The following is a 979533-nucleotide window of genomic DNA, read 5'->3' on the forward strand; positions in this document are numbered from 1 at the left end:
GTGCACCCTCCGACTTAATATCATGGCGATATTAAGTTGGAGGCCCCAAAAGTTAAAAAAAAGTAAAAAATAAAAAATGTAAAATGGGCCCGCGGCTCACGGGTTGAAAACCAGACGCTCAATTTTGCCGGCATCTAGTTTCCAAGCCTGTGGCTGTCAGTGGGCTTGAGAACCGACACTGGCAAAATTGAGCGTCGGCTGTCAAAACCACTGATAGCCGCCGCTCCTGTCCAAAAAGAGGTGCTAGGGACGCGCTAGTATCCCTAGCGCCTCTTTTTGCCGCGGACCCTCATTTAAATAAATTAATTTACTGTATCGCGTGCACAGGAGAGTGTCCTGTGCGCGCGCTGGGAGAGCGCGATTTTTACTGTATCGGCTCGATGGTGATTTATACTTCTGGTCTGTATTAGGCTTGTATTTGGATTGCTGAGCCATGATGATTCTCCTTCCATGAATACATATTTATTTATTTATTTATTTATTTATTTTTAGTTTTTATATACCGATCTTCTTGCATTAGATACAAATCAAACCGGTTTACAAAGAACGTAAACTTGCCTGTTGGCTATACATAGAACCATGAACGTTTAAGAAAAACTCTGGGAAACATAGTTAGAAAGTTAATTAACCTGGAAAACAATTTGAATTATATAGAAATAAAAGTCGCAATAAGCGATTGATTCAATTAAATTGGGCTTGGATTCAATTAGGTTGAAGAAAATGAGATGAAGTGTAGAGTGCTAGGAAAAAGGGAAGAATAGGCAGAATAAGACCAAAGGGAAACTGGAGGTCTCTTCAAGGGAAATGAGTTAGAGAAAATGAAAAGTGAAATATGAAGAGCAAAAATAAACAAACCAAGCCAAACTTGTGATGAGGAATGAGCAGGGATATGCTGTGAAAAAAGGAGAGAATGTATTAACTAAAATGCTGTTTCTGGAAAGGCACATATGGGTGACCTCTGAACAGAATTATATAATCTGTAAGGAGGGGTTTTTTTTAAGTACTAGAGTGGCACATAAAAAGAGAAGTGCCATGCTGGGTCATATCAATGGGTCATCAATCCCACTATCCTGTCTCAAAAGTGGCCAATCTATGTCACTTGGAAGTGCCCAGCAGATTTTAATGGAGATCCCTTCCCTATTGCTCATTCCAAGATTCCTTGATGGCTGGTTGTTGATGATCTCTTGAGAACAAGGGAACAAGCTTTGGTTGTTGTTAAATTAATTGCATCAGTAGCATGGGATCTTCTTAGTGATTGGATAATTGCCAGGTTCTTGTGGCCTGGTTTGGCCTCTGTTGGAAACAGGATGCTGGGCTTGATGGACCCTTGGTCTGACCCAGCATGGCAATTTCTTATGTTCTTAAGTATGAGGTGCCCAACCTATAATTGTTAATGGACCTGTCTTCCAGAAACTTCACTCAACCTTTTTAAAGTTCAGCAATATACTATTAACCTTGATCATATCCTTCAGCAACAAAATTGGCTGAAAAATACTTGCTTAATTTTGTGTTACATCTACTACAAGTTAATTTCCTGGAGTGTCCACTTGTTCTAGTACTGTCTGAAAGGGTAAACAGCTGTTCAGTTTTTACCCATTCCACACCATTCATGATTTTATAAACCCCTTAGGCGTCTCTTCTCCAAGCTGAACAGCCCTACCCTGTTTACCCTCTCTTCATAAAGGAGCCGTTCCATCTCCTTTATCATTGACTTTGCCTTTCTCTGTACTTTCATAAAGCAAGAATAAAAGTATTACAAAAGAATAAAGATGATCTCATTCCAGAGGGATTCCAGTCAGTGTATGTGAGTCATTCTGTGGTGTGAGTTGGCAGAAATGTTTTAATCACAACTCTCTTCTATGTTATATAATCAGGAGATTATATTAAATGATTCCTATGACTTGCAGAACCTGAAGCTAGTATGGTGGAGAGGCAGTGACATGGTATTAGTGCATGGTACAATGAAATTCAAAACAGTTACTATCTAATTAAGCTCCTGTAATTCTTTATGAAAAGTCAAAGGTCCAGGGAAGGGAAAAGATTTACCCTTTCAGCTGCCCATCTGGGGGCAGATGTATTAAAACCCACACTAAAATTTGAGTTAAATTTTAGCAGGAGTTTTATTTAATATGTTTGGTTAAAACAAGGGACCTACAAGATGCAAGAAGCTGATTTGCAATTAGAACAGAAGTAAAAAAGCACAATAAATATTTTTCACTCATCAGCCATTTTGCACACCATTAAGAGAAATCCACATTAAATTTTTTTTTTTTTTTAAACTCAAGTTCAAAAATTAACTGGCCATCAGAATGGGCTAAAAGGCCTCCCTTTTTCTCTCCCACTTCACAAAAATTATCTGGACAGAAAGGGACCAATCAGCAGACAATGAAGGAGTAAATAAATTAATATTAAGTGCCAGTTCAGACTAATCCCCCTACAGAGTTCTGGAAGGGGATTGGTCCTTTCACTGATAGCTGACAACAGAGAGACCAATCAAAAAGACAGTGAACGAGCATTCTCACCTGAGGAGGTAAGGTCTTCTCAGGCTGGGGTTCTCCGGGGGGTGTGGGAGGATTTGGAGGGCTCCTGGCTACTTTATTTTTGTGAAGGTAGGCAGGCAAGTCTGTGGGTAGGTGGGAAGGGGTTTCTCTGCTGGGCTCGGCTAATTTTGAAGGTGGGAGAGAGAAGGTTTACCCACATGGCCTGAGTAATCTTTATGAAGTTGGGAGGATCAAAGAGAGGGGGTTTGGCCTGCTTAGGTTGGCTAATTTTTGTGAAGATGGGAAGGAGAGAGCAGATTCGGCTGGGCCTAGACCTGCTTTTCTTGTGTCGGTTCTCTACCATGTGATGTTTAACTCTTACTACTGACCAGGAGTTAAATTTCCTAGGTAAAAATAAGGCAGTCTCCCTACTAGCACGCCTTCTTGCATTGAAGGGTAATAGCTAATATGCTGATTACCCTGCAATTTGCATGTGCCCATGTTAATCCTATTACAGGATTAAACTCCTGCTTTTATTATATTTTACAAGTAGTCATCCAAATTAGGGATGTGAATTTGTTTGAAACGACAGATAATATCAATGACATTGATTAGGCTATTTCAACTCATTTTTTAAACAAAATGATAGGAAAAAACCCCACAATGTTGTGTTTTTTTTCTATCATTTTTTGTGTGCATTATTTGCAAATAGTGCGCACAGGTCCCCTTAACAAACCTCGTAACCTGGTGGTGTTAGGACCATGCCTCCGCGCTCCTATCTCAAGGGAGGTTGTGAGCCCTTGGATCATGGCGCGGCTCAGGGAGGAGCCCCAAGATACACTGCGAGAGGTGAGCAGGTACGAGCACGGGCAGAGCAGGAGCAAGGCTGGACTGAAGACAAGGCGAGGAATATCTGGAGCAGGAACAAGGCAGGCTCAGCCCTACACTGAACTTACATGCACCAATGAGACCCAGCAACAGAATGCTGGTCTCGAGAGTAGCCCTCCGGCCACTCAATAGCACTTCCGGACCCGCCGTTTGGGAACGAGTGCGTGAGGCCAGACAGAGGCTGAGAGCAGGAACAAGAAGATTCAGACGAAGACTCAGGATACTCGGAGGACTCAGACAAGGACTCAGGATACTCAGAAGACTCGGACAAGGATTCAGGTTACTTGGAGGTCTCAGGCAAGGATTCAGGACTCAGGCGAAAGTACTGGGTGAGAACTGCATCGCAGCGTGCCCTACACAGCCGCCCATGGCTGGTCGAGGACCACGCTGAATGGGAAGCAGACTCCAGGCGAAGAAGTGGAACTTGAGACTGGAACATGATGAAGATTCAGTAGAGGCCTGCACCGGGGCGCACCCTACACAGCTGCCTTGGCTGGTCGCGGACCAAGCTGGAGCGGAGCAGGTTCTGGCAGAGTGTTGGGCATGGACGGAAGCAGGCACAAGGAACTCCGAAGACTGGGACAGGATTCAAGACTCAGGATTCTCAGAAGCAAGGCATTAAAAACAGGAGTCTTCTGGAGGCTTGCGCTGCAGACGAGAAGAAGGCATTGTATCATGAGGCGCCCTACACAGCCCCCCATGGGCTGGTCATGGACCAAGACGGTGGCACACCAGGAAGGGTGAACAGACGAGGGACCTGGGAACTGGACAAAGAGCTGAAGATGAGACGGACGGAGTCAGAACAGGAACATCAGATATCTGGAATGTGGAACATGGTACCTCAGGACATGGAACATCTAGACATCTGGACATCAGGACATCAGGAGAACTGGACATCTGGAATATCAGGAACATGGAACAGGCAAAGAGGGAGCCCCGACGAGGGACGAGGCCAAGAACATCAAGGTGATGAAGTTCAGGAACACGAAGAACATGGAACGAAGTTTCATCAAGGCACAGGAAGACCATGGAGGACCTGGATCAGGAAGAAGACCACAGACGCTGTGAAGACCGGATTTGAAGGCCCAGAGGAACTGAGGCTGGGCCCTTTTATAGGACTGATCCGGCGAAGACTGATGACATCACCGCTGAGGTCAGTGGGGCTTTTCCCGCCGTTGGCCCTCTAAATGTTGAGGAGAGGTGCATGCCCGCATCTATGGGACATCCGGGGAGCAGGAGAGTGCAGCGGCGTCTCTGCCGCATGGGAGGCCCGACGAAAGGCTGCTCCATGCCGCAAAGAAGATGGAGGCAGGCTGTGGCAGCGGCAGCTTCATGTTGCGATGAAGAAGGACCCCCGGTGGTGGCTCCAGCTACAAAGAAGAACTCCCACCAGCGGCACTAGGACCACAGGGAACCCAGGAATGCCATGGCACGGCTTGCCACGAGGGATGGCGTCAGTGTCCGCCTTGCCACAGGAAGGTAGGGGACTGCCTGCGGGGCAGCCGCGGGCAGGATCCTAACAGGGGATCTCTGGAGACTCCCTGTCCCTTCCCTTTCCTCCTACTACCCCTTCAGGTGGCTGAAGTTCCCCCAGAAAGGATGCATTTCTAAATACCGCACCCTATTTGCAAATAGCACACACTATTTTCCGAAACAAAAACAAAAGGAAAAAAAAAAGAAATAGCACACACAACAAAAGGCAAAACAACAAACGAAACTAAACACAATATTTTGCTCTGCAAATCTCTAATTCCACATCACATTAAAAAGAATTTACCTGTCGGTCAATGTTTTCATCTGTGGCGCTTATTTTCCACCACAGTCGAATTTAAGAAACAAGCTCTATTGATGGCACAATGTTTTTTTGAACATGGTTATTATCTGATTACATTAAATGGGCATAAATTTTCATTATATAACAACCGAGTCTTATTGTTATCACCAACATGATAGTCTAATGAGGAATGTTTGATTGGTGTTTTACTTTTCTCCGCACAAGCACATTTGATATGGCGGGCTCTTATTCAATGCTTGCCAATTTTGCAGGTTCATCCTGTTTTTCAATCTTTTCCCTGTTTTTCTTATAAATGGGGTCAAAACCTGTGGGATTTACTGGTATATTCATACCTTCTGCATGATGAAACCTCTTTGTTTAAGACAATTCACAAAGGCTTTCAGCCTTGCACCCACCACAGTCCATAGAAGGGTCTGTTTCATTTGAAAAAAATTATGAGCCAATCAGCATTGAAGTGAATGGCTTCTGTGATAGCACGTATGTGATGAATGTAGTGGTTTGTCCCGTGATTTTCTGTATATTGGGAAGACACAAAGGACATTTCAGAAGAGAAAAATTGAACATCCAAGTTGTGTTTCTACTATGCATCGAGAAGACCCTATAGTGAATCATTTCATCGAGAAAAATCACTCCAGTAGTACAATGTGTCGGAGCATTTTAAACTGTGCTGAATAACCTATTAAGGGTGGTGATTTGGATAGCAAATTAATCAGACTGGAACAATGATGGCTCTACAAATTAAACACTTTAGTTCCACATGACTTGAATACTCAAATTGGATGGTCTGCTTTTTTAATTATATTCTTTTGACATTTTCCAGAGTTCCATCAGATTTTCTTAATGTTGGTCAAACCAGGATTTCTATGAACATTTATTTGGATATTAAAAATCTATTTTATTATTAAGGCAACTTTGTTTAAATCATTATATATTTTTATGTTTTGGGGTTGATCAGGTTTTCTCACTGAAATGTGTGATTGGTCAAAAATCTAGAGAGTGATTTTTGATATAAAAGTCTGCTCCATTCTTTGTTTCTTTGGCCAGGCTATTTTAGTTCCCCTGAGGCCAAGGTTGCTCACAAAACATCGATAGCATGACATGAAACATGGAGAATCCAGGACTGTGGTTTTTATTCATGAGCCTTTCAAAGTTAAGTAGTTTTCTCTTTAAATGTCGATGTGGACTCATGTTTGTTTAAAGTAGGCTGATGATTATAAGCCTTTTGCTGTTCAAAGTGTCATTCAAGAATATAAAAAGTTTAACTGAGCAATGAATATGCATGAATAAGTTTTTACAAAGTGACAGATTTGGAGCTTTATATGGCATGTGATGCTTTACTGAGATAGATCGTGGATTAAACTGTATACACGTCACCCATTTGATACCAACTAAAATTTAAAATTTAAATGGAGGAATTTTTACTTATTAAAGATTTTTTTCTTTCTTATGAGTTGGTGTGAACTGTAGTTTTTGTTGGTGGAATTTTAAATAGATTAATCGAACCATCTGGAAGCAAGAAAATGAGGAATTTCCCTGCGTGGTGAAAAGCCAGAAGAAATCTCTGGACGAGGCCTGATGTGGTTTCCCTACAACGTCATTTGGGGAAGGGGCTGGAGGATTCAGGCTTGGAGTTGGCCTTCCCCTTTGCTGTGGTGTAATCCATTGAAGGCTGAATACTGAATAAGAGCACTCACTAAGAACCGTAAGGGAAAGGAGTTTGAAGAAAAGGACCAAGACGTCATGGAATCAGTAAAGGTAACTGGGTAAGGTCTATGGCACAGCAAGACTAATAGTCGCATGTACTATAAGGGAATTTCAAAAGTAACCTTCCCGTCTGCTGGAGCAGAGGCAGAATCACCAGTAGCAGCGCTGGTGTTTACAATTACAAAGTGTAGGTGCAGAGCAATGCAGAAAGAAGAGTGGCATCAATATCCTAAGGTACAGAGAGAGGCTGAGGCAAAAAAAGAACAATGGCATCAAAAGAGGGCCCCAGCAGTACCAAGGCTGGCATTTACAGCTCAAGGGTCCATGAGTGCTGCTGCTAACATGCACTTCCTTCTCACGCGATGCAGCATGCCACTGTTTGCGAGACGCCCCAGAATTTTCCACTGCAGATGGACTTGAAACAGTGAATGCACTCTGCATAATATGGGTCCTCTCTTTTGTTCGGACGTTCCCCTGCACCTTGGTTTTCTTTCCAGACTTTCTCTGCCTATCTGCAGGCTTGGGGTTGGTTCTGCTGCTGTGCCTGGGATTGGTATAACAATACTAAGGGCAATTTAAAGTACAACTCCCTATATCACTGTATCAACATATCACAAAAATAGAGAGACATTTAACGTCAATATAATATTTTATTAACATAGAAAAACCCCCTTTCTATAACCCTACATAGACAAATTAAAAACTAAGCTAGCACATTCATCCACACCCAACACAATAAAAACATTGCATGAAGTTTGAAAAATTAATGCATAAATGTTTCTTTCATATTAGTATAATTATACATCCAATTTTATAAGTGCAAATATGCAAAAATCATACATCTGCCTGGACAGGGTGTGTCCAGGCAGATGGTAGGAGCTCCATATGGCCAGTTCAGTGTATGAGTTGATTGCTTACATTTATCAAAATTTTCCATTATAAAATGTTAATTAAAAAAGGATTTTTTAACATATTGGTGGGAAATATTATGTTGATACGCGATTGGAACATTTAGGTGTGAGTTAATACATTATGATATATTATCTATTAAGATTTACAATGACTTTGTTATTTTTTGCAGTGCATGACTGCAAGTATAACGCTATTAAAATAGTCCCTGAGGAAGCCTCAAGATTATAGAGGCGAAACGAAGATATCTTTTGTCGGACCTATTACAGATGGATTCTAAAATCGTTGAATTATCATATGTATGATTTTTGCATATTTGCACTTATAAAATTGGATGTATAATTATACTAATATGAAAGAAACATTTATGCATTAATTTTTCAAACTTCATGCAATGTTTTTATTGTGTTGGATGTGGATGAATGTGCTAGCTTAGTTTTTAATTTGTCTATGTAGGGTTATAGAAAGGGGGTTTTTCTATATTAATAAAATATTATATTGACGTTAAGTGCCTGGGATTGGGGCAGGCTGAGAGGCAAAAGGCTAGGGGGAATGCTCGAAGCCTCCAATACCTCCTCTTCCTGAGGGTGCTCTTTGCCCCAGCAGTAATTGCTTTCCAGCTCTTCTATGTGCCAGTGTTGCTAGGTAGAGGTCAGCAAGTAGAGACCCCCCCCCCCCCAAGTTCTCTTCAGTTACTAACTCTTCTATCTCCTCACATTCAGAGAATCCGTTATATGATTCCTTTGAATCAGATGATTCTTGCAGAATTTACTGCAGACATGTCTCAAGAGACACTGGGAGGGGGCGCTGTGCTAGTTTTTCCTGCTCCACACCTTGAGCTGCCCTTGCCCCTGCATTGCCAGTGCCCATGCCACCCTCCACTGATTCTGCCTTCTCCTGCCATTGCACCTTTAGGAAGAGAGCTAACAGTGGCAGGAGACAGCACACATTCTTCCAGTCTCAACTTCTTCTTGCTTGATGCTCCTTGTAGTTCCCCCTCAGAAAAATACTCTCTCTCTAGTTTTGGAGGGGGAATACTATTTGTGCTGCCTAATGTATGGGATTTTCACTTTGATTTGCCTTTCCTTTCCCTCTGTCATTGCCACATTCTTTTTTTATATATATATATATATATATATATATATATATATATATATATATACCGACATTCGATTTGACATATCACATCGGTTTATAAGCGAAGGCGTCTTCTCTCATAGACGGCCACCAGTAGAATTTTTGCAGCTTTGCCAGGGTTCTCCGTTGACCGGGATGTCCAGCCAGTTTAGAGTTATGAGCCCATGCTAGTACTTTCCTCCGGAGGTTGATAGGCACCACTGTCCCCTTCTTCCCACTGCCTGTGGCATGATAGAAATTTGAAGCAGTCACTAGGAGTGCCCAGTGCCTATGGAAAAGGGTTTGTCTTTTTACAAGTAGTGTGTTAGTGTGTGTACTTCTCAGAACTCTCTCACAGAATCAAACTAGTGTGGAAAGTAACTGTCATTCGTTTTTCATGCTCACATACAGGGGTGTAGCGCTCATAGGGGTAGATTTTATAACATGTGTGCACGGCGTACATGTGCGCGCGCTACCTGGCACGCGCACATGTACACCTGATTTTATAACTTGCGGATGCAGGCACGTGCAAGTTATAAAATCAGGGGTCAGCGCGCGCAAGGGGATGCACAATTGTGTACCTTGCGCGTGCCGAGCCGCACTGCCTTCCCCATTCCCTTCCCCTATCCTGACCTTCCCACCCCTTCCTCTAACCTTTCTCCCCCTAGTCCTACTCTAACCCCCCTCAAAAAATTTGTTTTACCTTTTGCACCTGCCTGCCGACTGCTGGCACGCGATCCCCGGCACAGCAGCCAATATGGCTGCTGTGCCGGGAGCCTGACCCCACCCCTCCCCGCCCCTTTTTGCAAGCCCTGGGACTTACACTCGTCGCCGGGCCTTTTTAAAATAGGCCCGGCGTGCGTAACCCTTTGAAAATCTGACCCATTGTACACGATGCACAGGCACCACAAACTTTAAAAAAGAGTGTGCAATGCACCACTAACTTTCCACACTGTCACTAGCCAGATGGAGGGCTAAATGTCTGGAAATTGTCCAGATTTTAACCCTCCAATCCAGCGCAACAGCTACTCACATCTCGTATGTAGTCTGAAGAAGCTGTGTTTTTTCTCCACAACCTATGGTGGTGCAACATTACCACCAAGAAATTGCCTGCGTGCTATACCTTACCCTGCTGCACAGCTCATGCCCTGAGTCTCCTCCTTCTAGCCACTGTCACCACTCCTCCCATCCAATGCACAGTACATCAGAAAAGGCCTATCAGGGCAACCGGCACCTCTCCTCCTGTCCCACCCATGGTGCACAAGAAAAGACCCATAAACATTTTCTTGTGCATCGTGAAAAGGCCTATTGGTCCATTGATATCTCTCCTGTCCACTGCACAACATATAAAGGCGCAGCAGGGCCATCGACATCTCTCCTGCTTGTAGTGAACAAGGAACAACCCAGTATGGTCATTAAGACCTCCCCTCCTGCTGCCTGCAATGCATAAGGAAACACCCAGCAGGAAGTCAGCACACTGAAGCTGAGGGCCAAGTGTGAGAGTGCCTGTGAGAGAGAGCTTGTGTATATGTGTGTATGAGAGAGTGAGAGAGCACCAGTGAGTGGTAGACAACTTGTGTGTGAGAGGGAGAATATGAGAAAGGTTGTGTGTGTGTATGAGAGAGGGAGAAAATGCCATGCGTAAGAGTGAGGGAGAGAGTGCCAGTGAGTGAGAGAGAGCTTGTGTGTTTGAGACAGAGAACACATGTGTGTGAGGGAGAGAGCAATAGAGAATGAGATTGCACTTGTGTGTGTAAGACTGAGGAGAGTGAGCACCAGTGAGTGAGAGAGAGCCTGTGTGTGAAAAACTGAGGGAGATAGTGCCAGTGAGTAATAGAGAGATAGAGCTTGTGTGTTTGTGAGACAATGAGTGTCAATGAGTGAGAGAGAGCTTGTGTGTGTATGGGTATGAGAGAGGCAGGGAGAGAGAACCTGTCTGTGTGAAAGTGAGGGTGACAGAACCAGTGATTGTGAAAGAACCATTGTGTGTGACAGGGAGTGTGCATGAGAGTGAACTGTGTGAGTGAGAACAAATTAATGTATATGTTAGGGAGTGTATGTGTATGAGAGAGAGAGGGAGAGGATAAATTATTTATCCTTCTTCTTCCCGACTAATCCAGGACAATCTCAGGGTAACTGGAAATCAAAAGTTCCCAAGTATGGAGAGCAGGAGATACTTTTTAGCCCTATTTTAATTATTTGCTGTGTGTGTTCTGTTTTGAAATATTTTATTGGTTTGGTAAATTTAAAAATGTTAATATGAGATTAATTATTGGATGTTATTCTACTCGTCAACTGTTTTGAAATATTTATTCTTTTTATTAGTATGGTTTTATTATGATGATGTTTTATGTTTCAAGGTTTTATTGTTTTTGTGAGGAATGGTGATGTTTCTGTTTTTCAATTCTTGAATGATATACAGAGTCTGGCTTGTTCTGGTTTCCAATATCATGTTTCTATTTAAACTTTATGATCACTGTTTTCTGTATTTGGTGAGAGTCTGCCTGTTCTCTGCATTTGTGACCGAAGTGAGGTATTCTACTAGCGATGTTATGGTTTTGAGGTGTTTGAGTGGATTCTCGGGTACTGTGGGGATGACCACGCCCACGGGGAGGAGCCCCGTGAGGAGCCACAGTACTGGGCTAGACTCAGGATGCACAAACACAGAGTTCTGTCTTTTATTATACAGCTGATGTATTCCACCAGAGGTGGCAGTAGTGAGGTGATCCAGAGGTAGCAGTCCAGGGACCCTCGGCAGAGGGAACCGGTCTCACCGAGATGGTATAGGGAAATCCAGGTGTAGGTTCCCAGCGCAGCAGAGCTGTAGATGAGGCAGACTGAGAAGATAGATTACTCACTAAGTTGGGGGCTGTATGGGTGAAGATCCCAGCAGGCAGAAGTAGTTGAATACAGGCACCGAGCCAGGGAGAGCAGGCCCTCAAGGAGCAAGTACCTGATCCCAGATAGGCACCTGAAAGAGAACAAAGGGCCCCCGAGGAGCGGGTACCCAAGGTTAGTGAAATACCCCGAAGGGCAGAGAGAGCTTCCCGCGGCAGCAAGGAAGCGGCAGTGTAGCTCAGACTGGAGGCTTTCCATCCATACACGATCCGACGCTAACTCGATGAGCTAGCAAACAAGAGCAGACATCACGGATGGCGTGATGTCACTCGAGGGGGACGCCCCCGAGGCTCCCGCCTTGATGTGGATAAAGACGTGAGTGGCGCCCGCGCGCGCACCCTAGGAGGCCCTTAAGAGAAACACGGCGTGAGGCTTTGCCATAGCCGGAGAGAGCGGCATGCAGATGCGGCAGTAGCCATCTTCCCAAGGCTGATGGGGAGGGCAGAGAAAAAGGTGAGGCACAAAGGTCGAAGCCATCTGAGACCGACGGACGCAACAAGCGAATAGTTTCTTTGTAGGGATCCATAGCAGCCTGGCTTGTTCTGTTTTCCTAATAGGTGATATATTGGCGTTTAGGGCCTGGAGTAATATTTGCAATGTTGCCTCTTCTCAGGTAGGGTTTTTATTGTTTGAATGCTGGCAATTAGTGCTGTTTTGGTTTGGGAAGGTTTACTATATTATAGTTAAGTTCACTCATGGCTTTCTGGTGGGCAAGCTTACACCCAACACATGCCACAATAGACCTAATATTATATGGGTTCCCATGTCTTTTTTTGCAGTTTTCTAGTTTTCACCACAGCAATTTGTGTAAATGGAGAGGCCGATATTCAAAATGGCACTCAGTTGGGTAAGTACTAATAATCCAGCTGAGTGGTGCCGCTGAATATCTGGCTATGGCTAAGTTTTTAGCCAGCTAATTCAAGAGCAGGGAATGGGTGGATCAGGGAGGAGTCAAGCCAGCCGAATAAGTTAACCAGTTAACTTGATATTCAGAGTTAGCCAATTTATCCCGCTAAATCTGGTCGGGCCATAGGACTGTCCTAAAGTTAACTGGATATACTTATCCAGTTAACTTTAAGATAATGAGTATATTCAGCGGTGCGGCTATGCCATTGAATATACAGTACTAGTTCGCCAAATAAGTGATTCTGCCTAATTAGCAGTGCCATGCAGCAGCTGAATATGGGCCTCAGAATATATGTGTTGTGATACTTTTACCTCAGAAGACTGTATTTTGAATCTATTATAACCAGATAATTTTTAATTGTGTGAGGGGAGGGGTCACACAAGGCTGTAAGCTTTGCCTAGTGAACCTAATATCCTTGCACTGGCCCTGGGATGGCAGTGGTGGGTAAAGAGGTGTGACATCAGGTAAAAGAGACAAGATAGTGGGTGGTGGGGACAGAGTTGGTATTGGGTTGCATGTTTAAAGTAAAGAGTTAAGTGGAAAGACATATGTAAAAATTTGACTCCTCGGATCCGAGTGTTCAGAATTTTCACAGCTGAAAGTTGGCAACCCTAGTCAATCCCCTCCACCAAGCCCTGTCTCCCATTTTCTTCTGCTCTTCCCCTTAGTCCCATTTTTTCCCTGCTCCTCCCCTGCCCTAGCCGGCACATCTAAGCTGGTTGGGTTGCAGCTTAAACACCAGCAGCACCTTCCTCCTGCAGCCCCGTGTTTGAACTGTGAGTCTCTGGAGTTGTTAGAACTCTGTGGCCTCATGCAGTCCTAACAGCAGATGCTTGAGCCATGTGGGGCTCCATAGATACAGAGCCCCACGGTTCCAAAGGGGATGATTCACCGCAGGCTGCAGAAGGCTGGTGCTGCCAGGGTTTAAGTTGCAGCCCAACTGGCTTAGAGGTGCCAGTTTGGGTTGTGGGAGAGAAGGGACAGTGCAGGGGAAGAGGAGGAGAAGAGAGGAAAGGTTGAAGAGCAAGGGAAGAACTGTTACTGAGGTGACTCCAGAATCTGAATTTTTTTTTGTTATAGTAAGTTAATGAGGGCCTGTATCTTGGAGAGGGCATCCCTTTTTGAGTACCTCGGAGGTGGGAAAAGGTCATCTCATCCCTTACCTCAGGCAGCAGATAGCCTTGAGCTGGCCCTCACTGCCAACACTAGTAACTGATAAAGTAAAGCTCTGCTCCCACTCCAGGCTGCCAACATGCTGAACTGCCTTCTCCAGAGTAACATCATCATCAATGACTGGCTCAATATAATGTGGATTAGTGTGTCAAAGAGGACATTTTGGGCCCGGCCTTTGTTGAGAATGTCAGGCTGGGGAGGCAGCTCAAAGGGTAGGTCACATGGAAGCAGTAAATTTTGTGGTGCACCACCAATGTCAGCAGTCACCCTATGCCCCTGCTCACACAGTCACACTCTTTTTCAAAAGAGTGCCACTCTGCGGAAGATCCAGTGCTTGTGAGTGACTGCCTATACTTAAATGACTCTGTTGCTTTCTTTCCTAGTCAGATACACAACAGCAGTTGCAATGCCCCACTACTCTTTTCTTTAAAAATATCTCATAACAGAGAACTTGCACTGAGTCTAGTTTTGCAATGAATGTTGCAACATAGTCTGTAACACTGTGTCTGTTCTCAGTGCCATTGTATGTATCATAGCACATTTACCAACCACACTATCATTTTGGACACAGTAACTTACTGTGTGTCTGTGTCACCTTTTTCTAATCCTAGTCAATCAATCTTTTTGGAATTTTCTTCATCTACAGGGTTGCATTTAGGATTTGGGCACCCATAGGCAGGATTGAAGAGAGGGGCACGGGAGACTAAGGAGATCAGATAGTGGGTGAAGTCCTTCTATCTCCACTCCCCTCCAGAGGCCAGAGTTTGTGTGTTTGTTTAAAAATCACAGAGTGCCATAGTAGTGCCTGAAGTGTATTGCTAGAGCACAGTTGCACTCCTCTTTGGCCTGAGTATTTGGTGCCATTAAAATTTGGCACCCTAGGCAATTACCTAAGTTGCCTATACCTAAATCCAGGCCTATAGAAATGACAATCTACCATCTACCCTGTCCTAAAGCCCAAGACAAAACAGTGCCTGATCAAAATTGCTTTCATTTTGAGCTTGAAAAAAGGAAGTCGTTGTTAATCCATGCAATGCCAGCTAGGATAGGCCAGTTTAAAAAATGCTTCAGCTTGATTTGTTCCTGCTTCCTGGTTGAACCTTCCTTCTTCACCAACCTGCTCCAGAGAGCTTGGGCTAAGCACAGCAAGCACTGTGCAGTGTGCTAGGGATCATGGCAAGTGCCTTCAGAAGAAAAGCTCCTGCAATTTTTCTTTTTCCATAGACTTTCATGAGAAACAAATACAAATGCAAACAAAAGTTTCCATTGATTTTTGGGCACTTTCCATTTGTATTCATTTCCCAACAAACAAAATGAAAGTGCCTGATTGGGTTTGGATTACTTATTCATTTTAATTAAACACATCCTTAGGATTATTTTTCACTAAATGCATCAGTTTCCGTTTGTCCACATTAAATTTAATCTGCCATTTAGATGCCCAGATATCCATTATGGTAAGGTCATTCTGGAGTTCCTCACAGTCTGCTTGCATTTTAACTACTTTGAATATATGTGTGTCATCTGTAAATCTGATCAATTCAGTCTTTGCTCTCTTTTTCAGATGACTAATGAATAAGTTAAACAACACTGATCTCAGTTCAGAACTCATATACAGCTGGAGTACTGTGAGGTGAAGGGAAGGATGCAGAAAGGAGATGAGATGGAGGGGATTATAGTAGTGGTAAATTATGGGAAACAGCTACTGTTTTCCATTTCAAGAACTGATCAGGACTCCAAATAAACTGTTATTTAATGAGCCTAGCCTATAACAGTTAGTCTTTCTTCGCAAGTGGCAGCCAAGGCATGCTAGTTATGGGCACATTGTTAACTGACTTCCCCCTAGATTCACTAAGCCGTGATGTTCTATGGCGGGAGGTGTCCTACTATTGCTGTGATAGTGGGACCCCCTCCCCCAAAAAAGCATCATGGCTGTATGGTGCGTTCTTTTGTGTCACAGCCAAACACCATGGCACAAGAGAACGTGGTGAGTGAACCTTTAATACAATGGCAGCCTCAACTTCATGGGACCGCTATCACCTTAAAGGGCCACTGATCCAAAAAATAAAAGATGCAGCAAATGGGAAGTTGAGCAGGGGTCAGTGCTCATCCTGTCTCAACCAGGGGCTGCCAGCTGAGGCAGCCCGGACTCCCACAAAATCTAAAAAAATAAAACAACTTTTAGGCATGTGGTGACATCTTCCCAAGTCCATTGTGAAGTCCCCCTCCCCTCATATCCATCACAAAGACCCCCCCCCAATCCATTAAATAAATTTGAGTCTCCGGCCTCACCTTCCCACCCTTCTCCCCCCAAGGCCAACATCAAGCCCCCAAGACTAGCATCAAGCCCCCACACCCCCCACAATATAGAAGATCCCCCACCCCAGACCCCTCAAACCTGTCAAGGGATTCCACATAGAGGCCGGATGCATGCTTGCACCCAGACATGTCAGTGCCATTTTCCAAAATGGCACTGATCTGATCTCGCTCCAGTCATGTGACTGGAGCAAGATCTGAAGATCAATTCTCTACCACGTGGCTTGGGTCAAAACCCCGGACCTTACCCCAATCACATGGATTTAGCAAGGTCAGGTTGGTGCCATTTTGGAAAATGGTGCCAACCAGATGGGTTCAAGGGTGCACCCGGACCCTATACAGGATCCCTTGACAGGTTTGGAGAGGGTCAGGGGTGTGAGGAGGGTGTGGGGAGGTGTGGGGTCTTAATGTTGGTCTTGGGGGCTTGATATTTGTCTTTGGGAGAGGGGTGAGAAGGTGGGGCTGGAGCCTCAAGTTTATTTAATGGACTGGGGGGGGTCTTCATGATGGATGTGAGGGGAGGGGGACTTGATGATGGACTTGGGAGGAGATGGGTGGGGCCCATCACCGTGCACCTAAAGGTTTTTATGTTTTTGATTTTGGTGGAGTTGGGGCCGCCTCAACTGACGGCTCCAGGTTGAGACAGGGGACAGCACTGACCCCCACTTACAATCTCCCCATTTGCCTCATCTTTTATTTTTGTTTTTTGTGCCACTTTAAATGTGTGGTGGAAGCCTTGGGACTCACGTTAGGGTCCTAGCTTCCCGCCACATATCTAACAAATTTCAGTTAGGTGGTGTTAATTTATAATGGCTGACCACCTTCTTGGTTCACTGTGATAAAATATTAACATCAAATTGACTATGCATGATCCTCTTTGCATGCAAAGAAAGCCATTGTTTTAGGGGTAGGTATCTGGGCGGAGAGATGCAAAATATCACGAGATATACCCGATATAAGGTGCATTCAAGCCCTAACGCAGCTTGATGAATCATGCATTTTATTTGCTGAATCAGTTCTCTGACTTTGCAACTGATGTAATAAGGTGCGCTTGGGAGAGCACACAGGTTTACCCATAGTTGTGTGTATATTTTGGGGTAAATTTTAAAAGGAGCGTGTGTGGCCTATATGTGCGCGTGCTACCCGGCGCGCACACATATATGCCCGATTTTATAACATGCACACGAAGGTGCATGCATGTTATAAAATCCGGGGTCGGCGTGCGCAAGGGTGTGCACAATTGTCCCTTCCCCCTAGCCTGACCTTCCCACCCCTTCCCCTAACCTTTCCCCCCCCCAGCCCTATTCTAACCCCCCGATCTTTATTTTACCTTTTGTGCCTGCCTTCAGGCAGGTGCAAGTTGTGTGCGCCGGTCAATTGCCGGCACATGCCAGCGCGCATAACCCTCCTATACGCGTAAATCCTCCTAGATTTATGTGCATAGGTCTTTGAAAATCTGCCCCTTTGTGCACAGACTATACTATGGATGAAGGAAGGTGATTTGCATCCACACAAAAAAAAAAAAAAGTTCATACATGTTAGATTCCCGCCCCCCCCCCCCCCAATGTTAATATAATGGCAATAAAGACATCAGCTATTACTCCCCAAAGCAGAGAAGTGTGCAGATTTCATTTCTGTTTTCATTGCTCTGGAAACCTAATCTTAGTCTATGGGCAGAAGCTGGATTTCTGTTGCTGGGACTTGTACTTGGGATTTATACATACAGGGCATGTTTTCAGTGGAGACAGCTTGCTTGTGCACATAAATCTCAAGTACAGTTCTTGGCATATTTAGGGGCATAATTTGAGTTATTCAGGATTTACATGCAGAAAACAGAATTTTGTGCGCATAAAGCATAACACAGAAATTATTATTTGTGCATATAAACCATGTTTTCTGCACAGAAAATGCATTAGCATACCATTAGCTTACTGCATTAGGTGCTGAAAAAGTTTTCAATGCTGATTTTCAGCACATGGTTTTATTGCACAGCTTACATCAGCCCTATTGTCAGTCTATGTAAGCAACACTTAGTTCCTGAATATTCCTGTGTCTGGGCAGACTGGATGGATCATTTGGTCTTTTTCCGCTCTCATTGCTATGTTACTATATCTCTTTAGTCACTTTATGATAACACAGCCCCTGGTTTAGCATGACACAGCACAGAGGCATGGCTATGTGAGCCTTGCAAACAGATTTTCCTACAAGTAAAAAGAGCATGGAATGAAACAAAATCTACAAGGACACCTAAAGCTGTAGTTCTCAAACTCAGGGATGCCCCTTGCCCCTCCCCCCTCCTAAATGGGGCTTAAGACCTTTGGTTTGATGTAACTTTAATTGCAGGAAAGTGCTGCAGAGAAGAAAAAGGAGGCACAACCTCAAAAGTTTGATGAACGCTGACTTAAAGGTTAACTGTGATTGCTGTGTTAGTTCAGTTGAATGTATAGGCATGTATTAAGTTAGTCCAATAAAATATATCCCCTTATATAATTTTTGTTGTTTTTATTTAACCTTTAGTTCTGTGCATTAAAGGTTAACTAATCATGTATACACTAATCTGTGAGGTCAGAGGGCATTTCTAGGAGAATGACAATGAAGCTGGACAAATCAGAATCCAAGAAGCCTTTGTGTTGCCTCAGAGGGGTTCCCAGACTCTGTTTCCTTTCAAGAAGCCAGCGCCTGCAGAAGAGACAGGATGCCATCTCCTTTTGCTAAGCCACTGGTGGCAGAGCGCCAGAGGACTGTTCCTGATTCCAGCAAAGAGTTGACTCTGAGCTTTTAGAATATTGTGTTACTGAAATTCTCAGATAGCTGCTGGTTTGATATTTATACAGTGTTGTTTCAGGGAGACCAAGCTTTTTGCATGAGTTGTCATCAGTGCGAATGCTCCATTATCACAAGTTCAATCCTAATTCCAGGGCCCCTACCTTCTGAGGTCAGCCCCTGAGGTTACATCATCCATTAGTGGCTCAGACAGCTAATATCATGGGAGGGGGGAGGGTTGCCAACTCTCCGGATTTTTTCCAGACAGTACAGAATTTTAAGGTACCTTCCGGAAGACAAACTGCGGGCTAAAATGTCCTGGAATTGGCTGGATTTTAACCCTCCAGTCGAGAGCAGCTATTTTCACATTCACATCGCCTTACCCAGCCTGAAGACATTGTGATTTAACTCCAGAGCCAACAGTGGCGCTACAGCTCCTGAAAGTTGCCTATATGCACAAACACTTGCTGCAATCTCAGCCACCGGCACATACCCTCCCGTCCATGGCCCGCCCAAGTTCAGTAACAAATTCAGCAGGGCCACTGGCATCTACTCTCCCACCCACCAACCAACAATAAAAGGCCCCATGGAGCTGCCGGCATTGTTCCCTCCTGCCCCAGTGCAACAAAGGGGATAAGCATGGAAGCCAGCACTTCTCTTTCTGCCTGCGCCAAACTAGAAAAGGCCCTGCGGAGCTGCCAACATCTCACCTCCTGCCCACTGTACAAAGAACAGGGCATCAGAACTTCTCCTCCCTCCTGCAGTGGAACAAATAAAGGCCACCAGCACCTCCCCCTCCCACTGTTCGGCACAAAAAGAAGCCCAGTGGGGCCGCAGGTGTGCTGAAGTAGAGGCTCAGTGAGTTGTGTGAGAGTGCTTGGGGGGATGGAGCCTGTGAGTGTGAGAGTGCTTGGGGGGGGGGGGGGGGGGGAGAGAAGACCCTGTGAGTTGAGAATGCTTGAAGGGAGAGCCCGTAAATCTGAGAGAGCTTGGGAGGGGATGGGAGAGCCTGTGAAGGTGAGAGAGCTTGGTGGGGGGAAGAGACTGTGAGTGTGAGAGAACTTGGTGGGGGAAGAGATTTAATGTGAGAGCTTGGGGGCGGGGGAAGAGACTGTGAATATGAGAGTGCTTGGGGAGCGGGGAGGAGAGCCAGTGTGATATGTGTGATTGAATTTTAGATCTGGCCTGACGAAGCTTTCCAGAAAAAAACTGGTTGCATTGACAATTTGAGGAAGCATACATGATTAATATTTTCCTCCTTAAACCTTAGCTTCAGCATTTTGGATTAGAATAAATATGAAGATCTTGTTTGGAGAATTTTCACGTCACACCAGCCCTTAAGTTTAATATTTGTTTTTATAATTTTGAATATTGGGTGAAAAAGTAATTATAGAGGCTTTTATAATGTATGATTAGTACAACTTACCTTTCTAGTGGTGTATGCTGTTGTGCGTTCCATCCGCGCTAGGTCCGCCCCCGGGCCTACTCACCTTGCTCCTGCACTAACGGGCCCCAGGTCGTCCTCTCCCGCTGCCGCTGCCAGTACCACACACACCTGCGGTGCTCCGCGGTGGTGTCTCCCAGGCCATCCACATTGGGCCTTGCTCCACGCCTGGGCGTGGCATCCTCCCTGGTGCTGGCCCCGCCCCTAGGCATGCACGCGCAGACCGCCCAGCCCTTTAAAGGGACAAGGGCGGGAACCAGCTCCGCAGCGCAGCCCGATGAAGTCAACTAGCCTCCGTATAAAAGCAAGGCCCTGTTCCCCAGGACCTCGCCTTGGCAATCGGGTCAACATCACGGTGTTCTGAGTTTTCCTATCTCCGTGTTCCAGTGTCTCCTTGTTCCAGCATCTCCTTGTTCCTGAGTCTCCGTGTGTTCCTGCATCATTCCCCAGGTAGTACCCTTCAGACTGATCTCTGGTACTGACCTCTGCCTGCCTGACCATTCTCTTCATCTGCGCCTGGAACTGGCCCTCGCTTGCCTTGACTACGCTCGGACTGACCTTGGTATTGACTCCTGCTTTGGCTGACCTCTTCTGGACTGATACTCTGGCTCTGACCCTTGTGCTTCACTCGGACACTCTCTTCTGGCCTACGGTGACTACCAGACCAACCTATTTGGAATCCACCTGCGGCTCCCACGTGACCAGACCCGCAGGCGCTGCCTGCCTCACCCGGAGTACCTTCCTGAACTGTTACCTCCCTGAGGTCTCCGGAGCTTCCAGTTCGGGTCTAGTCCATCCTACCTGCATCAGCCGCGCAACTTTGTTCGTAGTGGGCACACCCCTCCGGTACCTCTCCGGGAGACCCTCTGAGGCCCTCCTAAGTCTAGGCGGTCCGGGTACCCAAGGGCTCAACCTGAGGAAACCCCGGACTGTTATTGGCGAAGCTCCAGCTAGCCTCTGTCTCCTCATGTGCTCCGCCTCCTGGTGGCAGGCGTTCTCTGGGTCCGACCAGAGGGCCGTATCAGTCCAAGACAGACATTTACAAATTGTTTCTAGAAGTCAATTAAACACTAACATTTTTTTTTCGCTAAGATGTTTTCTGTATTTAAAATTCACATTTTTTTGGGTGGAGTATTTTCTTGATTTTCACATATAGTCTTAACCATAGAATAAACCAAAGGAATACTTGGTCAGTATGCATACAAAGGCACACATTCAGTACCACCACATATAACTATTCCTTTCACACTCAGAGCGCCATCAGAATCACACATGCAGTATTAGATAAGCAAGATTACATAATCATTTCTACACTCAAGCACCACTGCTACTTATAAACATGTCAAACTCTGACACATCCATCTCAAAACACACATTACATTATCTGTGTATGTCCACGCTCACTTCTACAGCACACACATTATCACATCACACACAACTTACACCTACAGGAAAAGACATCACACTGCATATTCATAGCTTCGATGAAAACTTTACTGAAAATAAATGCAATTTTCTTTCAATCTTTTTTTTTTTTTTTTTTAAATAGGCCTGCACACCACATTAAGCAAGCCCCTTGGTATGTTATTTCACTATGGTCTGAAAGGGCTCAGTTCTCCAGGTAAGACAACACAAAGGTGCAGTTTTCAATTTTCCATGCCATTCTTATTTTAAGCTGGACCAGGTTTGGGTGTCAACATTTTTTTTTAATTGTCATTATTCACTGAGCAGCAGTAGCTCCATGGCTTGTCCCAGCTTCACAAAGGTAAAAGTTCTCACAAAGCCTCAAGAAATGAGAGAGTAGGAAGGCAAAGTGAATGGGGAAGGTGAGAGGCCTGAAAAGAGAGGACATCCCCTGCAACCTAACCTGAGCTGTCTCTTTTCTTCCCTGATCCAGATCAGGTAGCCTAAATTTTGTATAATGATCCGTTAGTATGAATTATGTAATTTGTCTTAATTTACACCGGGTAATAGCTATCCTGAGCAGCATTAATCCTCTAATGTTCATTTATAATTTTTTTAATGAGTTCCGTTTTACTCTGTCAGAAGCTGTTAATTTTAAATGTGTGTTGTTACCCCCTCCTTCCTGACAGCCTCTATAGCCCAGCTGTGTTAATGATGCATGACTCAGGATTGCCGGGGAGCTAGCTGACTTTGATTGTTTGTTCTAAACCAAAAACATCCAATTAATATGAAAAGAAGCTCTAGTGAAGACTGCTAGGTGATGCAGCCAGTTAATTGCTCAGGTCTTCCCCTGGTAAGGACCTTGTTTCAAACCTGAGCTTATGTTACTGGTTAAATACATGTTATGTTCTCTATAACTCTGATCTTTTTGGGCCTTATCATAAGAACTGCTTTCTTTTACTTTCTCTCTGCAGCATTTCTCTTTCTCTCCCATGATTTCTTTTCTTCTTATCTGCCTAGGCTTCTTGGTCTAACACTTTTTAGCTCCCATTCAGCCTCTCTTTCCTACATTTTTTCCATCCAGTTTCTCCCCCTCCTCTTTCCATTTGCTTCTCCTTTTCTTTTCAATCTCTCTCTCTTCTTCCCCCATTTCTCATCTCTTCTTTCCCTCCCTTCCCTCATACCTGCCTCCTTGTCTTCCTCTGATTTCCTCCAGGTCATTATGATGTCTACTCATAGAAAAATGGTGAAGGTAGTGAAGAGACAGCGAAAAGGCAGCCAGCAGAGAAGAGAGAAAGAGAAGCAGCAAGGCAGACAGAGAGGAGAGCCAGAGATGGGGGCAAGAAAGGGGAAAGCAAGTGTTGGGAGGACAGCTAAGTGTTGCGTCTGTCGGCGCTAGACAACTTCGCCCCATTTGTCTCAAGTTGTTCACGGCTCCTCCCACATTCCTAGGGAAAATGGCTACCGCCTCGTCTACAAGCCGACCTCTCTGGCGTCCCCGGAACGGCTATGGGGCTGCCTCCTGCCATGCTCCTCCCAAGGGCCTACTAGGGTGCGCGAGCGCACACCACCCACATCTTTATTCCAGCATTGGCGTGAACCTCGGGGGCGTTCCCCTCTACTGACATCACGCCATCTGGGTATATAACCTGTACTAAGTTGCTTGCTCATTGACAGGTCTATCCAGTACCGAGCGGTAGGAAGAGCTGCGTTAGTGCCCGGCGCACCCGCGGTTGCCGCACGCACAGTGCAGCTCACCTACCGCTCGATCCTGAACTATAATTTCATGCAAATGTAAACCGTGTCTAAGAAGGGTCCGTGAAGCGTTAGGCCCGCGCAACCCATTTTACTGGATAGAGCGCCTATACAGTATCCTGGGTGCGCGGGCCTAACGCTTCACGCCACGCTGGTATCTGTCATTTCAAATGTCATTTGAAATGACAGATACCAGGAAGCCGGGACTGCCAGTCCCCCCTCCCCTCCTCCCGAAGCAGGGCGCGAAAAGCAGCCTTGCTCCGGGAGGAGGGGAGAAGGGACTGGCAGTACGAAGTGGCGAAGCGACTTACTTTTTGCAGCCTCCTCCGGACATCGGACGACCTCTCCTGCCTCCAGCTGCTCGCGAAGATGGACGCCTGCAAAAAGTAAGTCGCTTCGCCGCTTCATACTGCCAGCCCCTTCTTCCCTCCTCCCGGAGCAAGGTTGCTTTTCGCGCCCTGCTTCGGGAGGAGGGAAGAAGAGACACTGACAGTGTGAAGCGGCGAAGCGACTTACTTTTTGCAGCCCCCTCCGGACATCAGACCTCTCCTGCCACCCGCTGCGCGACTTACCTTTTTTTGCAGCCCACCGGCCATCAGCGGGAATGGATCGTGGCTCCCCTGCCTCCCGGCGAAGACGGACGCCTGCACGGGGGAAAGCGGCCCCTGTGCGTGCAATTGGCCGCTCAAGACGTGACGTCACGACGTTTGGCGTCACGGCATGTGACGTCACGTCTTGAGCGGCCAATTGCACGCACAGGGGCTGTTTTCCCCCGTGCAGGCGTCCATCTTCGCCGGGAGGCAGGGGAGCCGCGATCTGTTCCTGCTGATGGCCGGAGGCTGCAAAAAAAAGTAAGTCGCGCAGCGGGAGGCAGGAGAGGTCCGATGTCCGGAGGGGCTGCAAAAAGTAAGTCGCTTCACCGCTTCACACTGTCAGTGTCTCTTCTTCCCTCCTCCCGAAGCAGGGCGTGAAAAACAGCCTTGCTCCGGGAGGAGGGAAGAAGGGGCTGGCAGTACAAAGCGGTGAAGCGACTTACTTTTTGCAGCCCCCTCCGGACATCGGAGGGGGCTGCAACGTTTTTTTAGCTTTTTTTTTTTGCTTCGGGAGGAAGGGAGAGGACTGGGGCTGCCCCGGAGACCGGCACCCATGATCGCAGCCGGGGCAGGTGAGCGGGGGCTGGGGGAAAGCTTGCCGCCTACCCTTACCCCTGCCTCTACCGCAGGGGTAAGGGTAGGCGGTAAGTTAGCAGGTTAAACGCGCGACAAAATGGCAGGGAAAAATAGCGATAGTCGGGGCGCGGGTTACGGGATGCTAGGGAATAGCTAATTCGCTCGTTTGCATGCAATATACATGCCATGTGCGGAAGGGGTTGCCCGGGGATTTTAGGACACGGTAGGAGTAGGTTAAAGGGGATTCGGGATCGCAGGAAGGGCTAACGCGGCCGGAAAGTGAGTAGAATGCAGGTTAGGAGCGGGGTAAACGCGGCTGCACTTTACTGGATAGACCTGTGAGTTAGCAAAGGATTGGTTTCGGCCGGTTCTAAGCTACTCTGCCACTTCCGTGCTGCTGCTGGAAGCTCTCTTTCTGCCCTTCGGGGTATTGCTAACCTGGGTACCCGCTCCTCGGGGGCCTTCTGCTTTATTTCAGGTGCCTTACAGGGATCAGGTACTCGCTCTTTGAGGGCCTGCTCTTCCTGCCTCGGTGCCGCTACCCAACTTCTTCAACCTGATGGAATTGCATACCAACAGCAACCATCTAGTGAGTAATCTAACTATCAGTCTATCTCATCCACAATACTACCTTGCTGGGAGACCTGCACCGGAATTCCCCTATACTAATTGGGTGAGAAGGGTCCCCTCTGCCAAGGGTCCTGAGATTGCTACTTCCAGACTACCTCACTACTGCCACCTCTGGTGGTACACTACAAATTGTTTAATAAAAGAACTAAACTCTGTGTTTGTGCATCTGTGTTTAGCCCAGTACTGTGGCTCATCCCCGTGGGTGTGGTCATCTGCCACAGTACTCAAGAATCCACCCAAACATCGCTTAACCATAACACTAAGGAGTTGGAGAGAAACAGGAGAAGCAGAGAGGAAGAGAAAAAGAGGAGAATGAGAATCAGAGGGCAAGTTGGGAGGCTTGATAGGGAAAACAAATGGGAAAGCCGGTAGCAAACAGAGAGAAAGCGAGAGTGGGTGGGCCCACATGGAGGAGCCAGAACATCTAGAGAGTTCGTGGGGATAAAGGAAATAATTGGAAGAGTCCATAGCGAGGTGATAGTCCGAAAAGCCAATGGGGATGAAAGAGACAATTGGGAGGGCAACCAGGGAGAAAACTGAGTTGAGAATGCCAGCAGGGATAACAGAGGACTGTAATGTGAGCCAGGAGAAGAGGAAAGGTTGGGAAAGTACAAAAGGCGGAAAGAACCCTCACCATCCCTACTTGCCATCTACAAATCCACCCTTTACAAATATAGAAATGCCATTCTGAAAATCAAACTTGATTTTTATGCCCATAAAATATACAACTTCCAATATGATCCCAAAGTTCTTTTCTCATATGTGTCTAAACTCAGCAAATCCTCCCTTCTCCCCATACCCGATGCTGAATCCAAAACTAAATGCAACACTCTTGCCAAATACTTCAATGACAAAATCTCCATCATGTTGAGTCTACCCCCACACAACCCTAACATTCACTTCCCCCTTTAACTCCTCACACCACCATCAACTCTTTCGACACCATCTCTGCCTCTGAAACTGAAACCCTCATTAAGAAAATAAAACCTGCTGCCCACCCTGCCATTCACATTCCGCCCAACTCCTTTAAATCGATCTTCTCCACCCTAGCCAAACCCTTAACTGACATCATAAACTCCTCCCTCAACCACGGAACTGTCCCAGACATCCTGAAACAAGCCATAATCAAACCCATTTTTAAAAAACCCAACCTAAATCCATCAGAACCTGCCAACTTCTGACCCATTTCCAATTTCCCGTTCCTTGCAAAACTGTTAGAAAAGGTCGTCAACACCCAGCTTTCCGAAGATCTCGAGAAACATAGCATCCTCTCCCCCTTGCAATTTGGGTTCCGGAAATACTTTAACACTGAAACCCTGCTCCTCTTCCTCCATGGCACCATCATCAAGGGTCTTGACAATGGCCAATCATACATCCTTGCCTTACTCAACATTTCCTCAGCGTTTGATACCATTAGCCACAAAATCCTCCTAAGCAGACTATCTGAAATTGTTTTTTCTGGCTCTGCTCTCAACTGGTTTAAATCTTACCTCGACAATAGATCCTACAAAGTTAAAATTGGAAACAATGAATCCCTCCCCATCAAACTGACCCATGGTGTCCCCCAAGGCTCCTCCTTGTCATTTACCCTTTTCAATATATACATGTTGCCCCTCTGTCATCTCCTATCTGACCATGGGCTCACCCACTTCATTTATGTGGACGACGTCCGAACACTCATTCCCATCAACAACTCCATCACTGAATCCCTCCAATCCTGGCAAAACTGCCTCTCCTCTATTAATCAGCTCTTATCAAATTTAAACCTTGCACTGAATACCTCAAAAACTGAACTCCTCCTCATCTCTCACAACCAACCCTCCAATCCTCCCACTGTTCCCATCCCCTTCCCCCATCTCCCCATCTACTACATCAGGTAAGAAACCTCGGTGTCACCCTTGACTGCAGTCTTAACTTCAAAAAATGTATCAGCAAGAGCATGAAAGATTATTATTACAAACTACGTGTACTCAAAAAACTCCAATCTCTCCTTCACCTTAACGATTTCCGCACTGTCCTCCAAGCAGTAATCTTCTCCAAACTCGATTACTGCAACTCCCTCCTACTTGGCCTCCCTGCTGCTTCACTCAGACCCCTCCAAATGCTTCAAAATGCCACAGCCTGTATTCTCACTAACTCCCGAAAATGCAATCACATCACTCCCATCCTAAAAGACCTCCATTGACTCCCCATTTCCTTCAGAATTCTATATAAGACCCTCACAATAATTCATAAAACCCTCCGCAACCCAAACATGCATTAGCTAAACAACTCTCTATATTTCCATACCCCCACCAGACACACCAGATCATCTTACACTGGCACCCTATTCATCCCCCCCCCCCCCCCCCCCCCCCCCGCTAAACTCATATACCTCATCTCCACCAAACACAGAGCATTATCCATTGCTGGTCCCTCTCACTGGAACTCAATGCCCCCTGACATACGACTTGAGCCCTGCACTCTGACATTTAAAAGAAATTAAAGACCTGGCTCTTTAAACAGGCCTTCACTCAACACCTAGCCTCTCCCGCTTGCCAACAAGTGACCCAACTCCCCTGTACATAATCCCTCTCTGAGTTCATTCTATTATTTTACTCCAGTTACTTTGTACATAATACCTCTCTGAGTTTAATCTATAATTTTACTCCAGTTACATTGTTGCTACTGTTTCACCACTTCCTTGCCTATCCTTCCTCCTCTATCCTTTAACCTCTACTCATTGCCATTTTATTTCAACCAATTATTTGTTATAATGTAATTCTTCTACTCTGATCTTTTTCCATTTCCTTCTCTCTATCCATTCTATGTAAACCGATGTGATGTCCATTCGAACTTTGGTATATAAAATTGTTAAATCAATAAATAAATAAATAAATAATAAATGATCAGGAGGGCTAGGGAAGAAGAAGAAGAAAATTGGGAAGCTAGCCAGAGAGAAGGGAAGTCCAGCAATCAAGAGCGTTGGAATTGTTCTCATTATTGTCCTTTCTGTACCCTGTAATTTTAATTTCACTGTTATCATTAATTTTTTTCTTGTATTTTAACTACTTTATGTATTACTTTGGCAAAGCATGCACAAATTGTCATGCCAATAAAGTTTTGTAAATTTGAATCAGAAAGCAGGGACAGCAATTGCTTCTCAGCCTTTTGGCTAAGATCAAGTGTAGAAGTGTAGTATCATTATCAGTGAAAGCCATGGAGCAAGGTCTCTGCAGCAAGAAGCACATTCTCATAGAGGCCCTGATTATTAGATGGCATAAGTCACAAAGATTTTTTTTCCATAGTATAAGCTTCCTGTTACGACCGGACCCTTACCTCCGTGTTCCTGGACCTGTTCCCACTTCTGCTGGCCTAGTTCGTGGCCTGTTCGGTGGCGTCCCTGTGGGGGCCACGCCGCCGGGAAGCCTCCCATGGACTCCTTGTCTCTAGGTGCGCACGCATGCCACTTGGGTGCTTTTCTAGGCCGTTTCCCACCAGTGGTGACTCCGCCCAAATCCTGACATCAGACGCCGCGGCCTTGATAAGCCGGCCGTGGACATTCACTCTTTGCCTTGCAATGGGGTTACCATCCAGTTCCCAGTTGCTCCATGCCCCGGAGTGGCTTGCTACAGTACCTGCCCGGTTCCTGCCTGCTTACTACAGTACCTGCCTGGTTCCTGCCTGCTTGCTACAGTTCCTGCCTGGTTCCTGTACCCAAGTCTTGCTACAGTTTCTGCCTGGTTCCAGTACCCGAGTCTTGCTACAGTTTCTGCCTGGTTCTAGTACCCGAGTCTTGCTACAGTTCCTGCCTGTTTCCAGTTCCCGTCTCTTGCTACAGCGTTGCTCGCTGTTCTTGTCTGGTTCCAGTTCCTGTCCAGCTTACCAACCTGCCAGTCTCAGTCTCAAGCTTCGCTACCCGCCTACGTTCCAGTGGCTGGGCCCCTACGGGCTCTTCCCGGGGGGGCTTCAGCTTCCAGGGGTGAAACCTCACCTAAGTCCCAGTGGCTGGGCTCCTACGGGCTCCTGCCAGGGGAGCACCAGCTTCCAGGGTGAAGAGCACCATCCACATCCTGCCTGACAGCTGCCTCCCGGCCTGCTGTTTGCTAGAGACAGTGAATACCTTCTTCCAGTCTCTGACAGGTCGGCCCAAGGGTCCATTAAAACTGAGACTCCATAACAGATTGCAAGGCCATGGACTCGGCAGATGCGTCTGTTCCCTTGGATCTGCCTGGGTTGGCCCAGCAGCTGCAGTATCAACAACAGTACCTTGATGTCCTTACTGGTTCTGTAGGGGAGTTAACAGCCCGCTTGGATGCTAGGGCTCCGTCCGCCTCTGAACCAGCACCTGATTCTTCGGTGACTCAGCTGCCGGCACCCTCTCGCTACGCTGGAGATAATAGGACCTGCCGCAGCTTTCGGAACCAGTGTTTCATACGGTTCTCTCTGCTGCACCGGCAGTTCCCTACGGATGCGGTGAAGGTAGCCTATATCCTTTCCCTGCTTGATGGGAAGGCCTTAATATGGGCCTCTCCCCTTTGGGAACATAATGATTCCTCGCTGGTGGACTTACAACAGTTCATCTCAAACTTTAGACAGGCTTTTGATGAGCCAGCCCAAGTACCTACAGCTACATCTGAACTGTTACAGCTCCGTCAGGGGCCTCGCTGCTTGGCAGATTATGCTATGGAGTTCCGGACTTTAGCCCAAGAAGTAGGTTGGCAGGATGGAAGTCTTAAGGCCATCTTCTTGGAGGGTCTATCCGGGTGTATTAAAGACGAAATTGCTGCCCGAGATCTGCCGGAGGACCTCAATGCCTTGATAGAGATGGCTTCCTGCATTGATCGCCGCCTACTACAGAGGGCCAAGGAGCAGCACTCCTCCCGCCACAGTCCCGCTTCAGTGTCCGCGAGACCTGCGTCTTCTCCTAAGACTTCTCGCCCAGATGTTCTCTCCTGCAAACCAATGCAGCTGGGACGTGCTCTGCTCTCTCCCGAAGAGAGACAACGTTGTCGTTCATTGAATTTGTGCTTGTATTGTGGCCAGAAGGGCCACTTCTTGACACACTGCCAGGAGCGTGCAGAAAACGCCAAAGCCTAGGAGGTCGGGAGGAGCTCCTCCTAGGCTGTGCGACAGCTCCTCAATGTACTGTGCCTGTTACCTTGGAGTACCCTGGAGGATCCATTGAGACGATCACGTTCCTGGATTCAGGAGCGGGAGGTAAATTCATCCTGCAAGACTTAGTCTCCCAGTTGCGAATTCCTACGCATAGACGGGAGGTCCCATTGTGAATTACCTCCATCCAGGGGACGCTCCTTCCTGGACCCTTAGTGTTGTCCACGGCACCCATTACTGTCCGCACCAGGGCGATCCATTCGGAGGAGATAACCTTCTTAGTGTTGGAGAAGGCTGTCCACCCTGTGGTGCTAGGGTTGCCGTGGCTACAGAAGCACTCGCCCACAATCCAGTGGGATACTCTACAAATCGTTAAGTGGAGCCCCTTCTGTCTTGCCAACTGCATGAAGGTGCCGAAGGTTCCCGGACTCGCGTTGATGCATTCTGCCCTCAGTCCTCCGGCACCTTATGAGGACTTCACAGATGTTTTTTCTAAGACCAAGGCGGAGATCCTTCTGCAGCACCATCTGTATGACTGTGCTATAGACCTGCTACCTGAAACTATGCCCCCTCGAGGAAGGGTATATCCCTTGTCACTGCCTGAAACCCAGGCCATGTCTGAGTATATTTCAGAGAACCTTGCCAAGGGGTTTATTCGCCCGTCCAAGTCACCTGCAGGGGCAGGCTTCTTCTTTGTCAGCAAGAAGGATGGCTCACTGAGGCCGTGTATAGACTATCGAGGCCTTAACTCCATTACCAAGCGGGACCGTTACCCACTCCTGCTAATTCCGGAGCTCCTCGATAGGCTCCAGGGAGCGAAGATTTTTACAAAGTTGGATTTACGAGGTGCTTACAACTTAGTCAGAATTCGTCCCGGAGACGAGTGGAAAACCGCTTTTAATACCCGAGATGGGCATTACAAATATCTTGTGATGCCTTTTGGCCTATGTAATGCCCCGGCGGTGTTCCAGCACCTTATGAATGAGGTGTTACAGGATCTTCTGATCCCCTGCGTAATTGTCTACCTCGACGATGTTCTATTCTTTTCCCAGGACCTGCCTACACATCATCAGCATGTCCGTCAAGTGCTCCAGATACTTAGGGAACATGATCTGTACGCAAAACTGGAAAAGTGCAGTTTTGAGAAGATGTCCCTGCCGTTCCTAGGCTACATTGTCTTCGCAGCTGGCTTCCAAATGGATCCCGAGAAAGTGGCTGCACTCAAGAATTGGCCTCGGCCGAAGGGTCTTAAAGCGTTGCAACGCTTCCTTGGTTTTTCCAATTTCTACCGTCACTTTATTCTCAATTACTCGTGCATTGTGGCTCCATTGACTGCCCTCACCCGAAAGGGAGCCAATGCAGTAGATTGGCCTGTTTCCACTTGCCGAACCTTCGAGGATCTAAAAGAAGCCTTCCTGCTAGACGCCTGCCTTCGTCATCCTGACCCTAGCCGGCCCTTTGTGGTGGAAGTTGATGCTTCTAATGTGGCCGTGGGGGCCGTACTTAGCCAGTACTCAGACTCTACCATGTTCTTATTTCTCGAAGAAATTCTCGTCGGCCGAAAGCAACTACTGTATTGGCGATAGAGTTGCTAGCCGTGAAACTAGCCTTGGAGAAATGGAGACAGTGGTTGGAGGGGGCCAACCACCCAGTTACAATCTACACCGACCACAAGAACTTAGCATTTTTGAAGCAGACTCAGTGCCTGAACCCAAGGCAAGCCCGGTGGTCACTGTTTTTTGATCGGTTTAACTTTACCTTACGTTACCGACCCAGTTCCAAGAACGTTCGAGTCAACGTGCTCTCACGCTCCTCCGAACTTGAGGAGACCTCGGACACACTTTTTCCCCCTGCCAAAGTTGCCTTCAGCATCAGACCTAGCCAATCTTTCGCGCAACATATCTTCAGACTTCACGGCCTTCCGCAGGATATAGTCTCAGATCGAGGCCCACAGTTTACCGCTCGATATTGGAAGGCACTTTGCAAGCACTTCAGTATGCAACTTAGTCTCTCGTCTGCGTTCCATCCCCAGAGTACTGGGCAAACGGAATGGACTAACAGGACTTTAAAGACCTTTCTCCGCTCTTTTGTAAATGAACGACAAGATAATTGGGCCAAGTTACTCCCGTGGGCGGAGTTCTCATACAACAATCATACGCATGCCGCTACTGGAAGTTCGCTTTTCCTCGTTGTCTATGGAAAGCAACTTCGACCGCCCTTGCCTTCACTTGAACCCAGTGCACTCCCGGCTGTGCAACTTTCAGCCCGCTAGCTCTTGTCCTTATGGACTTTTATCCAGAGGAAGTTACATAAAGCTGCCCAGTCTGCCAAGAAATGGGCAGACAGACATCGTCAGCCAGCGCCTATCTTCCTGCGTCTAGCTTAGTACTAAGAATCTACAGCTATGGATCCCATCTCAAAGACTAGCCCCGAGATTTTGTGGGCCATTCCGAGTTGTCGAACGAGTGGGAGCAGTCTTCTACCAGCTACGCCTACCCTCCTCCATGCACATACATAACGTTTTCCATGTGTCATTGCTGAAGCCTCTTGTTCTGTCCAGATATCACTCTTGAGCTCCGGAGCCATCGGATCCTTCACTACCGGACGATACTACTTATCAAGCACGTGAGATTCTGGATGTCCGGTTCCATCAACAATGCTGGGAATACCTGCTCGCCTGGGAGGGCTGCGGACCTGAGGATAACTCATGGGAACCTGCCAGTAATATCCTCGACAAGGACTTACTACGGCAATTTCATCTTGGTCACCCAAGTAAGCCTGGACCTGCTAAGAGGGGGCGTAAGGGGGGGTACTGTTACGGTTATGGCTGCGAGCACCGCGACCAGACCCTTACTTCCGTGTTCCTGGACTTGTTCCCGCTTCTGCTGGCCAAGTTTGCGGCCTTTTCGGCAGCGTCCCTGTGGGGGCCGCGCCACCGGGAAGCCTCCCATGGATGCCCTGTCTCTAGGCGCGCGCGCCACTTGGGCGCTTTACTAGGCTGTTTCCCACCAGTGGTGACTCCGCCCAAATCCTGACGTCAGACGCCACGGCCTTGATAAGCCGGCCGCGGACATTCACTCTTTCCCTTGCAATGGGGTTACCATCCAGTTCCCAGTTGCTCCGTACCCTGGAGTGGGTGGCCTTGGAACTCACTCCATTCCTGCCTGCTTGCTACAGTACCTGCCCGGTTCCTGCCTGCTTGCTACAGTACCTGCCTGGTTCCTGCCTGCTTGCTACAGTTTCTGCCTGGTTCCAGTACCCGAGTTTTGCTACAGTTCCTGCCTGGTTCCAGTTCCCATCTCTTGCTACAGCGTTGTTGCTGTTCTTGTCTGGTTCCAGTTCCTGTCCAGCTTACCAACCTGCCAGTCTCAGTCTCAAGCTTCGCTACTCGCCTACTTCCCAGCGGCTGGACCCCTACGGGCTCTTCCCGGGGGGCTTCAGCTTCCAGGGGTGAAACCTTACCTAAGTCCCAGCGGCTGGGCTCCTACGGGCTCCTCCCGGGGGAGCACCAGCTTCCAGGGTGAAGAGCACCATCCACGTCCTGCCTGACATCTGCCTCCCGACCTGCGTTTTGCTAGAGACAGTGAACACCTTCTTCCAGTCTCTGACAGGTCGGCCCAAGGGTCCACTAAAACTGAGACTCCATAACACTTCCTCTTTGACAAGAAGGTCACCTTCAGAGCTGTTGGCCACTTGATGTAGAGCAGTGGTTTCCAACCCTGTCTTGGGGACCCCCCGGCCAGTCGGGTTTTCGGTATATCCAAAATGAATATGCATGAGAGTAAATTTGTATGTTATGGAGGTAGTGCATGAAAATTTTCTCTCATGCATATTCATTGTGGATATCCTGAAAACCTGACTGGCTGGGGGGACTCCAGGACAGGGTTGGGAACCACTCTTGTAAAGCCAGGGAGATATACGGATTCATGCTCTGGGGAACAGGGTTTATCTTCAAGGCTCAGGGGATCTTGTTCTGATAAAATTGTTAAGTTTTTAAAAAATCCACAAATCAGTTAGCATGATAACTAATATAATGTAGGGAAAAAGTGCACATCAACAAAAAAAAAGTTCAAGTTAGCTCACAATTATCTTTTCATATTACTTGAGTGCTAGGTGACAAAAAAGTCATCTTATTTCTGAAAAAGTCCTTTCTTTCTAAATGCCCAGATGCAAAAAAAATTCAAGGACTTCTTCCTCTTGCACCCAGAGTTACTGGCTGCAGATAGACCAAGAATAATCCTTTCCCCAGTGTCTAGGAGTTTGAATTTCTGGAAGACCTTTCACTCATGCAAGACACAGCAGTCCTTTTCTGTGAATCTCAGAATCCAAGGCAAAGCACAGCTCCTGGGACTGCCACTTCCAAACTCGTTACAAAATATCTCCCACTCAACTTCAAGCTACTACTCAAAACTTTTCTTCAGTGTCTCATGTGTCTCCTTTTATATTTTTATGTCTCACCCACCCATTTGGGGATGGATTCTCCTATTACTCATCCCAATCAATACCAACTCCTAAACCTCCCCTTTCTAGAAGATTCCTTAGTTACAACTAATGGAGCCTAGCTGGCTTTATAATAGCTACAGAATAAGTCCCATAGTATTGTCAATTTAGCTCTTGTCATTAAGAGATTATGATCCTGTAACCCCTGGTTTACCTCTTCACTTGATTTAAAGGTATATCAAACATCTCATGGGTCACCCAAATCTTTTCTAATAGGGTGGGGCATAGGGGAAGCAAGTTTCCAGGGCCTTTAGATTAGGCACATCTTTTGTACCTCTCAGCACAAATGACACAACCACACAAGGTTGGGGGTTGCTCCAAAATAAAAGTTTATTGGGGTACTTCTGCAATGATATTACATTTTCTTCTAGTGCAATCCATACACAAAATAAAATCCAGCAAGGTCAACAGTGAGAATCCCCTGTTAGCCTCTATTGCCACTCCTTGGTGCAGAAACTCCTGATGCAGATTCACAAGCCTGGCTGCATTTCTCTGCTCCAAACTGGGAATTCACTTCTTCAACACAGAATAGATAAACCACTCTTGAACAAGGAGTAGAGTGATTACACTCTCTCACTCTGTCACTAATGATCACTTCCTTATTCTTTCACTCAGAATTTTCCTGGACTCCAAGTTCTCTCCTTCTCCTGAATGCCTGGGTGCTCCTCCCTTGAGCTCCAAACACCTTCCCTGGAGAAGAGCTAGAAAAGAAAGAACAGAGAAACTTCTGGGCTCCTCTGCTTCTCTCTCACTTTAAGACTACTTCTAGTAAGATGTGTCTGAAAACACTAAAACTTCTTCTTTCTGACATCATCCATAAGTGTCTGGGGAGACACTTAAGTAATTAATAAGGGACAGGGGAGTTTTAGATCCCTTACAAGCCAATTCTTGTTTTCTCATTAACCTGGATTTTATTATCACAAATGTATTCATACAGGTGTGGCGACACTCTTGGGATTTTCATTAATCAAGGACCTGTGTAGAAATTGTGGGGGTGCATACTACTTCACTACAGCACCTCCTGTGTGGTAGTTGCCTTGGTAGGCTCCTGTCTGTTAAGTGCAGGCAGGTTCAGAGATCAGTGTGGCAATTTGATTAAGAGTTTGGAAGAGTAGGAGCTATTTTATTTTTGTTTTTCACTATTCTTGTAGGCTAGGCCTCAATGCGCTGGTTACCCAACCTATCTGATGAGATTGTCAAGTTTTGAGTTAAGAGACTTTTGGGATTTATTTTTTAAGTTTTTCATCTGAATCCCTAGTCCTCTCTCATGGAAAGAAATTTCCTGCCTTGGGAAAGCTAGGAATAGAAAAAACCTGCTGATCCCATCTCACACCCAGTGGATAGACTGTGGTAACTTGCTGCATGCAAGGTCCACTTTTATATTTTTATGAAGTTTTACCAGGGTCGATTCTATCATGAGGTAAGGTGAAGTGGCTGCTTCAAGTGACAAAATTTGAGAAGCAGCAAAAAGTGCCTTCCCAAAGCACTCCTGCAGTGGTCACCTAACCTCACCACAGATATGATGCCTTGTGGCTGAGGTTACCAACAAGGGCCTAAACTTGGTGGTCGGTGAAACAGATAAGTTTGGGAAAACAAGTGTGGGAGCTTGCTAGGCAGACTGGATAGCCGTTTGGACTTTTTCTGCTGTCATCTCTATGTTCTATGTTTCTATGTAAGCCCATACCGCTGTGGCCAGAAGAGAGGCCCAGAGGGCCTAAAGAACGGTATGGCCACTGCTGGAAAGGGGGCTTGGGTCATCCTGAAGAGCAGTGTGGCTGTGGCTATGGCTGGAAGAGAAGCCTGATGTGGTCTGAAGAGCTGCTTGGCCATGGCAGAGCCCATTCCATCATGGCCAGAAGAGAAGCTCAGCAGGGCCTGAGGAGCAGCATGGTTGCAGTCTGAGAAGGAGAGGAGGAGGCCCTAAGTGTATGCATGTGTTTGTGTGTGTGTGTGTGTGTGTGAGAGAGAGCAAGAGGAAACCTGTGTGTGCATGTGTGTGAGAGTGAGAGCCCGTATGTATGTGTGTGTGCATGTTTGTGTATGTATGAGAGAGAGAGAGAGTCTGAGTGCATGTGTGAGAGAGGATGTGGATAAGAGCCTGTGTGCGTGTATATGTGAGCCTGTGTGTGTGTGTGTGTGTGTGTGTGTGAGAGAGAGAGAGAGAGTGAGGGTATAAATGAATAAACTATGTGTGTATGAGAGAGAAGATGTATGATAGAGCCTTTATGCATGTAAAAGTGTCTGTGTGTGAGATTGAGGGTATGAATGAAAGCCTGTGTGCATGTGTGTGTGTGTGAGAGAGAGTGAGGGTTTGTATGAGAGCCTGGGCGAGTGAGAGAGAGGGTGTGAGTGAGTGTCTATAGGTGTGAGAGAGAGCCTGTATGCATATGTGTGTATGAGAGGGTTTATGTAAAAGCATGTGTTCGTGTGTGTGTGTGTATATGTGTGTAAGAGAGGGTATGTGAAAACCTGTGTGCATGTGTGTGAGGGAGAGAGAGCCTATATATGTGAGAAAACATGGGTGCGTGTATGAGAGGAGTGTGTATGCGAAAGAGAGAGGATAAAGTTTGTATGGCCCCCCTCCCCAAATCATGACATCTCAGGGTGACTAGAAACCAAAAGATTGGGGAATTTTTTTAATTCTTATTAAATTTAATTTTGGGGTGTTATTTGGTATGTCTATTGTTTTGAACTATTTTATTGGTTTATGGGAACTTTTAAAACATTTTTTTGTTAATTATTGAATGATATCCTGTTCGTCACTATTTTGAAGTATTTATTATTTCTATTATTTATTTATTTATTTATATGCCACTTAAACCATGGGCCTAGCAAACATACATAAAATAAGAACATATAAAAACAAATAAAAGAAAAAACATGTCAGTTCACATAACCTGAAGTTCAGTTACATCTTCTAAGCTCAGAGATAATTAGTATAATTTTACTATTATAATTGATGTGCTATAGTTCTTGATTTTATTATTGCTTTATGAGGAATGATGGTGTTTCTGTTTTTCTATTGTTGTACTACATACAAAGCCTGGCTTCTTGCAGTTTCCAGTTCGGTTTTTGTCTGCATGTTTGCATTTATAATTGATGGTGTCTTTATTCTATATTTGATGAGAGTCCGTGTTCTGCATGTGTGACTAAGCTGAGGTATTCTACTGGCATGCAGCTTCTGTGATAAGATCTATAGCAGCCTGGCTTGTTCTGTTTTCCTAATAGGAGGAATATTGGTGTTTTAGAGCCTTGTGTAATATTTGCAGTGTTGCCTTTTCATAGGTAGGATTGTTACTGTTTGAGTATTGGCAATTAGTGTTATTTTGGTATGAGAGGTTTACTGTACTGTAATTGTAATTCAGTTTATGCATGGCTTTCTGAGGGCCAAGCCCACATTGAATGTCCTTTACAATAGGTTTAATACCATGTGCAGGCCCAGCCCAGCACAACCAGGTGTGCAGACCTTGCAATTGCATTGGGTGGCTCACTTGGGGGTTGTGTGGCATCAGTGGTGCAAGAAGGGGAGAAGGCTGTTCAGTCACCAAAATGAGGATAGGCTTTCCTGGCTCTTAAATTAATAGTAGTGTTTCTTTTAAGGTGCACGTGTGCAATGCTGTGCATGCCACAACTAAGACTCCACACTAACCTACCTGGGAAGAGAACAAGAAGAGGAAGCTCATTCTGCTGCTCTTCCTTCCTATGTGCAGGCCCTACAATCTTCAGAACTGACAGGGCATTTACTTCCTCCATGCTGATTTTGCGATCACGAATATGATACAGGGTCAGCACATGGGGAGGAGTGGAAGAACGGGTTTTTGACACTGACGACTGACTCCTGCCCTTCAGCGATATGATCTTCACCATTGCTAGGTAGAGTTGGCAGGAGCATGTGTGTGTGTGAGAGAAAGCATGTGTGTGCATATGTGTGTATGTGTGTGTGTGTGTGAGAGAGAGAGAGAGGGTGCTTGCTTCTGTATGTGTGAGAGAGAGAGAGAGAGAAAGGGAGAGAGAGCCTGAGCCTGCCTCTTTGAGTGTGTGAGGTGAGAGGGCAGATGCCTGTGTTTATATGTGGGTGTGGGTGTGTGAGAGAGAGAGAGAAAGGGAGGGAGCCTGACCCTGCCTGCCTGCTTGCATGTGTGTGTGTGTGTGTGTGTGTGTGTGTGTGTAAGGAAGACTGGGGAACATTTATGCAATACCACCCCCACCCCCCAACTAATCCACGACAAGATCAGGTTGTCTGGAAATTAAAAGTTCATAGGGACAGAGAATGGGAATTTTTTCATCCTTATTAGTTTTACTTATTAGATATGTGATGGGTCTAATATTTCAAAATTTTTTATTGTTTGGAAAACATTTTGATTTTTATATGAGTTCTTAATTATTGAATGTTGTTATATTCAACTGTTTGGAAATTGTTCTTTTTTTAGGGTGCTTTTACTATTACAATGTTTTATATTTCTTAATTTTATTCTTTGATATTTTATGAGAAATGGTGGCATTTCTGTTTTTTCATATTGTACTGCATATAATGTTGCGATCCCGGTCACTGGGTTAGTGACCGGGCCCTTACCTGCGCTCCAAACCCCGCGAAACGCCGGTTCCTGGGCCGTCCGGGCCGCGTGGCAGCGGCGTCTCCACGAGGGAGACGTCGCCGAAGACTCCTCCCCTCGGCAGGGGAATGGGTGCGCGGGCCGGGTTTTTGTAGTTTCAGCACCCGGATGTGCTGGACCACCCCCGACTGACGTCAGACGCCGGCAGGAGATTTAAACAGAGGTTCTGCGCTAGCTTCTTTGCCTTGCAACGTGGTCACTCGGTTTAGTTTCTAGTTGCCGTTCCTGTTTGCCTGGTTCCTGACTTCTGCCTGCTTGTTCTTGGATTTGCCTGCCTGCCTGTCTGACTTCTGTTCCTGCCTGCCTGCCTGCCTTGTTCCTCGGACTTCTGCCTGCCTGCTGCCTGCCTTGACTCCAGTCCGTGATTCCACTCCTGCCTGCCTGCTGCCTGCCCTGACTTCGGTACGTGACTCCACTTCTGCCTGCCTGCCGCCTGCCTTGACTCCGGTCCATGTATCCACTTCTGCCTGCCTGCCGCCTGCCTTGACTCCGGTCCGTGTATCCACTTCTGCCTGCCTGCCGCCTGCCTTGACTCCGGTCCGTGTATCCACTTCTGCCTGCCTGCCGCCTGCCTTGACTCCTGTCCGTGTATCCACTTCTGCTTGCCTGCCGCCTGCCTTGACTCCAGTTCGTGTCTTCTCTCCTTGGATTCTTCAGACCTTCTCCTAAGTCCCAGCGGTCCGGGTCCCTACGGGCTCCTCCTGGGGGGACCTCGGGCTTCCAGGGCGAAGGCTCCTAAGTCCTAGCGACCCGGGCTCCCACAGCTCCTCTGGAGGGGTCATGGGTTTCCAGGTGAAGTTCCTGTCCTTCCAGTGTGTGTCTGCCTCCCGACCGTCCTCCTGCGTCGGTCGGCCCAAGGATCCACATCCGGATATTGTCAATCACAACATATAAAGTCTAGTTTCTTGTGGTTTCCAGTTCAGTTTTTGTCTGCGAATTTCTATTTATACTATGGTCACTTTATTTTGTATTTGGTGAGAGTGTGTCTGTGTTCTGCAGGTGTGACTGAGGTGAGGTATTCTATGTAGGGATCTATAGCAGCCTGGCTTGTTCTGTTCTCCTAATAGGAGGTGTACTGATGTTTTAGGGCCTGGTGAAGTATTTGCAATGTTGCCTTTTCATAGGTAGTGTTGTTAGTGCTTGAGTGCTTGTAGTTAGCACTGTTTTGTTATGAGAGGTTTACTATATCATTGTATTTCAGTTTACCCAAGGCTTTCTCAAGGCCAAATCCACACCCAAATACCTTACAATAAGCTTAATATCATATGGGTTCCACGAGTCTCTTTTTGCAGAGTTTTGTAGTTGCACCATAGCAGCGCATGTGCTTCTGTACAACAAAATGGTGCTGGCTGCAGAGCCAGCTGGTACCATATTTATATTCCAACAGGTAGGGCAGGAGCATCTGGGGTTCGCTCCTACCCCATTTAAGTGTTTTGGACCTATGAATAGGATAAGATATGTTTGGGGAGGGGGGGGTAAGTTTTGAAAGTTTGGATTACTGAAGGGCATTTTTTGGTAGGGGAAGGGGGTCCTGGGACCTAATGTGCCTGACAGTTTCTACTGTGTGTTGGTTATTGGGAAAAATAATGCAATTTATAGAATGGGGGAGTAGGGGGGCAGTACAATAACTGTTTGCACAGGACAGCAAAAATGCTAGCACTGGGCCTGACCACATGGTTTCCAAGTGTCCTTTTTGCAGGAATTTCTGGTTGACACCACAACTGCATATATAAAAATTTATTTATTTGAAACATTTATATACCGGCATTAGTAAGCATACATCATACCGGTTCACATTGTAACTGAAAGGCTGAAATTACAATCAACGGGGAGGGGAAACAGGGAGGAATATACATAAATTATACATGTATATAAAAATATACATAAAATATACATGTATATAAAAATAATATACATGTTGTGATATGTTTACTTCAGAAGACTAGGAATGTCTTTTTTACATATAATCTGGTATGTTTTTATCTTAAAATATCATTTATTGACTTTCCAATAAACATATATTCAATACACAAATAATCCAACAAGGAGATTTAGGTTCATTGGTTTACTCTGCCCAATGCCTTTACACTTAAGAAAACATACACATCCCCCCCTCCCCCCCCCCCCCCATTCTCATAGCATTATTAGGGAGCTTCCCACAATATCACACGATCCTTCATTTCGATTATTCGTATATTCAACTGAAAAAGAATCATTGAGTACTTGACTCCTAATTCTATGAGCTAAAGCCTGCAAGTATGGGCCCCATACCAGCCAAAAGACTCTCCTTTTCTTGATTAAATCCATCTTGTCAATATATTTTTCATAAACACATATTTGATGAAGCAAATTACGAAACTGTGTCACAGTCAGTGAATCATCCCCCATCCAACACTGTAAAATGATCTTTTTGGCCAATACTAAGGCCTTAGACATCCATAATCAAACATATTTTCACCTCAGGGCTAACCCCTGCAGATTATCAAACAGAAACACATTTGCTTGTAGAGGCAAAAGCACATTTGTCACATGATAAATATATAACCGGTTTCCAAAACACCACTATCCTGGAACACCCCCAAAATTGGTGTCCCAAAGCCGGTTGCCATCTTGCATTTGTCAGACAATGCTACACGCATAGCATAAGCTACTTTTTGAGGAAAATAGTATCTCATCAAAAATTAGTATTGCACTTCCCTCAGCCCCACACTACAAGTTATAGCGCGGATATGCTTAAAGTTAGACATGTACTGACCATCTGTCAATGTGAGATCATTTTTAGACTTCCAACTACTCAAAATTCATCCATAATCTATTTGTGGTTTGCACCCTAACAATTTCCCATAAAAATAAGAAATTGTACAATGAGTCAGGTCTTCTACATCAAAGATTTTGGATAGCAATTCTCTATTTTCACTGTCTCAATCTGAGATTTTCAGAGATAGAATATAATGCTGGACTTGTAAATACACAAAAAGATACTTCGCATTTAATTCAAAATCTGCTGACATCTCAGAAAAAGACTTTATGCCCCCTCGACATCCAAAAATTGCTCAATCACTCTCAGCCCCTGGGTGTCCCACTTTGCAAAAATCTGACCCGAAATTCCTTGCAAAAAATCCTGGTTCCCCCTTAAAGGTAAAAATTGGGAAATATTGCTTTTCAATCATAAAGACAAGCAAAACTGTTTCCATGACCACATCAGTAGAGCTACCAGAGGGCTGTTCCTAAACTGGTCAGAAATGCCTGCCCTCCGAAAGTGCAGCACATAACCCAGATTAATTTGCATAAATAGTTCCTTTTCCATCTGTATGGGAGTATAGAAATTGATGCCTAATAGCCAATCTGCGACATGAGGTAAGGCCTCCATCCTCCCATTTACACATTAACTTCACCCTTGCATTCTTTCATAAATACCCTCAATATTGATGCAGTTAACTCAAATTGTGTTTTGAAAGAGAACATGGCACCATCTGTAACATGTACAACCATTTGGGCAACATGATCATTTGGAAAAGATTAACTCTGCCTGCCAAGGATAGAGGAAAATCCTTCCAGCTATGCATCAACGATTTGGTGGAGCTGAATATTCTTTGAAAATTAATTTTATAAAGTTGCACTGGATTTCTTTGCAGCATAATTCCTAAACACATAAATCTATCTGCCACCCAGTGCATTGGGAAATCTCCCCTCCAATTACAGCGAACTCTATCATCTACGGGTAAGGCTTCACACTTATTATCTGTATTTAGCTTCAAACCCATCAATTTGTCATAAAGCTCAAATTCGCTCAATAGAGCTTGCAGAGAAATTTGAGTGTCAGCTTGCAATATGAAGAAGAATATCATCTGCAAAGACAGCCAGATTAAAGAATTGCATGCTCCACACCCCTATGCCGACACCTTTAATAGCTGCATTGTCTTTAATATGAAGTAGAAGTGGTTCCAAGGACAAAATAAACAGTAGAGGAGACAATGAGTATTCCTGTCTCATATTGTTTTAGTCGTATCTCGGCTGACCTATAGCCATTAACTGAGATATTTGCCCTGGGATTATTATACATCATCCTCACCACTTGAATAAAATATCCCGCTATCCCAAAGGCTCTTAATTCTTGAAACATGAAATCCCATTCCAATCTTTTGATCGCCTTATCAGTGCTAAACTGAGCAGCATAGATGATATCTGCCACAACTTACTACTTTCTCATGACGCCAAGATTTTACAAACCCCACCTGTTCTTCACTTATTATAGATAACAAAATTTTTGCCAATCAAGTAGCCATAATTTTCACCAAAAGTTTAACGTAAAAAAAATATAGCAGGGATATGGGGCGATATGAAGTAGAAGACATGGGGTCCCTCCCCTTCTTAGGTGGGACCATAATGATTGCAATGCTAGGCGCTAATGTAAAACATTCCTGTTCAACTAATTTGTCAAACATCCTCTCCAAAGGGACCACTATTTTAAGGGCTAACAATTTGTAAAATTCTGTGGAAAACCTGTCAGGTCCAGGGGCTTTCAGCAGTTTAGCCTCCTTTGTTGTATCTTCTGTAACTGAATCGGTTTATTGAGATACTCCAATTGATCTTCCATCACTTGAGGTAGGTGAGATGACCCCAAATACCTGCTGATGTCCTGTGGGTCTCCTGGGACAGATGGATGTTGTGCTTTGTAATAATCCTGAAAAACTGCATTAATGTCCCTCCCTGAGTTAACTAACTGGTTATCAGTATTCTTGAGTGTTGTAAAGTATTTAGCACCTGTCCAGTTTTTTGTCAGTTTAGCTAAAGATCTTCCTATCTTATTGCCGTGCTGAAAGAACTGATAGCTATAGTACATGAGATCTTTCTTAGCTCGTTGGTGTAGAAGTGTATTAAGTGTCACTTGTGTCACAAGAAAACGGTCTCTCTTTTCTCTTTTCAGATCCTATTCATATTGTTGCTTATCTACCTGCAGCTGTCCTTCTAATGTTACCATCACTGAAGCCACACTTTTACACTTAGCAGATACTTAAGAAATTACATCTCACTGCATTACCGCCTTAGCCATCTCCTGGAATAGAATAGGTGAAGTTTGGTGCTTCTTATTATGTGACCAATATTCCTTCCATCTTTATATCAGATGTTCACGAAAGGACATATCATTCTATAAATATCTTTGAAAACGTCATTGTGGACTAGTGTCCATTGGGCAGACCCCTCCAAGGTCCACCCATACCGGTACATGGTCTGAAATGATAACTGGACCTATTTTTACATCTAGCACCTTCAAGAAAGTTTCTCAATCTGTTAAAAGACAATCTATTCTGGATTGTATATTATGGGTGTGAGAAATATGAGTATACTTTCTAAGGCAGGGCTTCCCAAACCTGTCCTGGGGACCCCACGGCCAGTTGGGTTTGGGGTCCCCAGGACCCCAAACCCAACTGGCTGTGGGGTCCTTTAGAGCAGAGCTTCCCAAACCAGGACAGGTTTGGGAAGCTCTGCTCTAAAGGATGCAAAGATCTCCATGTATCCACCAAATCTATGTTTTTACACAGATAATTCACTCCTTTCTTGAGAACTCCTAAGGAGGTCACTGATGCAGAAAAGCAGTTCAGCTGGTTATTTAGGACACAATTAAACTCACCTCCCACCACCAATAGTACATTTGTATATCCAAGCAGTAGCTGAGCTAGACTCACAAAGAAATGGTGATTGTAACAGTACAGAATACCATTGCCTTCCTATTCAGAGTACCCTCCACAATCAAATGCTTCCCCTCCATATCACTAATTATTTTTGTATCATGAAACAGTATCACTTTCCCAACCAGTAGCACCACCCCTGCCTTCCTTGCTGTTACTATCCTGCTCGCAGAGCCCATCCCGCGAGCAGGCCCTCACCTACCGCCATCACCACAAGCCGCTGCCGGGACACTCTGCTTCCACCCTGGCCTTGACGTTGCCACCGTTGCCTTCCGCAGCAAGAAGTGCCGCCAGGATCTCCAGCATTGCAGCAGGAGGCCGCTGTTGCACTTTCCCACCTGCAGCGGCAAGTGCCACCACCGACATGTGTTTTTGTGACCCAGTGCCGCCTCTGGGAAGCCTTAATCTTTGCGGTTCCGAGCCACCGCCACTGACTCCACCTTCGATGGGGGAATTCGTCGCTGGGATACCTTCAGGCAGCAGGAAGCTGCCGCTGCTTCCACCTATGGTGGCCTGTGCGTTGCCGCCAGGACCTATCTCCGCCATGTGGTAGGGACACCACTGTCCTCCGTCCTGCTTCCACTTCTGGGCTTCCCTAGGCGCCGTTGCATGCCTCTTCAGTTTATTTATAGGGCCAGCGGCAGGAAAAGCCCGCGGCCCCACCGGATATCAACGCCAGTCCACTTCTTGTTTCAGCCTTATAAAAGGGCTCAGTTCCTGTTCCTCGGGGCCTTTGTATCAGAATCCATGGTTGTCCATGTTCTTCCTCACCGGACAAGGTCCTCTATGGTCTTCATTTGTCTAAGATGGCTCTTCATTCCATGTCTTCGATGATCCTGGTCTCATTCTTTGTCTGAGTTCCTTCATTGCCTTGTCCTAGTTCCAGATGTCCTGATGTTCCAGATGTTCTGAAGTCCTGGTGTTCCAGAGGTCCCGTTGTTCTGTTGTTCTGTTGTTCCATTTCCAGAAGTTCTGATGTTCCTGAAGTCCCTCAAGTTCTGAGTCCTCCAAGTTCCGAGTCTACCAGCTCTTCGAGTCCTCCAGTTAACCACCTCAAGGGTAAATCCATATCTATCTGGTTCCTGTCTCTGGTCATTGGAGCCTCGTTTAATTGTATCCCCTTCTGGCACTTGTCTCACTCCTGTGTGGTCCGCGACCAGCCTTCTCAGATTGTGTAGGGCGCGCAGGCGGACAGGGTGGTCCATGACCAGCCCATGGCGGGCTGTGTAGGGCGCCCTGAGGGACAGTGTCCACCTGTACCTTCCAATTCCAAGTCCTCATCTGAGTCCTTCGAAGTTCCAAGTCCTCATCTGAGTCTTCCAAGTTCCAAGTCCTCATCTGAGTCTTCCAAGTTTTCATCTGAGTCTTCCAAGTTCCAAATCTTCAGCCTCCGTCTGGCCTCATGCACTCGTCGTTCCCAAGTGGTGGGTCCGGAAGGGCTTCAGAGTGGTCAGAGGCCTACTCCAGAGACCAGCATTGCATTGCTAGGTCTCATTGGTGCGTGTAGGTCCAGCACAGGGCTGACTCTGCCTTTATCCTGTTCCGAAGTTGCTTCCCTTAGTTCCAGTCCTGCTTTGTTCCTGCTCCACCCGTGCTTGCATGCTCTCACCTCCCACAGTGTGCCTTAGAGCTCCTCCCTGAGTTGTGCCGTGGTTCAGGGGCTCACGCTCTCCCATGAGCTAGTGACCATGCCTCCACGCTCTCAACACCAACCGTAGGCCGCATTCGCATTACTTGCACCCGACTGTGAAGAGTATATCTTTTCTACCCATTGCTGCTTTTATTTTTGATATTCAGTCTCATCCAAGTGCATCTCTTTAATTAATGCTATCTGTGCTCCCCACCTCTGCAGTGCCTGTAACATTTTGTAATTTTGGTGATTGATCCAATGCCCCCCACATTCAATGTTATACAATTCATTTTAGTTGTCATCATACATATATTAAGCAGTATGCCTGTACTCCTATCCAGCTTTTGTAGTGAAACCAGTTGGGACCGCCCAGCCTAAGCTTCAATCCTGCAATGATAGCTGTCATGTACTCATTTCGCAACCTCCCTCTGCTTGAATCACCTTGAGTGTAGTTCCCCCCCCCTCCCCCACCACTGTTCTCTCAAATCCATCACCCCCGCTACTCTTCCCCTTTCCCAATCCATCCTCCCCCAGTTCTCTCCCCCTTCCCCCTCCCCCTCCCTGTCCAATTAAATCTACCTTTTATAGCATGAGCTTAAACATGATCTCCAGGTAATGTGTAGTAATTGCATAGGGGCCCCATGCCCCTTGATTCCCTCAACAACCTTTTAGAACATACCATCACACGAACTCCCTAAAAATATTGCATGTATTATGTAACTTTATCTACTCTCAAGTAAACACATATTGCATGTATTATATAATTTTCTATTTTCAAGTAAACACATATTAAGAGATGAGCTTCGTTTTTTTCTACCGGGTCATTTTTTGAGTCAGACGCTTCGGAGTAAAGTTCGGTTTTCCTCGGTTAGTTTTTTGGAAAAATGAACAAAAACTAAACGGGGAAAAATGAAACGGGCCCAAAAAACGACACTGGAAAACGAAGCTAAAAAAAACCCACCCCAAGCATTAAAATTTACTTTAATACATTAAATACAACCCCCCCCCCCACCATCCTGATCCCTCCCCAAGACTTACTAACACCCCTGGTGGTCCAGCGGGGTCCCGCGAGGGATTTCTCCCTCCATGCCATTGGGCTTTCCGGCCTGCCTCACATCAAAATGGCGCCGATAGCCTATGACCTACTATGTCACAGGGGCTACCGGTGCCATTGGTCAGCCCCTGTCACATGCTAGGAGCAATGGATGGCTGGCGCCATCTTGTGCTCCTATCATGTGACAGGGATTGACCAATGGCACCGGTAGCCCCTGTGACATAGTAAGGGCAAAGGCTATCGGCACCATTTTGATTACTGGCAACCGACGGTGAGATCGCTCCCGGACCCCCGCTGGACCACCAGAGACTTTTGGCAAGTATTATGGGAGACAGGATGTCACAGGGGCTACCGGTGCCATTGGTCAGCCCCTGTCACATGGTACGAGCACAAGATGGCACCGATGGCCATGTGACGGGGCTGACCAATGGCACCGGTAGCTCCTGTGACATAGTAGGTCAAAGGCTATCGGCGCCATTTTGATGAGAGGCAGGCCGGAAAGCCCGACGGCACAGAGGGAGAAATCCCTCGCTGGACCCCGCTGGACCACCAGGGATGTTAGTAAGTCTTGGGGAGGGATCAGGATGGTGGGGGGGGGGGTGTATTACAGTAAATTGTAATGCTTGGGGTGGTTTTTTATTTTAAAAAAATAAAATGTGCCCCTCCCCCCGTACAAACCCGAAAAACTAATTTCCCTCGTAGCTCGGGGAAAATAAGTTTCGGGGTTCGGGTCCCCCGACCCACGACGAATTAGGCAATTTCGTTGAAATTGCCTAACTCGTGATAAACAACCACATCTCATTACATGTATTATGCAGCTTTATCTACTTTCAGAGAGACACTTCTTCAGTAAATCATATCATTGATTGCTCTATTGCAATGACCAGATGTGTATTCAACACTTCATTTTCTCATTGTGCTCTCTTTGCTGCTTCTGTGACCTCTGGTTTGCTCCACTGTATCCTTAGGATCTGACAACTTGCCCCGAAAAAAAGGCCTGAGCTTCCGTTGCCAATTCAAAATGATGAACTACATTGCTGTAGGTCACTTTCAGCTTAGCTGGAAATTGGAGGACAAATTGGATTTGATGTTGGACCAACTACGAGCAAAAGCTTTCCTTTGCATGGAAATGGCTGCTAAATAGCACGTGCTGTCCTTCATACTTCACAGAGCGAGCTTGACGATATTGCCGCAAAATCTCTTCCTTATGATGAAAATTCAAAAACTTGGCGATCACAGGCTGCAGTCTGCCCTGATTATTTACTCTCGCTCCCAGGCTGTGGGCCAACTCTATTTGAATGGATTCTAATCCAGCCCTTGATTTAAATGCTATCGGCAGCTAAGATTTCAAAGTGCTCCTCAAATCTCGCTCATTCACACTCTCAGGGAAGCCGATAAATCTGAAACTGCTCTGCTGAAAGCGGTTTTCAAGATCCTCCAGGTTTGCTTCTGCCTTTGCCACCTCAGTTTGAGCTGCTTTCATCGCCTGCTCAAGGTCCTCGCCCACCCCCATAAAATGGGCCTCAACATTGGTAATTAGTTTGGTAGAATTCATAAGTAAGATATGTAGCTCGTTGAAACGCATATGTATTTTATCCAGCTTCATATCCATCGCTGCTATAATCAGTTAAAAAACCTCCTCAGTTTTTGTTTTTTTACTTCTTATGAATCTTATTCAAAACATTTTTTAATACATTTTATATGCAACATAAATTCTATATTCAATCCTGTCAGATTCTTTAATGTGTAGCTGTGGGGCACAGAAGAAAGTTTGTGTATAGGTTTGCACATTTTTTATTGCTAGGAATCGCTACAGCAAGCCCTGACGCAGCTCTTGTTGGTCAAAACATTGACAACGTCAGACATAGAAGGACAGAGCACCTGGACATGATAACATGATGGAGCAGAATCTTTAAAGATAAGTTTTTAAGAAAGTGTACCTCATTCTATGAAACTAACAGTAGCAAATGTTTAAAGTGTTTTTGAACAACACCAGCAATGACCTACTAAGTAACCAAAGCATGAATTTATGTTGCATATAAAATGTATTAAAAATATTTTTTAATAAGGTTCATAAGAAGTAAAAAACAAAAACTGAGGACGTTTTTTAACTGATGATGGTGTTTTATCCTATGTTATCTAAAGCATGTGTTGCCTAGATATTGGCATCTGAAGTTTTTCCTCTACAATAAACCACTTGTGCATTAATAATTATTTTGGGAGTAATGGATGTAACAAAGATAATGTGTGGTGTCAAATGATTACTACTGAATATCTGCATCAGTAAAGCTTAAGTTGTAACACCCACTCAAAGTGCCTCATCTGATTATTTGGCAATCACCTCCATTTACACTACATTAACTGAGAGTGACGTTCACAGGTTTACCCTCTGCATCTGGGGCCCTTGAGGTTTAGCCTTGCACCTGATTGGAAAATCCACCCCGGGACTGTGAGAGGCTGGTTTGGGACTTAGCTCCGGGACTGAGTGTGACACATACAGTGGCAATTTTCAAACCTCATGGGAAGCTTGTAGGTCTGTGAGCTGATTTTCAAACTCCCTCTGATGTTTCCCTTTGAAAATTTGGGCCTGGAGAGTGTACCCCCAGGCTTTTCACCTGCTTTATAGGAGCTGCAAACTACAGTATGTGTGGGGATTTCAGAATGAAATGCCTGGGTGTATTTTGATTTCCCTATCCCTTTGTTTGCTGCAGTGAAAAGTACCTGCACTATGTCCTCCTGGGGGGGGGGAGGACAATTAGCCTAGGAAATTTACCCAGGCAACTGCTTAATTACCCAGGGAAATTCCTTTGAAAACTATCCTCGCTTTTGAGCAAATTCAGCAGTAGTCAAACATGCCCACAGACTGTTAGATAACTTAGAACTGGGAGCTTATCTGGCAGAAAAAAAAGAGAGGATAAATAATTTGAATGGGAAAATAATGAAGAAAGAAAGGATGGCTTTGTAGTCAGTTGCTGAGTACTGGCTTCACCAATGAATGACTACTAAACAGGTGCAAAATGCTTAAAAGAGCTATCTAGCAAACTCGTCCATTTTTATACAACCAGGCTAACTCGTGTTGTTCTGAATCACAATGTTAAAGGGGGAGGGGGGAATCCCAGTTCTGGGTTTCTTGCAAACTCCACTACTACTGAAGAAATAAGGGCTGAGAAATAACCTACCCAGCAAAATGTACTAAGATTTGCAGGTGAGAAAACCAAACAGAGGTATGTGAGAGCCTACACATAGAGCAAGTACAGAGAGAATCTTCTTATAGAGAACAATGCACTGGATATAAACATCATAACCAACACTGCTACCACAACAGGAGCATTACTCGATAACTGTTAGATCTATAGGGCAGGCAAGGGTGGATGACTCTTACAGGCATTAGGCTTGTTAAATAGTCAATTAGAAGAGTCAATAGGGAGTGAAGAGGAGGCCAAGGGTGGTGTCAGCATTTCTGTTATCACTGTAATTACTGCTGCCAGTACTATTACTTGATGCAGAGAGAAGCAAGAATGCTGGATATTGTAGCATGTAATTTATAAATTTGCATAGTCAATAAATTGGGACCAATTGTCAAAATATTTGGAATGTCTCTAGAGCCAGGGTGTTCCATACCTCACTGAGCCACAACCTGTTCTGGTTTTCTCTTATTTCATGCCTTCTGCTATAAACCAAGACAAAGCTCCACTGGGATGGACGTTAGAAAGGGGAGGACTGCCATAACATTTCATAAGGACAAGGCTGATTTGTCAAAGCAGATGCCATGATTCTGGTGCAGTTTGTTAACTATGGAAGCTCATGATTTGAATAGCAAGGAGCATTGTGGATTAGGATTGAGGTACATTGGTACAGGTCTATGGATTCAAGTACTGGGCTAGCTGGGTATCCTGTAGGCCATGTTGTTCAAGATGGTTTGGCAGAGTTGTGTGGGTTTAATAATGAGAGAAAGAGCTAAGGACCAGATTTTAGGTGCACTTCCAGAGCTCTGAAAGTTCTAGTATTAAAAACAGCAGGGGTAACAGTGTAATGATGGCAGAAAAAGACCATCTGGCATATCCAGTCGGCTCAGTTATTCTGTCCATACTTCTAAGGATAAATTCCAACTGTCAGCCACAGAGCATGACCACTTGCAAGATTTCTCCTTTTCCAGCCCAATTTTTTTTGAATTCTTCCTTTTCACTCTACCATCTTGGATAGAATAGAATGAAAGGTCCCCACTTAGTTCCCTCTAGCACCCATCTTTCTCATATCTAATCACAAGGCCCTGTAATAATCCAAACAATCAGCAATAATAGTGTGGCCAATGCCATTGCTCAAACATCTAGCCTCCTATATCCCCTGACAGACAGACCTGGGTTGTGAGTATTGCAGATGACGTTTGAAGCCGATTACCAGAGTTGTGTAGATTCAATGGTGGTTTGAAGGGTAGTGGGCAGGAGAAGTTGATGTGTTACTGGAGTGATAAAAAAAAGTGAGAGAGACAGCAAAATGATATCTGGTAGTGAGTTAGAAAGCTCATGTTTCTGTTATGTCATTTTAGGTTTATTTCTGAAGTGTGTCTGAAGAAGAGATGGCTGAGGAGAGGGGGGGGGGGGGGGGGATATGATAGAGGGCCACAGAATCATGAAAGGATTTGAATGGGTAAATGAGAATCGGTTCTTTACTCTTTTGAATAATACAAGGACTAAGGGGTACTCCATGAAGTTAGCAAATAACAAATTTAAAACAAATCAGAGAAAATTCTTTTTTACTTAATGCACAATTAAGCTCTGGAATTCATTGCCAGAGGATGTACTTAAGGCAGTTAGTGTAACTGGGTTTAAAAAAGATTTAGATAAGTTCCTGGAGGAGAAGTTCATAAACTGTTATTAATCAATAGGGAATAGCCACTGTTTGTTGCCAGCATTGGTAGCATGGGATCTATTTAATATCTGGGTACTTGCCAGGTATCTGTGACTTGGATTAGCCACTATTAGAAGCAGGGTACTGGGCTTGATGGACCCATGGTCTGACCCAGTTTGGCATATGTTATGTTCTTATGTTATGTTGTTATATTTTAATTTCTAAATTTAAGTTTTCTCAATTTCCTTTTAGTATCCTGATTATAAGATAATTCATTCTGTGGTCTAGTCCTCTGCCCCCATTACCCTTCACACCACCATTATATTTATTTATTTATTTATTTATTTATTTATTTATTTATTTAAACTTTTATAACACATCTTATCACTATATGTGCTCAGAGAATGGTTCATCATAAAAGTTGGAAAACCGCACACCAATCACCAGTTTATAAGACCATTAGGTCAGAAATTATTATCTAACACCTGCAGACATATTCCATACCATATACAAAGCAAGTATCCAAAAAGTGCAAAGTTCCCTGCAACCCCCTTCTGAGGTATTTTAAATTACCTGGGCAAGGGAGGAACAGTGAACTATATAAGAAGAAATATGATATATTTTGTGGGTTTGCTTGCCTTGAAGGGGTTAGGTAGTGTCCCAAAAGCTCCAATACCACACCTGGGTCTCCCCCCAATTCAGCAGATCTAAACACATTGACAACAGAAGTAAATAGTTTAATAGAATTTTTAGTTCTTGGGTGTCCAAAGGTATCACACAACTTAGGCAAGTGCTGAATGAGAGCAGAAAGATGCTATCCTTTCAGGCCCTTCAGCAGACTTACGATTTGACAGCAAAAGATTACCGTACTTTGCCTATCTGCAGCTAAGACACTGAGAAGTCGATATTCAAAAGCCATATAGAAGAATAACTGAAAAGTTACCCGTCTAAATGACAAAACGGCGATATTCATCACCGTATGCAGCTACATTCTAACCGCATAATTGTGATCAATTGGAGGAGTTTTTTTTTCAAATTGGGGAATATGAAAGGGTGTGTGTATTACTAGATTATATAAAGCCATATTAGCCCTACGTTTCTCCCTTGTTCTATGGCCCTTTGCTTGCTAAATGGAAAAGAGATTTACCACTGACACAGATATCCAATTACAGGCTAGCTTCAAACATATTAAAGCTATTGTATCAAATGCAGGATTATGGGAAATGCAGTATAAGTTTTTAAATTGAGTTTATCTTTCTCTGGTTAGGGATTTTCATGCTGGATATTTGGCTACTGATATTTGTCCTAAATGTAAAATATCTAGAGGTATTCTGGGTCATGTATTTTGGACCTGTATTGAAATAGGAAAATTTGAGGGGTGGGGGGGAGATTAAATATTTTTTGAACTCACACTCACAAAGCACTCACAAAGCGGGGAGTAGCTGGCTTGTTACGGCGGTTACTACCCCAAACCAAATGTGCCTGATACTTCACTTTCGATGCATATCCAGCATGGCTCTCTGCTTCAACGGCATGGGAGAAAGACTGATACATCACGCATTTCCAGCATAGCTCTCTGCTTCAACGGCAGGGGAAAAGAAAAACAACCAATAAGGGCTGTATAACATAGTCTGGGTAAAACAAATAAGCATGGGTGTAGCTTGCTTATTGCGGCGGTTACTACCCCTACTACCCCTAACTAATCAAGCTAGACATTTCACTTGGATGCAGCTCCATCACTGCTCTCTACATTAATGGTGGGGGTGGAAGGGAAATAGAACCAAGAGCTAAGAGAAACAGATAACTATGAGAGAAAAAATGTGTGAGGCTTGCTGGGCAGACTGGATGGGCCGTTTGGTCTTCTTCTGCCGTCATTTCTATGTTTCTATGTTATTACTGGTCAAAATATTTCTTTTGCCCCAGAAGGAGTTCTTTTTGATGATCCTACAGTTTTTCAAATCCAGGAAGGCATGTCTGGTTTGGAAAAAGAGTATTCTTGGAGTGTGAAAGTGTTATCCGAAGGTAAGGTGAACTGCAATGTTTGATTTTGATTTTCTCACTGTAAATAAACTGTATTTAAGGAACAGCCAGAATCTGCCTCCTTATTTCCCTTGGCTGTTTTCCTAAGCCACTGTTGGCCATGTTACCAGAAGGAGGAATATTATTTTAATAGGGGATTTTAATATACAAGTGTATAATGGGAACTTTCCAGTAGCAGCCCAATTTTTAGATTTGATGAAGGCATTAGAAATGAAATAAATGATAAAAGGTACAACCCATCATGGAGGTCATACGGTTGATCTATTGCTTGGTTTAGAAAAATTGTGTAAAAACCAAGTAGTAGTAAATCTACAGATAATTGTAGTTTTATTGTCAGATCATTGTAAGGTAATAGGAAAGTTTCAAGTGGCAGATGTACTGAATTTAAAAGTGAGTGGGAAAGAGTAAGGTTTAATACAGATTTCTTTAATTTGATTGTGAAGGAATTAACAACTGGGTGGTTTTAATCTTTGAAGAGGATACATGTTAAAGTAGTACCTGAAAAGTTTATGATGATGGATATGATGAAATTGTTAGCCATTGTTGTCCTGAGCACATGCTAAGGGATTTCTCTGGTGGAACTGTTTAACTGCATTGCAAAATCTTCATTCTGGCTAAGTATTTTCTGCTTATTTTTACTTCTTTTTGCTTATTGATCTGAAGTTGTGTAGAAGCTTGTGTAGAAAGCTTCTGTGATTATTTACTGCCTGTGTTTTAACTTCTTTCTAGTCTGTTTCATTTTGTGTAGAAGCTTGTGTAGAAAGCTTCTGTTGATTATTTCCTGTCTGCAAAGCTATAAGCTTTTAAACTGGGAAAATCTCTCTAGTTTGGGGTTAGCTGGCACAACTAAAAAACTGGGGCATAAAGACTGTTTTTTTAAAAAGAATTGACCAAAAGGCGAAGACAACAGTCCAGAAGTGACGTAATCTAACTAAATTGGGTGTGGCTCAGACCTGTGCAAGGTAATCAGAGCAAGGAAGGGAGCCATTGTTAGCCATTGTTGTCCTGAGCACATGCTAAGGGATTTCTCTGGTGGAACTGTTTAACTGCATTGCAAAATCTTCATTCTGGCTAAGTATTTTCTGCTTATTTTTACTTCTTTTTGCTTATTGATCTGAAGTTGTGTAGAAGCTTGTGTAGAAAGCTTCTGTGATTATTTACTGCCTGTGTTTTAACTTCTTTCTAGTCTGTTTCATTTTGTGTAGAAGCTTGTGTAGAAAGCTTCTGTTGATTATTTCCTGTCTGCAAAGCTATAAGCTTTTAAACTGGGAAAATCTCTCTAGTTTGGGGTTAGCTGGCACAACTAAAAACTGGGGCATAAAGACTGTTTTTTTAAAAAAGAATTGACCAAAAGGCGAAGACAACAGTCCAGAAGTGACGTAATCTAACTAAATTGGGTGTGGCTCAGACCTGTGCAAGGTAATCAGAGCAAGGAAGGGAGCCATTGTTAGCCATTGTTGTCCTGAGCACATGCTAAGGGATTTCTCTGGTGGAACTGTTTAACTGCATTGCAAAATCTTCATTCTGGCTAAGTATTTTCTGCTTATTTTTACTTCTTTTTGCTTATTGATCTGAAGTTGTGTAGAAGCTTGTGTAGAAAGCTTCTGTGATTATTTACTGCCTGTGTTTTAACTTCTTTCTAGTCTGTTTCATTTTGTGTAGAAGCTTGTGTAGAAAGCTTCTGTTGATTATTTCCTGTCTGCAAAGCTATAAGCTTTTAAACTGGGAAAATCTCTCTAGTTTGGGGTTAGCTGGCACAACTAAAAAACTGGGGCATAAAGACTGTTTTTTTAAAAAAGAATTGACCAAAAGGCGAAGACAACAGTCCAGAAGTGACGTAATCTAACTAAATTGGGTGTGGCTCAGACCTGTGCAAGGTAATCAGAGCAAGGAAGGGAGCCATTGTTAGCCATTGTTGTCCTGAGCACATGCTAAGGGATTTCTCTGGTGGAACTGATTAACTGCATTGCAAAATCTTCATTCTGGCTAAGTATTTTCTGCTTATTTTTACTTCTTTTTGCTTATTGATCTGAAGTTGTGTAGAAGCTTGTGTAGAAAGCTTCTGTGATTATTTACTGCCTGTGTTTTAACTTCTTTCTAGTCTGTTTCATTTTGTGTAGAAGCTTGTGTAGAAAGCTTCTGTTGATTATTTCCTGTCTGCAAAGCTATAAGCTTTTAAACTGGGAAAATCTCTCTAGTTTGGGGTTAGCTGGCACAACTAAAAAACTGGGGCATAAAGACTGTTTTTTTAAAAAAGAATTGACCAAAAGGCGAAGACAACAGTCCAGAAGTGACGTAATCTAACTAAATTGGGTGTGGCTCAGACCTGTGCAAGGTAATCAGAGCAAGGAAGGGAGCCATTGTTAGCCATTGTTGTCCTGAGCACATGCTAAGGGATTTCTCTGGTGGAACTGATTAACTGCATTGCAAAATCTTCATTCTGGCTAAGTATTTTCTGCTTATTTTTACTTCTTTTTGCTTATTGATCTGAAGTTGTGTAGAAGCTTGTGTAGAAAGCTTCTGTGATTATTTACTGCCTGTGTTTTAACTTCTTTCTAGTCTGTTTCATTTTGTGTAGAAGCTTGTGTAGAAAGCTTCTGTTGATTATTTCCTGTCTGCAAAGCTATAAGCTTTTAAACTGGGAAAATCTCTCTAGTTTGGGGTTAGCTGGCACAACTAAAAAACTGGGGCATAAAGACTGTTTTTTTAAAAAAGAATTGACCAAAAGGCAAAGACAACAGTCCAGAAGTGCCCTGCTTTACCCAGCTTGTCCCAGGCTAAACTGTTTGACTCCCTCTCACCCTACCCCTCTACCCACCCACCCCTGGGGCTTGTTTCTAATAAAGACTGCCTAGATTACCATTGGCCGCAAGATAAATTAGTACATTGGTTACAGTCAAGGACATAAAGTCACAAATTACCAAGATGAGGACTATCCAATGTAACTGCTGTGGAGCCTTTATTCTGAGGGAAAGCATCTGGAAACTTAGAGCTTGCCCAATTTGTGCACAACTCTCGTCCTTGAAAATGGAGCTGACTGTGATTAAAGATCAATTAGCTTCAATTAAAAGAATTACACCCACATTGCATTACTCAGAAAATAATTCCCCAATACCACAAACAAACCAGGAGTCAAGAAAAGGAGATCCATTAGGCTCAGGTAGGACCCACAGTCACCCATTCTTGACAGAAGAGCAGCCAACAGGTATACCGCCCCACTCAAACAGTTCATTAGGAAATTCTTTAAAAACCAGGAATACAGTTGGCTCTGGTAGAATTAGACCTGTGATGAGGAGACACACAATGTACCAAATGCAAAAAGAACAACAAGCCTTCTCTAAAATAAAAACTGAAGAAGTTCTTGAGAAAAGCATTGCAGTATTACCAGAAAAGAGAGAGAAAACACAATGCATGCAGTATTTAAAGATCCATAAGCAAAAAAAAAATCTAATTGAGATGGAAAACTCTGTCAACAGTGGCACTACCGCAAAAAGAAATAGTGAAGTGAATAACAAATCTCAACAAATATCTCACAAGGAGTCCAGGAAATGCAATAACCGTAAAGAGAGTACCTGGAAGGCTATGACCACAAATGCTCATAGTTTGGGAAATAAAATCCCAGATCTGCAGGCCCTAATGGCTGAGGCAGAATTGGACATTGTTGCTATCACAGAAACATGGTTCACAGAATCTCATGAATGGGATACAACAATACCAGGCTACAACTTGTTAAGGAAGGACAGAGAGGATAGAAAAGGGGGAGGTGTGGCTCTTTATGTCAGAAACAACATCCAAGCAACTGAGCTACAAGGAAGTTGGGGTATTGAAGAAGCTCTATGGGTCGACCTAAAAAACGATGACGGAGCATCCATTTATATTGGAGTGGTTTACAGGCCTCCAAACCAAAAGGAAGAGCTGGACAGAGATCTGGTTAAAGACATCCATAAGATAGGTAAGAAGGGAAAAGTGGTGATCGTGGGTGACTTTAATATGCCAGATGTAGACTGGAAAATCCCATCTGCAGAAACTAAAAATAGTAGAGCGATAGTGGATGCCATGCAAGTATCTTTGTTCAAACAAATGGTGTTGGAACCCACGAGAGAAGGAGCTATACTCGACTTAGTGCTCACTAATGCAGATAATGTCTCAGATGTCCAGGTGGGCACCCACCTCAGCAGCAGTGATCATCAAACGGTATGGTTTAATATCACTAAAATAATAGGGAAAAGAACCACAAAGACCCGAGTTTTACAGTTCAAAAACACAGACTTTGAGGAAATGGGGAACTACCTGGAGGAAGAACTTAAAGGATGGGAGAACGAGAGAGATGTGGATCAGCAGTGGACCAATCTAAAAGGAGCAATCACCAAGGCAACTGCTCTATATGTTAGAAATGTAAAGAAAAGCAAAAGAAAACTGAAACCTATCTGGTTCTCAATGGAGGTGGCTGACAAAATTAAAGCTAAAAGAACAGCATTCAAGAAATATAAAGGATCCCAAAGGGAGGAGCACAAAGAAGAATATTTGTATCAACTGAGGGAGACAAAGAAATTAATCAAGTTGGCAAAGAGTCAAGCGGAAGAGAGGATTGCCAAGGAGATAAAAAATGGTGACAAAACATTTTTCAGATACATCAGCGAAAAGAGAAAGGTCCAAAGTGGTATAGTGAAATTGAAAGGTGGTAATGATCAATGTGTAGAGAGAGACGAAGAAATGGCAGAAATATTAAACGAATACTTCAGCTCTGTGTTCACTAAAGAAGACCCTGGAGAAGGACCATCTCTAAACAACAAGAAACTGGAGGGAAGGGGAATAGATGAAAATCCTTTTACAGTAGAAAATGTGTGGGAAGAACTAAAGAACCTGAAAGTGGACAAAGCCATGGGGCCTGATGGGATTCATCCAAGGATATTGAGGGAGCTCAGAGATGTTCTGGCGGGTCCGCTGTGTGACCTGTTCAATAGATCCCTAGAAACTGGAGTGGTGCCGAGTGATTGGAGAAGAGCGGTGGTGGTCCCGCTTCACAAGAGTGGGAACAGGGAAGAGGCAGGCAACTACAGACCGGTTAGCCTCACTTCGGTGGTGGGAAAAGTAATGGAGTCACTGCTGAAAGAGAGAATAGTGAACTATCTACAGTCTGGAGAATTGATGGACCAGAGGCAGCATGGATTCACCAGGGGAAGATCCTGTCAGACAAATTTGATTGACTTTTTTGACTGGGTAACCAAGGAATTGGATCAAGGAAGAGCACTAGATGTCATCTACTTGGATTTCAGCAAAGCTTTTGATACGGTTCCGCACAGGAGACTGGTGAATAAAACGAGAAGCTTGGGAGTGAGTGCCGAGGTGGTGACCTGGATTGCAAATTGGTTGAAGGACAGAAAACAATGTGTGATGGTAAATGGAGCCTTCTCTGAAGAGAGAGCGGTTTTAAGTGGTGTGCCGCAAGGATCGGTGTTGGGACCGGTCCTGTTCAATATCTTTGTGAGCGACATTGCGGACGGGATAGAAGGTAAGGTTTGTCTTTTTGCGGATGACACTAAGATCTGCAACAGAGTGGACACGCCGGAAGGAGTGGAGAGAATGAGACGGGATCTAAGGAAACTGGAAGAGTGGTCGAAGATATGGCAGCTGAGATTCAATGCCAAGAAGTGCAAAGTCATGCATATGGGGAGTGGAAATCCGAATGAACTGTACTCGATGGGGGGGGAAAGGCTGATGTGCACGGAGCAAGAGAGGGACCTTGGGGTGATAGTGTCTAATGATGTGAAGACAGCAAAACAATGCGACAAGGCGATAGCAAAAGCCAGAAGAATGCTGGGCTGCATAGAGAGAGGAATATCAAGTAAGAAAAGGGAAGTGATTATTCCCTTGTACAGGTCCTTGGTGAGGCCTCACCTGGAGTACTGTGTTCAGTTCTGGAGACCGTATCTACAAAAAGACAAAGACAAGATGGAAGCGGTACAGAGAAGGGCGACCAGGAAGGTGGAGGATCTTCATAGGATGACGTACGAGGAGAGATTGAAGAATCTAAATATGTACACCCTGGAGGAGAGGAGGAGCAGAGGTGATATGATACAGACTTTCAGATACTTGAAAGGTTTTAATGATCCAAAAACAACGACAAACCTCTTCCGTAGGAAAATAATCAGCAGAACCAGGGGTCATGATTTGAGGCTCCAGGGAGGAAGATTCAGAACCAATGTCAGGAAGTATTTCTTCACGGAGAGGGTGGTGGATGCCTGGAATGCCCTTCCGGAGGAAGTGGTGAAGACCAGAACTGTGAAAGACTTCAAAGGGGCGTGGGATAAACACTGCGGATCCATAAAGTCAAGAGGCCGCCAATGAAGAGTGGGTGACTCGCCAGAATGATGGCTATTGACACAATACCCTTATTAAATAAACATACACATGCTTACTGTGACTCCTACATCGCTCTAAGCTTCAACAGCAAGAGGTAATGGAAAAAAGGATTTGCACTCACAAAGAGGGGAGTAGCTGGCTTGTTACGGCGGTTACTACCCCAAACCAAATATGCCTGATACTTCACTTTCAATGCATATACAGCATAGCTCTCTGCTTCAATGACAGGGGAGAAGAATAACTGATACTTCACACATCCAGCAGAGCTCTCTGCTACAACAGCAAGGGAGAAGAAAAAGGGTTCGCACTCAAAACGCGGGGAGTAGCTGGCTTGTTACGGCGGTTACTACCCCAAACCAAATGTGCCTGATACTTCACTTTCCATGCATATCCAGCATGGTTCTCTGCTGCATCGGCATGGGAGAAAGACTGATACATCACGCATTTCCAGCATAGCTCTCTGCTTCAACGGCAGGGGAAAAAAAATTAACAAACAAACAAACAACAAACAACGGCAGGGGGAAAAATAAAACAAAAACAAAAAAACTGATGCTTCACGCATATCCTGCATAGCTTCAACAACAGGGGTGAAGAAAAAAAGGATTCGCAATCACAAAGCGAGGAGTAGCTGGCTTGTTACGGCGGTTACTACCCCAAACCAAATGTGCCTGATACTTCACTTTCAATGCATATCCAGCATGGCTCTCTGCTTCTACAGCAGGGGAGAAGTAAAAAAAAAAAAAAAACCAACAAGAGCTGTACAACATAGTCTAGGTAAAACAAATAAGCATGGGTGTAGCTTGCTTATCGCGGCAGTTACTGCCCCCACTACCCCTAACTAATCAAGCTAGATATTTCACTTGCATGCAGCTCCATCACTGCTCTCTACATTAATGGTGGGGGTGGAAGGGGAATAGAACAAGGAGCTAAGAGTAACAGATAAGAATGAGAGAAAAAATGTGTGAGGCTTGCTGGGCAGACTGGATGGGCCATTCGGTCTTCTTCTGCCGTCATTTCTATGTTTCTATATGTTTCTATGTTTCTAAATGAAAATTCCCATGGTATTGTGAAGAGTTGAATATGATAAAAAGGGATGTGTGTAGGCTAGAGAAAAAAATGGAAAAAAAATAACATTGATGAGGTTAAGAGGCTACATACGATGAAATTGTGTGAATAAAAGAAGGAGATTATTATTGTAAGGAATAGGTTTTATTCTGAAAAGATTACTAAATCAATTAATCAACCACAGTAATCGTTCATGATGGTTAAGTCATTGGTCGGGAAACCAAAGAGTACCCAAATGGAGGAGATTTAGCCGATTATTTTGAATAGAAAATGTTTATTAATTTAACAAAGTTTGCCAAGTGCTGAAGTCCAGGGTGTTAAGGAAAGTATAGTGGAGGTAGGTGGGAGTGGGTAGACTGAGTATGAGTTGATGAAAGATGTGTTGAGAATAATAAATAAATTAAAAGTTATAAATGTTTCAATGGATCCAGTGCCATTTTGGATCATTTGTGGATTATCCACTGAAATGATTGGTACTATATTATTTTCCAGATTTTTAACAATCTTTAGTTGAGGATATAGTACTGGAAATTCTGGTTTGTCCCATTATGAAATATACTTCTGCTTCTCAGTTAGAGCTGTCTAACGTCCATCTAATTTCAAACTTATTTACTATTGGGAAGATTTTGGAAAAATGGATAGGTTTATAATTAAGTGAATAGAGGACAATACAGGGGTTTTGAAAATGTGATGAACTGAACCTTTGTTGGTGTCAGTACTTGATTTTTTATATGGAGAAATGGCTAGGGGTAACTCAGTATTTCTGATACAGCAGGATATATCAGCAGCATATGAGTCAGTGAATCATGAGCTATTATTAGAACAATTGCAGGGGATAGGGATCTCTGCAACAGTATTAAGATGGTTTACATCAATCTTGACTAATAGAACTCAGAGTATGAAGACTGGAGATAAAGTTTCCTCTCGGCAAGTAATAAAATCAGGGTGCCATCCTTGTCCTCCTTTCTCTTCAGTATTTATCTGAGCACAACTGGTAAACTTTTTCAGAATTTCGGTGTTCAGTATTTCATATATGCAGATGATATGCAATTTTGTTTATCATACAGTTCAGATGAAGTATTTCCTGAGAAGAAATTTAATGAATGTTTGGGAGAGATATGAATGTGGTTATAAAATCAGAAATTAGTATTGAATGTTTAAAAAAAACTGGTTTTAAAAGTAAGTATAAATTGGAGTGAGGATTCAAGACAAGAAATATGTATTGGGGGAGTAACTTTTCCAATTGTTGAAGAGGCCTGTAACATAGGGGTGGTTTTAGATTCAAGATTAACTATGAAGCAGCATTTTCTAGACTATGGGCCCATTTTCCAATTGTTGAAGAGGCCTGTAACATAGGGGTGGTTTTAGATTCAAGATTAACTATGAAGCAGCATTTTCTAGACTATGGGCCCATTTTCCAAAAGTATCACATGCGGTAAGGGACGTTTCGCACGTGAAATGTCCCTTTTCGCATGCGATACCAAAATGGGGGCAGAGTCGGCCCTGGAAGAGGAGGAGTCGGGGCGTCACCGGGGCCGACTCCGCAAAGCCGCCGCAGACAACGGACAGCTAAGGACCTTTTCGCGTCAGCTTTCGCTCCCAATAGCTACACCTCCTATGGTGGCGCTATTGGGTGCAAAACCGGCAGCGATCGTACCGTGACGGTGCGATCGCTGCCAGCTAGCGCAGGCCCCCCCCCCCGTTTCATCCGCCCGCCCCTCATTTCCTAAAGTATCGCAGGCCTGCGATACTTTAGAAAATGAGGCCCTATGTTTGGTTCAACAGGTGAAGCCTCTATTATCTACATCAAATATTAGGACAGTGGTCCAGTCTTTAGTAATTAGTAAAATTGATTATTACAGTGCTTTGCATGTGGGATTACCACAAAAACTATTAAGGGGCGGATTTTCAGAGTCCTGCTCGCCTAAATCCGCCCAAAACCGGGTGGATTTAGGCGAGCAGGGCCCTGCGCGCCGGTAGGCCTATTTTACATAGGCCTACCGGCGCGCGCAGAGCCCCGGGACTCGCGTAAGTCCCGGGGTTTTCGGAGGGGGCGTGTCGGGGCGGGCCCGAACCGCGTGGCGTTTTCGGGGCGTGTCGGGAGCGTTCCGGGGGCGGGTCCGGGGGCGTGGCTACGGCCCGGGGTGGCCCAGGGGCGTGGCCGCACCCTCCGGACCCGCCCCCAGGTCACGTCCCGGTGCGCAGGAGGCCCGCTGACGCGCGGGGATTTACGCCTCCCTCTGGGAGGCGTAAATCCCCCGACAAAGGTAAGGGGGGGGGCTTAGACAGGGCCGGGTGGGTGGGTTAGGTAGGGGAAGGGAGGGGAAGGTGAGGGGAGGGCAAAAGGAAGTTCCCTCCGAGGCCGCTCCGATTTCGGAGCGGCCTTGGAGGGAACGGGGGTAGGCTGCGCGGCTCGGCGCGCACCGGCTATACAAAATCGATAGCCTTGCGCGCGCCGATCCAGGTTTTTAGCAGATATGCGCGGCTCCGCGCGTATCTACTAAAATCCAGCGTACTTTTGTTTGCGCCTGGAGCGCAAACAAAAGTAGGCCTATTCGCGGAGTATGAAAATCCGCCCCTAAGGGTTCTGCAATTAGTTAAGCAAGAGTGAACCCAGACCCATGAGCATATAACCCCAGTCTTATACAAATTATATTGGTTACCAGTGAATAATAGAATACATTTTAAAGTGTTTGTATTGTTGTTTAAAGTATTGCATGTTGAAGACTACTCTTTATCAAAGTTAATTTAACCTTATAGTAATGTAAGTATTTTACACTTGATAAAACAAAATGTCTTAAGGGAACCAAATTTTAGGATTATAACTATCAGGACACGTAAAACATAGCCTTTTCTATAAAAAAGACCAAAGATGTGGAATAAAATTAATAATGATTTCAGAAAAATAGAGGATTTGAAAATATTTTTAAGAAATCTTTCAAAACTTATCTTTTTAAATAAGTGTATGCTCTATAATCTTTTATGGTTGGTTGTCTTTTAAAAGTTATTTAATTGTTTTTTATATGTGTGAACGATTATGAATGTTTAATTTTCTAAGCCATACAGATCAACAAGTTTGGATATTGTGGATTATGAGTGCAGCATAAATAAATAAATAATGGACTATGCAGTATGTATCAGTCATCTAGATCAACTGGCTGATTATTGGTTGAACAATCTTAACAGTAAATATATAGAATAAGAATAGCAATATTGAGTACCCTAACAATGGCCTGGATTTATCAAAATGCACTAAATATCGCATGCAGTAGGAAAAGGGGTGTGTTTTATGGTAATAGGCAGTTTATTGCAATTTGCACTAATACCTATGGGAAGTGCTATCTTAGCGCAAATTGTGATAACTTTTTTGCACTTTGTGATAAACATAGAAACATAGAAATGACAGCATAAAAAGACCAATCGGCCCATCCAGTCTGCCCAGCAAGCTCCCACACTTATTTTCCCATACTTATCTGTTTCATTATTTTCCCATACTTATCTGTTTCATCTACCAGCAAGTTCAGGGCCCTTGTTGGTAACTGTTTGATTCAAATTTCCTGCCATCCCGTCATTGATGCAGAGAGCAAAGTTGGAGTTGCATCACAGGTGAACATAAGGCTTAATGATTAAGGGTAGTAACCGCCGCATCAAGCAAGTTACCCCGATGCTTGGTTACCCAGACTGCACAGATCAATGCCTTGTTGGATGTTGTCTGAATGTAAAACCTGCTTTCCACATTTCCCCCTACCGTTGAAGCAAAGAGCAATGCTATATATGCATTCAAAGTGATGTATCAGGCTTAATTGGTTTAGGGTAGTAACTGCTGTAATAAGCAAGCTACCCCCATGTTCATTTGTTTTCCCAGATTGTGAAGTTCAGTTCTTGTTGGTTGTTGTCTGAATGTAAATCCTCTTTTCCACATTACCCCCTGCCGTAGAAGCAGAGAGCAACACTGTGTATGCATTCGAGTGATGTATCAGGCTTAATTGGTTTAGGGTAGTAACCGCCATAATAAGCAAGCTACCCCACGTTTACCCAGATTGTGAAGTTCAGTCCTTGTTGGTGGTTATCTGAATGCAAATCCTGTTTTCCACATTTCCCCCTACCGTAGAAGCAGAGAGCAATGCTGTATATGCATTCAAAGTGATATCAGGCTTAAAATAAATCTTTCTCTCCCAACATGGGGTTTGTACCCATGAGCCAGAGATTAAAGGTTTGATGCTTTACCATTTGAGCTACTCTGATTTAAAAGTCTACTAGTGCCTAATCTTTGATTTCCTTCTGTATGAAAGCAGGAGTCAAACCTGCAGCTTTATAACTCAGAGATCTGTGCTTTTTTCCCTGAGCCACCACAGTGGTGCCAGTGCATTTCCTACATACAACCACTGGGGGACCATGTTTAAGCTCCTGGAGAGCCAGCCTAGCTGGGGGGAGAGGGGGGATAGAGAGAGAGAGAGATTAACCATAATGCCCTCACACTAGATTGGTATTTATATCTCTATGGGAGGCCCACCTAGTCACGCGAGGTGAGGTTTAGGTATTAGTATAGGGGTTGGGGCCACTTTTACATTCAAAGTGAGACATACAAACAGAACAGTGCTCTCTTGTGAAGATTTGATGACCTTCTGAGTGAGGAAATTCACCCAAAGATGAGATTTGTGCAATTTTCTCTCAACCTAGCTTGATGTTACCCAGGTAGAGAGTCCATGAAGCTAGGTTGAGAGAAATCTCATTTTTGGGTGAGTTTCCTCACTCCAAAGGTAATGAAATCTTCACAAGAGAGCACTGTTCTGTTCGTACGTCTCACTTTGAATGTCAAAGTGGCCCTGCCCCCAGAATGCCCCCACCCCACCCCTTTTACAAAGCCCTGGGACATACGCGCATCCCAGGGCTTTTCGCACATCACCGGGCCTATGCAAAATAGGCTCGGCACGGGCAGGAGCGGTTACACGCGTAAATCCTGAGGCTTTACGCGCGTCACCCTTTTAAAATCCGCCCCACACTGCACTAACCACATCCTCTGGCAACAAATTCCAGAGTTTAATTGTGCATTGAGTGAAAAAGCAGTTTCTCCGATTAGTTTTAAATGTGCCTCTTGCTAACTTCATGGAGTGCCCCCTAGTCTTTCTATTATCTGAAAGAGTAAATAACCGATTCACATCTACCTGTTCTAGACCTCTCCTGATTTTAAACACCTCTATCATATCCCCTCTCAGCTATCTCTTCTCCAAGCTGAAAAGTCCTAATCTCTTTAGTCTTTCCTCATAGAGGAGTTTTCCATTCCCCTTATCATTTTGGTCGCCCTTCTCTGTACCTTCTCCATCGCAACTATATCTTTTTTAAGATGCGGCGACCAGAATTGTACACAGTATTCAAGCTGCGGTCTCACCATGGAGCGATACAGAGGCATTATGACATTTTCCATTTTATTCACCATTGCCTTTCTAATAATTCCCAACATTCTGTTTGCTTTTTTGACTGCCGCTGCACACTGAACTGACGATTTCAATGTGTTATCCACTATGACACCTAGATCTCTTTCTTGGGTTGTAGCACCTAATATGGAACCCAACATTGTGTAATTATAGCATGGGTTATTTTTCCCTATATGCATCAACTTGCACTTATCCACATTAAATTTCATCTGCCATTTCGATGCCCAATTTTCCAGTCTCACAAGGTCTTCCTGCAATTTATCATAAGAACATAAGAACATGCCATACTGGGTCAGACCAAGGGTCCATCAAGCCCAGCATCCTGTTTCCAACAGTGGCCAATCCAGGCCATAAGAACCTGGCAAGTACCCAGAAACCAAGTCTATTCCATGTTACCATTTCTAGTAATAGCAGTGGCTATTTTCTACGTCAAATTAATTAATAGCAGATAATGGACTTCTCCTCCAAGAACTTATCCAATCCTTTTTTAAGCACAGCTATACTAACTGCACTAAACTACATCCTCTGGCAACAAATTCCAGAGTTTAATTGTGCGTTGAGTAAAAAAGAACTTTCTCCGATTAGTTTTAAATGTGCCACATGCTAACTTCATGGAGTGCCCCCTAGTCTTTCTATTATCCGAAAGAGTAAATAACCGATTCACATCTACCCGTTCTAGACCTCTCATGATTTTAAAGACCTCTATCATATCCCCCCTCAGCCGTCTCTTCTCCAAGCTGAAAAGTCCTAACCTCTTTAGTCTTTCCTCATAGCGGAGCTGTTCCATTCCCCTTATCATTTTGGTAGCCCTTCTCTGTACCTTCTCCATCACAATTATTTCTTTTTTGAGATGCGGCGACCAGAATTGTACACAGTATTCAAGGTGCGGTCTCATCATGGAGCGATGCAGAGGCATTATGACATTTTCCGTTTTATTCACCATTCCCTTTCTAATAATTCCCAACATTCTGTTTGCTTTTTTGACTGCTGCAGCACACTGAACTGACGATTTCAATGTGTTATCCACTATGACGCCTAGATCTCTTTCTTGGGTTGTAGCACCTAATATGGAACCCAACATTGTGTAATTATAGCATGGGTTATTTTTCCCTATATGCATCACCTTGCACTTATTCACATTAAATTTCATCTGCCATTTCGATGCTCAATTTTCCAGTCTCACAAGGTCTTCCTGCAATTTATCACAATCTGCTTGCGATTTAACTACTCTGAACAATTTTGTATCATCTGCAAATTTGATTATCTCACTTGTATTTCTTTCCAGATCATTTATAAATATATTGAAAAGTAAGGGTCCACTGCCCACTCCCTTCCACTGAGAAAATTGTCCATTTAATCCTACTCTCTGTTTCCTGTCTTTTAGCCAGTTTGTAATCCACGAAAGGACATCATCACCTATCCCATAACTTTTTACTTTTCCTAGTGTTGTGTAGGGCCTCGAAAGGCCTTGCATTCTGTTGAGAACGGTGTTTTAGTGTGCCCATGGGCCTCAGCCTGACCCAGACCTTCTAGGCCGAGCCAAGAGTTGATGGTGGCTCCGCGTGGCTGAACAATCTTGCCCTCGGCCAGGCTGGCAAGCTCTCATGGCCAACATCCAAGGATGTTGGAAGGCGAATGGTCCTCCACCCATTCCGGGCTCTTTCGGACCTGCTGCGAGCAGCATGGAGCAGCAGGCCTGGCCTGAGGTTGAGGACAGACGGGCCTTGACATGAAGACATGACTATGGAATGATGCGACAGCATCCAGACGAAGACACATGGCCAATGCAACGGCATCCAGGGACGAGACTCTTGACATCCACAAAGGCAACACGAGGCATGGACATTGGCACTGTCTCTCAGGGCGCCCTACTCAGGCCACCCGTGGGACTGAGTCGCGGACCACCCTGTCCCAGTACGCGCCCTACACAGCCCTTGCAAATTGGTCACGGACCACAACGGGAGCGGGACAGCACAGGAACACACATCCTGGACTTGACGGCTCAGGAGCACAGGACAACCGTCCACCGGCAGGCTAGTCCTCTCAGGAGTACTGCATCTGAGGGACCCCCGGCCTACCGGACCAGAAGGCTCGAGAGCGAAGACGAGGCATGGCGTAGGAAGGAACATCATGGAAGGCAGGAACACCAGGACGTAGAGGATGAAGACACCTGGACGAGGACCTCAGGCACAAAGACATGACATGGTAGGACAAGAGGACATCATGATGAGGAGCTCCACAAGACTAGAAGACTTTACATGGACTCTGGCAGGCCGGCGCCTCCAGAGCTAAGACTCCATGATGATGCAAGGCCAGGAATAACAAACGGAGTAGCCCTTTATAGGGCTGAGCAGGAAACAGTCATCAAGGTGGGGCCCAGACACTTCCTGTGTCTGGCCCTTTAAACTGTAAACTGTAAACTGTAAGACGCGGCCGCACGCCTAAGAGAGTGTAGGAGCTGTGCAGGACCGCGGACAGCGGCCTGCACTGTCGTCATCGTGGGGCTTTTGCGGCCTCCAGCCGCGAACATGGCAAACAGCGTCGGGGGCGGTCCCAGCCCCGAGGGAAGCCGCGGAGCCGAAGAGAATCGCAGATGGCCTCCGGCCGTGTGGGCAGGCTGATGGTGGCGTCCTGCCGCGTCGGCAAAGATACAGCAGCATGGTAAGTCAGAGCCTGCTCGCGGGGAAACCCGCGGGCAGTGCGGTTCATAACACCTAGAAGCCTCTCATGAGGAACTTTGTCAAATGCCTTTTGAAAATCCAAGTATACTACATTTACTGGTTCACCTTTATCCACATGTTTATTAACTCCTTCAAAAAAGTGAAGCAGATTTGTGAGGCAAGACTTGCCTTGGGTAAAGCCATGCTGACTTTGTTCCATTAAACCATGTCTTTCTATATGTTCTATGATTTTGATATTTAGAACACTTTCCACTATTTTTCCTGGCACTGAAGTCAGGCTAACCGATCTGTAGTTTCCCAGATCGCCCCTGGAGCCCTTTTTAAATATTGGGGTTACATTAGCTATCTTCCAGTCTTCAGGTACAATGGATGATTTTAATGATAGGTTACAAATTTTTACTAATAGGTCTGAAATTTCATTTTTTAGTTCCTTCAGAACTCTGGGGTGTATTCCATCCGGTCCAGGTGATTTACTACTCTTCAGTTTGTTAATCAGGCCTACCACATCTTCTAGGTTCACCATGATTTGGTTCAGTCCATCTGAATCATCACCCATGAAAACCTTTTCTGATATGGGTACCTCCCCAAAATCCTCTTCAGTAAACACCAAATTAATTGAATTAATATTCACGTCTGTCCCCAAACTCTAGATGTGGTCAGGTCACAAGCACCCCTAATTCATACCAACTCTTGCAAAATGTTAATTTTTATTAATAGGCAAACGTTTATTACATTTACTGATGCCGGATATGCCAGAGTACTTCCCAAAGGTTGACACTAAGTCGGGAGCCTCTCCACAAGCTCCCCTTTTGAAATGACACATTTTTACATTTTTAAGATCATTAATATAAATTTTATTAACTTTTAAACTTTAATTTTCCTAGAGGTACTGTATAGGTAGCCTCTCACTGACGTCACTGTCCCAAGTCTGTAAGGACTTCTTGGCTTATTTATTTATTTATTTGAGTTTTTTCTATACCGGCATTCGTGATAAGAATCACATCATGCCGGTTTACAATAAACATTGGGGGTGTGATAATAGGTTACAATAAAAAGAACAAGTAACAAGTGCTGAGCGAAAACAATTGCAGTTACAATAAAACAGGGAAATGTACAACTAGGAGCAGAGAAAGGCGATAGGAATTTAACAGAATACATTTACCAAACTTTAACAGAAAGCATTTACAGAATTTATGGAATTTGCTAGGTTATGTCATTTGCAATGTTATAGTTTTCTGAGTAAGGGTAATGACTGGAAGTTGGTTAGTGGTGAGTTAAGATTCATTCGGTGTCCGGAAAGGCTTTTTTAAATAGCCATGTTTTGAGTCTTTTCCTGAATGTTGGGAGGCAAGGTTCCTGCCGCAGATCTGGTGGGATGGAGTTCCATAAAGGAGGTCCTGCTGTGGAGAATATGATTGGAGGTTTTGGAGTGAGGTACCTGTAGAGATTCTTTATAGTACTCTCTAATGGGTCTGGAGGAGGTATGTTTTCTGAAAGGGATTTGTAGATTGAGCGGCGCGTATTGATGGATAGCTTTGTAGATTGTGGTAATGGACTTATATAGGATTCTATAATGAATTGGCAACCAATGTAGGTCTTTGAGGATTGGAGAGATGTGATCTCTTCTCCGTGTAGGCTTGTAATCACAGTGCAATACACCTTGCACAGTAATCACAGTGCAAGCACACTGTGATTACAGTGCAAGGTGTATTGATATTTCAATTTCTTCGGCCCCCGCCGGAGTCCAAGCCGGGGGGGGCCAAAGAAATTAAAATCGAGGCCGGCGGGGACCGAGGAAATTAAAATCGAGGCCCCCGCTGAACAGCTGGTCTCCGCTGGCCTCGATTTTAATTTCTTCGGCCCCCGCCGGCCTCGATTTTAATTTCTTTGGCCCCCGCCGGAGACCAAGCCGGAGGGCCAAAGAAATTAAAACCGAGGCCGAAGAAATTAAAATCGAGGCTGGCGGCGGCCGTAGAAGTGAACACCGGTGCTGCTAACCGCCGCCGGAGACCAGCTGTTCAGCTGGGGGCCTTAGATTGGAAGGGTGCTTCTGTGTGTGTGTGTATGTGAGAAAGGAACGGTGCTTGTGTGTATGTATATGTGTGTGTATGTGTGTATGTGAGAAAGGAATGGTGCTTCTGCGTGTGTGTGTGTATGTGTGTGTATGTGTATGTGAGAAAGGAATAGTGCTACTGTGTGTGTGTGTGTGTGTGTGTTATGTATGTGAGAAAGGAATCTGCTAGTTTAAAAAAAAATGAAATGTGATAATACATATACCTCAACTTTTGTGCTGGTAGCGCAACTTTTGAAAAGTTGGATGAAAGATGAAATTACTGAATTTTAAGCATCCCTCTTCTGGAACGTAAAATTTAGCAAAGTGGGTAGAGACAAATACTAAAGCAAAAAAAAAAATTAAACTATTTAAAATGTTCTTCTCAGCAAAATCACAAATTTAAGATACTGATGCCAGGTGGGGTTTGGGGTTTTTTTTTAAAGCATAATTTAAGCATGAAGACTAGAATAGTTCAAATCTGAAACAGTTTTGCTATTTTTTTTAAGCCTTTAGAAAATGTATATTTTTAAATGACTAAGACTGGAATCTTCCCATTTAAAAGGGAAGTTGACTAAGGATGTCTTTCGGTTCCATATCTCCCACATGAATAATCATATGACTGATAGTTTGAAGAAAGACACTTGCTTTATTGCCTGAAAGCGTAAAACAAGAGAAGCTGTATAGTGTGGGGGGCTGTCCCTTGGGAGGACAGAACATGAAGGAAGGGTGTCATTTCGCCTTCTGATAGGAATGTGGTTTTCTTATTTAATGGTTGGGATCATCACTTTTACTTTTAGTAAAAGTGAAAAATGCTGCAAGTCTGAAAGCAAGGTGCTTCTGTGAGAGTGTAATGTGTATGTGAGACAGGGAGGGTGCTTCTGTGTGTCAATGTGCATGTGCAAGAGAGATGGAGCATGTTTTTGGCTGGTTTGTGGCTGTGAGAGAGGGCATGTGTGTGATTGAGCATGTTTGTAAGTGAGATAGAACATGTGTGTGATTGAGAGCTTGTGTGTAAGTGAAATAGAGAGAGCATGTGTGTGATTGAAATCCTGTATAAGGGAAAGAGAGAATTGTGTGATTGAGAGAGACTGGCCAGACAGGTGACATGTGTATGTGTGAGACTGATCAGGGAGATGACTGGTATGTGTGTGCTTGTATATGTGTATGTGTGTGTGTGGGTGTGTGTGTGAGAGAGAGAGACTGGTTGGGGAGATGATTGGTGTGTGAGAGACAGAAACTGGTCTTGAGGGTATGACTGGTATGTGTGTGTGAGAGAGAGAGAGAAGAGATTGGTTGTGGTCCCTAAGGAAGAGGTCCGTGAGGACAGCTTCAGCAGCTACTGCTGCTTCTAGTGTGGCCTGCAAGAGAAAGGAGTAGGAGAACTGCTGGAGAGGGTAAGTAAAGGTGGCTTTTTAAGTTCATTTTTCTTGATCGACTACCATTTTAATTATTGGGTAGTATGTAATGTGTCTGCTGTTTGAAATATTTTATTGGTGTTTGGTAAAGGTTTCAAAATTTGCTTGAGTCTTTAATTATTGGATATTCTATTTATCAGCTGTTTTGAAATTATTTTATTAGTATGATTTTATAATTATGATTCATGATTTATATATCTTGATTTTATTGATTGTTTCATGAGGAATGGTGACATTTTTGTTTTTCCATTGTTGCACTGTATAGAGTCTGGCATGATACGTTTTACAGTTTAGTTTTTGTCTGCACATTTCTATTTATACTTTATGTGGCTTTATTCTGTATTTGGTGAGAGTTTGTGTTCTGCATGCAAAGACTGAGATGAAGCATTCTTTTAGCATGTGGTTTCTCTGTAGGGATCTGTAGTAGCTTGGCCTGTTCTGTTTTCCTGATAGGAGGTGTATTGATATTTTAGATTCTGGTGTAATATTTGTGGTATTCTTTTTCATAGGTGGGGTTGTTATTCTTTGAGTTTTGGCAAATAGTACTGTGTTGATATGGGAGGACCATGCCGAAATATAGGGGTGTGTACATATATATGTAAATTATATATGTAAATTATATTGTATATGTAATTGGGTACCCATGGGCCAGTATGGAGAAAAATCCCCCGGGCCACTATTTTCCCTCAATCCGCCCCTGGCCCAGTGCTTCAAGAAGGCTAGAGATTCCCCCCAGGATCTCAAAGCAACAGGATAGGAGATAGAGGAATAGTGAGGAGCTGAAACCTTCCCCAGGGTTTCCAGAGAGGGGATTGAAGAGCAAGAGGGCTCCCCAAGACCTTAAAGCAAAGTGGAGACCTGGAGATTCCTCCTTAATCTCATGGAAGGGAATACAAACATTGGCAAAGAGGTATTAAGGAAGAAGTTTTGAGAAGATTTTATGGATTTTGACTGACCAGTGCCTGAGGGAAGGGCATACCCACAGTATCCTGAAGGGCTGAGACAGAGATCTAGAACATAAGAACATAAGATATGCCATACTAGGTCAGACCAAGGGTCCATCAAGCCCAGTATCCTGTTTCCAATAGTGGCCAATTCAAGTCACTTGCCCATTCGCCCAGTGGGTGAAGAGAAGGATGTAGACTTATGGGCTACTAATTCAAAAGACATGTATTTTTGATAGTTGAATATTTTGGATATTTTTGCTTGGGACTATTTTTCTTCTTTCAACTGAGTTCATGCCAGAGCTGGAGCTACACTCTAGTTATCCCATTCTCACTAGTGAGGATATTTTCAATAAGGATGAAGGTGCAAGAATAGGAAGGGAAGTGAACAGAAGTAGAATGGACAGAGAAACCATTTGCATTTTATCGATCATTGGATGTATGCTGATTCTTATTTTTGTTATCTTGACTTGGATCCTCTTCTTTAAGTTACAATAAAGACTATATTTTATTTGAACACCAACTATGGACTCCAGTCTTTTCTTTGAGTGTTCTCCATTTGGCCTTAATAGGGGATGGATGGCCCCTTTGTGATTCCTACTTCTCCATGTTTTGCTACTTTTTGCTTACCTGCTGTTATTATTCATAATCTGCCGCCTCCTGGAGATATCCGATATAGGGGCGATACAATAATTGTGTGCAGAAAACAAGCACTCAGTGTTGAGCACCCGTTTTCTTAATGCACGCCCAGCCACCTCTCCTGGGTGCGCAGTTCAATAGTTAAATGAGGGGTCATGCTAAAAAAGGAAGCACTAGGAAAAAATGTGCATACCTAGCACCTTCTCAGCATTGGCCCCCAGGAGAGGTAGCTGTCAAGCGGGTTGGGAAAATGGAGGCTCAATCTATGAGTGTCCATTTTCTCCTGCTAATGGCATAGACGCACAAGATACACAGCCTGGACCTTCTATCTTGTGTGTGTATTGGGCATCCAGAATTTAGTTTTTCAAAAACTTTTATTTTTTTTTTTTTAATAAATACTGCTTTATTTGGTTCCTCCTTCTTAGTGTCATGGTGATACTATTAGGAGGAATCACAGAAAGCAGGATTTTTCTTTTTTTTTTTTAATGATCCCTTGAGTGTGGCATAAAATGTTCAGCTTTGCAAGGGCACATTAGCCATGTGGAAAATTTATTGGATCATGGGGATTAGTTAATTGACTCATCTACATGAATTTATATGTGATAAGTGCTATTAGCTATGCAGTGATTAAAACGTGCATTTTGGATGTGCTAATCTCCATATCGGATCGGGGGTTATAGATGCGCGTCCAAAATGCATGTCCAATCGCATGTTAAGCCATGTGCAGTGGCTAGCGCATGGTACTGCATCGACCCCATAGAGTGTAAAGTGGTCACTGAGATAGCGATCAACAGTGCCAGAAACCCCGAGAAGAGAAGTCTTCTTCCCCATCCAGACCTAAACCTGGACCCATAACACCCCTAGTCTAGGATAAAGCACTGAAATGGGGGACCTACTATTTTATAACCATTTTGAGTGAACTCTGATCCCAACCAACCAAATAGGGTCATTCATCAAAATGCATTATGGCGTTAATGTACGTGATAATCGTATTATCGCATGGTGCGGATGCAAATTTTTAGAAAGGGTGTGATTGGGGAGGGGTTTGGACAGAATTAATAAAATGAGGGGCAATACCACACGGTTTGAGCATCAGAAATAACTACACCTTTTTTCCTGGCATTAAGCTGTGCAATATGCCTGAAACAGCTGTAATGCAATTTGTGATTTTTTTTGGGGGGGGGGGGGAGAGAGAGAGCCTCTAGGGAGGCCTTCACAGTTTTCAGCTATTTATATGGCTATGGGAAGGCCAGCTAATGGATTGAGGTGAGGTGTTGGTGGTGGTTTAGGGTTTAGAGGCCAGTTTTACATGCAGAGTGAGACGTACAAATTGCACAGTACACCTCAGTGAAGATTTGATGTCATTTGGAGTGAGGAAAGTCTCACAAAGATGATATTTCTACTAGATTATTTTGCCTTAGCTTGATGGCACCCTATTATTTATTTATTTTATTTATTTATTTAAATTCTTTTAATATACCGATGCTCAAGACCAAGTCTTATCGTACCGGTTTACAATGGAACTAGGGGGAAATCAATTAACAACTCTATAGAAGGTAAAGTTACATTAAACAGGGAGCAAGAACCATGGGAGTTGGAAGACAGGAAAGATTTAAACTAATACAACTGGAGAGTGTTAAAATAGTCAACGAAAACAATAGAGTAGCGAGACATATAAAGATTGCTTACTCCTTCATATAAAGATAGCTTACTCCTTCAACGGTAAGCTTGTGCGAACAGCCAGGTTTTCAGTTTCTTTCTGAAGGTGAGATGGCATTGTTCCTGGTGTATATCTGAGGGGAGGAATTCCAATGGAGCAGACCCGCTGTCGAAAGTGCTCGCTTATGAATGGAGTTGTGGACCAAGGATTTGTTAGGGGGGGCCTGAAGAGAACCTTTGTAGGTGGATCTGATCGGCCTTGCAGAAGCATGTAGTTCAAGAGGGATGGCGAGTTGGAGTGTGGATTGCTGGTAGACAGATTTGTGGATGATGGTGAGAGTCTTGAAGAGAATTCTGTATTGGATGGGTAGCCAGTGTAGGATTTTTAGGATTGGTGTGATGTGGTCCTTACGACATGTGTTTGTAAGGATCCTGGCCACTGCGTTTATAGAGTCCATCAAACTAGGGCAAGAGAACATTGTAGAAATATCATCTTTGTGAGACTTTCCTCCCTCCAAATAACATCAAATCTTCTGCGCCACCTAGTGTGGCACAGAAGATTTGATGTCTCTTTTCGCGTGCGAAAGCTATAGAAAATGACCCCCTTGGCCTCTCTTGGTAATGAATTCCACAGTCATGTTGAGTCACATGAGAGTGTGTTAATGTATTCCCACAAACCTTATTGCTGATGGTGATGGAATCCACAAAAAGGCCCTCTGCACTGAATGCAAGACTCTTGTGGGTAGATAAGGACAAGTTACAATTTTTAGACAAGTCCCCCCCCCCCCCCAACCCGCTCTCTTAAGTGCTTTAAGCACAAGAAATAAAACTTTGAATTGTACACCATAATTGTATCAGCTGCCAGGTAGCTCTTAACAGACTGAACTGATATGTTCTTGATAACTAGCACCTGCTAATAAAGGGGTCTGCAGTGATATCAGTGATTCCTAGGTCTTTCTGAGGGGAAGAGAATAGAGTAAGTTTCTCTTGCCAAGTACCTTTACGCAATGACATGGTTGTAAAATATTTATATCAAATCTCAGCAAGGCAACCACTACTACTGAAGTATGAAAGGAAAGAAAAAGAAAATTTCATACTATACACAGAGGTAATAATAGTGGTAGCAAAACTGCAGACTATTCAGGTGAAAACAGTAACCCTGGTATAGCTATGAGCACGGTGATTCCGATCATGAACTCACTGTAGCAAGAGAGACCACAGAAGCTAATGGAAAAACTAAGGGGAACAGATATAGTTATGTGGACTATTTAAAGGAGATAATATACTGCTATTTTTATGCCATAAACCCTATATTTAAATCAAGAGGGTTTACAAAGTGAGCATGTCAAACAATGGAAGAGAAAACTATCAGAGGAAAATCTGCAAAAGCAACTGATACAAATGTAAGTTCTCTAACTGTAAAAATCAAAGCAAAGAAGTATGTAAGTGATAACACTTTAAAAGAATTGTGATGAGCAATGTGAGAGTGAACCCTTGTTGCTGTGGTATAGTTGACACAGCCTCACGGGTGAACCTACGAGGCCTTTGCCGACAGCTGGCAAACACACTCTGGTGCAAGACAGACTGGAGCTTTGCTTATACCAGCCACCTCCCCTGCAAGTTGAGCCCTTGGGTTCTGACGACCGGCAGGACTTAAGTAGGTCCATTGAGCCGTAGCATGAGCGAGAGTTCAGAGGCGTGCTGAGGTCAACCAAGCAGCAAACTGGAGAGACCGGGAACAGGCCAACGATCGGGGCAGACAGCAGACAAGAAAAGACAGGGTATGATGCAAGAGGTCAGGTCCAAGTGGCAGGCAAGCGTAGTCAGGTCCAATACAAGTGGTCAGGTCCAGGATGCAGGCAAGCATAGTCAGGTCCAAATCAAGAGGTCAGGTCGAAGAAATCAGGCCAAGGACGGACAAAAACACACAGAAGACACTAGATGATACAGCAGGGCAAGTCAAGGCTGGACGAGGTAGGCTGGGGAAGGCAAGGCAAGGCTGGACAAGACAGGCTGAGCAAGGCAAGGCTAGACGAGGCAAGCTGGGCAATAGGGATGTGCAATATGCAATAAATATGCCTAATTTGTTTCATTTGGGAGGCCCCAAACTGAATTGGGGCCTCCCAAATGAAATGAAACTTATTTGCTTGTTTCATTTAAAACTAATGCTTGACATATTTATTATTTTTATTAGTATGATTGTAATATTGGGGTAGATTTTAAAAGAAGCGCGTGCGGCCTATATGTGCGCGCGCTACCTGGCTAGCGTACATATACGCCCGATTTTATAACATGTGTGTGCACCGGGGGCGCGCCGAGCCATGCTGGCTTCCTCCATTCCCTCCCACGTGTAAATCCTCCTGGATTTACACACGTAGGTCTTTGAAAATCTGCCCCATTAGGCATGATGTTTTATATTTCTTGACTTTATTGCTTAATGTTTTATGAGGAATGATGATGTTTTTGTTTTTCCATTGTTGTACTGCATAATATAGTCAGGTTTGCTGTGGTTTCCAGAGCATGTGTGTGAGCGTGGATGAGTAAGCCAGTGAGCATGTGTGTGAGTGAGAGAGAACGAGTGAGTCAATGAGCATATGTGTGTGCAAGAAGACTATTTAAACCAGTGCGCATGTGTGTGAGCAAGAGTGAGTCAGTGAACATATGTGTTAGCCAGAGTTTGTGAGCCAGTCAGCATGTGTGTGAGAGAATATAAGGGCCATTGTATTAGAATAAACATGTTAGAGAGTGTGTACGTATGAGAGAGAGGAGAAAGTCTGTGTACACCTCCTATCCCTGACTAATCCATGACAATCTCAGGGTGACTGGAGTCTAAAGTTCCCAGGTATGGAGAGCAAAGGATTTTTTTGGCCTTAGTTTTAATTATTGGGTGTTATCTGATGTGTCTGCTGTTTTGAAATATTTTATTGATGTTTGGAAAATTTTAAAAACAATGTTATATATTTTTATTCATTGGATGTTTTATTCATCAGCTGCTTTGAAATATTTATTCTTTTTATGTATTTATTTATTTATTTAAGGTGTTTTGTATACCGTCATTCGGTTTCGCCATCAGAATGGTTTACAATAGAGTGAGGTTTTACTATTGTGATGGATGGTTTACATATCTTGATTTTATTGTTGATGTTTAATGAGGATTGGTGATGTTTCTGTTTTTCCATGTTGCACTACATATGGAGTCTGTCTTGTTGTGGTTTACAATTTAGTTTTTGTCTGCATTTTTCTAGTTATTCTTTATTGTCTCTTTATTCTAAATTTGGAAAGGGGTCTGTCTGTTTTCTGCATGTGTGACTGAGGTGAGGTATTCTGTTAGCATGTAGTTTCTATGTCAGGCTCTTAAACTTGGCTGGTTCTGTTTTCCAAAATATTAGGTGTATTGTTGTTTTAGGGCCTGGGTTAATATTTGCAGTGTTGCCTTTTCATAGATAGGGTTGTTACCATTTGAGTGCTGACAGTTAGTGCTGTTTTTGTATGGGACGTTTACTCTATTGTAATTCAGTTTATTTAAAGCTTTCGGATGGCTGACATACTTTATAATAGTCCCAATAACATATGGCCATAGGTGTCTTTTTTTATTTTGCTGAGTTTTCTGGTTGGTACCATAGCGGTGCATGTAAACAATACATAGATTATAAATGATATTTTTACATTAGAACACCGAATATTCTTTTTCATGCAAAATCTGTTACTATAAATGCATATTTTTAAATTATTTGTGGGAAGGATGGGGTTAGAGTGGGTGCAAGGCTCTAAGGTTCACCTATGATACCTAATGCCCTTGCACCAGCCCTGGTTGCACTGGCTCCACAAGAGAAAGCAGCATTCCATCTGGAGCTGTGCTATTTTGGGTTAGTGGCTCTCCCCAGTCTCAGCCAGGGCTTTATTTTCTCTTTTTATAAGCCCACAAACAGTATGGATCCCTTCTGGTCCCACCTCCCCTTCCTCTGCAGTCGGTAGGCAGAGCACAGCCTAGGAACCATAAAAGCAGCAGACTCTGTAGCCTGCAGTCAATGGGAATGCACTAGAATGGTGAGAGGGTTTAGTCCTGGGGAGATTCTGCGCTACTGCGGAGCGCGGAATTTGTGCAGAATTCCCCATCTGCACAGAAATTCCAGTTTCTATGCAGAATTTGGAGCAGACCCCACTGTGCCACAAGCGGACCCCATCCTGCTTGCAGCAAAGAGCAAGGAGGTCCTGGCATGCTGCATCACAGTGAAGTAGAAGGAGGCCCCGGCGCACCTTGCCACGGTGAAGAGGAAGGAGGCCCTGGCGTGTCTCATGGTAGCAAAGAGGAAGTAGGCCCCAGTGTGCCGCAGCACGGTGAAGAGGAAGGAGGCCCTGGCATGCCACACCCAGGTGAAGATGGAGGTGCAAGTCCCAGCATGCCGTGAGCGAAGCAAGCCCCGATGAGTCTGTGTGTTGTGGTTGTGTGAGAGACTGAGAGGCTGTGTGTAGAGGTATGTGTTTAAAACTGCAAGAAGGTGTGTGTGTGTACATGAATAAGGGTGTGTGTATGTGTGCCAGTGTTATTGTTTGTAAGGTTTTGGATGGGCCCTTGGACACTGTGGCAGCTGACCACGCCCACGGGGGGAAGTCCCGTGAGGGGCCACAGGTCAGGCTCAGCTTTGGGACACACAACACAGCGTTATATCTTTTATTAGACAGAGTTGAGAAGCCACCAGAGGTGGCAGTAGTGAGTAGAGATGAAGCCCGGCTGGGCTTAGGGTTCCTCAGGATACTGGAACAGCGATTCCCTCTATGGCTGTGCTGTAGCGGAAAAAACTGAGATAGTGAGTACAGAGGAGCATACACAGAGTTCTGGTATAGAGCCTCATTGGTAAAGTTACTCACACAGCGGTTTCTCCCGGAAGGTGACACAGAAGCTGGAATAGAGGCAGGCTCTCGAGGAGCGAGTACCTGGTTCCAGGGAACAGCTCTGAGGAAATAAATTTGGTAACTCACTGATGATGTAGGCAGAGGTGTCTTCCAAGCAGAAGCGATACGTTCAGGCAGCGAGTCAGGGAACATGGGCCCTCGAGGAGTGAGTACCGGTTCCTAACAGTGACCTGAAAAAAATGAGAGAGGCCCCCGAGGAGCGGGTACCCCATTAGGATAAAGTCCAAAGTTGGAGAGGCAGAGTAGCTAGGTATGGAGAGTGAATCCCATCTGTAAGGATTCTCTTGCTAACTCGATTAGCTAGCAAAGAGTGTAGGCTTTTGTATTCGGGATGCATGATGTCATCACAGGGGGATGCCCCTAAGGTTCGCGCCAAAGAGAGAATAAGAAGCAGGGCTGCACGGCGCGTGTGCCCTATGGTACCTGGACAACATGGCGGGATGCAGTGCCCAAGCCAGACCGGGGACACCGGAGAGGACGGCAGGCAGATGCCGCGGCAGCCAGACATCCATCAACCGCGAGAGGAGTCGCCAAAAAGGTAAGGTGGGTGGAGTGGAGACGTTGGGCAGCGACTGGGTGACTAAAGAATTGAATCAAGGAAGAGCGCTCGATGTCATCTACTTGGATTTTAGCAAAGCTTTTGATACAGTCCTGCACAGGAGGCTTGTGAATAAAATGAGAAGCTTGGGAGTGAGTGCCAAGGTGGTGGCCTGGATAGCAAAATGGTTGAAGGACAGAAGACAATGTGTGATGGTAAATGGAACTTACTCGGAAGAGAGAGCAGTGATGAGTGAAGTGCCGCAAGGCTCGGTGTTGGGACCGGTCCTGTTCAATATCTTTGTGAGCAACATCGCGGACAGGATAGAAGGTAAGGTTTGTCTGTTTGTGGATGATACTAAAATCTGCAACAGAGTGGACACGCCAGAAGGAGTGAAGAGAATGAGACGGGATTTAAGGAAGCTGGAAGACTAGTTGAAGATATGGCAGCTGAGATTCAATGCCAAGAAGTGCAGAGTCATGCCTATGGGGTGTGGAAATCCGAAAGAAATGTATTCGATGGGGGGGGGGGGGGGGGGGGGTGAAGGGCTGATGTGCATGGAGCAGGAGAGAGACCTTGGGGTGATAGTGTCTAATGATATGAAGTCGGCGAAACAATGTGACAAGGTGATAGCTAAAGCCAGAAGAATGCTGGGCTGCATAGAGAGAGGAATATCGAGTAAGAAAAGAGAAGTGACTATCCCCTTGTACAGGTCCTTGGTGAGGCCTCACCTGGAGTACTGTGCTCAGTTCTGGAGACTGTATCTCCAAAGGGTCATAGAAAGGATGGAGGCGGTCCAGAGAAGGGCGACCAAAAAGGTGGATGGTCTTCATCGAATGACTTATGAGGAGAGATTGAAGAACCTCCTACTCCTCCTTTCCACTTGGTGGAAAGGAGGAGTAGGAGTGACATGATACAGACTTTCAGATTCTTGAAAGGTTTTAATGATCCAAAGTCAACGACAAACCTTTTCCGTCGGAAAAAAATCAGCAGAACCAGGGTTCACGATTTAAAACTCCAGGGAGGAAGACTCAGAACCAATGTCAGGAAGTATTTCTTCACGGAGAGGCTGGTGGTCACTTGGAACGCCCTTCTGGAGGAAGTGGTGAACACCAAAACTGTGAAGGATTTCAAAGGGGCGTGGGATAAACATTGTGGATCCATGAAATCTAGAGGATGTGAATGAGGAGAAGAGGCATGGGGGTGGCTTACGGGAATGACGGCTACGACCTGGTGATTAATACCTTTATTCAATAAACATACACATGGTTAATGCGACTCCAACATTTCTCTATGCTTCAACGGCAAGAGGAAATGTGGAAAAAATGATTTGCATTCACAAATAAGCGGAGGAGTAGCTTGCTTTTTGCGGTGGTTACTACCCCAAACCAAATAAGTCTGATATTTGTCTTGGAATACATATCCAGCGCAGCTCTCTGCTTCAACGGCGGGGGGGGGGGGGGGGGGGGGGGGGGTACTGAAGAAAGAGAATTTATATTCAGACAACAATCAACAAGGACTGAATTGCACAGGCTGGATAAAACAAATAGGAGTGGGAGTAGCTTGCTTAATGCGCACTTACACCCCTAACCAATTAAGCTGGATACTTTACTTTGATGAAGCTCCAGCAATGGTCTCTACATCAATGGCAGGAGGGAAGGAAATTAGAACCAAAAGGTTACCAATAAGAGCCAAGAGTAACAGATAAGTATGAGAAAAATAAGTGTGAAAGCTTGCTGGGCAGACTGCATGGGCCATTTGGTCTTCTTCTGCCATCATTTCTATGTTTCTATGTATTGCATCCATCGGACTCAGATGGCTTCGTCCCACATGCCTCACCTCAATATTCGCTTTCTCCAACAGCCTTGGGAAAATGGCGACCACCACGTCTTCATGCCGCACTCCTCGGCATCCCTGGAACGGCTATAGCAAGGCATTCTGCCATGATTCACCTGAGGGCCTCCTAGGCTGCGCACACGCTACCCACGTCTTTATTCCGACATTGGCGCGAACCTCGGGGGCGTCCCCTCGAGTGACATCACAACATCCGGGTATTTAGGCTGCCCCATTTCCTGACTGACTTTGCGTTAGCAAGGATTGGATTCATCCGGTCTAAGCTGCTCTGCCGCTTCTTGCTGCTGCTGGAAGCTCTCCTTACCCTCCGGGGTTCTACTAACTTGGGTACCCGCTCCTCGGGGGCCCTATGCTTCTTTCCAGGTGCCTATCCAGTATCCAGATACTCGCTCCTCGAGGGCTTGAGCTGTCTATCTTGGTGCCTGCTACCATTACTTCTACCTGCTGGAACTCTACATTTACAGCTACAAGGTTGTGCGTAATCTAACATCTACCAGTCTGTCTCACCTACAGGTCCTCATTGAAAATCTGCATCGGACCTCCCTATACCACCATTGTGGGACGGGTCTCCTCAGCTGAGGACCCAAGACTGCTGCTGCAGGAATCTACTCACTACTGCCACCTCTGGTGAACTCTACAAGCTGTACAATAAAAATTATCTCTGTGTTTGTGCATGTGAGTCTAGCCTGGTACTGAAGTTCCCCACGGGGCTGCTCCCTCTGGGAGTAGCCATCACTGCAGCATCTATGAATCCACCAAACACCTCAAAACCACATCACTATGTTTCTATATTGGAATTGTAGTTCAGTTTATTCCTGGCTTTCTGTGGGTCAAGTCCACACCCAGTGCACTTTACCATAGGCCTAATACTATGTGGGATCCTGCAAACTGCCTTGATTCCTATGAGAACGGTAGTTTATTAAGTCTATTAAACTATTATTATTGAAAGTGTGATTTTTGCAGCGTATGCCTGTATAATATATATGTTTGTTGTAAGTGATATTTTTACTTCAGAAGATTGTACTTTGAATGACTTTTTTCATATGCAATCTGTCTTTTTAGGTTGGTGAAGTTAATACATTTTAAAATGGAAAAGAATGCATAAGTTTTAATTATGTGGGGTGGGGATGGGAGGGAAGGGGGAATGAAAGGCTGTAAAGTTTGTCTAGGGCATTTAATACCCTTGTATCAGCCCTAAGAGAGAGTGTGTCACACACACAGACTCCCACCATTCACCAACCTCTCACACCTCCAGGGGACAGATCCTGGAGCAGAGTGGGAGGCAGGCAAATGGAGGAGTTAAATTCTAGAGCCAGGATGTCCAAAGGCCCGCCCTGCCCTATTAAACATTTCTCCAGTGCCTTCTAGTGCGGATGCCGAAGACTGAGAACAAAAAAATAGCAGGTCCAAAAACTGAGTGGTTAGAGCAGTGGGCTGCAAACAAGGGAAGCCCAGGGTTCAATCCTTTTCCATTCCTTATGACCTTGGGCAAGTCACTTCACCTTCTTTTTCGTTCCCCTGCCCTGGCCCTCGGTGATTTCACCTGCACCAGACTAAGATGGGGGTGGGGAGTGCCATTTCATCTTTCGCCTCAGGCAGCAGATTGCCATTAGCCGCCCCTGATAAAGGCTCTAGTCATATCACAGAAATAAACTGAATACAATAATGTGCAGCAAAAATTGTTACTGAGAAAATCCTATCAACAAAATCCCAAAGCCAGAGGAAAAGGAGAAAGATAACAAATTCTCCCTGTAAAAAAACATAGAATGGAAAAAATAAAATCATTGCATTCAGAGGTGTCACTGATAGACAAGTGCCTTCAAAAATAATGAGAAAAATTCAAACCTCAATCTGAAACATATTGGCACTACAGAAGAATATCTTAAATTCATGTACTCCAACAAAAAAATGAAAATAACAGCAGAAACTCAAAACTGCAGAGATATAAGAAAACAGGAATTAGAGCCATTAAAATAAATACAATTGAAGGTTAAAACACAAACCCTATTACATATATAAGTGGCAACATAGGGAACTACACATGTACATTAAAAAGATATGATCAATATACATCAATTAATACATATCAAGTGGTTATCAGAGTGAATATTCTTGTATAAAATGAATTTTACAAAATTCTCAAATACACATACAACATAAATACAATAAAGAAATTATGCACACATAATACAATATGCAACACAAACCACAACACCCACAAAGACCTGTTAAATAGATCCTTGGAAACAGAGAAGTGGTGTCACAAGACTGGAGATTGGTGGTGGTGGTCCTGCTTCACAAGGATGGTAGCAAGGAGGACCCTGAAAACTAGAGGCTGGTTAGCCTTACCTCAGTAATGGGAAAACTAATGGAGATGCTTATGAAGGAAAGGATAATGAACTGCAAAGTAGGGAGTTGTAAGAAGAAGATCATATCAGACAAATCTATTGACTCTTTTGACTGAGTGACTAGAGAATTAGATCAAGGAAGAGCACTTGATGTGATTTATCTGGATTTCAGCAAAGCATTTGATATGAAACATAGAAACATAGAAACATAGAAATGACGGCAGAAGAAGACCAAACGGCCCATCCAGTCTGCCCAGCAAGCTTCACACATTTTTTCTCTCATACTTATCTGTTTCTTTTAGCTCTTGGTTCTATTTCCCTTCCTCCCCTACCATTAATGTAGAGAGCAGTGATGGAGCTGCATCCAAGTGAAATATCTAGCTTGATTAGTTAGGGGGTAGTAGGGGTAATAACCGCCGCAATAAGCAAGCTACACCATGCTTATTTGTTTTAACCCCAGACTATGTTATACAGCCCTTATTGGTGTTTTCTTCTCCCCTGCCGTTGAAGCAGAGAGCTATGCTGGATATGCATCTAAAGTGAAGTATAAGGCACATTTGGTTTGGGGTAGTAACCGCCCTTAACAAGCCAGCTACTCCCCGCTTTGTGAGTGTGATTATCCTTTTTTCTTCTCCCCTGCCGTTGAAGCTATGCTGGGTATGCGTGAAGTATCAGTTTTTCTCTCCCCTGCCGTTGGAGCAGAGAGCTATGCTGGATGTGCATCGAAAGTGAAGTATCAGGCACATTTGGTTTGGGGTAGTACCGCCGTAACAAGCCAGCTACTCCCGGCTTTGTGAGTGGCAAATCCTTTTTTCCACATTTCCTCTTGCTGTTGAAGCTTAGAGTGATGTTGGAGTCACAGTAACCATGTGTATGTTTATTGAATAAGGGTATTGTGTCCAGGCAGTAGCCATCATTCTGGCGAGTCACCCACTCTTCATTGGCGGCCCTCTTGACTTTATGGATCCACAGTGTTTATCCCACGCCCCTTTGAAGTCCTTCACAGTTCTGGTCTTCACCACTTCCCTCCGGAAGGGCATTCCAGGCATCCCACACCCTCTCCGTGAAGAAATACTTCCTGACATTGGTTCTGAATCTTCCTCCCTGGAGCTTCAATCGTGACCCCTGGTTCTGCTGATTTTTTTCTTATGGTAAAGGTTTGTCGTTGCCTTTGGATCAATAAAACCTTTCAAGTATCTGAAAGTCTGTATCATATCTCCTCTGCTCCTCCTTTCCTCCAGGGTGTACATATTTAGATTCTTCAATCTCTCCTCGTACGTCATCCGATGAAGATCCTCCACCTTCCTGGTCGCCTTCTCTTGTACCCGCTTCCATCTTGTCTTTGTCTTTTTGTAGATACGGTCCTCCAGAACTGAACACAGTACTCCAGGTGAGGCCTCACCAAGGACCTGTACAAGGGAATAATCACTTCCCTTTTCTTACTCGATATTCCTCTCTCTATGCAGCCCAGCATTCTTCTGGCTTTTGCTATCGCCTTGTCGCATTGTTTCGCAGACTTCATATCATTAGACACTATCATCCCAAGGTCCCTCTCCTGCTCCGTGCACATCAGCCTTTCCCCCCCCCCATCGAATACAGTTCATTCGGATTTCCACTCCCCATATGCATGACTTTGCACTTCTTGGCATTGAATCTCAGCTGCCATATCTTCGACCACTCTCCAGTTTCCTTAGATGCGTCTCATTCTCTCCACTCCTTCCGGCGTGTCCACTCTGTTGCAGATCTTAGTGTCATCCGCAAAAAGACAAACCTTACCTTCTATCCCGTCCGCAATGTCGCTCACAAAGATATTGAACAGGACCGGTCCCAACACCGATCCTTGCGGTACACCACTTAAAACCGCTCTCTCTTCAGAGAAGGTTCCATTTACCATCAGAGAAGGTTCCATTTGGTTAGACATGGAAAGCTCATGAACAAATGGGAATGGATCCCAAGATGGTGGAATTGATAAGAAATTATTTGACTGACAGACGACAGTAAGTAGTCATAAATGAAACCTTCTCTGAAGAGAAAAGCGTGATAAGTGGAGTACCTCATGGATTAGTTCTATGACCTGTTCTGTTCAATATCTTGTTGCGGAAGCATTAGAAAGAAAGGTTTGTCTTTTTGTGGATGACATGAAGATCTGTAACAGAGTAACTCACCTAAAGGAGTAGAGAGAATGAAAAGCAAATCTAAGAAAACTTGAGGAGTGGTCAAAGATTTGGCAGTTGGGATACAATGCCAAGAAATGCAGAGTCATGCATTTAGGGCACAGAAATCCAAAGGGGGGTGTACGTGATTGGGGGCGAATGTCTGATGTGCACAGACTAGGAGAGAGACCTCGGAGTGTTAGCTTCTGAAAATCTGAAGGTGGCAAAATAGTGGGACATGGTGGTAGCTAAGGCCAGAGGGATGCTGAGCTGCATAGAGAGAAACATGACCAGCAGAAAAAGGATGTGGTAATGTCCCTGAACAGGTTGTTGGTGAGGCCTCATCTGGAGAACTATGTTTAATTCTGGAGACCACATCTCATAAAGGATACAGACAGGATGGAAGCGGTCAAGAAAAAGATGATCAAAATGGTGTTGGGTCTGTACCAAAAGAGTTATGAGATGAGATTGAAGGACCTAATATATATATCTCCACTAGAGGAGAGGAGAGTCAGGGGTGATATGAAACCGAGTTTTAAAATACCTGAAAGGTATTAATAATTCACATGAATCAAGCGTTTTTTGATTGAAAGAAAACTGCAGAACAAGGGATCATAATATGAAGCTTCAAGGGGATGAGTCAGGACCAATATCAGAACATATTTCTTCACGGAAAGGATGGTAGATGCAAGGAATGCCCTCCCAGGACAAAGTCAGTAATGGAATTCAAAAGGTCTTGGGATAAATACAGAAGATTTCTAGAGGCAATATGACGAAGAAAAGGTAGACCCATATTGACTAGGATAACTGCACAGAGCAACAGTTATCCTAAGAATAAAATAAAATAAATGACAATAATAAAAAAAGAGTGCTATGCAGATTGGATGGACCGCTTGGGTCTTTATCTGCTAACATTTACAATGTTACTATGTAAAATGACTAAAAGCAGTTTATATGAGAAGGATCAGTAATAAGACAGGATTTATATAAATTAAGACTATTTATTAAAAACCTGTATAAAAAGCCATGTCTTAAGGCACTTCCTAAACTTGGAGAAATCCTTTTCTAAACATAGGGAGAGTGGGAGGGAGTTCCATAGGCTAAGGGCCAAGTAAGAAAAGCTAATCTCTCGTGTTCTTTCCAAGTATCACAGGAACATAAGAAATGCTATACTGGGTCAAACCAGCATCCTGTGTGCGTGGCCAATCCAGATCACAAGTACCTGATAGGATCCCAAACAATAGATCCAATCCTTCTTGTTTATAACCAGGAAAAGCAGTAGATTTCCTAAATCTACATGGCTAAAGAGGGCATTGAGTCATACAGGATAAAGGTTCTGCAGGAAACAAAACGCACTGTAGAATCCTTATGGATAGAAATTCCATGTGAAAAGGGGAATAAAATAGGAATGGAGGTGTATTACCGTCTGCCTGGCCAGTATGAATAAGAAGCCAATGAAATACTAACAGAAATAAGGGAAGCTAATAAAATTAGGAACACAGTAATAATGGGTGATTTCAATTATACCAGTATTGACTGGGTATTTGTCACATCGGTTAATATAGTGCATCTGGATTTTCAGAAAGTATTTGACAAAGACCCTCATGAGAGACTTCTGAGGAAGTTAAAATGTCATGGGATATGAGGCAATGTCCTAATGTGGATTGAGAACTGATTAAAAGATAGAAAACAGGAAGTAGGGTTAAATAGTTAATTTTCTCAATGGAGAAAGATATAGAGTAGAGTACCCCAGGGATCTGTTATGGGACCACTGCTTTTTAACATACAGTATTTATAAATGACCTAGAAATAGGAACAATGAGTGGGACATGATCAAATTTGCAGATGACACAAAATTATTCAAGTTGTTAATTAACAAGTGGATTGTGAGAAATTGCAAGAGGACCTTGCAAGACTGGGAGACTGGGGCACACACATGGCAGATGACATTTAATGTGGACAAGTGCAAAATGATGCACATAGGGAAGAACAATCTAAAATACAGTTACACAATGCAAGGTTCTACATTAGAAAATCAAGGCATCATCCTGGATAATATATTGAAATCTTTTGCAGTGGCATACTAAGAAGGGGTTGTGGGGTTCGGTCTGCTCAGGGTGACAGCCAGCAGGGGGTGCCAGCTGGGAAGGGGGTGCCATCAAAAGGAAGGTCGGCAGCTGCGAGTAGAGCCAATGCCGCTTGAGGCAGAAGAAAAGGAAGGTTGCTGGGCCATGAGGAGTGAAGAGAGTGGCCGGATAGCCACAGGCAGCTGAAGAGGGAGAGGGCCAGAATGACTGCATGTGAGCCTATGTGATTGAGAGAGGAAGGGGTGCATGAGTGCATGTATGTATGTGAATAAGAGATTGGGAGCCTGTGTGTGTGTATATAAGAGAGTGTGTGTGTGTGTGTGTGTGTGTGTCTGTGTGTGTGTGTATGTATGTGTGTGTGAATAAGAGATTGGGAGCTTGCATGTATGTATGGGAGTGTTTGCATGTAAGTAAGAAACTGGGAGCGTGTGTGTGTGCGTGCAGTGTGTGTATGTGTGTGTGTATGGGAGTGAGGGTGCATGTTTGTATGTGAGAGGGAGCCTGTGTGAAGGGGTGTATATGTTTGAGGGAGAGACAAATGAAGGGAGCCTATGTGCAGGGGCGTGTGATAGTATGAACGAGAGAGAGAGGGAGACTGTGTGAGAGAGAGAGGGGAACCGAGATCACTGGGTGGGAGGGATGGAAAAGTGAACCTTGGAGGGGGAGCCAAAGAAAGTATCCACCCTGAGTGCCATATTCCTTTAGATACACCACTGATCTTTTGCTCAGTTTGCAGTGGCAGCACTGGCAGCCAAGAGCAAATAGAATGCTAGGAATGATTAGAGAAGAAACGGAAAATAAAACAGATAATGTCATACAGATACAGACTTTCAGATACTTGAAAGGTTTTAATGATCCATGGTCAGCAACAAACCTTTTCTGTTGGAAAAAAATCAATAGAACAAGGGGACACGATTTGAAGCTTCAGGGAGGAAGACTCAGAACCAATGTCAGGAAGTATTTCTTCACGGAGAGGGTGATGGATGCCTGGAATGCCCTTCCGGAGGAAGTGGTGAAGACTAAAACTGTGAAGGATTTCAAAGGGGCATAGGATAAACACTGTGGATCCATAAAGGCTAGAGGATGGGACCCCTTTTAAAAATGGATGCTACATTGGCCACCTTCTCATAGTTGATTTTAATAAGAAGTTAATTAGTAATAAGTCTGCAATTTCATTTTTTTTTAGTTCTTTCAGAACTCTGCGGTGTATACCCATTGGTTCCAGGTGATTTGTTACTCATTGGTTGGTCAGTTTGTTCCAATACTTCTTTCTGATTTACAGTGGTTTGCTTCAGTTCCTTTGAATCATCTCTCTCAAAGAATGTTTCCAGCATAGGTATCTGCCTGACACCCTCCTCAGTAAAGACCAAAGAATTTATTTAGATATTCTGCTATGGCCTTGCCTTCCCCAATCACTCCTTTTACCCCTAGGTTATCTAGTGATCCAAATGGCACCTTCACAGCCTTCTTGCTTTCAATATACTTTTAAAAGTATTTATTTTGAGTTTATGTCTCTCTGGCAAGCTTCTTTTCAAATTCTCTTTTGGCTTGCCTTATTAATGCTTTACATCTAACAGTGCTCATGCTGTTTCCTATTTTCTTCATTTGGATCCACTTTCCAGATTTGAAAGATGTCCTTTTTGCTTTAATAGCCTCTTTTATCTTTCTTACTATTTAAGTATACTGACTTCTTTCTATATTTTCTAATGCATGGAATACATCTTGTTTGGATTTCCAAGATGGTGTTTTTAAAAAGCATCCATGTTTCAGTGCAATGTTTCAGCCTTTGTCAACTGATCCTTTTAGTTTTTTTCTAATTTCCTCATTTTATCATAGTTACCAGTTGAAAGTTAAATGCTACTGTAGTCGTTTTCCTTTGTTTCTTCCCTGCTATTATTATGTTAAATGTAATTAGGTTATGATTCTTAAAATGGTCATGCAGATGGTGAAGTGGAGCTGTTTAGCTACAGATGGACAGGAGTAGGTGTACATTCCCATTTTTACTGAGTGGATAGGGAGGCCATCCCTTCACTCCCCTTCATGAACCCATCCATATGTGTGCTGGCCAAATAAGTGGAGTAGACACCAAACTCATACTTCCAAAATGATTACCTTTGTTCTCTGGAATTTCCAGCCAGCAGAATATTTACATGGATGAGGATTTTGTTGTACATCTTAGATACTAAGCATGTCAGAAATTCATGGGCATACAATGGTCAGCCCCATTTAAGATTTACAGTCTTATCAGATCACAGATATCACACCCCTCAACCTTCTATATATACTGTTACCATATCCAGTACTGACTTTATGGGCCACTACAATATTCCCACCTTACTGTGACTTGAACTTTTCCTTTCCATCCCTGTTTAGAGGCAGAGATCAACATGTAACATATCTATACGGAGTAGAGGAGCAGCCTAGTGGTTAGAACAGCAGGCTATGACCCAGGGAAACCAGGCTTCAAATCCCACTGTTTATTTATTTATTTATTTCAAATCTCTTCTATACCGTCGTTAAGTCACCATCACAACGGTTTACATAGAGGCACGATAAAGTAAAATATGAGTGGTTTAGATTTACAAGTTAAGCATGTGCCATCAAAGTACGGTAACATTTTAGAATAATAAACTATGTGTATGAGTTAAGCCTATCTGTAAGTTATGAAATATTATGCGGATCGAATTTAACATTAAGATACATTTTTAGGTAAAAAACATCAACTGTTTGCTTGGTGCGACCTTTTCAATCAACTGTATTTTTCCTTCTCTTTTTCTTTATAAAAAGCTTGTTTAAAGAGGCAGGTTTTCAAGTTGGTTCTGAATATTTTAAAATCTCTCTGTAGCCTTATCTCGAGTGGCATGGTGTTCCACTGTTGCTCCTTGTGACCTTGAATATTTTCTCCTTGACTCTTGGTTAGTTCTTCGAGAGGAGAAAGAAACCCCGTTCAAACCACTCCATGGTCACTGGTCTCTCTGTGTCATCTTGCCAGTAAATTCCTCTGGATGAGGAGAAAACATCTCTATTTTCATGGCCTCAGGCCTCTCTCCTTGAGGGGAAAAGACCCTATAATGTCCCATTCCTCTTGGGTGGTCCTTTGATCTCTCAGCCCACAGGCTGAGTACTCCAGTGGGTCACATATTCTGCAGGTCCTTATTCTATACCCTATTCTGGAAAGGGCTCAGAAGAAAAGGCAAAAACTAACAAAAAAAATTCTTCTTTCATATATCCTTCTAAACATGGGCCACCCAAGCACTGCAACCCAAGTATTTAAGGGAACAGACACATATTATTTCCATCTGAACATTAAATACAATGTTCGCTAATATAACCTGCCATCTAATGCCCTTTCAGTAGTAATGCTAAGGAGTAGTAGCACTACATAAAAAATCTAGTAAATCTCAATTCATACCACCAACACTGATTATCTCCCAGGTCTTCCCCATCCAGATCATCAGGTATCCCAAGAGACTCTAGAATAGTGCATGCTATTTTAGGAAGTCTCCTCACAGTAGTAAACACCCACAGTAACACTTTTTCCCATCACACAGGGAATTTTTATCCATAGAGATTCCATACTACATTTTGTTTCCTGCAGGACTTTTATCTTGTTTTACTCTGTCATCCTTAACATATAGCACCACTCCTCCACCAATTTTTCATGGCTATCATTGCAATATAATTTGTTCCCTGGTATTATAGTAACGTATTGGTTATCCGCCAAGACTCTGACATGCCTATTATGCCTACATCTTCATTCAGTGCCATACATTCTAACTCTCCAATCTTATATTTTAGACTTCTACATTTGCATACATACAATTCACAGTATTATTTTTATTTCTTTTAACATCTTGCCTAGTAGTTGAAATGGGTAGTTTGAAATCATTTATCTGTCTGCTTTTTTTTTTTTTTTTTTTTTTAAATACACCTGAGCTATGTCTGTTTTTAACACAGCCTCTCTATTGGGATCCTAACTCTTCCATTATGCCAGTATCTTTTGAAGACAATTCACTTTGAACAATGTGCTTCTGAGTGACCGTCAGCTTTCCCCCATGATCTAATTTAAAAACTGCTCTATCTCCTTTTTAAATGTTAGTGCTAGCAACCTGGTTCCACTCTACTTAAGGTGGATCCCATCCTTTCAGAACAGACTCCCAATTCCTAACAAATCTTAAAGCCCTCTTTTCTGCGCCATCATCTCATCCATGCATTAAAACTCCAAAGTTCTGCATGTAGATAGGGGAACATTTCTGAGAATGCTATCCTGGAAGTTCTGGATTTCAGCTTTCTTCCTAAAATCCTATATTTTGATTCCAGAACCTCCCTCCTGAACTATCCTATGTCATTGGTACCCACATGTACCACAACAGCCAGCTCTTCTCCAGCATTGTCTAAAATCCTATCTAGGAGTTGATGAGGTCTGACATCTTCGCATTAGGCAGACAAGGTACCAACAATCTTGACACCTACCAGCCGTTCCGCTATCTACATTCCTAATGATTGAATCACCAACTACAGCGTTCATCCTAACTCTTCATTCTAGGGTATATTCCCCTGGAAATACATCCTCAGTGCAAGAGGATACTGCATCACCTGGTAGGTAGTTCCTAGCTACAGGATTACTTCCTTCTATACCAATGTGATGCTCTCCTTCCAGATGATCTTGCTCCTCCAAGGCAGTACAGGATGCTGCCAGGCTGGAGGTGGAACTGTTCTACAATGTCCCTGAAAGTCTCTTCTATATTCTGTATCTGTATGTTTGTTTCAGCTCCTGTAAGTCTGCCACTTTAGCATCCAGAGCTCAGGCATATTCTCTGAGAGCCTTGGTTGTCTCTGATTCCAAAAGTCTGATATCTCCTGCAGGTGTGGTAGGATGACATACTGTAAATGTTCAATCAATCAACAGAAGCTAAATATCCTCACCTACCAATTCACTCAATACAAAAAAGGAGGATGTATTATGTTCTTTTTTATAATTTTTAAAGTGCTAAATAAATTATCCTTATAAACTAATTACATAGGAATGGATACCATCAGTATTAGTGCAAATGGAATTTAATCCATTGCCTCTCGCCACGCAATGGGCCTCAGGCAAATTCAGCGTTTATTCAAGCACTAGGTGTATAATCATTTGGTATCGTTCCTCTATTTATTCAAAAGCATTTTTTAATTTTAATCCACTAAAAATTTTTTATATTATTTTCAAAATTTGTTTTATCCCAAAACCCAAAAACTCATTTATTTGTGTATTTCTAAAATCTCTTATACTTATTTTATCCTTACACAATTTAAATGTCCACCGTCATTTAATTTGTTTAATCATTGAAATCCTAGCATGAAATCCTAGAATAAATTATACTTAGCCCCAAGTGGCTCTTGAAAATGATTGACAGCATCAAGTTCCGGGGAGGATAGGTGAAAAGATGCGGGCAGGAAGTGGAGGTGATAAGAAACGCTGAGATGCCATTAATGCATGAAGAACAATAAGCATTAATGATATTATGAGTAAGAACATCGTAGTGAATAAGCTGTTTTGAAAATGATTGACAGCATCAAGTTCCGGGTAGGATAGGTATAAAGAAGTGGACAGGAAGTGGAGGAGATAAGAAACGCCGAGGCGCCATTAATGCATGAAAAGGAATGAGCATTAATAACACTGTGAGTAAGAACATCATATAGTTGGAAGGAAATTGTTACAAAAAATTGTTATGAGGGAGCTTGTAACTTTTTGGGAAGGGTGAATGAATATGAACCTGTGATGAAATTTATTTTAACCTTTTAATAAAACATTTTTTGTATGTCCTAGGTCAAATTGAATGACTAGCGCTGGAAAGGCAGTAAAACAAAATTGTTTTTGGAATTGTGATTAAAATATACAAAGTATCCCCTGAGGAAGACTGGAAACAGTCGAAACATGGCCCATGTCGGGACAAATTGAGAAATAATACATCTACAGTGGGGCTAAGTATAATTTATTCTAGGATTTCATTCTAGGATTTCAATGATTAAACAAATTAAATGACGGTGGACATTTAAATTGTGTAAGGATAAAATAAGTATAAGAGATTTTAGAAATACACAAATAAATGAGTTTTTGGGTTTTGGGATAAAACGAATTTTGAAAATAATATAAAAAATTTTTTAGTGGATTAAAATTAAAAAATGCTTTTGAATAAATAGAGGAACAATACCAAATGATTATACACCTAGTGCTTGAATAAACGCTGAATTTGCCTGAGGCCCATTGCGTGGCGAGAGGCGATGGATTAAATTCCATTTGCACTAATACTGATGGTATCCATTCCTATGTAATTAGTTTATAAGGATAATTTATTTAGCACTTTAAAAATTATAAAAAAGAACATAATACATCCTCCTTTTTTGTATTGAGTAATACTGTAAATGTTGTCATGGGTTTATGCCACCAGCCACTCTCCCAATCTCAATTCAGCTGGAATTCTCTGGTTATATAAGAAACTGAACCACTGGCTAAGCCTCTGGGGTGTGTTTTTCCATGGTCCTGCTGCCCGACTCCTCAGTGCAACTCACTCAGTTCCACCCTTGGAGGGCCCCCAGGCCAGGTACTCCAGTCTCTATTGCCTATACTTTACCCCGTTCCTTCCAGGGTGTCTCAGCTATGTGTTCAAATACTCTCACCCCAGCTGGTAAACTGAGCTTAAGCACACATGGGCCCAGTTTATCCCAGTAGTTTAAAGGCCCTATAGCTTTAGTTTATCAAACCACATCAGTCTCAAAATCTTAGAATAAGAAAGCAGCTCTTGCCTTAATCCTCCTGTACTTGCTTCCTGCATGGCCTAAGTTTGGCTGTGCTCTATGGGTTCGGTTTTTAGGCCCTACTGCCACCTCCCACTATAGTTCACAGCTGGGGTTTGTGTTTCCTCTTTCACTATGGCTGCAACTACTTTCACCCCACATAGTGTTCATTTAAAACTCCTGACCTGCAGATTCCAGGAGTAGTGGACCCCCTCTTCTGGAGGAGATCTCCACCACTTGTCTCCCAGGTTTGTCAGTTCTGGCTCATCCTCAGGGCAGCTCAACACCTCCACCTCCATTTCCCATCCCTTCATCTGGTTCTAGTAGGCCTCCGTCCTGTTCCTGCCCCACCTCTCCTTCAGACAAGCTCTCACCCTTCTCCCATCACACCCAGGCTCTCTCGTCCTCTCGATAGTGCAAAGACTGGGAAGTTCCTCCCCTTCCAGAACCCCCTGTGCTTTCTGGGAGTTGGAGTCCACCAACTATTCTGATTTCTTTTAAATACTGGATATCCTTCCCCGGTTTTACTTAGTCTGCCTTCTTGTATTCACCAGGGGAATATAATGCCCAGCAAAATGTACAGCAAAAACCCAATGGGGAATAGTTCATGCTGGTTAGTTAAATATGCCAGTAATCTGAGACCCCTCCCCCCCCCCCCTGCTTTCTGCTGCAGACAACGGCCTGCGGGTAGCTGGAGGAGAGGGGCTGATGCTGGAGCAGACAGAGCAGAGCAAAGTTACTGTGCTCCCTGCTGTTGATTAGCATTCTATTTAAACCTACTGGGCAGCAGTAAAAGAAAAGGCCCTTTGCTAGATGCCAGTTATTTTAGCCTTCTGGTTGGTTGAGTGCTGGATAATGAGGCTCTTACTGTAATTCTTGTTTGAATGCAATTCCTCTTTGAAGGATAGTAAAAGTACTGAATCCTATTTACATCCTGATTAATGGACTTTGCTGATAATGCAGCCAAAGCTGGGAAAACAACATCTGTGTGGTCTACATTTTCAGAAGAGAATAACAGGAGAGTACAGATTTGCCCTGAGGATTGTGTACTTTGTTTTTCTTTGCTGCTTTTGTCCACCATGCCAGTTGCTTGAACAAATATACTAAGAACCCACATAATCGTTTCAGGAAAACACAAATGTAACTACTGCTGGAGGAACTCTCCTTTTATGGCTATCAGGTTCTTTCACACTTTGGTCTATCATTTGTAGACACGGACCTCAGATGGTGACTCGCTGTGGGCAATCTCCGCTCTGTGATTCTGAGTGCAAAACCTGTAAAGGACTCCAACAAACACTGGGCTGCAGTGCAAGAGCAGTTCCAGTCTGTCTTTACTGTCCTAAAGAAAAGAGGTTCTTTCCCCAGGCCTTCAATGCATTTTCAAATTCTCAGCTTTCAATTAGAGCAACAGAACCTTACACAAGATTTAATAGGGAACTTCCCAGGCACTAAGCCAGCATCTACTTACTTCCTTAACGCCTGGATTTTCAAGTCACACTAACCTCTTGTCCAGTGGGAAGGATCCCATGGTGCTCACACTTTGAAGCACTGGTTTGCAGCGATCCTTCTGAATGTAGAGTCCACCTGGTGTCTTGCATTCATCTTCTTAGCAGCATTGAGAGCTGCTAAGAAGCATTGCTTAGCAAGGGAGTTAGGTCTCGTTCCCCACTCCATGCTGGCTCCTGCTTCAACTGTCTCTCCGCAGAGTCTGAAACTTTGCTAACAGGTTGCTGCATACTTCAAGCAGGCTGCTCCAAATCTCTACTAACTCACTGGAGTAAGCCCAGACCACATCTGGCTAGACAACCTGCTGTCCCTGCACTGGGTTTTCTGGATCATACCAAAGTAAGCAGTGAATAAGGGTTACATAAAAGTTACAAATGCATTGCAAAGGCAACAACACATTTGTATTCAACTGCAGAGCCCTACTGTGTCTTTACTAAGAAGTATACCAAGTGTCTTCCAGCTCCCCCATGGTGACTGATGTGTTGGTTGATGGTTGCTTCCTCTTTCTATAAAAGGAAAAAACATTTAGAGAGAGTGTGTGTTTTTAGTTCTGTTTTCTAAGGAGAAGAGGTATATTTGTGTTCTTCCTTTTTCTCTATTTTAGTAATTCCTTTTTGGAAGCAGGAAAGAGTTTTGTCTTCAGTTAGTATTTTTTTTAGAAAAAGGACATTTCTATTCAACCTTCCTTCAAATGTTTGCTAGAGGAGAAAGTTGGAGTTTCCAATGGAATCTCTTACCCAGAAAGATCCATCAGCCTATCAGAGCTTAAGCAAGAGGACTGCATATCCATCCAGTCCCGGAAGGAGAAGAAGAGTAAGGAGTAAGGAAAAGAGTGGCACCACATTGGTGTTATCCACTATATATATCATTCTGATATTCAGGGAGAAGAAGGAGAGAAGTAACCCATTGGAATCACATGGACTAACAGACATCAAAGCGGAATGCAGTGGGGTTTCAAGACATCAGATTCAAGGTATGAACAAATGGAAAAGTAATTTTGGACTAAACACCAACCAGCAGGGCTGGCACGTCCCAATAGGCAAACAAGGCAGTCGCCTAGGGTGCCAGCCATTAGGGTGTGGCAAAGAGCAGCCATGAGCGGCCACAAGCAAAACCCATCCCACTCATGGCCAAGAGGAGTAGAGACTCAGTGGGCTGCGAGCAGTAACTCTGTGTGTGTGTGTGTGTGTGTGTTTGTGTGAGTGAGAGGGACTGTGTTTGTACGAGAGAGCACTGGTGTTAGTGAGAGAGAGGGAGGGAGTCTGTGTAGGTGTGTGTGTGTGAATGAGACAATGAACATAAGTGTGTGTAAGAGAGGGGGCCTATCTGAGTGAATGAGGTCAGGGCCGGAGCCGGGGCCTGGACCGGAGGGGGGGGGGGGGGGAGGGGGCACAAGGCAGAAGGTTCGCCTAGGGCGCCTAATACACTTGCACTAATACACTTGCCTAATACACTTGCACTGGCCCTGCCAGTTAGAGGAAACTTCACAACTGCTCCACATTGAGAGGGACAAATCTGGTTGGGGCTATTAAGTAAAAGAACAAGCTGCAGAATCACAAGTTTATCTAATTTAAAGTTATGTAAACAATAGATCTACTAAAGGAACTCATATTGAATTATTTGACTTCTTTACCTACCATCAACTCGGTGAAAGTTATGTTGGAACTTATCTCTGGGCTCCAGCATGATTATTATTTTACTAAAATAGGCTTTGAGTAAACCCTAAGGCCTTGGAGAATATTCTCCCCGCCCCCCCCCCTTCCCTTACAGGGAATCCTGGAATAGAATGTGGACTGTAGACGATAAGAGGCTGAGAGGACATTCTACATTCCTGCACTGAATGGTGGGTCCTTGGAGTCCTAGAGAGGGTTATCAGCTCGGGGGTTACAGAAAGATCCACTCCCTCCTCTTGGCTGCTATCTAGAGCTCCTGCCCTGTCTCCTTCCGCATCATCATCCTTGCAGGGGCATTCAGATGGCAGTGCAAAGTGCCTGAATGATAGACCTTTCAGAGTGTGGGGTAGAGCACTGTCAATGGTAGGCTGGACAAAACAATATGGGAGAAGGCAAATTAATTTTTTCCCTCTCTTTTGATGTCCCCCCCCTCCCTCCCTGAAGACTGCGCCTCGCCTTGCAAAGTTATTAACTGGTTGACTGAAAAGAGGAAGCTTCCCTGAGGCTGACCCCTTTAATAATGCTCCTCAGTCAACTGGAGATATCCAAACTGCATGTTATAGCCCAGGTTTCAAACACATCGCTGTGCTGGCCCCTGCAGCACGGTGATGGAGCAAACAGGTCTGCTGCAAAGCAGTGGAGCCAGCTTAAGAAATATTTCCAAAAGAATTCACAGTTGTTGGAGGATTGCAAGAACTAGGGTTCTTGCTAATAAGTAGTCGAGCAGATGTTGTACTGGACTGGATCCAAGGAGCTTTGATGTCTCAAATAAGCCAGACTTGGATATACAGTTCAGGGAAAACCCACTGACAAGAACAACAACACTCAGGTCCCTTCCCAGGAAATCATGTAAACTAGAAACAGAGCTGGTGGTTCCAATATGCCTATTAATAGAAGACATCAGGAAAAAAAATTCAGGATCAACATACACAGGTATTTGACAGTGAAGTCTGACAGAAGCAGATTCTACTTTTCCGAAATATACCCTCATATGGAGAATACACTACTAAAGAGTTGTACTCCCAGTATTGGTACATATGCTTCCATCACCTACAGGCTGAGACCTTTTACTCAGGAACAGGGCCTGGGCAAGGATATTTGGCACACTAGGCAAAATTTATAGCCAGGCCACCCCACCCCCATTGTACAAATCAACTCCTCTTGTTGTACCTTTCATCGATTCAAATGATAGAAACTCTTCAGTGATTTCAAATTTGCAGTTAATTCCTCTGACTGTGTATGTAACACCACCCCCAAACCCACCCTGAGTTAAATGGGCCCATCTACAGTGCTATATATATAGAGTCCTATTCTCCCTATTACAGCGCTCTCTCGCTCTCTTTTAAGAGGCAGCTTTTATATATATATATAAACTAAATAGCGTGTGCCATGCATAAATCAATACATGCTGCTGTATCAATTTTGCAGAAATTGCCTATGTGATGCGGAAGATAGGAAATTAACCTAACCACACCCATTTTTTTTAATCACAGGTGCTATTTCTGCTATATTTATAGCATTTTGATGAATCTAGAAGTAAATGGCTTACCCAGCTATATTCAGCCTATCTGGCTACATTTAGCCGGATAAGACAGGGACATTCTGGGGGCAGGCAGGAGGTGTTCTGGGTAGGAGCGGAGTTAAGAGCATGTTAACTGACTAGCTAACTCCGATATTCGGAGTCAGCCAGTTACCTTGTGCGGCTATCTCTGGTCAGGCTGCGTGGCTGTCCTAAAGTTAGCCGGTAATACATAGCCAGCTAATTTTAGGACAGCCCAAGGACCCGATTTTTACAAGTTAGCCGCAGAGGCACAGCAGCTGAATATGGACCTCCTAAAAGTTTGTGCTTTGTTCCACAAGATGTATATATTAAGCATTCCCTGTGCACAGCACATGCTAAATGTGCTTGTTTTTTAAATTTTAAAGCATAACACTATTATTCATAAGCAGACACAAGTGTGGCCTTGGTCCCAAAAGTGTGACCTTGGATGTGATCATTTCCAGAACTGAGCCTTAACCTCTACCCAACAAATTAGTAATCTCTTCCTTGTTAAGCAATAGGGGTTGAAAAAAGAGTGTGCGCCTATAAGGCATGATAATGTAATCTACAGATAAACCCTCTGCCAATACAGAATAACTGACCACAAATTAAAAATAGAAACATGCAAAAAAATCTGAAAGGAAACTGCAAAAAGCCAGATTCTGGGACTGCTTTCCCAAACTTTTCTCCCATAGGCACAAAGAGGCTAATATTCGGTCACTATCCGCACTGTTGAATAGATTCAGCTATCTTATAATTAGTTGGATAAGTTTATTTGGAATGGCCCCATCCTGCCCCTCACTCATGCAGCTGTTTAGCTGGATACATGTTTATTTATTATTATTTATTTATTTAATGTCTCTTATATACCGATGTCCGTTCGCACATCGCATCGGTTCACAGTAAAACATGAACTTTATGGGCGAAGCCCTTACAAGGAACAGAAAAATACAGTTAGTTGGTTAAAATACAGTTAGTTGGTTAAGTGGCAGCGGGTCAGCATGGCCACATTTTCAGGTATCGCCACTATCCCGCCTAAGCTGGAACCTTACCAGCTAAGTGGCGCTGAATATTGATCTCAGCATGGGGAATAAAAGCCTTGGCAAATCAGGCTCCATGCAGTATGACACCAGAGAAAAAATCAAAAATACATTTCTCTTCTACTGCGCAAAGAACAAGAATAAGAAGAAAATAAAATGTATTTTTTTAAAATCTACTTCTGTTGTCTGGCCTTTCATTTTTCTAATCACTTTGCTACTAATCTTATTTTCTGCTTTCCTGTTCTGTTCATTTTCCATTTCTTCTCTCTCCTCCTGCCTTTTTCATGTCTTCCCCATTCTCCGACATTAATCCTTCCCTTCATCTCATTTTTCTCCATTTCTCTCTCTTTCTGATTCAGTTTAAACTCATAGCAAGATTTCATGTCCTTCCTTCCCCCCTTCCAAATCCTCCGTCTCCAACCCTACACACCCCCAACTCTCCCTTCTATTGCCCGCTCACAGTCCTCCTTCTCCACCTTTATTATCTTCAGCTTTCTTTCCTCACTCCCTTATCCTGTTCCAACCCTTTGCAAACCACCCCTCCCTCTTTCCACATTCACTCTTCCAATCTCCTCCACCTATTCCCACCTCCTCTTCTCCCGCACCTTCCACTTCCCATCTTTCCATCCTTCTCTTCGCCTTCACACTTCCAGTCTCCTCTCACCCTCCATCTTTCCTCTCAACTGTACCTTCTACCCTCACCCTTACCTTACAATCCTCTTCACACCCCCATCCTTCCTCCCACCTTCACCTTCAACCCCTCCCCTTAACTTTCAAATCCCCTTCCTTCATTTACCAAACCAGCTTACCCTCCATCCTTTCTCCTCACCTCCTTCCAATCCCTCCCCTCACACTCCATCCCACCCACCCCTCACCTTCTTCTTTCCAACCCCCCTAACCTTTACTTTCCAACCCTCCCCTCGCCTTTATCCTTCCCCTTACCTTCACCTTCCAGCCCTTCAACTTCTAACCCTATATTCATCCTCCATTCTTCCCTTCATCTTCACCTTCCAACCCTCCCTTAACTCTCACTCCTTCTCATCACTCTCACCTTCTTCCATCCCCTCACCCTCTTTCCTTCCCTCACCTTTATCTTCCAATCCTCCCTTCACTCTCCAACACCTCTCACCTTCATCTTCCAGCACCCGCCCTAATGCTCCATTCTTCTCCTTGCCTTCACCTTTCAACTCTCCTTATCTTCATTTTTCAACCCCCTTCACTCTGAATAACAAATGTAAAAAAATGTGGTAAATCAAGTAATAAGCAAACTAAACATTCACCCTCCATTCTCTCTCTTACCTTTACTTTCCAACCCCCCTCACCCTCCCATCCTTCCCCTCACTTTCATCTTCACCTTCCATCCCCTCACCTTCACCTTGTAACCCCTCCTCTTACCCTCCATCTTTCCCCCTCATCTTCACCTTCCAACCTCCTTTTCCCCTCAGTGAACAGACAGGAGGGCAGAGCCACTGGCTGATGCTTCTAATCTCCTGCTGCTGTGCAGATCAGATTTTGAAATGCATAGTTTGAAGTGGAGCCAGCACAGAAGGAGAGAATTAGAAGTAGATGCCTTTTTGTTGAAAATCATCCCTTTTTGTGAAAGCTTAACAGTGCATGCTTACCTTGGTAAAAGGGCGCCTTATTGGAAATGTATCTGCTAAAGTACAAATGCCGTCTAAGATTTCCAGGAATATCCTCATGGGATGAGATTCTTTAAAAAGGGGTTTGAGGCCTTAAAAGCAAAAAGGGTTATTTTAAAAAGCATTTCTGTAGGTAAAACAGTGTTTTACCTGCAGAAATGACTTGTTATAAAATTGCCTACCTGATATATGGGTATATTCTGTATGCATGTAAGTTTACCTAGAGTAGCAGAGATGTTCGCAGGACAAAATTGAAAAAAGTTTGGACTTACACATATACTTTTGGATTTTCAAAAGTATGCACTTAAATTTTCACAAAAAATGTCTATTTACAAATTAGTAGGTATGTGGATAGTTTTGTGGGGTAATTTTCAAAGTGAACATACTTATGTAAATTCACTTTGAAAACTGAAGTTATGAACGTATTGGCCGACTTTCTCATGTGAACCGTTATAAAACTACCTCCAAAGTGCACAAATTGGGGTAGATTTTATAACATGCGCGCATGGCCTACATGTGTGCGCACTATCTGGTGTGTGCATATGTATACCCGATTTTATAACATGCGCGCTCATGTTATAAAATTCAGGGTAGGCGCGAGCAAGGGGGGTGCACAATTGTGCACGCCGAGCCGCGCCGCCTTCCTCTATTCCCTTCCCCCTAGCCTGACCTTCCCACCCCTTCCCCTAACCTTTCCCCCCCAGCCCTACTCTAACCCCCCAAAAAGTTTTATCCTACCTTTTGCGCCTGCCTGCCAGCTGTGTTGCAGGCCTCTGGCCCTGCCCATACCCTGCCCCCCGCCCGTGCCCTGCCCCTTTTGTAAAGCCCCGGGACTTACACGCATCCCAGGGCTTTATGCGTGCCGCTGGGCCTTTTAAAAATAGGCCCAGCGTGTGTAACCTTTTGAAAATCCAACCCATTATGTTTTCTAATACTTGTACCAACAGAAAAAGGAAACATTGTACAACAGAAAAGACACATTGCAGGCTATATTCAGTAGGCTGATGAGCAGCAAAGTTTTCCGGGTAAAGTTAGCCTGATAACGTTTGCCAAATATTCAGCAGAACAAGTCTCCTGCTGAATATGTTTAGGTAACTTTATCCAGATAACTTTAGCCATGTATTAGGTGATGAACCAGGGGGTTCACACATGTTAAACCAAACCAAAAAGACAGGGCAATTAGACAGAGGGAACTCTGATGGCAAGCCTATAGGGAATCCTATTCCGACGAGAGAGGGAGCAATTTTAGATCTAATTCTCAGTGGAGCACAGGACTTGGTGAGAGAGGTAACGGTGGTGGGGCCACTTGGCAATAGTGATCATAATATGATCAAATTTGATTTAATGACTGGAAAATGAACTGTGTGCAAATCCAAGGCTCTCGTGCTAAACTTTCAAAAGGGAAACTTTGATAAAATGAGAAAAATTGTTAGAAAAAAACTGAAAGGAGCAGCTACAAAAGTAAAAAATGTCAAAGAGGCGTGGTCATTATTAAAAAATACCATTCTAGAAGCACAGTCCAGATGTATTCCACACATTAAGAAAGGTGGAAAGAAGGCAAAACAATTACCGGCATGGTTAAAAGGGGAGGTGAAAGAAGCTATTTTAGCCAAAAGATCTTCATTCAAAAATTGGAAGAAGGATCCAACAGAAGAAAATAGGATAAAGCATAAACATTGGCAAGTTAAATGTAAGACATTGATAAGACAGGCTAAGAGAGAATTTGAAAAGAAGTTGGCTGTAGAGGCAAAAACTCACAGTAAAAACTTTTTTAAATATATCCGAAGCAGAAAGCCTGTGAGGGAGTCAGTTGGACCGTTAGATGATCGAGGGGTTAAAGGGGCACTTAGAGAAGATAAGGCCATCGCGGAAGATTAAATGATTTCTTTGCTTCAGTGTTTACTGAAGAGGATGTTTGGGGAGGTACCCGTAATGGAGAAGGTTTTCATGGGTAATGATTCAGATGGACTGAATCAAATCACAGTGAACCTAGAAGATGTGGTAGGCCTGATTGACAAACTGAAGAGTAGTAAATCACCTGGACCGGATGGTATACACCCCAGAGTTCTGAAGGAACTAAAAAATGAAATTTCAGACCTATTAGTAAAAATTTGTAACTTATCATTAAAATCATCCATTGTACCTGAAGACTGGAGGATAGCAAATGTAACCCCAATATTTAAAAAGGGCTCCAGGGGCGATCCGGGAAACTACAGACCGGTTAGCCTGACTTCAGTGCCAGGAAAAATAGTGGAAAGTGTTCTAAACATCAAAATCACAGAACATATAGAAAGACATGGTTTAATGGAACAAAGACAGCATGGCTTTACCCAGGGCAAGTCTTGCCTCACAAATCTGCTTCACTTTTTTGAAGGAGTTAATAAACATGTGGATAAAGGTGAACCGTTAGATATAGTAGACTTGGATTTTCAGAAGGCGTTTGACAAAGTTCCTCATGAGAGGCTTCTAGGAAAAGTAAAAAGTCATGGGATAGGTGGCGATGTCCTTTCATGGATTGCAAACTGGCTAAAAGACAGGAAACAGAGAGTAGGATTAAATGGGCAATTTTCTCAGTGGAAGGGAGTGGACAGTGGAGTGCCTCAGGGATCTGTATTGGGACCCTTACTGTTCAATATATTTATAAATGATCTGGAAAGAAATACGACAAGTGAGATAATCAAATTGCAGATGACACAAAATTGTACAGAGTAGTTAAATCACAAGCAGATTGTGATAAATTGCAGGAAGACCTTGTGAGACTGGAAAATTGGGCATCCAAATGGCAGATGAAATTTAATGTGGATAAGTGCAAGGTGATGCATATAGGGAAAAATAACCCATGCTATAATTACACAATGTTGGGTTCCATATTAGGTGCTACAACCCAAGAAAGAGATCTAGGTGTCTTAGTGGATAACACATTGAAATCGTCGGTGCAGTGTGCTGCTGCAGTCAAAAAAGCAACAGAATGTTGGGAATTATTAGAAAAGGAATGGTGAATAAAACGGAAAATGTCATAATGCCTCTGTATCGCTCCATGGTGAGACCGCACCTTGAATACTGTGTACAATTCTGGTCGCCGCATCTCAAAAAAGATATAATTGCGATGGAGAAGGTACAGAGAAGGGCTACCAAAATGATAAGGGGAATGGAACAACTCCCCTATGAGGAAAGACTAAAGAGGTTAGGACTTTTCAGCTTGGAGAAGAGACGACTGAGGGGGGATATGATAGAGGTGTTTAAAATCATGAGAGGTCTAGAACGGGTAGATGTGAATCGGTTATTTACTCTTTCGGATAGTAGAAAGACTAGGGGGCACTCCATGAAGTTAGCATGGGGCACATTTAAAACTAATCGGAGAAAGTTCTTTTTTACTCAACGCACAATTAAACTCTGGAATTTGTTGCCAGAGGATGTGTTTAGTGCAGTTAGTATAGCTGTGTTTAAAAAAGGATTGGATAAGTTCTTGTCTGATGTCCCTGTTGTACTTTTTCAACAGAATGTTGCAACAGTTTTGAGCACAATGTTCTCCTTTCTTGTTAATGGCTCCTGATGAAGCAACTTTTGTTGCGAAACACTGGCCGCTGTCAATCAAGTACGTTGTCAGGCTTGCTGATGCGGTCATAAATACTTTCTCCTAGTAAATAAGAAAATATGAAAACTAAGAAAAATAGTACTCACTAAGTGGTGTTGGGTTAATAAATATTTTTGGCTGATTCCTTTTGTGATTTTAGCATTTCAGGTGCAACAGACCCCCAAGTCAACACTGCTCACCAGCCCAGTTGCCTCTTTGCACATGGGTGAGACTTAGGATAAAAGGGGTAAGATAATAATAATACTTGATTCAGCTGGAACACAAGCGGTCCCTTCTACATAGTGTATACTGTGGGGGCCATCAGCCCCAAATTTCCAAATATTAAATGTTCTTGCTACATTGTAAAAATGTATATAGTTGTAAGGCCTGAGACTACTAACCATGAGTAGATAAGTGTGCTGTTTGACATCCTATTAGCGATGTACATAGTCATGTACAAATGTATATACTTATATAGAATAATAAACCTGTATATATTTGTTCACAGTCCCATTTGTTTTCCTCGGGTGAAGGGAGGAAAATCTCACCCACTAACACCTTCTTCCCCAGGTGGAAGCACCAGGCACCAAGAATGTTAGGTCCAATGGAGTCTGCCCTGGGGGGGGCTCCAGCCAGGTCAGTTCCGGACCCAGGTAAGCAGTCAAGGGGGCGTTATGTAACTTTTTATTGAAATGAATATTACCATGGCCTAGCATACATTTGTTTCTTATGCATACCAAGCAATACATAAACAATGTTCATGTCTGTATAGTTTTCAGTTTTCTCCCGCCAACTCAACAGCACCACATCCCCTCCCCCAAAATGCCATGAATTTTAACCAGAAGCCTCTATTGCTATAGGTATAATCCTCACAGCCCCAATTTCTCTAGTAACTAAGATTTGCTCCATACCCTCAGTAAGAGTAAGAGGGGAGGGAAGCTGGAGGAGGGAGCGTTGGGTGCAAGGGGAGTGGAAAGGGAGAGAAGGTGGAGGGGGAAGAGTACACATCCTGACACCTCCACTCCCTACTATCCCCCATGTACACACATCCTATTCTCCCAATGCCCCCATCCCACACACGCACTCCCCGACACACACACCCACACAAGCACCCCCACATAAACTTGCATGCACTCCCACAAACACCCGCCACACCCCCACATACACAAGCCCCACCCCCCACACACTCACCTACACAAACACACTCACCCCCAAACATACACTCAGCCCCACACACCGACGTGCCGCGCATTCAGCAGTACTGCCAGATTTCCTGCAGCTTCACTTGAAAGGATCTGCAGTCAGACAACTGATGGGGAGCTATGACAGAGGCAGATAAAGCCTGGAAAGACCTGGTGAAAGTAGTTGTTCACTGTGCCTCATAATACACACATTCTGCTAAACCTGCTGAAATGATCAGGTGGCAGGTTTAAGATGAACAGAAAAGTAATGACTTCTTCACACAACGCTTAGCTGGCATTTGGAACAAAAATCTCGCCCGTTTGAATGGGCTTAACGGCTTGTTGAATATATTGCTCCCACATAGCTAAGAACAATCTTCATTAAGGATCATATTTTATAAAAATGTGCACATCTATTTTACACATTAAAAAAATATAAGATGTGTGGGTGTACTAGCCCTCAGTTTATGTGTGGAAGCTGTGTGGGTGAATTGGTGAAAGTCTGGGTCAACCGTTGTAGGTGTCAGTGAAATGGTCCTTGGAAGCATGCACACAAGAAAGTATTTTCAGAAACGAGATACACTGAGTTGCCATGGAATGCAAATTTATCTCATGCATATTCATTGTGGATATCCTGAAAAAACAACTGGCTGCAGGGTCCCCAGGAGGTATAGGGAGGCCTGGGTTAATACCTTACCCTACATCTCTTTACAGAGAGTAGGGGTGTGCAGAGGAATCATTATCATTTTGGTTCATTCATTCGTTTATTAGGGCACCTCCATTTGTTTCAGTATTTTAAAACAAAAAAAAAAAGTTTTTTTGTTTTATTCGTTCATTCATTTACTATTAAAATCTATGGGGAAACATTGCAACATATTTGGGTTCCAAAATTGGGATTTTCTAATCAGTTCTAATAAAACTGGTGGGTAGACATCATCAGAAGGGTGAAGGCATGCTAAAACATCAAGACTATGGCAATGTGGCACCAAAAGTGACATGAATAGCCTAAGGGGCGGATTTTAAGAGCCCTGCTCGCGTAAATCCGCCCCGGATTTACGCGAGCAGGGCCTTGTGCGCCGGTGCGCCTATGTTCCATAGGCCTACCGGCGTGCGCAGAGCCCCGGGACTCGCGTAAGTCCCGGGGTTTTTCGAGGGGGGCGTGTCGGGGGCATGTCGGATCGGCGCGGCGTTTTGGGGGCGGGACGCGGCATTTCGGGGGCGGGCCCGGGGGCGTGGTTTCGGCCCGGGGCGGTCCGGGGGCATGGCCGTGCCCTCCGGAACTGCCCCAGGTCCCGTCTCGGCGCGCTAGAGGCCCGCTGGCACGCGGGGATTTACTTCTCCCTCCGGGAGGCGTAAATCCCCCGACAAAGGTGGGGGGGTCTAGATAGGGCCGGGGGGGGTGGGTTAGATAGAGGAAGGGAGGGGAAGGTGAGGGGAGGGCGAAAGCGAGTTCCCTCCGAGGCCGCTCCGATTTCGGAGCGGCCTTGGAGGGAACGGCGGCAGGCTGCGCAGCTCGGCGCGCACCGGCTACACGAAATCGGCAGCCTTGCGTGCGCCGATCCAGGATTTTAGTGGCTACGCGCGTATCTACTAAAATCCAGCGTACTTTTGTTTGCGCCTGATGCGCCAACAAAAGTACACGAAGGCGTGCTTTTTGAAAATCTACCCCTAAGGCACCATAAAGAGTGGTGGGAGTTCTCCAAGGCACTGTTAGAGGAGCAAAGCAGCAGCAAAAGGAAAAAGAATATCCCCAGAGCTTCAAAATAGGGCACCAACAACAGTAGCATGAACCCTTAAAGGCAGCGTGAGAGGCAAAGTGACATCAAGAGTGGCATTAATCTTCTAAGTTGCCATGAAGGGGAACAAAGCAGAAAAGGTGGCAGGAAAAACCCCAAGGCGCAGATAAAGAGACAAAGCAGAATAAAGAGTGGAATCAGAACATTAAGACAAACATAGTGGAAGAACATCCCAAGGTGTAAAGTCTGGGGGATGGCAGCAAAGTTGAGTGGCAGGATACCCCCCTCCCCAGAAAGGTGTAGCACGAGGGGTGTAGAATGGCAAGGCAGAGTGGCATGGGAGATGTCCGTCATCCTGTTGAAGCACTTGCCACTTGTCAAATTCAGTACCAGGGAATGATCTGTCATCAGTGTCACTTTTGTGCCCTCCATAAACACACTACATATGCTCACAATTCCACCCCCAAATTTATCCTGATTGGGAATTTTTCTTTTTTATTTTCTTAGCTCACCTTCCTTTGCATCTAAGCTTCCAATCCAATCAGAACCTAACCCACCCACAATCACTGCCATTTATAATAGGAGAGGGGAAATGGGGCAAAGCTGAGGTATTATGAACCTTCATTGTCGCTGCCAGGTTTTTCCATAGTTTAGCCCAACACTCGCCCTTCTATAACCAACCAGTCATTGCAGCAACAGTCCTTGGAAGGAAGTCACAGACCATAACTCTCTTTAGAACCTGGTACACATGCACCCTGAATCCCTGGGACGAACCACCCCATCTTGCCTAAACAGATCTACATGGGAAAACAAATTGAAAATAATCCTGAGGAAGTACTTCTGCCAATCTCTTATTCTTCTCTGTGCTTCTGTGGTTTTACTTCTCTTAAGACTCTTCCTCACTCCATCTTTATTGGAATATTCCGAGCACTATGCTGTAACGTCTGTGTTACACTAGTAGCCATTATGTTTACTTTCGTGTAGTGTATCTCCTATAATACAAATAGAAAACAGTGTAATTAACAAAATCCTTACTAGAAAGAAATAATGAGTGACTACAAATTGACATCTCATGCTTCATGGAGCACCAGGTTTAGACTAGAAAGGTTTGAGTTTCTACGGTACCATTTGAATAATTAAATTTACAGTTAATACCTAAGCCTGTTGATTAAGCTTTCTTTCTTTCTGAACACTTTCAGGCACAGAAGACTAGCAATATGTCTGTGCATGGTGTGTACAGCTTGTAGTGTTTCTCACAGGTTGTACAGGCTCTGCTGCACTGGAAGTCAGTGCGGTAGATTTCTGCAGTAGAAGGCAGGGTTTTGTTACTCAAAGGCAAGTGAGCGATCTTTTGATCCAGTTAATCATACATATACCGTTTTCACTCCTGGATAAGTCAATACAGTAGTCAAATGTGGATTAGTTATACTGGCTTTGCCTCCTGTTCATTGTGTACTGTGGAATTACTGCAGGATGGAAAGTGGAATAGTTTCTGTGTTCTGTTCAAAGTTTATTCTAAAATGAGGGCACTGGAAAAACTGTCAATCCATGATCCCTTGCAATTATTCAGTAAGGTGGTGGCTAACTTGAATTGGATTACTGCCAAATTACACACAGGATGAGCTGTAACTTATGAATTCAATGATGAAAAATGAACAGCACCAAAACCTTATATCAAAACTATTGAACATAATTCCTCAAATAATTACACCTCAACAGCCGAACCCTTGCAGGGAAAAACTATCATCATAGGAATTGTGTTCGTAATAGTCCAATATTTTTATATATTTTTGTTGCAAATAAAAATGGTTGAATTTAAATCTTTCAACAGTATTCAAAAATGTTCAAAGCTACTTAGCTCTTATCAAGGCGAGAAAGTCGACCAACAACCCAACGCTGACAGCATTTCAAAAGCATCTTCAAATGCTCTCTGAAGATGCATCAATTGCACAACAGCAAGAGGGGATCATGCTCATGTTGCCTACAACAGAGTTGCTGAGGCCATGAACTTGGTGAAGCATATCTGTGATGGGCTATCGCTGCCTTGGCCACCTAGATGCAGGAGCAAAACAATGAATTGAATGGTCTCCTGAATAGGTTTATGTACCAGGTCCAGCAGTAACTTGACCAAGTAAATGGCTTACTCAGACATTGTCTCTGCTCTCAGATATGATACAAACCCAATGTCTAGGCCCTATTCCTGTATCAGCTTTGGTGATCCCTGCACTGCTACCTATCCGGGCCATGGAATCCATGATTCAGCTTCCCCCATCTCCAATACATAGTAGCAATCCTAAGGGGTGTAAAGGGTTCCTTAATGTCTGCAAGATGCATTTTGAGTTACGGCTGGCTCATTTTTTTTTTCTGATCTTGTCAAGATTATGTATATCCTTTCCTTCTTGGAGAGTCCTGTTTTCATCTGGGCCTCTCCCTTATGGGATCAAGATGACCTACTTCTCAGGAATTTGGATAACTTCACACAACAGTTTTGCCTGATCTTTGACTAACCCAGGTACATCTCATCCACTGCCACAGAACATCTTCATATTCATCAAGACACCCACTCGGTGGGCGAGTATGCAGTAGAATTTCGTATCAAGGCTTCTGAACTCGGTTGGTGCGAAGATAGCCAAACTGCCATTTTTTGACAAGGTTTATCTGGGGGAATAAAAAACAAACAGACAGCTCAGGATCTTCCTCTGTCCCTACAAGCATGTATCACCTTGGCTATTCAAATAGATCTGAGATTTCATGAACAAGCTCAAAAGAAAGCCTCCCATTGGACTATTCTTGAGGTCCCTAAGCTTCTGAAACCCCTTGGCGTCTGCTTCAGGGCCAGCAAATGTTGTTGCCATTGAAGAACCCATGCAATTGGGCAGCACACGATTCTCCATAGATGAAAAACAGAGATGGAGAATGCACAATCTAAGCCTCTACTGTGAAGCACAGGAACACTTTATTAGTCATTGTCCCAAAAGATCAAACAACTCTGTAAAGAAAAGTCTAGTTGGGAAGACCGTTTTTCACCCTCCTAGATCCTCCCACAATTAATGATAACAGTGTGCTTCACCTTAGGAAAACACTCAGTTCGAACTGAAGCCTTAGTAGATTCCGGTGCCGGGGTGGGGGGGCAATTTTATTAATGAATCATTGTTAAGTCAGTATGGATGGCCTACTGCCAATTTGACCACTCCTTGTATTATTTCTTCTGTCTACGGAGAACCCTTACCCGGTTGTGTGACTATGACCACTTTGCCTATCACTATGAAGATTGGGTCTCATCAAGAAAGCCTCCAGTTCTATGTGCTAACTAAGACATCCAGCCATCTTGTATTTGGATTATCTTGACTCAGACTCCATCAACCATCTCACAGCAGGGAACCATGCTCTTGGCACCCTCTGATGATGTCACATGGCTGCGTATTTAAACCCTAGCCGTGCAACACAGGATTACCTCAGCAAAGGTCACCTGTTGGTTTCAAGCCTTGCTCTAAGCTTCAAGCCTTTCTCCAGCCTTCAGCTTCAGCCTTGCTACATGTGCACCTTAAGCTTCAGCCTCCACCTTGCTCCATGTCCTCCTTCAGCTTTAGCCTCAGCCTTTCTCCATGTCTGCCTTCAGCTTCACCCTCAGCCCTCAGCCTTGTCTGATCTCTAGCCTTGACTGGCTCTTCAGATGTACCATAGTCACAACTTCCTGGACTTATCATAGCATGGCTCGTGCAAAGACTTGGTCTCCCACTGACAGCACAGACCTTAAGGTGCTGTTCATAAGATTGCATCAATTGCGCCACGGCAAGCGGGGCTTATGCTTACGTCACTCGCAACAATACAGTGCTACTGGGTAGAAAGCATGGAGTCAGGAATTTGTGGTAGAGGAGAAAGGCATAGATAGAAGTGACTTTGCTGATGAGTGAAGTGCACAAGGAGAGGTGTAGAGGGAGATAAGAGAGGAGAGGTAGTGAAGAGTTGTAGAGTGAAGGTTCTTATAGGTGAGTAAAAAGAGCTTGAACTATATGTATGAAAAGATAGAGAGACAATGTAGTGACAATGTCGTGACAGGCGAAGAGAGAATTTGAAATGAAATTGGCCATAGAGGTAAAAACTCATAGTAAAAACGTTTTAAAATATATCCGAAGCAAGAAAACTGTGAGGGAGTCGGTTGGACCATTAGATGATCGGGGGGTTAAAGGGGCTCTTAGGGAAGATAAGGCCATTGAAGAAAGACTAAATGAATTCTTTGCTTCCGTGTTTACTACTGAGGATGTTGGGGAGATTCCAGTTCTGGAGAAGGTTTTCAGGGGTGATAAGTCAGGCGAACTGAATGAAATCACTGTGAACCTGGAAGATGTAGTAGGCCAGATTGACAAACTAAAGAGTAGCAAATCACCTGGACCGGATGGTGTGCATCCTAGAGTACTGAAGGAACACAAAAATGAAATTTCTGATCTATTAGTTAAAATTTGTAACCTATCATTAAAATCATCCATTGTACCTGAAATCTGGAGGGTGGCCAATGTAACCCCAATATTTAAAAAAGGCTCCAGGGGTGATCCAGGTAACTATAGACCAGTGAGCCTGACTTCAGTGCCGGGAAAAATAGTGGAAACTATTCTCAAGATTAAAATCGTAGAGCATATAGAAAGACATGGTTTAATGGAACACAGTCAACATGGATTTACCCAAGGGAAGTCTTGCCTAACAAATCTGCTTCATTTTTTTGAAGGAGTTATTAAACATGTGGATAAAGGTGAACCAGTAGATGTAGTGTATTTGGATTTTCAGAAGGCATTTGACAAAGTCCCTCATGAGAGGCTTCTAAGAAAACTAAAAAGTCATGGGATAGGAGGCGATGTCCTTTCGTGGATTACAAACTGGTTAAAAGACTGGAAACAGAGAGAAGGATTAAATGGTCAATTTTCTCAGTGGAAAAGGGTAAACAGTGGAGTGCCTCAGGGATCTGTACTTGGATTGGTGCTTTTCAATATATATATATATATATATATATATATATATATATATATATATATATAAATGATCTGGAAAGGAATACGACAAGTATCAAATTTGCGGATGATACAAAATTATTCAGAGTAGTTAAATCACAAGCAGATTGTGATACATTACAGAAGGACCTTGCGAGACTGGAAGATTGGGCATCCAAATGGCAGATGAAATTTAATGTGGACAAGTGCAATGTGTTGCATATAAGGAAAAATAACCCTTGCTGTAGTTACACGGTTAGGTTCCATATTAGGAGTTCTAGGCGTCTTAGTTGATAATACATTGAAATCGTTGGCTCAGTGTGCTGCAGCAGTCAAAAAAGCAAACAGAATGTTATGAATTATTAGGAAGGGAATGGTGAATAAAACAGAAAAAGTCATAATGCCTCTGATTCGCTCCATGGTGAGATCGCCCCTTGAATACTGTGTACAATTCTGGTCGCCGCATCTCAAAATAGATATAGTTGGCCATTTTCCAAGTCAACTTAATTAATAGCAGGTAATGGACTTCTCCTCCAAGAACTTATCCAATCCTTTTTTAAACGCAGCTATACTAACTGCACTAACCACATCGTCCAGCAACAAATTCCAGAGTTCAATTGTGCGTTGAGTAAAAAAGAACTTTCTCTGTTTAGTTTTAAATGTGCCACATGCTAACTTCATGGAGTGCCCCCTAGTCTTTCTATTGTCCGAAAGAGTAAATAACCGATTCACATCTACCCGTTCTAGACCTCTCATGATTTTAAACACCTCTATCATATCCCCCCTCAGCCATCTCTTCTCCAAGCTGAAAAGTCCTAACGTCTTTAGTTTTTCCTCATAGTGAAGCTGTTCCATTCCGCTTATCATTTTGGTAGCCCTTCTCTGTACCTTCTCCATCGCAATTATATCTTTTTTGAGATGCGGCGACCAGAATTGTACACAGTATTCAAGGTTCTGTCTCACCATAGAACGATACAGAGGCATTATGACATTTTCTGTTTTATTCACACTGAACCGACGATTTCAATGTGTTATCCACTATGACGCCTAGATCTCTTTCTTGGGTTGTAGCACCTAATATGGAACCTAACATTGTGTAACTATAGCATGGGTTATTTTTCCCTAAATGCATCACCTTGCACTTGTCCACATTAAATTTCATCTGCCATTTGGATGCCCAATTTTCCAGTCTCAGAAGGTCTTTCTGCAATTTATCACAATCTGCTTGTGATTTAACTACTCTGAACAATTTTGTATCATCTGCAAATGTGATTATCTCACTCGTCGTATTTCTTTCCAGATCATTTATAAATATATTGAAAAGTAAGGGTCCCAATACAGATCCCAGAGGCACTGCATTGCCCACTCCCTTCCACTGAGAAAATTGTCCATTTAATCCTACTCTGTTTCCTGTCTTTTAGCCAGTTTGCAATCCACGAAAGCACATTGCCACCTATCCCATGACTTTTTACTTTTCCTAGAAGCCTCTCATGAGGAACTTTGTCAAACACTTTCTGAAATCCAAGTACACTACATCTACCAGTTCACCTTTATCCACATGTTTATTAACTCCTTCAAAAAAGTGAAGCAGATTTGTGAGGCAAGACTTGCCTTGGGTAAAGCCATGTCTTTCTATATGTTCTGTGATTTTGATATTTAGAACACTTTCCACTATTTTTCCTGGCACTAAAGTCAGGCTAACCGGTCTGTAGTTTCCCGGATCGCCCCTGGATCCCTTTTTAAATATTGGGGTTACATTTGCTATCCTCCAGTCTTCAGGTAGAATGGATGATTTTTTTATTTTTTTTTTATTTATTCAACTTTTCATTTTTCAAAAAGATAATACACAGTTTGTATCCACAATACAACATTATAAAAAAGAAAAAAAAATCCATAACAGAATTCTATACATACATTCCGTGAAACCTTGAAAATCATCAATAGTAATTAAAGAACTTGGCTAATAATGAAGGAGCAGATTATATTAGAAATATAACATTTTAATTATATGAGCCAATATATATATATTACCCACTTATTCTTAAGAAGACCAATGGGATTAGGTATCAAGGTATGCACGCAATTGTTCTGGATGATTAAAAACATATCGCGTATTTTGATACATAATAATACATCGACAGGGAACCGTAGAATGAATTTAACTCCACGTTGTACAGGCTTTATCCCTCATTGTTAGAAACTCTTTTCTCCTTATGTTGTGTGTTATAAGCAATAATCAGGGAACATTCTAATTGGTTGACCATGAAAATTAGAATTCTGATGTTTAAAATATAATCTAAGGATAGTATCCCTCTGGGAGATATCTACAAATGAGACAATCAAGGTGGCTCGTGTATTTATTTCCATATCGGATGATCTTTCCAGAAGTTCTGAAAGATTTGTATCTTCATTTTGTTCTCCCTGATTTTGTTCTTGTAAATCTACTTTCTCAATTTTTGGAGTAATATAATATACTCTAGATAATGCTGGAATTAATACATCCGTATATTTCAAGATATTTTTAAGATAACTCTTAAATAATTCTTTAGGTGAAAGTAAATGAGTCCTTGGGAAATTTAAGATTCTCAGATTTACTCTCCGAATCTGGTTCTCAAGTTGCTCTAATTTATCTGATTGAATTTTTTCAGATTTAATTAAATTCAATTGCACTTTTTCTATCTCACCAATTTTAATTCCCCAGATTATCTACTACTCCATCTAATTTTTCTATTTTTGCCTGAAGTATTTATTATTGCTCAAAACCCTCTTGAAACTAAGGTAGTCAAATCATTAATTGACTTCTGCATTGTGAAGATCATACTACCTATTCCCTCCAATGTAAATTTAGTAGGGGTTATTACAGGTAATTTAATCAACGTTCCCCCTTGATTCCCTTCCATCCCTTTCTCCTTAGCAGTCATTTCAGTACTAAGTTCCTTCCCTTGGTCTTTTAATACTAGAAATCCTGATTTTAACGGGGAGGATTGTATACCTCTTTCCCCCCCTTGATCACATGAAAAAGAGTCCAAGTTCAGGTTGGATTCCTCAAATACAATTTCTCCTCCTATTTTTCCCGTTGGCGGTTCCGGTGTTAGTGGAGCACCAGGGCTTAAAGATGTTTCATATGCCAGGGAGTTCAGTCCCTGCTCCAGGGCTAAAACTCCAACGGCATCACCTCCTGGTGTTGAATCTATGGCTCTCCCAAAAAGATCCGAAATACGTGGTTGATTTTCATTCACATTAGGCGTAGAGGTCGCTGTTTTCCCCTTCCTCTTGGGGTATGTGGCATTACCAAGAGGAGGTATAAACAGCATAAAAAAGAAGAAAAAAGAAACTGAGTACCTGTATGAAGATATAAAGATATGATCCTTTTGAGACCGTCCCACTTAGCCAAGCTCCATTGGTCGCTGAAACAAAGGTGGCAATCCCCGACAACCCAGACGAATCCCGGTGAAGCCCAGCAAAGCCGCGCGCCTCTTAGGCGGCACGCCGACGACATGCGCGCCGTTCAGACGCCGCTGTTGTAGGCGTCTGAAGAGGCTCCGCCCTCCTACGTCAGAGCCCGAAAGAGAGATAGAATTATGGCTGGGCAGCGTCCTTCCTCCAAAAGAAACAGCAAAAGGTAATCCAGAGGGTAAACCTCCTCCAAAACAGCGGACTGCTGCTACCCTCGCCGTCGGTAGAAATTGTCAATGGCAGACTCCTCCGCTCAGACGCCGCTGTTGTAGGCGTCTGAAGAGGCCCCGCCCTCCTACGTCAGAGCCCGAAAGAGAGATAGAATTATGGCTGGGCAGCATCCTTCCTCCAAAAGAAACAGCAAAAGGTAATCCAGAGGGTAAACCTCCTCCAAAACAGCGGACTGCTGCTACCCTCGCCGTCGGTAGAAATTGTCAGCGGCCAGAATGAATGATTTTAATGATAGGTTGCAAATTTTTACTAATAGGTCTGGAATTTCATTTTTTGTTCCTTCATAACTATGGGGTGTATACTATTGTGCACCCTACATGTTTCTATGTTATATAAAATGTAAAAACGGCTGGTTATAAGAGCATGAACAACCAATCCCAGCTCTCCTAAATGGGAGAAGGGCAAAGGGGATAGATAGCTCCAGAGTTGTTTAAGTAATGGAATGGAATTAGGGATGTTTAGTGGCAGAGTGGAAGGTCTGGCCACATATCCAGAAAATGTTAATGTTTAAAATATAAATGCAACAATGCTCAGGGCCTTGGAGTTAATCTCTTCCCCCTCCCCTGACTTGACAGGAAATCTTGGACTTAAGAGAGGCTTAACATCAGGAGAGGTCAGTAAAACAACTTAAGCCCATAACATGGAATGTGGTCTTTGGGTCACTAGCCCAGGGGTTATATAATTATGTTGTACACCACTCTAAGTCTTGTTTAAGATGAGTGGGGTACACCTGTGTATATGACAGATGGAATATATGTAGCAAAGATTCCACTTCAACCCTACCCCCAAGATGGCATTGTCATGGGTGAGGAAACAGTGAAAAAAAGACTCAAACAAAACAAAGTAATAGATCCACAAATGCAGGTACTAAGAGATCCCAAGCCCTGGCCCCTCACAGCAGTCCCTTACACCAATTCTTTAGGACAGTGCTCCTCAGCCCATTTCTCAGGACACACCCCAGGTTTTTAGGATATCTACAATGACTATGAAAGTGATATATTAGCACACACTGTGTCCATTGTATATGTAACCCTTACTGGTGGGGGCAGGGGGGCGGTTAGGTCTCAAGGACACACAAACTTTTGTTTTCTTCGGGGCTGCTCTGGCTAGCAATTAACTCCTGTGCTTGACTCTCTATCCCATGGTGGATTTTATGGGGAAAGCTGTTGCTTAGGGCTCAGACAATGATGTTTTGCTTCCAGTGTGAGTAGATAGAAGTTGCATCTCAAGGGGTGAGATGTTGGCACAAACCAGGCAGGACCAGGCTTTGGGTGTTAAATTAAAATTAACTGATTGTGCAAAATTTAAATGAAAGTCAATTTGTCGATAAGACTGAAGTTACATCTGACTGATTTTACAAATGTGAGTTTCTTGTTAGGTAGGTTTCCTTAATTTCATGCATCTGGGGGAAGCTTCCCATTGAGGTGTTATGCACACGGTTGCGTTTGCTGCTTGCGAGCCTGACTTTGAGCAGCTCACTCACCCCCAATGCTGCTCTGCCCTGCTCCCTGCAGCCTGGAGTGCCACCGCTTCCCTGTGGCTGGGGAGATACCGTTGGTCTGCCTTGCACTGTTGCCGCCACTGTCATCTATCTTCACAGCTCTGGAATGCTGCCAATGCTGCCACCAAATTCCTCTCTCCTGCCAGTGTCCTCTAGGCGCATGTGCATGCCTCTGTATTGAATTTAAAGGGTCTGCGCTGGGAAAAACTCAGCGGCCCTTTCTGATAATACCATGCGTGCAGCCCTATAAAAGGGCTCTTCAGTCTGCTGTTCCTCACCTTCTAAATGGATCGCTAGCACCATCAAGGTCTTTTTGTTCTTTGTTACATGTTCCTGGTCTCTTGTTGGTTCCCGGTTCCTGTCTTCAGCATCTTCAGTCCTGAGTCCAAGCCTTTGCCTTTGTTCCTGATTTCAAATCTTCGTACCTGCGTTCCACATCTTGTTCCTGGTTCCTGAGTCCACGGTGGGCTGTGTAGGTCACATCACTGCCCAAGTCCTTGGGCCAAGTCTTCGGAGTTCTGTTCTTTGTCTCCAGAGTCCTAGTCTTCATCTTCAGAGTTCAGTCCAAGTCTTCGTTTTCAAGTCCTATGTTCCAGGTTTCCTTCCTCATCTCTAAAGTAGTTCCAAATTCCAAGTTCCTTTAGGCGTGCCTGCATCGCGGTCTTTGATCAGCCCATAGTGGGTTGTGTAGGCACAAGGCCTATTTTCATGTCTCCAAGTCCTTCTTTGCTGAATCAAGTCCTCGAAGTCCATCCTTGTTCCAAGTTCCAAGTTTCTAGTTCCAACTTCCTAGTCTTGTTCCTAGTTTCGATCTCATGGACCTTGTCCAGCCAGCGGATTACTTGTTCCTAGTTTCTGCCTGAACCTTGTCTTCAGTCCTCACCTGGATCCTTGTTCCTCATTCCAAGTGATGTTCCTTGTTCCAAATCATGTCCAAGTCTTCAGTGCCTTTGTCTAAGTTCCAAGTCATCAGTGCCTTCTTTTAAGTTCCAAGTCTCCAGTGCCTTCATCTTGTTCCAAATCTCCAGAGTCCTCTTCATGTCCTCAGCCTCTGTCTGTCCTATTGCTCAAGCCGTTCCCAAGCGACAAGTCCGAAAGGGCTTTTGGAGTGGCTGGAGGGCTACTCCAGAGACCAGCATTACATTGCTGGGTCTTATTCCTGGGCGTGCAGGTTCAATGGAGGCTTGAGAGTTCAGAGTCTCCAAGTATTCAAAGTCTCCAAGTGTTCCAAGTGTCCAAGTGCTTCTAAGCTTCAGGCTAGCCTGTGCCCAGATGCGTTCACCTACCCACGGTGCATATCTTAGAGCTTTGCCCTAGGATGTGCCATGGCAACAGATTGCAAGAGATTGCAAAGGCCTCATGACTCTCAACAGATAGTGAGGCCCCAAGTTGCAAACGTGCACAGAACTCTTACAGAGGCTAAATGGGAATCATAAGAACATAAGAAATTGCCATGCTGGGTCAGACCAAGAGTCCATCAAGCCCAGCATCCTGTTTCCAACAGAGGCCAAAAGCAGGCCACAAGAACCTGGCAATTACCCAAACACTAAGAAGATTCCATGCTACTGATGCAATTAATAGCAGTGGCTATTCCCTAAGTAAACTTGATTAATAGCTGTTAATGGACTTCTCCTCCAAGAACTTATCTAAATCTTTTTTGAACCCAGCTGCACTAACCGCACTAACCACATCCTCTGGCAACAAATTCCAGAGCTTTATTGTACGTTGAGTGAAAAAGAATGTTCTCCAATTAGTCTTAAATGTGCTACTTGCTAACTTCATGGAATGCCCCTTAGTCCTTCTATTATTCGAAAGTGTAAATAACCGATTCACATCTACTCATGCAAGACCTCTCATGATCTTAAAGACCTCTATCATATCCCCCCTCAGCCATCTCTTCTCCAAGCTGAACAGCCTTTCCTCATAGGGGAGCTGTTCCATCCCCTTTATTCTCTGTACCTTCTCCATTGCAACTATATCTTTTTTGAGATGTGGCGACCAGAATTGTACACAGTATTCAAGGTGCGGTCTCACCATGGAGCGATACGGAGGCATTATGACATTTTCCGTTTTATTAACATTCCCTTCCTAATAATTTCTAACATTCTGTTTGCTTTTTTGACTGTTGCAGCACACTGAGCCGACGATTTTAAAGTATTATCCACTATGATGCCTAGATCTTTTTCCTATTGGAAGGGTCTCCTCAAACACAGAAAAACAGTCATACCTGAATCCATCTCATTCTTGGACAGCCAGTCCATCCTGGTCTCATAAGTGGAGATCCTATCGGGATGTCCTGATCTTGCACATTTTCCTTAGTTCTGTTGTTGGGGACTTCTCTGACAGGAAACGTAAAAAGAGGATCAGGCTACCTCAGCTCTACATCCCAGGAGGGAGAAGGAGTCAGACTCCCCCACCCCCACCCCCACAACACAATTGTCCAAAAATATGTTTTAAAGATAAAACTGGAAACATCTTCAGCCATCACAACCTCTCTCAGAAGGATCTGTCATCAGTCTTGCCCACCTAGGGAGTACAGTGATGCTCACAGGTCTTCAGTCCTCTGGACTGAGAGCCCAAAAGGGAATCCAGCTCAAAATCTCTTTCTCTCTGTAATTAATAGAAGCAAGGTGTGCATGATGAGGAGTCCCTTCACACTTAAGGCACAGGGTGAGGCTGGGAGGCCACCAGAGAGGAAGAAAAAGGCATCCTCACTGTTTTCTTTCTTTATTTATTTATTTAACAGAATTTGTAAATCACTTTACAGATTGAAACAATTGCCCAAAGCAATGAACAAAGCTAACAAACAAAACCAAATACAAGATTTACATATTTAAAACATAATCATAACTGTTACAAGTCTTTCTAACACTGACCACACTGAGCACTAAAATGACTGGGCTAAACAGGATGAGGTGTTCAACCACAGCCCTCCAGGTTGGGAGGGGCTGAGAGGGATGAAAAACTCATAGATGGAGGGTTCTACACAGGGACCTAGTGACCTCTAGTGGCCAACCCATAGGGGTGCCACATATACAATTGTATCTCATGAATATTCACTTGGACATCCTGCAAATCGACTGTGTCCGGAGGGCTGGGCTGGGAGCCCCTGCTTTAAAACACAAAGGATTTGGATGGTAAGTATGAATATATATTCTCTACATTGCAAAGGAAAAGAATGAAGCAAAACTATACAAGAAAAAAGGGATAAAATTCAGTCCACCAGAATTTTCTAAAGGGTTTAAATGCTGAAAAAAGAATCAGGCAGAAAAGGAAATGTGAAAACCAGTCCCAATAATGCAAAGGATGAATCATACTCAGAGAACAGAAGCATTATACTGTTAGCTTCTAACGACTGCATCCACCCTTAAAAATAATTTTGACTATGCCATACACCATACAGATCAATAATTTTGCAAGTGACTCTGTATTGCTCCCCACTGTTTCCATAGGCAAACATGTAGCACTACAGATTAAAAAAGTAAAAAAGGTTATCTGGAAAGGAAATGCTGATATTTTTTTCCTGTTATTGGGAGATCAGTCAGACAGTGATTATGAGGAGAAAAATAGCATTAAAATGGAAGAGGCAAAGAGCAATAGATTCCAAAATAACAGAATCTTAGCCTTCAGGGGTTAATTTTCAAGTAGTCTCCACAGTTGCACACTAAGTGGGTGACAATAATGTTCAAATTTCGGGTAAACTTTCAAGGAGGAAAACTACCCACATTGTTTCTTTTTGAAAATTAGCACGTGTATAGTGGAGTGCCTTGAGAGCTGGTGTACTTTGCACCTGCGACCTGTCAGAGCCATCAGCAAAAAAGGGCACTTGGGCATTTGAGAATGGAGTTCACATATGCAGTTTTCCTCCCCTAAATTAAATATTAGAGGTGTACAGCCAAAAAAAATGTTGTATTGTGTTTTTGTTTCATTTGTTGGTTTTTTTTCCATTTTTGTTTTGTTTTGTTTTGTTTTATTTTGGTGTGCACTCATTTTTTTTTCAGACTCTTTATTTATAAACTTTTCAAGGCATATATGAGACAAGACGTGAAGTCATACAATTCACGATCTTGCAAGAAGTACATCATACTTAAACAAATATACAAAAGAACATCACTGCAAAAAAAGAGATACAGGTAGTAGACATAGGCAATATGAACTCCTGGCGTAGAGACACAGAGAATATTTATTTATTTATTTATTTATTTAACTTCTTTTACTATACCGACACTCAAGACCAGGTCTTATTGTACCGGTTTACATTAGAACAAGGGGAAAAAAAACAATTAACGTATAAGTGGAAATGAGAAGTTACATTAAAACAGGGAGAGTAAAAACATGGATGTCGGAAGATAGGACAGAATTAAGTAATCAAACAATAAGTTAACAAAAATTCCAAACTATAAATTAACATAAAACAATAAATTAGTAGTACAGAAACATGGATTATAATTAGCAGAATAGTCTCAAACACTCCCCTGAGACCGACAATAATCAAGAAACACTCCCTAAATCTGAGTATACTTGAACTGTTCATGCTTTAATGCATATCGCAGCTGCTCCATGATAGCCAGCTCCCTTACCTGGGCTCTCCAAAGATCCAGATAGGAATGCCTTTTCCAGAAGGTGGCTATTGTGAGCCAAGCAGCAAGTAAGAGTTGACTCAACAAACTACAATACTTCCCAGGTATTCCAGACCCTACCCATCTGCCCAGCAACCCAACCTGAGAAGTAGTATGAATATAGGAGATCCAAAGATATTTGCTGTCTCCTGTGTAACTTCCCCACCCCAAAACCATCGCACTCTTGGGCACTGCCACCACAAATGTAGGTAAGTGCTTCTTTCACCACATCCCCTCCAACAGGTATCATCAGCTCCAGGAAACATTCTTCAATAATAAATTGGGGTATGATAAATCCTATGCAGCAGCTTGACCATCAGTTTTACTCATCTAAGGCAAACAGAGCTACGGTGCGCCACCTTCCAGATCTTCTGCCAATCCTGTACAGTGAGGAACAGCCCAAGATCTTCATTCCATTTATTTAAAATAATTTGGTGAGGTCTCGGATTCAAAACTTCCCTAAAAGGATTCTCCAGTACAAAGCTGTGATACCTTTGCACGAGCATCATGGGTCACCTAAATAGGCTTCAACCCCATTTGGAGGCTGTCTTACACTGGAGAGATCATATCTATCAGCCAGCACATTGCGCAGCAGCAAGTACTGCACATGAGTATCAAAGGTTAATTCAAAATCTTCAAGGGAGGCAAAGGTGCGAAAAGATCCATCCTCCCACAGCTGCAATAAACTCACTAACCCCTTTTCCTTCCTGTCCTTAAATACCAGCAAAAAAGAAAAACCTGAAAGAAGCAGGTTACCGTGAAGTGGGAATAAAAAGTCATTATAATCTTTTCCCAAGTAATTCTGAACTTGTTTCCACACAAAGTGAGAGCTAGTGCAGGACTACACCTTGTGACCCATCTTCTCGGGCTGGATGTCACCGGAAGAAAAGGTAGAATAGCCAAATCTGTAACATCTGCTTGCAACCATTCCAATACAAGCCAAGAATCTTCATAATGCCCCAGCCACATTTTTAAACACAGTAAGCATGCCGCCCAGTAATAAAGCTTCAGGCTTAGAAGAGCTAAGCCACCTTGATATTTGGGTAATCACAAATGACTCAGCTTGATCTGAACCCTTTTATTACGCCAGATAGAGATCATCAAACACCCGCATAGGAAGGTTACAGAGAATATGCTGAAACAAATATAGCAACTTCGGTAGAATACTCATTTTTAATAAATTGGCCATCCCCATCCATAAAAAAATGATATCCTCCCAGGCTAGCAAATGTCAGCTAATTTTAGAGATACAAGGATCATAATTTTTGGAATAAAAATCTTTAAAGACCTTAGGAACAAAGATTCCCAATTACTGGTCATTCCCAAACCCTCCGAAACTGTGATTGGCACTCTGGAATTAGAAACCTTAGATCCAAAGGGAAAGGTCTCTGATTTCTCCCACTTAATTTTGTATCCGGCCATGCTACCAGAATATCTCAACAACCTCAACAGTGCAGGCCTCAAAGCAGAAAGGTCTGACATGTATATAAGGACATTGTCAGCATACAATGAAATCTTATGCTCTCGCCTACCAAATTGAAGACTTTTAACACCAGGATCTCTCCAAATCACTAACGCTAATGGCTCTATGACAGGATCAAACAATAGTGGAGAAAAAGAGCAACCCTATTGCTTACCATGACTTATGTTACAAAGGGGGACTGAGTACCATTATCCAATAGCCGCGTCATGGTTTCGCATACATGGCTTGAACCCAAGAGATACATTTTTCAGGAATTTTTGCATTCCGCAGTACTGCAAAAGAAAAGACAAAGATAGCCTATCAAAGGCCTTTTCTGCATCCAGGGAAGCTAGCTGCACCTGTCTTACCAGTCATCTCTGCCGGGGGCTGGATCCGAATAATTCTCTGAATAATATTGACAGAAGAGGTCAACAATGTCTTCAAGATTAGATGAAAAAGAACGCGTAGATGTTCTCATTGAGGCGATATGAGATTTATACTGCTTCTGCTTCACTGCCCTGGCTAAGAAGGCCCCAGGCTTATTACCATCTTCATAAAACTTCAAAAGTTGATATCACAAGGCCCTCTCTATATCAGTCACCTCTAGCACTTGGAGATTTTTTTCGCAGCTCCTCTAGCTTTCTATATGATTTTGGAGAACAATCTTGATATGTTACTTTTCCAATTTACCAATCTCTTCCAGTAGCATGACTTTACATTTTCCCCTCTCTCTCTGGAGGTGGCTTGAATAGCTGATAAGCTTACCTCTAAGATAAGCTTTAAAATTTCCCAGAGACGTATCAGGGAATAGTCCTCTACCGGGTGCAAAAGTCAAACTCAGTTATTATATTTCATAGCGAGTCAGGGAAATATTTACGTCCTAACAAAGAAAGATTGAGACACCAAGAGTATCCCAGTGAGCGAAAGGTTCGTAGAGAAGTTCAATTTCCACAGGGTTATGGTCAGAGATGACACTAGAAAGATTGTACAATCTGTACTTTGCACCAAAAAATTGGCAGAGCATAGGAAATAATCAATTCTATTATATGAATAAAAAGTTAAATTTCGCTTACCAGGATGATAATGATGCCACATATCCATCAACTTCAGGGAATCCAAAAGTACTCTATGGCTGGACTGTAATCGAGAACCAGACCCACCACTAGATGACTTATCCAGCTCTGCAGACATACACTCGTTCTAGTCCCCACCCATTAATAACCTGTCAAATCCAAAAGATATCAGCGTTTCAACCAGGCTTCTATAAAATTCAACTTTACCTTGGTTGGGTATATATATATTCACCAACACAAATCTCACTGTTAGGTGCCCAGGCCGCGGGCCTGCGCAGCCAGGTCTCCTCACTGTAGGGGCTGAGGACGCGCGCCTGCCCCATCGTCGGTTCCTGCCGCCACGGCCTGCCTTCAATCGCACTGTGCCTCCCGATGCTGACACCACCGAGTTCCCCTAAGCGTACACGTGGGACTCTACTTACAAATTTAAAGCTGCCAGCCCCGACCTCTGGTACATCCGACCTCGCTTCTGCCTTTTGCCTTCAGGATCATCTTCTTCCGGAGTCCCACTCCTAAATCCTGCTGGTCACGGCACCCAAGGGCTCAACCTGCGAGGAATGAAGGCTGGTATAGCTGAAGGTCTGGTTCGGTCTCCACCACCTGTATCTGCCTCCCAATGATGAGGACTTATTGGAGCTCCTCTTCTAAAGGTGGCACCAACCTCGTCTTGGTCCAGGGGTCTACCACTCCATGCAACACTCACAGCATATAAGGAACAATCCAAGAGAGGGCGGATTGGCCTATTGGGGCTTTGGGCATGCCCCAGTGGGCTGCTCAAATTGGCCATGTGACCTATGTTTGCTGGGTTCCCCGTGCTCTACAAGAGGAGCTGTCATAGCCCAAGCCAGCAGTGGCTGAAAAAACAAAAGAGGGGGTCCAAATGAAAGTACATCGAACATATGCTGAAATCCAAATGCTGACAGGGAGTGGTGAAAATGCACATCTTCCAAGCCTTTGCCCCATCCCCTGTGCCAAGCCAATGGTCATCGCAATCACACTCAATAATTGACTGCCCAGGGGTGAAAAAGGACTGCTGGTTCCGCTGGACATGGTTAAAGACAACATTAGAGCTGGACATGGTTAAAGACAACATTAGAGCTTTTCCACAACAAAAGGAAGCATGTACAGTATAAAAACAGATGAAAAAATATCCATAAGTGCCAAAGTATCCACATGCAGTTGGTCCCATCTGACACACAAATTGAGCAAACTGGCTGTCCAAGCTCCGAGGCTGCAAAGGAAACAGTGGATGAGAAGAACCCCCCAAAAAAACAAAATAATAAAATTTTCCCCAGGAATTGCCCCTGGTTTAAAGAACCACAAATCTATACACACACACACCATGGGAACTTCCTCGATACTTGCCCACATCAGCTTCCCCTTTCCCTGCCGGGACAAAATGGACAAAAGAGTGATCACGTCAGTGTTGAATCTTGTCTGTCAGCTCACACTGAAAGGGCCTCTTTTTTGAATTCTTCCAAATAACTCTCAGCCCCATGCACGGCAGCACAGATTTTAGTTTGATTAGCAGTCATGATGCGCAGCTTTGGCCAGGAACATCATTGCTTATTAAATCTCCAAGCGCTGCAACTCCTTTTTGACACCTCCAAACACTTGATGCTGTCACTGCACTTCCATAGAGTAGTCCTGGAATATCATTATGGCAGCATCCCATGTATTGCAACAAACCAGCCCTACGTACCGCATCAAGAACAAGTTGTTTGTCCTGGAAGTTGTGCAGACGGATGATAAGAGCACGCAATTTGCAGCCACGCACTGGGGCTGGAGCCAAAGCTCTATGAGCACGATCAACTTACATACAATCGTTTTTTGTTGTCTAGGCTCAAGATTGTCGTCATCCATTTCGCAGAAAACGCCACGGTATCACTTCTTTCTGCTTTTTCCGGTAGACCAATGATGCAAAGATTATTTCTCCAGGAGCGGTCCTTGAGGTCATCTAGTTTAGCCAGAGCCACAGTATGCCCCTGATCTAACTTGTTGATCTTAGCGCACATCGAAGTTAGGGACTCCTCCACATCTGAAACATGAGTTTCAACTTCCTCCAGCCGTGCGGTGTTCTCCCGGACCGATTCCATTAATTGCACTATTTTTCCCACTACGATGCCCATGTAATTGTCTAAGTGAGCCAATGCTTTAGCCTCAAAAGTCTCAAGAAGTTGGGATACTGGATCAGTACCTCCAAAGGAGTCATCCAAATTATCTTTCTGATCTTCCTCTGAAGATCTGCTGTCATCCATATTGCCCTTTGCAGCCCTGGTTCCAGCCTCTTTTTTCTTCAAAGCTTTTCTCAGCTTAATGCTGCACTCGGTCCACAAATTAGGTATGGAGCTTGGGCTGGAATCTTTAAGCTTCAACATTGTGTTGTTCGAGGGTCCGCGACACCGTGAATGGAAAGGAATATTAATTGTCCTGACAGGAGCTCAGGAAAACAAAGAGGTAAACGATCTATGATAGCCGTCAGGTAAACACAAAAGAATAGATGCCTGGATCTTTTCCAATACTTTATTGATGCAGAGACGTATCCATAAAAATGCCCGACTCAGGCCGAGTTTCGCAGCTCTACAGCCGCTGCTTCAGTCAGTCACTGATAAGAGCAGAGACTGCAGTTTGACATGCTGATTTGTATTAGGAACCTTTCAGCTCAAGTTGTTCTTGTATTGCTGACACACAATTACTGTTTATTGGAAGAAACAACATCACTGACTGGAATAGAGGAGCCCCTGAGGCAGCGGCTGTAGAGCTGCGAAACTCGGCCTGAGTCGGGCATTTTTATGGATACGTCTCTGCATCAATAAAGTATTGGAAAAGATCCAGGCATCTATTCTTTTGTGTTTACCTGACAGGAGCTCAGGCACGTGCAGCTAGCCTGTTCAGAGTATAACTGGAAGTCTCCTGGTGTGCACTAATTTTGAGTAAGGGCCACATTTTAGTACCTACGCACGGGCGTAGATTTGTGCCCACAACCTGGCATGCACAAATCTACGTCTGATTTTATAACGTGTGGTGCAGCCACGCGCATGGTATAAAATCCAGGATCAGGGTGCACACTTGTCCACCTTGCGCGTGCTGAGCCCTAGGGGAGCCCCGATGGCTTTCCTTGTTCCCTCCGAGGCCACTCTGAAATCGGAGTGGCCTCGGAGGGAACTTTCCTTCTGCCCCCCCCCCTTCCCCTCCCGTCCCCTACCTAACCCGCCCCCCCAGCCCTACCTAAACTCCCCTAACCTTTGTTTGGCAAGTTGTGCCCTGCCTCTGGGCCGCCCGCGATCCCCCAGCCTAGAGGCCCTACAGAGGCCTTTGGCCCCGCCCCCACCCCGCCCCCTTTTTCAAGCCCCAGGACATACGCGCGTCCCGGAGCTTGCGCGTGTCGCCGGGCCTATGCAAAATAGGCTCGGCGCGCGAAACCCCTAAGCACTTAAATCCAGCTGGATTTACATGCGTAGGGCTTTTAAATCTGCCCCTTAGTGCACACATTAGTATGTACTAGCTCGTATTAGTGCGCACTAAAAACAAAATGAAAAAATTACTGCACATCCCTAGTAAACATGCCCACAGGAACACTTCTTTTCAATGCAGCTAAAAGTATGCACACTATGCAACCTGTATACTTTTCAGTTCTAAATGACTTTGAAAATTGCCCTCTTGGTGGAACCATATGGGGAAAGAGGAATACGGGTGGGAGGCAAGGCCATGGTAGGAAGCTGGTTATGATTAATATTTGATGTTTGCATCCTTAGGACAATTTGTTTAACAGTTTGATGATGTTATCTTTCATTAAAAATAGGAATATGCAGTATAACAATGAGTGATGCTAAGAGTGCAATTTATTTTGGCAAGCTTAAGAAATGGTAATTAAATATCAATAATTTGCCCTCTCCATGTACTAAGAAGCATCATAACATAAAGCAGGCCAAAGTGTTATCCCAATCTTCGAAGGTATCTGGACATCAGAATAAGAGCACATAAGAGTGATTTTGCATGGCACAATTATAACACAATATACAAAAAGAGGTTGGAAGATGATAGATCAGTTGCTTAGGGCTTTAAAGATACAGCGCTGTAGTTAGACAAAATGACTCCTCTCACGCCCATGTCCTTTCAAGCAGACAGCAGTAGTACCTATGCCACCCAGTTTGCCAACAGAGTTAGCGGATTTAAAATGAATCAGAGAAGCCAAGCTTTTCAAATATTATACAGTCTGGCACCACTGTAAGATGAATCAATGTTCATAGCAGCAATCAGGCAGACTCAGGCATGCCTGCTGACTTTGCAGAGGCAATCATGCGGCAACGTGGGATCAGTCTCCTCAGCAGCTTGCAGCCCAAGGAGCAGCCCGTGAGGCCAAAGCGCCTTTAAGAAGGTAGACTTCCCAGTGTCTCTCAAGACGATGGAGAGTTGACTCAGAAAGAACACACAATTAGCTGATATAGAAATTCTGAGAGGTTTACAGTATGGTTTTAAAATTCCATAAGAGAGGCCCTTGCAGATGCATGAAGTTATGAACGCAAAATCCACAGTGCTGTTCAAGGGCATAGTAGGACAAAAAAAAAAATTCAGTGTTATTTATGGCAGAAGTTTTCCTCCACAGGAGATTACCTTGAAGACTATATAATAACCTGCTGTTTCTTGGGTGTAAGACCTTTTATTAAAAAATGTGAAAACCTCTCGCTCCTGAATTCCTGAGTTTTCAATCACAGCTGGAAATGATTTGGTGGCTAGGATTTCTGAAAATGAAAAAGCTTGGGAGAGGACTGAGAACCTCTGTGTGTCTCTGAGAAAAGCAACACATATTTAAATCATCATTTTTGAAAATAAACTTAAGAGCAAACATTTCAGATTGATAACTTTTCCCACACTGGCATCATTCTCTGCAAGAGATTTGTTTCATTGATTTTTAGTGGAAGTCTTAAAATCTTCCGAGAATTTTCTATCTACCTTGTACATAGTGTTCTGTTTTTGGCAGTGGCATGTGGTCAGGATCTTCTAGGAATTCAGTAAATCCCCAGCCTTAATTGGCATCTTGTTTTTGGCGCTTTTTTTTTTTTTTTACTGCAGTGTCATCGGCCCATACAGGCCAACAGGACATGACAACTCAGTCTGTAAGGACCCAGTAGAGGTCAGGACTTCAACAGTGCCATCAATTCGTTCAGGCCAACAGGCAGGGGCAGCTCAAGGCAATCTGCTGTGTGAGGTAAGGGAATAGAATGGGCTCCCTCCCCCTCCCCAAGGCGCAGCCCAGCACAGGTCATATCACTGAGATGGCAAGGAGATGGTGTCCCCCTTGGAGTCTGGCCCTTTTGATGATCTGAAACACTGGAGAAGTGAGCAGCCAGGGGTCAGAGTTCCCAGAGGTGTGGCAAATAAGAGTGTCAGTGATATTTCTAGGAAACTGGCAATCCTGCCCCACTCCTTGGAGCCCTTCCATCTGCTTCCCATCCTCCTTCAGGATTTGCACTCTGGGAAAGTGGGGGATGGGTGAATGGTGAGGGTCTGTGCACAGCACACTGTCTCAGGTCCAGTGTAAGGGTATTAGGCACGTGGTGAACTTTACAGCCTTGGGCCCACTCATCCCCCCCCCCCCCCAAACTCTCACCACACACAATTTAAAATTTTGCATTAATAACAACAGGTTTTACATGAAAAAGGACATTCAAAGTACAGACTTCTGAATTTAAAATATCACTACAACAACATGGATATTATATTTACATGCACTACTGTGATGCTAATGAGGAAACCCTGCAAAATAGACACTTGGAGCCCATATGGTATTAGGTCTATTGTAATAGTGTGTGGTTTGGGCTTGGCCCTCAGAAAAACTTGAATAAACTGAACTACAACTATTAAACCTCCATACAAACTGCACTAACTGTCAGCATTCAAACAGTAAGAACTATACCTATGAAAATATAAAAATGCAAATATTAAACCAGACCCTAAAATACCAATGCACCCCCTATTAAGAACAGAACAGGATAGGTTGATATATATCCCTGCACAGAAACTATACTGTAGCAGAAAACTTCACTTCCATCACATACCAGAACACAGACAGAATAAAGTGACTATAGTATAAATAGAAACATACAGATATAACTGAATTGGAAATTGCAAAAAAACAGACTCTGAATGCAGTACAACAATTGAAAATCAGAAACATCACCGTTCCTCATAAAACAATAAAATCAGGAAATATAAAACTTCAGTCATAATAGTAAAACTATACTAATAAAAAAGAATATTTCAAGACAGCTGACAAATAGAATAATACTCTTAAATTAGATCCATACAAAAGTTATAAAAGTTCTCAAAAACCAATAAAATATGTGAAAACAGCAGACATATCAAAGAACATCCAATAATTAAAACTAATAAGGATAAAAATATTTAGTTTTCCATACTGGGATCTTTTGAATTCCAGTCACCCTGAAATTGTTCTGGATTAGTTGGGGACGGCGGAAAGGAGGCTATACACAAACGTTGCCCACTCACTCTCATATACACACACTTTCTAACACACATGCTCATTCTCACACACACAAGCTTACTCATACTTCACATGGTCTCACACACACACTCTTACATACACACTCACACGCTCACTCTCACACATGCTCATTCTCTCATATGCTCTCACATACACACATGCTCACTCTCACATGCTCTTACACACGTGTTTACGCACATACCCTTACACTCTCATATTCTCTCTTACATGAACAATCACTCATTCACTCCCTCTCGCTCCTCTTTCCCTTCATTCTCATTCACCTCTTCTCTTCCCTTCCTTCTTACTCCCTTCTCTTCATTTTCATCCCCTTTCACTCACTCAGTCCCCTTTGTTTTCCTTCCCTCCCATTTCCTACCTTCTCACTCACCCCCTTTCCCTTCTGTCCCCTCTCAGTCACTTACACCCTCCCTTCCATGCCATACTCTCTCCCCTTCTCTTCTCTTCGCTTCTCTCCCCTTCTCTTCTCTTCCTTCCCAGGTCTCTTGTTTCTTCCTGCTCGTGAGGTGTAGGAACCCAGTGAGCATATGTCAGTGCTGGCCCAGGATTTGTCTTTCATGCCCCTGGGGCCTGGGATCCCTGCAGTCACGTCAAAATTCCAGCTGCCACTGCCACTGTCTTCTCTTTCTCGTGGGAGCTGGGATCCCCTCAGGCATGACATAAATCTACACCACCATTGTCTTCCTCCACCTTGTGGGAGGCTGGGATCCCCTTGGGCATGTCATTAATCTGGCTGCTGCCACTTTGGGATCCCTTTTGGGTATGGGATGGAAGAGGGAAGAAAAGATGATTATTCCAGGGGAGTATGGGCAAGGAGGGGGAGGAAAGTGAAATCAGGAAAAGGTATGATCAAGGGTGGGGGGAGAAGTTAGGGAAGATGATTATGCTATGGGGTGTCAGGGGAGAGAAGGATGGGAAAAGTGATTATACCAGGGAGTGGGAGAGGAAAGAGAAAGGAAGAGAACATGATTATGCCAAGGGATGGGAGGGAAGAGAAGAGGAAGAGGTCAGGGAAATGGAAGAGGAAAAGGAAGTTGATTATGCAGGGGGCTGGGGGAGAGGTAAAAGAAGATGATTTTGTTAGAGAATATAGTAGGAAGGGAGGAAAAGGTAATTATGCCAGGAAGATGATAGGTGAGAGAGAGGCAGGGGAAAGTGATTATGCCAGTAGGGGGTGGTGGAGAAGGGAAGATAGAAAAAATGAATATACCAGAGGGTGGGCAGGGGAGAGAAAGGGAAAGTGATCACGCCAGTGAATTGGGGGAAGAGGAAAGGGAAGGTGATTATACTTCAGGGGTTTGGAGTAGATGATGTCCTTTTACTGAATTCCCTACTTTGAATGTCACTGCACGCCACTGGTTTCTGGGGATAAAAAAATTATTTTCTAAGCACTATGGGGGATAATAAAACTCCAGAAAAGGATAGATTAATGGAAAATATATCTGACATTTATGCTTGCAATTCTGTAACATTGAAAATTATCCCAGCAAAACTATACACACAATAATATGGGCAACTAGGACTCATGGTACTTCTCCCTCGGCTCCCTTTATAAATACACAATCCCAAGAAAATTAATACATGAAACAGCTGATTGGAATGTCAAAAAGGCTGCAGCTTTATTAACATACAATTCACCAGAGCTACCAAAAGCCAAACACAATAACCCCTGCAAGGGTACATCCTCCTCGCCCCAGCAAATGTTACTTCATAGGCCACCAAGCTGTAACTACCAGCAGCATCCCGCTGCTCACCAGCAAGGAGTCCCCACCATGTGACTGAACCCAATCACATGCAAATTCAAATAACACAGTGTCAAGATAACCTGCCTCAAGGATTCCTTGATATCACCCCCAAATTAGCCATAGATCTGGTAACTCTACCACAGGGAGGGAGGCAGGGTAGATGAAACCCACCAGCTCCTCCCCAAAATAAAGATATGGCCTAAAAAATCAGCTAAGGGACACACTCCAAGGCCTCCTGAATGGTGTTATTAAATAAATTGGCACCCACACCAGAAAGGTTCACTCCATCCTTAACATAGAGGCCAGGACAAACATCCCAGGACCAAGCTTGAATAATATGCAAGCCACTGTGGGCACCCAACCAAGCACCAATTTCCCCAAATGACACCCAAATGACTAAAACTACCACAATAGGGAATAACTCTAAAGAGGTAATATTCCGGGTTGAACCAGCTGCGACCCAAGCCTCCAGCCATGCAGCCACACAACAAGCCCCCTGGCAGTAGACACTGAAACCGATGCCACCAGCAGCATAAAAAAATAATTCCAGATCACAGTTAGAAAATGGCTCCACCTGCCAGACTGACACACCATTAAAACCACTCAGAAAGGTGTCCCAAACCTTCATATCTCATGGATCCAACGGGTAATCATAATACAGTGATGTCAATTTAGGCCTACTGTTACCCCAAATCTTAGAACCCTTGGCATAATATTCGACCAACATAAAACTGTGCCAGGCAACCAAGACGTCAAAATAGAAAAGTCCTTTCGATCCGCATCTAAAAGGTGGCAACAAGACCAATCGCCCAAATAGTTGCCCCCAAGATGGATCAGCAACACCACTGGAGGAGGCCACTTGGATAGTAAGGACCAAATGAACAAGAGCAACTGATCCCAATGCATCCCTTGTCACCCAAGCCATCTCACTCGCACACCATGCAAAGCCAGACCAAGATGGGGGCCATAAGATAGCTTCTCAGCTTAACGATGAGCCCAAACTACATGCAAGTGGCCAAGCCAAACACTTTATTTGCATTGATTTGGACTTGGAAAACAAAGAAAATTAATGCAACAAACAAACCAAAGAAAAGAACACACAGCCACAATTTACAACTAATCCTTGTGCACATAAGTTGCAAATGCCCCAGACTTCCAGTGGCTGAAACGATGAATCACCCCACCAAACAGACTGGAATCAGCCAATGAGATGGCTGGCCCTTATCCAAAAAAAATAAGTCCCGTATTTTTCACCCCCCTAAACCGAGCACCCCCAATACCTTCTGCAACACGCAGCAAACTAGTATCTGGTAAGAGGGGCACAATCCACTTGCTCCAAAAAGGGGGTACCCCCAGATGGATGAACAAACAAATATGCCTAACATTAGAGACCAGGCAAGTCAGCAACCCTGGAACCACAGACAAACAAGCCAAGATCTCTTCTCCGCCTGATCCGTCTTAAAATGGAGTATTTTCAGGCGCACCTTGTCACCCTTCAAATGAACATTCGCAGCCCACAAAGTGGAGTGATCACTACAGGTCCCAGCTTGATCTACCAACTCCTCAACCAGAAAGGCCCCAAAAAGGCCAGTAAAAAGCAGTTCAAAATAAACAAGCTGAGAAAGGAGAAAAACAAATGTCAGAAAGATACGGCTACATCCTCAACAATATATTATACATGATGGGCAGCCTACCATCAACAGATGGAGGCAAATTCCTCAACCATCTGGCCAACAAGTGCTTGACCAAGTAACTGTTGGCCGGAATACCCCAACCATTCACCTTGATAAAGAAAGATAATCCTGAAATATGAGCAGCCACCGAAGGCCTAGGCAAACTCTGCACCTTAGAGGAAGTAATATAGTCAGACAGCAACTCCTCAGAAACAAAACCCCCAAACCAACCACGGGCAAACAAAAATGTAGGCACTTTAGAACACCTACTGATGTAAGAAGTCCACATCGAGGCTGCCACCGATGCCCTCAACAAGTTCCATGATTCAGGATTCCGTGACACCAAAGGAAATTGGGAGCCACCGCCCCTTCTGGATCCACATTCAGCACCAGCTTCTGAAACAGCTCCCACTTGGAACAAGAGAGAGAGTCAGCAATTTTATTATCACCCCCTGGACTTGACTTGCCAACAGCCTGCCCATGAAAGGGCCGTATCTGCTGTGGAGCGCCCACCTGCACAACATGCCCAGGCTGCCCCGAAACTGAAGGACCTGCCATGTGCGCCTTATTAGTCATCTGCTTTAACCAGAGACTCACATCCTGAGTTCCCCAATTCATCGACTTATTCCCTGCCATTTTATCCCTAAAGCGCACATCATAATTGAGCCAAGCCCAACCTTCATAATCCTTGTGAGCCCCTATGATATTATCAGCATAAGTCGGTAAAGAACCATATTGAGACAGATCAAAATGCCCACCACACTGGCCAATCAGAGAAAGCACCAAACCCAATTCAAATGGTTCTAGGGACCTTCTCTTCCATACCAGGAAAGCAATCTGTCTTGGCCTTCTTTTTCCCTGTCGCTTACCTCACCTACACTCCAATAAACACAAAATATCAGTATACTTTTGCTTCCTAATCTGTTTTCTACGCGAGTGGGAAACTTCCTCCTATAACTCAGTAAGAGCGACCAAAGTTGGAGCCACTTTGTCGCCCCCTTGGACCAGTTGACTAACCACTCCAGTATTATCCCCTGACAAGGAAGAAGAAGAAGAAGAGCTAGAGGAAGAGCTGGAGTCAGAGCTACTAGACCTCCTCTGGCCCCCATGATGCTTATGCTTTGACTTCCCACCTTTAACCTTATTCTTGCCATTGGCCCGCGCCTGCCCCCAACCTCCCCTGCACTCAAGACAACTGATGTACCTGGGACAACATCATCTGCAATGACCCCAGCCAATATCAAAAATCTATACTGGAATCCTCCCACTGTGAAATGGGAAGATCAATAGTCCCAATTACTTAACTGAATGAAAAGTCCCAATGATCTCATACCTCTCCAGTAGTTCTCAATATTCTTTTTCCTTCTCATCAGTTCCTTCTCTTCAGCTCGTGCTCCTCTCTTTCACAATATGTCTCACCTGGGATCATATTGGAAAGTCTCAGAAAAATGAATCTTCACTTCTCTGTAGCAATGGATGGGAATCCATTTCTCCTCAGTGATGCAACTAATCCTCAGGTTCTTTCTGGGTAAAAGACTGTACCCCTCCAAATCCAACTAAATTCTGAGTCCCTGGGCCATAGGATCATCAATCAAATAAAGACACAGACAATGCTCTTAATAAAAAAAAGGGAACTGAATAAGAGAAAGAAAAGGTGGAAAATGCCCTTCTCAAGTAACAAAAGCTCTCCTAAATTCTGGACTGAAAAAAATAGGTTAAGACTCTGTTTCCACTTTTCTTTATTTGGGCCCCTTTAAAGAAGACTCTCAGAGTTCCTTCCCATAAATCAAACAAAAAAGAGGGACTGCACAAACAGGGCTGTACATCAGTAGGGCAACTCAGAAAAATGAAACTATGAATCCATGCCCTAAGACAGTGGCTGGGGTTTATAAAGGGTCAAGTACACACCATCTCCCTCCTACATGGAGGAGCTCAGACCCCCAACATCTATTCACTAATATTTCTGTTCCTCCCTTAGAACTTGGTTCACTGTAATTGTTAAGGAAACCAAGGCTTCCTTACATGAATATATGTGGATTTGTGTTTGGAATAAGTTTTGTGTCCACACTTCCTGTGTGAGAGAAATGAGTGTGAAAGAATTCTGATTTTTCTCTGTTAGTAGTATATTTGGATCCTTCAGACTAGAAATACCTGTGCCATCAAAGAACTGTAAAGAAAAAGACTGGATACCAACTGGGATCCAGAGCTGAGAGGATAGAGTTGGAACCCCACACTGGTGTTTCAACCAGGTGTACAGGAAAGGAGAAGTTTGGAGAAGGAAAGGTCAAGCAGTGGACCCCAGGTATTATGCAAGGAAGATCCTTAAGGGATGGAAGAACCCTTTCACTGGAAACCTGAGCAACCTACTGTTCCATCCATGGGAAGATAAGAGACCCCTGAAAAAGGGCAAAAGGACCACAAACACAGATCATTTTGAACTTGGTTTATTGTTGTGATTATGGAGGTGACAACAAGAAAATATACTTAATGCTAATTTATTTCCATTGGACAAGCTGAGCAATAAACTTTTTTTTTTTGAATACCACATATGTGCCCAACCTATTTCTTGGCGCTGGAAATATACAGAGACACCGAGTTAGAGCTTACACCAATGGAAAAAAGGACATACACTATGCCTTGAACTATGCCTTGAACTAGGAACTGATCAAAATTGAGATGAAGGCAGCAGTCCAGCAGCAAGAGGGGGGCTTCCCAGTCTTTTGCATTGAGTGTCACATGTATGATTTTTTACCCACCGGTGAGAAGTTGTACATGTGCATGCGATGCAAAGAGCTCCTGGCTCTCAGAGAACGAGTCCGATCTCTGGAGGCTAGAGTGGCAGACCTGGAGGAGCTGAGGGAGACAGAGAGGTATATAGATGAGACCTTCAGGGACATAGTAGTCCAGTCCCAACTTCAGACTGGCAGCCCTGGTGCTGCCTTGGAGGAAGAAGGTCTCATAATGGGAGAGCACCAACCAGATGTAGCAGGAAAGGATCCTGTAGCAAGGACCTGCTCTCTAGGTGATGCATTGTCCTTTCGCACTGAGGATATCTCCCCAAGGCCTACTGCCCAGGAGGGAAGGGTTAGGTCGGCCGTCATAGTTGGTGATTCGATTATTAGGAATGTAGATAGCTGGGTGGCGGGTGGGCGTGAGGATCGCCTGGTAACATGCCTACCTGGTGCGAAGGTGGCGGACCTCACGCGTCACCTAGATAGGATTTTGGACAGTGCTGGGGAGGAGCCGGCTGTCGTGGTACACGTGGGCACCAACGACATAGGAAAATGTGGGAGGGAGGTTCTGGAAGCCAAATTTAGGCTCTTAGGTAGAAAGCTTAAATCCAGAACCTCCAGGGTAGCATTCTCTGAAATGCTCCCTGTTCCACGCGCAGGTCACCAGAGGCAGGCAGAGCTCCGGAGTTTCAATGCGTGGATGAGACGATGGTGCAAGGAAGAGGGATTCAGTTTTGTTAGGAACTGGGGAACCTTTTGGGGAAGGGGGAGTCTCTTCCGAAGGGATGGGCTCCACCTTAACCAGAGTGGAACCAGACTGCTGGCGCTAACCTTTAAAAAGGAGATAGAGCAGCTTTTAAACTAGAACAAAGGGGAAAGCCGACAGTCGCTCAGCAGAGCATGGTTCGGAGAGATGTATCTTTAAAGGATACTAATGATGCATTAGAATTAGGGCATCCCGACAGTGAGGTTCCAATAATTAGAAAAGTAGTCCAAGTGCCTGTAACTAAAAACTCACCTGAGCTAAAAAATTCTAACTTATCCCTATCAATTAAAAAGCAGAATAAAAATACAATCAAAAAACAAACTTTGAAATGTTTGTATGCTAATGCCAGAAGTCTAAGAAGTAAGATGGGAGAATTAGAATGTATAGCAGTAAATGATGACATAGACTTAATTGGCATCTCAGAGACATGGTGGAAAGAGGATAACCAATGGGACAGTGCTATACCGGGGTACAAATTATATCGCAATGACAGAGAGGAGCAGTCGGGAGGAGGTGTGGCGCTTTATGTCCGGGATGGCATAGAGTCCAACAGGATAAACATCCTGCATGAGACTAAATACAAAATTGAATCTTTATGGGTAGAAATCCCTTGTGTATCAGGGAAGACTACAGTGATAGGGGTATACTACCGTCCACCTGGTCAAGATGGTGAGATGGACAGTGAAATGCTAAGAGAAATTAGGGAAGCTAACCAAATTGGTAGTGCAGTAATAATGGGAGACTTCAATTACCCCAATATAGACTGGGTAAATGTATCATCGGGTCACGCTAGAGAGATAACGTTCCTGGATGGAATAAATGATAGCTTTATGGAGCAATTGGTTCAGGAACTGACGAGAGAGGGAGCAATTTTAGATCTAATTCTCAGTGGAGCACAGGACTTGGTGAGAGAGGTAACGGTGGTGGGGGGCCGCTTGGCAATAGTGATCATAATATGATCAAATTTGATTTAATGACTGGAAAAGGAACAGTGTGCAAATCCAAGGCTCTTGTGCTAAACTTTCAAAAGGGAAACTTTGATAAAATGAGAAAAATTGTTAGAAAAAAACTGAAAGGAGCAGCTACAAAAGTAAAAAATGTCCAAGAGGCGTGGTCATTGTTAAAAAATACCATTCTAGAAGCACAGTCCAGATGTATTCCACACATTAAGAAAGGTGGAAAGAAGGCAAAACGATTACCAGCATGGTTAAAAGGGGAGGTGAAAGAAGCTATTTTAGCCAAAAGATCTTCATTCAAAAATTGGAAGAAGGATCCAACAGAAGAAAATAGGATAAAGCATAAACATTGGCAAGTTAAATGTAAGACATTGATAAGACAGGCTAAGAGAGAATTTGAAAAGAAGTTGGCTGTAGAGGCAAAAAACTCACAGTAAAAACATTTTTAAATATATCCGAAGCAGAAAGCCTGTGAGGGAGTCAGTTGGACCGTTAGATGATTGAGGGGTTAAAGGGGCACTTAGAGAAGATAAGGCCATCGCGGAAAGATTAAATGATTTCTTTGCTTCGGTGTTTACTGAAGAGGATGTTGGGGAGGTACCCGTAATGGAGAAGGTTTTCATGGGTAATGATTCAGATGGACTGAATCAAATCACGGTGAACCTAGAAGATGTGGTAGGCCTGATTGACAAACTGAAGAGTAGTAAATCACCTGGACCGGATGGTATACACCCCAGAGTTCTGAAGGAACTAAAAAATGAAATTTCAGACCTATTAGTAAAAATTTGTGACTTATCATTAAAATCATCCATTGTACCTGAAGACTGGAGGATAGCAAATGTAACCCCAATATTTAAAAAGGGCTCCAGGGGCGATCCGGGAAACTACAGACCGGTTAGCCTGACTTCAGTGCCAGGAAAAATAGTGGAAAGTGTTCTAAACATCAAAATCACAGAACATATAGAAAGACATGGTTTAATGGAACAAAGTCAGCATGGCTTTACCCAGGGCAAGTCTTGCCTCACAAATCTGCTTCACTTTTTTGAAGGAGTTAATAAACATGTGGATAAAGGTGAACCGGTAGATATAGTATACTTGGATTTTCAGAAGGCGTTTGACAAGTTCCTCATGAGAGGCTTCTAGGAAAAGTAAAAAGTCATGGGATAGGTGGCGATGTCCTTTCATGGATTGCAAACTGGCTAAAAGACAGGAAACAGAGAGTAGGATTAAATGGGCAATTTTCTCAGTGGAAGGGAGTGGACAGTGGAGTGCCTCAGGGATCTGTATTGGGACCCTTACTGTTCAATATATTTATAAATGATCTGGAAAGAAATACGACAAGTGAGATAATCAAATTTGCAGATGACACAAAATTGTGCAGAGTAGTTAAATCACAAGCAGATTGTGATAAATTGCAGAAAGACCTTGTGAGACTGGAAAATTGGGCATCCAAATGGCAGATGAAATTTAATGTGGATAAGTGCAAGGTGATGCATATAGGGAAAAATAACCCATGCTATAATTACACGATGTTGAGTTCCATATTAGGGGCTACAACCCAAGAAAGAGATCTAGGTGTCATAGTGGATAACACATTGAAATCGTCGGTTCAGTGTGCTGCGGCAGTCAAAAAAGCAAACAGAATGTTGGGAATTATTAGAAAAGGAATGATGAATAAAACGGAAAATGTCATAATGCCTCTGTATCGCTCCATGGTGAGACCGCACCTTGAATACTGTGTACAATTCTGGTCGCCGCATCTCAAAAAGATATAATTGCGATGGAGAAGGTACAGAGAAGGGCTACCAAAATGATAAGGGGAATGGAACAACTCCCCTATGAGGAAAGACTAAAGAGGTTAGGACTTTTCAGCTTGGAGAAGAGACGACTGAGGGGGGATATGATAGAGGTGTTTAAAATCATGAGAGGTCTAGAACGGGTAGATGTGAATCGGTTATTTACTCTTTCGGATAGTAGAAGGACTAGGGGACACTCCATGAAGTTAGCATGGGGCACATTTAAAAACTAATCGGAGAAAGTTCTTTTTTACTCAACGCACAATTAAACTCTGGAATTTGTTGCCAGAGAATGTGGTTCGTGCAGTTAGTATAGCTGTGTTTAAAAAAGGATTGGATAAGTTCTTGGAGGAGAAGTCCATTACCTGCTATTAAGTTCACTTAGAGAATAGCCACTGCCATTAGCAATGGTTACATGGAATAGACTTAGTTTTTGGGTACTTGCCAGGTTCTTATGGCCTGGATTGGCCACTGTTGGAAACAGGATGCTGGGCTTGATGGACCCTTGGTCTGACCCAGTATGGCATTTTCTTATGTTCTTATGTCTACCCTCTTCCCTTTCAGAGAATCCATGCCAGCATTTGGTGAGACTGTGCTTGAACTGAATCCTGATACTGAGTGACCTCCTGCCTTCATAGCTATCTCTAGAAGAAGGGCTATATTAAAATAGTAACTTTTGTTGGTGTGAGGCCAACTTCACAGGTGTTATCATCATGGAAAGGGGCAGGATTTCCTACTAGGAAAGGCATCAAGTACAAGATCAATGCATTCCAAGCTGAGGTGTCCAAGCTGTGATCTACAAACATTCCAAGGGCTGGGTTCAGAACAGCAGGCTCTTATTACATTCATTAAAAGACAATGCTGGTACCAGTTGAGAATTGCAAAGAAAATTTTAATTGGTGCTACGTCAAGACAAAAATGAATCCCTTCATACCACAGTAGACACAGATAATAGTTGACTAAATTGCTGTTTTTTTTAATTTGAGTTTGATGTTTGATCATTGTATCCAAATTATCAGGACAGTAATTAGAGATGGATGGGAGGAGAAGCCATCCAGGACACAAAGCCCTTTGAGGGCGGAAAAATAACAGAAATGCAAGTGTAGGCTGGCAGCAGATGAAAAGGCAGGAGAAATGTCTTTGTCCTTCCACCATTCAGGTTGGGGGAGGAGAAGAAGAGAGAGTGAAAAAGGACTTGGGATCAGAGTAGAAGAGGTGGATGGAGAGAAGGGGTCACAAATACACTTGCCTGCCCTGGTTACTAAAATGCCTTGTTACAGCTCTGCAAGTTAGAATAAAGTTGCAGCTGTGGCCTTTTGACTTCATGCTTGTCCAAGAATGTAAGAGTTTGATCATTTCATCTTGGATATTGGGAGTGGAGGTTGGGGTGAGATGTAAGAGAAATGAGTAGAGGAGTAGATTTCTATGGATTGAAAGAGGGGGAGGGTGGGAAAAAAGGTTATTAGATGAAATTAGACTGGGCTAAAGTAATGTGGGGGTTTGTTTTTTTTACAATCATGTCTTGAGGTCTTACAGTCTCCCAATTTAATAAACAGAATTTTTATAAATAATTTTAATGTCCTCCTTCCTTTCATAACATTGGGGTTGTCAATGATGATAATTGGTGCAGTGCTAGATTATGAAACTGGGAAGTGCAGGTGTGTAAACAACATAGCATGGAGCAGATAACAGAAAAGCAGTCTGTTAAATTAAACTGGAACTGGTTTCCTCATCTAGCTTTGCAATTTTTCACATTGTGCCAACATTGGGGCCCCCTGACCTTTGAATAATTTTCTAGTTAACTAGCTAACTAGGTAAACACTGCAGGGATTCCATGTTGCTGACTACATTCTCATAATCTCCAAAGGGTCCTCAGATCAGCCTGACCAATATGGCTGCTTCACAGAAACATATAGAAACATAGAAGTGACGGCAGAAGAAGACCAAACGGCCCATCCAGTCTGCCCAACAAGCTTTCACACTTATTTTTTTTCATACTTAGCTGTTACACTTGGCCCTTATAAGTAACTTTTTGGTTCTATTTCCCTTCTATCCCCGCCATCAATATAGATAGCAGTGCTAGTGCTGCATCTAAGTGAAGTATCTTGCTAATTGTTTAGGGGTAGTAACTGCCGTAATAAGCAAGCTACTCCCATGCTTGTTAGCCCGGGTTTGGCCGCACGTTTTCGACGTGCTAGCTTTACCCCTTATTCAGTAAGGGGTAATAGCGCGTCAAAAACGCGCGACCACCCCTCCCCCCCCCCCCCCCCCCCGAAACTAATAGCGCCCGCAACATGCAAATGCATGTTGATGGCCCTATTAGTTATTCCTGCGCGATCCAGAAAGCAAAATGTGCAGTGAAGCCGCACATTTTACTTTCAGAAATTAACCGCCTGCCCCAAAGGCTGGCGTTATTTCTGCCAGGGAAGTGTACAGAAAAGCAGAAAAAAAACTGCTTTTCTGTACACCCTCCGACTTAATATCATAGCGATATTAAGTCGGAGGGCCCCAAAAATAAAAAAAATTAAAAATTAAAAAAAAAATTTTTTTTTAAATCAGCCCGCGGGTTGGAAGACGGATGCTCAATTATGCCCGGCATCCATTTTCCGAACCCATGCTGTCAGCGGGTTTTGAGAACCGACGCCAGCAAAATTGAGCATTGGCTGTCAAACCCACTGACAGCCGCCGCTCCTATCAAAAAGTAGGCGCTAGGGACGCGCTAGTGTCCCTAGCGCCTCTTTTTACCACGGGCCCTAATTTGCATAGGCCACCCTCCTGAATCGCGCACCCAAGAGAGTGGCCTGTGCGCGCGCCGGGAGAGAGGGCGCTTGCCGGCTCTCTCGCACTTTTTCTGTATCGGCCTGATAGAATAAAGAGGCCATAAAGTATAAATAGAAAAGTGCAAACAAAAATTGAACTGAAAACCACAACCATCCAGATTCTGTAAGCAGTGCCACAATAGAAAAACTGAATCACCAGACCTCTTTAAAAAATCAAGAAATATAAAATCAATAGTAGTAGACTATACTAATAAAAATGTAATGGAGACCACCCGCTTACTATAATTTTTCCCTTTTTCCATCTGCTGGGAGATTTGCATTTTTGGATCCTCCTCAGATGTTGGCCATACCCTTTGTTTTAAGATTGATCAAGCTCTCCCTTATAAACTGGGTTGAGAGTCTCTTTTAAAGAAGCAATTTGACACTCTATATTTCCCACTGTAAGAGGAATATGTTTAACTCCATCTTGAGCTGAACGTGCTCCTCCTACAGTGGGAGATATATAGAGTATCATATTGTCTCTCTAACAGTGGCTCTCTGTCTCTGTCTCTCTCTCTTGCTTGAGAGTATGCATGGAAGGGATATTTTAAATGGTACGTGTATACTTCCACGCATGAGATAATATTATGTGTATTTTTGCTTGCTTGTATTTATGGGCACACGCGCGTACCTTTTAAAATTTACTTGTAAGAGTTTTGGCTATTTTTTCTAACCAGCTCCCAGCTAGAAGAGGCAAATCCCCTGTCTGAGAGAACTGGAATTTAGATTTCTGTTGTCTGTGCCCAGTTAAAGCAGAGTCATCAGGTTCCAGAGTAGTGTATCAACCTATGTTCAGTTAAAAGTGGAGTGTATGGTGTCCAAGGAGTATGAACTGTTTTGAGAAGTTTTGTTTTATTTTAAGAAGGAAGGAGATAATTTTTCCTTCATGTCTCCCTGCCTATTTTGTAATGAAGTGTTTTTTTTCTTTCCTATCACTGACAAAGGATTTGGATTTTGGACACTGATTCAGAGACTGAACATGGATAGAAAGACTGTAGCACTTGGAGTTATCATTCTGTTTTCCTTTATGATGATTTTTGCCATTCTTGTCTGGATTCTTGGACAGTAACTTTGGATGCGAGCAGGCAAATGCACGCACAATTGCACCTGAGCGCCTGTTTAAAAGACATATCCATTTTATAAGTTAGGCGCATATATGTGCACATGTTATAAAATAGCCTAGACGTGTGTACAGGTGCTCGCAATTTTAAATGGATGCGTGCTTATGTGTGCAAATGCTGCTTTTACCGCATAAGTGGGGGAATTTTATAAGGGATGCGTGCAACGCCATTCACCATTTTTACAGTTTGTTCTCAGTTTGCCCAGTTTAGGAACAGGATTTCCAAACCCTAATAATTTAATAGCTTCCCTCCCTCCCGTTGGCCCAACCCTTAAAACCCCACTGACTAGACTAGATGTTTTTTGCTTCAATAATTGCACACCATCCATAGCAGAAGGAAATTTCAGTAGCAGGGGACCCTGGCGCACGCAAGGAAATGTAAGTATTTACTGCACATTTCTTGGGCAGGCCCGACATGCCGTTGCCCTGCCCAGACCATGGCCATGCTCCGCCCCCTTTTTAGAATCTTTTCATTTGTGCGTACAGTGGGAGATCTGCGCATCCATGGCGGATTTGAAAATCCGCTCAGTGCATGCCGACCGAACTTGTGTGCATATCTCCTGGTTTTGGCACGTGCAGGGCTTTTAAAATTCACCTTTATGTTTTCCAAGTTGCAGTAAAATATTTTTTGTTTGAATACCACTTCCAGACTCTACCAGCTTCTTCCAACCTGAGAACCAGCCTACTGAAACCCGCTGAGATCTACAAATGTGAGTACTGTGTGAGAGTGGATGAGTGGAGAAAAAGCCTATGACCTTGGAGGCTTGTCCTGTTTCCCAGTGACTGACTACTGCAGAGTAAATGGGGTGAAGAGTGAGAGGTCTGGGTCAGTGAGCTTGGCCCTGGGACTGTGTGATCCCTGCATCAGAGATCTCAAACCAAGAGGGGGCTAAAGAACAAACATATATTTCAAAACCGCTGATGAATAGAACAATCAATAATTTAAAATTAATATAAAAAATTTCCAGACACCAATAAAATATTTCAAAACAGCAGACACAACGACCCAATAATTAAAACTAATAAGGATAAAAAGAAATCCTCTGCTCTCCATACATAGGATCTTTTGATTTTCTGATGCCCTGAAATTTTTGTGAATTAGCAGGAGAGGAACAGGGTTTTTGCTTGCAAACTTTCTCTTCTCTCTCTCTCAATCACACACACATGCTGTCAATCACACACACTGTCAATCACTCACACACACACACACACACACACACATGCTTTCAATTATATACTCTCTCAATCACAGACACATACTCTCAGTCTCACATACCTATACATATGCTCTCACACTCACTCCTAGACACATACTCCTAGTCACACATACCTATACACATGCTCTCACACTCACTCCTAGACACATACTCCTGGTCACACATACCTATACACATGCTCTCACACTCACTCCTAGACACATACTCCTAGTCACACATACCTATACACATGCTCTCACACTTACTCACCCACTACTTCCTCTTCCCCCCCCCCCCCCAAAGCATAAGTGGCGGCAGCAGCAGCCTCCTCCTCTATCCTCCTCAGTCCCAAGAAAGAAGAAGAGTCCCATAAGGCATGGGGGCTGACACTGCTCTGCCTCCTACTTCTGACCACAGGCTGCTCCTGTTCTTACTCCCCCCTGTGCTGCTCTTCCTGCTACTCAGGGCCAATGTTGCTGGTACTTCTGACTATGGCATGGTTTGTTCTTCTTCCCATATATGCACAGGCCCACCTCACACCACTTCCTTCTCCGGGGTGTTGGGCCAGGAACAAGAAGATGCCATGTTGCTACTACCACCTCTTCCACTAACTCTGCTGACATTTCATCCGGGCTATCAGTATTTTCAAGCCTGAGGAAGAGTTCTCTGCGTCTCACTGGGGTAGATGAGAGGGATGAAAGAGCAGCAGGGCAGGCAGGAGCCCAGGAAGCATGGTATCCTGCCAGCAGAGGACAGTGACAGACCTGCCTGTGCTTAGAGACACTGGTGTGTCACGATACACAAGTTGAGAACCACTGGTCTTTAGGAAACAGAAACACATGGAATTATAGTAAAAGGAAAATTTATTAGCATTGGAAAATTAATAAAATTAACATTTGATAAGTTATAACAGAAAACAAATATCCTATTCCTATATCACATTCCAGGTCAAGGAAATTTTCAAAATTCCCACCTAAATTTTAGACAGAATGTTAGCATAAATTCTCAGTTTAATCTCATGTGATTATAGATAGTGCCGATTCAAGAGTATTTGGCATCTTAGGCAAAACTTTGATCATTCACCCCGTCCCCCAACTTGCTAGCACAGTACTTCTTCCTACCAGTGGCAATGGCTCCAGAGCTCCTTTCTTTGATGGTATTTGGTACTTATATTCTGCTTATCCACAATTCTAAGTAGATTACTTAAGTTTACTTAATTAATTAATTAATTAGCTCTGGCAAAGCACCCTTCTGAGCTATGTGCTGATGGGATTTTTCCACCCCCAAAATTCTAGTGCTCCAGGCAACTGCCTAGTTTGCCTAATGGAAGAACCAGCCCTGATTGTAGAATACTTTAGATGAACATCTCTGCACATCCAGTGTTGCGCTGGAGGTGGACCCTTGGCCTGGTGCAGGATTGGTACGGCCCTCTGGTCAGACCCAGACAGCGCCTGCCACCAGGAGGCGGAGCACATGATGAGACAGAGGCTAGCTGGAGCTTCACCAATAATAGTCCGAGGTTTCCGCAGGTTGAGCCCTTGGGTACCCGGACCACCTGGACTTAGGTGGGCCTCAGAAGGTGTCTCAGAGAGGTAGCGGAAGAGTGTGCCCACCATGAGCAAGGGTGCATGACTGATGCAGAGAGGATGAACCAGACCCGAACTGGAAGCTCTGGAGACCTCAAGGAGGTAACAGTTCAAGAAGGTTCTCCGGGCAAGGCAAGCAGCGCCTGCAGGTCTAGTCAGGTGAAGGCCGCGGGTTGAATCCAAGCAGGTTGGTCTGGTAGTCACGGTAGGCCAGAAGAGAGTGTCCAAGTGAAGCACAAGGGTCAGAGCCAGATTATCAGTCCAGAATAATCAGCCAAAGCAGGGGTCAATACCAAGGTCAATCCGAGCGTAGTCAAGGCAAGCAAGGGTCGGTTCCAGGTAGCAGATGAAGAGAATGGATAGGCAGTGGCAGTGGCAGTTCCAGGCAGCAGACAAAAAGGATAGGCAGGCAGTGGTCAGTTCCAGGCAGCAGACAAGAGAATGATCAGGCAGGTAGAGGTCAGTACCAGAGATCAGTCCGAGGAGGTACATAGAAACATAGAAATGACGGCAGAATAAGACCAAATGGCCCATCCAGTCTACCCAGCAAGCTATGCACTTTATTTTTCCTCTTACTTGTTACGCTTGGCTCTTAGTACCTTTCAGTTCTATTTCCCTTCCACCCCACCAATAATGTAGAGAGCAGTGTTGGAACTGCATCTAATTGAATATGTAGCTTAGTTAGGGGTAGTAACCGCCTCAATAAGCAAGCTACACCCATGCTTTTGTTTACTCGACTATGTAATTCAGTCCTTGTTGGTTGTTGTCTATATTTAGATCCTCTTTTCTACATTGCCCCTGCCATTGAAGCAGAGAGCTATGCTGGCTATGCGTTGAAAGTGAAGTAACAGACTTTCTCCCCTGCCGTTGAAGCAGAGAGCTATGCGTTGAAAGTGAAGTAACAGACTTTCTCCCCTGCTGTTGAAGCAGAGAGCTATGCGTTGAAAGTGAAATATCAGACTTTCTCCCCTGCCGTTGAAGCAGAGAGCTATGCTAGATATGCATTGAAAGTAAAGTATCAGGCTTATTTGGTTTGGGGGTAGTAACCGCCGTAACAAGCAAACTACACCCCGCTTTTTTCTGAATGCAAATCCTTTTTTTTTTTCCACATTTCCTCTTACCATTGAAGCTTAGAGCAATGTTGGAGTCGCATTAACCGTGTGTATGTATATTGAATAAGGGTATTATCTCCAGGTAGTAGCCTAAGGATACAGGAACACACGGAGACTCAGGAACAAGGAGATGCTGGAACAAGGAGACACTTGGAACAGGATTAGGCAAGCTTACTACACCACGATGTCGACCCGATTACCAAGGCGAGGTCCTGGGGACAGGGCCTCACTATATATGGGGCTTACAGGTGATGTCATCAATCTGCGCCCCATAGGAATTCCTGTGCTTGGCCCTTTAAATTGAAGCACGTCGGCCGTGCGCACACCTAGGGGTGGGGCCGAGGCGGCCGAAGACGCGGAGCCCTGACGGGAGCTCCGCTGCAAGGCCTACGGCATGGAGGAAGCCGGAAAGAGCCATGGTGAGAGACGGGGATGGCGGGACCTGGCAGCAGCGGTGAGACCGGAGCTAGTCGAGGGCAGTGCGAGGTGAGCAGGCCTGGTTGCAACATCCAGATAGTTGATGGAGCAGTTGCAAGTGTTTTGGGAACATTTCCAGCACTCTGCATGAATCCTTGGATCTTCTCCCAAATAAAGAATAAAAGTTCCCTCTCTATTCTAAATAAACTCACAGCAAATCTTCTGAGAACTCCCTCCAATTTATCCTAATACTAATAGTTTGCAAGCAATTATTATAACTGGTAATACTTTCATCTAGTTTGAAATAAAACAAATCAAAGAATATATGTAAATCACTTTCCTTTCCCTCGCTACAAATACTTTCTTTCAGATAATGACTACAAGAAAACTTCCACCTAACTGAAACTGCTTTCCTTTGTTATGAGCAGCCAGCTGGAGGCTGCAATTATATTTCATCTCATAACTACAGCCCTGTATCTCTCTCCACTTTAAACAAAAGTATTGTTACCTTTTATACTTAATTAAAAAGACTTAGTATTCAATCCCTTGTCCTTCATTGACTCCAGACAGGTATCACCCTCCCAAGCTGTGATGCAAAAATCTACAATTCATCAGTTTAAATATAAATAACATTTTCATGGAAAGTTAATTATAATAAATTCTAGTGTCCCTCCTTTTCAGTAATGTCCATTGGTGTCAAGGTAGTCTAGAAAATACTTCAGCACTAACTTCCAGCCAAAGTACCTCCCTGCTGTCATTACAAGAAGGTATTAATATACCCTTCTGATGACTTTCAAAAGGAACATTTGGCATTTGCATTCCTCTGTAACTGATAAAAGAGATTACAAGGAATTGCTTCAAGTTGCCATTGGGTATTCCCTGAGTTCAAAAGAAAGTGCTCAGGGACTATCTCCTTTGTAATTTAATTTGCCCTAGCCAGTCATGGAAAATAACAATTTAGTAAACCACTAGCTTACAGTAGATGAGGATGGTAGAAAAGGATAAAACTGATCCATCCAGCCTGCCTGGCTATTCTTCTCATACTTAAGAACATAAGAACATAAGAAATTTCCATGCTGGATCGGACCAAGGGTCCATCAAGCCCAGCATCCTGTTTCCAACAAAGGCCAAACCAGGCCATAAGAACCTGGCAATTACCCAAACACTAAGAAGATCCCAAGCTACTGATGCAATTAATAGCAGTGGCTATTCCCTAAGTAAACTTGATTAATAGCCGTTAATGGACTTCTCCTCCAAGAACTTATCCAAACCTTTTTTGAACCCAGCTACACTAACTACACTAACCACATCCTCTGGCAACAAATTCCAGAGCTTTATTGTGTGTTGAGTGAAAAATATTTTTCTCCGATTAGTCTTAAATATGCTACTTGCTAACTTTATGGAATGCCCCCTAGTCCTTCTATTATTTGAAAGTGTAAATAACCGATTCACATCTACTCATTCAAGACCTCTCATGATCTTAAAGACCTCTAGCATATCCCCCCTCAGCCGTCTCTTCTCCAAGCTGAACAGCCCTAACCTCTTCAGCCTTTCCTCATAGGGGAGCTGTTCCATCCCCTTTATCATTTTGGTTGCCCTTCTCTGTACCTTCTCCATCGCAACTATATCTTTTTTTGAGATACGGCAACCAGAATTGTACACAGTATTCAAGGTGCGGTCTCATCATGGAGCGATATAGAGGCATTTCTGTTTTATTAATCATTCCCTTCCTAATAATTCCTAACATTCTGTTTGCTTTTTTGACTGCTGCAGCACACTGAGCCGATGATTTTAAAGTATTATCCACTATGATGCCTAGATCTTTTTCTTGGGTGGTAGCTCCTAATATGGAACCTAACATCATGTAACTACAGCAAGGGTTATTTTTCCCTGTATGCAACACCTTGCACTTGTCCACATTAAATTTCATCTGCCATTTGGATGCCCAATCTTCCAGTCTTGCAAGGTCCTCCTGTAATTAATCACAATCTGCTTGTGTTTTAACTACTCTGAATAATTTTGTATCATCTGCATATTTGATAACCTCACTCGTCGTATTCCTTTCCAGATCATTTATATATATATATATTGAAAAGCACCAGTCCAAGTACCCTTTTCCATTAAGAAACTTGACCATTTCATCCTACTCTCTGTTTCCTGTCTTTTAACCAGTTTGTAATCCATGAAAGGACATCGCCTCCTATCCCATGACTTTTTAGTTTTCTTAGAAGCCTCTCATGAGGGACTTTGTCAAACGCCTTCTGAAAATCCAAATAAACTACATCTACCAGTTCACCTTTATCCACATGTTTATTAACCCCTTCAAAAAAATGAAGCAGATTTGTTAGGCAAGATTTGTTAGGCAAGACTTTCCTTGGGTAAATCCATGTTGACTGTGTTCCATTAAATCATTTCTTTCTATATGCTCTACGATTTTGATCTTGAGAATAGTTTCCACTATTTTTCCCGGCACTGAAGTCAGGCTCACTGGTCTATAGTTACCCGGATCACCCCTGGAGCCTTTTTTAAATATTAAGGTTACATTGGCCACCCTGCTAAGGATATATTCCAGCTGTCAGCCATAGAAAAGCATGTACCCAACTGGATTCCCCACTAAGACTGATGTCCATATTGCAGGGACTGTAATAGTTTCTGCCAGTTCTAAAGCTATCCCTCTATTTGAACCTTTAAACAGAGTGTTCCAAGAGGGAATATAGTGACCACTAGTGAGTTTCATAGAGGTTTCAGTTGAAAGAGCTCCAGAGAAGACAACCTACAGAGAAGTGAGAGCAGTAGCTCACTTCTCTGAGAGATAAAGTTCTCAGTTCCAAAGGAATAACAAGAAGATATTCATCTTATTGTAGCATAGGGATTCACCACAAGATCTCCAGAGGTTTTCTGGGATCCTAAGGCAGCAACTTACTATGTACCAGGGAGTGAAGGAAGAAAGAGAGTGTGATTAACCTTCATTGTATCTTCAGCATACTCATCTAGTCCAAGCTAAGTGAAAAAGAAAGGAATCTTGCCTGCAGCATGTGGACAAATTTAAGAGCCAGGATCTCCAGGCATGGGATTTAGTAGAAGAAGCAATGGGAGACCAACCTGCAAAGACATTTTGCAGGCAGAAAGTACAGTTGGGGAAAATAGCAAGAGGCACTGTAGAGTTTTTGCAGTATTCTGATGATACTGGAAGTTAACCTAATTGGGCCAAGCTGCATTATAAGAAGCATAATATCCTATAACTACTTCTTAGAAACAGTTAATATTGTGAAGCTGGGTTGATGTTACTAAGCATACTGAATTGAGTGTATGGATTTATCTTCCCTTAAATATATTTGTAAACCCTTCTAGGATTTACTAGTAATGGAGCTATTGTTAAAATGTAGAACTTTTCGCAATGGGATGAATAGAGAACAAAACTAAAAATATCATCATGTCTTTGTATAGATCCATGGTGTGCAGTTCTGTTACCCTATCTCAAAAAGACATAGTGGACATAGAAAAGGTACAGAGAAAGGTAGCAAAATGATAAAGGGGATAGAAAAGCTCTCTTATGGAAAAAGGCTAAACAGATTAGGGCTCTGTTACGCCCGTCGGGCGCAGACAGCTGCGACCTCTGTTGCTCACTTCCTTTTTTGCAGCTTTGACTCTGAGGGGAAGACTTGCGGCCTCCGCCAGCTACCGCCGGCCTGTCCACCGTTCCCGGGCCTCCCTGGACACCGCAGACGCTGCCGACCGCCATCTTGCCTTCGGAATTCCCTAGGTGCGTACGCGCGCACAGGCAGTAATAAGCATGTCATAGTGGAAACCTCGGGGGAGTCCCCTCCGGATGACGTCAGTCTTCCAGGATATTTAAACCAGCTGGCCCTGCCTACCGAAGACTTGGCTTCACTTGCTATGGACCTCCTGTTCCAGTTCCTGCTCCTTTGGTGTGAGACGCTCTGGGTACCCGCTCCTCGGGGGCCCTTCCTCGTCTCTAGCTATCTGCTCCTCAGAGGGCCTATTGCCTTGGACTATCTTTTACTTCGTTTCCCAGGACTTCCCCTGGAACCTCTTCTATTGTGAGCACCTCTGCTCTACGGAGCACTATCATACCATCCTTCGGTGGAACCCTCATCAGTGTACCCCATGCTGCAGACCACTACTGTGACATCTCTAGTGAGGAACCCGCACCGGTGTACCGCATGCTGCTGACCACTACTGTGACATCTCTACAGAGGAGCCTCATCAGTATCCCGCACTGCGGACCACTACTATGACATCTCTAGTGATGAGCCTCACTGGTGTACCCCTCTCTGCGGACCATTGCCGTACCTTCTACAGAGGTATTCCCCTTGGGTATACCCCACTGCACAGACACTGTGCCTTTCTCCTACACTCCCTGCTTCACAGGCAGTGCCTCTTTATTCTCTAATAAAGACTCTATTCCACAGTGCGTCTGACGTCTGCCAAGACCTCGCTTCCTGACGGTGAGGCTCACAGGGCTCCTCCCTGTGGGCGGTACCATCCCTCGCCTCAGCCCAGAGCCCACATACTTACTAATCCTAACAGGCTCATTATCTTAAAGAAGAAAAAACTGAAAAGGAATATGACTGAGAGTTGTAAAATCATGAGTGTGGTAGAATGATAAATAGGGAACAGTTATTTACCATTTCAAAAAACACTAGGACTAGGGAAAACTCCATAAAACTAAAAACAGGCAGAGTTATAACAATGTGTAGAATTGCACTCAGTGCACGATTAAGCTATGAAATGTGTTGCCAGAGGACATAGACAAGGTAACCAGCATAATGGGATTCAAAAGAGGGTTAGACAAGTTCATTAAGGAATAATCCATAAACAGTTATTGGACAAGTAGACCTGGGAAAGCCACCAATTTTTGCTGGGAGTGAAATAGATCATCCATTTGAAATCTTTAGGTACCATTGCCGTGAGTCACAAGGATGATGGATTTGATGGACACAGAATGCTCGGTTCGATGGACCTGGGTCTGACCCAACGTGGCACTTCTTGTGTCCTTAATGGACATAACTGATGGTAGGTGGCGGGATTCCTTCCCTCAAAGGGGATGGTTTTTAGGAGAATTATAAAAGTGCTTCCCTCAAGGCACAAGGCAAAAGCTAAGGAGGAGTCTAAGAAGTTCAGTAGCTGATGTGTTTGTGAGAGGAGTTTCTGCAGTCTGCCTGTGAAGGTAGCAGGCTTTTGAGAATAGAAGATTCTGGTTTGATGGAGGAGGAAACAGAGCTCCCTTCAGTACAGACCGCAGATCCAGCTAGGTGGATAAGGAACCTCAGAATAAAGGGTCCTGATTGTGATAAAAGAGAAATTTTTCCTGCTGTTCATGGGTCTAAAAGGAAGGAAAAGTCTCAGTGAGGACCTGAGTGTGAAGAATCTTCTAAGGGTCAGTACTCAAGTGACCTGAGAAGTAAGTAACAACATGAAACTTTGTGAAAATAAGAAGTTGAGTTTTTTTCCTCTGTGGTTTGATGTTTTTCTGGATTGTATTTTCTGTTTTTTTTCTGGACTGTGATTACTTTGGATTCATTCAAAAACTTTTGTTTCTGTTTTGGAGCACAGCTTGGGTATGGACATTTTTTGTATGTGGGTGAGACTCCTCTTGGGCTCCATAGCATAGCTATTCCCCAATGGAGGAAACCCTGGTTCTGGGGTTGCAGATAGGATTTTTCCTCCCCTACAGAGCCCCAAAGTGACTCCCCCTAACCGGCAAAGTGGGGATTACATATTGTTTGTGAGATTATTGCTATTGAAAAAGTTTATTTTCAGTAAAGTCTTTTTTTTTTTTTTTTTTGGAACAGCCATACTGTGTGGACTGTGCTATTGGTGTCTGAGTGTCCGGTTTCTCATAACAGACACCAGTAGGGCGCTGAAGTGTTTTATCCTCCTGATGAGAAAGAACCACCCAAACTCTCTTTTCCTTATGAGGACTAGAGAAGACTGACAGTTTGAAGACTATCACTCCTTAGCAAAGTCAAATTTTGTCATCTTCCTGATTGGTGTTGAATTAAATATAAGACTTGTGAGAACCAATGTCCCTTCCCATGTCCTACCACCAAGCATTTTCATAAATATAAACTGCTAGCAAAACTTGTGAGGCTGTTGTCTGGTTGATACTAGGTGTGTAATCATGGCTACTCCATGTAGTTTACCCCAGCCTTCTTGAAAGCCCAGTGCGGTCCTACCAGTACTCTCTGCACATTGGGTTGTATTCTCCATTTTCTTTTTGCCCTTTGATGCTCTATATAATTGAATACTCAAGCCCCTTGCCTCATTTCCCTTATCTTTCACCCTTCATCTGTTCTTATCAGTGAACTCTGTGTCTGTCCTAAGCAGGTTTAAATTCTGTCACTGTTTTGGTTTCTATTACCTCTGTTGGTAGATTATTTCAGGCAGCTACTACCCTCTCAGTTAAAAAAAGCATCTGATGTTTCCCTAAACCTTCAAATCATGACCTCTTTGTCCTGAAATTTTGTTTAGAATAGAAAATTTGACTTTCCCCTACTTGATTGAAGCCTATCAAATATGTGTCTACTATATTGTCCTTTTTGTAGACTTTTACAGTTGGGGAATTTAGATCAAGTTGTGTGATAGAATCGAACTAGCAGCTGGATCTGTCTTGCAGGCTGCAAGTACTGTAATAACTAGGAAACCTAGCAGAAACACAGCTATTCACGTAGCCAGGTATATCTGGCAAGCTACAGATGTTACGATCCCTCCTGTGGCTGCCCCTCAGGAGGCATCTTACCTTTTCTTTGGAGGCCGCTCTGAAGCCAGGGCCTTGCTTGAGCAAGTGTCCAGGATTGCCTCCAGGGCCTGGGAGGCCTCGGTGTTCCAGGGGCCTGCCTGAGGCTGGGAGGGAGGCGGGGGGAGGCTGCTTGTGGTGTTTGGACTTCCTGGTTCTGGCCACGCCCTTCTCCTAAGGGGCGAGCCCGCTGCTCCTCTCCACAGTTATAGGGCCAGCGAGGGGCGGACCATCTAGACTCCTCCCAGGGAGTTGCCTGTTTCTGGACTATATAAGCCTTGCGTCTGCATTCATACTTTGCCTTGCATGGAGTTACAAGACTCTGGTTGTCTTTGCTTCCAGTGCTCTGTTTGGCCTCTGGATCACCTTCAGCTTGTGTCCTTGTCTTGCATGCCCTGATGTTCCTTGATGTTCCATAGTGTTTGTACCTGCCTCTACTTTGTTGCTTGAACTTGCGGTAGGCTGCCAGGAGTGCAGCACCTGCCTTGTCTTTTGATGCCTTGATCCTGCTTTCGGCTGCCTGGAGTGCAGCACTTGCTTTTGGCTGCCAGGAGTGCAGCATATTGCCTTCCCTGCGCTGCTTCCGCTCCCGCGGTTGTGGGACAGGGTGGTCCACAACCAGTCCAGCCGTGCTGGCTGTGTAGGGCGCCCTGAGGGACAGTGCCATCGTAATCCCCCCTGTTTGTGTCAGCGTCCATGTCCATGGTATCCTGTTTCAGCGTCTGTCTACGTCCATGGTATCCTGCTTCAGCGTCTGTCTACGTCTATGCTTCCCCAGTCTTTGTCTTCTGCTTTGGACCTTCGTCTGCCCACGCCCCGTGTCCGGCCTGCTGCCTCGTGCCATCCCAGCGGCAGGTCCGAAAGGGCCGGGAACGGTCGGAGGACCGTTCATCTCCAACATTCCACATGTTGGTTCCCGAGGCATGCAGGTCTGGCTGGGGGCCGGATCCACGCTCACCTACCCTTGGTGTGGGGTCATGCCAGGGGCCCAAGGGCACACTAAAACCCCGACGGGGATCGCTCCGCAGCGCCCCCGTCCCGGTTACAACAGAGGAGATTTAGGAGGCTGGATGTTCAAGCAATGGCCACACTAGAATTGCTGACCATTTAGATTATTGTTTCCATGGACAACAGCAACAACATTAACAGTCTAGGCTAGGTGGACAACAAGACAAAGGCCACTTTAAGGACAGTCCCAGAATGAAGTGAGGACAGCCCTGCTCAGCTAGCCAAGTGTCACAGGAGCCTTACCTTCCATATCAGTGATGAGTTAGATACTAGGACAGACTTCTGCGGAGTTGTACAGGTTCCAATTCCAGTATAATAAGTGACCATTTGCCACCCAACCTGGCTACCATTGAGCTATAGGATGTCCAAGATGATGATTGCCCATTTTCTACCAGTTGTATGGAACTCCAGAAAGCTTTTCTCCATCTGTAAATAAACTATAAAGTACTGTTGAACTGCCTAGGTTGACTGATATGGCAGGTACCATGAACTTGCAGAATGAACTAACTGGAATGGAGGAGTAGCCTAGTGGTTAGAGCAGTGGGCTGCAAATCATTTAAGCCATGTTTCAAATCCTATTTTCTATGTTTTTCAGGTCTCTGGCAAATCACTTTAAGCTTCAAGAGAAGGTTTCTACAGGTAAGTATACTATATGTTCTATGTGCTTGTTTATTTACTGTACTCTGTTAGTGTGTCTGACTTTCTTCTATATGTTTTATGTTTATCTTATCTATTGTGTTCATAGTGATTAATCTCTCAAATTTTAAAAAGTCTCTGACATTAGGGTGCACACTTAACTGCAGTCTTCCTTGATGTAGTGGCTAGAGTACGTGAATAGCCAGTGACAATAGCAAGCATTGAGTCAGGATACCCCTGGGAATTTGGAAAGCTTTGAGGGCTTGTCACTCTCACTGCTAGCTATCAACAGCAGGATTATTTGATCACAATGTACTTCTCAGATTTCAGCAGACTTTTACCTACACTAATTTTAAATAACTCAATAATAAATACTAATTCCCTGTACCGATAAAGCCTTCCACAGCCTAAGGCTTGCTGTGTGTTTGTCTGGTCAACTTGTTGTACTTTATCACCAATTAATAAAATAAAGAATAATTAAACAACCCTAAGTAATAGCAAGCAAGGAACTAACACATACTGTGGGCTAAGTCTATATGACTGACTGTGACTATGAGCTTAGTGAGTGATGGGAGACTGTGGTAAAGAAAGAAGTATGAAATTATCTATGTCTTTATTCTAACAATAGCATAATTAAAATATTCTCATTCAAATTGTAACTCTCAAACACTTTTCCTCAATCATTTTCCTTGCTGTAGTGTTTTAAATTTAGTGACAGCTTACTTATGGTAACAATATAATATTTTGTTTCACATAGAATTGGATTATAAAAGAAACAAAATTGTTGCCAAATAACTCTTCTTCTTATACAGGAGAAATCTCTCTAATTCTTTAGAATTATTGATTACATACAAATTATTACACTTTGGTCACTTTAAACATTAATTATTTTAATGAATCTTTGACTTTTTTTTTTTTTTTTTAATCAAACCATTCTTCACTCTATGATTTCCCAGACCCTTCTGTGGTACATTATAGGTCTGAGATTTCTTAAGCCTTTTTAAGTACTATATTGTTTAAGCTTTATAAGCTTCTTTATATAGTATAAGGCACTTATGATATCCAATGCAAGTTTTAATAATGTTGGGACGCTAACTTCAATGTTATTAGTTAATGAACTTTTTATAATTTCCCCCTCACTCTTATATCTCACGCCATCATCTGATTAAGTGAATTTAAACATTGTGCATCAGCTATTTCCTTTTTTTAATTTTTACTCTGCCTATCTTGTCACCTTATCTTTTTCAGCTTCTATTAATATTTAATAACAATCCATTTACACACTCACACTTCATTTAGCAGTAGATGTTTAAACATACGCGTTCATGTCCATGTGCACGCGCTACCCGGCGCGTGCACATGGCCTTGCGATTTTATAACATGCGCACACCAGTGTGCGCATGTTATAAAATCCAGGGCGGCACATGCAAGGGGGATGGAATATTGCCATTTTCATGTGGCGACACATCGCAGCCTTCCCCAGTTCCCTCCCAGTCCGCTCCAATTAAGGAGCGGACTGGGAGGGAACTATCCTACCCCCGTGCCCATACTTCTTCCCTCTTCCCTCTTCCCTGTCCTCCCCAACCCCTTAAAGCATCCTACTTTTTTTTTTTTTCTTTATTTCAGAACTTACGCCAGCTCCTGTGCTGGCGTAAGTTGCTGCCAGCACGCAATCCCCCGGCATAGCAGCAAATAGCCGCTGTAACAGCCGCCTCCAGCTCCACCCCTCCCTGCCCCCCCCCCCCGGACCACCCATTTTGCGAGGCCTGGCTCTTGTGCACGTAACAGGGGTTACGCGCACGGCTGAGCCCTTCTAAAATGCGTGCAGCGCGCACAAGGCCCAGCCATGCACATAACCACCAGATTTTACACATAGGGGGGTTGAAAATTTGGCCAATACTGTTTCCCATCTATTCTGGAGGTGATTTTACAATAATTAGGGCCTCTGTGACACAAACTACTGACAGAGATCCAAGCTTATCATCCTGCAGTTCAGCTCTCCCAGTATTCTCAACTGTCACTGGTCCAGTTTGTATGACAAAGATCCCTGCTTTATTGATATCATCAAAGCTAATATTTCTCACCTCATCCAGAAATCCTATTTATTCCTATGAGAACCAGTCAAAACCTCCATGGCACAAATAAAGATGTTGGAAAAAGACATTTTATTATTCTAAATTTTTCTTTTACTGTAGTTAATTATGAAATCAATATTGTGCTTTAACTTCTGGAAGTGCTATTACACTGGCAAAATTACCTGCTGCTTCCAGGTAAATATTGTGTTGTCATGCCATTGCCATGACAACTCCATGGAGATGGCATTGGAACTCTCTGGTTTTTTTTTTTCTCTCTCTCAGCTGGACGGACAATATTGTCCATTGAAATTAATGGGAAAAATTCAACAAAATAAAATTAATAAAAACCCCACTTAAACTGCACCAAACCAACTCCATCAGCATCCACTGGTTCCCTAAAGGGGTTCTGCGTTCTCAGTTTCCAATAAACCCATATCAAATACCCTTGAACACAATTAGGCTTCTAATTTAAAAATTAAAATAATTTATTTCAAACCAATGGTTAAACTGGTGTTTTAATAGCCATCACCAGATTAAACATTTTGAGGTCTTTTTCCATTTTTCTAATTCACAGGGACCCCTCAGAAAAATGGGTTGAAAATATCTTTTAAAAACTATTTTTGGCCTTAATAGTAGAACCCCCTAACCTGACCATCATCAGTAAGCCCCATAAATTTTGGCATTTTAATGTGCTTTTTTAGCATGTAGATGCCAAGTTCACCAGGGTGCTTCCCAGTGGCTCAGAATCGGGTAGGAGCCTCTTTTAGACTTGCCCACCTGAACTGTACAAACTTTAAATTTCTATTCAGTTTACTTTTATTTTTATTTAAATTTTAAATTTGTGCTGAGGCAGTTTGCGGGCAGCTTCATTGTCAGCGAGTCTCGGGGCCTACACCAGGATTGCGCTGGGGGTTTACCTAAGGCCCTCAGCAAATCTCATTAAAAATATATGAATAAGTTAAAAGATAGCAATGATTCTGGACAAAAGTAACATGAATTTCATTACCTACATTTTTAATACCATCTCTTTATTTCATCACTCATAAGGTTACTTGGACTCTGATAAAATTACAAAAGATTGGTGCAGTAAAATCTAATGAATGTTGGTTTTAAAATACTATAGTCAGGACTTTATCCCATATAACACATTATTGTTTTGGTACTTCCGAATAGTGCTTGGAGGGTATTCAGCAAGATCCTGGGTCTTAAGCAGGAACTTTCACTTTTGATAATTTATTTTAAAATCTAATAGGGATATGCACAGAAACATTTTTGGCTCAGTTCATTATTTTCATTCGTTTGATTTTGAGCCTTGTTTCATTCAGTTCGAGCCTAAACATTTTTATTTGCTTATTTGTGTCATTTGTTCATTTATTCACTATTAAAATCAATGAGGGAACCATGCAGTGCATCTTATTTTGGGCTCTAACCTGTTTTAATGAAACCTGCAGGTATGCATAAGCAGCAAAGGAATCCAGGGCAATAATTTCCCTGATACATTGTGTCACCACCTTTGATGCTGCTTGCTCTGTGACAGTGATGTGTTAAAACACCCAATCTGCTGTATGGTAGCTTTCTGCCGATGTGAGAGTGTAGTCTGCTTGCTTGTCAGTTTCATAGGGTGAAGGGGATGGGAAGTCAGTTTGGGAGACACTTACCCTTTTCTCTGTTTTTCCTGCTGCTGCTTTGAATGGAAACCAAGGTCCCCAGACTAGTACAGAGTAGGGATGTGAATCGTTTTAGGACGATTAAAATTATCGTCCGATAATTTTAATATTGTCTTAAACCGTTATGGAACACAATACAATACAGATTCTAACGATTTATCGTTATAAATCGTTAGAATCGTGAGCCGGCACACTAAAACCCCCTAAAACCCACCCCCGACCCTTTAAATTAAATCCCCCACCCCCCCGAACCCCCCCCCCAAATAACTTAAATAACCTGCGGGTCCAGCGGCGGTCCGGAACGGCAGCGGTCCGGAACGGGCTCCTGCTCTGAATCTTGTCGTCTTCAGCCGGCGCCATTTTCCAAAATGGCGCCGAAAAATGGCGGTGGCCATAGACGAAAAAGATTGGACGGCAGGAGGTCCTTCCGGACCCCCGCTGGACTTTTGGCAAGTCTCGTGGGGGTCAGGAGGCCCCCCACAAGCTGGCCAAAAGTTCCTGGAGGTCCAGCGGGGGTCAGGGAGCGATTTCCCGCCGCGAATCGTTTTCGTACGGAAAATGGCGCCGGCAGGAGATCGACTGCAGGAGGTCGTTCAGCGAGGGTTCCGGCGCCTCGCTGAACGACCTCCTGCAGTCGATCTCCTGCCGGCGCCATTTTCCGTACGAAAACGATTCGCGGCGGGAAATCGCTCCCTGACCCCCGCTGGACCTCCAGGAACTTTTGGCCAGCTTGTGGGGGGCCTCCTGACCCCCACGAGACTTGCCAAAAGTCCAGCGGGGGTCCGGAAGGACCTCCTGCCGTCCAATCTTTTTCGTCTATGGCCGCCGCCATTTTTCGGCGCCATTTTGGAAAATGGCGCCGGCTGAAGACGACAAGATTCAGAGCAGGAGCCCGTTCCGGACCGCTGCCGTTCCGGACCGCCGCTGGACCCGCAGGTTATTTAAGTTATTTGGGGGGGGGGTTCGGGAGGGTGGGGGATTTAATTTAAAGGGTCGGGGGTGGGTTTTAGGGGGTTTTAATGTGCCGGTTTTTCGATTTTTCGATTTTTCACGATTTTTAACGATTTTTCACGATATTTTACCCCCCCAAACGGCAACAATACGATTCCCTCCCCCTCCCAGCCGAAATCGATCGTTAAGACGATCGAGGACACGATTCACATCCCTAGTACAGAGATCTTGCGGGTTTCCCTCACTGATTCCATCAGAAGAAGCCTTGGCGACAGCAAAACATTTGTTCTAGTCATGCTCAACATTTCATCAGATTTTTATTTATTATCTGAGACAATATGGGATTGATGGATCTGTATTGAAATGGTTCATGTCTTATTTAACTAAGCAAACCCAGCAAGCCTGAGTTTATGAAAGTTGTTCCTCCTGGAGCCCAGTTGGCACAATTATTTAATCCCTATATGCTTCCTATTTGTAAAGTGGTGGCCAGGTTGTGCCTCCTATGGAGATATAAATCCTTAATTACTATGCAGCCCTTGTAGGTAGTCTGTCTGTCTGTCTCTCTCTCCCCCCAGAAATGGACAAAATATAATTCCAAATTGCATTATGGCCATTTCAGGTATATTGCACAGCTTAATGTCAGGGAAAAAGATGTAGTTACTTCCAGTGTTAAAAACCATGCACTTCCCATGCTGGCTGGCTGAATCGGGGCTCCTCGCCTCCCAGGGCTATTTTTGGCTGAAACAGGGGAAAAAGTGAGCATTTTTCAGTGCCACACATCGCAATCTGCAGCAGACCATCCGGTGAGCATGGCCACCAAAAACAAATCCGTGGATTTTAAAAAATTCTCCTATTCAAAAGGGGGAGAAGAAATGGACCCAGAGGAAAACAAAATGGCGGAGCCGGACGGCATGGCAGAGCCCGGGACAGAAATGAGTGATTTGCGGAGCACGGATGCTGATCCTCCCTCCCGGTCTGAAATGCGCTCTTGGTTTCTGGAGATCCGGCAGGGCATTAAGAACTTCAAGTCTGAGATCGCAGCCACGCTGCAGGAAATGCATGATGACCATGCAGAGCTGGGCAGATGGATAGACGAAGCAGACATTCGGCTGGAGGATCATGAAGAAAAATGGAAACGGCAACAAAAAACTAATACAAACTTACATTCTGAACAAATAGTGATTGCAGATAAGCTTGAGGACCTAGAAAATAGGGATGTGAATCGTTTTTGAACGATTAAAATTATCGTCAGATAATTTTAAAATCGTCCAAAATCGTTAGAGTGCACGATACAATACAAATGCCCACGATTTATCGTCAGGGGCATTTGTATTGTATCGTTAAATAGGGAGTGGGAAAACCGGCACACCAAAAAAACCCTAACACCCACCCTGAACCTTTAAAACAAACCCCCACCCTCCCGAACCCCCCCAAAATGTTTTAAATGACCTGGGGTCCCGGCGCGATGTCCCGCTCTCTGCCCACGGCTGCTGTGAAGAGAAATGGCGCCGGTGGCCCTTTGCCCTTATCATGTGACAGGGCAAAGGTAGCGCCGGCGCCATTTTGATTCCTAGCTCCCGACGTCACGCGTCCAGGAGATCGCTCCCGGACCCCCGCTGGACCCCCAGGGACTTTTGGCCAGCTTGGGGGGGTCAGGACTGTACGGCATGATCGGCGCCATTTTGCTGTACGGCAAAACGATTCGAGTTTAGGAGGTCGTTCCCGGACCCCACTGGACTTTTGGCAAGTCTTGTGGGGGTCAGGAGGCCCCCCCAAGCTGGCCAAAAGTCCCTGGGGGTCCAGCGGGGGTCCGGGAGCGATCTCCTACGCTCCTGACGTCAGGGGACAAAAAACAAAATGGCGCCGGCGCTACCTTTGCCCTGCTGTCATATGACAGGGCAAAGGTAGCGCCGGCGCCATTTCTACAACGCACCGGAGGTCCGAGAGTAAAAGATCACACCGGGACCCTCCCTCTGGACCCCAGGTTATTTAAGGCATTTTGGGGGGGGTTCGGGAGGGTGGGGGATTTATTTTAAAGGGTCGGGGTGGGTTTTAGGGATGTTTTAGTGTGCCGGTTTTCCCGCCCTCCCCCGATTTACGATTTACACGATATTTTAAAAAACAAAACTGTGACGATAAGATTCCCTCCCCCCCCCCGCCGAAATCGATCATTAAGACGATTGATCACACGATTCACATCTCTACTAGAAAACAGATCTAGACGCTGTAACCTAAGATTTAAAGGAATCCCAGAAAAGGATGAATATACTAATTGCATCCTGGCGGTTCAAAAGATCTGTGCCATGATACTGGCTGGGATATCTTCGGATGGGGAAGAACCCCAATTCACTCCTCATATCGAAAGAGCACAGATCCCTGGGTCCTAGGGTAGGTAATAAACCTCGAGACATCATCGCCTGCTTCCTTTCTTGTGCCTACAAAGAACGGATTGCTTCAGCAGCACGTCAAAAGAGGCTATGGAACTGGGAAGAGAACAATATTGCCATTTACACAGACCTTGCTGCCACCACTTTGCGCAAACGTCTGACTTTCAAACCCATTACTGCGATTTTAGCGGAGGCAAAGATCCGCTACCGATGGTTATTTCCTTTTGGATTATGGTTTCAGATTGAAGGGAAATCGCACACTGTTCGTACACGAAGAAGCAGCACACGCCATGAAAGAGAGAGGCCTTCCCATGGAGATTCCTGCCCCCAACGCTTCTATCTCGGCGGGAACTCGATCTGAGATGCCACGTTGGCAGAAAGTACACAGAGGCGACCGCAGACTATGATGGAATACAGGTGACAGTTCACAAAACACTGATCATACCTGAACTGCCTCTCTGAAAAGGCTCTCATTTGGTGCTTTTGACTATTTTCTTATGTTGGGGAGTAAGTAACAGTTCGAAGGTTCATGTTCTCCATGCTCACTGTTTCCCTGTTGTTTGGTTTGGACTTTTGAGTATTTCTAAATGAATGTTCATGCTATTACCATTTGATAACTCACTTCAGATTACCCCGGGGGAGGGGGGCCGACTCTCTATATCGGTATGGGTTTTTCCTCCAGTAGAAACTCGGAACGATGGAATCTTTCCCAGGGGGTTACAGAGGGGGTGGGGTACTTTGCCTCATTATATATTTGCAAATTCGCATGCAAGGGAGCTGTAGGTGTTTTGTTCCTAGTCAGTGCGGCCCTATTTTATGGGGATCTGGGGACGATTACGCTCTTCGATTAAGGGCTGGGAGTTCTTCTAAGCTACAAAAGGCTCGGAGCCTTATAATTATCTGGTACTCTGAGCTATGGTGGGGGTATGGTTTTGGACATAATAGCTACGGTTAAATTTGTTACCCTCAATGTGAAGGGTTTAAATTCAGGTCATAAAAGCTGTTTACTATTTCAGGAAATGGGGTGCTTAAAGGCAGATGTGATTTATCTACAGGAGACTCACCTCCGGAAAAGGTATGAGGGCCTTATGAAATCTGATAAGTATCCGTACCAATTCTGGGCTGCAGCAACGAAGGACTCTAAATATTCTGGGCTGGGCATTCTAATTCACAAAGATTTGCATTTTGAATTATTGAACTCCCATAGTGACTCTCAGGGTCGCTATCTTTTACTAAATGTGAAACTAGGGGGGGGAATCTCTGACACTCTGTGCCATATATGGTCTGACATCCCATAAAGAGGACTTTATACCATGCTCTATACTCTACTAGCTGATAAGGCGGAAGGGAGTGTAATTCTCGGAGGGGATTTTAATGTTACTCTCAATCCATATATTGATAATTCCACTGGGACTAGCTCAGATACGTCAGTGACCAGAAAGGCTCTTCAAAAAATAACACTTGTAGCTGGGATTGATGTATGGAGATCATCTTTCCCACCTCTAAGTGTTACTACTTTTACTCTCGCCCGCATAACTCTTATTCCCGCCTAGACATGTTTTTTCTAGACAAAACTAGGATCAATATGGTGCAAAAAGTGGATACTGAACCCATTTTTTGGTCCAATCATGCCCCAGTTTGGTTTCAATTACAGTTAAAAAATTATGATACCAGCCAACAATACTGGAGACTTAATGACTCACTCCTTGAGGATAGTATGTTTCAAAAACAGATACACTAGGATATTCAGGAATACCTTCAGCATAATGACACGGGGGAGGTAAATCCGGGGACAATTTGGGAATGCTTGAAGAGTGTCCGGTGTGGTTCCTTTATTGCTCGGGCCACCCATGTTAATAAGCAGAGAGAAAAAGATAGACTACAATTAATGAGTACTCTCCATCAGCTTGAACTAACCTATATGCGGAACCCGTCCAATTCCATATTGCAGCGGGAGATACAGGAGACTCGGTATAAAATAGTGGCACTTAACTCAGCGTGTATAGCTCACCAACTGACTTTGGCGCAACAGCAATTCTTTGAAGGGGGGAATAAAGCCGGGAAGCACTTAGCCCATATGCTCAAGAGAAGACAAGCACTGGCTACCATCCCCAAAATCAAAACTCCAGAGGGTCAGATATTAACTGACAATACTTCCATTAGGCAACAATTTCTTCAGTCTTACACTAAGTTATACAGCGGGGATCCGAACATTTCAGACAGGGTTTTCATAGATTACCTTTCAGATACGCCATTACCGGAGCTGACCACCTCTCAAAGGCAATTCCTGAATAAAGATATTACCCTGGGGGAAATCCAAGATGCAAGTAAATCATTAAAACCTGGTAAATCTCCAGGTATCGATGGGTACACTCCAAAATTTTATAAACGTTTTGCCACAGTTTTAGCGCCTGTACTCCAAAAGTTTTTTAATTCTTTATGAACAGGGACTACCCTTACATCCCAGGCCAATTCGGTGGGGATTACTATTTTGGTAAAACCTGGTAGGGATCTGACACTGTGGATCATATCGCCCCATTTCTCTTTTGAACATAGATGTTAAGCTGTTGGCAAAGATTCTAGCTAACCGCTTAAACAGTTTCATAGTCCAACTGGTTCATTTCGATCAAGCGGGGTTTATTCCTGGGAGAACCACAGCAGAAAATGTCCATAAGATCCTTGATATTCTCTGGTATGTGAAGCAACATAAGGTACCTGTTATCGCCCTTTCTATAGATGCTGTAAAAGCATTTGATATGGTGCACTGGCCACATCTATTCCACACTCTAGAGAAAATGGGATTCGGAGCTCCATACCTCGAGTGGCTTCAGCAGCTCTATAGCACACCTAAGGCGTGTCTCAAAATTAACGGTGGCTACTCACCTATGTTCCCTGTCAGTAGAGGGACTAGGCAGAGGTGCCCTTTATCCCCGTTGCTCTTTGCCCTTTTTCTTTAGTCCTTTGCTGTTAACATTCATCGGAACGCTGAGGTCTCTGGGTTTTATTTGGGGGGGGGGGGGGCGCCCTCTAAACTATGTATGCTGACGACATTTTCCTTACGCTCGCGCGCCCTGAGCTTTCCCTTCGGCATATGACTAGCGAAATGGAGTCTTTTAGCCGCATATCGGGCTTCCGGGTCAACTGGGACAAATCAGAGATCCTGAATATAAATATCCCATCTAATGAGATCTCACATCTACAGGGGCAATTTAGATTTAAATGGGCAAATACACAGATCAAATATCTGGGTGTCTATTTGAGTGCCACCCAGGATCTGCTCTCCATAAATTACACACCTTTATAGCACAAATTCACTAAAGCTATGGAAGAATGGAGCAGATACCATCTTTCCTGGTTCGGCCTCATGGCAGTCTTTAAAATGACCATACTCCCCAAACTTTTACACTTATTTCAAACTCTCCCAATTCCAGTCCCTCCTAATCTACTTAAGCAATGGCAGAAGAAATGTATGGCCTTTATATGGGCCAGGCGGCGACCCCGAGTTTCTCGGCGCATATTATTTCTTCCTAAGTCCAAAAGAGGGCTCCACGTCCCAGATATTGCCAGATATTATTGGACTGCCCAAATTAAGAATCTGGTGGATTGGCACATTACGAGGCAACCTAAGCAATGGGTACTGCATATGCAAGCTTGGCTGGCACAGGTTCCCCTACACAGTTTTTTGTGGCAACCTAAACGCACATGGTTGGTCAATCCTAATGAGACTCTTCCGCCATCTTCCCTCCTTTCTTTGAATTTGTGGCATCAATTGCAGACACGGCTAGTGGGAGGGCGGGAGTATCATGCCAGTACTAGTTTATACATCAATAAGGCATTCCCTTCAGGATATGAGAGTGCAGCATTTCAGGTATGGAGACAGAGGGGAATCAAAACATGGGAGCACGTTTGGGGACTACAGAATTTGCGGACTTTCCAAGATTTGCAACACGCATATGACTTGCCTCTATCCACTGCCTATTCCTATGTACAGTTAGCCCATTTTGCTAGGGCCCATCAGCTCATGGCAGCGGTGCCACTTAATATGGGAATGTCAGACTTTGAAAAGATTTGCCATAAGGCCAATTACTCTAAACAAGTTCTCTCCCTGACTTATCGACTTTTAGCACCACAAGTAAAGGCTCCCCCAGCTTTTCAAAAGGCCTGGGAAAGAGATATACCATTTGACTGGACACCCACATTGTGGAAGGCTATCTTTCAGTATTTGGGTAAGGGGTATATTGCATCCTCACTCATTGAAAATGCCTATAAAGTGGTATATCGATGGTATGTATGTCCTCAACAATTACATAAATTTGCACAACATGTCAGACACATGCTGGCAGGCATGTGGGAAGGCTAGCTCCTTTTTGCACATGTGGTAGTGGTGCTCTACAGTGCAAAAATTATGGCAGGAGGTATCTCATTGGTTGAATGAAATATTCTCGGGACTGGGTGCCCTAATACCAATGCACACTTTACTGGGCGTCAAGGTATCTAAGATCTCATCAGACCAGATCCGTCTGGCACAAATCATTCTGACAGCTAGTAGATGCGAAATAGCTAGGGTGTGGAAATCATCACAAGTACCAACAAAAGCAGTCATACATCAAAGAGTGGATAAAGTATTTTTATTGTCCCACATCACAGCTTACAAACACAATAATATATCTATATTTGAAAAAATTTGGCAACCATACCAGCTTTGGAAATCTACACGTACAACATCTACATCAATAGTGTAGCTTATCTATAGGGGACCCTTCATGACTTGACTTACCAACACCAGGTTCTATTTGCTTCCAGAAGACAATCGATGACTCCCAAGCGTTCTCTTACGACTGCTTGGTAGGCTTACTATGTATGTACGAGGCATCTGGGGGGAGGTCTAAAGTTGTAAAATCAATGCTCATCTTCATGTTTTGAACGTGAATCTGCTCATCTATCCCTCCTATTGTCCGGGGATTCGTTATTTATTGACACAGATACAGTTGTTATAACTTTTGATATTGTTTCTGTATCTTTTATTCGGGTATGTCTGTACCCAGTCAGATTCACTGTTTGTTTAATTAAAAATTGTTAATTACAAAAAAAAAAACAAACCAAAAACCATGCAATAGCATAATGCATGGCACAATATTGCCCCTAAACACACACCATAATGCATTTTGATGAATGATGCAGAAAGACAGAACTTGTTGTCATTCAGCATGGGGGTTTGATTTCATCACCTCCTTCATTAAAGCTTGAATGCATTGAGGTACAGGTAGCTTCCTGCCTGAAGCATCTTGGGGTGCTTCTTGACTCTGGATTAACTATCAAGAAACAAATCAAATCTGTTGTTGAGGCAGGATTTTTCAAACTGTGCATTCTGCGAGTTTTGAAACCATTGCTGTTTTATGAGGATTTTCGGTCGGTGGTACAAGCTGTGATAATGCTATACTTGACTATTGTAATGCATTGTATATTGGCCTCCCTGTCACTTTGTTGAGAGCCCTGCCATTATTGCAGAATGCTGCCGTGAGCTTGATATCTGGTCGTGCTATGAGAGACCATATTTCCTCTGTATAATACCAGCTTCATTGGGTGCCAGTTTTACATTGCATAACCTGTAAAGTAGCATGGCTCATACATAAGCTTCTCACTTTACACTGCTTTCATTTCAATTTCATTTAATTAAATGTATTAATAGCTTCACACAAAAAGGCTGAAGTGATGGACTAATGCTCTTTTGAATATTAATAATCTGATAAGGCTTGCTGGATATTCGTTCCATACCCCATGCTCAGTTTGAAGAAACACATGAGAGAACATTCTCTGTGGTAGCACCAATCCTTAGTGATTTGCTCCCGCAAAAGTTAAATCTGTTATCTTGCACTAAAAGCTGCCAGATGGGGTTAAAGACACATTTGTTTAGACAGGTGTTTTGTGAATAGCTACTCTTGTTTATTTGTCATGATCATGTATGCTGATCTCTAATGCTCTAGTGTTTTTACGATTATGTACATATGTTTTAGATTATGGATGTTGAATTGTTAGCTGCCTACAGCCTAAGCCCAGGTGGCATATAAATACAATAAAAAATACTGGCAGTCTCCCCTGAAACCTTGCTTACAGGTGTTCTTTTTTCAAATGATGCACATATCACTGTTTTTAAAATGGCCCAGTATCTTTCTTCTCTTCAAGATGTTATGACAGTGAATGCATTCTGCAAAATGCAGGTTCTCTCAAAATCTAAAATGTTTTCACACTTTTGATGTCTTGTGGGATCCCTTCTCCTTCTCTGGATCCTTAGCTGGTTGAGGGCAAACTAGGAGGGAAAAGTGAAAAGGCCAGAGGCATCTATCATGCCTTTCCTTTCCTGCTCATTCTTGGGGGATGCTCTTCTTCCCCAACAGTATCACTTGCTACCTCCTGTGGCTGCTCACTTGATAGCACACTAGTAACTAAAATCCCCAATGTTACTTTTGTTACTCGCAGGATGGTCCCACAAGCAGCTTTACTCAACCTGACACTGCCAGCTGAAGACTGCCGCTCCCCACAGCAGGGAAAAGGCGCCACTCCTGTCTTCCTCCTAGGCATGCGCGCATGGCGTGCGCCAAGCTTTAAGGGCCCCATGGCGTGCGCCAAGCTTTAAGGGCCCCATGGCAGGAATTCAGGCTCTCGGCACCTCCTGATGACATTACATGGCCTGGTATTTAAACCCTGGCCATGCAACCAGGTTTTGCCTCAGCAAGCAGGTCATTCTCCCTGGAATCATTTCAGCTTGCCTTATCTTAGATTCTATCTTTGCCTTGCTCTGGTCTTCAGTCTTCACCTGTTCCAGTCTTCAGTCTTCACCTTGCTCAACATCTGTCTTCAGCTTCAGCCTCAGCTTTGCTTCACATCTGTCTTCAGCCTCAGTCTTGCACCACATTTGCCTTCAGCTTCAGCCTCAGCTTTGCTCCATGTCCGTCTTCAACTTCAGCCTTAGCCTTGCGCCACATCTGTCTTCAGCTTCAGCCTCAGACTTGCTCCATGTCCATTTTCAACTTCAGCCTGGTCCTTCAGCTTTGTTTGGTAGAGATGTGAATCGTGTCCTCGATCGTCTTAACGATCGATTTCGGCTGGGAGGGGGAGGGAATCGTATTGTTGCCGTTTGGGTGTTTAAAGTATCGTGAAAATCATTAAAATCGTGAGCCGGCACACTAAAACACCCTAAAACCCACCCCCGGCCCTTTAAATTAAATCCCCTACCCTCCCGAACCCCCCCAAAATGCCTTAAATTACCTGGGGGTCCAGCGGGGGTCCGGAACGGCCTCCTGAAATCGAATCATGTTGTCTTCAGCCGGCGCCATTTTGCACCGCCATTTTGCAAAATGGCGGCACAAAATGGCGGTTTTTGGTGGTTTGATGGAATATTGTTTGTATTATGTACAAGGATGAAGCTGTAGTAGCCGGATAACCTTGAAGATATCCGGTTAAGTGGCATTGTCAAATTTATTTTTAAAAAGAGCCTTTTGGACCTGTGGCCCAATCCCTGCCCTTCTCCCCAAGATCTCATATATGGCCCTGCTGGGCCGCACATCCCCCATCACCCCAAATCCCTCCATTGTAAAATAAATTGCTCAATTCAGTGTTTTAGCTGTGGACCCTTGAACTGGGGAGAGATTAGATCTACCTGCAGGGTTGAGCCATGCATCTCCTCACTACCAGTAAGCGGACTCAGGCAAAGAAGTCAGGAGTTTCACCTTTACCAGCTTACATTCCCCTCAGGTTAAGCCTTTGGGTGCCAGGGCCGGCAGAACTTATGTAAAGGTCTCTGCTATAGACTAAGGATGTGGTCCAAGGGCAAGCTATGGTCAGAAACAAGTAATGGACAGGTGTATCGAGGGTCCAGGCAGAGATCGAGGCAGGCAGCATTCAGGCGAGTCAGGAGTCCAGGCAAGCGTCCAGGCAGGCAGCATTCAGGTGAGTCGAGATTCTAGGCAAGGATCAAAATCAGATATTTGTCTGAGAGAGAGAAAGAGGGGATAGATAGGGCAGAGGCAGGCTGGGCAGGCAAGGCAGGAGCAGGCTGGTTAGATGAAAGCAGGGACAGGCTGGTCAAACGAAGGCAAAAAGCAACTGCACTACAACCGTAGCTGGACCTGTTGCTGAGGTGTCTGAAGGGTGTCTGGACTGCGGGCCCTTTAAATATGGGTGCATCAGCACAAGCGCAGGCTAGAGGGGATCAGCAGTGTCCTGCCACACCAGCGGGGAGGGCAGGATGTTGCCGCATCAGCAAGAAAGGCCCAGCCTCATTGAGGTGAGTAGCACGGCTCATGGGAGACCCCTGAGAGACACAAAACATAACAGTACCCCCTTAAACCCCCTCCCTGAAGCTTTGGATTTGGGTTTCGAGGGGTACTACTGGTGGAACTCTTTCAGCAGGTTGGGATACAATATATTAGATGATAGCTCCTATGAGTTTTCTTTTGGGCCGTAGTTCTTACAGGAGATCAGGTACTCAATTTTCTTGACTCTCCAGTGTGAATCCAGGACTTCTTGGACCTCATATACCAAGTCTTCTTCTGAAATAATATCCTGGGGTTTGAGCAATGCTCTGAAGGGCTAGGAAAGCACCAATGGTTTGAGCAGCGAAATATGGAACACATTGTGAATCTTTAAGGTAGGCGGTAGCTTCAGCTGATATGTGACAGGGCCCACTTGACGTAATACTGGAAATGGTCCAATGAAGCAGAATGCCAATCAAAATGAAGGAAATTGCAGTTAAAAGTGTCTGGTGCTTAGCCAAACTTTCTCACTCATCTTGAATTGGGGGCTGGCCTCCTTCAGGCATCAGCCATCTTCTTGGCTCATGTGGTGGCTTTTTCAATCAATTGGTTGGTTTACACCCATAAGTCATGTAATCCTTGTGCTGAAAGTTGATCCGTGGGAGAAGACATTGTCACAAGTAGTGGCATCAGAGATAGGAGTTCTTTCCCATAAACAACCTGGAAGGGAGAAGAGCCAGTGGTTGCATTAAAATGTTTGATGTGGGATAACTCAGCCCAAGGCAGGATGGCGGCCCAGTTGTGCTGATGTTTGTTAAAGTAGGAGTGGAGAAATGTTTTAAGAGTTCAGTTAGTATGTTCCCCTTGCCCGTTGCCCTGTGGGTAGTAGGCCATTGTGTAGTCAATTGTGATGCCGAATTTCTTGCAGAGAGAGTGTTTGTGGACGCACCTTGTAGCTACGTATTCCGTGGTGAATGCATGCAGGAAGCCCTGGGAAGGGGCGTAGAGGCATGATCACTTGCTCCTGTGTGAGTGTGATCCCCTGGTCCACAAGATAACTCAGGGAGGAGCCCCAAGATACCCCGAGGATAGGAAAGCAAATGCGAGCTTGGACACAGTTTGAACTCATGAAGAATGGAACCGGGACAGGGGACTTCTGAACTGGAGAGCTTAAGAGTCAGAGTTCATAGAAGGAGGATTCCTGGAACTTGGACTAGATGAGGTCTCCTGGACATGGATGATGGAGAGGTGTACTCTTGAAGATGAGACAAGACTCTTGGAGACGATGAAGAGGAACACTCTTGGATATGAAGACTGACAAGATGAGACTCTTGCAGATGATGAAGAGGAACATGATGCTCTTGAAGTTAGGGAGTGCTATCCTTCAAGGCGCCCTACACAGCCTGAGGACTGGTCGCGGACCACCTTGTCTGCTGTGCGCCCTACACAACCCGGAGGCTGGTCACGGACCACGCTAAGAACAGAAGGAGCACCAGACAGAGAGGAGTCGGGCAGTACTCGACGAAGTCCAATGGAGAGATTCCAATCTATCAAGCAAAGACTGACTGGAGATTCTGGGGAACGCCATTATCTGCTGACATGTTCTCCAGGATAAAGAAGTATAGTGAAGAAAGAGGTACGCAGAGGGCAGTACCTCAGAGAAGCCATCTTAACATCAGGATACCTGGACATCTGAAGAGATGGACGACAGCAGGAATAGGCCTCTGCTTAAGGTAGGATCTGGAAGTCTATGTAGAAGAAGATGGACGAACATCTGGATGAAGGACGTCAGGATGCCAAGACATCTGGGACTCAGAACAGGTGGAACAAGGGACATCAGGACATCGAGACATCGGAGCGTCAGGGACATCTACGAATAGACAAGGGATCCTGAGGCTTGAGGAAGGTAAGCCTGAGACTGGAACATACCAAGAAGCAGGTTAAAGATAGGGGAGACCTGAAGAGGGAAGGCTTGAAGACTAAGACTTCTGGACAGGAACTTGAAGATAACCACAGTGGAACTACGAAGATGGAACTCTGGAGGGTGTTACTCCGAAGATGGCGTGAATCCATCCGAAGGATGTTGATCCATCCAAAGGCCCTGAAGGAATGAAGCAGCACCTTTTTATAGGGCAGGAGCAGGAAGAGCCCTGAAAACATCTGGGAGGGCTGAAGAGGAACTTCCTGTGCTGTCCCTTTAAAAGAATGAAGAAGCCACGTGGCCAGCCCCTAGAGGGAGCCCTGGAGCACAGGGGGTGGAGCCAAGGCCTGCAGCGACACTGGAAGCAAGGAGGAAGGCCGGAGGCGGTGTTGGTGGCTCTCTGCCGCGAAGAAGATTCGGCGGCAGCACTTGGGCCACGGGGGAGGGGAATCCCCACAAGGGGATTCCCCCGACAGAGGAGTACTCCGGCGGCGTTGTCCTAGGCCGCGAAGAAAGGAGATTCCCGGGCGAGGGGCATTCCCTCGAGCAGCATTGGCGGCACGGCCCAGCTGCGCAGGAGGGAGGAGAGACAGCTGGTAGCTCACACAGCCGCGAAGAGGAGGGCAGCACGGTTTGGTGGCAGTCGGGCTGTGACAAAAGGTGAGGCCCTGTCCTCGGAGCATCCCGGTCAGGGGCGCAACAAGGAGCATCAGTATTGGGCTATAAATTGAACTCCTCTATCTGATAGAAAGTACTTTGGTAAGCCATGAAGTGTTAGATGTGGATGGTAAAGAGACGTGCCAACTTGGATACAAAAGGAAGGCAGGCAATGGGACAAAGTATGCCATCTTGAAGAAACAATCAATTACCACCCTTATCACCGTGGTGCCATTGAGAGAGGGAGGTCCACAATAAAATCCATGGACAAGTGAGTCCAAGGTTCCCTGGGAACTGGCAATGGCTGTAACAGCCCCCAGGGTCAGTCATGCAAGACTTTTTTTTGCTTTACTTGGGGCCACTAGTAGTGCCAATGAAGCAATTCGAGAGTTCGTGCCCATCCAGGGTGTCCTTTTACATGGGAGTCATGGGCCCATTTCAACACTTTATCACTCAATTTGGAAGGAACTACTATCTTCCCTGGTGGGATGGGTACTGCTGTGGCCAGGAGTACCTTAGTGGGATCGATGATGTGTCTCGAAACTTCTGGAGAGTCCTCGGTCTGAAAAGAGAAGAAGAAAGAACCTAGCAAGGTTCTTTCAAATGTGAACAATGGTACCAGCACTTGGTGTACATGAGAAGTAAAGGCTGTGCAGGGTATGATTTATACACTTACAGTTAGGACTGTAAATATAAATAGATACTTTAATTAATCAAATCTTATAGTACTATACATATATTAATACTATTTTTTTTCAGTTTTTATGTGGTGCCCTGACTAGAGCATTTTACAGTCATATAGTAACATTAGTAAAGCACTGGAAAAGATATTACACTATGATGGCAATTTGATTTCAGTTTTATTACAGATGATGTCTTCTAGCATCCTGCAATAAATTAGTTTAGATGTTTATCATGCAACAGTCTACAAATGTATTTTTACTAAGCTAATACATGTCATTTGAAAGAGCTGATATAAATACCTAATGAGTTAGTTTGACTTAATGAATTGCATTTCTTTTAGTAAATAAATGCAATGTACAATAAAATAATATAGAGAAAATAATAAAACACATAATAAAAAACAAAATACAACTAATTAAAAAGAGAAAATCACATCAAATAAAACAGCTAAAAGTATAATAATAAAAAAATATTAACATAAAAATAATTATAAAAATAGACAAAATACTTGTAACAAACTGGAGTGGGCATATAAAATATAACCTTATAAATAAACTTTGGAACGCCAAGTTTTAAGATGTTTCCTCAACTTCTGATAATCTCTCTCTTGTTGCAAGGACAGAGGCAGAGAGTTCCACAGAGAAGTAGCTAAAAAAGTAAATGTTATCATGTGAATGTACCAAAATGATTTCCTTTGGTGAAGGAAGTTTTAGAAGCTCAAGTTGAGAGGACCCGAGGAATCTGGAAGGTTGGTATGGAATTATTAAAATGAAAAGATAGAGTCTCACGATGTAAAGTTCTAAAAGTTAAAAAGAGGATCTTAAACTGAACATGAAAAGAAATGGGAAGCCAATGAAGCTCTTGAAGAAGGAAGATCATGTGGTCATACTTATGTTTGTCAAAGATGAGCTGGGCTCTGGTGTTTTGTATTAATTGAAGATGATGAATCAAATGACAGTAATTGACAGTAATCGATGCAACTGAGAACAAGCACACGAGTCAGGGTCTGCAGATCAGATAGATCTAAAAAGTAACGGAGTGGATGTATGAAATGTAAATAAAAAGAATGCTTTATTAAATGTGAAATATTTGTGAAAAAGCTTAAAAGGGAATCAAATTGTATGCCTAACGAGGTAACTACCTCTTTTAGTTGAATGGTTGTACCAGCTATGACTAGGGAAGAATATCGATTAGGGTCTTTACATCTGTAGAATCACATGGCCTCTGATTTAGTAGGACTACTTTAAGTCTATGAGAAGTAAGCCAACTAGAGACCTCAGACAAACAAGCATTAAAATTAGATGTGGCAGCATCCCTGTTTGGGTGGTCGGCTGCATCTGGAGAGCTACTTTTGCAGGGTTCGTCCAGCAGGGGAGAAACCTCCTGGGCCTTTGGCATGATCAGGTAAATCCAGTATCAAATACCACTGTAAAATTGACTGGGCAAGGGAGTTGCAAGAGGAGTCATCAAAACAATAAAAAAAAATTAGAAGAAAACAATTACCAGCAGCCAAACCACTCACTATCCATACACCAAAGGAAAGAGAGTTTAAAAAAATGATCCGAGGCCAATTGGTGTTGAAAGGCATTTATTTCAGTTTAAAAATATGAATCCACGTCAGAATTGAAAAGATAAGGAATAACATAAAAAAAAAAAATCAGTGTTAGGAAAACCTTAGTCTCCTTGACCATTTTTCTAGGATAGGGTAGTTTATGTGTAATTCTAGCATACACTGGGAAAAGATGAAAAAAACTCTTAGTTCAAAAATAGTCTTCAGAATATAAACAGGTCCAGCAAATCCTACTAGAATGTTCAAAGATCTCAAACTCTCTTAACATATAGAAACATAGAAATGACGGCAGAAGAAGACCAAACGGCCCATCCAGTCTGCCCAGCAAGCCACACAGTTTATCCACTTCCCCCCCCCCCCCCCCTTTTTCTCCCTCCCACCCGTCACTATTGGCTTCCAGCACCCTCCGGCCCCAACTCCCTTCCATCCCTCCACCAATGCAGAGAGCAGCGCCGTATCCGCATCCCAGTGAACATCCAGCTCAATCAGGGGTAGCAACCGCCGCAACAAGCAGGCCACACCCCTGCCCCATACTCTTACCCACCCCTGCTTTGTTTGTCTGTTTGTTTGGTTTTTTTTGGAGATGGCAGACCTCCGTGAAGGCGGAACACCAACCACTGGCCACTGGCATCCCGCTCCGAGAATGCCTCTGTGGCTACTGCCGCTCCGTGCAGTGTTTTGCTGCCTCCTCTTTATTTACTCCCACTAGACTTGATGGATCCACAGTGTTTATCCCACGCCCCTTTGAAGTCCTTCACAGTTTTAGACTTCACCACTTCCTCTGGAAGGGCATTCCAGGCATCCACCACCCTTTCCGTGAAGAAATACTTCCTGACATTGGTTCTTAGTCTTCCTCCCTGGAGCCTCAGCTCGTGACCTCTGGTTCTGCTGATTTTTTTCTGACAGAAAAGGTTTGTCGTTGTCTTTGGATCATTAAAGTTTTTCAAGTATCTGAAAGTCTGAATCATATCACCCCTGCTCCTCCTTTCCTCCAGGGGGTACATATTTAGATTCTTCAATCTCTCCTCGTATGTCATCCGATGAAGATCCTCCACCTTCCTGGTCGCCCTTCTCTGTACTGCTTCCATCTTGTCTTTGTCTCTTTATAGATACGGTCTCCAGAACTGAACACAGTACTCCAGGTGAGGCCTCACCAAGAACCTGTGCAAGGGGATAATCACTTCCCTTTTCTTACTCGATATTCCTCTCTCTATGCAGCCCAGCATTCTTCTGGCTTTTGCTATCGCCTTGTCGCATTGTTTCGCAGACTTCATATCATTAGACACTATCACCCCAAGGTCCCTCTCCTGCTCCGTGCACATCAGCCTTCCCCCCCCCCCCCCCATCGAATACAGTTCATTCAGATTTCCACTCCCCATATGCATGACTTTGCACTTCTTGGCATTGAATCTCAGCTGCCATATCTTCGACCACTCTTCCAGTTTCCTTAAATCCCGTCTCATTCTCTCCACTCCTTCCGGCGTGTCCACTCTGTTGCAGATCTTAGTGTCATCCGCAAAAAGACAAACCTTACCTTCTATCCCGTCCGCAATGTCGCTCACAAAGATATTGAACAGGACCGGTCCCAACACCGATCCTTGCGGTACACCACTTAAAACCGCTCTCTCTTCAGAGAAAGTTCCATTTACCATCACACATTGTCTTCTGTCCGTCAACCAATTTGCAATCCAGGTCACCACCTCGGCACTCACTCCTAAGCTTCTCCTTTTATTCACCAGTCTCCTGTGCGGAACCGTATCAAAAGCTTTGCTGAAATCCAAGTAGATGACATTGAGCGCTCTTCCTTGATCCAATTCCTTGGTTACCCAGTCAAAAAAGTCAATCAGATTTGTCTGACAGGATCTTCCCCTGGTGAATCCATGTTGCCTCTGGTCCATCAATTCTCCGGACTGTAGATAGTTCACTATTCTCTCTTTCAGCAGTGACTCCATTACTTTTCCCACCACCGAAGTGAGGCTAACCGGTCTGTAGTTACCAGCCTCCTCTCTTCACCCTTGCCTTTGACTAGAAGCTAGGGGGAAAAAAACCAATGACCCAGCCGTTCTGGATACCGGTGATCTCCCTTCCTTCAGGAGCTGGTCAAGCTCCCAAAACACAATAGCAAATCTCCTTCCTCTTGTTCAAAACATCTAGAGGATATCAAAGACCAACAACAAATTCCTCACCCTCTTGATCAGTCCTCTTGAGAAGAAACAATGACCATCAACACTAACAACTCCTTCTCTCTTCCCTACTTGCCTTCCCTCTAATTTCTGAGCAGGCTTCATTGACATTTATAGTCCAGAGAAGTCTTCCATAAGAAGATGGGGACACAGCCAGGGGAGGACTCTAAAAATACAAAAACTCCCTCCCACTGCCCATGATGGAAAAATATATGGAGAAAATCTTAATGGCAGACAAAGCCCGCTCAAATAGATAATTACTTCGGATTCTTTGAATCAGAGCAGCTAAATTCTGATCATCATCAGGGTGGCCAGAGGAGCAATGTATATATTAAAGAGAGTGCATGATAAAATCGCTCCTTGTGGAAACCACAGGTCAATTGCCAGGACGAAGAGGATTTAGAACCCCATTCAATGTGATAGGTTCTGTCTGTAAGAACAGAGTTAAACCAATTAAATGCTATGCCTTGGATACTAATATCTGATACTCGTTGAAGCAAGAGATGATGACTGAGAGTTCAGATGGAAATCTGTTCAGAAATCAGGTCAAAGGAATATCAATAGCACACACATGGAAGAGTCAATTTTCAAAGGGTATTTACCTGGTTGAAAATCACCCTCCTCAAATGGGGATAACAATATGAATGAGTTTCATAGCCACAATGAAAGGAAGAGCCTGATATTAAAAACATAACTTAGCCAGATAAGTCAGACTTATTCGGCTAAGTGGCGCCACTGAATATCCAGTACAGTTTTCAGGTGCCACTTAGCCAGGTAAGTGACTATCCTAAGTATTTAGCTGAGTAACTCGGGATTGGAGAATGGGTGGATCGGGGAGGTGTCAAGTTAGCTGGATAAGTTATCCAGCTAACTCTAGTTGGGCTACAGGGCTGTCTTAAAGTTAGCCAGATAAGTGTATCCAGCTAAATTGCCAAGCTACACAGTGGCTCAGTTTGGACCCTGAGGTGTCCCTGTGGGTGTGTTAAGGCCAGGGCAAGAAAATAGCATGGGATTTTGCCTTCTGCTTGGCTACCCACTCAAATAACAGGTGGCAAAACATTCAGAAGTTTTTAAGATGTGGACTTCACACCTGCTCATTTTTGAAAAGGAAATGACATGGGTTCAGGGCCAGATTTAGGCAAAGGAAACATAGGCATGTGCCTAGAGTGCCAAATATCTGAAGGTGTCCACAAACTGGGACTCTTCCCACTGCAGCTCTTTGATTTCTGGGAGAGCAAAACCCCATCCCCCCAGTCCTCTGCCTATGGGCACTATACTCTTAAATCTGGCCCTATGTGACTGGCTTCCCTATGAGAAATGGTGCAATATACAGGGGATAAAATTGACACTCAGCTTTATATAAGACAAGGGGTTTTGAAAATTGTTCCCATAATACTCAAACAAAAAAATACAATCGAGGGGGGGGGGGGGGGGGGCAAGTATTTTGACCAGAATGAAAAGAGAATTCAGAAATGTTGGATACCTAGGAAACACATAGTTGTCCTGAAGCAGCAGAGGCATTGCTAATGAGGAGCAGCCGTCTGTGTCTGGCAGTGGCCTCCAGCTTCTTCTGATCTGCTCCCACCACCTTCTTCAGCACTTGTCTGTGATTGAAACCAGTAAATTGACATTCATGTTTCCTCTGGCTGGGCTGCAGAAGATCAGATCTCAGTATTTTTCTAATAAAACAGCAAATATATCTTATGTGCTTTGGAACAGAAAAGTGACTAGATGAATTTACTTTTCTAAATTAAAAAAGGAAATTTAAAAATGGCCATTTTTAAACCATTTCCAGTCTGTTCCTGGATATTATATCTTCCAAAATTGCAGTTTGGCACAGTAACTTCCAAATGCTGTGTGCTTGAAGCAGTATTCTGCCTCTTTCTTAATAGTTGTATAATTATATAAATCATATGGTGGTGAATTTTCATTAAGGAGTTTGACAGTAAAATAGCCAGTTAGAACTTTTAGGAAACATTTCAGCTGCATTATAGTTGACTAGACTGCGACTCAGATTTCTCCTAAATCTAGCTGACTATAGCATAGCTGGCTAGATTTAAGCCTGCTATTCCTGTTCCCAGAGATAGCAACCAGCCAGCACTGAAAATTAATGCTAAACAGCTAGGCCACACAAACCATAAATATGAACCGTGCGAAATACAGGAATATGCTGAAGGGCAACCATGGTTCTGAGGACACCCACATTTTGAGTGGGTAAATAAAGCCACCTAGTAATATAGGCAATTATATTTACACACTTGGCAAAAGTATGTTTTCAAAAGCTCAGGGCTAGCCAGCTAACTTTAGAAGTTATACATCTTGATATTGATTGAAAATCTATCCTATATACAGTGCCTTGCAGAAGTCTTCACACTCTTGCATGTTTTTCACATTTTGCTGTCTAAAAAATACAAATAAAATGCATTAAAGTAGGGCTTTGTTTCAATGATCTATACAACATACTCTACATTTTCATACAGAAAGATCAATTATAGAAATATTCCAAAAAATAATTACTATTAAAAAAAAATATTCTTGATTGAATAAATCTGTACATCCTTTCTCATAGCATATCCAAATTAGTTCCAGTTCAAAAAAATTGCCTTCCCACCCATAATAAATTAAATAGAGCTCACCTGTGTCTAATCAAAGTAGTTGAGCTGATATGAATAATATTGGATGAAGAATCAAGCTGTTTATGTTGTTCTGAAGTGAATTTGAAGCAAAGGTCAAAACATGCTGAACAAGGAGCAGCTGAAAGAAGTCCAGGATAAATTTATTCAAAGGTACATATTGGGGGAAGGCTACAAGAACATTTCAGTGTTTGAATATCCCTTGGGGCACTGTTAGATCCATCAATATAAAGTGGAAACAGATTGGCACCACCAAGATACTGCTGCAATTAGGCCCTCCCTCCAAAATCAGTACGAGTTGGCTAAGGAAATTTCTGTGAAAGGTCACTATGAGGCCTAAGACGACTTTAAAAGAACTACAGAGATTTCTGGCTGAGACTGCAGAAAAATGTTGGCTATTCAACAATTTTAAGAATTCAAACATGGCCTGTATCGAAGTGTGGCAAGAAGGAAGCCTCTGCTGAATAAAAAGCCATATGATATGCGGCATAACTTTTGCAAAGAAACACTTAGGAGGCAATATACACATGTGGGAAAAGATTTTGTGGTCTGATGAGACCAAAGTGGTACTTTTTGGTCTCAATGCTAAGTGATTAGTGTGGCATAAAATAAACACAGCACATCACCCTGCTAACATCATCCATACAAAAAAGTATGGTGGTGGCACAATTATGTTATGGGAATAGTCTGTAGCAGCAGGGACAAGGAAACTTGTGAAGATGAAAGGAAATATGGACCATGCGAAATACAGGAATATGCTGAAGGGCAACCTGCTCCAAATGGCCATAAACTTGGACCTGGGGAGAAGATTCACCTTTTAGCAGGACAATGATCCTAAGCATAGCACAACAGCAACAATGAAGTGACTCAACAAGAAGAAAGTGAATGTCTTTGAATGGCCCACTCAATAGAAAATCTGTGGCAAGACTTGAAGGAGGTTATAAATAGAAGTATGGAGAAGGCTGAAAACTACAGGCCAGTTTGATCTCAGTGGTGAGTAAATTAATAGAATTGCTGCTAAAACAAATGATAGTGCAGTTTCTAGAAACCAGTGGAATACAGGATCTGAGGCAGTAACATTTTACTAGTTGTAGGTCTTGTCAGACAAAGCTAATCAATTTCTTTGACAGGGTGACCAAAGAGTTAGATCAGGGGATTTTAGCAAGGCCTTTGATACAATTCTACATAGAAAACTTATAAACAAACTGAGCACCCTAAGTATGGACCCTAAAGTGACTAACTGGTTAGAAGCTATTTGAGGTGAAGGCAGAAAAAGGCAGTGGTGAAAAGAATTCACGCCAAGAAAAGAGATGGGGGAGGGGGTGGTTTTAAAAGTGGTGTGCTTCAGGGATCCATCCGTCCTTGGTTCAGATCTTTTCACAATTTTTCTAAGCGATATTACTCAAGGGCTAGCGGGAAAGGTTTGCCTTTTTGCAGCTGATACCACAACAGGGTAGATATGAAGATGTGAAAAACATGAGGAGGGTTCTAGTGAAGCTTAAAGAATGTTCTAGAGACTAGCAGCTAATTATTGCTAAAAAAATGCTGGGTCATGCATTTGGGTTGCAAAAACCCAATGAGCTTATGTGCACAGCCGGGCCTTGCGCGCCCGTGCACATTTTAGAAGGGGCCCAGCTGTGCGCGTAACCCCCATTACGCGCACAAGAGCCCAGGGCACTTCCAAGGGGCAGGCTGGGGACATGTTCAGGGTAGGGAGGGGTGGGGCAGGGGGCAGGCCAGGAAAGCGCCATTGTTCGCTGTCCCAGAGCCTCGCGCACCAGCCGGCTGCCAGCGCGCACAACTTACTTCTGCTCAGGAGCGGAAGTAAATTGCTCAACAAAGATAAATTTAAAAAAAAATTGGATTTAGGGGTTGGGGAGGGAAGGGGAAGGGAAAGAAAGTTTAGGGTAGGAGGTAGAAAAGTTCCCTCCCAGTCCTCTCTTTAATTGGAGCAGACTGGGAGGGAACTAGGGAAGGCCGGGATGCATCGCCGCACAAATTTTGCAAAACTGTCCCCCCCCCCCCCCCCCCTTGCATGCGCCGTGCTCATATGCACACATAGATTAGAAAGTCTGGTGCGCATGAGCACGCAGCCTGCCAATTTTATAACATGCACTGCCTAGAGTGCCTAATAGAAGCACCAGCCCTGGACTCAGGGTAGTAACATCCTAAAAGGATGGGAGTCTTTCACAGAGAGAAATCCAGTGGACTATTGGAATTCCTGCAAGGGAATGAATCTCCATTTATTCCTGGGAGAGAATGTAGAACGAAGGAGTACAGAGGAGATCTGTGGCACCCATCCTGTGATATCATCAAGATATTGCAAAAAGGAGTACCAACAAGGAAGTAAGAAGACGGCATAAGAGCTCTGAACAACTGGACTAAGATATATGACAAATAGAACTTGACTTTATATTAGCTAACTTGGGACTTAATATCCTATCTGCCAAATTCTGGGAGGAAGCTCCAAAACTTTGCCATTATTTGGAATGGATCAGGAATAAGAAATATCCATTGGTATCAGTAACAGAATAAATTGAATTGGAAGATTAAAATAACAGATTTATTGGAAGAGTGAAAGCTGTAAAATGGGTTGTAAATAACAAGAACTTCTATTTGGATATTTTAATCAACTTTACGTCTTTTTTCAGTAAAAGTTGAGTTGGAAACCAAATCAGTTTCCTTCATGATTACTGACACTGTTTACAAGAGACTGTAATGATGGATTGACTATTGATCAATGCTCAGGGCCTAGGAAGTGATTTTCCCCCCAACAGGGAAACTTGGACTTCAAAGTGGCTTAATATCAGGAAAGGAAAGTTACACCTTTAAGCCCATAATTGAGGTGTGGTCTTTGGAGTCCTGTGATGGGATGCTAGCCCAGAGGGTATATATGTAACCTCACCCAGTGTGCCTGTCTTGCATGGGTGGAGCCATAAAATAATTTATTGTTGGTGGGGTGGAGTTACTCCTGGCTAGCTTTAACAGGCTTCCCTTTCTCCCAGGGCCAAGATTCTTTGTTAATGGAGGGAAAGGTCTACACTGGGCCCTGAAAGTAGAACTGCAGTGTCCCTTATAAATATTTCCTTTGTCTTCCCTTGGGAGAGGGGACTTGTCCACATGGTGGATACAGTGACTGCAAAAGAAATACTCTGGAGTCACTGAGTTAGTGCCCAAAATGAAAGTCTTTACTGTTCAAACACTGATGATGAAAGGCACAAACCTTAAACCGCAGCACCACAGAAATATCTTGTTTTCTAATCTTACAGTCTCTTTCCCTCTATCTGTGCAGGAATCACATACCAGGGCCAGAGCAACATCCACCCTCCAGGGTTTGGTTAAGTGGAATTCCCAGGTGGACAGGGTCTCCTTAAATTGGTCAAAAGGCCTCTTTCAATCTGGTAAAAATGGTAGAGTCTATGGCACAGAGAGTAACTCTTCTCTCTCTCTCTCCCCAGGGTGGTGAAAACATCGGATGGATGTCCCCAGTGAATTATGGTTTCCTTTAGTCACCGTTAACAGATGTTCTGGATCTCTTTTTGCACAATCTATTTCTTCTTTCTGGATCCCTAATCGTAGGGATGTCCTTCAAGCTAGCGGCTCTCTTTGCTTCAAACAGGAAGGAAGAGCAGCCGAAACTTCCTCCTGGATCTTGAAATCAAAGTCTTTCCCCCTCAACTGAATTTAATGCCACAGTTCCTCCTTGCAGCAGGTCACCGACACCTCCTTCCTCATGGAGGGTGTGGAGGGCAGATCTTCCCTAACCTGCATAGCCCCAGACACAGGTTTCCCCATGCCCTGGGCTCAGGAGGGTATGCAGGCTCTCAGAAGGCTCTTACCACTTAAAATCTTAAACCTGAAAAATATACCCAGAGGGAAAATCCTAATCAGCCAGGGAGTGGACTGGTAAAGAAAACCACGCCCCCAACCCTGGTCAGTATCCCCTGACAGGCTCCTCTGACTGGGCCTGAAAAACAATTTAAGCAAAACTCCTCACTACCTCCTAACTCTCAGCAAACCATAAGGGACTGCCCCCCCCCCCCCCCCCCAAGCTCTCTGGAGAGAGTGGCTATAAAGCCTCTCATGGGGACAGCCATTCCCAGGCCCCTTGAAGGGAGGGACTGGATTTCAATGGCTCCTCCTCCATCCACTAACCTGCACTCTTACTAACTGAACTAAAGGTTCACCCAGGCCTTAATGGTAACAGACAAGGCTCTGTTACATATGTGTAACACCATAACAAGAGCAAATATTCTGATTGTACCTGTGATCTTCATATCCAGAAGGGAGGGAGAAAATGAGAGAGATGGAAAGATAGAGAAGGAGAGAGAGAAGGGAAAGAAGGGAAAAAAACATGGAAATGAGAGAAGGAAAGAGATAGTAGTATAGAGAAGGAAAAATGAAGGGAAAAAACAGAATGAGAGAAGGAAGAGAGAGGAGGGACTCGAGAAAAGTAGAAACAAGGGAAAATCCATAGAAAGGCAAGTAGAGGAAGAGAGAAACTCTCTGAGCAACAAGTGATGGAAAGACAAGAGATCAGATATGAGATGGTAAAATAGCATTCTTAAATATAGACTTTATTTATGTGGATTTATTACCCACCTTTTTGAATTAGGAATTCATCCTTTTATTGGCCATTAGTTTTCAAAACTTCAAATAAAGGACAAGTTTCCTGGGGCTGGGGACAAAGTCGCTGGTTTAGAGACATCTCCCTAGGTTGGCAGTTTGCACGGTGCTCAGGTATGTGCAGAGGCAGGCCTGACTCAAGACTGCTCAAGCTGCTTTGGAGATAGTTGGCAGCTGCATGACAGAAATGAAGCAGTAAATTAACTCTTGCTCTTTAGCTGAGTCCAGATGACTCCGGGTCATCATTCAGGACAGAATGAGTCAGTCCCAATTTCACTCTGCTGCCTGTAGGGACTTGTTCAAGTTTCCCTGCATTAAGGAACGCAGAGGCTTTTGTAAGCAGTGAAGCAGGAGGCTGCCTTCGGGACCCCGATGAGCTGGAGCTGTCTGCTGACATTAGCTTTTTAATTAGGCCTGCAGTCATTTTGTTAACAGTTCTCGGTCAGCCATGTTGCTATGGGGGTAGCAAGTGTCCCCTCCCTCAAACAAATGGCTGGCCCTCCCTTTGCCACACCAGTTAATGGACAGCAGGAGAGCAGCAACAGTGGCCCGGCATTTCTAATCTGCTAATCCTGCTTTTTTGCCGGCGCCTCGTTCTCCCCTCATGGTTTAAATTACAATCAGCTGTTGAAACCGCACCGTGCTCAGTAGAAAAGAAAGAAGTCAGATGCACTGGGCTGCTTGAGTGAGACCAGAGAGGAGGGAGGAGAGAGAGAGAGAGATGACAGGGGAAGCATCACCGGAGAAACAAGTTAAACCTTCCAGGGGGTGGAGAGGGAGCAGTGACTGAAGGGTTAGATAGGGTCTCAGGGGGGTGAGGGCTTAGGGATTGGGTGGGAGAATGAAAGGGCACTGACTCAGAAAGTGGGTGGTTATTGAGGGGGAAAGTGGGGATTTGTGATGGGGGGGAGGGAGGGGGCTCAGGGATTGTAACATAAGTAACACAGTAAATCGTAGAAGAAAAAGACCAAAACGGCCCATTCAATCTGCTCAATAAGATGGTAACTTTTTAAACAGGCCTGCGGGTGCGGGCACGTTCGCAAGCCCATGCCCAGGGACGTGGCCATTTTATAGCACATGCACGTACATGTGCGCCTGTTATAAAATAGCCTCACCGTGCACACACGTGCCTGCAATTTTTAGTGGATGCACCCCTATGCACACAAATGCCACTTTCCCACCGCGTAAGTGGGGAGATTTTAAAACACACGTGTGCCTATGCCCTTTCCAGTTTTACCAATTCGTTCCCAGTTCACCCAGGTAAGAAATAGGACTGCCAAACCCCCTAGTTTAATAGGCTCCCTTCTCCCCTGTTAGCCCTGACCCATAAAACCCCCCGATGTGTTTAGTTTTTTTAGTTTTACGACTTACACGCCATCCATAGGCGAAGTAAGGTTATGTGGTGCATGCCTGTGCAGGTAAGTATTTAAGCACAATTTTCAAGTTAAAATCCAGGAACCGCCCAGACCATGCCCACACCCCTCTTTTGTTTTGGGAACTTTTCATTTGTGCGCGTAGCAGCAGGCACGCGCGCATTTGGGCGACTTTTCAAATCTGCTCGGTGCGCACTGGTGGCCTGACTTGTGCATGTATCTCCCGGTTTTGGTGCGCACCGGGCTTTTAAAATTCACTTTTAAGGTGCTTAGGGTTGTTAACTGGCGCTTTATATGCAGGTTACCTCTATGCTTTCTGTTTAGGGTTGTAACCATCCCCGTGTCTTCTGTTTGAGGTTGTAACTACCCCCAGTACACTCTGTTTAGGGTTATACTGCAGCTCCACACAGGTTCCCTGTCTTTCCTGGAAATACAAAACAATCATTTCAGTATGATTTCGGGTTAAACTCCTGCTCCAAAGGGATGTGCAGAGGGAGAAACTCATATTGGTTCGTTCATTCGTTTTTGGGTCTCTCTATTTATTTCATTGGTTTCAAAATGAAAAACATCTTGTGTATTTGTTTATTCGCTCATTCATTTGCCATTAAAGTTAACGGGGGGAAAGCACTACAGCCTATTTTGGGCTCCAGAACAGCAGTTTTCTCATCAATTCTCATGAAATCTGTGGTAAGACATCATTAGTAAGGGGCAAGAACTCCAAGGTACCTAGACTACGGCAAAGTGGCACAAAAAAGTGTCATGAATTTCCTAAAGCACAGTGAAGGAGCAAAGGGGTGGCAGGAGCTCTCCAAGGCACCATCAGGGGAGCAAGGAAGCAGCAAGAATGGCCACATCACCCCAAGGCTTCAGAGGAGGGCACCTCCAGGGGTGGCAGGGGGCAGGCTCTGTGAAAAACCCAAGACAACGTTTGGGAGTGGGGCTTACTCAGGGCCATTGGACCCCTTAAGCGATAGTGGCCCTACCATCCCGGGTGACGTTTACTGCTGTGGTATTTTTTCCCCATGGTATTTAACCCTGAGGGAAAATACCTTGAGAATCAGAAAGCAGCACAGCCAGTTACCATGGCATTGTGATGTCCATGGGGTAAAAGACTGTAGCTAAGTGAATGAGCCCCCTGAGTTTCTACCTTAGGCAACAGAAGAAGGTGAAGTGACTTGCCCAAAGTCATAAAACAACAATTTGAACCATGGTTTCGGTGACTTGCAACCATCTGTTCTAACCACTAGGCGACTTCTCTACTCCTCGTGAGGTGGAGATATTATATCACTTCTTAAATTTTTAGAACAATTTTGGATCTTTTCTTTTGGGACTGTACAGCCTATGGGGTTAAACATAGAGCTAGAATGGTATTCTGTGCTTTAATTTCATCATCAATTACATCACTGCCTCTTATTGGCAAGTTTTAATTTAAAAGACATGAAGGCCCTAGCCACGCTGAGCTTGAAGGACATGCATTCCCCTGATCCCCTGATGTTGAGTTTTCAAAAACATGGTCTACATCAGAGAGTGACACCACTGGTTCCCAAGTGAAGTTGTCATTGATTTTTATGGGCATCAAAAAGAACATAGCGCACTTTAAAGACTAATCTAGGACCTTTGGTTATAAATTTGAATCATCACAATTTTTATTAGGTTCTTGTTATTTAAGATTCATTTTTGATTAATGTTTAGTGTGAAGTGGCTCGTGTTTGTTTTATTGGGTTTCATGCTAATGGGATTTTGCTACTCCCAAATGGGCTGTTACAGTAAGGTGCGGTAGAAAGCGGTGCATTAGGGCCGGGCACATCCGCTTTTACCGCACGCACAGTCCGGATCACATACTGCTCGATACTCTATTTAAATGGCATGCAAATGCAAGTCACGTCCAACGCGCGTCCATGAAGTGCAATCCATTTTACTGTATAGGCACTTGTACAGCACCTATACAGTATCCTGGGTGCGCTGGCACCTGTCATTTCAAATGACATTTGAAATGACAGGTACCAGGAAGTGGATCCCAACTTTAACCAAAAGAAAACCTAAAAACCTAAAATCCCCTCCTCCCGAAGCAATGCGCAGGGCGAAAAGCGACTCGACATGTAAAGTATTGTGAATAAGTGTAACCAAAGTTAACTTACCTTTTCTTTCTTTCAGCCCTCTCTGCCCTCCTCCTCCGGAGGCGCACACCGCGGCTCCCCTGCCTCCCGAGGGCAGCCGGTGGTGAAAGCGGCTTACAGCGGCCCCTGCCGGCGAAGATGGACGAACGCACGCCCGTAGTGCACGGGCGCTCAAGCCAGCGAAAGGACATGAATGGGCGTGCGTGACGTCACGGCGTACGTTCATACGCTTCACTGGCTTGAGCGCCCAAATTGACGGGCCCCCCAAGCCAGCGAAGCGCATGACATCATGGCATACGTTCATACGCTTTCGCTGACTTGGGGGCCCGTCAATTTGGGCGCTCAAGCCAGGAATGCGTATGAACGTACGCCGTGACGTCACGCACACCCATTCATGTGCTTTCGCTGGCTTGAGCGCCCGTGCACTACGGGCGTGCGTTTGTCCATCTTCGCCGGCGGGGGCCACTGTAAGCCGCTTTCACCGCCGGCTGCCCCCGGGAGGCAGGGGAGCCGCGGTGTGCGCCTCCGGAGGAGGAGGGCAGAGAGGGCTGAAAGAAAGAAAAAGTAAGTTAACTTTGGTTACACTTATTCACAATACTTTACATGTCGAGTCACTTTTCGCCCTGCGCCTTGCTTCGGGAGGAGGGGATTTTAGGTTTTTAGGTTTTTTTTGGTTAAAGTTGCTTCGGGAGGAGGGGAGAGAGGACTGGGGCTGCCCCGGAGACTGGCACCCATGGACGCAGCCAGGGCAGGTGAGCGAGGGCTGGGGGAAAGTTTGCCGCCTACCCTTACCCCTGCCTCTAACGCAGGGGTAAGGATAGGCGGTAATTTAGCAGGTTAAAGACGCGGCTACACTGCAGGTTAAAAAGGCGATAGTCGGGGCGCACATTACTGAATGGGAGGGAATAGCTAATCCGATCGTTTACATCTCATATACATGCCGCGGGCGGAAAGGGTTACCCGTTGATTTAAAGAAGCGGTAAGGATGGGTTAAAAGGGATAGTGAATCGCAGGTTGGACTAACGCAGCCAAATTGTGAGTAGAAAGCGGGTTAGAAGCAGGGTAACTGCGGCCGCACTTTACTGTATTGGCCTGAAAGTTTGGTGATCTAGGTGACTGCCTAGTTTTTCTAATGGAGCACCGGCTCTGCCCTCCACCCTTTCCTCAATCCCAGAAACTCCCTCTCTCACCCTCCTCTTCTCCCATCCCAAATTCCTGATCTTCCACCCTTCCTCTGTCTTCCCATTTCCAATCCTCCCCAACCCCAGTCCTTTCTACCTCTCCTCCCCATCCCCAGTCCTTTTTTTCCTTCTCCCTCCTATCTCCAGTCCTTTCACCTTCTCCTCACCACCTTACTAGTCCTCCTCCCATCCTCTTCTCCTTTCCTCTTCTTCTCCCTGCCCATGAGATCTCCTCCCTTGAACTAATCTTAAAATTTCTTTTCCTCACCCAGTTAAATATAAGAAATTATACAGACACGAGAAAGGTTGAAAAATTACTTAATTTTTGCAATATAATATAAAAGATGGAAATGTTTATCAATGTGCTTCAGAATTTTCAAATTACTGGCACATAATTTTCCCTTGAGCTGCTGCAGCAAACTGTGAGGCTATGCCTCAGACCTCCTGCTTCCTGTTATTTGACTTTATCAGGGAAAAGGAGCAACAACAGCAACAGTGCCTAGGGGTGGCAAAACCTTCAATTCGTCTCTGCTGCCAGGTACCTGTGACCTGGATTGGGCACTGCTGGAAACCTTGGGTCTGACCCAGTTTGGCAAATCTTATGTTCTTATGTAAAAGGGCTGGAGGCAAGGGAGGGGATGAGTGACAGGAAAGGATCTAGAGCTACTGAAGGAAAAAAACATAGATGAGAGCTGGAAATAGGGTGAATATAAAGGGTGAAAATGGGAGACTAGGGAGTGAGCAAAAGATGGGAGAATAGGAGGCTGGAGAAGGCATGAGAGGGCTGGGCAGGAATGAGAGTGGAAGATGAAATGCTAGTAAACAGAAGAGAGGTGAAGAAGAGGACCACAGGGTAAGAACGGGAAGAAGGAGGGGTGAAATGTGGCTAGAGAGGCAGAGAAGAGGGAAATGGAGAAAAGATATGAAAGGGAAAAATCAATGTCAGAGGCAGATGGAGGAGAGAAAGTGAAGAAGACAGGAGGAGAGAAAAGAAATGAAAAATAAAAGTGAGTCCCTGGAAAAGTACTTAGGAAAAGAGAGACCAGAACATACCTGAACAGAAAAATAAAATGTCCAGACAACAAACGTAGAAAAAAAATGTTTTTTTCAATTTTTAGTGATTGGAATATTTCTACTTTGGAAATGTATATCTCTGATATCTTTGTATTTTGTGCTCTATATGAGGAAATGCATTTCTTTTTCTGTTTCTCCAGTGTTGCACTGCATGCAGAATCTGGCTTTTTGAGGCTTCCAGTTCAATTTTTGACTGCATATATATTTCTAATTTGTGGTCCCATATTTTGTATCTGGTGCATGCTTCTCCATGTCCACGTGTGACAGAGATGAAGTATTTTGCTAGTGTTTAGTTTCTTTGTAGGAATTTGTAGCAGTCCAACTTGTTCTGTTTTCCCAATTGGAAATGTAGCAGTATTCTAGCACCTGGTGTAATTTTGCAGTGTTACCTTTTCATATTTATTTATTTAATGTTTTTGTTATATCGAGTTTCATGACAGGCATCACATCAACCCGGTTTACAATTAACAAAGTGTGAAAGCATAACGTAGCGTAATAAACAATATTCTCAATAAGAACCTTGAACTTTTAAATACAGGGAATCAGAAAAAGGATGTGATAAAGTTACAATAAAACGGGGAAAAATTAACTTGGAACTGGAAGAGGGGAGAGAAAGAACAGAGCAATATTTACATTTCAGACAATTAATGTAATTACATTTCAGACAATTAATGTAATAGAGTAGCAAGATGAGTAAATAAGACTATGCGAATAAATGTGGCGGTACATCACTATGAAACGGAACATAAGTAACCGGATGGCTAAATATGCCACAGAATATGAATAAATTTATTTATTTATTTATTTATTTTTAATTTTTATATACCGGAATTCCTGTATGCAATACAAATCAATCCGGTTTACATGTAACGAGAAGGTTGCCCTGGTCTGGGAGGTTAGACCGGGGTTTTTTTTACATAGAACATTGAAACAATAACAATCAACCATTGAACATTATTACAAGGAGCATAGAAAGTAATAATAATATTTAACCAAATAACAAATAACAAATAACCTTATTCGTGTATTGAAAAGTATGTGTGTGTTCACCTTTTTTCAAGCAACTTTAGTAGCGTATATGGTCTACAGTAAGCGGTTATATAAAGGTGAATAAAGACTGTTAAATAGACATCCGAATAAGCAAGTACGGGAATGAAATTAAGTGTCAAGGTGTTAGTGACATCCTGCAATGGTTGGGTCTGAAGGTCAGGAGTAGGTGCCTAGTTACACTCTGGGAATTGGAACGCTTGCCTGAAGAGCCAAGTTTTTAACCTTTTTTTGAACTCTGGTAGATTGACACAGTATGACACAGTATGACACAGTATATAGATCCAATTGTGCTGTTGCGTGAAGGTTTTATTCAGGGCTTGGAAATGCTTTTTTGAAAAGCCAAGTTTTTAGTCTTTTCCTAAATGTTAGCGAGCATGGCTCCTGTCTCAAATCTGGTGGGATAGAGTTCCAGAGGGCTGGACCTGCTGAAGAGAAGGCTCTGAGACTCAAGGATTTATGTTGGAAGGTTTTGGCCTTTGGAATTTGGAGTGACTCTGTGGAATCTGTCTTATGCCCTTCGATTTGGTACTTTTGAATCGGCTATTTATGTCATTATCTATTGTATATAGTTTTGTTCTTATATGTATATAGTGATTATGCTGTATCTATTTATTGACTACATGGACTCTGCCCAGTATAGTCAGCTCTATACCCTTCCAAGTTTTAGCCTCCTTTTTATCAGTTACATGTAAGGGCCCTGCCCAAAAGTTACGCTGTTTTACAATGTTATATGTAAGGGTTTCCGCCCATCTGTTACTGTTTAATTGTAAACCGATGCGATGTGTGAACGGTCATTGGTATAAAAGAGACTTTAAATAAATAAATAAATAAATAGTATTCCCTGATGGGTCTGACGGAAGTGTATTTTTTAAGTGGTATTTGTAGGTCGATTTGCGTGTGTTGGTTGATAGTTTTGTAAATGATGTTGATGGTTTTGTACATGATTCTATAGTGGATTGGTAGCCAATGGAGGTTTTTGAGGATAGGGGAAATATGGTCAATTTTCCTGGAGTTTGTAAGGACTCTGGCTGCAGAGTTCTGAACCATTTGTAGAGGTTTGGTATAAGAAGCTGGGAGGCCTAGTAGTAACGAGTTGCAATAATCTAGTTTGGAAAAGATTATTGCTTGCAAGATTGTTCTAAAGTCCTGAGCGTGGAAAAGTGGTTTAATTCTTATGTAGGGTTGTAGATGTTGGAGTCCTGGGAGTTAATGCTGCAGTGGTATGGAAGATTTGCCACATAGATTCCGAGTAACCTATTAGCAGTACTTCACAATGGGGCAGATTTTAAAAGCCCTATGCATGTCACTCCAGCTGGATTTACGCGCGCCGATCCTATTTTGCATAGGCCCGACGACGTGCACAAAGCACCTGGACACGTGTATGGCCAGATGCCTCTGTAGGCCCGCTAGGCCGGGGAATCGCGTGCTGGCACTCAGCTGGCATGCGCAATCTACGCCTGCCCGGAGGCAGGCACAACTTGTAAAATAAAGGTTGGGGGGGGGTTTAGGTAGGGCTGGGGGGCGGGTTAGATAGGGGAAGGTGGGGGGGTGGAAGGAAAGTTCCCTCTGAGGCTGCTCCGATTTTGGAGAGGCCTTGGAGGGAACAGGGAAAGCCATCGGGGATCCCCTAGGGCTCGGCGTGCATAAAGTGCACTTGTGGAATTTTATAACTAACTTTTTAAACATAGACCCTGGAACCTGCTCATCAGTTACTTCCTTATTCCACTGCAAGGGCCATTTCACCCTGCAAAAAAGCTCAGACAACTAGAAGGTGGAATGCAGAAAGCAGGTCACTAACCATTAGAAATGCCAGCATGAAATGTATATTTATTTATTTGGTGCTTTTTTATACCGGCATTCATGATAGTATCATATCATGTCGGTTTACAGGGAACTGGGGTACAATAACCTTAAACATTAACATAGTGAAGAGAAGCAAAAGTTACAATAAAACAGGGGTGATATAACTGGGGGAAGAAGAAGACAAAGCATAAGGTAACTCAAAGACAAGAAGAACAATTATTTGCAGTGTGCTGAATGTTCTATAATATATATAATATACCTTTGGGTAGGCGCTAATTTCTGAAAGTAAAATGTGCAGCTTGGCTGCACATTTTACTTACTGAATCGCACGGGAATAACTAATAGGGCCATCAACATGCATTTGTATGTTGCGGGCGCTATTAGTTTTGGGGGGGTTGGACGCGCGTTTTCAACTCGCTATTACCCCTTACTGAATAAGGGATAAAGCTAGCGCATCAAAAAATGCGCGTCCAAACGCGGGTTAACAGTGCACTCTGCTTACTGAGTAATGGAAATAAATTTTGCACTTGTATTTTGTCTGTATTTTGAGAGGGGTCTTGGTTCATTGATGGGGGTGTCAGGGTGAAGAGATGGAGGGTCTAGGACAACATGACTTAATATGGAACATGTGGGTTAACTGGTGCAGGTGTCACTGTTAACGGATTATTAAAAGTATACAAACAAGAAAGTATTTTCATAAGCAGAGTGTATGCCTACAGATGTAAATATACACACGTGGTACAATTATTTTGCACGTAAAATATGTACACATACTTTGTCTAAAATAGGTTAAGAAAGTATTTGGCTCCCTGCATTAAAAAAAAACAAGCACAAATTAAAACGACATGCACACTTTTGCAGCAGAGATATGCAGTATTTTATAAACTGCTCTGTTCCCATCACATAGTTTATAAAATACAGGCATACCTTTGTGTGCACACACTTGCACGTATATGCACTTGCCGATGCACACTGTTGAACATTACCCTCGATGTGCGCAAGTCACATTGTAGATTACCCCTGGTATGTGGTAGTCCTCAGCAGAGGTTGTTACACAGAGCACCTGAGTGTAACTGTGGCTTTTGTGCCTCTGTTTTTATATTTCTTCCAAAGTGCCTGTTGTGCAGTGTTTTAGTTCACTACTAGTATAAAATTGTGTTCCATACTCAAGTGTCCTGTGCCTCGTTTCTAATGACAGAAAAATACAAGGTGTGCGTGCAGCTTGTTTGAGAATTTGTGAACTGTTTATCCTGTGTCCTTTGCACACAGCACAGGTTATTGAAAATGACCCCATTAAGCACCAAGACTTAGACTGAAAAAATTAACATTTTTACTTAGCACATCCTATAATTTTAGTACAATTAGTAAAGGTATGCAGCCCTCACATCTGCCTCTCCTTCTCTAGAAACTAGAGCAGTTTGGAAGCTGCAGCATGACGCCATGCAGACATTGCAAGATGCAGAAGCTAAAAAAATAAAATACAAACAAACCAAAGCTGGAAAAGAACGGAAATGCAGGAAGGAACCAAAGAGAAAACAAGAGAGGACAATGAGGGCAGGAAGAACAGGCAGGCCTGCGGCGAAATAGGGAATTTTCTACATACTTTTGGCGCTTGCCTGTAGGTACTGAATTTCTGGAATTCAATAAAGAGGCCAAAATTATTTTGGATAGAGTGATTGGCAGAGATGTTATTTTGTATCATTATGGATTCTCACACAATCCAGATGTTTGTGGAGCAGGTTAATATATGATTAAAGTTATGACTAAGGCCCTACTTAAATTGCAGAATGAAAATCTAATATTGCAGGATCTTCACCGTGTGCCAGGAGGGACAGAGAATCACTCCTCAATCTCAGGGGGGACCTCTCCTCCCCCACTCTTCAATAATCTCAGGGGAGACCAGACCCTCCCCCCTTTACCTCCCTGCTCTTCAATTTTGGGGCGGGTGGGGCCCACTCCAGATGATTCACCCCAGACCCTGCCCCTACAGTTGGAGCATACGAACTCTAATGTATTTGAGTCCCTGATCATGTTCCAGCAGAAGGTGGATTATGAATAAAACTTTGCACAAAACGTTGTGCCATACATTCCTGTAACATCACTTTCTCAAGATTCAGAAAATACAATTTGTTCCTGGGTGCCGTACTGTACATTATTAATATTCATAGCGAAAAGAGTGGGGGATATAGACTGAGTCTTGATTGTCTAAGATCCACTAACTGCCTCTTTCTCCCATAAAAATGTGGTCACAGCACAATGAGGAATCTTGCCAGAAGTTATAATTAATTAACAGGCTGATTCAGTACGGTGCGCTCGTTGATGAGCCTATTAGTTAGTTGCCCGGGATACTGAAAGTAAAATGTGCGGCCAAGATCTAAGCAACCCGGGAAACTTTGGAGACCCGAGGCTGCACTAGCAGGGAGGGAGAGGCGGTGGCTCTGCTACTCACGAATGCCGAGCAGGTCGGCATACTTAAGATCGGCCATGGCAGAGGAGAGAGGAAGGAGCCCATGGGCCGCGCACCGAGACCGGCTCTGAGTGAGGAAGGGAGCGGCAGCTGCAAAACCCGCGAGAAAACGGTGCCGTCAGCCTGGCTCACCCGGTAGCATGGTCAGAGTTGTGGCTGTCAGCGGGTTTGACAACCGATGCCGCTGACAGTCGCCTCTTCCGCTGATAAGGAAGCGCTAGGGACACGCTATTGTCCCTAGCGCCTCCTTATTAGCGCACGGCCTCGTTTAAATAAAGAATCGCGTGCCCAGGGGAGGTGCCTGGGCGTGGGTCGGGAGAGCAGGCGCTGAACACGGAGCACCTGCTCTCCCACGATTTTTACAGTATCAGCCTGTATGTTAGATGAAATCATCATTTCAAGGGAGGGTAATAGTTCTTTACACTGTAAAGCATTTTACCCATAACCCCAATGAGCTAAAGCATTACTTCTCAAAAGCGATGCCATTTCAGCTATTTGCTCCAGGTCTAGAAGGGGTAAGGGTAAGAACACTTTGGAAGAGAAACATATTTCACCAGTTTCTGAGCTGTTCTCAGACTTTGTAACTACTGCAAGATGGCTTCTTGTTCCATTACAATATCTACATGGAAAAGAGGGGGTGGGTCCCAAACAGCCAGCAGTGGCTTGCAGATTACAAGAAAATAAAAATAAAAGAGCATTACCTCGGCCCTCATCTTCTAAATGAAAATAGTATTTATACAATATGACAACAACCAACAGTTATATTTCCTAAAACTAAATAAAAAATCCAGACCTTTCTTTGCAGTTTTATATTGCCTATAATCTCCATTGAATTAGAGCATTATTTAAAAAAAACAAAAACATTTTGCTGCCACAGATGTTTTCCATATAGAGAAAAGGCTTGTGGGTAAATGTAACCTGGTAACCAACTGACCTTTGCGCCAATGGATAGCCCTTATTGTACTGAAAGAAAGTTCTTTGGCTTGCCTGGGTAAACCTAAATAACAGATAAGTTATCATTGTTTGAACATTTTATTGCAAGGTAACACAAAATTCCTTTTTGCATGGGGGTGGCAAACACCTGGCAGTAAAGGGGTTAAACATCATTTTGTCCTGCATTCTACAGAGATTAAGCAAAAATGTTTTGAGAGATGGCAGATTTGAAACCAGATATCCCTCTCACTTGTGGAAACTCCTCTTAAACATCTGCAATCCAGGAGTACATTGGCAGCTTGTCACAAAGACTTGTGAATAAGAAGGGGAAGTCCCTCTCCCGGGATCACTTTTTTTTATTTCTAGTTGGTTTAAATAGGGAATGAGTCCTGCAGCAGAAAAACTCTGAGGGGGTAGACATGCCCTAGAGTAACTCCTTGGGTAAAGAAATGAATGTTTGGCTTTAAGATACCTTTAATATTATATGAGCTCCTCTAATACCCAGGTATCACATCATCTAAATAGCTCTATGGGAAATGGTAAAGGTTGTTTCAATTCTGTTTTCACGCCTTCTGTTGCTTTTTTTTTTTTATCCTATTGTATACATGGACTTGCCCTGGTTCTCTCAGGGGAATGAAGAGGCCTACGTGGTGCCTAGTAGGTGAGTGAGGCAGTTATCCCGGTATGTGAGCCGGGCCAGTATTTTGGCTTTACACAAGTAGCAAGACCAGTTCAGTATCGAGTGGGACTGCTTATGTTTTTCACTAGGATGGGAGTGATATTGGCAGTCGAATGTGTCGATTGTAGAGTGGTACAATGTCCGGAGTATGTATTTATTCACTGCTACTGCTGTTAAGGGACCCCTGTTCAGGATACCGGCGTAGGCCCCGGTATCACGATAGGATGGCAAGCCAATCCAGCCACTTCCAGAGCTTTCCGATACCTGACACTTCAGCAACAGAAAGGCCAAGTTTCCCCCTGAGGGGTCAGAATCTAGCAGTAGTAGTACTGTATGAGCCAAAACAATGTCAACTGAGAATCCCCCTTCGTCGAAGGTGTCAGTGGTACCTGAAGTGGCCCATGTGGCAAAGTCCAAGAGAGACCGGGTGGAGTCAGACCCCCTTCAAACAGCGACAGACTAGATGTGGTGGTGGAAGCCATTGTAGAAGATCCCCTTGCTGGTAGGGCCAGTGGTGATCTGGGCATGCTTTTCTGGGCTCAGCAAATGGAAGTTCAGAAACAATGAGAACTGGAAGCAGCAATGATACTTTCTGTGATTGGACAAGGCCGGCGGTCAGTGAAAGCAGCGAACCCGAAGATTGTGCCACTGTCGATCCCAATGAGGGTCCCTCTCGGCATCTAAAAGCAACACCTGCTCCTCACTTAGGCCGGGGCAAGTCAATATCTTTGGACACTGTATCTACCAGCTCAATGTTATTGGCCCATCTGAGGCCTGCATCGTATCATCGACAAGCAGAGTGCAAGGAATGGAATATGGCGATTACTCTGGAGCAAGCCGAGGAGATGAACAGAGTGGTTACATCAAAAGTCAATCTCATGGTCAGAGGAACCAAGACTTTTAGAGAACTGTGTTGGATGGCAATGGAGCTGTATATCCTGATCACCAATTCGGGAATCTCCTCTAGAGCAGAGTAGCGCTATATAGTGAGTCACTTTATGTGTCAGGAAGAAAGACGGTGACAGCGGAGGGTCCTTTCCAATCGGGAGCCTCTGAAATTTCAAGTAGCGGGGATCTCTTGACCAACCTCTGCCACTGGTGGAGAGGGACCAGTCCTAGGAGGTAGCTAGTGTCCTTATTGAGAGACCCAATATCTACAAGTTCTCCCAAGGACAGCAGATAATAGACTGAATGGTTCAAGGCATTTTCAGCCTCCAGTATCCTTACATTCCATATAATGAATTTTATAGAAGAGAACAGGGACGCATGGCTAGCAGGACATGCTGACAAAGCCATTGTGAAGGGCCCTACTAATCCTCAGGGAATATGAGAACATCCCCAGTATCGATGAGCTCTGGACCTCAAAATAGCAGACTTGCACCTAGGGCATAATATTTACAAACATGCTGTCATCTATCATCTGCAAAATGAAGAGTAGAGGCTTACTCAATACATTTCCTTCTGCCCAATGGTGTGATCATAAAGAAACCAAGTCCTGAGCACTACAAGCACCACAGGATTCCAAAGAAAGAGGATGCCCCCGGTGAGGACTTAATTTCCCTATGAGTTGGGGTGAAGACAGCTTTGAAATAAAAAGACTGTTCCTGTTATTGCAGAAGGGATGCTGTTTTGTCTCTTTCTCTCTTTTTGTTGTGTGTCTTCTTTGTTTTACGTTATATCCTGCTAGCTCTTGTAAATTCTAGTTAAAGAGACATTTGCTTGCCTTCCATGGGAAGGTGAAGATTAGATAACCCCTCTGGGAGAGGGTGGACTGTGCTCTACACAAAGATATATCTTCATTCAAGTAGATGACATGACCTTGACCAGAGGCCAAGAAGAAGAGTCAGTCTCTGAATTGTGTCAACCCTTTGGGGAAGGGACTCATATTTAAAATCACCCTCATCAGAGGGTTAATTCTGCCAATTCTGATTGAATTATTTATGTCACTTCTTGATATCACATGTTTTAATGTTAAATTTCTTCTCGTAATCTATAAAGTTTAAAAACTTAATAAAATGGATGTTTGATTTATTTATTGCCATTTTCATGATTAACTATTGCTTTCATTTACAGGTGGAGTCTCCTAACTAGATTCAACAACCTTCTCATTAATTATTTAATTACAGGAAATTACATTGCTGATGAAATAAAAATCCTTTGTCCCAGTCATTAATGAGAAACCTGTCATTGATGTGTGATGGGAAGGAGAGAGAAAGTGTAAAGAGAAGAGATTTCTGTTTGATAATAAAATATTCTAATGTTTTCAAGTTTGATTACTGTCCCCTCCTGACCAGTTTTAATGGGCTAAGATCTAATGGTGTTTTCATTACAGGTATGGCAATTTGACATTTTTCTAATATGTTTAGTGTTGTGTAAAGTGTTTACAGTTCATTGGATGGTGAGAGCATCTACCTCATTCCTGGGTGGTGGCAGCACCATCTATATTCCAGCAATGACAGTGCTTGCCTTGATTCATACTAATTACTTTTCATTCTGCAGAAAACTATGGACCCAATCGTTGTGTATTTATTATAGTGTGTTTCTTTGTACGTCTCTTGGGTTTTAATGTAAGACATAGTGTCTCCAAGCTATGCCTGTCATAGCTCCCTAGAGAAGATATATCGCTAGTGGTGAGATGTTATATTCCACATTCTTTCTAATCTATGTTTTCTCTGTCCCCTTGTGAAAATTGTTCAAGAGTAAGTGTCCTTCCTCAGACAATGTTTTCATGGCGGGAGAGTATGGCAAACCTCCCAATTTGGCCTGCAGATGTTACTGTCTTGTATAGAATACACTATTAAGGAGCCATCCATACCCCTCAGTCCCTCCCACCTGGAGGGTCCTGATTGTATGCCTAAACACTGTTTAGCTGTGCTAAGTTTGAAGAATCCTTACAACAGTGAGGATGTTTAAGTTTTGCACTCTGGTGAGGCCTCCCAGCTTCACCCAGATGGAGTTTCAGTTAGAAGTGACACCTCATCGTGCACTCCCTGTCAGAGGGTTCTTCTCCTACTAATTTACAGAAGAGATAGATTTTTACACCTGATACACTTTTGGCACAAAAGGGCTCTAACCAGGGGACCAAAATCCTGTGAGCCCACTCTAAACCCTAGACGATGTCTCTTTAAAGGAGGACGCCGAGAAGGGGAACTTAGGTTCGCCATGTTTTTTAATACAACAGGCAGCGCGCTGCAAGCATTTTTTAAGATGAACTTGTATATTTAAATATGAAGATCAAGTACTAGTGATGGTGGAAAGCTAAGATGCACAGTGGTGAAGTGGCTTCTTCAGACGAAGAAGTGATTCAAAACTGTATTGCTGAATGGAAGTCTCAGTGTTTAAGCTAAGTAACGTTTAGAAAAAATGCCATTGTTGAAGTGATGTCTCTACGGTTATTGATTTTTAAGCGATATATTGGTGAACTGTCCCTATTCTTGTTGTGAACTTTTCCCAATTTTTTCATAAAATAGAAAATTCATTATAAAAACATTTTTGGGTATAAACAACAATAAAAGTTACATAGGGTGGATGGTGGTGTTCATGATTAAAAACAATAAGGAACACCAGGATGGTGCCCTGAAATTTTATGAAACATCACCTTCCTCTCTTAAAAATTTTTTTGGTGTGAAAAGTGGGTTAGACGTTGATGGGTGTATCAATGACCATTTTTTTGGCAGTTTTTTGAAAGAGGTTAAGGATAAACAAACAACAAAAAAAGAACATATAAGAAATTATTTGGTGCAGGTTGTGTATTGTGATGGAATATACTAAAGCAACTACAGCAGTTTAAAAAGAGTATGCATTTTTAGCAAATTTATTCAGCCTGCCCAAGAAACAGGGAGACTGCCCAAGCCTGCAGATCTTGTTTGATTTTGATAATGAGACCCTCAACATTTTTTGAATATAGGTCTTTAAGAATTTGAGGTATATAAAGTCCCAAATATTTAAACCAGTCCCAGACTATCTTAAACCAGACAGACAGGCAGGAATCAATGCCTTGTTGCCCAGTAGGAATATCTCCAATTTATCCCAATTGACCTTCTAGCAAGCCAAGTCTCCATACTGCTGCAGGGACCAGACGCTAGCTGGGTAGCCAGGTAAAGTAGGACATTGTCCACATATAGTGAAATCTTGGGCTTACATCTCCCAAACTGCAGACCAGTGATATCCTGGTACTTCTAGATAGTCAATGCAATGGCTCTATTTTTTTAAATTGTTTTATTTAAGTAAACATTATGATATACATGAACATAAGAACATGCCATAGTGGGTCAGACAAAGGGTCCATCAAGCCCAGCATCCTGTTTCCAACAGTGGCCAATCCAGGCCATAAGAACCTGGCAAGTACCCAAAATCTAAGTCTATTCCATGTTACTGTTGCTAGTAATAGCAGTGGCTGTTTTCTAAGTCAACTTAATTAATAGCAGGTAATGGAATTCTCCTCCAAGAACGTATCCAATCCTTTTTTAAACATAGCTACACTAACTGCACTAACCACATCCTCTGGCAACAAATTCTAGAGTTTAATTGTGCGTTGAGTGAAAAAGAACTTTCTCCGATTAGTTTTAAATGTGCCACATGCTAACTTCATGAGGTGCCCCCTAGTCTTTCTATTATCCGAAAGAGTAAATAACCGATTCACATCGACCTGTTCTAGACCTCTCATGATTTTAAACACCTCTATCATATCCCCCCTCAGCCGTCTCTTCTCCAAGCTGAAAAGTCCTAACCTCTTTAGTCTTTCCTCATAGGAGAGCTGTTCCATTCCCCTTATCATTTTGGTCGCCCTTCTCTGTACCTTCTCCATCACAACTATATCTTTTTTGAGATGCGGCGACCAGAATTGTACACAGTATTCAAGGTGCGATCTCACCATGGAGCGATACAGAGGCATTATGGCATTTTCCGTTTTATTCACAATTCCCTTTCTAATAATTCCCAAAATTCTGTTTGCTTTTTTGACTCCCGCAGCACACTGAACCGACGATTTCAATGTGTTATCCACTATGTCGCCTAGATCTCTTTCTTAGGTGGTAGTACCTAATATGGAACCTAACATTGTGTAACTATAGCATGGGTTATTTTTCCCTATATGCATCACCTTGCACTTATCCACATTAAATTTCATCTGCCATTTCGCTGCCCAATTTTCCAGTTTCACAAGGTCTTCCTGCAATTTATCACAATCTGCTTGTGATTTAACTACTCTGAACAATTTTGTATCATCTGCAAATTTGATTACCTCACTTGTCGTATTTCTTTCCAGATCATTTATAAATATATTGAAAAGTAAGGGTCCCAATACAGATCCCTGAGGCACTCCACTGCCTACTCCCTTCCACTGAGAAAATTGTCCATTTAATCCTACTCTCTGTTTCCTGTCTTTTAGCCAATTTGTAATCCACGAAAGGACATCGCCACCTATTCCATAACTTTTTACTTTTCCTAAAAGTCTCTCATGAGGAACTTTGTCAAATGCCTTCTGAGAATCCAAATACACTACATCTACAGGTTCACCTTTATCCACATGTTTATTAACTCCTTCAAAGAAGAGAAGCAGATTTGTGAGGCAAGACTTGCCTTGGGTAAAGCCATGCTGACTTTGTTCCATTAAACCATGTCTTTCTATATGTTCTGTGACTTTGATATTTAGAACACTTTCCACTATTTTTCCTGGCACTGAAGTCAGGCTAACCGGTCTGTAGTTTCCCGGATCGCCCTGGAGCCCTTTTTAAATATTGGGGTTACATTAGCTATCTTCCAAATTTTTACTAATAGGTCTGAAGTTTCATTTTTTAGTTCCTTCAGAACTCTGGGGTGTATACCATCCGGTCCAGGTGATTTACTACTCTTCAGTTTGTCAATCAGGCCTACCACATCTTCTAGGTTCACCGTGATTTGGTTCAGTCCATCTAAATCATTACCCATGAAAACCTTCTCCGTTATGGGTACCTCCCCAACATCCTCTTCAGTAAACACCGAAACAAAGAAATCATTTAATCTTTCTGTGATGGCCTTATCTTCTCTAATTGCCCATTTAACCCGTCGATCATCTAACGGTCCAACTGACTCCCTCACAGGTTTTCTTCTTCGGATATATTTAAAAATGTTTTTACTGTGAGTTTTTGCCGCTACAGCGAACTTCTTTTCAAATTCTCTCTTAGTCTGTCTTATCAATGTCTTACATTTAACTTGCCAACACTTATGCATTATCCTATTTTCTTTTGTTGGATCCTTCTTCCAATTTTTTAATGAAGATCTTTTGGCTAAAATAGCTTCTTTCACCTCCCCTTTTAGCCATGCCGGTAATCGTTTTGCCTTCTTTCCACCTTTCTTAATGTGTGGAATACATCTGGACTGTGCTTCTAGGATGGTATTTTTTAACAATGACCATGCCTCTTGCACACATTTTACCTTTGTAGCTGCTCCTTTTAGTTCTTTTCTATTATTCTCATTTTATCAAAGTTTCCCTTTTGAAAGTTGAGCATGATAGCCGTAGATTTGCTTACTGTCACCCTTCCAGTCGTTAATTCAAATTTGATCATATTATGATCACTATTGCCAAGTGGCCCCACCACTGTTACCTCTCTCACCAAATCCTGTGCTCCACTGAGAATTAGATCTAAAATTGCTCCCTCTCTTGTCGGTTCCTGAACCAATTGCTCCATAAAAATGTCATTTATTCCATCCAGGAACTTTATATCTCTAGTATGTACCGATGATACATTTACCCAGTCAATATTGGGGTAATTCAAATCTCCCATTATTACCGCACTACGAATTTGGTTAGCTTCCCTAATTTCTCTTAGCATTTCACTGTCCATCTCACCATCTTGACCAGGTGGATGATAGTATACTTCTATCACTATAGTTAGTCAGCCAGAGTAACTTACTGCTCTCTTGATTAACAAATGTTCGTACCTAATCAAACCAAATCACACTACCTTAACACCTTTCCAAGGTGAGTAACTGAACTGAACTTTTCAACTTTTTTACTTAGGTATACACTGCTCCTAACTTATTTCTAGCTTCTAGCTACTTTTTTTTTCTTTTTTTCTTTATAATATACAAACACTCTAACTTCTGCTTACTAGCTGCCTTACAGACTATTAAAAATAAACACACAAACTACTGCTTACTAGCTGCCTTACTGACCGACTATTTAAAAATGCAAACAGTATAACTTCTGTTTATTGGTATGAACGCTGCCCGCGGGTGTTTCCCGCGAGCAGGCTCACTGACTCACCCATGCTGCTTTCTTCACCGATGCAGCAGGATGCCGCCGTCGGCCTGCCCACGCGGCCCGGAGGCTGCCCGTGCTTCATCTTATCTTCCACGGCCGGAGCCGCAGCCTTCCTCGGGGCTGGGACCGTCCCCGACGCTGATTTCCTCTTTGCGGCGTTCAGGCCGCAGCCCCGGGCTGGAGTAGTGGCTGGAGCCGCCCCTGGGGCCTCCTGCAGTGGCTGGAGCCGCTGCCGATGTTGGAGCCTGCGCTCAGGCTCAGCCCTGCCTCTGCTGACGTCTTCCGCACAGACGCTGTGCAGGCCACTTGCCATGGTCCTGCACAGCCTCTGTTTCCTGCTCCTAGGCGCGCAGCCGTGTCTCTTTGCAATATTTAAAGGGCCAGACACAGGAAGTGTCTGGGCCCCACCTTGATGACTGTTTCCTGTACCAGCCCTATAAAGGGCTGCTCCGTCTGTTGTTCCAGGCCTTGCAGCATCGAGGAGTCTTCGCTCTGGAGGCTCCGGCCTGCCAGAGTCCATGTAAGGCAGTGGTTCTCAACCCTGTCCTGGGGACCCCCCCAGCCAGTCAGGTTTTCAGGATATCCGCAATGAATATGCATGAGAGAACATTTGCATGTTATGGAGGCAGTGTATGCAAATTTTCTCTCATGCATATTCATTGTGGATATCCTGAAAACCCGACTGGCTGGGGGGGTCCCCAGGACAGGGTTGAGAACCACTGATGTAAGGTCTTCCAGTTTTCTAGGAGCTCCTTGTTTCGTTCAGCTGTTCCATGTCAAGTCTTCGTGCCTGAGGTCCATGTCCAGGTGTCTTCGTGATCCTCTATGTCCTGGTGTTCCTGCCTTCCGTGATGTTCCTTCCTTCACCTCACCTTCAACGCTCTCAAGCCTTCTGGTCCAGTAGGCCGGGGGTCCCTCAGATGCAGTACTCCTGGGTGGACTAGCCTGCTGGTGGATGGTTGTCCTGTGCTCATGAGCTGTCATGTCCCGGATGTGTGTTCCTGTGCTGTCCCGCTCCCGTCGTGGTCCTTGACCAGCCTTGGGGCTGCGTAGGGCACATAACGGACAGGGTGGTCCGCGACTCAGTCCCGCGGGTGGCCTGAGTAGGGCGCCCTGAGAGACAGTGCCAATGTCCATGTCTTGTGTTGCCTTTTGGATGTCAAGAGTCTCGTCCCTGGATGCCGTTGCATCAGCCATGTGTCTTCGTCCTTGGATGCCGTTGCATCAGCCATGTGTCTTCGTGCCATGGATGCCGTTGCATCAGTAATGTATCTTCGTCCCTGGATGCCCTCGCATCACTTCACAGTCATGTCTTCATGTCAAGGCCTGTCTGCCCTCAACCTCAGGCCAGGCCTGCTGCTCCATGCTGCTCGCAGCAGGTCCGAAATGGCCCGGAATGGTCGGAGGACCATTCAACTCCCAACATCCTCGGATGTTGGCCATGGGAGCTTGCCGGCCTGGCCGAGGTCAGATTTTTCAGCCACGCGGAGCCACCGTCAACCCTTGGCTCGGCCCTGAAGGTCTGGGTCGGGCTGAGGCCCATGGGCACACGAAAACACCGTTCTCAACATTTATTCGCTGCCTTACTATTAAAAGCACAAACACACAAATACACTAAATAATATTCGCAAATAGTTAACTTTGCCCCAATACTTTTAAAAAAGAAAATGTCCCAAGCAAAAACTTACTGATTCCTTTCAGCCACCAGCAAGGCGATCCTCTTCTCTCAGTGCTCCCAATAGATAATATATGAAATCAACTCAGTAGTTACATATCATAATGTAAATTTTTCATTTTTTTGCTAGATCAAACAGTAAAGCGGAAGGAGACAGCCCTGACTGAGCTATAGACACAAATGGTGAGAGGACCCCATTTATCAAGAGACACGTATGAGGTATAGCAAACATGGCCTGTATCCCTGAAATAAAGTGATCTGGATGCTTAATATTATGAAGGAAAGCAAATAGAAAAGGCCAACACAAACAATAAAAAGCTTTCTCTGAATCAAGAGAAACAAGCCCATCAAACCATGATCTTTGGCCACATGCATGACATTAAACAGTCGCCTAGTATTGGATATCCCTTCACAAAGCCCTTTTGATCTCTATGCACCAGCAAAGGCAAACAAATTTCCAGCTGAAGCTGCAGCATCTTCGCTAGAATTTTCAAATCAGAATTCAACAGTGATATTGATCTATAGGAATTACACTCTACTATGTGTCTCCCTTTCTTATGAATCAGAGAAATCTTTGTATTACCTAAATCACCTATAGATGCCTCATGCAGCCCAACAAAATTAAAAAGTGAAAGCAAATATGGGGCCACATCGGGTAGGTATTTCTTTAGAAAGTCAATGTGATAACCATCGGTGCTTGGGCACTTCCCACTTGGTAGTGCCTGTATAGCGGCTTGTATTTCACACAACGATATTGGAGCTACAAGCACATCTTTCTGCATATCTGTTAAAGTGCCAATATATAAAAATCTTGCTACAGTAATAGATGAGGGCTAATTTTATAGAATGCCCATCATATAGTGCTTAAGGCTTTCCAAACCGGATCTGCCCTAATTGGCACTTGGTCTTTGTAATCATCAGTCACTCTATGCGTGGTTTATGAATGCTTATGATTTTAGCTATATATATTCATACAGATGCTTATTGTTGTAAGCTATCTCCACATTTATCTGCAGAAAGTCCACTGTGTTGGCAAGCCTCTTAATGGATCATGGTCCTACATTGCAATGTTTCGGAGTCGTTAATCTCCTTCTTCAGGGAATAGATTCGCTTGTGTGGACTGTTGTCAACTTTATCTGCAAAGGATGAAAATAAGTAAAAAATGCCCTACAGGTAATATCTTCAGTGGCAGACATTGACGGAAGGCACTTACTTGGTCAGTCAGATCCTGCATGCTGAATGCTGAAATGAGAGTTCATTCAGCGCTGAAAACAGAACGTGAAAGGTCAATCTTATATGTTTGGCCACGTATATATATATATGTACAAGAACGGATATACTGAGCCTCATCTACTTACATGAAACGTTTAGGTGCTGAGAGCTACCTGTTGCTTTAAGGTGCCGCAATACTGACAGCGGACACCTAGCGCAGACACCATTTTAAAGGGAAATGTGCCACCAAAACCGGGAGTGATTGACAATTGGAAGTGACAATTGCTGAGGTCAGACGAGTGTATACCATTCAATTTTCTCATTCAAACCCTTGGGTTCTACTGTTTGTAGACAGTGGATCCACTGGTTTTCTTTGTAATTGAATGCATACGATCAGTCTCCTCCATGCTGGTGGAGCGGAACATATTCAAGAATGATCCATTTAAAGTCTTCAAATCAATGTCCTTCTGCGATACTATGTTGTACCATGGGAGCTTTAGGATCAGTGTTATTGATTCAGCTTCTATGTTCAATGAGCTACAAGTGGATTTTACGTTTGGTATGGCCCACATATATTTTAGGGCACGGACATTGGAGTGCATAAATTACATGATCTGTTTCACAGTTAACATCTCGTTTGTTGATGATTTTAGTACCACTACATGGATTGTGCCATACAATGCCTACATGTGCTTGCAGGCATAGGGAACATTTGCCACACTGGGTCTGTCCAATCATGGCACCGGCAGATGGTTCTGTCAGTGCTGCCCTTACAACGTGTTGTTTAATGTTGGTGCCTCTGGAGTAGGCGAACATCGGGGAATTCTGAAAAATTTGGTGAGGACTTAATATGTGCCAATTATTAAGAATTGCTCTTCTGATTTTTTGAGTTAAATCTGTGTGTTGAAGTACACAAATCAAGTGGGCTTCTGAAGACTTTGTTTTGTATTGTAATAACTGCTCCCGATCTGAAAAGATTGCTCTTTTAAATGCATGGTTGATGGGGTAGTCTGGATAGCCCCTTTCTGAGAATCTTGTTTTCAACTGGGATGCTTGATCAAAAAAATCTTTCTTATCTGAACACAGTCGTCGGATTCGAAAAAATTGACCGACCAGTAAACCCTTTTTAAATCGGCAAGGGTGATGGCTTTCAAATCGTAAAAAATTGTTTCTGTCAATCGCCTTTCTGTACAGTGTGGTTTGTAAGCTATGTTCATTCTTGCTGATCATTATGTCCAAAAATGGTAACCACTCTCGATTATAGGTTAATGTGAATTTCAAAAATGGGTTAGAGTGATTGAGCCAGGTGTGAAATTATTTCAACTGTTCCTCTGTATCTGTCCAGGTGAAGAAAATATTGTCTATATATCGTGACCACTGTATTACTTGCTTAAAAAAGTTTGATCTATAAACTGTGGTTTCTTCAATTTGAGTCAGGGGCTAATGGAGACCCCATAGCCACACCATGGATTTGTAAAAAACATTCCTGCTCAAACATAAAGAAGTTGTTAAATAATACCAATTCTGTTAGTGCTATTATGAAGTCTGAGGGAATCCATTGTGGTCTATCTCATTTAGATATTATCTCAGTGACTATTGATAGTTCATCTGTCTGCAGTACATTGGTGTACAACGCTTCCACGTCCAGACTGACTAATAAAGCATCCTGAGTCACCTGATGGATCGATGACAACTTTTTAAGCATGTCTGAAGTGTCTTGTATGTAGGAAGTTGCACAACGTACGGCCGGTTGAAGAAATAAGTCCACAAATTTAGCCAATGGTTCCAGTATGGAACCATTCGCTGAGACAATAAGTCTGCATGGAGGATGGTGCAGCGTTTTGTGAATTTTCAGGACTCCATAAATGACCGAGGTCCGAGGGTGTAGTACTTGTAAATAGTTGTGTTCCTTTGTGGTTAAAAAACCCCTCATTTGTGCATTTTGTAATAATTTTTGTATTTTGTCCTGTAGTTCCTGTGTGGGATCAACTGCTAATCTCCTGTAATAAACCTGATTATTCACTTGGCGATGAATTTCTGTTTGATAATCTATGTGGTTCATGATAACCACTGCACCTCCCTTGTCTGCCTCAGCACCTCAACGTTTCATGAAAGTAGATGAGGCTCAGAATACCCGTTCTTGTGTGTGTATATATATATATATATATATATATATATATATATATATATATATATACGTAGCCAAGCATATAAGATTGACCTTTCACGTTCTGTTTTCTGCGCTGCATGAACTCTCATTTCAGCATTCAGCACGCAGGATCTGACTGACCAAATAAGTGCCTTCCATTAATGTCTGCCACTGAAGAAATTACCTGTAGGGCATTTTTAACTTATTTTCATCCTTTGCAGATAAAGTTGACAACAGTCCACACAAACTAATGAAGGAGATTAACGACTCCAAAACATTGCAATGTAGGACCATGATCCATTAAGAGGCTCGCCAACACAGTGGACTTTCTGCAGATAAGTGTGGAGATAGCTTGTGCATCTGTATGAATATCCTTCCAACTACAGCAACACGTCTCCAATAGACCGATCAGAAGTACATACCAGAACATGCTTCACACCCAGCCAACAAAAACCTCATTGAGGAAACGAGCTCTGTCCACTGCAGGTCCCCATCTTTGGAACCTGCTCCCACCGGACCTCCGCCAAGAACCATGCCTTCCGACATTCAAAAAGAAGCTAAAGACTTGGCTATTCACTCAAGCTTTCCCTGAGAGCTAAAATCTGGTGAAGCGACAGACGATATACCTACCTCTGTACATATGTTCCTGATTTATGGTTCCTGATTTATGGTTCACAGTTACATTTAATTGAGTTTATGAAAGTTCTCTTTTAATAGTTTTCCTGTATACTTGTGTTAATGTAGTCTGCCTGGAGGCGACTGTTCAGTTCCTTGTAAACCGGTGCGATATGTATTCTTTACAGGAACATCGGTATATAAAAATTAAAAATAAATAAATAAATAAATAAATAAATAAAGCTAAAATCATAAGCATTCATAAACCACGCATAGAGTGACTGATGATTACAAAGTCCCAGTGCCAATTAGGGCAGATCCGGTTTGGAAAGCCTTAAGCACTATATGATGGTCACTCTACAAAATTAGCCCTCATCTATTACTGAAGCAAGATTTTTATATATTGGCATTTGCATAAGATTCATGCTACTGGGGGTTTTCGTGATTTATCTTTTAAAGTGGGCAGGTCCAAATGGGCAAGAAAGCCAAGGATAACCTCCATGCTAGCCGGATTGGGATCCGAGTACAACTTGGAGTAATATTGCATAAAGAAACATTCAGTCTTCTCAGGGTCCATTGTACTAGCCACCGATGACTGTATAAGAGAGATAATATGCGACTTGCATTGCTTTTTTGACTGCACAAGCTAAGAATGCCCCCAGCTTAACCCTATGCCCATAGAAATTTAGTCTGGTATATTTAAGGGCCCTCTCAATTTTACATACCTCCAAGGCCTGCAGTTCTCTACTAGGGATGTGCAGAGCAAAATTTTATGTTCATATTTTTTATGTCCGAAAGGGGGTCCCACTTGCGGCCAATATGGACATAAAAAAAATCCAATGAGTTGGGTATATGTACATATGTGCAAAAAAAAAATTTAAACCCCCTCACCCTCCTTAATCCCCCCCCCCCCAGACTTACCACAACTCCCTGGTGATCGAGCGAGGAGAGAGGACGTCATTTCTGCAATCCTTGGCGAGAAGCATGTGACGTCGGTGGCACGTCGAGTGACGCGGCGTCACGTGATTCCCGGCTCGTTCGCGCCGGACGGCTCGTTCGGCCCAAAAGAACTTTTGGCCAGCTTGGGGGGGCCTCCTGACCCCCCCAAGCTGGCCAAAAGTTCTTTTTGGGCCGAACGAGCCGTCCGGCGCGAACGAGCCGGGAATCACGTGACGCCGACGTCACGTGATTCCCGGCAAGTTCGCGCCGGACGGCTCGTTCGGCCCAAAAAGAACTTTTGGCCAGCTTGGGGGGGCCTCCTGACCCCCTCAAGCTGGTCAAAAGTTCTTTTTGGGCCGAACGAACCGTCCGGCGTGAACTTGACCCCCTCAAGCTGGCCAAAAGTTCTTTTTGGGCCGAACGAGCCGTCCGGCGCGAACTTGCCGGGAATCACGTGACGTCGCGTCTGAGTGACGCGGCGCCACGTGATTCCCGGCTCGTTCGCGCCGGACGGCTCGTTCGGCCCAAAAAGAACTTTTGGCCAGCTTGGGGGGGCCTCCTGACCCCCTCAAGCTGACCAAAAGTTCTTTTTGGGCCGAACGAGCCGTCCGGTGCGAACGAGCCGGGAATCACGTGACGCCGGCGTCACTCGACGTGCCGCCGATGTCACATGCTTCTCGCCAAGGATTGCAGAAAATGGCGTCCTCACTCCTCGCTCCATCACCAGGGAGTTGTGGTAAGTCGGGGGGGGGGGGGATTAAGGAGGGTGAGGGGGTTTATATTTTTATTTTGGCTCAACAATCGCGATTTCCAACATATCGAACATATCTATGTTCGATATGTGGGAAATCCGATCGTTTATGTCGAATCAATTTTTTAAGTAAAAAAAAAAATATGAGTTGCGTTTTACTAATGCGGTCAATCCGAATGCACACCCCTATTCTCTACGCTTATTTTCTAACAGCTTATAAGTCTTTGGGAAACAGTTTGTTTTGTGCTGGCTTTCCAGATGTTTGATATCAGCTAATTCAGATTCCATCTACCTTTTACGCTCTCTATTAAGAAAGCTTGTATAGCTTATGATTTTAACTCTGAGAAAAGCCTTGAAGGTTTCTCGTTGCAGCACTGGCAAGTAATCTGCCTCAGGGCTGCAGGCATCAAATTCAGAAATAGTTGCGTGCAACAATCTTGGGAATTGTCTGTCACCAAGCAAAGAGGTATTTAACTGCCTTGTGTAGGTGTGAGGTTTATATATTGCAGTTCGCTCGAAGAAATAAAGTTCATATTTTATTGGTATAGGAGACCCATTTGACCAACCCAGAACATTATAAACTGAAGGGAGATTGGGTTGGTAGAGTGTTTTATTCCTCATACAATTCAAGGAGCAGGGATTTCTATGTGTTGATTGACAAAAATTTTCCTCTAAGTGTGCACCGTTCCTTAGCAGATTTGAATAGGAGATATGTTATCTTGGAATGTTCTGTACACTCCGTTAAATTTACTCTGGTAAATATGTATGGCCCTAATCAAGAACAAGAACAGGCAGAGTTTTATAAGCACCACACTAATGTTATCACCACCTTCGGTTTTAAACAGTTGATTATAGGGGGGGATTGGAATGTCTGCATGAACCCAGACCTCGATAGGTCTTCTACACCTAGATTGATGCCCCAGCTAAAGCCCAGCCATTCAGAGCTGATAGACACTTTCCATCTGGTAGATACTTGGCATTTATATTACATCACGGAGAGAGATTATACATATTACTCTCCTGGGCATAATTCCCACAGCATGTCTAATCTGGTTGTTAATATTAAGGATAGTCAGATTCTTTCCTGTGCCATTTCTGATCACATTCCAGTTGCAATTGTCATTCATCTTTAACTGGGGATGATAATCCTCGGATATTGAGGAAGAGACTCACTTAATCAGGCCAGCCATCACACCAATGACCCAATATCCCTTTCATTATTAAGTCCACCAGACCTGATGCATGTCCTCTTTTTATTGCCTCCATCAAAAATCTCTGAAGTTGTTCAGCAAAGTTAATTTAATTACAAGTATACTTTCCAAACTGCATGTACAATGGTGTATACATAAACATAGCATGCCCTTTATCCCGCCCCAGTCATATTTTACCCTCAAAGTAAAACTACTGTAACATCTAGCTCCCTCACCCTATATATGAACCTTAACCTCCCCAAAACTAAATAGCCCAAAACCAGAACGGCTAATGGGCATCAACGATAAACCCAGTAAAACCCCTCCAGCCCTCCAGCCCCCTCCCACAGTTAGTTTCTGTATAAAAGACCATCTATTCCTCAGGTGGGACCTAAATTGGGACCAAGCAGCTGGTCACAACTTAGAGAAAATAACGCTATTAAACCCTGCCCTCGCCCTCTCTCAAACCCCCAAAATAAATACTCCAAATCTGCTCGGACAGCATGACAGAGAAACCCCAAAGACATGTGCGGATATGATGAACACAACAGTAGAAATGAAAAAATAATCAATATGTAGTGCAAGCCATGAACAAGATAAAATAAAAAGAAGAAGGAGGTCACGTGATACCTTGCTTGGAGCAGGATGTGATCTGTGCTGCTCCATGCGCCCCTATTAAAAAGCTGCTATTTTTTGCATGAGCCAGCACTATTTTAGCTTTTAAAAACACAGAGCCAGCTTCACAAATACTCAGACTACATTTTCGTGGCATGCCCACATGTCTCACAGGCAGGAACAAGGAGAAAACGGATAAAGGGAAACTTCGACCTATAGTAGGCAAAATAGCGGACGCTGTTTCCATTCCGGCTTCCTCTCCTATAACAGGTTCACCCATAGCTGAGCTGCAATCTGCGGTGGTCACCGCTTTAGAACATGAGTTTAAAAAGATTTTTGATAAGTTGGACTATGTTGCGGAATGGATGGCCAAATGTGAAACCTGCTTTGGTGAGATGGAACAGTGTGTTTCTGATAATCACGAAGCAATTGCCACGGCCACTGAAGGGATCACTGAGTTACAGGCAGCTATTAAAAAACAAGAAGATCATATCAAGGATCTCAAGAATTGCTCAAGAAGGAATAATCTTAGATTTGTGGGATTTCCTGGGTCCTTGCCTGAAGCAAAGCTGGTTTCCCTTCTAGAAACTTGGCTGATGACGGAGTTGGGCCTGAATCTGGAGAGGGACCCTTTCCAGATAGAAAGGGCTCATAGATTGGGCAGGCGGCAGGAAAATCACAAGAGTCCACAAATTATCCATCGTCCATGTGCTTGATTTCGCCTATAAAATGGAAATACTCCGTGAAATGCATGCAGAGAAGAAGTTGTCATATGAAAATAAATCTATTTTAATTTTCCAAAACTATTCAGCTAAACTGGCACTCAGCAGGAAGGAGTTTTCATCAGTGTGTTCTTCTTATAGAACTTGGGCCTAAGACCGGCATTGCTATACTTCACTCGCTTCCGAGTACATCTGATAGAGGGCATGAGGTGGGCGAATTCAGCAATGGAAGCATCTAAATTAGCAGACTGACTGGAGCAGGAAAAGAGCAATGCAGCAGGCTAAATTATTCTCTATATAGTCCGGGATTTGCTCAGCGATGTTTGGCTTCACAAATCAAGTAGGCTCATCATCAATGGCAATTTTACCACTGGTAAATGTTGCGCCGGAGGTGGACCCTTGGGTTGAGGTGGGGTTCACACCAGTGGCGTAGCCAGAATTGATTTTTTGGGTGGGCACAAGGTTAACATGGGTGGGCTGTAGGCATGCAGGTCTAACTAGTTGTTTTTTTACTGATAAATAATGCCAAATTATGCAGCATAGCATTCACATCTACGCCTAAGTATGAGGTTTACTTAATGATACAAACATAATTCACGGTGATTTGTGGTACTTTAGCCTTCTTATTACGATTTTATACACGGCTCCTACCTGTCCATAAATTTTGAGAGAGCGGTTGTGTTGCTTATATTTAAATTGCTAACATCTCAAAATATAGATATATATTTTTACCTTTGTTGTCTGATCTTTGTATTTTTCTAATCAGTTGGTCCTGGTCTCTTTTTCCCATTTTTTCCCTTATAGCTCATTTCCTAATTCCTTTTCAGTGTCTTTCTTCTATTACTGTCTTCTTCCCTTCCACACACACACACACACACATACACGCTTTCTCTCACAGACTCCCTCTCACACACTCAAGCTGTCACTCTCACTTGCTCTCCCCCCGCCCCAAGCTCACATTCTCTGCAGACACACATACAAGTTCTCACTTTCTCACCCCTCCCCAGGCTTATATTCTTATGCACACACAGACGCACATCCAGGCACCCATTCTCACCCACACACATAAACCCAGACTCCCATTCTCACCCACAAACCCATGCTCCCAGTCTCACCCACACATATTCAAGCTCCCATTCTTATCCACATATTCAAGCTTCCATTCTCACCCACCCACACAAACCCAGGCTCTCATTTTCACCCATATATACACACATTCAAGCTCCCATTCTCACCCACCCACAAACCCAGGCTCCCATTCTCAACCACACATACACACATTCGAGCTCCCATTCACCCACATATTCAAGCTTCCATTCTCACCCACATACACACCCAGGCTCCAGTTTCACCCACACACACTCCCATTCTCATCCACACATACACATTCAAGCACGAGCACAGCTTCCGCTTTCTCCCCAGAGCAGGAAGATCAGCTGCCTCTCCTGCTGCCACCGGCCTCCTGCTATCTTCGGGCGTCGGGCCGTACTGCCCGCCGAACTTCCTGTCGGGGGGGGGGGGGGGGAGCGGAAGCGCAGCGCACAACGTCCGCTTCCCCCCGCCCCCCCCCCCCCCAAGCAGGAAGTTCGGCGGGCCGTTTGGCCCGAAGATAGCAGGAGAACGGGTGGCAGCAGGAGAGGCAGCTGATCTTCCTGCATTGGGGGGAGGAAGCGGAAGCTGCGCGCGGCGCTTCCGCTCCCCCCCCTCAACAGGAAGACTGGTTGGCCATACGGCCGCAGCAGCGCTTCCCCATGTGTGCCGTGATGGCGCGCGAGGCGTGGGTTCTCTTGTTCGCTGTCGCGGGGATGGGATCCCGTGACAGCCTTGCAGTTCCGGTGCCAGTTCGGTGGGCCTGGGTCTAAGTTGGGTGGGCACCTGCCCACCCAGGCCCACCCGTGGCTACGCCACTGGTTCATACTACCCATAGGACAGATCCTACAGATCTCCACCGTCGGCAGGCGGAGTGGGCTGATGGACGGAGGCCGGCTGGTGCTTCACCAATATCAGTCCTCGTTCCCCGCGGGTTGAGCCTTTGGGTATCGGAGCTGGCTGGGCTTCGGTGGGCTCCAGGGGCGATCCGGGTAACTATAGACCAATGAGCCTGACTTCAGTGCCAGGAAAAATAGTGGAAACTATTCTCAAGATATAAATCGTAGAGCATATAGAAAGACATGGTTTAATGGAACACAGTCAACATGGATTTACCTAAGTGAAGTCTTGCCTAACAAATCTGCTTCATTTTTTTGAAGGGGTTAATAAACATGTGGATAAGGGTGAACCGGTAGATGTAGTGTATTTGGATTTTCAGAAGGCATTTGACAAAGTCCCTCACGAGAGGTTTCTAAGAAAACTAAAAAGTCATGGGATAGGAGGCAATGTCCTTTCGTGGATTACAAACTGGTTAAAAGACAGGAAACAGAGAGTAGGATTAAATGGTCAATTTTCTCAGTGGAAAAGGGTAAACAGTGGAGTGCCTCAGGGATCTGTACTTGGACCGGTGCTTTTCAATATATATATATATATATATATATATATATATATATAAATGATCTGGAAAGGAATACGACGAGTGAGGTTCTCAAATTTGCGGATGATACAAAATTATTCAGAGTAGTTAAATCACAAGCAGATTGTGATACATTACAGGAGGACATTGCAAGACTGGAAGATTTGGCATCCAAATGGCAGATGAAATTTAATGTGGACAAATGCAAGGTGTTGCATATAGAGGAAAAATAACCCTTGCTATAGTTACATGATGTTAGGTTCCATATTAGGAGCTACCACCCAGGAAAAAGATCTAGGCATCATAGTGGATATTGGATAATACTTTAAAATCATCGGCTCAATGTGCTGCAGCAGTCAAAAAAGCAAACAGAAAGTTAAGAATTATTAGGAAGGGAATGATTAATAAAACGGAAAATGTCATAATGCCTCTGTATCGCTCCATAGTGAGACCGCACCTTGAATACTGTGTACAGTTCTGGTCGCTGCATCTCAAAAAAGATATAGTTGCAATGGAGAAGGTACAGAGAAGGGCAACCAAAATGATAAAGGGGATGGAACAGCTCCCCTATGAGGAAAGACTGAAGAGGTTAGGACTTTTCAGCTTGGAGAAGAGACGGCTGAGGGGGGATATGATAGAGATGTTTAAAATTATGAGAGGTCTAGAATGGGTAGATGTGAATCAGTTATTACTCTTTCGGATAGTAGAAAGACTAGGGGGCACTCCATGAAGTTAGCATGGGGTACATTTAAAACTAATCGGAGAAAAATTCTTTTTCACTCAACGCACAATAAAGCTCTGGAATTTGTTGCCAGAGGATGTGGTTAGTGTAGCAGGGTTCAAAAAAGGTTTGGATAAGTTCTTGGAGGAGAAGTCCATTAACTGCTATTAATCAAGTTTACTTAGGGAATAGCCACTGCTATTAATTGCATCAGTAGCATGTGATCTTCTTAGTGTTTGGGAAATTGCCAGGTTCTTGTGGCCTGGTTTGGCCTCTGTTGGAAACAGGATGCTGGGCTTGATGGACCCTTGGTCTCACCCAGCATGGCAATTTCTTATGTTCTTATGACTTGTACCAGCCTTGGTCACTGCCAATTTTTCTTCATATGTTTATGGACATAATATCATTCTTTTACATAATTCTCTTTTTTTCATTGTCAACATGGTAAGCAGCTCACCATAGGGCTGAAGGCATAAATGTGCGGTGTTGACCTCCTTAGTTTGGGATTGGCAGAGGTTATGGGTGGGTTATAGGAAGGGAAAAGGGGGAGGGAGGGGGGAGGGGGGAGTAGCAGTAGAATTAGCTTCTTGGGTCTCTTTGCATGCAGATATTATAGATATGTGTTGGTCTTTCATAAGTTATACTCAAGGTTCCTTTGCTGGGGAGGAACCTTCTACTACTGGATGAGTCTTCTTGGGCCAAAGACTTCAGGCTTACCTGCAACATTATGACTTCAAGAAATTTAAAACTGGTGTCATGGAATGTATGTGGGATAGGGACACCTATTAAATGCCATAAGATTCTTACAGAATTAAAGAAGCTTTCATCAGATATTGGATTCCTGTAAGAAACACATCTTACTGACCATGAACATCAGAAACTTAAGAGGGACTGGGTAGGACAAGTTTTTTATTCTTCAGCTAACACTAGATCTGCAGGGGTAGCAATATTATTCCATAAAGCTGTGGTATTTAAGGTTATAAGTGAAATGACAGATCATCAAGGAAGATTTATTATTCTAGTGGTTGAAATGGTGGGGAGAAGACTCACTTTATGCAATAATTATGCGCCAAATGCATATAGTCATGCATTTTTCATACAATTGGTGAAAAAATTGGTGACTGTTCGGGAAGGGCTTCTAATTATTGGTGGCGATTTTAACCTTATAGCTATTATGAGAGTGGATCCTTGGGCCGGTGGACTAGGGATCCAATGGGGAGGAGCCCCAGGGGACCCTTCCGATGGCAGGTGAGGCTGTAGGAGACCTGAGACCCCGCAGGACCTTCACCACTACCAGCCCTCGTTCCCTGCAGGTTGAGCCCTTGGGAACCGGGGCCGGCTGGACTTACATGGGGTCTCAGGCAGGTGGTGATACTAGAGTCCAGCAGGCAAGGATCTAGGCAGATGGTGTATCTGGTAGTCAGGCTGGCAAGGATCTTGGCAGGCAGCGTATCTCGTAGTCAGGCAGGCAAGGGTCTTGGCACAGAGAAACAGAAGACAGGAATCAGGAATCAGATGAACGGAGAATCCAAACAGGAACTGGAGCCAGGAGTAGCTAAGGCGAGGCCTCAGAAGCAGGCCCTGCCTTAAATAGTTGCAGGCTTGCGAAGAGGAGTATGGGCCCCTCCCTTGGTGACCCTGAAAAGAGGAGGAAGGCCAAAGCAGGAGCCACCGGCATGCCGTCCTGCATGCAGCGTCGGCATGGTGGCTCGGGAGGAAGGCCGTGGTGCGGCTCACCACCGGCTGAAGCGAGCTTCCCAGGTCCGAGGAGGCAGAGTCGGCCGGTAGGTGGGGGAGTCTGGCTGCAGTCCCATTCTGCTGACTTTCGCAACAGTACCCCTCCTCTAAGCCCTTCCTCGGGGGTTTGGTTTTCTTAGGATTTATTTATTTATTTTATTTATTTATTTAAAACTTTTCTATACCGTCGTATAGTAGAGCACCATCACAACGGTTTACAGTCAGGCACAAATATGGGGTTTCTCAATTATCCATAGGGTGCCATTATTATACGGTTACATAGTTCAATCATATACTTTAAATGGGGAATGGGTGTGGTTACCATTTATGATTAGCTGTCTTTCTAATTTAATACTTAATTGTGAGAAAATAATATAAATAAGCAATTCTGCTTTTTTTCTCTTGTTGACTTCCTGCTTTGTGTATGTGTTGTTATTCCGCTACCTCACTGTGAAATGCTTTTTTGAAGAGCCATGTTTTTAAGCCTTTTTTAAAGAGTTTTAAGTCCTTCATTAGTCTTAATTCCAGGGGTAATGTGTTCCATAATAATGGTCCTGCCAAAGATAGTGCTCTCTCTCTAACTTGGGTCAACTTTGCTGTTTTGACTGAGGGTATGGTTAGCAGAGCTTTATTGGCCGATCTGAGATTTCTTTGAGGGACATGTAATCGTAATGCGGTGTTTAGCCAGTCAGAATTTTCGTCATTAATTAGCTTATGAACTGTGCATAGTGTTTTAAATTGAACTCTCTGTTCTATTGGGAGCCAGTGTAGATCTGCAAGTGTTTGGGTGATATGATATCTTCTGCCTTTACCAGTAAGTATTCTGGCAGCCGAGTTCTGTAGTATCTGCAGTGGTCTGATAGTGGTGTATGGTAATCCTAGGAAAAGTGTGCTACAGTAGTCCGTGCTGGCAAATATTAATGCTTGTAGTACTGTACGAAAGTGTTCCTGATTTAATAAGGGTTTTAGTCTTCTAAGGACCATTAGTTTGGCGTAGCCTTCTCTTGCTTTTATTGATATGTGTTGCTTAAGGCTCAGTTCAGTGTCTATAATTACTCCTAGGTTTCTAGCTTTATCAGTTAATTCTACTGATTTGTCATTTTTAAGTTGAATGGGATTTTGAATTATTTCGATGTTTTTTCGTTCAAGATGTATAAATTCTGTTTTTTCAATGTTGATTACTAGCTCCATTTGGTTTAATAGTTGTTTAATTATGTCTAGGTATAACATTGCAAAGTTTAGTGTTTTTTCAATTGATTCTTCAACTGGTAGAATTAATTGAATGTCATCAGCATATATGTAGTATATGATCCCTAGCCCAGCCAGTAGGTGGCAGAGGGGGAGCATGTAAATGTTAAATAGGGTTGCCGAGAGTGCCGAACCCTGGGGGACTCCTGTCTCTAGTGTGATTTTGTCTGATATTGAGTTTTTTTTATCTGTACCTGATAAGATCTATTGTTAAGGTAGGATGTGAACCATTTAATTGTTTTGTTTTGTAATCCAATTTCTTCCAGTCTTTTCAATAGTATGTCATGGTTTACTGTGTCAAATGCTGCGGACAGATCTAGCAGTATCATGATGTAGTGTTTTCCGCTGTCAAATCCGCAAAGTACTGTATCTGTTAGAGAGATAAGTAACGTTTCGGTGCTATAGTGTTTTCTGAAGCCATGTTGTGATGGGAAGAGTATGTTATTGTTGTCTAGATGTTCTGCTAGTTGTTTTTGTACTGCTTTTTCTATTAATTTTGTGATCATGGGAAAGTTTGAAACAGGTCTATAGTTACTTAATACGGTTAGGTCACTGTTTTTCTTTTTCAGAATCGGTTTTATTATTGCATTTTTGAGTGAGTCTGGCATAACTCCTTCACTGAGTGATAGGTTAATTATTTTGGTTAGTGTGTATGTGGTTATATCAACTAGTTTTTTTATATCTGTGGTGGGAATGGTGTCAATTTTGTGTGGGGCAGGATTCAGTTTTTTTATCATGCATTCAACTTCGTTCTGGGATACTTCCTCAAATGTGGAGAATTGTGTCACATCTCTTTTTTGCATCTTGATTTCCTGTTTTGTTAGGAATGGAATTTTTGCTTTAAGGTTTTTGATTTTGTCTGAGAAATAGTGTGCTAGGTCGTTGCATTTGTTCTCTTGTGGTGCTTGGGGCATATCTGCTTTATCAGTAGTCAGATTTTTAACTATGTTGAATAGTGTTCGTGGGTTGTTTGAAAATTTTTCTATTTTTGAATTAAAGAATTCTTTTTTTGCTTCAAGAATTATTTTTTTATAATAGGCTAGATGTTTCCTGAATTTGGTTAAATTTTCCGCTGATTTGTCTTTTTTCCATCTTTGATCAAGTGGAACTGCTTGATCAAGTCTTTTTCAAGGATGTTGGCAGAGGGTTCCCATGAATTTTCTTCGGGACCAAAGCCTTCCCAAGCAAGCAAGTACTCCGACTTGTGCCCCCGCCTCCGGACATATAGGACTTCTTGTACCTGGTAAGTGGTATCTTCTTCAGCAGACACAGATGGAGTTTCAGGTATCTTCCTGGAGGGCCATGACAAGACTAGAGGCTTCAGCAAAGAGGTATGGAAAGCATTATGGATCTTCAAGGAGGCTGGTAAACGGAGTTGATAGGTCATTGAGCCCAGTTGCCGAAGGATGGGAAAGGGTCCAATGTAGCAAGGTGCGAGTCACATAGACTGGGTGCTGAGCCAAATCTTTTGGTCAGGACGATATTGAGGTCTGGCATGGCGATGGCGTTCCGCTAATTTCTTGGCTGAACTACTGGCTTTGAGGAGCATCTTGCGTACCTATGACCACAGGTTCTTCAGGTTCTCTGCTGTCATCTGGGCAGCCGGAGATGGTACAGGAAGCTGTAGTGGAATAGGGGAAAGCGGCTGCTTGACATAGACTATCTGGAATGGAGAAGCCCCCGTGGCAGTGCAGGGATGGGAATTGTGCGAGAATTCAGCACATGGGAGTAGTTCTGCCCAATCGTCTTGGCGGGCATTGATGTACGTTCACAAAAATTGTTTAAGGGAGCAATTTGTCCTTTCTGCCAGGCCATTCACCTGTGGTGATAGGCTGAAGTAAGATCCAGAGTGACGCAGAATTTCTTATAGAGACTTTGCCAGTACTTGGCGGTGAATTGTGGGCCACGGTCTGAGGAAATGTGCTGAGGTAGGCCATGGAGTCGAAAGACGTGCTGGGTAAAATGTTGTGCTAGGCTCGGAGCTTAAGGAAGAGTAGGCAGATCCACAAAGTGAGCCATCTTGGAAAATCGATCCACAGTGACCCAAATAACAGTGTCCCCCCAGGAGGGAGGCAGATCCACAAGAAAGTCTGTCGAAAGGTGGGTCCAGGGTTCACTAGGTGGAGGCAGAGGCTGGAGCAGGCCCTAGGGTTTGCCCATGGGTGCTTTTTGTTGGGCGCAGGTTGGGCAAGAGGCCACGTAGGCGTGAACATCCGAATGCATACCGGGCCACCAGTAGTAGTGTAGTAGACGTGCTAGAGTTCTCGCCCATCCAGGATGTCCAGCAGAAGGAGATTCGTGATCCTAAGCCAAAACTCAGTTCCAAAGCCTGCGTGGCACCACAGTCTTCCCTGCGGGGACCGTCTGAGTAGCTACAAGGATCACACGAGCAGGGTCGATGATGTGGCTCACACTATCGGGTGCTTCGTTTGGGGAGAAGGACCGTGAAAGACCATCTGCTTGCTGGTTCTTAGAGGCAGGGTGATAATGCAGCTCATAATCGAAGCACGTGAAGAAGAGAGTCCAACGGGCCTGGCAAGGGTGAGGCGCTGCGCCTGGTGCAGGTGCTCTAAATTCTTATGGTCGGTATAGACTGTTATACGATGCTGGGTTCCCTAGAGCCACTGGCGCCACTCTTCGAAGGCCATTTTGACTGCCAAGAGTTCTTGATCAGCTATTGTATAATTCCGTTGAGCTGGAGTGAACTTCTTGGAGAAGAATGCATTGGGACATAATGTCCTGGCTGGATCGAATTGACTTAAGAAGGCCATGACTCCTTCAGAGGAGGCATCCACTTCCAGGATGAAGGGCAGTCATGGATCTGGATGATGGAGGCAGGATGCAAAAAGGCCCGTTTTAAGGCCTGGAAGGCTTCCTTGGCCTCGACAGGCCAGTCTTTTACCAGAGCTCCTTTATGGGTTAAACTGATCAGAGGTGCCGCCAGGCGGGAGTAATTTTTGATGAACCTCCGGTAGTAGTTGGCAAAGCCTAAGAAGCATTGAAGGCTGTGTAGGCCTGTTGGCCAGGGCCAATTCAGAATACTTTTCCTCTTGGCTGGGTCTATTTTGAACCCCTAGTTGGACATTATATAGCTCAAGAAGGGCAGCGAGGTCTTCTCAAAAACACATTTCTCCAATGAAGTGTAGAGACTATTCTCTCTCAAGAGCTTCAGGACTTGGCATACGTGCTGTCGATGGGTGTAATAAATCTGGTGTTAGTTAGACTGCGAGCTCCTGAAGAGGGAGGAGTTAACAGTCTGTAATAAATCTGGTGAGAAAGCTGGGCGTAGATGGGAGGAGCAATCTGAATGAATAGCTCCTAAGAAGGAGGAGTCATCTATCTTGTAGTGTCTCAGATTCAGTTATATTCCATTTCTATTAGGGTACTCCTTGAGGAGATAGCAATCTGTTGGGAAAGCTCTTTGTTAGAGCTGGTAGTTAACAATCTGTTATGAATCTGAGATAGTAGTGGTGAATCCCTGGGCCGGTGGCAGATGACCACGCCCCGGGAGGATATCCCGAGAGGGACCACTGGCTAGGCTTGAGTATGGAGCCAGACACACATTAGTTCTTTTATTAAACAGTGAACGAGTATAACAGCACGTTTGCTCTGGTGTTTTGATCTCCAGATCGTGGTGGAGATACACAAAGGTCTTGTGATCCGTGAAAACAGTTAAAGTTGAACGCCTTTGAGCCAAAGTGAATGTAGAAGGCACTATGACTATCAGCAGCAATGAATTGAACTGCCGTGGACATCACGAAGATCTTCAGGAGAAGTGGCGATGTAAAGGAACGTCCAAAGCCCACTTCAGGTTGTGATGCAATAATGGATCTTCTAATTTGACGAAGGGACTCCTCAGGTCTTCTACTAGACGACTGAGATTGAAGTTGCTTCCTGCCCCTGAGTCCATCAGGGCAGGAGTCTGAACCGAGGCTGGTTCACAGATCACGTCCTTTAAGCGGGTATCCAGGCCTCTGCAGAAGAGAGTCTTGAGACATTTGGGGTCCCAGTGAAGTTCCGCTGCAATAGTCTTGAATTCTATGGCGAATTCAGTCAATGATCTGTTGCCTTGCTTCAAGTCCCCCAAAGCAAACCCGGCAACAGAATTACGAGCAGGGTCATCAAAGACGGATTTAAACAACTCCATAAATCCTTCTATGTCCTGCAAAATAGGGTCCTAAGAGGTGTCCCGAATCCCCGCAATAAAGGCAGACACACGAACGGCGCCGCCTTTGGCATTCCTCTGGTGACAAGGGGCCTCAGCCCAGTTGCATGGGCTGGTCCGGAGAGGCCTCAGAGGAAGGCTGCGAAGAGGCGCTTGGTGAGACGGGGCAAGGTCAAGAAGGTCCGGTAGTTTAAACTCTGCTAGCTCGAAGAATCTCTCCCGGAGGCAGCAATCAATTCTCCCGGCCAGGTCAATTAATGCGTCTAGCATTCCTGGAAGGTCGCAGGCTGCGAGCTCATCTTTGATCTTAGGGGAAAGACCATCCAAGTATATAGCTCGTAGACATGACTCCTCCCAATGGAGCTCAGTAGATAAAGTGCAAAACTCCAAGGTGTAGTCCATCAGGGAGCGACTACCCTGTTTGAGATGAAGGAGTTCCGTGCTGACTTGCATCTGCCGCCTGAGGGTTTCGAAAACGGCTCGAAAACGTGCCAAGAAACTCGAAAGGTCCAGCAGCAGTGGATCTGATCATTCCCATAGGGGAGAGGCCTAGGCCAGAGCCTTCCATTCAAGCAGGGACAGGATATACGTTGTCATGGTCAGACCGTTTGGGAACAGTGCAGACTGTAGGCAATAGTGCATATTGCACTGGCTGAGGAACCCACGACAGTGCTGAGGGTCCCCTGCATAGCGAGTTGGAGCCGGTAAGGTAATTACTGGTTGGAGAGGTGCCGCTGAGGCCAATGAGCTGGAAGGAGGAGCGGCCAGAACAGAGGTGGCGTCCACAGAATCCAAGTGGGTGTTGAGACACTCCATGGAAGCCGCCAGTGATTCCAGGGCCTTCTGTTGTTCCAGGATTCTTTGGGCCAGCCCGGGAATTGCCTGCAAGGCAGGAGCCTCAGACGGATCCATCGCCTTGGCTAGCTATTACGAGAGTGAATCCTTGAACTGGCGGAATAGGGATCCAATGGGGAGGAGCCCCAGTGCACCCTTCTGATGGCAGGCGAGGCTGTAGGAGACCTGAGACCCTGCAGGGCCTTCACTACTACCAGCCCTCCTTCCCCACAGGTTGAGCCCTTGGGGACTGGGGCCAGCTTGACTTACGTAGGGTCTCAGGCAGGTGGTGACACTTGAGTCCGGCAGGCAAGGATCTAGGCAGATGATGTACATAAGAACATAAGAAAATGCCATCAAGGGTCCATCAAGCCCAGCATCCTGTTTCCAACAGTGGCCAATCTAGGCCATAAGAACCTGGCAAGTACCCAAAAACTAAGTCTATTCCATGTTACCACTGCTAATGGCAGTGGCTATTCTCTAAGTGAACTTAATAGCAGGTAATGGACTTCTCCTTCAAGAACTTATCCAATCCTTTTTTTTTTTAATTTATATTTTATAAGTTTAACAAATTTTTCAAGAAAACAATTCTTGTTTGAAAACAGAGAAATACATTAATTTATCAAAAGGAAATATAACTATATTTAAGAAAAATAAACATCTCATTCTCAATTCAAAGTCCACAATTAACAAATCACAAGACTATTACCTAAGGAAAAATGCAAATTGTTACTTACAATTTATATCAAGGAAAAGGAAGCTTAAAGATGGTTCTAGATACTTATTTTACTCTTTGGCGGACTTGATATTCATTCTATTGGAGAGGAAGTTTCAGGTAGAGTAGTTTTCCCCACTAAGAAAGCAGTAAGTTGGTTAGGTTGAAAAAAAACGTAAGACAACCCTTGATATTTTATGAGGCACTTACAGGGATATTTTATCAAGAACATAGCCCCAATTGCCAACACTCTAGGTCTTAAAAGAAGGAACTGTTTCCTTCTTTTTTGAGTGGCCTTTGATAAATCAGGAAAAATATTTATTTTAAGACCTAGAAATTTTTCTATTCTATGTCTGAAGAACATCTTTAATGTCCACTCCTTATCTGCCTCAAGCAGATAGGTTACCACCAAAGTGGCAGGGGTAACCTGATCTTTTAGTGATGTCTCCAGTAATTCAGTTAGATTTAATTGTAATGGATCTGGATTAGATGTTCTTTTTTTCTCTTTATCATTTGCATAATTCTTACTTGTAGTAATTGGTATAGACTAGAGTAAATCCTAGTTGTCACAGGAATAGCCTGTTCAGAGATCTTCAATACTTCTATCATATATTTCTTCCACATCTCTTTAGGAGATATGAACTGACTCTTCGGGAAATTAATAAATCGAAGATTCCTACCCCTTAAAGCATTTTCCATATTTTCTAATCTAGAATTTAAGATATTTTCGTTCATCAAAACATTTTGAATCTCTACAGAACTTCCCAATTCTACATTTATTTTTGAAATAAATTCTTTCTCTGTAACAATTTCTTTTTCAACATTCTCAATCCTAGTTTCCATTTTCCCTATATATGAATAAACTGGAGCTATCTGATTATAAATATTCATATTCAATGCCTGTAAAGCATCCCAAATTGATTCAAGAGAAATGTTAGTTGGTTTCAATAATTCTGATTTCACTAGCTGAGGAAGTACATATTTCTCCCCGATGTCTCTCTCTGATGAAATATCGTTTCTACCTCCAGCAATAGATGGTAAAGTAGGGAGACTACCATGAGCCTGTGATGTTTCGCCCCCCTGAACACCTGGAGTTCGGAATTCTCCTATTTCCAAGTGATCCATCGTTGGGGTCTCAGGCCTAGTCTCGGCAGGATTGCTTGGTGGGCTCCGCACTACGAGGAGAGGGTAGTATACAACTCAGGGGAGGGGTCAGGTAAATCTTTCTCCTTTCCCACTCCCAGCGAGACTTCCCCTGATTTCTCAGTATCCCGGTGTATGTGAGTATCCATTGGGCCAATAATATTTTGAGATCCCGGCAGGGAATGAGGCATATAAATTTTAAGCCACCAGGCTCTACTCACTCTATACCGAAGCTTCTGAAAAGTCTTGGTTCTGTTGCACGGGTTAAACCCGGGCTGGTAGAAATTAACGAAAGAGATTCAAAGTCCCCAATTTCTTCAAGATGATTCAAAATTCCATGCAATTTGTTTCAAAGCCGCGCGCCCCTTTGGCGCACGCGGCTTAGGCAGCGCGCCAGCTTTGCTGCATGCCGCTAGTGGGCGGGGTTATATAGTCCTCAATCGGTCCTTTTGAGATGATGTCAGAAAGGGTTCAGCTGTGCCGTCGGGGCCTGAAAGACCCCCGGAGACACCGCTGGAGTTAGCCACAGCACAGGTAAATTCTCTCTCTGTTCCTACCGTGAAGAACAGAGCAGTAGCAAGATTTTATAGTCCTCAATCGGTCCTTTTGAGATGACGTCAGAAAGGGTTCAGCTGTGCTCGGTATTAGCCGTCGGGGCCTGAAAGACCCCCGGAGACACCGCTGGAGTTAGCCACAGCACAGGTAAATTCTCTCTCTGTTCCTACCGTGAAGAACAGAGCAGTAGCAAGATTTTATAGTCCTCAATCGGTCCTTTTGAGATGTCAGAAAGGGTTCAGCTGTGCTCGGTATTAGCCGTCGGGGCCTGAAAGACCCCCGGAGACACCGCTGGAGTTAGCCACAGCACAGGTAAATTCTCTCTCTGTTCCTGCCGTTATCCAATCCTTTTTTAAACACCGCTATACTAACTGCAGTAACCACATCCTCTGGCAACAAATTCCAGAGTTTAATTGTGCGTTGAGTAAAAAAGAACTTTCTCCGATTAGTTTTAAATGTGCCCCATGCTAACTTCATGGAGTGCCCCCTAGTCTTTCTACTATCCGAAAGAGTAAATAACCGATTCACATCTACCCATTCTAAACCTCTCATAATTTTAAACATCTCTACCATATCCCACCTCAGCTGTCTCTTCTCCAAGCTGAAAAGTCCTAACCTCTTTAGTCTTTCCTCATAGGGGAGCTGTTCCATTCCCCTTATCATTTTGGTAGCCCTTCTCTGTACCTTCTCCATCGCAATTATATCTTTTTTGAGATGCGGAGACCAGAATTGTACACAGTATTCAAGGTGCGGTCTCACCATTGAGCGATACAGAGGCATTATGACATTTTCCGTTTTATTAACCATTCCCTTCCTAATAATTCCTAACATTCTGTTTGCTTTTTTGACTGCTGCAGCACACTGAGCTGACGATTTTAAAGTATTATCCACTATGATGCCTAGATCTTTTTCCTGGTTGGTAGCTCCTAATATGGAACCTAACATCATGTAATTACAGCAAGGGTTATTTTTCCCTATATGCTACACCTTGCACTTGTCCACATTAAATTTCATCTGCCATTTGGATGCCCAATCTTCCAGACTTGCAAGGTCCTCCTGTAATGTATCACAATCCGCTTGTGATTTAACTACTCTGAATAATTTTGTATCATCCGAAAATTTGATAACCTCCCTCGTTGTATTCCTTTCCAGATCATTTATATATATACAAGCCGTTAAGCCCGTTAAAACGGGCTACATCCCTCTGTCTCTCACCTCCCCCTCATTCTCTCTCCCCTCACTCTTCACCACCCCCTACCTCCCTCCCTCACACTCACCCACTCCTCCCCACCCTCCCTCTCCTCCCACTCAGTCCCTCCCTCCCACTCAGTCTCACTCACTCCCACCCCCCTCTCTCCCTCCCTCCTCTATCCCTCTCACTCAGTTCCACTCCCTCCCTCTCAGTCCCACTCCCTCCCTCAGTCCCACTCACTCCCTCCCCCCACCACTCAGTCCCCCCTCTCCCTCTCACTCAGTCCCACTCCCTCCCTCCCCCCTCTCACACTCCCCACTCCCTCCCCCCTCTCACACTCCCACTCCCTCCCTCTCACTCAGTCCCACTCCCTCTCCCTCTCTCTCCTCCCACTCAGTCCCTCCCTCTCTCTCTCCTCCCTCACTGCTGCCGCCCGTCTTCGCCGCTGCGGCCCTGACTCTCACTTCTCCCTCATTCTCACTCTCCCCTCACTCAGTCCCTCCCTCACAGCCCCTCCCCCTCACTCAATCCCTCCCTCCCAGCCCCTCACTCAATCCCTCCCTCCCAGCCCCTCCCCCTCACTCAATCCCTCCCTCTCACTCAGTCCCTCCCTCCCCACTCTCTCACTCAGTCCGTCCCTCCCTCTCTCCTGGCCGCTGCCGCTACCGCTACCTGCCGCTACCGCTACTGCCGCCCGCTACCGCTACCGCCGCCGCCCGCTACCGCTACCGCCGCCGCCCGCCGCCGATAACGCCGCCCGCTGCTGCTACCGCTGCCGCCCGCCGCCGCTACCGCCCGCTGATGCTACCGCTGCCGCTATCGCTGCTGCCGCCGCCCGCTATCGCTACCGCCGCCGCCGCTACCGCCCGCTGCCGCTACCGCAGGTGCCGCCGCCGCCCGCTACCACCGCCGCCCGCTGCCGCTACCGCCGCCATGTTTTGTTTTTTTTTTACGCTGCCTAAGAACGACGTGCTCGCCCGCACATGCGCAGTAGAGCTGCTCTCTACTGCGCATTTGCGGCACGTCGGTCAAGCTTCGTTTATTAGGTAGGATATATTGAAAAGCACCGGTCCAGGTACAGATCCCTGAGGCACTCCACTGTTTACCCTTTTCCACTGAGAAAATTGAACATTTAATCCTACTCTCTGTTTCCTGTCTTTTAACCAGTTTGTAATCCACGAAAGGACATCACCTCCTATCCCAAGACGTTTTAGTTTTCTTAGAAGCCTTTCATGAGGGACTTTGTCAAACGCCTTCTGAAAATCCAAATACACTACATCTACCGGTTCACCTTTATCCACATGTTTATTAACCCCTTCAAAAAAATGAAGCAGATTTGTTAGGCAAGACTTCCCTTGGGTAAATCCATGTTGACTGTGTTCCATTAAACCATGTCTTTCTATATACTCTACGATTTTGATCTTGAGAATAGTTTCCACTATTTTTCCTGCACTGAAATCAGGCTCACTGGTCTATAGTTACCCGGATCGCCCCTGGAGCCTTTTTTAAATATTGGGGTTACATTGGCCCCCCTCCAGTCTTCAGGTACAATGGATGATTTTAATGATAGGTTACAAATTTTAACTAATAGATCAGAAATTTCATTTTTTAGTTCCTTCAGTACCCTAGGATGTATACCATCCGGTCCAGGAGATTTTCTACTCTTTAGTTTGTCAATCTGGCCTACTACATCTTCCCAGTTCACAGTGATTTGGTTTAGTTCGTCTAATTCATCACCCTTGAAAACCATCTCCGGAACTGGTATCTCCCCAACATCCTAATTAGTAAACACGGAAGCAAAGAATTCATTTAGTCTTTCTGCAATGGCGTTATATTCCCTAAGAGCCCATTTAACCCCTCTATCATCTATTGGTCCAACCGACTGCCTCACAGGTTTCTTGCTTCGGATATATTTTTAAAAGTTTTTATTATAGGTTTTTGTCTCTATGGCCAACTTCAATTCAAAATCTCTCTTCGCCTGTCTTATCAATGTTTTACACTTAACTTGACAATGCTTATGTTTTATCCTATTTTCTTCAGATGGATCCTTCTTCTAATCTTTGAAGGATGTTTTTTGGCTAAAATAGCCTCTTTCACCTCACCTTTTAACCATGACAGTAATCATTTTGTCTTCCTTCCACCTTTCTTAATTTGTGGAATACATATGGACTGCCCCTCTAGGATTGTATTTTTAAACAATGTCCATGCCTCTTAAACACTTTTAACCTTTGCAGCTGCACCTTTCAGTTTTTTTCTATTTTCCTCATTTTATCAAAATTTGCCTTTTGAAAGTTTAGTGTTAGAGCTGCAGATTTACTTATTGTCCCCCTTCCAGTTATTAGTTTAAATTTGATCATGTTATCATCACTGTTGCCAAGTGGCCCCACCACCGTTACCTCTCTCTCACCAAATCCTGTGTTCCACTAAGAATTAAGCTCCAGTCAGTCCTGCGCTGCCATAGGGCACAAATATTATTATTCATTGGCAACCTACATTACCAATTAATTCAGTGTTACATTGCTGTATACCATTCAAAGAAACCCACTACATGATTTGTACCAGATAGGTTACACAAACCATGAAATAAATTACATTCTCAATAAAATGCAATACTCAGTCTGTTGCAATACTGAGACTGTTAGGATTCACGGCACCCACCCTGTCTCAACAAGGCAGGAGCACCTCTTGATTCAATCTCCAGTGCTGCCATGATTGGCCTCCCTATAGGCACGCACACGTGCAATGGCAGGAAGTCCCCGAGTGGCACCTCCTGATGGAGTATAAATACTCAGGCCTCAGCAACAGGTCTCCAGATGTGCCTTGCACATCAGTGAGTGTTGCCTTATTACTGTGTTCCTACTTGTTCTGTGTTCTGGTATTCCTGCATTCCAGTCCTGTCTTGGTCTCCTGCCTTTGTCTACTGCCTTTTCCTAAATCCCTGCTTTGTCTCATCTTTGTCTTGCCAAGTTCTGTTCTTGTCTTTACCATTACTCAGTTTTTTTGTCTTGTCTTTCCCTCCCTTGGCCTGACTTCCTGGATTCTGCCTTCGGCTGTGGACTTTGACCATTCTTGTCTGCTGCCTGCACTAACCTCTGTCCTGCCTACGGATTCTCGTTATCTGCTGCCTGCTCTGACCTCTGGCCTGCGTACTAGTTCTCGTTGCCTGCTGCCTGCCCTGATCACTGCCCGGCTTTTGGAATCTTGTTCTTCCCATTGCCACCTAGAGACCCACCTAGGATCTGCCGGCCACCAGACCCCAAGGGCTCAACCTGCAGGGAAGGCAACTGGTATAGACAAAGCTCAGTCAGTCCTGCCAACTGACAGGGTGGGCCTTGTGGGATCCACCATTATCTGATCCTTTGCCGGCATCTCAGAGACATCAGGAGGTTTTTTATAGACATTGAATGATGAGGTCAGAGTATGTAATGTTCCCTGACACTTCCTATTGGGAGGTGTCTTGCAGGAAGTGTGCTTTCATAAAACTCATAAGCCCACTTTGGCTAGTGTTCTTTTAGTTCGTGTTCCCTCTTAAGATGGTGGCTAAGGCTCAGGGTCTGAGTCCTTAGGTTTTCAAGAATGAGGAAGAATTTGTCTTGTCCATTTCCTGTCCTGGGACCGTGCTGAGGTTTAAGGTAGAACACTCAGGTACTCAGGATTTAGGGAGGTTCTTGAGGCCACAGAAGATCCTGAGAGTGGAAGAACCAAAGAAGTAAAGAGTGGTAAAAGGGAAGTTAGTCCCATACGCCTTGATTTTGACTGAAGATTTGTCTTATATGTTAAGAGTTGATGTCTGGAAGGAGTCAGAATAAGAACAGCCAGACTGGGAGATCTACTTCTAAAAAAGCATCTGCAGGATCTCAAAAGTATCTATTTGGTACCCATTTCAGCTACTGGACTACAGAGATCTTCACACCACAAAGCAGGTACCAATAAGAGGAAAGCTCAGGGAGTGTCCCTCTTCTTTGCTTGGGAGTGGTTGGTAATGAAACAGCTTGTGCGTGAAAATTCCCTGTAACTGGGATTTCTGGATTTTGTTCTACATTTTCATTTCTGCATGGATTGTATCAGACACAAGTGGGGTGTCTGCCACATAATTCATTTGCACTAAGTAACCCAGTAAAGGATTGATATTTTTAAGAATCTGAACTGGTTTGCTGTGTGATTTTTCCTGGGTCATTGCCAGAATATCTCCTAAGGGCCCTAAAAGACTTTTGCTTTCCTTGCTGATGTCCCTTCTCCCACACCCCCTCCCCATCAGGAAAGAACGATGGGAGCAATGGATCATAACTCATCCCCTGAGCTTCCAAGTGAACTCCTTGCATCAAAGTAGCTGGTGGAACAGGGGTGACATGCACATGGTCTTCCCTGTGCAGTTCTTGTATAAACCTAGGATTGCCTTACTAATTTTATTACCTTCCTAAATATAATTGCTATTATTACCAATTCCATAATCAAGTCATTCTTAGTCTAACATCTAAATTTAGTGTTGTTGGTGTGGATTCTTGGACCGAGGTGAAGTTGGCACAGCCTGCAGGGTGGAGCCCTCAGGTCCCCACCATCAGCTGGTGGAGTCAGACAAAGCAGAGACCCGATTGGGGCTTCGCCTGTACCAGACCATGATTCCCTTAGGTTGAGCCTTTGGGTGCCAAGACTGGCAGGTCTTAGGTGGAAGCCTCTGCTGATGAAGAGAAGATCAGTGAGTAATGGCAGGCATACAGGAGAAGTTGTAGGCAGACATGGGTCAGGCAAGCAATGTTCAAGCGAGATCCAGTAGTCAGGCAGTGGTTGGTGACAGGCAGCATTCAAGCAAGATCCAATAGTCAGACAGTCGTCAGCGGCAGGCAGCATGAAAGAGAAGTCCAATAAGCAAGCCAAGGTTAATTCTGGGTATCCGTCCAAGGAAAGGCAGGATGGATAGGCAGGGCAGGAAGATGAGAAATGACATAGGAAGCAAGGCACACAGAAGAACTGAAGACTGACCATAGGAGCTGATGGACGAGACAAAGACTACAGGAACCAAGGACCAGGACAAAGACCAGAAACTGAAGACACAAAGAAAACCAGGACCTGAAGACATGCTGAGGCAACTCACTGTACACAGGTTGTAGTGACCTGTTGCCAAGGCACTGAAGCAGAGTCAGGAGAGACCTTTTATAGGCCTCAGGATCAGATGTCATCTACAGGAGATGCAGGGCTTTTCCCACCCTGGTCCATCTGTCTGAGAGGCACACAGTGCATGTGTGCCTAGGGTGGATGCACTGTGCAGGAACCATCAGTAGGGTCTCACCATGACAGGAGAAGGTGGTCAGTTGGGAGGAACTTGGTGGCGGTGTCTCACCGCATGTGCTGGCACTTTTCTGCGCAAATCGGGCCAGGCTGGAGGTAAACGCGGTGGTACGTGGGGCAACCCGCAGTCTGCCAATCGCAACATTTAGCCCTATATAAGCTCATCAGAAAGGTTGCTTTCACACCCCAAAACTTGATAATAAGGACAAACTACATCTGCTTGAAGAGTTAGGTCTTCAGTCCTGTAAGGAAAGTCTGATAGTTTGCTTTCATCCTAAGTTCTAATGATAATGTATTCCCGAGGGGAAGATAGCCCATGAAAAAGAGCACTCTCTGGTTCTCACCAGATGCATTTCCTTCAGAGGACAATCCATGACTGGACTTTAATGATCTTAGTGGAAAACACCATGCTGGAGAGACTGGTGAGATACTCTGGTCCTATACCACAAATGGTTCTGATTGCCAAAATGAAGGCTTTAAAAATAATTTGAAGTCTTAGCAAGAACCAATGGAGAAACACAAGAAGGGGGGGAAGACCTACTCCATTTCAATGACCTGTTACTAGACTGGCTGTGGCATTCTGAACCACCAGGAGTCTAGATAACATCTTCCTGGGAAGTCCCAAATATGCAGCATTGGGTCAGAACAACTTACAGAAAAGGAAGTGGTGGAGAGCTGCTTCACCAGCCACAAGTTAAGAGATGCTTTCCTAGAAAAAGCTGAGACCTGACCCCCCATAGATAGAGTCCAGCATAACTCCCAAACATCCAGTTTGGATTACTGGTGTTAAAGCCATACCATCCGCAGCTGGAGGTGTGTTAAAGAGTGGCTTTTCAGCACGACCTACCCATAGGATCTCTGTCTTTGTTAAGTTTAGTTTCCCACTCTTTTAATGCATTCAGTTGCTGACTTCTGTGAAACATAAATCTAATAGCCGGAATGCCTTTGCACAAGATAAAATGAACCACTGAGTCATCCGTGTTTTAAAATGAACTATTGTCCATTCAGTAATTTGTGTAGCAATTTTTCCTAATTATTTTAAAATGATGCCATAAATTAAAATCAGACTGCCACATTTGCTTAATAATGCTAAACAACAAAAAATATTAGCGCTTCGGAGAGAATAATGACCTCCTGAGGCAGTGACACCATAGCCTTGGGGCAGTCCCTCCAAGAAGTAAAGGTTTTTCAGAACTGACCTCACTGAGCATTGCTGGTGGGAACACTGGATTGCATCCACTGCCGTGTGGCTACAAAAACAGTGTCTACATGAGTCACCACGCAGCATTGGATGGATTCTTGAAGGAGGCTGCACACTTCCTGGTGAGCACAGGAGGTTGCTTTGGTTCTCGGGATTGAAGGGGAGCTGGCAGGGATGAAAATGAAGATTACTCCGTAGCTGAACATGTTGACACCTAAAGAATCCCATATGACTTACTCTTACTCTTCTGCTCATGGTCTGAGAAAAGTCTGCAGATGCTATCCCACCGAGTGCAACCAGAAGAGGGAATTTAATGCTGGGATTGACCTTTCTGACTCAGTTGTTCTAGATGCAAGGGTGAGAGGACACCCCTTCCAGGTCAAACAATGACAAATGAAAAGAAAACAATTCTATGAAAATCATGGTTTCATTCAGCAACAGATAACTCTCTTTGTTTTTAGAAGATAATTAAAAACAGTTTTGCTTTGATTTAAACTAAATGCACAGTTTGCTTTGAACCCACAATTCATCAAGTGCCTCTCCACAAGAAAGAGGAAAACAATACCCCGAGGGAGGGGAAGGAAATTAAAAAAAAAAAAAAAAGAAGACTGAAAACAAAAAAAAAGATCAAAAATGCACACACACAGAGTCAGACACTTTTCTTCTGAGGGAAAGTGGGAGATTGTGGTCACACCTGGTGCTTCTGAAATTCAGGAGCTGCATCTCTCTCCTACCAACGGTTTGCAATCATTACCCGTGTACTATCAGTGGGGACGAGTACAGTGCCCCTGGACCCAGCCTGGAGCAGGAAAATTCAGGTCGGTTCTGACTGTTTTGGTATCCTGCACCCAATGCATTTTGGTGTCTGACTAAATAAAAGAAGCCGGACTACAAGTGTAGCTCATTAGAAATTACTGATCCATGTCCTGAAGTGTAATTATTTGTCACTAACAGCAGGAGAGAAATCCAATGGTGAAGCCACAAGTGCCTTCCAAAGAATTGTGGTTGTATTGTTGCAATGAAACCTTATTGTGACCCCCTTAATGCCAGGGAGTCAGTCAATTTTTCTCATCAAAACTAATAATAGGTTGATACATTGCTAAGTCTGTTCTAATGTGGGTCAGTCAGTGGTGGCACTCTAGTGAAGTTTTAGTGTATATGTACCAGTGATTTTCAGAATGCATAAAGTCATTTATGATGGCATTTAGAACATGTTCTCTGTAGCAATATCACAACAACCAGTCTATGATGAACCAACTCTCTGAGCTGCAGAGGGACCCAGTTTCCAGAGGGAGATTTTTAATCAATCCTGTTTTTTTAATTTGTGTGTAGTGTTCAGATAAAATCCTGCTCAGAATCCTGGCCAGGTCTTCAGTGAGATCTTTGTTGCCAGGGCAGCCAGAGGGATCCATCTCATATTTCAGGAAAAGATCAGAAGGCTGATAGAGAACAGGCATGAGGTAGCTGTTAATAGTAGCTGAGTACACATTACACAAAAAGAATAAGGAGTTTGATGGCTGTGTATGAAATCCAAGTAGTGCACTGTTGAAACAGGGACACAACATTGAATTACAAGGTACTGTGGTATTTGCAGGCCTCCTGCTTCCATCTAAAAGAAATCACCATTACAATCACCAAAATGCAGTGAGAGGAATTATTAGGAGGGGAATGGTTAATAAAACAGAAAATGTCATAATGTCTCTGTATCGCTCCATGGTGAGACCACACCTTGAATACTGTGTCAATTCTGGTTGCCGCATCTCAAAAAAGATATAGTTGCGATAAAGAAGGTACAGAGAAGGGCAACAAAAATGATAAAGGGGATGGAACAGCTCCGCTCTGAGGAAAGGCTGAAGAGGTTAGGGCTTTTCATCTTGGAGAAGAGATGGCTGAGAGGGGATATGATAGAGGTCTTTAAAATCATGAGAGGTCTTGAATGATTAGATGTGAATCAGTTATTTACACTTTCGGATAATAGAAGGACTAGGAGGCACTCTATGAAGTTAGCAAGTAGCACATTTAAGACTAATCGTAGAAAATTCTTTTCCACTCAACGCACAATTAAGCTCTGGAATTTGTTGCCAGAGGATGTGGTTAGTGCAGTTAGTGTAGCTATGTCTAAAAAAGGTTTGGATAAGTTCTTGGAGGAGAAGTCCATTAACTGCTATTAGTCAAGTTGAGTTAGGGAATAGCCTCTGCTATTGCTGGTATCAAAAGCATGGGATCTTCTTGGTGTTTGGGTAATTGCCAGGTTCTTGTGGCTTGGTTTGGCCTCTGTTGGAAACAGGATGCTGGGCTTGATGGACCCTTAGTCTGACCCAGCATGGCAATTTCTTATGTTCTTATGTAAAAGCCAGGATCGGTCTATAGTTTTCCTTTCAATATTGGCTCACTTAACAACTTTGGTAATTTATGATTGTTTTAACATCAGTAAAGGCACACATCTCTGGCAAAATCTCATGAAATTCATTTCTAAGATGAGTCACATTAGGTCCAAGTTTCAAGAGTTCTATCAATCATATTGCTCCCAGAGAGGACAGGAATTTTGACAGGTAGTGATGCCTTCCCCCAGATTAATAAAAAGATGTAATACATGTGCTTTCAAGTTTTCAAGATTACACAGGTCCTTTCTTCAGATGTAAGATATTTAGATATTTCAAAAATATTTATTCTTCGCAGAGAGTGGGAAGACATTTTGTGGAAATTTAGGCCTACTAGAATTTCAATAATTGTAAAAGAAGACAAAATGTTAAGTGTAATGACCCTTTGGGTTAATAACCATTAAGTACCTAGTGAACTCCTTTAAGCTAGTGCAGTATAGGTTGGGAAGTAGGGGGAGGCACCATTCATAGGCAGGCCCCTCCCTTTGAGGGAGCTGGGATGGCCATTCCCCTGGTGAGGCAATAAGAGCAGCTCTCTACTGAGAGACTTCAGGCAGTGCTTTTGGGTTTCAGAGTTAGGTGGAAGTGCAGAAGTGTTACTCTAATTTGGATTTTAAAGCCTGAGCAAGATTGGGAGGCTGTTCTACCAGTCCTCTAACTGGCTGGTGGGGTTTGTTGTTTTAGGGTTTTGGACATTTTCGTGGTAGGAAGCCTTGTGAGTCCCCTGGGTGTCGCCTGGTGAGAGGGAACGGGCACCCCTTTCACTGGGGGGGGAGGGGACCCAGGATAGGGAAGACCTGTCCCTCTGTAACCTTTTTAGAGGCCCAGGGGAATGGTGGTGACCTGAAGCGAGGACATTCTGGTATTTTCTTTGGACTCAGTTTTGGGAAAAGGATTTTTGGTTAGAAGAACTAAGAGGCAGAGTTTTACTGCGCCTTCCTACCTGAGGAGGAACTACAAGAGCCACGTGTTCCTGTGAGGATCCCTACCATCATAGGATTTGTGAAGAATAAGAGAGATTGAGAGCGTGAGAGCTGAACTGTGAGTAAGACCAATTCAAAACCTATTGAGGACACTCAGTTGGAGTCTTCAACCTCTGGTGATAGAGGGTTTTTGACTCTGTGCTGAGACCGTGTCTTACCCTTTTTACCAGTGTTGGGGTGAGAGGGTGGGATTCCTGCCCACCTGGGTTCTTCACCTGTCCAAGCCCTGGAGGGTGAATGCTTCTCATGCCCTGGTAGTAGAGACCTGTGCGCAGATAGAGGAAACGACTGTAACAAGAGATCATCTGTGATCCTAAGGACAGTTTTTAACTGTGCCATAAACTCATACTGATTCACCACCAGAAAAGTATTTATTTTGGACACTCAAATCTAGGTTGGCACTTGCAGCAATCACTGGGGAGAAGAAAGTGTATATCTCTCCCAGGGAAAAGATTTCTAAAGGTGCCCCTGTTATTCTGGGCCCAAAAAGGAGGTTTTCTTTTCCCTGCAGGAAAGAGACTGTGAAAGAGCTAGCTTGTGTGATCCAGCCCCAGCAGAGCAGGTCTAGCTTAGCCAGATATAAAATATCCAGCTAAGTAGGGACTTGTACATGGATATTCAGCAGCACAGCCAGTTAACTTAAATAAACGTTTAACTTTGAATATTGGACCCAAAGTCCAATTGTGGAAAGATTATTCAGATTGGAAAAATGTTCAGTATGGTGTCCCTCAAAGCTCAGCCTTATCTTCTGTATTATTCAATATTTATGTGTAACCATTATGTACTGTTTTATTGGGTCTGACATTTTATTTTTGCTGACATACAGTTTTATTTACTTTGCAATTCAGATGGCATTTTTCCCAGTATCTTTTATCTTTTTTTTTTTTTTTTTAATGTATGCAGAGATTGGTTGAAAGAGAATGACTTGGCATTAAACGTTGCTAAGACTTCCATATTTTGGATTGGGAAGGATTTGCCACACAGCACCTTTCCAACCCTAGGCATCGCAGGAACCCAAATGCAATTAACTAGTGAAGCAAGAAATTTGGGAACAATAATAGATTATAAATAAACTTTTAAACCCCAGATTAAACAGGTTGCTTAGGCCTCTGAAGGGAGTTTTAAATAAGGAGTTATTTAGATCCATTATTATAGTCATTATTATTTGGCCAATTGGATGTTTGTATATAGGTTTGCCGAAATATCCGACCAGAGTGCTACAGTTAATGCAGCATGCCGTGGCTAGATTATTGTCCAACATTCACCAATACAAGGGAATACTTGTGCTGTGGTGTTTCTTCTGTACGGTGGCTCTGTTCAAGGACAACCAATTTGTGGCTGTCCTTTCATTCGCCCCGTGTATTACTCTTTATTGTCAATATTTTTTAATTTTTCCAAATTTTTAATCGTGTATTTTGTGCTTCATAAAATCCCACCTCCCTGTTTGCTAATCCGACCCGTTTGTATGTTCTTGTAAATAAATACTTATCAAGGCTGCCGTCTCTATTCCTTCTCTCTATTCCTTCTCACGGGGTCGGATCTGCAGGCAGATCCGACCCCGTGAGAAGGAATAGAGACGGCAGCCTTGATAAGTATTTATTTACAAGAACATACAAACACAAAGGAAGACCATTCCCTTAACGACCTCACAAACAGGGTACTTAAAGGAAACTTTAGAAATAGCCAAGAACAGTAATTGCATGAAATCAGGATAATCAAAAACTTTGAAACAAATGCAAAAGGGCCTAATAAAGGCATGCACTTTCTCACCCATTGTTGCAATCTCACGGGCAGGCTCTTACCTTCGCGGCCAGTTGGGCTGCTGCTTCCCCTGAATCAGCTGGGGCCGTCCCCACAGCTGTTTCCATGCTGCCAGGAGCTCCTCCGTGCAGCCGGGACGGCTGCTGCTGCTCCAGCTCTCCCCCGATTGGGCTGCTGCTTCCCCTGAATCAGCTGGGGCCGTCCCCACAGCTGTTTCCATGCTGCCAGGAGCTCCTCCATGCAGCCGGGACGGCTGCTGCTGCTCCAGCTCTCCCCCGACGTCCTGCCTCACTACCAGGGTCTTCAGCTGGCAGGGAGACCGTCCCTGCCGGTGCCTGCTTCAGCCCGGGTCCTCGCCCGGCAGAGAAGCCATCCTTGCCGGTGCCTGCAACCTGCTACAGCTCCCTGCTTCCCCTGCAGCCAGCCTTACCTCTCTCTGCTTCTTCCTGCTTCAGTCGTTGCAGCTAGGAGCTGCTCCAGCGACCTGCCTTCACCCAGCTCCAGTCCAGGGCTGCTCCGCTGGCTTCCTTGGGCCCTCCACGAGGCTGAGGACGCCACCAGCTTCCAGCTCTCTTCTCTCCAGCTTCCTTAGGCATGGGCGCGCGCCTCTCGTCTGTTCTTCAAGGGCCAGCCAGGTGTGGCCCTCTGCTGACCCCTCCCTGGGCATTGTCCACCTCTGTTCTACAAAAGGGTTCAACGTGCATTCTGACTTTGCCTTTGCAAAGAGTTGGTCACTCCTGAGATCCTTCGTTCCAGGAAGTCATCCGTGTTCCAGCACTTCTGCAAGGTCCTGTGTTTCTTGTTCCCTGTTGGAGCTCCTCGTCCAGTCCTGATGTCTGCCTGCTGTTCCAGTCCCAAGGTCTGTCTCTTAATCCAGTACCTGTGTTCCAGTCCTGATGTTACCTGCTGTTCCAGATGTCCATGTTCCAGCCCTGAGGTGTGTCTCCTGATCCAGTATCCGTGTTCCAGTCCTGATCTTACCTGCTGCTCCAGATGTCCATGTTCCTGACCCTGATGCTTTAACCTTGCCTCTGGCTGCCAGGACTGCAGCAAAGCAAACCTTGGCTGGCTGCCAGGACTGCAGCAAAGCAAACCTTGGCTGGCTGCCAGGACTGCAGCAAAGCAAACCTTGGCTGGCTGCCAGGACTGCAGCAAAGCAAACCTTGGCTGGCTGCCAGGAGTGCAGCAAAGCAAACCTTTTGCTTTTGGCTGCCAGGAGTGCAGCAAACCTGCTTCTTCCCTGTGCTCTCCCGCTCTCAGCGTGGTCCGCGACCAGCCTTCCAGGGCTGTGTAGGGCACGCATGGGACAGGGTGGTTTGCGACTCAGTCCCGCGGGTGGCCTGAGTAGGGCGCCCTGAGGGTCAGTGCCCATGTCTTCCTTCCGCCCTCGTTCCTGAGTCCACGCCTGTGCCTGAGTCCACGTCTATGCATCCTGCACCTCATTCCTGAGTCCACCTCTGTGCATCCAGTACCTCGTCCTGAGCCCACGTCCGTTCCTGAGTCTACGTCGTTCCTGAAGTCTCGCCAGTACCTCTATGTTCAATTCTTCGCTGCCCTGGCCTCCATCCGGCCTGCCGCTTCATTGCGTTGTTGGGTCTTCCGAAGCGTGCAGGTCCGGAGGAGGGCCTGTCTTCCAGTCATCACTCCAGCCTTGCTCCCGTCCAGCCCATGCTCGGCCATGCCACGCCTCCCGCAGCACCTCTTCAGAGTTCCTCTGGGGTCGAGCTGTGGCCCAAGGACACACATCTCTCAGGAAGTGGGATCGCTCTCCTAGCGCTCCACAACACCCATTATCAAATATAGGCCCTTTCAACTGCAAAATGTAACTTTCTCATCTCCTCTGACCTTGTCCTCCCCACCCGACTACCCCACTACTACCCCCATCCTCATCCTCACCTTCTTGCCTTTATTGAGCTGTAAAGGCACATGCAGGCACCCTAAGACCTAGATGAGTCTGTACTATTTAAACCCAGTATATCTGCGCTGTTTCTTCACTGACCTGATTAAAAAAAAAAGAGAACTCTCGGAACCTTGTCATAGATGTTTTAAGTTAGTCCAGCCTGCAGCTTGTTTGTTGACCCAGTTTAGTCCACGTTTGATAAATGCAGAAACCTGTCTCAGCTCATTTTGAAATGTTACATACTAGGCACTTTTGTGAGCTAAAGCATACAACTGTTACCTGCTTCCTTCCTTATTATTCATAAATACTATACTTTTGCCAAAGGATCTATTTGTACAATAGATCCTTTGACAGACCTTCCTATTTTAGCTCACAGTTCTCCACATACAATTTGAATTGGCATGGCTCTTTCAGTATGGGAAATGTAGACAATCAAAGGGCTTTTTTTTTTTTTTTTTACCCTAGTCCTTATTGTTCTACAACCTGTTACAATTCATTTCTTTTTGTTTCTTTTCATATTTACAATCAATAAACTTGCAAAGATCATTGTGAAAAAGCCACTCTGGAAACAAATCATGCATGGAAAGAAAATATTTGCTTTGATGTTCCATTTGATATGACAGAAGACTGTTACAGTTCATCCCCCATACAACATGCAAAAAAAAGAGAGTTTTATCCAAAATTGCAGTCTGATTAACTGAAAAAGCTTTTTCTGTGAGATCATATCTTTGCTGTGGTGATCTGCCCTGGCATAACACCACAAACCTTTACATTAAAAATCCAGCAAGTCAACAGAAATTATCCAAATAAAAAATAAACAGAGATGGTTTAACTGATCATTTTTGTGTATTACTCTGTCTTCCTGCCACAATATGATTCTGTATTCATTAAGGGGCAGATTTTATAAAACTATGCGCGCGCGTACTTTTGTTTGCGCACCAGGCGCAAACAAAAAGTACGCTGGATTTCAATAGATACGCGCGTATCTGTTAAAATCCAGGGTCGGCGCGCGCAAGGCTGCCCAAAATCGGCAGCCTGCACGCACCGAGCCATGCAGCCTGCCTCCGTTCCCTCCGAGGCCGCTCCGAAATCGGAGCGGCCTCGGAGAGAATTTTCCTACCACCACCCCCCCCCCCCAGCCCTATCTAAACCCCCGCTAGCTTTGTTGCACAAGTTACGCCTGCCTGAGGCAGGTATAACTTGCGCGTGCCGGGCCAGCCGCCAGCGCACCACGGTCCGATCCGGGGGCTGGTCTGGAGGCCGTGGCCACACCCCCGGAACGCCCCCGATGATGCACCGGACACGACACACGCCCCTCCAGGAAAGCCCCGGGACTTTGCGCATGCCGGCAGCCTATGCAAGATAGGCTCGGTGCGCACGGGGGGGGGGGGGGTTGGGGTAGGTTTTTAGGGGTTACGTGCGTAACCCTTTGAAAATCTACCCCTAAATGTGTGCTTACAGGAAGGAGGGAGATGGGGGAAGGAGATACATGAGAGGGGAGGGGGAGAGGAGAATGAAGGCAAGAGATGAGGAAAGGGGGGAACAAGGAAGGTGAAAGGAAGAGGGAAGGTGGAAGAGAGGAACGAGAAGGAGAGAGATGGGGAAGACAAGACATGAGAGGGGAGGGTGTGAAGGGAAAGGAGAAGGATGGGAAACAGAGGGAGGGAGAAAATGGAGGAGAGATGAGAGAGGAATGGAGTAGGAATGAGGATGAGTGGAAAAAGTGGAAGAGAAGAAAAAGGGAGTAGAAAAGAGCTATAGGGGGAAGGAGGTTGGTATGGAGAACAGAGAGGAAAGGAAGAGGGATAGAGGTAAGATGCATGATAGGAGCAGAATGTGAGAGGCGAGTGTTTGTGATGAGGAGGGATATGTGTGAGGAAGAGAGCAGCAAGGAGTATAGGGGAGAGGAGAATGCAAGCATATAGATAGGATAAAGAGAAAAAAGGATAAAGGAAAACAAAAGAAATAGGACATAGTAATAACATAAGCAAAAAAAGAGAGATGGCAGCAGGCTGGAAAAATGTAGAAAGGCTGAGAGAATAGAATGAGTAACTGAAGAAGGAAACTTAGAAATCAAAGGGGGAAGAGGAAATATGAAAAAAGGAAAAAATAAGTATAACCCAAGGGATGCTTGGACCTGGATAACAGTTCCAGAGGCCATATCTCACACTTCTGTTTAGTTGGACATTAGATATATTTTCAAGGTTTCTTGAGTGGGGAGAAAGTTTCATTTCAAGGCCCTTACATTGCTCTTTACTTTTACCATAGTTAAGTCTCTTGCACACATCATTGTTATCTTCAATGCTGAGATTATCAAAGCAATTACTCAAAAGGACACATGAGAATTGTTTGGTGGTTTCCAACATTTCTCTTTACTGATAAGGTGCAATGATGAATTTAAAGTCCTTACAACTGTGTACTTCAGTTTCAAGATGATACAAGTGCTTTCAGTAAATTTGTGACTTCTTAAAGTCTTTCTTAAGCTCAGACATTTCTCAGATTTAATTAGTTCTTTTAGTTTCTTAATTTCTTCCCTCCCATTGGATTTGGCACAAGCCGGGGTACCTCTCCCAATATAGATGAAGTATCAAAATGTACTTTTAAAGTGTTTAGTCTTTTATCTCCTACCTACTCTTGTAGTATCAAGGGTGATATCTTTCTCTCCTCTTCTTTTTCTCCCAATCTTCAGAAGATATTCATGGGCCATGGATATGGCCCATGTCCTCTCCTTCTCTCCTCTCTCTCCTTCCTATTTCTCTCAGGATGTCTGGAAGTCATCCTTTGGATTATAATGATTTCAGGTTCCTTTTGCAAGAAGGGAACTTCCTCCATAATGTGGGCAGTGTAAAGGATGCGTTTACCCTCCCACTTTCCCAAATACTGCACATTTACATAACTTCTTCTGAAAAGCAGATTGTATTGATTGGACAAAGATGGCCACAGCCCATAGACATTGAATAATCAGCAATTAGGAAACATATCAATAACGTCATAACTGTACAAAACTGCATAACAACTCATAACTAAATTAGTGACCAGTGAGCCCCCCCGCTTCTATGTGGTAAGTATGTAAGTCAGCTGAGGCGGGCGCACACCCTTTGGCCGTATAAGCCGTGGAGCTGTCCTTTGACACCTGGCCGTTAAAGCCATAGCGTCCGGCGACCCGACCGTGGAAGTCGGGAACGTTTGTTCTAATCACCTCAGCATTTCCTTCTTCTTCCCTCTTGGCCGTTGAAGCGTCAAGGGACTGCGCTGGATCTGTTAGGCCGCTTGCCCAGTCCAATCCGCCTGTTCGATCCTCATAAATGCAGGGGGGGGGTTGTCACTTCTGCCAGTCACCATGCCATGCCATGCAACGCCAAGGGCTGCGACAGGACCAGAGGATCTGGCCCTCTAATCTGGATCTAGCTACCCTAATAGACGGGAGGATGGGAGGGGATGAAGCTGCTCTGTGCCTGGCCGAAAAGGGAGGGCCGCCCACACTGGCTCCTCTTCAGGTAGATTTTCTCTTGTATTATATGTTTTACTGTATAGAGCGGTATGCAGCACCTATACAGTATCCAGGGTGCGCTGGTACCTGTCATTTGAAATGTCATTTGAAATGTCATTCCACCAGGTAAATGGATGGTTCTTTTCTACAGACCCCGTTGCCTTGAGCGCCCGGCCGGACGTCCAAACTGCAACCTTGGACGTCCAGCCGGGCGCTCAAGGCAGCGGGACCTCCGATCATGGACGCCTGGATACAGGCGGGAAGGTCCAGGTCGCGGCTTCCGTTCATGGTTTAATGGTTTTTTAATGGTTTTTCAGTTTTATATACCGGTATATCGGACAGGCCTTCACATCGGTTTACATAAGATAAAAACAAGATCAAAAATACAATATTCCTAAAAATAGTAACAGCTAAAAGTCCGGACGTCCATGACTGAAATGCCCCACTACCTGTACAGGGGTCTGTGCTTCTGCCTGTCTGGTCCATTTTACCATAGTATTCCATGTGCTCCTCTTCTGTTCTGTAGATTTTCTCTTGTATTCTATGTTCTCCTGTTCTGTTGGTTTGATTTTCCCTTTGTATTCCATGTCCTCCTCTTCTGTTTTGGTTGAGTTTCCCTTTGTATTCCATGTGCTCCTTTTCAGATAGATTTTCCCTTTCTTTTCCGCCTGTATGCTCTGCATGTTCTCCTCATCCTTGGCAGTCGTTCTGTTCTTGATTATGGCCACAGTATCACCACATAAGTGACATGCATAAATTGTGGAAAGGAAACACCAACCAACTTTTTGAAGTAACAAAAAATATATTTTTAAAATGAAACTATTTACAAAAAAATAACTTTTTCATTATATGTATATATTTTGAAACGGGGGGGGGGGCGTGGTGAAAAAGGGGAGGGACCATGCCATGGGGGAGGGGGAGGAGCATAGTCAATGACGGTCCTAGGGCGGTGACGGTCCTAGGGCGGTGCCCGTCCTGCAGGAGCCCGCACCAAGACCAGCAGGGACTGAGCTCCTGCCATTCCCTCCCGGGTCACCAGGCCGTGGGTAATCTGCACCAGGAGGAACAGCATAGCGTCCAGGCGCCCCTCAAGGTTTAAGGGCCCTTCCCCGGATGCTAATCCACCCTCCGGCTGATGACCCGCACCGGGCAGCCCAGGAGAGCCAGGGCCGACAACATCAACGTCCTCCTCTTCTCCCATGGCAGGTGGTGCAGGAGAGAGTTGGGGGCGGATGGAACACGTGGGGTGGCTCAATTGCAGGCTGAATCGGTGATGCTTCATCTTCAGTCTCTGCTGATGTGTCTGAAAAGAGAAAAAATTAAAGCGTTACCGCTGTCGCACATGAAAACATCCACAACAGTGTAGGAGGGAGAACTTAGCAACATTTTAAACAGGAACATAACCTCTAACATTACAGAGAGTATGACATTTACAAATGCACATTTCATAGGCGTGTCAAATGGCATTAAACAGCCACATATTTTAAGTATGCCGATGGTATAAAAGGCTCACCGTGGCGTTGTTCCGGAGGAGGACATTCCTCCCCACTGGAGCTGTCATCCATGCTGCTCTCTGAAAATAAAAATTAGTAAAATTTTCACAGCTGCGCATGCAAAGATCAAGAATAGTACAAATGTTTAATTTCTTCAGGGCATTTCTTAACAAGACCATATTGCTTGCAGGTCAACCATGATCTTTGCTAACTGCACGTACCTTCCGCTCTTTGGTGGGCCCGCAAGGCCCTCAGGTATTCCGGTTCCTCCCTCTGGATCCTTCATGCCCGCTTCTTCAATGCCTCAACCTGGTGGTAATACAATAGAAATAGGAAACAGAAGTTGAACTAAAACATTTTGCTTTTGAGGCAAAAATAAATTCAAAACAAACAAGTCTAACAAGTGAAGTGTCTGTTTTCCTTTTGTCATCCCCATCGCAATACAAAACTACTACCCAAATACTTCAAACAATTCAAGTACCAGTTGTCCTATTGTCGCACACAGCAATACAAAGCAATCACCCAAATAAATGTAATTTCCTTGGTTCAAACAAGTCAAGTGTCAGTTTTCCTATTGTCACACACAGCTATACCAAACAAACCCCCAAATATATGTTATTATACTTGTTTTTTTTCATGCATGTTTGAAGATAACAAGAAACAGAGGCCTATGAACTTACCTTCCTCGGGTAGGAAGCCTGGGCATTGAATTGTGCCCTGAGCGCCCGCCAGGCCTCGTCTGCCCTGTCCTGGTCCTGCGGGCGCCCAGGGCTGAAGTACAGGTGACGCTCATTGTTGACTATTAGGGATGCCAGCAGCCTGACATCCCCGACAGTAAATTAGGCACCAGCCCTCTCGGCATCTTGAATATCATTAACAAAATGGCCGTCCAGGCATGGCATTGCATGTGCTAGCGTCCTGGTACCTGCTCCGGCGTCCGTTGAGGCGTCCCTTTGGTTCCGCCATGTTCCGACCGCTATAAACGTTTCAGGTGCTCAAGGCTGAAGCCTAGAATTAGGCGTCCCTTTGGTTCCGCCATGTCCCTACAGCTGAACTTTTCTGGCATTCAAGGCTGAACATGGACATTCCCGCCATTTTTCCCACCTTTTTGGAACTGGAGTTTCCAACTGGTGACGTCAGCCCAGCATCATAATCCTACCATGAACGTGTATAAAGTCGCTTCACGGAATGTAAAAGTCCCTTTCGAATTTGTTTTGGACTAGGACACACCGTGTACAAGTGTTCTGTCAGGTATCTATCGGGAGATCGGCAAGGCTTTCAGCAGGTAGGCATAGCAATGCACGCTTCTTTCTTTCCGGTGTACGCTGAAGCCTAGAATTAGGCGTCCCTTGTGTTGTTCCATGTGCCTATGCTACTGTTTTCTATGCTCTTAGGCTTGGGCGCTCATGGATGAAGCCTAGAATTAGGCGTCCCTTGTGTTGTTCCATGTGCCTATGCTACTGTTTTCTATGCTCTTAGGCTTGGGCGCTCATGGATGAAGCCTAGAAATAGGCGTCCCTTGTGTTGTTCCATGTGCCTATGCTACTGTTTTCTATGCTCTTAGGCTTGGGCGCTCATGGATGAAGCCTAGAATTAGGCGTCCCTTGTGTTGTTCCATGTGCCTATGCTACTGTTTTCTATGCTCTTAGGCTTGGGCGCTCATGGATGAAGCCTAGAATTAGGCGTCCCTTGTGTTGTTCCATGTGCCTATGCTACTGTTTTCTATGCTCTTAGGCTTGGGCGCTCATGGATGAAGCCTAGACTTAGGCGTCCCTTGTGTTGTTCCATGTGCCTATGCTACTGTTTTCTATGCTCTTAGGCTTGGGCGCTCATGGATGAAGCCTAGAATTAGGCGTCCCTTGTGTTGTTCCATGTGCCTATGCTACTGTTTTCTATGCTCTTAGGCTTGGGCGCTCATGGATGAAGCCTAGAATTAGGCGTCCCTTGTGTTGTTCCATGTGCCTATGCTACTGTTTTCTATGCTCTTAGGCTTGGGCGCTCATGGATGAAGCCTAGAATTAGGCGTCCCTTGTGTTGTTCCATGTGCCTATGCTACTGTTTTCTATGCTCTTAGGCTTGGGCGCTCATGGATGAAGCCTAGAATTAGGCGTCCCTTGTGTTGTTCCATGTGCCTATGCTACTGTTTTCTATGCTCTTAGGCTTGGGCGCTCATGGATGAAGCCTAGACTTAGGCGTCCCTTGTGTTGTTCCATGTGCCTATGCTACTGTTTTCTATGCTCTTAGGCTTGGGCGCTCATGGATGAAGCCTAGACTTAGGCGTCCCTTTGGTTCCGCGCTGGCCATGGACATTGGAAGGTAACATGGCCGGCGAACATGGACTTTCCCGCCTTTTTCTCGCTACCCTCCATGGCCTCGCTATTCATGGTGGCTGGTCTGTTTTTCATTTTCCTGTTTCCGGTAATTATTTGTTTATGATTTTCACGGTGAGTGTTTGCTGTATACGTGCCCCTCTTCTTAGCGGATATTCTGTTTTTGATGTTTCTTAGTTTCACTGTTACCTGTATATGTTACCCTCTTCTTTGCATTTATTCTGTTTTTGATGTTTAGGTTTACACTCTTGGCTGTATGCTCTCCATTCTGCCCTGTACCTTTGCTGTCATTTGGTAAATTTTCATCACAGTCACTAACCCCTTTTCCCCTTGTTATTTTCTCCGATTCAGACAATGATGCCTGGAAAACATTGCATTGCATGGGTAGAGGTGGAGTCCGGAGACCAGCAACCAGTACTGGAAGGCACATCTGGCTGTTGCTTGATGCCATACATGGGTCTCAATATTTTCTAGTATATTTTATTAGTACTGATAAGTTCCATCATGCTGTCTTCCCGTTCATTAATCACGGGCTCTTTTTTTACCATTCAGGTATAAATATGTCGGGAAAGCGCACAATCGCACAGGTTGAGGAGCATGCCGTAGATCTGGAACAGGAAAGCACAAGTGCGAGCCAGCCATCCAGAAAGCGAACCCGTAATGCTCGCTTTACGAATGAAGAGAGAATTATTGTGCCATGCTATCTGCGAGAAATATAAAGTTCTTTTCCAGTCGAAGGTTTCGTGGTCCAGCAAGAAAAGGATTTGGGAAAAGATCGCTCAGGATGTGAGCTCCCTTTCTGTCACGCCCAGGGATGTTAAACAGGTGCAGCACCGGTGGTGCGACACCAGAAAAGAGGTCAAAGAGAAGGCCGCTAAAATTGACGCCTCTGCAAAGAGGACCGGTGGAGGGCCACCATGTAACATCGTGCTCACACCTGTGGAGGAGCTGGTTCTCCGAACAGTCAGGCCAGAGGTCGTGGTGGGCATGAATACGCAGAACGGCGCTGACTCGGCAGCATGTGGAGGTATGCATGTACATAAATCTTGTTAGCATTGCATGTTAACTTTATGGGTCATGAGGGACCGACTGATGTGTGATTGCTCGCTCTCTTTCCTTGGTTTTCACTTTTTTCCAACAGTAATTTTGAGATGTGCGTGATTGATTGCCCTACCTTCACCATACTTACGGTAATACTATCAGATAAAATTTTGCTAATATGTCACGTCTCTCTGTGCTTTTCCTGTTATACGAATTCTTGGTCGATAACATATATATATATGCACATATATACACACACACATATATATTTATATATTGATATTTTGTATTTTGTTTTGTTCCACACATTGAAAATTGGGGTACAGTTAAGACATGATTCAATGAGCCAAATGTTGGGACAACGGTACTGCTATAAATTCCAATGCACTCTTCCCAGCTTATAGAATGACTGCAACCTCTTTCTATATCTTTATCCACAGATACAGTTGATGATGGCGATGTTACCAGCGAGAAATCCATCCCCACCCCTGATGATTTCATCTTCCCGATGTCGAGCGCAGACTCCCCCAGCCAACACAAGTCAGCAGAGGACGTGGTAACACTGAACCTGTTTGATGTGTCTTCTCTCAGCCAAGCACCAGAAGCATCAGTTCCCCTGGACTCCCAGGATTCTGCACCCCTGCAAACATTTCTTGATTCGCAATCATCCCAGCTACTAGCTGATGCTCCACAGATACTGGAAACCGCATCATTGGCACAGGACCTCAAACTGTCACTTTTTGGCAATGATGGCCTGAGCGAGCAATTTTTGAGTGGAATAACCTCGCATCAGGATCGACATAATGAACACCTCCTCCAGGAAGTGCGGTTGCTGAGATCCGACGTCAACGCTGGGATGGCTGCTCAAGTTAATGCAATTAGTGGAACTATGGGGGAATTGATAGGCGCAATTCGAGAACTAGCCTCAGCTTATCGTTCCATCAACCAATCTTAAAATGTTCAGTAAAAGTTATTTTTTGCAATTTACCTGTTGTGGTCCTGCCTGCGAGGAGCGCGGGCAGGCTCCTTACATTCACGCAGTTGGTCGGGCCGCGGGCGCTGTAGTTTTCGCGGCGGCACGCCACCGTTGCCGGACTCCTTTCCAGCCTCTGCCGGTCCTGCGCGGAAGGGTCGGGCCGCCGGGAACTCTCCCGTGTGGCTGGGACCTCCGCTGCCATGCTGGCTCTTCCCCGATGCTCTGCAAGCCTTCTCAAGGTCTTCGGCCTGCAGGGAGGCTGTCTCTGTCGATGCCTGCTTCAGCCCAGGTCCTTGGCAGGCAGGGAGGCCGTCCATGCCGGTGGCTGCAGCCTCCTACAGCCCTCTCTGTTTCCTGCAGTCTTCCTGCTTCTGTCTTCGCGGCATGGAGCTGCTCCTGCAACCAGCCTGGAGTTCTCTCGTCCTCTGGCTGGAGGTCACCTCTGCTCCACTGCCTGCCTGGCTTCCTTGGGCCTTCCACATGGCTGATGATGTCACCAGTTTCCAGCTCTCTCTCATCCAGCTTCCTAAGGCGTGGGTGCGCGCCTCTCTCCTCCTCTTCAAGGGTCAGCCAGGTGTGGCCCCCTGCTGACCCCTCCCTGGGCGCTGTCCTCTTCAGCCCTACAAAAGGGCTCAGCGTCCATTCCAACTTTGCCTTCGCAAGGAGTTGGTCACTCCTGGGATCCTGCTGTCCTTTGCTCCAGGAGTCGTCCTTGTTACATAAGAAAATGCCATACTGGATCAGACCAAGGGTCCATCAAGCCCAGCATCCTGTTTCCAACAGTGGCTAATCCAGGCCATAAGAACCTGGCAAGTACCCAAAAACTAAGTCTATTCCATGTTACCATTGCTAATGTCAGTGGCTATTCTCTAAGTGAACTTTAATAGCAGGTAATGGACTTCTTCTCCAAGAACTTATCCAATCCTTTTTTAAACACAGCTATACTAACTGCACTAACCACATCCTGTGGCAACAAATTCCAGAGTTTAATTGTGCGTTGAGTAAAAAAGAACTTTCTTCGATTAGTTTTAAATGTGCCCCATGCTAACTTCATGGAGTGCCCCTAGTCTTTCTACTATCCGAAAGAGTAAATAACCGATTCACATCTACCTGTTCTAGACCTCTCATGATTTTAAACACCTCTATCATATCCCCCCTCAGTCATCTCTTCTCCAAGCTGAAAAGTCCTAACCTCTTTTGCCTTTCCTCATAGGGAATTTTTCCATTCCCCTTATCATTTTGGTAGCCCTTCTCTGTACCTTCTCCATCGCAATTATATCTTTTTTGAGATGCGGCGACCAGAATTGTACACAGTATTCAAGGTGCGGTCTCACCATGGAGCGATACAGAGGCATTATGACATTTTCCGTTTTATTCACCATTCCCTTTCTAATAATTCCCAACATTCTGTTTGCTTTTTTGACTGCCGCAGCTCACTGAAACGACGATTTCAATGTGTTATCCACTAGAGGTGTGAATCGTGTAATCGATCGTCTTAACGATCGATTTAGGCTGGGGGGGAGGGAAATCTGATCGTCGAGTTTTTTTTTTCTAAAAATCATTAAAAATCGTAAATCGGGGGAGGGCAGGAAAACCGTCACATCAAAAAAACCCTAAAACCCACCCGAACCTTTAAAACAAATCCCCCACCCTCCTGAACCCCCCCAAAATGTTTTAAATTACCTGGGGTCCAGTGGGGGGGTACCAACGCGATCTCCTCCCGCTCTCTGGCCCCCGCTGCGTTGAGAAATGGCGCCGGTGGCCCTTTGCCTTTATCATGTGACAGGGCAAAGGTAGCGCCGGCGCCATTTTGTTTCCTGGCCCCCGAAGTCACGCGTGTGGGAGATCGCCCCTGGACCCCTGCTGGACCCCGAGGGACTTTTGGCCAGCTTGGGGGGGCCTACTGACCCCCACAAGACTTGCCAAAAGTCCAGCGGGGGTCCGGGAGCGACCTCCTGCACGCGGGCCATATTGCCAATCTTCAAAATGGCGCCGGCGCTACCTTTGCCCTCACTATGTCATACGGGCGACCGTCGCCCGTATGACATAGTGAGGGCAAAGCTAGCGCTGGCACCATTTTGAAGATTGGCAATACGGTCCCGTATTGCCAATGGCGCCGGCGCCACACAGCGGTGGCCAGAGAGCGAGAGGAGATCGCGTCGGGACCCCCCCCCCCCACTGGACCCCAGGTAATTTAAAACATTTTGGGGGGGGTTCGGGAGGGTGGGGGATTTGTTTTAAAGGTTCGGGTGGGTTTTAGGGTTTTTGGTGTGCCGGTTTTCCCGCGCCCTATTTAACGATACAATACAAATGCCCCTGATGATAAATCGGGGGCATTTGTATTGTATCTCATATCTAACGATTTTGGACGATTTTAAAATTATCTGACGATAATTTTAATCGTTCAAATACAATTCACATCCCTATTAGCCACTATGACACCTAGATCTCTTTCTTGGGTTGTAGCACCGAATATGGAACCCAACATTGTGTAATTATAGCATGGGTTATTTTTCCCTATATGCATCACCTTGCACTTATCCACATTAAATTTCATCTGCCATTTGGATGCCCAATTTTCCAGTCTCACAAGGTCTTCCTGCAATTTATCACAATCTGCTTGTGATTTAACTACTCTGAACAATTTTGTGTCATCTGCAAATTTGATTATCTCACTCGTCGTATTTCTTTCCAGATCATTTATAAATATATTGAAAAGTAAGGGTCCCAATACAGATCCCTGAGGCACTCTACTGTCCACTCCCTTCCATTGAGAAAATTGTCCATTTAATCATAGAGCATATAGAAAGACATAGTTTAATGGAACACAGTAAACATGGATTTACCCAAGGGAAGTCTTGCCTAACAAATCTGCTTCATTTTTGAAGGGGTTAATAAACATGTGGATAAAGGTGAACCGGTAGATGTAGTGTATTTGGATTATCAGAAGGCGTTTGACAAAGTCCCTCATGAGCGGCTTCTACGAAAACTAAAAAAGTCATGGGATAGGAGGCGATGTCCTTTCGTGGATTACAAACTGGTTAAAAGACAGGAAACAGAGAGTAGGATTAAATGGTCAATTTTCTCAGTGGAAAAGGGTAAACAGTGGAGTGCCTCAGGTATCTGTACTTGGACTGGTGCTTTTCAATATATATATAAATGATCTGGAAAGGAATACGATGAGTGAGGTTCTCAAATTTGCGGATGATACAAAATTATTCAGAGTAGTTAAATCACAAGCAGACTGTGATACATTACAGGAGGACCTTGCAAGACTGGAAGATTGGGCATCCAAATGGCAGATGAAATTTAATGTGGACAAGTGCAAGGTGTTGCATATAGAGAAAAATAACCCTTGCTGTAGTTACGCGATGTTAGGTTCCATTTTAGGAGCTACCACCCAGGAAAAAGATCTAGGCATCATAATGGATAATACTTTAAAATCGTTGGCTCAGTGTGCTGCAGCAGTCAAAAAAGCAAACAGAATGTTAGGAATTATTAGGAAGGGAATGGTTAATAAAACAGAAAATGTCATAATGCCTCTATATCACTCCATGGTGAGACCGCACCTTGAATACTGTGTACAATTCTGGTCGCCGCATCTCAAAAAATATATAGTTGCGATGGAGAAGGTACAGAGAAGGGCAACCAAAATGATAAAGGGAATGGAACAGCTCCCCTATGAGGAAAGTCTGAAGAGGTTAGGGCTGTTCAGCTTGGAGAAGAGACGGCTGAGGGGGGATATGATAGAGGTGTTTAAGATCATGAGAGGCCTTGAACGAGTAGATGTGACTCAGTTATTTACACTTTTGAATAATAGAAGGACTAGGGGGCATTCCATGAAGTTAGCAAGTAGTACATTTAAGACTAATCGGAGAAAATTCTTTTTCACTCAACGCACAATAAAGCTCTGGAATTTGTTGCCAGAGGATGTGGTTAGTGCAGTTAGTGTAGCTGGGTTCAAAAAAGGTTTGGATAAGTTCTTGGAGGAGAAGTCCATTAATGGCTATTAATCAATTATACTTAGGGAATAGCCACTGCTATTAATTGCATCAGTAGCATGGGTTCTTCTTAGTGTTTGGGTAATTGCCAGGTTGTTGTGGCCTGGTTTGGCCTCTGTTGGAAACAGGATGCTGGGCTTGATGGACCCTTTGTCTGACCCAGCATGGCAATTTCTTATGTTGTTTGCTTTTTTGACCGCCGTCGTGCACCGAGTAGAGGATTTCAGTGTACTGTCCACAATTGCTTCATGGTCCTTTTCTTGGGTAGTGACTCCTAGTACAGAACGTAACATCATATATGTGTAGTTGGGATTATTTTTCCCTGTGTGCATCACTTTGCACTTTTCCACATTAAATTTTATTTAACATTCAGTTGTGAGAAAGAGGTTTGGACAAGTTCTTGGAAAAAGAATCCTTAAATAACCATTATGCAGATAGACTTGGGAAAGCTGATGCTTAGCACTGGATGTGGGCCACAAGATAGAGATACCTACCCTTTTGGGATCTGTCAGATACTTCCAAGAGCCATTGTCAGACAGAATGCTGGGTTTGATAGACCCTTAATCTGACCAAGCTTGACATGCCCAGTGCAACTCAATTGCTGTTGTGTACTATGTGCCAAAGTTATATAGGATTTAGAGGTGAGTATGTAGGCGGCCAATTGAGTGGTGTTGATTGGTGCAGATGTTTCTTACACTCTCCACACTTCAGTGGTATTTATATAGTATGTGAGGTATAAATCAATAAAGTGACATATAAATTTTATAAATAAATGCAGGTGGTAATATATTTCCTAGCGTGTAGCCAGATGGACTCAGGACCAGTGGGTTATGTGCTCTTCTGCTAGCAGATGGGAGACGGAGTCAGATTTCAAAGCTGACATCACCCTAGATATACCCCTGCAGTGACCTCAGCTCCTTAGTATCTCTCCGTCTCCTAGCAGATGCGGACACTATCCCCACACTAGCACGGTGTTAGCGAAATTGCAGCACAAAGAAGAAATTCTTACCTTCACTTTAAAGAGGATCGAGCCCCGCTCTCCTGTGGTGATACCTAAGGGTCCCTCCCCAGCTGAGAAATCCTGAGGTGATTTTCAAGATCCCTCAGAGGAGTGCCTTGGTCCGGTAGCCGGCTTCCGGCGTGGACTTAGCCGCTAAAGAAGCTGTAAGGCAGCGGGTACATAACTGAGCGCAGCGGTGAAGGCTATAGCCTTCTACCCCCGCAGCTGGAGACCATCCCTGCACGTGGCCGGTAAGTGCCGAGAACAGGTAAGCAGGAAACTTTAAGGTCCCCGGGCTCGGCGCGCCATACCGACTCCTTTTTCCATCCGGCGAGGTAAATAGGGAGCACCGATTGGGTTGAGCAGCCTTGGTTGGGCTAGGCCCTGATCCGGCGCGGTGGTCCAGACACGTGGAGACTCTTGGTGGCGCCATCTTTCGCACAGGGGGCTTCAGCGCCATCTTCTCTTCCTCGACTGGGTAAACAAATAAGCATGGGAGTAGCTTGTTTATTGCGGTGGTTATTACTCCTAACCAATTAGGCTTGATACTTCACTTTTATGCAGCTCCAGCACTGCTCTCTACATCAATAGCATGGGTGGAAGGAAAACTAGAACCAAAAAGTTACCAATAAGGGTCCTGACCTCAGCGGTCGGAGTAACAGATAAGTATGAGAAAAAATAACTGTGAAAGCTTGCTGGGCAGACTGGATGGGCTGTATGGTCTTCTTCTGCCGTCACTTCTATGTTTCTATGTATGTTTATGTTTCTGATTTAGAAAAATTTATTTTTAAACCAGTAAAACTCCCAAAGTGATTAGTCAAATGCAATGTTTTAGGAAGAGAGGTAGTTGGATTGCCAAGAAATAAAAGCATATCATCAGCAAACAGGCAGATTTTATATTCCTTCTTACCTAAAATAAACCATTAATTTTAGGGGTTGTTTTTATTCTGATCACCAAAGGTTCAACTGTTAAGATGTATAATAAGGGTGATAAAGGGCAACCTTGTCGTTTGCCACTATGTAGTGAAACAGAGGCAGACATATCACCATTTATTAAGATTCTAAATTTAGGAGAAGCATATAATAGTAGTATCCATTGAATGAAAGAATCAGGAAGCCTGTACTATTGTAAAATCCAAAACATATAAAGCCATTGTACATTTCAAATGTTTTTTCTGCATCAAGGCTTATGATTAGATCCAGTCTATTATTAGGTTCCCCAGACGAGATTTCTTCTATCAGTTTTCTCAAGTTAGTTATCTCATGTCTGATTTTAATAAAATCTGTGTGGTCCTGAACTATTAACCTCAGCAAAATTAGACTAAGACAATTTGCTAAAATGGATGCTAAGATCTTCAAATCAACATTTATTAATGAAATCCGTGTATATGAGCCAGGTTACAAGAGGTCATTTCCAGGTTCTGGGAAAACCATGATCTGCACGTTGTTCATATCAGAAGAAAACCCCCCATTAGCTAAGCTATGATTATACATATGAAGTGATGGTTCTGATATTTCAGCTAGTAACATCTTATAGAATTCTGCAGCAAAGCCATCCAAGCCCAGTGCTTTAGCTAGCTTCAATTTTTAGATAACAGATGTTATTTCTGTTATTGAGAGTAGTTTATCCATTATCTGTTTAAGAAGAGAAGTAAGTTGTGGAATATCTAGTTTATTAAAAAATATTTTTGGGCTTTCTGTCCTGAATATAAGCCTTGATAATATTCCAATATATCTTGAGTAATAGCTTTTGTAGTATGAAGTACTTGATTAGAGTTATCTTTCATTGCTGTTATATAATATCTAGGTTTAGTATTTTTTTTTACCATTCATGCTAAAAATTTGCCATCTTTATTTCATTGTCTAAACATTTGGCTCTTGAAATGTAGTATATGTTTAATTTCTCTTTGAAATAGTAAATGATTTAAAGATTTTTTAATAGAGTCCATTTGTCATTGTATGTCCTCTCACATGAATTTTATATGGCTCTTTTTTAAAGATTTCAGTTGAGCATGTAGATTTACTATTTCTCTATCTCTAAGTTTATTTTTCTGAGCTGTGTAAGCTATAATTTGCCCATGTATAACCACCTTTCCAGATTTCCAAAAGACATCTCCAGAGATATTATCTGTCTCATGAAATTCCACATATTCTGCCCATTTTTGCTTTAAGTAGGCACAGAATTCAGCATCGTAATATAAAGATGGCTGTAATCTCTACTGAAAAGTTGTTATGCGTAATAATAGAGACAAAGTTATCGTAATATGTGCATGATCTGATACAATAAAAGTATCTATAGTCACTGATTAAAACTTAGGCAATAATGATGTGGACATTAGAAAATAGTCCATTCTTGAATAAGAATCATGGACTTTGGAGTAAAAAGGTGAAATCAACCTTGGTGGAAAGTAGCACTCTCCAAATATCTATCATTTGTAACTCCTTCATAAGAAAATGTTCATCTTCAGTGGGGGGTTTTTAGAAATTTTTAACTTACTAGGCTTAGTATCACAATCCAGATTAATGGGCAAGTTAAAATCACTTCCCAATATTGCTACACTTGCCACTCGTGGGGAGGTCCTGCGAGCAGCTTCAGTTACCCAGGCCAAGGGGCCTTGCCACAGTGAGATGCCACTGAGTGGGACATGCGGCAGGACGTCACCGAGAGCATTGTCGGGCTGTTCCTTAGGCACGTGTGCCCTTCAGTCCTTTAAAGGATCCGCGGAGGGAAAAGCCATGGCACTCTTGGATGATGTTACAGCCACCTGCCCTACAAAAGAATTCTTCAGATGCTTCAGCTTTGCCTCTGCTAAAGGTTGCTTTGGCCTTGTTCCAGTAATCATCTTGCCTTGTCCTGCTCCAAGTCTTCAACCTTACCTTGTTCCGCTTCCAGCTTCAGTCTTCATCTTTAGCCTTGCTCCACTCCAGTCTTCGTCTTGCTCCCGTCAAGCCCTCAGCTTTTGCCATAGCCTTGTGGACTTTGTCATAGGCTGGCCCATGCTAAGACTTGCTCATCCGCCATCAGTGCAAACCTTAAGGCCCAGCCCACAAGGTAGCAACAATTGCACCATGGCAAAAGGGGCTCATGCTCACATCATTAGCAACAGGTTGCTGAGGCCATGAGCTTGGAGAATGTGTCCTCTCAACAGGCCATTTCTACCTTAGCCTCCCAGATGCAGGAGCAAAATATTGAATTAAATAGTCTCCTGAACAGGTTCATGCAACAAGCCCAGCAGCAACTTGATCAAGTAAATGAGTTGTTAATGACTTTGTCACAGCGTTTAGATATGATTTAAATTAGGTCACATGATGTGGTGAGAGTGTGAGAACGTGATTCTTGCTGGCTATGGGGCCCCACTCCCAATATCGGGCTGCATTTTCTCCCTCATATATTATAATAATGTCTATCTTGTTTATTTGACTTATGTTTTTATGAGTTTTTTACTTTTTCTTAACAGCTAATTTATTATTTTTTACTTTGTGTAGTTTTAGCTGATACTATTTTATGAATATTGTATTTCTGATTTTGTTTTAATCTTTTGTAAACCGATGTGAAGGCTTGTCTGATGTATCGGTATATAAAATCTAATAAACCATTAAACCTCAGTTTACGATCACTACTGATAGTGATATCAGGTGAAAGGTGAAACAAAGACAAGTGGAGAAAGGGAAGTTTTTTACTGGTTCATGATCTGAATGGAAATGAACGTACCCTGGAAAAAGATCAAGCCTAGGGAAAGCAAAATGGAGGGTGGCCCTGGTGATTCACTGTCGCCAGCGTCAGATGGAGGAGACACGGGAGATATAACTGCGAACATTTTAACTGCAATGGACACTAAGGGGGTAATTTTCTATCCCTATCTCACGCGAAAAGTCCCTTTTTGCGTGCAATAGCTCGATAGGGGCGGAGTCAGGGTGCTGTTTGGACCAGAAGAGGAGGAGATGGGGCAGATGCAGTGGAAACTTCACTGGCGGCGATAAGGTAAGACCTGTTATCGCCACCAGTAGTGCACCCAATAGCACCACCTTTCACGGTGGCGCTATTGGGTGCAAAAGCCGGCAGAGATAACACTGCGGTGGTGCGATCACTGACGGCTTTCGCAGGCCCGCCGTTCGTTACCGTGGGATTCAGAAAGCCATGCAATTTTAGAAAATCCAAGCCTAAATTAGATAAAATATATTCCAGATTTGATGAACTACAAATGTTGCTTACCTTGGATATACCCTAAGGGGGGGGGGGTACATCTGTGCACGCCCTTTTGCTACCTGGCGCGTAATTTTAAAAATCTGCTCTTAAGGTAAATCTCTTGGTGTCTCACACTAACTGCGATACCGGAGAAGCTCATTATAGAATGGGCGCACCACCTGGAAATGCACAGAAGGAGTCAAGGGAAACCCAGGCTGGTGATAGCATGATTCCTAAACTTTCAGCATAAGGAGGAAGTGCAGCGTTAATATCACCAAAAACGAGGGCTAGCATATGTGGGGGCAATCAGTGATAAGTTTTGCAGATTAATCCGTTGCACTTTCTGCAAAGAAGAAAGCTTTTGCTTCCCTATGCTCTCAATTAGTGCAGCATAGCAAACGCAATTAGTGCGTTTTGTATTGCAATTTCCATCAAGGCTAGGAGTTAGCTACAATAATGCCAGCCATGTTTGAATCAGCGAAAGAGGCAGAAGAATTTTTTGTACTCGCCTGAAAACACCAGTCATGGGAAGAAAAATGAGAGAATAGTCATACTGCAGCACACTGCTCATTTGTTTGGCTCAATTTGGATACTGTGAAAGAAATACTGGTTTTGACACACTTGAATGAATGCATCAGAGTTTCTGGGCAATTCTGGAATAGTCTGAGACAAAACGTGGAGTAAAGGACCAGTTTATCAAACCTTTGGGTTCAACCACTTTAAGTGAGACTGTCATCGCTCTAACATGAGGTTTTGCCACTTTATTGGATGCATTCATGTTATTTCTTCCTAGTACTGTTGAGCTATTCAATTTCAATTGTAGTTGTTCTTACCATTATTAGGGGGAGTGGGGCCCCAACCCAATTAAATCACGTTATCTCCAGCTCGAGTTTGAGCAAATGGTGTGTATTATGGTTAGAACCTTAGGGGTAGATTTCAAAAAGGAGCATGCGCAGCGTACATGGGCGCGTGCTACCCGGTACACACACATGTACGCCCGATTTTAAAACTTGCGCGCACAAGTTATAAAATCAGGGGTTGGCACGTGCAAGGGGGTGCATCAAGCCACACTGCCTTCCCCCGTTCCCTTCCCCCTAACCTAAACTTCCCACCCCTTGCCCTAACCTTTCCCCCCTAGCCCTACTCTAACCCCCCCCCCCCCATCAAATTATTATCTTACCTTTTGCACTTGCCTTTACCCATGCTGGCAACCTGCCGGCACGTGATCCTTTGACACAGCGGCAATGGCCACTGTGTTGGCCCCACGGATACTGTAAATCCTCTGGATTTACACACATAAGGCTTTTAAAATCCGGCCCTGATGGTATATCCAAGGATGTTTGAACGGGGGGGAAGAGGGGGGGGGAATCAGGAAGGAGGAAGGGGGAAGGGGAGGGAAAATTCAGGATAATAAGGTTGAGGGAAATGAAAGAGGTAGCCATACTGTTGTCATAAGAACATAAGAAATTGCCATGCTGGGTCAGACCAAGGGTCCATCAAGCCCAGCATCCTGTTTCCAACAGAGGCCAAACCAGGCCACAAGAACCTGGCAATTACCTAAATACTAAGAAGATCCCATGCTACTGATGCAATTAATAGCAGTGGCTATTCCCTAAGTAAACTTGATTAATAGCCATTAATGGACTTCTCCTCCAAGAACTTATCCAAACCTTTTTTGAACCCAGCTACACTAACTACACTAACCACATCCTCTAGCAACAAATTCCAGAGCTTTATTGTGCATTGAGTGAAAAAGAATTTTCTCCGATTAGTCTTAAATCTGCTACTTGCTAACTTCATGGAATGCCCCCTAGTCCTTCTATTATTCGAAAGTGTAGATAACCGAGTCACATCTACTCGTTCAAGACCTCTCATGATCTTAAAGACCTCTATCATATCCCTCCTCAGCCATCTCTTCTCCAAGCTGAACAGCCCTAACCTCTTCAGCCTTTCCTCATAGGGGAGCTGTTCCATCCCCTTTATCATCTTGGTTGCCCTTCTCTGTACCTTCTCCATCGCAACTATATCTTTTTTGAGATGCGGCAACCAGAATTGTACACAGTATTCAAGGTGCGGTCTCACCATGGAGCAATATAGAGGCATTATGACATTCTGTTTTATTAACCATTCCCTTCCTAATAATTCCTAACATTCTGTTTGCTTTTTTGACTGCTGCAGCACACTGAGCCGACGATTTTAAAGTATTATCCACTATGATGCTTAGATCTATTTCCTGGGTGGTAGCTCCTAATATGGAACCTAACATCGTATAACTACAGCATGAGTTATTTTTCCCTTGGCTTCAACTCCACCAACCATCCATTAACTAGAGCACCTTACAGATTGCCCAATGGGATCCATTCTGCTGGGCATATTGTGTTGTCTCATCCTTATCTCTGGGCACTTTGCTCCAAACCACCGGAAGCACTAGACCTGCCATTTCAATGTACATCTTGTTCCTACTCCAGTTCTGTTTTATACCATCCTCCTACCAAAGGATCCTTGCCTGCAGATCAGGATCAGCTCTTGTCTTTGTCCAAGCCTACAGCCTTGAATGGTTGTTTGATCCAGTTCCAAAACCAAAGAATCTCTGGTTCCCATTTCAGGACCCCCGAGCTCCCAGTTGGTACAGAGGTACCTTAGACTCCTCGGAAGCCAAAGAGAAGAGGCCTGAGGCTTAGAGGAGGGGGTACTGTTACATTTGCTCCTTGTGGGCAGGTTCAGCGAGCGGTTTCATTTACCCTGGCCGGCGGGCCTTGCTGCAGCGAGACGCCACTGAGTGAAGCACGCAGCAGAATGCCACCAGGATCATTGTTGTCAGGCTGTTCTGTAGGTGTATGCACTCCCAAAGAAGAGTCTTTAAAGGGTCAGTGGAGGGAAAAACTATGGTGCCCTTGGATGACATCGCAGCCACTTGCCCTATAAAAGGGCTCTTCAGGTGCTTCAGCTTTGCCTCAGCAAAAGATTGCTAGCCCTGGCTTCAGCCTTGTTCCGGTCCAGACATTTTGCTTTGTCCTGCTCCAAGACTTCTACCTTGCCTTATTCCGCTTCCAGCTTCAGTCTTCAGCTTTAACCTTACTCCGCTCCAATCTTCAGCTTCAGCCTTGTTTTGCTTCAGTCTCCATCTTGCTTCCATCAAGCCCTCAGCTTTTGTCATAGCCTTATGGACTCTGTCATAGTCTGGCTCTTGCCAAAACTTGCTCACTCATCACATTCTATCCACATAATAACACCACACAAAAAAAATCACCATACTGAAAATAAAAACCAGTGCTCATAGGAACTGCATCTCCATTGGTTCCTTTTGTCCTTATCGAAGATACACCCTCCAGGTCTTACCAAGAACTATATAGCCTTTGCATTACAGAAATATCAAAGCCAGTAGATACAGTTCTCTTTCCCATTTTATTTCTTATTTTTCATTTGTCCTTTTTGTTGTCCTTTTCTTTCCCTCCCCTCTCCCTTCTGTTTTCCTCTGCTTCACTCCTCCATTATACACTCATGGGAGAAGCCAATTCATTCAATGAATGTTATAAAGAGAGAAAGAGAAATTAAAGTTCTATAGATGAACAGTTAGTATTGTCTGCTCTCCTTGCTTCATGAGGCATAAAAAGAAAAAATCCACCAGTTATGTGGAAAACGTCCATGAACATTAAACTTAAACATTGATAAAGAGAAAAATGCAGAACTATTACAAAATACCAAAAGTAGACGTATCCTTCAGTCAATAAGTATCTCTCAGGGAAAAGTAACATTAAAATATTACTCTGTGAGAACAAGCGCATATTAAGTAACTGCAGCATGAAAAAGGAAAAAAAAAAGGTCATCAGAGATTTTAAGTGTGTCAGAGCTACCAAGGGATCATGGCCATCACAAGATGACTAAACATATGTCATCTTCAAGAAAAGCAAAATATTAACCATATAGATAACATAATTATTTCTATTTAGTTATGAAACATAGTGTTGTACATCTAGACTGAATCTTCTTCAATATTATTCACAATTAGGTGACTATTTCTTCTCCAGAAATTTGGTTGTTTGATATTTCATGAGCAACATTGTAGCTTTTCTGCCATAGAAAACCTTTAGCTTTTCCCAAATAGCAGAGAAAATTTTATTCCCATGCGAAACAGCTTGGTACAGATAAGGGAAAAAGCTCTGCGACTTTCTGCTTCTTTTATTGAATAATTATTAAAAAGCAGAATTTGAGAATCATATTTTAGAGGATTTGAATTCTGTCTTTTCATATATAAGCTGACAAGATTTTAACTTTATCAGCAAAATTTAAGAATCAAGCCACAGTTGATCTGGATCTTGTCTTACTGCATTTTGAAGTGGTGGACCAACCCTATGTGCTCGTTCTACCAGAACAGGTTCTGTTTCAAGAGAAAGGTCCAACTTCTCCAGCAACCATACCTGTATCAACTACAAGAAGCCTGGATCTTTTATGCTTTCAGGTATGCCTATTAGTCTTAAATTGCACCTCTGTCCTCTATTTTCTTGGTCTTCTAATCTCTCGCGTAACTCTTCATTTCCTTTTTTCAAAGCTGTGATTGTTATTTCTAAGCGATCAGTTACTGTTTCTTGCGACACGACACAGCCTTTAGTTTATCAACACAATGTGTCTGTGCCTCCATACTTTCTTTAATCTCATCTATCGAGGTTTATAACTTATTCAATTTTTCTTCAAGCACTGCTGAGCCATCTTTTGAAATTTGTTTTATCAATTCCGTCTTCATTTCTAGCATTGCTTTTTCAGTCTCAGACACCATCAAAGAGTCAGCTGGCTTACTTCTTTCCCTGATTGATCTTGGCATTTTTATGGTCATACCGTCCTTTCTAATTAGAAATTTAGGCCAATACAAATACAATTATGAAAAGTTTTTGTTCAAGAAAGGAAAAAACAAGACTTAAAAACAAAGATTATAATAGATCTGAATGGAGCTCCTCACCCCTGCAACTTCTCAGCTGTGTGACCTCACAAGAAGTCTCTAAATGGTCAGTTTTATCAATAGAGAAAGGTGAATAGTGGAGTACCCTAGGGGTTGCTTTTTAACATATTTATAACTGATCTAGATATGGGAATGACGAGTAATCACATTTGCTGATGATACAAAATTATTCAAAGTTGTTAATCACAAGAGGATTGGAGAACTTGCAAGAGCACCTTGCAAGAATAGGAGACTGGGCATTCAAATAGCAGATGACATTTAATGTGGACAAATGCAAAGTGATGCACATAGGGAAGAGCATCCCAAATTATAGCTACACGATGCAAAGTTCTACATTGTGCGTCACCATCCAGAAAAAGGATCTAGGCAACATTGTTAATAACATGCAGGGTCGCTTTTACCCATGGGCAAAAGGGGCAGCTGCCCCAGGCCCAGGAAACAAGGAGCCCATAGGTAAAAGCAGCCTAGAGTGCAAGGCCCGGTGCCATCAGCAACAGTAGTAGCTACTAGGTATATTACTAGATCTGGTCACAAGGGGCCCATGCCCTGAGTCTCAGCCACTCTATTTTAAAAAAGTGTTCCTTTCATTCACTGCACTGGCTCCATTCTAGGCATATCGGCAGCACTGCATGGAGCCTTCACTCACTATGGGCCATGGAAACTGAGAACAGGAGCAGTTCTTCAGGTCTCTGCAACCCCCTCCTACTGGCAAGCTTCTGATTTGAAATAGGAAGTACGCCAGTAGAAGGAAGGGGCCATGGGGATCAACAGCACTGCGCATGTTCTCAAGTCTCTGCAGCCCGTAGTGCAGTGAAGGCTGTGTTCAGTGCTGCCGATACACCTGGAATGCAGGCGGCATAGGGTGCTGCTGCTTCTGCTTCTGCTTGCCAAGCTGACCTTCCATTACTGGAGTGAGAGAGAGGTAAACTGGGAAAAGATGGAGAGATGAATGGGAGGACATGGTGGGGGAAAGAGAAAGGGGTAAAAGAGTGGGAGATGAGGTTAGTAGGAAGGGAGGGAGGAGGGGAAGGAGATATGGGAATGACAGCAATAAGCAGGAGGGAAGAGTGCTAGGGAGAGATGGAAGGGGGAGGAGCAGGATGCAAAGGAGAGGACCAGTAGCAAGGGAGAAGGGTGAAGGCAGCAGGAGAGAGACCTGAGATGAGAAAGCAAAATGTAAGATAGAGAAAATTTGGAAAGGGGAAGGTGAAGGGGAGAGATGAGAGAGGATTGGGTGGAAGAGTGGAAAATCATGGACTCTGATTAGGAGGAAAGTAGAGATTCAGGTACTGGGTGGAAGAGTGGGGACTCAGCGACTGGATGGGATATTCAGGGATGCAGGGAATAGGCAGTCTGGTGGTAGATATTAGTAGGGGTGTGTTAGATGGCCTGGGGTGTGAATTGTAACATGATGATCTGACATGGTGAGGGAAGAAAATAGATGGGAAGAGAAAGAGAGGCCCTGGGGGTGAGCAGGGACTGGGATGGCTTTTGAACTGGATTGGGAAAGGAGAAATGTAGGTATACATGGGGGAGAAAAGATGCCTGGGAAGAGGGAGCAGGGGCTTGGCTATTGGGAGGGGTGAGGCTTGAGTGAGTTTTGCAGAAATGAACGGGAACTTGAAGACAGAAGGGAGCAGGACATGGGGGAGAGTAGATGAGATTCAGGTTGGATGGGGAGGGAGCAAGCAGAGACAGAGGGATAACGAGCAGGAATTCAGCATCATGCTTGTGTTCCGATTTGTCAAAATAAAAGTGCATGCCCCATTGTGCTGCTGGCTGCTGCTACACAGTGCCTGCCTCTCTCTCCATGTCATCTCAGTCTCACGGAGCCTTGCAAAGTAAAATGTGAGAGAGAGAGGGAGCGTGTGTATGTGTGTGTGAGAGAGAGAAAGTGAGAGAGAGAGGGGGGGGTGTGAGTATGTGTGTGAGAGAGATGGAGTGTGTGAGTGTGTGTGTCAGAGAGATGGGGTGTGTGTGTGTGTGTGTGTGTGTGTGTGTGAGAGAGAGAGAAACAGAGGGAAGAAGGAGAAAATTTGCACCCTCCCATTACAATCTCAGGGTGACAAGTATGGATAGTGGAAGATGTTTTTAATTCTTATTAATTTTAATTGAGTGTTTTGTTCTGATGAATGGAAAAATTAAAAAAACATTAATGAGTTTGTAATCAGTTGTTTTGAAATATTAATTATTTTTATTAGTATGGTTTTACATTTCTTGATTGTATTATTTTATGAGGAATTGTAATGTTTGGTTTTCCATTGTTATACTGTATAGAGAGTCTGACTTGTTGCTATTTCCACTTCAGTTTCTGTCTACACATATCTATTTATGTTATGGTCCCTTTATTCTGTATTTTGTGGGAATCTGTCTGTGTTCTGCATGTGTGACCAAGGTGAGGTTAGGACTCTTCAGCTTGGAGAAGAGACAGCTAAGGGGAGATATGATAAAGGTTTATAAAATGATATGATAAAGGTTTATAAAATAATGTGTGCAATGTAATGAGTAAACGTTAATCAGTTGTTTGCTTTTTCAAAATGTACAAAGACTAGGGAGACACACAATGAAGTTACTAGGTAATACATTTAACATTAATAGGAGAAAACTCAATACATAATTAAGCTCTGGAATTTGTTGTCAGAGGATGTGGTGAAAACTATTAGTGCAGCTGCGGTTAAAAATGGTTCCTGGAGGAAAAGTCCATAAACCCATTATTAAGGTAGAGTTGCAGATATCCACTACTTATTCTTGGGATAAGCAGCTTGGAATCTATCTAACCCTTGGGATCCTGCCAGGTACTTGTGACCTGGATTGGCCAGTGTTGGAAACAAGATCCTGGGCTTGATGGACCCTTGGTCTGACCCAGTATGAGAAGTCTTATGTTCTTATGATTCTGCTAAGAGTGTAGTTTCCATTTAGAGATCATGTGAGTAATCATTCAGGCATGTAAAGCATTGTTTTAAAATAAATTTAGTAATAATACAACATTTCTCTGTTTCTTACATAGAAGTGGGATTAATCTAGGGAAAACATCAGAGGGCCAAAACACAAACATTTGCCCAGGGTCTCATAAATGGTTAAAGCAGCCCTGAAAATACATTGAAATCCTCTGCTCAGTGTTCAGTGGTGGCCAAGAAAGCATATAGAATGTTTATTTATTTATTTGCAATCTTTTCTATACCATCGTTAAGCTAGCTGCCATCACAACAGTTCACAATAAGGCACATAATTTCATGTTGCTTAAATGTGTTAAATTATATTAACTAAACAGGTGTCATCAAATATTGTAACAGTTTCATATTAAATATTACTTAGTGGTTGTGATAAGTCATGTCTACTTCTATAAGATATGTTAATACTTAATATATTATACTTAAATCTCATCCTATGTTGTTGTAATCAAATAAAAATAAAATACACACAGTTCGATCAAGCTGGTGTGTGTGTGTGTGTGTGTGTGTGTGTGGGAGTTCTGCTGACCGCATCCTACATTTCCCTGGATTCTACTCTCCATTCTCTTTGTGGTATGCTTGCTTAAATAGCCATGTTTTTAGACTTTTTCTGAATGTTTTATGTTTCTTTGCATTCTGATTTCTAAAGGCATGTTGTTCCATATTATAGGTCCTGCTAGGGATAGGGCCCTATCCCTTACTTGAGTTAGTCTGGCTGTTTTTACTGAGGGAATAGTTAGCAGGGCTTTGTTTGCTGATCTCAGGTTTCTTTTAGGGACATGTACGCGAAGGGCTGTGTTCAGCCATTCTGCCTTTTAGTCTTGTATTAATTTATGTATGGTGCATAGAGTCTTGTATTGAATTCTTTGTTCAATGGGTAGCCAGGGTAGTTCAATTAGGGTTTTGGTGATATGGTTTCTTTTACTTTTACCAGTTAGAATTCTTGCGGCTGTGTTTTGTTATACCTGTAGTGGTCTTATCGTGGTGTAGGGTAATCCTAGTAGAAGGGCATTACAGTAGTCCGTGCTCGAAAAAATTAATGCTTGTAATACTGATCGGAAGTCAATTGTCGTTAATAGTGGTTTAAGTCTAAGAGTCATAAGTTTGGCGTATCCTTCTCTTACTTTTAGAGATATATGTTGTTTCATACTTAGTTCCGTATCAATAATCACTCCAAGGTTACGTACTTTCTCAGCTAGTTGTATTTTTTGGTTGTTATTGATTGTGATTGGGCTTTGAATGATTGTGATGTTTTTTCATTCTAAATGTAGGAATTCTGTTTTCTCTATATTAATAACTAATTCCATTTGGTTTAGGAGCTGTTTTATTATATCTAGATACATGTTGGCTAAGGTTAATGTTTTCTCAATTGAGTCATTAATTGAAAGTATTAATTGAATATCATTGGCATATATGTAGTGTGAGATGCCCAAACCAGCTAGCAGGTGGCATAACGGCAGCATATATATGTTGAATAGTGTGGCAGATAGGGCTGATCCCTGCGGAACTCCTGTTTGAAGGTTTATTTTTTCTGACATTACGTTTTTTATTTGCACTTGGAAATATCTGTTGTTTAGGTATGATTTGAACCATTTGATTGTTGTGTTGCATAATCCTATTTCTTCTGGTCTATTTAATAGGATGTCATGATTTACTATATTGAATGCTGCTGATAGGTCCAGCATCACTAAAATGTAATGTTTACCGCTGTCAAAACCTCTCATGATGTTGTCTGTTAGTACAAGTAGTAGTGTTTCAGTGTTATAGTTTTTGTGAAAGCCATGTTGTGATGGGTACAGAATATTATTGTCCTCTAAGTGTTCTGCTAATTGATTTTGTACGGTTTTTTCTATTAATTTTGCAATTAGCGGTCTATAATTACTCAGGATGAGTGGATCACTGTTCTTTTTCTTTAAAATTGGTTTTACTAGTATCAATTTTTCTTGTTTTTATTAGCATTTGTATAAATGTTGAAAGAAATTTAATAAACTATAAATTAAAAAAAAAATTTTGGTTTTACTATTGCTCCTTTTAATGAATCTGGCATGTTTCCTTCATTTAATGATAGATTAATGATTTTTGTTAAAGTCAGAGAGGTTATGGTGGCTAGTTTTTTTATATTTATGGTTGGTATTGTGTCATAAGCATGTGGGGCAAGGTTTAGTTTTTTTTTAGCATCGATTCAACTTCTATTTCGGATATTTCATTGAATGTCTCCCATTGTTTAATGTCTCTTTTTTTGCATTTTGATGTTTTGTTTAATTATTTTTGGAATCTTTGTTGCTGCAGGACCTATTAAAGGCAGAAGTGTGCGTGCACGACTAGGGGATGCATTGGAAGGAGCAACATGGCATGCATGGGTCGGCATCAGAGTGAGTGCAGCCAACCGCAGGGTAGCTAGTATGTTAGCGAAACATAACAGTACCACCCTCCTAAACCCCCTCCCCAAGCCTCTCAGTTTGGGCCTATGAGGAAAGAGTCTACGGAAGCACCTGGTTAGCAGGGAAGTCTGGACATTTCTGGATGGCTCCCATGTGTTATCCTCTGAACCATAACCCCTCCATTAGATCAAATAATAAAGTTGTCCCTGTAACTTCTTAGCATTCAGAATTTTGGTACTGAAAATTCTATGTCAGAATCAGAGGAAACCATCCTGGCGGCTGGTGGTTGCTTATGTCTCCATTTGAGAATCACAGGCTTCAAAGGGAAACGAGGAAGGCATTGTGAATACACAAGGAAAAAGATAGTTTTAATAGATATGTGACAGTCCAACTTGTCTCAGGATATGATATGGACCAATGAAATGGAGAGCAAATTTAGCAGAAGGAAGCTTCAGGTAAAGATTTTGAGTACTTAACCAAACCAGGGTACCTGGTGAAAGTAACGGCATGGAACACCTTCTTTTGTCAGCCTTTTTCTTGTAAACTTCAGCCATTTTAAGAAGGAGTTGATGAGTTTTCTCCCAAATTTCCAAGAGATCGACTACCATTTGGTTGGCCACCGGTGTTGCAAAGGTTAGAGATAGTGGAAATGGCATCTTAGGGTATCTACCATATACAATGAAGAAAGGTGACGATCCTGAAGCTTCTCAAGTATGATTATTATAAACAGAACTCTGCCCATGATAGTAATTGGAACCAATCAATCTGCTGTTTGGAAACATAGGCCCAAAGGAATGCTTTTAAGGCCTTATTGGTTCTCTCTGTTAAGCCGTTCGATTAGGGGTGTTATTCCAAGGAGAAGTCCAGGGATATATTGCATTTCTTACAGAGGCATTTCCAAAACTTCGAAATGAACTGTACCCCTGTAGTGGCTTACTATCAAGTAAATTTTAAAAGGAGCACTTGTGCACCCATAAATGTGCATATTGGGCATGCAAGCAAAGATTAGCTTAATTTTATATCATGAATGCAAATACACATGTATCATTTAAAATATCCTTGCTACACGAGAGAGAGAGAGAACCTCTGTTGGAGAGACAATATGACACTATATATCTCCTACTGTATGAGGGGTACTTTCAACTCAGGGTGGGTTTTGGGAGGGCAATGTTACAAGGGTCTACAGACCCTTGCATCCTAGGCAGACCAATGTAACACCACCCTCCAAACCCACCCTGAGATGAAAGAGCCCTTCTTAAGAGTGGGAGATATAAAGTGTTGTATTGTATCTCTCTCTTTCTCTCGCCCCTCCTGCCCCCCCAGTGTTCAGAACCCAAAATCTCCAGACTTTTGCCTCATCAGGACAAGCAGTAAAGTTAGGCATGTAACATGGCATGCGTTGCCATGTTCAGCCTTTGAAAAATTTGGGGATATGCATGTAAGGCCTGGCCCCACCTGGAACGCCCCTTTTCTGCCTCCTTATTCTTGATGCACAGGTGCGTACTTCCCGGCTTCTTAAATTTATGTTGCTCACGCACAGCCCACATATGCATGTATAGGGCCATTTTTGCGTGAGCAACACTTAAAATCTACCTGTATGTACTCGGGTAGTCCATGTAGACAAAAGATTTCTTTGAAAAAATGATGTGCAGGGTTGGACACTGAAGGGAGATATGGTAAGGGGATAAAAATGTGCCATTTTGGAGAAACAATCTACCATGATCCAGATAACCATACAACCTGCCGACATGAGCAGGTCAGTGATGAAGTCAGTAGATATTTATTTATAACATTTATCTATCATGTTCCAGGTTTTATGATAATTCTTCCAAAGTGATGTACATAAAACATATTAAACAAAAAAACATAAAAATTAACAATAAAATCATCTATACATAAAATACCACCCCTTCCATAAATTAAATTAAATCAGTTCAACTTCCTTTAATATATGAGTCCAGAGCTTGACTGAGACTAGTAGGAGCTGAAGGAGACCCCACAGATGCTGGTGAGATGGTTTGTTGTGGGCACAACGGTGCTCAAAACTCAAACCTCTCAATCCAGTGGTAGCATTAAGAATTCATCTTGCAGGTGGCTGAAGAGGATTGGTAAGTATATCTTTGAGAAATCTTAGGACTTAAAAAAGTTTGGAGAGAGGTGAAATAGTGGAGTATTTTCTTTAGAGTTTGTGTGTGTCTGAGATAATAAGTAAGCCAGTGGGAGTTAATTCTAATGTCTGTCTTTTCTTCCCACCAAAGCTTAGCTCATCCTTTGATTTATAGGCAAGAAACACTTTCTCATTAAAATTTTATCAGGCTCTTATCTAAATCATACTATTGCTCCAACCCTTACTAAGAGTTTAATCTCCCCTTGTAGGTCACTACCAGATTAATTAGTGAATACACGTATACATTTAGAGGACTCTAATTGTACACATTCCAACTCCCATAGAAACCTAAACTTAACTAGAAACTCAACAAAATTAAGATGAAGGCAGCAGTCCAGCAGCAAGAGGGGGGCTTTCCAGTCTTTTGCATCGAGTGTCATATATATGATTCTTTACCTGCCAGTGAGAGGTTGCATGTGTGCACCCAGTGCAAAGAGCTCCTGGCTCTCAGAGAATGAGTCCAATCTCTGGAAGCTAGAGTGGCAGACCTGGAGGAACAGAGGCAGACAGGGAGGTACATTGATGAAAATTTCAGGGACATAGTAGCCAAGTCCCAAATCTAGTCTGTAAGCCAAAGTGTTGCCTTGAATCAGATAGGTATTCCAGTTGGAGAGCATCATTCTGGTGTAGCAGGAAGTGATCCTATATCAAAGATCTGCTGTCAAGTGATGCATTATACTCTTGCACCAAGCACATGTCTCCCAGGGCTACTGCCCTGAAAGGAAGGGTTAGGTCAACTGTCATAGTTGGTGATTCATTTATTAGAAATGTAGATAGCTTGGTGGCTGGTGGATTTGAGGACCACCTGGTAACTTGCCTGCCTGGTATGAAGGTGGTAGATGTCACGCATCACCTAGATATGATTTTAGACAGTGCTGGGGAGGAGCCGCCTGTCTTGGTAGATGTTGACACTAATGACATAGAAAGTATGGGAGGGAGATTATGGAAAACAAATTTAGGATTTTAGGAAGAAAGCTGAAATCCAGAATCTCCAGAGTGACATTCTCTGAAATGCTCCCTATTCCATGTGCAGGTCCTCAGAGGTAGGCAGAGCTCTGGAACGTCAATGCGTGGATGAGATGATGATGCAGGGAAGAAGGATTTTGTTTTTTAAGGAACTGGCAACCTTTTGGGGAATAGGGAGACTTTTCTGAAAGGATGGGCTCCACCTTAACCAGACTGGAACCAGACTGCTGGCACTAACTTTTAAAAAGGAGATAGCGGTCACGTGATGTGGTGAGCTGAGGAAGACATGTTTTCCAGGGCTCTGGGCACTTTCATAACATAACATAAGATAAGATATGCCATACTCTGTCAGAACAAGGGTCCATCAAGCCCAGTATTCCGTTTTCAACAGTGGCCATTCCAAGTCACAAGTACCTGGCAAGTACCCAAACATTAGATAGATCACAAGTTACCATTTGCTTATTAATTACCGTCATAGCAATTTATAGATTTAACCTCTAGGAACTTATCCAAACCTTTTTTAAAGCCAGTTACATCCTCTAGCAATGAATTCCAGAGCTTAACTATGTGCTAAGTGAAAAAGAACTTTCTTCGATTTGTTTTAAATGAGCTACTTGCTAACTTCATGGAGTGCCCCCTGGTCCTATTATCTGAGAGAGTAAATAACTGATTTACATTAACTTGTTCAAGTCTTTCATGAATTTGTAGACTTCTATCATATCCTCGCTCAATCAACTCTTCTCCAAACTGAACAGCCCTAACTTCTTTAGCCTTTCCTCATAGGGCAGCCGTTCCATGCCCCTTATCATTTTGATTGCCTATCTCTGCACTTTCTCCAGTGCAGCTATATCCTTTTTGAGATGCTGTGACTGGAATTGCACACAGTATTCAAGGTGCGGTCTCACCATGGAGCGATACAGAGGCATTATGACATCCTCTGTTTTATTTTCCATTCCCTTCTTAATAATTCCTAATATTCTGTTTGCATTTTTGATTGCCACTGCACACTGGGCCAACAATTTCAATGTATTATCCACTATGATGCTGTGATGCCCTTGGAGCGGTCTAAAACAGGAGAAAGTTGGAGAACAGACCAGGCTGTAGTCTGTTCTGCTTTTCAACAGTTTAATTACAAAAAGTTCAGCAAGACAGAATCAAAATGGCTGCTTACCTTAGCAGACTGACAATGCAAGAACAGTTTTTCCAAAAGAGCACAACACTCCATTACAGCTTCCTTCTTGTCCCTGGGGCCTATCTAACTCTCTCAGGACCTCACCTTTGTATCCCTTACCTCAGTGAAATGCCCCCACCCGAGGATCCCTTTCCTGTCTGTCTTAAGGTGGACTGGGCCAGATAGCTGAAGCCGGTCTGTTAAGGCAGTCTGAGGCCCTCTGCATATACTCTATCACAGATGCCTAGATCTCTTTCCTGGATGGTAACTCCAATGATAGAACCTAACATTGTGTAACTACAGCAAGAGTTATTTTTCCCTATATGCATCACTTTGCAATTATCCACGTTAAATTTCATCTGCCATTTGGAAACCCAAACTTCCAGTCTCGCAAGGTCCTCCTGCAATTCATCACAATCTGCTTGAAATTTAAGTACGCTGCATAATTTAGTGTCAGCTACAAATTTGATCACCTCACTCGTACCCCTTTCCAGATCATTTATAAATATATTAAAAAGCACCGGTCTAAGAATAGATCCCTGCATAGGTCCAGCTTTGTAAACATGCTAGACCCTGGAGGCAGTCAAAAAGCTCGGAAATGAGCGGCAGATAGTACTGATCCTTCTTCGCTATTGCGTTCAACCTCCAGTAATAAATACATTGGTGTAAGGAACCATCCTTCTTGGACATGAAGAAGAACCCCACCCCTGCAAGAGAAGTGAAGGGCCTAATGAAACCATGCTTGATGTACAAAGTATCAAGAAAAATCTGTCTTCAAAATATCCTCTCTCTTTCCTTTTGTAGGCAAGACATCACAGCCAAAACACTCTGTTGCAGAAGTGGACCCTTGGACCAAGGTCAAGTCAGGAATCCAAACAAAGACAGAGCCAAGAGTCTGAACAGAGGTCAAAGCCAGGAGCCTAATCCAAGGGGCAAGGCAAGGTGGAAATACAGACAGGCTGGATGCTGAAGACAAACAAGAGACCACAAGACACAACTCAGGAGAAGACCAGACTTGCAAAAGGTCCAGGAACAGACACAGGAACTCAGTCGAGACACACGAAGACAAGGCACATGATCAGGAACCTGGATTGCAGAGGCAAACATTACTCCGAGAAGTCAACCTATTCCCAAGGCATCTGAGGATGGTCCAGGCAGGCTTTATATATTGGAGACCCCGTGAATTCATCAGGATGTGCCGCAGTGGAATTTCTGCCATGGGCCCTTTAAATCCTGAAGAGTTGAGCGTGCTCATATGCCTAGGGACATCCCAATCACCTGGAGCGGCATCCCTAGCGCAGTGTGCCAGCCTGCTCAGGCAGGGCGGCCTTCCACATCCTCATTTGGGGAGCCTGCCATGGCATTGGCAGGCTCCTTCCATGGGTCGGGGATAGAGTTAAGTCCAGCCAGTCTTGGGATGGACCCATGAGTGACCAAACGCAACACACTCCTAACTCCTACTCAGCTCCAGCTCCAGTTTCTGCACATGCTCAGCCCCAATTTATAGGGCCAAGCTGACCAATCCCAGCCTTGGGAGAAAAAAACATTTAGACATGGTTTAAAAAACTGCAGGTTCCTAGTATTGGTCAAAAGGAAAAATTTGTTAGCAAGAGATCTGAGTATCCCTTACACATCATATCATGGTGGCATTAAGAAGCGTACACCTGTCACCAAAGTCAAAGATTGTTGTGGTAAAGAAGGTGGTGTGGTGACTGCTAACAGTCCTCTCCATCTGCATGGAATCTAAGAGGTTACATAAGGTTTGGACAGACCCTGTAAGCTGCTGAAACTGCAGGGCCAGTCCTTGCAAAAACTGAAGTGCCAGCAACTCAGCGGAACTCATGGCCTTCACAATCTGTCACCTTGAGTAGTTAGTGAGCCCTTGGACTATTCTTAAGTTGACACAACTTTACGTGTGCTCACACAAGATAGGCCTTAACAGGTGGCAGCTGACCAGCACGAGACAAGGTCTTCTGCTTGACCAGCCACTTCCCCCTTGGATTGAACCTGCAGTTTCTGGCAGCTGGTAAGACTTACGGGCTGAACACAAGGATGAAAGAAGTAAGAACATAAGAAATTGCGATGCTGGGTCAGACCAAGGGTCCATCAAGCCCAGCATCCTGTTTCCAACAGAGGCCAAAACCAGGCCACAAGAACCTGGCAATTACCCAAACACTAAGAAGATCCCATGCTACTGATGCAATTAAAGCAGTGGCTATTCCCCAAGTAAAATAGCTATTAATGGACTTCTCCTCCAGGAACTTATCCCAACCTTTTTTGAACCCAGCTACACTAACTGCATTAACCGCATACTCTGGCAACAAATTCCAGAGCTTTATTGTGCGTTGAGTGAAAAAGAATTTTCTCCGATTAGACTTAAATGTGCTACTTGCTAACTTCAGAATTTGCCCCCGAGTCCTTCTATTATCCGAAAGTGTAAATAACCAAGTCACATCTACTCATTCAAGACCTCTCATGATCTTAAAGACCTCTATCATATCCCCCCTCAGCCGTCTCGTCTCCAAGCTGAACAGCCCTAACCTCTTCAGCCTTTCCTCATAGGGGAGCTGTTCCATCCCCTTTATGGTTGCCCTTCTCTATCGCAACTATATCTTTTTTGAGATGCGGCGACCAGAATTGTATACAGTATTCAAGGTGCGGTCTCACCATGGAGCGATACAGAGGCATTATGACATTTTCCATTCTATTAACCATGCTATTAACCTTTCCCTTCCAATTAACCATTCCCTTCCTAATAATAGCAGAGGCCGAGCTGAGACTGAGGCAGTCTGAAGATACGGTAGAAATTAGATCCAATCCAAGGTCAAGGCAGGCTGAGAGTGAAGCAGCATCGAGGTCTAATCCAAGGTCAAGGCAGGCTGAGAGTGAAGCAAAATCGAGGTCTAATCCAAGGTCAAGGCAGGCTGAGAGCAAAGCAGAGTTGAAGTCCAATCTGAGGCTAAAGCAGCAAGGAGTCAGAACTGGCACCAAGAGACAGACAAGGATGAACAAGGCAGAAGCAGAACAGGGACTCATGTAACAGACACTAGGAAAAAGGCAGGAATCAGGAATGGAGCATGAGCAAAGCAGGCACGCGTTGAGCAATTAACACCGTTGTAACAAGCAGGAGACCTGTTACAAAAGCACTGATTAGCTGAGAGGCCAGTGTGTAAATCCCCTGACTTGATGATGTCATCTGCTGATGCCACGATGAAGTTTCTCTCCTCAGGGGAAACATCAGAGGGAGCAGCATGGCATGGACTGGCATTTAGGTGAGTGCAGCCGGCCCCAGTGTGGTTACTATGGTCGGCAAAATGTAACACTAGTACTGTAGTTAGTTAGCTATTGAGACTCTGAGGTTTTTGAGTTAAAGGTCATGGAATATTTTTGTGAGTGGCTGGGGTTGAGGGCAGAGTCAATGCAGTACCTGTAAGAATTAAAATCTGTTTGCACCTATGGTTAGTTCCCTCTCAAATAGTATCAGAAATCCTTCCCCTCCCTATTTGCACAAAAAAAAAAAGTATCGCAACCATTTGTTAGCAGCTAATCACAGACCACAGATTTACTCTAAGATTACATGAATCAAGAAAGTCTGGGGCTGCAGCATGCAGGAGGGAACACAGTGGTCACAGGACTTCCAAACTGAAGCCCTAATCTTCCTGCAATGCTTACTTCACAGCAATGGCATGATCAGCGAGCAGCTCCTGGGAAACTTGCCGGGACAGGGCATTCAGTGTGGGGCTTAATTACACAGGTGACGGTAGGGATGGTGATGATAAGAACATACTAGGTCAAACAAAAGGACCATCAAGCCCAGTATCCTGTTTCCAACAGAGGGCCAATCCAGGTAGAAATATCTGCCAGAATCCCAAGGGGTATGTAGATTCCAAGCCACTTATCCTAGGAATAAGCAGTGGATTTCCACCTTTAATAATGGTTTATGGGGAGCCAGCCATCTCCTGCCTAGCTGCATCAGGAACCTGAGGGAGAGAGAACGCCGCCAGCACCATCTGGGCAGCCCCGATGCAAAGACCAACACAGCGCCGGGATCCTTCTAAAGGCAGCATCCAGCCATGGGATAGTGAACCATCCATCTCCTGTCTGCCTGCATCAGGACCCTTAGATAAAGAGAACAACCAGCACTATTTGGGGGCCAGGATGCTAGTACCAACATAGCGCCGGGGCCGTACTAAAGGTGGCATCCAGCCTTGTGACGATAAGCCAGCCATCTCCTGCATGCCTGCTTAGGGACCATGAGGGAGAGAGAGAATGCCTCTAGTATCATCTGGGCAGCCCCAACGCTAGGATCAACATTGCTGGGGTCCTTCTAAAGGCGACATCGAGCGGTGTACCACTGCTGGCATGCCAAAGTCGCATGCCCTTATGTCATTTTTTTTTTTTTACACTAAGTAAAGAGGAAGAGGAAACTTCCAATCCCTTCCCAAGTCTCTACCCCCATCTGAGGTCTGAGGGATTTACATGTTCAACACTTGGAAGTGTGAATACTGAATTGGAGGATCTCTCTTTGAGCTCAGATATCAGATCACATCCTCCCAGCCCTTTGGATTCCACTACATTTCAAGTGGTAAATACTGAGCATATTCACATTAATATTTCTTCACCAGACAGGTAACCTCCCACTCATGCCTTTTCTGCAGTTGAAAGGACTGTTGGAACTTCTTTTTTGCCGAAAGCTATGATTCCTAAGAAATCTGTTATGTCAGTTCCAACACCAGTTTCACTTCCTGTAAAAATGAAGGGGGGAGTTAAATCCCTTGTCTAGCTCAGGTGGTGTTTCTCTGATAGATATTTGGAAAATTGTTGTACGTATAGATACAAAATTTGACAAATACAGTTGCACAGTTCTGTCAATTTTAATATACAGTCATCTTTAGCTGCAGGAATTAATGATAACCTTGGTATACATTTTAAACTTGAAGCTATTGAAAATAAACTTAGGTCTAATAACCTATGACTTCTGAATTTTCCTTGCTCTTGTTTAATATCTGGGGAAGAATTTTGTAAGAAATATGCCTCTAAAATACTTCAGTTTCTTCCTAAGAAAAAAGTTTCTACTATCTAGGTGTTACTATATGCCTGTTAGAAGAGAATACTGGGCAAAGAAGAAGGGGATGTAGATGTTCTAGCCCAGCTCTCTCTCTTTTCCTATAAACCTTCAATGGTAATATCTCCACTTCATCTTCTTTAATAGTTTCTCTTGCTCTGACTAGTGACAGAGAAATTTTCTTCCACCAATATTTTGTGGACAAAGAGTTCAGGTTTTTCTGATGTCTCTGAAGAGACTCAACTTAGGAAAGAAAGTTTCTCCAATTAAAATCTGTGTTTTATCTTTAGGGGCTCTATTTTATTTAAAATTTCCTTGCAAGTGCATTATTTCTTATCAGGGCAATAAGTTGCATTTGTGGACCCTATGCATTTAGATTTGTTTCTCTCGGATAAGTCTCCTTGTAATGGATTGTGAGTACTTGAGATGATCTAAATATTGTTTCTGTATATGGTGGCTCCTTTAATGAAGACTGTATGGGATATGATGTGTTTTTGTTTATAATTACCATATTTTCTTGATTGTTACTTCCTTTTTTTGTGATTTATCATGTTTTTGTAAACATGATTTGAAATAAATAACTATTTATAAAAAATAATGGTTTATGGACTCTTCCTCCAGGAACTTGTCTAAACCTTTTTTTAAAAAGGTTACAGTAATACTTTTTACCACATCCTCTGGCAACAAATTTCAGAGCTTAATTATGCATTGAGCAAAAATATATTTTCTCTTATTAGTTTTAAATGTATCACCTAATAACTTCATTGTGTATCCCCTAGTCTTTGTAGTTTTTGAAAGAGTAAATAACCAATTAATATTCACTCGTTCCTCTCCACTCATTATTTTATAGACCTCTATCATATCTCCCCTCAGTCATCTCTTCTCCAAGTTGAAGAATCCTAACCTATTTAGCCTTTCCTCATAAGGGAGTCATTCCATCCCCTTTGTCATTTTGGTTCCTTTTTTCTGTATCTTTTCTAATTCTGCTATATCTTTTTTTGAGATGTAGTGACCAGAACTGCAAGCAATACTCAAGATGAGTTTGCACAATGGAGCGATAGAGAGGGATTATGGTATTCACTCTTTTATTCTCCATTTCTTTCCTAATAATTCCTAGCATTCTATTTGCTTTCTTGGCTGTTGCTGTACACTGAGCAGAAGATTTTTAACGTATTGTTAATAATAACACCTAGATCCTTTTCCTGATTGGTGACTCTTAATGTGGAAACTTGCATTGTGTGTAGTTATAATTTGGGTTACTCTTCCCTAATTGCATCACTTTGCACTTGTCTACATTGCATGTTCACTCTTTCAGTTCTGCAAGGTCCTCTTGCAATTTCTTACAATCCTCTTGTGATTTAACAACTTTGAATAATTTTGTGTCATCAGCAAATTTGATCACCTCATTCATTTCCATTTCCAGGTCATTTATATATATATTAAAAAGCAGTGCTCCCATCACAGATCCCTGGGGTATTTCACTATTTAATTTTCTCCATTGGGAAATTTACCATTTAGTCCTTCTGTTTTCTGTCTTTTAACTAGTTCACAATAACTTTTTAATTTTCTAAGAAGTTTCTCATGAGGGACTTTATCAAATGCTTTCTGGAAATCCAGATACACTATATCAATTGTCTCACCTTTATCAACATGTTTATTTACGCCCTCAAAAAAAGTAGCAGATTGGTGAGGCAAGTCTTTCCTTGGCTAAATTCATGTTGGCATTGTCCCTTTAAACTAAAGCTACCTATATGTTGAGCCATTTTGTTCTTTATGATAGTTTCCATCATTTTACCTGGCACAGACGTCAGACTTATTGGTCTGTAGTTTTCTGAATCATCCCTTAATCCCTTTTTAAAAATTGGTGTTTCATTGGCAACCTTCCAATTTTCAAGCACCATAATCAATTTTAATGATAGTTCACAAATTACTAAAGCAGGTCCACAATTTCATTTTTCATTTCTTTCAGCACTCTGGGATGTATACTATCTGGTCCAGTTGATTTGCTACTCTTTAGTTTGTCAGTTTACCCTAGTATATCTTCCAGGTTCAGTTAAGACCAATGCAAAGAATTAATTTTAGGGATGTGCATTGTTTTTCTGATGGATGAAAATATTGTAATCTGTCAAGTATTGGGGGGTCCCTGAAAGCGATAGGAAAAACCCCATGAACTTTTCATGTGGTTTTCTTATCTTTTGGGGGGGGGGGGGTAAGAAATGTCACACTGGAAACAAAAACCCCAAACCCACCCCGACCGTTTAAATATAAATATTTAGAATCACCCACTCTCCCAAACCCCCAAAACTTTCATAAAGTACCTGGTGGTCTAGCAGGGGTCCTGGGATGGATCTCCCGTTCTCGGGCCATCAGCTGCCACTAATCAAAATGGCGTCGATGGCCCTTTGCCCTTACCATGTGATAGGGGCAATGGATGGCCCGTGCCATTTTTTTAAGATGGTGCCGGCTGTCCATTGCTCCTACCATGTGACAGAGGCCGGCCATTGGCACCAATAGCCCCTGTCACATGGTAAGGGCAAAGGGCCATCAGCGCCATTTTGTTTACTGGCAGCCGACAGCCCAAGAGCAGGAGATCGCTCCTGGGACTCCCGCTGGACCACCAGATACTTTAGGAAAGTTTTCTTTTTTGGGGGGGGGGATTCTAAATAATTAGATTTAAAAGGGTCAGGTGGGGGGGGGGGGATTCCGGCTCAGGACAGCCGGAAAAAAAAAAAGCGGTCAGAACTGTGGGAAACGAAGATTTCCCACGGTTCTACAAACACAATACTGGACATAATCCTGGAACCAATTCACATCTCTAATTTAGTCTCTCTGCTATGGCTTTGTCATCCCTAAGTGCCCCTTTTACCCCTTGATCATTTAATGGTCCAACTGACTCCCATGCAGGCTTTTTATCTTGAATGTACCTGAAAAAGTTTAATTATGATATTTTTCTCCTTCAGCAAGCTTCTTTTCAATTTTTCTCCGTGCTGTCCTTAACAATGCTTTGCATCTGACATGCCAGTACCTATGTTGTTTCCTGTTTTCTTCATATGGATCCCTTTTCCATTTCTTGAAAGTTGTTCTTTTAGCTATCATAGCCTCTCTCACCTCACCTTTTAACCATGCTGTAATTTGTTTAGCCTTCCTTCCACCTTTTCTAATGCATGGAATACATCTGGTCTGGGCTTCTAAGAAGGTATTTTTAAATAACATCCATGCTTGATGTAAACTCTTTGCAGCTGATCCTTTCAGTTTTTTCCTATCATTTTCCTTATTTTATCATAGTCATTCTTTTGAAAATTAAATGATGTCACAGTAGATTTCTTTAGTGTCCTTCCTCAAGTTATTAAATCAAATTTGATCATGTTGTGATCACTATTATCAAGTGGCTCCAGTACTGTTACCTCTCATACCAAATCCTGTGAAACACTAAAGACTAGGTCTCAAATATTTTCCCTTCCTGCTGGTTCTTATACCAGCTGCACAATTAAACAGTCATTTATTTCATCTAGGCACTTTACCTCTCTGGCATGTCCTGATATGACATTGACCCAGTCAATACTGGGGTAATTGAAATCACCCAATATTACTGTGCTGCTGGTTTTGTTAGCTTCCCTAATTTCTTTCAGCATTTCATTGTCTACTTATTCATTATGGCTAGGTGGACGGTAATACAGCCCCACTGCTATTTTATTTCCCTTTTCACTTGGAATTTCTATCCATAAAAATTTAACATTGCATTTTGTTTCCTGCAGAACTTTTATCCTATTTGACTCAATGCCCTCTTTAATATAAAGTGTCATTGCCCGGGTGGTAACTCTAACTTTACAATTTTAACAATTATCTGGCAAGAATTATGAATGTCAAAATACCTCTATCAGAGAGTAAACAAAATATGGAATTATATTTTGAGAGAATTTTCCTAGAAACAAGGTAATATTAATGACAAAAATTATAATTGGATTTAGAATTTTTAATATTGTGAAATCAATGTCAAATATTCATGTCTTTTAGTGAATTGACATGTGAAAGTAATTAGAGTACATGAGGACTATTCTACTTATCACTTAAACTTAACACATTTTTCAAAACCCAGGGAATTAGTATCAGAATGTTTGTGCTCAATCGCTCAAGCTCTTGCCCTATACAGGGCTACAACCATTTTCATGGCAACAATAGCACTTAATTTTTACCTCATTTACCAATTCCCACTAAATGACAATAGTTTATATGGAACTAACTAAATGTGCCAGTGCTTTTTGTGTGGCTAGTTTATATGTAGGGTGGTTCGAGGAGCAATGGTTGAAAGTTTGTCCTAGTAGGAATAATATTTTGTTCTGGCGGCATTTCATTGATGACATCATTATTGTGTGGTCTGGAGAGCAAGTGTTGTTTGAACAATTCATAAGATGGTTAAACTCCTGTGACCCCTCTCTCCAATTTACCCACACCTTTGGCAATAAGGAAGTGCCTTTCCTAGATATCTCAGTGTCTATTAGATCGATTGAATTTTTCTTTTCAATATATAAAAAGCCAACAGATAGAAACACCTTGTTGGAATATTCAAGCCATCATCTTCAACAGCTAATTCATAGCATACCTTTTGGACAATTTTTAAGGTTGAGAAGGTTATGCTCAACTACAGCTGAATTCAAGGCACGCTCTAAAGAGATGAAAGAAAAATTCTTAAGTAGGGGATATCCCGAGAAGGTAATCCGGAAAGCGTTGAAGCGGGCTCGGTGGAATAATAGGGAGCTTTTGTTAACTCCTCAATCAAAAATGAAAAAGACTAAACTGACCTGTGTATTACCTTTTTCAGCTGGCATAGGAAAAGTAGTAAATAGCATCAAAAAGCACTGGCACATTTTGCAAGTGCACCAAGTATTTGCAGAGCGCCCGTGGAAGGCGTTTAAAAGAGGAAATAACATCAAGGATCTAATAGTTCATTCTATGTTTAAAACATCTCAAGATCTCTGAAATACCTGGTCATTTCCCATGCAATGCCTGTACTGTATGTGAGAATGCTTGTTCTGATATTGATATTCCAATAGAGAGACTACAATTTTATAGACCTCGGGTAAGATCAACTTGTACCACCCAAGGAGTGGTTTATGCAATTTGGTGCCCCTGCACATTAGTGTATATTGGCAAAACTGTGAGAAGTTTAAAAACTCGGCTCATTGAACACAGGAGTGCACTGAAGTGCATGAGGTTAGAAGCACCTATGGTACAACATTGTGTGGAGAAAGGCCTTACATTTAGAAGTATGAGGTGCACAGTGTTGGAAGTTTTAAACAGGATGATTGTGGAGGCAATTTTAATTTAAAATTGATGCAAAAAACAGAAATGGATCTTTAAGTTGCAGACCACGCATCCTGCCGGTTTGAATAAGGAAGTGGACTGGTCAGTGTTTATGTAGGAGGAGTAGTGATTGGTTGAAGTGTTGGTAGAGCATTTTGATTGGTGAGATCTTGAGGGTAGGAGGGAAGTTTAAATATCAGGAAGTACTGATGAGTTTTTCAGAGCGTAGAGACGCCGTTGGTTTTTTGTGCTGCAGGGAGGAGCCGCGTAAGGCCCACTAAACGAGTAAGTCCCATTGTGTTGAACTGTTAGTTAATTGCATTAAAGAATAAAAAAAAAAATTTCTGAGAGGGAATAGTGCGCTAATGAGTGTGTTTTCTTGCTTCTGATTAGGAAGAATCCCCTGAAGCAGGCGAGATGAGCCGCCGAAACATTGCAATGTCGGGAGGTCGGAGTTTTTAACAGTCACAAAAATAGTGGGTGGTTGAATTGCCTCATAGGTAGGCAATTCGGAGTCACAAGAGGAGGTGTTGGAAGGAGCTCTTACGGAATGGTGTTGAAAAATCAGAGCGATTTTTAAAATGAACACAAAAAGATAAGTAATATTAAATTATATATAAATTGAATAAAAAATAAAAATTGCCATTTAGTGGGAATTGGTAAATGAGGTAAAAATCAAATGCTATTGTTGCCATGAAAATGGTTGTAGCCCTGTATAGGGCAAGAGCCTGAGCGATTGAGCACAAACATTCTGATACTAATTCCCTGGGTTTTGAAAAATGTGTTAAGTTTAAGTGATAAGTAGAATAGTCCTCTTGTGCTTGAGTATTGCGTATAGATATACAGTGTGGGATATTAGCCCTGTAACATAGAATTATTGTTTTTCCTTGGTGAAAGTAATTAGAGTGACAGAGTGATAACTCTTTCAATCCTCTAAAAAATGTCTTCAACTGACTTGGAGTGCCTTTGAAACTGTACCCATGTTACCTCAAACTGAAAATACTCATTATTTGCAGGATTGTATCACAGGCTTCAAAATGGGACTATTAATAATAAACAATAAGAATGGGTGAATGATGGCAGATTCAAGGACAGACAAATCAAATAATAACATGAAACATGACAAGCACTGAATAAAGAGGAAAAAAAGCTATGCAACAGCTACTACAAAAGCTCTCCAATTTGCTGTCTAAATTCTTCACATGGGTAGATGACATTGTTACAAATCCCGGGTGTGGGACTCCATGGCCAGGCTCTCACCTCCTCTGCTGCTGGCTCCCGCTGATTCGCGGCGTCCTCCACCCTTCCCTGGGCTGTGGCTTCTCCACGAGGGAGATGCAACCGAACTTTTCCAGCAAATCCCGCCCATTAGGCATGTGCACACGCAAGGGCTCGGTATTTAAAGGGGCTGTGGCGGGAAACCTCGGCTCGGCCCCTAGAATGACGACAGACGCAGGTGGGTATTTAAATCCAGCATCTACTTCTATGTCTTGCCTTTGTAACAGGGTTCACTCTCTGGAATTGCTAGTTGCTGTTCATCTGTTCCTGAGTTCCTGCCTTTGTGTTTTTGATCCAGTTCCTGCTTGCTCCTGCCTTCGTGTTCCTGATCCAGTTCCTGCTCCATCCCAGCTCTCCTTATCCAGCTCCTGCTTCCACCTCGGCTTGTGTTCTTGGTTCCTGACTTCGGCTTGGCTCCTGGTAATTCTCTCTGCTGCCCGTCCTGATCCTTGGTTTGTCTCCGGTCTCTGCTAGTCTGCTGCCTGTCCAGACAGCCGGTCCGTATCCTCGACTTGTATCGCTGCTGCCTGCCACGACCTCTGGACTTCTTCTGGCTCCGCTCCACCTCCCTCGACTCGGACAGTTCTTTAGACTCTCTTCACCAGGAGACCCCACTTAGTCCTGCTAGTCTCCGAGCCCTGATCCACTTCCCGGCTACGGGTTCCGCTGCAGGCCTTCCTTCAGCGGTCTCTCTTCATCTCCTAGCTGGCTCAAGGGTCCACTACCATAACAGTAACAGTTTGCAAAGGCCATGGACCCAGCGAACCTTTTGAGCCTCCAGGCCATTCCCGGTATAGCTCAAAGGCTACAGCAGCAACAACACTGCTTGGATGTATTGGCAGCTCCTGTTGAAAGACTGGCAACCCATCTGGACTCAACACCGCCAGTGGTAACTCCGCCTCCGGAATATGGTTAAGTACAAAGCATCGATGCATCTACCGGCTCCACCCTGTTATTCAGGGGAAGCTAAGAAGTGTCGGGGCTTCCTCAATCATTGCTTCATGCGATTGCTCTCCAGCCAACTCAGTTTCCATCTGACCAGGTGAAAACACCTACATATTATCCTTGTTGGATGGGAGGGCCCTGGCTTGGGCCTCTCCATTATGGGAATGAAATGATCCACTGCTGGGAAGTCTTCAACAGTTCAACAAGTATTTGATGAACCAGCCCACCAGTCCACTGCAGCCACTGAGCTTCTGCACCTGCGCCAAGGTTCTCGACCACTGGCTGACTACGCCGTCGAGTTTCGCACCCTGTTGACTGAGCTGGGTTAGCGCAAGGACAGCCTACACAGTATTTTCTTGGAAGGACTGTCCTCTCGCATTAAAGATGAACTTGCGGCAAGAGATCTTCCTGATGTCCTTGAAAGCCTGATTGATTACCCAGGAGGAATGTTCTCCACTCTTGCCTTCGTAGACTCTGGAGCGGGAGGAAACTTTATCCTTGCAGATTTGGTACAACAGTTGCAACTTTCTGTACTTCCCCGCAAACCTCCACTATGAATTTCATCAATCCATGGTACATTACTCCCAGGGTGTGTCTCTGCTACCACAACACCCTTGATTATTTGCACTGGAGTGCTCCACATGGAAGATATCTTGTTTCTGATCTTAGAGAAAGCCATCCATCTTATTGTTTTGGGCTTACTGTGGCTTCAAAGGCATTCTCCTATCATCCATTGGAATACAATGCAGATAGCGGCTTGGAGTCCACACTGCTTTTCGTCCTGTTTACCAACATTACCACAGCCCTACATAAATCTAATGGCCACCCCACTCGCACTACCACCACAGTATGTTGACTGTATGGACGTATTTTCTAAAGAGATAGCTGAACTTCTACCAGAGCATCGACCATTTGATTGCGCTATAGATTTACTGCCTGGCACAACTGCACCTCGGGGGCGAGTATATCCCTCGTCTCTTCCGGAGACACAGGCCATGACCAGCTACATCAAAGAAGACTTGAATCGAAGATTATTTTGTCCTTCTAATTCTCCAGCTGAGGCTGGCTTCTTTTTCGTTGCTAAGAAAGATGGCTCCCTCAGGCCTTGCATCGACTACAGAGAGCTCAATGCCATCACATGTCAAGACAGGTATCCATTACCACTCATCCCAGAACTGCTGGATCGACTACAAGGAGCCAAGGTCTTCACCAAACTCAAGCTCCGTGGGGCCTACAACCTTGTACAAATCCACCCAGGAGACGAATGGAAGACCATTTTCAATACTCGTGATGGACACTACTAGTACCTTGTCATGCCGTTCGGGCTGTGCAATGCCCCTGCGGTTTTCCAAAACCTGATGAACGAGGTACTACAGGACATGCTCCATTCATCCGTCATTGTTTATTTGGATGATGTCTTAATCTACTCAAAAGATATTACTACGCACCGCCAACAAGTGAAGCAGGTCCCACAGTGACTCAGGGACAACCGTCTGTTCGCCAAGTTGGAGAAATGCTTGTTTGAGCAGGAGTCATTACCCTTCTTGGGGTACATAGTGTCTTCAATTGGATTTCATATGGACTCGGATAAAGTATCTGCTATTAGAGATTGGCCCCGACTTGTGGAGTCAAGGCCCTCTAGCGATTCCTTGGCTTCGCTAATTTCTACAGGCAATTTATACCTCACTATTCTCAGAGGGTGGCTCCCCTCACGGCCCTTACAAAGAAGGGAGCTAACGCCAAAGATTGGCCCTTAACAGCACTTCAGGCTTTCGAAGACCTAAAGAAAGCTTTTTTACTGGACACTTGCCTTCATCATCCAGACCCAAATGACACATCAGACCTAGCAGTAGGAGCAGTCCTCAATCAGATCTCCAACAAGGGCAAGCTACGCCCCTGTTCATACTTCTCGCGGAAGTTCTGTCACCGAGAAAAACTATGGTATCGGTGATAAGGAGCTCCTGGCTATCAAACTAGCCTTTGAGGAGTGGCGTCAATGGTTGGAGGGGACCCCGCATCTGATACTGGTATACATGGACCACAAGAATTTGGAATTTCTGTGCCATGCACAGCGTCTGAATCCAAGACAAGCTCTCTGGACCCTGTTCTTCAGCCGTTTTCACGTCTCACTACGTTACAGACAAGCATAAAAAAATATATATATACGTGCTGATGCTCTATCCCGCACTACTGAAACCAAGGATACTCCTAATCCACCTCAGTATATTTTGGATCCTGCGAAAGTCATGGTGGCAGCCACGGAAGGAGCTCCTCCTGCTAAGACAGTAGTTCCAACTCATCTAAGAAAGAAAGTTATTTCGTGGGCCCATGATTCTCTGACTGCAGGACATCCGGGTAGAGCACGGACTTTGGAGCTGCTCACTCGGTATTACTGGTGGCCTCACATTGAAAGGGATGCTCAGCTCTACGTCAGCTCCTGTCCTACCTGTGCCAAACAGAAGCCTTTGCCAGGTCGCCCTGGGGGCCCTCTTTAGCCACTACCCCTTCCGGCTGAACCGTGAACCCATCTGTCCACGGACTTTATAGTGGATCTGCCGCCATCCGAAGGGAAGACATCTGGGTTACAGTGGACAGGTTTTCTAAAATAGCCCACTTTGTCCCATTACCCAAACTTCCTTCAGCACCTGAGTTGGCCCAGCTCTTTACGCACATATCTTTCGCACTCATGGACTGCCCCTCCATATTGCTTCCGATAGAGGCCCTCAATTCATGGCAAGCTATTGGAGGGCTCTCTGTAAAAAGTTTGGAGTTCGTCTAGATTTCACTTCTTCAATCCATTCCCAGAGTAATGGACAAGCGGAGCAAACCAATTGCTCAGTAAAGACTTTTCTCCAAGCTTTCGTAGGAGACAAGCAGGATGATTGGGTGTCTATATTACCATGGGCTGAATTTTCTTACAATCATCATGTTCACTCAGCCACAGGGATGTCTCCCTTTCAGCTTTTCTATGGTAGGCAACCCAAACCACCTTTACCTCTCGCGCTATCTGTGCCATCTCCTGCAGCTCAAGTATCTGCTCATCAGCTTCATTCTCTCTGGGAATCCATAGAACTCAAACTGCAGCAAACAGCTGCCATCGCTAAAAAGAACGCTGATAAACATCACCGTCCAGCTCCCGTGTTTCACCCTGGAGACAGAATATGGTTAAATACAAAGCATATTCATCTGCGCATTCCCTCGATGCGCCTAGCTCCTAAATACATTGGCCCATTCGTAGTCTCAGAGAGGATCGCTACTGTTTCCTACCGTCTACATCTTCCTAGCACATTGAGGATTTACAATGTATTTCATGTATCACTGCTCAAACCTTTTGTTCTCTCAACCTTCAAAGAACTCCTGACCCCTCCGAGACAGCTGCTGAAGATGAAACCATCTATCAAGTTACTGTGTTTTTGTTTTAAATGGGTAGTCAGAAATGCAGGCAACAAAACAGAAGTTTGTGTGTTTGCATTTCCCCCCTCCCACCCACCCCAGCTCATCCTTCAATTTATAGACAGGTGTCACTTTCACTCTTAAATATTTTTTTTTAAATCAGCCTTTTAACTTAAACTCAGAAATTGTCCACACCTTATCAAGAGTTGATCATTCCCTTGTAGGTCACTACCAGATACATAGTGAATACACTAATACATTTAAAGAACCCTAATTATACACAATCCTACACCCATAGCCTAAAAAACTTAACTAGGAACTGAACATATTTTAAGATTTTAGCGGCAAGAGGTCTTTTCCATCGAGTGTTACACATATGATTTTTTACTCACTGGTCAGAAATTGTACGTGTGCATCTAATGTAAAGAGCTACTGACTCTCAGAAAACAAGTCCGATATCTGGAGGTTAGAGTGGCAGATCTGGAGGAGCTGAGGCAGACAGAGAAGTATATAGATGAGACCTTCAGGAACCTAGTAGCCAAGTTCCAACTCCAGTCTAGCATCCTTGGTGCTGCCTTGGAGGAGGAAGGTCTTTTGATTGGAAAGCATCAACCTGGTGCAGCAGGAAATGAACCTGTAGCAAGGACCTGCTCCCCAGGTGGTGCATTGTCCTCGTGCATAAAGGATATGTCTCCCAGGGCTACTGCAAAGGAGGGAAGGCTTAGATCGGCCTTCATATTTGGTGATTTGATTATTAGGAATGTAGACAGCTGGGTGACTGGTGGGCATGAGGACTGCCTGGTAACATGCCTACCTGGTATGAAGGCAGGCAGAGCAACGGAGTCTCAATGCATGGATGAGATGATGGTGCAAGGAAGAGGGATTCAGTTTCGTAAGGAACTGGGGAACTTTTTGGGAAGGGAAAGTCTTTTCCAAAGGGATAGGTTCCACCTTAAGCAGGGTGGAACCAGGCTGCTGGCACTAACCTTTAAAAAGGAGTTAGAGCAACTTTTAAACTAGAGCAAAGGGGAAAGCCAAAAGTCACTCAGCAGCACATGGGTCGGAGGGAGGCATCTTCAAAGGATAGTAATGAAGCATTAGAGTATCCCAACAGAGAGGTTCCAATAATAAGAAACGTAGTCCAAGTGTCTATAATTAAAAACTCACCTGAGCTAAAAGATTTCAATTTATCCCTGTCAACTGAAAAGCAGAATGTAAATAAAAATTTAACACACTTTGAAATTTTGTTGCGTCCGTCGCTGCCCGACGTCTTCACTCCGCCCTCTTTACCTCTGTGGCAACTCCCTCCAGACCTGAAGATCGGCTGGCTGCCGCAGCATCTCCCTGCCATCTCTCTCCAGCATCCCCAGGCCGGCTTGACGCTGCAGATCCGCCATGTTGCCTGAAGCCTAGGGCGCGTGCACGCTCCGAGTGAAGTACCAGCAAGGGCACGAACCTCAGGGGCATCCCCCTGAGATGACGTCATCCGCTTCCAGTATTTAAAGGTCTCTGATATTGCTACTAGTTGAGTTAGCAAGGGCTAAGGTTCAGATTGGGTTCCCTGCCTAAGCTACTCTGCCTCCTCGGACTTACCAGAGGTACCCGCTCCTCGGGGGCCTCGCTCTCTTTGCCTTTCAGGTTACAGACAGGAACCGGTACTCGCTCCTCGAGGGCCCTCATTCCTTGACTATCTGCGGATTCTCTTCTGCCTGGAAGTCATCATTATCTACATCATTGAGAGTTACCATTGCTCTCTCAGAGCTTTCCCTGGAACCAGAGCCTATCCTTTCCAGCTCCTAAGCTCCCTGAGACCAATTTGTGAGTGTTGTCATCTAGTTCTGTTCATGAACTCTGCATACCCTGCCTACTCACTGTCTACAGTTTCTCAACAGCTCAGCCATCCAGGGATCGCTGTTACAGTACTTGAGGGACTTCAGCCCTACCGGGCACTTCAGCCCGGTAGGGCTGCTACCTCTGGTGGTTTCAAGACCTGTTTAATAAAAGTACTAGTGTGTGTCTGTCTCCATACTCTAAGCCTAGCCGGTGGTCCCACTCTGGATCTTCCTCCAAGGGTGTGGTCATCTGCCACCGGCCCAAGGATCCACTTACTACTATCTCCGGCAATCTATAACAGATTGCTAAGTCAGCCTACGGAATACATCAGATTGACACCCCTATCTGATTGCTCCTCCCACCAGCATAGTGGATCATGACAAATTTTGTATGCTAATGCCAGAAGTCTAAGTAGTAAGATGGGAGAATTAGAATGTATAGCAGTGAATGACGACATAGACTTAATTGGCATTTCAGAGACATGGTGGAAGGAGGATCACCAATGGGACAGTGCTATACCAAGGTACAAATTATATTGCAATAACAGAGAGGAGCATCTGGGAGGTGGGGTGGCACTTTATGTCCAACTGGTAGTGCAGTAATAATGGCAGATTTAAATTACCCCATTATTGACTAGGTAAGTGAAACATCAGGGCATGCTAGAGAGATAAAATTCCTGGATGGAATAAAACACAGTTTTATGGAGTAATTGGTATAGGAACCAATGAGAGAGGGAGCAATTTTAGATCTAATTCTTAGTGGAACACAGGATTTGGTGAGGGGCCGCTTGGCAATAGTGATCATAATATGATCAAATTTGAATTAATGACTGTAAGGGGGACAGTAAGTAAATCCATGGCTCTAGCACTAAACTTTCAAAAGGGAAACTTTGATAAAATGAGAAAAATAGTTAGAAAAAAACTGAAAGGTGCAGCTACAAAGGTAAAAAGTGTGCAACAGGCATGGACATTGTTCAAAAAATACCATCCTAGAAGCACAGTCCGGATGTATTACACGCATTAAGAAAAGTGAAAGGAAGGCAAAACGATTACCGGCAGAGTTAAAATGTGAGGTAAAGAGACTATTTTAGCCAAAAGATCTTCATTTAAAAATTGGAAGAAGGATCCATCAAAAGAAAATAGGATAAAGCATTGGCTGTTACAGTCCCGGGCCGTGCCCCGGTCCCTCCACCTACCTCGAGGGCGGCCTGGGCCATTTCGGGGCTTCCTCGGGCCTGCAGGCCCTCCAGCGCGTCTCTCCCTCCTCGGGAGAGACGCAGACGGTCCGGTGCAGTTGGCCCCGCCCCCTGACGCGCGTGCGTGGGGAGGAGCTCCTCTTAAGGGGCCAGCATGGGAAAACCCTCTGTTCTGCTGTGGATGACGTCAGACGCCCTCAGGGTATAAGTACCCTGCATCTAGATCACTCCAGTGCCTTGCAACGAGTTTCCTCAGGTTCCTGATCGAGTTGCTGCGTTCTCCTGGATTGCTCTCTGTTCTTGACCCGGCTTGACTCCTGACTTGTTCTCCGTCTTCATCCATTGGCTCTGGTATCTGCTTCTGACCTCTGGTTCCGACCTGGCTTCATCCACGACTTCTCCTCTAGCTTCTGTCCCTGGCTTGGCTCGCTCTGACTTCTGGTTCCGACCCGGCTCCGTCCATGACTCCGTCTTCTGCCTCATCCTTGGCTTGGTTTCTCCTCCGACTCCTGGCTTCTGACTCAGCTTTCTTCCTGGTCTTCGCTGGCCCAGAAGATTCACCTAAGTCCCAGCGGCCGGGCCCCTACGGGCTCCTCCTGGGGGAGTACCGGCTTTCAGGGTGAAGACTCGGCAGTCACCGGGGCCCAACGTTGTCCGTCCTTTCAGCCTTTGCTGAGTCCTTGGTCACATAGGACTCCACCGTGTCTCAGTGTCGAAGCATTCTCTGAGCCCTCCAAGCCGCCTCCCAGTTGGGACGCTTGCCGTGGTCATTCACAGCGCACCATCTTCTGTTCCAACCGGCCCAAGGGTCCACAATCGTAACATTGGCAAGTTAAATGTAAGACATTGATAAGACAGGCTAAGAGAGAATTTGAAAAGAAGTTGGCCATAGAGGCAAAAATTCACAATAAAATCTTTTTTAAATATATCTGAAGCAGAAAGCCTAGGAGGGAGTCAGTTGGACTGTTGGGGCACTTAGAGAAGATAAGGCCGTCATGGAAAGATTAAACAATTTCTTTGCTTTGGTGTTTACTGAAGAGGATGTTGGAGAGATACCTTTTCCAGAGAAGGTTTTCATGGGTGATGATTCAAATCAACTGAACCAAATCACAGTGAACCTAGAAGATATGGTAGGCCTGATTGACAAACTGAAGAGTAGTAAATCAACCTGGACCAGATGGTATACACCCCAGTGTTCTGAAAGAACTAAAAATTGAAATTTCAGAACTATTTCAATTAATTTGTATCCTATCATTAAAATCATCCAATGTACCTGAAGATTGGAAGATGGTCAATGTAACCCCTATATTTAAAAAGGGATCCAGTGATGATCCGGGAAACTATAGACAGGTGAACCTGACTTCAGTGCCAGGAAAAATGATGGAAACTGTTATAAAGAATAAAATCACAAAATATTTAGATAGACATGGTTTATTGGGACACAGCCAACATGGATTTACCCAAGGGAAGTCTTGCCTCACAAATCTCCTACATTTTTTTGAAGGGGTGTATAAGCATGTGGACAAAGGTGAACCAGTAGATATGTGTATTTGGATTTTCAGAAGACGTTTGACAAAGTCCCTCATTAGAGGCTAAGAAAACTAAAAAGTCATGGGATAGAAAGTGATGTCCTTTTGTGGATTGCAAGTTGGTTAGAAGACAGGAAACAGGGACTAGGATTAAATGGTCAATTTTCACACTGGAAAAAAGGTAAACAGTGGAGTGCCTCAGGGATCTGTTCTTGGACCAGTGCTTTTTAATATATTTATAAATGATTTGGAAAGGGGTATAATGAGTAAGGTGATCAGATTTGTGGATGACACTAAATTATGCAGACTAGTTAAATGTCAAGCAGATTGTGATGAATTGCAGGAAGACCTTGTGAGACTGGAAGATTAGGCTTCCAAATGGCAGATGAAATTTAACGTGGACAAATGCAAAGTGATGCATATAGGGAAAAATAACCCTTGCTGTAGTTAACCAATGCTATCATAGCAGTTACCACCCAGGAAAGATCTAGGCGTCATAGTGGATAATACATTGACATCATCAGCTCAGTGTACTGTGGTGTTCAAAAAAGCAAAACAGAATGTTAGGAATTATTAGGAAGGGAATGGAAAATAAAACAGAGGATGTCATAATGCCTCTGTATCGCTCCATGGTGAGACCACACCTTGAATGCAGTATGCAGTTCTGGTCACAGCAGCTCAAAAAGGATATAGCTGCACTAGAGAAAGTGCAGAGAAGGGCGACCAAAATGATAAGGGGCATGGAATGGCTGCCCTCTGAGGAAAGGCTAAGGAAGTTAGGGCTGTTCAGTTTGGAGAAGAGATGACTGAGGGGAGATATAATAGAAGTCTACAAAATCATGAAAGAACTTGAACAAATTAATGTAAATCAGTTATTTACTCTCTCAGATAATACAAGGACCAGGGGGCACTCCAAGTAGTTAGCAAGTAGCTCATTTAAAACAAATCAAAGAAAATTCTTTTCACTTAGCACGTAGTTAAGCTCTGGAATTCATTGCTGTTGTGCTGGTGGTGGATCCTTGGCCTGAGGTGGGGTTGATGCTACCCGCAGGGCAATCCCCATGGGTCCCACAATTGGGAGGCAGAGTAGACCAGAAGACAGAGGGCGACTGGAGCTTGGCCAATACCAGCCCTTGTTCCCCGCAGGTTGAGCCCGTGGGTGCCTGGTCTTAGGCCGGCCTCCGTCAGATGAATCCCAGTAGATGTTCGAAGTAGGCAGCCAGTGACCAGCAGAGGTATCTGAGGTGGCAAGGATGGACCAGAATGCAAGAATAGGTGACGCCCGGGCAGTAGAAGGCCAAAGCCTAACAAGGCCAAGTCCAGAGGCGACATCAGGAACAGGCTGGAGTCAGGGCAGGTGGCAGTGCTAGGCAAGATACAGTGGAGCAAAGGTCAAAGCCAGAAATCAGTCCTGAGCGAAGTCCAACGAAGCGAGGGTCAAAGCCAGTAATTGGTTCTGAGCGAAGTCCAACGAAGCAAGGGTCAAAAGCCAGTAATCAGTTCAAGGCAGAGGCTAGGTAGGAACCAGGAATGGATTCAGGAACAGGAACCAGGAACGAAGTCAGGAACAGGAACTAGGAACGGACAACGGAGCACACGACAAGTGTGGAGACCTGATGCCAAGGCAAGGAGTGAGTAGCAGGCCCTGCCTTAAATAGCAGGGCCCGATGATGTCAACATCTGGGGCCATGGGTTAGTTTCCTGCCGCGGCCCTTTTAAAGACCTACAGAACACGTGTGCACCTAGAACAGTGATGGCCAACCTTTTGAGCTCAGTGTGTCAAAATTCATAAAAAACCCGAGCATAACTCGGGTGGTGTGTCACTTCTAGAAAAATCCATAATTTTGTGATATTTGTAGCTCTAATAACAAAGTTATAATTTTAATATATGTACTGTATTTATTAATAAAGCAGAAACAAATAATTCTTTACCTTACCTGCTTAGTGACTTTTTTGTTGCTGAATTTCATTGGCTAAATCTTCAATTGAAGGTTGGTATTTCATACACTTCAAGCCCAAGCAAGCGTTACAAACTTCATCTGTCAGTCTGTTTCTTTTATTGGCTCCCATTCATTTTCACACCACTCCCTCCCCATCCCCCAGGCATGCACACATTCATTCTCACACACACAGACCCCCAGGCAGGCACCCATGCATTCTCACACACACACACACTGAACCCCAGGCAGGCACCCATGCATTCACACACATACACCCCCCCAGGCAGAGTCCCATTCATACACATGCCACACACTAAATGCAGACCCCCCTCTCTTTTGCCAGCAACCTCGGAACCTCTCTCATTCCTCTGCTGCCACTGTCACTGCTGCCACATGGCTATTGGGGAGGTGCCGATTGCTGCTACTGCTACTGACACTGAAGTCCATTCTGCTGCCTCCTCTGTGCAGGCCCTGTGGGCTTCCACTTTCTCCATGCTGATCTCGTACATTGTGAGATCCGTAGAGAAAGTGCTATTCTTGCACATTCCCAAAGATTACATGTGCCAATCACTAAAAAGTAATCTATTTTTTTTTGCCTTTGCTGTCTGATCTTAGTTTTCTAATTGGTTGGTCACAGGATTTTTTTTTCCACCTTCCGTTTCTTATTTTTTTTGCCAATTCCTTTTATATTGTCTTTTTTTCTGTTTCTTTTCTCTCCATCTTCTTCCCTCAAACACACAGTCAGGTTCTCATTCTCACATGCATTTCTCTCTCTCACACACACACAGGCTCTCACTGTCACATGCTGTCTGACTCTCACACACAGGCTCTCTCTCTCTCCCACATGCTGTCTTGCTCAAGCACATGCTGTCTCTGCAAACATTCAGGTCCTCACTCTCAAACACAATCTCTCAACTCATCTCATACACGCGCACACACACACACTCTACAGACCCTCAGCCACTCTCTCACCTCTGGGCCTCCTCTTCGCGGGTTGCCGCAGGATGGGCCCTGCAGCGGCCCTGATCTTCTCGGGCCGCAGTGGCCCTGCTACCCGGCCTCTTCCTCTTCTCCGGCCGCTGTGACTTGGAATTCGCGGCGGCGGCCCGTAAGCACAAGTGCTGCTCCTCTTCTGCATGCGCTGATGCTTCTCCTCCTTCCTGCCCATGCGGCTCCGGCAACGTTTACTTCCGGGGCCGCACAGGAAGGAAGGAGGAGGAGCATCAGCGCGTTTAAATGCGATCTATTTCTTCGGGCCGTGGTGACGTGAGCCTCACCACTGCCCTGCCTATCGCTGCGCTGCATGAGCCTCCCTGTGCCCGGGGGCATTGGGCAGTGGGAGTGGAGGGGTCCGGAGGGTGGGAGGATACTAAAAAACTAATTTTAAAGGGTCGGCACAGCCGAAAAAAAAAAATAAAAATTCCCGATAGTCCATGAAACGCTGCGCGTGTCAGCAAAAACGTCTCGGCGTGTCACCTCTGACACGCATGTCATAGGTTAGCCATCACTGACCTAGAACAAGGCAGGATGCTGGACGGAGGCGTCTCCCCGTGGCACACATGGGGAGACCTGCCAGGAGCTGGAGAGGTCCACGGAGCAGCTGGGAGCACCCGAGGAGGCAGCAAGGGTGTGGGAGCACAGGCAGCTACCCACTGCCACCAGTGAGGACGGGCCAGGTCCGGGAGCCGAGCACCGGAGGTGAGTAGGTCGCGGGCCTGCCACAGCTGGGACTCGCAACAATTGCCAGAGAATGTGGTTACAGCAGTTAGTGTAAGTGGGTTTAAAAAAGGTTTGGATAAGTTCCTAGAGGAAAACTCCATAAACTGCTATTATGGTAATTAATAAGCAGTAGAAGCTTGTGATTGATCTAATGTTTAGGCATTTGCCAGGTACTTGTGACTTGGACTGGCCACTGTTGGAAACAGGATACTAGGCTTGATGGAACCTTGGTCTGACCCATTATAGCATATCTTATGTTCTTGTGGTTCAAATACCCAGAGGTCAGTGACGTCATCAGCATGCGACTCCTCACTGTTCCCACCATGACTTGTGTATTATGCGCATTCTAGTGCATGCACATGCCTAAGGTGGGTATTGGCAGGGATCTGCAGTCAGCTGCCATTGGCGGAGTTCTACTGCAAAGACAAAACAGGAGCCTGGTAAGCACAGCGACTTGCAGAGGCTTCCTGGGGACAACGGAAAGCAGCACGTTTAATGTACAATGTATGCTTATCATGGTGATATTGCACAATATTGATGATACTGCATACTATTTTACCCAAAAACCCACCTGTATTGAAATGAGCTGCTTTACATACATAAAATTTGCAAATGCATGCAAAGCAGCTTGTCAGTACTAGAGGCATACCTAGAGTATTTGACACCTGGGGTGGATACTTCTTTGGCAACACCCCCCCCCCCCCCCCCCCATTATATAATTTTAAAATTTCCTAAACATTGATAAAATATTTCAAAACAGCACACATCAAATAATAGCCAATAATTAAACTAATAAGGATTTTTAAAATCTCCAGCTTTCCATATCTGTCATCCTAAGATTGTTGTAAACTGGAGGCACACATGCACACACACACACACACACATTCACTTCCTCTGTGTCTCTCTCATATGCTAACATACACACACACTTCCTCTCTCTCTCCCTCTCCCATGCACACATGCAGACAAAAACTGAACTGGAAATCACAAGCCAGATTCTGTATGCAGTGCAACAATGAAAAAGCAGAAAATCACTATTCCTCAAAACAATACAAATCAAGAAATATAAATCAATTAGAATAGTAAAACCATACTAAAAAACAAACATTTCAAAACAGCTGAATAGAATAATATTCAATAATTGGAAGCTCCTGTACAAATTTTTAAAAATTTCCTAAACATAGATAAAATATTTCAAAACAGCAGACATCAAATAACACCCAGTAATTAAAACTAATAAGGATTTAAAAAATCCCCCACTCTCCATACATTGTCGTGAACTGAGGGTACATACACACACTTCCTCTCACCCCCCACACACAGGCACCCTCTCAAACATACAAACACACAGGCACATATACATTCACTTTTCTGTACACTCACTGTCTCATACACAGGTATCCTCTCATACACACACTCATACACCCACACACCCTCATACATACCCACAGCCACAAACCATCATACATACATACCCCCTCACACACACCCCCTCATACACTGGCACTTACTCTCACAGGGCCAGTCTCTCCCTTCTTCTGCCGCCAGTGGCACTGCAGGGCCTCATCTTAAGGCTGCCAGCACCAATGCTGGGTCTAATCTTTGCTGCCGTGCTGGCTCCAGGAAATGCCAGTGGTGCTGCTGGCCTCTGCCACTGCAAGTCCTTGCTTTTGCTAGTGGGGTTTCCCCCGCCACATCACTGTTCCGTGCCACTGCAGGACCTTCCTGCTGGTGGCAATAGCACCCCATTTCCTGTTGCCATCTGGGGCAGACCATTCCCTCCCCCCCTTAGTATGTCTCTGTCAATACCTAATTTATGCTATGAAAATAACACAGCCTGCTTCAAATAACTCAAGCTGCCTTATTTCCTGAAATGATTTTCAGATACTAGGTGGAAGTAAGTCTTCTAATAGATCATGGGCCCAGTACAGCCCAAAACATGTTGTGAAAAATCCAGAAATAACCCCTGCAAGCTAAAGGTGGGGAGTGTCTTGGTTTACAGAAAAAAGGAAAAGAATGCAAAATTAGGAGGCCACAGCCCAGCCAATCTGAAAGAGTCATGGCAGGCAATTCAGACATTAAATTTGCAGTGGCAAAGTTGAATAATGGGAACTATCATCTAAGGAAATTAAACCAGAAATGCTGTTATCCAAAGATGATCTGTAGCATGTTCTAAGCAGAGACAGACCAGCTGAATTCAGCAGAATTGGATGACAAAAAACAGGCAAGCAAAAGCAACCACTAGCCTGTTAATGGAGGATGATCAATTTATCCATATAAGAAAAGAGGTCATAACTAAAGGTTTGTGGAGTACACTACAGATATTGTATGAGCATTCAAATCTAAACAGTAAATTATATTTGTTCTGCAAACTATATAAGAATAGACTGGAAAAAGGCAGGAAATGCATGTGAATGCTGTGCTTGAAATTATATAACAGCTGCATGGGACTGGAGAAGAACTAAAAGACAATCACACAGCAGCATTATTACTATGGGATCTCAAGAGGTGTACGGTACACTTATTAATGACCTTGAGGCCAGATTAGAATCATAAGTAATATTAGAATACACCTAGAAAGGTGAAGGATGACAAGTCAGAGACTGCTCTCAAAGCCAAAGAGGGAATGAAGAGAAGGAAGGAAACCATGTCTTTCTCCTGCAAGAAAATTGGACACCTGAAGAAAAACTGTTCAATCTGGAAAGCTGAGCAGTGGAAGCAAACACTAGAAATACCAAAAGAAAAGATAAAGGCTGTGACAGATGAGACCAGAAAGAGAGAATGAGATGAACTTTCAAAGCCACTCAGGGGAACACACCATCTGAATGGTACATTGACTAGGGAGCAACAAGCTACATGACAAGTGATGAGACATTCATTACAGAAATTGACTTCAGCATGAAAGACAAGATCTTTCTGAAAGAGAGAAAAAGAATCACAGCAGAGGGCATTGGTAATAGATTCATAAGTGACAGCACACCATCACGGGCCTATATTTTCCAAACCTAGAAGAAAATCTACTGTCTGAAATGTTTTGCTAATAATGATTTTACAGTGTAATTTCAAAGAAATAAATGCACCATTAAGAAGGGAAAATAAATATCAGCCAGAGAATTGTAGATTAATACCTATATAAACTCATCTACAAGAATGAACTGGCTAAAGTTACTATTCACGCTCATCATGACAAGTGCATCCACCTATGGCACAGGCATTTAGGATACAGAAACCCACAGGCCATAAAGGAGCTTACAAGAAGAAACTTAACAAAGGACATGAAGATGTCATTGTGCCACATGATTCTGAAGTGCACATGTTGCATAAAAGCAAAGACTGCATGTTCTCCACTTTCAAATAGTAGTCAAAAAAAGACCATGCATCTCTTAGGAATCCTCCACAGTGATATCTGTGGACTGATGAGGACCCTTATAACAAGAGGAAACAAATACCTGGTGATCTTCATTGATGATTACTCCAAGTATACAGTTACATTTCTCATGAAGCAGTAAAGCGAGATGCTTGAAAAACCTCAGGAGTTTGTGGCAGTGACCAGCAATAAATTTCAATAGAAACCACAAATAATCATATAAATAATGGCAGAGAATATATAAGAAAGGAACAGAGCACTAAACATTAGAAAACTGTACTAAACACACCTGAATGAAATGGAGTAGCTGAAAAGAAAAACTGAACTTTAGTTGAGATGGCTAGATATATGCTGTTGAATTCTGGCCTCTCTTCTAAATACTGGAGAGAATCACGAATGACAATAACTTAATTACAGAATAGATTACCATTGAAAGCGGTGAACACCACTTCATTTGAACTTTGGCATGGATCAAAATCCAGCATTGGACATATTAGAGTGTCTGAATGCAAAGTCTATGCTAGCATCCCAAGTGAAAAGTACACAGAGTTAGAGAATAAACCCATGAAAGGCATACTAATAGGCTACAGTGATCAATGGACAGGATATAGAATCTTGTATCCCAGAAAAAAAAATTACAGTAAGTGGCATGGTATACGTCAATAAAACCGTAGGACCAGATGTGTTGAGACTTCAAGCCATTAAACAAATCTTGCCAGAGACTGAGAGAAAGACATGGATCAAAATGAAATCTACAAAAGGGAGAGTACAGCTCAGCATGGATGCGCTTGATACTTACAAATAAAATGGACCCAGTGAGGCAACAAATACTTGGATATCAACTTAAACACAAAAGGAATACAACCCTGCAGACTATACTACACTGTAAAGACATGTAAAATACTTGAGCTATTATCCTAGGAAGGCATCCTAAAGCTACCTAAGTAGAAAGAATTCAAATGAAAAGAAGCAGCAGAAGAGATAAAATCATTTTGCAAGAAGATGAAATGGACACTCACTAAATTACTCCCCAGACAGAAAATTGTTGGGTGTAAATGGACATTTAAAATCAAATATAATACAGAAAGGGATGTCAACTGATACAAAGCAAAACTTGCAACCAAATGTATTTACAAAAATAGTGGTAAAGATCATGATGAATCATTTGCTCCTACTGTGTAGCACTCACTATCAGAACATTTTAGTGTGGCAGCTGGAAAGAGAATGGAAGTGAAGCATGTGGATGTGCTGTTCTGTATGGTGACATTTACATGGATCAGCCACTCAGTTCTGAATAACTAGAAAATAAAAAACTTGTGTGTAAATTTCAAAAGAGCATCTACAGACAAATAAGCTGCAAGAGCATGGAATAAGAAGATAAATGAACTGCTCACGAAAGAAGGATTTACGTGAAGTAAAGCAGACCTATGTGTTGCGCCCATCAGTCGCAGACGGCTGTGACCGCTCTGTCTTACCTCTTTTATTCCTTTCTCCTCCTCCTTGGGTAAGATGGCTGCCTCCGGTGCCAAGTGCCGAGGGCCTCGGCATCTCCAGACGAGCATGGGCGATCCAGTCCGCCATGCTCACTCCCTTGGCCTCGTAGAGCGCGCGCGCACACAACTCCTGCGCTCAAATATACATCATGGCGGGAACCTCGGGGGCATCCCCATCGCTTGACGTCAGTACCTCCGCGTATATCTAGCCTCTACTTCCGATACCAAATCGAGTTAGCAAAGACTTCGGTTTAAGCTGCTCTGACTGCTCTAAGCTGCACACTTAGATGCTGCTTCACTCCAAGGGCCTCGCTCCTCAGAAGCTCTAGACACCCGCTCCTTGGGGGGGTCTCTCGCTTCCATCTCCATTCAGGGTCTCACTAACAAGACAACCGCTCCTCAGGGGTCTCTCTCTACCTTACAAGATATCAGACTTCAGGTACTCGCTCCACGAGGGCCTATCATCAGTATCCTGCACCGCGGACCTTCGGTCCTATCATTCCACCACCAGGGAGTCACCTATTTCCTGTGAGTACCTCTACGATCCAGTGCTCCTATACCATCCACCAGCAATGGCATCGCCGGACTGCGGGCTACTGCCTATCATATCATCTAGATGAGAATCTACACCCAGGGCTCACTGAACGTATTGGGACTTTGCAGACCTCAGTGCCTACCTGCCTTCATCATCTATACAGCGGTACAATAAAGCCTCCATTCAATCTGTGTCTGTCCAGTCACTCCAGCCTATCACTACAGTTCCCCGTGGGGCTCCTCCCCGTGGGTGGAGTCATCACTGTAGTGACCAAGAGTCCACAATGTCTCAAACACAGATTGCTAACTCCAAGGACTCGGCTCGGATTGCAGGCCATTCCTGGCCTAGCCCAGCAGATCATGGAACAAGAGTCTTTGGAGAGCCTAGCTACTGCCTTCATTCAGTTAACATGCTCAACTGAATTCTTCTACGCCTCCTATGAAGGAGCTGCTGACTCCAGTGGTAACTTTTAAAAACCATTGTGCCCTTATCAACTCCTACTTGCTTTACAGGTGAAGCCAAGATGTGCAGAGGGTTTATTAACCAATGCAACATGCATTTCTCACTACAGCCTACCCTCTTTCCCACTGAAGCTTCAAAGACCACCTACATCCTGTCGTTCCTAGAAGGACGAGCTCTGGCCTGGGCATCACCATTATGGGAACGTGAGGACCCTATCCTGAATGACCTATCAGGATTTCTAAAACTTTTTAAGTCTGTGTTTGATGACCCAGCTCAAACAATCGCTGATCTGCCTTGCTCAATCTTCAACAAGGTAACAAGCCGCATACAGACTTTGCTATTGAATTTAAGACTCTAGCATCCAAACTACATTGGGACACTGGATGCTTGCGTGCCATATTCATGGAGAGTCTCAACTCTCACCTAAAAGACGAGCTAGTGGCTCGTAAATTGCCTGATACCCTGGAATCTCTGATGGAACTGGCTGGGAGAATTGACGGCCGTATCAGCGACCAAACTCAGGAGGTCAAGAGTCCACAAAGGTCTACTGTGGGGGTTAACCATCCTAAACCTGTGCCTATTGTTTCCAGTTTTCTGTCTACACCCTTAGAGGAGGAAGAGCCTATGCAACTAGGCCGAAGCCATTTGACTTCTAAAGAAAGACATTTTCGAAAGTGCATGGGACTGTGCATGTATTGTGGCCAATCGGGTCATGCAGTCTAAAACGTCCCATTTGTCTGGGAAACTGACAGGCCTGGGATCTGCAGGAGGACATCTCCTGGGCCTCACCTCTCCTACTCCTCCATCATCATTACCAGTATCTCTGCTTTGTGGAGGCCTTGAGTTTCAGACAGACACTTGCGCTCATTGACTCCGGTGCCGGAGCTAATTTTATTCTGAAGCGCTTAGTTGAACATCTATGGATTCCTACCACACCAATAGCGAAGCCTCTGCTATTGTCCTCCATCCATGGGGAACCACTTCCTGGAGAAGTTACACTGACCACTCAGGCCATTGGCCTGCACACTGGAGCTCTACATTCAGAATCCATTTCATTTCTGGTATTGGAAAAAGCCATGCATCCAGTGGTATGGGGGTTGCTCTGGCTTCAAGACCAAATGCCACAGTTCAATTGGGGCACCTTTCAACTGTCCCTGTGGGGACCAGATTGTCACGGTCGGTGCCTTGCAGAAGTTTCACCCCTCATCTGTATGCCCACCATACCATCACTACCTGGCTTACCTCCACAATACGCCTCCTTTCAGGATGTTTTCTCAAAGCAAGCTGCTGATGTTCTTCCTCCACACAGAGAATTTGACTGTGCCATCAATCTGAAGCCTAATTCAGAACCTCCTAAAGGTAGAGTTTACCCCTTGTCTGTTGCCTAGACTAAAGCCATGTCTACCTACATATAGGAGAATCTACAAAAGGGATTTATCAGACCTTCCAAGTCCCCTGCGGGCCCAGGTTTCTTTTTCGTAGGGAAAAAGGATGGCACCTTACGCCCCTGCATCGACTATAGGGGGCTGAATGAGATCATTATCAAGGACAGGTACCCTCTGCCCTTAATTACCAAACTGTTCGATAGGCTCCAGGGGGCCAAAATATTTTCCAAATTGGACCTGAAAGGGGCCTACAATTTGGTGCAAATCCGAGAAGGAGACAAGTGGAAGACTGCCTTCAACACTCGTGATGGACACTTAATACCACGTCATGCCCTTCGGGTTAAGCCACGCACCCGTAGTCTTTCAAAAAATGATGAAAGACATCTTAAGGGACCTACTCTATCAGTGTGTTGTAGTATCTCTCGATGATATACTGATCTTTTCCCAAGATCTATAGAGTCATCAAGAGGATGTTAAGAAAGTCCTAAGATGCCAGAGTGAGTACCACCTACACACCAAGTTGGAGAAGTGCAAATTTCACAAAGAGGCCGTACCCTTTCTAGGATATATCATTTCAAAGAGTGATTTTCATATGGATCCCAAGAAACTTTAGAGTATCCAGAACTGGCCTCAACCCACAGGCACTGCATGTGACGGCATTGCCAGGGGTCATGGACAGCCTGGTGGCTACCATGTCATTCCTCCCTCCCACCTTCCTAGTGTAGCCACAGAAGAAGAAGCATGGGAATGGGAGACATGTGCAAAAGCTGACCACTATCATTGCTGCCTTTGTCCTGAGCAGTTTGTGCCGCCAGATGCCCTCTTCCAACCTGGGTTTACAATAAACTTCAGTTGTCCCTCATAGCTCCCCTGCCAACAGCCATGGGAGCCATTATAAGTTCTCCCACCACTCTCTCTCTCTCTCAAGGCCCCTCTGAGGCAAACTGCTGCTTCTTCCAGTTTCAGACCCCCAACTGCCAGTATTGGCGGCTGCTACCACTGACTGCTTGCTCTCTCGTCAGGCCACAGCGAAAACATAAATAATGCTGAGTTCCAGGCTTATGCATGTAAGGATAAAATACAACAGCTCTGCCATGTTTCTGCAGGCACAGAGGCTGCTGCCAGTTACTAATCCCCTTACAGGTAAAATACAAGCATCATAGCTGTCAGAGGAAGGGGGTGAAGAGAAGGCATCAAGCACAGCAAGCAGCCATTGCTGAGGAGGAGGAGGAAGATGCAGAAGAAGCATCAGTAAAAGTTTTTTTAAGTAGTCTGGTTATTTTGTTTGTTTTTCTTCTTGCTTTTTCCCCCCCATTAACTGAGGCTTTTTCTCCTCCCCCCGCCCCCAAGCTCCTGGTGCAAGCAAGAGCCACTAATGTGGCCTACTGTAAAAAAAATAAATAAAGTTTTCCTACCCCAGCTTAATTAGTTTTGCTGCCATCTGTTATAGTAAATGATTCCAAATACAACTCACATGTTTGTGTCTGATTCCCTCATTAGCAGTCTTTCACCATGGCCTAAATCAGCCTTGGTGAACTGTGCAGACTCCAGACTGCCTAGCCCTACTACCCTGATAATGCAGTCCAAGAGGCCTCAATGTTCTGTGGTCCTGGGGCTAGTAAAAAAGAGTGTTGCCTCTCAAAGCACAACTAGGTGCCATTATACTCCCTACTGGGCCCAGAATCCATACACATTTACCCTTTACTAGCAGCATTCAACAGAGCTGCCAAGTGACAGTTCAGAAAGGGAAACTTTAGGCCTGTCCTGGCTTTAAATTTTACATCCCAGTGCATTGTGGTATTTGTAGTTCCTATATCTACCAAAAATACATTAAACTTGGGTTGTTAGAAATTCATAGAGCTGCTGGTGCCACCTTACATCTGGATAACCAAATAGTCGGATCCAGTCTTAGTTTTGCCCATTGTATGCATTGATTTGTAGTTCTGAATTTCTTTTCTATAAGTCTGTTCAGTTGATTTGGGGTAAGGTAGCACCCCCTAGAAATCCAGTACTGACCTCAAATCTCTCTCCTTGAATTAGGTCACTTGGCAGCTGTGTTGAGAAGATGTGCATAAGTGGGCCTGGGTATGCTCACAGAGCAGTCGTGGACCAGCATCATCCCATGCCATGAGAACCCAGTGTGTTCTCATGGCATGTGAGTGCTGCACACTCCTTTCATTGCTGTGTGACCTGTAGTGCACCCTGCTGAGGTGGAGTCCATGCATCAAACATGCTTCCTGTATCCTACATGTTGTTTGTAAGTTCAGAATATGTAAGTCTAAAGGCCTGTGCAGACCAATTGGCAGAGCCATCAGTTAGGTGCAGGGGCTGCTGCACAGGCAGTGTATATCCTACCCTGAAAGTAGGCTAGGCTCTCCCTTCTCTTATCCCATGCATTACCTACTGTCAAGTCCCCAGAGAGGGAAGTACTCTAGAGGAGGGCAGAGCAAGGCAGTGCCCTGCAAATTAAAGAATAAAAAATGAAAGGGAGGTTATGTCTGCTCAAGTTGTATCCCTCCCTCTTCACAGAAAATTACTTGCAAAATCTATTCTATCATTTACAAGCAAGTATTCAACAATCAAGCTGCTAAGGACCTGACTCTCGAGCCATCTACAGTATTTCTGCAAAGGAATATGAGATAGCTTCCTCAAGATCGGGATTAATGTCAGCTGAGACCCAGCAATACCTGATAAGAATATTATGAAGCATGCAGCAGGCAAGCAAAAATATCAGCCACTTTGAGGGAGTAAGACACCGCCTGATTTGTCTAAACATCTGAAGAGACCTTTTAGCATGCCAAAGTTATGCTCAGTAACAGAGCAAGTGGATGTAATCATTTTATTGAGCTCCAGGAGTGGGAAACCTTGGGTGATACCCACATCCTGCATTACCAATGGAAAAGAAATGAGAGCATGTAGATAAGATACAGGAGCTTATATGTGTTTCTTTTATGTGCTTGAAACATGTCAAATAGAGGTATCCTAGCCCTCTAGGAAGAGGCTTCATGGAGGTGAGAATTAGTCCTGGTTACTTGTCAGTACAATCTAGAGAGCATCCTTGTAAATTAGCCCCTGTCAAACACAATGCATCTGCATCACACCATCTTGGTGAGGCATCCCAGTCATGTGCATGACTGGCAGTGAATGTAATTAAAGGTTACTTACCCAGCAGCAGTCCTCAGCCATGCCTGCCTTCTTTGACCTTTTGGAAAAGGTGGATGGACACAGGATATGAGTCATGGTGAGCTGACCTAGTGACTCAGTGCTATGCAGAAAACATGAGTTTGATTCCCAGTTTATGACTCCCATGCTTCTGGCAGGCTGGATTTGGGAATGCACTGGAGGCAGTATTCACAGCTTATTGGAGGGGGAGGGGGGGGGGAGAGTCTCAGTCAACATACAACAGTGGCACATCTTGGCTGGATTATGGTCCATGATTGAAGGTTTTTGAAAGGATCACTGGTGTGTGGACTGTTGATGCAATGACCGGGCTAGGTGAGTTGGGAGGGAGTTGCAATATAGGGGAAGAGTTGCCCAGGTAGTTGTGACTGAATACTTTTGATGCCAGATCCCAGCTCCAGTTCCAAATAAGTCCAAAAGAAGCAAGAGGAAGCCACCAGGCTTCCTCCCAAAACAAAATTGTTATGGCAAGGATCTGGATACTGGGTTCTCCATTCAGAACATTCAGATGTACTGTATGTCACACATAGAAGTGTTTGTGGCTGTGATAGATCACTTCTCTGTCATAAGCTGGGATCAGTGCTACATGTGAGCAATCTGTTGCGCTCATCATGTTTGGTAGCCTGGTGATGGGATTCTTTTAAGGTTCTGACATTGCTGCCTCTGGCAATGAATTTGATAGAATTTCTAACCTGTCTTTTCAAGGCTAGCAGTACCTTCTCCAAAACATCTGGAGAACATGGATTGTTCCGTTCTGCCCACTACAGCCACAGTGGTTTGAAAAGAACCTGAGGCCAGAAAAATATAACAAGCTTAATAGTTTGACCAGGCCAGGTATGGTATAAGGCCTGCATATCAGAGGATCAGGGTAATCTTTAAGGTGCTCACATAAAGCTATATTGCTCAAGTGGTACCTTCTTACTACTTCCTCCTTTGACAGGCCCAGCAATGTAAATAAAATTTACCCAGCAGGTAAATAAAATTTGCTGCTGCTGCCTCCTGTGTGCCCTCCCCTGTGGCATCCTTTTTTTGTCTCATCCTCCATCACTCCAAGGGTCCCTTCTCCTCTTTCCTGCTCCCAGTGCAGTTTGGTAGCAACCCTTCTTCATCTCAAGCAGCCAGTAGAGCTCCAGCACAAACATTCTGACAAAAACCATGTTACATATTTGTATGGCTCTGTGTAGTTCTGGTTATTACCTCCTTAATGTGCCCATGTTAACCCCCAAAAAAAGCTAACTTTATCTCTGAGGTGGATTTTATTTTTTGGTATTAACAAGGTCACATTAAACCTTATGGGATTTAATGTGCACTGTCAAAGCTATTGCTATCCCTGGGAATGAGCAACAGGAATTAGATCTACTTTATGGGATCTACCAGGAACTTGTGACCCGGACTGGCCACAGATGGACACAGGATGCTGGTCTGATCCAGCATGCCAGTCCTTATCTTCTTAAATCCTAGAATGTAATGAGAGCATTTGTATACATTTGCATCCCATCGACTCATTAACATGGGCAATGGCATTACATTAATGCAGATCTATATTAATCCACATTGAGGTCCTGCTGATCTACATGGCTTCAACCAGTGGCGTGCAGTCAGGGTCTTCAGAGTATTCAGTGAATCCCCTGCTACATGTTTTTATCATCATCGAGTGTGCTCTCAGTTACCAATGTGGCTAATGGCCAATAGCAAAGACAACCTTCAGCAGCTATGGGGCCAATCAGAAGGAAGAGATCTCCAGAGCAGGGGACGACCTCATCGTGGTGGGGCAAATCATAGATGTAGTCGGCAGCCCAGGTGTATTATCGTGTGCAATCAGTCCGAGCACTGCAAGAAGAAACAACGCAGCAAGGGGCAGAAGGCGGGACCGTGCTTTAGCTTGAAACAAAATCACGCCTTCTACCCCATGTAAAAAGCTGCATCAGAAACATCAGGACCTGGGAGTGCTGGACCTTAAGAAAGCTGCGATGACTACACCCATGCAAAGCAGAGGGGGAAGAGGCTGCTATGCCTGCGAGTGAAGTGAGGCAGGCAAGCAAGAAAGCACTAGTAGTTGCTCTTTATTAGGATTCCTGGTGTATGAGTGAATGGCAGAAGGTTAGTGAAAGTCACAGTATCTGCTGAGTTTGGGATTTGTTATGGACGTGGACCCTTGGACCGCCTAGAGTGCTGGATGGATCCGCTGGAGGAAGACCTACAACAGGACTTGTAGCCGGAAGGCAGAACTGGACCAGGAGACCGGACAGGACCTTCACCTATACCAGCCTTCGTTCCCCACAGATTGAGCCCTTGGGTACTGGGGCCGACAGGGTCTCCTGGCACCGAAGAATCCAGAGAACAGTCCGGGTCGAGGCAGGTAGAAGCGTGGGAGAGACGGTGATGGTCCAGAGGTCGTGATAGGCAGCAGCGGGGCGAGACGGAGAACCAGGCCAGATGTCGGGGCAGGCTGAAGACTAGCGAAGCCGGAGGATGAGCCAAGGGTCAGGACAGGCAGCAGACAGAGAGAGTACCAGAAGCCAAAGTCAAAACCAGGGAATCAAGCCAAAGCAGGAGCAGGAGCTGGACCAGGAACTCAGGAGCAGGAGCAGGATCACGGAGGCGGGCATGGAGCTAGAACAGGAACACGGAGTCAGGAACGGAGCTGGAACAGGATCACGGAGACAGGAACACGGGAACTGGAGAACGCAGGGACAGCAACTAGTTACTCAGAGATTCGACTTGTTGCCAAGGCAGAGAATATTGATCCAAGCTGGGCTTAAATAGCCCGGGCGTCTGACATCATCTTCGGGGGCCGGGCCGAGGTTTCCCGCCACGGCCCCTTTAAATTCTGGCCCGGTGCAGGCGCCCACGCGCCTAAGGGGCAGAGCCTGGAGCAGGAAGTCGGCGGTGTCTCCTTCGTTGAGAGAGAACGCCACGGGAAGGCCCTGCCGCGCCCGGAGCCGCGTGGAGGAGGCCGCGGCGAGAAGCGGAGAGGAGCACAGGTAAGAGGGGACTTGGCCGTGGCTGCCCGTGGCCGGGGTTCACAACAGATTTGGGGAGGGGAGGGGTTCGGTTCCTGGTTCAGAAATACTGCAGGAGACTCAGAAAGGGAAAGAAGACTGGGGCTAAACCCTCTCCTCTTCTTCCCCAGCATTCTGACTCTCAGCTTGAAAGTGACTGACTGCTGGGGACCGGGAGGGTTGGGAAGGGACGAGCTGCAGCTGCTCTTGGTTCTGCTTCTCTGAGAGAGAAAGTGGAAGAATTTTCCTTTCCTGTCATTTTTGGGAAATGTGCATCTCTGAATATTTCTGTTGTGTGCAGCACGGGGAAAGTGCATTTGTTTTTATTTCTCTGGTGTTACACTGCCGTGAAGTCTGGTTTTAGGGGGATTTTCAGTTCAGCTTCTGACTCACTATTTCTATTTCTAATACATGATCAATTCTGTACTTGGTGTTTTGCACATGGGGCCAAGTTGAGCTATTCTGCTAGCAGGTAGTTTCTGTGTCAGAAGTAGTAGCAGCCATCTTGTTCTGTTTTCCAATCTGCACCTCCCAGTACAAGGGCGTATTATGTTCTAGAACAGTGAGCGTATGTGAGCCTGAGAGAAGGCATGTGTATGTGAAGGAGCATGCCTGTCAGCCTAAGAGGGCACATTTGTTGGAGAGCGTGTGTGTGTTTATACTTTTATGGTATCTCTATTCTGTATTTGGTGAGGGTCTGTGTTTTGCATGTCCATGGTGAGGTATTCTGGTAGCTTATAGTTTCTGTATAGGGATCTATAGTAGCCTGGTTTGTTCTGTTTCCTTAATAGTGGGTGTATTGGTGTTTTAGGGCCTTGTAGAATTTTTGCAGTGTTGTTTTTTCATAGGTAGGATTGACTGCTGGCAGTGCTGTTTTGGTAGGAGGGGCTTACTATATTGTAATTGTTATTCAGTTTGCTCATGGCTTTTGAAGGGCCAAGCCCACATACAATAGGCCTAATATTCCAAGTTTCTTCTTTTACTTTTTTGCAAGGTTTTCTGGTTGACACCACAGCAGTGCATGTAAATAAAATATACCTATTGTAAGTAAAATAAGACTCCACTTTGAATGACATTTTTCATGTAAAATCTGATATTAGGAAAGGGCATAAGAGTTGCTGGGGGCAAGGAGAGGACCTAGGATAATGTTAAGAAGAGGGGAGGAAAGGGCCTAGAGGTTTTTTGGGTTTTTTTTTTCAAATGTGGGATTAAGAACTACAATATAATTGAAATTAAAGAAAGCTAAATATCATTTTGTGTTGCTTCTTTCATTTGCAAATCCATATAATACGAAATCTTTCCAGATGTATACCATAGAAATGTCACTGTTTGGCCTTCAATCTCACTTATTGGGATGTTAAATATCACTCTTCGGGATGAAGGGGCGGGGTTGCTGGTGATAGCAACAGGGAAAGTTAGGCGATTATATCTGAAAGGGGAGGAAGGAAAATTTAGGCAATCATGCCAGGGGATGGGGGGAAGGAAAGGAAAAGGAATGTGGTTATGCCAGAGTAGGGGTGGGGATGTTATGCATTTACTGAATCCCCTGCTTAAAATGTCACCTCGCACCACTGGCTTCCACACAGCCATTAATGAGTGTAAAATACCTGCACTAATTCTAACACACTTTAGTACATAGATACAATGCCCCTTTCCCCAATTACGTGCAGATACATGAAGATTATTTACTGGGAATATCCTGATAAACAGACCTGTTTGTGGCCCGCTAGGACTGAGTGAAGAACCTCTAATAAAGGGACTAATGTACTAACCCGCAAGTGGATTTGCCAAAATGAGCCACTACTGTATAAAATTTTTCTTGCAATACTTGTTGCGGTCCTGGCTGCGAGCACCGCGGCCAGGCCCTTACCTCCTTGTTCCCGGACCTGCTCCCGCCTCCGGAGCCCTGGCTCACGGCCTGTTTGGCGGCGTCCCCGCTGGGGCTGCGCCACCGCGAAGGTGCCTGAGGACGCCCTGAGGACGCGCCTGAGGACGCGCGCGCCACTTGGGCGCCTTTCTAGCCCGTTTCCCGCCAGTGGTGACTCCGCCTAGCTCCTGACGTCAGACGCCGCGGCCTTGATAAGCCGGCCGCGGCCATCCAGTCTTCGGCTTTCAACGGGTTAGCTTTCCGGTTTCCTGTTGCGCTGTGCCCCGGAGTGACTCGCTTGGCTTCGTCGCTCCGTTCCTGCTACAGTACCTGCTTGGTTCCTGTTTACCTGCTACAGTTCCTGCCTGGTTCCAGTACCCGAGTCTTGCTACAGTTCCTGCCGTATGGCCGTATGGCCGGCGCCATTTTGCAATACGGCCCGAGTGCAGGGAGATCGCTCCCGGACCCCCGCTGGACTTTTGGCAAGTCTTGTGGGGGTCAGGAGGCCCCCCCAAGCTGGCCAAAAGTCCCTGGGGGTCCAGCGGGGGTCCAGGAGTGATCTCCTGCGCTCGTGACGTCGGGGGACAGGAACCAAAATGGTGCCGGCACTACCTTTGCCCTGTCATATGACAGGGCAAAGGTAGCGCCGGCGCCATTTCTATTAACGCAGCCGTGGCTCAAGAGTGGAAGATCACACCGGGACCCCCCCACTGGACCCCAGGTAATTTAAAACATTTTGGGGGGTTCGGGAGGGTGGGGGATTTATTTTAAAGGGTCAGGGTGGGTTTTAGGGTTGTTTTAGTGTGCCAGTTTTCCCGCCCTCCCCCGATTTACGATTTAAACGATTTTTAAAAAAACAAAACCGCGACGATCAGATTCCCTCCCCCCCCAGCCAAAATCGATCATTAAGACGATCGATCACACGATTCACATCTCTATTATATTGTGGCCAGAAGGGCCACTTTTTGGCACGCTGCCAGGAGCATGCAGAAAACGCCAAAAGCCTAGGAGGTCGGGAGGAGCTCCTCCTAGGCTGTGCTACAGCTCCTCAATGTACTGTCCCTGTTACTCTGGAATACCCCGGAGGATCTTTTGAGACGATGGCGTTCCTGGATTCTGGAGCCGGAGGTAATTTCATCCTGCACGACTTAGTCTCCCAGTTGCGAATTCCTACACATAGACGGTAGGTCCCGTTACGAATTACCTCTATCCAGGGGACGCTCCTTCCTGGTCCCATCCAGATGTCCATGGCACCCATTATGGTCCGCACCAGGGCGATCCATTTGGAGGAGATAGCCTTCCTAGTGTTGGATAAGGCTGTCCACCCTGTGGTGCTAGGGTTGCCGTGGTTACAGAAACACTCGCCCACAATTCAGTGGGATTCGCTGCAGATTGTTAAATGGAGTCCCTTCTGCCTAGCTAATTGTAAGAAAGTGCCTAAGACTCCCGCACTTCTGTTGATGCACTCTGCCATGGGTCCCCCTGCACCTCATGAGGACTTCATGGATGTATTCTCCAAGACCAAGGCGGAGATCCTTCCGCAGCATCGTCCATATGACTGTGCTATTGACTTGCTACCTGGTACTATGCCCCCTCAAGGAAGGGTTTATCCCTTATCTATACCTGAGACCCGGGCCATGTCTGAGTACATTGCAGAGAATGGCCAAGGGGTTTATCCGCGCGTCTAAGTCACCTGCAGGGGCAGGCTTCTTTTTTGTCTGCAAGAAATACAGCTCATTGAGGCCGTGTATAGACTATCGAGGCCTAAATTTGATTACCAAGCGAGACCACTACCCGCTCCCATTAATCCCGGAGCTCCTTGATCGGCTTCAAGGAGCGAAGATTTTTACAAAGTTGGACTTACGAGGAGCATACAATTTGGTCAGAATCCATCCCGGAGATGAGTGGAAGACCGCGTTTAATACCCGAAAAAGGCATTACGAGTATCTCGTGATGCCTTTCGGCTTATGTAATGCCCCGGCGGTGTTCCAGCACCTGATGAATGAGGTGTTACGGGAGCTTCTGAACACCTGCGTAATTGTTTACCTCGACGACGTGTTAGTCTACTCCCAGGACCTGCCGTCACACCATCAGCATGTCCGTCAAGTGCTCCAGATACTTAGGGAGCATGGCCTGTACACGAAACTGGAAAAGTGCAGCTTTGAGAAGACCTCCGTGCCGTTCCTAGACTACATAGTCTCTGCAGCAGGCTTTCAAATGGATCCTGAGAAAGTGGCGGCTATTAAGAATTGTCCCCCGCCGAGGGGTCTTAAAGCGTTGCAACGCTTCCTCGGCCTTTCCAATTTCTATCGTCACTTTATTCCCAATTACTCTCATATTGGGGCTCCGTTAACTGCCCTCACCCGAAAGGGGGCTAACGCGGTGGATTGGCCAACTTCTGCCTGTCAAGCTTTTGAGGCCCTCAAAGAAGCCTTCTTATTAGACACCTGCCTTCGTCATCTGGATCCCAGCCGGCCCTTCGTAGTGGAGGTTGATGCCTTCAATGTGGCCGTAGGGGCCGTACTAAGCCAGTACTCTGATTCTGGACAGCTGTTGCCCTGTTCATATTTCTCAAAGAAATTCTCCCAGGCAGAGAGCAACTACTGTGTTGGTGACAAAGAGTTGCTAGCCGTGAAACTTGCCCTGGAGGAATGGACACAGTGGTTGGAGGGAGCCAACCATCCGGATACGATTTACACCGATCACAAAAACCTAGCATTCTTGAAGCAAGCCCAACGCCTGAATCCAAGACAAGCCCGGTGGTCGCTGTTTTTTGATCGGTTTGACTTTACCTTACGCTACCGACCTGGCTCTAAGAACGTTCGAGCTGACGTGCTCTTGCGCTCTTCTAAGGTCGAAGAGACTCCTGACACACCTCAGTATATCTTGGACCCTGTGAAAGTAAACCTTGCTGCAATCTTGGTGTCCTCCCAGGGGAAGACCGTCGTTCCGCGTCGCTCCTGGAGAACAGTTCTTGCTTGGGCCCATGACTCCCTCACTGGGGGCCATGCTGGTTGGAAAGGGACTTTAGACTTGTTAAACTGTTTCTACTGGTGGCCAACGGTGAGACAGGACGTCCAAGCTTTTGTGGGCTCATGCCCTACTTGTGCTGTTCAAAAGCCGCTCATCGGGAAACCCAGGGGCTTATTGCAACCATTGCCCATCCCGGTGGAGCCTTGGACACATATCTCCACTGATTTCATCGTGGATCTTCCTGCCTCCGGAGGTAATTCGGTCATCTGGGTAACCGTGGACCGATTTTCCAAGATGGCGTACTTTGTTCCCTTGCCAAAACTACCTTCTGCCCCTGACCTGGCTGGCCTGTTCGCTCAGCATATCTTTAGACTTCACGGTCTCCCACAGGATATAGTCTCCGATCGAGGACCACAGTTAACAGCTCGCTATTGGAAAGCCCTATGCAAACGCTTCAATGTGCAACTTAGTCTTTCGTCTGCGTTCCATCCTCAGAGTAATGGGCAAACGGAACAAACCAATCAAACCCTGAAGACTTTTCTCCGTGCCTTTGTGAACGAACGACAAGATAATTGGGCCAAGTTACTCCCGTGGGCGGAGTTCTTGTATAATAATCACACGCATGCTGCTACTGGAAGTTCGCCGTTCCTCGTCGTTTATGGGAAGCAACTTCGACCGCCCCTACCTTCACCTGAACCTAGTGCACTCCCGGCAGTGCAACTCTCAGCCCGCCAGCTTAGTTCCTTGTGGATCTCTACCCAGGAAAAGATCCGTAAAGCCGCCCTGTCCGCCAAGGAGTGGGCGGATAGGCATCGTCAGCCAGTACCTATCTTCCTCCCAGGAGACCGTGTTTGGCTTAGCACCAGAAATCTACAGCTATGTATTCCGTCTCGAAGACTAGCTCTGAAATTCTGTGGGCCCTTTCGAGTCGCCGAACGAGTGGGAGCAGTCTCATACCATTTACACCTACCCTCCTCCATGCGCATACATGATGTATTCCATGTGTCATTGCTGAAGCCTCTTGTGTTGTCCAGATACCACTCCCGGGCTCCTGAACCCTCGGACTCTTCAGAACCGGACGAGGTTACGTATCAAGTACGTGAAGTTTTGGATGTCCGGTTCCACAACGCCAATGAGAATACTTGCTTGCCTGGGAGGGTTGCAGACCCAAGGATAACTCTTGGGAACCGGCCCGTAACATCCTCGACAAGGACTTATTACGGCAGTTCTATCTGGATCACCACCCAAGTAAACCTGGACCGGCTAAGAGGGGGCGTAAGAGGGGAGGTACTGTTGCAGTCCTGGCCGCGAGCACCACGGCCAGGCCCTTACTTCCTTGTTCCCGGGCCTGCTCCCGCCTCTGGAGCCCTGGCTTGCGGCCTGTTTGGTGGCGTCCCCGCTGGGGCTGCGCCACCGCGAAGGTGCCTGAGGATGCCCTGCTCCTAGGTGCACACACCACTTGGGCGTCTTTCTAGCCCGTTTCCCACCAGTGGTGACTCCGCCCAGCTCCTGACGTCAGACGCCGTGGCCTTGAAAAGCCGGCCACGGCCATCCAGTCTTCGCCTTGCAGCTGGTTAGCTTTCTGGTTTCCTGTTGCGCTGTGCCCCGGAGTGAGTCGCTTGACTTCGTCGCTCCGTTCCTGCTACAGTACCTGCTTGGTTCCTGCCTGCCTGCTACAGTACCTGCTTGGTTCCTGTCTACTTGCTACAGTACCTGCTTGTTTCCTGCCTGCCTGCTACAGTACCTGCTTGGTTCCTGTTTACCTGCTACAGTTCCTGCCTGGTTCCAGTACCCGAGTCTTGCTACAGTTCCTGCCTGGTTCCAGAACCTGAACCCAGTTACAGTATTGCTACTGTCCTAGTCTGGTTCCAATTAGCTGTCCTGATCCACAACCCGCCTAAGTCCCAGCGGCCGGGCTCCTACGGGCTCCTCCCGGGGGGGGGGGGGGGGCTTCGGCTTCCAAGGGTGAAGCCACCTAAGTCCCAGTGGTTGGGCTCCTACGGGCTCCTCCCGGGGGAGTACCAGCTTCCAGGGTGAAGAGCATCTACGTCCCACCTGAACATCTGCCTCCTGGCCTGCTACTCATTAGAGACATTGACCATCTACTCCCAGTCTCCAGCAGGTCGGCCCAAGGGTCCACTAAACTGAGACTCCCACAACAATACTGGCTTATATGAATATTATTCAAATGTGATTTGTGATCATTTTTGTGGTAAAGTGATGGACTTTATTGGAAAAATAAAATATTTAACTACACCTTCAAGAGGTGTAGCTAAATTTTGCACAAAAATGTGTTTTTGTGCATGTTTTCACTATAAATTTAGTTATGTGACTATAGGTAGGGAACTGCTTTGTATAATTATACAGCTCATTACCTCTTTTGCACAGATTTTGAATTGTAGTTTGCAATTTAGATTATAAACCAACTGAGGACAGGGAAATATCTACAATACCTGAATAAGAACTTACTGTAAGAAGCTGCCATGCTGGGTCAGGCTGAGGGTCCACCAAACCCAGCATCTTGTTTTCAACAGTGGTCAATCCAGGTTACAATTACCTGGCAAATAACCAAACATTAAATACCATATTTCTTTGATTCTAAGATGCCTTCGATTGTAAGATGCACACTAGTTCAGCACCACCAACAAAATTAAAAAAGCTTTGCTTAAAGAAAAAATAAATTTCTCAGAACATGGGGGAGAACAAGATGGCCGCAAGTTGAGGACGCAGTTTTTTGCTGTCTGCCTATAACGTTCTGTTTATTTCTTCAATGGCTCTGAAAATAAAGGGGAAGGTACGAGTTTTCCTTTCCGAACTCACCTATATCCCGGGACAGCAAACTATTTCATCTTTTTGCGTCCCCTGTTTCTGCTCAGTCCGGTGGCCAATTCTCTGTTGCTGGGTCTGATGGAGGAGCGTCGACCCAGCCAGGAGAGGAGGTTTCCCTCAGCCCCAAGAGCCCCTGCCGTCAGCTGGACGCGCTTCGTCCCCAAATGCAGCATTGTCGCAGGAGTATGACATCTCCTTGCTGCCAGTGCGGGAGGGGGCCGAGGAGGTACTGCAGTCCGTCCCATCTTTGCACGAGTTGGGAGCGTTTTCTTCTACTTCGGCTGCACTTTCCTCAAGACGGGATATCCTAACGGGTGGTGTCACTCCCCAAGCTGTTTCTTCTTCTGGACAGTTTCTACCAGTTGGTGAGCTTCCCAACTTTTCCACAAACCAGCAGAGGTAACTTGGGATTCCCTCTGGGACATGATGGCTAGGTTTGGCCAGGTTCTTTGCACTTCAGTGAGTAAGATGGATTCTCTTGCTTTAAAAATGGAGCCCCAGATATCTAGACTTGACCTTGGAGTTCGGCAGCACGTGGAACAACTTCTGCAGATCAAGAATGACTTGGGGGCTACTCAGGGGGTTCATATTGCTGTTTTTCAGGAAGAAGGTGTAATGTCTCATTGTATTGAAGCTTTGGAGAACTCCGCTGAAAAGCTTAATCTTCGTATACTTAATTTCTCTAAGATTATGGGTGAATTACCTTAGATTACCTTTAAAAAATATTTAGTAGAAAATGTACACCTTGCCCCAGAGTCGCTTCCCTCTGTGAATAAGTTGTTGGGGGTTTTTTGCCATCTTCTCCTCAAACTAAATCTGCTCCCAGTCAAGGTGCTCCTGTAGTTCCCTCATTGAATTTAACGGGCTTTTTGGAAACATCTTCCCCAGAAATCATTGAGAGGACCACCTTATTAATTTTCTTTTTTTCTGAAGTTGATGTTAGTAAAGTTATGACCGCATATTTTCAGAATCTAAATGTGGATTTTCTGGGTCAAAAATTGAAAATTTTTCCTGACCTTTCACTACAGATGCAGTTAAGAAGAAAGGCCTTTCTAGCCCTTAGGAATGATACTCTGTCTTTAGAAATCTCATTTGTTTTGCATTACCCTTGCAAATGTTTTGTAAAATATTGTTCAGAGAGTTTTCTTTTTTTTTTCTCCTGACCATCTTTTATAGAGGCTCGTAAGATGTTAATATATTCTCCTGTTTCCGTAGGGACTCCATGTTCTCTTGGTATTAGTATAGCAGAATTTATTGTTTGTGCATTTTTTTTATTTTGTATACCTTTTTAAGTTTTCCTTCTCCCCCCCCCCCCCCCCCCTTTCCTTTGTTTCTTATTTTCAGGGGTAGTAGTTATTGTATATTTCTATACATTTATATGTATAAGTGTAATTTTTTTCTTTTGCATTTCTGTATTTCCCCTGGTTACTGATACAAAGTTTTTTTTATGCTTTGTTAATTTAAATATCATTAAAATAAAAAGTTAAAAAAAATTTCTCAGAATATCTTTTAAAATTTCTTAGGAATTTTGTAGAATTTTTTAGAATGATATTTCTAAGAATGATTCTAAGAATAAAATGAAACTCTAAAATACCAGTATATCTAACAAATATTTTGAATATATGGTAATAGAATTCAATACAAAAACAATAGTGAAAGACACTACGGTAAACAATGTCACAAAAACAAAAATACGGTACAAAATTCTACCACAGGTATTTTACGGTATTAATTTCATCCTTACAAATCCATATACGAGACAGATTCAGACTCAGATTCTTCTGAGACCTCTTTATCTTCATTATCCCATAATACATCATCTTCTGAATGTTGCACTATTCTTTCAAAGATTAGCTTCCAAGCTGTTGATACCCATTCTGCCAATTTTGATGCCAGTGCTTTCTTTATTTTTCTGGAAGGTGTCAGCGGAAGGTTGTCAGTTAACAGCCAGGATTCATATTCCTTTCTCAAATAATCCTTAAATGGTTTATTGACTTGAAATGTCAAGTGGCTGTAGTTGGCTAGTCATGCCACCAAGAATCACAACCAAGTCACCACGTTTTTGCACAATTTTATTTTTCACCTGGTCAGACAAATGTCCCCTATATGCATCAAGTATTAGCAAATTAGGTGAGTTAAAAAGATTTCTAAGATGTCTATTCCACACAACACTTAGCCAGTCTTCCATAAGCTCTGCCGTCATCCATATTTTTGTGCACGCACAATAACATCTTTGGAGAAAATGTCATTCTTTGATATGCTTTTTCGATTTAAAATTAAATATGGTAGCAACTTTTGACCATCAGCAGTGATACAGAACATCACAGTGATACACTGTTTTCCATAGCCAGTACTTAAAATCTTGACTTCTTTAGCATCTTTAGCATTGACAATGTAATTTTGAGGCATATCAAAGAAGACCGGTGTTTCATCAGCATTTCCAATTTGACTGAATTAATATTTTCTTTTTTCCCTTAGTTTAATCACGTGTCGCTGAAAGTTAATCAAATTCTGTTCAAAGTCTGCAGGAAGTTTTTGACAGATAGATGTTCGGTGTCTTAATGATAACCTGCTACAACTCATGAGTCTGTCACATCAGCCCCAGCTACCTTTAAAAATTGTTTTCTCTATTCCGAGGGACTTGGTGATTTCTACAGCTTTCAATTGCATGACTTGTTGAGTGATGCGTAATCCTTTTGCGCATGTCTGTGTTACAAAACATATCACAGCTTCATCAACTTGTGGAAATCTTCCTTTCTTAGGCCCTGTAAAGCACTTGGTTGTTGCTTTGCACGAGAATATGGAATTGCGATCATTTATCCAACAACGAACATTTGCTTCACTCATGTCAAAATGTCAACTAACAGTTCTATTTCCACGTTCTTCTGCATACACAATAACTTTTTGTTTCAATGCGGCTTCATAGTGCAATCTTTTTGCCAACATTTGATGTAAAATGAGGGATCAAAATGAAAGAAATTCAATTATCGGTATTCAATTTTTTACATAGGTGGTTTCAAACAACCAAAACTTTCTACAGGTAGTTGTTGCTGAGCAAGCTCCACTATAATGAAATAATGGTGGCTCTACACTTGGAAAGCGCATCACTTTATTCAACAATGGACCAAAGTGGAGCAATAATGGTAAAACTTGGAGGTGGGATTTCTGTGTACACAATGCTAAGATGCACCCTGTTCTTAGACTTTCTATTATCTGAAAGAGTAAATAACTGATTCACATTTACCCGTTCTAGTCCTCTCATGATTTTACAGACCTCTATCATATCCCTCTTCAGACCTCTCTTCTTTCTCCAAGTTGAACATCCCTAACCTCTTTAGCCTTTTCTCATAGAGGAGCAGTTCCAATCTGATCAATCACAAAAAGCAAAACATACATAAAAAATTAAATTAAATTAAAAGCTAAATTAGATGTGAAAAAAATCAAGTAGCTACAAAAGTTTGCAAACAAAATTGAACACATTTGCCTTTTTTACTGAAATTAACGCTTTTTGTGAAGCACAACACAGCTTAGTACATCCGCCTCATGTATACAGTTTCTCTGCCTGTAAAAACGGAGGGGAATTCCTCCGCTTGTGGGCACTAGGACCTATCAGACTCCTGTTTATGGATCTGCAAAGGTGAGAGTTTCTTGTGTACATACCTGCAGCTACAGATTCAGATTAGGATAACTTTATTAGCATAACAATTTTACAGGTGAGGGAAGGTATTGCTTTAACAATGCATGAGGGCTAGTCGCTGTCAGGTTCCCCGGTGCAGCTGGTTGAGAGAGGTGCATGTTAGTTTGTGTTTATGTGCACAACACGTCAAAAGAGGAAACCCAACACTGGTGGGCACTAGGACCTGCCAGGCTCCGGGAGCTGCCAGTCCGTGGCTGGGTGCAGCGCAGCGCAGTGCAGGGTGAGCGGAGCTGCTGGAGGAGGCCTCGCCGGCCGGGGAGAAGGAAAGGGAAGGAAGAGAGGAAGGAGGAGAACAGGGAGAGAGAGAGAGAGAAGGAGAGGAGAAGAGAAGGAGACAGAAGAACGGGGAAGATCCCGGGAAATTTACACTATCAAAAAAGGTGCAGGCCTGGGACCGGCAGAGGGTAATTAACGCTTCTCCCCCAACTCTGCCGCCTGGCATGATCGATAGCCCCGTCAGATCGGAGGGAGGTGGGCACTTCCCGAGCTCCGATCCGTGCACAAGTCCGGGTGGGGGGGGGGGAGAGCAGGGCATAGACGGGAGAGCCTGGTACCAGACATAGTGGCGAAAAAGATTCTTGCAATGCAGCCGTGCTATTTCTCCCGCTCTCCTAATTCGGCATGCTTACAGAGAGAGAGAGAGAGCGGAATACGGCTGTACCCTCACGTTATATTCACCCTTGCGGAAAGCTTTGGGCTATGGGGCACAGAACTGTACCCTATTATTTCGCAGCCAAACCTATCCGGTGTATGTTTGTGCTGTATGTTTGGGGGGTGGGGGAGGGGGAAATATTTGCCTTCTTTTCATCTCAGTCCGGAGTTTCCCCTCCCTCCTTTTTCGTTACATTGCTTGTACTTGAACTTCAGACAGCGGCCGTCCTTGGGGGTATGGCAGCTGGGGCTAGAGGAGGTCGGAGACAGGCTGAGCGCTTAATGCGATCCCCGGGCACCGGGGCTGGCACGACCTCCTGGCGAATGTTGGGGGAGGGGAGGAGGGGAACGACGCAAATAGTCTTAACTACAGTCCTCCTATTTTTGTATCTGTTAGCTACATCTCTAGATGTTTTGCAGGCGCCTGCAAGTTTTTTCTTAACTGCGGGATGTGTTTATTGCTTTACATATTGAAAGTTGGTTGGATTCGTGCCTTTGACCGGGCCATAGGAGGGACACCGGAACGCAAAAGATTATAGTGAAATGAAGCCGCAAAATGGTAGCAAGCTGGCCGGGGGGGGCTCAAAGTGAAGCAGGAATCGCTCTCCTCCTTTCCCTTCGAACACACACACACACACAGCCGAATGTGTGGTGTAATATGGAGGGAGAGAGGCGGGGAGCCAGACCTGGACAGTGTGGCATAGCCCCTGCTCACGCCTTCAGGATGTGCCTGACCCCGGGAGCAGGGGGAGGGCATACAAGGACGGATCCGAGTCTCGGTCTCAGGGTGGCAGTGCCCAGTTCGCTGCAGCAGCGAGTGCAGCTGCAGGATGGCCCCCTCTTTTCGGGGGCGGGGGGAGGGAACAGGATCGCAGCTGCATCAGTTTGGGGGTGCGCTACATACAGAATTGCAGGCTGCCCATTGCTTCTGTTTGTTTTGGGGCGTCTGTGGGGGAAAACCGGAATGTTTTGTATGACATTTTCCCCAAGGCGTTTTGGATTAATAAAGATAGGCTGAGGATGCTTGCTTATAATCGTTCTCCTTAATCGCTCAGAGTGAGGGGGCGTATGTCTGGGTTTGGACAGATACAGTAAATGTTTGTCCCCAGTTTGCTTATGTCTATCTAGACTAGGATACGTTTTAACAATCTTGGTGGCTTGATGCTCGCAGCACGACGTTTATAATGAGCCAATTGTGGGGTGCTTGCATATGTGCACCTAGATATGCATATTTGAAGAATGGGTCCGCATGTATGTGTGCATTATGAGTTTTTATGCACATGTGTGGCATGTAGGGCTGTGCCCCTAAATTAATAATTTATGTAAGACATGAATCCCCCTCAAGCTAGAGATAAAGATAACACAAGGTATTAACCCCTTTCACTTCTTTCTCCCTAAATATTTGCAGTGCAACCATTTTTTTTCCTATCGTCTACATTTCATTACAATTGTTAGAATCCAAAAAAAAAAAAAAAAGGGGGGGTGGGCTGGGGGGAGTGGAGGTCAGCAATAATCCGTGAAGCCCTGAACAGAAAACCCGCGATTTACCCCCCTCCCCATACATTTTCTCCTGCAAATGGACTTCCCCGTGATTTTTCCTGGCGGAGGAGAGGAGACGGATCTGTTTATGTTTGTGTGCGGCGGGGTAGCAGGGGCTGTGTGTGGCATCATAGGGGGGTGCGGGGAGGGGAGAATAAATATGCTGCAAACCCATCGGTGGGTTTCTTTTTCTTTCTAAATTACGATTCCGTTTTCTCCTCGGGGTGTCGAGGCTTCGCCTTTCATTTGGCTCCGCATTGAAAGGACGACGGAGACCTTTCACTGCGGGTTGGAATTGCCCCTCTGCTTCTCCTGATTATCTGCAGGGGTGGGGTGCAGACATGTCCTTGAACGCCTCTCCCGTGAAGGGCACGTAAGGAAGGGGCTGGCGAACGCGCTCCAGTGCCGGAGATGGGAGACGTAGTCAACCTGTCCTCTATTCCCCTCTGAACCACGAAACAAAATAACAGTGCAGGGAGGGAGGGCGGGCTGTGCAATCTGCGAGCCAGAGGGAGGATTCCCAGCCTTCCCTGAATTCTCTGCATCGCTTGCTTGCGCTAGCATTCTTCCAGAGACCATTCCCCTTCTTTTTCCACTCTGCTTTTAGTGTGTGCATGTGTGTGTGGGGGGGGGGGGGAAGGAGGGTGGGAGGTGGTTCTTACAAATCTTTGCAAGTGCAGTTTAGGTCAGTTGCATCAATGTATTCAGTGTATTTTCCCCCCTTTTTCCACTGACTACAGACTTGTCTTTTCCCAGCTTCCTGCTAAGGGCTGGCTACATTGTTATAGAACTTACAGTGCATTTGGAGAGAGGGGGCGGAGTGGGAGTGGGTGTGGGTGTGTGGGGGGGGGGGGGCACTGCATGGCAGGCTGGCATTTGAGTTGCCACAGTGCACTTCTGCGCAAGTGTCAGCATACTCATCATCTTCTCTGTCCTTCTGTTTGCTTTCTTCCAGCTCGCCCAATGTACTATCAAGAAATGTGCACCACTGGTTTCCCCCTTTTTCGCGTTTTGAAGCATAGTCCATTTTTTCCACTCAGATCCGAATGTGTTATGGAACCAAAGACTGTAATGTATTTGCCTGTTCGCTCATAGAGTAGAGGAAAATAGAAAGGACACTGAAATCATAGCCTTTGTTGTTCTCAAGAAGCATGGATTGAGAATCTGGAGCTAGAAAGTGAAGAGTTCAAAAACAGGGGCAAAACTTTAATTCTTGAGTTCCTGCTATTCTTAAAAGGTCATACTGCAACTGCTGGGGTCTTCTCCGATCTGTTACCAGGTGCAAAGTTTGGGGGTTGTTTCTATGTGGAGCTTACATGTAAACTTCTTTATCCTCAAATTCTTGTACATAGATCAAAAGGAACAGATAGAAATTACGTGGTTTACATTTTTTTTTTTAAATAGATGGAAAATGTAAAAAAAAAAAAAAAAAAATCTAGTTAGTGAAAAGGGCCTATGTTCTTTTAGATGTGGAACCTGCTGGACTGAATGGATCTGTGGCGCCCTGTGATATAGGCAGTCAGGACATATGTTTTATTATTGCTGTTATGCTGTTTGGAAGGAATAGGAGAAATGCATGGCGGCTTGTTTGATTGGGATACCAAGTTGTGTGCAGCCGGTCTGTAGCTCACAGAATGTCCTTGTATTTTTTTTTGTTCAATGGAATTTACTTTATTCATCACAATATGCTTCTAGAAACTTGGACATCTAAAGATTTTCGCCAAGAACTGCACCAGTTTTTTGCTACTGTTTTTCTCCTTGAAAATAATGGAATGTTTTAATAGATAAAAGAGGCTCAAATTTTGCACCAGCACAAAATCTGTGGCAAAAACATTAACAAATGAGCCCAACAGAGACTTAATCACTACAGTTTTTTTTGTCCATTGGCACAACACGGAGAAAATAGTGCCAGTACATAGGGTAGGAAGATACAGGCGGATAGTTTATAGTGTAACAGTGTCTGGGTGTTGTGGTGTAAATAGTCTTACAACCTAACAGTATGTTGGTGCTTTGGTGTAAGGCTGGTTTTGCATTGTACAACTGCTTTGGTGTGAGGAGGTGAAATTACTGTGTAATAACATACAGATGTTTTGGTATAAGTTGTGTAAGTGGGTATATAGCATAATACAGGAGTTTTCAACCTGATCCTCCAGTACTTTACGGCCTAGCCAGTCTGGTTTTCAGAATATGCACAGTGAATATATACTTAAGATTTGAATTGTATGCACTGCCTCCATTGATTGCGAACCTTTCTCATTCATATTCACTTTGGATATTCTTAAAAATCAGATAGGCTAAGAGGTTGATGGAAATCCTTTCAGATAATACTAAAACAAGACCACACTCCATGAAACTAACAACCAGCAGATTGAAAACAAATGGTAGAAAATATTTTTTCACTCAGGGCACTATCAAGCTGGGGAATCTGTTGCCAGAGGATATGATCAAGTCCACTAACATAGCGAGGTTTAAAAGAGGTTTGGACAAGCTCCTGAAGGAAAAGTCTATAAGATTTTAGATTTTTTTTTTATATTCTGCTTTTCACACTTTTTCAGCACTTCAAAGGGGATTACATTCAGGTACTGTAGGTATTTCCCTATCCCCAGAGGGCTCACAATCTAAGTTTGTACCTGAGACAATGGAGGGTAAAGTGACTTGCCCAAGGTCACAAGGAGTGACAGTGGGACTTGAACCCTAGTCTCCTGGTTCATAGCCTGGTTCATAGCCCACTGCTCTAACACATTATTAGCCAGGCAGACTAAAGACAGCTGTTGCTCTTTCTGGGAGTGAGTACCTGGAAATAGATCTACTTTATGGGATCTGCCAGGTAATTGTTCTCCTGCACTGGGCACTGTCAAAGACAGCATAGCATGCTGGCTTGATGGACCTTGGTCTGACCCAGAGTGGCAATTCTTCTGTTTGTATATTCATAGGTTGACCAAGTTGAAAATGTCTGGTGTTACGGTATAAATTGGATAGATGTAGACAGAGTACAACAGCATATAGGCCGTTGGTTGCTATATTAACAGTGCTATATTGCACTTTGGTGTGAATGTCTGGCTTAGGAAACTGTACCTTTTGGTGGTATTGTAGCAATTCCTTTCGGTTTTGGTGGTGAGAGATCCTGCGGTGAGACACAGGGATTGCAGACATGTCAGTCAGCTTATTTCGATCACAGTTGTTCATTTTACAAGCATTCTTGGCCATTAGAAAAGTGGAAGTGACCTCTCTTCCTTTTTTGTGCTAAAAGAAAGAACCAGTGTCTCTATCCCCATTCCTGATACTCTGCTGAAGACACCCTAATGGGAGCCCATTCTTCCCGCAAAGGCAATGTCCACAAACAAGGCTGACACAGGGACAATATAGGTGACACATAACGGGGAGAGAGCTGCACAGCCTCTGCTAGTGCTTCAACTTTGTACTAGAGTGGGACTATACACACACACACTGGTGTTTGCTGTGGACACTACTTTTAGCTTTTCCTGTTTCCCTCTCCAGGGCCAAAAATATCCTGAGACACTTTTAGGCTAATACAGTTGAAATGGGTGCAGCGCTATGTTGAATTCCAACAATCTTATTAGTTAGTAGTCATAACATAGGTGGATACCTAAATGGCAGAAGAGGCTTTCAAAGATTATCCAGGTTTTGAATTTCACAGATGATATTGGTGTGCTAGATTGAATCATGAAAGTTTGCGTTGGAAGCTTTTTTTTTTTTTGCAATTTTGATTTTTTTTTTCATGTTTATAATATAAATAATAGATTTAATATCTGACCACAGAATTTGTAACTGATATCTCACTTTTTAACATACCTCAACAGGTGAAAATTATTGGGAAACTAAACAAAATGACTTCCTATGAAGTTTGTTATTATTATTATTTTTTTACTGAAAGTACTTTCTCTCTTTTTGTCGCCTCCTCCCCTCCCTCCCCCCCCCCCCCCCCCACCTTCATTTATATCTCATTCTGTCAGCATTTGGTTAAAAAATAAATAAATAAATAAATGTAAACCGCATATTCAAGGTACCTTTTAAATAAAAATAACTTTCTTACTACGGCTGTAGCCATGAAAGCATTGACTGCAACTGTAAAGGAGCCTGTAATAAGAGATGCACGCCAAGGTGGCAAGTGATTAACACCCGTATTCTCCCCCTCCCCCCATGATTTATGGTCCATGGTCTTTCCTGCTGCCCTAAGGTGTACCAGCTTCAAATGGTGATGGTGCGGGGTCTCTGTAAGGTGATATTATGAATCTGAGATGATTCCAAGCAAAGTTACTTTCTGTGAAAAGTTTGCCTTCTCGAGATCGGTGTGTGAAGCATCTTGATTGTAGGAGTGGGAAAGTTATAACCATTAGCTCCTGATTTGTCAGCAGCATGCCTCATCAGAAGAAACCTATTTCCAACGCCTCTGCTCTCTCCTCCTCAGGGCTGACTTGTAGATCATCCCTTAGAGGTTGTACAGGGTGTGTGTGTGTGTGTAGGGGGGCTGTATGTCCTTTCTCATGCCTTTTTTTTGTAAGCTGTTTTTAATGGTCACTGTGTTCTTAAATCCGTGAGTAAGAGGGACGTGCTCACCCTGATTATTTTAAGCAGAGGTACAATGCTGTGATGTGTAAGCTGTGAGTCTGAGTAAGTTTCTATGTAGGTGCTGGTGTGTTGTCAGACCAAAGCTTTATTTAAAGGCTGGCTTCCAGAGTCAGTAATGGCACCTTCAACAAGGAGGGCACTGACGGCTCTTGAGAACTCTGCAGTTGTTTGACAGATACTATACTTCTTTTCACGACTAGGAGTGGGAAATCCATTTTCTGAAAAAAAAAACCCCCAAACCAAAAACCAAAAAGGAAAACTTCTCGGTTCCTATCCTGGGAAACGGGGCGATCCAGAGTTGATATTGGTAAGATAATTGGTATCAGTTTTGTTTTGCATGGCAAGCTGAATGGTGTTCTTGATATTGGTGTGCCCCATGTAGAGGGGGCTGGCCTGCTATACTGAGTGCTGGGCTTCCACAATGCATGCCTGAATCCCACCGAGGTGGATTGTTATCATCATTTAGTCAAGATTTGCTACATGGGGCTCGATGGATATGAAAAGGAGTTTGATGAACATCTGTTAAAAATAGTGTTTAAACAGGAAGTTGTTTGTTGTTTTTTTTTACACTACAGAGAATGAATGAGAGATGTGTGTGTGTGTATTTATTACAAGAAAATCAAAGGTTGAACAAAAAAAATCTCTCTTTTTTTTTTTGTGAGCTGTAAGAGGCTTTTTGAAGTTAAACATCGGTCAGCACCAAATAACCGGATAATCTTTGAAACATAAAATGGTAATAAACCCGCAAACAGCCATGCTTTTGGAGTAATTCTGGTTTGGAAAGACTTTCTTGAGTTGAGGGGTCATGGCTCGACCTGATTGGCCCAGAAATAACATCCAGTCCCTTGCAGGGTCATAGATGCTGCAGGGGTAGGCATGGATGCCCCGCCTGCACGTTGGCTACGTTTTCTCCAACTGATTTATTGGGGGCAGAACAGCAGGGATCTGCATTCCGTATACATCGCAAACCCCCCCCCCCCCCCCCCCAAAAAAAACCTGTTTTATTCGTTTACTTTGTTACTTCTGGAAATAATTTAATGGCTGGAATTTTTTGGCTTTACTGAAACCCATATGTTTACTAACACATTTCCTTATGCTGATTTAGAAAGAAAGACAAAAAAGGAAAGCGCAGAGAGCAAGGGTACCAGAGGGCAGAGAGAGAATATGATAGAACTGCTATCGTGCCACTAACTGTGGAAGAGACAAAAGTGTCACCTTTTCCAAAGAAGGAGCATATTGCTTGTGCATTCCTTGTAAAGGGGCATTGACGCGGGACAAGTGCATTGAAAGGTTCCAAATGCAGAGAAGTCGTGGGTGTTCCTTTACCTTGTGGAAACTGTTTGGATAGAGAGAACCCTCTTTATTTTTGTTTTTGTTTTTTTTTGTCTGGAAAGAACAGAGCTGTACTTGGCTACCTGAAATGACTTCTCAGATGCGTGAAGAGCAAAATAAACGAGTAACAAGAAATAAATTGAAAATGGAAAGCTCTAGAACAGAAAAAAAACCCCTTACTTCTGCCAAGGACAACACCAACCCCATGGCTAATGCGGGCAGCATTTTCCATAGCAACAGGTGTTCAACCTTCTTCTCCTGTGACAGCCCGGCCCTTCCCATGAACGCGCAGGGTGGGGGAGGGGAGAGTTCTCTGGCTGTGGTGCTGGGAGTGGCAGGGGCTTCTGCAGGAGTCCAGGGTGGGGGTGAGGGGACATGGAACCCCCGAGCTGCTGGCGATTGCTACGGTGTATGGGGGAGGGGAGAGCAGCCTTGCCCTTGTACAGATGAATTATCCTAATTGGGCCTCAGATAAATCTCTCAAAACTTAAGAACGTGGGTGACCTGTTGAATTTTACGTACTATTATATAATCATTGGAGAAATATCTCACTCTCAGGACTTTCCTGTGTGTGTAGACAGTTTTGTGAGACTGTGGTAGGTGTGACAGTGTGTTTCTGGAAGAAGTGTGGCGTGCTTTCTGTGGACGGTATGAGAGGGAAAATGCGTGACTGCTGAGTGCTTCTTTGTGAGAAAGGCGTGTATACCCAGGAGTGTGCAAGTGGCATGGGATTTTGTGTGTGTGTGTGTAAAAGCTGTACTTGTATTACGGCCTGTGTGCGTAGCTGTGTGTATTATATATATATATATATTAAAAAAATCTGGTAAAGATCTGGTATTTGGGTTTAGGGTGTACGGAGGGGATGAATCTCTTCCGCGCGCTGCATTTTATCAGCCATTTTTCGCGCCTGAACTTTTAAGTGCATTCATTGGCTGTATGCACCCCTAAATTCCTGCACAGTCTGGGCGCGCAAGCCTCTGTTTTTACCCGACCGTAAACACGCCTTAACATGGCGAAGAAAAAATCTAGGATGCCAAAGGACGCCGTTAAGAGTGAAAGAAAAACCACATCAAATCACTGCAGTGCGGACATTCTAACCTTTTAAAAAAATATATTTTATTGTTTGCTTTTTTATAAATGAGAAATAGGTTACAGAAAAAAAGAGAGCGAGATGAAGGAAACTGGCACCTTCAATCAGTTCATTTTCCTGAGGTGACTTTGGTTTTAACCTCCCGGCCCAATGTGTCAGCGGGAGGATTGGGGTATTTTTTTTTTTTTTGGCGGGGTAGGCGGCTGCCCGAGGCTCTCACGAGGTTCCCGCCCGCTTGCCCCCTCCGCTCCTTCAGGCTTCAGCCCCTCGTCCTTTCCCCCAGTTTAACTGCAGGGCAGCGAGTTCCCCGCAAAAGGGGATTCTGCAGCGCTGAGGGGGTAGGAATAATGAACATTAGGGAAACCCCCCACCCCAACAGAACTAAGAATACCAGCGAACAAACAAAGCGATAATTTTATAGAAAAAGGCAAAAAAAAAAAAAAAAAAGCTAATAATTAAGCGTGGCATTTATTGTTGTTGGCGATTTCTTCTTTTTATTGGAGAATTTAAGCCGGGGCGAATTGAGGCAAAGCGTTGAGGGGAGGGGAGGAAAGGAAAGGGAAATAAAGGAGGGGGGAAAGGGAAAAAAAAAGGAGAAAAATGTGTTTCTGGCTCTGTGTCAAAACCCGCCATGTTCTGTATCTTTTAGGGAAGGAGACACTAGACTAGAGGGAGAGGGAGATTCGGCCGAGGGGAGACGGCGGGGGGAGTGTGAGGCACTCCTAGGTGCATAAGCTTTTGGTGGTGGTTGGTTTACATTTTTTTTTTGTCTGGGAGATCGTTTGGTATGGGATTATGGATAGGGAAAAATCACAGAATTAGGAGAAAGCATTAAAGGAACCGCAGAGACAAGGAAACTGCTGTTAATAAACAGACGGCGTTTTTTGACGGGGGGGAGGTACGAGGGGAGGAAGGTTGGGTTCAAATAATTTCTTGGCTTCAGAACCTAGATAGGAGACAGGAAAGAAGCACATAGCATTGTCTGAAAAGAGATTTTTCCTGTAATGAAGGCAGCGCCTGCCTTGCCTGCAACCAGCCTCAGCCAGTGGCCGTGGCGGCTGGTTTCAGCCTTGTCCATTCCCATCTGTGCTTTATCCTGTCTGTCTGTTCCCCCTTTTCCCCCCTCATCTTTCTGTTCTTGTCCTCTATCCTCCTGTCTGCATCGGTAGCTTTTCATTGCTTAGTCTCTTTCTTTCCGAGCCAGTATGTCCTCCCCTTGGTACTGTGCAAGCTTGCCACCATTTCAATCAGACTGCGGCTCCCACCCCAAATCTTGTGGTCTCTCCCTTAAGCTCTCTTTTTCTCCTTGACCAGCCTGGGTCTGACTGTCCCTTGTTTTGTTTTCCGAGTCTCTCGCTATTTCCCCCCACCCTTCAGTCATTCCCTGTTCCTGCAAAAGGAGCTGCACTCCCTTGCCTTCTTCAGTATTACTCTTGGAAATCGTAAGATAAAATAAACAGAAAAGGGATGGGGGTATTCTATTCAGGAGCAGATGTATTGGATTTGGAGGGCATGTGTTTCTAAGCATTGCAAAAAAAAAAAAAAAATGGACAAAAATAATCTGCAAAAAAATAAGAACTATTACCAAAAAGAAAAGGGGGTGAATATCAAGGTTGCAAGGATTTAATCGATGCAGATCCCTGCAAGGAAAACCTATTTAAAAAAAACCCCTCAGTTATTCCACACATTGCTTTTTTAAACTAGTAATTTGATTTTCAGCCCTTGTTTTTTTTAACTTTCTGGGATTGTGATTGATTTTGTTGGGAATCGTATTTTTGTGATCTGATTTTTTTTCCTTTTTCTTTACTTGTAGGTCAGAAGGAGGAAGATTGGAAAGAAAATAGAGCGTGAAAAGAGAGAAAAACTTCCAGCTGGTGCTTTAAAAACACAAACACATTATATAAATACATATATCGTTTTCATTTTTTTTGTTGATTTTAGTTATTATTTTGAATATAAAGAACATTTTTAAGATAATCTCTTCTTCATGATGCCGTCCAATGGCACCATCGATACCAGCAGCCCCACTCTGGAGAGAGAAATTGTCCAGATTCATAAGGTAAGATGAGGGTTTTTTTTTTTTTCTTCATCTGACAGGTGACCCAAAGTCACTGACAAAGAATTAATTTCCTACTTCTGCCCTCCTCAAAAAAAAAAAAAATTAGTTACCAGCTAATTCTCTTTCCCTTCTTGTGCCTTTCCCCTCCAGTTAACATTCTTCTCTCTCTTTCCTACAACTTCTCTGTTTCATATCCCTTCTTGTAACATAGCAAATGTCACGCCTGAATCTTTTTTTTTCTCTTCTTCCTACACATTGCCTCCTTTCTCACTGCTTTTTTCTCCTTCTTTTCTTCCTCCTCCTTGGAAGAGGAATGGGAGGAAATGGTAGAGAGAAACAGAGATGTGATTCAGGGCGAGGGGAAGGACACGGTTTCTGGCGTTGCTAAAATGGTCCTGGTTTTTGATGGGCAAATATTATAAGCTAGAATGGTTAAGCAGCTTTGGTGCAGGTGTGTGGTGAGAGAAAGCAGAAACTGTTCTGCAGTCTACCAAATGAATGAAGAGGATTGGAGCTGAGAGAGTGTTTGGAGAAAGGCCAGAGCAGAAGGTACAACAGACCCCAGCTGATCTTTGTCCTCCCCTTCACTTTTCTTTCAGCTAAGGGTGCTCTGTGCTTATCTCCAGGTTTTCCTCAATTTATTTTCTTTTTTTTTACCATTTTTGCCTCTACCATTTCCCCTGGTAGGCTATTGTTTGCATCCACCTTATTTCAGATTGCCCTAAATCAGTTGGCCAAGTGGCAGCAGAAATTGGTTTGTTGACCAGTTTTCAGCAGTACATGGCCAAGTACCCACTAAGCTTGTTGCTAGATATATATGCTTGCAGGTAGAGGAATATTCCCCCCGCCACTAACTGTTGTAGAATTGGTTTTTGCTATCAGTATTTTAATTTGTGCAAGATAAAGATAATATGCAGTGACTTTTTGTGTCCAATTTATTTTATTTTCATTTTGGAAAACTTAATGTAGATTAGCCTTAGTTAACCGATATTGATTTCAATTTCTGCAGGTTTAGTAGCCTGAAATCACACAGAGTTAGACAGGGGACAGGAGAAACTGGGTGACTCAAGGAAACTGGCACAGGGTTACAGACACGTATCATTTCATTTCTTGGTCACCAGTTCAAATCTGGCTTGAATCAATAGGGACTTTAAAGGATAACCTATCTGAAACAAGTTGGTGGTCCAAATCCAGTTCCCAGAGCATAAGTATACATCCACATTAGTGAAAAAAGCACCATTACAGTTTGGCACCTACTGCTAACGTTCAGGGTCATTCATCAAAATGCATTAGGGCCCTAATGCCCATTATACTGCATGACTTATTTATTGCAGTGTGTGCTGTGTATGCAAATTTGGTCAGGTGGGTGGATTTTGGGAGGAGTAGATGAAAATGAGAGGTGGTAATGCTGTATGTGATAGCACAGTGCATGCTATTGTGGACAATAATTACACTTTTTTTCCTAATATTATGGCCTGTGATAGTTGTGGGTTATATATATATATATAGAGAGAGCCTCTAGAGTGGCAGACATATTAGTCACCTATATTTATTTATTTATTTATTATTTATTTGTTTGTTTGTTTATTTATTTATTTATTTATTTATTTAAGGCTTTTATATACCGACTTTCTTGATACAGATCAAATCAACTCGGTTTACATCGAACTAAGCAGAACTAAGCAGAACTATACCACTGTAGGAGGGTCAGCTAGTAACTCGAGGTGAAGTTTTAGTGGTGGACTAGGGTTTGGGGGACAGTTTTACATGCACAGTCATAGCTATGAACAGCACAGTACACATCAGTGAAGATTTAATGTGATTTGGAGTAAGGAAAGGTACACAAAGATGAGATTTGTACAATGTACTCACACTCTAGCTTGATAGCAGCTAGGTAGAGAGTGGATCAAACTAGGTTGAAAATACAATGAACAAATCTCATTTTTGTGTATCTTTCCTCACTCCAAGTCTCATCAATTCTTCACTGATGTGTGCTATGCTGTGCTGTTTGTACCTATGATTCCCCAAAACATAAGCCACCATCAAAATCTCACCTCGCGTTACTAGCTGATCCTCCAACAGTGATACAAATAGTTTACTTATATGAGAGACTTATAGTCTCTCTCTTTCTCTCTTTCTCATTCTCTCCCGTCAAAAACCATGCCCCTTTACCTTATTGCAGGTGTTAGGCCTGTGAAATGTATAGCAAATGATCTCACTAGAGGGGCCTATATCTCCCCAAAATACGGTTGAAGTATGAGCTATGCATATGTATACTCTTAAATATCTGGTATATATGTTGGCCCATGCATGTGTGTGTAAATGAATGTCCATATGTGTATGCTTATATATATATATATATATAAGTACATGCATGTGAGTATATATTTGTATTTTTAGTCACCTTTCCCAGAATTCGTTCAGGGTTTATTCATGCATGCACATATGTGTGGGCCTCTGTGTACATAATGTACATGTAGATGTACTTTGGACTAAGATTGGCTAGTCAGAACTGAATATGTTCGGCCAGGGTTGCACAGGGTTTATGCAGGCAGTGATTGATGCTGGATGGAGTGAGACTGATAGATCCATGGGTACTGGTTAGAATGGAGCTGGTCTTAGTTTCCTGGTTTACCTTTCCCTGTGCTGCCTTCCTCTCTTGCAGCAAGGTGGATTACAGAATAGTCCATAAGTGTGGAATATTCCTTTTATGAGAGCATGGAATTTTTGTTATTCCCCCTTCAGTAGGGATTTTTTAAAAATAAAATAAAATACTGTCTATTATCTTTGGTCCAGAGTAGGAATAGCCAACTCTGGTCCTCAAGAGCCACAGTCAGGTCTGGCTTTCATGATGTCCACAAGGAATATGTATGAGAGAGATTTGTATGCATTGCCTCCATTGTATGCAAATATATCTCATTCATATTCATTATGGATATCCTAAAGATCAGGCCTGTTTGTGGGTCTTGAGGACCGGAATTGGCCACATCTGCTGCAGAGTGTAGCTTGGTGGTTAGAGCTCAGTACTTAGTGTATTGTATGTCAATTTGAGCAGTTATTTTTTTTATCTGCTTTGTATGCTGCCTTGAGCGATATGTAAAGATTGGGATAATGGTATAAAAATGTTTTAAAACAAATAAGGTCTGAAACCTGAAGGTTTAAGTTTGTCTCCCATTCATTACTTTTTGTGCAGTCTTGAGCAAGTCACATAAACTGTGCTCATACTGTTTTAATTTTTTTTAATGGTGGTAGTTTTGTTCAGGGTCCAGACATTTTCATATCCTTGGTGATTTCAGATGGCAGAGCAAAAGTTCTATGGTTCTCAGGACTGCCCTGACCTCATGACTTAGAACTTATATTTGATTTTTGCCAAAAAAGGCAGAAATTGGATTGGTAACAGAGTAAATAATAACAGAAGGGGAATGAGCAACTTTGCTGATGATAGGAACCTCCTATTAATGCAGCAAGAGGAGATAATCTTTTAGCTTAATGGAAGAATCCTTAGTTTGAAACTGGAGGGGTGAAAGTTAAAACCCCAGGATCCCTGACTGGGTCAAATGACTGCAACATGACAGGGTATGCAGGGGCCTCACAAAACTCTTTGAGGAAGGGACATGCAGCCTTGTGATTGGTCTTGTACAGGGCTGAGTATGCTGACCACACTGCAAATATAGCAAGTGATGCATTTGGTGGTTCTTATCTTTGTTTCAGATCTCTGCATTTACTCTATGTATTATTATTTTGATAGTACATGTTTTCACTGAATAGCCTGGTTATGAACCCTTGCTGCTGCAAAAGCTAAGGAATATCTGAACCAGTTTATTATTAGGGGGAAAGAGGGACCAGAGGGTGTGGAAAGTGGAGGTAATGGCAAAGGTGTTTAGAGCAGGCTTGAAGAAGTTAAACCAGGAAAACTGGGAAACTGTATTGCTATTGTGATTCATGTAGGACTGAGAGAATTATCAGTTTTGCTAATACTCTAATGTTTTTAAATTTAAGATTATTTGTTGGCTAACATTAGCTACAAAGGTGCATAAGATTTTATCCTAAATCCTTCTTTCTGAATGTCAGAGGCTTCTGTGACTTGTCCTTGACTTTTAGTGAAATCTGTGAGAGTTTGTAAAATGGATCCTGGTGATTCATCAACAGCTTGCATCTTATAGCATACTTGCAAGGTAGGCTTCCATAGCCTGCTCATTCTATCTTCAAAGATTGAAAGAAATATGCCACTGATAGTGTAATATCTCACATCACAGCCTGCTATAGCTAAAAGGAGGCCTATGGCCTGTTTGTACATCTGACCTACTTATGCTGCTCACCACAGGTGTACATTTACTGCAGTGGTTTTCCTACTTTAATAGCTATGGGTCTGGTTTATCAAGGATATTCTGCTGTTTTGTGCCTGTGGGAGAATTCCTTCATAAATGAGACCCCACGAGGTTGATTTATTAAAAGTTTGTGCTAGATTTGCTTGAATGCAAAACTGCACCAAATTTATCACACACAAAAAAACCCCCTCTCTTTATTTTTAATGGTGAGGAACTTACACAGATCTTTAGTACTGATGTCTTTCCACATTGTGCATTTGGGATAGTCACAGTGGAATCATGTCTATTGTGGATAGCTATGAGCAGATTCCCAGAACACAGAAGCTGCTTTGAATTTGTGTCACATGAATTAATTGGTGCCATTGTCATCAACATGTTGCAAAGATTGGTAGTTATTCATATCTCTGGTGCATTTATTTCTCTACTTACCAGCAATCTATAATCAAGCAATGAAACAATCAGGAGCATCTTGATATGTCACCAACTGATAAATTAGTAAATACTTCCAAACTATAGAGGAGAAAAATAATATAAAATAATATAGGGAGCTAAGATGTCATGCTCAAGGTTATATTTCAGATGCAGTGGTATCATGAGATATTTATTTATTTTTTATTTAGGTGTTTTATATACCATCGTTGCAAATGAAGATCACAACGGTTTACAATATCATCATTCGTATTCATGGTCTAAAATCACATACTGTGTGTTACCATTCACATTCTAGGTTAGCACCACAATAAGTATGTGTTCTAGTTCATAATTATAAGTAAATGTTTTAGTTCATATGTAACAAACACAGGTCTCCCGTTTAAATGTTGTGAGATATACCACACTAAAGGATTTTGTGACGTGTTTTGTGAGCGGTCTTATGGACTAAAGCTGAGAAGAATCTCCGATGTAGAAAAAAAGACCCCCTGATGCAGATATCGAAACGTGGATCCATGTCGGGGCATTGATGATTAAACAAAGATAAGTGTGGTTGTTAGTTTAGACTCTATTTAAACACTGTTTTTTGGAAAGTCTGCTCTAGTAGGGACCTTCGACAAAAAATGAAATAAACATACAAAAGTGAATAAGTAACAACTGAAAGAAGTTGGAGTTCCCAAGGTTGGGGTAAAGCTCTTTATTTGAAAAGTAACAACAATATAATAAAATAAAGTCAGACTTATGAGTAAAAGCAGGATGTGAATCATACATTCTGGGTACTTGAAGGTCCTACAAAAAGAAAAAGCAAAGAAAAAAAGAGAACATAAAGTGGTGGGATAACTTAGGTATGACTGATTTAGTTAAAATACTACTGGGAAACGTGTGTTTGTTGGTGATTTTTTAGTCCCCAGATGACATTGATTTTTTTGGGCTTGGGGTTGTTGATTTATCTTAGTTCATATGTATACATATTCTAGGGCATCACAATAGTATGGATCTAATCTAGTTCATATTCATATATTTTAGGTCGACTTAAAAGTAAATACAAATTCTAGTTCTACTAACATTACATTTTACATTGTTCCTTACTTATTGCTCTTTTCACTAACGTTATCTCTGGTACTGATGTTGAAATTATCAGCTTATTGGTGTTTTACATTAAATCATATGCTTTTCTAAAGAGCCACATTTTCAGTTCTTGCTTGAAACTCTTTCTTCCTGGTTATCTGCTGTAATGACTCTGGCAGAGAGTTCCACAATTTGAGGCTCACTATGGAAAACATTTGGTCTCTTATTTACGTTAGGTGTGAGTTCCGAGTAGAAGGCACCATTAGCAGTCCTTTGTTTGTGATCTCAGGGCTCTCTGTGGTGTGTAAAGTTGAAGTGTTAATATTGTTGAAGATATTGAAAATTAGAGATAATACTTTATAAAGAATTCTGTATTGTACGAGAAGCCAGTGCAGTGCTGTCAGCAAGGGGGAGATGTGTTTGAATTTCCTTGTCCCTAGTAAGAGTCTTGCAGAGGAATTTTGAAGTAACTGTAGTGGTTATAGAAGACCTGAGGGAAGGCCTAGTAATAGGGAGTTGCAGTAGTCCAAGTTTGAAACTATTAGTGATTGCAAGAAGATATGGACGCCTTGCATTGTTAGCAGTGGTTTCAGCCGTTGTAATATTCTCAGCTTTGCGTAAACCTGTTTTGATTAATTTGCTTATGTTTTTTCATGGTGAACTTCTCATCTATCTGAATTCCTAGGTCTCATACTTGATCTGAGGGAGTACTGTTATTAATTCCAGGGTCTAGGGTTGGCAGTTTGATTATTGTGTTATCTCTCCTTAACCTTACAATTTCAGGGTTTTTTTTGGGTTTAGAGTTAGTTTCAGTTGAGAAAGTTTGTGTTGTATGGCCTTCATGTGTGTTGACAGAGATGATGTGGTTTTTTAAAATGTTTTTTCAAAAGGTATGTAGAATTGTATGTCGTCTGAGTATAAGAAGAAGTTGATTTGTAGATTTGCTAGTAATGTGCATACAGGCAGTAAATAGATGTTGAATAGTGTGGCTGAAAGTGCTGAACCTTGGGGGACACCTGTATCTGTTGGGAAGGTGGTAGAAATATGATTGCTTTCTTGACTTGGAATGTTCTATCTTTTAGAAAGGAAGAGAACCATTTGTTAACATTTCAGTCTATTCCAATTTCTGTTGGCTAGTGGCATAGCAGGGAATGGTCAACTGTATCAAATGCTGCTGTTAGATCAGTTGTTGTCAAACCCTTGTACGACAGGGTTGTCTAAGGAAATGAGTAGGATTTCTGTTGAGTGATTTTTTTCTGAATCCAAATTGGTTTGGGAAAAGTATATTGTTGTCTTCTAGGTAGTTCTCTAATTGTGATAACACTGCTTTCTCTAGGATTTTAGCGATGAAAGGCAGGTTGGATATTGGTCGGAATCAATTCTTCCAGCAAGTGGTTTATTATAGTTTTGAATATTGGGATTATTACATTGTTTACTGTATTCAGGGTACTTGCAGGGATGGGGTCTAGTGGGTGGCTAGCAGGCTTCGTTTTTGTGATGATTTGGTTTATTTCAAATATAGATACTGGGCCAAATGAGTTCCATTTCACTTGACCACTTTTTTCTTCTTCAGCCTTTTTAGTTGGTAAGTAGGTGGAGAATTGTGATTTTAGAGTATTTATTTTGTTTAAAAGTGAGTTAGCATATTAGTTGCATACATTTTGTGAATGTTGCACTTGGAGGTGGACCCTTGTCCTGCAGTAGTGTGGAACAGCTCCCTGGTAGGGACCAGGAAGCACCTTCCCCCAGGGAGCAAAGCACAGGAGGAGACAGAGGCTAGGATGAGCTTCACCACTCCACCTGCGATCCTCCCGGGTGGATCCCTAGGGACCTGGGCCACTTGGACTTAGGTGGGCCTTGCAGGGTCTCCCGGAGAGGTATTAGAGAGGCGTATCCATGAGCAGCAAGGTAGCGCGGTCGGTCACTAGGCTGTAGGCCTGGAGGATCAGGGAAGGCCAATACAGTGTAGGCAATGACAAGGCAAGTGACAAAGCCAGAATTGAGAGATGTGGTCAATGGCAGCCAGGGTCAGGTTCCGTGGATCAATCCGAGGAGTGTCAGCCAAGGCAGAGGTCAGATACCAGGAGTCAGTCCGAGAGTAGTCAGGTGCCAGAGGTCAGACGAGGTCACAAGGCAGGCAGAGGTCAAGATCCAGGCAGCAAGCAGAATGGTCAATGGAGCAGGCCAAGGTCAATACCAGAGAGACAGTCCGAAGGTACTACCTGGGGAGACAGGACAGACAGACGCTGGATCAGAAGGACGCTGGAACAAGACTGTGAACACGGAGGCAAACTAGTACATATACAGTGCCGACCCGATTGCCAAGGCAAGGAAGTGCAGGCAGGAACTTCCTTGTATAGCACGTTCAATCAGGGCGCGCCGCGGAGCTAGGACCCGCCTCTGGCCCTACAAGAGGCCGGGCGGTTCGGGCGCACGTGCGTAGGGGCATGGCCATCGCCATCAAGGACGCCAAACTCTGGCGTGAGGCCTGGTGCGTAGTGGAAGGCCCGGCGACCACCGCCACAGGATGCCGAGGTCTGGAGGAGCTTGCGGCTGCCGCTGGGGAGGCCGACCTGTGACCTGCAGAGAAGCTAGCGAGATGAGCAGGCTCGTGTGTGGGCCGGACGCAGACGGGGCGTGCAGCAGTACCCCCCTTCTAGGCCTCCCTCTACGCAGCCATGGCTTTTCTTGATGGGTCTTGTGGAATGTCCTGAGGAGTTCTTTATCAAGAATGTTATGGGATGGTTCCCATGAGTTCTCCTCGGCCCCATAACCCTCCCAGGATAAGAGATATTCCCATCTGCCTTGTCGCTGGCGGACGTCAAGGACCTCTCGTACTTGGAGTGATGAATCTGGTTCGGTAGAGATCCATGGAGGTGAAGGGTTTCTGTGAGAGGGCCAGGAGAGGACCAATGGCTTCAAAAGAAAGAATTGGAATGTGTTGTGGATGCCCATGGCATGAGGTAGTTGAAGTTGATAAGACACTGCTCCCACTCTTCGAAGAACCGGAAACGGGCCGATGAACTTGGGAGCCAGGTGATGAGAAGGGAGTGTCAACCTTATGTGTCGGGTGCTTAACCACACCTTCTGACCAGGATGGAAAAGTGGAGTGGGACGTCTGTGGGCATCAGAAGTGCGCTTGGAGCGCTCGGCGGCCTGAGTAAGGCGTTTTTTGACTTAATTCCACACCTGGCAGATGGTGTGGGCCATGAATTGCGCAGCTGAAGAAGGAATGATGAGAGGAACTGGAAGTGGCAGCCGAGATTGTTGCCCGAAAACCACGGAAAACGGTGATATATTGGTGGCAGCAGCGACGTGGGTATTATGCAAGAATTCAGCCAAGGGTAACAGATCGGACCAGTTGTCCTGCTGGTCATTTACGTAGGAACAAAGAAATGTTTTCAAGGTCTGTGGTGATAGGCCGACGTGAAATTCAAGGCAATGTTGAACTTTTGGCAAAGAGAGCGCCAGTACCTGGCAGCAAACTGCGGTCCTCGGTTGGATATGATTTCCTTTGGGAGTCCATGGAAACTGAAGATATGTTGTAGAAACAACTTGGCTAATTCTGGGGCCGATGGGAGGCCCGGCAGGGGAATAAAGTGACCCATTTTCGAAAAACGGTTGATGATGATCCACATTGCGGTATTGTTCTGGGATGGAGGCAGGTCCGTTGAGATGCTTGACCATGGCTTGGTAGGTGCTGGAAGTGGTTGGAGTAGGCCCCAAGGCCGTCCGGTAGGTGGCTTCTGTTGGACATAGATGGGACATGAATCTACATAGTTACGAGGATCTTGCACCATGTTGGGCCACCAGTAATATCTCCGCAGCATCTCTAGGGTCCTGGTACGACCCGGGTGTCCTGCCAACTTGGAATCATGAACCCATTTCAGAACTCGTTCACGTAACCTACGTGGAACAACAATTTTCCCAACTGGAACGGTAATGGTCACGGCAAGGGATATGCAGACAGGATCTATGATGTGTCTGGGAACATCAAGAACATCCTCTGGTTGAAAGGATCTTGATAGTGCATCAGCACGGAGGTTCTTGGAAGCCGGACGATATCGTAGTTCGAAATTGAACCGTTCAAAGAAGAGCGCCCATTGGGCTTGTCTGGGGTTCAAGAGTTGAGCTTCTTTAAGGTGCTCAAGATTCTTATGGTCCGTGAAAATGGTAAATTTATGTTGCGCCCCTTCCAACCAGGGGTGCCACTCTTAGAGCGCCAGCTTGACAGCTAGAAGTTCTCGGTCACCAACTGTGTAGTACTGCTCTGTAGGAGAGAATTTGTGTGAATAGAATGAACAAGGTATCAATTTACCCTTTGGAGAAAACTGACTTAAGACAGCCCCCGCTCCGATTGCAGAGGCGTCGACTTCTACAATGAATGGCTGTCTTGGTTCTGGGTGCTGAAGACAACGACCAGAACAGAATACTTCTTTTAACGTCTGAAAGGCGGCTTGGGCTTTAGGAGTACACACATGAGTGTTAGCCCCTTTCTTGGTCATGGCAGTAAGCGGAGCAGCTAAGGTAGAATAATTGGCAATGAAGCTCTTGTAATAGTAAAGCCAAGGAAATGTTGTAGGGCCCATAGGTCTACTGGCTGGGGCCAGTCCCGGATCCCCTGAACTTTATCTGGATCCATGGAGAACCCTTGATCGGATATGATGTACCCTAAAAAGAGTAAACGATTTCGCTCAAAGAGGCACTTTTCTAACTTGGTATAAAGATGATTTTCTCTTAGACATTGGAGGGTGATTCTAACATGACCTCAGTGGGATTCAAGGTCTTTAGAAAAGATCAGGATGTCGTCAAGGTATACGACTATGAATGAGTACAAGAGGTCTCGGAGGATTTCGTTCAAAAGGCATTGAAAGACTGCTGGGCCATTGTATAACCCAAAGGGTATCACGGTATTTTCATAGTGACCATCCCTTGTGTTGAATGCGATCTTCCAGATATCTTCAGGTTGGATGTGTACCAGATTGTACGCGCCCCTCAGATCCAACTTGGTAAAGATCCGTGCCCCTTGAAGGTGGTCAAACAGCTCACTGATAAGGGGCAATGGATTCCTGTCTTTTCGGATTATGGCGTTGAGCCCTCTGTAGCTAATACAAGGGCGTAAACTGCCGTCCTTTTTCTTGACAAAGAAAAAGCCCGCTCTGGCGGGAGAATCGGAGGGTAGGATGAACCCTTTTTCTAAGTTCTCTTTAATATACTCAGACATGGCCAGGGTTTCTGGATGAGGCAATGGATAAGTTCTGCCCTTGGGAGGCATCGTGCCTGGCAGAGGTTCTATAGGGCAATTCAGCTTGTGTAGCAGAGGTAGTGTGTCAGCCTTCTTCTTCAAGAAGATGTCTTCAAACTCAGCATATTGGGTAGGCAAACCAGATAAGGTGGTAGACTTCAAGACAGAGTCAGCTGGAGATACTTGATGTAGTCATGTCTTCTGGCATTTGGAACTCCACTGCACTAATTGCGGGAATGCCAATCAAACTGGGGTTCTTGGGACTGGAGCCAAGGCAGCCCCAGGATGACTGGATGTGTAGAGCATTTTAACACATAGAAGGACATCTCCTTGTGGAGAGTGCCTATGGTCAGACGAAAGGGCACTGTTCGATGGGTGATGAGCCCTAGGAGACATTCTCCTTGGATGGAGGCAATGTGAAGGCTCACCTCTAATAACTGAAGAGGAATGTTCAGAAGCTTGACTATGTCATCCATGATGAAGCTGCCACTTGCCCCTGTATCGACAAGAGCAGTGGTGGTGAAGGAGTGGGACTCAATGCCCAGAGAGACTGGAAGCAGGAGAGGGCCAGTGACAGTGGCGCCCAAGCTCGGGACCCCCGCTGGGCTCAGGCGTTGCAGTTTTCTAGATGGACCGGATAGGACTGCCGAAGATGTCTGGAGGCACCACAGTAAAGTCAAAGACCTTCCTTCCTCTGACGAAGATGTGTGGTCGGAGACAGTCGCCCACGGTTCACCTACGGGAGGAGGTGGTGGTGATGGAGTCTTGGCTGGAGGACTCTGGACACGCATGGGGCATGGAGTAGGAGAGCGAGAGGCCTTTACTTCTAGGTGCCGTTGCTGGAGTTGATGGTCGATATTCCCGGTGAGAGAAATCAGGTCATCTAGAGACGTGGGAGTCTCACAGACAGAGAGTTCATCTTTGAGAGCGCTGGAGAGACCATCTTGGAAGATGGCTTGCAGACAATCTTCTTGCCACTCAAGCTCGGTAGCCAGGTTCCTGAATTCCACCGTATACTCTGAGAGGGTCTGTGACCCTTGACGGAGGTGGAGTAGATTATGGCTGGCTACAGCTTGGCGGCCTGGGTCTCCGAAGGTATGCTTGAAGAGAGCAACAAACTTGGAAAGCAGGGGATCGGAGTGTTCCCACAATGGAGAGGCCCATGCAAGAGCCTTCCCTTCTAGGCGGGAAAGGATGAAGGTCACTTTGGTAGTTTCCTTCAGGAACAAGGAGGGTTGCAGTGCAAATTGCTTGAAGCACTGGTTGAGGAAACCACGACAGGAGCGTGGGTCCCCGTTGTATTGAGGAGGTGCAGGGAGTGCCAACGATGCTTTGGGTAGCATAGAGGCTGATAGGCCCACGGGATTGGCCAAAGCTGTATCTCGTAGCTGGGAACGAAGCTCTTCCACCAAAAAAGCTATTGATTCCAAAACTTGGTGATGTTCTTTGACTGTTGCGGCCAAACCCGGTAGGGCCCTGTAGGCGGGAGACTCTGCCGAGTCCATGGCCTTGGCAACCTGCTGCGCTTGGAGGTGGATCCTTGTCCTCTAGCAGTATGGAACGGCTCCCTGGTAGGGACCAGGAAGCACCTGCCCCCAGGGGGCAGAGCACAGGAGGAGACAGAGGCTAGGATGGGCTTCACTACTGGAAGCCCGCGGCCCCCCGGGTGGAGCCCGTAGGGACCTGGGCCGCTTGGACTGAGGTTGGCCTCGCAGGGTCTCTCGGAGAGGTAGTAGAGAGGCGTGCCCATGAGCAGCAAGGGAGCATGGTCGGTCACTAGGCTGTAGGCCTGGAGGATCAGGGAAGGCCAATACAGCATAGGCGATGACAAGGCAAGGAACAAAACCAGAATTGAGAGACGTGGTCAATGGCAGCCGGGGTCAGGCTCCGTGGATCAATCCGAGGAGTGTCAGCCAAGGCAGAGTCAGATACTAGGAGTCAATCTGAGAGTAGTCAACGAAGCAGGGGTCATGTTCCAGAGGTCAGATGAGGTCACAAGGCAGGCAGAGGTCAAGATCCAGGCAGCAAGCAGAATGGTCAGTGGAGCACGCTGAGGTCAGTACCAGAGAGACAGTCCGAAGGTACTACCTGGGGAGACAGGACAGAAGGCCCCTGGAATAGAAGGACGCTGGAACAGTAGAACGCTGGAGCAAGACTGGAGCAAGATTGGAGCAAGGTTGGAGCAAGACTGGAACAAGACTGCGATTGCGGTGGCAAACTAGTACACATACAGTGCCGACCTGTTTGCCAAGGCAAGGAAGTGCAGGCAGGAACTTCCTTATGTAGCACGTTCAATCAGGGTGCGCCGCGGAGCTAGGACCTGCCCCTGGCCCTATAAGAAGCTTGGCGGTCTGCACACATGTAGGGGTGTGGCAAATGCCACCGAGGACGCCAAACTCCGGCATGAGACCTGGTGCGCAGTAGAAGGCCCAGCAACTGCCACCGCGGGACGCCGAGGCCTGGAGGAGCTCGTAGCTGCCACTGGGGAGGCCAACCCATGACCTGCAGAGGAGTTAGCGAGGTGAGCAGGCCAGTGGTGGGTCGGGCGTGGACGGGGTGCGCAACAGTGAATAGTCATACTTATTGGAGAAGGAAGAGGATGGATACTTTATTAGGTTTTTAACTGTTTCAAAAAGCAATTTGGAATTAAATATTACACCTTGAATCTGTTTTACATAGTATTCTTTTTTTGCTTTATTGATTTCTTCACTGTATTTTGTTAATAGGGATTTGTATTTTTCTAGAGATGTTATAGATTGGCATTTCTGCTATTGCTTTTCAGATTTTCTCAGGGTATGTTTAAGGTGTTTTAGCTCCTTGCTAAACCAGGGTTTCTTTTGTTTATTTGTGTAGCCTTCATTTTGGAATGTTTTTTTCTGGAATGGGCATAGGGTATCTGTTATTTCATTGATGATTTTATCCTAGGAGTCAAAAGATGAGGTGGCATTGTAGTGCTCAAACTCAGTTATTTAATTTTTTATTGTTTCTTCGAGTATTTCCGGTTCTACTTTTTTTCTCTATGTGAAAGATTGATTATTATGTGGGGTTGTTTGTTGTGTAGTGAGGAGCATTACTTCAGCTTTTATTAACTGGTGATCAGAGCAGGGCAATATGTTGTGAGAAGATTTGATGACACAATTTTTGTGATTGGCAAAAATTAGGTCAAGGATATGTCCTGCTTTATGAGTTGGGGTTGTAACCAAACCATGGCTTCCATTGTATTTAGAAAAATTTCACATGCTGTAGATTTAGGTATGCTGTCAACGTGTAGGTTGAAGTCTCCTACGATTAGAGTTGATTCTGGAGTTGGAAATGCTTTAATGAAGATTTCAATTAGAGGTAAGCAATCCTTTTGGAGTGTTCCAAGTGGGCTATAAATCAGACCGATATTTACAAGTGGTGATTTTAGTTGCAGCTTCATTTGGGGGGAGTTATCTCAACATTGTAGGGTTTAAGTTTGTTATTTTTACAGATTATTAAAAGACCCCCATCTTTTTGTTTGTGTCTAGGGAAGTGAAAGATATCATCGTTGGGATGTTCCATTTGGTTTAGGAGGACATTATCACTTTCTCTTAGCCATGTCTTGGTAATGCAAAAGATAGAGAGGGTTTAGTTCCTCTAGTAGGTCATTTATCAGTGGGATTTTTTTTTTATAGTGATTGCACATTTAGTAAAAGGAGAAAAAACATTAGGCAGGAAGAAATTACAAGGGAGTTGTTACTTATATTGGGATAGATCAGGTTTTCACCCTCTCTTTGCCTGTGTTTTGGAGTTCTCTGATGATTGCCATAAATACCTTGACCTGTTATGGTTTCAGTTAGGTGGATCAGATCCATTTTATGATAAATTAATTTATGGCTGAGGTTTGAGTTGATTAATTTCAGGCATCATTTCAGGCACACACAAAGGGGCAGGCTCCTTTATCTCGCTACTTCCTGTGCATGACAAAGGGCACACACCTCACGGCGCAAGCATTTTTGGCGTCGCCACGGTGGAACTGAGGAGTCAGTAGGCGGGCAGTGGGTAGGCTGGTCTTGGTGATGCCGAGTTTGTACCTTATCTCCTCGTTTCGCGGGGGTGAGGGGTGTCCTCAGTGCCTCCTCGCTCCACCTCCTGGTTCTGGTAGCGGTGTTCGCAGCGAGGCCAGGTAGGCATTCCTACTGCCTTTGGCATCGCCGTGGTGGAACTGAGGAGTCAATGGGTGGGCTGGACTCGATAGCACCGGGTTCATACCTTACCTCCTTGTTTTGGGGGGGAGGGGCATCCTCAGTGCCTCCTTCTCTCCACCTCCTGGTGCCAGTAGCAATGTTTGCAGTGAGGTCAGGTAGACCTTCCCGCTGTCATCAGCCTCATCCCGGTGGATGATGGCAGATAAGGATTAGTTGTCTCATCCAAGATAATAGACTACTAAAGAAGAAGACAAACAAGTTGAAAATTGCACACTTAACTTTGTGACACAATGATGTGTTTCCCTTTCTGCCATTGGCAAACTTGAGTATGTCCATCTGATCCAGCAGCAGAGGGTGGTATATGGGCAGGTGTTTTGTGTGTGTGTGTGTTGTGTGTTGAGGCATGGATGGTTGTAATGTGTACACAGTAGGATGTCTGTATGTGTTCTATCTCTTCTCCTCTTGTTCCTCCCAACTTGGCTGCTCATTCTACTGAGACCTCTTCAGATTTAGGGGCCTGGACTCTCTGCCACCCCATAGCTGAGTTTTTTTAGCTTCAGGTCCAACCCCGCTCCCTGTCCTACACTACTTAAGCCGCACATGTGCTTCTCAAGCAGCCTTCATGTGTATGGACAGATGGATATATGCTCAACAATAGGTGCTCTCACTGTAGAAAAATGTGCTTTAAGAACATAAGAACATAAGAAAATGCCATACTGGGTCAGACCAAGGGTCCATCAAGCCCAGCATCCTGTTTCCAACAGTGGCCAATCCAGGCCACAAGAACCTGGCAAGTACCCAAAAACTAAGTCTATTCCATGTAACCATTGCTAATGGCAGTGGCTATTCTCTAAGTGAACTTAATAGCAAGTAATGGACTTCTCCTCCAAGAACTCATCCAATCCCTTTTTAAACACAGCTATACTAACTGCACGAACCACATTCTCTGGCAACAAATTCCAGAGTTTAATTGTGCGTTGAGTAAAAAAGAACTTTCTCCGATTAGTTTTAAATGTGCCCCATGCTAACTTCATGGAGTGCCCTCTAGTCTTTCTACTATCCGAAAGAGTAAATAACCGATTCACATCTACCCGTTCTAGACCTCTCATGATTTTAAACACCTCTATCATATCCCCCCTCAGTCGTCTCTTCTCCAAGCTGAAAAGTCCTAACCTCTTTAGTCTTTCCTCATAGGGGAGTTGTTCCATTCCCCTTATCATTTTGGTAGCCCTTCTCTGTACCTTCTCCATCGCAATTATATCTTTTTTGAGATGCGGCGACCAGAATTGTACACAGTATTCAAGGTGCGGTCTCACCATGGAGCGATACAGAGGCATTATGACATTTTCCGTTTTATTCATCATTCCTTTTCTAATAATTCCCAACATTCTGTTTGCTTTTTTGACTGCCGCAGCACACTGCACCGACGATTTCAATGTGTTATCCACTATGACACCTAGATCTCTTTCTTGGGTTGTAGCACCTAATATGGAACCCAACATTGTGTAATTATAGCATGGGTTATTTTTCCCTATATGCATCACCTTGCACTTATCCACATGAAATTTCATCTGCCATTTGGATGCCCAATTTTCCAGTCTCACAAGGTCTTCCTGCAATTTATCACAATCTGCTTGTGATTTAACTACTCTGAACAATTTTGTGTCATCTGCAAATTTGATTATCTCACTCGTCGTATTTCTTTCCAGATCATTTATAAATATATTGAACAGTAAGGGTCCCAATACAGATCCCTGAGGCACTTTATAAGGTAGTCCTGGATAAGGAGAGATATCATGCAGGTGATCACACTTTATACCTGGCAGCTGGGATGTATGGCAGTGTGACTAGAATAACTGGACAGATTGAATGGGCCAATTGGTCTTTTTCTGTCATTATCTATTAGATTACTATCAGTCTGCCAGTTGTCTTCCTCCAGTGTGGCTCATTTAATTATGTTATTATCAGAGTTACCAAGAAGTAAAGGTATGGTGTCTTGGTCAGATCCCCCACCAGCTTTTGCTTGTATATCTCCTGGCTTATTACCTCAGAACAAGTGTTTTTGCAGTTTTTGTGCTCATATTTGTTACTCTGAAAGCATTTTTATTCACTCTCAGAGAAATTGTTTCTATCTTTGTCATCTGTTTCTGATACTGTAACCCGGGTGAAATATCTTGATTTAAGCACACCATGATTGCAGAGTTTCTGCATGTGGTTCTGAAAGGTTGAAGTATATAGCAGATGTACATATATGAGTAGAATTAATGTGTAGAGAATGTATTGCACATACCTGTGTATGCAAATGTTAATTATGACAGGTTGGAATAGAGATATATTTTTTAAATGATCTTTTATTAAGGTGGGTGGTTCCAGTGTTGGATTTGATACATGATTCTTGTGTACTCACTAGTTCTAGTGTTCTCTTGCCAGTGCCATCCTCTGACTAAGCTTTCAAGGGTGTTGATTGTATGGAGCATGTGGAAGTTGTTGTAAAATCAGTGGAACTGGGATATTTCTCTTCTGTAAGCTTCCCTGAATGCCAGCATCTGCAGTAACAAATATCATCTATTTAAGAAATGAATCCCCATTTTTTGTTAATTCAGTTTTAGAGAATTACAGTATTTTAGAAAATACCATATAAATAAGAACAGGCCATTAAAGCTTTTTCTGTACTCGAGCAGACTCTATACAGAGGGAATTTAGGTAGATGACCGTTATGATGGCAAAACCGAATATACGGTATATAAAACATGTTAAATAAACAAAAAATAAATGACAGATTGTAGAACATGGTTAGGACGCCTGGATTATCATTCCTACTCTTGTGAAAAAAAAATCCCTGAGAGCTTTAAGGTCTGGAAGAGTAGATAGAAACTTGGTTTAACATCACCTCCAAAGATGACACCTCCAGCATCACATTGCCCCCAACCCCAGGTTGTAATGTTTTGGAAGTAAAAATGCTTCCTACTGAGCACCTGGCACCACTCCCTGCAGCACCCAGTTTTCCTTGGACCCCCTCCCTCCTATGCAAGCACAGCCCAGGCCAAACCCTGGGATCAGAGCCCAGTAGAGTATGGCTAATCGCCTTTTGTTTGGAGAATGTGGGTGCAGCAAAATGCCTCTAATCTGTGCCTTCATCCTTTAAGCCAATGTGTGCATTTCCCCTGGAAAATGCCATCTGTCTTCTGGCTTAGAAATGATGTCACAGCAATGTTTGTAGCAGTACATTTCAATTTTTGAACATGAAAGATTGTGTCAATACTTCTGAAGCCTCACAAGATAGCTCTTCTGTTGTTACACAGTGTATGAGATTTTGAAAGCTTCTGTAACAGTTCTAATGCTAGTCAAAAGACATGCGTCATAAAACCTGTACTTAAAGGGAGATGTACACACTGGAATCTCACTTTAATCTTGAAGCTTTATTTCTGCATTGTTGAAATCGGAAGTAGAGTTGAAAATTGCTTGTACTTTTCTTTGTATTTATTTATTTATTTATTTATTTATTTATTTAGGGTTTTTATATACCGGCATTCGAGAACGCAGTCCCATCATGCTGGTTCACATTAAAACAAGTGTGCATCGTAAACAAAACTAAAACAATGGTGCGGAAAAAGGCAGTTACAAATAACAGGGAGATTAGAACTTGGCAGAGAGAGAAGAGAAAGGACAGGTTATTAATTCAAACATGTAACGATAGTGTAAAATAATATAAAATTCAAACAAGAAGGTTAGTCATGGTGTATGTGAAGGTAAGGATTGGCGTGGAAGAGGTAGATCAGTTTGAGTCCGGGAATGCTTGTGTGAATATCCATGTCTTTAGTCTTTTTTTGAAGGTTGAGATGCATGTTTCAAGTCTGAGGTTTGAAGGGATGGAGTTCCATAACGGTGGAATGGCTGTAGAGAATGCCCGATCTCTTAGTGTGATGTGTCTGGTAGATTTGGACGGTGGTACCTGTAGCGATCCTTTGTATGCATCTCTTGTTGGTCTTGTTGAATTATGTAGTTGGAGAGGGATCTGTATGTCGATGGGAGCCAGTAGGTGGATATTTTTGTATGTGGTAAGGATGGCCTTGTAAATAATTCTAAAGTGTATAGGTAACCAATGGAGGCTCTTTAGGATGGGGGTTATGTGATCCCTTCTCCTGGAGTTTGTCAGTATTCGTGCAGCTGTATTTTGTACCATCTGAAGCGGTTTAGTATAAGAAGCGGGAAGACCAAGTAGGATGGTGTTACAATAGTCTAATTTTGAAAAAATGATTGCTTGCAGGATGGTTCTGAAATCTTGGGCATGGAAAAGAGGTCTAATTCTTTTCAGCACCTGTAGTTGGTAGAAACAGTCTTTGGTTGTTTTGTTAATGGTGGCTTTGAAATTCAGGCGATTGTCAATTAGGACTCCTAGGTCTCTCACTTGTGTGATTGTTGGTGTGTCTTGTGTTGGTGAAAAGGTGCTGTTCTCAGAGGTGATGAGCAGGAGTTCAGTTTTGCCGGAATTTAGTACCAGGTTTAGGCTGGTGAGGAGGAGTTGAATTTTTTGAAGGCATGTGTTCCAGAAAGTCAGCGTTTTTGCAAGTAAGAACTCATAGGTTTGTAGTAAGAACTCATAGGTTTCTGGCCTAAGAGTAAGAGTTCAAGGCTGGATTTTCTAAGATTGCAAACGTTATTGAATCCCGCGGTAATGGGGGCCATGGGGTGGGGGGGGGGGGCGAAGCGGGGGGACGGGCCTGCGAAAGCCGGCAGCGATTGCACCACCGCGGTGTTATTGCTGCCGGCTTTCGCACCCAATAGCGCCACCGTGAAAGGTAGGGCTATTGGGCACGCTACTGGCGGCGATATGAGGTCTTACATTTTCGCCGCCAGCAAAGTTTCCGCGGCGTCCACCCCAATGCCACCCTGACTCATCCTCTTCCGGTCCTGCCGCCGCCCAGACTCCGCCCCTATCTAGCTATCACACGTGAAAAGCGATAGAAAATGACCCCCTCAGTCAGATGCAGCTTGGGAACAGGGGTTTAATGTTTAGAGTGCCAAAACTGGTGACACTAGCGCTTCTCCTTTTTGTATCACTTACTTTGTGGTCTTGAGAGAGTTGCTTATCCTCTTTTTGTGCACAGCTTCAATTATGTGGTCTTTGAGAGAGTCATCTTATGCAGAGTTCAGAAATAAAGTCAATAAAATTAGGTAGATCATGAAAGGGAACGAACATTTGAAGGGTGGAGACAGATTTGGGAATGCATATGAACCAGAACCAATATTCAGCAAAGTAAAATATTTGAGTGATTATTTGGATAATAGTATGCATGTGTCTCCTTAGACTATAGACTAGAGGATGTTGAAAGGTAAATGGGTTGATAGACCAAACATATAATAGGCAATTACCTTTGTAATTTGTAAACATATGATAAAAAAAAAAAATCAAAACTAGGGCTGGCGGAAGGTCCTCAGTGCAATTCCCAAATTGAGTGTTTTGCTCCTTGGGTTGGCAGGGGCTGGGTATACTGCATTGGCAATGCTCATAACCCTGGGGGCTAGGAAGGAGTCCTGGTCATTACTTAAAGGTGATAGCTAGTGGCAGGATTCAGGGCTCATGATTGATTGCAGGGTTCCTGAAAGAGCCTTGGTGCATAGTTCTCAGCACAGAACTGCCACTGTAATGACCAGACTAGGTATATCAGGAGTGAAAAGGGGGAGATATAAAATAGGGGAAAGTTCCCTGGGTATTGTGAATGAAGATGCTAGAGCCCAGACCTGGGTCAAAAATGAAAATTCAAAACTTTTGAGAACTCTGACTTTTTAAATGTTGGCATTTTATGAACAATAAAAAACATAGAAATGATGGCAGAAAAGGACCAGTAGTCCATCCAGTCTGCAGGTTACCCCCATGTATCAGTCAGTGCTGCATGACATGATACATCTTTTGACATGTTCTTGCTGTGTTTTGTATGCCAGGAGGATAGTTAGATATCTTGAAAATATGAGGCATATTGGAATAGATCCCCCTTTTTGCTTTTTGAACAATTAGAAAGGTTTCAGATTAATGTAATCTTAGCTATATGGGCATTGATTACTTAAGAGAAAGTAAGGATAATTGATAATTGCCCTGTGAATTGTGATATATTTTTTTTACCAGGAGACAGAAAAACATTGTGGAATAATAAATGAGATTTTACGTTTTGAAACAATTTCTCTAAATGTTTGATAGAGAAAAATTAACTCTGGTTTGTTCTGATGAAATTTAGGGTTTAACAAGTGTTCAAATGTTTTTAGTTGGAGTTCAGAAGATTATATGAAAAGCATTTTTATGGAAAAAAGTTTTGTTTGTAGTGCCTTTGAGAGTGAAGGATTTATGAATCATTATTTTTTGTAAGGTAAACTTGTATTTATAGTAATAGCTTTTAGAGGTGGAGATAAAGTAGTACATGGGTGCTATTTGGCTAGAGAGAGAGAGAAAACAGGTAAACCATATAGATGCATCAGAATCATAAGTACCTACTTGCTATCACACCCAAAACTAGAAATAGCTCCCTCTATCCCTTGCCCATTCTTTCCAGCAATGTAATAAACAAGTTTGCAGTGCATGGTTTCCACATGGATTTATTCTGAAAGGATATAGGTTAGTTAAATGGAAAATATGCGTGTAAGCAGCATGTACGTGCACATATACTATTTTATAAACCTTGAGAATACATACATTCTTGCAGTGCTGCATGTAAATGTTAACAGTGGAAAAAGGAGGATGTTCCAGGACAGAGTTCAGAAGTGTGTGAACAGATTGCTAGTTTGTAAGTGGTGTATGCATAGACATTACCAAACTAGCTAATATGCGTTTACAGCTGCTAATTGACTTACGCAGTTAAAATTGTCCTGTCTCCTTTCTGTAGTTTTTGGTTGGGAAATCTTGGTGAGCTGGTGGGATTCAGGGTGAAGTGCTGGAGTGTCCGGGTGAACCTGTGGAAGTATCAGCAAACTGGTGATTCCATGTACACGCAGAAGTATTTTCAGAAGTGGAATATGCACATGCTTTATAAAATACCTGTCCCTATTTTTATTTCTGAGATATTAACACAGGCATTGCTACAGTTATCACATGTACAAAATATGTGTGCATATTTTTAAAAAATGGTGGCGAAAGTATATATTTTCCTGGACTATAAATTTATGGGTGTACTTTCAGGGCAGAAATATATAGTATTTTATAAAAAGCCACACAATCGCTAAAATATGTGCTTTTCACCTGGCTGCACCATGTCCTTGGAAAATACTTCCTGAGCTGGTGCATCATACTCCCTCTCTTTCCTTATTTAAATCCCATCTAAAAGCCCATCTATTTGAGGCTGCTTTTAAATCTTAAGCCTGATTGTCCACCTTCAGCCTCATTAACTAACCAATTTTAACCATTGTCGTCTTGTATGAAACTCCCTAAGTCTCTTGATCTGTATGTTTATCTTGATTAGATTGTAAGCTGTATTGCGCATGGACTTTCTCATATGTGTTGTTTGTACAGTGCTGCGTACATCAAGTAGCGCTTATAGAAATGTTAAGTAGTAGCAGCAGCAGCAGTAGTAGTAATCTCAACAGACCCTCTTCTTCATTCATTTGGTTCCTCATGTGTATTTTGAAATGCTGGTCTTTTTAAGAATTCTAATGGACTAGTTAAACATAACCACAGCAGCAGTCACTACAATAACCAATAGAACAACAAACAACATCATTTCTTCTCCCTCCTTCCTGCTTCTTGGAAGGGGCTTTAAAGGAGATTGGCAGCCTCGCCCAGCTGGTCGTATTCCATCGACTGTCTCAAAGGCTCTGGCTGCTCTTCTTACTTTCAGGCCGATTAAAAAAAAAAGAATCCACGGGAGAGCCGGTGCTCCGTATTGAGCGCACGTTCTCCCGACGCGTCCCACATACCTCTCCTGGGCGCAGAATTCTGTATTTAAATTAGGGCCCGCGCTAATAAGGAGGTGCTAGGGACACTAGCGCGTTCCTAGTGCCTCTTTATTAGCGGAAGCGGCAGCTGTCAGCGGGCCCAACAACTGACGCTTAATTTTTACGGTGTCGGTTGTCGAACCTGCTAACAGTCATGGGTTTGGAAAACGGATGCCAGCAAAATTGAGCATCCGTTTTCAAACCCGCCAACCGGTGGGCAGATTTTTTTTTTAAAGACGTTTTTGGGTTTTTTTTTATTTTTGGGGCCTCCAACTTAATATCGCTATGATATTAAGTCAGAGGGTGTACATAAAAGCAGTTTTTTCTGCTTTTCTGTACACTCCTGGTGCCGGCCGAATTTAACTCCTGCCTTTGGGCGGGCGATAATTTCTGAGAGTAAAATGTGCGGCTTGGCTGCACATTTTACTTTCTGTATTTCGGGTGACTAACTAATAGGCTCATCAATATGCATTTGCATGTGCTGAGTGCTATTAGTTTCGGGGGGGGGGGGGGGGGGGGGGTTGGCAGCACGTTTTCCACGCACTAATACCCCTTACAGTATAAAGGGTAATAATAGCGCGTCTAAAACGGGTCTAAATGGTGCGCTCGACTGAGCGCACCATTCTGTATTAGCCTGTTTGGAAGCAAAGCTTTGTGCAGTTTAAAGCTCCAGGATTCTGCCACAAATTTTACAGCCCCTTTTGTACACCCACAGCAAAATCTGAATCCTCTGTGCAGCCTTTTGGATAATGTATTAGGTTGAAACCAAGGTGTTGATTTTCTTTTTCTGTGAATGGTCTCCTAATATGCAGTATTCCCAGAAATCCTTAATCTTTCTCCTTATTTCATTCTGCCAGCACTTACCTCATTATCACAGTGGCTGTTGATATCATTCAAACTGATTTCCTGAGTGTGGTGATAACATGAGTCTGGAGTGTGTCATATAACGGCATATGCCAGTACCTTCCAACCAATCATAATAGCACCTTCTTCACAATAATCTTAAAGGCCCGCTAGCTGAACATGGCCTTTGGTTTCAAGAACAAGACAGGTCACACGCTGAGATAATAATGCAGTGTTCCTTAATGTACTCTCTATCAAACAAGAGTCTTATAAATTACCATCCTTCTGACATCTGAGTCACTTGCATACATACAAAAACTTGGTGGAAAAATAAAACAAAACAAAAAGGTCTAACAGTCTTGTCACAGCTCTTTTAGAAGGCGCAAAGTGAATGTTCAGTGGGTAGTTGCTGAGCCATGCTGACACATATTTGGCATCATGGGCCCTGATTACTCATTTTGTTTTCTTGCTTTGGGCATTGAACAATAATGAGAAGATCTTCCTTTCAACCAGGTGGGATCATCAAATTCAGTTGTTAATGAGAGATTCTCAGAATTGGTTGGTTGAGGTCATATGGTGTCAGATCATAGCATGAAGCTAGTGACATGGCAGTCTATCTGCTGGCAGAAAGGAACAAAATTGCCCACAAACTATCTCAGTGGCTTGGTGCAGAGGTATAAAACCTTTCACTTTCCGGATTTGATAGTTCAGTGAATCACTGCATGGAAACAGTGTCTTTCTCCTTTAGGTCACTAGATCACATCCATCTCACATTAGTAGTAATTAAAGGTCATTAGCATTTGCAAGCTACTGGGTGTCTTACGTGAAATGAGTTTGTGATCGTAGTCCAGCTCCTAGTGGACAAGTTATGCACATCTTGACAAACCTTCAGCAAAACTGGCTGCATAGTTGGCAGTGCCAGTGAAAAGGTCAAGTAATGAATGAGCTCAGGAACTGATGTACTCCCTCAGCTCAAACAGTGGTCTGACTGGAGCAAAGAGGAGAGGAAGCTTGCATTGCTGTGCTGCATTGATTCTATGAATGGACAATTTCAGTTTCCAGGATTGACTAGATCTGGTATCTTTTACGAACAATAGCTTTGACTTGAAAAGAAGTGACACATCCAACATTTTTGGTATGAAAGGGACAATGTCATTTGTGGCATGAGGAACTGTTGTCAGGAGCATCTTAATGGCTGACAAAAGCAATAATCAGGATTGACCCATTAGGATATATATATTTTTTAATACGATCACTGTTAGTTCTGTTCAGTCACAGACACAGTCCACAGGGAAAGAAAAAAAAAAGGGGATATGCCCTTTTACAAGTTGTATACATCCTGTATTCTTTTGTCCGCTCAGTGATGTGGCAGATGCAATAAGTAGTTCTCATGGAAAGCCCTTTGTCAAAAAGAGGATTACACTACTGGAGCCCAGCTGAACTGGTGGCAGGAAATATGTATTCACTGAGATTATGGGTAATAGGAACTGTGGTTAATTGTGAATTTTAGCTTTCTTATATTTGTTTTCCATTGTTCTGCTGGTTTACTGTATTATACGAATAAACAGCAACTGGGAAAAGTTTTGCAATAGCTAGTAAAACCTGTCTTAGGTACCACTCACTATCTCTGGGAGTACATGATATATGATATAGCAAGGACCTTAGCCAAGGCTTGGAAAATTTGGTATGGAATTGGTGTTTGTACAGAGGCAGGACCAGCACAACCTATTAATCATAAGCAGCCACCTGGGGTAGGAAAACCCCCCACAAGTTTAATTTAATATTTTTATTCACATTTCAAATTTAGAATATTATGTTATAAAAAATTAGGATAGATTGTAGTGTGTTAATTGATTGGACCTATTTGAATAGATATAATTTATATTGAACAAGTTATAATTTATAAAGAACAAGTTTTTCAATTAAATGGGTGAATATTTGTATCCAATGGGCCTCTTGAAAAGCTAAGAGATGATGAGAACACTAATTTCTACAATAGCCAATAGAAAGTTTGGACATAATAAACTCCTTGTTTGACCAGGAGATGAGTCTCTTTGTTTTCTATTCTTTATTATTGTTATATATATATTTATTTATTTACAAACATTTGATATTCCACTTTTTGCCAAGTTGGTCTCAAAATGGGTTACAGACAATTTAAGACTTAAATAGGAATAACAAGATTAATGTGGTCAACACTGTGAGCCCTTGTAGTGGCATAAGGACCAGCTTTGGGGAACTTTAATATTTTTCATGAGCTAGTTCATGGTTGAATAGCCATGCCTTGGTTTTTTTCTGAAAAGCAAGGTAGTTTGGTTCCTGGCAGATGCATAGAGGAACCTCGCTCCAGATCTTGAGAGCATAGCAGCTGAAGGATCTTAGTTTTGTACAGTTCAATTTGGCAGAAGTCATGGATGGGGAGTAAAGAAACTCCTTTTGTGAGGATCAGAGCTCTCTAGCTGGGGTGTAGAAGGCAAGGAGATGGTAAGATATTCCGGGACTTGTTTATTCACACCTTTGAAGACGAAGTACAGGGTTTTTAACTTAATCCTGGTTTCAACTGGTAGCCAATGTAGTCTGTATAGGATGGGTTTTATGTGGTCCAATGGTTTGGCCCCCTACTAGAATTCTGGCTGCCATGTTTTGAATGAGTTGGAGTCATTTCAAGCAGGTTTGGGAGATACCATTTACAAGAGAGTTACAGTAGTCTGAATGACTGGTGATTAGTGCTTGGTTAATCAATATAAGGTTGTGTTGATTGAAGTAGTAGTGTGGTTGCTGAATGTGGCAGAGGTACAAAAATGAGGTTCTTACTACTTTACAGGTGTGTGCTTCCAGAGTGAGATTATGATCAGGTTAGACCCTTATGCTTTGTACAGGACTGGAGGGAGGTGCCTGATAAGGGAGGGTATGGACTGTAGAGGGTCAGCAGCTCAATCAATGGAGTTAAGATTTGGTGGGGTTAAATTTGAGTTTATGGTCACTGAGCCATTGGGCTACTGTTCTCACAGTTGTTGAGGTTGATAATGGGAGAGGATTGGTTGGATAAGAGTTGCACACGAAGTTGAATATCATCCACAAACAGGTAATATTCAGTGTTGAAAGATAGTATCAGGTTGCAGATAGGATGGATGTAGATACTGAAGAGAAATGGGGAAAGAAAAGAACCTTGGGATACTCCACAAATGAAGTTTTGAGGTATGGATGTTTGTTGGCTCACATGATAGATTGAGTTCTATTGGATAGAAAAGATTTGAATGACCTGAAGGCAGTATCTTTAATGACAATATTCTCTAGGCACTGAATTAAGAAGCTGTGATCGACTGTATCAAAGCATTAGAAAGATGCAGTAAGACTAGGATGGGGTCACCACCTCGATTTGCATTTAGATGGATCCTATTGGTTAATCTCGTAGGACAGGTTCAGTTCCATGGCCTTTCCAGAAACTGAATTGGTGAGGATGTAAGATATTCCTCTCTCTGAGGAAGTCGAGGAGTTGGAAGTAGATTACCTTTTCAACTAATCTGGATAAGAAAGGGAAGCAGAAGACAAGGTGGTAGCTGTCAGTTATTTTGAGGTTGCAGTTTAGTTCAGGATTGGCTTGATTACTGCTTTCTTAAGCATGTCTGGAAGCAAGCCTTGGTATAGGATACCATTGATTATAGTGGAGAGCTATGGGGTTAGCTCTTGCTTAAAGGTGCAAATGAACCATGGGAGAATTGATTCTAGAGGGCTGTTGGACTGGCTAATTCTTTGGAAAATATTTTCTATCTCTTTAGGGGTGATGGTTATGAAGTCAGATAATGTGATGTTTAAAAGGAGCTAAGATGTTCCTGTGGATAGAGAGGATATGGTCGTTAAGAGTGGTGTGAAGGAGGAAGAGTTGTTGAAGGAGGAACATATAGCTAGTATCTTATCCATGAAGAATTTGGCAAACTCCTCTGCTATATGGCACCCCTGAGGTATTGGAAGTGACTAGGGATATAGGTTTCGAGTGCTCTTGTAATAGCTGTTTGGAGAGATAGGCCTTTTTTGCCTGGTGAATGACTGCTCTATATTTCTTTGTATGCTGTTTGCAGATATGAAAGTTCATATCTATTTTATGTTTCTGCCAGGCTCATTCAAGTTGGCAGAATTGTTGCTTTAGGAGAAGACGACATCTGTAGAATCATGGAGAGTTCCGTGGGTATTTAATTGGTCTAGGTGTTTGCGGAGCTAGGATATTCATTGCTATAGTAAATTTGTTCCATTGTTGGACTAGGACTTCTGGAGAGTCTGAGGGCTTTAGAGATTCTGGTATGTTGAGAAGTTGTATAATATTTTCACACGTGACTGAGGAAAAATTCCTAGAAGGAGGTTTGGCCAGGTCGGGAATGGTAAGATGGGTTTGCATTGGGATAGGAATGGTACCATGGAACAGGTAGTGGTCTGACCAAGAGATTGGGTCCACTGTTATTGAATTGATTGAAGTTAGCTGTATGATTGATCAAGTCAAGGATTGACTGTGTTTGTGAGTGGAGAACCTTGATTAACTGAGTGAGTCCAAGATTTCCATGTTGTGTCAGAAGGTAGCAGCGATGCCATTGGGAGGATTCCATACGTCAGTGGTTCCCTAGGGGTCCGCCAGACCATAAAGGTGGTCTACAGGAAGTCAGCAAGGATAGAAGAAAGCCCATGCTGCATAAGAGGCCCGATAGGCCGCTACCCAGCCAGAGAATATCTTACAAGGCTCCTACTATAAAAAAAAATCTCAAATGCTTCAAAAACAACCCAAAGGGATATTCTAACCAGCTAATGAGTAGAGTGGAAGGAAAACCCTCCTGACCCTGGTCGGTATCCTCAGACTGGGTTAGCTCGCTTCCACTGACTGAGCCTGAGAAATAACAAAGGAGAAAGCTCCTATGCTAATGGGACTGCCTCCCAAGCTCTCTGTGGAGAGCTGCTAAATAGTCTCCTAGGGAGCTGGCCATTCCAAACCTCTCAAAGGGAGGGGCTGCATTTCAATAGTACTTCCCCCTCACACTAACCTGCACACTTTTCTGACTAAACTTAGGGTTCACCCAAATCTTACTGGTGACGCGACCGTAGAGTCCGTCACAAATATATTCTTTAACTGTAGACATCAGTAATAGCACGGCTAAAGTTATCTGGGAATGTGCTCCTAGATAACTTTACTCTTAACTAGCAATATTCAAAGGATATAGCCAGTTTGAAATGTAGTGAGCGTATAGGCTCAAAATCCCTTTAAACCCTATCCATCCGAAATTGCAGAATTCATAATTAAATATGTTGCAGGCAGAAGATCATCTCCATCCTCTCCTCCGCCCCCCCCCCCCCATCAACCCACCCTGAGTCCTATAAACCTCTTAATGTGGCTGGGGCCAGGAGAAGCACCCAGCTTCTGGCATGTCCAACACTGCCGTCAAAACAATCTCTGACTGCAGCGCTGGTAGCTCACATGATCAGCGGTGCTGTCAAAGCAAAGCTGATCACGCTGTGTGGGTGTTTCTTCCCAGCTCCTGGCTGCAATAAGAGGTTTGGGGGGGGTTCTTCTGAGGCAGGAGGGTTCGGGCTGGGTTGACGGGGAAGGGAGAGAGTGGCCTTCTGCTTGCAACTTATTTAATTATGAATTCTGTAATTTCAAGGGGGTAGGAGAGGTATTTCAGGCTTTTAGGCTCACTACATTTCAGAAATTTTTTTTGAGGGGGGGTGGCTTAGGGGAAGGGGGCTCGACCACTAGGGGACTCGTCTCCTTTGAATATAGCCAATTAAGAGTAAAGTTATCTAGCCATATATACCTGAATAATTTTGAAACTGGCAATGTTCAAAAATAGCTGATTAGGTTTTAAAGTTATCTGGCTTCACACAGCTGGATGACTTTATTTGAAGATATTCATCTGGCCATTTATCCCGCTGAATATCCATAATAATTTATCTGGCTAAGTTATTCATCTTTAGGTTTTTTTGAATATTGACCTCAAAATATCTTGCAGGCTTCAATAAAGTACCAGAAAGTAGTATTTTCTGTGGATCAAAAAATTCAAGCAAGGGATTATCATATGAAGCTGAAAGGAATGATAAAATGCAGAATAATATAAGTTTCAATTAAATGAAAGGAAAGTAAGAAAATACTTTTTACTCTGACAGGGACTTTCAGCAGAGGTGACAGAAGCCAAAATTGAGACCTAATTGAAGAATGCATGGGGTAGGCACAAAGGGACCTTAGTTGGGGAAGAAGGGGAGAGAGGAATTCAGAAGACTGCAGGTCTAGGAAGATCTGTGGCAGCAGAGTAAGAAAAGGTAAATGGGAAAAATGGGTAGACCAAGTGTTTCTTTTCTGCTGATATGTTCTACATTTCTGCTTCCATGATTGTATCCCAGATATCAGTCTTTCTGAACAGTTATGATAATTCGATTTTCTATCCATTAAGCGTGAAAAAAGGAAATAACTGCTTCCTTGCGTTTATTGCTGTTCATGATTCATTTGGAGCAGCAATGATTGAAGCAATTTTGGCAGAACTTGAGACACTGACGATCATAGTTCATGAAATGAGGGGAAAGAGGATACAGGAATGGATCCAATATGAAAGGTAAACATTCAGGGATCCAGAGATTGATTCTTGATTTGAATCCAAAAGCTCTCTTTGTCACATTTAGTGCTGGTTCTTTGAATCTGATTATGAAAGATGCTGTCAAGCCTTGCAAAGATGCAAATTATTTTTCTGGGGTGGTTCAAAAAATTGTTTTGTTTTTTTTAAATTAGACTTGACGAACCGATGAGATGCATCAGTTGCCTTACTTTAAAGCCTTTGTACAAGCCTAGGTGGGCAGGCAGCATAGATTCCATCCAACCTTCCAGATACCAGAAGAGAAAAATGTACTAAATATGTAACCCATTAGCAAGATAAGAAGCTGCAGTTGTGGAAGAACTGAAATGCTTCAGATTTCTACATGCCATCAAAATTCGATTCACCGTCTTACAGAATATTGACATTGTCAGCAAAGTTCTGCAGAGTCGCACTGTGCGCTTACCAGCTACTGTTAAAAGTTTTGAGAGGAAGGGATATTTCTGGAGAAATTTCACTGGGATGAGGGTTTCCAGAATGCAGTGATGGGATTCACATGAGCTGGCATCAAAAATAGAAGCTGGTCTTTCTCAATGTTGTCTCCATGCGTCCTAGGAAACAGAAGATATTGTTTAGCTATGGAGGAGAAGACAAGCGCGTGGCTGTTAAAGATCTGAAAAGCAATTTAAGATTTTAATCTGTAGGAATCTGTAATAGTAACAACAGAGCCAACACTGTGTTTAGGGATCTGTTGGAAGCAAAAGAGAAAAGCCAGAAGAGGCTTCCGGTTTATCTGCTTTTACTGCTTCGTGCTTTGTATTTTGTCTTGTTTGGACTATGAACTGTAACCTTTGGGAGAATCCAGACATCTGAACCGGATTCCTTTCTATTCAGCCACTTTATTATTCTTCAGTAAACATTTTGGGGCGGATTTTAAAAGGCCCGCGCGCGCCGGCGCGCCTATTTTGCATAGGCCGCCGGCGCGCGTAAAGCCCCGGGACGTGCGTATGTCCCGGAGCTTTCGAAAAGGGGCGGGAGGGGGCATGTCCGGGGCATTCCCGAAACGACGTGGCGTTTCAGGGGCGGGCCCGGGGGTGTGGGCCGGCCCGGGGGCGTGGTCGAGGCCTCCGGACCAGCCCCCGGGACCGGAGGACGGAGAAGGGCTGCCGGCCGGTGCGCGCAAAGTTACGCCTGCTGAAAGCAGGCGTAACTTTGCCGACAAAGGTAGGGGGGGGGGTTAGATAGGGCTGGGGGGGTGGGTAAGGGAGGGGAAGGTGGGGGGAGGGCGAAGGAAAGTTCCCTCCGAGGCCGCTCCGAAATCGGAGCGGCCTCGGAGGGAACAGGCAGCGCGCGCTGGTTGCACAAATGTGCACCCCCTTGTGCGCGCCGACCCCGGATTTTATAAGATACGCGCGGCAACGCGCGTATCTTATAAAATCCAGCGTACTTTTGTTCGCGCCTGGTGTGCGAACAAAAGTACGCGATCGCGTATTTTTTAAAGATCTACTCCTTTATTTATTGATTGTTTGATTTTATTTTGAAACAGCACATTTTTGACAAGAAGCTCTTCTATTGACACTGTGTGATGCCCTTGGGTCTTGCAGCATTGAGCTGTTTCCCACAGGAAGAATCCTGACCTGGGTTTGCAGCCAGTTTTATTCCTGACTCTGCATTACTCTAAGGTGGCTCTTTGCTTCTTACAGGGAATACTGTGAGAAAAGGGGCTTATACGACATTAATTCAGGTATTGGGATATGTGCTTAGAAATGAGTTTGATTCTGAGGCCGGCTCATTGGCAGTGCTCTGTGCTACCATGCAGAGGGACCTGGGCGTGGATCTCAGAAACCCAGGCTGGTTGGGGCTGGGGATGCTCTGGGCAGCGTTCATACTCTCTCTGGTGGAGAGGGAGGCTTTAGCCGTCGCTCAACAGCGATACCCGGTGGCCGGACTTGGGGGACTTCAGTTCCATGCTCCGAGGCAACCACAGCTGTGTGGACCCCCCCCTCCCCCCTCCCCCTGTCTGAGAACTGTCACTATGATGGCCAGCTTAAAGGAAGGGAGAGAGATATAATGTAAGAGTATAAAATACCCCAGGTAAATACAAATGAAGGCTCATGGCGCTGGTTCCAGTTGAGCTGGAAGCATAAAAAAGGAGGAGGAGGAGGAGGGGAAAAAAGTTTTCTTCTATTGTTGTTCACTGAAGTTCACGTTCTGCTGATGTTGCTAATCACCAGTGCCTCAGGCAAGAAAACATTTTCAAAACTGAAAATAATTAAAAATGGTCTGTGCTGTACTACGACGCAAGAATGGCTGAGGGGGTACTTGAAGTGCTTTCGATTGAACATGATGTTGCAAAGGAAATTGACTTCATCTTAATGCCTTAGGACTTTACCAGTGAAGAAACGCAAAAGGGCCTGATTCTCTATTTTTCCTCCCCATTCTTGCCCCGATGTAATATAATGATTAAAAACTATGCTGAAGTTCGGTGCACATTTCTTTTAGTCGCATGGTAAAACAAAAAAAAAAAAAAAGAATTAACTTCTGATGGAGTATGCTAATGGTATACTAATGGATCGGAAGTTTGAAAACATGCTAACCTGAAAATGTTTGCACAAGGACTTGCTTAGCATGCATAAGACATGTTTTTTTGCTCAGAACATTTTAGGCATACAAATCCATGTTTTTTGTGTATAAAATGTGTTAGGAGCATAAACGTTGTGCTCTCTCATGTTGTTCCCCTAATTTATGTTTTGTGCACACAACTTTTAGGTGCACAACTTTTCTGTGTAGAAATCATGGCTCTGCACACAAGAATGCACACAAATCATTCTTTATTTCCAAATTTGATGACGCTACAAGGTGGTTTACAGCACAAACATAAAATACAATCTGACAAACAGAGAAAATACACATCATCGTCAAAGGAAATTAATCAGCTGTTCCAAACAGCCATGCTTTACACGATTTAAAAAGAACTAAGAAGTTATCTATAGAAATAATATCAGGTGCCGAAGAGTTCCATAGCCTTGGGCCTACCCAGAAGAATCATGTTTAATGTACATGAATGGCGAGTACAGGATCTTGCACCACAAACTCTCGGTTCAGCCCCATAGTCTAACAGTGGTCCTCAAAACTTTATGCCACCTTTAATCAGAAATTAAATTCTAGTATTAAGAAAACATGAGTTATGCATACATACACCTCTCTGCATTGGAGAATAATACCCAATGCCCTGATTAACATGGGGTTTACATGGAGGACTGCTAATTTGTGTGCACAGTTTTTTTGTGTGCTAAACACCTTGTTGCATCTGGAGTAAAATTCGCACAAATAATATGCACACAATCACGCGCTCGTGCATGGCTGAGCGCATTTTTATTACATCGGGCCATTTGTCTATGGTGAAAAAGCTTAGTGAATGAGGCCGTAAGTGTTCAGTGTGTGAAATACATCAATAGCTTTTATTAGCTGCTTTTCAGAATGAGTAGGCAATAGCAGATTACTAAACTTCCGGTAGTTCAAAGTTATAAATAATCATTGAGATCAAGTGTTTTCCATTGAGAGGAACAATATGAAGAGGAACCTGCCTTAGAATAAGAGTGTTAAGATGAGTTGATGGTGAGTGGAAAAGTCTGTACTGGAAACTTGAAGTACTTTATGAGTGTTCAAGAGCCTGACTCATTGATCTTTCCTTTATTCTCCATGTAATCCAGTCAAATTTGTACTTTAATCTAAGAAATGTGTTAAGTAGTTAATCAGGGGTATAAATACAACTCAGAGGCAGAAATACAAACAGATATGTACATCCATTTCCTGACTTTTATTTATTATCTATTGAGATTTTACAAATTTATGGCAAATATTTTTCTGGCATCCTCATTTGTTGATTCATGAAAGTGGCTCTGTTCTAGGTCAGTGGATGTTTTCTTTCAATAGTTGATAAGGTGAATGAGGAAATAGAGATTAGTGATGAAGGTAGAGTTGTGGTGATAAATAGAGCTCTGGAATAGGAGCTCAGCTGGACCTTCCAGCATGGGTAAAGATGGGTTGAGAGTGACTTTGACAAGGCAGTGAGCTCACCTCATCTGTATGTTCCTGATCCAGTTACAGCAGAGCATATTGTGCCTTGAGCTTGACTGCTATGTCACAGGCCGATACAGTAAAGTGTGGCCGCAGTTACCCTGTTTCTAACCCGCTGTGTACTCACAATTTCGCCGCGTAAGTCTAACCCGCGATTCACTATCTGTTTTTACCGATCCTTACCTCTTCTTTAACTCGACGCATATCCCTTTCTGCCCGCGGCATGTATATGTATGTAAACGATCCGATTAGCTATTCCCTCCCCCATACAGTAAAGTGCGCCCCGACTAGCGCCTTTTTAGCCTATCTTGCCGCGTCTTTAACCTACTAATTTACCACCTACCGTGACCCTTGCGTTAGTGTGGTTCACTGGTTGCTCAGCATATTCAATTTAAAGCTTTAACCTTGGTATTTAAGGCTCAGCATGATCCCATACGTTCCATTGCACTGTCTGTATTCACAAGAATGTAATTATCTGATTCTACCACCAAAAGCCACCCAGTCCCAAACCAACCCAATCCACAGAAAAAAAATGCTTCTCGCACTTGGCCGCCCAGTCCCAAACCAACCCAATCCACAGGAAAAAAAATGCTTCTCGCACTTAGCCGCCCAGTCCCAAACCAACCCAATCCACAGAAAAAAAATGCTTCTCGCACTTAGCTGCCCAGTCCCAAACCAAACCAACCCAATCCAATCCAAGCCCAAGCAGAGAGAGATGAAATTTCACAGTCCCAAACATTCCCCCAGCCCGCGCTCACCTGCCCTGGCCGCGGCCACGCAAGCCCCCAGCAGCAGCAGTAGAAGTAGAAGGGCGGCGAGAGAGAGCGGCTTCAGCAGCCCCGCCGGCGAAGATGAATATGTGCACGCCTGTAAGTCCAATATGGGCGCTCAAGGCTGCGAAGGCGCATTCGCACACGCCGTGACCTCCGACGTCCAGCCGGTCACGGCGTGTGCGCATGTGCCTTCGCTGCCTTGAGCGTCCATATTGGATGTACAGGCATGCATGTATTCACGTACGGGCGGATTTTAAAAGCCCTGCTCGCGTAAATCCGCCTGGATTTACGCGAGCAGGGCCTTGTGCGCCGGCGTGCCTATTTTGCATAGGCCGCCGGCGCGCGCAGAGCCCTGGGACGCGCGTAGGTCCCGGGGTTTTCTGAAGGGGGCGTGTTGGGGCGGGGCCGAACGACGCGGCGTTTTGGGGGCGGGATGCGGCATTTCAGGGTCGGGCCCGGGGGCATGGCCTTACCCTCCGGAACCGCCCCCGGGTTGGGTCTCGGCGTGCCAGCAGCCCGCTAATCCATGCGCGCCTATACAGTAAAATGGATTGCGCTTCATGGACACGCGTTGGACGCGGCTTGCATTTGCATGCCATTTAAATACAGTATCGAGCGGTAGGTGATACGAATTGTGCGTGCGGCAAACGTGGGTGCGCCGGGCACTAACGTACCTCTTTCTACCGCCCCTTACTGTATCGGCCCGTCAGTGAGTGAATCCTTGTTATTGTCCTTTCTGTACCCTGTAATTATATCTTATTGAACAGTGACTTTAGCCTGTTGCCAAGCATGGGGAATATGAGATGCTTACAGTTCCTACGGTGACTCCTTCTCCTTGGATGGGCTTCCTGTTTAGATGTCTCCATGCTTGGTAATAGTCATCAGCTGTTATAATTTACTGATTGACAGCAGCCAGACCCATGGTGCTCTGTCTGCCAAGAACTGGGAAGCAGAGCAGGTGAACCAAGTAGGGAAATGGAGGAGAGTTGAACGAAGTAGAGGCAAGAGTGTATCGTAGAGTTGGGGAAGGCAACCACATGTGAATGGCTTGGGGGGTGGTGGGTGGGGGGATTATGTAATAAGATGTGCTATGCTTACTCTTGTTTGTGCATATTTTGTTACACTTAACTCATGATTTAAAAAGGATTTTAGTGCATAAAAAATTTGCACAGATATGAGTAAAGATGTGCACACAAACAAGAGCCGATCCTTGCAAATCCCATGTATTTGTTTTTAACTGAATTAAGTTTGTCATTTTTGCTCTAAAAACTGTTTTAGTGATGTAAACCACCCTGAGTACACACAATTGTTGGGCAGAAAGGAAAATAAATAAATAAAAGTTAATGAAAGCATTAACTATTTCTCCTGTGTGCAAAGAGGTGCATTGAAATGATAGAAATTCAACTCCTGAGTCAGAGGTGGAGTAAAGTTAAGTGACATTGCTAGTGTTAATCTAGTGTTAATCTAGGCCAGTGTTTTCCAACCCGTGTGCCATAGCTGTAGCTCTGGTGTGCCGAAACAGTCTTCAATTTCACTTTTCCCAACAGCTGGCCTGCAGGATGTCCTCCTGCCAGCAGGGGGAGTCAGAGAGCAAAACGTATCTGCTACTGCTTCTGTTTCCCCCTTCTGCCAGCTCTCTTCTGCAATTGAAACAGCATGGGGGACCCTGTAGACTCACAATTCCTGCTGGCTCCATGCAGTTCCGATTACAGAGGGAAACAGGCATAGAAGAAAGAAGCAGCACCAGGTAAGTGCTGCTGGAAAAGGCAGTTGAATTTGCTAGGAAGATGGGGGAGAGGGAAGGGAAGGAAAGAGAAAGTACTGATGCCAAGGAGGGGAGAGGGTAGGAAGGTGATTGTCAGGGGGAGGGTTCGGGTGGAATGGTGTGAGAGGGTAGGAGATTGGTTGATGGAGATTATATCGGGGGAGGGGTGGAAGGAGAGATTAGGAAGGGGAAGGTTATAGTGATGGTGATGATTCCAGCAGGGTGGAGGGAGAGAGAACGGAGGCAAAGGTGATAATATCTTGGCATGAGGAGAGAGAAAAGGAAAGAGAAGGTGATGATCTGGGAGGGATAGAGGAGAGAGAAAAGGAAAGAGAAGGTGATGATCTGGGAGGGATAGAGGGGAGAGAAAAGGAAAGAGAAGGTGATGACGCAGGGGGTAGAGGGAAGAGAAAAGGCTAGTAAAGATGTTGATGTCATGGGGTAGAGAGAAAGGGAAGAGAAGGTGATGATACTGGGGGATAGGGGGAGAGGGACGGGAGGAGAAGGTGATGATACCAGAGGTGGTGGGTAGGAGAGGGAAGGGAAGAAAAGGTGATGTTGCTAAGGGTGCTGGAGAGAAGATGAGGCTGCAGTGGAGTGAAGGGAAAAGGAAGAGAAGGTAAAAGATAAGAACATAAGAAATTGCCATGCTGAGTCAGACCAAGGGTCCATCAAGCCCAGCATCCTGTTTCCAACAGTGGCCAATCCAGGCCATAAGAACCTGGCAATTACCCAAACACCAAGAAGATCCCATGCTACTGATGCAATTAATAGCAATGATGATGTGAGGGAGTGGGAGATGAGGAGAGAGGGAAAAGAAAAAGTGATGATGCGAGGGCAGGGGAGATGATGCCAGGGGTTGTGGGGGGGGCGGAAGAAAGAATGATGATGCCAGGGGGGTGGGGGATAGGGAAGGTGCTGGTGTGTGCCATGATGAAGTGAGCCCAATGCCAGGTGTGCCATGACCAAAAAAAAAGGTTGGGAATCGCTGGTTTAGGCTTTGGTGCTACAGCATCATGGTCCTGGACCTAGACTTGGGTCTGGGTGTACCAGTACTCCTGGGAACTCCAGTTTTAGGACCACTCTGACACAGCACCATAAAGTAACACTAACCAGCCACAGAAATTTGAGTTCATTCCTGGGTCAGACGTGGAATGAAAGTTAAATTTTTGAAAACAAAAATGGGTTAAGCATAAGGTTACAGTTCTGAGACTCCTGAGCCAGAGTGACTGAGCCCAGCTATGACACCCCACCTACTTACTAACCCTCTACCCTGCAGGATCTCCTTATTCTTACCTTTCCTGGCTCTTGCTGTACCTTTAGCACTAGCCTTTTCAGTTTTGTGTCCACAAATCATGTTTTTATGTATGGTACTCCTATTGGGGCTGATGTAATAAGGTGTGCTGGGCTGAGCACACATTTTTATTACCATGTGCACATATTTTTCTGTTAGCGTACACACCTTTTGCTCATTTTCAGCATGTGAGTAAAGAATGCATGCTAAAATTTAGCACATACATTTTACTCAAGTTGTATTACATTAGGCCTTAGGGCAGCAAAATCCACATGCCAGCCCTTCACATGACATCATTTTCCAGCGATCTATTTATTTATTTATTTACTTACTTACTTACAAGCAGGCCGATACAGTAAAGTGCGCCCGGGCTAGCTTGTCATTTTACGCGATTTGGATGTGCGTTTTTCACGCTCGTCCACTACCCCTTATACAGTAAGGGGTTTAGCATGTTGAAAACACATGTCCACCCTCCCAGAAACTAATAGCGTACATCACATGCAAATGCATATTGATGAGGCTATTAGTTATTCACCCGGGATACAGAAAAAAATATGTGCGGCCAATCCACACATTTTACGCTCAAAAATTAGTGCCTGCCCAAGGGTAGGCATTAATTTCTGAACAGCCAGAAAAAGCGATATTGCTGGAGGAACCACAAAGGTAAAAAAAAAAAAAATTGTGCCACAGGGTCAGGTTAGGAAAATGGACGCTCAATTTTACGAGCGTCCATTTTCCTAACCTATGACTGTCAGCGGGTTCAGAAAATGGACGCTCGTAAAATTGAGTGTCCGTTTTCAAAACCTGCTTACAACCACCTCTCCTGAGCCAAGAAGGCGCTAGGGGTGCGTAATTGCCCCAGCGCCTCCTTTTAATGTGATCCCTCATTTGCATTATGTGTCGCGGGCACTGAAGCGGACTCACTTTTTTTTAGCACGTCTGATTGTATCGGCCTGTTAGACTTATTTACCCACACAGTCATATTGAAAGACACTCTTGGTGGGATGCAACAAATAAAACATCATGCGGTGGATGTGATTGTTTAATCTTAAAGTGTTACCTGGTGACGAGTAGAACTGGATGATTAAGAGCTTAATTACTGTTGGCAGAACTAATGCACTATATTCAGTAGTAAAACTAAATGTTACATTTGTTCTGAAAGGCTATTCAATTTAAAAATACTACTTAAACAGTTAAATTGTATTAACTAATATGTAATTGTATTAATTAAATTGCAAAATATGTTAAAGGTGAAAATGAATGATAAAGAAGCCAGTGCTGCAGATTGCATCTGTACAGGAAAATACATTTTTATATTTAATGTTGGGAGATCAAAATAGCCTCTGCAGGAAAAACAATCCAAAACAGTGATATAATTGGCATATAATATGCAAAATATATGTTGTTGTTGTTGGTTTTTTTTTACTACACATCCTTTCTACCTAGGAAGGAAGATTTTAGATGCACATCGACTTTCATATCTAGTTGATAATCAAAGAAATAATTTCACAGGCTGTTTACTCAAACCAACTCTTATTTTTAAGCTGTGGGTATAGATTTAAGGATGTTGCAGATGTCTTAAAGTATGCCAGCTCAACTCGTTCCATGCCAGGCAATACAAAAATCAGCATCAGACCTCTGGTAATACTGCGGGAGAAAAATTAATTATTGCTTAAGAGATTATTAGTTGTGTCGCATGACGGTGATAGTACTAATAATTTGTATTCATTCAGGCTTTTTTTTTTATGTGCGAGGGGAAGTCAGATGAGGATGGACAAAGGTTTGTGTATTTTAATGCATGGGAATAAAGGGGACTATACATAAGCGTGATCTGCCTGAGCTTTTTCCATAAAGCTCAATATTTTTGACTGATTTTTGCCCAGCTGCCGCCTCCTCCATGTCTTGCAGCTCATTGGAGCTTACCCAACCAGGGCTCTAAATGGCCTTCATTTGCAGCAACACAGGCTGTTTTATTCGGGATTTCTTTTTTTTTTTTAATCCTTCTCTCCTAATTCAAGCGCTGCAGCAGCAGCAGTCCTCTGACTGGGTCCAGGTTCCCTTTAGAATATGGTGCAAGTGCCCTCTTGAGTGAGCCATCAGGTGTTGCTGTTATGCAGTGCCATCCCTTCCTGGGTGCTGTGAGCGCTGCCTCTGCAGCATTCCTAGGCCTTGAGGCCCTATTGAGCAGAAGCCATACCCAGAAATGAATCGAGCATGGGCCTCCTGTCCAGCAGTGTGTATTACTTTTTCTGAGCACCAGGTATCCTGCCCCAATTTTGTTTTAAATGACAGAAAACCATACTGTATTTATCCAGTAATTGTTAATTATTATAAACTAGCAAGGAATGACTTCCCCCATTCGCTTTTTAGGTAATCACTGGATGCTTTGTTCAGAAACAGCTGTGTTCCAATTGGCTGCATCTAGTAATTGTGCTGTGACTAATTGCTAACGGGTGGAAGTCAGCCTGCACGTCATTCTAGAGGAAGATAGCAAGCATCAGGATGGAGCGCCTTGACTTTCTCCTTTCACCATTTAATTGCAATGTGCTGTTCTGCACTCTGTATTCTGTAGCAGCGGTTCCAGATGGCCAAATACGTCTTAACTGCTGGGCACAGCACAAGGCAAAGCTGACTAGGTATATCCATGTTCTTCATTGTAAGGCCCAGGGGCCAAAGGGGTAAATTTTCAAACGTATGCCCGATTTTATAACATGCGCGCACATGTCTTAAAATCGGGGGTTGGGGTGCACAAGGGGGTGCACACGAGTGCATCTTGTGCGCGCCGGCACCTGCGGCCTTCCCCTGTTCCCTTCCCCCTATTCTAACCTTCCCACCCCTTCCCCTAACCTTTCCACCCCTAGCCCTATTCTAATCACCCTCGACCTTTATCTTACCTTTTGCACCTGCCTCTGGCCCCGCCCCCAGACCGCCCCTTTTTTAATGCCCCAGGACTTAGACGCATCCTGGGACTTTATGCGCATCGCCGGGCCTTTATAAAATAGGCCCGGTGCTTGTAGAGGTTTTAAAATCTGGCCCTAAATGTCTCCCTGGTTCCCTTTCCCCATCACCTCCCCCTTCTCTGGAGGCCTTTTGTTCCAGCACTGTGTAGCTCTCAGTGAGTTTGAACCAGATGGTGTCCAAATTCCCATGATGTTCTTGCAAGAATGTGAGAACCCTTGCAGGATCTGGGTATCACACAGTTTAAACTCAACTATGCCGTGGCGCCGGAAGAAAACAGAACAGCTATTCCAGAGGCGGCCTCAGGAAAAAGTCTCTGGAAAATGTGATGGGGAGTTAGAAAACGGAGGGGAGAGCTGCCTGGGAGGCGTTAGGGGTGGTGCAGGATGATGGAGGCTGACTGGTGGGAGAGGCAGGTTGGGTTGAGGCTGGCTGGCACTGGGTTGGGGGGAGAGGGTATATTGATGAAGGGAGTGGATGGGGAGAGGAACTGAGGAGAGAGAGTTTGAGGAGAGATGAGTTGGTGGAGATGGGCTGAGGGAGGAGGAGAAAAAGGGACTTCCTTTTAGTTACTTGTGTTAGTCCGAGTGCTGATTGTGCATGAGCAGCCAGGCTGGCCATCCAATAGAAGGGGGCCTCCCCCCCCCGGGCAGGCCGTTTCATTAAAGGGCCCCCTTTGCCTCATTGTCCAGGGCACTGGCCACTGTAACCAGTGGCTGGATCTCACATTGATGTTTTTTGTTTTTTTTTTCTGAAGTGGCCCTTGCTTGAAAAATAATGAAGATCACTGAGGTATATTAGAGTCTTGGATAAGGGACAAACTTTCATCTGCTTGTGCATTCCCTTGTTCTCCTCCTTCCTGGACTCTCATTATGTCATGCTAAGTCACTAGTAATTTCCTATTTTTCTCTCTTGTATAAGGCTCCTTTGCTTACTGAAGCAAAACCAACCCATAAAACATGGAATGGTTGCACCTTTGTATCAACAGAATGTGAGTTATGCTCCAAGGAGAGTAAGGGGAGTTGGGATGAGGAGTTAGAGAGTAGAGAGAGAGTTCTGTCATCCATAGCAAAGTGAGAGTATGTCTTGAGAGGCTAAAGGATGTTAAGAATGGTTTATGGATGGAGTTTAATCAAATCCTAAATCAATCCACTAGAGGCTCAGTGAGTAAACACCATGTGGGAAGGCATACCTCAGGCAACCCAGTATTTAATTATTTTGTTGGACTAAAGAGCTAATCCCAGAGAATTCAAGTGGAGCCAGGAGGATGCTAGTCTTGTTAGACTTAAGAAATAGCCACTACTTATCACTACACTTTAGCAGCTTGGGATTTATTTACTGTTTGGGATCTTGCCAGGTATTTGTGACCTGGATTGGCCACTGATGGAAACAGGATACTGGGCTTGATGGATTGTCGGTCTAACCCAGTTTGGCAATTCTTATGTTCTTATGAGATAACTCTACCTGAATAGTGCATCGCTGGAAGTTATTCAGGAGACAATTTTCTGTTCAATTAATACCTGTTGTTACATTTCTACAGTTCAGAGAAGGGGGACAGTCTGCCCTCTGACACAGAGGAGCAGGGCGAGAGGAGTAAACTACCATTTAATACAATGGCTATGAATGGATATAAATAGATTGTTTGTTTTTTCTGTGACTATTGTTGCAGCTTCTACCTTGAAATAAAACAAGTCCTTTGGAACAAGAAGCACCTGTGTGAACAGCTTTAAGATGAAGTGTTTCCCCACTGGAGAGCCAAAAGTGTTATTGAAATTTAAAATGTATGTAAATCTGGTTGGCCCTCGAACCTGCCTGCATGCAGTGGGCTGCGATTGTACACAATCCAAGTACCACTGTGCCTTCCTGTGAAAAAAAAGAACAAGGCGCAGCTCACTGTATGCCACTTCCAAGTGTTGGTTTCTTTTTTTTCGGTTGAATAATAGGTGTCCCTGCAAGAACAGTTCATGAATTGAAAGTCTCCCAAAGCAGTGTCTGAGACTGGAGGGCAAATCCTCCAGGGCATTGCAGAGTGGATCATTTGGGATGAGGGTGGGTGCAGGGAGTGCAAGATGCTGGGTTTCATGTGATGTTAATGGCAGTAAATTGTACTGCAGTTTAAAAAAAAAAAAGCCTTAATTTCACCTTTTTTTGGAGGGGGGAGGGGGCTAAAGTATTATAGAGGAGAAAAAAAGGGGATGTGACTTAAAAAGATTGAGAGAGACGATCTAAAAGGACAGTAGGTATTATTGTGTCAGAAATCAAACCTATATCTTCCACTTGCCAGTACAGGGCATTAAGCACCCGGTCATTGTGCGTATTTGCTTAAATGTTTTGTGTTTTCTTGCCAATATCTTTCCAACCTTTTTGCCTCCATTCTTCCTCCATCCTGATGAGTGTACTGCACAAATCTTTCAGTGTCCTCCTTTTGTTGCTGTGGGATATTTATATACAGCCTCTGGCAGGAATTATAAAATGGCTTTCTCTGATGAATTGGATCTATGCGGATGACATCCAGATATATTGTGATCTGGGTGCTGCCTGCCAGGTTCAGTTGGCTGATCTGGAACTTTGTCTCATTGAAATAAGTACTTTGATGGCCCAAAATTACAGTTAAATCCCTCCAAACTTGAAGCTTTCTGGGTTACTAAACTGTCTGTTAAATGTGCAGCACCTGAGATAATTACGCATCATGTTAAAACTCTGTAAAGAGGTACAAATTCTTGGTGTGGTGTGAGTCTCATTTTACGATGCATTCATACTTTTCTACAGTTGTTAAAGCTTCTTTTTTATCACCTGTGGTTTGTCAGAAACCTGCATCCTTTTTTGTCTGGAACTGATTTGGCTAGTGTTGTTCATTTGTTTGTGACTACTCAGATTATTGTAAATCTCTCTTGGTGGGGTTGCCAATAAAGCAATTGCACTGGCCACAGTTAGCTCAAAATACCTGCATGTGTATTTTGCTGGGGTTAAAATGGGGAGATGGTGTTACCCTAATGCTAAGGCATCTTCCACTGGTTTCCTATAAACTGCAGGTTGAATTTTAAAATTCTTACTTTGGTTCATAAGGGCCATTGTTTTGTAAAAATCCAAGTCTTTTTTTGTTTTATAGCGTCTGACTGCTTACACTCCAGGTGGGATTTTAGATTTGATCCGGGATTATCTCTTTCAGACCCCTTCCTTGTCAGAGATTAGACTGGTCCAGACACAAAAGCAGGCTATCTCAGCAGTCTGGCCTTCGCTTTGGAATGCTTTACACCGGACCTTAGGTTGATGTCAAACTATTTATTTTTCAGGAAACATTGTAAAGACTGGGGTTTCTGAGTTTGTATTTAATAAATGAAATGTTTAGTTTTAATTTTTACTTACATTTGTAGAATGTCTTAATTCATTGTTATGTATTTTAATGTTGCTGCCCTTTATTATTCATTGTACACCGCCTTGAGCCCGTGTGAAAGAGAGCGGTATTTAGTGGAATGAATGAATAAATAAGTAAATAAATAAATATACTGATAGCACACAGCTGTCAGCCCCCTCACTGCTAGGATATAGCAAAACCCATTGGCCTTGAAGAACAAGAGCCCTTGAAAGGCAATTAATTTCTTTATAAAACATTGCTATTTAAAAAAAACCCCAAAAAACCCCTTTATTTCTGCATCTCAAAACAAGCAATAAGTACTGTTCCAAAAGAAAATAACCAATTAACCGAGAGTCATCTTTTTGAATCTTAACAGTAACACAGTTCTCTAGCAGCTAAGACATCTAACAAAGACAAGGCACGACTCTCTCACTCGCTCTCACAGTCATACCAATAATAAGCCATAATTCATTTCTAAATAGCAAACATATAATTTATGCTTAGACTGTACAGGTGATGCTTCATAAAATAAATTCCAATTTTCCTAATACTCCTTATTAAGAGGCAGTTGCATATATTTGGTATCCAGTTTTTCTGTATGTATAAGACCAAAACTTTTAGTAAACCTCACTTGTATTGGAGGTGAATCCTCTTTTATCCAGAATTTAAAAATGCAGGGCTTGTGCCAATAATATAGCAATCTGGGCAAACTGTAAAACCCCCTTGGATAAGCCCATAGCGCAATCAGTGGTGCCTAATAATAAAACTTCAACAGTGATGGAGGTTTAACAGAAGTTACTTTTCCAATCAAAGAAAGAACCACATCCCAATAGTCATATAATCAGACATATAATAAAAAACAATGAACAAAAGACCCAGGCATAAACTTTCAGTTGACACATAAATCCGAATCAATAAAGTCCATACAAGAAAGCTTAAGGGGATTATAGTAACTTCTGTGTGAGATTTTGAATTGCATTTCTTGAATCTTAAAATCACGTGTAAGATTTGCATATAAGTTCACCATCCTTTCTTCAGAAAATGTAATTCCACAATCTTTTGACCATAATGTCACCAGTCAAGTGAGAGAAACACGCAAATCTTAGTTTATAGCAACATATTGCCATTTTAACATGTTGACCGGCTCTGGACAAAAGGATTCTGGCAAGAAGTGACCAGAGCTCACAAGTCCTGCTGTCAGGATATCTACTTAATCAAGATCACTGTGCCCCTGGGTTGAAACAAATCACACATCAATAAACTTCCCAGTATATCCGATCTATCTCTTGAATGATATTGCCATATACTCCCCTATTTGTGAATACGTTTCTATCAAGCGAAAAAAAGGTTTTTTGAATGGAAGGTGGTAGTTTCATATATTATTAAGCGGGCACCATCCAGGTTACCTCGCAATAATCTTTTTTATAATCATAACCTGACCGCTTCCATCCTGTTTTTTATATATATATATGGTGTAAACTCAGACAATAAAATGTGTTTTTTATAAATGATTATATCTGTTCAAATGTTCTCATATTGTGCAAAACTGCATCAGAAACGCCGCCAAAATGAAAATACTTAACTTGAAGTGTGTTTCTTTATTATGTCCGATGTTCCTTCATGCAAATTGAAATTCCCCAACAGAATCCACAATAGAATATTCTAACACTGCTTAAAGTATTCTCTATAATTTTATGTCCATACGGTGCATCAAGCCTCCTTTTACGCGTCCAAATGGCGATTGAAAGACTTTCCCTTTCTTATTGGCTATTTATGGACCCTAGGAAATTCTGAAAGAACCTATCATCGTTCATTACGTCAAAGACATCCAATCTAATTGGCCATTTAGACCTACTGGTGGTTCCGTGCCTAACCTAAAAATCCATAGTTTTTCCCGATAGTTGAGCGTGGTTGAAGTGGATTAATTATGTTCATTGTAAACCGCTAATTGAAGCGATAGTTACTGTTCCCTGAAAACCGGGGTGATATGTATATTATACAGGAACTTCCGGTATATAAATCCTTAAATAAATAAAATAAAAAAGTGTTGCTTCTTTCACTGACACTATCTATAACAGTCCATTTCAATTGATTAAAAGTGTGTTTGTACTCAACACAATGAGGTACAATGGGTGCTGTCATAGTGGCTGAATTTAAATGGGATCGATGCTCAATAATTCTTTGCCTGATAGCTCTAGTTGTGCGGTCCACGTATACTTGAGGGCATGGGCATGTTATAGTATAAATCACTGCTTTTGAAGAACAATCGGTCTCATTTTTTCTCCACCATTTATCCCCTGTTAATGGATGTTCTCAAGATGTACCCTCCACCGTTGTATCACACACTGAGCACAGGCCGCATTTCTTATACATTCCAATGGATTCAGTGATTGATTACCTGTCGACATTGTGAATGTACCAGACTATCATGGATGTTACGGCCTCTTTTCGGGGCATCTCATTAAATATTCCATGCAACTCCAAGACGTGCCAGTGCTTTTTAATTGAGGAAATAATGGCTGCTGTAGACGTGCTCCGGGGAAGCGCACACACCAAACGATTCTGCTCCTTCGGTTTGTATTGTAACGATTCACGGTCACTGTATCTTGCTCGTTTGTTAGGAAGCAGGTGTTAGGAAGCAGGTGAAAGATGGAAGGATAGCTCCTCTTTCAGCTCAATTTATTATGAGATACAGAGAAATCTTCAGGCCCTGTAACCAAGAAAACCATTACACAAAATCCACACTAAATAAAAATAGAATGATTAGTTTATAATGGACAAAAAGTCAATGTACAGAGAGAAAGAGGTGCTGTATAGGTACATATGAAAGACAGTCCTTGTTCTGCAAAGCAGGAATCGGGATGTTTCTTCTGTCTTCCTGTATACGTAGCACTGACAGTTTTTGTTCTGCCATATGTCCTTTAGGGCTTAAATGGGGTTGTTAGGGCCAGCCTTATGGCTTAGTGGCTGTAATCTGCACAGTCATGAGGTAGACATGACTTTGATTCTCAGACCATCTTTCTTGAGATGACTGGGGTTGGGAATTCTGTGTGTAGCGTTCACAGCCCCTTATGAGAAGGGAATCTTAGCCATTGCACAGTGCTGAAACCTAGAGGCCAGATTCAGACTATTTCTTCAGTGATTTAGATCAGACTTCCCAAACTTGTCCTGGGGATCCTATAGCCAATCAGATTTTCAGGATATCCACAATGAATATGCATGAGATACATTTGCATACCATGGAGACTCAGTATATGAAAATTTATCTCATGCATATTCATTGTGGATATCCTGAAAACCTGACTGTCTGTGGGGTTCTCAGGATAGACTTGGGAAGTTCTGAGTTAGATGGTAGAAGATTAAAGTGAGATAATAAAACCCTGGGTAATTGCGAATAAAGGCTCAGGGCAGCACAGCCCTGGTAGAGGCCAGTTATGATTAAGCTGGAATCTGAAGGAACCAGTACAAAATGGCCAAGCCAGTAAAATAAAGTGGGGCTGTTTGTTTCTGTCAGTAAAGTTTTATATTAGAGTCTGCTCTTCCAAATTCCTGAGTTGCATAAATAGCCAAATATCTGGAGATATTTGGCCCAAGACATTTTTCTCATGCTGAGAAAAGATTTTCAGAACAGCTCAGGAAATACTCGGCTCTGTCCCAGAGGTTTATTTTTATTTTGAATATGTCCACATTTTGTAGAATACAGGCTGTTATGAATGAACTAGAATCCCTTTATAATGAATCTCTCGGTATGGTTGTACACTTTTTCAGGTCTTCTTTTTCTTCTAATGTATTTCAGTGGAACAAAATTGCTGTTATTGTGATAAATAACAAAAATTATATAAATGTAAACATTACTTGTACAAAATAATTTTCAGCAGATTTTGCTTACTAAAGGAATGTAATTCATGAGTTATCATAACTACGGAGTGAATTTTTAAAGAGTTGCTCGCATTAAAAGGCCCAATATATGCGAGTTTCTGTTGCACTGGGAGTGGACCCTTGGCCTGGTGCAGGATTGGTATGGCCCTCTGGTCGGACCCAGAGAGCGCCTGCCACCAGGAGGCGGAGCACAGGAGGAGACAGAGGCTAGCCAGAGCTTCGCCAATAGCAACCCGGGGTTCCCTCAGGTTGAGCCCTTGGTTACCTGGGCCGCCTGGTCTTAGGTGGGCCTCGCAGGGTCTCCTAGACAGAAAGTTCAAGGGAGTGCCCACCACGAACAAGGGTACGCAGTTGGTGTCCAGACAGGGAAATCCAGAGGTTGCAGGAGGCCGGAAGAGAGTGTCCGAGTGTAAAGCGAGAAATAAAGCCAGAGTATAGTTCAGAATGGTCAGCCAGGCAGGGTCGGTAACGGAGGTCAATCCGGGTGTAGTCAGGTCAAGCAGAAGGTCAAGTTCCAAGTGGCAGTCAAGAGTAGTCGGAGTTCCAGGCAGAGGTCAGGTCATGCAGCGATCAAAGATTAGTCAGAGAACAGGCAGAGGTCAGTACTGTGAGATCTGTCCGAAGGGTACAACCAGGAATGGAGAGACGAAGGAGCAGGAGACGCTGGAATGGGAGATGCTGGAACAGAGAGACTGGTACAGGAGACACAGGAACAAGACACTGGAATGCAGGAAGGCAAACTAGAGACACCAGAGTATACGACCCAATTGCCAAGGCGGGCTGAGGTATATATACCTTGCATGAGTGATGTCAGGATCAGGTGCCGCCCGAGGTCTTCCCGTGCTTGGCTCTTTAAATTACACTGGGCTCCGCATGTGTGCGCTAGGGGGGGCGGGGCCGATGCCGAGGAGGAAGCTGAGCCCTGCCGTGAGGAGAGCTGCGATGCTGAAGGCCGTGAGAGAGCCGGGAACGCCCGTGGAGGACGCAGTCGGGGTCGGACAGAGCAGGAACTCGAGGCAGCACTGGTAGAGGGTCGCGCCAGGTAAGCGGGCCCAGTCGTGGAGCCAACGCGGCCGGGAAGCGCAACAGTATCTGGTCTGAGTGCAAGCAACTCATTTTAAAATGAACCAATTATGTGCATCTATGTGCGTGCACGAGCAACCAAACTCATGAGAAAAAGCAGTGGAGTTAGGGTGTGTAGAGGGTATTCCGGGGTAGACCCAACAGTTACATGCATAAATCTGTATATTAAATCCAGCAGCTGCAGCGCATGGCAGGCTGTTAGCCACATATATATACTTCTCTTGATGAGATGTATGTCTGCAGAAATCTCTTTTTAAGCCTAAACAGCATGGTGAGGGATCTGGATAAACTGGGAGGGAGTGTTTGCTGAAGAACCAGAGGGGTCTGGATGACCTTGAGATAGACTGGGCAAACTGGTGGACTAATTGGTTAAACTGGTATTGTCCCTCACATGCACATGTTTTAAAATCTGCTTATGTGCATGCGTTAAAGCCAAGAAAATCCTAAGGAAGATATGCAAACTATGTTGCTCGTGTAACTGCTTAAAATTAGGAGTACACATAAGCGTATTAGGTGTATTTTAAATCATATGCTTGCAAAATTCCTGTGTATGTGAGCTTGTGCACACCTATGTGCGTGCAAGGGTACCCACACACTAGTTTTAAAGTTACCTTGCCTGTGAGCAAGATGCAAAATATATGCCTGTGTACAATACCTTTTTCTTGTAACCTGCATCTGGCATGTATTTCTTGTGCCACTGACAAAATGAAGCTCCTGATATGGAGGCATATTTACAAAGCTTCAAAAATGCAAATTCTCCATGTTATATGGCAATTTTGCATGATATTTGCTTTTTTGCAGCTACAAATCAGGTGCAATGTAAGTAGCTCATTAGTGTGAGAAGTTTGTGAGCCACGCTACTCTGTGAAAGTTAACTACATCTCAAGAAGTGTAGTTAACTTTCCTGAGAACATCGCCAGGCTAAGATGCTGGTAATGTTTTCAGGGCCATGATTTTAAAGGGGCTATAAGGTGTTGTAGAATGGCCTCTTTAGAAACGCCCTTCTGGCACTTGGGACAATGTTAAAGCCCCCTCAGCCCCTCTTCGTGCCACCTGCCATATCAACATTAATAAAACAGTCCCACCAGTAAGCTCTGTCCCCAGTGACTAACCCCACCCCAAGCCGCCAAACCCCATCCACACTCAAATTATTCCAAAAGCCCTCATCTCAGGATTGTCCTCTATCTCCCCCCCCCCCCCTCTCGAACCCCCCAGCTTTCCCTATTGTCCTCCTGGTCTAAAGGGGGAAGGAGAAATCCCTACTCATTCCTGTCCTGCCAGCGCTGCAATATAAAATACTGCTGGCTGACTCGAGGCTCTCTTTGCCCTGTGTATGCAGAGCAAATGGGAGCCTTGTGTCTGCCCAGCGACAGTTTGAAAGATGGCACCGGCGAGGCAGGAGCAAAGATATATAAGATCCAGAGTGAGGCTTCTTCATGAAAAATTTTCCTATAGGAGGGTTCTTTTTAACTTCAGGAATATGGTTTTTTACAAATTTTAAAAAGTATACCTCATAATATTACAAGAGAGTCCATATGTGCTATTTTTCCTATTAATTGTTTTGTATGGGGATTGCCTATGAGCTGGGTGCAACTAGTCACATTTCTTATAGGGGATTAACAGGTCTGCTGAAGAGGTGTAGAGGGCCCCCTTTGTTCATGTCCTCTTGCCTGCCTCCTATAGATAAATCTACATCCTTTTTAAGGGTGGCCCATGCCCCACAATATTCTGTCATCTTCTCAATCATGATGCATCTTTGAACATGGCAAATAAAAGAACATAAGAATGCCATACGGGTCAGACCAACGGTCCATCAAGCCCAGAATCCTGTTTCCAATTCAGGTTCTGCTTTTGCTCATATACCAGCATGAACCCATCTTATGTTATTGGCTAGGAACAGGGACAAGAAAAGGCCTGGCTCTGTAACATAAAATCCTAATTCCAGACCAGCTTATTCTATTAGCTTAACAAAAACTGACTTCTCTAGAACATTCTTCTCTTGTTCTGACATCAGTGACATCTGAATTTGGAGAGGCGATTTTTTTTTCCTGACATCTTTCGTGCATATGCAGAAACCACTAGTTCTCCTTAGGAGCAGGTATTAGAAGCGTGAGTGACTTGCTGCTTAGCTGCTCTTAATCACACATGTTCACAACAGGCCATTTAAACTCTTATCACAAGTCTCTCAATCCATCAAATGTATTTTATTTTAGGAACAAACTGCTATTACCCCTCTGCCTTGAAACAAGCTATCTTAATTTCTGAAAACAAGTCAAGGCATGGCTGTTCATCCAGGCCTTCACATAGCTCCCTTAAAAGAGACTTCCTCACTACAAAAACTACATTCCTATTAAGAATCACTGAAATACCCTAGGGTGTATTCTAACTTCTTATTGGAATACCTTATCCTTCTTCTGCCAATACTGGCATTGCTTCTCTATACTCTTTCTGTGCCATTCTGCTGTCCAACACTGCTCACAAACAAATCTATTGGACAGGTCCAGCCACAAGCCTAATGACCTCAAATACTCTGCTACTTTCCCCCTTCTTACTCTGCCTTACAATTATGAATTTTATGATTATTGTAAACTAAGACCTGGTTGTAATTGTGATTAGCTTTGTTTGTAATCTGTCTTGGGAACATTTAGCAAAATAGTAGAATATCAAATGTCCATCTTTTTTTTTTTAAGAAGACACAGGAGGAGCCAATATCTTCATGTTGGTGCAGGGCATTGGTGGAGAATCCCTCAAACTCCAGTACAGGAAGGATCAACTGCAGACTGTTGCGTCCGTCGGTGCTAGACGGCTTCGCCCGTTTGCCTCACCTTGTTCACGGCTCCTCCCGATTCCCTTGGGAAAATGGCTACTGCCGCGTCTACAAGCCAACCTCTCCGGCATCCCCGGAATGGCTATGGTGCTGCCTCCCGCCATGCTCCTCCCAAGAGCCTACAAGGGTGTGCGCGCGTGCACTACCCACATCTTTATTCCAGCATTGGTGCGAACCTCAGGGGCATTCCCTCTACTGACGTCACGCCATCCAGGTATATAGCCTGTACTAAGTTGCTAGCTCGTTGGGTTAGCAAAGGATTGGTCTCAGCCGGTCTAAGCTACTCTTCTGCTTCTGTGCTGCTGCTGGAAGCTCTCTCTCAGCCATTCGGGGTATTGCTAACCTGGGTACCCGCTCTTCGGGGGCTCTCTGCTTTATTTCAGGTGCCTTACAGGGATCAGGTACTCGCTCCTCGAGGGCCTGCTCTCTCTGCCTCGGTGCCTGTACCATCTTATTCAACCTGGTGGAATCGCATACCTACAGCAACTATCTAGTGAGTAATCTAACTCTCAGTCTATCTCATCCACAGTACTGCCTTTCTGGGAGACCTACACCGGAATCCCCCTATTCCAACGGGGTGAGTAGGTCCCCTTTGCCGAGAGTCCTGAGACTGCTACATCCAGACTGCTACATCCAGAGAGCTTCCAGCGGCAGCACGGAAGCAGCAGAGTAGCTTAGACCGGCCAAGACCAATCCTTTGCTAACTCAACGAACTAGCAACTTAGTACAGGCTATATACCTGGTGGTATACTTCAAGCTGTATAAATAAAGAACTAACTCTGTGTTTGTGCATCCTGCGTTTAGCCCAATACTGTGGCGCCTCACGGGGCTCCTCCCTGTGGGCGTGGTCATCTGCCACAGTACCCAAGAATCCACCCAAACACCGCTTAACCATAACACAGGATGGGAGGTTGCATCCATGGTTGCAGGGGATGCTGGGGAGATAACCAATTCTGTTCTCCCTCCCTGAGAGTAGTTTGTTTTATCTTTCTTGGCCTGCTTGCATGGCTTTATGTGTGTGGCTGCTGCTTTGTTTTCATGTAGGATTTTACCAACTTACTCATAGGGAGGCATGATTGCTGTAATCAGTTTTTGTGCATGATTCTGTGCTACTTTTATGGCAAGAACCATGATTGCCCTTTTTTATGTCATTTGTATTATGGTCATAAAATCTTTTCTTTATTTACTTAATTTAGTATTTTATTGCCATCATATTTCATGTCTTGGTTCTTTTCCAGCATCAACTGTAGTGACCATGCAATACTTCAAGCTTAGATCTTTAAAGCTGCAATGCTAATAATTAGTATGTAACTAGGCTTTTGACGTCTCATGGTTTTTATAGCAGGGCTTCCCAACCTGTCTTGGCACGCACACACGGCCAAAGTTTTCAGGATATCCACAAAGAATATATGCATGAGAGAAACCTGCATGCACTAGAGACCCAGCATGTACAAATTCATCTCATGCATATTCATTATGGATATCCTGAAAGTCTGATTGGCTGTGGGGACAACAGGATAGGTTTGGGAATTCCTGTATTTTTATACCACTAGCTGATTGCATTATAGCATTGGTCCTTTATCAGGTCATCAGGATATTCTCAACCAGTCTAGGTTTCAAGATCTCCACAACAAATTTGCATGAGAGAGATTTGTATATACAGCTTCTATTGTATGCAAATCTGTCTCATGGCTATTCATCATAGACATCCTGAAAATCAGGCTTGTTGGGTGTGTCCTGCGGACTGCATTGAGAACTGCTTCATAAAGGCAATTTCCATATTGTCACCATTGTGGGCTAACATTTCATAAAGGTTTAGCATTCTTTGGTAGAAACAGAATTTTTATTTCTCACCTATAGAGTGATATCCTTATGCTCAGGAGGTAGGACACCTAAGAAGTCCCTCATACACCAGGCAGCAGAGACATTGTACTAAACAGTAAATTCAGTTGTACATTCTTACATTTTCAGTTTAGTTTCTGCCAGTCAGACAAATTTGATTGAGTTCATTAATGAGATACAAAAGTGTTGGATCAGGTTGATGCAGTAGATGTTGCCTATCTGGACTTCAGTAAGGCTTTTGACCACGTTCCACATAGAAGACTGGTATGCAAGCTGGATGGTATGGGAGTAGCAGGGAAACATTGTAAACTTGGTAAGAAAACTTGTTGAATTGCAGGAGGCAAAGAGTGATAAGCAACAGTATCCACTCTTGTGAAGATAAAAGTGGCAAATGGGTAACTCAGGGCTTGGTGCTAGGTTCAGTTCTTTTCAATATATTTTTTAGTGACTTTGCTAAGGAACTTGAGGGGAAATATGCTTGTTTGTAGATAATGGGAAAATCTTTAATCAAATATTAATGTTGGAATGGGTGAAAGGGGACTTGAGAAAATGAAAAAAATGAAAGGGGTCTTGAGAAAGCTTGAAGAATGATAAAGGGTTTGGAAAATCAGCTCCAGTTCTAAGTTTAAGATCATGCATTTGATATGCATAAATCCATTAAGCACATATCAGTTGAAGGACAAGACCTGGAAACTTGTAAAACAAGAAAAAGATCTAGGAGTAATCATTTTGGATGACATCAAGGAGCTAATCAATGTAATAAAGCCTCTGGAAAAGGTAAACAGTATGCTTATTTGTATATGCAAAGGTGTTGTCAGAAGGCAAAAGTTGGTAATATTGCCCTTACATACTATAAGTCATTAGTGAGACCCCTCACCGTGAGTGTACTGTGTTCACTTCCGGAGTCTGTGCCTTCATTAGAGCATTGAAAGGACAGATGCAGTTCAGAAAGCAGCTACTAAAATGATACAAGGCCAGAGGCACATAAGACATTCAAAATGTACTTGGAGGAAAAAAGAGAATGGAGGATATGATAGAAAAATTCAAATATTTGGCAGATTTTAATAAAGTACAGGAAGGTGAGATTTTCTGTATAAAGGGAAAATGAGCATTCAAGGGCACATGGTCATGATATGAAGTTCCAAGAAGGTTCAGCGGAAACATGAGAAAACATTTCTTTATTGAGAGGGTGGTAGATGCCTGGAATCACCTGCCAACAGATAGTAGCCACCAAGACGATGACAGAATTTAAACATGCTTGGATCGGACACAAAGGGCAATAGTAGTGCCAGGAGAGATGAAACAGGTAAATAAAGGAGGGAAGAAGCTTGAGTGTAGCTCAATCGTACAAAACTTTAGAGGGTCAAAAAGGTAAAAATACAAGCTTGGCACAGATTGGCACAAAGGCTGCATAAGGTTTCCAATGAAAGTGCAGTTACCTGCACGAAGTGCTCATGGTTACAACCCTTACATCTGTGGTACCACTACATACTCCTGGGGGAATTCTGCGCAAACAAAAATTAAAAATTCTCCACACAAAAATTTAAAATTCTGCGCACAAGAATTTAAAATACTGTAATTAATTACTTAAAATAACACAATATACATCACAGTCTTTAATATAGACACAATATACATCACAGTCTATATTAAAGACTGTGATGTATATTGTGTTATTTTAAGTAATTAATTTAAAATGCAATACAGAAAAGTTATTACTCAAAGATACAGAGTTTTAAATATTTTGAGCAGAATTCCCCTTGAAGTACTCTGTAAGATTTTCCCTTTCACTCTCTCCCTACTGCCCTGACCAGACCTCTTTCACTTTGCCCTTTTAGGCCCCAACTCCTCCGCTCTTCATTATCTCTCCCCTCCTCCTCCATGCTCAAGTCCTTCCATTCTGTTTCCTCCCCCCAGCCCTCCCACTCCTTTCTCATTCAGGCCCTCCCACAAACTTCTGACTCTCTCATGAACACCCAGACACACCCTCACACAGGCTCCCTCTGTCTGTCACACGCACACACACCCCTCTCACACAGGCTGGCTCTGTACCTCTCTTACACACCCTTATAGGCTCTTTCTCTCTTGCACATTCACACACACCCTCAAAGAGATTCTCTTTATCACACTCTCACTCTTGCACACACCCTCACACAGGTTCCCTCTGTCCCTCTCTCACACACATACACACACACAAGCATACTGCCTCTTTCACACAGGCTACAAACTTTCTTGCTTCTTATGCTGGACCTTCTCTGCTGCTGGGCCTGCACATCTTCACCACTCTACTCGCGATCCTCAGGTTTGATCTTTGCTGCGAGCGGGATGGACAGTGTTTGCAGCCAGCTGCTGCCCCGGGCCTGATCTTCGCCACGAGCGGGACGGACTCGGCTCGCGGCCAGCTGCTGCCTCAGGCCGGACTCCGCTTGCTCGCAGCTGAAAGGGCCTTTCTCTGAAATTCTGCACAAATTTGAATTCCCCCAGGACTAAATGACAATAGGCTGAATTAACCTGCATGGAGTGGCCATGGTTACATCCTAGCATCAACTGGCATGGGGCAGTCAGATGTTGGGACAATAGGCCTACTAATTTTGACTTCTGTTTGGACTATTATAAATCTTGGTGGTCTCTAAATTAAATGTGGGATTTGTAAGAACCAATGAAGAAGATGCCTGGAATGGCCTGTACAGCACATTGACTGGGTTGAAAGTTTTTTTAAAGACATAAGGCCAAATTTTTAAAAGTATTCTCATGCTTAAAACTGGGTTTTACCCATGTGAGTGGGCTTTCGAGACAACATAGTAGAAATGTAATCTTTGTGAGACTCCTCACTCCAAATGATGTCAAATCTTCACAAAGGTATACTGTGCTGTTTGTACGTCTCACTCTACATGAAAAACTGGCCCCTAAACCACCACCAATACCTCACCTCGAGCCATTAGATGGCCCTCCTATAGACACTTACTTACTTACTTACTTACTTACTTATTTATTTAAGTTCTTTTAATATACCAATGCTCAAGACAAGGTCTTATCGTACCGGTTTACAATAAACAAGGGGAAACCAGTTAACATAGGAAGTGAAAAAAAAAGTTACATTAAAACAGGGAAATCGAACATGGTAGTTGGAAGGAAAGGATAGATAATTACTATTCTAAACATAAAGAAGAGTCAATCGGCCGGAGCGGTTGCTTCTATGTTAAACTTAAATACATATTTACATAGTATAGATTCAATTGCAGAGTTAATATACAAAAGCAGTTCTGGAATAGTGTATACTTAATGTAGCTGGGAGAGGACATCAACCGGGGGGTGGAGGTCCTTGCGGTTACCATGGGTTTCTTCAGCGATAGGCCTTGGCGAAGAGCCAGGTTTTCAGTTTTTTTCTGAATGTGAGATGGCAGTGTTCTTGTTGAATGTCTGGTGGGAGAGAGTTCCAGTGAAGTGGTCCCGTGGTGGAAAGCGCTCGCTTTTCGATGGAGTTATGTTTAGTGGAACTGCTGGGAGGAACTTGTAGGGAGCTTCTGTATGCTGATCTAGTATATATACATATATAGTACATATACATACATATAGTACAAATACATAGTTGAACTCTGTGAGGTCCTTGTAGGTAGCCGCTCTCTCTCGCTCTCTCAAAATAGGAATTATTGTGTGGTGCAATAATTCTAAAATTACCTTAAACACACCTCTTTTTCTTATCACAGGCATTAATAATGCATTTTGATGAATCTAGGGGATAGTTTGTTACATTTACACATGTAACTCCTTTTAAATTAGCTCCATAGAGAGGAATAGCTGATTTTTCCTGACTGGTGGACAGATTTACACCTGGTCTAGAGAAGGAGCCTGTGGTGTGGAGCAGCAGGGCTACAGAGTGGATCGTGAGAGGTGTGAGCATGAGAGTGAGAGGAAAGGAGGGGAATGAGTAAGTTTTAAGGGATGAAGGTATGGAGGAGAGTGAGAGGGCTTCAGAGGAGGGGAAGGAAATGGGAGAGGGCTACAGGTAAGGAGGAATGGCGAGTACATTTGTACCCTGGTAGGTAAACCATGGTAGGTAGATAGGTAAACCATGGAAGAATTTTGGAATCTCTGCCTCTCTCCAGAGTAGTAGAGAACCAGAGAGGAAGAGAACTGAGCAGACTGGATGGACTAATTGGTTCTTATCTATCATCATCTACTATATATTGCAATGAGAACATAATATTTTATATGTAAATGAATGAGTGTTATGGTATACTGATTGATAGAAAAATGTTTGTTGTTTTTTCTGTCCTTTTATTTGGCATTTTTTTATTTGTTTAGGAAAATAATGCATGCTATATCCCAATACCTAAAAAAAAAAAATGGAAAAGGAAAAGAAAACAAAAAATTTCCCAAACAAAAATGACAGAAGACCCCGGGGATAAAGGAGGGTCTCCCACAAATATGTAGTTTCAACAAAACAAAACTTTTACTTCTGGGGTTTCCAGCAGTCAGCGATAATATCAACATTCACTTAACTTAGGTTCTTTACAGCATTGATTGGCAGCAAATTCAACAACAAAATATTCTACCAGAAAAACAAGTGAGGTTTTAGTTCTCACATTCCCATATGGAATTGTTCTCCGCTATAGTCCCCTGTGAGCAAATCACCTCCTTGTTAATAAATATCCACAAGGCAGTTGTGATCCATGTGCCTCTTAGACTGTCACTGGACATCACCCAGGAGCCTACTAATGATTCACTGATTCCCCATGGCCTGGCGTTGCAGGACTGTGTAGATTACATGCCCTCCAAAGAGCTGTGGAGCACCCCACTCCCCAAACACTCTACAAATCAAATCCCCAGCATAAAATCACAGCAAAAAGAAAAATTCCCATTCTGATCAATGCCTTATATTAGCCCCGAGGAAGCTCCCCCTTGTAGTTCTCCCTCAAATCATCACTTCAAGGAATACACTAAAACTTCTTAATAAACCTATGCCACAATGACTCATCTCAATAACCCACAAGCAGAGGTTAGGTAACATCCCTCAGTATTTTTTCCAGAAGCAAATCTCTATTGACCAGGACCTGACCTAGGTCCACATCACACGTTCAAGGTCTAGATAGAATCAGGAATCTAGTTACTTGAGCCTGGAAACAGAAAAAACCATTGTCAATAACATGAATGACCCTGGATTTTCTTTAATTTTTGATGGAAGCCCAGTTACGTGGGCAATGTCGCAGAAAGCGAGATGGTCGAGCCCTCTAATCACATTGAGGTAGATTTTCAAAGGTGCATGCGGGTGTAATTTTATAACATGCGCGCGCAGGTGCACGCATGTTATAAAATTGGGGGTCAGCGCACGCAAGGGGTTGCACAATTGTGCACCCTGCATGCGCCGACGCCCGTGCCCTTCACCTGTTCCCTCCCAGGCCACTCCGATTTCAGAGCGGCCTGGGAGGGACCTTCCCACCCCTTTCCCTAACCTATCCCCCCCTAGCCCTATCCTAAACCCCTCCAAAATTTTATTTTACCTTCTGCACCTGCCTCCGGGCAGGCACAGGTTGCGCGCACCAGCATCCTGCCGGCACGCGATCCCCCAGCACAGTGGCAAATGGCCGCTGTGCCAGAGGCCTCTGGCCCCGCCCAGCCCCTGGACTGCCCCTTTTTTAAAGCCCCGGACTTATATGCATCCCGGGACTTTACGTGCATTACCGGGCCTTTATAAGAACATAAGAACATAAGAAATTGCCATGCTGGGTCAGACCAAGGGTCCATCAAGCCCAGCATCCTGTTTCCAACAGAAGCCAAAACCAGGCCACAAGAACCTGGCACTGTGCACCTATCTCCCTCTACACACGTAGAGCTTTTAAAATCCAGCCCTTTATGTGGGAATTTCAGATTTCTTGATGTACATTAAACATGCATTTATAGATTAGACAGTCCCTAGAAGGGTTGTCAGGCGAAATCCCACACAGAACAGCTTTAATATTATCCTTGATTTCAAACCAGAACCATCCTGGTTCTCTGTGTGAAACTACTGCTTCCCCATGTTATTGAATAGAGAATGAGATCTCTAGCTGTAGTCTGACATTTGATTTAGAGGAGTCATTCTCAGTGCTGTTCACACAGTTTTATAAAAATCGTATTTCTGAAAACTTCCCTTACCATGGTAGTGGCCCTTGTTAGGTTTCTGGGCTGGAGTTCCTCTGTAGGGGAATCGGTGGCTAATCCGTGCAAGGCTTTTTACTAGAGCTCATCACTGACAATCAGAAATGTAGTTCAGCCATTTGAAGAACTGGACTGGAGAGGCTGCGATCCTGCAGAAATTGGCATGCTCTTTGAAATGCAAAGCTAATAAATAGGAAACATTCTGGGAACTTCCCCATTCGTCCTATTACAAGCCTTAATAGACGATGATCCCTTTCATTCATTGTTTAATAATAACTGTGTATGCTGTTTCTTAGTGTATAGCCTTGGCACTGATTGTGTTGCTTGCTATTGCTACTTATTGTCTTTTGTCTTCACGTTCCTTAAATAGAGAGCTGTAAAAAGATATAGAGGAAGTTTGTTTTTAAAATGTGTGGCATTTTCTGATGGAGGGACAGTGTCAAATTAACATCCTTTGCTAAGTGCCACAATGACTCGCTATTGTCATAGAACTCATGCTCCAGATGTTTATACTGGTTGAACGTATCAAAATGGCACTTCCACAGGTTTGTGGAAATGTTTGGCATAGTATACGTGCAGCTACCTCTGGAATGTAAAGAGTGCCAGTTTTTATTCTGGGCCAAAAATTACGTCAGCTTCAGAGATAAAGAGGGAAGAAAGAACAGAGGTCCATGCCGAATGTGATCTTGTGTTTCTTAAGTTATTTAAAACCAGAATGTGACTTAAATGGGTGAAATTTCAAATGCATAAAATAGTAGCTGTTATTTTTTTTGTTTTGAGATGTGACCATGAATATGTTTTTGATGCTTTATACAAATGTAGCTATGACAGGAACCAGTCATCCCAATGTTTTGTATAGGGACTCTGAAAAATGCCTTCTGTTGCAGGAGATGTTGGTCTGAGGTCAGAGAGCAGCAGAATCCACTTGTGCAGAAGGTATCTCGCTCTTATAGTGTCAATACAATTGAGAGCAGGGGAGGAAAGCTGAATGGTGGCCACTCCACATTCTGAAGCTGTACAGAGAGCAACAGAGGAGCCATGTAAATCATGAATATCTATTTATCTGGTTCGTGTGTGACTGGTTTTAATTACATTTGGCATTAAATGCTGGTATTGCTTACCTTTCTAGGAGATATTCAGTCTTATACACTTCTAATTGAGAGATTTGAATTGACTCTGAATAATGCTTTTGTCTTTTAGTAGTGGTGTGCAGTCGTTTGCAACGAAATAGGAAATAGACGATATTTCCTATTTCGTTGCATTTCAGGAAGCAAAAAAATGAAAGAAAAACCCATGAAATTTCGTGTGGTTTTCCTATCATTTTTTTTTCGGGGGGGGGAAGGGCACATCTACTAAAAAAAAAACCCAAAAAAACCCCCAAACCCGCCCCAACCCTTCAAGTTTAATTAAATACAATCCTCCCCCCCCCCCCCCCCCGCCCCCAAGACTTGCTGAAAGTCCCTGGTGGTCCAGTGGGGGTCCCGGGAACGATCTTCTGCTCTCGGGCTGTCGGCTGCTAATAATCAAAATGGTGCCGGTGGCCCTTTGCCCTTACCATGTGACAGAGGCTACCGGTAGCATTGGTCGGCCCCTGTCACATGGTAGGAGCAATGGGAGCGAGACTTTTGGCTGGTCATTGGTTTTTTGAACTTTCATTCCAGTACATTGTGGTATTTGAAAACCTGCTTCTTCCATTTGAAATAAGTGGTTGTAGGCACCAAAATACATGAGAAGAGGGTAGGTTGTAAAAACTCCACCACTGCTCAGAAGTCTCCCTGCAGAAAATGTGTGACATCACATTTTCCGAGCTTTGAATTTTCTGCTCTATTAAATTTGAGAAACACCAAGTTGTTCATGTCCCTTTCTAAACCACACCCCCAAGTTCTAGCACTTTCTTCCACACTGCAGTCTTATTGAAATACGTGTATCTTTGTGGTGTGCCTTTCAAACTCTATGTACTGAACAACTCTCTGTGGAATTGGTGAGTATTTTACTTTGTTTAAGACCAGTTCAATTGGGCTGGCTCTGATGAAAGTATGACTTGCCTTTGCTACATACTTTCTCTGGATAAGGAGTGCTTGGCTATAGCTATATATATATGCTGATTTTGGGAAATGCTTTAGTGCGTCCAGACTTTTGCCATAAATACCCACATTTGCTTATGTGTTTGCATGTCTGAATGGGGTACCAGTCACCAGTCTATTTTTCTTAGATTATTTTGATTAGGACACATTCAGTGTTCCCTCAAAGTTTTGAAAGACTGTGGGGCGGATTTTAAGAGCCCTGCTCGCCGGTGCGCCTATTTTACATAGGCCTACCGGCGCGCGCAGAGCCCCGGGACTCGCGTAAGTCCCGGGGTTTTCCGAGGGGGGCGTGTCGTGGGCGGGCCCGATCCGCGCAGCGTTTTCGGGGCGGGACGTAGCGTTTCGGGGGCGGGTCCGGGGGCGTGGTTATGGCCCGGGGCGGTCCGGGGCGTGGCCGCGCCCTCCGGACCCGCCCCCAGGTTGCGTCCTGGCGCGCTAGCGGCCCGCTGGCGCGCGGGGATTTACGTCTCCCTCCGGGAGGCGTAAATCCCCCGACAGAGGTAAGGGGGGGTTTAGACAGGGCCGGGGGGGTGGGTTAGGTAGGGGAAGGGAGGGGAAGGTGAGGGGAGGGCAAAAGAAAGTTCCCTCCGAGGCCGCTCCAATTTTGGAGTGGCCTCGGAGGGAACGGAGGTAGGCTGCGCGGCTTGGCGCGCGCCGGCTATACGGAATCGGTAGCCTTGTGCGCGCCGATCCAGGATTTTGGCGGATACACGCGGCTATGCGCGTATCTACTAAAATCCAGCGTACTTTTGTTTGCGCCTGATGCGCCAACAAAAGTACGCCAAATCGCGCTTTTTGAAAATCTACCCCTGTGTGCGCAAACATTTTCCTTTTCTGCAAATTTTATAAGCCAAGTTCATATTTGTGCACTTGGCCAGTATAATGTAAATAATATTGGGATTTCTTGTGCATACTATATTTTGCTACGTGAGCAGGGTTCATGACCTCTATGTGCATGTACTCTCACACAGCATAGAGGGAACAGTGGACATAATGTTCCGAGTTGGGATTGATTGATAGAATAAACTTGTTTACCTCATTTCATTCTTGCTGGTTCAGAACCTTACTATTATAACCATGTGTTTTATATACAGACTCATGGTGGATTTACAGAAATTAATTAGTATGAAATTAATTAGTTCTTTATTTCTCACTAACAGTTTTTTTTTAATGAGGTATAATGGACATACATTGTCTGCATTTTTGTTTCTTCCAAATGCTTCTTTATATATAATTTGGAGAATGTAGAGTGGATATTTTCCACATTTTGCACAGAGATATGAAAGAAAATCAGGTGGATATGTTCTCCTATTGGGGCAATGGTTTCATCTCAAAAGGACATAACAGCTGCTGATTTTGGATTTACATAGATTTGGATCTCTAGATTTAATTACTTGCCTTTTTCATATTCAAGCTCAAGGTGCCTTATAATTCAAAAGGTGAATTTTCTTACAAGTTGGCACATTTAGTAGAGCATGCTGCGTCAACAAAAAGATGACCTTTCAAATGTAAGGTGCTTAGTTGTGTCATAGGAGATGGGGAACATTGTAAGAAGAAGGAAAAACAAGATGCTGATGGGGAGGGAGAGGAGGGACTTGACATTTTTCCCGTTCTCCTATGGGCTTCTGTTTCAGTTGAAAGCAGCCTATATTGGGCTACAGTGCTATAAATCTTCATTCACAACTACTTTGGGACCTGGGGAAGGGCTATCCTATATTTATATCCCTCTCCAAACTCATCCCAGCCACATCAGTCACAGTCCCCAGCCATAAGTCACAAATAACAGCTCCCTCCGGAACTTGGCTAACATGGACACTATGTTTGACCACTAAGTGTTGCTGCTACATAAGAACATGCCATACTGGGTCAGACCAAGGGTCCATCAAGCCCAGCATCCTGTTTCCAACAGTGGCCAATCCAGGCCATAAGAACCTGGCAAGTACCCAAAAACTAAGTCTATTCCATGTTACCGTTGCTAGTAATAGCAGTGGCTATTTTCTAAGTCAACTTAATTAATATCAGGTAATGGACTTCTCCTCCAAGAAATTATCCAATCCTTTTTTAAACACAGCTATACTAACTGCACTAACCACATCCTCTGGCAACAAATTCCAGAGTTTAATTGTGCGTTGAGTGAAAAAGAATTTCTCCGATTAATTTTAAACGTGCCCCATGCTAACTTCATGGAGTGCCCCCTGGTCTTTCTATTATCCGAAAGAGTAAATAACCGATTCACATCTTTCCGTTCTAGACCTCTCATGATTTTAAACACCTCTATCATATCCCCCCTCAGCCGTCTCTTCTCCAAGCTGAAAAGTCCTAACCTCTTTAGTCTTTCCTCATAGGGGAGCTGTTCCATTCCCCTTATCATTTTGGTCGCCCTTCTCTGTACCTTCTCCATTGCAATTATATCTTTTTTGAGATGTGGCGACCAGAATTGTACCCAGTATTCAAGGTGCAGCCTCACCATGGAGCGATACAGAGGCATTATGACATGTTCGGTTTTATTCACCATTCCCTTTCTAATAATTCCCAACATTCTGTTTGCTTTTTTGACTGCCGCAGCACACTGAACCGACAATTTCAATGTGTTATCCACTATGACGCCTAGATCTCTTTCTTGGTTAGTAGCACCTAATATGGACCCTAACATTATGTAACTACAGCACAAGTTATATTTCCCTATATGCATCACCTTGCACTTATCCACATTAAATTTCATCTGCCATTTCGATGCCCAATTTTCCAGTCTCACAAGGTCTTCCTGCAATTTATCACAATCTGCTTGTGATTTAACTACTCTGAACAATTTTGTATCATCTGCAAATTCGATTACCTCACTCGTCGTATTTCTTTCCAGATCATTTATAAATATATTGAAAAGTAAGGGTCCCAATACAGATACCTGAGGCACTCCACTGCTCACTCCCTTCCACTGAGAAAATTGTCCATTTAATCCTACTCTCTGTTTCCTGTCTTTTAGCCAGTTTGTAATCCACGAAAGGCCATCGCCACCTATCCCATGACTTTTTACTTTTCCTAGAAGCCTCTCATGAGGAGCTTTGTCAAACGCCTTCTGAATATCCAAGTACACTGCATCTACCGGTTCACCTTTATCCACATGTTTATTAACTCCTTTAAAAAAGTGAAGCAGATTTGAGAGGCAAGACTTGCCTTGGGTAAAGCCATGCTGACTTTGTTCCATTAAACCATGTCTTTGTATATGTTCTGTGATTTTGATGTTTAGAACACATTCCACTATTTTTCCTGGCACTGAAGTCAGGCTAACCGATCTGTAGTTTCCCGGATCGCCCCTGGAGCCCTTTTTAAATATTGGGGTTATATTAGCTATCCTCCAGTCTTCAGGTACAATGGATGATTTTAATGATAGGTTACAAATTTTTACTAATAGCTCTGAAATTTCATTTTTTAGTTCCTTCAGAACTCTGGGGTGTATATCATCCGGTCCAGGTGATTTACTACTCTTCAGTTTGTCAATCAGGTCTACCACATCTTCTAGGTTCACCGTGATTTGGTTCAGTCCATCTGAATCATTACCCATGAAAACCTCCTCCAGTACGGGTACCTCCCCAACATCCTCTTCAGTAAACACCGAAGTAAAGAAATCATTTAATCTTTCCGCGATGGCCTTATCTTCTCTAAGTGCCCCTTTAACCCCTCGATCATCTAACGGTCCAACTGACTCCCTCACAGGGAACAATGACTAAGATTCTCTTTCCCCGAGAGGCTGTGAATGTGATCCTTTGCAGCATCCACAGCCCCAGTAAGCCTGTGGAGCAGACGTTGGGCCCAAGGATCATATGCAGCTTTCCCACTCGGCAGTGCATCACATTTGTCATTGAGCCACCATCCCAGCCTCACACAGCTGGTGTTTTTGATTTTTTAATTTTCATTATTTCTTATGGTCTGAATTCTACCTTGTTTTATTCATTTCTTGATCTTTTCATTGGACTGGCTTCGGCATGTAATTTTTCTCTTGGTGTCTGTGTTTCCAGAAACTAGTGATATCTGAATTTGTTCCACGTCCCCTTTGGTTTATGCTTTGTGGTATATCTGGAGGGTGACAAGATTTTTATTCATAATAGAAACACAAAGAGAAAGGTCTTTAGTGAATTGGTGACTCTTTAAAATATTTGGGAGCAAAAATTACAAGCTTACTAGGTTTACAAGACCAACTGCCACCTATTATTTGTAGCCATGGAAAAAGCATTGAAGAGCTGGATGTTTTTCTAAATTTCTTTGATTGATAGAATACATCTATATGTATGATGATAGACCCCAAGTGGATTTACAATTTTGATGTGTTAATTTTGAATTTGACTCAAGACTTTGGCAAGATTGAGTGGGTATTGAGGGAATTTCTTTAAATGGCCTCTATAGCCCTGGCAAAGCTAATGCTAACTTTAGATTAGGGAGGGTTGACTCTACCTAATTTGAAGTTGTATTGTCTGTTGGCTAATTTACATCATGTTTCTGATTGGTTAATGGATTCCAAATGCTACCCTTACATTTGGAGAAGTCATTTGCCTATCCAGTGGCCTTGAGATATATTCTGCAAACTTATCCTGTTAAACTGTCACCCCAACTAAAAGGCAATGCATTAATCAATCCTACAATAAATATTTGTCTAAAGGCAGAAACTAATTGTAGAATATTCCCTTTTTTGTCCTGGGTGCACTGTACAGCCCTGCACCCCTCCGTCCCAGCCTTCACCACACACACAGTTAAAAAATTATCATTTATAATAACAAATTTTGCATGAAAAAATGCATTTTCTTCTGAGGTAAAAATATCACAACATGTATATTTTTTTTGTATAACTATTTTTATGAAATTTTTCAATACACAGAGTGAATAACATAAGAACCCCAACATGCCCAAGAAATTCCAATAATAACAACTTTGTCCATTTTGGTATTCCTCCCATTAACCTGTCTATCCATTCCTACTCCCTTTCCTCTTCGCTGCCTCCCATGTAGAAGTGTTGCAGAATACCCTTGCTTGTCATTGTTGAATAGCTAGCAGTATATGTACTAAGAAAAACACCTCAAAGTATCGAATCAGTAAATTGGTCACACATATTGACTGAAGCTTGTTTATATATCCGAAAAAAGCCAGATCTGTGGGAATATTGGTAAAAACATCAGCAATTTAGCAGCAATATATTTTTGGAGATCATGCCAGAAACATTGAATTTTTTCACAACTACAAAATCCATGTAGGTAATCCCCTTTCAATTTACAACATATAATGCAAATATCTGTGGTGCAAATCCCAGCCTTGAAAGCTGGGATGAGCATTTTTTTCCCTTCTCTAAATAAAATACCTTCTAAAAATTCAATATCTCCAAATCTTGGATTCCGTGTCAGTGATTCTTTAATATAATTTCTAAGTTGGAGATAGGCATAAAACTCTTTATGAGATAAGGAGAATTGCAGTTGCAATCCTTGGAAACTATGTAGTACTGCTCTGTCTCCAAATAGGACTTGGTGTATATTACTTAACCCCTTGGCCCTCCAAATTTTAAAGACCTGGTCATGTATCCCAGGGATAAATTGTGGATTACCTTGTATAGAAATAAAAGACGATAGTTGGTAAGGCCTCTGAAATAATTTACAGACAAAACCCCATGCCTTTCTACTCGAGCTTATTAAAAGATGTTGCTTAAAAGTTTTGTGTACTTGGACTAACACAATTTTTGTGTACTTGGACTAACACATTTAAAAAAAAGGGGAAAACCCAGTGTAATTGGAAGTATCAAATAAAAAGTCTTTAATCTTTCTTAGAAGACATGCTAAATTATACCTCTGCAAATATGGACAGTCAAGACCCCCTTGGTGGCTAGTTTTCATCAAAGTAGCTAACGATAATCTTGCTTTTTTACCATTGCATATAAATTTTCGCAAACACTTAATTACATTTTTTATGTCCTTTCCATTCACCTAGATAGGAAGCATTTGTAATACATATATCCATTTGGGGATCTCCATCATCTTAATCAGCTGGATCTGACCTGTTATTGTTAGAGGTAGGTTTTGCCAAGAAGTTAAATTTTTGACCATATTTTTCAATAAAGGTTTGATATTGGCCTCCCATCTACAGGAATCCTAGTCCCCAAATATTTTAAATGATTTGCAACCCATTTCAAAGGAAAAAGCTCTCCCCAGTCGTTCATTAAATTACCCACAACATCTAAAGCTTCAGATTTGTCATGGTTGATTTTTAAGCCAGCGAAGGTCCCAAAACATTTCTGTATATGCATAATTTTACCTAGTGATTTAACTGGGTTCATAAAAAAAAAAAACTAGAACGTCATCAGCAAAGGCTGCAATTTTAAAAGACTGATCTCTGAGCTTTAGACCCGAAATAAACTCGTCCTCATTAATTTTCCTTATCAAAGGGTCAATTGACATTATATATAGAATCGGTGAAAGGGGGCATCCCTGCCTGACCCTCCTTCCTATCTTGATATCTGAAGATATACACCCATTTGCCACTATAATGGATAAAGGGGAATTATATAACTTCATAATATACTTCAATATGTCTCCTTCCAACCCAAACCCCTCAAGACAAAAAACATATAAGGCCATGACACTCTATCAAAGGCTTTTCTGAGTCAAACTCTATAGCAACTGCGGGAGTGTTGTTATCTTTACATATGTCCATAGCTGTAATCAATTTAATAACATGGGTCCCAGCCACTCTCTCTTCTATGAAGCCCACTTGATTATCTGATATAATAGAGGGAATAACAGCACTTAAACGATTTGCAAGTATCTTAGTTAATATCCTGAGATCACAGTTCAGTAGGGAAATAGGTCTATATGAGGCTGGTTTAATAGGATCTTTGCCTCCTTTCACCAGAACTGTGATATATGCTGTATAAAAACAAAATGGAAAGGACCCCTTCTGAAAGGCATCTTCAAAGAAGGCTTTCATTGATTTAGCAATTTGAGGACCTAAAATTTTATAATAGTCCAAATTAAATCCGTCTGGGTCAAGAGCCTTGTGTGCCTTACCTGCTTGAATTACTCTAATAATTTCCTTCTCTTCAATTGGCTTATTAATGTACTCAAGTTGTTTGGGTCTCAGTTTCGGTAAGGTTAAACCCTTGAAAAAAAGCTCTTCTACCTTACCCCCTGTCTATCTTCTGAATATAAAGAATCATAGAAATCATTAAATGCTTCACAAATGTCTACACTTTTCCCAACTATATTACCTTGGGAATCCTGTAGTTTCTCAATAAAGGTTTCCCTTTCCAAATTTTAACTGCCCTAGCCAAACATTTTCCAGATTTGTTGCCAAAACTGAAAAAGTTATGTTCTGCATATTAAGGCCTTTTGCACCCTCATGTGTAAGTGTGTATTTAAATTCTCTACTAAAGATCTGTATTTGGATAGATACATTTTGTTAGTATGTCTTATCAATTTCCGTTTCAGAGACTTTAACTTCTCCTCTAATTGGAGAATGGTTTTGTTAATAACTTTGTTCTTCCATAAATCATAGGAGATGATTTCACCCCTCTAAACTGCCTTACTTAAAAGTTCCCAGAATAAAATTGGGGAATCTTTATGGCTGAGTATTATTATGTTCATACTCCTTCCACTTCTTTAAAAGGTATTCTCAGAATTCAACATCCTCAGTTAAATAATTTGGGAATCTCCATATTTTCTGACCCTGTCCTCCTAATGAAATAAGCATATCCACCCTTATCAAGGAATGATCTGAGATCACAGAAGGTCCAATCTGAGCTGATGTTATATGTGAAAAATGCATTTGAGGCACTAAAATATAATCAGTTCTAGACATAGAAATATGGATCTGGGAAATATATGTATAATTATTGGCTGAAGGATTAAGAGTCCTACAAATGTCCATTAATTGTAGCATTTTACACATATATGCTATATCTTTGTTTTTCGTGGTGTCCCCTCTACTATCCCCTTTAGACTTATCCAGTTCAGTTTCATGAACACACTTAAAATCACCTGAGACTACTAGTATCCCTGTTGTCACCTCTATTAGTTTTCGTACCAACCCTGTAAAAAAGTCATGGTTATATGCATTTGGGGCATATTTTATTTATTTATTTAACATTTTTCTATACCGAACTTCATGACAAGAGTCATATCAGGCCGGTTTACATCAAACTTAGGGGTTAACTTAGCAAAAAAAAACAAACCATATAACAAGAAGGCCGAAGCGCAGATACAAATAACAGGGAAAAGAACTTGGAGGCTAGAGTAGCCAGGAAATAAAGGACAGAAAAAACTGGAGAATGAACATGGATGAATATGCAGTTACTGGTTTGTACATTTAGTCTATTGAGCTAAATGAAAGCACTGTTGCGATGTTATGCTTGAGGGAAGGCTTGGACAAAAAGCCAAGTCTTGAGTTTTTTCCGGAAGGTAATCAGGCAGGGTTCCAGTCTTAGATCAGTCGGCAGGTTGTTCCTGCCGACTGATATATATATTACATTATATATATATTACATTATATATATATTACAAATTATTTCTTTCCCATTGATTTTCCTAATCGAAATCAGAAATCCTCCTTCAGTATCTTTTATGTCACTCATCTTTTGAAAATTAACATTTTTATTTAAAAGGATGGCAACGCCTCCTTTTTTCCAAATTGCTGGTGAAAGAAGTATTCTTTCACCCATTCTCTTTTGAGTTTCTTGCTTTCACTCTCTGACAACCCATCTCTGTGATAGCCTGCATCTCTTGGATGCAGGCTATCACAGTTTTATATCTCTGTAAAGTTTGTAAGATAGTCTTCCATTTTATCGGGGTGCCCAATCCATCCACATTCCATGAAATTATTCTAAATTGGTTCCCCATCTGAGTATTTCTGAAAGAATAGAGCTAAATATTGCTGTGATATGGTGCAAGGCTCCCAGCGACACCTCACACCATCTGAACTATACCAAATTTGGTACCCTTCATCGAAACAATACCTTTCACCTCCTGACTGCCCCATTCGCCGATGGTCTATACATCCTAAAACACCCATGACATTGTCTATACCATCTTTCCCCCTCATGTCTCCCCCCTCCCACCCCACCCCCTCCCTTTCTCTCCTATTTTGTATCTGCCCTCTTAAAGGCATGAGGTCTGCTAATTATGTGTACGGGTGCCATCCCCTCCCAAATCTTCAAAATTGATCCCTCCAACATTAAAGTTTCCTCCCAAGTTCCGTATTTATAAGGAACTGTAGAAAATAACAAACAAACAAACAAAAAAAGACAAAACAGAACAATAGTAAGATGAAGCCTTTGTGCACCATAGTTATGTATATTCTGTTTAGATGCACTGCTGTGGTGCCAACCAGAAAATCCTGCAAAAAAGGCACGAGGAACCCATATAACATTAAGCCCATTGTAAAATGTGTTTGATGTGGACTTGGCCTCAGAAAGCCATGAGTAAACTGAATTACAATTACAATATTGTAAACCTCCCATACCAAAGCAACATTAAATACCAGGTCTAAAACAGTAACAACCCTTCCTCTGAAAAGGCAACACTGCAAATGTTATACTAGGCCCTAAAACACCAATACATCTATTAAGAAAACAGAACAAGTCAGGCTGCTATAGATCACTACACAAAAACTACATGCCAGCAGTATACCTCACCACACATGCAGAACACAGACATATGCTCACCAAATACAGATTAAAGACACCATAAAGTATAAATAGAAACATGCAGACAAAAACTGAACTGGAAACTGCAAGAAGCCAGACTCTGTATGCAATACAACAATGGAAAAACAAACACCATTACTCCTCAAAAAACAATAATAAAATTAAGAAATATAACACATCAATCATAATAGTAAAACTATATTAATAGAAAGAAATATTTTGAAACAGCTGCCAAACAACTTCATTTAATCATTAAACTAAAAAGAAAAGGTTCTCAAAAACCAATAAAATATTTCAAACAAACAGACATATGTAATAACAACCAACAATTGAAACTAATCAGAATTTTAAAAAATTCCCCGTTCTCCACTTTGGTATCTTTTGATTTTCAGTCTTCCTGAGATTGTTGTGGATTGGGGGAGAAGGCCACACAAACTTTATTCTCTCTCACTCACAAACATACATGATCATGTACACACACAGAGACTCTTAAACACTCCCTTTCTCATACATATATTCATTCTCACATACATACACACTCTCATGCACACTCTCTCATATGCACACATGTATTCAGGCTCTTATACACACTCACATATGCACATAGTCTCTCATGCACACCGTCTCCCTCTCACATACTCACACATTCACACAGGCTGTCACGCACATGCACACATGCACATCCTCTCTCTTACACACCCATGCACAAAGACTCTAACAGACACCCTCTCTCTCACATATGCACACATGCATTTAGGCTCTCATGCATCCCCTCTTTCTCAATCTCTCTCACACACTCACACTTGCACACAGGCTCTAACACATACCTCTCTTACACACCCATGCACACGCACACACACCCACACATGCATTCAGGCTTTCATATACACCCTCTTTCACACATATGCACTCAGGCTCTCACACATGCATACCCTCTCTCATATACTCACACATGCCCACAGGCTCTCATGCATAACTCTCTCTCTCACACGTTCATACAGGCTGTTTCTCTCTCTTTCTCACTCTCCCTGTTGATTTTCTCTTAAATAAACAAAGCTAGGAAGTCTTGAGTGAGATCCCACACATACCCCCTTCTCTCTCTCGCACACCCTCTTTCTTTCTCACATACACATACACTCACACATCCAATCAGGCTCTCTTTCTCATACACACACATGAAAACAGGCTGTTACTCCTATCCTCTTTCTCTCTCTCACACACACACTCACTTAATCATGCATAAGGCACTCACACACATCCTTTCATTTAATCTGTCTCTCACACACAGGCTCTTATTCTTTCTTCTTTGGCCAAGACAGGATGGAGTCAGCTGTGGTCTCGCTGGGCCTCTTTAGGCTGCAGCAGGATTGGGTCCACCACATCCCTGCTGGGCTTCTCTTTGAGGTGTGGTGGGATGGAGTCCGCCGTAGTCACACTGGGCCTCTCTTCGGAATCCCGAGAGCACTTTGCTAATCATGTCTGCAGAATGGTGAGGTGGCTGCTGCAGGAGTGTTTTTTTGGGGAGGGGCATTTTATGCTGCCCTCAAAATTTTGCCACCTAAGGCAGCTACTTCTCTTTGCCTAATGATAAAATTGTCCCTGCACAAATAGCTTTACATCTGCATTCATTTCCATTTTGTCCCATTTAAGTCAACTTAATTTGGCTACCCTAAATTTAGCATTAATAGTTAAACAGAATATTCAAAAAACATTAAAGGTTTAAAGACTTTTTTTGTAAGTGGTTCAGAACATCCTTCTGCTGATATTTTTGACCCAACAACTTTTTTTTCATCCTTTGCTATTAAATTTAGTGCTGTTAGAAGATACCAGATATAATCTGAAACCGGTGTTTCAGAGGACAGTGGCACCAAACTCAATCATCAACCATATCATATGCAGGGAAGTGAAAACCCAAGTAAAATTTAGAGAGAGGCAGCAGATCAGCTGGCACAGCCACACACCTATGTTTTAAAAACATTTTCCCATAAAGGTTAACCACTCCTTTAACTGCTGCCCACTTTCTCGCTCTTTGGCCAGCATCCTCTGAATTATTTAAAATTAGAACGTTCACAGCACTGGAAAGTAAATCTTTTTATTCATCACCATGCACACATATTAGACATCACCGGGTACAAAATGTTACTTATGTGTTTTTAAAAAAATCTCTGTGCAATAACTATTGAAAAGATGCATGTGAATCTCGTTAGGTTTGACATGGTCGTAGGTTATTAACGGGTGGACTGTGTACAGCACAGTCAGCAGCAGTACAAGCTTCCCTGTACTGCTGAGTCAATGTACTATAACCATGGATGCCTTTGATTTCCATGGCCTTTCAGCCCTTAGCTTCTTTTCTGATGCTCAGCACTATCAGGTGGTACCAGTTGTAATGGTGCTTTTGTTCTGGGAATACCCATCCCTGGGAACTTGGACTGGGTCCATTAATTCATTTCATTATGTGAAACTGGCCATTTGTGTAGCTGGAGAATTCCAACCATTTTTCTCAAGTGAGGGCAAAAGCTGAGTTTGTGTAACCTTGATGGGGGTCAAAAGGTTTATTTTGAAAAGGATAACCTTTTTCCTTAAGCTGTAATGTAACAATAATCAAGGGTATTTGTAAGCTACAATTCTCCCCTAAGTAACTGTATAAACTCCCTAAATGTGTGACTTTCCCACTGACAGGTTTCATCTCAGGCTCCTGCAACAGGTGTATATTAAATCTCATGGTGACCAAAGCTGCTTGGAAAACCTCTTTTCCTTTGGGGAAAAAAATGGACCCTTAAAAATATCTAAAGAGACTACATTGTACTTAACAAAGTAAATGATAGTAGAAAAAGAGCGAAATGGCCCATCCAGTCTGGTCAACAAGGTGTTTAAAGATACGCTACTAAAGTTCCTTGTAAAATGTGAACACAAATAATGTTATAATAATATTATCTGTTTGTTAAATACTATTGTTACTTTCACCGTTCCTTGTAATAATGTTCAATAGTTGATTGTTATTGTTCTATGTTCTATGTAAAAAACCCCAGTCTAACCTCCCAGACCAGGGCAACCTTTTCGTTACTTGTAAACCGGACTGATTTGTATTGCATACAGAAATTCCGGTATATAAAAATTAAAAATAAATAAATAAATAAATAAAGATGTAACTGCGATTTGGTGCAAGTTACTCTAATAATGTAACACTATAAGAAATGCTATGCTGGGTCAGACCAAGGTCCATCAAGCCCAGCATCCTGTCTCTGACCGTGACCATCCCAGGTCGCAAACACCTGGCAGATCCTATAAAGTGGATCTGATTCCTGTTACTCACTCTCAGGGATAGCAATAGTTTTCCTTAGTCTACCTGGCTAATGTGTTATGAATTTTTCCTCTAGGAACTTGACCAAACCTCTTTTAAATCCCACTATGCTAATCACCTTGTCCACATCCTTTGGCAACAATTTCCACACCTTAATTGTGCACTGATTGAAAAAGTACGTTCTGTGATTTGTTTTGAATCTTCTGGTTGCTTGATTCATGGCGCGTCCCCTTGTTTTAGTATTTTTTGAAAGGGTAAATTACCATCCTTTATTTACCTGTTCCTCTCCACTCATGTTTTCCCCTCTCAGCTGTTCCATCACTTTTATCATTGTTGTTGTCCTCCTCTGCACTTTTTCTAATTCTGCTATATCTTTCTTGAGATGGGGTGACCAGAAGTGCACACTTTACTCAAGGTGTAGTCCATGGCTCAATAAACTGTGAGTTGGTAGCTGCATTGTTTTATAAAAAAAAACCCCCATGTAGTTCTGCTCTGAAAGTACCTCTGTATCAGGTCGATACAGTAAAGTGTGCTCCGTCGGAGCGCACTGTCAGCCTGCTCTGGACGCGTGTTTTCCCTTACCCCTTATTCAGTAAGGGGAGGAAAACACGCGGCCCACCCGCGGCACCTAATAGCGCCCTCAACATGCAAATGCATGTTGATGGCCCTATTAGGTATGCGCGCGGGATCCAGTAAGTAAAATGTGCAGCCAAGCCGCACATTTTACTCTAAGAAATTAGCGCCGACCCAAAGGTCGGCGCTAATTTCTTCCGGCGCCAGGAAAGTGCACAGAAAAGCAGTAAAAACTGCTTTTCTGTGCACCCTCCGACTTAATATCATAGCGATATTAAGTCGGAGGTCCCCAAAAGTAAAAAAAAGTAAAAAAAAGTAAAAAAAAAAATAAATAAAATTTGAATTCGGCCCGCGGCTGTCGGGCCGAAAACCGGACGCTCAATTTTGCCGGCGTCCGGTTTCCGAGCCCGTGGCTGTCAGCGGGCTCGAGAACCGACGCCGGCAAAATTGAGCGTCGGCTGTCAAACCCGCTGACAGCCGCCGCTCCAGGCCAAAAGGAGGCGCTAGGGACGCGCTAGTGTCCCTAGCGCCTCCTTTCCCTCGTTTGCACCGCATCGCCTAATTTGCATGCTGGAGCATACTGGATAGCTCGCACCGGCGAAGGGCCGGTGCGTGCGCCGGGAGAGCGGGCGTTCGTCCGCTCTCCCGCGGTTTTACAGTATCGGGCTGTATGTCTCAGTACATGTACAGATTTCCAAAGTGAGGAAAGTACGTACTTTCTCTACTTATTTTGTAAACAATCATGCATATATTTTCTGTGCAAAACAATATATATAACATGTTTGCATAAAACCCTTAATCTGTACATGGAGGCAGGTATATTTTAAAGTACCTGCGTGTACTTGAAGTCACCAGTTTGCCGATACCTCTTCAATTTCACCCAGTCCGCCTCCGGTTCATCTGTGCACTCTAGCATGTGATCCTGAACGCCCATCTGTTCACTCAGACCTCCCACCCAAAAATTGCAAACAGACACGTCTAATATCTATTGTGCTAGTTAATTAGCAGGTGTAGAACTGCGTGAAAAAGTTAGTGAATGTATTCACATAAATCTTATAAAAAAGCAACTTCTGTGCATACTTCTTGACTCCAGCCTGGAATACTCTTAGAATACTCCTTTATGGTGCCAGTAAATGTGCACACAAAACAAAAAATGTACATGTATTGTTGATGTTTATAAAACAGCATATACTGTACTTGAATATAGGCTGTTTAAGCACATATATGCTAATTTTCCAAACGTAACTCCTTTGAAAATGTACTCATAAATTTCATCTGCCATTCATTTGCCCAGTCTCCTACTCTAACATACAGCCCGATACTCTAAAACCGCGGGAGAGCAGACGAACGCCCGCTCTCCCGGCGCACGCACCGGCCCTTTGCCGGTGCGAGCTATCCAGTATGCTCCAGCATGCAAATTAGGCGATGCGGTGCAAACGAGGGAAAGGAGGCGCTAGGGACACTAGTGCGTCCCTAGCGCCTCCTTTTGGCCTGGAGCGGCGGCTGTCAGCGGGTTTGACAGCCGACGCTCAATTTTGCCAGCGTCGGTTCTCGAGCCCGCTGACAGCCACGGGCTCGGAAACCGGACGCCGGCAAAATTGAGCGTCCGGTTTTCGGCCCGACAGCTGCGGGCCGAATTCAAATTTATTTATTTATTTTTTTTTTTACTTTTTTTTACTTTTGGGGACCTCCGACTTAATATCGCTATGATATTAAGTCGGAGGGTGCACAGAAAAGCAGTTTTTACTGCTTTTCTGTGCACTTTCCTGGCGCCGGAAGTAAGTAAAATGTGCGGCTTGGCTGCACATTTTACTTACTGGATCCCGCGCGCATACCTAATAGGGCCATCAACATGCATTTGCATGTTGAGGGCGCTATTAGGTGCCGCGGGTGGGCCGCGTGTTTTCCTCCCCTTACTGAATAAGGGGTAAGGGAAAACACGCGTCCAGAGCAGGCTGACAGTGCGCTCCGACGGAGCACACTTTACTGTATCGACCTGAAAGTTGGCTGTGCAATTCCTCTTCATCCTCTGCTATTTTAACAACTTTGAATAATTTTGTGTCATCTGCAGATTTGATCACCTCACTCATCTTTCCCTTTTTCCAGATCATTTATCAATGTTAACAACATAGGTCTCAATATCTGCCCGCTGTGATACTCCACTAGTGACCTTTCTCTATTTGAAAATGTGACCATTTAATCCTACTAGGACATTGCCTCCTATTCCATGACTTCTTAATTTCCTGAGTAGTCTCTAACATCATTTTGCCCTGATCTGACAGGTTTACCAGTATATAGTTTCCCGGATCATCCCGAAGCCCTTTATAAAAATGGGCATCGCATTGGCTACCTTCCAGTCTTCACATATCGTGCCTGTTTTAAATAAGTTATAAATTACTAGCAAGAGGTTAGAAATTTCATGTTTTACTTCATTTAGGATGCATTCCGGTCCCAGTGATTTATAACCTTTTTGGTTTGTCAATCTATTACACCCTCCATTGTCACAGATATTTGTTTTAAAATTGCTTAGAATTTCTACCACTAAAAGAATGTTTCAAGTGTAGATATGCTCCTAACATCAAAGAACATGAAGACTGAGGCAAAGAACTCATTTAGTTTTTATGCTGTTTCTTTGTTCTCTCTGAGCACTCATTTTACCCCTTGGTCATTTAGTGACCCAACTGACTCTCTCATAGGTTTTTAGCTTTGAATGTACTTGAAAAATTTTATGATTAGTTTTTGTCTCACTAGTCAGGTTTTCTCTTGGCCTGACTTACTGTGGTTTTCCATCTAACTTGCCGGTGCTTATGCCCTTACCTATTTTCATTATTTGGATCTGCTTTCCTTTTTTTAATGATGCCCTTTTAGCTATAACTGCTTCATTTACCTCACCATGCAATCATGTTAGCAATCATTTAGCCTTCCTTTGACAATTTTTAATGCACCCAACATCTTTTTTCATCTATCGCTGGTAAGTTTAGTGCTAGTGAAAGATACCAAATATAGTCTGAAACAAGAACTCCACCAAGGCAAATTCTGGTTCTTTGGAGGGCAGTTGCACCAAACTAAACTATTAAATAATGGCAGGGGAAAGGAAACCCAAACAAAATATTCAGAGAGAGGTAGCAGATCAGCAGTAACAGCCACATACCTGTGTCTAGAATTTTACAATGCTTTGGGTAGTTCCTGCTTATATGTATATATATATATATATATATGTATATATATATATATATATATATATATATATATATATACATATATATATATATATGTATATATATATATATGTATATATATATATACATATATACATACATATATATACATATACATATATATTATATGCTTATATACGGAATCGATAGCCAACAAGCTATGCCCTCTAACAACAAAAAAACCTCACCCCAACTCCTCCAAAAGGCAACCATGGTTTACCCTAGAGCTAAGAAAGCTTAAACTACTGCTAAGACATAATGAGGCTAAATGGCGCAAAAACCCATGCACCATCACTCTATCTACCTATAAATTAACTCTTCACCAATACAAATCCAATACATTAAGATCCAAGAGGAACTACTACGCATCCAAGATCCACCACCTAATCTTCGACGCTAAAGCCCTCTTTAGCTACGTCTCTAACCTCACTCAAATAAACCCATCAGAAATCGCTCTCAACCAAGCCAAATCTAAAGCGGAAGAACTAGCGTTATTTTTCAACAACAAAATCAGCAAACTTCTAACTCAACTGCCCCCTAACACCGCATCTACTTCAACACCACCTCAGACCACCTTCAAAAATACCCGCTTAGAAGAACTGGAACTCACTTCTTCCATTGAGATCCAAGGTATACTACGGAAAATGAAACCATCTTCTCACCCTTCGGACCACATCCCCTCGAAATTGCTTCTATCAATTCCTGACTCCATCTCCAAATCTCTGTCAGACATCATAAATTGCTCAATAACACAAGGATCTTACCCAGATGACCTAAAATTGGCCTCTCTCAAACCACTACTCAAGAAACCTAATCTAGATCCTAATGACCCAAACAACTACCGTCCGATCGCCAACCTCCCCTTCATAGCCAAGATTATGGAGAAATTGGTGAACACCCGACTCTCAACCTACATTGAAGAAAACAACCTCCTATTCCCATCACAATACGGTTTCCGCAAAACACTAAGCACGGAGTCCCTCCTCATTTCCTTAACAGATCACCTCATCCTGGGCCTCGATAAAGGTCAAGCCTTCTTACTGATCCTACTCGACCTTTCTTCAGCCTTTGACACCGTCAATCATTCATTACTCATTAACCAATTAGCCTCCATAGGTATCTCAGGCACAGCTCTATCTTGGTTCATATCATTTCTCAGCAATAGAAGATACAAGGTCAAGATACAGAACAAAGAATCTTCTCAACACCCGTCGTCAGTAGGAGTCCCACAGGGGTCCTCCCTGTCTCCTACTTTATTTAACATTTACCTTATACCGTTATGCCAACTTCTCACCGACCTCAACCTCAAACACTTCCTTTACGCGGACGATATCCAGGTCCTGATACCCATTAAGGATTCCTTCGCAAAAACTCTGGCTTACTGGGATACATGCCTTCAAAAAATTAAACTCCTCCTCACCAGCCTAAACCTGGTATTAAACTCCAGCAAAACTGAACTCCTGCTCATCGCCTCAGAAAACAACACCATCACCTCTGCACAACAAGCCACGCCAACAATCACACAAGTGAGAGACCTAGGAGTCTTAATTGATAATCGCCTGAATTTCAAAGCCACTATTAAAAAAACCACCAAAGACTGTTTCTACCAACTACAAGTGCTGAAAAGAATTAGACCACTTTTCCATGCCCAAGATTTCAGAACCATTCTACAAGCAATCATTTTTTCAAAATTAGACTATTGTAACACCATCCTACTTGGCCTTCCCGCTTCATACACCAAACCGCTTCAGATGGTGCAAAATACAGCTGCACGAATTCTGACAAATACCAGGAGAAGGGACCACATAACCCCCATTCTAAAGAGCCTCCATTGGCTACCTATACACTTTAGAATAATATACAAGGCCATTCTCACCACATACAAAAACATCCACCAATTGGCTCCCATTGACCTACAGATCCCTCTCCGACTACACAATTCGTCAAGACCGACAAGAGATGCATATAGGGGATCGCTACAGGTACCACCGTCCAAATCCACCAGACACTGCACACTTAGAGACCGGGCTTTCTCTACAGCCATTCCATCGTTATGGAACTCCATCCCCTCAAATCTCAGAACAGAACCATGCATCTCAACTTTCAAAAAAAGACTAAAGACCTGGATATTCACACAAGCTTTCCCGGACGCCAATTGATCGAACACCTCCAAGCCACACCTAATCTCCAACTATACCATGGTTAACTAATCTCCAACATGGTTAACTAATCTCCAACTACACCATGGTCATCCTTATCTTCTATCGTTGTACCTGTGTGAATTTAATAACTTTTCCTTTCTCTTCCTTCTCAGCCAAGTTCTTATCACCCTGTTATATGTAACTGCCTTTTCAACACCATTGTTATAGTTATGTTTACTATGCACCCCTGTTTTATGTGAACCAGCACGATGTGACTGCTGTCTCGAATGCCGGTATATAAAAATCTGAAATAAATAAATATAAATAAATGTTCAATTATAGCTTGCTGGAGATAGTCAGGGCAATACTCCTATTCTATTTTTGTTTTTATTCGCTTTTCGCACTTTTTTCAGCGCTTTAAAGCGGATTACATTCAGGTACTGTAGGTATTTCCCTATCCCCAGAGGGCTTGCAATCTTAGGGGGTCATTCTCTAACGCTATCGCACGCGTCCCTTTTCGCGTGTGATAGCTAGCTCGGGGCGGAGTTGGCCCCGGAAGAGGAGGAGTCGGGGTGGCACCGGGGCCGACGCTGCGGACACATTGCTGGCGGCAAAAGGAAAGATTCCTTATCACTGCCAGTTTTGCACCAAATAACTACACCTTTTATGGTGTATCACAGGATAGACCCCCCCGTTACCACTGCAACCTTAGAGAATCCAGGCCTAAGTTTCTACCTAAGACAATGGAGAGTAAAGCAACTTGCCCAGGGTCACAAGGAGCAACAGTGGTACTTGAACCCTGGTTTCCTGGTTCATAACCACTGCTCTAACCACTAGGCTACTCCTCCACTCTGTGAACTATGGGGTCTCCAGCACATCATTGTCCCCCTTTACTCCTTTCTGTCTGTCTCTCATCAAAGATTCAGAATAATGCTCTTTGTAGGATTTTCCTGTTTTTTTCCTGCATTTGCTCTTGTTGGTTTACAGTTTTGCATTAGTTCAATACAAGTTGCCTATGGGACTCTAATGGACATACACTCCTACAAGTCTTACATTTATTGTAATTTTAATTACACCATTAACATAGATGAGAAAAATCTGAAAGTGGAAATCCACTACACAAACTACTTAGCCATCTGGTCTTCTTTAACTGAACTTATTATTATTTACCCGATATTTGAATGGCTTTGTCTGTCCTTGATGCTGTTCTCTTACACTGGGTTTAACAAAGTTGTGTTTAATGTCCATATGGAATCCTTAAACACGTTGAGGTCCATGTTCAACTGCTGAGTGGCTAGTTAAGTTAACCAGATATACTTATCCAGCTAACGTAACCGGGATATTCAGCAGTGCAGAAGCACATCTGAATATACCTGATTGTCTTAAAAAGTTAGCCGGATAGGTATATCCGGCTAACTTTAGATCTGCCTACAGCATGGCCAGGTTAGCCAGTTAGGTTCACCGGTTAACTCAACTCCTCCAGATTGCCTACTGCTCGCCCCATGAATGCCCCTGACATATCTGGTATAATTCCTGCCAGATAAAGAGCTGTCCGGCTAGATTTTAGCCAGATAACTTGCCGAATATTATGGCTAAGCCATTTAGACAGATAGCTTTTCAGTTCTCTGTTGAAATGGCTTTTCAATATCTACCCCCATTACATAGCAACTGCTTCTCTGGATATGGCAATTATTCAGTAAGATTTTGCCACTGACTGAAAAACTAGATGACTTGGCCCATAGTTTAAATATTTAGTGATCTACTACATGAGTAGATTTAAGGGTAGGAATTTATTTACATTTCTTACAGGCTTCTTCATTACAAATGCTCAGAGTAAAGTACAAAGGATTATAGTATAGGAATTAACCCCTTTTTAAGCACTAACATTCTCCAGTTGTGTGTATATGTGTGTGAGAGAGGGTGGCTGTGTTTGTGCAAGAAAGGGAAGTTATGTGTGCGGGTGGATGAGATGGAGGAAGACGGAGATTGTACTTCTGTGTATACTTAAGTGAAAATGCAGGGTGTATGAGTGTATGTATGGCTGAAAGACTTATTTTTTGATGCACATCATTTAAAATCATGTGTGTGCATCAGAGAGAATGCATTTGTCTCCTCTCTCTACTCCGTATCTGCTTCTCATTCAGTCTCACCTCTTCTCCGTCACTTTCTTCTTCCCACCCACCTCACTCTTTTTTCCGTCACCCCCTCATTCTGCTCTTCTTTGCATTCACTTCCTCCCCTCACTCTTACTTCCCCCCATCCCTTCCCACAGCTTCCTGGTGGATTGCAGCTAGAACGGATGTGTTCAGCATGGGAGGGAGGAGAACAGGGCAGCACAGTGTCAACAGAAGTGCAGTTGGATCTCTTGGCCCTTATCAGTGGCAGTGAGAAGTGGCGGTGAGGGCTGGAGCACTGGCAGCTGCTTCTCGGCTGCATCAGCTGTGAGGCCACAGCAACAATGGGTGCATCTGCCAGTATCGGCACAAGGCTGCCACAGAGGGAAAAAAACTGGGTGAGTCCTCCAGACCTGTGGTAATGTTAGAAGAGGGGTTGTCAGTGTTTTGGGCCACCTCAGCTGTGCTAGATCATTAGTATTATTGGGCAGCAGGACGGAGATGCTGATGCAGCATTCTTTCAGCCAATCAGTGACCCCAGGGGTGGGGGCATCACACTCCTTTTGTCTGACAGAAAACAGCTTTTATATGTAGAGATTTGTTTACTGCTTTTTCAGTGTTACGTTACGTTGTGCTGTTATTTTGTCAGTCTCCATTGTGTCCTGCATCGTTTTATGCCATTGATTTATATTTGGCAGGTTATCCTCTATCCATGTAATAAGAATGCACTTCTGAGCTAGTGTTACTATCAGGTATTTGATATATTTCTTTGCAGTTGTCATTTTCACTACTGTTCCCTAGTTGACATAATTTTACAGATGGTTGTAAATTCTGTTTGCATATTATGTTCAGTTTCACAAGAATTAGTTGCCAAGATGTTGAGCTGTCCTTACAAAGACACAAATTAATGCCACAATGATTCCTCAACTCACCTAAATTTTAAGTCCATGGGAGACTAGACAATTCCCATTTTGTAACCCTTGCGAGGAAGAATCAAGACTTTCTAAAATTTTACTTGTTTTTTTTTTACATGGCCTAGCAGAGCTAACTTACAGGCCGATACAGAAAAACGCGTGGGAGAGCTGGCGAGCACCTGCTCTCCCGGCGCGCGCACAGGCCACTCTCCTGGGTGCGCAATTCAGGAGGGTGGCCTATGCAAATTAGGGCCTGCGGTAAAAGGAGGCGCTAGGGACGCGCTAGTGTCCCTAGCGCCTCCTTTTTTGACAGAAGCGGCGGCTGTCAGCGGGTTTGACAGCCGACGCTCAATTTTGCTGGCGTCGGTTCTCAAACCCGCTGTCAGCCACGGGTTCGGAAAATGGATGCCGGCATAATTGAGCGTCCGTCTTCCGGGCCGCGGGCCGATTTTTAATTTTTTTCTATTTAATTTTTACTTTAATTTTTACTTTTTTTTTACTTTTGGGGCCTCCGACTTAATATCGCTATGATATTAAGTCGGAGGGTTTACAGAAAAGCTTTTCCCGGCGCCGGTAGAAATTAACGCCAGCCTTTGGGCAGACGTTAATTTCTGAAAGTAAAATGTGCGGCTTGGCTGCACATTTTACTTTTTACTTTCTGTATCGCGCGGGAATAACTAATAGGGCCATCAACATGCATTTGCATGTTGCGGGCGCTATTAGTTTCGGGGGGGTTGGACGCGCTATTACCCCTTACTGTATAAGGGGTAAAGCTAGCGCGTCCAAAATGCCCTCAGTACTGTTGACAATGCCCCATGTCATCTACATTTTCTGTTTGTTTAATCAGAATAGTTTTATAAAACAAAGAAATAATTCCTCTGTCAATTCATCACATTGATTAAAGAATTCATGAGATTTCTTTTTGTCTCTTTATGTAATTTAGTTAAGGTCTAATACGTAAAGGTTGATTTTCATCTAGGTAAGTGTAGCTAAAGATAACCAGATAAATTTCCACAGTCATCTTTTTAGTCAGATATTCAATTGTACTTACCCAGCTAAAAGTGCAGCTGAATGACCACAAAGATCTGACTGCACAAAATTAGCCCTGACTTTTAGCAGCTGCTCTTACCTACGCTTCCTGCCTAAATTTTAAAAGCCCACCCTGGGCACATGGACTGCCCTATTGACTGAACTAGTGTCCTCCAGTAGGCCAGTCTCCCTGGAGTCTCTGTGTTGGCCTGTGCCTCTACAGCCTGCCTGAGAGGAGGAGAAACAGGAGGGGAGATGCTGGATTAGGGAACAGAGTAGCTCGTCTTTGATCTGCTCTGCTCTTTCCACTCCAATTTATCCTCCCCTTCTGTTTCCAGGGGAGGGGTTGGATCAGACAGCAGCCTGGCTCTTTTCTGCTCATTTGGCTCCAGTCTCTGTCTCGCCCTTCCCTTTCTGTTCTATGTAGACTGCCTTGGAAGGGAGCGCTGTTCTCTGATGAGTGAGATTCCTTGCAAAATCCATGTGTTCCTATGCCTAGGGAAGGGGAGAGTGCTGGAAACATTCCTGGAGAGGGAAAGATGGAGAATATGTATGTGAGAGTGTTTAGGGAGAAGGAGGGAGTGAAAGGGAAAAAGCTGTTGCGTGTGCCCTCTCCTCCCAATCCACACTGAATCACTCGGTGACCTGGTGACCGTAACGCAAAACCGTTCCCAGGTATGGCATTTGTAGAGAGGTGGCTGGATAGGGAAAGGGATTGGAGGAGGGTTTGCTGTTTCAGACTGCGTATAAACACTGTGCACTGGAAATGTAACCAGCCTAGCAGTGTCCTCTGAAGTGGTGTAAATGCTAATGTCCTTCACAAAAGGGGAAATGAAAAGGAGTGCGTTAGAAAATTAACCAGATGTGAAGAAGAAGTATACAGCTGGGAGGGAGAATGAGAAGTTGGAATTGTGGCAAACAGAGAAATCTACTGCGAGACTAAGCAGTGAGATGTGTTTAGAAAGTGGGCAAGTGGGCCAGCCAGGTTTGTGAGAAGAGGAGCCTGCTGTGTAAACAATTTCAGCAGGAGTCACAGGCCCAGCACTAAGGTGAGGAGGCACGAGAGAGACTCCTACTCCTCCTCCTGCATCCTTCTTGCCACTCCTCTCCCTACTGATCCAAATTTTTTTTTACCACAGCCTGCCCCTTTTCTTACCCAGCTAAATCTGAGCAAGTAGCGATTTTAAATGCTCAAATTTAGCCAGGTAAAGGAGGGGGGGGACTGTGCTTTTTTCAACTTCTCATTGTCTTGGCTGTGCACTAGGCATGCTTTCCTTTGTACTATCTTCTGTTGCATGAGAGCATGATAGTCATGTTGGTGCCTTTGCCTTATCCATACTCTGCTTCATCTGTTCTACTGTTGCCTTTTGTGCTGTGTAATGTATAACATTTGCAAAAGCTTGGTATATGGTTCCTCAATGCAAGAGTTCTGTTTGGGAGAAAATCTTATTTATTTAATTAAAATATTTATTACCTGCCTATCGACTGACCTAGGCAGGTTACAAAATAAACAATCATAAAATATCTTGTGTGGTAATAAATTTTGGGCCCTGACATGCAGTCAGTTACTAATTAACATTTGGAGTGATTGTGGATTAGTAATTTGAGTAATTGTGGGTTAACAATTGAGTAATTTGGAATAGCAAATTGACAGATGACTGAAGTGTATGGCATGAGTTTTACAGGCCTTGTTTTTAGGTGTATATAATTATGATGGCATTATGGCTAAGGATGTGCCACGGAGTTGCAGGCAATAGTTATGTGGTAATGTGATTACAGCTGCTGCACTTTGTTATTCTGTACTCCACCTAAAACTGCAGGTAGAGCAGACTATAAATTGTATAAATAAACAAATTTGTGAATAGGATGATAATGTACTCAAGCTCATAATGCATTCATCTGCATCTCATTAAGCTTATTAGTATTCACCTAAACATTTTGGATGACCACCTGCTTGCTGAAGCTCCTATTTGATTGGTGCTTTCTCCCATTTTGTGCCTGTGTGGACTGTGCTTGGTACATAAAGCTCTCAGTGCCAGAATAACAGAGCATGGGGATGTGTGAAGAGTGAGAGCCCGTTCCAGAAATGAAACCCAAGTCTCTCGAGTAGCAGTGAAAGAGCAAGCACCAGTAGAACTCATCAGGCTGACCCTGGCCTAAAACCTGCCTTTATGATTGATGAAAACATTAATCACTCACACTGGAGATCCAGATGAAAAGGAAATGCCTCACGATGAGGATTAACATGGGTGTGCTTGGACTTCCGGCGATGATGTCACTGGTAAGGGCGTCGGGAGTTTGAGCTCCCCGGACCCCCGTTGAACTTCCCTCGCTATATACATACCGCGGCGGCGATTTTGTGCTAAATTCGCCGGGGGGGAGGGGGACTTTTAACAGGCCCGTGCCCCCACCGACGTGTTTTTTATAAATTGTTTTGTTATGCACGGGTAGCTAGAGCTCGCGGCCGGTACGGCACGAAACGGAGCTGAAACCTCGGGGCCAAGATGGCAGCTGTTATGGGAACTTACCCCGACTAACTCTCAGGACCTGGCTGGCGTTGGTGTGGCGTTTTTGGCCCGGAGGGCTTGGCGAGGTCTGTGCCCTTAAAAGACACTACTTGGGGAGGCTCGGGTGCACGGAGCCACAGCGGGTGCAGAGCGGAGTGCAGCACCACGTGGCCAAGATGGCAGACATCCTTGTCAGCTGTCCTCCTGAATAAATCACATAACCTGATGATTTGCAGTATGGCTGATTGGGAGCTTATTTGAGAGGTCTGTGTACACATCAGTGCCCTTTTTTTTTTTGGATGGGCGTCCTCTTTGAACTTTTTGCATTGACTTAACGTGCCGGCTGCTGTGATCACATTGCATATCTTCTCCAATCTGCTAACTAATTATTGGATAAGAATCTCCTTCTCCTGACTGCGCTTCTCTCTGTGAGGAGCCTGCTGCTGACTGACGTGGGATCATTTTTGGGTTGGTTCATGGCGACCCGACTCACAAAGAAAGAAAAAGACCGGGAGAGGCCTAAACCAGCCGACCCGATGCCGGGTGAGGAGGCAGGGCCACCAGATTCAACACCAACTGGAACACTGGTCGATATTAAAGCAGCGATTCAAGCTACCCTGAAGTCAGAACTAACCATCATCTCCATTAAGCTCTCAGAGCTGACTGCAGCAATCACAGGGTTTGAACAGCGCTTCGTAGATCTTGAGCAGAGGGTTTCCGACCTCCAAGATGGCAGTCGGGACTTGGAGGCGGACTTGCAACAATTGAAAGCAAAGCTGGTGAAGCAAGAAGAGAGGCTTGAAGACCTGGAAAACAGGTCCAGGCACTCTAAACTCCGGCTGGTGGGTCTGCCCGAGTCCCTGATTGAGAGAGATCTTGCCCAGACACTGGAATCTTGGCTCACCCATGAGCTGGACCTTACGCTGCAGTCTGGACCACTTCGTATTGAACGAGCACACAGATTGGGGCCTAGAAAGGATAATTTACCCAGACTATGGGTGGTCATAGCTAAACTACTTAACTATGCTCATAAAGGCGAGATTATGCGGGCGCTGAGGTTGGGGAAAGAGCTTCTGTACGAGAACCAGCGGATCTTGGTGTTCCAAGACTTTTTGGCACAACTCTCCCAGCAGCGCAAGAAAATGGCCCCCTACTGTGCAAAATTATGTGCTCTGGGCAGCAGGGCTCATTTGGTCTCTCCGGCACAGATTAGAGTGGTGACAGAGCAAGGCGCTCGCTGGTTGGAGATGGAGATGGAGGCTCAGCAATTTCTCAGCGCCCAGGAGGCTAAGGGCAAGAAGGCGGGATCCTCGCCGCCGTCTGTCGCACCCCCCCTGAGGACCGCTGTTGGGTCTAACAGTTTAGTGCCAGCTCCGGGTCATGTTGTAGCCTGGGCAGACGGGAAACTTAAATATTTGGGGTTGTATATTACCACGGATATAGTCACTCCTCTTCTATGTCAGACACAGGCTAAACTGCGAGCTTGGGCCCATCTGCCCCTGTTGCTTAATGGGCGAAATAACTTGTTCAAGATGGCCCTGCTTCCAAAATGGTTGTATATTCTTCAGAATCTCCCCCTGCTCTTCAAACATCGGGACGTCCGTCTGCTAGAGACAGCATTGTGACGGTTTCTCTGGCAAAACAAAAAGGCTCGTATTTCTCATGCTCGTCTACAAGATAGATGGGGTAGTGGGGGTTTGAGTGTCCCCGACATAGTCGTATATAATATGGCTTGCAATATGCGGATCATTAGGGTGTGGCTGTTGGGGGAATCTTATTTTTTGAATCTCCCTGCTGAAACCACGTTAACGGATCCCCTGGATCTTTGCTATGTGCTTCATTGCCCCGATGATAAATATTCTCTCTCGCCGACGCTCAGGGTGTTGATGTCTCCTATCAGACAAACGTGGGCTAGACTTATGAAGGCCCTGTCCTTGCCCTCGACATGTGCATATTTACTACCACTCAGGGGCAACTCTGAGTTTGCCCCGGGGACTCAGTCCTTGGGTTTTCAAATTTGGAGGGCTAAGGGTATGCTTCAGTTGGGACAGGTTCTGGATGCGACTGGCTGCCTGCTACTGCTCCTAGATCTTGTTTCTTTGTATGGTCTACGGACACCCCAACATTTTCAATATTATCAATTACAGCACTATATTAAGTCCTTGCCGGCAACGTCCCTTCAACCACAAGTTTTCACCACCTTAGAGGCCCTGTTTTTGCTGGGCAAAGAGCGCCCGCCATCTCTTTCCTATTACTATAAACAGTTGACGGGCCATATCCTCTGTGACCCTCTCCCTTGATTGGTCGAGAAATGGAATAGTGAGGGAAATTTTGAGCTCTCCATTCCAGTGTTGAAGGCGAGCTTTCACAGGATAGCGTTGACTACCCCCAATATGTATTTCAGGGAAATGCAACATAAGTTTCTATGAAGGGCACACATGTCTACGGTAGTCGCCTTTCACTCTCATGTTATAGCCTCTCCCCTCTGTGTGAAATGTCAGTGGGAGGAAGGGTCCCTTACACATCTCTTCTGGTCTTGCTTATCTATAAAGAGATTTTGGGGTCGTATTATTAGATACCTGAATGAGTTGATGCATGTTCACCTTTCATTCTCCCCAAAGTGGATTTTGTTTGATGCTATTCCCACTCAATTGCTTCGGACTTCAGGGGCTCGTCTCCTGGTCAGGAAGGCATGTTATGTGGGGAAGAAAATAATTTTATTTCAATGGAGAAGCTCGGACCCACCTTCGTATTGGGCGTGGCGCAACCATTTCTATAAAATGATGCTCATGGACGAAATAGCGTCACGGACTGCACCTAAACATCAGCGGCATTTCCGGCGGATGTGGATCGCTACATTCAGTCGCTTTCAGCAAAATCCAGGAATTTACTCTTAAAGAACTTTAGCAGAGGACAGATACTCTGAGTGATTGTATAAGGACTGCTGTATCATCTCTTCATAGTTCAATACTGCCGGGGATGGGGGTTGGGGGGAGGGAGTGGGAAAGGCTGTGCAGGGGGGTGAAAGTTCCGGGGGATTGAAAGTGTTAAAATAACTGCGCAACTACTGTTATGGCATATCCGTTTACTGGGGTACATCTGTGGAATGTTTCCATGTCATAATGGTTTCACCTTTTGTACCTCTATTTGTACTTAATAAAAACGTAAATAATAACATGGGTGTGCCTAAAGAAAGTGTGTGCTTATTAGTGATATTTCTTGAAGAATTAAAATAATGACATGGAGGAGGTGGGAGAAATGATCAGCCAGGGCAGCAATTGGTTGGAAACAATTCAGACAGTGCTTTGTGAAAATTAATTTTTTTGGAAGTCAGAGTCTGAATTTCTCCCTGAAGTCCAAAATTAAATTTAAAAGCATTCTTATGCTGTAGAAATGCATGAGAACGCTTTTAGTTAGATTAATTGTATTTTTAGTCAGATTAATTGGAAATGAGCAAAATGATCTGGAAGCCCTCTTCTCGCTCCCCTCCCCTCTCTCCCCACATCTTCCTCTTTTTTCCTTTTGCTTTTACTTGTCCTGCCCCTAACCACTAATGGGATGTTGATTCAAACTAGTGATCAAAGGCATGAAAATAAGATGAGAGCCTGACAATTCCATGGTAGTTTTTCTCGTCTCTCTGCTAGTTTGTCTGAACCTGCATTTTCTTCTCCTAAAATCGCCCAGGTAGTTTGACTGCCCTTATAGTAAAGGTTGTCTTCTCTTACATGACATACTTTAGCTCTCTCTCAAGCAGGAGGCACTACTTCTTTAAATTCTTTTAGCATCCATTAGCAGCTCAGTCCTAATATTGTCTAGCTATTTGAAGAGATTGTTCCAATTCTACTTGTGCAAATTAAAGCAGGACTGTAACTTTGTAGTAGGATTGGAGTTTAAAGCCAGGAGTGGCTTGACCTGTCTCTTGATAACCTGGCTATTATCTCATAGCACTATAGTCTAGGAGTCTTATACATCATTCGTTCTTTCTGGGGCTGTCCAATCTCCAGATGCGTTTCACTGAAAGCAAACATTTGGTAGTATAGAATTCTAGCAGGCTGTACCAACAATTCTGGGGAATAACTGGATTCTTCACAGATTGCTTGGATACCTTTTTATTGGCCCAGCAAGAGAACTAACCGGTGGTGATAGTGTACGTGAGCCTCCAAGTCCAGGGACCCATGCAGTTTTGCGAGCCCACGCCCAGTGATATTGTTGCCTAATTCATATGTTGATCCAAACGAAAGATATCACAGCCTGCCAAAAAGCCCAAAAAGCAAACTGTGATGCTGTTTAGCGAGAATCATGATAAGAAGAACATAAAGCACATTATATCTTTAATCAATTACTAAGCCGGAAGTTAGCTGTTAATGGAATAACTTTTCTGTGCTGGTCTGGACAGATCCTGTCCCACCATAATGGGAGGTATTTTTATTTTTATTTGCACAGGACCAGGTTTTATAATTCACTTTATAAAAAAAACGACCAGTCCTGGTTACCAGCTCTTCTCACATCATCTAGTAAATTGCAGTTGCACTTTAGTTATATTCTAACCCCTGTGCTTGAATGAAAAAAAAATTACAGTAGATACTGTGTACATGGAAAATGAAAGAGTAATGATACTAGCTTTTTTGCAGAACCTAAAAATAGTCCTTAAAGGATATGATGTCACATTCCTGCCTCTTCGGTATGTAGCCGTTTTTGGAAGGCAGCAAATCTAGGGACATGTTAGTATAGAAAAGCATATAAGAGTGCCGAAAAGTATATTTAATGATAAATGACTGTGACATGTTTTGGTACTTCTTAGACAGAAGGATGATTGTTTGCATTACCTTACATATTTGGTGTTAGGTTCTCTAGCCACACCGGTAATCATCGGTAAGAGTTTGTATTTTGTTAGGGAGAGGAATCCTGGTGTGCTGGAGCAGGAACTGCAGTCTGAGTGGGAACATGGAACTGGAGCTCGGCCTGAAAACAAGCTCAGAGCAGAGTTGATATTTCCAGATTCAGTCTCTGCCTAGCTTCCAGTATGCCCTTGCTCCAAGCTGCGGGTCCAGTTCTTGCCCAGTCCTGACTCCAAACTGCAGATCAAGCCCTTGCTTCAGCTCTTGTTCCAGTGTGCAGATCCAGTCACTGTTCCAAACTTTAGTCATGTTTCTGCTTCCAGTTCCGGTTCCTCAGGAAATGAAATTGGAAACTGCAGCTGGAGCTTAGAGCAAGAACCGGAGCTGGGAAAGTCTGAAGCCAGAACAGGAACTTGGAACGGCTGCTGAGACTTGAGGCAAGGAGCACAGCTTTGCTGTGAAAGGGGAGAGTTTATCTCATTAGAGACCTTGAGTAGCCTGTTTGCCAGAAACCTCTTTTGAGCCTGAATTTGGCCAGGAGGGAGTGACCATTTTCCATCTTATTGGTCCCTTATGGCTCTTGGCCCTGCTTACTTGCAGTTCCCTGGTTGGCTCTGTTGTTAAGGCTCCGGCTAATGGTGGTTTTTCTGCCAGGTCTCTAACCTGGAATCTTTATGAACTTGTGTCCTTATCCCTGTTGGGAAAAAGTGGAAGGTGGAGGCTGTTGCTGGACTCGACACAGTACCTTTTTATATTTAAAAAACTACCACTAGCTCTGGCCATTCATCTCCTAGCCGTTGCTGATTGAACCCTGCCAGTGCCTTCCCCTGCCACTTGGTAAGGTGCAGAATTAAGAGCTTAAATCTTGAGACTTACAAGAGTTTCTGGCAAAAAAAATTGTTGCATACAAAAACAATCCACTTTTTATAGCACAAAGTTTTCTACAAAATATCAGCAATTTAAATTATTAAAGGATCTTCATACATGGACACGTTACTCTGAATGACTGATGACTGACCCCAAAATAATCATCGGTCTATATATTATCTCTTTTTTATATAATTTATTTTGCAATAAAATATATTCTTACATATGCTGTGTCCAAGTACTTATCTCTTGTAATCGATGGCTCTGTTAAAGGTGCAAGTATTACCTGATATCATATCTTTTTCTGCCTCAGGGGTTGTCATTGCTACTCTGTTCCAACATGTCCTACACAATGGAAAAGCAGCCATTTTATAAACTGCATGTGTTAGGAAAAGCCAATGAAATTTGGTCTGTTGAATGGACAAGCCAGTCGTTTCAACATCCAATATATCATATATAATCATATACATTAAGGTGGACTGTTTTTGTATGTATGTGTTATTTCTTCCAGCTGTATGTGATTTATTTGAATACAAAATTTGCTGCCACATGCAAATAGAAATAATCATATTAAAGACCCACTGTAAAACAATGAAATTTATTACACTCACACTGCCATTTATTGCACTCAATCCTGAGTTTGAAAAATGTTGCAAAGAGGCCCTGCTCATCTCAGCAACTCAGAATTAAATCCCTTAACATGCACTTTCAGTTCTGCCACCTCTTTCCAGTGGGTAATGCATTAACAGCATCATCACAATATCCATGAACCACCTGAATCCCTTTTTGGACATGCAGAGTTGTTGTGCTGATGTCTGCAACATCTGGAACTGGGCAAGGATATGCCAGGGCAGAATCTGGTGGTATTTGGTACTGATTTAGCACAAGCAGAGAGAGCTAGGAGGGAACAAAAACGTAACTGAACGGCCTTAAATTACTGAAATGTTCTGTGGTCACTGCTACCTCCTTCCCCTAGGATCTCTTAGTACATTTCCTGTATTTGATCACTATTTCCTTTCCTCATTACTTCTGCTCTTTTGTCATTTTCTTTCCTCTTGAGTTAGATACATTCATGGCTCTCTTTTTCACCCTCAAATATGGATTTATTATATTCCTACAAGAGAGTAAATGTTTTCTGTCTTAATTATGTCCTTGCTAGTTTTTGCTTCCTGTGACCCGGTATGCATTATTACATTATTGAATTAAACTGTTTATTTGTTGCTGTGTTGGCCCCAGTGAAAACAGGATACTTTATGAGTTGTAATGTTTCATATAAGGCAGCCATTGCAGTCTCTCTATATTAATCTTCTGTGGGGCTTTATTCAATGAAGATTTATTTTCTCATAGGTACAGAATAGGAGAAAGTCCTTTTTTTTAAAATAAGGCCCAGTGTTTGGTTTTCTAATATATTTTCATAGTCTTAAAATGACACTTAGTAAAGTCATTCATATCCATCTTCTATTGTGTCTGTCTAAACGTGGTATGTCGAAACATGTTGTATAAAAATGTCACATTTAAAGCATTTTGGAATTTTATTATAGGATTGGTTAGTATATTTAACTGTTGCACTAATTTTAGGTTTTTGTTAGTATGTTCTACTGTATTTTGATTTATTTTCTTTATATTTCATCTTCTGTTTCTTCTTGTAATCCATCTTGAACTGAATATGGAAAGCTGGAAAAAAACATAAAAAATAAATTTAGAAACTCACATTTTCTATAGCTAGTTGTTACTGTGCATGATTTTTGGGGGCCTCACATGCCCCTTCTTCAGATGCCTCAGGAACCTCTGAGCCCCCGACAGATCATGTACAAGACTTCCTATGTATAAAACAAAAATCCCTTTCTTGGTTCTGTAAAATACATTACCGCACAGATAGAGCTCCTATGTAATGTAGCCAGTGTGGCTCCTGAGATTTGAGAAAGGGAGGAACTAAGAAAGTTGCCTGTAGGTTTTCAGAGAGAAAGAAGAACTGGTGTAGCATTGTCAGGAGAGTAAGGTTAAATCAGTCTGAGCTCTCTTAACTCATTCAGTAGAAAATATTGTGAATCTCTTCCCTTCTTTTGGGAAGAAAAACATTTCCGTCGATAAGCAGGTTGAATTAGCCATTACATGCGGGATAGCTTTATCTGGAGGCACTGAATGGATTTGTCTCTCCAAGATAATAGAGCTTTGACCGCTACTGAGCATGTTCAGGAATTCCCCCACAGGCGTAACCCCGTGAGCCTCCTCAGTCATTTTTTGTCCAAGTACTACATGGATGTGTACCCTGGCTTTCCTTACCATTTTTCTCTACATTCTTTTTATTTCTTATTTTACCTCAGTTTTCTCCAGTTTTAGTTGCATTGCTGCCTCGGTAGCCCCACAAAAGCACATTTCAGTGCTATTTACCAAAAAATAAAAAACAGAGATACCAGTTCTTTTCTCCCTCTCTGAGAGAGGAGTCAGTGCCCTTCTAGTACTGGAAGCATAAACTGTGTATGTGGCAGAGACTGCGCTGGAGATCACAGGGAGCAGGTAAGTTCAGATTCTGCTCCTAAAAGACATTTTTAGAATTTGGGGGAGGGGGGGAGAGATGGGGGAAGGGTCCAGGGGGTGGAGGGGCTATATAGACTGCGGGGAGGTTAGGGGAAAGGGCCCAATGGCAGCAGTACTTTATATTAATGAGAGAACCAGGGCAGGGTCTTGGGGGGCAGCAGACCCTGTCAAATTATTATAAATTTAAAAAGGGATTGGGGGTACCCAGCCCAACAGGGCTTTTCTTAAACTTTGGGCCAGATTTTTAAACATACATGCATGGGGTACATTTGTGCGCGCTACCCGGCACGCACAAATGTAGGCTCGATTTTATAACATGCGCACGCAGCCGCACGCATGTTATAAAATTTGGGGTCAGCGCTCGCAAGGGGGTGCACATTAGTGCACCTTGCGCGCGCCGAGCCCTAGGGGCACTTTTTATAGTTATAGTTCCCTCCAACGCCGCTCCGATTTCGGAGCGGCGTCGGAGGGAACTTTCCTTCGGCCCCCCCACCTTCCCCTCCCTTCCCCTAACTAACCCGCCCCCCCAGCCCTACCTAAATCCCCCACCCCACCTTTATTTTGTAAATTACACCTGCCTCTGGCAGGCGTAACTTGCCGGCACGCGATCCCCCGGCATGGCCGCTGTGCCGGAGGCCTCGGTCCCGCCCCCACCCCTTTCACAAAGCCCTGGGACATACGCATGTCCCGGGGCTTTGCGCGCATCGCCGGGCCTATGCAAGAGCGGTTACGCGCGTAGATCTTGAGGATTTATGCGCGTAATCCTTTTAAAATCCACCCCTTTGTGAGCAAGGTTGCAAAAACTGAAAGACAGTCAGCAGCACATGATTCGGAAGGCGGTATCTTCAAAGGATACTAAAATAACAAGGCATTCCAGTAGAGAAGTTCCAATAAAGGCAAAAGTAACTCATGTGCCTGTAAGTAAAGAATCCAAAAAACCTCACCACTTGCGTTGTAATCCCCTTGAAACAATATTCCAATTTGTATACCAGAAACCCAGTTAACAGCTATTAAAAACAGTTCATTGCTCATATTATGCCATTGCAAAATAACTTAATTCAGCAAAAATGGATACTTAAATTAAAAAAATAAGTAATTATTGGTTTCAAGGGGATTATAACTCAAGTGGTGAGGTTTACTGGATGACTGTTTCCTCACCTCACTTTTTCCTCCTTTTGTTTTTTTGATTGTGGACCTATAAGTAGGGACTTTCATTTTTTATTTTATTTTGCCTGGGAATTTCACTGTTACAGCAAAAAAGAATCCAGGGAAAAATGACATTTCTGCTGATTTTTCTCCTATGAGTTACATCAAAGACATTTCTCTACTTATTTATTTTGTTATAACATTGAAATTCCCAAAGTAAAATAAAAACTGGAAGTAAAGAACCACCCAAATTACCCCTGAAAAAACTGATAATCAGATTGGGTTTTTTTAAATGTCTTTATTTTTCATTTTTCAGAATAAGTACAACTTACAAGATTGGAAAGGAGAACACAATACAGAAATAGCTTCCACTTGTACCCTCCCCTTGTTAATCAAATTGTTACAAATAAAATATGTACCTTGAAATGCCAATGACAGAAGTCTAAAAAGTAAGATGGGAGAGTTAGAGTGCATAGCACTGAATGAAGAGGTAGAAATAATTGGCATCTCAGAGACAGGGTGGAAGGAGGATAATCAATGGGACAAATTATATTGCAATGACAGGATGGATGAACTTGGTAAGGGGTTGACGCTTTCTGCTAAAGATGGCGTATAGTCCAACAGAATAAAAATCCTTCAGGATACTATATACACACCAGAATCTTTATGAATGGAATCTTTATGAGTGAAAATCCATATGTGATGGGGAACAGTATAGCAGTTGGTGTATAATACTATCCACATGGCCAAAATGAACAGACAATGAAATGCTAATAGAGATTAGGGAAACTAACAAATTTGGCAGCATAGTAATAATGAGAGATTTCAATTACTCCAATATTGAATGGATCAATGTAACACCAGGAGATGCTAGGGAGGTAAACTTTGTAGATGAAATAAATTGAGTAGCTGGTCTTGGAACTGAAGAGAGAGAGGGGTGCCATTTTAGACCTAATTTTAGATCTAATTCTTAGTGGAATGCATGATTTTGATCAAGAGGTAATGGTGATAGGGCCACTCGAGAACAGTACCATCAAATTTGACTTAATGATTGGAGGAAGGACATTCATTAAATCAACAGCTCTAGCATTTAACTTTCAAAAGGAAGATTTTGATAAAATGAGGAAAATAGGAAAAAAAAGGAAAGGTGCAGCTACAAAGGTTAAGAGTGTATATCAGGCATGGACATTGTATAAAAATACCATCTTGGAATTCCAGTCCAGATTTATTCCACACAATAGTGGAAGGAAGGCCACATGATTGCTGGCATGGATAAAAGGTGACAGAGGCTATTTTATTCAAAAGAACATTTTTCAAAAACTGGAAAAAGGATTCATCTGAATAAAATAGGGAAAAGCATAAGCATTGGCAAGTTAGATGTAAACATTGATAAGGCGGACTAAAAGAGAATTTGAAAAGAAGCTGGCCATGGAGGCAAAAACTCATAATATAAACTTTTTAAAATCTATCCGAAAGCAGAAAGCCTGGGTTAAAGGGGCACTTAGGGAAGATAAGGCCATTCCGGAAAGACTAAATTAATTATTTGCCTTGATGTTTAATGAAGAAGATGTTGGGGAGATATCCATGCTGGAAACTGGATTCAATGGTGATGATTCAGAAGAACTGAAGCAACTCATGGTGAAGCTGGAAGATGTAAGAATGCAAATTGACAAACTACAGAGCAGCAAATTACCCAGGCCAGACTGTATACACCATAGAGTTCTGAAAGAAGTAAAAAATGAAATTGCAAATCTATTGCTAGTAATTTGTAAACTATCATTAAAATTATCCATTGTACTCAAAAGACCGGAAGGTGGCCAATGTAAACCCAATCTTTAAAAGGGGCTCTGGGGTATTCTGGGGTATTCTGGGAAACTATAGACTGGTGAGTCTGATTTCACTGCTGGGAAAAATTGTGGAAACTATACTAAAGAACTAAATAAAATAATATATAAAAAGACATGGTTTAATGGGACATACTAAGATTCCAGTTTTCTCTAGGATCAGTATGGCTATTAGAATTGTCTGTCTCATACAAACACGCCATGTAACATTTTTACAGTCTCATAAATACATACATATTTAAATCCAAGTACCACCATTCTTTATCTCCCACACAGTCTCATCTCTCACAAATACTACATATTTACAGTCACAAATACACATACCCATACAGACCGTCCTCTCTTCTTTTCTGACTTCCATTCTTCCCCATAGCTCCCTTATTCCTTCTACTTTTATAGTGTTATTAGGCATACCAGAGCTGTACAAATACATATGAGACAAGAAAAAAAAAGGTTTCAGTAAATGTATTTATCACAGTAAGCATGGTTAAAATAAAAAAGGATATGATTTGAAAGAGCCAGGAATTAAGATTTAATAACAGCCTTAAAAAGAAAGGCTTTTAGGGAAGATGTGAATATGACCAGAGAGGAGGCACCAACTCAGGAACTCTGTTCCAGTTTAACAGAACAGCAAGGTGGAAGATTCAGAATTATTAGCTGGTGATGGAAGAGAAGGCTATAGGTAAGGGCAAATTGTCTGATGAATGGAATGGGTGTAGGGGGACATAAGAGAAAAGAGATAATGAGAAGCTATAGAGTTAAGGCACTTACAGGTTAGCAGAAGTGTAACTGTATACGGAAGAGGATTAGCAGCAAATTTAATGACTTGAGAAGAGGGGTTTCATGATTGCAATGGCACTGGAGGAAGAGAAGCCAAACAAACACGCAAAATTCTGGATAGACTGTAATGGAGATAGCAAATGTTGCTTACCTGTAACAGGTGTTCTCACAGGACACCAGGATGTTAGTCCTCACATATGGGTGACATCACAGGATGGAGCCCAATCACGGAACACTTTTGTTTGCCATGCTGGGCATGCCCAGCATGGCACTAAACCTGCAGACAGCAGGGGTCCCCCATCAGTCTTGTTTATAGCTATAGGAAGTGCCAAAAATAAAATAAGAAAAAGTAACGAACCCAACACCGCGGAGTGGCGGGTGGGTTTCATGAGGACTAACATCCAGCTGTCCTTTGAGAACACCTGTTACAGGTAAGCAACATTTGCTTTCTCCCAGGACAAGCAGGATGGTAGTCCTCACATATGGGTGAGTACCGAGCTGAGGATATCCGAGAAATGCACCAAATGTACCCAAGATGTGCAATAGGCACAAGGACTGGGGTGGAATTTGATAGAGGGCATCCTGAACCCTAACGGGCAGGCGGAAGGGTGTTGGTACGTAAAGTTGTGAATAGGTTACACAGGACAGATTGGCCGAAGATGGAATCTTGTCTTCCGGCTTTGTCCAAGCAGTAGTGGGCTGTAAAGGTATGGAGAGAACTCCAGGTGGCAGTCCGGTTCCAGTACCTGTCTAGCTTCAGCTCCAGTCCGGTTCCAGTAACCTGTCTTGCTTCAGTTCCAGTCCAGTTCCAGTATCCACTCTGCGTTGGATCCAGGCTCTGATCACCTAAGTCCCAGCGGCTGGGCTCCTATGGCCTCCTCCCGGGGGAGTACCGGCTTCTAGGGTGAAGCTCGTTGTCCACCTCCTGCCTGGTATCCGCCTCCCAGCCTGTCCCTAGAAGAGACTATAGTCCATCTTCCTCCAGTCTCCCGCAGGCAGGCCCAAGGGTCCACTAAAACACTCTATACCAACAGGCGACAACAAACAAAGTTCCGCCCATGATACCACCTGAGCCTTTATGGAATGTGGTCTAATCTGTTTCGGCAAAGCCACCTCAGCAGCCATACAGATGGCCCAAATGACTTCCTTAACCCAGCAGGCTATTGTCCCCTGCCTCGCCGGTGCTCCCTGTTTGAATGCAGAGGAAGGAGAAATTACTACTTAAGAACATAAGAATATGTCATACTGGGTCAGACCAAGGGTCCATCAAGCCCAGCATCCTGTTTCCAACAGTGGCCAATCCAGGCCATAAGAACCTGGCAAGTACCCAAAAACTAAGTCTATTCCATGTTACCGTTGCTAGTAATAGCAGTGGCTATTTTCTGAGTCAACTTAATTAATAGCAGGCAATGGACTTCTCCTCCAAGAACTTATCCAATCCTTTTTTAAACACAGCTATACTAACTAGGGATGTGAATCGTTTTAGGACGATTAAAATTATCGTCCGATAATTTTAATATCGTCTTAAACCGTTATGGAACACAATACAATAGAGATTCTAACGATTTATCGTTATAAATCGTTAGAATCGTGAGCCGGCACACTAAAACCCCCTAAAACCCACCCCCGACCCTTTAAATTAAATCCCCCCCCCTCCCGAACCCCCCCCAAATGAGTTAAATAACCTGCGGGTCCAGCGGCGGTCCGGAACGGCAGCGGTCCGGAACGGGCTCCTGCTCCTGAATCTTGTTGTCTTCAGCCGGCGTCATTTTCCAAAATGGCGCCGAAAAATGGCGGCGGCCATAGACGAACACGATTGGACGGCAGGAGGTCCTTCCGGACCCCCGCTGGACTTTTGGCAAGTCTCGTGGGGGTCAGGAGGCCCCCCACAAGCTGGCCAAAAGTTCCTGGAGGTCCAGCGGGGGTCAGGGAGCGATTTCCCGCCGCGAATCGTTTTCGTACGGAAAATGGTGCCGGCCATACGCGTATGGCCGGCGCCATTTTCCATACGGAAAATGGCGCCGGCAGGAGATCGACTGCAGGAGGTTGTTCAGCGAGGCGCCTGAACCCTCGCTGAACGACCTCCTGCAGTCGATCTCCTGCCGGCGCCATTTTCCGTACGAAAACGATTCGCTGCGGGAAATCGCTCCCTGACCCCCGCTGGACCTCCAGGAACTTTTGGCCAGCTTGTGGGGGGCCTCCTGACCCCCACGAGACTTGCCAAAAGTCCAGCGGGGGTCCGGAAGGACCTCCTGCCGTCCAATCGTGTTCGTCTATGGCCGCCGCCATTTTTCGGCGCCATTTTGGAAAATGGCGCCGGCTGAAGACAACAAGATTCAGGAGCAGGAGCCCGTTCCGGACCGCTGCCGTTCCGGACCGCCGCTGGACCCGCAGGTTATTTAACTCATTTGGGGGGGGTTCGGGAGGGTGGGGGATTTAATTTAAAGGGTCGGGGGTGGGTTTTAGGGGGTTTTAATGTGCCGGTTTTGCGATTTTTAGATTTTTCACGATTTTTCACGATTTTTCACGATATTTTACCCCCCCAAACGGCAACAATACGATTCCCTCCCCCTCCCAGCCGAAATCGATCGTTAAGACGATCGAGGACACGATTCACATCCCTAATACTAACTGCACTAACCACATTCTCTGGCAACAAATTCCAGAGTTTAATTGTGCGTTGAGTGAAAAAGAACTTTCTCCGATTAGTTTTAAATGCACCACATGCTAACTTCATGGAGTTTCCCCCTAGTCTTTCTATTATTTGAAAGAGTAAAAAACTGATTCACATCTACCCGTTCTAGACCTCTCATGATTTTAAACACCTCTATCATATCCCCCCTCAGCCGTCTCTTCTCCAAGCTGAAAAGTCCTAACCTCTTTAGTCTTTCCTAATAGGGGAGCTGTTCCATTCCCTTTATCTTTTTGGTAGCCCTTCTCTGTACCTTCTCCATCGCAATTATATCTTTTTTGAGATGCGGCGACCAGAATTGTACACAATATTCAAGGTGCGGTCTCACCATGGAGCGATACAGAGGCATTATGACATTTTCTGTTTTATTCACCATTCCCTTTCTAATAATTCCCAACATTCTGTTTGCTTTTTTGACTGCCGCAGCACACTGAACCAACAATTTCAATGTGTTATCCACTATGATGCCTAGATCTCTTTCTTGGGTAGTAGCACCTAATATAGAACCTAACATTGTGTAACTATAGCATGGATTATTTTTCCCTATATGCATCACCTTGCACTTGTCCACATTAAATTTCATCTGCCATTTAGATGCCCAATTTTCCAGCCTCATAAGGTCTTCCTGCAATTTATCACAATCTGCTTGTGATTTAACTACTCCGAACAATTTTGTATCATCTGCAAATTTGATTACTTCATTCGTTGTATTTGTTTCCAGATCATTTATAAATATATTGAAAAGTAAGGGTCCCAGTACAGATCCCTGAGGCACTCCACTGCCCACTCCCTTCCACTGAGAAAATTGTCCATTTAATCCTACTCTCTGTTTCCTGTCTTTTAGCCAGCTTGCAATCCACGAAAGGACTTCGCCACCTATCCCATGACTTTTTACTTTTCCTAGAAGCCTCTCATGAGGAACTTTGTCAAATGCCTTCTGAAAATCCAAGTACACTACATCTACTGGTTCACCTTTATCCGCATGTTTATTAACTCCTTCAAAAAAGTGAAGCAGATTTGTGAGGCAAGACTTGCCTTTGGTAAATCCATGCTGACTTTATTTATTATTTATTTATTTATTTATTTATTTGTTTGTTTGTTTGTTTGTTTGTTTGTTTGTTTGTTCCATTAAACCATGTCTTTCTATATGTTCTGTGATTTTGATGTTTAGAACACTTTCCACTATTTTTCCTGGCACTGAAGTCAGGTTAACCAGTCTGTAATTTCCCGGATCTCCTCTGGAGCCCTTTTTAAATATGGGGGTTACATTAGCTATCCTCCAGTCTTCAGGTACAACTCTTGGAGGCGGAGCTGCGGAGCTAGGGAGGTACTGATGCGATGACATAGGCTACCCCACAGAGTGGGGAAGCCCGAGTTGGTTCTCCAAGTGATGACATAGATATCCCCAAGAAGCGGGGAAGTACCGGCTATCACCAGCGTTGAACGTAGGCACTGCCCTGAGGAGCGGGGAAGCATGGACAGTCTCGAGTGGAACGTAGTCACTGCTCCGAGGAGCGGGGAAGCACAGACAGTCTCTGGAGTAGTAACGTAGGTACTGCCCCGAGGAGCGGCGAAGCACAGAGATAGGTCTCCCAAGTGGCAAGGGCGTCTCAGCAGCAACCCCGAGGAGCGGGAAGCCGGTGGGTAGAGTTCCTGGATGGCGCAGGACTAGCCCGAGGAGCGGGGGAAGCCAGGAGGTCAAGTCTCCGGAGAGAACGCACAGGCCCCTGAGGAGCGGGTACCTGAGCCAGGGTCCAGAGTCCAAGAAGGGTCCGAGATAGCCCAACAAGTCCAAGGAGACAGGTGCTAGTAGAGTAGCGATGGAACTTGTTGCCAAGTTGGCTAGCAAGGGGCCAAGGTGGTGCTTAAGAACCCAGATCCAATGATGTCATCAATCAGGGACCCCCTGAGGTTCCCACCGTAGCAGGCCCGGAGTCAGCTTAGATGGCGGTGGCGTCCTAGCTGCCACGAGGCACCATGAGATACATGGCAGTAGAGGCTGGCTCCCGCTGCGAACAGGCCCAGAGAGGGAAGCAGGACAGTACAGGACGTGAGTAGATGCGGTCGCAGCCGTCTGCAACCAATGGTCATAACACATGTATTCTTGCTTAAAACTACCTATGTGCATATGTTGTGGGGTAGAGATGCGTGTATATCATACATGCAGGTTTTAAAATACTAACATAGATCTGCTTACAGCCAGATATGTGCATATATGTTGCTGTGTGTATTTGTTTGAAAGTTATCCTCTATGTATATTGGGAAAATAATTTTGAGTCTTTTACAGTGAGTCGTGGATGTCTGAAGTTTAGGCTTTCTGTGTATGTATGTATGTATATATATATATATCTTAATTTGAACCTGTATAACAGAGATTATGACTGCATGTGGGTGTATGTATATGTGTAGGTGTATGTATATGCATATATATATATATATATAATTTATTTATTTATTTTTTAGACTGTGACTGCATGTTGTTTAAGGCTGAACTCGTGTGAGGCTGTCAGCAAAGAATGCTGTATTTGGCTCTGACAAAGGTTTGTCTTTGTAAGAAAGAGAATAAACAAAAGTGAAAACAGTGAAAGGCGAGATGAAAAAATGGCAAGACAAAGAAGCAAGACTCTTGTAAAGACAGAAATGTAAACACATAGCAATGCAGAGAAAAAAAACAAAGGAGGAAAACTGCTGCAGTAGGTTGGAAATAAATACCCTGAATACAAGAAAGGATTTTAGTGATGACAACTTTAATGTACAATGAAGGATGTAATTTTATCGCTATTCTGTATAGTATGTGTTGGATACCTTTTGTTTTGTGTCACTGCCACAGATATCACAGTGAAGGAGTTAGTTGGCAACCCTGACATTTTTATGAAACTGTAGTTTGGCCCCCAGGCGGGCAAAAGTTTGCCATCCTTGTACTGTATTAAAGCTATTGTTGCTGTTAATAATTACAAGAGTATTACTGAGCATTTTATTTTTGATAAACCGTTCTGGCCTAGCATCATTCTTCCTACAAAATGGTGCACGTTAGACACAGCAGAATTCAGAAATACACTCAGATATGGCTTTGAGAGAACTGTCTCAGGCTGCTGATGGGCACACATGGGAAGAGAAGACTGAGAGTAAATAAATATAACATTAGCTGATATTTTGAATCTGCTTTTTCTCCAGGCTGGCGTGTGTTCTTTATTTTAGGAAAAACATTTTATACATATTGTTAATGTGTACAGAAATAGGAACAAGAAGCCATCAACATTAGTCAAACATGCCATAGACGAGGGGGTGTATGACAGCTTGCATTTAAGTTGTATTAGATGTGACTTCTCCTAAACAAACTGCATGTTCTTGTCAGTGTACAAATGAGGATCAAACTCCTCATTACCTGTACCCTGCTGGAACCATAGAGAGCTAATGTTTAGGCAGTCTGTCACTGCTATTCACAGTGGAGTGAATTTTCAAAGGAGTTACACGTGCATAAATAGTATATATTGCAGCAAATTTCAAAAGCCCTTTCACATGTGTAAAGTCTTTTGAAAATTCAGCTCTGGTGGAGTGAATTTTCAAAGGAGTTAAAACCCAGTTGCTGAGGGCTTTTAGCCTTGGGCCGAAGTGAAATTGAACAACCTACAAGAAGGAGCCCTGCAGGTCCCCACCATCGGCTGGCAGAGCTGGCTGTGGCAGAGACCTAACTGGAGTTTCATTTATATCAGCCCTTGTTCCCTTAGGTTGAGCCCTCGGGGGCTGAGGCCCGGATGTCTTAGGCAGGGGCCTCTGCTGATGAGCTAAATAACAGGAGAGATGGTCGGGTCATAGGCCAGGGTCCGAGACAGGCTGGGTTCAGGCGTAGTCAGAGGCAGGCAGTGGTCAAGGTGAGCAGCTTTCAGATGTGGTCGAGAGTCATGCCGAGGTCAGTGGCAGGTGGAGTTCACGCAAAGTTGAGAGTCAAGCAGGCCAAAGTCAGTACCATAAATCCATCCAAGGAAAGGTGGGATGGATAGGTAGGCAGGGAGGCGAAGAATAGCACAGGTGGGCAGACGGTCACACAGAAGAAACTGAAGAACTGAAGACTGACTACAAAATGAGGAACTGATGAAGAATTGAAGACTGACCACAGGATAAAGACGAAAACCAGAAAATGAAGAGACGACGACCAGCTCCACAGGAACAACCAACAGGAACACAGGAACGAAAACCAGGAACATGCTGAAGCAATTTGCTCTATCAAGGTAGTGTACGTATTGCCGAGGCATTCTGAAGCAGGGAAAATGCCCTTTTATAGGGCAGCATCAATGTCAATATTCCATAGGGGCTGTGGAGTCTTTCCTCCCACAGTCCCTTTAAATCTGGCAGAATGCCACATGCGCGAGGACCGACATTGCAGGGAGCGGAGGCAGCACGAGCACGGCGGCCTGCCGCGAATCCTATTGTGGGCCTTCCCCAGTGTTGGCGTTCTCCCCACCGTGCTGGGGGCTCGAGGTAAGCGTGGTGATCCGCTGAATAGACCTGCGGACCACCAAACACAACATCAGTTTTACATGCATAATTCCTTTTGAAAATTGCCTCCACTGGTTGCGTTATATCCTCTAATAGTCCATTTTTCTTACTGTACTGCTACTAACCTTTTTTTCTGTTTTTCATATTTTCCAGATTTCTGAACATTTTTCTAATATCTGTATACTGCCTTCTTAAAAATATAAACTGTTTTCTGATTGGTGTATTTATAATATTGCAATGAGCAGGTGAGGTAGTGATTAAGCAGTCTGTCTCTGGATAGGGGTAGAGCTGTCTTGTCATCCTCTTCGCCTTTCTAGTGGATTAGCTCCACAGATGAAAAAAACTATCTCCCTAATCAGGATGTCCATCTAATCTAGGAAGTAGTAGAATTGCATACAGTTGAAAGGTAAAATCTGTTTCTCAGAAAGTACCCAAAGCAGCTTGTATACTTTTTTTTTTTAATCAACAGCCTACTTCAGGGCTTTAACTTGATGCCTGATTTTGTCAGAACCAGTGCAAGGTAATATTAGACACACTAGGTGAACCTTCAGCCTTCTGTGCCCTTCTCTCCCCACCCAATTAACTTTCAGAACCTTAGATCAACCCCCTTCTCTATTGATAACTGAACTCTACAATCACTCCTCCACTCCACCCCTCCCAGGGAATAATACTGTAAAAAACATAATTTGACAAAGGGAGAACAATTTTCAAAATCCATTTACATAGATGAAGAAAAAGAGCATAAGGTTGGGAGGGAATGCACCATGGTATTCTATTTATTTATTTATTGAGATTTATATTCTGCTTTTTGCACTTTTTTCAGTGCTTCTAAGCTTGTACCTGAGGCAATAGAGGGTAAAGTAACTTGCCCAAGGTTACAAGGAGCAACAACAGGACTCAAACCCTAATCTCCTGGTTTTGTAGCCCACTGCTCTAACCACTAGGCTACTCTTCCACTCCAGGGGCCTCTGGAGATGAGCTAGACATCTAAAAGAAATTCAGAATAAGTAAAAAGGAAAGGAAATGGTTGAAGTCCCATATTTGGGCAGATTTGTCTTGGAGATAGAGGGCCATTTTTTTAATTTAGGGATGATTAGAGCTGCTAAGACGTTATATTATGAAAATTGGATTAGAATTGCTGAGTCTAGTTCAAAAAACCTTTTTTGCGATTATACAGGAAATATTGGGAAAAAAACTGTTTGCCCAAAGCAGTTATTTCAGAGAGTTTGAATAGTGAAAGTTTTGCATCGTTTTGGAAAATTAAGGGGGTCATTTATCAAAGTGCTATATGGCTTTTTCGCATGCAAAAAACACCTTTAACGCATGCAAAAACACCATTAATGCATGCGAAAGCACCAAAACGTTTGGTGCGATGCAAATGAGAAAAAGGGGAGGTAATTTTGGCACAGCTTTAACTATGCCTTTTTCATTTGTGTAGAGCTGTGTGATGAGAGAGAGAAAGAGAGAGAGAGAGAACACCTAGCCATAATGCCCTCCCACAATGTTCTCTCAACCTAGCTTGATGGACTCTCTACCTGGGTAACATCAAGCTAGGTTGAGAGAACATTGCACAAATCTCATCTTTGGGTGAGTTTCCACACTCCAAAGGTCATCAAATCTTCACAAGAGAGCACTGTTCTGTTCATACGTCTCACTTTGAATGTCAGAGTGGCCCCTAACCCCTACACTAATACGTAAACCTCACCTCGGGTTACTAGGTGGGCCTCCCATAGAGATATAAATACCTATCTAGTGTGAGGGCATTATAGCCTCTCTCTCTCTCTCTCTCTCTCCCTCTCCCCCCCCCCCATAAAACACGCCCCTATTGCATGTGACATTTAGTGTATTTTGATAAATTCAGGCCTAAGATAGAAAGTTTGCGAAGTAATATGCTCAGAAATGTCATCTTTGGTTGGGGTGAACTGTTTGGAAGAACAGAGGATGATAAATGGAGGGGTTAGGTGTATTTAAAGAGGTGGGATGGTTGGAACTCCGGGAAATATTACAGAGTTGTAACCCAATTACATGTAGTTTAGATCCTTGCCCCCTCATATTTAATAAAAGATCTACCAGAAGATTTATTTGTTATTTGCAAGTGACTGTAAATAGCTCCTTGAGGGTAAGAGATTTTCCTGTCTCACTGAAGAAAATATTGGTCCATCCATTACTGAAGAAAGCAGATTTAGAGAAGGAATTATGTATAAATTAATGACCAGTAGCAAATGCCCCATTTTTAGCAAAAGTATTAGAAAAAGTGGTTACAGTACAATTATCTAGATGGAGGAAAGCAGTATTTTGGAAGATAGCCAGTCAGGTTTTCGTGTAGAGTATAGTACAGAGACTATTGATGGTGTTGAACAATTCCATTTATCAGTTTTTGGATAAGAGTGAAGAAGTGGGGCTAATTATGTTGAATCTTTCTAGTGCCTTTGATCTGATAGATCATGAGATTTTGTTGCAGAGATGTAGAAAGTTGGGATTGCAGGGATATATTTTGAAATTGATCTCCTTTTTAAAGGATAGATTGATGGAGGTATGTGTGAAAGGAAAGAGTACAAAACAGCGTAGTCTGGATTGTGGGGTTCCACAGGGTCTCATCTATCCCCCCTTCTTTTTAATATTTGTTTGCAACCATTGGGTCAATTGATTTGTAACTTGGGTTTTAGAGGCTATATTTATGCAGTTGATGTGCAATTAGTATGCTCTTTGGGGAGGGATCCTTTAAAATCTTTGGGTAAAGTTCAGGAGGGTTTGAATATCTTGGGTGAATGGATGAGCACAAATTGGTTGGTATTGAATGAGTATAAGACTGACCGGATGGTTTTTACAACAAATGGGCCGGAGAGAGTTTTACAGTTAAAAATTGGGGAGATGAGCAGTATTAATTCTTCAGAAGTTGGGACTTTGGGGGTACTATATGATGATAAGTTATCTTTTGGCTCCCATATCTCTTTGATGATAAAGAGGATCTTTCTAAAACTAAAACAGCTGAAGAGAATAGGGAGATGGGTGAGTTTAGAGATATTTTGGACCATTGTACAAGCTTTAGTGACCCCAATACTCGATTACTATAATGGAGTTTTGTTAGGAGTAATGGTGAGGAATTTGCATCATTTACAAGTAATGCAGATTATTACAGCGAGGTTGGAATTTGGCTGCACAAATACCTCTTTTGACCAAGTTACATTGGTTAACTATCAGAGAAAGGATTGGGCCAGATTTTAAGAGGTATGCGCGGGCACACATTTGTGCATGCAACCCGGCGCACACAAATGTACGCCCGATTTTATAACATGCGCGTGCAGCTGCACGCATGTTATAAAATCTAGGGTCGGCGCGCGCAAGAGGGTGCATAATTGTGCAACTTGCGCATGCTGAGCCGTGCAGCCTTCCTCCATTCTCTCCGAGGCCGCTCCGAAATCGGAGCGGCCTCGGAGGAAACTTTCCTTCCGCCTCCCACCTTCCCCTCCCTTGCCCTACCTAAATCCCGCCCCTACCTTTGATTTGTTATGTACACCTGCCTCTGGGCAGGTGTAGGTTGTGCACACCGGCACTGGTGCGCATTCCCCAGACCCAGCAGCAGTGGAGAGGCCTCTGGCCATGCCCCTCCCTTGACCGCCCCGTCCCACCCATTTTTTCAAGCCCCCGGGACTTACACGCATCCCGGGGCTTGCGCGCGGCGCCGGGCCTATGCAACACCCCCTCCCCCCCCCCCCCCACACACACACGCGTAGGCTTTGAAAATCTGCCCCATTATGTTTAAGTTCATGACCCTGATGTTTAAAGCTAATATATCCCAAGGTGCAATTTCTGTAAGGAATCGAATACAGAGACATATACCAATTCAAAATTTTTATTTAGCAGGGGATATTTAATTTGAGGGGCTGGGGATGAGGCATGTAAAAAGGGAGGAATTCCAATATGTGGGCCTTTGATGTGGAATTCAGCTTCATTTTTAATCAGATTGGAGGTTAATTATGCAGCTTTTAGGAAGAAGGAGAAGGCATGGAGTTTTGCAAGCTAATCAGTGAAAGGTAATGCTATATTATCATATTTGTATTTTAATTGTTTTAGTGTGTTTTTAATTTGTTTTATTGTTTCATTTGATATGTTGGGAACCACCTTGGTCAGCTTGTTGTTTTGTGTGGTAAATAAAACTGTAAATAATTAAAACAAATAGATAAATACAAAATTACCCAGGTGAAAGGGGCTTTTTGAAAACTGACCACTCTAAAAGTTCCTAAAAGTGTTTACAGTTCAAAAAAGAAAGTATGCTCATATTTACCCTTTCAGAATTGATACAAAGTACCCATGACTTCTAACCAAAATTGTTTTGAAAATTGCCCTCCATACCTTTAAATATTAAGGGGTAATTTTCAAATGGTTTTACATGTGAAACATATTATACATACCTTGCTTTGTTTAACCATCAAGCAATCATACATGTTAACTTGTAATATATAACAATTATACCCTGACCTTTTGTTTAACTTTTTATCTTTAATTTTTAAAAGGTTATAAATGTTCACTGTATCAAACAAAAGGGATTGTTTAACCATCATTCAATAATAGGGATGAGAATCGTTTTTTGACGATGACGTAACTTGTCCTGACGTTCCCTTGTCCTGACATTCCCTTGTCCTGATGTAACTTCACGAGAAGTGGAAGTGGAGGGAATGCATATAGGAAACCTGTCTCCCATGAGAGGGAGAACGCATCTCTTGGTTGTGAGTGTTGGCTGCGAGTGAGCGAGCAAACGTTCTCTACTTTGCGGTTTTGACATGTCGCAAAGAGATCTATATTTATTTATTTATTTAACAGTTTTATATACCGCAGTTCAGATAACAAAGTTACTAATCACTTCGGTTCACATTTCAACAAATACAATGACAATATAAAGACTAGTTTATAATGTCTTACATAGAACAGGGTGATTTAACTTGGATAAAAACTAATAATGAACAGGGAGAGTAAATTTATATACATATGTCTTGTATATACATGAGTGGGTTAAGAGAATGCTTGGTTGAACAGCCAAGTTTTGAGTCTCTTTTTGAAGGTTGGTGTCGATTGTTCAAGTCTGAGGTCTGGTGGGAGTGAATTCCAATGTATAGGGCCTGCGGTGGATAGAGTTCTTCTACTTAGTGTTGTTTTGACGGGATGTGCTTGTAGGGTGCCTCTCTGGCCTTGTCTCCTCGGTCGGGAGGTAGAGTGAAGCTGTAATGGGATCGTGAGCTCAATTTGGGTGGAGTGGTGGATGACTTTGTGTATGAATGAGAGGATCTTGTATAGGATTCTATATTTGATTGGGAGCCAGTGTAGGTTCTTTAAGATTGGTGTTATGTGGTCCCTTTTGTTGGATTTTGTTAGAATCCTTGCTGCGGCGTTCTGTAGCATTTGTAACGGTTTCAAAGTGTTAGCAGGTAGACCTATCAGCAATGAGTTGCAGTAATCTATTTTCGAGAAAATGATTACTTGTATCACATATCTGAAATCCTGGAAGTGTAGTAAGGGTCTTAGCCTTTTTAAGACTTGGATTTTAAAAAAGCATTCTTTAACAGTGTTGTTGATGAAACTTCTGAGGTTAAATTGATTATCGATGATGACTCCAAGATTTCTGACCTGTGGGGATAGGGATGGAAGGGCTAAGGTGTTTGTGTTAGATACTGAGAGGTTGCCTTCTGGGGTGATGAGTAGGAACTCAGTCTTATTGGAGTTGAGTATCAGGTTAAGTTTTACTAGAAGGTTGTTGATGGATAGCAGGCACGAATTCCAATAAAGCATGGTTTTGTGTAGTGAGTCTTTAATCGGTATGAGGATTTGTACGTCATCTGCATAAATGTAGTGTGTTGAGAGTAATCCCATTGTTTATTTATTTATTTATTTATTTAGCGTTTTTCTATACCGGCATTCATGATTAGAAACCACATCATGCCGGTTTACATAAAACAAGGGGTGAGAACAAAAAACGAAAAAACAAGTGCAAGGAGAACAAAAGTTACATTACAACAGGGTCTTAAAACTGGGAAGAGAAATTAGAATAAGAGAGCCGAAAGGTCGGGATTATAATATTTACATTATTTACATTATGATATGAAATCTATTGTATAGTTTGCTGTTTCTTGTAAAATTGCTGTCATTTGTTGGAAGATTGAGTCCTCCACTAAGGGATTGAGAGACCACTCATGCAGTTGAAAGGTGCGACAGCTTGTCTGCCAACACATTGGTCACACCCGGCAAGTAGGTGGCCCTGAGGTACATCAAGTGGGAGAGGGCCTCCGCCCATATCTGCGCAGCTTCCTGACACAGTAGGTAGGAGCCCTTCCCTCCCTGTTTGTTGATGTACCACATGGCCACCTGGTTGTGAGTCTGAATCAGGATGACTTGGTTGGAGAGGCGATCCTGACATACCCTGAGAGCATATCTGATTGCTCGAAGCTCCAGGAAATTGATTTGGTGTTTGGCTTCCTCTGGAGACCAATTTCCTTGTGTCTTCAGATTGGCCACATGGGCTCCCCAGACCAGGTTGGAAGCATCGGTGGTGAGAATTATTTGAGGGTCTGGAGCCTAGAAGGGCAAGCCTTGGAGGAGATTGATCTAATTTTTCCACCAGGCGAGAGACTGACAGAGTGAGTCGGTGACATGGACAATGGTCAACAGGGGCTGAATGCATTGAGTCCATTGTGACCTTAAAGTCCACTGCATGACTCTCATGGCTAGGCGGGCCATTGGGGTGACCTGAACTGAGGATGCCATGTGTCCCAAGTAGGATGCCATGTGTCCCATATCCCAAGTAGGATGCCATGTGTCCCAGTAGGATGAGAAAGCAATGTACAGTCGTGCAGCGCTGAGACTGCAGCTGGTGTGTGAGAGAGACGAGAGTGACAGCTTGTTGTCGAGGTAGAAAAGCTTTTGCCTGCAAGGTGTCCAAGACTGCCCCTATGAATGATAAGGTTTACGATGGGACTAAGTAGGACTTGTCGTAGTTGACGAGAAATCAGGGTGTGTAAGGTAAGATGTAGGGACGACAGAGTGTTGTGTTCATGCCTATTCTCGCCCTCGCTCCACCCTCTCTACCTTTGTGGCGGCTCCCTTCGGCTCAGACGGACAGATGCATCTGCGGCTTCTCCCCGCCTCTTGGTCCCAGTATCCCTGGGCTGGCTTGACACTACAGATCCACCATGTTCCTGATGATGTAAGGGCACGCGCGCTCCAGACTTTGTACCAGCAAGGGCGTAAACCTCGGGGGCGTCCCCCCGTAATGATGTCATCCATTTTTAATTTAAAAGGTCTTTGTTTGCTAACTACTGGTGAGTTAGCAAGGAACTCCAACGGGACTTGCTTCGGCAGTCCATGCTACTTGCAACCATGTTCCGAGTTAGCAAGGGGAATTCTTCTCCACTGCTCGGCCTTTTCAAACTTACCAGAAGTACCTGCTCTTCGGGGGTTCCGCTCTCTCTTTTCTTGATTTCAGATTGTTGGACGGGATCCGGTACTCGCTCCTCGAGGGCCTATGTTCCCGAAGACTCAGAAGACTCCTATTGCCTGGACGCGATCGCAGACGTGGACACAGTGAGTCCTTTTATAGACAGGAACCGGTACTCACTCCACGAGGGTCACTGTTCCTAATCGCTAAGGCTCCCTTCAGTCTAAGACGTTATCGCAGGTATGGAGATCGTGAGTTACCATTGCAGACTGCAGATAGGAATCGGTACTCGCTCCATGAGGGCCTATGTTCCTAATTCCTTTCTCATACTCTCTTCTTCCTTAGAATATATCGCATACCTATATCTTATGGATTATCATTACAGATTAACAGATAGGAACCGGTACTCGCTCCATGAGGGCCTTCGTTCCTAAATCTCTCCTAGCCTCTCGTCTATTCCAGAAGCCATCCCATACACCGTTATTGTGAGTTCTATTTCAGACTGCTTACAAGAACCAGTACTCGCCTGCGGCTCCTGTTCCTGAATACTGAAGACTCTCTGTTGCATATAGAAGACACTACAGAGATCTACAATTGTGAGTGTATCATCTATCACTGGTTATGCCCAGCATACCCTGACTACTCACTACCTATAGTCTCTCCTTACAGCTCAGCAACTCAGAGATCGTTGTTCCAGTATCAGAGGGACTTTAGCCCTGCCAGGCATATCAACTCATTACTGCCACCTCTGGTGGTTCTACTTCCAGTCTAATAAAGAACTATCTGTGTTTGTCTCAATACTCCAGCCTAGCCGGTGGTCCTTCTCAGGATCTCCACTTGAGGGCGCTGTCAACTGCCATCGGCCCAGGGATTCACTATTTCTACTAAGTGTTATTCCTACACTAATAAGAGCGGTATTATCATCTACCACTCTGTGGGAGCCAACCCACATCAGACCATCACTCCTCTCCCTGCAGAAGCTGATCTATATCAGATAGCTATCTCCCTATGGGAATCATAAAGGTTGCTGGTTCATCTTTCTACAGGAACAAGCATAACAGTTGCTACTCCTTCTCTCTGGAAGAGCAGAGCGCTAACAGATTGCTACTCCTTAGCAAGGTTCGTAACAGAGTGCTACTTAGCCCCCTGGCAAGGTGATTGCTTATAGATTGTTAACTCCTCCTTCAACGGGAGTATCCAGCATCCAGATTCATAACAGATTACTAACTCCTTCCCTCTGGGGGAGCAGATCTATAACAGATTGCTAACTCCTCTCCTCTGGGGAGCTGGTCTCTAACAAATTGCTAACTCCATGAATCCGGCTATTTAGTATTGAGAAGATTTGGAGAAATTCAACTTCAGTTATTCTGGCAAAAAGGATTGGAGAAGATTTGGAGAGATTAACTTCTTTAAAGTTTCGGCCTTCAAGAAAAGAATTTGGAGAAGCCTAAATTTCAGGGACTTCAGCGTCCAAGAGAAGCATTAGAAAAGCAGTAATCCTTGGGATTCAGTTAAAGGTTTTTGAAGTTTGTGGCCTATGGACTCGGCTCATCTTTCTGCCTTATAGGCTATTCCAGGCTTAGCCTAACGCCTTTCAGAACAGCAAGAAACCCTGGAGAAACTTACTGCAGCTTTTCACCAGCTTCATACGCAGAAGATTCAAAGCACAGATTCTATACAAGAAGTCCAGTTACCAGAGGCTTATAGATTGTTAACTCCTCCTTCAACAGGAGTATCCAGCATCCAGATTCATAACAGATTACTAACTCCTCCCCTCTGGGGGAGCAGATCTATAACAGATTGCTAACTCCTCCCCTCTGGGGAGCTGGTCTCTATCAGATTGCTAACTCCTCCCCTCTGGGGAGCTGGTCTCTAACTCAGAGCAGTTTGCTGAGTAGGAGCCCTGATCAACCAATCGTCTAGATAGGGGTAGATGTATACACCTTGAGTCCTGAGGAAGGCTGCAACTACTACGAGACATTTTGTGAAGTGTCCTGGTGCAGATGCGAGGCCGAATGGAAGCACTCGGTACTGATAGTGCTTGGGGCCTACCAGAAATCTCAGGTATTTGCGATGAGATGGAGTTATCGCAATATGGGTGTCCTGGAGATCGAGAGAGCAGAGCCAGTCTCCTCTTTGCAGAAGAGGAAGGAGGGAACCCAAGGTTATCATCTTGAACTTTTCTCGTTGGAGGTACTTGTTGAGGGCACGTAGGTCTAGAATTGGACGAACGCCGCCTGATTTTTTTGGGGATTAGAAAGTACCGGGAATAGAATCCTAGGTCTTGTTGGGAATAGGGCACTGGTTCTATTGCTCTGGACTGGAGAAGGAGGGAGACCTCCTGTTCCAGGAGTGGTGAGTGGTCGGATGTTTCCCACGTCAGCCGAGGTGGGGAGTCCAGTGGGATGGAGAGAAAGTTCAGAAGATAACCCTGAAAAATTATGGCGAGGACCCACTGGTCTGAGGTGATTGTGTGCCACTTGTTGTGGAAATGGCACAATCGACCTCCCACTGGTATCTGAGGCAGTGGAAGTGGCTGCTGCTCTCTATGCAGGAGTCAAAAACCGGAAGCAGGGCCCGGCTGAGGAGCTGCTTGCGGCTTTTGTTTTCGTATCTGACGAGACTGGGCCTTTTGGAAAGGTCTCATGGAGTGAGTCCTAGACGGTGGTGGATAGGACTTCTTTGGACGGAAGAATGACTTTTTAGTATCCTTCCTGAATGGCTGCTTGGAGGCATACTCAGAAGGCATTAGAGAGAGCTGTCTCAGGGTCTCATGATGGTCCTTGAGTTCCGCCACCTTTCGTTGAATCTGTTCACCGAACAGATTGTCTCCTACACAGGGCAGGTCAGACAATCTGTCCTGCACGTCAGGGCAAAGGTCCGAAGACTTGAGCCCATCTTCTCGCCGAAATAGCAGCTGCAGATACCATGGTAGCAGTGTCAAAGATATCGTAAGATGATCTTATCTCATGCTTGCCCGCCTCAAAACCCTTGTTTACTAGGGTTTGGAGCTGTTCTTGAAATTGCTGAGGCAGGGAGTCTGTCAATTCTTGTATCTGCTTAAATAAGACCCTGTTGTATTGGGTCATATAGAGCTGATAAGGGGCGATTCGAGAGATGAGCATTGAGCCCTGGAAGACCTGGCGACCAATGGCATCTAGAAATTTTTGCTCCTTGCCTGGGGGAAAGGAAGTGTGAGGTTTTGATCTCTTTGCCCTCTTTTGGGCAGATTCCACGAAGACAGAATGGTGATCCAATTGAGATTTTTTAAAACCTGGGGCTAACTGTACTAAATAAGTGGTGTCAGCCTTCCTGTTGACTGGAGTGTCAAGTGTGGTTTCCAATACTTCAGGATCTCTCCATTCGTAGCCACATTCCCTTGGGAAAGGACCCGCTTCTTATTATGCAAAACGACGGGTGCCTGTGCCACCCCAGCCTTCAAGCCTTGTCCTTGATGGCATGGATGTTGAAAGGTTAATTCTTCAACCACTTAATCTTTCGGATCCAGTTTCCCGTGTCCTGATTGCTTCGCGAAAGCCTTCCACGAGAAAATCTTATTCTTACAAATGGAACAGGTTTCAGTCATGGTGCTCTTCTCAATCCCTTGACCCCTTTATCTGTCCAATAACAAAGTTTCTGGACTATCTCTGGCACTTGTCGGAGTCAGGTCTAAAAACTTCTTCCATCAGAATGCATGTTAGTGCGGTGGCCGCCTTCCATAAAGGTGTTGGGGATGTTCCCATATCAGTACAACCCCTAGTAACACGTTTTCTGAAGGGCTTGCTTCACCTCAAGTCTCCACTGTGTCCTCCGGCCCTTTCTTGGGACCTCGACCTGGTTTTGGGTTGGCTCATGAAACCACCATTCGAGCCTCTCCAATCCTGTGAACTTCGCTATCTCACATGGAAAGTGATTTTCCTTTTGGCAATCAATTCGGCTCGCATAGTTAGTGAGTTACAGGCCCTAGTTACCTATCCGCCTTACACTAAACTTCTGCAGGACCGGGCAGTACTCCGCACTCACCCTAAGTTCTTGCCTAAGGTAGTATCAGAGTTTCATCTCAATCAGTCCATTATACTACCTACCTTTTTTCCCAGGCCCCATTCCAATCCAGGAGAGCAGGCTCTGCATACTCCTGACTGTAAACGGGCTTTAGTGTTCTACCTAGACCGTACAGCTGCACACAGGAAAAACACTCAATTGTTTTTATCTTTCCATCCATCAAATTGGGGCAGACTCTCTCCTCCTGGTTAGCGGACTGCATATCCTTTTGCTATCAGCAAGCAGGCATTTCACTTCAAGACCATGTTAAAGCACACTCTGTGAGGGCCATGGCGACTTCAGTAGCACACCTACGATTGGTGCCGCTTCCTGACATTTGCAGGGCTGCCACCTGGAGTTCTCTCCATACCTTTACAGCCCACTACTGCTTGGACAAAGCCGGAAGACAAGATTCCATCTTCGGCCAATCTGTCCTGCGTAACCTATTCACAACTTGACGTACCAACACCCTTCCGCCTGCCCGTTAGGGTTCAGGATGCCCTCTATCAAATTCCACCCCAGTCCTTGTGCCTATTGCACATCTTGGGTACATTTGGTGCATTTCTCGGATATCCTCAGCTCGGTACTCACCCATATGTGAGGACTACCATCCTGCTTGTCCTGTGAGAAAGCAAATGTTGCTTACCTGTAACAGGTGTTCTCACAGGACAGTAGGATGTTAGTCCTCACAAAACCCGCCTGCCGCCCCGCGGTATTGGGTTTGTTACGTTTATTTTATTTTTCGGCACTTCCTGTAGCTTTTTAAACAAGACTGAAGGGGGACCCCGGCTGGCTGCAGGGTTAGTGTCATGCTGGGCATGCCCAGTAGGGGCCAGTCAAAGTTCTAGAAACTTTGACAAAAGTGTTCCGTGATTGGGCTCTATCCTGTGATGTCACCCATATGTGAGGACTAACATCCTGCTGTCCTGTGAGAACACCTGTTACAGGTAAGCAACATTTGCTTTCCTCTTCCTGCTGCTTTGGAAAGGTCTGATACCTCCTTGGCCTATTTTATTAGCTACGAGTATACAGTTCAGGCCCATTTTGAGCTCTCACACAGTACTATTATATATCCACTCAAAAAGGATATAGCAGAACTAAAAAGGTAAAGAGAAAGGCAACAAAAAAACTACAAAGGTTATGGAACAGCTCCCTTATGAAGAAAGCTAAACAGGTTATGGCTTTTCAACTTGGAGAAGAATGACTGAAAGGAGATATGATAGAGGTTTGTAAAATCACAAGTGGTGTGCAACAACTTAATAGAGAATGATTATTTACCCTATCAAACTATGAAACTAACTGGTAGCAGATTTTAAACAAATTTAAGAAAGTATTTTTTTTGTCAATCCACAATTAAGCTATAGAATTTGTTGCCAGAGAATGAGGTCAAGGTCTATAGCATAGCCATGGCCCAAACTTTTATTTCTTTGGGCCCACTTTAAACTTGTAAGGCAGGCAGCCTCCTCCACACACACCAACCTATATACATAAAATCTCATGAATCATGAAAGAACATTTTCTGTTTTAATTCTAAAATTACATTCTACGTTGTTGACTACTTTGTAACATTTTGGTTGTTAATCCTAATAATGGTATTTTCCAGTTTTGATTTTTCTTTTTGTTCTGATGGAACAACTTGCCTACAAACAGTTTATAAATTGACTAGTTCATGTAAAAGGTTTATTTTCCTGGCCTTTTTCATTGCAAAATCATGAATAATCTCCTTGCAGTGTGAACTTCACTGAAAATTAGTTGTAGTTGTTTTTGTTTTTTTGTTTTTTTTTTGCAAATCTCATTAAATAAGATAAGTGGGGGTAGTTCAAACTCTTTTTCAGAAATAGATTTGAAGATGTGTTTCAAATGCAACATTTCACAAGGAAAATTCTCGGATATTTAGAAGCCTATTCTAGTGCCTCAGGCTCTAGTATCTAATATTTTAGGACAAAATAGAATGTAAAACAAATATTGACTGCTTTTGAATCTGCACTGTAATTCACAGATAACATTGTCTAAAGTTGCAATGAAAACCTTCTTTCTGAATAAAGATTCTGAATAATTTTTAGAGATTTTATTTATTTATTATATCATACATATAAACTGCCCCACTCCAAAGACTCAGGGAATGTACAAAATTAAGATTAACTCAATAATTACACAAATCAAAGCAGGGCATGACCTCTTTAGAAAAAACCTTTGTTTCAAGATTTCCTTGTAAATGTGAAATTAAATTAGAATGTAAGAAATATTTTCTATGAACCTGATCAGCTGAAAGTGTACTCTACAGGCCAGGATTAGGTCCAGTAACAAGGAAGATAAATAGAAGTGGCTACTAAAATGGTCATTGGTCTTCATTTTAAAGCATATGGGGATAGACTTAAAGATCTAAAAATATGTATAACCTAGACGAAAGGCAAGATAGGAGGGATATGATAGAGGCATTCAGTTTCCATGCATAGGAGGTGAGCCTTTTTCAATGGAAAGGAGGCTCTAGCACAAGGGGATCATGAGATATGGTTGAAAGGGAGTAGACTCAGGAGTAATCTTAGGAAATATTTCTTTACAGAGAGTGTTGGATATGTGGAACAGCCTCCCAGTGGAAGTGGTGGAGCAAAAGCAGTATTTGAATTCAAGAAAGCATGGGATAAATACAGGGGATCTCTAAGGAAGTTATGAGGATTATAATGCTAAATTAATTGGACGGATGGGCAAACTGGATGGGTCATATGGTCTTTTTGTGCTGTCATATTTCTATGTTTTTATATTGGCTATATCTATAAATAGTCTTGAATATTGTTTCCTTTTTTGTATGTTTCAGTTAACTTTGGGGACCCACTACTTGAGGTCTAATAATAATGGGAGGGGGATTTATGGTTTTTCTTTTTTTTTTCTTATACCATGTGTGTTTCCTGCAGAAACTATTATGTTTTTGTATTTTGGGAAACTTATAAATAAAACCCATAAAACCCAAAAAATAAAGCAAATTACAGAACAACATAAAATCAAATATGACCTGATTCCTCAGCTTTGTCATCAAGAAATATTTTCTGTTTTCTATGGGTCAATTTTTAAAGGGTTTGGATTCTAACTTTTGGAGTTAGGCTCCTAAATTAGCTCTTTGAAAATATATTAAGGACAAGTGCCTAAATTTTGACTCTATGAGGTCCATATTCAGACACAGTCTGGATGGCAAAGTTAGGGGGTCATTTATCAAATTACATTAGGGCATTATCACGGGTGTGAGGGCCCTAACGTCCACGATAACACCATAACGCAGGCAATAAATATCGCATCGTGAAATGCGTATGCAAATTGGAAAAATGTATTCAGGTGGGAGGGGTTTGGGCAGAGTAAATGGAAATGAGGGCTGTTTAACGTTGTGGTGATAATGTAACGGATGCTATTGTGGGATTTAATGCTGGAAATAATTACATCTTTTTATGAGCATTATGCTTGCGATAGCTGTGCATTACGGCTGAAACAGGATTTATCACAAATTGCATTTTGGAAGGGGAGAGAGGAGAGGGGAGAGGGGAGGGGTAGGGAGGGGAGAGAGAGAGCCTTTGTGGAGGCCTACTGATTTTTGAACTCTTTATACCAGTGTAAGAGTGTTGTATCCGTCGCTGCTTGACGCCCTCACTCCGCCCTCTTTACCTCTGTGGCCACTCCCTCCGGGTCTGATGGATGGCTGGCTACCACGGCGTCTCCATGCCATCTCCTTCCGGCGTTCCCGGACCGGCTCGACGCTGCAACTCTGCCATCTTGTCCTGATGCCTAGGGCGTGCGCGTGTGCGCGTCCCGACTCTTGTACCAGCAAGGGCGCGAACCTCAGGGGCGTCCCCCTGAGATGACGTCATCTGCTTCCAATATTTAAAGGTCTTTGAAAACGCTAACAAATCGAGTTAGCAAGGGGGATAAGGGGATTGCTTCAGCTACTCCTCCCAAGCTACTCTGCCTCCTCGGACTTACCAGAGGTACCCGCTCCTTGGGGGCCTCGCTCTTTTCTTTATTTTCAGATTACAGATAGGAACCGGTACTCGCTCCTCGAGGGCCCATGTTCCTGGACACTCTGAAGATTCTCTACTGCCTGGAAGCTATCACTGCTACAAACAACTGTGAGTTACCATCGCTCTCTCAGAGCTTTCCCTGGTACCAGGTACTCACTCCTCGAGGGCCTAATCCTTTCCAGCTCCTGAACTTACTTGAGACCTTACGTGAGTTTTGTCATCTAGTTCTATTCATGAACTCTGCCTACTCTCTTTCTACAGTTTCTCAACAGCTCAGCCATCCTGGGATCGTTGTTCCAGTACCTGAGGGACTACAGCCCTGCCGGCATATCAGCTCACTACTGCCACCTCTGGTGGTTTCTAATAACCTGTTTAATAAAAGAACTAATGTGTGTCTGTCTCCATACTCCAGCCTAGGTGGTGGTCCCTTTTCTGGGTATCCTCCTGAGAGTGTGGTCATCTGCCATCGGCCCAGGGATCCACCCACAACTATATCAGATTCATTACAGATTGCTACTCCTTAACAAGACGATATCTGCGACTACAAGATCGCTGACTCCTCCCTCTCCAGGAGCCCGCTACACAGAGCTTTCTCTACAGATTGCTCCTCCTATCAAGCATCTTCTCCATAACAGATTGCTAACTCGAGCAGCAGATATACATCAGATTGCTAACTCCCTAGCAAATCGTTAACAGATCGCTAACAAATTGCTAACTCCCAGCTCTAAAACAGAGCTTTCCTAACAAAGAGAGGGGGCATTATGAACTTGGGGTGAGGTTTATGGGGTGAGTTGGGGTTTAGGGGGCAGTTTTACTTGCACAGTCATATGTACGAACAGCACAGTTACCATCAGTGAAGATTTAATGTGGTTTGGAGTGATGAAAGGTGAAAGAAGAGTAGATTTGTACCATGTTTTCTCTAACTTGCTTGAAGCACTCTCTACTTAGCTGCAGTCAAGCTAGTTAGAGAGAACATGAAAAAAATCTACTCTTCTTTCACCTTTCATCACGCCAAATCTTCACTGATGGTAACCGTGCTGTTCGAATGTATGACTGTGCATGTTAAACTGCCTCCCAAAACCCAACTCAAGTTACTAGTGCCCCCTCTTACAGTGGTATAAATAGCTAAGCTTTGGTGAGTCTCTCTCTCTCTCTCCCAGCAGCCCAAAATGTAATAAAAACCTGTGCGGGCACTTCTCAGCTCGCAATGTGAAAATATTGCTGGTGCAATAAACTTAACGCATGTTGCGGTAAAATAGCTATGCGGAACCAGCAAAATTACCCTAACCATGCCCCTTTTTTTTTATTGCAGGTGCTGTTTTTGCTATATTTATCCCAAAATGATGAATCTAAGCCTAAACCGGATAAACTTATTCAGTTAACTTTGGAAGTGTATTCAGTAGTGTAGTTGCACTATTGAATATAGCCAGATTTAAAATTAGCTGGCTAACTATAGCCGGTTAACTTTAGGACAACTCTTTGGCCCGACTAGACTTGGCTGGCTAAGTTATCCGGCTAACTCTGAATATTTGAGTTAGCTGGTTAACATGCCAGCTAACTCAACTCCTCCCAGTTATGCCCCCAGAATGCTCCTAAGTTAACTGGCTAAATTTTAGCTCCCTAACTTATTAGCTGGCTAGAATTTAGCTGAATATGTATCCAAATATTGTTTTAGCCAGCTAAATGCTTTTGAATATGGACCTCTAAAGCTTCCAAGTTCAGCTGAAAATAGATGTCTAACTTAAGCACCTAATTTAGATGTCTAAATTTAGGAGCTCAGCATTTTTATAATATTAGCGACATTGTCTCTATTTGGTAATTGTGTGAAAATTCACATGCCTTCTGCTGTAGGACATACTTCCTGTAGAATTTTGGGCTATTGATCTCTAAGTTGTTTTACTTTTTCAATAACATCAGCAATGCAAGCTGCCTCTGATTCAAGACAGGTTCCTTGGCTTGTAAAATCTTGTTTTTGTCATCCATGTTGGAAAGAACCTTTTAACAGAAACTAGTCAACAAAAGGCAGGAAAATGAGCTGAAGTACCTTTTCACTGTTTCCAGTTGTGATTAAACTTTGTGTATGAAGTTTAATTCAGTGACACATTCCAGTGCTTCCAGAATACCTGGAAGTTGGTTTGGAAGTGGATAAATAGCAGCAGCAGCAGCATGTGCACTCTAACATGTATCTGAGAGTGTATCGAGCAGTTATCTTCTACATCACAGGATGAGTATTGATAACCACAAACATTGCTGCACACAACTAAATAATGTTAATGTTTCAGTATATAATGTTGCAGAATTAACTCCTACAAGATTTAGGGGGTCATTTTCCAAGGAGTTACCGCGGGTGATAATTCCGCAAATCGTGCTAACAGCCATTAACGCGATTTGCGAATGCAAATTTTGTATTCAGGGGGCAGAGTAAATGTAAAGTAGGGAGGATTTATTGTGTGCTGTGAAACAGCTGCAGTGTTAGCACACTCCTAACATGGCCAATAACTACACCTCTTTCATTTGTGTTATGTTGTGTGCTAGAGGCTGGTAAAGGTTTATTGCAGTTCATGATGTTTCTGGACAGCCTGTTTCAGTATGCTGAGAGAGAGAGAGAGAGAGAGAGAGAGAGAGAGAGAGAGAGAGAGAGAGAGAGAGAGAGAGAGAGAGAGAGAGAGAGAGAGAGAGAGAGAGAGAGAGAGACTTGCTATAGTGCCTCCTCCCTAGACAGGTATTTGTATCCCTATGGGAGGCCCACCTAGTAACTCGAGGTGGGGTTTAGGTATGAGTGTAGGGGGTTGGGGGCCACTTTGACATTCAACATGAGACGTACGAACAGAACAGTGGTCTCTTGTGAAGATTTGCTGGCCTTCGGAGTGAGGAAACTCACTCCAAGATGAGATTTGGGCAATGTTCTCTCAACCTAGCTTGATGGACACTCTACCTGGGCAACAACAACCTAAACCCCACCTCGAGTTACTAGGTGGGCCTCCCATAGGTATACAAATACCTGTCTAGGGAGGAGGCACTATAGCAAGTCTCTCTCTCTCTCTCTTTCTCTCTCTCTCTCTCTCTCTCTCTTGCCTGCAGCATACTGAAACAGGCTGTCCGGAAACATCGTGAACTGTGATATATACTGGACATAATATAGGCCATTTATTTTCTCTGCCATTATCAAAACCTTGACCTCTGAGGTTAACAAGAAGAATGTTATGATGCTTCAATCTGGCAATTGTACACACATACACAAAAGAGAAATATGACAACCATATAACAAAAACTGTATAATGTAATACAACAATATTTATTATTGAACCAACCCTGTAAACATCAACAACCTTAAAAATATCAATTGCCAATCACTCACGCAATTGATATTTTTAAAGATATTTTTAAGGTTGTTGATGTTTACAGGGTTGGTTCAATAATAAATATTGTTGTATTACATTATACAGTTTTTGTTATATGGTTGTCATATTTCTCTTTTGTGTATGTGTGTACAATTGAAAAGTAGAGAAGGTGTTTTTTAAGATTCCCTATGTATTGTTTGTCAATCTGGCAATTAGCATTTCAGCTATCTTGTTAAATCAAAGTTGATAAACTTGAGAAGGATTTCTTGAATGTTAAATGTTGTGACCTACAAATTGGAATATCAACACATGTTCTTGGTGAAAAACAGGATTAGCATCACATTTGATAGAATAATAAATAGCCTTGTCTCTCTCTGCAAGGATGGTCTTCTTATCACATAATTCATTTTGTCTCTTACAGGAGAGATAATGAGCCTATGATTGATAATTTTATCCTCTCTTTGCCTTTTGCCAAATAGTCACGAGTAATGTTATCATTGTTATGACCCGCTGCAGCGGGCCCTCCGCGAGCAGGTACTCACCCCTCGGTGCTGCCTTTCTGCACACAACGCGGCATGGACGCCGACGTCGGGCCTGCCTGCGCGGCCGGAGTCGTGAGCCGCGGTCTTTCCTGCCTTCCTTCGCGGCATGGAGCCGCCCCGGGTTAGCCTTCGCGGCAGGGAGCCGCGACGCCATCCAGGGGGTCCTCGTGGGACAGCCTGGAGGCTGCCCCTAAGCCTGCCTGCCCGTTTCCTGCTTCTCAGCGTCTGACGTCTGTGCAGGCCGCTATCTGCGGTCAAGCACTGTTCTCTTGCTGCTTCTTAGGCGCTGGCCCGCACCTCTCTGCTTGATTTAAAGGGCCAGCCACAGGGAGTGTGGCTGACCCCACCTCTAATTGGACTTCCTGCTTCTGCCCTATAAAGGGCTGCTTCGTCAGTCTGTTCTTCGCCTTGCATCTGGAGTGTCACCCTTCTGGAGGCTCCTGCCTGCCAGAGCTCCATCAGGCCTTCCTGTCTTCTCCATGGAGTTCCTGTTCAGTTCCTGTTCAGTTCCTGTTCATTCGTCTTGTCTTCGTGCCTGAGGTTCCTGTCTAGATGCTCCGTCCAGATGTCCTGTCCAGACGTCCCGTTCAGAGGTTCCGTCCAGGTATCCTGCTGTTCCTGTCTTGATCTTCGTCCTGATGTCTTGCTATGATCTTCTACGTCCAGATGTTCTGTCTTCCCGGATGTTCTTCCCTGCGTCTTCGTATGTGCTCCTGGCCTTCTGACCTGTTGGGCCTAGGTGTGGCCAACAGGTGGGATCTGACCCTGCACCGTCGGAGCTTCGGATGCCATTGGTCCCGACATCGGAGTTCCTCCTCGCCAGGATCTTCCCTGCGCATATCCCGCTCTCCTCGTGGTCCGTGACCAGCCTTCGGGCTGTGTAGGGCGCGCAGTGGGACAGGGTGGTCCGCGACTCAGTCCCATGGGTGGGCTGAGTAGGGCGCCCTGAGAGACTGTGCAACTGTCCTTCTGCCCAAGTGTCTTCTGTGATGTCTTCTTATCTCGAGTCTTGCTGCACTTCCTGCCTGGTTCCAGTACTCGAGTCTTGCTACAGTTCCTGCCTGGTTCTAGTACTCAAGTCTTGCTACAGTTCCTGCCTGGTTCCAGAACCCGTATCCTGTTACAGCACTGATCTGTCATTGTCCTGTCTTCGTGTCAAGGTCCTCGACTGCCCTCTACCTCAGGCCAGGCCTGCTGCTCCATGCTGTTTGCAGCAGGTCCGAAAGGGCTCGGAATGGTCGGAGGACCATTCAACTTCCAACATCCTCGGATGTTGGCCTTGGGAGCTTGCAGGCCTGGCAGAGGGTCAGCCGCCAGCCACGCTGGAATACGCCGTCAACCCTCGGGTCGGTCCTGGGTTCGCCTGGGGTCGGGCTGAGGCCCAAGGGCACACTAAACAACGCAAGGCCTCGAGGCCGCAACAGAATGTAAGGCCTTCAAGGTTGAAAGTATGCAAGGTCCTTGAGGCCGACCGTGACAATCATAATGAGTTATTAAACTTAAGAGTGCCAAGAAAGTTGCCACCTATCAGATTATCTCCTTGGAATGCTAAATCTCTGGAAACATCCAATATTTCTTTCCATCTTTTTGCTTTGGTTAATATTTGATTTTCAACCTCACTGTCCACTCACTGTCCATCTGATAGTGACTGCTTTAATTCCTTCCATTGGCAATAGCAAGTTTTACGCTCTATGCTCTTTTCCTATTCAGGAAGTTTGTTGTATGGCTTATGCTAGTTTTTCTCATTTGGTGAATACTCTTTTCTTTTTGCCAGCATACTACGTTTATTTGTCTTCTTTCAGAAAAAAACCATCATGGAAAACCATACATTGCTTGATTGGTGGATTCCAAACAAGCTAGTCTCTTAGTATCTGTTCTTTACCGGAAGTCTTACATTTGAGAAAATATTCAGAAAAAGTATGCCCGTCAACATCTTTTGAAATTGATTTTGCTAGCTTCTGCATGTTTTCAAAAGTCAGCACACCAGATAGAATCTTTTATCAGCTTAGGCCACAAGCTAGTGTCTTTGAAAAAGCATGAATCAGATAATGTAATACTATTCTATTCTGCTTTTGTAAGCCTTCTTCTGACAGTAGTGGTACTAGTGGTGATATTACCTATCTTTTAAAAATATTAGATTGGAATTACATGTTACATCTGACAGCGTTTTTCATCTGTTGCCAGAGACACAGTCTCCATATTAACATAATTTCCATCTTGCCTTTGTTTTTCTATTTCCCTAGACAGTGTACTGCTTGAGTCAGACTGCAGAAAACCTTGTCTGTTTTGAAAATCTGGAGGATTGATCGGTGTCCTTATTATCTTCTTTTATTGCTCTCTCTCTCTTACCTCTTTACTTTTCTGGCTGCCTCATTACTCACTTTTGGACCTGAAAATCCTGCCAGCAATAGTGGTGGCTTCCACTGTCCCTGAGAATCTCGGATCAATGACCCTCCCTGGTTATATAGTGTTTTGTTCCTCCCTAGTTATATGCACAAGGGGCTTTAGGATGTGTAGTTCTTGAGAGAATCTGTCACATAGAGAAGCATAAATCCCTTTACCTCTCAAACTACAAGTCCTATAATTAACTGCACAAGCACACACTCTGTTCAGAAGGGGCCTGGGCTGACCAGCAATTTACTATTCAGATAGGCTCCAGTAAATCTCACAACTTGGACAATCCCATAGATAGTACATAACTTTCCATAAATATCATCAAGCATGACCTAGACATATAGTTTAGCCTTATTTGTTTCTTGTGGCAATAGGGTTGTAGCCTGATGTGGGCCCTAGTACAGTGTACCTTTTTCTCTCCAGCCCCCTCCCCCCCTATCAGCTCATCCTATGCTTCAGCCTTAAGTATAGCTGGGTTTGAACACGTTTCTGAATTAACAATTATTAACCAATTAGATGCAGAGATTATCACTTCTAATTACACTTCTAATTACACTTCTAATGTATCAATAGGCTGAAATGTAAATATTGTGCTGTTCAATTTCTCCCCTTCCATCCCAAGTTTATTTTCCTTGCTTTTTGTAACTTTCCCTCTCTTTTTCTGATTCACTGTATTTAAAGTTCAAGGTTCTTATTGAAAATATTGTTTTTTACGTTACGTTATGCTTTACACTCCTTGTTATTTGTAAACCGGGTTGATGTGATGCCTATCATGAAACTCGGTATAACAAAAACAATAAATAAATAAATAAATAAATAAAATAAATCACTTCTTGTTTCTGGGACTAAAATCAACCTAGATGTGTGTACCCTAGAGAGAAAAGGAGAAAGGGGGATAACATAACAGACATTGAAAGGTATAAATAACACACAAGAACCAAACTTTTATCAGCAAAAATGGAGATCTAGAACAGGAGGGCATGATTTGAGTCTCAAAAGGAAGTAGTTTGGGCATAGCATCTCCCCTATGATCTGTGTATTTCCATGTGACCCGGATTGGCTACTGTTGGAGACAGGATGCTGAGCTTGATGGACTGTTGGTCTGACCCACCATAGCACTTCTTATTGTAAAACTGATCAATTCAGCTGTAAATAATTTTTAGTTTTACTGGTGACCTATTCCAGAGAAGGTTTGTTTACATAGAAACAGACAATATGAAAGCAGATGATGACCACAGGGCCCATCTAATCTGCCCAAACTACTTCCTTTGAGACTCAAATCATGCCCTCCTGTTCTATATCTTCATTTCCGCTGACAAAAGTTTTGTTCTTGTGTGTTATTTATACCTTTCAATGTCTGTTATATTCTCCCTCTTTCTCCTTTTCTCTCTAGGGTACACAAATCTAGGTTGTTATCTCTTCTCATAATTAACAACTAGGCTTCAGTAATGTAGATTTGGGAAATCGGACAACATTAATTGCTCCTTCATTGGTGGTTCAATGGATGTTTTGTTAAACAAAGTATTTTGTTGTCTAGCTTCTAAAGCATTGTATCTAGGTTTGTTATTTGTATGTTTAATATCATTCTTTACATGATATGCCATATGAACATTTACACTGTGCAACAGTGTGGATTCTGAAAAAAAAAAAAATGACCCGGACTAGTTCCAGAGCAAACCCTACTGGCCATGTTTGTTTTAAATAACACACTCAGCAGTTAGAAAACACAAAATATGGAAAAAAAACACATTTTGATTTCCCTTTAGATAAAGCATTTAATTTCACTGGTGTTAGAAGCAAATAATCTGATATATGTCCAAGCCCATTTTTCTTTTCTTCTGTAATACTGTAGTCTTTACTTGACCTCTGCTTTATTGCCTTACTTTCTCACCACCAACGATCTTCTGTCTCTTACTGTTTTTGACCCCACTATTGGACAGCTGTTTCATGCATCCACTACTCTTTCTGTGAAGAAATATTTCCTTTTATTACTTCTGAGTCTTCCCCTTTTCAGCTTCACAGCATAACTCCTCCTAGAACTTAATTTCCATGAAAAATGCTTGCCTTTTTTGTATTGTGTATACCTTGAGGTATCATGTACTTCCTTTCCACGCTCCTCCAGGTTAGCAGTAATGGGAGAGGTTTCTGTATCTCTCTAATGGTGAATCTGTATTTTAATTATAGAAATCCCACTCACCGTGGGGAATTTTTGCAAATCATTACATACAACAAAGGCCTTTCTCAGTCTGAAGGTTTCTTGTCTACAGGAGAGACCTGAATTCCAGCGAAAGATTTCACACACAATTGACTGATTTTGCAATTAAACACAAAAGAGTGAGAAGTGATAAAATTATACTCAGTTTCATTGTCTGTTTACTCCCATGATCAATCATATATATAGCCCCCTTCCAACGGCTTCACTGTGAAGGGGGGAGGGGGCTGGGATGCAGGTCAATTCCTGAGCAGTGGGTAAGATTCAGTTCTAGGCCCTTGGGGTTTACATGCTTGGACAAATTATTCTCCACATTCTGGATAGTGTTCCAGCAGTAAACTTTATACAAATAAAAATTCTTCAGTTGTGACAGTCTGGCAAACAGTACATTTACTTGATGATTAATCTGTTTCTTCCATTTACACAGTCAAAAGTCATACATACAGGATCCCCTACCTTTTTTACTGCAGGATTTCCTAATGGGCAAGTTCTGAGAACATATATACTACTTGGGGCACCCTTTGTGCTGCTCTGCATGACAATCCCCCACCCTTTTCCTTCAGCTTGAGCATCATGTAGTTAAAAACTCTTTTATCTCCCAATACTGTAGCACCTGGTAATGTTTACTGAAAGAGTCAGAATAAAAGCTCTTTCTTTCTTGGCAAAAATCACAGCTACCTGCTGTGTGGTTTCCAGATCCCTTCTAGCAAATCAAATGGTCTTCTCTTACTCCAAAACTTAAGAACCACCATACTTCAAATCAAGCCTAGGTCCATCAAGCTCAGTATCCTGTTTCCAACAATAGCCAATCCAAGTCACAAATCTGTCAGAATTCCAAATAGGTTCCATGCTGCTTACAACCAAGGATGAGGAATGGCTTACCCCAAGTCTAATTGTCCTCCAGGAAATTGTCCTTTTTTAAACCTAGCTACCCTAACTGCTTTTATTGTATTCTTTGGCAGTGAATTCCAGAGCTTAACTGTGCATTGAATGAAAACATTTTCTCAGATTTGTTTTAAATGTGCTACATAGAAACTTCATGGAGTGCCCCCTAGTATTTTAATTGTTTGAAAGAGTAAACAGATTTGCAATTATCCAAGCCACTCCATGATCATGTCTCCCCTCAGCCATCTCATCTCTAAGCTGAAGAGCTCTAACTTCTTTAGCCTTTTCTCATTGGTTAGCCATTTCAACCCCTTTATTTTTATTTATTTATTTATTTATTAGCTTTTATATACCGCCGCTCATCAAAGATATCGCGTCGGTGTACATAGAACAAGAACATACGCCAGAGTGTTAGACAATGAACAAATCATAACTTATGTAAATAACAATATAACAAGAAAAACAAGATATTTAGCAAGTTTAAACTTAAGCCACATTTAAATAGCATTTCGAAGGTGTGGATAAAGTATGGCATGGCAATATATAATAAGGTATAGAATAAGTACAAGAACATGTTATAAAAATGATAATATATGAGCAAGTGATGAAAGAAATCATCTATATTGCATCATGTTATGAAAGAATTCATATGTGTGGGAACAAGAGTCTAGGCAGAGAAATACTTGAAAGTTAATAGTGGCAGGTAATATATCTATGATAACGGAGGGTTGAGAAGGGATAGACAAGGGTAGGGGGGAGTAGAATCTGAGGAGAGGGAGAAGAAGGAACAGCAGATGGACAATAGAGAAGGAGAAGTGAAGAGTGAAGGTGTGAGGTGAGAGGATAGATATTAGGTGCGGGTGAGAGGGAGGATATTAGGTGTAAGTGAGAGGGTAGATATCAGGTGTAAGCTTGAGTAAAAAGCCATGTTTTGAGTTTTTGCTTGAAGATTTTGGGAGACAATTCTAGACGCAGATCAGTGGGCATTGAGTTCCATAGCATGGGACCAGCTAGCGAGAGGGCTCGTACCTTGATGGATGCGTAATTGGATAGTTTGGGGGAGGGAGTCCGTATGGTGGCGAGGTATTGATTTCTGGTTGGTCTGTAGGATGTGTGGAATTGTAGGGAGTCAGTAAACCAGTTCATGTCGGGGTTGTGTAATGCCTTATGGATGAGTGACAGTGTCTTGTATTGTATGCGGGCGGAGATGGGGAGCCAGTGTAACTCTTTTAAAACAGGGGTAATGTGTTCATTAGTACGTGTATTAGTAAGGATAGCCAGTGTAACTCTTTTAAAACAGGGGTAATGTGTTCATTAGTACGTGTATTAGTAAGGATACGAGCTGCTGTATTTTGCAGGATTTGCAGAGGGTGGATGGAGCTTTTAGGTAAGCCTAAGAGAAGAGAATTACAGGAGTCGATTTTGGAAAAGATCATAGCTTGTAGAACTGTGCAGAAATCGGAGAAATGAAGTAAGGGTTTAAGTTTTTTAAGGGTATGTATCTTGTAGAAGCATTCTTTGAGAATTGAGTTAATAAAATTCTTCAAGGTAATTTGATCATCCAGGGTATTTTATCATTTTGATTACCCTTCTTTGAGATGTGGTGACCAGAACTTCTTTGAGATGTGGTGACCAGAACTGCATTCTAGGTGCAGTCACACCAAGGAGCGATACAGAGCGATATGATATTATCTGTTTTATTCCCTATTCCTTTCTTAATAATTGTTTGCTTTTTTTGACTACCACTGCACACTGAGCCAAGGTGTCCATGTATTGTCCACGATGACACCTAGATTCTTTTCCTGAGTGGTGGCTCCTAATATGGAACCTAACATTGTATAACTACAATTTGGTTTATTTATCCCTATTGTGCTTCACTTTGCACTTATCCACATTAAATTTCATCTGCTATTTAGATGCCCTTTCTCACAATCCGCTTGTGATTTAACAACTTGGAATAATTTTGTGCTGTCTAAAAATTTTGATTACCTCACTCACTGTTCCATTTTCCAGATCATTTATAAATATGTTAAAAAGCACAAGTCCCAGTATAGATCCTTGGAGCAGTACACTATCTTCCTCCACTGAGAAAACTGACCATTTAGTACTCTCTGTGTAACCCCACCCAGGAATATGGCCTATGTAGTGATAGATTCACACTCTGTGAATAGACTTCTGAGAGTCTGTGAATAGACTTCTGTGAACCAACAAACATATTGAAATAACACTATTTTTATTGTTGCAAGAACCAGAACTGCATTAAAAAGTTGTGTATAAAGGTTAAACACATATAGAAGTTCAAACATCCATAACCAATATGAACAATCTGCCCTTAGAATAATAAACTGTGGATATTGTACCGAGGCCTGGTAGTTCACTGTATCTCTCAAGGGTATATCACTACATTAATCACTGGGACCAGGAATACACATGCACAAAAAATTCAATTGTCCCCAGTCCTCCACAGATGTATGCTACAATGCTTAATGTTCTTTTACCTAGTGCATCCACATGATGTGTCCTTGACCTTCTCAGATTGACAGACAATATTGAAACACAATGTTAATTCAACTGGGATGAGCTAAAAATGATACCTCTTCCATCCCTAGGATACGGTGATGGGTTCGGGAATTCAAAGAAGAACATTTTGTCTGTTTGTTTGTTTATTTAAAGGCATTTGTATTCTGCATACATACAAAAAGTGTTCTGAGTGGATTCCACAATTAACAACACAGAACTAAATTTACTTGTAATTCACAGGCTTACAGGTGATGAAAATGAATAAGTACTTTTAAGGTAGTGGTGAATTTCACTATAATGAATTAGGGCGCAGAAATCAACACAGAGCTCATTGACCAAAGTCTGTTTCTGTGTCTAAGAAAAGTACTCATATTCTCAAGGACTTCTGAGTAGCGTTCTGTTTTTCATTCAGCATCCTGTCCAGAGCTGCAGTAAACAGCAGCTTTCAGCAACACAGCAGTACTGCCCAGACATTAAAAATCCTTGTGTAGCTTGTTCTAAGCTGTCTGTTTAGTTGCACAGTCTAAACAGGTTATTCAATGTGAAAATCCCTGCAGATCTACTTGAGCTGAATCAAAGTTAGCAGTCTGTTGTTTTTTTCTGTCTGTAACTGTATTCCACCAAAAAAACTGGGTAATCTTGAAAAATCCTCCTTCTCTGCTCATTGGCTATTAGAGTAATATATTGTGAAGCATGGTGCAGAGACAGCTGAAGCAGCCATGTTGTGATTGTCTGCAGAGGTCTCAGAAGCATTAAATATTTTAAAGTAGCACATTTTAAGCAAATTGTAGAAATTTTTTTTTCCATTGATAAGCGAATGAAAGAGCCATGCTGTATGGGTGTGATGTCTCCCGGTGGCGCAGTTCAGAACTTTCTCCAATGGCAGAGCTTTGCTCTGCCCATGCTTGGGTGTTCGCACGCAGATACCTCAAGTTGTCATCAGTGGTCCATCTTAGTTGTGTTTTTTTCTGCGTTCCATGCGGATGCAAATGTTTTTCTCCTCCAAAGTCATTTTAACTTGGAAATATCTATGAAGAAAGCCCCAGGATTCAAATATTGCTCCTGTGGGCATATTATGTCTGCTATAGATGGACATAATTATTACTATTTATACCTTGGTCCAGAGCATGACCAGGCTAACTGCAGGGACTGTGGATGCATATCCCCTCAGGCCTGGAGGCAAAAGACTGAAAAAATCTCCAGACTTCGTGAAGAGAGGGCTTCTCACCGTCAGGTAGTTATGCGCCCTCTCCACGACATTCAACCCAATCCTCGCCGGGCCCAAAGCCACGGCCAAGGGACACTTGAAAAAGGGCATCCTCCATAGACCTAACGGCTTCCACTCATCAAAAAAAGAAGAGGCATCATAAAATTCCTGAAACGAGGTTATTTATTTACTCTTTCGGATAGTAGAAAGACTAGGGGGCACTCCATGAAGTTAGCATGGGGCACATTTAAAACTAATCGGAGAAAGTTCTTTTTTACTCAACGCACAATTAAACTCTGGAATTTGTTGCCAGAGAATGTGGTTAGTGCAGTTGGTATAGCTGTGTTTAAAAAAGGATTGGATAAGTTCTTGGAGGAGAAGTCCATTACCTGCTATTAAGTTCACTTAGAGAATAGCCACTGCCATTAGCAATGGTTACATGGAATAGACTTAGTTTTTGGGTACTTGCCAGGTTCTTATGGCCTGGATTGGCCACTGTTGGAAACAGGATGCTGGGCTTGATGAACCCTTGGTCTGACCCAGTATGGTATTTTCTTATGTTCTTAAAAATTCAAAGACCGGTGTTTCAGAGTAGCATTCAGCGCCACTGAGGCCATCCAGTTCGGCGCATGTCAAACCCATGCACATTTAGGTTCAGCATGCTAAGGTGAGGCCTCCGACTCATAACACCAACTCATCGACGCACGACACACCCCGATGTGACACATCTGTGCCATCTCATGGAGTAGTGGCATCCTGCGAAGCATCTGTGTTGTCCCATGCTTCACCTGCTTTGCTCCGAGAGACTACTGTGCCATACAGTAAAAATGTTGCATCGAAACATGACGCATCTGCATTGACACACAATACCAACCGTCAAACAAAGCACAAACACAAAGCAAGACAGCTACTGATGCCACACAATCTCGACACACACAGAGCTAAGAAACTTTCTAAGTGCATTCAAGATTTTTAAAGCTCCACTGGAAAATCTTGACCATGAAGGCCTTCAGATAATTCCAGCCCCTCGACCTAATCAGCAACAAGGGCAACTCCTAGAGATATCCAAAGTGCTCCTAGGGAACAAACATTCCATGTAGTGGTGGATGTTGAACCCATACTACAAACATTTTCACCTAGACCTTGGTCCCCATGACACCATCTCCTTCTGTTATCTCCTCAGGATCTTCTCATCACAGTCAACAGGTATACTTTGGCTTATCAAGTGAATCCAGAAGGAGACACACAGTCTCTCAACTTCAGGAACCATTATATCCCATACCTAAGAAGGTGGTGAAGGAACCATTGGCTTCCAGACCTATTTACTCTCCGGTCTCTGATATCTACCAGGCAGCTGTGCAGCCTCTGATGAACCAGTATTCTGTATCACCACCCCACTTGCTACATCACCTAGCTCCATCATTGTTGAGGCGTAACTCCACGGAGGTCATGCAACAGTTATCAGCTATCCTTTCTGGCTTCGTTTCTACCTATCACCCAGAAGTCAATCCTCCAAAATTTAATATTCCAAGTTCAGAGCATCACAGCATGGACCAGGGACGAGTTTCTCCAAAAACTCATCATCAAACCCGAAGACTAAGCCCAGGGAATCCAGAATCCCCGGAAACTTCCCTGGATCAAGATGAGGGGGTAGAAAGACCAAGCTCCCCTCCTCCATATCAGTCACCTTCATTGTCTGAGACCTCTTCTACTGGTCTGCCTTCTGATGAACCAGAAGACCCTCCAGAGCATACCTCCGCACCTGAGGATCTCACATACACTAAGTTTGTGAGAGAGGCTATTATAGCTAAAAGAACATCTTTCAAAAAATGGAAAATGAAGAAAACAGGAAACAGCATTAAGCATTGGTAAGTTAGAGGCAAAGCGTTGATAAGGAAGGCAAAGAAGGAATTTGAAAATAAGCTTGCAATGGAAGCAAAAACTCATAATAAAAACTTTTTCAGGTACATCTGAAGCAGAAAGCCTGCGAGGGAGTCAGTTGGACCTCTAGATGATCAAGGAGTAATTGGGGCACTTAGGGAAGACAAGGCCATAAAAGAGAGACTAAATGAATTCTTTGGTTGAATTTTTACTGAGGAAGGTATAAGGAAGATACCCATGCCAGAAATTATATTTAAAGGAATTCAGAGGAAGTGAAACAAATCTCAGTGAAACTGGAAGATATAATAAGGCAAACTGACAAGCTAAAGAGTAGCAAATCACCTGGGCTGGATAGTATACACCCCAGAGTGTTGAAAGAACTGAAAAATGAAATTAGAGACATAATGTTAGTAATCTGTAAACTATCTTTAGAATCATCTTTGGTTCCTGAAGATTGGAGAGTTGCCTACATAATGCAAATTTTTAAAAAGGGTTCCAGGCATAATCCAAGAAACTGCAGATCAATGAGCCTGACATCAGTGCTGGGCAAAATGATAGTTTCTATCATAAAGAACAAAATTTCTGAATAATTTGTGTCATCAGCAAATTTGATCTCCTCACGTGTCGTATCCCTTTCCAGATCACTTATAAATATATTGAAAAGCACCTGTCCAAGTACAGATTCATGTGGCACTCCACTATTTACCTTTCTCCACTGAGAAAACAGACCATTTAAACCTACTCTGTTTCCTGTCTTTTTCTCAGTTTGCAATCCACAAAAGGACATTGCCTCTTATCCAATAACTTTTTAGTGACCGGTAAAGTAGCAGTGCATAATGTCTTATGAATAGAAGCTTTAATTTAAAGTTAGTGAAGGAAATATATCATGATGAATCCAAAATGTTCTTTACAATAATCAAAAGAATGTATTTGCTGCATAGCTTTGTCAATAAAATCAGTTATAACTACGATCCTACTTTGCCTCATTAGTTTCTATAAGAGAACAATATCTCTGCACAAAAAATCAGGGTTGCCTGAAAGAGGCTCATCCAGCAACATTAAATTCCTGGCATAATGCCATGCCCTTCTTGTAGAGTATGGAGGCAAGGAACACACTTGAGGCAGCTTTCATCGCAGGCAGGAAGAGAAGAGAAGGGGCGAGCCCTCATGAGGCTCTTCCTTTTATTGTACATTCATACAAAGGCAGATGATGTGTCATTACATGATTGGCTACTTTCCCATAGCAACAGACGAGTCCCTACACTATTGGCTTTGGCTCAGGGGGTGTGCACGGATCATTTCATTGGCTGCTGAAATCTATACCTCCTGACTTTGTCCTGCCTCTGACTAGGGAACACCCAGCCCTACTTTCAGGCTATCAGGATTAATTATAAGCCAGAGAAATACATGAAGTCAGGTATCCTCTCCTTGGCAGAGAGGCTTAAGCACAAGTGATGCTTTTATTCAGGCAAATGTCAGGGAGAAGGGAAGTTAGTGTTTAAACCCTGATGAATTGGCTTGCTGGCAAGCGCATATTTCCCACACTTCTCATTGATTTCACTATCATAGATGCATATCATAGATGCATATCCACTATCATAGATGCATATCCAGCATGGCTCTCTGCTTCAACGGCATGGGAGAAAGACTGATACATCACGAATTTCCAGCATAGCTCTCTGCTTCAACGGCAGGGGAAAAGAAAAACTGATACTTCACGCATATCCAGCATAACTTCAACGGCAGGGGAGAAGAAAAAAGGATTCACACTCACAAAGCGGGGAGTAGCTGGCTTGTTACGGCGGTTACTACCCCAAACCAAATGTGCCTGATGCTTCGCTTTCGATGCATATCCAGCGTGGCTCTCTGCTTCAACGGCAGGGGAGAAGAAAAAAACTGATACCTCACGCATATCCAGCATAGCTCCCTGCTTCAACGGCAGGGGAGAAGATAAACAACTAATAGGGGCTGTATAACATAGTCTGGGTAAGGGCAGATGGGCATGGGTGTGGCTTGCTTGTTGCGGCGGTTGCTACCCCTACTACCTCTAACTAATCGGGCTAGATATTTCACTTGGATGCAGCTCCATCGCCGCTCTCTGCATTGGTGGCGGGGGTGGAGGGGAATTAGAACCGGGAGCTAAGAGAGACAGATAAGTATGGGAGAAGGAATGGGGGAAGCTTGCTGGGCAGACTGGATGGGCCGTTTGGTCTTCTTCTGCCGTCATTTCTATGTTTCTATGTTTCTATGCCATTACCCAGGCTGGAAAGTCTGTGTGCATGTAGGACATATTTCAAATTTAAGGGGCCCAAGCAATCTGTTCAAAAACAACATCTGTGGAAGTGTTCCACTCCAACAACCACTCTCTCATTGTTGCAATGCTGCTTGTGGGATAGGCCCACAAGCAGCCTCTTACCTTGCAGTGGGGCCCGGAGGCCGCCGCTGCCCACGCCTGCTATCTTTGCCTGTCAACGTTTCTCCCTATGCGGCCTGGAGGCCGCCGCCATCGGTCCTCTTGCGTGGCCTGGAGGCCGCCGTCGTTGCAGTTATCCTTGTGGTCTGGGCGCTGCCGACGTCTGGGTCTTCCCTTGCAGCATGGATGCTGTTGCCGCTCTCCATGGTCCTGCTTCTTCCTAGGTGCGTGGCCGCACCTCTTCCCTTCATTTAAAGGGCCTGCGCTGGGCAGGGCCCTGTGGCTCCACCTGATAACGTTCTAGAGGTGTCTCCTCTTCAGCCCTATAAAAAGGGCCTCTCTTCAGTCTGGCATTGCCTTCGCAAGGAGTTGGTTAGCTCCTGGATTCTCCGTTCCAGCTCTTCCATCCAGGAGACCTCCATGACCCATCTTCTGTTCTTCAAGGCACTCCGTCTTTCGTGGGAATTCCCTTGTCTTCATCTGTGGTTCCTGATCCTTCATCTTCATCCTCATTCCATGCCCTGGTCTTTCTTTGGATCTTGTGTCCTTGTCCGTCTTGTCTTCAAATGTTCCTGTCCTCAGACGCTCCACTCTCCGGATGTTCCTAGTTCCGATGTTCCCGCTCCAGAGGTACCTGATGTTCCATGTTCCATGTTGCAGATGTCCTCGGCTCCAGAGATCCCCGAAGTCCACTTGTCATAGTGGTCCTGATGCCCTGATGTCCTGGTATCCTGAGGTTCCGGTGTCCTGATGTTCTAAGTCCTGATGTTCCTCGTCCAGGAGTCTTGATGTCCTTCGTCCAAGTCCTGATGTTTTGTGTTCCAGTCCTGGTCCTGATTTCCTCTTCACTTCCAGCTTCTCGTCCTCCCTCCAGGTTCCTCATGTGTCCATCCTTCTGGGCCCAAGGCCTACCTTCATGTTTGCAGCGCCAGCCTCCAATAGACCCTTACTTTTAATGTTCCTGAATCTGAGTTCCAAGTTCCGAGTCTTGAATCCTGAGTCTTCTATCCTATTCCTGGTCTTCGGAATTCCCTGTGCCTGCTTCCGTCCATGCCCAAGACTCAGCCAGAACCTGCTCTGCTTCAGTCCATGACCAGCCCCTGGCGGCTGTGTAGGGCACGCCCTGGTGCAGGTCTCTCCTGAATCGTCATCATGTCCTGGTTTCAAGTTCCACTGCTTTGTCTGGAGTCTGCTTCACCTTCGGCGTGGTCCGTGACCAGTCATGGATGGCTGTGTAGGGGCACGCTGCGAAACAGCACTCACCCAGTACTTTCTTCTGAATCTTGAACCCTTGCCTGAAACCTTCAAGTATCCTGAATCCTTGCCGGAGACCTCCAAGCATCCTGTGTCTCAATTCACATCTGAGCATCCTGTATCTCAATCCAGGTCCTAGCATCCTGTGTCTCAGTCCACTTCCTAGCACCCTGTGTCTCAATCCACATTGGAGCATCCTGTATTTCAATCCACGTCGGAGCATCCTGTATTTCAATCCACATTTGAGCATCCTGAATCCTGGTTCTAGTTCTAATCCTCATCTTCTCCAAGTCTACAAGTATCCTTTTATCATCCAAGTCTCCAAGTACCTACGTCTTGTTTCTGTTCCAGTACCATTGCCTGTCCTCGACCTCTGTCTGTCCCGTCGCATCTGCCGTACCCAAGTGGCAGGTCCGAAAGGGCTATCGAGTGGCCAGAGTGCTACTCCAGAGACCAGCATTGCGTTGCTGGGTCTCTTCTGGTGCGGTCGGGTTCGGCAGAGGTCAGGGCTCCTGGTCTTCAGCCTGTCCGACTGTGCTTGGACACGTCTTGCCAGCCTCACCGCTTCTTTGGAGTCCTCTGGGGTTGAGCCGTGGCCTAAGGACACACTATCTCCCCAGAATCGGAACCGCTCTCTAGCGCTTCCTCAACACTCATATAACATAGTTAGGAAGAAGTGTCATATAATTTAAAGTTAGGAAAAGCCATATCCCTTCTTCCTTTGGTATTATTAGTTTCGAGAAGGGGATCCTTGCTCGCTTCCCTTTGTATAAGAATTTATTGAACATTTTGTTAACAAGTTGGATGTCCTTCACCAATAGCTTTAAGGGGAGAATTTGCAAAACATGCAGTAACTTCAGGGCTGGTATAATTTTCCCTGTAGGGAAATTGGAAATTCCATTGTTATCTGCTGCCTTCTTATAGTCTGCAATGAAAGGGTAAATATTAAGAGTGTGCTATAATTTGGGATTTATTTGTATCTGAAGACCCAAATATTTGTTTTTATCATTGATCCATGTTAACTGAAAGTTTGGCTAATTAGAGTGCAAAGTCCCTAAAATATCAAGAGCCTCTGTCTTATCCAGGTTAATCTAAAAAGTCAGAAAAGCTCCCATATTTTGCAAAAATCTGCAGTTCCATAGGGACAGTATCCTGTGCCCAATACAACAACAATAGAATGTCATCTGCAACTGCTGACAAACTCATCTGAATCCCTAAAATGTCCCCATTTGCCTCTTAATTTATGAATCAAGGGATTCAATGTTAATATAAATAAGAGACAAAAGGAAGCATCCTTGTCTGGTACCGCTCCTAAAATCAAATGCTCTGCATAGGCAACCATTCATAGAGACCGTAGCATGGGTTAGAGTAGAGAACAGATATATAAAATCATAAATTTTCCCCACTAACCCATTTTTTTGTAAGACATATTTAAGGAATGACCAGGATACTCTGTCAAAAGCCTTTTCTGCATCACATCCCACAAATATGGGATCTCTATGGCAAGTTTCCAAAGTTAACACAAGAACGTCTACCATAAACAAACTCCACTTGAGCACAGGAAGTCAGGATAGGTAGACACATTTTAGCCTCTACTCCAAAATTTTAGCATAAATGTTAACATCTAAATTTAATAAAGATATAGATAGCCTATAGAAAGCTGGATAATATCTCTGCCTGGCTTAGGAATGACTGTTATTATTGCTTCTCACATAGCTGAGGGCCGTGAACCCTGATTTACCATTTCCTCAAATACACATTTAAGTATGAAGGGTAGGCTTTCTCCTAAAGTTTTGTAGAAATGGGCATCAAATCCAACCAAGCTGAGGGCTTTAAAATTGGGTAAGGCTTTTATGACTGAACCAATTTTCTGTGGTGGGGCCAATGTATACACATGTAAATTGCGATTTTTATATCCTGCGAATACAACGTATGTACGGCTCATACCTGCATATATTTACTTTTGCTATTTATTAGGTTTAAGTATGTATTTTACTAAATATGAATGTGTACTTGAAAACCACCCAGAATTTTAGATCAGTGGTCTATACATTTCATATAAATAAATAAATGGAACTATTTATAGCCAAATACAGACTGTGTGGGGAGTCTGGGTAAACTGAAGGGAGTGCAGGCTAAAGAACCAGGGGGGGGTCTTGAAGTCCTAGAGCTAGACTGGGCAAACTGGTGGATTAACTGATAAAACTGGTCATTTCCTTTATGAACACAATTTAAAAAATGAGCTCACTTGCGCTTGTAAAAGGCAATTCCTAAGGAAAATACGCGAATAGCAGTTACTCATGTAAATGTTTAAAATTAGGAGCACACATATGTGTGTTAGACATATTTTATATAATATGTGCACACTTGTGCAGATGATATAAGATTCATGAGTATAAGGGCATGCGCTCGTATAAAATTACCATTTTTGCGTTTAGAAACTACAGCACAGGAAAAGTCCTAGAAGATGAGAAGTTTATTTCTCTGATGTTTAAGATTTTTGCATTTCCTGTAAGCTTTTAAAATCCTCTTTTTATGGGTATAAGTTAAGAATTTAGTAATGACAATCTCAGGCTGAACCTATGTGTTGGCAGCACAGGATTTGCTTGGAAAGGTGTTAGTTGGCAAATCCTGTGCTGCCAACTCTTGAGGCAACCATGTTTCCAGTAATTTGGGTAATTCTGAATCTGCAAAGCTTTCAGAAATTTCGAAAAGATTTTCTAGATATCTAACTTGCTTGCATAATCTGCCGCAATCTTTCTAGCTTATGGACCAAACTTTGTAAGGCCACATTGTTGTCTTCCAAAACCAAAACTTGGGCTTCCACTTTCATCCAGCTGTTTGACAATATCCTGCACAGATTTTTTTAACTTCACAAATATTTTCGTTTATTTTCTAAAATCTACTTTCAGGCACTGCATCTACAGTATTAGTGTGATCTGGTATTAATTCATCTGTCCCAGTTTGGCCTACCTTCTCTGCTCCATTGACCATCTTGGATTCCTGTGTCTTCATCTTCTCATTTATTTAAAAAACTCATATTACACACTCTACTGTGGAATGCCTGAGGCGGTTCACATAAAAACAGACATAATCAGAAACCAAACAACAAAGTATAAAGGTAAACAGTATTCAGCTACCAAAATGATAAAGGGAATGGAACAGCTCCCCTGTGAGGAAAGACTAAAGAGGTTAGGACTTTTCAGCTTGGAGAAGAGAAGGCTGAGGGGGGGATATGATAGAGGTGTTTAAAATCATGAGAGGTCTAGAGCGGGTAGATATGAATTGGTTATTTACTCTTTCGGATAATAGAAAGATTAGGCGGCACTCCATTAAGTTAGCATGTGGCACATGAGGAGGAGGAATAGCCTAGTGGTTAGAGCAGTGGACTATGAACCAGGAGACCAAGGTTCAAGTCCCACTGTTGCTCCTTGTGACCTTGGGCAAGTCACTTTACTCTACATTGCCTCAGGTACAAAAACTTAGATTGTAAGCCCCCTTGGGGATAGAGAAATACCTACAGTACCTGAATGTAAACCAGTATGATATCTCAATTGAGATGAATGTTGGTATGTAAAAATAATAAATAAATAATAATACATTTAAAACTAATCAGAGAAAGTTCTTTTTCACTGAACGCTCAATTAAACTCTGGAATTTGTTGCCAGAGGATGTGGTTAGTGCAGTTAGTGTAGCTGTGTTTAAAAAAGGATTGGATAAGTTCTTGGAGGAGAAGTCCATTACCTGCTATTAATTAAGTTGACTTAGAAAATAGCCACTGCTATTACTAGAAACAGTAGCATGGGATAGACTTAGTGTTTGGGGTACTTGCCAGGTTCTTATGGCCTGGATTGGCCACTGTTGGAAACAGGATGCTGGGTTTGATGGACTCTTGGTCTGAACCAGTATGGCATGTTCTTATGTTCTTGAAGAAAGCCATCAGAGTCAGGAAGCCTTGGGTGGATACTAAGTTCATAGCTTTAAGATGTTGGCAGGAAGAAGGGGTTAATACTGTTTGGGAGTCCATCAGTCAAATGCCTTTTAAAATAAGGCAGTTTTAAAAGCTTTTAAAAATTCTTTTATGTTATAAATACTGCATAGGGAGTCTGATCAACAGTTCCAGAGTTTAGGCACTGCTATGGAAAAGACTCCTTTTCTTTCTTCCTAGCCTTTACTGACATGCCTAAGTATCTTTCCATTTACTGAAAAAGTATTAAAGATTGAGGGCAATCAACAATTGCAATAAAATTGAACTTTCCACAGGGGTGGCATCCATAGCTCACTCTACACACATCAAATCTTTCTTTGCTCACCACAACACGTGACCCCCATTAATTTTGTTTTTAAATATAGCTTCTACCATTTTGCCTGGCACCGACATTGGACTCACCAAGCTACAGCTTCCTGAATCACCCCTGGAGCCCTTTTCAAAAATTTGCATCACATTGGCCACTCTCCAGTCTTCTGGTTTTATCGTTGTTTTAAATAATAGGTTGCAAATCACTAGAAACAGGTCTGCAGTTTCATATTTAAGTTCCATTAAAACTCTGCGGTGAATCCCGTCTGGTCTCGATGATTTGTTATTCTTTAGACTGTCAGTCTCATTCATTACATCCTCCAGTTTTTTAGTGATTTCGTTTAGTCACTCAAAGTCATTCTCATCAAAAAAATGTTTTTGGGGTGGGCATGACCTTTGACATCCAACTCATTATAGACAGAGGCAAAGAATTAATTTACTTTTTCTGCTATTTCCTTGTCCTCTCTGAGCACCCCTTTTATCCCTTGGTCATCTAACAGTCCAGCTGACTCCCTCACAGGCTTTTTGCTTCAAATGTACTTGAAAAAGTTTTTATTACTTGTTTTTACTTCTATGGAAATTTTGTTTTCAAATTCTCTGTTAGCCTGCACAATTGCTTTTTTACATCTAATTTGCCAATGTTTATGTTCTTCCCTATTTTTCTCATTTAGGGCTGCCTTCCATTTTTTCAATGATGTTCTTTTGGCTTTAATTGCCTCTTTCACCTCACTATTAAATCATTCCTTCTAGAAAACTGTAAAGGTCTCTGTACTGTTGTCAGAATAATCTATTCTAAAAGGGGTGCTCTTTTAAGTAAATCATGCCAACTCCTTACTTCACAAAAACATAGCCTTTGAAAAGGGAAACATTAAATTAGTGAGGAATCTAAGGGGGTCACTACATTTTCCACCTAACTAAACTTAGGATTCAACACATTCATTCATTTTTGTACAATGAAACATAATATATAGTACATCAATAAACATTAATACATAGAAAGTACGTGTGGAATATACATTTTTTTAAGTTTGGGCCACTTTAGATCCATTCATTTCTGATCTGCAGTTCCTTCTGTGGATCTGTGTTCAGCATAGACAGAGTATGAAGTAAAAGGTACTTAATCCCAAAATAAACACATTTCCAGATTAAACACATTTATCAGACAGAGATGTTGAGGTGGCTTCCTTTGTATGTGTGAAAAGGCTACAAAAAGTAAAAGCTGATTGTTTCTTAACTAGTTAGTGTTAGTAGGGCAAGGCTGGGTGCTGTTTTTGGGATCTGGTGACAGGCTGGTGTTTCTTTGTTGCTTGTATTATGTATGTTTAATTTTATGGTTTGGTTGTGTTAATGTACAAAAACTCATAAACTCACAATGCCATACATATGAATGTGATGTGGAAGATATGGTATCATATATATAAAGCATGGTGTAGGTAGCTATCCTCGGAAAACATTCAATAAGATACTCAAAGTTAATAATAAACAATTTATTGCTGAAGAGGCTCCTAGCTTCTAAGACACCTTATTTGCAAAGTCAGTCTGTCCCCCAGATTGACTTTGCTCCCTTGTTTATAAACAGTTATGTTTTTGAGCGTGAGCTAATGTTCCTATTCATCTTTGGTTTATCATATATATAGAGTCATGAACTTTCCAGGATCAGTCATGACCGCCACTTTAAGCCAAGACTTTAAGGCTTAATAACAGGCATTATTATATATAAACTTATACCATATCCAGAAGTGAGAATCTTTATGTTTGCTAGTGTGCCCAACAAAATCATAAATACTTATCTCAAATAAAATCCAGTTCTGTATACTGTCTTCATACATGTGCACCACTTCCAATCTTCAAGCCTGTGGTTACAAAGCATACACAGACAATCTTCCCAGAGTAATCTTCAATAAGTCTTCAAACAGAATTCTTTCAGTGTTAAACATCAAACCCATGACTTTAATATGATACCATATCTACCACATCATGTTCATGTATATGGCATTGTGAGTTTGAGTTTTTGTACATAATACAACCACGCTGGAAAGCCCAGGGTTTGGCGTTTAACACTGAAGGATTTCTGTTTGAAGGCTTCAATAATATTACTGTGGGAAGATTCTCTACGTGTGCTGTATAACCATGGGCTTGAAGAATGGAAGTGGTCCATATGTGTGAAGATAGGTTACAGACTTTGGATTTTATTTGAGATAAGTATTTTTTATTTTTTGGGGCACACTAGCAATTAGACTCTTACTTCTAGATATGATATATGATTATATATTAATAACACCTGTTATTAAACTTTAAGTTCTTGGTTGAAAGTGGCAGTCATGGCTGATTTTGGAAAGTCCATGACTTTATCTTTGATACCATAATTTCCACATCACATTCATATGTATGGCATTGTGAGTTTGAGTTTTTGTGAATTTGTGTTTGTTTTGCCACCTCTTTTCATATAATAATAATAGTGGAATTGTTTTTGGGCTTCATTTTTTATGTGTATTTTATTTTACAATTTTTTTGTTTCTATGCATTATTTTATTTTGTTGATAGTGTGAAATTATTGTACACCACTTTGGGAAGTGTGAATAAACTGGGGAGGCATCCAAATGGCAGATGACATTTAATGTGGACAAGGGCAAGGTGTTGCATATAGGGAAAAATAACCCTTGCTGTAGTTACACAATCGGGCCGATTAAGTAAAATACGCAGGAGAGCTGGCACTCTGAGGCGAGCGCCCGCTCTCTCAACGCACGCCCAGGCCACTCTCCTGGGCACGCGATTCAGTATGCAAATGAGGGCCTGCGCTAATAAGGAGGTGCTAGAGACGCTAGCACATCCCTAGCGCCTCCTTATTGGCAGAAGCAGCAGCTGTCAGCGGGTCTGACAGCTGACGCTTAATTTTACCGGCATCGGTTGTCGAACCCAATGACAGCCATGGGTTCGGAAAACAGACACCAGCAAAATTGAACGTCCGTTTTCCAACCAGCGGACCGTGGGCAGATTTTTTAAATTTTTTTATTTTTGGGGCCTCCAACTTAATATCGCTATGATATTAAGTCGGAGGGTGTACAGAAAAGCAGTTTGGCCTTGGGCAAGAAGAGACTTGCCCAAGGCCATAAAGAATAGCAGTGGGATTTGAACCTTGGCTTTCTTTGTTCACAGCCCTCTCCTTTAACCACTAGGCTACTCCACTCCATGCAGGTAACCATACATGTACCAGTCTTTTTCCTGCCTGTCTTCCTCTCCTGAGCGGCGGGGAGGTCACTATTCACCTGGCCTCCCACGTGACAGGAACGCCGCCGATGCAGTCTTGCTTTCTGGCTTCTCCATAGACGCAGGCACGCGCCTCTCTTCAACATTTAAAGGGCCAGCGGCGGGAAAAGCCCCGTGGCCCTCATCGATGATGTCCTCAACCTGTTCTGCTTCAGCCCTATAAAAGGGCCTTGCTGCTGTTCCTCAGGGCCTTTGGATCCAGTCTTCACAGATTCTGTGGTCTTCTGTGGATCCAGGTCTTCCGTGGTCTTCCTGTGCCTTGATGAATCTTCGTTCCGTGTCCTTCATGTTCCTGAACCTCGTCTTCTTGATGTTCCTGGTCTCGTCCCTCGTTGGAGCTCCCTTGTAGCCTGTTTTCTGTTCCTGATGTTCCAGATGCTCCATGTGCTGAGGTGCCATGGTCCTTGTTCCTGATGTCTGATGTTCCTGTCTTGACTTGCTCCTGCTCTTCGTCCAGTTCCCAGGTCTCTCGTGGTACCAGGCCTTCTTCTCGTCTGCAGCGCAAGCCTCTGGAAGACTTCTGCTTCTGTGCCTTACTTCCGAGAATCTTGTCCCGGTCTTCGGAGTTCTCTTGTGCCTGCTTCCGTCCATGCCTAAGACTCTGCCAGAATCTGCTTCGCTTCAGCGTGGTCCGCAACCAGCCACAGGCGGCTGTGCAGGGTGCACCCCGGTGCAGGCCTCTACTAAATCTTCGTCATGTTCCAATCTCAAGTTCCACGTCTTCGCCTGGAGTCTGCTTCGCGTTCAGCATGGTCTGCAACCTGCCATGGGCGGCTGTATAGGGCGCACTGCGATGCAGTTCTCACCCAGTACTTTCGCCTGATTCTTGAATTCTTGCCTAAAACTTCCGAGCAACCTGAAATATTGTCCGAGTCTTCTGAATTTCCTGAATCCTTGTCTGAGTCTCCTGAGAACCCAAGTCTTCGTCTAAGTATCCAAGTCTACATCTGAATCCTCCGAGTATCCTGAGTCTTCGTCCAAGTCTTCATGTTCCTGCCCTCAGCCTCCATCTGGCCTCACGCACTCGTTGTTCCCAAGCGGCGGGTCCGGAAGTGCTATCGAGTGGCCGGAGGGCTACTCTCGAGATCGGCATGGGCGTGGCTGGATCTCATTGGTACTTGTAGGTCCAGTGGAGGGCTGAGCCTGCCTTGTTCCTGTTCCAGATATTCCTCTCCTTGTCTTCAGTCCAGCTTTGCTCCTGCTCCGCCCATGCTTGTACCTGCTCACCTCTCGTGGTGTGTCTTGGGAGTCCTCCCTGAGCCGCGCCATGATCCAAGGACTCACATCCTTCCTTGAGATGGGACTATGACTCCGCCCTCCTAACAGGGCCTGAATGGCGTGATATGCAACACAACTAATATGGATTCCATCCATAGGCATACTACTACTGTATCTGTTTGAGAGAGAAGAACATTAAAGTATCCTGGAAGTAAAAAATAAATACCAAAAACCCACAAGGATCATAGTTCTCACTAAATAAACACATGCCCACAACACACTTCTACAGAATAATCACCTCTGCGGTATCCTCCAATTCCTCATTTTGATCACATGTGGTTCTCTAGACTACGGAATATAGATCACTCCTCCAGGATCATTTACAGAAGCTATGAAGAACCTTAAACAGTAAAAACAGATACAATCTCTTTTTTACTTTTCTGTAAAGTAATACAAAAGTTAGATGGAAAGCACCATTTTCTTTGTGTATAAAAACCAGTGACTTAAATGAAAAATAGTAATTGTTTAAGGCATAAAAATCCACAGAATATTGGAACATTTTAAGATCCTTAGAGTCTTTAAAGTCCTTTTAATTTATTTAATTTCTCTGAAAAATGTTTCTTCCTTATTTTCCTTTTCTCTACCATTATTCATGTTACTAGGAACTATAATTGGAACCTGGAAGAAAGCAATAGACAAATACAAGCAGAGAGAGATAAAGAAAGTCAAAGTCTCTTCTTCTTTAACTTGGGATGATAAACTTGGAGGAACACAAAGTTCAAAGCCTCAGAGCTACATTACTGAAGTCTATTTACTGTATTTATAGAATTAGGTTTCAAAATGAAAATTCTATCGGTCAGGATCCTTTTGTCCTGAGCAAATTCCAAATACTGGCAATGATAGGACTGGCTCTTCTATTAGGCGAACTAGGTGGTCACCTTTGGTGCCAGACTTTTGTGAGAGGCAGAAAAAGCCCAGAAACCTACAGGTGCCACCTATCCATTGGTTTTAAGGCACAGCACCACAAGGGAGAAGGGAATGGATGCTGAGTAGATGTGGGGGATGGAGACAGAAAGAAAGCTGGGAGAGTGGGGATGTTTTGGAGAGAGAGGGTGCTGGGCGAGCAGGGGTGGGAGGAAGAGCAAGACACCTGGGAAAGTAGGGGGTGGGCAGAGAGAATATGGGCATTGCAGAAACGGGGCAAAGTAATTGAGCATATGCAGGTGTACTGAGCAGAGAGCGACAGGAAGGAAAAGGAGGATGCTGTGGGGAGTGAAGAAGAGAGAAGAGATGCTGGCATGGGGATAGAGTGAATGGATGCTGCTCATTATGGACAGAGAGGAAAGGGAGAGAGATGCAGGACTTAGCGTTCGCCTCTCATTCTCCTCTCATCCTCTGCTAAGAGGGGGGAGAGAGGGGGATACTATGCCAGAGCTTCCGCCAATATTATCGGCAGGTGTGTAAAAGGAGGGCACAAAATTTAAGGTTTGCCTAAGGTCTATAATACCTTTGCACTAGCCCTGGACATGATGTTTCCTGATAACGTGACCTACTTCCCACACTTGACAATATTTCTCAATGCTAGGAATTATTAGGAAAGGAATTGAGAATAAAACAGAGAATTTCAGAATGCCTCTGTATCGTTCTATGGTGTGACAGCATCTTGAGTACTGTGTGCAGTTTTGTCACTACATTTCAAAAAAGATAGCAGAATTAGAAAAAGTACAGAGAAGGGCAACTAAAATGATAAAGGGGATGGAACAATTCCCCATGAGGAAAAGCTAAAGAGCTTAGGACTCTTCAGCTTGGAGAAGAGACGGCTGAGGGGAGATATTATAGAGGTCTGTAAAATAATGAGTGGAGTGGGAACACACAATGAAGTTACTAGATAATACATTTAAGAGACACAGGAGAAAATAATTTTTTATTCAACACATAATTATACTCTGGAGTTTGTTGCCAGAGTATGTGGTAAAAGCTATTAGTTTAGCTGGGTTTAAAAAAGGTTTGGACAAATTCCTGGAAGAAAAGTCTGTAAACCATTATTAAGGTGGACTTGGGGAAATTCACTTCTTATCCCTGGGATAAGCAGCATGGAATCTTCCATCTCTTGGGATCCTGCCAGGTACTTGTGATCTGTATTGGCAATTCTTAGAAGCTTGATGGAGCTTTGGTCTGACCTAGTATGGCAAATCTTATATTCTTATGTTTTTAAGTGCTGGAATACCACATGTTCAGTTGGAATGGTGCTGTAAGTTAAAGCTACTCTTAAAGGTGAATTTTCAAATGTTGTGTGCATGAAAACTAGCATTTGTGTACACAAAATAGCATTATACGAGTGCATGCCATTTTTAAAAAATGCAACATACATGTGTAAATCAAGTACCATGAGCAAATCTGAGCATGTAAAAGAGGGGCATGCCAGGTGAATTCTGGGGAGGGTCCAGCATTTACATGAGTAAGTTGCTATTTTACAACCTGGCAAATTGACATGCATAAGTCTTTTACTTGTGTATATTTGCTCCTGCTCAATATCTGTTGCAAGTGATCAATAAACATCTTAAAAGTGAAAAAAATCACTGGGTGAGGGGTCTGGGTGAAATGGGGAGGCTTCATGCTAACAGCCAGGAGGGTCTTCACGAGCTGCAGATGGACTGGGCAAACTAGTAGACTAATAGATAAAAGTGGTTATTTCATTGCCGCATGCATGTTATAAAATCCATTGGCTTGTGCTTTTACGATGGGGTAAAAGCATCTAATTAATGAGAGTAAAATCTACTTGCATAGCCTTTTAAAATTCGAAGTACACATACGCGGTATATCATTTGCGTACACTTATCTGGCTAAATTCCAACTTATCTGGCTAAGTAGCACCTTTGCCACTACTTAGATGGACAAATTTGAATATCCGGATAAGTAGTAGCACTTATCCTGCTATATTCCGATATATCCGGCTCAGTAGCAGCAGATGCTCCTTAGCTGGATAAGTCTGAAAAGCACTACTAAGTAAAAATTTTTGGATTTATCAGGCTAAATGCCGCTACTTAGATAATTTGGCATTTATCTGGATAAGTACGAACTTGTGCGGCTCATGATTTTTACATATGTGAGCATTTCTGCACGCATATGTACTTCTATTTTATAATATGTACATATCATTTCTGCGCAGGTTATAAAATACAGTAGCAACTATGTGTGCGCCCATATACATGCGTAAATGGGCACATACGAGCAGGTATGAAAGTTATCTTCCCTATCTTTTGGATAATCTCCTCTATGACCCAGGCATCTGTTTTTGCCTCTTCCTCATTGTAACAATTTGTTCAGGTAGTCAATTCCAATCTAAGGTGTAATTTTCAAACAGATTTATATGTGTAATGTAAATATTATTTTTTTTAATTCTTTATTTATAAATTTCCATAATATGTTCAAGAAATAACATACTTGAATGAAAAACATAAATGGCTATAGCAATATTTTCATATTAAACAGACACAAAGAATTTAGGAAATAAACAAACTTGACCAGTTATGTATTAGTCCTCGTTAGGGATCCATTAACACAACCTAAGGAAAAATAATTTTTTTTTAAATAAATGGAAACAGGCTGGTAGATAACGAGGACCTCTCTATATGAATGGTATCCAGGGACTTACATTTTTTCAAACAAGAGGAGAGGAACTAACCACAGGAGAGAATCTTTCACTTACAAAAGAAGAAAGACTGATTCTTCACGCATATCCAGCATAGCTCTCTGCTTCAACGGCAGGGGAAATGAAGAAAAGTGGATCTATATACAGACAACAACCAACATGGACTGAATTACATAGTCTGGGTAAACAAATAAGCATGGGTGTAGCTTGCTTATTGCGGCAGTTACTACCCCTAACTAATTAAGCTAGATATTTCACTTAGATGCAGCTCCATCACTGCTCTCTACATTAATGGTCCATCCAGTCTGCCCAGCAAGCTTCTTATGGTAGTATCTGCCGCGCTGTGCAAGTTACTCCAGAGTTTCTCTTACTGGTAAGAGTTATACCCAGTCCTTTTGATAAGGGTGGTAATATTTACAATCAAAACCAAGCAACTGTCAAACCCATAAAACATTACTGCTAGCAACATTTTTACTTTGTGAGGAGCCTTCTTGAAAATTCTGATAACATTGCTTGGCATGCTTTCCTTTTGGACTTGGCCATAGAAGCAGTCCTATGCTTTTTCCCTTATATCTTGATATAAAAGTCAGGACCCTGTGTTGGTTGTCATCTGAATCCAATTTCCCTTTTTCCTCCCTGCTGTCGAAGTAGAGAGTGATGTTACAGTTGTGTCAAAAGCATCAGTGCTTATTGGCTAAGAGTAAGTAATCCCCATTCCTTTTGTTAATGGTAGTAACTGCTGCTCCAAGCAGGTTGCTCCAAGCAAGTTACCCCAATGCATATCAGTACCCCAGGCCATAAAAGTCGGAGCCTTCTATATCTTCTGTGATTTTATTCTTTAGAATAGTTTCTATGATTTTTCCTGGTGCTGAAGTCTATAGTTTCCTAGATCACCTCCTTGCCATTGAAGTGGAGAGTGATATTGCAGTTGTGTCAGAAGCATCAGGGTTTATTGGCTAAGGGTAGTAATCCCCATTCCTTCTGTTAACAGTAGTAACTGCCGCTCTGTGCAGGTTAGTCCCATGCTTATCAGTACTCTAGACTGTAAAATTCAGGGACCTCTATGTGTTCTATGATTTTCTTCTTTAGAATATTTTTAATGATTTTTCCTGGTGCTGAAATCAGGCTTACCGGTCTATAGTTTCCTGGATCACCCTGGAGCCCCTTTTAAAGATTGTTGTTACATTGGCCACCCTCCAATTTTCAGGAGCAGAAGACAGTTTCAATGATAGGTTCAAGAACAGATTTAGGATTTTGCTGCCCCTAGGTATTTTGGGTGCTTTCACCCGGCCCCCACCCTCCTGTAAGTGTCTGGTACAGGGCAGTAGAGGACTGTTCTCTGCTGAATGAGATTCAGCAGAATGGAAGGCAATAAATCTTTGCCAGTGTGCTGCCCCTAAATGTTTGCAGCCCTAGGCACAGGCATAATGGTTACCTATTGACAAATCCAGGGCTAGATAGGTAACAAATTACTTATCATAGATCTGCAATTTCATTTTTTAATTCTTTCAGAAATTTGGGGTGTAAGCCATCTGGTCCAGGTGATCTGCTACTTTTAGTTTGTCAGTCTGACCTATTACATCTTCCAGTTCACCTTGATTTGTTTCAGTGCTTCTGAATCATCACCATTAAATATTGTTTCTGGCATGGGTATTTTCCCTACAACCTCTTCAGTAAACACCGAAGTAAAAATTGTATTTAGTGTTCCTGTTATGGACTTATCTTCCCTATGTGACCCTTTAATCCCTGTGAAGAAGTCCTGCTTCAAATATATTTTAAAAAGTTTGTATTATGAGATTTTGCCTCTATGGCCATTTTCTTTTCTAATTCTATTTGTGCCTGTCTTATCAGTGTTTTACATCTAACTTACCAATGTTTTTGCTTTTTCCTGTTTTCTTCAGATGGATCCATTTTCCAGTTTTTGAAAGAAAGTTCTTTTGGCTTAAATAACCTCCTTCACCTCACCTTTTAACCATGCCAGCAGTCATTTGGCCTTCCTTCCAACTTTTTACTTATTTTATCAGTTTCCCTTTTGAAAGTTAAATGCTAGAATGGTAGGTTTACTTAATGTCCTCCTTCCCATCACTAAGTCAAATTTGATTGTGTTATGATTACTGTTGCAGAGCGGCCCACTACTGTTATCTTTCATACCAAATCCTGTGTTCCATTAAGAAATACATTTAAAATGGATCCCCCTCTCCTTGGTCCCCAGACCAGCTACTCCATGAAGCAGTCATGTATTTCATCTAGAAACTTTACCACCCTAGCATGACCTGTTGTTACATTTACTCAGTCAATATTGGAGTGATTGAAATTCCAGAAATAACGGTGCAGGGACAGTTCTTAAATTCCACAACTTCTAATATTTATTATATTGAAGAGTTCAAGAATTCAAAAGATCAACATAGGCAACTCCACAGATCCAACACATATATTTATATAGCGTCCCCCGACACGGTCCCGTGTTTCGCGGTGGCTGCATCGGGAGGGACCCCAACCTTTTAAAGAATCATATTCCAGCTGTCACATTATTTAATTTATTTATTTGTTTATTTATTTATTCATTCATTCATTTAGAGGTTTTATATACCATTGTTCCATGTGAAAATCACTAGATCACCACGATGTTGACATTCACTAATTATATACCAGGTATCACAAATTATTGATTACAGCAATATCATAACAGCAATTTCATAACAGCAATATCATTCACAATTATTAGTGACATTATTACTGTGCTACTAAATGTGTTAGTTTCCCTATTTTCTATTAGCATTTCATCATCTGCCTGTTCATTTTGAACAGGTGGATAGTAGAATAACCCCACCGCTGAACTCTTTCCCATCACTCATGGAATTTCCACCCATAAAGATTCTACTGCAGGCTCTTTAGTCTGCTGGACTCTTTGTCATCCCTAATATAAAGTGCCACACTCCCACCAAGTTGATCCACCCTACCATTGTGATATAATTTGTACCCTGATATAGCACTGTCCTATTTGTGGGGCCTAAGCAGCTGTAAACCAGTACAAGCTTTTTTATACTAATTGTTTTGACTTGGAGCTTCAGGATCATGGGTCACAATTCATTAGAAAAAACATTGATATATCTTACTCCAACTTCAGATACACATCAGAGTAAGGCTCCAGGACTTTAAAGTGCATGACTTCTCCCCACCCAAATGATGGATCTTCTGACTTAATCTACAATGAAAGTCTGGTACTATCCAATGAACTCCAGCAATATCATAGGACAGGGTAGATTGTTATCCTTAGAGTGTGTATGTGTTTGGCAGATCACCTTTTACTCATGTTCCTGTTGTCCTCATGGACTGGAAACTCTGAAAGGTGAGTTCAGTAAGACTTTTTTGTCCTGATAAGAATTGGAACATTTACATTCTAATGCCAAGAGTGCTCAACATTGCTTCAGGGTTTTCACTACTGCATGAAAAGAAAGAAACTCTTAGGAGGATAAGAGGGTCTTACTGAGCTTCATTAATATATGTGAAAACAAACAAATAGTTCATGCCTCTGACCTTCCAGGTCAAGAAAGTGGAAGACCTCCTGAATGATTCTCTTTCTGTTGAGCTCATGGTCTTTTGCAATACTTTGGTGATGTTTCCTTGGTTTGCTGCTCATGCCTGAGTTGTTCACAAGCTTATGTTGCCTGGCAGCAAGAGAAATAGTCCTCCCAATAGATATACTGGATGATGGCTTGGGAGTTCATTAGGCAAAAGCACTGGGAGCTGTTTACATGGAAGAGATAAGTTAGGCACAGTGTACAGTGAGACACTTGAAGGAGGGCTCTAGGGTCCTACCATGTAGTGTTGTCTTATTATTGACATTTCAATCCTCAACCTGGAAGAGCACATCTAATAGTAATTACATTTTTTGTAAGAGATTATTTGTTTGTGGGGTTTTTTTTTGTTTCATTTTTACTCGCTTGTCACAATCCTAGTTGTTCTCTGGAATCTGTTTTCCAGTGCTTCAATGTCCAACTGAGTTGCAGAAAAGAATGTTGGAGAAAAGGATACCCAAGCAGGGGAAAATGGCCACTGTCACAAACAGTGAAGGCAATGTCAAATAAGGGAGAAAAATGTGAAGCTCTGTTAGGATTGATGATGTTTTTTGAAAAAATGCTGCTTCATGCATTAGACAGAAGAGTGCCCTATTCAGTACTAGTTTGAGAGGAGTAACAGCAGGATGCCATAGAACCAGCTGTGGTCGCTGTCCGTTTATATGCTTTTAGTAGGACCTCAGTTCCTATAGCCGTTTCACAAGTACAGCAAGAGAGGGAGAGAGAAAGGTGTGACTGAATTGCTGCCAGGCCAACCGTGGAAGCTGGACTCGGGACTGGGGTTTCAAATACTAGTAACTGCAATAAAGGGATTCTTCATACTTGGTTATAAGTGGATCAGACCTGGGAAAGGATATGGCACCAACCTTTACCACTGACCGAGGTTCAAAGCAGCTGCAGAAAATCCATTCTGTGGTGAAAGGAGCATACGAGAAAAGGGGTAAAGAGATGGAGGAGAGTGAGAGAATTGATGAGATTGCTAAATACACAAAAGAAATAAGACAAGAAAAGGAACAGGTCAAAGAAATGATTATATAGGCAGAAGAAGAAATCTGAACCATAGTTATAAGAAACTCCATAATAAGAGGGGGAAGAAAATGCAGAAAACGTGTAAGATGAATGAATATGAAAAGAAACAGAAAAATGAAATGAAGAAATGCATATAAAACACAGAAATTAAAATGAAGGAAAGAAGCATAAGGAAGACAATGAGGAGAGACTAGGAGAAAAGAACAGGAAAGATAACATTTTTTAAAAAATGACATTAAAGGATAGGAAGAGGGAGAATGAAAAATTGTCTGTTTTTTTCCTCCACTCTTTAAATATTCCACCCCAAACAGCATGTCCATGTGCAGAGACATCTGTTTCGTTCAGAAGATACAGTGCCCCCTACTTTCCGCTCTTCAGTCTCAAGGATTCCCGCTTCCCCTCCCCCCCCCCCCCCTCTGCCATTCTTCAATATCTTGTTGGGGGGGTCCTGCTGGAGATGAGTCACCCTAGGCCCTGCACCCCCCCCAAAGGGTCCGTCCTGCCTCCAGGACATTCCTAGCTCAGAACTAAAGTGAAAGCTTATGTGAGAGCTTTCGTGAATAAGACATTCTCAGTCTCAATATGTAGGAATTCCAATTTTATGAACTAATTTATGAGGAGGAAATCCACTGATGTTGGGCGCAAAGTCGATGATTCTCTGTTTTATTTTTTCTTTTGTTCTTTTAATTTCTGGCTTTTGTATGGCTAACCTATCATGAAAAATTGGGACATTAGACAGATAGACAAAGCAAATACAAAAATAACATTTTTTTTTTAAAGAAAAACACTAAAAATAAAGCAAGAAAACAGAAAAGCAACCCCCTGCTTATTATGAAACACAAAAGTAAAATAAGAAAAAAAAAAAGATACCTAAGTATAGTGCACACAAAAAAAGCCAAAAGAGCATAAAGAAAACCAAAAATTAAATTACAAGCTAAAAAGGTTTCCCTGCATCCTGAAGCTTTTGGAGGGCACCCAGGTTTTCTAAATATTTTTTCCACCCTTTGCTATAGGTCTGTCAAAACTATTGTGTGTCAAATCCATAATATTACCACCAAAATACCTCATGGTAATATGCCAGATCCATCCATTTATCATCAGAAAGCCACATTATGATCTGCAAAAGCCATAGAATTACCATAGTGCCAAATTCCTAGGGCCAGGAGTATGATTGGCATTTAAATCATACAGCACTTAGCTTAAAAGCTCTGAATGTGGCATTGCTAATGTGTTGCAAATTACCCTGTGTTATTGCATTTTCAGAGCATGACTATGTGAAAGACTTGGTCAGGCTTATTTGTATGTTTTTTTTTCCCTAGTGGAAACATGAGACGGCTAAACTAAAAAGTATTTTGATTACATAGCATACATTTTGCTTGAAGGCTTGCTTTTTAATAATTCTCGTGCTCCTATACACACACATATACATTGACATGAACTCACACACACGAATACATATGCTGTAAATGCATATGTTGACATGCATACACATACAGGGCACATTGAGAAACTCAGCATGGGTATAGGTTGATAGCTCAGCACCCCTGTTATGGAAATCCACGTTTGAGACCTAAACTCAGTTCTTGTTCATTGACCCGACAGAGACAGCTCCCTGAATAGTGCCCTCATCCCCAAAAGACTTGGCTCTGAACACCATTCCAGTGGTGTCACCTGCTGCAGAGTTCTCTCTTTTGGATGCAAAATTGTATCTTTTCCCATCACTTCACTCCTAAATTAGTGTTTAATACATAGAAAGGGCAATTTCCCAAGCTATTTTCATGGGTAAAGCAATGTTTTATCCACAGAAATGGGCTTTTTGAAAATTGCCCACCCTCAGTGTGGGCAAAATTACATGCACTGTTCTAACACGTTTAATTTTACTTGCATTGTTGGATTGGGTTGTGTGGGGAGAGACAACAATATGTGTAGTTTTAACACCCACAGAAATAGCAGATGCAAATCTCTGTGGGTACTTTATTCTAGGGACAATCATCAAAGTAAATCCCTGTGGATACTAACATGGGCATGCAGGACTCACAGCATTCCTCCCAGTCACCCTAACAAAATATACACTGACCCAAGTCTGGTATTAACAAAGGCCGCAGTTTATTCTTCACAGTCATTAAACCTGAGCCATAAAACATAAACGAGTCAGCTAACCCAAATTCATCCCCATGGTGCTCTTTAGGGCAACTCACCACCACGTCCCAAAGGCGTGCCGCCATCAGCCCACCAATACCCCCCCCCAACACACCTCCAGCGGTCTCCGCCACCTGCCGAATCCTCTCTGCCACGACCCAACAGAGAGCCTCAGCGTTCCAGCTGTGGATCACGTACCGCCCAAGGGAGGGTAGGAGGATGCTCTGAGCTTGCAGGAAACAGAGTGGGGGGGGGGGGGAGGTAAATACACCTCAACTAAACTGCCTATGCTCCCCCCTCCCTTTCCTTGCCCTAACAAATTGTAGTGTAAAACTTTTCCATCTTACTTTCTCCTCCCGTGAACACCCGGGTCATGAGAGGGAAATCAAAGGAAAACACCGGGAGGGGGGAAAGAAAAAGAAAGAGGGGGAACAGGTGAGGGGGGGGGGTCACTCAAAACCCAGCTCCCACCCGGAATGCCCCTCCTGCCGCTATGTTAAAAGCAGCAGGGTAGACTGCACTCACATGCCATACACAAAGCACCCACAAAGTTTACTCTGAGGTGGGTAGTTTGATTATTGTCCTCGTAGTATATTTGATTGATTAGGTCAATACATTTTTTTCTTGTTGCTCCCCATATGAAGAACCCTCGGTAGTTGGCAAACGTGGTACGGGTCGCCCTGGAGGGAAGGTTGAATGGAAGGAGAAGTGACTTTTTTTTTTTCAAATGAGTGATGGTGCCAGATGGATTCCACTTTCAGTCTGTTCCTCTGTGCTATAGGCAGTCTTACTGTGGGCAGCTTCTGGTGACTGCCCCCCCCCCCCCCTTGTCAGCAACACTAGCAGTGAGTGGGGCAAAGAAGCCGGAAGGGGTGCAACAGTGGCTGCCGTATGCAGATCCAGTTAGAAAAGATTTAAAAGTGGTAAGTGGGGAGGGGGCCTGGGTCAGAGGAAGAAAAAAGAGCCTTTAAAAATCAAAGTAGAGGAAGAACAGGAAACAGAAACAAATCATGAAGGGGAGAAAAAGAGAAAGGTCTTCTGTCCTCCAGACGCGCGACTCTTACAAGAAAGCTGTGGAGCCAGTACTTGCTCCTCTGACCTTCTTTGGCACACTGGGTCGAAAGCAGGTCCTTAAAGCTCCATTACAACAGCGTGGGCAGAAAATAATAATCACTGGCACGACCTGGACGGAATATATTTTATCACCCCCACCCTTGTGAAAAAAAAATACAAATCCCCCAAAATTCTAATAAATCCAAACCAAAACGATGAGGTCTGATGGGAGCCACGATGATAAATCTCTCAGAATAATGTTGCCGCCACCTCACCGTTATAATTCACAATGAAAAATCTCACCTGTTAAAATACAGAAGGGAAGGGAAGTAATCTGCGTAAGATAAAAGCTGATCATTGAGCACCAGGGCTGTATTTCACTCAGAGGAGCCGCCAAGAGTTGTCATGTGGGCAATGTTGAGGGCTCAACTAAGAAAGAGCCACACACTTAGAGCAATTGGGAGGCTGCCAGACTGGTTTCCAGCACTTTCCTGTACTTCCACTGGGAGTTGGAAGACAGTCAAGTATTAAAGAGCCCTGACTGATTTTAGTGTATTATGTCTAGCAAGCAGACCAGCCTTTATGTTTTTTTCCACTCTCTCTCTCTTGTCTATTTTACCCCTGAAAGGCCTCTCCTCCTTACTCTTTCCTCTATGCTCATCCATTTTTCAAGACCTTTTGCTTAAGCTACAAATATGGTCTTCAGTAAATACACTCCACTACTATTCCTCTACTTCAAATGTGCAAAATCTACAGCACTTTCCTCACTTAACTCACCCTACCAATGTATTTGAAAAAGCCAGTTTTTAATGTATTCTTCGATTACTGAAGACAGTTAATTTTTTTTTTTTACTTTTAAACTGGTTTCGAGCACAATTTGGTAAAAACCATGAGTTAAAATGTGCAATATACTGCAGCACCATAGTACCCCAAATCATACTTTTCTGTCTTTTGTCTGAGTGAAAACTATTTTGATTTAAAACTTTACTCACAGGACTATACAGTAAAAGTCGCGGGAGAGCGGGCGAGGGCACAAGCCACTCTCCTGTGCGTGCGATTCAGTATTCAAATGAGGGCCCACGGTAAAAAGAGGTGCTAGGGACACTAGCGCGTCCCTAGCGCCTCTTTTTTGACAGGAGCGGCAGCTGTCAGTGAGTTTGACAGCCGACACTCAATTTTGCCGGCGTCGGTTCTCAAACCCGCTGACAGCCACGGGTTCAGAAACTGGATGCCGGCAAAATTGTACGTCCGGTTTTCAACCCGCGAGCCGATTTTAAAATTTTTTTTTAGATTTTTAATTATTTTTAACTTTTGGGACCTCCGACTTAGTATCGCCATGATATTAAGTCGGAGGGTATACAGAAAAGCACATTTTACTTACTGAATCGCGCAGGAATAACAAATAGGGCCATCAACGTGCATTTGCATGTTGCAGGCGCTGTTAGTTTCGGGGGGCTGGCCGCGCGTTTTCTACGCGCTATTACCCCTTACTGAATAAGGGGTAAAGCTAGCGCATCGAAAACGCATATCCAAACGCGGGTTAACAGTGTGCTCCGCCGGTGGGCACTGTACTCTATCGGCCTGTATGTCACTGAAACTTGTTTCTCCTCTGGGGTGTGGGTGAGAAGCAGATTTTTCTCTGGATACACTCAGATTAGTGACAATAGTCTAGTTATGCTGAGTGATAACTCCGGGGCCTCACTTGGTAAGGAATTTTTTAATAAGCCGAGAGTAGGAAAAAGTCCTTTTTGAATTGGAAGTTAAGTTTGCATTTACATTTCTGGCTGGTGGATGCACTTCTTGAGACTGGAGTCAGATTTTCTTAAATTAAATTACCCATGCTTTTTCCAAAGCCTGTAAAATTGTGGTAGGCTACTAGCCAGGAATAAGGTGCATTGACAGAGTTGTGCTGTATCCCAGATCTGGAATAGCAGGAGGTGCTTTGGCAGGGCTGTGCGGAGGGGGGGGGGGGGGGGGGAAATCCGTATTGGAATAGCAGAAGGTGCTGTATATCAGGAATGAGATACTTGGCAGGGCTGTGTTGGGGAATTAGTAATTGAATAGCAGGGAGTGCTGTATGCCAGGAATGAGGTGCATTGTTTTAGATAAGTTGCACTGATAGAGCACTTCCCACAATATGCCACAGTTTTCTCTGTGCTATCAATGTCTTCATATTTTTTAACACTTCCATTTTAATTCACATTTTTCATTTATTCAGATTTTCACTGAGAAAAGGCCATTTTTCCTGGAATTTTACATAAACATGGGGCTGTCTCAGTGGTGGCACTGTGCAGTGCCATGCAGAGGACCTGGGTTTGATTCCCAGTCAGGTCTTCCATTCCTGATTCTAAGGATGGTGCCGAGGCAGCACTCACAGCTCCTGGAAGGGAGATTCTCAGCCATTGCTCAACAGCCAGACTCAAAATGAGCATGTACCAAGCTCCAGAGGGAGCATGTCTGCGGTGTCTTTTCAAGGACCAGCATTGCAATGGCTGGGGTTATAAAACAGGGCAGGAGTAGCTAATTGAGGTTCTTAAGAACCACAAATAGGCCTGATTTTCAGGTTATCCAGAATGAAAGTGCATGAGAGATTTGCGTGCCCTGCCTCCATTGAATGCAAATATATCTGATGCATATTGATTATGTATATTCTGAAAACCAGGCCTGTTTGTGGATCTTGAGGACTGGAGTTGGCCACTCCTGAAGTAGAAGAGAATACCCTGGGTAGTTGTGAATAAAGGCTCATGGCGCTATACCCTAGTAAAAGTTGATTCTGATTGAGCTGGAAATACACAGAAGCAAGAGGAAACTGCCACAAAATAATTAAAAAAAACATTTAGGCATTAATGTTGACAGTTGAAATGTGCCAAATTTCATAAAACTCAGTTTAGAGTGAGACAGTGGGCAAAAAACTTAAAATATCCAAATTAAAAAAAAAATTATGAAGGTGTATTTTAGCCCCAGCAAGTTCAAACATACTGTGAAATCTTAAACTAAAACTGTGTTCGATAATAAATCAAAGTAGGTGCCATTAGCATTTTCAAATATTGATGTTTTTGGATTTAAACATTGGCTAAAATATCCATTCCTCTGTGTATGCTTTAGAAAAATCAATTGAAACTCCATAGTGTTCACAAATGTCAGAAATGTATCAACATAGAAGATGGACATTGGAATATTTTGCTTTGTATCACTCTGGGTTTCCATAACTATGATGCAGTAACACCATGAGTAACAATATCTGCTCTACAGCATCAGCCTGCCTATCCATATCTGCCGCATAGTATCAACTTGGGTATCCAGATCCACTGCACGGATTCATCCCGGATATCTGAATCTTCCACCATGTTGTCACCTTGGGTATTGATATCCGTTGCATGGTATATCAATGTGGATGTCCCTAGTGACTCAGTATGAATATGGATACCAGCAGAAATTCCTAGTAAGTCTCTATTTTGTTTTTGTTTTTTGAAACATCAGGAAAAATTAAAAGTACCTCAACCCCTAAAACAAACTTTAACTCATAACAGCAGCAGTCTTCTGTGGAAAGGGCATTTGCTGTCCGGTAATGTCCCTTTATATGCTGAAGGCCTTTGACTTCACTAGGCAAGGCATTCACTGCAAGCTCAGAGGGAATTATTGCTGACCCTGCATAGAAAATTAAGGAATAACAGTGAGAGAAGGTTCACTTCCCATAGCAGTGATGGAATGATGACATTTACTGGGAGTCTGTGATGGATGTCGTCGTTTTTTGTCATGGACAGACATGGGAGGAGGGCATCCCTCTGATGGGGTACGGGAAAAGGGGGCTGGACATTTGTGATCCCAACACTATCTACTGGCTGTCTATAGATAAAGGTGAGGGGAGAGGGAATTGGAGAGGAGGGGGGGGGGGAGGGGTCGAGGTGGGCCACCTAGGCAACAGCATCCAGAACAGGCATAGCTCAGTAAAGCAGAGCATGAAACCAATCAGGATCCCTGCTCCACTGCTTAGACAGTAACTTTTAAATAGATGCGTGGGCACACACACATGTGTGCGCGTTTGCCGGCCCGAGTCCAGGGATGCGGCCATTTTGTAACGTACGCGCGTATATGTGCGCACGTTATAAAATAGCCTGAACGTGCGCACATGTGCATGCAGTCTTAAGTGGAAGCGTGCAAATGCTGCTTCTACCACGTAAGTATGGGGGACTGTAATAGGCACGCGCGCCGATACCATTACCAGTTATCTCAGATCACCCAGGAAAGGGAGAGGACTTCCAAACCCCCCCCCCCCCCCTTAGTTTAATAGCCTCCTTTCTCCCCTGTTAGCCCCGGCCCTTAAAACCCCGCCGACATACATTTATCTTTATTTTATTACTCACACATCCCTCATAGCAGACGGAAAGCTATGTGGCAGGGTACCCCATGCTAAAGTGAAGGTGAGAGCCAGGAATACCCATTTTCCCCCTGCCCACACCCCAGACTTGCCCTCGCCTTTTTTTTTTTTTTGTAAGTCTTTCATTTGTGCGCTCAGCGGGAGATACGCACGTACTCAGGCGGCTTTCAGATCAGCTCGGCGTGCGCCGGCCTGACGTGTTCGCATATTTCCCGGTTTTGGCGCGCATCGGGGCTTTTAAAATTCACCTTTCACTGTGCGAGTGTAGCACAGGCTGAATGTCTGGAAAGTGGAAAAAGCAGTAAAGTCATGGATAGGGAAGAGAGAAGTCAGGGTGTTGAGTAAGGAACTAGGGAGGGGGCACGGCGTAGTTAAGGTTGTAATTCTCTCACTCCTCACAAATGACAGTTTCATATTTCAGCGGAGAAAACCTGGCTGAGACTGCGAGACACTCTGGCCCGCAGCAGCTCGGCTGATGATGCTGGTGGGAGGCAGCCTTTGCCTGTGGCATCGTCTTTCTGTTCTCCAACCTGACCCAGAAGGGGAAAAAAAAAAAAATTCTACTATGCTAACGGTGCCTCGCAAGGCCTTCAGGGAGGATTGCAGGCTGCAGCTTGCAGCTCTGCCATTCTCAGCCTCTTCCAGCTCCTGCCTGTCCCTGCCAACCTGCCTCTTAATTGCAAACAATGCACTCTGCAAAATGAAAGCATTACGGTGCTCTTAGAAGCCGGTTTTCCCTCCTTCCTGCCTTTCCCTTCCTCCCTTTCTAGCAGTGTTACCTGGTTTGACTTTGCAGTGCAGTAAAAAAAAAAAAACCAAAACCCAAAACCCTGCTGGAGAGCTGCCAAGTCTGCCAGTACATTAGAAAGCAGTCTGTAGGGGAAATGAGATCTTTCTCTAGCTCTCTCCCCTTCCCTCTGTTTACCTTTTCTCTTTCCTTTCTCTCCTCTCTTCCTGCTTTCCTCCCTCCCCCCCTCCCCCCCCCTCATCTTTCTCATGCTCTTCTCCCTCTTTCTCCCTCTGTCCTCCTGTTTCCTCTCACCTTTCTACTCCTTTCCTCTTCTTTCTTTCTCTCTGTTTCTTCCGTTTTCTGCCTTCTTTCTCTGCTTCTATTTCTTCTGTTTTCTGCCATTTATTTTTTTTTAGCTTTGCTCTTTCGGAAGCTCTTTCTGTCCCTTTTTTTTTTTTTTTAGGTCAGCTTGGTTTTTTGTTATTTTTTTTTTTTAGCTCTCACTGTTAGATTTTTACTTAAATACAGGCATAAGCTTGTGCTTGTCTAAGGCTCTCTCCTTCTGACGGAAAGGGACGGAGGGGCTCTGTTTCAGGGGGGAAGGCAATCCAAAGACTAGTAACAAAAACACATGTAGCGATATAGGGTAGAGTTCATAGCGCATACAATGCAGAGAGGAAATCAGAGAGGCACACTGAGTAAAACAGAATTCCCTTCCCGCAAAATGCAAGCCTAAATGAAATGACTAAAATCACATTTCATTGTAAACTGTGGCTTTCCGAAACTGCTTTACCCAGGGCAGAATGAAACAGTACAGGGGGGAGGGTGAGTCCTTTTCTGTATTCTTAGCTTCTGTTGTGCCCCTGTAGTACTTCTTATGCTAGCTAGCTGATAGGCCTGATGTCATGAGGCGCACTTGCCTGGGCGCACATTTGCGCATACAGATATGAAAAGGAGTTTAGCGCGCCAAAAAAAAAAAAAAAGTGCTCTGAAAGGCAAATAAATCTGTGTGCACGAATTAGCATTCCTCCGTGCAAATCTCCTGTTAATGAAAGCATCATTTATTACCCCCAACGCAGAGAGGTGTATAGGCTTAACTTATGTTTCCTTAACGCTGGAAACTTTAACTCCTGGTCATAGGTGGAGTAGGTTTCTGGGGCTATTGTTAGTCTATGTGTCTGAACCAGGAGTATTTGATGCGGAGGTCCTGTGCTTGGGATTTTTGTGCACAAAACGTGTTTTATGCAGAATACATGGTTTGTGTGCATGAATCATGTCAGATGCATGCTGGGCATGTCTTTTCTGCTCACATTCTTGGGTTAATGTGCATTTTTTTTTAACACCCAACGCTTTAGCATACTATTAGATTACTGCATGGGGCATTAACTCTTTTTTTTTTTCGGTGCGCGAGTAAAGGAAATGCGTGCGCATTATTTACTCACGTCTTTTTATATCGGGGCCTGACTGTGATATCGGACAAAGCATACATCAGTCAGACAGTTCTAAATATCCTTTTTTTATTCCCCCATCTTATTTTTTTTTTATTTTTAGGGTATTGATACAGGTGAATTTTAAAAGCCTGGCATGCGCCAAATCCAGGAGATGGGCGCACAAGTCGGGCTGGCACACGCCGAACGGATTTTAAAAGCCGCCCGAGTATGCACAATCTTGCCACTGTGCACGCAAATGAAAAATTCCAAAAAAGGGGCATGGACGTGGTCTGGGTGGGGGCATAGGGTGTCCCTGGATTTCACATTGAAATATGGCCCTGCCATATAACTTTACTACTGGTATGGATGATGTGTGAGTTGTAAAACAAAAAATTCTAGGTAGATCAGTGGGATTGTAAAGGTTGGGGCTAACAGGGGAGAAGGGATCCTATTAAATTGGGGGGCAGGAGGGGGGTTTGGAAGCCCTATCCCTTACCTGGGCGACTTGGGAAAACTGGTAATGGAGTCGGCGCTCGCATCTATTAAAATCCCCGCATGCAGCTTTTGTGCGCATAGGAGTTCGTCCACTTAAAATTGTGCACACATGTGCGTGCAGTCGGCCTATTTTATAAAATGCACACATAGACACGGGTATATTATAAAATGGCCGCGTCCCTGGGTGCGGGCCGACAGAGGCGCACACATGTTCCCCCGTAGGCCTATTTAAAATTTACCATCCCTGTATTCAGAGCTTTTGAAGGCTCCTCATAATTAGATGTCTCCTCCTCCTCCTCTTATTCCCTTCTCCCCCCAACATTGTTGTAAATGTAAGTAAATCAAGGTGTTGCTCTACTGATTCTTAAAGAGAACCCCTTGAGCCATCACACTGATACTTGTAAAACACAGATCTAGCTTGAACAGATTTTAAAAAGTGACCCAGAGTAGGAGATTTTTTAAAAAGATGGCATGTTATCATACCTTTTTATTTCAAATTTGTGAAAATGTAAGAAATGAAATATATGAAACCATAAGGAAAATGAGATCTGAGATCGACTTTCAAAGGGTTTAGGTACCTAACATTTGGAGTTAGGCTCCTAAATTGGCCCTTTTGAAAGTCTTGCTAAGGGTGAGTACCTAAATGTAGACCCCTGGTTTCACTGAATGTCTAAATTTAGGATCCTATAAAGTGGTAGGGCTATGGGGGTGAGATTAGGGTGGTTATCAAAATTAGGAGCTTGGCACTGATTTTCAGCACGAGGCACTTAATTTAAGAATCTAACTCCAGGCAAATGAATAGCAAGCCTAAACTTAGGCGTTTTTCAGCTGGGAACTTTGGAGTTCTAACTTCAGCTGAAAATAGACACATAAGAGACCTAACTTAGGCCTGGATTTTCTTTCTTCGCACCGGTTTGTGAATCCTGGCGCTAACGGGGGGCGGGGGCGAAGTGGGGGGCGGGCCTGCAAAAGTCGGCAGCGATCACACCACCGCGGTGTAATCGCTACCGGCGTTTGCACCCAATAGCGCCATCATAAAAGGTGGTGCTATTGGGTGCGCTACTAGCGGCAATAAGGGGCCTTACCTTTTCGCCATCAGTAAAGTTTCCGTGGCGTCTGCCCTGACACCGCCCCGACCTAGCTATTGCGTGCGATATGCTTACAAAATGACCCCCTTAGCTCCCTAAATTTCAGAACTCAGCTTTTCTGAATATTGGCCTCTATATATTTTCTATATAATAAATAATGTATCAAAATGACCTTTTCTATCATCTAACACAGTGAAGAAAATAGATAAGGTGCCAAATTAATATTTTTAAAAATAGATTTGCAGAATGAAATTAATTTTCATATCTGACCTTTAATTTGACTGTAAAACAGAAAAATAATCTACTGTTCATGCTCTCTAATGGGAGACATGGCTCTGTCAGTTGTATTTTGAATATTTGTTTGATTGCTAACAAGGAAATAGATGTAGTGTATTTGTATTTTAAGAAGTCGTTTGACAAAGTCCCTTATGAGAGGCTTCTAAGAAAACTAAAACGTCATGGGATAGGAGGCGATGTCCTTATGTGGATTGCAAACTGGTTAAAAGACATGAAACAGAGGGCAGGAATAAATGATCAGTTTTCACAGTGGAAAAAGGTAAACAGTGGAGTGCCTCAGGGATCTGACTTCGATGCATTTTAATATGTTTATAAATGATTTATTTATTTATTTGGAACTTTTATATACCGACGTTCATGTGCAAAAATTACATATCACATTGGTTAATGATCTGGAAAGGGGTTTGACAAGTGAGGTAATCAAATTTGCAGATGACACAAAATTATTCAGATTAGTTACAACAAAAGCGGATTGTGATAAATTGCAAGAGGACCTCGTGAGACCTGAAAATTGGGTATCCAAATGGCAGATGAAATATAATGTGGACAAGTGCAAGGTGATGCATATAGGGAAAAATAACCCATGCTGTAGCTACCTGATGTTAGGTTCCATTTTAGGAGTTACCAGCTAAGAAAGAGATCTAGGCGTCATAGTGGAAAATACATTGAAATTGTTGGCTCAGTGTTCTGTGGCGGTCAGAAAAGCAAACAGAATGTTAGGAACAATTAGGAAGGGAATGGTGAATAAAATGGAGGATGTTATAATGCCTCTTTATCACTCAATGGTTAGACCGCACCTTGAATACTGTGTACAATTCTGGTCGCCGCATCTCAAAAAAGATATAGTTCCGATGGAGAAGGTACAGCGAAGGGCAATCAAATTGATAAAGGGGATGGAACAGCTCCCCTATGAGGAAAAGCTGAAGAGGTTAGGGCTATTCAGCTTGGAGAAGAGACGGCTGAGGGGGGATATGATAGAGGTCTTTAAAATCATGAGCGTTCTTGAACGAGTAGATATGAATCGGTTATTTACACTTTTGGATAATAGAAGGACTAGGGGGCACTCCATGAAGTTAGCAAGTAGCACATTTAAGACTAATCGGAGAAAATTTTTTTTCACTCAGTGCACAATTAAGCTCTGGAATTTGTTGCCAGAGGTTGTGGTTAGTGCAGTTAGTGTAGCTGGGTTAAAAAAGTTTTGGATAACTTCTTGGAGGAGATGTCCATTAACTGCTATTAATGAAGTTGACTTAGGGAATGACTTCTGCTATTACTGGCATCAGTAGCATGGGATCTTCTTAGTGATTGGGTACTTGCCAGGTTCTTGTGGCCTGGTTTGGCCTCTGTTGGAAACAGAATGCTGGGCTTGATGGACCCTTGGTCTGACCCAGTATGGCAATTTCTTATGTTGCTGATAAAATGCTAGTGGTTTGATCCAGTGCTCTAGTCACTGCTGTTTTTTGTTCAGTATATGAAGGTCTAAATGTTTTCACAGCCATAATAATTATGTAAGGTGGTGTCAAAATCTATCTTTTACCAGCAGTGGTTTCTCCTTAATTGTGGCCAGCAGTTTTGGGTTAGAGGTCTCCATCCAGACTCTACCCCTAGGTGTGAGGTCAGTGTAGTAAAGGAAAATTAGGTTCTTACCTTTGCTAATTTTCGTTCCTGTAGTACCAAGGATCAGTCCAGACAGCTGGGTTATGCCTCCTGTCCAGCAGATGGAGTCAGAGAGAAAACTGAAAGCACCCCCTAGATATACTGGTGTGCCACCTGCGATCCCTCAGTATATGTGATATCAAAGCAGAAATAAGTAATTGACCACCTCAGACAACTTCCTCAAAAATTTCCTGTACCCCCTTGTAATTTTGTAGGCATGTAGGTACTTAAAGACTAGATCAAACAGAAACTTCCTGGACAACATAGAAGACCAGGTAGAACTAATACAACACAAATAGTGTAAAAGACAAACTGAGGAATTACAACTTACCCTTAAAAACTGGTCCGAACGTAGCGAACACAATCTGCCAAGGAAGGACCGTGGAATATGAGAAGACGAGCGGACTCCCAGAACCGTGGGCGGGCGTCTGGACTGATCCTTGGTACTACAGGAACGAAAATTAGCAAAGGTAAGAACCTAATTTTCCTTTCCCTGTACGTACCAGGATCAGTCCAGACAGCTGGGATGTACCCGAGCCGCCTGAACTGGGGTGGGGGTGGGACCCTGAAAGTCCCGCTCGAATCACGCTGCTCCCAAACGACTGCGCGGACGGACCACGGACATCCAACCGATAATGCCGGGAAAACGTATACCATGATTACCAAGTGGCCGCCCTGCAGATCTCTTGACTAGAGACCAATTGACGTTTTCCGCCCACGAAGTCGCCTGAGAACGCAAAGAATGAGCCGTAAGCCCATCTGGAACCGGTTTACCGCAACCAATATACGTGGACGCGATAGCGCCCTTCAACCAGCGGCGATAATAGACTTGGACGCCTGAAGCCCCTTCTTGGGCCCATTCCACAAGACAAACAGGTGGTCTGACCTACTAAAGTTGTTGATAACCTCCAGATAACGCAGAAGGACCCGACTGACGTCCAAACGCCTCAGGTCTTTGCCTGGAGCCGACCGGAGCTCCTCTTCCGAGAAAGAGGGCAAATCAACCGTCTGGTTAACATGGAACGAAGAAACCACCTTAGGTAAGAAGGAGGGTACGGTCTGTAAGGAGACTCCCGACGTGGAAACATGCTAGAATGGTGCTCTGCAGGATAGAGCTTGCAACTCAGAAACACGACGGACCGAGGAGATGGCCACTAGGAAAACCGTCTCGAGAGGTAGGTCCGTCAAGGAAGCCATCCTGATAGGCTCAAACGTGCCGCACACAGGCCACGGAGTACCAAGCTCAAGTTCCAGGAAGGACAAGGAACACGCACCAGAGGTCGCCAATTCCGACCACCTCTCAAAACAAAACCGCACAACAGCAGGGTGACTCGCAAGAGAAAACCCCTCGACCTTGCCTCTCAAGTAACCTAACGCCGCAACCTGAACTCGGAGCGAATTGTACGCCAACCCCTTCTGCAGGCCATCGTGCAGAAACGAAGGAATATGACCCACAGACGAATGACGGGGCGCAACAGGTAGCGCAGCGCACCAAATGTGGAAATCTTCCAAAGACCTTCGCGCCTGAGGGAGAGTTGAAACAACCGCGTCTGAATAGCCTCTCTACCTCAACTGTTTCCGCTGATAAGCCAGGCCGCCAGCCAAAAGTGATCCGCCAGATCGAAAACACCGGGCCCTGACGGAGAAGATTTGGAAGATGCCCCAGCCGTAGTGGACCGTTGACCGGCAGGTTGACGAAACCGCAAACCACGGACGGCGCGGCCATTACAGAGGTACAAGAATCACCAGGCCTTGGTGATACTCTATGCGCCGCAACACCTTTCCGACCAGAGGCCATGGAGGAAAACACGTAAAGAAGAAACTGACGGGGCCACGGAAGCACCAACGTGTCCACTCCTTCTGACCCGTGTTCCCGCCTTCGGCTGAAGAAACGCACCGCTTTCGCATTTAGTCTGGTCGCCATCAGATCCAAGCGTGGGGTCCCCCAACGCTGGGCGATGAGGTGCATCGCCTCCACCGACAGCTCCCATACTCCGGGATCTAGATGCCGACGACTGAGAGAATCCGCCTGCCCGTTGTCCACGCCGGCAATGTGAGTGGCCGCTATGCTCGACATGTGCCGCCCCTGTTGATTTACTTACGCCACTGTAGTCGCATTGTCCACCAGAATCCGGACCGCTCGGTCGTGGACGATCGGGAGGAGGCGGCGTAAGGCCAGAAGCACCGCTCTGGTTTCCAGGCGATTGATGGACCAAGTGGACTGGAGCGCTGTCCACGCGCCCTGGACTGCTCGGGCCTGACAGAACGCCCCCCCCAGGCCGATAGGCTGGCATCCGTCGTCACCACAATCCAAGACGGAGGCTCCAGGTCCGCACCCTGCAGGAGAAGACCGGGAGTTAGCCACCTGGAAGGACTGGAGTGGGCCGGGTCCAGCCAGGGCAGTTCCAGGCCGTAAACCTCGGACCTGAGATCCCAACGAGAAAGCAATGCGGTTTGTAACGGCCGCATTTGCGCAAAAGTCCACTGCACTAACTCCGCAGTAGACTCCAAAGGACCAATGATCTTTAAATAATCCCAAGCCGTAGGAATGGGAAGGGCAATCAGGCACCCCACCTGAGCCATGATTGAGCATGCGTTGATGTGGGAGAAACAACCTTGCCCTTTAGGGTATTGAAGCGAGCGTCCAAAAATTCCAACTGTTGGGTCGTCTCGAGTCAACTTGTCGCGAGGCTGACCACCCAACCCAACAACTGAAGTTGCCGCACCACCAAGGAACCGCCCGATTGCAAGAGTCTCGCGACTTCGTCCGGAGGAAGCAATCGTCGAGATAGGGATGCACTAGAACCCCTTGCCGACTGAGAGAGGCCGCAACCTCTATGAGAACCTTGGTGAATACCTGAGGAGCGGTCGTCAGCCCGAATGGAAGGGCACAAAATTGGCCATGACGTCCCAACACCATGAACCACAAGTACCTCAGATGCCGCTCTCGGATACCGATGTGAAGATACGCCTCGGCCAGGGCCAAGAAGCCAAAAGTCTCCCCTGTAAACGGCCGCAATAACAGACCGTAGCGTTTCCATCCGAAAACGAGGCACGTGTAAGGCCTTGATCACCCCCTTTGAGATCCAAGATCGGTCTGAAGGTGCCCTCCTTCTTGGGAACCAGAAAGTATATGGAATACCGACCTGTCTTGATGTCGTCCGGTGGGACCGGGACCACTGAAGTACAGCTTGCTGCTTCTCCGGGGGCCCGCACAGCGATGTTATGAAGAGATCCCGGAGTGAACGTGCAAAATCCAACTCGTAACCTCGCCGAGTCACGTCTTGCACTCATAGATCCGAAGTTATTTGGACCCACTCCTCCCAAAGACGGGACAGCCGATCTCCGGTTAAAGGAACGGAGGAGCGGGACTGCGCGTCTTCAATGAGCGGGCTTGCCGGCAGAAATCCTTGCGAGGCACCTCCCCGCGGAGGCCGCCTACCATGAAAGGAAGAAGACCAGGACTGGGACGTCGTGGGTTGCTGCATCTGGGGAAGAAATCACCCATACCCGTACGGAAACGCCGTTGACCCAGAAACCGAGCCCTGGTATTCCCAGAGGGCCGAAACCGATGGGGCTTGTCCTCGGGCAATTTGTAAACCTATTTATCTCCCAGGTCCTTAATAATCTGATCTAGTTCCTCACCGAATAACAACTTGCCCTTAAGAGGGGAAGGAGCCTAACCTGGCCTTGGAGGAGGCGTCTGCCGACCAACGACGGAGCCACAACAACCGCCGCACTGAAACTGTAGAGGACATAATTCTCGCTGAAGTGCGCAGCAATCATATAAAACATCCGCTGCGTATGCGACCGGCGCTTCAATACAATTTTGCCCACTCCGCCACAGCCGGAGGGAGCTCCTGCGCGGTCAAGGCTGTTGGACCCAGCGCAGGATGGCCCTCTGGATGAGACTGCTGCACGCGGCTGCTCGTACCCCCAAGGCCGCCACGTCAAAAATGCGTTTCAATAAGGCCTCCAACCTAGGGTCCTGGAGATCCTGCAAGGCTATTCCCCCCGTAACCGGACTAGCCGTATGTTTGACCACAGCCGTGATCGCTGAATGCACCGCGGGCGTCTGGAACAGATCCAAATATACCGCGGGTCACGAATACAAATTTTTTTTTTTTTTTTAAATTTATGGCCCTGTTCATCCGCAGGGAAGCCTCCGGTAATTCCCATTCCCTAGAAAAAATTTAGAAAACCTTGGGATGTAAAGGGAAAATCGGGGGGCCCTAAGGCTGGCCATAGCAATATCCCCCGTGGAGGTAGCAACATTGGAAGGTGGAGCAGGCAGCTCCCGCCCTTGCAGGACATGGAGGATGAGGGACTGAACTCATCCTTCCCAAATAAATGTAGCACCTGGGGGCATCCCTTCTAAGACCTCTAGGTCGTCCGCTGCATGCAACTCTGGTGCCCCCCTGGAGGGCCCGGAGCGGCTACTGAGTCCCCCGCATTCCCGGCCCCCCCCCTCGGGCGGGTGGCCTGCGTCTCTGTAGATCCCCGCCCCCAGCGGGGTCTCCTGTCCTGGGAGTCTTCGGGGGAGAGGGACCTGCTGCTTCCCCACCAGATTCTGCCTGCAGTAGAGCTTTGTGCTTTAGGAGCACACAGACAGACGAAAACGGCACCGACCTTTTTTTTTGTTTTTGAATTCAACTTATGTGAGCCCGGGAGAAGGGGGGGCTCCAAAATCCCCCAAATCACCCCGTGGGCGCGGGCTGAGGTCGGGAAGGGAAGGGGGAGGAGAGGTTTCCTCCTCTGCAGCCAAGTGATCCGCCTGCCTCGTGGCCAAGATGGCCGCCGCTCACCTCCCCGAAGGAGGAGGGGCCGGAGGATGGCTGCTCGGAGCTGTGCTAAGCCGCGGCGTCGGGGGCAGAGAAGAATCGCTGTGGGCAGCGCTCGACCCCCGGGAAGGTCCCCCGCCCCCGGGAAGACAGTGGGAGCAGAGACCCTCCCGGGAGAGTCGCGCCCCCACCCCCCCACAGGCCGTGCAGGCCGAAGAACGCTGCATCGCAGCGGCAGAGGAGCTGCCAGAAAAGCGCGCCAAAAAAGAAGGTAAGTAAATTGTACCAGAGAACTGCGCCGGGTGACCCAGCCACCCCTTCCGATGTCCGTAGAGGCACTGGCAGGCCGGGGCTAAGCAACAAACCAGCTCACTGCCTGTCACCAACACTTTTTTGTCTTTTTTTTTTTTTCAACTTTGCTCTCCTTCTAAACCCCCTTCAGGGCTAGGACCCTGGAAAATGGGGGGAGGGTGACCGGCCCACCGGTAAACTCTCCCCCAGCCTCATGGACACTCTAAGCCGAGGAAAATAAGAGGGCAAGCCCTCTGTGCCTGCCACGCTCTAAGCTCCTGCGCTGCCAGGGAGAGAGAGAGAGAAACAGACAGTCTAACAAGAATAACACAACAAGAGAGAGAAGAAACCACTTGATCCGGTCCTAAGTATAACTAGCGTACTATAATAATTTGTTTCCCAGTACTGACAAACTGACCAGGCCAGGACCGTAGGTTATGCCTCTCAATCTGCTGGAGTCAGAGATAATACTGAGGGATCGCAGGTGTGCCACTTGCGATCCCTCAGTATATCTAGGGGGTGCTTTCAGTTTTCTCTCTGACTCCATCTGCTGGACAGGAGGCATAACCCAGCTGTCTGGACTGATCCTGGTACGTACAGGGAAGATGTGTTACTGTATTTATTTAAAAACATTCTACATTTAGCACGAGGTGTAGCATTCCCCATTGGGAGGGGTTTGAGTATTAACAAAACATCTGTGCCCATGTCACATGGGGGGGGGGGGGGGTGTGGCAGGTAGGGAGCGTTAAAATTCGGCCTTAGCAGAGGGCGAATGTGTGAGTGTCTCTGCTTGTGGAGGACACAGTATGGATATGTTCCCCTTCAGGAAGAGTCCCTGAGAGGACGAAATTCAAGGTTCCAGGAGGGGAAGCTCCTGGGAGTGCAGAGCTGAGCTGGAAAGAAGAGATCCTGAGAGAAGTCACAGTTTGAAGAATCCTATAAAGAAAGAGATTCCCCAGAAACGTTTGGTTGTGAGGGTATGGGGAGGTTGCAGATTAAGTCAGCCTGCCTGGGAAAATCCACAGAGTTGAAGACCGTCCAAGTCATTCAGTCAGAAGCTCTACAAAGAAACAGATTTGGGAGGAGTAGAGGTGAGAAGAAAATTCTTCCACCTAGAAGGTACTGGGAGGCAGGGTACCTGCGCTAAGAGTTCACCTATTTGGGAAAGAGTGTGAGAAGATGTGAGAAGGTGGAAGAGAGTGAGTTATTTTTGAAGTTTTTTTCAGATTTTGTGTTGCGGAGTGCACTACCAATTGGTTTATTGTTTTGCATTTGTTCTTCCTGCCACCAGTGTTCAGTAAAAACTTTATTTTTGAGCAACAGTTTTGGAGTGGAGTGTGATTCTTGCCATGACTGGACTGATCTGCAGAAGAGCCCTAGAAAGTAAAGAAAATCCTAAGAGCCATGGAAAGATCTTCCTGCCCTTCCCCCACTGTGCTGGAAACCCCCCCCCCCCCCCAGGTCATTATAGGATCTTGTGTGATCTCTGACAGCTTGGAGGTAATCTGCACGGAGCGGCAGTTACTACCCTTAACAGAAACATGGGGGTATCCTGCAGGGAGCTGCAGTTAACTACCATAAGAAACTTGCTGGTAAGACTGGAAATTGGTTATTTTCTGCCATCATTACTATATTACTATGTGTGTCCCTGAGCAGGGGCATTGCTAGATACTTAAAAGATCCAGGGTACGGACCCACATCCTTTCTTCCTCCAGATTTTAATAATTAAACTAAAGATATGGGGCAAGTGTGATACAGGCTTAAATACCTGTTCCTTTCCACTTCCTTACCCAACCCCCTAAACCCCGCCTCCTGATTCCTCCCCACCCTTTAGCTCTCCTTCGCTTACACCTGTCTCCCAGCTCAACTAACCTAATCACCCATTTCCCATGGTCCTCTCAGTGCTCACTCAGTCTTTAAGCTCCCACTCGATCCTCATTCTCTGACCCAAACCCTCAGTCCCTATTTTCCCTGCCTCTCCAATTTCCAAGTCGCTACTCACCCTTCAGTCCTCCCAGTTCTTGCTCTTCCCTCCTCAAACCTCATGTCCTCACTCTCTCCCCATCTCAATTCTCTACCCAAGAATGGGTGCAAAGCAGAGCTAGAATATTTCCCCTTACAACTCACCTTACAAAAAATAGATTCAAATTATGTTGTCACCTCAGTAACAGCAACACAACATTCCTCCAATGCCAGATACCTTGCGAAATAACACAAAACCCTGCAAAAGAGATACTCAGAAGCCAATATAGCAAACCTACCATACCATAATAGCACAAAATCCCATGACAAACAACAGCACCCTATCTATGAAAAGGCCACACTGCAAATATTACCCCGGGCTCTAACACCGCAATACCTCTTATTGGAAAAACAGAATAAGTCTGACTACTATAGATCCCTATAAGGTACTAAACGCAGCAGAATCCCTCTCTTTTGTCGCACACGCAGAAGATGATTACCCAATACAGAAAGAGGGGCCACAAACTAGAAACAAAAACATGCAGGCAAAAGCTGAAATCGAAATCCTGAGAAGCCAGACTTTGCATGCAGCGCAACTCCAGAGAAAGAGAAAACAGAAACTCATTTCCTTCTGTACTCATCAAAATACAAAAATATAAGAAATGTCCATTCCCAAATTTGACATATTCCAATCACGAACAACTGAAAATTAAAACATTTTTTCTACCTTTGAGCTTTTTATTTTTGTAATCATGGTGGTTCCAGTCTCTCTCTTTCACTTTCCTCTTGTTGGTCTTCAAAGTTGTTTTCGTTTCCTAATTCATCTTACTCTTTTTTTTATTTATTTATTTATTTATTTATTTATTTATTTAGGGATTTTTATATACCGCAGTACGTAAAAAGATACATCACGGCGGTTTACAATAAACAATAATTAGCAACAGGCTTTACAGATAACAGGTATGTATGATAACAGGCAGAACAGACAGTAAACCATAAATTAATATAATGTTTTATATACAATAGTGATATCGTATGTATCTAAAAATCACTTACGAACCAACACAATACCTTAGAACATAAAAGTCAAAAATAGAGCTGATTGTAACCACAGGAACTAAATTGAACCAAATGCATATTCTATTATTTTAAAACTAATTGAAAGATCATAATCAGTGATAGGGCGGGAGAAAGGGGGGAGGATTAAAATTTGGGGAAAAAAAAATAGAAAAAATATAGGGTCGTAGGGACAAGAAGCAGGGAGTTAAATGGGGTAGGATATTAAATGGCATTTCGGTTTAATCGGATATCATAGTGTGAATGATATCTTCTTTCTCTATAACCTGTCTCTGACATTGATCTTTCCCTTTCCTCTGTTCTCTCCATGTTTCCTCTCTGCTTTTCTGTCCTCTCATAGTTAGATTTCACCTCTCCGCCTCCCCCTTTCTCATCTTCTATCCTTCAATCTTCCTTTTTTCACCTCTTACCAACCTACCACTCTCACCTCTCTTCAGCCCTCCCAATCCCCCTTCCCAGCCTTCTATGCCTCACCTTACACCCACTCCCTTGTTCCCCTCATCAGCTCCACCTCCTTCTGTCACCCATCCCTTTTCTTCTACCTCTTAAACCATTACCCAGCCTCCTATTCCCCCTTATACCTCATCCCCAGCTCTCCCATTTCTACTGTCTCTGACTCCTTTCATAGAGCTGTCCCTCTCACCGTAAGAAGTACCATGCTGGATCAGACTGGTGGTTTATTGAGCCCAAAATGTTTTTTCTTGACAATGGACAATCTGCCATTTGGAAATATAGGAAAATCACTTTCCCTTGCTTATTCCCAGATTCCTTTTGTCTTTCATTTATTCCACAGTCCTCTGACCATTTCCATTGCCTCTCCAACCCTCCCCAGCCTTTCCATATCCTTCACACTATCTCTTTTCCCCTCCCCACCTTTTTGCACCTTACTAAATCACTTACAGGCCGATGCAATATGGTATGCTCAACCGAGCGCACCGTTAGCCCCCGTTTGGCCGCGCGTTTTCCACGCGCTAATTTTACCCCTTATACAGTAAGAAGTAATAGTGCGTGGAAAACGCGCGGCCAACCCGAAACTAATAGCGCCCGCAACTTGCAAATGCATGTTGATGAGCCTATTAGTTAGTCCCGCGTGATCCAGAAAGTAAAATGTGCAGCCAAGCTGCACATTTTACTCTCAGAAATTAACTCCTGCCAGCACTAGGAAAGTGTACAGAAAAGCAGAAAAAACTGTTTTTCTGTACACCCTCCGACTTAATATCATAGCGATATTAAGTTGGAGGCCCCAAATTAAAAAAAAAAAAAAAAAATCAGCCCGCGGCTCACGGGTTGGAAGACGGATACTCAATTTTGCAGAACCTGTGGCTGTCAGCGGGTTCAACAACCAACGCCGGGAAAATTAAGCATCAGCTGTCAAACCCACTGACAGCTGCCGCTTCTGCCAATAAGGACGTCCCTAGCGCCTACTTATTACCGCGGGCCCTCATTTGAATACTAAATCGCGCATCCAGGAGAGTGGCCTGGGCGCGCGTTGGGAGAGCTGGCACTCGCTTCGGAGCACCAGCTCTCCCGCGCATTTTACTGTATCGGCCCGTTAGTGACCACATCCCTGAGTATCTCATCCAACCCCGAGTCTCCTTCCCTGAATCATCACGCTCCTCCTGATTCCCGAGTCCATGTTCTTCTAGTCTTCCACTCAGTCCCTTCCTCCTCTCACCTTCCCCCTCTGCATCTTTCTCCTCCTCTCATCTTTGGTCTCTTTTTCTCTTACTCTTCTCCCTTATTATCAACCCCCCCTCCTTTGCATCTCTATTCTCCCCTTCTCTCCCTAGCCAGATACTTATTTAGAATTTTGCCACCTCTAGGTGCTTTTGGTGCTTTCACACCCCCACCGCCTTTAAGGGGTTATTACAGGGTAGCAGAAGTCCAGCAAATCTTAGCCATCCTGCTTCCCCTAAATGTTTGCTGCCAGGCACAAACATAATGGGTGCTTATTGACAAATCCAGGGCTGTCCATAGCACTCTCCCGCTCCTCCTATTGCTGTCCTCCCCATCTTTCTTCTTCCTTCCCCTTCACCCATTCTAATAGCCTCAGCTCCCACTCACAACTTTCTCTCCCCTCACCTCTTCCCACTTATTTCTCTTCTTCCCTTCCCAGTTTACCTCACTCACTCTCTCTTTTGCACCCAGCAGGCATGAGTAGCAGCGCTTCATACTGCTTGCTTTCTAGGTTTCTCGGAAGGACAGACACAGAACGAACGATCGCCGCACTATGGGCCACAGGACTCAGAGCATGCACAATACTCTCCGTCCCCCGCAGACCTTTCCTTCTTCTAGCGGGTTTCCTGTTTCAAAGCGGAAGCATGCCAATAGGAGGTGTAGGCTGCGGGGGCGGACAGCACTGCTCATGCTCCTTGTCTCAGGGCCTAAAGGGCAGTGATAACATCATGTCTGCCCTGCCGAGAGACTTAGAAGGCAGGCAGCACGGAGCGCAGTGCACCGAGAATCGAACGTGAAGCTTTGATTTTAATTTACTGCAGCAGCTGAGACTCAAGGCACGGGCTCTGTGGCCCAAACCTATCGACAACCCCTGCCCTCGAGCCCACAAGCTGACCAAGATAAGTTAAAATGCAAAAAATGTAAAGAGGCTGGACCACCAAAAAGTTGGAAGAAGGGAAAAATACCAAAGGTAACGAAAGAAACTTGTTAAATTTAATTCATATCACTAAAAAATAACAATATATATATGAATTAAATTTAGCAGAAGTTTGCCTTTCTTTAACTTTGATTTTTTTTTCTGCTGCCATTTTCTCTCTTCATAATTAAAATAATATTATAATGTAGTTTTCAAAGAGGGTCTGTAGTTCAAATAAGTAATTAAACTTTCATGTGTATTGATTGAGCCTTAATGTCAGCCTACCTTTCAACCTCAGCCACAATAGTTGTAAGGCTGCACCCACAGGCGGTCTGCCTTGACCGCCCATGGATGAAAAGGCCGGCTACTGTTTGTTTAACCTTGCCAATGAAAAAGACTGCTCCAGTGGCAAAGCCCAAGTCTTTCCTGGTTTATTTTCCTCAATGTTTAGGTGAAGAGAATGAAACGATGACTTCTAACATCTCAGAACACTATCACCAGATGTGAGCATATTCCAATTATTTCTCCCTTTTCTGAGTAATCTGCTTAATAATACTTATTTACATAGTAACATTACTGATTGAGACTTGATCTAAGCTTACCAATAAACCTAAGTAAAAACAGTCATAAATTTCATTGATTTCCAACTAGTAAATACTAAAGAGCCAGGAAACAGGCTAGTTGATGATCTGAGGAATTTTGCTGCTGCTGCTCCTTGCAGACCTCCATGGAAGAGTAATTGGAATGGAGAAATTAATTGTGAGGGACAAAACTGAAAATTGGGTTTCCCTTTTTTATTTTTAAATGGTGTGCTTCTACCTCACAGGTGCGCTAGCTTTACCACTTATTCAGTAAGGGGTAATAGCGCGTCGAAAATGCATGTCCAACCCCCCCGAAACTAATAGCGCCCGCAACATGCAAATGCATGGTGATGGCCCTATTAGTTATTCCCATGCGATTCAGTAAGTAAAATGTGCAGCCAAGCCACACATTTTACTTTCAGAAATTAGCGCCTTCCCAAAGGTAGGCGTTAATTTCTGCTTGCACCAGGAAAGTGCACAGAAAAGCAGTAAAAACCGCTTTTCTGTGCACCCTCTGACTTAATATCATAGCGATATTAAGTCGGAGGTCCCAAAAGTTAAAAATAATTTAAAATTTAAAAAAAAAATAATTTAAAATCGGCCCGCGGGTTGAAAACCGGACACTCAATTTTGCCGGTGTCCGGTTTCCAAACCTGTGGCTGTCAGTGAGGGACAGCTGTCAACTCTGACTGCATGTCTCAATCCTATCCAGATTTACTGCTTTGTGTAAATGCACAAAGTTTCCATTAAACACCCCTACTCAAAACATCAACAGGTTCCTAGATCTAGATGTGGTATTATCATAGAGTGGGTCTGAGAACAAAGTAAACTGAGAAAAAAATAGTATGGTATATAAACAGTGGCAAAAGTTGCCACTTTGAAATACAAACCTTAAATGGTTCTTTCAGGAGGTGTCAATATCAGATGGTAGGAGGTCTGCTCCTGACAGAATCATCCTAAATCCTAACACTTTTCTGCTGTGTAGTGACTGAATGTGCAAAAAGATAGAGAAGCATCAAAGGCTCACAATCTTGGATATCCAACCAAAACTCTCAGCCTTAATCTGGATATCTCTTACTAGGCTGAGTAATGTTGTATTGAAATCCAGTTATCTTATTAAATTGATCTGGCAAAATATGGGTGTAAATTATCCCAATTTTTTTAGGACCTTAGTTATATGTGCTTGACTTTACCAAATTGCATTAATACAGTTTCCGACTGCAATTCAAATAATCCCACCTGGTAGTAAATCTGAGCAGATATGAACTTAGTCATAAAGCAGTCTCATTCAGGCCGCAGCAAGATTTCAATTTTACAAAAAAAAAAGTGACTTTTATGGCCAAAGGAGGGGAAAAGCCCCCCTGTGATTGTTTTCCATAAAGTACAGTAACTATCACAGGTTACTCAGTGACTGGAAGGCAAGTCCTTATGTACTGCATGTCTGTTTGTCAGATTACACCAGATCATGGTTCATTACGGTGATGGGATAGGCTGAGCTTTGTCTTCATTGCACCTGCGGAATTGTAGGTCCTGATTTTTCTGGAGGTATCAGATTTACAAGTCCAATGCAAGCAATGGTGTAAAAGCCAGGACCAGGGTTCTCCTGTCCGTGTTTGAGATGGAGCTCTGTAGTCACCCTCTTTTCAGCAGCGCAGGAGGGCACAGGCACTCTTCACCAGTCCCTTGTCCTTGACGGCCCATATCCTTCTATCCCTAATTACACTTACTGGCCTCTCTCTGAGTAAACACTGGGCAGGTAGGTGCAGTGCAGCTGCCAGCCCCATCTCCCCTATCAGAGCCTTAGCAAAGGCTAACTGCTGTTTGTTTAGGTGGGGGCCCCAGCTGTAGCTGGGGTGTGGGGGGTGAGGTTACGGAGGAGAGGATGAGGCAAAGTTCAGAGTAAGGGAAAGAGAGATGTAGGGGGGGGGGGAGTGCTGAACCTCTGCTGTTCTTACTTTTTATGGCCGTACAGGTAATTCTTCCAGAGCTCAGGAATGCGCCTGGACATGGAGGGTGGGGAGATAAAAGCATGTCAGACAAAACAAACTTAAACAAACCCCAGTGCTAACAAAAGCTGTTGAGCCAGTCCTCGTAAAGGATTTGTACATGCGAGTGCACCTTTGGGAGAACTGAGCAGGTGTGGCAGTCTGCTGCAGGGTCACTTGCACAGTGCAGCCAGGTGGTGGTGGTGGCAGGGGTGCGGCTAGGGCAGTGCAGGGCTAAGAGACCCCATTCAGCCACATCCCACAGTGAAAATAAAAACAGAAGAAAATGAAGCCAGAGTTTCTGCCTCAGGTGACTGCTCTTAAACAGTTGCTTGTGGCCTGAGTTGTGTATCCCTCGCCAAATATATGTAATGGTGATTAAGACAGATATGCTGTAGGGACAGATTGAGCCAGATCTGGTTTTACCTAACCATATCCATGGCAGTGTAGCTCTGACTGCCTTAAGAAGAGACACACAAGTCTCTGCATGCAGTAGGGTAAAACTAGGACTGCATTAGCCATGTTCCTTAAGATCTGTGATTTTGGGCAACCCTGTTATTCCCTGATAGAGCCTAGCAGGAATGGAGAATGTTTCTACTAGCAAAAGGAATAAGACCTGCTGTAGAACTGAACCCTTCATGCCAGCAGAGCTTTTTAAGAGATGGTATCAGGGAGGAAGTAACGTCATTGAGCGGAATGGATGTCTAGAACCAAGCTCCCGTTCTTCCGTTTTGCAATCCGACCATTTAGTCTGTCATCTGCCATCGGAAACAAGGTTTTTAATCTGCTTCTGATGTGCACTGACTACATAATGATGTCTAAGAAAAAACGGTGGATCTGAAGCAGTTCGCATTTAGCAAACATGCGGCAGAGCTGGGTGAGAATGACACTGAAGCTGAAGATGTAGGCCGTAGCGAGGATGACGCAGATCCACCTATATCGAGTTGGCTTCAGCGAAGGGCGACTTACCTTCAAGAGAAGAATTCTGGGAGTGTATTAGCAGTCTTCAATGCAATATAAAAGCACACAAACAGGAAATATTAGCCATGATGGAGGATCTACATGAGGAGTTTGCAGATTTGGGGTGGTGCGTTGATGAGCTTGACACATGAGCTGAAGGTCAAGCCACTGCCCTGGATCACCTTCAGAGACAGTATAAAGAAATGCAGATGGAACAGATTTTTATTGCGGATAAACTCGAGGACCTGAAGAACAGGTCCCATAGGTGTAATCTGCGGTTTCGAGGGGTGCTGGAGACCCCTGCCTATGAGGACTCTAGGTTGTTTGTCACCACTATTTGTAAAGAGTTGCTCTCCTCTCCTCTGGCCCTGGCTGGGCATTCTACGGTTGAAATAAAAAGATAGAAAGATCACACAGAGCTCTTGGCCCAAAGGTGGGAAACAGAGCTAGAGACATCATCGTGTGTTTTCACAGTTTCCCTGTTAAGGAGCAAATTGTTGAGATTGCACGCAAGGCACAGTCTGATTGGGCCTAGGAAGGGAATAAAATTAATATTTTCACTGATCTGGCTCCCATTACGCTGAAAAAACATCTGGAGCTTAGAGAAGTCACGGCACTGTTAAGACCCGAAAATATCAAATACTGTTAGACATTCCTTTTTAGCCTTCTTTTCTTGATCAAAGGAACATCTCATTAGATAAGAACTGTGTCTGAGGCAGTGGAAATTTTTTAAAAAGTGGGAATAGCGGTCACTTTTTCTGTGGCTACAGAAGTCTTCAGCTTTTCAAAAAGAATTCTTCCCCAGATGGCAGCAAGTGGGCAAGGGAGAAAAGAGGCTTCAGTGTCAATCAGGAGATTTAAAAGCTACTCTGTCTGTTCTTCGTTGAACTTCTTGGGACTTCATGACTTTCAAATTCTGTTAGTTATTTTGCTGATTTGAGAAGAGCATAGTTGCTCTACTTAAATGCTTGATATTTTGTTGATCATTATTTCAGCTCTCATGATGTAATATCTAATCTTTCTCACAGGACAAGCAGGATGTTTGTCCTCACAAATGGGTGACATCGAGGATGGAGCCCAACCACGGAAAACTTCTTTCAAAGTTTCAGGAACTTTGACTGGCCCCTACTGGGCATGCCCAGCACGGCACTAACCCTGCAGCCAGCAGGGGTCTCCCTTCAGTCTTCTTTTTTCCGCGCAGCAGTAGCCACACGGTCAAAGAGCTCTAAACCACGTTCCTGACAGGAATTCTTCAATTTAAAAATTCTGAAGAAAATTTGCCCCTCAGGGGTCTCCCTTCTTCAAATTTTTTCATCCGCGGAACTTCGGTAAGTTTTTGCCGTCGTTTGGTCGACTACCGTCGAGTTTGGCCCTTGAGGCCCGTTGGCAGTCGACAGTCCCGCGGCTAAATTTTTGGCCTATGGCCATGGCGTCGGGGTTCCGTCGGTGTCCGGATTGTACCCGAACTATGTCAATCACAGACCCACATAGAGTCTGTGTTTTGTGCTTAGGAAGCGAGCATGATGTCCTGACTTGCACCAAATGTGCCCTAATGACACCAAAAGGTCACAAAGCCAGAATGGAAAAGATGGGACTCCTTTTCCATGCTCGTACCCCAACGCCATCGATTGCATCGACGTCATCGGAACCGGCACCGTCGAAGTCTCATCATCATCGACAGCCCTCCGGTGACCGTCCGCCATTGACGACTTCACGGCCATCGACTCCTGTCCCTTCTCCTGATCATCGAGGGGATCGGAAGGAGAAACATCGCCATCGACGTCATAAGTCTTGGCCCGTCGAGGAATCGATGTCATCGACCTCCGTACCGTCCGAGCCTCTGCCAAAGAAGTCTCGACCAGAAGTGGCACCGTCCACTCCTGTCTTGCAGACACTGAGGCAACCCTCACCCCTCCGGGGTTTGGGAGTCACGATTCCACCGGTGACGGGGGTCCCTCCGGCTCAGCCTCAGCCTCCCTCTCCCGTCGAGCCGGGTCTCATTACCCCAGGTCTCCGGGCAGAACTGGACCGGCTGGTCCAGGAGGCCATCGACAAGGCGATACTACGGTTCCAGACTCCTCCGGCACCGACTCCGGCACCGAGAGTGGAACCGGTCACCGATCCGATTCCAGCAGCAGCTGCTTGCCCGGATGGAGGTGCTTATGAATGCCCTTCCACCGGCAATACCCGGATCACCGACAGCCTTCTCATCAGGTGGAGAAACACCGTATCGAATTCCCCCTTTGGGGATAGTTCCATCGGTGCCTTGTCGTCCCTCGCCACCGATACATTCCTCGGGGGCGATACGCACATCAGCTCCACCGAGGATTCCGATGCCGACACCGAGTCCCTCGATGCCGACACCGGTTCCTTCGATGCCGGCACCGATACCGATGCCGACATCAATTCCATCGAGGACGTTCTCGATGCCCCCGGTGATTCCTTCGAGTTTCTCGGAGCCTCAACCGGGGCCTTCAGGTATTCAGCCCGCTCTTGGTCCTAAGGGTCAGCAACCTGATCCTTATGACACTTGGGGTGATGATACCTCGACTGACACCGATGATTTGCCTTCACCACCCTCTCCTCCGGAGAGTAGAAAGCGTTCTCCCCCTGAGGACCTCTCTTTCATAAATTTTGTGAAGGAAATGTCGGAATTGGTCCCTTTCCAGCTTCAATCTGAACAAGATGACAGGCACCAGATGATGGAATTGCTCCAATTTCTGGATGCCCCTAAGGTCATCACCTCAATTCCAATTCATCAGGTTTTTCTAGACCTTCTCAAAAAGAATTGGGAATCTCCTGGATCTGTTGCTCCGGTAAACAAAAAAGCTGACTCTACCTACCTTGTACAGTCAGCACCTGGCTTTCAGAAACCACAATTGGACCATCATTCTGTTGTGGTAGAATCAGCTCAAAAGAAAGCTAAACGAATAAAGCCACATTCTTCCATACCTCCTACTAAGGAAAACATTCCTAGATAGTATAGGCAGGAAGGTATACCAAGGAGCCATGCTGATTTCTAGGATAGCTTCTTATCAGCTATATATGACTCAATATAATAGGATCATCCTTAAACAAATGCAGGAGTTCTCAGATGCCTTACCAGAACAGTTCCAGCCACAGCTTCAATCCCTTCTAAATAAAGGTTTTGAAGCTGGGAAGCATGAAATAAGAACAGCGTATGACATCTTTGATGCTTCCTCTAGACTTTCTGCTACGGCTATCTCTGTTAGACGCTGGGCTTGGCTCAAGTCATCTGTCCTTCGTCCGGAGGTTCAGGACAGACTCTCTGACTTGCCTTGCCTAGGGGATAACTTGTTTGGTGAGCAGATTCAGCAAATTGTTGCTGAACTAAAAGATCATCATGAGACCCTTAAACAGCTCTCATCCATTCCTCCTGACTTGCCTTCTAAACAGCCGTTTAGAAAAGACTCCAAAAAGTCTTTTTTCCGGCCTCGGAAGTATTATCCCCCACTAACCAAGGCTAGGCCTGCGAGGTCTTACCATAAAACTCAACCTCGCCAGTCTCGTAAACAAAAGCCCGCACCAGCTCCACAACCTGGCCCTGCGGCGGGTTTTTGACTCTCATTTAGAGAGCACTTGCCAAACCCCTCTTCCAGCCATACCAGTAGGAGGTCGGCTATGCCACTTTCTAGAAAGGTGGCGTCATATCACCACAGATCAGTGGGTGATAGCAATAATTGCACAGGGTTACCATCTCAACTTCCTGACTCTACCTTCCGACTCCCCACCCCGGCAGGCGTGGAGACTCACCGATCACTCTGTTCTTCTAGAGCAGGAAGTATCCCTTCTCCTCCAGTCAAACGCTATAGAACCCGTTCCTCCCTTACAACAAGGACTAGGGTTCTACTCCAGGTACTTCCTGATCCCAAAAAAGTCAGGGGGGCTTCGTCCAATCCTGGACCTATGGGCCCTCAACAAGTACCTTCACAAGGAGAAGGTCAAGATGGTAACCCTGGGCTCGCTTCTCCCTCTGCTGCAAAGAGGGGATTGGCTATGCTCTCTAGACCTCAAAGACCTCAATATACCCACATTGCGATCACGCAATCTCATCGCAAATATCTGCGTTTTCTAGTAGGCCGAAATCACTACCAATATCGAGTGCTACCTTTCGGCCTGGCATCCGCACCACGAGTTTTCACCAAATGCCTCGTGGTAGTAGCAGCTTTTCTGAGGAAGGCAGGTGTCCACGTCTTCCCCTACCTGGACGATTGGTTAATCAGGGCCCCAACCCAGCAGATAGCTCGGTCCTCCCTGACCCTAACAATTCAAACTTTGCTTTCTCTAGGGTTTCTTGTCAATTACGACAAATCCTATTTAATCCCATCTCAGACCTTATCCTTCATTGGGGCAGACTTGGACACCTCACAAGCAAAAGCCTTCCTTCCTCATCCACGGGTTCAAACCCTTGTGTCCCTAGCTCGCCAGCTGCAGTCTCAACCCACAGCTACAGCTCGCCAATTTCTCATTCTACTGGGACACATGGCCTCCTCAGTTTATGTGACTCCCATGGCCCGTCTAGCCATGAGAATCACGCAATGGTCTCTGAGACTGCAATGGACACAAGCTGTTCAGCCTCTGTCCTCCATTGTTCGCATCACCGATGCACTCCGTCTGTCTCTTGCCTGGTGGATAAATCAATCGAACCTCCTACAGGGCTTGCCCTTTCTTCCACCAGCTCCCCAGATAATCCTCACCACTGACGCTTCCAACATCGGTTGGGGAGCCCATGTAAACAATTTACAAACTCAAGGGTTCTGGTCACCAGAGGAAGCCAAACACCAGATAAATTTCCTGGAACTGAGAGCAATCCGATATGCTCTCAGGACCTTTCAAGATTGCCTATCAAACCACACAATCTTAATTCAGACGGACAACCAGGTGGCCATGTGGTACATAAACAAGCAGGGAGGCACAGGCTCCTTCCTTCTATGTCAGGAAGCTGCGCAGATTTGGGCAGAAGCCCTCTCCCACTCCATGTACCTCAGGGCCACCTACCTGCCGGGAGTAGACAATGTATTGGCAGACCAGCTGAGCCGTGTCTTCCAACCACATGAGTGGTCACTCAATCCCTTGGTAGCGACCTCTCTGTTTCACAAATGGGGCTATCCCCACATAGACCTCTTTGCGTCCCCTCAGAACCACAAAGTAGGCAATTACTGCTCTCTCATTCGGAGCCAGCACTCTCGGCCGAGGGATGCATTCTTCCTCACGTGGACAACCGGTCTGCTCTATGCATTCCCTCCACTTCCTCTTCTGTCGAAGACTCTCGTGAAGCTGCGTCAGGACAGGGGAACTATGATCCTGATAGCACCGCACTGGCCACGCCAAGTGTGGTTTCCCATACTCCAGGATCTCTCCATCCGCAGGCACATTCCTCTGGGGAGGGACCCGCATCTACTCACTCAAAACGACGGATGCCTCCTCCATCCCAACCTCCAAGCCTTGTCCCTGACGGCATGGATGTTGAAAGGTTAGTCCTTCAGCCATTTAACCTTTCAGATTCAGTTTCTCGTGTCCTGATCGCTTCACGAAAGCCTTCCACAAGAAAATCTTATTCATACAAATGGAAAAGGTATACATCATGGTGCACTTCTCAGTCCCTTGATCCCCTTTCCTGTCCAATTTCTAAATTCTTGGACTATCTCTGGCATCTATCAGAATCATGTCTAAAGACCTCTTCCATTAGAATGCATGTCAGTGCGGTAGCCGCCTTCCATAAAGGTATCGGGGGGTGTCCCTATTTCAGTACAACCCCTTGTAACACGTTTTCTTAAAGGATTGCTCCATTTGAAGCCACCTTTACGTCCTCCGGCCCCATCTTGGGACCTTAACCTGGTTCTTGGTCGCCTTATGAAACCACCTTTCGAACCTCTTTACTCCTGTGACTTAAAATATCTCACATGGAAAGTGTTATTCCTTTTGGCTATCACTTCAGCTCGCAGGGTTAGTGAATTACAGGCCCTAGTTACCTATCCGCCTTACACTAAACTCCTGCAGGACCGGGCGGTACTCCGCACTCACCCTAAGTTTTTGCCTAAGGTTGTTTCGGAGTTTCATATAAATCAATCCATCATACTACCTATCTTCTTTCCCAAGCCCCACTCCAACTCCGGGGAACAGACTCTGCATACCCTAGACTGTAAACGGGCTCTAGCTTTCTATCTAGACCGTACAGTTGCCCACAGGAAGAGCACTCAATTATTCGTCTCTTTCCATTCTAACAAGTTAGGGCAACCTGTGGGTAAGCAGGCTCTTTCCTCCTGGTTGGCGGATTGCATCTCCTTCTGCTATCAGCAAGCTGGCATTCCTTTTCAAGACCGTGTCAAAGCACACTCTGTGAGGGCCATGGTGACTTCAGTAGCACACCTTCGTTCGGTGCCGCTTCCTGACACCTGCAAGGCTGCAACCTGGAGTTCCCTCCATACATTTGCAGCCCATTATTGTTTGGACAAAGCTGGAAGACAGGATTCCATCTTCGGCCAATCTGTCTTGTGTAACCTTTTTCCGACATGATGTACCAACACCCTTCCACCTTCCCGGTTGGGTGCGGATGCCCTCTCCCAAATTCCACCCCAGTTGTTGTGCCTGTTGCACGCCGTTGGGTGCATTTGGTGCATGTTAGGACATCCTCAGCTCGGTACTCACCCATTTGTGAGGACAACCATCCTGCTTGTCCTGTGAGAAAGCAAATGTTGCTTACCTGATGTAACAGGTGTTCTCACAGGACAGCAGGATGTTAGTCCTCACGAAACCCGCCCGCCACCCCGCGGTGTTGGGTTCGTTTTTATTTTATTTTATTTTTCGGCACTGCCTGTAGCTTTGAAACAAGACTGAAGGGAGACCCCTGCTGGCTGCAGGGTTAGTGCCGTGCTGGGCATGCCCAGTAGGGGCCAGTCAAAGTTCCTGAAACTTTGACAGAAGTTTTCCGTGGTTGGGCTCCATCCTCGATGTCACCCATTTGTGAGGACTAACATCCTGCTGTCCTGTGAGAAAACCTGTTACATCAGGTAAGCAACATTTGCTTTCTGTTTACGACTTTCTGATTGTATATTGTTTTCATGAGATATGGGAGAGTTGGATTGGGGTTTGTTTTGTACTGATGCTTCTACCTCCTTTCAGAGAGTGGGATCTGCATGGGGAGTTCAGCAGACCATATTTGGGGTTTTGGGGGGAAAGGGTAGGAGGAGTGGGTCGGGTAGTAAAGGCGGTATTGAGTGGAAAGGGACAAGGAATATTTGGCGTTATTTAATGGGAGAGGTGTTTGAAAATATGAGACTCAGTAACTTTGATGGTTGTGTAATTGTTGGGGATCCGTAGGAGGAAATGCTAAGGAGTGCTCCCGATCCCAGGGAGAAGTGTGCCCTTGGACCTCAGTGAGCCAGGAGAGGAGCTCCAAGGAAGCTGAGACAGGTGAGGCGAAGTCCCGTCTGGGCTAGGACCGGAAGCCTAGGCCCCCACCGACCTGCACAGCCTCCGTGAGGCCAACCACTCAAGGTTGGTCTCTGAGTGGTCCTCCGTCCACTCCAAGCCCTTTCTGACCTGCCGCTGGGAACAGCAAAGGTGGAAGGCCAGACAGGAAACAAGGGCGGATGAAGATTCTAGAGTTGAAGACTCAGACAAGGAACTTGGAACATGGAGCCTCAGATGAGGGACTTGGGATGTGGAGACTCAGACGAGACGAACAAGGTCCCTCAGGCGCCCTACACAGCCCGTGGGCTGGTCGCGGACCACACTGTCCCCTACACGCCCTACACAGCCAGAAGGCTGGTCACGGACCACGAGGGGAGCAGGGCAAGCTCTGGACAAATAAAACAGGCCAGGAATGAGGTGAACCCCTTGGATCCTCCGAAATCGGAACAGGATACGGACTCGGAATTAAAACACGGAATTTGGAACCTGGAACTCAGACTGTAAAAACAAGAAACCTCCAGAGGCATGGGTACTCAGGACCTGGGACATCAGGATTTGGAGCACGGAACTTCAGAACTTGGATCACGGAACATCAGGACTGGAACTCGGAGATCAGGACTTGGATCACGGAACATCAGGACTTGGAATAAGAAAACAAGGACAATGGGAAACAGAATGCCTTGAGGAGGAGGAGGAGGACATCATCGGAGACTCCTGGACTGGAGAGCTGGAACAGGATCCAGGAGCAGTCCAACTCCTGAACTGGCTCTTTGCGAAGGCAAGGCAGAAGTGGAAGCAAGGCCCTTAAGTAGGGCTGACAATGAGGAGACACCCTCGGAGGAGTTCAGGTGGGGCCCGGGGTGTATCCGGCCGCGGGCCCTTTAAATCTGGCAGAGAGACGTGGCCTCGCCCCTTAGGAGGAAGGGACAGGATCATGGACAGCGGCCATGCTGCTGCTGAGGAGTGCAGGAGCCGGAGCTGGAGAACGGGCTGCAGGGCAGGTCCCGACATCGACTGCGGCGTCCTGCCGCAAAGGAGGGAGCAGGGAGCGGCACCCAGCTCCCTGCTGGCACCGGGCCGCGAAGCAAGGATGATGTCGTCGGCGGCTCCAGCCGCATGTAAACACGGCGGCAGGGCCCGCCATGCAGGAGAAGGACACCAGCGGTGATGTCGGCAGCAAGATGGCGGCCTCCGGAACACAGAGGTAAGCGCCTGCTCGTGGCTGGGCCCGCGAGCAGGAGTGCAATAGTAGTGAGAGACATTGACCGACTATTTTGACAATGACCATTTTTAAATTCTCCTTTAATGTTAAGGGATTGAATTCTTACAGGAAAAGATAGCTACTCCATGGAGGTCTTTTGTCCTCTAGAGTTTCTATAGTGTTGGTCCAAAAATCTCATTTAAGAAAATATTATGCAATCCAGGGATTTCCCTGATAGGTACTTTGCGTCTATCCACAGGGAAGGGAAATATACCGGATTTAGTATAATGTTCTCACAGCAAGGGGCAATATCTGTTGCTATGAATAAAGGTGTGTGTGTGGGGGGGGGGGGGGGGGTACACTTTAGTTTGCATCTATGTCCCTAATAAAGATCAGGAGACCTTTTTTGTTTCTTTCTCTTGAAAAATTGTTTTCTCACTCTGAAGCCTACCTGATCAAAGGAGGTGATTTTAATTTGACTAGAGTCTCTGCTTTGGATAATTCTTCCGCAAAGGTAAGTGGGATGTGGGGTACGCATATTGCTTTAACTCATTTGCTGAAAGCTGGTAGATATTTGGAGGCAGCGTTTTCCTTCTTCAAGGGATCATACTTTTTTTCTAAACCACAGAATTCCTATTCCTGTATAGATTTTTTTTGGTGGATAAGGGAATAATGAATAGGTTGGTTCATGCAAACATAGGTAATATTACTTGGGTGGATCACACTACTGTGTGAATCGACCTACAATTCACAAATTACGATATTGGTAAGAGATACTGGTTTCTGAATGAACATTTATTAAAGGAAGAACATTTTTGCACTCAGTTGAATATAGGTATATAAGAGTATTTCTGTATTAATCAAGGTTCTATTTCTCCAGTTGTTGTATGGGAATGTTCCAAAGCTGTTATACGAGGAAGTTGATATCTCATGCTTCCTTTAGAAAGAAATCAAAGGAGAAAGTTAGGAAGGATCTTGCAGAGAAGAGCAACACATAGGCTAACATTCACAAAACATCTTTAGATCCTTTAGTATTACAGAACCTAAATATGATTAGAGAACAATTAAATGCACTTCACGATGACTCCATAGAATTGTCCCAACAAGTTTATTTCGAGGGAGGAAATAAGGCTGGCAGATATCTTGCTAGAAAGTTGAAATCTTTAATGGTCCATAGTTACATAGCAAAAGTTAAAAATGCAGAAGGTACCATTTTTCAAGCACTGCTGATATCAGAACTTGCTTCTCTGAATTTTATGCTAACCTATATCGTGCAAATAATAAGGTAGCAGAGGCTGATATAGATACATATTTGGCATCGGTTTCCTTACCTAAGATTACAAATGAGCAACAACAATTTTTAGATAGTGTCATAACTGCTGATGTTATGCTCCTGCCCACAAGAAGCGTGTGCAGGTTCTTACCTCTCACAGCCACAGCCAGCCGGGCTGCTGACGCTGCTTCTTTCTCCCTGAATCAGCTGGGGCCGTTTCCACAGCTGCTGCCATGTGGTCTGCTCCTCGGCTGCTGTCTCTGCCTTTCCCCGACGTGCTGCTGCGATCCCGGGACCTTTAGCGAGCAGGCCGTCTCTCCCAGTGCCTGCTTTAGCCCGGGTCCTTGCCCAGCAGGGAAGCCGTCCCTGCCGGTGCCTGCAGTCTCTCCCAGTTCCCTGCAGCCAGCACTTCTCTCTGCCGGTGCCTACAGCTCTCTACTCTCCCTGCAGTCTTACCTCTCTTCCTGGGGCTGTCCTCACGGCATGGAGCCGTTCCTGCAGTCAGCCCTTCCCCCGCAGCCAGCCTTGCCTCTCTCTGCTTCTGTCCGTGCAGCTGGGAGCTGCTCCAGTGACCTGCCTTCATCCAGCTCCAGTCCAGGGCTGCTCCGCGGCTTCCTTGGGCCCTCCACATGGCTGAGGACGCCACCAGCTTCCAGCTCTTCTCTCCAGCCTCCTAGGGCGCGAGCGCGCGCTTCTCTACTGCTCTTCAAGGGCCAGCCAGGTGTGGCCCCCTGCTGACCCCTCCCTGGGCGTTGTCCACTTCAGCCCTACTAAAGGGCTCAGCTTTCAGTGTATCTTGGCCTTCGCAAGGAGTTGGTCACTCCTGAGTTCTTGTTCCAGGAGATGCCTTGTATTCCAGCCTTCTGCAAGGTCCAGTGTTCCATGTTTCCTGTTGAAGCTTCTTGTCAAGTTGTTCCAGTCCTGATGGCTGCCTGCCATTCCAGTCCTGATGTCTTCAGTGTTCCAGTCCTGATGTTTGCCTGCCGTTCCAGTCTCAAGGTCTGTCTCTTGTTCCAGTCCTGATGTTCCTGATGTCCATGTTCCAGCCCAGAGGTGTGTCTCCTATTCCAGTATATGTGTTCCAGTCCTGATGTTCCAGTTATCCTTGTTCCTGATCCTGATGCCTAACCTGCCTTGTGCTGCCAGGAGAGCAGCGTATATCCTTGCCTTGTGCTGCCAGGAGAGCAGCATATATCCTTGCCTTGTGCTGCCAGGAGAGCAGCGTATATCTTTGCCTTGTGCTGCCAGGAGAGCAGCGAACCTGCTTCCTCTTTCCTGTGCTCTCCCGCTCTCTGCGTGGTCCGCGACCAGCCTTCCAGGGCTGTGTAGGGCGCGCATGGGACAGGGTGGTCCGCGACTCAGTCCCGCGGGTGGCCTGAGTAGGGCGCCCTGAGGGTCAGTGCCCATGTCTTCCTTCAGCCCTCGTTCCTGACTCCACCTCTGTGCATCCAGTACCTCGACCTGAGTCCTCGTCTTGCCTGCGTCCATGTCTATGCATACTGCACCCTGTTCCTGAAGTCCACGTCTATGCCTGAGTCCACGTCTAAGGATCCTGCATCTATGCCTGAGTCCACGTCTATGGATCCTGCACCTCGTCCTGAGTCCACGTCTACGCCTGAGTCTACTTCATTCCTGAGTCTCGTCTGAATCCATGTTCCAGTCTTCGCTGCCCTGGCCTCCATCCGGCCTGCCGCTTCGTGCCGTACCCTGCGGCAGGTCCGAAAGGGCTGGGAACGGTCGGAGGACTGTTCACAAGACCAACATTGCGTTGTTGGGTCTTCCGAAGCGCGCAGGTCCAGAGGAGGGCCTGTCAGCCAGTCTTCACTCCAGCCCTGCCCCCGTCCAGCCCATGCTCGGGCATGCCACGCCTCCCACGGCACTTCTTCAGAGCCTCTGGGGTCGAGCCGTGGCCCAAGGACACACATCACCCAGGAGTGGGATCGCTCTCCTAGCGCTCCACAACAGCTGAAATCTTACAAGTAATTAAGACCCTCAAAATTGGAAAATCTCCTAGCCTTGATGGCTTCTTGGCTGCCTATTATAAGCGTTTTTCACATATTTTGGCAGCGCATGTAGCTGCAATTTTTAATTGTCTTAGAGAGGGTGGGTATTTGACTTCGGATAGTAATCTAGCTGGTATCACAATTATTGCCAAACCTGGCCATGATCAACACTCTGTGGCTTTTAGAGACCCATCTCACTAATTAAAATCTTAGCAAGGGTTTTGGCAGAGCGTTTGAACTTGATCATTTCAGCATTAGTCCGAAATTATAAGGTTGGTTTTATTCCACATCATATGGCTGCTGATAATGTTCGCAAGATTGTAGATCTCATTTGGTGGGTTAAGCTGGAAAATATTCCATCTCTCGTACTGTCTATCTATTGACACTGAAAAGGTACTTAACATGGTGCATTGGCCCTTTCTATTCAAAACATTGGAGAGCATGCACTTTGGAAAGTTTTTTCTGGGGTACCCCTTGGGCATGTGTTAACATTAATGGGGGCTATGGGGATAGTTTTTTGATTGGCAGAGGCACCAGACAAAGCTGTCCTTTGTCCCCATTACTTTTTGCTTTGTTTTTGGAGCCTTTTGCCATTAAATTTCGGGGGGCTGCAAACAGTAATGGAGTTACCGTGGGAAGCTCGCAAAATAAGTTATCATTGTTTGTGGATGATATTTTATTTATATTGACAAATCCTGATGAGTTTCTTGTGGGTGTGGTAGAGAAAATATAGCAGTTCAGTGATATATCAAGTTTTAAAGTTAACCTTGATAAATCTGAAATTTTGAATTTAACAATTCTAGAACATCAATTAGGTATGCTTAAGCAAAAATACCCCTTCAACTGGGCTGTGCAAAAGTTTAAATATTTAGGTATCTTTTTTAATAGTTATATCAAGGATTTATTTCATTTGAATTATTTACCATTATTAAAAACTCTTATGAAAGATTTGGAGAAATGAGAGAGGGAGAATTTTTCATGGTTGTGGAAAATTGCAATTAAAATGAATATCTTAACTAGATTCAATTACTTATTCTTAACACTCCCCATTGCTATATCTTCTGCTAAGTTGAAATCTTGGCAAAAAAAAGGTAATTGACTTTATCTATAAACTCAGACATCTGAGAGTCCCTAAGTCAGTTAAGATTCAGCCTAAACACGGAGGAGGTCTGAGTGTCCCTAATTGAACATGGTATTATATTGCATCTCAGCTAAGAGCAGTTGTAGATTGGAATAGGAAGGTCTCTTAGAAGCAGTGGGTATATTTAGAGCAACATTTGATTGGTCGTATGCCTATACAAGCCTTGACATGGCAGCCAGAAATATCTTGGAGACACTCTCAGGACTTGGTCTCTTTGGCCAACCAAATTAGTGGCTGAGAGGACTTATTCTTTCAGCACTTATTTATTTCATAACTGTGAGTTTCCATCGGGTTTATCAATGGGGGCTTTTCATACTTGGAAAGAAAGGGGGATGTCTTGTATGGGTGACCTGTTGATTGGGGGAAAAATATTGAATTTTACTTCTTTGGTTCAGAAGTATGGTCTAGCTACTCAGGAGTTTCTGGCATATGTACAACTCCGTCATTTTGTCTCTTTGAGGAATGTCAGAGACTCATTGGCTAGAGGGAAAACCCTCCTTGAATCCTATTGTGACGAGGCTGATGTCTTAAAGGCATTACTTCTAAATTATATAGTATACTCAATTCTGTCTTGACGGACTCTCCAACATTTATCAGAGATTGGGAAAGAGATTTGGGAACTTCTTTGACAGAACCAGAATGGGATCTCTCTTTTCTTAATATGGGCAAAGCCTTCATTTCAGCCACTTTTGGTAGAGAATGGCTGTAAAGTGTTTCTGCGGTGGAAAACACCCCTGAAAGGCTTCATAAGATGTATCCTCAGGCGGTCAATAGATGTTGGAGGGGCTGTGATGAGGTCGGCTCTTTTTATCACATTTGGTGGAAGTGTGGAGTAATATCTGCTTATCGGCAACTCTTTACAGCCTGGATCGATGAAACAGTAGGAGTGAAAGATATTCTCAACCCTAAATATACGTTACTGAATTTATCAGTCCCAGCTGCGGAAGGTCTGCTTCAAAAATTGCTCACCTAGATTTTTTTAGCAGCACGTTGTGAAATCGCTCTGTTCTGGAGATGTAAAGAGGTGCCAACTATGGCTGATACATTGACTCGCCTGCATAAGATTTATCGACTATCTAGGATTTCAGCCCTGCAGAGAAATGCTATTTCCAAATTTCATAAAATTTGGTCTCTTTATCTGACCTGGTATATTAGACTCAACATATAATTCTTCGGAAATGAGGTGCTTGCTGTTAGTATTTTCTAAAGCAGCATAGATTTGTCTTGCTTAATTTGTGGGTTATACTGAGTCTGCTTATTTTATTTTATTTAAGTTTCCATATGTGTAATTTTTTCTTTTCTCTTTTGCTGTTTGCAAATAGTTTGCAGTTCCTGGTTCTTAGCAGGGAAGGGTGGATTGGGGATCTAGCGAGTAATTGGGGAGGCGGGTAAAAATGGAAACTGTTACTATGGCCATGTATCTGTATTTGTTCTATTGCTGGTAATGATAGTGATGTATCTGCTTTTTACTGGTCATAATAAAAATTTTGAATGAAAAAAAAAAAAAGACACTACCAACGTTCCTTACCAGCAACTCCCAAACCTGTCCGATTGACCCAATAGCCAGTAAGGTTTTTGGGATATCCATAGTAAATATGCATGAGTTATATATTTTCATAAAATTGAGACTCAATGTTTCCGTCTCCTAAACAGTTACTAACGCTTCCACAAGTCCTGTGGCCTCAGGAAATGTTAAAATGATAGTAGTTAGCATTTATTCATAAGCTTTGCATGGTTTTGAAGTCCTGTCAGCTTTGGTGAATTAATGAGAGCCATGCAGATGCCTGAGAAGGACGAGCACACCTCTAGACAGGAATGGCTTCTATTATATTGAAAAAATAATTTTACCTGGATACTTGTATACTGTTCTTGATTAAATTTCAAGACAAATTAAATTAGACATTTCATGCAAAATTCCAGGCAGCTACAATGCAATCATTAGGATCATCCCAAGCTTTTGGGATAGGAAGGCTGTCTCCTGAACTGAAAATGTATTCCTCAAAATGTGGTTGTACCATTACTGAGTTGTAATATTTTTGGAGGGCTGAGCCATTCCTGAGTTATAACCTCTCGGAGACAATGGGGGATTTAAAATTTGGCTATAAGAGCATTTCAGTGCTGTTGCTGGATGCAAAACCAAATTGATATTGGTCTAAAAGAGAATGGTCATCTAAGAACATAGTGAGCTGTTTTAAGATGGCAGATTTGATTATTTTGGCGAGAAATGGTAGAGATAAGGTGGACAAAAGTCACAGAAATCTGGTTTATTTGTTGTCTTTTTGAGAATTGGGGTAACAGCAGCAAGCTTTAAGTGAGACGGATAGGATACCATTGGAAAGTGAAGAGTTATCAATGTTGGCAATGGGTAAGGCTATGTCATCTTTAATTGTTTTTAGGAGGGCAGTAGAGCTCGGAGATAGTGGGTGGGAGAAGGGTTTCATCTTAGAAGTAATTTGTATAATTTCAGTGCTAGCGACTAATTCAAATGTATCCCAGCATTGAGTGGGTTGATTAACTGGAGTTATCGGAGTAATTGAAGGGAGTCCAGTAATAATATTTTTGATTCAAAGAATTTTCCAAATAGATTACACAAATGTGTTATAGATTTAGCTTTAGGATACTTTTGACCATGATTATGATTTGTAATGGACTTTACGTTGTTAAACAGTATTTTTGGATTATTATTGGATTATATTATACGCCTAGTGTAGTAGCTTTTTTTTAGCAGTGTTGACTGCGGCACGATATAAGTATGGGGATAACTTGCTGATATGGCAGTTTCTTCCCTTAACCAATAAGCCTTATACTTGTGATGTAACTCCTACATTGCTCTCTGCTTTAGTGGCAAGAGGTAATGGGGAATTGGACTCAGACAGCAACCAACAAAGGCCCTGACTTTGACGGTTTGGGGAAACTAAGTGTGGGGGTAACTTTTATGGCATGGCAGATGCCAAACCCTGATGCTACCATTATGGGGGAGACCTGTATGGCATGGCTGATGCTGCCATAAGCTTGCTGGGCAGACTGGATAGACCATTTGGTCCTTTTCTGCTGTCATTTCTATGTTTCTGTGTTAAGATTAGGACAAACAGTAACATGGATAGATCAGCTGTATCCATGTTCGATGATTTTCACTTGCATGAGGGTATGCAGCAGTCTCAGAACATGTGTACTTTTTAGCTGCATCAAAAAGAGGTGCTTGGGAGTGAAGGAGAGGAATATTTTGGGGGCTGGTGCATTTAAATTTCAAGAGTATAATGGGTATGCCACTAATTTGTGTAGTTTATGCTATCATATCTACAGTACCTGAATGTAATCCACTTTGAAGTGCTGAAAAAGTGCGAAAAGTAGAATATAAAATAAAAATAAAATCATTCCACACTATGTAACTGTATATGTGCACTGTTAATCTGCACAACACGCCACTCTTCAAAGACAGTGTATACAGCTATCTTGTGTTTGAAAATAAGCTGAGCTTGTGTGTATTCTTGCAGTTAGGCACCCTTTTGAAAATTTACCCCTTAAAGCAAATCATCTTAACAATATGTTTCCCATGAAAGTAGAGGGGTAAAGCCAAACGGATGCCAGTTTTGGTGACTGATCACTAGCCTGTTACTGATAGCTATATATATCAGGAGTTTACTTATTGGGGAGGCGGGGGGAAGCGGGCATAAGGAAAGTCTAATACATATATTAGTGGATTTCTTCTTTTGTTGATGAGAAATGACTCCAAAACTCAGAAATCATGAAACATAAATGATTTTAAAATAAAAGATGAATTCTCTCTCTTTTATTTTGAGCCCATGCAAATCAAACCTACTACCTCTTACCCTGCAGCTTGTGGAAAGTAATTCCTCCTTGTTCTTCCTGCCTCTCTTTGTCCTAGTGTCCCTAATGCCTCCTTGTCAGAAGGTTTCTCTTCCCCCTGTCCTCTCCCCCTCTCTTGGTGTATGTCTCTCAGTATGCCTGTCTCATATTTCTTCTCTCTTGCTTTTCTATTCACACCTCCCATCCCCAGCTTTCTTTTTCTGGATTTTTCGTCTCTCTGTCTTCGCTTCTCCTTCTCTCCTGTTTCTCTCTCTGTTTTTGTGAAAGTGTGGAGATTTGTGAAATTATTTTTCCTTAGGCAAACGCTGAAACCCCCCCCCCCAAAACCAAAATGCTTCTCCTTATTGTGTGTGTATGTATGTGCGCGCGCACCCCTGTCAGCGTGTTTCAGTGTATGTCTGTATCAGCATGGCAAAGTGATGTATGCTAGGAGTGAGCTTGGTTATGATAGTTGGGGGAGGAAGGGAATTAAGTCTATGTGTCAGGCGTAGAGTCAGGAAATTAAAAGTATAAACAGAGTGGGGGAAGTAAAGGGAGGGGATGAAGGAGATGAAAGGGGGCAGTTTGTGGATTTACTTGTTTGAGAGTAGCAGAATTGTTCTACGCCGCCCTCCTCTGTCTGCAGCATCAACAGGCTCCACTTACATCTTTGAGTATGTCCCTAGGCTTCTTGGAAACATAATTCAGAATCCACTTCTAATATTACTATCTTTTCATGACTGAATTAAGTTTAAAAATACTCCACCATATTAGTATGATCACATAATATCTCCAACTTTCCTTCCATCGCTGCCTATATTCTAATGGCGTTATTACTACAGGCATTGAGTTTTGGGTTATAGTAGCATTATATTTGGCTGTTTTAACAATCATGCAGTGCTTGTTTTGTAATAAAGCTGAATATGTGAAAAAATATTCATTCTGATAGCATTTTAAATTATATACTGCCATCCTAACTTTTTATCTTCATGAGGTTTTGATGCTTTCCTCATTTTTTTACTTCTGTCCCAGTGCCTTCGAAATGATGGCAAACACTAGGCTGGATATCCAAACATGGTACCAGACTCATTGTATGCTTTTTGGCAAACAATAAGACACCCCAGCAGTTTTGACCTTCAGGATGTAAATAATAGCTGAATATTTCCTGAATATCTACTGATGTAAAAGGGGATATTGTAACCCATCCACATACAAAGTAACAAAGACAAAGGTAAGAATCATAACTACTCGGAGAACACAGAAACAGCAGGTCCTTTCCATTGCATGAACTGGGGAACCATGGCTTGAGCACTGAAAGGAAATAGTGCTATATAACATATACACAGAGGCAAAACAGAAAGGGACATAAGGGGGGAGCATGCACTGTGGAAAAGTTGAACCAAATGATACTGAAACAAAAGAGAAGAATACAACAGATGCTACGCCAGCATGCTAGACAGAGACAGACACCACATGAAAAGACATTTATAGATACACATTCCAGACTTATGATGAACAATGACAGATATGTACAGGGATATTCTCCTGGGTTGGATCTTCTTCATCATCCAAACTGGTTCTCCAAATTTTTGTACACTTGGGATTACTCGGTCAACTGCCCCTGACACTTTTGCCTCCCAGTATTGAGATGGCAAGATGCTGACACTGGGTATGGATTGATCTGAAAAACATCCAAAAAATAGGATCCATGATGGTGGCAGCAGGCAGCTTAGAGGCAGATCTCCATTTCTTTTGAAATTGTGGTCTATATTTGATTACCTTATGGGCTGCAAAAGGAAGAACAAGTTTGCAGCTCTCCCACTGGCCACACTTGCCTCAACTCCACGTGGTCTGATGGACGCTCATGTTATCCAGGGCTCAACATGGTCGACAGAGCAGCCATTGGGGAGTTCTAGAGTGGAAGGTTTGCCTCCATTCTCCCCTGGCTCATTGGCATCTTTGAGTCCGGTGGTGAGAACACCTCCAGCGGCCAGGAGAGTCACTTCTGGATGACATTGCTGTGACTCCCTTAGGAGCTGGGAATGCAGAGAGCAGCAGACCAGCCGCAAGTTCCAGTGAATCTGCTGATTTTCATCTTCAAGGGGACTCAGTAGGATGGCAAGAGGAGGTTGGGAGAAGAACTGTCCTTCTGTTTCTCTGGTTAGTAATATTTCTTTGCAAGAGTCCTTTACTCTTATGAGTCCCACAACTGTCACCCCAGAGACCATCTGGGAGGCTACAGAGAGCATGGGGAAAATGATCACAGCTCAAGTTGGAACTTTGCAAAATAATATTCATTCCTTGGAATCCTATGTAGGGGTGCTAGAAAATTCTAAGGAAGGCATGGCTTTACAATTATTCGCGGTTAGAATGAGTTTATCTCAAATTAAACCTTTACAAGAAAGCTTAGTCAAAAACAAATTAATGCTCTCTAATAAAGTTAAAAATCTGGAGAACTCTCTAAGGCAGTGTTTTCCCAACTGGTGTGCTCTGGCACACTAGTGTACCGCAACTGCATTCTCCTTTATCTTTCACTCTTGGCTGGCAGGATATCCTCCTGCCAGCAAGGGCTATGGGAAAGCAGCATTTATTGGCAGCTGCTCCTGCTTTCTCCTCTGCTGTCTCTACCCTGCAACTGAAACTGTACAGGGCTCTGAAGGCTTGTGAGACTTTCTGGCCTCATGCAGTTCAGACTGCAGAAGGAAGCCGGCAAAAAAGGAAGAAGCAGCACTCGGTAAGCCTGCTCCCAGACATTTGCTGTTCTAGGATTGTAGGTGGAGAGGGGATAGGGACAGATGAATGTAGGGGGAGAGAAGGAAAGGTGATTATGCCAGTGATTGGGGAGAAGAGTGGAGGGAGAGGGAAGTTGATGATGATGATTCAAGGGGGGGGAGGTGTGGAGGGAGAGGGAAGGTGATAATGATGCCAGGGAGTGTGGTTGAGGGAAGGTGATGCCAGGGGGTGAATGGAAAAGGAAGAGAAGGTGATACCATGAGGTGAGGGAGACAGTGGAGAGGAAGGAAGGTGATGATGCCAGAGGATGAAGGAGAGGGAAGATGATGATGATGGTGCTAGGAATTGAGGGAGATGGCAAGTGCTGCCATGGGGTGAAGAGAAAGGGAAAAGAGGTGATTGGCATGGGGAGTGGAGGGAGACGGAAGAGAAAGCAATGATGCCAGGGGATGGAGAGGGAAATTGATGATGTCAGGGGTGAGGGAGAGGGGTGGAGGAAGAGGGAATGAGATGTTGCCAGGGGACAGAGGGAGAGGAGTGGAGGCAGATGGAAGGTGATGATGATGCCAAGAGTTGAAAGAGAGTGGTAGAGGCAGAGGGAAGGAGATATCAGGAGAGGGAAGGTGATGATGATGGTGGTAAAGGGAGAGGGAAGGTGGTGATGATGATGAAAGGAGGTAGGGAAGAGGTAGAGGAAGATGGTGATGATGCCTGGGGATGGAGGGAGAGGGAAGGTGAAGATGGTGCAAGAGTGAGGTAAGAGGTGGTAGGAGAGGGAAGGTGATGATACTGGGAGGGAGGGGAATGGAGGATAGAGGTAGAAGGAAAGGGAAGGTGTGATGATGATTCCAGGGGTGAGGAGATGGAGAGAGAAGGTAATGTTGATGCTAGGGAGTGAGGAAGAGGGTAGATGATGGTAATACAAGGAAGGGGGAAGAGATGGTGGGATAGCGAAGGTGATGATGATGATGATGATGTCAGGGGCATGGGGGGATAGGGAAGGGAGGATGATGATGATGATGCCAGGGAAGATGCATGATTATGATGCTAAAGGAAGGGAGAAGGTGATGAAGGTGACAACAAATACATTCAGCTGAAAGTCACCTATAAAAGCAGAATTATTTGTTTTTTTAATCACAATTAAATATTAATTTAAACCAGTATGCTAATATACGATTATCCCGGCAACCATAAATAGCATCTCCAACCCACTTATCATTTAGAATATATTATTGATCAATGTAACCGTAAAATATTGGCACCGCATGGATAACTTAGAAAACAATCAAACCTATTTCATGCCTAAATGTAAACTGTTGTGATGGTGCATTACTGAACGACGGTATAGAAAAGTTTTTAAATAAATAAAATAAAATAAATGATGCCAAGGGGTGGGGGGAGAGAGAAGAGAAAGTGATGATGGGGAAGTGGGTGGTGTGCCACAATGAAGTGACCCCTGTGCCAAATGTGCCATGAAACCAGAAAGGTTGGGAAACCCTGCTCTAAGACATAAGAATTTACACTTTGTGAATTTTCCTCTTGTCCCTGTAACAAATTAGGGCGTTACAATTGGGGGCTCAGTTTTTCCTTAAATTTCATTGCAAATGCTGTGTTAAATATAGGAATTCTATGTATGTATTTTTTAAATTTAATCATCCCCCTGCTATGGCATCCGATGCTCCCATTTAGGTGGAATTACACATTCTCTTTTGAGATAATCCCTGGGGGGTAGCTGCTTGTTTGCTGTTTCCTTCTATTTTATTAATTTTGTTTTTCCTTAATATTGAGACCTTGGATCTCCTCTAATTATGGACTTGATCTCTAGCTGAATTTGTATATTTTCCTTTACTTGTATCTTACTTTTATCTTTGGTATCAGCTTGATTTTGGTTTTCAAGATTATCTTGATGTATATATTTGAAATTGTATTTTAAAAAATTCCAAAAAAATAAGACGCTCATTAATAGACTGCATCAAAAAGGGCAAAGCAAAATATTCGTCTAGAGAAAAGATTGACTCTTGCAACACACAATGGACCTATCAACAATGTGTACAAACTCTGCCTTTCTAATACAGAAAGACAGAAGCAAAACATGCCAGACTTACTGGAGTTGGCAGGAGAAACCACCAAGACTAGTCCTTCTCACTCCATTATCGGTTCCAGAGAACCATTTATAAAAACGTGGGTGAGTGGCAACTGAAGGTTGCAACAGATGTTCTGGCTGCCATCTCCTCTTCTCCACTAAGCATGGGGCATGAGCAAGTGATGCCTGCATTTTATACTTTGTACAGTACCATCACCAGGGCAACACAATACAGCTGACGAGCATCCTGTTCTCTTTGGAGAAGAGACCAGGAGTAGCAACAGTCACTCTTTGGCCTCCAAATGTGTCCAGGTGTTCATGCGTGGCATAGCTACCTCCATGAGCATTGACGGGCATCCCTGTAATGAGCAGTTACAGCAACCGTGCGGGGCATTGTATTCTATAAAGCGCTATGCCAGTATGTGTGATGACTGTGTTGTACAGGATGGCTGGGTGCTTCCAGGAATGAGATGTATGAAGGCAGAATCTTCTCTATTACGACATGATTGCTAGGGATGCAAGGTAAGTGATGCTTGTGACAGGTGGGGTCCCATAAGCATGTGCCTTTAATATTGCTGGACTTTATGGAAGGGAGTGGTGCCCATGACAGTAATGCAGGGGTTTGATGATTGCATAGTGTGCATAAGGGAAAGGTATGTAACTAGTGTCCTGTTAATAATCTCCCTTCATGGAGAGGATAGCTGTGAGCGAAGGACGCAGACGGGAACAACTGTGTTTTAGTTAATCATTTAGAGACATGTTGGTTGTTCATGTCAGCAGTTCCTTGTGCCCTGAAGCTTGCTAATATATTGCCAGTTTGTTTTCTGATATACTAAGCATTTTTTTCCATGTGTGTGAGTGCTGGAATTGTCTCTATTGAATGCTATGGAGCCAGGAAAAATAAAAGTTTATGAGTCCGAAATGCTTCATTTTATAACCATTTTCATCATATTTGCTCCATTCAGCCTCCCACACAGCCTCTGCTCCAGCTTTTAATAGTAAAATTCTTATTCACCAGCTTTCCTGAATAGCTATTCAATTCAGCCTCCTTTCCGGCCTGAAAAATGGGTGAATTGACTCCCCCCTCCCCTCCCCTCCCCATCCCATGTTTGTGGAAACATGGAAATGGATCAAATTCTCACGAGGTAGGTTTGGAGCTCCTGGTTTAGCATATTTTGTGTTTAGAGAGGGTAAAGCGATAGAAACAGACAGAAAACAATTGTCTGCAGCACCTAAGCCTGTGACTTAAATGATTGTAAACAATCAAGGAGAGAGAAAAATAAACCCATATGCTGAGGCACACGCTGGTGCACTGTGCAGTACAGCAGCTCTGTCAGGAAGCGAGAGAACACCCCTGGAATTTCTACACACCACCAGGCGGCATATTAGCAGAGGCCTGTGGTGGAGCGTGGGGTGTGGAGTCTTCCGTAATTACAGAAACATCACATTCTGCTGACAGGAGTTAGTATTCTTTTTTTTTTTTTTTTTTTAATCAAATATTCCAAGAATTCTTTGCTAGATTGGGCAGAAGCTCTGTAGCATACGAGGGGTGTGAAATCACAGAATGCTCGATCAGTTTCACCCTACAAAGAGAAAGAAAGCGAGAAAAGAAAAAGAACAAAAATCAAATGCAGCCAGTTCGTGTGGAATACAGTACCTTGGAACTTATATCTAAACCTAGTCTTTTGTAGATAAAATGCAAGAATGAGATTTTTACATTTTTACATTTTAAACATCAGAGCACTGGGATATAACTTGCAAGTCTTTTATAAAATAGAAATGTTCAACAATTCAAAAATGTTTCAAAAAAATAAGTTTTCAATAAAGATTTAGTATGGGAGGTGGCTGGTTAGTTAATGATTATAAAAATATTATATAACCCTGTTTACCTTGGTTGGTAACAGTGGTAACAATTATATGAAACTAATAACCTTTCCTTCATAAAGTTGTTTTTTTTTTTTTTTATTATTAAAAGAATATGTTTTTTGTAGTTACAATAGTCCATTTCTGATTTTGTGATAACTGGGTTTTGTATGTGAGGCATTAAGCATAGAAACACAGAATTTGATGGCAAAAACTATGACTCATCTAGCCTGTTGCGATAAGCCTTTGATAAATGGCCCCATTAGCTGGCTACTCGGACGCTGAGATAGGCGCTCAGCTAGGTGGCTTTCAGGACACTCGGATGCTGACATAGGCCCCCTGAGTCGGCGCTGACACTTAACTCGTGCCCTGACCATGGCGGTAAAAAAAAACTCTCATTAAAAAACCCGCACTGGCTCCCTGCATTGCCTATGATTAGCTAATCGCCTCCTTAGCATGCATTGGCGCAGGAAAAATCGCGGGTCTGTAAGCGCGTTGGTACGCACTTTTGTCCTGCTCATAAAATCCTTATTACATCTCCCTATAGGGCTTTGCGCGGGAAAACGCACGTACAAACACGCATACATCCGCACACAAACCCGCGGCAGCTTCAGCGCATCTTATTACTTCAGCCCCAAAGTTTGCTAAGAGAAGAGGGAGAGAGAGAGGAGAAAAGATCTGCAATATCCAAAAGCTACTGGGAGGGCCCAGGGTGGAAGGGCTTACCTGTTTGGGAAGAGAGAGTGTAAAGGGACTGTGATGGTGTTTTGCATTATTTTGGACTTTGTGTTATTGGAGTACACTGCTCTCTAGTATGCTGTTTATGGACTTTGTTTTTCCTGCCACCAGTTTACAGTTAAATGTTTATTTTTGAACCACAAAACCAGAATGAAGAGTGTTTCTTTGGTATGACTGGACTGCTGTGCAGAAGAGCCCCCGAACGAACAAAAACCCCAAGGGCCTTGTAAAGCAAGACTTTTCCTCCCTGTGCAGGAACCCCAGAAGTTCATGGGGGGGGCCTTGCATGATCCGTGACCCTCTCCCCGTGTGCCCTGATGCCCAGGACAGGTGTTGGGCTATTTCGCAGCTTGATATTCAGTGACTTTTGCGTGTAAACAAGTGACTTCAGCCAATGAACGGAGCAGAAATCTCAGTGCGACAGCCTGAAGATCTCTATTTTTACTTGGTGATTTTTATTACAGGAGGGAGCAGGTCCTCTAATGTTGGGATTGTGTCAGAGTCCATTTGCAGGCATCCTTCCTGGAGGGGCCCTGGCAGTGTCCCGTGCTGGCAGAAACTGGAGACTAGAGCGAGTGCTTTTATTGCAAAAGCGATCTGTAGGCAAAAGAGAGAGTGTGAGGCTGTACTCTGCTCTGTCAGCCTCTGGGAAGAATAGTTTGCTGAGGTGAGTCTTTCTTTTGACAGGCTTTTTGGTAAATGTAGGTTGGTTAACAGAAAGCGCTCCTCCTTTGTCCCTGAGCCATTTTAGATTTCTGCGCCGAGGACAGCGTGCCTGGTCCCCAGCTCACCTGCAGCACACAAAGTGCAGGAAACAGGCCCCCTTTCCTAAGCTAGGAGCAGACACCCCCCCCTAAAAGTTCTTTTTGGTTTGTGTGAGGGGTATCCGGCTAATAAAATTTAAGTTCAATGAAAGAAGAAGCCCAAATCTGAAAACTACAATTTGTCATAATAGAAAGGCTGTTTCACTTCAGTGAGGCAGAGAAACAGCTGGGACTTCATTTATTTTATTTTTTTTTTAAATGAAGTAACTCCCAGCACAAACTTTATAGGAATCAGCTGTCAACCCAGAAAAAAAAAGATCAGGGTCAGGGCAGAGGGGGAATTTTGGTTTCTTTCTTCCTATGCACCTTCATCCGTTTCTACCTTTTGGTCTTTACCCAGTCCTTGATTCTCCCCTCCCTGGGCAGGTTGTGTTTTCAGGCTACGCACGATTAATATTCATGCATTTGGTCTAAGACAGGACTTCCCAAACCTGTCCTGTGGACCCCATAGCCAGCTGAGTTTTCAGGAAATCCACAGTGATTTTTTTATGAGAGAAACAACTCCTTCTGGGCTTGTCGTGCAGATTTATTTCATGCAGATTTGTTTTGGGTATCCAGAAAATCTGACTGGATGCAGGTTTCCCAGGAAAGGTTTGGATGCCCTGGTCCAAGAACCAGGCCAAGTTAAGTATTTTGTTTATATTGATGGGGGGCATGGAAATCTCAATGACCAGAGCTGGGAATCACTGATTTAGGGGCTTTTAAAATAGCACCCGGTTAATTACTGATCACTGGAGAAGAAGCAGAGGCAGGAGGGGGGCTGACATTCCACTGGCCTTTTTTTTTTCCCGAATTTCCTTGTTAATTGCTGAATGAAAAATGAGTGTTTGGAGTTCTGTAAGTAGGACTGATTTAGAATAACGGGCCCTTGGTGTTCCTACTTTGCTGGAGAAAAGCTTGTGGAACTATTCACGGTACATTTTTATCTTGCTGAGGGGAGGTGCTGTTTAAGAGTAGGAGTCTCACGCATGCGTTTCTGAGTATCTGTCACCCCCCAGCGGTTGTGAATTCATACTAGAGGGTGATAAGGAATTGTAAAACTGCAGTCTCCAGCCACTGGTCCCTTAGAGCAGCGGTTCTCAACCGGTGCGTCGCGACACACCAGTGTGTCGCCAAGCACCGGCAGGTGTGTCGCGTGGCTCCCGGTCCCTCCCGCTGCTCTTTCTTCCCTGCTGCCGTTGCCGCCGGGCTATCAGCACCTTCAAGCCCAGCGGGAACGGCAGCGGTGCAAAAAACAACTGTGGCAACCGCAGCTGGCATTTTCTTCTTCCCGCGCCTGCATTCCACCCCCCGACCCGGAACAGGAAGTGATACGCGGTGCGCGGGAAGAAGAAAGGCCGTGCCGCGGGAATTCTTCCTTCTTGGCCGCCGGCCGAAGAGTGAAGAGGACTGTGCGCCGCCGCCGGCGGCTGAAGAGTGGAGAGGCCCGTGCGCTGCCGCCGAAGAATGGAGAGACCCGTGCACCGCCGGCGGGACTGAAGTCAAGAACGAAGAGACCTGTGCGCCGCTGCTGGAGGCTAAGCCGGAGGGACTGAAGAGCGGAGATTCCCTGCGCACCCCCGGAAGTCAGGTCAGCGGCAGCTGATAAGCGGAGGCCAGGCTTATTGGGAAAAACAATGAGAAGAAACTCCGTGTGTGGTAGAATGTGTGCCTGGGTGCAACTTTGTGTGTGTGTGGTAGAATGGGGGTGTGTGTGTGTGGTAGAATGGGGGTGTGTGTGTGTGGTAGAATGGGGGTGTGAGTGCAGCTTTGTGTGTGTGTGTGGTAGAATGGGGGTGTGAGTGCAGCTTTGTGTGTGTGTGTGTGGTAGAATGGGTGCCTGAGTGGCAGCTTTGTGTGTGTGTATGGTAGAATGGGTGCCTGGGTGCATGAGTGAGAGCTTGTGTGTGTGTGGTACAATGGGTGCATGAGTGGCAGCTTTGTGGGTTGTGGTAGAATGGGTGCCAGGGTGCGTGAGTGGCAGCGCTTTGTGGGTTGTGGTAGAATGGGTGCCAGGGTGCATGAGTGGCAGCTTTTTGTGTGTGTGGTAGAATGGGTGCCTGGGTGCGTGAGTGGCAGTTTTTTGTGTGTGAGGTAGAATTGGTGCCTGGGTGCGTGAGTGGCAGCTTTGTGGGTTGTGGTAGAATGGGAGCAAGAACATTTGTATGTGATTGAGAGAGAGACTGGTCAGAGGTGGTGTGTTTCTATGAGAGAGAGACAGACTGGTCAGGAAGATGACTGGTGTGTGTGTGTGTGTGAGAGAGAGAGAGACAGACTGGTCAGTGAGGTGACTGGTGTGAGTGTGAGGAAGAGATACTAGTTAGGGAGATACTGGTCTGTGTGAGACAGAGACTGGTTGTGACTGGTTGTGGGCCCTAAGGAAGAGGACTGTGAGGACAGAGCTTCAGCAGCCACTGCTGCTTCTGGTGAGTGCTATTGGTCTGCAAGGGAAAGGAGTAGGAGAGTTGCTGGAGAGGGTAAGTAAAGGCGGCTTTTTAAGTTTATTTTTCTTGATTGACTGCCATTTTAATTATTGGGTATTATGTGATGTGTCTGCTGTTTTGAAATATTTTATTGATATTTGGACAATTTTTAATAATTTTTATGAGTTTTTAATTGTTGGATGTTATTCTGTTCATCAGTTGTTTTGTAACATTTATTAGTATAGTTTTACAATTATTTCTAAGTAGGTATCTATCTATAGCAGCTTGGCTTACTCTGTTTTCCTAATAGGAGGTGTATTAGTGTTTAGGGCCTGGTTAAATATTTGTAGTAGTAGGGGTATTGTGCCTGCCAGTAAAGAGAGTTTGTTTTGCTTTTACTGAGATGTCATCAGAACCAGAATATATTTTTTTGTATGGCGAGTTGTACAGGGTAATGCCCTAGATCTGCTTTGCACCCATTTTTGGGGGTGGAGGGGATTCCTGAGGATGCAGAATGTATATTTACATTTTGCCCCTTGACGGTCACATGTTCAGTGTGTCACGCATATGAGAACCATCTGTCAGGTGTGTCCCGGCCGAAAAAAGGTTGAGAACCACTGCCTTAGAGGGAGCCAGCTGTTCTCATCAATGATGTCATGTCTTGTGATAGGGAATATGAACCAACACAAGGAAATGGGCTGTAATAGCCTGTCATTATCACACAGATTCTTCCAGGACAGTATGACAGCTCACCTGTAATTATATGCCTAGGGAACAGAAACAGACCCAGGTGTGCCTTGCAGTTTGACGGCTGGCCTGTTACACAGCTTGACAGCATACGGTGCCTGTGGTCAGACTTGCTCTGGCAGATGACTGCAGTCGTGTCAGCATTTTGAGTGGCTCAGCTGTCACTGCACAGCTAGCAAGGTTTATTCGAAGCTAGGGCGTAGAGGATGCAAACGAAGTAAGAAGGTAACTTAGCAGAAGAGCTTGACGCTTCCCTCTACCGGCTTGTTTCCGGTTTGCTCCTGGAACATCATACTGTTCTGTGTAGCAACACTTCATTCCCCTTTCTGTTTGGAGAATTGTATTTTGTTTTAGTGTGTATGATGCGACTGCTGAGTCGGTGCAGAGTAAAGTAATGTAGTACCATAGCAGATGATGGCAGATAAGGACTTCGTCCAGTCCCAGTCTGAGCATTTGTTCTCTGTCCCTGTGGGCAGATGATCTTCTAAATTCCCATCCTTAAACCAATGCCAGGTCTTTTGCCCTCTCCTCCAAGTCATATCCATTGTGGGTATCTTGAGAACCAGACCTGTTTGTGAGTCAAATTGAGTATCTCTGGTCTACTCCCATCTGCTGAGCTGTGTGACCTGTTTGTAATGTTTTTTTTTAATTAAAGTATATTTTCATGGGTCTTCTTTTCGTTAAAGGTAAGACGTGTATCTTATTCACTCAGCATACCCAGTACATGGGGATCATAGCTGTGCCTGCCCCTTGTATGTGTGAAAACGTTACCTCTGGTTGTTAAAGCCGACTCCCCTCTAGCGGCTGGACATAAATATTAATGCTGCCCTGATGGCTAAGGGAAATTTTGTTATCAGCGCTGTAACACTTTTAGGGCAGGCTCTAGCAGAACTGTAGGGAACCCTGAGGGAAAACTGAAATTGCTGCACCCGCTTTGGGGTACCTCTGGCATTAGCGCTCCCTCCCTCTGGCTGTGGCTCCAGCGGGGTATAATCATCTCTCCCTCCACTCTCTGCCTAGCACCAGTATCCCCCTTGCTCACAGTGCCCAGCATGCCCCCTCCCGCCCAGCAGCAATACCCGCTCTTTCCCCTCTTCCCCTCAGCAGGCTGACGCTTCGCCTGCCATGACGGAGAGTGGCCTCCCTTCCTCCCGCACAGCATTCCCGAGCGTCCTGCCTGCAGACATGATATAGAAGGGTGCAGGAGGGAGGAGACTGTAGGGCACCCTTGATTGTGGTGCCCTGTGTGGCTGCACATGAGGCATTCCCCCAAGAGCCAGCCTTGAAAACTTTCTTCTGTTTGCCTTCCTGACCATAGGCTGAGTGTAGAGGCTTACGCTGTGGTTGCTTAGGAAGGGAAGCGTAGGAAGCGCTTGAGGTCATGTGATCAGACAGGGCGGGGGTGGGGTGGGGGGGTAAATTTTCTTTCTGTCAGCTTCTTGGGGCCGATGTAATAAAACCCACACTACGCTATATTTTAGAGCAGGTTTTGGTTTACTCACCTGTTAGAAACCTGCGGGTACTGCGGGACGTAGTAAGCCAATTAAATAGAGCAGGAGTTTAAATGTGCGCCAAACATATAAACATGCTAAAAATGTTTAGTGTGCATTCTCTCTCTCTGCCCCTTACGCTGTCCAATTTGTAGCCCTCTCCCTTCCCTGTATGTGTGTGTGTCTGTGGATTAGTGTTGAGGAGGGGGAGAGTGTTGGGTTGGAGGGTATGTGTGTATGGATGAGGACAATTGTAATTGCTTTGGCTGGCATAACACTGGAAATATAACTCCTGGGACAGAGATGGTGTAACTCACATTTCTGGTAGTCAATTTTTGTTCTGTTGCTGTACACAGATTGGCAAAAACAGCTAGACACATCCACATGCGCACAGCAATAGAATATCAAAGGCCTTCAGAATTCAGTTCATTTTTACTCCACTTCAGACCAGGAGCAAATGGGGGCCCTAAGCTTCCTGCCCTTTAGTGCACCTTCCTGCATTGCTGGGGAATAGGTAATGCCCTTCTTTAACATGGGATTTGCATGCACCAGTGCAAATTTTAGCACTGGTTTTTACGCCTGTTTTAGCATGCATTTTCTTTCATGCTAAAACCTCAGTTGAATTACTAGGATTATCTTAAAATGGAAAAATGTTTACTGAAACACGCGTAAAAACCATCGCCTATGTCGGCGCTCCTTATTTCATCAGCCCCCTTGTGCTGCGGTCTGCCCAGATAGCTTTTGTGCTACCCTGTCATCACAAACCTACAGGCCAAAAATTCTAATGCTCCCCCTCTCCTGTCCTATCTTAGCTGAAGCATTTCAGATGTTACTACCCCTGCTGAGTTACTTGCTCAGTCCAGTTCTCCTGGTTGATTCAATTCACACCAGTCAACAAGGTGCCCAGGTAAACCAGAGGTCCAGCATTATATCAGTCTCTCTCTTAATTGAAAGAATGTTCAAACTAGGCTGTACTGTTTGACTCGGGATCCCACATAAGTACCTGCCCTGGTGAGAGTGTCACTGGTAGGTTAGAAAGCACCAGTAGGGGTTAGTTGAAAGGGAAATGAATGACACAGTTTTATACCCCATCACAGTGAAAATGGTCTTTTATTTTAATCTGAATTGTGGAGAGAATGAGGACCCAGCTCAATATACTTCTTTGCTGTGCTTAGGTTGAGGAATGATGGCATTTGCTTGCATGTTAGGGTTTTATTGCTACATCGAACCTTCAGGGGGAACAATAACACATAAATACATTTATCCTTTGGCAAGTAAATCTGATGGCACCTGAGGTCCCCTGACCATGATCTATCTAAAAACAAATAATGTACAATACCTACAAAGGCCACTATTATATTAACAAGAGTAAAATGCGTTATAGAGTGCAAGAAGTATTATCCATATACAGTGTACTCTTGAGAGAGGATTCAGCAAAAGCCAAAAATATTACTCATTTACAGCTCGACTTACCCAGATTCTTTTTGGTCTCTAGAGTGTGAATGGAACCAAAAGCCTGAATAGCAGTTGCTGTTAAAACCCGTAATTCAGCAGAAGAAAGTTATTTGTCATGACTTTGAAAAAGATATTCAGAGAGGAGCCAACAAAGATGCTGGATTATCCCAGTCCATACCATCCACAGACCTACCTACAAACACTCATTGACCCAATAAATCTATTCACCTCCCAGAGTCGTCAGACCCAAATATATTTGCTTCACCCTGTGACAGAAGTGAGGGCCGGAGCACTGCTACAGCCAGACAAGTCCCTTAGCTTCCCACTTAATTTCATTTACACTTGGGAAATAATAGAAGAGTTTGTGATAATGAACTCCTTGCTTTTATTCTGTCGTAGGCATGCTCATTTTTTTGTTTTGTTTTGCATATTTTTTCTTTTTTGTTTGTTTCATTTGGTTTATTTGAAACAAAAAAAATGAAATAAAGAAAAATGAAAAACAAAACAAAATAATAATAAAGATAATTTTTGGGTCACCTCCATGGCAAATGAACAAAAACAAGCCACAAATCTCTTCTGGGTCCTCCTTCAATCCTCCCTGGATCTTCTTACCATAGCCACCTTTCTTCACAGTGCAGACGCGGATCCCAGTTGCTCCTTCTATACTGGTGTTACAGTCGTAAATGGTGCCAGCAGAGTGAGGCTGGCATCATTATCAATTTCTTATATATTAGAAAATGGGGTACCCATGTTAATCCAGGCATTAATTACTACTCCCCAATGCAGAGATTTGCGTAGGTTTATCTCATGTTTTCTTAACACGGAAATTTAAGTTTGGATAAGAGATGGAGTAAAGTTTCTGAGGTTAGTGTTAATCTGTGGGGCTAAACCTGGAGTTCACAACACAGGGATCCTGTACTCAGCATTTACATCCAAGAAACATGATTTGTGCGCAGAACATGATTTTTGCTCCTTAAAGTTCTGTGCACAAATCATTAGGCGCACATAAGTTGTGCTCATAAAACATATGCACACATGGAATGAGGTGTATAAAAGTTATACCTCTAAAATTTAGGAGCGCATCTGTTATGCTCTCAATTTATGGCTTGCATATATAACTTTTATAAGTAGAAATCATGTTTCCTGCACACAACAATGCACACATGCATATCAATAATGTTTTTTGTGCAAAATACTCCGAAAAGTGCTCCGACCCGGGGGCTGGTCCGAAGGCCTGGACCACGCCCCCGGGCCGGCGCCGCGCCCCGCCCCCGAAACGCCGCATCATCGGGTCTCGCCCCCGACACGCCCCCTTCCGAAAACCCCGGGACCTACGCGCGTCCCGGGGTTCTGTGCGCGCCGGTGGCCTATGGAATTTACACGGATTTACGCGAGCAGGGCTTTGAAAATCCGCCCGCTAGCATGTCTTTATGCGTGCATTTTCAGATCAGTGCACGCATAAAGACATGCTTAATGCATTAGCATAGCATTGACTTACTGCATTAGGGGTTAACTGTGTTTAGCTCGTGAGTAAAGAAAATGCACACAGGAGCTTGGCACACGTTTTTTACTCGCTTCTTATGATGGGGCCTTGGTGAATAACTTTTGATTTGAAATTTTTCTGAATTTAAGTGAATCAAGCTCTTGATCCATTCCAAGCCCCTTCTCTGAGCCAGCAAACACTCATGTCCACACAGGCCTTTACTTTAGAAGTGTTCTGATTCATCTTAGTGGTCGTCTATCACATTATTGCCGTATTATACAGCCAATGTCTACTTTCTGGATTTCCCTCATGTGCCTCAGAATTTCAGGTTTTGAGTGTGTGTGCGCCAATATATAGCATACTATGATTTTTATATGTGATGTTATAAGTTATAATTTGTTTGTACAAATGCTTTGTTAACATCTCTGTATTCTTGTCTTTTCACATTGTGGCGGTTATTGATGAGTTTTATTTTAGATCAGCCATCCCATGTGGTTAGGTTTACCATTGTATAGCTACAAAGTATACATATTTAAGTGTTATATGTGTCAAACAAATTTGCGTAGCAACTTGAGGAAAACTGCACACTAGCAGATTATGTGTTAACATTAACGATATGAAAAACTAATCAAAAAGACAACAACCAACGGGGAGTGGTATCAGAATATTATATAGTGTTTCCAGTCTCATGGGCTCTTGCCCTTACAGGGCTACAACCCCTCTCTTGTCTTTGAACACTGTTTTGATCACGTCATTTACCAACTCTCTGAGGGTTTGTCCATTTAAATTCTTTTTGTATTTTTTAATTTTCAAAAAAGTGCAAAAATGCCTCCCGTAAATTACCCGTGTTATTTTTAAAAACACACCTCACATTACCCACTACCTTTACTCATTAAAACAAAATGTTAATTGCTGATTATACTTATCTCTTTAGACTACAATTGTTTTACACGTGAAACTCGGCTACTTTGCCCAGATGGATTGCCCGACATTGACAATGTTTCGGCGCGTTCCTCGCGCCTGCTTCAGGGGCTGTCGTTCGTTCTCAACCATTCATTCTCAACAACTTAATTCAGCATATCATGATTCTTCCAGTATTCTCCTCATTCAAATATGGCGCTCAAATGCCGTGTTATATGTGTGACATATTGTTTCTTATGCTCTCGAAGGGAATGTCATAATAATCTTGTGTCAGGTTTAAGTGGTTTGTTTTTGTTCACTCTTGTACATGCGAATAGACTTTAATAAAGAATTGAAGTTAAAAACTACATTGCAACTAGTATTTGCTTAATCTCATAGGTGCTTTTTTCCCCACTCCTTTCCAGTGTTTTTTCTTCATATATATATATATATATATATATTTATTTATTTATTTATTTATATTTATACAGGTTTGTGTGTGTGTATACGTGATTTTGGACGTGCACCTCAGTGCGGTAATTAAATGGAACCAACGTCAAAACTAATTCAAAAGCAGTTAATCAACTAAAAGCACCTGTTTGGTCTGAAACTGAAAAAAAAACATTTTATTTTTGTGGTAACTTTTATGGATGACTTGGGTCATGCATTACTTCATGCTCAACCCTGCAAATTAGTTGAGTAGCAGCTCTGCTGCTCCCCTCCACAGACAGTCCTTAGTGGCAGCCTAGTTTATAAAACTGTTGTACACTTTAAAGATGCAGTAAATATAAACAATAGATATTAGAAAAATATGAAATGATTTCACAGCCCTCAAGGGTGGGGATGTCTTAGCCATTGCACAAGGATAACACCTTATGACTAGACTCCCGATGTTAGTTGTGTACCAGGTTCTGATCTGTGGCACCTAGTCAAGGATTATCACTACAGCGCCCGGATTAGAGAGAAGGGGAAGAGCATGTAAAACAGGGGGGAAAAAGCTGGGTGGTTGTGAATGAAGGCTCAGGATGCCATAGCCCAATAGAAGCCAGTTTCAATTGAGCTGGAAGCCCAAAGGTAACAGGAGGAAACTGCTACGCCAAAAAAAAAAAAAATCTTAGAAATTGGTTTGCACATGGAATATGGTGGCCAGCCTGCTGTTGTGCTTGTTCTAATTCACTATATGCACTATGTGTCCATTCACAGGGAGAAGAAGAACCCAGCGGGAACTGTGGCAAGGAGGAGGCCCAGGGAAATGGGGCTACTGTGAAGAAAGTGGGCCGGCCCGGGAGGAAGCGCAAAACCCCACAGGTGAGAACATCCATGCACACCAGCAGCAGCGAGACACTTCACAGTGCTGTGCAAATCAGAACTCTGGCAAGGGTTTAACCATTTGCTGTAGTTCAGCATATTTAAAGTAGATTTTATGTCATCAGAATACACATGATCCATGATCGTTATTCCTCTTTTGGCAAGGTGGGGGTGGGGAAGGGGGGATACTTACAATTTTCAAGTATTCAGTAGAAAAATATTCAGTTGCAAAATCTATTGAGAGACTATTTGTATATCTTTTAAGAAAATCTAATTTAATTATGACTGTATGTGAAAGGTGGACATGGTGTACCCGTGAACTCTAGATGTACAGAGCATTAATGCATTCTAGATGCATGGTGTATCGATGCATTCTTGATGCATAGGTCACCAACATACCCTTGATGCATGGAGCATTGATGAGCCCTCAGTGCATGGAGAATAGATGCAGCAGGAAACTTCATGGCCCATAGTATATGGGACCCATGCTTCTTTGGCACATCTCAATACATTGACACAATTTCTGATTGCTCCATCGATTCACTGCTTCAAAACACATGGCATCATGATTTCCTCTAGGATAACATCGATGCACACAACATTCATTGACTCATCGAGCATGGATTATGCTCATCAGGCCACATTGTCTAAGCAGCTTAATGTGGGCCACCTTAAATCAGTGGCTCAAGGGATCAGGTTATCTCTGCCCTTCCAATTACCAGAGCCCTCATCAGGTCAGAGGATACATCAGTCATATGACTAAATTGTGGGAATGGTGCAAAGTTTCTTTACCTCTTTGACTGGAGAGTTGGAGGGAACGATCTAACCATTCCCCTCTGTAATTGCTGTGATGATCCCCTGAATTAGAATCCCAGTTTATCCTATAGGGCTGAACACATTATCAGAACTCTTGGTACAGGGTTCCTCATCATCCTACTCAATTGCAGCAGAGTTAAATTGGTCAGTTGTGGTTGCCCAAGGTATTTCTTCTTGAGGCCAATTAAGCGATCCTCCGGATTTATCTTTGCTATTAGTTTTAGAAGAAGGATCTACAAATATACCTTCTGAACCACTTCTGGGCCTCCCAAACATATCCTGCTCTTAGGAATCTTGACATATTCTGAGTTTGTGGTGAAGATGACTACTGCATTGGGTGCCAATGTCTGTAAATATGGAGATCCCCATGCTGGTGTCTTTGAGCTGTTCCTCATGCTGGACACCACATCTGAACCAGTGATCATTCCAATACACAACCTTCTACATCTATTGCAGGTGAGAAGGTGAATCACACCTATCTCCGGTATTCCCACAGCTAGGATACTGGATCTGAAATAGAGAACCCAGAAGCCTCTGAGGTTTATTGTTTCACAATTGCCTCTCTGCCTTAAAGAAGGCATGGGAAAAAAAATGGATGAGAATTTAATCTGGTTTACCTCCATGGAAAGACTTCCAAGGCTTTCCCTTGCTACAACTAAGGGCGATCAGGTACACTTTGTCAATGTTCATGCATCAACTTCGGCAGATGATCATCTTGCTTCAAACCAACAAACAAGTTGCCATACTTAGTCAACAAACAAGGAGGCCCGGGATCATAGGCTTTCTGCCAGGAAAAGTTGATAATTTGTAACTGGGAATAGGAATCAGGCTGTCCTAAAGGCCATTTACCTTCTAGGAATCTCCAACATATTGAAGGACCACCTCAGCAGGGCATTCCACTCTCATAGGTGGCCTCCACAACATTCAGCAGCAGGAAAACTAGTCAACTTATGGGGTTTACTGTCAGTTGACTGTCCCGTCAAAGTAACACAGAAAGATATATTAATTCTGCTCAGTTTTTCCCATGGGTCTCAGACTGGTTCAGGATTTTTTCCTCATGTACGCTTTTTCAATGATACCATTGATCACCACAGCAACGTAATGCTATTGCGAGATTGCACATGCTTGATTCTCATATGTCCAGAATGGCTCATCAGTGCTTACCATTTCTGACATAACTGTCCACTAGTCCATCCCCTGTGATATATCTGGGAACTGCTTTATTATCCAAACCTTCCATTCCTCAATCTAATGGCTTGAAGATTAAATGCTTAGTAGTCACGGATCTCTTTATGTCTACAGCCAGGGCTTAATTTGGGGGCTGCAGCCTGGAATGCAGTTCTGGTGCTTCTTTAAGAGGCAGAGCAGCTGTCCTTATCCAGCCCCTCCACTTCAAGCAATATGCAAGGAAGAGGAGGAGGAAGGATGAGTTGTTGTTGACAGAGCAAAAAACAAAAACTCTGCTCCCTAATTCAGCCCCTTCCCTCCTGTTCTATGAGAAGCAATAGGCGAAGGGTTGTTACTGAAGCAGAAACTGCAGAGGAAAGAACAGACACAAAAAACAGTTTGAATTAGCACAAGTTTGCCAGTGGTCAAAGCTTCATCCCTGGCCATGAGGATTGGCACTACCGCTCACAAGTTTCTAACTGGTGTTAATTCAACTCCTTTTTATGTATGTTATCTAGGGCATAATTTCTGGTGGAACAACCCAGAATGGCATTCTGCTACCTTTTTTCCGGGACCCAAGGAAGTGGGGTAGAGCTGGCAGTGTAATTCAGTTCTGGCTCCCCTGCAGAAATGGAGCATAGGCAGTGGTGTAATTCAGTTCCAACTCCCCTGCAGAAACAGAGCAGAGCTGATGATGGCATGTATCATTTCTAGCCCCTTGGGCTCCAGAGAAAGCAAAGCAGAGTGATTTGGATCTGCTTACTCTGAGATGGAGCAGCCACATGGCCTTGATTTCTTGGAACAGTTCAGGCCTTGAGGGGTAATGGCCAAGGTCAAAGAGACATGAGGTAATGCCTGTCAGCCCCACTGCTACTGCTGCTACTGGGTGTGTCATCTTCTTGGCTGCTTGCGATCAAAATGAGGGAGGGGGAAGAGTGTGAGTGAGGGGATGGTGAGTGGGGGGGGGGGGGGGAGGCAGAATAGTGAATGAAGGGATTAGAGGAAAGCAGAGTGAGGGTGGAGGAAAAGCAAGAAAGTAAATGAGGTGTGGGGTAGGAGGAAGAGTGAGCAAGATCAGAGGAAGGGGGAGGCAAGTGAGTGAAGGGAATGGTGGGTCTGTGGGTTGTGTGATGGGAAGAGTTAATGAGAGGATCAACATTTTGGGATGTGAGTTAGGAGATCGAAGGTACTGAGAGAGAAGACTTGGCAGTGTGTGAATGAGGTGGCAAGGAAAAAGTGAATGAGGGGAGGGAAAGGATTAGACAGTGTGTGCTGGGGGAGAGAGAGAGAGTGAGTGAGGATAGCATATGGTACTGCGCCCTTACTTCCTCCCGTTAGGAGGCAAAGAGCAGGATGCACTTTGAATTTCAGACCCTCTCCCACCCCATCTGAAGCAACGGGGTGGTGCATGCTAGTCTGTCCCCACCCCCCAAGGCAGAGGATAACCACCCTATTCCAGCTCAAAGAAGAGATCTGTACTTTACTGGTCATGAAAGGAGAGGAGGAGAGATGCTGGAGAGGATAAGCTTCCAGGAAGCAGGAATTAGTGATCATAGGGGAGAGTGGGGCTCAGGAACCATCAGGGATTGGAGATGAGACTTGGAGGCTCTAGGACCATTGAGTGGAGATGAAGGACCACTGAAGGAATTGAGGGGAGAGACTTGGGATGGAGAACTAGGATCACCAAGGCAGAGAGAAGGAGGAGAAGGTAGAAGCATCCATTTTCCTAGCCCACTGACAGCCACGGGTTAGGAAAATGGAATTTCATTAATTGAGCATCCCTTTTCCTAACCTCCTGATTGCTGGTACACCTTTTTTGTTTTACTTTTTTTTAACCTTTTGGTTTCTCTGACTTAATATCACCACGATATTAGGTCGGAGGAAGTAAATAAAAGCAGTATTTTCTTCTTTTCTGTACACTTTTTTGGGCTGCTCAGAAATTAACACCTGCTGTGGGTTGCATGCATGTGATGAGCATTATTAATTTCAGGAGGGGGGGGGGGGAGTTGGATGTGCATCCAAAACACGTGTCCAACCATGGGTTAAACATTGTGCTCAGCTGAGCGCACTGTATTGTATCGGCCTGACAGTGAACACTCCACTGCATCTCTTAGCTTGGGACTCCCCACATTTAACCTGCTTATCAATGGAAAAAGCAAGCTTGCTCACCTTAAACGATGTTTTCCCATAGATAGCAGGATGAATTAGTCATGGAATACCCACCCGCCTCCCTGGAGAGTCGACTTCTTAGCTTGATTTAGCTCTGATACTGACTGAGGAGGCTTGTGAGGCAACGCCGGTGCGGGAGCTCCCGTTCATGCTCTGTAGAGTTCAAATCTCTGCTAGCTAGAAGAGACAAGTTCATTTGGTGCAGCCGGATGACATCACCCACATGTAATAGCTACGTCATCCTGCTATCTATGGAAAATACCATTTTCAGTAAGAAAACTTGCTTTATCTGATACATAAACTATTACCCTCTTATCTAACAATTGTAAATTATATTTATGTGAATTTGTCCTGGCAAAGGAACACTCCTGCTAGAAGTTTTAAGACTCTACAAGGAAGTAGTCAACTGACAAATCCCCTGGGTATGCCTTGTATACAGGTAACATAGGATGCTGTGAGGCTGTGAAATGTCAACAAGGCCTTTCCTGTAAAAATACATGAGATTCTGAATCATGGCCATTTTCTTTGCACCATGTCAATCTATGATTTGCCCCCACAGTGCGACCCTCCAGACTACACACTGCCACTCTAGACTCTCTGTGAATTACCCCCACAATGAGACTTCTTAACCCCACACAGTCCTGATGGCACCCTACTTGACTTTCATCCAGCCCCTGACAATTGAATGGGATTGGGCTTTTTTTTTTTTTTTTTTTGCTAGAGGGGCACACAGGTGAATTTATACAATGGAAATTCCTTGCATTTTAACTCTGTGGTCAGTAACTGAGCTCTCTGAGAGCCTGATTAATTAATGCTTTTTACCCATTCTTGTGTCTAGAAAAAAGACCTTATTGAATCAAGCCCTCATTGGGAAAATCTCCATTATGACATCAAAAATTGGGTATGAGATTATTTACACAACAACTCAGCTGGTGACTGATCAGTAGTTTTCTATTCAGCAGTATATATGTGACAAATGAATAGAAAGATGTATTTGGTTCATTATATTTTTCTCCACTGTGTTTGAGTATGTGATACTAACAGATTTATTATGGGACAATTTTGCTGCTTGTTTCATAACATCATGTGTACACCCCACATTACATAATATGAATATAGGGATCTTTATCAATAGAGTGGGAGAATATTTATCGAAAGCCCTTAAATTTACTCCTCAAACCATTTCATTTCAACAACAATAAAAAACAAAACCCCTACACACACACACTGCACACTGGTTGTGTTGTTCCCAAGAAAATCTCTCTTATTTGTAGAAAGTGTCAAGAAAGATATTTACATCAGAACAGTCTATATGCAATTCTTCTGCTCCTTTGTCAGGAGAACAGTATATTGTCTATTAACAACAGAAGGTACTTAAATATATTGGTCCTCCCTCTGTTACAACACAACCTCAGCCTCTTCTCACCCATTGAGTTAGTTCCATAAGACTCATCACTAGAATACTCTAGGCTGGATATTTAATACCAAATATGTATGAGAACTGGTTGTTATGGAACATACTATCCTACATGCAGTTTATTTACTTTTCTTGTTGGGTATATGTTCACACTTTGCAGTATCTCAAACTTTCAAATATGATACTCAGTGCTCTGTTTTTTCAGTGTTCTCAGGCTGTGATAAACATTAATTTCTCAAAAGGATTGTGCTCCCTCCAGAGTAATCTGTCCTCTGTCTGAGATAATCATAATGCAAATGCTTTCCTCTTTGGTAGAGGAAAGAGCAATCTGTTTCCTGTTTCTTTTTTACAGGGGCACTCCCAAACAGTCTATAGAGGTCTCTGTACTCCTTCTCTTGGCAAAGCGACTAGACCAACTTCTGCAATCGGCAAGGTTGCACATAGGGTCAGTGCTTTGCTGTGCTGCCCTTACACACATGAAATCATAAGCAGCTAGGTTTGAACAGTGATGTATGTCTGTGTGTGTGTATATATATAATCACTGGGATGTGCACAGGAAAAATTGTCATTTAGTTTCTCATGTGGTTTCATGAGAAATATTTTCTTTTCAAATTTTGAGGTTTTTTCCATTTTGCTTTTCGTTTTGGAAAAATAGCGTGCACTAATTTCCGAAATGAAAAACAAGGAAAAAAACCCTGTGCATCAAATCCTGGGGTCTCTGGAGGCAGCAAAGTTCTTCCAAAAAGATAGTATTAGCAAAAATCCTTTCCCAACTCTTCCTTTTGTTTAAAATAGCCACCCTGCTATCAGCCCCCAGATAATCCATCCTAGCCCAGCCTCCCGACCCTTTCTCAGACTTACCAAAATCATTCTGGTGGTCTAATGGGGGCCTGAGAACTATCCCTCCACTCTTGGTCCCAGTATCTGCCAGTTTCAAAAATGGTGCCGGCTGCCCTTTGCCCTTATCATGTGACAGAGGCTATCCAATGGTAACAGTAGCCCCTGTCAATTGATGGGGGCAAAGGGCAGGACATGAGAACAGATGGTTTTTTGCTAATACCTTTTTGGGGAAGATTGCCTCCAAGAGTAGTGGGGGATGGAACAAAGGGGGTCTCTGAGTATCCCCCCCCCCCCCCGATTACCATGTTTGTCCAGGAAACTGGTGCTCACAAAAAAATGATAGAAAATAAAACATCTGGCATTTCAAATAGCACATCCCTAATAATCACATAACTTGGTGCCCTCCAGACATCACTGCCTAAACCTCTGTTCCTTACAAGTACATAGGTTGGTGCATGAAATCCTTGCATTGTTTAGATATTCCAGGACTGTCACATAAGGACTTAAAAGCTGTATATGAAGCACTCTTCTATATTTCCAGTTGTCCATTGGAAGCCCTCCATTGGAATCCAAGTCTGAGTATGATTGAGTTGCAGAGAGCAATCCCTAGAAGGTAGGAGAGCTATAAGTAGGAGGGTTCTCCAGGAGAGAGATCGTACTCACCTCCCATTCCTACCCCATGTAAGCAAACTGCCAACTGTAAGTGTGCCCCCCCCCCCCCCCGGTCCAGACTATGAATAACTCCTCTGCTTGGGATGAGGAGTACCACATGAGAAATTCTATTTACTAATATGATTTATCTTTGGGTTCGTAGCCTGAGTGAGTTATGAGATAGGTTCTTGGTCACCTCGATATCTGTGCCCTTCCCAAACAACCTCTCATTTGTGGCACCACAGATCAGTTAAAATTACCAGAATAAAACAGTAATTAACCCTTTTACTAGTACTGTGTAAGTAGACTAAGTCCAATCAGAACATTAAATGAGAAAAGTACAGTAGTGAAGTATACTGCTTTCAAAAATTGTCTTTAATTAATCTGGATTACTCAAAAAGGGGAGGGGAAACAGATCCACCTCAATATCACCTGTTTATAAAGGGTGCACGCTGTCCCAAACACAAAAGTGTGTGGAAAGAAAAACAATCAAGAAAATGAAGACGTCCCTCTTGATGGTGGAGCTGCCTAGATGACAAACCAAATAGATGAGCACTACAGTGTGGGGAAAAGTCTCTCTCTTTTGGGGAGCTTCCCCAAATGGTTTACTTGGTACTTTTTTGACTGGGTAACCAAGGAATTGGATCAAGGAAGAGCGCTCGATGTCATCTACTTGGATTTCAGCAAAGCTTTTGATACGGTTCCACACAGGAGACTGGTGAATAAAACGAGAAGCTTAGGAGTGAGTGCCGAGGTGGTGACCTGGATTGAAAACTGGTTGACGGACAGAAGACAATGCGTGATGGTAAATGGAACTTTCTCTGAAGAGAGAGCGGTTTTAAGTGGTGTACCGCAAGGATCGGTGTTGGGACCGGTCCTGTTCAATATCTTTGTGAGCGACATTGCAGACGGGATAGAAGGTAAGGTTTGTCTTTTTGCGGATGACACTAAGATCTGCAACAGAGTGGACACGCTGGAAGGAGTGGAGAGAATGAGACGGGATTTAAGGAAACTGGAAGAGTGGTCGAAGATATGGCAGCTGAGATTCAGTGCCAAGAAGTGCAAAGTCATGCATATGGGGAGTGGAAATCCGAATGAACTGTATTCGATGGGGGGGGGGGGGGGGGGGGGGGGAAAGGCTGATGTGCACGGAGAAGGAGAGAGACCTTGGGGTGATAGTGTCTAATGATATGAAGTCTGTGAAACAATGCGACAAGCCGATAGCAAAAGCCAGAAGAATGCTGGGATGCATAGAGAGAGGAATATCGAGTAAGAAAAGGGAAGTGATTATCCCCTTGTACAAGTCCTTGGTGAGGCCTCACCTGGAGTACTGTGTTCAGTTCTGGAGACCGTATCTACAAAGAGACAAGGACAAGATGGAAGCGGTACAGAGAAGGGCGACCAGGAAGGTGGAGGGTCTTCATAGGATGACATATGAGGAGAGATTGAAGAATCTAAATATGTACTCCCTGGAGGAAAGGAGGAGCAGGGGTGATATGATTCAGACTTTCAGATACTTGAAAAACTTTAATGATCCAAAGACATCGACACACCTTTTCTGTCAGAAAAAAATCAGCAGAACCAGAGGTCACGAGCTGAGGCTCCAGGGAGGAAGACTGAGAAACAATGTCAGGAAGTATTTCTTCACGGAAAGGGTGGTGGATGCCTGGAATGCCCTTCCAGAGGAAGTGGTGAAGTCTAAAACTGTGAACGACTTCAAAGGGGCGTGGGATAAACACTGTGGATCCATCAAGTCTAGAGGGCGTGAATAAAGTGGAGGCAGCAAAACACTGCACGGAGCGGCAGTAGCTACAGCGGCATTCAAATACTGCACGGAGCGGCAGTAGCCACAGAGGCATTCACGGAGCGGGATGCCAGTGGCCAGTAGATAGTGTTCCACCTTCACGGAGCGGAAGGATGGAGGGCTGCTATCTCCAAAAAAAACAAACAAAAAAATAAAAACAGGGGTGGGTAAGAGTATGGGGCAAGGGGGTGGCCTGCTTGTTACAGCAGTTGCTACCCCTAATTGAGCTGGATGTCACTTGGATGCAGATACGGAGCTGCTCTCTAAATTGGTGGTGGGGTGGAGGGGAATTAGGGCTGGAGGGTACTGGAAGCCAATAGTAACAGGTGGGAGAGAGAAAAAGGGAAAAAAATGGATAAAGTGCGTAGCTTGCTGGGCAGACTTGATGGGCCGTTTGGTCTTCTTCTGCCATCATTTCTATGTTTCTATATGTAAACTGAAAGCTGGACTGGTTTCAGTCTCCTACAGAAAGACCATCATCTATCAGCTTCTCTTTCCCAGCACTATCTTGTGCGGTTGTACCTACTAGCAAGGGTTTATGCTTGATTTTGACTGAAAGGCTAAAGGAGTTAAAATGAGATGCTTTATTTGTTACAAAAGGCAAGGAAATAAATCTTCTCCCTCCTTTGCTAAGATACTCTGTACAAATTTTAGATTACTTAGGAGGCTGATCCAGTCGTGCTCCTGGGCCTGGATATCTCTCTGCTCCTGGCTCTTCTGTCCCTTGTTGGGATTTTACACCTAGCTTGGCTATGAAACAAGAATAGCTGTCTGTCTCTCTGTTTCCTCAGAGCTCAGACTTCTGTCTCTCCCTCTCAATAATTAGCTCTTCAGGAGAAGAATTGATTGCAGGGCTGCCAGGCGTACTCCTCTCTTTCTGGCTCCTTGTTCCAGCTCCTGGCCATCTCTACCTCACACACTCAGACAGAGCCAGCCAAATTGTACCTTTTCTACCTTAAATGGTCTACTAGCATTCCTTTGGCTTCCTCTTCTATGGCTATATAGTGCTGTTCTCTGGGCAGGCTAAACAGTATAGTCCTTTTCCCAACTTGTTAACACTGTGAGTGCTGGATACTGGTTCTTGCAGAACATTTGTCATTCACAGGAGAGCACATAGGGGTGTTTGACGTATTTTTACATTCCTTCAACTTGGCTGCAGTGGCTTGCAGTCTCTGCAGGATTGAAAACCCCTTTCTGACAGATCCAAAATACATCACTCAGAACCAGACACAGCTCAGTCCACACTGTAAGGCTCCAACACATGATAAGGTCGTGGGGGCAGGAACCTGGTTGATAGTAGCTTGCTGCAAAAGATTGCATATGTGCCTTCTAGAGGTCTGGACACCACCTTGAGGAGTGGTGGGAATGCTGTGTGAAAGATTGGGCAGTGAGGAATGGAACCCCAGGGAATTGACTTGTGAGTTATGGTAATAAAAGATTGATAAATACAAGCACCCTCCCACCTCCTTCACTGGCCAGTGATACCATCACCCAGTCCTATTTTTATTGGCCTCTTCCACATTTTTCCCTTCAAAGTTTCTGCTCCATTTTTTTGTTCTGCCCTCAGGCATGTCCAATAAAATCCTCAAAACACATTTTAGCATCAAAGAAAGTATGCAAAGGTGTTCACAATTTAATATATCAATCAATCAATTTTATGTCTCCCACCTTTCCATTAAAAAGTGCTCGATGAGATAACAGTAACAATAAATTACAAAGCAATCAAAGTCAATGCAGAATTAAAACATAAGTATTCAAGTGTAAATATTCTATGTTGCAATAAAAATTAGTAAAATATTTTGCATGCAAAACAAAGAAAAAAATGCAAAATACTAAGTAAAAAAAAAAAAATACAAAGGTCAGTAAAAGAGATCTGAAATTGTGCCAAAAATCTAAAACGCTAACTAAAAGCCTGCTGAAAGAGCTATGATGTAGTAATTTTCCTAAAAATTAAGTGCAGTAGTTGGAGGATAAATGTGCTTCCATTGGAATTTGGTTTCACAATTGTTGAATAATGATGGACAGTGCTCTACCAAGTGTTCCAGCCAATTTAAATTTAGAGAAGGAATTGTCAAAAGGGCTTTGGCAGCTGATTGTAAATACCAAGTAGGAGAAATAAGTTGTTAACAATTTCTTCAGTATTCTGATCCCAATGCATTTAAGGTTTTAAAAATCAGGATTAAAATGTTAATTCACAACGAAGTCTAATGAGGAGCCAACATAAGATTGTGAATTTTTACTTAATCCTTGTGAAACGCTTGGTGCTGCTAAATATGTGAGCCTCAAAATGTTGCAGAAACTGCAATCTAGGTGTAAGCATTTGAGAGAGGCCAATATATAAAGAATTGCAGAAGTCTAAGTAAAATGAAGTATAGCTGAGAATAACAGCTGCAAAGCTTGAATTTTCAAGGAAAAGGTGAAAATGTCTAACTTGCTTTAAATTTATGCAACAGCATGAATTTAAGGTTTCCTAGATAATTTTGAGTCTAAGATGAACTCTAGACTACGAACTTGGGAGGTAAAAGGTAAAGTCACTCCATCTAAAATTACAATAACCTCAACAGACACCTTTATGTTGAAACCTGCTTCTTTCTTATGACAGTAAGCACAAAGAGCCTCTTTTTATACTCTACCTTTAACCTGAAATCTGCCTTATTCCTATACCATAATAGTTTATTTGATCAAAAAACAGAGCCAATGAAACTATGGCTAACAGTCAGGAGGACACTTACGAACTCTTTGAGAGATGGTCAATATAACGCGTTGAGATTGCCGATTATTTGGTAATGACTGTAAACAACAACAGTAGAAATGCACTTTTCAGAAAAATAATATTAAAATTAAACATCCGTTTTCTTCTAAGAGTGAGACCCCGAGGCAAAAAAAAACCTGCCTGGTGTATAAAATCTTAGTCTGAAATCACTTACGTGCTTAGAGCAGTATACAATCTGCTATGGTTACCTTTACCGCGTCAAAGATGGTCTGTCCGCTGCCAAAACGCTGTTTTTAAAGGAATTACAGTCATTACCAAATCAGTAATCTCAACGCGTTTCTTTAAATTTATAAATTTATGTATTTCTTGATTTTTTTTTTCAGACTACCCCCAAAAACCACAGATGAAATATTCATCAGACACTGTGTTATGATTCTTGAAACACATTTGTATTATGTGTGTGTGTGTGTTTGTCCGTATGTGCACAGAGCTACCAAGGTACCCAGTTCCAGAAGGAATACTATTTGGCTAGTCCTAGTTCTCAGCTCACATCCCAAAGCTATGTTGAATTTATAGTCCCTGATTCTACCCATTGAAATCAGAGCTGCAGGTCCCATAATGCATCAGAATGGGGTTATCAGAAATCCAGGACTGCCCTACACACTCCCACCTGGAACTGGGTAATTCAGCAAATATTTGAAAGTATAGGGGCGGATTTTAAGAGCCCTGCTCGCCTAAATCCGCCCAAATCCGGGCGGATTTAGGCGAGCAGGGCCCTGCGCGCCGGTGAGCCTATTTTACATTGGCCTACCGGCGCGCGCAGAGCCCCAGGACTCGCGTAAGTCCCGGGGTTTTCTGAGGGGGGCGTGTCGGGGGCGGGCCCGAACCGTGCGGCGTTTTCGGGGCGTGTCGGGAGCGTTCTGGGGGCGGGCCCGGGGGCGTGGCTACGGCCCGGGGCGGTCCGGGGGCATGGCCGCGCCCTCCGGACCCACCCCCAGGTTGCGTCCCGGCGCGCTAGCGGCCCGCTGGTGCGCGGGGATTTACGTCTCCCTCCGGGAGGCGTAAATCCCCCGACAAAGGTAAGGGGGGGGTTTAGACAGGGCCGGGCGGATGGGCTAGGTAGGGGAAGGGAGGGGAAGGTGAGGGGAGGGCAAAAGAAAGTTCCCGCCGAGGCCGCTCCGATGCGCCTGATGCGCCAGCAAAAGTACGCCAAATCGCGCGGTTTGAAAATCTACCCCATAATGTCCAATTCTGTGCTTTTACTGGTTTGTCCTGGAAGCGGTGGTGGAGATCATCAGGATTGTTGTGTTTACTTATCAAAATCTCAGGGGAAGAATGAGAGGGGAGGGGGGAAGGGTATAAACAAGGTGGAAGGTTCAGATGGGATTCCTAAAACCCTTGCACCTGTCCCTGTTTGTAAGAAATCTTCCAGGAAAGTCTCTCCCTTTCACAGAGTTTGTAGGTAAGCAAACAAACAAATTTGATCTTTTCAGCAGCTGGGACTCAAAAATCTAACAGCCGAAAAAAAGGAATGAGAATCCCATGTATTTACCCTAATAGGTTTCTTCTCTGGCTATCCAAACTGTCAGCCTTTTGCTAGGGGCTCAGCCTGCCAGGCAATGAAGGTGGAAACAGTATTTACAGTGACCAAGATGGCTCAGAGAACCATCTCCAGGCTCCTCTGTCCCTGAAGCTCCAGAAGTCTATTGGCTATCATGAGCTTTCATTTATAGCTACCAGGATTTTTTTTCTTCTCTCATGTGCCTCCTCCCCCCCCCCCCCCCCCACCCCTCCCTTCTCCCTGCTGTCTAGATATTATAGAAACTGTCCTAAGCCAAAAGGCAGGGCTTGCAGCACCCTAGGAAAAACCTTCTGTCATGCATCCCCCTTCCCCAACCTACCTACTGGCAGCAGCTCCAGCATAGTACTCCCTCCTACCGGTTCTAGTGGCTCTGGCACAGCAAAACTCTTGGCCCTGTTCTGACATGATTTTGTGTGTGTGTCGTTCCCCCCCCCCCCCCCCCCCAATTTTGGTGCTCTAGGTCAGTGGTCCCCAACCCTGTCCTGGGGGCCCACCAGCCAGTCGGGTTTTCAGGATATCCACAATGACTATGCATGAGAGAAAATGTGCATGTTATGGAGGCAGGCAGTGCATGCAAATTTTCTCTCATGCATAGTCATTGTGGATATCCTGAAAACCCGATTGGCTGGTGGGCCCCCCGGAACAGGGTTGGGGACTACTGCTCCAGATCACCGCCTAGTTTTCCTAATTGAAGCTCCGACCCTGCCTTGGTGACCTAGTGGAAGTGGGCTCTCTACCAGTCTCAGGAGTCAGTACAGAGCAGAGCCATTCTTACCTCCCTCCCAGCATTAAAAAAAAAAAAATAAATTCAGTTACATAGAATTTTTTGAAAGTTTTAATACTAAAATGTTTGGCATATAATAATAATCTGATTCTAATACAGTACAAAACTGACGAGAAGCCTCATTCATTAAACTAGGCGATGTATTGCGGTGTGCTGAAAAATAGCAATGTGAGATCCTGATTTTAATGCCCCTTCTGTTATCTGGGGGGATTTTCTTGCAGATGGGAGTTTATCAGATCATGATCAGAGACAGATTTATCATAGATTTCAAAAGACCACAGATAGATTTATGATAGATCGAAAATAGGGAGAAAGAGAGGTGTAGCTGTTAAAGCATTGGACTGCGGGCATGGATTCAATACTACTTTCCTGCCACTGATGCTCTGTGTGTGACCTTGGGCGCAAGTCCTTTCAGTTGTTTATGCCTCGGGGACCTATTTGAGAATGAGGCATTTGTTTTAATCAGGCTTCCTGTGAATGAGTTAATTATTAATTATGAAATCCTTGGGGATGGGGGGGGGGGGATGTGACTTAGGGGAACCATCAAAGACTCTGGTACAATCAGAGTCTTCCAGTCCCTTTTTTGTTTGCTTTTCAAGTATTGTATTATGATCATCAGTGTTCTGAGTCGCTTTCATTTGTTATTAATTGAGAGTATAAACGTGGAAAACACCATTAGAATGGAGCAGAGTATTGCAGAGCTGAATGTGTTGCAGCCAAGCTTTTCCTTTGCATTGATTTTTTAGCCATTCACACGCATTCTGATGCCAACAGCTTTGCAGCACTTTGTTCCTTGTGGGTTTTTTTTGTTTGTTTGCTTTTTTTAGGAATCGGATGGTTTGATAATGCAGGATTATTACTGATTTCAGAATCATCGTCATTCTTATTATTGTTATTCTTATTGTGATTTGTATAGTGCATATAAGATGTACGCAGCACTGTACAGTGGCATATAAAGGATAGTCTAATCTAGTCAAGAAACTCAACAAATAAATAAGATAGCAAAGCCATGATTGGGAAGATCTAAACTAGGTGGGCTATAGGTATGACCGATTGACTGAGGAAAGGGCAAAGCTATAAGAAATGAGGTATCTTATGAGTTAATTTAATTAAAAAATTAGTCAGCACTGTATTGGCGAGAAGAAAAGAGAAAAAAAAACCCAAATCAGAATTATATTTAGAGACAAAAATATAAGCTCAGAAAGTCATCCTTTAATTTGCAAACACATCCAACAGAAAAGAGTCTGACAGACACTTCAGCCCATTTTTATAGAATACACTTTAGAGATCTGGCAAAAGACCAGAGATCAAAATCAGGAAGAAAGTACTAGTGAAGTTAGTGTTGGAGAGGGTAATTTTCAAAAGCATTTAAAAACAGTGTCTTGACTGCAAAATGGTCTTTTGCTAAACTGTCTGCCGGAAATGCAGGTTAAACCTATGGGGTAGAAATTAAAAGGAGCGCGCGTGGCGTACATTTGCGCGTGCTACCCGGCGAGCACACATGTACGCCCAATTTTATAACTTGTGCACGCAAGTTATAAAATCAGGGGTCAGCGCGCGCAAGGGAGTATACAATTGTGCACCTTGCGCGTGCCGAGCCACACTGCCTTCCCCCTTTCCCTCTCAGACCGCTCCGATTTCAGAGGGAACTTTCCTACCCCCCTACCCCACCTTCACTTCCCTTCCCCTCCCCTACCTCCCCTGCCCTTTCCCCCCTACCTTTTTCTTGTTTTAAAACTTACTTCAGCCCTGGGGCTGAAGTAAGTTGCGCGTGCTGGCCAATGCCGGCGTGTGATTCCTGGCCCAGCAGCCGTGCGGAGGCCTTTGGCCCCGTCCCCAGACCGCCCCACCCTGCCCCTTCCCCGCCCCTTTTTTGCAAGCCCCGGGACTTACACACGCCCCGGGGCTTTACGTGCATCGCCGGGCCTTTTTAAAATAGGCCTGGCGCACGTAATTTTTGAAAATACGGCCCTATGTATGCATCTCCCCTTCATGAGTAAAATTACTTGGACTGAGAGCTGCGGGGTTGGGGAGGGATTTATAGTTATGCACATATTTTTCCATTTTCAAAAGAATGCATGTAAAATTTCCCCAAAATTCTCCATGCACATGATAGCAGGTGTAATTGTGTGCAGGTAAATTTGGTGAAATCATTTTCAAAGTGCATTTATTTATTTATTTATTATCAAATTTATTTACTGCCTTTCCCAAGAGGCTACATAAATGAACATAATATTTGATAAACAAGAAAAATTACTTATACAAATCCACTTTGAAAACTGGTGTAATTTATGCATGTTTTTGCTGTTTGAAAATGACCCCTGCAGTGTCTTCCTTTAGTCAGAGGGCTGGTGGTGATGCAGGGGATTGCATTACAGTTTTGATTTACATATTGCATCTCTTCCAAAATGGACTCAGTATGGTATAGAACATAACATCATCAGATAGAATAGCGTATACATCAAATAAAAGGCAAAAGCTATCCCTTCCCCACCCCTCCTCTCACAAGGGGTCAAGACAAGTAATATCTAGTACCATTTCCACCCTGCCACTACCCAAGAAAAATGCTCCCTAATCCACCCACTCCCTCATGGTCACTCCCGAAGGAGGGGACATTTGCCAGTAAATCTTAATTTGCTTATTTTCTATGAAGTAAATTTTACATGTTGGGTCTAATTTAGACTTGCTGTTTCTCAGTATATATCCCCAACATAGAGAAGATTTATGTTCCAGAAGTGGCCAATCATGATTCATTTGTATAATAACTTAGCAGTTTAAGTTTTTGGGAGACCAACAGTTATTGTGTTTATACTTTTTTTTTTTTTTTTGCTGCCTTTGTGCCAATTCCATTGCGGTGTGAGTCAGGGAAAGGTAGAAGGAGACTATCAAGTCAGGATTGCCTTGTTGCTTCCAAATCTATCAGATGCAATAGAAGTGGATCCTCATGCCTATTGATCTTTTGTTCTCCGAGGAGTCCTCTAATCTTCTTTTAAACATATTGTAAGAATCCATTTCTGAGTGCTCCTCCAGTCTGCAGATGGCGCTGTTAGCTGCTTGACCTGGCTGTCTAGTTCTCCCAGCTCTGTGCTCCTCACTTCCTCCCGGTGGCCATCTTGTTTCTTATATAGGCCTGCATGTATACCGAGGCAGTCTCAGCAGTCAGTTACTAGAGCTTGGTCCGACCTTCCAGTCCCTGTACCCTGGCTCTGTTCCTGTATTCAGAAGACTGTATTAATCTTCAGCTTCTACTTTCAGCACTCCATTTGTTCTCCTCCTCTAGGCTTCTGGATTTCTGGTTTGTTCCTGCTCCATATTCTGATCAGACCTCTCATTCCCTGTTCGTGTCGGGGTCTAATCATGCTTTTCATGCCTCGCCTGCCACCAGCACTGGAGGGAAGGTGGCTGGCCTAGGTAGAAGTCATTCTGTTGGTGGTGGCCTGGTAAATATTGTCCTCTACCCCATGTGCTCTATTCTTGTATAACCTTTTAATGTATCTTTATTGAATAGTTTGGTCTTTTCTGGGGGAGAATATAATAAGTACTATACCAGGCCAAACCAATAATCCATCAAGCCCAGTTTTCTGTCTTCAACAGTGGCCCATCTGGGTCACTTAAGTTGGAAGAACTACTCAACAGATCCTAATGGGGAGATTCACTCTCTATTGTTCACTTCTAGTTCATGTCATTAAGAAGTGACTTTCTCCAAGCTTACCTGGGTAATAGTTATTCATGGACTTATCCTGCAGAAACTTGTTCTGGAGAATAGGTTTAAATTATGCTTCAAGAACTGAAAAACTAGAGTTTCCATTTGTCAAAAGCTAGAAGCAGAAATCAGCTCTAATGAAAGATATGGTGTAACTTTTATATAATATGTTCAAAAAACGATTTAAGACCTGGCTCTTCCAACAGGCATTTAACTAGCTTCCAAATTCCCCCCGCCCCCAATCAGCTTTTTTCCATGTATACTGAACACCCACCCTACCTTGTCACTTGCAGCCACCCCTCGCTACTTAAAACATGAACATATGACTTGTAATTAGTTTTGCACTGTTATGTTTCTCTCATTTTATTTCTTTGTATTAGTTCTATGATAACTTACTCATGCCTCTATTCCCTTTCCTTTATGCATATTACTTTCGCATCTCCCAGTTTGCTGTTCCCTGTTTTTTGTAACTCTCTTTCTCTACGTTGTTCTCCCTTGTTCGATGTAAACCGGCATGATATCCCTGATGAATGTTGGTATAGAAAAGCCATAAATAAATAAAACAAACAAACAAATAAATAAATAAATATTGCACTTTTTATTTGCTTTCAAGAACAGCAGTATATAAAAAAACGAAGAAAATAAAGCCCAGATTTTAAAAGGGCTATGCGCGTAAATTTCAGGGTTTACACGTGTGGCTGGGACTTGCACGCACCACATGCTTTTTACAGCGGGCCCAACCATGTGTGTAAATCCCGGTACACACAGAAGCGCCGGCCGAGAATAGGGGTGGCACAGGGCCTGGTCTGGATGGGGGGTTGGGGGGGGGCGGGCTGGCACATCCATGTTATAAAATCGGCGCGTCTATGTGCGCGCGCTCCTTTTAAAATCGACCCGTAAATGTTTTGCTCTTAAAAAATGGAAAGCCATATAAATGCACTGCATGCATGTATTACTCTTCTTCATTGTCTTTCTGCTTGCATCGCCTATATTTTGTAAAATCAAGCACAAATCAGTGATATGTTTACAGACAAGGTAGGATAGCAGGTTCCATTTCCATTTTTATCATCTGTTAAGAAATGATCCCCTTTTGTGGGGAGGTTTTTAGATATTAGGGGAGGGGACTGAAGAGTAATGAGAGTGAGTGGGAGATAGGGCTGGGGCGCCGTTTCCTCTAAGCTGTGCGTGTGTGCACTTGCACACAGGTTGTGAACTCTGCGCACATGGCCAAACACAGTGCATACAAGAAATCCTGATGACATTTGCATTATTCTGGCTGGTAGCACACACACATTTGAGTTCATCTTATAAAAGCTGCCCAAACAAACATTTTTCCGCATGAAGCTTTTCAAAAATTAGAGGGAACATAGGCTTGGGGTAAATTGGAGGGGAGTGGTAGTTGGGAAGGTGAAGAGGAGGTTGAGAAAGTGGGTGGGGGTACTGGAGGTTAGGGGGAGGAGGGAGGATGTAGATGGCAAGAATGGTGAATTGTATATTATTGTTATAAAAGGGATGGGTGAGTCTTGAGTGAGCTGGTGGGGTATCAGGCTGTTAGGGATGGGTTATGGATGAGTATAATTGTAATTATTTTTATGATGATTGGGTGGTTATTTCTTAAATTGTTTACTTAGGGGGTCATTTTCTATCGGTATTGCACGCGAAAAGGGAGTTTTCGCGTGCGATAGCTTGATAGGGGCAGACTCGGGACTGGAAGAGGAGGAGTCGGGGCGGCGGTGGGGCGAATGCAGCGGTAATTTCGCTGGCGGCGATAAGATAAGACCCGTTATCGCCGCCAGTTAGCACACCCAATAGCACCACCTTTCACGGTGTCGCTATTGGATGCGAAAGCCGGTAGCGATAACACTGCGGTGGTGCGATCGCTGCCGGCTTTCGCAGGCCCTCCCCCCCGCTTTGCCCCCCTACCCCCTGTTACCGCGGAATTCAGTAAGCTGTGCGCCGATAGAAAATCCAGGCCTTAGTCTTTTAATTGTAACCCGATTTGAGGCTTTTCCATGTGAAGCAGGAGATAAAGTTTTAATTAGTATACAAAATAAATATTAGTGTAACTTTCTCAGGTACTGACAGGCCGATGCAGAAAGGCGCGTTCTGGCCAACCCGCAGCTTTGCCTGCATTTGAACACAAGCACTTTTACACTCACAAAATGAGCCTTCTGAGATGGGAATGCTATTTAGCGCCCTTGCATGGAAATCCCATGCAAATGAGGACATTAAGCATTTCTCCCCAATGCAGAAAGGTGTTCTGGCCCAGCCAGGATTTTCTTTATTTCTACGCTGACACTTAAAACTGTAAATAAATAAATAAATACATCTGATAATAAATTTTTAAAAATGTCAAATATACTTTGCGGATAAATACTGACTTATCCAGGTAAGTGGTAGCAGTTTTACTGCCTTTGTCGGCTGGCTTAATAACCAGCTGTGGCGCTGTCTGTAGTTCCCGTAGGACTTGAAATTCAGAGCGGTCAAAAATGGTGCCATGGACGTGTAGGTAATGAACATACATCTTTGAGTACCAACTGGTGAAATGTTTTAATGGCTGCATCCTCTACCCCAGGTGGCATCCACTTTGAAGGATTGCTTAAAACTGAAGAATCTCAAGAGAAAGTCTGTGACACGAAAAAATGTCGAATTCTAAGTGTGCGGATAAACCGATAGATGCTAAGTTCGCATGCAAAAGGATTCAAAGTGCGGCATGGGCACAAAGGAAAGACCTCTCTCTAAGAAGCGCTGTTGCACAGAAGAAAGTTCATATGAGGAAAGTTTCAGAATCAATGATTCTTGGACATTTGCAAACAGGTTGTTTTCAGCAGGAAGTCCATGTGATCTTGTGGATTTTGTTGGGTTCAAAAATTGCACCATCCACCTCTGGTCTGCTGGCCTAAAAAAGTGGCATGCTCCCGTGGCCCACCTCTCAAGCATATATCACAGTCACATAAATCATTATTGCCAGAGGAGTCTTCACTGGAAACATGATAGATTTTGGCTTTCAGAGAAGTATTGCTTGATACATTTATGAGAATGAATTACTGATAAGCCATGTGTATTCCTTTACAGACAACAGTCCGATGATGTTTTAAGATTTTATTATCTAACCTCTGAGGAAGCTTTCATTGAGAAACACTGGCCACGTTGGGCTTGTTTTGATACTTTTCATCAAGACTGTTGCGACTATTTCATATGCTTTCTAAAAAGACTTAAACTATTTTGAAGGTGAATAATCGAACTGACCGGATGGTCCATGCCACATATAACAGAACACACCAACAGGCTTGTTGACATCTGTTAATGAATTGACATATTTAGAATTTTTGCTGACCAAATCCTTATTGATTTGATATTTTGGTTTCCCTCTATTTTTTGTCACTATTTTGATTTCTACCGACTCCCTTAGAACACTGTTATATGCATTTACCACCCTGGATGTGAAGAAATATTTCCTAATGTTACTCCTGAAGTTTACCTCTTTGAGCCTCTTATTGTTAACTCTTATTCTAGAACTTCCTTTCCATTGAAACATTCTTGCTTCTTGACATAATTTATAACTTTGATATATTTGAAAGTCTCTTATCATATATCTCCTCTCTTTTCCTCTGAGATATGCATATTTACTGTAAGTCTATAAGTCTAATTTCATATGGTTTATAGTGGACACTATGGACTGTCTGTACTCTGTTTACATTCTTTTAGAGATACGGCCTCCAGAAATGTCTACAAGATCTCATTGTTGTGCACGTGGACCCTTGGGCTGGCTAGCATGTATGGAGGATTCACTGAAGGGAGGCCTGCAGGGATGTACGTAGCTGGGAGGCGGTACAGAGCCAGGAGACCGGACTGGACCTTCACCTTTACCAGCCCACGTTCCCCACAGCTTGAGCCCTTGGGTGCCGGGGCCGGGAGGACTTAGGCGAGGGTCTCCTGGCAAAGGGAAATCCGTAGTACAGTCCAAGTAGAGGCGGGCAGCAGAGTACAATGGTCTGAAACGATCCAGGGGTCAAGGCAGGCAGCTGAAGTGCAAGACGAGATGGCAGGCTAGAAGTCAGGACAGGCGGAACCAGAAGACAAGCAGGGATCAGGATAGGAGGCAGACGAGGATTACCAGAAGCCAAGCCGAGGTCAAACCGGAGTATCAAGCAAGCAGGAACTGGATCAAGGGGTTCAACACAGGGCAGGAATACTGGAGCAGAGCTGGAACAGGCAGGCAGGCGGGGAAACAGGAACAGAACTGGAACTACAGGCAGGCAGGAACACAGGAACGGAGCTGGAACAAACAGGCAGGATCACAGCAACTAGCACAGCAACTAACACACAAAGAGTTGACCTGTTGCCAAGGCAAGGCATAAAGGTCTCTGGGACTCTATATATAGTCCCAGCTGATGACGAGCATTTAGGGGCCGGGCCGAGGTTTCCCGCCATGGCCCCTTTAAATGCCGAAGAGGTGCGCGCGCCTAAGGGGCAGGGCTGCCCGAGGAAGCAGCCTGCGTCTCCCTTGTGTGGAGGACGCCGAAGGAAGGCCCCGATGCGGCCCGGGGTGAAATGGAGCGAGCCGCGGTGAGGAACCGATGCCCAGAGGTAAGGGGGGACCCGGCCGTGGCCACCTGCGGCCGGGATTCCTAACACTCATCAATTATGTGTACAGGGGTATTGCCACTTCCTTTATTCTACTAGTAGTTTTTCCATCGATAAGCAGGGCATTTAGCCATGCAGCGTGGGTGACGTTATCTGTGATGTCACGAGGTGGAGCTTACTCTCTCAGCTCGAAGAGCTTTGCAGTGCGCATGCACTGGCATTCCCATGCTCCTCAGTTTTACTTTTTCCGCGATACCTCACGGATGGGTATAGCACTCTCTCTCGATCTCCTCACAAAAAAAAAAAAAGAGAGAGAAGAAAAGAAGAGCGACAACTACTTAGTCACCACGCCAAAGAGCCCAGGATTTAAGTATTGCACATGTGGAAAGATAATGTCGGTGACCGGACATAATTATTGTTATTTATGTCTCATCCCGACCACGACCTTGCCACATGTAAAGTTTGTGGCAGGATGTCCCCAAGGGCTAGGCGCCAATGGACCGAAAAAATGGAGAGGTTGAGGCACTCATCATCATATGCCCCATCTCCAACCAACAAGCGATCGACACAATCCTCTCTGGGAAAGAAAAAACCCCAGTCTGAGGCTCCACAACGTGCCCATTCAGCTTCAGAAGGCTGCGCGCCAAAAACTGCGTCAGCATTGATGCCTCATGCATCGAGCGCCACTCCGAACCAGACGCCTACGACACAATCACTATCAGACCCTGCTTCGGTCATAACCATCTCGCCTCGCCCGACGCACTCGACGCATGCGTCAGCATCTGTAAAGGCGTCAGTGCCTATGATGCACTCCGATGCATCCAAAGATCACATGACGCACACAACATATAAAAGCAAGAAATCTTCTCAACTGCACACAGCATCACATATTCCAAAAGAAAAACCAAACAAGACATCTTGTAAGTCTTCTGCCAAGACTAAACATATCATACCAACTTCGGGAGCAACCTCTTCAACAAGATCCGCTGCTCCACACCCCACATCTCCATGAGGGATTCAGCACTCCCTCTTGTCGGTTTTCTCTGATATAGCCATAGAGGAACTAGCAGGTAATTGGGACTCATCACCAGTCATCCAGTTTCTGCCTTACCACTCCCGAAAAAGGTCAACCTCTCCACATACACTCTGGAATCAGGATTTCATCACTGCTACAAGCAAGCGACCACGCAAAGGCAACGTGAGTAACATCCCACCTCAGAGACCATCAGCCCAAGAAACAATGTTTCAAATTTTTACTCTTTTACAGAATTTCTTCCAGGGCCTGCCATCACATCATCCTCTGGCACTCATGGAACCACATGGGATTTCATCACCGCATGTTTCTCCTTCTTCTCCACAAAGAGAAACATCTCCACAGGATTCGGCTTCACCTCCACCTTCCCCTCGTGTAACATCCCCACAACTCTTGCCCCTTTCATCTCCGGGCAGCTCTACAGGAATTCCATTGGACCCTCCACAGGATCAACCCCAACCTTCTTCACCGCCAGAAGATCTTACTTATTCTAGTTTTTGGAGAAATTGGGCTCAGACCTGAATATAAAAACCCGAAAACTCCCGGATCCCAGATCGGAAGTTCTGGGGATCCTACATATTTTAGAAGTGCCAGCTGAACCAACTGCCCTTCCTTCTCACTAGGTTTTGGAATCCCTTATGGACAAGGCTTGGAATACTCCGCATTTTGTTTCTCCTACTTCCAGATAACTGGACCTCAAGTATAGCATGCAGACGACTACTTATTATTCTAATGTCCAGATTCCTCATAATCCAGTTGTTGTGGAATCAGCAATGAAAAGAGCTAAGAAGAACAGGCTATATTCCAACATGCCACCAGGCAAGGATAACAAAATTTTAGATGATATTGGACATAAAATTTACCAAAACTCCATGCTCGGATCCCGAATACACCAACACCAATTCTATATAATCTAGTATTTGTTCAACCGTACTCAACAACTGAAACCTTTCCTTACAACATCTCATTGGAATGCCCCTCCTTCCGCAACCCTTTCAAGACTTACAAGAAGGCTTGTGGCATCTACTAATAACAGCATATGAGGCCTTTGATACATCTGCCAAATCTTTGGCCACTTCAATCTCAGCTAGATGACTGGCATGGCTGCGTGCAAGTAGCATAAGGGAAGATGTTTATGACAGATTAGCTAACTTGCCATGTAGGCCTGATAATCTCTTTGGAGAAAAGCTCAGAGAAACCGTTTCCCAAATAAAGGAACAGAGTATGGCAGTCCAATCATTAACCTATCCCTCAGACATACCATCAACGTCCAGACGTTATTACAGCCAATATAGGAGACTGTACTGTTACTACCAACCGTACCTCCAAAATTAGAGACAACAAAGTTACCAGCAACAAAGACCTCAATCTCAACATCAAGGACAGAGACCTTGGCATAGGTCCCAAAGACAACAGAAACCCTAAACATCTCAACCTCCAAACATCTCAACCTCCAACCAAACAACCTTTTTAGATGCACTCGCCACAACAACAGCAAAACATGTAGGGGGCAGACCGTTTCCCAAATAAAGGAACAGAGTATGGCAGTCCAATCATTAACCTATCCCTCAGACATACCATCAACGTCCAGACGTTATTACAGCCAATATAGGAGACTGTACTGTTACTACCAACCGTACCTCCAAAATTAGAGACAACAAAGTTACCAGCAACAAAGACCTCAATCTCAACATCAAGGACAGAGACCTTGGCATAGGTCCCAAAGACAACAGAAACCCTAAACATCTCAACCTCCAAACATCTCAACCTCCAACCAAACAACCTTTTTAGATGCACTCGCCACAACAACAGCAAAACATGTAGGGGGCAGACTCTCCCTGTTTCAACCAAATTGGTCTGCAGTCACCACAGACCAATAGGTACTGGATATAATCTCACTACAGTTCAATTATATCCCAACACGCCCCCATCCTATTCAACCCAGGACGTCACATGCACAGATTCCCTCACTGATGCAGGAAGTGGGATTATTGCTTCAACAAAAAGCAATCCGTCCAATCCCTTTCTCACAGAGAAGGAAGGGTTACTATTCCTAATACTTCCTCATTCCCAAAAAATCAGAGGGTCTTTGTCCCATCCTGGACCTCCGAGCTCTCAACAAACATTTCAAGAAAGAAAAATTCAAGATGACTTCTCTCAAGACAGTCCTTCCTTTTCTACAAACCAACGACTGGATGTGTTCCCTAGACCTAAAGAACGCGTATACACACATTCCAATTAACAAGAAATTCTGGTGTTGCCTCTGTTTCCAAGTGGGAAATCAACACTATCAGTCCAAGGTACTCCCCTTTGGTCTCTCCTCTGCCCCAAGAGTATTCATGAAATGTCTTGCTTTTGTTGTGGCACACTTGCGCAAAAAGGGGCTAAAACTTATTCCATGTTTAGACGATTGGCTAATCATCTCCTCCAATGCCCAGATCCTCCAGATTCATTTGGAAGAAGCAATACTCTGTCTAGAGAGTCTTGGTTGGATCATAAACTATGAAAAATCCCAGCTCCACCCCTCTCAGGAACTACAATTCATCGGCGCGAAAATACAGACTCCCGTTTCCAGAACCTTTCTGCCACTAGACAGAATTCAAACTTTGAGATCCCTTTGTCAATCTTTCCATTGTCAAAAATACACTTTCGTCTGTCAAATACTGGTCCTGTTAGGCCACATGGCCGCAGCCATTCATGTGGTTCAAAACACTCATCTATATATGAGACGTCTCCAATGGGGTCTCAAAACTCAGTGGAACTAGATTACTCAACAAATGTCCCAAAGGATACACATTTCAAGATTCATGCACAGAGACATCCTTTGGTGGCTAGGTCCTTCATCTTAACCGAAGGATGTCCACTGCGGTGACCTCCTCATCAACTTATCATAACAATGGACACATCAATGAAGGGCTGGGGAGCCCATCTCCTACACTTAGAAACCCAAGAAGTCTGGTCCAAGAGCAAGCAAAGACTTCCAATAAACTTACTAGAACTCAGAGCAATAAAAAAACCTCTCTACTAGCATTCCAGTCATGGATACAGAACAAATCTGTAATGATTCACATGGACAATCAAGTAGCAATGTTCTACATAAACAAGCAAGGAGGATCAGGTTCCTTGATTCTTTGCAAGGAAGCAATTCAGATATGGGAATGGGCAGAAAACAACAGAGTTCTACTTCAGGTGTCCTACTTGCCAGGTCTTGCGAACATGAAAGCGGACAAACTCAGCAGAGTTTTCCACCCTCATGAATGGTCGCTAAAGCAAACAGAAGCGGGCAGGATCTTCGCACACTGGGGTACTCCAGAGATGGACGTTTTCGCTTCAGAAGACAACAGAAAAGTAAGGAAATTTTGCTCACTTCTTCCCAGCATACACAGGACATCACAGGATACTTTCCTGATACCTTGGATGGCCGGCCTCCTATACGCCTTCCCGCCAATCCCGTTAATTTCACGCACAATTCAGAAATGCATAGCAGATACAGTGGATTTGATTCTCATTGCAACTGCTTGGCCGAGACAACTGTGATATGCTTATCTTCTTCATCTGTCAATCAGTCCACCGATTCCACTAATCAACGATCCCTTTCTACTTTATCAAATCAAGGGGAATCTCATACACTCCATGCATTCATCTCTTCATGTAATGGCATGGAGATTGAATGGGAGGTACTAAATGAGCTAAATCTCCCTCCTAATATCACAGATATTTTGATAGCAACCAGAAAGCCTAGACCAGCAATCCGCAGCAGACACTGTGCTGGGGACGGCAATTTTACATAATATTAAAAACTTCTAATGGCTGTCCACAATCCATAGGTTGCTATTTAAGAAATAAAGAACTTACTGTGCGCAACCTATGTGCTTGGGACTCCCACGCTGTATGGCTAAATTCCCTGCTTATAGATGGAAAAAAGTAAGTTTGCTTACCGTAAATGATGTTTTCCGTAGATATCAGGGAATTTAGCCATGCAGTCCCTCCGACTTCCATGGACAGCCATTCCTTTTCAACACCTACACTCACAATTAGCTTGAAAAAACTAACTGAGGAGACGCTCGAGGAGCGCGGGAACGCCGGTGCATGTGCACTGCAAAGCTTTTCGAGCTGAGAGATTAAGCTCTGCCTCGTGACATCATGTATGTTGACACCCACGCTGCATGGCTAAATTCCCTGCTATCTACGGAAAACACCGTTTATGGTAAGCAAACGTACTTATCTCCTCCTCTGCCCCCTAGCATTCCTCTGGCACTGGCCACTGCCTTGTTGCATTATTTTGCAGCTTTGAGATAATCAAATATGATCACACCAAAATCTTCTGTACAGTGTACATCAGTATCTCACTTCTCATCATGTACTGCTGCCTTGGAGCTCTGAACCCTAATTGCATGACTTTACATTTTTTTAGCCTTGAATCTTAGCTTCCAAGCAAAGTGACCACTTCTCAAGCTTTCTTAGATCACACTTTATTTTTTCTACTAATTTGTATCCAGTCTGTTGCACATCTTGGTATCATTTGTAAAAAGGCAAATCCTTTGCTGTTAACCCCTCTGCAATAACATTTTGAAAATATTGAAAAGAATTGGCCCTAGGACTTAACCCTATGGGACTCCACAGGTAACTCTTCTTTCCCTAGCATGAACAGCATTTGCTACTACCCTCTGTCTATCACTCAACCAGTTTCTAACCCAATTAATACCGAGGCTCATTTCTAAACTTCTCAGTTTATTTATAATCCTTATGCATGGATAGTGTCAAAACTTTAGTTAAATCTAAGCATACCACATCCAGCGCTCACCCTTTTCTAATTTTTTAGTGAAAGAAATTGATCATATTTGTTTGATACCATTTCCCTCTAGTAATGCTGGCTTGAATCCTGCAATAAGCTGGATTTGATATTCTCCATGATCCTTTCCTTGACTCTATCAATTTCTCCATCACAGAAATTAGACTGACTGGCCCGTAGTTTACTAGTTACCAGCCTCCTTCCTATTTTCACTTTTATGAAGATGGGTGATATCTGTTCTTTTTCAGTCCTCTGGAACCATTCCTCTACTCTCTTCTGTCTGTTTTTCTGTCTTACCAGTTTAACTTGTTCTAATTGATTCTCTCTTCTGTTTCTTTTATATCTATTCATCTGTCTCTGCATGTTTGTATTTGCTTGCCTATCGCCATATCTCTTTAGTCTGCCTCACTTTTCTCTCTTTGTTCAAGTTAAGTGGATTCCTAAATATAATTTATTAACTTGGTAACATTATTGCACCACTAAAATAAAATGAATCAGACTAGATTCTGACTTAGCATATCTATACTACATGCTTACCTTGTTAGCAAGGTGTAGTAGTGGATTATGAAATTGTTTTCACTGCTTATTTTATTTCTTCTCTAGTGGTAATAAAACTTTCTCTCTTCACTTTCTACCAGCTGTTCCTTTACTTTTCTTAATGCCCTTCCAAAAACATAAAGATGTCTGCTTAGTAAAAGAATAAAAATATTTAAACTCATATGCATTTGTTTAGGATACTGTGTGCCCAGCTTCTTCTCTTGGAATATAACTCAGGCATTACCTTTCTAGCACAGTGCCTCTTCTGTCTTATTCCATTTCTTTCCTTCCTCGCAGCCTCTATGCTCATTAGCCATCGATATCTCTTGGAGTACTCATGGGAAACACTATTTATCTATGCTTAGTGTAGGAGTTAGATCTAATTGTGACTTTCAGCACTGTTGTTAATTATCTAGCATTTACATGGGTGTAGGGCACAACCTCTGGCCACTGTTCAGTATCCTTCTGCCCAAGCTGATCTAGTTAGACCATCTTGTTCCTTTATATAGTCTGATAGCATCTGCTCCTGAGTTTGTTATTCTGGCTTGTCTTTGCAATAATTAAATCTGTAGGAGAAAAATGATTTTAACCAACAATTTTATACAGATGTGACCTGAGAGCCATGGAGTCATGTACTTTACTAGAGTGACCATATACCTCCATGTCAAGGCAGAGAAGCTGAACCAGTCCTTTTTCCTGGGTTAGCCCTGTTGCAGGCATGCAAATGTTGTCCTACTTTTATTTGAAAATGCTGTATAGAAATCAGAACTATATCTTCATACATACAGTGGGATAAAACCAGGTTGGAACTTGTTCCCCTGGACATGGAGCTATATGGTTACCCTAAGTATAGGCAAGCCCAAGGTCTCATTTTTATATATTGATAGCACTGATATTAGTAAAGGTAACATTATTATTTTTATTTATTTTAAAAGAACCTAAACCTTGGAATACCTTGTTGCCACTGTAATAAAGGTCAACCTTTCTGACTGATTTATTTACTAACAAAACTGTATTATCAGTTTTAACCATAAGTTCATAAGACCATAAAAAGGTGCCATACTGAGTCAGACTGAGGGTCCATCAATCCCAGCATCCTGTTTCCAACAGTGGCCAATCCAGATTACAAGTACCTGGCAAGTTCCCAAACATTAAGTAGATCCCATGCTACTAATGCCAATAATAGCAGTGACTATTCTGTAAATCAACTTGATTAATAGCAATTAATAGACTTCTTCTCCAAGAACATATCCAAACCTTTTTTAAACCCAGCTACAATACTGCTTAATCACATCCTCTGGCAACAAGTTCCAGAGCTTAATTGTGCGTTGATTGAAAAAGAATTTGTTATGACTGTCAGTCACAGATGGCTGCGACCGATTCAACGCACGTCATGTGCTGCCCTGTTCTCCTCTGCGGGCCTATTCGCGGCTGGGGCTAGCTGCTGCTGTCGCATTCCTTTGGGTTCCCAGGGCTCCGCATGACGGCTGGGACGCCGCTGCCACCCACACCGACTCAGTGCCTTCCTAGGTGCGCGCCACCGAGCCTTCCTTTGAATGGTGGGAACCTCAGGGGTGTCCCCGACTGATGACTTCACAAGGTTGGGATTCTTAAGCACTGCCTTTGCCCCTTACCAGCTGACTTGGCAATGAGTTCATTTGCTACTGGTGCTGCTCCTGTCTCCTCGGACCTGTGGTTCCTGTATCAGATCTACCTGTGGCTCTGAACTCTGGTTCGGGTACCCGCTCCTTGGGGGCCTGCTTGCGCTCCAGTTGGAGACCTTGTCTCCGGGCTTCCCCCGCTCCTCGGGCTAGCCTTGCGCCTTCTAGAGCTTCTGCCTGCCGGCCTCCCTGCTCCTCGGGGTTGTCCCTCGGAACTGCCTTGCTACTTTGGAGACTCGACTCCATGCTTCCTCGCTCCTTGGGGCAATGCCTACAGCAGTGTCTGTACCTGCGCTTCCCCGCTCCTCGGGGCAGTGCCTACGTTCTACACCAATGACTGATACTGCGCTTCCCCGCTCCTTGGGGCAGTGCCTACGTTCTACACCAAGTGACTGTACTTTGCACCTCCCCGCTCCTTGGGGTAGTGCCTCCGTTTCTCTTCCAGAGATTCCACCATGCACAGCCCTGCTCCTTGGGGTTGCTTACGTCACTACTGCAGAGATTCAGCTCGGGCTTCCCCACTCGGTCTTCCCCACTCGGTCAGCCTATGTCATCACACCAAAGCCTCTCTCGCTACGCAGCCCTGCCCCTTGGGACGTCTCTGCTGCGTACCTCCAGAAGTCCTGTCTTGCACTCCCCGCTCCTCGGGGCCTGCTTAGCGCTTCTTTCTCGGAGGTTCCTGCTCTGGCACTTGCATCTCCAGTTCTGCCTGTATACTGTGGGTTCTCTCTGAACTGTGTCTCTTACCCCACTCCTCGGGATCCCCCACAGTACTCTCTCTACTAGCTCCTACGATAATGTGGCTGTGATGCAGGACGCCCTGTTCCTCTACACACTACTGTATCGCCTGCTGTAGCTGACCTCTCCTCTCTATGGTGAGGATCTGTGGGGCTCCTCCCCACAGGTGGTATCAACCCACCTCGGGCCAAGGGTCCACGAAACCCACGAATCCTAACAGAATTTTCTCTGATTTGTTTTAAACATGCTACTTGCTAACTTCATGGCGTGCCCCTAATCCTTCTGTTATCCGAAAGAGTAAATAACCAAGTCACATTTACCCGTTCTAGAACTCTCATGATTTTATAGACCTCTATCATATCCCCACCTCAGCAGTCTCTTCTCCAAGCTGAACAGCCCTAAACTCTTTAGCCTTTCTTCATAGGGGAGCCGTTCCATCCCCTTTACCATTTTGGTTGCTCTTCTGTGTACCTTCTCCAGTGCAACTATGTTTTTTGAGATGTGGCAACCAGAATTGTGAAGTCTCACCATGGAGCGATACAGAGGCATTATGACATTTTCCATTTTATTCACCGTTTCCTTCCTAATAATTCCTAATATTCTGTTTCCTTTTTTGGCTGCACATACTGAGCTGACTATTTCAATGTGTTATCCACTATGACACCTAGATCTTTTTCCTGGGTTGTAGCTCCTAATATGGAACCTAACATTGTGTAATTACAACATGGGCTATTTTTCCCTATATGCATCACCTTGCACTTGTCCACATTAAATTTCATCTGCCATTTGGATGTCCAATCTTCCAGTCTTGCAAGGTCCTCCTGTAATGTATCACAATCTGCTTGTGATTTAACTACTCTAAATAATTTTGTATCATCCGCAAATTTGATAACCTCACTCGTTGTATTCCTTTCCAGATCATTTATATATATATTGAAAAGCACTGGTGCAAGTACAGAACCCTGAGACACTCCACTGTTTACCTTTTTCCACTGAGAAAATTGACCATTTAATCCTACTCTCTGTTTCCTGTCTTCCAACCAGTTTGTAGTGTAGCTGGGTTAAAAAAAGGTTTGGATAAGTTTTTGGAGGAGAAGTCCATTAATGGCTATTAATCAATTATACTTAGGGAATAGCCACTGCTATTAATTGCATCAGTAGCATGGGTTCTTCTTAGTGTTTGGGTAATTGCCAGGTTCTTGTGGCCTGGTTTTGGCCTCTGTTGGAAACAGGATGCTGGGCTTGATGGACCCTTGGTCTGACCCAGCATGGCAATTTCTTATGTTCTTATGTAACCCATGAAAGGACATTGCCTCCTATACCATGGCTTTTTAATTTTCTTAGAAGCCTCTTATAAGGGAATTTGTCAAATGCCTTTTGAAAATCCAAATATACTACATCTACCGGTTCACCTTTATCCACATGTTTATTAACCCCCTTCAAAAAAATAAAGCAGATTTGTGAGGCAAGGCTTCCCTTGGGTAAATCCATGCTGGCTGCGTGTTCCATTAAACCATGTCTTTCTATGTGCTCTGTGATTTTTATCTTAAGAATAGTTTCTATTATTTTTCCTGGCACTGAAGTCAGGCTCACCGATCTATAGTTTCCCGGATCATCCCTGGAGCCTTTTTTGAATATTGGGGTTACATTGGCTACCCTCCAGTCTTCAGGTACAATGGATGATTTTAATGATAGGTTACACATTTTAACTAATAGATATGAAATTTCACTTTTGAGTTCCTTCATAACCCTGGGGCGCATAACATTCGGTCCAGGTGATTTGCTACTCTTTAGTTTGTCAATCTGGCCAACTATGTCTTCCAGGTTCATCTGACTCATCACCCTTGAAAACCATCTCCTGAACTGGTATCTCCCCAACTTTTTAATTTTCTTAGAATCCTCTTATAAGGGAATTTGTCATATGCCTTCTGAAAATCCTCATTAGTAAACACAAAGCAAATAATTAATTTAGTCTTTCTGCAATGGCCTTATCTTCCCTAAGAGCCCCTTTAACCCCTCGGTCATCTAATGGTCCACCCGATGTCTTCGCATGTTTCCTGCTTCTGATATATTTTTTAAAGTTTTTATTATGAGTTTTTGCCTCTATGGCCAACTTCATTTCAAATTCTCTCTTAGCCTGTCTTATCAATGTTTATACTTTGACAGTGCCTATGCTTTTTCCTGTTTTCTGCAGATGGATCCTTCTTCCAGTTTTTGGAGGATGTTTCTTTTGGCTAAAATAACTTCTTTCATTTCACCTTTTAACCATGCCAGCAATCATTTGGTCTTCCTTCCACCTTTCTTAATACATGGAATATATCTGGACTGCGCTTCTAAGATGGTATTTTTAAACAATATCCACATCTGTTATACACCATTGGTGGACATGGAAGTGCTGAGATATGAAGAGGTATCAGCGATTATTTGCTATAATCTGAGCCCTCTTAGATCTCTGCCAGCAAATATGAAACAGATAATTTAATCTGCATGAGTGTAACTAAGCAAGAGACACAGGAGACTGTAGATTCATTGGGAACGTGCATTGGGGTAAACCAGGAGGTATAACATCAAAGGTTAGGAGCCCCCACTCATCTAAGATATGCATCAATCTCCATAATGTCATGGTCCAAAAATACATTTTTGCTGTTATGAAATGTTTAAAATGGAAAGAAGCAGGTTTTAAAATACGCCTGTGTGTCTGCTGGATATGATGGACTTGCCCTTCTGTCTGTCGTTAATTCCATTTATGCCTAGTGGTCCAAAGATGAATCCAGCAAGACTTCATGCTAGAGGAGTCAACTAGTGCCAGCATTTTCCTGAGTAGGGTCTGTCTTTGTACAAGAAATCAAGAAGATATCAGAGGTGCCATCCTGATGGCTCAGTGGTAGTTCTACGTATTATCACGCGCAAGATCTGAGTTCAGTTCCTGGGCCAGGCTTCTGGGGAAGTAGTGTTCACTGTCCCCCCTTGGGGGGAGGAATCTTAGTCATTGTACTGTGGCCCAGACCCATGGGTCACATTAACTGCGTTCTGGAGGGAGCTGTCGTTTCTGGTTCCTGGCTGGGCTGAGTTAGAAGGGAGATAGAAAAAGCTCCAGAGGGAATAGCTCCAGGTTATAATGAATGAAGACTCATGATGCTGTAGCCCGACAGAAGCCAATTCCAACTGAACTTGACCTAAGGAGCTTAAGGAAACTGCCAGAGCAAAATTTAAAAAAAAGTTCTCACTGCTTCCCTTTGTTCTATCATTTTGTTATAGACAGAGTTTTTACCTCCTGTACAGAGTTTTTACTTCCTTTTCCTTGTCACTTTTTATGGAGCAATAAGCATTTGGTAGATTTCTATGTAGTCCCTGCCCCAATCTAGTCCTGGGCATAGAGGCTCATGAGGAGTCTCATGGCCTAGAGCAGGCTCCATGACCTCCTGGGGTTCTTGCCCTGGGAGGGAGGAAAGACTGAATTTTTCAAGGCTCTTAGGGTTTTTCCTTGCTGGGGCTCTTCTGCTCATCAGCCCAGACACCCACGCCATTTAAAAATGGCGCGGGTCATCCAGTGCTCCTACCATGTGACAGGGGCCGGTCAATGGAACGGATACCCTGTCACATGGTAAGGGCAAAGGGCCATCGGTGCCATTTTTATTAGTGGCAGCCGACGGCCCGAGAGCGGGAGATCGCTCCCGGGACCCCCACTGGACCACCAGGTACCTGTAAAAGGTTTTTGGGGGGGGGTGGGGGAAGCTAAGGGATTAGTTTTAAAAGGTCGGGGTGGGGGTTTTTTTTATCGGCTCTGGCGCAGCCGATTAAAAAAATATATATATATCACGATGTGAATCGGAACCGGTTCCGATTCACATCTCTACTAAGGCTGACTCCCTTTCAGAACTCCATTTCCTTCTGAATCTGTGTCAGATGGGCACAGAAGAAACATGGTAACATAGTAAATGATGTCAGATAAAGACCAAAATGGTCTATCAAGTTTGCCCACCAAGGTGTTTAGGGTTGCAATTGCCGCTCCATGCAGGTATTTAGAGTTCTAACTGCCATTCAATTCAGGTAACCCCATGCAGAAATGTTAAACCAGACGTTGATACAGGTTACCCTGTTTTATTCATTTCTGTCCTCTAGCTATTAAAAATTATCTGTGCTTATCCCACACCTTTTTGAATCCCATTACCATTCTTGTCTTCACCACCACTTCTGGGAGGATATTCCATGCATCCTTCACCCTATCCATGAAAACAATATTTCCTGATCTTGTTCCTGAATCTATCCCCATGGAGTTTCATATCATGACTTCTAGTTCTACAGCTTTCTTTCCATTGGAAAAGGTTTGATTCTTTATGCGTTATTAATACTTTTCAAGTATTTACAATCTGTATCATATCCACCCTGTCTCTCTTCTCCTCCAGGGTGTGTATATATTTAGGTCCTCATGTCTCTTCTCATATATCATTCGGTGCTTACCCCACACGATTTTGGTTGCCTTTCTCTGGCCTGCTACTATCCTATCCCTGTTCTTTTTGAGATACAGTTTCCTGAACTGAACACAGTTCTCCAGGTGAGGCCTCATCCATGACCTGTACAGAGAAAATATCACTTCATATTTCCTGCTAGTTATGCCTCTCTGTATACAGCCCAGCACCCCTCTTGCCCCAGTCACCACATTGCTTCACTACCTTCAGATCATCAGTTTTTATCAAGCTTCTCACTGGGGAGTGCCAAACCCCCTAATACACTCCCATGCTCACTGACCTCACTAGCAGGGGCAAAGTCTGTTGAGGCCACTGTGGCCATTACAAGTCCACCAGTAAGGAGCAAATGTGGGGCCCTTGCATTCATTTTGGACTTTGTGGCTGGCTATACTTGAAATCAACGAATGTGATGCCCTTTAGTGGATTAATATAAGAAGTAACAGAAGATCCTGTACAAGAGCTTTAGAGACCACAAAACCTTGAACCCTGCCTCAGTCACTCCCTTTTATTTCAGTTATATACATATGCATTTTAATTCTTTAGATTAAAGGAATAGTGTGTCCTCAAAAGCTTGTGGGCATCTTTGACTGATTCTTATGCTGGTCAATTAAAAGGTATCATCACAACCTACAAATAATTCAGCTTCCTCCAGGACCAATCCAGCTACTGAAGGGACCTCTTTCCCTAGAATGATTCCCACAGCCAAAATAAATTAAACAGAGGGTTTCCGTACTTTAACTTAGAGGTCAGTGAAGCCCCCTCAGATAGTGACCAAGCCTTACTTTTCCTTTACGATACATGTGTCATTTTCTACCTGGGATGGAGGGGTGGGATCAGCTAATCTTTCTTAAACTTCTCATCTCCATTTCTGAATAATATTTTGAGGAATTTCAGCAAATATATTGCATCTTTTCGTGCATGTATTTTCAGAACCTCATGATTTGGAATACTTATCTGTTTTAGCATAGAACTAATGATGTACTTGGTGCCATACAGTGGGTTTACCCAAGTTTAGAGTGTATAAAAGATTGTTGGTTATGATTAGTAAACAGTATTAATTGGAAAGACACAATGGATGAATTGGGAACTCAATGCCTTTAAGAGTTATAGGCTGTGCATATGGAGGTGGTGAGAAACTGGACACACCAGGATGAATTGTGTCCATAATGTAACCTTATTATGCAAAGGCTATCTTCACTGTATGATATTAATAGAAAAAATATATACATACAGGGGAACATTTCAGTAGGGCATCTATCCAGCAGAGTAGGGTGGGTCTTGTGCTCAAGCCCAATTGATTTTCAAACCCAGAGTACCTGTGTGCATCATGTTTTAAGATCAGCTTGGTAGGCAGCTAAAGGTCCCACACGTACCCTGACATGGTTTTAAATGATGATGTAATGCAGGAAGGTTAGTGGCATACCCACTATGTACATTTTTTTATTTAATTGAAAGATACATGCGTAATTTTCAACCACACCTCTAGAATGTCTCTTTTGTATGCAGCCAAAATGACACATGTTATGAAAGCATGTGCACATAATCTGTTGGCTAAAAATTCACTTAGCTGGTTAGGGCTGATTTAGATGAGTTAACTCTATTTTTACACATGCAAAAGGCATCTAAGCTTTTGAAAATTTACCCTATAATACTTACCATTAAGTTAGCATGCATTTCTACAATTCTCTCTTTAATGTTCCAACCCATTTCCTACATAATCTATTATATTTTTTTCTCTTTTTTTTCATTGCTTCCCCCTTCCCAGCTGGAATGCCCAGGCAGTTCAAAAGACCCTCACCTGCCCAAGGGCTGTAGGGGATGACTCCTCTAGGGTGCACCCTAGGTGCTGCTCATTGACTGGCAGGAGTCATCTCCCATTCCCCCCCCCCTTCCAGTGTGAACATACCACATCTGTTCCACACAAAGGTCCAGCTAGCCACAACGAACATCTGAATTTAGATGCCATGTGCCGCAGCACATGGTGCTGAGGTCTGAGCCATGGAGCCCTGCCCAAGTCTCTCCCTTTCAATTATATGCCTATGAAGTTTTGTTTTGTGCACTGATAGTTATGAGCAATGGTCTTTAACATCCTTACTGCTGAATAGCTGCTAGTAAAATTATCTGCTGTTATCCTCATGTAGCATCAGTTCAAAGTTATTGTTGCATTTGGACACATATTGGGGTAGATTTTCAAAAAATACACGCGAGCGCCCATTGTGTGCACAACAATTTTATAACATGCGTGCGCTGGTGCGCACATGTTACAAAATCAGGAGCAGTAAATTTTTGCTATTTTCAAGAGGCGATGCATCGGGGCCTTCCCCAGTTCCCCTCCCCGCACAAAACATGCCCTCCGGCCCACCCATTCCAAGAGGCCCGGCACTTGAACGCATCCCGGCCTTTACACACGTAATGGCTGGGATTTACTCGCACCGAGCATTTAAAATCTGCCCTATTGCTTTTAAATATACCTTCTGCTAAAACTGCAGATAAAATAAAAGCCTTAGAATTCTATCACATAATTGAGGGTCTGGTTGACTAAGGCTTTTCTTCCATCCTGTTTCTATAGGGAAAAAAGCTTAGTAACCCTGCCTCCAAGAATAAATATATGTATGCAATTTGGGATTGTAGCTCATTTTTTAAGGTTCCACAGTTCCACATTAATATTCAAAGCCTCGTTAAGAATGTCATTACCTTTCAATACTGTGCTGGCTACAAGAATTGTACCAGTCCTAAGCCTCAGGATAGAAGAGTTTCAGATGCTTTAAAAAGTAACCCAAAGTGACAGGGAGTCTATTTTGAGGGAGCTGGCAGTAGAACACATAGCAGGCAGGTTTGAAGTTGTAAAAGCCTTGAATCTGACAGGTGAATGAGGCAGACGAGACATGTGAGTACTCGCAGAACTAGTGAGGAGTCCTGTACAACTGAGACAAATGCAGGAGCAGCTCATAAGCAAAATTCCTCTAGCAAGGATGACTGAAAACATTTGGGGCATTCAACAAGTCAGTGCACAGGGAAGGCTTTATCCATCTTCAGGATTGGTGGCATGACCCTTGATGGCCATGGATAAGGTGCAGACCTCATCCCTAAGCTTAGCATGAAGTCAACAAACAGATGAACAGAAAACTGGGAGGGCAAGTTAGAAGTGTCCATGGTATTTCATCAGCCACACCTGTGCAGCATTTGTGCTGTCAGGGGAAAGGAGGCTGCTGATTAGTGGCTCTCTTAACAGTCTCTCTTTGCACAGATAATAAAGCAGATGAGGTAGGCATAGACCTAGTTCTTTTATTAAAATAGGCTTCAGAAATTGTGCAGTTCCACCAGATTAAGAAGCAAGGGCACAAAATGGATTTTTTGTTGTTGTTCCTTCTCATTCTCATGGTGAACATTCTCACTGAATAGAGTCTGTGCATTCTCACTCCTCTTTATATCTGCTGGTTTCTATATCATTTTTTTCTGATATAGTGAATGTTATCCACATGTAATGGACTGGAGTGGAGTCTGGTACTGTCATGCCATTGGTCGCCACAAACCGCTGATAGCACTGTCTGAACTTTGACTACATCATGAGCAAATAAGGAGTGTGGAGTCGGGGGAGGATATTGTTGCAAACTAAGGAGCCGATGCAATAACATGCACGCAAAAACAGACGTCCCAACCCGTGTATAGCCACGGGTTAGGAAAATGGACACTCGTAAATTGAGCATCCCTTTTCCTAACCTGACCACTGTCAAGGTTTTTTTCTTTTTCTTTTTTTTTTGTTGTTGCAGCTTTCTGTGGTTCTTTCTGCTTTATACTGCAACAATATTAAGTAGGAGGAGCCATAAAAAAAACTGTATTTTTTGCTCTTTCGAGCATGGCTTGGGTTTCCTAAAAAATTAACGCCAGCTCTGAGCTGGCGTTAATTTTTGAGCATTAAAATGTAAGCGATAGCTGTACATTTTTTTTTTTTTAATTGGGGGTACTAGCTAATAGCCTCATCAACATGACATTTGCATTTGATGAGCGCTATTAGTTACGCGCCTGTATGGACGTACATTTTGGATGAACTAATCCCGCTATAGCATTGGGTATATGTCTAGCATGTCCAACCGGGTGTTTAGTAGTATGCTGAACTCAGTGCCTGATATTGCATCGGCCCCTAAGTAGCACAAATGATGAGGAATCTAATAGTTTCACACAGAAGTAGAAAGGTAACAGACCAATAAAGAGAGGGATAAATCCAAGAAAAAAAAGTGTTCTTTGTTGGTTTGCTCACTTTTTATGATTCTGTATTGATTGTCTTATTTTATTTTTAATTTTGTTTACTTGTATTTGTGCATTGTATTTTAGGTTCTTACATATTTATGACTTTTGAAATATTTTAATTGCACTGTTTCTCATTTTGAGCTGATAAGTAAAGGCAAGTAAACATAAAGATGACTTGACTTGATTTGCATAATTCCAGGCCACTTCAGGTAAAGCAAGATGACCAGGGTCATAGTGATGACACAGGAGCCCAAATTTTGTATGTCAGGATTTTTTGCAGTTAAACTTAAAAGCTGAAAGAAGCTGTTTTCTTACTGTTTATTTTTAGCATCCAAATTGACTGACTTAAGGGATTAATGTTTCTGTTGTGGTTTGTTCTGCTTGGTACTGAGAGCCACATTTAACTGCGTGTTTTATGGTGTCCACAAGCATACCAGCAGCACTTTATTATTATTATTATTATTATTATTATTATTATTTTATTCAGCAATTCTGGCAGATGAGATCATTCAGATTTCCCTTTTCTTCATTTTTCATTCTGATTTTTATTTCACTCATTTATGAGGCGATTTAGTGCGAAGAAATTTGGCGTGAGCTCTTACCCAGCCTCTTGTCACCATTAGGAATCTTTGTAAAGCAGGACTCTGCTGTGTTGATCCTCATCAGAACCCCCCAGGCTGGCATCAAGCTGGTACATGCAACAAATGAATATAACATGGACAGCTGAGGAATGTACTTAGGGAAAAACAACATAAATAATAGGGTGTGCTATACCTTTTTGTTTCAAAACAATGGAAAAACATGTGTTGACTTAACCAAAATCCTTTTAGTTTCTGGAGGGGGATTATCAGAAAAAAACTGCAACAGTCATAAAAGCAGATGCTAAGGAGATATTTGACAAAAACAAAAGATTTTTGTTTATTGCTGTTTGATGCTGGTGTAAGTCTGGGTTTAAGTTCTGCAATGGACATTTCTTATTTCTATAGGAGCAATTTTTAACCTTTTAAAACTAATTTTTGTATGGTGCAAAATAGAAAATCTAACTGGAACAAACTCTATTCTTTCACTCTTTCAGAAAACACCAAAAAAAGACATTTCCCCTGATTTTAACAAAGGCTTAAAGGAAGATTTAATAACATGCGTGCGGCGACGCGATCAAGCATTTCCCCAGTTTCTTCCCAGTCCACTCCAATAAAGGAGCAGATTGGGAGGGAACTTCCTAACCCCCCCTAGCTCACCTGCCTCCCGTTTCCCCTATTCTTCCCAATGCCTAAGACCTACCTAATTACCCTTCTTCTTTTTTTTCTTTTTCAACTTACCTGCTCTACGGAACAGCAGTAAGTTGCGCGTGCCGGCTGGCTGTCTTTCCTGCCCTGCCCCCCAGCCTTCCCCCTTTTTTTAGCGGCTCTTCCACGTGTACCGGGAGATATGCGAGTAGCTGATTTTATAATATGCGCATTATGGGGTAGATTTTTTTAAAAATACGCGCGTGCGTCCATGTGCGCGTGCTACCCGGTGCGTGGAAATGGACATGCGATTTTATAATATGTGTGCGCTGGCGCACGCATGTTATAAAATCTGGGGTAGCGCGCACAAAGGGGTGGTGAAAATTGCAATTTACGCGTGGCGACGAGATTGGGCCTCCCCCAGTTCCCTACCTACCCTCCCTCCCTCTTCCCCTGTCCTCTCCGACCCCTTAGAAGGCCTTACCTTTTTTTTTTCTTGTTGTAGAACTTACGCCAGCTCCTGGCATAGCAGCAAATGGCTGCAGTACCGGCAGCCTCCAGCTCCGCCCCGCCCGGCCCAGCTCTTAATGTGCGTTTTCAAGGGTGATGAGTCAGGCGAACTAAACCAAATCACTGTGAACCGGGAAGATGTAGTAGGCCAGATTGACAAACTAAAGAGTAGCAAATCACCTGGACCGGATGGTATGCATCCTAGGTACTAAAGGAACTAAAAAATGAAATTTCTGATCTATTAGTTAAAATTTGTAACCTATCATAGGGTCTGAAGCAGTTTCTTGCAATGACATGCATTTATATTTATCAAAAATGGAAGCGGAATATAAAGTGCATTGATTGCATTCCTGCTGAATCACACTGGAAAGAACATTGTAACTTCTGTGTAAAATGTGCTGGACTCCTTCAACATTAAAAAAAAAAAAAAAAAAAAAAAAAGTGGCATGTGCGGTTACTGACAGTGGAGCCAATATGGTATGTGCCTGAAGAGGTGCTCTTATTTGGCACATACCTTTCACCTCTGCCTACATCAAATAATTTGTCTGCACAAGGAAAGCAAATTCCATTCATGGAAGAAATATCTTTAGTGATTGGAAAATGCCAAGCCATAGCTACTGTTTTAAAACAGTCGCCAAGTGCTTGGCATGCCTTTAAGGTGCACCAGTCAGGTTCTGGGAGATGACAGCAGAGCAAGAGAACGAGCGAGACAGAAGCAGCACAGGCTGTGTCCGTATCAGAGCTGCTGAAGGCAAGCACCAGAGACCGGAGGCTAGAAGCATTGAACTGAGGAAGCTAGGGTTGCGGCTGGGAACCCAGATGGAAAGACAGACAGTACTGAATCGCTGAATTCCCCTTCAGAGAGAATTTCACTGAACCAATGGCAGATTTAAGTACCTAAAGACATTAAGGAGAGAGCCACAGGACCAAAAAAAAAATGTTTCTCTCTTCTCCTATGTGAGAGGGAGTACTGAGCAGTCTGGTGGATTGCTTGCATGTTGGAAAGAATCTGCACAGAGCATGGCTTTGTGAAGATCATTGCCATCTAGAGATATAACCGATACAGCAACTTCCAGATACCTAGTTATTTACTAGGAGGCTAAACAGGACATAGTGCTATTGAGAGAATTATTTTCATACTCAGATACATCTGATAAAGAACCTTCCCAAATCATTCATATGTCTATATCTGCAGCAGTATGGGCCCCCAACAGTTATTTATTTATTTTTGGGGGCACAAAAATTGACTGCAAGAGTTATTGAGTATCCAATTCTTGGGTGCCCAGTGTTTACAAATTTAGGTATATTTGTATAAAGTTAAGAATTGTAGCCACTGTGTGATTCTAATAATCCAGTATTTATAGGAAATGCATGCAATGTAATATTCTTTGTAGAAAAATCTTCAAGTGCTGTTTCACTTTATGCTTTAATCCTTTCCTATATATAGTTCTTCTGCCTAATTGTTTAATTTGCTTATTAGTAAAGCTAATTAAGCTATGAAAGCATTTTAGTGTATGCTTTTTCATTTTAGTATCTACAGTTTCATTTTACTGTGCTCTGAAATGCCATAATTTCAGAGAAACCTCCCATAATACTTTCTCTAATTCACAGGAAGGCTCTGAATCTTCTTATATTTCTCCACTGTTCCATTTAGATGATGAAAACTCTGCTGGTCTTCCATTAAAACCCTCTCCATAACCTCCTAGGGATACATCTCCTCTTGAGGATACTACATATCTTGTTTTTTGTCCAAAAGATGGCAAGGAGATTTCTTTCTCCCTATTTCAAGAGTAGAATCTAGAGAAGACATCTTTGGTTTAAAGTTTATTATACCTCCAAAGCAAGCAATAGCAGTACCAGTACATAGACTATAGATGGAACTTTAGACAAGGATGTGGCAGACACCTTTTCTCAACACTTCCAGTCTAAAAAAAAATGGATATCAAGTATAAGATTCAGTCTTGTCCAGGACATCAAGATGTCCGGCTTCCTTACCAATCAGTAATGGTAGACTAAGCTTTCAAAAAGGCAAAAAGATCTAAAATTAATTCTAATACTCCTCCAGGGAAAGATTCTGCCCTATTGAATAACACAGCAAAAATGGTTTTCCAATCAACTATGCATCATGTATATATGCAGTGTATCATATATATCATTTATATATAGCTGTCCATTATTTATATATGCAGTGTATCATATATATCATTTATATATAGCTGTGCATCATTTATGTATACAGTATATGTATTCTTGTTTAAAAAACTGCAGGACTCAAGAACTTACAGTCGATTTCAAGCAACATTTTGTATCTCCACGCAGCTGAAGACTGTAGTAAGCACCTCATTAGATCAACTTATGAGGCTTATGACGCTTCTTCCAGAACATCAGCAATAGCCATTAGAGCCAGAAGATTAACTTGGCTTTGAGCTTCAGGGCTCCATGAATATATCATGAAAAACCTGTCGATGTTCCATGTACAGAAAATAATCTCTTTGAAGAAAAAGTAAAAAAAAAAAAAAAACAAACAAAAAACTGTAGATCTCAAAGATCATTGCATTCCTCTGCTTACGTTATCAGTGGCAATGACGGAACAATCTTCTTTGTCTAAAAAGCCTCCAATTACTATTCAGAGTGAATTTTTTTATTTATTTGAATTAAAAAAAATGTGTAGCTCGCACACCTTTGATAGCATTCTCATTGGGGAACAAAGCAAACGTACGTACATAATAATGAAAACCTATAAAAAGGAAAGTTAGCATACAAAGAAGGTATTCACCTTATCCTTTTCAGTGACTGCGCCCTCAGCAATAGCAGCAGCAGCAGCCCAGGCAGCATGTCAAATCTTTGCAGCTTTCTCAAACCAAATCAAACTAGAATTTTTTTTTTTTACTAAAACATGAGCAAAGAATTTTGGTTGCTGTGTTAGTCTGCTCAATAAAGAAAAAGGTGGGGGGGTGGGGGGGAGGGAAATGACAGACAGAGGTGTTGAGAGACAGTAAGACTTTACAGTTGAAAGGGCCTGTATCTGATACTGGGCGAGAAAGCCTGTGTCCTTACTGAGTTCCTTTTGTCTTTGTTTCAAAGTGTTTGATTATCCTAATTTCAAATATTTTCCTTTCTTCTCTACTCCTAAAGTTCCCTTTAAGTACCCAGTTAGCCATAGAGACAGTCTTAGCTTGTGTGTGTGTGTGTGTGGGGGGGGGGGGGGGAGAGAGAGACTTCATTCTTGCAGGATCTTTAATAGCAATACATCATGGGGTATTAAAGATCAGATAGCAAAGATATCATTTAAATTTCAAATCCCTCTGCCTATGTTTGCCAATCTATCTTTCTGAATGCATATATCAGGAACTCTATAAAAGGGTAGAGACCAAAACCACCTAGTGTTGCAGGGAAATTACATACGTTTTGGTCTTTATCCACCATCCTTTACTATGTTTTCTATGTTAATCCAGGCCAGGGATTTCCTGCCTTACAAGAGAAGGGTCTGGATAGAAAACAGCTGATCTATTTGAAGTTGAACCCATGTCAAAGGCCGTTGCCACCAAGAAAAACAGTGGCTCACACATTCTGTGGATCTTCATGCAACCAACTTTAATCAAATGCCCAACAAGAAAAATCTCCTCATTAAGGGAGAAAACAGTCATCCATATTTTCTCCTTATTCAGGAAAGAAAAGGGAAATAAACAAAGAAGAAAAGGAAAGGGTAGAGAGGGAGCCTCACCCCTCACAAGTACGGATGTACATTAATTTGAAATGAAATAAGAACATAAGAAATGCCATACTGGGTCAGACTAAAGGTCCATCAAACCCAGCATCCTGTTTCCAATAGTCAAATGTCCGCGATCAAGTTGCATCGGTTCATCTCCACTGGCAGCAGGAATTACTGGAACCATCCGAGGTGCAGGTTTAGCACTAGCCTCCTTCTGACCAGGTCCTCTATTAGGCCAGAGCTCTTTCACCTTATCACGAAGTTGGTGATCGATCCTAGTAGCCAAAGCCACTAGTTCATCCAGTGAGTCAGGTGTTTCACGAGCGGCCAGCTCGTCTTTCAAACGAGTATCCAGGCCTCTGAAGAAGAGGGTCTTCAGGCATTTGGGGTCCCAGCAGAATTCTGTAGCAAGGGTCTTAAACTCTATCGCAAAATCAGCCAGTGGTCGGTTGCCTTGCTTCAGGTTCACCAGAGCAGAACCGGCAACGGTCACTCGAGCAGGATCATCGAAAATGGATTTAAATAGGTCCAAAAATCCATCTATGTCCTGCAAAATAGAATCCTTGCGTTCCCACAGTGTAGAGGCCCAAGACAAGGCCCTTCCATCAAGATAAGATAGAATGTAAGTAGTCTTAGAAAAAGCTGTGGGGAACTGAGACGGCTGTAATGCAAAATGCATGCAGCACTGGTTTAAAAAGCCCCTGGTCTTCTGAATCTCTCCCGAGAAACGAACTGGAGCAGCCAGCAGTACAGCAGTCTTTAAAGTTACTTCATGTAACTGACTTTCATTGCTGGAATTAGCGCCTTGGGTCTTCTGTGTGTGCAGCTGATGAAACGCTGAAGTGAGTTTCTCCAGTGCGTCTTGCTGTTCAGAAATGCACAGGGCCAGGACCGGAATGGCCTGCAGGGCACTGAGCAGTGCCGGATCCATGGAGTTAGCAATCTGTTATTGTTTGTAAGGTTTTGGGTGGACCCTTGGACTCTGTGACTGCTGACCACGCCCAAGGGGGGAAGTCCCGTGAGGGGCCACAGGTCAGGCTCAGCTTAGGACACACAACACAGATAGATCTTTTATTAACGGTATTGAGGAGCCACCAGAGGTGGCAGTAGTGAGCAGAGATGAAGCCTGGCTGGGCTTGTAGTCCCTCAGGCTCTGGAACAACGATCCCTCAATGGCTGTGCTGTAGTGAAGAGAAACTGAGATAGTGAGTACAATGAAGTATATGCAGGGTTCTGGAATAGATCCTTGTTGGTTGAGTACTCATACAGCGGTTTCTCTCGGTAGGAATCATAGGAGCTGGAATAGAGGCAGAACCTCAAGGAGCGAGTACCTGGTTCCAGGGAACAGCTCTGAGAGAAGTAGATGGTAACTTACTGATGGTGTAGGCAGCAGTATCTTCCAGACAGAAGTGAAGTCCAGGCAGCAAGTCCGGGAACATGGATCCTCGAGGAGCGAGTACCAGTTCCAGACAGCGACCTGAAAGAGAAGAGAGAGGCCCCCCGAGGAGCGGATACCCCAACTAAAGTAAGCCCAATAATGGAGAGGCAGAGTAGCTAGGTACGGAGAGCGAATCCCATCCGTAAGGAGTTTCAGTACGAATACCTGTTGTTAACTGGTTTAGCTAGCAGTAGTATAGGCTTTTTGTATCCGGGATGCGTGACGTCATCACAGGGGGGCGCCCCTGAGGTTCGCGCCAAAGAAAGTATTTGAAGCAGGGCTGCGCGCGCGCCCTAAGGCAGCTGGACAGCATGGCGGGAGGCAGCGCCCAAGCCGGACCGGGGACGCCGGAGAGGACGGCAGGCAGACGCCGCGGCAGCCAAACGTCCTTCAACCGCGGGAGGAGTCGCCAGAGAGGTAAGGAGGGCGGAGTGGAGACGTCGGGGAGTGACAGTCGTAACAGTACTCCAGAAATCTGCGGAAACAGGCTCAGGAGTTCAGTGAGTGCCTGCCACTACAATTCCAGGAGGAATTTCAAAATTCATTCAACAAGGCCTTGAGTGTGGCAAGCATGAAGTCCGTGCTGCCTATGATGTCTTTGAGACGGCTATGAACGTCGCTGCGGCGGGCATCGGAGCTTGGCGGACCACATGGTTGTGTACCTCTGATCTTCGCCCTGAAGTCCAGGACCGCTTGGCTGATTTGCCATGATTGGGGGATAATCTGTTTGGAGACAGAATTAAGGAGGCGGTGGCATAGCTGAAGGACTATCAGGAGACCCTTCAGCAACTGTCAGCCAGTACCTCTGACACCCAACCACCCCAAATACCCACCAGCACCAAGGTCCAGGCCCCAATGACCTCCTGCCAAAGCAAGGCTGAGACAGCCTCGAACTCCATGAATAACAACAGCACCGCTGCAGAAGCCCGCCACGGGGTTTTGATTGGCAGTCAGGGATCATGAGCCAACCTCCTCTGCAGCTTGCCGTCCAGGGGTCGGCTCTAGATTTTCACGGATCAATGACCCTTGATCACATCAGACCTTTGATTCCTGTCCATTGTGTGTCAGGGTTACCAGTTGCATTTCCAGTGACTTCCACCCCATTCACCTCCGTGAACCCGGTGGAGATCAGCAGGGGATTTGAAGATAATTTGGATAGAACTCTCTGCCCTCATACTGGCTCAAGCAGTCGAACCCGTTCTGCCCAGCCAACAGGGCCAGGTGTTCTACTCCAGGTATTTTCTAATCCCAAAGAAAATGGGTGGCCTCTGACCTATTCTGGACTTGAGAGCCTTAAACTTTTTTTGGTGAAAGAAAAGTTCAAAATGGTTTCACTGGGCCCCTAATCCCCTTTCTCAAAGCGTTCGCCCATATACCCTCATTGGAGCTCGACTGGACACCTCGAGACAGGGCAGAGACCCTAGCGGCTCTCGCTTGACAGATCTTTGACTGCTCACTTGACTCAGCTCACCAATTCCTTCACTTGTTTGGCCACATGGCAGCGACAGTGCATGTAATCCCCCCTGACTCAACTACACATGTGCAGGGCACAGTGGACGTTGCTTTCCCAGTGATATCAGGCCACTCAGGACCTGCGTGCTCGTGTTCTGGTCATGAAACTGTTATAGCAGTCTCTCCAGTGGTGGGCAACATCCTCAAATCTGGAGTGGGGATGCTCCTTTTGGAGCTCTCAACCCAAGGTTACTCTCACCACCGACACATCCCGAACAGGGTGGGAAGCGCATGTTGCGGGCCTCCACACCCAGGGGCTTTGGTCTGCACAGGAATTGCAGTTCCGGATCAACCTTTTGGAGCTGCGAGCGATTCGTTATGCCCTACAGGTGTTCCAAGAGCAAACCAACAATCAGGTAGCCATGTGGTATCTGAACAAACAGGGGGGAAACAGGATCCTCCACTGTCAGGAGGTGGTCCATGTTTGGTCGTGGGCCATCAACAACGGCATCACCCTCAGGACAGTGTACTTCCCAGGGGTGTACAACACCCTAGCAGATGCCTGGAGTCGAGCATTCCGGCCTCACGAATTGTCCCTCAATAAAGAAGTAGCAAACTGGGTTTTTCGCTCCTGGGGGACCCCGGACATAGACCTATTCGCCTCCTTGGAGATCAGGAAAGTACACTGCTTCTGCTCCCTAGGTCTGAGGAGCAGTGGATCGATGGCGGATGCTTTCTCGATTCACTGGGGTGACGGGCTGCTATATGCTTACCCTCCCCTTCACATATCGAAAACAGTCCAGAAGTTGCAACAGAATCAGGGCTACATGATCCTGATCGCCCACTTCTGGCCCCATCAGGTCTGGTTCCCGACCATTCGGGATCTGGCCTCGCACCCTCCGATCTGCTTGGGAATGGATCCGGACCTGATCACCTAGGACCAGGGCAGGCTCCACCACCCCAACCTACAAGCCCTGGCTCACGCCTTGGATTTTGACCGGGTGACTGTGCAGGCCCTTGGCCTTTCGGAAGGGGTATCATGTGTTATTCTGGAGTCCAGAAAACCATCCACTAGAAAATATTATAATCTAAAGTGAAAAAGGTTTTCATCTTGGTGTGTGGGAAGTGGTCTGGACCCTTTATCTTGTTCCCCTCCCTCACTCTTGGACTACCTATTGTCTCTCTCCGAATCTGGTCTGCAGTCTATTGTGTTGCCTTCTTTTTTCCCAAGGCCTTACGCTCACCATGGTGAGCGTGCTCTACACACACTGGATTGCAAGGAGGCACTTGTCTTTTACTTGAAACGGACAGCGCCTCACTGCGTCTCCACCCAACTTTTTGACTCCTTCGACAAAAACAGGTTAGGAGTTGCCGTCTCCAAGCAGACCCTATCCCATTGGTTAGCAGACTGTATTGCCTTCTGCTACGCTTAGGTGGGCTTGTAGCTTGATAGTTACATAAAAGCCCTCTCCGTGCGAGCCATGGCAGTCTCGGTGGCTCACTTGTGTACAGTTCCCATTTATGGAAGCGGTGGTGGTCCCGCTTCACAAGAGTGGGAACAGAGTAGAGGCTGGTAACTACAGACTGGTTAGCCTCACTTCGGTGGTGGGAAAAGTAATGGAGTCACTGTTGAAAGAGCGAATAGTGAACTATCTACAGTCCGGAGAATTGCTGGACCAGAGGCAGCATGGATTCACCAGGGGAAGATCCTGTCAGACAAATCTGATTGACTTTTATGACTGGGTAACCAAGGAGTTGGATCAAGGAAGAGCGCTCGACGTCATGTACTTGGATTTCAGCAAAGCTTTTGATACGGTTCCGCACAGGAGACTGGTGAATAAAATGAGAAGCTTAGGAGTGAGTGCTGAGGTGGTGGCCTGGATTGCAAACTGGTTGACGGACAGAAGACAATGTGTGATGGTAAATGGAACTCTCTCTGAAGAGGTGTACCGCAAGGATCGGTGTTGGGACCGGTCCTGTTCAATATCTTTGTGAGCGACATTGCGGACGGGATAGAAGGTAAGGTTTGTCTATTTGCAGACGACACTAAGATCTGCAACAGAGTGGACACGCCGGAAGGAGTGGAGAGAATGAGACAGGATTTAAGGAAGCTGGAAGAGTGGTCGAAGATATGGCAGCTGAGATTCAATACCAAGAAGTGGAAAGTCATGCATATGGGGAGTGGAAATTCGAATGAACTGTATTCGATGGGGGGGGGGGGGGGGGGGAAGGCTGATGTGCACGGAGCAGGAGAGAGACCTTGGGGTGATAGTGTCTAATGATCTGAAGTCGGAGAAACAATGTGACAAGGCGATAGCAAAAGCCAGAAGAATGCTGGGCTGCATAGAGAGAGGAATATCGAGTAAGAAAAGGGAAGTGATTATCCCCTTGTACAGGTCCTTGGTGAGGCCTCACCTGGAGTACTGTGTTCAGTTCTGGAGACCGTATCTACAAAGAGACAGAGACAAGATGGAAGTGGTACAGAGAAGGGCGACCAGAAAGGTGGAGGGTCTTCATTGAATGACTTATGAGGAGAGATTGAAGAATCTAAATATGTACACCCTGGAAGAAAGGAGGAGCAGGGGTGATATGATTCAAACTTTCAGATACTTGAAAGGTTTTAACGATCCAAAGACAATGACAAACCTTTTCTGTCAGAAAAAAATCAGCAGAACGGGGGGTCACGAGCTGAAGCTCCAGGGAGGAAGACTCAGAACCAATGTCAGGAAGTATTTCTTCACGGAGAGGGTGGTGGATGCTTGGAATGCCCTTCCGGAGGAAGTGGTGAAGACCAGAACTGTGAAGGACTTCAAAGGGACGTGGGATAAACACTGTGGATCCATCAAGTCTAGAGGACGTGAATGAAGAGGGGGTGGCTCGCGGGAATGAAGGCTACTACCTGGAGATAATACCCTTATTCAATATACATACACACGGTTAATGCGACTCCAACATTGCTCTTAGCTTCAACGGTAAGAGGAAATGTGGAAAAAAAAAAGGATTTGCATTCACAAAAAAGCGGGGTGTAGCTTGCTTGTTACGGCAGTTACTACCCCCAAACCAAATAAGCCTGATACTTTACTTTCAATGCATATCTAGCATAGCTCTCTGCTTCAACGGCAGGGGAGAAAGTCTGATACTTCACTTCCAATGCATAGCCAACATAGCTCTCTGCTTCAACGGCAGGGGAGAAAGTCTGATACTTCACTTTCAACGCATAGCCAGCATAGCTCTCTGCTTCAAAGGCAGGGGAGAAAGTCTGTTACTTTACTTTCAACGCATATCCAGCATAGCTCTCTGCTTCAACGGCAGGGGCAATGTAGAAAAGAGGATCTATATATAGACAACAACCAACAAGGACTGAATTACATAGTCGAGTAAACAAAAGCATGGGTGTAGCTTGCTTATTGAGGCGGTTACTACCCCTGACTAAGCTACATATTCAATTAGATGCAGTTCCAACACTGCTCTCTACATTAATGGTGGGGTGGAAGGGAAATAGAACTAAAAGGTACTAAGAGCCAAGCGTAACAAGTAAGAGGGAAAAAAAAGTGCATAGCTTGCTGGGCAGACTGGATGGGCCATTTGGTCATCTTCTTCCGTCATTTCTATGTTTCTATGAGATCTGCAGAGCGGCGACCTGGAGTTCCTTTCACACATTCATCTCCCATTATTGCCTGGACAAGAGTGGCAGGCAGGACTGTCGATTCGGAGAGTCCATCCTCCATAATCTCTTTCAGTGATGAAACCCAACTCCCTCCGTGGGCCCTTTTCTTGGCTGCAGGCCTGCTCCTATGATTGCTGCTGCTCCAGTTGTTGTTCACGTTGGCACCAGTTCTCTACAGTACATGTTTGGAACGGCCTGAAGCTACTTAATCATCCATGTGTGAGGACTACCATCCTGCTTCTCCTTGGAGAAAGCAGAGTTGCTTACCTGTAACATGTGTTCTCCAAGGATAGCAGGATTTTAGTCCTCATGAAACCTGTCCGCCACCCCGCGGAGATGGGTTTCTCTCAAATTTTTTATTTCCCTTTTTCAAACTCTATGTTAAAAAACTGAAGAGGGACCCTGCATGGATGCGTGGATAAGCGGCATGCTGGGCATGCTTAGTGTGCCAGTCAAAGTTTCTAGAAACTTTGTTAAAAGTTTTCCGTGCTGGGCTCCATCCGATGATGTCACCCATGCGTAAGGACCATAGGGCCATATTCGTTGTATTTGTGGGGAAGCAAAACGTATCTCGATTCCCCACGAATACAACGAATCTTCGCCGAATTATTCGGCCATCTAAAGGAGCGAATTTAAACAACCCCCCCCCCCCCCACCCTCCTGACCCACCCTGTGACATAGTGAGGGCAAAGGTAGCGCCGACGCCATTTTGAATGCTGGCAATACGGCCCGAGTGCAGGAGGTCGCTCCCGGACCCCCGCTGGACTTTTGGCAAGTCTTGTGGGGGTCAGAAAGCCCCCCCAAGCTGGCCAAAAGTCCCTGGGGGTCCAGTGGGGGTCCGGGAGCGATATCCTGCACTCATGCCGTCGGGTGCCAGGAATCAAAATGGCGCTGATAGCGTTGCCCTTACTATGTCACAGGGGCTACCGGTGCCATTGGTCAGCCCCTGTCACATAGTAGGAGCACAAGATGGTGCCGATGGCCATGTGACAGGGGCTGACCAATGGCACCGGTAGCCCCTGTGACATGGTAGGTCAAAGGCTATCGGCACCATTTTGATACTGGTACCGAGGGTGTGTTTGCAGAGTATGGTTCCCGGACCCCCCGCTGGACCACCAGGGAGTTTTGGTAAGTCTTTGGGGGGTCAGGAGGGTGGGGGGGTTGTAGTACAATTAATTTTAGCCGGGTAACAAATAGATTTAGACGAATAACCGTATTGGAGCGCCATACGGACGTATGCAAAGTATCTGCCCCCCAACGAATACGTATCCCGAATGCAACGTATGGTGTCCCTCTGCACATCCCTAGTTAAAAGTGCTCTCTCTTACAGTGGTACAAATAGAAAGTGACATTGCTCTCTCTCTCTCTCTCTCTCGCTCGAAAAGAGGGCCTAAAGCATGTATCTTGGAGTACAACATTTTCTGTATTGTGTTATCAGAACAAGTGAATCCAGCAGAATTTAAAATATTGCACAGATTTTATTTTTTCATGCTGACTTTCCTCTGGAGTAATGTATGTTCATACAGTTTTGTCCATCAGTCTCTTACTGTAGAAGGCTCAAGCCTGTTTCTCTCCTGAAACTGTAGTGGTTCTCTCTGGTAATATCAGCTCCTTCCAATTACCCTCTGTTTAAGGCATTCCCTTTCATCTCCATGTAATAATGTAATCTCATTGTTATCTGAAAAGTTCCATTAAAAGTGTGGAATGTCATATTTCTGTCTGAAAACTATTAATTTGCTCTTATTGGAAACTAAGCAGATTGAAAGTCTATAGCATTTTCACACTATATTTGCCTGAGTAAATCCTTAGTTCTTTTCTGTAGAATAACAGAAAGACGGGGAGAAGGTAATCTCTATGCAAACAATGGAGAAGCCATCGATTTCCCAGTCTAAACATATGAACAAGAGATTGCTGGGCTCTAAACTGGACAAGAGTTGCTCGCACCATTTTGTAAGGATTAAAATTTGATCATACTTGGAATAATAACAGTGGCTGAGGGATGGTAAAATTAACACTGAATCTAGAAGGGATTGCAAACCCAATGAAAATGTTTAAAGAAAAACCCTATAGCAACTCTCAACAGCAAGTATGTTGACAATTAAACAGAGCTACGCTGGAAATGAAAATGCGAATAAAGCATGAAACTCAAAAGGAGTAAAAGAAAATAAGAAGATAGTGGGAGGTAATAAAATCTCAATTCCTCTTTTGATGGCAAATGAGACAGAGTGAAACGGAGAGAAGGACGGAAGGAGAAAAAGAGAATGAGACAGACACATGCACAGACATACATCCTTGTGCATAGCCTGTTCTCTTCCAGGGGGTTGTTGGAGTCACTTCAATGGCAAAGAGGAATGGGGTGGGATCTTGTACAATAGCTTGTTGTTTCTTTGCAATGGAATCACCCTGGGACTGAGCTTCAAGCTTTCATTAGCTTTTGAGGGGCTCCAGACACGAAGTAGGAGCCCCTTGCCAATATTTTTTTTTCTTTCTATTATCATAAGGAAATAAGTGGACTGATGCCAGCATTCTGTCTGTTACAAATAGGCACAAATCCCCCCTCTTCCCTCCCCTCCAAAATCCCATCTGGTTGACTTGACTGACAGTTGAATCTTCACAACTGCAAAGTCTCCAAAGCACAATGCAACCTAACTTGTGCACCTGCTGCAGAGAGTGAGGGGTGAGAACTTCAAGCCTTTTTCTGAACTGGAGCCATTCAAGAGGCTTAGCCTGAGCATCATTGACCAGGAGCTTGATGAGCATATCTGGTTGCTTCAGGCCAATGAGAGGGGGATTTCACATTTGTCTGTTGAGGTTCTAAGGGGTAGATTTTAAAAGGTTCGCTTGCACGTCCATGTGCGTGCGCTTCCTGGCGTGCACACACAGACACACCGATTTTGTAACGTGTGTGCTGGCGCACGCATGTTATAAAATCAGATGGCCAGGTGCACATGCGCACCAGATTTTATAATCCCCGCGCGCATGTGTGTGCGACATGCGCAAGGGGGGACATACTTTGCGAAGTCCAAGCAGCAACGCAATCGGCACTTCCCCAGTTTCCTCCCAGTCCACTCCAATTAAAGAGTGGACTGGAAGGGATCTTCCCCTAAAGCCCTGCCAAACCTTCCTTCCCCTTCTCTCCTCCTCACTCCCTAAACCTATCCTACCATACCTCTTTTTTTTTTATTTTGTTACTTGCTGCTCCTCCAGAGCAGAAGTAATTTGCACACGCCGACTGGCTGCCTGCGTGCATTTCCCCAGGACAGCAGCTAATGGCCACTGTCCCACCCAGAACACGCCCCCTGATCTGCTCCCTTTTCAGGCCCCGGCACTTATTCACGTACTGGGGTTTACGCGCGTGGCCAGTCCTGTTTGAAAATTCGCCTCTAAGGCCCAGCCACGCGCGTAAACCCCAGGATTTATGCGCAAGGGGGGCGGATTTTAAAAGCCCTGCTCGCGTAAATCTGCCCGGATTTACGTGAGCAGGGCCTTGCGCGCCTATTTTCCATAGGCCTACCGGCGCGCGCAGAGCCCCGGGACTCGCGTAAGTCCCGGGGTTTTTTGTCGGGGCGTGTCGGGGGCGTATCGGGGGTCGGGGCCGATCGACGCGGTGTTTTGGGGGCGGGATGCAGAGTTTCGGGGGCGGGCCCAGGGGTGTGGTTTCGGCCCGGGGCGGTCCGGGGGCGTGGCCGCGCCCTCCGGAACCGCCTCCGGGTTGCGTCTCAGCGTCGGAGCGGCCTCGGAGGGAATGGAGGCAGGCTGCGCGGCTCGGCGCGCGCCAGCTGCCCAAAATCGGCAGCCTTGCGCGCGCCGATCCTGGATTTTAGCAGATACGCGCGGCTACGCGCGTATCTGCTAAAATCCAGCGTACTTTTGTTTGCGCCTGGAGCGCGAACAAAACTACGTGAACGCGCCGTTTTTAAAAATCTACCCCAGGGGTTTTAAAATCTACCCGTAAATGTATAGAATAAACTCTCAGCTGCCTGGTTGAAAACTGGTTATGTAATGTAATTCAAGGAGGGATTAATTTACTTATATTACAGGAGAAACTCGTGCAGTAATCAGGAAAGGGGTATTTCAGAGATTATCCAATCACTGGTACGAACTCACGGTCTGGGATATACCTCTGTAGTTTTTATCAAGATGCCACGTGTGATTTTTCTTTAGAGGCATTTCAATTTGAAGACAATTTTGCAGTCTCTCTTTTCATTTGAATACTGAAGATAAGTAGAAATGTGCTCTATAAATTTGAAAAAAATATAATATCACTAGGCATCGAGTCCCTGTTCACTTCACTTGCCAACTGTGCCAGTTAGTCCTCTGCTTTGGACTCTGTTATTTTTATTTATTTGTACATACTTAATTAGTCACATATCACCAGTGTGATGTATAGTAAAGTTCATTAACGGAATACAATAAAAGTTAAACATGTATAAAAGCAAAACTGAATACATCAATATATAATAAAATAATAAACATAACATCAAAATATAAAAGAATAATAAAAGTAAACAAATTAAAACAATGAATTCTAGTAGAAAAAGTATAAATAATTAAAAACAATAGTAAATAAAATGTTAATAGGACAGCCTAAGATGAGTAATAAACTAAAAATAAAATGCAAAGTCAAAAATATCAGGGTGAATAAAAAAGTGGATAGAATACAGAGTAGACCAATAAGTGTTAACACAGAGTAAACTCTATGTTCATGCCTAGGTGGAAAATGCAAGGAATGGCTGCATGAAGCAAGTGACTTTCACTTTAATGAAAGGAAGGGCAGAGGGAAGGCAATAAAATTCTCAATCCTGCCCTGACCCTTCTTTTATGCCCCCTGAGTGTGTGTAGATATTAAGAGAATCCCCTAAAAAAGAGATAGTGATTTGCATGCCAAATTCCCAAAGCGTATTTTATCACTATATGATTCTATGACTAGGATATGTGCATTATAGTGGATGTGTTGTACTTGCTCTGTTGGGGTGGATGAATGGGAGTAGGTGTCCTTGTATGTGTTGGGTTAAATGGGAAAGGAGTAAGGAAGGGTATGTGGTCAGAAGGCTTGCAGGGGGGTATCTGAGGGTGAGAGAGGGGGGTGATGTATATGGTGGTGGGCAGGGTATATGTTTTGTAGGGTTGGTGTGGGGGCGTGAGTAGGTTGTATGTACACACTTTCCTCCTTGTACTTTCCTTATTCTTCCGCTACTCCTTTTTTCTCCCACCCATGTGGGGATGGTGTGTATATATTTTGGGGGATGAGTAAGTGGTATGAGTGTTAGAGTAATGAGTTTGGGTGGACTGTTTGTGTGCTGGGCGGAACCCTCCCCCTTCTTCCCCATGTTCACCTCCCCTTCCCTCCTATCCCTCCTATCCCTCTCCTCCATGTATGTATGTATCAGGGAATGAACTCTTTTCCCCTTGATCTTGCCACATTCTATTATCCTCGACGGCCGCAGCAGACCTGCGGATTGCCCCCTCACCTCTCTCAAAATGATCCAGCACCTGGTCCCTCATCTCTGGCAGCTGTTGGCCACCGGCTCCTTCCTCGGGCTGCCCCTGGGGCCTCCGGCTCTGCTATAGTTCCTGGTGCTCCGCGTCTGGCTTCTCCGCGTGGCCCGCGGAGAGACGCCATCCCGACCAATGTTGTGCCCCTCCCTAGGCACGTGCGCGTGCACAGCTGACCCTTTAATAGGGCCCATGGTGGGAACCTGGCCACGGCCCCGGATGATGACATCGGCTAAGCTCTGGTATATAAGGCCAGGCTCCGGTCTCTCAAATTGCCTTTGCAACAGGTCCCTTCGATAGTCAAGTGCTCGTTGATTCTTCTGTTCCTGGTTCCTGATCCTGATTGCCTTCGTTCCTGTTTCCTTGTTCCTGAGTTCCTGTTCCTTTGTCTCTCCTTTGGATTGCTAACCTGGTTTGACCTGTGCAACGTCTGACTACTCCGTTGCCTCTCTCCAGCCCCGGACCTCTGCATGGCCTGACTATTCCGTTGCCTCCCTCTAGCCCCGGACCTCTGCATCGCCTGACTACTCTGTTGCCTCTCTCCAGCCCTGGACCTCTGCATTGCCTGACTACTCCGTTGCCTCTCTCCAGCCCCGGACCTCTGCATCAATTGACCATGCCATTGCTTCTCTCCAGCCTTGGACTTCTGCTTCTTCTGACCATCCTTTGACTCTCTCCTCATCCAGACCTCAGCCTTGCTTTCACTGCTTCCAGCCTGCCGCCAGCCCTGAGCCCAGCTTGTTCAAAGACACCTCTTCATCCTTTGTCCTGGACGTGGTTCATTCAGGCTTTGGCCTGCTCTTGCTCGAGTGCCCTCTGTCAGACTGTGTTCCTATTGGTGCCCAGGTCTCCGGGACTCCGCCTCATCCAGTACAGACTGTTACCTACATTTGTTGCTGCCTCTGGGCTGACCTTGATCCACCCATCGACGACCATTGATGGAGGCCACCTAAGTCCAGCCGGCCCCGGCACCTAAAGGCTCAACCAGTGGGAAACGAGGGCTGGTATTGGTGAAGCGCCAGCCGGCCTCCGTCCGTCAGCCCTCTCTGCCTGCCGACGTTGGGGACCAGTAGGATCCCAACTACGGGTAGTGTCAACCCCAACTCGGCCCAAGGGTCCGCCTCTGGCGCAACACATTCTTCCCCCTTGTGTGTGTGTATATGTGTGGAGGGGGCGGGTGTATGTGTTACCAGGTTGGTGTGACTGGTGTTGGGGGTAAGGTAGATACTTGAGCTGGGTATATGTGTGTATTGTGTCTTTCACACTCTCCACTTTGAACCTCTCTCCACTCTCCTGCTACTCCTCTGTTCCCCCAATGTGTGCGCTAGGGTATGGCAAGGGAGGGGATTTGGAGGGGATGAATGTATGCATTGTGTGGTTGGTGTGAGTGATTTGGTGTGTATGGGTGTGTGTGCATGTATTCCCCCCCCCCCCTTTTCACACCTCACTTTCTCAGCTATTCCTCTGGGAGTGTGGGTGGGGTGATGGTGTAGGTAGTTTTTGAGATTGGAGGTGGGGGGGATATATCAGGAAGGGATTGAGCAATAGGAAATGAGTGGGTGGGTAGAACTGCATCTCCCCCCACCCTCCCCCTACTCCTTCTCTCACTCGTTTGTGTGTGTATGTAGAGGGATGATGTAGAAGATGCATAAGTATGGGTTGGTGGTGTGAGGAGGGCAGAGTGTCTAGGGGGAGGTGGCCATTGGTGGTGTGAGGATGTGTATTTTGAGGGGGTGGTGTTGTGGGGGTGTGTGAATGATAGAGAAGTTAAGATGTGTGGGGGCAGTGGGGCTGGGGGATGTGAGAAGGTGCATGTGGGGGGGAGGGTGTGCGTGTTTGTGCATCTATGTATGCACACTCTCATCCACCCTCTCCCACATACTCCCCTCTCTCCCTTACCTTCCTCGCCTCCCTCGCCTCTTCCCACCTTTCCTCCCACCTCTGACTTGGACATCATCTTGCTGCGTAACAGGAAATTTGGATTCGAACAGCAACCAATGAGGGCCCTGACTTATATGATCTGGGAAAATGATAAGCATGGGGATAACGAGGAATTGGATTCAAACAGCAACTAACAAGGACCCTAACATTTACTGTCTGGGAAATCGATAAGCATGGGCATAACCTGCACCACGCAGCAGATACTACCATAAGCTCACTGGGCAGACTGGGTGGACCATTTAGTCCTTTTGTGCCATCATTTCTATGTTTCTATATGTTTCTAGGTGAGTGCCAGGAACATCTACCAACCCTTCTGCTTCCTGTGTCTCCATGCCTCTCTTGCGCCGGCGGATCCTGGGAGCCCGCACCAGTCCTTCTGTGCTTCCGGTGCCACTGCGCCGATGCCGTGTGTCTCCTCCCTCACGGCCTGCAGCCCCTCCCACTGCTCCAGCTGACATTATGACATACGCACATGTGCAGACACAACATTCACCCAGAGTCCATTATATTTTTATAATATATAAAGAACAAAGGAGACGTGTGCCCCCCTAAGCCCTTCCCTCCTGCTCAACGCCGGGAGAAGTGAATGCAGAATTGAGAAATAGTCTAAAAACCTGATTTCCCTTTAGAAAGTGATACCTTTTATTTGACCAACATAAGCTTAATCCAGTGGTGTTCTGAGATCTTTCAAGACCATGAAGGGCCCTTCTTCCGATGTAAAGTAGAGAATTGAAAAAAGTAAGAAAGGCTGGTGACAGGAATGGTGGGTTTTCCCTGCCCAGAAACAACACAACCTCCAAGGGTACAGCAATATTAGAAATAGTGGTAAATTATTATCAAAGCTCGGGGGAAGGGAGGGGTGAGACAGCAGGAATTCTACATTAATCAAAGCCATACATGATGTAGGATTCTATCTAAACACAGATAAAGTATTGTGATTGCTGAGTTTGTCCATTTGGATATACAGAAATAAGTCAACAAACTAGTTATAGGCGGTACCTTTTTATTGGACTAAATCAGCACATATTTGACTAGCTTTTGAGAGCTACACTGCTGTCATGAAGTCAAAGCAAAGTGAGCAGGTTAATGCAAAGGATGATGTTCCTGAATATACAAGTAAATCACAATGTCTGCTATGGATTACACTTGTGGGAAGGGGCTTTATGCCTGAAAGTGTCTCATGAGCTCGGAGCAACATTAAATGTATGATTGCTTCCTCAAATAGGAAAATCATGGAATCGAAAGGGGGACATGTGAATCTCATCACATTGCTTTCCTTGTCCACTTCTGTGTTGCCAAGTGGTTTTAGAGACAGCACAATTTAATAATTAAAAAAAAAAAAAGTAAAAATGTTTTGAAAGATTTAATATGTATGTTAGTTATTTTTATGCGTTGTGTCTTTCTATTTTATTATGTGCTTATTTTTCTTCTTTATTTTATGTAGTTATGTTAATGTCTATTTTTATGTTTTATGGTATTATAGTTATCTGTTTTAATTTTTAAGCTGTATTTTATTATGTCTGTTGTCTTTCTTATTGTTACTTATGTTTTTTATGGAATCTGCTTTGAACTGTGGAATATAAATTATTAAAAATAAAATAAATAGTTGGGAAGGGTAGGAGGCATATAGTTTTCCAGTATAAACTCTAGTGGCTGAAGCTGAGTTCATCTGACAAGTTGTAATGGTAGAACTGACTAGCAGATAGGGCTGTTGGGCAGGCTGCAAGTACAGTAATAATTAGAATTCCTAGTGGAAATGCAGGATACACAAGGGGACTTAGGAAGTCCACACTAGTATTGCTGGCTGTTTAGATTACCATAGAGCCTTATGGCTAGATAAGGGAAAGGTGGGTGCTGGAGGGAACTAAGTTAGGATATTGTATGCTCTTCTACCAAAGATGGTGGAAAACAAAGGATTAAGACAAAAATATATTTTGTAGGTGGTCATACTCTGTGGCTGGCAGCTGGGATGTATCCTTAGCAATGTGGACAGAATAACTTGGCAGACTTGATAGGCCAGTTCATCATTTTCTGCCATCTGGTACTGTTGCTATTTTACTAAATGGCAGAAAGATAATCCTAAAGGATTTGGCTCAGAAACTGGTGACTTTCTGTAACCTATCATTAAAATCATCCATTGTACCTGAAGACTGGAGGGTGGTTAATGTAACCCCAATATTTAAAAAGGGCTCCAGGGACGATCCGGGAAACTACAGACCGGTTAGCCTGTCTTCAATGCCAGGAAAAATAGTGGGAAGTGTTCTAAGCATCAAAATCACAGAACATATAGAAAGACATGGTTTAATGGAACAAAGTCAGCATGGCTTTACCCAAGGCAAGTCTTGCCTCACAAATCTGCTTCACTTTTTTGAAGGAGTTAATAAACATGTGGATAAAGGTGAACCGGCAGATGTAGTGTACTGGGATTTTCGGAAGGCATTTGACAAAGTTCTCCATGAGAGGCTTCTAGGAAAAGTTAAAAGTTGTGGGATAGGTGGTGATGTCCTTTCGTGGATTACAAACTGGCTAAAAGACAGGAAACAGAGAGTAGGATTAAATGGACAATTTTCTCAGTGGAAGGGAGTGGGTAATGGAGTGCCTCAGGGATCTTTTCAATATATTACTTTTCAATATATTTATAAATGATCTGGAAAGAAATACGACGAGTAAGGTAATCAAATTTGCAGATGATACAAAATTGTTCAGAGTAGTTAAATCACAAGCAGATTGTGATAAATTGCAGGAAGACCTTGTGAGACTGGAAAATTGGGCATCCAAATGGCAGATGAAATTTAATATGGATAAGTGCAAGGTGATGCATATAGGGAAAAATAACCCATGCTATAGTTACACAATGTTAGGTTCCATATTAGGTGCTACCACCCAGGAAAGAGATCTAGGCGTCATAGTGGATAACACATTGAAATTGTCGGTTTAGTGTGCTGCGGCAGTCAAAAAAGCAAACAGAATGTTAGGAATTATTAGAAAGGGAATGGTGAATAAAACGGAAATTGTCATAATGCCTCTGTATTGCTCCATGAATACTGTGTACAATTCTGGTCGCCGCATCTCAAAAAAGATATAATTGCGATGGAGAAGGTACAGAGAAGGGCAACCAAAATGATAAAGGGAATGGAACAGCTCCCCTATGGGGAAAGACTAAAGAGGTTAAGACTTTTCAGCTTGGAGAAGAGACGGCTGAGGGGGGGGATATGATAGAGGTGTTTAAAATCATGAGAGGTTTAGAATGGGTAGATGTGAATTGGTTATTTACTCTTTCAGATAATAGAAAGACTAGGGTGCGCTCCATGAAGTTAGCATGTGGCACATTTAAAACTAATCGGAGAAAGTTCTTTTTCACTCAGTGCACAATTAAACTCTGGAATTTGTTGCCAGAGGATGTGGTTAGTGCAGTTAGTATAGCTGTGTTTAAAAAAGGATTGGTTAAGTTCTTGGAGTAGAAATCCATTACCTGCTATTAATTAAGTAGACTTAGAAAATAGCCACTGCTCTTACCAGCAATGGTAACATAGAATAGACTTAGTTTTTGGGTACTTGCCAGGTTCTTATGGCCTGGATTGGCCACTGTTGGAAACAGGATGCTGGGCTTGTTGGGCCCTTGGTCTGACCCAGCATGGCATGTTCTTATGTTCTTAGGCTGTTCTCTGTAAATGCTAATGGTTAACTCTTTAATTTGCCTTGTTACAAAGAGTGACTTATATTCTGGCTTTGAGAGAGCATTGGTTGATAAAATGAGTTAATCCTCTGAAGTCTGCCTGCAGTGGATAATGCCCTTCTAAACAGATATGGTGCTGATGTGGCAACATAAGAACCTGAACCAGAAGTGGTCAGCCTCAGGAACAAAGCAGATGCAAATTAACTTCCTATGTGCACGTAGTAAAACCAAGTATCAGGTGTTGCATAACCTTTGCCTCCCCCATTACAGCAGCAACCAGAAATCTGATAGAAACATGCAATATACCATTTTATTCAGCATTCAATGTGGAATTAAACAAGATATAATTAATAGTTAGTGTGCCTACTGTTAGTTTGCAAAATGGCTTTAAAACAAATGAAGTAACAGCTTTTTTTGTTTCTGTTGCTGGAATTTTCAATCATTTTTTGGCTTTCTTGAGACAATTTTCGCGGTCGACCGTCACTAAAATCCATAAAGCACTCATCTGCAGTCTTGCCCCATGTTCTCTGAACCCATCTTTCGCTTCAACGTAATTTTTCGGCAATCTACTTTTTCGTAATAAAGGTTGCTCCAGCACCATGCATGTCACGAAATCCAATACACTTAAGCCCAAATTTTCAAAGTCCTGCCAAAACTGGGGGATACTCACATGGCTGGGCCGTGCGCATTTTCAAAATGGCCTGGCCATGCGCATATTTCCTGGCACGCGAGGAAATGCCAGGGTTTTGAAAAGGGGCTGGGCGGAAGTGGGGGCGGGGCGGGAGCCAGCATGCACCGGCAGCCAGCCAAGAGGCGTAACTTGCTCCTGCGAGGAGGAGCGGGTAAATTCATCAACAAGAAAAAAAGAGGGTAGATGGGGTTAGCTTAGGGGTCAGGGAGGAGAGGGGGAAAGGGGAGGAAGAGAAGGTAGGGGTATAGGAAAATTCCCTTCCCGTCTACTCCTTAATTGGATCGGACTGGGAGGGAACTGGGCAAAGGCTCGATCTTGTTGCCGCGTACTTTAAACAATTCCTCCTCCCCCCCTGCGCGCGCAAGTTGCAACCCACCCGCACATGCGCGCACCGATATTAAAATCGGGCGCGCATGTGCACATGGGTATCGTATTTTATAATATGCTCGTGTCACCAGCAACCACATGTACATGCACATGCTCGTGCATGTTTTAAAATCTACCCCTTAATACAGTTAGTCTGCTATTTTATGCTATTGTATGGTCTAGCCATAAATAATAAATTTAAGTAATGTTTAAGGTGCTGTTAAATTCCAAATTGAATGGCGTACAAAAATTATATTAGCGGGATAATCCAGTGGGGTGCTGGTGGGAGGCAAAGGTTATGCAACACCTGGTTTCCCCCTTTCATTTTTCTACAACAGCAGATATTTTTTTTGTGCAGGAAATTTTGTAACAAGATATGGATATAAGCCATTCAGCTGTGCTGTTAGGTTTTGTGCACTGGTTAACAGTAGCTCTCTCTTCTGAAGCAATAATGTTAAAACACCAAAAGAATTTGCATATTAGCTTTCTTTCATTCAAATTCACATATAAAATACAGCAACAAAAGGGAACAGGAAAATACCAACTACAGACTACCTCATGCTAATTGAGAAAATTCTTCCTGAAATAATAAGTCTTTAAGTACTTACCGAAAATCGTAATTTCAGAAATTAAGGGCAACTGACTGGAGTAGGGATTCCAGAATAACAGGTCAACTACATAAAAGCCCGTGTGAGAGTTTACATCTGGTGAACCTGTTTAAAGGTAGGCACCACCAATAGCAGTGTATTCATCAAATTAAGTGACTGGATAAGTAAGACGGTCCCTCCCCCTTGGCTCTCTCTTTTGGCCCCTTGTAAGGCCAAAAGAGAGAGCCAAGATCCTGAGACACCAGAAGCTTGCCATTGTACAGGACCTCTCTGTCTTTGTTCCCACAGGGTGATTCACAGGAGCTCTTCTGTCACTGTTTGGAGATTATTGTATGCAAAATTACGTTTGTTATTTGATCCATATTTGCAGTATATATTTTAGAAAACATTTTTAGGTTAGGTTAATCAATTAAATGGCAAAGTGATTTACTTAAGTTGCTTGGACATTCGAAAGCCTCGCAAAAGGAGGCAGTGACCTGTTGCGGACTGTAACTGGTTAAAAAAATAGAGAATAGAGAGTAGGACTAAATGGTCAGTTTTCCCAATGGAGAAAGGTAAATAGTGGAGTGCCCCAGGGATCTTTACTGGGACCAGTGCTGCTCAACATATTCATAAATGACCTAGAAAAGGGAGTAATGAGTGAGGCGATCAAGTTTACAGATGTTACGAAATTATTTAAACCATTATAAAAACATGAGTGGTCTGCAGAGGAACTAGGCATCTAAATGGCAGATGAAATTTAATGTGGACAAGTACAAAGTGATGCACATAGGGAAAAATAATCCTCACTCCAGGTTTACTATATAAGGATTCACCATCTAGGAAAATGATCCTGGATTCATTTTGGACAATACATTGAAATTTCAGCTTAGTGTTCTATAGCAGTCAAAAAAACAAATCAGATATTACGAATTATTTGAAAAGGAATGTAAAATAAAACGGAAAATATCATAATACCTCTGTATCGATCCATGGTGTGACTGCAACTTGAATATTTTTTGCGGTTCTGATCTTCCCATTTCAAAAAAAGATAAAGTAGAACTAGAAAAGGTACAGAGAAGGGCAACAAAAATGTTAAAGGGGATGTAATGGCTCCCTTATAAAGACAAGCTAAACAGGTTAAGGCTCTTTAGCTTGGAGAAGAGGTGATTGAAAAGGCATATGATAAAGGTTTATAGAATCCTGAGTGGGGTAGATTAAGTAAACAGGGTAAACATTTACCTTTTCATAGTATTAACACTCAGGGACACTTCATGAAAGTAATGGGTAGCAGATTTAAAACATCTGAGAAGATATATTTTTTCACTCAGAATTGGAGGTGATTCAACAATGCTGGGTTTGAAAGAGGTTTGAAAATCCATATACCATGATTATCAGGTATACATCGAGAATATTTCATACCAGTTAAATAAATATGCTGGTTATCTGAGAGCTCCCTCCCTGCTCTATGCTCCAGGCAGCAGCCTGCAGGCAACAGGAGAGAAAAGGGTAATACAGAAGTGGAGAGAGGTACTCTGCACCCTAATCCTTCTCCTCCCCCTCCCCTCTCCTCTCCTCCTGTCCACTGCATGGAACAGGAGGGAAAGGGGTGGTACTGGAGCCGACAGAGAAGAGAAAAGCTACTGTGCTCCCAAATATTGATTAGCATGCTGTTTAAAGCAGTAGTACAAAAAAAAAAGCCTGCTGATAGATACCTATTAGTTGAGCTATCAGGTTGGTTGAGTGCAGGTAATGGGGCTTTTACTGATGTATAGCACGAAGTGTATGAGAGCCAGCTTTTCAAAATAATTGGTGGTGCTAAATTGAACACAACCTGGACGTAGTGAAGGAGCTTGCTCAATATTGAAGGTGCTCAAGCACCCACTGCACCCAGAGTACTGGCACCTATGATATTATTTATTTATTTATTTATTTATTTATAATTTTTATATACCGATGTTCCTGTATAGCATACATATCGCACCGGTTTACAAGGAACTGAACAGTCGCCTCAGGGACGGGATACATTAAAACAGTCGCCTCAGGGGCGGAATACATTAACACAGGAGGACAGGAAAACTTTTAGGGAGACATTCGTAAACTCGATTAAATGTAACTGGGTGCCAAACTCGGAAACATAAATACAGAGGTAAGTATATCGTCTATCGCTTCAACCGGTTTTAGCTCTCAGGGAAAGCTTGGGTGAATAGCCAAGTCTTTAGCTTCTTTTTGAATGTCAGAAGGCACGGTTCTTGGTGGAGGTCCGGTGGGAGCAGGTTCCAAAGAGGGGGACCTGCAGTGGACAGAGCTCGTTTCCTCAGTGAGGTTTTCGCTGGTTGGGTGTGAAGCATGTTCTGGTGTGCACTTCTGATTGGTCTCTTGGAAATATGTTACTGTAGTTGGAAGGATAGGTTGAGGGGGGAGATGTTGTGCAGAGCCTTGTGAATCATCATGAGGGATTTAAATTGTATCCTAAATTTTATCGGCAGCCAGTGAAGATTTTGGAGGATAGGGGTGATGTGGTCCCGTTTTTTGGTGTTAGTGAGGATTCTGGCCGTCGCATTTTGTACCATCAGAAGTGGTTTGATGGTGCTGGCGGGCAGACCCAGGAGGGGAGTGAGTTGCAATAGTCCAGTTTAGGAGGATGATAGATTGAAATACCAGGCGGAAGTCTCGGAAATGTAGAAGAGGTTTTAATTTTTTTAAGACTTGCAATTTGAAGAAGCAGTCTTTGGTAGTATTATTTATGAACTTGGTGAAGTTGAGTTGGTTGTCTAGAAGCACCCCAAGATCTCTTACTTGCGGCGTGTGGTCGATTGATGTGAAGGAGGGTTGGGAGGAACTAGGGGGGTTGAGCAGAGTGCAATTATCTGGAGCTATTATGAGGATTTCGGTTTTGCTGGTATTTAACACGAGGTTGAGGCTTGTTAGCAAGTTTTTGATTGCTGAAAGGCAGCTGTTCCAGTAAGACCACGTTTTGTACATACTGTAGATTTACATATGTATAAAAACACATGTTTTATAAGTCCTATCCCAATGCATTCTTGTACCTTGTTTTCTTCATTTAGAGGTACATTTTCAAAACATTTATGCATGTAAAATTGGAAGTTGGGCAAGCAAGTAGCATGTATGCACATAGGTAGTATTTTACAAGAGCTTGAGGTACATGTAAAATAACAGTGTCGTATATGAATGTGTAAAGAAAAATAAGGAATGGTTAATGGGTGTTCTGGGGTGAGGTTCAGAAGTTCGTGCACAAGTTAAGTATTTTCTGTGTGGTATATGGCATTCATTAATGAACTTATCTGTATACTTTTACACCTGCTAATTGAGTCGCAGAGGTGAAACTTCACTTGTCTTTTGTGTGCTGTTTTTGGGTGGGGGACCAGGGTGAAATGTCAGAGGGTCTGGATTAATTGGTGGAGGTGCTGGTGAACTGATGATTGCAATCAAGTGCACAAGTCATTTTCATAAGTGGAGTACACACTTCGGGGTGAATATTCAAAATGTTCAGCATGTAAAAATTAACATATGTGCATGCAAGTAGCCTCTACTCGTGTATTCTGTATTTTATAAAAGTTGATAATACACACATATTTACACTTTCGTGCGCACATGCATGTGCATAAAAAAACAGGGTGGTCTAGGGGCATACCGGGGCAGGGCCAACACTCATGCACATAGGTTGAAATTTTAAAAGGCACATGCTTATGTGCATACATTTGCCAACTCACACATTTTTACACCTGCTAATTATCTGGCGTAAGTAATGTTAAATATGTTTATTGTGTATTACTGACTGGGAGGGAGAAGCACACCCTAGCAGCCATCAGAGGCCTTTTCCTCTCTCTAACGCCGCGGGAGGGCATGGACACGCTCCCGCGGCTTCCAGCTCTCCTCGTCAGCTTGACCATGCTGCCTTAGGGGCCGATGCAATAAAGTCACGTAGAAAGCAAGTGCTGAACAGTCAGCGCCCACTCTGTTAATGGGCGCATGGCACCCCAAAGGGGGGCGCCATGCAATATTTAAATTAGCAGCTTGCAACCCTAGCGCATCCTTGCTAATGGGAACCCAAACGGTTTTTGTGACTATCGTATGCCGGTCACGAAAACCGATGCCGATAAACCCGGCATCAGTTTTCGTGATTAGTTCGCTGAAAATCAACGTCGAGTTTATCAGTGTCTGTTTTCGTGGCTGTCTGCCGCTAAGGAAAACCGACGCTGATAAACTCGTCATTGGTTTTTAGCGGTCACAAAAACCAATGCCAAGTTTATCGACTTCGGTTTTCCTTAGCGGCAGACATCCACGAAAACCGACGCTGATAAACTAGGCGTTGGTTTTCAGCGAACTAGAAAAAGACATTGGTTTTCAGCAAACTAGAAAAAGAAGAAAAAGAAAAGAAAAAAAAATTTGACAGTCTTGACCCATCATGAAAACCAACGCCGAGTTTATCGGCGTTGGTTTTTGTGGCTGTCCACCGGTAACAAAAACCAATGCCGTTAAACTCAGCGTCGGTTTTTGTGATGGGTCCAATTTAAAATTATTTTTTTTTTATCTTTTATTTTTCTTCTTTTTTTTTAATGCGCACATCTATTAACGTCTGCTCCTGGCAGACGTTAATAGATGACAGTTAAATGTGCATCCGAGACGCAGCTTTTTCTTTTTGGATTGGGAGTGAATGCCTAATAGCGTCATTCACATGCATTTGCATACGAAGAGCGCGTTGGACGCGCGTTGAATATGTGCTAATCCCCTTATTGCATTAGGGGATTGATTAGCGCCTATTCTACCCGCATCCAACTGCTTGTTAAGAGTGCGCTCGGCTCAGCGCACCATATTGCATCTGCCCCTTAGCCCGACACTGAATTCTCCACCAGAGGGTCACTGCTACCAGAAACAGAACACAAAAATAAAAATAAAAATCCCAAAAACTCTGCACTGCTCCAGCCTTTACTCTTGGAAGCTCCTCAACTCCAGGGATGCCAGCGACATCACAACCATAGGGGAATCCTCCAGGGCAATAGAAAGATAACATTTTCAAAAGAACGCCCCCCCCCCCCCACCCTTTTTTTTTTTATCCCTTATTACATATTAAATGTGTTTATTGTATAGTACTGATTGGGTGGGAGGTCTGGATGAACTGGGGAGTTTAGGCTTAAAAACCAGGAGGGTCTCGATGACCTGGAGAAGGATTGGGCAAACTGGTGGACTGATTTCTAAACTGGTTAATTTCATTTACGCATGCATATTTTAAAACTGGCTAATTTACATGCATAAATCGGGACATGTGTAAGACCTAATTTACTTTTGCGAGTAAAATATGTGTGCCTATAGTTTTAAAATAGGTAGGAAAAGTATGCATGTTCAATGTATTGATATATATGTTTTCAAATCATTTCATGTATTCACACGTAAGCCTACATTCGTGCAAATGTTGTGGGGTAGAGAGGTACGTATTTTATAAAATGCGCATATATCATATCTACAGTTTATAAAAATACTTGTGTAGATCTGCTCACAGCCATAGAAACACACATATGCCGCTGCTCACATTTGTTTGAAAGTTATCTTCATTCTGTATAAAATACATATCTCTGTGTTTAACTCAGGGTCATTACACTCAAGTTACAATTATTATATACCTAAAATATGTGCACATACTTTTATAAAATGGATCAAAACATATGCATTTTCCTGCATTACAAATATACATGTGTACTGAAACATATATGTGTTCTTTCAGGGCAGAAATATGTGGTATTTCATAAACTGTACAGGTCCCACCTCACAATTTATAAAATACTGCTATAACTTTAGACATGCCAACTTACGCAGCCTATTGAAAATTACACTCTTAAAGGTGAATTTTAAAAGCGACGAATGCGCACACATGTGGGCCCATGTGCCAGCTTAAAAGTTACCATCACTATATTTAAAAACAGCCTGAATATACTGAGTTAGATGGGAGTGTTAAAAGCTTAGAAATGAGCCATCCTTTCAGCACTGTTCTTTATCTTTAATTGTCGAGCTCAACCTTTAAATGCAGGTCTTCCCAATCCTGCCCTGGTAACTCCACAGCTAGTCAGCTTTTCAGGATATTCACACTGAATATGCATAAAATAGATTTGCAGACATTAGAGGCCTAGTATATGCAAATTTCTCTCATGCTTTTCAGTGTGGATATCCTGAAAACTCTGAGATTTGAGAAACCCTGATCAAATACATTTCAAGTCTGAACTTGGAATGTAAACCAGGTCTTCCTCTTGGCAGCAGAGAGTGTTAATTAGTGAGCCATAGAACTGACCTTCTCTGGCAGTTTTTCAATAACTGGTATTATGCAAGGCAGCATTTGTGTTTGTGTCAGTTTGTCAGTCAGGTTAAACATTGCACAGATTCACAGTGATGCCTTTGTTCCCATTTTAATGCTGCCCATGCATAATCTCTTGCTTTTATTAAATTCAGACAGCTAGGGATTCCTTGCTGGTAAAAGTTGTAGACTCAAAGAGATAGCCACAGAGTATTAACCCTTTGCATTCTAAACTATTTTGAAATCCGAAAATAATGCTAAGTCAGTGATTACAAAAACAGTTGTCAAGTATTGGGAGTAGACGTTGGGCAAATTACGTTACCCTCTGTTTCTTTAGGTACAAAGACCTGGATTCCTCATTTTACTATAAATTTTGCATGAATAGCACCCACTGCTACCAAGCTAGGGTGAGAGTACATTGTACAAATCTCATCTTTGTGTACCTTTCCTCCCTCCAAATCACATCAAATCTTCACTGATATGTACTGTGAAGTTTGTACCTCTGACTGTGCATGTAAAATTGCCCCCCAAACTCTAGATCACCACCAAAACCTCACCTTGAGTTTCTAGATAAGCCTCCTACAGTGGTATAAATAGTTGACTAATATGTGTGCCACCCTAGAGGCTCTCTCTCTACTCCACTCCACTCCAAGCTCCCTCCCCTTCTCCTGCCCAAAATGGAATTCACAATATTTATCGCAAATCCCATTTCAGGTATATCACATAGCATAATGCCAGGAAAAAAGGTGTAGTTATTTCCAGTGTTAAAACATGTGATAACATGTTATGCTATCACACGCAACATTAATCACCCCTCATTTTCATAAACTCCGCCCAAGCTCCTCCCTTTTGACTAAAATTAAAAAATTTGCATACACATCTCACGATGCATTTTTTATCGAGGGTGTTATGGTACGCTAACGCCCTAACGCGATTTGATGAATGGCCCTGTTAGATAGCATCGGCACGCAGCCATTTTATAACTTATGCACATATATGCATGTATATTATAAAACAGCCTGTCCATGTGCACATATGTGCCTAAGTAAGTGGGTGCACACAAATCCCATTTCTACTGCATAAGTCATGGGATTTTAAAAGGGGCTCATGCCCACATTATTGCCAGTTTCACCAGTTCGGCCAGTTAACTAGTTTAATAGCCTTCACTCTCCCCAGTTATCCCAGACCTTTAAATCACCTCTGTTGTGGCTAGTTTTTATTTTTACTTTTTTAACTTAACCTTCTCCATAGTAGAAGTAAACTTATGTACCACTGGACATGGGCACATGCTCAGGTGTGAAAGTATTTACACGCACATCTCTTGGCCATGCCCTAAAAAATGCCATGCCATGCCCAGACCACGCCCACACGCCTTTTTGAAAATTTTCGAGATGTGTGCTCAGCAGGAGATACAAGTGTATTTGGGCGGCTTTTAAAATTCAGTTGGCGCGCACCACTCCGACTTGTGTACGCATCCCCCAATTGATGCACACGCCAAGCTTCTAAAATTCATCTAATAGCTTGCAAGCCCTCTGGGGACAGGGAAATACGTACAGTATGTGAATGCAATCTGCTTTGAAGTGCCAAAAAGTGTAATATAAAAATCAGATCAATAAAAGTACAGGATATACAGAAATCCGGAGAGATTTAAACTCTTACTGTTAAGTATGAGAGTGCTTAGTTGGGCTTCCAGTACACCTGTTCAGCAAATAGATTAGCAGAGAACATGGAATTTATCTAGTCTGAGCAGGGTTCTGTACCAGCCCTGATCAGCATCATTGCGGAGATCATGTCAGTTAGGGGTGTGCATCGATTTAAAACTTTCGGTTTGGTTTGTTTTATCTCCCCCCCGTTTTCTTTTTCTTTTTTTGTTAGTTTCATTAGATTTTCTTTCTTTTTAAAAATTTTTGTTTGGTTCCACTATCTTAATTTAGTCCGCACTGTTTTCAATTTAATGCACAAGATGGAGGTAATTTTCTAAGGAATTACGAGGTCAGTATTGAAAGCCTTTTAAATGGAAAACTCATAAATTATCCATCTAACTCACAAGTTATCTATATAACTCCATGTTATCCAAGTTATTATTTATTTATTTATTTTAAGTTTTTCTATACCGGCATTCGCGATAAATATCGCATCATGTCGGTTTACAATTAACAAGTAGATAGGGAACAAAAGGCAATAAATAACATTGATCTAAGTAATAATAATAAAATAATAGTAATAGTAGTAAAAAACATTAAACAAGAGAAGGCTAAGGAATGCAGTTACAATAAAACAAGGGAGTAATATAACATGGATCAGAGAAAAGAAGCAGGGGTTTAAATATATATAACATATATGCCAGTCAATGTGCTTATAGCGTTGAAGAATTGCCCTTATGAGGTAGGGATATTAATTACTATGATTAAGGCAAAGTTATTCATCTGACCTCAAGTTATCCATTTAAATGTTTAATTTTGAATATTGACCTCTACATGTCTAAATGTAATTTACTATTGTAGCAATTTTCAAAACCCATTTACATGCGTTAAGTTTACTTAATATGAGGTAAAACCTATTGAGAATTCAATGGCATATGTTTTATATTATAGCAATTTTCAAAAGCCCACGTAAGGGTAAAGTACATTTACACATGTAAAACCCAGTTTCAAGCATGTAAATCCTTTTGAAAATTAACTCCCATTTGAGTTGTAATAGTTTGCACTAAATTGAAATAGTGCACACAAGGACGGTAATTTTAAAACCAGTGATCATGCGCACACATAAGCACGTATGTAGGTGTGAGCACACATGTGCTAGAATTTGAAATCATCCATGGAAGTGTATGTATAATATAAAATATGCCTAGTGCGCACATCCTCCCCTAATTTAAGCAGTTGCATGAGGAACATTATTCGAGTATCTTTCCTTAGGACTTGTCATGAGCACATTTTAAAACGTGCATGTGACCACTTAGTCCACCAGTTTGCCCAGTCTATCTCTTAGTCAACAAGACCCCTCTGGTTCTTCAGCATGCACTCCCTCCACCCCAGTTTACCCAGAATCCTCACCGAGTCAGTTTTTGGCTAGAACAAGTTTTATTGTGACTTACACCTGAAAATGAGCAGAAGTAAATATGCGAGGGTAACAGCCCAACACGCACTGGGTTTGCCAGTTTGAAAATTGGGATTTACGTGTGTAAATGTTTGCCCCGCCTCGGAACACCTCTGACCCACTCCAAATCTGCCACTTTTTCCCACGCATTTTGTTGCACGTGTAGAAGCTTATATTTGCATATTTTCCAGTTTTAAAATGAGTTGCTTGCACTCAACCCATGTACTTGTGTATATGGGCCTTTTAACATGAATAACTCTTTTAAAATTCACCCCTTAATGAAAATTGTTAAAAAATGAACTTTTGTGAATTTTTTAATTATTTCAGTTTAGAAACGATATGAAATGTAAAAGATAATGACGTCAAGATTACTTATGTTGTTAAAAGCGAAAGCACATCTTTAATAAATAGGTATTTTATTCAGTTAAAATTTGGCAACCCATTTGTGTATCTTTTTCCTCTAGAGCAGTTGCACCCTGAATATACTTGGCTATCTTAAAGTTAGCCAGATATGTTTATCTGACTAACTTAAGGAGGGTCATCGGCACGACTACAGTTAGCCACATAAGTTAACTGGCCAACTCCAAATATCGGCGTTAGCTGTTTTTAACTGATGCAGCTAATTCTGCTCCTCCCTGAAACACCTCCCACCCGCCCCGAGAATGCACCTGACTTATCTGGCTACAATTTAGTCTGTCTGTGAATTTGCCAGTTTAGCCATTTAGACGGATAACTTTTCAGTTATCCGTCTAAATGGCTTTTGAATATCGACCTCCTGATATTTGCTGACTGGTGAATGCCTATGCTTATAGCTGTCAGGTACATTTTGTTTGTGGACTTTAATCAGATGAAAGAACACATTTTGTACCACACCAAAAGGCCGATGCAATATTGGCACGCATTAAACGAGCACTCATGATTGAGTGCCTGCTCCCTTAACGCGCGTCAATCCACCTCTCACGAAAGCCCAATTTATTATTTAAATTGGGCTCCTTGTAAAAAGGAGGCGCTAGGGGAAATTGTGCATCCCTAGCACCTTCTCAGCAGCTGGCACCCAGGAGAAGTTGCTGTCAACCGGTTAGGAAAATGGATGCTCAGTTTTTATGAGCGTCTTGTTTCCTAACCTGTACACAGCCAACCGATTAGGAAAAAGGATGCTCGTTAATTGAGAATCCCTTTTCCTAACCTGATCGCCGGCACAATTTTTTTTTTTTAATAATTCTCCTATTTCAGTTCCTCCGACTTAATATTGCAATGATATTATGTCAGAGGAACTGAAAAAAGGAACAGAAAAGCAGTATTTTCTGCTTTTCTGTAAGTATTTTGAGCTCCTCAAGAATTAAAGTCTGCTCCGGGCAGGCGTTAATTTTTGCAGGTTAAAATGTGCATATCGGGCGCACATTTTTTTTTTAATTGGGGGAAATAGGTAATAGCCTCATCAACATTAATTTACATGTGATGAGTGCTATTAACTACGCGCTCAGTTGGATGCGTGCTTTTGATGTGTTAACCTCCATTTTGCATTGTGGGTTATGGACATGCGTCCAATCATGTGTTGAGCCGTGCACTGTGGCCAGCGCATGGTATTGCATTGGCCTGCAAAAATGGAGCTCCCCCTACAGTGTGTCCAAATGGAACACAGCAGTAGTATAATCAATAATAACAAATGCATCATTTGTGTAGACACTGTCCATGTAAGTGATACTATGCAAAACAAATCACAGTTAAACAGTCACAGATTTTATAGTCTCAGATAATGCAAAGAGGTGACGTAACTTGCACAGTCAATCAGTGAATTGTGGAGGTTTGATTGGAACGTGGAGCTCTAGTTTTCATAATTCTGGAGTTGAACAGTAGATTACACCATGAGCCTAGAGATCCCCTGCCTTTGCTTTCACCTGTGGAGATTGCCCTGCTAGTGAGAATTATCTAGTATCAATGCTTTTGCCTTTTACTTCCTGCAGTAAGTTGAAAACAAAGATTCTCTTGGAAAAGGGTTCACTTGTGAAAGCTACTAACCTCAAAAAAACTGGATAGGAGTAAAATCATTTTTTTAAATTCTATTTTACCCCCAATAAAGATCCCATTGGTAAATTCATAGGCAGATAGAATGAACCAAGTGCTTTTATCTGTTTCCATGGGGGACGAGGGAGCCCTTCAATCTGCCCTTTTCCCTGCTCTCTTCATTTTCTCATGTACATTGCTGAGTCTTTTCCCAGTGCAGGACTTGCTGTTGTTGCTGTTTGTCTTCTGTTGTCGTCCGACTGAATGGGCCATTTTTGTCTTTTATTTGCCATCATTTAATATTTTACTAAGATAACCTTCCTTTATGTTAGGTGGGTGAAAGTTCACTTTTGAGGCAGTGGGCTGCTCCAGACATTAAAGGGCAGATTTTAAATGCCTGGCGCACATAAATTCCGGCCTTTACATGTGCGGCCGGGCGGATTTTCCAAGAGGCGCGGCCGTGCTTGTAAAGGCTGGTACGCACTCAGGTACCGGGCTTCTCGGAAGGGGGGGGCGTGGAGGGGCGCCCCCTCAGGAGCTGAAGTAAGTTGCAAAATAAAGAAGAAAACAAGGAAAAGGTAGGGTTTAGGTGGAGGGGAGGAGAGGGGAAGGGAAAGGGGGGGGGGGGTAGGGAAGTTCCTTTCCAGTCCGCTCCTTAATTGGAGCACATGCATGTGCAGATTATAAAATCTGGCGCACATGTGCGTGCGGCCCCCGGATTTTATAATGTACGTGCGCCGGCACGCGCATGTTATAAAATCGGCACATCTTTAAAAATCTGCTCCTATTTGAACAAAGCAATTAGTTCACTTGGATAGGTATAAATAAAGGTCAAACAAGTAATATTTTTTTTTATTGGAATAATTAATACATTTGTAATTAGCTTTGCAGAGTTATACGTCTTTCTAAAGGTCCTTGCAAAATGAGCTAGGCATGAAGTTGCCCGAATATACAAAAAATTACAGATTGTAAGCTTTCTCACAGCAGCATTATGCCTAGCTCATTTTACATTAACCTGAGAAAGGGGGACACAGCTTTGGAAAGCTAATCACAAATGTATTAATTTACTCCTAAACAGTATCACCTACACATATTGTTTGATAACCTTTATTACGCCAGAGCAGAATATTTGAAATCTTTGGTACTTTCAAAACTGCTGTCCAGGTTTTGCCTTTATAGTAGTGTAGATATCCTACCAGATCTTTACCAGAAACCAAAAAGATTGTACTGTTAGTATAGGGGAAATAGAAAAGTAGTTAGAGTAGGTTGGTAACTCCCCTCTGTGGAAGATGGAAAGTGGTGTGCTCCTGTGGTATATAAACCCAGCCCACCATTTTCTTGTGTGGAATCTTAATTTGACTCCTCATGATGGCCATGTCCATGGCTGATCCCTAGGTTTCTTATTTTTTAAGGAGGAAGGCCTCTGTGATCTCTAAGAGTGAGCTTAGGCCCAGAGAGGAGGCAGGAAGCCTTTGCTCATTTAAGGACCATGTATTGAAACATTTTTTGTTCCTTGAGTTGGGAGTTCTTTCCACTCTCCTCATCCCAGATTTTGATTTCTGTTTTTGGGTCTTGTTGCTTTTAACATGCATGAGTACTCAACCAGAGGCTAGTGGTATTTCTGTTTCAGAGAACACAGAGGACTGTGAGTAGTTCTGAAGAGGAGTAGTTTTCATCCATTTCTGGAGGAAGGAGAAAAGGGGAGAGGAAGAGACTGGACCTAGTAGTAGGTTCCTTATCATCTCAAGAAGATTCAAGGATAAGAGGCATATAAAAGCGCTTATCAAATTCTGTGAGCAGTGAGGGGAAGAAGGGAAAAGGACTTTAAGATAGGTAGGAGTGAATTGTATTTTTCTATATGGATTTTGGTTAAATTGAGCAACAAGAACTATCCCTTATTATTTGGGAGGGAGCTTAAAACTGCCCTAATTGATTGGATGGAAGAGACTTGACATGTATTATTGGCATTTGAAGCAATCTATTGATATCGATTGGATTGAAGAGAGAGGTGGTCACAAATCTACTTAAAGACTTAAATTTATAACATCACCTTTTTTAAAACAAGTAAAGCTGTAAAGAATTTTCATTAATTTCATCCATCAATAAAAGTTATGTTGGAAATATCCAATGCTTCCAGCATGATTATTGCTGTTGTGAATGTCAGTGCTGTTTACAATTGACTTTAAATTGGGATTGCAGTGCAAAGGATCTACAAAAATATAATTCCCCCGCCCTCGCTCAGGGAATAATGGACACTCAGATAATATAACAGCGTGGGAAGATAGACTTTGAGATTTGTGTTTGAGCTGTGGTTTCTGGGGCCTTTATTTTGGACTATTAGCCCAGGGGTTTACAGTAGGTTAGGTAGAAAGGGTTATACTTCTTTTAGAGGGCATAGAGGAGGGGAAATTTGACAAGATGAGGAGGTTTCTAGAGGCACTAGATGAGGAGGTTTCCAGGATGGCACTAGATATTGTATTTATTGCTGGAAGCAGCTTCAGCAAAGCTTTTGGACAGTGTAGCAGGCACTCTTTATGGCTGAAATCAGCAGCAGCAGTAGGTTTAGCAGTGAGAGCAACCAGAACTGGCAGCGACTAAAAGCAAGTTAATTTTTTCATAGAATCATTCATGTTTTCCGCTAGGTAAGATTGGATTGTGCAGCAATGAAGGATGCCACTAATCAAAGATCTGAAGGAAATCCTGAAAGTGAAGGATATCTGCTTCATATGCCCTGGTGTTCCAAGAAGGGAAATGGGCACTATGCTATATGCTGTGCTAGAGGGGATTACTACTACAGGAAAATGGGGTAACCATGTTTTCAGGAACAAGGACGATGGGGTCTGGGTTGCTTATTTGGTAAATGCTCCACTGCAGTTCTCAGCTTTGGGATCCTCACATGTCATGACTAATTCAGCCCTACTTGTCGATGGAGAAAACAAGTTTGCTTACTATAAACGGTGTTCTCTGTAGACAGCAGGATGAATTAGCCATGCTAAATACCTGCCAGTGCTCACCTCTCTGGAGAGTTGACTACTTATCTCGACAGCTCTAATATAAATTGAGGGACCTCACAAGGCAAAGCCTGCATGGGAATTCCCACACATGCCCAGTAGAGCAAAAGCTCTATAAGCTTAGAAAGACGGGTCCATTTGGCGCTGTTGGATGACATCACACAAATGTCATGGCTAATTCATCCTACTGTCTATGGAGAATACAGTTTACAGTAAGCAAGTTTCTAAGCCTTACCTAGAATACTATGTTCAGTTCTGGAGGCTGAATCTGAGAAAGAGTATAGATAGGTTAAATGCCATCCGGAGAAAGGCAGCTATAATGGTGTGAGGTGTGCACCAAAACCCATATGAGATGAGACTGAACCTAAATATATACATCCTAAAATAAAAGACAAGTGGGATGTGATAGAGACAGTTGAATACCTAAAAGATATTAATGATCAAGAAACCAATCTTTTTCAGTGGAAAAAAATTGTAGAACTAGGAGTTATGATATGAAGTGCCAAAGGGGTTAGCTCAGGAACAACATCAGAAAATGTTTTGGGGTTTTTTTTTCATGGAAAGGGTGGTAGATGACTGGAATGCCCTCTCAGAGGACGTTGTAGAGACAAAAATTTGTAACAAAATTCAAAAAAGCATGGGATATACACAGAAGATCCCTCATGGCAAGATGATGGAAATGGAGCACTGTATAATCTGCATGGAGCGCCAGGTACAGCCTACAACACCATTGTGCTTCCAGAAAGGCATCAGGGGTAACTTGCACATGCAGCAATTACAGCCCAAAAGCAGCAATGGTAAATGCCTTGTGCTTCCTAGAAGGCTTTCCTGGAACCTGCTTTTTAGAAGACGTTCAAGTAACCTGCATGGAGTGGTGGTTAACAATCTTGAACAGAAGTGGTACAGTTGCACTGGGCCTCCAGGAAGACTAGAGGACCTGCAAGGAGGGACCATGGATAAACACGAGTTTCAGTGAAAATGGGGAAGCTGAATTTTAACAGGGAAAGGGCCTATTAGTAGGGATCATGGGTGCCATCACTTAACAGATTTTGGGTATGAATGGGAGGATAAAGAGTGGTAGGAAAAGAGTGGAGAGGTCAGTAAAAAGATGTGGGGAGAAGGAGTTGATGATGAGATGCATGTGGGAATTCATATGCACATCTATCCAAGCACACGAATCTCAAGTGGGTGGACTAGATGGGCCATTTTGGTCTTTATCTGCTTTTGTTTAGTATGTTACTATGCACGTTACTGTTTTACAGAGAATTCCCCCATGGTTATTATCCATCTTCCAGGGTGTACCTATTATCCTCTATTAGCTTGATCCCAGTATTTGTTCCAAATGCTATCATATAAATCCAGATCCTTTTAATTTTTTTACCAGAGCAATTTCATAGACTTGTTGATGCCAGAAATGTAATATAGGAGCTACTTTTTGCTGAAAATATAGTATTGTATGTCCCGGTATATAAGAGGTGATAAAGCTTCTTAACATCTGAATAAATTCTAATGTGTTCCCAGTACCCTAGTAAATATAGTGGACTGGATTTTCAAAGGGTTATGCGAATAGGGCCTATTTTCAAAAGGACCGGCGACATGCGTAAAGCCCTGAGACGCATGTAAGTCCCGGGCTTGCTAAAAGGGATGATCTGGGGGTAGGGCGGGGCAGTCCAGGGCTGTGGCCAGAGGCCTCCACATGGCCGTTGTGCCGGGGATCGCGTGCCGGCAGTTGGCCTGCACGCGCAATTTACTTCAGCCCCAGGGCTGAAGTAAGTTTTGTAACAAAAAAAAGAAGACGAAAAAGGTAGGGGGAAAGGGCAGGGGAGGTGGGGGGGTAGGGAAGTTCCCTCTGAGGCTGCTCTGATTTCAGAGCGGCCTGGGAGGGAATGGGGGAAGGCAGCACGGCTCGGAGCGGGCTCAGTGCATGCAAGGTGCACAATTGTGCACCCCCTTGCGCACGCCGACCCCGATTTTATAACATGCGCACGCCTGCATGTGCATGTTATAAAATCAGGCATACATGTGTGCACGCACGTGTACGCCCACGCGCACATTTTAAAATCTACCCCAGTAATGGAGAGAGTGAGAAAGTAGCAGGCTTCCCAGAATTTTTGTGCCTAGGAACACGTCCACCAGAAAGGTAGGTGTGTCCCAGTAAGCCCACACCCTCACCGATGAAGGGGAGAGGGCAGTGAAGTGAATCGAGTGAAGTAAAGATCTCTTATTTTAAGAAGCAAGCATTTTGATTGCTGTTAAAATAGAAACAAGTATCAACAAGCAAGTTGTATGTGGTAGTCCAAGAAAAATCGAACTCGGTACATACGTGAACCATATTCCACATATTCAACCATAGTATCTTGCTATGAATGGTGGGGTAGATTTTAAAAGAAGCGCGATCAGCCTACTTTTGCTTGCGCATCAGACTCAAGCAAAAGTACGCTGGATTTTAGTAGATACGCGCGGAGCCGCGCGTATCCACTAAAATCCTGGATCGGCGCGCGCAAGGCTATCGATTTTGTATAGCCTGCGCGCGCCGAACCGCGCTGCCTCCCCCCGTTCCCTCCAAGGCCGCTCCGAAATCGGAGCGGCCTCGGAGGGAACTTTCCTTTGCCCTCCCCTCACCTTACCCTCCCTTCCCCTACCTAACCCACCCACCCGGCCCTGTCTACACCCCCCCCCTTACCTTTGTCGGGGGATTTACGCCTCCCGGAGGGAGACGTAAATCCCCGCGCGCCAGCGGGCCTGCTGCGCGCCGGGCCGCGACCTGGGGGCGGGGACGGAGGGCGCGGCTACGCCCCCGGGCCGTAGCCACGCCCCCGTACCCGCCCCCAAAACGCTGCCGACACGCCCCCCGGAACGCCGCGACGACCGGGCCCGCCCCCCGACACGCCCCCCTCCGAGAACCCCGGGACTTACGCGAGTCCCGGGGCTCTGCGCGCGCCGGGAGGCCTATGTAAAATAGGCTTCCCGGCGCGCAGGGCCCTGCTCGCGTAAATCCGCCCGGTTTTGGGCGGATTTACGCGAGCAGGGCTCTGAAAATCCGCCCCGGTATGTATTAAAAGTTTTTATTGAGTTTAACAAAATCTGGTACAAAAGGTAGTACAAGAGAGAAAAGCCTAATAACAAAGAGAGAGAACTTTAATATCCATAGGAAGGAGAGAGTATACCGGACACACAAAACCACCATTTTCCATCATAAGAGCAAGAAAAAGATTCTTAAATACGAGGGAGCAACAAACAGGCACACCTATAGCCTTAGAAGAGACATGAGGGCGGGGGGTGGTGGAAGGGAGTGGGCAATGGAGTGCCTCAGGGATCTGTACAGGGACCCATGCTTTTTAATATATTAATAAATGATCTGGAAAGGAATATGACGAGTGAGGTAATCAAATTTGCAGATGATACAAAATTATTCAGAGTAATTAAATCACAAGGGGATTGTGATAAATTGCAGGAGGACCTTGTGAGACTGGAAAATTGGACAGATGAAATTTAATGTGGATAAGTGCAAAGTGATGTATATAGGGAAAAATAACCCATGCTATAGTTAAATGATGTTAGGTTCCATATTAGGAGCTACCACCCAGGAAAGAGATCTAGGCGTCATAGTGGATAATACATTGAAATCGTCAGCTCAGTGTGCTGCGGCAGTCAAAAAAGCAAACAGAATGTTAGGAATTATTAGGAAGGGAATGGTGAATAAAACAGAAAATGTCATAATGCCTCTGTATCGCTCCATGGTGAGACCACACCTTGAATACTGTGTACAATTCTGGTCACTGCATCTCAAGAAAGATATAGTAGCAATGGAGAAGGTACAGAGAAGGGCGACCAAAATGATAAAGGGGATGGAACAGCTCCCCTATAAGGAAAGACTAAAGAGGTTAGGACTGTTCAGTTTGGAGAAGAGACAGCTGAGGCAGAATATGATGATGGTATTTAAAATCATGAGAGGTCTAGAATGGGTTAAATGTGAATCGGTTATTTACTCTTTCGGATAATAGAAGGACTAGGGGGCACTCCATGAAGTTAGCATGTAGTGCATTTAAAACTAATCGGAGAAAGTTCTTTTTCACTCAACGCACAATTAAACTCTGAAATTTGTTGCCAGGGGATATGGTTAGTGCAGTTAGTGTAGCTGGGTTTAAAAAAAGTTTGGATAAGCTCTTGGAGGAGAAGTCGATTACCTGCTATTAATCAAATTTATTTATTTATTTATTTAAGGTGTTTTGTATACCGTCATTCAGTTTCGCCATCATAACGGTTTACATGAACATGTAGCATAATACAACATCATCATCACAGAGTCTTAAATTGTGTAGAATGTTAATTAATACTATTTATTCTTAATTACATTTGAGTATGCTCTTGTGAACAGCCAGTTTTTTAACTCTTTTTTTGAACATTTTGATGCTTAATTGATTTCTTATTCCACTTGGTATTGAGTTCCATAATTTGGGGCTGGCGATGGATATTGCTCTCTCTCGTGTTGAGTTTAGTTGAGTGGTCCTAGCATGTGGGAGTTTGAGGAGGTCTTTGTTCCTTGATCTTAAGTTCTGTTTTGGATTGTGTGTTACAATGTATTTGCTTAGCCAATTGCTTTGCTGTCCTATGATTTTGTGCAGTGTCGTCAATACTTTGTATTCAATTCGGTATTTTATTGGGAGCCAGTGTAACAATATTAGAATTGGTGTTATGTGCTCCTGTTTTTTTTGATCCAGTCAGAATTCTTGCGGCTGCGTTCTGTAATATTTGGAGTGGACGTATGGTTGAAAGAGGTAGTCCAAGGAACAAGGCATTGCAGTAATCAAGGTTAGAGAAGATGAGTAGTTGAAGAACTGTTCTGAAATCTTCTAGTGTGAGGAATGGCTTGAGACGTCTGAGTGTCAATAATTTGTGATATCCTTCTTTAATCTTGTTGGTTATGTGAATTTTGAGTGAAAATTCATTGTCAGTGGTAATTCTTAGATTCCATGCGGGGGTGACAGGTGAGATTACAGTTTTTGGGTTATCAGTTATTTAGAAAATAGCCACTGCTATTACTAGCATCAGTAGCATGGCATAGACTTAGTTTTTGGGTACTTGCCAGGTACTTATAGCCTGGATTGGCCACTGTTGGAAACAGGATGCTGGGCTTGATGGACCCTTGGTCTGACCCAGTATGACATGTTCTTGTGGGAAAACAAAGATAAAAAGCCCTGTATGTAAAAGGGAGAAGCAGTCTTATGAAAGAGAGCCTTATAGCCAAGGAAAGCTATGTGTTGCAACTGACTAAAAGACACACCCACAAATATTTGAGAGAGAGAAATCTATGTGTAGCTGTAAGAGAGAGCATTGTACCAGTGAGTGCTAGTGTTACAGTAGGGGTAATAGTTGATCAAGAGTGAAGTGCATATATCTGATTGCTTAGAGCATTCTCTTCCTCTTCTGCACAGACATCCAGGACACAAGTCTTTTCAGTCTAATAAATTACATAAAATTATGTATGTAGCAGAGAAATAAGGCAGAGGAGTCTGGTAGCTGAATCAAGCAGTGGATGTCTGAGAAGATTAATGTAATTTAATTTACCTTGGAATAAAATGGAGTATGCAGTTGAATTATATTATGGATAAGAGTGCTATAATGAATAGCCTTAATGTTTCCAGCTGGCCTTCCTTCAGCTCTGTCCCTATGTGCACTTTCTGGTATTTCTGTCCTCCAGTACATCTGTGATACCTTTAAATCAAAATTATTACTGTAAGTACATACTTTTTTTTGTGCTGCAAACTACTGTAGTGTAAAGAAGCCATTTAGGTTATACTATCTTGCTCAGAGATTTTCTGTCTGCTGTGTGACATTCTGCATTTCACATACACCCCCCTCCCCCCAGTGTTCTGGGAGGGGGGTTGGAAGGGAGTTTACTAAACTTTGCGTCTTGCTAAAATTCAGTATGGAGATGGGAAAGAAACACACTGCCATCCATTGGCAGTTTGAGATACTACAGTTGTGAATTATAAGACCTGGAATTAACATACAGTTGCTAAATAAAGACCTTATGTGATTCATCCTCAGAGATTCAAATTCAAGCAACTGAGTGGACTTGTATTGGAGAAGGGTAAGGGAATATGCGGGATGGTTCAAAGAATTTGACCATTTCCTACCCTAAGAGGATAGCTTTTAAACCTATTTGTTTTACTAGATTTGTGCATGTGAGTGGATGCGTGGAGATTTATCCTAGTATTTTATAAAGTGTGCTGCGGGTGGCTGCATAGTTTATAAAATACAGTGTAGTTCAACTCTGAAAGTATGTGCGAATATTTGCAATGCATTGAAAGTACGTACTTTCTCTTCCTATTTTATAGAAATATGTGCATATATTTTACATGTGAAAAAAATATAATATGTTTGGATAAAACCCTCATTTATACATGGAAGTGTGCAAACTTTAAATCAGCAGATTGTCTATACTTCCAGTTTACCCAGTTCATCTCCAGTTCACTGAGTCCCTCCTAGTACTTCACCCTGAGCTCCCCCAGTTCACCCAGACCTCCCACCCAAAAAATAAGTCAACAGATGAGTCTTATATTAATTGCGGTAGTTAATTAACAGGGGTAAAATTGTGTGAATAAGTTCCCTAATGTATTAGTGTAAATCTCATGGAAAATAGCAACTTCCACGTGTACCTCTTGGTCCCATGCTGGATCGCCCCTAGACTGCCCCTTTTCTGTGCAGATAAATGTGCGCATGAAGCCAAATATATGCACATACTTTTGATGTTTATAAAATAGCATACATGCAAATACAAGCTACTTATGTGCGTATATGCTAATTTTCCGCCTGTAACCCCTTTGAAAATTTACTCATACAAGAAATATGCTGGGTATTTAAAACTTAGGCTTTAATAGAGAAAAGGGGGTGTAAACTTTCTGAAATTGCTTGGTTAACACTGAAAGGCAGAGCTGGAGATGCGGAAGAGCTAGAATGTATGGGGATCCTCTCCCATTGGTGGGGTTACTAGAGAAGAGGCCAGTGGACCGGAAAGAGCTAAAATCAAGTGGAGAGTATTCTCCCACCTCTTCAGTGACCAAGGGGTATTGGATTCTGTCCAGTGCAAAGGAAGCTGCATAGATACTCATCTGAGATCTATTAAGCACAGGGGTTCTCAACCCAGTCCTTGGGGAACACCTCGCCAGACGAGTTTTCAGGATATCCACAATGATATCCACAATGCCTGAGAGAAATCTGCATACACCAAGGGCAGTGCATGCAAATCTCTCTCATGCATATTCATTGTGGGTATCCTGAAAACCTGACTAGCTAGGTGTGTCCCACAGACTAGGATGAAAACCCCTGGACAGGCAGAAAATGTAAGGCTAAATTCAGACACTCAAACCCCACAGCACTCAACAACCGAGTTGACATCCTTCACTGAGTGGAAGAGGGAGGGCAGAAAAGGGACAAGGATGTTCCTACAGTTCAGTAAGATTGGCTGAGTCAAGTTTGTGGTGGCTGGCCCCATTTCTGGAGTCAGTTGCCTGAGGGGCTTCATCAGGAGCTGCGTTTTAAAATTTTTAAGAAAACCCTTAAAACGGTTTTCTTTGAGAAGACGTTTGATGTGTTTTTTCATTATTGTTGGATTATTTTATCCCATAGTGGTCATTCATGATATGTATGGGTGAGCTCAGCTAGTGGTGTGAGGTGATGCATTTGTGTGTTAAATGTGCATTTATTGACATATGATTTATGAACCTTTTTATTGTAAGCTGCTTCGAATAGTGAGATAATGCAGCATATAAATGTGATACATAAATAAATAAGGATTTATAGCTAGCTAAGCTATAAATCCCTACTTTTTTTATAATATAAAATTATTGCTGGCAGCTCTGTTCAAAGTTTTATCTGTTTTTTTTTTTTGTGGTTTCCGGGGGGGGGGGGGGGGGGGGGGGAAGAAGAAAACCTCTTCATTCACATCCTCTCACTCTAGGTGCAGACACTAAGGTGCCAACCAGAAGAAAGGACTACCAGAGCCTGTCGAAAGAGAACAAGTATAAAGAGGCAAATCTCTGTAAAGAGTTATTAAACTCAGCTTTATTGTAGTGTGCTCTTCATGGACTTTTGACATATTTTGGCCCACATCCACTTTGACATTCTATTCACCTCTGTGGAAAGTGCAGATGACAGATAGCCTGCACTTTGTGAGGACACATAGGGGCCATATTTATTTATTTATTTATTTTGACAGGAGAGTTAATTGTTCTGCTTTGGCTGTGGTCACAATGGGGTCAGATGGCAGGGCATTTAACCCTGGCCAAGAAGCACATAGGGCCAGATGTATAAAGCATTAGGAAAGTCTTCCTTTTTGTGTCTATGTGATAAATGCTCAGAGTATCCAGCATTTAGAGGGTAATTTTCAACAGTGTGCATAACAGCCCATACACACATAAGCAGGTGTCCCTAAATTTAAGCCTGCATTTTATAAACCATGCAGTGGGAACCACACAATTTAAAACATACTGTGTATCACCTCCCTGAAAGTATGCACATATGTTTTAATACATGCACAGTTTTTAATGCAAGGATCCATATAGTTTAGACACCTTTTTTTTATAAAAGTAAGCGCATATATTTTATGCATTAAATAATTGCAGTATATGCATAATAGTCCTCTGTTCATGCATGGAGGCAGGTATTTTATAAAGTTGATTGATGTACTCATGCATCTCATTTATGAAACTGTGCCTGTGCTTTTATTTAGTTGGCTTTATTACCTGCCTTTTTTAAAAAGAAATTCACACAAAGTGGGGTACAACATATTAGAAAGGAAACATACAGTCATGGTGTAGCTTCTTAACAGTTCTGCTGAAGGATACTTCAGCAAAGACTAAACTTGATATCTATCAACAGGACTAAACTAGGTAAAATGTAGAATAGGACTAAACTTGAAATAAGTCAACAACAGGACTAAGAATACAAGATGTCTCAGTAATTTCAACACAGGACTAATTAGGTAGGAATACAAAAAATCTCATCACAGCAATAGGTAAAAAGGTGAAGTAATGTATAGCATTCAGTTTAATTCTAGTGCACGTGCAAGGTAGGTTTTAACCTCTTCCAGGCTGGAGGTAATTATAGGTTTGGTATTATAGGCCTGGTGGAAGAGCCAGGCTTTTACTTGCTTCCTGAAGTGAGTAGTCGTATGTTTGGCAGTGCTCTTCTAGAAGGACCATAGTTCAGGTGCTGCTCCCAATAGTTTGTCTATGAGTGTCCATTCTTTTGATTTCTTTTGCTTCTGGGGTCATTATGGAAGCTCCAAATGAGGATCTTGGATGTCTGACAGACTTGTAGAAGGGTAGCCTCTCTCAGGTAACTAGGTCTGTTTCCTCAGAGTTTTAAAATCAGCATCATGGTTTTGAAGTTGGTTCTGTAGGGGACTGGTAGCCAGTGTAGTTTCTGTAAGACAGGAGTGATAAGATCATGCAGTTTGCTTCCTTCTATCAGTCAAGGAGCAGAGTTTTGCATTAGCTAGAGTTTGTGAAAAGCCTTATCTGTTAAACCAGTGTTTCCCAACCCTCTCCTGGAGGCACACCTAACCAGTCTGGTTTTCAGGATATCTGTAATTAATAATATGCATGAGAGATTTGCATTCCTTGGGTTATAATTGCATGCAAACTTATCTCATGCATATTCATAGTGACAATCCTGAAAACCCTACTGGATAGGTGTGTCTCCAGGAGAGGGTTGGGAAACACTGTGTTAAACACTTATATAGTGTGCTACAGGAGTCTAGCTGTGTGGTTATCATGGCATGGACTACAGTGACTAGGTTCATCCTCTCGATGAGAGGATGGAGTCTTTGCAATTGTCTGAATTTGTGGGAACATGGTTCCAAGGCTTTTGATCTGTGGTCCAAATGGGATTTTCAGATCAGAGACCTGTCTGTTTTTGTCCTGAATCCAGAGAATTTCCATTTTGTGGATATTCAGATGGAGTTTGTTGTTCTTAGTCCACTCTTATAGGACTGTGAGACATGTGCTTAGCTTTCTTATTGCTGTTGGTGGGTCTGGGTACATTGGTAGCTCAAGATCGACAGCATCAACCTAGATGTAGAATTTTATATCAAAAATTTGGATCATTGAAAAGTACTGGTGATAATATAGAGCTGGGAAGGACAAACTATGGCCTGTGGGCCAGACCAGATCCTTCACCATGATTTTGTAGCCTACCTACTTCTTGTCTGTATTTCATTATCTCCAGACTGTGACAGTGCCCATGCCGACGTCATCAGTGGCCCAATATTATGTATGTCGATGTGTTATTTTGGGCCTCTATTAAGGGCATTGGTGTGGGCTGCTGGAGAAGAGGCACAGATGTCTTTAATTTGTATCCACAACTCAATCGAACTCAATCGAACTGTATGTATATACAGTTCGTATATGTATGTATATACTGTATGTATATACTGTATGTATATGATGTATATATGTATATATGTATATGTATGTATATACTGTATACTGTATGTATATACTGTATGTATCTGATGATTCAACTGAGATTATTCAAATCCCTTCTAAAAACCGGCTTCTATAAACTCCACATCCTCAAAAAGCTCAAACCCCTCCTCCACCTTCAAGACTTTCGCCTTGTATTGCAGTCCACAATCCTATCAAAATTAGACTACTGCAATTCACTTCTCCTAGGCCTGCCCTACGCCACAATTAAACCACTACAAATCTTGCAGAACTCCATGGCACGAATCATCACAGACACTCGTAAGAGAGAACACATCACACCCATTTTAAAAGAACTGCATTGGCTCCCCATCCCTTTCCGTATAAAATACAAAACCCTTACAATACTCCATAACATGCTTCACAAAAATGACCACGAATGGCTCAAGGAAACACCACGTTTCCGTACATCCAATCGTCCATCCAGAGCCTCCACGGCGGGCACTTTACACATCCCACCCCTCAAAATAGCACACCACTCCACTACCAGAGAGAGAGCCTTTACCATAGCCGGCCCCTCCCTCTGGAACTCTCTTCCCACGTCTCTCCGCCTTGAACCTTCCTTACCCAACTTCAAAAAAGGCATCAAAACCTGGCTTTTCTTACAAGCATACCCTGACTCCAATCAGACCTAAACCCCCTCCACTGCCACTTCCAATTCCCTTACCCCTTCTAATCCGTTGATGCATCCTAGGGAATTGCTGATTTTGTAAATTTGTTAATTTTTTATTCTCAGTTTTTTAACACCGTTCCTATCAATTTCTCTCTCCCCTAGCACTTCACTACCTTTCTCCTTCCCGCAACTTCTGCGCTTACTGTCACCTGACCCCCATCCTCTCCTTTTTCCTTCACTGCTCCACCTCCCCCCTCCCTGTTATTTGTAATTTCCTCTTCCCCCTTTGCAATGTTGATTGTGAACCGGCATGATGTGTCCTATGAATGTCGGTATATTTTAAAAGCATTTAAATAAAATAAAATAAAAAAATAAAAAGACATCATATTTAAAGAAACTGCATATAGCTATCAACGCTTGGTCTATATTTACTAGAGCGGAGAAACCTCATAAATATGGCGGGCTGTTTGGATTGTAGCCCTAAATTGCCAAGTTTATAGTTTTTTTTTACAGTCACTGGTGAAGTTACGACTGTAATCAACTTATAATCATCGGTTACTCCACTCAGATAGAAATATTTTTAACTTTTAACAGCTTTTAGGCAGTAAGAATAAACTTATATTAACAGAACTTGTGCAGCGAATGAAACAGCACTGCCCGACACGGCTCGTGTTTCTTTCGGAAGACAAAATCCATAAATATAAATCGCCAGAAGCTGCGACCGAGTAACAGACTGTATAACTTGGCAGATATTAGAAACGTATGTATGTACTATTCTTGTAGCGTGTTCAAGTAATTTTTGCTAATTTTACATATATTTATGGATTTTGTCTTCCATTATAGACTCTGCACTATATTGCCCCTGATGAAGCTGAAAGAAACACAAGCCATGTCGGGCAGTGCTGTTTCATTCGCTGCACAAGTTCTGTTACGATAAGTTTATTCTTACTGCCTAAAAGCTGTTAAAACTTAAAAATATTTCTATCCGAGTGGAGTAACCAGTGATTATAAATTGATTACAGTCGTAACTTCACCAGTAACTGTAAAAAAAACTATAAACTTGGCAATTTAGGGCTACAATCCAAATAGCCCGCCATATTTAATTTGTATCCTATAACACTGGAAAATTAACCCAAAGGATAATGTGAGTGGCGTCAGCTGGTGAGCAGTCTGCCCAGGTACCTGTGATTTCCTCCTCCTATTCACAGTGTATTATGTCTAAAATTCTCTGTTTCCACTGTACCTGCTGCTTTGCCCCTCTTACTATGCCTTGGGCTATTTTTGCCTTTGTTACCTGCTGTATTTATTAAGAACCACCTTCCCTACATGAGGAGCTCCAAGGGTGAACCTTATCCAACTCCTGTTGTAGACAAATGCCAATAATGAAGCTCTGATTCAAAACAGTTTGCCCAGCCCTGGTAGGAAAACTTGACCTGTAAGACCCCAGAGGTCAAGGCCCATGCTGCCAATGAGTTGTCAGCAAGGTGTACCGATTGTTGCTTGCCAGATACAAAGGAGTTAAGCAAGGTTATGATCTTGTCAATTAAGTCTGCTTTGGCTAGACATGATAGCATGATGTAATCTATCATGTCTAAAACTGCTGAGAAATCCAGTAGCACTAGCATTGTGACTTGGTTTCTGTCACGGTATCTGAGTAGATCATCCAACAGGGCAACAAAGACTGTGGCCTTGTCTGAATCTGGATTGGCAAGGGTCCAAGGTTTCCAAGCAACAGTTCACCAACACCTCCACAGTTGACCCATACCGTCTTTCACTTGCTCCAGGACCCCACCCAAAACTGCAGACAATAGAGGTCAGATTTAATATCTGCAAATTGATTAGCAGCTATAAAAACATGCACTCATATTTGATATATATGTGTACTCCATTTATAATATAGGTAAGTGAGTGTGTTATTTCCAAACCTCACCCCCAGAATGCCTTCAAAACATCATCTTTGTACGAGTACACTTTTCCACATGCAGCAACAGTATGTACATACTTCTGACCTTCTGAAAAGTCACCTACCATACACAAAGGATATGAATGCACGAATATGCCAATCACACAATCTCTGTGTAAGTCTTTGAAAATTACCCCCATAAAATATAAAGGGAGCCCCCACTTTTAGAGCTAACAATTTGAAAAACTTGGCTGAAAAGCCTTCGGGCCCCAGAGCTTTTAATAATTTGACTTCTTTGATCCCTTGTACTATCTCTTGTAACTGTACTGGCTGATTTAAGGATCTCAGTTATTCTTCTGTGACTTAAGGGAGATTAGCTGATTGCAAGTAATTAACAATATCTTGTGAGGAACCCGGTTCCTTCGTTTATAAGGTCTGATAATAGTCTCTGAACACAGAACTAATGTCCTTTCCTGAGTTAACTAAATGCCCTGTGGCACTTCTCATTGTTACTATATATTTAGCACCCATCCAATTTTTTGTTAAATTGGCTAAAGATCTACCCACCTTATTTCCATGTTGGAATTACTTACACTTGTAATACATAAGACCTTTCTTTTGCCCTTAGGTGGAATAATGTATTTAGAGCCATTTGTGTGGCAAAAACACTGATCTCTTGTTTCTTTAGTTGGGCGTTGGTCATACTGCTCTTTATCTCTGTACAACTGTTGTTCCAGAGCTAATACAGCCACCGCTATAGCCTTTTGCTTAGCTATAGCATAGGAGATAATATCCCCTCTTAGCACTACTTTCTCAGTTTCCCAGAATAGTACTGGGGAGGTTTGGTGTTCTTGGTTATGAGCACAGCATTCATTCCATTTTCTTGATAAATATTCTCTAAAGGCTTGGTCATTATATAAAATCTAGAAAAGTGCCAGGATGAGCTGACATCTGTTGGACAAAAACCCTCTACCAGTATATCAACCCATACAGGCACCTAATCTGAGATGATTAAAGGTCCAATTTCAGCAGCCAGGACTTAGAGAAAGTTCCCTGATTCACCAAAAGATAGTCAATTTGGGACTGCTTGCTGTGTGCCCAAGATACCTAGGTATATTCCCTCTCCAAGGGATGTAACGAGCACCAACCATCTACCCAATTTATGTTTTGGCACAGATATCCAACTCCCTTTCTTGAGGAAGCTGCCTTAGCAGATCAGCGGTCCAACTGACTATTCAATACACAATTGAAATCTCCTCCCACCACCGAGGGAGAGCTGGTATAGGAAAGGAGCATGTAAGCCAACCTCACAAAAAACAAATTTATTTATTTTATTTATTTAGCATTTTTATATACCGATTTTCCAGTAACAGAATTACTAATCAAGTCGGTTTACATTTTAAACAATAACATGACAGGAAGATGTCTTACAATAAACAGGAAGATTGAACTTGGATAAAAATAATTGGGGTTAACAACATAAAGCTACATCTTTAGTCTTGATCATTTGTTGGCATTCAAATGGAAGCTGAAGTTAGGAGAATGCTCATAATTATTTGAGGGCAAATACATTACAAAATACAATTGGCTTCCCAAATAGATTTGCCCTCCACTATCAAGTACCTCCCCTCCACATCTGAGATTAGCTTGGTATCTTGAAAAGATACGGCCTTCTCTACCAAGATCACTGCTCCCGCCTCCCATGTGCCCAGATTGTGATGACTAGCCCTTTCCCACCTATTGCTGATCTAACTTCTGATGCTCTGTTTCATCTCAATGTGTTTCTTGAATTAAGGCCATTTGTGCCTCCCATCTCTGCAGCACTTGTAACACTTTGTCTTTTAGCCACTGACTCGATACCTCCCATATTCCATGTCACACACTAGACTTTATTTGACTTCGTCTGTGTGTTAATTTTGTCCCATAAAAGTTCCATCCTCCTTCAATCTAGTCCACCCCCCCTCCCCCCAGACCAAGCCTCAGCCCCAGCCATACATCGTAAAGGACATTTGTACTCATATGAGACTCCTCTTGAACAATGCTTTCACAGTTTGGTTGCTCCCTTTAGATCCTCTAACCCCCCACCAATTTCCCTACCTCCCTCCTTCCCCCTCTCCCTGTCCCCCACCCCACCCCCATCTATCTCCTTCCTCCTCTCCCACTCATTTGAACCCAATCAGCTTCAAAGAAATCTTGCTCAACCATGAGCGAGAGGAAACTTGAATTATCTGTGTTAGGGCCCCACTCCCTGCTATTTTATGCTTTTCCCAAAACGAAGATAAACACTTAACCCCTGTTATCAATTTATATGCTGAACCTTTCATATAGCTTAATAGGCATGTCCGCTATAGACACATTGTTTGCCTCAACAACACATATCCCCAATGTTAATCCCAACCAAACAGGATAACTGGGCAATAATGTGTCAATACTTCATCTTTCTTATGAGGGACTCTCCCTTTTTAATCAGCATTATCCACAGGTGTGAAAGAAAGTTTGTGCCTCTGCAGCAGTCTCAAAAGAAAATGCACTGCATTGTATGTCACTTTTAATTTGGCTGGAAACTGGAGAACAAATCTAATTTGGTGATGCACCAACATTGAGCACCATGGCAGCAAAAGTTTTACATCAAGCAGAAACTGTCACAGAGTAATCTGAGAATATCAGCACTCGTTGCCTCTCATAGGCCAGGATTCAAATTTGTCTATACTGACGCAGGATCTCCTCTTTGTATTGAAATTTTAATATTTTCGTGATCACAGGTCTGAGTTTCCCTTGTTCATTTCTCCGTGTTCCCAGATGGGTGCATACGTTCAATTTGAAAGGCCTCGTATGCTTCTGGGTAGTTAAAAGCTTGCTCCACCCCTGTAATTCGTGTCTCAGCCTCCACAATGCGTTCAATGTTATCTGAAAGCAGGGTTTCCATTTCATCAAATCACGAATGTATTTTCTCTAATTTCACATCCATCGCAGCTGTTATCACAGTCACAATGTCCCCTGAGTCTCCTATGACTGTCTGTGTCGACGGAGGATTGCTGCTGACACTGTCAGCCATTTTACTTACCACTGGCCTGTTTTTCTCTTTGCAAATTGCTTTTGTGGCTATCGGCAGCTGCCGGCACATTCAAACTCCACAAGGTACTTATATTCCTTTGACTTTCACTTCAGTTAATAAATTCACAATAGTGTCATACTGAAAAGGTCGATACGATCCGATACAGGGAGTGGGGCCCCGGAGCAGCAAAGGAACCCCATCTTCATGCTCTTGCGACATCATGTGACCTGATCATCATTTTGCTTTTATAACTCTTCAGAATTTTGAAAACAACCACCACACCACAATCGTAATGCAACCAGTAATTTATTTATATATTCAGCCTATATTATCCTTAGCTCATTCTACACTGATCTAATGAAGGGATTATGGTTCTCAGAGCCAATCACAAATGTATTATGCTCATCCAGTAAAGTGTTACTGGAGATCGAACAATGTACAGTGGTGTCAGGATATTGAATATACCTGGATAAAACTATAGCTTTGGCTGTCAGAATAAAGAGTGGAGTAATCCAGGGTTGGATGCCCTTCAAGATAACACAAAAGATAAATTATTTTAGGGTCTATATAACAGCTGATCTACAGCAGCAATATACTTTAATAAACCAAAGGCTCATGGCACAGAAGTTTAAAGAGGAACTTGAAAGACAGGGAAGTTTGACTACAAGCTATCTAGGGAGAACAGCAGCTATAGAAATGTCTATATTACCCCAACTAATCTACATGTTCCTTGTTGCCCATGTATGTACCATGCTGTTAGTTCTCTAAATTGAATAGACAATTCTGTTAGTATATGTGAACGGTGGAAAACAAGACTGATGTCTGCCAGTGGAAGAGAGTGGATTTTAGGATATCTACACCCAATTGTACTACAAGGCTGCTAATTTTCACTTGCTTGCAATGGTGCAAAGTATGTAAATACTTTTTTTTATCAGTAGACCGTGTAGTCAGATTTTAAAAGGTAACTACTTCAATAAATCACTCTTAGGATACAAAACAAAATCTGCATTCTGATGCCTGGAATCGGTTAGATGAACCCCTTGATCTGACACGGTGGGGAGTGATTCATAAACTTGCATATGGATGTTTGCTCTTCCTTGCTTGTAGGCTGCTACAATAAAGGTTAAAATGTAGAATATACATAACACCCTCAAAGCTATCAAAAATGGGAAGGGCAAGCATTCAAAGCCATTTAGCCAGATAATTCACAAGTTATCGTGCTAAATGGCAACTTTTTGAATAGTGAGGCACTTCTCTGGCTCTTAGCTGGATAAGTCATTATCTGGCTAAAATCTAATCATATAAAAAAGAAGAGTTATGGGGTGGCCCAAAGTTATCTGGCTAACTTAGCTGATTTTCAGTTGTGTCTGGCTGAGTTAGTTGGATATATTTGTCTGCCTCAGAACAGGTCTAAAGTTATCTGGCCATGAGTGGCTGGACAACTTGCCACTTAACTTTATATATATATTTAAAAGATATCTGGTTAAATAAAGCAAAATACAACCTTGGAGCCTTGGGACCCGAATACCATTCTCCCCGCCTCAGAAAATAAGTGCTCATAATTGGCTGAGCTGCACCTGATCCCTCCGCCCGAAAAAAAAAACCCCTATCAAATAAAAAAAATTACCACAGTGGTCCGTGGCCCCAGGCTGGCTTTCCAGTTTTCTATTTTTTGGTACTTAAATTTTATTATATTTTCCTACCACACATTATAAACAGACATTTTTAACATACAGCTCAACTAATCACCTTTAATACAAATCAACTCCCCCTTCCTCCAATCATTAACCTCCCTCCCAGAATAAATCCTTAAGGACCCCCCCCCCCCCCAATTCAATAACCAAAATATACCACTCTCATGTGCTACGTAACGGGTGTTTTCGTGTGCCCTTTGGCCTCAGCCCGACCCCAGACGGAGCAGCAGGCCTGGCCTGAGGATGAGGGCAGACGGAGGCCTTGACATGAAGACGTGACACTATGACGAAGGTGAAGACATGACACCAAGGCTGATGCGACGGCAAGGCTGAAGTGAAGGCGTGACACCAAGGCTGATGCGATGGCATCAGAGACGAGATGAATAACTTGGAAGGAAATCCAGACGAGACGAGAAGAGAAGCTGGGCAGGAGGACATTGGCACTGTCTCTCAGGGCGCCCTACTCAGCCCACCTTCACAGGCGGACCCAATGGGCTGGTTGCGGACCACCCTGTCCCACTGCGCGCCCTACACAGCCCGAGGAGGCTGGTCACGGGCCACGCTGAGAACGGGACGAGCGCAGGGAAGAATCCAGTCGAGGCAGAACTTCAACGACGGAGTCATGAGTTGTCCGGAGCTCCACAAAGGCTGGCAGGACAAGACGGCTCAAGAGCACAGGAACGAATTCCACCTTCAGGCCACTCCCTGCTCGGGAAAGATGTCATCCGAGGGGCCAAGGCCTGACAGGACCAGAAGGCTCAGGAGCGCTGAAGGCTCAGGAGCGCTGAAGACACAGGAGCAGGACACCAAGGAACCAGGAACATGAGGAAGCAGGACATCTGAAGGCGAGACACCAGGACGGGGACCTCAGGCACGAAGACTTGGCAAGACACAGATGTGACGAGACGAGGAGCTCCACGGAGAAGACAAAAGGACCTGTCAGAGCGCTGGACAGCAGGAGCTTCCAGAGACAAAGTAACTCCGATGCAAGGCAAAGACGTAGTGCGAAGACAGCCCTTATATAGGGCTACCACAGGAAATCAGTCCATAGGTGGGGCCAGCAACACTTCCTGTGGCTGGCCCTTTAAATTCAATAGAGAGGCGTGGCTGCACGCCTAGAGGAAGAAGCAGGAGCTTGTGCAGGACCGCGGACAGTGGCCTGCACTGACGTTGGCATCAGAGGCAGCAGGGCTGGGCCTGAACGCAGGCCCCGATGACGGCAGCGGCACCAGCTGCTGCAGGAAGCCTCGGAGGCGGCTCCAGCCGCCAATCCAGGCCGGGGCTTGCGACCTCCTGCGCCAGGGGTCCCGAGGACGGCGGCGGCTCCATGCCGCGTGATGGAAGGCAGAAGTCCACAGCTCCGGCTGCGGTGAAGACCAGGGCTAGATGGGCGGCCTCCGTGCCGCGAAGTTAACTGAGGCCGCAGCTCCAGCCACGCGGGATGGCCCGACTTCAGCGGCTCCAAACCGCGTCAGGCATGGTAGCAAAAACGAGGTGAGCAGTGCCTGCTCGCGGGGGAACCCATGGGCATGGTCCATGACATCATGCCCATCACAGCAAGCTTCCACACCAATCCCTCCACTCCAGTGCCAAAAAGAAAACCTTAATGGATTATATTGTGTCCCGTCAAAAATTGCAACACCATGCCCCATAACTTTTCTGCCTTTCCTGGCATTCCTTTGACCTTATGAGTCAGTACATTCAACTCCATCATGTCCCAATACCAAACAACCAGTCTTTCAATTTTGGGAGCTTATTTACCCAAAATCACCTTCCCATAAAAAAAGTTTTTTAATCAGGCACTTCAAATTTCCTGTTGCAAGGCTAGCTGGAAGAAATTAAAAAATAAATAAATCTTCTGTTTCTTGGGGATTATAATCATTATGGATTCAATAGCCCCCTTAGTTTTCCTCCAGAAAATTGTCAAAATAGGGCAGCTATATGTATAAGATGCCCAATCTGTCCACATCCCCTCTAGCATTTCTCTGAATGAACGTGTAACCCCTTTTTTCAGTGGGGTCACCTTCTCAGCCTTGGGGTTAACTCCTCCAAGGTGATGGAAAGTCTCTCCCTGGGCTGTGGGCTGGGTGGCAGGCTAACCTGTAGGGCCAAACTCAGCCTGGACACACTTTCCACTCACTCCAATAAATTGAATGTCCACTCCAGAATTTCTGTTCCAAAATGGTTTACTGTAGAAATTGCCAAAAGAATAAAAAAACTCAGGTTGGGTTATGTTGCAAATAAAACTTGTGAATTACATAGTCCAGCAACAAAAAAAACATCAAGTATTACAGTCCACTTTACCCACAAATTTTCCTTCTTGATCCTTTTCTTCTCTCACTCCAGACCCAGATTGGATCTAGGCCCAAAAACACTCAGACTCTTCTCACAATTACTAATCCCAGGTTCACTACATACAAAAGTTCTAGGATAACTGCCAGACACCTTCTCCCATTTTCTCTAGATGGATACAGTTCCCAGCCCTGCTCAGAGACTCCAACAGGCACAGGCTTCCTTCTGGTTCTGCTGGCCCTCCTTACAATTCCTTTCACTCTGTAAAACTCCAAAATATTTATTTATTTATTTCTCATTTCTTATATACCACATGTCAGATACCAAATCTGGCCAGAGTGGTTTATAATAAAAACACAATAAAATACAATCAATGTAAACACACACATAACCAAAATAAGAACATGATAAAAAATACACAATGCTTAAAAACCCTAAAATAAATACTGGTATTACAATCTATGCAGTCAAGCTACAATGGAAAAAGCCAGGCCTTTTATTTATTTATCTATTTCTCATTTTTTATATAAAATAGGCTCTTCAGTTCTTTCCTTACTTCTCTTAGACTGTTTCAGATACTCTGAGAGTATCCCCACCTGCTTCTTCCACCCTGTAATCCCTGAAGGGGGTAAAAGATACATCTCCTTGTTCTGTGACTCTGAAGAAGCCTCAGTACTTAAGTAAACAGGGTTATATACTTACTCTAAACTATGTCCAAAGGGCTGTACCAGGCTTTCACCCACATAAATGCCTGATTCACCCCTCTGGCCTCAGGGTGAATCTCTCTCATCAGAATATTCCCACAATAACACAACCCTTACAGGACTTCCCTTAAGAGGAAATCACAACTTTAATATAACACATCCTCTGGCCATTAAACCTTACACAACTCTGTGGCACAAATATTTGCTGAAATTGAACATTTTCACACACTTACAATCATTTGATCCCACTCATCCTCTCCCATGAACCACCAGTCTCCCTCTCCCAAACTTTAATCCCAGGTAGACCCCCTTATCTCTTCCTTCCAACTAATAAAAAAATAAATATGGCTCACTCGACCTTTCGCTACCCTGCCCACATCTGCCCCCACCCCTGCAAGAAAACACTACTTTCTCCATAAGGGATTGTGTTTCAGATTTTTCTGCTTATTATCATTTGACAAAACAAATGACCTTAGCTGGAGGAAGTCAAAAAAAGGAAAATCCTGTAGCTGAAACCTCTCCTTAAATTCACCCCATGATAAAAGTTCCCATTATTAAATAATCGATGGAAGGTCCTGAGAGGAGAAACACAAATCAGCTCTCTTAGGTTCTGATGCCATATATCAGTTAATTTAGTACATGCCAAAATAGGCGTGAAACAATTGTACATCATGGCCATTTTTGTTTGCAGTCCTCTGAAACACAGGATTGCCTGAACAGTTTCTGGCTTGGGTCACAACTGTGTACGCCAAGCCACGTGTGTATATTTTGATTAATGGGATTCTTTCACCATTCATTCCAGTAAGCTGCGGCACGTGGCAGGGCTGCCCACTTTCCCCTTTCTTATTTGATTTAGCTATAGAACTGTTAGCCACAGCCATTAGATAACATCCAGAGATTACAGGTTTTCAGTTTGAGGACCATGACCATATTGTTGCGCTGGAGGGTGGACCCTTGGCCTGGTGCAGGATTGGTACGGCCCTCTGGTCAGACCCAGAGAGCGCCTGCCACCAGGAGGCGGAGCACACAAGGAGACAGAGGCTAGCTGGAGCTTCACCAATAACAGTCTGGGGTTTCCGCAGGTTGAGTCCAGGACCGCCTGGACTGCCTAGTGGTCCTGCAGTGGTCTCCCGGAGAGGATTCGGAGAGGTGTGCCCACCACGAGCAAGGGTGCGCGGCTGATGCAGAGCGAGTGAACTAGACCGGAACCGGAAGCTCCGGAGACCTCGGGAAGGCAACAGTTCAGAGAGGTCCTCCAGAAGAGGCAGGCAGCGCCTGCAAGTCCAGCCACATGGAGGCCGCGGTTGTGCGTAGGCCAGAAGGTCACCAGGGCCAGAAGAGCATGCCCAAGTGAAGCACAAGGATCAATGCCAGAATATCAGTCCAAGAGAGGTCAGCCAAAGCAGGGGGGTCAATACCAGAGTCAGTCCATGCGTAGTCGTGGCAAGTGAGGGTCGGTTCCAGGTGGCAAACAGAAGAATGGTCAGGCAGGCAGAGGTCAGTTCCAAGAAGTCAGTCCGGACAGGTACTACCTGAGAAGGACATGGAAACAGGAGACACTGGAACAAGAGACACTGGAACACGAAGGCAAACTCACTACACAAACTGTGTCAACCCGATTGCCAAGGCAGGGGTCAGGGGTTTGAGCCCTGCTTTATATATGGAAGGCTGATGACATCATCAGGGTGCGCCGCCCAAAGGATTCCCGTGCTGGGCCCTTTAAGAATGGTGAGGTCGGCCGTGCGCACGCCTAGGGGCGGGGCCAAGCCGGCCAAGGACGCGGAACCCCGTTGGGAGCTCCGCTGTGAGACCGGTAGCGATGGAGACGTAGAGGGAGGCCGCAGTGAGCGACAGGGACGCCAGGGGTTAGCGGCAGCGGGTAAGCCTATGCTAGTGGATGGTAATGCCAGGTGAGCAGGCCCGGTCGCGGCACTCACGCAGCCGGGACGCACAACATATATGATCTCCCTCTATGCTGGAGATGTCCTGATCTATTTATCCAACTCACAGGTCTCTAGCCCTCAGCACTTATTGCTTTTAGGAAAATATGGGGACTTGGCCAGGTACAAGGTCAGTTATGACAAATCTAAGCTTTTCCAAATCGTTTTTTTGCCTTTAAGATGGTCTGTGATGGTTTTCAGTACTTAGAAATCTTTTTATCTAAAGATTTAAAAAGTCCATTCACTAAGGGGTGGATTTTAAAAGGGTTACACGCGCTGATCCTATTTTGCATAGGCCCGGGACGCGCGCACATCCCGGGGCTTTGTGAAAGGAGCGGGGAGGGGTGGGGGCGGGACCAAGGCCTCCGGCACAGCGGCTGTGCCAGGGGATCACGTGCCGGCACTTGGCTGGCGCGCACAACCTACGCCTGCAAGGTTGAGGGGGGGGGGTTTAGGTAGGGCTGGGGGGCAGGTTAGGTAGGGGAAGGGAGGGGAAGGTGGGGGGCGGAAGGAAAGTTCCCTCCGAGGCCACTCTGATTTCGGAGCAGCCTCGGAAGGAACGGAGAAAGCCATCGGGGCTCTCCTAGGGCTCAGCACACGCAAGGTGCACTAGTGTGCACTCCCTTGCGCACGCCGACCCTGGATTTTATAACATGCGTACGGCTGCACACGCATGTTATAAAATCAGGTATACATTTGTGCGTGCCGGGTAGCGCGCATAAATGTACCCAGCGCGCATAGGTTTAAAAATCCAGCTCTAAAAATTTAGATTTTCTATTCAGCAATATTAGACAGTATCTACGACTGTGAGTGGACCTGCCAATATCATGGACTGACTGAGCAAACCTGCTATAGATTAATGTTCTTCCCAAATTAGTGTATCGATTTCAACACGTCCCTTGTAATATACCCAGTCGGGTATTTGATGTACTGTACAGTATGATCTCTAAGTAGATAATCAGTTATGGCTATCTAAAAAGCAAGGAGGTATAGCACCTCCTAATCTTCAAGTGTATTATTGGCTCGTCTAGTACCTTTAAAATATTGGTTTGATCACTGGGATGCCTCCTGGTAACACCTGGAACGTCTGCAAATAGATGTGGTCAACCTAGCGATGCTACCCTTTATCTCCTCCTCTTCTCCATTGTGACAATGTGTGACTAAAAATAGTTCCATCTTGGCATATATGCTTTGAGTGTGGGGCCAAGCGTTGATGTACTTGGATTTGGACAAAGTTCTTTCCCCTTTATCTCCTATATATGGAAACACAATTATCTAGGTCATAATACCTTTCCCAGGCATTTCAGGATTGGAGAACGTGTTGTCTATATTGTCTGGCTCAACTTGGGGAAGATGGGGTTTTTCACACTTTTGAGTTATTTAGCCAGGAGTTTGATTTACATGCGTAAACCTACACTAACTATTTGCAGTTGCGTCAAGCTATTGCAAATATAATGGATCTTTCTACTCCATTGCAATCTCTGCGTGGCATGGAGAATTTTTTGGATAAGAACATAAGAAATTGCCATGCTGGGTCAGACCAAGGGTCCATCAAGCCCAGCATCCTGTTTCCAATAGAGGCCAAACCAGGCCACAAGAACCTGGCAAGTACCCAAAAACTAAGTAGATCCCATGCTACTGATGCCAGTAATAGCAGAGGCCATTCCCTAAGTCAACTTGATTAATAGCAGTTAATGGACTTCTCCAAGAACTTATCCAACCTTTTTTAAACCCAGCTACACTAACTGCACTAACCACATCCTCTGGCAACAAATTCCAGAGCTTAATTGTGCGTTTAGTGAAAAAAGATTTTCTCCAATTAGTCTTAAATGTGCTACTTGCTAACTTCATGGAGTGCCCCCTAGTCCTTCTATTATCCGAAAGTGTAAATAACCGATTCATATCTACTCGTTCACGACCTCTCATTATTTTAAAGACCTCTATCATATCCTGCCTCAGCCATCTCTTCTCCAAGCTGAACAGCCCTAATCTCTTCAGCCTTTCCTCCTAGGGGAACTGTTCCATCCCCAGTATCATTTTGTTTGCCCTTCTCTGTACCTTCTCCATCGCAACTATATCTTTATTGAGATGCGGCGACCAGAATTGTACATAGTATTCAAGGTGCGGTCTCACCATAGAGGAATACAGAGGCATTATGACATTTTCTGTTTTATTAACCATTCCCTTCCTAATAATTCCTAACATTCTCTTTGCTTTTTTGACTGCTGCAGCACAATGAGCTGACAATTTCAAAGTATTATCACTATGATGCCTAGATCTTTTTCCTGGGTGGTAGCTCCTAATATGGAACCTGACATCGTGTTAGCTACAGCAAGGGTTATTATTCCCTATATCAACATCTTGCACTTGTCCATATTAAATTTCAACTGCCATTTGGCTGCCCAATCTTCCAGTCTCGTAAAGTCTTCCTGCAATGTATCACAATCCACTTGTGATTTAACTACTCTGAATAATTTTGTATCATCTGCAAATTTGATAAGCTCACTCGTCATATTCCTTTCCAGATCATTTATAAATATATTGAAAAGCACCGATCCAAGTACAGATCCCTGAGGCACTCCACTGTTTACCTTTTTCCACTGAGAAAATTGACCATTTAATCCTACTCTCTGTTTCCTGTCCTTTAACCAGTTTGTAATCCACAAGAGGTCATCGCTTCCTATCCCATGACTTTTTAGTTTTCTTAGAAGCCTCTCATGAGGGACTTTGTCAAACTCCTTCAGAAAATCCAAATACACTATATCTACCGGTTCACTTTTATCCACATGTTTATTAACCCCTTCAAAAAAAAAAAGAAGCAGATTTGTGAGTCAAGACTTCCTTTGGGTAAATCCATGTTGGCTGTGTTCCATTAAACCATATCTTTCTATATACTCTGTTATTTTGATCTTTAGAATAATTTCCACTATTTTTCCTGGCACTGACGTCAGGCTCACTGGTCTATAGTTTCCTGGATCGCCCCTGGAGACCTTTTTAAATATTGGTGTTACATTGGCCAGGTACAATGGATGATTTTAATGTTAGTTACAAATTTTAACTAATAGATCCAAAATTTCATTTTTTAGTTCCTTTCTGATGTTTTCTTTAAAGGGATTACTGCCATATATTGGGGTGTTTTGTCGAGTAAATTTGAAACAGAAACCCCCGTGATCAATGAAATGTGGATCTGGGTACAGATTTAGATGCTATCATTTGGAAAGGCATTTGGAAAGGCCCTTACACAGCACATTGGCGAGCACAAATTTGAGACATTGCTGACATCAGATGGCTGTGATATGCTTTGAAAACTGAACAGTTTAAATATAAATCTGTGTGGGAGATGTATCATCAATTCTATATAATTGTAATGCCATGGTTGCCATTTTATACTTGCTTTTGCCATATAGTCTGTCTGATTGCATTCATCATATGTGTGATACACCACTATATACTGTATGCTGATTGTTGCTGTCACATTATTTTACAGTTTAGTTTTGTATGCTGAGAAACGTTTATAGAGTTTAAAAAAAATAGGCATGAAACCCAACAATCTGTTAGCATCTTTCCCGCCATTAAATAACCACCATTTCCTTGAAACTATCACCACGCCAAATGGTCTCCTCTTATCCCTGAGTTCCCAAGGGTACCACAGTCCATATGATTTTTTTTTTTTTTTGTAATTTAAAGTTCATTGGGTAACAAAACAACAACAAACAACTTCAACAAGGTCAACAAGCAATTGTTAGATTTTCACCATGAACCCTTCCCCTCCCATACTCCCCATGATTTTAAACCCTTCCCCTCCCATACTCCCCATGATTTTAAACCTGTTCAAACTATGTCCAGTGCTAAGTGGGAGAAGGTCAATAACATTGTGCCAATAAACAGAATACAAGTGGTTAGATAATATTTTCAAAAGCCCATCAACCCAATACCCTCTTCAACTCTAGGTCTTTGCAGGGTTTTCACACTTATTCTTGCTTTTTTTGTTATTCCAGATAAACCCAGAAATAATCTTATTCAGAGTGGTAAAACAAGATGCAGGCAGAGCCAAGGGGAGCATCAGAAATAAATACAAAATTTGTGGCAGCCAATTCATATGCACTGAATGTATTCTGCTTAACTAACTCTCATAAAGCTCTTTCTACTTCCTCACATCCTCTTTAAATTTAGGGATGTTAGGTGCATAGTTTAATTGGTACTGTCAGGCGAAACATAGATACCCAACTACTTAATCTGATCAGTAGTCCACTTCAAGGGTTCTACAATTCTCTGTCTCAAATCCACAAACTCACCACCATGTAGTACCAAAACCTAATCTTAACATATTCACCAGAGAGTAAGTAATTCATATTCTCACAGGACAAGCAGGATGGTAGGCCTCACATATGGGTGACATCACAGGATGGAGCACAATTACGGAACACTTTTGTCAAAGTTTCTAGAACTTTGACTGGCACCTACTGGGCATGACCAGGATGGCACTAACCCTGCAACCATCAGGGGTCCCCCTTCAGTCTTCTTTTTTCCACGCAGCAGTAGCCACGCGGGTTAAGGAGCTCTACACAGATTCCTGACAGGAATTTTCCTAACGGAATTACCTCATAATTTAATAACCCACAGGGGTCCCCCTATTCAATTTTTGCATCCGCGGTAATCCGGTAAGTTTTTTACTCTATTCCGGTTGATTCCCATAGAGTTCGGCCCTCGCAGCCTACTAGCCGTCGACCGCACCGCAGCTAAAGTTTTTGAGAGGCCATGGCGTCAGGGTTCCGTTGATGCCCCAACTGCACTCGCACAATGTCCATTACTGACCCTCACAAGGTCTGTGTAATGTGTCTAGGGAGCGAGCATGATGTCCTTACTTGCACCAAAAGTGCCCTTATGACACCAAAAGATCGCAAGGCTAGAATGGAGAAGATGGAACTTCTCTTTCAGTCACAAACTCCGCCGCCGTCCATAGCCTCCACGTCGTCCGAGCCAACACTGTCAACGTCGTGCCAGTATTGTGCACCGACCGGTGTCCAACCGGCATTGATGACTCCACTGCCATCAACGCCCTCTGTTCCTCTTCAGTACAAGGACCGATAAGTTCGTCGAGAAAAGCATCGACATCGACACCATAGGTCTCAGACCATTGATGCAGGCAAGTCCTCAACGTCGCCACCGTCTGAGCCGCCGCCGAAGAAAGCCCATCCAGAAAAGGCACCGTTCCTATCTGGCTCCAGGTCACCGAGGCAACCTTCACCAGGACTGGTGGTAGGAGCCGCGATTCCACCTCCAACATTGGTCCCTCTGGCTATGCCTCCGCCTCCTCCTGCGGCATCGGGGCTTCACGCTTCAGGTTTCCGAAAGGAGTTGGATCATATGATTCAAGAGGCCATCGGCAGAGTGATGCAAGACTTCAAGAATCCTCCGATTCTGGTGCCAATTCCTGAGCCGGCTACCGATCCCATTCCCGTAGCGCTGGCACTGCTACTAATGAGGATGGAAGCGCTGCTCACCGCTTTTCCTCCGATGGAGCTGGGGGCACCGATGGGCCCGGTGCCCTCCTCCCCAATTCCTCTTTCATCGACAGAAGAAGGAGAAACACCGTTACTTCCTCCATTGGGAGTCCTGCCAATGCATCAGCCATCGATGTCACCTATAGCGTCTTTACTACCATTGATGCTGCCGATCCGCCCATCAAAGCCCTCGGTGCCCCCATCGATGCCTCCGGTGACTCCCTCGATGCCTTCTGTGCCTCAACCAGGACCTTCAGGAATACCATCATTCCGTCCCTCTAAGGATCCTAGGGGTGCTGGTGATGAACCCTATGATACATGGACCGATGATTCGTCCCAGGGGTCAATGCTTATATCTCGCATTGCCTCTTACCAACTCTATATGACCCAGTATAACAGGGTCCTCTTTAAACAAATACAGAACTTTGCTGAGTCCCTGCCTCAGCAGTCTCAAGAGCAATTACATGCCCTGACTCAAAAAGAATTAGAAGGGGGCAAACATGAAATAAGATCATCATATGATATTTTTCACACCGCTTCCAAGGTATCAGCAACAGCTGTTTCTGCAAGGAGGTGGGCCTGGCTAAAGTCTTCGGACCTACGACCTGAGGTCCAGGACAGACTATTTGACTTGCCTTGCACTGATGACAATCTTTTTGATGAACAGATACAACAAGCAGTGGCACAGCTCAAGGATCACCATGAGACTCTTCGCCAACTCTTCTTGTTGCCTTTTGAATATCCTGCAAAGCAAACATTCAGAAAGGATCCTAAAAAGTCTTTCTACTGCCAAAGGAAATCTTATCCTTCACCGTCCAAAGGTTGCTCTACTAAGCCTTACCAGACAGGCCAGTCCACGCAATGTCGCAGGCAAAAACCACGGACAACCCCTCAGTCAGGTCCGGCATCTGGTTTTTGACTCTTTCCTAGAGAGCAGCATTCAGTCTCCTCTACTGCATATGCCAGTGGGAGGTCGATTGTGCCACTTCAGAAAAATCTGGCACACAATCACCTCAGACCAGTGGGTTCTTGCCATAATCACTCAAGGTTATCATCTCAACTTTCTCACCATTCCGCCGGACTCCCCACCCCGGCTGAAATGGGGAACATCCGATCACTCACCACTCCTGGATCAGGAGGTCTCCCTCCTCCTTCAATCCAGAGCAATTGAACCAGTGCCCTACTTTCTACAGGGCCTTGGCTTCTATTCCCGGTACTTTCCAATCCCAAAAAAGTTAGGTGGCATTCGCCCAATACTAGACCTTCGTGCCTTAAACAAGTACCTACAAAGTGAAAAGTTCAAGATGGTAACCTTTGGTTCCCTCCTTCCCCTTTTGCAAAGGGAAGACAGGTTCTGCTCTCTAGACCTCCAGGACGCTTACACACACATTACAATAACTCCGACTCATCGCAAATTTCTGCGACTCCTAGTAGGCCCAAAGCACTATCAATGCCGAGTGCTACCATTCAGCCTGGCATCTGCACCACGAGTCTTCACCAAGTGCCTCGTAGTAGTAGCAGCATTTCTCAGGACTCAAGGTGTCCATGCCTACCCCTACCTCGACAATTGGCTGATCAGGACTCCCACACAGCAAGCTGCTCTGACGTCCCTAGGGTTTCTCATCAATTACCCAAAGTCCAACCATGTCCCATCACAAACCCTGTCGTTCATAGGAGCAGACTTGGACACCTTCAAAGAAAAAGCATTTCTTCCTCGAGAACGAGCTCTCATTCTCATTTCTCTCGCCCATCAACTGCAGTCTCGAAAACGCTCAACTGCACGTCACTTCCTAGTGTTACTAGGACACATGGCGTCCTCGGTACATGCCACTCCAATGGCTCGTCTCGCCATGAGAATCATGCAGTGGACTCTAAGGTCCCAGTGGATACAATCATCTCAACCACTGTCAGCCATTGTCCACATCACCAACCCACTTCGCTTATCTCTGGCTTGGTGGAAGAATCAATCCAATCTCCTCCAAGGCCTTCCATTCCAGGCTCCAGATCCTCAAATAACCCTTACAACCGATGCCTCCAACCTGTTTCTATTCCTCCTGTGCTCGAATGCCGCACAACCAATGCTGCCTCTTTCTGCAACAGCCCGGGGGATGCGCTGTTCCTTTTCCTGCATGTCCTCCTCTTCTTCCCATCTGTGCGGACCAAGCATTTCCTCTTCCGGGCTGCGTGGGCAGGAAGAAGTCATGCCATCGCCGCTCCCAGAGACTGGTGGCGCCCTAGGCGGCTGTCTAGTCCTCCTAGTGCTTCCACTGGCCTGCACAGCAGGGATGTCCCAGTCTACATCAGACAGATTGAAATCACCTAGCAATAGCACCTCCCCTTTCATAACAGTTTTGTGAATGTCTTCAATTGAATCTCTATCCATTTCTTTTGCCTGCAAAGAAGGTCTGTATTTCACACCAGTCTAAATGGATGTTCCACGCCCTCTTTCCAGATTAACCCACAGTGTCTTCTCCTTACTGCTTAAACCCTGTAGTTCTGTTGTTTAAAGCTTCTTGTTATATATACTGCCACTCTGCCACTATTTCTTCCTCACCTGTTCTTCCTGAATAAATTATAGCCTGGTAGAGCTATATCCCAGTCATGGTTTTCCATGTAACCCCATCTCCATGACAGCCTCTTCCACATTGCCTCTAGATCTGGGACTTTATTTCCCATAAGTGTATAAAGATGTACTTACCTGAGTATTTTTGCTTGGCTGTGGATTGCTGTTGCAATGGCTAGCTAGACAGAAGTGAATTTAATAATAGAGGATTCCCTTCCCCAGGTTATGTGAATGAAGGCTTTTGGTGTTGTACATCAGTGGAGTTTGATTTTGATTGAACTGGAGGATCAGAAGGAATAGGGAGAGAATTGCCTGGCCTAAAAAGGTAATACTTGTTAGGTAGTTCTCAGTACTTTCTGTATACCTCCATATCAGAATGAGATTCTGGCCCAGTCCCGTTTTTCAAACTTCCATCTCCATGCAGTCTGCTTTAATAAAATGATAGAACAACAGAATATATTAGAACTGGATTTAGCAAACCAGAACTGAACTAAAACCTTATTGTGTTATGGATTTAGGCTTTAGCAATTCTTACCCCGTTTTGAATTTTTAACTACAATTATTATATCAAAGGAGCTCATATCAGCAGTAGAAATAATAGTAATGAAGTAAGAAAAGGGCGGTTCAGTGAGCTTAGTGTCCTCTGGGAAATCACTACAACATAGGTAAGGAGGAATATCAGAGCACTCCTTAAAGAGTGTGGAACTGTGCAGTGGTTGATTAAAACAAAGGAAGACATAACTGAGAGGAGAGGCAGCTTCTTGCTTGAAGGCAAGTTTGATGAGCTTTAGGCTCCAGGGGAAAGCATTTATTTTGAGCCTGTCCTGTTTATTACACGGTGTCTAAACCCACTGAAATCCAGGATACCTTTCTCACATCCATGCTACCCTTAATCTATCGTTGACCTGCCAATACATAGGCAGGTCGATATTTAGTGTTATTTAGCTGGATAAGTAGCGACGTATCTGATCAAGTGGTGGCTGCTGAATATCCGGCTATGTTCAATGGCAGCCACTTAGCTGGATAAGTATCTAGCTAAGTAGATAGCTCGATATCTTGGGGGCGGGCAGTGGGCAGATTAGGGCGGGGCTATGTATCTGGTTATCTTAACTGGATAAGTGCCACTGTTTGGACTTATCTGGTTAAGTTAACCAAACCAGAGCAAGTCTAATTTAGCCAGATTTAATTTATCCAGCTAAGTAGTGATTTCATATGAGATATTCAGCAGCATAGCTATGCTGCTGAATATCCCATGTAAGTTAGCTGGATAAATCTTATCCTGCTAGCTTACTTCGATGGCCAGCTTTGAATATTGAGGATGTTGTTTTCACACTCAAACCTTGCACCCTAGTGTTCTTGGATTAGGGAAATCAATAATCCATTCTTGATTAATTAATCACTACTCATGTGTAGGTTTCTTTCTATTGTAGTCACATTGGGAAATTAGTCTATAATTAAAGGTGAATTAATTACTACTATAGTTGACCCCAGAACTCCATTTTATATCAGTAGTATTAATTATTCTCAAATTAACCAATCCAGGAATGAAACTGTATCCCTGGACTTGATTATTTACTTCAGAAGTAACATAATATTCAGTCTATTCATCTTTCATTTCATTTAATAATTTATATGCCGCCTTCCTGGTTTACAACAGCCACCTAAAGCAGTGAATAGCAATAACAGCATATCAACAGAGGATATAAAAATAAACCTAAAATAAAACTAAAACAAAGATATCAATCACAAAGGATCTGCCTCTCCTCCCAAACCAGTTAACAATCAAACCCCCAACAGGGAGCCAAATCTATCCATGAGACACATCTTCATCCATCCCATCTTTTGGTGTGAATTTAAGCAGCAGTGAGCTTGTGGCACACATGCATTCACTTCTAAGTGTGGATAAAATAGTATGGTAGCCAAGTTAGTCCAGTTGAATGTATGGAAATGCCAACAAACAAAAATATAAGATGATACCTCTTTATTGGACTAACTAAATTCATTTCTTGATTAGCTTGAAAACTCTAAAGGCAGGGAGCACAGCAAGAGAAGCTGAAAAATAAATTACATCCTGCACAGACTACACCTAGTGATAACCTTTACAAGGATCACATGCTTAAACCCTCCAATTTAAAACAATATAACCATTAAATGAAAGAAGGGAGCAGGAGCTAGAACATCCCGGCATCAAAGAAAGAGGTCTTAGCATATCTTAAAACTTTTGCGAGAAGCAGGAAGTGGTGGAGAGGGGGTGCGGGTGGGAGGGGATGAAATATAGCACCACAGAGCTCAACTTGTTTCATTAAAACTTTTTTACCTCTTCTTTTGTCTTTCATTATCTTATATCTGGCCCACAACAATCAGTTCAGACTTGTTTCCTGTAACTTGGCTGTTGCAGTGATGCAGGAAGTAGATAGTACACAGCAGGACTTCCACAGAACCACTTTTACTTTTCTACAGCAAAGTGCTCAGACTAGCAAGAATAGTGTTTCATGGCCCCCTTCATCTGAGCCAGCATGTCAAACCAGTTAAATATATTAGGGCCAGTCACAGTGCTGAGGGAGAGGTGATATTGCTCTGACTGCATACTGTAGAAATGTTTATTCTGTCAGACATATCTTGCACAAGACATGTAACGTAATTAAGACTAGAAGTCAATCTGTGCACACTGGTATCCAGACAGGTCATCTGTAATACTGACGTCAGAAAGACTGGATGCGAGTAAAAGGATATTTTATGGTCATTAAACCCAACACCTTACCTTACAGAAAATGTCATTTGGTGAATTTTTATTGTATTTATTTATTTATTTCCAGCTTTTTTATAGCCTACACATATCAAATGCTGACCAGAACAGTGAACAACTAAATTATTTTATTTGGATATTTGATTACTCGCCTTATAGTGGCATGCAAAGTGAGGTACAAAACAAAAACAATAAATACAAAATATTTTAACCATAACAGAATATAAAAATATACACTAATAAGATACAGTGCAATTTATTAAACAATGGCATAAGCCAGAACCTAACTCAATAAATATAATACAAAATAAACAACTTCCAAATAACCAGTGTATTCCATGAAGACACAAAAATACATCTAACTATAATAAACAGGAAAGTTGCCCTGTACCTGCAATGCTGTATGCAAATTTAACTCTGCCCCCTCCCTCCCTATACTCTCTGGCTCTGCCTCTCTATGAAAATTTAGCTCTGCCCCTCTTTCTCCCTGTACTCCCCAGCTCTGCCCCATTCTCTCTGTATTGTCCAATCCACTGTCTACTACCAGACAGTAGGGATGTGAATCGTTTTTTGACGATTTAAAACAATTGTCAGATATATTTTAAATCGTCAAAAATCGTTAGAACCGCGATACAATAGCAATTCCCCCGATTTATCGTCAAAAAATCGGGGGAGGGCGGGAAAACCAGCACACCAAAACAACCCTAAAACCCACCCCGACCCTTTAAAACAAATCCCCCACCCTCCCGAACCCCCCAAAATGTTTTAAATTACCTGGGGTCCAGTGAGGGGGTCCCGGCGCGATCTCCCGCTCTCTGGCCACGGCTGCGTTAATAGAAATGGCGCCGGTGGCCCTTTGCCCTTATCATGTGACAGGGCAAAGGGTAGGGCAGGCGCCATTTTGAATATTGGCAATACGGCCCGCGTGCAGGAGGTTGCCCCCGGACCCCCGCTGGACTTTTGGCAAGTCTTGTGGGGGTCAGGAGGCCCCCCCAAGCTGGCCAAAAGTCCTTGGGGGTCCAGCGGGGGTCCGGGAGCGATCTCCTGCACTCGTGACGTCGGGTGTCAGGAACCAAAATGGCGCCGGCGCTACCTTTGCCCTGTCACATGGTAAGGGCAAAGGGCCACCGGCGCCATTTCTATTAACGCAGCCGTGGCCCGAGAGCGGGAGATCGCGCCGGGACCCCCCCACTGGACCCCAGGTAATTTAAAACATTTTGGGGGGGTTCGGGTGGGTGGGGGATTTGTTTTAAAGGGTCGGGGTGGAGGGTTGTTTTGGTGTGCTGGTTTTCCCGCCCTCCCCCCTTCCCCGATAAAACGATTTTTTAACCAAAAAAGCCATGACGATCAGATTTCCCCCCCCCAGCCAAAATCGATCGTTAAGACGATCGATCACACGATTCACATCCCTACCAGACAGTACACCTTAGCTCAGCATATACTCTCTACCGCCACACATCTCAATTATGCATTTTCTGCACTTCACAGGATTTCCCTGTCCTTGGACAAACTTTTACCACTAGTAATTTATAATCCAAAAACCTTACACAATAAATGTAATAAGGCAAAATAAACCTAGTTAGCCAAAGGAAAAACAAACAGAGATAATTTATAATCCAAAGCCCTACCCTATTTATTTTTTATATACAGACATTCGGTACCATAGGTATTTCTCTATGCCCAGAGGGTTTAACAATCTAAACTTTGTACTCCTGAGGCAATGGAGGGTAAAGTGACTTGCCCAAGGTCAGAAAAGCAACAGTGGAACTCAAACCCTGGTCTCCTGGTTCATAGCCCACTGCTCTAACCACCAGGCTATTCCTCTACCCTATTTATTATGATACCTCATGAGTATCATAATAAATCAATGTCCAATAACAAAATAATTTTATAAGAAAAAATTCTACCAGAGGGATAAGTTACCCAGGTCATTTAAGTTGTAAATATTAAGGGATCAACTTATCCCCAGTGTTTTGGGCCTCCAGAAGGCAAATAACATCTATCTTATATCATAAATGAGGATATTTTGCTACAATTCAGTATGGGGTAGATTTTCAAATAGCGCGAATTGGCCTACTTTTGCTGGCGCATCAGGCGCAAGCAAAAGTAAGCTGGATTTTAGTAGATACGCGCGGAGCCGCGCGTATCTGCTAAAAACCTGGATCGGCGCGCGCAAGGCTATTGATTTTGTATAGCCGGCGCGAGCCGAGCCGCGCAGCCAACCCCCGTTCCCTCCGAGGCCGCTCCGAAATCGGAGCGGCCTCGGAGGGAACTTCCTTTTGCCCTCCCCTCACCTTCCCCTCCCTTCCCCTACCTAACCCACCCACCCGGCCCTGTCTAAGCCCCCCCCTTACCTTTGTCGGGGGATTTACGCCTCCCTCCGGGAGGCGTAAATCCCCGCGCGCCAGCGGGCCTCTTGCGCGCCGGGACGCGACCTGGGGGCGGGTACGGAGGGCGCGGCCACGCCCCCGGACCACCCCGGGCCGTAGCCACGCCCCCGGACCCGCCCCCAAAACGCTCCCGACACGCCCCGAAAACGCAGCGCGGTTCGGGCCTGCCCCTGACACGCCCCCGACACGCCCCCTCCGAAAACCCCGGGACTTACGCGAGTCCCGGGGCTCTGCGCGCGCCGGTAGGCCTATGTAAAATAGGCTTACCGGCGCGCAGGGCCCTGCTCGCCTAAATCCGCCCGGATTTGGGCGGATTTAGGCGAGCAGGGCTCTTAAAATCCGCCCCCATGTTTTCAGATACTCACAAAGTAAATTGCAAAGGCCTGAATAAACATATTCAGAGAGATAAGATGTGGAATCTGCTTCCGTTTTCCATTGCCAGCCTACAGTTTCACCTCTTCTGCCCACAAAGAATTATTCACTTGCCTACCCATGTGACTTTTATTCTGCCTCCCTAAAGTCTCTACCATAAATATATTTATTCCAGTTTTGCAGGAACAAGTGTGCTGCGGCAGTCAAAAAAGCAAACAGAATGTTGGGAATTATTAGAAAGGGAATGGTGAATAAAACGGAAAATGTCATAATGCCTCTGTATCGCTCCATGGTGAGTCCGCACCTTGAATACTGTGTACATTTCTGGTCGCCGCATCTCAAAAAAGATATAATTGCGATGGAGAAGGTACAGAGAAGGGCTACCAAAATAAGGAGAATGGAACAGCTCCCCTATGAGGAAAGACTAAAGAGGTTAGGACTTTTCAGCTTGGAGAAGAGACGGCTCAGGGGGGATATGATAGAGATGTTTAAAATTATGAGAGGTTTAGAATGAGTAGATGTGAATCGGTTATTTATTCTTTCGGATAATAGAAAGACTAGGGGGCACTCCATGAAGTTAGCATGGGGCACATTTAAAACTAATCGGAGAAAGTTCTTTTTTACTCAACGCACAATTAAACTCTGGAATTTGTTGCCAGAGGATGTGATTAGTGCAGTTAGTATAGCTGTGTTTAAAAAAGGATTGGATAAGTTCTTGGAGGAGAAGTCCATTACCTGCTATTAAGTTCACTTAGAGAATAGCCACTGCCATTAGCAATGGTAACATGGAATAGACTTAGTCTTTGGGTACTTGCCAGGTTCTTATGACCTGGATTGGCCACTGTTGGAAACAGGATGCTGGGCTTGATAGACCCTTGGTCTGACCCAGTATGGCATGTTCTTATGTTCTGTTTGCCCATATATCTCCTTAAGAACATAAGAAAATGCCATACTGGGTCAGACCAAGGGTCCATCAAGCCCAGCATCCTGTTTCCAACAGTGGCCAATCCAGGCCATAAGAACCTGGCAAGTACCCAAAACTAAGTCTATTCCATGTAACCATTGCTAATGGCAGTGGCTATTCTCTAAGTGAACTTAATAGTAATTCCTATAGGAATAAAATTTTATTTTTAGTTTCTTTTCCTCCTAGAGAATATCATGGAAGCTAGTCCAAAGATTTGTTTGGAGCCATTTCTAACTTCCCTGTTATACCCGTATCCTTTGAAGATACCTCATGCTGAACCATGCGCTCCCAAGCAACTATCTGCTTTCCCTCGTGATGTAGTTTAAAAGCTGCTCTATCTACCGTTGAAATGTTAGCACCAGCAACTGGATTCCACCCTAGTTAAAGTAGAGCCCATCCCAGTGGAATAGGCTCTTTTTTGACCAAGCTGTTCTCCAGTTTCTAACATATCTAAAGTCTTATTCCCTGCACCATCATACCATCCACATATTGAGACTTCTGGGGTTCTGTGCATAGAATAGGGAGCATTTATCAATACTGCTCTGGAAGTTCTGGATTTCAGTTTCATACCTAAAAGCTTAAATTTGGCTTCCAGATTCTCTCTCCTACACCATCCTGTGTTTTTGATACCCACATATACCATGACAGCCGGCTCCTCTCCAGCACTCTCTAAAATCCTATCTAGGTGATGTGTGAAGTCTGCTATCTATGCATCAAGCAACACACAGGGTCATTTATTAAACAGCGATGTGTCGTTATTGCGTGCATTAGGGCCTGATTGCATGCGTTACTGGCCGCATCATGGTGGTACTGTTTAAATCAGGGGAAGGGGAGGAATGTGGGTGGTGTTATGACCCGGCAGTGCTGTGGGTGATAACGTTTTATATATTATCGCCGGCAGCACTGCGGGAAATAACAGCACCTTTTCCCGTGGTGCTATGGGGGCGATAGTGTGTGGCGCAGCTGCACTGCAGCGGGCGAAACCGCACGGCCATGATGCGGCTGGCTGCACACTCTCCCCCCCTGCCCCTTTTTTCCCTGCAGACCATCATTCCGCTATATTTATATGTAGCCCACCAGCCATTCAGCTATCTACATTCCTAATGATCAAATTTCCATCTGCAATGGTAGTCCTAACCTTCCTTCCAGGGCACATACTGCTGAAGGCACATGCTGAGTGTGAGAAGATAATGAATCAGCTGGAGGATCCTGCTACATAATCATTTTCTGCTGTACCAAGGTGCTGCTCTTCTTACAAATGATCTTGCTTCTCCAAAGCAGCACAGGGATTGCCAAACTGGAAGCGGGACTGCTGTATTATGCCCCTAAAAGTCTCCTGTATAGAGTGTTTCTCTCTTTCTGCTTCAGCTCCTCCAGGTCTGCAATCTAGGCTCCAGAGATAAAATTCATTCACTGAGAGTCAAGAGCTCTTTGCCCTGAGTGCACACATACAACCTCTTACCAAGAGGTAGATAATCATATATGTGTGACTAAGTGTAAAAAGCTGTATAACCTCCATCCCACTGCTAGACTTCTGTCTGCATCTTAATGTTATTGAATTATTCGTTATTTAAAGTTGTATAAGGAGTGGGGATGGTTAATTTAATTTAAAATACCCTAATAAATTTAAGGGACTTTAATCTGTTTGTTAATGATCTGCAATAAGAATGCAATTAGTCAATTGCTAAGATTAGGGTTAATTACTCACTTGTTGATGTAAATCCCTAATTGACTCTTATCAAGAAAAATTCCCCTCTTAATCTTCCAGTTTGGGTAACTGTATACACATGTGTAACTGAGGTGGGTAGGAAAATTAAACATGCTTGATTACTTTTCCAGAAAACAGCTCTCTTAGCTTTTCTACAGTAAAAGAATTGACTGTTGTAAATTCTTAACACACAGAGCAACCCTTCATTTATTTCTCACATTTATAAAAGGACCCTTCCAACCAGAGCCGTGGGCAAGAACATCCAACATAAAATTATAAAAAGGCATATAAAACTAAAACCAAAGCACTACATGAAATAGCAACCATAAAAATACAGTTAAAACCAAAACGTTTTTGAAAAAAATCAACTCAAATCAAATAACATAGGTAAGCAAGACCTGCAGTATGCTCCCCATTTGCCCCACCTCCCCCCGTACAAAACACAGGCAGGATGGACCATTTTGATCTTTACCTGCCGTCATTTATTTATTTTTATTTAACTTCTTTTACTATACCGATACTCAAGACCAGGTCTTATCGTACCGGTTTACAATGGAACAGGGGGAAACCAATTAACATCTAGGTAGAAATGAAAAGTTACATTAAAACAGGGAGCGTAAAACTTGGAAAATGCACTATGTTATTATGTTACTATGAACATCTTTCACAGATAGTCATGTTTCAAAAAAGGAAATTCTACCTATTCAATGGGGAACAGGTTTGGTTATTTCTAACAAAATAGCAGCTAAAGACAGATTAGACTGTGTCATAGAGACCCTAGTAACGTCCTTATCCAAATCAGAATGAATAAGTTAACTCTTATGAATAAAGTGAGTCAACAAAGTTTTACAACTTAATATTGGGATTAAATCTACAGTGGGGAAACCTAACAGGAAATTCTCAATTAATTTAAACAAAGCCTGAGGATGGCCTTTAGCTTGGTTAAAAACTTTTTTAAAAAAACTTTCTTTGCCAGTTTTCCTTAGTACACTGTATATATACACACAGTTAGTTCAACCCTCAGTTTCTTTTACAAGCTTTCAACACTTACATTCCCCAGCAAACCAATACTTACAAGTCCTGCTCACCCACCTGCAAATGCAGCTCTTGCCATCAACACTTCCTAAAGAGTCTGCCAATCCGATGTTGATCCAACATCTGGTATATGGCTGCAGAATTAGCCTTATGCCCCACAAGCCTGGCATGTAATTTAACTACATGTTAAATTCTTGAGCAGTTACTAAAAAAAAAATCAACAGTTCATGCAAGCATGCATCCTATCTCTTTTCTAAATACAGCAACTGCTTTTGGGCAGACTACCTCACAGAAACCTCCCTAGCATGGTGTTTATCTCGTTGGACTTAAGGTGAGGCAGGAGAAGCTGAAGTTCTGAGCAAAAAAAAAAAGACCGTCTCACCAAGAAAAAAAAGGGTCTTTACTTCAGCCTCTTCTTGCAGTGGCTGTGTTAGGGGGAACCCTGCCTTGGACCCATATATGGCACTTTCTCATCCATTATCTGCAGAGTAAAAAGAGACGAGTGCTATACAGGGGCCAGGTCTTGTGCAGCTGATGAAGGATGCCTGGGAAGTCATTAGACATCAAGATGAATCCCATCACCAATTACACAGATGTCTTCAGTGGCATCCTCCAATTAAGGATCACCATTGTGAAGCTCAGCAACTTGGATTTCAATGTGATCTGTTGAGAAAGGGACATTTTAATACAGACTCCACTCTATTTATTTATTAATTTTGACACAGTTGCTCCCACATAGCTGATTCCTGATTGATGTTCCAAATCGCTCAACCAGATAAGTAAATGAACAGAAATTATTACATCTAGGGCTCCTGTTAGCTGTTGCAATCTTCTGGAGACAGTGAGGAGTCCTATAGAGGTGGCATGGAGAATTGGGATTGGTCTTGCACTGGCGACATAAAGTAATGGTCTCATGAGAGTCTCTAGAAAATGCACCATAGTATTGACTGTGAAAGTTTTGTCTCTGTCTGGAGAAGGGTATCTGTAGGAACAGATGTCCTTGTGGCTTTGCCTGTAGCCATCTGGTAGTGGAGCCAATTTACATATAGAGTACACTTGTAGAATAATACACTGTGGTTTTGTACTTACCAGGCTGCGTTTGCATGGCTCCTTAATGCTTGTCTAATGGATGGTGTTTTTGGCACAGTTCCTTAATGGGCATGAATTAAAGGGGAATAGACAACCCCACCACCTCTGGCATACCTCTTAATATGCAGAGTTTACAGACAACCTTCCTAGATGTCTCTTTAGTGCTGTTAACAGCAGTATGAATTTGAGGCCACATTTGCTGTTTGGTAGCATGAACAGTGGTCTGAAAATGTTCTATGTACAATTGTGAGAAATGTGAGAACACTTCATCCACTTAACAGAGATGAAAGCTGAGATTGTAGGCCTTTCCCTCTTTTCTGTACTTGGCTTTTTGATTGCTGGTAGCCTTTTGAGGACTGGCTGTTTTCCTGGCTATTGCTAGCAATGGACCATTTTTGAAAAGTCAATGTCTCTGTAGCCTGCTCAGTGCTCCTGGAAATGGAGTCTTGGTTAGCAGTATGCATTTCTTCTGCCCCTTCCATAGTGCATAAAAATAAAGTGTGTGATGTGAAGGTACTTCCTATAGCATGCAAGTATGTGCTGAAATGGGGTGTTTATCTCATGAAATACAAGTGGTGGTGTGATGCTGACCTCAACATAGAGCTTCAGATCTTAACTACTGCATATCAGTTCTCCTGATTGACCAGGAATCCTTATATCATTCTTCATAAGAAGTATGTTATTGTGGCAACCTACACAACAATGAGCGGGTTTTCTACATTTTTCTCTATATGTTTTAGCTTTTCTTTATTTAATATTTCTGTTCTAAAAATCGAGGTGACACACATAGGAGTAGATTTTCAAAGGGGTACGCGCGTAAGACATGCGCGTACCCCCCCACGAAAACCTACCCCAACCCCCCCCCTGTGCACGCCGAGCCTATTTTGCATAGGCTCGGCGGTGCGCGCAAGCCCCTGGACGCGCGCCGGGGGCGTGTCGGGTGGGCGGCACGAATTTCGGGGCGGGAGGCGTGTCGGGGGCGTGATGCCGGCCCGGGGGTGTGGTTGAGGCCTCCGGACCAGCCCCCAGGTCGGGTGATGGCGCGCCAGCAGCCTGCTGGTGTGCGCAGATTTACACCTGCTTTCGGCAGGCGTAAATCTGCCAACAAAGGTAGGGGGGGTTTAGATAGGGCCGGGGGGGGGGGGGTCGGTTAGGTAGGGGAAGTGAGGGGAGGTGGAGGGAACAGGCAGCCCGCGCCGGGCTCGGTTGCACAAACGTGCACCCCCTTGCGCGCGCGCCGACCCCGGATTTTATAAGATACGCGCGGCTATGCGCGTATCTTATAAAATCCAGCGTACTTTTGTTCACGCCCGTATAAATTTATAAAATCTACCCCATAGTGCAAGAGTTTGGCTTTGCTATACTTTATTTGCCTCATGATGCTGGGCTTCTTTCTATTTATACATATGGAGCTGGTGCAAATAAGTGTTTCAGAGAGTATGCAAATGAAGTGATGATGGTAGATGTTTTTGGCTTCTTGCCTATAGAGATTGTATACTGGTCCAAAATGCTCAGTGTGATTTTCCCACTTTCTTTTTGTAAAGGACCAGTGTTACCATTGTAACCTTGCATGTCCAAAAAAGGACAATTGGATTTGTATATAGGGAAATGAAGCTGCTAATTAAAGCATAGTAATACAGAATAGACTTCAATGAACCTTAAGTAAGTGGGTTAGCGCATTATATTACCAGATGACTTTAAAGCAAGCGGTCAACAGATGGAATGCCCAGTTGTCTACTAGGAGGTAATTGATTGCACAGTTGTTATTTGCTTTTAATGTTAGTAATTTGTTATTTAATATACGACTATTTTAAAAAAATATATATCAGAGCAGTGTAAATAAGACTAACAGCATATCAAATAACAATAAACATGAAATATAATAAACATAAAATCAGTATAAGAAACATAATCAAAACCTAAAAGTTATTATCAAAAATAATATAAATACAAACCAAAAAACTGAAATAAATTGAAAGCAAGAAAGCAGTAATCATTTAACTTCTGAGCTTAATTTAAAAGCTTGTTTAAACACCTAGACCTTTTATATCTTTCTGAAATTTACAGAAAACAGACTTCATTTGCAATTCTAAATATTATTCCAAAGAGAGAACCAAAATAGCTAAGAAGACTGCTGTGTACTCTTCAATCTAATTCTTTTCTGCCACTTGTATACTATTTGTTTTACTTATTATCTTCTATTTATATGTAAAACAATTATCTTATGTTAATAAATCTTGTTACCCGCCCAAAACTTTGGAGGGACAGGATGCAAATAATTTTAAATAAATAATTTATTTATTTATTTGTTTGTTTGTTTAAGTTGATGAGAATAAAACCAATAGCTCATTCTGTGAGGAGCATAAAACTTGAGTAAAGTTATATGAAACCAATAGATCGGTTAAGTACTGGGGACAACCCCTGTGTAAACAGTTAAAAATTATAGATAAAAATCAAACTTAATTCTAAAAGCCACCAGTAGAGGACATCAAAATATTTTGTAGATTTTATTGTTTATAGGTAGGAAATGTTTGTAATGATTTTTTTGCTGATTGTAATTGTGATTTTGTAATTCAGTGTTTCCAAATCTTTACAAACTTAAAGCACACCTACATTACCAAAATGTTGTGTGGCACATCAGCTTCTATGAAGTAGACAGCGCAGACATAGAGGACTCATATGACCAAAATAGAGCTGAAAGTCCCACCAGTCACTCTTTCAAATTTTAAAACAAAAGGAGGGCTGGAGAGACACATGGATCTGTTACAGCAGAGCAGCATTCTAATGACTTGAAATTATCCAGTGTGCTTGCATTATGGTCTGGTGGCTCCTCCATACCACCAGGTTTAAGTGGATGTGGTCTGCTCTTTTCCTACTCTCATATCCTCACCACACATAGACTCCTCTATTTATTTTGTCCTCTCAGTTCCTCATAGTGAATAGACTTCATCACTCCCAGTCTCTAGCTCCTGCTACTACCAGGAGAAATCAGAAATCCAAGTGGTATGTGGAGCTGACTTGGTTAGTTACCTTGGCTACTATATGTTACAGCTGGAGCTCCTTCCAGCACCCAGAGCAGTGGTGTACCAAGGAGGGGGGGAAAAGGGGGGGGCAGGGGATACCCGGGGCAGCCCCCGGTGGACCTCATCTCATCGGTGGCTGAACAGGGAAGCATGCTATTTCTATGCTATGTGTCGGCCACTGTTCCCTCTAAGCTGGCGCCATGGTGGAGCTCATCTCACCAGAGCCCGAAGAAAAAGTCACCTCCAGGTGCTCCTTTTCCTTCCTGTCTTCCTGACCCCATAAGAAAAACATTGCCAGAGCCATGCTGGCAGGAAGGAAAAGGAGCATCAGCCCTGTGCAGAAGAGGAGCAACGTTTGTGCAGGGCCGCTGTGGATCCTACCTGATGGCAGCCCGAGAAGAAGAGGCCCCATAACAGGGCCACTCCAGTTCCCACCTCGCAGTGACCCAAGAAAAGGAGGCCCAGTAGCAGGGCTGCTGCGGATCCCATCTTGCAGCAGCCCGAGAAAATCAGGGCCTCCGCGGAGCCCATCCCGCAGCGACATGTGAGTTGAGAGATTATGTGTGTGGGAGTGAGTTGAGAGACTGTGTATGAGTGAGAGCCTGTGTGTTTGCATATTTACAATCTTGGACATACTGCTTTCTGAGGAGCAATTGTCTCCTCCCCCAACTCCCGAAGGACCCATAAATGGAATGACAAAACCTTCCAAAAACCCCCGCAACAAGAAGAAGGACATCTCAGCGTTCTGAGCAGCCAAGGTCTCAAGGCCTCGACTTGTACAGGCATAGGCGCTAATCCTGAGATCATCGTTTCTGAGTACATTTTGGTGCCCCTCCTGAGATGGCCCCTGTGCCTGTACTCCCTTCTCCTGAGCGCTTTACGCATTTGGACGCTGGGTGCCCAGCTCCACAATTGGAACAGCTGTGGCGAAATTTACATAGAAACATAGAAATATAGAAATGACGGCAGAAGAAGACCAATCGGTCCATCCAGTCTGCCCAGCAAGCCCTACACTTCCCTTTTCTCATACTTATCTGTTTCTCCCGGCCCTCAGCAACCTTAGGCTCCATTTCCCCTCCACCCCCACCACCAATGTAGAGAGCAGTGACGGAGCTGCCTCCAAGCGAAATATTAAGCCTGATTAGTTGGGTAAGCGGCAGCATAGCTCTCTGCCGTTGAAGCAGAGAGCAACGCTGGACATGCGTGAAGCATTAGTTTTTCTTCTCCCCTGCCGTCGAAGCAGAGAGCAACGCTGGACATGCGTGAAGCACCAGTTTTTCTTCTCCCTTGCCGTTGAAGCAGGGAGCCATGCTGGACATTCATTGAAAGCGAAGCATGCCTTGAAAGTCACATTAACTATCATCAAATATTGAAAAGCCTAATAATTGGTAATGCCTATAGCCCATGAACCCATCCCTGTTTTTTGTTTTTTGTTTTTTTAATTTGGAGATGGCAGCCCTCCATCCTTCTGCTCCGTGAAGGAGGAACACCAACCACTGGCCACTGGCATCCCGCTCCGTGAATGCATCTGTGGCTACTGTCGCTCCGTGCAGTGTTTTGCTGCCTCCTCTTTATATGCGTCCTCTAGACCTGATGGATCCACAGTGTTTATCCCATGCCCCTTTGAAGTCCTTCACAGTTTTGGACTTCACCACTTCCTCCGGAAGGGCATTCCAAGCATCCACCACCTTCTTCGTGAAGAAATACTTCCTGACATTGGTTCTTAGTCTTCCTTCTTGGAGCCTTAGCTCGTGACCTCTGGTTCTGCTGATTTTTTTCTGACGGAAAAGGTTTGTCGTTGTCTTTGGATCGTTAAAGTTTTTCAAGTATCTGGAAGTCTGAATCATATCACCCCTGCTCCTCCTTTCCTCCAGGGTATACATATTTAGATTCTTCAATCTCTCCTTATATGACATCCGATGAAGACCCTCCACCTTTCTGGTCACCCTTCTCTGTACCGCTTCAATCTTGTCTCTGTCTCTTTGTAGATACGGTCTCCAGAACTGAACACAAACATTTACAGTTGGGAAAGTTACATGCTGATCGGTTGAAGCGTCAACACATGCCCAACAAGCCCACTCCTGCTCATCGTGCCCCTCCTGAAATGGTGGCGCGAAAGGAACGCCCACTCTGCCTGGGAGTTGAACCCAAGGAACTGCCCGACACAGAGGAAGGGAATTTCACATTCATCTGCGTAAGCCACAATCCAACATCCCATGTTCCCCAGGACATAAATTTATTCTGTTCCATATGGTCCTGGAAACGCTCATCGTAATTTAGCCAAGACCAGCTTTCATATTCCTTACTGGTAGACGCTAACATTGGACCATCCTGGGAACTATCACGATGCCATATCACAATCGCACGTCACAGGAAGGAGCGGATCCAATTTAAAACATTCCGGGCAACCTTCTTCTGCGTGCCAGGAAAGCGCTCAGTCCCTCTCTTCTCCTACCCCTCCTACCTTCGAGCAGCCTAAATATATCTATGTATTTTCTCTGCCTGATTTTCTTGCACAGGGCCCTGTGCATGTCCTCCCAAAGTTCAGAGGATGAAACTAATGCTGGCGCACCTCTATCCTGACTCCTAGCCCCTTTTCCCTCCCAGAGAGGAGGACGATCCAGAAGAACACCGCAACGAGGAGGAAGAGGATGCTGAAGAATCCGAAGAACTAGATCTATAGCGCTTGCACTCGGCCTTGTCCTGCCTCCTGACTTTTCCACTTTCCTCCTACTTCTGGCACAGCCTGTTCTAACCTCTCTGAGCCCCCCTCAGGTTCAGCACTACCTGGCAGTACTGGATTGGCATTAGCATTCTCGTCGCTGGCATTGGCTCCAGGCTCACCTATGTTCGCAGCGTTGCCGTTCCTGATTCCAGCTGGCATATCCGATGGTCCGGCATTGCCCGCAGCAGCCGTGCGAGGGTCGGTGTTGCGCCATCCATCCGCATGTGAGGGACCTGTTCCTTCCACTGGAGCCTGGAATCCTGGCATCTGCAGAGAAAAGGAGACAGCCGAAGCAGCGAGACCCAGCGCATCTGTATTGCTGGTAGTGCCCCAAGCTGGCCGAGCAGCATCTGTGTAAGGGCCCCAACCCGGCACTGGGCCCTGTGGTCTCCATGCCTCCGGGTTCGGATATCCGAATGGGAAGCCTCCCTTGAGCCCCGATGGCCAAATACTTGCTGGGCCATTCCAACTGCCCAACGGGGAAGGCGGCCTGCTCTGTGGGCTGGTAGCAGCCCACAGTCCTGTCCCGAGCCATGGCTCCAGGTGCCCCTTCCCAGGAAAATATGGGCCCCAATCGCCGTGGCCCCTGCCCGTGAATGGAACGCCTGAGCTCCACTCACCCATTGTGCCAAGAACAGGAACGCCGGTCCTGCTCTGCCATGGTCTTTCCTGACTCCGGCTGTGAACCTGGGTCCGCCGGCATCCTCAGTTGCTGCTATTGGCCTGAGGTCCTTGGCCAGCGCCCCGGCATCTGGAACTCATGTGTTGCCGTCTGCTCCTGTATGGAGGGCTCCAGTAGCAGCTGCTGCTGCCGCACCAGGGTCCGTATGCCTGAGGCTGGGGCCAAAGAATGAACCAGGGGGGGCGGCCCTCCCCGAGGTGTCGACCTCCCCATTTCCAGGTCTGTTCGTGGCGGCCGTACCCCTGGGGAACTCCCTCTCTGGTGCCTCCTGGAAGCAGGAGGGGCCCGGCATGGTGCGCATGTTGGAGGGAGGTGAGCCTCCGGGCGGCAGCGGCCTAGTCGCAGTGCGGCCGTGAGTGTGACGATACCCTCTCTTAGGGCTGAGCATTCCCTTGCGGCTTGTCACGGCGACTGGCGTGTTCCCCCCCCCACCCCCCACTCTCTGCTGAGCTCGCCCTGCTCCACATATTGGGGGCGCACTAGCTGGCTCCCTCGAGCCTTGAATCTCACCGGGTGTCAGGGGGAGGATGACGTGGGTCGATTCGCCGGCCTCACAAGGTGCCACTGTCGCTTCCTCTGATTCCATGGCAGCAGTAGGAAGCATAAGATAGGTAAGGCACCTCCATCTTCTTGGAGCAGCGGCGTGCAAGAGGCAGCTGCCAGTGCTCCGGGGAGGCAAAAAATGGCCGGGGGCAGTCTGATTGGCTGCCTCGATCCGGGGAACCAATGGGTTCCTAAATCGGCCTGCCAGAGGTTTGGTTACAAACCTCAGGGTGGGGGCCGCCGGCTGATTGGCTGCCCAGGTTCCCAGGGAAGCAGTGGGTTCCTGGATGGGGTCGGCGCATGCATTGTGCATGGCGGGCCTCTGCCCCCTCCCCCCCCCCCTTTCCAGGTGCAGCTCGACTCGAGCCTAGCACCGATATTATCTTCTGTGAGCAGAGCACATTCTTGTTCCCCACAGTGGCCCTGTCTCCTCCTGTTTCCATTTCAAACAGGAAGACTGTGTGGAAGGAGGTTGGGCTACCGTGGGGATTGTGAAGACGAGCTGGCTTATGGTTCCCAACATTCATGGAAGGAGTGTAGCTGCTTCTGGCACCATGTACTGGGCCCATATTGCTGCTTACAAAGCGGGTGAGCGGGGATGACGAGTAGGGAGAAGTGTGCTGGGAGGGGGGGGGGGGGGCGGGAGGGAGAAGCAGCAGTGGGCGGGGGGAGGGAAAATTCTTTACACAAGCCCTGCCAGAGAGGAACATGGAGGAAAGACTGAATGACAGACAAACTAGAAAGCAGAAAGAAAGATTTAAGCAAATGACTGCCTACGGTTCACCCACACATACATGTAAGGCCTAGGCTGACTGAGAACAGAAAGGAAATGATGCATTACTTGAAACACACACGCACATAACACAAAAAAAGTTTGCACCAGGTGGGAGAATAGATAGCAGAGGGAGTAACCGCTGGGGCGTAAAGAAAGTCAGAAGCATGACAGCGAGAGAGATCCAGAGAGAGGAACAGAGAGAAATCTAAATGACCTCAGTATTTCGTGTGCTTAAGGCAAAAGAGTTTTTCCCAAAGAAGCTTTTTTGAGCTGTATATATGATGGTAAGCTAAACCGATGGCAATATGGATTTGGGGGTGGGGGATGTCACAGAATATACATGTACCATTTTATGTTTTAAGTCTGAAACATGGTGGTGTCACATGTACACGCCAACAGGCAGAGCTAATCCAGCAAACAAGAGGGCAAGAATCCTTTGCTTAAGAGACTGAAAGAGTATGTAAGATAGTTTCAATTAAGAAGACTGTCACATGGAGCAATACATCTTTTTCTTTTCTTAAGTTGCTGCACATCTGTTAAAAGTTGGTATGTCATTTGCCTGTAACACAGTTAGATTTGGTCGTGCTATGCTGATAGGAAAAAGAAAATCAACTGAAGCTTAAAATGACAAGTATTCTAAAGTTTTGTGTAGTAAAAAGATGAGGACTGAAATGACATGTAAATGTCAGTAAAACCAGGTCAAGTGAAGTGTACAATGGGTCTCTGAATTCTAAGCTCCCATAGCTTTTAGATGCAGACTGATTAGGGGATTTGTTACTTGAGTGTCTTCTGATAATTATGTTTGAGACTTGAAAGCATTAGTTGTATGCACATTGACTTTTTCTGTATGTTTATGGTTTGATATTGTACCCTGGATAGAAAAGGTAGATTTATAGATGATCTGGTACACTGCAGTACTAGTTCTCGGACATTCAGTAGCCACAAATCTTAGACATTAGTTTTCTTCCACATAACTAAAGCATTTCTCTTACAAGGCAAATTTCCGGAAAAAGGAAATATTTATTCTTTCAGAAATTTTCAAACTGATGTCTCTCAGAGTCTGAAAGTTTTGGGTCCCTGGAGGCTCAGTGGGCCAGGCAAAAGGATAGATTAGTCACATTTGATTTCTCAGCTTTTATGATTTATGGACAGCTGCAAGGATATAGGAGGCAACTGAACCTGGTTCTTGGAGATAGGTGCAAGGAGAGAGGAAGCACAGTACTGGAATTCAGGCAGGCTGCCATTTTGTGACTGGTGCAGGGTTGGTGAGTTACAGATGTTAGGCCTATCGCCTTTGGTATATAAGTGCAAGAGTACAGAAGGAGCAATATCTCAAATTGGTCCTTCATATCACACTACCACTAGAACAGATGACGCACAGGTGCTGGGGTCATTTGACAGGCTATCTCTGTGACAAGTATAAAGATGGGAAGGCGCTGATTCTAGGACTGTCATAACTGACTGTCACTGTATGCAGTTCTGGTCGCAGCATCTCAAAAAATATACAGTTGCATTGGAAAAGATATAAAGAAGGGTGATCAAAATGATAGAGGATGGAATGGCTCCCCTATGAGGAAAGGCCAAAGAGGTTAGGGCTGTTCAGCTTGAAGAAGAGATGACTGAGGGGACATACGACAGAGGTCTATAAAATTATGAGTGGAATAGAATGGATAAATGTAAATCGGTTATTTACTCTTTAAAAAAATACAAAGACTAGGGGATGCCCCATAAAGTTAGTAAGCAGCACATTCAAAACAAATTGGAGAAAATTATTTTTCACTCAACAATTAAGCTCTGGAATTTATTTAAAAGGATGTAGTTAAGGCAGTTAGCAAATCTGGTTTTAAAAAAGGTTTGGACAAGTTCCTGGAGGAAAAGTCCATAAACTGTTATTAACCAAGTAAACTTAAGGAATAGCTATTACTTATCACTGTGCAATAGCAGTATGGGATCTATTTACTGATTGGGATCTTGCCAGGTACTTGTGACCTGGATTGGCCACTCTTGGAAACAAAATACTGGGCTTGAGGGACCATCAGTCTGACCCAATATGGCAAATTTTTATATTCTTATAGCTATCTTTAAGCGGACATAAAAAAGAATAAGCCCTTTGGTGTTACTTGTGCACACTATACAGTCATGGTAAAACAATTAAGAAAACTGATAGTAAAATTATTAGAGCACCAGTACAATTCAGGTTTTCTGCTTATAAGACTTTTTCCTCTAATTCAGTGTTCTCAAACCTGTCCTGGTGACCCCACAGCCTAAGTTTTCAGGATATCCATAATTTATATGCATAACATATATTTGCATATATTGGGTTTCTAGTGCATGTACATATATCTCATGCATTTTCATTGTGGATAGCATTAAGATTGGTTGTAAGATCACCAGGAAAGGCCTAGCTACCACTGGTGTGACCTGGCTCCCAGAATTGCTGCATATTACTCTGCAACTTGGTTTCAGGTTTTTGAGGAATTTGACTTGGCAGCCACAGATAAAGGATATTTTACTTTCCCTAGTAGCTTTGGTTTCTTGAATTCATTTTGTATTGTATTTTATTATTATTATATAATTTCTATGCTATTTTTGTTGTATAATTATGTTTTATTTTCTTGTTTACTTCATTACAGTGTTTTTTTGATAATATTGTTGTACATCACCGAGGGCCCCAAGATGGATTATTATTATTTATGCATCTTGATTGATTACATTTCTTACATGTATAAATCAAAGCAATATTAAAAAATACAGGAGGTGCGGCACAACAGGACAAAGAATTCAGACCTTATAGTATGAATACACGGGGGAAAAAAATCCCGACGTTCTGATTTTCTCTTTTTCCTTTCCTTTAATCCAATCTATTAGACATGGCCTGTCATATTTTCAACAGTTATTTCCATTCCAGCTCTTTTAAATATATTTCTTTACTTGCAGTTTGTTTTGAAGCTGCTGAAAGCAGCAGCAGGCCCTGCCCTGCACCATCCTCAAAATGATTACACCTGTAAGCTCCTATGAGGAAAATCTCTCCAAAATACCACAAGACCAGTTTTTCAACCTTTATTTCCGCAGTTTATGAACACAACACTGGGAAAAGTATGGCGCTACACTCAATATTAAAACGTGGCTTAATTAGAAAGGTACACACCCCCTGGACCTATGCTCTTTGGGTCCTCTCTGCATGTTCTTTTGACAGCAAAGGGAGGGACCCAAATTTCAGCAGAGGCATTTCAGTTCATTGTGTGTACTAGGTCCCTGAAGGCTGCCTCTTAATATGCGGTGATGGTGTTCTTAATGATTAATATAGTTATGTAGTTTTAGTAGAAGCCAGCTGGAACTGAACCCAGTTAAATTGAGACCAGAACTGTTTGCAGATCCATGTGCCAGAGACTAATGCAGATATAAAATATTTAGCTCTTTTCGAAATCCTGTGCAGGTTCTAAAGCAAATGACATCTGTAAAATCAAAGTATTTGGGGGGGGGGGGGAACATGGAAATAGTTCAATTGGCATGTAAGATGACAAAATCACTGACGTTTTACTTTCTTGCTCAGATTAGAGGTGACGTTATGGCCGGACTCAAAAGATTTTCTCCCTTTTTGTTCCTATGAGAAAAAAAATCTTTCTATAAATTGAGCCCTTAGAAGTCTGCAGTGCCGAGTTCCAGTAACCACATAAGATCTAAAGAAATATGGGCCTCTTTACAAACTTTGGTTCCTTTTGTTGGACCAACATGAAACTTCAGCTTAGTTTGTGCCAGCAGTAAAAAAAAAAAAAAAAAAATCAAGTAGAATGTGAGGAATTATTTGGAAAGGAGCAGAAAACAAAACTGGAATATTAAGAATGCCTTTGTATCTATCCATGGTACGGCCACACCTCCTTGAATATTACATGCAGTTCTGATTGCCACACCTCAAAGACAGATATAGCAAAACTAGAAAAAGTATAGAGAAGGACAACAAAACTTATTACAGGGATGTATCTGTTCCCATATCAAGAAAGGCTTAACCAGGTTAGGGCTTTTCAGGTTAGAGGGGAGATGACTTAGAAGGAATATGATATAGGTTTATAAAATTGTGTGTAGTATGGAACAGGCTAATAGGGAATGGTTATTTACACTATCAGATTAGTACTGGGGCCAGGGGATGCTCTATGAAACTAACAAAATTTAAGAAAGTGGAACTGGGTCTAAAAAAAAAAAAGCTTTAGACAAGTTTTTGGCAGACCATAAATAATTAGTAGCCAGAATAGACTTTGGTTTCTCTACCTCTTAATTCTTCAGAAGAGCAACATGAAACAGACTTTCACATTGGCATTTGCTGGGTACTGGACTGGCCAATGTCTAAAATGGGATGCTGAGCATGATGGACCATTTTGTCCGAGGCACCATGGCACTTCTTGTGTTGTAATATCCTCAGGTTCAAGCTGGGCTCAGGCTGAGGGAGAGCATTTAGTAAAACTACAGGCCTGTTTACTGACATCAGACAGCAGGTTCCAGTCACAGGATATAATGTAGAGGCAGATATAGGACAGTTTCATGGCCTGTCTGACAACTGTTCTCCTCTACTCAGCTAAAGTACACAAAGGCTTCCACAACCCTCCATGCATTCTTTTCAACTAAACTGCAAGAAGGCGCTCCTGGAGATGTGTGTAGGTTGGGAGGTGGGAGAATATTTATCTATGTATTTATTTAAAACAGATTTCTTTCCCACCCTTCCTACGTTCAGAGCAGAGTACAATATAAAGCGTATACAGAAAAAAGTGAGGGGGAGAAGAGGTAAATGCATATATCTTAGGATAGGCGGGAAGGAAAACACAAGCATCTATGAAGTGCGATCATTAGGGAAAGGGAGTAGAAGTTTGTTTGAAGAAGGGGGTAGGGGAATAGAAGAGGATTAAGTAGTATCATCCAAGGGGGGGTAGGTTGGGGGGTAGTCCATTGTCATTTAGAATGGGGAATGCTTTCTTGAAGAGAGAAGTTTTTAAGGCTTTTTTGAAAAAAGTCCTTTCTGAGAGACATCTTACTTCATGTGTAGGCTGTTCCATAGGAGTGGTCCTGTGGAGAAGAAGGCATGTGTTCTGGTTTCCACAAGGCGGGTGAGCTTTGTATGTGGAGTATTCAATAGCATTTGGTTAGACGACCTGAGCGGTCGGGAGGGGGCATGGATTTTTATAGTAGAGGAAAGCCATGGGGAGTCTAGGTTGTGTATTGAGGAATAAAGAATCATCACTAGCTTAGATTGTATTCGGTAGGAGATAGGGAGCGAGTGAAGAGACTTAAGGAGAAGTGAGATGTGATTACACATGGGAGTGCTGGTATGGAGTCTTGCTGCCGAGTTTTGTATGATTTGCAGTGGGCATGTAGCATATAGCGGTAGGCCAGTCAGGAGGGAGTTGCAGTAGTCAAGCCCAGAGAATAGTAGGGATTGAAGGACTGACTTGAAATCTGAAAATTTGAGAAGGGGCTTGAGGTGACTTGAGTAGGTGCAGTTTGTAGAAGGAGGAGGTGGTGATAGCTTTTATATGGTTGCGCATAGAGAGCGAGGGGTTGATAATGACTCCCAAGTTTTGTACACTTTGGGAAATTGAGATGGAATGGGAATCAAATGAGACATGGCTGGGTGTGTCAGTAACACATAGAGGAGTTAGGTAAAGGTTATATAATGCAGCAGAGAGAGCAGACTCCTGGGATATTCCAGAGCTCAGAGGTATCAAGGGAGAGGTAACAGAGTTGATTTGGACTTGTTGTGTCCCTTTCCTAAGGTATGAAGAGAACCAAGCTAAAACTGAACCAGATATTCCGAAGGAGTGCAGTCTTGAGAGTAGGATGGAGTGATTGACTGTGTCAAAAGCAGCGGAGATGTCTAGAAGACACAGAAGGAAGAGGAGCCTTGGTCAAAACCCCGACTCATCAGAGCTGGATAGCAGTAGCAGTTCTGTGGGAGGGATGTTCTGGAAGCCAAATTTAGGCTCTTAGGTAGAAAGCTGAAATCCAGAATCTCCAGAGTAGCATTCTCTGAAATGCTCACTGTTCCACGCGCAGATCCCCAGAGGCAGGCAGAGCTCCGGAATCTCAATGAGTGGATGAGACGATGGTGCAAGGAAGAGGGATTCAGTTTTGTAAGGAACTGGCGAACCTTTTGGGGAAGGGGGAGTCTTTTCCGAAGGGATGAGGTCCACCTTAACCAGGGTGGAACCAAGCTGCTGGCGCTAACTTTAAAAAGGAGATAGAGCAGCTTTTAAACTAGAACAGCGCATGGTTCGGAGGGAGATATCTTCAAAGGATGCTAATGACGCATTAGAATTAGGAAATCCCAACAGTGGGGTTCCAATAATAAGAAAAGTAGTCCAAGTGCCTGTAATTAAAAACTCACCTGAGCTAAAACATTCCAATTTATCCCTATCAATTAGAAAGCAGAATGAAAATACAAACAGAAAACACACTTTGAAATGTTTTCTATGCTAATGCCAGAAGTCTAAGAAGTAAGATGGGAGAATTACAATGTATAGCAGTGAATGATGACATAGACTTAATTGGCATCTCAGAGACATGGTGGAAGGAGGATAACCAATGGGACAGTGCTATACTGGGGTACAAATTATATCGCAATGACAGAGAGGAGCATCTGGGAGGCAGGGTGGCACTTTATGTCCGGAATGGAATAGAGTCCAACAGGATAAAGATCCTGCATGAGACTAAATGCACAATCAAATCTTTATGGGTAGAAACCCCCTGTGTGTTGAGGAAGAGTATAGTGATAGGAGTATGCTACCATCCACCTGGCCAAGATGGTGAGACGGACAGTGAAATGCTAAGAGAAATTAGGGAAGCTAACCAAAAGGGTAGTGCATTAATAATGGGAGATTTCAATTACCCCAATATTGACTGGGTAAATGAAAGATCAGGACATGCTAGAGAGATAAAGTTCCTGGATGGAATAAATGACAGTTTTATGGAGCAATTGGTTCTGGAACCGACGAGAGAGGGAGCAATTTTAGATCTAATTCTTAGTGGAGCACAGGATTTGGTGAGAGAGGTAATGGTGGTGGGGCTGCTTGGCAATAGTGGTCATAATATGATCAAATTTGAATTTCTAATAGGAAGGGGGACAGTAAGTAAATCTATGGCTCTAGCACTAAACTTTCAAAAGGGAAACTTTGATAAAATGAGAAAAATAGTTAGAAAAAAACTGAAAGGAGCAGCTACAAAGATAAAGAGTGCAAGAGGCATGGACATTGTTAAAAAAATACCATCCTAGAAGCACAGTCCAGATGTGTTCCACACATTAAGAAAGGTGGAAGGAAGGCAAAACGAATACTGGCATGGTTAAAAGGTGAGGTGAAAGAGGCTATTTTAGCCAAAAATCTTCATTCAAAAATTGGAAGAAGGATCCAACAGAAGAAAATAGGATAAAGCATAAGCATTGGCAAGTTAAATGTAAGACATTGATAAGACAGTCTAAGAGAGAATTTGAAAAGAAGTTGGCCATAGATGCAAAAACTCACAGTAAAAACTTTTTAAAATATATCCGAAGCAGAAAGCCTGCGAAGGAGTCAGTTGGACCAATAGATGATTGAAGGGTTAAAGGGGCACTTAGGGAAGAAAAGGCCATCGCGGAAAGATTAAACAATTTCTGTGCTTCAGTGTTTACTGAAGAGGATGTTGGGGAGATACCTGTTCCAGAGAAGCTTTTCATGGGTAATGATTCAGATGAACTGAACCAAATCACGGTGAACCCAGAAGATGTGGTAGGCTTGATTGACAAACTGAATAGTAAATCACCTGAACCGGATGGTATATACCCCAGGGTTCTGAAGGAACTAAAAAATGAAATTTCAGACCAATTAGTTAAAATTGTAACCTATCATTAAAACCATCCATTGTACCTGAAGACTGGAGGGTGGCTAATGTAACCCCAATATTTAAATAGGGCTCCAGGGGTGATCTGGGAAACTACAGACCAGTTAGCCTGACTTCAGTGCCAGGAAAAATATTGGAAAGTGTTCTAAAGATCAAAAGCACAGAACATATAGAAAGACATGGTTTAATGGAACAAAGTCAGCATGGCTTTATCCAAGGCAAGTCTTGCTTCACAGATCTGCTTCACTTTTTTATTTATTTTATTTATTTATTTATTTTGCACTTTTATATATCGATATTCAAGTAGCAGAGTTACCAATCAAGTCAGTTTACATTCCAACAATAACCTTGACAAGAGAATGTCTTACAATAAACAGGATGATCGAACTTGGATACATAAAACTGGGTATAACAACATAAATAAGATAGGTAAGGAGACCAGCGAGCCTAATGTTGGCTGGTGTAAAGATCAGAGATTAATAGTAGAGTAAAAAAGAATTATGAAATGATTACATCGGGATAAATAAGGGCGGGCGTTCTCTTAAGGAGTTTCTAAAGACTGAAAATCACTGGTGGGAGATCTAAAAGATATTGAGTTAAGAGAAGGCTTGGTTGAACAACCAGGTCTTGAGTCTTTTTTTAAAGGTGATTAGGCAATGTACTAGTCTGAGGTCTGATGGAAGAGAGTTCCAATGCTTAGGGCCGGCAGTGGAGAAAGCTCTTTTACTTAATGCTGTTTTAATCGGTGGGGCCTGAAGATTGTCTCTGTATGCTTGTCTCACCGGTCTGGAGGAGGTGCGAGGTTGAAGTGGGATCCTGAGGTCGATGGGGGTAGTGTTATGTACCGCTTAGTGCAGAGCTTTCCAAACTTTTCATGTTGGTGACACACTTTTTAGACAAACATAATTTCGGGACACAGTAATTCAGTCTACTAGTAAACCAGAGGTTAAAGGTTAAACGAACGAAACATATTTCGACAATTTATGTATGTTTCCTTAAATATATACATAAATAAAATGTTTCACGACACAACCTATCTCATGAAAACCTTAAATTTATATTAAAAATATATATTCCAAGATTCATGTTATTGTTATAATTTATGAGAAACAATAATAAAACAAATTGTCTGTCCCCCACACACTCATCTCTCTCCTCCCCCCAGCACATGTCTGGCCCCCACACACTCATCTCTCTCCCCCTCAAGCACATGTCTGTCCCCCCAGCACGTTTGCCCCCCACTCACTCATCTCTCTCCCCCCAGCACATGTCTGGCCCCCACACTCATGTACCTCGTCTTTTTGATTGTTGCCAGTTAAGTGCTTCACTCCCTTCCATGATCACCAGACACTGCTGCTTGCAGTCAGTACTCCTCATGGCCAGGCCTCATCGGCAACAGCAGCCAATGCAAGGATGGCTGGGCTCGTTCCACCCACCAAGCCCCCCAAAAAAACTCGATTGACAGCAAAAATCACCCAATAATAAGCAACCCATAAACTGAAAAAAAAAAGTGAATCTCTAGAAAAAAAAAAAAGCCCAAACTCGCATCAGAGTTGACCGGGCTTGTGCGACACACCTGCACACTGCAGGCGACACACTAACGTGTCCCGACACACAGTTTGGAAAGCTCTGGCTTAGTGGATTGATGATAGAACTTTGAAAAGAATTCTGAATTTGATTGGGAGCCAGTGCAGGTTCTTTAGAATGGGTGTTATATGTTCTCTTTTGTTGGTTTTGGTTAGAATCCTTGCTGTAGCGTTTTGTAACACCTGTAAAGGTTTTATGGTGTTCGCGGGGAGGCCGAGAAGCAGTGAATTGCAGTAGTCAATTTTAGCGAAAATGATTGCTTGTAAGACTGATCGGAAATCTTGGAAGTGGAGGCTTGTAGTTTGAAAAAGCCATCCTTTATGGTGTTATTGATGAAAGTTCTACAGTTCATTTGGTTATCCAAGATGACTCCCAGGTTTCTGACTTGCGGGGATAGGATTATTTGAGAAGCGAGGCTTGAGTTGGATATTGGGCGATTCCCATCTTGGGTGATGAGTAGGTATTCTGTCTTGTTGTGATTGAGAGTCAAGTTGAGACTTGTCAGCAGGTTGTTGATGGCTTGTAGGCAGGAATTCCAGAAGTCCAGGGTTTTGTGGAGTGTATCTGTAATTGGAATCAGAATCTGAACGTCATCAGTGTATAAATAATGGATTAGATTTAGATTGATGAGGAGCTGACAGAGTGGGAGCAAGTATATGTTGAATAAAGTTGGGGATAGTGAAGACCCTTGTGGAACTCCCAGATTGCAGCTGACTGGGTGAGACTCTTCCCTGTTGATCTTGACCTTATAGTGCCTGTTCTGAAGGAAAGATTTGAACCAATTGAGGGCAACTCCTTTGATGCCTATATCAGATAGACGATCTACTAGTATATTGTGATTGACCGTGTCAAATGCTGCTGTTAGGTCTAGGAGGATGAGTAGACAAGGTTGTTTTTTTTCGAGGTTCAGAAGGATGGTGTCCGTTAGTGAGATTAAAAGAGCTTCTGTGTTTCGGGCTTGGCGGAAACCGAATTGTGAAGCGGATAGTATGTTGTTGTTGTTCAGGTATTCTGATAGTTGTTTATTTACTATTCTTTCCAAGATTATAGCGATGAGGGGGACGTTTGCTATTGGGCGAAAATTGGCCGGGTTATCTGGAGAGAGATTTGGTTTTTTCAGGAGCGGTTTTAGGATGGCGAGTTTGAAGGGGTCAGGAACTAGCCCCTGTGCTAGGGAGCAGTTGATAATTTGGGCGATGGGCTTGGAGATGGTTTTAGAGCAAGTGATGAGGAGGTTGGTTGGGATGGCATCCAGAGGATGAGAAGCTGGTTTAAGTTTCTTAAGCACGTTTTCGATCTCTAAAGCGGAGGTAGGCTCAAAGTCCTCCAGGCTTGCAGTTTGTTGTGAAGTAGCAGCGAAGGGAAATGAAAGAATAGTGTCTTTGTTTTCCTTAGTAGGAGGCAATAGGTTAGAGATCTTGTTCTTAAATAAGTAGCTAGTTCCGCAGCTTTGCTTGCAGCTTTCTCATCTGGGATAGACGTCGTGGGTGGTTTGGTGAGTGAAGTTACTAAGGAAAAGAGAGCCTTAGGGTCAAAGAGGAAGTGGTGGATTTTTTGTGAATAAAAGTCTCTTTTGGTGTGGAGAATGGAGGTCCTGTATTGGTGCATCATGGATTTGAAAGCCGAGAGGTTTGCAGTTGACGGGTTTTTGCGCCATAGATGCTCTCTCTTTCTGAGTTCACGCTTTATGGATTTTAGTTCGGGTGTGAACCATGGTTTTCTGTTGTCTTTATTTGCTTGATTGACTTTGGTAGTTATCAGGCAGGTAATATCAGCCACTTTTTTGGTGATTTTAGTCCAGGAGGCTGCGGCTGAGTCCACATCCGAGAGGTCCAGGTGGTTAAGTTCTGCAGATAAGTGAGAGCTGAGGTTTTCCTGGTTGCATGGCTTCCTGAATTGGACCGTGTTTTTCTGCTTTGCCAAGGGGGTAGGTTGGTGAGTCTTCAGCGAGGTGGTGATAAGCATATGGTCTGACCAAGGGACTGGCAGGCATACTGCGTGGGAGGATGGGGTGAGTCCCTGATTAATGAAAATGAGGTCCAGCGTGTGACCTGCTTTGTGGGTGGGTTCATTAACGATTTGTTTGAAGCCCATGAAGTTAAGCGTGTTGAGGAAAGTTTCACAGCTGGAAGACAGAGGGATGGAATCCATGTGGAGATTAAAATCTCCCAGGAGTATAGCCGGCATGTCAGTGTTGATGTGTTTCGCTATACATTCAATCAGCGGGGATGGGTCTGATTCAAGGCATCCTGGGGGGGCATAGATGAGACCTATTTGCAGGTGGGAGGATTTAAAGACTGCGAATTCCAGAGAGTGTGATGTGTTTGTAACCTGTAGTGACATTCCTAGTTTTTTGTTAGCAGCAAGAAGGAGACCGCCTCCTCTTTTTTTCAGTCTGGGGATGGAGAATATGTCATACGAGTTAACAGGAAGTTGGTTGATTGTAGCAATGTCTTCTGGCTTTAGCCAGGTTTCGGTGATGGCACAAAGGTCAGGGTGTGTATTCAGGAGAAAATCGTGAAGAAGGTGAGACTTTTTCGTTAGTGATTGTGCGTTCAGCAAAGATAAGGTGAATAGTGTGAGGCCCAGTAGTTGATTCAGGGGAGAGATCATAATTGGGATTAATCTTTTTTGTATTGTGTGTGGTAAAGCTTGTTTTTTAGCTGGGATTCTCCTGAAGTTATGAATGATGGGGATGGCTGAGGCAGTCATGATTGATTTTTTGTGGGGGGGTGTGGTGGGGTGGGGTGGCTAAGAATTGTAGGGTGAGCTGTGAGCCGCTGTGGGGTGAGCGCTATTGAAGCGCTATTGAAGGGGTTAATAAACATGTAGGTATAGGTGAACCAGTGGATGGTCAGGTGAACCTGACCACAGGTGAACCTGACCACAGGTGAACCAGTGGATGTAGTTTATTTGGATTTTCAGAAGGCATTTGACAAAGTTGCTCATGAGAGGCTTCTAAGAAAAGTAAAAAGTCATGGAATACGTGGTAATGTCTTTTTGTGGATTACAAACTGGTTAAAAGACAGGAAACAGAGTAGGATTAATTGGACAATTTTCTCAGTGGAAAAGGGTATACAATGGAGTGCCTCAAGGATCTGTACTAGGACCCATGCTTTTCAATATATTTATAAATGATCTGGAAAGGAATATGACAAGTGAAGTAATCAGATTTGTAGATGATACAAAATTAGTCAGAGTAATTAAATCCCAAGCGGATTGTGATAAATTGAAGGAGAGGACCTTGTGAGACTGGAAGATTGGGCATCCAAATGGCAGAAGAAATTTAATGTGGATAAATGCAAGGTGATGCATATAGGGAAAAATAACCCATGCTGTTGTTACACGATGTTAGGTTCCATTTTAGGAGCTACCGCCCAGGAAAGAGATCTAGGCGTCATAGTGGATAATACTTTGAAATCGTTGGCTCAGTGTGCTGTGGCAGTCAAAAAAGCAAACAGAATGTTAGGATTTATTAGGAAGGGAATGGTGAATAAAACGGAGGATGTCATGCCTTTGTTTCGCTTCCATGGTGAGACGGCACATTGAATACTGTGTTCAATTCTGGTCGCCGTATCTCAAGAAAGATATAGTTGCGATGGAGAAGATGCAGAGAAGGGGGACCAAAATGATAAAGGGGATGGAACTGCTCCCCTATGAGGAAAGATTAAAGAGGTTAGGGCAGTTCAGCTTGGAGAACATATGGGTGAGGGGGGATATGATAGAGGTCTTTAAAATAATGAGAGGTCTTGAACGGGTAAATGTGAATCGGTTATTTACTCTTTTGGAAAATAAGACTAGGGGGCATTCCATGAAGTTAGCATGTAGCGCATTTAAAACTAATCGGAGAAAATTCTTTTTCTCTCAATACACGATTAAACTCTGGAATTTGTAGCCAAGGGATGTGGTTAATACAGTTAGTGTAGCTGAGTTTTAAAAAAGTTTGGATAAGTTCTTGGAGGAGAAGTCCATTACCTGCCATTAATCAAGTTGACTTAAAAAATAGCCACTGCTATTACTAGCATCAGTAGTCTGGGATATACTTAGTTTTTGGGTTCGTGCCAGGTACTTATAGCCTGGATTGGCGACTGTTGGAACCAGGATGCTGAGCTTGATGGACCCTTGGTCTGACCCAGTATGGCAATTTCTTATGTTCTTATGTTCTGTGGTGCTTCCTGAATGCGAACTGGTATTGGTTGAGGATATTATATGTATCAATGAAGTCACAGAGTAGGTGGAGAACTGCAGTTTCTAGTCCTTTGGCATGAAAGGCAGGGAGGAGATTGGGTGGTAATTGGCTGTGATGGTTGGATCAACTGTCGATTTCTTGATAATGGGTCAGACTGAGGCTTGTTTTAAGAGATCAGGAATGATGCCATATTGTAGCGAAGAGTTGATGAACCTAGTGATGAATGTAGCAAATCCAACTTGATAAGTTTAAGAAGAGAAGTTTGGCAGGGGTTAAGGGGATTAGATGAAGGTTTCAGATTATTTATGGTTTTAATGGTGTCCGGTGCAGTGATTTCGTCAAAGCGATCCCAGGATGGGCCTTGTGAGGTCAGGACACTGAGATTCTTCAGAATCAGAGTTATTAAAAGTGCTAATGACAGCTGCTGTCTTGTTTAAGAAGTGCGTGGCGTATATCTCTGCAATGTTCATTCCAGAGATGGTGGGAGGGAAAGTAGAGATGGTCGAACTAGGGTTAATTATATTCCTTATAGAGGTATAGAGTTCTCTGGGGTTATTTCATGAGGCTGATAATCTCTTGTAGATATAAGATATCTGCCTCTTGATATGAGTTTATCATATCGGGTTTTATTCAAGGGAGAAGGGCCTTTTCTCCATTTTCTCTCGTGTCTCCTCAGCTCTCGCTTTAGGGATTGGAGCATAGAGCCATATCATTGTGATGATTTTGTTCTTTTGGTTGAGTATGGTTTCAGAGGGGCTAGTTTGTTGAGGGTTGATGTGAGGGAGAAGTTCCAGTGTTCCAAGCGATCCTCAGGTGAGTTGTAGGAGTTGTTATCTAGAATCAGAATGAGGTTGGATGCAAGAGTCTCAGGGTTGATATGGCCTCGTGTCATGGAGGTAGTATTATTTTCACAAGTGAACATGCTGTTTTAACACTCTTGGCCGCTCGCACAAAAGAGCAAGTGTAAAATATATGACCACTTTTAATGCATGTATTTTACACTACTTGCATTGCTTCTCTTTGAAAATTAGCAAAAGTGTGTTCACTAAAAGCATATATATACTTTAATATGAAGTGGGCTATTTGAACATTGTCCCCATAAAGCCTAGCTTCATATGTATCATAGTGCACCTTGACCACTGCTGTGCATGGGAAAACAATAAATACAGCATCCTCTATGGGCCAGATGAGATTGGGGGAAGGAAGAATATGGCAGGCCAGAAAAATGAGCTTTACAGACTGGGCTTGGTCCACATGACATTGTTTGGGAACTCTTTCTGTAGCAGTCACTGATGCTGTGCTGCAGTATAGTGAGTAAACTTTGTGTGTGCACTGCACAGTCATTTAGTTTTTTCACAAAATCCTCGTGCTTTCCTGTCCAGTGTTAAAAGTTTCTCAATGTTTTGTTTTGTTTTTTACTTTTTCTCTTCCTTTCAGGATAATTCCCCAGGTGACCCGTATTCCTATTGACTGAGAGTTGACCGGGGAATCCTTGCCACTACTTGAGTCAGCAAGGATTGCCCATGTAAGGCCAATAATTCCCCCCCATCCTCCCACCCCGGCCTGAGTGCTGGAGCTTCAGGGGTCTGTCAGTGGCTGCATGTAAAGATTATTAACTGGAGCAGTTACTGAATAACCAGCCCCATAGCCGCCTTCTGCTTCCATCATTTTAGCTACTTGCGCATAGGCAAAAAGAGCATCCTTTGAAAGTGAGGATAATGCTGATGATGGCCTGGCTGGGTGCTGTGGTTTCCCAGCTGTTTGCAGTAGCCAGTGCCAGGGCTGTGCATGCCAGAGGGATCACAGCCAGCTATGAGACAGCGTCCGTGCCCAGGCTCTGTATAAATAGCTTGCATTCCTTGCAGAAAGAATGGGAACACAAGACCTAAGCGCTCCCTGCAGTTTGGGGGATCTTTTTCATGTCTTTTTGGAGTCCTGAGAGACGTTGTGGACAGTACTGATTAGCCACAGGAATGAGCTGTGCAGAAAACCAGTCACTAACTGGAATGAGTACAAAGGAAAAAAATAAAACCAGAGACTTACCTAAAGGCAAGGGAGCTCTTCCAAGAATAAACAAAAACCCTAGCAAGAGCTTAGTGCTTAGCTGCAGCCCAGGCAGGGAGTCAAAATCCCAATCTAAAAATAAGCCGCTTATTTCTTCATGCGATTCTCTCCTGTTACTTCTTGGGGCAGACGGTGCATGAGGCTGTGCAGATTGAAGCCCAAATCTTCCCTCCCTTTAATGCCAACCTGCTAGCTGCTGTGATTCTGGGCAAACAGTTCTGGCCGTAAGATAGAAACCAGAGAGAGGGCCACCAGGACCCTGCAGCCATTTGGAGGTTGCTTTGTCTGTGTATCTTGCAATTTTTAGTGTGTAATGAAATTGAATTGGTATTGCTATAACTGCATTCATATAAAAATGTATTTGAATTATAATATAATAGTGCTGTTCAGACAGAGTCCCGAGTTATAGCACTTCAGAAAGACGTGAGCAGCCACATGAGCAGCTGGATGACTATGACAGCAAATCTGGCACCTCAGCTGCACAGCATGTTTTGGGTGGGGTACTGAAAATGAATGGTACTATTATTATTGTATAGCTACAGTTGTGAACTGAGGAAGAGAGAGCAGAACTAGGATGCTTCCCCTTACTGCTCACTATATAAAAGATAATATTAAAATTCTGGTGTCACCTCAGTAACAGTGGCACAAGTTCCATCCACTATCAGGCACTCTGTGGTACATCACAAAACTCTGCAAAAAACCCCAAAACATTCAGCACATATGTAGCACTCAAAACAAAACAACACTTAAAGCAAGAACCCAAGCATTGCAAATATTACAATATGCCCTAGAACACCAGTACATCTCCTATTGGGAGTGCAGATTGGAAAACAGAGCTGCTACTAATCCCTACACAGAATACTTCACTTCAGGCATGCATGCAAAACAAAGACAGCCATTCACCAAATACAGAATAATAGACCACAAATCAGAAATAGAAATAGGCAGACAAAATGAAAATGGAAACTCCAAGAAGCCAAGAGTTTGAATCTAGCAGTGCAACACTGGAAAAAGAGAAACAGAAATGCATTTCCTCCTTTATTCTGCAAAATACACTCAAGAATTCTAAAATTCCTCCAGGGATTTTAAAATTACTCCCTATGTTCTCCTGCCTTCCACCTTTAATTTAGTTTGAAGGTGTGGCATCACTCTCCTTCTCCCCTTTATCCACTCCATCACTGTGCAGCCCTTTCACTCTATCCATACTCTATCCCTTCCCTTTCCTCCACCCGCCCAAGAGGAGTCCTCTCTCGTCTCCAGACCTTATCTTCAGCGCTTGCTATGCTTCTCTCCCTCCATACTTCTCTCTCCTTCTCCTTTCCCCTTGTGGCCCTCTTGCTATCCTCTGTGCCCAGAAGATGCATTTGCCACTTTCTTCTGTTCCTGGGCTCTGATTCTTCTGACTTCCGCAGCTGGACCCCCCAGCAGAATTAATGCACTCACCCCAGGCAAGGACATATGTTTAAAACCTTGATCCAAAAATATCAGAGATGCACATTTCCCAGAGGTAGTGACCAGAGAAAATGAAACCAGCGATAATTCAAAACATCTTCATGATCCTGAAATTGTTATTGTCTTTTATGCATTCTATAATTTTATTTTACTATTACTACTATCATATTTTTACTCCTCTTGTTTTATAAGCACTTTGGGATAAATTATAAAATGCTTAGTCAGTGTGTATGTATATGTATAATATGCATTTAGACTGACTGAACAGAGCCTCAATTGCTACTACTCTTTAAACAAAACAACTTGCTGGGCAGACTAGATGGACCATTTTGGTCTTTATCTGCCATCATACACTTACTATAAATCCTATTCAGTGAATTTTCAGTCACTTGGAAGCAAGCGTGTAGAAACTCTGGACTAGAGTTCATACTCTCCTCTGTAGATTCCCTGTGAAGAAAAAATACTGTAATTCACAGAAAACAGCAGCTCTTTGTCCTCCCTTTTCCGGTTCCAGGCTAGATTTTGAAAGAATATCAGGTTAATAGACAAAGTGTCCTTCCACTTTGGCTGCTTTCCTGAAAAATAATAATTTTGTAAAAGTCCCAGCCAGGGTTTTAAACCTTAATGTGTTATTTTTCTCACAGCACCACACTGGTGCTTCAACACCTCTCTTGAGCCTCAGGCTGAAATGTAATATTGACTGATGGGATAATTTTCATGGTAAAATGTGGCTGGGTAACAGTGGTGTTAGTGGGCTTTTGCTGCTTTTAGTGGTGAGCAGTGAGAACTGCAGCTTAAGAAGCTTTTAACTTGGACTGCTACTTGAGAAAAGTTTGCATTCAGTTTGATTGGGGAACATTTTGTGAGAGTAGTACATTTCCTCTTGGCAGGCATTAGATATGCCAGGACCCAGAGAAAATTCTCAGCTCACCTCCTACCCTGGACCCTCCCTAATACTCCTCAGTTGGCAGAAGGAAAACAGCCTTTTTTTTTTTTTCTGCGTTTGCCTCCTCTGCCATCCAGATTCAGTGCTGGAGTTTGCATGTGCAGTGCTGCTAGGTCCCTGCCAGACCATACACCACGCGCTTCACCTGCCAGCACTGCAGGTGGAAACTTCCAGCCCTGAACCTGGCCGGCAGAGGAGGCTGATGATGAGGTATGAAGCACCACTTACCTCCTGCCGGTTAGCATTGACCAGGATATGGAACTGGGCAGCAGTGTCATTAGGAGGGAGGGTGGGTGGGTGGGAATGACGCGCGGAGCTGAGTAGCAACAGCATCGGGGAGAGAGAGTGGAAGATGTGTGGGTGCCGTCAGGAGGAAAGGAGGGGGGAAATATAGGAACCGAGTGGTGGCATCTCGAGGATAGGTAAGGAGATGGAAGTTGAGCAGCGGTCTCGTTGAGAGGAAAAAAAAAAAGAGGGAAGGTGAATGAGATGGAATTAACCGATGGAATCGGGAGGAAAGGGAAAGTGAACAGGAGATGATGTAGGGCAGAGTGGCGGTGGCACTGAAGAAAGGAGAGGAAGAGCAGATGGGCGACGCAGAGCCGGGTGGCCTGGCATTTGACAGGAAGGAAGAAGGGTGGGTGGGAGACGCAGAGCTGAGTGACAGGGTCACAGGAGGGAACGAGGAAGTGTTAGGAGATGCAGAGCTCTGCGTCAGCATCTGGGGAGAGGGGGGCAGAGAGTGGGAGATATGTGCCGCTGAGTGGCAGCAGAGAAGATGGATCTGAGTAGTGGGAATTTCAGGAGGGAGAGTAGGCGGAGGAAGGTATCCTGCTCGTCCCGTGGCAGAACTTGAGAGAACAGAAACAGACTCGGAAGGAGGACAGTTCAGAGACTTTGAGTCTAATCTTGGGGCTGCACCATGGAGAAGGTTTAGATACCCCATGTTCTGGTCTCATCCTCATGTAGCACTGTACTGAGGTAGGATAGAGACTCGGGGGGGTCCAAAAGGTCATGGGGGAGAAATGGGAGAGGGATGTCAGAGAGGTGAGAGAGGGAAGGGGGGGACAGTCCAATAGAGGCAAGCAGGACAGCTGCGATGGAGCACCATTCAAGCCTGTTGCTGAGATGTGCATTATTAATGCACTGCATCAGGAGGGCTTGAGTTTACCTGAATTTAACTTGATGAAAGGCTGCAGGTGTCTGGCTAACCCAGCCCCTGTGGTGGCTGTAGCTGAGAGGCAGCACAAATGCTCAGTTTCCAGCAGGCCCATGTGCTGTCTGGTAAGAAGAAAAGGGAGCCCTGAGCTGCGTTTTCTGCAGGATTTGGGGAGAAACTGTGAAAATGATAGCCATGAGGGAAGCAGTGAGATCCAGCAACAGCAGGAGGTAGGAGAAGAGTGAGAACAAAAGGGAAAGGCAGACCAGCAGAAGGAGAGAGAAAGAACAGGAAAAGGGGGAAAGGATGGATGGATAGAGGGGAGGGAGAGACAGCAGGAGAGAAGAAAAGGACAAAAGGGACTACTGTAGGGAGGGAGAGCATGGAAAATGAGAGCACAGCAGCCTGCATAAAATGAGCAGAGGGGGCACAGGGATTTGACACAAAAAAGAAAGGGGTAAAGTGGATGGTACAGAAACAAAAAGTGAGATATATGGATGAGATCTCAGAAGACAAAGGGACACAGAATGAAGGACAGAAGAGAAATGTAAGAGAAGCAGAACAGGAGAGCCATGGGAAGCTGAGCACTGATGTGGAGAATCAACTAATGAAACAGGTCAGATTAGACAATTATTTATTTTGATCTGCAATGAAACATTACACATGTGGCTCGGTCTTTTTTTTTGTGTGTGCATTTTCTGTCTTTATCTTTATGTACGGTGCTTGAAGAGAATGCATCTCTGGAAAACCTAACAGGAAAAAATATTAAAAAAAAATACACACAAGTGCAGTTTCATAAACCCAAGATGAATTTTTTGCTTGGCTCAGATCCACTAGATCTCGAAAAGTATCTCTTGCAGTCAGTCCGAGCTCTCTGCTGTCATGAAGAGACAAACATTGGACTCTGTGTAATAAGGTGCGCTCAGCAGTGTGCACAGTTTTTACTCACAGTTTGCAAATTTTTTGTGCACATACTTTACTCCTACCGCACAAAAATATGCGTGTAAAACTGTCTGCTTAGCTACCTCACATGTAAATCCCATGCTAATAAAGGCATTAGCTATCATCCCTCCCCCCCAAATACAGAGCTGTGTAGGCATAACCTTGATTTTATGTGCATTCTAGTCTGCATTTACATATAGAAAACATTTTTTGAACACTTCCTATATTTTATGTGCATAAATCATGCCTTCATGTATACTAAGCATTTTGTTTACACACATTTGCAGGTTAGTGTGTTATTTTTAAAGCCCAATGCATTAGTATACAATTAGCTTACTGCATCGGGAGTTCACTTTTTTTAGCGCCTGTATTAAGAAACTTTGCACTGAATTTCATACGCAGCCTTAATGCAGGGTTTATTACATTGGCCTCTCTGTGGTTCCTTGTATGTTCCAAACCAAAAGGTACAAAAGAGTAAAGAACTGCAATACAGATCTTTTAGGGAAAAAAAGAATTCCCACTGATCCTAAACTGGAAATGAAAACCTTTGGGAAAACCAATGCAATTCTTTGCTCAGCAAGTACCTAACCTAGGGTTGATTTACTAAGGCTTTTCTCCCATTCTGTGTATATGGGAAAAAATGCGTAGTAAAAAGAGTTCCTGCGTTTGAAGGCAGCCAAATACTGAAATTTGTTCCAGTAAGAAAGTTGACAGATTGAAAGTACTTTAAATTAATTGTGATACTAAAGTATTGGATAGTGCCAGAAAACATCAATCTCTTGCAAGTTTCTGAAGAAATAGAAGGTTATTTTGCACAAACTGCAACAATTGTGCCCAGCTTTTGCTGAAGTTGTCGGGAACACAAGCAAAGGAAAAATGCATAATCTCAGAGGCTGGAGCGGGATCTCTGTCTGGAGGTTATAACAGCTGAGCCAAAGTTTGAGAGGTTTGGAAAACTGTTACAAAACATCATGGGAAGAGAAGAACTGTAACCAGCAGAATACTGACGGGTCAAGGGTAAAAATCGGGGAACTGATGGACACAAGCAATATAGAAACAATGCAAGGGGGATCTAGACTATTTAATTTTGCAGCCACAATCAGGGGCTGACCCTAAGAAGGTGCAGGACCCAGGAGAAATCATCCAGAGTACCTCCTCTGCCCGAGACTGAGGAGCAGATATTCCTGAAACTGAAAAATCTGCCACTGCACTTCCTGCGTCCTGGCATGCGGAGCAGACCCAGTGTCGGCACGCGTTTTGCTCTGGCCATATCGGCTGTGGCCCAGCCAGAGGAGAAAGTGATGTCAGGGGGAGGGCATGACCAAGTCAGCCGAGGGAAGACCTAGCACATGCTATCAAGATGAGATGGAGGAGAAGGCAACCAGGAGAGGGAAGTGAATGTGCCTGTGGCCTAAGACTTGCCCTGTAATGGGTGATAGCACAATGGCAAAGCTTTTGAGTTAATGTGCTGCTACCTAAATGAAAATTAATCAGATTCATGAATTCTTGTAATTAAGATACCATTCATGACATCCAGTTTAAAGGCCTTTTTCCTACCTGGTAGCCAAATCCTGTTCACCCTACCAAGCTTTTTCAACTGGGTGTCCTTCATCTCATTTAAATCCAAAGTATCATTTACAAATATTGGGCTTAGAAGACTTTACAAACTCTTAGATCAGATCTCTGTATTGCAAGTCCTGAGGCATTTCACTACCAATTCTGTATTAGTGAGAAAGCTCCCAGTTTTCCTTGCTGTGGCTTCTTGTGCTGCTGTAGGGGGACTACTTGTAGCTCACACATTATATCAGCTTGTTGCTGATGGAGGAAAGAAGCCCTTATAGGTGGGAGCAATAAATGCATCAACAGTATTTTATTGCGCTTGTTCTAATTTACAGACATTTTAGGGTTTTTTTCCAATGGTAGAATTCAGAAGAATGTCATAAAGTAGCTTGAGCCTCAGCCTTTCTGACGCTTGCGTGACTTACCATACCACAAGGCAAGCTCATCCTTTCACATGGGTATGCATTCCACAAAGCAGGAACCAGGGGGAGGAGAAAAGAAGGGAAAGAGTGTGCGTTTGGAAAATACTAGATCTGTTGCTATAAAAATCCCAGGAATGAGCCATCGGAGAAGTGTTTAGGCTTTATTCGTTTACGGTTTTCCTCCCATTTCTTGTCCGTTGGGGGGGTGGGGGTCCTAGAAAAATCAGGTGTGTATTGAGTTCTGCTAGCTGTCATTCTGAGGCATATAGCTTTATATTGCAGTCTGTGACTGCAAATAGAAAAAACTTTCCATAGGTGAAGCTGCTGGGAATCCCAAGTTTTCACCAGCCTGTTAATTCCAGAAATGCCACTGTACAGATACACTTGCTCTGCTTGGCTTTCCATTATCTCATTGCGCTCTTCCTTTGCTTGACCTAATTTCAATGCTCACCACTAAATTTTAAAACATGAAAATAGGAAAGGGTTTTTTGTCTGGTATTGTTTCTACAGCATTTATTTTTTTTTAATCTGACTAACTTATTCCCAGTATATTTAAAAATTGCTGTCTGATCATATGGGTGTTAAATATGTAACACTCCATCCAAAATCTTACTGGATAAGGGGGCACATCTGGAAGCTGGTCCATCCATTGTGGGGCTCCCTGAGGTTCCTCTGCAAGTAGGAAGCATTATTTTGAGTCCTTAGAGCTACCGAGAGACATAAGGACAGCTCAATACCAGGCTGTGATGTTCCAAAATGAACAGGATTTACTCTATAATTTGCTGAATAGTGATTAAATTGACAAAAATAAATCCCATATTTTCTTTTGGTGATATCTATAAAGTAAATTTTACACAGTCACTCAAACAGTTCAGAGACATGCAGTAACCTTTCTTGTCCCTAGAAACCCCTTCGTGTTTCGTCAGGGATCTATCCTTGATTCTTGCAGGCTCCCTTTTGTGCCTTTATTCCTTTCTGTTTGACACTCCTTCTCCTCTTAAAATGCTATAAAACATCCCTGATTCATCACCAAGTGGAGAAAGTTCTGCTGTCCTCTCCCTTTTGGCTTCCATATACTGTATCTATTCTCCAGAAACACTGGACCAGTGTTTTCTCTTTTTTTCAGGGTGAATGCGGTTGTGCACTGCTATTGTGCACATAACTGTTGCAAGTGAGCAGGGTAAGGGATATACCCTTTTTCTACCCTCTCTCTCTCCCTGCAAGCCATTTCTATTATACTGTTACTACTTATTGCTGCTGCCACCAAAACAGCAACAACAACAAAAAAAAAGCAAAAATAATTTATATTCTGCCATTCATGACTGCCCAGCCACTTCAAAGCGGATTACATTCAGGTACAATAGGGTATTTCCCGGTCCCCAGGGGACTTACAGTCAAAGGGGCTCATTCAGAAAGCCACATTAGGCTGTGTGTGCTATGCTATAAGTGGCCTAACGTGTGGATAAATGTGAGGCATTTCAAATACCTTATGTTAATTAGCTCCAGCACCACATGTATTAAAATGAACTGATTAGCATGTAAATGTATGCTAATCAGCTCACCCACACCCTGAACTATACAAATCAAATAATGCAGCTTGCCTTGAAAATTGCAACCCATGTTATTTGAATGCAAGTTAGCTTCAACTCAAAAGTTGTAGCTAACTTCCTCAGGAAGCATTGGGATACTAACGCATATGCTTTAAAGAGGACGCTTGGCCCCCAGAGTAGCAAAAATGATTTAGAGAATATGTCCTCCCCTCCCCCACCAAAGCCCCTAAAGGCGACCATAATGAAAGAAAAAAAAATATTCTGGTACAGGCCCCATCCCCTACCCCCAGTTCCTCCCCTTTCAGTCAAAATTAAGGCCCTCGGAGGCTTGACCCAATCCCCATCCCCCACTCAAGCCCAACCTCCAGACCCCTAGAATATTTACAAATTATGCCCTGGTGGTCTAGTGTGGGCTTGGGGTATCCCCCTAGCCTCCGGGCCTAGCGGTGGCCATTTGACAAGGGCAAATGGCCAATGGACACTATTTTGAAAAATGGCCACCATCCGGGTACACTGACCCACCCTAGATCACCAGGCTGTAATTGTAAGTACTTTAGTGAACCGGTGAGTGGGTTAGAGTTGGCAGTAGGGGGTCGGGCCTCAAGGGGCCTTAATTTTGACTGAAAGGGAAGGAATTGTGGGGTTGGGAGTGAGGCCTGGGCCAGAGCATTAACAGTAATATTTTTTTTATTTCTTTCAATACAGCCGCCTCATGGGATGGTGGTGGTGACAGGGGTGAGGTTTATGTTACTTTGAGGTGGGGGAGTGGTGGTGACTCCCCTTTTAAACCATGGTGGCCCTTCAGTCCTGGGGCTGACATTATGTGAGTTTTTTTGGGACATTTTTATCAAAATCCAGTTTTTTCTCGGAAAACTTTCTTAAATTATTTGCCTCATTGCCTCAGCAGCCCCTACAAAAGCAGTTTTAAGTGCTGCCAAAAAAAACAAAAAACAGGGGAAAAAAGGAAATACAAGCTTCTTCCACCTCTCTTTAAGGCCATCTCTCCTAAAGATGTTGCAAAAGAAAGAGCTTACAATGAGTGGTTTTTAGTAGTGTATCTGTGAAAAGGTAGTGCCCATTATCAATGACCGTGATCTGTGTTCCATCTGCTTGGGCCCGGAGCCTGATCAATAGAACTATTATACATGTGGGCGAATGTCCTGCATGCTCAGTGTTCCAGGGCTCATTGTATTGAGGAGCTGCGTAAACCTCTAAGGAATTGTAGCAGATTCTCTTGCAGTGCAGCAATGTCTGCCTCGTCAGAAAAGACCTAAGGTGAAACTCCTCTAAAATTCTCCCATCGGCGCAGGTTGGAGCCATGGGATTGAGTCCAGTTGGCTGCCCTGCATCAAAGAAAAAGTGCCACCAGTCACTGGAGCTGCTGGAGCCCGCATCGAAAAAACATAGGCATTCGAAGTGCGGTGCATCAGCGCTAGCACCATCAACGCAACCATCATCAGAGCCATCTGTGCAATCTGCATAGAGACACTCGACGCAGGAGCCTTCGACACATGAAGCATCGAAGCACTCAACGCTTGGTGCATCCCCATGCTCAGTGCAGGATGCATTGACATACTCGAAGCATGGTGATTCAGAAGTGATTGGAGCATTGAGTTATTTGATGTTGTCTGGATATTCAGTACAAACTGCATTGAAGCATACCGTGTTGGTGCGCTTAATGCACAGTGCACCACAGACAAAGCACTAAACCCTGTTGATGTATTCTGCATCTTCGGCACGCCGGCTTCTCAATAGAAGTACATGAGTGTACTATGAGTGTACTATGCCAAGCCATGCGGATAGGGTTTCAAGTGTTCCCTCCCCAAGGGGCACATATTTAATACACCTAGCTAGTGGAAAAGGCTGCTCGGACTTGGCGGCTCAATGCTACTCTGCCAGAAGGACCATGATGCCTGCTTTAATAATATGCGTGTACTGCTATGATAATTGGTCCATTCTCAGTGAGGGTATGCCTTTCTGCAAGATGAGGCACCTCAGCAATCTTGGGGCCTAATTTACTATGGCTTTTTTCTTAGAGACTGTTCATTATGTGTCCCTAGATAGCACTGCATATATCTGATATACACTGTACAAATGATGATGAGATGATAATAATGAGGTGTGTACATTAAAAGGCATTTAGCTGGATAACTCACTAATTGTCCAGCTTAATGAATATTTGGGCACTTATCCAGAAACTTTTAACCAGATATCTTATTATCTGGCTAAATTTTAGCCAGATAATTTAGAGGCGTTTCGGGGAGGAGTTACATTAGCTGGATAAGTTATCTGACTAACTCCAACATTCAAATTTAGCTGGATAACTTATCTGGAAGTCTGGTCATGCCAAGAGCTGTCCTGAAGTTAGCAAGATAAAATTATCTGGCTAACTTTAAGATAGCTGGCTACATTCAGTAGTTCAGCTAACTTTGCTAGCTGGACAGTGAATGAATATGTACTCCAGTGTGTCTTTAGGGGGGGGGGGGGCAGGAAAAGATTAGCAAATCAGACCCTTTGGGTGTCAGTACTGTCCAACAGATAGTCATAGGGAGGAAGAGAGACTGGTTTGAGACAGAGGCAACTGCTGAATTATCTACCCATCCAGTAATGCCAGAGGAGTCAGGGAAAGGGATTGAGGAATTTGCCAGACTCCATGCAGGACTGGTTTTGAGAATACAATTTCTTGTTGAAACTTATGTAGTAGACAGGTACAACAAAGTGTCCAGCATAACCAAGCACACTGTGTACACCCATTTCTGTACATAGCTATTACTAGCTCCACTTTACGGTATTTCAAGGCATGCTTAAACAAAACAAACATGAACTGCAACCTCTTCGTATTGTGCCCTTGTAGCAATAAAAAGAAGACTTTTCATTGGGCTCGCAAATACTTTATTCAGTGCAGAAAGGATTTGATGAGCTTCCAGGAACTACAAGCTCACACACAGCTGCTAATCTCTCTCCCTACTTTCCTTGGCCCCAAAGCGTGATGTGTTCTCCAGCTGTCTAAACACTCTCATTCAGGACCTAAAGGACAATGTGTGCCCAAAATGCAAGGAAAAACATCTTACAAGTGCCACCGTGCCCATTTACACCAGATGAAATACTTCCCAGCAGCATTTGCATTAACTTTTTGCCTATTAGAATATTCTGCTTCCAGCATCCCTTTTTTTTAAATATATTTTTAGTTTCCCATGCTGAAAAACTCACATATTACAGACTGAGCTTTGCCACCTGAGAATTGCAAGATGGGGCAGGTGCAACAGGTGGAACAGGCAAGTAGTGGTGGAAAGGAGCAGAACATAAATGTGCAAAAAAATATTAAAAGATGTTTTCCCTTTTTAGAACGAAGAGAGACATTTCATTAAGCCTCCTTATATCCCTTCTTGTTCTTTTACTGCCATTCTTTCTCATTTAAATTTTTAATTTATGTATGAAATCTTATATTCTGCTAAATTCCAGTAAAATTGATCGGCGGGTCACAATAAAACATATCAAAAACAGTACAAAACAAACAACAACCATCCTGGGTGGCTGTCTTTAGCCCAGTTCTGTGGGGCATGCCTGGCCGCTCCCCCTCTCCTCATGCAGCAGTGTGGTCGCTGCCACCCCCACATGCGCCCGCTCCCCTCCCCCCATTTTCTTTCCTCCTACGTCGGCCGCTTGCATTGCGGTGATGCCATGGTGCGATGTGTCCGTCAGCAAGGGGGGGTGGGGAGGGGAGGGTGCACGAGGTTGGATGGTCCTGTCGCTTGTTGGTGACGCAAAATGGGATTTAAATCCCCATGTGCGCTCAATCCCATCTTCTTTCACCTGTGCAGCATGTTCGCCCTCCCTCCCTATGCCCGAGGCTCCACAAAAAAGTAGTAGTAAGAAATAGAAGGTAATGCTTTTATTCATTCTATCGACTGGGAGGGGAGTTGGGCTACTGGTGGGAGATCGCCTGTTGGTCATGTTATGTACATAGCTATTACAGTTCCACTTTACAGTATTTACAGTGAGATCGCCAGTTGGTCATATTAGAGATGTTACCCCTGTTAAACCAAGCACAGAGAGGTTTCTGTATTAGTTAGATCTCAAACCATGTTGTTGATGGAAGCATTTCATTGTCGCAGCTTGTAGAGGGGCAGGGTACCTGAACCGCTGGGTATTTGTTAATGGGAGGGGGATGGGGGGACATGTTTTTTACACTGGATTTTTGGGCAAGACTTAGGCCGAATATCAGTGCCCTGGCCTAATTTTCATTCTGGGCCTTCGCGGCTGATAAAGCACTAAAGGTCGGATGGGGTATGGTAATGCCCAGCGGGGGCCGGTGAAAACATTTCTGCCTTGCTGGTGTCCATGGCGGGTAGCAAAGAGGAGTGACCCAGTGATCTGTGCAGGTGTTCGTCTCATTTTTGAAAATTAATAATAAAGCTGGCTGCAACCGTTGCACCCAAAACAAATGTGTGTGGTCACAATGATTTAGCTGTTTTGCTGTGTGGTGTGTGTGTGGGGAGTGGCAAAGGGCAATGCTCTCATAGTGGCTGCTCAGGCTAATAAAATCATTATTAAAATCTGATCTAATCACCACCAAAAACTGCCTGAAAAACAATGCTTTTAATTTATTTCTAAATCTTACATAATTTATTTCCCCCTGTTATTTTGTTGGTAATGAATTCCACAATGAAGGCCCAGCAAAAGAAAATATTCTGGCTCTCAATTCTTGCAACCTGTGTATTTGTTTTTAAGAAGGTGTTATCAAGTGGGGTTTGTCTTGAAATGCAGCTCAGGAGATGGATGATATGGTACCAGCAATTCAGAGAGGCCCTTTCACTAAAAAAAAAAGATGCCATACACTAGTGTCAAGAATTTATACTTAATATGTTCTCTACAAGGAGTTGTTACAGTTCCCTCCTGCAGGGAGTAATACTTTCCCTGTAGCCTGTCCTGTGATCATCCCAGCTGCAGCATTCTGAATTAAAACTCCCAGTTGTTTCTTTAGTAATCCAACATAAAGAGAATTACAATAGCCAGAGTATGATAGAACAACGCCTGCACCACTGTTCTAAAATCTTCTCTTGAAACATAAAATTTCAAGGGACATATCACTCTTACAGGTGAATTTTGAAAGGAGTTACACATGTAAATGTAACATACTATTATAGCAATTTTCAAAAGCCATTTACCCACGTTAAGTGCACTTAACGTGGGTAAAACCTATTAATACTTCAATGACACATATTGTAGAAATTTTCAAAAGCCCACTTACACAGGTAAAGTGCAGTTACACATGCATGTGAATGCTTTTGAAAATCAGGCCCTCAGTTTAAAAAAGACGTTTTTGGCCACCCTTTGTATCAGTGTTTTCAGGGTCAATTGAGAGGCCAGTAGAGCACCTAAATTTTACTGTCTCATTTTCTATCCTTCTCTCTTTTCCACCTCTTCCTCTTAACAGATTTGAACTGCTCTGGCTCTTGTTTATAGGTGACATATTTTATTATGGCATTTAACCTTCTTCTTTCCAAGCTCCAGCCTTGTTAATAATTGATTGTTGAGCACAAGGAGATAGGTCATTGGTAGGGGATTGCAGGGGGGGGGGGGGGGGGAATAAGCAGTGTGTGTGTGTGTGTGTGTGAATGGTGAAGAAGTTCAATGGGGAGGTGCTTGCACAGCAGGCTGGCATTCTCTTCTACAGCATTCATGATTAAAGAAGACATTTATTCTCAGAGGGTTTAACAAGGTTTTATTTGCATACAGCATGAAGGACTTTTGCAGCCTGGTAAAAATCATTCCAGGGTTCTGTTTCAATCTCACTCCCTCCTCCCAACAAAAATCTATCCATGGTCTCAAAGGGGAGAAAGTGGTAGTGAGGCAGCGCATCTAACACTGCTGAGGACTACAGATGTATCACCACTGCAGAACTCCTGGGCACTGCCATGTGGAGGATCTGGGCTTGATTCCTGAATCAAGTCTTCAATTCGCTGGTGTTTGGCCAGGGCTGTAAATACTGTGGAGTTAGTGTTCACAGCTCCTGGGGAGGAGGAAATCCTAGTAGTAACTCAGTAGCGACACCTACTGGTCAAAGTCAGGGGTCTATGATTGCAGGAATGCTGATGTACGACTCCCAGCCTAGGACCATCACTGCAGTGACTTGACTCAATGCACGGGGAGAGAGATATAAAATAGGAGGGAAAACCCAGGTATTTGTAAACGAAGGCTCATGATGCTAATCTAACAGAAGCCAGTGCTGACTGAGCTGAAAGCCCACAGGAGCAGAGGAAACTGCCATGCTGGAGGGGAGGAAAGCTTTTGATCACATAGCCTTTATATATTGGCAATGACAGTGACATGTTACCTAAAAAGTAGTATTGAATATGGCACTATATTTTATGTCATCAGTAACTGGCAGGAAGTATGTGACGGGGTTAACGCACTATACAGTTCATCACCGTTCTATAGCAAATTTTCAGAATATGTAGAAATATAGGTCACCAAATAAATTAAAGTGATACCTTTTTCTTGGGCTAACTTTTTGTGTGTTTGCGATTATCTTTCAAGAGCTACACTTCTTTGATCAGGTCAGGACTTTTGAGCATCCCTTCCCCATCTCTCCTGGGTTGGCACAGGTCATCAGCATAGTGGTTCCCTTCTCTTCCTGGGCTTTTAACACATCACCTCTGCGACACACCCAAGCCCTGTAAGAGAAAGGAGACTCAGACACAAGCCTTCTGTGCAGTGTTGCTATGACCAGCACCATGGAGCCAGCCTTGATGTACTTTTTGGTTTTTAATTATATTTTTATTGATTATCTTGGTTTAGTAGTGCTGGATGCAATTTTATAATGTTCAGATGTTCATTACAACTGTGCAGGCCAGAACCAATCTCTAACTTTTATTGTGTCAACATGCAAACAGAAAGCATCCTCAGTTCTGTTAATTAGTACTGCTGGACATGGTATAAATTAGCATCGAATAGAGTAGATGCCAAGTATAAACAATTCCAGTGGCTTATGCATATTTTCTGTCTCAGCCCTCTGTGTAGGGATTCATTCACCATAACACACACTGGTGTTCTAATTCAGTTTTATTGATTTTGCATAGAAATTTAGAAAACTAAGACGATTTTAGCAACTGTAACACTTTGCTCAGAAAGATGTTCCATCCACCATACATCATTACCTAAATATAACCAGAGCAGTCGCTGGACAAAATGGCACCTCAGCCAAGAGTGCTTTCAGTGCCCCCTTCCCTTTCAATCTCACATGTTTGCAGACGCGCAGACTGACTCAAAAGGACGATGTGATACCCCCTTTACCTTGGCACCCAGGGTGGTTGCCCTTCATGCCCTCCCCTTGTAGCAGCCTTGGATATAATTAGTGCTCTCCCCAACACTGCATGCCTTATGTATTCTGCCTTAGCCCACCCAAGTGTAGACTTAAGACTTCAAACATTCATATTAATATAGGATAGTCCCAAATCCCGTCAGTTATGAAACATCTTTGATTTATTTTCCTGCCCTTATAAACACATTTCTTTACACCAAGGACAGTGATCTCTGCTTCACTGATCCACTTTTCAAACACTGACCCAGATTCTTCTTTCACTTCAGAGCCAGCACATTGCTTGTATTCCCTAACTTTTTTGTGCCCTGGTGGAGATTCCAATGTTCCAGCTCCAGAAATACAGTTTTCAGCTGTAACTCTTGGGTCCCTTCCCACGATAGTAAGTAATTTCTGTATTATTGAAATAAAAAATGTAGATAATTTTGGAAATTTCGGTGTTAGAAGAAGCAAGGTGCCTGCTAATATCTTAAATTTATTGTGACTTCCCCTAATCAGTCTACCCATTTTGTGAAGACCAATGGACACATTGTGGACTCTGTGTATAACGTAGCAGATTATCTTATGTCTCAAACATATGGATATGGATAGTGTTTTTTGGTTAATTTCAAGCACTTTTATTATTTTAATAGATTTTACAAGTATCATTTTGGTTAGACTGTAAACATGAAGTCTTTCAAATGCTTTAGGTCTTCTCTCTGGCACTTGTTTCGCTCCTAAGCAATTTCTGGATGGATACCAAACCTTAATATATTTATTGTCCTTTCCCAGCCTTTTTCATGTCAGTGTCTCCACTGCTAATGTAGTCCATAATGATGCTATTTTTAGTCTTTTTCCCAATTAAATCCTTAATTGTGACTTATGTCACAATGAAACAGTAAGCCTCCAAAGAATTTTGTACTATTTGTTCACTAAAACTAACATTTACAAACCGGAGGTTAAATAAAAAAAAGTCTCAGAATGGTAATGTTTGATTTTGCATATTAAAAGAGAACTCTGCCAAAACTTCAAGGCAGTTTATTTTCCAGTTAGGTTAAAGTGCCTATCTTTCTGAGCAATAATTTCAGATGTGCATAGATTGTGAACTAGCTTACATTAAAGTGCTATTGGAAGCATCCATTTTATGCCAGCAGCAGTACAATTAGTGATGGCATGGGTTCACTGTTTTCTATAATGGGATGTCATTATGGAGAGATTGTCAAGAATCATCTAACCTACAGTATAATATCTAATGCTGCTTATCCAAGTTTGCACAAATGATATAGTATTGCACAGAACATATTGGGTATGACTTCATGGCTCTGGGAGAAAGGGTGGAGCAGAAGGCAATGCGGGTGGTGGTGTTCTCATCACTCTTTCCAGTCAAGATTGGAGGTCCAGGTGGGGAGGATCACATTCTGGAGATGAATAAGTGGCTGTGGGGATGGTATCAATGGGAGTGTTTCAAATTCTTGGTCTGTGGGATGATGTTTCAGGGACTGCTAAGCAGAGAAGTTGGGGGTCTACCTGTCAAGGAGGGGGAGCAGGGTCTTCCAGAATAGACTGGCAGACCTGCTGGGGAGAGTTTTGAAATAGGATTTTTAGGTATGGGAGGATAGTTCCCTAGGATGGGTGAAATTACTCAGATAAGTGGATCTTTAAACATATGTAGAGTAATGGGAAAAAAGGGCTACATCTGGAGGACTATGTACACTGATGCTCATAGTGTAGGAAATAAAGTCCCAGATCTAGAAGCAGTCATAGAAGAGACTCACGGAGAAATGATACACAAGAGACCCATGGTTAAGATATAGTTATGCTGGGTTATAGTGTATTCAGGAAGGGCAGAGAGGGAGGCGGAGTGGTACTATATATGAAAAATAAAATTAAAGCATCAGAACTGCAGAGCTTGAGGAGTGAAGAGGAGGCACTAAGGTTTGTTCTGGAAGGAGGGAACAGAGCATCCATTTATATTGTTGTGATGCACAGACCTCCTTTGCCAACTGAAGAAATGGAAAGAAATTTAATTGAGGACATTCACAGACTGGGATTTGATTATCTAAGGACGCCAAACAGACAAGTTGACCGCAAAAGCCAGAAGGGTGCTGGGTGCACAGAGAGTGGAGTAGTCATCAGGAAAAGGGAGCTGATAATGCCACTGTATGGGTCTTTGGTGAGACATCATTTGCATTAATGTGTGCAGTTCTGGAGACCACACCTCCAAGGAGATGTAAACCAAATGGATTTGGTCCACAGGGTGGCTATTAAAATGGTTATTGGTGTTCATCATAAGTCGTGAAAACAGAGCTGAAGATCTAAGTGCATGTGCCATGGAGGAGAGGAGGATTAAGGGAGATATGAGAGAGACATTTAAATACCACCAGGGAGTGAATACACAGGAATTGTACCTCTTTCAACAGCGGGACGACCTTAGGTAAGGGGTGATGGGATGGGATGGAGTTGAAAGGCAGTAAACTTGGGAGTAATCGGGGGATGTATTTCTTTGCAGGGAAGGTGGTGGACACATGAAATGGCCTCCATATACTGTGCAGGGACTGAGACGCAATTTAGGAAAACATTGGAGTGTTGAGGGGTATCAAGGGATAAAAAGGGACTAAAGTTGATCAGGAGATGTGGACGGTCAGACAGGGTGGGCTGAATGGTGTTTATCATGTTCTATGTTTTTGTTGGCATAAGAGTGCTGCTACTAGCAGACAAAAAATGTTTTAAGCTGCAGAGAAACTCCTTCAAGGTAAATTCACTCATAATCAACTTTAATGCAAAATATATTGTCCAGCCTGGGCTTGGGGGTACTTGCACATTACTGGACAAATTTCTAATAGTTAGTCCTCAAGATTAGCAGTTGCAAGCTAACAAAATACAAGTGGTATTGTTTTATTTTAAAAATCTTTATTTCTTAACCAGACAAGTTACAGCAATAATAGAACTTACAACTCATTATTGAATGCAAATAGTATTCTTGAATTGCTATTATAGCCACCCGTTCCCCACTGTGTGTTTGATCAGCATCCAGCAGAAGTATGTGGAGCGATGTAGCAGCAATGTTGCACTGAATGCAGGACTGTGAGCCAATGCACTTACAGTTCTCACAGCTGCCCACTCCATCCTCATGTGAATTTTTCATTCAAACTCACGGGTGGCTTGCTACAGGACTCTGAGTATGCACCAGTTCACAGTTCTGTGCTTAAAGCAACTTTATTTATTTTATATATTTCTTCTACTTGTAAATTGCTTCTCTACGGAGGCTCAAGGTGATCCACAATATCAACATTGGTGCCAGTAATCTTCCATAACCATACAAGTTAAAACTTTAAAAGCTTTAGCTGAGGGACGAATATTTGTGAGGTTTTTGGAAAAATAGGTTTACATAAAACCATAACTTTAAACAGTTACATGCTTGTCTTAATATCATGAATTTTGAAGGTCACACCCACACATGGGTCAGTGATTGAGTCATCAATATAGAACTGTTATACATAGGCAAATTCTAGGGGATACATCCAAGCAAGTTCCTCTGTGGGTAAGTACTCCATACAAATTGAACTCCATAGCAGAGCTAGAATCCTGAGTTCCGTTCATGTATAATTCAATGTTCCAACCATTAGGTTATACCTCTTTCCTGAAACTTAATTTAACAGCTATTTCTCTCTGTCTCTTGTTAGGTGCAAAACAATGAAACATCCAAAGACATTGCCTCAGTCCCAAAGTGCCAACCCTCCCAAAACATTAGCTCCCTGGAACCAATGCACAATGGAGATCTGGAGAAAGACAGTATCCAGCGGAAAGCAGAGAGGCATATCCAGGAGGACAAGGAAGAGGAGGATGAGGATGATTGTGCTCAATTGAGTTTGAAGAGGAGGCAGAGTTTTGAGGATGAGACGGACAGCCTCCAAGAGAGTGAAACAGGACTGTCCATGGAAAATGGATGCTGCACTCCAAAGGACGGACATGATTCTCTAGATGTGGATGAAGGTGACTTGGTACCTGCTACCTCCCAGAAGAAGAGAGGCAGGAGGAGACTCTCGATCATGACTGAGAAAAGTAAGACTTGTATGTTTTAATGGCAGGTATACAGTGTTGCTGGGTGAATGTTGTCAGGTAAAGGATGAATTTGAGAGATTCAGAGCCTGGGAGCTGGCTAATAGGGTTGGAGAGACCAGTAACACCGTAGGGGAAGTATATTCCATCAGCACGAAAGATCTTGCAACCTTCCTTTGGAGTTTGTTCACTGAGCTACTGTATCACAACTTTGCTCAGGCAGGGGATTGGCAAGTACAGCTTACCAGGAATAAATTGCAAGGGCAAAAGCAATGCTTGTCTCATTAGAACATAGCTTTATTTTTACCATGTATTCTCTGTCATTGAGCTGAAGCAAGAAAATATCAAATGTAAACATCTGCAGCAGAGCTGGGGAAACTACAGTCTATGGGTCGTTACCGATCCATGGGCCCTTTTGTACAGCCCACTTATCGTTTATCAATATTTAGTCCTGTCGGCTTGCCAATGCTCTATCTCCAAAGTCATCCATGGTTCTTGCCGACATCATCAGCGAAAACCCAGAGTCGCTCATGCATCATAAAATGTGGACAGTTCAGACTTTTGCCAATGAAATCGGCAGGAGCCAGGGCTCAAGTAGAAGGTGCTAAATCATATTTAAACTCAAACAGTTTTATTCCTGGTTTTCCCAACTGTGACACTCCAGCTTGAAGCTTTGTGTGCAGGTGAAGTCCTGCTCCAGTAATGGGTTCTTGGGCCCTGCTGTTGGGGAGAGACTAGGAGATTGCAAGGGAGTTGGTTCTGGGTTTAAGACGTTTGGGGTTGTTGGGTTTTTTTTTTTTCAGAGCATTCTGTGAGTTAAACCAGAGCTGGCTGCTGCATGATAAGTTGAGTAAGTCTGACCAGCTCCATGCTGACTTTGCAGAACTGGCTGACTTCCCTTCTTACCATGAAGTCAGATTTCTTGTGCCACGTGGCTCATGCGTTCATCTGAGTCACTGAGTCCCAGCTTTTGGGGAGAGGCTGAAGCAGGCAGTAATGGTCAGGGAGCACAAGATTCCATTGATAAATGCTTGTGTAAAGGTTATGAGAGAGCATGTTGTGTTTGATTATAAACTGAGGCAGGCAGGTGAAATCTGACCATGCAAATGGCTTGTTCACAAAACATCCCCTTCATCCAGTATCAAAAGTTTGGAATTTGGAGAGGAGCTCTGATTAATGCAAGGTAACATGCTTTCTTTATGAGGGATCAGTTTCTGGTGAAGCATGCCAGATGAGGGAGATCCTCCCCCAGCCCACACTTCTCTTTTCTCTGGGGTGGGTGGGTGGGGAGAGGTTCTCCTCCCCTCCTCTCCTGGCCCCTGGAACAGGCAAGAGCTAGAAGTGTGGCCCCACAAAATAAAAAAGGTTTGGCCACCCCTGGTCTATAGGAATCATCTGGCAAAACTGGTAAAGTCCCAGTACGTAGAGTAGCCATGACAAATCAGATGAATGATAACTCTGGACAGTTAGGTTTGAGTTCTCGCCAAGACCATAAGACATGGAACCCTCAGCTACAGTGATTTCTTAAAAACAATGAAAATAATGTTTTTAAAATGTTTCTTTTGTCATCATGTTCTCGAAAGTGATAGCCCTCTTTGTGGCATGCTCTGTTTTAAATGATGGTCTCTCGACCTGGAACCTTCAGCCAGGGACATCTGATTGAGGTCACAGGGAAAACAGAAGCATAGAAACTGATGGCAGATAAGGATTGCAAGGCCCATTTAGTCTGCCCATTCCGCATTCAATACCATAGAACCTACCTAACTGCAGGCTTTACTTTCCCATCCTCGCAGCTAGGGATGCTCTCTGCTTAGCCCATACTTTCTTGAATTTTATTAGGTTTTGGTCTCTAATTTGTCAGCTAGGAAGCTGTTCCATATATCCATTATAGTGAAGAAATATTTTGTTTATGCTAATCCTGAGTCCTACCCCCTTTGAGCATCATATCATGAGCTCTTGTTTTACAGCTTTCCTTCTGTTAAAAAGCTCTTGCTTCTTGTGTATTATAAATACCATTAGAGTTATATGAATCTCTCTCAGCATATTTAAGACCTTAAGTTTAATTTCCTAGGGTTTGTTTACAGATCTATCAGCTAAAGAAAAAAAAGATGAAAGTGACAGGGAGGAGAAGTATTTTCTGAATTGTCACACCTTCTCAAATTGTTTGCCGGTCTTCTGCAGAAAGATACAGGGATACAGTTGGAGTCTACTTCCTGTAGCAGCCGATGATCAGTTATTGAACAGAATACATTTAACAGTGTTATGATATTCATCGTGAGGCAAGGGAGCCACAAGTGGCTCTTCAGAGCCCTCAGCTTGTCTCTTGTGTAGTGTATTAAGAAGAAAATAATAAATTGGAGTCAGAGTTTATATTTTAAGAATGAAAGCCAAAAGCAGCTGAGTATGTTTCAGCTCATTCCTGCAGTAGCTCACATATTGGTAAAGGTTGATTACCAGTATAATAGTCTTGCTGGTGATGATGAGTAGAAATAAGCTGATATTTGGATCACAATGTTCATAATTGAAAAAAACAGAGCTACATCTGGTTTGTTTTCAGACTGCAGAATTTTCTGGTATTGTATTCCATTATTGGATCTTTCTGCCCTGCTGAATCTGAACATGTATCACATTCTAAATAGAGCCCATCCATTGGTAAAGCAACTAACCGGTGGCCTATCTTTTTGGATCATGATTGCCGGGATCCAAAATTTGATTCATAATCTTTTTGACAATCCTTTTGAAAAGTGGCATGCTGTGTGTGTCACCTTTACTAAAATTTCCTGTTTGGGATGAAGATGTTTGGAAAGCAAGGTGGGATAGTGTCGTAATTCGTAAAATTGGGGATTGGCAGGGTTGACAGGTAAGTTGCTATTTGTTGACCCCAAAAGCACTTATCAAAAGTCTTAATCAAACAGGAGGGAAGGTTACATTCTTGATAGATGGACAGGAATGCTATTTTCTCCAAAAGTGCTGCAGGTTTAGGCTATTTTACCAGAACTAATGCTGATATTCATAACTAGTTTCTTAAAGGTTATGAAACCGATTGGTGTTTCTGCTAATGGAGTACAGTTTTCAGCAAGGCATCCTCATGAATTACTGTGCTGTGTAGAGCTGTTATAAATGTATTTAGCCCTCATCAAAACATTCATCTATCAACCAGAGCAGTAGAGCAAGATTGGGTGAAAAAGTATTTCACTTTATAAATCTTTTACAGTTTTATGACTTAAAGTCTGTTGGGAAAATGAACTTGAGACTATTAATTCAGTATTGGTTCATGCTCTTTTTTTGGTTGTCAACTGGGCAGTGAGCGCACACACAATGCAATTCTGTTGCCTTTCACCTAGTTCCTTCCACATGTACTCTGAAGGATGTCTGATGGTAACCCAGCTGCTATATATCTCCAGCAGCCTTTGCATATCACAAATTAACAGTAGACAGTGGTAGATAATAGAAAATTCAAGCAGGTCCTGAAACTATACTGTAATGGATATCTAGGCTAGCCTCTAATGCAGGGTTTCACAGATCTGTGCTATTGACCCCAGCACTAGCCAGTTTTTCAGGATAGCTATTATGAATAAGCATGAAACAAATGTGCATATATCGGTGCTCTAATATATGCACATTTAGCTCAAGCATATTCATTGAGAATTCAGTGGTCACCCAGAAATATGGGTGATCATTGAAATGTGAGGTCATCATTGATCCCACATTATCTATGAAACCCCACATTGCAACAGTATTGCAAACCTCTTTTGCAAAGCTTAAATTACTTTGTCACTTAAAACCTTTACTTAACCATAGCAACTTCCATACAGTTCTTCAAGCATTCATATTTTCATCTCTCGATTACTGTAATTCCCTCTTTATTTAATTACTCCAGAGTACACTACATTCATTACAGATTATCCAAAATACAGCAACCAGAACGTTGACAGGAGCAAGAATCCATGACCAAATTACACAGGAACCATTTTCATTACATTGGTCACTGATGCAATGGCATATTCAGTAAAAGATGACTTCTATTATATATAATTTATTACATAACATATCCTCCCTATAGATCACGTCTACATTCAGAATTCACACCCCATTTTGTTCATTGTGTTCTTCCATCCAGTCTCTCCTAGATGTACCTAGTCCATGTCACACTTGTCTAGATTCCACAAGGGAAAGGCCTTTTCAATAGTTGGACCAACATTATGGAACAACTAACCACTACAGTTCCATTGTATAAGAGATTCAAAAGAGTTCAGGAAGGTTTTTAAAACATTTTTATTCAAAGAAGCGTTTAAGGATTTCCAGAAACAAAAAAAGGCCTAAGAGACAACCCTCTGTTTTACAGACGATCAAGTCATCTTTTATTGGTTGTTAAGCAACTTTCAAAGTTTGATTCTGTTGGCTTTGTACGTCCTGTTGCTATTGATGGATTATGTATGTTTTTATGTAACTGTTGCTATTGATGGATTATGTATGTTTTTATGTAACTTGCCCCGAACCTTGGAGGGCACGGGATATAAATAATGTTTAAATAAATAAATAAATAAATATTAAAATAATTGAGGTGGGTGCAGGAATGTCACACAAGTAATGCTGCCATATGAAGATGTGGAAAATTTCACAGTTGGGTACATAAAAAAGTATTACAGTCTGGATTGTGGGAAAAAAAGAACATTAATATCATCAGGGAATATTTTATAGCATAATCGGGCCGATACAGTAAAAGTCACAGGAGAGCGGGCGAGCGCCCACTCTCCTGACGCGCATACAGGCCAGTGTATGAGCCGATTCAGTATCGGCCCATATGCAAATTAGGGCCCACAGTAAAAGGAGGTGCTAGGGACACTAGCGCGTCCCTAGCGCCTCCTTTTTGACAGAAGCGGCAGCTGTCAGCGGGTTTGACAGCCGACACTCAATTTTACCGGCGTAGGTTCTCGAACCCGCTGACAGCCACGGGTTCAAAAAACAGACACCGGCAAAATTGAGCGTCTGTCTTCCAACCCGCGGGCAGATTTTTACTTTTTTTTTTTACTTTTTTTTTTTTTTTTAATTTTATTTTTGGGGCCTCCGACTTAATATTGCTATGATATTAAGTCGAAGGGTGTACAGAAAAGCAGTTTTTTCTGCTTTTCTGTACACTTTCCCGGTGCCGGCCGAAATTAACGCTTGCCTTTGGCAGGCGTTAATTTCTGAAAGTAAAAGGTGTGCTTCGCTGCACATTTTACGTTCTGTATCGCGTGGGAATGACTAATAGGCCCATCAGCATGCATTTGCATGTTGCGGGCGCTATTAGTTTCGGGGGGGGTGGGGTTGGCCGTGCATTTTCCACGCGCTATTACCTCTTGCTGTATAAGGGGTAAAAATAGCGCGTCAAAAATGCGCGGCCAAACAGTGCACTGCAGTTCCCTGCCGATGTTTACAATGACTGAATACTGGAGAGTTGCCCTTTTGCTATTCATTATGAGAGACGACACTACACAATTTTGAAACAGCGCTAAGATTTTGATACTTTGTTAATCATTCCTGGTACAATTCAGAATACCATATCCTTGGCATTGACTGCACTGACAGCGCTAAGAATCGTTTTTAGTATATTGTGATGGTTTCACATTGAAGTTGTCATATTCAAGAACCCATCTGTACAGTAGCCCCTGAGACAGCTCCTATGTGAGCGAAACTTGGCCAGAGTCGGGCAAGTTCAAATAAAGAGTCCCTTGTTACACCGATCTTTTTCATTTCTTCGCTACTCAGCAATATTGATCGGCTCCCGATTTGTTTTTTGGGTCTAAGAACAATTATAGCAATATTCCAAAAGTAGTAAAAAAAAAAAAAAAATACAAAAAACAAAGTCCGTATTTAGTATACGCCTTTTTGCATCAATAACAGCCATGAGCCATTCAGGATAAATGTCTACCAACTTTGCACAATGGATTGTTGGAATTTTGCCCCATTCTTCTTGGAAGAAAAGCTCATGCTTTTTCAAGTTGGCTGGTGATCGTCTGTGGACCGTTCCAACTTACTCATGATTTTATAAACTTTGATCATATCCTTTTTCAGTCATTTTTATTGCAAACTGAAGAACCCTACCCTGTTTAACCTTTCATCATAGGGAAGCCATTCCATCCCCTTTATCATTTTTGTTGCCCTTTTCTGTCCTTTTTCTAGCTCCATTCTGTCTTTATTTTTTGAAATGGGATGACCAGAACTGCACATGATATTTATGGTGTGGATGCGCCATGGATAGATTCAGAAGCATTATGGTATACTACATTTTAATCTCATTTCCTCTCCAAATAATTCCTAACATTTTTTGCTTTTTTGACCATTGTTGCATACTAAGCTTAAGCTGAGGATTTTAACATATTGTACACAAGGACTCCAAGGTCCTTTTTCTGGGTGGTGACTTCCAATACACGACCCAGCATCATGTACCTGTAGTTGGGAGTATTTTCCCTATGTGCATCATTTTGCACTTTTCCACATTAAATTTCATCTGCCATTCAGATGCCCAGTTTCCTAGTTTCACAAGTGTCTTTCTGCAGTTCTTCACAATCTGCTGCTGTTTTAACAACTTTGAATGATTTTGTGTCATCTACAAATTTGATCACCTCACTCGTTGCTCCCTATTTCAGATTAACTTCTGTGCAAAAAGAAAAGAAAAGCAAAAACACACACAGAGATATGTGCAAACTATTTTTGCAACCAACCAGGGTCTATACACGTGCGTTTGTATAGATATATAGCTAAATATAAATTTGAGCTACAGTACCAATAAACAACTGATTAGAAAAAAATAGTTAATTCAATATTTGAATGCTAAAGATGTACTAGAGGCAGGTATGTACATTACAGCTAATTTATACAGGGAAACAACCAGCGCTGTTTCCCTTTGCAAAGTAGCAGTCATAAAGTGTGTGCACGAAACTCATCTGTGTATTTTGTACTTCTTATCTGTTTAGGCAGTCAAGTGGAGTAAAAATAGAGCTTGCGCATATAATCCTAATTCAGAGTACCTGCTGAATTCTGCTAGGGTCTTAAAAATCCCAAGGCTGAATTCCAATATTACAGTCACTAGGCCTTTTGCCCCAAAGTGTGGGTTCTTGATCTCTGAGGGGGAAGGGTGTCCTTCAAGGCCCATGTCATGGGTGGAATCCCTTCCTTGTGAGTTACTGTAGCTCTTTGGGTCAGATACGCTGAAAGAACAGGCTGGACTCACTGATGGGGTGTTCAAAATAAAAAAAATTTTTTTTGTAATTTATATTTTATTAAATTTTCAACAGTTTTACACTTATGAAATCAAGAAATAATGGACACATGTAACAGTAACCATATGTATCTTACATATGAATATTTAAGAAACATAAATTGACATAGAAACCTTCAATATTACACTCCACTTAACCTATAATTGGGGGAGGCAATAAATGACTTAGCGAAAAATAATCCAATAGTAAATTAAATACAGGAATGAGAAGTATCTATTTTTTACTTGGCCTCTGTCTCAGATACAGAAGTTAGATCCTTGTCCCAAAGAAAAATTTCCAATTGCATCGGATCTAAAAATCCATATCTCTTTCCTTTATAATTTAACAGACATAAACATGGGAATTTTAGGAAAACTGTAGCACCAAGTGCCGCAACTTTAGGTTTTAAGGTCAAAAAAGTCCTCCTCCTAGCCTGAGTAGCTCTAGCTACATCAGGGTAGATTTGGACTCGATGTCCACAAAATAATATATCCTTTACTGAGAAATATTTTTTTAAAAACTTTTCTTTATCCTGTTCAACTAAGCATGACATTATCAAGGTAGCTCTCTTATTTATCAGGTCTACCGACTCTTCTAAAAAGGTCGAGAGACCTGGTGAGGATGGTTCTTCCCCTTCATCAAAACCTCTAGTACTAGAGGTTTTCCTAGGTAAATAATAAATCTTAAAGCTTGGGGATTTCTTCCTCCTCATATAAGAGAATTTCCTTTAAATATTTCCTAAACAGTTCCCAGGGTGAAAGAAGTCTAGTTACTGGAAAATTAATTAATCGTAAATTCTTTACCCTCATTAAATTTTCCATATATTCTAACTCCTTGTGAATGATAAGGCTGTCTTTAATAAAAGCATTTCCTGAATCTTGTATCAATTGTAACTTATTAGTGACAGCTACCATATCTTTTTCACATTTCTCTATTTTCTTTTCATGAACTTCAATAGACATCTTATTTTCCTTAATTACTGACAATAATGATTCATTCATCTTTATAATATTACCGTCTAACTTCATAATCATTCTCCCTAGATCTTCAAGGGTAAGATTCCCCTGGATTCCTCCAGAGGATAAACTACCCTGGCTACCAGAAGGAACAATCCCTTCAACTATGGAAGTAATTGTTTTATCAGTCCAGGGAACTTCAGCCTGGTTCCTTAGGCTAATGTCCACTTGGACTTGTCCTACCGGGTTTCTCGCTGGCTCCATTGTCACCGCTCCAGCGGGTTGTAGGGGAGACTTTGGGCCTTTACCAGGACTCAGGGAAGCATAAGAATCTGCTCCCACACTGTCCTCTTTCGGTGTGTCCACCATTCTTACCACGTGGTGGTTCATGGGTCCTGTACAGCGTTGTTGACCGGGTGACGAGGTTACGATCCAGGCCTTCCTCTTTCTCCCCATTAAGAAATTATTATACTCAGAAATAAAAGACTCTTGCCGGCTCCCGGCCTAAGCCGGCTTCAGCCGGCTTAGGCCGCGTGGCACCGCCCCTCCACAGCTTTTATAATCGGGGGCAGGGAGACGTCCGACTGACGTCACTGCTCCGCGACTGCAGCCTTCCGTCTCAGCTGGTCTTTTTGCCGGCACAGCGTCTCGGTTGGAGCGGACCTTCTCCTCGTACCTGCACGCCTCCTCCCGCTTCTGTGCAGCCCCTCCGCAGCTTTTATAATCGGGGGGCTGGGAGACGTCCGACTGACGTCACTGCTCCGCAACTGCAGCCTTCCGTCTCAGCTGGTCTTTTTGCCGGCACAGCGTCTCGGTTGGAGCGGACCTTCTCCTCGTACCTGCACGCCTCCTCCCGCTTCTGTGCAGCCCCTCCGCAGCTTTTATAATCGGGGGGCTGGGAGGCGTCCGACTGATGTCACTGCTCCGCGACTGCAGCCTTCCGTCTCAGCTGGTCTTTTTGCCGGCACAGTGTCTCGGTTGGAGCGGACCTTCTCCTCGTACCTGCACGCCTCCTCCCACTTCTGTGCAGCCCCTCTGCAGCTTTTATAATCGGGGGGCTGGGAGACATCCGACTGACGTCACTGCTCCGTGACTGCAGCCTTCCGTCTCAGCTGGTCTTTTTGCCGGCACAGCGTCTCGGTTGGAGCGGACCTTCTCCTCGTACCTGCACGCCTCCTCCCACTTCTGTGCAGCCCCTCCGCAGCTTTTATAATCGGGGGGCTGGGAGACGTCCGACTGACGTCACTGCTCCGCGACTGCAGCCTTCCGTCTCAGCTGGTCTTTTTGCCGGCACAGCGTCTCGGTTGGAGCGGACCTTCTCCTCGTACCTGTACGCCTCCTCCCCGTTCAAAATAAAAATGTACTGTGAAGTTGCATAATCAAGGTGAGTGCCAGTCACATCCAGGTTTCACTATTCTCTTGAAATTTAAATTTAAGGTCTCTCTACCTCTGTGGAAGTGCTCCTTAGTGCTAGGTCCTGAGACTGGGCGTAAACCCCTGCACTATTTTCTTCCAGGGTGTACATATTCAGCCTCTCCTCATAATTCTTCCAATGCTGATATTCCAGTAGCAGTGGCGATGTGAGAGTTATGAGAAAATTCTGCCCAGGATAAGAGGTTTGACCAATTATCTAGTCGGTCATTGATGTAAGCGCGCAGGAAGGCCTTCAAGGAACGATTCATCTTCTTAGCTTGCCCATTGGCTTGGGGATAATAGGCGGTCATAAGGCTGATGTTAATACCAAATTTTTGGCAGAGGGAGCACCAGTACCTGGCAACAAATTGAGGACCTCCGTCTGAAAAAATGTCCTTGGGTAAGCCATAAAGTCTGAAGATATAGTGGAAGAATAATTGTGCTAGGTTTGGAGCAGATGGCCCGGTAGGGGTACAAAATGGGCCATTGTTGAAAATCGGTCTATGGTGACCCATATTATTTATTTATTATTATTATTTATTAAAGGCTTTTATATACCGACTTTCTTGATACAAATCAAATCAACTCGGTTTACATCGAACTAAGCAGTAACAATAACTAACCAATCAACAAGAGACAATTTAAAGGAGCATAAAGTTACATTATAACAAGGATGCCTTAACTGGGAGTAGGAAATAAAGAAAGGGAGAACGAAGATAAGTACTATATACAAGGGAGGGATGCAAGGAGCCGACCTCTTGATAGCTTGTAAGCGTGATTTGGCGTTTGTTTATTTACATAAGTGAGTGATGGAACAATTCTAAGTCAGGCTGTGGGGCTTGTAGTGGGGAAGGCTCGGCAGAACAGCCATGTCTTTAGTTTCTTTTTAAAAGTTAGTAGACAGGTTTCCTGCCTGAGGTCCGGAGGCATGGCGTTCCAGAGAGAATGACCGGTCTCTGATATTTGAGTGGTGCAAAACTTTGATTGGAGGAACATGTAAGGATCCCTTGTAGGCATCCCTTAAGGGTCTGACCGTCGAGTGTAATTTGAGAGGGTGAAGCAGATCAAGAGGGGTCTGATGGTGAATATTTTTATGGATAATTGTGAGTGATTTATGGAGAATCCTGAAGTTTACTGGGAGCCAGTGAAGATCTTTTAGAATGGGAGAGATATGCTCTCTCCGATTGGTATTTGTCAAAATTCTCGCTGCTGCATTTTGGAGCAACTGGAGAGGTTTTATAGTAGAGGCCGGGAGACCTAGCAAAATGGAATTGCAGTAGTCGATCTTGGAGAACAGAATGGCTTGGAGGACGGATCTGAAATCGTATTGGAATAGGAGCGGTTTGAGTTTTTTGAGTACTTGTAGCTTGTAGAAGCACTCCTTTGTAGTGTGTTTTATAAAATGCTTTAGGTTCAGGTGATTGTCAATAAAGACCCCCAAGATCTCTAGCGTGGGATATTTGTATATTAACTTGCGATTGGTGATGGAAGGGACTGCCTTCTGGAGTGATTAGCAAAAGTTCTGTCTTGGAAGTGTTGAGTACTAGATTGAGGCTTGAAAGGTGATGGTTGATCGTTTGCAGGTGGGAGTTCCATAACCTGATTGTTGAGTCCAGTGAGTTGGATATGGGGATTAAAATTTGAACATCGTCTGCGTATATATAGAATTTAAGTTTGAGGTTTGAGAATAGGTGGCAGAGAGGGAGTATGTAAATGTTAAACAGGGTGGGTGATAAGGAGAAGCCCTGGGGGACACCGAATGGTGCATTAGTGTGAGAGGATTCCTTGTTATTGATTTTTACCTTATAGCCTCTATTGCTGAGGAAGGAGTCGAACCATCTAAGAGCTGAACCTGCAATTCCTATGTCTGAAAGCCGGTTAAGAAGGATATTATGATTTACAGTATTGAAAGCTGCAGAGATGTCGAGAAGGGCTAAGAGGAACGACTGTCCTTTATCAAAGCCAATGTATACTTGATCAAGGAGTGAGGTGAGGAGGGTTTCGATATTATGTTCTTTTCGGAAACCATATTGTGACGGGTGTAGAATGTTGTGGTCTTCCAGGTAATTTGAAAGTTGCTTATTTACATTTTTCTCCATGATCTTGGCTACAAACGGGAGATTTGATATGGGGCGGTAGTTGTTGAGGTCGTCCGGGTCCAGGTTTGATTTTTTGAGTATGGGTTTGAGTGTGGCCAATTTGAGAGCGTCCGGGAATGTTCCTTGTGAGAGAGAACAATTGATGATATCAGCTAGATATTTGGAGATGTATTCTGGTATGAGAATCAGAAATTTGGAAGGTATTTGGTCCAGAGGGTGGGTCGAAGGTTTCATTCTTTTTATCAGGGTTTCTACCTCTATAGTGTGAGTAGGATCAAAGGATTCCAATCTTATGTCTGTGTTCGGTATGTGGTTGGTATCCGGAAGCAGTGAATTTGGGCTGGTAGGTAATCTGGCCAGGGTGTTGGAGATTTTGTTCTGAAAGAATATATATAATTATCTGATCTTCATTTTCCTTCTTACTCCAAGTTATTGTTTCCCTGTTACATGTAACTGCTTTTCTGCACTATTGTTCAAATTGTAAAGTTTATTTTAATTGCACCCCTGTTTCTTGTGAACCTGCATGATGGGACTATCGTCTTGAATGTTGGTATATAAAAAAACTTAAATAAATAAATAAATAAATAAATAAGGGCTGTATCGTCTGGGATTGTAGGGGGAGCAGTTTTGGTGAGCTCCGATACGTACGAGAAAAGGGCCTTCGCATCATACATCATATCGTGGATACTGTGGGCATAGAAATCTCTTTTTGTTCGAAGCGTTGCCGTTCTGTAATGGTGGAGAGCGGCTTTGTATATGGTTAGAGAAAGGGGGTTGGGATTCTTCCTCCATTCTTTTTCTTTCCGTCTTAGGTTTTGCTTCTGGGTGCGGAGTTCGTTTGAGAACCACGGCTGCTTGTTTTTTTGAGAAGGATTTATGTTTTTTTTTTGACAGTGGGCATAAGTTATTGGCTATCATTTCGGTAATATTTTGCCATGAGTTGATAGCTGAATTGGGATTGGATAGATCCAGGTGAGAAAGTTCTTTGATCAGAGAGTTGCCGAGGTCTTCTGAAGGACATGGTTTCCTGTAGTACAGGGTGGTTGCCTGATGAGGTGCAGAAGATCCTGTCAATGACCTAATGGTGGAGTTGATCATGAAGTGGTCTGACCATGGAACTGGGAGGCATAAGGGGGGTGAAAGTGGAGTGAGGTTGGAATTTGTGAAGATAAGGTCAAGGGTATGACCTGCTTTATGTGTGGGTTGGTTGATGTATTGTTTGAAGCCCATGTCCGAGAGGGCTGATAGGAAGGCTTCGCAGTTAGAAGATCGAGGATTGGCATTGATGCGGAGGTTAAAATCTCCAAGGATTATGGCTGGAGAGTTTTATGTATTTGGCTATGACTTCTACCATAGGAGAAGCGTCTTGATCTAAAAGTCCAGGGGGAGCGTAAGTGAGGAGGATTTGGAGCGACTTAGATTTGAATAAGCCTACCTCCAGTTTAGGTATTGTATTGATAGGTTGTAGAGTGAGGTTAAGAAATTTTTTGGTAGCTATGAGGAGACCTCCTCCTTTTTTCTGGGTAAGGAGAAGACATCATATATCTGTGTAGGCAGTTGATTTATTAAAACTGTGTCTGAGGGTTTTAGCCAGGTCTCCGTGATAGCACAGATGTCTGGCCTGGCATCAAGCAGATAATCGTGAAGGATGTGGGTTTTTTTGGTAATTGACTGGGCATTGAATAGTGTTAAAGTGAATAGTGCCAGCCCAAGTAATTGCGTAAAGGGGGAGATCGTCACAGGAGTTAGATTTCTATGAGTTATGGGCTGGTATCGTAACGTTGGTTTCGTCTTGAAGAAGGTGTTGTGATGTAATATGTGTATTGGGTATCCTAGCATCATGATAGGACAAGAGAGATCGCTTTGACGGGATTTGTCAGCAGATGGTGTCCTATGGCGTGATGGGAGTGAAGGATTGTGGAAGTATTCTTTGAGGGGATATGATTGATGTGCTTGGCTGTGCCGATCCTTTGCAGAATGAATGGTGGAGAGGCTGGATGAATGCTGGGGTAGCCGGTTGAATGCTGAGATTACTGGATGAATGCTGGGGTAGCTGGATGGATGCTGAGATTACTGGGTGAATGCTGAGGTAGCAGGGTGAAAGCTGAGGTAGCTGGATGAATGCTGGGGTAGCTGGTTGAATGCTGAGATTACTGGATGAATGCTGGGGTAGCTGGATGGATGCTGAGATTACTGGGTGAATGCTGAGGTAGCTGGATGAATGCTGGGGTAGCTGGTTGAATGCTGAGATTACTGGATGAATGCTGGGGTAGCTGGATGGATGCTGAGATTACTGGGTGAATGCTGGGGTAGATGGTTGAATGCTGAGATTACTGGATGAATGCTGGGGTAGCTGGTTGAATACTGAGGTAGCTGGATGAATGCTAAGAGGCTTCGAAGGATTTTTAGGTGGTTGGGAGAATTCTGTGGTGGCTGGACGAAATACTGGGGATAAATTGAGCTAGGTGTGTGCAGGACTTTCTAAATGGAATGTAAGGAGTGGCTGCAACTTCAATGATCTGGTGCTTCTGGTGCGCCCGAAGGGGCGCACCAGAATATTACGCTGTGACCCTTTGAAGGCAGCAGATCCACGATGAAATCCGTAGACAAGTGAGTCCACAGTTCTTCGGTTGCTGGAAGTAGTTGTAAAAGACCCCAAGGTTGCCTGACCGGGGGTTTTTGCTGTGCACATACGTTACAGGATTCGACATACACTTTCACGTCAGAGACCATAGTAGGCCACCAGAAGAACCGCTGGAGCAGTGCCATGGTTCGTGCTCGTCCTGGGTGACCAGCGAATTTGGAATCGTGCACCCTACGGAGAACTCTTTCTCGGAGTCGTCGGGGCACGACCGTCTTTCCAGCAGGAACTGGATGAGTGGCAGATAAACAAATATAGCCAGGTCGATTATATGAGTTGGTTCTTCTGAAGTGTCTTCGGGTTCAAAGGATCGTGAATCGTGATAGGGCATCTGCCCAGAGATTTTTGTTGGCTGGGTGATAGCGGAGTTCGAAATCAAATCTGGAGAAAAACAAGGCCCGTCGAGCTTGACGGGCATTGAGACGTTGTGCTTGACTCAAATGTTCCAGATTCTTATGATCAGTGAACACAGTAAATTTTTGTTGTGCACCCTCTAGCCACAGGTGCCACTCTTCGAAAGCCAATTTTATGGCGAGCAGCTCATGATCCCCGATGCTGTAATTTTGCTCTGCAGATGAGAATTTATGGGAATAAAAGGAACAGGGAACTACGGTACCAGAGTCGGTGCGTTGACTCAGGACTGCCCCAGCCCCAATGGTGGAGGTGTCAACTTTGACTAGAAACGGGCAATTCGGGTCAGGATGGTGCAGACAGGACCCCTTCTGGAAGGCTTCCTTCAGATGGTGGAAGGCGGCAATGGCCTCAGGAGGCCAATTTCGCGTGTCTTGGCCTTTACGGGTCAAGGCTGTCAACGGAGCAGCCAGGTTAGAATAGTGAGGGATGAAGTGACGATAGTAGTTGAGGAATCCCAAGAAGTGCTGGAGCGCCTTGAGGCCCACAGGCTGTGGCCAATCCCAGATTCCCTTTAATTTGGCTGGATCCATAGAAAAGCCTTGTCGAGAGATTATATAGCCAAGAAAAGGTAGACTGGATTTCTCGAACAGACATTTGTCCAATTTCGCAAACAGATGGTTTCCACGAAGGCGCTGGAGGACGGTTCGTACGTTGGCACGATGAGTGTCGAGGTCTTTGGAAAAGACGAGGATGTCATTCAGATAAGCCACTACTTTGGTATACAGTAGGTCTCTGAAGATTTCGTTCATCATTCGTTGGAATACTGCGGGTACATTACAGAAGCCAAAGGGTATCACCAAGTATTCGCAGTGCCCGTCCCGGGTGTTAAAGGCACTTTTCCAAATGTCATTGGGACGGATTCTTACCAGGTTATACGCCCCGCGTAAGTCCAGCTTCGTAAATATGGAGGCACCCTGGAGGCGGTCAAATAATTTGGAAACTAATGGCAAGGGATATTTGTCCTTACAGGTGATGGTGTTTAGGCTACGGTAGCAAATACACAGCCTAAGTGACCCATCTTTCTTGGTCACAAAAAAGAATCCCGCCCCAGCTGGAGATGTAGATGGGCGAATTAATCCCTTCACGAGATTTTCCTGGATATATTCTGTCATTGCCTTCGTCTCAGGCAGAGACAAGAGGGTAGGTGTGTCCTCGAGGAGGCATGGTTCCTGGAAGGAGGTCGATTGGACAATCAAACCTTCAGAGAGGCGGAAGGAGGTCGGCCTTTTGTTTAGAGAGCACATCCTCAAAGGCTGCCTACGAAGCAGGTATGCCAGAGGACTTAGTAGCCAGAGGGGGACCACAGGAGGTGGTATCACTTTCTGTAGACAGGACTGGTGGCAGGCGGGACCCCACTCCACCAGTTGCAATGAACCCCAGTTGAATTGGGGAGAATGCTTCTGTAGCCAAGGGAGTCCAAGTACTATGGGATAGATGGATTTCTCCAACACTAGTAATTCGAGTTCCTTGGTATGTAAGGCCCCAGTGCGTAAATGGACAGGTTCCATAGTCAAGGAAATTCGGCCGGGTAACGGCTTTCCGTAGATTGAAGCAATGCATAGCGACGTGTCAAGCAAGCGGGTCTTTATGCCCAAAAGCTGAACAAGGTCCTTGAGAATAAAATTACCTGCTGCTGTTCTTGTACCTTGGAGGCCAGGCTTGGGATGGCCTGGAGGGCACACGGCTCCACCGAGTCCATGGCCTTTGCAACCTGTTGTGTTGGAGGTGGACCCTTGGGCCGAGGTGGGGTTGACACAGCCCCTAGGTAGGGACCTACAGGTTCCCACCATCGGCAGGTGGAGAGGGCTGAAAGTAGAGGCTGCTGGAGCTTCACTTATACCAGCCCTCGTTCCCCGTGGGTTGAGCCTTTGGATGCCGGGGCAGGTGGGCCTCGAGGTTGGTTTGTGAAGAAAGGTGGTTCAGCCCAGAGACAGCAGTCGATAGGTGGCATAGTCCTACCCTGGACTGGGTTTGGTACAGGAACTCAGGCACCAATGGAACGGAAAGTACCTGGAGGCGCTTAAGCAAAGAAAGGCCGGAGCCTTGTAAGTCCACGTCCAGGGGAATAGGCTAGAGGAGGCGTCACTGACAGGCTGGGATCAGGGCCGGCGGTAAGCGGAGGTCGTGGCAAGCAATGTAGAATTCCGGACACGGAGAAATCTGTAGCGTAGTCAATCAAAGCAATGGTCAGGGTACGGAGAAGGCAGGCAGGGTCAATCATAGCAGAGTTCTGGGGCTGGAGATAGGCTGAAGAGTAGTCGGGCGTAGCAGAGGTCTGGGGCTGGAGATAGGCTGAAGAGTAGTCGGGCGTAGCAGAGGTCTGGGGCTGGAGATAGGCTGAAGAGTAGTCGGGCATAGCAGAGGTCCGGGGCTGAAGATAGGCTGAAGAGTAGTTAGAAGTAGCAGAGTCGAAATCCAGAGAGTCAGTACAACACATAGACAGGGCAGGAAAGAGGAAGACAGGAACCGGGAACCACAGGAGTCAGGAACATGAAGTAGAGAGGATTCTGTATCAGCAACGAGTACTCGGAGTACAAGGAGACCTGTTGCAAAGGCAACGTAAAGGAGCGAGGCCTGAGCTTATATACACTGAAGAGGCTGACGTCAACATCCGGGGCTGCGGCCAGGTTCCCACCACAGGCCCTTTAAAAGGATTAGTGATGCGCATGCTGGCCATGCGGAGAGGCCCGACAAGCAAGGGCATCTTGGCTGGCAACACTGGGGACCATGGCAGAGCCGGAGGTACCGGAGGCGATCCGAGGTCGGACCTGGCGGCCCACCGCCACCAGTGAAGAGGAACCAGGAGCTGGAGTCCATGTAAGAAGGTGAAAGGGCCGCGCCGTGGGTCTGCTGCGTGCGGCATGCATAACACTCCCAAACTTCTCATTTTGTTCATGAGTCTTCTATGTGGGACTGTATCCAAAGCTTTACTAAAATCCAAGAAAATCACAACGAGTGCTCTTCCCTGATCCATTTCTCTAGTCACCCAATCACAGAAAAAAATCAATCAGATTTGTCTGACAGGACCTTCCCCTGGTGAATCTATGCTGCCTCAGATTGAGCAACCCACCAGATTGTAGATAGGTCACTGTCCTTTCCTTAATCAGAGTCTCCATTAATTTTCCCACCACTGAGGTGAGGCTAACCGGCCTGTAGTTTCTAGCTTCCTCTCTGCTCCCATTCTTGTGAAGCGGGACCACCACCGCTCTTCTCCAATCTTGCGGCACCACTCCCGTTTCCAGGGATTTATTGAAAAGGTCCTTCAGCGAACCTGCCAGCACATCTCTGAGTTCCCTCAGTTTCCTGGGATGTATCTCATCCGGCCCCACAGCCTTGTCCACTTTCAGTTTTCCTAGTTCTTCCCACACATTCTCTTTTGTAAATGGAGTTTCGTCTACTCCACCCCCATCCACAGTCTTGTTAACTAGCGATGGTCCTTCTCCAGAGTCTTCTTTGGTGAACACCGAACTGAAGTATTTGTTTAATATTCCATCCATTTCTTTGTCTCTCTTCACAAATTGATCATTGTCACCTTTCAATTTCACTATTCCACTTCTGACCTTTCTCCTTTCTATGATGTATCTAAAAAATGTTTTGCCATCTCTCTTTACCTCTTTGGCAATCCTTTCTTCTGTCCGGACTTTTAGGTTTCTTGATTTCTTTCTTCGTCTCCCTCAGTTTCACCAGATATTCTTCCCTATGTTCCTCATTTTGGGATCCTTTATATTTCTTGAATGCTGTTCTTTTTGCTTTTATTTTGTTGCTTTTATAATTGCTCCTTTTAGTTTGGCCCACTGATGTTCCACCTCTCCCATTTTCTCCCAGTCTTCTAGTTCTACCTCCAGGTACGTCTCCATTTTGACAAAGTCTGTATTTTTGAAATTCAAAACCCAGGTCTTCATGTGACTTCTCTGTATCCTATTTGCGATATCAAACCATACCATTTGATGATCACTAGTGCCAAGGTGGGCACCCACCCAGACATTAGAGACATTATCCCTGTTAGTGAGCACTAAGTTGAGTATCACATCCTCCCTTGTGGGTTCCATTACCATTTGTTTGAACAGAGTCCCTTGCAGGGCATCCACTATCTCTCTATTTCTAGTAGATTCCACAGAAGGGATTCTCCAGTCTACATCCGGCAGATTAAAATCTCCAACAATCAACACTTCTCCCTTCTTTCCCACCTTCTGGATGTCTTCAACCAGATCTCTGTCTAGTTTTTCCATTTGAGTCGGAGGCCTGTAAACCACTCCAGTAAAAATGGATGCACCATCATCTTTTTTTAAGATGGCCCATAATGCTTCTTCTCTATCCCACATTTCTTGCAGTTCAGTTTCTTGGACACAGTTAAACCAATTACCTTCTGCTCTTGAGGAGATTAGATATATCAATATATGGTATAATTTGGTTTTGTGTTGTGACTGAAAAGGCTTTTTAAAGATGAAAACAGGTTGATATTCCTGCTATAGTAAAAGAAAATAAATAAAGCATGTTTCATCTTCATTTTGTCCCCTTTTCTCTGGGTACTACACTGTATTTCATCTTCATGATGGGGTTGTCATTTGAAGAGTTTCTTTAAAGCCTCTTGGTCTGTTCTAATTTAAACATCTACTTTGAGGCACTTGGCCATCTTTAAATCATATTATCATAGAAGCTATTTCACAACCAAGCTGTTATTATTGGAAAGATGACAGTCACAGCTTTCCAGTTTTTTCAGGCACATATTTGCGTGATAGGTGAATCCTAAGAGTCCATTTTTTTAGCATGGCATTGGGAATCAGAATATTCATCAACAAAAAAAGCCACAGACTATTGACGTTCAAAATTGACTTATTTATATCATAGAAACCATCATCATATTAAAGGGCTTGCAAATGTTCGCATAAGAGTAAATACCTAGTGTGAACTCCTATGAGGTCACTTAAGTGTAAAAACAGCCCAGATTTTAAATCTCAGCCGTATATTTAACTTGATTTTTATTTTCCTTGCAAATAAAATAGTAAAAATACTGGCACTTATTTTTTCTCTTTTTTTGTTATTGTGTTCAGAGGAGAGCTAGAATGCCCTTATGAAACATAACCCAACACAGATCATGTTTCATGTGAAACTTCCTCAGAGTCTGTCAAAATGGGCTTACAAAATCCACCGAATCACATCAAAGAGATGTTACAACTGCACAAACTTAAAGGTGAATTTTAAAAGATGGATGCGTGACGAAATCGGGAGATGGCGCACATCTGACATTTGCACGTGTCCACCCAATTTTATAAGGCAGGTTTATGCATGCACAAATATCTCGCATTAGAGGAAAAAGGGGTGTGGTGTGGGCGGGGCATGGGCATTCTGGGGCAGGGGCATTCTGGGGCAGGGCCAAGAGACATGCACGCAAGTACCCACTTGCCTGGGTGTGCACCCAAGTCCAGTGCAGCATAACTTTACTTCTGCTATGGAGGAGGCGCATGCCAGATAAATAAATAAATAAAAATGTCCAGGCATCTTTGAAGGGTTTGAAGGGTTTGTGGTAACTGCAGGCTAAAGAACCAGGGGGTTTGGGAGGACCTAGGAGAACTCTGGGTGAACTGGTAGATGAGCTGGTGAAACTGGTTGTTGGCTGGACGCACATCGTTTTAAAATACAGGCTGTTGCGCGTCCGTAAGCTGACTTACTCTGCTGGGTGCTCAGATATGTATACCCTTTATTTTATAACATGCGTTTGTATGTTATAAAGTTGCTGCATCTTTGGGCACGACCGCCCCTAGAAGCAAGAAGTCACTTTGATGCGATTCGATGGATTATATATGCCCATTTTGACAGCTGCTGAGGATGTTTCACATGAAACTGCTCTCTCTCCCAGGGTCTAGTTCCTGACCAACTTAAATTAGCCATTCTCAAACCTCTACTTAAAAAACCTAACCTTCCAACCACAGATCCAGCTAACTTCCGCCCAATAGCTAATCTGCCATTGATCGCCAAAATTATGGAAAAGATAGTCAATAAACAACTATCTGAATATTTGGAAGAAAACAACATTCTTGTATCTTCCCAGTATGGCTTTCGGAAATCGTTAAGCACTGAATCTCTCCTTATCTCTCTTACCGATTCTATTCTATCTAATATGGACAAAAAACAACCACATCTTTTGATACTACTAGATCTCTCTGCAGCCTTTGACACTGTCAACCATTCATCTCTATTAAAATGTCTGGCAGATATAGGCATTAAAGGAACAGTCTTCAGCTGGTTCAAATCCTTCCTAGCAAATAGACAATTCAAAGTAAAGATTAACAACAAAGAATCACAACCGATCCCTTCCAACCGGGGGGTCCCTCAGGGTTCCTCCCTTTCCCCTACCCTCTTCAACATTTACCTCTTACCTCTATGTCATCTACTTACTAAACTAAACCTAACTCACTATCTCTACGCGGATGACATCCGCGTAGAGATGACATCCGCGTAGATGACTCATCCCAATCTCAGAATCCTTACAAAAAACCTTGGCTCACTGGAACAATTGTTTGCAACAGATCAATCATCTTCTCTCCAGCCTTTGCCTCATTCTTAACAACAACAAAACTGAGATCCTAATCATCAATCAAGACATCAACATCAAACTTCTAAACCCAGCTGACCTACTCAACTCATCCACTCCCATATTAAATCACTCACCACATGTTCGAGATCTAGGTATCATGCTAGACAATCAGCTCAATTTTAAAAAATTCATAAGCACAACCACCAAAGACTGTTTTTATAAGTTACAAGTCTTAAAAAAATTGAAGCCTCTTCTTTATTTCAACGATTTTCGGATGGTCCTACAAGCCATTATTCTATCAAAAGTCGACTATTGCAATTCGCTTCTCTTTGGCCTTCCATATTCATCCATCAAACCCCTCCAAATGCTACAGAACTCTGCAGCCAGAATCCTTACCAATACGAATAAAAGAGATCACATCCCCCCCATTCTCAAGCTCCTCCACTGGCTGCCTATAAAGCAAAGGATCCTATATAAAGTACTCACCGTAATTCATAAATCCATTCACAATATCTCTCCTCTTCAATTATGTAACCAACTACGCCCTCACTCCTCCTCTAGACCCATCAGAGGAGCATATAAAGGCACACTCTATGTACCTTCAACAAAATCCTCGCATCATAAACGTGCCATATCTACAGCAGACCCCATTCAATGGAATGCGCTCCCACCAGACATTCGGCTTGAGTTCTGCCACTCTTCATTCAAAAAAAAACTTAAAACCTGGCTCTTTAGCCAAGCTTTTCCAGGACCATGATCATCATTTTTTCCCCTCCAACCAGCAAGAACATATCTTCTTCACAAACCCCCATTTTCCATACCACTACCTACTTCGGTATCTAATCTCTTGCTGCAGGACACTTGAGACTTTCTCACTTATACGTTATAATTTTTATGCTCAATAAGACCTGTCAACTTAATTGTTTAAGTCTTTTTTTTTTTTTTTCTCCTTTATCTTTTGGTCATCAATGTTACAACGTTATTGTTAAATTTTGAACTTATGTACACTGTTCCAAGTTTCATAACCTTGTTCTATGTAATGCCTTTTGGCAATTTTCATGTTCTGTTTCAATGTAAACCGATGTGATCTTTATTTCATATAGGAACACCGGTATATAAACATCAATACCTATAAACGACACTTGACCGACGTGCCGCAAATGCGCAGTAGAGACCAGCTCTACCGCGCATGTGCGGGCGAGCACGTCGGCCTCAGGCAGCGTCAGGGAAAACAATGGCGGCGTCGAGTGGCGGTTCGCGGCGGCGGTTCGCAGCGGCGGTTGGCGGTTCGCGGCGGCGGCGGTTCGCAGCGCCGGCGGGCGGCGGTTCGCAGCGGGCGGTGGCAGCAGCGAGGGAGGGAGGAGAGAGAGAGCGGGAGGGAGGGAGTGAGTTCAGGGAGGGAGAGGGGGGACTGAGTGAGAGGGAGTGAGTGGGACTGAGGGGGGGAGGGAGGGAGTGGGACTGAGGGGGAGAGGGAGGGACTGAGTGAGAGGGACTGAGGGGGAGAGGGAGGGAGTGGGACTGAGGGCAGAGGACAGAGGGAGTGGGACTGAGTGAGAGGGAGGGAGAGAGTGAGAGGGAGGGACTGAGTGAGTGAGTGGGACTGAGGGGGAGAGGGAGGGAGTGGGACTGAGGGGGAGAGGGTGGGAGGGAGAGGGGGGGACTGAGTGAGAGGGAGGGAGAGGGGACTGAGTGGGACTAGGGAGGGAGTGGGACTGAGGGCAGAGGACAGAGGGAGTGGGACTGAGTGGGAGGGAGGGAGAGAGTGGGAGGGAGGGGAGGGAGACTGAGTGGGAGGGAGGGACTGAGTGGGAGGAGTGGGTGGGGGAGGGGGGTGGTGAAGAGTGAGGGGAGAGAGAATGAGGGGGAGGTGAGAGACAGAGGGATGTAGCCCGTTTTAACGGGCTTAACGGCTTCTCTAAAAATAAATAAATAAATGAAACACAATTTGTGTCGGGTTATGTTTCACAAAGGCATTCCAACTCACCTCTGAACACACTATCAAAAAAAGAAAAAGGAGAAAAAAAGATAAGTGCCAGTATTTTTTACTATTTTATTTTCAAGGAAAAATTATAAAAATCAAGTTAAACATAAGGATGAGATTGATTAAAATCTCGGCTGTTTTTCACTTAAGTGACTACATAGGTGCTCGTAGTAGGTAATTACTCTTAAGCAAACATTTGCAAGACCTTTAATATTATGATGGTTTCTATGATATAAATGTCAGTTTTGAATGTCAGTAGTCTGAGGTTTTTTGTTGATTAATGCTATCATTGTTACTGCAGATCTGCTGAGTTCTTTATAAATATTAGGAATTAGAAATCAGAGGCACTGTAACATAAATTCTGGTGTCCTGCTATATTCCTCTGGAGCTCCTGTTCCTTCAGATACAGTCACTACTTCAGTCCTGTGAAGAGATACTGCAAACTTCAGTTTCTGGTTTGTATATATGGTGATTAACCTCCTTGGGGAGCAATTTTATATAAACTAATAAATGCATTACTTGAATTTAGTGACATTTATATTTTAAATGCTTTGTTCATAGCAGTTTTACTAAATCTGAAAAATGTATTTTAATATATTCTGAATGAATTAAGATACTCAAAAAACATTGAAATATTTTTTTCTTTAAACAATACTAATTAATTTTGTTTTGGAATAAAAATATATAATTTAGGTAACTTATGAGCTGCATTAACGCTACAAGGATTTAGTAAAAATACTAGAAAAATGCATTTAAAATATAAATTTTCACTAGTCGATGTAAAATCCCTTTCACTCCTTGTCCTCCTATGCTTATCCTTTTCCCCCTTCTTAGTTATCCCACTCTCCCCACGTAGAGCCTCTACCCTGATAACCCCCCTCTCCCCGAAAAAACTCCTTTTTCTTTAGGTTTTTTTCTCTAGGTTTACTCAAGTTTTTTTCTGTTTTTGTTCTCTCCACCAGTTATCTATATGCATTTCTCTAGCTTTTAGACTCATATCTTTCAATGTTACTGTTATTTCCTGAATATAGAAACCATATTGAAGTACCTCTTTCACTTAAAATATTGTAGGATCTCTCATTGCAAGAAATAGTATAGGGGGACATGTGGTGACCTGCACTGAACTTGTTTCTGTGGAGTACCTGCAGAATTCACAAGTTTGGATTGCACACACTCATTAGACCTAAATGAATCTGCAATTCTGCAGTATTTACCTGCTGACCCCTAGAGAGATGACATCCTTCTTATCATCAGATCCTGGTTGGACTAGCATCTTCTTATAGTCACTAATCAGAACTCAGTGGAATTAGGACCCATCTGTAGTCAGATCCTGATGGGGCCAGCTCTCTCAGAACCAGATAAACATTTCAGCTATATTCTGAGGTCTTTTCCTCCATGAGAAGTAACTATACTCACTTTTTAGAAGAATAGAATTATTATAAGTAGGTCTTGTTCATATATTTCAATTGAAGTAACCTCACTTTACATCTAATTATTTTTTTGTTTTTAGGTTTTTACTTGTTTTTTTTTTTTTGTTGTTGTTACGTTATATTGTGCATTTTTGGGCTTTTTACTTTGTCTGTTTGTCCTTGTTTTAAAATGTGATGCTAGTTCCATTGACAGGGAAATCTCTGAAGTATGAGCAGCATTGCCTGATGCTGGACTATTACATTGCATCAGATGGTAATAAAAACTACTGATATGCTGACATTTTGGGATTTTATTGAATTCAACATGCTACCTTATAATTGGAATCTGCGCTTTCTGAGTCGTACATGTGCAGGAAAATAAATGAGATGGTTGGACTCAGTAAGTGAATCCCATTGTTTTATTTGTAGTTACATGAGAGCATGAAGGACTGGAAAATAAGGTACACACAAAGTCTACCCCTTGTTAGGAATCCTATTGATTTTGAGAGACAGTGTGGTAGCAGGTTACATTTTCATCACGAGAGCTCTTATTATTTGCTAGCTGGATTTCATTAGAGCTCTTCTTTTGAAATTGTCTTTGAGCCTTTGAATCTCTAGTCCCTGTCTCCATCACATTAGATTCTTCTCCTTTCACCCCTAAACTTCCCCTGGTTGTACGGGCTCAGAAGCCCACAGCCTTTCCTTAGTACTGAATCTCGCAAGTCTCATCTCCTTCACTATGTTGCTGTTGGGCCTTGTCCAAATGCTTAGTCTTAACTGTTCCCACACTGTTAGAGACAGGAAGACACAGAAGCTATTTTTACTTTGCAATGTGGGTGTTGAAAGTAGTCTAGAGCCAATGTGCTTTCTGCAACAGTGAAGGGACAAGGTGCAGCTGTGTGTAAACTCAGGTCACTGCCGGAGGAAAATGAAAGGGGCTGCTGGATTCTAAGGACATAATGACATCACATTTCAGCCTCTTATAATCCTTCATCCTCCTCATGCCCAGCAAGCTGGCATAGATTATTGTAAAACTCCCTTTTCCCTCCCACTCACATAGGAGCTGCACTGCTGGTAGGCCGCATATAACACAAAGTAGTGGGGGAGTTGGAAGGGATTACTGACTGTAATTTACTGTTCAGGTTTACCCTTTTCACTCTTTCATTAATATAGCACCAAGATTTCACTCTGGACAAATACATTAAGTTAAACAAAAAATCTTAAAATACATGCAGAAAATACATGTACCAATTTCTTATCTCACGTCCAAACATGAAGATTAAAGACTTGTGGGTACATTTCTATGTAAAACCCTGCAGGATGCAGTGCACCTGAATGCTAAATAACAGTGCAAACCTAACTAAGGGTTTGATGCTAAAAGCTGAGCATTAAAACTATGTGCTTAAATTCCGCACACAGTTTCTTAATGCGCAAGCTATTTTTTTTAAACTCCTGATGCAGTAAGCTAATGGCATCGGGAGCTGCTAAAATGCTCATACATCAGAAAAATATGCATAAAGAAAAGGCTTAGGGGTAGATTTTCAAAGGGTTACGCATGTAGGACAGTCCCTGCTTGGCCCTTTGTCTGAGACTGAGAATCTAAACAATGTGATGGGCTAATATGCTGCCACCATTATGACAACATACAAAGCTCCTGCCAAATAAATAGATAAATAAATAAGGAACACCTAAACATTCCTGAATCCAGCTCCAGTTGTCATATATTTGACCAGTATAAAACAAACAAGTCTAGAGAACCTTCACTATATAAACTTCTGAGAGCTTGTGATCGCGTGGGAGCAGCCATGATTTGGGAAACAGCCAGGAGTCAAAAAGGAGGCCAACTCCAACTGATGCACACAAACAAACTATTTATAAGCACAAACCAAAATACAGTGCAGAGGCTGCTTACCTCAGCAGTCTCAAAACAATGCAGCTCTTGCTTAAGCTGGCTTCCTGCCTTCTCCCTGGGGCTTCCCTAGCTTTCTGGGCCCTGCCTTCTTATCCAAAGCTGCAGGGATCCTCCCTAGTCCAGAATCCTATGCTGTGATGGCTGTTAAGGAGGACTGGGCCAGATAGCTAGGGCCAGTCCTTTAAGATATTCTGAGGGAATTTTATACACTCCCTCACAGAGCTCAAAAATTGTTTTTTAACAGAAAGTTTTTCTTTTTCTTATATAAAACAAGTGAAAACAGTATACTCGCATTTAGGCTAATACCTACTAGTTTTTCCAGTGTTATGCTATATAATTCAGTCATAGTCCACTGAAAAGCACTTTAAAAATAATTTTCAAAACATGGAAAACAATTAAAGTGCAGTGATTAATCTCCTTTAATGCATGTGTGAGTGCTTCTATACAAATGCATAAATGTTGCGATCACAATCACTTGGACTTCTAAATAATTTGCAAGTCTTTAAAGAAATGTATAGATTATATAACCTTCAGATGCAGATAAAATGTTTGTGAGCATCCCACAGAAGAACTTTACAATTTTAATGTAACCTTCAGGTATTAGCCTACAAAAGTATGCACAATTAAATATTCTAAGACTTCTTAAGCAGGTATTTGTGCTTCAGTGAGGTCATGCAGATGTTATAATAATCATTTAAACTTTTGAGTAAGTTAAATCTACAAAGGTGTGAGCTACTTAACTTACAACTGCTGCTATGGTGTTAGTACTCACACACGATATCACCTCGAATATTGAAATTTAACTGGTCTGACGCATCTAAATAATTTCATGTGACAAACATGTCTACACGAATTTTATGTATTTGTCTAGATTAAACAAAGACAAGTGATTGAAAAACCAAGAAAAAATATTTAAGGAGAGAAGAGGAAGATTTCATATAATTTCATTGTATCACTGCATCCAGCAGTGTTTATGATTTTAATCACTAACCAACCTCCTCCCACCCGTGGTAGTTTTCTGTTATTACTTAGCGTGTACAATTCATGTGCATTGATTTAAATTTCAACACCGTAAATATACAACAGTATACTGAATCAAAAACTATTTTATAAATATGTAGTGTGGCTAACTACCTACTATAGCAAAGATTCAAATAAGTTTCTTTCAAAAACACTGAACTTTTCCCCAAAACCCAGACACACTTTTTTTGAATATTGGCGAAAAATTGAAGACAATAGTCGAATTCTCAAAACTTATCTTGTGTGTCCATATCCCATGTCCATTTCCCAACAGGGCCTTGTTTCGAATCAACGATTCTTCATCAGGGGAAGTGCTGTTGTATCCAGATAGTTGATATTGTTCGGCGTTTTGCTAAATTCAACTAGCCGTGTATACGGTCGCCATTTTGATTTAAATACCCAGGTTGATGCTGCCTTATATCTGTTAAACTTTCCTTGAATTGTGACCAATCCCGATGTACGTTGAATGATGTCATTGCGCTACAGCTGTCAAATTGTTTAAATTGCGTCACTCCATTTTACATCTAGATTAGTGTGTTCCATTCGAGCTCTGCATATAATGCCGATGTGCGTTAGATGATGTCATCACGCTTCAGCTGTCAAATTGTTTAAATCACATCGCTCCGTTTTTCATCTAAATTAGTGTATTCCATTCGAGCTCTTCATTTAAGCTTGATTGTATCATGAATGCCAGTATAGAAAAGCTCTAAATAAAATAACATAAAATAAATAAATAAATCCCTGTGGAGATTGTGTACCCAATGTAAAAATCCAGTAAGCTTCCCTGAAATTCAATAAATGGATGCGACCACCTCCTCATGGGGTTGCTCGTACATGATCGATGATGGTCCATTTTATTTGGGTGAAAGAGTGTTGACATTGTATGCAATGGGTCACTATGGGGGCAGTTAGTGTCTGAGTATGTAAACGGGACTTATGTTCGTTTAGTCTCGTTCTCATATTACGGGTGGTCCTCCCTATGTAAACCTTAGGACAATCACAAACTAAGGCATATACAACGTGGTCTGAATTACAAGTTGTGAGGGACTTGCGTATCACTTTGTATTCAGACACCGGGTCAACCCATATATGACCCTCAATACAATTAGTGCAATGAATATATTGGCCACATTTAAAATGTCCAGTGTCACCCTGCACAATCTGTTGGGGTGCTTGCGCATGTACAAGACGATCCCTGATGTTACTACCTCTTGATGTCACTATCAATGGTGGTTCTTGGAATATATTGTGGAGCCCCAATATATGCCAATGCCTTCTCATCGCTGCTGATATAGCAGGGAATGCTGTAGTTTGTTTCAATACGCATACCAAATTGGGTTCTTGTTTTTTCGGCTTATAAGTGAGGAGGGCCTGCCTGTCAGAATACTTAGCCCGTTTGTAGGCTTGCTTGATGACTCTTTTGGGGTAGCCGCATTGTAAAAATTACTCCCTAAGTTTGACCACTTGAATTTCATATTCTGACATATTAGAGCAGATCCTTCTGATCCGGAAAAATTGACTTGTGGGTAAACCACATTTGAATGAATAAGAGTGGTGACTATGAAACCTAAGAAGGTTATTCTGATCTGTAGGTTTTCTAAATACACTGGTTGTCAATGTGCCATCCTGACATGATAATGAAACATCCAAAAAAGTCATAGTCTGGCTTGACCATTGTGCCGTGAACTGCAGATTTTCATTTACCGTATTAATCATGTGGAAAATGCACTTAATCGATCATCAGATCCCTTCCAAATGAAAAAGATGTCATCGGTATAACGACACCAAATAATGATGTCTTGCCACCGATCAGATGTATAAATATTTGTACTTTCAAACTGTGCCATATACAGATTGGCGGTTGTCGGTGCCAACGGAGACCCCATAGGTATGCCATGGGTCTGTAAGTATAGAGTGGATTCAAACAAAAAATAATTTTTAGTGAGTACCAACTCTGCCAACTGCATAATGAAAGAAGTGGATATTCTTTGAATCCTGCTATGTGTATTGACTGTGGCATAAATGACTTCCAGTGCTTGATCCTGAGGGATATTAGTGTATAATGCTGAGTCGTCCATAGAAGTAAGCCAATATTGTGTATTAAAGTCCATTACAACCTGTTCAATTTGTTTTAAGAAGTGGATGGTATCATTTGGTGGCTGATGCTTAAATTGTGCTTCCAAAGCAGTTCTGGTTTATTTACAGGTAAGATAGAAAAAAATATTAAAAGTCCTCTTTCCCAGACATCACAGGTACTACTAAAATGGCCAGTGATGTTCGTTCTAAAGGAAACAGAGAGTAGGATTAAATGGTCAATTTTCTCAGTGGAAAAGGGTAAACAGTAGAGTGCCTCAGGGATCTATACTTGGACAGGTGCTTTTCAATATATTTATAAATGATCTGGAAAGGAATATGACGAGTGAGGTAATCAGATTTGCAGATGATACAAAATTAATCAGAGTAGTTAAATCACAAGCGGATTGTGATTAACTGCAGGAGGACCTTGTGAGACTGGAAGATTGGGCATGCAAGTGGCAGATGAAATTTAATGTGGACAAGTGCAAGGTGTTGCACATAGGGAAAAATAGTCCATGCTGTAGTTACACGATGTTACATTCCATATTAGGCGTTACCACCCAGGAAAAAGATCTAGGCATCATAGTGGATAATACATTGAAATCATTGGCTCAGTGTGCTGCGGCAGTCAAAAAAGCAAACAGAATGTTAGGAATTATTAGAAAGGGAATGGTGAATAAAACAGAAAATGTCATAATGCCTCTGTATCGCTCCATGGTGAGACCGCACCTTGAGTACTGTGTACAGTTCTGGTCACCGCATCTCAAAAATGATATAGTTGTGATGGAGAAGGTACAGAGAAGGGCGACCAAAATGATAAAGGGGATGGAACAGCTCCCCTATGAGGAAAGGCTAAAGAGGTTAAGGCTATTCAACTTGGAGAAGAGACGGCTGAGAGGGGGGGATATGATAGAGGTCTTTAAAACCATGAGAGGTCTAGAACGGGGTAGATGTGAATCGGTTATTTACTCTTTTGGATAATAGAAGGACTAGGGGGCATTCCATGAAGTTAGTAAATAGCGCATTTAAAACTAATCGGAGAAAATTCTTTTTCACTCAATGCACAATTAAGTTCTGGAATTTGTTGCCAGAGGATGTGGTTAGTACAGTTAATGTAGCTGGGTTTAAAAATGTTTGTGTTGCGCAGGAGGTGGACCCTTGGGCCAAGTTGGGGTGTCGCTACCCGCAGGGCAAGCCCTATGGGTCCCCACCGTCGGCAGGCAGAGCTGGCTGATTGACGGAGGCCGGCTGGAGTTTTGCCAGTACCAGCCCTCGTTCCCCGCAGGTTGAGCCCTTGGGTACCAGGGCCGGCTGGTCTTAGGTGGGCTTCCATCCATGGTCTTCCCAGAAGCAATGTGAGAATCAGCCAGGGGCCAGCAGTGGTGACTGAGATCAGAGAACAAGTCCAGAAGAGGCAGAGTCCCGGAGACCCGGGTGCCAAGGAGAACTGGGAGCAGGACAGGGGGTGCCCGAGTAAGAACAGGCCAAAGCCTGAGAGGCCAAGTCCAGAGTAGATTTAGCAGAGGTGTGGTTGAGCAGGCTGAGATCAGGGCAAGTGGCAGGCAAGGCGAATTGGCAAACAGACACGGGTCAAACCAGGAGTCAGTCAGAGGATGGTCAGGCAAGGCAAAGGTCAAACCAGGAGTCAAGCAGGAACGTAGTCAAGCCAGGTATCAGTCAGTAGCGAGACAAGCAGGATAGACACAGAACTCAGGAACAGGAATGGATACCAGGAGCAAGGCAGAATCAGGAACACAGACAAAGCAGGAACAAACTGGGAACCAGGATCACAGAGGAAACGCAGGAACAAGCAACTAAACACACGACAAGCGTGGAAACCTGTGCCCAGGCAAGGAAGCACTGGCTGGACCCGGCCTTATATACTGGGACCCAGTGAGGTCATCATCCGGGGCTGCGGGGTAGTTTCCCGCCGTGGCCCCTTTAAAGGTAGACCAGTTGCGCGCGCGAGCACCTAGGGAGAGGCATGGCGCGAGACGGCGTCTCCCTGTGGAGCTGGGACATCCGCGGAGGAGCTGGGAGCAACGGAGGCAGCTTCCCAAGGCTGCTAGAGAGGTGGAACCAGGCGCTGGATCAGGCAAACAGGGGTAAGTGGGCCCGACTGCGGGCCTGCCGCGGTTGGCACATGCAACAGTTTGGATAAGTTCATGGAAGAGAAGTCCATTAACTGCTTTAATCAAGTTGATTTAGGGAATAGTCACTGCTATTACTGGCATCAGTAGCATGGGATCTACTTAATGTTTGGGTACTTGCCAGGTACTTGTAGCCTGGATTGGCCACTGTTGGAAACAGGATACTGGGCTTGATGGACCCTTGGTCTGACCCAGTCTGACAGTTTCTTATGTTCTTAAGGATAGACTTAAAGATCTAAACATATATATCCTAGAGGAAAGGCAAGATAGTGGAGATATGATATAGACATAGAGGCTCTAGAACGAGGGTCATGTGATGAGGTTGAAAGTGGGTAGACTCAGGAGTAATCTTAGGATATATTTCTTTACAGAGAGGGTGGTAGATGTGTGGAACAGCCTCCCAGTGGAAGTGATGGAGGCAAAAACTGTATCTGAATTCAAGAAAGTATGGGATAAATACAGGGGATCTCTAAGGAAGTGATGAGAATTATAATGCTAAATAAATTGGATGGATAGGCAGACTAGATGGGCCATACGGTCTTTTTCTGCTGTAATGTTTTAATGTTTCTAACTTCTCCAGCTAACTCTGGTCAGCCCATACCTCCTCCTTTCCAAGCTGGAGAGCTCAAAACTGTTTAGTCTTCAGAAGGGAGCCGTTTCATCCCCTTTATCATTTTTAGTGGTCTTTATACATTTTCCTGGTCTGCTATGCTTTTATGAGCTGAGGTGACTAGAACAGCACATGATACTCAAGGTGCAGTTGCACCATGGATTGATACAGAGGCAAGCTCAGATCTCCGGGGCATTACATTATTCACCTTTCTCCATAGTAAAGAAGTCCCATCTCCAGGCTAGTAGCCCCTGTGCTGCTGTGCAGGAGAAAAGTCACCTGGAAGGAGAGCATCAGCTTGATGAGGCAGGAAGCAATCCTGTAGTTAGGACCTGCCCTCAAGATGATATAATATTCTCTCACACCAAGGATAGTTCTCCAGGGGCACGTGCCCAGGAGGGGGAAGGGTTAGGACGGCCGTTATAGTTGGTGATTCAGTTATTAGAAGACAGAGCTCCTCATCATCTCACCTCACAATAACATCTCCGCTAACCCTACTCTACTTTCACCATCGGACTCCCTCAATTTACAGCAAGTCTGCAGCCTTGTCGTGATCATTGATAATCACTTCTCCTTAAAGAATTTCATCACGGCCACAATCAAAAACGGTTTCTTTAAGCTACATACTTTAAAAAGAATTAAACCGCTTCTACATCCACATGACTTCCGGACAGTGTTACAAGCCACAATATTGTCAAAACTGGACTACTGTAATGCCATACTACTAGGTCTCCCCAAAAACACAATACAACCATTACAGATGCTACAAAATGCTGCTGCACGCCTACTCACTAACTCTCACCGCCATGAACACATTACACCTGTTCTCATGTTACTTCACTGGCTTCCTGTAGCATCTAGAATCTTATTCAAAGTTCTCACCCTCATACATAAATCGATCCATAACCAAGATATGCAATGGTTCTCCGATCATTTTATTTTCCGCACATCAAACAGACCAATAAGAAAAATGCACCAAGCCAAACTCACCTCTTCTACAATTAAACACATCAAGCACGTCGCTACAAGAGACCGCACATTCACTATTGCCGGGACCAACATCTGGAACAAAATGCCCACAGACCTGCGTCTCGAACCCGGCCATAAGAAATTTAAGCAAAACCTCAAAACATGGCTGTTCGAACAAGCTTACACTCAATGATCCTCTCCTCTTCTGAAATGCCGATTTCTTTTCCTGTTCTCCCTGAATCATTGCTACATGCCGATTTTATCATTCTCACTGCTAATTTTGACTTTACTGGTCTCTGAACTACCATTTATTATTAGACTTGCCATTAACTAGGGAATATGATCTCCATTGGATTATTGTATTTATTTTATTTTGTTGTTATTTTGATATATATCATGTCCACTTTATTTCAATTTGTCTGTAAAGCCTGTTGCTGAATTATTGTTTATTGTAAACCGAGGTGATGTTTTTAACGTGCCGCGGTATATAAAAAAAATCACTAAATAAATAAATTAGGAAGGTTGATAGCTGGGTGACTGGTGGATGTGAGAATCGCTTGGTAACTTGCCTACCTGGTGCGAAGATGGCGGACCTCATGCATCACATAGGATTTTAGATAGCGCTGGGGAGGAGCCAGCTGTCTTGGTAAATATGGGTACCAATAACCTAGGAAAGTGCAGGATGGGAGGTTCTGGAAGCCAAATTTAGGGTTTTAAGTAGAAAGCTGAAATCCAGAACCTCCAGGGTAGCATGTGCAGGTCTCCATGTGCAGGTCTCCAGAAGCAGGCAGAGCTCCAGAGTCTTGTGTGGATGAGCTGATGGCACAGGGAAGAGGGTTTTAGGTTTGTTAGGAACTGGGCTTCATTTTGGGGAGAGGGGTCCTTTTTGGAAAGGATGGCCTCCACCTTGAACCAGTGCAGAATCAGGCTGCTGGCACAAACCTTTAAAAAAGAGAGAGTGTAGTTTTTAAACTAGATGATGGGGGAAAGCTGAAAGTCGCTCCGAAGTGCATGGCTCGGAATGATGTATCTTTGAAGGATATTAAGAGAACAGGGAAAATAGGGCATCCTAGTAGAAATGTTACAATAAATGCCAAAGTGGACCAGGTGTCTTTAAGTAAAGTGCAGACAGATTCCAAAGTACAATTGTCAACTGATGAGCAGGTTGTTAATACAAAGAAAAAATATTTTTAAATTCTGTGTACAAATGCTAGAAGTCTAAAAAAATAAGATGGAAGGGTTAGCGTGCATAGCATTTGATGAAGAGATAGATATAATTGGCATCTCAGAGACCTGGTGGAAGGATAACCAATAGGATACTGTGATACCAGGGTACAAATTATATCAAAATAATAGGATGGATCAAATTGGTGGAGGGGTTGCACTATATGTTAAAGAAAGCATTGAGTCAAACAGGTTAAAAGTTTTGCATGAAACAAAATGCAATGTTGAATCCTTATGGATAGAAATTCCAGATGAAAAAAGGGCTAACATAGTAATGGGGGTGTCTTACCATCCACCTGGCCAAAATGAACTAACAGACAATGAAATGCTAAAAGTAATTAGAGAAGCTAACAAAATCAGCAGCTCAGTAAGAATGAGTGATTTCAATTCCCCCAAAACTGACTGGATAAATGTTACATCAGGACATTCTAGAAAAGTAAACTTCCTAGATTAAATAAATGACTGCTTCATGGAGCAGCTGGTACACAAATCAACAAGAGGGGAAACTATTTTAGACCTAGTCCTTAGTGGAAAACAGTATTTGGTGCGAGAGGTAACCGTATTGGAGCTACTTGGCAATAGAGATCACAATTAAAAAGTGGAGGGAGATAAAGAAGGGGTTGAATGCCGAGACGACCATGAGAAGAAGGCGAATGCCATCTCCTAGTCATCTCTTTGAACGTATGCACCAACAGTGCTTAGAGATGGAAAAAACCCTAAATCTGTCACTGCAGGCTCACCTATCTAAAGTTTGCTTGATCACGTTACATTGGCCACCCTCCAGTCTTTAGATATTGTGGCTGTTTTAAATGATAGATTAGAGATTACTAATAACAGGCTTGAAATTTCATGGTTGAGATTTTCAGAACACTGGAGTGAATACCATCTGGTCCTGATGATGTTACTTTTTAGTTTATTATTATAATTCTTAACATTATTAGTCAAATTTATCTATTGTATCTTGCAGTTTGCTTTAGACGCTCAGAATCACCACCATAAAGAACATTTGTAGTTTGGATATGTCTCTAACATCCTCTTCAGTAAAGACAAGGCAAAAAATTCATTTATTTTTTCTGCTGTTTCCTTGACCTCCCGGAGCATCTCTTTTACCCTTTGGTCATCTAGCTATCCAACTGATTCCCTCATAGGCTTTTGCCTTGAATATTCTTGAAAACGTTTTTTATGATTTGTTTATACCTCTACAGCAAGATTCTTTTCAAATTCATTCTTGGCCTACCCTATTGTTGTTTTACATCCAAAGTGCCAAAGTGTTTTGATCGGTAGTCCATGGGTTGACCCTCAGACCGCCATGTCTAACTTTCAGCTGGTTCCCGGTGTACACGGGAGGATGCTGCTGGTGGTCCCAGCCGTGCTGACCACCCCTCAACCCAGCAAGATGCCATCAACCCGGGGTGGACGCCACCATCCAGGCTCGATGCTCCCTAGTCACGTGTGACTTACTTTAATTTAAAGGGCCCACATCGGGGAAAAGGCCCCGTGGCACCCTGGGATAATGTCAACATGTTGGCCTATAAAAGGCCCCTTCTGACACTGCTCCAGTGCCTTGGCAACAGATCCTCTACTTCCTTAAATAGTGTGAGTTGTCCCTGGGTCATCAGTCTTCAGTTCCAGTCTCCGCGGTCCTTCTTCAGTTCTCAGAAGGAAGGCCAGATGACTGCCAGCATAGTTAAAAGATGAGGCTATTATAGCCAAAAGAACTTATTTCAAAAAATAGAAATAGAATCCAAATAAGAAAATAGGAAAAAGCATAAGAACTGGCAAATTAAATGTAAAACATTGATAAGACAAGCAAAAAAAGAATTTTAAATAAAGCTGGCCATAGAGGCAAAAACTCATTAAAAAAAATGTTTTCAAATGCATTTGAAGTAGGAAGCCTGTTTGTCTGTTAGATGATTGAGGGGTAAAAGGGGGTATTATGGAAGACAAGGCCATTGCAGAAAGACAGAACATAAGATATGCCATACTGGGTCAGTCCAAGGATTCATCAAGCCCAGTATCCTGTCTCCAGTAATGACCAAATCAAGTCACAAGTACCTAGCAAGCACCTAGACGTTAAACAGATCTCATGTTATTAATGCCAGCAACAAGCAGTGGCGATTCCCAATTGATTAATAGCAGTTTATGGATTTCTTCAGGAACTTATCCAAACCGTTTTTAAACCCAGCTACACTAGTTGCCTTAACTACATACTCTGGCAACAAATTACAGAGCTTGATAGTGCATTAAATGAAAAATAATTTTCTCTGATTTGTTTTAAATGTGCTACTTGCTAACTTCACGGAGTGCCCCTAGTCCTTATATTATACGAAAGAGCAAATAACTGTTTTACGTTACCCATTTAAGTCCTTTTATGATTTTGTAGACCTCTTATATCCCCCCTCAGCCATCTCTTCTCCAAGCTATATAGCCCTAACCTCTTTAGTCTTTTCTCATAGGGGAGCCATTCCATCCCCTTTATCATTTTGGTCATCCTTCTCTATACTTTCTCCAGTGCAACTATATCTTTTTTGAGATATGGCGACCAAAATTAAAGGTCTTCATCTCTTTTGTGTACATATTCTAGAGTTTAGAGTGATTGGATACTCTGTAACAACTCTCACATTAAAAGTAGCTATATTCTGCATGAACATACAAGCAGACACACAGGCATGACTCTGCCAATTAGCAAATGAACATAGGACTGAGCATATGAACTTTCAGTCTTCTTGTAAGCAACAAACCCTTCGGGGATCTTCAACATATTGGCATCGATTCACCTCAGAAGATATCGGAAAACTGGTGGCGTTTTTTATCTATGCTTCCCAGTGAAGTCTGATTTCCTCACATTTTTCCTGCTGATCTGGAATGCAGATCTCAGATGCTTTTCCACCGAATCTACTAACATTAAAAACATGCATAAATTGCTTGAGGATCCAGTCACTGTACTCCCAATGGATTGTTGTGTTCTGCAGCCGCGGATGACCGCGGTCGCGCCCCCCTACCTGACCGCGACGGCGACCCGCTGCATCAGCATCAGGAGAGAAGCCTATGGTCCGGTGCCCATTGTTCCCGCGCACCGGAGCGGGCCTCCGGGTGGACCGCCGGGCTGGGAGCCGTCCCTGCTCCTCCCGCGCGGCATCATGCAGCTTCTCCTCCGCAGCCAAAATCCAAGATGGCCGCCACCATCTTAGGCACGAGGCCGTGCCTCCTCACCAGATTTAAAGGGACCTGGTCCCTTTAACTACCTAGAGCTGTTTCCAGTGAGCCAGAGCAGAGGAAGTATAAAAGGAGGCTTCCTCTGCTCATTCCTTGGCTTGGCAACTTTCAGATTAATCGAGTCTGCTTGCTTCGGTGAGTTTTCTTGTGCTTCGGACCCTTGCTTCTTGGTTCCTGTCGCGTCTTAGTGATTCCTGGTTCCTGACTTCGGATTGGCAAGCGGTGATTCCTGGTGTGTGACTTCGGACTGGTAAGCAGCGATCCCTTGGTGGATGACCTCAGACTGGTAAGCGACGACCCTCTGACACTTGACCTTGGACTTCTTCTGGACCATCGTCTCCAAGGGCCCACCTAAGTCCCAGCGGCCCGGGTCCCTACGGGCATCTTCCAGGGGGACCGCAGGCTTCCAGGGGTGAAGCTCCAGTTAGCCCTTGCACCGATCTCATGACTCCTTGACCTCTCAAAGGTCCACCTAAGTCCCAGCGGCCCGGGTCCCTACGGGCTCCTCCCGGGGGGACCGCGGGCTTCCAGTGGCGAAGACTCAGTTGTCTCCTTGATGTCACGACTCCTCGTCCACCTCCATAGCCACCTCAGTCTCCAGTGCCGAGGGTCAGCCGGTCGCATCTTCTGTTCCGCCTCGCCACCCGACAGGAGAACCTACGGATCCACCTCCTAAGGTATACCATCCTCCCGTCGGTCCAAGGGTTCACAAGCCTGAGCATAATATGGATCCCATATGGCTCAGACAGTTTTAGTCCACGTCTAATGCACTCCTCTGATTCCTTTAGGATCATATTCATCCTTATTAGTTCAAAAAAGGGAAGTCTATTTCATCCGACTACCATCCCTCAATTTGGCAGCTTGAATGTTAGGCTCTCAGTAATCAGATTCTCTCACCATAGACAGGCTAGAGACTTTCTACTATCTGCTAGAAATCCATCAACTGAAATGGCCTATGATTTTGAATGTAAAACATTTTTCTATAGGGTGTTATGCAACACTTTGAATCCATTCACATTCGACCCAAGGAGTTATTAAACCTCTTACTTGCTCTTCTTCACAGTTGGCTACCTCTTCTATGGGATTGGATATCCGTGCCAAAGCATCTCAAGATACCCAAATTGACTAAGCCAATTTTTTCTACTTATCCCTTAATATCCAAGTTCATAATATATTTAACCACAGAGAAAATGAGCATAGAGAAGATTATCAGTCCACACAAATATCTTATCAGTGGCTGAATTTATTGTTCCAAATGGCAATTCCACTGTTATCTAGTATACATTCAATTCTAAAGAGGCATATTAAACCTCCAGCTCTAGACCATCTGTGCCATAACAACTAAATGTGTTTATGAAAAGGGGTTCTAACCATGGTGTCAGTTTTGTTTAGGTTTTATCCTACTTTGGACAGTTGTATTCCTACTTCTAGTCTGGTCCGGTCAGCCAGAAGTCTCAGCAGACTCTAAGCTTTGGTTCATTATCCTCCTTATATGCAATTCTTCCATGACAGGATTATGCTCCATATTCACCCTTAAAGGGATAGAAGGTATCTCAGCAGACTCCTTGATTGAGAGACAATACTGACATAGAAATTGAATAATGGAGCAGGTGCTTGGTTATGACAGAGGGGAATAGTCCTGATGGATCTCCTTTGATTGCTGGGCTCTGCTGCAAGTAAATACAGTACATTCGAACCACCTTATGGAGGTTGACACATGATACTGGGACCTCTGCCTGGAAAAAGAGGGCATGGAGGGACACTTTCTTACAATTAGTCAGCATAGCATACTGTAGTGTATACCATGGAAGGATGGTCTCATCCTGCTACCAACTTGACCAACGCGAAAGAGCTGTTCCCTTAGACCAGGGATGGGCAATTCCGGTCCTCGAGGGCTGCAAACCGGTTGGGTTTTCAGGATATCCCTAATGAATATGCACGAAAAAGATTTACATATGACTGAGGCAGAGTGCATGCAAATCTCTCTCGTGCATATTCATTAGGGATATCCTGAAAACCCGACCGGTTTGCGGCCCTCGAGGACTGGAATTGCCCATCCCTGCCTTAGACAGACTTGGGGTTCAGGAAGTGGTGTTTTTTTTCAGTCGACCATGATTGGAGTCATTGCTACTCTTGATCTAGCTCTCTGCCTTTGGAGCATCAAGGGCTTACTTTTACTCCAGTGCTGGACTTGTCCCTGATGCTGGGCTTTGATGCTGTTGTACCAGGGCACTGAAAACACTCCAGTCATGTGGGCTGAAATGGATATGGGCCATGCTGCTGAGAAGTGTGGTGGCCCTGGGTCGCATCAAACTGGCGAGCTTGGATTGTGGCGACACATGCAGGGTAGGCTTTACAACATGAGAGGACCACAGAGTTTTGCTGCAGCAGGCGCAGCTGCAGGCCAGTAAGACCCTGAGCCATTAACAAAGAGGGCTGGAGGGGGGGGGGAGAGAAAAAATGGGATGGGGAGAAGAAACAGAGAGAGATGGGGAAGGACACAATGTCAAGGAGAAAGTTAAGGAAGAGAGAGACAATTTTTGCTGGGCAGGGGGCTTTAATGGAGATTGGGGGAAGAGTAAAAGGGATGTTGGGCAAGAGGCTTTAATGGGGGTGAGGGAAGGATGAAAAGAGATGCTGGGCAGAAGGGCTTTAATGGAGGAGTGTAGAAAAGGATTCTGGCAGAGGGCTTTAATGGGGGGGCCTTCAAGCAACAGCAGATATTAGCACACGAGGGGCTAGTTACTCCTGTTTTAGCATGCATTTTTCCACAACAGGTTAACCTTGATATTTAACAGGTTTTTCTTAAGTGGAAAAAGAGGCACGCTAAAACAGGAGTACTTTTGAAGATATCCAGATAAATAGCAAGTTATCTGACTAACTTTGCCGGATATATGCAATGTGGGGTAGATTTTAAAAGGTTGCACGCGTCCATGTGCACGCGCTACCCAAGTACGTGCATGTTATAAAATCGGGGGTCGTCAAGCACAAGGGGGTGTGCAATTGTGCAACTTGCGCGTGCCGACACCCGCAGCCTTCCCCTGTTCCCTCCCAGGCCGCTCCGATTTCAGAGCAGCCTTGGAGGGAACTTCCCAACCCCCTAACCTAACCTCCCGTCCCCTAACCCTCCCTCCCCCTAGCCCTATCCTAAATCCCCTCTGACCTTTATTTTACCTGTTGTGCCTGCCTCCAGGCAGGCGCAAGTTACGCACGCCGGCAGCCTGCTGGCACGCGATCCTCCAACACAGTGGCAAATGGCCGTTGTGCCAGAGGCCTCTGGCCCTGCCCTTCCCCTCCGCGCCCTTTTTTCGAAGCCCTGGGAAATACGCGCGTCCTGGGGCTTTATGCACGTCACTGGGCCTTTCTAAAATAGGCACGGCGTGTGTAACCCCACCTACGTGTGTAAATCCAATGGATTTACATGCATAAGCTTTTTAAAATCTACCTTTGTGGGACTAAGATAGCTCAGTGGAAGCTTTTCGTTTGGCGATTCTTCATAATGTGATTTATTAAGCGTATGGGGTTTATCTTCCTCTCTGAGCATGATTAAGATGTAGGAAACATCTCAGTTGAAACTCAGTTGTATAAATGTAAGCAATTAGTATCACAAAAATAGGTTTTCTTTACAATGTCATTCATTACATCTGTAAGGTTCATTTTGAACACTCTTGCAACCGTATCTTGCAACCCTGGATAAAGATTTTGTTTGATGGCAGGGCAGTCTGGATTGCAAATCATAGTTAAGAAAATGGTGGGTTTGCCATATTGAGACTTAGAGGACATGACATCATGAATTATTTGTTTGTTTACGCTCAACTTTTTCTAATGTTTTATGTGCTGTAGCAAATCTATTATGTTATCTTATTAGTTTGTCCAGACTTTTCATTATGGGGGTAATTTTCAAAAGGAATTGCATGCATAAGTGTATCTACTATTGTAGCAATTTTCAAAAGCCATTTACTTGAATAAAGTGCACTTATGTGAGCAAATCCTATGGACAATTCATGGCATATATTGTAGCAATTTTCAAAAGCCCACTTACACGAGTAAAGTGCATTTACTCGAGTAAAATCCAGTTTTAAGTGAGTAAATGCTTTTTAAAATCAGGCCCTAAGGTAGGAAGAAATTGGTTGGCAGTTTCACTATTCTCTGTTTGTTTGCTTCTAGTGAATCGATGACATATGGTTGTACAAACTGACATTGTTTACCAGTGTCTGGATGCATTTGTGATGCATTATGGTGTATTTGGCCATGTACTTGAAAGTAACAGGGACCATGTTTGGGGATATCTGCAGTTTTGTTTCCGTTGAATTGCATAACAAAACACTACTATATGATCTGAAATCCTTTTGAAAAAAAGTGGAATTTTGGATTTTGAAGATTAGATATTAAGCTAAGGGGTATGTATTCAAAGCCATTTAGACGGATAACTGAAAATGTAGCCATCTAAATGGCTTAGCCACAATATTAAGCAGCTTGTCTAGCTAAATTCTAGCCAGATAATTCTTTGTTGGGGGCATTCCTGGGGTGGGCGGTAGCTGTTCTGGGGAGGAGTGGAATTAGCCAGTGAACCTAACCAGCTAACTCTGGGTGCGCTGGCTAACTTATCTAGCCTCTCAGTGGCTGCATATGGACCCATAATTACTCAGATCAGTTGAGAATTAAGTTCTGTTCTGATTTTCACTTTGTCAGTTGGTGAACTTGCCATCTGAAGGATTTTATGATTTGACATGTACAATTAGACAGTACTAGCAAGTTTGATTCATATCACCACACGTGTGAGGGAGTATTGTTTCATCACTTGCACAGATATGTACCTAGTGTATAGTGGGGAGGGGGGTAGATTTAAAATTATTTATGGTATTTTCTCTTTTTGTTTAGCAATCCGTGATTTTGTTTTGTTAACCTGTTTTCCTGAGATCTTTTGAGCATGATTTTACTTTCTGGTTTTATTGTGTTAATTGTGTTGCTCCCTTATGATCCAGCATTTTTTTTTCTCCTGTGTATCATTTCTATGTTATTGTACAGTGTTTTTTGTTCACTGTTTTTGCTCAATCTTTGCCTTGTATATCTGTCTTTTTCTTTTTGTTCACATATATTTTCATGTTATTCCATCTTCTATGCCCTGTTCTTTATAGTAGGCATTGTCTCATCTTTCTAGTCATAGTTGTCTGTGTCGTGGAGAATTTGAGAGCAGTTTTATTGTTTATTTCTCTGTAGTTGCTTAACTTTTTCCATTGTTTCACTAGCTGTTTATGTCTGATGCATTCTTTGACTTTGTTTATATGTTGCTTATAGCGTGGCTGGTCATTTCATCTGGCACCTATTTTTTTCTGTGTGTGCATGTATATGTTTCTTTCTTTGGTTTCCTTTTTCTTCCCATTGTTGCATTGTGGTGATGTTCTGGAACAATATAAATGTTGGGATTGATCAGAGAGTGCTGTTGTCAATGCATGTAAAAGAGAGAAAAGCATCATAATATCTGTTGCCTAGTTGATCATTGTAAAGGACAAATACATTGTTGAGTGTGCTGAAGAATATTTATAATTGTATGTAAAGTTGATCCTCATTTTTGCTAAAAAAAAAAATAATTATGCAGATGTTAATAGATTTCAAAACTCACAATGATTTCTACATATGTTCCAAAAACTCCATCATGGAGTATATGTTTTATAGTTACTAGCTGACCTCTGGTAAAATTTACAAAAGGATGATTTTACCCCCCTTATCCCTGCTATTAGCCCTCCTCCCCAATCCAACCCCACCCCATTCCACTCCTAAAACTGCTCCCTCCTCTGGGCAGTGTGAAACGCAGCCTTTGGATCCACCCCCATGAGGCCCCTGCCTTCACCTGCATCTGTCCACAAGAGGTCCCCATCTGTCCAGGCTACCAGTCCTGCTACCTTCCAGTGGCCATGGTTTCCAGTGCTGAGTGGTTTTGCAATGAGTGGTGCCACAACAACATCAGCATGGTCCCCAACAGATGCCATCTAAGTGCTAACATATAGACATGATAGAAGCCATCTAAAGACTAGTGCATAAAGGTGAGCTGCTGTTAATAGGGTACCTACATCTATCAGATGTAGTGTGGAGCGTAGCATCTGATGAAACAACAAGAAGTAGGGGGCATAATGGAATCCTTGCAAGAAGTCTCTTTCAAGCAACTTGTTGGTGAAGTTACACTGGACTTGATACTGAAAAAATGGAGCCAATTTCACTCAGATTATGGTAGAGGACAATCTGAGGACAGAGACCATTATACTACCTCATTAAATATAAGCACTGAATCAGAATCAAACTATACTAGAAGAAGTGTCAAGATTTTAGCTAACTTTATGAAAGCCTTGTCAGGAGTAGGGAATCTAAAAATTACAGATGAACAAAGGACAGCAATTAAAAAAAAGAACACCGAAATGGTAACATACTATTGTCTCAGAAATCAAGCAAGGTATCGGCGGGCCTGCAGGGGGGAGGGGGGGCATGGGGATGTTATTGCGTCCATGTTCGGGGGGGGCAGGGGCGGTTATCCCCATTCTCTTTTCTTTCTTTTCCACTTAACCTGGCTCTGCCACTGCAACGCGTGGCCGGGTACAGCTAGTAGCTGATACAGAGAAAACTGGGCATGACTTACAACACCCACCAATTAATACTTATTATGAAACTATGTTACAGTATTTTGATGGCACCTGTGTAATTGTTATAAGTTAAGACATTTCTATACAGCATGTAGTTATGTGCCCGATTGTGAACCTCCTTCGTAAAGACTGAGGCAAAGAGTTCATTCAATTTTTGTGCTACTTCCTTGTCTTCCCAGACCACTCCTTTTGCTCTTTGGTCATCTAGTGGCCCAGCTGACACCCTCACAGACTTTTTACTTCAAATGTACTTGAAAAAAAATGTATTATTAACTTTTTCCTCACTAGCAAACTTTTTCTCAAAATCTCTCTCTTCTTCTGTCTAACTACTGTTTTACACCTAACTTGCCAGTGCTTATTCTCTTGCCTATTTTCATCATTTGAGTCTGCGTTCCATTTTTTGAACAATGCCCTTTAAGCTTTAACTGCCTTCTTTACCTCCCCATTAAGCCTTGTTGGGAGTTGTTTGGTCCTCCTTTGACGTTTTTAAATGCATGAATATATTTTACCTGGGCTTCTAAAATGGTATTTATAAACAATGTCAACACCTCATGCAAACTCTGAACCCCTCCAACCGCTCTTTTTAATTTTTTTTTCTAATTTCCTCATTCTTTTATAGTCTCCCTTTTTAAAGTCATATGCTACAATAGGAGCATATAATTTGATTATATACAGGGTCGGATTTGCATCTCTGGCATCCATAGGCAGTGCCGAAGGGTGACAGAAACTCCCTCTCCCTCCCTGTTGCTTACATAAAACAGCAGCATTCTGATTCCATGGCGGCAGCAGCAGCAACTTAAAACAAGAAATTCAGCATGGGGCCTGCTTCTGCCTGCCGCATGCTCAAGACCATTCCCCACAGACAGGTTTCTATACTAAAAGGAAGCCCATATAGGAAGCAAGTGGCTGCAGGCCCCACGCTGAATTCCTTTTTTAAGTTGCTGCCGCTGCAGGATCAGGACACTGCTGCTGTAGTTAAGCAGCTGGGAGGCAGGCCTGAATAGAGACATAGCAGAAGGCAATACTCCAGCACCTATTAAAATTTAGTACCAGAGGCAGTTGCCTATGTTGCCCATTCCTAAATCCAGGCCTCATCATATGCATGGTTTCACATGGGGAAAATTTTGACAAAACAAATGTGACTGATTTTGTTAATGAAGTGACTATAAATTGGATCCCTCTGTCAAAGAGGATATGTCTTGGGAATCCGTGGAGGCGAAAGACATGGCGAATGAACAATTTCGCTAACTCCGGGGCCGAAGGTAGGCCAGGTAATGCCACGAAGTGAGCCATCTTCGGAAAGCGGTCCATAGAGACCCAAATGATGTTGCCACTGGATCAGGGTAAATCCACAATGATATCTGTGCTATGTGTGTTCACGGCTCACTAGGTGCAGGAAGAGGTTGAAGGAGCCCCCAAGGGTGGCCTGCCAGCGGCTTCTACTGGGCACAAGTGGGGTATGATTCTACATATGCTTGAGCGTCTTTTTTCATGGTTGGCCACCAGTAGACTCTCCGAAGTGTGGAAAGAGTTCTAGCTTGTCCGGGGTGGCCTGCGAGCAAGGAATCATGCACCCAGCGGAGGATTTTCCTTCTGAGTGTTTAGAGAACCACCATCTTCCCAGATGGCACTGTGTGTGTGGCAGAGAGGAGAACTCTCGATGATGTGCCGTGGAACATCTGGCTTGGGTATTGCAAGAGGAAATTGAACCAGTTAAAAAAAAACCAGACCAGCAGGCCTGCCGTCATTTGGTGCTGTGCTCCCTCGAGCCAGGGACGCCACTCCTCGAAGGCCAGTTTAATCGCCAGTAATTCCTTGTCCCTGATTCCGTAATTACGAGAAGAACGAGCATGGGTGCAAGGTGTGATTGGTTGAATGCTGGCTGAGGACTGCACCAACACCGGCGTCTGAAGCGTCCACTTTGACGTTAAAGGGTTGTCGTGGATCTGGGTGACATAAGCATGGTTCTCGTAGGAACGCCTCATTGAGTTCTTGGAAGGCGATCACGGCTTCAGATGACTACTGGGAAGCATTGGCTCCCTTTCGAGTCATAGCTGTGAGTGGAGCGGTCAGTGTTGAATAATGGTGGTAAAACCAAGGAATCTTCGAAGCACTTTAAGGCCCGTTGGTTGAGGCCAATCCCAAATACTCTTGGTCTTTTGTGGATCCATCTGGAACCTCTGGTTTGAGACTACATAGCCCAGAAAAGGGACAGATTCCTGGTGAAAGAAGCATTTCTCCAGTTTGGCATACAACTGGTTATCCCTTAAGCGTTGTAGAACGTTGGCGACGTCCAAATGCTGGCTCTGAAGGTATTGTGAAAATACCAGGATGTCGTCCAGATAAACCACAGCACAACTGTAGAGCATGTCTCTGAAGATTTCGTTCATCATATTCTGAAATACCGCCAGGGCGTTGCAGAGGCCAAATGGCATTACTAAATATTCAAAATGGCCGTCGCGGGTGTTAAATGCAGTTTTCCATTCATCGCCCTGGCATATCCTAACCAAATTATACGCTTCTCTGAGGTCCAATTTGGTAAATATCTTGGCTCCTTGGAGCCTGTCAAAAAGTTCAGAGATTAATGGCAAGGGTAGCGATCTTTCTGGGTAATCTCATTTAAGCCGCTGTAATCTATGCACGGCCCGAGGGAGCCATTCTTCTTTCCCACAAAAAAGAGCCCAGCTCCAGCGGGAGACTTAGAAGGCCGAATGAAGCCTTTCACCAAATTCTCTTGAATATATTCGGACATGGCCTTTGTCTCAGTCAGAGAAAGTGGGTAGACCCTTCCTCAGGGAAGCTCAGTGTTGGGTAATAAGTTTATAGCGCAATCAAATGAGCAGTGAGGTGGTAAAGTGTCCGCGGCTTTCTTGGAGAACACGTCTTTAAAGGAAGAGTACTCCAGCGGAAGACCCGGAATGGATGTTGTGGTAGCAAGGCAAGGCATCGGGGACACGACCTCCAAACACTTTCCATGGCAGGAATTGCCCCAGTGGGGCAATTGTAAAGTGCTCCAATTGAATTGTGGTGTGTGCAGTTGTAACCATGGCAGTCCAAGAACCACAGGGTGAATAGCCTTATCTAGTATCAAGAAGGAAATGGTTTCCATGTGCAATGACCCAGTGCGAAGTTGAATGGGGACAGTGGAGAAGGTAACTTCGCCTGGTAACGGTTCGCCATGAATAGAAGAAAGTAGCAGTGGCATAGGTGTCTGGATGGTAGGGATCCGAAGGTGTTCCATGAGTTGTCTGAGTATAAAATTTCCACCGGCCCCGGAGTCCACCAGTGGCAGGGTGTGAAATTCCAGAGCGTCCGAGTTAATTGAGACAGGCAGTGTCAGCGGAGGAGAGGGTGCAGTCAGGCCTATGAGGAGTCCTCCGGCAGATCCTAGGCCTGGGAGTTTCCCAGACAGAGTGGGCAGGAGGGTACCGCATGACCCGGTTGGCCACAATACATGCAAAGACCTGATCTTTGCTGACGATGCTTCTCCTTTGTGGATAAATGGCTGTGATCCATTTGCATCGGTTCCTCTTCCTTGGTGCTTGATGTAGGAGCGGCCTGGTTGCATGGTTTTGGGCGAATGTGTGGAACACCTGAAGACATCCTCTTGGATCCCCTAGCCTCATGCGATCGCTCACGCAGGCAGCAATCAATGCGACCGGCGAGGTCAATGAGAGAATCCAATGCCTCAGGGAGTTCTCGTGCTGCTAATTCGTCCTTGATGCGTGAGCTTAGACCTTCTAGGAAGATGGCACACAGGCAGTCCAGATCCCAATGTAATTCTGAGGCAAGAGTCCTAAACTCGATGACATAATCGGTCAGTGACCTGGCACCTTATTGTAGATGCAGGAGCGTAGATCTGGCGATGGTCTTGCGACAGGGGTCGTCAAAAACAGAGCGAAATAGGGCGAGAAAGCCCGGCAACTCATTGAAGATCTGATCAGTTTGCTCCCAGAGGGGTGATGCCCAGGCCAAGGCTTTTCTGTCCAGGAGGGACAAGATGTACGTAGTCTTGGAAACTACATCAGGGAAATATGCAGGTTGTAAGGAGAACTGCATGCTGCACTGGTTCAAGAAGCCCCTACACAACAAGAGGTCACCTGCAAAACGAGGAGGTGCCGGCAAGGGCACTGGAGGCCGGAACGGTGACGCCTGTGAAGCAGGGCTTGGCTTGACAGGCATAGGGACAGAGTCCAGCTGATTACTCAATTGATTTATGGTGTTAGCCAAAGTCTCTAATACCTTTTGCTGCTCTGTAATTCACTGGGCCAGGCCAGGGGTGGCCTGAATCGCCGAGACTTGTGCCAGGTCCATGGACTTGGCAATCTGTTAGGATTAGTAGGTATGTGGGCCCTGGGCCAAGGTGAGAGATGGTACCGCCCACAGGGAGGAGCCCTGGAGCCTCACCGTCGGGAGGCGAAGTCTCAGCAGATGTCAGACACAGCTGAGGAATAGAGTTTTTATTAGAGAATAGAGAGACACTGCCCGTGAAGCGGAGAGTGCAGGAGAAAGTCAGAGTCTGTGCGGTGGGAATACCTAAGGGGAATACCTCTGTAGAAGATACGGCAATGGTCTGCAGAGCGGGGTACACCGATGAGGCTCCTCACTAGAGATGTCACTGTAGTGGCCCACAGTGCGAGGTACACCGATGAGGTTTCCACACTAGAGATGGTACGGTAGTGGTCCGTAGAGCGGAGGTACTCACTGTAGTGGAGGTTCCAGGGGAAGTCCCGGGAAACGGAGTAAGTGGTAGTCCAAGGCAATAGGCCCTCTGAGGAGCAGATAGCCAGAGACGAGGAAGGGCCCCAGAGGAGCGGGTAGCCAGAGTGTCTCATGACAAAGGAGCAGGAACTTGTACGGGAAGTCCGTAGCAAGCGAAGCGGATTCAGCAATGAGGAACTCGTTGCCAAGTTGTAGGTAGGCAAGGCCAGTTGGCTTAAATGTCCTGGAAGGATGATGTCATCCAGAGGGGACGCCCCCGAGGTTCCCGCCATGAGGTGCTTAAGACTGACCTGTGCGCGCACGCCTAGTGAATTCCGAGGGCAAGATGGTGATCGGCAGCGTCCGCAGTGTCCTGAGAGGCCCGGGAGCAGTAGGCAGGCTGGCGGAGGTTGCAAGTCTTCCCAATGGAGTCAATGCTGCAAAGAAGGAGGTGAGCAGCAGAGGTCGCAGCCGTCTGTGACCGGGCATAACAGATAAACTTCCAGTTGAATATACTTGCTTAAAGTTAACCAGCTACATGTAGCCAGATACCATAAAATCCTAACCGGCTTTGTTTGAATATAGCCATTTAGGTTTGTAAGTTATCTGGCCTTATGTGGCCAGATAATTTGCTACTTATTCAGATATCTTCAAAAAACTTCCAGGTAAGTAGCACTGCTACTTATCTCGATATCTTTTGAACATATCTGGGTAAGTAGCGCTAGTTTGTTTTTTTTTAATAAATTAATAAAGATATTAAAGGTCTTGTGCCCAGTCCCCTCCTTCCCGCACCAAATTTCATAAGGAGCTGTCGGGATCTGCATCCTCACCCTCCAACCCCTAAATTTTCAACTTTGGTCCTGGGGCTGGTGCAAATTCTGGCAGAGTAGCACTGGAAGTGCCAGGAAAGGGGAAATATGTATTTCACTTCCGGTCTCTGTTTCTGGGAGTCCAGGGAGCTCTGTGGGGGCAGGGCAGCATATAGGGTCTGTGGGTGAGTGGGTTGGGGGGAGCCAAATTTGTATTTTTGAAAAGAACAGGAGAAGGGAGGGCCCAAACTGCAACACACTCAGCATCTATGTAGCTAACCTGCCATACCAATCCAGCACTATCACCCGGAACTCACATAACCTCAACCCAGCACATGAAAAGATAGCAATGCAAATACTGCAAGTTGCCCTAGAACACCAATACATCTCATATTGGGAGAAGCAAACTGGAAATCAAGCTGGACTGCTACAGATCCCTGCATAGAAAATATACGCTAGCAGAATATCTTATCTTGATCACAAATGCAAAAAACTGGCAGACCTTCACCAAATGCAAATAAGTGATCACAGACTAGAAATAGAAAGTTGCAGACAAAAACTGAACTGGAAATCCCAAAAAGACAGACTCTGTATGCAATGCAACACTGGAGAAAAAGAATCAGAATTTAATTTTCTCCTGTTCTGTGCAAAATACAAAGATATCAGAGATGCACATTTCCCAAAGCTGACGAAAAAAGTGCAAGACTTCCCACAAAACAATTATCAAGAAAAATTCTGTACAATACTTGGGGAAAGAGGAGAAACAGTGGCTATAGCAACAAAATATGTGGTATCCTGTCACTAGGACAGAATGAAACCTGACCAGGAACAATATGGACTAGCAGTAAACCTGAGACATGCCCCTGATGCAGTACTTTCTGTAACCTGTACCTTTATTTGACTTATTACCACTTCTTTCCATACCCTTTAATTGTAATCATTCTAAGGTATGATCATACTCATTTGCAATTTTGTAAATATGTTCGTAGCCCTTGCTCCCTCCTTCTCCCTTGCTTGATTTTTCAGGCTCTTCCCTAGAGCCCCTATTCTCTTGTTCATTGTTCTCATAGTTCCCCCACCCCCGTTCAATGTAATTTCAACCTTTCGTTTTGATGTAAACCGATATGATATGTATTTTAATGTCGGTATAAAAAAGATGTTAAATAAAATAAACAAATAAGGTCCATATTCAGAAGCATTTGGGAACTTAATTGATTAAATTCTAGCTGGATACATTTTTATCCGGCTAAAATTTGGCCAATTAAGTCAGGACATTCCGAGGGCATAACTCGGAGGAGCTGAGTTAGCCAGATAAGTTATCCCACTAACTCTGGTTGCCTCGTACACCTGCCCTAAAGTTAGCCAGATAAACTTAGCCAGCTATCTTAAAGTTAGCCAGATAAACTTAGCTGGTTAACTTTTAAGATAACCGGATATATTCAGTGGCGCAGCCACACAGCTGACTATATAGGCTAATGTAGCTGGTTCAGTTTAGCCAGCTAAGACCTAGAGCCATTAAACCATGATGTTTTATCACGTACGGGGTGCCAGTAGTGTGGGGGGATGTCGATGCAACGGTGGGACCCCTCCCCCCAAAAAAATCTTTATTTTATTTATTTATTTATTTAACAGCTTTTCTATACCGGTATTAGTAGGCACATCATATCGGTTTGCATCAACAAAAAGGTGGAAATTACATAGAACAGGGATGGGGCAGTGGATATTACAGTTACAAGGCAAGGCTGAAGGGAAAGCAGAGAATAACTGTGTGGTTACAGATTAGAAGGAGTTTGAGTAACATTCTGAAACTAATGAACATATTAACATATAATACATAATGACATATTGTACATGAACAATTATAACATATTATACATGAACAGCCTCACCAATCGAGTGGGGAGGAAAGTATAAGGCTTGGAGCTTAGGGACGTGGGATAGTGGCCGGGTGGTGTAATGAATGGGTCTAGTCTGGGTATGCGAGATGGAAGAGCCATGTTTTTAGCTTTTTTCTTTTGTCTCGCTGCCATACGCTGCACAACTTCAAGGGATCACCTTTGCCTTAAAGGGCTGCTGGCAAAAAAAAAAGAATTGCAGGTAACTGGGTAAGTTGAGAAGGGATCAGAGCGGAACCCTGTCTCAACCCGGGGCTGCCTCAAGTGGCAGCATCAACTTTCCCAAAGTTAAAAATTAGTGTAAGTGCAGATGCACAGCAATGTTCCTGTCCCTCACACACCTTCCCCCACAAACAGTAATAAACAGCAGCCTCTCCCCCAAATAGAAATAATACATAGCTCCTGGCCCCCCTTCCCCCTCAAATGGTAAAGACAAATGTAGCCCCCCTGGCCCCCTTCTTCCTGCACCCTCCAGAACCTTAAATTCAAGTAGCAGCTCCTGAGTTGGGGCCGGGGCACACCCTTGCACCCGGCCCAGACAGTGCTATTTTCCAAAATGGCGCTAACCTGACCTTGCCCCAGCCATGTGACCAGGGCAAGGTCTGGTGATCGGGGGGGGGGACTGGGGTTTGGGACTCTTATTTTTTTTTTCTTAGCTGTCCAGGGGGCGCCGGGGGGGTTTGGTATTGTTAGACTTTGGGAGGGTGGAGGGACTGAGAGAACTAAATTTATCTTTACCATTTGGGGAGGAAGGGGGACTGGCGGGCTACTGATTATTGTTACTATTGGTGGGGAAGGGCTGTTGCCACATGGCTGTATTTACACTCATTTTTAACTTTGGGGGAGTGAGAGCCGCCACTCAATCTGGCCCGGGTTGAGACGGGGTCAGTCCTGACCCCCACTAAACCTTCCTATTTGGCAACACAACTTTTTTTTTTTGCCGGCTCTTTAAATGTGAGGCAGGAGCTTTGGGACCCATGTTAGGGTTTCGGGCCTGCTGCCTCACATTTATTACTTTTCAAAAAGATGTAGTTATTTTATTGCGGTTGACCACCTCGGTCGGCCGTGATAAAATATTTGCATCAGATTGCATAGTAATGACCTTCTTTGCATGCATTTGCATTATCCCTGCATGCAAATTGCTTGCAAAGAAGGTCGTTGTAATAGGGGAGGGAACCTGGGTGGGGATGTGCAAAATATCACATATATCGTGCAATATCACCGCGATAGTGCTCTTATGCCCGCCATATGCTGTTTAACACATATTAGAGCATCACCGTGGCTTGATGCATCTCCCACAAAACAATTGTTAGCCGGATAAATTTCTGGCTTACTAGCTGAGCCACACAGCAGCTGAATATGGACCTGTATCGGACCCTTCATTCACGTTACCAGTAAGCCCTGGGTAAGTCCTATTCTAAACAGAGCAGTGTAGGTTAGTGAAGGGAGAATATACCATTCAAATGCTGGAATGGCCTTCTCCCTGCAGGGATTTTTAGGCAGCTCTCTCCTCATTATTCCACAACCTGGAGGGTGGAGGTACCCCAGTTCCCTGCAAGAAACACTCCTGCACAGATATTTTATCAACAAGTCATAATGTATATATGTTATATGCTATAATTTTATTTTTCCATGTATTTCTGTTACAATTGTTACCATGTTATCATTGTTATCATGTTATAATGTAAAATAGGGCAGAATTCGCCCTATTCTCTTAGTTTCCTGGAAACCGATGTGATATCTCGATTGAATGTTGGTATATAAAATAAATAAATAAATAAATAAGAGGAGAAACTGTCATCAAGTCACAATCCTGTGGTGCTAAGTTGCTTATGCCAATACTCACTTGATTACCATTAGTAAACTTTTGATTTGGACACTGTACCAAGTCTGGAGTGGTATTTTTGTCCTTTTTAGTTTGCTTCAGGTTAGGAGGTTGTGGGAATTTGTTTTTCCATTGAATTTTCATGCCCAATCAACCCAGCCTGGGGATCCTGATCAGGGTCGGGAGGGTATTGCTTCCAGTCCACTCTCTGTCTGGTTGGGATTTCCCTCTGGGGTTGGTTTTTTTTGGGGTTTATCACTTTCTATCCCTGCATACTGCTTGGGGAGAGGGAATGGGGTCCCAAGCTAGGGAATATCTTACCTTTCTGCACCTCCGCAAGGACAGTGGAAGGTAGTGACCCGATGCCAGGATCTTCCAGTAGTAGCTTCATTTGTGAAAGGGGAAGAACTTTGTTTTGAAATCAGGTAGAAGAGGAACCTCAAGAGTTTGCAGTTCCTAATAGGATCCCTCCCATCTGGGATCCAGAGTAGAAAGACAATGAGAATAAGTAATCAAACTTTTTTTTACGTCCTCAAGGAAGCCCACCTGGAGTCTTTGCCCCTAGGGGAGAGAGGGATTTTTAACTCTCTGTGCCAAGACTGTTTTCCCACCTCGGGTCCAGGGTTGGTGGGGGTATCCCTGCCATACTAAGGTTCCTCATTATTCCACAACCTGGATGGTGGAGGTACCCCAGTTCCCTGCAAGGAACACTCCTGCACAGATTAAGAGGAGAAACTGTCATCAAGTCACAATCCTGTGGTGCTAAGTTGCTTATGCCAATACTCACTTGATTACCATTAGTAAACTTTTGATTTGGACACTGTACCAAGTCTGGAGTGGTATTTTTGTCATGCACAGTGGGAATCTGAAAGTGTGTACTCCTCTCCCAGGGATATAAAGAATGTCCAACCATCCTTAGCTCTCTGGATCCTGAAAGAAAGATTTTTCCCCCCACCCAAGAAAGAAAAAAAGCGACAGAGGTCCAGCTAGCCAGGGTTCCATCCCCAAAGACCCATGCTCAAATTCGTTTATGGCTCCACAGATGGGGTTACAGATCACTTTGTATATAATCTTCATACAAAAAATAAACAGTGCACAGTGTCAGTTCTGGTAGTTGTCAGTGTCTCTTTTGATAGCAAGAACTAGGAAAACCCCACACTCTTCAGTGGTAGACAGCAGGCTTCTAGAAAGACTGGAATCTCTATTTCTCTGATGGTAAACTTGGGCTTTAGGTGTTCAAAAAAATCAAAAATCTCTCTTCATTACTGTGGGCCAAAAATAGCAGGAATAAAATCCGAAAAACTCCTTCTAACTTCTACTCAGTTTCAACACCCTCTGCCTCTTGCACATTCTCAACTCCAATTTATAGTGCCAAGCGGACCAATCCCAGCCTTGGGAGAAGGAAACCTTTAGGGATGGTCTAAAAAAACTGCAAGTCCCTAGTGTTGTCAAAAAATAAACTTATTAGTAAGGGATCAGATTATCCCTTACATACTCCTCATGTACAAGATTTTACAGGTTAACAGGACTTTTTTTGTTCTCTCTAGCACTAAGTGGACAGATTTTGGTGATTCTGTCATATGTGCTTTCATTCTACTGCACTGCAATTTCTATACAGTTTCCACTCCAGTTCATCAGTCTGTTGTTCTCAAGGTGACATTTCCTGTCCATTGTCCTCACCCGCCCTGCACCACCCCATGTGTCCCAGTTCTTAGAAAGAGAGCTCAAGCCTGCAAGAGAAAACAACATGGCAGAGAAAAGAGAGGCCCACACAGGAAACAGCAGCCGGTATCTGTGGCTCTGATCAGCGCTGCTTTCTGAGGCACTGTACTGGAGCAGTGGCAGTCACTGCGGTGAAGCAAAATGGAACTGGCTGTTTATTCCTCATACCGTCACGTCACTTTAAAAGGTACCACTGCTCCTCTAGAGGACAAAAAAATCATAGGCACTTGTGAACAGCATATGACAAATCTGTGTGAAACAGAGTTGAATATCTCTCCAGCTGCCCCAAATATTTTTTTTTTCTCTTTTGCAGCAAGCTATCTGGGATTGAAGGAGTGGGTAAAAGTATGGCAAAAAGCCTGCAAGTTAAGTTGTGTGTGCAACTTTTAAATAGTACATCTGTTGTTCAAGAGTTTTCATTACCTGATACTTCTGAAAGGGAAAAGTCTGCACACAGAAACACCGTGCAAGCAGAAACTTGTATAAAAAGCATTGCGGGACTTTTGCCCAATGCTTACGTTGAGCCCATACAGGCCAAAGTCCTGCAGCACATTCTGATGACTTTTACTTCCACTGGTAGTGACTACATGTTGATGAGCACCTGAACCTTTACTCATTGCACTGTGGTAATAGTGAGAGGTGAGTGAAAGAAAGTGTGAAAATAATCCTCAACATACTTGAGTGAGCATCTGAATTTAATTCCTCGGTGCTAGCTAGAATATAGATATTTAATTTTCTTTTGTTTTCCACAATCAGCTAGCCCAGTTCTTGTTAGCTGCCACGAATAAACACTGAGGGAGCATTCATAGTACACTCTGGAAGATAAACGTTATTAGTATAGTGAAGCAACACACTATTTTGTTATTTATAGAGAATAGATAGGTTTCTGACTGCTCCAGAGACATCGTACCCAATACAGCACGAGTATCATAGTCAAGAAATGACATCTGATACCTTCTAGCACTCAAGCCACGCCCACGGGGAGCGTTTCACCAAACCACACTTCCTATCAGCAGCAGAGGGTATGAAGATTCATCCTAAATAAAGTCAGCTAAGTGTATACTTGCCACAAAGTCTAGCTAGACAAACGTTTTAACACCACAAAGAAAGAGAATACAGGAACACTGCAGCAGCTGTCATAAGTAATTGTGCCAGAGACATAAGTGAAGAATACGCAGTACAAAAGCCTCAAAATTCACAGGGACTGGAGAGTTCACTGGAAAGAGACAGAGAAAGAAAGAAAGAGTTAAGTAGACATACAGAGTCAAACAACGCAGAAAAGAAACAACACAAAACACTTGTTATCTACTTACCTACAATTAGAGTGTTGATTTTGTCCTGCTGCCCCTGCAAGACAGAATTGGGACACAAAGATTCACTTTCTTCATAATAGCATTAATTACTAAATTCTTGATATAGAAAGTATATCAGTTAATACTCAAACCATACGTATCTGATTGTTTTATGATAAAATTAGGAGAACTGGTTCTCTTCATTTAAAATACTTGTTAAGTGGGAATTAAAAGAAAATCAAGTTGTATTAACCGTGGAAAACTTACAGTACCTTTATAATATTTTCATTACTTGCCATCAGCTCAGAATTTGTAACATTTTTATCTTCTTACATTCAAGTTTTTTTTCTGTTTGGGTTTTGCCTTCTCTCTCCCCCCCTGGGAGACTTGCTGAGTGGGTTCCGGACCTCTATTCCTAATATCGGGAGACCCGGTAAGAAGGAGAATTCCTTTTCTATCCTTTCCCCCACTGGGCAATTACAATTTGTGACTCCTCTGATACCACCTGAAACCCCTTTACTGTTCCAATGATGCCTCTGTCACTGCTGCGGGAGGGTCACTATGAATACACCCTGGAGGGGCAGGGGCTTAGACCACAACCAGTCAATAGTGGATGGAAACTACTAGCTGCTATTTAGAAAGAGACTTTGCACCATCTGATGACAGAGGGAGTTTTGGATTTTGTTCCCTTCTAGTACATGCTAGAGGAAGAAGACAACTTTTCCATTCTGCTTGGGGAGAGTTATTGCCAGGACACTGTTTCAGAAAGTAGAGGAGCTATTAGACCATGCACCATGGATAAAGAGGCTATGGCTTTTGTGATTATGATTTTCCTAATGCTATCTATGACTTACTAGCATGGATTTTGTTTTTCAAATTTAAATACATTTTAAAATTCAACACCATAGCTGACTCCATGCCATATTATTGAGGCTGATTTCGTCAAGAAGACTCCTCTACCTGTAAATACAAGCTGAACAGTAATTGTAATTGGGGTGAAAGTGAGTGAATGTGATATAGATCCTCACCACTACACTAAAAACCCTAGAGATGTATACCTCTTCCCCCCCCCCCTTCCCCCGTTGAACCCTGATGTGTTCAGAACAAGAGAGAGATCAGGGAGAGAAACTGTGGCCCTGAGATTTTGCTGTGACCCTCCTGTTAGGTGGCCCCAAAACAAAAGGGAGGCGTTACACTATCAACGTACATCCTGTATTACACACATAGATCCTTTACTAAGCCTCCTAAGACTTACTGCCAACTTGTTCCTTTCCACAACCCAAACCCCATCCCATCACCTTATCCCCCAACCCCTTCCTCCCCTCCCTTCCCCCTTTACCTCTCCCCTCCCATCCCCTTCATAGCTAATCTCCACTTAGGATAGGCCCACAAACAATGCTATAGTTCCCCTTATCCTCCACCCCCACCCACCTGGTTTATTTATAATGCATTATGCCAGATAAAACAAGAACTGAATCACACAATATTGACTTAAGCCAGTCCATCAAAAATGTTTCCAGCACGTTGTCAACCTGAATAAAGTTCAAAAACAGCTTGTACTCCCGAGTTGCAGTTGGCAAAACTCCATTGTGATCCTTCCCACCACGACTTTCCAGTAGGCTTGCTGTATGGGATAACTGCAAATTATCGCAGACTAGGCATCACCAACATTAGACCAAATGTTAGCAAAAGGTCCAGAAATATTCAAAACATTGACACTAATGTTAGTTGGACAACTGGTCAAACTCATAGAAGGCACCAGCCAGTCACTAACAGGCTTGTTGAATAAATTAAGTATTAATCACAACTAGGACATCCTTCAGATATCTGCAGTCACCTTCAATGAATCACTCCTTGGTGAGAAACTGCAGGAATCTCAGCACCTCGTCTGGAGTAAAGCACAGAGGAGCCCATGCGAGTCACCCTCAGCTTGGCAGGGTATTGTAACTAGAAGCAGATCTTTTTGTTAAATAGAGCATTGCATATGGACAATAAAGCTCTCCTCATGCCTGCTAATTTAGTGGAATAGTCTTGAAAATAAACACTTTCCTTTCCTCTATCATATGGCTGCAGGCCCTTTCGAATCGCTTGTAAAATGGAAGTTTGTGCAAGAAGTTAAGGAAGTAAGCAATGAGCACATGAGGCCTATCTCAGTTTTGCTACCTAGGCCCTGGGAGGTGAGCCTGTTTTATCAGTTTTTCTGGGAACTGCAGTGCCATAGGGAACCATTTTTCAAAAGATTCACATAACTCAGAATCTGGCATGGTCTCGAAGGCCGACAAACCTCAGGTCATTCCACCGTGAATGATTTTCAGAGACCACAATCTTAGCCTCCAATGCCTACAGTCATGACTTGGTTGCTCTCCCGACCCCTTCCACCTATGGGCACCATCTTCCATATGAGAAATGCGTTGCTCTAATTTGCCAATTCTATGTGTGAATGACTCCACAGTGCCTGAAAAGCATCGAATTTAGCAAATATCATGTGGAACTTAGTGTCCAGCTTCACATCTAGAGCATTCTCAACTGCTCTATTATCTACCGCATCAGATGGTACCCCGAGTTGGTTGCTGTCTGCCATTTTGGAGTCCGCAGGCTTAGGTTTTTCTTTTTCTTTTTTCAGCAGCCTGCTGGACATGATCCACATCAAAGGTAGTCAAAATGGATTGCACTGAGCTACAGAATGTTTTGCTGCTGACCTTACAGTTTATACTCTTTACGGGCCGATTCTGTAAAGTGCGCTCGTTGCTCGCACTGTTAACATGGGTTTGGCGGCGTGTTTTCGAGGGGTGTCTAATACCCCTTATACTGTAAGGGGTTTAGCGCCTCGAAAGCGCGTGGCCAAACCTCCTGAAAACTAATAGTGCTCATCACATGCAAATGCATGTTGATGAGGCTATTAGTCACCCGGGATTAAGACAGTAAAATGTGCAGCCAATCTGCACATTTTATGCTCATAAATTAACGCCTTCCCAAGGGCAAGGGTTAATTTATGAGCAGCCCGGAAAAGTGTACAGAAAAGAGGAAAATACTGCTTTTCTGTATACCCTCCGACTTAATATCCTAGTGATATTAAGTCGGAGGAACCAAAAATGTGAAAAAAAAAATTTTTTTTAAATAAATAAATGTGCCAGCCAGTCTGGTTAGGAGAACGGATGCTCAATTTTACTGGCGTCCATTTTCCTAACTGATCACTGTCAGCGGGTTCGCAAAACCGGCGCTTGTAAAATTGAGCAACAGTTTCTTGAACCCTATGATGGAGCCACCTCTTCTGGGCCAAGGAAGCACTAGGGGGCGTAATTATCCCTAGCGCCTCCTTTTAGCACGGTCCCTCATTTAAATATTGGATCGCGCACTCAGGAGAGGTGGCTAACTTTAGCAGGATAACTTATAAATCTTAACTGCCTATATTTGAATATAGCCAATTTAGTTAAAAGTTATGTCACCGCCTACGGTCAGATAACTTTAAGCTTAATGGCTATATTCAAAAGAATATAGCTAGTTAAGTGCCCATACATTTAAAAATAATGCTAGTTCATGTAAACTGAGTAATGAAATCCCCATACAATATAAAAATTAAAATAGGCAAAGTATAGGATAAGGAAGCTGGTATGTACATAATATATAAGTATTAAGATAGGCCAAAATGGGTTATCGTTTTGGACCATCAGTTTCCTGCTGCTTGTTTTGGCCTCCCACTCATTATAGGAGCACAAACCCTTATTTGCAGCTATCTGGGATTTTTCCCTATTTTATAATGCCCCACTACTACTATTAGTAAAAATTTGTAGCCTATCATTAAAATCATCCATTGTACCTGAAGACTGGAGGATAGCAAATGTAACCCCAATATTTAAAAAGGGCTCCAAGGGCGATCCAGGAAACTACAGACCGGTTAGCCTGACTTCAGTGCCAGGAAAAATAGTGGAAAGTGTTCTAAACATCAAAATCACAGAACATATAGAAAGACATGGTTTAATGGAACAAAGTCAGTCTTGCCTCACAAATCTGCTTCACTTTTTTGAAGGAGTTAATAAACACGTGGATAAAGGTGAACCAGTAGATGTAGTATACTTGGATTTTCAGAAGGCGTTTGACAAAGTTCCTCATGAGAGGCTTCTAGGAAAAGTAAAAAGTCATGGGATAGGTGGCGATGTCCTTTCGTGGATTGCAAACTGGCTAAAAGACAGGAAACAGAGAGTAGGATTAAATGGACAATTTTCTCAGTGGAAGGGAGTGGACAGTGGAGTGCCTCAGGGATCTGTATTGGGACCCTTACTTTTCAATATATTTATAAATGATCTGGAAAGAAATACGACGAGTGAGATAATAAAATTTGCAGATGACACAGAATTGTTCAGAGTAGTTAAATCACAAGCAGATTGTGATAAATTGCAGGAAGACCTTGTGAGACTGGAAAATTGGGCATCCAAATGGCAGATGAAATTTAATGTGGATAAGTGCAAGGTGATGCATATAGGGAAAAATAACCCATGCTGTAATTACACAATGTTGGGTTCCATATTAGGTGCTACAACCCAAGAAAGAGATCTAGGCGTCATAGTGTATAACACATTAAAATCGTCAGTTCAGTGTGCTGCGGCAGTCAAAAAAGCAAACAGAATGTTGGGAATTATTAGAAAGGGAATGGTGAATAAAACGGAAAATGTCATAATGCCTCTGTATCGCTCCATGGTGAGATCGCACCTTGAATACTGTGTACAATTCTGGTTGCCGCATCTGAAAAAAGATATAATTGCGATGGAGAAGGTACAGAGAAGGGCTACCAAAATGATAAGGGGAATGGAACAGCTCCCCTATGAGGAAAGACTAAAGAGGTTAGGACTTTTCAGCTTGGAGAAGAGACGGCTGAGGGAGGATATGATAGAGATGTTTAAAATTATGAGAGGTCTAGAACGGGTAGATGTGAATCGGTTATTTACTCTTTCGGATAGTAGAAAGACTAGGGGGCACTCCATGAAGTTAGCATGGGGCACATTTAAAACTAATCGGAGAATGTTCTTTTTTACTCAATGCACAATTAAACTCTGGAATTTGTTGCCAGAGGATGTGGTTAGTGCAATTAGTATAGCTGTGTTTAAAAAAGGATTGGATAAGTTCTTGGAGGAGAAGTCCATTACCTGCTATTAAGTTCACTTAGAGAATAGCCACTGCCATTAGCAATGGTAACATGGAATAGACTTAGTTTTTGGGTACTTGCCAGGTTCTTATGGCCTGGATTGGCCACTGTTGGAAACAGGATGCTGGGCTTGATGGACCCTTGGTCTGACCCAGTATGGCATTTTCTTATGTTCTTATGTTCTTATACCTAGTCCTGACATTGCAATAACACTCAATGGCTGGGGGGAGGTCACAGACTGCAGCTCCCTCTAGAACCCAGTACATATGCACTTTTAAGTCCAGCCAGCAAGCGTCGCCATTGAGTGATGGCTGGCATTCCCTCCCCTCCTGAGGCTGTGAACACTGCCTCTGCACCATCCTCAGCCCTGGCTGACCTGACATAAGAATTGGACTGAAGACTTCCACATGGCATCACGCAGCACTGCCACTGAGCCCCCAGAATGTCCTAGAGTGATTTTTTAAAGGCAAATTCAACGGTCCCTGTCAAGAAAAGTAATAATGGCCCTTTAATAGCAGTTTCTACATGGGGATCTTTAAAAATAGGAGAAGGTTGCTCAAAGTTTTTGGTGATGATATCTGATAAAATAAAAAGGGTTTGTTGCAGCTAGCCTTACTGTTTTTACCCAAATGCCAAAAAAGGTTTTAAGCGTATCAAAATCATTCCTTTCTAGTGTGTGCTCCTTCCATGGTGTTCCAGCACAGATTTACAGTAATCTCAAGGAGGAGTAAATATATTTGGGTCTGAGAGCTGTTGGGTGCAAATGAAAAGGAATCTGAGTTTTTGGGTGTGTCTAAGGATGCATATTCCAAAACACATTCTTTTTTTTGTGTTGAGTATCTCCTTTTACAGCAATTGCTGTTCAGTTAAATGTGATTATTTCCTGGTATTCAGCTTCCAAATGTCAAAATGAATTTGGGAGACTCAAGCTAATATCTCATACAAGAACTAGAATCATCAGGTAGCTGGCTTTAACCAAGCAAAAGGAAATAGTTCTATGCATAATATATTTATAAGTTTACTGCTACAAGGATGTTGTGGAAGCAAATATAACTTGGGTCAAAAGGGTATACAAATGTATAGAATCATAGGCTATTTATGATAACATGAGATATGTCACTCTGGATTCAATGCATCCCTAAACCACAACTGCTAGAAACTGGCAAAGTACACATGCTGTGTTTCTTGTATACTTGCTAGAAAATAGCCATTCTCAGAGACAGGATGGCTATTCTGAACACTGGATTTGCTTAGGAGAATAGTTTTTTAGGGAGCTGAGCTCAATGCCCACATAACATCCTATCAGCTCTTCATGAACCACTATACGCAGGACATACTGAATAAAACAGATGTTACAGCAGCTTCTCAGAAACAGCATGACACCTTGGTGGACAAAGAAATGGAGTGTAGAAAAACACATGGTCCGGGTGGACAAAGAAATGGAGTGTAGAAAAACACATGGACCGGGTGGACAAAGAAATGGAGTATAGAAAAACACATGGTCCGGTTGACCTTTAACATTTTCGAAGTGGCATCACTAATCTCTGCAGTGGGTATTGGCACCTGCAGATGCGCCTAACTGCAGGCCTCAGACCTTCAGCCAAATGTTCAGTAAAGAATTGCTGACATACCTTGCATTGGGTAGAATCTCTTTGAAGATAAGGTCAAGAAAGTGATGGCTCAGATTAAGAATCACTGTGCGATGCTTCAGAACTTCTTTGTAGCCACTCCAGATCCACCCTCCTTAACCAGGAGGTACTAGAGTGGGATGCCAGGGAGACATTCCTATCAGCTAAAGAGATATTTTCCTCTAACCCCCTCGGTCCCATCAGCAGCAAGGTCTCATACTCGCTCTTTACAGCAGAAGGCCCCATGAATGGTCCCTGGACAGGGAAGGTAGCAAACTTGATATTCCATAAGTGGGGCACATCCATGGTAGATCTGTTTGCATCTCCTCTGAACAAAAAGATTTCACTTTTTTGTTCCAAAAGGAGACTCAAGGCAAATTAGTGTTGGACACCTTTGCCGTGAATTAGGGTCAGGGTCTATTGTACACATGCCCTCCAATTCCTCTACTAGCAAGGACCTTGTTGAAACTCAGAAGATACCAGGGGACTATGATTCTCATAGCTCCCTATTGCCCAAGACAGGTTTTGTTTCCACTCCTGCGGAAGTTGTCCATCAGGAACCCAGTCAGGCTGGAGAATTCCCCAACTGTTATCATTCAAGATCAGAGGCTGTTGTGCTGTCCTAACTTCAGGTACCTGGCCCTTATAACCCGGGACCTGAAGTTATCCAGGTTCACTATGTGGGTGTGGTAAGACACAAGGCCAGTATCTCCCAGGCACCTCCCTGCTGAGATCTGCCACTGCAAGACACAGAATACGATATTGACACCCTGAGTCAGCACAACTGTGAATTCCAGAAATAAGTTTATTATGTGCTCGCTTATGCTTCAGAAAGCAATGCAGCAAAGACATAATGCACAGTTATAGCAAAAGCAATGGTAATAATGATGATAATAATACAGTGCAATACTTTTCTTTACCATTCACAGGGCCCAGGAAAGCAGCACTGTTCTGTCGCTTCTGGAGGTTCCAGAAGTTTCTTGCCCCTATTTATTATACCCTTTTTGCCTGCACATCTGAAAGCATATTTTGAGAGACACATGAAATCTCCCAAAACATAGCTCAGATTGCAAAACATTTTGCTTTCTCTTGTGACTTTAATTCTCTCACCACAGAGTCTGTACATCTGTTTACCTCTTCCTTTCCCACACTTGTTTTACAGTCATATGATGATATAGGGACAGTGTGAGAACACTGAGGTCTACCTTCTGAATACATCCTTAGGCAAGCTTGTCAGACTTAGGCTAAGCAATCCTATTGTGGCCCCCTGTTGTTCTGGACTATGAGTTAACCCTATGCTTGGGGTGGCGGGTACTACATGAAAAAGTATATTTACTAATATGATTTATCTTGGGTTTGTAGCCTGAGTGGGGGATGAGACAGGGTCCCAGTCACCCCAATACAACAATTCTGTGCCCTTCCAAAACAGCCTCTCACTTGTGGCACTACAGACTAGATAAAATCATTACACCAGAATAAAACAGTAATTAACCCTTTTGCTAGTATTGTGTAAGTAGACAGTAAATCCAACCAGAGCATTAAATGGAAAAAGTACAGTAGTGAAGTATAATATGAACTTGCAGTTTTCTTATTTTATATCAAGCAATGCAGAAATAACACTGGGTATGGCCTATTAGCTAGGGCAACCAACATACTCTTATGGATAGTAAAAAATAAATAAATAAATAAATAAGGAATACTAATAGAGAGAGGTTGGAGGAAAAACAGTGAAGTACACAGCTTTCAAAAATTGTCTTTACCCCTGACTATTTAAAAGAGGGGGGGGAGGACAGAGCCACCCCAATGTCACCAGTTTTTAAAGGGTGCACCCTGTCCCAAATATAAAATTGTGTGGAAAAAGAAACAATCAAGAAAATGAAGAAGTACCTCCTAATGGTGTTGCTGGCTAGATGATAAACCAAATAGATGAGCACTGCAGTGTGTGAAATGTCTCTCTCTCTCTCTCTCCTGTGGAGCTTCCCTAAATGGCACTAAAAAGAAAGCTGGCCTGGTTTCAGACTCTTACAGAAAGAGCTACTTTTTCCCTGCCCTATCTTGTGTGGCTGTGGCAAAGGTTTATGCTTGACTTTGGCTGAAAGGCTGAAGCAGTTAAGATGAGATACTGAATTTGTGACAAAAGGCAAGAAAATAAATCTTCTTCCTCCTCTGCTAAGATACTCTGTGTGCAAAATTTAGATTATTTAACTCAGCCTCTTAGGGTGATCCAAACATGTCTCCTGGGCCTGGATATCTCTGGAAAGGAAGTCTCTCAGTCTCTTGGCTCCTCTGTCCCTTGTGATTTTACATGAAGCTTGGCTAAGAAGCAAGAACAGCAGTCTGTCTATTTCCTCAGAATGCAGACTTCTGTCTCTCCCTCTTTGTTGCATCCGTTGGTCTCAGATGGCTTCGACCTCTGTGCCTCACCTTTCTTCCTTCTCTCTCCTCAAGCCTTGGGAAGATGGCTGCTGCCGCTTCTTCATGCCGCTCTCTCCGGTGTCCCTGGATCGGCAACGGCAAACACAGAGAAGTTGTATTTATTGTACAGCTCGATGGTACTGCCTGGGGAGCGGGCAGCAGTGAAGGTAACCCAGTGAAGTAGTCCAGGGGTCCTCAGCAGAGGAGACCAGTCTGACTCCTGGCCATCCCCACTCCTCACACAGAGCCAGCCAATTTGCTTCTTTTCTTCTTTAAATGGTCTCCCGGCATTCCTTTGACTTTCTACTCTTCTGGCTATGTAGTGCTGTTCTCTGGGCAGGCTAAACAGTACAGCCCTTTTCCCTACTTGTTAATACTATGAGTGCTGAATGCTAGTTCTTGCAGAACATTTGTCATTTGCAGGAGAGCACATAGGGGTTTTGACGTATTTTTATATTCCTTCACCTTGGCTTCAGCGGCTTGCAGTCTCTACAAAGTTGAAAAAACCCCCCTTTTTGGCAGATCCAGAATATATCACTCAGATTCAGAAACAGCTTGGTTCACATTGTAAGGCTCCAATGCATGATAAGCTCATGGGAGAAGGAACCTGGTTTATAGTAGCTTGCTACACTATTATACTCTGCTATTCCTAGATCTTCCTGAAGATGTCACTTGTATTCTTCTGGCTTCCAGAAGAAATTCCATGAAGAAGTCCTATGGGTTAAAGTGGAGGAAGTTTATCTTGTGATGTGAGGAAAAGGCCCTAGATCTTTTCCCCTGTTCCACATAAAAACTGCTTTATTTCCTTCTACATCTATCCAAGTCAGGTCTTAAGACCAACTCAATTAAGGTTCACTGTAGTGCAATTAACATGCTTACCATCATCATGTAGAAGGTGACCCTTTCTTTGTTCAGCCTTTTATTGTCAGTTTCGTGTGAGACTTGTTTCACTTGAAGCTTTCTATCAAGCCTCCCACTGTGCCATGGGACCTCAATGTGATATTGACCCAGTTGATGAAAGCTCTCTTTGGTCTGGTACGCTTCTATGAATCTGAGGAACCTGACCCGAAAGGTCATATATTTGGTCTTGGTCACTTCAGTTTACAAGGTCTGTGAGCTCCAGGTGCTAGTAACTTACCCATCTTATACCAAGTGTTTTCACAATAAGATAGTTCTGTGCACAGGTCCCAAGTTCCTGCCTAAAATAGGGTCAGACATCCAACATTTTTTCCCAGGTCACATGTCCACAAAGATGAAAAAGAATTGAACAGTTTATACTGCAAGAAAGCCTTGGCATTCTATCTGGAATGGAATATGGGCCTTAGACATTCCATCCAAATTGTTTCTTTTTATACCAATAAACCTGGAATTGCCATTGCCAAATACACCTTTTCTAATTGACTAGCAGATTGCAGCAGGTATGCCCAGGCAAGCCTAAATCTGATGGATAACATTAGGGTTCACAATGTCAGAGCCATGGCAGCATTAGTAACCCAAGCACTAACAAGGGTGAGCAGTCCAACCAAAAATAATGAAGACTCCAACAAGGAAGGACAACAAAATTATTAACGTCCTTTATAACGGAGGCACTAACCATCTGGTACATTAGGATCTATTGTTTGATTTTGCCTTTTTTGGTGTTTGTCATTGTTTTTGGCGATTTTCTTTGCTCTTTCTTTGTGTTTTGTCTTTATAACGTAAAACATTTTTATTGTATGTCAGGCAAATGTGTCAGCATACCAACATAGTTAACAGAAGCTTCACGGTCCCCAGACATGGGCCGTGTTTCGAAAAACTGCGTCAGGAGGGAACCCAGGACAATCAATCGGGATCAAATCCTGTTAGCGTTTTCTCACATTCCTGACAAGATTAGTGCTGATTTATTCTGAATTAAAATTCTAAAGAGTTGGTGAAGCTGATGGGTTAACGAGTATTCTTTTACATTTTTAACCCTTGCCTGCTTTTGAAGATTTTCAGCCTTGACATAATTTGTCTCCTAAGCACTTTTTGATCCCTATTGATTGTCCTGGGTTCCCTCTCGATGCAGTTTTTCAAAACATGGCCTGTGTCGGGGGACCGTGAAGCTTCTGTTAACGATATTGGTATGCTGACACATTTGCCTGACATACAATAAAAATGTTTTAAGTTATAAAGGACATTAATAGTTGTGTTGTCTTTCCTTGTTGGATTCTTCATTCAGCATCAGTAACCCACCAGAGATCAACCTCCTTGGAGGAGATTTTCAAGATTATGACATGGCGTACTCTCTATACATTCACATAGCACAATTGTTTGTACAGGGACTCCTGACATGACACTAAGTTTGTCCTGAGGTGTAGAATCCAATTCCATCCCCCCTAGGATCCATTATTTTGGTTTCAGGCCGCCCCCCATAATAAGTAAATAAATAAATAAATAAATAGATAAAGCGGAAAATATAAAAATGTCTAGTTGCTACCAAAAAAGGTTTTGCCTTCTGGCAATGTTTTGGGGGTTTCCCCCTTTTTTTCCTTCAGGGCAGTGTGTAGCTAGGGATTTCCCATATGTGGGGACTGCCATCAGAGAAAGCAGAGTTGTTTACCTGTTAGAAGTATAACCCCTGTTTTGGAAGTAACTACTCCTTTCAGGGTATACAACTAATTTAAATCTTCTGGGGTTGCTCCAGCTAGCAAATTACTCCCACGCTTGACTCTTAATCATTGAAGAGGATTCTTTTTATGAGGGTAAATTCTTGCTTTTGGTCCAGATGATGTTATGTTTCTCCCACAGTATGTGTATACTGTAGGTGCTTCTCATGAGGTGAGAGGCCGTAATAAAGTAGACAAGAACAGGCTCTGAATGTTAAATAAAAGTTTACTGACTGGTAATCATAAATCAAATCATAAATTCAGACCTCTGGGTAAAGCTCTCGTGGTAATTTTAATTGTACAAAGCTCTCCCACCAGCTGTCTAGGAATCCTAGTGTGGGGTCCCCAACTTTACTGCAAAAAATCCTACTTATTTCATCTTCTTTATCTGACACCCAGCCCATCCTGGTCCTTTGGTGTTTGGAGATCTGATTGGGATCTCCCAATCTTGTTCTTCCACTCTTTGTTTATTGATTATTTCTGGGGGACTTCTCTTGGGAAAAAGTCAGTGGGATCAGGCTAGTTCTCAGCACTGCAATTTCAGTGGGGAAGGGGGATCCAAAAGCCTCCCCACTCTGTCCAAGGCCAAAAAATACTTCAAAATTTAAACTGGATACATCTTCTGCCCTCACTGTCTCTCGCAGCAGAATCCATCACTGTTGCTTGTCTACCGAGGGTTTAGAGTAGGCTCACAGGTCTTTGGTCCCCTGTTGAGAGCCCATTTGCCCCAAAAGGGTATCAGACATAAAAGTCTATCTCTCTGTAAATTAGTAGTAGAAGGAACCTCTGGCAGGGAGTGCACGATGAAGTATTGCTTCTAATAGAAACTCCATTTGGGTGAAGCTGTAAGGCCTTACCAGAGTGTAAAAACCAGACATCCTTACTCTTCAACTGCTTCCTCAGTCTGATCCCAAACGGGCCGATACAGTAAAAGTCGCAGGAGAACGGGCGAGTGCCCGCTCTCCTGTGCGCGCAATTCAGAAAAAAAAAATATTCAAATTAGGGCCCGCGGTAAAAAGAGGCGCTAGGGACACTAACGCGTCCCTAGCGCCTCTTTTTTGACAGGAGCGGCAGCTGTCAGTGAGTTTGACAGCCGACGCTCAATTTTGCCGGCATCGGTTCTCAAACCCGCTGACAGCCACGGGTTCGGAAACTGGATGCCGGCAAAATTAAGCATCCGGTTTTCAATCCGCAAGCCGCGGTCCGATTTTAAATTTTTTTTAAATTTTTAATTATTTTTAACTTTTGGGACCTCCAACTTAATATCGCCATGATATTAAGTCGGAGGGTGTACAGAAAAGCAGTTTTTACTGCTTTTCTGTGCACTTTCCCGGTGCCGGCAGAAGTTAACGCCTACCTTTGGTAGGCGCTAATTTCTGAAAGTAAAATGTGCGGCTTGGCTGCACATTTTACTTACTGAATTGTGCGGGAATAACTAATAGGGCCATCAACATGCATTTGCATGTTGCGGGCGCTATTAGTTTCGGGGGGGGTTGGACGCGCGTTTTCAACTCGCTATTACCCCGTACTGAATAAGGGATAAAGCTAGCGCGTCGAAAACGTGAGTTAACAGTGCACTCACAGACTCACACACTGAATGCAGACCGCGTCAGAAGATATAAGAAGAAGCCATTTAAAAACTTTGGAATTATGCTGTTGGAAAAGAAATAGAATTTTGTGGATGTTGCTGATACGAAGGTCGAAAGACGTCATTCCCCTGAAGCAGGGCCTTGGGGTCCGAAACACGATCATGTCGGAACTGAGATGAGTATTATACTTTGAATTGATTTGTGACTTTGACTGGATATTACAGCACTACTTTAGAACAAAAATTGCAGTTTTTCAAAAAGTCCAAGAGATTGGTTTTATTCAAATGAAAAAATGAACAAAAATGAATATAAATTAAATAAAGTAAAGTGACCCTATACCATATGAGAGTCTGCTTTCTATACTGACTCTAAGAGTAAGGGTCCCACAAGATCTAATGGCTAGTTGTCACAATATAAATAAGATACCAGGTTAACCATTGATCAGTTTTTTTGTATTTACAAATAGAGGTTGACTGGAATACACATTGGTGTGTTTTGTGGGTGTTGTGTGTGCTAAATAGTGTTGAGGCATCCATTCTTACTAGTGTTAGAATTCAGGAACAGTGACATCTATTGGCCAGACTGGAGGGATCTTCCACACAAATGTTCTCTGTGTACAGCAGGATGTCAGCCTTCACAAAACCCACCCACCTTCCCTTAGAGTTTGTTCTCCAACTCTAAGCTAAATTATAAACTAAAGGGGCCCTGTGAGATAGAGCACGCTTCACACACTCAGTAGGGTATGCTCTAAGTTTTTAGAAACTTTGAAGTCAAAATTACATGCCATGCTCCATCTGATGATGTCACACGTTGTATGAGGAACTGACATCCTGTTGTCCCTGGAAATACCTGTAACAGGTAAGCAACTCTGCTAAACACTGCTCATCGCTTTTACCCTGTGATAGCCATTGGTTCCAACCATTATATTGTGATGCTGTCTGCTGCATTTCCAAGCTCTTACTGTCATCTAATATACTTCTGTATTTCTGCTTTGTTATTAGGTAAAGAGGAGAAGGAAGATTCAGATTGTCAGTCCCTGAAATTGGAGGCAAGTATTCCAGGCAGGCTCCAGCAGCTTTCCTTGTTTTTCTTCTCTTTTTGTCATTTTATGTACTATTTTATATTTGTTTGCTTCTTTTGTGTGACATGTTTAACAAACAGAATTTAGCTCAGGGTTTCTAAAGTAAATCATAAAATTCGGATAAGAGGAGAAGGGGCTGAGGGGAAGGTCCCTTATTGTGGAAGTCTCTCTTGATTCTGTTGGGGAGTGAGGAGCACGAGGATGGGGAGGAGACAAAGAAGGAGAATGCAGCCTTGTCTTTTCATGTCTTTAATTGCCCATTTAATTTGCTCTGTATGTGAAGAGGGTGCCTCAGGCATAAGCTGGCCACTAGTTCCTTAGTTTATGAATTTATTTTCTTTTTTGGAATTTCATATTCCTTTGTTCTTTATTTAGGTCCGAACGTTCCTCTTTTTTGCTTTTTGGCTACATTCTTCATGAAGGGTGAAGAACAAGAAACCTGCTCAGGGCCTAATTAAGCTGGCCAGACAGCTCATCCAGCCTTGGGAATGGAAAGCAGTAGAAAAACTACAAGGTGCAGCAGGTTATAGTTTAGAGTTTTGGTCCTCGGAGTTTGCCCAGTTTGACTTTTTTACTTTCAAACCTTGTGTACGGTCACAGAGTAAAGCAGAGTGAGACCATTGCGTGCCTGGCCTTGGCCTACAGCAGGCCATGCTGTTACCAAACTGTAGCCGGCTGTATCAGTCACGTTGCACTTGCAGATTGTCACTATGCTGCACACTGTATCAATTGATGACAAAGAAGTGAACTAGATTGTGGTAGGCAGTGCTCAGTGACTGTGATTTGTGAACAGGCCTCTGATGATCTGCTGTTTTTAAATTTTTTATTAATTCCAGTGCTCCTATCATCACTTGCCCAGACATTCACTATTTTCAGCTGAGGCACAGTGAAGGGCGCTGAGAGACCTGTGGAGTAACTGTACTGCAGTGTGGTAGGCAGAAATAATGTTCAGAAACCAGAAAACAAAAAAGGTTTTATGCCTGGAAGCCATTGTTATGTCTCTTTAAGTTATATTGATCTGGGGTTATTAAGAGAAGTAAGTCAGTTACAAGATATTTTAGGTTAGAAAAGAGATGTATATTTATTCAGTTCAGTACTGAATCCGTGAGTATGTTTAGGATGGGAAAAAGGTAAAAATCCTGCTTACTTCAGCCATGCTTGTTATTGGTTATAAATTCAGAAATAATATTTTATTCTGTGAAAGAAAAGAAACAAAAGAACAAAAGTTTCACACATTACATCTGTAAAAAATTATAAATTATTTTTTGGAGCCAGGTGGATGGCTCAGTTGATATTGACCATTGCAAGTGCAGTGGAATGCATTTTTGGTTTGGGTGAGGCCAAACCAACCAAGCTCTGCCCCCCTCCCCACTCCCTCCCTTTGTCCCCTGTCTCCCACTGGTTCCCCCCTCTCTCTTTCTTCTCCTCCTCTCTATTCTCAATCCCACTCCCCTCTCACTTTCTCTTCCCTTTTCCCCCATTTGATCACTCCTCCCATGCTGATCGGTGGCAGGAGGAGGAGAGTGGTGGTACCTCAGGCCACATCTTCCTCTTCCCCTACTGCCTGGCCCAACTGCTGCTTTGAATCATGTGGCTGTACAGAGTCCTGTGTGGTTCAAAGCAGAGTCAGGCCTAGAGGTAGAGGATGTGGCTGATACACTGCTGCTGTCCTTCTCCTGCCCAACCCCTCACTCCCACCTCCAAACAGCTGCTACCTGCCTGACCTAGACCAGATCTCCCACACCGATTCAGTAGGAAGGGCCAAATTTTGGCAGGCCATGGCCCCTATGGCCCACCCCATTCCACTGCCTATGAACCATTGAAAGATCAGAGTTTAGTTTCCAGCTCTGGGTCAGGGAATTCTTATGGAGGCACTTAGTGACTGACCAAAACTGTTTTTTTTTTTCTGGGGAGGTCTCGCAGTTTCCTCCTGCTCTTTTAGGCTTTCAGATCAATCAGAATTGGCCTCTAGTGAGCTACAGCACATGGAGCTCCATTCACAGATACCTGGGGATTTTCCTTTATTTTTAAATCCTCCTCTTAGCTCAACCATTATAGCAACAGTCCTCAGCCAGGAGCTACAAATTGCAGCTCCCCCTGGAAACTGCCTAACCTGGAGTCAAAGTCTAGCCCCTAGGTGTTGAGTGATGGCCAAAGCTTCCTCCTCCCAGGGGCTTCCTCCTCCCAGGGGCTGTAAACATTGATTGTGCAACATCTCCTGCCCCAGCCAGCCTGAGGAATGAAATCCAGGTCCTCTGCATAGCAGTGTGCAGAGCTGCCGGGATGGCTCATTTAAAGTTGTTATAGGAGCTGCATCGTACTGCCTTGGAGAGGGGACATTATTGCACTACAGACCACTTAAATGTCAAGGAGTCATGGCAAATAAGAATAGGACTAGGAGCCATTTATGTGTGTATAGGAGTGGATACAGGGTTCCAGCACATGGGTCAGATTTTGTATGTGTGTCTTGTTTTAGAGGGAGAACCAGAATATTAATTTTCACGAATCATGTTGAGTCGGTGGAACAGTCTGGTGGTGGAAGCAATAGAAAAACACATGAATTCAGCTTTAGGTGGGACAATTCAGTGTGATAAGGCGGTGGCCAGAATCGGAAGGATGCGTGGATGTGTAAGGGAGAGGCATAATCAATAGAATCAATAGAAAAAGAGAGGTAATAATGCCTCTTTACAAGTTGTTGATGAAGCCTCAAGTTCTGGAGGCCGTATCTCTGTAAGGATATAAAGAGGCTAGAGATGGCCCAGAGAAGGGCAACCAAAATGTTTCATAGTTTATATGGAAGCCTTATGAGATAGAATTGAAGGAATTTAATTTGTATACGTAGAAGAGAGGCGAGACAGAGGATATATTATTCAGACATTTAAATACATGAAAGACATGAATGCACAGGAAGCCAAGCTTTTTCAATGGAAAGGAAACTGTAGAGCTAGGGGTTATATGAGGCTCCAAGTGGGTTTTTCAAGAACAATGTCAAAAGGAATTTTTTTCACAGAGAGGGAGGTGGATGCCTGGAATGCCCTCCTGGAGGAGGTGGTGATAACAAGAACAGTGATAGGCTTTAAGAGCACATGGGATAAAACCAGAAGATTCCTAATGGCAAGGGAATGGTAATGAAGGCACTGGGTAACCTTTACTGAGCAACAGTTGCAGCCCAAGGCAGCAGTGATATGGCTGCACTGGGCTTCCTGGAAGGCATGGGGAAACCTGCATGGAGCGGCAGTTGCAACACTAAGGAGAGACCGTGGGATTGGAGCTTGGGTTCCTTGTGGAAATTCCCACTAGTCTGGGAGTATGTGCATAAAGTTTCTGCTGGGCAGACTAGATGGCCTTTTTGGTCTTTAATTGCTATAATTTAGTATGTTACTATATTGGAAGAATATAGTATATACAGTAACTAGTTCTACAGCCTATGACAGGTCACATAATAGCTTGCCTAGATAGAACAGGTTGATTTAGGCCTTATGCCTGTGTGTGCTGGAGTCGTGAGGATCAAATTCCACCATGGTTGATTCTGCCTTTCATTTTTCTGAACTGTGTACTTAAAAGCTAGTTAAATAGTTGAGTTGGTTACAGTGAAAGAAGATCGAAGTTCCTTTTAAGTCCAACATTCTTCTAATTGTCTACGTAGTAATTTGGTGGGTAGGGGGAGCAGCGGGCAGGAGGGAATGCTGCACATCTGTAGTCGTCTGTGTAGCACAATGAAAATACATTTCATTCTGATCCCAAATATGGCAATGTGTTTAAGTCCCTGGATCATTGCTTTTCCCTGGAGCTAACTGCACTATTGTACTTTTTGCCTACAAAAACCTATCTATCCTTCATTCGACATTACTCAGCTTTATATGTGGCTACACCAGTAATAATCACTTTTTTGGGGGGCCTGGGAGAGAGGGCTGTAGATTTTCCCTGCTCCTTTGGGGCTTCCAGCTCAACAGGAACAAGAGCCGGGGTCTGGGACTATGAATCTTATTTCCCCAAATATCTAGGGATTTGTTTCCTGTGTTTTATATCCCCTCCAAACTTACCTAGCCTAGTCATTGTAGTCATAGTCCTCAGCCAGGGGCCATACACCAGGGCTCTTCCTGAAAACCTGCAATTATTGGCCCTAAATCTAACCACTAGGTTTCACTGTTGCATGATTTCAGAGACTCACTTCCGGCTAGGGGTCGTGAATGCTGCCTCTGCAGCATCCCTAGCTGGCTCAGGAATCGGAAAACCTGTTCCAGGAATCAAATCCAGGTCCTGTGCATGGCACCAGGCCAGACCAAAACAATCATTTTACAAATTTCATAATCAATATTTATATCGATTGTAGTTGCTGAGAGAGAAAGCAGAACCAACCCCAGAGGCTATTTAAGTATGTTAATAACAAAAGGATGACAAGAGATGCTATAGGGCCCTTTGTGGATAAACTGGAAATAAATTACAGTATTAGAGACATGGACACAACCAAAATGCTAAATGATCATCTGTTTCAGAATTTACAAGGAAAAACCCACTTGATTAAGGTAATCCAACATGTATTCTAGAGCCAAACATTAGAAATAAGGTATTAATAACTCAAAAGTAGTTTAAAAAATAACTGAACAAGGCACAACACCAGATGAAATGTGTCTGTGAGTACTGTGAGAAAAGCATAAGTGGCACTGCAATCATGGTACTTAATTTTGCTAGTATCCATTAAAACAGGATCAGCTGGAGATATAGTCCCCAAATTCAGGATCCAAATTGGAATTAAATAACCATAGACCTGTTAGTTTAATATCAGTTATGCTGTTATAAAAGAGGAGATCTCAGTTGTGAGCATGGAAGTGATGGAGATGATGAACCAAACTCACTGTGCGCTCTGGCAGGGTAATTGTTTATATTCCTAGAATGTGAGCAGCAAACTTAATATGGCAAATATGATTAATAGATTTAATACGGTTTATCTGGATTTCATTAAATGTATTTTATTTGTTTATATTTAGCTCTTGCATCTTCCTTGGTAACTCAAAGTGGATTACATTCAAGTACAGTAGATATTTCTCTGTCACTAGAGAGCTTGCAGTCTAAGGGGGTCACTTTCTATGCCATGGTATTTTACCATGGGCCGCAGAAAAACACAGTGGGAAGCTTTCCCATGGTATTTTGCCCCTCCACAGTAAAATACCACACCAGCTTCCTCATGGTATTTTTTCCTTGCAGATGACACTGAATTGTCATATAAATAAATTGCAGGATTCATTGATTTGATTAAGAGCCATAGATGTCTTAGCCTTCTTTGTTAACAAATAGGCATGAATCAGCCATTCTGTGGGGGGTGACATCATCTGACGGCATTGACATGGACCCAGCTTTCAGAATTCAGTAAAAGCATACATTGCTTCATGAGCTCCTCAATCTTTCTTCATCTGAGATACCATACAAATATGTTCCCAATCTCTCTTAAGATTTATTTGGGCTGATCTTGGCCTCATTTTACTTCATTGCATCTTTTTTTTTTTTTTTTTGCGCATCTGCAGCCCCTAGACACAACTTTTCAATTGTAAAAAAAAACCAAAAACCAAACATAAAAAAAAGAAAATGAATAAGAAAATATGGAAATTCCCAAGGCCAAGAAGACTGCAATCAATAGTTTTTGTGGGTGCTGGATGTCCATTACAGATATACATTCCATTTGGTATTGCTGCCTGGGCCTGGATCATACTACATCCAACTGCAGCGTGGTAGGATGTCCCCAAAGGCAACCAAACTGTTCCTGGAAGACGGCCCTATAGAAGAAACCATTGGATAAGAGCCTGAAGCCATGGTGCAAGGTAGAGCTGCGGAGCCACTTCTCTTTGTAGAGCAAGAGGTCAACTGAATTTCAATGCAGGAATTCGAGATAGGATTCTGCTCCCCCTCTGTCCCACAATTCTGGGAAAGGTTTCCTCCATGGTGCTGTCTCCTAGATCCATCACAGGTCAGGGGTTGAGCACTGCACAGAAGATTAAGACACCAGCTGAGGTGTGAGGGACACCCCTTTGGGGCTGTCTCTCTTGGGCCAAAGAAGTTAAAGCAGAATCTTCCTCAATCCCAAGGTGGAAGGTTATCTCATTGGTGTAAATGCTGTCATCTTTAATGGCACAGAAGATTTTAGTGGTCATCTGTTCTTTCCAGATCTGGTGCAGACCAGGGCTCTGTCTATTTCATCAGTGAGGAACACTTCCTCGGCATGGCCTCCTAAGACTGCTTCCTTGACAGAGTGGAGTGCCTTGACACATAAGCACAAGGTCCTACTATGGCACAGAAAGAGGCTTCACCAGCGCCTCCAATTTCATGGATTAGAAGGGGAAGAAGTGGGGTTAGTTCATTCTGAGTTCCTGCCAGATGTTTCCCCCTTGGACCCACAAAGGTTCCCTCCTCTGTTATCTTTATCTTCATAAGAATGATGACTCCGTGTTCCTCAGTTGTCAGGAGAGTCAGAAGACTCCACAGGGAGACTTGCAGATCTCCTATCAGACTTGCCTCTTCTTGAAGATCTCTGCTACTCATATGTTGTGGATAAGCTGGTGAAGGCGCTGTCCATCAGTGTCAGGAAGGAGGAAGACTCAAGACTGGACATTGTCGGGCTTCTTAAGTTTCTTCAACCTCCAGCACACTTTGTGTCCATTCTAGTGTAGAACTCCTCAAGAATCTGCAAAGGAAGAGAAGATGTGGCAGACGCCAACATTATGCCTTCCGGTGGCATGAAAACTTAACCTAAAGTATAAGGTACAGGCTTCCCTAAGTTTTGGGGTAGTTCAGGTACTACTCTACTCAATGGTAGTAAAGGTGGCATTGGAGTGTGCAAAGTGCATTTGCGATTACTTTAACACACATCCTACAAAGGATCCAAAGATGTTGGATACGTTCTATGCTTGGATTGTGGCTTAGCAACTGTACATGATGCAGTATTTGCACAAATGTGTGCAAAAGCTGAAGCCTTTGATGGAACTGTCAGATCCAAGACAGATGGACTTCCATTAAGCAGTGGAAATATAGAGCAGGGGTAGGCAACTCCAATCCTGGAGTGCCACACTAATTTTCAGGATATCCACAATGAATACATATGGAATATATTTTCATACAATTGAGGCATTACATGCAGATATACTTTATACCTATTCATTGTGGATATCCAGAAACTAAAACCTTGTGGCACTCCAGGACTGGAGTTGCCTATCTCTGATATAGAGGAATGTGAGATGAATCAGATCTGCTCCACATACAAAACTTTTGACACTGCAGCTAGGGCTATGGTCACTTCCATAGAAGTTCAAAGGCTTACGTGGTTGCAATCAAGTGGCTTTCATGATGATGTGCATGACTGTCTATCGAATGTACTCTGTATAAGGGACTGTTTGTTTGGTCACAAGCTAGAGGCAGTGGCTCTAATTAAGGAGCATCCATCCACTTTGCAGTCATTACTGGTAGTGGCAGGGGACCAGCCAGCACCAGCCTGATGGTAGCACATCTAGAAATGTGTGTTCTTCCAAAGATGACCCTTTTGCTCTTTTCATCATCAGCAAGTTCCTCCCACTCTTCAGCAGCACTGCCCCCTAGAGGTTGGCAAAGGGAGAGAGAGATATGTCAGTCAAAGGACAAGCAGCAGTCCGTAATGCCCACCTCCCAACCTCTTCCGTCATTCCTTCTTTCCTTCCAGAATGGAACAGTATCACTAAGGACCAGTAGGTCCTAAAAATTGTGGTGTATGACTACTGCTTCTATTTCTGTCACCCTATGATCCAATGGATTTCAGTCATCAGCTTCAACCCCTCTCAATCTGCCCATCTGCAGCTGAAGGTAGCAGCGCTCTTTCAATAGAAGACAATAGAGCTTGTCCCTTTGCCAGACATTCTACTCCCAGTGTGTTTTAATCCCCAAGAAGTCAGGGGAGACTGAGGCCTATTCTAGACTTAAGGTGGTTGAACAAATTGTTGATTTGGGAGAGGTTTAGGATGAACTCTCCCCAGGTGATTCTTCCTTCAGTCAACTGGGGGATTGGATGTATGCTCCACATCTGAAAGAAGCTTATACCCACAACCCTATTCACCCTGCCCATCAGAAGTTGCTCAGGTTTGTAGTGAAGGATGTGTACTACCAGTACAAAGTGTTTCCTTTTGGCCTCTTGATAGTGTTGAAAGTGTTCATAAAATGCCTAGCTGTAGCAGCTGCACAGCTTCATCAACAGGGAGTCTGCATATTCCCATACCTGGACAATTGGTTGGTGACAGGTCCATCTCTGACAAGAGTTCTGGAGTCCCTTGAAAAAAACATCTGACTACTTCAGTCTCTAGGTTTCCTGGTTAACTTCTCTAAGTACATCTTGGTCCCATCTCAAAGAATTCAGTTCTTCAGAGCCTAAATAGACCAGCTTCAGGAGAAGGCTTTTCTTCCCCTCGAAAGAGCCACATTGCTGATGGGCCTGGTAAGATGTTTCCTACAGTAGGACTGAGCATTAATTAGCGAGGTCAGTGAGAGCATGCAGGTAAAATGCGAGTCTGCTAGAGAGTTGTTGTCCCCAGTGAAGAGACATATGCAGATCAACCTTCTAGAGCTTTGAGCCATCCATTAAACTCTAAGGACTATCTCTCACCTACTCTTGGGCAAGAGAATATTGATCCAGATAGGCAACTAGATGGCCATGTTCTGTGTTAACAAGCAGGAAGGCATAGATTTGCATGTCCTCTGCAATGAAGCCCACTAGATCTGGTCATGGGCCAGTCGTCACAATGTCCATCTCAAGGCAACACACCTTCCAGGAATCCAGAATTTAACGGTATATTTAAAACTTTTAAATAAGTAAATAAATAAGAACGCGGAAGACCATCTCAGCAGAGGGCTGCAATCACATGATTAGTCTTTGGATTAAAGGATTATGGATCATTTGTACAGTCACTGGGGAATGCCAGTGATCAGCCTATTCATCTTAGAGAATAACAACTGCTCCTTGCATTTAAGCAGCTACAGATCAAATCCAAATGTTTATGTGCTAGTCATCATTTCATCATCATTATTATTATCATCATCATCATCATCGTTTATTTATCACATTTCTTTCCAGCCAAGGAGTTCAAACCATAACCTGGAGTGCCAGTCTACTTTGTGCATACCCGCCAGTCCCTCTATCTGCCAGGTCTGTCCAGAGGGCTGTTCAGGACAATGCAAGGTTAATTCTTATAGCACCAGTCTGACCGCATCAGGTATGATATTCACAGTTTTGTCCATCTGTCATTTCAGTTCTCAATTCCATTAGGGAATGCTCTGACTCTCATCACAACAGGAGTGCAGCAGGCTCTGCCTTCCGAATCTGACATCACTGGATCTCACAGCATGTCCTCCTCCTCCTTAGGAAGGATGTTAAAAGCACAGTAGTCTTCTTCTTGTTCCTTCCTAAGGAGGTGGAGGACATGCTGATTTCAGCTAGAAAGTGTTCTACCAGAAGATCCTACAGTTTCTAGTGGAAGAGATTCTCGACTTGGTATGGATCCAGCCAGCTGGATGCCTTCTCATGTGGCACAAAATTCTTGCTTCAATATCTATTCTTCCTCTCATCCTCAGGATTTAGCACCTCTTCAGCTCAGTGCAGTTGTGGCATATCACTAGCAGGTGGGAGGGGCTCCCATCTCCCTCCATCCATTAGTATCAAAGTTCATGAAAGGACTGTGGTATTCCAAGCCTTTATTCAGTAAATCTACAGTGCCTTGGGATCTCAATGTAGTTCTTGTGCAACTCATCATATTTTGCTTCGAACATCTTGCGTCAGTGGATATAATTTATACCTGGAAAGTATTGTTTTTGAGTTGCTGTCACTTCAGCATGAAAAGTAAGTGAATTACAGGCTCTGGTTTCATATTCATCATACCTGCAGTTCTTCCACATTAGAATGGTTCTACGCACTCACCTTAAGCTCCTTCCAAAAGGGGTATCTGCATTTCACATTAACCCATCTATTGTGTTATCTGCTTTCTTTCCAAGACCAATGCACACAGAGGAGAATGGGTTCTTCACTTCTTGGATTGCAAGAGAGCCCTAGCATATTACTTAAGGACTCAACCTTACCTTCAAGTTTCTCAGCAGTTTGTGTCCTTTATTCCTGATAAACTGAGACAGGCAGCTGCCAAAAGAATTATCTCTAATTGGTTAGCAGACTTTACAAATTACAGACTTATTCAAGACTCATTAAGTGAGAGACATGGCAACTTCAGTGGCTCATCTCGGGCCACTGCAAAGCTGCTACTTGTTCGTCAATTCATACCTTTGTGTCACACTGTTGTCTGAATGACATATCCCAAAGAGAAATTAGCTTGGGAAAGGAAATTTTGTGCAGCCTGTTCACTCTCCACTGATGGGCTCCAGGTTGCCTGTTTCAGGAGTTGCTCCACTATGCAACCCTCATTTTAGGACTACCGTCGCATAATGGCTGACTCATATCTGCTCATCAACAGAGAAAGCAAGTTATATACTGTAAAAAGTTATATTCTTAATACCAGCCCGCTTCTCCAGAGAGTTGACTAAATATTAAGCTATAGAAGAGACTAAGGGGCTCACAAGGCAGCATGTACACATGGGAATTATTGAACATACCTAATAAAGCTTTTATTGAGCTCTGAGAGCTGCTTCCTTGTTGCTGCTGTCAGATGATGTCACCCCACTCTTTATGGCTGATTCATCATGCTATCTATAGAGAACCCTGTTTACAGGTAGGCAAACTTGCCAACTGGTCGAATTTAAAAGCCTTATGCATGCCAAAACCAGGAGATATGCGCGTGTCTCGGACCCGCACACCCCATGCAGATTTTAAAAGGCCCGCAACAATGCGCGTATCTCCCATTATGCGCATAAAACTTTTTTCTGAAAAAGGGGTGGAGCATGGGTGGGACATGAGCGGGCCAGGTCTGAAGCATGAATTCAGTGTAAGTATTTACGTGCACAGGCGCATGCTAGGCTCCCCTGCCACGTAACTTTACTTCTGCTATGGTGGGCATGTAAGTTGTGAAATTAAAAAAAAAAAAATAGGGTAGACAGTGGTGTTTTAAGGGTTGGGGCTAATAGGGTAAAAGGGAGGCGAGTTAGCTAGGGGGGCTTGGAAGTCTTCTCATTTACTGGGGCGAACTGAGAATGAACTGGAAAAAGAGGTAATTGAGTGAGGGCACAGATTTACTAAAATTCCCCCCACTTACGTGCTCGAGTTGGTATTTGCACATACATGCGCGTCAATATAAAGTCATGCACACATATGGCCGATTTTATAATGCGTGCGTATGTTATAAAATCGCCATGTCCATATGTGCGCCTGCGCATGGGTCTTTTTTAAATTCTTTATTTTCAAATTTTTTGATATTAACCCAAGATATACTATTGTACGGAAAAATAGTTGTTGGCTTCAAAACAATAAAATAATAAGAAATTTTTCAGCAACTTTACATTCATTATCTCAATGATTACCAACATCAAAATTATAAGAAAACTGGGGGAGGGAGCGGAAAGGAACATTTAATATAAGCAAATATCACAAACATGGAATTAGGTCGCTGCCCATTAGTGCTACAGCTATATTACTATTACATTGCTGAAACAGTAGTAGGAGTTTCCTGGGAGCATGACCGTAAAAAAGCCCTGAGCTGAACTGGTTCTTGGAAAACATAGAGAGCATTTCGATATTTAATACAACATTTTGAAGGATATTTTAACACAAAGCTAGCGCCCAGCTGTAAGACCTCAGGTCTCATTAAAAGAAACTCCTTACGCCTCAACTGGGATACTTTTATTACATCCGGATATATCCAGATTGGATAACCAAAAAAAGGTACCTGCCTATTTCTTAAGAAGAATCTCAATATATGATTCCTTTCAGAAAGAAAAGCAAATGAAATAAGCATAGGTTTCCTTTGAGTAATCTCTGAGTCCAGTGAGGATTCCAGGAAATGTAAGTCTAAGTTAACTATTTGAGGCCCAGCTGGTACTTGCTCTGTTGTTTGTTCTTTCTGCTGTAAGTAATAGGCTTTTACAATAGCTGGTGTCACAGATTCTGGGATCTTAAGAATCTGGTTTATATACATTTTGAACATGCCTTGGGGAGATGTTAATTGCTGTACAGAGAAATTGAGGACTCTTAAATTGTGAGCCCTCAATGCATTCTCAACTCCCTCTAGTCTTTTGCTGAATATTTTTTCAGACACTATTAAATTCTGTTGTATTTTTTCTGACAAAATAACTCTTTTTTCCAGATCTTCCACTTTTTTATTAAACGACATTACAAGATTATTATTAATCGTTTGTTCTCTAGTGTCTAAAGTTATTTGAGATAGAGTTTTAATTGATCTATTGATCTCAGAACTGACCAGATACCTTCTAAAGTGTCGGTGTTCGATGTTGAAATTCCAATCCCTGCAGTCATGGCTCTTAGATGGTTTTCTCCCTCCTCCATATTACCTTGTCCGCACACCACAGTACCTTGCAGGTTAGAGGTTTCTATACCCTGATGTATCCCTTCCAGTGGTCGCGACGTCGCTCCCTCCGAAGCTCTTCCCGGGCAAGCGTCTCCTCTCCGCGTTCCACCGGGGTCTCCCTCTCTGGCAGTGGCTCCCGCTCCACTCAGGCACACCGCCTGAGGAGCCTCCTTCACTGCCGAGCTGCCTGGTTCTGAGTCGATGTTGGTTGGAAGTGTGGGCCGTTTCGGCTCTCCGGGGCTCAGAGAGATGTCCGAGATCAGGGGTGAGGATGCGTGCTCCAGCGTCCATCTCCCTGCGACCTGGCTCACCGGCGTGGAGGCTGTAGTACCCACAAAAAAACCGTCGATTCAGGGCTGAGAGGACTCCTGTGGGGGTAAGTTCTCACTCATCCCTCTCAGTCTCCCCTTCCTTTTAGTATGGGGCATAATTTTGCAGCAAGAAATCACAAAGAAATCATCCTTTCACCTTTCACCAACGATCCTCGCAGTCCTATTAGGCAGCGGCCATCTTGCCCCCCTTTTAGTTTGTCCACACGTGGGTCTTAAAATTAACCTCTAAATGGACACAGAAATAGTAGGCAAGATTTAATACTGATCAGTGTAGGATAATGGAGTAGATTGTGTATTATGGTTAGGGTAGTATTTTGTAACATTAACCTGGAAAAAGTACTGGTTGTATTAGTTGATATTAAACTGGAAATGAGTAGGAAAAGTCAGCCATGATAGCCGAAGCTTGGCACAGGTTGACTTAAGTAGGAAGGGGAACGAGGTTGAATGTAAGCAAGGGACAAAAATGCAATTCCTCTATTTTATAAGGGCTTTACTGGGTCACATTTAGAATAGTTTTGGTCTCTCATTCACAAAAATTATATCAAAAGGGCCATTAAGCTAATATCATATGTGCTCGCATGAAAATTCGGTATATAAAAATTATTAAATAAATAAATCAATAAATCATAGTAACATAGTAGATGACAGCAGAATAAGACCAAATGACCTGACCAGTCTGCCCAGTTATTCTGTCTACACTTCCCAGTTGCTGGCTATACACTGTGGCCACCTGCAAGATATTTTTCCCTATCCAGGACAGTCTCTTTTTTTTCCTCATTTGTGCTCCTCCATCTAGGCTGGGGCGAGCATACAAAATTTCCAATTTAGTTTCCTCCAGTACCCAGTTTTTCCATGTCTAATCAGAAAGTTCCATAATAATCTAAATAACCAGCAAAGCTATCATGGCCATTACCTAAACATTCAACCTCCTAGGTTCCCTATGTATCTTGCCAGACTCAGGCTACTGTACATGAACACTTGCATTTCCACTGGGTCTTCTAGTTACTCCCACACTTGCAGCTTTCCAGACAGACCCAGTTGCTGGTTCGATTCTGTCATCAAAAAAAGGGAGAAGACAAGTGCTTACATATGCTGAAATACTGTACAAGATAGTTATATTTTCTAAGAAAAAAAGATGATTCAGAGCAGACTCAATTACATTACACAAGTATGTCAATTTGTCAAGAAGAATATTGTAGGTGATCTTTTTACTGCAGACGCCACAAACAAATCAAAGAGGCATTATCTAAGGTTAAGGGAAACTAGACATCAGCACCCTCACTGGAAGGGACTCGGTGTAGCAAGGGATGAAACACTGGATATTTTTGGCAATGGATACAGTCATAGTAATAGCACTCACTAGATTGAAAAGACAGCCAAAATGTATCAAATTAGTCTCATGAACAGGTATCACTTACAACTTTTTTGTTGTTATTTCTATATAATGTCACAAGAAAACTGGCCAAGTTTATGCAGGGTAAAAATGACTGGCAAGTATGATGGCGGAGTTAGACTTTAGGGAAAGTGCTGATCCAGAGACTTAAGATGACTGCTATATTAGTGGTCATGGATTTTTTTTTTTTTTTACTGTGCTACAGATGCTTTCTCTGGATTACCACATAGTTAGACAATTAGAAGGTTGGTCTGGATGGACCTCCGGTTTCCCTTCAAACTAACCAGCTATGCAATTATGTACTATACCCTAGTCACATCCGACCACATATTCAGTGCAAGAGAAATGCCATTCACTTTTCATACTAATAACCAAAGAAGTAAATGCATTTGGTAGATTACCATAACCCAATATGTAAATAAAGCAGAATTTTATATTATTATATTTTGAGTCTGCTACAACATTATTCTTCTTTATTAACAAAGGGATTTAAAGGAACTTGCCTATGCAATTGAGAAGCATTTGGTCAGTAATTTTGCACAGCACTATTCAAGAATATAAAAATTATTTTTAGCAAAATCTGTACAGCATCTACATGAAGTACTTTCCACCATTCATTACAAGAGATGGTCACTAGGGACAAATGGTTTCTGTCATGTTGTCGCATGTGGCATTAAACAGGGTTAACAATTATGTTTTTCCTGTTATTTTTGCAACACACATAAAAAACGGGGGTTCCGCGTGCGGCTGGGCCTTGCGCTCTGCATGCGTAACCCCAGGGCCGAAGAAAAGGGGTGGAGAGGGGGCGGGGAGGGGTGGAGCTGGGCCATTTGCTGCTGTGCCAGGGGATCGTGCGCCGGAAGCCTGCCGGCGCTCACAACTTATGCCAGATGAGGAGTTGGCATAAGTTCTAAAACAAAGGAAAAAAGAAAAAGGTAGGGCATTTTAAGGGGTCGGGGAGGAGAGGGGAAGAGGGAGAGAGGGTAGGTGGGGGGGGGGTAGGAAAGTTCCCTCCCAGTCCGCTCCTTAATTGGAGCGGACTGGGAGGGAACTGGGGGATCCCCGATCTCATCGCTGCACATAAATTGCATTTTTCAACCCCCCCTTGCATGCATGTCCATGTGCACACGCCGGGTAGCGCATGCACATGGATGCGCGCGCTTATGTTTTTCAAATCTACACCTTAGTGTGTAGCATGTGAATCTGAGAGTCAAGACTCATGGCTTTTAATTCCATGTCTACCACTGATCATTGAAGTGACCTCAGGACATTCACTGCACCTCAGTAACTCAGTGTGACTTAGTTTGCCAGATTGTGGTATTCCTGTGTATTCATTTTTATTTTAGTATATGTATGGTGCCCTTATCTTTCATGCCTCATGGGACAAAACTGACATATTTATATGTTAGACTGTACAGAAGTTAAAAAAAAAAAAGGAATAATTTGATCTCATTGAAAGTGAAACAAAAAAGAGAGTGTTTTAGTTTTCATCTGAAGGAAGATAAAGCAGAGATATTCTGAGTATCAGCAGGGAGACTGACTGTAGAGGAATGGTGCAAAAACAGAGAAGGCTTGGTTTGAAGGAGCCTGCCAGAACATCACAAAGTAAGGAGAATATGGTTGGGAGATGGTGTGAAATGAGGAATGATAAATAAGGAGGAGCAGAGAAATAAATAAATTTAAAAGTAGCAATAGTATTTGAAAAAGCCAGTGGAGAGCTTGAAGGATAGGGGTGGCACTGGAGATACATGGAGAAAAATAGAGACGAGCTGCTATATGTTATATAATATAGTGTAAAAGCATTGAAATCGGATATGGACTATACACCCCAGCAGTGGTTGTATTTTTTTTTGGTTCTCAATTTCCTCCTTTTTCTTTTGGACTTCCAGCTCAATTTGAACTGACCTCTGTTGGGCACCATGAGCCTTCATTTACAACTACCTGTGGATTTTTCCTCTCTTTTATATTCCCTCTGATATCCCAGTCATCAACAGGCCTCAAACGAGAGCCATGCACCAGGGCTCCTTCTGGAACCCTACAATCATGAGCCCTAACCTTGGCCACTAGGTGGCCCCATTACACAATGACTGGGATTCCCCTCACCCAGGAGCTGTGAGCACTGCCTTTAAAGCATCCCTGGCCCCTGCCAACCCAGGGAGCAGAAGACCTGATCCAGAACTCAAACCCAGGCCCTCCACATAGCAGTGCACAACACTGCTACTGAATCACCAGGCTGGCTGGAGTGATTGTATTCATGTGTCTGATGTACTGTAAGCTTGAAGCATACTGGGATCCTGTTTTGATGCAAGGCACAATGTAATGCAAACTATTATCATTATTCTATATAGCCAGGTTTATGCAGAAAAGTTTTACGCTAACATCAGTTTTCTAGTGGCTTTTTATATCCTATGTTGAATAGGTTAGCAAAATGAACTTTCCTTATAGAGTATATATACAAAATGCACATTCATAGTATCAGTGGTATCCCATGTAATGAAAGTTTGCCTCTTGGCAGGGGAGCAATTTTTAAACTGTCCATTTTGGGATAAAGTCCCATGGAATTTGCACTGCTTTTCAGAGAGAACATTTCTGTGTACTTTCACATTGAAACTTGCCACAGGAATAAAAGTACCTGTGGACTTTTGTAATTCCTTCTGTGCAGGTTCTTTTTCAATGGAAAAAATGCATGTAGAGTTGAAATTTCAGTTTTATGCACAATATCTTACTCCTCAGACCTGAACACACCGCTGGAACGCCACCTTTAAAGGTGACTAAAATGTGCATGTTATGAAACAAGATGCTTGCTTTTTAGCCATATTGAGGCAGGGTACATTTCAGACAATCAGTTTACACAGGTAAATTGCTATTTACCTGTGTAATTGGCTTTGAAAATGGTCTTCCCCAAGATTAGCATCCATTCAGAAACAGTGCGACATGCTTGCTGTCCTCTTTACATGCATTTGTGGAGAGCCATAGACTTTTCTGGAGTTCTCTTGTCACCATCTTGACATCTTTGAGGTGCTATACATCATGGAATTCATCTTTTGCTTAACTTTTAACAACCCTGACTTATTTTGATTGAGGTAAATCCATAGTTTCAATTTCCTCCTTATGTAGGACATGCCAGATATTGGCCTTTTTCACTTATATTTCTTCATTTGGAAATAATTCCTTAGAGTTCCATTTAGATGCACCCTTTCTCAGTGAGATTTCATGACAGCAAAGCAAGACCTGGTAGATTGGTAGCTGTTCTGCAAAGAGCTCCTAAGGGCTGCTACCTTCTCACTGACTTTGGTCATCTTTCTGTCCTGTACAGTCAGTTCATAACGTCCCCTGTGTCCAGTTCTGTGAAACCAGTTAAAAAGAACTTCTGAATCAACTATCCACACTGGGATTTTCACCAGGGTATGATTACTAGCATGTTTTTACAAAAGACGGTCATGATGATGAGTCCCTGATCCTTCTGCGTGACTGACTGGTGGACTGATATAGAACCTTTTCTCAGTTTGCTGTCCCTGATATCCTTTAATTCTGAAACCATATACTAAAGCTTGCTAAAGATAAAAGTTCAACAGAACTTTGCTTTCTCCACCGAAAGACCCATTCTGCCCATAAATCACTTTTGACAGCCTGCTTGTCCAGCATCTTTTTCCTAGGCCATAAGAAGGCATTGGATTCATCTACCGAAGTGAGGCGATACAGTATTCTAGAACACAAAATAGAATGTGATGATATAACTGAGAGGAAGTGGTTGCCAGAGGAAGCATGAGATAATATGAGAGCTTCTGTGATGAATCTACAGTATATAAAATAGTGATCCCTGCAGCTGGAGAAAGAAATAACATCATGTTGCTTTTGCTAATGTCAGTGGAGTGTTTATGGTTATGGTGGAATACACATGATAACTTGAAATATCAAAGCGATAAACACATCTGTAATAAGTTTATAGTGAGAGATGTGGTTGGTGCTGGATAGAAAAAAAATGTTCATGAACATGCCATTTAGCAATGGCATGCTGGACTAGTTTATTATTTACGTGAAAGTATAATTTAGGAATGTAATTCTTATGAACTCTACCCAACTGTAGATCCTTATAGTCAAAATGTTGATGTGGTCAAAGGAAGGTGAAATAAGCTTCTTTGGTTCCCTGTGTCCTGAAAAGTCAATGTCATTGTTGTGTTTCTTATGAGAGGAAGGGCTGGGGCAAGTGTGTTGGGGATGGATAGAGTTGTATTTTGGGGATAAAATGTGTTCTGTGTATCAGCATTGGGCATATTTTTATCGCAGCATCTTCTTATCTGTTCTTCCTCCTCATCCTCCCAGACGCATTACTAGAATCCATTTTTGGAAAGGGGGAGGGCACAGAATTCAAAGGCTGGGTGTTACCTGTCACCGTCCCACTTAAGGAAGACCAGCTGCCTTTAAGTGAAAAGAGAGAGGTGAGCCCGCTTCATACTCATCCCATTGCATTCTAGTACATGTGTTCCTGCAGAAGTGTAGAATGCACTGACACAGGAGACCAAGTCATGTTATTTTGTAAAAAGGACAATTTTAGGTTGCCCACGTGCTCCTGCTCTGTGACTTCTGATCATATCTGTCAAAATTATTAGTTAAAATGACTTTTGAAACTGAACTCATTGCCTATTGAAAATGGAATATGAAGTTCAGAATTTGTTCTTTCCTCTTTAATGCTACGGTAACATTTTCTAGGCTGTTGAAATTATCTCTGAAAATATACACCCTGAGCTTCAAATGCAGTATTCAACAAGAAGAAACGTAGTCTACAAAAAATGGGGTAATAATTCATAAACTAAGCAAATGTGAGATGGAAGTCAGAGAGCAGCCATGTATAAGGTTTTTACAAAGCAACTTTTATTGCAGAAAATCTTAAATAAGCACCAACATCCTCTGCACCTTATCACTAGGAATCTTGTGTACTTTCTAATCTACACCAGGACAATTCTGGTCATCCTGACTCTTTCAGCTACTTTCCTAGTGCATCATGGTCCTCTAATTGTGTTGGTGAATTAAGAAAATTGAGATACAAGTACTAGAATCCAATGGAATGGCAGTGAAACTACCAGGGACTGCACAGAACCGCCCTTTCGGTACATAGCCGTTGTCTGGGTACAGATAATAGGTTTGAGGTAATAGCGTATTGCAAGAGAGAAGGTAGAATGATGAACATCTTCTCTCCCATCGTGTAGTACGAAGGAAAAAATTAAGATGCCTATTGTGTAGCACTTCAACCCCTTTTCCTGTCATCTGCAGCAGTATGTCTACTGTAGGAAGTCTAAAGATAACAGTCAGATTTTTTAAACATAATATAATAAATATAAAAAGGTAAAAGCATGGTAAAAACTGTATTTCTTCAAAATTAAGCATTACTATATTTGGGTCAGTCACAGGGAAAACCCAGCAACAGATTATGTGGCCTCGCTCCCTTAGCAGCATCTACCAGAATTTCCAACCCAGCCAGAACTAAGTGAGGTTTCATGTCCAGTCCTGGCTTCTTAAATTATATTCACAGCACAATAAAAAGTCCTAAGGGAACCTACTTGTGTCAGCCAATTCACTCCAGGTCACTCGTCTTGTGTGCCTTTGGTCTCTTTTTGTTTGCTTGGGGGGGGGTGAGTAAGATTTTTTTTTATAAATTCATGCCTCACTATATTGTGGGACTTACTTTACGAATTCAGGTCTTCACATCTCAACATGCCTTGAGTTGTGAGTTTTAAAAAGCAAGAACAGAAGTAATGTAAGTGGCATAGATGTTCCAGAGCTGCCAACTTACTGCAAGGTATCGGGAACACTTTGAGCCAGTCCTGATTTGTATCCTGCCACTCCTAACCAGTGGTGTGTGTGTGACCTGTGGTCTTGCCTTTTACAACAGAGTATGCATGACTGCAGATACTACACTGCTGACAGATGGAAGCCAAGCTGAAGAGACAGGACTGGCTCAAAATGCCTTCAAGGGCTTGGACAGAGCTACCAATTCTGGTTATCCTGGATCTTCATTTGACAGATCTAGCTCATCAGTGTAACTGTCTCAAATGATTGTATTTGTCAGACCTATTTTGTCCTGTAGATTTTTTTTCTAACTGTCCCCTCTCACCACCTCTGATGCTTACATCACTGTTGAAGCCAAGTTCCTCTCATAGTCATGAGCTGGAAGAGAAGCCTCCCTTGAAAGCTGCTCTTTCAGGGCCTTTTCCTCTTCAGAACCTCATTGTTCTGCTCCTCCCTCTCAGAATCTGAATGGATCATCTCCTGTAATGCAACGAAGCCTGGCCAGTCTGAATGAGCCTCACTGAGTTGTCCTGTCCTGTGGCCCTCATTATTAGATTCTGTTATCCTTAAAAAGAATAACCATATCTTATTCTATACATGTAATACTGAATGCTTATCTCCACACAGTCATCAAATTGCATTTTAAGGTTGAAAATATAAAGGAATATGTACCGTTGAACCACAAACCATGATCCCTAGATGGGAACAAACTGTCAGATGCTGGTAATATTATTTAGTGTATGAAACCCAGCACAGTATATCAAAGAATTATGTCATCTGCTGTGCAACAGAGATTGTTCCTTTTGGATAATTTGATAGTTAAATTTGAAAATATGGTGGAAGTGCATTGATGATTCACTAATATTTATGATTATTGCATGCAATTTTTTAAATTTCACAAGTCAATATGCAGCACTGTTGATGTAACACACATAGGAAATATGTTTGAGATGGCTCCAGACCATCAGGATCAGGCTGAGCCAATCCTGGTTTTTCTCGATTGTACTTAAGGTGGTCTACTCTTGCTTTTCTTAGAAAAACAGGAACCTTTAAGTCCGGGAGATAAAGTAGAGCAAGACCAGCCTGGCCCTGCTAACCTGGAGCTATCTAGTAATGTGCTGAAATGTAATTTTTATTAGGAATAGGATGAGCTGTTTCTTGTGTTAATTCCATCCCTGTTCCATGCAAAGTTTGATGTATATCAAGACTGCAAATACTAGAAGCATTAGAATTAAAAAAAAAAAAAAAAAGCAAAAACTCCATCAGGACTGGCTCAGTCTAACGCTGATGATCTCCAGTCACATAACCAACTTGCAGCAAATGGAATTCAATCACATAGACATAGCACCAGTCCAGGTTTTTAATTTCCCTTTACACAGAAAAAGTTTTGTAGCCTTCTATTCCCACAGAAAAAAAAGCAAGCATATTAATCTCAGAAATTATCACACAGATCTAATAACAGGCCAGGATTGCACCAGCCTGTGTCTAATGACCTTGATCCCTAGGTCACGGTAAACAAGTCTCAGAACACTATGTGATGTGAGTATTAAAACAGAATTAGACCCCAAGGGCTTGATTCACTCAATGTCTTTTTCTCCCCCCCCCCCCTCCCCCATAGACACAGAATGGGTGAAAAGCCTTGGTGAATCAGGTTCTAAATCTCTCTGAGGAAAAATCGAGTTGGTAGACTGCTGTATTTCCGCAGATCCCTGCCTACCTCTCAACCCCCCCCCCCCCCCCCCCCGGTACGCCAACAAAACAAAAAAATGCAACGCCCAAAGAACTAGAAGAAAGACAGAAAGAGAGATTCCGTGCAGTTCCATGGTGTATTGATTGTCTTTCTAACTGCCTTTGAGCAGGGATGTCGAGGCCGGCTGCGCGGAGGGTTGGGCTGGGAAACCAGCCTGCGTCAGAGACCCCTGCAAAGACTGACCTTCCAGGCTGGGGACCCCTATTACGTCAGCAAGAGGAAGAGAGATGAGTGGCTGGCCAGATGGAAGAGGGAGGTAAGGACACAGATTCTGACTCGCACACAGGCTCACGACAAGAGGTCACTCAGTTTTGCAGGTTTCCATTTTTGGAGGAAATCTTTTTCCTTTTTCTTTTTTATACATGCCCAAGCCTGCTTTATCTGTGCAAGGAGAGGGAGGAACAGGAGGTTTAAAGAGAAGTGTATACTGCAGTTTTAAACAGCATGCTAAATAAAACACTGTACTGTTTGCATTCTGAGCAGTGGCAGCTGGTGAGGTATTTAACTAGGTAGGCAAGATCATAGATATGCTTTAATCCTTTTTCCCTGGATAGGATCATCTCTCACCTCCTACGTTCACAGTCTCAGTTTGGGTAGAGTTAGGGTAGCCTGGTAGCAGTCACCTCTTGACTTTGGTTAGGGTAGAAGGGCAGGAGCAGACGCATCAGGGTAGTGGTGGTCTTAGGGGCTCTTGTGTATGCTTGCCAAACTAGGATCAGCCTACTGAGAGAGCACATGACAGGCAGTGAATTAGGAAGCTCTGCAGTGAGATGAAAAGTTTTGCTCCAGGTTTCAGTCCAGGGCTTGACCACCCATGAGGTCTATGCAAGTAGTATGGCAGGCAGAAAGAGAACTGCTTCTCTGAAAATGGTGTATGGAGCATTCCTGCCAGCTGCTACTCCATTCTAGGGCCCGTGGTGTCCGATCGCAATGCACACAAGGCAGATAAGGAGCTACGCCATCTTGGAGCCCCCTCTGTTATGAGTCTGATGCTTCTTTACAAAATTCCCTTAGCAGGAAATGGAGAGTTCAATGCAGTAGCAGAGACTCTTAAAATTGAAGCAGTGGTAGTGATGAGGGAATGCGGTGACTCAACTCATCTGGGTAGCAAGCTGTGCTGATAGCTACTTCCAGGACTGGGTGTTTGTACACTGCCTCTTGGGTCCACTACTACATTCACTGACTGCACTGTTTACAGCTGAGTCAGCCTGCAGGAAGGAAATTCTGTTGTACCATTATGGTATAGCATTCAGACTCTTCCTTCCCAACAATAACAGGTCCCTATGCAAGATGATTTTATCATGATTTGTATAGTGCATACTAGATGTATGCTGCTGTGTACAGAAAAACATAACAGGAAGTCCCTACTCAGTAAGCTTATAGTCTAGGCGAGACAGACAGGTTGGTCCTTATCATCCCCTGAAGAAGTGACAGTCCTTCAGTCTCTCCATGCTTCCCGTCTCTTCTCTGTCCCTCCCCAATATCTTTTATTCATCCTTTCCTGTCTCCTACCCCTTCCTTTGTAATCCGTTCTATTTCTCCTTAACTCATTGTCCAGGGTTATACCCTTCCTAGAGATACTCCTCCTTAGAAACATGCCCCTCACCAAAATATGGGTCCTCCATTCCTACCATCACATCCCTTCTCAAGATATGAGCATCCACTCCCTAATTTCCTGGAAGCACACCTCTTCTCCATGGATAAGCCCCCCTGCCCCAACACCCTCATCCTTGGCAGTACAAGTTCCTCAATCAGTATAAGTCATTTACTGAGCACATACTTGGACACCTCTTCAAACACACAGGGTCGGGAGCTGCTGCTGCCTCCTCCTCTTCCCTTCCAGAAGGGATCAGCACCTCTAGTGACTGCCTCATCACTCCCATGGGGAAGGTGATCTGCAAACCTGAGAATTGTTGCTTTCTCTTTATTTCTGCATGAGACTGGATGCCAATGCTGTTTCTCTATTCTGGTGTAGAGGCTGTGTACCACTGCCTCCCCTTTATTCCCAAGTAGGCCAGGAGCTGCTTCTTCCCTCTTGGCCCTGACAATCCCTGCTATCTGCCCCCTAGCTGATGGCTAGGTGTAGGCCCTCTTTATCTTCAGGATAGCACATGCGTGTATGCTGTAGGTAGGGACCTTCTTTTTCAGTTTTTATTTTTTTAACTTTTTCACAGGAATTTATCAAGAACAAAAACAGGAGAAAATCAGTGGAAAAAATGTGACTAATTTTTCTCGGTAAATATCTTAGTTTATTTTGGCAGACAGAAGCCAGAACAATAAAACAATATTGAGCAGATTATCCCACTCAGCAGCATCCCTACCTCTACTCCTGTCCCCTGCCTAGCATGTCCCTATCTCTCCCCATGCCCCTGAGAATCTCCCTCTCCCCACTGCCTTGCAACAGCATTCATCCTTACTAGTGATTGCTCCGGGTTTCTCTGCTCTCCTTCAGTAGCATGCTTACTGAGGCTCCTGCTCTTTTTACTTCTGCTTTTGTGCAGGGACAGGGAACCTGCCCTGAAGTGCTTCTGGTGGGCATGGCCTGTTTCAAATGCTGCATTGGCAGCACCAAGCAGCAGGCACCTTGCTGCCTTGGGGGAAGGGAGAAGCAGGTCTTTGAAATGCCATTATCAGTAACACTGGTGGATGAGCGCTGTCATTGGTGGAGGGAGGGACTTGAAACGTTGCAGGTGCTTTGGCCCATACTGGCTTCCAGCAGTTGCTAGAGGCCTTGAGACTGCAGCTCTGGAGCTGCTCTTTAATCAACCTAAAATTAGGGTTAAAATCAGTTTAAACAGATGGTCACTTTTGGAAAAATCTGTGAATTTATGGGTGAAAATCAGTGTAAACTGAAAACGAAGGACCCTAGCTATAGGGCAGACTTGCTGGCTCTGGGCAATTTAGTTTGAAGGTTTTCAATAACACATCTATGTGCAATCATCAGGGAGACAAAGTCAAATAACAACTAAAAACAGTTACCCTATGGACACCTAGTAAGTAGTACAATGCTTTTAAAGACAGCAAGCAGCTTTTTGGCTACAGAAAAGGGTAACTGTTAAAAGATCTTGAAAATGTGTATTGATTAGCAGATCAATCACCACCAGTTCCCAGAGGTACCAACTAAGTGGATGCTATCCAGTACACTTTGACTATTTTTATATAGCAACATTGTAGAAGACGGTAATTAAAGCTCAATTAGCCTATCCAGTCAACCCATTTATTATGGACCACACTGCTTGTTATGAATATATCTTAGCTGCCAGCTGTAGAAGCTTGATTGCTTTCAGGATATCGCTTCTTAGAGCCCCACTTCTATGCTCTTTGGGATTTGTAGTCTTCTCATCGGTATTGACAAAAGCAGGAGACATGCCAAAATAATTTAGCAATGAGAATTATAAAAAAAAAAAATCGGATTGATCAAATGGCTTGAAATTAGTTGGAAGTATAGCATTAGTTTCATCAAAGAACCTGAAAGAAATCAGCAATAACAATGCAGGTGATGCTTGTTTAATCTGAAAACTTGAGTTTAATTTTCCAGTCAGCTTTTCAAGGTTGCAGCACAGGTTGCTCAGAGCTCACAGTCTGTTTGATTTCTTTCTTTAAGAGCATCATTTAACAAGCCAATCCATTTAACAAATCCTTAATAAATCTGTATTCAGACTGAGAATAGCAAAGGTTACAGGGCCGCTCTGTTCTCTCACTGCCCTCTTCGATCCTTGTAAATCTAGACTCTGAGCAAGGGTCACCCAATACTTTCTCTTTCCCTGGAGTCAGTTTCTGTCTGCCACATCCTAGAGTCCCTGGGCGCTGCTTCACAAATCAAAATGTCATCGGACATCCCTCACCCAGCAGTGAGAACAGAAGAAAACAGCCAGGGATTGACTGCTCCTGTTGATAAGAGCCTCCTGCTCACTGTAAGCATCGTCCTAACAGCAGCTTCCAGGAGCAAGGGATAATTTTCAGATTCAGATAATTTTAGCGGCATGACAATTCTACATGTGTTGCCAAAGTAATATACTGCTTTTTTTAAAAATAAATCTCAGTGCTGGGATTTACTGGAGGCTGGAAGAGCGGGGGAGTTCCTGTTTGGAATTTAGAATTACAAATTGTGTGAGTAGAATTAGTGATATTACTATACTACATTTCATCTGTAACTTCCTGGGAAATGCATTTACAGTGATTGTTCTTCATAGCAAGCTTCAGTTATAGCAGTCCTTAGCTTCCATATTAATCACAAGAAAAATATTTTCCTATTTTCAGAGCTGTTTTTTGAAAATTATTATAAGAACAGATAAGGGAGGCACTTTGAGGAAAGAGCAGGAGGAGGAAGCAGAGTGTATGCATTGTACTACATCATAATTAGGAAACACAGTTGGCCCATGTAGAAGAGGCATAGTATGGGGAAATCACTACTTTCTCAATGTGAAACATAAATTTATATGGTAATTAGTATTACCGTTTCAGATTCCAAGCTTGTTTTCCTTTTGGCAAGAAGCGTGGAAGATTTCTTAATAATGCAACTAGCAAATTTGTTTTAGCCTGTTTTCCTACAGGGAAACTAGCCTTATAAAACCATGATGTCTTAGAGTGTCCTCCCTTCCCCAAATGTTTGTTTATACAATTTAATTTAGATTTCAACCACAAATAGTAGATCACTCTGTGATCCTTGGATCACAATTTTTACATGCTTGTACATGTTTTTAACATGCTAAATTCTAGCCAGATAACTTTTTATACAGCTAAAATTTGGCCAGATAAATCAGGGGCATTTTGGGGACATAACTGGGTGGAGCTGAGTTAGCTGGATAACTCGGATATTCAGAATTAACTGAATAAGTTATACAGTTAAGTCTGGTCATCCCTTAGACCTGACCGAAAGTTAGCTGGATAAACGTTAGGATAGCTGGATATATTCAGCAGTGTTTTTATGTTACAGAATATATATGGGCTAAGTTAGCCAGATAGGTTTATCTGGCTACCTTGCCGAGCCACATAGTGGCTGGATATGGACCTCCCTGTTTCCAAGAGTCACATGATACTCTGAGGAGATAGTGTGTCAGCTCAGCTCCAGTCTGATCCCGTTTTAATATTTGTTTCTTTTATTTAATACTGGCTGAAAGTTGAGATTACCATGCTGAAAGAATTCCCCAAATGTTCTATTCCCCAGATGTGGTCAGGCAAAGTTGTTAAATTATAGGAATCTACAGATAAAAAAGCTACCGATAAACAGATCTGAGTGGAGATTCTTCTTCGGAGGAAGAGGACTTTGCCTGTTTCACTGCCTGAAACTGCAGATCTACTTAAATGGTATCTGGATCAGTTTTCTAATAAGATTACTAGAAGTATCAACTCCCAATTAATCATGCAACTAGTGGCATCAATTTGCAATCAAGAAGAAAAACTTACCTCATTGGATCTGAAAACTTGCAAGCTTGAGAGTACTCTGACATCTTATGGGAGTAAAATAGATGTTTTAGAGCAGAAAGTTAAGGCTGTGGAAGACAAGCAGGATGACGTCCCTGCTTTGGAAAATCAAAGCCATCATAACCATATGCAGATAATAGGCCGCTTGGAATGATCTGAGGGGTGTGACACAATTGGATTTGTGTCAACATGGCTGTCTGATCTTCTAGGCCTTGAGGTCCATGACAGCACAAAGTTCTTGCTCCTATGCCAGATAAAAATGGGAGGCCAAGGGTGCTAATGGTTCACTTGCATTTCTTCACTGATAGCGCATCATGGCTGCTGCTTGAATGAAAAAGACTTGACTTACTAAAGAAAGAATTTTCATCATTCAGGAATTTTCATTACTTGTATAGAGTTAGTGTCAAAGTTTTTTGGAAGTCAAATGCCAATTTAGGCAGTGGGGAATTGCATATTCAATGGTGTATCTGGCCAGGTTAAGAATTTTTTTAATTTACTTATTTATTTCCAAACATTTGATATTCCTGCTTTCATCGGGCTGGATTTAAAGTGAATTACAATAAATTAGAATAGTTTTAACAGGTCAATAACAGAGCATACATTCGAGCATGACCAACAGTACAGAATAATTAATTTAACTTGGCAAAAATTATAAATCGAGCTTTGACAGACAGAACCAGAACTAATATAATTTACCATATAGTGCAGGCCAAAAATAGAAACAGACCAACATAGCACTATAGACCTCCAGCCGAGCGATGAGGGCAATGGCACATAGTTAAGTAAAAAAGCAGACTGATTGCAGTATGTACAAGTGGCCCGGAAATACAGTTCTATATCAGATTCTAACAGCTTTAGTTGCCCTACATGGTATGTTCATGGTGGTGGGTTTAGGTCAGTTTATCAAGCAAACTGGGAGAAGGCCTGGTCAAATAGCCATGCCTGTGCTTTCTTACTGAAAGTGAGGTAGCATAATTCAAGTCAGATGGGAAGCATAACCATGCTCCAGAGTATGGGGGCAAAACAGCAGAAGGCCTTCTTTCTCGTGTAGGTTAGTTTTGTGAATCTCAGAGAAGGAGAGGCAAGAAGGGTCTTCTGTCAGGACCGGAGCTTTCTTGCTGGGATGTAGGGAGTAAGAAGAGGCAAGCAATAACTCTGGGATCTGTTTTTACATAAATTTGTGGGTGAAACAGGATTTTGAATTTTACCCTGGATTTCATAGGAAGCCAGAGAGGATTGTAAAGGATGAGTATAATGTGGTTTGAAGATTTGGCACCTACCAGGAGTCTGGCTGCTGTGCTTTGTATGAGTTGCAACCATTTCAAATGTATCTTGTAGATCCTATTTAATAGGGAGTTGCAAAGTCTAAGCAACTAATGATCAGAGGGTGAATGACAGAGGCCAGAATATGCTGATCAAAGCAATTGCATGGTTGCCGGATATGGTGGAGATGCATGAAGCAAGCTCTAACAACTTTGATGATGTAAAGGGTCATTGATAGATTAAGTTCCAGTTGGACCCCTAGGCTATGAACTGTTTCTTTGGAATGGAGAAGAGTTCCTGGAAGGGAAGGTAGAACAAGTAGAGGGTGGCCAATTCGCTCAACCAGAGGAGTTCTGATTTGTCAAGGTTAAGTTTAAGTTTATGACTAGAAAGCCATTATGCTATTGCCGAGAGCCAATTGTTGAGCTTGAACATAGGGGTAGCTTGGTTGGATCCTATGTTGATGATAAATTGGATTTCATCAGCGTACAAGTGGCATTTTATGTTGAAGCTTTGAATCAGGTTGCAAATTAGATGAACATAGATATTAAAAAGAATCTGGGAAAGAACAGAGCCTTGTGGCCCACCACTAGTGAGAATCTTGGAAGCAGAAGATTTGTATGCCCAAAAACAGCTTGAGTTCTGTTTGACAGAAAAGATTTGAAACATCTGAGGACGGTGCCTGCAATGCCAATGTTTCCCAGGTGCTGGATCAGAAGATTGTGATCAACTGTATCGAAGGCCATGGATATATCGAGTAAGATAAGATTGAGTTGCCCCCATGGTCTGCGTTAAGGTGAATCCCATTTGTGATGTCTAAGAGGACAGACCTGACCTGAAGCCCAATTGGTGAGAATGTAGTATGTTGCTCTCTTCAGGGAAGTCAAGTAGTTGATGATAGACCACTTTTTCTACTAGTTTTGACAAGAAGGGGAGGCTGGAAACTGGACAATAATAATCCAGGATGTTGGGGTCAGAGGTTGTTTTTTTCAGGATAGTTTGGCATACCACCTCTATCGGTGTGTTAGGTAGGATTCCGTATGATAATATTCTATTAATTATATCAGAAAGCCATGGAGCTAGAATAAGTTTTAGACTACCAATGAATCTTGGGGGAATAGGGTCCAGTGGGTTTTTGGACTGACTGATACGCTGGAGAATGTCTTCCACTTCATTGGGGATCATAGAAGTCCAACAGTGTGGCTTTGACAATGGGAGTTGGGAATTTCATGCTGAGGTAGAGATGGAGGGGAGGGGAAATGGATGATGCAGAGGATGATGAGGTGTTAATGGAGGAGCGTATCACTGGGATTTGTTCGGTAAAGAAAAGAGTTAAGTCCTCTGTAGTGAGAACAATGGTGGGACTAGAGGTGGATGGAGTGAGAGATGGGTTTAAAGAACTTCTGAACAAGTTCAATTTGCTTGAGTGATTCATGGAGAGCTTGAGCTGTTTGGTGAAATATTCTTTTTTTGGCTTGTCGAATGGCTGTTTTGTATTTCTTAGCATAGTCCTTACAGTTGCAAAGGTTGGAGTCTGTTTTGTGTTTTCACCAATCATGTTCCAGCTGGCGGGATTGCTGCTTGAGTAAGAGAAAACACTCATAGAACCATGGGCAGTTTCTAAGATGCCTAATGGGTTTAGATTTGAACAGAGCAAAAGTGTTGAGTGCTAAATTAAATTTGTTATTCCAGCATTGGATCAGGGTCTCAGGTGAATCTGAGGAAGACTGAGTTCAAGTATGTTGAGAAGTTGTAGTAAGTTGTCATTTGTAATAGATGATAGGTTCCTTGAGGGTTGTTTTTGATGGGAGTGGGGGTAATAGGTTTATTTTTTGTATTGGGATAATGTTTTAGACAAGGAAGTGATTGGACCATGAAACAGAGTCCACTGTTATAGCAGTGATGTCAATATTAATGTTTGTAGAGTGAAATGTAAGGTATAGAGCGTTACCATATTTGTGGATGGGGACCTTGATAAATTGTGAGAGAAGATGGATGCAATGTCATTGGGGGTATTCTTGGCATGGTAGTTGAGGTTTCCTAGAATTGATATCTTGGCACTTTGTGGTCAAGTTGCAGATGAACTCCAATAATTTAAGAAAGGAGTTGAGGTGGGTATAAGATGGTCAATAAATCAGGGCAATTTTTGAACCTTTGTTGCCTTGGAAATTTAGTACCAGGTAGTCAGATTTGCCTGTTTGTAGAGTGGCAGCTAAAACAAGTAACAGGGTGTCTCAATATATGATGGCAACCCCTCCTCCCTGACCGAAGGAATGGGCAATGTGATATATTAGATTACCAGGTGAGCAGAGTTGGGCAAGGGAGACAGTGTTCCCATCATCTATCCATGGCTTGATGAGGCAGAGGAGGTGGAGATTGAATTCTTCATTAAGATTGGTGATGTGGTGAAATTTGTTGCATGCCGACTGAGGAGAGAGGACTTTGCGCATGCTTAGAATCTTCCCACTGGTGTAGGGTGATAGGAAGGAGGTTTCTGATGTAGTACTGTTTCAGTGGTAAAGGGTTTCTTCTGCCCTTTGAAACCTGTATAGGGAGTGGGGTTCTATTGAGGCATATTATGGAGGAGAGTAGGCCTTTGTGTAGAGAGGGACCACCTTTCATGAAAGAGTTAATTGAAGAAGTACTTACGGGTGAGGGCTGCTTCCAGCTATACGTTAGTTGTTTTGTTTCATGGGATTAGTTCAGTCTGTACTTCCTGAGGCAGATAGTGTGGTGCCAGGTGGGTGCAAGTGTTGGAGCGGATGGCAAGAGACTAAGGAAAGGGGGAAGGGATTCTAGGAGTTGAGTCATGAAGGAGTAGAGGCCTGAGTCTCATAGCTAGTTGGTTATTAAGCTAGATAGAAAGGGGGACGTGGTATGGGTATCTTGAGCAGAACAGTGAATCGTTTGTAGTCTATGGGTTACCCCAGAAGTGAGTGGCCTAGTCCCAGAGAAGTTGAATCCCAGCCAACACTGGTAGATGGACTTCCAGCTAGGCCAGCCACCTTCCCTTCGGGTTGAACCCTCTGCTGCTGGTGGCCAGTGAGGCATGAGAAACGAGGGTAGCCTCAACACAGACAAGAAACGAGAGGCTGGATACAAGATGAGCAGGAACTAACCATAAATCCAGGAGGCCAGGAAGGAGAACAGGAGCTCTAGATGTAGAAGCTGACAAAAATTGAAGTCTTCTGGAAATAGAAGCGGAACCAGAGTACGAGGGCCGAAAGGTAGGACCAGTCTCTGGCAACTGACTGCTGAGACTTCCTTAGTATAAGTACAGGCCTATACAGGAAATAAAATGGCTACTGGGGGGAAGTGAGGAGCACAGAATTGAAAGGACTAAGAGATACAGTTCCAGTGGCTTGCAGTGCCACCCACAGGCTGGAGGAGCACTTGGCAACGGATCCTCACAGACGATAAAACAGTTTTATTTACTTCCCCTGACAAAGTGAATAAATATATTACCAACTATCTGGGTGCATCTGTGTCTGATCAGACAATTTATTTTTCAGCTGGTGGAACAAGGCTACTGCTAAGTTGGTACTTGGAGGTATTACAACACTGCAGTTGTTTGATGAAACCTAGTCTCCTTTTGCTTCATCAAAACAGGTTTTATTTTTTGTTTTTATTATTCTGGGAATTTTCTTTGTGTTTTTTGGACTGAATGTTTTGGGTCTATGGTAAATGTCTAGCCAGAACTTCTTGCTTTTTTTCTCTTCAGAGTCCAGAATAGTCCATACAGCATTTGTTTGGGGATGTTATCTGCACATCAGTTTTGCTTTTGCTGAAGATATGAACTTCAAGTACAAAGTTTAAATAGTTTCCTTTTTTGGGAGAGTGATGAGCTTTTAATCAGATTTATGATTTTGGCATTTCTTTTTTTCTTTTTATGGACTGTTTGCCATTGGACTGCGTTTTCTTTGATAGAAGATTGTGGGGAGGGGGGGTTTGGTGTGTCTATATGCACTATGGCATGCTTTGCTATTCAAATTATTTTTGTTATTTTTATATGTGCTGTATTTTTTTCTGTTTGATATTTTTCTTTTTTTTATTATGCATAAATTCTGGGAAAGGTGAGGTGTACGGTCCAGAATGCTGATTCTCAGAGGGTGGGTTTCCCTGAAATGCGCCCACAATCAGGCTTTTGACTGTTTTCTATATATGCTGTACTCATTGGGCTATGTTGCTGTGTGGGGATGGGGGTGGTATAGAGAGAGGAGTCTTTATTGTTGTTCTGGCTCTAGGTTTTTCTCTGCAACAGATTTTAGGGATTTTTTAGCCATTATTTGTTTGTGGCATCAGGGTATGTTTTGGGTTTGCACAGGTAACTCTAAGTCGTGCAGGTTTGTTATTATTTTGTAAGTGAGTTTCACCAGTTGCTTCTGGTTTACGGTTAGTTGGGATTTATTCTAATACAATTAGGCACAATCTGTGTTATAGGGAGTTATGTGTGAGTACAACAGTACTTTCTTAGGTACTTTTGCATGGTTATTGAGTTGAGTTCGACTGTAAATGATATGCCATTTGCTTGGTACATTTGTATTTTTGGATGTAATGTGTTCCAAGGTTAAAATGTTGTCTTTAAATATTAGAGGCATTTCCACCCTGGTAAAGCACACTAGATTCTTGCAGTTCTGCAAAAAAACAAAATGCACACATTATATTTCTTTAAGAGACACTTATGACCAGGGGAGAAGATGGCAAACTGAGGAAGAATTGGGTGAGCCAGGATTTTGCTGCATCTTTTAACTCTAAAAGTAGAGGGGCTTGTGTCTTGATCAGCGGCATGCTGAAGGGAGAGGGGTGGCACCAAAACCCCTAGGCACCAGGCTGTAGGAAGTACCCAGGGGCCTTTTTGTGTATTTTATTTCTGCCACAGGTAAGAACATAAGAACATGCCATACTGGGTCAGACCAAGGGTCCATCAATCCCAGCATCCTGTTTCCAACAGTGGCCAATCCAGGCTATAAGAACCTGGCAAGTACCCAAAAACTAAGTCTATTCATGTTACTGTTGCTAGTAATAACAGTGGCTGTTTTCTAATTCAACTTAATTAATATCAGGTAATGGACTTCTCCTCCAAGAACTTATCCAATCCTTTTTTAAACACAGCTACACTAATTGCACTAACCACATCCCCTGGCAACAAATTCCAGAGTTTAATTGTGCGTTGAGTGAAAAAGAACTTTCTCCGATTAGTTTTAAATGTGCCACATGCTAACTTCATGGAGTGCCCCCTAGTCTTTCTATTATCCGAAAGAGTAAATAACCGATTCACATCTACCTGTTCTAGACCTCTCATGATTTTAAACACCTCTATCAAATCCCCCCTCAGTCATCTCTTCTCCAAGCTGAGAAGAAGTAAAAGAATTGACGGTTTTCAGGGCCAATATTGGAAAACACCAGGTCTTGCTGCAGAAACAGGCCCAGAAGAAAATGTCCCACATTCTTGAGGAAGGATACATGGGGCCCCACACACCAGAAAGAAGAAGTAGGTCTGTGCTCTCAGGCCACATGCATAAGGAGGCAGAACAGGGATGTCATTAACCTAGTGCACAAGGAGGCCCATGCCCCTAGTCTCTTTTGGCAGCTGTTGGATCCCGAAGAAGGCCTGTTGAGTCCACCATGGACCCCATCTTCAGCTGCCATCTCATGGCAGCTGAAGAAGAGATCCATCAGAGAGCATGGGGGGGGGGGGGGAGAGAAAGAGAACTTGTGTGTGTGTGATAGCCTATGCATATGAGAGAAGGAGCGTGTGTGTGTGTGAGAACCTTTGCGTAAGAGAGAGGGAGCATGTATGTGTGTGTGAGCCTGTGTGTATGAGAAAGAGGGGGCATGCCTATGTATCTCTTCCCTTTATCACCCTTCTTCAAATCTTGCCTGCTGCTCCGCAAAATAAATCTTTCCCTGCATCTTTCATTTTTATTGTATCTCCATTCCACCATCCTCACGTCAATCCACCTTTCCTATCTCTCACTTCCATTGCCACCTCTTAACCCTTCATCTCCTCGCTCCTGTTTCTCCAGTGATCTCTTTTCAGCTCCTCTGCTTCTCCATCTCATGATTGTCCTCTCTTAGCCCTCCATTTCTTCTTTTCTCTCTTTTTCATCACCCCCAGCACTCAAATTCTCTTCTCTCATTCCTCCAACTCTTATCTTTCAACTTTCCTGCTCATCCAGGAAGATTTTATTGTAAGATCTAGAAAGTGGTCTACACATTTTATAAATAAACCCAGCAATGTTGGGTGGGAAGAGGAACATCTGCCAAAAAGGCCAAATGCTGTCTCTGCCTCCACCTCACGAGACAGAAAAGCTGCTCTTCAGTGTTGCCAGCCCAATCAGGTGGGATAGGTTCAGGCAACTGCATCCAAATTGACAAAGGGGCCACAGGTAGTGTTACCTTGTTTCAAATTCAAAACTAGAGAGCACTGGCATGGGGAGGAGATGGGTGAGAGAGGACAGGCAGTTTCTATGGCACAGTTTCATGAATATTTTGAGCACCTTTGATATGTCTATGGGAAGCATTATTTGTTGATTTTGAACTTCTATTCTTAAAAGTGGCTTTTCAATCAAGTATCCCACTCCAACTCCTTCCCAGTAGCAGCTGTACTGGGGGACTGCAGGACAGTGAGCATCAGTTCAAAGAAGATGGGGATGGGGTTGAGGGAAAAGAGTGGTGGAGATGGTTGACAGAGACTGAAGGGATTAGAGAGTGGTGTGTGTATGACTGTGTGTGAAAACCCCAGCAGCTACCTCTGTGCTGTGCTGCTGTTTCCCGCTGGCCCAGGTGGGCAGCAGGTTGCTGCTATGGGAATACAACTCCGAGAAACAACTCATGGAGGCTGAGACTGTGCATACAGTAACCTGTGAGTGTGCAGTTGCTATGAAGCGCACAGAAAAATCCTAGAGATCTGATCGAATATCAAATAATCTCCTGAGGCAGGCCTTTGTGGCTCAGTGTGCACTGCCATGTGGAGGACCTGGGTTAATTTCCTGAGTCAGATCTGCCACTCTCCAGGGTCTACCAAGCCTGGGGACGCTGGGGAGACAGCATGCACTGCCTCTGAGTATGAAAGGGGGTCTCTGTCATTGCACCACCATGACATCTGTTGGCCAGGTTTAGAACTCATGATTGCAGGGTTCTGGAGGGACCTGTGGTGTATGGCCCCCAGCAGAGGATTGTCGCTGTAATCACTGGGCTAGCTGAGTTGGGAGTGGATACAAGTAGGGAGAAAAAAATCCCCAGATAATTGCAAAAGAAGGGTCATGGCACCAGATCCCAGCCCTGTTTCAGATTGAACTGGAAGCTCCAAGGAGCAAGAACAAACTGCTGCCCCCCCCCCCCCCAAAAAAAAAAAATCCTTCTGGATATAGATAGGAGGGCCAAAAATAGGATATGTCTGGGAAAACCCAGATGTATGATATGTTATGTTTGTGGACCCTTGACCCAGAGTAAAAGTCACCCAACTGAGGAATCGAGGTGCCTTTCGTCTCTGGAAGGTGGAAGTCCCAGTATCGTAACCCCTCAGTACCCTAAGCTGGGGTTCAGCGAGAACAGGGTACAGGCCAAGTACAACCAGTCAGCGTCCTGGTTCCAGGCAGGGGTCAATGTCCAATCCGAGGTCCGGGCAGGCAGCAGGCAAACAGGGTCAAGTCCAATCCGAGGTCCGGGCAGGCAGCAGGCAAAGCAGGGTCAAGTCCAATCCGAGGTCCGGGCAGGCAGCAGGCAAAGCAGGGTCAAGTCCAATCTGAGGTCCGGACAGGCAGCAGGCAAAGCAGGGTCAAGGCAAGCAGAAGTCAAACAGGAAAACGCAGCACCAGGAACAAAACAACCACTAGACTTGTTGTGAAGACAATCAGTCCTTCACTGCAGGGGATTTAAATATCCCTCCTTTGCTGACGTCTTCTTCCGGGGCCGGCCCCTACGTCGTGTCCCGGCCCCTTTAAGAGGCGGGGCTAACCGCGGGCCTGACGATGCTGCTCCTCGGAGGGAGGCCATCTTGCTGCCGCGGCCCGTGCGCTTCAGACCGCCGGGAGGGGGACCCGAGCCGACCTGGCTGGAGGAGGTAGGGGAGCCCGATCGCGTTTGCACGCGATCGGGGTTCACAACATGATAAGCCTATCTGCAACTGAGGCACTAGTGAACATAGAACATATGTTCAACATGAAATGGGAAAAATGTACACACATGCAACTGCATTATTTTCCCAGATGTTTGTGAAATTGACTGCCTTCTGCATTAAGCAATATCAGGTAGATTTTAAAATCCCTGCGCGCATAAATCCCGGGCCTTATGCGCGCCAGTTAAATTTTCGAACGGGCCCGGCCACACGCATAAACCCCAGTACGCGAATAAGTGCCGGGGCCTGAAATGGGGGTGGTCCGGGGGGCAGGGAAGGTGGGGCTGGAGGTGACCGGTACAGCGGCCATTTGCCGATGTGCCGGGGAAGCGTGTGCCGGCAGTTGGCCGGAGTGTGCAAGTTGCTTCTGCGCCAATGGAGCAGTAAGCAATAAAATAAAAAAAAGAAAAGGTAGGCGAAAGGGTTTAGGGGGTGGGGAGGAGAGGGGAAGAGGAAGGGAGGTTAGGTAGGGGGTAGGGAAGTTCCCTCCCAGTCCGCTTCTTAAAAGGTTTTTTGTTTTTTTTTTTAAGAGAAGTGGCTTAAATATTTCTATTGTATACGCGTTCATATCGGCTTCTTCCTAAAATCCAATACAATATTGAGAGAGACACATTACCAACGAGGTTTATAATACTCCACTAGGATATTATCAAGACTTTCCTCATTTTGAAGGAATTTATATGACAATAACATTTGCCAGCACAGCCCCTGAAGCAGCCTTCCGGGCGAAACTCGGCCTGAGTCGGGCTTTGGTTGTTAGATTCGTATGCATGTTAATAAAGATTGATTGAAGGACTTCAGATCTATCTCCTATTTCTTTCATTATACATTTACATCTGAATTGGAACAGCTCAGCCTTGCATTTCTGGCCTGTTTCCCTAGACCTGAACAGCTTTTACAGTGTACATAAATCATGCTTTATGTGCAGAAGATGTGCACAAAATTTGTTTTCTGTGCTGAAACTGTATTCTCTATGTGCTGAGCAAATCTTCTGGGCACATTTTTGGGTTAGTGCGCTTTATCTCCGGATGCATTATCTTATTGCATCGAGAGGGAGGGTTATTTTTTGGTTAGCATTTGCATTGAGAAACTGCATTGAATTTCACTGCACAGTTACTGCTGTACAGCTTATTACATCAGACCCCTGGTAAAGCAGCACTGGCCATAGAAGGCAGTAGTGGCACACCCACTCTTTATCCCGCCCAGTCACTAGCCATTAGCAAAGCAGCTTTTACTGTACTGGAAAAGAACACAGATAGGGATGTGGTGGATTCTTTGGAATCGTTTTCTTCACAAGCTGGTATCCTGGTACACAAGGAGAGTGGACAGATGTACTCGGTGTGTAAATACAAAAAGGAGAAAAACTGTATAGCACATCTGGCCTGTAGTGACTTGTTTAAAGTCACCTAGAAATTTAGAGGAAGGCACAAAAGGATCCCATGCCAGAAGGGCTGTAACCTAAATAACCTTTTTTAAGGGATATTTTTCAGGAAATACCCAGATTCAGTGGCCATCCCTACTTTTACTCATGGACCTTGCACCTATTTTGCATCGGGAGAGGGAGGCTGTATCCCTGGAGATTTGTGCCTGCTTTTTTTTGCAGGTTCTTTTACCCTTGAAAATAATACACATGGATTTGTAAATGCAGACTACGTGCGGTTTTTTTGCCTCTCTCCAAACTTGAATACTGCCCCAGGACCGCCTGCCTCTGCTGCAGCTAAGAAATCTGTGTGTTGTTGACCCCACTCGCGTGCATTGTTGGCTGAGTAAAAAGGGTGCGTGGTTTTCAGGCATATAATTTGCCTGGGTGAATGCCTTCTGGTAATTTCCGTCTTAACTTTAGTACCTAGCAAGGTGCACAGAGTGGGACCTGAAAGCGTAAATAATATTGACGCAGCAGCAGCATAGGCCTTACTGAACTCTCTTGCACAGGGAGTTCAGTAACTCTAACCACTTTCACACTGTATTTGTTCTGCGCAATGAATTGTGTTCAGCCATCTGGGAATGCATTTGAAATTGCCTTAAAGTGCACCGCAAGGAGGGTAAGAGGTATTTCCAGCTGATACTACCCCGTCTGTGACTTCTGCCATTCTCTGGGTGCAGACATTTGATAACAGCTGGAACATTTCAGTCAAGTGCTAGTGCTACAGTCTGGGGCCTAAACTGGGATGGTAACGTAAATCTGATCATTTAGTCAGCATGTAGCGGTAAGCAGACGGGCTCCTTTTCCTCTCCTCCCCAGCACCCCCTGTAAGAAAGGGGTGGGTCTATGGTGCATTGCATATTGAGAAGGGTTTCTGTGTGCTGCTAGTCCCTCTATTTTTTTTTTGTAAATGCGATTTCAGCCAACAAACACACTCCCTCAGGCCAGTCTGTTTCTTCCTCTCCTTTACTGCTCCCTCCCTCCTCCCTCCTCCCACCTTCCTAATCGAGTTTCCCTAGCAACCAGCCCTGGATGCTGGGACTTCCAGATCTATTTTTAGCAGAGCTGCTTGCCAGGCGGATTATCCGGGCAACTGCTTACACAGCAACCAACAAGGCTGAAATGCTTCAGTGGGGGTGGGGAGAGGGCTGAGTTTCCTGAGGCCTGCGAGCTTGTCCCCACCTCACCCCTTTACATTAGTGGACACTGCCAGCTTTCTGTGTCAGGGTTTTTAATGCTGTGTCACCTCTCGTAGTTAGGGCCTTGACAAATTGTGATGGGCTTTTATAGCAGCACTTACAAATTGTGCATTCCTGCTTTGTGATACTCCTGTTGTCACTCCATGGAGGCTGAAGTGTCTATTCGACCCTCTCTAGAGTTTTCAGCTTGCTGCAGGTCGACCTGAACAGGCTGATCCATTCCTGGTTTTGTTCTATTGTATGCATGGAGTTGTAGTTCTGATTGTCCACTTGACTTCCATTAGATAGTTTGAACTACAACTCCATGCATGCAATGGGGCAAAACTAGGACTGACATCCCGTTTGGTCAGACTGAGGTGAGCAGGCAACCTTTATCCCCTCCTGTTCCCTCCCACACAGGCCGATACAGTACAGTGCGCCGGAGCGCACTGTTAACCCGCAATTGGATGCGCGTTTTGGACGCACTAGCTTTATCCCTTATTCAGTAAGGGGTAATAGCGCGTCCAACCCCCCCAAACCTAATAGCACCCGCAACATGCAAATGCATATTGATGGCCCTATTAGGTATTCCCACGAGATTCAGAAAGCAAAATGTGCAGCCAAGCCGCACATTTTGCTTTCAGAAATTAGCACCTACCCAAAGGCACCGGGAAAGTGCACAGAAAAGCAGTAAAAACTGCTTTTCTGAGCACCCTCTGACTTAATATCATAGCGATATTAAGTCGGAGGTCCTGAAAATAAAAAAGTAAAAAAAATTTGAAATAGGCCCGCGGGTCGAAAACTGGACGCTCAATTTTGCTGTCGTCCGGTTTCCGAACCCGCGGCTGTTAGCGGGCTCGAGAACCAAAGCCAGCAAAATTGAGCGTTGGCTGTCAAACCCGCTGACAGCCACCGCTCCTGTCAAAAAGAGGCGCTAGGGATGCACTAGTGTCCCTAGCGCCTCTTTTTACTGCCGGCCCTAATTTTAATAAATTAAAATACTGTATCGTGCGCACAGGAGAGTGACCTGTGTGCATGCCGGGAGAGCGGGCGCCCGCACTCGCCCGCTCTCCCATGATTTTACTGTATTAGCCCGACAAATAGCAATCCAGTGCAAAAGTTGCACCAGTTTTTTTTTCCATAGAACACACGCTATTTTAATTAAGTCAATGTTTTTTTGCCCTCTGTAAATCCTTGATTAATCCTTCCAGCACTGGAAGTTAAAAGAGATTCTGGGATGGCCTTAATAATCTCTACCAGGACTGCGTTCCAGCTGGCAACAGGTCTCTACCTTTCAAGTCCTGAGGCAGCAAAAAATTAATCTTATTGTCCCAATGCTGCAATTCAGCTCTGTTTCCAGCACCAGCTCTTCAGAACATGTACAGAGAAGTGCAAATCCTGCCTCCAAAGTATGGTAGAAGATACAAAAAAACTTGAAGAGTAAAATTCTGCTCCGAGGTTCTTAAACAGTAGTTAATCATAAAAAGGAAGTAGAAAGTGTGATATTCTAGATAGCCAAGGTTGAACATTTTCTTTTTGAAAGGTACCAACTTTGCCCCTCTCCTCTGCCCCCCACCCCCCCCCCCCAAATCAGTCACTAACTTTGAAAAGTGGTAAAGTCTGATGTCCCTACCTTTTCCTCACAAGGACATCCATTTCAGAATTATATGAGGGGAACACACATTTCTTATGAAAAACTGCCAACATTGCTCCTTCCTGTGGTTTTCCCATCCACCCCCACCCCCGAAAAAAACCCCCATCATTCCTCAGCTTTGAAAAGTGAAAATGTCAGATGCACCCCACATAGACCTATCTGCACACAAACAGGCCGATGCAATATTGGTGCGTGTTAAAAGGGCCCTCATGATTGAGTGCCCACTTTCTTAATACGCACCAATCCACCTCTCCCAGGTACCTGATTTAATATTTAAATGGGCTGCCGCAGTAAAAAGAAGGCACTGGGGAAAATTTTGCATCCCCAGCACCTCACCGGCATTGGGTGCCCAGGAAAGGTGGCTGTCAGCGGGTTAGGAAAATGGACACTCGTTAAGTGAGCGTTCGTTTTCCCTATCTGACTGCTGGCGATACTTTTTTTTTTTTTTTTAAAACAGTTCTCCTTTTTTCGGTTCCTCCGTCTTAATATTGCCACAAGTTGGAGGAACTACAGAAAAGCATTTACAGAACATGTGATGAGCGCTATTAGCTTCACATTGGTTTGGATGCATGTTTTGGACACGCTAATCCCCTTATTGCATGAAGGGTTTTGGACACACGTCCAAAACATGCACCCAGACACCTGAAAAGCCATGTGCTCAGCCAAGCGCACTATATTGCTTTGGCCTGAAAATTTGGTACAGTGGGTTCTAGCCATTCCAAAGCTGTTGGGGGTGAGGGAAAAACATTTAAAAAAATCCCAAACCACAATACAGGCATCAGCGCAATCAGATAAATCTTTGTTTTATTGATCTGAGGCTAGTAAAAGTGGGGGGAAAAACCCCCAAATATGATAATTTGTAAATGGGGTTTTTTTTTCCTTTTGATCAGCTTCTCTGACTTCTTATATTTTTAATTTAGTTTTGGAATTTGCTGTACCCTTCTGGATGTTGGGAAATATAAAGTATAAGTTAAATCACTGACATCAGCAGCCACTGAAAAACCTGAGTCAAGTTTTTGCTAGGCTCTGTCAGACTAAACGATCCAGAGCCAACCGAGCTCAAAGCAGCAGGAAAAGAGAGTCCACTGTTTGAAAAATTACAATCAGTAATTTTAAAGAATTCCATTTTCATTTGTTAGAATCCTTATTGGCAATTTTTTTTTCTCATTTTGTCTGCAGTCTGCCTCCAGTAAAATCACAGTAAATGGTGTTTGGTCATTACTTCTCAGCTCACTGCAGAGGAGGCTCTTTTGGGAATTTTGTTTTTTTGTTGTGTGTGGGTTTTTTTTTTTTTTTTTTAGAGTGCTGTGAGGTGTAACAATTGCTTTATTTTCCCTCCCTGGTATTTCCTTTCAGTGATAGAATGGGGAGGAACCAAGCTAGAATGAGTCTCTGAATCCTGCTTGCCAGAAGATGGTATCAGTCTTAGGAAATAAGATATATGCATTCAGTGCATTAGCTGTGACCTTATTAAGAGACCAGTGCAGGCAGTGGTAAAAATGTAATGTATTTCTTGTTGTAAACATGAATATGTTGATACATTTCAAAAGAGAAATAGATAAAATGTATGCAAATCCATTAGGTTGTGCCACAGAGCAATGTTGTAAAGCTTTTTTTATGTTGTGACTGGGGTAAGGACTGCAGGAAAACCAGCAAATTTACTAGTAGTGATTCTGTCAGCCATTAACAATTGTTCAAAATGTTTTTTTGTTAAAATGAATTGGGTAATGCCCTTTCACAATGCATTTTTTACAGTAAAAGTTGCTGTTTAAAAATGAGACCTGCCGATGGCCTAAGTATGAATATTCAGAGACTTCAGCCTATGTATTTTGTATTTATGTATTTTTTATTTATTTCCAAACATTTGATGATCCATTTTTTTCCAAGAATGGTCTCAAAGCAGATTACAATCTATTAAAATGGACTGACAGGTACAGTATCAGAACAATAACCTGAAACCTTAGTGTGAACCCCAGAGGAACAGAAAAATCCTCCTTCACACAATGAACAAAGGAAATTGTTATGGTAGTTATTCTGAGAGTTTTTTCTGAGATGAATTATCTTGATAACTGCCATAAAAAATAAGAGCTCCTTTTCCCTATTAGGTTCGTATATTAAAGGGGCTTGAAAACCCACCTAATCTAGTCAAGGATGGGAAATAAGAGCCATGTAAATTTTAGCTGGAAGAAATGACAATTCGTTATTGAAACACTTCAAATATATTTTTATTTTATTTTAAGATGAAGCAATTTTAATAAAACAAACTCTAACAATTGTCAGAAAATATTTCATAACATTTGATAGCACACATCACTATAAATGAACAGAAAACAAACAATGAAAGACTTGTTAATTATACTACTGAATTATACCAAGCAGTAAATGTGTTACCCCAAAAATCTCTTCCCTTTGGTGCTTTCTGATTTTTGTTCAAAACTTTCAAAGAGCACTACAAACTCAAAATCCTTCACCATAGAACTGTAAAACAGGTACGTATCTTGTTTCTTATCTTATTTGGTTGCAAAAATTAAGATCCGTAGTGACACGCCAGTATTATAAAGATTGATCTTTTTAGTCTCTCTTTTTTTTTCAGGATTTTGACTTCTGCAAACTCACTCAAGTAAGTATAAGTTTAACAAAAAAATGTTTCAGTTCATCCAATCTGTGTATCTAGTCTGTGTCACTAGTCAGGATTATTAAACTATGCTTTCTGTAGAACTTAGTCTGTTGTATGCACAAGTAGTCTGTTTCTCTAGTCTGGCCAGACAACAAAAAAAAATATAGTGTTAGGTATATACAGATTTATCTCTTTCCTGTTTCTCTCTGCAGCTCCTTTGCTTCCTCTAGATGCAATGAACTCTGGAATGCAGACTGTTGTCCCTGTAGAATCTTCTGTCTTCTCTTTATGGTATCTATTCCCTGACTATAAAGAAATGAAAGAAGAGAAAACCCTGCTACGCTATCCATGCCAATCTTCCGCAAGAAAACCTTTGTATGAATGTTGCTTACATAAATATGGAACCTTGTTGAAGTGTGAGTTCAACTGGCTAGGTGAGAAATCTATATAAATAAAAATGTTAAATAGTTTGGACAAGATCGCTAATCTCAGAAACCACAGAACCGATTGCTTTCAAATTTGGACACAACCTTCATTTCGCATACAGGAAGGTTCTTCTGTACTTACATTACAGATATATCACACCTGTGACAGGTAAAATAGGTTTAAAACATTTTTCGAGAAAACAGCGACATCTGCTGGACGTAAGCACCATCTGTTACACCTTACACTAACACACGCTACACTAATCATTTCGCCAGTCCAGGTCCACGTTTCACTTCCATTTTAACACATTCGCGCACTTTTTTCGCCGGAAGATAACTATTTCATTTACAGATAAAATACACCCACCACCCTCCTCACACCCCCCACACATATGCCAAATTGATTTACTTCCCACAGCCTCCCAACACACACAAAGCCACCCTCCTCACACACCCCCACACACATGCCAAATTTATTTACTTCCCAGGCCCACACAACACACACAAAACCTGACAGAAGTCCGGGAGGCTCCAGCGGGGGGCAAGACCGGTCCGGGACATATCTCCTGCACTACGGCCGTCGGCTGCCAGCAATCAACATGGCGCCGACGGCCCTTTCCCTTACTATGCCACTCGGGGACACCAATGGCGGCAGTAGCTCATGTGACATAGTAAGGGCGAGGGCCCCTCGGCACCATTTTCAGGACTGGCAGTCGGCAGACCTTTGCCCTATGTCAGAGGACCTACCGCTACCATTGCTCCACCCCACTGACATAGTAAGGGCAAAGGGCCGTCGGAACCCGTTTCAGTGCTCGCAGCCGACGGACCAACGCCAATACATCGCTCCCGGACTGCTCCTGAATGCCCGCTCCACCGAATGACATTTTTATCAGGTCTCGGGGGGTCTGGAGGGTGGGGGGTGGTGATGAATTTATTGCAAACATCTTGGGGAGGGGTCACGAGGGGGGGCAGGTTTCAGTCATTCAGCAACTCTGGTGGGGGCAGGGGGTGGGCTACTGTTTTTCGCAGGGCTGGGGGAGGGGGGGCAGGAGAGTGTGGGGTGGTTAGTTTAAGAGAACGTTTCTCATAGGGTTGTTTTTTGGGGGAAGGGGGAGGTTCTCACACAAATACATACATTAAACTTGCACGATCTCGGGAACGCACCAAAATAACCCTCCCCAGACCACAAAACAAATTTGGAAGTGCAAATTTGGTTAGGCACTCCCCTATTTGGCTACATAACGCTCACAGACACCCAGGGATAGACCACATGTAGCACCAATTTTAATTTCCCAGGTCTTGGGAGGGGGCAAGAGGGTGGGGGGGGGGGTTATTATTTGATTTAAAGGGTTGGGATTGGGGTGGTTATTTTGGGGTGGGGGTTCCCACAGAAATAGAAAGACAAAGGTTTTCTGATCTGAAGGGTAGGCAGTAGGCGGGGGGAGGTGAGTGTCAGGGGAGGGAGAATGAGGGGAGAGGTGAGTGTGAGGGGAGAGAGTTGGAGTGGGGACAGGGGAGGGAAGGGGGGGTGAGTGACCAAGGGGGAGGAGGATGAGTGACTGAGGTAAATGAGCAAGGGGAAGGGGGAGGGAGGGTAAAGAACCTGACTCTGCCACTGCAACACGTGGCCGGGTACCGCTAGTAAATAATAAAAGTAGTGAAATCCCTGTCATTTTTCCTCTGGTATATCTCAGTTAAACTGCACAGGCACTCTTCAAGATTTTCTCAAAAAAAAAAAAAAGAATATCAGTACAATTTATACAGACACACTTTCACTCTACATCCTTCTGCCTCTTTACAGCACTCTGTCAAACAACCACCCACAACCCCTGGCAGGGGCAGTTCTATAATGAGGCAGGGTGAGGTGGCTGCTTCAGTCAGCAGAATTTTAAAGTGGCAAAAAATGCCCCACCCCCCCCAAAAAAAATGCCTCCGCAGTGTCTGCCTCATCTCAGTGCCTCACGAAATAACAGCGGTGGCAGAAGTAGGACTTTGGCTGTGCCTAATTTGGGGCTTAGAGGTGGCAGCGCACACATCACTTTCTGGCCCGGCACGCAGCAGTGACACATTACACTCCTTGGTGCCGGCAGGAGAGCTTTGGCGGCCTGAAATACACATGTGTGCGTGCTGGGTCCCTCCTCGCAGGCAGCCCGCTACGCTCCCCACGTCATGGCCTCCTTGCTCAAAGTGGACCAGGAGCTGGGCCCTGGTTCCGTATATGTGCGAGCCCGCCGCTTTCTCCCCTTCCCCCATCTCAAACCCTGCTTGATCTCTCTCCCTATCCATACCCCCCTTCGATCCCAGTTCCCTCAGTCCCTGGTTGCCCCAGGCTGGTTCTCTTCTCCTGCACTTGGTTCGGTCCTGTTTTTCTAAGATTTTCAAAGAGGCCTGATTCAATAGATGAGGCCCTGCTGTTTTGCCCCACATTGCTTATTTCTCACTGTTTTATGTGTTGGATGGAGGAGCTGGAATTGTCATTTTCGTGCTGCATTCCCACCTCCCTGCCACAACACCAGAACCTCTGACGATTACAGCGTCCGACCCAGTGGGTGGCTTGTGATTGTTGCAATTTATAGCATCACGAGGTGATGACGTCACGCCCAGCCAGAGCAGCCATTGGCAGCTCACATGCACCCCTCCCTGGTTCCGGGTATGACAATACCTGCTTTGTAGGTAACACCCACAAGTGTGATGTTTGACCAAGTTGGCAGGCTGTTGAGGGGTTGAGGGTATTTTGTTTTGGTGACCCAGTTATTTTTCTTGATAACTCCTGCGTCTGCCATTGGTACCGAGTGGAGCAGGGGGTATTCTGCATCTGTCAAGTACAATATGGTGGGGGTAATAACCTTTGCAAGACCAAGATGGCAGACCCTGAAATTTATGAGCAGGTTGGTTGATCATGTTTCTCCTTTAGAATTGTATAATGAGCCACTTTCTTCTGTTTGCCTGGGACAGTTTTGTGTTTTGGAAGCCAAGAGAGGTGGGGAATGCTTGCTGTAGAGCTGTAAGTTTTTGCTGCAAAAGTAATTTATTTATTTTATTTTATTTATTTATTTGTTAAATTTTATATACCGAAATTCTGGTACAATCATACCGGTTAACAAGCACAATAAATAAATACATTAAATATTAAAAGAATATACATAAAATTTAAAACTACTACTTAAAAAAAAGATAAATGATAAAATCAATACATAATGTAATGTTTGTATTTGTCACTGAATGCTTTTTCTGAACAAAAATTGCTTCGCAGGTTAATACAGGTGGGGTTGGAATAAGGTTAGGACTAGATATGGCATGAGATAAATGTCATTGAAGCTTGGGGTTGATTTGGCCACCTGCTGAGGAAATTGGTGTTTAGATTACTTTTTATAGTTGCCATTGGTCACTGGTTTTCAGTTGCACTAACCAGAATAAAAATCACATACTTCACTAGTATGGCAATCTAGTGGAATTTTTTTATTTAATGTTTTAAGGTTAAAGCCTGTCTACAACTAAATTTATTCTTAGATTGTTTTTAAACTGAAAAGTCTATCCAGAAGATAGTTACTGTTTGTTTTGTTTTTGTGCACACAGGTATCTTCTCTGATGCATTTGAACCTGGGGTGTATCCAAAGAGAGCCTTTATGAAATTGTGATTTGTACCGATGACTGTGTGCTGTGTTTTGCATGGCTGTGTATGTGGTGTCCTCCCCCTTATAATTCAGAAATGGCTTCAGATAAGGGTCTGAATCTTTAGTGGTGCTTGGAGTTGTAGGGAGGGATGTGACCTTTGTGATTTATACAGTGGGGCGTAAATATGGATGGTGGTACGTGACAAAGAAATTTATGCATAAGAGATCGAATAGGATGCTATGTTAAATCAGAAACCAAGGCCCCTTAAAATGTGTTAGTTTCCATGTGTTGTAATGCAATTTTTAAACTGAGTTTGTAAATGTTTGAGGTACAGATGTTTGAAAGATGCTGTAAGAGTAATTTTAAAAGGTATTTACACCAGTAAATGGGCTTTTTAACAATTGCCCACCCTATATGTGGATCAAAGTATGTGTCTGAGGTCTCTATGTGTGTACTTTCTCCTGCAGCAAGAGGAAGCATTCCTGGGAGTGAGATTGGGGGAAGGCTCCATACTTATATGCACACCTGTGCGGTGGTGTAGTTGACTTAACCGCACGGTTGAACCCAAAGGGCCTACACTGACCATGGGTGGAAGTGCCTGGGTGGAACTATCTGGAGCTTCACCTATACCAGCCACCATTCCTGCAGGTTGAGCTCTTGGTGCGGACAGCCAGCAGGATTTAGGTGAGTCCCAGGGACAAGGCAAGAGGGAATGTCTAGGTCCAAACAAAGGTCGAGGCAGGGGGCAAGCAAAGAAATCTAGGGCACAAACCAAGGCCAAGGCCAGCAGCAGAAGTCAGAATCTGAGAGGTGAACCAGAGTCACGGCAGGTGGCAGGCAAACAGTAGTCAGGTCCAAGAAACAGTCAGTGGAGTCTGGGGCCAAGCCAAGGTCAACCAAGAAGTTAATCTGAAAAAGCAGGGAGGGCAAGGAGAGGAAACAGGGGCAGGACATACAAGAAGCCAAGAGATGGAGGAAGGAGCAGACAACCAAGGAGCTGGAATACAGGAGCAGGGGCAGGAAGCAGAAAGCACAGGGCAGGAACAAGAACAAGGAACATGCAGGCTACTCAGGAGAACTATTGCCGAGATGCTGGCTGGTTGCAAGAGACTACCTTATATATCTCTGGAGGATGTGACATCAGCCAGCGCCACAGGAAGTCCCGACTAGGGAGCCTATAAAGGCAGTCCATTTCTACAGGAAGTTTTATCCTGGGTCCTTGGAACAGCATGCTGCTGGAGGCTATGCCGGAGCCTCTTTGGATCAGAGGTGAGGGGCTTACACGAAGGAGGAGACCGGAGTCTAACAGTACTTCCCCTCCAAAGTCCTCTCCCTAATCTCTTGGGCCTGGGTTTTGTGGAGAATCAGTGGTAAAATTCACAGATTAACTAAGGAGTCTGTAGGTTGGAGGCTGGTTCCCAGGAGTTCTCCTCTGGTCTGTAGCCCTTCCAGGCTATGAGGTATTGAAATTTGTTCCTCATTTTTCTAGAATTCAAGATTTTGGCTACCACTGTGATCTCCACGAGTTGCAGTGGAGGTCTTGATGGCCAGGATAAAACAGCTGACTTTAAGAGGGAGACATGGAATACATCATGGATATGAAGTGTGGCAGTAATCTCAACTTGTAGGCCATGTTCGCTGATTGGCATATCACCAGAAAGAGCCTAACAAACCATGGAGCAAATCTGAGTGAGGTCATGTTGAACCTTAGATTCCAGGTACTCAGTCAGACTAGGTCCCCAGGTTGTAGCTGGGATGCAGGTTGTCATTTTACCTTCGCTTAAATCTTGGCATAGGTAGTGGCTTGCTCCAACAGTTGATGAGTTGACTGACACAAGTAGATTAGTTCCTGATCTTTCAGGTTGTCGGCGGGGCAGGTCTCAGGAGTGGCTAAGGACATGTGTATTTGGGGATGCCTGCCATAAACTAGGTAAAAAGGAGAGGATCCGGTGGTATTTTTAACATGATTGTTATGACAGGCCTCCTTCCAGGGGAGAAGGGAGGCCCAGTTGTTCTGGCATTGATTGATGTAGGAACAGAGGAATCCTTTTAAAGATTGGTCTGGGGGTGGTAGGCAGACATGAAATCTAGCATGTTTCCAAATTTTTTGCATAGAAACCGCCAGTATCATGCAGTAAACTGGTCCCTGTGGTCAGAATGTGGCGGGGAAGCCCATGTAGATGAAAGACATGTCGAATAAATAATTTGGCCAGTGCGGGGAGCCAGGCAGGGGGCACAAAGTGAGCCATTTTAGAAAAACAGTCCACTGCTACCCAAATGGTAGTATTGCCTGCTGAAGAAGGAAGGTTGGTGATAAAATTTGTTGCCAGATGCATCCAAGGTTCCCTAGGCTTGGGTAAAGGGTGGAGCAAGCCCAAAGGCCAAGCTTGGGAACTCTTGTTTGCAGCATAGACTGGGCAAGATTCTACATAACTCTTATGTCCTTTTGTACATGTGGCCACCAATAATAATGGGTAGTCAATTCCAGCATCCTACTGATCCCCTAGTGTCCTGCCAGCAGTGAGTCATAGGCCCATTTTAAAACAAGTTCCCAGAGTCATCGAGGAACTATGTTTTTCCTCGGGGTACTATTATGGCTGTGGTCAGTACGGCTTTGCCTGGGCCAATGATATGGCTGGGTGAGTCTGGCAGACTCTTGGAATCAAAGGATCATGATAGTACATCGGTATGTTGATTCTTTTCAGCAGTTCAAAGATGAAACAGTTAAAAATGATCATCAAGCGAGTCTGGGATTCAGGTGCTGAGCTCTTGATGAGTATTCTAGATTTTTATGATGGATATATATCTTGACTTGGTATTAGGCCCCCTCCAGCAGATGGCTCCACTCCTCAGGGGCTAGCTTGATGGCTATTAGTTCTCCATCCCCAATGGTATAATATCTCTCTGTGGGGAAAAACTTCTTTGAGAAATATGCACTAGTTACCAATACCCGATGTTGATCACATTGCAAGAGGACAGCCCCCATTCCGATGGTGGAGGCATCTACCTCGATCACAAATGACTTGGTGGGGTATGGGTGGCATAGACAGAGGTCCCAAGTAAATTCTTGTTTTAAACATTGAAAGGCCAGTAGAACTTCTTTTTTCCAGACCTGGGTGTTCACCCCTTTCCTTTTCAGAGCCCTGAGGGGAGTGGCCAAGGAGGAATAGCCATGAACAAATTGCCGATAATAGTTTATGAAACCTAAAAACCTCTCCAGGGCCTTGAGGCCTGTTTGTTGGGGCCAGTCCACAATGGCCTTCAATTTTGCAGGATCCATACATAAACCAGTCTGGAGACGATATAGCCCAAAATAGGCAACTCCGTTTGCTCGAAGGAGCATTTTTTTACATTTTCTCCCTCAGTCATTGCAAAACCTGTCGAACGTGCACCTGATGTTGGGCAAGTATCCAAGAAAACACAAAGATATTGTTTCAAATAAACCACCACATGAGACTGGAGGAGGTCTCAGAATTTCTGGTTGACCATAGCTTGGAAAACTGCAGGACATTACCCAGTCCCGAAAGGCATAACTAAGTTTTCAAGATTGCCATCTCTGGTGTTAAAAGTGGTATTCCACTCATCTCCCTCCCAGATCCGTATTAAATTATAAGCCCCTCGCAAGTCTAGTTTTGTGAAGATACGAGGTCCTTGTAGCTGGTCAAATAATTCCGTTTTAAGAGGTAATGGATAGCGGATTTTCCTGGTAATCACATTGAGGCCACAATAGTCAATACAGGGCCGAAGAGAGCCATCTTTCTTCCCTATGAAGAAGACACAAGCCCCCACAGGGGGGGAGGAAGGATAGATGAAACCTCTTTCTAAGTTGTAATGAATATAACGTGTCATTGTCTCGGTCTCCAGGGAGACGGGGTGGGGGGGGGACCCTATCCCTAGAGGGCATCTTCCAAGGTATCAGATCAATAGAGCAATTGCAGATCCGATATGGGGGCAAATCTTTGGCCTGTTTTTTTTTTTTACTAAAGACATCTGCAAAGTCCCCATACGGGGCGGGCATGCCTGTCATGGTGAAAGCGATCTGGCAGAGCTTGACAGAAGAAGCAGGGACTCTGATAATGCATTGTTCATGGTAGGTGGGACACACAAGAAGACTAGAGACAAAGGAAGGAGCAGACACTAGACAACCAAGGACTGGAATACAGGAGAAGGGGCAGAAAGCAGGAAACACAAGGCAGGATCAAGAACAAGGACCTCACACTGAGAAGCAGGCTACTTATGAGACCTGTTGCTAAGGTAGAGGCTGGTTGCAAGAGACTTCCTTATATACCCCTAGAGGATTTGATGTCATTGGCCAGTGTCACAGGAAGTCCCGGCGAGGTGGCCTATAAAGGCAGTCTGTGTCTACAGGAAGTTCTATCTTGGGTCCTTGAAACAGCATACTGCCAGAGGCTATGCTGGAGTCACTTCAGATCAGAGGTGAGGGGCTTACACGAGGGAGGCAGCTGGAGCCTAACATCGAGATTCATTGGGACCCTTCTGTTGAGGTGCTGCAGCACAGACAATACCTGGTTTCTCTGAGCGCAGATGTGCACTCTCACTGCAGTTGTTCTCAAGCCTTTTGATTCACAACTATACCTGTCTCCCTTACATAACACAACTGAAATGAAGGAAACCCTTAACTATTCTTTATTTCAAAGAGTTTCCTTTTCTGAACTCCATCTAGAACCTTTAGTGAACTGGGGGAAGCAAGCTGTTAAGAAAATAAATATTCAGTGTCCCTGTAGCAAGCAAAAGAAAATTGCAACTCACAATCACTCTTCCTCTGTTCAGAGCGTCAGGTCAGGGGTGTTGCTTCTTGGATTTCTTCAGCTCTAGAGTAATCTTGCAGCTTTCTCAGAGACACATTCTTTGCAACCAGCTCTCAGGCTCTAGTTAGATTCACAGTCCCAGAAAGCTTAGGCTCTCCTTCTCCCTGATGCAGGTCTCTCACCTCTAGATTTGGTCTGGTGTGGTTCTATGTCTGGAACAGGGCTCCTCTTACTGGATTTGGCCCGCTCAGTGCAGCTTGGTTCTCAGCTCCCTTCTGTGTCTCAGCAGCTTCTCCTGAACTAGACTCACTCCTCTCGGGCTCTACAGTTCCTCACAGTTTCTTGCCAACTCTTCTCTCGGTCTTCATCTGGGCTGTTTTCTTTTTCCCCCCAATTTTCAGCATGTCCCTCCTGTCTTCCCTTACCTCATGCACTGAGCTCCACCTGTTTTCCAGTCTTTTTTTTTATTTTTCCTTATTTGGACTGTCAAGTCCCCCTCCTTCTCTTCCTGGGGAGGGTGGGACAATTGAATCTTGCTCCCCTGACACTTCCTTCTGCAGCTGAGTAGCACAGTTCTGCTTGAGGGAGGGGAACTCTTTTGATTTATTTTTTTTTTATGGTTTACATTTACACTCTGAGTTACTGTGCAGTGACGGAATCCAGACTTCAGGATTTATTCTTTCTATAGTTGTCATTTGAGAGTTTGTGTACATCAATTAACAATGAAGTTCTTATTATCTAAACTCCTTTGTGTAGTAAATGAGCTCAATTACCTGGGATTTAAGCCAATATGTTGAGCTTATATTAGCTGTATGTCGCAGAATAGAAACACATGTCTTATTCCAAGTTTGCTGCATAATGAGTTTTAGCATCAGAGGGACATTATAAGCACCTGCTTTGGACACAGGGAGGTTAATATTCAGACAAAGCCGGCTAACTTATCTAGGTTATTGTTAGGATTCGTGGGTTTCGTGGACCCTTGGTCCGAGGTGGAGGTTGATGCTACCTAAGGGGCAGGGCCCCACAGGTCCTCACCATCGGGAGGCGAGGTCAGCTGCAGCAGGGACACGACTAGTTCAGAAGAGTGAGAACGTCCTGCATCACTGCCAGGTGATCACAGGTACCTGCACTGAGATATACTGTGAGGTGCCCTGAGGAGCGGGATGAAGAGGCACAGTTCGGAGGAGTCACAGTACTTAGTCAGGACTGGAGATATGATGTACTAGAGAAGGAACTTCCAAGGCGGAGGTGCGCTAGGCAGGCCCTGAGGAGTGGGGAGCACCGAGACAGGACCTCTAAAGGAGCAATGCAGAGACTGTCCCGAGGGGCGGGACAGCGCAGCAACAGAGTCTCTGGTGTGATGATGTAGGGGCTGCCCCAAGGAGCGGGGAAGCGCAGAGTCAAGTGTCTGATGTAGTGTCGTAGGCTGCTCCGAGGAGCTGGGAAGCAAAGAGTAAAGCCACTGGTGTGATGATGCAGAGACTGCTCCGAGGAGCGGGGAAGCATAGAGATGGGATCTCTGATAGGCAGTGCTGAGGCTACCCCAATGTGCGGGGAAGCGAGTCGGCAGGACCTCTGGTGAGGAGTGCAGGAGTTACCCTGAGGAGCGGGGAAGCCTGGAGACCAGGTCTCCCGAAGGAAGCGCAAACAGGCCCCCGAGGAGTGGGTACCCGAGCCAGAGTCCAGATCAGCAGGTCCAAGGCAGGAACCACAGGTCCAGAGAAAGACAGGAACAATGAGGGAAAGAACTTGTTGCCAAGTCAGTTTGCATAGGCCAAAGGAGGTGCTTAAATATCCCAAGGTAATGATGTCATCAGTCGGGGACGGCCCAGGGATTCCCGCCATTGGTCCTTTAAATAGAGAACAGATGGCGCGCATGCGCCTAGGAAGGCTCGGAGTTGTGGGCTGGCAGTGTCCCAGCTGCCATGTGGAGCAAGGAGGACCAAGAACAGTGCGGCAACAATGACTGGCCAGAGCCGCGAGTTCCCCTAGAGTGGAGGGCCAGGCATGGCAGGATATGAGTTGGGTCGGCCACGGCCGATGGTCATAACAGATATTCAGTGGTAAAGTGATGCCGCTGAATATACCTGGATAAGTTTGAATATCGCTACTTTATTCTGCTAAGTTAGCCAGATAAGTACCTTCTCTCAGTTACGCCCCTGGAATGCCCTCTTTGTTATTCAGCTAAAATCTAGCTAAATAAGGAGATGAAGATAACAAAACTTGCCGTTATTATTGACCTCTTCATGAGCTGGTGATATACCACAAAGGCCATAATCTTTTGGGGTAATCAGAAAGAATAGGAGAGCTTTCCACTCCCTAGCACAGCACAAGGATCATGATCTGTATTCCCCAAAGCACTGAGCTTTATAATCTTCATTCAAGTAAGAAAGGAGGAGAGAGACATTATTGGGAGTGTGGCATTAAGGGGACTGTAAGACAGTGCTTCCTCATGGGCTCCATGGTGGCACATCTTAGGAGAAGATTGATGCTCCCTAACCTACATATTATTGGGATTCCAGGTTAGCATGCTTAAAAGAATGGTTGGGCAGAGATCATGCACAACCGTGAGCTGCTTCTGTTATTGCTACTGTCTCCTTTTCCTCTCCAGGCTTGACTGGTGCTGAAGTTGATTTCCATCATTGCTCACACGGTTAAGACATGGCAAGCACTGACGGGCCGATACAGTAAAATGCGTGGGAGAGCTGGCGCTCCGAGGCGAGCACCTGCTCTCCCGACGCGCGCCCAGGCCACTCTCCTGGGCGCATGATTTTCTATTCAAATGAGGGCCCGCAGTAATAAGGAGGCGCTAGGGACACTAGCGCGTTCCTAGCGCCTCCTTATTGACAGAAGCGGCGGCTGTCAGCAGGTTTGACAGCCGACGCTTAATTTTACTGAGTCGGTTGTCAAACCCACTGACAGCCACGGATTCGGAAAACGGACACCGGCAAAATTGAGTGTCCATCTTCCAACCCGCGGGCTGTTTTTTTTTTTTTTTTTTTAAACGATTTTTTATTTGTTTTTATTTTTGGGGCCTCCGACTTAATATAATATTGCTATGATATTAAGTCGGAGGGTGTAGAGAAAAGCAGTTTTTTCTGTTTTTCTGTACACTTTCCCGGTAGCGGCCGAAATTAACTCCTGCCTTTGGGCAGGCGTTAATTTCTGAGAGTAAAATGTGTGGCTTGGCTGCACATTTTACTTTCTGTATAGCACGGGAATAACTAATAGGCTCATCAACATGCATTTCCATGTTGCGGGCGCTATTAGTTTTTGAGGGGGTTGGACACGTGCTTTCCTCGCGCTATTACCCCTTACTGTATAAGGGGTAATAATAGAGCATTGAAAACGCGTGTCCAGACGGGGGCTGAAAGACTGGATATCCCTTTGGGACTCCTTTCAACGATTTCACTGTTAAAGGATAATCCCAGTGTATCAGTCTCTACATTTCATCCAGAGGCAGAGGATTGGTGGAATGTTGGTTTAAAGATGAATTTTCAAAACTTGTGTGCATAAAAATCAGCATATATGAGTGTAAATAGTATATACCGTATTTTTCGCTCCATAAGACGCACTTTTTTTTCCCCAAAGGTGGGGGGAAAATGTATGTGCGTCTTATGGAGCGAATATAAAAAAAAAACCAAACAAAAATCTAACAAACACCCCCCCCCCCGACTCCCCCAAGACCTGCCGACTTAATTTCCTACAAACCCCCCCCCCCAAGACCTGACAAATTAATTTCCTGCAACCCCCCACCCTCCTGACCCCCCCAAGACCTGCCAAACGTCCCTGGTGGTCCAGCGGGGGTCCGGGAATGATCTCCTGGGCGTGGGCCATCGGCTGCCAGTAAACAAAATGGCGCCGACGGCCCTATGCCCTCACTATGTCACTGAGACCGACCGCTGCTATTGGTCGGTCTCAGTGACATAGTGAGGGCATAGGGCCGTCGGCGCCATTTTGTTTACTGGCAGCCGACGGCCCTATGCCCTCACTGTCACTGAGACCGATCGCTGCTATTGGTCGGTCTCAGTGACATAGTGAGGGCATAGGGCCGTCAGCTGCCAGTAAACAAAATGGCGCCGACGGCCCTATGCCCTCACTATGTCACTGAGACCGACCAATAGCAGCGGTCGGTCTCAGTGACATAGTGAGGGCATAGGGCCGTCGGCGCCATTTTGTTTACTGGCAGCCGACGGCTCACGCCCAGGAGATCGTTCCCGGACCGCTCCTGGACCCCCGCTGGACCACCAGGGACGTTTGGCAGGTCTTGGGGGGGTCAGGAGGGTGGGGGGTTGCAGGAAATTAATTCGGCAGGTCTTGGGGGGGTCAGGAGGGTGGGGGGTTGCAGGAAATTAATTCGGCAGGTCTTGGGGGGGGTCAGGGGGGTGGAGGTTGTTAATTTAAAGGGTTGGGATGGGGGGGTTTGGGGGTTCCCACAGAAAGAAAAATATTCTGATCTGGGGAGTGGACCGAAATGGCCCTCCCCAGACCCGAAAACAAAATGGGGAGAAAAAAAAAACCTATGCACTCCCCTAATTTGCTCCATAAGACGCCCAGACGCAGAACCGGTTTAGCACAATTTTATTTTTTTTTAAATTTTCCCCCTCTGAATCCTAGGTGCGTCTTATGGTCAGGTGCGTCTTATGGAGCGAAAAATACGGTACTTGCATATATGCTATTTTATAAACCTCAAAATGCATGTGTAAGTAAGGATCCACAAGTAAATTTGCATGTTCAAAAAATGTGTAAATTGCTATTTTATAAGCAATTTACACATGTAAATTTGGCAGCTTTCTTGCATATATTTACACCTGCTCTGTTTTTAGCATAAGTGATCCTAAACATCTTAAAAGTGAAATATTGACTGGGTGGGAGATCTGGGTGAAATGGGAGTAGTTGAGGATGAAGAGCTAAGAAGGTCTTGATGACCTGCATATGGACAGGTTGAGCTGGTAATTTCATTGCTGTGTGCATGTTAGAAAATCTCCTGACTTTCACATATAAAAAAGCTTACGGGGTAAATATGTTTAAATTTTGCAGATAAAATCTCCACACACATATTTTATAGTCCACATTTTCAGGACTTCAAAGCAGATTACATTCAGGTACTGTAGTATTTCCCTATTCCCAGAGGGTTTATAATCTTAATTCATACCTGAGGCAATGGAGGGTAAAGTGACTTGCCCAAGGTCACAAGGAGTGAGTGGGACTTGAACTCTGGTCTCCTGGTTCATAGCCCATTGCTCTAACCACTAGGCTACTCCTCCATTCCTTAAAGTTTTATTTTAAAGTTAGATGTAAAAAATACACCAGTATAGCAGTTGGGTGCTTTGCCACTACATAGTGGGATAAATCTTGAAAGCAGCACTTATCCGGATAAATTTCTATTTATCCAGCTAAGTAGCAGCACTTATCCGGACAAGTTCCAACTTATCTGTCTAAGTAGCAGTAACATAGATGTATAAGTCTCAAATAGAGTTACTTATTTGGCTATCTTACATAGCCGGATGAGTAGCTCTTTTAAGATTGTCCAGCTGAATATTCAAAACTTATCCAAATAAGTGTAATATTTATTCACACATTTTTTTTTACATGTACGCACACGTTGCAAGGTACATTTGGGCGTATTTTATAATCTGCGTATATTATATAGGTGCAGGTTATAAAATACAGGAGTAGATTTTCATGCGCCGATATACACACACTTTTGGGCGCACATGCTCCTGCTTGAACGTTATCTTCCCTGGCTTTTGGGACAGTTATGGGATGAGAAGAGCTGGATCTCATTTGAGCTTTTAAAGAGTGAGTTTGGTTTGAGGGTGTGGTTCAAGGCGGTTTACAATAGGATCAGAGCAAGCCTTTCTAAAATTGAGGAAGCATAGCAGGTGAAGAGAATGTCTTCTAGAGAGGAAAGATATTACTATTAGCAGAAAGAGTGCAATATAATATGCCCCTTATATCGAGCCATTATCTCGACATTTGAAGACAGCTGTTAACAGAGTTGGTGGCTCGATTGAATGAGGATATGGAATTAAATGTAACAGAGGGAGATTAGAAGAGAATCTGGAAAACGGTACATATGTCACTATGTAGTCAGAGACTGGAGCTCATGTATAAACTTATGTGCAGGACATATAGTATCCCCATTTTTTTTTTTTTTTACTAAATTTTCCCCATTGTCCACACTCTGGTGGCTGGGATGTGACAGCGAAGCGTACGCCGTGACGTCATGCGCTTCGCTGGCTAGAGCACCCAAATTGACGGGCGCTCAAGCCAATGAAAGCACATGAACGCGCGTGTGTGACGTCACGGCGTACGTCACGCATGTCTTTCTTCTCTGCCCCCTCCGGAGGACGGCAGAGAAGGCTGAAAGGGCTGAAAAAGAAACAAAAAGTAAGTTGGTTACACTTATTCACATATTTTACATGTCGAGTCGCTTCGGGACGAGGGGATTTTAGGTTTTACATATTTTACATGTCCAGTCGCTTCGGGAGGAGGGGATTTTAGGTTTTTAGGTTTTCTTTTGTGGGAAAGTTTGCCATCTACCCTTACCCCTGCCTCTAACGCAGGAGTAGGGGTAGGTGGTAAATTAGCAGGTTAAATGCGCGGCTAAACTGCAGGTTAAAAAGGCGATAGTCGGGGCACACGTTACTGAATGGGGGGGAATAGCTAATCCGATCGTTTACATCTCATGTACATGCCGCGGGCGGAAGGGGTTACTCGTTTTTTTAAAGAGGCGGTAAGAATGGGTTAAAGGGGATAGTGAATCACGGGTTGGACTAACGCTGCCAAATTGTGAGTAGAAGGCGGGTTAGAAGCAGGGTAACCGCGGCTGCACTTTACTGTATTGACCTGATAGTATTTAGTGCCTATGCCTCTAGAAAAACTAACTACACTTTCTCATTCAGAGCACCTTTATTGCAGAGATCATTCCCTTCATAATATTCAGTCTCATAAACATATTTATGCAGTGGCCTCTGTCTGAAGTCTGCAGCCTCTCAGTATCTGACACATCAGCTATTTTTTTGCTGGAGCCTCACTTTCAAGTAGAAAAGAAAAACATAAAACTGATACTACACACTAATTAATGTTATTAATTATAATAATTTAATATCATGTAATTGGTGGTATGGTACAGGATGGTCCCTTTACGGCTGCTATAGCAAATAATTCCTGCCGGTGTCAGCTTTTGGAATGTAATCCGCATGGAAGCTAAAGTTCCATCTCACTCGGTGTTTCCGGCAAGCCATTTTGTCCTCAGTTTCATGTCAGTCACAATCTGTCCTCTGGCTCTGCGCAATCAAGATAGACAGAGAGGCGGCTTCCAGACGCATCACATTCTGTCAGGAGGAAACAACGCCCTCCCCTCCCTAGGACACTTAATTAATTGTTTTCATCACCCCATGGGAGTTTAATTATCAAGCTATAGCTTTAGGGCAGCTCCCCTGTGCAGAAGCAGGAAGCAGTTTAAGGAGAGAAGCTGTATGGGTAAGGAGGAACAGTACAGGAGGAGTCTTCTTAGGACAAAGGAGCTGTGCCCCCCCCCCCCCCCCATCTTCCTGTACACTGGGATTTATAGCTATGATTTTCTTCTAATAAAAACAGGACTACACATGCTCGGAGTCCAGAACCTGGGAAGTGAAGTGAATATTGCCTGAAATATTGTCACCTTTAGGGCTGTTGATTCTCCAGGAATTTAGGGTCAACCTCCAGTGAGGTGCTGCAAGCAATAAAGTAGAAATCTCCTGGGGAATTGTTAAAAGAACAAAATACATCCCTCATCAGCTTTTCTCACTGCTTTGTTTTTAAATCAATACTTTATTGAGTACTTTTAAAATTCATATGCGATACAAAATTATTTTAGAAGGCATTGTTCAGTTTTTGTGGAGAGAATACAAAAAGTTAATGTAATCTTTTTTTTTAATTATTTTCAAATTTTTGAAATTAACCCAAGATACACACTTGTACAGAAAAATAGTGTTGGTTTCACAACAAATAAAGTGATAAGAAAATTCAACAGCTTACATTCATTATCTCAGTGATTACCAACATCAAAATTAAAAGAAAAGTGGGGGAGGGGGCGGAAAGGAGCAATTAATATAAGCAAATATCACCAATATGGAATTAGGTCGCTGCCCAATAGTGCTACAGCTATATTACTATTACATTGCCGAAACAGTAGTAGGAGTTTCCTGGGAGCATGACCGTAAAAAAAGACCTGAGCTGAACTGGTTCTTGGAAAACATAGAGAGCATTTCGATATTTTATACAACATTTTGAAGGATATTTTAACACAAAGCTAGCGCCCAGCTGTAAGACCTCAGGTCTCATTAAAAGAAACTCCTTTTGCCTCATCTTGGGTTACTGTTATGACATCCTGATATATCCAGATTGGATAACCAAAAAAGGGCACCTGCCTATTTCTTAAGAATAATCTCAATATATGATTCCTTTCCGAAAGAAAAGCAAATGAAATAAGCATAGGTTTCCTTTGAGTAATCTCTGAGTCCAGTGAGGATTCCAGAAAATTAGTTAAGTCCAAGTTAACTGTTTGAGGCCCAGCTGGTAGTTGTTCTGTTGTCTGTTCTTTTTGCTGTAAGTAATAAGCTTTTACGATGGCTGGTGTAGCAGATTCTTGGATCTTAAGAATCAAGTTAATGTAATCTTAATAAAGATAAGGCAGAAACCAACCCCCTCCCCCAGTCAATACAAGAGAAGAGACAACAAATATAAAACTATATATACTTATAGGCCAATATTCAGTAAGTCTTTCAGTGGGCAAGTTAGCTGGATAACTTGGCCCATATATTCAGAAGGATGAATGTCCCGCTGAATATACTTGCCTAAAGTTATCTGGCTACATGTAGCCTAAAATCCTAACCAGCTATGTTTGAATATTGCTGGTTAAGTTTTTAAGTTATCCTGCTTTGTGTGGCCAGATGACTTCCTGCTTAACACCGGATATCTTCAAAAGATATCTGGTTAAGTGTTGCTTTTCAAATAAAAAGAAAAAAAGAGTAAAATGCTTATGGCCTGATTCTCGACTTTCCCCCACTAATGTGTGATATCTGCCCTATTGTGCCAAGCTCACAACACTTCCTAATCTCCGTTTAAATTAAAAAAGAATGCTCCAGGGGTCCACTATTGTTTTCACCCCTTACATCCCAGGTTCAATTAATATTGAATGTGCTGCTGCCACCAGTCCCTCCCACCCTCCCTGGGGATTAAATTACTGTGACACACCCTCTCTCACCCCCCTTCCCTGACCCTCCCCTCCCCCAACCCTAAAAATCTCTGCTGGGTGCAAGGTAATGGACTTACATGCTCCTGGCATGATCCTGCGCAACTTCTGTCATAAACTGTGCTGGAAGCATAAACTCTTTTGATGATATCCGGCTAAGTAGGAAGTTACCCGGCCACACAAGGCCTGATAATGTTAGGGGGGACTAAAATTATCTGGCTAATTTAGCCAATTATAATTAAAATCAGCTAAATTGGCCAGATAATTTTACTCCTCCCCAAAATGCCTCTGGAATACTTTTTTTTTTTTTTTTAATATGGCTAGATTTTAGCCAGATAATGACTTATTTGTCTAAAATCTAGTCAGATAAAGGGCTGAATATACAAAAACATGCCATTTAGATGGAATTTGTAAGTTATCTTTCTAAATGGCTTTGAATATTGACCATTTAGAGATAGGATTGCCAAATTTCAACTCTGAAATCAAAACACTTGGCCATGCGGTTTAAAATTTTCACCTATGTACTTCCACATGGCCATTTATTTTAAACTTTTATTACTTGCCTTATTAAAAGAAAACTGTGCACAAAATGAGGTATGATCCCAAATATAAAAATATCAATAGCATTCCATTAGAACAATCAGGAAAACTATAATTACTTAACTGCCACCCCCACCATTAGGAAACCTGTCTTTTTTTACCCAGTATTACCCCTTTACTCACCACTGCTATTCCAAGGCTAGTGAAAGAGTATTAAGTGCCCTAGGCAAAGCTTACAACCTTGTGTAACCTCCTACCCCCCCAGCCCTCCCCATACACACAATTAAAACTTATGCAGTTATTGTAACAGATTTCACATGGAAAAAGACATTCAAAGTACAGTCTTCTGAGGGAAAACTATCATATACAACATATATACTATATTTACATGTACTACTGTAGTGCCTGCAAAAAAGATACTTGAAACCCATATAGTGAGTATGGGCTTGGCCATCAAAAAGCCATGAATAAACTGAATTACACCTCCCAAACCAAAACAGCAGTAATTGCCAGCAATCAAACAGTAAAAACCCAACCTAAGAAAATACAACACTAAAAATATAACACCAGGCCCTAAAACATCAATACACCTTCTATTAGGAGAACAAAAACAAGTCAGGCTGTTATAGATCCCAACACAAACTAAATGCTAGCAGAATAACTCACCTAAGTCACACATGCAGAACACAGATAGAGCCTCACCAAAGACAGAATAAGGAGACAGTAAAGGAAAAATATAAATATGCAGACAAAAAGTAAGCGGGACTCTGTATATAGTGAAAAAATGGAAAATCACAAGACATCAAACAATAAAACCAAGAAATATAAAACATAATAGTGAAACCATACTATGAAAAAGAATAAATATTTCAAAACAGTTGAATAGAATACCAGCCAATACTTAATAACTCATATTAGAATTTTTAAAATTTTACCAAACAAAAATATTTCAACTCAGCAAATAACGTTCAATAATTAATTAAAACAAACAAAGGTAAAAAATCCCCAGCTCTCCTTGCCTGGGAACTTTGATTTCCAGACACCTCGAGATTGTTGTGGCTTAGTAGGGAAGAGGGAGGTAACATACTTTATCATCTCTCTCTCACACACATGTTGTCACACATGTTGTCACACATATTCACACTCATGCACACTCCCTCTCTCCCTCCCTCACACACATGGTCTGCCTCCCTCACACACACAGCAACTGCCTCCCTCACTCATGCACAGGCTGCCTTCCTCATACACACGAACAGGCTGCATCTCTCACACACACAGGCTGCTTCCCTCACATGAGTTCCCTCCTTCACACATACACACACAGATGGGTTCCCTCACACACATGGGCTCTCTCTTCCTCACACACACTCACATACATTCACACAAAGGCTTTCATACATTCACTGCCTCTCTCTTCCACTCATACATAGTTGCTTGCACACAAATAGGCTCGCTCACACTCCAGAACTCTGCTTGAACATGACGACCGCCTCGCTGAGCCTTCACTCGTTGTTCCATGGGTGGGAGGGGATGTGCTGGTGGCCTTGCTAGGTCTCTTCCCCTTACAGCCTCAACACCATCTCCTCCTCCCCTTCCAAACTCAGCACCATCTCGCCATCCCCCTCCAACCTCAGCACTAGTGTCATTTCTCCTCCCCCCTCCCAGCCTACCATCAGCCATTTTTTCATACCAACTGTTCACCCCCCTGAGAAGTTCAGCAACACTCCCGGGCCTTCCTCCTCCATCGGTAGCAGTGCAGCAGCACTCTCGAATCTCCTTCCTCCATCGGCATTGGGCAGTTCCAGGCCTCCCTCCACCATCGGTGGTGGGCAGTTCTGGGCTTCCTTTCTCTATCCATGGCAGTGGGGCAATAGAAGCAGTACTTCAAGGGGTTCTTCCTCCAAATTCCAGGCCTCCTCCTTCTGCTCGTGGCAGTGGGGCAGCAGCAGTATTCCCAGGCCGCCTTCCTTTTTCCGCGGGGTGGGGAAGCAGCACGCCTTGGCCTTCCTGCTTCATTGGCGACAGCGGCAGCAGCAGCCTGGGAAGCAGCGGCTCCCGCCTTGTGCAGCAGGCTTTTCTGCACCTGCTCCTTGTGTCATGTGCCGGCTCGGGGGAAGGAAGGGGGCAGAGTGAGACTGTCTTGACCCAGGAGGAATCTTTCTGGCACATAGAAGCTCTGGGCTAAATAGATTTGGGTGCCACTACCAACATAGCTGCTGCGCTGGACTGGAGGGTTAAAATCTGGGCAATTTTCGGACATTTTAGCCCTCTGTCTTGCTTCCGAATGCTGCCTTTAAATTCAGTACAGTCCGGAGAAAATCCAGAAGGTTGGGTACCCAACTTAGAGACCAAGGTCCAGTCACTGTTCACAAAATCGAGTTTTATTAGGAGAAAGACATCATTAGCAAAGGCATTCAGTTACGGCAATTCTTATGTTCTTACAAACAGCTGTTAGTCAAGTTGATTTAGGGAATAGCTACTGTTGATTAGTGGCCTGGGATCTACTTAATGTTTGGGTACTTGCCAGGTACTTGTGATTTAGATTGGCCACTGTTGGAACCAGGATGCTGGGCTTGATGGATCCTCAGTCTGACCCAGTATGGCAACTTATGTTGTTACAGGAAGCTCAACTTTTGTAATATAGATGCAACACATTTAATTAAATATGTGTGCATAAGTGAAACCCCCTCCCCAACACCACCCCCAGAAACACCTGGGCTTAGTCTGGGGAAACATGCAAGTTTGCATGCAGCTCAGGCAGGCCATTTCTTAAAAGCCCATTTCAACAGGTAAATAAATAATTTTACCCACGGTTATGCTTTTGAAAATTATCTTCCCTGTGATACTATGAGGTCCATAGGCACAGTCCGAATAGCAAAGTTAGTCGGATAAACTTATGCAGCTGACTTTAGAGGCATATTCAATAGTGCAGCCTCACTACTGAATACAGCCGATTATCTTAGTTAGCCAGCTAACTTTAACCGGTTAGTTTTAGGACAGCTCTTTGTCTCAACCAGACTTTGCCGGTTATGTTAACTGGGAAATTCTGAATATCAGAGTTAGCCGGTTAATATAGCCAGCTAATTTAACTCCTCCCAGTTGCATCCCTGGAATGCCCATCTGGCTAAATTCTAGCCAGCTATCTTATTAGTCGGCTAGAATTTAGCTGGATGAGTGTTCAAATATTCATTTAGCTGGCTAACTTCTGAATAAGCTGCCTCCACAAATATATATTTTTGTAATGACTGAATTGAAATAATACGCAGATATACATCCATTAGTATGCATTAAACAAAAACAAAAATAAACCCGAAATACACTTTAAAAAAATAAAATTCAGAGATGTCCATATTCAGCTGATCAGCAAGTAGACAATCTATCCAGCTAAAGCTAGCCAGATAAAGAGTCACAGATATTCAATGGAGCACTGCCGATTAGGCGCACTGCTGAATATATCCAGATAACAGGCCTAGGTAGCCAGATAAACATCTCTGGCTAACTTAAATTAGCCAGATAAAGAGCAATCTTTATCTCTGCCTCTGCCTGCCTCTGACTTAACATAGTAACATAACATAGTAATGGCAGTTGATAAAGACCAAATGGACCAGCCAGTCTGCCCAGCATGTTTCTTATGGAAGTAACTGCTGCTCTGTGCAGGTTACCTCCATGCCTTCTATTAAGGGTAGTAACTGCTACTCTGTGCATGTTATCCTTCAATGCCTCTGTTAAAGGTAGTAACTGCTGCTCTGCGCAGGTTATCCTTCCATGCCTCTGTTAAAGGTAGTAACTGTCGCTCCATGCAGGTTACCCCCATGCCTTCTATTAAGGGTAGTAACTGCTGCTCTGTGCATGTTATTCTTCCATGCCTCTGTTAAGGGTAATAACTGCCGTTCCATGCAGGTTACCCCATGTACCCTTTTCTTAATTTCCAATCTGTAGCCTCTAGGGATCCACAGTGCTTATCCCATGCTCTTTTGAATTCATTTACTATTTTTGTCATCACTACCTCTTCCGGGAGGGCATTCCAGGTATCTACCACCCTCTCAGTGAAAAAAATATTTCCTCATGTTGGTACTGAGCTGTGGCCCCTGGAGTTTCATATCGTGACCCCTAGTTCTACAGTTTCCAACAGAAAAGGTTTGAAGTTTGTGCATCATTAAAACCTTTCAGATATTTGAAGGCCTGTATCATACCTCCCCTGTACCTCCTCTTTTCCAGGGTATACATATTTAGATCTTTCAGCCTCTTCTCATAAGTCTTCCGACATTGACCCCACACCATTTATCTTTTGGAGGTTTTACTTATGCAGCTAAACAATTAGCTGGATAAATCGGTGGCAGTCAGAGCTGCAGGAAATTTAAAACTCGTGGTTTGTCCAGCTAAGTCCTAATTTTAGCTGGACAAACAGCCTGAATATTAATCCCAAAATTACTAATGATTCTTCAGTATTGTTTTGTTTATACAACATGCTGGTTCTTTTCCTGCTCATGGAAAATCTGACACACACAAACACACGCATACGCTTATTTTCTTCTGGGAGCAAACTGTGAGCAAATTCTAAATAATGAAGACATTAAACACAGTCCTTAAATACATTTTATCAAATGATGAAACCTGCAGGCCACACTGGAGTGTTCACTTGCTCTTTTTCTATAGTATGATTCATTCCTCTGTGGTCACTCCAGCAGGTCACATCCATGCTCCCCAACTGCACCTCTGGTAGCTTAGAGGCACCGTGTTGTATGGCATGCTAACTAGAATTATTAAATGAACTCATGGGGCAGGCTGAGTCCATGGCCTAAAGGGAATTGTGATGAGGGATTAAATTACTGTATTATGTTTTGAAGATAGAACATGCCATGTACCTACGTTTGGAAGCACCCGGAAGGTTTGGAACTCAAGACAAAAATAAAAATTTCTGGAAAACAAAATATTTATAGCCACTGATTTTGTAGAGTATTTATTGGGGATACAAAATATTGTACTTTCAAATAAGAGTTAACAGGAGCTGTGCCTGCTTTTTTTTTGGGGGGGGGGGAGGGGGGGGGAATTGGAACAACAAACCCAATAGGGCATAACCTAATTTGCACTGGGGAATAACCCAGCCCAGATATTCTCAACCGATGTGTCGCGACACACCAGTGTGTCACCAAGTACTGGCAGGTGTGTTGCGGCTCCCGGTGTCCATTGCCCCATTTGTGCTTCCCTTCTCCCCAGGGGCAGGACCGAAGAGCGAAGAGACCTGTGTGCCGCCGCCGGAGACCAGGCCGGCAGGGCCGAAGAGCGGAGAAACCCTGTGTGCCGCCGCCGGAGGCCAGGCTGGCAGGGCCGAAGAATGGAGAGATGTTGTGCAGCGCTGCTGGAGGCCAGGCCGGCAGGGCTGAAGAATGGAGAGATGCTGCGCACCGCCGCCGGAGGTCAGGCCGGCAGGGCCGAAGAATGGAGAGATGCTGCGCACCGCCGCCGGAGGTCAGGCCGGCAGTGGCTGAAGAGTGGAAAGACCTGTGCATCACCACCAGAGGCCAGGCCAGCAGGGCCAAAGCAGGGCCGCCACTAGCATGGCCGGAGGCCATGCTAGTGGCGGCAGTTAAGCGGAGGCCAGGCTTATTGGGCCAAACAATGAGAAAAGGCTCCATGGAGCCTGTGTGTGTATGAGTGGCAGCTTTGTGTGTGCCTGTGGTAGAATAGGTGCCTGGGTGCATGAGTGAGAGCTTGTGTGTGTGTGTGTGTGTGTGTGTGTGTGTGGTACAATGGGTACGTGAGTGGCAGCTTTGTGTGTGTGTATGTGGTAGAATGGGTGCCTGAGTACGTGAGTGAGAGCTTGTGTGTTGTGTGTGTGTGTGTGTGTGTGGTACAATGGGTGCATGAGTGGCAGCTTTGTGTGTGTGTGTGTGTGTGGTAGAATGGATGCCTGGGTGTGTGATTGGCAGCTTTGTGTGTATGTGGTAGAATGGGTGCCTGAGTACGTGAGTGAGAACTTGTGTGTGTGTGTGTGGTACAATGGGTGCATGAGTGGCAGCTTTTTGTGTGTGTGTGTGTGTGTGGTAGAATGTGTGCCTGGGTGCATGAGTGGCAGCTTTGTGGGTTGTGGTAGAATGGAAGCAAGAGCATTTGTGTGTGATTGAGAGCTTGTATGTAATTGATAGAGCATGTGTGTGACTGAGAGAGAGACTGGTCAGAGGTGATGTGTTTCTGTGTGAGAGAGACAGACTGGTCAGGAAGATGACTGGTGTGTGTGTGTGAGAGACAGAGACTGGTCAGCGAGGTGACTGGTATGTGTGTGAGGAAGAGAGACTAGTTAGGGAGGTTACTGGTCTGTGTGAGACAGAGACTGTGTGTGAGTGACTGGTTGTGGGCCTTAAGGAAGAGGACTGTGAGGACAGAGTTTCAGCAGCCCTTGCTGCTTCTGGTGAGTTCTTTTGGCCTGCAGGGGAAAGGAGTAGGAGAGTTGCTGAAGAGGGTAAGTAAAGGTGGCTTTTTAAATTTATTTTTCTTGATTGACTGCCATTTTAATTATTGGGTATTATGTGATGTGTCTGCTGTTTTGAAATATTTTATTGATGTTTGGACAATTTTTTATAATTTTTATGAGTTTTTAATTGTTAGATGTTATTCTGTTCATCAGCTGTTTTGTAACATTTATTAGTATAGTTTTACAATTATTTCTGAGTGGGTATCTATCTATAGCTGCTTGGCTTGCTCTGTTTTCCTAATAGGAGGTGTATTAGTGTTTAGGGCCTGGTTAAATATTTGTAGTGGTAAATTACTGTCTTTTCATAAGGAGGGGTATTGTGCCTGCCAGTAAAGAGAGTTTGTTTTGCTTTTACTGAGATGTCATCAGAACCAGAATATCTATTTTTGTATGGTTAGTTGTATGGGTAATCCCTAGTTCTACTCTGCACCCATTGTTGGGGGTCGAGGGGGTTCCTGAGGATGCAGAATGTATATTTACATTTTGCCCCGTGATGGTCACATGTTCAGTGTGTCACGCATGTGAGAACCATCTGTCAGGTGTATCCCGGGCGAGAAAAGGTTGAGAACCACTGACCTAGCCTGTCCTAACCCATCCATTTCACCTGGAATAAACTGGTAACCTGAGCCTAGCTACCTCCTCTGCCTGAGATCACAATGTTCTACCTTGGCAGCGTGCCCTGATCTTATAAACCCTTTCAGAGACAGCTTTCAAGGAAATGAGACCTACTGTACTGTCACCATCTCCAGCATCAGAGAAATGATTTTTTTAAATACTTTTTTTCTGTTTTTTAACTTTATTTTTAATGCAGTTTCAAATAACAAAGCAAAAAACTTGGTATAGAAACAAAGGAATTGATAATAACACATCAAAACAAAAATATAAGAATTTTATCCAAATATACAATCCACTACATAAAATAAATAATTTAGAGAGGGAGAACAGATAAGGAGACTATAAAGAAATACAAATACTTTTTTAATGCGTATGTATGTAACCCCTCTAGGGCTGCCTTTGTAAGCTGCAGAGGTGGTGAGCTACCCTGCTGCAGCCCCGGGATCACGGTCCTCAAATCCAAGGGCCACACCTGAGCTTGGTTCCGAAACAGAAGTTTATTATAAATCTAAATCAAGCAGACAAAATCTTGAGGAAAATCTTCAAATAGACAACTGGTTACAATCCAAAAATAAACACACTCAGGAATCCTCACTCTCCAAAATGGCTTCTTTGAGAATAAGAGACAAAACAATTCTACATTCAGCCCCAAGGTCTTCGAGGCAGCATGTTCCAGAGTAAACATTTTCCTGGAGCTTCCCCAGCAGGGATTTACACCTTTTTTTACTCAGGTTTTCCTCCCTCTAGTTGGCTTGTAGGAATCTTTATCCAATTCCTTGACTTAAGCAACTTCTTTTCTTTAATTTCTCTTATGCCTCAGGAGTCTTCACACTTCCTAAGACTCCCAAGACTGACTCTCCCTCAAGATGCCTGGGTAAGCATCTTACATAGACTGTGTTCAAATCCATCATCTTAGGAGAAATGAACCTCTCACTATCATAACCCTATCTACCTCTCTCCATCACTTAAACCTTAGATGGCACTAACCAAATCCCCTTCCAACCCCTCCTTAACAGAAAGGATGCTTGCAGATTGCAACAGCTCTGCAACACAGAGCTCAATGACTTCTGGAAGACTCTAGAGAGCAGGAACCCTCTAGCAAAGAATCTTTAGTGACCCTAGGAGGTTACATGTAGCTGTTGACAGATAAGGACCCAGGACCAGGGTAAGGGTATTAGACGCTTTAGGTGAAACTCACAAGCCTTGCGTCCTCGCCGCCTTGCGCATAGTTTGAAATTATAGAATTATAATAGATTTTAGATGAAAAATGTTTAATGTACAGTTTTCTAAGGTAAAAATATCACTTATAAATATCTACATTATATTTGCATGCACTGCTATGCTGCCAACTAGAAAACTCTGTAAAAAAGACTCTCAGAATACATATACTATTAAGCCTATTGTAACGTATGTTGGGTGTGGGCTTGGTCCTCAGAAAGCCATGAGTAAAGTGAATTACAATTACAATACAGTATATCTTCCATACCAAAACAGCACTAAATGCTAGCACTCAAACAGTAACAATCCTACTTATGAAAAGACAACACAGCAAATATTACACCAGGCTCTAAAACACCAATCAATACACCTTCTATTAGGAAACAGAACAAACCAAGCTGCTATAGATACCCACACAGAAACTGCATGATAGCAGAACACCTTACCTCGGTCACACATGCAGAAGATAGACCCTCAGCAAATAAAGTGATCATAAAGTATGAATAGAAATATCCAGACAAAAAATGAAACGGAAAATGCAACAAGTCACAAACAATAAAATCAAGAGATATGACAATATTAGTAATACCATGCTAATAAAAATACATATTTCAAAACAATTGACAACTGAATAACATCCATTGATTTTAAAAAACTCATAAACATTTTTTAAATTTCCAAACACCAATAAAAAATTTCAAAAAAGTAGACACATCAAATAACACACACTAACAAAAACTAATGAGGATAAAAAAAAATCCCCTGCTCTCCTCATACCTAGGAACCTTTGATTTTCAGATGCCCTGAGATTGTCATAAATTAGCAGGAGGAAGAAGGAGTGTTGAGCACAAACTTTCTCCTCTCTCTCTCTCCCTCTCCCATATTACATGCACATGACCTCTCTCTTGCATATACATACTCACTTGCATCCTTCCTCATTCCCACACTCACACACATACTCACAGATATCCACATGCTTTCTCTCATTTTCTCTCGCAGACATGTTTGCTCACACACACATGCTATCAGGAAGACACAGAGACACACTCAGACACACACACACACATACACACATATTCTCTCTCACATACTCTTACTCACATTTTTACTCATTCTCACATATACATGCTCAATCATACCCTCACACATGCTCATTCAGACACACATGTCACTCTTCTGCTTAGCCCCTCTGGAAGCAGCAGCAGCCTCTTTTTCAATCCCCATGGCACACTGGAGTGCTCCTCTTTCTTGGGGCCAAGGGGTCTATGCTGCTGCTGCTCCTGGCCATGCTGCAATGCCTCCTGGCCATTTTTCAGTTTGATACCATACAGGTCGATACAGTAAAGTTTGCGGGAGAGCAGGCAAGTGCCCGCTCTCCCGGCGTGCAACTGTGCGCGCAATTCAGTAAACTAAAATATTTAAATTAGGGCCGGCGGTAAAAAGAGGCACTAGGGACACTAGCGCGTCCCTAGCACCTCTTTTTGGACAGGAGCGGCGGCTGTCAGCGGGTTTGACAGTCGACGCTCAATTTTGCCGGCGTCGGTTCTCGAGCTCACTGACAGCCATGGGTTTGGAAACCGGACGCCAGCAAAATTGAGCGTCCGGTTTTCAAGCCACGGGCCGATTTCAATTTTTTTTTTTTTTAACTTTTTTTAACTTTCGGGACCTCCGACTTAATATCGCCATGATATTAAGTCGGAGGGTGCACAGAAAAGCAGTTTTTACTGCTTTTCTGTGCATTTTCTCGGTGCCGGCAGAAATAGCGCCTACCTTTGGGTAGGCGCTAATTTCTGAAAGTAAAATGTGCGGCTTCACTGCACATTTTACTTTCTGTATCGCGCGGGAATTACTAATAGGGCCATTAGTCTCGGGGGGGTGGGGGGGGGGTTGGACGCGCGTTTTTGACGCGCTATTACCCCTTACTGAATAAGGGGTAAAGCTAGCGCATCCAAAACGCAGGCCTGATAGTGCCCATGCTCCTCCCCCTCCTCCTTTTGTCCCCATGGGCTGACACAGTGATGCTTTTTGCTGTTTCCAGGCCTTGCACGTGGGCAGATAATCCTCCTCCTGCAGCTATTGCAGCTTCCGGGCTTGCCATGCTGATATTCCTCCTGCTATTGGTGCTTCCAGGCCTGCACACTGATGCTGTCCTTCCTCCTGTTACTACTGCTTCCGGGCTCTGGGTGTCAATGCTCCTCCAGTTGCTTCTGGTCCCATGCATCGACTTTGCAGCCTGCTCTTATTTCTTCTTGTGTAATCAGTGGCATCAGCATCTCTTTCCTGCTGGTGCGGGCTGGAAGAAGAAGTGGTGGTGTATGGGCCTGCGCTGGCAGGAAGGAGGAGATGCTTGCCACCACCCCCAGAACTGTGGTGCTCTAGGCGGCCACCTAGTTTGATTAGTGCTTCCACCAGTCGTCTAAGGACAGTGTTCAATACAATGATTATATCACCATATTGTGTTTTTGTAAATAAACAAAATAGCAACATGACATTTTCTTACCCATTCCACAGCTCCCACTATTTACTCTCTTACTCCCTCCTATGGGTGGTACCCAGCCCCCAATACTCACTCATTCCCCCGCTCCCACCCTGGTTAGAGTGGTTAAAGGGGAGGGGGGACAGTTTTTAAGAAGCAAATTTTCATGTTGCAGCATCACAACTGCAACAATCTTCTATTTAATTTTATTCGTCTTTCAAGATTTCTTCAGGTGTACTTTGTTTCAATAAAGTTTATATTACTTTAAAAAAAAAAACAATCGTTTCTCATTTCTTTATGTATTTTTCTTTGAAATTAATATTACCTACTGCAGATGGAGGGAAAGGGGGGGAGACCCTACCCCCTTCTACCACTCCAAAAAATTAGAGAGTACTTTGGTGGAGAGGGAGTGTAGATGCACAGACTCCCCTCACCTCAACCGGATAATCAACATCAATTGCAGGGTAGCCACAGCTAAAAGGTTGTCAGGTATGACAATTTTGGTGGCCTTTCTCTAGACTGTCTCTATCCTGTCCGCATTCTTATGGCAGGATGGCTTCCAGAACTGGACACAATACTCCAGGTGAGATCTCAGCAATGATTTGTACAAAGGCATTACCACTTAAATTTTTGTACTGGTTAACTCATCAGAGAACAAATTTTTATTTCTTACCTCTGTGTTGGCTTTTTCATGTTCTTTATAGCAAATCGAGGAGAGCTGTCGATTGGGACGCACCATTTTGTTTAGTGTGCTCTTTTGCAAACGATTACCACTCGTTCAGGTCAGCACACCGCTTAACACGCAGTTGGATGTGCATTTTGAATGCACTAGACTTATGCCCGATGTAATACAGGGTTAGGCACGTCCAATCGAGCGCATAGCTAATAGCGCTCTTCACATGCAAATTCCATGTAAATGAGGCTATTAACTATTACCCTGGAATGCCAAAAATTGCCGCGCAGCCAAGGTGCCTATTTTAACGCGGTAAATTTAACACCTGCCTAGGAGCAGGCGTTAAAGCATGCCGCGCTTACGAGCTCACAAAAAAAACCAAAAAATTCGGCTTTCTGTGATTCCTCCTATTAGTATCATCATGATACAGTAGGAAGAACCACAGAAAGCAGCATCCCCAAGTTCTGGCCCGATTGAAGGCATGAATAAATTAATATTGACAGACAGAAGAGGTTTTCCTCTTTCAGGTTACTTGAGGTAGGGGATAGAGAAGTTAAGAAATGGGAGTAGAAAAGCTATAGGGGATGAGGGGGGAGTAAGAAGCTGCAAGGGGAAGTGACAAGTTTTGGGGGGAGACAGAGACTGAAGCTTTAGTGTGAAGGAAGGGAAAAAAGACCGCAGTAGAACTTGAATGCATTGATGAAAGGAAGGCAGGGAAGAAGGGATTTCAAACTGAGCGTTAAAAGGGGGGCAGGGAAGGGGGAAAAGGAATAAGAAGAGGAGAAAAACTGCACCAAGGACATAAAAAGCAAGAAAGATTCTACCATGAGGAGAAAAAAAAAAGAGAGAAGAACAATAGCAGGCAGGAAGAAATAGTAGCAGCAGAGAGTGAAACAGAGTAGTGGGATGAAGAAATTGAAGGCAGGAGAGATTTCTGAAAGAAAACAGGGCCGTATTTAAGTGCCACAACAGTGACCCTTTGAAGCTGAGCCAGCATATGGCACTAAGGCAATCAGAAGCAGGCTCCTCTTCTGCCTGGATATTTGGCACCTTTAAAATCTGGCCACCCTAGGGAGTTGCTGATCTTGCTTATGCCAGAATCCAGGCCTGAAAGCAAATGTTAGATATGGTAAAGAAGTGATAAGAGTTGTGCATACAGCAGGACAGTGTTGGAAGAGAGAAATCAAGGCACTGTAGTGAAAAGCAGGTGGAGATGGGCTAGACTAGTAACAGGGGCAGAACAATTGTGCCTCCAGCAGGGGTTCTCATGTGGAGGCTAGCCTCCCCAGGGAGACTTGGGCATAGCCAAGGAGAGGTGCAAATTACCTATCTATTGGCTTTCATTTATTTTAAGAAATGTTGATAGTAGGCTATTAGAAAAATCATCACCACCATTGTAAATTCTTCAGCTTCCCAAGAAGAAATGCTTGGGAATATTTCTCAGAAATCTTTCCTTCCCAAACCTGTCTGCTGAGTTCATGGTAGTGTAGCCAAGTGTCCTGCCTTAGGATGGACAGCCCCTCAATTTGTTTAATAAAAATGTGTCCCTAACCATTCCCTTCATTTGTCCCATTCAACCATTCATCTTTTTCAATCATTCCCTTTTTCTCACTGCACATGCCCAAAATAGGAATGTTAGTCCCATAGCTCAAGTGGTACTTAATATTAGTGTATATCTCTTTTCGCAATCAGTGCAGCAGTCTCTAGGGCTCAGCTTCACACTGCCCTGGGCAGTAGTGCTGAGTGGCTCACCACAACCGGATCAAACCTGGATTTAGGAATAGGCAACTCCCTAGGGCAACAAATTTTGAAGAAGATAAATATCCAGGGCAAAGAGGAATCCATTTCCAATTGCTTTAGGGATGTCTGCTGGTGCATCCGTGCTCTCCAATCTCCAGGAGGACCCCTCTCCTCTCCAGTCCTGCATATGGGTGCCAAAATCTTAAATCCACTCCTACCAGACCCCATCATTCATGCTGTGTCTGCTATACCAGTCCACAGCAATGTACTTCCCTAGGGTTTTCAACTGGTGCCATGTCAGAATAGAGTTACCATATGGCTCCGGGTTGTCGGGGACAAGCTGGCCAGTCCTAGTTTTGTTCCACTGCATTCATGGACTTGTAGTGTGATTTTTTTTTTAAGGAAAGTCCATGCATGCACTGGGGGTAAAATTAGGACTGGCTCAGCCAGTTCCTGATAACCCGGAGCCATATGGTAACCCTGTTTAGACTTGGGCCTACCCTTATGTAACTGCCTCATTTTTCTCAGGGCTGGCTTATGAAGTGTTTGTGACCTGTGCAATTGCACAGGGCACCAAGCACTAGGGGGCACCAGCACCCACTCCTGATACAGCCACTGGGCTAAAAAAGAGCCATGGTTCCTCTTCTGAAAGGGCCAAGATGAGTTGCTGCTGAGTGCCGCCCCTGCCAATAGGATATCAGGGCTGTAGGCCTAGTGATTCCAAATGCTGCTTCCTGCTGCTGGTGCTTTTCTCCCACAAGGAGAGTGAGAGGATATGGAAGGAAGCACTGTTTAGAAGTGGTGAGCTCCCAGTGCTGCTCTGCTGTCTGTAGGGCTGAGCCAGGGCAGATATGGAAGGGAAGGTAAGACCGAGGCTGCAGTTGGTGGTGAGGAATGAAGCTGGTGTTTTTCACTGCGGTGGGGAAAGGGGGCTCTAATTTCAGTTTTTGCACAGGGCACTGATTACCCTAGAATCAGCCCTGATCTTTCTACAAGAACTATGGCCAACATTGCCATATCAAAAGCAAAATATTGAGTATTTGCCTTGGTGAATTATTGGTAAAATGAGCATTTTACTCCTATAAAAGCATATTTAAAGTGTCTCACTGATTCTGCATTGACTCTGCATGATCTTGTTGCTTCTCACAGGGGGTCATTTATCAAAGTGCTATAATAGTGTTTTTGCATGCAAAAAATGCCATTAACACATGCAAAAGCACCATAACACATGATGCGATGCAAATAACAAAGAGGGGAGGATTTGTGGGCTTACAGTTTTGCAAATTCCTATCGCACAGCTTTACGCAAATGAAAAAGGTGTAGTTAATTAAAATTCGCATTAAAGCTGTGTGATAGGGCTTTGCAAAACTGTGAGCCCAGCCCACTTGGCCAAAAATCCCTCCCCAATATCCTCCCCTTTTTCTTATTTGTATCACACCATGCGTTATGGTGCTTTTGCATGCGTTAATGGTGTTTTTTGCATGCAAAAATGCCATTATAGCACTTTGATAAATGACCCCCTTAGCCTCTTACCATTAAAATCTACAGCAAATTTTTTTTTTTGCCAAAATAGCACTTTCTTGCAAACTTATTTGCAAAAATAGAAATATACATTTTGAACCTGGTTTACCAGAATTTTTTTGGTAAGGTTGTCCTTTTTAGTTTAAAATTTTTTTTTATTTTCTTTAAACCGTAATCTGCCTGAAATTTTCTGGGTCATTCTCCTTAATTCTCTCCTTCAGATATAAGCCATGCCATGCAAACTACCTTAGATATGTGATCAGTTCTCTCTGCTTTTTCCTCTTCCCGCTTCCCCTTATGCCTTTTTGTTATTCTTTTGTGGCTGTCTGTGTTTAAGGTTTATACATCTATCAATTTGATATGCTGGATGTTGTGAGTATTGTTCTAAGAAGGGTGTGCTGCAGCCCCTTTCTGTCAGAGCAAAAGGGATTCCTTTTCCAGATCAGGCCAGCCAGTAGTAGTAGGGTAGTTCCAGGTCATGAGGAACATATAGCTCCTGTCCTGCTTTTCTAACACCCCAGTGCCTACATGGAGTTGTAGTCTTGTTTTCTTTCCGCTCCTCTCTCAGGAAAAGATCACGGAAATAAAGGTGAACAGACAAACGTTATAAGGTAATACATTTTTATTGAACTAATTTAATACATTTCTTGACTAGCTTTCAGGAATTAACACTTTCTCAGATCCAAACCTAGGGGCAGAAGTAATAAGGTGGTTCAGGAGAGCACATGGTTTAACCTGCAGTTGTGCATTCTTTTTTTGAGCACATACTTTACTGCCTGTGCAACAAGGTGTTTTTTGCACAAAAAAATGTTCATGCAACAGTGTGGGAATAAATTGACACCCTCTCGTGCATATCCCGTGCTAATGATGACATTAGCTATTACTCTCTCCTCTCCCCCTCCCCCACTAATGCAGAGAGATGAACTGGCTTACCTTGTGTTTTCTTAGCATTGGAAACTTAACTTTTAGTTAAAGTTTCCAGAGCTGTTAGTCTATATATATGAAATCTGAAGTTGCAGGGCCAAGACCTGTAGTTGAGATTTTATGCACAGAAAACAGGCTTTGTGCATGTTTTTGGCTCATAAAATATGATTTATACGCACGCAAAGTTTTCTGCACTGAAAGCAGTTTTGTACACATAAATCATTAGTCGGAGAAACTCCTTTCTCCCACTGGATTTAAAATGTGCAATCAGCCTATGTGAAAGGTTGAGCACACATTTTAACTCTTAATATGCGTGATTTTTAATTCCCAATGTATTGACATACTATTTACTTACTGCATCTGGAGTTACATTTTCTTTTTACTTACTTTTCGGGTAAAACAATTGCGCCAAATTTCAGTACGCAGTTTTACTGTGTTCCCTTTCACACTGAGTTCAGAATGATCAGATCAGAGCAAAAGATGTAATTGCTACAAAATTCAAGTGAATCACAGATTACATTACAGTGGTGGTGAGAACTGGGGTAAGTCTGATGTGTTTAAAGTAGGGGTAGGCAACTCTACTCCTGGCATGCTACAAGCATGCTCTGGTTTTCAAGACATCAACAATGAGTATGCATGAGCTATATTTTTGTATACAGTGAAGGCAGTGCATGCAAATATACCTCATGAATATCCATTGTGGATATCCTGAAACCAGACCTATTTGCAGCACTCCAGAGCTGCCTAAACCCCTGTGATATAGAGCTGATAGGCAATAGAATTGTTTCTATCAAATCCCTTTAAGTCTTTACTGAAGTGCTCAATTTTTTTAACTTAGTGTTTTAGGTTGCTTGTTTGTTGACATTTATTTCCTTGCATTCAAGTGGAATAACACGGCTACCATACTACTTTATCAAGAAAAAGATCAGAACAGCTCCCTGTTTGCCATGTATGGGGGGGCGGGGGGGCATAAAACCAGGACTGGCTCAGCTTATCCCTGATGGTCTGGAGCTTGCTGGTTACCTCCAGAGAAAGAGACTCAGGGACTTGGAGAAAAGGTTTTCAGCCAATGTACAGTCTGTGCAGCCAGAAAGAGCCTTGGCGCCTCGCCAGTGTGTGTGCAAGCCCACCCTCTCCCCTTCCCCTCGCAGCCAACCAGAAATTCCAGCTGGGGTCACGTGAGCCCGAGTTCCTAGACAAAGAACATTTTCAGGTCCCCCCTCCCCCTCCCTAATCAAGCTGCAATATCCAGAGAGAGAGAGAAGGGGAGAGGGGGGGTGAGAAAACACCTGTGTGGATTGTACGTGTCCTGCAGCACCAGGGTTTATGGGTATGTCCCTTAACCTTACTAGAATATTTTTTTTACCTGGAGGAGGAGGGGAAGATGGTGGTTGCTTTTGTTTACTGTGTAGCGAGACATTGAAAAAGAGAAACAGAGCGAGAGAGAGTGAATGAGTATGCAGAGTGCTGACTAAGGAATTTTTTTTTTTTTTTGTGGTGAGCGGGAGCTAGAGTTGCTATAGAAGCCCAGCAGTCGGCAGATCTGTGCTTGTTTGGCTCTTCCCCAGAGAAAGACGGCTGTGCGCTCTCTGAGGCACCTCTGGGCGAGCTTTTCCAAAGCTGCTCGCGTTCTCTCAAACGCTCCAAAATTTAAAATACAGAAAAAAGTTTATTTAAAAAAAGAAAAAGCAAAATAATTGGTTTTGGAGTGGGGAAGATGAAATTTGGTACACTTTGAGACAGACAGTTCCAGGAGTTTTATTTTATTTTTTTTTTGTTATTTACAATATTTTAACTTGAAATCTCAGCCTTTTGCAGAGGCCTAAGAGATCAGAAGAAATGTTTCCTCTCGCCCCCACCTTCCCTGGCTGGTTTGTTCCTATGTCAGGTTGCTGGGGGGTTTCTTTTTGTGTTATGCGTAGGTGCTTTTCTCCTGTCCAGCACGCTGAACTGTGTCTGGTCAACCTACGGTAGTGCCAGAAAGGCTGCTGCGGGGGGGGGGGATACTGGGAGTAGTTTGTGAGGCTTTGGCCTCTGTTGTTTCAGGCTAAATCAGGAAAGGAACAAACTGCACTGTAAGTCTAGAGAGCAGCAGTAGTACCTGGCTCTGCAGAGTTCGTGTTGGATCAAGAAGGGAGGGCGGTCAGAGTGTATGACACCTGTTTTGTTTATTTTATTATTTTATTTGTTACTAAGCAACATGTCTGGATGCTGAGCTGGCTGCTAGCTGGAGCCCTCCTGTGACAGTACCTATAGTGATTGGTCACTCTTGTCCAGCCCAGATGTTGAAAGTTATGATGGCTTTTCATACAGGGCCTGATTTACTAAGGCTTTTCTCCCATTTTGTGTCTATCGGAAAAATGCTTAATAAATGAGGCCCATATTTTATTTTATTGATTTCTGGCAAATGGAGGCCTTCAGAATGTGCTCCCTGGTCCTTACTTAAGCTATGCTGTAACCATGGAGTTATACCTCCAGCAGGCACAAGAAACCCTGTCCATGGAAAGGAAAAGGAAGGTAATTCAATGGGGATAAATTAGAGTTAGATCATTGGGAAACTGGCTATGGAAAGAATGGTAGAAAAAAGTATGTGACACTAAAAATATACAATGCAGGTGGATAGATGTGTTGAGGATGCTGTGCTGGCTCCTTATACTTGGGTGAGTAGGAGTCTAATAATTTTATACTGGATTTGTTTTGTTGTTGTTGTTGTTTAACAACTGGAAACTTTTAAGTTGAGCTTTTAAGGTTTAAATATCAAAGTGATCGGAATTGTCCTGATACATTTCAGAATGACATCTGTTGTGCTTTTTTTTTAATCAGAATAGTCATGAGTTCATTCCCAAGTCTAATGATTCCTTTTGATCCCTGGCAAACCTCTTAGATGTGCTGTTTACACTTCTCTTAGCCACCAATTGGTGCCCTGCATGGGAATCATAAGTATACCATACATCTCAGCTAAAAGGAAGATGCATTTTTTAATTTTGAAACTGAGCATTAATTAAAATTAAAACTTACATTAAACTCCTTGCCATTTCTGCAGTGATTAAGTGCCTCTTATTTTTGCCAGGTCTTGGTTTTAAACTGCCCAGCACGGGAGACCTGTTATGGCATATTAAGAGAGCCTTAGAATAAAGCTCTTGGGTTAGCAGAAACTCGTTATTTCCAGTTCTCTATAGGATGTATTCAGGGGAACACTGAAGTACTCTTCCTCTGCATGACAGTAGCTCAGTGTGCTTCTTCTATAGGTTGTTTCATTTCATTTATTTTTTTTTTTAAGCAAAAGAAACTCTTGTTGTTATTAGGTGTCAAATGGAAAAAAGCATTGGCACAAGCTATCCCAATTTGCCACATTTGCTATGAAATTTGTAGTTTTCCTCAGATTTGGGGTGCTAGAGTACCATGCATTTAGTAAAGGAGTAGCTTAGAGCAGTAGACTGAGAACTAGGGAAGCCAAGGTTCAAATCCCACTGCTGCTCCTTGTGACCTTGGGCAAGTCACTTCACCCTCCCTTGCCTCAGTTACAGCCTTAGGGTTGAATTTTCAAAACTTTGCATACATAACAATTACTATATATACGTGTAAGTAGCCTCTACTCGTGTATTCTGTATTTTAGAGAAGTTGAAAATATACATGTATTTTCACTTTCATGCGCACATATATGCACATTAAAAAGGGGTGGTCTGGGGCGTTCTGGGGCAGGGTCAACACATGCATAAATTGCTATTTTAAAAAATGTATGCATACATTTGCTGACTGGTGGATTTTTACACCTGCTAAGTATCCGGCGTGATATTAAACATGTTTATCGTGTAGTACTGATTGGGGAGGAAGTTCAGGCTGAAGAACCACGAAAGTCTTGATCTGGAGAAGAACTGGGCAAACTAGTCAACTAATTGGTAACTGGTTAATTTAATTTTTGCATGCATGTTTTAAAATTGGCCAACTTACGACTCCTACTTTACTTTTGTGTGTAAAATATGAACGCGTACATTTTTAAAATAGGAAAAGTACATGCGTTCAATGCATTGATATTTCATTTCAATGCATTACCTGTACATAAGAACATAAGAAATGCCATACTGGGTCAGACCAAGGGTCCATCAAGCCCAGTATCCTGTTTCCAACAGTGGCCAATGCAAGTCACAAGTTCCTGGCAAGTACCCAAATATTAGATAAATCACAAGCTACTATTGCTTATTAATTACCATAATAGCGGTTTATGGATTTTTCCTCTAGGAACTTTTTTTAAAACCCAGTTACACTAACTGCTGTAACCACATCCTCTGGCAATGAATTCCAGAGCTTAACTATGTTCTGAGTGAAAGAATTTTCTTCAATTTGTTTTAAATGAACTACTTGCTAATTTCATGGAGTGCCCCCTGGTCCTTTTATTATCTGAGAGAGTAAATCACCGATTTACATTAACTTGTTCATGTCCTTTCATGATTTCGTAGACTTCTATTATATCCCCCCTCAGTTGTCTCTTCAAACTGAACAGCCCTAACTTCTTTAGCCTTACCTCATAGGGCAGCCGTTCCATGCCCCTTATCATTTTGGTCGCCCTTCTGTGCACTTTCTCTAGTGCAGCTATATCCTTTTTGAGATGCGGTGACCAGAATTGCACACAGTATTCAAGGTGCAGTCTCACCATGGAGCGATACTGAGGCATTATGACATACTCTATTTTATTTGCCTTTCCCTTCCTAATAATTCCTAACATTCTGTATGCTTTTTTGATTGCCACAGCACACTGGGCTATTTCAATGTATTACCCACTATGACACCTAGAACCTAATATTGTGTAACTACAGCAAGGGTTATTTTTCCCTATATGCATCACTTTGCAGTTGTCCACATTAAATTTCATCTGCCGTTTGTTTTACATTGGCCACCCTCCAGTCTTCAGGTACAATGGATGATTTTAATGATAGGTTACAAATGTTAACTAATAGTTCTGAAATTTCATTTTTTAGTTCCTTCAGAACCCTAGGATTCATACCATCCAGTCCAGGTGATCTGCTACTCTTTAGTTTGTCAATCTGGCCTACTACATCTTCCAGGTTCACAGTGATTTGGTTCAGTTCATCTTATCAAAGTTTCCCTTGTGAAAATTTAGCGCTAGAGCTGTGGATTTACTTACTTGTCCCCCTTTCAGTCATTAATTCAAATTTGATCATATTATGATCACTATTGCCAAGCAGCCCCACCACCATTACCTCTCTCACCAAATCCTGCGCTCCACTGAGAATCGGATCTAAAATTGCTCCCTCTCTCGTTGGTTCCTGAACCAGTTGCTCCATATAACTGCCATTTATTCCATCCAGGAACTTTAACTCTCTAGCATGCCCTGTAATTGAAATCTCCCATTATTACTGCACTACCAATTTGGTTAGCTTCCCTAATTTCTCTTATTTGCACATAAGCATATATACACACGTATATTGCGGGGTAGAGATATGTGTATTTGACGTGTATATCATACTTGTGGGTTATAAAATACTTGTATAGAACTGCTTGTGGCTATATACGTAGGTATATGCAGCCTCATGCATTTGTCTGAAAGTTATCCTCCTAGACTGTAAGCCCTCTAGGGACAAGGAAATACCTTCCTTTATTTGCCTTGTTCTATCAATAAAAAGGCAAAAGCTAAAAATATAATTATAAAAAAAATTGCAAAGCACTAATAAGCAAGAATAGAATGAAACTGGGATCTGCCAAGTACGTGTGACCCAGATTGGCCACAGTTGGAGACAGGACACTGGGCTCGATGGATCTTTGGTCTAATATCTTATGTCTTATGTTAAGAGATTCATACTGTAAGCATTTGTTTATCTTTAAGTATGGCAGAGCAGGGGCAGTTCTATAATGAAGTAGGGTGAGGTGGTCTCTTCAGGTAGCAAAATTTTGGGAGCGGCAGCAAGTCTCTCCACTACCACCGTCAAACCCCCCCCCCCCCACCACCACCACCACCACCACCGTGACAGCCACCTCACCCTGCCACTGAGGCCCCTGTGATGTTGCAGGATGACGTGCTGGTGGAGTTCCCACTCACCACCAGTACTAAGAAGGCCTCTGAAGTAGAATAAAAAGCCCTGTGAGGCCCTGGTGTTTCCCCTGAAGCTGAAGATGAGGCCCTATGGAGCTATCGGTATTGCCCCTGTTGCCAGTGGCCAAAGAAGAAGCCCTACTGGGTCAGTGTTTCCCCTGCAGCCGGCGGACAAAGAGTGCACCTGCATATGTGTGACAGTGACTGCCTGTGTGTGTTTCTACCTGTGTACATGAGTGCCTGTGCCTGTGTGTGTATGAGACTGTATGTAAGAGAATGCCTCTGTGTGTGAAAATGTGACTTCCTGTGTGTGTGTGAGAGTGCAGCAAGGAATGATATCATGCTGGTGAGGTTCCCACTCTCCATCAGCAACAGGAAAACCCCCGTGCTAGAAGAAGAGGCCCTATGGGGCTGCTGGAGGCCAAAGAAAAGTGAGAGATCCAGAGAAGTGTATGTGTGAGGGAGTGACTGCTTCTGTGTGTGATAATGACTGCCTGTGAGTAAGGTTACAATTTGTGTACCCTCCTTCAATCTACGACAATCTTTGTGTGACTGGAAATCTAAAGTTTCCAGGTATGAAGAGTAGGGATTTTGTTTTTAAATCCTTTTTAGTTTTAATTATTGGATATGATGTGTATGCAGTTTGGTGTTTGGTAATTTTTAAAACATTTTTGTATGTGTTTTTAATTCTGGATGATGTCCATTCATCAGCTGATTTGACATTCCTTTTATTGGTATGATTGATGGTTTATATTTCTTGATTGTATTTGCATTGCATACAGAATCTGGCTTCTTGCAATTTCCAGTTCAGTTTTTGTCTGCACATTTCTATTTCTACTTCATGGTTTCTTTATTGTATATTTGGTGAGAGTCTGTCTGTGTTCTGCATTTGTGACTGTGGTTAGGTATTCTGCTAACGTTTCAGTGAGGGGATTTAAAACAGCCTGCCTTGTTCTGTTTTCCTATTAGAAGTTTTAGGGTCTGGTTTACTATTTGCAGTATTGCATTTTCATAGGTAGGGTTGTTACTGTTTGAGTGCTGGCATGTATGGTATGGAAGGTTTACTATATTGTAATTATAGTTAATTTTTTTCATGGCTTTCTGTGGGCCAAGTCCACACCCTGCACACTTTTATCATAGGTCTAATATATGGGATCCAGGTGTCTTTTTTTTTTTTTTTTTTGCAGTGTATGTAAATATAATATACATGTTGTGATAAGTAATATTTTTACCTCACCAGGTTATACTTTGGTTTTTTTTCCATATAAAATCTCCCTTTTTAGGTTGGGGGAGCAATTAAGACATTTTAACATGAAAAAAAATGCATCATTTTTAATTGTGTGGGGAGGGAAAGGGGGACGAAAGGCTGTAAGTTTCACCAAGGACATCCAAAACCCTTGCACTGTCCCTAAGAGTGTGCCATACAGAGAATCCCACCATCCACTAATCTCCCACATCCCCAGGGGGAAGATGCTGGGGAAAGGTGGGAGGCAGGTGATAGTGTTCCCAGGCCTGTGGCAGGGTTGATAGCTTCCTGGAAATATTATCGCTGACACTATTATCTGCCACTCCTATGGGAACCCTTGACCCCTTCCCCAGCATTACAAATCACAAAAGGGTCAGCCTCCATGGGGGACCCTCCACCCCCTTAGTGTGTTCATCTGCACCACTCCTTGAGGAAGGGGGAGCGACATTTCATCTCTTGCCTCTGGCTGCAGATTGCCTTGAGCCACCCCTGGGCAGCAGAGACTAAGTAGGTCATTTTATAAGCACTGCAAAAGTGGGTCAGATGAAAAGTCCACGTAGCCCAGTATCCTGTCCTCACTAGTGGCAATCAGGGTGCTTAGAAGTGGTTAATTATCATAGCAGATGAGAGTCATTTGCCAGATATACTCACAATGCACATAGGGAAACTTAGCTATTTGTTGCAGTAAAATATTAATTTTGTTAGTAGGTCCAGAAACTTTACATTTCATGGATTGGCCAGGATGGCAGCAGCTAGTAAAAATAATTTGAATCATAAAATGGAGCCCTTATGCTTTTATCGCACCAGGTAGGAGAGGGCTAACAGTGTTACAGATGTAAATATTATAAAGAAATACTTGTATGTGTACTTGTCAGTTTACACAGTCATGTTCTTCTGGAGAGTTTTGCCTCTTAAAAGTGCTGAGGCCAGTCTGTGTGGTTAGTGTATACTATATACTTTAATTGTTCATGATTAATTTGAACAAATATATTAAGATAAGAAAACTGTTATTACATAGTAAAAATATTCCTTTTTGAACTTTTCTCAGATAAGTTGAACTGCCATGGCAGCTGCATTTTTTGCAAGCATCTTGACAAATTCACAGCCTTAATTTTAGGTGATTATGCTGGGGGAAGTATTTTTGTGTGAATTCTAATGCTCAATGGAAAGAAGAGGCAGTGGTCTGATGATGTGAGCTCTGAAGCAGGATCACTGTTGATGCTTTGGTCCTCCTTTGCTCTCATGGTTTTAGCTGCGCTGATGTTTTGTTTTGTTTTATAACCTAAAGTGACTGAGCTTCAGCAGATTACATTGCAGTAGAATTAGTTCAGCACATTTATTGCCTCAGAGACACCAAAAAGGCATGTTAAAAACTGATATCATCCATATTAAAGGTCTGAATTAAGTGATCTTCCCTGGGAACAGAATGGACCCTGAGGGAGGAGGACTTCTAGAACAGCTGACTTGAAGAATGGATGGTGAATGGAGACTGATTTTTGGGATATCCTAAATGAACATTCATAAGACTTTTGCATACAGGCTTTTGCATACAGGCTCTGGTTTATGAACTAGTTTAGTTTACTGGATTCTCTTAAGTTCCTTTTTTTTCACCAAATCAAAGTGATGTACAAGCAAAATAAACATAAAATACTTAAAATAACTTGAAGTAAATAAAAAATAAACATAAATACAATTATCCAAACTACAGGGCATTCAGAAAGTAATCAGACCCCTTCACTTTTTCCACATTTTGTTACAGCCTTATTCTAAAATATGCATTTTTTTCCCTCCTCAATCTACACATCTCAATCTAGACAAAACAAAATCAGTTTTGTAGAAATTTGTGTAGATTAATTTAAAAAAACTCTAATATCACATTTACATAAGTATTCAAACCTTTATGCAGTATTTTATTGAGGCACAATTTGCAGCGATTACAGCCTCAAGTCGTCTTTGGGATGAAACTACAATCTTGGAACACCTGGATTTGGGGATTTTTCTCCCATTCTTCTCTGCAGATCCTTTCAAGTTCTTTCAGGTTAAATGGGGAGCGTTGATGCACAGCTATTTTCAGGTCTCTCCAGAGATGCAAAGTCTGGTTCAGGTTCGGGCTCTGGCTGGGCCACTCAAAGACATTCATAGACTTGTCCTGAAGCCACTCTTGCATTGTCTTGACTGTGTGCTTAGGGTCGTTGTCCTGTTGGAAGGTTTAATCGTTGCCCCAGTCTAAGGTCCAGAGTGCTCTGGAGCAGGTTTTCATCAACGATCTCTCTGTACTTGGCTCCATTTATCTTTCCCTCGAGCCTGACTAGCCTCCCAGTTCCTGCAGCTGAAAAACATCACCAAAGCATGATGCTGCCATCACCATGCTTCACAGTAGGGATGATATTTGCTAGGTGATGAGGACTACCTGATTTTCTTCATATATGAGGTCAAAGAGTTCAGTTTTGGTTTCATCAGACCAGAGAATCCTTTAAGTGACTTTTGGCAAACTCCAAGTGGGCTGTCATGTGCCTTTTACTGAGGAGTAAACCTAATTTCCCTTTGACAATATGGTGTATTGAGTGTAGATTGAGGAGGGAAAAATGCATAATATCCATTTTAGAATAAGGCTGTAACATAACACAATGTGGAAAAGGGTGAAGGGGTCTGCATACTTTCCGAACGTACTGTATATGCTCATGACAAAACCATGACAAACCTGAAAAGCATAAGCTTCTTAAAAATATAAGTAAAATTAGGTAAGTTTCCTAAAACCATAAATAAACACCTAAATAGCAAAATAATACAAATGCAGCATTAAGGAAGGTTTTTTAAGATTAATACAAAGATCACAGTTTTATGACAAAGTTCTTGCAACTAGTCAAGCCTCCAAACTTTTTTCTAAATTTCAAGTAGTCCTTTTTTAATCTTAAGGTTAAGGGAAGTGAGTTCCATAAAGAGGGTAGAAGTATGGAAAGCTCATTTCCCTTGTCCTTTGTAACCATATTTCTTTAGGAGAAGAGTTCTAATTGTGAAGATTGTAAAACACAACCAGGCTGGTATGGAACAACGTCACATAAATAAGGTGGCATATTTCTATGCAAGGCTTTAAACGTCAAAGAATCTTGAACTGTATCCACAAGGCAACTGGCAGCCAGTAGAACTCCCATAATAGCGGGGTCACATGCTAAAATGTCCGTTTGCCAAAAATTAACCTGGATTAATTGTAATCAATAAATAGAATAAACAGGTAATCCATGAATCAAAGCATTCCAGTAGCCGACTCGATTTAAGACTAGTGTGTGGACTAGGATTTTTAAATCTGCTGTATCTAAAAAATGGCCTGAGCTGTCAGATAATACACAGATAATGAAAGGAACGCTGAACAAGACAAGAAATATGTGGAACACAGGGGAAAAGAAAATCAAATTTCAACCCTAATGTAGTCACATTTTCCTTTAATTCAATAGTCACTCCTGTCGTGGCTGGTGAAGACAAGTCTGGATTTTTACTGCTAGAGAACCAAACGGTCTCTCACTTATCTGGGTTCACTTTGAGTTTAAGCGAACAGTGCCAGTTAGCAACTTCAGATAAGCATGATTAAAATTTGACAAAGTCTTCAAGCTTTTTGAATCATAAGAAGCTAAAATCTAGATGTCGACAACATAGAATAAACATCCATAACCTAAACTCTGAATTAAAGTAGCTAATGGTGATAGATTTAAATTAAAGTGGGCTATAGAATGGCCCCAAAACCTGCCTGTGGCATTCATGTACTGATGGTACTGGGAGGCAGCTGCAAGGTGTCATTACTACAGACAACTTCTGGGCATTGCCGGTGGCAAGCGTGGCCAGTTATCGATGGGGAAAGAGAGTTGCCATCTGAAAAGTCAAAAGCTGTACATACTATATAAGACGTTCCTTTCCAGTGTATATAAATAAAGGGCAGAGTGTCCTTAAAACTCTTTTTAAAAACATGGATTTGCTTAGAGGAAGTGGTGTTTAAGTTGTGTATGCCCCTTAAATTTGTAAAGGGGGGGGGGTCATTTTTGAACATTTGATAGTATTGTGATCAGTGCCCCCATGGATCTCAGATGTTGATTGCATGGTTTATGGAAGTTCAGGACAAATTCTAAATTCTGTCTCAGTAATTCTAATTGATTATTAGCTTTCTATAGCTTTTTCCATCCAAGCAGGATCCCAGACACTTTGCTGTTGTAGCACTTCAGAAACAAACAAACCTCTGGGGTAGGTGACCTGCCAACACATTCCTGGTGCACAGGCTGCATGGACAGCTTCCAGAGGAGTGGAGAAAATAATTAATATTATTAGTACTACCTAATTACAATTGTTTAAATTAGGGGACTAGGAGATAAAGTGACTTTCTCAAGGTCACACAGACAGCCAAAAATAGATCTGAAATTTCAGCTCATGACGTTCCCCTGGATATGTAGGTGCTTGAGAGTCCACTGCTCCTCAATAAATTGCTAAATACTTCTTCACTCTTTTTGGCCCATCCCAAGTATAATAGCGAAATGAAAAATTAAGCCATGTTATCCTCTTTCCCTACTTTAGCTCCCTCGTCAAAAAATAAAGGGGGAGTGTGAAACATCTTTGAAAGATGTACTGGAATGTGCTTTGAGTGCTGGCAGCAATGTTAAGCTTAAAACTGGAATTTGAAGAAATTCCCATAGCCATATATGTCTGTCAAAACCATGGAGATGGCAAGCATAGATGGAGTAATCCGTTCCCCACGTCTCAATAAGATCTGGCTTTGGAAGGTTGCATGGTAAAGTCTGTATTCTTATCCTTGCCTTGGCTTCCCTGTCTGTGAGTCAAGTTCTGACTGGCATCGGCTATGCTCCTGATGCGAAAGGGAGGGGAAGATACATAAGACTGATTTTGTTCTGCTTCAGCACTGCTCACTGAATAATTTTCTGGGAAATCTATGATAGTAAATATGTGGCACAGTGGCAGTGCTGTGAAATGAATCTGGAAGGAATCATGTATGGCTTCAAGATGTGTAGAGACACAAGTCACACTTGCCAATGACATGGTGGTAATGCTATCACAGAGTCTTGAAAATTGGGATTGGGACCAAGGTTGCGAATCGCCCATAAAAAAAGAAAAAGAGAGAGAGAGAAGCTGAAGCTCCATTGCTATTTTTGCCTCCCAAGGGGAGGTGAAGAGAGCCAGCCCAGTCAGTCAGCCAGCCCAGCCAAAAAGAAGCTGAAGAGGAGCTTCTAATTTACCATGCCACCTAGTGGGGGGGGAGAAAGAAGCAACTGCCTGTCCCACCACACCACCCAGACTAAAAGAGAGTGACCTAGAGAAGGAAGGCTGCATGTCCCACTACATTGCCTAATTATGTAAATGGTACTGAGGTAAAATCTATCAGACTATCAGTAAATGTGTTTTGGGAGGTGGCAACCTTGACAGGATGTAACCATCCCATGTGGTAATCTCTTCAGAAGAGAGAGGATAGAGAAAATAAAGGGAGGAGTATTTCTTTACATCAGGGGCATAATAATGACCACTGAAATATAAAAAGAAGCTGCACTGTTGTATGTTGCCCCATATAAACCTAGGATAACTTCCAACTACATGTGAGTACTATATAGACCTCTTGCACAAGAAAAAGAGGGAGATTTTAATATGTGAGACACAAAAATGGTACATGAAGAGGTATTTGTAGTTGACATCATGCTATGAGATGGGGATTGGAGCCTACCTGCTGCAGCTTCAGCTAGGAGTGTAGAAGTTCTGCATGACCTACATAGGACACTCCTCAGGGAACTATTTGAAGGGTCCACTTAAGGAGAGGCTGTACTATATCTTGTACTGAAAAATGGAGACAGTGTCATTGACCTCAGAAGACTTTGGTCTAGTGATCACTGTATAGTGTGATTCAATATCAACCTCAGACTAGGACAAGAGTCTTGAACCTCAGTAGGGTTGACTTCCAAATGATGAGTGATTACCTAGGAGAAACCTTACCAGGAAGTCAAGATCTGAAAGATACAGAGGAACTACAAGCAGCAATAGAAGAAAGAAAAGAGAAAGCAACAAATCTGTACGATATGCTGTTTGTTTTCTGAGTTATTGTCTTGTAAGTTTTTATTTTATGCTTGTTTTTTTGTACATCGCTTTGATTGTATTTTAAGCGATTCATACATTTTAATAAAGATGTAAGGCAAGTCAGTGCGAGGAAGAAGAGAGACCAATATGTTTCTCTAAGGAAGTAGCAGAAGTAGTGAAGGTAAAAAAAACTAGTATTAGAAAATTAGAAAAGATTGGAGGAGGTGGACAGGTATGATTATCAGGAAAAATCAAGGGAAGCAGGAAAGACAGATGAACAAAGACCCAAACAGGGAAGAAAATTGCCCATTCAATAAAAGGAAGAGAGAGAACCTTTTTAGCTTTATTTATTTATTTATTTATTTATTTATTGATTCTTATATACCGTGGTACGTATAATCATACATCACCTCGGTTCACAGTGAAACAATAAATTAGCAACAGGCTTTACATATAACAGGTTAAACAGTAGAACATAAAACGGCTACAGGCTTTACAAATATAACGGGTTTCCAGTGTAACATGCTAACTTCGTTGAGTATAATAACCATAATATATTAATATTACTGTCTGAAGGAAGAAATATTACTGTCTGAAGGAAGAAAAGTAGGCTTCTGGCATCACTGTGTCTGTCTGTGTATGTGTGTATTTCCTTAATAACTTGTGCTGGGTGTCCTGTCCACTCCAAATTTTCAGGATATTTCGGGGGGGGGGGGGGGGCGCAAGAGAATCCTGAGTGGAGTATTTTATGGGGATTCACTTATATGCGTATATGTATATGTGCATTCTGGAAAGTAGGTATGGAGCTTCTTGAATAGATTATAAAGCAAATGTTGCTTACCTGATGTAACAGGTGTTCTCACAGGACAGCAGGATGTTAGTCCTCACAAATGGGTGACATCGAGGATGGAGCCCTGTACGGAAAACTTTTCTGTCAAAGTTTCAACAAGCTTTGACTGACACTGGCACACTGGGTGCACTGAGCATGCCCAGCCTGCAATTATCCCTGTGAGCCACAGGTGTCTCCCTCAGTCTCGTCTTATAGCTAAAAAGCGCAAGCGAAACTAAAATAAAAGTATACAGACCCAACTCCGCGGGGTGGCGGGCGGGTTTCGTGAGGACTAACATCCTGCTGTCCTGTGAGAACACCTGTTACATCAGGTAAGCAACATTTGCTTTCTCACAGGACAAGCAGGATGGTAGTCCTCACAAATGGGTGAGTACCGAGCTGAGGATGCCCGGGAATGCACCAGATACACCGCAGATGCGCAAAGGCGTAACAACTGAGGTGGAAATGGGAACGGAGGGCATCCGCAACACCATAATGGGTTCGTGGAAGGATGTTGGGTAGTGAATTGAAAAAAGTAAGAGTAGGCGGACTGGCCAAACATGGAGCATGCCGGCTAGTCAAATGTAAGCAATAATAGGCTGCGAAGGTATGGAGAGGACTCCAGGCTGCAACCTGATAAAAAAGTACAAGCAGCAGTAACCAAAGGGAAGCTGTTAAGGCTAAGACGGACACAACAGTATGTGGATACCCACAGTGTTGTAGTGAAATGTCTGCTTGTTGGTAGGAAAGGAAATATAGACCACTTAATCAGAAGGATTAGGTCTGTGTGGCCACTGGAAGTAGCAGCTTGACCCTTGCATGAAGGAAAGAGTCAAGTGGAATTCACATGGAATGCAGTGCAATGTAGATAGAATGTAAGCGCAGCATTACTGTCCAGGAATGTGGAAAACCCAGTCTCTCCCTAGGGCGAGAGAGAGAAGTTAGGAAAAATTAATAGAGTATTTCCTGAGGAAAGGAGATACAACATCTACCTGAAAAGGATAGAAAGTTGAATGCGTAGAACTACTCAGTGGCAGAGGAACGGAGTCAGGTGAGTATGGAAAGAGTGCATAACTCACGGACCCTGCTGGCAGGAATGACATTAAGAGGGAAAGAAGTTCCCTTGCCAAACTGTGGAAGAGAGGAATGGAAAGGCTCAAACGTAGAATGTATGAGACTTATAAGGAGAATATATATGTTCATTCCGTGATTAGAGAAATAGAGGCGGCTTGATCAGTGGATAATCCATGGTAAGCCGACTCAGAGAGGATTACCGAAAATGGGAACCCAACTCCCAAAACGATACACCTCCTAAGAGAAAGGTGTATCTATGTGGAGGATGTCTGGAGAACAGAATCCGAGGGAGTAAGAAAAAATGGTGGAAAAGTAAAAGGGGTAATACCTCTTTTTTTTTTTTTTTTTTTTTTAGCGTCAGGAGGTAAAGCCTGCCATATTAAACGGCAAGATTTATGTTTAGAAGGTTTTGTGACGCTACCAGAACCTAAGAACATCAGTAAGTCTATGATTTGGGACTGACTGGTGAGGGAATAAAAGGTTACTGATATGATGGATTGAGAAGTATGGGAAGCATACTGATCTCAGTCAGGGAGTGGGGAAAAGAATACTGAACCCCATCCCAGTTCAACATTAGAAGAATGCTGGCTACGAGAGGCAGCAGAAGAGATATATTGAAGAGGCCTTTGATGGAAGAAAAGGCATCTAAGGGAACGCATAGGAAACATGTGTAGGGAGCAGAACCTGTGCATCGTATGGAATGATGCAGACGCAGAGGAAAGTTTAGTTAAACTCAGCGTTAAAAGATTTGCCCTGTACACATGTAATTGAGACCATTCGAGAGGATAGAACCTACGTGGAGAAGGTCAGATAGAGCGTTCATTAAATCTCTTAGATATGTGGCCCAAAGACGCATGAAGTGAACAAGGGCCAAGGGTAGAGCTGCGCAGCTGTCTAGCAGAGCAGCTAAGAGGTTGTGCGTGCTTATGAGTTGGAAAGCACATTGTCCCTATGCTGTCTGTCTGTATGCACAAAGAATTGTTGCAAAAGCAGTATTGGAAGGCATAAGGGCATAACTCATGGGTGCAACGTCCAGGAAGTTTATGAGAAACTATGCTGGAGTGCAATAGATGCATAATGGGTTGACAGCTTTCAGGAGAAACTTTATAACCCTAAGGAATTGCGAGCATGAGTCGAAGGAGACTAGGTCCTAGTTCGAACTGGGATAAGAATCAGGGACGAAAGCAATGAAACCACTTAGGTCCATTGAGTATAGAATGTCACTGAATATAACCCATAGCAGTTTTGAATTATGAGAAAAAATGCATAGTGGGAAGAAACCCCATAGCCCAACCATGAAAAGTTGAAAGGTTGAGGTTATGGAAAATATGCGCAGGGACATATAACAATGTATCAGAATGTCTGTGCGCATGCTGGACAAGAGGGTCTTAAGACTGTGGTGTCCAGAAGTGTTACAGAAGGGATTTATGGCAGTGACAGTAATCCCAGTTAGTAAATGTATAGTGAGTCCTGAAAAAAGTGAGAGCTCTTTGCATGTACTGAAAGGAAAGTGAATGATGTTACACTCCGCAGAGAAAACAGCATTCACCAACAGTGATGCAAGAGACAGTTCACTTACCGAAGCTGGTGCCGGCGGCAGAGCTTGGGGTTGTAATGTTGACTCACCATAAAGCACATAGAAACATTAAAATAATGTACTTACTGCAGTATGGAGTGATGGTAACCAAAGATACCATTGTACCTGTGACGTCTAAAGAAAGTTGGATTTTCTTAGGTCCAGGATGTGCGGAGAGTAACTATTTTCTGTTAAAAGAAAGAATAGTGCAATTAAAACTCCCCAACCCCCCTCCCTTCTCCCCTCTGCACTTCGTAGCGCCTGGGGGAGTGTACCGGGACTTTGGTACAAGGTGGGGTGGCCGCTCTGATATCTGACCAGATGGGAGACCAAGAGGTGTCCCAATGGAGGATATCATGTAGGCTCCTGCAGGTGTGTGAGCGGTAAGTGGTACCCGCATTTCTGTATGCTGTACAAGGAGACACTGAGACCTGTGGCCAGGCCTCAAGGTGGACTTGTACATGGGGCAATGGTTGCTGAATCTCATGTTTAGCAGATCAGCCAATGCAGCTGGACCTTGGTTGGGAGGGAACCAAGAGTCAGAGCATTGGTCGGCACAGGGACTTGTTACTGACAAGAGAAGAAGCCCTGCTGCAATCCCAAGAAGATAGAGGTGTTCTCCTGATATTGTGGCTAACATAGCTAACATAGTGATATGTGACACTAATACAGTTCTAAAAGGCACATGACCCAGAACTTTTCGAACCACGGTCCGAATGGGAGAACACAACTCTATGGGAATGCCGCCGAAGCGGGTACTTACCATCCGACGTGGATCGCCGCAAGACGAGCCGGTGAAGATTGTTGACCCCGACGGTCTCCGGAGTCCTCGAGGGTAAGGCCGGGGACGTAAACGTCCATCTCGCTCTGAAACCCGGTATGGTGGCACAGGTACAGAGGAGACAGGCCAGGCGTGAGTGGCGTTTAGACTGCTAAGTGTAACAGATGGCCATAGTCCCACACCACTTGACGGTGGGGCACGCCAGGAACAGAGGAGCCCTAACGGAACTCATGTTCCCTCCCTCGTCACAGCGGCTCGATGTGTCGTGACGCCAATGCAGAAGCTGTCGGACCTGGATCCGGAAGTTCTGGATCACCAAGGACTGCCAAAACTGTAGGAACAGTGCTGATGGCAGTGGTGATGTCGCTCTGCCCGAGCGTTGTCCAGCCTGGAGAAGGATGGCACCGATGTGCTGGATGGCGTCAGCGGCGGACGATCACGATGTCGGCGATGATGGGTGCCACGGTGCTCGGCCCGGTCTTTCCCCAGCGCCGAGATGGAAGCCCTCGTCGTCCTGGAAGGCGATCGATGACGAACTGTCAGCACGCCTGCTCTGCTCCTGACACAATGGAGTGTCTTAAGCTAATACGGGGCTTAAAAAAGAACCCAAAGCGTGGAGCAATGTGAGGAGGCGAGGGTATTATGTGGCGGTGCAATGTCGGTATTGACGATATTGAAGGCAACCTAAGGGGCTTCGAGGATATCATCAAAATGGGTATGAAAAATCGTCGATGACTGGCCAGGAGAATGATGACAGTGACGGGCACTGACAGCAGTGGCATAGGTATCTTTGAAACGATGTGGAATCGAATAATCGAAAAACATTGCCGTTATTGAAAAAGATACCGGCATCGACTGAGTCGAAGTCGAATCAATAGGGCGTCAAGGACACCGAAGGAAAACGGAGGTGTCGAGGGCATCGATGCATGGAGGCGGGCATTTATGCCGTTTGTGGCATGGCCACGGGCATCAACTATAGGGCCACAGACGTTGACGGTATCGATTTGGACAGACTCAGATTTCCAAGTGTACATGGCATCGGTGCCCCAGACACGTGTGTCGGTGGCATCGATATGGACACGTATGGAATCGATGGCATGGATCTCCCAGTCGATGAATTCCATCCCGGCATCAACGCCAGTCCTGGAATCGGCATGGGCATCGATGCCAGCCATAAGGCTGGCATTGGCATCAACGCCCATCCACGGAATCGAGCCGGCATGGATATCCACCGATGGGATCCACCTGGGCATCGAATTTCACCGATGGGAGCAGCCTGGCATCGACTGCCCTCGATGGATGCATTCTAACATAGATGCCCATGGATGAAACACCTGGGCATCGGTGTCCATCGATGCAAAAGGACCCGGCACCGATGCCATCGACGGACGGCCATCCGGCACCAATGCCATCGACGGACAAGCCATCCGGCACCGATGTCCATCGATGGGGACCATCCGGCACCGATGTCCACCGATGGGGACCATCCGGCATCGATGCCCACCGACGAATCGATGTGGCACCGATGCCCCCCCGATGGAAAGGGCTGGACATCGGTGGGGAGGATGGGGCATCGATGGCATCCCCAAAAGGGGGGGGGGGGGTGGCATCGATGAAGTGACCCTGGGATCGTTAAAAAGTGTCTCGGGCAGCGGTGGCGGCGACCCGAGTATGCATGGCAGTGACTAACAGCGTGTGCGTCAATGGCATGCATCCGGGTAGGGACGGCACCGAGGAAGCCCAAGGAAAAAAAACAGTGCGTAGGAGGAAAAAGCCTGGTAGCACTGAAAAGCAAAAAACATGGATAAAGGCATCAGGGCACCGTGGGGGGAGGGGCGCTGATGACATATAAAAGCCCAGGGCGGTTTAGGCGGGTCCCGGTGTAGCGATAGGGTATCGACTGCGTGAGGGTACCAGGGAACGAAGGACTTGAAGCTACAGAGGTCCTAAGTTAAGGAAAAAATCCCTACCCCACTAGCATAAGCAAGCAGAGTGTCACAGAGATACTCGCAAGCTGTTTAAAGCTAACTGAAAAATGGGGGAAGGGAAGGCTTCAGTCAGTTAACAGCCTTAAGATAGTGACAGGAACCGACCGAAAAATAAGAATTAGTACTCACCGAGCGTCGTAAAAACGTACGCGGAGGGAGACCTGTGCAGGGAAAAGTGTTTTTTGAAGTGAAAAGTTAAGTGTTTCCATGAGGTAATTAGTTAAAAAATCCTCACAGAGCTCCAACCGCTATGCTGACTGCAGAGCGGAAAAAAGAAGACTGAGGGAGACACCTGTGGCTCACAGGGATAATTGCAGGCTGGGCATGCTCAGTGCACCCAGTGTGCCAGTGTCAGTCAAAGCTTGTTGAAACTTTGACAGAAAAGTTTTCCGTACAGGGCTCCATCCTCGATGTCACCCATTTGTGAGGACTACCATCCTGCTTGTCCTGTGAGAAAAAGGTAAAACAAAAAGGTGATCTTAGTGAGGTGAGGGTCCAGCAGAAGCCAGAATTTTTTAAATGTGATTTTTATAACAACAATTCAGCATGATATTTCAGAAACAAAAAAGGAAAATATGACACAAGAAAAACAAAAATTTAATTCTCACTCCAATAACCACAGGCAAAATAACATTAAAAAGAAACAAAATAATCTTAACTATATGTTCTACACTAGCTCTCTAAAAAGAGCAATCCTAATCATAAAACAATAAAGGAAATTCAATGCAGTCAGTAACACATTTATATTAATTTTTTTATACATATATGCACAGCTTAACAATTTAATTTCCTTTCACTAATTCCGGCTAACAGTCAAGATTTAGGTAGAGATTCATATAGAATAATATAACATCATGGCAAATAAGAACTATAATTACGTTTCTGATGCAGTGCCATTGTCCCTATTTGATTTCTGACTTTTCTGTCTCTTCTTTTCAACTAGGGGTCCTCTGTGCTTATTCTAGGCTTTGTGTACCCCCTTGCTTATGGTCTTCCCTTTAAGAAGAAAGGGCACATCTGTGGGTGTTGCTGAATTTGTGTAAACTCACTGCAATCCTGAGTTTTTCCAGATGTGGGGGTAGCAAGCTGGTTATAGGCCCAAGAAGGACTGTTGCACAGTCACCCAAAATAAGTCTTTATACTGCATAATGTTCCAATAAAAGGAAAAGTTAACTGAAACAAAAGGGTGGTAGTTAACAAAAACTCTACTTCCAAAAAGCAGTATAAAAACATCAGTATTTACTGTAATTCAAACATAAGAATCTCAACACTTAGACCTATTAAGTCTTGATTGCCTCCTTTGCCTCCTAAGACCACTTTACAGGATCCTTTGTTGCTTTTATAGACTTCTCGAATTCCTGCAAATCCTTGGACTATGAATGAGTACTTTTTGTATTGCTATGCCAGTAAGGCTGGGCCATGGTACTGAAATCCACCTCCCGCACTTTATCAAACACACCACCTTTGCTAAGGCCTTACAATTGAATTCAATTGTTTTACGCCCATCTCCTACTGTGATGTATCCATATATCACCACCCTTTCTGTGAACAAATATTTTCTAATGTTACTCCTTGAGTCTACCCACCTGGCGCTTCCTACTTATAACCTCTTGTTCTAGAATATTCATTAATCTGAAAAATATTAGAGATTTCTGAAACAATGGACTTTGTTTAGATAATTGTTTTTCTTTAGAAAGCATTCTCTTATCAGCTTAGTGTGGTGGCAGTAAAAAAAAAAACAACAAACAAATAGAATGTTAGGAATGGAGACTAATGCAGAGAATATCATAAGGTCTCTGGATTGATCCATGGTGTGACTACAGCTTGAGTATTGTGTGGGTAGTTCTGGTTGCTCCATCTCAAAAAAAAAAAAAAGGCTAAAAAGGTAGAGAGTAGGGTAATGAAAATGATAAAGGAGGATAAAACAGCTTCTTTATGAAGAGAGGTTAAACAGATTAGGGCAGTGGTCCCCAAACCTGTCCTGGAGGGCCACCAGCCAGTCGGGTTTTTGGGATGTCCGCAATGAATATGCATGAGAGAAAATTTGCATGTTATGGAGGCAGTGCATGCAAATTTTCTCTCATGCATATTCATTGAGGATATCCCAAAAACCCAACTGGCTGGTGGCCCTCCAGGACAGGTTTGGGGACCACTGGATTAGGGCTCTTCATCTTGAAGGAGATAACTTTCAGGGGATATGACTTACAGACTAGCCACTGCTATTATTAGCAACAGTGGCATGGGATAGACTTTTGGGTACTTGCCAGGTTCAAATGGCCTGGATTGGCCACTGTTGGAGACAGGATGCTGGGCTTGATGGACCCTTGGTTTGACCCGGTATGGCATTTTCTTATAGAGGTTTATAAAATCATGAGTGAGTTAGTGAGACATGAGGGACAATTATTTACCTTTTCAAATAGTATGAAGGGTACTGAAGGGAAAGCAAACAGTGTACTTGGGTGTGTATAAGGAGAGCTGTCACCAACAGGAAAAAGTGGGTAATATATCGCCATTGTATAGGCCACTAGTAAAACCCTATTTCAATTACTGTATTCAGCTCTGGAAGCCATACCTTCTTACAGACATTCATAACATGGGGTAATGGCAGGTTGGCACCATTTTGGAATATGGAGTCAACCGTTTTGGATCAAGGGGCATTCAGGGGATAGGGTGGAGTTCTGGGGCTATCCTAGAACACCAAGGTCTGTTTTTGAGGTAAGGGGAGAGGAGGGCCAATTTTTATGGAAGGGGGTTCTGGGGGAGAGGTGGGTTGGGAGCACCGGGAGGCTTACTACCAGAGGGGATTTTGGGGGGGGTTTCAGCAAAGGAGAGAGGTTTGGGAAGGGGGGCAGGGTATCGCTGCATGCCAGATATTTATTTTGTTTTAATTTCACGGTTCACACAGCCTCGATTTACAACTGGGAGGGAGGGTCAGGGATCTGCACAGACCCCAATAGGGAGTGGGCATTTTGGGGAGGTTTAGTTATTTTTGGGCCACGGAAGCCTTTGGCCTCCCAGGGACATCGGGATGTGCATTAGCATCCTGATGTCCCTTCGAACAAATAACTCCACCTCTTTGAAATGCAATAACATGACATGGCTGATATTTATCTAAGTCAGCTTTGTCACTTTGTATTGTATTGCCTATGCGTTAGGCAGTTTTATGCATGCAAAGCAGCTAATTATAATAGGGGTAGGTATCTATTACAAAAATGTGATATTATGTGACAAATGTTTTTCACTTGTTAAAGCCTTATTGCAGCTCAGTAAATCTAGGCCTAAGTATGTATCTGAGGCAATGGAGAGTGAAGTGACTTGCGCAAGGTCACAACAGCATCAGTGAGAAGCAGGATTTGAACCCTGGCTTCCCTATTTTTCAGCCTGCTGCTCTAACCACTAGGTTACTCTATATCTGGGAACATCTCATCGCATGGTGTTTAGTATATAGTGATCCTGAATTGGACACAAATGATTGACTTGCACTTGCTCTGTGGCTCAGGTTGTAGTGTTAGGTGCTACAGTGCAGCAAATTTGAGTTTGCTGCCCAATGAGGTTTGCAGGGTTTGGCTAAATCACAGAGGTAATATTCTCAAGCATGGAGAGGGAGGAAAGACAGCTGCTGCTATTACAGTCATCCCTACTATCCTTAAGAGTAGCGTTAAAAGATAGTCTTGAGGTTTCTATCTATTTCTTGGGGCTGGTGAGGTTTCATTAATCACATCGGCATGTCTGGAATGGGGGGTGTATAAAGAGAGAAAAAAAGAGTTGGGGGAAAGAATGATCCTCTAAAATAAACAACTAACGGGCCGATACAGTAAAATTGTGGAAGAGCGGGAGAGCGGGCGAGTGCGCACACAGGCCACTCTCCTGTGCGTGCGATACAGTATTTTAATCTATTAAAATTAGGGCCGGCGGTAAAAAGAGGCGCTAGGGACACTAGCGCGTCCCTAGCGCCTCTTTTTTGGCAGGAGCGGCGGCTGTCAGCGGAATTGACAGCCGACGCTCAATTTTGCTGGCGTCTGTTCTCGAGCCCGCTGACAGCCATGGGTTCAGAAACCGGACGCTGGCAAAATTGAGCATCCGGTTTTCAAGCCGCAAGCCTATTTCAACATTTATTTTAACTTCTTTTTAATCTTTCGGGACCTCTGACTTAATATCGCCATGATAATAAGTCAGAGAGTGCACAGAAAAGCAGTTTTTACTGCTTTTCTGTGCACTTTCCTGGTGCCCGGAGAAATTAGCGCCTACCTTTGGGTAGGCGCTAATTTCTGAAAGTAAAATGTGCGGCTTGGCTGCACATTTTACTTTCTGTATCGCGTGGGAATACTTAATAGGGCCATCAACATGCATTTGCATGTTGCGGGCGCTATTTGGTTCGGGGGGGTTGGCCGCGTGTTTTGGACGCGCTATTACCCCTTACTGAATAAGGGGTAAAGCTAAAGCGTCCAATCGTGGGTTAACAGTGCGCTCCGCCAGAGCGCACTGTACTGTATCGGCCTGTAAGCCCCTTAATGTATGCAGACTTTATAATTCACCTAATTTTAGCAGTTGATGGGTAAGGTTTAGGATTGTGATCACTTTGGCCATTATAGGTGTGCACAAAATGGTTATCTGTCTATATTACTGGTAAATTGTTACATAAAATATAGAAAAAAGAAAATACTTTGACTATATATGTCATTTCCTATAACAGCACAGGTGATTACAGTCAGAGCTGATCACAGTTCTTCTTTAGCTAGACATTTGTATAGCTATAGAGTGATTACACTTCTTGCCATGTGCACTTTAGAACAGAGAGGATAGAAAATTGCAACTTATGATTGCAGTTGAAATCCTTGCCCATTTATCTGGGTATTACCAAAGCAGATAGATGGTGTTTTCCTGATTTGTTATCCTGGATCATGAAAATACTGTCCAGGAAAAATAAGTAGTACAGATTTTCTCAGGTAATAATATGATACATTTATAATTATAATGCTTTTGAATAGTGGTAGCACACATAACAACGTGGTTAGATTAGCATAAGTTCAGGGTGGTTTAATGTTGGGGCACAGGAGGTTCCTATTTAAGTCTTCTGTCTGACTATTCACTGTGCTTTGCTGATTTTATACATAACATAAGAAATTGCCATGCTGGGTCAGACCAAGGGTCCATCAAGCCCAGCATCCTGTTTCCAACAGAAGCCAAACCAGGCCACAAGAACCTGGCAATTACCCAAACACTAAGAAGATCCCATATTACTGATGCAATTAATAGCAGGGGCTATTCCCTAAGTAAACTTGATTAATAGCCATTAATGGACTTCTCCTCCAAGAACTTATCCAAACCTTTTTTGAACCCAGCAACACTAACTGCACTAACCACATCCTCTGGCAACAAATTCCATAGCTTAATTGTGCGTTGAGTGAAAAAGAATTTTCTCCGATTAATCTTAAATGTGCTACTTGCTAACTTCATGGAATGCCCCCTAGTCCTTCCATTATCTGAAAGTGTAAATAACCGATTCACATCTTCTCATTCAAGACCTCTCATTATTTTAAAGACCTCTATCATATCCCACCTCAGCTGTCTCTTCTCCAAGCTGAACAGCCCTAACCTCTTCAGCCTTTCCTCATAGGGGAGCTGTTCCATCGCCTTTATCATTTTGGTTGCCCTTCTCTGTACCTTCTCCATCGCAACTATATCTTTTTTGAGATGCGGCGACCAGAATTGTACACAGTATTCAAGGTGCGGTCTCACTATGGAGCGATACAGAGGCATACCTATGACCTAAACCCACCAAAAATCTAAATCAAACACAAATTTACCATTGACTGCAGGGCTTAATTAGCCATGACATGTGGGGGTGACACCATCTGACGCCAAATGGACCCCTGTCTCCAAACTCTCAGAGCTTTGCTTCACTGCCCATGCACTGGAATTCTTGCACAGATGTTGCCTCGTGAGTCCCCTGCAGCCTTTTTTCATCCCAGCATGGATGTGTATCCTATCTCTTTTTTCTTTAATATTCTGATTCTTAACATTTTTTCTATTCTATGTTGCCTTGCTGCCTTGGCAGCTCCCCAAATAGCATTTTTCAGTGCTACTAAAAAAAAACCACCATTCTTTCTTCACGAGATGTATGGCTCCAAGAAGCTCATCGTGAGTAGCTTCAAAGACTATGTATGTGGTAGGAAGATGTCCATTACACATGGATACGACATCTGTTTATTGCTGCTCCAGACCAAACCATGACCAGGCAAATCATTACCACTGCAGCTGGATGTCCCCACACTCCCAAAAGTCCAGGGCCTGGAAAATGGAGGAACTGCCCAAGTCTTTCAAGAGCTGCGGTCAGTCTACTTCCCGGAGCAGTACCTTGTCTGGCTCCCCATCTGGATCCCAGTAGCTCCTTGTTCCCTCTTGGGGGGGAGGGGGGATAAGCTGAGTCTTTAGGGTTGAGCAAATAGAAGAAGGCACTGGGCGTGACTAAGAAAAAGACGTGCCACTTTTCAGAGTGGACAGTACAACCAGTGCCAAAAAAGTATTGTCTTAGTGCCATTGATGTGGCTGATGTACCATTCTCCAGTGCATTGACTCTCTGCACCATCAGTATGGCTGTGGTGCATAGGCTCTTTCAATGCATGACTTCAACGCACTCAACATGTGGAGCCCCATCACTGAAATGCATCAAACCTCGATGCCTCAAGCACTGGAGCATATTACTTCATCATTGATACATCTGGTTGCATTGCTTCTGACACAGCTATTTGCTTGTGCACCGACTGCTAACATATATATGGGAACCTTCTCAGGGCAGAAAGGTATATGATTCATTTACCCCCTCCATTCTTGAGGTTACTGGCACAAGGCCTCTGCCTGGAGACGCCAGATCCTGTCTCTTCCCTGGTACCTCTCACATCTAATTGGCTGCCAGTATAAATTTTGTAGAGCCTAGAAGATGGACAAGGAGATTCCATACTGGTATGTGAAGATGATGTTCCTTTTCCTGTGCCTGGCCAGAGAGCATATCAGCCAGTGGATAAAGAGGCAAAGCTGGTGAAGACTTTTTTTTTTTTACCTTTCTAGTGGCTAAGAATAAAGAAGGTACACTTTAATTGCTCCATTCCAAGACATCAGATATACTCCTTCAAGAAGGAGTTCCAGTATCCACAGATTGAACAGATACTCCATCACAACCCCAGCAAGGTGGTTCTAGTCCCCAACATTCGCTTGCAGCAGAATCCAGCTAGTCAGAGGATGTGCGCCAGAAGTACACCCCTGCAAGCTGATCAAGGATCCTGCCTCAGTTATCTTCTTTATCACTGGGTTCAGGATTAGTGTTCTTTTCCATCTTGGCTTTAAAGAAGGTTTGAGAATATGTGACACTAGGGGGTGGTGAACCCTTGTGCCGCTGTTAGGAAGCACAAACTTAGCTTGTGCAAGCACAAAATAGATCTACTCCAGGGGTGCTGACGCACCCCTGGAGTAGATCTTCTGCCTAGCCGATCACTTCCCCCTTGGGTTGAGCCCTCGGGTTCTGGTGGCCAGCAGGACTTTTATGTCATGATTCAAAGGTGGTGACAGAGGCTAGACAGCTGGCCAAGCTGAGCAAGAATGGAGACTGGTCCAAGGGTGAGACAAACACAGGAACAAGCACCAGGGCAGAAGAGGGCAATGGAGAGTGGAATAGGAAACCACAGGGGACCTGTTGTAAAGGTACTGGGTAGTAGTTCTGAGCCTCCCTTTATACAAGGCAGGATGAGATGTCATCTGAGCATGTCACAAGAAGTCCTGCTAACAGGACCTATAAAAAGGCTCAAGAGCTGCAGGAAGTTTAGCCATGCTCCTTGGATGCAGCATGATGTCAGAGGCTAAATCTGAGGTGCTTCAGACCAGAGATGAGGGACATTATAGAATACCTTTTGACCTCCTACCTGAACCTCCAGAACACGCATCTCTACCTTACTCCAGATTTCTGGTCAAGTTGGGCACTGTGCTTGGGGTTAATGCTCTTAAGTACAAGGATCCTTGCCCAAAAATCTTTGGCTTTTTCTAGATTTTGGAGACCTTAGCAAAGCCTGCAGCTATTATAATCCATGATTTTTTCAAGTGTGCAAACAAGGATGTGAGCGAATCCAATTTCCTGCACCCCAGCAGCAAGGAAATTAGACCTCAAGTATAGAGTAGAAAATGCCCAGGCTTTGGAATAGTACAATTACCTCACCGATCAGTTGTAGTGGAATCTACTCTTAAAGGAGCAAAGAAAACAAGACGTGTGTCTAATACTTCACTAGGGAAGGATCCCAAGATACTGGAAAATTTTGGCTAAAAGGTATTTCAGAGCCCCATGCTTAATGCATGTATTTCTGCTTAAACGTTCTACATGGTTCAATACTTGCATGATTTGTATAGAAAAATTGAAGCCCCTCCTCCCTCAGATGATAGTGGTTCTGCATACCCTCAGCAACTCTTGAATGTGGAAAAATGTGTTCGCCATCTTCGTTCCATTTATGAAGTGTTCAATACTTTGGCCCGCTTCTCTTCAGCCTCAATCGAGCAAACTGGATGGCTTGATTGAGAGCCAGTAGTTTGTCTGATGAAGACTACCACCCACTAGCAGACGCCCTCTGCCTAGGAGATTATCTCTTAGAGGGCAAACTCAGAGAAATGATTGGTCAAATTGAGGAACACCACGTGGTATTCCAGTTCCTCTCTAGTGTCTCAGAGCAACAGTACACGGCAGCCCTACTATGCTTTTCAAAGATTGTAATTTCAAACACATCTCTTCCGGCAGTTTCAGAAGTACAAGATTCTGCCTCTACTTCCACAGCAGCAACAACCTCCGGCTTGAAGTGAACTATTACGGTTCTTGCTAGGGAGTTAGCAATCTGTTACGCTCTCCTCCTCCAGAGAGGAGGAGTTAGCAATCTGTCATCGCTCACCCTGCCAGGAGGGCGGAGTTAGCAATCTTGTTCTGCTTTCCTCTTGGAAGAAGGAGGAGTTTGCAATCTGTCATGATCTGCTCCTCCAGAAGGGGAGGGGTTAGCTATCTGTAGTGCTTACCCTGCCTGGAGGGTGGAATTAGTAATCTGGTAGCGAACTGCTGTTAGATGCTCCTGTAAGGGAAGGAGATGCAATCTGTATGGGTCAACTCCCCAGGGAAGAGGAGTTAACAATCTGTTCAGTGATACTCTTCTGAAGAGAGGAGCTAACAATAGGTATATTGTACTTCGCTACTGAGATAGCAATCTATCATGTCTCCGCTACGGAGTAGCAATCTGTTATATATAGGCTGCTGGCAAATCCTATAGAAAGAGGAGTTAGCTATATATTTAATACTTCCGTAAGCGGTGTTAGTGGTCTGTAGTGGTTGGCTCCCACAGAGGCATAGTAGTGTAAGAAATGACCATGTAGAGGAAATGGTGAATCCCTGGGCCGATGGCAGATGACAGCGCCCCCAGGAGGAGATCCTGAGAGGAACAACCGGCTAGGCTAGAATATGAGAGAAACACAAATAGCTCTTTATTAGGCTGGAAGCTGGACCACCAGAAGTGGCAGTAGTGAGTCGATATGTTCGGCAGGGCTGAAGTCCTTCTGATACTGGAATATAATCTCTGGGTTGCTGAGCTGTAGAGAGAGACTAGAAGTAGTGAGTAGACAGGGTATACTGGATACAAGATGGTACACTCACAATAGTAGATGTCTGCAATGGTCTCTATGCCACAGAGAGTCTTCAGTACATTTAGGAACAGGAGCCGTAGGTGAGCACTGGTTCGCACAAACAGTCTGTAATAAGAACTCTCAATAGCTGTATATGAAATGGCTTCTAGAGTAGAAGAGAGTCTGTAAAGGATTCTAGGAGCTTGGGCCCTCGTGGAGCAAGTACCGGTTCCTATCTGCAATCTTGCCAATGTAATTCATGATCTCCTCTACCTGCGATAACGTCTAGGACGGAAGGGAGTTTTCAGAGTTATAGGAATGTAGGCCCTCGTGGAGCGAGTACTGATTCCTATCTGCAATAGAACTCACTGTGTTCATGTCTGCGATCGCCTCCAGGCAATGAGGAGTCTTCTGAGTAATCCCAGGCAATCTGAAATCAAGAAGAGAGAGCGGAGCCCCCGAGGAGCGGGTACTCCTGGTAAGTTTGAAAAGGCCGAGCAGTGAGGAAGGATTCCCCTCGCTGACTCAGATCGTTGTTGCAAGTATCGTGGACTGCCGAAGCAAGTCCTGTTGGAGTTCCTTGCTAACTCGTTAGAGGTTAGCAAACAAAGACCTTTTAAAGTACAAATGGATGACATCACTACGGGGGGACGCCCTCGAGGTTCGCACCCTTGCTGGTAGAAAGTCTGGAGCGCTTGCGCCCGCCCTTACGTCATCAGGAACATGGCGGATCCGTAGTGTCAAGCCAGCCCGGGGACACCGGGACCAAGAGGCAGGAAGAAGCCGCGACTGCAACTGTCCATCAGAGCCGCAGGGAGTCGCTCCCAAGGTAGAGAGGGTGGAGCGAGGGGCAAGAAGAGGCACGAATGCAACATGAACACAGGCTTCATCAACCAAAAGCAATATTTCAAGTTCAGTCCAAACTTGAACCAAGTTTTTGACCCCTTTTCAAACCTAGCAATTATTCTGTCTGATGGGGGGAGAAATACAGTGCTACCTAGAGCAGGGGTGGTCAAATTTTGTTGTGCTGGTGCCACATTACACGTTATTGATCACAAGGACCAGGGGAGGTCCCCATTGGAACTCCTCAACATGACAACCAAACCCCCAGCACTTGCTGCAGGCATTTCAGTTATACAGCAGGTTTAAGCACCATAATTTTTAGCATCTAACGAGCCCCTTCAATCATGGATCGCAGCCTCTATCAAAATCAGTAAAACCTTCAACCCAAGAGGTACAAGGTGTTTTCCTGGCTAGCAAACTACTTTACCTCAGTCACAAATGCAGAACACAGACAGACCCTCACCAAATAAAAATAAAAAGATCATAAAGTATAAATAGAAAGGTGCAGACAAAAAAGTGAACTGGAAACAAAAAAAACAAACAAACCACTCATGCAGTGCAATAATGCAAAAATAGAAATATCAGCATTCCTTATAAAACAAAATCAAGAAATTATAAATCAACCATGATAGTAAACCATACTAATAAAAATATTTCAAAACAGGTGATGAAAGAACACATAATAAGGATAAAAAACTTCAAAATGTTACCAAAAATCAATTAAATATTTCAAAACGGTCATATCAAACACCCAATAATTAAAACTAATAAGGATAAAAATGTCCCTCTCTCCATACCTATGACCTTTTGATTTTCAGTCACCCTGAGATTAGATTAGTGGAGGGGATTTGGAGGAACACTTGACTGAGAGGGAAGGGAGGGATTGAGAAAGTAGGAGAGTGAGTGAAAAGGAAGGAGCCTGGCTGAGAGGGAAGCATGTGTGTGGGAAGGAGGGTGAGAGTGACTTTTTCCTCTCTCTCATATACACATACACACTTGCACTCATGAATCCTTCTACCTCCTCTTCTATTCCCCACTTCCACTCTCCCCCTTCCTTATTTATTTATTTATTTATAAGTATTTATATATCTCTTTAAAAAATAGATTTTGTCAAAACGGTTTACAAAGTATAAAAACAAACAAATTAAAATTAGATTTAAAAATACATAAAATTGATATATAGCTAGATAGATTACTAGCCTTAAACAAAAATCTTATTAAAAGAAAGATGCTGTGCCCTAGGTCTGTTTAAGAAAATAAACAGAGGGGAAGGGGAAGAGCAAGAAGGGGGGAGAAAAACAAGGTAGGATGTAGGAAGAATTCTCTAGTAAGGGGGGGGGAGAGAAGGGGGGGAGTGAAATCTGTTTGTATGATAATGAATCATCTGAAAGAAGTTTCATAAAGGTAGAGAGGGGTAGTGGTGGAGGATTGAATAGTGGAGGTAGAATGATTTGATGAAATATTAAATGCAAATTGAAAGAGAGATGTTTTTAGAGAATTTTTGAAGCAAAGAGGATTTGATATTAAGCAAAGAGGATTAGGTAAAGAATTCCAGAGGGAGGGTCGTGCTCTCTTTCTGGTAATATCTAATCTAGCCTGTCGAGGTGATGGAATGTCTAGTAAGTTTTGTGTTAGTGATCTTAGAAATTGAGTGGGTTTGTAGATACGGAGTAGAGAACAGAGCCAGGTGGAAGAGGAATTGTGTATTAGACTATGAATAATAGAGAGTACTTTATATTTTATCCTGAATTTTATAGGTAACCAATGAAGAGATTGTAAAGTAGGGGTGATGTGATTATGAAGAGAGATAACAGATAAAATACGAGCTGCACTATTTTGAACTAATTGTAAGGGATGGATTGAAGAGTTGGGTAGTCCTAATTAAAGGGCATTGCAATAATCTAAGCCAGAGAAAATTAAAGATTGAAGAATAGTTCTGAAGTCATAATGAGAGAAGAGGACGGAGACATTTTAAGAGTTGTAATTTGTAGAATGATTTTTTTGTTAAGGAAGAAATCTGTTTAATTGACAAATCCGTATTTATGATTACTCCAAGATTTGTGGCATAGTGTGTTATTGGGATCGATATACCGTTAGTCATCAGATGTGAAGGTGGGCCAATTGAAGTATCTGAAATGGATGTTAGATGGACGATTTCAGTTTTGGATGGGTTCAATTTTAAACGATTGTGAGAGAGCCAGGAATTGATGGTGGATAGATAAAGTGAGACCATAGATAATGTAGCAGACCAGGATGTTTTATAGGGAACGAGGAATTGTATATCATCTGCATAGATTTTGAATTGTAGGTTAAGAGAGGATAGAATGTGACACAGAGGAAGAAGATATATGTTAAATAGTATGGGGGTTAGTGATGAGCCTTGAGGGACGCCTGACGGAATTGTGTATGGAGTAGAGGATTGGTGAGGAGGAGGAGGAGTAGCCTAGTGGTTAGAGCAGTGGACTATGAACCAGGAGACCAGGGTTCAAGTCCCGCTGTCACTCTACCCTCCATTGCCTCAGGTACAAAAACTTAATTGTATGTTTTGTAGAGAGGGCTTACAATCAAATGTCAGTATATAAAAATAATAAATAAATAAAATATTTAAGTCCAGTGGTGGGCATATTTGTCTGTGTTCTCACCCACTGCATATAGAAACATAGAAATGACGGCAGAAGAAGACCAACCGGTTTCTCTTGGCTCTTAGTAACCTTATGTTCTAATTCCCTTTTCACCCCCACTATTAATGTAGAGAGCAGTGATGGAGCTGCTTCCAAGTGAAATATTAAGTTTGATTAGTTGGGTAAGCGGCAGCATAGCTCTCTGCCATGAAGCAGAGGGCAATGCTGGAAATGTGTGAAGTATCAGTTTTTCTTTTCCCCTGTCATTGAAGCAGGGAGTCATGCCGGACATGCACCGAAAGTGAAGCATGCCTTGAAAGTCACATTAACTATCATCAAATATTGAAAAGCCTAATAATTGGTAATACCTATAGCCCATGAACCCATCCCTGTTTTTTTCTTTTTTTCTTTTTTAATTGGGAGATAGATGCCCTTCATCCTTCTACTCTGTGAAGGTGGACACCTACCACCGGCCACTGGCATCCCGCTCCGTTAATGCCTCCGTGGCTACTGCCGCTCCATGCAGTGTTTTACTACCTGCTCTTTATATGCGTCCTCTAGAACTGATGGATCCCATCCCTGGTTTTTTTTTTATTATTTATTTAATTGGGAGATGACAGCCCTCCATCCTTCCGCTCCGTGAAGGTGGACACCTACCACTGGCCACTGGCATCCCGCTCCGTGAATGCCTCTGTGGCTACTGCCGCTCTGTGCAGTATTTTACTACCTGCTCTTTATATGGACACCTACCACTGGCCACTGGCATCCCGCTCCGTGAATGCCTCTGTGGCTACTGCCTCTCCGTGCAGTATTTTATTACCTGCTCTTTATATGCGCTGGTACATTGAAATTAATAATATTGAATTTCATGAAGTTAGCATGGGGCACATTTAAAACTAATCGGAGAAAGTTCTTTTTTACTCAACGCACAAGTAAACTCTGGAATTTGTTGCCAGAGGATGTGGTTAGTGCAGTTAGTATAGCTGTGTTTAAAAAAGGATTGGATAAGTTCTTGGAGGAGAGAAGTCCATTACCTGCTATTAGGTTCACTTAGAGAATAGCCACTGCCATTAGCAATGGTAACATGGAATGGACTTAGCTTTTAGGTACTTGCCAGGTTCTTATGGCCTGGATTGGCCACTGTTGGAAACAGGATGCTGGGCTTGATGGACCCTTGGTCTGACCCAGTATGGCATTTTCTTATGTTCTTATGTAGTTTTGGAGCTTTCAGTAATAAATGTAAAATATGTATATTCTTGAAGTTATATATATGACATATATATGTCATTCATACACACACACACAATAAATGGGCAAGAAAGTATATTATGGAGTCAGAATAACCAAATATTCAAGACATGGTAAACTGAAGATGATGTGGCAATACAATTCTTCATTGCATGTAACTTAGCAAATACTTGTGTTCATAAACATGTTAACTACATATCAATGTATCAGACATTGCACTATCCAGAAACACATACATAGACACAAATACATAAACACTCATACTAACATACATTCCATACACACAATATTAACTGCCTATAATATATAGTGTCCAAGGTTAAAAGGTAAAAAGCCCTAACAAGGCCCTTGTTTTGCCAGTGAAGGCTTCCTCAGGGCACAGAAGACACCACAAAAAAAAATCTAAAAACGCAAGTTAAAGAGAAGAGATGAAAGAGATAAAATAAAGATGAAAAATAGAATTGCTGAAAAAAATCATATTTCTAATAGTGCTTAAGATGGTAAACAAAGGTACTTGCCTATCCCATTCCTGCTGGGAATTGTGAAAATGTATGGAAATTTCAGATATGTTGTAAACAACTAAAAATGCCTACCTAGACAACAAGAGGGTTGTGCCCAACTTAGAAAACAAAAATGAACTGTGTTAAAATGGAAAACCTACTTCATATGTTATGCTTTAATTTTTGTAGACATTACAGGAACTTCTCCATAATATATACATGTGTTGTCACACTCTGAGATCAACACACAGGGTAGAAAGGGAAAAAAATTTCAAAATTAAAAACGTAGTATTGATAAGGATAATTCAAAATGAATTAACTGCAGACCACAACTGGTTACCTGGTAGTGTAGACGTGGAATTAGGTCTCGCTCATTTTATTGTGGTGAGAGTCCTCTGGAAAATCCAAGCTGTAATATAAAGAAACAGCTAAAGAGAAATGTCTGGCAAGAAACCGGAAAGCGAATAACTGCTTCATATGGAGGTCACACTGATACTCCAGAGTTTTTAATGATATATATTCTTAAAGTGTGTGTGTGTGTGTGTGTGTGTATATATATATATATATATATATATATATATATACACACTTTAAGAATATATATCTCAAAACAAATGACACTGGCACCTATCAGATTTCCAGGTATATGCACAAAAGGTTACATAGTAAAACACTATGAATATATTGCATAACCTCAAGTTAATTATAATGCTTTCAAATAATTTTACAAATCAAAATGCTTTTATTAAATTTCTTATAAATATATTGCACATGCTATTCAACCATCACCCCTTTTAAAAAAAAAAAACATTCACACCACATTCTTACAATCATATTTCATCCCACATTAAGTCAACACACCCACACCCTGTTGTAACATCAATACTGTTCTAATTTTTTTTCACTTAACAGTTCTCAATAATACATACTAATAGAATTAGACAACATCATTGAAGTTCTTCCTATAAATTCTCCCTATAAACACTTTTTGTCCTTCCCGGCCATGTGATGCGCACTGACTAGTGGCATAATAAAAAAAAATAAAAAAACTTTTGTTATGCTTATATCCTTTTATAGAAAGTCCAACTTCAGTAATAAAGAAAAAACTTGTCCAGCTTAGCTTGCTTTAATTAAGGTGAATTTATTCTATCCCGATGATCCCATCTAAGTTAATGTATATCTGTTTCTGGCATTAATAAGTTGCAAATAATATATTAATGCCGCAGCATTCCCCATTGTTGTCCATTGCTTGTTGTGCTCACTCATGGTGGTCAAATATTTTGCATGTTGCCTCTTACAGTATCATACACATATCTTAGCATACAAATGCACTGTTATCAAGTATGATCCGATAACTCTCTCTCTCTCTGTATGTAATTCAGTATCAAAACAAAATACAAACGCTAATGATACTGAATTATATCAAAACCAATAGATAACATGTTAATGAAAAACAGTATTAAATTTTACATTTTCATCTTTTTATTGAAAAGTATTTATTAAATTCTACATTTACCTCATATTATTTTGATTTTCCTTTTTTTTTTACCTTTACTCTTGTTCTTTTTTTTACTTATTATATTTAACTAACACAATACATAACCAAAATACAGTGAACCAATAACACACTAAATAGCACACATGAATAATTTTAATTTTTATAAAAAAGTTCTTATCTGGAATTATAAATGTTTTTATTGGGCACTAGTCTGTGCCCATGTTCAGTTGAAGACCAGCTGTCAAAAGTTCCCAAAAGGCTTACCCAAACTTAAGAACACCAGAAAGCATTTCAAAAGCTGAATTAAATCACCAAAGATGAAATGCTTAGATGTTAAAATTTCCTATGCACAGCGATCACAACCACATTTCTCCCCTGTTTTCTCAGAGCAATAATCAACAGTTTCAACTCTCCCATGTTTCCTATACATAGCGATTATTAACCCAATTTCTCCCTCATCTTCTCAGAATGGAAAGAACAGCCTCAATTCTCCCTCGACAATGGCACCTCTGTTTCTTCATGCCAGTGGCTTCCTCAGGAGGAATTAGTGTCAGCAATGTTCCCCAGACCTAAACACCATTGTTTGTAGTATAAGCTCACAGGACTCCTTGAAAAATGGCTGGTCAGATATCGCTTGCCATTGTACTTTAGTATTCCTCTATCTGTGCAAAACTCACCAAAACCAAGCTCACTGTCCCCACTACTATTCTGATGAGTCTCTGTTTTTGTAAAATATTTCTATTTGTAAGACTTCTATTTATACCATTATTATTGGTATATTTATAGGCTTTGGTTTAACATTGGAGAAGAAACTGGAGGCGGGTTGAACCTTTGGGTTCTGGGGAAGTGCTGAGGGATCTTTAATATCTAAGAACTGGAAGGTTCCTAAAGGTGTCCGGTTAAAACCAGACTGGGTGTGGCAGAGAAGCTAATTAGTGACCTGGCTAGAGCATTGCAGACTGCTTAGTGGAAGACCAAAAGAGGAATCTTCTGTTCCCGGTGCAGATAAGGCTGTCTTAAAATTTGAATTAATATATAGTAGAGAATCTGTGCATAATAGATATCAGTGTTTCTTAATATTCCTCTACTGGTGATTTGATTTACTAGCCTCTGAGCGCTGTGTAATAGGAAAGTCTCTCAATTTCCCTTCTTTCAAGTGCTCTTACTCTTAATTTCTGTGGTGCTCTTTCTGGGGAAAAAGTCTCTCAATCTCCCTTCTTTCAAGTGCTCTTACTCTTAATTTTGGTGGTGGTCTTTCTGGGGGAAAAAAACAAACCACAAAACAAAAAAAAACCCCAAAACCCTGCTGGTTTACTTTCACTTTTCCTTCTGATCATTGCTCTGTGCTCCATTAATATCTGAGTTCTCTGTGAAGTAGAACTGCTCAGTTTATACCTTTCTCTAGGTCTGTTATTATATAATAATTATAATTGGTTCCTTGCAAACTGTCTGTTTTTTAAGATCCAGTATAACTGCATTTCTATTTTGTATAGCTGTTCTTTAATAATCTGCTTAATATTGGCACAGAAGTGCTGAGGGATCTTTAATAGCTTAAGGACGAATAAAGTTCCAGAAAGTGTCCTGCTCTACTCAGCTTGTCCCAGGTTCAACTGTTTGTTTCCCTCCCACCCTCCCACCCTACCCCTCTACCCACCCACCCCTGGCCTTAGATTCTAATATAGACTGACTAAATTAGCATTAGCAACAAGATAAATTAGTAAATTGTTACCATCTAAGAATCACCAACCCAAAACCTTACCAATATGAGAACTATCCTTTGCAACTGTTGTGGAGCCTTTATTCTGAGGGAAAACATCTGGAAACGTAGAACTTGCCCAATCTGTGCACAACTCTCTTCTATGAAAAAGGAGCTGACTGAGGTTAAAGCTCAATTAGCTTTAATTACAAAAAATACACCCACATTGCATTACTCAGAAAATAATTCCCCAATACCAAAGAATAACCAGGAGTCAAGAAAAAGAAATACAGTAGGCTCAGGTAGGATTACACATGTGTCCCATAGTCACCCATTCGTGACAGATTTGCAGCCAACAAGTATACCCCCCCACTCAAGCAGGTCATTAAGTAAATCATTAAAAACCAGGATTACAGTGGGCTCTGGTAGAATTGGACCAGTTACTAGGAGACACACACAGTATCAAATGCAACAAGAACAAAAAGCCTTCCCTATATTAAAAACTGAAGTCCTAGAGAAAAACATTGAAGTGTTACCAGAAAAGAGAGAAAACCAATGCATGCAGAATTTCAAGATACATAACCAAAAGAAAAAGCAAATTGAGATGGATAACTCTGGCATCAGTGGCACAACTGCAAAAGGAAAGAGTGAAGTGAATAACAAATCTCAACTAAAGTCTCATAAGGAGTACAGGAAAAGCAATAATCTTAAAGAGAGTACCTGGAAAGCTATGACCACAAATGCTCATAGTTTGGGAAATAAAATACCAGATCTGCAGGCCCTAATGATAGAGGCAGAAGTGGACATTGTTGCTATCACAGAGACATGGTTCACAGAATCTCATGATTGGGATACGGCAATACCAGGCTATAACTTGTTAAGGAAGGACAGAGTGGATAGAAAAGGGGGAGGTGTGGCTCTTTATGTCAGAAACAATATCCAAGCATCTGAGCTACAAGGAAGTTGGGGCAAGGAAGAAGCACTATGGGTAGACCTAAAAACAGATGATGGAGCATCAATTTATATTGGAGTGGTTTACAGGCCCCCGAACCAAAAGGAAGAGCTGGACAGAGACCTGGTTGAAGACATCCATAAGATAGGTAAGAAGGGAGAAGTGGTGATCGTGGGTGACTTTAATATGCCAGATGTAGACTGGAAAATCCCATCTGCAGAATCTAAAAATAGTAGAGCAATAGTGGATGCCATGCAAGTAGCTTTGTTCAAACAAATGGTATTAGAACCCACGAGAGAAGGAAATATACTCGACTTAGTGCTCACTAATGCAGATAATGTCTCTGATGTCGAGGTGGGCACCCACCTCAGCACCAGTGATCATCAAACAATATGGTTTAATATCACTAAAAGAATAGGGAAAAGAACCACAAAGACCCGAGTTTTACAATTCAAAAACACAGACTTTGAGGAAATGGGGAAGTACCTAGAGGAAGAACTAAATGGATGGGAGAATGAGAGAGATGTGGATCAGCAGTGGATCAATCTAAAAGGAGCAATCACCAAGGCAACTACTCTTTATGTTAGAAATGTAAAGAAAAGCAAAAGGAAAATGAAACCTATCTGGTTCTCAAACGAGGTAGCTGACAAAATTAAAGCTAAAAGAACAGCATTCAAAAATATAAAGATCCCAAAGGGAGGAGCACAAAGAAGAATATTTGATTCAACTGAGGGAGACGAAGAAATTAATCAAGTTGGCAAAAGTCAAGCGGAAGAGAGGATTGCCAAGGAGATAAAAAATGGTGACAAAACATTTTTCAGATACATCAGCGAAAAGAGAAAAGTCCATAGTGGTATAGTGAAATTGAAAGGTGGAAATGATCAATGTGTGGAGAGAGACGAAGAAATGGCAGAAATATTAAATGAATACTTCAGCTCTGTATTCACTAAAGAAGACCCTGGAGAAGGACCATTTCTACACAAGAAGCTGGAGGGTAGTGGAATAGATGAAAATCATTTTACAGTAGAAAATGTATGGGAAGAGCTAAAGAATCTGAAAGTGGACAAAGCCATGGGGCCTGATGGGATTCATCCAAGGATTCTGAGGGAGCTCAGAGATGTGCTGGCGGGTCCGCTGTGTGACCTGTTCAATAGATCCCTAGAAACGGGAGTGGTGCCGAGTGATTGGAGAAGAGCGGTGGTGGTCCCGCTTCACAAGAGTGGGAACAGAGAAGAGGCTGGTAACTACAGACCGGTTAGCCTCACTTCGGTGGTGGGAAAAGTAATGGAGTCACTGTTGAAAGAGAGAATAGTGAAATATCTACAGTCCGGAGAATTGATGGACCAGAGGCAGCATGGATTCACCAGGGGAAGATCCTGTCAGACAAATCTGATTGACTTTTTCGACTGGGTAACCAAGGAATTGGATCAAGGAAGAGCGCTAGATGTCATCTACTTGGATTTCAGCAAAGCTTTTGATACGGTTCCGCACAGGAGACTGGTGAATAAAACAAAAAGCTTGGGAGTGAGTGCCGAAGTGGTGACCTGGATTGCAAACTGGTTGACGGACAGAAGACAATGCGTGATGGTAAATGGAACTTTCTCTGAAGAGAGAGCGGTTTTAAGTGGTGTACCGCAAGGATCGGTGTTGGGACCGGTCCTGTTCAATATCTTTGTGAGCGACATTGCGGACGGGATAGAAGGTAAGGTTTGTCTTTTTGCGGACGACACTAAGATCTGCAACAGAGTGGACACGCCGGAAGGAGTGGAGAGAATGAGACGGGATTTAAGGAAGCTGGAAGAGTGGTCGAAGATATGGCAGCTGAAATTCAATGCCAAGAAGTGCAAAGTCATGCATTTGGGGAGTGGAAATCCGAATGAACTGTATTCGATGGGGGGGGAAAGGCTGATGTGCACGGAGCAGGAGAGAGACCTTGGGGTGATAGTGTCTAATGATATGAAGTCGGCGAAACAATGCGACAAGGCGATTGCAAAAGCCAGAAGAATGCTGGGATGCATAGAGAGAGGAATATCGAGTAAGAAAAGGGAAGTGATAATCCCCTTGTACAGGTCCTTGGTGAGGCCTCACCTGGAGTACTGTGTTCAGTTCTGGAGACCGTATCTACAAAGAGACAAGGACAAGTTGGAGGCGGTACAGAGAAGGGCGACCAGGAAGGTGGAGGGTCTTCATCGGTTGACATACGAGGAGAGATTGAAGAATCTAAATATGTACACCCTGGAGGAAAGGAGGAGCAGGGGTGATATGATTCAAACTTTCAGATACTTGAAAAACTTTAACGATCCAAAGACAATGACAAACCTTTTCCAACAGAAAAAAATCAGCAGAACCAGAGGTCACGAGCTGAGGCTCCAAGGAGGAAGACTAAGAACCAATGTCAGGAAGAATTTCTTCACGGAGAGTGGTGGATGCCTGGAATGCCCTTCCGGAGGAAGTGGTGAAGTCCAAAACTGTGAAGCACTTCAAAGGGGCATGGGATAAATATTGTGGATCCATCAGGTCCAGAGGACGCATATAAAGAGCAGGTAGTAAAATACTGCACGGAGCGGCAGTAGCCACAGAGGCATTCACGGAGCGGGATGCCAGTGGCCAGTGGTAGGTGTCCACCTTCATGGAGCGGAAGGATGTAGGGCTGTCATCTCCCAATTAAATAAAAAACAAAAACAAAAAACAAAACAGGGATGGGATCCATCAGGTCTAGAGGACACATATAAAGAGCAGGTAGTAAAATACTGCACGGAGCGGCAGTAGCCACAGAGGCATTCACGGAGCGGGATGCCAGTGGCCAGTGGTAGGTGTCCATATAAAGAGCAGGTAGTAAAATACTGCACAGAGCGGCAGTAGCCACAGAGGCATTCACGGAGCGGGATGCCAGTGGCCAGTGGTAGGTGTCCACCTTCACGGAGCGGAAGGATGGAGGGCTGTCATCTCCCAATTAAATAAATAATAAAAAAACCCAGGGATGGGATCCATCAGTTCTAGAGGACGCATATAAAGAGCAGGTAGTAAAACACTGCATGGAGCGGCAGTAGCCACAGAGGCATTAACGGAGCGGGATGCCAGTGGCCGGTGGTAGGTGTCCACCTTCACAGAGTAGAAGGATGAAGGGCATCCATCTCCCAATTAAAAAAGAAAAGAAAAAAAAGAAAAAAAAAACAGGGATGGGTTCATGGGCTTATAGGTATTACCAATTATTAGGCTTTTCAATATTTGATGATAGTTAATGTGACTTTCAAGGCATTCTTCACTTTCGGTGCATGTCCGGCATGACTCCTTGCTTCAATGACAGGGGAAAAGAAAAACTGATACTTCACACATTTCCAGCATTGCCCTCTGCTTCATGGCAGAGAGCTATGCTGCCACTTACCCAACTAATCAAACTTAATATTTCACTTGGAAGCAGCTCCAGCACTGCTCTCTACATTAATGGTGGGGGTGAAAAGGGAATTAGAACATAAGGTTACTAAGAGCCAAGAGAAACAGTTAAGTATGAGAACAAATGTGTGAAGCTTGCTGGGCAGACTGGATGGACCGGTTGGTCTTCTTCTGCCGTCATTTCTATGTTTCTATGTTTCTATGTTAGGTGAGAGTCTTTGGTGAAGGCTAGGAGAGGTTCCTTTAGTCAGGCAGTGGTCGAGACAGGTGGCAGACAAGGATGGTCAGGTAACAGGCTATGGTCAGTACTGAGGGTCAGTCCAAGGGGTGCAAGGCAAGGCTGAAGACAGGGAAGGCTGGACGAGGCTGAAGAAACAGTCCGAAGCAGCAACACTCACTACCAGGAGATAGTCGACCCATTGCTGAGAAGCCTTTGTGTTGCAAGGTCAGGGTTTAAATATCTGACCATGAGATGTCAGGGAGTACCGAAGGGCTGGTTTCTGCCGCAAGGCCTTTAATTGCTGGCGCACACTTCTAAGAACCGACTGGAAGAAGAGAATGGCAGTGTTCCTAGTGCATGGAGCAGCAGCAGAGTCATTGGCCGCATGGAGTGTCAATGCCGGGGCCGGTCAGGAGAGTGCACTGGCTCGCGGGGTGGGCCTGTGAGCCGGCAAATGTAACCTTAATATTGTATAATACTTATATGTTTTCAGAATATAAGGAATGGTTGGGGACACATCTTTCCAACATCATGCCTGTAGAAGGGTTATTCACAATCTATGAGAAAGACAGCTGTTAGTAGTAGTATATGAGAGAGCATATGGAAGCAGCAAAGTTTATGCATTCCTGTGGATTGGTATTGATTATACATTAGTGATGAGTGTACATACAAATATTAATCCACAGGAAATGTGCCAAAATATAAAGATTTTTGATATCTTTAAAAATTCATGAGTGAACAATGTGGTCTTCCTTTTAACCTGATTTTCTGTAATCATTCAATCCTCATTTTCAAGTTATTACATAATTTAAAGTTCCTCCTTGAACCCACCAACTTCCTTACCATTATCCAAACATTAATCTTATCTGGACTTGACTATTGCAACTTTGTTTACACCAACTTACCACAAGTCACCCTTTGACCTTTGCAAATAATTAAAATCTCTGCAGTCTATCTCTTGACAGGAACTCCCATTAAAGAACACATCACCCTGATTATCAAAGCCCTCCATTGGCTGCCCATTCATTACCGTATCCAATATAAAATGGCAGTGATCATTCATAATTTTATAGAAAGTTTCATTACCATGCATCGCATCCTCTCTCCTTATGTTCAGCATACCTTTCTCTGACTAGGGAACATTCTTTTTCTATATATGGTCCCACCTTATGGAACTCTGTCCCATGCTTCCTCCATCTCACCCGATACTAAAGAATTTTAAAAACATCTACTATCTCAGGCTGTTTTTGGTTATTTCTTGCACTAGTAGGTATTGGTACAAAAGACAGCTTATTCACTACCGGTAAATTTTGTTCTTCAAATCTTAACACTTCTACCATAAACTTTTTCAAAGTTATAAGCAAATCTTGACCTAAAATTCTAGGAAAATATAACAAATGTAGATTTAATCTTCTATTAAAATTTTCCAGTTGTTCTAATCTCCTATTATGATAGTTTATATCCTTTATCAATTTTACCACACAGTCTGAGTTCTTAGATGTTAAGGAGAATCTAACGCAGTTTCTGGAAAGTTCTGTGGAAGAAGTCTATGAACGGGGAACCCTGATAGTGACTTTCTTCAATGAGGCTGATTTAAGCCAAATAATGCAAAGATATTTTAAAAATTTATCAGCTAGTTTCTTTACTCAGCAGGTCAGAATTTACCCTGACCTTACTCGTGTCACACAGGAGAGACACCGTGAATTCCTGGCTTTAAAGTCTCAAGTAATAGCTCTTGGTTATAATTTTACACTGAGATATCCTTGTAAATGCCTAGTTAGAGCGAATGAGGAATCCTTCATTTTCTTTATTCCAGAGAAATTGAAATCCTTTATAAACGCTAGGACCATAACTACCCAATCCTTAGTAACAATCTAGTCCCTGAAAGTACATGATATATAGGTTTGGATACAACAGCCTGTTTCTTCATATTTTCTTTGTTAAACTCCCAGGATTCCTTCCCCCCACCAGTTGTTTCTTTATTTCCTTTACTGTGGGGGTCATGGGTATATGAATAATATAGATTATATGCTTAAAGATCATTTGTAGAGTATTTTCTTGTGGATATTGCTGAAGACTTTTTGTGATGTGATTGTGTCTTAACATATGCTTTATGTATCTCTAATTTTGTTGGAAGTAAGAGTGATTAACTTCATTGCTCCCTCCAGCAATCCGTTAGTCCTTTTGATTATGGCCTAACTTTTTTGCAGTGACTTTCCATGTCTGTTTAGCATCATGGTTTACATTGTTTTTTGTTATTTTGCATTACTTTATTTTGTATTTTTATTAATTATGTATGTTTTATTGAAATACACTCCAAACTTTTTGGAAGGACAGGTAACAAAAACCTTTTAAATAAATAAATAAAATAAACTTTGGGCCCACCACCATATAGGGCCTCCTTTTGCTGGCAAGGGGTGGGAATCTCGCCAGTGAACCATGCCGGATTTCTTCGTGTCACAGTGCAGGACAGGTCCTCTTCTTGCTGGCGTGGGAGGGAACTCTCCACAAGTGTGCTATTCAGGGCCCAACATTGTGCGGGCTGCACATAATGTTAATTTTAAATAGATGGGTGGGCCAGAAGAAAAATAGTAATGGGCCATATTTGGCCTGCCGGCCATAGTTTGCCCACCCATTACCTAGAGGAATGACACTAAATCACCAAAAACTACTGGGTTCTCAAGATTTTGGAGTCTGGGTACCGCTTGCATTTTTCCTGGCTTCTCATGCTTCCTCATTGCTTACCTTCAATCGGGATCCATCTCATTCCACACAATGTTGCCTGGAGGTGGAGTCACTTCTCAGTCAGCGAGCAATAGAGCCTGTTCCGCCCCATCAGCATGTCCAGAGGTTCTACTCCTGCTACTTCCTTATCCCCAAGAAAACCAGAGGATTGAACCCATCTTGGATTTAAGAAGCCTGAACAAGAATATACTCTGAGAGAGATTCAAAATGAACTCCTTCCACATTCTCCCCTTCGTCCAGAGGGCAGAGGGAGGAGTGGATGCGTGCCTTGGATCTGAAGGACACCTATGTGATATGCCCATCCGTCCCTCTCACTGGAACTGTCTACATTTTGCTGTGGACTCCTATCAGTACCAAGTCGTCCTTTTCAGTCTATCAGCAGCACCAAAGGTCTTCACAAGTACTTTAGTTGTAGGTCTTCTCTTACCTGGATGACTGGCTTATAACGATTTCCTGGGAAGGTGTACTAACCTCCCTGCAGAAATCAATTCAGCTTCTAAAGCCATTGGGATTCCTGGTGAATTTTGAGAATTTGCGCTGTCAGTTCACGTAGTTTCGGTAAACTGTCTTCACAGGCAACATCTAGAATGGAGCCTCTGCTCCCAATGGGATCAGTTAACTCAGCCCTTAACCACCAAGGTGCAGGTTTCACAAGAAATAAAGCAGTAACTCCACTGGTGGCTGGACCCCTTCATTATTTAAGAGGAAGCACTGCTCCTTCTGATTCCTTACCAAGTAACATTGGTGACAGACACCTCCACAAAGGGTTGGGGGACCCCACACAGGCTGTTTTTAAATCCAAGGCACTTGGTCATTAGTGGAAAGACTATTTCAGATCAATCTGTTGAAACTACGAGCGATCAGATACACTCTGACAACCTTCACATATCTCCTACAAGGGAAGAGCATTTCCATTCAAACTGACAAGGTAGCCATGTTCTACGTAAATAAATAAAGCAGCACAGGATCATAGACTCTGTGTCAGGAGGTGAAACAGATATGGGAATTGGTATGCAAACATCAAGCTGTCCTGCAAACAACCTACCTTTCAGGGATCCTCAACACATTAGCAGATTACCTCAGCAGAGATTTTCGACCACAACGAATGGTCCCTACAACATTTTTTATTTATTTAATTTATTTATCTTTTTTTTTATACCATTGTTTGGAACAAGTCTTCACAACGGTTTACAGACGTAACAACTTATTACATATAACAGAGCTAAAAACTGAAAACATTATAACAAAGGTTACAGATGTAACAGCCCAGGATTGAAGAACATTATGATAAGTAGTATGGGGGAGGGGGGAGAGGGACTTTTTCATAACTGTTAACTGGAGTTATAACTGATTACTGATTACACAAAATAGAAAAAAAACAAAAAACTGGGAACATTATAGCGAGAAATCTTGGGGAAATGATTTGTAGAGGGATATTAGTTGATATATAAGATAGATATCAAACTATAAGGTGGGGAATAGCAGAGGAGTGATTATTATTCTGAGGGAAGTGGTGGGGGAGGAGGAGATGGGAGGGTATGGAAACGAGGATAATAGGGGATCGTACTTTATATGTTGAGAGAATCTTAGTTACTATAGTTATTGTTTTAGTTCATTGCTAAGGACTAGTGCTAATCATGAGGGAAAGTCCATGTTAGGATTGGGGGGGGGGGGGGAGGATCTGTGAAGGTGAGAGAGTATTTATCCAATACCGTCTTTATATGTTTGTTCGAAGAGCCAGGTTTTTAGGAGTTTTCTGAAAGTTTTATGTTGCCTTGTTTTCGTAATCTTTCTGGTAAGGTGTTCCAGAGGCATGGTCCTGCAAGGGAGATTGCTCTGCCTCAGACTGAAGTAAGTCTGGCGGAGGTGAGTGTGTGGGTATTGATAGTAATGCTTTATTGGCTGCTCTTGTGTTGCGTTGTGGGGTGTATATTTGGATAGCATTGTTCAGCCAATTGATTTCTTTTCCGTAAATTGTTTTGTGTAATATGGTTAGAACTTTGAAGTCTATCCTTTTTTCGATGGGTAACCAGTTTAGGGCTTTCAGTACAGGCGTTATGTGTTCAGATTTACTATGGCCGGTTAGAATTCTTGCAGCTGTATTCTGCAGAATTTGGAGTGGTCGTATTGTGACTTTGGGGAGGTCTAATAGGAGAGAGTTGCAGTAATCAAAACTCATGAATATCAGGGATTGAAGGATGGTTCTGAAGTCTTGTGGATTTAGGAGGGGTTTTAGACGTTAAGGTTAGCAGTTTGTTAAAACCTTTTTTTATCTTCATGGAGACATCCAGTATTCAATTTATTCATGTCAGAGGACTATAGAAAAGTGGAAAGATTTTGCTCCATTCTTCCTAGTAAACTTATCTGCTAAGGACACTTCTGCTCAACTGGAATGCAGTTCTCAAGTACGCTTTTTCACCGATCCCACTGATAGCCAGAATGGTTCAAAAGGTGCTCAGAGTTCTGGCCTGACTAATTCTTATTTGACCAGTATGGCCCAGATAAGTCTGGTTTACGTATCTGGTACAAATAGCCAGCAGCCTTCCGACCATCTTGGGGCAGATCCATCCTTATTAATTCAAGAAGAGGGATGTCAGTATCATTTGAACCTTCCCTTTCTCAACTTGATGGCCTAGATGTTGAGTGCTCACCAATTACCAAATTCTCCTCATCCAAAGAAGTTGTGGACATAATAGTGTCCACCAGGATGCCATCCATTAGGAGAGCTTACAGATTTAAAGAAAAATGATTCTCCACATGGTGTCGTCAATGTTCTTTAGATCCATTCGCATGTGAACCAAAATAATTACTTGAAATCTTGCTATCTCTTTCTTCCACTGATCTTGGCATCTCATCAGTGAAAGTACATCTCAATGCCATGGCAGCCAACCATACTCAAGTTGAGGGTAGCCCAATTTCCACTAAACTATTGGTATATTAAACCTCTAGTTGTAAAACCACCTGTACCATAGGATTGAATGTGACTTTTGCATAACTAATGAAGTCACCCTTTGAATCATTGGCATCTACTTCTCTCAGATTTTTCATATGGAAAGTATTCTTGTGGCAATCACATCAGCCAGAAGAGTCAGTGAACTTCAAGCTTTGGTTCACTACTCTCCTTCCTTATATGCAATTCTTCCACAATAAGGTGGTGCCCTGTACCTACCCAAAATTTCTACCTAAGGTGGTATCAGCTTGCCATATTAATCAAGCTGTTGTACTACCTACATTCTTTCTGAAACCACATATTCATGAAGATAAAAAGGCCCTTCATTCATTAGACTGTAAAAGAGATTTGACTTTCTACAGAAAAAGAGCTCAGCCACATTGCCAGGCCTTGCAACTATTCATCTTTTATGATCTTAACAGACTGGGCTTAGCAGTTGCTAAATATATGTTGTCCAAGTAGGCACAGGCTATATCATGCATTATTATTCACTAGCAGGCCTACAGATTACAAACTCAATCAAGGCTCACCAAGTTAGAGTCTTGGCTAAATCAGTAGCTTACCTACAAGCTGTAGCTCTCAAAGACATCTGCAAAGCTGCAATGTGGTCGTCAGTGCACTCCTTTGCATTCCATTACTGGCTGGATAATCTTTCAATGACTGACAGTAAATTTGGGAAGCTGTTTTGCATAGCCTGTTCACCCTCCATGGTAGGGTCTGGGTTTTTTTTTTTTTTTTTTAAATAAATATTTCATTGCAATCCTCAGCTTGGGATACCCATTTGTCATGGCTAATTCAGCTCTGTTTGTCGATGGAGAAAGCAGGTTTACTTGCTGTAAGCAGTGTTCTCCTTTGAAAGTCAACTGCTTAGCTAGATTTAGCTCTTAAATTGACTGATGGGGCTCACAAGGCAATGCCCATATGGGCATTCTGCACACGCTCAATTGAGCAGAGCTCTGTGAGCTTGGAGAGAGGCATTAGTTCATAGCCATCCAATGGCATCACCTCACAGGTCATGGGTAATTCATCCTGCTATCCATGGAGAACACCATTTATGACAAGCAAATCTGCTGTTCATGGTTTAAATCAGCTCTCTGGCTCTCATATCAATAAGATTCTCCTGGCCTATATTATCACGTCTTGGGTAAATGATATTATTTGACCTTTGGTTTTATGCTGTTCAGTATACATAAGACAAGCACTAGTGAAACAGTAATAGAATGTCCTGTTGTGTCTTGTTGCTTTAGTACTGCCATAACTTTGACAACTCCTCAGCATGTAAAGCTATCAGACTTTATCACTGGACAGAGACAGACTTTTCTGTATGGCTGTCTTAATTTTTTTCAACTTTGATTAGAAGGAACAAAGCAGTAACCTTTGCCAGTATAACTAGGAAGCTCTGAAACTATCTGTCACTCTCTTTCCGGACTATCAGGCCACTTACCAATTCCTGGCCCAGCTGAGAGAGACTTTTGCAGCATCGTGATGTTTCTGCCGGCTCTGCCATGGGGGGGTCAAGAGCTGGTGGTCGATGCTGGAGGCACTGTGTGCCGGAATGGCGCACGCACTGTCACACATGAAAGAGTGTGACAAAGGAACTCCTTCGTGCGTGCCAAGTGCCGCTGGGACTTAGATTCTCCAACTCATATTTCTTTCTCTGAGTTTGCTTTGAATATCCCTGTAATGATTAATCATGGCCGGTATGGTGCTCTTTGTAATTCCAACATTGTTATCTCCTCTCGGTGGCCATCTTTTTTGTCTACCATTACCCATTCTAATGCCTTGACTTTGTATGATGGTCACAATCATGCTTATTAATGCTCAAGCTATTAAGAATGTTTCAAATTATTTATCTCATTGCAGAAAGGCAACCGGATTGTTTCTGTATCACTGAATCCTGGGTGCTTAATTCTGACCGGGTTTCCTTGCATCTCATTTGTCCAACAGGCTTTACTTGTTTTTCTCAACCAACAAAAAAGGGGTAGGGGTGGTGGTTTACTTATTTATAGGGATTCTTGGAACCCTAAATTCGAGGACCTTAGTGGAGATTCTCTCAATGAAATCCTTGTTTTGACTCTTCCCAGTTTTTCTATTTGTCTTGTTTACTGTCCGCCTAAATTGTTACAATCAAATCTCTCCCCCTTTTTTGAACAGCTTCTTTTGGCCAAAGCTGACCTTAATAAGATGCTGGTGATTGGTGACTTTAATTTGCATGCTAATGTTTTCCCTTTGGCTCCTCACTGTGCCTTATTTTTTGATGTTTTGTCTTCTCTCGAGTAGTCTCAAACCATTTCTCAGCCAACTCATAGACAAGGTCATTGCTTAGACCTAGTTTTTGTTAATGATTCTCTTAGTGATTTATTGTTCTAAATCACTTTTTATTCAGGATGTACCCTGGCCAGATCACTTGTTAATTGGATTTTCACTTGTTACTCCATCTGCTACATCTAATGCTAACATTGCCAATCATTCCTACCTTCGTCATGGTTATGTGGACAACACTGAGTTTTCTGATTATATTACTAGTCATTTAAATTCTTCTCAGTCCACTAATCTTGAGGCTATTGTTTCTGATTGGGACTTTACCATCATTTCAGCATTAGATATGCTAACACCACGTAAGACTATTAATCTTTTTAAGAATACTTCACAGCCTTGGTTTATGCATAGTTATTTTATATAACTTATAGTTCTTTGTATCGATTTTTTTTTTTGTTTCATTGATTCATTTATATTGCTTTCTCTAGCCAATATTACCCATCCCCATGTTTTAGTGTTATCACTGTTTATATGTAATTTAACTGTTTATATCTGTTCTATGTAAGGGCTCCGCCCAAAAGTTATTGTTTTTTGTGAACCGATGCGATGTGCAAACGGACATCGGTATAGAAGAGACTTAAAATAAATAAATAAATAAATATGCCATCTTTTAGGTCCACTTAACAGGCCCTCAGAGTGAGCACTTTTGGCGCACACATTGAGACAGATTTTAAAAAAGAACGCCCGTGCGTACTTTTGTTCTCGCGACCGGCGCAAACAAGAGTATGCCGAATTTTAATAGATACGCGCGTAGCCGCGTGTATCTTTTAAAATCCGGGGTCGGCTTAGGTCACAATTTTCAACAATGGCTTCGGACGATGTACTCCAAACCCAAGGCTTGCATTAAAGTGAATGGCTCCTATTCCGACCCGTTCGAACTGGGGAGGGGAACCAGACAGGGGTGCCCCCTATCACCCCTTTTATTTGCACTGTTTATGGAGCCCTTTGCGGCTATTATTCGCCAAAACGGGGAAATAGGGGGCATGGATATTGGGGGAAGCCAATCTAAGATCACACTATTTGCAGATGACCTTCTGTTTACTGTAGCATACCCACAGCGTACATTACCTGTTTTAGTTAAAGAAATGGTCAGGTTCAGCTCGGTATCCGGGTTTAAGGTGAACTTAGCGAAAACTGAGATTCTGAATGTATCTCTTGCCAAATCGCAGATCCCCGAAGTGCAAGATAAATTTCCCTTTAAGTGGGCTTTGAAGGGGATAAAATATTTGGGGATTAAGATGACGGCGAATTGGAGACAGCTCTTTAGCCTTAACTACACCCCACTGATGGAGCAAATGACTAGAGACCTAGACATCTGGTTTCCATATAAGCTATCATGGCTGGGGAGAATTGCAGTGATAAAAATGAATGTTTTACCAAGATGGCTGTATCTCTTCCAGACGTTGCCGATAGAGGTGCCCTCTACATTCCTACGTTCACTGCAGACCAAAGTATTTCATTTCATTTGGCGAAAAAGGCCTCTGCGCATAGCGAGGCGGGTGTTGTATAGACCTAGAGCGGAAGGGGGGCTTGCAATTCCCAATTTTCTTAAGTATTACCAAGCAGCTCAACTTAGGGTAATACCGGAATGGTCAGCAGGGAGAACCTTGAAACCTTGGGCTCAATTGGAGCAAGAGATGGGGGGAGGAATGCATTTATATCAGAGGGTATGGGGGGCTAATGCCGAAAGGGAAAAATAAGGATGTAGAGAACCCCTTTACACAGGCAACGCTGAAAATTTGGCGTCAGTGTCGAATGAGGCTGACGGGGGAGAGAGATGGTGACGCCCTTGTTACCTATTGGGCTTGACAAACAACGAGGCTGGGTTTATGAGGGGGGAACTGGTTTGGGCAGGTGGAGTAAATGGGGGTTACTGAGGTATGGACAGCTGTTTCAGGACTCTCATATAGCTACATTTGAGGAATTGCAACGTAAATTTGGTCTCCCCAGTGGGGAGTACTTCCATTATCTGCAGATAAGACATTGTCTTCAAGATCCATACATTAAAGAGAATGTGAGCAGACAGAGCTCGGCTTTTGAAAGTTTGTGTTGCCACACAAAGGTACAATTTCCAATATTTATGTGTGGTTGTCTGAACTGGACTTGACCCTACACCACTTTCAGCAGGCGTGGGAAAAGGACGGCGAGACATTGGTTGTAAAAGCTTTATTGCAAGTATCATATGTTTGTATTTGTGGCTGGTATGGCTATGTTACTGTTTCGGTTGCCAATAAAACTTAACTAAAAAAAAAAAAAAAAAATCCGGGGTTGGCACGCGAAAGGCTGTGCAAAATCGGCAGCCTGCCCGCGTTGAGCCGCGCAGCCTGTCTCCATTCCCTCCACCAACCCCCCCCCCCCCCCCCCCCACCTTTGTTTGAAAAGTTACACCTGCGCCGGTGGGCTGCTGGCACGCCATCACCCAACCCGGGGGCTGGTCCGGAGGCTTCGGCTACGCCCCCAGGCTGGCACCATGCCCCCTGACACGCACCCCCAAACGCCGCACCGCCCCGCCCCCAACACGCCCCCCAGCAAAGCCCCGGGACTTACACGCGTCCCGGGGCTTGCGCGCGCAGGGGGAGCTTGGGGCAGGTTTTTGGGTGGTACACGCGTATCTTATGCGCGTACCTCTTTGAAAATCTGCCCCATTGTACTCCTGAGTCTGTTTCTACTTATCGAAGACTACTGAAGGATTATCAATTTCAGACGTTAGAAGCCAAGAGGAACTATTACTTTAGCAAAATTAAGATAATGGGTTATAATCCAAAAGCATTTTTTAGTATCGCTAGAAAACTTATTGGCTGCTCCTTTCATTCTTCAGTTTCTGCTGACATTCCTTCATCAGATTCTTTTTCAAAACATTTTTCTCTGAAGATTCAACAACTCTTAAGCTTTTCTAGCATTTCCACACGTAATTTTGAACCAGATGTTATACCATGCTGGTCCACTTTTTCTTCCACATCTTAATTTGAAATTAAGCCTGTTTTGTCTTCTACGAACAATGTTGCCTGCCCTGTAAGTAACTGTTCTATCACCCTATTTAAAGCTAATAAAGACACCATTGCTTCTCATCTTACTTCAGTTATTAATCTGTCTCTTGAACAGGGTTACGTTCCTTCTTCCTTGAAGAAAGCTGTTGTTCATTCCCTGTTTAAAAAAAAAAAAAATCTAATTTGGATGTGAGATGTAAATAATTACAGACCGATTTCCTCCTTGCCCTTTTTGGCTAAGTTGTTGGAATCGGTGGTGTTGAAACAACTCTCCAAATTTATTGAGCACAGGGAAATCCTGGATCCTCATCAGTTTGGCTTCAGGTGATCTCTTAGTACTGAACTGCTATTGCTCTCCATGACTGATATGAATGTGAATGAGGCTTAGACAGTGAACATTGCTACATACTTGTGTCCCTAGACATCTCCTCAGCCTTTGATACTATCGACCTACAGGCATGCAGTATAGGAGGGACTGTCTGAGCCTGGGTTTCTCTGTTTTTGAACAATCAGTCTCAACAATTCAAAATTAGAAATCAAGTTTCTCAATAGTCTCCTCTCAAGATTGGTGTTCCTCAGGATTCTGCCTTATCCTCCATGCTTTTCAATATCTACCTTGCCCCATCTGTAAATTTCATCTACTTTATGTGATGGTTATAAGATCTATGCAGCTGCATTCAGTTTTTCATATGTCTTCACCCCAACTGGTATGATTCTGTTGAACATATTCAGATCTGCATTAATATCATAAAACTATGACTTCATCAGAACAAATTAGTGCTCAATACAAATAAAACTGAATTTCTTCTTATTCAAAGAGTGCATTCTATGCTTGATTATTCTTCCATCACTCTTGATGATTATACCTTTAATATCAATCAAAGTTTCAAAAGCTTTGGTGTTTTTGCTTGAGCCGCATCTGATATTTCAAACACACATTAATTCAGTAGTTAGGGCTGGCTTCTACAAGCTTAGAGTCCTTTCTTGTTTAAAACAATGCTACGTGCCTCCGAGTTTCGCACTGTTGTTCAGGCTTCTATTTTTCCTCTTGTTGACTATTACAGTGGGCTCTATTTGGGTCTCCCTGATTCTACTATCCAGGCCACTTCAATTGCTTTCAAATGCAGCCACACATCTAATTTCTGGTCACAGACGCTTTGATCGTGTTACACTGGCTACCTCTGCAACAACGCATTGAATACAAAATCGGACTAACTTTGATCAAACTCCTTAATTTGAGATCCTGTCCATGGCTTAAGGCCCTCTTGAAATTGTATCAACCCTCATGTCAGTTAAGATCTTCTCAATGAGGCTTCCTTAGTGTTCCATCTTTAAAAAGTGCTCGCCTGTTTCTTACAAGGGAATATGCATTCTCTATTGAACTGTATTTGATGGAGGGTGAAGGGCTGATGTGCATGGAGCAGGAGAGAGACCTTGGGGTGGTAGTGTCTAACGATCTGAAGTTGGCGAAACAATGTGACCAGGCGATAGCTAAAGCTAGAGAGGAATATCTAGTAAGAGAAAGGAAGTGATGATCCCCTTGTACAGGGCCTTGGTGAGGCCTCACCTGGAGTACTGTGTTCAGTTCTGGAGACCGTATCTCCAACGGGACAGAGACAGGATGGAGGTGGTCCAGAGAAGGGCGACCAAAAAGGTGGATGGTCTTCATAAAATGACTTATGAGGAGAGATTGAAGAACCTAAATATGTACACCCTGGAGGAAAGGAGGAGCAGGGGTGATATGATACAGACTTTCAGATACTTGAAAGGTTTTAATGATCCATGGTCAACAATAAAACTTTTCCGTTGGGAAAAAAATCAGTAGAACTAGAGGTATTGGATCACTTTCCAAAAATATTCTGAGCATAAAAAGAATACTGCCATTAGCAAACTACTTGTGTGACTTGGGATCAAAATTATTTAAAAATCAGGGGTGGAAATTTTTTTAAAAAGTTAGGCGCTGAGAGAAAGGGTCTTTATTGCTTTTTAAAAAAAATGTTTTGTAACTCTTGCCCCAGCTTTGGGCTGCCACTGCTCCTCTCTGGCACAGTATGGAGCTTCCAGGGCTCTTCCTTGCCCCGGCTGCTGCAGCTGCTCGTTCTAGCTCATGGTATCCAGTGCTCCTTCCCTCCTCAGCAGCTGTTACTCTTTCTGGCCCCAGGCCATCATTGGTCCTTCCAGCCCAAAGCCTCTGGTGATTTTTCTGATCCTGGCCTCCAGCTTAGTGCCGAAGGATACTGCTGCTTTACTCCATTCTCGATGGAAAAACTGCTACTTCTCCACCACATACATCAGATGCCGAACTTTAGTTGCTTAGGTGATCTGGTGCCTGGGTTTTTTCCAGCCCTAAGCAAAATCATATTCATTCAAGGTCAGGGTATTAACAATGTACATCCTATATAGATTCTATCATTATCAGGTGATTCGCAGATATATATTAGATTTTAGAAGAGGACACCATGCGAATTCGCATCAGTTAATTAAAAATATGTTAAATTCATTCAGGGTAATATCTCCAAATGAGTTACCTTTGTGCATCCCTTGACAGGAATGAACCTCCATTGTAATCCATGGTGTGTTAAATATAATCTCAATCTCTCAAATGTACTGCCAATGCCTTTCTTAATACTTGCATTGTGCCAAAGAGAGCTTCCTTCTGGAGTTTTTTATATATTACTTTTCTTTAATTTTCAATATTAAAGATCTTCAATTCTGGTCAGTTGCTTTTTGCAACTTTTCATGGGATATTATTCTTCTTTCTTCGCATTTTTGGTATGCTGTCTTTGTAAATCATCTTGATTTAAATATAGGGTTTGTGACATAAAAATAGCAGTACATTATCTCCTTTTTATCCTCAGAGGCCCGCACACCTGTACCTATTCCTCTTAGTTTTCTCACTTGATTCTGTGGTCAATCTTCTGCTACAGTGGGTCCATGAACAAGGTCCCCATGGCCTATAGCTGTCTTCACCTGAAGGTTTTGCATTATTGCTGCCACCATCATTGATCCTAGTGCTGAAGCTAAGGTTGGATACATTTTTATCCTGGGGGATGTACAGTCAATATGATTTTTTTTTTTTTTTTTTTTGCTTCCTTTTATATTTTAGCAGTGGTCACCTGGATGAGATGTTATATAACTAGGTCATCATGAGAAGGGGTTGAGGGAAATTTACTCCATTCAATTATTTTCTCCCCCTCAGATCTCTCACATTTATGAAGACCTCAGTGGCGTCTCATGGCTAATGTTCCAGGAACTCAACCAGGGTAGCATTCAAGGTTTCAGGATACAACCAGCATATAAGGATCACACGCTGAAGAGTTCTCATGGTCTTTTCTCCACTCTTCCTTTTAAGTGTGCCCCTCTGCAGCCCCCTTAATTAAATTTTATTTATTTAAGAATTTTTTTTATACCGATATTAGTCGAAACATCATATCGGTTTACAGTGGAACAAAAGAATGGAAAATAAATGTGAACCAATCACATTTGTGCCACAGATGATAGTGTATGCTGTGACCCCCTCCCCCCCCCGCCCCAGCTTACATTGTTCATATGCCCTTGATTCCTCTGATTCTTATATTCCACCCCCCCCCCCCTTCTTTTATTTCCTATGGGCCAAAAAGCAAGTTCAATTAACATTTCAGGGAGATCTGAGTACCTTGTGATGTCATTGACCATTTTTAAACTGTTCTGCTATTGATTAGTACCTATGGTTACCAGATGACTGCATTTCTTACCTATTGGGAAGAACTATGTTTAATGATGTCCTTATTACACAGAAATTCACATTTTCCATTGATAAGTAGACTGAATTAGCCATTACACGTAGGTGACGTTATATGGCAGTACTGAACGGACTCGTCTTTCCTAGTTGTTAGAAATTAATACATAATGATAAAGCCGATTGGCTAAACACAGCACCACACTAAGATCAGCTAATAAAGCTTTACTGACCATCCCCTCAATCAAAACAGCCAAACTAACCCAGGTAAGAGAGAGAGCACTTTCCTTAGCTGGTCCTATGCTATGGAACTCCATGCCTGTCGAGATCCGCTTGCAAAGAGACATCAAAACCTTCAGAAAACATTTAAAAACATGGTTATTCAAACAAGCGTACAACAAAGGGAAAGGTGAGTAGAACACGGGGATAAAATGGCGACTGGCAAAAACATCCAAACTCAATACCCAATTATACCCAGGTATTTTGCTCTATTTTTAATTTTTTATTATTATCTCTATTCTAAATCCGGTTCTATAAATACGGACAAGATACAACACGCTCTTTTAAGTATATATAAAGATCTTTGTTACCATAAAGTCTTGGCACATGTTTAATGATAGAATTTTTTATCTATTCCTAATAGTAATATTTGTGCCTTATTGTAAACCGTTATGATGGTACCCAACTGAATGACGGTATAGAAAAGTTTTAAAATAAATAAAAAAATAAATAAACTTTGAGCTCTATTGAGCATGTGCAGGAATTCCTGCATGGGTGTTACCTCGCAAGCCTCCTCAGTCATTTTTTTTTGTCCAAGCACAGCATGGACATGTTCTCAGGTCACTCCTCAATTTATTTTGTTTCAAGTGTTTCTATTTCAATTTATTTTCCTTTTTAACTTTTTTTTTTTTTTTTTACTTGCTCACTGCTTCTGCAGTCCTACAACAGCACTTTTCAGTACTTCTACAGAAATAAAAATGAATAAAACTTGCCTCCTAAAATGTCCGGAAAGAAGAACACATGGTGAGCGGTTTCAAAACAGCTACATCTGTGGGAAAAATGGTGTTCTTCACAGAACTATACTGATGTCTCAGACCAAACAGGGCCTACAAAATGGAGGAACTATGAGAGTCTCTTAGAAGCTACAGTAAGACTTCCTTCTACAGTGCAACATCATCTGCCTTACCAGGAAAAGAGTTGGCCAGAAGCTCTTAAAAAAAAATCTCCCCCATTGGTAAACCAGGGATTGAGTAGTATAGACCACCCTGTGTCGAAAAAGTGAAGAAGCAGCGTTGGTGTATGGTACATCGGTACCTGTTGATGCAAGATGCATTCATACCCATCGATGCACATTGCCTCAGCACCTGTTGATGCATCTGTACCATCAGTGCATCGACACCATCTGCAACATTGGTGTTTGGGCACCATTAATGCATTGGTGCTTTAGCACCAGTAATATATCTGCACCAGTGATGCATCTGCAACATCACTGCATTGGTTCTTTGTCACTAGCAATGCATCGGAGCTTCGGCACCATTGATGCATCTGCACCATTGATTCTTTGTCACCTTTGATGCATTTGCACCATTGATGCACCAGTGCTTCACCACGGTCAATCCATCTACACCTTTGAGGCATTGGTGCGTCAGTATTGTTTTTGCAACTGTATTAATTTGCTGTGTCTGAACTATTGGTGCTTGCTATGTCTGCTTAATCAATGCTTCTGCACTGTCAATGCATGTGGATCCACAGTGCACTTGAAGCATTCTATGTGTCTGCACTAGGGGGAGTCCTGAATCATGAATACATCTGCATCATCACATCTGTGCATTTGCACTATTGGCACACTTGATGCTCTCTGCAGTGTTGGCTACAGATTTGTGAGTGCCTCTCTACATCAGAGAATACTAGAGCCCATCTCTTAACGTAGATAGTCCAGATGGGATCTTCTCCATTGAACCCATAGTGTTTCCGTTCTTTCTTCCTCTGACATCAGCAAAGTTCCTTTTACTAGCTGTTTTTGTTTTTTTCAGAGCCATGGTTCTGTAATTTTAACTTCTAAGGTGACCCATTTCCTTCCTGGAGAGGAGCTCTCATGCCTATCAATAGACCTCTCCTGCCATATTTCTGGATGAAGATAATTAAATTAATTTGGAGATTTTTTCAAAATGGCAGTGACCTCGTTGCTACAGTGATTTACTGACCACCTTGGGCCATCGTAGTATAGCAGACAACATAGTGGCAAAAAAAATCCCTTCTTTCTTCAAAAAGTATTTGTGGACAAAGTCCTCCAATGCTTGCATGGCAATGGTAAGCTACTCTACTCTGTAGACCCTACTCTATAGACTCTACTCTATAGACCCTGTGCCTCCTTACTTGTTTTATAGATTGTTAAATGACTATTAGTCTTTTGACGCTTTTCAATGTAAAAAGGCTGAAGGATGAGGGCTTGGAAAGGCAGCCTATTTGGGTTGGAAGACTGTGAAGGTGATCCACTGAGTCAAGGACTCTGGGAAGATGTATTTTGTGAAAGAAGTCCTTGTGACCAAGAACCCCTACTAATCTGTTGAGAAATTTGGCTGAGAATCATGGACCCTGTGCTTCTTTACTTGCTTTTATAGACTATCAAATGATTATCGGTCTGGATCACTCATCCCCTCCTTTTCATAAGAGTACTTATAGCGCAAACCAGAAAAATTCACAGTTCCAAGGACTTTATCTGGAACAAACCTGTTCCATAATAGATCAGTGTCCTGAACAAGAGGAACACGTTACACCAGATACAGGGAAAAACAGAAGAGGGGAACATTCCCTGGACAAATAGGTCTGGGGTGGCCGACTGATTCTTGAGAGCCACAAACAGGACAGGTTTTCAGGATATTCACAGTGAATATACATGAGATAGATTTGCATGCAGTTGAGAGAGTGCACATGCATATTCACTGTGGATATGCTGAAAACCAGGTCTGTTTGTGGCTTTCGAGGACTAGATTTGGCCACTCCACCTGCAAGTCTCCATGCTTCATCAACAAGGATGATGCCTTACGGCTGCCGTGGATTGCTTATTCTAAATACAGTCAATACTGTTCTTACTTCATCATTGGATACCACATTTTACAGAGGTTTTACTGGAACTTAAATCCTCCAGTTTCAAATCCCCCTATACTACGTGACTTTAGGGTTCAGCTAATATTGTTGGCCTCTTGAAGTATCTTACGTGGATGTGGTGTTCCTAGTTGCATTCTCTTTGACTACACAGTTTAACAACTGCAGTCCGTTTATAACAGAAGGGTGCTTGACACCTGTCTTGCTTTTCTCCTTGAGTGATCTCTGTTTTTCAACAAAATCATGCCATGTGTATTGATGACAGATTTTTACATTTGTTCCTCTGTGAGAGGTAGGTCCCATATTTCTGGAGCAGAATTTTCCCATATTACCAGGCTGAGCAGCTGTCTGTGTTCTACAAACCCATCGGCGTATGGATAGCAGTGGCCATTCATTCTTTGTCCAGCCATCTAGTAGGCTGTATTGCACACTGTCATGCATTCGGTAGCCTTCTGGTTACAGACTTTTTTCCAGGCTCATCAAGTCAGAGCTATACATTTTCATTTTGAGAGCTGTCTCCATAGCAATCATCTGTAAAGCTGCGACTTAGTTGTCTGTGCATTCCACTACTGTTTGGACAAACTCTCAAGCCGTGACAATAAATTTGGACAGCTGTTTTGTGTCTTTTCAACCAGTAGTTTACTTCCATGGTAGGGCCCAGGTTGCTTACTTAAATAAATGCTCCATTACAACCCTCAATCTGGGACTCCCCACATGTAATGGCTAATTTATCCTGCTATCTACAGAAAACACTGTTTATGGAAAGTAAACTTGCTTAACATTATAGAGCATGATATTCAAAGCTACTTAGCCAGTAAGTAGCAACTTATCCGACTAATGGGCCGCGCTAGCTTTACCCCTTATTCAGTAAGGGGAAATAGCGTGTCGAAAAAGCACAGCCAACCCCCCAAAATTGATAGCGCCTGCAACATGCAAAATGCATTTTGATGGCCCTATTAGTTATTCCCGCGTGATTCAGTAAGTAAAATATGCAGCCAAGCCGCACATTTTACTTTCAGAAATTAGCGCCTACCCAAAGGTAGGCGTTAATTTCTGCCTGCACCGGGAAAGTGTACAGAAAAGCAGTAAAAACTGCTTTTCTGTACACCCTCCGACTTAATATCATGGCGATATTAAGTTGGAGGTCCCAAAAGTAAAAAATAATTAAAAATAAAAAAATTTTAAAATTAGCCCACGGCTCGCGGGTTGAAAACTAGACGCTCAATTTTGCCGGTGTCCAGTTTCCGAACCCGTGGCTTTCAGCTGGTTTGAGAACAGACGCCGGCAAAATTGAGCGTCGGCTGTCAAACTCGCTGACAGCCGCCGCTCCTGTCATTTTACCGCGGGCCCTCATTTGAATACTAAATCGCGCGCACAGGAGACTTTTACTGTATCAGCCCGTAAGTGGTGATCGCTGAATATCCAGCTACGCTTATCAGTTGCCACTTAGCAATGGGTGTAACAGGGCAGTGCCACTTAGATAAGTGTCACTATTCAGATTTATTTGGTTATGTTAACTAGATAAGTTAGACCTGCCAAAGAGACTTATGACTAAGTAGCATTTTGTACACGGGAATATCCCATGTAAGTTAAACTATCCAGTTAACTTACATACTTGGATAAGTCTGAATATCTACCTTATAATGTGCAAATTATTATGCAAAAGAAGGAAACAAGATATCTGGAAATGTTCACACATCTTTGTTAGTATTGCAGTATAATTTAGTTATCACCTTTCTTGTCCTCCTCCTAGTTATGGAGCTTATTGTTTTAAAATTAACCATGTCTCTAGATTGCAATTTTTAACTTTTTGTTGTGAGATGATATTCAAGTCATAAGTTGCCAATTTTTGAAGACATTTTTAAAAATTATGCAAAGCTATTAATCTTCCAAAGTAACATTAACTCTTTTTCCCCAGCTTTCACCCTTCTATGTGCAGTGTTCTGGAATGAAGGACTCCATAAATGAGGTTTGCTATAGATGCAATTCTTCTTTGAAACTTATGGGATGTTCATCTAGATCTGCTTCATCTTTCATGCCAAGTTTGTCATGCTATCCAATAAAAAAACAAAACTGTTTCTTATTCTATTGTTCACTGCTATTCATCCATGAATAGTGCTCTACACAGTGACTCAACCCCTTGGAAGTTTTGCTGAATCTGTTTAGCTTTTGATCTGATACTGTTTTCCCCCATTTCATTTTGCTTTACTCAACCATTCTTCCTCTGTTGAAAAAAAGCCTTTTTATTGCAAAAACTTGAAAACATCTGTCGCTGCCTACAACAGGCTCCTACAACAAATGGATCTGTGGACAGCTAATTTAGGGGAAAGCGAAATAAAGGTTGTTCAGCATGATAACTTTCACAGGGCTCTGAGTGCACGACTTTGGCAAATCCATCTTCTCTTCATTTCTGCTGCCACCAAGACGGGCCCCAAACATAAGTTCTTCCTTGCTAAATTTTGGCTTTGTCAGGCCAACTCCTGCAAGGATTCCTCTAAATTTGCTCATAAGGAGGGTAATTTTGAAAGCCATTTCCACAGGTAAAACAGTGCTTTACCCTCACAAAAGGGCTTTTAGAAAACTGCCCTCTCTGTGTGCAGGTAGCTCACTCATGCTACCCCCACAGCAGGGGCAGGCGTTCCTGAGAGGGGGTACACGTGCATTTTCCAAGAAAAATTATCTGCACAAACTAGCAACAGGGCTTGGTGCAAGTCTATTTGGTGCTCTGGGTGAACCTGTGGTTATCCCCCCCCCCCCCCAAATTAATCTATTGGTGGTAGCTCCAGCACAGCAGTGGCTCTAGGACTTCGTTCCCTCCTTTGACAGTTTTGTCTTTGGTACAGAACCCCTCTGGACCTCACACTGGTGGTATTTTGCTACTCCCAAAATCTTTAGGTGACAGTCTATTTTGCCTGATTAGCAGGTGTAAATGTGTGTGGGTAGTTTACCTGGGATCATTTTCAAAGTGAAAATATGCATGTACATTTACTTTGTAAATCAGTATAAAGTCTACAAGTAAAAGGTACTCACAGACTTTGCAGTTTTAAAATTACTCTCTAGAAGGGTGGTTTTAAAAATCATTTTTACAGGTTAAAGGGCTGCAGAAATGGGCTTCTTCAAAATTGCCTGCCCGATATGTAAGTAAACTTTCAAGTGTGCCCTATTCACACAAAATTTTACCCGACTGAACAAAAGCATTGCTGTTGGCAGAGTTTAGAAGAGGTTTCCTTATATGTTGATTGATGCAACTATTTATATTGTTCGATGTAACTATTTTCTCCTTACTTTCCCCCTTTTTTGCTATCTGTTAAATGTAAACCGATGTGATGTACAAACAAACTTCGGTATATAAAAGCTTCAATTTTCAAACACTTATTTATTTAAAGTGTATGCTTGTAAATTCTCCAGAAAAATTGCCACACACTAAATAGATGTGTGTGTGTGCAGGGTAGATTTGGTGGGATAATTTTCAAAATGGACTTATGCACCTGAATCCACTTTGACAATTGGTGTAACTTAGGTGTGTATGCCAGCTAATTGATGTGTGATGTTTCAGAATTACCCCCAGGTTTGGTAACTTTAAAACAAGCACGCGCACGCCATATACGCACATATGGTCGCACGAGCATACACATGCTGGAATTTTAAATCGTGCAAGCATGTGTTTTAAAAAGCACCTACCATGTGTATGTGTGCTCCTAATTTTAAACGGTTACTCGAGCAAACATGTTTCATGAATCTTCTGTAGGACTTTATCAGCTTTAACTCGCGCAGAAGAGTTTAAAACATGTTCATGTGAAGGACATTGCCAATTTTACCCATTACTTTACCAATTTGCCCAGTCTGTCTTGATGTCATCCAGACCCCTCTGGTTCTTCAGCCTGCACTCCCCCCAATTCACCCAGACCCTCACTCAGTCATTTTAGGCCTAAACAGAGATTTATGCAGCCTTTCACCTTATCAAGAGCAGAAGTAAATATGTGCAGCTACCAACCCGCCGGATTTAAAATAACTATTTGTGTACGTACATTTTGGCCTTGTTCTGGAATGCCCCTAACCCAGCCCGCTCTTCTTTTTTTTTTTTTTTTTTACTCATACATGCACATATATATACACATGTAATTTGCAGTTTTTAAAACACGCGTTGCTCACACGTGACCTTTTAACTCCAGCAATGCTTTTAAAATTAACCCTTAAATGTATATGTGTATCTGAGTAAGGTTTTATCATGAATGGAAGATAAATGAAAGATTGATAATTTCAAATTCAAGAAAATTTAGAAACTAGGGTAATTCCTTACAAAGGTCTGTGTTATGATACTTCAGAGAAACCTTAAAATTAAAAAAACAGCTGTTTCTTGATTGTAGAGAATCCTTCTTTTCTTTTCTAATTAATTTTACTATTGAGGAAAACCCTTAAAAATCTCATCTGTTTTATTACATATGTGCATAGGCTCTTTGCTCATCAGTTTTGACTCTGAAAGAGTTTCTGCTAGTTATCTATTGTAATTGGCATCAACTCAAGCTATTTAAAAATGAGAGAAATTAGAACATCCTGTGAGGAACAGAAACTGGAGTCTAATACTTACTTCCTTTCCTCCATGACTTCTGGTTCAAATCTCTTTTTTGTTGTCTTGTTTCTAGTCATGCTCCATCTAGATTTTGATCTTTTTTTCTCTGCAACTCCCAATGCCAGAGCTTTGTTGCATCTTAAATTCAATTAAACCACACATCTCCCTAATTTCTTTTCCTAAAGGGGAAATCATGAAACTCACCTGCTCCAATTCTGTCTCTCTGGACATACAATAATTTGCACTATTGTACTGATGGATAATTATAATTAGGGCTTTCATTTAAAGCTTTCAAAGATAAATATAAAACATGTCTTTTTAGGGTGCCCAGGGCTTGTCTCTTTTCAAGTAAATGCATATTTCCATAAGGAAAATATAATAACCTCCAAGGTTTGCAAGTCTGCCAGTTTAGGAAAAAAGACTTACTATTTTAACAAATAAATGACCATTTCCCTCTGTCTCTTTCCTAACATTTCCTTGACTCCAGTTTATTTCAAGAAGAGATTGACATGAACTTCTTTTCTCCTTATGTCTTTATTGTTGGCATATATTATATGTTTTTTATTTTAAATTGGACACAAAGCTAGCACAAATAACAACAAATGAAAAACATAACTATAAAAGTAAATAAAAACATAGCATAATTAGATATAAAGAAAAATAATTTACAAATCTTGTATATTTAATCTCGTGCAGATATCTTGCTAAAAAGAAAACATAGATTAAGCTACAGAGATAGAAAACATCTTACTTATCAATTACCCATGATAATCTCAAGACAAGTAGTTGGTCTTATATACCCTGTATGTTTCCTGTGTGCAGCTATGACTGGCTTTCAACACCTGTATTCCATTCATCAGGTCGGTCAAACATCATGGAAAAGGGTAAACAGTGGAGTTCCTCAAGGATCTGTACTTGGACCGGTGCTTTTCAATATATATATATATATATATATATATATATAGCTAGCAAAAAAATTTTTTGGCAATTCTTCTTCTATTTAGCGCTAAAGCTTATATACAAAAAACCCCCAACGTGCAGCCGTGGGAGACCATAAGCACTATTATTATATTTAATAAGTCAATTCAAATATGTGATGTTTCTTAAGAATGTAAATCTTTTATTGACTACTTTTACAAAGATACTAATAAATTAAGTGAAAAGTTGAATTACAAAACATTGAATATTTCAAATATACTAAAATCTACTTTTAGTCCAATCGGTTATGACCCTCAGTCCTCTCCTATACCTATCCTCAATCTGACCCTAATTGAACTAATTATACCCTAACCTCATTGATGTTAACATGGGTCTATACAAAGGAATACACCACTTATTGCTTTAACAATCTTATACCATATATCTTAAATTGCATTCCTTAAGGATTGTTAAAGCAATAAGTGGTGTATTCCTTTGTATAGACCCATGTTAACATCAATGAGGTTTAGGGTATATATATATACTAGCAACTGTACCCGTTCTACGCCCGGGTGGCGAGCCTTTTTATTGGCACATTTGCTCTTGTATGGAAGCCATTAGTTGAAAAGGAAAAACTAATTGTTTTCACCAAGGGCAAGGGACATGGAGGCACATTTGCTAAAGCCAGGGCTGGCAAAGTTTATTTACCAAGCTGTCTCTCGCATTCTCCCACATCCCCTCTCCTCTCTCACACACACATTCTCTCTCACCGGCATCCCCCTCCCCTCATATAGGCTTCCTCTCTCTCTGAAACCCACACTCAAGCATCCCACACCCACCCTCTCTTACCTTCCATGCTCTCTGTCATCCCCCTCTCTCACACACATTCTCTCTCACTGGCATCCCCCCATGCTCTCTCTCACACCCTCCTGCTCTCTCTCACCCTCCACTCCCCGACATACATTCTCTCTCACCGGCATGCCAACGGACCCGCGCCATTTGCGGTGAAGATGAAGGCCCGTCGTGTCATTTGCAGCGAAGATGAAGGCTTGGTGCGCCATTCGTGGCACATGGGGGGCCTTCCATTTCGCCTTGAGCAGAAAATAGCAGCGGAGTCTCGGGCGCACTGATCGCGGTACACAGAGGCCTTCCCTTTTCGCTGCGAACGGCGCACCAGGCCTTCATCTTCGCCGCGAATGGAGTGTGTGCCGCAGGATGCGCTCCGTTCGTGGCATGCCAGGGTCTCCTTTGCTATTTTCTGCCTGTCCTGCGATGGCCACTGTCCTTCCGGTTTTGATTAGTCTTCTGGCGAGGGAGGAAATTGGCAAGGTGAGGGAGGAATTCTGCGCAAAATCTGCATTCCGCAGTAGCGCTGAACTCCCCCCATGAGTACCTCTTGTAGCTGGTGTTGTGACATGGCCGCTGTTCGGCATGTTTGAGCCTCCAAAGCAGCCAGGGTGCCGCCTGCACCATCTATCGGCGGGCTGGGGAACATGCGCGAGCACTGACGGACACACTACCAAGCCTGATATATTATGGATAAATGATCTGGAAAAGAATACGACAAGTGAGGTTATTAAATTTGTGGACAGTACAAAATTATTCAGAGTAGTTAAATCACAAGCGGATTGCGATACATTACAGGAGGACTTGCAAGACTGGAAGATTGGGCATCCAAATGGCAGATGAAATTTAATGTGGACAAGTGCAAGGTGTTGCACATAGGGAAAAATAATCCTTGATGTAGTTACATGATGTTAGGTTCCATATTAGGAACTACCACCCAGGAAAAGATCTAGGCATCATAGTGGATAATACTTTAAAATTGTCGGCTCAGTGTGCCTCAGTAGTCAAAAAAGCAAACAGAATGTTAGGAATTATTAGGAGGGGAATGGTTAATAAAACGGAAAATGTCATAATGCCTCTGTATCGCTCCTTGGTGAGACCACACTTTTAATACTGTGTACAATTCTGGTCGCCACATCTCAAAAAAGATATAGTTGTGACGGAGAAGGTACAGAGAAGGGCAACCAAAATGATAAAGGGGATGGAACAGCTCCCCTATGAGGAAAGGCTGAAGAGGTTAGGGCTGTTCAGCTTGGAGAAGAGATGGCTGAGGGGGGATATGATAGAGGTCTTTAAGATCATGAGAGGTCTTGAATGAGTAGATGTGAATCAGTTATTTACACTTTCAAATAATAGAAGGACTAGGGGGCATTCCATGAAGTTAGCAAGTAGCACATTTAAGACTAATCGGAGAAAATTCTTTTTCACTCAACTCACAATTAAGCTCTGGAATTTGTTGCCAGAGGATGTGGTTAGTGCAGTTAAGTGTGAAGAATATGCCTGATCAGACAACCAGTATTGAGAAGGAAAATACCCAGACGCCTCTGCTGTACTGTGGCCTGTCAGAGCTGAATGAACTCTGAGTGCCTTTCTGAGCATGACTTGCAGAATGTCTCTGAGCAGATAGACAAGCTGGCACCAAAGGAGGTGAGCCTATTCAATGGGTCACACAGAAGAAACCAACGGCGGGAGCTTCAGGCACTATCCTGTTGAAACCTCACTGGACAAGATCATTAACAGGACAAAAGGATTATCTGGAGAGTGGGGGCAAATGAGCTACACCTGGGAAAAACTTGTCAGGGCAGTTCAGAGGATAGGTTGTCATGACAACAGCATGATGTGTCTCTGTAAATGAGTCTTTGGGCAGTCACGTGATTCTAGAAGTTTCGGCAATACTGTATGTTTAACTATAAAAGAAGGGTCACTTCCTGTATTCAATGAGATGCTGGTCGTTTTGAAAGACAAAGGGCACCCAGTATCCAGTATCTCCCAAGAACACTTATAATGCCAAATAAAATTTACTTTATACCTTTTACTGAGTCTAAGTGTTCTTGTGTCCCTGGCCCTAAGTACAGGAAATTATGTACAAGTGTATCTGGGTTCAAAAAAGGTTTGGATAAGTTATTGGAGGAGAAGTCCATTAACTACTATTAATCAAGTTTATTTAGGGAATATCCACTGCTATTAATTGCATCAGTAGCATGGGATCTTCTTGGTGTTTGGGTAATTGCTAGGTTCTTGTGGCCTTATTTGGCCTCTGTTGGAAACCGGATGCTGGGCTTGATGGACCCTTGGTCTGACCCAGCATGGCAATTTCTTATGTTCTTATACTTTTTGAAGCTCTCTCCTCCAGATTCTGAAATGACGCGGTGGTCATTCATAAAGTTCAATGCATCACATTTAAAGTCAATAGAGTTGTGTTGAACTAATAATTCCATGAAAATCGATATTCCACATGTTTGCTGCACTTAAGAATTCTCTGGAAGCCTTTTCACTTTGTAAATAAACCATCTGGATCTTTTTCTTGTTTTCAATTAAATTCACATATCAGTAATCTGTCTGTATCCCTGGCACAGATTCACTAACAGTCACAAACTTGCGCATTATATCATCTTTGTATGAACACGGTGTACAGCAGTTCTTCTCAGTACTCCCACATCATGTAGGATTCGCTGTATTTCTCCAGAATTCTCTAACTGCTTATTTATGTGCATGTAAAACTCCGTGTCTTCAGAAAGGCTGACCCCCCCCTCCCCCATTAACACTGTCACTTTTAGGTCAATGCATATGTCAGATTCAGATTCCTATAACTTTGTTATGACAGTTTTAAAATAAAAAGAGTTACAACCCCCCCCCCCCCCCAAAATAACAGTAAAGTAAAATTACAGGTTACAGAAAGAACAATAACAGGTCTCAGGTTTTGGTGCTGGTACATGTTCCTGGTCAGATTTCATTTCTAGCCTGGTGGCAGGATACCATATATTCTGCTACTATAGCTGCTGTTTCTCCTATTTCTCCCAGGATTATGCAGTTTTGCCTGCTCATTCTTTTGTGGGAAGTCTTTGATTTTCTCTGTCAGCTTTCAGAAATTTGCATTTGATATCTTGGTGTTTCGTATAGTACAGTGTAACGCAGGACAGCCCTGTGAGCCGCCTCATTAACCCCAGATGCTGATGACTTGCTCCAATGCAGGACCTTTCTCTGCAAGAAGAAACACAGCCATCATGTCTTTCTCCCATTTCACTGCCCAAGTTTCCGGATCTTATGGGTTCCATGACAGGAAACATTGCCTCTGCCTCATCTGATGACATCAGAACCTTGGCTTACTTAAGCCTTGCTCCACAGATGTCCAGTTCCTCAGGAATGGGTTTCCTGCATTCCAGCAGTATGTGTTGCTCCTGCATCATGATTGCTGCGTTCCTGGTGCTTGTTGTGTTCCTGCCTTGCCATGTACAGCCTTGCCTCGTCTAACATGGTCTTCTTCAGTCTTTCTTTGTTCTCGTCCAGTGCCTTTGTGTGTCTTTTGTCCATTCTGGCCTGATCTCTTGACATAGACCTCTTGCTTGGACCTGACCATCTTTGCCCACTGCCTGCCTCATCCTCTGGCCTGTTTCTGTATCTCCAGCTTGCTGCCTGTCCTGACTCCAGTGTGCCTTTGGACTCTTGCTTTCTTCACCACCCTAGGGACCTGCTTAAGTCCTACTGGCCGCTGGAACCCAAGGGCTCAACCTGTGGGGGAGGCGGCTGGTATAGGTGAAGCTCCAGACTGTCTTGCTACAGGGTGCATTGGCTAGCTGCTGGCATAGGCCTCATAGGTTTGCCTCTGATGCATCAACTACGCCGCAGCACAGAGGGATCATTCCCAGACAATTATTACATGCAGGAGGAAATGTATTTCTGTTTATAATTCTCTGGTATTGCATTGTATACAGAGTCTGGCTTTGTGGGGTTTACAGTTCAGTTTTTGCCTGCAATTTTCTATTTGTAGATCATGTATGCTGTATTTGGTGAGGGTCTGTCTGGGTGTTTTTTATGTGTGACTGAGGTGAAGTATTCTGCACATGTATTTTCTGGGTAAAGTTCTTATAGCAGTCAAGCTTGTTTTCTTTTCTTTTTTTTCTTTTTTTTTCAATCTGCATCTCCCAAAATGAGATACATTAGTGTTCTAGAGTTCTAGGTGTTAGTGCTAGTTTGGTACAGTAGATTTGCTACATAGGTGCGGAGTGTTTTTCAGGATTGGGTTACTTCACTATAGGGTCATTCATCAAAATGCATTCATCAAAATGCCATTCTAAAACACTTCTTATACGCCCGACTATGTCCAGATAGTAATTCCAGTTAAAGAATCCATCACAAAAACACTGGAATTTTGGGAAAACTGCCTTCATGAAATCAACTGCCTCCTCACCAGCTTAAACTTAATACTAAATTATTCAAAAAGTGAATTCCTTCTCATATTTCCGGAAAACAGTAACATCACGACGAATCCACCAGCCATCCTTCACATCTCCAAAGCAAAAGACCTAGGAGTTATTATTGATAATCGTCTAAACCTAAAATCTTTTATTACCAAACAACTAAAGACTGTTTTTATAAACTCATGTCCTGAAAAGAATAAGACCTCTCTTTCACTTTCATGATTTCAGAATGGTTCTGCAAGCAATAATCTTCTCTAAGATAGACTACTGTAACTCTATCTTATTAGGTCTCCCCTCATCCTACACCAAACCTCTTCAGATGGTTCAAAACACGGCAGCCAGAATATTGACAAACACGAGGAGAAAAGACCACATATCTCCAATTCTCAAAGACCTACATTGGCTGCCAATTCACTTCAGAATCATTCATAAGTCCATTACCATTATCTGTAAAGCCATCCATCACCATGCTACACTCAATCTACAAATCCTACTCAGAAAACACACCTCCACTAGACCCATCAGAGAAGCTTACAGAGATTCACTTCAAGTTCCACACACCAGAACCTCTCAACATATAACATTTAGAGACCGGGCCTTCTCTACAGCAGGATCATTGCTATGGAATTCCATTCCACCGGATCTTCGACAGGAACCGTGCCTTCTAACTTTCAGAAAAAGGCTTAAGACGTGGTTGTTTAAGCAAGCTTTTCCAGAACCCAACTGAACCTTAATTCACCAACAACCATAGTCAGACATTCTTTGATCATTGTAAACAATTGCTCTCTTTGATCATTGTAAACAATTGCTCTCTCCGTTAAATTCCTCTAGCCTTTCCTTCTTCTCCCAGTTTTGAACATCTCAGCAGTTACATGTATTGTAACTGCTGAGTTTCTCTTCACTTGTTACAGTTTTAGTTTATTTGCTGTTTACACCCCTTGTTAAATGTAAACCAGCATAATGTGATCATTATTGCGAATGCAGATATAGAAAAACACTAAATAAATAAAATAAAATAAATTATGGCATTGATGCCTGCGATAATGCCATAACGCATGAGATAGAAATGCTATTGTATTGCGTGAATGCAAATTTTTCATAGGGATGAGATTGGGGAGAGTTTAAAATGAAGGGCATTTTCACACTGCGCAATTGCATAATGCATGCTATCGCATAGTTTTAACACCGGAAATAAATACACCTTTTTTCCTTGTGTTAATCTGTGCGAAATGGCCATAGCACAATTTGCGAGAGACTGCAAATTGCATTTTGGCCATTTCTGGGCTTGGAGAGGAGAGTGGAGTGAAGGGGAGAAAGAGAGTGCGAGAGAGAGTGCCTCTGGTGAGACATTCACAGTATCAGCTATTTATTTTACTAAAGGAGGGCCAGCTAATAACTCGAGGTGAGGTGTTGGTGGTGGTTTAGGGTTTAGGGGCCAGTTTGTTACATGCAGAGTGAGACGTACGAACAGCACAGTACACCTAGTGAAGATTTGACAAAATTTGAGTGAGGAAAGTCTCACAAAGATGAGATTTTCTATTATGTTCTCTCGCCCTAGCTTGACAGTACCCTGTTATAGGAGTCCATCAAGCTAGGGCGAGAGAACAGAAATCTCATCTTTGTGAAACTTTCCTCACTCCAAATGACATCAAATCTTCACTGATGTGTACTGTGCTGTTTATATGTCTCACTCTGCATGTCAGACGGGCCCCTATACCACCACCAACACCTCACCTCGAGTTATAGCTGGCCCTCCTATAGTGATATAAATAGTTGACTACTATGAAGGCTTTATAAAGAGTCTGTCAGTCTCTCTCTCTCAGCCTGTCTGGTAATTCTAACATTATCATAAACACGCCCCTTTTTCTTATTGCAGGCATTATCCATGCAGAACTATAGTATTTTGATGAATATAGGGGTAAGTGTCTGGTAGAAAAGGGAATTTGTGTTACTATTATTGAATTTTTTTTTCTTATATGGGGAGTTGTAAGGAGAAGCATCCTAATTCTGCTCCACACCCATTATTAGGGGTGTTTCTGTGGACATGGATTGTCTGTTGCCAAATAGGAGGTATAGGATTTCCATTCGGGTTCTGCCTCATTCTCTATAGTTTGGGGTTCTCACATCCCTTATAATGCAAAAGCATACTCCGATAGATCTCCATTATTTCATGGCATTTTTCATATCTTCATCTCTGTATTATCTTAAAGCCATATATTATTGTCAAAACTCATTGGTTCACATTTAAAATTTATTTGATTATATGGGCATGTTTCTGCAAGATTTCTTGTAAGCTTGGATTTTTATTATGCATTCTTTGGTATGCATTGGCAGGAAACCTCTGGAGAATTTTTCACATTGCATAAAGGTTTACGAATTACGTTTTTGTTTTTACGGTAAGTTCTTATACACAATAGTCCCCAAATCAAATCTGTCTGCAGACTCAAAACTCAAACTATATAAGCATCACATGAACTGATTCAGTCATTTTTCCTAACTCATGTCAGCTACTCAGATTTTCTGAGTTTGTTCTTAAACCTGAACTTTATTATACACGTTTGTGATTATAATTATGCAGATCAGAAATCACCAGGTAATCTTTTAGCCAGGATGACTGCACATAAAACTTACTCCATTTGTCATCTACTTCTGCACATATGAATCACTGAGTCCCCAATTCTTTTCTGAAAGGGAATCAGTATAATTTTGTAGTTTTTCTTGACCCTCAAACGTTTTCACCTTTTGACTTTCATCTTTACTGGACAGAACAAGCTGAACCTTCATATTTCTTACTTGCTCTCATATTGTGAGAATCTTCTTTTTCTGTATTATGACATTATTTAGATTTTCGACAATCATTTTTTTCTTTACTTCCCATAGTACAGGTACCTGTATTTTAAAATTTCTAATAGTTAAGGGTATCTCAAGATATGAGTCACCATTGAACTTGAGTATTTTTTGTTGCAGATGCTAAGGGGAGGCACTTAATATGCTCTTTCAGTCTTAAAAGTTTCTCATAAACTGAATTTCCAATAACTCTGGCAGCAATGTCTCCATAAATTTCACTGGATTGTCATCTTCCATTTCTTCTGGAATCTCCAAAATTCTTAGATTGCTTTTCTCCAACTTCTATTATTTGTATCTTGAACTTCCTTTTCAGTCTGGCAATGATTATGACTTTGTCCTATAGCAGTCACAGAAGTTTTCCCACACGAAAGTCCATTCCTCCTCCACTTCATCCACTCTCTTCCAAAATAAAGAGAATTACACTATTAAGGAAGCCACCTCCAAGTTTTGTTTTTGTTTTTTTTTTGGGTGGGGGTGTTATTTTTTCCTGCTCCTTTGGACTTCCAGCGTATTTGGAACTGGACCTGAGATCTGGCACCATGAGCTTTTTATTCTCCTGCTGAGTCATTACAGAACAATTCTCAACTGAAGGGCTATGCACATAAGCTCCTTCTGGAACTCTACTATCATGGGCCCTAAATCTAGTCACTACGAGTTACTATTGCGTGATGAGTAGGATAGTGTTTCTCAGACTTATGTATGCCAGGGACCAGCTAACTACCATCTTTAAATTGAGGATTGGTTGCAGTGTTAATGAGCAAGGGGGGGATACCAGAAAATTTAAGATTAGGTGGAAGGGAGGAATCCTGGTCTATAATATCATAGGTCAGCCCTGCAGCTGGCCTGTATCGTTTTAAGGAGCTAACTTGCCAGTTTAATAAAATTGTTTTCTAAAAAAAAAAAATATATATATATATACATATATTATAACATTTAAAAAAAACCCCAAGACTCTCGCTCACCTCCTTCTCTCTCCCAGCCAGCCACCAACTGATCATTGAAAAAATATTCCTCTCTCTCTCTTTCCCTCTTCTCCTCCTATCAGTCGCCAACTCCTCAGTTAAAAAAAAAAAAAGAAGTCCTTCTCTCTCTGTTCCTTCCCCACAGTTAGCCAGTAATACCATTACTCTTATATCATGGACTTTATTTTTCAGTTGAGGCCTGATTTCTGGGAAAGGAGCAACTGAAGTTGAATGAGACAGGGTCTGCTCTGCTCTCAGGCCCAGCAATGATCCGCATCACCTCTTGGCTTCTGTACAGGAGGTGTGGCTTGAGAGCAGAGCAGACCTTGACTCAGTCTCATCCCAGCTTGTTAACGTTCAGCTGCAGTAGCTCCCCTCCCAGAGACTGGGCCTCAGGAGTGACTCCAGCTGGAAAAATAAGGTCCACAGTACAGTGTGTGTGTGGGGGGGGGGGGGGGGGGTTGGAAAAAAAACCTTGCTGGCTGTGGTGTAGGGTTCAATGTAGCAGCAGGGAAAGTCTTACTTCCTCCTCATCCTCCTGCAGTCACTGTTGCTTGGTGGACCAGCAGAAATGCTTCCAGGGACTAATGCTGGTCCACAGACTAGTAGGTGAGAAACGGTGGACTAGGATGCCTTCTTTCCAGGGACTGTGAATGCTGCCTCCATAGTAGCCCCTACCCTAGCTGGCCCAGAAGGTGGAAGAGCTGACCCACAAATCAAACCAAGTTCTCTTCACAGCAGTGACAAGCACTACCACTGAGTCCCCAGGACAACATGGGATCTCTGTGGCAGTGATCATATCAGATGATCTTAATGTGGACAAACTAATGGATAAGGCTTCAGCAAATGGCAGAAGGATTATGTTTAGATCTTTAGGATCTACTCTCTGGACTGACACTATACTATTTAAAGATGTGGAGATCTAAACATGTATACCCTTGAGAAACAACAGGATGGGGTTGATAACATAAATACCTTCCAGATTTCCATGCATAGGCAGGCCTCTTTCAATGGAAAAAGGCTCTAGAACAGGGCTTACCAAACCTCTCTTGGCGACCCCAGAGCCAGTCAGGTTTTTTAGGATATCCAAAGTAAATATGCATAAGATAACTTTGCATATCATGAAGATTCAGTGTATGCAAATTTATCTCATGCATATCCATCGTGACTATCCTGAAAACCCAACTTTTGTGGGGTTCCCAGGACAGTTTGGGAAACCCTGCTTTAGAAAGAGGGTTCATGAGATGAGGGTGAAAGGGAGTAGACTCAGGAGCAATCTAAGAAAATATTTCTTTACACAAAGGATAGTGGATGCATGGAACAGCATGACTGTTTTCTCCAGAGGATGCATTTCCTCTAAGTTGGTCTGCAGGTGGTGTTTGACTTTTTGGATGGTTTGAGATGCTAACATGAATCAGAATGAAGCTTGGACAGCATACATTTCCCAGTATCCTTGAAGAAACTGCAAGACTGAATTATCTTGAAGTGTCATTGGCCAGAAATCTTACTAGTCAGAAAACCATTGGTCAGTGAGATAATGCTAGTACTAGGAGTCCTGATTGACTCTAAAGACAGAGAATTAGTGGTGAAGTTACCAGATCTCTAGTCTTGGCTGGGAGTACAGAGAGAGATTCTCTGTATTGAGACCCTGCTCAAACTCTGGTGGACTCTGGCACTTTAAGTCCAACAGAATAAAGATTATACAATAAAATCTTTACGGGTAGAAATCCTATGTATGTTAGGTAAGAGTATAGCGATAAGAGTATACTACCATCCACCTATCCAAAATGATGAGTCGGATGATGAAATGCTAAGAGAAATCAGGGAAGCTAACCAATTTGGCAGTGCAGTAATAATGGGAGATTTCAATTATCCCAACATTGACTGTTTAAATGTAACATAAGGACATGCTAGAGAGAAAATTCCTGGATGGAATAAATAACTGCTTCATGGAGCAATTGGTTCAGGAACTGACAAGAGAGAGAGACTAGAAGATTAGGCGTCCAAATGCCAGATGAAATTTAATGTGGAGAAATGCAAGGTGATGCATATAGGGGAAAAATAACCTTTGATATGGTTATACGATGTTAAGTTCCATATTAGAAGTTACCACCCAGGAAGGAGATCTAGCCATCATTGTGGATAATACATTAAAATCATTGGCTCAGTGTGTTGCGGCATTCAAAGAGGCAAATAGAATGTTAGGAATTATTAGGAAAGGAATGGTGATTAAAAACAGTGAATGTCATAATTAATGCTCTGTATCGCTCCATGCTGAGACTACACCTAGAGTACTGTGTGCAGTTCTGGTCGCTGCATCTCAAAAAAGATATAGATGCACTGGAAAAGGTACAGAGAAGAGCGACCAAAATGATAAAGGGCATGGAAAGGCCCCCCCCTATGAGGAAAGGCTAAAGAGGTTTGGGCTGTTCAGCTTGGAGAAGAGACAGCTGAGGGGAGATATGGTAAAAGTCTATAAAATCATGAGAAAACTAGAGCAGGTAAATATGAATCGGTTATTTACTCTTTCAGATAATAAGACAAGGGGGCACTTCATGAAGTTAGCATGTAACACATTTAAAACAAATTGGAGAATATTCTTTTTCACTCAACGCACAATTAAGCTCTGGAATTTGTTGCCGGAGGATGTGGTTAAAGCAGTTAGTGTAGCTGGGTTTGAAAAGGTTTGGATAAGTTCCTGGAGGTGAAATAAACTGTTATTAATCAAGTTGATTTAGGGAATAGCCATTACTGTTACTGGCATTAGTAGCATGGGATCTATTTAATGCCAGGTACTTGTGACTTGGATTGGCCACTGTTGGAAACAGGATGCTGGGCTTGATGGACCCTCTGTCTGACTCAGTATGGCAATTTCTTATGTTAACTCCCCTAGCACTGATTAAGTAGTAAAGTGTTTCCTGTATTTGATCTGTAGGTGTTTTTCTAGGACCTATGCAACCCTTGAGTTGTATGGGATCCCAGTGTTCCTAAAAACTACCAGGGATAAGTTGTGGGCAGGAATCTTGCCCAGAAGCAAGCAGGACCCAGTTGGCGGGTGGGAAGTTGCCAGTGTAGGAGCACGTGCGCAGATGCAGGTGGAGCCAGGGCAGTGCTTAGCAGGACCCTCTGTGTGGCCTCAGGGTTAAGGGTGGTGCTGAGGTGTTGCGTGACAGAGAAGAACAGATAAGAGCATTTACCCTTTCTTCTGGGAGCCCCTTAACTAGCTATTGTATCTAGCAAAAATGGCAGGAAATCCTTGCCAAAATTTAAATAATTTTCTGATCTATGTCTGCAGTTTGATTTATTTCTTTTATCTCTGCTTGTTCTCCATCTTTGCTTACTGTTCCATCTGTTCCTCATGTTTTTCTGGTGTCCTTCCTTTTTCTGTTTCAGTTCTTTCTTTCTCTTTATCCATCAGAGTGGATATTTTAATATTCTCTCATTTTTTTCTTTCTGTTACTCTTTTTTCTTCTTTCCTCTTCCTTTTTTACACAAGCTCTGCCTTCCCTTCCCAGTTCTCTTCTCAACTTCCATCTCTCTTCCCTTCATTATCCTCAATTCTTCTCCAAAGCTTTTCTCACATTTTTCAGCTCTCACCCACCCTTCAAATCCATTTTCCTCTCTCCTACCGTTCCATTCCTTTTCTTTTCTCCCATCCTCTCCACCTTCTTCCCAAATTCCTCCATCTTTATATCATTCCTATAATACTTCCTTTCCCATCTCTTCACATTTCTTACCCCTTATCTCCACTAGTCATTCATTTTTCTCTTCCCCAGCATCTACTCTCTGCCTCTTATCTCCCCAGCATTTCTCCCTTGCCTCTTTCCCCACTCCCCAGCATTTCATCCCTGCGGTTGTGGGTGCTGATCCTGAGCCACATGTCCTCTTATTTCTCCTTGCCATACTTTCAGTGCTTGGGTTGTAGTGCAGCTTTCAGTTCAACAGTGAAGAGTGGTGGACAGAATAAAAGGCTGGAGAGAGCAGGGCCAGCAGCCAGGTGCTGCAGCTGACAGAACATGCGGAGCTATAGCATTTGCCACAGTTAGAGCATAACTTTCATACAAATGCGTGCAGAGACATACACACGTACATGGCTGCAAGCAGATTTTTATTTATTTATTTATTTAGACAGATCTATGCAAGTATTTAATAACCTGTGCATATGATACACATGCATTTTATAAAATACACCCTGTGCATATGATACACATGCATTTTATAAAATATACGTATTTCTTCCCTGCAGCATCCACGTGTATATATGCTTATGTGCAAATATATGCAATGCATTGAAACCATGTATATCAATGTATTGAACATGCGTACTTTTCCTATCTGTTTTAAAAATATATATGCATATAGGGCCGGATTTTCAAAAGGTTACACGTGCCGGGCCTATTTTTAAAAGGCCCGGGGACGCGAGTAAGTCCCAGGGCTTACAAAAAGGGGCAGGGCCAGAATGGCTGCAGTGCTGGGGATCGCGTGCCGGCTGAGTGTCGGCGTGCGCAACTTACTTCAGCCCCAGGGCTGAAGTTTTGAAATAAAAGAAAACAGAAAAAGGTAGGGTGAGGGGTAGGGAAGTTCCCTCCGAGGCTGCTCCAATTTCAGAGCGGCCTGGGAGGGAATGGGGGAAGGCAGCACAGCTCGACGCAGGCTTGGCGCATGCAAGGTGCATAATTGTGCACCCCCTTGCGTGCGCCGACCACTGATTTTATAACATGCGCGCGCGCCTGCTATAAAATCGGGCGTACGTGGGTGCGCACGCATGTCTTAAAATCTACCCCATATTTTACATGCAAAGGTAAAGAGGACTTACTTGTTTGTGTAAGTCAACCAATGTTAAAACATGCGCATGTAAATGAAATTAACCAGTTTATTAATTAGTCCACCATTTCGCCCTGTCCTCCAGGTCATCAAGACCTTCCTGATCTCCCCCCAGTTCATCCAGACCTCCCACCCAGTGAGTACTACTCAATAAATAATTTAAATATAATTTACGCCTGATAATTAGCAGCTATAAAAATACACAAGAAAATTTGCAAATATATGCGCATAACAGCCACATTGAATATTATGGAAATTGCGGAATATAAGATGAAATAAAATAAGCATTGGACCTGCCCCAGAACACCTCTAGACCACCCCTTTATTATGTATGAAAATATGCATATTTTCAACTTTCATAAAATACAGAATACACAAGTAGAGGCTACTTATGCACATAACATTTTGAAAATTCATCCCTCGATGTGGTACTAAAAAGACACTCCTCCCAGCATATCTGGGCTGTGTTGTCTCCATGACAACTGCTCACATGACTGACATAACCACGAAATGCCTAACACAACCACAATGGGGCACCAGGAAGCCGCATAGGTCCCAGTACAGACTCTTGGGGCACTCCACTAACAACCTTTCTCCATTTTGAAAACTGACCATTTAGTCCTACTTTCTATTTCCTGCCTTTTATCCAGTTACCAAATCACAATAAGACACTACCTCCAATCCCATGACCTCCCATTTTATTAAGGAATCTCTCAGGATTAACTTTTTCAAATGCCTTCTGAAAATCCAAATATACCAGATCAACCAGATGACCCAATTGCTATGGTCTTCTCTCTAGGAATAGCCACAATGATGTAATGCAGGTTTTCAGTATAATGATCCTTAAAAGATGTTGGTCAGAAGGAGAAGGAAATTACAAACAGTTGCAGAGGAGAGGGAGGAGCTTAGTAGTGATTGTTGGGAGCCACACACTTCACTGTGTTGCCTATCAATTTAGGGAAACAGCTGGAGTGGAGAGTTTTATTGCATGTCGAAAGAGTAAATCTTTCACTTCTGGGGTTGCCTTCAAGGGAAGAAACCCCTGGTGTAAGTTCCAAGTGGGAACAGAGAACTTGGCAGTGAATAGAGTTTTTGGATTGGGCTGAGGAGTTGCAGCAAAGGAGAAAGAGATCGGCTAAATCAGGTGATACACCAAGGTGCCACTCAGGTACCACACTGTGGCCTGGAGAAAGGAGAGAGCTTCCCATCTGGTGCCCTGTCTGAGATAAAAGGAAAGAGAAAAAGCATTGGAGAATAAAGTACTACAGAAGGTAGTTGGGAACCCAGCACCAGACCATAGGGAAACTAAATTCCAGACAGAAAGAGGTTTTCCTGGGAGGGTATATAGAAAAGGATTAGAAATTCCCATTTTTCAAAGTTCACTTGGTTTTATGGCAGCAACAAGGACAAATGTACCATGTACGGCATTGTTTAACCTGGAGCAGTTTTCATAGTCAAGACTTTTATTTTTGGAACACCTTTACTATCAGGAGTCTTTTTAACTAGATGACATGTCTCATGCCTTGGGACATGAAGGTTAATCCTTCCCCACCTCCCTCCTCATTTGAAGATCCCCACTGTGATTGTAGAAGAGGCAGATTTCAGTCCGGTATTGAATGGTACCTCCTTTTCTAGAGGTGTAGCCAGGCTTTATTAATGCTCGTTCTTTAAACGGAAAGTTAATTTATTACCAGAATTAATTGGGGACGGAATTTTATATCTTTGATCTATCAGAAACATGATTATAAAGGATGACTTGATTTCCTGTCGATATCAGGGCTGAATTAGCCATGCTGTCTGGGGATGTCTTCTGGCGGCCACTAGGCGGAGCTTTACCTAGCAGTTGCAGAACATTGCTCTGTGTGGCTGCGCATGTCTTCCCACGCAATCTAGCACACTCTCTTCCCCTCAGTCTATCTTTTGCAGGCAGGCACTCCCTGCTATTCTTCTGTGGTTTTGGGGAAAAACGTCGGTAGAGTAATAGTCTGGTTGAGGTGGAATGCTGAAACCAGCTTGGGCAAAAAGGGAAGGGTGGATGTGAAGGGTCACCTTATCTTGGTACAAATGCAGATAAGGGGGATAATGCACTAACACCTACAGTTTACTAACTCTCCTGGCACTGCAAAAGATATGCGCGCAACCCCTGAAAACCTACCCCTGCCTCCCCCTGCGCATGCCGAGCCTATCTTGCATAGGCTCGGCGGCATGCACAAGCCCCGGGACACGCGTAAGTCAGGGCTTGAAAAAATGGGCGTTCCGGGGTGGGGTTGTGGGCGAGGTGCTGGCCTGGGGGCGGGACTGAGGCCTCCGGAACAGCCACCAGGCCGGGGGATAGAGAGCTGGCGTGCGCAAGTTATACCTGCCCGGAGGCAGGTGTAACTTCTTCAATAAAGGTCGGGGGGAGTTTAGTTAGGGGGGTCAGGTTAGATAGGGGAGGGGAGGGGAAGGTGCGGGGGGGGGGGGGGGGATGGAACGGAAGGAAAGTTCCCTCCGATTTCGGAGCAGCCTTGGAGGGAACGGAGGCAGGCTGCTCGGCTCGGCACGCGCAGGTTGCACAATTGTGCACCCCCCTGCGCGCGTCGAACCTGGATTTTATAACATGCGGGCGTAGATTTGATCGCGCCGGGTTGCGCGAACAAATCTACACCCGCGCGCATGTTATAAAATCTGGCCTTAATGAATATGGCCCAAAGTTAGCCAGATAAATAGCTCCACCCTGGAATGCCCCTGACCCATCCCTCACTTATCCAGCTGTTTAGTCTGATAAACAGCCGGCTAAGTGGCAGCTGCTGAGCGTGGTCAAATATTCACAGTACTACTTAGCCGGTTAAGTTCTAACATACAGGTCGATACTCTAAGGCCGCGGTAGAAAGAGTGCGGCAGTGCCTGGCGCACCCTCGTTCCCCGCACACACAGTTCTCTTCACCTACCGCTCGATACTCTTCTAATTGCATGCAAATGCATGCCGCGTCTGCGAAGTGTTAGGGAAGCGTTAGACCTGCGCAACCCATTTTACGGTATAGAGCGCCTATACAGTAACCTGAGTGCTCGGGCCTAACGCTTCACGGCCACGCTGGTATCTGTCATTTCAAATGTCATTTGAAATGACAGATACCAGGAAGTCGGGATTGCCGTCCCCTCTCCCCTCCTCCCGAAGCAAAAAAAAAGTTGCGAGCGAGAGAGAGAGGGGAGAGGACGGCAATCCTACGCTCGGCGACTTACTTTTGCAGCCCCCCTCCTCCAGACATCGTGGCTTCCCCCGTGCCAGTTCCCCTTCCCCTCCTCCCGAAGCAGGGCGCGAAAAGCGCGAAGCGACTTACTTTTTGCAGCCCCCTCCGGACATCGGACGACCTCTCTTGCCTCCAGCTGCTCGCGAAGAAGGACGCCTGCACGGCCTCTGAAGACGTGACGTCACGACGTTTGGCGTCACGGCATGTGACGTCACGTCTTCAGCGGCCGTACAGGCGTCCATCTTCGCGAGCAGCAGGAGAGGTCGTCCGATGTCCGGAAGGGGCTGCAAAAGGTGAGTCGCTTCGTCGCTTTACACTGCCAGTCCCTTCTTCCCTCCTCCCGAAGCAGGGCGTGAAAAGCAGCCTTGCTCCGGGAGGAGGGAAGAAGGAACTGGCAGTGTAAAGCGGCGAAGCGACTTACTTTTTGCAGCCCCCTCCGGACATCGGACGACCTCTCCTGCCTCCAGCTGCTCGCGAAGAAGGACGCCTGCACGGCCTCTGAAGACGTGATGTCACGACGTTTGGCGTCATGGCATGTGACGTCACGTCTTCAGCGTGACGCCAAATAAGTTGATCTCCAGCCTTTTTTTTTTTTTTTTTAAATCAGAAAAAGACCACTGAACCCTAGTCATAATGAAAATAACTTTGGCTCCTGAATGGGCAACCGATTAGACTGGGATAAACAGAAACAATGCCCGTGCGAGCGCCGAAATCGCACGGGCATTCATTCACTGCCGGCGGGGGCCGTGCATTCATCCAGGCAGAGGGAGCCGGCCGCTTTCGCCGCCGGCTCCCTCTGCCTGGATGAATGCACGGCCGCCTTGAGCGCTGAAATCGCATGGGCATTCATTCACTGCCGGCGGGGGCCGTGCATTCATCCAGGCAGAGGGAGCCGGCCGCTTTCGCCGCCGGCTCCCTCTGCCTGGATGAATGCACGGCCGCCTTGAGCGCCGAAATCGCACGGGCATTCATTCACTGCCGGCGGGGGCCGTGCATTCATCCAGGCAGAGGGAGCCGGAGGCCGCTTTCGCCGCCGGCTCCCTCTGCCTGGATGAATGCACGCCCACCCGGCCGCCTTGAGCGCCGAAATCGGGAGGAGAGGAGAAGGGAGAAGGGACTATCGTAGCAGGCCCGAGCCTTGCTACTTTTTCGTTTTTTTTTTTGCCTCGGGAGGAGGAGACAGACTGGGGCTGCACCGGAGACCGGACGGGGCCAGGGCAGGTGAGCGGGGGCTGGGGGAAAGTTTGCCGAGCATCGGGGAACATAACTGTCCACTTCCTGGTACCTGTCATTTCAAATGTCATTTGAAATGACAGATACCAGCGCGGCCGTGAAGCGTTAGGCCCGCGAACCCAGGATACTGTATAGGCGCTCTATACAGTAAAATAGGTTGCGCGGGCCTAACGCTTGCCTAAGGCTTCGCAGCCGCGGCATGCATTTGCATGCAATTAGAAGAGAGTATCGAGCGCTAGGTGAAGAGAACTGTGCGTGCGGGGAACGAGGGTGCGCCTGGCAATGCCGCACTCTTTCTACCGCGGCCTTAGAGTATCGACCTGTAAGTTAGCAGGTTAAACGCGGGGTAAAATGGCAGCGATAGTCGGGGCGCGCGTTACAGTATCGGAGGGGAATAGCTAATTCCTTCATTATACAGCTAATTCGTTCATTTACATATATACATGCTGCGTGGGGAAAGGGTTATGCGTCTGTTTTAAGAAGCGCTAAGGACGCGTGAAACTGGAGACTGTATCGCTGGATCGCCTTACGCGTCCGAATTGTGCGCTCCCAGCACGTTACAGACGGGAAATCTTCAACCGCACGTTACAGTATCGACCTGCTAGCTGGCTAACTGGCACTGAATGTCAGCCTCATTGATTTTAGGTGATATAAACATTCATGCAGAGTGTCCAGTCATGCCCAGCACAAGATTTTCTGGATTTTATGTAATTCAGTTTCAAACAATACATTAACCAGCTCATACATCAAGCTGCATCTGGATTATAGTTCAGAGAGGGAGGAGGCCTTATTAGAGACTAATTGTTTGTTTGCAAAGGATCTTGATTTAGATGTAAATAGACAAACTTAATTTCTCTTAATCTCTAGGTAGGAAACCGTCTGTTAGGATGACATCTCTGATTTTGAGATTGCATGGAGAGATGTTGGAGTTTAATGATCAAGTTTGTATTGTGGGAGTTTTAATTGACATTAATTTGTCTGTTAAATCTCAGAGAATACATTGTGAGATTCTTTTTCTTCCAGGTGCATCATTTATCAGTTTCAACCTTTTCTTGAGCAAAAACATTTAGCTTCTTTAGTTCATGCCACAGTAACTAGCAGACTGGACTATTGTAATTCCTTGCTGATAGGCCTGCCACAATATGTATATTACAAAAAATTCTAAATTTGGCAGCTTGTCTATTGCTATATCTTCATCCCTGGAAACCTTGCTTTTCAATCATTGCATTAGCTGTGCATTCTGACTTGAATAAAGTTTACGATTTTGTCTCTAAACTTTAACATGCTCGGTAGAAAATGTCCATTGTATTTCAACAAACTTTTACAGTGGTACATCCTTTGAAGTGTTTAAGATCTTCTGACAGGAGCTTCAGGTCCCAATTTCAAAGAAGATTAGATTGATGGGAAAGAACTGGAAGATATTTTCTTCTGTCACACCAAGACTATGGAATGCTTGGAAGATTGAGAATTATATTTCCTTTAGGAAACAAAGACGTTTTAGTGCAGGACAGTAATTCCTGGACTTAATTTCAACTTTTTCCTTGTGATGGCTGGAGTTTTCATGCAGTTGCTTTTCATTGGCTATAAATGCCATTATAGCTGATTTTATTGCTTTATGTATGGTTGGTTAATATATTACTTCTTGGATTTTACGGACCTTACAATTGTTTAGTGTTTGTAATATGTTCTATTATGTTGGTGTTTTTAGTAATACTGTTTTGTTTTATTTATAGTTTTTAAAACTTTTATATTGACTGTTTTGTACCCACTTTTGGCTAAAGCAGCAAATAGAATAAATATCCAGTACATGCAACTGTCTTTTTATTAAACAGCATAGGGGTATGTGTAGACTTTCAGGACATACTACAACTTTAGACTGCAGCAGTAATGCATTGCATCATCAAACAGTTCCTGAAAAAAATGGATAGCATATTTCACAGCAACATGTGGGTGCTTATTGAATTATTCTTTCAGTACACTTAAATATTCCTGTGTGTTCATGGGGTTTGATCAAGGTGTATCTAGATGTAATTCAAATAGTATCTGAATGTTAGTGTGCAGATTGTTGCACTTAAAGTGTATAGGATGTGAGTAGTAATATGTCTAAATAAGTGTGTGTGGGTTTCCAGGTACAGTATACTATAGGTACTTTCTTGTATGGGGCCAATATGTAACTAGGTGTTATTTATGACAATGCATCTGGGTTTGACTGTAGTGAAATATCATGTTTATGAAGATCTGTTTATGGTACAGTTAGAATTGTGCAGTGGGTCTTGCAATAAGATTCCTAATAGAAATTTACTTTTCACAGACAACTTTGACACTGGCATGACAGAAAGGGGAGGTTAGAAAGAGTGTTGGCCATTATAATGACAAGGAAAATGGAGCAACAGAGAGAGAGAAAGAGAGTTGCAAACATACCTGGAGAAAATGTAAAATTAATTGTCACTCTTAGCAGAGTAGAGTATTTAAGCTTGAGAGTGGTGTGAGCTGAAGACCCTGGAAGATGTGTATAAAGTCCTAACTCTAGGCTGCAAATTATCCAACATAATGAGTGGAACCGCAGAATTCTGTCATGCTTCCTAATCCAGAAATGCCAGGATACTGAGTCAGCAAATGAAAATCAAGTCCTTGATTTACTGCTGCAGCTTGAACCCTAATTCTCCCCTGTTTTGACTCAGTTTCAGTTCCATTATTTCTGTTTGTGTATTCTCTGTATCCACCCAAGCCCTGCTATCTTATACACAATAAAAACAATTTTAAAAACCATTTCCACAGCTAAAACAATGCTTTACCCACAGAAATGACCTTTTAGAAAATTGCATTCTCCATTGACAAGCAGGCATGAATTAATCATTACGCATGGGAGACATCATCTAACAGGGCTGATACATCCCAGCTCTCAAAGCTCAGGAAAGATTTTACTAAGCATGCGTGGGAGTTCCTGTATGCACACGCTGCTTTGTGAGCCCCTCAAACTTTCTTCGTCCAAACTACCATACAGATGTGTCCCAGTGTCCGTCTCAATTTTTTTTCAATTTTTGGCCTTGTGCCTTGTAGCTGCTTCTGTTTTTTGCTGCAGCATCAGCAAAAAACAAACAGAACTTTTCAGCTCTAATTTTAACAAAATAAAGACAAAATTAAAGACGAATCTGCCATCACTCTACAGCTGTGGTCGAATGTCCCCTAGAGCACAGCAACACTGCATCCAGAAGATGGAAGCTCTATGGAGGGCACCAGTTGGTAAGAGCCCCAAGAATCCTGTGCAAGGCCAAAAAGTGGAGTCATTCCTTGTCTAACAATGAGGTGGTTTGGCTCTTGATGCAGGAAGTAGAGGCAGGATCTCCCAGTCTCAATCCTACAAACATTAGAAGACTCCACCACCCAGCCCTCATGATGCTGGTTCCTGGATCTACTTCAGGCCAGAGGTTGAGCATGATGCAGAAGCCTATGGCACCAGACAAGCCTCAAGAAGACAGTCCAATGGCACATGTGGCTGTGAGCGAGTGGCCTCCGAAAGGACATGCATGATAGACTTGCGAATGTGCTCTATAGAGAGGACCATTTTATTCAGTGGCAAAGTTAAGGAGATGGTGACTCTGATTAAAGAACATAAGCTGTGGCAGGGGACCAACTGGCCCGTACCCAGTGCCAGTATTTTCCATACAAGCATCCATTCTTTCAGAGATGCCCCTTCTCTTTTCTGCATCATCAAGCTTCTCCCACTCTTCAGCAACTGTATGCTTGAGGTCAAAGGGAAAGGCATCAGCCAAAGGCTCAGCAACAGGCACAGAATAAGCTAAGGACCAGTTTTAAGAATATTTTGAGGCCTGCCTCCCCAACTTCTCTGGGGTGGGGAGAAACTCTTCCATAAAAATGGCTCCATAGGTCTTGAAAATGGTGGAATATGGTTACCATTTATGATTTCCTGACCATCCTCCATACCAATAAACAGTCTTCAGGTCCAACCCTTTTTAGTCCACTTAACTGCAACTGGAGCTGTTCTTTCAGCAGAAGGAGGTTGATTCCTCCTCAGGAATGTGGCAAGGGATTCTACATAGAAACATGACAAAAGAAAAAGACCATTCAGTCTATCTAGTCTGCCTATCCACACCAACTATTTAGCTTTATAATCTATACCACTCCCTCAGACATTCTGTATGTTTACCGCATGCTTTTCTTGAAATCAGATGCTGTCCCTTGTCTTTACCACCTCCACGGAGAGGCTGTTCCTTGCATCCACTACCATCTGTAAAGAAATATGTCCTTAGATTACTCCTGAGTCTACCTCCTTTCACTCTTATTCCATGATCCCTCATTTTAGTGCCTCCTTTCTGGTGAAAGAGGTCCACTTCCGGTGCATGAAAACATTGGAGGTATTTAAATGTGTCTGTCATTTGTCCCTTATTTCACCTTTCTTCTAGGGTTTAGATCTGTCTGTCCCCATATGCTTTAGATGAAAACCACAGCCCATTTTAGAAGCCATCCTCTGGACTGACTCCAACTAGTTTATATCCTTTTGAAGTTGATGTCTCCAGAAGTGTACAAAATATTCCAAATGAGGTCATACTAATGTTTTATACAAGGGCAATATTGCCTCTGGTGAGGCAGACAACACTGCTTTGTGAGGAGGATCTGTGATGCCCTAGATTTATGGAACTCCTCAATATAGTGCACCAAGAAGTGTGAGAGCAAGGACATCCATCCACAAGCATAACAATTTTGATGATCATGCTCAGGGCCCAAGCAGATATAGCAGAGTTCCTAGCCGTCTGTAATAGACATTACCTTACCACAAATGCACCTTTTGAAACCGTTCACGGTTGGCTCTTTCTTCTGTGACATTTCAAGAAAGCAAGACCTCTTAAAGAGGGAGAAAAAACTGACAATATCTTCTTTTTTTTTTTTTTTTAAGCTAGAACTGAAAAGTGCTTTTGTGGGGCTGCCAAGGCAGTGAGGCAACAGAAAATAAAGAAGAATTTTTATATAATTTAGAGAAAAATTTGAAATCCATGCTTGTGTTTGGACAAAAAATAACTGAGGGAGGCTCATGAGGCAACGTCCATGCAGGAATACCTGCATGTGATCAGTAGAGCTCACAGCTTTGCTAACATGGAGACATGAATCCATTCAGTGCCACCACTGGATGATGTTATCTCATATATAGTCGCTAATTCAGCCTCCTTATCAATGAAAAATATGTTATAGAATTGAAAATAGGTTTATATATCTATCTATCTATATATATATACAGAGAGAGAGAGAGAAGACAAAAATAATTCCTGTGGAATAGAGGGAAAGAGCACTAATATGAATAATGTAATGTCAAATAAAACCAAATCTTTTTTAACTTAAATGAGCACCTATACACTTAAACTACTAATGTGTCACAAATATGTGCATACACCCTTGCATATATAAATATATTAAACATAGGTAGATACCAATCCCTGCCTATACAAATTTCATTTGATGAATAACATCACACTATTGAAATGTGAAAAAATGTTTACATGTTAAGAGAACATCAGTTCTCCACAAGTGATTTATCTCATACAGCACAATCCATCTTAGGTTTACAAAAATTATGAAATTGTTCATTCTTTATTTTTGTAAACCTATCTATATATGCTCATTTATTTTATCTGTTTCAAATTATAAGTTAATAAAGATTTGGTTTTATTTGACATTACATGATTCATATTAGTGCACTTTCCCTCTACTTTGCAGGAATTGTTTTTTTCTTTTATTTGAGCTCTTTACATAATTCACATATTGCCTGATGTTTTTGTAGTCTATGAAACCAACTACTGTAGGAAGCAGTTGTGCCCTGCAGTTAGGTCCTCCACAGTCTAAATCTATGAGCACTAATAGTGTTCTAGTTGTTTACTATTTAGTGAGGAAAGCAGTTTCAAAATCCAAGGAAAATACCTTTCTTTTCACTTTTACACATATTTTAATAAGAGAGAAAAAAAATTTACTCTTAAAAACATTCCAAGTAACCGCTGGTGGATTTGAGTCCTTTTGCTTACATTTCAGTAGTTTTTGTGAAGCCCAAGATTAAAAGGCAGCTAATGCCTCTGAAGTTGGATGTAGAGCAGAAGAGTGAAATTCTCTTATTTGTTCAAGGCAGCAGCTGTATCACGAAATCTGAATATGCTCTCATAGCTTGGCTTGCTGTTACCAATACCTTTCAAGCATCCATAGCCCAGCTGCTTCCTTGAATTTTACAAGGTCAAACTTAAATGCATGTATATCTGGACTGTAGTCACCTATGTAGAAGGAAGCATAGTATCATGTTTGAAAAAAAAAAACCAAAAATTAACCATCTTTTCATGCGCTTCAAACCACAATGGAGAAAGCAGCACATAGTTTAATTCAGGAATTTGTATTCTGCCATTCTTAACCATAATGGATAATTCAAGGCAGATAAACATAATCATAAAATAGCATATTCAAGACCCATAATAGAACAACAAATAACAATCATACAATCATGTAGGATAGAAATTCAATGCAAATTCTTATTCCACAGAAGAGCAATAGACAAATTAATGATCACAAGCTTAAAACATATTTGGACCCAAGTGATTTTCACACAGTACTCCAGTCATTGGTTATATCAGGTCTGGCTTCTACTTTGGAGCTCTTAAAATAATCCAGAATTCTGCTGCTTGGATACTTACTGTATCCACACTTTCAGGCCGATGCAATAATCAGTGCACTAAGAATATGCGCTGGATTTCAGCGCATATTTTTAACGTCCAGATTCATTTATTTTTTAAAACCCCAATGCAGTAAACTAATGAAATGCAAATGTATTTAGAGTTTAAAAAAGCACAATGAGAATAAAATGGGAAACAGAGACAGTGCACATTTTAACTTGGGGAGGGGAGGCATCCCTCATGGCCATAAGTGAAGGCATCCGCCAGAACTGAGCCGAATAAATACTGACTTATCCGGCAATATGGCAGCAGGTAGCCAGATAGCTGGATAAGTCAGTATTTATCTGGCTGTCTAATGCGCATTATTGCTACTTAGCCAAATAAGTATTTATCTGGCTAAGTAGCAGTGAACCACGCCAGAAAGCCAAATAAGTCAGTACTTATTTGTGGACATTGATAAACTTTTTAAAGGCATTTTCCCCTTTTTTTAGGGGTTTTAAGTACTAGTGCAGTTCTGCTGGAAACATAACTCCAGCTCTGACCTGGAGTTATTTCCGATGCTAAAAAAGGTGCAATGGCGTACTGCTTAGTGCCTTCATTTGCATGGGATTTCCATGTGAGGGTACTAAGCAGTACTCCGTTTAGTAAAGTGTATTTTCTATGCACAAAACTCCTTGCTGCATTGGCAGCAAGTTTTACACACAGAAAATGCATGTTGAAGTGCAGAAAGGTGATAAGTACTGACTTCGGTTATCTGGCACCAGGTTCAGATCAACATGCTTTTCTGCATAGGCCTGTTTATGAGCACATATTCCCTATCTTGTTCATAAGTTTTTAACTCTTAGACATAAAGCTCTAAGGATACTCTACAGTGTTAGTTCCCATTTAAAAATATACTGACTTGAAAGAAATTTAAGATGTTCAGGTCAGTGTTTGCTTGATGTACCTACAATCCATATAGCTCGCTTGGCAGAATCACATGACAGGTTGTTTGTGATAGCAGGACCAATGTTAGGGACTGCTGGAGCCTTTTTGGAGAGAAGCTTGTTTAAGACCTTTTAAAAGGAACTTAAAAATATTTTTATTTAACAAGGCTTTTTTTTTTTTTTTGTCACAATTTTTATTATTGACCGTCCAGGTTTCACAACAGTAGCAATAACAAATACCCTCAGCACAGCTGGGTCCATGAATTAGTCTTCCAAAGTAAAACAGCAAATAAGTGCAAGACATAATATAGTCGACCCTCTGGAGGGCAGCGCAAAAGGAAACAGTAAGCACTATCGCCATCGTGGAACCCCGGCATTCCCACACCACATGCATACACCCCCAGGCAGCCGCTGTCCCCTTTAGCCCCCCTAACACCCCCCTCCCCTAATCTAACCCCAGAGACTCGACATTAGTTAACCCAAATAAAGGCAAGTCCAGAGAAAAGCACATCTAAGCCGGTTGCCAGTCCAGGGTATAGCCAACAGTGGACAAGGTATTTTGCAGATCTGAGGGTAACTGAGCAAAGAAATTGTTACAGCAGGCGCAGTAATCTTTGTCTAGTTTTCTATGGCCAGCAACATAGCCCATCCTCAATTTGTAGTAGCAGAATATGAATGAATGCAGAACCTGCTGAGGTGAAATACCATGTATTCCAGGAGGTTTTAGCTTAATGTCATCCACAAGCATGTTTGTATTCATGTCATTATGTTATAATTATGAATGATCTATTGTGAGCTGCTTAGAATTATGGATAATGTGGCATATAAATAAATAAAATAAAAATATCATACCATATAATCTGTTACAGACCTGGAAAAATTACAAATACATAACATGCGCCTACCAGTTAAAAATAGTTACATAGCATTGATCCCTTTTATCTGTTCTCTTGGCAGGCTGAGAAGAAGCAGAAGCTTGTTGCAGTGATGAATGCAGTAGAAGAAACCACAGCAGGGGATCCTCAGAAAGGAGGAGGAAACGAGCCCCCCTGCCTCACAGCAACCCACAGACCCAGCATCGCCCACTGTAGCTACCACCCCTGAGCCAGTGGTGGCTGACACTGTGGATAAAAATTGCCTCCAAATCAGTGGATGATGAAGCAGAGTATGAGGTGAGGATTGCAGGGCATGATGACACCACTTCTTTCTTTGTTTTCCACACTGTTGCAGTAAATGAATTGAGGAGTTTGAGATGTAGAAGCTTGACTAGCACTGCAGAAGGGATGAGATTCTTGTGATAGGATGGTACTAGAAAACCAGTCAGATGGCCAAGGTCCTCCTTTCACAATGTGAATCTGGATGACTGCCCTGGGCCCCGTGCTTTGGGTGGCTCCACACTTTGGCCCTCTCCCCTTCCTAAGGGCAGGAGGAAAGCAACACTTCTTATCTTCATTTTCCTCCTAATAGCAGCAGATTCAGTCTGCAGTTTGAACCATGTTGGGCCCCTTAGTCATGCAGGACCCAGTGGCACTATATGTTCAAAAATTCACATTGAAGTCAATGAAGGAGGCAAATTAAAGTAAAAAGTGCTGCTCACCTCAGCCGCCAGCAGATGGAGGGTTGCAACAGTGGCAGGTGCTGTGAAGAAGATTGTACAGGCTGATTTGCCAGAGGTCCTGAAACCACCTTGGCTTAGTCCTGCAGAAGCTGCCCCCCTCCAGCCAGCAACAAGAGATCATGCACTGCCAGGAATCTCAAGGAGTTCTAAGAAGGAGAATCAGGACAGAGAATGCTGAGTTTAGAGAGAGGGACCCTGCTCAGAGTAAACTGCAATCCAAGTTATGTGTGCACCTTATTAGAGATGGGCCAGTACAAGATTTGTGATCACGGAAATCATGATTCATCACTCAGTTATTGTGGCTTTGCCAAGGGATTTTCCCATGGAGGCAGAGAGATGTTCACCCTGCTACTTCAAGACTGCAGCAGCAGGGTGCGGGGAAATCCCTAACCCCAAGTGCATGGAGAAAGCACTACTCTCTTCTTATGGACAGAGGGTTGGATTCTCCTAGGACAAGCAGGATGGTAGTCCTCACAGATGGGTGACATCATCAGATGGAGCCTGGCATGGAAACTTTTGTCAAAGTTTCTAGAACTTTGACAGGAACCCTGAGCATGCCCAGCATGCCACTCTCCACACATCCATGTGGGGTCCCTCGTCAGTCCCTTTTTTTTCTACAAAGTAATTACCTCATGGTAGTGGAGCTCTGCTCTTAGCTCATCCTTTTCAAAGTATTTTCCCAGTTGTTTTCAACGTTCTCGGCACTGGGTCCCTCTTCTTTGGTTGCTGCTATCCAGTGTGCGGCAGGTGTTTAAATTTCCCTTCATGCGGTCGATCCCGGCAAGTCGCCTCTGGTGACCAACGGCAATCAACTGCTCGCCGGGTATTTTTCATGGAGTCATTTGGTTTTCAATGATGTCCCCAGTGCCCACGGATCCGTGTGATGTTTGTATCCTCTGCCTGGTGGCGTCACACGACGTCTGAGGGTGCCATCTGTGTGACCAGACTATCTCCAAAGGCCGTCGTGCCCAGCTGGATAAGATGGAAAGCTTTTTTGCCAGAAAGTCTGATCCATCTACTCCGGCATTGGGGGCGTCGACACCTAGAGGCCAAGGGGATAACACATTGAAATCGTCTGTTCAGTGTGCTGCGGCAGTCAAAAAAAGCAAACAATGTTGGGAATTATTAGAAAGGGAATGGTGAATAAAACAGAAAAATGTCATAATGCCTCTGTATCGCTCCATGGTGATACCGCACCTTGAATACTGTGTACAATTCTGGTCACCGCATGTCAAAAAAGATATAGTTGCGATGGAGAAGGTACAGAGAAGAGCGACCAAAATGATAAAGGGAATGGAACAGCTCCCCTATGAGGAAAGACTAAAGAGGTTAGGACTTTTCAGCTTGGAGAAGAGAGGGGCTGAGGGGGGATATGATAGAGGTTGTTTAAGATCATGAGAGGTCTAGAACGGGTAGATGTGAATCGGTTATTTACTCTTTCGGATAATAGACTAGGGGGCACTCCATGAAGTTAGCATGTGGCACATTTAAACACTAATCGGAGAAAGTTCTTTTTATTCAACGCACAATTAAACTCTGGAATTTGTTGCCAGAGGATGTGGTTAGTGCAGTTAATGTAGCTGTGTTTAAAAAGGATTGGATAAGTTCTTGGAGGAGAAGTCCATTACCTGCTATTAATTAAGTTGACTTAGAAAATAGCCACTGCTATTACTAGCATCGGTAACATGGAATAGACTTAGTTTTTGGGTACTTGCCAGGTTCTTTATGGCCTGGATTGGCCATTGTTGGAAACAGGATGCTGGGCTTGATGGACCCTTGGTCTGACCCATTATGGCATGTTCTTATGTTCTTATTAGATATGCCGTTCCTCTCTACCCCTCTGCAGGTCCCTCTCATGAGAGAGGAGCCGGTGATAGGCCGTTTTCCGGTGTCGTTGCCCTCAAGGACATCGATCTTCACTTTCCTCGGCTCTGGATAAAGACCGGGCCAAGCACCAGGGGAAGTCCCGCAAGCATCATCACCGGTCACTATTGGCGCACGGCTCTGGGACCGCTGCGGCATGGCGATTCGCCGTGTCACCACCAAAATGACCCCGTGGAGAAAAGGCACCATCCTTTATCATTGCAACTGGTGGGCCTTCCCCACCAGTTGCAATGCTGAGCACCGAGCCTCCTCAGGGCTCCGAGGAGGCTCTGGTGACGCCTCCTCCTCCTCCATCCATCTTAACTACAGCGGATTTTCAGGAGGAGTTCGACCGCAGGGTTCTGCAGGCGGTGTTCCGAGCCCTGAGAGTATCGAGCCGCCATTGGCACCAGTCCCCATGCTGGTGCTAGAGCCTGCGCCGTCTCTAGATTGTCTAGAAGTCCTTCTGGGCGTACTTCTGATGCAGCTGGTGCCCGGGGGGACCATCGGTTCCCCAGTGGCCACTGATATGCCCACTCTGGAGCAATTCCCATTATTAGGTCCGAGGAGGAGGAAGATCCGTGCGACTGATGGTGCCCTCGGGGCCCTTAGTGACACGGCTGGGGCTCCATGATCCCTTTCCCGGACCTTCTGAGATCTCAGTGCTATTGTTACCCGTGGTGCCCTCAATGCCAAAACCGAGAGGCTTGGGCAGGGACCCTCCATGCTGTTCCCCAAGGGACCTTGGCAAGGAGGAGCCCTCTGTATGTTCCCTGGAAGATGATACATCCAAGTCTTCCTCGGAGCACTCAGACAACCTTCTTTCTGAGCTGTTCCCGCCGGTATGAGAGGCATCCTTCCTACCTAGGGGCCTTAGATGCCCTAGGTAGGAAGGTCTTTCAGGGCGCTATGCTCATCGCCCGTATTGCAACCTAACCAACTGTATATGACCCAATATCACCGGAATCTCTGCCTGCCCCCAGCAGTAGCAGGATGCTTTCATGGCAGTAGTGCAGTAAGGCCTGGATGCGGGCAAAACACGAGATGCAGTCCACCTACGACGTTTTTGAATGGTGGCAAGGGTGGCTGCAGTGGGCATTGGTGCTTCTAGAATAGCCTGGCTTCTTGCCTCTGACCTTCGACCAGAGGTCCAGGAGAAGCTGGCGGATTTATCCTGCATAGGGGAGAATCTTTTTGGAGGTATAAACTTAGGGACTCAGTGGCCCCAGTTAAAGGACCACCATGAGACCCTGCAACACCTCTCAGCGAGTATCTCTCAAATCCACCATCCTCGATCAGGAAATCCCCATGACAGGGCTCCAGGAAGTCCTTTTACAACCAGAGAAAGTACTACCTTCCTGCCTTTCAGCACACATGCTGACATGCCAGCTCTTGGGGTTGCTTATGTCAACAGTGGACCCCCAAGGCCTCAACCAGCCCCCCAGAAAATCCCCACTACAGGGTTTTGACTACAGGTGAGGGAGCATGTTCCAAACTGCTTGTACCATCGGCCCCCTTCTTGGCTACATCCCTTTGTGGACCTCTGGCCAGTATTACGTCAGACCAGTGGGTTCTCGCCATTGTTCGGCAGAAGGTACCAGCTGAACGTTAAGGATGTCCCACGGACTCTCCTCCATGGATGTCCCTACGGACTCTCCTCCATGTCCTCTCATCAGGAAGTGCTTATGACAGAGCTCTCCACCCTACTAAGGGCCGGGTCTTCAAAACTGTCCCCCCTAGCCAGCGGGGCCGGGGGTTCTACTCTCAGTACTTCCTGATACCAAAGAAAACAGGGGACCTGCACCTTATTCTCGATCTGAGGGCCTTAACAAGTTCTTCAAAGAGAAAAGTTCAAGATGGTCTCTTAGGCGCCCTGATCCCTCTCCTGCAAAAAGGAGACTGGCTCTGCTCCCTCGACCTAAAGGATGCCTATGCCACATCGAGATCTTCCCCAGCCACAGGAAGAATCTCTGCTTTCTAGTGGGGGGAGGAGCATTTCCAATACTGTGTGCTTCCCTTTGGCCTCGCTATGACTCTACAGGTCTTCACCAAGTGCCTGGCGGTTGTGGGGCACACCTGCGGCTGGCAGGGAGTGCACGTTCCCTTACTGGACAATGGTTTAACTGAAGCAACACCCAGCAGGGGGTGCTCTGCTCCCTGACGCTAACTTCCCATGTGCTGCAGTCTTGGGGTTCGTCATCAACTACCCCAAGCCCCATCTCAGCCCATCTCCACATCTTGGCTTTATTGGAGCCAGACTGGACACGGTTCAGGGCAAGGCATTTCTGCCCCACGGGTACCGAGCGCTTGCCCTGGCATCACTGGCAGGTGATGAACCCTGCGCTCTCCGTGGCTGCAGGCAAACCAGGACCTCAATGCACCTGTCTACATGAGATCCTGGGTTGCCTGCAGCCTGTCTTCAGGCCTCCCTGTCTTGGTGGGAAAAATCTCTCCAATTTGGAGCGGGGGATTTCCTTTCAAGCTCCCCGCACCAGATTGTGCTCACCACTGTTGCATCCACCCTGGGTTTGGGGGCGCATGTGGACAGCCTCCGTACCACAGGGTCGATGGATGGCAAAGGAAGCTCGCTGGACAGATCAACTTCCTGGAGCTCCACGTGATCCTCTACACTCTCTGGGCATTTTGGGATTGTTTGTCCCACAAAACCATCCTGATCCAAATAGACAATCAGGTTGCAAGTGGGTACATCAACAGGGGAAGCATGGGTTCCTTCCTCCTTTGTCAGAAGGTGGTTGCAGATATGGTCCTGGGCCCTATCCAAGGCATGCTCTTGCAAGCGATTTACCTGGCTGGGATGGAAAATGTGGTGGCAGGCAGCCTGAGTCGGGCGTTCTGACCACACAAGTGGTCGCTTGACCCCTCGGTAGCAGACCAGATCTTCACCTGTGGGGAACCCCGGATGTGGATATCTTTGCTGCCTCTTGCAACAGCAAAGTCAGCCACTTCTGCTCCCTGTACAGGATCGACGGGAAGCCAGCCTCTGGTGCCTTTGCCCACTACTGGGGCAAGAGTCTTCTGTATGCGTATCCTCTTCTTCCGCTGGTAATGAAGACTCTCATCAAGCTCCAGCAGGACAAGGGGACCATGATCCTGGTGGCCCTGAATTGGCCACTGGTTTCCAATCCTGCACGACCTGTCTGTCAGAGAGCTTATCCATCTGGGGACCTCCCCTGATCTGATCATGCAGGATCGGGGCAGGTTGTGCTATCCAAATCTCAGATCATTAGCTCTGACAGCCTGGATGTTGAGAGGCTAGTCCTGCAGTCCCTCAACCTCTATGATGACGTGTCTCAGGTACTGGTAGCTTCAAGAAAGCCTTCCACCGGGAAGTCTTACAGGTTCAAGTGGAGGAGGTTCTCCTTTTGGTGTGGAGGTCATGGCTTGGATCCATTCGCCTGCCCCATGCTGCAGTTTCTAGACTACCTGTGGCACCTCTCGGAGTCGGATCTGAAGACCAACTCGGTCAGGATCCACCTGAGGTATTGGTGGTACGCCCATCTCTGGCAGCCCATAGTGGGGCGATTTATGCAAGGGTTGCTTTAGATGAAGCCTCAACGTGGTGCTAGTGCAGCTCATGTATGACTCGTTCCAGCCTATGCGCTCCTGAGATCTGAGGTATCTAACCTGGAAAGTTCTCTTCCTCGTGGCGGTCACTTCGGCTCGCAGAGTTAGTGAGCTTCAGGTGTTGGTGACGTATCCGCCCTACATGAAATTCTTTCATGATAGGGTGGTCCTGCATACTCACCCAAAGTTTCTGCCTAAGGTGGTGACAGATTTTCATTTTAATCAGTCTATTATTCTGCCTACATTTTCCCCAAGACCTCGTTCTCAGCAAGGCGAATGGACTCTACACAGTTTGGACTGCAAATGGGCTTTGGCCATCTACCCCAAACACACTGCAGGCCACAGGCAGTCCACGCAACTCTTCATATCCTATGACAAGAACAGAATGGACGTTGCGGTGGACAAACAAACTCTGTCCAACTGGCTGGTGGATTACATCTCCTTCTGCTATGCGCAGGCGGACCATCAGCTTGGAAGCCACGTTAATGCTCACTTGGTGAGAGCCATGTAGTATTGGTAGCCCACTTACAAGCAGCTCCCATTGCTGAAATCTGCAGAGCCGTAATGTGGAGTTCCCTACACACATTTGCTGCTCACTACTGCTTGGACAAGGTCGTCAACATGACAGTAACTTCGGCAATCTGTCCTTCGTAACCTCTTCCAGGCTTAAAAACCCAACTCTCCCTGCCTAGGGCCCATTGTTTGGGTTCATGTTGTCTCACTGTATTACAAGCAGCACCGCAGTTATTGTTGTGCCCGTTGGCACCTGGTTCGGTGCCTGTTGATCATAAGAACATAAGAAAATGCCATACTGGGTCAGACCAAGGGTCCATCAAGCCCAGCATCCTGTTTCCAACAGTGGCCAATCCAGGCCATAAGAACCTGGCAAGTACCCAAAAACTAAGTCTATTCCATGTAACCATTGCTAATGGCAGTGGCTATTCTCTAAGTGAACTTAATAGCAGGTAATGGACTTCTCCTCCAAGAACTTATCCAATCCTTTTTTAAACACAGCTATACTAACTGCACGAACCACATTCTCTGGCAACAAATTCCAGAGTTTAATTGTGCGTTGAGTAATAAGGAGCAGCCTGTAGCTTGGTATTCACCCATTTGTGAGGACTACCATCCTGCTTGTCCTAGAAAAAAGCAGAGTTGCTTATCTGTAGCAGGTGTTCTCCTAGGACAGCAGGGTGTTAGTCCTCAGGAAACCCGCCCGCCACCGCATGGAGTTGGATTCTCCTGCGATTTATTTTATTTTTTCGCTCGTGAATTCTATGTTAAAAGACTGAAGAGGGACCCCACGTGGACCCGCGGATAGTGGCATGCTGGGCATATTCAGTGTGCTAGTCAAAGTTCTAGAAACTTTGACAAATGTTTTCCATGCCAGGCTCCATCTGATGATGTCACCCATCTGTGAAGATTACATCCTGCTGTCCTAGGAGAACACCTGTTACAGGTATGCAACTCTGCTTTACCCTAGATTGCACTTACAGTTCACAGCTCATATTTTCTTTGATCCTTCAATCCAGGTTATATTAATCTGCTGTCCTTCTTGGTTAATTGTACATGTTCTAACACTCATTTCTTTTTTCTGCATGTTTTATTCGTGTGGAGAGTACAGAAGTGCCAAAATAAACCTGCTCTAAATCCAGTGGCCCCTTTTAAAATATATTAGTAAATCCAACTAGGAAATTTCCATGATTTCAAAAGGGTCTATGGTTGCAAAGTGACAGATGTGCTATTTTGAGAGACAGTAGTGGAAATAAGACGACAGCAACTTTGAACACTGAAAAGGTTCAGGCCAAGATGGCAATTAGAGAAACAAAAAGTAATTATTTTGCAGATTAACTATCTGTGGTTGAGAATTGTTTAAGGACAGTTTATCAAATAGACACTTAATAGTGTGGGTAATGTGCAGGATGGTTTAATTCTCCCACCCCACTACCTGTCTAGCACGCTGGTAATCTATTTCCCACTTTCAGGCCGATGCAATATCTGTGTGCGTTAAACAGGCGCTCAATCATGAGCACCCGCTCCCTTAATGTGCGCCAATTCACCTCTCCCGGGCACCTGATTTAAATCAGGTGCCACGGTAAAAAGGAGGCGCATGGGGAAATTGTTTGCCCCTACCACCTCCTTGGCAGTGGGCGCCCAAGAGAGGTGGCAGTCAGGTTAGGAAAATGGATGCTCAATTTTTATGACCTGTGTACAGCCGACCGGTTAGGAAAAAGAATGCTTGTTAAGTGAGCGTCCCTTTTCCTAACCTGACCACTGGCACACTTTTTTTTTTTTTACATTCTCTTATTTCTGTTCCTCTGACTTAATAACGTAAGCAGTATTTTCTGCTTTTCTGTAATTTTTTTGGGTTCCTCAAGAATTTATGCCTGCTCCAGGCAGGCGCTAATTTTTTGCGGGTGAAAATGTGCGCATCGGGCACACACTTTTTTTTTGACTCGGGGGGGGGGGGGGGGGGGGGAATAGCCTCATCAACAAGAATTTACATGTGATGAGTGCTTTTACCTATGCACTCGATTGGACACACTAACCCCCGTTTTGCATCAGGGGTTATGGACACATGTCCAAATGCTCGTGAGCCGTGCGCTGGGTATTGCATCAGCTTATTTAGAGCAAGGTTTCTGCCATTTGAGCACACTTTGGCACATCTGTTGTCTTGGCTTCTGATATCATGAAGGATTCCAGATTTAGAGTAGCTGTTTTAGAATCTAAAATGACCAGAATTAAAGTTCTAAGCTGGTTAGTTTGTCTGTGGGTTTTAGCATCTTTCACAGGCTAACTGATTTGAGCAGGCAAACTAAATCTTCAACTCTTTTCTTAAATCCTATCAGGTAAATTTTAAAAGGAGTGTGGTGTGCCCATAAATGCGCGTATTGGGCACGTGAGCAAAGATACACTTAGTTTTATATTGTGAATGCAAGTACACAAGTATCATTTAAAATATCCCTGCTGCGTGTGTGTGCCGCCTTTACGTGCATATTTTAACATGCTTGCAGAAGTGACCATGGGGGGGAGGTGAGAGAGAAACAATATGACACGCTACATATTCCCAATATAACAAGGGCACTTCCAACTGAGGGTGAGTTTTGGAGGGGGGGGGGCAGACCAATGTAACATTGCCCACCCCCCCTCAAAAACCCACCCTGAGTTGAAAGTGCCCCTCTTACAGTGGGAGACAGTGTCAAATTGTCTGTCTGTCTCTCTCTCTCGTGCTCTTCGGCCCCCCCCCCCCCCCCTCGGTGTTCAGGTCCTCTGGTTCAAAATCTTCAGACTTATGCTTTATCAGGACTAGCAGTAAAGATGGCGACGTGCACCATGATCAGCCTTTGCATAATTTGAGGTTACGTGGGTAAGTCTTGGCCACGCCCCTTTTCTGCCACTTTATTCCTGACACATGCACAGGTATGTACGTATGTACTTCCTGGCTTCTTCAAATTCGCGTTGCTCACACGGGGCCGTTTTTGCATGAGTAAAGCTTAAAAAATCTACCTGTATGTTATCTTGTTTGATTAGGAATCCTGAACTGGGTCTCTTGCTGCCCCTTATGTCCATTATTAATTTGAGCTTAAACCAAGAAGTGTTGCCCGTTACCTTGAAAAAACTATAATTTGGCTAATTTTAGAAGATGCAGACTTCAGATCCAAATATAATGGACTAGTAGCAATTTGTATCGAACCTTCCTTTCTTGAGTAAAATTATTAAAAAGCAGTTTATCACCAGATTCAAGATTACTTATTGGATGTTAAAGGGTTTCACACAAGCTAGTTAGGGTGTCATAAAGGACAGGCTACTGAAACTGCCCTCCTAACCCTGACGAATGGAGTCAATATGCACTCAGATGAGGGATTGGATTCTTTGCTTTGCAGCATTTGTCTCCATTGACCTTGGCCTATTGCTACAGTGATTGAGAGGTTTGGGATTTACAGGTACTGTCATGCAATGGTTTGTTTCTTGAACATGCATAGTGAGTGCTTTGTGGTGTACCTCAAAATTCTGTTCCTTTACTGATCCTTTTTCATTTGTATTTTGCCTCTCGTGCAGATCTAAACCAAGGCTTTAGTATTGACTGCCAACTTTTTCCTAATAACTTGAACTAGTGTCATATGTGGGATCTGACCAGTTCTTAGAGATTTCAAAACTTAATGACCACTTAGATTCAGTAGCAGGTGGTCTCGAAAAATAAACCTAAGCAACCTCCTTAAGTCAGAAGCAGGAGAGGTCACATAGTATACTACTTATAGTGTCTGGGATTAGTCTACCACCAACGGGTGCAGTCCGTAGGGGGGTGGGGGGAACTAGATGCACAGCTATTGATGCAACAGCAAGTGACCTCAGTATTCCAAAATGCATTCTTCGGTTTGTACCAAATTCATCAGCTTTGTGCCTTTTATGACAGGAAAGTTTTAGCCTTGCTTATCCATGTGTTAACAAGTGCTTGGGTTATTGCAATTCTTTGTACCAGGGTATTATAGTCACTTGTACAAAGCAGCTTCAACTACTCCACACTATGGCATGGAGATTGTTGATAGGGGCAAGAAGGCTTGACTACTTTATGTCCATTTTAGAGGAGTTACACTGGCTCCCTGTGGAATTCAGATTGAATTTAGAGTTGTACTTGTAGTCTTTTAATGTCTACAGACTAACATGCCTAAATATCTGGCAGACCTCTTGTTTCATTGTGAGCTGAAGAGAATTCTAAGATCACTTCAGTAAGCTCTTATAGCTGTGCCTCTACTTGCATCTGCTTGGCTGATTGTTATGCATCATAGTGTACTCAGTTGTTTTGCTTCTACACTTTGGCATGATCTGCCATTTAATGTTAGGTTAGAGACATCTAAAGTTAAGACATGGCTATAAAAGATGGTTTTTGCTCATTGATGTGGTTTTTGCTGGGTGGGCTGATTTTACTGGAAGAATTGCCTTTTGGGGATCAGGATTATTATCTTGTTTATTTTTTTGTGGGTTATGTATTAGAATGTTTTATACTTCATTGTGATTTTATTCTAAGTTGCCTTGAGATGAAAGGGAAAGGCAGGATATTAGATCTAAATAAATTTCATAGCTAGAAAGTTCAGGATTTTGCCTCATATTGACAATGAATCATTTGTTACAATTAAATTCAAAGTCCTATCACTAATACATAAGACCCTATACACTGAGAACATGAACTGGCTCAATAATGCCATACAGTCCGCAAACACTCCAGAACCCCCAGACCGCAACACGCAGCTACACTCCAATTACCCCCTCACAAAATTACCAGACTCGACACAACCAGAAAACGTACCTTTGCCTTAGCTGGCCCCTCCTGCTGGAACAGTTGCCACCTGACCTTCGTCAGGAACTATGCCCAAAAAAATTCAAGCAGAAACTTAAAACATGGCTATTCTTAAAGCCTTCACATAAAGCACCCACCATCACCTCCAGCTCCTCCCCCCTTGTCTTTCCCTGAGACCAAACTTATGTAAATTTGTAATTATGCATTTTCCTCTCGAGTTACATAGAGTACTCCTCTCTAATATTGTTATAAAGTTGATGCCTAGTAATCTTATTTACCTAAT

At 43.5% G+C, this 979533-nt stretch overlaps 1 protein-coding gene across 1 annotated transcript; it reads left to right on the forward strand.

Annotated features, from left to right (window-relative positions):
* Positions 1 to 331821: 331821 nt before the first annotated feature.
* LOC115088641 (DNA (cytosine-5)-methyltransferase 3A-like) lies at positions 331822 to 967992 on the forward strand. Its single transcript, XM_029596904.1, has 9 exons — positions 331822 to 332025; positions 342637 to 342882; positions 563641 to 563745; positions 726161 to 726539; positions 797688 to 797734; positions 819612 to 819758; positions 841157 to 841183; positions 937368 to 937418; positions 967846 to 967992. Exons 2-9 carry the CDS (start codon positions 342811 to 342813, stop codon positions 967990 to 967992), a joined length of 975 nt encoding a protein of 324 aa, XP_029452764.1. The 5' UTR covers positions 331822 to 332025; positions 342637 to 342810.
* Positions 967993 to 979533: the final 11541 nt, after the last annotated feature.

The sequence above is a fragment of the Rhinatrema bivittatum genome, chromosome 3 (genome assembly GCF_901001135.1).
Source record: "Rhinatrema bivittatum chromosome 3, aRhiBiv1.1, whole genome shotgun sequence".
NCBI classification, from domain to species: Eukaryota; Metazoa; Chordata; class Amphibia; order Gymnophiona; family Rhinatrematidae; genus Rhinatrema; species Rhinatrema bivittatum.

Coding starts and splice junctions, on each gene's coding strand:
- LOC115088641 (XM_029596904.1), top strand. CDS start 342,811: ATGATGCCGTCCAATGGCACCATCGATACCAGCAGCCCCACTCTGGAG. Junction 797,735..819,611: donor GTCAGTCCCTGAAATTGGAG/GCAAGTATTCCA, acceptor GCCTTTGAGCAG/GGATGTCGAGGCCGGCTGCG. Junction 841,184..937,367: donor ACTTCTGCAAACTCACTCAA/GTAAGTATAAGT, acceptor CTTTTTCCCCAG/CTTTCACCCTTCTATGTGCA.